This window comes from Schistocerca piceifrons, chromosome 2, assembly GCF_021461385.2.
Source record: "Schistocerca piceifrons isolate TAMUIC-IGC-003096 chromosome 2, iqSchPice1.1, whole genome shotgun sequence".
In the NCBI taxonomy this organism is placed as follows: domain Eukaryota; kingdom Metazoa; phylum Arthropoda; class Insecta; order Orthoptera; family Acrididae; genus Schistocerca; species Schistocerca piceifrons.
In genome coordinates, this window is record NC_060139.1 from 1048038014 (window position 1) to 1049191446 (window position 1153433).

General features: G+C 43.1%; 2 non-coding genes and 1 pseudogene across 2 annotated transcripts; all 3 read right to left on the bottom strand.

The window, feature by feature from the left end:
* Positions 1-774905: 774905 nt before the first annotated feature.
* Positions 774906-774980, bottom strand: Trnas-uga. The gene has a single exon. It is a non-coding gene; the product is annotated as a tRNA-Ser (tRNA).
* A 48385-nt stretch (positions 774981-823365) lies between these two features.
* Positions 823366-823483, bottom strand: LOC124778841 (annotated as a pseudogene).
* Positions 823484-1019849: 196366 nt separating this feature from the next.
* LOC124778162 lies at positions 1019850-1019952 on the bottom strand. The gene has a single exon (XR_007015873.1). It is a non-coding gene; the product is annotated as a U6 spliceosomal RNA (small nuclear RNA).
* Positions 1019953-1153433: the final 133481 nt, after the last annotated feature.

The following is a 1153433-nucleotide window of genomic DNA, read 5'->3' on the forward strand; positions in this document are numbered from 1 at the left end:
AGTAGTGCTAATAATTTACTTTGTGCTAGGGGAAGAATGGATCGTTTTACGTAAAGTGCGGTTGCGAGCGTGATTGTTTGATAAGAAAGACCATGTGATATAGCTAGGGGATGAATGTGATCCATTATGAGCTCTTAACAGAATGAACCGGGTAACCTAGAATTCAGTAGAGCCATCATCAGAACGATAGGGGGAGTGATTTTTGGAACATGAGTACACGAAATTGTAATGAATGAAAGCGTGAATGACGGTTAAACTAGTAACTTTGGTAAAGTTTACTTTAAAGAATGAATGGAATATGTGCTGGATTTACTTGATATTTTACATTGTTTAAATTGAAATAAAGCCTTGAGCACATGTATCATCGTTAAGTATGAGTGAGCATTGATGGCTCTAGAGTTGAATGAATGTGAATTAAACGAAAAAAAATGTAGCTTTGGCAAAGATCCGTTTCTCTGCTTTCCAGCCAACATTTTCATTTGGAGCAAGAAGATCTTCCATATGAAAATATTCTTGGTGATCTGAGTAAATGTGACACCACCTGGACAAATTTTTGCCCAGTGTCTGATATGATGAACTACCACAGTCAAATGGTGCATTGACAACATCTCATTTATCATTGCCATTGATTCAGTTTACTGTAATCCGTACGTACGTTTCTACCGACTGATGAATCATGTGATGCTGATAATATGAGTTACATTGGTGACTACAAAGACTGAGCCGGTAGCAGATGTCATAATTTTCTTCTCCGTCTCTAACTAGCAGCAAGTCCTGAATTTGTTGTGCTGTATGATTCTAGAAAGTGTCCTCGATGATCCTCATTGTAGGAGGATAGGAGGCGAGGAGTATAGCTGGTTTCTAAGGGCTACGACACTTGGTGCAAGGGCAGTGGACTAGACACTGACAGGTAGGCGTTTACAGGGCCCTTTATTGTCTGCTTCAGTGCTGGCTTCATCCTGAATTGTGACCGACGAGGGAAAATACAGGGTGATTACGTCGACCGTGTACAAACTCTAGGGATTGATCGATGAGAGGATACGGAACAAAGAAGGTCTAATGAAGTTACGGCCGGCAATGCATGGTTTCCATACTAGAGACCTTACATCCAATGATACTTTATTACAGAGACCGCGGCATAATATGTGCTGTACCATGCAACCCCAGTTACAGAGTGTATGGTTTCCTCCTAGAGGGTGGTACTGCTCCTCATGCGTCATGCCCTAGCATCCTCTCCTGCCGTAGTAATTGGTAATGCTGTTTCCGATTCACTTCTCTTGCTGACTCACTTTGTAGTGGACGTGATACTGTGTTGTACAAAATGTTTCCGTATTTGAGTCGAGATCTTGCCGACATGGTGTTTACTTACGGAAAGGCAAATGGCAACGGGCGGAGGGTACCAAGGTTGTATCAGGAGACCTATCCTCGCCGAGAGTAACCACAGTTCAATGTTTGCAACAGTGTTCCAAAGTTTGTCTGAGACAGGGTGGTTTCAGGAAGCAGCAAATCATGAAGGACGTACTCGAAATGTTTGGACACCAGACTTGGAAGAAAATGTGGTTACCGCTGTGGAAGGCGACCGCCGTGTCAGCACCAGGCAGTTGGCCCGTCAGTACAGGGTAAGCCAGACGACCGTGTAAAACATTCTCCATGACAACAGTTACTACCCTTATCACTTACAATGTGTACAAGGCTTACTAGCAACAGACCTTCCACATCGGGAGCAGTTTTGTCACTGGTTTCATCACCAGGCAACCATGTATCCGGGGTCTGTATCATCCATCCTATTCACAGATCAGGCCAGCTTTACGCAGAGTGTCATCTTCAGCTTTCATAACAGTCATCTATGGGATAGTGTGGGATGGTATGGTGACAGCGAGTCATCAGCATCGGTGCAGCCTGAATGTGTGGCCCGGATAATAGGCGACCACATTTTAGGAACAACCCACCTTCCACGTTGCCTAACAGGCCGGAACTGCCGGCGTTTCTTGTGGGTGGCTTTGCCTCCCCTGCCGGAAGAAGTGCCACTGATGATGCGAAGGGTTGTGTGGCTGCTACATGATGATGATCCAGCCCACTTCGCCGTTAACGTCCGGAGGCATCTCAGTCGTTTCTTCCACGGCAGGTCCAGTTGCGTGGCCTGCTCGTTCACCGGATCTCAACCCGTGCGGTTTCTGGTTATGGGACCACCTCAAAAGTATCGTGTATGCAGAGCCCACTCCAGATGTGGGGACACTGGAGCAGCGTATTCATGCTGCCTTCGACACTGTTTGGATATAGTGTGTAAGACAGAACAGGCGACGGTGTGTACATGCATACGTTGAGGCACATGGAAGCTATTTTCAACACATGCTGTAACTGTGGCCCCATGGTACAGTGCATAATAGACCTTATTCCCTTTAACAACAAATGACTGAATAAATGGTCTCTAGAAAGGAAACCACGCATTTCCGGACGTAAGTTCATTTGACCTTTTTTTCTGTATCCTCTTATCGACCAGTCCCTACAGTTTGTACACGGTAGAAAAAATCATCCTGTATAATTAACCTTTTTATGTGCTCAGCCTTGAAGAGTAAATTATTTTTACACACCAGCCTTTTTGTTCTAAGAATAGCTTATTCGAATGTTGCTATTCGCTGGTAATGCTTTCCTAGAAGAGAGAGTGTTCAGCTGATTGGGAGATATTCATATCTGTTTTCCTGTGGGAAGCTCAGTGGCTGTTATTATTTAAAGTTTTTTCTTCTATCCTTCTGTAGAAGGAAGTGCAACAGTCAGACACCATCCATTGGAGTCAGAATTTCTCTCGCTCGTAATGTGGGAAGGTAACTGCTTGGGTGAAAAAAAAAAAAAAAGGAAAATAATCTGAAATGTGGAAGTCTGGAACCCGGTTCTCTCAGAAGGCAGCTCAATGGATAACTTACAAAACATTCGCTAGTTTGGGTGTTGGAAAACTGTTTCAAAACATATCCCACTGGCCAATGAATAATGAAGCCTCCTCATTCGAGGAATGTTCTTTTGTGCATATATTGTACAAAGCAGAAAAAAAGATAGAATTTATTGGACACTCTCGATAGATACACGGAGGTAGACGCTCGGGCTTTGGAGATGTGAAAATGTCGGTGTTCTGACATCGTAGGCGTGGCAGAAGCCGGACTTGTATTAATGAGGGTTAGCCCATCACACAGCGGCAAATGACTAGCGGCTTCCAGCAGGCCCCACTGTATGCAAGACTCGAGTCTCTGGCTTACCAGATGTGGTGGAGATTATCCTGCAACATATGCTACCTGCGAAGGAAAGCAGTTAGGCGTTCCTTCTTATGTTGCTTCTAAAGCGGATTAGGTCCCGTGATTTTACACCTGGTCAGGGTTGCCAGGGGTCGTCCATCACCGAGCAGACTTCACGATTTGCATGCAGTATCCGTACGTACATTTTTCTGGCATGACTGGGCCTATCAACGCACACCGACCCACGGTTTCCAGAATGACGAGATGTCGGTCACTCCCATCACTCTTGCTCCTGGCAGGCTTTTCCAAACCAACTTAGGAAGCTTTCTGTATATACACACATCAAAAAAGGTTTTGCATCATCTCGGTTCCCAGAACACGGGAAGATAGACTTTGACTGTGGATACTGTATCACAGAAACAGTCCCTTTGACTGTTCAGACATATCACTAAACCCATGCTAAGATGTAAACAACCATGCATCACCAGCGCCTATTACTGTGGTAGCTCTGATTTCTGATCATTTCCGTGCTCATTATTCCTTTCACTTTGTAATATATTGCTTATGTTAATGTGTAATGATTTCTTTGTCTTTTTTTAATGTGCTTGCGAGGGGTACTCGCAATAATTTGGGGTTAAACTGGGAGAAGACTTTCACTCAATAGATGCAGCCCCTTCTAATTAATTGCGACATTAATGCTTTTTGTTAGCACCAATACTCAGAACCCATTTACAGGGGATACTCTACCCATGTCGTAAATCTATTGCATGAAAGAATCATTTCCGCATCTGAATTGATGGGGAGCGATCGGTATCTCCGTCAGCCCAACGGATGCAGGTCATTACAGCAAAGTCTTACAAACGTACGGAAAAACTACGATTTGGACTTTATACTGCTATAGTATGACCAGTTACTTAGCATTCCTATTGCTTAACGAACATAGGTTCGAATCCTAATTACAGTTTTATTCCCTTTTTTTTTATTTTTTTTTTTAGTGCAGCTTTACAGTCCGATTGACTTAATCCCTTAGACGTACTATGACGTTCACTGAAGCCTTGAAAATGGAAGTAATTAAAAATTTTCATTTAGCAAGACGGATGTTACAATCTGACCGGCTCGTAGTTCTCATCATTGCTACGAGATGCCACTCCAAACGCAAATTAAATATGGAACATATGAAAGTAAATTTATTACTTTCTCATCATTACTACCGTTATTAATTATATATTTATTCTTACTCATCACTACTACCGATCTTAATTACAAAATCAAAAAAATTTGCATCAACTAAGTTGCGACAATTTCGGGACCTGTAAAGAAAATTGGAATAGAGATCAACATAAACATCATTTCCGGCTTTTTTATTGCTCATGCAATTGCATGTTGTAACATCATACAGTGAGACCTTCAGGGGTGGTGGTCCAGACTGTTGTACACACCGATACCTCTAATGCCCATAGCTCGTCCTCTTGCATGTCTGTGTTCGTCGTGGAATACTATACACAAGTTCATCAAGGCACTGTTGATCGCAATTGTCCCACTCTTCAACGGCGATTCAACGTAGATCCCTTAGAGTGGTTGGTGGGTCATGTCGTCCATACATAGCCCTTTTCATTCTATCCCAGGCATGTTCGATAGGGTTCATGTGTGAAGAACTTGCTGGCCACTGTAGTACAGAGATGTCGTTATACTGAAGGATGTCATTCACAAGATGTGCATGATGGGGTGCGAATTGCCGTCCATAAAGACGAATGCCTCGCCAGTATACTGCCGATATGGTTGCACTATCGGCCGGAGGATGGCATTCACGTATCGTACAGCCGTTACAGAACCTTCCATGACCACCAGCGGCGTACGTCGGCCACACATAATGCCACCCCCAAAACAGCAGGGAACCTCCACCTTGCTGCTCTCGCTGGACAGTGTGTCTAAGGCGTTCAGCCAGACCGGGTTGCCTCCAAACACGCGTCCGACGATTGTCTGGTTGAAGGCATATGCGACACTCATCGGTTAAGAGAACGGGATGTGAATCCTGAGCGGTACATTCGGCACGTTCTTGGGCCATCTGTACCGCGCTGCGTGGTGTAGTGGTCGCAAAGATGGACCTCGTCATGGACGTCGGGATTGTCGTAGCGCATCATGCCGCCTTCTGCACACAGTCTGAGTCGTAACACGACGTCCTGGGCTGCACGAAAAGCCTTATTCATCATGGTGGCGCTGCTGTCAGGCTTCCTCCGAGCCATAATTCGTAGGTAGCTGTTATCGACTTCAGTAGTAGCTCTTGGGCGGCGCGAGCGAGGCATGCAATCGACAGTTCCTGTCTCTCTGTATCTCCTCCATGTCCGAACAACATCTCTTTGGTTCACTCCGAGACGCCTGGACACTTCCCTTGTTGAGATCCCTTCCTGGAACAAAGTAGCAATGCGGACGCGATCGAACCGCGGCATTGACCATCTAGTTATGGTTGAACTACAGACAACTCGGGCTATGTATTTCATCCCTGGTGGAGTGAGTGGAACCGATCGGCTGTCGGACCCCCTCCGTCTAACAGGCGCTGCTCATGCATGGTTGTTTACATCTTTGGGCGGGTTTAGTGACATCTCTGAACTGTTAACGGGATTGTGCCTGTGATACAATATCCACAGTCAACGTCTATCTTCAGGAGTTCTGGGAACCGGGGTGATGCAAAAATTTTTTTGATGTATGTATATACAGAGATCTTCATCATCAATCAGTCTACCAGTTAGCGAAACCCGTATGAAAAGGTCTACAGTAGTTTCTGAGATTAGCCTTCACATATAGACAGAAAAACGCGTAATGGGATTTTAACTATTTATACTCATGTGTGCATAGCAGGGGAACGGCAGTTGTTATGGGTCCGGGGGGAAGCAGGAGCCACTTGGTGTGTTTCGGGATTGCCGCTAGACAGCTGTCGCCGCCAGACATCAGTCCACCATTCATTAGTCCTAGAGTGATGAAGCTTTTGATTTCATGTCACAAATAAATTAAATTTAATTTGGAGTGTTGCAGCTGATGAATGGTGTAGTTTCCGACGTAGGTTTATTCTCTTGAAGGTTAGAGGATATCTCATCATACTTCTGTTAGTATTTAAGTACTCTAATCTACGCCGAATTGAAATAAGGACATCACGGTCACTCAACCGGTTTCCATTTTCAGCATTTTATAATGTGCAGTGTTAGACAGGTAGCCATCGGCCTAGCTGCAATGGTAACAGCTTTTCCCGTTAGATCACCGAAGTTAAGGCACTGTCGGGCTTGGCCAGCACTTGGATGGGTCACCGTCTGGATCTGCCGAGCTCTGTTAGCAAGCGGGGTGCACTCAGCCCTAGTGAGGCCAATTGAGGATCTATTTCTCTGAGAAGTTGCGACACTGATCTTGGAAACTGTCAACGGCCGGGAGAGCAGTGTGCTGACTTCATGCCCCTCCGCATCCAGTGCCGCCTATCGGGGATTACACGGCGGTCGGGCGTGTTTTCCAAGGGGTGTTAGGACGGTGAGAGAGAGAAAGAGAGGGGGGGGGTGAGTAATGTTAGACAGGTAGTAAGGGCCATAGCAAAGTCGGATGATATGCGCCACATAACTAAATCCCCTTTTTTTGTTTTTTAGAGCATCATGCCAAGGTTCAACAAGAAACCTACTTGTGAGGGTTCAGGGGAGTGATTTGAGAGTGCAGTGAAGCAAGCAGTTTCAAATGTTTTGGAAAGAGAAATGAAGAAACGGCTGCTGCCGATCATTTTATTGTAACTAGAACTACACTAGAAAGGGAGATCAAATTCAGTTGCACGGAATCAGCAGTCATCCGCGATACCTCAGATGGGAGTTTCCAAACCAACATTGTGGAGAATGTTTTGAAGAAAACTGGGTCCAGTGCGAAAGAAATGAGAGCTGGGCACACGAACTTTGTGCAGAAATCAAAGATTCATTACATTTCACTGAAAGCAGTTCCTTCCTTTTTTTTTCGACTTGAAAATCAGAGAAGTACTGTTCAGCTAAACTGCATCGTGGGAAAGAGCCAAAATATTAGATCCCTCAATAAAATGTACCTTTCTGTGATTTCTACCTTAACTTTTTTACACTTCATTTATAAACAGCTTACTTTTGATTATGAAACACGAAGACACCTTATTTATTTAAAAACCTGTATTTTGTTGTATGACCCATACTAACAGACGCTTTTATTATCGTCTCGTGTAGTGAACCAAAACAATGGTTCAAATAGGCTCAGTGTGCCGTTAGACACAGTAGCCACCAGTAGCAGGGGGTCCTGAGCAACTTGGCGCCAGAGGCGGAGCACGCCTCAGTGAACTCTCACGAACTCGTATTACATGTCCAAACTCGCACCACATCAGTTGAGGAACCATGTTGTCAGGCTGGAGTAGAAGTAGAAGCTTGCAGATATGAGGACACTTGTCGACAGCAAGTAGGAGAATAACACACGTCCACAGAACACGGAACATAGAAGACCGCAAACCTTCTTTCCTTCCCGTCTTGGCAAGCTGTGTAGTGACTAGAGTACATGTAAAGCTTACTGGGACAGGGTAAATGTTAGCTACAATGAAGTCGATAATTCGATTGTAATATTGGCATTTTAATTTGGTATCCTCCACAACTGACAAAATTTAAAAAAAAAATAAAAAATAAAAAAAATGTGAATTTCTTTGTCCACCCACACGCTCCTGACAACGGCACATTAACAATTTGCAATTACGCGCCCCTACAACCGGCAGCTGAGTCGATAAATACTCGGCACTTCGCAAGGATAACTACCAGATCAAGAATATTAGTTAAGTTGTTGGAAGTGGTTAAGCGCTGGTGGAAATCTCGCTTCTGAGCACACAAAGAGCTCTAACCGCAGAACTCTGCACGGAACAGGCGTTGGTGCAGTACTGCGATAAAGAGCGTATATCTCCCTTCGAAGACGATGGCCAAGACGCCGTCTCCAAGTCCCTACCGCTCGATGGCTAAAGGCGAAGTCCTCTCTCTCCTTAATTCTTCCGTCTCCCACGCGTACGAAAACGCGGCGGAAGAATACTCTGTTTCGGCCAATGTCGAACGCTCTATCATCGCCGAAATCCCTCCAACGGCATTTCTGAGATCTACCGAATGATCGAGTAGGTCATGACGCCCCCAGGCAAACGAAATTCCCGTCTTCGCCACGTGTTGTCGAGCACAGGTGACTCCGGATGCCGGGCTGTCCCCAAAACCGCCGTATTGTCCCGTGTTTCCGGTGACCGCTACCTGGTGCCCACGGCGGCCCGGCGAGCTACGGCCATCTGCAGACTTCACTGTTCTCAACTTCTGACGCTTTTCATCAACGCTTGAAGTTAGTGGTTCAATCATGCAGACATGCAGGGAATACTGCTCGAGAGTGCCTCATAATCCAATAGAGTCATGATCTGATGCCCTTGATAGTCCCTTTATTATTAATACTAATGTTGGTAAGCTAACGTGTAAGTGCCCATGTCCTGGCACCTTACAAAGTGGTGCAGTGGTTAGCACACTGGACTCGCATTCGAGAGGACGCCCTGATTTAGGTTTCCTGTGATTACCTTAAATCGTTTCAGGCAAACGCCTGGATGGTTCCTGTGAGAGGGCACGACCGGCTTCCTTCCCATCCTACCGTGATCCGATGTGACCGATGACGTCGATGTTCGGTGTCCTCCCCCCGAATCAACCAACCAAACATTAATATGCACTTTTTAAAATGAAGGAATGACTTTCAAGAATAAAATTTTTGGCGATTGTGTGTGGAATGTCTACCGTAGAGACTGAGGACAGCACGTAATAGATACGAAAACTGTTTAAAAATAATTTTATTGGTGGGAGAAAGAGTGTGAGCTAGCTAGGCAGATGCATAGGCAGACCCAGACAGAAAACACTAGCGAGGGAGTTGACAGCGAGACTCGAGAATAGATACTTCGCTTGGAGACATCGGAGTCGTGGATGATGGCCTTGGAGAGACTTGGCTTCCGGGCGTCAGTGACACTAACGCTGGACCTCCATCTCTGGCCGCTGCCCAAGCACACTCACCACCTTCCGCATCCACGACGCCGCCTAGAGATGCCGCCAGGTGCCTCGTACTCTATAGTGCGCATTCAGTAGCCTGACCATCGCGTGCTAAATGACATGCACTACAGCACCCACAACAAAACCAGTCTGCCAACGTTCTGCTTGTCTCTTAGTAACCACGATTAAAAGAGCCTGGCAACGAAGTTGAGAGGTTTTTTGTCGATAGTGGGCATACTACACTACTGCCCATTAAAACTGCTACACCAAGAAGAAATGCAGATGATAAACTGGTATTCATTGGACAAATATATTATACTAGATCTGATATGTGATTACATTTTCACGCAATTTGGGTGCATAGATCCTGAGAAATCAGTACCCAGAACAACCACCTCTGGCCGTAGTAACAGCCTTCATACGCCTGGGCATTGCGTCAAACAGAGCTTGGATGGCGTGTACAGGTACAGCTGCCCATGCAGCTTCAACACGATACCACAGTTAATCAAGAGTGGTGACTGGCGTATTGTGATGAGCCAGTTGCTCGGCCACCATTGACCAGACGTTTTCAGTTGGTGGGAGATGTGGAGAATGTGCTGGCCAGGGCAGCAGTCGAACATTTTCTGTATCCAGAAAAGCCCGTACAGGACCTGCAACATGTGCAACATGCGGTCGTGCACTATCCTGCTGAAATGTAGGGTTTCGCAGGGATCGAATGAAGGGTAGAGCCACGGGTCGTAACACATCTGAAATGTAACGTCCACCGTTCAAAGTGCCGTCAAGGCGGACAAGAGGTGATGACGAATACACGCTTCCAATGTGCGTTCACCGCGATGTCGCCTAACACGGATTCGACAATCATGATGCTGTAAACAGAACCTGCAATCATCCGAAAAAATGACGTTTTGCCATTCGTGCACCCAGGTTCGTCGTTGAGTACACCATCGCAGGCGCTCCTGTCTGTGATGCAGCGTCAAGGGTAACCGCAGCCATGGTCTCCGGGCTGATAGTCCATGCTGCTGTAAACATCGTCGAACTATTCGTGCAGATGGTTGTTGTCTTGCAAACGTCCCCATCTGTTGACTCAGGGATCGAGACGTGGCTGCACGATCCGTTACAGCCATGCGGATAAGATCCCTGTCATCTCGACTGCTAGTGATACGAGTTCGTTGGGATCCAGCACGGCGTTCCGTGTTACCCTCTTGCCCCCACCGATTTCATATTCTGCTAACAGTCACTGGATCTCGATCAACGCGAGCAGCAATGTCGCGATACGATAAACCGCAATCGCGGTAGGCTACAATCCGACCTTTATCAAAGTCGGAAACGTGATGGTACGCATTTCTCCTCGTTACACGAGGCATCACAACAACGTTCCACCAGGCAACGCCGGTCAGCTGCTGTTTGTGTAAGAGAAATCTGTTGAAGACTTTCCTCATGTCAGCACGTTGTAGGTGTCGCCAACATTGTGTGAATGCTCTGAAAAGCTAATCATTTGCATATCACAGCATCTTCTTCCTGTCGGTTAAATTTCGCGTCTGTATCACGTCATCTTCGTGCTGTATTAATTTTAATGGCCAATGGTGTATTTATTTCATCAGTAATTACGGAAAGAGGTCAAGTATTCTGTAATACTGATGTCTAAAGATTTTGTTGCCCCGGTCAAAAATATTTTTGTTTGTGAAAATAAATATTTGTGACAATTTGGTTGCGCCGAATTAGTTATCATGCAAATGTCATACTCAGGTTTAAATTAAACTATAGTTAGTAAAAGTCACCAAAAAAGCAATCATTAACACCCAAACACCATACCAAACAGAGTAACACATGCTGTCCATCATCAGTTTCTGCGTGACGGATTACCCGCGCTATTGGAGAACATTATCCTCGCAGAAAGACAATGTATGCAACAGGGCATTATCTCATTTTCTACTCCTCGTACAACAGCCAGCTCAGACTGTATTACTACCTTTCCTATACACACCATTAAGCAAATCGACAGAGCAGTTAGTATCACAAACCATCGACGACGACACTTGCATTAGCCAAGAGGCTCCCACCCCCATAGTGTGCTATTCCGGCACATTACACTGTCATGTCATCAGTTGTGTCGCGTCCGCACCTCCAAAGAGAGTGATGACCTTCACTTGAAAGTGTCTCTTCTTTTATCTTTGTGGTCCCATAATGCGGTCTCTTATTCCCTCGAGCAGTGAGCTCGATTAATTACTGCTATTTGATTCACCACCTTCCTCCCTGAACGACCCCGAGGGACCAGCAAAGTCATTTTTGATCCTACACTCGTCTCACATGAGCGAAAGTATGATATTACCCGTGCCCTATCACAATGACACACCCATGTTGCACACATTTCTTAGGCACAGAGTGGTTCATTTTGTACATCATACGTGTCACATTATCTTTGCTATGTAAGACCATCTCGTAGAGCCCTAACATGAAGAGCTGCAGAATCGATCCACCCGTTTAGTGTTACCTGTATAGTGAATAAGCTGTTAGAGAGACGTATAACGGTGCGAGAATGTTTGTAGAGGACGGATTGGTCGAGGAGACAGAACTAGCACGGCTTCACCATTCACATAACCTTGACCTCTAAGATTTCTGGGTATGACGTCATTAAAGGCATTAATGTGTTCCACACATACAACATTTAAATATCATCGAATGGTTTTGAAAGGTCCTTAGTGGTCCCACTCTGTATACCAGAGCACAAATTGCTGTCGCACTACACTCCAAAGGAGTCAGATCACATTAAGTGCGGTGCAGCCCCACGATGTCCTTAGAGAAGGGTTGAAGCGCGTAGGGGGTGGCAGCTGTGTCGAACGTTGTCAACGCTTCCTCCTGCTTCTCATCGTACTGCGAAAAGTCGCTTCCGCCCGGGAAATGTCTGGGAATACGCGCCCAAAGGGAATGGGTGGTTACATTAACGCCATTTATGCCACCCCTTGAGGCCTTTACGTGTCAGCTGTGAGCGGCGGTGTGTCGGATGTTAACCCCAGCCGCCCATAAGAAAACCACGTGATTTCAACGCTTGTTATCCCGATTCTAACATTCACCGCAGAGCCGGCAAATGAAGGATGAAATATAGGTAAGAGGGGATATGACGACTTTGCCAACTTGTTACAAGCCCAAGGCAGCGTTGGACAGAATTGTTGTGAAATTTGATGCCAATGCGATTAACCCGCCCTACAGCTCACATGAATTGTTAAGACGTAGCCTTTTTTTTCGCATGTGTCGACACCTTGTTCTTTGAAGCGTCGCCAATCCTGAGGGTGACGTAGCAGTGCCAAGCTTTTGCGCCATTGCAGCGGAAGGTTGCAGGCAGCTTTGAGCCGAAGTTCAAACCTATGCTTAGCAATGGGAGACAGTAACGGGGTTTCGAAAATATGATCCTGTATTTTTGTTGCGAATTGTAACCAAACGAATCATTTTAGAAGCATTCTCGTAGGTAAAATTACTTAAGGAGGTTTTATATTTATTTGGTTGAGGACAAATAGTGCGTAATGATGTACTTACTATACACTTCATAAATAGTCTGTTGGGCATTTTGCGTTTAGAAATAACAGTGATTTGTTGAAGTGTTGAGTTTCAAAGAGCCTATGTAAAGATTGGGCAGTGCACGAAGCTTTTGTCTAAGAGACGACTATCCGCAGCATATCCAGACTGCCAATGCCGCTGTAGGTAACCGTACGTTAGTGATAAACAATTTATGTCCAGTAATAAAATCTTTTGTGACGAGTAACGTAATTGTACCAGAAAGCATCTGTTCAAAAATTACCCAAATTATGCAGGTGTCCAATGTTGTATATGAACATGAAATTTGAATGTGCCTTGTGAGTGCAATTTTGTCACAGAAGTTAAATTAAACAGGTCGGTAAAAAGAAAAGCGACAGTGATGTAAGCACACTAGCAAATCCGACAATGCTTTTCAATTGCTATACAGGTACAGGAATTGGATGGACGCCCTAATCTCCTCCTCCTCTCTCGCTCTCTCTCTGTCCCTCTTCTTCTGTCCATCTCTTCCTCCTTCGCAACCTCTCTACCCATCACCTCCTCCTCTCTCCTCCTTCCCCCTTCCCCAATCTATCTATCCCCTATCTCCTTCTTCCTCCTTTTTGTGCTGATTTCCTACCCCTCTGTCAACCACCTCTTTCCTCGGACTTTGAGCCTTGTTTATTGGTCTTGCAAAGGAAACATTTATTGGGAACTTAAGTTTCTTGAAATAAACAGAGTTATCGGTGGAGAAAATTGGTATACGGGGGTATGAGAGAGACCTGTCCTAGTGCTGGATCTGTCAGAATAGTAGTTTCAAAGACAATACTCGTATCTCACATGGTTTTAATCTGCGAACGGGTAGGATTACAAATTTTCGGACTATCCACATTCCTTAGCAGTATTCTAATCATAAGCCGATAAGTCATAAATACAACTTCCATGTTTTCTGTTAAAATCGACTGCGAGGAATAGAACGGAATAGCACTTTGTTGTGTGATGCAAAAAGACATAGCCGGAGTTGAACCTAAAATGGTTGTTTACTTAGTCGGTGACCGTATTCGGTTTACGCACGTTTTGAACCCAACCAATGTTTTCCAAGTAAAATATACGTCCAAAATGGCAGTAAATAAAATTTGTATTGTCCCACCTAATGTTCACTAGTAGGGACCATTCACGTTCTGCTGCTATGGGCGGTCATTTTACTTGACAAAGGTTGGGGTTGAGAGCGGACGTAGCCAGGAACTGGTCACCGGCTAAGTAGATATCCATTTTAGTTACAGCTCCGGCTGCGTCTTTTTGCATCACAATCTCAAATGAGTTGCTATCCCAGTATTCCCAGCACGCTGGAGTTAGGTAGCATTGTTGTGTATACGATTTAAAAAAAATTATATATAAGGAGAAAGCATTTATGTAAGAGAAACAATTTGTCTCATGGTTTAAGTGCCCTGATATTGTACTTAAAGCTGACTATGAGAAAGAAAGCTAAACTACATGTTTTTACAGCACAGAATTTTTCTTCTCGCAGTTGGTTTTTTGTTAAAACCTATATATTTTCTGGGCTTACCTTTGCAGCAGCACATCCTCCCCCGGGACAATTTACTGCTTCACCAACACAGTTGGACCGCAATAGACCGGTGATGCTGTATTGTAACATATCACCTCGGACTACAAGCACCCAGCTTGGCATTCTCGCGTGTCTAACCGTAAGGGCCGGCCCCTCCTTGATCTGGAGGATACTTTAGCACTATCAGTCTATGGCCCCCACGAACCTACCCATATCCCAGTCCGTACTAACTGCCAGCCAGTCGTTCTGGATGTGGCCATTTTCAAAATCATCACTGCTCAGTTTTCGCTGGAAGTTATCCACGAACTGGCCTCTGACCATGAGCCAGTACTCTTGTACCTCACCAATGTTGCCCTTTCATTTGATGCTCGTTCCACTGCGACCCTCACCAATTGGAACAAGTTTACCAGGGTTCTTAATAACACCACTCGACACGACCTCGATTTGACAACACCGGCCAATATAGTCCGTGCTGTGGATTACCTTACCGCCAAAATACAGAAAGCAGTGAAACTCTCCACCTCCACTGCACCTCGAAATTTAACACCCCTGGACGACTTGCCCCCTCTGTTACGAGAGCTGAAGGTGCAAAAGAACCGCTACCGCCGGAGGTGGAAGCAGTTTCGTGACCCCCAGGACAAACGCCAAATGAGACGCCTCCAACGCGAATTCAGCCACTGGCTCGCCGAATGGAGGTCTGAACAGTGGGAGGACAGGATGTCCACTTTCCTACTCCACCAAAAATCTGAATTGGCTGTCATTCGCACCCTGCGGCGTTCTAAGCCAGCGACTGCCCATCCTATTCGCACAGCAGCGGGCTTGTCATATGATACCCTGCAAATTGTCGAAACGCTGGCAGATGCGTTCGAGGCCCAAAACCGCCCTCTGGTCCAGGACCTTTCTCCGAACGAACTACAGGAAGAACATGAAGTCCTGACAGCTGTTGCTGCTTTCCGCAACCACCCACCCCAGTCTACTCCCCTTCTTACGTCCATGGCAGAAATTCAGCGCATCCTTCGACGGAAACGTGGCCGGTCGGCCCCTGGATTGGACGGAATTTTAAATGAACATCTTTGCCACCTTCCCCGCACACCACTCATCTTGTTCACCAAGATTTTAAACTGTTGTCTCACATCTGGCCTTTTCCCCCCTCAGTGGAAACAAGCCAAGCTGATTGCGATCCCCAAGAGGTTCAAAGACCCTACAGTCGCCACCAACAACAGGCCCATCAGCCTCCTAAACACTATGGCGAAGGTCCTTGAATCTGTGATCCTTCACCGACTTTCCCAACCTCTTGCAGCAGCTGGGATGATCCGTCCTGAACAGTTTGGATTCACTTCGCACTTCTCTGCTGAACTTCAGGTCCTACGGATCACTGAACACATCAGCAAAGGCTTCAACTCTACCAAGTCGACAGCTGCCGTTTTTCTGGACTTACAAAACGCCTACGATAAGATCTGGCAAGACAACCTCGTACACAAGATGCTGACACAGACCCCTATACCGGATATTTATGTCAAGATCGTGGATGACTTCCTAGTGGCTCAATGGGGAATGCGTTCTGGCATTCGCCAGTTGTCGGCAGGCACTCCGCAAGGATCGGTGCTATCTCCCATCCTATTTAATATCTATGTCAGTGATATGCCGGTCATCCCCGAGTGCCACCTTACACACAGCGCTATACACCACTGGCCGCATTACTGACGCCGTCGTCGCCCGCCTCCAGCGACAGGTGGACGCCACTATCACCTGGTGCCGGACAAACAAAATAGCTCTCAATGCCGCCAAAACTAAGGCAGTTTACTTCACGAAACGGCGCCCAGTCCTCCGCCGCAATATCTCGATTTCAGGTGTGCAGGTGCCCTGGTCCCTGACAACCACCTATCTCGGGGTCCAGATGGACCACAAGTTGCTCTTCCACTGTCATGCGGAGTATGTCACCAACAAGGGGCAAAAGCTAACCAGGGCTTTGTACCCGCTCTTTCGCAGTAGGGAACTTAACCTGCATACCAAGCTCCGCATTTACCGAACAGTTATCCTGCCTGCCCTCACGTATGGATCTGCTGCATGGGCCACGATTAGTGTCACCAGGATGCGGACATTGCAGCGCCTGCAGAACAAGGTGCTCAGGTGGAGCCTGCACGCCCCGCCACTCACGAGAATTGCCACTCTCCACGAGGAAGCGGATATCGTCCCCCTAAAGACGACCATACGCAACAACGCGCGGCGGCTCTATGAGAAAGTGGATGCCTTGCGGGACACTGTCCATGGGTTACGCCACGTTGGGACCACACTTCCACGCCGCTGGCATCGACATCCAGTTCCCCTAAGCATCCTAGAGGAAACGGATTCCGACCATGGCTAACGATAGGTCTGGCACGCCCACCACGGACGCATCCTTTGGCGGGACTAGCCCCCATTCTACGTCCAATACTTTCCAATCATACCTGCCCATGTTAGGCTAAATTTTTCTGCCTGACTCATGTAGTATTGTCACCGTCAGAGGGTGGTACGGGACTACAAGTCCCACCGCCACACCTCCAAAGTGATTTGCAGTGACGCAGTCACTGCCCTGTGGAAATTTACTGCCTCACCAACACAGTTAGACCGCAATAGACCGGTGATGCTATATTGTAACATATCACAAAAAAAAAATCATTGCAATCCGAGTATTTGCCACTGTTGCTGTTGCTACAATGGCAGATTTAAGTGAGTTTGAACGTGGTGTTGCAGCCGTCGCGCTTGCGGTGGGGTATAGTTTCTCCGAGGGACCGATGAAGTGGGGATTTTTCCGTACGACCATTTCACGAGTGCACCGTGAATCCGGTAAAACATCAAATTTCTGACTTCGCTGTGGCCGGATAAAAATCCTGCAAGAACGGGGCAAATGACGACTGAAAAGAGTCGTTCAGCTTGACAGAAGGGCAACCATTCCGCAAATTGCAACAGATTTCAGTGCTGAGCCATCAACAAATGTCAGCGTGCGAACCATTCAACGAAACCTCATCTGTATTGGCTTTCGGAGCCGAAGGCCCTCTAGTGTACCCTTGGCGGGACTAGCCCCCATTCTACGTCCAATACTTTCCAATCATACCTGCCCATGTTAGGCTAAATTTTTCTGCCTGACTCATGTAGTATTGTCACCGTCAGAGGGTGGTACGGGACTTTGCCACACCTCCAAAGTGATTTGCAGTGACGCAGTCACTGCCCTGTGGAAATTTACTGCCTCACCAACACAGTTAGACCGCAATAGACCGGTGATGCTATATTGTAACATATCACAAAAAAAATCATTGCAATCCGAGTATTTGCCACTGTTGCTGTTGCTACAATGGCAGATTTAAGTGAGTTTGAACGTGGTGTTGCAGCCATCGCGCTTGCGGTGGGGTATAGTTTCTCCGAGGGACCGATGAAGTGGGGATTTTTCCGTACGACCATTTCACGAGTGCACCGTGAATCCGGTAAAACATCAAATTTCTGACTTCGCTGTGGCCGGATAAAAATCCTGCAAGAACGGGGCAAATGACGACTGAAAAGAATCGTTCAGCTTGACAGAAGGGCAACCATTCCGCAAATTGCAACAGATTTCAGTGCTGAGCCATCAACAAATGTCAGCGTGCGAACCATTCAACGAAACCTCATCTGTATTGGCTTTCGGAGCCGAAGGCCCTCTAGTGTACCCTTGGCGGGACTAGCCCCCATTCTACGTCCAATACTTTCCAATCATACCTGCCCATGTTAGGCTAAATTTTTCTGCCTGACTCATGTAGTATTGTCACCGTCAGAGGGTGGTACGGGACTTTGCCACACCTCCAAAGTGATTTGCAGTGACGCAGTCACTGCCCTGTGGAAATTTACTGCCTCACCAACACAGTTAGACCGCAATAGACCGGTGATGCTATATTGTAACATATCACAAAAAAAATCATTGCAATCCGAGTATTTGCCACTGTTGCTGTTGCTACAATGGCAGATTTAAGTGAGTTTGAACGTGGTGTTGCAGCCGTCGCGCTTGCGGTGGGGTATAGTTTCTCCGAGGGACCGATGAAGTGGGGATTTTTCCGTACGACCATTTCACGAGTGCACCGTGAATCCGGTAAAACATCAAATTTCTGACTTCGCTGTGGCCGGATAAAAATCCTGCAAGAACGGGGCAAATGACGACTGAAAAGAGTCGTTCAGCTTGACAGAAGGGCAACCATTCCGCAAATTGCAACAGATTTCAGTGCTGAGCCATCAACAAATGTCAGCGTGCGAACCATTCAACGAAACCTCATCTGTATTGGCTTTCGGAGCCGAAGGCCCTCTAGTGTACCCTTGATGGCTGCACGCCACAAAACTTTACGCCTCGCCTGGGCCCGTTAGTACTTACATTGGAGTGTTGATGACTGGAAGCATGTTATCTGGGCGGACGAGTCTCGTTTCAAATTGTATTGAGCGTATGGACGTGTATTGGTATGGAGACAACCTCATGAATCCATGGATCCTGCATGCCAGTAGGGGACTGTTCAAGCTGGTGGAGACTCTGTAATGATGTGGGTCGTGTGCAGTTGGAGTGATACGACACTGACGGGCGACACGTACGTAAACATCATCTCTGACCACCTACATCCATTCATGTCCATCGTGCATGCCGACGCACTTGGGCAATGCCAGCAGGACAATGCGACATCCCATACTTCCAGAATTGCTACAGAGTGCCTCCGGGAAAAGTCTTCTGAGTTGAAACATTTCCGCTGGCCATCAAACTCCCCAGACATGAACGTTATTGAGCATATCTCAGATGAGATAGTCTGAACGTTTTACAGGAGAATCTCTGTGACGTTTGGAATGTAGGAGGCGAGGTACTGGCAGAAATAAAGCTGTGAGGACGGGGCGTGAGTCGTGCTTGGGTAGCGCAGATGGTAGAGCCCTTTCCCGTGAAGCGAAGGTCCCGAGTTAGAGTCTCAGGCGGGCACACAGTTTTAATGTGCCAGGAAGTTTCATCTCTCAGATGCTTTCGTAAGTGCCACACATGGTCGCGAATTGAACAGTGATCCGCATATAGAATAAATTTCCTTAACTAGACGTCTAAGTTCACAAAGTTTTTGCTACCAGACTACCGGTTTCGGCCTGTAACGACTATCTTTAGACCTGTTTTTATAAAACGGATCTGAAGATGGTCATTATAGACCGAAACCGGTAGTCTGATGACAAAAAATTTGTGACCATAGACGCTTAGTAAAGGAAATTTACCTAAGATGCCTTGCAACGTGCTTTTCAGAAGAGATCTCCACCCTTTCGTACTCTTATGGATCTGTGGACAGCCCTGCAGGATTCATGGTGTCACTATCCTGCATCACTACTTTAGACGTTAGTCGACTCCATGCTACGTCGAGTTGCGGCACTTTTGTGTCCTCGCGAGGGCAGGGTCTTTGTTTAATGATTGCAAAGGCAGCATCCTGCTATATGACGTTTAACTATCAAGCCGCGAATATCGCCATGATAGTTCTCCAGTATCTATCATCCGGCTGAAGTTCCACAGGCGATCTCCCGTCAGCCTTTTCCGTTGTTCTGGTATGACCGTGTCGGGAGTGTAGCGCCAAACCAGGAATCACACCATGCTGGCATGCGACGATGGTTCTGCAGTGAGGGCTGCTAAGAACCGTGCTTCCCTAACCGAAACCAGCTACCAAAAGGTAGTCTGAAACACTATGACGTAACGATGAACGAGAATAAGCTGATCAATTTTATTAAAGAAGGTACGAGTACCATTCGATTTTACGTCGTTGACTTCGAATTATTTGACATACTTCGTAAGGCCCATTTGGATATTGGTCATGGTGGGCGGGACAGAATGTTGAAAAAACTTTCACCCAAGTATAAGAACATTACCCGTCATGATACTGAGCAGTACATACACCTTTGTGAGGCTTGCCAGAAGAATGAAAACGTGTTAAAAAAGGTACTGTGGTCATGCCAGTGATTTTTTCGGAATTCATTTCCAGTTCTCAGGACGATCCCATCGGTTTTCAGTCCCATCTTGAGAGAGAGTACAAGTTTTTAATAGTCAGCCAATACCATCTCACTAAGTTTGTAGATCTTAGGCCTCAGAAATCAAAGAGAGCGGAAGAAGTAGGCTGCAACCTCATCGACATATTTACGTTTCATGGTGCTCCAATGATTCTACAACCCGATAACAACGGGGAATTAGGAAACGATGTGGTAAGCAGCCTAAAGGAGTATTAGGCCACCTTGATGATCGGTCATGGTAGCCCGCGCCACTCATAATGTGACGGTATCGTTGAAAGAGCACATCAGGACGCTGATAACATGTCGTGTCCTTGGACGCAAGGGAAAAAAAACCTAGCTGCTGGAGCGGCCCGCCCAAATTATGAGAAACAGAGCTTGGATTGACAGGTCACCGTTGGAAGCAGAGCTGGAATAGGTCATTCGAAGTCGCCCCTGCCTGACGACGTTTTGCAAGACATTTGAGATTGATGAAGAGCTGCAAAAAATAATAGAGAGTGTACAAACAACAGAAAAGTAGAAAGAAAGACGAGATGAATCAGTGCAAGAGGCACAGCTCCCTGCAGAAGACATAGATGAGAATGCAATCCATGATGGCGGAAGCTAGTGATGGAACCATGGTTATCGAAGAGTCTTCCATTTTTGTGGTTACCGAAAATCCTCCTTTTTCTGATCAGCTTGTCTTCAGGAAAGGTAAAGGCACCAGAGAAGCAATTCTGACGTTGACGTTGATAAGGCAAATCAAGACACGTTCATAGAATTTGTCTACCGGGAAAAAGCGTTCGACAATGTAAAATGGTGCAAGATATTCGAAATCCTGAGAAAAAGTGGGCGTTATCTATACGGAGAGACGGGTAACATACATTACGTACAAGAGCCAAGAGGGAAAAAAAGAGTGGACGATCAAGAACCAAGTGCTCGGATTAGAAATGGCGTAAGACAGGAATGTAGTCTTTCGCTCCTACTGTTCAATCTGTACATCGAACAAGCAATGATGGAAATAAAAGAAAGGCTCAGGAGTGGAATTAAAATTCAAGGTGAAAGGATATAAATGATACGATCCACTGATGACATTGCTATCTTGAGTGAAAATGAAGAGGAACTACACTCCTGGAAATTGAAATAAGAACACCGTGAATTCATTGTCCCAGGAAGGGGAAACTTTATTGACACATTCCTGGGATCAGATACATCACATGATCACACTGACAGAACCACAGGCACATAGACACAGGCAACAGAGCATGCACAATGTCGGCACTAGTACAGCGTATATCCACCTTTCGCAGCAATGCAGGTTGCTATTCTCCCATGGAGACGATCGTAGAGATGCTGGATGTAGTCCTGTGGAACGGCTTGCGATGCCATTTCCACCTGGCGCCTCAGTTGGACCAGCGTTCGTGCTGGACGTGCAGACCGCGTGAGACGACGCTTCATCCAGTCCCAAACATGCTCAATGGGGGACAGATCCGGAGATCTTGCTGGCCAGGGTAGTTGACTTACACCTTCTAGAGCACGTTGGGTGGCACGGGATACATGCGGACGTGCATTGTCCTGTTGGAACAGCAAGTTCCCTTGCTGGTCTAGCCGATGGGTTCGATGACGGTTTGGATGTACCGTGCACTATTCAGTGTCCCCTCCACGATCACCAGTGGTGTACGGCCAGTGTAGGAGATCGCTCCCCACACCATGATGCCGGGTGTTGGCCCTGTGTGCCTCGGTCGTATGCAGTCCTGATTGTGGCGCTCACCTGCACGGCGCCAAACACGCATACGACCATCATTGGCACCAAGGCAGAAGCGACTCTCATCGCTGAAGACGACACGTCTCCATTCGTCCCTCCATTCACGCCTGTCGCGACACCACTGGAGGCGGGCTGCACGATGTTGGGGCGTGAGCGGAAGACGGCCTAACGGTGTGCGGGACCGTAGCCCAGCTTCATGGAGACGGTTGCGAATGGTCCTCGCTGATACCCCAGGAGCAACAGTGTCCCTAATTTGCTGGGAAGGGGCGGTGCGGTCCCCTACGGCACTGCGTAGGATCCTACGGTCTTGGCGTGCATCCGTGCGTCGCTGCGGTCCGGTCCCAGGTCGACGGGCACGTGCACCTTCCGCCGAGCACTGGCGACAACATCGATGTACTGTGGAGACCTCACGCCCCACGTGTTGAGCAATTCGGCGGTACGTCCACCCGGCCTCCCGCATGCCCACTATACGCCCTCGCTCAAAGTCCGTCAACTGCACATACGGTTCACGTCCACGCTGTCGCGGCATGCTACCAGTGTTAAAGACTGCGATGGAGCTCCGTATGCCACGGCAAACTGGCTGACACTGACGGCGGCGGTGCACAAATGCTGCGCAGCTAGCGCCATTCGACGGCCAACACCGCGGTTCCTGGTGTGTCCGCTGTGCCGTGCGTGTGATCATTGCTTGTACAGCCCTCTCGCAGTGTCCGGAGCAAGTATGGTGGGTCTGACACACCGGTGTCAATGTGTTCTTTTTTCCATTTCCAGGAGTGTATATGATCTGCTGAATGGAACGAGCAATCTAATGAGAACAGAATATGGATTGAGAGTAAATGGAAGAAAGACGAAAGTAATGAGAAATAGCAGAAATGAGAGCAACGAGAAACTTAACATCAGCATTGATGGTAGCGAAGTAGATGAAGTTAAGGAATTCTGCTGCGTGGGCAAGAAAATAACCAGCATGGAGCAATGAGGACGTCAAAAGCAGACTAGCACTGGCAAAAAGGGCATCCCTGGCCAAGAGAAGTCTACTAGTATCAGACATAGGTCTTAATTTGAGGAAGAAATTTCTGAGAATGTACATTTGGGGCACAGCATTGTATGGTAGTGGAACATTGAGTGTTGCAAAACCCAAACAAAAAGGAATCGAAGTATTTGAAATGTGGTGTTAGAGATGAATTTTCAAATTTAGGTGGTCTGATAAAGTATGGAATGAGGAGGTTCTGCGCAGAATCGGAGATGAAAGGAATATGTGCAAAACACTGACAAGGAGAAGGGACATCTATTAAGACATCAGGGAATGACATCTGTTAAGACATCAGGGAATAGCTTACGTGGTACTAGAGGGAGCTGTGGAGGGCAAAAGCTGTAGAGGAAGACAGAGACTGGAATACTGGAATACATCCAGCAAGTAATTGAGGACGTATGTTGCAAATGCTACTCTGAGATGAAGAGGTTGCACAGAGGAGAAATTCGTGGCGGGCCGCATCAAACCAGTCACAAGTCTAATGACTATATAGATAGTATCGTATGAAAATCCGAAGTAAATCGGCAAGAAAGTTTTCGCGATTTTGGATAACAGAATTTCTATCTTATATATTATTCATATATTTATACACAATATATACTTAAAAATATGTAGCCTATGTCCGTCCGAACGTTTAGTAGAGAATCGCGTAAAAATTTGAACAAAATCGGTCAATAACGTTTCGAGATTTTTGGTAACAACGTTAAACTGCGACTTGTCGTATATTAGTATACATTATCGGATGTAAATCGGAGGCATGCAGTAAGGATGCCAGTTTGTGGCCTCTGGTGTCATAAGGAGCCACTGTGTAGGAACTGCAGGGTGTTGTGCTGTGCTGCGCCATGGCTCGGCCTTGACCGCGCCATTAAGAAAGTCAATTACTTATTCGGACCGCCGCCAGTGAATCATGCTCGACCGCTGGCGAGCTCTGTTCGTTGCGGGCCTTTTACGTCCGCGCCGCACCCAGCAGTAAACACATTAACTAACCAATAAACGCGAACGGGGAAGGAACGCCGCAACGGCCATAAATTAGCATAAGCTGCTATTACTGGCGATTTATCAGGGACTCGAGCTGTATTTCTATTTAATGTGTTTCATTCTTTTCAGTTAATTGTCATTTGTCGTAGAGTTTTTACTACTAACTGTTAGACAGGTGCGTGGGATGTGACAAGCCATAAATAAAGATAACAATATATTTAACGTTTCATATTAACTTCTGTACGCTTTTACTGCAATATGTTGTTCAATATGTTTCCACTATGCAGGCGTGCTTGTAGTTTATTAGGAACTAACTGCTGGGGAAAACTACTGTAATAAACATTCCACTGTGGTAACTGCTTTACGATACTACCTCATTTATCTGCAGGGATCAAGATTTAATTAAAATCTCTACGTATGCAGTTTGCAAAATAACAGATTGCAGAGAATCTTGCAAGGTAATAGCGGAACAGTTTACCACTCACAATAATAGTTTGACCTCTGCTCATTCCTTGAACGTTGAACGTAATTTCTTTAATGTACAATTTTCCTATCCTGTACAACATACTGCTGTGAAACGGACAATGTCGTCGGTGTATAATGTTATTCAGCTACCGTTACGCAACAATAGGTTTTGATTCATATCACAAGGCTACTGCCAACCTGTCTTCATGTGCAGGAAGTAAAACAATCAATAAAGAAACAAAATGTCTATTTCTCCCAAGTTTTGCATTTTTGCTATCACATGGCGGTGACAATGAAGCAGGGACATAGCCGAGATGGGGCGACTTGCGTACCTCAGTGGTACAGATAGTCACACAAGGGGTTGCAACAACACCAGTGGCGTCAGCTGGCGTAAACTGTGCCAGCGCACCATGCAGCATAGAGGTTACGAGAAGATCGATAGAGGCCAATGACAGACTCGCAGGAAATGCGCAGCCAACACTCTCTCAGCCATCAGTATGTAGATCGCCACTATGGACCAGAGGGCCACTCTGTCACAGTCTGTCGCAAAGAGTGAGTTCCCGTCTGTGATCGAGTGAAACATCAGTCATGGTCCAGTCACTTGCAGTCACAGACAACACCAAGCGACCACGGTAGTGTAGATGGCGGTCTTGTACTTTACCAGCAGTGAAGCCATCGTGGACTATTACAGAGAGATTGTACCACAACAACTATCTTGAGATAAGTAACTTCCTAGTCTTGTGAGTAAAGAACCCAGTTAATATATGCATGCAGTTTGTGTTATAGAAAGAGCATACCGGCTACCAACCAACATCCCCTCCTTGCTTCCCATGGTACAGAGACAACGAGATGACACATAACGGGGTATCTGTGGAGAGGACAGACCAAACCAAGGCTGCATAGGAGGGGCGGCTCTGCCTGTTCAGTAGTTGCATGGACAGTAGTATGGAAGATTTCCTGGTCTGGCTTGTACCGTTAGGTAAGAAGCCCTTGATCTGCTGGTACTAAGAACTGTAGAAAGCAAGGGCAAATTACAGCCATTATTTTTTTTTTCAGGGGCATCCAGCTCTTCGTGTGGCTTAATGACAATGGCATCTTCTTGGGTCTAACACTTTCGTGGGTAAAGTAGCCCCCATTCGGATCTCTGAGTGGACTACACAGGAGTATTTCGAAAATAGATTATGCAGAAGCAGGTCTAATAATGAGTAACAAAATATGATGGCGGGTAACCTATTATAAACAACATAGAGAACGCATTATCGTAGCCAAGATAGACGCCCACTACAGTAGTACAACCTCATGTGCCAAATAGTTCCGCAGATGATGAACAGAATGAAGGAATGTATGATCAGATGAAGGAAATTTTTATGATGGTTAAGAGAATCGAAAATGTAACTGTGGTAGGAAGTAGGAAAATACAGAGAAGGAAAAAATATTAGGAGAAAATGGACTGGGGAAGAAATGAAAGACCAGGCTTAAGAATCATGATAGAAGGATGTATACGTCAAAGAGACTAAGAGACACTGGGGTTTCAGAGTGATTACATGTTTAATGGTAAGTCAGAGATCTTAAACTTTAAGACATTTCCAGGGGCAACTGTGGACTTCGATCATAATTTATTGGTTATGAACTGCAGATTAAAACTGAAGAATTTCCAAAAAAGTGGGATACTACACAGGAGGGATCAGGTTAAATTGGAATAACTAGAGGTTTTTGAGAGTTTAAGGGAAGCATTAGATAACGCTGGACTGAACTGGGTGAAAGTAATACAACAGAAGTCGACTGAGTAGTTTTGAGTCATGGAATATAGACTATGTGATCAAAAGTCATGGAATATAGACTATGTGATCAAAAGTATCCGGACACCCCCAAAAAACTTACATTTTTCATATTAAGTGCATTGTTCTGCCACCTACTGCCAGGTACTCCATGTCACCGACTTCAGCAGTCATTAGACATCGTGAGAGAACAGAATGGGGCGCTTCGCGGAATTCACGGACTTCCAATATGGTCAGATGATTGGGTGTCACTTGTGTCATATTTGTGTACGCGAGATTTGCACACTCCTAATCATCCATAGGTCCACTGTTTCCCATGTGATAGTGAAGTGGAAAAGTGAAGGGACACGTACAGCAGAAAAGCGTACAGGCCAATCTCGTCTGTTGACTGTCAGAGACCGCCGACAGTTGAAGAAAGTCGTAATATGTAATAGGCAGAGATCTATCCATACCACCACACAGGAATTACAAACTGCATCAGGATCCATTGCCAGTTCTATGACAGTTAGGCGGGAGGTGAGAAAACTTGGATTTCATTGTCGAGCAGCTGCTCATTAGCCACACATCACACCGGTAAATGCCAAACGACGCCTCACTTCGTGTAAGGAGCGTAAACATTGGACGATTGAACAGTGGAAAAACGTTGTGTGGAGTGCTGAAGCACGGTACACAACGTGCCGATCCGATGGCAGGGTGTGGGTATGGCGAATGCCCGGTGAACGTCATCTGCCAGCGCGTGGAGTGCCAACAGTAAAATTCCGAAAGAACAGATGCCACCTTCATATCGTTAAACGCTAACCGGCTGATGATCTTCTTCAGCGCGGATGCACACGAATTGCCTGAACTCTTGCGGTACTCGGTGGATTGTCTGCCGCGAGTAATGGGTACAATGGCAGGAGCACTAGGAATGTAGTGTGTGGACTATAAGTTGAGAATGTAGGTCTCACGGGGAGCGTAAGTCCCTGCAGTCGCACTACCCTCTGTGCCCTCAGTGGCTCAGATGGATAGAGCGTTTGTCATGTAAGCGTGAGATACTGGGTTTGAGTCCTGGTCAGGGCACACATTTTCAACTGTCCCCGTTGATGTATGTCAACACCTATCAGCGGCTAATGGTATTGATTTAATTGCAATTTCATAAAGAAATATGATCGGTTTATTCTGCATAGCTGAGTTGTGCTCTTACTGTGATACCTTTTCGTTGTAACGTGGATGCCTCTATACAGAAGAATATATGAGTGGTAGGAAATTCGATTAATTTACTTGATAAACGACTGATGAGAATTGCTCTCATTTATGTTGAACATTTTTCGAATCACAAAGCACTTTCAATTTCTCTGAGAAACAATTTGCTGTGTTAAGGCAGTATAAGTCTTACACCAGATTGCGTATTGTTTGCCTGATGAGTACGTTATTGTGGCAGCTAGATAGCACTTTACATTGCCGAGCCCCAGCATGTCACGCCCATACAGAAAAACGATGCTACGAGCTGCACATTTCAGTTTATTTTCGATGAGATGCTGATTGCCACTCGGTAAACCAAGCATAAAACACAAGAACCTTTCAACTTTCTCTCAAAACTATACTGAAATTTAAAAAGAATGAGAGAAACAAGTGAAAGAAAGTAAAGCGTAGAGAGCACGTGGGAATTGTTCTGCAAGAAGTCTGCTCCCTGCAGGGCACTTTACGAAAGAGCCGCACGTGGCAAAAGGGTTCGGCGAGCCAGCAGCGCGTCCCTGCAGGGCCATTGCCACAATCCGGTCTGCGGAGCTCTCGGCGCGCGAAACCCAATCTAATCTCACACTCCGGGCTGCAGGCGGCGCAGGAGGCGTCGACTGAAATGTGTTTACTCTTCCACTCAGCCTGGCGCGCGGCAAGAAGTTCGCTGTAGTGAAGGACAAGAAACTGTCGCTCAAGAGAACGTCAGATAGAAAGCTTTCCCGTTACGTTGATTCCAATATGTACCGTCTTCGTTTCCATTCTCCAACATCTAAAATTGTATCACATTCGCAGAACGACGAGAATAATCGCATGACATTGACCGATAGTATCGTTTTACCTGAGGCACTGTACGCTGTGAACCAGAATTCCACGGACAATGTTGTTCAGGAATATTTTCAAAGTATTTTGGTATAAGGGATCCGCGATCTCCAGTGGCTCGTGTGATTTATTCGGTTTATTATCCCAGCGGAAAAGGGTGCAATATGCAATCAACAAAACATACCAGGGCGTTCAATACGTAATGCAACACATTGACTTCTAAAAGGAGGTTGGTTTCATTTAGAATTCCAGTACGCCTTATTGTTCCTCACTATTTTGGGTACAAAACACTATTTTTCGACATAATATCGGTTCGATGGGAGAGCCTTAAGCCACTTTGCTGGGAGGCCGTGTATGCCCGCGTGGTACCACTCTACTGATCGACGTCGGAGCTAACGTCTTGATCCATCAATAACTACTCCATCACCTACGTACAGCTTCCCCCGAAGTGCATCCTTCATTGCACCAAACAGACTGAAGTCGGAAGGTGCGAATCTGGGCTGTAGGGTGGATGACGAAGAACCGTACAATGAACATTTGTGAACTCCTCTTGGGTGCACAGACTCATCGGAGGCCTTGCGTTGTCATGGAGAAGAAGTAGTTCGCTTACATCCGTAGATCACATCGAGTAAGAGCGTCAGGACATTCCAACATTCCAGTAATCACAGCTGTGTACTGTCGGTCGGCACGCGGGAGTTCGGACAAGTTTGCGCGACCTTGTTGTGATGGTAACAAACGCCACGCCCGACGAATCACCGTGCTTTTTTTCAATGACAGGTCTCCATAGACATTCTGCAAGGGCCCATGGATACCTGCAATGCTATAGTTTTCTGCCAAAAGAAAAACTCAGTGACGGCTCTCTGCTTGCAACGGACCTTCGCTACAGACTGCAGTGCCGCCACTAATGTGTACTTCATGAAATTCTAGGGGCTGAAGCAGGAGTATTCCACGATGTCCCACTATAAATTCTGCATTTTCTCAACCTAAATTGGCCGAGAAAAAAAATGGGTTGCGTTATTTATTGGACGCTCCTCGTACAACACTAATCACAAAGCCACCTGTGTACAAAACTACTATGATGTGTTTGCCGTCACTGTGGGAACAGCTCACGACAGCGTCTTTGTGCTTTTCTTCTACTGTATTCAGTGTACCCATGTACTGCGTGCATATCTGCTTACTCTCCAACAGTAAAGCAATCTGTACTACTCTGTATTAGTGCTAACATACCGCGAAATAACAAAGCTGAGAGGAAATGGAGCGGCACAGAATGGAACCTACACCGATCAGCCAAAACGTTACGACCACTTCCACGTGTTGGTCCACCTCTGGAACCCAATTCAGGAATTATGCTGGGTGTCATGGACTCGACAAGTACTTGATAGGCTCCTGGAGGTTTGTGGTACTAGACCTCTACACTTCCAGAAATTTACAGGCGGTTTGTTTGTGGGCCCGGAGCTGGTCCCCGATTGCGTCCCTGTTGCGTTTCATCGGATTCAGATAATCTGAATTTGGTGTCCAAGACACCAACGTTAGTTCACTATCAAGCTCCTCAAACCATTGCACGACGATTGTGGACTTGTGATACGGACAGTTATCCTGCTGGAAGATGCCGTCGCTCATGGGAGAAGACATCAAGCATAAGGAGTTACAGGTGGTCCCTAATAATGTTCACATAGTCCACAGCTGTCGTGGTGCCTTCGATTGCTACCGCAGGTCCCAAGGAAGCCCAGGTGAACGTCCCCCATGACCCTGTACTGGTCCCACCGGCCTGCGTCCATGGCGTGCTGCTTGTTCCGATCATCCGTTCGCCTGCATGACGCCATATCTGGACACATGGTTTAACAATAAACGGGATTCATCTGACCAGGCGACACTGTTCCGCTTATGCACGATCCAATCTCGATGATCCTGTGCCCATTGTAATCAAAACTGACAATGTTGTTGGGTCTACATGGGAATACGTTGGGGGAGTTGCGCAGCAAAAGGCCATGGTCAACACTGTGCGTTGAACAGTGTGCTCTAAAACGCCTGTGCCTGCGCCGGCACTGCAGTGTGTCATCAGATCTGCCACAGATCGCCGCGTATCCTGCTTTGGAGAGCGGGATAGCCTCCGCTCCCCATGTTCTGTGATGAGGTATGGACGTCCAACTTCTTGTCCCCTACTCGTAGTTTCAGTGTTTTCCAACCATTTTCCATAGATGCCCACGACAGTAGCACGCGAACAGCAGTCGAGCTTCGCCATTTCCAAGACGCTCGTTCCCAGGCACAGGGCAACAATACTCTGGCTTTTGGCAAAGTAGCGTAGGTCGTAGGAGTTCCGCATTTGGGCCACTTATCGTCGCTAAAATGACTCCCCAATCGTCTCTGCCCCGCTCACATACAAAGGGCGTTCAAAAAGCTTTGGACAGTTGTCACTAATTTTTTTTTATGTTTTCCAGGAGAAGAATGAAATATTTTGTGAACATACTTGGAACATTTAGCTATACATTGAGCCTACTCAACGTAGCCTCCATGAGGAACAATTTTCCAGTCGGCCGCTGCGGTTGAGCGGTTCTAGGCGCTTCAGTCCGGCGCCGCTCGGCTGTTACGGTCACAGGCTCGGGCACGGATGTGTGTGATGTCCTTAGGTTAGTTAGGTTTAAGTAGTTCTAAGTCTAGGGGACTGATGTCCTCAGATGTTAAGTCCCATATTGCTTGGACCCATTTGAGGAACAATTTTCCGACCCATTTTCCTGATTTTCTCCTGCGTCATAAGGGCTGTATGGGGATTGGCATTATCATAGTGTAGTCTGATGAGCTGACCCTGAAGTTGTAGTCTATGGGTCTTGATGGCACGTCGCAACTTGTCCAATGACAAACAGTAATGGTCTCGATTAATAGTGGAGCCAGGTTCCTAAAAGTCAATGAAAATAACACTACACTGACCACAGAAGAAGGAGGCCATCACCTTTCGCCCAGCTGTTCGTTAAAGTCTTGGTTTCTTCTTCCCAGGGGAACCCGGATGATGCCACTTCATGGATTGGGTTTTGCTCTTAGGTTCGGAGAAAAACAACCATGTTTCATCCTAGGTAATGGTGCCGTGAAAACACTTTTTCCACTGTTCAGTGAAGATCTTCGTGATACGCTCGCACACATTCTCCCTCATCGTTTTCATTTCTCTTGTCAATAATCTAGGCACCCAACGTGCACAGATTTTTCTGTACCCTAGTGACTGTACCAGTGATACCACACTACCCAGTGACAAACGAGTCATTTCAGGAAGCTGTCGTGTCATCACACATCTGTCATCTTGGATGATTTGATCAATGGTCTCCTTATTCACATCACTCACTGCCGTCGATGGTCTGCCACATCGTGGATCGTCCAGTAGAGAGAAATTACCTTCTTTAAACCTCTACAACCACTGCTGGATACTACCAGATACTGAATCGGTCCATAAACAGGGAGCAACTTCTGTGAGAGGAACTCCATCACCGACCATTGTAACAACATGACATCTACTTCATTGTCCACTAGGGTTCAAATGGTTCAAATGGCTCTGAGCGCTATGGGACTCAACTGCTGATGTCATTAGTCCCCTAGAACTTAGAACTAGTTAAACCTAACTAACCTAAGGACATCACAAACATCCATGCCCGAGGCAGGATTCGAACCTGCGACCGTAGCGGTCTTGCGGTTCCAGACTGCAGCGCCTTTAACCGCACGGCCACTTCGGCTGGCTGTCCACTAGGGCTCACCTGTAAATAAAAGAAAATACTTTAGTATACCAACTTATAGCGAAATGTTCCAAACATGTTCACAAAACATTTCATTCTCCTCCTATAGCCTGCAGGGGTTGCCGCGTGGTTCTAGGCGCTTCATTCTGAAACCGCGGGACCGCCACGCTCATAGGTACGAATCCTGGCTGGGGCATGGATGTGTGTGATGTCCTTAGGTTAGTTAGGTTTAAATAGTTCTAAGTTCTAGGTGACTGATGACCTCAGAAGTTAAGTCCCATAGTGCTCAGAGCCATTTGAACAATTTTTTCCTCCTGCAAAAAACAGAAAAGTTAGAGACGACTATGCAAAACTTTTTGAACGCCCTTTGTACTTCTCTTACAACGTGACGTGCCCTCGGCGCCACCAGGCAGCATACAACATCGCGGTGGGCAGAGGTCATAATGTTTTGGCTCATCAGCGTATAGCACGAACAGAAAAGTAGACATTTCGTCGTCAGCATCATGTACTATGAGTGAATGAAACAAGTTAGTTTCCAAACGAAACACACAATGTAGACAGTCACCATTTCGACGGCTGTGCAGACAATTTCAGTGCAATACAGAAACAGAGGTAAATGTAAAGAATCGAACGAAATCCGATACTCTGCAGCGATCCACCGGAGACCATGTTTCCCTTACACAAAATTGCGCAGAAAATATCCCTGGAAAACCTTCAAAATTTTGTTGGTTGAGATAAGCCACAGGCTCCCGTTCGTGTAACATACAACAAAAATCAGCTTTCAATCACAAAGAGAGAATTTTTACAGGATGACGTTACGAGACCAAGGATTCATTCTCCATCAGTTTTTTGTAAGCTTTTGTACGTATATCGTTTTGTTTCTGTTGCATAAACTAAGAGATATAGTTAGCTGTAAAATAATAGTAATTAACAAAAGCTACTTCTAGATTGCTTCTGAACTTGAAACACAATTCTTTAACTTCGGGAGTTACTCCGGTATATGTTTCACACATGGCAACATTTTTCTCCCGAAATTTTGATTGTTGTTTTAACGATGGAAACATAAAAATGGCAAAGGGTGACCTTCATTACTAATAATTGAAAACTATCGCTGCGAAGAAAAGGGTGAATAATGCCCTTGAAAAAAGTCTTTGATAATTTTCCTAATGACATAAAGTTGCTGATGGCAAAGCTAAATTTGAAAATAGCTAAATGATTTCCTTTTAGATAACTCCGTCTACCCTATGGAAAATTTTTTATTTATGTACTTGTAAGGCTTTTGGTAAAAAGGTTTCAAATACTTATGTCTTAAAAAAATGTTAGTTTGTTTTATCTGAACTAATCAGCAAATGTCCAATACGCAGTTACATTTAAATACAAATTAAGTTAATTACCTATAAACTGATTTCTTCAGCGTCGTTAAGACATATGTGTAAATGATCCATGGTACATGGAAGCAACTACCTAACGTCCTGCTTACTTAGTAATTACATGAAATGTACTCGCAGTTGCTGTATAATGGAATGGCGACAATGAAAATTTGTGCCGGATCGGGCCTCGAACCCAGATTTCCCGCTTATCGCGAGCTTTTGCCTTACCATTAGGCTATCCGAGCACGCTTCGCGGCTAGACCCGAACTTCCATTTGCTGTCAACCATGTGTCTGCAGCCATCAGTCGTACATTTAGTATGTGTATTACCGTACAGGGGAGACATTTTAATTGAAAGTCGCTTTCCCAGAGTCGGCGGATAAATACTATATTGAAGTGCCTGTGTTGTTTAGAAATACGATGCAATATTCCTTCGGAGATGTATCTATGTGCGAAGGAAACAGGGACTCTGCAACACCGCACTCAATTATTACTTTCTGTACTAAGTTGTGAGTGAAAGTTGCGAAGAATTTAACTGGTGACAATTGCGAGTTTATAGAATAGATATTCTGTTATCCTTATTTTCTTATATTCGTCTTATAACCACTTTTTAACTGATATTCCAAGTCCTATGTCGTCTCTGGCATAATCTCAATGTCAATGACGAACTTTAAAGTTCTTATTTCTTCTTCCTGAACTTTAATTCCATTTCCAAATATCTCCTTTACTGCTTGCTCAACGTCACATTGAAAAACATGGGCGATGTATACGACAATGTCTCCCTTCTCAACTACTCCTACTCTCCCATGCGCTTAGACTCCTATAGCACCAGCCCAGTTCTTGTACAACCGAAGATAGCCTTTCGCTCGCTAGGATTTATGTGTGCTACCTTCAATCGAATAATGATAATGGAAGACAGAAAAAGAGCTCGCATTTTACTTTTTCACATAGGTTAACGCATTTCGGTAGACTGTTCCTTTGTTTGGTTCGTAAGCTACAAGATCAGCAGTACGTACCCTTTTGTAACGGAGATTCACGTTAAGGTGGTTGTCCAACAGTAGATAAAAAAAAAATATTCCCCCCCCCCCCCTGCTTCTGCTGCAAGCCGAAGCGCAATGATCGGATGTGCTTTTAATTATTTTAACAAGTCTTTATTTACCTGAAATTCTCCTTTAGTGAATATTCACATTCAGAACTTGACTCATCGTCTGTTTGGTACCGATTCGTTTTGGAATTGCCTTAAAAAGCGATTACAAAGTGATAGTATGTGGGAATGCATTTAATCTGTAAAGCAGTCGGACCCCTTTTACAAAATTACGCGTGTTCTGTTTAGGAAATACTAAGGTAATGAAAATACAGTCGTGTAACCAGTTTCACTGTCAGAGAGAGCTCAACACTGATAACGTTACCGGTTTTATAAGCCGTAAACAAAGATCATTTGTCGTCGTTGTAATTACATGTACTTTGCTATTCTGTTATCGCTTTGGGCTTATTACACTGATTATTGTCTTATCCAACTTTTATTACAAAATATGTATTTTATATATGAAAACGGACGCTATACAGCTATTAACAGATCGAAACATAAGTGATGAATCAATTTGATTGACTCTCCACTTGCGTTTTTGATATGATAACGGAAATCTGTCGAAATATGTTATCTACATTACGCACTAAGGTGCGATCCAGACAGACAGTTCGGTAGATTAGTGAAAGACATGTAAGTCCGCAGCTCGTGGTCGTGCGGTAGCGTTCTCGCTTCCCGCGTCCGGGTTCCCGGGTTCGATTCCCGGCGGGGTCAGGGATTGTCTCTGCCTCGTGATGACTGGGTGTTGTGTGATGTCCTTAGGTTCGTTAGGTTTAAGTAGTTCTAAGTTATAGGGGACTGATGACCATAGATGTTAAGTCCCATAGTGCTCAGAGTCATTTGAACCATTTGAAAGACATGTAAGTATAAACATCTTTTCTGATGGTTTATGGGTGTCAGCCACTTAGTTGTTCACTGTGTAGAACCATTCATTTTCCAGAGTTCTGTCGCTGTAATCAACACTACAAAGCGCTTTCAGTTTGTTCAAGCCCAGTTTTCCCCTTGCACATGTTTCACTTATATAAAATTTTGTAATCCCGAGGTACAGTTTCAAAAATCTCTAAGTGTAATGTCTTACATCCAAAGGTTGGTTTGATCCTCTTAGTAATAGGCATATCCTTGTATTTGTGCGACCGACAAACTTAACTGGCCATAGGGGGACCTACAATTTAATATGCAGGTTGCCATTTCTGTCCGGCTGGAGTGGCCGTGCGGTTCTAGGCGCTACAATCTGGAACCGAGCGACCACTACGGCCGCAGGTTCGAATCCTGCTTCGGGCGTGGATGTGTGTCATGTCCTTAGGTTATTTAGGTTTAACTAGTTCTAAGTTCTAGGCGACTGATGACCTCAGAAGTTAAGTCGCATAGTGCTCAGAGCCATTTGAACCATTTTGCCGTTTCTGGGACAAACAAATCATGTACCGAGGCAGGTCGTCAGTGTGGTAGGTCGTGTTTACAATTTTTAGTGTAGGGCGTTGTGACGAAGCAAGTCATTTTCAGAAAGGCTTCGGTGAAACACGTGTTTTTGAAGTTGCAGATATGCCATCAGGAGCGTCGGTTGCGGAGGTGGAGTCTACTAGAGGCGGAAGACGTGCAGAGTAATGCCCTTCCCCAGAAAGAAGTTATCGTCATTTCGTAATGCATTCATGGGATACAAGAGAAAACGCATGTTTGGCGATGTCGCGGGGACATGAACCCCGCCGGCGGTGAGTCAAGGCTGCGTCGGACATCGACCCGCGTGCAGCAGCCGCCGCGTCACACAGTGCACAGTGGACGACCAACCACTCTACTCCGTCCCGCTAGCTCCAGCAGCCGAGTCGCTTTCTCTGCTCGCACCACGGGGAAACATCTTCGGCAGCACGCAGCGGATTACATAGCTGCTCGCCTCTTTTTCGATTTTTACCCTTACCTACAGCAGTGGAAAGCAGTATAAAGGCAGGGTTCGTGCGAAAGTAATATACAATGTCAGCAGCACAAGTGTATCAAATTTATCTACATCTACATCTACATCCATACTCCGCAAGCCACCTGACGGTGTGTGGTGGAGGGTACTTTTAGTACCTCTATCGGTTCTCCCTTCTATTCCAGTCTCGTATTGTTCGTGGAAAGAAAGATTGTCGGTATGCCTCTGCGTGGGCGCTAATATCTCTGATTTTATCCTTATGGTCTCTTCGCTAGATATACGTAGGAGGGAGCAATATACTGCTTCACTCCTCGGTGAAGGTATGTTCTCGAAACTTTAACAAAAGCCCGTACCGAGCTACTGAGCGTTTCTGCTGCAGAGTCTTCCACTGGAGTTTATCTATCTCCGTAACGCTTTCGCGATTACTAAATGATCCTGTAACGAAGCGCGCTGCTCTCCGTTGGATCTTCTCTATCTCTTCTATCAACCCTATCTGGTACGGATCCCACACTGTTGAGCAGTATTCAAGCAGTGGGTGAACAAGCGTACTGTAACCTACTTCCTTTGTTTTCGGATTGCATTTCCTTAGGATTCTTCCAATGAATCTCAGTGTGGCATCTGCTTTACCGACCATCGACTTTATATGATCATTCCATTTTAAATCACTCCTAATGCCTACTCCCAGATAATTTATGGAATTAACTGCTTCCAGCTGCTGACCTGCTATTTTGTAGCTAAATGATAAGGGATCTATCTTTCTGTGTATTCGCAGCACATTACACTTGTCTACATTGAGATTCAATTGCCATTCCCTGCACCATGCGTCAATTCGCTGCAGATCCTCCTGCGTTTCAGTACAATTTTCCATTGTTACAACCTCTCTATATACCACAGCATCATCCGCAAAAAGCCTCGGTGAACTTCCGATGTTACCCACAAGGTCATTTATGTATATTGTGAATAGCAACGGTCCTACGACACTCCCCTGCGGCACACCTGAAATCACTCTTACTTCGGAAGACTTCTTTCCATTGAGAACGACAAGCTGCGTTCTGTTATCTAGCAACCCTTCAGTCCAATCACACAATTCGTCTGATAGTCCATATGCTCTTACTTTCTTCATTAAACGACTGTGGGGAACTGTATCGAACGCCTTACGGAAGTCAAGAAACACGGCATCTATCTGGGAACCCGTGTCTATGGCCCTCTGAGTCTCGTGGACGAATAGCGCGAGCTGGGTTTCACACGATCATCTTTTCCGAAACCCATGCTGATTCCTACAGAGTACATTTCTAGTCTCCAGAAAAGTCATTATACTCGAACATAATACGTGTTCAAAAATTCTATTTCTTAGAGTTATAGGTCTATAGTTCTGCACATCTGTTCGACCTCCCTTCTTGAAAACGGGGATGACCTGTGCCCTTTCCCAATACTTTGGGACGCTACGCTCTTCTAGAGACCTACGGTACACAGCTACAAGAAGGGGGGAAAGTTCCTTCGCCTACTCTGTGTAAAATCGAACTGGTATCCCATCAGGTCCAGCGGCCTTTCCTGTTTGGAGTGATTTTAATTGTTTCTCTATCCCTCTGTCGTCAATTTCGATATCTACCATTTTGTCATCTGTGTGACAATCTAGAGAGGGAAAGTAGTAGACACGTACAAGATATAAACAGTCATTATGGAATTATATAGTTTATTTCATAACACAAGTAACAAAATAAGGCGTTTGCATTTACTAGTTGGAAATTGGTATATAGACACTCACTGCCCCTCTGTGTTATTGCATTGTTAGTAGTTTGTCTAATCTCATTTTGTCCTAGTTACCTCAAAAATTCACTTCGGCAGTGATTTTCTTAGTATTTGTAGTTGTTACAGTGAAATTGTCGTCCACTCTCCTTGTATCGCTCTTTTCAGTTCAAGTAAGGCCTCAAACTACCTTCCACTGCTATAAACGTGTCTTGCAAGTGTTATCCAAAGATACTATGCTTGAATAACTCAACTTCTTGGATATTTGACGATTAGCGAGTCCCGTTTATTTATTTATGTGTTTATTTATTTGGTTCACTTCGAGCCTTTAGGACCACCGGTACACTTTCTTTCTTCCAAATATCTCTTCACAATCACGTTCTACCTGACTCCCTCTGCTTCTGTGCTATTAAATTTTAATTCTAGTATCGATTCACCTATGATCTTTCACTGTGTTACTGTAGCTGGATCTATCCTGCACTGCAGCATACGGTTTCTTTTTCCTCTCTTATTCCCACTGATTGCCAAGCTCCCCTTACTTCTTTCATACAGTTATTCACGGTTAAGCATGTTGTGTTCCATACCTTCTTGGTCAATGTGTTGTCTTCCACCTTCATGATGTGCCCGCAAATATCAGACTCCTCTTCCAAATGATGCTTGAAATTGATTTGGTTCAATATGTTCACACAGTTCCTCCCCTTCAGGATACTTGCTGTTTTTCTCTGGTAGTTGTAATTACAGACTCGTGAAAGACTGCAAAAAAAAAAAAAATTAAAAATTAAAAAAAATTTCAAAAATTATGTAGGGTAAAGTTGTGGTAAACGGAAACTCCAAGCACAATTTTTAAAGCAAGTATAAAAAATCTACTTTCAAATTTTTATGTCACTAACATGCTTATATCTTAAGCCAAAGCATTGCAAGTTAACTTGTTCTTGAAATTTTATTTCCAGCCCACGACTATTGAAATAAGTGTATGGGTCACTAATGTCCGTTTACCCCTAACTGTAGAGGTAAACAGACGCTCCATATGGGGCCTAGTGTATATAAATTCCATCACTTCTCTAGTAAGGGAACTGTGCACCCAATAGCCTTCATTGGGCATTCCTGAAAACATGACTCAATAACAAAAAATGGAATTCATGGCCAGTAGGTTATTTAATCACTTCCATAACTGGAACAATTCTCGCAAACAAGGTACGGATCATTCTCATTTGCAAAAACATACAACCTGAAACCAGAGAGAACGGTCTAGACACTGCAGCCAATTTTCAGCGTGTTTTCATAGATTTTTAAACACACTGCCCCCCTTCTAACAGCACCGCAAGTCTCTAGAGGAACGGAAGGTTCCAAATGACTGGAAAAGAGCACAGGTAGTCCCAGTCTTCAAGAAGGGTCGTCGAGCAGATGCGCAAAACTATAGACCTATATCTCTGACGTCGATTTGTTGTAGAATTTTAGAACATGTTTTTTGCTCGAGTATCATGTCGTTTTTGGAAACCCAGAATCTACTATGTAGAAACAGCGATCGTGTGAGACCCAACTCGCTTTATTTGTTCATGAGACCCAGAAAATATTAGATACAGGCTTCCAGGTAGATGCTATTTTTCTTGACTTCCGGAAGGCGTTCGATACAGTTCCGCACTGTCGCCTGATAAACAAAGTAAGAGCCTACGGAATATCAGACCAGCTGTGTGGCTGGATTGAAGAGTTTTTAGCAAACACAACACAGCATGTTGTTCTCAATGGAGAGACGTCTACAGACGTTAAAGTAACCTCTGGCGTGCCACAGGGGAGTGTTATGGGACCATTGCTTTTCACAATATATATAAATGACCTAGTAGATGGTGTCGGAAGTCCCATGCGGCTTTTCGCGCATGATGCTGTAGTATACAGAGAAGTTGCAACATTAAAAAATTGTAGCGAAATGCAGGAAGATCTGCAGCGGATAGGCACTTGGTGCAGGGAGTGGCAACTGACCCTTAACATAGACAAATGTAATGTATTGTGAATACATAGAAAGAAGGATCCTTTATTGTATGATTATATGATAGCGGAACAAACACTGGTAGCAGTTACTTCTGTAAAATATCTGGGAGTATGCGTGCGGAACGATTTGAAGTGGAATCATCATATAAAATTAATTGTTGGTAAGGCGGGTACCAGGTTGAGATTCATTGGGAGAGTCCTTAGAAAATGTAGTCCATCAACAAAGGAGGTGGCTTACAAAACACTCGTTCGACCTATACTTGAGTATTGCTCATCAGTGTGGGATCCGTACCAGATCGGGTTGACGGAGGAGATAGAGAAGATCCAAAGAAGAGCGGCGCGTTTCGTCACAGGGTTATTTGGTAACCGTGATAGCGTTCCGGAGATGTTTAACAAACTCAAGTGGCAGACTCTGCAAGAGAGGCGCTCTGCATCGCGGTGTAGCTTGCTCGCCAGGTTTCGAGAGGGTGCGTTTCTGGATGAGGTGTCGAATATATTGCTTCCCCCTACTTATACCTCCCGAGGAGATCACGAATGCAAAATTAGAGAGATTAGAGCGCGCACGGAGGCTTTCAGACAGTCGTTCTTCCCGCGAACCATACGCGACTGGAACAGGAAAGGGAGGTAATGACAGTGGCACGTAAAGTGCCCTCCGCCAGACACCGTTGAGTGGCTTGCGGAGTATAAATGTAGATGCAGATTATTCCTACTGCTTTTACATGTTATATTTATCGCTACCTTCTTGTTTGTCGCCCCAGGTTTTTCTCTTCTAGATCAGCAATAAAAGTAGGATCTGTCAAAATGAGTTTCCATTTTCCGTCTGTTTTTGGCAGAACCCGAAACCGGTGGCACAGGACTGAGGTCCTTGACGCCGCTTCTCCCACTCGCAGTGTTCTTGGTGACCTCTGTTGTCGGCCTTGCCTGTGGTTCCTCCACTCGATTATTCCCTGGTACAGTCATCAGTTGCGGATCTTCTGTCTGATTGTCAGGATCTGGTACTGTGGAATTAGTGCAGTCTTCAAGCACTGTTGAGGGAGCCAAAACTTGCCCAGACAAGCGATTCGGGAAGGGATGAATCCTGCAAGGAATGAAATCATTTGCTGTGTTCCCGACTGTAGCAGTACGGTTCTGTGCTTCAGCAAAAAATAGCTTCAAATATCATTTTATTAATTTCTTTCCCTGGATTTCTTCTGACGTACACCCTGCAGCCATCACTGTAAAATGTCTAACGAAACGAAGAAAGAGACATCAAGGGGCTGTAGCCTGTGAGTACCGTGTGGGGGCAAACAGAAGAGATACACTTTGTTGGATACGGCCTTCTCCACACTTGAAGGATTTGAACGTTGTGAGCCATGGCTATCCAAAATGAGAACGACGGGTCCAGGAGGCTTCACATTAATAAAATTGTCTGAAAACTGAAAGACCTGTTGGCGTTTCATGTAGCCACTCTCTGAATGGACTATTTTTGTACCAGGAGGTGTACCTAGTTCATAACTGTCATTCTACCGTACTCCTTTAATAACAATGAAAGGAGGAACGTATTGACCTGTAGCAGAAACACGTGGCGTTACGCTCACTGTTTAATCTTTTTGACAATGTTTGACTTACAACGTCTCTCTTAACACGCCGCGATATAATTTTTTTGGTTTGTAAGGGAGTTGTCAAAATTGTAAATGTTTGAAGGTTTTTCCCACAAGCTCAGTTCATCCAACAGTACTGTAAATTGTTGTAAAGCACAGCAACCTTCTCTTTCATCATTCCTTTAGCTGGAGAACATGAAAGACCTTCAGAAACAGACTAAGTTTCTTGTGCCCACTAAGAGCGCCTCGATTCCAGTCCTTACTTATAATTTGTAAGTCAGTATTAAATGGGTGTTTTAACCCATTTGCAAATGCGTAACTATATGCCAGACTAAGCAAGTCTGTGTACGTTAACCCGTATCCAGGGGAGTCTAGATTCAAAAGATGTTCTACCAACTGCAACTCTGTACCTTGGGAAAAGCTGTATGCTGCCCAAATTTTGAAATATTTACGTTTCTAACCACCCGTCGTGTTAATGACTTGCTTGGAACCGAAAGGTCTGCAGCTGCTGTGACTGAAGGCTTACCGTCATCTTTAAAAGCCTCCATGGCTATGTGCATATCCTCTTGTGTCCAAGAGTGTGTGTCCGCGTTCCGTTTACTTTTAGGGACCATAGGTAATTGCTGTATTCAGTCACAACAACCGACATTTATTAAAATTAAAATCAGTAGTAAGTACGAGGGGCGTTCAGAAAGTAAGCTCCGATCGGTCGCGAAATGGAAACGACTATGAAAATCCGATAAAGCTTTGCACAGATGTGTTGGGTTGTGTCTCTAGTATAACCCCAGTTAGCATCACGTCACTCTTCTCATTTCTGAGCTCGCAGTGAGTGCGGAAAGATGTCTAGAAAATAGTGTCTGCCGCCAAGTACGAGGGCCTGGTGAGAAATTTCGCCTGAAGCTATGGAGCTAACATTACATAACTGTCGTGCTGTTTCTTCTTCAAGACAATTCTCAGCCGCATTCTGCAGGGGCAATGAAGATGCTCCTGCAAAATTTTCAAATGGAAATGTGAGATTACCCACAATACAGTCCGCAATTGTCTCCCCCTGAGTTTCATCTCTAGTCACATGAACCGCTGTCTTTGAAGACAACATTTTGACACAGACAACGAGGTGTAGGCCAGCGTGGAGAATTGGCGGAAAGCACTGGCGGCTGCCTTCTATGATGAGGCTATTGAAAAGTTGGTACAACGCTATGACAAAAGTCTAAGTCAGAACGGCGACTACGTAGAGAAGTAGCTGAAAGGTGTAGCTAATTGTTACAAGTAAAACATTTCTGATGTTCACTGTGGTTTCAATTTGGCAATCAATCGGAGCTTACTTTCTGAACAGGCCTCGTACAATGTATTTGCAAAAGCACCATAATTGCTTTGTTAAGAGAACGTTAATGCATCCATTTGTCCTATGAATCCAGTGTCTGCCTGTCCCCAGAGCACTATTTAGTTTTCGTAAAAATCTAACAGATGCCACCACCAACACATTTTATCAGGCTGGCACGTCGAGGGAAGCAGGAGACCGCCATCACGTCAAGCTAAAACCTCCGTGAATTCACTGAAACACAAACAATCCTGATCTCCTAGACAATATTTTGAACAATGTCATTGCCTGAACAGCATATATTCCTTACATGCGTCAGTTTACAGGCCAGAGGGAGACTTTGAATAGGGCATATTAGCCGATACTTATCACAGGCACTTACGTACACCATCCTGCAGCGATCTGACTCACACGCACAGTACTGCCAACTTCAGTGAGATGATACCACACATTTTCTTACGCTGAGTTCGTTTGCTCCCCTGTCCGTTTGCCCCAACTTTAGCCTAAGTATGAATATTAGCAGTAAATCTGGGAACTTGGGTAGAACCGAAGAGTGCAAGCTAGTTTAGTGAGTACTTTAATAAGTCCCACGCGTGGGGAAAGTCCTTATTTCATGCAAGCTGATAGCGAACTGAGGTAAAAAGACATGAAATCACAAACCGTCTGTAAGCAAACAGCCTCAAATGCCGTCTGTAGATGCCCTAAAACGCCAAGTGAGTTAGGCAGAGTTCGAGACAGAAACCGTGGATGAACGAGACAACAGCACAACAGCAGATAACTATGTAAGTGAGCAGTTTGTTAACTTTGTGCACTAAGAAGGACTTGCAAAAAAAAAAAAAAAAAAAAGCTTGCATACAGTTACTTCCAGGGTTGAATTATTGGTTTCTGTCGTGCATTTGTCTTCTTGTACCTATGCCACTTATACTGAGACAAGTAATTGAACCTTACGGTCCAATTAAGGCAATAGAATGGGGCACTTTCATGGCTCATTGTTCATGGTCTGTAATATCATAATTATGAATGGGTGACATAACAAGATAACTATATCTGATCGCCGGCCAGAGTGACCGAGCGGTTCTAGGCGCTACAGTCTGGAGCCGCGCGACCGCTACGGTCGCAGGTTCGAATCCTGCCTCGGGCATGGATGTGTGTGTTGTCCTTAGGTTAGTTAGGTTCAAGTAGTTTTAGGTTCTACGGAACGGATGACCTCAGCAGTTAAGTCCCACAGTGCTCTGAGCCAGTTGAACAATTTATATCTGATCAAGGCAAAACTATACTTACTTCTGCAGGCAAACTCGTAAACAAAAGTTGAGCTTCAAGATGAATATTTATAATTATTTGATTGATTTCAAACAGAAATTGTTTGATGTTATGAATTTTACACGAAAGACAATCACATAATTAACAAAACTTGTACATCAAGGCAATAAAATTACGCTCGTCTGTTTTATCCGCCGAGATTTTGTAATTGTATTTTTCTTTAGTGACGCTAAATTCGTAAGCAACATTCGATAGTTATTGGAAGAGAAACGTAATTGTGTGATAAGGTGGGAGCCAAACGTCCCGAGCAAGAAGTCCTGGAATATGTAGATATGAAGGCAAAGCTACCACACCACTATTTCACTTCATTTGACACGTAAACAAAAGTTCAGAACTTAACGTAGGAGACGCACAGAGTTCGGGGAATGGAATATCTTACAGTTCCTGTCAGGTGAACTGCATGTATTTGCGCTTTTAATATCCTCCGTAATGTTTTTCTGCTCACTTAAAAGTTTCTTCAATTCCAATAAATTCTGTATTTCAAAGTAAGACCTACAGAGAACAGACGTATAGTTCGTAGACTGATAACTGATACACGACATGAACAGGTGAAACGTATAGTGCTGTAATAATGAAACTGGACAGAATCCCAATATTCTGCGAAGTTTGTTAGGTTTATTTATGCCGTGCATCAGCTGTCAGTCCCCGAGCTAAGCGTCGATTCACTCCACTCCACGTACTCCTGCGTTTCGGTGCGATTTTCTGCTTTTGCGACTTTCCAACATACGGCATTATCTGCTACATCATCTACCAGACCATTTACGTATGCTGTAAATATTAAGACTCATTACTGACAACAAAATACCCTAGTGTGAGAAATGTAAGGAATAAAGCAACTTTCACCTGTGTGATCGATGAAACTTGGAACATTCATACATCAAAAAAAGTTTTGCATCACCTCGGTATCACCTCGGTTCCGATACTTCCGGAACCGGTTCAGAAAATTGGGATAGAGATCAACATAAACATCATTTCCGCCCTTCTTATTGCTCATGGAAACCACACATTGCATGTTCTACCACCATACAGTGAGACCTTCAGAGGCGGTGGTCCAGACTGCTGTACACACCAGTACTTCTAATACCCAGTAGCACGTCCTCTTGCATGGATGTATGCCTGTATTCGTCGTGCCATACTATCCACAAGTTGATCAAAGACTGTCCCACTCGTCAAGAGCGATTCGGCCTAGATCCCTCAGAGTGGTTGGTGGGTCACGTCGTCCATGAACAGACCTTTTCGATCTATCCCAGGCATGTTCGAGCGACGTCGTTATCCTGAAGGAAGTCATTCACAAGATGTGCATGATGGGGGCGCGAATTGTCGTCCATGAAGACTAATGTCTCGCCAATATGCTGCCGATATGGTTGCCCTATCGGTTGGGGGATGGCATTCACGTATCGTACAGCCGTTATGGCGCCTTCCATGGCCACCTCAAAACAGCAGAGAACCTCCACTTTGCTGCACTCGCTGGAAAGTGTGTCTAAGGCGTTCAGCCTGACCGGGTTTCCTCCAAACAGATCTCTGACGATTGCCTGGTTCAAGGCATATGCGACACTCATCGGTGAAGAGAACGTGATAGCAATTCTGAGCGGTCCCTTTGGCATGTTGTTGGGACCATGTGTACCGCGATGCATGGTGTAGTGGTTGCAAAGCTTGACCTCATCATGGACGTCGGGGGTGAAGTTGCGCATCATGCAGCCTATTGCGCACGACTTCCCGTGGCTGTACGAAAAGCATTATTAAACATGGTGGCGTTATTGTCAGGGTTCCTCCGCGCCATAATCCGTAAGTAGCGGTCATCCACTGCGGTAGTAGCCCTTGGGCGGCCTGTCATCGACAGTTCCTGTCTCTCTCTCTCTCTCTATCTTATTGTCAGGGTTCCTCCGCGACATAATCCGTAAGTAGCGGTCATCCACTGCAGTAGTAGCCCTTGGGCGGCCTGTCATCGACAGTTCCTGTCTCTCTCTATCTCTTCCATGTCCGCACAACATCGCTTTGGTTCACCCTGAGACACCTTGACACTTCCCTTTTTGAGAGCCCTTCGTGGCACGAAGTAACAATGCGGACGCGATCGAAACGCGGTATTGACCGTTTAGGTGTGGTTGAACTACAGGCAACACGAGCTGTATACCTCCTTCCTGGTGAAATGACTGGAACTGATCGGCTGTCGAACCCCCTCAGTCTAATAGGCGCTGCTCATGCATGGTTGTTTACGTCTTTGGGCGGGTTTAGTGACATCTCTGAACAGTCAAAGGGGCTGTGTGATAGAATATCCACAGTCAACGTCTATCTTCAGGAGTTCTGGGAACCGGGATGATGCAAAACTTTTTTAGATATGTGTATATACTAATAAATGGTACACTATAGCACGGAAGGTAGCTGAAACATGCACCCAACAAGTCGTGCGGAAATGACACTGTTATTCAAAGGCAATAATTACACAGAAGTCACCGCGATTCATGATAGTCTTCTGTATATTAAAAAAGGCGGGACATAGTTCTTAACAGCGTATGTGGTCACGACGGACGGCAATGCATGCTCTCCAGCGTTTCCCATGCTGGTCACAAGGTTGTTAAGAAGTTCTTGTGGAAAGGCGCTCCGATCCTTCACCAGCACGCTTGACACCTGTTGGATGGTCGTTGGTGCGTGTGGACGTGCTGCAAACGTCACTCCACCACGTCCAGCACGGTCTCGATGGGATTTAAGTCGGGAGGAACAGACAGGTCAGTCCATTTGCGAATAGCTCCAAGAGGTTTCCCACCTGCGCTGTTCTATGGAGTTGCCAATCAGAAAATGAAGTCAAGGCCAAAAGTACCCCTGGAAAGACGCATATGAGGCAGGAGTACAGTGACATCATAACGTCGGTCGGTTAGTGTACCGTGTTGGAAGATTTGGTCAGTACACCCTTGCAACATTATACCTCCTCACACCACAACTCATGGACCCTCAAAACGATTACGTTCGACAACGCTGGACGTACCCACGTATGCACCTAATGAATCAAGGAACATTGCAGAACGTGATCGGTTTCGTGGTCCAGGGTGTACGACGTCCAAATCTTTGAACTCGGTAGACTCTCCTGCGAAAATCATTGTCACACTGTACTCCTTCCCCATTTGCGTTTTTGCAGGTGTGCACTTGGTGCTGAATTCATTTTAGTGGATGAAAATGCGCGACCATATCCAGCAATGCAGGCGTAGGAACTCTTGGAACTAGAGGATACTGGGTGAATGGTCAGACCTGCCCGTTCCCCCGACTTAAATCGTATTGAGCACGTGTGGGACGCGTTTGGGAGATGTATTACAGCACTTCCACGTTAGCAACGCCCTTTCGGAAGTTTTCAATTGCGCTGATGGAGAAATGGAACGTTCTGCAACAACACTTAATTATACATCTCGTGACCAGCATGGGAACATGTTGCAGAGCAGGTACTGCTTTCCGTGCTGATCACAGACTCTATTTAGGACCAGGTCCCACCTTTCGTAATGTCAGGGCACCATCATGAATCAAGGTGACTTCAGTGTAGTTATTGAATGAAAGTGTCATTTCTGTTCGTCTCATTACGTATTCTTTTCACTTCTGAACTGTTCTGTAACAATTCATTCTACACTATGTGATCAAAAGTGTCCGGACACCTAGCTGGAAACTACTTACAAGCTCTTGCCGACCTCCATCGGTAATGCTGGAATTGGCTCTGAGCACTATGGGACTTAACTTCTGAGGTCATCAGTCCCCTAGGACTTAGAACTACTTAAACCTAACCAACCTAAGGACATCACACACTTCCATGCCCGAGGCAGGATTCGAACCTGCGACCGTAGGGGTCACGCGGTTCCAGACTGTAGCGCCTAGAACCGCACGGCCACCCCGGCCGGAAATGCTGGAATTAATTATGGTGTTGGCTCACCCTTAGCCTTGGTGACAGTTTCCACTCTCGCAGGCATACGTTCAATCTGTTATGGGTTGGCAGGAGAGCCAACACCGGGTACTAGAGGAAGTCGAAAGGCACGCGTTTTAGCTCACGCAGGCTGGCGTGAGGTCTGGAACAGGACAAGGAAATTAGACTTTAGAAAAACGGACGTAGCTGGTGGAATACTTAACTTTAATCCAATAATGATGAGCGTCGGTCTGACGGTACATGATTACCGTATCAGTAGTAACTGGTACTGGCGCCTTGCTAGGTCGTAGCAAATGGCGTAGCTGAAGGCTATGCTATCTATCGTCTCGGCAAATGAGAGCGTATTTTGTCAGTGAACCATCGCTAGCAAAGTCGGTTGTACAACTGGGGCGAGTGCTAGGAAGTCTCTCTAGACCTGCCGTGTGGCGGCGCTCGGTCTGCAATCACTGATAGTGGCGACACGCGGGTCCGACGTATACTAACGGACCGTGGCCGATTTAAAGGCTATCACCTAGCAAGTGTGGTGTCTGGCGGTGACACCACACAATCAGGTGCTGAAAGGTTTCTTGGGGAATGGCAGCCCATTCTTCACGGAGTGCTACACTGAGGAAAGATACTGATGTCTGTCGGCTAGGCCAGAAACCCCAAAGGTGTTCTATAGGATTCAGGTCAGGCCTCTTGCAGGCCAATCCATTACAGAGATGTTATTGTCGTGTAACCACGCCGCCACAGGTCGTGCATTACGAACAAGTGCTCGATTGTTTGAAAGATGCGATCGCCATCCCCGAATATCCCTTCAACAATGGGAAGCAAGAAGGTGTTTAAAACGTCTTTGTAGGCCTGTGCTGTGATAGTGTCACGCAAAACAACAAGAGGTGCAAACCTCCTCAATGAAGAACACGACCACACCATAACACTACCACACCGAATTTTACTGCTGGCATTACATACACTGGCAGACGACGTTCACCGGGAATTCGCGATACCCACATTTCTTTCATACTTGCAGTGGATCCTGATGCAGTTTGGAATTCCTGTGTCATTGTTTGGATAACTGTCTGCCTATTACACATTAGGATCCTTTTCAAGTGTCGGCAGTTTTTGTCAGTCAACAGACAATGTCGGCCTGTACGCTTTTGTGCTGCACGTGTTCCTTCACGTTTCCACTTGACTATCACATCGGAAACAGTGGACCTAGGGATCCTTAGCAGTGTGGAAATCTCATATACAGACGTATGACACAAGTGACGCCCAATCATCTGATCACGTTCGAAGGCCGTGAGTTCCGCTGTGGGCCCCATTCTGTTCTCTCACGATGTCTAATGACTACTGAGGTCGCTGATATGGAGAAGCTGGCAGTAGGTGGCAGCGCAATGCACCTAATATGAAAAACGAATGTTCTTTGGAGCGTCCGGATACTTTTGATCACATAGTGTATGTGTGGTCAAAGTTTCATGGACTTACCTTACTTGTCAGTGACACATAATGCGAAAGTTCTTTTCGTCCTGTAGTTTTCCACACCGGTGTGTGAAAATCAGGTGGTGGATAACGTCAGGTGCTCACTGAGACTGCTAGAGGATGGTGCGATCCTACAAAGTGACAAGTCTAGAAAAATATAGCGAAGTGCAGGAGGAAGTTCAGAGGATTAAAACTTTGTGCAGAGACTGGAAGTTGACCCTCGGCATGGGTATACATGAGTCAAATCACTGCGAGGACTGCTCTTTGTGAAATCGAATGCCACCTGGTGGCGTCGCTGGCATGTGACACAGTAAGGATAGCATACCCTACCCGGTGTACATACGGATAGGCAATCATTCTAGCACTCACATAAGCGACGACATTGACAGATTGTTGTGGCATGGCGCTGGGGAACAACAAGCAACTTGGAAACTACTAAGCTGTTCTACTGTCAGTATCTATGGTAAATCAGTTGAATGATGCTGAAAGCATGAGCAGGCGACAAGCTGTCACACGTCGATTAAACTTTGCAGATCTTGGAGGCCGGAGGCTACCCCGCTCTATAAAACATGACAGGCAGCAGTTGTGGCCGACCTGATGGCAGAGTACAGAAGGCACACGGTGTAAGTGTTTGCAAACACGCTGTTTAGTGCACGGTGCTCTGCAGCAAAGAGAAAATGAAATACCTACAGCCGTTTTTATGATATCATTTATTGTGTAGCTATCAGTTTCGGACCTTCAGTGCACCATCTTCAGGCCTTAGTTGATGCTGAAGGGGTTTTCACATTCGTATGTACAATGCATCGGTGGTAAACATAACTGTTTTATGCTATCTTCTGTTGTAAGGCGTCCGGATTTTATGGACGTTACATGAGCTTGATCCATAACGACAGGACGATACAGTAGGTGATCCTAAGAAAATAATAATTATATTATATCAACAGAAGGCAATTGCAGTTAATCTCATGTACTAAAAACTAACAAAACAATATATGAACTGGATGAACAAACAAGTTAAAGTGAAACGCATTTCGGAGACGAACCGAGCAGGTGGTTAATGATATCGTAAATCTCCCGTTTAGCAAGAGAATGGCGAGCTTCAGCGCAGAATGCGATAAGGCCAGAACAATACGTGATTCCTTTTAACGTAAATAAGGGTGGGACCGAATTCAGTAAAGGCCAGAGTAGGGAATTAGCGTTTTAGATCCAGCACGGAGACAACGGCATAGCAAATGCCACCTGGTAAAGTACTACGCAGTAATACAAATAAAACATCGATATAAATTATTGCAGAACACTGTACAAACAAAAACATACGAAGTCCGTATGCAACAGAATGTACCCAGCAGAACGGTAAATGTCTGTTAGAGGACTCGCAAAACGCGGAGGAAAGTTTCTGACGAAGTTCCTATAGCCTGAGAAGCATGGACAAGAAAACACGTAGCGGCAAAACAAGGAACTATAACAGGAAACTGAAAGACTCACTGACGTTCGGAAAAGACAAGAGTAAACTTCTCCAGTCACGTCAAAGGAATGGCACTGGAGAGAAATTCTAAGAGAGTTCCGAAATTCACTGAAAGCAGGAAAACTCAAATTAATTGGTTGAGAAAGTGCATCAGAATATAACAAAGGAATATCATCAAGAAATGGATTCAGAGACTGAACTCGCTTGAAGAAACCCGGAACTACCGTGTGGCTGGAAACGCAATGCAATAGATTCAGAAAAAAACGAAGAAACAACAAAGGCTGAACGACAGGAGAGACACTGGAAATGAGTGGTGCTTAACGGTGTTCATATCGTTTTGTTCAGTTCTTATTCCGGCTAACTCTTACAAGAAAAAATACATACATGAGGTCAAATGCATTCTATCAAGGTAGCAGAGGGAAGAACACGAAATGCGTTCATATATCACAAAGGACGTATCAAAGACTATACGTACACCGGGAACGGGATGGACTTACATTGACTGGCGCCAGGAATTCTTGCCGGGTTTGAAACCGATTATCGTTGAGAAGACGTGACATTCCTCTCTGGTCCCTGTCAGTTACGATCATCAAACGAACAGCGTTCTTGCGCCGTGTTAGATGGCTGCAAACGGTGTACCAAACTTTGTAGACTCGATGAATTATCCGTGTTGGTCCATCAACAAACTGGGCATTTTCATTCTGTTACGTCCCCACATCGACCAATCTTCCTTCGCTGATTCCAAACAATCAACTCGGACATACACAACACTTCACTCTCATGACTCATGTTGACGGTCACGTGAACGCCTGGTACGCCAGTTCTACACCACGTGCTGCGCTCCTAAGCGACCAGAGCGCTTTTTTAAGTGCCAGATAAATTTTTTTTTCGGTGAGCAAAGGAATACTAGAGGGCGTGCTGAGCCATCTGCAAATAAATTACTGACACGCTAACGTGGTGAAATGTTGATGTTAAACAGAACAGGAAACAAGCTTTAGTGATTTTTCTCGCTTTTGCAGTTACAAGATTTAGCAGTTAACAGTTGTCCGCAGGTGGTGCCGTAGTTTACCGTCTAGTACAGTCTTCATAAGGTGAAAACCAATTACAAAAGGATATCTATTTGGCGCGAAAAGCGGCAATTAACTCCAGACATTAAGAAGCAAGACTTGCGCTCTGAGGGTACAGTAAAACTCAATTATGTAGTCCTGTGTAGATAATAATACAGCTGACGGCCGTGCCCCAGTGGTAATTCCACTTCCCATCAGATCGCGGAAGTTACGCGCTGTCACGCTGGGCTAGCACCTGGACGAATGACCATCCGGGTATTGCGAGTGGGTTGCACTCAGCCCTTCCGAGGCCAATGGAGGAACTACTTGGTTGAGAAGTAGTGGTACTGGTCACGAAAACTGACAACGGCCGGCAGAGCGGTGAGTTCACTACACGCCCCTCCATATCCGCATCCAGTGACCCCTATTGTCGGCTGAACATGACACGGTGGTCAGTCGATACCGTTGCGCCTTCTGAGGCCCTTTCGTACGAAGTATGAGTGTGAACAGATAGTAATTTCGTGTGAGTGTAAGGCCTTGTGCAAGTCTACACTTGGGCGACTTGCGTCTTCTTAACGTATCACGGTTTCCTACCGAGAAAAAAAGGCCTACAGTTTGCATGGAATCCAAACCACATGTTCCTTCTGGCAACATCTCACATCCTTGAGAGTTGATGGTTTCGTTAAAACGCAGGCTGAAAATTCTGTGGTCCAAACGACGTTCGATCCCAAGACTCTCAATTTCTAGGCACGCTCTTTGCTGCATCAGAAGATGAACGCCCTAAGCTGGATCGAAAGGATTTAGGTTCAAAAAATGGTTCAAATGGCTCTGAGCACAATGGGACTTAACATCTGAGGTCATCAGTCCCCTAGAACGTAGAAGTACGTGAACCTAACTAACCTAAGGACATCACACACATCCATGCCCGAGGCAGGATTCGAACCTGCGAGCGTAGCGGTCGCTCGGTTCCAGACTGAAGCGCCTAGAACCGCTCGGCCACACCGGCTGGCGGAAGGCTTTACGTTGCAGTAATTATCGGACATGGAGAAGTTTGCAAAGGACAGACTGCAGTCAACAGCTGCACCAAACTAGTCATCGGATGAGGACCACAACAACAGTTTCTCTACAGGGTGAGTCACTGACCGCTGCCACCAAGAATAACTCCGATAGTAGATTGGAGATGAAAAGTTTGTGGGACAAAAGTTGCATGGGACAACGGGGGCATATTGTGGCGCTGGGTTTTTGTTGCTAGTTGGGGTAGCTTCAGAGATATGGCTTACTTAACATAGAACCAGAATCTCTATGGATTTTCCGCCACATTTCTAGAGAGAGTTTCGTTGTGGAAACTATTAAATGCATATCGCATTGAAATCCGCACTAAATTTCGAGCCTCAATAAAACTTCGCCAATCTTGGAGATTTTGCGTTCCTCTAAATTATACGTGCCTTTTTCGGTGCTCCTGCAGCAACTTTCTGTTGTGTTTTGTGTACCATGGGGGATCAGTTCCATTTGTTATTAATTTATTTGATATGAATCTCTCGAGTGCTGTTGATACTATTTCTTTGAACTTAAGCCACATATGGTCTTCACTTACATAGTTTGGAAGGATTGGAGACTGATTCTTAGAAAGACGTCAACCGAATTTTTAGTTGCTTTTATAAATAGATATATTTCGCCTATAGTTTTAGTGAATTTCTTTGTTACGGAATTGAGCCTCGCTACGACTGTGTGTTCACTAATCCCTGTATCCGTCGTGATGCTCAGGATTATTTGTGGCTAAGAGGTCAAGCGTATTTTCGTAATTTGAATGGCCTCGTGAACTAACTGTTCAAAATAATTTTTAAAAAAGCATTTAGAACAATTACGAAAGTTGTTTTCTATCTACAATATGGTCTGAAAATGCATTTTTGTCAACTTACGGAAGGTAGATTGAAGTCACTGCCAACTATAATCGTATGAGTAGGGTACCTATTTGCAATGAGTGTAGTTTTCTTTGAAATTTTCAGCAACTGCTTCATCTGAGACCGGGGGTCGGTAAAAGGAGCCAGTTATTAATTTATTCCGGTTGTCGAATATAGCCTCTGTCCAAACTAAGTCACAGGAACTACCTGTTTCAATGTCGCTTGTGAGCTGGAACACACATTACATTATTTTTCTTTACGTTGTGCTTCTTGTTTCTGTTGCAGCGCAGATCATTACAATTACGGCTTTTCCCTCCAAAATCTAGGATGCCTTCTCTGTGACCCTGTAAATATCAGAGCTAAACAATGTAGAACAACAACGTACGTTGCAAGCATAGCATTCTGCATTACTTCATTTCCTTATTTCTAACATTTTAAAATTGTACGTCGACTTTAGATGACATGTCAATCACATATATCCTTATCTCTGTTATGAAAGTACTTTCAGTCATGTTTTGAACATTGTCCCGCTACACTTTATTAACAAATGTTTCGCCGCAAGGGATATCGGATTTTAGAGAGTAAATTAATATGGAGTGTGTCGTTCTTCTTTTCAAACATTCACATACCCATTTCTTCTTTCCTTATTGTCTTTTGGGCATGCAGTTGTAGTAATTAAAGTAGGCGCAAATGCAGTGATCAAAAAGAAATGTTTAGCGTACCTTCGCATTCTCTTTACATCGTTCCTTTCTTGTTGCTCCCATGGCGGTGGACTGTTTCTATCGCAATAAGTAAGCGTGAAAGGAAGCTACGGTACAGACAGAGGGACCTATATTTATATGTGGCAGAACTAATTACATACTGACATAATCGTCGGTATTGCTTTCGTTGCCCAAAAGTTATAAATATTTTGATTTCAGAAAAGAAGCTCTGTATTTCGCCAAGATGTCGAAGAAGAAGGTCTCTTACGTACTGGTTGTATCGAGTAAGATGTGGAGACGGCGGTTTGAAAGTGGACAGAAGCAGTACGAGGAAGGGCGTCCCTTACCTCAAGCTACCTACGAATGTAGACTGAAGCAGCTGGTACCCCACTTTTCAGTCAGAGTCCTTTAATAAACAGTAGCGTATCCGCCTTTTTGAACTCCGATAGGAGTATTTTTCCGCAGTAAACTATATGACTGTATATTTTGATTGCTTTGACTTAGGAACTTAAATTATTTACACCGCCAAGGTACTGTTGCCATAAATTTGAACTTGATACCTTCCGTCCTTGCAAAAAAAAGGGTCTTTTGATTTCACTGACTTAGAAGCTCAAATTTACTACTCCGCCAAGGTACCGTAGATCTCAGCTTTTGACATCAATTTCGAACTTGACACCTCTACCCCTTCCCGAGAAAAAGGGGACCGACTGACAGACAGAACATAACTGACAAAAATTTGTGTCTTATAATTACAAACCAACAATTATTTTGATTTTTACTGTACTTGCACTGCGGAACCTTGCTTCTTGCCAAATTTTATATTCTATTTTCACATTCAACACGAAGAACCTTACAGGTTCTGAAGAATGATGTTCAAATGGTTCAAATGGCTCTGAGCACTATGGGACTTAACATCTATGGTCATCAGTCCCCTAGAACTTAGAACTACTTAAACCTAACTAACCTAAGGACAGCACACAACACCCAGCCATCACGAGGCAGAGAAAATCTCTGACCCCGCCGGGAATCGAACCCGGGAACCCGGGCGTGGGAAGCGAGAACGCTACCGCACGACCACGAGATGCGGGCTCTGAAGAATGAGTTTTCAAGTATATAAATATGGGACGTAAATGACCGTGCCTATTTATTGCATTGACTTAGAAGCTTATGTTTTTTACACCGCTAAGAGAACGTAGGCATTAGTACTGAACGTAAATTTCGCTAAAAAAAATCGTCTTAACAATCAGAAAGACAAACGGACAACAAACTGGTATTATACGGGTTCTACTTTTTGTAGTACGAAAACCTAGAAGATTGAGATCATCCAAATAAGTACCAAACGACGTCCTTTAATTTACATGATAAGTCAAAATTATACCACTTCTTCTAAATACACTCACGAATTACACGTACTTAAATTGGAACGATCACATAGAAAATTTTGTGGAGAAGGCGAACCGAAATTTGCTCATTTTGTACGATCGCGGAACGGGGGAGAGAGTGTCGCGGATACGAGATACGAGTTGGCATGTCAACCATTAAAGCAAAGACGTTTTCCATTGTGGCCAGATCTTGTCACGGAACTTCAATTACCGTCAATCTTCTCCGAATACTAAAATATTTTGTTAACGCTGTCCTAGATAAGCAGGAATGATCGTCTTAATAAAATAAGAGAAATCAGAGATCTCACGGAAATATTTAAGTGTTCGTTTTTCCCGCGTGCTATTCGTTGGTGGAAAATTCAGTAAAGTATCAATGAACTGGAAGTGGACCAAGATTGTTCGCAATTTACAGAACTTGTGAGAGGATTACCTGTTCTCGCAGTTCTATTACATTCAAGGGAAACAACTCGAAAGCCTAGATCGGACCAGGGGACAAGAAGTTGGAGACAAACATATGAGGTCCACATGCGTGTACGTGTGTGTCTGAGTGTTAGGTCGAACTATCTTTATTTTGGTTCGGAGGTAGCCTGACCGAGACAAAAATATGAGGGCTAAGTTTGTGCATACGTGTGTTTTAATTTACATCCCTGACTTGCTCGACGGGGTACCTCACAGGTCGTTCATCATAAATTCTACCGCCGGTCCATTTTCTAATTTTAACCTTCGTCTTTCTGCGTATGAATGAGCGACGAAATTCATCGATCATTATTTGCGCTATAGTATTCTCCGTTGTCAGGGTTTACGAAGAGTGTGGTTACTCTGCTGAATATAACAAAACGTAATTGTACTTTTAGAATACGCAGTGTTCTCGAGCTTGCAATTTGTGCTGTGGCACAGAGGCATCAGAAATTCAGACTATAAAAGCAGACAGAAAGTCCAGCTGCCAGGCAGTATTAACAGCGACGTGAAAAATGCTCCTGGTTCGGAGGTGGGAAGAGAACAATTTACGTCACTCCTCCGCAAGATAAATGGAAACCGAAAATAATTTCATGGGCGGAACATCCATCAAATTTCCAGACCGCTCAGTGCGATTGTGCTGCGAGGCATGGAAAGGATAAAAAATGAAAAAAAGGAACGACAAAAGCTTCTGAAGCGTAAATGGCGTGTAGGGTGGGACAAATCGACTGCCGGAAACGTCCATCTACTCCAGCAACGCTTTGCAGCAAAGGTAGACGATGAGGCCTTTATTGGCGCAAGGTAATTGACAATAAATCACCCATGCAGATCGACATTCAATACTCCATCTTGCCATGGAAAAACGCACCTGACAAGTGAACACATTTTAAGTACAACATTTTCCTCGACTGTATTTGTATTTATTTACTGAGAACCACAGACATTTCTTTCAGATGATGGTTGTAATGGTGGAATAGAATAGCGGTTTGAACTTACTTACTTTTGTGAAAATGAACCGCTACTCTCGCTACTGAGTTATATACAAACCTAATGTTACCAATCCTCAACCTAGGGACCGATCGGCTCTGCAAAGGGTGAGGGCGAAGGGCGGATCACTATCGTGTTTTTGTGTATGTCTCCAGAGCAGAGCACCCCCCCCTCCCCCCCCCCCCCCCCCCACCACCAACACAACCCCTCGTCCACACAAAACAACTTGGCGTCACACTCCGTTTTCATGTGCGTCAGGTGTGTAAAATTTTAATAACAGTAAAGATTGTAAACTGTTTTAATATAATACACTCTAAGACAAAAAAAATTAAAATAAATAAAATGACTCTCCGAGAAGCAATTACCCGAATGGTACGAATATCGCGGATATCAATAGATGTATGTGTGCATACCAACAATTTATTACAATTTCACAAAAAATTGGATGATTTATTCAAGAGAAAGAACTTCACGAACTGGGGAAACCAATAATATGTTGGTCGACTCTGGCCCTTACGCTAGAGGTTATTCCGCTTGGCATTTACTGATAGAGTTTTTGGATTTCCTTCTGCGGGATCTCGTGCCAAATTCTTTCCAATCGGTGCGTTAGATGGTCAAAATGCCGAGCTGGTTGAGGGGCTAAATTTTCTGAAATCAGTTAAGAAATGACATTTCTTTTGGGCAGCTGGTTGTTGATTATTTCCACATATGACTACAGCTGCTAAGGATGGATAAAATTATAAATTTTTCTATCTTCCAACTTTTTGCCCTTTATGTCACTGTCAAGGCCTTTATTCCCACTTCTATGGGCTACAAAACCAAAGGAGGACATCAGAATGAGACTAACAGTGGCAGAAAGTGCGTTCTTGGAAAAGTGAATTCTACTAATATCAAACATTGGCCTCAATTTGAGGAAGAAATTTCTGAGAATGTACGTTTGGTGCAAGCCATTGTATGGTAGTGAGACATGGACTGTTGGAAAACCAGAAAAGAAGAGAATCGAAGCATTTGAGATGTGGTGTTAAAGGAGAATGTTGAAAATTAGGTGGACTGGTAAGATAAGGAATGAGGAGTTTCTCCGGAGAATCGGCGAGGAACGGAGCAGATGGAAAACACTGACAAGAAGAAGGGACAGGACGATAGGACATCTGTTAAGACATCAGGGAATAACTTTCATTGTACTACAGGGAACAGCAGAGCGTAAGAACTGTAGAGGAAAACAGAGTTGGAATACATTCAGCAAAAATTGAAGACGTAGGTTGCAAGTGCTACTCGCAGACGAAGGGGTTGGCACAGAAGAGGAATTCGTGGCCGATCGCATCAAACCAGTCAGAAGATTGATGAAGAAAAAAAGAAAAGTGAGAGTGTATATATATTAAAGCCTTCTTCTCCCAAGGACTAAGCCTTGACGTGGTGGGAGTTCAGTACTAAATGATCCAGACGACCATTACGGGGCAGTCTATTTCTGATAGCTGACCGCTTGATCAGTAGAGTGAAGAAACCAATTAGCAAGCAACGGGTAAGTTGGGAGGATCACCGCTCTCTGATGCGAATGAAGATATTGATCTCAACGGCAAAGAAAGCGGACGAGTCATCTTCTCCTGACAGTGGTGCCGCAACGGTAGTAAAGGCGGAGAGGTAGGACTTCAGTATGGAGGATCTAGCGGAAGAGGCAACCCGTCAATCAGAACAAAAATCCACTTCGCGCCTCACATGCAACAAACGGCTACGTGGTCAGCGTCTCTCTACATGCTGATGGCGTCTGCAAAAATCAGTAGCGTCTGTTACCAAAGTGGTCGGCTACGAAAGGTGTCTGTTCCTACATCGGGCGGCCTGTTACTACCTGTACGGCGATTCGATCACAGATGCAACATTCCACGAAGGGGTCAACAACCCTTCCTAATTTACTTTCAACAAAGACATGATGGTAAACAGTGAACGGAAAAGTACTCCAGGAGGTAAACAATCCTTAATTTCTGAAAACAGAGATGCAACTAGGCCGTCGGATACTGGAGAGCTAGAATATCATGTAAGGAAGAGTCGGAGCTTGCTAGAACTTTTCGCATACGGCACATTGAACATCAACACTTTACTAAAGACTGAGAAAGTTACACAATTGACGGATGTGTTAAAGAGACGCAACATACTCAGGAAACTAGGTACGGTGATGACAACGCATGAGAATCAGACGGCTACAGGATCTAAAAAGGAAAATCGGTCATAGTGAAAAAACAGGAAGTCACTATGCTTGGAACAACTTTCATGGTCAAACGGAATTTAACAGAATGCATAACGAATTTTACGTCCCCTTCGTAGAGAATTACACTTCCCTCATTTCTATAGGCAGACAAGGGCTATACCACCATAAATGCACATGCATCTACCAAAAATTACAACAGAAAAAAATCCAGAAAAATCAAACAATTTTGGGAGACACTAAAAATGTGACATCGGCACCACGTAAAACTACTTGTAGGAGATTTCAACGGACAGATCGGAAAAGCAGAGACATAATGCAATAGTAGGAAATTTTCCTGTACACACACGCACCAATAAGAATGAAGAATGGCTCATCAACTTCTGCGGACAATTTGACTTAAAGCTTATGTCAACTATTTTAGGAAATTACCAAGGAGAAAGAAAACCTGGTCTTCCCCTAATACACATTTAGGCTCATATCAACAGGATCATGTGGCAATAACCAAATAAAACAGTAGGGAAATCATGGACGTAAGGGTCAGAAGAAGAATAGGCATACATTCGGACTACTTTTTAACAGAAATCAAAGCCAAATTTCAACCTAAAAGACCAAAACCCAAAATTAAAAAAGTCCATAGAATTTATATCAGAAGCAGGAATGAATTCTTTAAAAAGCAAAGAAGATGGAGACACTGGGTCAAAATCAGAGGAGCATAGATAGAAACGGTGAAAGAACTAGAACAACTACGAAGAAGAAGGAAACGTACACGGTGGAATAAGAAATGTGACGAAGCGATAGAGCATAGACTAAGCACTTGGAGCAAATGGCATTCCTGCAGAAAGGAAAGAAAGTGGAACAGATTCACTAAGATCAGAAAACAGACATCAAAAATTATTCGAACAGAGAAACGGAAATATGACAAAAGCTATTAGAGGAAATAGATACAAATTTCAGACAGAACAACACCCTGGACTTCTACGAAGTATTCAAAGGAAAAATAACAGGTTATAAGCCGATAGGCCTACACTTCAAAGTAGTCAACAGGCAAACTGATTACCAACGACAAAGGCTACTATGTATTTCTAGCAAAATGCTTAAAAAATCTCCTCAACTGCGAGGAACCAACGACTAATTTTCAGACAGCCTTAAAAGGAAAACCCACCTTCAGAACCACCATCATTGCATCAAACTGAACAATACAATGGCCAGCTGAAAAACAACAGAGCGCCAGGTGAAGACGGCACATTAGCTGAGATGTGGAAACTTAGAAGAAAGCTGACAGCTTAAAACATTTATGAGGTTATTATAGATTGCTGGAGAAAAAAAGGATACCGGACGACTGGAAACAAGCCGTACCCCTTACGCTATATAAGAAGGGTGACAGGGCAGACATCAACAATAGCGGGGCATGACTCTACTTCCAGTCACCTACAAAGTTATGTGTAACTCTCTGCTGAATAATGTAGATAATCAAGCAGAACACACAACTGGGGAGTACCAAGCAGGGTTTAGAAAAAATAGGCCGTGCTCAAAGCAAATTTTTCACCTGAAAACTGTCCTAAGGATCGGAACAATGTGAACCTTAACACAGTAGTTGCATTCATTGATTTCAAAAAAGTATACGATTCTGTAGACCGACAAACGGTATTCCTAACACTGGGAGAAGCAGGTATCGACAAAACTACGAGACAATTAGTCGAACAGACACTCACAGATACAAATTAAAAAATTTAACTGTAGGAGAAGTTTCTGCTGGCCGGTGTGGGTTCTGGGCGCTTCAGTTTGGAACCGCGAGACTGCTACGGTCGCAGTTTCGTATCCTGCCCCGGGGCATGGACGTGTGTGATGTCCTTAGGTTAGTTAGGTTTAAGTAGTTCTAAGCTCTAGGGGACTGATGACCTCAGAAGTTAAGTCCCATAGTGCTCAGAGCCATTTGAACCATTTTTGAGAAGTTTCTGAACCATTCAGAATCAACGGAGGTGTTCGGAGGGGCGATGTGCTTTCACCGATTCTCTTCATTTGGTCTTAGAGAAAGTAATGACAGAGTGGGATAAAGAACTATTAGAGAAGAAACATCGAAAAAAACCATCTAGCACAAGGAAGAGGAATATTTGAGGCGAAATGTTTCGTTTTTGCTGACGTTATTGCAATAATTTCTAAGGAGAAAACAGATGCAAAGATAATGATAGAAAAATTTCACAAAACTTCAGCTAAAACCGGATTACTAAAATCATATGAGAAAACGGAATACGTTGAACATAAACACAATAGAGACAAATATATACAAAAGCTACACGGAAACATCAAAAGAGTTGGTAAGTACTTGGGAGAATGGATACAACCAAATGGGTTAGATAACACCACGAGTAAGTAAAGATCGAAGAAAATGGAATTAGCATACAAACTCACCCGAAACCGATCCAATAAAAGATAAATATCAATCCAGGCAAAAACTAAACACTATTCAACAGTAATTAAACTGAAAGCACTTTACGGATTCCAATGGTTAGGAGTGAATAAAAGAGATTAACAAGAAGAACCGGAAAAGAAAGGAAGAAATGCCCAGAAAAATTTTAGGGCCACAAAAGAACGAAGATAACAATTGTACGGAGAGGAGAAATGAAGATCTATATAGAAACAACCACAGACACAATAAGAAAGAGGAGATTAAAATTTTACATTCATATCAAGAGAATGAATGGGAATAGGCTAACGAGAACAATTTTTAACTTCATTTCCAAATTAAAAACACCAGGTATGTGATCCCGTAGATATGGTGGATGACAGCTCGTAGAATGAAGGAAGCGGTCCGTATGTATGGGTTTATAACACACACTACGTCCCAAGGTACCATTTTCTTTTTTATATACTAAAACATCCAAAAAAGATAATTTGCCACCACATCTGCGTATGGGAGGTCTACGTACATTGGTCAAGAGAGCTTATGCCATTGCTGATTCAGAAAATTTGACACAGGAACTGGATCATCTTAAGGCTGTCTTCAAGCTCAACGGATATACCCATCATCAAATCAATCGTGCTTTTCATTGTGGACAATCACGTGAAGCAGCGCCGGAGACTACTAAATCAGTTTTTCTACCCTTTGCTGGGACTATTTATTTAAAAATTTCTAGAATTCTCAGGAAATATGATATTGCAAGTGTTTTTTTGCCTTTGGCCAAGACTAGAGACCTGTTTGGATCTGTTACATATGATTTTGAATTGAGAAAGCCTGGAGTTTATAAAATTCCCTGTCATTGTGGAAAGACCTAGACTGGACAGGGTATTCGCACTGTTCATGACCGATGTGTGGAACATCAGCGTCACATACATTTGCTCCAGCCTGAAAAATCTGCCGTCGCTGAACATTGTCTCAACGAAGGGCGTAACATGTCGTTTAAAGTGACGCAAATTGTGGCTCCGGCTTCTCGTTACTGGGATTGTGTACTCAAGGAACAAAAAAAAAAAAAAAAAAAAAAAAAAAAAAAAAAAAAAAAAAAAAAAATGTTCAAGTGTGTGTGAAATCTTATGGGACTTAACTGCTAAGGTCATCATTCCCTAAGCTTATACACTACTTAACCTAAATTATCCTAAGGACAAACACACACGCCCATGCCCGAGGGACGACTCGAACCTCCTCCGGGACACAGTCCACGACTGCAGCGCCCCAGACCGCTCGGCTAATCCCTCGCGGCTCAAGGAATCCATCGAATTACGGTTATCCGATGACATTATTAATAGAGATAGCAGTTTTCCTTTAAGCAAGAGGTGGAACCCCTATTCTATCTGGTATAAAACAACAACGGTCTGGTTTTCAGCCCGCTACATTTTAATTTGCGATTTATCACTTTCGCCAGTTTCTACCGCCAGCGGCGCTGCAATTCTCCGCTTCCCAGGAGGCAGCTCTTCCGCTTCTCGGGCAGTGGCCTCGACCCAGGGTATAGAGGAGCCGGCGTTTCTAATGTTCATTCTGTTCACGTGTGACATTCTGTATTCTCTGTTGTGTGCAGTGTTGAACTTATTTTTTTTTTTTTATCCGAGCAGTACGTCGGTGAACGACTTCGCTTATTTTTACTATGTTTGTCTAGCGTTTTTGTCCTCCATGTATGTTTGTTTTTCTACATTCCTGTTGTACTGTGTGTCTTTCATATGGCCGAAGAGCGGCGTAAATAGGCCGCTGCCGGCCTACCTTGTTTGTAAGGTATCAAAATGACAATAACGAAAAACAATGATGTTCATACATTTTCGGCGTGATTGTCTCTCAGCGATCGCACCTGAAGGTGGTAGCCAGATGGATCGTCGAAATATCGTGTATTACAGACGATCATATACGGCAGCATACCCGTGAAGAGCATAATTACCACTGTATGGCTAGAAGAGACGAGAAAGGATTAAGAAAACTTTAAATCGGAGAAAACACCATACACAACAGGGAAAGTTTCAGGCTACTGATCAATGCAGCAAAATTACCTGTTCAACAACGAAATTCACTACATAGGATCATGATGTCAAATGAACAGAAGCAGGTCATCTGCCAAAGCAGGGAGAAGTTCTGGGAAGATAAAAAGTAAAAGATAGTACCTTTGTCTTAGGTTCCAAGTGGTCAATAATTGGCCATCTTCTGTAACTGAAAAGGAAATCACAGCCTTCTAAATGTATCAACAGTTTGGGAATAAACTGAATAATTCCAGGTAATTCTGAAGCAATTATAAAACAGTTTCTCATCTTGACAGCGGCACGCCTGAGATTTTTAGTTACACGGCCAGCTAGGCGATGTCGCCGCGGCGGTGCAGCGTTCTATGGCCCGATGCCGCCTGTTCGCTGCAGACCACCATTTCCTGTTGCACAGCCTCAGAACCGCTCCCGGTAGTGCATGTACCCACGTTCTCATGACGTGTGGTGAGGAACAGGTAAGGTCGCACTGAGCGGAACTGCATTGCAAGAGAGCGGCACGGGACGACGCAACCAAATACTGTTCACCTGAAATCGTATGAAGCAGAACGCACCAGGCGGCAGCGGAAATGCACACTGCAGCCTGCGAGGCGAAGTTGACCAACTGGCTAACAATGACGCCGTGCGGCGTCGCGTAGATCCGCTGTCGCTAGTGCGGTGTACGACGTGTGGCACCTCATTCAAATCGTAGCTCTTTTGACCTGCGAAGCGAAAGTTTATTTAACAAAATGGCATTAGATGAGGAAGGGTTAACAGTACGTGGATATACCGAATTATATCACCTCCAAAATAAGCATTATCTGAATAATGCCAGAAACGCAACATTCGGAAAGAAAATGCTAAGAAAATGGGAGTAAAGATAATGTACGAATACCGACAAATTACTTTTTTTAATTTTGCGGAACAGGCTATTAGGTCTTAATTTTTATAACTAGATTACATTTTTCACTACTTATTTTCTCTTCGACGATATCCCCTGTTTACCATGTCATTTTGCCAGGCCAAATTACCTCGAGGGGAACTGAAATAATTTCTGAATGTACTCCGTATCCGGACAGCATTATTTACGAAATTGTCTCTTCTATGAGGAAGGTCTCGTAATCTGTCACTTCAGTCTCCTCGTTGTCAACCAACACTGAATCGTGTCTTAGAAAATTCTGCAAGACGCAAGTGGCAAGAATCACGTATTCTACATGATCCTGACTGAGAGAGATAGTAGATCCTAAATTTTTGGCACAATATTCCAAAAGCGTTTTCTTCAACTCGCCGGGCTCTGTTACGTCTGTAATCGAATACTTTTTCGTTGGTTGGGTTGGGTTATTTCGGGGAGGAGACCAGACAGCGAGGTTATCGGTCTCATCGGATTAGGGGAGGACGGGGAAGGAAGTCGGCAGTGCCCTTCCAAAGGAACTATCCCGACATTTTCCTGTAGAGATTTAGGGAAATCACAGAAAACCTAAATCAGGATGGCCGAACGCGGGATTGAACCGTCGTCCTCCTGAATGCAAGTCCCGTGTTCTGACCACTGCGCCACCTCGCTCGGTACTTTTTCGTGGGACATCTATTTGTGTACCAGAATAAGGTCTCGTCTAATAGGTTTTTAATGGAAAAGCTCGTTTCCAACAATTACGTGAGGCAGTCGAACCCTCCTGCCGGATATTTATTTTGGGCCTTGTTTCCAGTTTTGTTGCTAAATCGGACAGTGAAAAGATCCCAGCATTGATATTCTTTCCAAGGTCACGGTCGCTCACGTGTGTAATTTTATAGTCTCCTTCCTCACCTAACAAAGAAATTACTATCACATCCGTGTCACTTTCGTCCATTTTACTCTAAGCTTGCCGAACGACTTGCATACAAAATGTGATACTCACAGTGGTGCCGCTGCTGTTCAAATACGATGCACCATACAGAGCACGTCAACATTCAAATCTACATATATACTCTGCAAACCACCTTGAGGTGCATAGCAGAGAGTAAGTGCCATTGTACCAGTCATTAGAGTTTCATCCTGTTCCATTCACGTATGGAGCGAGAGAAGAATCATTGTTTGAATGCCTCTAAGCTTGCAGTAATTATTCTGATCTTATACTCACTATCCCTTTGTAAGCGATACGTAGGGAGTATATCCCTAGAGTAACTATTTTAAGCCAGTTCTGGATGCTCTTTTAATAGACTCTCAAGATAATTTACGTCTGTCTTCAAGAGTCTGCCAGTTCATTTCCTTCAGTATCTCTGTGACACTCTCCCACGGATTAAACAAACCTGTGATTTTTCGAGCTGCCCTTCTGTGTTCAAATTCAATATTCCTTGTTAGTCCTATCTGGTAGGGATCCCACACACTTGAGAAACATTCTAGAACTGGTCGCACGAGTGATTTGCAAGCTATCTCTTTTGTAGACTGATTGCACTTCTCCAATATTCTCCATTAAACCGACGTCTACCACCTGCTTTACCCACGACTGAACCTGTGTGATCATTCTGTTTCATTTCCTTACACTCATGTATTTGTTTGAGTTGGCCGATTCCAACAGTGAATCGCTGAGGTTATACCTATAGGGTACTCCTTTTTTCGTTTCGTGAAGTGCAAAATTTTCCATTTCTGAACATTTAGAGCAAGTTCCCAATCTGTGCACCACGTTGATCTGACTGAACATTTATGCAGCTTCTCTCAAATAGTTCTTCATTATAGATAACTATATCATCAGCGAACAGCCCGATGCTACCATTCATATTGTGTGCAAGTTCATTAATGTACAACATGAACAGCAAGGTTTCCAAAATACTTCTCTCTGGCACACCGAAAGTGACTTCTACATCTGACGACGACTCTCCATCCAAGGTAACATGATGTGTCCTCCCTACTAAAAAAATCCTCAATCCAGATCCCCATATGATCGTACTTTTGACGATAATTGTAGGTACAATACTGAGTCAAATGCTTTGGAAATCAAGAAACGCTGCATCTATCTGGTTGACTTGATGCAAAGCTTTCAGTATGACATGTGAGAAAAATGCGACTAGGATTTCACATGATCGATGTTTTCGAAATCCGTGCTGGTTCGCATTCTGTTCAAGATACCTCATTGTGTTTGAGTTCAGAATATGTTCTATGATTTTACAGCAAATCGATATCAAGGATATAGTACGGTGGTTTTTTGGATCACTTCTACTACTCTTCTTGTAGACGAGTGCGACCTGTGCGTGTTTTCAAGAACTGGACACGGGTTTTTGTTCGACGGATCATCGTTATAGTTAGAAGTTTAGCTAACTCAGCCGCAAATTCAGTATAGAATGTGACAGGGGTTCCAAGGGGACCTGGAGCTTTTTTCAGTTATGATGATTTCAGTTGTTTTCCAACACTACTGACACTAGTACTTATTCCATTTATCTTTTCAGTGGTATAAGGATTTAATTACCGCATTTCTCCTGGGTTTTCGTTTGTAAAGGAATATCTGAAACCAGAGTTAAGCATTTCAGCTTTTGGTTTGGTACCTTCTGTTCCTGTCTCATTAGCTGGGGACTGAACACTCACTTTGGTACCATTAGCAGCCTTTACATGAGACCACAATTTTTTTGAGTTCTGCGAAGGATCACTTGACAATTTTCTGCTACGGTAGTCATTGAAGGCGTCACGTAATTCTCTCTTGACAGCCAAACACCTTTCATTCAGCATTTCTCTATGCCCTGTTTTACACCTATTATAAAGGAATTTCTGTTTCTTTAGAAGTTTCTTTACAGCGATTGTATATCATGGAGGTTCCCTCCCATTATGAACTGTTCTACTGGGTACATTCATATTATCCAGAGTTGGTCAACTATTCCTCTACATGCTCCTGACCTGTGCTGAAAGTTTCAAGTTCCTCATCGAGATATGATCTACTATCTTATCTAGTTTACTAAATATGTATATTTTTCTGCTTGTTTTAATTGTCCTCAGTACTTTGGTATTCATTGTTGACGCAACCGCGTCATGGTCACTGATACGTCTCTATGTGGACATCATCAAAGACGCCTGGTCTATTTGTTGTCATTAGATCCGATCTGTTTCCTTCAACTTTCTGTTCTAGGCACTTTTCAGTGGAGGCTTTTGGTAAAGTTTCACAGGATTTCTTAAAGTGCCCACCTTTAGCAAAATTCTAATTTTCTCAATTAATTGTTGGGTGACTGAAGTCTCCACTGATGATTACAGCATGATTGGGGAAGTTACGTACAAATGAACTGAGGCTTTAACTAAAGTCTTTGGCTACATCAGGAGATGAGACTCGTGGGCGATAAAGGGATCCAATAACCGTTTTATGACCAACCCTGAAACTGAGTCTTGCTCAAACAATCTCACATGCAGCTTCAATTTCTAGCTCAGTGGACTTGAGTTTCTTGTCTAATGCGACAAATACACCACTTCCATTTCCTATTAGCCTTTTCGCCTACTGAAATTTTCCCCAATAATGTCACTGCTGTAAATTGCTGGCTTCACACAGGTTTCAGTACATAGTACAGGGTGACACAGAAAAATGGGAACATTTCCACAATCCAATAAAACTAGAAGTGATGAAGGAAAGAAATTGCGTTCATAGTAATTGAAACCCTACAACTTTATCCCTTACGAAACATTAATGGCATTTATCATTTTTTAAAAATTACGTCCTTTAGATGGCGTCCTCCTGTACGAATACATTCGTGGAGTCTGCTGTTGAGATGCCTCATTGACCGCTACAACATCTCAGCTGGGATACTGTGAGTTGCATCCCGAATTATCTGTTTTAACTCAGCCAGAGTTCTTGGTCGAGTCGTGTAGACTTTGCTGTTGAGGTAGCCCACAAGAAAAAAATCACAAACGGATAAATCAGGCGATCTGGGGCCAGGGAATGTTACCAAATCGTGAGACGACACGGTTGCCAAACAATTCTCGCACATATGCGACTGACTGTATGCAGTGTGTGATGACACTCGGCGCTGTAGTAACCAGGCTTCTTGAACGTTTGGAATGTTGTTCAATGCAGATGTAACGAAAGTTCGTAACATCTCCACCTAACGATCGGCATTGACAGTTATTGTGTTTCCCTGTTCATCTGCGAAAAAATACGGTACGACAATTTCATGTGATGAAACAGCACTCCATACTGTCACTTTACTAGCGTGTAAAGGGCTCTCATGAACGTCATCAGGATTTGTATTTGCCCAGTAACGGTAGTTCTGTTTATTCATATAATCTGTGAGATGAAAATGTGCCTCATTTGACATCCACAACTTGTTTATAAATTCATCGTCATTGCCTATTTTTGTTATCAATTGTCGACAGAATCCTAATCGTAACCGGTAATCGTTGTCCTTCAATTGTTGCACCATCTGTAGTTTGTACGGATAAAATTTTAAATCAAGATGAAGAATTCTGCGAACACTCTCCCGGGACATTCCAAACACTGCTTCTTGCTTACGAATTGAGCGCCGTGGGCTCCGTAAGACAGACTCGCGTACAACATCAATGTTCGCTGGAGAACGCACACTTCTTGGTCGTCATGTTGATTTAGTCTTGAGTGCAGATCCAATCTCTTCAAAGTTATTAATCCAACATTTTATCGCGTGTTCCGACGGAACGACATCATGACATCCGAAATTATAGAAACGTCGAAACACCGTCTGCGCCGCTAACAAACTTTCATTGATTTACAAAACTTTTTTTGGTTAGCGCACGCTGTTGTCCGTTCCACTGATCCTTGATTACTGAAATGGCGTACTGCTTACTCGCTGTCACGAACCAGAAGTGCTGCTACCTGCCCATGGCTGCCATTACTCATTTCGAACGTTCCCATTATTCTGTGTCACCCTGTATTATGTTTCACTGCTTTTCATGAGGGCTTCAAACTCTCGCGCTTTGTTGCGAACGCTTCGGCAGTTTATGATTAGCATTTTAATATTCTCACCTGTGGGGGGGCGTTTCTTTCGATCTTTCATTGATACTTCCGGGTTTCCTACAACTTCCTACAGATCACAAAAGAATGGTAGACATGCGAACATACCATGGAGTCGAAAGCATCATCGGTAAAATAATCAATTTGAAGCAACAGGCTTCAGTCCATCCACGTGCTGACCAATCTCGTGTGGCAGCAGAAGATAGCGAAACGAAAGCCCAAGTTTTAAATTTCATGTTTAAGAAATCGTTCACGAAGGAGAATCGTACAAACCACCGCCGTTTTATCATCGCATAGACTCCCGTACGGACGACATATTAGTAATCTTACCTGGGTAAAGAAGTAACTGAAAGAGTTGAAAAGAAATAAGGTGCCCAGATCGGATGAAATCCGAATTCGGTTTTAGTAAGAGTACTGTACGACATTGGACCCTTCCTTAAGCTATCGGCACACGGGACGAGGCAGTTAACGTTGACGTGGAGCTCTGGTGTTTTGTGACGTCACTTCCTGCTATTTGTCGTTGAGAAGCCATTTCGCCACGTGAAACATGAAATAATTTCTCCGATATTTCGGCAACGTGCGACGTGAAGAACAACCAATAGGAAGCAAGAACGCTCCCTACGTCACAAGCTGAAAAAAAGAGCCCATTCTGTAATTTGTCATGCTCAGCAGACGCACGTATTCGATGGGTTTTATGTTATACGTTACACCCTACGAACATAGGTTGTTTCTAAGCACAAGCACGTTGAATGTCTCGAGAACTAATCGTTAATGGTACAATTTGATGTAGTAACATGAGGGGAAACGTCATATAGTTGGTTAAACCATTTTCGTGTTTAGTTATTTCCGCGTTATAACTCACGTGTTATGAGAATAAGCTGTTTTAAGGTAACTACCAATTTAAGATTCATGAAATCGTGTCAGTCTTGTTAGGATTTGTTATAATCAAATGTCAATAATACTTAGGAGAGTAAATTATAGAAGCGGATACTAACTAAAAGCGAGTTTGAACATAGTCTAATTGATTGAGGCAACGCGATACGGAACCGCAAGGAAATCTGATGGGTCCACGACCCATTGTATCCACTTTTCTTTTTCTTTTTTTCTCACCTTCTAGTTCTCTAAAAGGTGTAAGTTTCGTATAAAGTTAATAGAAATAATTTCTATAATGTTTGCTGTTAAGTGAATGTAAGTGCGCTCTCTGCCAGTAGTGAGTATGTATAATTTGGGGAATTTGTATTAGATGATGTCTTTCCCAAGTGGGCATGTGTCTTTCATTTTTGTCACTCTACACGTTCACGGACATGAAAGTTTTTGTTTATGTATACCACTGAGAGAAAAACATGACTAGCACACGATGAGGAAAAGAAATGTCCGATTTAACAGAGCTAACTCAGGAATTGTACACACGTCCATTTTTGTGAACAAGGCAGACAGACGCAACTGCAGATCGCTGTGTCTCCTGGCGTGGGATATCCCGTCTGTGTACACATTAACGTTAGCTGCCTCGTCCCGTGTGCTGACGGCTTTGCCTTGAATTAATCGCAAATCTCTCGCCCAGCGCAAAGCTCCAAGCGACTGGAAAAAAAGCGCAGTTGACTCCTGTATATTAGAAATTAAGACAACGGATGTGCAAAACTATAAAAAAAAGGTTCAAATGGCTCTAGGCACTATGGGACTTAACATCTGAGGTCATCAGTCCCCTAGACTTAGAACTAAGTAAACCTAACTATCCTAAGGACATCAGAAATATCCATGCCCGAGACAGGATTCGAACCCGCGACAGTAGCAGCGGCATGGTTCCGGGCTGAAGCACCTAGAACCGCTCGGCCACAGCGTTCGACTTCAAAATTACAGATCAATATTCGAAACTTCAGTTGCTGAAGAATTCGATACATATTCTGAGTTGGAATATATTAAATTTCCTTGAGGCCATGAAGCTTCTTTCGTTGAATCAGCACGGTTTTAGAAATCATCGCTCGTGCGAAACTCATCTTTCCGTTTTATCAAATATACTGCGAACTGTGGAAGAAGGAAAATAGGCAGATTCCCTATTTCTAGGTTTCCAAAAATCATTTGATGCTGTGCCCCACTGCAGACTGTTAATGAAGGTACGGGTATATGAAATAGGGTCCCAAATATGTGAGTGGCTTGAAGACTTCTTAAGTAATAGAACCCAGTATGTTGTCTGCAACGGCGACAGTTCATAAGAGACAACGGCGTCGTCGGCAGTGCCCCAGAGAAGTGTGACAGAACCGCTGATATTCTCTGTATAAATAAATAATCTGACAGACTGGGTGCTCAGCAGTCTGCGTCGGTCTGCTGATACTGCTGTGGTGTACGAGAAGGTATCGAAGCTCTCTGGCTGTAGGAGGATACAAGATGGCTTACGCAAAATCTCTAGTTGGTGTGACGAATGTTAGCTAGCTCTACCCGCAGAAAAATGTGAATTAATGGGGACGAGTAACAAACACAAACCCGTATGTTCGGATACAGTATTAGTATTGATCTGCTCGGCACAGTCACGTCGTTTTAATATCTGTGCGTAACGCTGAAAAGCGATATGCATTGAGACGAGCCTGTGAGGGGTGTAGCAGGGAGACAAAATGATTGACTTCGGTTTGTTGGTAGAATTTTGGGAAAACCTAGTTCAGCTATAAATGAGAAGGCATACAGATCGCTTGTTCGACCTGTTCTTCAGTACTCCTCGAATGTTTCGGATCCGCGTCAGATCGGGTTAAAGGAAGATGTCTAAACAGTTCGGAGGACGGCTGCTAGATTTGTTACCGGTAGGTTCGAACTCGAACAACACGCAAGTATTACGGGAGACGCTTCGGGAACTGAAGTAGGTGGCCCTGGTGGGAAGACGATGTTCTTTTCGAGGAGCACTATTGAGAAAATTTAGAGAACCACCATTTAAAGCTGACCGCAGAATGATTACACGGCCGCCAACATACATTTCGCGGAACGAGCATGAAGTTACGAAGGCACATAGATAGCCGTTTTTTCCTCGGTCTGTTTGCGAGTGGAACAGGAAAGGAAATGGCTAGTAGTGGTACAAGGTGGTACTCGACAATCACCATATTGTAGCTGGTGGTGTAGGTGTGTAGGTGTAGATGTAACACTCGTTACAGCATTTCCAGTGCATGCGTGATCCTGGGAGAGCCAAAACAGCTTTAGAAAAAAGGAAAAAAAAAGAAAAGTTATGTAGCCCATTGAAGACAGAGACGCCCAGTAAGGAGCAGGAAAATGCAAATGCCTGATCTCAGATGCTTATGAAAGTGATTACACACACACACCCGAGACTGTTTCGTATTCATCGGCACAAAGAGCTACTTATGCATCGTAGATGGAGGAGGTGGCCTGACTAGAACATATGGATCGTAACAGGAGCAATTCCATAATACCGCAATCGTATAATAGATGGCGCAGTAATTTATGGTCTGTTCTTCAGGGGTGTTTATATAGGAGCGAACAAAAATGTAAATTGACATAGACAATGCACTATTGAACAATTTGAGATAGCGAACCTGGGGTCGGATAAGCCAATGTGGATGTGGAAGTAAATTTGTCTACCACTTCATCTAGCATACTTGCTTTCCAGCTAATTTACAACTAACATGCGTTCAAGTTTTCACGTACTGTGGTGTTTATTTACATGTGCATTCTTTATTTCCTGCCACGAAACGAGGAGGACGAGCCCGTTTACCAGGAAGTCGCGATGCAGGTTTCGTTTAATTTACTTGTCCGTAAGGTGGCTCTGTTGTATTTACATTATTCTACGACAGAACGTTCTATGAATTAACCACAGACCCATTCATAACTCAGTGCTATTCAGAGACGTACAGTACAATGCGATAGTGCAGTACCGGTGCAGTATTTCCTGGTCGCTAGGTTTGAAAGAGAGGTTACGTTCCATGGCCTGCCAAGTCACCTGACCTGAATCGCCTTGATTATTTCCTACGGGCATATCTAAAGTTACTTGTGTATGACATCCCAGTGAATACGGAGATGGGATTCGTTGCCAGAATTGTAGCTGTCTGTGATGTTAATCGAAACACACCAGGGATATTTGTCAGGGTACGTCAGAAACTATTTAGTCGATGTCATGCTTGCATTGAGGTTGATGGTCGTAGTTTCAGCACATTTTGTAAGAACAAATGGTACGTTCATTGTCGGTGATGGTGTTTGCAGCTAACTAATGCAAATAAAAAAAAGTAGATAGTAATGCGATCTTATTCCTTCAGGGTGGTAATTATTGAGGTATACGAAATAAAATAATTATAACTTCTGAACGGTTTGCTCTAGGATGTTCAAGCTACACGGCTGGCCACGGGGCATGGTGGCAATTGTATGATTTGCTTTAGCGACGAAGACCACTTTCATTTGGATGGGTTTGTCAAGAAGCAAAACTGGTGCATCTCGGAGACTGAGAATCCGCATTTCGTGATCGAGAAGTGTCTTCACCCTCAACGGATGATTGTGTGGTGTTCATTGTTTAGTCACGGAACAATCGGCGCGATTTTCCTCGACGGCACGGTGACTACCGAACGGTACATGAAGGAAGTTGATTTCATCCTCAGTACCCAAAGTGACCCTTATGTCTACAAGATTTGGTTCACACTAGACGAGGATGTTTGATGTCGTGGAGGGACCGCAATCTGGCACTGGGATACCCAGAGGCCACTGCCATGGCCTCGAATGGCCGCCATATTCTCCGGCTCCGAACACATGCGACTGCTTTTTGTGGGATTATACTGAAGAAAAGGTGTACAACAATAACCCCAAACCCATTGCTGAGCTGAAAACAGCCACTCACTTTCGCGGGTCACGCAGAATTGCGCTATTCGTCTGCGTTACGTCGTCGCCAATGATGACCGGCATATCAAACATATCATAACCTAAATCGAATATGTGTAATGACGTTTACACGTTGAATAAAGTATATGCATGCCGTAGTTTGTAACTAATTTACGTTTTTTTCATATAGTTCAGTAACTGTCACCCTGTGTTACGAAACTTTCTGGCAGATTAAAACTGTGTGCCGGACAGAGACTCGAACTCGGCACCTTTGCCTTTCGCGGGCAAAGGTCCCGAGTTCGACTCTCGGTCCGGCACACAGTTTTAATCTGCCCGAAAGTTTCATATCAGCGTCCACTCCGCTGCAGAGTGAAAATCTCATTCTCGAAACCCTGTATTATCTCCTTAAGTTGGCTTCTCCAGCCTCAGGTTCCCTACCACAAATTGCTCAGTGGAGGATCCTCTACGTCCTGTTAAATCTTTGCACGCTCTTACGAAAACATCCTGTATACATAGTGGACTACGTGGCTGACCAAGTACTGCTGTCAGATAATGTCCAATGTGCGCTGGCAGCGACTTTACACGGCTTCATTACTCTCCGCCATAAAGCCGCGCACCGCTAAGTGTTTCTTCCACCCCGGCACCTAAAATAAATGCGGCGAGCTTTCTGGTAAACAAGTAGAAGGTCGGACTCGCGAAGGAGCCTCGCCGGTGAGTGGTCGACCTCGGTGGTGTGCAGATGGCTGGGCGGCCGTCCAGAAGAAACCCAGCCTGCTCCGCTCACTGCTTCTGGAGACCGGTAGCGGGCGCCGCTTTTCCAGAAAAACATGCAAAGCTCGAATCAGATGTTAATGTCAACCTGTCCAGCGTCAATTGGCACGCGACAGTCCGCTTTTTGTGAACAGCGAAACGACAGCCGATTTGCGGCCTCTTCACTCGGTACGATTTCCGGCATACGGCTAACTGCTCTGTGTCCCGGCTACATCCACGTACAGTATACCGAGTGAATCAGAACTCCACCGACAGGCTCTCAGAGGTGAGTCTATGGACCAAAACAAGAACATAATGTCCGGTACAAACACCTTGAGAGATAAGAACACTCATTCAGTAGAAAACAAGTGCTCACAGCTCTTAAGGTATGCACTTTAGAGACTATGTTTACTCGTTATTTTTTTCTCGTTTCGGTCTATACTGCCACCTCTCAGAATATGAACGGCAAAGAGGCTTCAGTAGAAATGCGTCTCACAGAAGATGAACAGGTGCTCATATTTCTTAAGGTATGTATCTTAGAGCCCATGTTAAATAGATAGTTTTTTCTTGTTTTCGTCCAAACTACCATCTGTGAAAGTTTTTCGGTGGTGTTCTGGTTCATCCTTTATATCCATGGTGTAAAAATTACTGTGAAGTGCATGGTAATGGATACATCCCACTCTCAGTTATTAGGCCTTCTTTCCGTTCCAGCCCGCATCTCGTGGTCGTGCGGTAGCGTTCTCGCTTTCCACGCCCGGGTTCCCGGGTTCGATTCCCGGCGGGGTCAGGGATTTTCTCTGCCTCGTGATGGCTGGGTGTTGTGTGCTGTCATTAGGTTGGTTAGGTTTAAGTAGTTCTAAGTTCTAGGGGACTTATGACCACAGCAGTTGAGTCCCATAGTGCTCAGAGCCATTTGAACCTTTTTTTTTTCCCTTTCATTCACATATGGAGAATGATTGCGTAAACGCATCTGTGCACGCTGTATTTAGTCTAATTTTGTCCTCGGGATCCTTTGGAAGCAATACGCAAGGGGTTGCAGTGTACTCATAATTTCATCAGTTAAAGCTGATTTTTGAAACTTTGTAAGTAGGCTTTCTCGGGATAGTTGACACAAAAGTTTTCTGGCAGGCCCAGAAGGCCACTGCAACCGTGGCAGAAACGTCGGTTTCTGCAGTATAGATCCTTACATTATGATGTGGATACTAGAATACAGAGTATGGAACACGATGTGTATACTCAGTAGCAAGCCAGGCCTCTGACGTCAGAGTGAACCCAACCAGCACTCATCAGTCCGCAGTTGCCCGTAATTTGTTGTGTTGTAACAGCGTTTACGAGCGAAAAGCAGGGTTATTTACGACAGTGTGAATGTTTACCAGTAACTGGCAAATGAGTATGGAGTTATACCTTAGTTATGGGTGTAATGAGGGATTTTTACAGTATGTTTTTAACCAAGAAATAATTGTTTGTTTCGCGATCGCCAGTTGTACTAACGAGTGAGTAAATAAGTAACTTAGGTGTTAAGTTTCACATTTTTCTAAAAAGAGTGGGACGAAACGAAAATGGATAAATGCTTGTAAAAGTGAAGATTCGTTTTCCGTTAAAAATTCTTGTGTCTGCTATATACATATATGCTGATTCGGATTATCTACATCTACATCTGCATCTACATGGATACTCCGCAAATCGCTTTTAAGTGTCTGGCAGAGGGTTCATCGAACCACCTTCACAATTCTCAATTATTCCAACCTCGTATAGCGCACGAAAAGAATGAACTCCTATATCTTTCCGTACGAGCTCTGATTTCCCTTATTTTATCGCGGTGATCGTTCCTCCCTATGTAGGTCGGTGTCAACAACATATTTTCGCATTCGGAGGAGAAAGTTGGTGATTAGAATTTCGTGAGAAGTTTCCGTCGCAACGAAAAGCGCCTTTCATTTAATGATTTCCAGCCCAAATCCTGTATCATTTCTGTGACACTCTCTCCTATATTTCGCTATAATACAAAGCGTGCTGCCTTCCTTTGAACGTTTTCGATGTACTCCATCAGTCCTACCTGGTAAGGATCCCACACCGCGCAGCAGTATTTTAAAAGAGGACGGAAAAGCGTAGTGTAGGCAGTCTCCTTAGCAGGTCTGTTACATTTTCTAAATGTCCTGCCAATAAAACGCAGTATTTGGTTAGCCTTCCCCACAACATTTTCTATGTGTTCCTTCCAATTTAAACCGAGCGAGGTGGCGCAGTGGTTAGCACACTGGACTCGCATTCGGGAGGACGACGGTTCAATCACGCGTCCGGCCATCCTGATTTAGGTTTTCCGTGATTTCCCTAAATCGCACCAGGCAAATGCCGGGAGGGCTCTTTTGAAAGGGCACGGCCGACTTGCTTCCACGTCCTTCCCTAATCCAACGAGACCGATGACCATGCTGTTTGGTCTCTTCCCCCAAACAACACTAACGCTAACCTTTGCAATTTAAGTTGCTCGTAATTGTAATAGCTAGGTATTTAGTTGAATTTACGGATTTTAGAGTAGACTGATTTATCGAGTAACCAAAGCTTAACGAGATCCTTTTAGCACTCATGTGGATGACCTTACACTTTTCGTTATTTAGGGTCAACTGCCACTTTTCGCACCATTCAGATATCATTTCTAAATCATTTTACAGTTTGTTTTGATCTTCTGATCACTTTATTAGTCGATAAACGACAGCGTCATATGCAAACAACCGAAGACGGCTGCTCAGATTGTCTCCCAAATCGTTTATATAGATAAGGAACAGCAAAGGGCCTGTAACACTACCTTGGGGAACGCCAGAAATCTCTTCTGTTTTACTCGATGACTTTCCGTCAGTTACTACGAACTGTGACCTCTCTGACAGGAAATCACAAATCCAGTCACATAACTGAGAAGATATTCCATAAGCACGCAATTTCACTACGAGCCGCTTGTGTGGTACAGCGTCAAAATCCTTCCGGAAATCCAGAAATACGGAATCGATCTGAAATCCCTTGTCAACAGCACTCAACACATCATGAAAGGGACTCGAAAGCTGAACTGTTGAATATTCCTTCGAAAACTGAAGACTGAGGAAGCACTTTCATCAAAATGAAAGCTATCAAGAAGAAAAATATGCAAAGAAAGTAAGCGAACTGAGAGAGAACAAAGAAAAATAAACTGAAAAATGTGACAAAAGTTGTAGCATAACTGAACAGAATAGAGAAACAAAACCTCTTAATACAGTTAACGAGTTTAAAATGACGTTGTGGGCGGGGGGGGGGGGGGGGGGGGGGCATGGGGTGTCTCCGTATAACATGTCTATGTGGTCTAAGCCTGTGTGACACTCTTCCCCCAGAAACAAAATCAGTGCCCTCTGTAATGGTGAAAGAGGTCGACGTCCTTCAGAGGCTTTACACTAGCATTTCACCGAGCATAACGAATGGCCTAACATAAAACGTGATAATAATAACGGTACACCGAAACATGGAAAAGCTTGATTACATTAATACCTGCGTATGAATTAAGATGTGTGCGCCATGTGTCTATAAGCTGCAATGTAGTGCGGCGTGGTGAGAGGGGTCTCGCTGACGTCACACCTCACAGACCACTTGCGCGTGACCCCTTCTGTGTATTTTGTATCTGTGGTTAGAACTGTATTTCATGGAAATTTGTGGTCAAATGGATACAGGAACTCAATAAAGGACAAGACAAAGTTACAAGCACGGAGCAGCCTTGCCACCCTGCCTATCCACGTCTAGGGGTATTTCGCTATCCCCACGACACATTGATCTTGTGGACTGCAACAATATAAGGAACCAGATGAACTTCTTATATCCCGAGACGTCACTCGTAACGTGAGAACGCTGACACAAGAATTCTGTGCTGTAGCCTTTTAACAGCTTGTCGAGCGATGGGATATGTGTTTAAGTTTACAAGCGGAGTATATTGAAAAACAAAATAAAATTCAGACTGTCATACGCAGCTCTGATGTCTCTATTCACGTTTGCAGCTGATTTATTGACTCAACCTCGTATATTTCGCGATAGTTTTCATCTATCTTGAAGCGCCTGCCAGTTCTGCTTCCTCACCATATCCGTGACGCTCTTCCGTTGGCCGAACAAATGTGTGACTATTCGTGCTACCCTTTCCCGTATACGTTGAATATCCCCTGTTAATCGTGTCTGGTGAGGGTGTCACACAATGGAGCAATATTAGAAGATCGGACCCAAGACTGTTCTGTAAGCAGTCTTCCTTGTAGACTGAGTGCATTTCTATAGTACTCTACCAAACTAAAGCCTGACACTTTTGCAACGACTGAGGCTACGTGGTCTTTCCATTCTACATTCGTAAAAATTGTTACAATCAAGTGTTTGTACGAGTTTTCAATTCCAGTTGCGACTCGCTGATATTGAAGTAATAGGATACTATGTTTTTTCGTTTTAGAAAGGCAGAATTTTACATTTTTGGACCGTGTAAACCATTTTTCCAATCTTAGTACCACTTTGAAATCCTATTAAGATCCGAATAAATGTTTATGCCGCTTATTTCAGACAGTAGTTCTTTATATATAACTGCATCGTCTGCGAAAAATCTGAGGTTACAACGAGGGCACTTAGCTTCGTAACGCACACTTTGCTTTTTCATTGTTCATCTTTATCATCGTGAAATCTCACTATTTGTCAGGCACGCATATTTGATTTACAAAAGTTATGACTGCTTCCATCTTACCATTCGCAACGAATTAGATCGTATATTACAGCTGTAAGTGGGCTGCTTTCAGCGCTGTGTAGCGCTTTGCATTGGACCTCTGACTGCGCTTTCCTTGTAAGAGACTCTGCGGCTGGACGGACTCGTTGTTGGAAGTTAATCGCCAGTAGTATTGGGCAGGTTGGAAGTTAGTAGCCAGCAGTGATGGAAGTAATGTTGGGTAGTTGGAGGTGAACACCAGCAGTGATGGATGTTGGATGTGAGAAGTTAACATTGATGGAGGGTAGAGGTCTGAAGTGTTAGCGTAGGCCAACGATCTGTACAAGTTCGATTTGGAGATTGAATATTATTCATGATTATATATCTTTGTACTGGATGTCAATGACGATTCATATTCGTGTTTGAACTGGATGTCACATTATTAAGGTAAAAAAATACATTATTTGGTTTGCAACAAAATCTTGCCTTTGCTACCCATATGCCAATTAGCAGTTAGTGGCTTTAGTAGTTAGAATCTTTTATTTAGCTGGCAGGATTGACGCTCGCTGTATTGCGGTAGTTCGCGTAATGAAGATTTTTGTGAGGTAAGTGCTTAATGAAATGTATAGGGTATTGTTAAGATTTCTTTTTAGTCAGGACCATTCTTTTGAATTAGTTATTTGAAGTCAGGTTGTAATTTTTTTGAGCAGTCAGATTACGTTGCGCTAGAATATTGTGGGTCAGTGTTGACATGATAAGGAAAAGTAAAGAGAAAGTAGGCTCAGTACGTTCAGTTTTACTCAGCTGTTTCGGAATCAAATAACGTAGAAGTTTCATCTTCTCAGTCGTTCAGCAGTTTGAGTGCAGAGCCACACATTAAATAAAGAAGTTTCAAAGCGTACGCGATGTAAATGGATAGTAATTTGCGCCATGGAAGATCGGAGGTGGATGGACTCAACTGCACAATGAATTTTGGCCTCTGCTCTCCACAGCCATTTCGTAGCTGAGCGTTTAGGGAATATGCATCATAGTCATTCACTTGCTTTGTGCACTCTTTACCGACGATGTCCCAATAAAAGAACGTCAGAGAATTCATCGTTCTCATCCGGTTAGTAAAAAATGACAAACGTTCTCCGCTTTTTAGCCCCTGTTTAAAGAACTAATGAACGCTTTATCCCCATTTGGAAGTTTGTTACAAGTTTCAACGAGCTGGTTCAAATGGCTCTGAGCACTATGGGACTTAACTTCTATGGTCATCAGTCCCCTAGAACTTAGAACTACTTAAACCTAACTAACCTAAGGACAGCACACAACACCCAGCCATCACGAGGCAGAGAAAATCCCTGACCCCGCCGGGAATTGAACCCGGGAACCCGGGCGTGGGAAGCGTTAACGAGCTGCATTGCCTGTTGAAGAAACATCTACAACAGCAAAATTGCAAGATGTGGACTGATATTCTGCCTTAAAGTACAAAGCCTATAAAGTAAACCATTACCTAATACAATTGTCCCATCGAACGGTCAGCCGAACAACAAGAAATTTCGCTGCCTTCCTCCACTACTCACATAGTACTGAAGTAAATATTTCATATATAATCTATAATTAAAAGCAGAATGTATCATCTTTTAACGAACAGAGAAGAAAATATGATTTCAAAAAACGTGTAATGAGTCTGAATGATTAACATCGTCTACGACAGTCAGTTATGAACATAAAAAATACATTGATCAATTTATACAAACAGCTTTGGCCATGACAGCTGGAGAAGATATAGGCTGAATCAACATTTAGCAAGAAATAATTAAGGTAGAACACAACGCAGCATTTTCTATCAGGGAACATAAGTTGTAAAATAAATTGCCTGAGGAAATTAAAGAGGTTATTAAAATGAACGTACGTAAACAGGCAGTACCCCCAGTGAAGGACTGATCAAGTAAGTAGGTGAGAAGGAGTTAAATGAAAGATGTAACGCGAGTAAATAATAATAAATCTTTTGTCATTTCACCACACATTTTCGCACTACAATGATTTTTTTCTCCTTCTGTCAAACCTTACACCAAAGCTTGACTGACGTCGTTTTTCAGGCAAGGATGTGACAAACTGGAACCACGAAACAGAATCCAAACATGGTTGTGATAGTCTTGACGTTAGCTTATGTTCTGTGTAGAGTATTTATTGTGTGCAGTGACCGTCGTCGAGAAATAAATCATTAGCGACACACTACCTTTTAGCATTACGAAATAACTTCTTTGTAATAATGTATGACAATATAGTAATTGAAAATAAACCGAACAAGGCTGCACTGTTAAGAGACTTCACTTGTTTTCATTATGATGGATGTTCTACGCCCAATCCAGACAGACTGATTTAGATTTTTCATCGTTTTCCTATATCACTTCAGGAGAAACCGTAGATGATTCCTAATGTAAGGCGACAGATGAATATCTGTCCCATTCTTGTCAAATGCTTGTGTGTAATATTTTTTGTTCTTAAACTGTAACAAACCGACCTGTTCAGTGTTCTTGTAGAAGTGGTCTAACACAACTACTATTCCTACCTGCACTTCTCCACATGTACTATAGCCGACGTAAAAAAATGGTTCAAATGACTCTGAGCACGATGGGACTTAACGTCTGAGGTTATCAGTCCCCTAACTAACCTAAGGACATCACACACATCCATGCCCGAGGCAGGATTCGAAACTGCGACCGTAGTGGTCGCGTGGTTCCAGACCGTAGCGCCTAGAACCGCTCGGCCACACCGGCCGGTCCCCGACGTAAACTTCAATAACTATGGCATAAAATAAAATGAGAGGCTAAGCCACCTGGAGAAGCAGAATGTGCCAAAAAGTGGCCTCTTTCCTACACGATAACGTCACATTGACCTTAACTCTACTTCGAGGAATCAGGTCTTACAGGAATGGAAAGAAACCTGTAAGATTCGATACAAATTACGCGAATGAACTTGCTACACTTCAGCTAATCGAAGGTCGCTCAGGGAATGGGCCTGGGCGGTGAGGGAGGGGGAGGGGAGGGGGGAAGTGGACGGGTCGTACCGCTGACGTCAGTCTGTTACCGTAGTATGAAACACATTTTGACCTCACGCATTATGAGCTACTTAGAGAACGAAAACTCTGCGTATAAAAATGAACATGGGTTCTGCAAATAGGAATCTTCTTAAACTCGGATGTTTCCATGACATCAAGAGCGCTATAGATAACAGCGGTCGGGATGGTGCTGTGTTCATTGTCTTCTGTAAGACGTTTGATACGTTTCCGCGTCATCGCCTAGCCTAAAAAATACAAGCTTGCCAAATATGTTGCAAGATATTTGGATTCAGGACATCGTAGCAGATTTAACTAAAATTGTTGTTTGAGAGAACCTCGACAGATGCTAAAGTAATTTCGAGAGTACCCCAAAGGGTGTTGTTGTTTACAGTATATGCAAATGGTCTACTAGGTCATGTCGTCTAACAGTAGTACAGACTTCGGTATGGAGGACATAGCAACAGTCGTACTTGGCGTAGTGAAGCAATGAAAGAATTGAAAACAACTGAGTCACCACGTCGGGATGAAATCCCAGTTCCGTTTTACGAAGATTGCTCTACTACTTTCGCCCCTTACTTAGTTCGGATTTATAGCGAATCTCTTGTCCAGTGCAAAGTCCCAAGCGATTGGAAACAAGCTCAGGGGACCCCTGTATATAAGAGAGGTAAAAGAGCTGGCCCACAAAATTAAAGATTTGTGTTTTTAACATGGATTTACTGCAGAATTCTTGAACATGTTCTCAGTTCGAACATACTCGTTACTAATTTCCTTGAGACGGAAGATACTTTGTCCACAAATCAGCATGGAATTAGAAAGCATCAGTCGTGCGAAATTGCGCTTGCCATTTTCTCACATGGTATCCTAAAAACCATGGATGAAGACAACGGGCAGACTTCATATTGCTGTATTTCCGGAAAGCGTTTCCTACAATGCCCTACTGTAGCAGAAGGTACAGGCATATCTAATAGGTTCCCAGATATGTGAGTGGCTAGAAGACTTCCCAGAACCTAGTACATTGTCCTCGGCGGCGAATATTCATCAGAGACAACGGTATCGTCAGGAGCGTCCCAGGGCAGTGTAGTGGGATCGCTGTTAATCTCTATGCATGGTGGTCAGAAACATTCTGATAAACTTATTTGGGTGTTACAGGGTAGGGAGTGCTGAGGAATAATTTTTAGGAAAACATTAGATACGTTGCGTCGTTTCTGACTTAAGTAGCCTTGAAGATAGCCTATCACGCTGTTGCGCGCGCAAATTCAAGCGGTCTACCAAAGACAGTGTCGCCATATGTGTTGTTCGTTTGGTTTCCTAAAACTGAATAAGAGAGCGATACAATAATTGGACGTGGAATGGTAGTAAGGATCGAATCCAAGCAAAAAACTGACCAGTCTCGTGCGCTCTCATCTACGGTGTGAGGACAACCGACACTAATTATGCTTGATGGGCGGCTTGAATTTGCGCGCGGGATTGGCTAATTGCCAAACGTCAATACTAATTAACTCGGAAACCAGGCTACGTATCGATCTTTTTCTTAACAGTTATTTCTCAGCGCAACCTACCCTGCAATACCTTTACAAGCTTTCCGGACTGTTTCTGACCACCCTGTATACATAAATGATCTGACAGACAGGATAAACAGCAGTTTGCGGCTGATTGCTGATGATGTTGTGATGTACGGAGGGTGTCGACTCTCACTGGCTGTAGGAGGTTACAAATAACTTAGGCAAAATTTCTAGTTGGTGTTGCTCTGAATGTAAAGTGTAGCTCAAAGTAAGAGCTTACGGAATATCAGACCAGCTGTGTGGCTGGATTGAAGAGATTTTAGCAAACAGAACGCAGCATGTTGTTCTCAATGGAGAGACGTCTACAGACGTTGAAGTAACCTCTGACGTGTCCCAGGGGAGTGTTATGGGACCATTTATTTCCACAATATATATAAGTGATCTAGTAGATAGTGTCGGGAGTTCCATGCGGCTTTTCGCGGATGATGCTGTAGTATACAGAGAAGTTGCAGCATTAGAAAATTGCAGCGAAATGCAGGAAAATCTGCAGCGGATAGGCACTTGGTGCAGGGAGTGGCAACTGACGCTTAACATAGACAAATGTAATGTATTGCGAATACATAGAAAGAAGGATCCTTTATTGTATGATTATATGATAGCGGAACAAACACTGGTAGCAATTACTTCAGTAAAATATCTGGGAGTATGCGTGCGGAACGATCTGAAGTGGAATGATCATATAAAATTAATTGATGATAAGGCGGGTACCAGGTTGAGATTCATTGGTAGACTGCTTAGAAAATGTAGTCCATCAACAAAGGAGGTGGCTTACAAAACACTCGTTCGACCTATACTTGAGTGTTGCTCATCAGTGTGGGAGCCATACCAGGTCCAGTTGACAGAGCGGCGCGTTTCGTCACAGGGTTATTTGGTAGGCGTGACAGCGTTTCGGAGATGTTTAGCAAACTCAAGTGGCAGACTCTGCAAGAGAGGCGCTCTGCAACGCGGTGTAGCTTGCTGTCCAGGTTTCTAGAGGGTGCGCTTCTAGATGAGGTGTCGAATATATTGCTACCCCCTACTTTCAAATTCTAAAGGTGGCAGGTGTAAAATACAGGGAGCGAAAGGCTATTTACAATTTGTACAGAAACCAGATGGCAGTTATAAGAGTCGAGGGACATGAAAGGGAAGCAGTTGTTGGGAAGGGAGTAAGACAGGGTTGTAGCCTCTCCCCGATGTTGTTCAATCTGTATATTGAGCAAGCAGTAAAGGAAACAAAAGAAAAATTCGGAGTAGGTATTAAAATTCATGGAGAAGAAATAAAAACTTTGAGGTTCGCCGATGACATTGTAATTCTGTCAGAGACAGCAAAGGACTTGGAAGAGCAGTTGAATGGAATGGACAGTGTCTTGAAAGGAGGATATAAGATGAACATCAACAAAAGCAAAACAAGGATAATGGAATGTAGTCTAATTAAGTCGGGTGATGCTGAGGGAATTAGATTAGGAAATGAGGCACTTAAAGTAGTAAAGGAGTTTTGCTATTTGGGGAGCAAAATAACTGATGATGGTCGAAGTAGAGAGGATATAAAATGTAGACTGGCAATGGCAAGGAAAGCATTTCTGAAGAAGAGAAATTTGTTAACATCCAGTATTGATTTAAGTGTCAGGAAGTCATTTCTGAAAGTATTCGTATGGAGTGTAGCCATGTATGGAAGTGAAACATGAACGACAAATAGTTTGGACAAGAAGAGAATAGAAGCTTTCGAAATGTGGTGCTACAGAAGAATGCTGAAGATTAGATGGGTAGATCACATAACTAATGAGGAAGTATTGAATAGGATTGGGGAGAAGAGAAGTTTGTGGCACAACTTGACCAGAAGAAGGGATCGGTTGGTAGGACATGTTCTGAGGCATCAAGGGATCACCAATTTAGTATTGGAGGGCAGCGTGGAGGGTAAAAATCGTAGAGGGAGACCAAGAGATGAATACACTAAGCAGATTCAGAAGGATGTAGGTTGCAGTAGGTACTGGGAGATGAAAAAGCTTGCACAGTATAGAGTAGCATGGAGAGCTGCATCAAACCAGTCTCAGGACAGAAGACCACAACAACAACAACAACCCTATTTATACCTCCCGAGGAGATCACGAATGTAAAATTAGAGAGATTCGAGCGCGCACGGAGGCTTTACGGCAGTCGTTCTTCCCGCGAACCATACGCAACTGGAACAGGAAAGGGAGGTAATGACATTGGCACGTAAAGTGCCCTCCACCACACACCGTTAGGTGGCATGCGGAGTATAAATGTAGTAGATGTAGATGTCAATGTAGATGCATATCTCGTTATGTTCTAATACAGCATTAATAGTGTACTGTCGATCAAATATCTGGGCGTAGAGCTGTAAAGAGATATGAAATGGAACGAACATGTAAGCACAGTAGTAGGGTAGGCGATTAGTCGACTTCGGGTTATTGGGGTAATATTACGAAGGTATGGTTCATCCGTAAAGGAGACCGCATGTAGAACACAAGTGTGACACTTTCTTGAGTGCTGCTCTAGTGATTGTGGTCCCTGCGAGGTCAGATTAAAGGAGGACTTCGAAGCCTTAAGAGGTGGCTGCCTGATTTGTTACCGGTAGGTTCGATTAACACGTGTGTGCTATGGATATGCTTCGTGATCTTAATGGGGAGTCTCTGGAGGTAGGACGACGTTTTCTTCGTGGAACACCACTGAAAATATTTAGAGAACCGGCAACTGAAACTGACTGCAGAACGATTCCACTTGCCAATGTAATTCTCGCATAAGGACCACGAGGATAACAGAAATCAGGGTTCGTACTGAGACGTACAGGCATTCGTACGAATAGTTGTTCAGAGCTACCTAAATTGGACTGCTTGCACAAAACTTATATTGTGAGCTGTATTTGCAAGAAAAAGTAAATTTATATCTGCTTGTTCTGTCTGGCTGCTCAAGGGAGAAATCAAAATAACATAACTGTAAGACGTTATGAAAAGAAATGTTTGAAATGTTTCGCAAAGATGCAAGTTCGAATTAGCACCGTAATAAAAGCGACAGTATACCGTCTCAGTTACTAGCCCTTCCGGACGGGAACTTAAGGGGACGGCTGTAGTTTTTACTAATATTTTGAAATTTAATCACTCAAAAACTTTAACAGATATTGGACTGAAACTTTAAACCAAAGACTTAGTATATTGTGACCTCTGTCTGAAAAACTTTGGAAAGAGTGTAATAGATGGTGGAGTGGATACTGATTTTTATCTTGCGTACTGAATTCCGTGTAATTTCTATTTCAGTTTCACTGTACTTCCACAGTATTCAAAGTAAAACGTCAAAACAAATTTCATTATTTTAACTATTAACTAGCAGAAACAGTAAACTAGGATTATTTTCCAATTTTTTTGTTTTCTGTATTTCTTTAAAAAAAGTTTCTTAAATGTCAATTTTTTTCTCCTTAACTTAAGAACAACTGACATGCTCCAACTCAAAATATTTAATTAATTGTTGAATAATGTGGTTCTCAATATAGGCAAACACTAATTATTATTCATGCAAAATTTTGATTCTGCAGCTTTACTATTCCACGAGATAATGATACATATGTATGTAAAGACACTGATTACGGGAAATGGAAGCTAAAGATTTGCATGTCATTTTCTTCTCAATGATAACATGTCAAAACATTCAAGTTCGATAATCTTATTGATTCTGAGTGACCTTTTCAGCTTCTTATTTTTTCTTTCTTTTCTTCGTTATCTGGCCTCCTTTCAGTAGCACTTTCAGCTTCAGAGACATACTGCCTGTCCATCCCTTGCAACACACGTTACATGTCGCTCCCAGTTTCGACACTTAGTCTGCACATGGTTTTTAATCAGTTGGATACTCCACTATTAAAACATGTTACGGTGTCCATCACACCAATCTGAAAAGGTGACATGGCAGCACAAATAGCTTGCAACACGGACCCACGCAAAAAACATAAGGTAACTTCAGGTAGTCCGTGTGTATCGGTGGAAAGATCGATTGCAATAAAATCTACTCATTGTACAGTCGATACGTTGTTTTTCACAAACGAGTTGCAATGGAAACAGTGGCGTCAGAATTAAATGACGAAACATTGCAGGAACGATTTTGTATTTGATAGTAGTGTGACATCTAGGCATCCACGCACCGCATCTGCTTCAGAGAGGCCTTTAAACACGAAGATGAAGTATGTATTTTAAGAATCAGGAGAAATCACAGAATTTTTTTGTATAAAAAAATTCCATTTTTGGGCTCTCATGACGGCTGGGTCTCCTTAAATGCTTCACTGTAATCTTTAACAATAGTAATTTTTCCTCTCATCAAGTACAAAATTATTTTGCATAATAAATATTAACTTCATTGATTGAGGCCTCCCAGCAAAAAACTCTCTCATGAACATCGTTTGGCTGCAGATGACAAGCTACCTGTAGTAATTAACACAAGTGATCCATAAAATTCATGCACACCAAATGTAATGGTATTTACAAAAAGAGCCGATCTGCACATAATTTTATAATCATTTAACAAAAATTTTCACATTGCAGAATAAATAAAAACGAAAACCCACTGATGATGGCACAGTGGTGCCCGAAACATGTTTGGGTACTGAGAAAAACGGTGTTTTGCATAACTGGCGGACCTCACATCCCTGCTTCGTCTGTCACGGGTTATTTTGTTTCCAAGGTAGAAGAATTTCTTAACTTCGTCTACTTCATGATCATCAGTTTTGATGTTAAGCTTCTCGCTGTTCTCATTTCTGCTACATCTCATCGCCTTTGTCTTTCTCCGGTTTATTGTAAATCCATATTCTGTATGCATTAGACTCTTCATTTCATTCAATATATCCTATAATTCTTCTTCACACATGCTGACAATACTAATGTCATCAGCTGTCACTGACAACCATTCACCCTTGATTTTAATGCCAATTTTTAACCTTTCTTTTATTTGACTTATAGCTCCTATCATGTTTAGATAGAACGGTAGCGACGGAAGTCTCATACCTGCCTTACGCCCTTTTTAATCTGAGCACTCAGTTCTTGACCTCCACTCTTATTGCTCCCGCTTGGTTCTTGTACAAATTGTACATGATTGTACGCAGGTATACACCTCTGCATCTGAAGCAAATCGACAGCCACGAATTTCTTCAGGGCTCTAAAAATATGGAAATCGCCTGGGGAGAGATCGGGATTATGTGGAGGATGTGTAAGGACTTTCCAGTGAAACTTCTGTAAGGTAGTCGAAGCAGCCTTGGCAGGCCGGATGCTAGTTGCGGGGGATCCACTGCAGGTGCTGTAACGTAAATCCGAGTAGCGGATACACCGTTAACAGTAAACGCGTTAGTTGGGTGGACGACCTTGGTTAGCCACAGTGCAGCGTGGTGTGGGCTTTCAATGACGTTTAGTGGGAAAGGAAAGCAGATACTTGTGATATGGCGGTGTAAGTTTGGTTTCCATCGAACTCGAAATTCAATGTTAATTATAATCCGTCTCGATTGCAAAAATGTTTATTCACATGACTGGTTTCGGTTCCTCTAGAACCATCTTCAGATCTGAAACGATAATGATACTAATTTATTATTTCACAAATGCAAACCTTTTTTCATCCTATCCGATCAACATCAAATGTACCAGAACGTACCTGCAATTTCGGTTCCAGGAGAAACCAGTCCACCCGCAGCAACCTTCACATGCTGCGTCACCTAAAATTGGTTGGCAGAATGCACTTCATTTATATTAATTATAATACTATTACCGACAGGTGGCCTCCGGTACATTTATTACGTTACATATGCACATATTGTATTAAGTAGATTTTTATAATTTACTTTTATTTCTAAGGATACTTAATTAAGCCGGCTGGAGTGGCCGAGCGGTTCTAGGCGCTGCAGTCTGGAACCGCGCGACCGCTACGGTCGCAGGTTCGAATCCTGCCTCGGGCATGGATGTGTGTGATGTCGTTAGGTTAGTTAGGTTTAAGTAGTTCTAAGTTCTAGGGGACTGATGACCTCCGCATCTGATTGAAACTATGCCTGCGAGAGTGGAAGCTGTCATCAAGGCTAAGGGTGGGCCAACACAATACTGAATTCCAGCATTACTGATGGAGGGCGCTACGAACTTGTAAGTCATTTTCAACCAGGTGTCCGGATACTTTTCATCACATAGTGTATGAACAGCAGTAAATGCTTTTTAAAGGACACCCCATATTTTTTGTTCAGTATTACACTTCCTTTCACGAAGGCCTATTCAGAAATGTACCACACTGTAACACACAGTGCAGGTAACCAAGACAACTAGTGTAAGTCGTCCACTTGTTGGAGTTGATAATAATCAAATGAAAACACAAGGAAAATTCGCACCGTTGATTAAATCAATTGTCCAGTTGAAGATTTGTGTGAATACAATATGTAGGGCGCCATTTCGAAAGACGTAATGCTGTTCTGACGTTCGTAACGAAGAAACTTACAAGAATGGCAAACAGTCATGATGGTTAACGTCTTCTGGTAGCTAAGCAAATGTTTCCATTATACACTTCTTTTAATTTTTTTATTTCCTTCTGGAAAAAAGGCTTTTTTGGGTGGTCAAGATAAATGGGACTCCCTGTGTATAACGACTAGTGACACTGATACATCGAAACTAATTATTTTTTATAACTTCCTTATTTTACTACATTGTAATTTAGTTAGCCGGCCGGGGTGGCCGAGCGGTTCTAGGTGCTACAATCTGGAACCACGCGACCGCTGCGGTCGCAGGTTCGAATCCTGCCTCGGGCATGCATGTATGTGATGTCCTTAGGTTAGTTAGGTTTAATTAGTTCTAAGTTCTAGGGGACTGATGACCTTAGAAGTTAAGTCCCATAGTGCTCAGAGCCATTTGAACCATTTAGAAGCATCTGTTGACAAGCAATGGACCCTACAAACGTGCAGGAGCTGTCAGCGGTCTCTGTCAGTCAACAGACGAGGTCGGTCTGTACGCTTGTGTGCTGTACGTGTCCCTCCACGTTTTCACTTCACTATCACATCGGAAACAGTGGACCTAGGAATGTTTAGGAGTGTGGAAATCTCGGCTACAGACGTATGACACAAGTGACACCCAATCACCTTACCATGTTCGAAGTGCGTCGCCAGTCAAAGGTTCGAGTCCTCCCTCGGGCATGGGGTGTGTGTGTGTGTGTGTGTGTTGTCCTTAGCGTAAGTTCAGTTAAGTAATGGGTGAGCTTAGGGACCGGCGACCTCAGTAGTTTGGTCCCATAAGACCTTATCCCAAATTTCCAAATTCTTTTCGAAATCCGTGAGTTCCGCGGAACGCCTCATTCTACTCTCTCACGATGTCTAATGACTACTAGGGTCGGTGATGTGGAGTACCAGGTAGTAGGCGGCAGCGCAATGCACCTGATATGAGAAACGTATGGTTTTGGGGGTTTCCGGATACTTTTGATCACATAGTGTATCTTCGTAACATAGAACGTTACAAGAAAGGGGATCATGTCGCTCTGGTAGCTAAATAACATTTGCTTCATATATTTTTTATTACGTGTCTAGGCAGAAACTGGTTTGGTGGCGTGAAGATAAATAGGACACCTGGTATACGAACCAAAATAGGAAGCAAAAACCCATCTGACAACAGTGAACCATAATCGTACAAATGATACAAAAGATACGAACGACAGCTGGGCTGTATCATTCTTTGGCAGTCATTAATTGTAACCTTCGCCAGGCTGTTATTTAACACTGCGCCTATGTATTTGACGGACGAAGAAACATTGAAGTTCTACTCGACTTCCAGCTCAAACTCAGTGTAAGGGCAGGAGGTAACAGCAATGGTTTTTCTTTTTCTTTTTCTTTTTTTGAATAATGCATTGTTGGTAGACTTAAGTCATTTTGGAAAATCATGTACAATCTGCATGATACTTCTTTTCTGTTTCTTTCTTCAAATAACAACAGAATTGAAGGACCATGGCTGTTAGATGATGTAGGAATCAGTACAATTTGGTTTTGGTTTATTTTAATTAAAAAGTGTTGTAACCGGTATGAATTTACACATTTGCCTTCAGACGACTTTCACGTTTGTACTAAAACACATGGTACGTCGATCCACAGGTGATACGCTGTGAAATGACCACCTGGTGTATCTGTCTTTACCATCTTTCTTCGACGAACAACATTCCCATTGTTCTTGAATTTTTAATGACATAGCCGCCATTATTGCTTACATTTTTTGCGATCAATACAAATTATAAAGACGCTCCACGTGTTTGATGAGGCATTCAAAACCCATTACCCCCAAACATGAGTTCAGTGCCTTAACTAGTGAGTTACATCAATCGGTGTCATGTTCTCAGGAAGAAATTCTGGATTACTTTCTTTGTTCTTTGTATTTCTATGTTTATTTATCCACAGTCCTGTGACAGCAGAGGACATCGATCGCCTCTCGTGGCAACTGAAGTGTTACTTCAGTAAACATTGACTTGTTAAGCAGACAAAATAAGAGTAGTGAAGAATACGACGGTCGATGCCTCCTGTACGATGAACTGTGATTCTGTGACCTAACAGGTGTGCAACAGGAAAGAAAAGGTTGTTTGTAATTTCAAGTGCCTGCGACTTCAGCGTCTGGGTGCTTGTAAAGAAGGAGTCGGACCTTGGTCACAGAGGGCTGTTGCCCATCGGATGTAAAATTCATGGTTGCATTTACTGCGATCAAAGGACACAATACATTTTTATGAAGCGTGACTGGAGTAAATTTCATATGTATGGGGGCGTAATGAAGTTTCCGGGAAATTCCACGACCGGCTAGCCAAAGGACCCCTCACACGAAATTACACTTTTAGGGTGATAATCGAAAACTACACATTGGCCAAACGTTTATTTAGATGTGCTGTATATTTTCTCCTGTTTTGCAGTTGTAATGTGTCTGTAGCGTATTCGTCCACAATGTGCACATACCGTCGAACGGTATTACGTTGGCTTCGCTCGAATTTCCATTCCAGAGCATTTAGCTGTGTGTCACCATTTCCTGATGCTAAATGTTCTGTTGGACGTGACATGGGCTAACTGATGTCGTAAACTGTATTGCACCATAGGGAACAGCGCGTTAATGTTAGGTCGTTGCTCAGTTCAGCTGAGTTATATATCGAGAAGTGCTGTATGAAGGGTCATCTCGGATGGACAAGGAAGTTGATGTTACTTCATAATTTCTTAACTGCCTTTTGCTTTCAGGTTGTTCTACGGACTGAACATGCGCGTCGTCAATATTACACAGTATGCTGGGAGGTTACGCTGCTATGTTGCACCTGACAGCCTCCAGGACGTGATTCTAACGTCAGACGTACGTGAATTCGCTTTAAAAAAATCTCGATTCTCTTTATTTTCATACTAAAAATGTTTTCTGAACGGACTGGTGTAAGCAATACGCCAGATCTCGGAAAATCATGTAAAAATAGAAAATTTGAAAGAGCTCTCTGTTGTCAAGTTATTTTATTTACTGGGCGACTTTCTGGACCCGTACCAGAGTTTCGCCGGGTTTATTGAACCAATAGGGGTAATTACCTTTTGAAAAATTAAAATCAAGCTAAGCATGAATGTGTCAACAGATAAAAGAGTAAGTGAGATTTTTGTTATGTGATGTAATAAACTGGATGGCTTTGAACACTGAAAGACACAGCTCATTAAATTTAACAGTGTCAAAAATGAAGTGCCTTCTATGAATCTGCCTTGCCAAAGCGACAAAATGTTCTGATTAGAAAAGTCAAACTTCCTGAAAGGGACTGATGGGCAGAGGAGATGATGAGATGAGATATGAAATATGAGAGTTGAGGTGGGATGAGATGAGATGAGAGATGAGAGAGGAGAGAGGAGAGGAGAGGAGAGGAGAGGAGAGGAGAGGAGAGAGGAAAGTAGAGATGGAAAGAGAAGAAGCTTAAACTGGAAACTGACATTGAGTTAGAACATTTAATTATTTTTGATTGCAAGGAGGATGTATTAAGAGTAAATTTGTCTCATCTTGTACTTGGTGGCGAATGTGCTTCTGTTTTACTTAGTGACAACTACAACAATGACTGAGTGTTCAAGTTAACGGTGCCTCACTAGCTGTGCCCTACTTCTCCTGATGCTATAGGTTTGAATCTAGTTGGAAAAGCTCTAAAATCGGACGTTTTTCCCCCTTCTCTACCGGAAAAACAACTGTAACAAATTAAGAATGAATCCTAAGAAACCACATGAGTTCATACTGAAGTGCTGTGATGACGAAAAATGCAGCTCTTCTTACTCGTCTGATAACAGATGATTTGTTTTCATATGTTGTGAGTCAAAATGTCGCGCACATGGAAAATTCGTTTTGTGAGCAAACTAAAGTATTTAGTAATGAAAATCGACGTGTGGGATAATGACAATGTTAACAAAATTGGGACTATGATTCGGTGGAAGAAAACTGTGGAGCCGGCCGGTGTGGCCGTGCGGTTCTAGGCGCTTCAGTCTGGAACCGCGTGACAGCTACGGTCGCATGTTCGAATCCTGCTCTTCGGGCATGGATGTGTGTGATGTCCTTAGGTTAGTTAGGTTTAAGTAGTTCTAAGTTCTGGGGGACTTTTGACCACAGATGTTAAGTCCCATAGTGCTCAGAGCAAACAAATACTCCATACGGAAATTTGTGGAAGATCACCAGGTTTTGAGGAAAGCATGAAAGCCTTCTGATGCTGAATCATATAAATTCGAAACCGGTAACGGTACTCTTTGAATAAGGTAATCTAAAACCAATTTGAGGCTGGTTGCTGTACACGATTAACATTATATAACATTGTGTTCCTTTTTCTTCATGCCGATTACAACTGATTCTTCTTTCATGACAGCCGAAGCTGGAATAGAACTTCCACTATAGACATTCACTGGTTTCATTTTCTTCAGACCTTTTCAATTTCAGTTTTTATGTCATCGTATATGATTTTCTTGCACATTATACTTCCTTGATTTGTAGCGTTACGTTATTCATAGAGTGCAAAGTCTCTGTGGATGTTCATATTTTGCGATTTTCATTTGTGTTCCTCTGCTTTGAGGAGATAATGTCAATGACAGTTTTCTGAAGAAAAACCTTTGTTAAATTTATAACGATCAAGGATATTTTGTCTACTGATAATGTATACAGCGTAACCACTGGAAGTGCTGCAAAAATTTGAATCACGACTGGTGAATGAGGTTTTCGTAAGAGAGAAAAACATAAATAATGTAAAAATAATTCTCACAGTTTCTGATGTATGATGAATATTACTTTTACCTACACTTTAATTCCTAAACCTAATTACAGAAATAGGAGTGAAACTCATTGTGTTACACGTTTGGCACTCCAGCCATATGCCAGTTGTTTATCTATTCTATGACGAAACTACAAGTATTCAGATCAAAAATGGAAAAGTAAATCTTAAGGACACTTCCTATGGTCTAAGAGTAAAAAGCTAATAATACTGTACACTTAATAATGACTTTTACTGACTATGCCCACAAAATTTTTGGTTTTTGTGGAGGAACAGTTTTGCTTATGAAATTATAACAATGAATAACTTATTGACTAGATTTCTTTATGCGTCTACTCCAACTGCCACATTTCCATATGATTTGAATATGACACAGGAAAACATGCAAACACACTGTTTTGAAGTCCAAAGTGTGTGATGTCTTACTAATTCATGTCAGCTTGAGGAATGCACGTTTTGCAGGTAAATTGTTTTATTGAAACTGCTGTCGCCTGGACGTGTTTATATCGACAGTAGATCGGTGGTCGTAATGTTCTGGCTCATCAATGTATATTAGCCATCGAGACTTCCTGAATGTGGAACATAATTTATGCCAGAACGATCTTTCTTAAGAAAATCCTTTACTGGCGTGATTTATCTGTTAGCACTCGTCCCACGTATGATAGAAATGTTTCAAAATGCGTCCGTTGCCTTCATTCCTACCTTAAACGCAAAAGGAGAAATAAGTCATGGAAGGAACATTTTTCCGCTTGTGGCTCTGTTTTGTTACGCTAAACATCATTCGTAAGACTGAAGTACGGAAAATCAACTACGTATCTGTGAAACAACTTCATATAAAAAGCAGCAATTGATAAATACGCTCATAGCAACTTACACCTGTTGTGTTTACTGCTCTTTCTTCACTCCGTTATTTTGCGCGGAAAACCAAACTCCAAAATAAACAATACTTCACATTTGCCACAGATAAAACAGAGATGACCCAAACCATACTACTTCAGGATCACCAGTGTGAATGTTGTGACTTGACAAGACAGCCAAGTCACTATGAGAGGAAGCCGAAAGGCACGCGATTAAGTTCACGCAGGCTGGCGTGAGGTCTGGAACTGGACAAGGTAATTAATATAGCCAATAACGTACGTAGCTGTTGGAATACTTAACTTTAATCCACAATTGGTGAACATAGGTCTGACGGTACATGCATCACAAGATAAATAGCAAATGATAATGGCGCCTTGCTAGGTCGTAGCAAATGACGTAACTGAAGGCTATGCTAACTATCGTCTCGGCAAATGAGAGCGTAATTTGTCAGTGAACCATCGCTAGCAAAGTCGGCTGTACAACTGGCGCGAGTGCTAGGAAGTCTCTCTAGACCTGCCGTGTGGCGGCGCTCGGTCTGCAATCACTGACAGTGGTGACACGCGGGTCCGACGTATACTAACGGACCGCGGCCGATTTAAAGGCTACCACCTAGCAAGTGTGGTGTCTGGCGGCGACACCACAGTGAATGCTGGTCGGTGACTGTTGAGCCAATGGTGACTGACGGGTTGTTGGTGTGGTGTCACCGCCAGACACCACACTTGCTAGGTGGTAGCTTAAATCGGCCGCGGTCCATTTAGTACATGTCGGACCCGCGTGTCGCCACTGTGTAATCGCAGACCTAGCGCCACCACCAAGGCAGGTCTCGTGATACGAGAGAGCACTCGCCCCAGTTGTACGAGAACCTAGCTACTGCCCAGTTGTACGAGAACCTAGCTACCGCCCAGTTGTACGAAGCCTTTCTCTCTCATTAGCCGAGAGACAGAATAGCCATCAGCTAAGTTAATGGCTACGAACTAGCAAGGCGCCATTTGTATCAGTGCCTATAGCTTACGAGTATTCAAGAGAGATGTATTCCAAGGACTAAATAAAAGATAAGTAATAAGCATCTACATACTTTTCTTCTTATTCATTTATAAGTTCTCATGTTCCAGACTTCACGCCCGTCTGCTTTAGCCTTGCGTGCCCTATCGGCTACAGCGTTAGTCTAGCATTCCTTTTCAGCCATCTAAACTTCACGGTGTCGGCCCAGCTACCGACACAACATTTATTGGCGACGAGCAAAAGAGTTTGTATTAATTCGTTTGCAACATTGGCGACGATTTAAAGTGTTCTGATTGCTTACATTTAATTGTGTCATGGCTTCGCCACATTCTCCAGATGTACTGTCCGAATTTTATCGCTTGCAGAATCAGCAGACGCAGGCGTTACTGGATGCCCTTGGACAGCTCGTCCAGGGTCAACGTACCATTCAAACCGATGCGGCCGCCGCCGCTTCTTCGCTACCGCTGCCACTAAACGCTGTTGCACCTCCCTTTCGACCATACGTGGCAGCCGATGAGACGTGGCAAGAGTGGTCTCGCCAGTTCAACTTCCACCTTGCTGCCTACGGAATTCAAGGTAATGAGCGGCAGCCGTTTTTGCTTTCTTGTGTCGGTGTGTCCACATACCGTGTGATAGTGAAATTGTTTCCCCGACGCGACGTAGCAACTCTGTCCTACGAGGAAATTTTGTCTGCATTAGATGCCTATTTCAAAGAAACAGTTAATGTGGTTGCAAAACGGTATACGTTCTTTCGTACAAAACGTACGGCCGGTCAAACTAATAGGGAGTGGGTAGCAACATTGCAAGGACTTACTAGGGACTGTGCCTTTGAATGTGACTGTGGTCTTTCTTATTCCGATACAATGGTGCGTGATGCAATAGCACAGAACGTTTCTGATGTTCGCATACGGGAGCAAATTTTGAAACTAATTAATCCCTCCCTTCAACAAGTAATAGACATATTGGATAGACAGGACACACTTGACTGTGCTCAGGAATCTTTTGAAACTTCGCCAGCCGTGTGTCACATTAACCGGCCCGCTGGACGCGCTGCGCGGCCCGGTCACGGGGCCTCGCACACGTCCGCACAACTGCCATCGCACAAACAAGCACAGCGGCCGCCGCGTGCTAAGCCAGGTGTGCCGCGCCAGCACACAAATGCAGTGAAATCATGCCCGCGGTGTGCTACTAGACATTCGCGTGAACATTGCCCGTCACGCCAAGCTATTTGCTTTTTCTGCAATAAGAAAGGACATGTTCAAAGTGTTTGCCAGAAAAAGCTCAGATCAGACAATCACAATCATTCCAGGCCCTTTGCTTCGCGCCGGAATCGAACCAAGGACACTCAGGCTCGTGGACCTTCGCCTATGGACATTCATGTCGTTAATTCCGCTTCGTCCAGTGACACTTTCTCTAACAGTAACAGTGATCGTCCCACAAAAACTGTGCGTCGACGTCGCCGGAAATCACGTCAATTAGCAAGTGATTCTGTACCAGTGTTGTTCCAATTGCACAAAACAGTCGCTCTTGTCGTCAGCAGGACAATAAACTTTTTGTGGACTTAGACTTTGAAGGCAAAGTGATACCGTTCCAGCTTGATACCGGAGCTGCAGTTTCATTGCTCAATCACGACACGTACAACCAACTGGGCAAACCTCCGTTGCGTTCCGCAAATGTTAAGTTAACTACGTATTCCAGACAGAAAATTCCTGTATTAGGACAGTGCAGCCTTCTTGCAACATACAAGGGACAAACAAAACTTGTGTCATTTTACGTTCTTCGTTCTTCTACGCCAGTGAACTTGTTTGGTCTAGATTTATTTCAGTTGTTTAACATGTCTATTGTAAATCAGGTCCTATCAGTGAATCAGACTGTGCCTACAGACAGTGTTTCTCGGCTGTGTGACGAATTTGCAGACATTTTGCACCGGGCTTAGGTTGCGCTAAAAACTGTGAAGCACATTTAGAACTGAAGGTAAACGCGCAACCGAAATTTTTCAGGGCGCGCAATGTTCCCCACGCATTGCGTGATGAGGTCGCAAGAACGTTACACGATCTCGAATCACAGGGTGTAATTGAACGTGTGCAAGCTTCTCTCTGGGCCTCACCCTTAGTAATTTTGCCAAAACCTTCCGGAAAATTGAGACTTTGCGTGGACTTCAAGGCCACAGTGAATCCACAACTAGTGACTGCTACTTTTCCTTTGCCCCGCCCGGAAGATCTTTTTGCTAAATTGTGCCCGGGAAAATATTTTTCAAAGTTGGACCTAGCCGATGCGTACTTGCAAATACCGGTGGACGACGAATCCCAGCGCGTATTGGTGGTTAACACGCATCTTGGATTGTACCGCTTCAAAAGACTGCCATTCGGGTGTGCATCCGCCCCTGCCTTGTTTCAGCAATATTTACAAACTATTTGTGCGTCGGTCCCTATTGCAGCAAACTATCTGGACGATATAGTGATCTCCGGACAGACAGAAGAAGATCATCTTGCGAATTTACGAACATTATTTCAGGTCTTGCGGCAAAATGGTCTTCGCTTGAGGAAGGACAAATGTGTGTTTTTTGCTCGTGACTTACCATACCTGGGACATGTCATTAATGCCCAAGGCATACATCCGAGTCCAGAGCACCTCCGTGCCATACAAGAATTGCCTTCCCCTCAAAATGTGAAACAGCTACAGAGTGTGTTGGGTAAAATTAATTATTACAATAAATATGTGCGCAATGCCTCTTCCATTTCAGCTCCGCTTCATCGCTTACGCCGTAAAGGTGTTCCGTTCGTCTGGACGACGGAATGCGAACGCGCCTTTCGCCAGTTGAAATCGGCGTTGCTTTCTAATACTTGCCTTACGCCATTCGATCCCCAGAAACCCCTTTTGTTGATGGTAGATGCATCGGATTTCGGGATCGGTGCTGTGCTTGCGCACAAAGTTGGCTCGCATGATCGCCCTATTGCCTTTGCGTCCAAATTGCTCTCGTCTGCGCAAAGAAATTATTCACAGATAGAGAAAGAAGCTTTGGCTCTCGTGTTTGGTGTTACTAAGTTCCATGATTTCTTGTATGGTCGTCACTTTACCATCATCACAGACCACAAACCTTTGACATCGCTTTTTCATCCGTCCAAGCCTGTACCTCCACGTACAGCGCAGAAATTCATTCGCTGGTCTATTTTCCTCTCGCAGTACCGCTACGATATCTTGTATCGGTCCACTGCTAAGCACGGAAACGCCGATGCGTTGTCCCGTTTGCCTGTTGCTGAGGATAAAGCATTCGATTCTTCCGAACTTGCTTGCATGTTCATTGATTCGGAAACCGATGAAGTGGTCGAATCGTTTCCGATTGATTTTCGTCGTGTCGCTACAGCCACAGCTGCTGACCCTGTCCTTGCTACTGTTTTACGTTTTGTTGCTACGCAATGGCCTTTGTCAACGTCTCGGATCGAGGATCCGTTGGTTCGCCGATTTTTTGCTCACAAGGAGACTTTTTGTTCGACGTGGTGTTTTGTTGTTGCGTTCTGATAATGATCAGTCCAGAGTCGTGGTCCCACGTTCGTTACAGTCCTCTGTTTTACGGCTTCTTCACCAAGGACATTGGGGTATAGTGCGAACGAAACACCTTGCTCGTCCGCACTGTACTTGGTTCGGAATCGATGCTGCGATTACGAATATGTGTTCTTCGTGCCCGGCGTGTGCCGAACAACAGTCCGCACCGCCGCGGAAAGTCTTTGCGTGGCCAAAAGCCACTTCCCCTTGGCAACGCTTGCACATTGATTTTGCTGGTCCATTCTGGAATGCTCGATGGTTGGTTCTGGTCGACGCCTTCAGTAATTTTCCTTTTGTTGTCCGGATGTCTTCCACGACGTCCTCCGCCACCATCCAAGCGTTGTCTGCTATCTTTTGCATAGAAGGTCTTCCGCAGACTATTGTTTCCGACAATGGCCCACAATTCATGTCCGCAGAATTTCAGTCATTCTGCCAGGCCAATGGTATTCAACATCTGACATCCGCGCCGTTTTCGCCTCAGTCCAACGGTGCCGCTGAACGTTTGGTCCGGACTTTCAAGTCACAGATGTTGAAATTGAAAGAGTCGCATTCTCGGGAGGACGCATTGTTGCTCTTTTTGTCTTCGTATCGCTCTCAGCCCCGAGATGGTCGCTCGCCGGCTGAGTTGCTCCACGGTCGTCCTCATCGCACCTTGATGTCTTTGCTGCATCCGCCGCATCAGGTTCCTGTGCAGCGGCAGACTCCTGCTTTTGCTCCAGGCGACGTTGTATTTTATCGCCACTATCGAGGTTCACGGCGTTGGCTCGCAGGGCGCATTCTTCGCTGCCTCGGCCGCGCGATGTATTTGGTTTTGGGGGCCTCTGGTGAGGTGCGTCGGCATCTCAATCAGCTGCGCCTCTGTCGTCGCTCGGGTTCTGCCGCTCCCCGTCTGCTTTCAGCGACGGTGCCGTCCGGTCAGCGCCCTGGGGACCCATCTACTGGCTCGCCTCATCCCCAGGTGTTACCGACGATGCCTTCCATTTTGCCCCATGGCGACGCGCCGCCGCCGCCGCAGCAGCAGCAGCCGCCGCCGCCGCCGCTTGTTCTCCCGCCGGCGCCGCCCGCATTCGACGCTTCGCTGCAGCCGCCAAGCGCCTCCCAGGGTCACGCGCCGCCGATCGCTTCCCGTGACCAGCTGTCCTCCGCCATGGAACTCCCGCCCGCTCCGGACCACATGACGTCATCGCGCGTCGGCTACCCCGACGCAATGGAAATTGATCCTTCGGTCCCTCCTGTCTCTTTACGGGCGCATACACCGCATGTTGACGTGCACCCTGGACTAGTTTTTCAGGCGTTTCCTAGCTCCCCTCGGACCGGATGGCCGGGTGCGGGTGGCACAGCCTCGCCTGTTGTTAGGCTCCCCACCTCATCGCATACGTCAACATGTGGTCCTCCCCACGGCGGGCGGAAGCCTTATCACACGACCGTTCGCCGATTTGCGGGGGAGGAATGTGGTGTCACCGCCAGACACCACACTTGCTAGGTGGTAGCTTAAATCGGCCGCGGTCCATTTAGTACATGTCGGACCCGCGTGTCGCCACTGTGTAATCGCAGACCTAGCGCCACCACCAAGGCAGGTCTCGTGATACGAGAGAGCACTCGCCCCAGTTGTACGAGAACCTAGCTACTGCCCAGTTGTACGAGAACCTAGCTACCGCCCAGTTGTACGAAGCCTTTCTCTCTCATTAGCCGAGAGACAGAATAGCCATCAGCTAAGTTAATGGCTACGAACTAGCAAGGCGCCATTTGTATCAGTGCCTATAGCTTACGAGTATTCAAGAGAGATGTATTCCAAGGACTAAATAAAAGATAAGTAATAAGCATCTACATACTTTTCTTCTTATTCATTTATAAGTTCTCATGTTCCAGACTTCACGCCCGTCTGCTTTAGCCTTGCGTGCCCTATCGGCTACAGCGTTAGTCTAGCATTCCTTTTCAGCCATCTAAACTTCACGGTGTCGGCCCAGCTACCGACACAACAGTTGGTGGCAGCTGTACGGCAAGGGCCGGCCGCGGTGGCCGTGCGGTTCTAGGCGCTCCAGTCCGGAGCCGCGCTGCTGCGACGGTCGCAGGTTCGAATCCTGCCTCGGGCGTGGGTGTGTGTGATGTCCTTAGGTTAGTTAGGTTTAAGTAGTTCTAAGTTCTAGGGGACTGATGACCACAGCAGTTGAGTCCCATAGTGCTCAGAGCCATTTGAACCATTTTGTACGCAAGGGAGCTCTCGAGCATAAACTGTTCTGACCCTGACGTTGCCACGAACTGTTTCCTGGAAATGTTTGTGGCACGTTTTGCTATTACTGGTGGGTTAGAAGGTGAAGCAAGTTATCTTTGATGTTCCATCAGACTGATACTTTTAGTAGACACCCGAAAAGTATGGGGAGGAGTGGTCTAGAACTCTTGGCTTGCCGTTTATGTTGTAAGACGTTTGCCACTAAACCGTTAGCAGAAAACAACACTTCCTCCCAAACCGTCAGCATCCTACAGTGTCGCCATATCGTGAAGATAACCGGACATATAATTCTGAGGGGTGGTCAGTTTTATTGGCATCTTAAGAGTAAGTCTCTTTCGCACCTAGCCAGAAAACAACGTTTATTTCAAAGACTGCACACTCGCTGTAACTACGACTTGCACTTCCTACATTGCTGTCGCATCAACCTAGCGCATCGCTCCAAAACAGGGAGGAAGGGGTAAAAGGTAGTTACTAAGCAGTAGCGGATACACTGCGTACAACGCATTCAAGATTTTCTGTATAAATTATCTAATGTTAGATTAGATTAGAGGCAGTTGTCGTTCCATAGACCCAAAAATGAGAAGGTTCTCGTGGATGTGGGACATGTCAGGAAGTATAACATAAAAGACAGAAAACATTTGAATATAATACTTACTACCTTGATCATTTCTCAGGACATTGTCAAAATAGATGAATAAATTACAGTAAACTTGAAGTGCTAATATTAACAGAATTAATACACTATCAGGAATGAAACACTGTTATGCACAGTTAATAAATTTATCATACACAAAATATCTAACATGACTGTCGTGACCAAGTACTGTCAAAACTGAAATCGAAAAGAGATTTTTATTTAAGCTGGTCTGACAGTCCCTGATAAGATGTTCATATATAAGGTAGAAGGAGTTGCCTATGAAAAGTCTTTCAGATTCTTTTTAAACCGCGCTTTATCTGAAACCAAGTTTTGAATGATTGCTGGAAATTTATTGAAAATGTGTGTTCCTGAATACTGGATCACTTTTTGGACGAAGGTTAGTGACTTTAGCTCTTTATGTAGATTGTTCTTGTTCCTAGTATTGATACTACATATTGATTGGAAATAGAGATATATTACTTGGAACAAATTTCATTAAGGATTAAATATACTGAAGAGCAGTGGTAAGAGCAGCCAGTTCCTTGAACAGGTTTCTACATGATGTTCTTGAATTTACACCACAAAAGATTCTTATTACATGCTTTTGCGCGCTAAAAACTTTTCCTCAGTTTGATGAGTTACTCCAGAATATGACCCTGTATGACATAATAGAATGAACGTAACCAAAGTATGCAATTTTTTTTTATATTTGTAGCTCCTACATCTGACATCATTCTCACTGCAAAGACAGACTTGTTTAGACATTTCAGCAGTTCTCTGGTCTGCCCTTCCCAACTGATTTTACTATCGAGTTGTAATCCCAGAAACTTAACGCCGTGAATCTCAGCGATCTGCATGTCTTCATATGTTATACACATACTGGAAGGAAATCTTTTACAGGTTCTGAACTGCATATAGTGAGTCTTTCAAAGTTTAATGACAGTGGATTACCTTTAAAACGTTTATTAATGTCAGTGGTAATTTGATTAGCATCTATTTCTTAGTCTATACTTCACTTGCTACTTATTGCAAACTCAGCGTCTGTCAATGTAACAGACGAGAGGTCATTAGTGTACACAAGAAAAAGCAACGGACCCAAGATGGAACCTTGACGAACACCACATGTAATTAATTCCCTATCAGCTGAATACTGGTTGCTTACTGTACAGATATTTCACAACTACGCCCTTTGTTTACTGTTAGTTAGATAAGACTCAAACAATTTTGCAGCATTGCTCGTGACTTCATAATACTCTAATTTATTTAAGAGAGTGCTGTGGTTCACGCAATCAAAGGCTTTTGACAGGTCACAGAAAATGCCAGTAGTCTCTAATTTATTATCTAATGAATTAAGTACATTCTCAGTGTAAGTGTAAATAGCTTTCTCTATATCAGAACCCTTAAGAAACCCTCATATGTGACAATATACTATTTTCAATGAGATGCTTAAAGAGACACTTGAACACAAACTTTTTAAATATTTTTAAAAAAGGTAGCAAAGTGAAACTGGTCCATGGTTCTATGGTATCTCTTTATCCCCCTCCTTGTAAAGAGGCTTAACTTCAGCATATTTTAGCCAGTCTGGAAATGTTCTGCTGATAAGAAATTGGTTTCACAAATACTTAAGATAGAACTCAACTCGCAGGAGCACTGTCTGATCAACTTTGTTGATATGTTATTATGCCCACTAGATTACTTAGAATTTAAGGATTTTGTGATGGATGAGTGACGTTTCCATTTTACTGAAGTTATTTTTAAAGACTGGTCTCAGATACTCCGTTGCACTGTTCACCAATCCAGATAACCCTAAACTGTCAGTGACAGAAATAAAACAATGTACTTGTTTAAGAGTTTTGCAACACTACATGGACTTGTTAGCAATGTCTCATTTGTTTTTAGAGCTATTTGTTTTTTATGGCTTCCTTTTTGGACCCACCTATCTCTGTCTTCAAATATCTTATAGAGTTTTTATTTTATTGCCTGCAGTAATTATCTTTTTCTCACAATAAAGCTGCTTCGATTTCTGTATTACTTGCTCCAACATTTTGCGGTATTCTTGGTAATGCATCAGAATGCTAACATCCGAGCTGTTCCTAGATAGTAGATACAGTCTCCTTTTTGTCTAACATGATATATTTATTCCTTGTGTAATCCATGGTTTATTATTTAATTGTGTTTGATTTATGTTACCTTTAGGGAAAAGCAATTTTCAAAAGCAGAAGTAACTTTATTAATAAATGTTTTGTATTTTCTGTTTGAGTCAGAAGTATTGTGAACATCTAACCAGGTCATGTCTTTGAGCAATCTCCTGAAATTATCAATTTTTGACTGATTTATTACCCTCTTCTATTCAGATTTAATAGATTTTTTATCGTAACAAGTTTCAAGATTTAACATAAGATGCTGCATGTCATGATCAGATAGCTCATTTACTATTGGTTTTGTGATACGAATTTTTTTCCTAGATTTGTCTACAAAGATATAATCAATAGCAGGCGCAGAGCACCTACATATCATGGTTGCAATGTCCACAGTAGGACCTAAATTGTATGACCATTTTCCTGATTGCAATAATTGTTCACTGACAATGCTTTAATTAATTAAAGCAACCATCTTTTCCTTGTTTTGTATTGTGAGATGGGACAACAGAGCATCCAGATTTTTTATGAAGAAGTTAAAGTTTCTCGAAGGTTATATACATATATACTTTTTATAATAAAGGATTTATTATGAAATACTTCTTCTGTTGCACAAGCTTCTAAGTACTTCTGTGAGCAAAATTTATCAATACCAATATTCTTGAAACCAAAATAGTTTCTGATAAATGTGGCAACTTCTTCTTTCTCCTTATTTTCTTTTCCGAAGTAAGAAACTAACTCGAATCCTGTGACATTTAATATAGCGATACCAGTGGTCGCATAATGTTCAGAGAGGCAGGTTATATGAAATGGTTTACTCAACTCTAATTCTTCAACACTAATAAGCAACTCATAAGCCTACGCCTTAGCCCTCGGATATTCTGATGCAGTAAGGATAATTGATATTATGCACTGGCTGAAATACAACTGAATGAACCTAATTTCTCTGTCAACTTTTTAGTGTCCCGAGTTTCAACCAGAGGCTGTCTGCGTGAATTGAATACATTATTATTTGCTTTCTGGCTGCCTGTTTTAGTAATGTGAATACCATTTTTAGCCTGTCTCTGAACATTTTTTATTTCTGCCCTCCATACCCTAAAAACTGCTGTTCTGTCACTGAACTACTGGTACTTTGCCACTTGCGATAGTGCCCTCCTTTAAGTTATTTATGTTAGCCCAGACAGTTTTCTCTTGCTCTTAATGTTGAATTTAAGGCCATGCCTAGTACAGTCCCACGTACTGATGGACCCAACAAAAATGGTTCAAATGGCTCTGAGCACTATGGGACTGAGGTCATCAGTTCCCTGGAATTTAGAACTACTTAAACCTAACTAACCTAAGGACATCACACACATCCATGCCCGAGGCAGGATTCGAACCTGCGAGCGTAGCGGTCTCGAGGTTCCGGACTGAAGTGCCTAGAACCACTCGGTCACAGCGGACGGCTGATAAACTCAAAAGGAACCACACAGATAGGAGATCACGTACCTGATCCAAGCAGCCATTACACCTCTGAATTAACTCTCCTAACAGAAGAGTTTATATGAGGCCACTCATAGCGTCTCAGAACAGTTACAAGTCCAAAACCAGCATGTCTCGTTGCTGAAGCTATCTTTAGCAGGTCACTATGAATTAAATAATGAGGGTTTCTGTCTATGCTGTTGCTCGCCACACCCATTATTACCACGGGTTTTGCCTTTGTGAAGTCTTTCCGAAGTGAACCTACATCCTCTATTACCTAACTCAGACTTGCACTAGGCCCGAAAAAAAACTTGTGACTTGGTGACCTGACTCTAGTTCATCCTGAAACAGTTGGCCAACATCTCTACCATGTGAAAAACCTAACAACAAAGCTTTCATCTTTTTCACAACTTTTTATGACTTCTTACTTTTCAAATACTTTGTAAAAGTTTGTTGTGGCGTGTCTACTCCTACATCTACTTGCGATTCATCAGTTTCCAATTGTAAAATAACACTGTCTGAGGAAGTCCTGTTTCTTCTATAACCTCTTGTTACTTCCCACCTCTCTTTTCCCTTCTCCCCCCCCCCCATGACCTTTCCATATCATGTTCTTCTTTATCTAGTTTGGCCTGAAGGGCGACAGTCTTCTCCTCCTGTTCCACTACCTTCCCATCTCTACAGCAAATCCTGCACAGCCAATGAGCCTTGTTTATTTCCCCAATTCCTATGCCGCTACAGTCACGCACATGAAAGAAACTGCAAAAACCCTCACACTACACCCTGGAACTAACAATCCTGCAGAAAGTCATACACTTCTCACCCATAGCAAACGAAATTTAGCTTTAGTGCAACTTAAACAAGAATAGCTTCCTGGACTACTCAAAAAAATGGCTCTGAGCACTATGGGACTCAACTGCTGAGGTCATTAGTCCCCTAGAACTTAGAACTAGTTAAACCTAACTAACCTAAGAACATCACAAACATCCATGCCCGAGGCAGGATTCGAACCTGCGATCGTAGCGGTCTTGCGGTTCCAGACTGCAGCGCCTTTAACCGCACGGCCACTTCGGCCGGCTCCTGGACTACTCAATTAATACATTAAATTTCTTAGAAAGTTTAGACCTAAAGTTCGGATACTAATTCAAAATTTTCGGAGAAATAGAAACGATTAAACCTCTGTTTTTTACGTGACGAAACAAAAAGAAAACAATAAACTGAGCCGGAGCTGTATAAACTTTTCGTTCATTTCGGAACTTTTTAACTTCGACTACTTACTAGAGAATTAAATGGATAGCGTGTAAGAATATATTAACAATACAAACTGCACTTCAATGAATTAATCAAGTAACTTATAGTATACGATAACGTAAACAAATTCTAGTCCAAAACTATCCCCTATGAAATGTTTAGCCGGCCGGGGTGGCCGAGCGGTTCTAGGCGCTACAGTCTGGAACCGCGTGACCCCTACGGTCGCAGGTTCGAATCCTGCCTCGGGCATGGACGTTTGTGATGTCCTTAGGTTAGTTAGGTTTAAGTAGTTCTAAGTGACTGATGACCTCAGAAGTTAAGTCCCATAGTGCTCAGAGCCATTTGAAATGTTTTCTTTTTCCGGAAAACACGCAAGAAAAGATGTAATAAACCATAGCCAGGCCAGAAGTTTTTCAAGTATGGTAGGGCCGAACCATGCATCTATATGAATGTGTAGTCTGTGTGTGTCTGTGCACTCGCTTTTATGTGTGTATGTGTGTGTGTGTGTGTGTGTGGTTTGTTGTATAGTATGAACAACTAGGTGTTCAGGAATATTCTGTGCACCTCATTCATATGTTGCTCTCTCTCGCATTTCACTTATTCGTAAATTCTTTATCTCTTTCTACTGTTCTTCCCCCCCCCCCCCCCCCTTTATTAACCATTGATGTCTCCTGTAGCAGGTGTCCTACTACCCAGATCCTTCTTTAGGTATGTATTTTCTGCAGACTGCTTTTCTCACCCACTTCTTCAGTACTTCTTCATTTTGTTCTTTTCTGCCAGTTTTATAGTGAACATTCTTCAATAGTATTGCGTTTTAAATGCATATAGTTTTTTCTTCTGGAGATATCCCAAGGATCATTCTCACTTCCATATACACCTTCAGGAATTTCGTCTTCATATCGATATATGATTATTGATATCAGCTTCGTTATCCTTTTTCATCAAACTCTTCACTCCCAGGCCTCTGACTCCTGCGTTTGCACACTTAAGCTCTCACCCTATAATGCGAGAGAAGTCACTGTCCTCCCCTTATGTCCGGGTTGATCTGTCCATTTTACACCACACAGTGCTAGATGCCACTTGGAGTGGTATTACTGAGTGAATTCAACAGTTGTGTAATCTTGCTTCCTAGACGTGTGAACTGTTTTAGTTCATCTACTACTGTGTAGTTCCTAATTTTGATGATAATCACTTTCAGCTTTGCTCACTTTCATATTTACCCATATTTGCCCAGATCATGCTTTCTGTCTCGCTTACAAACCGCCAGAAGGGCTATGTCGTCCGCGGTGCTTTTCATTGGTATCCATTTCCCTTAAACTTTTATTCATCTTCCAAAATCTTCTTTCATTTCCTTTGCTACTTTTTCATCGAACATGTTGAACAAAAGACATGATACGCTGCAATCCTACATTACATTCTTCTTAACGTGAACCGTCTCCAAATGTGGGGTTTACAGTTCTATAGTCCTAGCAGAGACACGAATGAAAACTTTCTGGAACACTGCAATCACTCACACACAACTCCTAGCTGCTACCCAGAACAGATTAAAGTTTCAGGATTCAGACTGAGACGGTAAGTGGAATTACTTAAAAACTGCGTTATTTACTGACGGCCCTTAGAATAAAAATGTTGTCCTCTGGCACAAGGAAGCAACAAGGCAAAGGAGTAGGAGCAGAAGGTGCCCAACACCGTGCTCGCCGCAGATGATCTCTGTGCTACAAAAAAATGGTTCATATGGCTCTGAGCACTATGGGACTTAACATCTGAGATCATCAGTCCCCTAGAACTAAGAACTACTTAAACCTAACTAACCTAAGGACATCACACACATCCATGCCCGAGGCAGGATTCGAACCTGCGACCGTAGCGGTCGCGCGGTTCCAGACTAGAACCGCTCGGCCTGTGCTACATATAGGCTTATCGTGCACTAGGCCTGTGCTACATATAGGCTTATCGTGCACTAGGCCAAATAAAAGCTACAAAGCAACGTTGCACGAAATGCTGAGATGATCACCTTGATAGATGATGCTGATCGCAATTATGCTTTTGTCCTCAAAAATACCTTCATGAGAAGCCTCAGTGAGCTGAGGCTCGTATTCTTCTACATGAATTTTATGGAAAAGAACCAAACATTTCCTCTTGCTACCGAATACACAATGACACTTGAGTGCTACGTCTGAGTGGACGACGAGACTGATGTTCAGTGGAGCAGATGACACAGCGTCATACCATCCATACTGCATTCCTCAAGTACAGAGCGGCGTGTAGTGTACTACGCTGAGTCAAAATTACAAGATATGGTCTTACGTTCTCATGTTTAACATGTTCGCATTTGGTGTACTCGTCTGTGCCTTCTGTCTTACCAGATCTCCTTGACAGAGAAGTCAGTAAGTCTAGACTTTTTTTATTAGTGCGTGGAGGTTCTCGGCTGTTTTGTGTTGCCTTACTGAACCTCCTGTGGTTTGGAGGTGTACCTGTAAACTCAGGAAACAGGCGCCTTTGTTTTTGGCGAAAAGTGTGGTCAGGGTGTGAATTGGGGCCTTTAATGGCTGTAATGATTTCTGCAACTGATGAGATTGTACGTTCGTGTACACCTGCATCCATATACGTACTACGCAGCCCGCCACAAGATGCATGGTGTAGGTTATCGTGTATTACTACTTTCCTGTTCCACTCGCAAATGGAGCGAAAGGACAACGACTGTCTGTACGAATCCGTACGATACCCCTTTCTCTTACCTTATCTTCGCCGTCCTTTGTCGACATGATTGCTGGTATCAGTAGGGTCTCTCGCAAATGCCGGTTCGATAACTCTCTCAGTGGTATTTCGCAAAAAAGACATTGTCTCTCCTCGGGGGATGCCTTCTTGAGTTCGTCGAACATTAAGGTAATAATCGCTTGTTCATTGAATCTACGGATGACAAATTTAGCAGCGCACTTCTGAAGTGCCTCGATACCTACGTTCAATTCAATCTGATGGGTATCTCAAGCCGTGGAGATGAGCTACACTTTCCTAGAATTCTTCCAATAAATCGAAGTCGACAATTCGCCTTCTCCGCAACAAGCATAACGTACTAGCTTCTTTTCATGTCTTTAAGAAACATTACGCATAGATATTTGATCGACGCGACCGCGTCAGACATTACACCGCTACTGCTGTATTCTTTTATGTTGGTCAAAAAGTCAGTGAAGATAAAGAATGAACTGTGCTCTACCACAATATAATCCTCCACAGTGCCCTAGCTTAAATTTTATATCGAAATAATGTCTGCAGGAACATTAACTTCAGAAGTGTAATTTCCACTTAGCTAACTGCGTTTCAGATAGTATAATAAGCATTGTAGAGCAAAATGGATCTTTGATAAAAGAAAAAAAATGTTGAGTCACAGGTTCAGTTTTTCTTCAAAGCCACAAAGTGAATGTTGGCATACCGTTACTTCTTCAATACGAAGTGATAGTCAAACAAAATATTATTTTACGTGAAACGTTATTCCTTTTAAATACATTAACAATTTTCTACCAAATGTAGAAGAAGCCCAATCCCTATTACTTTATGTACAGGCCTTGTCGTTCTTGCCACAGAATGACCTCCACAAAGATACGTTATCACTGTCTCTTGCACTTTTTTTGTTGTTGTTGTAAATCGTATTATTTTCGTCGGTGCTTTACGTTGCAAATAACATACATACCACCGTCTGCCGGCCGACATCTAGACTCTGTCCTCCAAGGCTACTCTTGCAGTTGTAATCTTTGCCGACGCGAGGTGCCACCAGAATGTCTTTCTTCTCACGTCGCTGGTTCGGCGCGAATCGTGTATTTTCATGAAAGAAAAGAAAATACTCGCTTTTAAAATTCTGGTCTTTTGGGCGGGGAGGGATAACCATAGATTTTTAGCATGAAAAAAGGTAAAACAATCGAATTGTGAGTGGACAATGTTGGTCCTTCACAACTTTATCTATGCCATACTACATCGTCATCAGGAAACAGTCGCAGACTGCTTGTCACCACATCCGTCAGATCGTGTACGTACATAAAGAACAATACCGGTCCTGTCATACTGACCTGGAACACTCCTTAAAATAGTATACACTTTCTCGCAAACTAGAAATATGGAATCTGGCTGTTGCCCTTCATCCACGGTTTACAGGCTATCGTGCAAGAAAAGAGTAAGGTGAGAATCACACCAGCGATGTTAAATTCGTGTTGATTATCCAACCACTTGGATAAGCTAAGTTTCACAGCTTCTAATTTCCTACAATTTCCTGCAAATTTTGAGATTCTCAGCTTTCAGGCCACATTATTCTCCAAAGGGTAGCTGAAAATTTTTGGAATGTAAACGCTTTTAGTAAATTTTCGTCGTGAGACTAGGGGTCATGAGCAGTTGGCAGACGCAGCTCCACGCCACGGTTTACTGTGGCGGTGTGAGACAGCGAAGGACAGCTGATAGCACGGAACTGGAGTGGTAACTTGAAATGAGAGACAGTACCAGGTCGCCGGCAGCGGATGACAAGGCTTTGGTGTGGCCTCGGAAGCCATGTTTGTCGTGCCAGGCAAAATGTTCTGCATGGACAAGGCTGGCCCGAGGAGTCGAACGCAGTTGGAATGTGCAGCTGAAATCGAACAAACATCCTAGAGGCGTAGAGTCAGGACGGATAGCGCCGGGGTGGCAAGGCAGCGGGGTTAACATATCGGCAGCACTGGGTGTGGCCTGCTGTTAATGCAAGGCAGCGTTTCCCGCGCACGGGGTCCCGGGTTCGATTCCCGACGGGGTCAGGGATTTTCTCTGCCTCGAGATGACTGGGTGTTGTGTGTCTATCATCATCATTTCATCCTCATTCACTCACAAGTCGCCGTAGTGGCGTTAAAGAACTTGTGGAGCGGCGGCCGAACCGCCCCGCTAGAGGTCTCTCGGCCACCAACGCCCTATGCTCATTATTATTATTATTATTATTATTATTACTGGAGCAGCAAACGATGTTCGCCTTTTTATGCCCAGCGGATACAGCAGTGGACAGCCGGAGAGTTTTTGCTGGAAAACGATCTCCGTTACGATGAGTAGTAGTTGTTGTTGTTGTTGTGGTCTTCAGTCCTGAGACTGGTTTGATGCAGCTGTCCATGCTACTCTATCCTGTGCAAGCTTCTTCATCTCCCAGTACTTACTGCAACCTACATCCTTCTGAATCTGCTACGTGCATTCATCTCTTGGTCTCCCTCTACGATTTTTACCCTCCACGCTGCCCTCCAATGCTAAATTTGTGATCCCTTGATGCCTCAGAACATGTACTACCAACCTGTCCCTTCTTCTTGTAAAGTTGTACCACAAACTCCTCTTCTCCCCAATCCTATTCAATACCTCCTCATTAGTTATGTGATCTACCCATCTAATCTTCAGCATTCTTCTGTAGCGCCACATTTCGAAAGCTTCTATTCTCTTCTTGTCTAAACTATTTATCGTCCATGTTTCACTTTCATACATGGCTACACTCCATACAAATACTTTCAAAAACGACTTCTTGACACTTAAATCTATACTCAATGTTAACAAATTTCTCTTCTTCAGGAACGCTTTCCTTGCCATTGACAGTCTACATTTTATATCCTCTCTACTTCAACCATCATCAGTTATTTTGCTCCCCAAATAGCAAAACTCCTTTACTACCTCATTTCCTAATCTAATACCCTCAACATCACCCGATGTAATTCGACTACATTCCATTATCCTCGTTTTGCTTTGTTTGATGTTCATCTTATATCCTCCTTTCAAGACACTGTCCATTCCGTTCAACTGCTCTTCCAAGTCCTTTGCTGTCTCTGACAGAATTGCAATGTCATGGGCGAACCTCAACGTTTTTATTTCTTCTCCATGGACTTTAATACCTACTCCGAATTTTTCTTTTGTTTTCTTTACTGCTTGCTCAATATACTGATTGAATAACATCTGGGACAGGCTACAACCCTGTCTCACTCCCTTCCCAACCGCTGCTTCCCTTTCATGCCCCTCGACTTCTATAACTCATTACGTATACATTTTTTTGTGATTCCCAGATATGTTCTGTATTACAGTGCGTGTGCACTTTCGTCATTTTGTTAACATGATTTGTATTCATTGCTTATCCATTTTGTGATTTGCGGATATGTTCTGAACTACAGTGCGTGTGCACTTTTGTCATTTCTCAATATGATTTGTACTCGTTGCCTATACATTTGTGTTTTCCTGATATGTTCACTACTACAGTGCGTGTGCACTTTTGCCATTTGTTAATATGTTTTGTACTCATTGTGTATACATTTTGCCATTGCTTGATATGTCTGTACTCAGTGCGTGTGCACTATATTTCATTTCATGTTCTGCACGTATATATATGTATATATTCTGTGATTGTAAAGTTAGTTAATTAAGAAAATTTGTTGCTCATGGCAAGTCCAATTGACTTACCATCGCTGCCAAACAATTTAAAGAATATTTCCTATGCATTCCATCCAAGAATAAAAAAAAATAATAATATACGCCAGCGTTGCACGAAGCTGTGTCGATAAATAAGAGCAGATATAGTTGCAGTTTTTATTGAGGTAAGAATTTTGCTTTTGTTATTCAGAATACAGGGCCGAAGGTCAGCGTTGCTGTCCTCATATCATTTACCAGATATTATTATTTCTGCTGAGAGGTTCCATTTGGTTCATGGTTCATCATTTAATTAATATTATTGTGGGTTTTTGGTCAATTTTCATTTATCAATTTTGTGGTGAGTTTACGCATGGTTCCATTTCACATTTTTTATTAAACATTATTTTGTTGGGAGGTTACATTTGGCTCCATTCTTATTTTTCATTGAAAATTACTGTGGGGAGGTTACACAGCATTGTATGGTAGTGAAACATGGACTGTGCGAAAACAGGAACAGAAGAGAATCGAAGCATTTGAGATGTGGTGCTACAGACTATTGTTGAAAATTAGGTGGACTTTTAAGGTAAGGAATGAGGAAGTTCTACGCAGAATCGGAAAGGAATATGTGGGAAACACTGATAAGGAGAAGGGCCAGGATGATAGGACATCGCCGGCCGGAGTGGCCGAGTGGTTCTAGGCGCTACAGTCTGGAACCGCGCGACCGCTATGGTCGCAGGTTCGAATCCTGCCTCGGGCATGGATGTGTGTGATGTCCTTAGGTTAGTTAGGTTTAAGTAGTTCTAAGTTCTAGGGGACTGATGACCTCAGAAGTTAAGTTCCATAGTGCTGAGAGCCATTTGAACCATTTTGATAGGACATCTGTTAAGACATGAGGGAATGAATTTCATTGTACTAGAGGGAGCTGTAGAAGGCAAAAACTGTAGAGGAAGGTAGAGATTGGAATACATCCAGCAAATAAATGAGGACGTAGGTTGCAAGTGCTACTCTGAGGTGAAGAAGAGGTTAGCACAGGAGAGGAATTCGTGGCTGGCCGCATCAAACCAGTCAGATGACTGATGACAAAAAAAAAAAAAAAAAGAAAAAAAAATCATTAGTAAAGATAGAAAGACGTTAAATACTTTGAAATTTGGTAATGGTTGTTGTTATTGTGATCCTCAGTGCGAGAACTGCCTTGTTGCAGCTCGCTAAGCTAATATGTCTAAGGGTATATTCAAATCTCTCTGTCTTTGCGTAGAGACTCGAACTTACGTCCATTTGAACTTCCATCGTAGCCTCCCGTCCCAACCATGTAGTCATCCATTACCAAACTGTCGATTCGTTGATGCCTCGGGATGTGACTATCAACTGATCCCAAATTGTACCATATGTTTCTTTTCTCCTAACCTTGATTCAGAACCTTTTCGTAACATATCCGATCTACTCATCTGTTTTCAAACTTTTTCTGTGACATCGTATTTCAAAAGCTTCTATTCCCATCGTGTCTGAACTGCTTATCCTCCAAATTCCATTTCCGTAGAAATCTACATTCCATACTGACAACTTTTCTTGGTGACTGCATTTTATATGCTCTCTGCTTCGACCATTGCCAGAGTTTTGTGGCCTTGTTATTTACCAGTAAAAAGCGAGCTTGGAAACCGAGAGGTCCCGTGTTCGAATTAAGTCTAACCACAGAAATTTCTAATCTGCCTTTAATCTAGCCTCCACCTCTCAACGACTTGATAACTCGCCCAAACCCACCCGTGGTTCGGATTCCTCGATAAACTGTAGGTCCTCTTTCGTCGGCTGGATAACTGGGGTCCAATTTGAAGACTTGCAGGCGGCCGATTTGCCAACATGAAATTATTACCGCCAGTTACAGCAAAACTGATCTACTCTAATCTAGTTCCCTCAGCATCACCTGATTTAAATCGCGTTTATTGCATTATTCTCGTCATACTTCTGTTGACATTCATCTTATAGCCTCTTTTCAAGAGACTGTCCATTTCGTTCAGTTGCTCTTGCAGGTTTTCTCTCTGACAAAATTACAATTTCCCTACGTTGATAGCCGTGATCCAAAACACTTTTCTTTGAGAAAGTAAATTTTTGTAAAATAACCTATTTATTTTCTTGCTTACGGCGCACCTAATTGCTTAGATCATTATTTGTCTGCACAGCCTGCACCAAGTGGAACCACATTACAGTTAATAAACGTAAATTTGATTAAATTAAAAAGCCGCCACCACATAATTAGCACTCAACGTGGGATTGAGAAAATATTCGAAAATCACTACAAGTTCCGCTAAGAAAATGGAAAAATGTTGTCAAAAACTTTTAACTATTCTATTTTTCCTTGTGTAACGTTCCCGTACGACCAACCTTTTCAGTTATACAGTCACCGTTTTTTTTAACAAGATCTGACAGACTAACAGTCGCTCTTCGGCATTGGCTGTGGTCGTTTGTGTGTTCTACGGGAGGGCTTTCATGCCAGCGTGGTACCACTGTATTGGCCGATGTCGGGGCCAGCGTCCTGCTGCCTGCATCAGTAAGCTCTACATCATCCGCGTACTGCTTCCGGCGAAGTGCATCCGTCATTGGGCCGAACAGATGGAAGTAGGAAAGTGCGAGATCCGGGCTGTAGGGCGGATAAGGAAGAACTGTCGAATGAAGTTCGAGTTCCGCTCGGATGCGCAGATTTGTGTGAGGCTTTGCATTCTCATGGAGAAGAAGAGGTTCGTTTGCATTTTCGTGGCGACGAACACGCTGAAATCGTTTCTTCAGTAACACGCGTATAGCACAATATAGTTCGGAGTTAATGGTTGCACCACGAGGGAGGACATCAAGCAAAATAACCAGTTCAAAGTCCCATAACACCGTCGCCATGACTTTGTCGGCTCCATGGATTGCCGTCTTTTTTTTTCAGTTCGAAGTGATGTACCCATTTCCCATCGCCTGTGTCGATGTTGTAACCTCCCCACAAAAATTTAAAAGATATTATTTTAAGTGCAAATGAACATTGAGCTAAGTGTAAGCTCCCCAGAGAAATTTTGAAACACAATAGTTGAATGTTAACAAGAATACAACCTAACGTAAGCTCCCAGCAAATAAATTTAATGACAAAAAAATGAGAATCGCAATCTGACTCAAGGTGTAAGCTGTCACGAAAATAATGAAAAACAATTCAATGCTAATGAGACTTCAGTGACAACGTAAACTCAATTAAACCAAAATATCGGTCTTTGGCCCTGTGCAAAAAAATTATAATTAATTTCTTACCTCATTGAAACTGCATGTCAAATTTCTGCTCTTATTGTTGGCCACGGCTTGGAGGAAATGCATTGCAAGTATTATTTTTTTTTAATATTTTTTTTTGAAAATTAATTGAAACTTTTCTTTAAAGGAAATGGAAAGAAATCGTTCGTTCAATTAAATAGTTCTTTTGTTAAAAATATTGCTTTGAAAACCAAAATTATTATTGGGGCGATTGTTGCACAAATTAGTTACAGTTAATTTACATTATTAGCTGAGCGCATTTAAAAATAATATACCTCATCCTGAATCTTGACCAGAGTGCCATGTCGACGCCCGCCAACTCACACACACAACTGTACTCGACTGCTACTACCGACATACTGCTCTGCCCTACTGCTACTGACAGACTGCCCACTGACTACTGCTCGCAACTGTACTGCACGACTACTACTGACAGACTACCGCTCGCAACTCTCGCGCGGTCAAGCGCAGACTAGCCACGATAAAAGGCTCTCTGGTCAGAGACTCTGCAATGCTTCGCCATCGCCGCCACACAACATACGTGTTTCAATGTTCAACAAAATATTGTCACGATGGCCGTTCGTTGCTCTTTCTGGTCTTCTGTTAGGTGGCGATGAACCCAGCGGGTGCTTTCCGCGACATTGCTGCAATGATGAAAGACGTGGGTCTTAGAAAATAAATCGCTCCAAGCTCCCCATCCATTTGTTAACTGCCAGGTGTCGGCAGACACTCTGCAAGCGCCAATAAATATTTGGGATCCCATGGTTTTACGAAAAAGAAAAGAACTCAATGATAACTCTCTGCTTGAATCGCACCTCAGTTACAGATGCCGTTTCGAAGGCACTACCACCTGAAACCATAGGCGCTGAAGCGGGACCGTTCTGTGATGCCCCACAACAAATTTCGTGTTTTTCAACCGAAATTGGCGGAAAACATGTCTTCTTTTACTTATTGAAGACTCCTCGTATGTAGCATATTGGATTTATTCAGGTCTGAAAATGGTCGTTATTGACCGAAATTAATTGCCTGATTAATAAATTTTTGTGCTCTGTGACTAGGTTTATAACAACATAAACTGTCATAATTCGTACGACAGTGTAGGAGCATCTACCTTCTGAAGCTGTACTCTAGAAATTTCTGTTACGCAACCGTAGCCTCTGGAGCCGAGAAGAGGAATGACCTGTGCATAGCTCCCATCGAGATGCGTGGAAAAAAGGGAAAACTGCTGGATATATGCGGCTCGCTTCGCTGATAAAAGTCAACGCCGCCCGCTGGGAGGGAACACTTGGCGGCCGTCGAGGAGTGTTGAACCCGCGGTGAACGCCCGCCGGAGGAGTCACATATTCAGCAGCCACCCGCGATCCGAGAGCCATTCACGCCGCCGTCGCTTATGCCCGCTCTTAGGCATTCCGCCGGCCCTGCGGATTACGCGGCACGCGAGCGCGTATACGTCGCCCTCCTGCATCTGCCTCGCAGATGCCTGTAACGGCGGTGTGCGGCGGCGCGGGTGATGCCATCGCTACGGTACGGGGCGTAACCTGACATCACGGCCGCGGCTCGCATGCGATTGGCCGATGAAAATGAGGGCGCAGATGCTAATGGCAGCCGTGACGGGACAGGGACAGGGACAGTGACACGCCGAGCCGACGACCAGCCTTCGGTCGGTCCTCGACCCGCGGCCGCTGAAAATTACCTGTTGCCGCGTGTTACGTCACAGCCTCATGCAGCCGACACCTGCTGTTGGCCCTTGGCAATTCGTGGGGGTCCGATGTTCATACATGTGTAAAATCTCTCTGATACAAAGCATCTACAGGCTGATTCTTATTAAAGTTTAAAAAGCCGCAAAGCGACGTAGACGGCGCTGCGACAGGTAATTTAATATGAGACACATGCGGCGGAAAATGTCGGGAAATATCCCAAAAGTGTATCACAAATGTTAATATGTGACGTCACCAGAGGACGACCTCACCGCATGCGCAGCGGCTTGGCTTGTCGATCCTACACTCGCGGTAGGGGCAATCCTACAGATTGCTCTACTAGGGACTGTACATTAATTTTTCTGTTATACAGTGTCCAGTGCGATATGGTAGTGCAAGTGGCAATGGTAATACACGACAACAAAGAATTTTTTTTTTTCATCAGTCTCTTGACGGGTCGTCACAAATTCTTATGTGTCAACTTCTTCATCTCAGAGTAGCACTTGCACCCTACATCCATAATTATCTGCTGAATGTATTTCAATGTCCGTTTTCCTCTACACCTTTTTACCCTATACAGCTCCCTCCTGTGCCGCGGAAGTTATTCCCTGATGTCTTAACAGACGTCTACCATCCTGTTCTCAATTATTTGCCGGGTGTATTCCAATCTCGTTCTTCCTCTACTATTTTTTAACCTCTACAGCTCCCTCCAGTATCATGGAAGTCAATCCCTGGTCTCGTAATAGATGTGCTATTACCCTCCTTTTTGTCACTGTTCTCCATATCTTCTTTTCCTCTCCGATTCTGTGCAGAACTTCATCATTCCTTATCTTATCAGTCCAACCAATTTTCAACGTTTTTCTGTACCACAACATCTCACATGCTTCGTATCTCCTCTATTCCGGTTTTTCCTCAGTCCATGTCGTACTACCATACAATGCCGTGCTCCAAACGTATATTCTCGGAAATATCTTCCTCAAATTGAGGCCTATGTTTGACACTACTTGGTCAGGAATGCCCTTCCTGTTAATGTTAGTCTGTTTTTGATCTCTTCTTTGCTCCGTCCGTCATTGGTCATTTTGCTGCCTAGGCAGCAGAACACCTCAACTTCGTCCACTTCGTGAGCATCAATCTTGATGTCAAGTTTCGCGCTGTTCTCTTTTCTGCTACTTCTTATTACTTTTGTCTTTCTTCTATTTACTGTCATTCCTTACTCTGTATTGATTAGACTTTCCATTCCATTCAGCAGATGATCTAATTCTTCTTCACTTTCCCTCAGGATAGCAATGTCATCAGTGAATCGTATCATTGATATCATTTCATCTTGAATTTAAATCCCACTCCTAAACCTTTCCTTTATTTCCATCATTGCTCCATCGAAGTACAGATTCAACGGTAGAGGCGAAAGGCAGATTCCTGTCTTACGCCTTTTTCAATCCGATCACATTGTTCTTGGTCATACACTCTTACTGTTCCCTCTTGGCTCTTGTACATGTATATTACCCGCCTCTCTCTGTAGCTTACTCCTGTTTACCTTAGAATTCCGAAAAACCTCTTTCACGATTTAATACTTTCGAACGCTTTTTCCAGGTCGACAAGCCCTATGAACATGTATTGATTTTTCTTTAGTCTTGCTACCGTTACCAACCGCAACATCAGAACATCCTCCTTGGTGCCTTTAGGTTTCCTAAAGCCAAACTGATAGTCATCTAACATGTACTCAACTTTCATATCATTCTTCTGTATATGTTTCTTGTCAGCAACTTGGATGCTTGAGCTGTTAAGCTGATTGTGCGATAATTCTCGTACTTGTCAGCTCTCTCAGTCTTCCGAATGGTGTAGATGATGTTTTTTCGATAGATTCCTACATTCTGCCAACCAAACCCACCAATCTGGACGCCCTACCTCTTCAATACCGACTCCTGTTTCGACACCGAAGGTTGTTCTGACTTTCCTGTGTCTGTCCTTCCGACAATACCCGTGGTCTAGGGACAGTCCGGCTTTCGCAGTCGTGCAGTGCGGACGTGCTGTAGTTTTCGCCTGTGGAGCGCGCACGCTCGCTGTTGTTTACATTTCAGCGGCCATCACGTGTGGTAGAACCATAGCCAATCATTTTAGAAAATCAGCACTACGATTCAGCTTCTGCAACGAATTCACACGACCAAAGCCATTGGAAATGGAATCCTTCTCACGCGACGTTGCTAAGATCCCAGCTTCCGACATCTTGGGCATCCATTTGTCCATATTAAGCAGTACGGTGTGCGTCAAAGTCGTCAATGACGTGGTGTGCGGAAGAATACTTCGTGATACCAAACACGGACTACGCTTTTGCCACGCCGAGGGACATGTCGGTGCAGTCGCTGTCCACCACGCATGCTTGGGAATGCGCACAATACGAGTTTTCGAACTCCAGTTCGAGCTCCCGTCGGAAGACGTTATCGCGGCTTTCCGCCTCTACGGCACTGTACACGGCCACACTGCCGAACGCTGGGCGCAATTCCAAACGTACCCCGTTCTTAACGGTGTACGACAGATCACCATCGATCTCCATCGCCATTACCTGCAAATCAGCGGGTGCCGAGCGGTCGCCATGTACGACGGACAACCCAAGACCTGTTGGGGGTGAGGCAGAGAAGGCCACTTCAGGTCTGAGTGTCTTCAGAGACGAATAACCCAACTACCGTAGCGCCTCCGACTCCGACGACGGTTTTACCGATCACCTACGCATCGGCGCTCTCTTCTCCCGCCGGCCGCCGTCCGTCGGACCATGTGCCGGTGACCCTTCCTGCTGTTACGGATACCGCCGGAGTCGACACGTCGCGCTGACAACCTGACGCTACTCCGGCGCCTCTCGCAACTGCGACGACTTCCGATCCCCACCCGGCTGGTGATATGGACGCCCCTTCACTTATCGTTCTTGTGACGGCCTTCTTCCCAGAGCGCCGCGTCTCCCTTCTGTCTTCCGACACAGAGGGACGACCACACAAACGACGTTCACTAAAAAAGGCGCAAGAGGAGGCGACGTACAGTCTCGGAACGAGACGGATCACCTCCCACTGAGTTCCAGAGGCCGTCCGGCCCGATGAGGCCATGGAGAACCTGCACGAAGGCACGAAAGACGACAACACGACGCCGGCTGTGGCTATGCCGCTGCCGCCTCTGCTGTCTCGCCCAGGTGCGCCTGTACCAACTTACTCCACTGTTGCGTCTGCCACCGAGACGTCCTCCGTTCCTACGAACGAAGTGGAACATAAAAAACTCACATCGACTGCACCATTAATTGCGTGGAGCTACGAAGTCGACGGAGGCCCGAACCACGTGCTGGGCACGGAGCTACCCCAGACGAAAGCCTAGGTACGGCGCCGGTAAGGCCGTCAGGTGGCGTACGGTGCGAGTTGCCTGGTGGAGAAGATTTTATACCTCTTTAATTCAGACGAATCTTGCATGGGAACGAGACATGCACTCGACCCCCTCCTTACATACCAGCTAATTAATTATGAGCACAACGGTAACTGAAGGAAATGATGGTGGACCCTGCTAGTTGGTAAAATGAGTGCAAACTCACAATGATTTAATAAAAATCTTAATGTACTCAAGAAAGAGAACTTTATCATGATAAACAAGAGGAAATGGGATTCTGCCTATATCTGCGAAATGATATGCGGATTAAATACGAGAGATTTATTATACATCAGGACATAAATGCACATGATCGCCGACACACACAGTAAGTTAAACGATAGGGTATACTGAAATATTATGAGAACAAGAGTTCGCTTTAGAACAAGGGGCTCCTACTCTCTGCGATGCAATAGATAATGACTGGAGGTCCCAATGAATCGTATATTACTCTCCCAGCTATATAGCAAAAATGGTTCAAATGGCTCTGAGCACTATGGGACTTAACATCTGTGGTCATCAGTCCCCTAGAACTTAGAACTACCTAAACCTAACCAACCTAAGGACATCACACACATCCATGCCCGAGGCAGGATTCGAACCTGCGACCGTAGCAGTCCCGCGGTTCCGGACAGCTATATAGCAGTATCGCCATTAGTAGTGAGAGTTCAAATGGGATCACATGCAGAAACAAGCAAGGTGGACTTGTAGCAAAGCGAACGCGCGTGCTGCTGAGGGATTCAGTATAAAATTGATAAGATCCTACAATGCCGGAGCCGCAAAGGCTGTCTGAGAATTCTAAGTTCCTCCGAAAACGAGCGACCAAGTCCCAAGACTGTCCGACTCCGAGGAAGATCAGATGCCGAATCCACCTGCCCGTGCAACGCAAGAGAGAAGCCAACATTGCTCTACTCCCTACTCTCCTCGAAAAAACCGCGAATCAGTATTTAGTTCTGATTCCAAAATTTCCCCACACTGTCTCAGAACATCATTCGCGCCAATAGCGACTGTTCCCTCCAATTTCGAGCAGAGCTTTATGATGTCAACTAGCCTCAGTTTAAGTTGACCAATAATGCACCTGCTATTCAGCTGAGGGCACTGAACTTGCCGTTTGACCGGCTACGAAAACAACCTGCCTAGACCAACGGCCATCCGGCGCCAGACAGTCGCCCCCAGCAGGGCACGGTCCACAAGTATTATCAGAATCAAGAGGACAATGCAGTCAGTCGGAGCCAGTTATATTCGTTTTGGACGCGCCGGAACGGTAAACACCTAAACTGCGGCGACACTCAGGCGTCTCGCAGGTCGTTTCGCCCTGCATACAATAGGCGAAACTCGACCGACGTCAGTCGTTCCGCCAATGACATAGAACATCAATAAACTTCATGAAAATGAGAGGCGACATGAAAAAGAGGACATGGAACCTCTCAGCAGCACGAATCGCCGTTGCCTCGCCCCCCTTCACCCTCCACTGATGGAGTAACCCTCCACGCCGTGGTACGACTTCAAACTTACCGAGTAGCGACGATCAACACTAACACCATAAGCTCCTCTGTCAAAATTCAACTGCTGTGAGAGATGATATGGGCGTCGGACGTCGACATCGCACTACTACAGGAAGTAGTACACTTGGCCACACTTCCAGACGTCGCGGGATACAACACTTATCCTTCTCCTGGTGACAACCTGGGATGCGGAGTAACCATCTACGCCCGAGAAGCCATTCCAGTGGCCGATATGACATACCTTCCATCCACCAGAGGCATGGCCGTCACTGTCATGGGGACGCGTATTGCCAACATTTACGCTACGTCATGCTCCACCCCCAGACGCTAGAGGGCACTCTTCTAGTCAGAAGAAATAGTCCCTTTGTTTCTTGGACACTGTGACCGTTACTTGCTAGGGGGTGATTTTAATTGTTTCCTGCACCCTGAGGATCAAATGCCCCACTACAGCATCTGTCAAGAACTGTGCCTTGTCGTCCGCGATCTGTTGCTTCACAGCCGGTCGGTGTCGGCCGAGCGGTTCTAGGCGCTTGTCTCCGGAACCGCGCGACCGCTACGGTCACAGATTCGAATCCTGCCTCGGGCATGGATGTGTGTGGTGTCATTAGGTTAGTTACGTTTAAGTGGTTCTAAGTTCTGGGGAACTGATGACCTCAGATGTTAAGTCCCATTGTGCTCAGAGCCATTTGAACCATTTTTTTGTTGCTCCACGACACTTGGGAAGTTCGGCAGGGCGACGCATCTGGACATAGTGTAAGTAGGCTGTTTAGGTTTTTATGTTGGTAAAGCCACGTAGCGCTCTGTATGAAAATCACTGGCTGTGCTGTGTGCAGTCTGTGGCTGGATGGCATTGTTGGAATATTTGCTATTGTAGTGTTGGGCAGAAAGATGTGAACAGCGCGTAGCATTGCTCGGTTGGAGGTGAGCCGCCAGCAGTGGTGGATGTGGGGAGAGAGATGGCAGAATTTTGAGAGTGGACGATCTGGACGTGTGTTCATCAGAAACAGTAAATTTGTAATGTTGGATATCATGAACTGATATATATATATATATATATATATATATATATATATATATATATATATATATATCTTTCATTTGCTAACTATGCCTATCAGTAGTTAGTGCCTTCAGTATTCAGGTGGCAGTATTGGTGCACGCTGTACTGCAGTAGTTTGAGTAACGAAGATTTTGTGAGGTAAGTGATTCATGAAAAGTATAGTTTATTGTTAGTCAGGGCCATTCTTTTGTAGGGATTATTGAAAGTCAGACTGCGTTGTGCTAAAAAATATTGTGTCAGTTTAGTGATGATCAGAATAAGTAAAGAGCGAAATGTCTGAGTACGTTCAGTTTTGCTCAGCTGTTTGAAAATCAAATAACGTAGAGGTTTTCCACCACTGTCATTTATAAAATTTTTCTAAGTTGATGTTTGAATACTTACCAGACGAGCCACTCCGCGAGCCGCCTTCATAGGATTTATGTCTCTCGGAAACTCACATCTGCAGTCCGAGGTGCAGAACTTTGGCCGTTGGCCTTTCCGGACCACTGTGCTTACATCTGCAATATTCTACTCCCCCAACAAGTGGTCTGGCGCAGTTGTGGACCGTGGAAGCTAAAACACCTCCCATCACCATGATCCCGAATGTCTTCGACGTGCTACCGAGACATGGGCCACCTGCGAACGTCGCTTACCTAAGTGCTGCACAAGCTTTACTCGGTGGCTGGAATTCGCCAAACCTGCCATTCGACGTCCTTGATTCAGTTTGGCAAGGAAGTAGCTGCGTGGCGCCGGCAGACTGCCGTCTATTTCTACGCCGTTCTCCGCGGCGTGGACGCCCAGCCGCCCACCCCCGACACCCAGAGGGAACACAGCAGGATTAAGGCGCAAACTGTAACGTTGACATGGCGTAGACTGCAGGGGGCGATGGTATGGACCCGACGTCATGATTCTGCGGAACAAGGACATCCCACCATGCATCGCATCACCGCCGACAGGACACACCGAGGACAACGACTCAGTACCGAGATATAAACCTGTCGCGCCCAGCGAAATCGTCAATGCCTTTGTACACCACTACCACAGAATGTACCAGGAGGAGACAACCAACAACTGCGCTGAGGAGTTTGTGTTGCCACACGTAACTCGTACCCTCGCCAGCGACGAAACGGACCATCTGATGGATCCAGTTATGTGTGACGAAGTCCACGATGCAATCAACAAAGGCGCTTTCAATAAGTCACCTGGCGTCGACGGATTGCCGATACAATTTTATCGCGTTCTCCTCGCATGATATTTCGTGAACTGATGACAATTGGGAACGCCGTACCGCTGTCCCTTGTCACGAGAATTATTATACCGATCCACAAACCGACACCGGAAGTGACGACAGCACATTACCGCCCCCTGACTCTGCTTAACGCAGACTATAAAATTTTTACACGACACCTGGCGGCGCGATGCCGCATGATCCTGCCTAGCATTCTATCCCCGGAACAGACAACTCCGGGTGGCTCAGTTAATACACAAGTGGCCACAGAAGAAATGTCGTGATGTAATTGCACTGGCAGCGGCATGCAGACTCCGCGCCGTGGTGGTTGCCATTGATTTTGACAGCGCATTCGACAAGGTGCGGCATCTTTTCCTGTTCTCAGTGATGAGCCGAATGGGTTTTCCACCCGCCTTTATCGATGTCACCCGGCGCCTGTACGGCACAGGCCGGTCGGTGCTATCGATCATGACGTGCTGGTTTTTTTTCTTTTCTTTTTTTAACGTGAAACAAATCGATGCTTTCGGTCGACGTTGGACGTCGCATGAAAGTCATGATGAGCAGTATTTGTTTGAACTGACTCGAGCGACACATCGCAAAAACGAAATTGCAAAAATCTTCCGAAAGACCAGAGAAAATGCAGCAGACGACTCTTAGAAGATACAACCGGTATACTCGTATATGACTTTAAACAGCACATGGAGGAAGGTTGTTACTGCGATACGCCACAAATTTTATGAACGGCTTATATCATCCACACCTAAATCCGTTAACATTCTAGACACCTAAATAAAATTGATAGAAATTTGATTTAAACTGATTTGAGCGCTGTTTGTTTAAATGCATCAGCTACGCGATAGGAAAAAGTGAATTCATTCAAAGAATTAAGACTTGTAACTGTAGCTCTCTGTAAAACATATAAATAAACTGTACACAGGAAGTGTGCGTGATAACGCTTTCAGTTGCAGTTTTATCATATTTTATTGAACTACTCTATGCGTTAAGCCAGGTGCAAATCGGCTTAGTACATTTTTTACCTCTGATCTTGCGTGAAGGGATGCGACATATACGTTCCGCAAAAGAATTGTAGAACATTTTTAGCGTTTTTATGCCAGCAGACATTGGTGTAACCTTTCTATAATCACGAATCACAACTCAAGCCTCGTGCTTATTTATACATATACCTGATTATTCGGAAAATCATTTCATCCAAGAGCAGAAGTAATTAATGTATTAAGACGATTTGCATCTCACGATGGACTCACAGTGTCCGAAATGCATTGTGTGATTCAGTAAAACAGAAGAAAATTGTGTCTAAAGGTGTTATTAGTCATCCTTCCTGCGTACTGAATACATTTCCGTTCAGAGCTGCCAAATATGGATAGAATTAAATAATCTGTGTTCGTAGCTCTACAGAAAGAATAATGTTTCTTACATTTACCTATTTCCATAAATATTCAAAATTGTTCAAAAATTGCTCTGAACACTATGTGACTTAACTTCTGAGGTCATCAGTCCCCTAGAACTTAGAACTATTTAAACCTAACTAACCTAAGGACATCACACACCTCCATGCCCGAGGCAGGATTCCAACCTGCGACTGTAGCGGTCGAGCGGTTCCAGACTGTAGCGGCTAGAACCGCTCGGCCTTCCCGGGCGGCAATAAATATTCCTTTCACTTATTATTTAGCAGCTTGCTGAGAAACCACCTCATCTAAAACATCCTTATGTAATGTAATCTCCCCAGCTGAAATGAATGCATAAATAAATAAATACTGCCAGCAGTATTTGAGCTCACGGTAAACCTCTCCCGCGGATCAAATTTACGTGCTGCGGGTATATAAAGTCATCACCCTCCACAAACACCAGCTTCCGTAAATTCGAGGCGCAGTGCGGCCGTCGCGAGGCATTACCACTTATCATCTCCCTTCCGTGGTGCCGCTTTGGAGCGAGGAGTTCAGGAGAGCGCGCTTAAAGAAAAGCGTTTTACATGCAAATGAGAGAGCCGCCTCTTTTCATCCGCAGAAAAGCAGCCAGGCGAAATGAAAGGCGCCCTGGCCTGACCGCGGCCGGGTTTTATTGCTGGAGGCGGCACAAAGGCCGACATCGGCGGACGTGTCGTTCGGGGAGGGGCGGCGCGGCAGGTAGTTCAGGCGTGGCGAGACGGCGAGCAACCTGCCGGCCGCGTTTTATTAACCCCGGTGCTGGCGCGTGTGCTGCGCCCGCCAGGTGGAGTGGGCCGCACCCCCTCGCGTCTTCTGCTCGGTCCTTTGTCCGCCATTCTGCTTCCGCGTCGTCCCCTCCTTGCCCTCCGGACAACGGCAATTCGTCACGCAGCCTGCAGGAAGAGCGCGAGGCGGAGACCCGCCAAACTGATTTGCATCACAGTAAGCTGGCCAGGGCAGTCTTGTCTTGTTAACGAGTTGACTCTGGCGCCTAATGCCCTTTCCAGCAGCTTTTCACACCTCCGAAATACCTGACTCAAATGCGGATGCGGAGCGAGCTACGTGTCAGCCTGATCGCATCAACCGTTTGCAAGGGATCTAAAGGACATTTCTCAATACCGGAGTAAATGTTCTGTTAGCACCCAGAATAGAAAATGTGCTGAAGAAACAAGGATTAAGCGAAGAAAACAGAACAAGAAAAACACTCCAGTCACACTTACGAACACCAACAGAAAAACCAGAACAGTACCAAAGAGCTGGTATATATCAGAATGCCAAGACGGCAAACCAGTGTATCTGGGAATGACAGGCAGAAATTGAGAACTAGGTGTATAGAACACATAAGAAGCTGGAAATATGACAATACCCATTCTACCTTTGCTGACCACATTATTAAGCGTGGACATGAACCAGTTAGCCGGCCGGGGTGGCCGAGCGGTTCTAGGCGCTACAGTCTGGAACCGCGCTCACCGCTACGGTCGCAGGTTCGAGTCCTGCCTCGGGCATGGATGTGTGTGATGTCCTTAGGTTAGTTAGGTTTAAGTAGTTCTAAGTTCTAGGGGACTGTTGACCTCAGATGTTAAGTACCACAGTGCTCAGAGCCATTTGAACCATGAACCAGTTAACATACAACAGGTTATGAAAACTGTTAGGATGAACAGTCAGATCAGGAAAATCTTTCTAGTATAGTAAAAATTTCACACATAAAGAGCTCTTGCAATGAATAACAACGTAATAAGTGATAAAGTCGACATAAGTAACAACTTCTTGGTCATGTTAGCCACTAAAACAATAACAAACAGGGAAACATAACATAACTAGACAAAACAGTAATTCAATATCCCTCCCCCCCCTTCCTCCTCCCCCCCCCCCTACACACACACACACACACACACACACACACACACACACACATAACGAAGAAAACAATATTAAACTAGGTACAGACATCGCAACATAAGCAAAAGATGAGAATCACAGAGCGACCGTTGTGTAACAATACATACAACAGTGAACAGTGAAAGTGAGGTGTCATGTCGAAATGTGATCGAGAAACACTGAAAATCGGTCATCCTGGGTACACAGACCAACTGACTTCAAGACGGTACATATGCACTAACAAAACCACAGATCGTAAGTAGAAATAAATAGTAGTTTAACCTCTTGAAATTGTGCTACAATAGGTTGTTTCTGTGAACAACAGAATAACAAAAAGATGTAACGTAGCAAAAAATCTGTAATTCCTGTGTAACACAAGTAACATATGAAAGAGAAAGTAAAACATATATTACGGGCCACTGAAGATGTATCTTATACAAGTAAGTGAACCCAATATGGTACAATATAAACAGTCTGTCATGTAGTTGCATAAGACGAACCACATCACTAAGAATGTAGAAGCAACTAAGGAACGACTAAACACAAAAAAATTGAAATGTCCTAGATTTGTTTGGAGCGAAAAACATGGACGTAAACTAAATCCAAAAACTCACAAGCAGTCTTAGTATCCAACTACTAATTTAAAAGTTCAGAATTCTGTGCAAAATTGCCTCATATTTCTCTCTACAGTATTCCAAAACAATATTAGAAAGCAGCGAAGAACTTGGATGTGACCTTGGGTGAGCATGTCAGCTGGGTAGAAAATACAGTCGCCACGTGGCACAAAAGTTAGGGAACATCTTCACACAGGATGTGACAAAAGAGAGACTCGTGCAGTCACTCGTTCTACCGAACATCCACTGTTATGAGATAACTCAGCACGGCATAACCGAGCGGGTGGCGCAGTGGTTAGCACACTGGACTATCATTCGGGAGGACGAAGTTCAAACCCGCGTCTAGGTTTTTTTGTGATTTCCCAAAACGCTTCAGGCATATGCAGGGATGAAAGGGCACGGCCGACTTCCTTCCCCATCCTTCGCTAATCCGATGGGGGATAGGAGCTCGCTGTTTGGTCCCCTCCCCCAAATCACCCAACCAACCAACCAGCACGGCAGGACTTGTGAAAATAATAAACGGATAGAACTAACCATGAGCGATTGTCTGCGTTATACCTGCAACATTAGTGTGTATGGCTATGTAAGTGTTTTACACTCTCAATTAGGGCGGCTGTTGCCTGACAAGTTACATGATTTTCATGCACTACGTCTACTTCATAGGCTCCTAAACGCGAGAGCACCTCACTATCTCACACAAGAGATTAATTGCTTGTCATCTCATCACAGTGGAAACACGAGGCCCACTTATCTGTACCAATTCATAAAATATAAACATTGACACACACTATCATTGTTGCTGCTGTTTGCCTCTGGAACAAATTGCCCTGCACTCTGCACTGTGCACGGTCCAGTCACATCCAGAGACATCTGAAAAACGGCATCGCGACAGCTGCAGCTGGTTCCAATGCTGGATGGCTCAGCTGCACTGCTGTCCGCTTCAGCTGAAGTCCGTAATCGAATCCACTCGGTCCACCTCCAAACTTTTCATAATGTCTTTCCTCTCTGGCTTGCCCTCTATTTCTCTCTGAGCAGTACTTTTTGCCAATAGAAAAATTGTGAAAGCACTATAGTCGTATAGCCGGCCGAAGTGGCCGTGCGGTTAAAGGCGCTGCAGTCTGGAACCGCAAGTCCGCTACGGTCGCAGGTTCGAATCCTGCCTCGGGCATGGATGTTTGTGATGTCCTTAGGTTAGTTAGATTTAACTAGTTCTAAGTTCTAGGGGACTAATGACCTCAGCAGTTGAGCCCCATAGTGCTCAGAGCCATTTGAACCACTATAGTCGTATAATGAGGCTTCCATCCAGAACAAAGTCCCGCTGAGTCGTCTTCAGACGCCAGTCAAGGCATACAGCATTCCCCTACTACTAAAAAAAAGTGCGCTCTCACTCTGGGCTCTTGATGTCACCTTCAAACACTCCAGTCTCGTGCCTTCGCGCCAATGGCACTAGCCTCACATCTGAGAGCTTCCAAAATGATGTAAATGCTGCTTGCGAGTCTAGCCCATTATTTTGTGTCTCGTGTGTTTGAAAGCGGCCATGGATATCTCCTCTGCAAAATCATGGAGAATCAGCCCTGTCCTCTGTCTTGTGGTGACAGCCAACTCCAGTGCCCACGCACAGTACTTTTTCGAGGGATAGCCTAAAACAAATATAATTTCCATACAATAATGGACGTCAAAGCTATTAAAAGTGGATGAACTGAAATTTAGGACCTTACTTCAATTTTTATGTTAACGCCGGCAAATGAACACCAATTTAGTTACGTTAATTCTTAGACAAAAGTAAGATAAACAAAAAACCCGACACCGATAAACAACATTGACTACTTGTGTTTCCCCATAGGCTTCGTTACTACGATGTTTTGTTTCACACTGCTGTAAACATCAATGACCTTATAGTTATGAGATTGTAGCAGCGGGTATGCGTGTGTTACTGCAAATGAATGATCTGCAACATAGAATGCGATTGCATGACAGGTTGTTACCTTCGTGTGTCATTTCTACAATAGCACCTGATCGGTACACGGGGTGGAAGTTGGTAGCAATATGACTGTAAGATGGCAAGAACTATGCCCCTTACATTAAATCATTAAAGATCACCTAACTCACGTTGAGCGAACAGTAGGGCTGAACAAAAATGACTGACAAGGCACAATGCATCTTGTAGAGGGTATAGTATGGTCGTATTGGAATAATTAATGTCGAGTGATGTAAAATAATTCACACGACATGAAAACTTTGTGGAAATGCGTCGATTTACTGGAGGCTAGTTTATCCCAGGGAAGTATTCAGAGTTGAACATGGCCGGCTGGGAAGCGGCGAAGGGAAGTGACAATAGGCAGCTTAGGGCGGCTCAAGCTCTGAGAAAGCGGTAATGGGGCGCAGTCTCCAGCTGCCTTAAGATGAGTGACAGTGAGTGGGGAGTCGACCCCATGCTGGTGTACTGGGAAGCAGATGGAGAACTTGTATGCCTGTTGATAAATGTCCGTCGTCCCGTTTTCAGTGAAACATGCGAGAAAGCCGCGCAAAGCTACAGTGGAGCGGTCAACAGAGGCCAAAATATGCGTCTTCGTGACTATAGCAACTTCACGCTGAATTCACGGTCCGCAGAGTCTGAAGTCAATCAGGTGAAGAGCGACAGAATGAAATACGCCGGCCTCCGATGGGAACGTAGGACCAAGGAACTTGAAGTACTCTCCTGGGAGTCAGATTTCCGGAAAAATTGGTGTTTTGTGCAAATGCTAACGTTGATTTGTGGCCTTGGAGGAGCTAAACAGCAGAAGTTGAGGGGAAGGGAAATTTTGTGGGAATTTGTTCACTTCCCAGAGCAGCCGTTGGTCGGCGCTGGGAAGCGACGCATAATTAACGCGACTTGCACTGCAATTGGCGTAAGTGATTTTGCTGGAGGGGAAACCGAGGTGAAGAGCTGACTGGGAGAAGTCTCCGTAGTGGACTTCCGTTCCCAGCTTGCCTTGAGTGCGGACGTGGCGTTCTTTACTCAGCTTGCCTGAGAAAGAGTGAGCATCTCTGCAGTTTAGGACTTAGCAAATGGAACGATTGAGCCTGGAGATAGAAAGTTTGGTTCAGCTATGTACCGAGCAAGATAGCTAGGAGTGAATAGACGAGCGCAGCCTTGCAGCACCATGAGGCTGGCCGACGTCCTCACAACGACGACGCCCCGCCACACTGTATTCAGTGATATTGCACCCGCTCCGGCTCATTAATTTGTTGGATCACATCGGCAAAGTTTCCACGAGGGTTTCATGGGCCATGTATTGGGGAATTCTTCTCGCACTTCACATTACGCCTGGGTCAGTCGATAGGAATTAATTTTGATTTATCGCGCTTTACTCCACGTAAACGCAATTTATTACCACTGCCTGGTAGGAGAGTCTTGTAATGTCATGATTGAAGATCGGGAGTTAAAATAAATTTGTGCTAATCGACTGCATCTGTTTTCAATCTAGTAGTTGAAATCCCAAGTCACTTTCTTAATTAATTTTATGTTCAACATTTGCATCTGGTGTTCAATAGTTGAATGTAACATCAATGTGCACCCCTTTTTAATTAAAAGTGATAAATTTTGAATCAATTAATGTCAACACTGCCACCGCAGTTCAATCAGGAGTCACAGGGTCCTATTACTTTCTTTGCGTTATCAGATATTGCAGCAGTTTTGCACTCTCTCTTGATCTGTTAGTCAATTAGCTGGGGTGAACACACTCCAAAACCAGCTAAGTGAGACACAGAAGGAACTTTTCTAGGTGTGTGCGTCTATTTCCTTTTACCTCTCTTAAAGGCTACATACACACATAGTTTTCTTTGTGCACATTTGAGGCCAAATACCTTTTAAATTATATTAATTTCATTAGCCTTCTATCATAATTAATATTAGAAATTGTTAGCTCAGTTTTCGATCTTCACCTATTGGTATTAGGAAAGAGCACGCGTGGAGACATTTAAGCAATCATTCTTTCCGCACTCCACGCGGGAATGCAACAGATAGAAACCCTAAACTGGTCGCAGTTCACAGTGGTTTGTCTAATACACATGCAGATGCACATAGAAGACGATCAACTACAGAAGAGTGTTTAAAACAAAGGGTGAAATCTGCATAAGGGGTCTATGACTTTGGTATAAATTTCTACTGCAACCGAGCGCTGGCTAAAGACTGCATAATACATAGGAGGAAACTTTGGGAGGTCGCTGAAAAGTCGAAAAGTAAATACAAACACAGACGGTGGTTACAAGCTTCCTGCTTCGTTGCTTCCAGACATTCGAGAAACAGCTAGACGGCTGCGACGGCCAAAGACATAAACAACTCCCAGGAAGCCAACCCGACGGCACAGTAAACAAAAATAATTTGTTCCGGCTTCTTAGAAAACATTTCCTCTCCGTGCACCCCTACTTACCAGAACTTATTGACTAACGATGTTGTATCAATGAAAGCCTGACGCATATCACCCAGGATGTTAATTTATTTTTCTTTTATAAAAAGTGCGGTTGTCAGTGAAATGACACAGATGTTAAATTTAAAGTGGGTGTAGCTACACTGATCACTCCAAGGCCGCTCACAGTTTGAAAGACGAGTGACAGGAGATGAAGGCGTGATCGTGTAGGTAACCAATGATTTTTTTGTAGTTACCCTGTAATGTGACGAGATAGTGCACAGTTTATTTCGCCTCGTGTGGGATAATACGTTTAGGTGTGTACTAAGTAAATAATTTTGACGGAGTGTTTTGGTGAGGCTGGCTACCCAATTAAGTTGAGATTGTTCTCATGCGAGCAGTTGGTCAAAATGCCGCCTCGTTACTCTGTAGAGATACGAAGAGCGCTGATGGAGGTCATACATCGGCGACATGGAGACCCAATATCTTGGACACAAATTAAGACTGCGTCAGAATTTCGCTTTGTCCCAGTAGTTAGGAGAAATGCCAGGTAACAGATCAAAACAATGGCTCTGTAGACGTAAGTTTATAGTCTTCCATAGCGTGTCACTTAACACAATTTTTTTTTTCTGGTTGTACAGGCACGGCGTGTTGTGAAGTATGTGAGCGACATTTCAGACACGGTTTCAGTGCCCTACCTTGGGGTTAGTTTTAGCTTCAGTGACCTCGCCATCGACTGAGTTTTCAGAAGTAGTCTTCCTTCTTCCTTTACTTTGCGTATTCATCAGTAAGTTCTCACAAACTTCGGTGACAGTTATTTTTACAATTACACACTGCTATAAATCGAGAAAAAATTGTGAAGTTTCTATACATTTCACTAATTTCACTTGACAAGTACATACAAAATGCAAAATGATTATTAATAGAGACCAATATTTTGACTAAAGTATTTGAGAGAGGAGTGTGCGCTGATATGAAACTTCCTGGCAGATTAAAACTGTGTGCCGGACGGAGACTCGAACTCGGGACCTTTGCCTTTCGCGTGCAAGTTTGCAAGGTAGGAGACGAGGTACTGGCGGAAGTAAAGCTGAGAGGACGGGGCGTGAGTCGTGCTTGGGTAGCTCAGTTGGTAGAGCACTTGCCCGCGAAAAGCAAAGGTCCCGAGTTCGAGTCTCGGTCCGGCACACAGTTTTAATCTGCCAGGAAGTTTCATATCAGCGCACACTCTGCTGCAGAGAGAAAATCTCATTCTGGAAACATCCCCCAGGCTGTGGCTAAGCCATGTCTCCGCAATATCCTTTCTTTCAGGAGTGCTAGTTCTGCAAGGTTCGCAGGAGAGCTTCTGTAAAGTTTGGAAGGTAGGAAACGAGGTACTGGCGGAAGTAAAGCTGTGAGGACGGGGCGTGAGTCGTGCTTGGGTAGCTCAGTTGCTAGAGCACTTGCCCGCGAAAGGCAAAGGTCTCGAGTTTGAGTTTCGGTCCGGCACTCAGTTTTAATCTGCCAGGAAGTTTCAAAGCAAATACTGACAGGTGTGAAAATTACCGAAGTATCAGTTTAATAAGTCTCGGTTTCAAAACAATAACCCGAATTCTTTACAGAAGATTGGAAAAACTGGTAGAAGCCGATCTCGGGGACTATCAGTTTGGATTCAGGTGAAGTGTAGGAACACGCAAGGCAATACTGACTCCACGACTTGTAGCCTCCCCTCCGCCGATCTGCTGTCGACGACTTCTCTATCGTTGTTACCTACTGTATATGCCCGACTTTTCGTTATATCTACGTATCAGATGGAGCAGCCACAAACATCATCACTGTAACGGCGACTAAATTTAGGGTTTTCATCATAATAATTAATGTTGACTTTTTGCTTCATTTGTTGCTGCGTCACCGAAGACAATATAGTTAATAACGTGTTTGTATGTTAGTTATTGTTTCAACTTTCTATTTCCGACGTTACTACTTATCCGCACTATTTCTGATTTTGTATGATTTCTGTCCGATTGGAAATGAAATGCTAGTTAGCTTTTAAGTCACAATTTACGCTTAGTAATATTTCGTAATCGAGCCTTCCGTCACCCAGATACACTCCTGGAAATTGAAATAAGAACACCGTGAATTCATTGTCCCAGGAAGGGGAAACTTTATTGACACATTCCTGGGGTCAGATACATCACATGATCACACTGACAGAACCACAGGCACATAGACACAGGCAACAGAGCATGCACAATGTCGGCACTAGTACAGTGTATATCCACCTTTCGCAGCAATGCAGGCTGCTATTCTCCCATGGAGACGATCGTAGAGATGCTGGATGTAGTCCTGTGGAACGGCTTGCCATGCCATTTCCACCTGGCGCCTCAGTTGGACCAGCGTTCGTGCTGGACGTGCAGACCGCGTGAGACGACGCTTCATCCAGTCCCAAACATGCTCAATGGGGGACAGATCCGGAGATCTTGCTGGCCAGGGTAGTTGACTTACACATTCTAGAGCACGTTGGGTGGCACGGGATACATGCGGACGTGCATTGTCCTGTTGGAACAGCAAGTTCCCTTGCCGGTCTAGGAATGGTAGAACGATGGGTTCGATGACGGTTTGGATGTACCGTGCACTATTCAGTGTCCCCTCGACGATCACCAGTGGTGTACGGCCAGTGTAGGAGATCGCTCCCCACACCATGACGCCGGGTGTTGGCCCTGTGTGCCTCGGTCGTATGGAGTCCTGATTGTGGCGCTCACCTGCACGGCGCCAAACACGCATACGACCATCATTGGCACCAAGGCAGAAGCGACTCTCATCGCTGAAGACGACACGTCTCCACTCGTCCCTCCATTCACGCCTGTCGCGACACCACTGGAGGCGGGCTGCACGATGTTGGGGCGTGAGCGGAAGACGGCCTAACGGTGTGCGGGACCGTAGCCCAGCTTCATGGAGACGGTTGCGAATGGTCCTCGCCGATACCCCAGGAGCAACAGTGTCCCTAATTTGCTGGGAAGTGGCGGTGCGGTCCCCTACGGCACTGCGTAGGATCCTACGGTCTTGGCGTGCATCCGTGCGTCGCTGCGGTCCGGTCCCAGGTCGACGGGCACGTACACCTTCCGCCGACCACTGGCGACAACATCGATGTACTGTGGGGACCTCACGCCCCACGTGTTGAGCAATTCGGCGGTACGTCCACCCGGCCTCCCGCATGCCCACTATACGCCCTCGCTCAAAGTCCGTCAACTGCACATACGGTTCACGTCCACGCTGTCGCGGCATGCTACCAGTGTTAAAGACTGCGATGCAGCTCCGTATGCCACGGCAAACTGGCTGACACTGACGGCGGCGGTGCACAAATGCTGCGCAGCTAGCGCCATTCGACGGCCAACACCGCGGTTCCTGGTGTGTCCGCTGTGCCGTGCGTGTGATCATTGCTTGTACAGCCCTCTCGCAGTGTCCGGAGCAAGTATGGTGGGTCTGACACACCGGTGTCAATGTGTTCTTTTTTCCATTTCCAGGAGTGTATATAGCTTCCAGCTTTTCTATGATAATCCTTGAGTAACACACACGCTATTGCGGAAATCACTATAGTTCTTTATCAACAACGTTTAAAAATAATTAAATGATCTTCATTGATTGCGTTTTGTATATACAGAAAAGGAGGGTACATCCTACAATTACTCTCAGCAATTACGGCAACTAAAATGTCCCTGATTTTTATAGTTCGTCACTGAAAGATATTATAGCAAGGACTATGGTGCATTATTGTACTTTGATACAGTCATTCAAACTTCGTACGCTTTTACTTTCACAAAGCTAAGAGTCCAAGTTCGTTCTTATATTCAATTTAACGTCCCTTCGTACAGTCCACAGATCTTATTATCGGTTATTCGGCATGTTATAGAATTTAATAATGAGCGCTACTTTTTCTCGCGCACACAATTCCTCATTCTTAGTCCGTCAGCTTCCGGCAAAAGTCTGTCCCGTATAAATTAATTACAGTAAATTTTCTTGCTGTTTAACAAAAGTGCCCTGATCCCTTCCGAAGTATATCACACGGAAATGCGAGATATCGCACGCCGCAGCTGCGTAAACATATTCAGAGCGCAGAAACAAGACAAGAGAACTAACAATACCCACACATGGTTTAGATAATAGAATTTAGAAACAAAAGTAGCCGGGTTAAACCCTCTCCGATTTCCCTGATGCGCCTTTTTGCTGCGGGCGTTATTCTGACGAGAGATTATACATCGATAATTTTAACCAAAATTTTTTTCAGTGCTATTAATTATTTCCGATATTATCGACTACCTATCCCCTATATGAGAATAAGCCTGGTAATATTGTTTTAAATTAAAAGAGCGGTTATAGACTTCTAGTAAAAGATACATTAAGAACAGGCAACCTTACGTTTATGACATTTGTAGACTCAGAGAAAGCTTTTGACCATATTGTCTGGAATACCCTTTCAAATTCTAATGCTGACAGGGGTAAAATACAGGGAGCGAAAGTCTATTTACAATTTGTACGGATACTAGGTGGCAGTTGTAAGAGTCGAGGGGCATGAAAGGGGAGCAGTGATTGAGAAGAATGTGAGACAGAGCGGTAGCCTATCCTCAACGTTATTAATTGATCAAGTAGTAAAAGAAACCAAAGAAAAATTTGGAGTAGGAATTACAGTTCGAGGAGAAGAAATAAAAGCTGTGAGGTTTGGTTCAAATGGTTCAAATGGCTCTGAGCACTATGGGACTTAACAGCTGTGGTCATCAGTCCCCTAGAACTTAGAACTACTTAAACCTAACTAACTTAAGGACATCACACACATCCATGCCCGAGGCAGGATTCGAACCTGCGACCGTAGCAGTCGCGCGGTTCCGGACTGCGCGCCTAGAACCGTATGAGGTTTGCCGATGACGTAATTCTATTAGAGACAGCAAAGGACTTGTAAGAGTAGTTCAACGAAATGGACACTGCTTTGAACGGAGATTATGAAATGAACACCAACGAAAGCAAAACGAGCATAAAGGAATGTAGTTGAATTAAGTCAAGTGATGCTGAGGGAATAAGATTATGAAATGAGACTCTTAAAGTAGTAGATAAGTTTCTCTATTTGTGCAGCAAAACAGTTGATGATGGGCGAAGTAGAGAGGATATAACGTGTAGACTGGCAATGGAAAGAAAAGTGTTTATGAAGAACAGAAATTTGCTAACATTGAATATAGATTTAAGTACGAGGAAGAATTTTCTGAAAGCATTTGTATTGAGCGTAGCCACGTATGGAAGTGAAACATGGACGACAAGCAGTATAGACAAGAGGAGAATAGAAGCTTTTGAGATTTGGTGCTACAGATGAATGCTTAAGATTAGATGGGTAGATCAAGTAACTAATGAGGAGGTACTGAATAGACTGAGGGAGAAAAGGGATTTATGGCACAACCTGGCTAGAAGAAGGGGTGGGTTTGTAAGATACTTTCTGACACGTCAAGGCACCACCAATTTAGTACTGGAGGGACGCAGGGGGGGGGGGGGGGAATGGGGGAGGGAAGAAGTAAAAATCGTAGATGGAGGCCAAGAGAGGAATACAGTAAGTAGAGTCAGAAGGATGTAGATTGCAGTAGTTACTCGGAGATGAAGAGACTTGCACAGGACAGAGTAGCATGGAGATCTGCATCAAAAAAGTCCTCGGGCTGAAGGCCACGATAACAGCACAATAGAAGATCTTGTGCCGAAACTGAATGCTGCTGTCATCACCATAAGAATTACTCCACCGTCTCTGACACTGACATGCTTTTGTTTCGTATGATGTTACATTTAGAGGCAATTCTGTGCATTCATCAAGAATATTCATAGCCCACAGAAGGGTAGTTAGACTGACGTTTGGTGACAGTTCGCGAACGTAGTGTAGGTCGTTGTTCAGGTCTCTCAGAATTCTAACTCTCGGGTCTCTTTACGCATATTCCATCAAGAGATTTGTTGCTGACAGTACTGACGCATTCAGAAAGAACTGCAAGATTCATTCAGTGAACACTAGACGTAAAAACGGTATGCACTTCGACAACACTCCCTTAAGCATAGTACTGGAAGCGAAGCACGACTCAGTTGGGTTCATATTCAATATGCTTGGAAAAATACTTAAACAGCTGTGTAATACACCCCAAGTATTTAAATACACGTTGAAAGACTACCTTGTGGCACATTCCTTTTGTTCTGTACAGGAATTCTTTGCATTTTTTTTTTGTGTTTTCTGATTTTTCCGGGACGTTGGCGGTAATGAAAGCATTCCTTCATTTTACACGCTCGAATTTCCATAGTGTGTAGACCTCTATTCACAGACGTGGCGCTAAGAGAAGTATTGACAATTACAAATGCACGCTTCGAATTTATAGTGAAAGGTGTGAGACTTTGTAGCTACCGTAGTTCTTAAACTAATTACGTGACGTATGGGCCTCTCATACTTGTAGACGAATGGTTTTCAAATTCTGCACACTATTTTCCTTAAAGGAATTTGTTAGAAGTTACGCTAAAGCGATGAACTACGTACCGGGCTAAAAAAAAACTGTTACGATACTGGATGGAGCACCCAGCTTCGCTTGTGTTGTTGATATGAGGTTGTGTAGAAGTTGGAATAAAAATGTAAATTTTAAACTACAAGTGATAAAAAGTTCCTTATTCAAAACATATTCCAACTATTTAAAATACTTGTTAAAGTATAAGATCTAGAAAAAAAAAAAAAATTGGATGATCCCATGTTGTGACAGATTTGCCTCTGTTATTTTGATGGAAGTGACACCGAAAGAAGTCATTGTAAGCTTTTGTATTTTGAAGAATGTGTTTTGATTCGGTAGAGGTGCTTCCAGTGGTGATAATCGAATTTTTACATTCGTAGAACAGAAACCTGGTATTTCTGTTCCAAAATTTTTCGCGTTTCAGAATTGACAGATGTTATCCATTTTTCCGATTACGACGAGTTTCTGTTTGTCATATTTTTTCGTTGGCTCGTAGTGTAATGCTTCATTTGTTAGGTTGTGCTGTTTACTTGTCCTCGTCCGCGCTTCTTCTAAGGTCCATAATCGTTTGAAGAGGAAAGGACACAAAGGCTTAAAATTTAGGTGAACGACGAAAGTGTTCCACAGTCTGGTATATGTTTTCTGTGCCCAAAACATTCACGTTACAGCGATTCACGTTTCCAGACACATGAAACGTGCCTTGCTAACTGAAAACTAACTTCAGTGAAGAACTGTCTTTCTTCAGTAGCCGCTGAAGTTCATTGCAAAAGTTAGAACGAAGCTCAAGCTCCCGCTTGCAACAACTGCAGCCGGTATGCTTTTATATGCTGACGTTTACGTATACACGAAAATCTTATTTTATGTGCCAATTGAATAGGCAACAGTGATGTCACAGACGGCAGTATTGCTGTATGAGGACAGAAGCAGCACTACTTCACAATGACAGAGGAACACTCGGCCGAAAACTTGACTTAGCTGGAAGCTCGAGAAAATTTTATCAGAATACGTAGGGGGTTAGGGGTTTAAGTGCAGATATTTTTATTGGTATGTGAGAACAGTGTTCTGGACAACATTAAATCAGTATGTAGTTTATTTGCAGATATTAATTACAGTTAGTTGGAGCAGTATGTTTTTAGGTTGGATAGAACATTTAAATGGATGTGTCACAACCAAGCGACGCGCGGGGTAGCCGCGTGGTCTAGGCCGCCTTGCCACGGTTCGCGGGGCTGCCCCCCGTCGGAAGTTCGAGTCCTCCCTCGGGCATCGGTGTGTGTCTTGCCCTTAGCGTAAGTTAGCTTCCGCTAGATTAAGTAGCGTCTAAGCCTAGGGACCGATGACCTCAGGAGTTTGGTCCCATAGGAACTTACCACAAATTTCCAAAATTTCCAAGAGCAAGCCAATGATTTTTACTTTATCCTGGGCAGTAGGTTAGGTGTTGAAGGGTGGACTCGTTGACTTAAAACTGTTAGTCTATATTGACAGGCGCCGTCCATTTAGTGGTACGGTTACGACCACGTAGAATACATCAGGTAGTAAATTACATGACATATTTGAGGAAAGAGAGTCATACGTAGAAAAAAAAAACTAAAACATTGACGTGGATACACACAGAGGGTTCCAGCAAAATGTCGACATCAGTATTAATGAAACAAAATGACGTGTCGTTACAATTCTTGCACTGAGAGAAGATTTTTATAGATGTTAGAAATGATCCCCCTTTAGATGCCAAACAACGTCGAAGTCGCTGATCTGTTGACCGAACTACAGCTGTCAATGTTGTCGGCTCCTCGATGAATTCTGGTAGCTCGTTCACTGTAGCTGGCTTCTGTTGATAAATTTCATTTTTCAAGGTCCACCATTGGAAGAACTCAAGAGATGTAATGTTTGGAGACCGTGGTGAGTACTCAACAGCTCCTCTTTGACCTATCCATCGTCCAGGTAGATTTTCATCCAAGAACGCTCTGGCATATCTGTGGTAGTGAGGAGGAGTGCTGTTGTAGGTTAAATCTTTCATTTCCAAACACCTCCCGGATGGGAAGTAAAATCGGTGTCTGCAGCATATGAAGGTGCATCTCACCAGTTACAGTGCCTTCAAAGAAGAATGGGCCAATCAAACTGCGCGATTACAGACCACACCGCACATTAACACCCGTTAGATTAACATGTTTGGCCACGTGAACTTGAGAATTTTTAGGAGGCCAGTACACGCAGCTGCGGTGGTTTACAGCACCGTTCAGTTTGAATTGTGCCTTGTCACATGAGATAGCCCACCATGCAAACCGTTCATCTTGGCCAAGCATGCCTTCAAACCACTCGCAGTATTCACTCTTCGATGAGGGTCCTCCTCATTTATAGCATTCAGCTATCTTGGAATGTAGTCTTTCGACTTGGCAGTCATCAGAATTCGTCGTACGCTTGATCGGTTTACCCCGCTTTTATGTGCACCCTGCCGCACAGATTTCTGGGGCGACCTAGTAAAATCTTGAAACACAGCAGCGCTGGGAGCTGGACGTGTTGATGGATTTGGTCGGCCAGACCTTTCCTTATGCGCATCCGTAACAGCTTCAAATCGATTCCGAGTACGATAAATTGTCGCTCGTGTTGATGGCCAAGTTCCGTACACAGTACACCATTGCCGTTGTACCTCCAGTACTTCCAGTCCCACTTCAATACGGCCTTGCGTAGCTCAAACGACAATCATTCATTGCTGCACTGTCGTTTTTTGGATAATGCTCGCCAGGTTCTGCTGAGAAAACACTGGACTACCCTACCTGGCAAAGTTGCCAACTTATGTCATTTTGGTCCAGAGATATTGGCCATCAAAGACAGTCTAAATTTTTCTGGACCTCTCTGTATTAAGGTACTAACGATCACAACATCTGCACTAACGCCCTATAGAGCCATGAAAGCACGTATTCATATCTAAAATAAATCTCATTCCAACAAGCGCATTTCATCGTTATTTGCACTGCTTTGCAGACATTTTCATTGTGATGCAAATACAAAGACAAATGAGGGTAAGAAATCAAACGAAAGCAATTAATCCTCAATGTGCCGGGGCCAGCAGTGTATTTAACACTAAATTCTTCTAGAATCTTCATATGAAAATGATGCTCTAAGCCCCCCCTTTTCTAACTCCGACTTTTGCTGTTGCACATGGATTAAGAAGAAACGCGAACTGATTGTAATCGACCCTGTAAGTGGAGTAGAAAAGAGTTTGGCACCTGCAAAAATTTAATTTGATAGAAATTAATTTGATATAGGAAAGTTTCACTAACGTAGAGAGAAATGAAAGGGTTGCTCTACTGATCAACAGAGTGAGAGTTCTGTCTAAAAATCAATTTGATTTATTATGACTTAACTCAAAATAATTAACAAAACACATGAAACATTTACAATACGTCAAACTGGATGACCAAGTGGTATGTGGAGCCAATTCCTTACAACTGAAATCTTAAGAGAAACACCCAGCCAACCAAACATTAATTGCTGCTACAGTAGTGAGAACTCAGACAATGAACACCCGGAAGAAAGAACCACGTTAGAAAAAACGGGAACAGGCACGCTCTGCTGAGCTCTGATTGCCACATAGCACAATTCCCTAATCTGCCGGTGCTGCGGACATACATTACCAAGCTGTATTGTTAACTGCAAGGACACTATCTGGCATACCGGAGGCGATGGATAGTTGCTTCGACATCCCGTCGTGGTGGCCGTGGTTAGAACGTGCCAATCAGCAACTCGAAAACCGGCGGAAAATTCCACTCTATTGCCGAAGCACTACTATTCCACCAATGGTGATACTCGGCGCCAATTTCTGCGCCGATTTTGCTACGTCACGGAGCTATCCCCTGAGCAACACAATCACAGTTATGATTTTGCAGAAAACGCGGAAATTTGGCCGCCAAGACTGCCTGGGAACACAAGTCCTTCCCACGCCTCCCTGGTAGCCCGTCAGAAAGTGTTTTCACTAAGTTTCTGCTAAGTAACGGAATCTCTAACCCCAGCCGCTCCTTCAGGCCCCTGTGGGCGTGTCGCACCCGCTCTTATGACAATATCGGCGTTTGGACAGCATCCACTCAACTCCCTCACATCCATCGGCATAACCCTTTCAAGATCGGCAGAACCCGCCTGTCACTGGACTACCAGGGTGACGAGAGACGCTGCGTGGGAAGTCCGCATGTGAAGCAACAGCATCTTTTCCCCACATGCCATTAGAGAGGAAAATATTCATGTCTTCTGCGTTCTCAATACTAGCCTTGTAATGACAATACTTCCCCAAATCGATTTACTCAGAGTAAGATATAAATATGAGAGAGGACAAGTCACTGTGTGCATCGTAAAGGCATGCCACCTCTCAAACCAACAGAGATGATGTTTTTTTCGGTGGGGTTCGCGTTAATTCTGTGTACCAACGGGTTGGCATCCTATGTTACAGTTGCTTGAAGCCGGGCGTTTGGCAGCGGCAGGGACGTGATTTGAACGGCAGCATTCCCTGTCCCCCTGGTGACGCGGAGCGAGCGGGACGCGGCCTCTCTGTTGCGAGTCCTCCCCTGACGACGACCGGCGTAAACGCGGCCGGCCGTGCACACAGCAGCGCAATTGGAGGACGGGCCGTTACTCCGGCTGACTCACCGAGTAATCCCAGAGCAGCGGGCGCTACCGCGGGCGGCTCTGGAGAAGCTGCAGCCGTAAAATGTGCAGAGGGCGGTGGCCCCCGTGACAAAGCCAGTATGCGAGCACTTCCGCGAGAAACGGCCTGGAAATAAGAGCGCCTGGGGGACGGCTATAGCGAGTGTGTTGTTGTCGTGCGATAAAAGTCTTGCCTCTATAAATCATAAAATTCCAGCCAATGCGAACGTAAAACAGTGCAATCCCAAACCATGTCAGAGACGTATATAAGACTTTTCATTTAATTTCAGAGGCTTAGTGCTAATTTGTGTTCGCCTGAACTCGAATAATGTGAAGCTGTAAGCCTTTTTGAGGTATCTACAGGATTTCTTCGTGAACTGATTTTCTAGCACCACAGAGCTGACCCGCGTACCAATCGAAAGAGCTGGCAGCGCCACACCTCGAGGAAGACAGAGTTCAGTGACCCCTGTCAGTGGCCCTATTCTCATGCTATAGGACGATGCCGCAAATTAGATGGAGACTGACAGGATCAGATACCATATCATGACGTTCTCCGCCCAATCTGTAACGACAGGTACACGTGAAAAACTTTGACACGAAAACTGGTCAGGACACTAGGCCTCGGTGTTATAATATCGAGGAATAACTTCCATGGTCCTAGAGTGAGTTGTAGAGGGTAAAAGCTGTTGAGGGACACAGAGATTTTAATAAGTCAAACAAATAATGGAGGACGTTACGTGCAAGTACAACTCTGAGATGAAGAAGTTGACGCAAGATACAAATTCGTGGTGGGTCACATCAAAACACTGGGGGAAAATAAAGGAACCGCATCTCTATGCTCTCGCTAATTTGATTGACTTATAACCTGGACTCCCTTGAAAGAGCTACAAGCTATAATTTAAACGTCAAAAATAATGTTAAAATATATATCTACTCAACCACTTGTTTATAGTGTAAAACACTAGGATTGACGCGTTTCGGAAGTCAAGCTTCCACCATCAGAATAATAAAAAATAAAAGAACCTGTCAAAACTCTCTAAAATGGAACATGCACCAGGCACAATTTTGATCAGCCAGAACATTACGACCACCGACCTGCTGTAGATTTAAAACCCATCCGGGCGATAGCAGCGTCAGCTGGCTAAGAACGATTGCTAGTCAGACACGCGCACTTAAAATGGTTCAAATGGCTCTGAGCACTATGGGACTTAATTTCCGAGGTCATCAGTCCCCTAGAACTTAGAACTACTTAAACCTAACTAACCTAAAGACATCACACACATCCATGCCCGAGGTAGGATTCGAACCTGCGACAGTAGCGGTCGCGCGGTTCCAGACTGAAGCGCCTAGAACCGCTCGGCCACTCCGGCCGGCTCGCAGACTTACCATTAGACAGCGTCATTGCTGAGAATTAGGAAGACGTTACTAAGCTTGTGTTCTGCGGGAAGTAATAATTCTTTGTAGGAGGCACAAGCTGTATCTCAAGTTATTTTCTTTTTAGAAATAAAGCATTTAAGCATTGTAATCAGCTGTAGCTTAATGTACAGATAATTTTTGGATTTCTAGTGCCGCCCATCGCAACTTCTCCCCTTCCTTCTTTGCGTCGGCGCTGACTCCCACAGAAGACGACACAACACATACAAGGACATACTTTACTATGCAATACGATTTGCAAGGTATCTGTCCCTGTTTGTCATAAATTTCCAAACGGCCACTGTCGTTGCAAATATAAATTTCTTCATCAAATGGTTCGCCACGTCACCTTAGACTTCCACACTGTGTCAGTGGTATAATTTCCATTCTTAAAACGATGATTGGTACTTGCAATGGTCGATGCAAATACCGATATTAGGAGGTTAGGATCGATGGTTTAGTGTTGATGATGAAGTCTTCCAGGCATCGTAAAATCTACGTTGAAGAGAAAATATCGAATTTCGATGTTCGCAAATAAATCACTGTCAATAGATTTATAGTCAATTAAACAAATACTTTTCTGAACGTGTCCTACAGCGACACAAGTGTAACACATTTGTGACTTGTCATATATGGCCATACGTGAAGTTTTAAACGTGCCGTGTAAAGTCAGTGTAGTCATGCAACTGTTAGAAGACGTTGTCATTGTTATAACTATCATGGTATAGAGCAACAGCCAAATTGTTGTAGTGATTGTTAAGAGTGAGTGTTCGCCTTCAGCTCTGCGCTCTGTTTACTGAATAACTGTTGGTAAAATTTGTTAATTTGAGGGAACGCGTGGGGTTGTTGCATTCTTACTATAGCTTTTGTGGAATGAAATTGAACTTCATGCAAATTTCTTTGTAACGTAAGTATAAGCCCATGTTTACTCCAATTGTTTGAGTGGAGATTAACAAGTAGAAATTCAGAGTATTACGGGTGGTTAATCTTACTAAATGTTTGGTAAATAAGATAGAAGCAGGACCAGAGTATTTTTATTTATATTTTGAATTTTTGGTAGTTCCTTTGCGACTTGTACTGGATCTACAGTACTCAACACGTGTCCACATGAAATCCGTTCTGAGTCCACACGAGCTACGAGAGTGCGTTGAATTAATGTTTTCTAAAAGTGGTTCTGAGAAATTTCGCGTCCCCCTTACAAGAATTTTCCTTCGTCTTTAACCTGTTCCCTTGTAAGTGAGGTCCGACCATGTGTGTAGCAGTAGTTCCTGTGCTAGCCAAGTCAAGAGTGATTCAAATGTTGTTTCATTTCTTGCAATACGACAGAATGATTTTTTACACCCTCAGCAACGTCTTACCTATGAGTTGCGTATATGAATGTAACTGATTCCATGTGTTCCCACCATTGTGTGCTACTTAACCCATATTCGTCTAAGTAGTTTGTTTAAGTCCCTAAGTATCGAAAAATACTCCATCGAAGTCAGTTTCATTAACGTATCTCAAATTTTAAATTTTCCGTTAGATTTTATATGCTAAGCCAATCCACCACATCCAGTCCACCGCAGTTTTCTTTGCGACATTGATATCAGATACGGTGGCAATCCTGATAGTGTAAAACTTGATTTACACTGCTGGCCATTAAAATAGTTACACCAAGAAGAAGAGCAGATGATGAACGGGTATTCATTGGACAAATATATTATACTAGAACTGACATGTGATTACATTTTCACGCGATTTGGGTGAGAAATCAGTACCCAGAACAACCACCTCTGGCTGTAATAACGGCCTTGGTACGCCAAGGCATTGGGTCAAACAGTGCTTGGATGGTGTGTACAGGTACAGCTGCCCATGCAGCTTCAACACGATACCACAGTTCATCAAGAGTAGTGACTGGCGTATTGTGACGAGCCAGTTGCTCGGCAACCATTGACCAGACGTTTTCAGTTGGTGAGAGATCTGGAGAATGTGCTGGCCAGGGCAGCAGTCGAACATTTTCTGTATCCAGAAAGGCCCGTACAGGACCTGCGACATTCGATCGTGCATTATCCTGCTGAAATATAGGGTTTCGCAGGGATCGAAAGACGGGTAGAGTCACGGGTCGTAACACATCTTAAATGTAACGTCCACTGTTCAAAGTGCCGTCAGTGCGAACAAGAGGTGACCGAGACGTGTAACCAATAGCACACCATACCATCATGACGAATACACGCTTCCAATCTGCGTTCACCGCGATGTCGCCAAAGACGGATAAGACCATCATGCTGTAAACAGCACCTGGATTCATCCGAAAAAATGTCGTTTTGCTATTCGTGCACCCAGGTTCGTCGTTGAGTACACCATCGCAGGTGCTCCTGCCTCTGATGCAGCATCAAGGATAACCGCAGCCAAGCTGATAGTCCATGCTGCTGCAAACGTCGTCGAACTGTTTGTGCAGATGGTTGTTGTCTTGCAAACGTCTCTGTCTGTTGACTCAGGGATCGAGACGTGGCTACACGATCCGTTACAGCCATGTGGGTAAGATGCCTGCCATCTCGACTGCTAGTGATACGAGGCCGTTGGGATCCAGCACGGCGTTCCGTATTACCCTCCTGAACCCACCGATTCGATATTCTGCTAACAGTCATTGGATCTCGACCAACACGAGCAGCAATGTCGCGATACGATAAACCACAATCGCGATAGACTACAATCCGACCTTTATCAAAGTCGGATAATTAATGGCACACATTTCTCCTCGTTACACGAGGCATCACAACAACATTTCACCAGACAACGGCGGTCAACTGCTGTTTGTGTATGAGATACTGGTTGGAAACTTTCCTAATGTCAGCACGTTGTAGGTGCCAACCTTGTGTGAATGCTCTGGAAAGCTAATCATTTGCATATCACAGCATCTTCTTCCTGTCGGTTAAATTTCGCGTCTGTAGCACGTCATCTTCGTGGTTTAGCAATTTTAATGGCCAGTAGTGTATGTATTCGTCAACGTGCAGTTGCATGAACACCTCAGGCTTCTCCATTTTGCTCCGTTTTTCGACAGCGTGAGCCGGCACAATTAGTCGTAATATCACCCCCCCCCCCTCACCCCCCCCCCTCCGTTTCCTGTAGTTCTTACGCGTTTATGTGTGAATGTTACGTCGTATGCTGCTATACTGAATGATAGCGAAGTTCATACATGCCCCTACGCTATAGCGTGACTGAAGTTTCTCTCTAGGTAGGACACCAAATATGGGAAAAATAATAATTGTTGTCATTATTTTAAAAGTGGTTACCACACCAGGAATGAATGTTATATAGCCCCGTACTGAAAAGTGTTTTAGAACAACTGAAGTAGATAATTGTAAAGAATGACATATTGCTATCTATATAACCAAATTATCACTGTCTTTCCTCATTCAATGCAAACTACTTTCAATCCCACTGAAAAGAATAATCTGAACTATAAAGTAAAAGATTACGTGTAGATTAATTAAAGCTTTAGTGGAACAAAAGTCAACAGCAGCGTAACTATAGGCATGAAAATCCAGACGGTTACCGCCCTCTCTACTGAATGTTTGGTTCGGGATACAGTTCGCATTATCCGCTACATTGTTAAATTGACCGGATTTGAGGTTCATGTTGAAGAGCAAACACGTAGTTGAAGTCGGGCCGTTCTCATCAATTAAAATTACTGTACCTAGATTAAGACCAACTCATATCACCAAAATCTATCGAACTATGGGTATAGAGCCACCTGACATCCGCAAAACAGCCGCAGACGTCCCCTGTCCCGATATAAAGCACAAAGACCTAGGCTGGGGTCAAGAACGTGCTTCAGCAGCAAATACCTTAACACCTGGAGGTTGTCGAACAGAGGTATGGCAGGATTCATTAACTGAAAGGGATGGGAAGAACATCGCCGGTTTTCATCTGCTCTATGCGACATGGAAGGTTGGGGGCACTGGGGACGTGAGGTGAATCTGAGGACGTGGGACTGCGCCACTGAGGAGGAATTACGTGAGCGTGGCGACCCACAGGGCACACATCGCTTGGTCTGCAGAAACCTGCCCGATCCTTGCACGAAAGAAGATTTTTATGCAGAAAGTGATAAGGGCATCGCCGGCCGTTTGTGACCGAGCGGTTCTAGACGCTACAGTCTGGAACCGCGCGACTGCTACGGTCGCAGGTTCGAATCCTGCCTTGGGCATAGATGTGTGTGATGTCCTTAGGTTAGTTAGGTTTAAGTAGTTCTAAGTACTAGGGGACTGATGACCTCAGATGTTAAGTCCTATTGTGCTCAGAGCCATTTGATGAGGGCCTCACAATCGCGGGATTTTGGAGCTGGCAATCCACTTAATACAAACCTTTATGTGTCTTGCTGTATTATCTTATAACTTTCAGTGTCTGGCGTCACTGTACTGTAGTTGTATTAATCATGTTGCATTTTAATTTGATTCTATATCTAAGATGGAAAGAAAAACATAGGTGCAAAGAAGGTAGCTGCGAAGAAACCTTGGGGAACAGAAGAAATACTTCAGTTGATCGACAAAAGGAGGCAATACAAAAACGTTCAGAGAAATTCAGGAATACGGAAATACAAGCAGCTGAGGAATGACATAAACTGGAAGTGCAGGAAAGCTAAGACAAAATGGCTGCATGAAAAATGTGAAGATATCGGAAAAGAAACGATTTTCGGAAGGACTGACTCATCACACAGAAAATTAAAAGCAAGGGTGGTAACGCTAAGAGTGCAACAGAAATTCCAGTGTTAAATGCAGAGGAGAGAGCCGGTCGGTGGAAAGAGTACAGTGAAAGCCTCTATGAAGGGGAAGCTATGACTGTCGTAAAAGCAGAAGAAACTGAAGTCCATTTAGAAGAGATGGGGGATCCTCTATTAGAATAAAAATTTAAGAGATCTTTGGAGGACTTAAAATAAAATAAGGCAGAAGGTAAAAATAACATTCCATCAGAATTTCTAACATAATTGGCGGAAGTGGCAACAAAACCTTCTATTCACGTTGGTGTGTACAATGTGTGAGTCTGTCGACATACCATCTGATTCACAGAAAAATATCATCCACACAATTCCGAATATTGTAAGAACAGACAAGTGCGAGAATTGTCGCACGATCAGCTTAACAGCTCATGCATGCAAGCTACTTAGAAAACAGAAGAATGGAAAAGAAAACTGCGGACGTGTTAGATGTGATCGGTTTGGCTTTAGGAAAGGTAAAGGCACCAGAGGGTCAACTCTGACGTTGCGTTTGATGATGGGAGCAAGGCTAAAGAAAAATCAAGACACGTTCGTAGGATTTCATGACCTGGAAAAAGCGTTCGACAATGTAATAATAAGAGTGGACGGCCAAGAACGAAGTGCTCGGATTAAAAAGGGTGAAAGACGGGGATACTGTACTGTTCAACCTGTGCATTGAAGAAGCAATGATGGAAATTAAAGAAAGATTTAGGAGGGGAATTAAAATTGAAGGTGAAAGGATGTCAATGATACGATTCGCTGATGACGTTGCTGTCCTGAGTGAAAGTGGAGAAGAATTACATGATCTGCTAAATGGAATGAACAGCCCAATGAGGACAGAATATGGTTTGAGAGTAAATCTAAGAAAGGCCTAAGTAATGAGAAGTAGTAGAAATGAGAACAGCGAGAAACTTAACATCAGGATTGATGGTCACGAAGTCAAAGAAGTTAAGGAATTCTGCTACCTAGGCAGTATAATAACCAATGACGGACGGAGATAGGAGGATATCAAAAGCACACTAGCACTGCCAAAAAGGGCATTTCTGGCCAAGAGAAGTCTACTAGCATCAAACATAGGCCTCAATTTGAGTAAGAAACTTCTGAGAACGTACGTTTGGAGCACAGTTTTGTATGACAGTGAAACGTGGACTGTGGGAAAACAGGAACATAAGAGAATCGAAGCATTTGAGATGTTGTGCTACTGACGAATGTTGAAGATTAGGTGGACTGATAAGGTAAGGAATGAAGAGGGTCTATATAGAATCGCAGTGGAAATGAATATGTGGAAAAAACTGATAAGGAGAAGGGACAGGATGACAGGACTTCTGTTAACACATGAGGGAATGCTTCTGTGGTACTAGAGGCAGCTGTAGAGGACAAAAGCTGTAGAGGAAGACAGAGATTGGAATACATCCAGCAAATAATTGAGGACTTAGGTTGCAAGTGCTACTCTGAGATGAAGAGGAGTTTGTGGCGGCCGCATCAAATCAGTCAGAAGATCAGAATACTGATGACTCAAAAAAATAATAATTAAATGTACTGGCTCTGAGCACTATGGGACTTAACATCTATGGTCATCAGTCCCCTAGAATTTAGAACTACTTAAACCTAACTAACCTAAGGACATCACACAACACCCAGTCATCACGAGGCAGAGAAAATCCCTGACCCGCCGGGAATCGAACCCGGGAACCCGGGCCTGGGAAGCGAGAACGCTACCGCACGACCACGAGCTGCGGACTAATAATTAAAATAAAAAAGCTTTTGTTAAGACACGAGGGAATGCTTCCGTGGTAGCACAGGGAGCTGTAGTGGGCAGTAAGTGTAGGGAAGAGGAGGTTGGGATACATCCAGCAAATTATTGAGGATGTAGGTTGCAAGTGCTACTCTGAGATGAAGCGCTTACCAAAGGAGAGGAATTTGTGACGGGCCGCATAGAATCAGCCAGAAAACTGATGACTCAAAAATAAAATCTATATCCTGGACACGTAAAAGAAATAAATAAAATAACTGCACCTGGAACCCCAGCAGGCAGTAAGAGGTTGAGATTTGCAATACAGAGGAAAATATGACAGAACAGGAGAGAAATTGCAATTCTCGTACCACAGTTCCATTCTACCCCACCGACGGAAACCGTTGATGTCGTTCGTCAGTGGTGACTGAGACTAAAAGAATGAGCAATGGCCTAACATATCCTCCCAGTCAGGTGGAGAGAGTCACTCACCTGCTGATCTTCTGTTCGTGGACCCCTTAGGCATGCGTTTCTGCACCCACTTGCAGGGATTGGTTGTCTAGTCGACGATACAATTAATAAAAAGAGGACAGGAGAAAGCAACAGTAAGTGAAAGGCATTCAGCGAAGTTTAACATGGAAGTGTATTGTAAACCAAAGCAACATAATTACAGACGATTCGCCCATCGAGCTGCCTTCCTGCTGTATGCCAGGTTTTACACACGACAAACACATCAGGATCTACAGTACAGAAGGTGAAATCGAAAGCCAGTACCCACAGAGAGAGTGGAAGATAATGGAGACAGGTGAATCTCGTAAACGATGAATGTAAGCCAGAGGAATCGAGATACAATGGCACGTTGAGACTTGCTACATGACTGCTGACAAATTCGTGGTGTATCCGAACGAAGCATTCGGCGTGACTGCACGACTGTAGCTACCGCAATTACTGCAAGCTAGCTACCGCTTATTGTGTTACTTGACGGATATCTGCTCCGTGCGCGCTGCTGCTTTCACGATGGTAGGGAAACAGGCGCGTTCCTAGATGATAGTAAATTCTACGTTGCGTTTACTCACGATGTGACACGTCTAGCATCTTCAATTTAATGCATAGAACAGAGGCCCGGAGATCAGGTCTCATAAGCGTAGTTGCTTCGGGCATCATCTTGCAATATGTTTCCATGGAGACAAGGAGGTGCCCAGTGCCAACATAACTTGGGGAACGGGCTCTAACGATTCCTATTATCCGAGATCGGCTCTAACGATTCCTATTATCCGAGACCGGGAATGTGTCTTTTCCATTTAAAGTTTATACTATATTGCAGTGCCTGCTTGTTCAGAAGTACGATGAATTGTTCCTTTGGACACGCATGCATGTCCCATTTCTAAACAAGGCAGACACTGCGGTATTGTATTTATCCACCGACTCATGGCAAGAGAATTTCAAATAAATGCACCGTCTGTAATTTCATCGTGGAGGAAAGCGGTCTGTCTAAAAGTACCTTTTAATGGATACAAACAGTCTCGAACGCAAAAAAAAAAAATTCTTTTTGTGTTAACCAGAGAATGAAAACATGGTCCAAGTAGGCTTCGTCTTTTTATTATCTGTGCGATGTCCCAATTTCTACCTTTTTAAAGCATTTATCATAAGTTTCCACCTTTATTTTACATAGTATTACATGGCTGGTAAAAATGAAATGAAATGAGCATATGGCATCGTCGGCTGGGAGGCACCACCGGGGGAAGTTCGACGGTCAAGTGCAAGTCTTACTTCAGCCTACGCCACATTATGCTACTTGCGCGCCGGTGATGAGGATGTATAATGATGATGAGGACAACACAACACCTGGTCGCCGAGCTGAGAAAATCTCCAACCTGGCCGGGAATCGAACCCAAGCCCGCTTGCGTGGGAGGCGAGCACGTACCCACCCAGCTAAGCAGGCGGACACGTCGCTGGTATATGGACAGGAATATCCCTTACTTCTGTGTATAAGTGGCACAAAAACCATAACATACCGTACAAGGCTACGAATGTTAGTTGACTAATCGACGTAATCATGTACAATAATGTTTTGTTTATATGATACATGCGCACAGAAGTACCAGAGTTGTATTACAATGTAAAATGAAGCTGAAAGTCTAAGATATGTGCCTTAGTTGAATTAGCGCAAGTAATATACAGGGTGAGTCACCTAACGTTACCGCTGGATATATTTCGTAAACCACATCAGATACTGACGAACCGATTCCACAGACCGAACGTGAGGAGAGGGGCTAGTGTAACTGTTTAATACAAACCAGATAAAAATGCACGGAAGTATGTTTTTTAACACAAACCTATGTTTTTTTAGATGGAACCACGCTAGTTTTGTCAGCACATTTGAACATATAAACAGATACGTAATCAGTGCCGTTTGTTGCATTGTAAAATATTAATTACATCCGGAGATATTGTAACCTAAAGTTGACGCTTGACACCTCCGACGTTCAGTTGCGAGTTGTAACAAACACGGGTCACGGTCGGAGAGCAGCATCTACAGGGACATGTTTACGATGACGACCGTGTTTACGAGTGTGGCTATAGTGCACTGTTGTGGTTTGGTCTAGCTGTCGCAGTGTCCGCATGTAGTGCTTGCTGCTATTGTTATTCTGCATTCGTCTCCGCACGCAGACCAACTGTAGTACACCGTATTACCTGACATCTGTGATAGTGTAGTGTTGTAGGAACTGTGACCATGGTGTATTCGAACTCTGAAAAGGAGGAGATGATACTCATCTATGGCGAGTGTCGACGAAATGCAGCTGAAGCCTGCAGGGTGTATGCAGAGCGGTACCCGGACAGAGAGCATCCAACGTGCCGCACATTGCAAAACATCTACCGCCAACTGTATGCAACAGGTATGGTCGTAGCACGCAAACGGGTCCGTAACAGACCCGTCACAGGAGAAGCGGGTGCAGTTGGTGTGTTAGCTGCTGTTGCCATGAACCCACACATGAGTACACGGGACATTGCGAGAGCCGGTGGACTGAGCCAAAGTAGTGTCATGCGCATAGTGCATCGTCATTCTCCCGTTTCATGTGTCGCTACATCAGCAATTACATGGTGATGACTTTAATCATCGAATGCAATTCTGTCAATGGGCATTAACAGAGAATGCGTTGCAGTTCTACCTGTTTAGCGATGAAGCGGGTTTCACAAACCACGGGGCAGTGAATCTACGGAACATGCATTACTGGTCCGTGGACAATCCTCGCTGGCTCAGACAGGTAGAGCGACAGCGACCGTGGACTGTAAATGTATGGTGCGGAATCATTGGCGGCCACCTCGTTGGTCCTCACTTCATTGCAGGGGCCCAAACAGCTGCAACATACATCGCGTTTCTACAGAACGATCTGTCAACGTTGCTCGAAAATGTAACACTGGAAACGCGTTGACGTATGTGGTATCAGCATGATGGTGCACCTGCACATTCCGCAATTAACAGTAGGCTGACCCTTGACAGGATGTTCGACGGGCGTTTCATAGGACGTGGAGGACGCATAAATTAGTCAGCCCGTTCTCCTGATCTTACACCTCTGGACTTCTTTCTGTGGGGTAGGTTAAAGGAGAATGTGTACCGTGATGTGCCTACAACCCCAGAGGATACGAAACAACGTATTGTGGCAGCCTGCGGTGACATTACACCAGATGTACTGCGGCGTGTACGACATTCATTACGCCTGAGATTGCAGTTGTGTGCAGCAAATGATGGCCACCACGTGGAACATTTATTGACCTGACATGTCGGGACACACTCTATTCCACTCCGTAATTGAAAACGGAAACCACGTGTGTACTTGTACCTTACCCCTCATGGTAATGTACGTGTGCGTCAGTGAAAATGACCAATAAAAAGGTGTTAGCATGTGGACGTAATGTGCTGTTCCAGTCTCTTCTGTACCTAAGGTCCATCACCGTTCCCTTTGGATCCCTACGTAATTCGGTGCTCTCCGATACACACGATCGAACAGCGGAGGAGTGGTACTCAAGCGTCAACTTTAGGTTACAATATCTCCGGATATAATTAACATTTTACAATACAAAAAACGGCACTGATTACGTATTTGTTTATATGTTCAGATGTGCTAACAAAACTAACGGGGTTCCATTTAAAAAAAACGTCGGTTTGTGTTAAAAAACATACTTCCGTGCATTTTTTTTTGGTTTGTATTAACCAATTACACTAGCCCCTCTCCTCACGTTCGGTCTGTGGAATCGATTAGTTTTGTAACCTTATCGTTTATGATTTTCGTTTGTACACATTTACTAATTATACTCATGTAAGGGAAAGTAAATGAAGAAAAATTAAAAAATAATTATAAAAAGTTGTAGAGCCATAGCTCCTATCGCCGCAGGACCATTTTTGGGAATAATTAGGGATAACGTCTGGAGAGGAATGGTTCATTTTTCATGGTGGTGTGAACATGACGGTGCCAAATAGGGGTAGAATGTAAGGCGATCACTCACGTTAAGCGGGAAACTTGCTTCGAGTACCGATCTGGCACAAATTCGCATTGTCGTCATTCCGTTATACAGCTGATAATTGTCCACATTCACAACTGCGAATACAGATCATGCATTTGGAGTTTTGGTTGTAGGACCTGTTTGGGAGCCAGTTCTTAGAACTCGTAGGGAAATTTGGTGTCTCTAAGTGTTTCTGTGCTCTCTGCGCACGTATCAAAGTGATGGCTGCACCTTTGAGAACCCTTGCCGCACTGAGTAACTTTCATATAAATTGAATCTTGAATGAGAAAAAAAAAATATTAAGCTCCCTTGTGGGGAAGCAACGGCTGTGTCTACATACCAATAGTGGCGAGCGAGTGAGATCGGGACTTCGCCGTTACTCAGCCCAAGGCCGAACCAGTCACACATAACATGTGCACAGAAACTCTGACAAAGAATTGCGCAATAAACTGAAATCAAATTAAACGTTTAAATGATGTCGTAAAACTTCGCCAGATGGTGTGAAACTATAAGAGTGTCACACATATTGAGTTCCAGAGTGGCGCGATGATTACTTACCACAAAAATCCACTTTCCACTAATTTCCAAAAGCGTGTAATATTAATAATAGGATATTGTACTTTTGGAATTACATTGTGTTTTCCATAAAAATATATTGTGAAGTTATCTCCTTTAAATTTTGAATTATTGAGAAAAAACTGAAGTTTGTACTAGAATTGGTAAAAACATGATAGATTAACTAGACTTCAGAAATAAGTTGCAATGATGAAACTACAATTCTGTGTTTATACTAAGTAAAGCTGAAGCTCTTCCAGATTACCAGGCAATTGTGTAACTTTACAGAAATGCAAATGATGGAACAGAGCAGGTCAGACAGAGGTTACAATCTACACTTGGCTCCGTTAGGAAAATTCTGGAAGTCGTAAGTTACGAGTCATCTAAGTGAGAGTTGTGTAGAACTTACAAAGAGAACAGTTAAGCCCATAGAAAATTTGAAACAGTTAATCCTCAACTAACAGTAATATGTGAGTCAATATCGTAGTCTAAGAGAGTGCCATGGTTCAAATGGCTCTGTGCACTATGGGCCTTAACTTCTAAGGTCACCAGTCCCCTAGAACTTAGAACTACTTAAACCTAACTAACCGAAGGACATGCCCGAGGCAGGATTCGAACCTGCGACCGTAGAGGTCGCGCGGTTCCAGACTGTAGCGCCTAGAACCGCTCGGCCACCCCGGCCGGCAGGGTGAAATGTGAGCTACTGCTGTGGGCGGTTAATGCAGTTCAACTACAGCTGGTTTGTATGCTGTCCGGTCTCGAGCGGCACTTCAGGGTTTCTAGAGGTCATTCGATCGTCGCCAGTAGCTCCTGAAGTACCGCACTGCGTCTGAGAACGCGCCGTTATTCTGTGTCCATGTACGCTAAGCCTCGGCTGAAGACGACTGACGTAAGTGTTTTTGTGATAGAACTAGATATTGTGCGTATTTGAGGTTGTAAAAATTAGCGCTCATGAGTTAATAATTGACTGGATTGTCTGTGTGTCTGGGTTTTGATCATTTTATCTTGTATGCCGGCTGCAGGCGTGCACAAAACCGCGTGACGAGTGGCGTAGCTTTCTCACCATTTCTCAGTCGAGGAATTAAACTTACTTAATTAACAGCTGGGACAGTGATTAGCAATGCTGGGAGTGTTGAGCAGAAGTCATCTCTGAACTGCGTACTCTGATTACGATAGCAAAATTTTAATGAATTACAAAATATTAACCGTGCATGTGAACTTTCTTGAATATATTGATTTGTTGAACGATAGTAGACTTTCATTTATCGCCGTAGTTTCTGACCCCACTGGGTTAGAACATTTTATTTCTGTTTCGGTGAACGGAGTTGGTGAGTTACAGATTGAAGATTACGGGCAACACGTTGGCTTTCTGGCTGCTCACGCAAATAAATTTGAGGCTCTACTAAATGACAGCTGCATTTGAAAATTGCACCAACTTTCTACAAACTAAAAAGTTTCAGGAAATAAAAGAGATAAAAATGTCCTAACAGAAATTTATAATCCTCCGTTCCACATTCTCCACCAGATAGGCCACGAACAGGCATGTCATCAGAGGTGTTTTTTGGCTGGCAGAAATTAATTTTGATACTAAAATGGATTCAGATAATTAGTGAGCGTTTTAATCATGCAGTTAATAGGTCCTACCTTGGTACTAATAAACTTGTCATCTCGTCAGCATCATGATTTTGTAATCGCATTTTCTGGCTTAATGTTATTACACTCCCGCTTTATTTCCCAGTAATAGAAAGGCAGTCTGGATGATGTGTCTGTACACAAAAAATGTATGGGTTACAGAGGACGCAATATTTTTGAACGATCTGTTTTTATAGCTAAGCTTCGACTAAAACCTTTCATTGTTCTTTCAGTTCATGATGTTGTGTTGAGTCATGTGTACCCAGGACTGTTTGGAATTTTTAATTGCTAGAAATGATATTTTGTATTGTGAAAGTACTTTTTCTGTTTACAAACAAAAGATTTTAGATTTAATCCACATTAATACAAGTTCTTATAGAATGTGATTCAGCTGCCTCCACTGCTCAGTTTTATGCATCTCACATTGCCTTCAAATACCAAAAACAAGATTTTCATATTATCTTGCTCACTACGTGGAAACTGTTGGTCCTACAGAACAAATGAACAGAACTTTTCGTAGGAAATTTAATGTAGTGAAATTCTGTGCTGGGATGCATTTTCCTTAGAGACGGTAGCTTTCTAATTATTTAAGAAAAACTTAAGAAAAGTGACCGACACATATGTTTTTCATGAATAACTCGAAAACTGTGGCCTACTGCGAAAGCATACCGCAGTACAAAATTTAAATGCATTAAATTTCCTACAAAAAGTCCTGTTCATTTTTTCTGTAGGAACAAAAAGGTTTCAACTAGCGAACGAGACTATATGAAAGCTTTGAGGGCACTGCACGCTGCATAAAAGCCAGCAGTAGTGGCAGCTCAATCACCCTGTATAAAGAATATCAACGTATCCAAAGTTAAAGTGTTTCAGATGTTCTGCTCTTTCTAATACATTCACTCTTCTCGTATATTACTTTCAGACGTAACTATAACGAATGGGAAATACTTACAACGATCATTCAGTGTCGCACGTTCAGTGTCAGCTTTAAAGAAGATTACGAAATGATGCGGCTTTGCAGGAACGTCATATTCTCTCCCCACTGACAAGGTCTGTAGTGTATAGGATGGGCGTATGGGAAGGCGGTGGGCGTTAGGGAATGTATAGGATAATATTTATTAGACAAAGGCCATTTATTGGCGAAAGTATGTTAAAAAGGGGTCATATAGCCAGGCCTAGGGAGGCGAGGGTAAGCCAGATTGTAGAGTCTGGCGAAACATAGTTTGCGAAGCTAACGGAAGTTGGCGTCAGCCAATCGGGCTGGTCCGAGGGGCGCCGCAGCACCAGGAGAAGAGGGAGATGTTCACTGCTACAGGGCGCGCATCCAAGAGAGCGAGAAGACAAGAGGCGGGCTCGGCGGCGGGCGGCCGGGTATATTCGACGCAGCATGCAGCTTCCTCCGCCCTGATTGGTCGGGACCGAAAAAACCGTGCGGGCGGCATGGAAGTTTCCACAGCGCATAGCGTACCCTTGTCAGCACATGAGGGCGGCGCGTGATCAAGGTGCCCTTCCTCGGTGTTGACTTCCTGTTACTAGACCGTGAGATGAAATAATTTACAGCCAGCCAACGGTGCCGGCCGTAGCTTGGCCGTAACAACAAAAATGAAGTTACCGTTTGCAAGCTCATATAATGAAGTAAAATCCCTTACTGTCTAGCTCAACCTTTACACTAGCATTGTGGGCAGCACCCTCCAACCAGATCGGGATTTTGACGATCTAATGCGCCAACTTACAGTATCTGGCATTACATCTAAAAAAAAAAGGTTCAAATGGCTCTGAGCACTATGCGACTTAACTTCTAAGGTCATCAGTCGCCTAGAACTTAGAACTAATTAAATCTAACTAACCTAAGGACATCACACACATCCATGCCCGAGGCAGGATTCGAGCCTGCGACCGTTGCGGTCGCTCGGCTCCAGACTGTAGCCCCCAGAACCGCATGGCCACTCCGGCCGGCGCATTACATCTCCCGGGAGGTCATCCAACAACTCTGTCAACGCCAAATCGAATAGCTGCTTGGTAAGGGCCAGACGAGGACCAAAGCGTTATTGACTTACTCAGTTTATGAAGCTCTTTCACTTGAATATCCCATGCATAACATCTGAAACTGTAATAATTTGTTGGTCTGCAGATGTACACCAAATCTATCGATTCCATCGTTGCCTTTCTTTTTGTATTTTTCTCCATTTTTATTTACGCTGTATATCGGTTTATCCTGCTAAATTCGCTAAAGAAAAACGAGTGCCTATACGCCTCTCTATGACACCTGATCTCTCTTGTTCTCACGGTTCCTACTGGAGATTGTAGCGATACATCCCATTCTTTGAATGACAGGTATCACGTACTTAAAAACGTAGTTGTTCGTGACAGGGAGTAGTAGGTAAGTGGTGAGCACTCCACTGTTGGGAGGTGTTTCAAATCGTAGGTTCTGATAGCACAGCTAACGAGCCAGGAACTGTGCGGAAGTGGTTAGCAATCGGATGACCTAGATAGGAGTTCCATGGAGTGGGCGGTGCAGAAGAAAGAGTTTCGCGAAATGTGAGAACGCGAAATGTCAAAGATAATATACGGATTGAAACTGTTAATTGTCAACTTGAATATCAAATCTGTTCCGTACGTGGTACAGAGAGGCAGTTTACGGGGTGGTAGCTGTCCTCATTTATCCTGTATTGAGTTGTAATTTGGAAGATACGAGGGTTGAATGAAAAGTAATGCCTCCACCTTCGTTAATTGGGTTTGGATGCGAATATTTTAATAAATCAAACGCAAAAATAGTCCGAAGAATGTGATCTTTAATTACCAATATTCACTTTTCCACATAATCACCAGTCAGTTGAATACATTTCTGCCAACGATGAACAAGTATTCTGAGGCCGTCACAGAAGAAGTCGACACTCTGTTTCCACAACCACAGTCTCACAGTTCTCTCAACGTCTTCATCAGAAGCATAATGACGTCGCCTCAGATTGTCTTTCATCATCATGAACAGATGGAAACCAGGTGGTGCTAAATCTGGACTGTAGGGAGGATGCCTTGCGGTGGTTAGATTCAGTCTCTTAAGTTCTGCTGTGAAGCAATAATGTGAACCACACGTTCCTGTGGAATGACAATTGTGCTTGCAATTTCTCTTTGCGTGATACGACCATCGTCCTGAATCAATTTGTCAACATTTTGCTTCAGAAACTCGATGGTTGCTGTCACTGGACGTCCAACTCTTTGTCACGCAGGTCAGATATTCCCACCTCAACATCTTTAAACCTACTCGCCCCCAATGACGCATAATACTCCCACAACACAATCACCATAAACTTCTTTCATTCTCTGATGAATCTCCTTTGGCGTGACAGCTTCTGCTGTCAAGAATTCAATGCCTGCACGTTGCTTAAATCGCATTGACCGACCGTCAGAGCAAGGTTCAATTCTTTACACTGTAACAACACAATCGTTCAGTGCTAAGGCTTCCTGCCAACTGATGCTGTAGAGAAGAGGCTACGGAACAAGCCTGTACCTGCCGCATAACAATGCTGCCAACAGTTCAAGAGTTACGAAGGTGGAGGCATTACTTTTCAGTCAACACTCGTAATATGAGAAGGTGAACTTCATCTCACTTCTTATTTACGTGGTGGAGTGAATAAGAATGAGAAGTTAATTTTCAGCGGTTTTATCTGCAGCCTGTAATTAGGCGAAGTCTGAGTTAAGTTGGAGCTAGAAGGCACACGGATTCAGGGCAGAGAATAGCTAGAAGCTGCTTAATAAACGGCGACTGAATATTAAGTAAGCAACATTCATTGTGTTGGCAGAAGAGCCACCACCGTGTTGCTAGTGGAGGCCGAAATGCACGCGTTTAGCTCACGCTCGTGTAAGGAGGGAGGGACTGTACTGACGTGAGGTCTGGAACATGACAAGGAATGAGAATTCAGAAAGGGGACGTACTTAGTTTGATACTTAACTTTAATCCATTAACGATGAACGTCGCTCTTGACGGTACATAATTCACAATATTATCTGTTCAGGATACATTCGTAGTAACTCAATATGGCACCTTGCTAGGTCGTAGCAAATGACGTAGCTGAAGGCTATGCTAAACTGTCGTCTCTGCAAATGAAAGCGTATGTAGACAGTGAACCATAGCTAGCAAAGTCGGCTGTACAACTGAGGCGAGTGCTAGGGAGTCTCTCTAGACTAGACCTGCCGTGTGGCGGCGCTCGGTCTGCAATCACTGATAGTGGCGACACGCGGGTCCGACGTATACTACCGGACCGCGGCCGATTTAAAGGCTACCACCTAGCAAGTGTGGTGTCTGGCGGTGACACCACACATTGTATATAAAAGGAGTCTTCAGGTGGCAACTTACGCTTAGTTTGGTGCGTGAGGCAAAGTGTAACAAAGAAATATGATAGTATGTTCTTTCCTTCCCCAGGTTGTTTGCGGATGCCTTATCAAATGTCCCTTAAACCCGTCTGCTACTCATGGTAGGAGTCTCCCACAGACTTCTTTCCTCCCGGATTTCGCTTATAACTGTGTCGCTGGAAGATTTTTGAATAAGGCATCGGCAGGAGGACCGACCGAGCGCCGGTGCCCACGCTGCAGGTGTAGCCGCAAGTGACTGCGACGAGTGCAGCGAGCAGCGAGCAGCGAGCGAGGCCGTGGCAGCGCGCCAAAGACACAGACCCAGACGGGACCCCACCAGGCGCAGCGACGCTAAATGTGTTTTAAGGCGGGCGACGCCTTCCCGGCATCTGGGGCTGCTGGAGGCGCGACGCGAATAGCTGCACCGCCACACAGGAACAGCAGCGAGCACTGGCAGTGTCCACACGTTCCTGCGATCCAGTTCCAGTCGCTGCGGAACAGCAAATCTTAGATTGCCAACTTGCTTTAAATCTACACAGGTGTAGAGTTTTGCGCTTCACAAAATGCACAAAAGTAACAGTGAAGACCAGGGAAATAGACAATTTAGTGGTTAATCTGCGTGAGTAGTTTGACAGAGCACTGAAAGACCTGAGTCGAAACAAGGCCCCGGGAGTAGACAACATTCCATTAGAACTACTGACGGCCTTGGGAGAGCCAGTCCTGACAAAACTCTACCACCAGGTGGGCAAGATGTATGAGACAGGCGGAATACCCTCAGACTTCAAGAAGAATATAATAATTCCAATCCCAAAGAAAGCAGGTGTTGACAGATGTGAAAATCACCGAACTATCACTTTAATAAGTCACAGCTGCAAAATACTAACGCGAATTCTTTACAGATGAATGAAAAACTGGTAGAAGCCGATCTCGGCGAAGACCAGTTTGGATTCCGCAGAAATGTTGGAACACGTGAGGCAATACTGACTCTACGGCTTATCTTAGAAAACAGATTAAGGAAAGGCAAACCTTCATTTCTAGCATTTGTAGACTTAGAGAAAGCTTTTGACAATGTTGACTGGAATACTCTCTTTCAAATTCTAAAGGTGGCAGGGGTAAAATACAGGGAGCGAAAGGCTGCTTACAATTTGTACAGAAACCAGATGGCAGTTATAAGAGTCGAGGGACATGAAAGGGAATCAGTGGTTGGGAAGGGAGTGAGACAAGGTTGTAGCCTCTCCCCGAAGTTATTCAATCTGTATATTGAGCAAGCAGTAAAGGGAACAAAAGAAAAATTCGGAATAGGTATTAAAATCCATGGACAAGAAATAAATTGTAATTCTGTCAGAGACAGCAAAGGACTTGGAAGAGCAGTTGAACGAAATGGACAGTGTCTTGAAAGGAGGATATAAGATGAACATCAACAAAAGCAAAACGATGATAATGGAATATAGTCGAATTAATTCGGGTAATGCTGAGGGAATTAGATTAGGAAATGAAACACTTAAAGTAGTAAAGGAGTTTTGCTATTTGGGGAGCAAAATAACTGATGATGGTCGAAGTAGAGAAGATATAAAATGTAGACTGGCAATGGCAATGAAAGCGTTTCTGAAGAAGAGGAATTTGTTAACATCAGGTATAGATTTAAGTGTCAGGAAGTCGTTTCTGAAAGTATTTGTATGGAGTGTAGCCATGTATGGAAGTGAAACATGGACGATAAATAGTTTGGACAAGAAGAGAATAGAAGCTTTCGAAATTTGGTGCTACAGAAAAATGCTGAAGATTAGATGGGTAGATCACATAACTAGTCAGGAGGTATTGAATAGAATTGGGGAGAAGAGGAGTTTGTGGTACAGCTTGACAAGAAAAAGGGACCGGTTGGTAGGACATGTTCTGAGGCATCAAGGGATCACAAATTTAGCATTACAGGGCAGCGTGGAGGGTAAAAATCGTAGAGGGAGACCAAGAGATGAATACACTAAGCAGATTCAGAAGGATGTTGGTTGCAGTAAGTACTGGGCGATGAAGAAGCTTGCACGTGATAGAGTAGCATGGAGAGCTGCATCAAACCAGTCTCAGGACTGAAGACCACAACAACACAATTTGTTCCTCTTTGCATGTATTAGTAGTATTGTTGTATTGTACCTAACTGCACATACTGAGGTGACAAATGTCATGGGATTCCTATTACAGTCGTGACGGACCTTCTTTTGCCCTTGCGTACTGCAGCAACTCAGCGTGGGTGAACAAGTCCTTGAAAGTCCCCAGCAGGAATACTCAGTCATGCTGCCTCTACAGCCCTCCAGAAGCGCTAAAGTGTTGCGGGTGCAGGATTTTGTAAACGAACTCACCTCTCGATTATGTTCCATAAATGTTCGATGGGATTCATGTCGGGCAATCTGGGTGGCCAAACTATGCGCTCGATTCCTGCAGAATCTTCTTCTAACCAATCGCGAAAAAAGGTGGCCCGTTGATATGGCGTCTTTTCGTCTATAAAAACTCCATCATTTTCTTGGAAACCACTGCATTAAAGGAACGGAATGTTTATCCACAGGACATGTGGCCTGTAATTGAAAAGCGTAATGATGATCTCTAAATTGCCAAAAGATTCCGGAATAGTCGTCCCCCAATTTGGATCTCCGGCCGGGGACTGCCAAAGGGGTGGTTACCATGAGAAAAAGATTGAATAATCAACGAAAGGATTGCGTTCTATGAATCGGGGCGTGGAATGTCGGAAGCTTCAGCTTAGTGGGGAAACTAGAAAATCTGAAAAGAAAAATTGAAAGGCTTAATCTAGATCTAGTAGGGGTCACTGAAGTGAAATGGAAGGAAGACTAGGATTTCTGGTCAGATGAGTACAGGGTAATATCAACCGAAGCAGGAAACGCTATAACGGGAGTAGTACTCGTTATGAATGGGAAGGTAGGGCAGAGAGTATGTTACTGTGACCAACTCAGTGATAGGGTTGTTCTTATCAGGATTGACAGCAAACCATCACCGACAACGATAGTTCAGGTATATACGCCGACGTCGCAAGCAGAAGATGAAAGTGTAATACAGTACTGAAAGGAAGACAAAAATCATTGTCATTGAGACTGGAATGCAGTTGTAGGGGAAGGAGTAGAAGAAAACGTTACAGGAGGATATGGGCTCGGAAAAAGGACTGAGAGAGTAGAAAGACTAATTGAGCTATGTAACAAGTTTAAGCCAGCAACAGCGATTACTCTGTTCAAGAATCACAAGAAGAGGAGGTATACTTGGAAAAGGTCCTGTGATACGGGAAGATTTCAGTTAGATTGCTTCATGGTAAGACAGAGCTTCCGAAATCAGATACCGGATTATAAGGCGTACCCAGGAGCAGATATAGACTCAGATCACAATATAGTAATGGTAAAGAGAAGGCTGAAGCTTAGTCAAGAAGAATCAATACGCAAAGTAGTGGGACACGGAAGTACTAAGGAATGACGAGATACGCTTTAAGTTCTCTAAGGATATAGATACAGCAATAAGGAATAGCTCAGCAGGCAGTAGAGTTGAAGAGGAATGGACATCTCTAAAAAGGGCCATCACAGAAGTTGGAAAGGGAAACATAGGTACAAAGAAGGTTACTGCGAAGAAACCATGGGTAAGAGAAGACATACCTCATTTGATCGATGAAAGGAGGAAGTACAAAAATGCTCCGGGAAACTCAGGAATACAGAAATACACGTCACTGAGAAATGAAATAAATAGGAAATGCAGGGAATCTAAGGAGAAGTCGCTGCATAAAAAATGTGAAGAAATCGAAAAAGAAATGACTGTCGGAAGGACAGACTCTGCATACAGGCAAGGCAAAACAAACTGCAGTGACATTAAAAACAAACGTGGTAACATTAAGAGTGCAACGGGAATTCCACTGCTAAATGGAGAGGAGAGAGTGGATAGGTGGAAAGAATACACTGAAAGCCTCTGCGAGGGGGAGGATTTGTATGATGTAATAGAAGAGGAAACAGGAGTCGATTTAGAAGAAATAGGGGACTCACTATTAGAATTAGAATTTAAAAGAGCTTTGGAGGACTTAAGATCAAAAAATGCAGAAGGAATAGATAACATTCCGTCATAATTTCTACTATCATTGGGGGAAGTGGCAACAAAGCGACTACTCACGCTGGTGTGTAGAATGTATGAGTGTGGCGACATACCATCTGACTTCCGGAAAAATGTCATCCACACAATTCCGAAGACTGTAAGAGATGACACGTGCGAGAATGATCGCTAAATCAGCTTCACAGTTCATGAATCCAAGTTGCTTAGAATAATATATACTCGAATCGAAAAGAAAATTGAGGATGTGCTGGATGACAATCAGTTTCGGTTTAGAAAAGGTAAAGAAACGCGAGAAAATTCTGTCGTTGGGGTTGATAATGGAAGCAGGACTAAAGAAAAGTCAAGACACGTTCATAGGATTTGTCGACCTGGCAATGTAAAATGGTGCAAGAGGTTCGAAATTCAGAGAAAAATATGGATAAGTTATAGGGAGATCCAAGAGGAAATAATAAGAGTGGACGACCAAGAACGAAGTACTCGGATTAGAAAGGGTGTAAGGCAAGGATGTAGCCTTTCCCCCCCTACTGTTCAATCTGTATATCGAAGAAGCAATGACGGAAATAAAAGAAAGGTTCAGGAGTGGAATTGGCCTCCCTATTCGCCAGACATGAACCCCTGTGACTTCTTTCTGTGGGGACACTTGAAAGACCAGGTGTACCGCCAGAATCCAGAAACAATTGAACAGCTGAAGCAGTACATCTCATCTGCATGTGAAGCCATTCCGCCAGACACGTTGTCAAAGGTTTCGGGTAATTTCATTCAGAGACTACGCCATATTATTGCTACGCATGGTGGATATGTGGAAAATATCGTACTATAGAGTTTCCCAGACCGCAGCGCCATCTGTTGTTGAAAATTGTAACTACTGTAATTTCGAAAGTTTGTCCGCCTGAAAATGTACTGTTGTCCCAAGCATATTGCAACAAACGGTGTATTTCTATCGCTGCTCGTTTAGTTTTTATTGCCGTTTCAAATATACCGGTCATTTTTGAAACACCCTATATATATATATATATATATATATATATATATATATATATATATATAATGACTTTTGAACACTATTAAGGTAAATACATTGTTTGTTCTCTGTCAAATACTTCATTTGCTAACTATGCCTATCAGTAGTTAGTGCCTTCAGTAGTTAGCATCTTTTATTTAGCTGGCAGTATTGGCGCTAGCTGTGTTGCAGTAGTTCGAGTAACGAAGATTTTTGTGAGGTAAGTGATTCATGAAAGGTATAGGTTATTGTTAGTCATGGGCATTCTTTTGTAGGGATTATTGAAAGTCAGATTGCGTTGCGCTAAAAATATTGAGTGTCAGTTTAGTGAATGTCTGAGTATATTCAGTTTTGCTCAGCTCTTTGAAAATCAACTAACATAGAGGTTTTCCAGCACAGTAATTCATTAATTTTTCTGAGGTGACATTACATCAGGTTTGGTTGAATCTCACAGAATTGCTGAAAGACTAGCATTGGCAGGTGCTTGAAGGCCGATGTCAAATCCACCAATCGACTTTTATCAACTATTCCGGAGCATTTTTTTTTTATATTAGTCATGACCTAGATAGGTACATTGCGTCACAGTTTAACATAAAAATTTACTATTCAACCAGCAAGGTGTTCGGTAAACAGGCACTTCTCATCCAAAGGGATTCCAAAATAATCTCCATATACTAATATACAAAAATGTTTCGAAAATTGGATTTCAATATGCTGACGTGTCACCATAGCATTGATGTACAAATGCGTAACTAAATTTGCTTGGAAAGCGATAAGCTTTGGACAAAATCTAGGAGAGGCACCTGAATGTATTTATCTACATCTACATCTACATTTATACTCCGCAAGCCACCCAACGGTGTGTGACGGAGGGTACTTTACGTGGCACTGTGATTACCTCCCTTTCCTGTTCCAGTCGCGTATGGTTCGCGGGAAGAACGACTGCCGTAAAGCCTCCGTGCGCGCTCGAATCTCTCTAATTTTACATTCATGATCTCCTCGGGAGGTATAAGTAGGGGGAATCAATATGTTCGATACCTCATCCAGAAACGCACACTCTCGAAACCTGGACAGCAAGCTACACCGCGATGCAGAGCGCCTCTCTTGCAGAGTCTCCCACTTGAGTTTTCTAAACATCTCCGTAACGCTATCACGCTTACCAAATAACCCTGTGACGAAACGCGCCGCTCTTCTTTGGATCTTCTCTATCTCCTCTGTCAACCCGACCTGGAACGGATCCCACACTGATGAGCAATACTCAAGTATAGGTCAAACGAGTGTTTTGTAAGCCACCTCCTTTGTTAATGGACTACATTTTCTAAGGACTCTCCCAATGAATCTCAACCTGGTACCCGCCTTACCAACAATTAATTTTATATGATCATTCCACTTCAAATCGTTCCGCACGCATACTCCCAGATGTTTTACAGAAGTAACCGCTACCAGTGTTTGTTCCGCTATCATATTATCATACAATAAAGGATACTTCTTTCTATGTATTCGCAATACATTACATTTGTCAGTGTTAAGGGTCAGTTGCCACTCCCTACACCAAGTTCCTATCCGCTGCAGATCTTCCTGCATTTCGCTACAATTTTCTAATGCTGCAACTTCTCTGTGTACTACAGCATCATCCGCGAAAAGCCGCATGGAACTTCCGACACTATCTACTGGGTCATTTATATATATTGTGAAAAGCAATGGTCCCATAACACTACCCTGTGGCACACCAGAGGTGACTTTAACGTCAGTAGACGTCTCTCCATTGAGAACAACATGCTGTGTTCTGTTTGCTAAAAACTCTTCAATCCAGCCACACAGCTGGTCTGATATTCCGTAGGCTCTTACTTTGTTTATCAGGCGACAGTGCGGAACTGTATCGAACGCCTTCCGGAAGTCGAGGAAAATAGCATCTACCTGGGAGCCTGTATCTAATATTTTCCGGGTCTCATGAACAAATAAAGCGAGTTGGGTCTCACACGATCGCTGTTTCCGGAATCCATGTTGATTCCTACAGAGTAGATTCTGGGTTTCCAGAAACGACATGATACACGAGCAAAAAACATGTTCTAAAATTCTACAACAGATCGACGTCAGAGATATAGGTCTATAGTTTTGCGCATCTGCTCGACTACCCTTCTTGAAGACTGGGACTAGCTGTGCTCTTTTCCAATCATTTGGAACCTTCCTTTCCTCGAGAGACTTACGGTACACGGCTGTTAGAAGGGGGGCAAGTTTTTTCAGTGACATTAAAATTTAGGAAAAGCATCAAATAGAGCGAAATTTTCCTGCAAACAAAAATCCCGACTGAAATCCTCTGATTCATGCGCGCATACACTGATCAGCTAAAACATTATGACCACCGCGGACAGCGACGATGGATACCGCCTGGTGCGCGCAGTCCGGAGCCGTGCGATTGCTACGGTCGCAGGTTCGAATCCTGCCTCGGGCATTGATATGTGTGGTGTCCTTAGGTTAGTTAGGTTTAAGTAGTTCTAAGTTCTAGGGGACTGATAACCACAGCAGTTGAGTCCCATAGTGCTCAGAGCCATTTGAACCATTTGATACCGCCTAGTGGCGTTATGGGCACGTGACGCGGTAACAAAAGCATGTGGGTGCAGCAGACATGGACAGGGGATCACCCTAGTGACGATGTGGGCTGCAAATGGGCAAATCCATTGAGATAAGCGACTTTGACAATGGGGAAATTATTATTATGCACAGGCTGTGAACGAGTATCTCGAAAACGGCGATGCTGGTCGAATGTTCAAGTGCTGCTGTCAATTACGATTGCAGTGGGTACGGGACCATCGGGATTTCACTGTCGATCAATGGAAACGTGCCGGCTATTCGCGTGAATCAAATTTTTGCTGCACTAAGCCGCAAGCTCGTCTTCAAAAATGCCGTTACCAGCGTGAACGACAGTTCGAAACGTACATGCTGCAACGGACGCAGGCAGGTGGGAGCAGTATTATGCTACTGGAGACATCCTCCTGCGCTTGCAGGTTACGTCGTCTTTCAGCAGTATAACTGTCCGTGTCTGTGGGCCCTAACCGTGCTGTAATGGTCTGAGCAGCATTATAGTGGACCCACGTTGATGGCGACCAAATACGGCTCATGTAAATCCTATGGAACCTAAGTGGGTCACTACCGGGCACCATTACCACGTACGCAGATCAGCGGCTCGTTATTTATGCCAGTTACATGACCTGTGGGTAGACATCTGATGCTACATACCTCCACATACCTACCAGTAAATTGTCGGATCCTAGATATGCCGAATCAGCGATGTATTTCCTTCTAAAGACAAACACACTATTTAGCAGGTGGTTATAATGTTTCGGTTTATCAGTTGAAACATCCCTGAAGTGTCGGCAGAACTGCCAACACCGTGTTGTTTGAGGAAGCCGAAATGCACGCTATAAGCTCACGCAGGATGGCGTGAGGTCTGAAACAGGATACGTAATGAATGCTCTAAAGAAAAGTACGTAGCTGCTGGAATACTTAACTTTAATCCACAATTGGGGAACATTGGTCTTGTTGATACAGTATTATCATTTCAATATAACTTCGTGATGGCGCCTTGCTAGGTCGTAGCAACTGTCTTAGCTGAAGGCTATGCTAACTATCTCCTCGGCAAATGAGACAGTCTTCGTCAGTGTCTGTTGCTAGCTACGTCGGCTGCACAACTGGGGCGAGTGCTAGTCAGTCTCTCGAGACCTGCCGTGTGGTGGCGCTCGGTCTGCGATTACTGACAGTGGCGACACGCGGGTACGATTTAAAGCTACCACCTAGCAAGTGTGGTGTCTGGCGGTGACACCACAATCCCCTCAGAAAAATTATAAATGACTGTGCTTAAACTGCCACACAATATTTTTAGCGAAACGCAGTCTGACTTTGAATAATCCCTATAAAAGAATGGCCCTGACTAACAACAACCTATACCTTTCATGAATCACATACCCCACAAAAATCTTCGTTACTCGAACTACTGCAATATAGCGAGCGGCCACTACTGCCAGCTAAATAAAAGATTCCAACTACTGAAGGCACTAACTACTGATAGGCATAGTTAGCAAATGAAAGATTTTGATAGAGAACAAACAATCAATTTATTTACCTTAATAGTGTTCAAAAGTCATAATATATATATATATATCAGTTCATGATATCCAGCATTAAAAATTTACTCTTTCTTGCGCACACACGTCCAGATCGTCCGCTCTGCCATTTCTCTCCCCACATCCACCACTGCTGGCGACTCACCTCCATCTGCGCAACGCTACGCGCTGTTAACAGCCAACTGCCCAACACTACAATAGCAAATTCCAACAATTCAAACCAGCCACAGACTGCACACAGCACAAGTCAGTGATTTTCATATAGAGCGCTACATGGCGTTACCAACATAAAAACCTAACCAGCCTACTTACACAGTGTAGGATGTTCGTGCGAAAATGGGATTTAAGTACAATGAAGTGTGGTAGCATTAATGTGCAAATCGATAACCAGTTTTGCTTGCAAAGCGACAAACAGTGGAATAAATCTGGAAGATTCTTCTGACTTGTTATTTCAATGACTCCAATGTTCAGGAAAAGTAAACAATAGAACAAAATTTATCTGCGAACAAATATACCTACTGAGTTCATCAGTTACGTGCATGCTTACAATATATCTGGGCCGGCCGCTGTGGTCGAGTGGTTCTAGGCGCTTCAGTCCGGAACCACGCGGCTGCTACGGTCGCTGGTTCTAATTCTGCCTCGGGCATGGATATGTGTGATGTCCGTAGGTTTTAGTAGTTCTAAGCCTAAAAAAATGGATCTGAGCACTATGGGACTTAACATCTGTGGTCATCAGTCCCCTAGAACTTCGAACTACTTAAACCGAACTAACCTAAGGACATCACACACATCCATGCCCGAGGCAGGATTCGAACCTGCGACCATAGCGGTCGCGCGGCTCCGGACTGAGCGCCTAGAACCGCTAGACCACCGCGGCCGGCTGTTCTAAGCTTAGGGGACTGATGACCTCACATGTTAAGTCCCATAGTGCTTAGAACCTTTTGAACCATTTGAACAAAGTGTCTGGACTGAACATGAAAGCAGAAGCTTATTCCATTTTAAGATCACTAATACGTGTTCAAATCACGCTTTGTAGGCTTTGCGGTGTCTGGAAACCCTGCCCTCCAATGCATATCGGCCTCGGGTTGCCTGCAGTAATTCCGGGCGCAGATAGTAATTTGCCACTGGCCGTGAGTGCGGCGCCACGTTTTTCATCTCGACGTAGTTGAGTATCGCGCATGGCCTGCCTCAATAGCTTGTAAGAGACTACCTTTAAAGAGGCTGCCCTCGTGCGGAACAGCAACAGCGAGAACGTGACGGCCGGACGTGAGGGAACGCTGCCGGCGACCGCCAAACTGCTGTGTTGTTCTGCGCTGCGCCGAGCCGGCGCAGTGGAGCCGGCGCTAACAGCCCGCCGCTCCCGGCCCAGATCTGCGATACGCGGACCGGCGGCCGTGACCGGACTAACACACCACTCCTCTCGCTATCTGCCGAGCAGGATTACGGGCTGGCCGCAAATCAGCGGAAAGAAGAGCCATTGTCAAACAAACCAACATGACTGTCTAGAAACGTGACAATGGATGTGAAGTTCACAAAAGCTGTGAGAGCCATCCGTATTACCTCCTTACTGTCCATGACTCACTAAAATTTAGCTCCTGTATGTCTAAGGTCACAACCAGTCAAATAATTTCATTAATTCGCAAAGTTTAACTACCTGTGTGGTCATCCTTCAGTTTTTGAGTTGTAGCCTCTCAGTTGTAGCCTATGTCTGATAATTAGAATCCAGATTTTATGTAGTTACATATTCTGTTCCTTTACATGTAATTATAAGAAAAACTGAAAATTCGAAGAATTACACTGAAAAGACTCTTATTCCGCAGTGTTAAATTACATAGTTTTACACATTTTGAGGGTGATACATTCTCCACGCTCTACTACATCTTTTAAATTGTGGAATTTTATGTTCACTGCTGGCCATTAAAATTGTTACATACAGAAGAAATGCAGATGATAAACGTGTATTCATTGAAAAAATATATTATACTAAAACTGACATGTGATTACATTTTCACGCAATTTAGGTGCATAGATCCTGAGAAATCAGTATCCAGAACAACCACTTCTGGCCATAATAACCGCCTTGGCATTGAGTCAAACAGAACTTGGATGGCGCGTACAGGTACAGCTGCCCATGCAGCTTCAACACCATACCACAGTTCATCAGGAGTAGTGACTGGCGTATTGTGACGAGCCAGTTGCTCGGCCACCATTGACCAGACGTTTTCAATTGTTGAGAGATCTGGAGGATGTGCTGGCCAGGGCAGCAGTCGAACATTTTCTGTATCCAGAAAGGCCCGTACAAGACCTGCAACATGCGGTCGTGCATTATCCTGCTGAAATGTAGGGTTTCGCAGGGATCGAATGAAGGATAGAGCCACGGGTCGTAACACATTTGAAATGTAACGGCCACTGTTCAAACTGCCGCCAATGCGAACAAGAGGTGACCGAGACGTGTAAACAATGGCACCCGATACCATCACGCCGGGTGATACGCCTGTATGGCGATGACGAATACACGCTTCCAAAGTGCGTTCACCGCGATTTCGCCAAACACGGATGCGTCCATCATGATGCTGTAAACAGAACCTGGATTCAGCCGAAAAAATGACATTTTGCCATTCGTGCACCCAGGTTCGTCGTTGAGTACACCATCGCAGGCGCTCCTGTCTGTGATACAGCGTCAAGGGTAACCGCAGCCACGGTCTCCGAGCTGATACTCCATGTTGCTGCAAACGTCGTCGAACTGTTCGTGCAGATGGTTGTTGTCTTGCAAACGTCTCCATCTGCTGACACAGGGATCGAGACGTGGCTGCACGATCCGTTACAGCCGTGCGGATAAGATGCCTGCCTACCGATTCCATATTCAGCTAACAGTCATTGGATTTCGACCAACGCGAGCTGCATTGTCGGGATGCGATAAACCGCAATCGCTATAGGCTACAATCCGACCACTATCAAAGTCGGAAACGTGATGGTACGCATTCTTTTCCTTAGACGAGGCATCACAATATTGTTTCACGAGGCGACGTCGGTCAACTGCTGTTTGTGTATGGGAAATCGGTTGGAAACTGTCTTCATATCAGCATGTTGTAGATATCGCCACCGGCGCCAACCTTACGTGAATGCTCTGAAAAACTAATCATTTGTATATCACAGCATCTTCTTCCTCTCGGTTAAATTTTGCGTATGTAGCACGTCATCTTCGTGGTGTAGCAATTTTTCATGGCCAGTAGTGTATACAGACTGGAGCGGCAAGTGAAATCTTGTACCGAGGGCGGGACTTGAACCCGGATCTCCTGATTATTGGGCAGGTGTGTTAGCCGCTAAGCCACCTTAACACAGAAGATCACATAACTGTAGGGATTAAGCTTGCACACACCCCTCCTCGACCAAATTCTCACTGCCGCCACAGTCTACTTTAAGTTCCTCCTAACACACGAACAGAATTGCTGAAATTCTCCTTGTTCTGTAATCTAGTTCGAGAAGGGAGATGTGCCAGGGTAGTCCGTGTAGTTGTCTGAAGCTCTGTGGCAAGATGGTTAAGTGGTTAAGGCACCTGTCTAGCAAGCAGGAGACTCGTGTTCGGTTCCTGGCCTTGTTACAAATTTTCACTCGCCGCTTCAGTCCACATATACAGGGTGATTTTTCCCACCATGTACAAGCTCTAGGGAGTGATCAATGAGAAGATACAGAATAAAAAAAAACGATCTAACGAACTTTTGTTCAGAAATGTATTGTTTCCCCGCAAGAGATCATTTATTCAGCTATACAGAGACTCCAGTCTAATAAGCGTTGTACCATGCAGCCACTGTTACAGTACGTGTTGAAAATGGTTTCCTTGTGCCTCAACACATGCGTGTAAGCACCGTAGCATGTTCTATCTCACACGTTCAGGTTGGCCAGGCTGCATCCGATCAGTATCAAAGGCAGCATTAATAATCTGCTCCAGAGGCTCCATGTCTGGAATGGGTTCAGCATACACTATACTTTTGAGATGGCCCCATGACAAGAAATCGCACGGATTGAGATCCGGTGATCGAGCAGGCCATGCAGCTGGACCCCCTCGTCCGATCCATCGACCAGCGAAGACACGACTGAGATGCCTCCGGACGTTAACGGCAAAGTGGGCTCGATCACCATCATGCAGCAGCCACATAACCTATCGGATCATCAATGGCACTTCTTTCAGCATCGGTCAACGTCACCCGCAAGAAACGCCGATAGTTCCGGCCTGTTACGCGACGTGGAAGACTGGTTCCATAATACGGTCGCCAATTATCCCGCCCCACACATTCCTACTGCACCAGTGTTGATCATTCACTGTCACCATACCATAGAGGTTCTGCATGCTATCCCACAGGTGACTGTTAAGAAAGCTGAAGATACCACACCACGTAAAGATGGCCTCATCTGTGAATGGGGTGGATGACACAGATCCCGGAATCGTGGTTGCTTGGTGAAGAGACCAGTGGCAAAACTGCTCCCGATGTGGGAAGTCTGTCGCTAGTAAGTCCTGCACACGTTGGAAGTGATAAGGCTAGTAACAATTGTCATAGAGAATGGTCCACACAGTTGCGTGGCTTTCCCTGCACTGGGACTGCCCGGTACACGGTTGTCGCTTTCCACGTTAATCACGTTTTCCTCCAAGTCTGGAGTCCGAACTTTTCGGGTACATCGTTCATGACTGCCTGCTTCTTGAACGGCCGTGTCTTAGGCAAGCGGCAAATCATTGTTGCCAACATTGAATCCTGTTGTTGTTGTTGTTGTTGACGGCGGGGTAGGTCTCCTGATACACCTTACTGCACACCGCCAGTTACCATTTGCCTTTGCTTAAGTAAACACCATGTCGGTAAGCTCTCTGTTCAAATACGGAACCACTGTGTACTATGGTGTATCACATATACTGCGAGGTGAGACGGCAAGAGAAGTGAATCGAACACGACAGCGACATTGCCAATTGCTACGGCAGGGCAGGGCGCTGGTGCATGACGTATCAGGAACAGTACCACCCTCTAGCAAGAAACCACGCATCCTGAAACTGTGGCTGCAAGATACAGCGCACATTAGACCGCAGTCTTTGTAACAACGTGTGATTGAATAAATGGTCTCTATCATGGAGACATGAATTTCCGAACATAAGTTCATTAAGCCTTTTTTTTTCCATGTCTTCTCATCAGTCAATATCTGTAGTTTGTATAATGTGGAAGAAAATCACCCTGTATAAAAATTTGGAAATGTGTGGTAAGCTTCTATGGGGCCAAACTGCTGAGGTCATCGGTCCCTAGGCTTACACACTACTTAATCCAACTTAAACAACTTACGCTAAGGACAACACACACACACACACACACACCCATGCTCGAGGGAGGACTCGAACCTTCGACGGGGACAGCCACGCTAACCGTGGCAAGGCGCCTCAGACCGCGAGGCTACCCCGCTTGTCACCCTATATATAAAATCATATCTGTATAAGACCAGTAAAGTCTCTAAAATTGTGTTATTTTATTGCAGAATTATTACACATTTTAGTAAATTCCTGTATACGAGTACATTTTTGTTATACATTAAGAAAGGGAAAAGTTAACTTTGGTTATTGTGTTTCTCATACTTAGTTAGTCCTGTCACACACAGAGCTAAATTGCACAACTTCGATGCGGATAACAATGGCTCATTTTAAACACTTTCCCTTCTTGTGCTCAAATGCTTCACAATGTGTAACAGTCAGTTGCACTTAATTTAACCAGGGACCGATTTTCATACTGGCTTCTTCTGAATCCCAGAGCGGTACGCAAGTTGTACGCCATCCTGAAATGTCCAACACATAATACAACCTTGCCAATGCAGGGTAATTTCTTATATGGTCCCAGTTGCCATAAAAAACGCCAACGCAGACATTAGCTGTAAACAACAATCTTTATTCAGAATGTTACTGTTCCCTTGCGTTTAGAAGAGGTCATATACACTCTATTTCTAACAACAAACGTTAAATATTTCACTTCACTTTGTACTACATCATTCTTAGCCGGTTCATCTCCAGCAATTTGCAAACCAATATAAAACGGATTCACACCTTGAAATATCTTATTTTTTGCACGACATTGATTCTCCAAATCAGTCCATGATTTAACTTTAGAAATGTCTGCACTTGTCTCCGGCTTGGAATAGGTTACAAACTTCAATCGATTCTTTCTCGTGTACTTTCGCCAAGGAACGCCAGATGAACGTTCCGGTCTAAGACTAAATGGACCTATTTTATTGCTACAGGCTATACGCAATTTTTCCAACGCTCCTTGGTCTTCAAAGATTTTCTTATTTGCTCTATCATCCAATGTTAACCTTTCAACTCTTACATTAATTCTATATACATACGTTACTACTTTATTAATTATTACAGATGCATATTTGTTAGCGAAAAAGTTAAATTCATCTGTTATATCATAATGTTTTAATGTACTAAAATTCATCGCATTCTCATCGTATTTCTCGGTGGCGCCCATTTTTCCATATTCGAACCTAGACAAATCAGACTGAGTATATTCGGTGCGCCACCTGCACATGCGACCAAAGTATGGCCTACTGAGAATCGTCCGACGGCGTATCCAACGCCTCGGACGTGCAGCGCGAACCCTGCGGTTCATCTTCATCCGACGAAACGCAAATAACTTCCTGTAATAAAAAAAAATTACCTGGATTCTTGCTATGTTACATATCAGAAAAAAATTAGGGCCGACATAGGGGGAACTCATATATAGGTTTCTGCCAATGAGACAGCAGTTACTGTAGATCGTTTCATCGCTGATCTATTGTGGTGTCACCGCCAGACACCACACTTGCTAGGTGGTAGCCTTTAAATCGGCCGCGGTCCATTAGTATACGTCGGACCCGCGTGTCGCCACTATCAGTGATTGCAGACCGAGCGCCACCACACGGCAGGTCTAGAGAGACGTGCTGGCACTCGCCCCAGTTGTACAGCCGAAGTTCATAGCAATGGTTCACTGACAAATACGCTCGCATTTGCCGAGACGATAGTTAGCATAGCCTTCAGCTACATTTGCTACGACCTAGCAAGGCGCCGTATTCAATTGATATTTATTATGTGAAGCATGTATCATCAAGAGCGATGTTCTACAATTGTGGATTAAAGTTAAGTATTATATCAACTACTTACTTTATTTGCTGTTATTAATTCCTTTAACTGTTCCAGACCTCACGCCAGTCAGCGTGTAATGTACGCAGATGCAGCTCCAAACATGTTGAAAGCGTGGAAATCGCTTAATGCATTTTATCCGAACTTGGTGCGTGTTACATGTACGATTAATGCACTGTAACGAGCGGCAGAGACAGTTAGACATCAATTCCCATCGGTAACGGAGAAGGTTTCCTTGAAATGTCTTAATCGTGTACAGCGCTACATGCAGCAGCTACCTGATATACCTTTGCCTCAAGGACCAGTGATAACAAGGTGAGCAACATGGTTTTAAGCTGTGATTCTCTGCAGTAAGCACTTGAAGCTGTGAAGTCAGTGACGGAGAATTTTTCTTCTGATCCTTCAGTGAATGAATCCTTGTCGACATTCAACAGATGTAAACCGTTCAGCTCACTTTCATACATCACAAGTCACTTCAGCTGGTTTCCCGACGATATCAAGAAACTGGAGACTTCGGGTATGCCGCTCCAAGAGGCTGTGGGAATATGTAGTCGGAAGGTCAGTGCTGTCCCAGTGAAGTGGTTGGTGTACTTTCCAGCAAGCTGCTGTCTGTGCTGAATAAGAGTCATGGATACACAAAGCTTATTATTTTCTCTCGCTTCTTCAGTGGTGAAATTGTAGAGCCCCCTAGGAATATCATTTCTAACACAATCCCCTGTTTAAATGTGCACCGTTGGCTTCTTGCGAAGTTGAGCTATCTTTCTCGATTTATAAAAACCATATTGCAGGCAGAAGACTGTGCATGGCAGCACAACATTTGGAAAAGTATATTATAATTAACCATGCATCCCGTTCCAGTGTGACGTAAATGCTTTAATAGGAGACGTACTTCAGTACTTTATAATATAAGTGAACTGATTAAGAATTAGATATTTCACTAGTCTTCCTATGAACGCATATTTTCTGCCCCAAAATAAAATTTTGGATTTTACATATGATTCCTTCATTACATATTTCGCAATTTTGGTTACATATGTATGTACACATTTCTTAATTTAATTTTAAATAAAATCAGGTCTCTACTGACAGTATTCAGTTTGTACCTTGAACATACCGCCAACAGAATGAAGGATAAATTTGAGAAGGGGGTTAAAGTTCATGAAGACGAAAGAAACCGTTTTAGATCTGCCGATAATATTGTAACTCCGTCAGAGATGACAAAGTACTTGGAAAAACATTTGGATAGAATGGATGGCGTCTTGATTTAAAATGAACATCAACAAAAGTGAAAAAAGCGTAATGGAATGTAGTCGAATTAAATGTAGCGATGTTGACGGAATCAGATTAGGGCATAAGAAACTAAAACCATAAGTTGATTTTAGGTATAACGATAGTAAAATAAACAATGATGCCCGAAGTAGAGAGGATATAAAATGCAGACTGGCAATAGTAAGAAATGCGTTTCTAAGAATGAGGAATTTGTTAACATCTGATATAAAAGTGAATGTTAGGTAGTTTTTTCTGGAGGTACTATTTTTATTTTACTGTTTTTAGGCAAAGTACTTTTCACCAGACACAATTATGTCACACAGTGATACAAACAAGACTTTTGTCTGACTTCTTTACAAATTAAAACACAATTGTGCCAGATAATACGTCTACAAAATACATTACTCAATTTGCACCATTATAATAAAGGGAATAAAATTAATAGAAGAGCAAACAATTTATAACATAACAAAAACTGCTGAACTTTTAAAATTCCCCTTTACAAAGACGGATGAAACGACAAATACATTTGGCAATGGACCTATCCCTGGACCTAAACGCTACTCTAAAAAATTAATCCTACATTTTTAAAATATTGAACAATGTAACTGTTTTCCGATGATTGTATTTATCACATTATATTCTTGTGAATGCAATGACCTGATCAATGTGACAGGAATCACAGCTCGGAGAGTCTATTAATTTTAATAAATAACTTGTTTGATTGGCATTCGTGTGAGGTGCTCGTATCCTGTTAATAGGAATAAATATAATTAATTTTCTTGTTGCAAAGAACTGAGAAATCAGCGGAGGTATGGAATCTGTTGCTGAATGGCCCAGTACTATGGGCTTTTGATGTAACGGATCACATTGATCAGGTCATTGCATTTAGAAGAATATAATGTGATAAATACAATCATCGGAAAAAAGTTACATTGTTCAATATTTTAAAAATGAAGGATTAATTTTTTAGAGTGCGTATCGTATACTACGGCTGGAGCTAGTTGCTCAGAAGCGCTCGTTACTGTCACTCAGTAAGAATATTTTGTTTCTAAACTGAGAAAACTTTCTTCCTCGTTATGCAGACGGTTGACTTGTAAAAGCCATTATCGTGAAAGAACGGGCAGCTTTAGGTGTATCATACACCTAACAGCGATAAGGAACTAGCACGCGCTAACTATTACTGCAGCTCCATTAGTATGCAGATTAGATGCATACTATTGACTTAATGAAGGGCTTGCCACGTTGGAGAACCACATAAGGAAGGGACTGTGCACGTGATACCTTCGTGAACCATGTTCATAGAAGATGCATGCAAAGGAAACTTGTGACCTCTCAGGTGCATAACATACGTTCGAATATTGAAGAGTAGTAACTTTTCCTCAGCACTCAGACCAACCCGAATGACTACGGCGAAGAATAAACTTTTCGTTACTCCTGTGTTGCTGCTAAGTACGTTTAACACCAGGGGAGCCTGGGGTCAATTGTAACAAAATTCAATCCTTTTTTTCCAATTAACAGAGTCCATTTATACTATAAAAGTTAAGTAATTTATTCAACAATTTTTTTCTGCAATTTTGAATATGTATTAATTATTCTTCTTCTTTAAGCTTTGGCCATCTGAGAACCACGTTAATTCGCTTCAGCTTCATTTCTTCTGGTCTCTCTCGTCGTACAGTATTCTTTCATTCCCATACTGTGCAACCTTCTTCGCTCTTCTGTCCATGATGCCTTCGCTGCGGGTCTAGTTCTGTCCTCTTTATTTAAAAATCATGATGTTCCTGTAAGATCACCCGGTTACTATATTCAGACTTCCTCCAGATCCCGTTCTACCTCTTGGATACAGCGTACTTCGCTTCTCTTTGTCCACTAGAAACTATATGATTTGCTGTGATAATCTCCCATGGTCTGTTCTAAGGATGTGTACGAAGAAGGCAATTCTCATTTTCCTGATGATGTCAGGGATTCTATCAATCTTGTTATGTGGTTTCTGGTTAACATGTCTTGTAAGCTGACGTCTTCTGTTTTTAGAGGTCCCAATATCCTCCTCAGAATCTTTCGTTCCAACACTCTTTTAAGTACTCTTGTTCTTACAAGGTTAAGTGTTTCTGCTGTGTATAAGGCTTCAGGACGGATCACTGTCTGGTTATGTCTCAGTTTTGTACTGATAGAAATATTCTTCTTACTGTAGATGTTCATAGTTAGTTCGTGTGGTAAATTCATTTTGTTTATTCGCGTTCCCATTTCTTCCTTTTCTGTCAGCCCAGTTGGTACCCAGTCTCCCAGGTGTTTAAATTTCTCTCCCTCCTGAATTTTCTCTCCTTCTAATGTCATCCATCTACGAGCAGCGTTGATGTTCATCACATACGGCGCCTTCTCGACAGAGATCTGTAGAACTGCTTTGTGTGTATTGTGTATTGAAACGTGGACCTAGAAACGATGGAGAGGTTTCGGCCCACTGTAGCCCTCAGTGGTTCACAAACCCACTACAGGCCACAGCAGTCCACCCACCCCTCCGCCACCCCACACCGAACCCAGGGTTATTGTGCAGTTCGGCCCCCAGTGGACCCCCTCCCCCCACCCCCCTCCCGGGAACGTCTCATACCAGACGAGTGTAACCCCAAATGTTTGCGTGGCAGAATAATTATGGTGTACGCGTACGTGGTGACTGTTTGCGCGGAAATCGTCGACATAGTGTAACTGAGGCGGAATCAGGGGAACCTGTCCGCATTCGCTGAAGCAGATGGAAAACTGCCTTAAAAACCATACACGGGCTGGTCGGCACACCGCACGTCGACACTAATCTCCTGGGCGGATTCGTGCCGGGGACGGGCACGCCTTCCCGCTCGGGAAGTCATTTGTTTCTGTAATTGCGTAGTTTGTTTAACCGCCTTTTATTAATACTCCGACAATATCACGGTATCGTCTATCCGTATTCCATTTTTCTTGAACCCCACTCCTTTAACTTCTCGTCGCCATTGCCTGATAACCTCATCAAGTACACATTAAATGTGTATAAATTTTAAAGAGCAAAGAGCATAGTTCGTCTACCTCTCTTACTCCGGTTTCAATCTTGAATACCTTTGAAAGCTTTCCTCTAATCTTGACCATGGATGTTGCGTTGCTCAAAGTCTTTTTCATCATTTCACTGTATTTTCTATCGAAACTTGTCTCCTCAAAAATTTCGAACAGTGTTCGTCTATTTACTGTCATAAGCTTCACTGAAGTCTACGAATGTGAGCACGAAATTTTTTCACCTCTGTTTTTCACACACGATTACGTTTCAGATTCAAAATTTGTTCGGCACATGACCTCTCCCTTCTGAAACCTCCTTGGTATTAAACAGTCTGGGGATTTAGTTCTTTCTCTGTTTGGCAATGCTTTTGAGAATACATTATAGGGCACTGGCATTAACAATATTCTGCAGTAGTATTCACTATATCAAGTAGATCGCTTAACTCCGGCTCTGGAGCTCCAAGATTCAATCTTGGGCAGGGGCGGCAATCATTCCTCGGTCATTTCCACAAAGGATGGCCCCAGATCCACTCAGATTGCTATCAGATTAATTACCGGGCATCTTCCCGGGGGTAAACGGCGGCCGAGACAGTGAGCTCGCCAACTTCCCCCTCCTGGCACCGCAGCGAACGAAAGTAAGCACTCCACATGCAGCCAGGCCAGAAGCCGTTTCACAGGTTAGGCGCCACAAACCTTAGCTTTACCTAATGTTTCACAAACTCATTAAATCTTTACTTTAAAATGTTGCGTTTTTCACTCTAAGAGGAGAAAGTATATACGAAGCACGACGAAGGCAGTATCTGAATGGGGCGGATATCGGTAGATGTGAGGTACATGTACAGACAAAAAATGATTAAAATATCAGAAAAATTGGGTGATTTATTCAAGAGAAAGAGCACAAAATAAGCAAGTCAATGTTGGTCCACTTCTCACTCCTATGAAAGCAGTTATTGAGCTTGGCATTGATTAACAGAGTTATTGGATGACTTCCTGAGAGATATCATGCCAAATTCTGTCCAACTGGCGGGTTATAGCATCAAAATCCTGAGCTGCCCATAAAGCTTCAAACTTTCTAAATAGGGGAGTGATACGACGACCTTGCTAGTAAAGGTATGATTTGGCAAGTACGAAAACAAACAGTAGGAACTCTCTCAGTGTCTGGGCGCGCGTTATCTTGCTGAAATGTAAGCCGAAAATGGCTTGCCATGGAGGGCAACAAAACGGAACGTAGAACATCGTTCACGTAGCACTGTCCTGTAAGACAGCGGCGAATGACAACCAAAGTCCTGCTATGAAAATAAGTGTCACCCCAGACCATTACTCCAGGTTGTGAGGCTATATGGCGGATAACAGTCAGGCTGGTACCCCATCACTGTTCGGAGCATCTTTAGATGCATCTGCGCTAGTCATTCTGGCTCATTCCGAAACGGGACGCAGTACTAAAGCAATTCTGCTCCAGTCAATGAGGTTCCAGGCCAAAGACGTGTTTGGGGACGCCCTGGACAGCAGGTGAATGCCAGACTGATTGTCGCTCGCCATACGACCTAACAATGAATTAATGTCTATTTCAATTGGGAACCGCGTGCACCAAGACCGTATTATCGTCAATATATTTTGAATAAATGGCAACATCGGTCGTAAATATTCAACTCCTTAATTTTACAAGTCGATTTTGGTCACTGTGCAACCATTTTCAGTGGAAATTATTCGAAACTTGTAGACCCATATCAGCACAACATTTTCTATGAAGAGTAATATGTACTGCGATGATTACTTACAACAGATATCTTCACTTTTAATGCACACAATTATTTTTAAATTTACAGAAAAGCCTATCTTGTAAACTTAGCAGTCAACCTTAGTAGTTGCCGATCCAACGTACAGTGAAGCTCACTGTATATTGGATCGGCAGCTGCTAAGGTTAGCTGCTAAGGTTATAGATCGGACCCTAAGTATATTTAATAATTATTGTACGCAGAAAAAGTGAAGACATTTGTTGGAAGTAATCATCACAGTACATGTTACACCCCATAATAAATGTTGTGCTATCATGATAGGGGCCTAATTCGTTCGAATAATTTGGACTGAAGATCTGTAAAATATAGGATTTCAGTATTTACAAGCGATGCTGCCATTTATCCAAAGTATATCAACTAAGAGTGATAGTCTGGGGTGGCACTTCTTTTCATCGTAGGACCCCTCTGGTTGTCAGCTGCGGCACCCTTACAACACCGTGGCGTCTCCACGATGTTGTGTTTCACTTCGTGGCAACCCATCTGGTCTTACACTTCAGCAAGATAACGCAAGACCGCACACGGTCCTCGTCCTTTCCAAACCCTACCTTGGGCAGCGGGGTCGCCCGATCTCTCCCCAATTGAGAACGTTTGGAGCATTATGTGCACGGCCCTCTAACCTGCTCGGGATTTTGACGATCTAACGCCCAGTTGCACAGAACCTGGCACGATGTCCCTCAGGAACACAGCCAACAAGTCTATCAATCAACGTCCAGCCGAATAATTGCTCTCACGTGGCCCATAAGTGGGCCAACACGTTGTTGACTTGCTCAGTTTGTGAAGCTGTTTCTGTTGAATTAAGCATCAGTGTTTCAATAATTCTAATAATCTGTTTGTCTGTTCATATACATCACATTTACCGATTTCCGCCCAATTCGGATGGGAAAATTTTCTTTTATCTTAGAGTGTACATTTGTCCCCGGGTGTAGGTCAGTTGTAACATACAAAGCGGGTTCTATTTTTCCCTTCCTCTTTTTCTTCCTTACGATGTGCCGTGTCCCTAGTGGATCGACGTTTCCGAATGACCTTCTTGATGTCACACATATCCCCCCGCCACCTCCCCCCCCCCGGTCGGAATACATAACCCATACAGGTGGAATTGTAATATATTCGTTTTGTGTAGATAATAGTTATATCATTGTGATATCTTCTTCAAAATACATTACACATAGATAATTCACTTAATAACAGAAATACCTTGCAGAAAATGGGCCCCGGGAAGTTTTACGATAGAGCAGAAACATTGGAGGTACAGATCATTCACTGTCACCCAAACTATCAGAAGATTTCCACGTTCTGCAGAAGTAATTGTACCAACTTTTTTGTTCCCCTTATCCGTCAATAGTTTTACTGGAGCTTGCGCGGTGTGACCTCCAATCTAGTGTATATTACACACATTCCATCACTAAAACTGGTGGTGGTCTAATACTGTAAGATTCTTTAAGTAAATGCCACCTTTCATTTATTTAAATTCGTTGCTGCTACAGATTATTGCTTCTGGACGACGAACTGATAATGAACCATTTCAGAAAGGTAGTCAACCAATCCACTCCAACCATTTCCTTTTCACTCTGTTTCTCGAGAAATCGTAGTCTATAGTCTACAGTAAACTAAGGGGCTAACAACTTAACTTCAGTCATGGACAATTCATTATAGACATCGGAGGAATGTTTGACGCAGTCGGCAAGTTTCTTTTCCTGCTCGGCTCTGAATATTCGGTTACACAGATTGTAACCTACTTTTAGAATTTTGTTGTTCTTCGTTTTCTGAAAAAACCTATGCAGTGACATTCATAAGTCGTGAATTGTCTCACCACATTCCTCACTGACTTTGTGGGATTTGAAACTTACACAGCTGCAGCATCCATCGTTTCTAGTGACATCTTCCCCCACTGTGTTGTACGGTTACGATTACGCGGTCTACTATAAGAGAGATTAATACAGAGCATTTTAATAAATATGTATTCCAAATAGTACTCAAATAAGCTAAACTGTGTGGAAGCAGACAGAAAAACGATTTGTTTTCATTGGGGATCAATTGTAACATTTTACAAATGTCCAAAAGGATACTATTAGATCCCAGAACACCATATTAAGAGTGGAACTGAATACCTACGGATACATAAAAACACGAAAATGCGAAATTACTTAAATTAAATCGCAAAATGATGTTACAGTAACGAACATATATTTCCATATGTTAGCTAAAAGAAAATACCTTACTTGGGAATCAGTAGAAAGAAATATTCGGGTAAATTTATTTTAGTTCAACCAATGAAAAGAAGCGCAGTGTCGCTCTGTTGTTTAGTGAACATTATACTAACTCATCAAGCATTGAATCAGATCTGTGACTGGATGCAAGACTTTGTAGAAGATGGTACTCAATACCTTGTTCTTAGTGAGACGAAATAAGCGGATCAAATGATGTGTGTTAAAGTGCTATGTAGTTTACAATGGCGGACGCTCTCTGGTGCTATTTCCGCAAGATACTATCGTCTGTAGGAAGAGAGCAACGCAAGAAGGCTTCAGAAGAATCCAGGAAGAGTGCCGCAGGTTCGATAATTGGTGCAGGGACTGACAGATGATACTCTACGTAAATACATTTAAGGTAATCCTCGTTAATGGGCGAAGAGTTTCATTACTGTGCGATTAAGCACTAGTGAAAAATCACTGGAAACAGTAACAGCTAGAAGTAATCGTGTGAATCGACCTAAAGTGGAACAGCCTCGTAACAACAACTGTAGGAAAAGCAGATGACAGGCTCAGATTCACTGGAAGAATCTTAAGGAAATGTAGTTCTCCAACGAAAGTAGTGGCTTACAAAAGATGTGTTCGACCGATCGTTTTGTATTGCTTATCGGACTGGAGCCATTACGGGATGAAATAATACACGAAATAGAGGTTTCCCAACGGAAAGCCGTCCATTTTCGTCACCGAATCTTTACTAGGTGCGGGAGCGTTCCAGAGATGATCGTAAACCCTAGTGACAGACACTACAAGAGAGGCGTTGTGCGTCACAGAGAGGGCTGCTTTGGAATTCGAACGAAGATCTTAACGTTGTAAGAAGAATTGGGGACATATTTCTTCTTCCCACAGGTGACTCACGAAATTACCTTTTTCTTTCATCAGTCTTAGGACTAGGTTGAAGCAGCCTGCCATGATTTCTTCTCTTGAGCCAATCTTTTCATCTCAGAGTACACGTGCAACCAATGTCTCCGTCTTTCCCTACAGTTTTTACCCTCTCCAGTTCTCTCAAGTACCATGAAGAGATAAGATATCAAGGAATAATTGCCATGGCACTCGATAGAGCTATAGTGGGTAAAAATTGTAGTGAAAGACATCTTAACCCTTGTAGGGAAAGATGTCCTATAGCCCTGCCCCTTCTTCTTGTCAGTGTTTTGCACATGTTACTCTTATTGCCGATTCTGAGGACAACCTCTTCATTTCTCACAACATCTGTCCATCTGATTTCTGTAAGGACTACGATTAGCTTTCAAAGTTAAATGAGACTATTTGGAAGAATTGCGGCGTTTTTCTCACGATATACTTTTAGATACATTATGCAAACGTCAGAGTGTGCGGCGACTCAGCTGCCTCCTCCAGGCATGTGGCTTGGGTGTCATGGGACTCAAATACGTTATATTGGGGAGACAGAATGGTTAGAATGACATGGAGCACGGAGTGCCCGACACTCGTACTAATTGTCTACAGTATGTACCGTACAGCGAATTCAGGAGTAATGATCTGTAGATGTTGATATGTGGGCGTACATAATTTCAAAAGAAGGCAGCGTCCTCCTTGTTACCACCGAAATGCTCTGCTGAGTCCTTGGACTGCAGCTAACTGCGCACCATCCCCTCGTGTCCTTGTGAGCCACAGCGTCCTCCTTCTACGAGTACACACGCATTGTCTCCAAGCTGCCCGTCGCCCGACGGGTCACGTACGTCGATTGTCTGCAGCAGAGCAGAACTGGCCCTATTGTTACAGCGGCGACACACCAGTCCACTTGTTTACCACCCGTCTGTCCATTCCAGGAAGCAGTGCGCAGTGCTGTGTCTAAGAAGCGCCCCATGTGCATGACTCGTCAAAGGTAAATAGTTCTCAGAGCAGACCTGGTTATCCTGCAGTGTCTTCTTAAGACAATTTTGTTGTACTGATCGATAATATATATATATATATATATATATATATATATATATATATATATATATATATATATATATATAAATACAAAGATGAGGTGACTTACCGAACAAAAACGCTGGCAGGTCGATAGACACACAAACAAACACAAACATACACACAAAATTCAAGCTTTCGCAACAAATTGTTGCCTCATCAGGAAAGAGGGAAGGAGAGGGGAAGACGAAAGGAAGTGGGTTTTAAAGGAGAGGGTAAGGAGTCATTCCAATCCCGGGAGCGGAAAGACTTACCTTAGGGGGAAAAAAGGACAGGTATACACTCGCACACACGCACATATCCATCCACACATACAGACACAAGCAGACATATTTAAATATGTCTGCTTGTGTCTGTATTTTCGGAAAATCTAACGGAAAAATCTGAAATTAACACAAATTGCCTAATGAATGAAATATCATCAATTAAGAACGGCTCGAGAGATCTTGTTGAGCTCTGGCTTTGTTGTGTTCGTAATAGTCAGTACCAGGTTTGTATGAAAGAAAATTTTTGGAAAATCCACCGAAAAAGTTGCAAACTAAGATCACTTGAGAGCGGCTCGACCGATTTGGTTATTTTTATGTTTGTTGTGTTCTTAATTGCGGACGATAATGAAATGTTTCATATGAAAAAGACAAAGTTTTTGTGTTCATTTTGACAGTTGCGCTGTCACATGTTTCCCTAAGAAAAATAATCAGCTTGACAGTATATGATATGTGTAAAAACATATTTAATGTCTAAAGGGGAAACGTTGTTACCGAAAATCTCGAAACGATGTTGACTGGTTTACTATAATTTTTTGCACGACACTCTAATGAAAGTGCAGCCAGACATAGACCATACATTTTTCTAGTGTGTGTGCATATATACATCATATACAAAGGGAGAAGCGTTGTTATGAAAATACTCGAAAAGATCTTGACAGATTTTCTTCAAATTTTTACGCGTTGCTCTACTGAACTTTCAGACGGAAATTGATATATTCATAGAAAGAGGGGAGGATGACATGGACAAAGAAAGGGGGCGGAGGAGGTTATGCATAGAGATATGGGGGCCGGAGGAGAGAGGGGGGGGGATGAGAAGATGGTCAGAGGTGGTTCCAGGAATTTAGGATGTGTAGCCAATTCCCACACATATTTAGCAATTCCGAAGCACTGTTGGGTTCGCTAGTATAAAATAATTCTTGGGCAACGTACGAGAAATGGATTCGCAGTTGTGCATATGGATAACCATCAGCCGTAAAATATACATAACGGATGCACGATTACAGGTTGTAGACAGATGGTTGATGACATATGGAATTTTTGGTCTGGCCGTGAGCCGTCCTCGGATGCCTAATGGTAAGGCGACCGCTCGCCAAAAGCGAGGAATCCGGGTTCGAATCCTGATCCGGCACAAATTTTCACTGTCGTCAATCCTTGATACAGCTTCTTGCATTTCATAACGGCTGTAGTCGCCACAGTGCATGCATGTCCGAAGGAACATTGCATCTTAATTCCGAATAACACCTGCATAGCAATGTCGTATTGGATGACAATATGCGCTAAAATCCTTAGGTCGAGGACCGAGCTTGGTACCATGGCAAAGAGATGCCCTAATGACCTCGTTGTCGACTGGATATCTAAGCAGTTTATTAGTTTTTAATTTTTTAAGAAAATGTTCCGCTTTGAGGGCGACCAAAAGCTGAAACATAAATGCAAAATACTGCTTAATAATGGGTAACTTCATTTATTTTATTAGTGAATAAGTTATGAATTAAAATAAAATGAAGTTCGTTCTCCCGATCACATTTTTGCGATGCGGCTACGTGAGCCACATTTGAAATGTATCCGCAGCGAAGTGTTCCTGGAGCATTGGCTAGTATGATATTCCGTCATTAAAGATACCTCACATAGTCTCAAACTTTCTAATATGTTTTTATGCACTCATAAAATCTCCCAGCTCGTCCACTAGAATATTACCGGTAAGCTTGTGGCATTAAAGAAATGACACCAACCAGAACACTGTTGCAGGTTGCCTATCTAGCAGCTTCCAGGAAAAGCAAACATTTATTTCTCAGTATTCCTTATGATAATGGACCAAACTCTACAATTTAAAAAGTTGTCATAATCTATGCGTTAAGATAGTGTGACCAGATTTCCAAAACCAAAATATAAGACACAAATTATAAGCTGAAATGAATCGACATTTTGTGGAAACTTTCGTTAACGTTAAGTAACCCATATGTGTTAAAATACTTGGTTTATGCTATAACTACATAGATCGTCGTGTCCCTTTGTTTAAACTTACATTAAAAATATGAAAATACTTTGAATTACTTACCAAGAAAATATCAACGCATGAAATAGCCTGAAAGTGAGCCATAATTTTCCCTTTTCATTTCCCACTAAACCTATTTTCTTCATCAGCCCAGAAAGCACTGCAGATACAGTGAGATGGAAGGAAGTTGAAAATGATAGACCATTTTTCACCAGCTCACTTAACAGTCTAATCATGGTGTATCACTTTGCATACATTTTTAACATGGTTCACTTGCACAAAAAAATCATCATCCCACTTCACTCAGAATATTTTCGTCAAACTCTGCTAAGCTTTTAAGAGTTTGCTGACCCCACCACCAACGGAGAGGATATTTGAGTTGAACCGAGTTAAATGGTTTCAAAGCACTAAATGGGTAACCCCATTTTCCAGTATGGTAAATTAATCCCTCCTCAAATAAACTTGAAATGTTCAAGAAAAGGGAATTATTCAGCCAGCTATCGCCTTGCAAAGTATTTATCAAAGGTTCAATATTCATATTTAGAAAGGTTTCCTTCTTCCTCGATGTCACTTTCCTTATCAGTACTTCCAATTCCTCCAAACTTCATTTGCTGACGTATCTCTTGCCCCATTAAATTTTACTGACGATGGAAACATTTTCAGTTGGCCCTGAATAAACCAAAGCAGCGACTGATGATCCCTAAAGAATGATTTTATTATAGCAGTGCATTTTTCTTGACGCAAAAAATCAGATTTTTGTCAATCGTAAATGTAAATTTTTCTGTGAGCAGCCGGTTCCAAGGAAGGCCATCTGCCTTTAACACAATGAGGTACCTGTTTATATTTCACTTCCGCAAACCTTTCAGTTCTTCCACATGAATTGTGTAAATATGTAAATATTGAATAAAATGTTTACAACGGTTTCTGCGTCCACTTATAGAATGTGAGCACTGGTTTGTACTGCATTATACATTATGTGCGCTGCACAACCTACTTTCATCAGGAAACACGCAATTAGTTTCTGTCATTTCTGTGAAGAGGTTGCGATGTATCACATCAAGTAACGTAACCTGTGGTTCTAAACGCGCTACCTGGAAAAAATAGGCAATGCACAAAGAAAACGGACGAACTGCTCGCAGTGTGAAGCACTGCATAGTAACAACCAAATAACTTCCTAAAATCAAGCCTCGTTCAGTCTGCTTTAATCAAAGAATATATTTTCTTCATTCCTCGGGTATGAAGATAACTATTATCCATTTGCTTATGCTACACGTAACTTTAAACGGGGCCAACGGGCCACTTAAGCTTAATAAGGGACAATCCCGCAAAATACGGGACATCTGGTCACCCTAATTAAGAGTTAAAATGCTCCTTTAAAAATTTAAACACAATAGAATAAGTACTAACGTTACAAACTGTGTGTATGTGTTGGCGCAGCTTCATACACATTGTATTGTATTGTATTGTATCGTATCGAACCGGGGACCTAGAAAATAGAGAGCCTTTGTCCCACCGTAGCCCACAACTCCAGAACAGGCCACAGCAGTCCACCCACCCCACCGCCGCTCCACACTGAATCCAGGGTTACTGTGCGGTTTTCCCCTCCTCCTCCTACCCCCCCCCCCCCCTCTTGAATGTCTCATACTAGACGAGTGTAGCCCCAAATGTTTGTGTAAGATAGTAATGATGGTGTACGTGTACATGGAGACATAGTTTGCGCAGCAATCGCCGACAAAGTGTAACTGAGGCGGAATAGTGGGAACCAATCCGCATTCGCTGAGGCCGATGGAAAACCACCTTAAAAACCATCCACAGGCTGGCCGGCACACCAGACCTCGATACAAATCTGCCGGGTGGATTCGTGCCGGGGATCGACACGCCTTCCCGCTCGGGAAGTAGCGCGTTAGACCGCGCGGCTAGCCGGGAGGGCTTCATACACATACTCTACGTATGGTCCAAGTTTTGTCGAGCTACACTACTGAGCAGTGGCGCATAATGCGAAAGTTACTTTCCTTCTTAAGTTTTGCACACTGTTGAATCAAGGCAGCACGAATTGTGACAGATTCGTTTGATTCAACGAGGAGATGATGGAGATACTCAAATACTTGAATTGGAACATTCCGGCTGTCCCACGAAAATCCACTTACAAAGATTCAAGAATCAGTATTAATTGTAGAACTAGGAGTGTACTAGAGCCCCTTTGTATCGCCCCCTTATTAGGGATGGCTCAGACAAGGTTGTACAAATTACAGGGCACAGGGGGACATTCAAGCTGTCGTTCTCGCTGCACTACATATGCGAAAAGTAGGGAAGACTACATAATATACTGGAAAGCACACTAATCCCTGCAATTCACTGTTGTTGACAGTGATGCAGATGAAGGGTCATATTCAGTCAATGATAACATCTGTGGAAGAAATAACGTAAATGCATTAGCAGCATGGGTCATTACTGCTCGAGCTGGACTGGGTTGTCCTGTGAGAAGACAAGACTCGTTTTTATCACTGTCTTGGTTCAGTATGAATACATCTAACGGATACCTTCATCTACATCAGATTACACATTCCGCAAGCCACCACATGGTGCTGCTTGGTGCCAGTTGAGCTGTTTAGCATACCAATAAGATGCTGTAGTCCGATTCTGGCAATCTACAGTGGAGGGAAGCACCCCATATGATTATGTAGACTTTATTGTAATGACAATGTGTCACAAACGGTAAGGTCTTATTGAATGGTAATTAACTGAGGAGTCCCCGTCAAGCATGAAATTTTGGGTAACACACCAAATATGGATATTTTAAAGATAGCAGCGATCATCGTCCTATACGAGAAACGACTGTTCTCTATATAAATCAGATTTATCATAATCCCATGGTCCCAGCTGAAGAAATAAACCGATTCTTCACATTACCTACAACCACAATTGAACCGCAAAAAAAAAAAAAAAACAGAGAATCATTGATTACTTCATGGGGATGAACGACTGTAGCAAAGAAAAATTCTATCTACAGCACGTCACTCTCAGTACTGTCAAGAAAGCCATAATGCGGATTAGATCAGCATCTACTGGACATGATGGCATCACTATCCAGATGGTAAAACTTATTATTGACCATCTGCTGCCCTCTATAACAGACATTTTCAACGATTCATTAATCACAAGTGTTTTCCATGAGGCCGGGAGACTGGGACAAATTAAGCCACTGCCTAAAAAGGACATCGCCACAGCACCCTCTGACTACCACCCCATCTGCCTTCTTCCTGCACTATCAAAGTCCTTAGAATATATAGTTCATGACCAGCTCACCAACTACCTAACTACTAACAACCTACTAGACGAATACCAATCAGGTTTCCGTAAACATCGAAGCACAAAATCCGCACTGATAAAGGTGACAGATGACCTGAAACTTGCCATGGACAGACAAGAAGCGACTATCATTTGCTTCCTAGATTTCAGCAAAGCATTTGATACTGTCGACTTCGACATCTTATTAGCCATACTTAGCGAGCTAAATTTCTCATCAAGTGCAGTGCAATGGTTTCGCTCATACATGACGTCTCGTCAGCAACGCGTCCTGTCTGGGAATATAAAATCACAATGGCGGCACGTAGTGTCAGGCGTTCCCCAAGGCTCAGTATTAGGTCCTATACTCTTCTCTCTGTATGTCAATGATGTGTCATCGGTTCTGACCTATTGCAAATATCATATGTATGCTGATGACCTTCAGTTGTATCTAAGTGCGAAACCAAGCAATCTCAAGAGAGCTATTGAAAATTTCAATACTGACCTGTCAAAATGGGCACAGGACATGGGTCTAAAACTAAACCCATCTAAAACCCAAGCGGTACTTGTTGGTCGCTCTAAGCTCATTAGTCCAAAACATCGGGAATCCATACCATCTCTTATCCTAAATGGAACAAATATTAACTTCTCTCTCTCAGCTATGAGTTTGGGAGTAATAATAGATGAAAATCTAAATTGGACAGAGCACGTAACTGCAGTGTGCAAAAAAGCATCAGCATCCCTTCATGTCCTACAAAAATATAAAAAACTCTTCCCTTTCGATCTGAAAAAGAAATTAGTACAAACGCTTATACCCCAATCATTAACTACAGCGATATTATCCTACAAGGCCTCTCTCACGAAAATTCGCGACGTCTAGAACTGGTCGTGGATGCCTGCGTACGATATATCTGTGACGTTCGACTTTTTGATCACATTTCACCAGCATATGCAAAATTGTCCTGGCTACGCAGAGATTTCCATAGACTCTGTTTCATATACTGCCTTATAAATGTACACTGTCCCTCATATCTCTCCTCGTCCCTAACGCTCATGTCGGAACAACATGACAGAAACACACGTTCCCATTATAATAAAATCCTCTCTGTTCCACTGCATCGCTGTCACCTTCTCCAAGTCCTTTACAGTAGCAGGAACCCGACTATGGAATAACCTCCCTCGTTATGTTAGAGAACTTAAAAACATGTCCGGCTTCAATAAACAGTTAATGACGTATCTACTTAAGCAACAGTACTGCCTTCCTCTGTACATGAATGCACTTCACGTCATTACTTCCCTCTTTCCCCCTCCTTAAATCTCTCTTCCCCAAAACTCGCTATAGTAGTAAACATCTACTTTACACACCAAGATATTAATGTAAATCTGCACAAATCTTCATTACTATTGCCAATTTCTCTCATGTTTATCATTATTATTTGATTTTTACTGTTATTATTATTGCTTTTATCATAAGCTGTATGTATGGCACCTGTTGTAAAATACTGCCAGCATTTACTTAATTAGGTCTTAGTCATGTTCATCATTATTATTTGATTTTTTTTTACTGTTATTATTATTGATTTTATCATAATCTGTATGTATAGCACCTGTTGTAAAAATACTGCTGCATTTACTTTATTATGTCTTAGTCACTACTCTTTATTCACATTGTCACTAGAGCAATCTAATTTTCTCATTTAAACTATTGTCATGATGTAACTCTGATGTGTGAAATGTTGCATGTGTGGAACACTGGTCCGATGTAAGAGAGGGCCTGATAGCCCTAACCTGATCAGGTTAAATAAATAAATAAAATAAAAATAAAAGAAATAAAGCATCATCATACGAATCGCTCACTGAGATAAGCAAATGAACGTTTAATAAACGGACAAGGGATTATAATTGTAAAATCTAACCTTGGCAGAGGCGGCTGGACATGATAAAAGCATAATTATAAGTATAAATCGTGGATACGATCAGTGACTGAAGAATGGTTAGTGAACTGAAGGAAAAAAAAGACAAGTACAAACATCAGTAAGAATGCCAGAGTGAATGATAGAAGCAACTGGGCGGCTGTGAGATTTTAAAACTGTGCAATTACCCCAGGATGAGAGTTAAATGCCATCGCATGGCGGCAGCTAATTCTTACGACGCTCGTACAGCATGGAGGTGAATGGTGGTGGCAGTAACGACTTGAGATTTTGTGCTCAGCTTGCCCTCTCTACTCATTACTAAAAAGGAAACATCTTCCTGCATCTCTGCAAGCCTCGTCCGGCTGCAAGTCTTTTCTCTTCGATCATCGGGCTGCAAGTGGGTTTACTCTTCAATCGCTCAGTGGCAAGTTGTCTCTATCTTCCAGCAGATATTTCAAATTCTGTCGAGTAATCATCTTGTAAATAAGTTAAACAAACTCCTAATCCGGCGGAGTTTTTATTATTAACTAATGGTACAATGGTGCAGGGAGCCCTCTGACTTCCACTCCAAAACATGCTCCTGAAGTTGACGGATGAAAGGTTTACATATAGAACTACCGAAGGAAGCATACACTCTAAAGAAATAAACACTATAGATCGGTCAGAAAGCCTGTTACAAAGATTTAAAGTGAACATTCTTCCACGGTGTGGGTGCCAGTAAAACAGTGGTTGCAACACCTTGCTTTATCTGGAGAACTTCAATTTTTATCTCATCTAAAAGGATTCTGTCCAGCGTCTTAAACAATACCGGTTTTTGGAAATAGCTGGTCCCCTGGACCGCCCAGAGAATGAGGGCGGACAAAGAGTATTTCGCTTTAGTCTACCTGCATTGAAAGGCAGCCCTCAGTATTGAACATGTTTATGGTCTTTCCTGGCCCATTAAAGTAAATTATTTGTCTCCCTAGCTAACTTGGTAGCTTTCAACTCTGCAGATAAATAACAATGCCTCCATCGCAGTAAAAGAAGGGAAGAAGATAGTTAGTTGGGCAATCACTGGTAGTACCGAAATTATCTGCAGTTGATGGAGAGTAAGAGATGGACTACATTGACTAAGGAGGTAAGTATCTAATATCATGAAATATATAGCTTGACAGTTTTTGGGGAAAGCTGCCACATAACAGTGCACGGCGGAGGGTACCTTGTACCACTACTAGTCGCTTGCTTCCCTGCTCCATTCGCAAACTGAGCGAGGGGAAAACGACTGTTTGTATGCCTCTGTAGAAGCCCAAATTCCTCTTATCTCGTCTTAGAGGTCCTCACGTGAAATTTATGTTGGTGGCAGTAGCATGTGTATTTTATGTCCAGTGACAGCGCCACATATAGCCCAAACGCGTTTAGAAGGAATGATTTTGCAGTTAAACTACTGTGACCAGTACATTATTAATCCAACATTAACTAGTGCTTATTAAAGCCACATTCCAGGTCTGTCAAAAATCAACCAGCATTACAGAATTTTTAGATGATAACGGTAATGGACAGCAAACAAGTGAGGGCAAGTTCAGTTAAACGTCCCACCGACAATGATGTCTCTTGGACAGAGCTCAGTCTTAGACTGGACAATGATGGCAAAAAACCAACTGGTCTTTTCGGACTAAAGTATTGACATTTGCCTTAAGCTAGTTGGAGAAGACAATGAAAACTTTTATTTGATTTGGCAGTGATTTGAAGCCTATTGACCTTATAACTAACGCTTATTCGATTACTAATCATCTCACAGACAACTGCCTCATTGAGGGATTGCATGGATCGTAGCTTTTTGCTCATATAGCTCGCTGTTTATTTTATATTACTGCTGCTCACTTGGACGTATGCAGTACAACTTAACACTGTGTTACCTGAAGCAATAATGAACGAACAGGTTGTAAAACAACAATGGAATGGTATGACACTTTGTTATTTACTGATGGCGCCCGCTCCAAGGGCGTGGGAATACATTCACTCGTTTGTAAGTTTTGTGGTTGACAATGTGGACCAGCTCCCAGTACCCACTCAGCAGACACAAGATAGTTAGATGACCTTCATGTTGCAATTTCATCATCCAAAGCTCTTCAGATAGATGAGAAGCACCGTGCGACATACTCAGTCAGTCCAAAAAGTTTCGAGACTGGATTAATAAAAAGTAGAGAAAAATTAAGATTGTGGGTTTAACGCTTCAGGTGCTCTATATGCTCTCCCCATTCCTCATCCACTTGAGCACCACGCACAGACCGTTCAAACAACCACGTGAAACTGTCAAAAAAAAAAAAACCACTCTCGTGAATTGGATTGAATGTCGCTCATGACGTCGCAGTGTTAATCCTTCATTTTAATTTCTGTACTTCGTCTTTTTTTTGGTAGGCTCGTACTGATAACACCAAGTCTTGTCACCTGGGTTGTTTTTCCTTTCAGAAAAGAGTTGTCCGCATTTTTCATTTCAGCCAAGTCGCTGCAGGTGTCCACGTGTCGTTGTTAACGTTCGGGAGTGAAGGTCCGCGGAAGAAACCTTGCACACGTTTTTCTCCAGAGAAGCACGTTATAAGACTGTGCGTGATGTTAATACCGGCGAGGCTTCTGGCGTAGCTATTCTAGTCTTTGACCTCAACGCTCCACGTAGAGGAGCAATCTCCCCCTTCGTATACGCGTTTAGCTGTCTTAGCGCGGAGACGTCATCAAGCAGAGTAGCTTGTCTGATCCGTAAGTGATTGGGGAGGCGCTCCCGTGCGAACAGCAACAGCCCATTAATATGCGGAGCGAGTGCGCCTAATTTAATTAACGCCGGCGCCGCAGCGTTAATACGCCCCATCAACACCAGTCGAGGACTCATCAACTGCAGGGGTAGGGGGGGATGGTGGGGGGGGGGGAGGGCAGGCGGGGAGGCACTACTGGCGAGGCTGGGGATAACCGCCGCAAATGAATCGTGAGCTCTGGAGCCGACTTTGCGATTACGGAACAGAGCTCGAGTTCGCTAAGTTGGCACTATAGGGAGCAGAGAGCTGATATTCATTCCAGTTACGGAGTTAATTAGCAGAAACGAGCAAAATTGACCTCGATTGTTAGAACTCATCCGTATTTACGGGTTCCCTTTACTCAAAGACGCATACTTTTGCACGTTGTTCATTCAGGCAAGTGAATGTTATAGGTACTTTCTATTCATGACTCTTTTCACTTAAATAGCAAGAACTAGGGGTAACAATAACAGAACCTTCATTACGACAGTACATGATTCCTCTTCAGCAGTTCTGCTGGCCTAGTGAAGAGAATTATATATATATATATATATATATATATATATATATATATATATATATACATATAGTGTTCCGTAGTTCATGACCGGGCCAAATATCTCACGAAATAAGCGTCATACGAAAAACTACAAAGGACAAAACTTGTCCAGCTTGAAGGGAGAAACCAGATGGCGCTATGGTTGGCCCGCTAGATGGCGCTGCTATAAGTGAAACGGATATCAACTGCGTTTTTTAAAATAAGAACACCCATTTTATTACATATTCGTGTAGTAAGTAAAGAAATACGAATGTTTTAGTTGGACCACTTTTTTCGCTTTGTGATGGATGGCGCTGTGATAGTCACAAACAAATGGCTCACAATTTTAGACAAACAGTTGGTAACAGGTACGTTTTTTAAATTAAAATACAGACCGTAGGTGCGTTTGAACACTTTATTTCGGTTGTTACAATGTGATACATGTACCTTCGTGAACTTATCATTTCTGAGAACGCATGCTGTTACAGAGTGGTTACCTGTAAATACCACATTAATGCAATAAATGCTCAAAATTATGTCCGTCAACCTCAATGCATTCGGCAATACGTGTAACGACATTCCTCTCAACAGCGAGTACTTCGCCTTCCGTAATGTTCGCACATGCATTGACAATGCGCTGACGCATGTTGTCAGGCTTTGTCGGTGGATCATGATAGCAATTATCCTTCAACTTTCCCCACAGAAAGAAATCCGCGGACGTCAGATCCGGTGAACGTGCGGGCCATGGTATGGTGCATCGACGACCAATCCACCTGTCATGAAATATGCTATTCAACAATGCTTCAACCTCACGCGGGCTATGTGCCGGACATGCATAATGTTGGAAGTACATCGCCATTCTGTCATGCAATGAAACATCTTGTAGTAAGATAGGTAGAACATTACGTAGGAAATAAGCATACAATGCTCCATTTAGACTGCCATCGTTAAAATGGGGGCCAATTATCCTTCCTCCCATAACGCCGCACCGTACATTCACCCGCCAAGGTCGCTGATGTTCCACTTGTCGCAGCCATCGTGGAATTTCCGTTGCCCAATAGTGCATATTATACCGATTTACGTTACCGCTGTTGGTTAATGACGCTTCATCGCTAAATAGAACGCGTGAAAAAAATCTGTCATCGTCCCGTAATTTCTCTTGTGCCCAGTGGCAGAACTGTACATGACGTTCAAACTCGTCGCCATGCAATTCCTGGTGCATAGAAATATGGGACGGGTGCAATCGATGTTTGTGTAGCATTCTCAACACCGACGTTTCTGAGATTCCCGATTCTAGCGCTGTCTGCTACTGATGTGCGGATTAGCGACAGCAGCTAAAACACCTACTTGGGCATCATCATTTGTTGCAGGTCGTGGTTGACGTTTCAGATGTGGCTAACACTTCCTGTTTCCTTAAATATCGTAACTATCCGGCGAACGGTCCGGACTGGCGGAATGTTACGTGATACCACGTACTTACACGTTTGTGACTATTACAGTGCCATCAATCACAAAGCGAAAAAATTATATATATATATATATATATATATATATATATATATATATATAGGGGGGGGGGGGGAAGTACCACCACAGCTGTCTACAGCTATGGGGGTAGGCTCAGTGTCCATGTTTCTGACCCATAGAGTGCCACACTCCAGATAAAACACCTGCTATATCCTTTCCTCAGATACTTATCTGTTTTGCCCCTTTATGCAGTTTGCTTCTTCACCGAGTTTGTCTCTTTCTATTGATTGCCTTCTTCGCGATAGCAATACGAGTTTTTACCTCTGAAGTACTTCCAAATACATAAATGGTCACCATACTCTTTGTTTTTGCTGCGTTCATTCCCATATTCCACCCAAGCATCATTTACGTTTTTTATCCTTTTATTTACAGTTCGTTCACTTTCTGCCACAAGCCCCATGTCATTAGCAAATTGTATTTGTTCTATTCTCTTTTTACCAACACACACTCCTTTTTTTCCATCCATGCCTATCGCAACAATCTCTTTCAGATACAAGTGGAACAATAAAGGGGAGAGGCACAACCACGTCTAACCTCCCTTTCAATGATACTTCCTTCAGATGTTTCATTTCCATCTTACTTTCTGTCGTAGATATATTTTTGTACCAATCGTCTCTCCTTCCAATCTACTGCTTTCTTCTTCATAATATCCATCAGCTTGCTCCATTGTACTCCATCGAAAGCTTTCTCCAAAGCAATAAAAACAGCATAAATTTCTATAAATTTCTCAATATATTTTTACCCTGTGATACTTAACAGTCGAATATATCTCTTGCTCATTTTCCTCTTCTGAATCTGAACTGTTCCTCCCCAGTCCATCTATCCAACTTGCCAAATGGCCTTCTATTGAACACTCTCAGCAAAACTTTAGATGCATGAGTAATTAGGCTGGTAGTACTATGCTCTTCCCATTTTTGGTATTTCTCTTTTTCTCAGTTGGTATCGTTACAGTTGCAAGAAAGTCATCAGGCCATTCCCCTTTGTCATATATCTCATTACAGAGGTAGACTATTCCCTTCTTTGCCTTGTTTCTCAAACTCTTCAACACTTCTTCAATAAAATTCTTCAGGGTATCAGACCGCATCGTTAACGTAAGGCCCTGATGAAGGCTAGCTGCAACGCTGGCCGAAACGTTGGCGCATTTTAAATTATGACGATGCGGTCTGATACCCTGAAGAATTTTATTGAAGAAGACAACGGCCGCGGAAGCCTACGCTTACATCTTCAACACTTCTTCTGGCGAGTTATCGATTCCACGTGCCTTCCGATTCTTCATCTCCTTCGTCGGAGTCTACTTCTGCTTCCAAGATGCTGTACCCATTTCCATCTTCCGCCACACATTGGTCCTCTTCAAGCTTGATTTCACTTGGTATTTGATCCATTATATACAGACATTCTTTATATTCTTGCCATCTCTTGAGAATCTCCTGTGGTTCTACAGCAATTGTACTGTCCAGTCTTTCTACTTCCATGTTAGTCTCCCTTCTTCTACTTTCGAAAACTATCTCCCTAGCTAATCTGAACATCATTTCATACTTTCACTCTCTCTCCATTTTCTCTCTTTCCTCGTGTTTCCCTCTTGCCCATCTTTCTCTTGCGTCTTCATGTTCTCTTCTTAATTCATTATTCGGTTTCTTGTATTTCTTTTTGCCTTCTTCATTTGCCACATTTTTCCACTTTCTCCTTTCTCCCATCTTTTTCAGCATGTTCCCCGTTACCGGTTCTTTCTTGATACTTTGGACAGTTTAATTCCTAATACTTCTTTAGCATAGGCCATCAGTCCTTCTCTCATTTATATCCATTTGTCATTTATCCTTTTGTCATTTACACGTTCTCCCTTTCTACCTCCCTCCCATTTTCCATAAACCTGTCTTACAACTCTGAAATTTTACCTACCAACTTGCGTATCTTCAAGTTTAACCTTTCTTTCGCTTTACCTCTCCATACTTTCTCCAACTTCAATTGTATTTCTTCCACTACGAGGTAGTGGTCTGAGTCTATGCCTGCTCCTGGGTAAGCTTTGGTATTTTCCATGCAGTTTTTAAATCTTTCTTTGTATGAGAAACCTTTCTCCATGCAAATATGAAATCAATGTGCAACGCCTGCTTTTGTGATTTTCAAATAATGTGTTACCCATTAGTAGTGACTTTTCTTTGGAGAAGCTCATTAGGCATCGACTTCTCGTTTTTCTTATCACTAATCCAAATTTTCCCACTGATCTTCATCTCTTTCTTCGCCCAGCACTGCATTCCAGTGCCTCATAATAATAATGCAGGCATTTCTACTTCCTGTCTCGATAAGTTCTTGAATCATCTCATTATTTTCTTCCGTCTCCTCATCTCTGTGCTGGCTGGTCGACATATTTCGAACTTCCCTGCAGTCATGTAATTATCAATCTCTCATTAACGTATTGCACCTTTATTATATTATTTTTTGGTTTCTGTCCTAACAGTTTACCTACACTGTTTTCACTATTCTTGATTTCCCCTGAGCAGAAAAGTTTACAATCTCCACTTCCTACCACTCAGTTCTCTCTCCATCTTACTTCAAGCATGCCAAGGACATCTAATCTGTTTCCTTTTCAACTTCTGATTTGCATTTTCCAGTGGCTCTGCTTGCAGAGGTGTGTAGACATTCCACGTTCCAATACTTATCTTTCCTTCCTTCATTCTCTCCTCCTTCCTTCCTTTCTTATACGCTCGCTCTCAATGTGTTCCCCTCCCAGAGACCCGAATGAAGAGACGTTTAATTCGGACTCTTTCACATATCAGTCCGCAGCTTGTGGTCTTGCGGTAGCGTTCTCGCTTCCTGCGCACGGAGTCCCGGGTTCGGTTCCCGATGGAGTCAGTGATTTTCCCTGCCTCGAGTTGACTGGGTGTTGTTGTGTTGTCTTCATCATCATTCATCCCCATTACGGTCGGCGGATGGCAACGGCAAACCACCTCCGATACGACCTTGCCTAGTCGCCGGTGCTGATCTTCCGCATCGTTTCCTACGCTCCTCGGAGTATGGGACCTCATTTCACATGGGTGATATACCATGTACTGCTTGGGAAACTGACGTGGTAGTATTCCGTTACTTTCCACATACCTAAGTTTAGATAAGAAAGAGATGAATCAAAATAAAGGAACTGTATTGACAGGAAATATATCTATAGAGTGATGGTTTTTTTAAAAAAAACTTGCGTTCGTTTAGCGATATAAAAACAACAAGAAGGGCTGATTAGGACGCTGAATACACAGAATTGACATTTTATCAGTGCGAACTGTAATCTGTAACAAATTCCGACCAAGCTCTGACTATCACTTATTTGGTCCACTCAAATAAGCATTAAGGGGCCGTCGATTTGCCTCTGACGAAGCAGTGAAAGAAACGCTGCATTCTTCGCTCGGGGCTCGACCGAGAACCTTCTTTTATGAGGGCATCAGGAAGGTTGTACAACGATGGAACAAGTGCGTTGAAACGCTAGGAGACTATGTCGAAAAATGACGTTCTTGTAAGTTTCTTGTGGGCGGTTGTAGGCGCTGCAGTCTGGAACCGCGAGACCACTACGGTCGCAGGTTCGAATCCTGCCTCGGGCATGGATGTGTGTGATGTCCTTAGGTTAGTTGGGTTTAAGTGGTTCTAAGTTCTAGGGGACTTATGACCTCAGAAGTTGAGTCCCATAGTGCTCAGAGCCATTTTTTTTGTAAGTTTCCTTTTTGATTACGATAAAATTTTATAGCTACTTTGCGGATAATAATTAACTTACCCTCGTATTGTATTATACCTCTGATTCTCTATCATAAGATCAGAGGACTTATTAAGGCGAAAAGAAATCAGAACTATAAAATAATGAAGATACCTGGAAATCAAGAAGCCATGATGAAAAGCATCAAAATATAGAAGAAACAGCAGAAACTGGAAGTTAAATGTGTGTTTTGTTAAATGTATGTTTTGGACATTCATACAGGAAGAATGACAATAGTTAGACGAAAGTTTTCGGGTATCCCTGGCAAAATAAATTAGCTATAAGCTGGATCACGCAAGTTAAAGGATTTAGAAATATAGGACATAAAGGTATAAGAAGCAGCAGAAAAGGATGTTTTCCGGAAGAAGACATTAATTATAGATGGATGCCAGCCGCTCCTACCAGTAAGAAAACAAGTGTGAAGTTGTCTGAAGAAAGAACAAAGAGACAAGGAGAAATTATCAAAAAAATATTGGAGGAAAATCAAAAGAGCAAATAAGAAGATATTGAAATTGTCGCTTGGCCCATTATTGGTTAAACAAGTAAAAAAAGCACTTGTAAAGTAGTGAACCACGAAATACTGAAAACAAGACAAAGCAACAACAATAGTATCATTATATATGTAATATTTTATCAAATGGAGCTTAAGGTAGCGTGATTAAGAAAAAAAGCAAAATAAGGGAAGGTGGCTCAGGTAAAAATGTCTGAATCTTCTCGAAATGAATAATTTTTTCCTTGCTGTTCAATCTATTTCTTTCAGTTATAGCTGCCATAACAATCAGGTAGACTAGCTCACTTAATTTGAACAGTCTGTCTACTTTCCCTTTAATTTCAGTGAATAACATTCCTTTCTACATCTACGTCATACCCCGCAAGCCACCTCATGGAGTGTGGCGGAGAGTACCTTTTGTACCACTAACTGAGCCCTCCAGTTCTGTTCCTCTCGCGAATATCGCGTGGGAAGAAAGATTGTCGGTAAGCTTCTGTATTGGTTCTAATTTCTCGAATTTTCTCCTCATGGTCATTACCCGAGAGTCGAGACGTATGTGGGGGTGTAATACTTCGTCTGACTCTTCCGGGAAATTGCTCTCTCGAAATTTCAATTATAAGTCTCTCCTTGAAACTTCCTGGCAGATTAAAACTTTGTGCCGGACCGAGACTCGAACTCGGGACCTTTGGCTTTCGCGGGCAAGTGCTCTACCAACTGAGCTACCCAAGAACGACTCACGCCCCGTCCTCACAGCTTTACTTCTGCCAGCATCTCGTCTCCTACCTTCCAAACTTTACAGAAGCTTTCCTGCGAACCTTCCAGAACTAGCACTCCTGAAAGAAAGGATATTGCGGAGACATGGCTTAGCCAGAGCCTGGTGGATGTTTCCAGAATGAGATTTTTCACTCTGCAGCGGAGTGTGTGCTGATATGAAACTTCCTGGGAGATTAAAACTGTGTGCCGGACCGAGACTCGAACTCGGAACCTTTGCCTTCCTGTGACGACGCAGAGCAGTTGCCCGGGAAAGGCGAAGGTCCCGAGTTCGAGTCTCGGTCCGGCACACAGTTTTAACCTGCCAGGATGTTTCATATAAGCGCACACTCCACTGCAGAGTGAAAATCTCATTCTGGAAATCTCTCCTTGATGTACAACGCCCCTCTTTTGTAACGTCTGCAAATGGAGTTTGTTGAACATCGCTGTAACGCTCTCTCACCGACCAAAAGATCCCGTGACGAAACGCACCGCTCTTCGTTGGATCTTCTCTATTCTTTGCCGTGCGTGGTAGGTCTCTCACATAGATAAACAGTACTCGAGGATCGGTCGAACAAGCGTCTTAAAGACACTTCCTTCGTGGATGAGTTACATTTACGTAACATTCTTCCCATGAATCTGAGTCTGGCATTTCCTTTTTCCACTATTTGTTTTAAGTGGTCATTCCACTTAATGTCGTTCTGGATAGTCACTCCTAGATATTTTACAGTATATACAGTTTCTATCGGTTTGTCATTAGTAGTGTAGCTGTACAGTAGTGGATATAGTTTCCTATGTATGCACTGTATGTTACAGTTATTTACGTTCAGGATCAGCAACCAGAGCCTGCACTACTCATCAAATCTCTGGAGGTCATTCTCCAAATCGTTACTAGCTTCTGACGTTGCTACCTTCTTATAGATAACCGTATCATCTGCGAACAGCCGTAAAGAGCATCCGACGATTTAAACTAGATTGTTTATACACTCCTGGAAATGGAAAAAAGAACACATTGACACCGGTGTGTCAGACCCACCATACTTGCTCCGGACACTGCGAGAGGGCTGTACAAGCAATGATCACACGCACGGCACAGCGGACACACCAGGAACCGCGGTGTTGGCCGTCGAATGGCGCTAGCTGCGCAGCATTTGTGCACCGCCGCCGTCAGTGTCAGCCAGTTTGCCGTGGCTTACGGAGCTCCATCGCAGTCTTTAACACTGGTAGCATGCCGCGACAGCGTGGACGTGAACCGTATGTGCAGTTGACGGACTTTGAGCGAGGGCGTATAGTGGGCATACGGGAGGCCGGGTGGACGTACCGCCGAATTGCTCAACACGTGGGACGTGAGGTCTCCACAGTACATCGATGTTGTCGCCAGTGGTCGGCGGAAGGTGCACGTACCCGTCGACCTGGGACCGGACCGCAGCGACGCACGGATGCACGCCAAGACCGTAGGATCCTACGCAGTGCCGTAGGGGACCGCACCGCCACTTCCCAGCAAATTAGGGACACTGTTGCTCCTGGGGTATCGGCGAGGACCATTCGCAACCGTCTCCATGAAGCTGGGCTACGGTCCCGCACACCGTTAGGCCGTCTTCCGCTCACGCCCCAACATCGTGCATCCCGCCTCCAGTGGTGTCGCGACAGGCGTGAATGGAGGGACGAATGGAGACGTGTCGTCTTCAGCGATGAGAGTCGCTTCTGCCTTGGTGCCAATGATGGTCGTATGCGTGTTTGGCGCCGTGCAGGTGAGCGCCACAATCAGGACTGCATACGACCGAGGCACACAGGGCCAACACCCGGCATCATGGTGTGGGGAGCGATCTCCTACACTGGCCGTACACCACTGGTGATCGTCGAGGGGACACTGAATAGTGCACGGTACATCCAAACCGTCATCGAACCCATCGTTCTACCATTCCTAGACAGGCAAGGGAACTTGCTGTTCCAACAGGACAATGCACGTCCGCATGTATCCCGTGCCACCCAACGTGCTCTAGAAGGTGTAAGTCAACTACCCTGGCCAGCAAGATCTCCGGATCTGTCCCCCATTGAGCATGTTTGGGACTGGATGAAGCGTCGTCTCACGCGGTCTGCACGTCCAGCACGAACGCTGGTCCAACTGAGGCGCCAGGTGGAAATGGCATGGCAAGCCGTTCCACAGGACTACATCCAGCATCTCTACGATCGTCTCCATGGGAGAATAGCAGCCTGCATTGCTGCGAAAGGTGGATATACACTGTACTAGTGCCGACATTGTGCATGCTCTGTTGCCTGTGTCTATGTGCCTGTGGTTCTGTCAGTGTGATCATGTGATGTATCTGACCCCAGGAATGTGCCAATAAAGTTTCCCCTTCCTGGGACAATGAATTCACGGTGTTCTTATTTCAATTTCCAGGAGTGTATATGTTGTAAACAGTAACAGTGGTATCACACTTCCTTGGGGTATTCCTCAAATTACCTTTGCATCTGTCGATTTTGTTCCGTTTCGAGCGACGTGTTGAATTCTGTCTGCAAGGAAATCTTGAATCCAGTCGCAAAGATTTGCGACTGTATTCAACACTTCCTTGCAGACAGAATTCAACTCGTCGCTCGTAACGGAACAAAATTGACAGATGCAAACGAGATTTTTTCACTAAACAGCAGTGCGCGAAGGTGTGAAATGCCTTCCTGAAGTCAAGGAACAGGGCATACTGTTAACAGGATCTGAAGCATTCCTGATGGCAATAAATACACAGTCTGACTAAAAGCGCGAAGAATCCAGAAGGGGAGAATAAAACGAAATGAGACTTCACAGACTGAGAGGACATGTCGTGTTGGCTCGGTGATTAAATTACCGAGTAAAATTTAAAACGAACTTAGTGTAGGAGGCCACTTGTCAGTATGACGTTTCACCCCGTCTCTCCTGGATGCATGCACCGTTTCGGACGGGAATGGTGTCAAAAATCAGTTGTATCCTTTGCAGACAAGTTATCTCACAACTATTGTAACTGATCCATCACATCTGGATAGTGGCATTGGGACGAATTTGGCATCCTTGCTGGCCTCACACGTATTCTTCGGGGCTGATCTGGAAATCTTGGTGGCCTCAACCTTACCCAGGCAGTTCATGGAGACACGTGACAAGTGTGAACCAGTGTTGTCATGCTGAAATCTGGCACTAAGATACTGTTGCATGAGAGGTAACGCACTAGGACGCTGTATGTCCGTGACGTACCACTGTGGTTTCAGTGTTCTCTCAGTCACTAACAGCGGTGACTTAAAGTCATACCCGATGGCTCGTCACTATGACGCCATGAGCAATACCGTTGTGCCTATCTGAAACACTGGACGAATGAGTCGTCCTTTTCCCGGCTCACTGCCGAGTTCAGCGACAATGCTTATCTGGGATAGCGCTGAACTGCGATTCATTTCTGAACACAATACAGTGATATTCATCGGCAGTCCATGCGTACCCCACCATACGATATGCACTCCGCTCTGAAGTAAGTAAGCCTTCTGCAGAGATGGCGTATGGAGCTCTTCAGGGCGGTGTCCATGCAGACGTCCGTCATTAGTCGTTTCTTCCGGCAGCGACTAGGCTTATCTGTGGTCCATCCCGTGGCACCAACTTTGTCACAGGATCTCGTCCTTCAGACGACACCACAAATAGTGTATTAAAATGAGGCTGCAGCATGAACATCAACACAAGTGGAACAAATCAAAGGGGGTGGGTACTAGGAAAAGTCCGTTAAGTTTTGCTCATACGATAAATCACTCAGGCTGTCAATCCAACTAAATGCTTAGGGATTAATATTGCAAATAACTTGAATTTGAACGGTCTTATAGATCATATCGTGGGGAAAGGGAACCAAAGATTACATATTATTGGCAGGACACTCAGAAAATGGAACATGTCTACTAGCCGGTCGAGGTGGCCGAGCGGTTTTAGGCGCTACAATCTGGAACCGCGCGACCGCTACGGTCGCAGGTTCGAATCCTGCCACGGGCATGTCCTTAGGTTAGTTAGGTTTAAGTAGTTCTAAGTTCTAGGGGACTGATGACCTCAGAAGTTAAATACTATAGTGCTCAGAGACATTTGATTCATGTCTACTAAAAGAGACTGCCTACATTATGCTTGTCCATCTCCTTCTGGTTTACTGCTGCACGGTATGGGATCCGTTTGAGATAGAGCTGCCGGAAACATGGAATAAAGAAGAGTTCGTTTTGTATTATCTCGAAACAGAGAAGAGAATGTCACGGATATGGTACGGGAGTTGGGGTGGCAGTCATAAAAACAGAGACGTTTTTTGTTGCGGCGAGATCTTTTCACGAAATTTAAATCATCAACTTTTTCCGTCGATTGCGAATATATTTTGTTGGTGTCCACATATAGGAATAAATAATGATCGTAGTACAAGAAGAGCCGGCCGAAGTGGCCGACCGGTTCTAGGCGTTACAGTCTGGAACCGCGCGACCGTTACGGTCGCGGGTTCGAATCCTGCCTCGGGTATGGATGTGTGTGATGTCCTTAGGTTAGTTAGGTTTAAGTAGTTCTAAGTTCAAGGGGACTGATTACCTCGGCAGTTAAGTCCCATAATGCTCAGAGCCATTGGAACCATTTTTGAATAAAAGAAGAGAAATCAGGACTCGCACGCGAAGATTCGATGTACCCTCCGCCAAGCACTTACTTGAGGGTTCAATACAGTAATGGAATTGATGTAGGGTACATTATCTATACAAAGGTGATGAGGCTTGCTAAGGATAGATTAGCGTGAAGAGCTGCTTGAAACCAATCTTCGGACTGAAGACCACAACAACAGCTGAAGGTGGCACGAGTAAATAAGTGAACGTCAAATGACTGCTGCTGATGTATATGGCTATGTTATTTCTATTTCGAGCCCATTACTTTTAAGAGCACGTGGGTAACCTCGACGCAGAATTTAATCTTCAGTAGCTGCTATAAACCACATTCCGGTTTATGAGCTGCAGAGTAAAAGCAGGGGAGGAAATACTCCGCTCTCTTCCTTTGTTGTACACACTTGTGGAACCACTTACGCTCGGTGTTTTACGTTGGTTGTGAATGGCTACAGCCTATGGGCAATGTAGTCGCTCCAGCTCTCGAACGCCTTGTAGGCTGTTTCCTCGGCGAACGGTCTCTAAAACTGCCGAGAGCGGCTGTAGTGTTCGCCCAGCTTCACAGACAACAGTGTTTACTGCGGCCGTTTCCTGGGATGGCCGTCGTAAGGTTGGTTTGCCCCCACCCTCCCTGTCGAATGTAGGACTGCGGGCGACATAGGGCTCTAAAGAGGGGCCCGCCCTCCCGCCTTGGAGGCGGTTACACGTTGCAAGTATTAACGCGTAGTGCCAGAGGCGATAGAATACTGCGCGACAACTGAGTGCCCTAGAGTGATATTCCGGGCCATAGTATGGAATCAGATGAAATAACGCCTGCTATGAGCCAATAAGTGCGGCACTGATTCCGAACGTAAGAAGCGCCTAAGTGTTACTATTGGAAGCAGGACTATTTTTACTGCAGGCCTCTTGTAATAACCCCAGTTAGCAGAATAAAACCAGACGTTTCATTTTCTGTTTGGGTAATCAGTCGTCTTACTGTTTTGATGTGGACCCCAATGACTGCCGACTACTCCATTGCACAAGGCTACTTTATAGAGTCGGGCACTCTTCAATCTGTTTCATACTTAAGGCGTTTGAAGGTTAGTGGCCAAACATAATTTTTGTAACACTAAGACACATTCCTCAGAAACACATGGAAAAAACTTCGAAGGTGAGGTTTACAAGCACTGTTAATTACAAAACTTTTCTAATTTGTGGTAACATTTTTGAGAAAGAGAGATCTTGTGAGCTATATAAAATTAGTGAGAAAACAGTCTAGATCACGATGGTTATTTTATTTGAAATGACCAGTTTCAGCTAGCCTCAGGCCATGTTCAAAACTGCACTATGAAAGATAGAAAATGTGCTAGTTACAGAAAGAAGTCAGTGACTTCTGTAGTGAGTGATTTCTGTAGAATAATCATCTATGAGAATTACAAAGTAATTACAACGTGTTCGAATAATACGAAATTTGGTAGAGTAATGGTGCACTGTTCTCGCCTAAACTTGCTATAAACGGACTCTGTTGCCAAGCAGACGTCGCAGTAAGAACATAGATGATAATTATTTTACAAAAATCAGTTTGTTTATTCTATACACACATTCTATTGCTTAAATAGGTGATGCTATGGATATTTTATACAAGTTAAATAAATTATTTTCGCCGGATGGTACCACAATAAATAAGATTAAGATAAACTGTATCTCAAATAATACGTAATTTACGTAAATCGTTCCTCATTGCCTTACGTTGACATCTTACAGCAAAAAACACGACTTTACCAGACCTATACAACGCAATACTGCCTAGCCAACAGCAACAGGTTCAGCGACTGACGTTTGTTGATTGTTCTCGTCATCGTCAGCTGGAGCTGATGGGTAATGACTCTCTTCGATTTTGATAGGTATAAATTATATTGCTTTAAGTCACTGACTTCTTTATGTAACTCGCACGTTTTCTATGTTTTACAGTGCAGTTCTGAAGATGGTCTAAGACTAGGCCGAAACCGGTCATTTTAAGTTCATTAATTTTATAAAAATTCACTAATTTTGTGTAACATTTCTAGTTTCTTAACGCGTTCATCGGTAGGTGAGTCTGTAGCCTAATAGGTTAGCAACATGAAACAGCTGTTTAGAATCTCTGGAGGTCATTAGGGATGGAGCAAAAGATCGGAATGATTCAAGAATGGGGAAGTAAATCGGGTGCTCCCTTCCAATGAAGTGATCCCGGTCTTTGCCTCGAGCGATTTAGGGAAACAGCGGAAAACCTAAATCGGGATGGCCGGACGCGGTTTTGAGATGTCGTCCTCACGAACCTCTCTTGTTAGACAAAACCTCTAACGTTGTGCAGGTAGAGAGAAACGATCTCGGTGCAGCGAGACTAGCAGAAAAGATATCTTTTTTTAACAAACTCCACTTTGTGTCTGACTTCGATCAAGTGGTCGTGTGGCCTGTGTCTGTTCACCAGAGATGCGGCAGTAACTTAAAATTCTACAAATAACGTTCCAGCCATATGTACTGAGTTTTTCGTAAATTCAATCCTATAATTTCAAGTATATCAACTGAGCGTCTTAGTAATCACAATGTTAACCCAGAAGGTAACAAATCCTCTGCTATCATTGGTACAAATAGTCTATCAGATTCTGGGAAGACTAAACTGATATGCTATATCGTAAAAAGGAGGATATCGGACTCTCCTGGCCAACTCCAGCACAAAATCAAAGCTTCCTTTGTCGCAGTGACTCTCTCCTAAAGCCGTAAAATTTCAAAAAATTAGGATAAAACACATAAGGAACCAAAAAATTAAAATATTAGATGAGCAAGAAATAAGACTGCCAGATAACAGCGCTGCGGATGTATTAAAAACACATACTGTTTAAACGTAAACAGATGAATTCCTATGAATGCAGCCTATCTATGTCTTGCATTCTTATTCCATAATCTAAATGAAGCTTGTAATCTACATCTACATAAATACTCCGCAAACCACCGTACGGTGTGTAGTGCAAGTTAACCTGTACTACCTCCTGTTATTTCCCCTCCTATTCCACTCGCAAACAGAGCGAGGGAAAAACGACTATCTGTACGCCTCCGTATGGGCCCTAATTTCTCGTACCTTATCTTCGTAAGCCTTCGCTCAATGTATGTTTGCGGCAGTAGAACCGTTTGGCAGTCAGCTTCAAATATCGGCTCTCTAAATTTTCTCAATATTGTTTCTCGAAATTAACAGACAGTGCCCTTGAAAAACGCAAATAAAATGTATGCGAAAATTAATATACATATACAGACTAACCAAGAAAAGAAACCTAACAAAGAAAACGCGAATAATTCCCTGGAAGAGGTAGAAAATATAACCTCCAAAATATCAAAAAATGATGTAAAAGTACTAACGGGCAGTTCTAATACACAGTTAGGGAAAGAGAGAAGAATCAAGCAAACTATTGGTGAGGTCCCTGCTTTCAAATAGGACCACCCAAAAGGGAAAGAGACTGCCAGAATTATGCAGAAATTTCAACCTCAAAATTATGTCAACCCATAAGAAAAAACCTTCAAAACAAACAAACAAAATCGCTCATCAAGAATACAAATTCTAAATTGATTACATCGTAATCTCGTATCCACATCATAAAGAGATTTTAAGTGCTGAAGTACACAAAGGACCAAAAACTGAGAGACCATGATCAAACTCTAAATTGAATGCACGAAAAATTCATTCAGTAGCTCTTGAAACTAGTAAAATACAGCCAGCACTATTAGCAAACGGACTCGACCAAACGCAAGCGCAAAACTGGGGACAACTCAAAGATAAGTTTATCGAAACTGCCCATAAGCAAATTCCTTTACAAAGGCGAGGAAAAAGCACCCTTGGTGGTTCAAATGGCTCTGAGCATTATGGGCTTAACATCTGAACCCTTGGTGGAATGAGGACTGTGAATCAGTAGAAAGCGTGACAAAACACTTCATGCAGAATCAACGACCTTACGCGATTAGTCCCCGACAAGACAAACGTGCAAGAATGAACAGCTGCATCACATACCTTGATGGGCTTCTAGCAAGACAAATATGCGCGCGGACAGTGGAAAATCGCGGACTTTCAGCACACGGATCCCCAATTCCCGCATCACTATCTACTCTGATTTTGGCTCTTGAGGAAGAACTGGTTGCCATTTCTTCACAGACATTCAAAAACCTATTGACACAGCGTCTCTGCTGACAACCCATTATTCACTGGTTACTTCTATACTGACAGAAGCGCCCCCCAGTGTCATCTAGTGGTTAATTCTGCATTACACACGGGCGTCTGGAATCTTCTGATGAGATGATGTGGCGCACTGTAAACTGACAGAACAGACCGAACACATTACGATGACAGCGTACGTGTTTCAACCCAGAGTTATAGTATTATTCTGTTTTTTTGTGTTGTATGTTTTGGTGGTTGCATATTACAGGCTCTGTAGTCACTGTTATACAGTGATTTCCCCAGAAAAAAAGATACTCTGGGTAAAAAACCGCATAAATCACAATTAAGTTTTTACTCAGTGGCAAGCTACCGGTCATCACAGGCTCTTTATACCAGAGTACTCTTGTAGGAATCCCTGAACATTCTCCCGAAATTTGGTCGATGGAGTTCGGGTTCACCCTGTTGATTTTCACCCTCTAGGCTTCTCTCGTGGAAACCTTGTTGCTTTAGTAAGAGAGAGGAGCGCTAGAGGGAAAGCTGCTCTACTTGCTCTGCAGCTGCGCAGGGACATATCGTGTCACAATGTGAGTTCACTACCTGAAAATGTCAGGAGAGCAAGGTTCCACTCGTATAATGCTTACACTACTGGCATACGGAATACACCGAGCCTAACTGTGACCCTCACAGCCGGTAATAATCCCGTATTCACGTCCTCACATGTCTTTCACCGATCTACCTCACGGAAAGTACATTTTTACTTCCAATACTGTTGACAGACATGTCATTTCCGAAGTGCAACATCTTAGTCGAAACAGGTGGCTACCATGAACGACATATGTCGGCATTCGCGTTCGTTTGTTTACATTTGCTGTTAGTCCATTGCAGCTCTGTGTTTAGAGCGCTGCTAATTGAAAATAAAAAAGGAAAAAAAACAACAGGAAAAGGTCTGCTACTATCCTGGCATCATAAATTCACTTGCTGCTTGAACCACAACGGTTCTCCTCATTGATATGAAAAAGAGAGCTGTAAATTTTGCTCTATTGAATACCAACGCAAGGATGTTTTTTCATTAAGTCGCTGTATTAGAGTACTTAGCATCGGTTTTATACGTGTTCAGAAAACTTTTTAAGCGAATTTCTTTTCAAGGAGTTCGCAATTTCACCTGACTCCCGATCTCCATTGCAATAGTTTGTCCTGTTATAAATGTAAAGGTATCCGTTTTCTTTTCAATGCACTTAATATCTATTGCTATAGCAATAATGCAGTAGCTCCGCTTTCAAAAGGCAATGAGCATCAATTTATTTCTGGTAATGTACTGAATAAAATCTCTCTCTTTCTCTCTCTCTCTCTCTCTTACTCAGACACACACACACACACACACACACACACACACACACACACACACACACACAAATACTCACACACAGTAATAAATTACAAAGCCATTTTACCACTTTACCATGAAAGTTAAAGAGTAACACACAGCAACAAAGGATTCATTCTTATTTTGATGGCTGAGATCCATGGTCATATAAATCGCTTTTAATCAATGTCACTTTTGACTTTTAATGCAGCATACTGACAGAGTTCACTTTTGCATATTTCGCTGTAAAGCGTTTTCAAGTTCCAACTCGTTTTCCTGGAGCACCGCCTGAAAACATTAAAATTGGCTGAAACTACAGGACTGGATTTTATTAGTCGAAGACGAGGATGAAGTGTTTCAAACAGTAACAAAGACTTTCAGACTGCATTTCATTAAAATCTTTAAAAAATCGTAATAAACCGACAGCATTTTGTGTTCACGTAAAAAATAGCAAACATGAACTTCGTACAGCAGAAAAACGGATGGAAATACTACACAGAACTCGAAAAATTTTTTGTATGAATGTGCTGGAGTAACTTGAAATTTACGTCCAGTGGCTAGAAAACCAGGCAGAAATGTTGAACGATCGAAGTGATGGTAATTATTATGAAATTTAATCACATGTTTTAGCCGTTAATATGACACCTTGTTGGTACGGGACGGGTAGTTTTACGAGGCGTCTAGTGAGGCAGTCCGCCGCACGCTGGCTACGTCGAATTTGACACTACGGAGGAAGCATCGGCGTGGTTTTCGCTACTTTCGGCCTGGAACTTCGGCAGCTACATCTACAATCGTCCAATGGACGTATGTTTTTAAATCTACGAAATCCTCACTATTGTTTTAAATGTATGAGAGTTCGGAAAGTCCTATGGATATGTTGTTTCATTGTCGTATTTTTAGTCTATTAGTATGTCCAGAGGGCACTGTTTAAGTGTATAGGTGTTTTGCAGCAATGAAATTTATTTTAAAATTTTAATATAAAGCGCCTACATGTACGTATGGTTTCAGCATATGTCACAGAAATTGGCAGTTCCGTTAACAATTGTTACTCTGTAACAATGAGATATGGTATATTGAGCAACTTCTGTATTGTGATTGCAAAGAACAAATTTTAACTTCGTTATGTTGTAAACTCATGATTATAACCCAATTGCTGTTTAATTTTGTTATTTAACAAACTGCCTGAAAACGGTCATTTTGAAGTAAACAAAAGCGATCCACAGCACTAGAAAAGAAGAGAGTGGGAAAAGAGACAACAAGGAGAGTGGAGGAGATATACTGTGGAAGCCTAAGTTGTGTGAAAGTGGGAAAGGTAAGGACAGATTGGTTCAAGCAAACATATGGCTTGAGTCAGGTTAGTCCACCGTCAACTTTCCTCTTCGTTGTGGTCTTGCATGAGATAATTCCTAAAGTGGCAGAAGAAACTGGAGAAGACAAGATGAAAGCTAAGGTGTTCGCGGATGACTTGATGATCCGAGGAAACAGGGAAGAGCACAGTCAGTAACAGTTGGAGGCTTGGGAACTATGGAATGAAACTTAATGTAAGCAAATGTGAGATCCTGGTTTCAAGTAGAAAGAAAGATGGACGGATCAAGTATTGGATGTGAACAATGGACGGAGCCTGAAAGTAACACGCTTGGAAAGTGTGACAGAGGAAAATAGAAGAAGTGTGAAAGAGATCAGTGAACGTGGCAGACAGGTAGAAGCATTCCTCTGAAGTGTTAGGAGTCTGGCTTGGATTAAAGATGTCCAACAAACAAGCACAGAAGTACGATACAATTGTAACGAAAATGTACCGCACAAATTGCAGGAGACATTCCTCAAACGTAGACGAGGAAATTATGTAATATGAACATGGATTTTGAAACGCCTTGTTTCTATGTTACAACTCATTTACTCCACCTCATCAATCATGGAAACACCCACGAAAAGAATTGACCAGCACACCACATGCAACTGTTTCTCACATGAGGTGTTCGATACGCCTTTCGTGGGCATTGATGCTTGCGTCAACCCGCCGTCATAGTGAGTCTGGGATGAGTTGACGTATCCATGGAGTACTGCCTGTGATTTCTCAGCATTCCGTAATACGGGACGGAGACCCTGAACAACTTGTACTGGGATTCCATACACAAGAGCTTTCAAACGCCCCCACAAATAAAAGTACAGTGGGTTTAGGCCCCGAGAGCGTGGAGGCCAGGCAACTGGTTCATGGCCACGTTCGTTCTGGAAATCTCTCCCGGTACAAACGTTGAGCGCAATTGCCGTCAGCTAATCCATGCATCAAATGGGCATCTCTGCACTTGCGTACACTGCCAAGGCTGAGGTTAGCTCTACTTAGTAACCTGTGAACTTGCAACAGTCATACAGATCGCTGGAACAGTTGACGTTACCTGTAAACGAGTAATGACGTACGTCGCATGGCAACAGTGGTTGGTTTGGGTTGTTTGGGAGAGGAGGCCAGACAGTGAGGACAACGGTCTCATCGGATTAGGGAAGGGCAGGGAAGGAAGTCGGCCTTGCCTTGTCAAAGGAACCAACCCGGCATTTGCCTGGAGCGATTTAGGGAAATCATGGAAAACCTAAATCAGGTTGTTCGGACGCGCGATTGAACCGTGGTCCTCCCGAATGCGAGTCCAGTGTGACAACAAACATCACAAAAATTAAATCAGATCTTGTAAGACTTCAGAGTGACGCTAAGATTCTCAATTTGCTTCAAATATTCAGAAATGTAAAACAGTACACTTCATAAAACAAAAAATTGTTATATCGTATGACTATAATCTCACTGTTAGAATCTATCAGTTCATACAAGGGGGTCACACTTTGTGGAGGTATGAAATGGAACTATTACGTGGACATCTCCGTGGGTAAATCAAGTAGCACAAGCCGGTTTATTGGTAGAGTACTAGCGAAATGCAGTCTACATAGGAGATTGCTTGCAAATCACCCATACGACGTATCCTGGAATATTACTCAAGTGTGTCGGACCTATTACCAAGTAGGACTAGAAGGGGATATTGAATGAATACACAGAAGGGTAGTACGAGTGGCCATACGTTTGTTTGACACGTGGGCAATTGTCATGGAGTTGCCGAAAGACATGTACTGGCAGCCTCTTGAAGACAGACGTAAACTATCCCGATAAAACCTGCTTACAAAGTTTCAAGAATCGGTCTTAAATGATGATTCTGCGAATATGCTACAACCCCCTACATATCACTCCTGTGAGTATCGTGAGGAAAATATTATATTAATTACAGCGAGAACAGAAGTTTTTAAACAATCATTCTTCCCGCGTTCCATACTTGAAATGGAACCGGAAGAAACTCTAATAACTGGTACAATGGCACGTACCCTCTGCCATGTACTTTACAGTTGTTTGCAAAGTATAGATTTAGAAACTGTACAGAGACGGGAGCGTGTAGTGTGGTTCTACGACTCCCGTGCTAAAAGATGCAAGGTATAGTGTGCAATACAAATTAAAGAGGTGTTTAACCTGCAGAGCTTGGAGGGTATAGTCGGGGTCGGAGGTGAGTGTGTGATGTTTTCATGGTGTTCTTAACGTGGCTGATCAGTCGTGTAGTTACCGCGAACGCGAATAAGGACCATAATTTCTTCAGTTTTCCGTCGTTCCTTAGTTGCTTCAAAATTCGAAGAGGTACGTTACGTCTATGCAACTAACGGAAGGCAGTTAGTTTATTACCATACGCGATTCGCTTCTTTTCTTTGTGAAGCATCCTCAGTGCCTTTTATATATATACCGGGTGATCAAGAAGTCAGTATAAATTTGAAAACTTAATAAACCACGGAATAATGTAGATAGAGAGGCAAAAATTGACACACATGCTTGGATTGACATGGGGTTTTATTAGATCCAAAAAAAAAAAAAAAAAAAAAAAAACGAAGTTCGCAAAATGTCCGACGATGCGCGTCGTTTGGTGGTGATCGTGTGCTCAGTCACCACTTTCGTCGCGCTTGGCCTCCCAGGTCCCCAGACCTCAGTCCGTGCGATTATTGGCTTTGGGGTTACTTGAAGTCGCAAGTGTATCGTGATCGACCGACATCTCTAGTGATGCTGAAAGACAACATCCGACGTCAGTGCCTCAGCATAACTCTGGACATGCTTTACAGTGCTCTTTATAACATTATTCCTCGACTACAGCTATTGTTGAGGAATGATGGTGGACATATTGGTCATTTCCTGTAAAGAACATCATCTTTGCTTTGTCTTACTTTGTTATGCTAATTATTGCTTTTCTGATCAGATGAAGCGCCATCTGTCGGATATTTTTTGAACTTTTATATTTTTTTGGTTCTAATGAAACCCCATGTCACTCCAAGCATGTGTGTCAATTTGTACCTCTCTACCTACATTATTGTGGTGTCACCGCCAGACACCACACTTGCTAGGTGGTAGCCTTTAAATCAGCCGCGGTCCATTAGTATACGCCGGACCCGCGTGTCGCCACTGTCAGTGATGGCAGACCGAACGCCACCACACGGCAGGTCTAGAGAGACTTACTAGCACTCGCCCCAGTTGTACAGCCGACGTAGCTAGCTACAGTTCACTGACCAATACGCTCTCATTTGCCGAGACGATAGTTAGCATAGTCTTCAGCTACATTTGCTACGACCTAGCAAGGTGCCGTATTCAATTGATATTGAGAGTCTATTAATGTATCATCAAGAGCGATGTTCTACAAATGTGGATTAAAGTTAAGTATTCCAGAGGCTACGTACTTTTCTTTATAGCATTCATTACGTATCCTGTTTCAGACCTCACGCCAGCCTGCGTGAGTTTAAGCGAGTGCCTTTCGGCTTCCTCTCATTGTGTCTAGGCTGTCTTGTCTAGACACAACAATTATTCCGTGATTTATTCAGTTTTCAAATTTATACTGACTTTTTGATCACCATATATATATATATATATATATATATATATATATATGCATTAAAATATATATATATATATATATATATATATATATATATATACACACACACACACACACGGAGAGACAGAGAGAACAAATGAAAATATCAAACCACACACACACAGTACCAGACCGGCCACAGCGATAGTTGGCAACACGGAAACACACACATGTTGAACACAAAACGCAAAGTGCAAGTGATGTATGTGATGTAATGAATCAAATGTACGTGAAAGAACGCCGGAAATCGACCACTTGTGGCATGGAGACTAATGAACACATCTCCAAGACCACACACTTGGGTTAACAGCGCCGTCAGTCGTAAGGTCATAGCGAACTATAATTTCACGTCACGGAATTTGTGCTACAAAACTGTATTCTAACCTAAAAAACAAGAGAAAAACATGACCAGATGTAACATAGCAACATATTGTAGCTACCACATTATTCATTTATTGTATGTGTTAAAAGATACATGTATAAAGGTCATTGAGGATGCTTCACGAATAGAAGAGGTGAGGTGAAACGAGTATGGCAATATCAAACTACTTTCAATTAGTTGCATAGGCGGAAAATACCTCCACGAATGAATAAGGACGTCCGATTCGTCACATTTCATCTGAATCTTGAAACACGTATGTAACGCAGCAGCGATGGCGAGGCATTGTAGCATCTGTGACCAGAGAGTATGCGCTTGACCGCGCGAGTGTTGCGAGCGGTTCTCAGTCAGTCAGTCGTTGCGAGTCTGTCAGTTTAGTCGTTGCGAGTCTGTAGCTCTGTCTAGTTGAGAGCAGTACTCAGTCTGTAGTCGTCATGCAGAGCGGTCGGTCAGTAGTAGCAGCCCAGTGCGGTTGTGTGATGTAGGCGGTCGGCAACACTGGTCAAGATGGTGAATAAGGTATACTGTTAATTAATATAATCATTAGATAATAAAAAATTTTATTTATTGTAACTATTCTCCAACAAGTTCCCCAATAATAATTTTTATTTCAAAAGCATTTTCTCGAAAATTTAATTTTTTATTGAACTAAAGATTTCGTTGCACTTCCCATTTCATTCCACTTCTTTTGAAGAAAAATTTCACTAGAATCACAAAAAAAGGAAATATTATTATTTGCAATGCAGTTCCTCCAAGCGGTGCGCAACAACAAGAGCAGATATGTGACATCCATTTATTCTGAGGTAAGACTTTAATTCTGATTGTTTTACACAGGGCCAAAGACCGATATTTCGGTTTAATTGTAATTTCTTGTCACTGAACGGACTTTAAATTTTGTGAAGAATTTATATTTGAGTCAGATTGCGATTATCAGTTTTATTGTCATTTTATTTCTTTTAAAATTACGGTGGGGAGGTTACACTTGGCGACACCCAGTCCAGGATCGTATTTCGTTGAGAGTCTTTTGAGCAACAGTCAGATATCTGCTCTTGTTTGCTTAGATATAATTAGGATTTAGCGCAACGCTTTTAATAATACTGTGACTTTCTCTCTACAGGTCAACGGCAATTTGTTGCTTTGTTGTATTTGTGTGTTGCTTTTGCATTGTGTTGATTTGTTTTGTGAAAAATTTTGACTATTGTAAAAATGCCGCGAAAGACTATGAATAGTGTATCGCGAGGTATTACGAACGAAACTACCGATTTAAACAACTTTACCGATAGGACATGTGACACGCAGTGCAATCATGACAATCCTGCGTTCACTAACAGTCAGTGCATTCCAACCACTAGTGATGACTTTTACCCTGATAATGAACAAACGAACTCAATTGTCTCGTCTGTTAATTTGACGACAATTGATGACGCAGAGCGGTCTATAGTAATGAGCGCTGCCGAGCTTAACACACCCGATTTAGAAAATCTAAGTAATGTACAGACAAATTTGTCTAATGAAAATAAACAGATCACACAAAGTAGGACAGGTTTATTTTATTCCGAAACAATGACTGATAGTATACATTTGACTGACAAACCCTTTTGTAAATCTCAAAATGACCAAATGGTTACAGAAAGTGAAACAATTCCAGATCCACTATTGAACAGCACAGAGAATAGAAATGCTGACCTTGAGTCGAATCCAATTATGGCTTTGTTGCGACAAATGAGTAAACAACTTAATGAAAATAGTGTAGATAACAAACAATTTAAAGAGAATTTCAAACAACTTAGGGAACAGAACAAACAAGATAACGAAAATCTCAAACAACAACTCAATGAACAGGTCAAACAACTTAGGGAAGATAACAAACACTTAAATGAAAAACTTGACAATAATGACGAAAATTTCAAACAACTTAGTGAACAAATTACAGCCGTTGCCGCGCAGTGCCATGACACTAAGGAACAGTTGCGCGTGGAAATTGAGGCTTGTTCACGAAAAAATAGCGAAGAAATAAAGTCGGTTGCGCAAGAATTAAGGGAAATGCAAACAGCCGCGACAGATACACTCAGAGACGAAATTAGCGGAGTCGCTAAACAATGCTCTGAAAAAGCTGCACAATTACGGGACGAGTTTAGAGCAATGACGATAGAACTTTCGCGCACTATGGACGCAAAGATAGACGTGAGATTCGAACAGCAGAACACTCAGATTAACGAGCGCTTTAATCAGCACATACAGAACAGTGATACGCGTTTCCGCAGATTTATTCAGGATCAAAACAAAGTAAAACGACAAGTCATGGAAACAATCACTGCACAAAGACAAGAGGACAAACGTAAAATATTCGCGAGAGCGAAGACGTATGTAGACAATAATATTACTACAGTGTCCGACAAAATTAATACCATAGAACAATTGAACGCGGAATTACGGGATGAAATTTCTGACCTTAAAGCAAAAACAGATACACACACAGTAAATATTCAAACAGTGACAGATAGATTCGAACAACTAGATCTAACACAGGATTGCGATGTTATCAAAGGTGATGTTAAAAAACTGAGCGAAACTACGCGCAAGTTGCAAAAACAGATTAATGCGTCCGATTCTAAAACCGATGATCAGGTTAAAATACTGACTGAAAAATGTGATGAATTGGCCAGTCGTATTGATGCTATCGAAAATACTAATGACAATAAATCAGACGATACTGCACCGGTTTCATTTATCCAAACGCCTGAATTTCAAAATTTACAGCAGACAATTAATGACATCGATTCATCTAACAACACGTTACGTAGGAAGTTGTCAAATTTACAACAAGAAGTAACAGAGATGAAAAACATTTCAGTTAATAACATACCGCAACAGACGCCACTTTATGAACATGTGTCAGACTCACGCAGCGCGTATAATGTGAGTAATTTACAGAGACTACGAGACGTAAAATCCGAAAAGCCACGCGACTTAAAATCTGAAAAGCTACGTAACTTGAAGTACGAAACGACACAGACAAACAGATTCACACACAAACCCGAACGTGTTCTCAAATTCAGTGACGAGAACGTTGATAATAAGCAGTGTGCATTTGTAAGAAAATGTAAAGAATTTAATAATGACAGAACACAGGTACACGCTTTGAGCTATATACGACAATTTGTTTTTGTACTTTCACCGCTATTATCTGTAATGGAGAAACTAGCTTTGAATCTGAGGCGACAATTTGGTATTGTATTTTCATCAGCATTATCTATTAGGCAGAAATTTGAATTAACATGGTTACAACAATTTGGTTTTGGAATTTTACCGCCATTGCCTGCAACGCTAAAGCTAAAATTTATTTGCAGTGCGTAATTGACCTCAGGGGATTCATTACGCTTTAATGAATATGTGCCGTAGCGAGCATAGGGCCCCGAGCTGTAGTAGTGCTGTTTCATCTTTAGTTTTCTGCACTGCTGCCATCTCTTCTACTATCCTTTATATCTATCAAAACTGCTCTTTAACTATTGCTCTACGTAGTATTAAGAAACGTGTAATGAAAACCCGATGTGACAAATTTTTACTGAAAGTGACAACATTCTTTAGGCACTCCCGTAATGACAACTACCGCCGTAATTTTAATAACAGATAAAGTCGTAATCATCAGTATGTGTAAAATTATCAGCAATAGCAAACCACATTTTAGTAACAATAGATGTTTTTCACTACAATAGCATGAAAGTCAACCGCTTAGCATACCTAACCAACAATGCAGTCTACAAGGTCAACCAAACTTTAATGTTTCGCCGCGTGCACGTATAGTCCCAGCTCCAACAAATAGTAACGCATGGCAGCAAAGAAATAACCACGTACAGACAACACACTATTTCAACTCGCATAGCAATACGCCGTATAGAAATTACTATCTTGACAGACGTAAAAATAATGAGCACAATTCTCGGCGTACATTTAATAACAGTCGATCTTATGAGCAGCAACAACATCAGCAACAACAAATAATCATGAATGGAACAGACAATAGGTGTCATCCATAGCGTAACACGTCAGTAAGAAATAACAAAGCAGTTCATATAGTGGATATGCCACAACATTCTCCCGTAAATAATAATACGTACGATAGTTTTTAACCAGATACAGCACAGATTGCATATTACAGTAACGCAAACATTACTTTTGACACGCAGAATTTTGTTCACGAGAATGTTATTTGAAACATGCTTTGTTGAATGCTCCACTTTTATCGCACCCAGATCTTACCAGAAATTTTTCCATTGCCACCGACAGTTCTAACACCGCTTTAGGCGTACACATTTTCCAGGAAATTGAAGAAGATGGTTCTACAGTAATTAAAAACATCGCATTTGCAAGCCGCATTTTGTCACCCGCTGAACGAAATTATTCTGTTACAGAACTTGAAACCTTATGTGTTGTATGGGCTTTTACGAGATTTCGGCATTTTCTTTATGGCAGACATACCACAGTTTACACAGACCACAGAGCAATACAATTTTTACTTTCAGCTAAATTTACTCACGACAGATTAAGCAGATGGAAACTTTATTTACAAGAATTTAATTTTACAATAGTTCACATTCCCGGCACGCAAAATGTTATAGCAGACGCACTATCGCGTTCTCTCAGCAACAATCAGCAAGACGTAGCAACCAACTTCTGCAAAACAAATTTCAGTGTCATGTACATTCAGCAAGTTGCATTTGAAAATTTTATTTCATCGTCATTACAGGACATAGCAAAGGAGCAAAATAAAGACAATGTGTGGAAAGAAATTAAACAGCTTTGGCAAGATAGGAATAATGTTACGATTAGAAACCATTACACTGTACGCAATGACATTCTGTTTCGCCGCTCTCATCCTGACAGCAACAGCTGGTTATTAGGCATTCCTGACGAACTGGTTAACAAATTAATCTGGTACACTCATTTAAGTTACGCACATTACGGAGCAAGAAAATGTTTTCTTATACTGAGACAGAACTGTTATTTTACCAACATGGAGAAACGTATACGACGAGTTTTAGCGTCTTGTAAAATTTGCCAGAAAGCTAAATCAGACACCACTTCACATATTCCTCCTTTACATCCCATTATACCTGTTAAATTAAGACACATGGCCGCAGTAGGTATTTTTGGTCCGATTCCGAGAACTAACAGAGGTTTTTGCTACATCTTTGTCGCTGTTGAGCTCACTTCAAAATTTGTTACTTTCACTCCATTACGCAAAGCTACTGCTAAAACTGTTTCGAAAGCATTTGTAAAACATTTTCTATCTCATGTAGGGCATGTAATGAAAGTAATTTCTGACAATGGATCTCAATTCCGTAGTAGCGTATGGACACGCATGTTACGAGCCAGAAACATTTCTCCGATCTATATATCCAAGTACCACGCTTCTTCGAACCCTTGTGAAAGATTAATGAAAGAAATTGGTAAGCTGTGCCGAATATACTGCCACAAAAGACAAATTGATTGGGATATACACATACTCTCATTCCAAGATGTAATTAATTCCATTCCAAATGAATCCACTATGCTATCTCCGACTGTTATACTGAAAAACGTTGAACCACCGAACAAAATTAAAGAATTAATAGAATTTCCCAAAAGTCGTCGCCTACGACACCACGAAATAATTGACATTGCGCTGAACAACATTAAACGTGCCGCAGAGCGCCGGAGAAGACAGCAAAAACAGGTTTGTACACGCCGTGACTTTCACGTTGGACAGAAGATACTAGTACGTACACACTATTTATCCAGTAAATTAAAAGGTAAGTGCAGTAAATTTGAACTTCTATACGCAGGTCCATATCGGATTCGCAGCATCCCTCACCCCAATGTTGTACACGTCGAATCTTTGAGAACCAGAAAATCGAAAGGCAATCACCATATCTCAAACATTAAACCGTTTATTGAGTGAAACCACTGTATGATTCAACACACTATGATGCCATTTACTAAAGCAATTATATTTATGTGACTACTTATTGATGATTATCGTATTTTTTCTTGGCAAGTGCCCGGCAAGGTAAGGTTAGCAGGTCGCTCTTCTTGTCGTTACACATCAGACCGTGCATATTTTTCCAGATGAATTTATACATTTATGAGTATTTCTGCAATTATATTTATGTGACTACTTATTGATGATTATCGTATTTTTTCTTGGCAAGTGCCCGGCAAGGTAAGGTTAGCAGGTCGCTTTTCTTGTCGTTACACATCAGACCGTGCACATTTTCCACTTTTTTTGTGTATACGATTGTATTCCAGTTTTGTTAGTATGCACTGTGAAATAGTTAGGATATAACACACCAGTTGACTTTGACATTTTTGCCCTATGACATCTCAAGATCGTGACTGTTTTACATTTTTTGCTGCTGCGTTGTATTATTCTGTGTATATTTTTGCATTTGAACACTGTCAATGTTTTTGACATATTACGTTTTCTGTCATGTTATGCTGTAGGGTTAATTATGTTACCATAAACCAGTCATTATTTAGTGGGTATATGATTTAAATGCAGGACATTAATCTTTGTTCATCAATTTTAGAAAGAAATGATGTATGTAAGAAATAAATTCAACAGAAATGGGAATTTCACCTACGGAATAAACGAAAGGAGACGCAATAACTTTATGAGGAAGAGTAAATGGATCAGGATTAACAAGCATTAACAAGAATATACTATACTCATCGTAGAATAGCAGTCTTAACTAATTTTTTCTTTCAGAATACAAGGTGATTGATGCAGGCTGTTAGACTGAACTACACATCTTAGTTTTAGTGATGAAATATGCTAGAGATAAGGAATAGTTATGTAATGAGTAATGAAGTGATTTTTTGCAGATGATAATGAATACTGATGAATAATGATGAAGGATATGGTATTATGAATAATGAAGTTTTTCTTTACAGGTGATGATAATGGTGAAGTTATGATGATATGGATAATGAAGTTTTTTTTTCTTTACAGATGAGGATAATGTTGAAGTTATGTATTTATGCTACGTAGTTATTTAAGTATTTGTTGCAGTTTGCTTTGACAGCAGGTGTTACATTGCATAGTAGGATGACTGAAAGTTTTGGAAAGGACAGCTATGGAACACATTTTTATACACACTTCACTGCCTGTTAATTCGAAGTTCACTACTTTTCAGCATAGTGTGCGTTTCTTCTTTCAGGTCAATAATCCATTTTTGTATTTTTTCCAGGAGAAGCTTTTCATGATACTTACTAAACCTGTTAGTTATTATACCTGTTCTAGTACTTGCATTTATATTTTTTACCCATTTTTGTCTATCATTTATAAATGTGATCACATATACTGCCTTGTTACATAACCTTGGTACAGCTGACTCATGACGAATGACGTTACCTATCCTCATTTGCAGCAATAGGTCAAAAGCAAAAAGTATTATGCCTCAGCAATTAATTATCGATCCCAACGCAATGCATTGCTAACAAAAAAAAAAAAAAAAAAAAAAAAAAAAAAAAAAAAAAAAATAAAATGTATTAACAGTCCCAAATAGTGATACCAGTTACCAGTTTGAGAAAATTCTGAATAATACTGATCAACTCTGAATAGCATGTCACTTGAGTAATGACCTCTTAATGAGACTATATTCAAAATGATGCTTTGTCACTAGCTAATACCTGCCACTGTTTAGTGTAATGATACTACGTATAATGCCTGTGATTATTAATGATTTGACTGTAATTAACTGATTTTAATAATGACTTTGTAATGGTCTGAATACTACTGAAGGAGGAACACTGTTTATTGTAATGTTACCACTTATAATGCCTGTGATTATTAATGATTTGACTGTAATTAACTGATTTTAATAATGCCTTTGTAATGATCTGAATACTACTGAATGAGGAACACTGTTTATTGTAATGAGTACTTGTAATGCCCATGATTATTAATGCTATGACTGTAATTAACTGATTTTAATAATGACTTTGTAATGATCTGAATACTACTGAATGAGGAACACTGTTTATTGTAATGAGTACTTGTAATGCCCATGATTATTAATGCTATGACTGTAATTAACTGATTTTAATAATGACTTCGTAATAATCTGAATAATACTGAATGATGATTTTATTCAATACTTGCTGGCCACTGAGTGCCAATAATTAATGTCACTCCACGAATTGTTATTAATTATGCGATTGATTAGCTCTTGTTTCCAATGTTGATACTTTGTAATTTGAAATGAATGTGACTGTTTAATAATGCTTTGTAATTAGGAAAAGGCTAATAATTCTTAATATATTGGAATTTCAAATGATTAATTAACGATGCCATACTTTGTTGTTGGAAATGAATGTGACTGTTTCATAATGCTTTGTAATTAGGAAAAGACTAATGATTCTTAATAGATTGGAATGACACATAATTAATTAACTATGGTACTGTTTAATAATGCTTTGTAATTAATTGAGGCTAATAATTCTTACTATATTGAAATGACAAATGATTAATTAATTAACTGTAATTAGACAAATGATTAATTAACGACAAATGATTAATTAACTGTAATTAGACAAATGATTAATTAATGACAAATGATTAATTAACTGTAATTAGGAAAAGGCTAATGATTCTTAATTATACTCTGTAACTGGAAAAGAATGCGATTATTTAATAATGCTTTGTAACTAGGAAAAGAAGGCTACTGATTCTATGTACAACAATTAATGAACATTTTTCTGTAATACTACATACTTGGTACAGAAATGTTCAATAACTGGGCTATGAATGCCACAAACTACTAATTAAGTCTGTAATTGTCAATATTATGTGACATAATGTCCTTCTCCTCATAAGCTAACTACCCTGAATTACTGCAATGTCCATTTGTCCTGTTTATCCTAGTGATCATGGAGCACTATCTTTGGTTTTGCACTAATTCTACGTTGGTGTGCCTTGTAAGAGTGTGGTGTTGACACGACATGCTGTCCACCACCGTGAGCGATGAAGACATTATTATGGTCCCACTGTTTGGTGTACCTAATGTACTGCCAAAATGAAAACATGGAACATTACTACGACAGTTCAGTGTCTTTGCTACACTGATAAATTCTGATGGGAAAAGATCTTCAAGTTGTGTCACTTGGTGTTGTACTTCTGTGGAAAGATATGGACTTTCAGAGCAGCTGTGTGCAATCTAAAGTGCTAGAACCATGATGCAATCCTTCCCTTTCCTATCCTGATTCTTGTCACATAAAGAAAAAATTTTGGTACCATCATTTATGTTCATAGGTTATACATTTTTTTTCGATTCGCTGAACTCCAATGCGAGTACACTTATGTCACTTGTCAACATAATATTTTTTGCCAGTCTGTTTATTTGTTCTGAATATGCTAAAGAATTTTTTCAGTGCCTGTGCACTTTATCTGTCAAAAAATTTGTATATACTTTTTTCTGATTTGCTACTATGTTTAGTATTCACATTTTGTCTTTGTCTGATATATTTTTGTACTTAGTGCGTGTGCACAACATTTACTTTATGTACTACATCTAATTATTTTTGCCAGTCTGTTTATTTGTTCTGAATATGCTAAAGAATTTTTTCAGTGCCTGTGCACTTTATCTGTCAAAAAATTTGTATATACTTTTTTCTGATTTGCTACTATGTTTAGTACTCACATTTTGTCTTTGTCTGATATATTTTGTACTTAGTGCGTGTGCACAACATTTAAATATTCTGTAAGTTGTAGAATTTTGTTAATTAAAGAAAAATTTTGCCGCGCTTGGCAAGTCCAAATGACTCACCATCGCTGCCAAATTTTTGCCCCCCAGTGGAGGGTTATGAAACACGTATGTAACGCAGCAGCGATGGCGAGGCATTGTAGCATCTGTGACCAGAGAGTATGCGCTTGACCGCGCGAGTGTTGCGAGCGGTTCTCAGTCAGTCAGTCGTTGCGAGTCTGTCAGTTTAGTCGTTGCGAGTCTGTAGCTCTGTCTAGTTGAGAGCAGTACTCAGTCTGTAGTCGTCATGCAGAGCGGTCGGTCAGTAGTAGCAGCCCAGTGCGGTTGTGTGATGTAGGCGGTCGGCAACACTGGTCAAGATGGTGAATAAGGTATACTGTTAATTAATATAATCATTAGATAATAAAAAATTTTATTTATTGTAACTATTCTCCAACAAGTTCCCCAATAATAATTTTTATTTCAAAAGCATTTTCTCGAAAATTTAATTTTTTATTGAACTAAAGATTTCGTTGCACTTCCCATTTCATTCCACTTCTTTTGAAGAAAAATTTCACTAGAATCACAAAAAAAGGAAATATTATTATTTGCAATGCAGTTCCTCCAAGCGGTGCGCAACAACAAGAGCAGATATGTGACATCCATTTATTCTGAGGTAAGACTTTAATTCTGATTGTTTTACACAGGGCCAAAGACCGATATTTCGGTTTAATTGTAATTTCTTGTCACTGAACGGACTTTAAATTTTGTGAAGAATTTATATTTGAGTCAGATTGCGATTATCAGTTTTATTGTCATTTTATTTCTTTTAAAATTACGGTGGGGAGGTTACAATCTTCATGATGAGAACACTCCTTATACCCATCTTCCGTTTCATTAGATATCCACAGGACTGCACGCTTACTCAGTTACGCTACCACAACTAGACTGCCCCCCCCCCCCCTCCCCCGAATTACCGAATGTTCATCACATTGAAAGTGCATGGGACTATTTAGAACACTGCATGAAACGTAGCAAACAGTATTCCCGCCATTTGATAGCTACGCTCAGTTCAGTCATCAAAGAGTGTCTTCAACCAGATGTGAAATCTTCCTGGCGTTGCAGTTTTAATGAACAGCTACGAATTTTGAATATTCCACAATCAATGATATCTAACTACAATGAAGAATTTTTTTGTGCGAGAGCAGGGGCAAACCTATATCTTATTAATGAGGAAAAAAGTTGTAGGCAGTTAATCACAGGAAACAGTTATCTTCCAGCAGTGTTCCGCTGAGTTAACAAGCGCTACCCGTGTTGCAGCTGTGATTTATGTTCCCGGTCGGAGCATCTTGGGACAGGGGGAAGTGGCGACTGGGGGATGTTAAAGTCCACCTGTTAACAAGGAAAACAGCCGACTGTCATGTAAATTAGTATCGTGCTGGCTGGATGGGGAACTGCAGGGAATTAAACGAATGCGAGAGGGAGGAGAAAGATATGAGGGACCGGTGGTGAGGGAAGTCGGATTTCACCTGCGAGGCGCACATTACCGCCACCCCTGGCAGTTTCCTTGCCAGCTCCACAAACTACCGCCTGCCCTACGGGATAAACATCCCTCCTTATGCTCCCTCGCAGCCGACGTCTGTTGCCAGCTTTTGTCCCTCCACCACCAATAAAACCTGCTCGGCCCTTCTCTCGACCCTTTAATAATGCACGGCTGGCGGGTTGCAGATAAAAAGAGGCCCAACTCCTCATTTGCATGTAAAATATTTTTTTCTTTAAGCCTACCCTCACAGCACCGCGCTTTCTAAGGGGCTGGCAGTGATAAGCAGTAACGGCGAGGGACCAGACAGGCGCCAGTCGAATTTGCCGGAGGGACAAAGAGCTGCCCAACCTCCCAGGCGGCACTTCGCGCAGCGGGAATTTTATTGTTTGTAGAAACAGCTTTTGTGAGTACAGAGGCCAAGTCGGTTGGCCACAGAGTCAACACATGCCTTAATTACAGTTCCGATTTTAATCAAGGGCAGGGACAGGGGAAGGAACACTGCACTGTGCTTCTTAACATCGTATACATCCGCCTATAAAAGGCGGCGTCTTTCACGTAAAATGCCCTCCTCTGTACGAGAATTAATAAGGGTACCACACTCTGCCTATCTAACACTTGTTAATTTAGGCAAGTACTGGACACATTTATGAGAAAACTACACTACTGGCCACTAAAATTGCTACACCACGAAGATGACGTGCTACCGACAGGAAGAAGATGCTGTGATATGCAAATGATTAGTTTTTCAGAGCATTCACACAAGGTTGGCGCCGGTGGCGACACCTACAACGTGCTGACATGAGGAAAGTTTCCAATCGATTTCTCATACACAAATAGCAGCAGACCGGCGTTGCCTGGTGAAACGTTGTTCTGATGCCTCGTGTAAGAAGGAGAAATGCGTACCATCACGTTTCCGACTTTTATAAAGGTCGGATTGTAGCCTATCAAGATTGCGGTTTATCGTATTGCGACATTGCTGCTCGCGTTGGTCGAGATCCAATGACTGTTAGCAGAATATGGAATCGATGGGTTCAGGAGGGTAACACGAAACGCTGTGCTGGATCCAAACGGCCTCGTATCACTAGCAGTAGAGATGACAGGCGTCTTATCCGCATGGCTGTAACGGATCGTGCAGCCACGTCCCGATCCCTGACTCAACAGGTGAGGACGTTTGCAAGACAACAACCATCTGCACGAACAGTTCGACGACGTTTGCAGCAGCATGGACTATCAGCTTGGAGACCACGGCTGCGGTTACCCTTGACGCTGCATCACAGACAGGAGCGCCTGCGATGGTGTACTCAACGACGAACCTGGATGCACGAATAGCAAAACATTTTTTCGGATGAATCCAAGTTCTGTTTATAGCATCATGATGGTGGCATCCGTGTCTGGCGACATCGCGGTGAACGCACACTGGAAGCGTGTATTCGTCATCGCCATACTGGCGTATCACCCTGCTTGACGGTATGGGTTGCCATTGGATACACGTCTCGGCCACCTCTTGTTCGCATTGACGGCACTTTGAACAGTGGACGTTACATTTCAGATGTGTTACGACCCGTGGCTCTACCCTTCATTCGATCCCTGCAAAACCCTACATTTCGGCAGGATAATGCACAACCGCATGTTGCACGTTCTGTACGGGCCTTTCTGGATACAGAAAATGTTCGACTGCTGCCCTGGCCAGCACTTTCTCCAGATGTCTCACCAACTGAAAACGTCTAGTCAATGGTGGCCGAGCAACTGGCTCGTCACAATACGTCAGTCACTACTCTTGATGAACTGTGGTATCGTGTTGAAGTTGCATGGGCAGCTGTACCCGTACACGCCATCCAAGCTCTGTTTGACTCAATGCCCAGGCGTATCAAGACCGTTATTATGGCCGGAGGTGGTTGTTCTGGGTACTGATTTGTCAGGATCTATGCACCCAAATTGCGTGCAAATGTATTCACATGTCAGTTCTAGTGTAATTTATTTGTCCAATGAATACCCGTTTGTCATCTGCAATTTTTCTCGGTGTAGCAATTTTAATGGCCAGTACTGTATATTATTCAAACTCTCTGAAAATTTCATTCATTTATGTTTGATAGTTTCTGATATAATGGGGGATATGTGCTGAAAATTTTAGTTTGCGGGAAATTGACTTTAAAGAAAATACTTTTGAAATTTGTTACTTACGGTTAATTAAAACTGTCCTGCTGCATATGATGGCCCTTCTTTGGCCTTTAGCAGGTCTTCCAGCTACTTTTTCACCTTCCTGGATGTTTGTCTTGTTTTCTTGGCCGTGTTAGATGCAGACATGTCTGCATCGGCTATCCTCATTTTATCGCAATGTTGCAGCCAGTGATCATACTTTCACCAGGATTCATTCCCAGCTTTTTCAGTACCCAACACTTTCCAATAATAGCACAACTGAATGTATTAACAGAATCATGAACTCCTACTTTCATTGTATGCATGCCTATAAGTACAGTTTTAGGAAGGCGGTTCCAAATTATGCTGTTGAAACATTCATTTGGGTTCTGTGCCAGCCCATGCAGATATTTCCTTAGAAGGTCAGGATGAGCCAAGTCTCTGAAAATTGGTTTAATTGCTGTAATAACAGCAGCAGGGAGAGAATGCTGGTGAGAATAAGATTCTCCAGTTGCCTGAAACCTATTGCATTTGCACCACGAATTTACTCCTGATGGACACAATCCATGACATAGCTTATCACCAGTAGAGGACTTATGGAGGAATATGGCCTAAATATCTCTCTTCATTGCCTCCAGATTTTCTTTATTTCTCCTAATTTCCTGCCCATAGTATACCTGCAAGTTTTCTATAACAACTACTCGTAATCACACTCGAACAACACTAACCGCGTGTTTGAAAACGTGTTGTTTGCAAACATCAGAAACAAAGGAATACCGCCCGTTGCATTCCAAGGATGGCCAACACACTCGGGAGTAAAAAAAATCCGTAATGTGCTTGTGTAGGGGATATAAAGATCTAAAATATATGCAGAAAGGTGGGTGACAGAAAAGTGGGCGTGGCACATAAACACACGTGATAGGAAAATGCTCTTTAAGTGCTCAAAAAAATTTTTTTCAGAAAAATCCTTTTCCGAGTACTTTAATAAAACCTTGAGCTATCGAAATATGATGAAAACCAAAAATCGATTGTTTCGACCTGAACCACGGTGTGGTCCGCGTAAATAATTTGTACAAGTGCAGACTGTGACTCTGGAACGACAAGGTATGTAAGTTTTGGTCTGGCCGTGAGACGTGTGCTGATGAGGAAAGCCGTTAAGCTGGAGTAAAACGGGAAATCCACGATCTAACTACTGTCCGGCACAACTTTTCACTGTCGTCATTCCCATACACAGATGGGCCGGCTGGTGTGGCCGAGCGGTTCTAGGCCCTACAATCTGGAACCGCGCGACCGCTACGGTCGCACGTTCGAATCCTGCTTCGGGCATGGATGTGTGTGATGTCCTTAGGTTAGTTAGGTTTAATTAGTTCTAAGTTCTAGGCGACTGATGACCTCAGAAGTTAAGTCGCATAGTGCTCAGAGCCATTTGAACCATTTTTTGTAAACAAATTGTAGAAAGAACATCTCTGTTATAAACGTTTCAGCATTGCAACAGTAAATTTATCCATGACTGCACGAACGCTTGTAAACGACGTGTATCTACAAAAATATACTATAGGCCAGAAACGTAAGCCAATTACCGGGACAGTAACACCATTAATAAGAAGGTCGTCCAAAGGAAAAATGTGAAGTAACTTCAAGGTCAATATGTTCGTTGTCAGACGGGAATCGATGGGCACTAAGTTGTAAACTAGGAGTCATGTTTATTCACAGAACTAACTGTTAAAAATAACTTTTCTAATGAATGGTTTAGGCTATTAATTAGACATGTTGAGGTTCGAATACTTACTCGCATACTTTTAAAGTGTCATAATGTGAAAACTAGCAACGTTACAGGTTTAACGAGTTCGAAATGGGACCTGAAGATGACTAATTACCAACTGAAGCCAGTGTATAAAAAGAAGTTATTGTATATCTTCCACTTCTTGATGCTGTCTTCGGCGTAGATACAACAGGGAGTAAAAGTTCAGTGCTAGTGATCTACATACCCCCGTTCCCTATCAGAGGGAGAATCACTAATCACACTCTCTAATCTTACATACAAGTAAAACACAAACAGGAAAATGAAAAATCTTTATCGTGGCATTGCACGACCATAGAGTAAAGGCATTTCTATCATGTCGCGAGAGAACTTATAACGTGTTTTTTCTTTTCTTTATAGGGTCACTAGTCTTTTGACTGGTTTGATGTAGCCCGCCATGAATTCCTCTCCAGTGCCAGAGTCTTCGTCTCAGAGCAACACTAGGACTCCATGCCCTCAGTTATGTGCTGGATATACGAATTCCAGTCTCTGTATTCCTCTGCAGTTTTTACTCACTACAGCTCCTTTAAGTACGATGAAAGTTATTGCTTCATGTCATAACACGCGTCCTGTCATCCAGTCCAATCTTCTTAAAAACGTTTCCTTCATCTTCCTGTCCTTCCCGATTCTACAGAGAACCTCCCCACTTCATATCTTAACAGTCCATCTAATTTTCGACATTCTTCTATAGCATTTCATCTCAAACTCTTATATTCTCATCTTTTCCGCTTTTCGCAAAAAAACCATGATTTATTTACCTACACTGCTGTACTCGCAACGTACATTCTCATAAATTTCTTCCTCAAATTAAGGCTGATGCTTGATACATAATGACCTTTCTAGACTTTTAGAAGCTCATCTGCAGAAACCAGCACGGTTTTAGGAAACAGCTGTCATGTGAAACACAGATGGCCCTCTTTGTGCATGATATAGAACAGGCTCTAGATGCCGGCTCCGAGGTTGATGACATATTTCTCGACTTTCGATAGGCGTTAGACTCACTTCCGCACTGTCGCTTGCTCCAAAAAGTGATCCCTTACGGTTTATCCGATGACATATGCTGTTGGATAGAAAGTTTTCTAATAGACAGAGAATGGGGAGATTTCAACAGAAACAAACCTAACATCAGGTGTGCCCCAGGGCAGCGTAATAGGTCCGCTGCTTTTTACGATTTACATAAACGATCTGGTTGATGGTATTGACAGCGGCATTAGACTGTTTGCCGATGATGCTGTAGTCTGCAGGAAAGTAGTATCACACGAAAGTGTGCAGAAAACAAATGCTTGGTGTAATGTCTGGCAGTTATCTCTCAATATTAGTAAGTGTAACCTACTGTGTATAACAAAGCGAAAATCCCCATTAATGTACAAGTACAAAATAAATGGCTGGTCTTTGGAAGCGGTAACATCCGTCAAATATTTGGGTGTGACTATTCTAAATGATCTACATCTACATTTATACTCCGCAAGCCACCCAATGGTGTGTGGCGGAGGGCACTTTACGTGCCACTGTCATTACCTCCCTTTCCTGTTCCAGTCGCGTATAGTTCATGGGAAGAACGACTGCCGGAAAGCCTCCGTGCGCGCTCGAATTTCTCTAATTTTACATTTGTGATCTCCTCGGGAGGTGTAAGTAGGGGGAAGCAATATATTCGATACCTCATCCAGAAACGCACCCTCTCGAAACCTGGACAGCAAACTACAATGGAATGATCAGATTACACAAGTAACGGGCAAGGAGAACTGTAGATTGGGGTTTATTGGTAGCATTCTGAAGCGATGCAGTCCTTCAACAAAGGAAATTGCTTATAATACGTTAGTTTGTCCAGTCTTGTTGTTCAGCTGTATGGGACCCTTACCAGTTGGATCTGATCCAAGAGATTGAGAGGCTCCAAAGAAGAGCGGTAAGATTCGTGACTGGTACATTTAGCCATCGCGAGAGCGTTACAAATCTCTTAGAGAGTTTGAAGTGGGAGACACTTGCAGATAGACGACGCGCTAAACGGAAGGGCTGTTCACTAAATTTCGAAATCCGATCTTCGCCGAGGATGTAGAGCTTATATTACTACTACCAACTTTCATGTCGTGCAATAATCACCATTCAAAGATAATGGAAATTAGAGCTCGTACAGAGACGTTCAGACAGTCGTTTTTCCCCCGCGCGATCAGCGAGTGGAACAGAGGAGGGAAATACGACTTTGGAGCGAATTGTGCAGTCCGCCACACACCGCTGACTGGCTAGCGGAGTATATACACTCCTGGAAATTGAAATAAGAACACCGTGAATTCATTGTCCCAGGAAGGGGAAACTTTATTGACACATTCCTGGGGTCAGATACATCACATGATCACACTGACAGAACAACAGGCACATAGACACAGGTAACAGAGCATGCACAATGTCGGCACTAGTACAGTGTATATCCACCTTTCGCAGCAATGCAGGCTGCTATTCTCCCATGGAGACGATCGTAGAGATACTGGATGTAGTCCTGTGGAACGGCTTGCCATGCCATTTCCACCTGGCGCCTCAGTTGGACCAGCGTTCGTGCTGGACGTGCAGACCGCGTGAGACGACGCTTCATCCAGTCCCAAACATGCTCAATGGGGGACAGATCCGGAGACCTTGCTGGCCAGGGTAGTTGACTTACACCTTCTAGAGCACGTTGGGTGCCACGGAATACATGCGGACGTGCATTGTCCTGTTGGAACAGCAAGTTCCCTTGCCGGTCAAGGAATGGTAGAACGATGGGTTCGATGACGGTTTGGATGTACCGTGCACTATTCAGTGTCCCCTCGACGATCACCAGTGGTGTACGGCCAGTGTAGGAGATCGCTCCCCACACCATGATGCCGGGTGTTGGCCCTGTGTGCCTCGGTCGTATGCAGTCTTGATTGTGGCGCTCACCTGCACGGCGCCAAACACGCATACGACCATCATTGGCACCAAGGCAGAAGCGACTCTCATCGCTGAAGACGACACGTCTCCATTCGTCCCTCCATTCACGCCTGTCGCGACACCACTGGAGGCGGGCTGCACGATGTTGGGGCGTGAGCGGAAGACGGCCTAACGGTGTGCGGGACCGTAGCCCAGCTTCATGGAGACGGTTACGAATGGTCCTCGCCGATACCCCAGGAGCAACAGTGTCCCTAATTTGCTGGGAAGTGGCGGTGCGGTCCCCTACGGCACTGCGTAGGATCCTACGGTCTTGGCGTGCATCCGTGCGTCGCTGCGGTCCGGTCCCAGGTCAACGGGCACGTGCACCTTCCGCCGACCACTGGCGACAACATCGATGTACTGTGGAGACCTCAGGCCCCACGTGTTGAGTAATTCGGCGGTACGTCCACCCGGCCTCCCGCATGCCCACTATACGCCCTCGCTCAAAGTCCGTCAACTGCACATACGGTTCACGTCCACGCTGTCGTGGCATGCTACCAGTGTTAAAGACTGCGATGAAGCTCCGTATGCCACGGCAAACTGGCTGACACTGACGGCGGCGGTGCACAAATGCTGCGCAGCCAGCGCCATTCGACGGCCAACACCGCGGTTCCTGGTGTGTCCGCTGTGCCGTGCGTGTGATCATTGCTTGTACAGCCCTCTCGCAGTGTCCGGAGCAAGTATGGTGGGTCTGACACATCGGTGTCAATGTGTTCTTTTTTCCATTTCCAGGAGTGTATGTAGATGTAGATACTATTAGACTACTTTCTGCCTGTGCTAGTGTTCTTTTTATGCTCTTCATGCTTCGTCCGTTATGTGTTTTCTTTTGCTTCGAAAGTAGCATAATTACTTCACTTCTTGTATGTTGTCACCAATGTTGATTTTAAGTTTACCGCTAATATTACCCGTAAATATTTTCGTATCTCTTTGTTTTACAGTCAGTCCACATTTTGTTCAAATGGTTCAAATGGCTCTGAGCACTATGGGACTCAACTGCTGTGGTCATAAGTCCCCTAGAACTTAGAACTACTTAAACCTAACTAACCTAAGGACATCACACACATCCATGCCCGAGGCAGGATTCGAACCTGCGACCGTAGCGGTCGTGCGGTTCCAGACTGTAGCGCCTTTAACCGCTCGGCCACTCCGGCCGGCCCACATTTTGTGCTCATTACTCATTCCATTACTCATTACTCATTCGTTTCTAGCATTTGTAGCTTTTGACAATGTTGGCTGGAATACTCTCTTTCAAATTCTGAAGGTGGCAGGGGTAAAATACAGGGAACGTAAGATTATTTACAATTTGTACAGAAACCAGATGGCAGTTGTAAGACTCGAGGGGCATGAAAGGGAAGCAGTGGTTGGGAAGGGAGTGAGACAGGGTTGTAGCCTTTCCCCGATGTTATTCAATCTGTATATTGAGCAAGCAGTAAAGGAAAATTCGGAGAATGGAACTAAAATCCATGGAGAAGAAATAAAAACTTTGAGGTTCGCCGATGACTTTGTAATTCTGTCAGAGACAGCAAAGGACCTGGAAGAGCAGCTGAACGGAATGGACAGTGTCTTGAAAGGAGGGTATAAGATGAACACCAACAGAAGCAAAACGAGGATAATGGAATGTAGTCGAATTAAATCAAGTGATGCTGCGGGAATTAGATTAGGAAATGAGAGGCTTAAAGTAGTAAATGAGTTTTGCTATTTGGGGAGCAAAATAACTGATGATGGTCGAAGTAGAGAAGATATAAAATGTAGACTGGCAATGGCAAGGAAAGCGTTTCTGAAGAAGAGAAATTTGTTAACATCGAGTATAGATTTAAGTGTAAGAAGTCGTTTCTGAAAGTATTTGTATGGAGTGTAGCCATGTATGGAAGTGAAACGTGGACGATAAATAGTTTGTACAAGAAGAGAATAGAAGCTTTCGAAATGTCGTGCTACAGAAGAATGCTGAAGATTAAATGGGTAGATCACATAACTAATGAGGAGGTATTGAATAGAATTGGGGAGAAGAGGAGTTTGTGACACAACTTGACTAGGAGAAGGGATCGCTTGGTAGGACGTGTTCTGAGGCATCGAGGGATCACCAATTTAGTAAATGGCTCTGAGCACTATGGGACTTAACATCTATGGTCATCAGTCCCCTAGAACTTAGAACTACTTAAACCTAACTAACCTAAGGACATCACACAACACCCAGCCATCACGAGGCAGAGAAAATACCTGACCCCGCCGGGAATCGAACCCGGGAACCCGGGCGTGGGAAGCGAGAACGCTACCGCACCAATTTAGTATTGGAGGGCGGCGTGGAGGGTAAAAATCGTAGAGGGAGACCAAGAGATGAATACACTAAACAGATTCAGAAGGATGTAGGTTGTAGTAGGTACTGGGAGATGAAGAAGCTTGCACAGGATAGAGTAGCATGGAGAGCTGCATCAAACCAGTCTCTGGACTGAAGACCACAACAACAACAACTCTTTCCGTTTAAAAGGTTATGCAATTCTTGCTCAATTTCACTGAGCATAGCAATGCCAAAGATAATCGTATCATTTGTATCTTTTCGCCATAAATTTTAATCCCTCTCCTGAACATTTGTTTTACTCTCGACATTGTTTCTTGAACGCATAGATTGGACAGCAGAGGCGAAGGACTACTTACTTGCTTTATACTCATTGTAATTAAAACACTTCGTTCTTGGTCTTCCACTCTCACTTTTCCGGCTTGATTCTTGTACATTTTTTGATGTACCCATATTTCCCTGAAACTTACCACTATTTTCCTGAGAATTTCAAAACTTGCATACCATTTTACGTCGTCGACCGCTTCTCTAGGTCGCCAGACCGTATGAACCTATCTTGATTTTCCTTAAGGCTTGCTTCTATTATTAATTGCAACTCCAGAAAGCTTGTGCTTTTACCTTTTCTAATAAAAAAATGATCGTCATTTAACACGCCCTGAATTCTGACTAGATTTACATAACGATAGCACATTGACTGTAATGGGCAATGTCATTGGAATGCCTTGAAATGCTCCACACGATTTTTATGAACGGTTTAGTCGATCAGCGTCTGGAGCAAATTTCATTTCTTTCTGATTTATAAGGTGCCATATTCCTTGAACACTGCATTTTTTCGAATCGTTTCCATTAGAAAACCGATATGTTGACCATATGATTTTACTATATTCTGTCGTGAGTAAAATCAGCAAAAAAAATGGTTCAAATGGCACTGAGCACTGTGGGACTTAACTTCTGAGGTCATCAGTCGCCTAGATCTTAGAACTACTTAAACGTTACAAACCTAAGGACATCACACACATCCATGCCCGAGGCAGAATTCGAGCCTGCGACCGTAGCGGTCGCGCGGTTCCAGACTGTTGCACCCAGAACCACTCGGCCACCCCGTCCGGCTAAAATCAGCAGTGGTAGACCCAAGGCTGATCAATGATGCCATATACACTATAAAATGTTGACGGAGGGACGCGGGGAAAGCCGTCGGTTCACCAGATACCGGCTGCGTGTCTCCGTGGTTAGGCGGCCACTGCAAGCTAACAAGGAGGGGCAGCCCCACTGCAGGGTTAAGTGAACGGCGGGACGACGCCAGCAGCGGCCGCAAGGGCAGACGCCCTGAGTCCTGATGCGGCTGGAGTTGCAAGTGTGGCCACCGCTCGCGCTTGGAAACCCCCTCCACTTTCCCCGCTTTACAGCGGCAAACACTTCCTGGGTCACGTCACTTGTAGTTCATGGCGCACCGCTCAGGCCAGATTATCTACATCTACATGTACATACATAATTCTGATGCCACCGTACGGTGCGTGGCGGAAGGTACCCTGTACCTCTACTAGTCATTTCCTTTCTTATTCCACTGGCAAACAGAGCGACGAAAAAATGACTGTTATACGCCTCAGTATGATCTCTAATTCTTGTATCTTCTCTTAGTGGTCCTTACGCGAAATGTATTTCGACCGCAGTAGAATCGTTCTGCAGTCAGCTTCAAACGTCGGTTCGCTAAATTTTCTCAATAGTGTGTAAGGTGCCGTTATTTTACCACTTAGAAACCGCGCTTGCATCCAATATGACATAAGTAAGCCCCTTCAATGATAGAAAAGACAGGTTTGTGCTCGTTCATTAAAAACATGTATGTGACTGATATCGTCTAGTACACTTAATTTATTGATAATTTTAGGACACTCCTCCGAGACATTCATTGGACTGATGTTTACAGTGCTCATGGCATGAATGAAAATATAACACTTTTGCTAATAAAGTGCTCACCTTATTTGAACACTGTTTTCCTCCAAAACTTACCAAGGTTAGAGCAAAGTCTACAAAGAAGCCATGGATTACTCAAGGAAAAACAAAAAGAAAACTGTATCTGTCAATCCGAAACGGTTCCGATGTTGATGCTATAGCACATTACAAGAAATACTGCAAAATATTAAAGACTGTAATACGGACAACAAAGCAAATATATTACAAGGGAAAGATAGTCATATCAGAGAACAAAATAAGGACAATATGGGATACAGTGAAAGAGGAGACCGGTAGAACCAGACATGAAGGGGAACAAATAGCATTAAGAGTAAATGATACATTGGTGACAGATGTGTATAGTGTTGCAGAACTTTTTAACAAACATTCTATAACTGTTACTGAAAAGATGAGGTTGTCAGGTTCAGTAGATACTGCTATGGAATACCTCAGACCAGACATTTCAAGTAACTTCCATAATATGAATTTGACCCTCACTACCCCAACAGAAATAATGTCCACCATAAAATCTTTAAAATCAAAACATCTAGTGGGTATGATAAAATATCAACAAAGTTAATTAAAGAATGTGTTTCTGAGCTAAGTAACATATTAAGCTATCTGTGTAACCAGTCGTTTATCAGTGGAATATTTCCTGAATGGTTGAAATATGCTGAAGTTAAGCCACTGTTTAAGAAGGGAGATAAAGAAATAGCTTCAAATTTCCGTCCAATTTCACTGTTGCCAGCATTCTCAAAGATTTTAGAAAAAGTAATGTACAGTCGCCTTTATAACCATCTTATCTCAAATAACATACTGTCAAAGTCACAGTTTGGATTTCTAAAAGGTTCTGATATTGAGATGGCTATCTACACTTACAGTGAAAATGTGCTTAATTCATTAGACAAAAAATTGTAGGCAACTGGTATATTTTGTGATCTGCAAAGGCATTTAACTGTGTAAATCACAATATCCTTTCAAATAAATTAGAATGTTATAGTGTAACAGGAAATGCTGCAAAATGGTTCAAATCTTATATCTCTGGCAGGAAACAAAGGGTGTTATTAGGAAAGAGACATGTATCAAGCTATCAGGCATCATACAACTGGGAACAAATTACATGTGGGGTCTCACAAGGTTCCATTTTCTTACTTTTTCTTGTGTATATCAATGACCTGTCATCAGTAACATTACCAGATGCCAAGTTCGTTTTGTTTGCCGATGATACAAACATTGCAATAAATAGCAAATCAAATGTAGTCTTAGAAAGATCAGCTAATAAAATATTTGTGGACATTAATCACTGGTTCCTAGCCAATTCTTTGACACTAAACTTTGAAAAAACACACTACATACAGTTCAGAGCTTGTAAGGGGTGTCCCACGAGTATATGTCTAACATACGATGACAAGAAGATAGAAGAAGTGGACAGTGTTAAATTCTTGGGATTACAGCTTGATAATAAATTCAACTGGGAGGAGCACACCACAGAACTGCTGAAGCGTCTAAACAAATCTCTGTTTGCAATGCGAATTTTGTCAGACATAGGGGATATAAAAATGAAAAAGCTGGCATACTATACTTACTTTCATTCCATAATGTCATATGGGATTATTTTTTGGGGTAATTCATCAAGCCAAGCTAAATATTTCTGGGCACAAAACCGTGCAGTAAGATTTACATGTGATGTGAACTCAAGAACATCCTGCAGAAGCCTGTTTAGGGAACTAGGAATACTAACTACTGCTTCCCAATATATTTATTCCTTAATGAAATTTGTCATTAAAATATATCACTTTTTCAAACCAACAGTTCAATTCATGGAATCAATACTAGAAATAAGAATAATCTTCACAAGGATTTAAAGTCACTTAGTCTTGTACAAAAAGGTGTGTATTATTCAGAAACACACATTTTCAATAACTTGCCAGCAGCCATAAAAAGTTTAACAACCAATGAAATTCAGTTTAAGAGAAGCCTAAAGGATTTATTGGTGGCCAACTCCTTCTACTACATTGATGAATTTCTCAGTAAAACCAATATATATATAACTTCTGCACCATTTCAGTGCAGTAAGGTGTTCGTTGTAAATATGTATTATAGTAGTTGTATTACATGTTTATTACCTTATAAATATTAAAAAACATTTTTATTTTAAATTCAGTGCATTAGTATTTGTAAAATGACTCTTTCATATAGTGTTCATTAAAAAATGACAATCATTCCATTTGTGACCTGTGGAATTGTACATCAGCTTATTTGTTTTAGTTGTAAATATCTGTCATGTATTGTTGTTTTTCTGACATGTTCCACATCCTGGAGGACCTCCTCACTACCGATCAACTGGAATGAAAGTAAATCTAATCTAATCTCTAATATAATTGTATAAGGTCTGCGGGTTAGGTGAATGGGGAACAAGCAGAGCTGTGAAACCCGTGGTAGAAACGGAAGAACACAGGAAGCTCACACATTCCTTCGGACAATAGGAGAGCACAGCCGCTTCCGGCGATAATCCCAGGACCCGCCCTTGAGCTAGACCACCTGCAAAACGGGAACACGTGTCCGGCGGGCAGGCGTGAGAAGGCGGCCTGATCGGTCAAAAACACATGGCAGCAGGTTTTCGCGTACTTTAATACGGAAATATAAAGAACTTCCAGAAAGTTCGATCTGGATTCTAAACTGCGATTGGTCGGCCTTCAGAAACGAGCGCCTTCCGGAAAGATGATTCGGCACCACAATTTAAGGGTGAGAAAAGACTGAGCAGCGAAAAGATGAGAGAAGAAAAAAGGAGAGAGTCGTTGCGGGGTCGTGGAGCAGGAGAGTCGTCTCGGACGTCCACGGCAGTCGACGGACGTCTCCAGTTGTAATTTTGGTGAAGTACAATTTTGCTATTATCTCGCTTAGGCGAGAAGTCCTGTGGTTATGGTTTCTGATCATTACGCTGATGTCGCTTATGCACCGGCATGTAGGAAAGTGAATTTACGTTGGTGAATCACGTGTTCTACTCCATTCTGCACTGCCGGCCGCGGTGGTCTAGCGGTTCAGGCGCTGCAGTCCGGAACCGCGGGGCTGCTACGGTCGCAGGTTCGAATCCTGCCTCGGGCATGGGTGTGTGTGATGTCCTTAGGTTAGTTAGATTTAAGTAGTTCTAAGATCTAGGGGACTTATGACCTAAGATGTTGAGTCCCATAGTGCTCAGAGCCATTTGAACCATTTGAACCATTCTGCACTGAACTTTCACACTGCTCATTGAGATAGTAGTGTGTCCTTGCTATTTAGTACAACGGGGTATGTCAGTTACTCCGCGCCTATTCACAGATCGCGAGTACATTATAGGGTAGAGCCAGACAGTTTAAGGGCCAGTATTAATACAGGGAGAACCTGAGATTTGTTGTCCATACTTAGTTCCTTTAAATTGTTTTTTTGATAAATAAATGTATTTAAATCACGGTATTTATCCTTTAGTCCATAGTGTTTTCCTCTATCACTCAATCTTGCTTCTTTTGAACATTTTATAACTTATTCGTTAAAAGGGGGACTGGATTTTTTCGGCTTATCCTGCCATTCTATCGTATTCACAGGATAAGATTAGGAAACAGGTAGGTTATCATATGACAATTTACATAATTAATGAGAATAACGTACTCCTACTGGGGACGTATAAATGTCAGAACGACTTCAGTAGCGTTAAAATATCCATTGCTCAAATTATCACTTGTATGTGCTCTTGGCAAGTCTCCGCCATCAATAGCCAGTAGAAGAAGTGGAGGTACGTTAGAATTGTTCCTCGAAAGGAACCCCGCGTTCCCTCCACCCGGATTCCCATTTAAGTTCCCACTGCATCTTCGTAACACTTGTGTGTTGTTCGAACGTACAGGTAACAAATCTAGCGGCTTCGATGTCTTTTTTTAATCACACCTGGTACCTACCCCAAACACTCGAGCAGTACTCGAGAACAGGTCGCGCTACGGTCATATGTACCGTCTCCTCACAGATGAGCCACATTTTTTCAAAATTCTCTCAATAAACCAAAGTCGACGATTATTCGCCTTCTCTACCGTCACACTCACATCTACATCTACATCATACTCCGCAAGCTACCTAATGGTGTGTGGCGGAGGGTACTTTCGCTACCACTATCTGATCCCTCCAACCCGCATTTTCGTTCCATATCGCTCTGCAACGTTTGGCTTTATCCGCATTTACTTATATTTTTCTACATTTAGAGATTAGCTGCCAATCCCCACACCAACTAGCAAGTATATGTAAGTCATCTTATATCCTTCTAGAGTTACTCACCTTAGATACCCACCAGTTCACCAAAGCATCATCAGCAAACAACCGCAGATTGCTGCTCACCCTGTCCGCCAGAACATTTACATATGTGGAAAATAACATCGGTTCTGTAACATTTCCTTGGGCACTCTTAAAGATACGCCTGTCTTTTTAGGTTTTAATGTAAATTTTCCTTTATGTTGTTATAGAATCTGTAGACGGTATTGTATGGCCGAAACCGGTCACGACTGTGTCATAAGAATGTGACTGCGTCTAAACAAACAGAAATTTTTTTACAAAAAATCAGTCACTCTCTCCATTGATAATACGTCGTTTTTTCCAATACCCCTGTCTCTCACAAGCGCTCGCCGTCGAGAATAACGTTGTATGTTTGGCTACCTAAGAAGTCTTGGAGACCCACACATTTTTGGGAACCTATTCCTTATGCTTGTACACTCTGCTGTGGGGCAGGTGTAAAGCGTTTTTCGGAAATCCAGAAATATGAAATCTGTTTGTAGGCCTTTCCCCGTGGTTCGCAGGACATTATGTGAGTAAAGGGTTGCTGAGTTTCTCATCAGTGATGCTTTCTGATACCATGCTAATTCATACACACAATCTTCTTTGTCTTCAAATCCTCGTGGTTGATTGAATGCTGGGCTCCCTCTGACAGATCCATTGGCTTCTCTTCATCAAACATGATATACCTGTGTCCCATTATCTAGTCATTGGGCATTGTTTGATTTGTGTGCAGCTGCTGGACGGCCAACGCTTTTGCTTTTGTCAGCGCAGTCTCTTAACTGTTATACACAATGAAACATGGATCTGTGACTTGGTGCCCTTTCACCGTATATGGCTACAAAACACTTGTGGATGTCTGAAGCAGTCATACCTTCCTTCCAGAGAAACAAAACCGCTCACCACTGCCAGTACCTGTATGCTTCCACGTTCTTATCGACGCCCATCAGCACACTCGCAAAGCGGAACAAGTGCAGCTTTTGTGCGCCATCTATGAGAAGCAGCAAAGCTACCTGATGGCGGTAGACAATACTATAGTATTCGTATATCTCCTGCATACATTCACCAGCATTTCAAACTGCAACTTCACAGGAGCTATAGAAAAGTGTCAAACAATAATAAACGAATTTAATAGTATTGTCACCTAGAAGGAGAGGGAATTAGATGAATGACGAACACTAACTTCACTTAACGAAGGTTTATTCAGCACTTGCACATACAAGAGCGAGGAGCCAACTGGCTCCAGCCAGAACACATTCAGTATATATACAGCTACAGAACGTTCTAGTTCACTCAATGCCCCTATCGCTACACAGGATCTCATTGCTACATTCCGCAAAAAACGCAACACCGCTCCTGGTCACGATCGTGTCACCTACCGCCACCTTCGTGAAGCTCCTGTCTCTTTCCTCTCCACCCTGGCCGGGCTCTACAATGTAGTCCTGTCCACCGGCTACTACCCCGACCTGTGGAAAACCTCCCGTATCCTGATGTTCCTTAAACCCTACAAACCGCAGTCCGCCGTCTCCTCCTACCGTCCCATCAGGCTTACCTCTGTCTTCAGCTAGGTCCTGGAATCCATCCTCAGCCGACGCATCCACCAGCATCTCTGCCAGCGCCGCCTCCTTCCCGTTACCCAGTGTGGCTTTCGGCCGTCCTGCTCTTCCGATGACCTTTTCCTTCACCTCACTCATCTCCTTTCCGAACAGCTTAATTCCCGTCGCTCCGCAATCTTCCTCTCCCTGGACTTGAACGTGCCTATGACCGCGTGTGGCATTCCGGTCTCCTTCTCAAGCTCCAAACCTTCGCCCTTCCCATTAACTACGTCCGTCTGATCGGCTACTTTCTCTCCCACCGTCCTTCCTACGTCACCATCCATAACACGGATTCCTACACCTTTTTTCCCTCCGCCAGTGTGCCCCAAGGCTCCGTCCTCTCCCCCATTCTGTACCTTTTGTATACGGCGGACATGCCGCCGCCGCCACCCTCGTCCACCTTCTCCAGTTTGCCGATGACACCGCCTTCCTTGCCCTCGCCCCCACCCTGCAGCGTTCCCAACACCTTCTCCAATACCATCTTGACCAGTTCACCACTTGGTGCAACCAGTGGTTGCTCAAGGTCAATCCCTCCAAAACCCAGGCGATTATTGTAGGCAAAACAACTCCTTCCTTCCGCCTCCTCGATTTCTGTCTAACCATCTATGACCGTCCTATCGCCCTCACCCCCACCCTTAAGTACCTAGGCGTCACCCTCGACCGTCGCCCATCTCCAGACAATCCAAGCCAAGGCACACTCCCGACTCCGTCTACTCAAACTCCTTTCCGGCTGTACGTGGGGTCTGGACCCCTCCCCCATACTCCACACCTATAAATCCCTCATCCACCCTATCCTATATTACGCCCATCCGGCCTGGATCTCCGCCCCCCCCCCCCAATACCTTTTATAAATCCCTTCAGATCCTTGAACGCCATGCTCTCTGCCTCGCATTTTGCATCCATGTCCCCTCCCCCACGCGGATCCTGTACGACCTAATTCCATTCCCCACCTTCTCCTTTTCCTTAAATGGATACGGATCCTCTACACCTCCCATAAACTCGATCCTCCTCACCCGCTTGTCTCACCCATCCTCTCCCAACCCCGTCCTTGGCCACACCTGTATTCCCACATCCCACCCGGTCTCCATCTCTCCACCCTCCTTACCCTCTCCCAAGGTGGCTTCCGCCAGCTCCCCCTCCCTGATGATGCCCTCCTCCCCCCCATCTACCCCTCCTCCCAACTTTGATCCTCCCTTCCTCTTCCTGTGTTTGTCCCTTTGGGCAGGGTGCCCTCCCTTCCCTCTCTCCCCCTTCCCTCCCTCCTCCATTTCTGCCCACTCCTCCCACGGGCTTCGCCTCCCCTGTCCCTCTACTCCTCCTCTCATCTCCTCAGCCATTGGCATCTTTGTTCTCCCCTCTCCCCCCCCCCCCTCACCCTTCTTCCCTTCTTGGCAGGTCCCCGGACTCGCACACGCTAAGTGGACATTCGCGCGCCGGAGATCATCGCCATCAGTGTCTCGTGTGTGCCGTCGTGTTTAATGTTCAGTGTTTACCGTCGCACTCCATCGTTCACCTGTGCCATCGACATCTTCAGTGTTTGTGCGTCGTGTCAACAGTTTGCAGTGTGGATTATCGTCGAGTGTGAACGGCTCTGTCTTTATGTGTCTACTGTTTTATTACCCACCGTTCTGTAACTTATGTGTATTCTGTTTTTTCTCATTGTGTATTGTATGGCTGAAGAGCAGCGTAGAATACTGCTGACAGCCTGCCTGTTCTACAGGTTTTAAAATAACAATAAAGAAAAAAAATTCTAGTTCACTGATTCTTGACGTGTGTGGATACTTCTATAATGTACTCGAACCGAATATAGAAATTAAAAATGTACAGTCCAGGTGAGTTTTGGACTCACGATCCTCCATGCAGCAGTTTAGTATCATAGCCACTACACCACGGTCCTACTCAGCTACTGCTGTGACATTGCTCCCTCCTTAAGAGAACAGCGTCTCGGTGTTACGTCCTCCTAGTCCGGGAACGAGTGCATACTCCGACTCCCGATGACTGATTCTCGTACTGGCGGTGATCTTCTTAGATCTTCTTTTGCTGCTACGCTCTTCGTCACCTTTTCGCTTGTTGCCTGTCGCTGAAGCTTCGAATTTGCCCAGGCTTGCAGGATCCTTATAGGGCTTCATTCGAAGGACGTGGGCCGTATCTCTGACTTTTCATCGTCTTGTGTCGGGGTCGAAATCTTCAACTTCATAAGAAACATCAGACAACTGTCTTACAACCTTATAAGGTCCAAAGTAGTGCCTGAGGAGCTTCCAGGGAGACCAATCTTCCGAACAGGAGTGAAGATCCAGACGAGGTCACCAGACTAGTAGACAACAGGGTGGTGGCTCGTGTCATACCTTCGTCGATCGTTTCCTTGAGCCTGCAGTGTGCGGAGTAGAGCTAAATGCCGAGCAACCTCAGCTCTGGTTAACACCTGGCCGATGTAGTCGTCGTCCACGTCGTCAGGATGTAACGGAAATACAGCGTCCATCGTCGTAGTCGCCTCACGTCCATGCACTAGGAAAAATGGCGTAAATCCTGCGGTGTTGTAGGCAAACATCACGAAAGGTAGCACCTCATCCCAGTTGATCTCCACAACATTGACGAACATTGATAGCATGTCGGCCAAGTTATTATTAAGGCGTTCAGTAAGCCCGTTAGTTTGTGGGTGGTAGGCAGTCGTCATGTGATGAGTAATGTTGCACCGACGGTTTATCTCTGTCACAAGATTCAATTGAAAAACGTTCCCTCGATCCATAATTAACGACCGTGGGGCACCGTGTTTTAATACAATATCTTCCACGATGAATTTGGCTGCCTCGGATGCTTCGGCTGTTTTCACGGCTTTTGTACTGGCATAGCGTGTCCGATAATCAGTGCAAACAATAATCCATCTATTGCCACTAGTAGACGTTAGAAATCGTCCGAGGAGGTCAATCCAACACACTGGAAAGGCGTTTCGGCTGGTGGAATTGGTATGAGTCTGCCAGGTGGTTTTGAGGAACTGCCTGTTTCCTTTGACACTCTCGACAGTGCGACACATAGTGACGGACACTTCTAAATAAACGTGGCCAGTAAAATCTATTGAGGATTCTATCGTATGTCTTAATAAATTCTAAATGTCCGGCCTCAGGTATGTCATGGAATTTCTGTAGAACATCGAAGCGCATGTGTTTAGGAATCACTGGTATCCACGTCTTTCCCAACGGATCAAAGTTTTTGTTGCAAAGCAATCCATTAACTACCTTAAATTGCCCTTTCACAACCTCTGACTGATTTAACGCAAGCATAATTTGAGATATCTTGGTGGCGTTCTTTTGCTCAGCACAGAGATCCTGGAGTGCAGTGAGACAGTCACTATCTTCAAGTCTTGATGGTCTTGCACAGAGTTTCTTGAGGGACAGGCATCTTGTTGTTTTCTTCCACTTTTGTACACAATGGTAATGTCATAGTCTTGTAGACGTAGTGCCCACCCGGCGAGTCGTCCTGTTCGTTCCTTAAGACCTGCCAAAGAACAAAGTGAGTGATGGTCTGTAACAACTGTGAATGGTCTTCCATAGAGTTACTGTCGAAACCTGCACAAGGCCCAGATCACAGCAAGACATTCTCTTTGCGTAGTTGAGTAGTTTCCCTCGGCTTTTGTAAGTGTCCTAGAATCATAGGCTATAACCTTGTCTTTCCCATCAGAAATTTGCACCAGAACAGCACCGATCCCACACCCGCTGGAATCTGTGTGTAATTGGGTAGGTGCTCTTTCATCATACAGACCATGTACAGAGTTAGTCGTCACAGCTTTTCGCAGCACATCGAAAGAATCTTGTTGAGCACCACCCGAGATTAGCATCAGATTGTTACAACTCTTGGAGTGGCGTGGTTTGGATACAAAAGTCTGATAAATCAACGGTAATAAGAACGTAATCGGAGGAAGCTTCTCACGTCTGTAATACTTTTAGAAATAGGAAATTCCGTTATAGCTCTCACCTTTTCTGAGTCTGGCCGCATACCTCCGTTTGACACAAGGTGTCCACGTATTTTGATTTCGTTTGCTCCAGAGACACACTTTCTTGGATTAAGTTTCAGTCCGCCTTGTTGGAGACACTTAAGAAGGGCCCTCAGTCTTTTTATATGTTCACCAGATGTCTCTGAGAACACTATAATGTCATCTAAATAACAAAGACACATCGTACACTTCAGGTGACGTAGAAGATTATCCATCATACGTTCAAAAGTTGCTGGTGCATTACACAAACCAAATGGCATTACCTTAAACTCATACAGGTACTCAGAGGTGATGAATGCAGTTTCCTCACGATCAGCCTCATCTACTTCGATTTGCCAGTATCCCAAGTACATGTCCATGGTTGAGAGAAACTTTGCCCCCTTCAATCTAGTGTATCGTCAATTCTTGGAAGAGGGTAAATGTCATTTTTAGTTATCTTATCGAGCGTCCTGTAATCAACAAAAAAGCGCCAACTTCCATCCTTCCTGACGAGGACGACTGGTGACGACCATGGGTCCTGCAAAGGCCGAATGATGTCATTCTTCATCATTTTCTCTACCCTGTCGCGAGTTAATCGACGTTCTGTTGCTGACGCACGGTATGCTCTCTGGCTTATTGGTTGATGGTATCCAGTGCTAATCCGGTGTTTCACCGTCGATTTGTCTAATTTGCTCTTCACCTATGTGCTAATCCGGTGTTTCACCGTCGATTTGTCTAATTTGCTCTTCACCTATGGATTGAAGCATTCAGATAAATCTTCAAGAATGGCAAGTAGCTTCTTCTGTCGTTCCTTAGTGAGATTTGATGATAGTCGAGCTAGAAGCTCTTGTAGTGGTAGCGCTAATTTCGCCCACAGACTCGGCGTGGGAGGTTTCTATGACGCTCAGCTGTTCTTCAATTAACGGCTCGGTGTTTGCTAGGCACATGTGTCTCGGAAGGATCTGCGGTTTTCGGCGACAGTTAACTATCCACAGTTCACCGAATGCGTTCTTAAACGAGACAGCAGAGGCTGGATGACCAAGTTACTCTTCAGTGCTGTGGTTCTCTTACATTCCACTACAAGATCCATGGGTTGATGCGTGGCATTATAGGTGATAGTTACCTTTCTAGCGCTGACTGCAGGAATGATCACTTCATCCAGCACACAGTCTCCACAAAATCGGATGCGCGTCTTCCTGTCTACAGTATCTCATCTGGGCTAGAATAATCTCCGAGCGAACACAAACTATAATTGCCTGAGAAGCTTTCAAAGAGTCCCATCCGAGAATGACGTCAGGACAACACTCTTGTAAGACGATGAATTCTAAGGGCTGTGTATGGCCACTTATACCCACACTGTAAGTAGGCTATTTATGTTTTCTTATTGGCAACGTTACGTAGCGCCCTGTATGAAAATCACTGGCTATGCTGTGTGCAGTCTCTGGCTAGTTTGCATTGTTGTCTGCCATTGTAGTGTTGGGCAGCGGCAGCTGGATGTGAACAGCGCGTAGCGTTGCGCAGTTGGAGGTGAGCCGCCAGCAGTGGTGGATGTGGAGAGAGAAGTGGCGGAGTTTTAATATTTGTAAGAATGGATGTTATGAACTCCTATATATATTATGACTTTTGATGATATTAAGGTAAATACATTGTTTGTTCTCTATTCATATCTTTCATTTACTAACTATCCCTATCAGTAGTTAGTGCCTTCCGTAGTTTGAATCTTTTATTTAGCTGGCAGTAGTGGTGCTCGCTCTATTGCAGTAGTTCGAGTAACCAAGATTTTTGTGAGGTAAGTGTTTTGTGAAACGTATAGGTTAATGTTAGTCAGGGCCATTCTTTTGTAGGGAATTTTGAAAGTCAGATTGCGTTGAGCTGAAAATACTGTGTGTCAGTTTAAGCACAGTCTTGTATAATTGTTCAAAGGGGACGTTTCAACACGAATGATACATCTTCCTGTAGCTTTTACATATTTCCAATTAGCCACCTTCAGCAAGGATGTTTTGCTGTCGACGAATACGGATTTCTCTAACGGGCGACGGTACTTCTCCGAAATGACTGAGTATGATGCTCCAGAGTCCACAAGAGCTTGGTCTGGTTGGCCATCCATGAGGATATCGATGGTGGTGGTTAGTGTTTAACGTTTCGTCGACAACGAGGTCATTAGAGACGGAGCGCAAGCTCGGGTTAGGGAAGGATTGGGAAGGAAATCGGCCGTGCCCTTTCAAAGGAACCATACCGGCATTTGCCTGAAACGATTTTAGGGAAATCACGGAAAACCTAAATCAGGATGGCCGGAGACGGGATTGAACCTTCGTCCTCCCGAATGCGAGTCCAGTGTGCTAACCACTGCGCCACCTCGCTCGGTCGAGGACATCGACGTAGTTTCCTATCATTTTTGTAATGGTCGACGGAAGAGGATTTTTGTTTTCAGCGGCCTCACCTCCATGGAAGGTCGTTCGTACCCTTTGGTTTTCCACGTTGCGGCGGCTAGGTGATAGGCTGGAGCTAAACGGCGATGGAGACCTCTATCGGCGTGTTGGGGAGCGTCCTCTCTAGCGGCTAGATTGCGGCGATGGTGACCTACATCGTCCTGCACCCGCATCTTCTTGTTCATCTTCGTCGTCCCGGAGTTGGCGTCGGCAAAGATCGGTCTGCTGTCTTCTGGCGCGCACGTCATCAAATATACGCCGTCTTTCTCGACAATAGCGCACCACATGTCCCTGTCGTCCGCAGTGGAAACATACTGGCTGATTACCCTGGGTCTGCCAGATGTCAGTCTTCCTTGGTGCCCAAACAGGTTCCTCATGCGGTGTTGTAGGAACATAACTCCGCCTGGGTCTTGAATTTTTCACCGTTTTAAATGGAAATGAAGGACGAGAGATTGGGTCCAATGTCAGTTCCACTTCTTCCCTTATGACCTCTTTAAGCGTCACGGTTTTTTGCTCACCGTGCAAGCCAAGTGCCTTCTGAACTTCCTCTCTCACTATCTGACGAAGGACCCTTGTAAAATCAGTTGCTTCCTCCATCACAGATGTCGATACGACGTTTGGAAGCCGTTCAAACTTCTTGCGTGTAATTGTTTTTTGATGCGTAGTCTCCATATACTGGTACCATTTATGAAGTCGTCTGTTGTCGAAACCTCCTTCAGGAGTATGGTTTGATACACGTCTTCAACACCCTTCATGAGATGTGCAATCTTATCTTCCTCCTTTATTCTAGGATCCACTATTTTACACAGCTCCAAGACGTCTTAAATGTAGGATGTTGTACGAGGGCAGTTCAATAAGTAATGCAACACATTTTTTATCTGAAACAGGGGTTGTTTTATTCAGCATTGAAATACACCAGGTTATTCCCCAATCTTATAGCTACACAACACTATTTTTCAACGTAATCTCCATTCAATGCTACGGCCTTACGCCACCTTAAAATGAGGGCCTGTATGCCTGCACGGTACCATTCCACTGGTCGATGTCGGAGCCAATGTCGTACTGCATCAATAACTTCTTCATCATCCGCGTAGTGCCTCCCACGGATTGCGTCCTTCATTGGGCCAAACATATGGAAACCCGACGGTGCGAGATCGGGGCTGTAGGGTGCATGTGGAAGAACAGTCCACTGAAGTTTTGTGAGCTCCTCTCGGGTGCGAAGACTTGAGTGAGGTCTTGCGTTGTCATGAAGAAGGAGAAGTTCGTTCAGATTTTTGTGCCTACGAACACGCTGAAGTCGCTTCTTCAATTTCAGAAGAGTAGCACAATACACTTCAGAGTTGATCGTTAGACCATGGGGAAGGACATCGAACAGAATAATCCCTTCAGCGTCCCAGAAGACTGTAACCATGACTTTACCGGCTGAGGGTATGGCTTTAAACTTTTTCTTGGCAGGGGAGTGGGTGTGGCGCCACTCCATTGATTGCCGTTTTGTTTCAGGTTCGAAGTGATGAACCCATGTTTCATCGCCTGTAACAATCTTTGACAAGAAATTGTCACCCTCAGCCACATGACGTGCAAGAAATTCGGCACAGATGGTTCTCCTTTGCTCTTTATGGTGTTCGGTTAGACAACGAGGGACCCAGCGGGAACAAACCTTTGAATATCCCAACTGGTGGACAATTGTGACAGCACTACCAACAGAGATGTCAAGTTGAGCACTTAGTTGTTTGATGGTGATCCGTCGATCATCTCGAACGAGTGTGTTCGCACACTCTGCCATTGCAGGAGTCACAGCTGTGTACGGCCGGCCCGCACGCGGGAGATCAGACAGTCTTGCTTGACCTTGCGGCGATGATGACACACGCTTTGCCCAACGACTCACCGTGCTTTTGTCCACTGCCAGATCACCGTAGACATTCTGCAAGTGCCTATGAATATCTGAGATGCCGTGGTTTTCCGCCAAAAGAAACTCGATCGCTGCCCGTTGTTTGCAACGGACATCCGTTACAGACGCCATTTTAACAGCTCCGTACAGCGCTGCCACCTGTCGGAAGTCAATGAAACTATACGTGACGAAGCGGGAATGTTTGAAAATATTCCACAAGAAATTTCCGGTTTTTTCAACCAAAATTGGCCGAGAAAAAAAATGTGTTGCATTACTTATTGAACTGCCCTCGTAGTTTCTCCTGGACGCTGTCCCGTGCACTTTAATTTATCTTCAGCCTTTCACTTCTGTCGTTGTGTGTCGCCGAAATACTTGCGCAGTTCCGCCTGGAATACTTTCCAGCTTGTGAACTTCTCCCCATTGTTTCCACACCATTGCTCGGCAGTGCCCTCCAAGTAGAAAAATACGTTAGCCAAGCACACGGTGTCAACCCATTTGTAAAATTTGGCTATACGCTCATATACCTTCAGTCACTTGTTTAGATGATAGCCATCGTCACCAGAGAACCCGGCAGGAGGTCTCACGTGGTGGCACACAGTTGCTGTCATCGCAACGTCCTCTTCTTCTTCTGTCTCCGACAGATTGCGATCTGCTGAATATGGCTCGAACTCGGGTTCATCACCATGTAAACGAAGGCTCTGTCGTGGCCTGATGGGAACCACTGTGTTGTCGATAATGTGTGCTGTCACAAGTTCCAATACCCAGCGCCTCCACCAGAATAATGTCACGCAGAAGAAGGTGTAATTAGATGAATGACGAACACTAATTTCGCTTAACGAAGGTTTAGTCAGCACTTGTACATACAAGAGCGCGGAGCGAACTGCCTCCGGCCAGAACACATACAGTATATATAGAGTTACAGAACATTCCAGTACAATGATTCTTGACATCTGTGGATGCTTCTAGAATATACTCGAAACGAATATAGACCCTCCATGCAACAGTTTAGTACGAGGCGCATTCAAGTTCTAAGGCCGACTTTTTTTCTAATTAAGTACTCACCTGAAATCGATGAAACTGGCGTTACTTCTCGACGTAATCGCCCTGCAGACGTACACATTTTTCACAACGCTGACGCCATGATTCCATGGCAGCGGCGAAGGCTTCTTTAGGAGTCTGTTTTGACCACTGGAAAATCGCTGAGGCAATAGCAGCACGGCTGGTGAATGTGCGGCCACGGAGAGTGTCTTTCATTGTTGGAAAAAGCCAAAAGTCACTAGGAGCCAGGTCAGGTGAGCAGGGAGCATGAGGAATCACTTCAAAGTTGTTATCACGAAGAAACTGTTGCGTAACGTTAGCTCGATGTGCGGGTGCGTTGTCTTGGTGAAACAGCACATGGGCAGCCCTTCCCGGACGTTTTTGTTGCAGTGCAGGAAGGAATTTGTTCTTCAGAACATTTTCGTAGGATGCACCTGTTACCGTAGTGCCCTTTGGACCGCAACGGGTAAGGATTACGCCCTCGCTGTCCCAGAACATGGACACCATCATTTTTATGGTGGTGGTGAATCTGTGTGCTTCCATTGAGCTGACTGGCGCTTTGTTTCTGGATTGAAAAATGGCATCCACGTCTCATCCATTGTCACAACCGACGAAAAGAAAGTCCCATTCAAGCTGTCGTTGCGCGTCAAAGTTGCTTGGCAACATGCCACACGGGCAGCCATGTGGTCGTCCGTCAGCATTCGTGGCACCCATCTGGATGACACTTTTCGCATTTTCAGGTTGTCATGCAGGATTGTGTGCACAGAACCCACAGAAATGCCAACTCTGGAGGCGATCTGTTCAACAGTAATTCGGCAATCCCCCAAAACAAGTCTCTCCACTTTCTCGATCATGTCGTCAGACCGGCTTGTGCGAGCCCGAGGTTGTTTCGGTTTGTTGTCACACGATGTTCTGCCTTCATTAAACTGTCCTGTCGCACCCACGAACGCACTTTCGACACATCCATAACTCCATCACCACATGTCTCCTTCAACTGTCGATGAATTTCCGTTGGTTCCACACCACTCAAATTCAGAAAACGAATGACTGCACGCTGTTCAAGTAAGGAAAACGTCGCCATTTTAAGTATTTAAAACAGTTCTCATTCTCGCCGCTGGCGGTAAAATTCCATCTGCCATACGGTGCTGCCATCTCTGGGACGTATTGACAATGAATGCGGCCTCATTTTAAAACAATGCGCATGTTTCTGTCTCTTTCTAGTCTGGAGAAAAAAAATCGGAAGCCTTAGAACTTGAATGCACCTCGTATCATAACCACTACAGCACAGTGCTACTCGGCCTCTTCTGCGACAGTATTTTCGAGCCATCAGATTTGTTGATTGTTGATAATTTGTTATTCTAAAAATTACTCGTTTTCTCCTTTTGTGTCAGCGATATTATTAGTTAGTCTTCTGTGGATTCATCAGGTGTTACGTGGTGTTGACTTGCCTGTCTGTGTAGTTGTGTTTGTCCGCATTCTTTGTACGTTGTTCCGGGTACATCATCTGCCCGGACGAGTGTTCATTAGTCTACCTCGGAAGTTCTACATGGTGCTCCTGCTCTGTGAAATCAGTATATCACGGCGATGGTGGAGATCTACTACAGGAAGATCGCAGCGGTGGTACCAACGAAAACTGCTCATTATGAAGGAATACGATGCCATCAGCGCTTACGACTCCGTCTGCTGTTTATTTCCTGCCATTTCCGCTGTATGTAAAGAGAGTGGTACAAGTTTCCTGAGTCGCCACGACAACTTATCAGTTCTCCGCCTTCCTCATCAAACGAAACACAGGAAGTTAGATGTTTCCCAGGTAAAGCAGCATTCTCACAAGGTCCTCACGTACTAATTGTCACTGATGGAAACGGCGTGGTTTTTCTCCTATAGTGGAAGATATCGCGCAACATTTTTAAACCGTACGACGTCTAAACTGTCACTGAACATAATCTCCCTCATTTTCATACTTCGTTTCTCGCCATTTTTAACTCTTGTTCTCATCGTATGCACCTGCTGGTGATACTCCCAAACTTCACTACTGCGTGTCTACATCTACATACGTACTCGGTAAACCGGCACATATTCAGGCCCTGTACCTCTACTAGTCATTTCCTTTCCTGTTCGAATCGTAAGTAGGGCGAGGGAAAAACGACTTTCTTTATACATCCTTAGGAGCATAAATTTCTCTTATTTTCGTGCGCTTGCGCGAAATGTACTTTGGTGGCAGTAGAATCGTTTTGGAGTCAACTTTAATTGCTGTTCTCTACATTTTCTCAGTATTGTTCCCCGGAAAGAACTTCACCTTCCCTCCAGAAATTACTATTTGAGTTCCCGAAGTATCTCCGTAATTCTTTTGTGTCGTTTGAACCTGTCGGTAACAAACACAGCAGCCCGCCTCTGAAATGCTTCGGTGTCTTCCTCCCAAACACTTGAGCAGTGCTCAAGAATGGGTTGCACTAGTGACCTGTATACGGTGTCTTTTACAGGTGAACCACACTATCCTAAAACTTTTCCAAAAACCGAAGTCCACAATTCGCCTTCCCTACTACGGTTCTCACATGCTCGTTTCGTTTCATATCGCTTTGCAACGTTACGCCTAGGTATTTAGTCGACTTAACTGTTAAGCAGTGTACTGCTGAAGCTGTATTCCAACAATACGGATTTGGTTTTGCTACTCACCTGCATTAAATTACATTTTTCTACATTAGCTGCCATTCATAATACCTACTAGAAATTTTGTCAAAGTCACCTTGTATCCTACTGCAGTCACTCACCATAGCGTACCAGCAAACAACCACAGATTGCTGCTCACTCTGCCTGCCTGATCATATATGTGTGTAGAGAATAACAGCGTTCCTGTCACAATTGCCTGGGGCACTCCTGACGATACCCTTGTCTGTGATGAAGACTCGCTGTCGAGGATATCGTATTATGTTCTGTTACTTAAGAAGTCTTGAAGACACTCACATATCTGGGAACCTATTCCGTATGCTCGCACCGTCGTTAACTGTCGGCAGTGGGTCACCGTGTCAAATACTTTTCGGAAATCTAGGAATATGGAATCTGCCTTTAGCCCTTCATCCATGGTTCGCAGGATATCAAGAGAGAAAAGGGCAAGCAGAGTTTCGCACGAGCGATGCTTTCTATAACCTTGCTGATACGTGGACAGAAGCTTTTCCGTCTCAAGGAAATTATTTGTACTCGACCTAAGAAAATGTTCAAGAATTACAACATATACTAGTTATAAATAGTAAGTGAACAGCCTGAAACTAAGAAGGCATGTTATCTTTTTTTTAATAATAAACTGCTTGATAGCTTTTAGCTCTCGGATGAATGAGTCCGTTGTGGTTTCCTTTAATTTGCATCTCGATTCAGATGTTTTCTTCACTTTATGATCCTTTTTATTCCGGTTATGTGCCGTGTGTAACCAGTAAAATGTAAATAAACTATCTCTACTAACGAGGAGAGTGAAAGTTGCCATATCGCATTGGTAATCATCCTATTGCCCCAGCACCTGGAGTCATTATGTACACAACAACTGCATCGCGTTGCTGGTAATTTGAACAGTAGATAATAGATTTTTGACGTGTTAAGCACCATTATCTTTAAAAAATATCTAGCACAGTCGGACGTTACCCTTACTACACTGACCTGCTGTTGGACTGTTTTTCTGGGTAACACATTCTCCAGATGTCTCACCCATTGAAAACATCTGGTTACGGAATGAAATTTTCACTCGTAGCGAGTGTGCGTTGATATCAAACTTAGTGGCAGATGAAAACTATGTTCCAGATCGAGACTCGAACTCGGGACATTTTCTTTCCCGAGCAAGTTATCTATAGAGTGACCCAAGCATGACTCACAGCCCTTTCTTCATGGAGTGCTAGTCCTACAAGTTTCGCAGGAGATCTTCTGTGAAGTATGGAAGGTAGGAGATAGATACCGGCGGAATAAAGCTGTGAGGACTTCGTGTGTCGTGCTTGTGTAGCTCAGTCGGTAGAGCACTTTCCCACAAAAGTGTTGGAGTCTCGTTCCGACACGCCTTTTAAATGTGTCAGGGTGTTTCATCTGATCATGGGTTGTCAAGAGACTGCCATGCTCCACTCACCAGCCAGTACAACTTACAGTCTCTGGAACAGAGTTGAAGCAGTTGAACTGATATGGTATATAACGGCATTAGATGTTGAGTTGTCACTGTGAACATGCCGCATGCTCGTCTAAAAAAGCATTCTCAGCACCCTACAGAGTTTGAAAAGGGCCTCACAATGTGTCTCCATTTGGGAGGGTAATAGAATCTGGCAGTGTCTAGATTAGTAGGATATTCGAATGTGACGTAGGCCAGAAGTTGGAGTGTATAGGAACGCGACGGCTGTCATACTCGTTCTCAGCGTTCTAACCGAATACCACCTGCAACTCGAAAACACGTAAGGAAGTTAAAGCAACATTCTGTGCCACCCCTCACCGTTGGTCGAGGAGTGCCAGCAGCCAAACTACGAAATTACCGTTCCTTGCGTAGGTTGCCGTTAACACCACAACACAGACGGTTGCGTTTGGAGTAGTGCTGTGACAGGCATGCATGGGCTGCCGATGAATGTCGGTGCCATGTCGAAAAATGGCGGCGACCAGGAAGAGATCCCATTCATGGCGCAACAGTACGTCACAGGCGTTCTGGGTTGAGTCCTCATTACACCTCTCACGCGACTGTATCGTGGTACCATTTTGTAGCAAGACATTACTGGTCCACTCTGGGCACGTGTTTCTATGAATTGTCAGCGTGATGTTGAGATATCGTTGTTGTGACAATCTCGCGAGATCTGGTCCCCATAGAACGTGTACTACGAGGTGCATTCAAGTTCTAAGGCCTCCAATTTTTTTTCTCCGGACTGGAAAGAGATAGAAACATGCGCATTGTTTCAAAATGAGGCCGCGTTCATTATCAATACGTCCCAGAGATGGCAGCACCGTACGGTAGATGGAATTTTACCGCCAGCGGCGAGAATGAGAACTGTTTTAAATACTTTAAATGGCGACGTTTTCCTTACTTGAACAGCGTGCAATCATTCGTTTTCTGAAATTGCGTGGTGTGAAACCAATTGAAATTCATCGACAGTGACTTTTGGCTTTTTCCAACAATGAAAGACACTCTCCGTGGCCGCACATTCACCAGCCTTGCTGCTATTGCCTCAGCGATTTTCCAGTGGTCAAAACAGACTCCTAAAGAAGCCTTCGCCGCTGCCATGGAATCATGGCGTCAGCATTGTGAAAAATGTGTACGTCTGCAGGGCGATTACGTCGAGAAGTAACGCCAGTTTCATCGATTTCGGGCGGGTAGTTAATTAGAAAAAAAAATCGGAGGCCTTAGAACTTGCATGCACCTCGTACTTCGGACGACATCTGCATCTTAGCTTCATTATCCAATATATCAGGGAATAGTAACAACAATGGACCATCTCGCGTCACGAGAGGATATATTCTCAGCCGAATCAGTGCACGCATCCAGGTTGGAGAGTGTGCATGCCATCCGATCCGTCATCGCAGCAAGATTGGTGTGAAGTCGGGTTAAGCTCTATAACGTTTGTTTTAAAACAGTTACAAAAAGTGCTCGAAATTGCTCCCTTCCGTTTGAATACACTCCCTGCAATGATTTTGGAGTGCATGTCACGCTCTTTCAAACGCTCCTGGGAAAGTGGAAATTGCTTCGCAGGTTGCGATAATGGGCACTATTTAATCAACCTCAATGGGTGTTTCATAGACAACAGATTTTAGGTGTCCCAGAAACCAAAATTAATGGGCGTTAAATCGGGGGAACGTGCAGGCCATGCCACCGGCCCACCGCGGCTTATCCGGTTCGCAACAAAGATTTCATACAAATACACTACTGGCCATTAAAATTGCTGCACCACGCAGATGACATGCTACAGACGCGAAATTTAACCGACAGAAAGAAGATGCTGTGATATGCAAATGATTAGCTTTTCAGAGCATTCACACAAGGTTTGTGCCTTTGATGACACCTACAATGTGCTGACATGAGGAAAGTTTCCAACCGATTTCCCATTCACAAACAGCAGCTGACCGACGTTGCCTGGTGAAACGTTGTTGTGATGCCTCGTGTAAGAAGGAGAAATGCGTACCATCACGTTTCCGACTTCGATAAAGGTCGAATTGTAGCCAATCGCGATTGCGGTTTATCGTATCGCGACATTGCTTCTCGCGCTGGTCGAGATCCAATGAATGTTAGCAGAATATGGAATCGGTGGGTTCAGAAGGGTAATACGGAATGCCGTGCTGGATCCCAACGGCCTTGTACCACTAGCAGTCGAGATGACAGGCATCTTATCCGCATGGCTGTAACGGATCGTGTAGCCACGTTTCGATCCCTGAGTCAACAGATGGGGACGTTTGCAAGACAACAACCATCTGCACGAACAGTTCGACGACGTTTACAGCAGCATGGACTATCAGCTCGGAGACCATAGCTGCGGTTACCCTTGACGCTGCATCACAGACAGCAGCGCCTGCGGTGGTGTACTTAAAGACGAACCTAGGTGCACGAATGGGAAAACGTCATTTTTTCGGATGAATCCAGGTTCTGTTTACAGCATCATGATGGTCCCATCCGTGTTTGGCGACATCGCGGTGAACGCACATTGGAAGCGTGTATTCGTCATCGCCATACTGGCGTATCACCAGGCGTGATGGTATGGGGTACCATTGGTTACACGTCTCGGTCACCTCTTGTTCGTATTGACGGCACATTGAACAGTGGACGTTACATTTGAGATGTGTTACGAACAGTGGCTCTACCCTTGATTCGATCCCTGCGAAACCCTACATTTCAGCAGGATAATGAACGACCGCATGTTGCAGGTCCTGTACGGGCCTTTCTGGATACAGACAATTTTCGACTGCTGCCCTGTCCAGCACATTCTCCCGATCTCTCACTAATTGGATACGTCTGGTCAATGGTGGGCCAGCAACTGGCTCGTCACAATACGGGGCAGCTGTACCTGTTCACGCCATCCAAGCTGTGTTTGACTCAATGCCCAGGCGTATGAAGGCCGTTGTTACTGCCAGAGGTGATTGTTCTGGGTGCTGATTTCTCAGGATGTATGCATCCAAATTGCGTGAAAATGTAATCACATGTCAGTTCTAGTATAATATATTTGTCCAATGAATACCCGTTTATCATCTTAATTTCTTCTTGGTGTAGTAATTTTAATGGCCAGTAGTGTACATTCACACTGCATGTGCTAAGTGCGCAGGTTCATCGGGTTATTGGTACCACATTCGCTGTCGCACGTTGAGTGGAAGATGTTCCAACAGCTCTGGCAGAGTTTCTCGTAAAAAGATCTGTTTGCCATCAGTCGCTGGAGGAATATCTGTGGGCCTACCAAGCCGGCGCAAATGTTGACAGCGAAGCAATATTGGTGACCAGGAACAAAGGCAGCGTGCGGTCTTCACCGTACTCACACGTGATGTTTGTGGCTGTTGAACATATCCTCTCGTGTAAATAATGCCTCATCCATAAGAAGTTGATGGCTCAGAAATTCCGGTTGAATGGCCACCTTTGCAAAAACCGCTAACAGAATTTGAGGTGGGAAACCGTCTGGGTTAAGTGCATGAATGTTCTGAGGGCGGTAGGTGTGTAAATTATCTTCATGCCGCACATGCCAAATTGTGGACTGGCTTACATCCATTTCAAGTGCAACACGGCACGATCTTGTGTTTTCCAAGAGTGCTGGTGGACGCACTGTGCGTTGACGACCGTCTCCTTTAAGCCTTCGTTCTTGTAATACAAAATGAATACACCAGGTTTCGAAGTAGGCCTTAAATGGACAAGTGCCCTTACAAGAACGTGGTGATGGAAAACGTATCCCAGGTGAACCTGTCTCTCGTAGGGAGCTGTGGACAGCAGTAAATGTGCGTGGATCTGGTACTCGATGATTTAGAAACCGTCGAATGAGCAGCGTGAGCATTTCCATCCGACGCCCCGTAAGCACAGTGCACTTCTGCCCTTTCCTCCCAAGAAGAGAGCTCCATTTCCTGTCCGCTGCACACAGTAGCAAACACAAGTGCGTCCCCGTTTGATGAAAAACTGAGTCAAGACCAACCAGACTCCGCAAGTGTGAATATGTGTTGCCCTCCATGCAACATCTAGCAAACTGGCATCTGCATAGCCAAAAGCAAAGCATTCACGTTCCGATAAGAGACGGAAAACTCGTAGTGTTGTTCGCCTGGAATATCCGCAACTATGTCGACTACAGCATTTACTAATAAAGGTCATAAAACTTCAAACTGACGTCTCTTTTACCTTGATGTCAGAAATACTTTGATATCGTTACCCTGCAGACCTGCCACCACGACAGCTCAGATTGCATGTTGCGTGCCCTCTCTCTTGGGGATGCGCGACGCTGTTCAAGGACGCCTAGCGCCGTACTCTAAGGGATGCGGACATGGGTTGCTAGGTGAAATACGCTTCTTATTATCCGCTCTACAACCTCTCCCATTTCTTACGTTCATTTCAGATGCAGTTGGATGCCGCCTGATGGCACTGCGAGCACGTGACGCGGTAACAAACGTATGCAAGCGGTGCAGACACGGAGCGAAAATATGGGCTGCAAATGGGGAAATCCATTGAAATACGCGACTCTGACAAAGAGTAGATTGTTACTACGCAAAGCCTATGAACGAGTATCTCGAAAACGGCAAAGCTGTTCCTATGTTCACGTGCTACTGTCGTGAGCATCTAAGGAAAGAGGTAGAAGGTCAGTGAAACTCCCAGTAGGCGCAAAATGGCTGGACGTCCACGACTCTTCACTGAACGTGAGGTTCGGAGGCTTGTCTGCTATGTAAAAAAGGACACATGGGGAACTGTGGCACCTCTGTCGATTGAGTACGATGCTGGTGCTCGCACAAATGTTTCGGGGCACACCATTCATTGTACGTTGTTGAACATGGAGCTTCGCAGCATAACATCCGTACGTGTACACATGTTGACCCAACGACATCGTCAATTACGATTGCAGTGGGCACGGGATATTGGGATTCGACCGTCGATCATTGGTAACGTGTCGACTCCTCGGGTGAACCGCATTACTGCTTCACTAAGTCGACGGTCGTCTCCGCAAACGCCGTCATCGAGGTGAACGGCGTCTCGAAACGGGCAGCGCGCCATGGAATCAGGCTGGCGGGAGCAGTATCATGTTACGGGAGACATCCTCCTGCGCTTGCATGGGACCTGTGGTAGTAATCGAAGACACGCTGACAGCTGAGAACCACCTGAAACACTTCATCACGATAAAATAAGAGCAATCTGGACCCGCACAGAAAAATTTAAGTTCTCGTTTTTCCCGCGTGCCGTTCGAGAGTGGAAAGGTAGAGAGACAGCTTGAAGGAGATTCATTGAGCCCTCTGCCAGGCACTATATTGCGAATAGCACAATTATCACGTAGATGTAGATGTAATCGGCGATGTCATCTTTCAGCAGTGTAATTGTCCGGTCTCGCAGCCAGAACCGTAATACAGAAGTTTGAGGAGCATTGTAATGAACTCACGTTGCTGTATCGTCAATCAAATTCACCCGATGGAATTCCTATGGAACCCAGCTGGAGCACTATAGGGTGCCATCACCGAGTACGCAAATCATCGACTGGTCGTTTACGAGGATTACATGAACCTGTGCGTAGACATCTAACGCCACATACCTCAACAAACGCCGGTCGGAGTGGCCGAGCGGTTCTAGGCGCTACAGTCTGGAACCGCGCGACCGCTGCGGTCGCAGGTTCGAATACTGCCTCGGGCATGGATGTGTGTGATGTCCTTAGGTTAGTTAGGTTTAAGTAGTTCTAGGGGACTGATGACCTCAGCAGTTAAGTCCCATAGTGCTCAGAGCCATTTGAACCTCAACAAACCCAACAACAAATTGTCTGATTTCTGATACGCAGAATCAGTGATGTATTTCGTTTCCGAGACGTATAAACAAGCTAGTAAGCAGCTGCTTACAATGTTTTGGCCCATCAATGTACATCGCGCGATGACAGAGACATTTAGGCCAATATTCACAACCAATATCTACGTTTTATGCATACACACACAATCTCAAGTTCGTAATGGGTTCATAGCACTAAGGCCGTGTTGGAAACCCAGTTACATGCTTCTACAGGCAAATTGTGAAAGTCTTTCATTGTCCCTCTGAATGCTGTGAATGAACGTACAAATGTTACGTGATGTGCAATTTTCTGCTTTTCATCGCAGTGATGTTCAGTGCTGCAGTTCCATCCCCATTGGTGCAGCAGTGCTCCACATCTGCCCCGGTGAGTTCCCATACAATTTAGCACGCACGAATGTCGTCAGGCACTCCCAGGGAGTTTTGATTAGTTGGTGATGCTTCATTGAAGATCGTTCCTGCCGTTAATTGTTCCAGGCTTCTAGCATATTGAAGCGAACATCCTGCAGGCTGACTGCTGTGCACCACAATTGCTTTCTAGACCCCAGCCGCTGCGGTGCTGATAATGAAATTTCTGGATGAATCGGTAATTCTATGTTGTTTTTCATTCTTGTCCATACGTTCACGAATGACAGTGATCATCTTATGGATGGTGGTTGAATACTACTAACAAGAGAAAACTCACCATCGCAGCCCCCCTCAGTGGTAAGCGTGCCCAGTGGATAGCCCGTCAAAAACTGAAATCAAATCAAGGATGAAAAGAGGAAGAAGGTGTACTGAACTGTGGAAAAGAAAGAAAAAAGGGAACGTTGAATGGACCAAGCTTAACAAGCGCAACATTGAGCGCAGTAGAAAAGAGACGGCGCCGTGGTTAGATGTTGGACTAGGAAGAGACTGAGCCATGTTAAAAGCTCAGACGTGCCTTTTTTCCGCTATTCTTTGTATTCAGATTTGTGTCATGGTGTAGTATCCGTTTGCAACAGCGAGATGTGGGGAAGAGACCTATAACGAAAATTGATTCTGCACAACTACTCTTATTAGCAGTCGAAAGGGAAGTGGGTTGGGGTTTTATGGAGTAGGAGACCAAACATCGAGGTCATCGGTGTCATCGGAATAGGGAAGAAGGGGGAAGGAAGTCGGCCGTGCCCTTTCAGAAAAACCATCCCGGCATTTGCCTGGAGCGATTTAGGGAAATCACGGAAAACCAAAATCAGGATGGCCGGACGTGGGATTGAACTGTCGTCCTTCCGAATGAGAGTCCAGTGTGAAAGGAAGTGGCTTTCGAATGACAGCTACAAGGCTCTGATGACAAGGCGACAAGTCAACCGAACCCCAATCGGAAAACAAATCTGGTGTGTCATATACGGTATTAGTGACAGTACGTGTGTCATATGATAGGACCTAATTTGTACGTCTGGTGAGTGAGTGAGATATGCCTCCTTGTCCGATTTACGTGTTCGTGTGCATGTAAATGTGGTCACTCCCAAACAAATGATGAAAACATAATAGTTTACCACACAAGCTGCAACAAATGAACGCAACAGTTTCACAATCACACAGTTTTCTTTGCTCTTTGAAAACGTGTTTTTAACGTTTTTGAAGTTGTGTTCCGTTATGGAAGTTTTGATTATTAAATTCCTTTGTCGTAACATATTTCACACCCGTTTGTTTGTAGTTTTCACTTCTGTCAGGCGTCTATATGGTATCTCGCCTGCTCTCACTGTTCATCACATGTACTTTCGACGGTGATGTACTCTTACCACATGACTTATATTCTATAACTAATGTATAATATGAAAACTTCCAAGACAACAGAAAGAGAACAAACATTTCAATGACCGGACGGACAGTTCATGAAGTTGTGAAAAAAAAATGACACGGCGGGGTTTAGAACCCGGCTTGCTCGCTTTGGAGTGACCGCTTAAACAGGACGCCATAGCTCTTACACGCTACTCAATGTTGCACTTGTTGAGCCTGGACCGTTCACTGTTTCTATTTTGCTTGTTTTTCACAGTTCAGCACATCTTCTTCCTATTTTCATACTTCATCTGAGTTCAGTATTTTACGTGCTGTTCACTGGGCCACCTTAACGCTAAATCTGAGTGGGGTGCGATGGGGAGGTTCTCTTGTAAGTACCGACAGCCAGTGTGTGTTTGTCGGAGGAACAAACCCTGTGATGAGAGGTACAACTTGACTGAGTTGTGTCTCAGTTAGTTCAAATGGCTCTGAGCGCTATAGGACTTAACATCTGAGGCCGTCAGTCCCCTAGACTTAAGACTACTTAAACCTAACTAACCTAAGGACATCACACACACCCATGCCCGAGGAAGCATTCGAACCTGCGATCGTAGCAGCCGCGCGGTTCCAGTTAGTTCAGTGTGAGCGCTCTTAAGATCGGTGGAACAGCAGTACTCTGTGTCTGAATATCAGAGGGTTGTTGCAGTGATATCCCAGGTGGTTCCTATTAACTTCTCGTGTAGATTGCTCAAAGTTTTCATTTTAGCTGTCACATTTCGGATTTTTCTGTGCCAAAGATCTAGTTATACTCGAGAGTCTGATTTCTAAATACACAGTGAGTCTCAGAAATGTTGCGACAAATTTCGGAGGGTTGTAGAGGGCGTCTTGAGGAAGAAATCGAGGATAGAAACCCGTGTTAGAAAGGTCATCCAACGACGCTACAGGGCGTCGAAGTTACAGACGTGAGTGCCTGCCACTAGGCCACCCCTCCGGTAGCAAAGGCGATTTTGTTCACTGACGGATTGTAAGCGGAACATCTCACAATGTTGTTTGTTATTCAGTGAACACGACTGTTTACACAATCACCAATGCAGGGAATGGAGGTAGCTGGTGCATAGACAGGCCTAATCTCCTATGAATGCGATGCTCTGTTACCTCGGTGGGTGATAGTCTCGGACAAGGCGTTACACCAACAGTTTATTTTTCTCCTGTATACCGAAAAACATTCGATATTTTAGAGGATTTTAGGAGAAAAATAAACTGCTGATGGAAACCCGTGTTCGAACAGTAATCTAACGGAAACGGGACATCACATTCATAGGATGCTAAGGCCCGTGTATGTAGCAGCCACTCCCTTTATGATAATCAGTCACGATCACCGAATAAGAAACGACGTTCCGCCTATGGGCCATCAGTGTTCAAAGTAACATTTCCTGCTGAGTGGGTAGCTTAATGGCAGGCGCCAGCGCTATAACTTCGCTGCTCTGAAGCGTCGTTTGAGGATGTTTCCTATCCTTGATTTGTTCCTCAAAACAGTCTGTACGACTCGTCTAAGCTTCTGAGACATTTCTGGGACACCGTGCATGTACTACGTGCGACTGGACCCTGATCACGCAAAACTATTATGTTTCGATATTCAGATTTTCCAAGCATCTCTCATATTTTGACCGTGGATTCTTTTTCTTCATTCAGCCCACTTTATTCCTGGTCTGGTGGTGACTTCATTCTCTGGCAGTAAGTCTTTGTGTGCTGGAAATGCCTGGTGCACTTAAATCAGCCTTTTTCAAATTCTTTTTTACTTGCTGGATCCAGATTATGGTTTTGAATTTCTCTCTGTAAGCCGCAATTTTGTGATTAACTCTTGTTGTTTGGAGTCTGCCGGTGCGCCCATAAAATTTAATTATTTTTCTTATGTTTGCAGTGAGATTTGATAGTGTTTAGATTGTTTTCGCGATTATAGTCTTTATTCATCTTCTGTTGTTTCGGATCCGTCTAGCAGAATTTTGATTCCTTCTTTTAGGAGCCCTTCTAGAACGCGTTTCTATGGAGTTTATGCTTTCCATATTAACAGAATCTTCCGTCGGTTGTTGGTAGAACAACATTATAATAATAAATGAAAAGCACCAGTTTGCTTTTGTTCTACAATATTTTATTGCTAACCGGTTTTCGGCTTACAAGACCATCTTCAGACATTTGCTGGTCTGAAGATGGCACTGTAAGCCGAAAACCGGTTAGCAATAAAAGTAATATTGTAGAACAAAAGCAAACTGATGCTTTTCATTTATTATTACTTATGCTTTCCGCTGGCTTGCAAGACTTCAGGCTTGATAACTGTATTCGTGGCCAGAGAAAAAAGAACCAAAGCAGAGAAACGAAGGTTTTTGGATGTAGTGCTAGCGAAAAACGTTGAAAATGAGATAAACTGATAATAAGTGATAAGTTTTTTTATAGATTCGTCGAACAAAGGAATATACAGTAACCCATGTGAAGGAAAAGGGACAGGATGATAGGATGTATGTTAAGCTGTCAGAGAATAAATTCTGTGGCACCCAGTCAGTATTAGACGACCTGCAGTCTAACGTGGATTCCGAGCCACGGTGCAGTTCGACGTTTTTCAAATCAGCGAACATTGTCAGAGCTTATAGAAGTAACATTTGATGGACAGCAATTCAAGAGCTGACCGGGGATTGAACAAGAAACCTTTGGCTCTGTAATATGGAATTTTAACGTCGAGCCCAAAAAATATATAATACTCTGAGATGACGTGGTTGCCACATGAGAGGAAGAAGTTGTGGGCGGAAGAAAAATTCATTTAAAAACATAGTTGTTGAATGTGAAACAAAAATTTGGAAATTTACCGCAATTTTTGACTCCCAATAGTTTCTAGTACAAAGAAATACAGTTCCGTCACGATACACAAGTCAGCAACGAGTCACACAAGTCGTATGTTAAACCAGTAAATGTCATGCAAAGTATACGTGGAAATGACAGATAGGCCGTGCTATGAAGACGAACTTTGCCTTCACGTCATTTCTTCACCGAATGTTTCATTGCAGTTAACGTCTTTTCAAGAACTCGTTATGGCCTTCATCAAAGTAGTTGATATTATTCTTTACATAAAAGTTTTTGTTTCAAATCTTTACAAATAAAAATAGTCGCGTACTTACCTCATAATAAAATGATCTAGTCTGGTGCTATGACCTAGTGAAAACCACCGTTCGATGTGTTGAATCGTTTACTAGGAGTGTCCATATTACGTGGGCCACGTTGTACGCTTGTAGTTACAGATATGCGAACAAGAGATGAACTGTCCCCTTCTTCAGTAACAGACGCAAATCGTTTCCAAACGAAAAAGAAGCGTTGTGCAACAGGGCTGGACGCCAAGAAGCAACGTTTTACATAGATTAACTCTGCACCCTGTCCGACGTTTCATATATGTGTCTTAGGAGATAATAATTTTTGTACCACCATCCTCATCTAGAGGTACTTTTCGTTGACTTACGGTGCAATGTCAGTATTCGTTGCTTGCGGTTTGTCAATCTACAGAAAACTTTTGCTCTTAAAACATAAATAAGAGCAACTGGAATATGCATGTGCCATTTTCTTAAAATTACTGAAATTATTTTTGACTGATTTTTGGAACAGATTCCTTCATAGTCGCAATATACTTATAATTAAAGCTAAATCAAATTGACAAACTCAGTTTTTTTTGTTTTTTTTTCTTTGTTGCACAGTTTTATGTTCGTTTCAACTACTTTGAGCCTTTACGCACACTGTATCTATGAAGCCGTACTGACTGGAAGATCGAAACCTGGAATAAATGTAATCAGGTAAACGGCGCCCCTCAGTGACGGGCCCACTAGGCTGCGCGCAGCGCTCTTCTGCAGTGCTGGCTGCATAAACGAAGAATAGCTAGGGGCTGTCTGGTGGGATCTTACTGACAGCGACGTTCTGTTTGGCTTCAGTTCTATCGCGGGAAAGATATTCACTCTAATTTTTTATTCTCTTCATTTATTATTTATTTACCAGCGAAAACGTTCAGTGAAATGCTATAGACATTTTATTAGGGCGGTTAAGGCCTGGTCCTGGTATAACTGCCACTTGGTAACTCGTACCACTCCTTCAAAACTGAGGTCATGCAGTGTGTCTTTAAATGTTGCATCAACTGTTGTGTTGAACGCTGTCCAAATCATAATCAAAGTTTTGACCTCAAAAAACCTTTTAAAAACAAAGTTACAACCATTTACAACTCGAGCAGTAGTTGTTATCGCCTGAGTAACAGATGCATTTTGCAGTTAAATCTCTCCACGCACAAGGAATTTAAAAGCTGGTTTGGAGCTTTTACTAGGGTTCGTCTCAATATCCTGTAGAACACAGGCCTCCACATCTGCTGTACGCACAGCCCGCCGCCTTCATGCACATTCGTCTGTCTGAAAGGAACCCTGATCACACACATTGATTTTTGCCCTTACTTCGAGTCAAGACATACAGTACGTTTATCAAAAAATCGTTCAAATGGCTCTGAGCACTATGGGACTTAACTTCTGAGGTCATCAGTCGCCTAGAACTTAGAACTAATTACACCTAACTAATCTAAGGACTTCATACACATCCATGCCCGAGGCAGGATTCAAACCTGCGACCGTAGCGGTCGCTCGGCTCCAGACTGTAGCGCCTGTAACCGCACGGCCACTCCGGCCGGCTCAGAGCCATTTGAACCATTTTTTGCCTCTTGATCGTTTCCATCTGCTTACCCCTACACAAACACCATCTCGGATTGTTCCCGACATGAGTATCAGACCATTCGGCCGCTTACAGTATGCTGCTTCAGTTACACACCCTGCAACACACAAGCAACACACGACATTTGGTCAGAGGAACTTTTATTCGTCAGCGCCATCTACCGTGGCAGCCATGCATATTCGGGGACATGCCCATAGGACCTTTTTCCCCATTCCTAAAGGGGAACCCGTCCCTGGAGTTCGTCGATTTTATTAATGGTCGTCCTATATACCTGATTCACTGGTCCAGAATAACAGTGCTGTACTGCTGGTCATTAAAATTACAACTCCAGAAAGAACAGCAAGCAACGAAATAAAAGGTATTGCGCATCTACAGCATAATACGAAGAGCACATAGTTAATTTTCAGGTGATCTGGGAGTGTAATAAGTGCGGCATTTAGCAAACGAAGCTGACAGGTCTAGCAGCAACATAGGACCTAACCCACCTGGCTACCGAATCAGAATGAGTTGGATAAGAGACACGGACACGGACACGTCATTCTATGTTATTTCATCTCTGTGCCAGAGTTCATCAGCTGTAGTGGATGGCTAGTTGTAGCTCGCCCGTCTCTCGCCAACCAATGATGATTACGAATTCAATCCGGCAACGTTCGTTCTCGTTGGATAGTGCATACGTTTTACTGCTTACGGTAAATCGTGATAAAGACCGGTATCCTCCAGTATGCGACCACAGGCGATTAAAATAGGTATTATAATTTTTTATTACAGATGTTACGTGAATTGTTGTATTAAAAATGCTGCGTTTATTTTGTATTTCATGCTCTACCATCAAGTCCAGACAAAGATGTTCCGGTGCTGGTCTGACACGCTGCGGAGGAAGTATCGGGTCCTATTGGAGTCCAAACGATGCCACTGTTGGCGGGTGGCAGACAACCTGGAAGACATTGTCGTTAATTTAACTATAAAATGTCTTGCTAGTAACCACTATTCTCTCTAATGTCTAACGGTGAGCATTAAAAAGCTATATACTACCCGATTTGTGTCTCTTCGTGATTTAATGTACGTAACAACTCCTCGGAAAACGGATAGTGTTAACTCGGACTGGAGAGATAGGAATTACGAGGATACTTAATTTTCAGGGTTTCTAGCTGCAGGAACATCCACTAAGAAACTTAAATGGAAATACTAATCGCTCGCACGAGGTCTTGCAGAAGCTAAATGGACGTTTAATGACAATAAATGTTATTACGCATTGTGTGTTTGTGTGGGCCCAGCTGTTCTAGGCGCTTCAGTCCGGAACCGCGCGACTGCTACTGTCGCAGGTTCGAATCCTGCCTCGGGCATGGATGTGTGTGATGTCCTTAGGTTAGTTAGGTTTAAGTAGTTCTAAGTTCTAGGGGACTGATGACCTCAGATGTTAAGTCCCATAGTGCTCAGAGCCATTTGAGCCATTTGAACCATTTGTGTGTGTGTGTGTGTGTGTGTGTGTACGTGAAAGTAATTCGTCTGACGGTTAATCGTGAAAAGCCTTGATTAATTATTTAGAATGCAAAGACGTACTGAACTTTAAAAGAAGATTTATAAACTGCAGAGGCTCATCTAGCTGTCATTGATAGTAAATGACGAGGGCTATTCGGAAAGTAAGATCCAATCGATCGCGAAGAGGAAATGAGAGTGAAAATGTGATGAACCATTGAATAAATGTATTGAACAGTGCCTCTAATATGCCCGTCGATTGCGTCACGACACTGTTTTCAATTCTGAGCGCACTGTGAGCACGTGAAGAGGCCAAGAAAATATTGCCTTCTGCCAAGTACGAATGCCTGTGAGAAGTTTCATGTGATTTGATGCAGCCCATTCAAAGTAACTGCCAAGCATTTCCTTCTTCATGACAATTCTCGTCCGCACACTGCAGTGACAATGGAGGACGCTCCTGCAGTGTTTTCGATGGGAAGTACTTAATCACCCACCATACAGCTCGGACTTAGCTACCTCCGATTACTGTCTCTGCTCACATGAACCGCTGGCTATGAAGACAACATTCTGGCAGAGACAACAAGCTGCAGATCAGCTTAGAGAATTTTCCGAAATCACAGTCAGCTGACTACAGTGACGTGGCTATTGGAAAGTCGGTACAATGCTGCGACCAATGTCTCAGTCAGAGCGGCGACTATACAGAGAATTAGCTGGGAGGCGTAGCTAACTGTTGTAAATAAAACATTTTTCATTTTGCATGTGGTTTCCATTTTGAGACTGATCGGATATTATTTTCCGAATAGCCCTCATAGTATTTGACAGGGACCAAAAAACTGTTTCACGGAGTTAGGAATCCATTGCATGTGAGTTACGTCGAGTGGTCTGAACTGACTTATTAACTGCAAATAGGCTTTGGTAAAGAACCCACACGAACGAATTGTGACTGTTATATGTTTGTTGTTGTCTTTCAAGCTGACTACAATAACATATCGAGGTGATATTTCAGTACGCATTATCCCCATTCTCAGTGTGTGTTATCTCCCATTGCGATTCATATCTGAAGTGAACAGAGATATTTAACCTATACTAACAAATTGAAGAGAGTGATATCAATTTGTCGGCAGCTTTTTAGACGCTTATGAATTCCGAAGCTTAACCAAAGAAACTTTCCTTTTAAATATACATGAAAGAAGACACTTCCACTAGATGTTAACGAACTGTGAGAATATCGATTGATTAATACTTCGTTTGTTTCACAAAGTTGCAAACGTTTTTCCTGAAATCAACATTATACATCCAAAATTATTCCTGGGTCTCCTTGTTAGTGAAATGGATCTGTACTGAAGAATAGTATTTAATGGAAGAAGATTTTAATTTTCTGCTTGGACTACGATTTGCTCCTGCGGTATAACGACACACGTCCACAACAGCAACCTTTTTTTTGTCATCAGTCTTCTAATTGATTTGATGCGGCTCAATACGAATTCCTCTCATATGCCAATCTCTTTATCTCAGAGTGACACAATTATTTGCTGGATGTTTTCCAGTCTCTGCCTTCCTCTACAGTTTTTGCCCTCTTGAGCTCCCTTTAGTACCATGGAAGGTATTCTCGAGCGTCAACAGATGTCCTATCATCCTGTCCCTTCTTCTTGTCAGCGTTTTCCACATACTCCTTTCCTTTCTGATTCTGCGCAAAAACTGATTCCGTACTTTTTCAGTCCACATAATTTTTAACATTCATCTGCAGCACCAAATCACAAATGCTTCGATTCTCTTCTGTTCTGGTTCTCCCAGAGTCCGTGTTTAACTACGAGACTGATGGCAGAATCCTTTCTCTTCATTTACTTCGTAGTCACCAAATGCAATGTTAAGTAGATCGTTGATCTCACTTATGCTACTCCTTAATACTTCTGACTCTCTTCGATTTTACCCTCAATCCATAGTCTGTATTTATTACACTATTCATGCCATTAGATAGATTTCTTCGGTTTCACTGAGGATTGCGATATTATCAATGAATCTCATCGCAGATATCCTTTCACCCCAACTATAAATCCTACTCTGGAACATCTCTTTTGTTTTGATCATCGCTTCTTCGATGTGTAGTTTGAACAATAGTAGCGAAAGGCTACATCTTTTTCAACAAGAGCACTTCGTTCTTAGTTTTTCATTCTTACTGTTCCTTCTTGTTTCTTTTGGATATTATATGTCTCTTTTTCCCGTAGCTTGCATCCATTTTTCCTATTATTTCGAACATCTTGCGTCTTTCCTAAAACCAAATTGATCGTTATCTCCTCGATTATATTTCTTTTCTCCTATTACTGTAGTCAGCAACTTCGGCGCACGAGACGTTACAGTGACTTACGATAGTTTTCCCCGCGATAATATGAAGGTATGATGGGTATGTCATACAAGGTGTTTTCACATGTAATGCGATCTGTAACTGAAAAACTATCGTTATGATCTCTCCATTGGGGAAAGATTCCTCATTACCCTCCCCCCCCCCCCCCCATTTGGATCTCAGACAGGGAACTGCCAATGGCAAGGTAGCAGTGTGACAAAATTGAATAACTAATGAAAGGACGAGTCGGGGTGTCGAATATCCGAAATCTGAACGTGACAGGGAAGATAGAAAAGCTGTAAAAACCATTGGTTTAGATAAAGTAGGCGTCGGTGGACTGAAATGGAAAGAAGAGAATGATTTCTGGCCTGACGAATATAGGGTAGAATAAATAGCAACAGAAGGTAGTACAGCGCGAGTGGGATTCGTTATGAATAGGAAGGAGGGGGCAGAAAGTGAGTTACTTTGAAAAGTTCAGTACCAGGATTCTTCTCATCACATCATCGTCAGCAAATAAACACAGACATCAATAGTTCCGATATTCATGCCGACGTCGCAAGCAGAAGATGAGAAGATAGAGGAATCGCATGAGGGTGTTGAACGTAACTCACTGTGGAAAGTGAGATAAAAATCTAATAATCGGGGGGAGGGGGGGGGGGGAAGAGGTTAACTCAGTTGTAGAGGAAAGAGTGGAAGAAAGGGATACGAGAGAATAAAGACTTGATAGCAGGAATGAGGGAGGAGAGAGAATAACTGAGTTCTGCAACAAATTGCAGTTAGTAAAAGCGAATATTCTGTTCAAGAATCACAAAATGAAGTGGTGTACTTGGAATATGCCTGGAGACACGGGAAGATTCCAGCTGAATTACATCTTCGTCAAAGTTTTCAAAATCAGAGTTTGGATTGTAATTGTATACATTCAGATCACAGTTTGTTAAAGATGGGAAGTAGACTGTAGTTGAAGAGAATCGTCCAGAAAAATCAGTGTGGAAGGAAATGGGATACTGAAATACTGAAAAATAAAGAGACATTTTGAAGCTCACTTAACATGTGGACTCTGCGATAAGGACTACCACTGTAACTTGGGTAACAGAGGAAATACTTCGGTTGATCAACGTAAAAAGGAAGTTAAAAATGTTCAGTGAAAGACAGGAGCGTAGCCACATAGTTCATTTAGGAAATAAATAAATAGAACGTGCACGGAAGGCAAGGTGGAATGGCCGTGGGAAAATGTGAAGAATTTGAAAAAAAACATGAATGTTTGTATGACTTATTCAATACACAGGAAAGTCAGAACAACCTTCGGTGAAATTAAAGGCAAGGGCGATAACATTAAGAGTATATGGGAACTTCACTGTTAAATGTAGAGAACGGATAGGTGGAAAGAGTACATTGAAGGGCTGTATGAGGAGGAGGACTTGTCTGATGATGTTATAGAAGAAGAAACAACAATCTATAGGGAAGAGATGGGGTATCCAATATTACAATCGGAATTTCAAAGATCTTTGGAAGACCTAGGATCAAATGAGGTATAACGGATAGATAACATTCCATCCAAATTTCTAAAATCATTGGGGGAAATGGCAACAAAATGAGTACACCTATTCATGGTGGTGTCGTCGAAGCACCATACCATAGCCCAATCTTTCAGTGGATCTGACGTCCCCGGATTTCTTTCTGTGGGGAAAGTTGAAGGGTATTTGCTATCGTCATCCACCGACAACTCCTGACAACATGCGTCAGCGGATTGTCAATGCATGTGCGAACATTACGGATGGCGAACTACTGTTGAGAGGAATGTCGTTACACTTATTGCCAAATGCATTGAGGTTGACGGACATCATTTTGAGCATTTATTGCATTAATGTGGAATTTACAGATAATCACGCTGTAACAGCATGCGTTCTCAGAAATGATAAGTTCACAAAGGTGCATGTATCACATTGGAACAACCGAAATAAAATGTTCCAGCGTACCTGCGTTCTGTATTTTAATTTAAAGAAACCTACCCGTTACCATCTGTTCGTCTAAAATCGTGAGCCATATGTTTGTGATTATTACAGCGCCATCTATCACAAAGCGAAAAAAGTGGTCCACCTAAAAATTCATATTTCTTTACGTACTACACGAATATGTAATAAAAAAATGGGGGTTCCTATTTAAAAAATCGCAGTTGATATCCGTTTGACCTATGGCAGCACCATCTAGCGGGCCAACCATAGCGCCATCTGGTTTCCCCCTTCAAGCTAGACAAATTTCGTTCATTGTAGTTTTTCCGTTTGACGCTTATTTCTTGAGATATTTGGCCCGGTCGCGATCAGTGGACCACCCTGTGTATGACCAGTGTGGAGAGTAGGGAGAGAAGAGCGACTGGCGGCAGCTACTGTGTGCCTCGCCGCTCGGCTGTCCTTGGCCGCGGTCCAGCGGCAGAGTGGGTGCTGTGAGTCTCCGCCCGTCATCCGCGCCCAGCAGGGCCCACGGCCCGGGCCCGCCACGTCCGAACGTGCTGCACCTGCTGCTCGCTCCGGCCCCTGGCCCATTTATTTCTGCCCTCCTCCCTCCGCCTCTCGCTACTTACGCGCCTGTCAAGCCGTTACAGCGACGGCTGTTGTCAGTCTTTGTGCTAGCTGCCCGACTGACAGTCGCGCTTTGTTGTATCTCAGCGCATATGGTCGCAGACGTCTACATCTACATGGTCACTCTGAAATTCACACTTAAGTGCCTGTCAGAGGGTTCTTCGAACCATTTTCATACTACTTCTCTACCATTAGATTAGATTAGAGATTATATTAGTACTTGTTCCATAGATCATGAATACGACACTTCGTAATGATGCCGAACGTGTCAGGTTAATAAAAGGTGTCTATACAAGATATTCCATTACACAAAATGACATGACACTCAATATTTTTATTTTTTTTGTGGGTGTTTGCGAAATTACCCACTTACTATATCCAAAAATTCATCTAATGAGTAGAAAGAGTAGCCATTATGAAATTCTTTTAATTTCCTTTTAAATGCTATATGGCTAGCTGTCAGACTTTTGATGCTATTAGGTAAGTGACCAAGGACTTTCGTGCCAGCATAATTTACCCCCTTCTGAACCAAAGTTAGATTTAACGTTGAGTACTGAAGATCATCCTTTCTCTAGTGTTGTAGCCATGTACACTGCTATTAGTTTTGAATTCGTTCGGATTGTTAATAACAAATTTCATAAGTATATATATATATATATATATATACTTATGAACACCCTTTTACTCAATGATGAGTTACCCCTGAATATGATGCCACGGGAAAGCAGAGAATGAAAATAGGCATGGTAAGCTAATTTACTCAGATGTATATCGCCAAAATTTGCGATGACCCTAATAGCATAAGTAGCTGAACTCAAACGTTTCAGCAGATCCTCAGTGTGTTTTTTCCAGTTCATCACCTCATCAATGCATACACCTAGAAATTCTGAATATTCTACCTTAGCTACCGATTTCTGATCGAAGCATATATTTATCAATGGTGTCATTCCATTTACTGTGTGGAACTGTGTATACTGAGTTTTGTCAAAGTTTAATGAGAGCCCATTTGCAGAGGACCACTTAATGATTTTCTGAAAAACATCGTTTACAATTTCACCAGTTAATTCTTGTCTGTTGGGTGTGACAGCTATACTTGTATCATCGGCAAGAAGTACCAGCTTTGCATCTTCGTGAATATAGAATGGCAAGTCATTAATGTATATTAAGAACAGCAGAGGACCCAAGACTGAACCTTGTTGCACCCCATTCTTGATTGTTCCCCAGTTTGAGAAATCACCAGTTTTTTGCATATTATGTGAACTGCTTATTCCACTCTCGAATAGCGCGTGGGAAAAAGGAACACCTAAATCTTTCCGTTCGAGCTCTGATTTCTCTTATTTTATTATGATGATTATTTCTCCCTACGTGGGTGGGTGTCAACAAAATATTTTCGCATTCGGAAGAGAAAGTTGGTGACTGATATTTCGTAAATAGATCTCGCCGCAAAGAAAATCGCCTTTGTTTCGGTATTTGCGACCCCAACTCGCGTATCATTTCAGTGACACTCTCACCAATATTGCGCGGTAACAAGAAACGAGCTGCCCTTCTTTGCACTTTTTCGATGTCCTCCGTCAATCCTACCTGGTAAGGATCCCACACCGCGCAGCAATATTCCAGCACAGGACGGACAAGTGTGATGTAGGCTGTCTCTTTAGTGGGTTTGTGCCATCTTCTAAGTGTTCTAACAACAAAGCGCAGTCTTTGTTTCGCCCTCCCCACAATATTATCTATGTCGTCTTTCCAATTTAAATTGCTCATAATTGCATTTCCTAGGTATTTAGTCGAATTGACAGCCCTGAGATTTCTGCTATTTATCGTATACCCAAAATTTATCTGATTTCTTTTAGTACCCATGTAGATGACGTCGCAATTTTCTTTGTGTAATGCCAGTTGCCACTTTTCGCATTCTCTCTAGATCATTTTGTAATTGAAATTGATGGTCTGATGATTTTACTAGACGGTAAATTACAGAGTCATCTGCAAACAATCTAAGGGCGCTGCTCAGATTATCACCTAGATCATTTATGTAAGTCAGGAACAGCAGAGGACCTATGACACTACTTTGTGGAACGCCAGATATCACTTCTGTTCTGCTCGAAGATTTACCGTCCATCCCTACGAACTGTGACCTCTCTGATAGGAAATCACGAATCGAGTCACACAACTGAGACGATCATATTCACGCAATTTGATTAATAGTCGCTTGTGAGGAAAGGTATCAAAGGCCTTCTAGAAATCTAGGAATATGGAATCGATCTGAGATCCCTAGTCGACACGTATTAGCCGTGCCAAAAAGTGTAAAGTTCGTCACCCCAAAAGTTGTTCTGGCACTGGGCATCCTGTAGCAAGCCGTTTCGAGCGTCCACTGCGAAACTTGGAATGACCGTGATTGCCGATGATTATGACCGAGATCGCTGTCAGGTAGCTTTCATTTAAATGCTACGTGCTGCAGCAGATCACACGCCAGTCCGCAGCTAGGAGATGATGTGTAAGTAGCCATCTGTCGCAGTATGTTAAAGGATTAGCACTGCTAACGAGAGAGAAGTACGCACTGATGTTGGTAGACATTAGTTTTGTGGAAATCAGAGCGATGAGTTATATCAGGACGGTATGTGTGAAGCTGATGTTGCTGCAACCGCCTTAATCTGTACCCCTCATATATTTGTCGTCATTCACAGCCGTCTGACACAGGGACCTCCCGGCAGAGCAGGCGCAGCTGGAGAGGGGATGTTAAATTTCAGTTTGTTTGTGTCTCGGGATCTTACAGATTTTTCTGACGTTTTGCCAGCACGAGTGGCGCCAAAAGCAGTGGACGGTGAATTCTTGACAAATGCTTGTCACTCATGATGTCGAAACATCAGAAAAGTCGATAAACAGACGTCGGCGGAGACAGAAGACAACAGGCAATACGTCCAGACGAAAGCCTAAAACAGTTTTGTAGTGGAGACTTTTACTTTGAGGTATGTGATGTAATTATTTCCCCTCTACAACATCTCAACTAAATTTTATGACAGTGGTTAGAAACACTGACTGTAGTGGAAAGTACTCAGCCATGAAGTATCGGTTCAATATTCATTCAACTTCACAGAGAAGCCCATAACTTCTTTCCGTTTTAGTCATCAGTGTTCTGACGTTTGATGCGGCCCCCTACGAACTCCTCTTCTGTACCAGCCTCTTCATATCACCCAACGTCCTCAATTGTTTGCTGGATGTATTGCATTATACGTCTTCCCCTACGGTTTGTACCCTCTACAGCTTCGTTTAGTGTGATGGAATTGATTCCCTGATGTCTTGACAGATGTCCTAGCATACTGTCAGTGTTATTCATGTGTTACCACCTTCGTCAGTTCTATGCAGAAACTCCTGATTCATTGTTTCAGCTCTTCCGCAAAGTAGTGTTATAGGCCCTTTGCTGTTCCTTATCTATATAAACTATTTGGGGACAATCTGAGCAGCAATCTTCGGTTGTTTGCAGATGAGGCTGTCGTTTATCGACTAATAAAGTCATCAGAAGATCAAAACAAACTGTAAAACGATTTAGAAGAAATATTGGAATGGTGCGACAAGTGGCAGTTGACCTTAAATAACGAAAAGTGTGAGATCATCCACATGAGTGCTAAAAGGAACTCGTTAAACTTCGGTTACACGATAAATCAATCTAATCTAAAAGTCGTAAGTTCAACTAAATACCTTGGTATTACAATTATGATCAACTTAAATTGGAAAGAACACGTAGAAAATGTTGTGAAGAAGGCTAACCAAAGGCTGCGTTTTATTGGCAGGACACTTAGAAAATGTAACAGACCTACTAAGGAGACTGCCTAAACTACGCTTGTCCGTCCCCGTTTAGAATGCTGCTGCTCGGTGTGGGATCCTTACCAGGTAGGACTGACGGAGTACATCGAAAGAGTTCAAAGAAAGGCAGCACAGTTTGTATTATGGTGAAATATGGGAGAGAGTGTCACATAAATGATTTAGGATTTGAGCTGAAAATCATTAATAGAAAGGCGTTTTTCGTTGCGACGGAATCTTCTCACGAAATTCCAATCACCACATTTCTCCTCCGAATGCGAAAATATTTTGTTGACATCGACCTACATAGGGCGGAACGATCACCACGATAAAATAAGGGAAATCAGAGCTCGTACAGAAAGATATAGATGTTCATTCTTTCCGAGCGCTATACGAGCTTGGAATAATAGTGAATTGTGAAGGTGGTTAGATGAACCCCCAGCCAGGCACTTAAATGTGATTTGCAGAGTATCCATGTAGATGTAGATGTAGATTATTTACATTTACGTTCACATACATAACAGACGGTACCTTGTACCAAAATTGCATCACTTCCTTCCCTTATGCACTCGGAAATACAGCGAGGCAAAAGCGACTGCCTACACTCATCTGTATGAGCTCCAGTTTCTCTTATCTTACCTTCGTGGTCTTTATGCGACATTGATAACAGGAGAATCGTTCTGTAGTCAGCTCAAACGCCGATTTTTCAGTAGTGTTCCGCGGAAAGAACATCGTCTTCCTTCCAAGGATTCCCACTTCAGTTCATGGCGCAGCTCCGTAATACTCCCGTGTTGATCGAATCGAATCTGTCGGTAACAAAGCAAGCATCATGGTTGTGAACCGCTTCGATGCCTTCCTTTAATCCAACCTGATTGGGATCTCAAGCACTGGAGCAGTACTCAAGAATGGGTCGCACTATTGTTCTATAAGCGGTCTCCTTTACAGATGACCCACACTTTCCTAAAATTCTCCCAATAAGTCGAAGTCAACCATTCGCCTTCCCTATTACCGTCATTACGCGGCATTCCATTTAACATCGCTTTGCTGTACCATCTCCAGATATTTAATCGACATCACTGTATCAGCACTATTCTACTAATGTTTTATTTGAAAATTACAGGATTGCTTATCCCAATGTTTTCATGAAAAACATGCATTGTCAGCTCACAAATATTCCTGAGAGGAGGCTGGTATGAAACTATAAATCCCCCATCGCATACCAGACATCATCCGTGGGTGTCACATCAGGGGACCGGACACCCAGTCAAGGATCGCTACATTCGTCATGGAGTTTGTGACGTGAACTGCAGTGTGTGGCTCTGCACTAACCTGTTGGAATTTTGTTTTCCGTGCCCTGACAGTGTTTACCATTGCTACCCCATACCAGTGAGCATTCAGCCTGACTTGCACAATTACCAGGTCAATCTTGTTGTCATGTCCAATAGTTCCACGCACCATGATTTCTCGAGATGAACAGGTATGGGTCTCGAGAATGTCTGCTTCCTATGACCCCTCATTAGCTCGTATAAGAACAACCTGGCGTCTATCTCACTGCCAGTAAGAGAAGCGATGCACATCAGCGAGCACAACAGAGTGCCACTCAATGTCGCAATTGATTTTGCCTGTACACCAAGTCTCTGTTGTCTTTAGCGAAGTGTCAGTGGTAAATGTGACATGGAAATTGTATATCTGAACCCAGCTTTCTTTAATCTATTCTTGACGGTTCATGGTGACACTCTGCAACCTCTGTCCGCATTTTAGCTGTTTTCTTCTGAAAGTTCGGCAGATCCAGTTTAACAGTTCCACAGCTCATCATGACAATAATTCTACAATTCTGAAAGTTAGAGAGATGGTGACAAGCTGTACGCGCACGTCCCGCGGGTACGCTGTGCTCCCATCTCCAGTTTTCGGCAATGTTAGACACACAGCTTATAGCCATCATGATGTCAGACCCTTCTTCTTCTGTAGTAATGGTTTTTTCCTGTTCCGAAAAAGTATGCGATTTTAAATAACGTATTCGGTATGTTCTGAAATGCTGGAGTAGGGATGCGATATTAACTAACGTATTCGGTAGGTTCTGAAAGGCTGGAGTGTTAGTTTGGTAGCGTTCGGTAAAGGTGATGGTACTGTAAGACTTCCCATTTCCCCCAGGGTAGAACCTCTATGTAGATGAGAATACTTGCCTGTCACCTGACGTCAATCCTTTAGACCATACCACGACGTCATGCTAAAAAGAACGTGTGCATCTTGGACAGTACTCTGACGAACTTTCACGTCTGTATGTAGCTGTTTAGCGTTGATAAATCAGACTAATTCCTGGAGTGTTAAAAGCATTCCCTAACGTTTCCAATATCTTGTACAGTACGTACCATCGACTCATAGCCATCATCGAGGTAAAAGATGATGGTGCTCGTTACTAGAAAAATTCACTAATTCATACATCAGTGTGAAAACATTCTAAGACAGCCTGCATTTCATCATCTCTAGAGCTTTCAGTCTTTCAAACGGAGACAAACAAGCTCAGATGGAACGCTTCCTCAAACGTCGGCCCGTAACACTTAGTGAAAGCGAAGCATTTGTACAGACCTTTCGGAAAAGTACCTTTGCATCGTTAGATTAAGAAATTCGAAGGTGGAAACCAGATCTGATGCGGCCCGCCATGAATTCTTCTCTTCATCTCAGAATAATAGTTGTACTGAACGTCCTTTATTTGTTAGATATATTCCAGCATCTGTTTTGCTCTGTGATCTTAACCTTTTAAGGCTCTCTCATGTAGCATAGAAGTCGTTCCTTTGATGTCTCAACACATGTCATGTCAATCCGTACCTTCTTTCTGTTGATATTTTCTACATGTTCCTGCTCGCTTACTCTGCGGAGAAGTTCTTCATTTTTAACATTTCTTCAGGAACCTGTAGCTCCAATGCTTCGTGACAGAGTAATTTCATTTTGCATGACTACCTACCCCATTTATCTGGTATCTGAACTGCAGTAGAAGTATTTGATTAACAATGTAAATGTTGGCGGTATACGCTGTCTGTCTTGTCTGCAAACAAATTTGTTCCATTCCCTCACAGTATAAGCTGTCAAGAACAGCGATATCCACTTAAGTCTTCTCCCTCAAGCTTGGATTGATATTTCTCGCTTCTGTCTCAGGTTTGTTTTCTTGTTTGATGCATAGCAATATGTTCAGGTTTTAGATTGGAGACCTGGCCAACATGTACGTCGTCTATAAGTTCTCCGAACAACTGAACAAAGGCGCAATATGTATTGTTGTTCATACTGCAGCATATATAACGTATCACCAAGCAGCAACAGACTACGATTACTTATCACATTTCGAAAACGAACTCTGGAAATCACGACATATGCCAGATGTACCGAAAGCTTTGCCAGTATGCTAAAAATTACGACTGTGACATGCAGGGTCATAGTTATTGAACTACATGAAAAAAAATGTAAATTAGTTACAAACTAAGGCATGCACGCTCTTTATTCAACATGTAAACGTCACTACAGATATTCGGATGTTCGACACGCCTGCCATCATTGGCGATCATGTGGCGCAGGCGAATAGCGAAATTCTGCATGACACGGTGAAGTGTCGGAACATCGATGCTGTTGATGACCTCCTGAATAGCTGTTTTCAAATTAGCAATGGTTTTGGGGTTATTGCAGTACACCTTGTATTTAATACATCCCACAACAATGAGTAACATTTGTTCAGATCCGGAGAATATGGCGGCCAATCGAGGCCGATGCCAGTGGCCTCTGGGTACCCCAGAGCCAGAATACGATCCCCAGAGAGCTCCTCCAACCCATCAAACACTCTCATGTTTCGATGGGGTCGAGCTCTTTCTTGTATGAACCACATCTTGTCGAAATCAGGGTCACTTTTAATAATAGGGATGAAATCATCTTCCAAAACCTTCACGTATCTTTCTCAGTCCCACAAATACTCCAGTTTTGCTTATTGACGAACCCATCCAAATGAAAGTGGACTTCGTCGCTAAACCAAATCGTGTAGCGCTTACTAATTCCATCATGCCCCGCCGCCAGCCGTGCAGTTTGAACGTCCGAATGCAAACTGTTCCGAAGTTATGACGATTGTATTTCATATAGTTCCGTAACTGTCACCCTGTGAATTCAGGAAGAAGAAGTAGAAACAGAAGAGGAAAAAGAAGAAGAAAACGATGATAGTGATGATGCTATAGCTCTAGCCTGTAAAAGAAAGAAATGCTAATTACTGCGAGAAAGAGAGATGCAACCTCTCAATGTACCGAACTAGAAAGACTTCTTTTGTGTGCAACTTGGTGTGACTGCTTGGTGTGACTGCTTGGTGCGACTGTCTGTATTCCACTGATAATTTGTACATTTAGTATTAATAAATTATTTTAAAAAACGAACTGCTGATACTGATTCATTGACAAGATGGTGCAAGCATGTCCAAAAATGTGTGATTTTGTGAGGAGATCAAGCCCCGTGGCGACGTTTCGGCTACAAGGCTCTTTACGTGTCCTGTACTTTGGCACCAACCTCCTAGGATGAGACAATGTGGGTATTTTCCAGAATGAGATTTTCACCTTGCAGCGGAGTGTGCCCTGATATGAAACATCCTGGCAGATTAAAACTGTGTGCCGGACCGAGACTCGAACTCGGGACCTTTGCCTTTCGCGGGCAAGTGCTCTACCATTTTTTTTTTTTTTTTCATTTTGTTTGTTGTTGATCGTTGTGTTTGATCGCTGCGGGCGTCACATGAGTTTCTTTCAAGTTCGTTTTGCTGATCGTTCTACTCAGTTTTTTATTACAGAGGCCAACCAGCTCTCTGACCGCAGCCATCTGAGCTACCCAAGCATGACTCACGCCCCGTCCTCACTACAGGAGTGCTTCTGTAAAGTTTGGAAGGTAGGTAGAAGTATAGCTGTGTGGACGGGCTTGGGTATCTCAGATGGTAATGCACTTGCCCGCGAAAGGCTAAGGTCCCGAGTTCGAGTCTTTATCGGCACGCAGTTTTAATCAGCCAGGAAGTTTCATTGTGGGTAGTGTTTGTTGGGGTTCGTATGCACTCCGTGTAACACAGGAATTACCTGCATCGAAGAAACACGAAAGAAAAATATTTTGAAATGAAGGAGATGGAGAGAAACTTGAAGATTTTGAACGCTGTGTAGCATAAAATAAAGACGACGTTACAGGCAGAGAAAAATACAGTGCGTCATGTGAAACAGAGGAGAATCAAAGTGAGAGTGGTGAGAGAGAGGGTGGGGGGGGGGGGAGGGGGGAGGGAGGGAGAGAGAAAGCGATGGCTATTGTAAAGATAGACCGAGCAGCAGGTCATCGGCTTTTGCACACGTTGAAGCAATGTGCGCCGAGGCACCTCACGCCACATCTGTGTACGAGCGTAGCGTAGCGTTGTCACTGCCAAGAATGCAACAGCTTTGGCGGAGTAAACAACGACTAAAGCGGCAGTGTCTGCGGCAGGTCTGTGGGTGACCTTGGCAGCGGGCCAGCAGCGTGTACAAACACGCACCCACTCGTATACACACACGCTCTCACACATATCCACACCCACACACACACGTGCGTACAAGATTAATACGGTCGCCCAGTGTGGCGCCAGTTGACACTAGCCGCCAAAGCCCTACGGATGCATTAATTTCTTGCGGAGCACCAGTTCGCGCGCATTTACTGTTATTAACGAAAGCAGCTGCCATTGACATACTGCCGGGAATTCCGTACTACAGCGCATAAACAACTCAGGGCTGGTGCTCGGAGCTATGAACCTTTTTTCTCCCTCATGAATCTTCTGACCGGTTCAGTGCGACCGCCACCATACACTTTCCTGTGCCAATCTCTTCTTTGCAAAGTAGCAGCTACGTTCTCATTTATCTGATGTACCTGTTTTCCTCTTTTTCGCCTTCTGCGACTACCTCCTCTAGGATGGAAGCTATACCCACTGGTGTCTTAGCACACGTTCGGTAATCCGCTCATTTCTGCACTATTGGCCTTAAAATTGCAACACCAGAAGCACAGCAAAATGTGAAATGTTAATTATTGTGCGTATTTAGTACATTATGAAGAATACATGATAACATTTGTAGGTGATCTGCGCATATTCTGATAGGTGTGCTGAGATGCTTATGCAACTACACAGGTCTGCAAATGATGGAGAGCCATCGTTCCATAACACAAATGCAACTGAGGTAGAAAATAAACCTTATATTACTTTTAACACATTTCGAAATTTAGTAAACGGAACAACCACACCCTGTAGTAACAATGGTTGGGCATCAAGACCCACTGCACTTAGATGACGGACAGCTCTATACCAGAATTAATCTATCATAGTGAATGACTAGTGGATGAGTGCCAGTTTTTTTATCAGTCCTTGACGAGAAGTAATCAGTGGGAGAATCGTCTGCAAAACATGCTGGCCGTGGCAACAGTCAAACTGCTTCTGTGCAGAGGTAGGTCAAGAGAGCACAGACAATTTGCGCTGTTGTGTTATCTTGCTGAAAGATAATTTCATGGAGAACTTGAAGATGGGGCAGGGCCACCATCTTTAATACGTCACAGATGTAATGACTGCTATTCAGATTAGTAGCTATGTGGAACAGAAGTGATCGTGCCTTGTAATCCATGACAGGCTCTAATCTGGCTCAATTCTGGAGTGGGGTCACAGTTTATTATTTTATGCCCTACCTCTCTAATAAATATAACGTTACACACTGAGATAGTACAAGAAGGGGACAATAAAAAGTCCCTACAGTCCAGTATTGCTTCAGTGCAGGGATGCCTAAACAAAATCGAGCCGCAAAGTGTAGACATTTCGATAAGGTTCTTTGGTCATCAAGAGTGCTACATCGGTACTTGTTCTATGTGTGAGTGTGAGTGAGCACAGTCGAAAAGTGTGAGACAAACACACACCAAACTGCCTTCGTTGCCCGCACACCATTAAGTAAGATTTAGTTGATAAGATGCAACAATACCTCTGTAAGTAGGCTGTTTAGGTTTTTATGTTGGTAACGCCATGTAGCGCTCCATATGAAAATCACTGACTGTGCTGTGTGCAGTCTGTGGCTCGTTTGCATTGTTGGAATTTGCTATTGTAGTGTTGGGCAGTTGGCTGTTAACAGCGCGTAGCGTTGCGCAGTTGGAGGTGAGCCGCCAGCAGTGGTGGATGTGGGGAGAGAAATGGCGGAGTTTTGAGAGCGGATGATCTGGAAGTGTGTCCATCAGATACAGTAAATTTGTAAGACTGGAAGTCATGAACTGCTATATATATTATGACTTTTGAACACTATTAAGGTAAATACATTGTTTGTTCTCTATTAAAATCATTCATTTGCTAAGTATGCCTATCAGTAGTTAGAATCTTTTATTTAGCTGGCAGTAGTGGTGCTCGCTGTATTGCAGTTGTTCGAGTAACGAAGATTTTTGTGAGGTAAGTGATTTGTGAAAGGTTACTCTGCTAAGCCAGTTTTACTACTGACTTATTTTTCTTGTTGGCGCACATTGGCTCATACTAGTTGTAATGTTTCATTTGCTCTGCTAATTTAGATATACTGCTGCTTTATGCTGCTGCATTGCCTCGTCCCTTAGTTTAGCACCTGAGCTCAGTAGATTTAAGTTAGCTTAGGAGGGGGTAGGCTATATAAGAGAATAAGTTGACATGAATTGGAAGTAATGCATTGACAAGGTATAAAAGAGGTGAAATAAGAGGAAACATCTATGAAATGAAGTTTTGGGTTGGACTGCAGTACCAAATGTCAGACTGAAAGCAAACCTTGTCCTGTCCTTTTGTGTCATTCCACTATGTGTCTGTGTACCTTGTGTATTTGTGTTCTTCTTGTCTTTATGTGTTTATCTGAAAAGACTTACGTTGTAGAATTTTTCTAGTACTAAGTTACATTCACTATGATGAGGAATACTGTTATCCTCAAATATAATTTGCATTAATAATATGTTATTTACTTTATAAAGATGTTTAGACATTATTTATTCTGTTTTGTTTTAATGTTCATGTGTGAAATTGATGTTTCAAAAGTTATTCTGATCTTTTATGTATTTACTTATGTCATAATTCCTGTAACACTGATGTATATGTTATTTCCATTCTTTTGTAAAGCCTGTGTTACTACAAATGTTATCTGTATTATTATGTTTTTTAATGATGTTTTCTGTACCTTTGTGATTGTATTCTCATGTTATAAAATTGTAATTGACACCAGTTCATCAAATTTAGTAACTTGTAAGCATTCGTTTTACTGCACATATTTCTGTTGGTCATATGCACAATATAGGAAAAAAAAGAGGACTGTTAGTGTTTGGGCGTTTGTTGATAATTCAGCAAAGGACTGGTTAGCAGCATTGCTGGTTCTAAGGACAATTCCAAAAACATTGTGAGTGCACAAGTGGTGGTTATGGACTTGCTATATTCTCCGCAAGACTCTTCGATGGTGATTGGGTTTGCTTTGTTGTCTGCCATTGTAGTGTTGGGCAGCTGGATGTTAACAGCACGTAGCGTGGCGCAGTTGGAGGTGAGCCGCCAGCAGTGGTGGATGTGGGGAGAGAAATGGTGGAGTTTTGAAATTAAGACTGGATGTCGTGAACTGCTATGTATATTATGATTTTTCAACACTATTAAGGTAAATACATTATTTGTTCTCTATTAAAATCTTTCATTTGCTAACTATGCCTATCAGTAGTTAGTGCCTTCAGTAGTTTGAATCTTTTATTTAGCTGGCAGTAGTGGCGCTCGCTGTATTGCAGTAGCTTGAGTAACGAAGATTTTTGTGAGGTAAGTGATTTGTGAAAGGTAAAGGTTAATGTTAGTCAGGGCCATTCTTTTGTAGGGATTATTGAAAGTCAGATTGCGTTGCACTAAAAATATTGTGTGTCAGTTTAGTGGTGATCAGAATAGGTAAAGAGCGAAATGTCTGAGTACGTTCAGTTCTGCTCAGCTGTTTAAAAATCAAATAATGTAAGAGGTTTATCTGCATAGTAATTCATTAAGTTTTCTGAGGGGACGTTTCACCTCTCAAGGGTCTGACAGAGGTGTTGTAGTACGCGCGACCGCTACGGTCGCAGGTTCGAATCCTGCCTCGGGCATGGATGTGTGTGGCGTCCTTAGGTTAGTTAGGTTTAAGTAGTTCTAAGTTCTAGGAGACTGATGACCTGAGATGTTAAGCTCCATAGGGCTCAGAGCCATTTTTTTGTTATAGTACTGAAGCAAACCCGTTAAGCATGTGTAGCAGAACCAGAGACCGGTGACCATAGTAGGCAATTCTGGGATTAAGTGGTGTACTCATGCCTCATCGCCTGTGATGAGTCATTTCCCTTTCGTGCATACTTTACCAAGTGATCGAGTCTGATTTCCATTCTAACACTCTTGAGATCAGGAATCAGGTTTCTTGCCTCCCATCTTGCAGATACTTTTCAGTGGAACATCTGACGGGCGAAGCATTGTTCTGCCACCTTTCTGAACTTAAAACTATGTTCCACACTGATTCCACACTTTTTCAATAGAAATTGGCTGTGGAAGAAAAGACCCTTGCTGAACGCCCCTGATATGTAAGGAAGTTGGAAAGTGAAATACACAGAAATATAAATACCTTAATGAAGCAAACGTTCTCTGTAAGTGTGTTTGTGGTGGTGGAGAGGGGATCGGCAACTACTCAGTGGCAATGCAATCTATCTCGACAGGCGCTAGACCCGTATGTTGGTGATTTATGCACTCTACCTGTTAGGCTTTGCAGAGGTAAAGGCACTAGAGGGTCAATTCTGACGTTGCCGTTGATAATGGAAGCAAGACAAAAGAAAAATCAAGACACTTTCATAGGATTTGCCGACTTGGAAAAAGCGTTCGATAAAGTAAAATGATGCAAGATGTTCGAAATTCTGAGAAAAATAGGGATAATCTATAAAGAGAGACAGGTAATACACAATATGTACAAGAACCAAGAGGGAATAATAAGAGACCAGCAACGAAGTGCTCGCGTTAAAAAGGATGTTAGACAGGGATGTAGCCTTTCGCCCCTATTGATCAATCTGTACTTCGAAGAAGCAATGATGGAAATAAAAGAAAGATTCAGGAGTGGAATTAAAATTCAAGCTCAAAGGATATTAATGATACGATTCGCTGATGACACTGCTATCCTGAGTGAAAGTGAAGAAGAATTACATGATCTGCTGCATGGAGTGAACAATCTAATGACTACAGAATATGGACTGGGAGTAAATTGAAGAAAGACGAAATAAATGAGAAGTAGAATAAATGAGAACAGCGAGAAACTTAACATCAGGATTGAGGAAGTAGATAAAGTTAAGGAATTCTGCTACGTAGACATTAAAATAATCAATGATGGACTGAGCAAGGAGGACATCAAAAGCAGACTAGCAATGGCAAAAAGGGCATTCCTCGCCAAGAGGCGTCTACTAGTATCAAACATAGGCGACAATTCGAGGAAGAAATGTCTGAGAATGCACGTCTGGAGTACAGCATTGTATGGTAGTGAAACGTGGACTGTAGGAAAACCGGAACAGAAGACAATCGAAGCATTCGAGATGTAGAGCTACAGACAAATTTTGAAAATCAGGTGGACATATAAGGTGAGGAATGAGGAGATTCTGCACAGAGTCGGAGAGGAAAGGAATAGAATATGTGGAAAACATTGATAAGGAGAGGGGATAGAATGATAGGGCATCTGTTAAGACATGAGGGAATTACTTCCATGGTAGAGGGCAAAAACTGTAGAGGAAGACACAAATTGGAATACATCCAGCAAATAACTAAGGACGTAGGTTGTAAGTGCTACTCTGAGATAAAAAAAAAAAAAAAAAAAAAAAAAAAAAAACAGCGTTCGTCCCCCTCTGAACCTATATACATGGTCGACTACACCTGATGACGTACGCAGAAACATGGCTCGTCGAAAATGACAAAGTTCTGCCACCATTGTCCAGTGATCCCGTAAGTCGCGGCACGGTTAGCGTGTCCCTCCATGCTGTGGCCTCCAAAAAAGCCACAACGACTGTCACCGTCCGGATAGTGGTGTTCCAGACGCAGTCGCAATGACATTGTCGATACTTGTATTTCCGCAGACATGACGATATCCTGGTACATTACGTTGCTGTTTTAATCTGGATGTGTGATCTAACGTGTCAATCCTTTCGGGCGCTAGTCGCACGGTGTTGCTGAGATTGTGCATGGCGTTCAGCGTGGTTTCCCAGAAAGCATCGATTTTCCATCGCATGTCGTGGGACCCTGAAAAGCCGAGCAGCAGTATTGTAGAGCGATAAGCAACAGTCTCGAGAGTTTAGTCCTGCAGCTCTTGCATTTAGACGTTTTTTCTTCTCACGCACAAACAGTATTCTAATGCAATTCCTGAATAAGAAGCCTTCTGCGCACCATCTCTCCTTATATACAGAACGTACATGGCGTTTATGCTACCTGCTATATGAGGGTGTCGTCAAATGCCTGACATTGGCTGATTCACGGATGCTGTAGATTCACTTCCTCTCAACAAGACGTTTGTGCTACAATTTTAGTGGACATCGATGTGGTTGGCATTTTTCAAATATCCCATTTCTTGGCGAATTTGTGAAGGGATTTCTAGTTTCTCGTCAGTCCACATACTTTTCAGCATACATGTTGTACGCTTCGTCACTTCAAAATGTGTTCCTGCAGAGATTCCACTTGCACTGTACACGAAGCCAGGTGTTCTCTCGTAAAACAACACCTGTAAGGCAATGGTTTATGGGTAATAAAATTCCTGAAATAAACTAGCACGCCCAGAATCCCGACGTGAACCCAGTGGAACACTTTTGGGATAAATTAGAACAAATTTCAGTATCCAACATCACTATCTCCCATGGTTTCGGCTCTTAATGAATAAGGGGTTGCCATTCCTAACGCAGACTTTAAGACACGTTATTGAAAGTATCCCCAGCAGATTTCAAGCCTTCATAAAGGCTCAAGGTGGTCACATCCGATATTAATGTTCACTTATGGCAACCTATATATACGTGTGCCATCCCTTCGGCAGCGACGAACACTTGGCCGTTTCAATAGTATTGCTGTTATAGGTGCGGATGCTTTCGGCATATAACGTCCTGCCTGCTGGAAAGCCCATTCCGAGCAGTACTGTTTGATATCCATCAGACTACCAACTAATATTTGCGGAAGAAGGGCAGCCTATAGGTAGGTGGTTATAATTCCGACGGTCTGTAGCGTCGTTGGTGGACGTCAAATTGCGGTGTAACCTCAAATTTTGACGGAGTCATTTAGTTACATCACATATATGCGTAGGATTAAGTGTACATTTTCTCTGGCGTGTCGGTTCGTGTTTGCAACTTCGTGTCTTAGATGTGTAGATGAGTCTTTCATGCTACGCACATAGTGAACGGAAGACGGCATTTTATTTCAAGTTATAAACAATTTCTTTATTAAATTAGTGTTCTGATTTACCATTCGATAGGACAGCTGAATTAATATACGAGTAGTTCCATATTCGGTTTAAAGTATTCTTGAAGAAGAGCAGCAAAACATAAGAGTATGGAATAACGAGTGCTCCAACAGCGACTAAGTAGCGCTGCTGCATGATACTATACCGGATGATTTCGTGATAATGTTACAAACTTTCAGGAATGATGGAAAAGTTATAAGCGAAATTCCTTCTGATAGTCCTAACAGTGGATCTCTTCTACTGCAAGATCTTTGCTTCAAATATTTTGGGAGGATGTAGTATGGACCAAAACAAGAAAAAAATTGTCCAGCAAGTTCGGGCTCCAAAAATAATACCTTAAGAGTTGTGAGCACTTGTTCAGTAAAAGAAATTTTTTTCACAGTGGCAAGGATAAACAATTCCTCTTAGCTCTTTTTGTCCATACTGCCTCCTCCCATAATATGGAAAGCAAAGAGCTTACAGTAGAAAAAGTCGGTTGTCAGAGGTATCAGAACGACATTCACTTATAACTTCCCACTCGGTCCTTCACGGAGCAGAGTCTGCTACCTCAAAGTGATGTATTTGCCTTCCGTCATCCCCTGAAGTTTGTAAAATCATCACTGAATCACCTTTTATACTGCCATTCAGCAGCGCTATTCAGTCACTGCTGCTGCACTATGCCATCCCAGCTTCAACTCTGTGACAACACTGATAGATTTCGCAATGGCGCACTGTAGTATCCAGCAACTAGCCTCACCTCAGAGGTTCTACGAAATTAGAGAGCTGTTCACAAGGCTGAGCCATGATTTTCGGCAAACCATGTTTCTTTCAAGAACCATAAATAGCTCTCTGAAAAACGTGAGAAAGCACTGCTCTCCTGCTACAGAGATCGCCTCCCGCCCTCAGTTCGACACCTGGCCAGGTCCCAGTTGTAAAAGGCACAGCGATCGGCTACGCCCATTGGCTCGCCCAGGAGTCGCAAATTCTTCCAAAACAAACACCTCAGTTTCCAGACTGGGCTGATGGCAAAGATGCAGCTGTTTTCTCTACATTCACTGCGGTTCCTGTCACACATCCAGTGCACTGTACCTTCTCATGCGCATAGAAGTCATGCACGAAACATGACAGTCTAGTACCATTTTAAATGCAAGAATATGAAACTAGAAACAGATCGTTATGAACAGGGGCTCTGATCTGATAGTATGATAAATAAACATTGCTACTGGATGCCACTCAGTTATCGCCTTCAGTTATTGAATCATCCTCAAATTAAATGGAAAGGCGTGCCTGCCGTTTTTCACATTCATACAATTTGCTGACCTGGGAAAAGTATTCGACAGTGTAAAATAGTGCAAGTTTTAAGTAACTGTGACGAAATAGGAGCAACCTATAGGGAAGGAAGGATAACATACGATATGCACAATTACCAGGAGGGAACTATAACAGTGGAAGACCAACAAGGAAGTGCTGAGATTAAAAAGAGTGTAACACAGGAATGTAATCTTTCGTCCCTAGTGATCAGTCTATACATAGAAAGCCCAATGTTACAAACAAATGAAAGTTTCAAAAGTGAGATTGAAATTGAGGATTTCAGTGATGAGTTTGCAGTCGCCAGTGAAAGAGTAGAAAAACTACAGGACTTGTTGACTGGAGTCATCATTCTCTTTAGTCCAGAATATAAAATTACGAAAGTAATAAGAAGTATCAGAAATCAGATCTGCGACAAACTTAACAACGTAACTCATGAAGTAGACGAAGTTAAGGAATGATACATGGCGGACAAAGGAGGAGATGAAAGCTGCTTTGCATAGGTAAAGAGGACATTCCTCGCCAAAAAGGTCTCTTACACTCTAAACATCGGCCTTAATCTGATGAATAAATTTCTGAGTATGTTCGTTTGGAACACAGTATTATATGAGAGGGAAATATGGACTGTGGAGAAGAAGCCGAAACAGTAGAGAGCTGAAGCATTTGAGATGTGGTGCTAGAGAAGAATTTTGAGAATTATGTGGCCTGATAAAATCGGAGAAGAGAGCACCATGTGGAAAACACTGACAAGAAAACGGGACGGGTTGATAGTATAACAATATTTGTTTTTGGTCCATTTAAATTATTTATAATTTTTTGCTTTAAAATTCTCGCTTGTTGATACTAAATTTTCTGTAAATGTGAAGTGTACTATACTGGAGAGAGAAGTTCTTTGTATTGTATGTGAGTAACAAAAGTAAAATGCTATGTAAATTGTTTATTACGTTAAATAATTTTCTGATGACCTTCCGTATTTAAAAATATTTGTGTGTATATATTGTTCACGTCAATGAAAATTTGACAATTTAAGAAATGGTCACGCTTAGCAGCAATATAAGAAATAGGTCCGAATTTACAATCTTATGAAGTGCCAAGTTAATATAAGGAGGCACCATTTAAATTGATTTTTGATTTTTTCTTAACAATTGCAAAGTGTTACAGTAAAAGTTTGCTTACGTAAAATTGAATCAGAGTGTGGCCAAGTTACTAGAACCTGGTAAATGACTATACAAAGTTATTTCAAAGAATAATAGCTTTTGAAAGTAAATTCTAGTGTGAAAGAGGTTTCCTTGGAGTGAAACGATCCGTAGAAAAGTGTGTGCCTTAGTAGCTAATTATTTTAGTATTTATGTTTGTTTATTATAGAAAATGGTTTTCTATAAGTCCACTCTGCCCAAATTTTTTTTTGTTTCCCTGATCTACTGGGATTTTTCTGTTTTAAAAACGTAATGTATAAGGGTGCAGTAGTAAAAGTATTTCATTGCCTGCACCAACATTGTTTACGTGCAGTAACATTTATTTAAAGAAGCAACTTAAACTGTAGCAAGAGAGTAAGCAAAATTCATACTTCTGCTTTCCCAATACTTCATTGTTTCACTGCCTGGATAGGCTGCCGACCATTAGTACATGTTTTAAACCACTAAATGAACATGGAATTGAGCTGTCCTAGCTTCAGTATAATGTAATTCATACTGCGTTTCTACTTAACCGCTGGGTAAAAATCTTAGGAAAAGAATTGAATAGTTTGATGTACTTATCCATTAGACACAACACGCGGTGAAATCCTGTGAAAGGGGTAACTCTATTGATTAGCTTTTGCTATTAACAGGGCTATCCTTCCATAGTACTTTAGTTGTAAACTAAACTAAATTTTAGTAAGAGGGTTATACGTGGCTTTTCCCGTAACTGGACTATTTTTTCTCTTGGCGTATAGCATACGTGACAACGTAGAGACAGGGTTTTTTGTTATTTAGGTAAAAGTATACTAAATTACAATAGTAGTGGTAGGGTTATAATAGGACTTGTGTTATGAAATCAAGGGGTAACTTCCGTAGTACTAGAGGGAGCTGCAGAGAATAAAAACTGCAGAAGGAGACGGAGATTGCAATACACGGAACAAATAATTGGGAAGTAGCATGCAAGTGCTGCATTGATATGAAGAGTTGACACAAGAGAGGAACTCGTGGGGGACCACATCGAAAGAGTCAGAAGGGTGATGTTCAAGAAAATCAGTTACATTAAGTATGTACAATTGAATGATTTTGAGCGAGTAATAGCATAAAAGAATATGAAAGAGATAACACAAAATAGGCTTACAAATTAGTAATTAATAAAAGGTACGTGTTTCGATTTCACGGTGAGGAGCCTTTCAAGTTCCATATGCATGACTGGAATTTGCAGCGGGAAATCCGTTATGGCTGGGTGTTCTTGGTATGTCGTGTTTCTGCAGCTGTTGCTCAGCTTCTGACGATGTAGAGACTTAGATTCTCTTCTAAGGCTGTTGATAGTATTAAGTAAGAAAATTTTTGGTACATTACGAAGTTACACGTTATATTGGCATTGGAAATATCCTATGGCTATTGTTACTACAACTGCAACGCTAATCTGATGTTAGTGGTAATCGATAGAACAGGGATGAAGTTTCTTTTTTCTCTCTCTCTCTCTCTCTCTCCAGAGAATGCCTTACGAGTAGTTACTGCAGCTCAGTCTAGGCCATTCAACTTCTTGTGGGCTCTGAACAGCTATAAATTACTTGAATTCCAGCAACATTGTAACATTGCGTGCCCTTTCAAGCTTTCTCGGTTGCTATGTTTCTCATGATTCTCACGTCTTCGGGCGAGAGCGAAAAAAGCGCCACGATCCTTTCTCTGGCAAAGTGGTTGCATCCGCAGACGCTCACCACTGCAGCACACGCCACAGCGAACAGGTCGCAAGATGAACAGTTCCCGTCTGCAACCGGACAAGCCGATGCTGCGTGGTTCACATTCTTGTGAGAGGAGCGGTGCAGGCAGAGTGCGTAGCTGGAGCCCCACGCTTGCTGTGCAGGGCCGGTGGCAGGCGGGTAGCCGGCAGAGGCGTGGCAGGGGCCGGGTTAGCGTAGCCAGGGCACTTCCGCAGCCTGCCGGCCGTGACGTAACGCCAGCAGGTTAGACTCGGCGCTCAGCAGGGGTACTTCCGTGGGCGTCGGCTGTCCCTGGATACTGGTTAGCGCTGCTGCTGCCGTCCAACGCTCACTGCCTGCTGCACGCAGCAGAGCACTTCGCCGCGAGGCAAATATACTGACGCAAAAAAATCGCCAGACAAAAAAAAAAAAAATTAACGCTGAGTAATGAAATTTCGGGAACAGAGGTGTCTAGTTAAGTGATTATTATTATTATTATTATTATTATTTATTTTATGGCCTTCATTGGACCACTCTAGTCAAAAATACAAAGTTGTAAACAAGTTGTTACACAGGAAAACAATTTGGCTCAACAATAACTTAATATGATATTAAGGTAATATAATTATTAGAGTCTATTCTTATATGAAAGGTGTTTTGCTCTTCTGTCTGCCCAATATTTCTTCATTCTTTCAGATATTTTCTTTCTTTCTTCATCTGAGACCACTCTTCCTGAACTCCTTTTATTGATTTTCATTTGTAGTCTGGTTTGCGGGTCTTGCAGTATTCTGGTTTTCTCTGTCTTGTTTTTTAGGTTATCTACTGTAATTTGGTGTTCTTTTATATCTTCCTTAATTTCTGTGATCCATTTAATGTCGCTCCTGCTATACCAAAATTTTTGTATTATTTTTTTTACTGATTCTGTTTTCTGGAGTTCTCATCAGATGTCCAAAGAATGAGATGCATTTCTTCCTGATCGTGCTCACTACTGGTTCTATTTTCTTATATACCGTTTCATTTGATGCTATTCTCCAATGCCCATTTATTTTATACTGTTTATTTATACATGTCCTAATTATTCTTCTTTCTATGTTTAGTATTCTGTCAATTTCTGCTGTATTAGTTGTTTTGAAGATAGTTTCAGCTGCATACGTTATTTCTGGCTGTGTAACTGTTCTATAGTGTTTTATTTTGCATCTATAGATAGGCTTTTTTTGTTGTATGCAGTTTTGGTAATGTAATTCACGTAATTCAGTTTTTGTATTCTATTCTGCCATGATGGCTTCTCATTTAGATTGTATGTTATTATTTCGCCTAAATATTTACATTTATCAACAATTTTGATTTCTTGTTCTCCTATTGTAATTTTGTTTGCAAGTGGACGATCAGTTAGCATAATCTCCGTTTGTTCAAATGATATTCTAAGGCCTACTTTCTCTGCTATTTCTTGTAGTGATTTCACTTGTTGCCTGGCTTCTTGAACGGTGATGGCTAGGAGAGCAAAATCATCAGCGAATCCCAAGCAGTTTAAGCTAATATCATCTTTTGCACTTCCAATTCTTATTATCTTTGGATTGTCCTTGTACCATTCTCTCATTATGTATTCCAGTGCACAGTTGAATAGTAATGGTGATAGGCAGTCCTAAGTCTGTTTTTATGAGGAATTGTTCCGAAATTTCTCCTCTAAACGTCACTTTATTTGGTTTTCGTTAGAGTGAGTTGTATTATTTTAAGTAGTTTTGGATGGAGTCCTAGATTTCTTAAAATTATTAATGCTGAAGGTCTGTGGAGACAGTCATATGCCTTCTTCAAATCTACAAATGTTATTGCCAGAGGTTTGTTCCGTTTCTTGTAGTATGCCATAATCAATTTTAAACTAATTATCTGCTCTGCACAGCTCCTCCATGGTCTGAAACCTCCCTTATATTCCCCTAACTCCTGTTCTAATTTCTCCTTGATTTTTTCAAATAGGATCATGGATAGAATTTTGCATGTGCAATCTAGTTGTCTGGGTTGCTCTTATTTCCCTTTTTGTGTAGTGGGTGGATGATAGCTGTGGTCGAATGTTCGGCGAATCGTTCTGTTACCCAAATTTTTGTTAGAGCCATGTGTAAGGAGGTCTTGACTGTGTCACTTGCATATTTCCGCATTTCAACAAAAACCTGATCAACTCCACTTCTAGTTAAGTGATTAACATTGCAAGCCCACAGGCTAATGTAAACGCGAGAAGAGCCGTCACAAATGTGGTTCATTAAAAACGGATTTTACCGCCAGAATGTTGAATGGAAGCGTGCAAACGTATATGTTGTACAGGTGCCAGATGTCAGCTTGTGGGATGGAGTTGCATGCTTGTTGCACTGGGCCGATCAATACAGGGACGGTTAATGCACGTTGTGGATGATGTTGGCATTGTCGTTCGATGATCTCAGTGATGTCCCATATATGCTTGACTGGAAACAGATTTGGTGATCGAGCAGGCCAAGGCAATATGTTGACACTTTGCAGAGCATGTTAGGTTACAGCATCGGTATGCGCGACCATTATCCTGCTGGAAAACACCCCTGCAATGCAATTCATGAAAGGCAACACGACAGGTCGAATCACCAGATTGATATACAGTTTTGCTGTCAGGGTGCGTGAGATAGCCACGAGAGTGCTCCTGCTGTCATACGAAGTCAAACCCTAGACCATAATTCCAGGTGTGGGTCTAGTGCGTCCAGCACACAGACAGGTTGGGTACAGGTCCTGAGCTGGCCTCCTCCTAACCAGCACTCGTCCATCACTTGCACCGAGGTAGAAACAGATTTCATCAGAAAACACAACAGATATCCTCTCTGTCCTTCAATGAGCTCTTGGTTGCAAATAGCTGTGGTTTGGGGTCAGTGGGATCCACGTTACAGGGCCTCTGGCTCGGTGCTGTCCTTGGAGTAACCGTTTTGTAACAGTTCCTTGTGTCTGCTGTTGCAGATGCAATATGATGGGCCAGAGCCGTATGCCGAAAGCTGTGGTCTGTCCTCTCGGTAATACCATGTGGCCGACCGTAGCCCGGTCTTTTCGCGAACGCACGTTCTTCCGACCACCGCTCCCGGCAGTCATGTACAGTGGGTAGATTCCTTCCCTAGTCCTTCTGTAATAAAGCAGAAGGAACATCCAGCTCCTCATAGCCCTATTACACGATATAGTTCAAGCTCAGTGGGATGTTGACAACGGCATCTTTGTCGCCTTGAAGACATTTTTGACCACACTAACTCACCACGTCCAATCTCAAGGGTAACTCTCAACAGTCACAGCGTTAATTTTAAGCAAAACTGTTTTCCATCCTTATAGTGGCGCTACTGCCGACACTCTTGTATGGCTGGTGTGCTATTTGACTGGAATCATCTTTCCAATGTAGTAACACGCCTCCCAACTTTCTTTAATTTCGCACACCTCCTTCTGGTGTTGCGATTATTTTTCCGTGATTGTAATTTTCCCATCCGCACTATTATGCAGGCTGACTCTGGAGGAAAGGTACATTTCTTGAGGGGTGATAGTATTGGTGATTCTGAACACAAAAAGCTTCATGACTTCATAATGACATAAGCCCTACTCCGCATTGTTACCGAGACAGAACGCATTTAATGTTAGTTTTCTTCGTTTTCGTTTTAAACGAAATCCACAGTACAAAATTAAACTACATTTAATTTCCTACGAAAAAGACCCATTCATTTTTATTCTAGGGTTAATAGTCTGCGTGAAGAGAGCCAGAGAATACTGAAAATCTCCCGCGACGTACATGAGCTTTAGCTTAGGTAGTTTTTGTATGCCAGTATGAGGTAGTTCCCGACTTGATAGACCAAAGTGCCCTCCATCAAACTCTTAGTTTCGAATTCCTCTACTCTACTATGGTATGTTGCAAAGAATGATAGTGTACTGAATAATAAAGAAAATAAGTAATAAAGTAAATTAAACATGTTCTGTCTCGGAAATCGTTCGGAATAGAGAATATGTTCACATGAATTTTTTTTTTCGGAACTACACACACTAGCTCCCCACAAGGCATGTGCTTTTCATCCAGACTCACCCTGCGTAAAGGGGAAAATAGGGGAAAAGTTGTTTTTCTCAAAAAGTTCTTGGCCGCTTTACTTCAGCTTTGCTCAGAATTCTGGCGGCGATAGGCTATGCATTTTTCATAATATATGTAATACATAAATATAAAAAAGAAACGTTCGCTAAAATCGTGAAATGTTCTTGATTGATTTGCTTCAGATTTTAACGTAGTCGTGTGACTAACATTCAGAGTTAGATAGGTTTTATATCCGTTATTTGTAGACAACAATGTACAGGTTTTCTATCACAATCGACTGTGAGAGAGAAAATGTGCTGTGCCGTGCTTTCCTGTGCATATTTGCGGATTAGTTTGCTGTTTCGCAACCAGTTTTAAGTACTCTAGCTGAAACTGAGTGGCTAAATCGGCAACAGTATAATGTGCTATGAAAGAGACCATTCCAGCTGCTGTATCTGTGAGAATGCTAGTTCAATGACTTTCTTCCGCATAGTTCCAGCCAGCGGATGGGTAGCATTACCAAGTCTGACGACAGATTGCGTAATTGTATTCTAATCACCAGCCGATAAGCCATAAATAAAACCTTCACAATACAGGGTGAGTCACCTAACGTTACCGCTGGATATATTTCGTAAACCACATCAAATACTGACGAATCGATTCCACAGACCGAACGTGAGGAGAGGGGCTAGTGTAATTGGTTAATACAAACCATAAAAAAATGCACGGAAGTATGTTTTTTAACACAAACCTACGTTTTTTTAAATGGAACCCCGTTAGTTTTGTTAGCACATCTGAACATACAAACAAATACGTAATCAGTGCCGTTTGTTGCATTGTAAAATGTTAATTACATCCCGACATATTGTAACCCAAAGTTGACGCTTGAGTACCACTCCTCCGCTGTTCGATCGTGTGTATCGGAGAGCACCGAATTACGGAGGGATCCAAAGGGAACGGTGATGGACCTTAGGTACAGAAGAGACTGGAACAGCACTTTACGTCCACATGCTGACACCTTTTTACTGATCTTTTTCACTGACGCACATTTACATTACCATGAGGGGTGAGGTACACGTACACACGTGGTTTCCGTTTTCAATTACGGAGTGGAATAGAGTGTGTCCCGACATGTCATGCCAATAGGTGTTCAATGTAGTGGCCATCATTTACTGCACACAATTGCAATCTCTGGCGTAATGAATGTCGTACACGCCGCAGTACATCTGGTGTAATGTCGCCGCAGGCTGCCACAATACGTTGTTTCATATCCTCTGGGGTTGTAGGCACATCACGGTACGCATTTTCCTTTAACGTACCCCATAGAAAGAAGTCCAGAGGTGTAAGATCAGGAGAACGGGCTGGCCAATTCATGGGTCCTTCACGTCCTATGAAACGCCCGTCGAACGTGTACCTCACCCCTCATGGTAATGTAAATGTGCGTCAGTGAAAAAGAGCAATAAAAAGACGTTAGCATGTGGACGTAATGTGCTGTTCCAGTCTCTTCTGTACCTAAGGTCCATCACCGTTCCGTTTGGATCCCTACGTAATTCGGTGCTCTCCGATATACACGATCGAACAGCGGAGGAGTGGTACTCAAGCGTCAACTTTAGGTTACAATATCTCGGGATGTAATTAACATTTTACAATGCAACAAACAGCACTGATTACGTATTTGCTAACAAGACTAACGGGGTTCCATTTAAAAAAACGTAGGTTTGTGTTAAAAAACATACTTCCGTCCATTTTTTTATGGTTTGTATTAACCAGTTACACTAGCACCTCTCCTCACGTTCGGTCTGTGGAATCGATTCGTCAGTATTTGATGTGGTTAACGAAATATATCCAGCGGTAATGTTAGGTGACTCACTCTGTATACAAGTTTTCTTTTGCAAATGAAATGCCACATTTTCAGAGACTTTACTTATCTCATACACGTATGATATTATGTGTGTAGACTGAAGTGACGAACGAAAATTTGTACCAAGGTTGGAAATTAAACCCGGGCCTCTTGGTTACAAGGCGTTAGCCAGTAATCAACGTTGGCACAACAGTTCACCCAGCTGTACGGATTAGCCTGGTACCCCTCACTCCTCGATCTAAATTCCCCGTTACACACGAACAGAATTGCCGAGGCTGTCCGTGTTCTGAAACAGCACCTATGCAACTAACGTAAATTGGCTCAAATGGCTCTGAGCACTATGGGACTCAACTTCTGAGGTCAGTAGTCCCCTAACTAACCTAAGGACATCACACACATCCATGCCCGAGGCAGGATTCGAACCTGCGACCGTAGCGGTCGTGCGGTTCCAGACTGTAGCGCCTAGAACCGCACGGCCACTTCGGCCGGCTAACGTAAATGGGGATCCAGCCTGACACCCAGGTGTGGGTACTTATACAAATGAAATGACGCGGTTTCGGAGACTTTACTGGTCTTACGCTCATGATCACATCATAACAGTATGTGACCAGTAATGTCTCAGAAATTGAGTCATTTCGTTTGTATTTTGTCGTATGTAAGAGGGAATATAAAGTAGATTGGGGCGGCAGTGAGGATTTGGATCGAGGAGGAGGCATGCCAGGGTAATCCGTGCAGCTGTGTGAACCGTTATCCCAAAGTGGCTTAGTGGCTAACACACTTGACCAATAAGCAGAAGACGCACGATCGATTCCCAACCTTAGTACAAATTCCCATTCGTCGCTTCAGTCTATATACATTTTCTCTTGTAGTCCACTGCGAGAAAGAAAACAAGACGACACACTGTTGCCTATCCAATTTGTGCATAAAATTACACGTATGGAAAAGCGATATGGGAGAAAAGTTTTGCTTAATGGTTTGAATGAACTGCTGTCGTAGATAAAACCGTCTGCGGTGAAAAAAAAATCGAAACCGCAAGTTTTCGCAGCAGAGCATAGTGTTTTCTTTTTCACAGTTTTCAGAAAACCTGTACAGTGTTACATTGTCTATGTCTACCCCAATGCTGTGAGAGTACAGTGCAGCAAAAATGGAGGTAAATCGGTCAAGAAATTTTCGAGATCTTTTTCATTCATATTTTATTTTATGTATTACAGTTTCGAGTTCCATACCTTCAAAGCGGGCAACGTCACAACAAGGAGCCGAAATCTGCGTCCTGAAACAATTCCAAGGATATCTCGTATTAGGACGTACATCCAGTTGCCATACATATTTAACAGTTGCGAAGCATTGCCAGTTTCGCTCGTCATCTGCATAACTAAAGACCTCAGAATCAGTTGCAGGCACCCAATGTAAGGCTTCCAAGGGAAACAAAAATTTGATTTTGAGTATTTCTTCTAATTTTAACCGAATTTATAATGCTACCATAATCTACTTACAAAGATATGGACTGTTACTTTAAAGGTTTAACAGAATAAGTCAGGTATTAAGGTTATAAACTATGCATATGTCTTCAGGCAGCCTAATTGCACAGACTTCATTAAACAACTATCTGAGAATGAGAGCACTTACCGACTTCCAACAAACTTTATGCGTTATTCCAAAACTTTTAGCAACTTTTCCTTTACGGTACCCACACTAAATGATTTTAAGTAAAAACGTTTATCGTTTACTACATTTTTCGTGTTTTATGGAAAAACTTTAGCATCATGCATTACATATTAGTTCATTACTTCTTTACTAATAACCCCATTCACAACACGTTTTGCAGACCTTATAAGCATATAGAACAGAAAGTGCCTGCAGAGTTACATGCCTGTGCGACAGTTAATCCAGACGATATGACGTCATAAACATTGAGATCCGAGAAAAAGTACCTTTTTTTCAACGAAGATCAACTGTTCTGGTTTTGACTTTGTCATTATTTTACTGGTGAATAATCATAGACTATTAACACCAATATAATTAGGGATTCGCATCTTTATACATAAATATTTTACATCCTTAATGTCAGATATTTGATGCTGTTTCATACACATTACACCTTCATTACAGAGGATGGTAAACATGTTCCTGGTCATGAATTTTGTGTTTGAATCAGTTCAACTGAATTTTGCCATGATTTTTAATTTACATAGCGGTCTCAGATTGATCGCCATCACGTGTCACACATAGAAACCTACAACTAACAATAGCACGTGAAAACCATACATACATTTCACGAGTAAATACCATTTTTCGTATCGTATCCGTCAGGTCACTGATTTTAACTTTCATGCCGTGCGTACGCTCCTTGATCCATTACCCTCAACAAAAATCATGGGGTGTCGAGTCCTTTGATTGTGGAGACCATTACAATGATCCTTCACCACCGATCCATCTGCCGGGTAAGGCCTGGCCGCGATATACACGAAGAGTGTTCACGTAATACGGCGGAGAAACTCACGCTTCGGATTTGTAGTGGAGTTTCATCAGCGGTCTTGTAACGTTGTTAAGCGCACGTCTTTATTCTCTGTTAGGAGAGTAGGGCCTTACAACTAAAGTGGCCCTCGCAGAACTCCAAATATTAACATTAGCAGAGTCACATTCATGTTACCCAACTTCATGAGGATTTACACTGTCCCAAAAACATCATTTAACGAATCCACTTGTGTGGAAGGTAGCCTTATTACTGAATGGCAATACCTTCTTGGCGGGATTCTGAGTATTCGTTAGTTCAGCTAATATATGGTAGGATTCAACGATTTTGTTCCATTGTTAAAGACTGGACGATTTGAATGTGGTACGGTTGTATCCCAAGCTCATATTTCGAAGTGTGCAGCACAGTTGACTGTGGGATCCCAGTTTCAGAACTGCACCGCCTGGCTGATTTCCATGAGCCCTGCACTGCACCTTTATGTACGACAACAACGGTTATATCAGATTTACCTGATCTCGCACGTCATGATTTCCATGATAGTAGTCTGCTACTGACACCAGTTTCCCCAAATTTTTGTCAAATGTAGCAGATTATGAAATGGCCTGGCGTGTCATGAGCAAATCGATCCTGTTACATTCGACGGATTGCATTCACTGAATCATACACTTCAGTCCAATTGCTATAACTCTTCTATCCTCAATCGTAAATCTCTCAGCCATTTTGGAACCTCAGTTATATAATAAGAGAAGAAAGCGATGCTCGTAGCACTCGTAGCTGAATGGTTTATATGCTTAAATTTTTTTCTTATTGTGCCTAAGTTGAGTATCTTACGTGTTTAGTGCGTGGTTAATAGATACACATTCCTCCCACTTCAATGAGGGTAACTTTGAATTACAATGCGTACACAAAATTAGGCAATAGAAAATTCGTTTAACGACTGTGGCACAAACAACCTATTAAGGCTGAGGAAGTACGATCTTTGCTGTGCTCCGTCGAAATAGCCATCATTGCCTACGTCCCTACAGTGGCAAACACAGTTTTGTAGTCGATTTTAATCAGAAATGAATGCCTCTATCTTGATGAGCAATATGTCGCATATAGCACCTACGCGAACTGTGTGTAGATAGGAGCTATCGATTTCCAAGGCCAAGTCTCCATTCGTGGAAAGCAAACCTTCTTGCGTGGTAGCTATTGACTTACTGAGGGCGATGGACTGGGATCCTGTTTCACTAGGGCGGGAAGCGGTGTCGATTTCTTCGTGACTGTTCCCATTTGTCGTAGGGTACACGAGACTCGCCGTCATCTGGAACGATGCTATATCAATTTTGCATTTAAATCTTTGATAATAACTGAAGGTGATCGCTGCTGGAAAGTGCATCAGTTTTACGATAGAAGAAATCATACAGGTAGGATGTAATGAAACTCACGCTTCAAGAGTTGAACACGTTGAAGAAATAGTGTCACGTGAATGAAATTTTAGTTAGATATTATTCTGTGTTATATGATCATAATCATAGTAACATTAACCTGTGGGCAGGTTGTCTTAGACAGTTTCAGAATCTTGTATACTCTACTTTAACTAAAATGCAGTGCTAAAATGTGTGCAAAAAGATTATGGGATGTCATCGCCGAAGACAGTGTTCCAGACCGCTTCCATTCAGTGAAACTGAAGAAGAATTATTGGCCCTGTTGAATCGAATGAACAGTCCAGTGACCAAAGAATATGGACTGAGAGTAAACCAAACAAAGACGAAAATAATAAGAAGTAGTAAAAATGAGATTAGCGATAAATTTGGTTGCAGAAGTAGGTAAGTTTAGGAATTCTGCTCCCTTGGAAGCGTGATGGACGGAACAAGGAAGATATGAAAAGTACAGTCCAAGAAGACATTCTTGGACAAAAGAAGTGTAATACTATGAAATGTAGGCCTAATTCGTGAGAAAAAAAATGAGAATGAATTGTGTAGTAAACATGGACTGCCAGAAAACAGAAAAAGATGTCGTTCTACAGAAGAATGTTGGTAATTGCGTGGTCTCATAAGAAATGAGGTTTTTAGCAGCAATAGCGAAGAAGGGAACACGAGAAATCGACCGTATGACACATGTTTTATATCTGGGGAGACAGCAAAACAGAGACTGGAACACATTCAAGAAATAATTGAGGATGCAGAGTGCAAGTGCTAATCTGAGATGAAGAGGTTATCACAAGAGCCACAAGAGCGCCGCACAAACCAATCTCAAGACTCGTGGCTAAAATAAAAATATAAAAAGGCGCAATTATAACAAGTAGAGCGATGTAGTTTCTAATGCAGAGATGTCATAGCATCATTTCTCACAGATATTTAATGCGGCTCAAATCTGGTAGATGTTGCTGGCTAGCAAACTTAAACATCCTGGAGAGAGCGATGAATACAACGAGAAAAGTGAGCACAATCACTTCTTCCTAAAGTAGTACGAACGGGAAAAGATTTATCTCTAAGATGATAAATTCTGCGCTTTTCTCTGTGCCCCAGAGAAGCTGATAGCGTACAACCATTGTAGGCTGTGGCTGTCTACAAACTTACGTCAGTGTTGGCAGTTAGCCACACACCTCGCTGCCTGACACATTCCATCATTTGACAGCCTTGCTCGCTCGTACCTGACGTTCACAGTGTTACATTGATTAGAATTTGTGCTGCGTTCGACTGTGCTTGATTGTTCGGCTGATGTGATGACCAAAGATTAATTCTATGTTTCCCTTCCGTCCGGAAATCGGCACTTGAGCGTGTGCAGCTTCTTTGGATCACCGCTACCATCACTGACAAAACTCACACCTCAAGAGCAACGTGTTGAGCAGATAATCGGAATAGCTACTGAGAAAGGAGCTCTAAGTTCTGCGAGAAGAATTCGACTGAGCAGTAAGAGACCAAAAGTCTAAACGAGAACTTGGAGTAGACGGCCTTCCTTCAGAATTATTGTTATGACCGATAGAACAAAGAATGGTAACACTCTTCCACATAGTGTGCAAGATATATGAGACAGTCGTAACAACCTCAGTCCTCAAGAAGAGTGTAAAAATACCAATTCCAAAAAAGGAAGATGCTTGAGGGTGTGAATATTACCGAACCATCAGTTTAACAAGTCGTGCTTGCAAAATCCTGATATGAATTATTTACAGACGAATACAAAAACTTGTAGAAGACGACCTCGGGGGCAGATCAGTAGAGCACTTTCCCGCGGAAGGCAAAGGTCCTGAGTTCGAGTCTCGATCCGGCACATAGTTTTAATCTGCCAGGAAGTTTCATATCAGCGCACACTCCACTGCTGAGTGAAAATTTCATTCTGGAGATAAGAAAAAATGTAGGAACACACGAGACAATACTGATCCTATGGCTTATCTTGTAAGATAAGTTAAAGAAAGCTAAACAGGCATTTATAGTATTTTTATATTTACAGAAAGCTTTTCACAACGATGAGTGGAATACACTCTTCGAAATTATGAAGGAAGAGTGAAAGGGAAGCACTGGGAAAGATGGAGTGAGGCAGGGCTGTAGCCGATGATGTTATTCAGTCTGACACTGAGTAATCAGTAGATAAAACCAAACAGAAATTGGGAAAAGGAGGAGAAATAAACACTTTGAGGTTTGTCACTGTACTTGAAATTCTATCAGAGACTTGGAAGAACAGTTGAAAGGAATTGGTACTATCTTAAAAAGAATTTGTAAGGTGAATATCAACAATAGTAGAACAAGGGTAATGGAATTTTGGCGAATTGCGTCAGACGATGCGGAAGATATTAGGTTAGGAAATGAGACTAAACGTTGTAGATAAGTATATGGACAAAACAGCAAAACAAGCAAAATAACGATAATGGACGATGAAGGGAGGATATAAAATGCGGACTGGTAATACCAAGGGAAATTTTGTAAGCTCGTCGTCGAATACGAGGAGTCTAGGAATCCTACGTACTCGGTTCGCTAGACAAACAATTCAAACAAATAGTATTATTGAGTTTTATTACAAAATGAAAAGAGACAATGCTTTGCGATTACACAGATGTGTCGCAAGCAAAGGATGACACACGAAATAATCAAGTTTCTTCAGGACAGACAATCTTAAGTTGCTGCTATGCAAGTCAGTAGTCTTGAAGCTACTATTGAACTGGATCGCGACCAGTCGGGCGCGGTGCTTATGTCCTCTTCGCACAGGGGCCGCTCTTGTCGCGTTGTCGTCCTGGAGAGGGGTCGGTCAGCGTGCGATGGGCTGACGTCTTCTCACAGCCATCTCTTCTCTATCGTTCCTGACTGGCGTGACGGCGCTTGACTTTACGCCATAACAGGAAAGGTGTCTGAAAAAGAAGAATTTATTAACATCGATAGTAAATTTAAATGTTAGGGAGTCTTCTCCGAAAGTCTTTGGAGTCCATTCTTGTACGGAAGTGGAACGTGGACAATATACTGTTCAGGAAACGGGAGAATAGAAGTTTTTGAAATGCTCGTGTTCATGCCATTATTGTTTGTCATCTTCAATTACGGTACTGCAGCCTCGTTTTCTTATTCCATTTACTGGCATCACTAACTTCCTGCCTTACTTGTTCGTGAGCAGCAGCAGCAGCAGCGCATATCGATAAGCGCACTGTCGTACCATCTCTACAGCGACCGATAGTATTTCCGGGTCGTCGTGTGTCTTGACTACTCAGTTCAGGGCGGACCAGCAGTGTAGTTGGGGATGGAGAGCCGGTGAGGTGCCGACGATCAGTGCTCGTCGACTGGTGGCGACACACGTGAACTGTCCGACAAAGGGAGATTGGAGCAGGGCGACTGTTGGTTGTTGGTTCGGTTGGTTGTCACATCAGCCGACGTATATTTGGTCCTTTCACCGTTCCCAGGCCTGGAGTTGGTCTGTTGGCGTGGAGCAGTGAGGAAATCTCCACGGTGCGTCGTCAGGACGGGCCCGCTGGCGGCCTCTATGCAGTGTCAGAGTGTGTGGTGCTGTTCCCATTGCTACAAAGTTCGTGGCTCACCGATCCTGGACATGAAAGTTTAGTTTTGACTTAATCTACCAGCAAGTCACGACTGTTCACACTGTGTTGTTTGGACTTCGTTGTCGGCTGTGGGAATATTCCCACTAGCAGCAACGTGTGTTTTCAAGTTGGCAAATTTTAGCCACCCTCCGGTGGAGTTTAACTGTACTTGGTTATTTGAACTGAAGTGCACCAGCGAAATCTTCTCCCTTGTGGCCGTTAATGTTCCGGTTACCTGCCCTGGCCGTTGCCGTAAGTTCAGGCAGTGTCTTTTCCTCATCGTGTTGTCACTGTCCAGCACGGTGTGTAGTTTGACAGTTCGATGTATAATTGGTTGTGAGCGCCAATACCTTCTTCGTTGTTCCATTGAACTCCCTGTTGTGTGCTGGCCGGGTGAAGTGGAGGTTATCTTGTCGGTGGGTCCGTTGACTGCCTGTCAGTTAGGTTGTCGTCGGATCAACAATGGGTGGGCCAACTGCCTGTCTCACCGTATTTTTTTTCGATAGGTGATGGTGATGAACTGTACTGGATGCCTTCCTGAAGTCAAGGAATAGGGGCATCAAATTGGGCACCAATACCTACTGCCTAAGGGGCCTTGTGTGCAAATAGAGCGAAGTGGGATTCACGTGATCGTTGTTCACAGATCCTTGTTGATTCCTATGGAATTTCGAGGGAGGTTATCATACTCAAACACAAAATGTGTTCCAAAATTTCCGATTGTCAGTGATGCAGGCCTATAATTTCGTGCCTCCTTTTGGCACAGGCTTCGCTCATTTTTTAAATATTTTTTTCTACGAGGCATTGGCTATGTTTAAAACCGTGGAGAAGCTCTCTTTGATTATGGAGTACCTTTCTAAAATGGCTGTCGAATTACGATGGGCCTCTCCCGTCTTTCACTTTACTTGGCACATACCCGTCCAAGGCGTATTGTAAAATAGTCTTTAATTTTATCCACTTATTCTCAACATTTTCAGTGTCAGATATAAATATGCTATTTGATGATGAGCTTCCGAATGAAAAGTCAAATGGTCAAAGGTGTTTAGTGGCTACATGCCGAACTCCATTAAGATTGCTGATGATGCAGCCAAAGGCAGCTGCAGTTATTTGCACCAAGAGCTAGACGTCTCAAAGTCTTCCTGCATTTCGCAACAACTTTCTATGGATGCCGCATCTCTTTATACAACAGCATTCCTTGCAAGCTGTCTCAGAGAGATATCGCCGTTATCTATCTGGTCATGCATATATGTATCGTGAATACCAGCGGCTCTATCACATTTACTCGAACAATGCCAGACGCTGCTCCGGCTCTAAGGACGACTTACAAATGAATACGACACGTCGGAAAAGTTAAAGTCCAGCGTAGAAAGGGAAGTCACTGTAGTATTAGAGCACGTTATGGGTTACTCGTCCTACGTAGTCCGCAGTCCATCCGCATATTTGACTAAGTGTTTCTGAAACTAATTTTTGCTTGACGGTTGACACTATTGAACGGAAAATGAATGACTCCATCTACGGCCTTCTGGAGTTAGAGGGCGAACGGGCCAGCATATCGAGCCCATGTTCATTGCTACAAAGACGTGTTTTCTGCAGTGGCTGAATTAATGTGCTTCATAAACCTATCGTTTCGTCTCCATCTGCGTTGGTTTTCTCAAGCAAATCAACTCGAATACAGCGAAATAGCCAGCAAATTTTTTTAAATGGAAAATTTTCTAGCACTGAAAGCTTGCATTTTATGAACAGAGGGGTTGTTCTGTCGCGAGAATGTCATTATTCGATAGTGATATTCGTTCTGTAATCTTACAACAAATAGATATGAGTGGTACGTGACTGTATTATTGCTTATGCATTCTACTTCACTCTATAACTAATAACCGTGAAATATAACAAAATCTAGCTTTCTTCCACTTTTATAACATTCTACTGAAATATTTTGACAGATTAGGTATTACGGACAAGTTACTTTTAGCTGTGATAGTGAGAAAGTGTTTCAAAGAGGCGGCATCCTGTTTCTGATAATCGGTCGGAAGCGCTGAAGTAAACCCAGCTTCGTAGTTACAGACGATCTGGCCGTATTTATTTTAGCCGTGATAATAAAATGCGTTGTGTAGCCCACACCCTGCTAGAAGCCTACCAGACTGGCAGGTACGGAACGCATCAGTAGAAAGCGATGGTGGAGTGTCTTATACAGTACTGTGTAATATGCTTATGGTTATGATTGATAATAATTGCAGCTGACTAAGCAGTGGAGAAAAGAGAAAAAAAAAAGACAGGTGGAATATGGGAAGGAAGCTAAGGATAAAGAGTACGGATGACGAGACCCTAGTAGGAATGGTGAAAGAAACGGGCTACAGAAACCCCTGAATAGAAGAATGGACAGATTAGATGGACATGAGCTAAAACATTGATGGATATGTTGTTTTGCCACAGGAAACAGCATTAGTGGAGACCGGGACAGGTTGTCATAAAGTATGATTTTTAATTTTTGAAGAGGCAGTATTTACGCTTTCCCATTTGCCATTAGTATATTTCGTAATAAATATCCTTGGCTCTACCGCTCAAAATTTTAGGCTACAGCAGCACTTGGGTTCTCAGAAAAAAAGTTCTGCACGATTTAATTTTCTTGACAACTCAGCCCGACTCCGGGTTGGTTGACACAGATATTGGGGTTGGCTTTCGGGGAATATTTAAGTGTAGAAGGAAATTATTGCTTAAGAAAAAGTGCTAAAAGCAGAAAAATCAAACAATACTCTCGATGAAGAAATAATTCTTATAGCAGACTAATTTAGACACTAAAATAACAATTTAAGTATAAATTTAACTGTATTTTCCTTATTAGCTTAGTTACTTTCCGGCATATTTTCACAATTTCGACAAGAATAAAAACTATTTGGCCCAGGGCTGCGTGCTTCATGAGTCCATGAATGTATGTTAGAAATATTGACCCTGGCTGTTGAAACACTTATTCCACTGTGACACAAGGTGGTGAATGGCTGTGGCTGGCTGTGAGCACTATGGGACTTAACTACTGTGGTCATCAGTTCCCTAGAACTTAGAACTACTTAAACATAACTAACCTAAGGACATCACACACATCCATGCCCGACGCAGGATTCGAACCTGCGACCGTAGCAGTCGCGCGGTTCCCGACTGCGGGCCTAGAACCGCTAGACCACCGCGGCCGGCGGTGAATGGCTGTCTCATAATTTCCCGGCGCAGTGATGTTAACCAGTTCGGCACGTACAGCTGGAGGTCATCGTCCCAGGTGAATCGTTTGACCATCGGTGCCTTTTTAAAGGGAACCCTACTGATTCACTTCCTGCAGCAGGGGACCACCCTTCAACAAGCGATCAAATCAAAACGACCAGGCAATCCCACCCGTGGGGTCATTCTGGTCCACGACAATGCAAAGCCTCATATGGCCCACACGCGCCTGCAGAAATTCAAATGGGAGGTTCTCGGCCACCCTTCATACAGTGTGGACCTCTCTCCCTGTGATTACGCCATTTTTGGTTCCCTTAAAGAGGCCAGAGGGGCAAACGATTCACCTCGTATGACGACGTCCAGCTATATATGCGGAACTGGTTATCATCGCAGCTCTGGGAATTTTATGAGACAGCCATTCACCACTTTGTGTCACAGTGGGACAAGTGTCTCACAAGCCAGGATCAGTACTTCTAACATACAGGTACTGGTTTATGTAATTATGCCTCCACCTCGTTTCTTCTTGAACGCCCCTTATATTAACACTGTCTCTCTTTTTTGGGAGCTATTTTTATTTGTATTTTTCTTATCAGCAGCCTCTGGTAAAGGTTTTACTACAAGTAGTGACTTGCGCACACTGCCATGCCATAGGATATTTACCAACATTTGCACGCAAATATCAGATGTCAAAGTATTTATCTCTTTTTTAGTACTAAACCGCAGTAGAACTTTGCAATTTCAAGAAAACGTTGGTTTAACTAATTTTCGTCATCATTGCAAAATAACTATTGATGTGTTTTGTTCCTTTTTCATCGTGGTGAATTTTCTCACAGTATCTTGCTAAGGTTTGACATCTGATTTGATAATGAATGAGTGTCAGATTTGGAAAATAATAATCCTTTCTTTTCTACTTTCATTACTGCTGCAAGCATAATGTCTGCAGCAACATCTTTTTTTATGATTTATCACTTTATTTATATTGATATGAACGAAAAAATGCCAGAAACGTGCTGAGGTAGCTTGTCATATGTGATAACCACCCCAAAATTTTTGTGAAAACCAACCTCGCACAAACATTTTAGACATAAAATCTTACGATCTTTGCTCCTGACGTTACGGGTGTGCTACAAAGCATAGAAAGCCCTTCTCAAGATTGTCCAGTGTCACAAAAATCCTGGAATAAAATATAACTTAAGGTATATAGCATAGTGAACTTGGCTGAAACAAGCTTTATTATACAAGCAAACAAATCCATCATTTGATCCCATAAGACAATACGATGATGACTAATTTTCTTGGGATTCATTACACATACCTGAATTTAGTATATCTCTCGGATGCTTCTACAATGTGAATCTCTTTCAGGGGGTAGCTCAAACTGAAGACCAATTCCCATATAAATCAGTTATTTATTACATGAAATATCAGTTCAACATAAAAGAACGACCTTAACATTGAGGTTACTATGATCCTTTATACACACGAGAATACATTGATTAAATTAATAAAATGTATCAATGACAACACCTCTCGTTAGGACATGGATAAAATGACATTCATACCCCAGGAAGAAGTCTCCAAGTTTAGAACGCCCTTTAAAAATTTATTCATTGCGGTAACACCTCTTCGACGAAAGTATCGCCATGCGTGCGAGGTTTCATTCTACTCTGCATAACTTGTGTCACGTGGTTAGCTTGGACAAAGGAAATAAGACCAACGAGCGGTAACAAAGCTCTTTAAATCCAGTAAAATTCATTACAACAGCTTAATATATGTGATATGAGTATTTATTATGCTCTTAGAATCGAGGTGTCATTGGGAAAAGGGAAGAATAGGAATATTTGTGTTTAATGTCTCCTCGACAGTGTAGTCATTACAGACGGAGCACAAGCTCAAAATACGAAAAGATGAGGAACGCAATCGACTGTGCCTTTTTCAAAGGAGTCATTCCCGCATTTGCCTGGAGCTATTTAGGGAAATTATGAAAAACCTGAACCACTGCGTCATCTCGCTCTAAAACACAGGTTTGTCAGCAGTGGCCGGCCTTGGTGGCCGAGCGGTTCTAGGCGCTACAGTCTGGAACCGCGCGACCGCTACGGTCGCAGGTTCGAATCCTGTCTCGGGCATGGATGTGTGTGATGTCCTTAGGCTAGTTAGGTTTAAGTAGTTCTAAGTTCTAGGGGACTGATGACCTCAGATGTTAAGTCCCATAGTGCTCAGAGCCATTTGAACCATTTTGTCACCAGTGGTGTCCAGTACCACACAAACGATAGGCATGAATCTACCAAATGTTTTTCTTCCAGAAGGAAAAGAGTTCGCTTTCAAATTTTAATGGTAAAGTCGCTGAAGATGATGGGAAGACAAAATAATGAAGGAAAGTCCGAATTTCAGATAAACAAACGCGGGCGCATATTTAATGAAAAACAATAAGTCCGCTCCACATCTAGGATTGCGTTATCCCTGAGTAGTTGACTCAAGTAACAATCTACTTGAGGCAACTCAGCATGTAAAATTTAGCGTAACTGATAGATGATCTGCAGCGCAGATTGAATCCTGTAGACGGTAGCAAAAGAAGTGATTCAGATGGTGTTTGTTTATTTTTTATCGGAAAACATAGTAGCTGATAATGCGATACGATCACATGTATAGATACTTTGGAAAAAAAGGCACAAATGCAAGATCGTAAGGTTCAAGCGAATCTGTTGTCATCTACATGGGAATATTAATAAAAAATCGTAACTGAAAATGAATGTGGTAATACCTTCAAATCTATCTACACCATAACTCATACGCCGCAACCCGACTTTTACTAAGGCCATGTTACAAGGGAACAACCGTATTCACACATCGGTGTCAGCAAGAAGAGTGTCAAAACAGGAATAAATAAACAAAAACAGCGTTCGCCCGTCCTTTGAGACCAGCGCCTCTGTTTTTTAGAGTGGGAGGGGTTGGCGTCGCTTGCCTAGCCTGTCGTGTTGGTCGACTGGACAATCGGAAAGATCGAGAAGCAGTGAGCTGTTTACCTCAAACTGGGGGGAGAGAACGTCAGGAATGCTTTCAGAATAGTGCGGACAGAGAAGCAGTGAGCTCTTTGTCTCAGACTGTGGGCGACAGAGCGTCAGGAACACTTTCAAAACCAACGTTATTCTGTCAACAGGGCTGCGTGTAGTAACTACATCGAGGGACGACGCAAAAACGCCTTTCAGGCTGCAAACTTTGCATAACATTCCGAAGGTCTGAAACTAAACATCAGGTCAGCCGAGAACGCTGAGTGGCTCGGAAAATAGGAGCAAATTTTGTCATCAGTACGGGGGAATCATGTCGCCGACTGAAATAAAATTCTCGCCTCCCTTCCACTCATGCTTACAGTCTGGTCGCTCAAATGGCTCTAAGCTCTATGGGACTTACCATCTGTGGTCATCAGGCCCCTAGACTTAGAACTACTTAAACCTAGCTAACCTAAGGACATCACATACATCGATGCCCGAGGCAGGATTCGAACCTGCGACCGTAGCAGCAGCGCGGTTCCGGACTGAAGCGCCTAGAACCGCTCGGCCACAGCGGCCGGCTCTGATCACTCCTGTGCATTGCTGATGCCGATGGAAGGCCACCTCCACTAGTTGCAGTATGACCTAGTGAATACGACATAGTGATATCAGCTGCCATGAGCTTGGGATCTACTGCTGTGAGACTTCAGCTGCCCTGAGGAAACTTCAGCTGTGTGCGCTGCCTTCCTACCAGTCACATTCACGACTAGCGAGAGATGAGGGCCGGGCCAATCCTCTGTGAACGAAGAGCCGATCTGCCCATCTTCGAGCTGTTCAACTCGAGGGCAGAGTGCCTGTGCAGTCATTCCTATGCTGGACAAGAATTGCGTTACCGGATGTGTGCTGGGACTGCCTCTCGGGCTGTACTCCACGTCGCTTTTGAGTCTTGAGCTTACACGCCACGGTGACAACTGACAACAGGTGCATGCAGATTTCCAGGACCGCGCCTCAACGCAGCTGCTGAAATCCCTAGGCTAGCAGGACATAGCGGATGCGGTTACATTTGTGGAAAGGGGCCAAAATAAGTTACTGTCATTTGCACTCAACATTTAAACTTTATTTCTTAAAACACACAATCACACAACTAATTATCCAAACTCTCAACTTTTTAACGAAAGACATCCTTTGATTTAATTTAGATCGGCTGAATGGCACATCGAAAATCCAAGGCACAAGGCCTAAGCAAGGAATTGAGGTACAGGAGTGCTTCTGGAGGTTTCACTTCATTGGAAAAAAAAATATATCTTCAACATAAACAGACTGACAGCTCGGCTGATGGCCGCATATCAACAAAACAATTTAACGGCTTACGGCCTAGGGAGAAGAGCTTTCAAATTGAAAAGGCTGAAAGCCTTATCATAAAATATTTCGTGTAAAACTTGGCTGAAGGCGTCATATTAAAGGGTAAGATGAGGATTTTTAATTTTTAATTTAAGGGAGATTAAAACTCGGCTGAAGGCCACACACCATACAGAAAACAATTTTACCGCTTAAGGCCTAAATGGAAGAGCTTCTAAATTTCAACTAAAATAGGCTACAGGCTTTATCCTAAAATGATTCACATAAAAATCGGCTGAATTCCACATACGGAACACAATCAATCTCACGACTTAATGCCCGGACAAAGAAATTTTTAATTTTTAATTTAAGCTGGAAACTTCTGCTAAAAGCCATATACAAACTAGAAAATATTTCTTACGGCTTAAGGGCTAGACAAAATTTTACAACTTTTGATGTGAAAAGGCTGAAAACTCGGCTGAAGGCCACATACCAACTTGAAACAAATTTACGGCTTAAGGCCTACGCACAAGGAATTTTCAATTTTAATTTTGAAAGGCTGAAACTCGACTGAAGGCCACATACCAAGCAATAAACAATTTTTTTCCGGTTTAAGGCCTAAGAAGAAAAGCCTTGCAATTTTAATACGCTAAAAATCGGCTGAAGGCCACACAAAGTACTTAAGACTAAAAAGGAAATCACTATGTAAAACACAAGGAAGGCTCTCAGAATGTTCCAAGGGTCGGCCTGGGAAGGTAGCACTTACGCATGTTTAGGTGAGACAGGCAGCCAGCCCGACAACCTCTTAATCAGAAGGGAACACAGCCTAGGAACGGTTCACGACCAACCGGCAATCTGACCGATTTCCAACGGTCAGATCTAACTGCACAGATAATGGAAAATATCGGCCGATGAAGAGTAAACCAAGATACCAATAACTTCAAACTCGGCCTCACAGAGATCAAGGGATCAAACACCACTCAAGACTAGTTTAAAAGAATACCGAAAACACAAGTCACAACTGTTAAGTCACTACGGGAGGCTGCAGATTCTAGGCAACAAAACACACGATTTGTTATCACACGCATCAGCGGCTGAGGAAACAACAATCCACAAATAACGAACAAAAACGTAACAGTCGAGCTTTGAGAACAGGTAACTAAATACTCGAGGATCCTGCTTCGGAAGAAGGCGAAAAGTCGCTCACACTGCTAGCGCCTCCAAATGCAACAGCGCGTACCCGCCGCCAAAACCCCGGCGTGGTTTCGCGCTGTGGAGACTGTGTCCCTGCTCAGTTCCAACGAACCAACAAGGTCCAACCACATCCCGACTCGGAAAATGGTGTTCGTGCTGAGGATCCAAAACGTTGTCGACTGAGACGACCGCCCGAGGAACGACCAACGGCAGTCCACTTTCGCCGACATCGGTCCCGGCGAATACTAACACAATACGGACCCGACTGTTGCTGGCTGCCAACTCTTCCCCCACTTACAGGGTGTTTCAAAAATGACCGGTATATTTGAAACGGCAATAAAAACTAAACGAGCAGCGATAGAAATACACCGTTTGTTGCAATATGCTCGGGACAACAGTACATTTTCAGGCAGACAAACTTTCGAAAATACAGTAGTTACAATTTTCAACAACAGATGGCGCTGCGGTCTGGGAAACTCTATAGTACGATATTTTCCACATATCCACCATGCGTAGCAATAATATGGCGTAGTCTCTGAATGAAATTACCCGAAACCTTTGACAACGTGTCTGGCGGAATGGCTTCACATGCAGATGAGATGTACTGCTTCAGCTGTTCAATTGTTTTTCGATTCTGGCGGTACACCTGGTCTTTCAAGTGTCCTCACAGAAAGAAGTCACAAGAGTTCATGTCTGGCGAATAGGGAGGCCAATCCACGCCGCCTCCTGTATGTTTCGGATAGCCCAAAGCAATCACACGTTCATCGAAATATTCATTCAGGAAATTAAAGACGTCGGCCGTGCGATGTGGCCGGGCACCATCTTGTATAAACCACGAGGTGTTCGCAGTGTCGTCTAAGGCAGTTTGTACCGCCACAAATTCACGAAGAATGTCCAGATAGCGTGATGCAGTAATCGTTTCGGATCTGAAAAATGGGCTAGTGATTCCTTTGGAAGAAATGGCGGCCCAGACCAGTACTTTTTGAGGATGCAGGGACGATGGGACTGCAACATGGGGCTTTTCGGTTCCCCATATGCGCCAGTTCTGTTTATTGACGAAGCTGTCCAGGTAAAAATAAGCTTCGTCAGTGAACCAAATGCTGCCCACATGCATATCGCCGTCATCAAACCTGTGCACTATATCGTTAGCGAATGTCTCTCGAACGCTACGGTCGCAGGTTCGAATCCTGCCTCGGGCATGGATGTTTGTGATGTCCTTAGGTTAGTTAGGTTTAACTAGTTCTAAGTTCTAGGGGACTAATGACCTCAGCAGTTGAGTCCCATAGTGCTCAGAGCCATTTGAACCATTTTGTCTCTCGTGCAGCAATGGTAGCGGCGCTGAGGGGTTTCCGCGTTTGAATTTTGTATGGATAGAGGTGTAAACTCTGGCGCATGAGACGATACGTGGACGTTGGCGTCATTTGGACCGCAGATGCAACACGGCGAACGGAAACCCGAGGCCGCTGTTGGATCACCTGCTGCACTAGCTGCGCGTTGCCCTCTGTGGTTGCCGTACGCGGTCGCCCTACCTTTCCAGCACGTTCATCCGTCACGTTCCCAGTCCGCTGAAATTTTTCAAACAGATTCTTTATTGTATCGCTTTTCGGTCCTTTGGTTACATTAAACCTCCGTTGAAAACTTCGTCTTGTTGCAACAACACTGTGTTCTAGGCGGTGGAATTCCAACACCAGAAAAATCCTCTGTTCTAAGGAATAAACCACGTTGTCTACAGCACACTTGCACGTTGTGAACAGCACACGCTTACAGCAGAAAGACGACGTACAGAATGGCGCACCCACAGACTGCGTTGTCTTCTATATCTTTCACATCACTTGCAGCGCCATCTGTTGTTGAAAATTGTAACTACTGTAATTTCGAAAGTTTGTCCGCCTGAAAATGTACTGTTGTTCCAAGCATATTGCAACAAACGGTGTATTTCTATCGCTGCTCGTTTAGTTTTTATTGCCGTTTCAAATATACCGGTCATTTTTGAAACACCCTGTATCTTGTTGTCAGTGCTCAGTATACCACACGTCGCCATGCGACGACCACCGACCGACCGACCAACGGCCTTCCGTCTGCGTCGGCCACGGTCCCGGCGCGTACTTGCAGCGTGCGGACCTGTCTGCTGCTGACTACCAACTCCTCCAACCGCCGAGTAACGACGAACCAGACTCAGTCCACAACCCAAAAGCGACTAAGACTCAGAGCCGACTGACTAACATGCGACTGACTCTACCGACTCACTCCACCTACTCTGTCCACAGACTCAGTCACTCCTCTCGCAGCGGTACCCGGAAATACTCGCGGTCGCTCCACAGATCGTAACACGAACCTACTATCGATAACGCTGGTGCTGTCGCTCTTGAAGGTCAGCAAGGATAGTAGCGCCAGAAGATATTAACAGAAAATTTTAAAAAAATTTGTTTCAGAACTGCAGGAAGGAAAGGTCACAATCGTGAGCAACGCACGGCTCAGTTACATTCACCGAGAGTGCTGATAATCCAACAGGTGTCCACGCCCACACCAGGGTGCTACGACTTGCCAGCCGCCACACCCTCCTGCGACGGGCCTTCAACACTGACCCCAGACTGTGCCAGGAGCTGCGCCAGCTGATTCCTCTCTGGAAGCTGATGCGTTACCCTGTACCCCACACAACGCGGCCACAGCACGGCCGCTGGTGGGTCGAACTGGGAAGAAGAAAGTGTGATTGTAAAACTCTCTAAAACATGTGACGGTTTATTGAATGATACCTTATTAGCGGCTTAGTTGCACCACAGGACCACACATCCACATCTCTGCCTGACTATCCCACACCAGCCTAAGAGGTTGCATCTGGAAGGCTCCTACAATACACACAGATCAGTAAAATGATGCGTAATCTTCGTAGTGCTACAGAATTTGTTCTAGGCCGAAACTTTCGATACTGACTACAAGAGATTTTTGTTTCAACCCAGGCCTCGGAAATTCATAGAAAATTTCGAGTGGCGACCACGGTTGCGGATGGATGTAATACCAAGGGTTCAGAAATTACAACATTTATAACGAGATTAATCCACTTAAGACACAAAATGTTTCCATTGCATAAATTATTACATAACTCATATCATACAAATTAGATCAGAAGTTCTCATTATGGTACTTTTAAATCACTGGGAACTTAAAATAGTGGATTTAATCACTGTCACGCTACTGAGCTACAGAGCCGACCACAGATTTTTCATTAGGGTGTGTATGATCGAAAAGGAAGTGCCTGTGAAAGTATGTACTATTAAAAAGATGGGCAGCAACGAAGAGACCGAAGATGATGAAAAGAGTATGTCTTTTAATGCAGAAAATGTAAAATCTGCCGTTTTTCTGGTGTGTGGATAGCAGCTTGTAGGAAACCGCCGGTCACCTGACACAGGTCGGCTAGAACAAAGCGGCTGGTTTCTCGTTTGCATTGCGGCGAGAGTTTGAAACGCCGCCGACGTGACGTGTGATTAGCATTTCAGATGGCCGTGAACACCTGCGTCGTTCCCACAGTCATTTGTTTCGAAGGTTTACACATAAAAATGTATACGTCTGCGCAGGGCTCAAGGACTGCAAAGAGAGTGCGGCCCGCCGTCTCCTCCGCGTCTCCTGAGGACGCGGTGACGCAAGTCCGCGAGCGTTACGTCTGTCATCCCTGCTCTGCCGGCTCCAATAACTCAGGAGGAAACCCAGTGTTCCTGCGTGCTTTCCCACAGCGAAAGGTCAGGAGAGAGTAACGCTAAGCTTCCACGCAGTGTCTCCACAGTGTGCGTTTGCAAACGAGAAGCGAGAATGGATGACTGAGGAGGCATTCGTGGATTCAATTTGCTGTTATTTTACATTCCCGTTTCGGCATCGCCCTTTTCTTGTGCATTTGTATTCACCAAACCAGTGCTGCGCGATATATGTCAATGTAGCAACTTTTAACGTACAAATGTAAACAGATCCCCATTTCTAAACCGACAGTCTGTAAACAGAATTCCTTGTAACTGATAATACCATTCTGTTTCAGTATAATATTGAATCCCAAGTACCGTATGTCATATACGTAAGAACCTTCAGTCCATCTACATATATTAAACCTCTGTTAAATTCAGTTACCACACCACAGTATGTATCTTGATCGTACTGGTAATGGAAGGAAGATTACTGAAAAATTCAGACAGTTTTGTAGTATTTATCGACCTAGAATGTGTGACAATGTAAAACAGTGCAACATGTAGATGTAGGACAAAATGGATATTAAACAATATGTACAAGAACAACGAGGGAAAAATTACGAATGGAAGGCCAAGGATGAAGTGCTGTGGGATGAGAAATAGGGATGTAGCCTTTCGCCCTAGCCGTTCAAGTTACATACAAGTATCGAAGAACCGATGGAGGATGTAAAACAACTGTTGAGGATTGATATTAAACTTTATGGAGAAAGGATGTCAGTGATAAAATTCGCGGATGACATTCACATTGCATTCCTATCCTCAATAAAAGTGATGAAGAATTGCGCGGCCGTTTGAATGGAATAAATAGTCTAATGAATGCGGAATGTTTCCTATTCAACATCTTCATCTCACAGTAGCACTTACAACATGCGTCCTCAGTTATTTGCTGGATATATTCCGGTCTCTGTTTTCCTCTACAGCTCTCTCTAGTGTCATGGAAGTTATTTCATGATGTCTCAGTAGATGTCCTCCGATCCACTCCCTTCGTCTCGACAGTGTGTTCCATATATTTCTTTCCTCGTCGAATCTCCTCATTCCTAACCTTACCAGTCTATCTAATTGTCAACATCCCTCTGTAGCACCTTCTCCAATGCTTCGGTTCTCTTCTTTTCCTGTTTTCCCACAGTTCCAGATTCACTACCATATAATGCTGTTCTCCAAACGTACATTCTCAGAAACATGTCTTCCTCATGTTAATGCCTGTGATACTAGTAGACTTCTCCTGCCCACGAGTGCACTTTTCTCCAGTGCTAGTCTGCTTTCTTTGTCCTCCTTACTCTGTCCGTCATGGGTTATTCTCCTTAACTTTACCTAACTCCGGATCTCCAATCTTGATATTAAATTTCTCATTGTTGTCATTTCTGCTCCTTCTCATTGTTTAGGTCTTTCTTCGATTTACTCTCAATCCACATATCCATTTATCAAATCATTTCCGTTTTCATTAAGGATTCCAATTTCATCTCGAATATTATCATTGATATCCTTTCACACTGAATTTAAATTCCACTCATGAATCTTTTATTTCCGTCAAGGCTTCTTCGGTGTATAAATTGAACAGTAGAGGCGAAAGACTAGTCCGAGCACTTCGTTCTTGATTTCTACTCTTTTCTCTTCCCTCTTGGCTCTTGCATATATTGTATGCCATCCGACTTTCTTTATAGCTTATCTCTGTCTTTCTCAGAATTTCGAACATCTTGCACCATTTGATACTGAAGAACGCTTTTTCCAGGTCGACGTATACTATGAACGTGTTTTGAATTTTCTTCAGTCATGCTTCCATTACCAACAGCAACATTAGAATTGCTTCTCTCGTGCCTATACTTTTCCCAAAGCCAAACTGTTCGTCATGTAACACAACCTCAGTTCTCTCTTCCATTCTTCTGTATATTATTCTGGTCAGTAACTTGGATTCATGAGTTGTTAAGATGATTTTTCGACAGTTATTGCACTTGTCGGCTCTAGGTGGATTATTTTTTTTTCCAAAGTCAGATTGCATATAGCCAGACTCGTACATTCTGCACACCAAAGTTTCCACTTCCCCCAATGATTTTCGAACTTCTGAGGGAATGTTATCTGTCCCTTCTGCTTTACTCGATCTTTAAGTCTTCCAAAGCTCTTTTAATTTATGGCTCTAATACTGGGTCCGCTGCCTCCTCTATGTCGACTCCTGTCTCTTCTTCTATCACGTCATCGGACAAGTCTTCCTCTTCATAGTGGATTTCAGTGCACACTTCCCATCTCTCCGCTCTCTCCACTGCATTTAACAGTGAAATTCCTATTACACTCTTAATGTTACCACTCTTGCTTTTAATTTCACCGAATGTTGTTTTGACTTTTGTGCATGCTGAGCCAGTCTTTCCGATAGTCATTTGTTTTTCGATTTCTACAAATTTTGCATGCAGCCATTTCGCCTTAGCTCACCAACAATTCCTATTACTTCATTCCTAAGCAACTTTTATTTTTGTATTCCTGAATGTCCCTGTACTTTCTTCTTTCATCAACGAACAAAAATTTTTCATCTGTTGCCCATGGTTTCTTCGCAGTTACCTTCTTTGTACATATGTTTTTCTTTCCAAATTCTGTGGTTGCCCGTTTTAAAGACGTCCATTCCTCTTCAACTGAGATGTCTACTGAGACATTCGTTATCGCAGTATCTATAGCCTCAGAAAACTTCAAGTGTACCTCTTTATTCCTCAATACTGAAATGTCCCACTTCCTTGCGCATTGATTCTTCCTGACTAGTCTCCTAACATCAGCCTACTCCTCAGCACTACTAGATTCTAATCTGAGTATATATCTGCTCCTCGGTGCGTCTTACAAACCGTTATCTGATTTCGCAATCTCTGCCTGACATGCAGATTTTCATCTCCCTTTACGCACCAAATTATCCGTTCAGTATCTTCATATGCTTACTCCAGCTCTTCATCTTCTGCTTGCGACGTCAGTACGTATTCCTGAATTATCATTGTCAGTGTTGGATTGCTGTTGATTCTGACGAGAACAACGTTTACAATGAATAACGAATCCTTCTCCCATTATACCATTCTCTTCTACCATTGACACTATCCCATACTTATCTAACCATAAATCCTTGTCTTCTTTCCCTTTCATTTCACTGTGTTCCACTGTATCCAGATTGAGACTTAGAATTTTCTTTTTTCAGATTTTCTAGTACCTTTAAACTCCTGACAGTCTTCACCGCGACTCGTAGAACGTTATCCTTTTGTTGGTTATTCTTTATCTCTTGACCTTCTTCCCCTTGGCTGTCCCAGATATCAGAATGGAGGACTAGTCCAGACACTTCTGCCAATGGAGAGATCATGATGAAACTTTTTCAGTGACAGTCCACATTCCCTGTGTATATACATTATAGTAGAGGGACAAAGCCAACATGGGGTCAGTCAATATTGTTGACCAATTTATTCGAGTTGGCCACTCACCCTGGATGGTCCCCCCCCCCACCTAGTCTCTGTGGGGGCTGTATGTGGCAATGTCTCACTAATAAGGTCAACATCCCCATTCTGGCTCCCTCCCCCCTTTCACCTTCTCTCCCCTACTTTCCCCACCCCCATCCCACACTTCCTATCCACTTCTCCACCTGTAAATTGGTTGGAAAAGCCTCAATCTGCACTTAGCAGCTGGAGAGGAAGGATGTAATGTACTTTATTTATTTTTGATGGTGTTATCCTGCTGCTGGATTGTCATACAGCTGCCCCCTACCACCCTCACTTCTGAACAGGCGGGAAAAAACCTAAAGAGGGAGGATGTAAGGTATTTGTTTATTTCTTTATTTATTTATTTTTATGGGAAAATGTGTTCAATTGACGAGATGTTGATGTTGGATGGAGTGGAGTTTAATACGTGTATTATCTGGAAGTGTACACCTGAGAACTTCAGCCATAGTCTCCTACGTGAGTAACCAAAAGAGGTGAAAATGGATTAGTGTAGGGGAGTACTTTACAACAAATAATGGTGCCACTACGCCAGACCGAATGAGAGAGATGTGCCCGCCTTTGTGTAAGGGCCTTGATTGAGGACCCTTGATAGGGGCTTAGTTCCCCGTTCCCATCATGCGTCTGTTTGTATATGTTCACCTTGCTGTGTGCCCCACTCCACAATATCATTCAAAATTGGCAGGAAACTATCGTACAGCTGCTGTTGAAAGAACTGCCTCCTACCGATAGTACTACTACTGGGGTAAGAAGGGATAGGGCGGGAAACCATCGCTGAAGTGATGTAAGAGTTGTCTGCTACCGATCTAGAAATGCATAGTTGCTGTGGAACACGTGCACAAACAGATGATAAGAAGAGACAGAGCACCAAACTGTCACTGAAGTGTAGGTAGGTCAATACACACAACTGACGGAAAATGCTTCACTGTTCTAATTTCACATCAAAATTGTCGTGAAAAACCGCCACTCGTAAACAACAGATCGTAATGCAACACACACCTTGGGAATTGATAAAAACCACTGTAACAACACATCATCATCATCATCATCATCATCATCATCATCATGTAAGACTGATTATGCCTTTCAGCGTTCAGTCTGGAGCATAGCCCCCTTATAAATTTCGTCCATGATCCCCTATTCAGTGCTAACATTGGTGCCTCTTCTGATGTTATACCTATTACTTCAAAATCATTCTTAACCGAATCCAGGTACCTTCTCCTTGGTCTGCCCCGACTCCTCCTACCCTCTACTGCTGAACCCATGAGTCTCTTGGGTAACCTTGCTTCTCCCATTCGTGTAACATGACCCCACCATCTAAGCCTCTTCGCCCTGACTGCTACATCTATAGAGTTCATTCCCAGTTTTTCTTTGATTTCCTCATTGTGGACACCCTCCTGCCATTGTTCCCATCTACTAGTACCTGCAATCATCCTAGCTACTATCATATCCGTAACCTCAACCTTGTTGATAAGGTAACCTGAATCCACCCAGCTTTCGCTCCCATACAACAAAGTTGGTCGAAAGATTGAACGGTGCACAGATAACTTAGTCTTGGTATTGACTTCCTTCTTGCAGAAGAGAGCAGATCGTAGCTGAGCGCTCACTGCATTAGCTTTGCTACACCTCGCTTCCAGTTCTTTCACTATGTTGCCATCCTGTGAGAATATGCATCCCAAGTACTTGAAACCGTCCACCTGTTCTAACTTTGTTCCTCCTATTTGGCACTCAATCCGTTTATATTTCTTTCCCACTGACATTACTTTCGTTTTGGAGATGCTAATCTTCATACCATAGTCCTTACATTTCTGATCTAGCTCTGAAATATTACTTTGCAAACTTTCAAGCAAATCTGCCATCACAACTAAGTCATCCGCATATGCAAGACTGCTTATTTTGTGTTCACATGTCTTAATCTCACCCAACCAGTCTATTGTGTGCAACATATGATCCATAAATAATATGAACAACAGTGGAGACAGGTTGCAGCCTTGTCTTACCTGAAACTACTCTGAACCATGAACTCAATTTACCGTCAACTCTAACTGCTGCCTGACTATCCATGTAAAGACCTTTAATTGCTTGCAAACGTTTGCCTCCTATTCCATAATCTCACAGAACAGACAATAACTTCCTCCTAGGAACCCGGTCATATGCCTTTTCTAGATCTATAAAGCATAGATACAATTCCCTGTTCCACTCATAACACTTCTCCATTATTTGCCGTAAGCTAAAGATCTGGTCCTGACAACCTCTAAGAGGCCTAAACCCACACTGATTTTCATCCAATTGGTCCTCAACTAATACTCGCACTTTCCTTTCAACAATAACTGAGAAGATTTTACCCACAACACTGATTAAAGAGATAACTCTGTAGTTGTCACAATCTTTTCTGTTTCCAAGTTTAAAGATTGGTGTGATTACTGCTTTTGTCCAGTCTGATGGAACCTGTCCCGACTCCCAGGCCATTTCAATTATCCTGTGTAGCCATTTAAGGCCTGAAATTCCACTGTATTTGATGCACTGCAATCTATTGACCATTTTCTCCACTTCCTCAAATGTGATCCTATTTCCATCATCATTCCTATCCCATTCTACCTCGAAATCTGAAACATTACTGATCGTATTTTCACCTACATTGAGCAACTCTTCAAAATATTCCCTCCATCTCCCCAAGGCATCCACAGGATTCACCAGCAGTTTTCCTGACCTGTCCAAAATACTTGTCATTTCCTTCTTACCTCCCTTTCGAAGACTGCTAATTACACTCCAGCCGCTTGACACATAGTTTCCAACCTGTTTCCAAAGTCTTCCCAAGATTTCTTCTTTGGAAGCCAAACAGATAATTGCAGCATCCTTGCTTCTTTCTTCAACATAACTTTCTCTGTCTACCTGAATTCTAGGAGTTCTAGTATGTAGCCATTTTTATACGCCTTCTTTTTCCTTTTACAGGCTGCCTTGACTGTGTCATTCCACCAAGCTGTTTGCTTCATCCTACTTTTACACACTACTGTTCCAAGACATTCTTTAGCCACTTCTAGTACTGTGTCCCTGTACCTTGTCCATTCCTTTTCCAATGACTGTAATTGACTACATTCAACTAACTGGTACCTTTCTGAGATCCCTGTTATGTACTTGTGCCTGATTTCCTTATCTTGAAGTTTCTCCACTCTTATCCTCCTACCTATGGACCTGACCTCCTGCACTTTCGGCCTCACAATCCCAATTTCACTGCAGATTAAATAATGATCAGTGTCATCAAAGAATCCCCTGAATACACGTGTGTTCCTCACAGCCTTCCTGAATTCCTGATCTGTTATTATATAGTCAATGGCAGATCTGGTTCCCCTGCCTTCCCAAGTATACCGGTGAATGTTCTTATGTTTAAAAAAGGAGTTTGTGATTACTAAGCCCATACTGGCAAAGAAATCCAAGAGTTTTTTCCCGTTCCTGTTGACCTCCATATCCTCTCCGAATTTACCCATAACCTTTTCATACCCTTCTGTTCGATTTCCAATCCTGGCGTTAAAATCACCCATGAGCAGAACACTGTCCTTGACCTTTACTCTAACAACTACATCACTGAGTGCCTCATAAAAACTATCCATCTTCTTGATATTAATAGCTCCCCATCTCATTACCATTTGTTTGCCAAGTCGTATCTTAGGAGCCCCTGGTTTGTCAGTTAGAGGTGGGACTCCGTCACCTCCAAAGGTCCGAGGCATTTTGCTCTGATTGTTGCCAGCATCATATTTAAAGTACCAGGGAAGCAGGTTGCTAGCCTTACTTGCCCCGAGTCCCATTGGGTTTTACCCCTAACGGTTGAGGGACTAACCGGTGGATCTGGTAGTCTTTGCCGAATGAGCACAAAGGTGACCACGACTCAGAATATGTCCGAGATGCCCAGCCTTATTCCAAAGTAACTGGTATCCCGACTGTCGGTTGAAATGGTTCAAATGGCTCTGAGCACTATGGGACTCAACTGCTGTGGTCATAAGTCCCCTAGAACTTAGAACTACTTAAACCTAACTAACCTAAGGACATCACACACATCGATGCCCGAGGCAGGATTCGAACCTGCGACCGTAGCGGTCGTGCGGTTCCAGACTGTAGCGCCTTTAACCGCTCGGCCACTCCGGCCGGCCCGACTGTCGAGACCACTTACTTGGCCACTCATACGTTGCCCGTGGTTCATGAACTAGGACATGACAACAGGAACCCACACCATGAACCACACAACGACACAACACACAACGACACAATTACCATAAAACCGTAAAAGGAGTCTATTGGGGTACACATACGTGTGGCACCCGAATATCGTAACGATACTAATTAAACTAAAATGGAACTGTTATATTGTCAACGATGTATACCTCTGATGGCCTCTATAAAGCGGATCGCCGACCTTGCATGACCGCAGAGCCAAAGATACTGCTTCTGGTGTGAGACTGTAGCGTCGGAGTAAGAGGGGCTTGGCGCACAGTAGTGGGTGTGTATCAGTCTGTGAGGAAAGAGGATGCAGTAGGCAGTTTTTGCGGTGTGCTCTGTAAAGCCACCAAGTGTTAGATTATAATGTAGGAATTTCTAATGCGAATATTTTGTGTTACACCGCACGTAAAACAGGTAGTTAAAAATGAAGATTGATTTTATAATGGAATGTAAAATGAAATGTTGAAATGTAAATTTAATTGAGACAAGAAAGGATTACTGGATTTATATTAGAAAGAAGCCTTACGATCACATGTATTATTGGAAATATAATTGTGGAAGCAGAAGTCTTCTCGCATTTAAGGTGAATAAGTTAATTTTGTATTACTTTCCTTTTTCCAGGGCGTCAGTGTAAATGAATTGCCTGATAATTAGTAACAGTGAGTTCTGTGTTGAGTAGCCCCAGAGTGTAAATCAACAGATTCGGTTTGTAGGCTAGTTAGATACTTCCTTTTTATAATGTTTCAAAGATTTGTTAACACAGGTATACGTAATCTGATGATTTGTCTTTATGCCTTTTAGTGATGTTAGGTAATATTTGCTGTACAAATCCCATTGTATGTGACTACGTCAGCAAAGTAAGGCATTCATTTAGTAAGAGAAGGATGTAATTTTTCTGAGTAATTTAACTTCAATTGCAAGATGTTTTGAAAAGCCAAACTGAACGTTGAATGAACTTCACTATTGAAAAAGTGTCAGTAATTAACTAAGCCTCCCTGTTCAGGCCATACGTTCTTCAAAGACACTGAATTTTTCTTAAATGTTTCATTTATCTGCAAAAAAGAAAAAAAAAGAAAAAACAAAAAAAATTCATGTATATTTCGAAATATTATGGTCAGCAATGCACAGCGCTGAGCCTGTAGCTAGTATATTTTATTCTTCTTCATGAGACAGCAGAATATAACGCGATACACCGTTGCTGCTTTAGAGGTAAGGCAATTTGATGTATTTGTTATGTGTACAGGACAAAAGGTACGAGTTTTGAACAGGTCAGAGGATTCTGTACCTAAGGAGCTGAATGTATTTTGCTGTGACTCTATTTCTTTATTAATATTTTGCGCTGAATTGCCCAATCACTTGGTATGAAAGGTTTGCTTACAATAACACAGAGTAAGCACACCAGTTGCAGTTACAACTCGCTACACGACAACTCCAGTTTTGTATGCATTCCTGGTTCAGGCGATCATTTAAACCATTTCAGTAAAATATTTTAAAGAACGTTGCAACCAGCCCCAAAAGTTCTCCCCAGAGAGAGTGGAGGTAGCTACACGGGTGTTCACCTAGATGTATGGACACAGAGTAAGCAGCTTAGATCGAGTCCCCTCATACCTCCTCTCCTCCCTCCCTCTCCTCCTGCTCCACAGGTGGAGTATCGGTTTTCCGCTCTTGTTCCAACTTGTCACCGAAGGCACACACAGAGTTTCATCTGCCGGCAGCGATATACTGTTTCCAGTCTGCAGAAATCAGTCACAGATGAACAAAAGACTCAAGAACATGACGCTTCCTGGAAGTTGTTAAACATATTTCTCGGGAGGACTGCTCCCCCCCTCCCCCCGTCTCCCCTCCTCCCGGAACAACAGCAAAATATGTGACTATCCATTATGGATGAAGAAATGGTCAACAGCAGCATACGTTCAAACGTTCTGGATGTGCCAGCACTGTCTGAAAGTGCTTCTCGGCCAAGTAAAATGTATAATGTTGAAAACACGTTGAAATAATATGTCCCGCTTAAATGAGATACTCACGGATCTTCATACAAATCGTCTCACTAAGCACCGATCCGCCTGCTCTGCCGCTGACGGGTGGAGAGCAGTTTCTGCGTTCACAAGCATTTGCCGCTGCATGTGGTTATCACCCATCATCGCTCACGTTTATTCTTCTTCTTCATGTAAGCTGTCTGAAGGCTGTCAGGTAGAGGTTTGAGATAGTCCACCGTACCGAATAACAGCTCTGTCTGTGTGTGTGTGTGTGTGTGTGTGTGTGTGTGTGTGCGTGTGTGCGTGTGTGTGCGCGCGCGCTCTCGTATACCGTGACATTTCTGCTCGCCTCCTTATCTCTGTTGTTGAGGAACAGCTACCTAATTAAAATGGTTTTTTGACAATGCTCTAGGTACACCCGTGTGTTCCGGAAAGCACCTGCTCCGGAACTTGCTCCGGAAGAAGGTGGAGGAATATACGGTGGGGGAATGTTACGATTACAAAGGTCTCTTGATCCTCGTGGAGTAGCACACTGTGCGTCTCCATAAAATGTTGCCGTCTTTAACTGTTTAACTGCTGTAATGTCAGCTCATTTTTTTTAAAGCAATTAAGTAAAGAGTTTACAACGAAAGTTACATAGTGAAATGACGGACAAGATATTCGGACTTGTGCCAGGGCACGGTCCGTGTAGTACATCTCGCAGAACGCTGGTCGCTCTGAGGCAGTACTGCGCCAGCTGTTCTGATACAGTGATTCTGAATCGCTGTGCAGTTGGGTCTTAGTTTCCAGCACAGCTCTGCCATCTATTAAAGTAAGCCACAGCTCCGCTATGTTCACATCTGGTAGCTCACGCCATCTCAGAAAATTCAGAAAGGCCAGCTAGCAACCTTCAGTGAACTCAATGCGTCTAATTCATAACTGAGAGAGAGAGTTCAAGTATCTCACCAACTGAACGTTGCATCAGTGTAATTCTACACGGCAGCAGCAACAGCGCAAAATAGTGTAAACTGATCAGCGAAAACATTATGACCTCTGCTCACTGCGACTTGGATGCCAGCTGGTGGCGTTGCCACCCTAGAGAACACATGGGCTGAAATTCGGAAATCCATTGAGTTAAACGACGTTGACAAAGAGCAGTTTATGATTACGTAGATCCTGTGAATGAGTACCTCGAGAATGGGGAAGTGGGTCGAATTTTCACGAGCTACTCGCGTGAGCACCTACAGAAAGAGGTAGAAGGATAATGAAGCTACCTCTAGGCGCCAAATGGTTGGGCGTCCACAACGCTTCACAGAAAGTGGCGTTTGGAGGCTTATCTGCTCTGTAAAGTAGGATATATTTGTGGCATCTCTGCCGAAAGATCACAAAGCTGGTGCACGTAGAAGTGTTTCGGATCACAACGTTAGTTCTACAGCAGACTACTCCTACATGTTCACATTTTGGTCCAACCACAGGTCGATGATGGTCTCCACATACGAAGTCAACGAGATGAGTGGCAGCTCGAAACATGTAGCACACCACGGGCACAGTATGGTAGGAGCAGTGTTGTGCAGTGAGAGATATTCTCCTGCGCTTGCATGAAACCCGTGATAGTCATCGAAGACGCTGACAGCTACGAGCCACCTGCAGCCCTCCATGCTTGATGTATTTCCCGACAGTGATGTCATCCTTCAGCAGTATAATTAGCCATGTCTCGGAGACAGAGGGCTGAGGAGCATTATAGTGAGCTAATGTTGATGTCTAGGTGACCGAATTCGCCTCAGATAAATCCTTTGGAACCCATCTGGATTGCTATCGGGCGCCATCACCGCGAACGCAAATCTAAGCCCCGTCATTTACGCGAATTGCTTGACCTGTGTGTAGTCATCTAATGCCACTTGGCTGCCTCCACAAACCTACCAACAAACTACCGCATCCGTGACACTCCGAATCAGTGATGTATTTCGTTCCAAAGACGGTGAAACAAGCTATTAAGCAGGTGGTGATAATGTTTTGGCTCATCAGCGTATATTTTAACATGGATGAATGAGAGTGATGGCACCAGCCTCACTTAGATACTTCCCACAGTAACGGTGACGTACTCAAATCGTGAGCAAGAAAAGGCATGTTACTGAGATGTCATTCACTATTATATTTACCTTTTTCTGGTGCCAGGCATAATAGACAGGAAGAGTACGTTCTAGAAAGTGTGTTACTCATATTTGTAACTATTTTGCCTCAGTTCAGTACTTCATAGCTGTTAACCTTGTACATAAGAATATCAATAGGATGCACAAAATAAAACTGGCCCAGAAAATAATTCATGTATTTTAAGGTAGGCAACCCAACTCACATCATCCACTACTGAAATACCTCCATGTACTACTCGTCTTTTGCAACTGTATTTTCATAATTTTTTTAGCTGAACGTGTTTCACCTATTTTTACTGAATTTTTTTTTGTACCTTCTGTCCATTAGTCCATTAGTCCTTGTCTGAACACTTATGGACTGGAAGTTTTGAGGAACCTTTGTAACCAGCTGTACGTCACAGTATTGCCATTCACTGTACTTAACCTTGATGGTAGCATCTGCGAAGAGAATATCAAGAAAAAAAGCTTTCTTTGATTTTGATCATTTTACGCGCCGCAGATGAATAATGGAAAGAAAACAAGTATTTCTGGTCATACGAATATGGGATAAAACCAACAGCAGCGGAAAATGGGATGAAGCGAGTAGGATATAATAGGTCAGAGAGTGAGTTACTGTGAACAGTTCAGTGATAGGGTTGTTCTCTTTAGGACGGACACCAAACCAACATCGGTAACAGTAGTTCAGGTACACAAGCCGACGTCGCAAGCAGAAGATGAAGAAATAGAGAAAATATATGAAGATATTGAACGGGTTATTCAGTACGTAAACGGAGACGAAAATCTAATAATCCTGGGGGATCGGAATGTGGTTGTTGCGGAACGAATAGAAGAAAGCGTTACGGGAGACTATGGTGTTGATAGTAGTGGTAGTAGGAATGAGAGAGGAGGAAGACTAATTCAGTTGTACCACAAGTTTCAGTTAGTAATAGCGAACCCTCTGTTCTAGAATCACAAAAGGAGGAGGTATATCTGAAAAATCCAGGAGATACTGGAAGATTCCAGTTAGATCACATCACGGTCATAGTAGAGATGTCGAAATCCGATATTGGACTGTAAGACGCATTCAGGAGTAGATATAGACTCATACCAGAATTTAGTAATGATAAAGAGTAGGCTGAAGTTTAAGAGAATAATTACAAAGAACCAGTGCGAAAAGAAGTGAGATGCGGTGTGCTAAGGAATGGAGAGACACACTTGAAGTTCCCTAAGGTTGTAGATACTGCGATAATAAGTAGCTTAGTAAGCAGTTCAGCTGAAGTGAAATGTAAATCTCTGAAAAAGAGAAATCAGAGAACTCGAAAAAAACAATAGGTACAAAGAAGATAACTGCGAAGAAACCTGGGTAACAGACGAAAGAAGGGTGTACAAAAACGTTCAAAAAAATTCAGGGATACGGAAATACAAATAACTTAGGAATGGAAGAGAAAGGAAATAAAGGGCTGCTAAGGCAGATTAGCTGGACGAAAAATGTGAAGAAAATGAAAAAGAAATGACTGTCGAAAGGACTGAATGAGCTTACCTTCTCACCCGAAGACGCCGCAGAAGGTCCAACGGTACAAACTAACCGCCATGTCATCCTCACCAACATGCGTCACTCGATGCGGATATGGAGGGGCACGTGGCAAGCATCCAGCTATCCCTGTCGTTGTCAGTGTTCGCGACCGGAACCGCTACTTCTCAACCACGTAGCTCCTCAATTGGCCTCACGAGGGCTGAGTGCACCCCGCTTGCCAACAGCGCTGAGCAGACCTGAACGGCGACCCATGGAAGTACTAGCCAAGCCCGACAGCCCTTATCTACGTTGGATTTGCGGGAACCGCTGTTAGCACTGCGGGAAGGCCGTTGGCTGCGGCAAGGCCATTGGGGACTGAGGATATAGAAAAATCAAAACAACTTTTGGTGAAATTAAAAGCAATGACGGTAACATTAGGAGTGCATGGGCAATTGCGCTGTTAAATGCAAAGGAGACAGCGGATAGGCAGAAAGAATACACCGGAGGCCTATAGTGTGGATGATGACTTATCTTATGACGTGACAGAAGAAGAAACAGGAGTCAACAGGGAAGAGATGGGGAACCAAGTATCAGAATCAGAATTTAAAAAAAAATCTTTAGACGGCTTAAGAACAAGTAAGTCAAAAGGGACGGATAAAATTCCACCGGAATTGCTAAAAGCATCGGGAGAAGTGGCAACAAACTGACTATTCACGTTGGTGTGATGAATGTATGAGACTAGCGATATACCATCAAAGTTTCAGAGAAACGTTATCCGCACAGTTTCGAAGACTGTAAGAGCCGACAAGTGCAATTGTCCCTCAACCAGCTTAACAGCTTATGCATACGAGTTGCTGACGAATGAAAAGAAAATTCGCTCAGGACTCCTGCAAGTTTCGCAGAGAACTCTTGTGAAGTTTGGATGGCAGGGGATGAGGTACTGGTGGACGTAAAACTATCAGAACGTGTCGTGAGTCGTGCTGGGGTAGTTCAGTCGGTGGAACACTTGCCCGTGAAAAGCAAAGGTCCTGAATTCTAGTCTCGGTCCGGCACAGTTTTAACCTATCAGGAACTTTCATGCCAGCGCATATTATGTTACAGAGTGAAAATTTAATTCAGGAAACATCCCCAGGCTGTCACTAAGACATGTCTCAGCGATATCCTTTCTTCGAGAAGTGCAAATCCTGCGAAGTTTGCAAAAGAACTGTGAAATTTGGAAGGTAGGAGATGAGGTACTGGCGGAAGCAAAGGTGTGAGGACGGTTCACGAGTCGCGTTTGGGTAACTCAGTCAATAGAGCACTTGCCCGGGAAAGGCAAAGGTACGATGTCGACCTGCGGTCTTGCACACAATTTTAATTTGTCAGGATGTTCCATTTCATGATTCTAGAGCAGTGGGGAAGTACCTTACCGATTTAATGAGTGAGTTTTAGAGTATCAATATATATGACATGATGTTGATGATGTTGGTGTTATTATGGTCTTCAGTCCTGAGACTGGTATGATGCAGCTCTCCGTGCTACTCTATCCTGTGCAAGTTGCTCCATCTCCCAGTACGTACTGCAGTCTACATCCCTCTGAATCTATTTAGTGTATCATCTCTTGGTCTCCCTCAACGATTTTTACCCTTCACGATGCCTTCCAATACTAAATTGGTGATCCCTTGATGCCTCAGAACATGTCCTACCAATCGATCCCTTCTTCTAGTCAAGCTGTGCCACAAACTCCTCTTCTCCCCAATTCTATTCAATACCTCCTCATTAGTTATGTGATCTACCCATCTAATCATCAGCATTCTTCTGTAGCACCACATTTCGAAAGCTTCTATTCTCTTCTTGTCCAAACTAGTTATCCTGAATGTTTCACTTCCATACATGGCTACACTCCATACAAATACTTTCAGAAACGACTTCCTGACACTTAAATCTATACTCGATGTTAAGAAATTTCTCTTCTTCAGAAACGCTTTCCTTCCCATTGCCAGTCTACATTTTATATCATTTCTATTTCGACCATCATCAGTTATTTTGCTCCCCAAATAATAAAATTCCTTTAGTACTTTAAGTGTCTCATTACCTAATCTAATTCCCGCAGCACCACCCGACTTAATTCGACTACATGCCATTATCCCCGTTTTGCTTTTGTTGATGTTCATCTTATATCCTCCTTTCAAGACATTGTCCATTCCGTTCAACTGCTCTTCCAAGTCCTTTGCTCTCTCTGACAGAATTACAATGTGATCGACGAACCTCAAAGTTTTTATTTCTTCTCCATGAATTTTAATATCCACTCCGAATTTTTCTTTTGTTTCCTTTACTGTTTGCTCAATATATAGATTGAATAACATCGGGGAGAGGTTATATTCCTGTCTCACTCCCTTCCCAACCACTGCTTCCCTTTCATGTCCCTCGACTCTTATAACTGCCATCTGGTTTCTGTACAAATTGTAAATAGCCTTTCGCTCCTGTATTTTTCTCCTGCCACCTTCAGAATTTGAAAGAGAGTATTCCAGTCAAAATTGTCAAAAGCTATCTCTTAGTCTACATATGCTAGAAACGTAGGTTTGCCTTTCCTTAACCTACTTTCTAAGATAAGTCGTAGGGTCAGTATTGCCTCACATTTCTACGGAATCCAAACCGATCTTCCCCGAGGTCGGCTTCTACCAGTTTTTCCATTCGTCTCAAAAGAATTCGCGTTAGTATTTTGCAGCCGTGACTTATTAAACTGATAGTTCGGCAATTTTCATATCTGTCAACACCTGCTTTCTTTGGCATTGGAATTAGTATGTGACAGAAATTTCAACTTGATACGTCTACCCGTTCAGGCGAAGAAGGATTTTTAACAGTCAGGCAGACAGACAGACGGACGACATAGTGATCCTATAAAGGTTTCATTTTTAGCGGTTGAGGTTGGGAATCCAAAACTTAATTTAAAAAATTGCGGAGCTGGAAGATTAACTTGCAACATTTAAAAGGAAGCGTGATTAGGGTTAGAGATGGAGGACAAGCTCGAATTGAGGGAACACAGAGAAGGAAATTAGCACTATTCCAGCAATCACTTTAAGTGATTTTAGAAAAATCACGAAAAACTTCAACGTAACTGACCGGACACTGGTCTCAACTGCCGTCCTCCTCAGAATGTGTCCAGTCTTACCATTGCACCACCTCTTTCTTTGCAATATATCAAACATACTGAAAATTCGACATGGATGTAAGTTGGGAACTAAAATCCGGAAAGAAAGTGTGAAAAATGCAACTTAGCTTAATTAATTACGAAACACATATATCGTCACTCTGCGCATGGCTGACACACAGTGTTTGCCGTTACCATCGGCTGCATGTGGGAGACACAGCAGAACATATGCCGCCAAAGAGAGAGGTTGCGGCACGCGACTACGTGCAGTCCCACACAGCTGGGATGCCACAGGCAAGGTGGGGGAGGCTCGTGCCATTCGCGTGTGGTCTAGGCCGCCTGCGTAGCCATTCCCAGCTGCTCCGTATACAGGAATGCTGGTCTTCTTGTAGCGCTATCGATGCTAACGCTCGTTGCAACTCTACCGCTGTGACTGCAAAGTGTCCTCATTGCAACACTGTCGATGTGACGAGCCACGCGTGACGAGTGTACAAACAGGTAGTGGGCCACACTGTGTCTCTTTCCACGTTGTTGAAACATACCGTATAGCCCCAATAGCATGATTATATTTTATTTGTGGCACTCGGACATAATCCACTTAACCCAGCCTTTGATACATCACTTGCAGCAAATCAAATGACATATCCATAAAAAAACACCAATGACTTACGTAGAACGTTTACGTTGGCTGTAAACATGGATGTATTCGGCCACTATATTACGAGGGGCGTACAGTTAGTAGTGCAACACTTTTGTTTCGAAAATCAGGTTTCTTCGTGATTCCAAGCCACCATATTACTTCCCACTCTTATGACTGCGAAACCAAAATTTTCAACATAATCTCCGTTCAATGCAGAGGCCTTACGCCACCTTACTAGGAGGACATGTATGCCCACATGGTACCACTGTACTGGTCGACGTCGTAGCCAACGTCTTGCTGCATCATCCATGTACCGCTTCCCGTGGAGTGCATCCTTCACTGGGCCAAGCAGATGGAAGTCGGAAGGTGAGAGATATTGTAGGGTGGATAAGAACGGTCCAGTAAAGTTTTGTGAACTCCTTTCGGGTGCGCAGACTAGAGTGACGTCAAGTTGAGCAGTGACGTGCTCGACTGTGATCAGTCGATCACCTCGAATGAGAATGTCTGCATCTTACAACACTGTAGGAGTCACACCACTGTGCGGCCGGCCTGCGTTCGGGAGACCAGACGTGTTTGCGCCACGTTGTTGCAATGAGGACAGACGCCTCGCCCAACGGCTCACCGTGCTTTTGTTCACTGCTTGTTCTTCGTAGACATTTTGCAAGCACCTATCTGTATCTGCGATGCTCTGGTTTTCCGCTACAATAAACTCAGTGATAGCTCTGTGCTTGAAACGAATCTCCGTTACGGACGCCAGTTTGAAGATTGCGTACGCACCGCCACCTATCGGAACTTCACGAAACTGTAAGAGCTGAAGCGGGAATATTCCACGATGTCCCACAAAAAATTCAGCATTATTTTTTTTTTTCAACCGAAACTGACCGAAGAAAAAAGAGTTGCATTATTTACAGAACGCCGGTCGGAATATGATCGGGTCCACGTGCCCTGGTGAAGGACTTTCACGGCCATCGACTTTGTTTGGACGGAGAGGAGGACGCCGGGTAAAATCAGGGTTCCATACGCAACCACAAACATTTTTCCGTGAAATCATGATCGTCTTGTCTCACAGTGTAATAAATGCATTAACATTAACGGCGATTACTTTTGAAATAACAAACAGTTCAGCTAGTTTGGGGAAAGAAGACTGAGTACTATGCTGATGGCTGACATATGTGACTCCATACTTTGTATGAAGAATTTTCTTTTTGATTTTCTGATGATGGGCAGTGCCTCAAATGCGTCAATAAATAAGAAACAGCAAATGGTTAGTTATTCTAGCGATTATGCAACCGTGGCATACGTCGCCTCTTACATAAGCATTTTACACCATTATGTACTGTGTAGACGAGAGGAACAGTTGGGAGACGATCATTGCTTCTACCAACATGACAATGCACCCTGTCATATAGCAGCATCTGTGAGCCATGGAGAAATGGTTTGTGGACAATAACAGACCTGAAATGGACTGGCCTGCCAGCACTTCAGACCTGAAATCAATGAAATACTTTTGGGGATGAGTTAGAACGTTGACTTCGCTCCGAAGCCCAGGTACCAAAATCACGACCACCTCTGGTTTGAGCTAGTGAGGACGAATGGGCTGTCATTCCTCCACAGACATTCACACTCCTCTCTGAAAGTGTCCCCAACCGAGTCAATTAATCACAAAGGCGGAGGGTCCTCACGCCCCACATTAATGTCCACTAATAAGCGTCTGAACACTTCTGAGCAGTTAGTGCACATCTAACTGAATTAGACATTTTGCTGAGGCTAAATGTTCCTGACCCGTTTTTCAGTCTTTGTGAATTTAACTTGCTTTGAAAACTTCACCTTCTGTAAAACACAGTTTTTCAATTTTCTAATTTTTTATCAATACGCCTTTCGACAACTATGTGTCACCTACAGTAGGTCTCGTTTTGTTTCTGAAACTGGATTAATTTTTAAGATGGGATTGCACAGGCTTTCCTCCTTTTATGCGTTTACTGCTTAAGAGTGTGTCATATTTTTCATCATATTGAGCATCCTTGGTGTGTTATTTGGACAGTAACAATGGACTCTGTTTTTCACACAACCTTCCACGTCACATCACCTGGTACTGCAGGATTTAAAACACAAAACTAAGAAAAGCTGCTGTCGTCACATCAAGGTAGTCCAGCCGTGTTTTTTTTTTTTTTTTTTTTTTTTTTTTTTTTTTTTTTTTTTGAGTCATTGGTCTTCTGACTGGTCTAATGTGGCCCGCCATGAATTCCTCTCCTGCGCCAACCTCTTCATCTCAGAATAGCAGTCGCAACCTACGACCTCCATTATTTGCTCTGTTTCCTCTACAGTTTTTGCCCTCTACAGCTCCCTCTAGTACCGTGGAAGTCATTCTCTGACGTCTTAACAGATATCCAGTCATCCTGTCCCTTCTCCCTGTCAGTGTTTTCCACATACTCCTTTCCTCTCCGATTCTGCACAGATCCTTCTTATTCCTCACCCTACCACTCTCTTATGTTCCAGTTTTCCCATAGTCAGTGTTTCACCATACAGCACCGTACTCCAAACGTGCGTTCTCAGAAATTTCTTCCTCAAAGTAAGGCCGATGTTTGATTACTAGTAGACTTCTCAGCGAATGGCGTATTAGTATCCTTTCGCCTTGAATTCTAATTCCACTTTTGAATCTTTCTTTTATTTCCATCATTGCTTCTTCGATGTACTGATATAACAGTGGGGGCAACAGACTACTTCTCTGCCTTACTACCTTTTTAATCCGAACACTTCCTTTTTTATTGTCCACTCTTATTATTTCGTCTTGGCTCCTGTACATATTGTATATTACCTGTCTCTCTCTATAGCTCACCATTATTTTTCCCAGAATTTCGAACATGTTTCACCATTTTACATTGTCGAACGCTGACAAATCCTGTGAACATGTCTTTATTCTTCTTTAGTCTTGCTTCCAGTATCAACCGAAACGTCAGAATTGCCAAACTGATCATCATCTAACACATCCTCAATTTTCTTTTCCATTCTTCTGTATATTATTTTTGTCAGCAACTTTGATGCATGGGGTGTTATGCTGATTGTGAGATAGTTCTCGCATTTGTCAGGTGTTGCTGTCTTCGGAATTGTGTGGATAGTATTTTTCCGAATGTCAGATGGTATGTCGCCAGACTCATACATTCTTCACACCAACGTGAATAGTCGTTTTTTTTGTTTTGCTTTTTGTTTTTCTTTCCAACTTCCCCCAATGATTTTAAAAGTCCTGATGGAATTTTATCTATCCCTTCTGCCTTATTTCATCTTAAATCTTCCAAAGCTCTCTTAAATTCTGATTCTAAAACAGGATCTCCCATCTCTAAATCGACTCCTGTTTCTTCTTCTATCACATCAGACAGATCTTCTCCCTTATAGAGGCCTTTAATGAACTCTTTCTACCTATAAACTCTCTCCTCTGCGTTTAATAACGGAATTTCCGTTGCACTGTTGATGTTACCATTCCGTTGCACTGTTAATGCTACCACCCTTACTTTTAATTTCACCGAAGACTATTTTGACTTTCTTATATGCTAAGTCAGTCCTTTCGACAGTCATTTCTTTTTCGATTTCTTCACATTTTTCATGCAGCGATTTCGTCTTAGCTTCCTTCCATTTCCCATTTATTTTATTCCTCAGTGACCTGTATTTCTATATTCCTGAATTTCCCTGAACGTTTTTGTAGTTCCTTATTTTACCGACCACCTGAAGTTTTTCTTTTGTTACCCATGGTTTCGTCCCAGTTATCTTCTTTGTACTTATGTTTTTCTTTCTAACTTCAGTGACTACCCATTTTAGAGATGTCCATTGCTATTCAACTGTATTGCCTACTGAGCTATTCCTTATTGTTGTATCCACAGCGTTACAGAACTTCCAGTGTATCTCGTCATTCCTTAGTACTTCGGTATACCACTTCTTTGCTTGCTGATTCTTCATGATTAATCTCTTGAACTTCAGCCTACTCTTCATCACTACTATATTGTGATTTGAGTCTATGTATGTCCCTGGGTACACGTTACAATCCAGTATCTGATTTTCAGCCATAAAATCCGTAAAACCCTGCTGACATGTGCAGTGCAATATTAAGCACAAATACAGCTTCAGAATAAAATAGTGACTCACTGAAGATGCAGTCCGCAGCTCGTGGTCTTGTGGCGAACATTGCTGCCTCTGGATCATGGGGGCCAATGTTCGATTCCCGAACGGGTTGGCGATTTTCTCTGCCCGGGGACTGGCTGTTTGTGTTGTTCTCGTCACTTCACCACCATCATCATCACCATCATCATCATTCGTGACAGTGGCTAGACTGGATTGCGTAAAACATTGGACTGTTTAAAAATTGGGACTGTACGGACGCTGCTGACCGCGCAGTTGAGCGCTCCACAAACCAGACATCATCATCAAACAGCAGATGAAAGGTACGTGCCAAAACAATGATGTGTTAAGTGTCAGAAAATTTAGAGAAACGGCATTTGAAGCTGACTGCACATTAGCACTGCCGCCAACATAACTGCGCGTAAGGACCACGAAGATAAGACACGAGAAATTTGGGCTCATACGAAGGGTTATCGATACCTGTTTTTCTCTAATTGTATTTGCTAGTGGAACAGGAAAGCAAATGACTAATAGTGGTACAGAGTACCTTCCGCCACATACCGTACGGTGGCTTGCAGTGTATCTGTGTAGATGTAGAAGAGAAGAAAAAAAACGGAACACAATGTGTTTTGCAGATGGCAAAACGCAAAAAAATATACTTCAGAAAGTAAAGACTTAACCAAAGAATTACCACAAACGAGTATATGGAACACATAACCACCACAGCAGATAGCAACTCAGACGTCTTGCATACGTTTTGTTCTCCATTGAAACTTAAAAGAAGAAAAAAGTTGAGCGAGAGGTCAGTGTCGAGCTCTGGCACAGCAGTTCGTAAGACGCCCACACTCCGCTAATCTTCTGACAGCAGAAAATACCCACGTGATTTGTTGAGAGGCTGTTCAGCGTCGCGTTTGTTCTTCTTATCTTACGTCTTACACCTTCACGCCTTCTACCAAACAATTTTCGTTGATTTTCTTTTTTTCGGGGGATCAGAACTTTCAAACGCGGCTTTACGATTTCCTTTTCCAAGCCAGCACGTATGTATACGTTTGGGATTTGAAACTAACATCACATGCAGCCTGGTTTGCAAATGCAACAGAATATATGATTAATTATTAGTTGGGTTTATTTCCTATGTTCAACAGACTTACGAACGCACGCACCAATGTAACGTAACAGGCAGTGAGACCTGTAGTTCGTTCACTCCATATATCGAAAGGCAGAAGAGAGAGACTGATCAGACGACTCACTGTGTATTTCTGTAACCCTCTTAAATTCGTTTCAATCGGCAAAAAAGTCTAATGATTCAGCTCTACACAACCTTTGTTTCGGATCACTTCTCCTAAATACGTCAACGGAATAATTTAAGAAACAGTGCTGCAGCTTCCCTTTTCTCCAGAGCGAGAAAGAAAATAGCAGGGATGACGGCAGAAATTAGATGCTTCACTTTGAGCTGCAGTCGATTTTTTCAGTTACGCTCCGCTGAGCGGCAAAACGATTATATATGCAGTTCCAAAAAACAGTCACAATTCTTCATTCATGAAAAAAGACTATTCAATAAACATCTCTCTCCGTTTAAAATGTCCTTTATAGACTACTTCTGACTTCAGTGATTTTCAATATGATTTTCAAATGTACAATTCGATACAAAATAATCTTCGTACTGTCAATAAATCAACTCACTACTATCATATAATAATATACACTGCTCGTAAAATGTTATCTTCTACAGCCACTCAACATTTAACTTATATTGATATGTACGTGTGTTTCGCATCGAAGTTAATAAGACGAGTCTCAACAACAACTAAATTTGTGACACATTAAATAGAACAAGGAATTATAAGGATTATTTATCTTCATTCTTATCCTGGTGCTGGGTTACGATGGGAGATTGCAGGGACAGTTCTCCTCGAAGACAATATGCGAGCTGTTCTCTGAGGAGGTGTGGCCTTTGACGCATAACAGAGAGTTACCAGGCACCCGCCAACACGGTTCGTTCTTCAGCCGTTGCACGAAAATAAAAACAATTTCTGCAGACGCATACATTTACTTGAAACATAATAAAATTTGTAAAATGGTTGACTGTTGCAAGAAGCGAATGTCACAAATAAGTTTGTGATTCTGCAATATACAATCCAGCGTTTTTTTTTTTCTTTTTTTCATAAAACGAATCCATGATGCCATGTTGCCATCGATCCAACTAGACCGCAATGATTAAGATAATATGATCTGTAGTGTTCGTCCGAATGAGGACGGTTCAGGCAAGGTGCTGTAGTGCAGTTTAGAGAGACAAAAAAGCGACAACATGGAAGAGCACAGTAAGTATATGATATACTGATGAGATACTAAAAAAGATATTACGGAATGAGTTCTTTTTTATTTTCCAGCAAAACATAAAGCTGGATGATGGACCAAATCCGCATTACCCTGCAATTCCACTAGTATTTTTTTAATTTTCCACACTCTAATTTAGTGGAGTATTACCTGTAGTTCAGTACTTTTGTTGAGATTTTTCTTCAAAGGTGGGTACAAATAATGACTGAACTTGAAGCTAATATGTGGAGTGTTGACTAATACAAATTATACATGAGAAATTTGTAAACGAATGTACTGATTTAAATTAAGCATTTTCTCATGTTCGTGCATACTATTGTCCAGTGAAAACATTTCACAATATTAGAGTAACGTGAATACTTTGAACTTCGTAATAAGTTGACTGAAAAGGAGTGAAATTTCAAAACCAAGCAGGGATGAAAAAATGCAATACACTGTTTTCTTTTCATGTTGAGCTGACGGTACTAAAGTTAATGCATTGATCACTTTCAAGCGCAGAACAATGCCAAAACCCGCTGGAGTACCGCTAGGTGTTGTTCACGTACATGACAAGGCCTGGATGGTCGTGGCTGGTATGAAATTATGGATTAACAGAGTGTGGGAGAGATGAAAAGTTGCTTTATTGAAGAAGAGTTATCTTCTTGTGCTAAATCAGTTTAGCAGTCATATGCAAAACTGAGGCAGGGAAATGCAGAATTTCCTGTTATTTCTGGAGGACTCACTTCACAATTGCAGCCTCTTGATGTCTCTATAAATAAACCATTTAAGGTGTATATGAGAGAGGAGTGGAATAAATGGATGATGGATCAAATCCAACATCAGTTCACGCCAAAGCTTGAAAATGACCTACTATCCAACAAGTCTGTCAGTGAATAAAACAGTCGTGGTCTAGAGTGAGAGAAGACAATTTTGTTAAATCTTTCAAGAAGTGCGGCATAAGTAATGCTTTCGATAGCAGTGAAGACCATCTTATATATGAAGAGGACAATGATGGGGACGAAGAGGAAGAAGAAGAAGAAGTCGTTGGAAATGCTGCATAAGCTCTAAAAATAGGACAAGGAATTAGTTATGGCCATTCTAAAGACGACTTCTAGCATTCGTCTTACTTTGATTACGGAAGTTAGGTAAAATCGAAATGAGAATGAGTGAATGTAGTTTTGAAACACACTCCTTGGAAATTCAAATGGAGATGAGGCCAGAGTAAGACATTATACAATTAAAACGGGAGGAATAATAATGTGCAGTATACTGAATAAGTAGTAAGTTTGCTGAAGTTCAGAGAAGCAGCAACATCAGTTCAGAGTTCAGTCACCACAGGTGACGCGTTGCGTGCCCGTCTTTCTGTTCATTGAGGCCACAGCCGCTGTTTACGCAGCGGATGAAGCCCCCCAGTGCTGCAGAAGGAATGTCTCCTCGGGACTCTGCCATTATGGAGTCGCAGCTGCAACATGTGACGGCGCAGCTGGCATATGCAGAAGCAAGGCCGGCTCTTAATGAAGCAACAGGTGCGTCTTCTGTTGTGTGGAAGGGATGGTAAGGAACGCCCGTGGCGAGACACAAAAGCCTTAGAGGAAGGATGATTCAGGTGACTCACTTGTGTAGGAGAGCAGCTAAGTATCACTCTGCGTCGAGAAGTTGCGCGTAGCTAAGGCACTACATCTATGTGAATGAAGACGCCTGAATTGACAGTTTTTATCATTCAGCAGTCATCACGATATAGATTTCCAAAATGTTGATGTATACATAGTGTTTCAGATAACGTGTTCAAATTACAAAATAATAAGTGAACAAATTATTTATTTGTATAGCTGAACAAAAGTAACGTTAATCTTCCTGCGGAAACATTAATATTGTTTATTATCTCATTTTCCAGAAGTAACAGAAACTAGTTATAATTTTTTTTAAAATATAATATTGCTATCGGTACACACACAAGAGCATGCGCTATACAGGGTGTCCCAGCTAACTTGTCCACCCAAAATATCTCTGGAACAATAACAGCTATTGGAAAACGACTTTCACCGGTATCAATGTAGGGCTGGGGCCCATGAATGCACATATTTGGAAACATTCTAAAACGAAAGTATATGTGTTTTTTAACACAAACTTATGTTTTTTTAAATGGACCTTGTAGTGTTGGCAGAAGAGCCAACACCGTGTTGCTAGAGAAGGCCGAAATGCACGCTTTTAAGCTCACGCAGATTGGCGTGAGGTCTGGAACAGTTAAAGGATTTGAGTCTAGCAAATAAAGTACGTAGCTGTTGGAATACTTAACTTTAATCCACAATTGGTGAACATCTCTCGTTACTGTACAAGCTTCACAATATTAATTATCAAATGCTATGGCGCCTTGCTAGTTCGTAGCAAATGACGTAGCTGAAGGCTATGCAAACTATCGTCTCGGCAAATGAGAGCGTAGTTGTCAGTGATCCATCTCTGGCAAAGTCGGCTGTACAACTGGGGCGAGTGCTAGTAAGTCTCTCTAGACCTGCCGTGTGGTGGCGCTCGGTCTGAAATCACTGACAGTGGCGACACGCGGGTCCGACGTATACTAACGGACCGCGGCCGATTTAAAGGCTACCACCTAGCAAGTGTGGTGTCTGGCGGTGACACCACAGACCTCCTACTCCATCCTGCCCGTAATCGCGATGAGATTGACATGCGTAATCACACTTCCATACTTATCAAGAGGTCCGAAACGAATAATACGGTCTGCTGCGCGATTACGGGCGGCATGGGGTTCACGCCTGAGCCTCAGGACGTGCTCTAGCAGCGCATGTCGGGTGTTCCAAGCGTCAACTTCGCGTCTTAATATTTCGGGATGAAATGGGAATATTGCGATGCAACCAACGCCATTGTGTATGTGCTTTGTCATGCTATGGATTGCTGAAGAAAAAATATAGGAGGTCCATTTAAAAAAACATAAGTTTGTGTTAAAAAACAAATATGCTTTCGTTTTAGAATGTTTCCAAATATGTGCATTCATGGGCCCCAGCCCTACATTGATACCGGTGAAAGTCGTTTTCCAATAGCCGATATTGTTCCAGAGATATTTTGGGTGGACAAGATAGCTGGGACACCCTGTGTAATACGTACCAAAGCACCACGCACCACAGCGGGCTTCTTCTGGGCTCATACCTCGGGTTCTGTTGGTGGTACAATTGTTTCGGATAGCCCTTCGACTAGGGACCAATAGTATAGCCAAAAGAAGGGTTTCTTATTGTAGCTGTTCTACAGTACACGATGAAACTTTTAATACGAGGGCTACTCAGAAAGTAGGGAACGTTTCCGTCTGACGCCGTTAGGCGTGCGCCGATGGGATATATTTTGCTACGTGCGTGTTCGCCAACTCAGTCGGCATCCACCCTTGACAGCGGGAACGTCTCTGCCCGTCTGGTGTTCTCGATATTCAAATTTGAAATGTGCGCTGCAATCGAAAATCCTGCCAGTTGTGAGGTGCGGTCTGTGATACAGTTTTTTTGGCGAAAAACCTAAAATCTATAGAAGTTTATCGTGAACTGCGCAAAGTGTGCGGAAACAACGTAATGAGTGAATGCTCCGTCCGGAAATGGTACATTCGGTTTAAAAATGGCCGAACCAACGTTCATGATGAAGAGAAGAGTGGACGCCAGAGCATTGTGACTGACGATCTTGTCGCTAAAGTTGATGAAACGATTCGTGAAAACAGTCGCTTCACAATAACTGAGCTTTCGCTTTCTCTTCCACAAGTTTTACGGACTTTGTTGTTTGAAATTGTCATTCAAAAGCTAGGTTACCACAAATTTTGTGCACGATAGGCGGCGAAAATACTTACAGAGCACCATAAAGAACAGCGAATGAGGGCAACGTTGACATTTCTGGAGGCCTACCACAAACATGGTGATTCATTACTGGATCGAATCGTAGCCAGTGACGAGACTTGGGTAAAATACGTCAACTGCGAGACAAAATTACAGTCAATGGAGTGAGGGCACACAAGGTCTCCCAAAAAGCCAATAAAAGATTTGCAAACCTTGTCAGCAAGGAAGTTGATGGCGAAAGTGTTTTGGGATAGGCAAGGTGTGCTTCTTATTTATTTTCTCGAACTTGGAGCAACTATAAATTCTGCCCAGTACTGTCAAACTTTACACAGCCTTAGAAGAGCAGTTCAAAACAAACGCCGAGAAAAGCTGACGTCCAAAATTTTGTTTTTGCACGACAATGCCCGACCTCATACGGCAAACCGCACTAAGGAACTCCTTAACCCATTCAAATGGGAAATTTTCCCTCATCCGCCATGCAGCTCCGATCTTGCACCAGGCGACCTCCACTTGTTTCCCAAGATGAAGAACTGGCTTGCAACGCAACGCTCTGTTGACGACGTGGAACTCCACGAGGGCGTGACCCACTGGCTGAAGTCTCAGGTGGCAGAATTTTACGACGAAGGTCTTTCAGAGCTTGTCCGCCGCTATGATAAGTGCCTCAACGTGTTTGGTGACTATGTGGAAAAGACGTATGTCAGTCGCTCTTCCAGATGTATATAATGAAATGTATTTCTTGTACTTACTTTTTTTTAATACCAAATGGCTGACTACTTTCTGACTAGCCCTCCTATCACACACTTTCCTCCAGCATAGGCAAATGGATCAAATCGGTTTTTCTCGTTATGTGTGGTCTACGGTGAGCCTACACCATTTAGTTTATGATAGGTTCCAGAGAAAACCGGAACAAAGCATTTTTCACCATTTTTTCGCAGTCACCAGCGGATATCTAAGTAACTAACCGCACCGAATTGCTCAAATTTTAACGTTACATTCTCTAGGCTTTTATCAAGAAGTGCCTTCTTCCCTTTTTCAAGAATAATTATCCATTAGCGAGAAACACCTCAAAAAAGAGGCTTTCGGGTACCAAATCCGAGCCGCAGATTCCCAGACGGCTACGCATAGCATGTGGGTGTAATTTTTTCGATATATTCTAAGACACGATCTAGAGCAGCATTGAAAATTTTGTTGATATTTTTATCCGTTTCCGAGATACAGAGGTTCAAAAAATGACTCTGAGCACTATGGGACTTAACATCTGAGGTCATCAGTCTACCACAAGCACACAGGCAGGATTCGAACCTACGACCGTTCAGAGGTTCAAAGTTACTCTACTTGCATACGTAAAATAGGCACCTAACATCCGATGTGAGACGAAAAGTTGTTTTATAAAGCGACGTGACACGAAGAAATACGCTGTCCCCATTATCATCAGAATGATTCTGGGGACGCTACTTTGTAGTATTGAAGCACATGCAAAATCTTTGTGCTTTTAAAGCCCCGTCTGAGGTGTAAAATTAATTTTGTGTCATTTCAGTTACACACCAGTAAACTATCAAATTTTCTGAGCCATAAATTTCCTTTCATGTATGTGGCATGCCTTGCTATGGCAGGGAAAAGTAGGGAACCAGCGGAAAAATGCTCCTATCGGAGCACAAAAATGGCGAACATGTTCCTGTTTAAAAGACTGACTGAATAGTGGGTTACCAGCTGCATGCGAACATAACGACCCTTTTTTATGCTGAGCGAGAAGCGGATAGTGGCGGGGACATAGAGATGAAAAAGTAATAAATACTGGAAGATAGCAGACAGTAGTTGTGTTATAGAAAGAGCGAAGGAGAGAGAGTGAGGGACACAATGGCAGTGAAACATAGTTAACAGTGACAGGAAAAGAGTGGAGGAGACCCTGCCAATGGGACAGGGACAAGGAGAAGAAAAAATGTAAGTACGTGAGAGTTAGTGATAGTGGTAGGCAGTCTATGGCAAAGACAACGAAGAAGAGAAACATAGTGGCAGTAAAAAGTGGGAATGAATGAGAGAGTAACAGTAAGTAAGAACAAGATGGAGACAGTAGTACTAGGACAGAACGAAGGAGACTGCAGCTATAAGACAGGAAGCGGTATCACCTAGAGAGACACAAAGAGATAATGACAATGACTTTGGCTGAATGACTGAGCGAGAGTGGGTAATTAGGAGTGGATGGGTGTGAGTAACTTACAGCTTTGGAGCAGTGAATGTGAGCTAGTTACGGTTAGAGGAGCTTGTGGGTGTGAGAGGTCAGTTACTTGTTAAAAAGAACGTGAATTTGTTCGCATGACCAAATCAGTGGGAAAATTTTTAAGTTTCTCATGTAGGTAGCATGAGGCAGCTGGTACACCACTTTTCAGTCAGAGTTTTAAACAGGAGAATATTCGTCCAATTTGTACTCCAATTAGAGCATTATTCTGCTGGTTTTTGTTATGTGGCTGATTTATTTACGTGCGGATCAACTGAAATCAAGTTTCTACAGTATTTTACGGACTATAAGACGCTACGGACTTTAAGACTCACCTTAATTTAAAGCAAGTTTTTAAAGTAACATTTTTAGCATTTTTTGTTATAATATTGCATAACCAAACTAAAATAACGAATTCTTAATTTACAAAATTGAATCGACCTTTAAAATCCCTGAAAATCGTCATTTGAACTTCTTCTTCCTCTTTGTTTTCATCATTGTCCTCTTCATATATAACATGGTCTTCACTGCTATCGAAAGCGTTACTTATGCCGCACTTCTTGAAAGATTTAACAAAAAGTCTTCTCTCACCCTAGACCACGACTGCTTTATTCACTGACAGACTTCTTTGATAGTAGGTCATTTTAAAACTTCGGCGTGAATTGATGTTGGGTTTGATCCGTCATCCATTTATTCCATTCCTCTCTCATATACACCTTAAATGATTTATTTATCGAGACATCAAGAGGCTGCAGTTGTGAAGTGAGTCCTCCACGAATAACAGCGAACTCTGCATTTCCCGGTCTCAGTTTTTCATATGACTGCTAAACTGATCTAGCACAGGAAGAGAACTCTTCTTCAATAGAGCACCTTTTCGTCTCTCCCACACTCTATTAACTTATAATTTCATACCAGCCTCGACCATCCAGCCCTTGTCACGTACGTGAACAACACCTGGCGGTACTCCAGGGGTTTTTGGCCTTATTCTGTGCTTGAAAATGATCAATGCATTAAGTTTATTACCGTCAGCACAACATGAAAGGAAAACTGTGTAGTGCATTTTTTGACGTCCACTTCTTTTTATACTTACAGTTTTAGCTCCTTTAATGGCAACAGTTCTGTTACTTGGCACGTCAAATGTCAGAGAAGTTCCGCCCATATTCGCTACTTGGCTTAGTTCGACACTGGTTCTCTGTCGCTGTTGAATAATGAAGGGATAGAAAGATAACATTTTCTCTTCATACTCTTGTGACATTTCGCATGCTAAGTCCATGACACTTCATAAACCTCCTTCACCACCGGTTCCGCCCTTAAAGAGTGTTTAGTTCAACTGTAGCGGTAGCTTACGAGCGCGTATTTAACGGTGTCCTTGAATCCATTTCAATACATCACCTTCTAGTTTTGGCCATTTTGCGCTCAGTTCTCTATTTGCACATTTGGCTTTCCTCGTTTTTTCTCGGTTCTTCTTTACCAGACCGCCAGTCACGAATGGTTTTTTCTGTTGGTGGAGGGCTGCTCTGTTTCCATGTTCTTTTGCATATGCTATTACTTTCAATTTATAGCTCGTATCTTACGAATATCTTTTTTTCCACTACGAAACTTGCTACTAACAAAAATATTGTACAGTTACCGATAACAGAGATCACTTTCATTCAAGTTCACTGGCATCGTAGACTGCAATGACGCGTAGTAGGATAGACAGCGTCCTGGGTTCGTGATGGCGGGATGGGAGGAAGACAGTGTTAGCAAGCTTGTGAATCCCCGCAACTCATGTTCGTCGCACCGGTGCATTGCTACTGCCAGTTGAATCCAAGGCTGTCAGAAAGAGCTAGATTTCCCGGGCCATCGAATATATGGTCATTTTTGAGACTGGCCGGAATTTTAAATCAAACACTGGACATTTTTATATTAATTTTGAATAAAAGACGCACCTGAACTTTGGAGGCAATTTTTCGAAGAAAAAATGCGTCTTATATTCTGTAAAATATATCGCTTTTAGAGTGCTAGAAACTGTCAATTTTGGTGGTAGATGCAACGTGCTGCACGTGATTGGCAGTGTTCAGATGGATATTCTGGTGGGGTAACGTCCGTTTAAACAGGGTGTTCAAATGAATGCACAACTTATCGTGCCTTCTAACCGAGCTGTGGACGAGATGTAAAGTTGCTGGTGCCACAGAGGAACGAAGTTACTCGATGTGCTCTTCGAAGTCACCTGGTGCTGTCCATTCCGTGGTAATATCGGTGTCTTTTCCCTTTTCTCAATGGCTTCAGCGTTGATCACTTTTGGCAGTGCTGATGGAATATTACTGGCTGATTAGCAGTCCTGACGGTACAATAAGCCCTTCGACGGAATCTATGCGCCCCATCTGTCTGTGTGTAGTGTTGATCGCATGTTGAAACTGTTGTGGATTGGCATGAGAGTCAACCCACTAATGGTAGAGGAAGCCGAAAGGCACGCGTTTTAGCTCACGCAGGCTGGCGTGAGGTCTGGAACAGGTCAAGGAAATGAGACTAACAAAAAACGTACGTAGCTGCTGGAATACTTAACTTTAATCCATAATTGGTGAACATCGCTCTTGACGGTACATGTTTTACAGCATCAATAGTAACTGGTAATGGCGCCTTGCTAGGTCGTAGCAAATGACGTAGCTGAAGGCTGTCCTAACTATCGTCTCGGCAAATGAGAGCGTATTTTGTCAGTGAACCATCGCCAGCAAAGTCGGCTGTACAACTGGGGCGAGTGCTAGGAAGTCTCTCTAGACCTGCCGTGTGGCGGCGCTCGGTCTGCAATCACTGATAGTGGCGACACGCGGGTCCGACGTATACTAACGGACCGCGGCCGATTTAAAGGATACCACCTAGCAAGTGTGGTGTCTGGTGGTGACACCACAGAAACAATAACGTGTTTTAAGTGTATACCTTGTACCTGAGGCAAGACTTTGTTATCAGCCCGGTATTTATCAATGTGGATGTGGGAACTCGCCTGAAAACGATATCCAAATTGTCCCGCTCAGCACCCCTTTTCTTTAATTCGCGAGGCAGGTTCGGTCCGGGGCTTCGTCCGCGTCCCCTTCTCCCGGAAGCAAGTATTTTAGTGCGAGCTGTAAGGATACAGTCAACTGTTGTAGTAAACGTGACTTCAAACAGTGAATCAAGGAAGTTTACCGCTCCGTGACATTAGCAACTTTACTTCCCCTCAGCAGGTCTGCATCTACATGACCATTCTGCAGTTCACACTTAAGTGCCTGGCAGAGCGTTCTTCGAACCACCTTCAGACTATTTCTCTACGGTTGCAGTCCTTAAGAGTCCGTAGGAAAAATGAACACTTAAATCTTCCTGTACAGAGTCTAATTTATTTTATTTTATGATGATTATCGTTTCTCAAGATGTAGAGTGACGATAATAAAATATTTTCACGTTCAGAGAAGAGGGATGGTGATTAAAATTTCTTGGAAAAGCCTCGCTAGAACGAATAACACCTTTGTTTTATTAATTGCCATAGCAACTCGTTTATCGCATCCATGACACCCTGACCCTTATCTCGTGATAACACAAAACGAGCTACCCTCCTCTAAACTTTTTCGATAACCTTTGCCATTCCTATCTGGTAAATATTCCATACTGTATTCCATACAACACTCTAGCAGAGGGCGAACAAGTGTAATGTAGGCAGTCTCGTTAGTAGACCTGTTGCATCTTCTAACTGTTCTTCCAATAAAACTTACTGTCTGGTTTGCCTTTACCACAACATTACCTGTGTGATCGTTCCAACTTAAAGTTGTTGCCAGCCGCTGTGGCCGTGAGGTTCTAGGCGCTTCAGTCCGGAACCGCGCAGCTGCTATGGTCACAGGTTCGAATCCCGCCTCGGGCACGGATGTGTTTGATGTCCTTAGGTTAGTTTGGTTCAAGTATTTCTAAGTCCAGGGGACTGATGACGTTAGATGTTAAGTCCCATAGTGCTTAGAGACATTTGAACCATTTAAAATTGTTCGTAATTGTCATTCCTAGGTATTTAGTCGAATTAACAACTTCTAAATTTGTGTAGTTTATCATGTTAAAAAATGGTTCAAATGGCTCTGAGCACTATGGGACTCAACATCTGAGGTCGTCAGTCCCCTAGAACTTAGAACTACTTAAACCTAACTAACCTAAGGACATCACACACATCCATGCCAGAGGCGGGATTCGAACCTACGACCGTGGCGGTCGCGCGGTTCCAGACTGTAGCGCCTAGAACCGCTCGGCCACCCCTGCCGGCGTTTATCGTGTAATCGAAATTTAACGCGTTTGTTTTTGTATTCATATGGACGACGTCAGAGTTTTCCTTATTGAGAGATAAATACCACTTTTAGCACCATTCAGGTATCGTGTCTAAGACATTTTCGCAATTTGTTTTGATCTTCTAAAGACCTTACTAGACGGTAAATGACAACATCACCTGAAAAAAATCGGAGAGGCCTGTTCAGATATCTCCTAAATTGTTTATATAGATTAGGAACAGCAAAGGGCCTATAATACCTCCTTGGGGAACGCCAGATCTTACTTGTGTTTCACTCGATGATTTTCCGTTGATTACGCCGTTCTGTGACTCGTCATGAGGAAACCACGGATTCATTCGCACAGTTGAAGCGATACTTGGTAAGCAGGCTATTTGGTAGGAGGTCTCTTGACAGGAACGGTGTCGAAAGCCTTCTGGAATCAATTTGAAAGCCCTGTCCATATTCGTAGGGGGGAATGTAGGCATGAATACAGTAAAGTGCTTCAAACGGATGAAGCATGCAGTAGTTACTTATTCAGATGCCATGGACTAGGATGCTACGATGGAGAGCTGCGTGAATTCAGTTTTTTGGACTGAGGACCACAACAACAACCTGCAGATTGTCCTACGTAAATGTGATTTTGGCGGTAGAGAAACTGGTGATTCGACACGGTTACATCAGTGTCCGAGCCCAAAGTGTTACCTCTGTGTGACAACGCCCAGGACCTTGGAGCCGGAGGACGTTACGGGCAGCGACTCACGTCTGCTGGGCGGAGAACGTGCCGGGGTGCGCACAGCTGAGTTTATCGGTGTGGCTCGGCGGTATCGGAAGCCCGGCCTCCGGATACGGAAATCCTGCGTCCCCATTCCGCCGGTTATGACTTGCAGCCTCAGATTACTTAGCGGTCCCAGTCGTGGGCTCCAAGGCGCTTCCGCGCGGCCAGTCGTAAACAGCTGTGCCCAAGGAGAGCGGCCGGCGGTCTGACTCTGCACGTTGCACAGCCGTCCACACCTGCGGAAGAGCCTCGCTGGCATACGCTCTAACAAACGATCCGTATTTTACGCCTTCCGTCCTTTCTCTCACACCCTTGGGCGGCTGTAAGCAGCGCCGAGGACACAGAACTTGTCCAACACACCTATGATTCTACTTTCTACGTCTACAAGAATCTCCAAGGAAGTATCAGTAACTTTTATTTGTCTTTACCCGTTTTCTTGGAGGGGGGGGGGGGGGGGACTTTTATCGTCTTCTTAATGATTCGAAGCGATCCGCCACAAATTCATCTCTTGTTCAACCTCTTTATCCCAGAGTAGCACTTGCAGCTAATGGTCTCGACTATTTGTTGGATATATTCCAGTCTCCGTTTTCCCTAGTTTTTACACACTACGGCCCTCTCAAGCACCACTGAAGTTGCTCATTGCGCGTCGTAACACATATCCTTCGTGCTGTTCCGCCTTATTTTTATGTTTCCCATATTTTGCTTTCTTTCCCGATTCTGTGGAGAACTTTCTCATTCCTAATATTACTCACTCAACCTATTTTTCAACATTATTCTACAGAACTACATCTCTATGCCTCATTTCTCTTTAGGGTTCCCACAGTCCGTGACTCACGTCCATACAATGCTGTAATAAGAAAAATGTTTCCAGAACGTTTTCCCCAATTAAAGCCAACGTTTTGTGCTAGTAGACAGCTATTGGCTTGGAATATACTTTTTCCCTGTGCTAGCCCACTTTTTCTATCCTCTTTGCCTCGTCTGTCATGTATCTAGCCTCCCTGCTTCGTCCGTCACGCATTATTTAGCTTCCATGGTAGTAGAATCTCACCGTATACTTCGTGGTCACCACCTTTAATGTAAAGTTTATTGCTCATCTAATTTCTGCTGCTTCTCATTAGTTTCGTCGTTCTTCGACTTAATAACAATCCATGGAGTGTGCCTATTAAATTTTTTCGCCATTCCGTTGATTATACATATCTTCGACACTTTTACTGACAAAAGCAATATCATCAGCCAGTCTTACCAACGATAATCTTTCACCCAGAAATTCGATCTCACACCTGAAATTTTCGTTTATCTAAATCACTGCTTCATCGTTCTTGATCTTCCATTCTTATTTTACCTACATTGTTGTTGTTCTTATTGTATATTTTCCGTCTTTCCCCATAGCTTATATCTATTTTCTTGGGAATTTTATCTATCGCTTTTTGTAAATCGACTAGTTATCTTCTACTATCAACCACAACGTCAGAACTGCCTCTCTCGTGTCTTTACCTTTCCTAAAGCTGAACTGATGATCATCTAACAGGTCCTGAATTTTCTTTGCCAACCTCCTGTGTTTTAAAATGAACATAAACAGTCTCAAGGTTTTTAACATGGCTGTCAAATCAAATGGCTCTGAGCACTATGGGACTTAACTGCTGAGGTCATCAGTCCCCTAGAACTTAGAACTACTTAAACCTAACTAATCTAAGGACATCACACACATCCATGCCCGAGGCAGGATTAGAACCTGCGACCGTAGCGGTCGCGCGGTTCCAGACTGAAGCACCTAGAACCGCTCGGCCTCTCCAGCCGGTACATGGCTGTCAATCAGCGACTGTTGTATAATACAAAATTTTGAAAAACACAGCCCTCAGTCACCTACACAATTAATTTGTAACCTAGGTTTCGGTGTCACAAGGGAAACCTTCTTCGGACAAAATTAAAACTAAATGTTACAGCATAACGTACCAAAAAATACGAAAGCTGCGGTCATACCTGAAAGCGTCAGATAGTCAGACAAATTAATTGTGTTCGCGACTGAGGGCTGTGTTTTTCAAAAGTTTTGTATAAATGGTCTCGACTGCAACTCTTTCTGAGGGTAGCTGTTTCGGTCTGTTTTAGACCATCTTCAGACCTCACACATGATGGCAGGCTGTGGTGGCGAACGGAGCAGGCGTTACGAGTCCACGAACACTAATTTGCGGTCGAAACTGTTTATGTCCCTTTTGAAGTAATAAAATAACCGCTGTTCTCGAAGAGAAATGTTCTCAAAAATTACGTTCTCCTGTACATTATTTTTGTTAGCAACTTGGAATTATGAGCTGTTAAACTGATTGTGCTATAGTTCCTGCACTCATTTGCCCTTGCTGTCTTCGGGATTGTGTGGATGATATTTTTCCGAAAGTCTAATGATATGTTTCCAGACTAATAGATTCCACAAATCAATTTGTTTGTCCACTACCCCAATGAGTTTAGAAATTCCGTAGAAATGTAATCCATGCATTCTACATTCTTCGACTGTAAGCCTTCCAAAGCTCTTTGAAGCTCTAATACTGGATCCCCTATGTCTCCCACATCGACTCCCACTCCTTCCTCACTCGCGTCATCAGATGACGCCTCCCCCTCGTACAGGTCTTCAAGTACTCTTTATGCCTGCCCGCTCTCTCTTCTGCCCTTAACAGTGAAATTCCTTTTGCACTATTGATGTCAACGTCATTGTTTTAAAATTAACCAAATGTTGTTTTGGCGTTTCTATATGACGATTAAATTCTTCAAACGACCATATCGTTCACGATTTCTTCACATTTGAGTCCTAAGTGACTTACATTGCGGCATTCCTATCGTTTCCTTAACATTTTGTATGTGCTTGTTTTGTCGATCGATTGGAGTCTTTTTTTTCCACAGTTACCTTCCTTGTACCCGTATTTGGTTGCCCAATTTCTGTGACTGCCCTAATTAGGCAGGTATATTCCTCTTCCGCATAAGTACCTGTTCTAGTATTCACTATCACAGTATCTAAAGTGTTACAGACCTTCAAATGTAGCTAATCATTCCTCAGTTCTACAGTTCTTTACTTCTTTCCACACTTATTCTTCCGGACGTTTCTCTTAAAATTTAGTCTGCTCTTCATCATAACTAAATTGTGCTACGAGTCTGTATCTGCTCCTGGGTACGCCTTGCAGTCACCTATCTGATTTTGAAACCTGTGTCTAAATATGATGTATTCCAGACCTAAATTCTCCTCCCTTACAAGTCTTTTGCAGCTATACCACCCTATTTACTGATTTTTAACAGTGCGTTACTAGATGAAACTTATAGTAGAACTCGATTAGTCTTCCTCATTCATACTTCCGAGCCCTTTGTTCTCTCATAACACTGAAATCCATTTCGTATCCTGTTACAGCATTCGAATCACCAAAGATTAATAGCTGATCACGTCCCTTACTCAGTGAAAGCAAATCACTTAGCAATGAAATAAACAGGAAGCGCAGGGAAGCTAATGCAAAATGACTCCAAGAGTAATGAGAAGAAATCGAAAAAGAAATTGTCATAGGAAGGACTGATTCGGCATGTATCAATGATAAAATAACTTCCGATGAAATTAAAAGCAGTTGTGTCGACGTTAGGAGGACAGGGGGAATTCGGCTGTCAAACGTAGAGAAGAGAGCGGATAGGTGGAAAAAAATACACTGAAAGCCTCTTCGAGGGAACTGTCTGTTGACGTGATAGAGGGAGAAATGAAAATCGATTAGGAAGACATAGCGGATCCAATTTCACAGTCAGGTTTTGACAGTCCTATGGAAGACTTGCGATCAAAAAAGGAAGACGCACCAAAGGGAATATTAGAGTTGATTTGTCGTATTTATGAGACTAATGACATAGCGTAACACTTTCGGGTAAATATTTTCTCCACAGTTCGAAAGTTAGCAATCGCAGGTAAGTGTGGAATTATGAAACAGTGTTATTGTCGAGAATTATATGCAGAAGAATAGAAAAGGAAAGTGAGGAACTCTTAGGTGACGATAGGCATGTTAGTTATGGCGTTGAGCTTGGTGTGGGAAGGAAAACTTATAGAAACACCACCGCACATTCTTATTATCAGCTGACGTAGAAAAAGCGTTCGACAATATAAAATGGTGTAAGGTATTCTACATTATTAAAAAGAATTAAGTGTAAGCTGCCGAGAAATTCACAATATGAATAAGAAGCAAGGAGGAAAAATAAGAACGAAGGACCAAGAACGAAGTGACGGGATTCAATGTGATGTAATGTAGGGATACTGTCTCTCTCCCCTACTTTCCAGTCTGTAAATCGAAGAAAGAATGATTCTCCAAATGTCATTACAGTTCTCACTGAAAGCTGGGAAGCTGAAAAAACAATATGGATTGCGAGTAAACTGAAGATAGGGGAAAGTAATGATGAGTAACAGAAATGAGATAAATGATAAACTTAAAATCAAAAGAGCACAGATAGTTCAGGCGAGAAGGGAGTACAAGCTCTTAAAATGTGCTGTTACAGGAAAGTGTGAAATATTTTATGAGTATATCGACTTCGTAAAGAGCAGGTACAGAACTGAATGAGTGACAAAGGAACTTTGGTACGATATAAGATGAAATGGTTTTGTAGTAGACACCCTGAGGCTTCAAGTAATCATCAGTGTGCTAGCGGAGTGAAGGTTGCGGTGTAAAAATTGTTGAGGGAGCCCGAAGTTTCAATACATAAGTAGGTTTAAACTAATACAGGGTGCATTAGTTATTCAAGGATGAAGAGTTTGCGCAGGAAAGACTTTAAGCAGCGAATCGCTTTTTGGAGTGAAGACCACGACAACAGCACATGGAAACACCAAAAGCACTACACATTACCATGTGTAATACTGTGTGGGAAATCCGTTAGCGTTTTTCCATTCGTTTCAGAATGGCTAAACACGGACCCGATGAGCAAAAATGGGTCACGTAACTCTTGGCAGTAACGAGTCCTTGCAGAGTAACGAGGGACCCATGGAATACCACGATACGTCTGCTTAAATCACACAGTAGCCCAGTCGCATTTCACTATTAGAATGTAAACTCGACCAGAAGTTAGAAACAGTGTGAAACAAGGCTCATCAGCAAACGACATTCTTCCATTCCTCCACTAGAGGTGGCTTGGGTACCACGTTTCCCTGTTATGGGCATTTGTGTTACTCATGAATGGTTTTAGAATTCCCTGCTTATACAGCTCCCTTCGTGTCGTGCTGCTGAAAAGCTTCGCGAGTGTGACATTCAATTCTACAGCGACTTTTGCAGCTGTCGTTTTCTTAGTTTCGCCACAATCTTCTTCAATAAGCGTCCATCACTTAACACACACTTTCGTCCGCGTTTGTTAAAGCGGATGATGCTTTTCCTCCTTTTCGTATGCGACGCATGACGGTGCCTCCTGAAACAACAAACACTTCGACTACCTTGGTTACTGAAGTATGCACCATAAGAGTGCTAGCAATTTTTCCCAATTTCGAACGCAGTGAGCTCCGGCACAATGCACTCACAGCTAGACAGCACGTTTTTTATTTGTATTGAGGACATTGCACAGTTGCCGTTCGCGGCCAAATACAACCGCGCAACATGCAGGATTGGCTAGCATCTGCTTTTCCGTTCAAACATGCAGTTCTCGCGGTGTCTGCATACTATTGTCCACCCCTGTACGTCCAGCTTAAAATTACACTCAAGTGCCAAAGAAACTGGTACAGGCACGCGTATTCAAGTACAGAGATATGTAAACTGGCAGAATACGGCGGTATGGTCGGCAACGCCGGTATAAAACAACAGGTGTCTTGCGCAGTTGATAGATCGGTTATCGCTGCTACAATGGCAGGTTATCAAGATATAAGTGCGTTTAAAAGTGGTGTTACAGTCGGTGCACGAGCCATGGGACACAGCATCTTTGAGGTGGCGATGAAGAAGGGATTATCGGTACGATCATTTCACGAGTGAACATTAGGAATCCGCTAAAACACCAAATCTCCGACTTCGCTGCGGCCGGAAAAAGATCCTGTTAGAACTTGACAAACGGCGCATGAAGAGAAGCGTTCATTGTGGCAGAAGCGCTACCCTTCCGCAAACTGCTGCACATTTCAGTGCTGGGCCATCAACAAGTGTCACCGTGCGAACCATTCAACGGAACATCATCGATACGGGCTCTCGTGTACCCTTGATGCACGACATAAAGCCTTACGCCACGCCTGGGCCCGTCGACACAGACATTGGACTATTGAAGACTGGAAACATGTTACCTGTTCGAACGAGTCCCGTTTCAAATTGTATCGAGCGGATGGACGTGTACGAGTATGGAGACAACCTCATGAGTCCATGGACCCTGGATGTCAATAGAGGATTGTTCAAGCCGGTGGAGACTCTGTAATGGTGTGGGGCGTGTGCAGTTGAAGTGTAATGGTGAGAGGCACCCACATGCCTTGGTCATACTGTGGCATCAAGCAGTCAGGCCTGCAAGATGAGTGGTCTGCCAAGCGAGTGGATTTATTCTTATTTATCGCAAAACGTTGCCAATAAGAAAACATAAACAGCCTACTTACAAAGCTACAAATTACTCTCATGCTTGAATATTACGCAACGTAAACGGATAACGCAGACCTGACTATTAGTAATTTACGCAACTCTGATTGTTCACTAAGCACTGGCAATACCACATTTTCTTTCTTACTCAACGGCTTTGATCAACACGTGGCCATCGCACTGAATGTGAATGGCGCACACATGATAAATTCTTGATATCATGACTACACACTATTTGAAGAACAAGGCCACCAATCTTTTTCTTTCCACTATCATTTTTTTATTCCGATAAATTTTATTATTCTATTATTACATTTTTATACAACCACATGAGAAACTCCGCCCAGTGGGCATGGCTTTACTTTGGTGATTCTCTGTCTTATGGTCTCGTAATTATGTAACGCTACAGTGCACTTTCTGGATAGGATGGCGGATCTTTTGCTATATCTCACACTTCGACTCTCACACCCATCATCACGAAAACTTCCTCCAGATCGAGCGGTACAAAAAGGAACAAGCATGACCCACTGCCTCTGAACCTATATTGCTACTCTCGCATGCAAACCACACATACTTAAATAACATGAAATACATCACACTGGCAACATACATCAGAAAGAATAGTCACAACGTTAGAATCACTTCACTTCCAGCTTTCCCACTTCAATTAGTATTCATCCCAGTTTCACACGACACTACCCCACTTCGTAACTTTTCTTTCCTACTACGAACTCTGGAGGTTATATGCACGTCTTCGTGTGCAATGCAAGCCAAGTGGCGTTACTGGATAGACGGCTGACTCACCTTGCTTCTCTCTCAGAGTATTAGAGGTTGAATCCAGCGTCACACGGAAACATAACACGCAAAGTAATATTAAGAACATATTCGTCAAACACGAAAGTCCTCAACTGACACCATGGACGAGTACTTCTCTTTATCCTTTATCTCATACACAGATTGAGACTCACACAGTGCTCACCACGTGGAAGTACTCGTCTCTAATTTCAAGTCCTGCACACGCCATTTCTTAAATACTTCTAACTTATAGTACACACGCCAGTAATTCAGCTTAACTTTAGCACTCGGACGTATTTCACGTTAGTACTAGCACTCGCAAGTATTCCAGCTTAATACTAGCACTCGCAAGTGTTTCAACTTATGCTACACGTGGTTTCACAGTGACCGTTGGTCACTTCCGAAGATTTCTACGATCCCCTTAATATTACCTGCCTGTCATTTAATTCTCCCCCCAAAAGTTCCTGAAGAAGGGAAATAATTATTCCAAACTACTCTTAAGTATTTCACATGCATACCATTTTCTCCACTCTTTTGTCTTTACGCAGCACACCTATGACAGGTCTTACTAACACAAGATCCAGCGGCAGAGTGCTGAAAATATGGCCGTTCTTCAGGTCATCTCGCACCTCGGCCGAAGTGGGGGAGCACCTTGTTACCGTATTGGCCAGCCACATTTCAGGTGCTCAAGGCTCAGGTAAATTTCATCTCTTTGGTTCCACCAAAGGTGACCATAGGACCGCCTCAAAGATGGTCATATATTGCACATTCACTGTCTGCGGTTAGCAGACGACCATACATTCGTTCATTTCACAGATCTCACCAAATTGGATGTAGGGATTTGTTTTGTGGGAGTGCACATGTATCAGTTAAATAAATAAATTGTCATTCTTTCCTACACTGGTATCTGACTTCGGCGTATTAAGTGAAATTGAGTTATTACAAAAGATATGATGTTCTGACAAGACTAACGAAGAATGTTGTACCTATTTTCAGTGTCGGGCGGTACTGTACCCTTTCAATGGGACCCCTAATACGTCTAGGTACGACTGTGGCAGGTGACAGGTACGTAAGAATCGTGTATGATCATCAGCATCTATTCACGTCCATTGTGCATTCCGGCGGACTGGGGCAATTCCAGTAAGACAATGCGACACCGCACACGTGCAGCATTGCTACAGAGTGGCTCCAGGAACACTCTTCTGAGCTTAAACACTTCCGCTGGCCATCAAACTCTCCGGGAATGAATATTATTGAGCATATCTAAGATGCCTTGCAACGTGCTATTGAGAAGAGGTCTCCACTCCACCGTACTCTTACGGATTTATGGACAGCCCTGCGGGATTCATGGTATGTTCCTTCCAGCACTACTTCAGACGTTGGTCGAGTCCATTCCACGTCGTGTCGCGGCACTTCTGCGTGCTCGTGCGGCCTCTACAGGACATTACGCAGGTGTACCAGTTTCTTTGGCTTTTCAGTGTATTTCACGTGTGGTCGTGAGAGTCGATTGACATTTGACAATGATCTAGGAAGAGGAAAACCAATTTTTTACTCAACAAAAGGGGTTTGAGTACTCATGTGTTATCGTTCACGTGTACGTTTGCGTGTGTGCGTGTGTGTGTGTGTGTGTGTGTGTGTGAGGGCGTCTGCGATTCGTTCGTAAGTCTTAATTAAACAGCTGGCGATGAGGCTGGTCCGCACGCGCTACGGCTGCTCTCGTCTGCTGCGAAGACTCGGGCCGAACTTGTTTATACTGAGGGCCGGTCCGCCTGCTCGAGGGCTGTTTGTTTTGGCGCTGCGTTTAGCTTCGTTTGTGTTGGCAACTTCCGTGTGCTGTGCTGCAGGCTTTTTATGCGTTGTGTGCTTTGGCGTGCCTTCGCTCTGGCGCTAGCGGGCCGGCCGCTCCAGCTGCAATCACAGCGCCGTGCCACGTGCGCCAGGCCCTACTGGAGCGAACAGGTTCCAGCTACAGACACCATTATGTTACGAGGCCCTTAATTCCCTCCTTACCGGTGTAGGTAGTGTTGTATAACTACCGTAGATTACCGTAGCGCACCGTATCCAGCGTAGAGTACAGTCGTACAGTCGTTTTGCTAGTGGCTTTGATCAGTTATGATCGTAACGCACTACCTGCACGTTAGGTGTGTTGCATACCATTGGGTGTTACCTAATTTCGATCGTTTTGTTTGCATAAGCGCTCAGCGTCTTTTAGATTCCCCTAGAAACAGGAAGTGGTGAACCGGCTAGAAGCTGACTTTGTATACGAAAGGGTCACGTAACATACGAAGCACTTCTACATCTACATCTACATACATACTCCGCAAGCCATCGAACGGTGCGTGGCGAAGGGTACTCTTTACAACAACTAGTTGCTTCCCTTCATGTTCCACTCGCAAAAAGAACCTCTATACGCCTTCGTATGAGACCTAATTTCTCGTATCTTATCTTCGCGGTCCTTTCGCGAAATGTATGTTGACGACAGTAGGATAGTTCTGGAGTCAGCTTCATGCGACGATTCACTAAATTTTCTGAGAAGGTTCTTAGAAATGAACGTCTTCTTCCCTTCAGGGATTGCCACTTGAACTTCAGAATCATATCCGTAACACTTCTACGCTGATCGAACTGGTAAGAAATCTAGCAGCTCGCCTCTGAACTGCTTCGATCTTTTCTTTCAATCGGACCTGGTGCTGATCCCAAACACTCGAGCAATACTCAAGAATAGGTCGCGCTAGCGTTCTATATGCTAATGAACCACACTTTCCTAAAATTCTCCCAATAAACTGAAATCGACCATTCGCCTTCCCTACCACAATCCTCACATGCTTCGCAATGCTACACCATATATTTAAAGGACGTGACTGTGTCAAGCAGGACGCGACTAACGCTGTATCCTAATATTAAGGGTTTGTTTTTCCTGTTTGTTCTACATAGTTATACTTCTGTCTGTTACTTAAAAATAAACAGTATTTATAGCAAAATTGCGATTTTTCTTGTTTTATCTCGTTTCAGTCGATAACTGTTGATTTTTAACGTGAATGAAAGGGATGTAAAAACGACAAATTTATCATATAGTGCTAGAAAACAATTTGCTCAGAAAAAGTAAGATTTAAGAATTGCAAAACAAAAACTTATTGAACATCACTTCAGTACGTGACCGATCTTATATACATCATGTTTCTGTTGTTGTTTAACTCTTCAACTGTGTGTGGATTCCTAAGGGAGCAAACTGCAGAGGTCATAGGTCCCTAGACTTACACACTACTTAAACTAACTTAACGCTAAGGACAACACTCACACCCATGCCCGAGGGAGGACTCAAACCTCCTGCGGGAGGGGCCGCACAATTAGTGACATGGCGCCTCTAACTGCGCAGTGTTGCTTAACTATTTTCGCACTTATCAGTTAGAAACGGAAATTATTGTTGTGACGGAAAAAGTTCTATTGAGAATACAATAACAACAACAAATATACAGATCTTTTTGCATTTCTGCATGTAACTTTCCTCGCATCAAATGTAACTTTTTTGGTTACATAAAAGCGTAGAAGTTTCGCCAGCAGTTTATTTTTTGTTACCTATAAAATGCAATTTATATTTTGTAAGGATATAAAATACAGAATGCACTAACGCCGAACGACGTGCGGTTCAAATTATGTGCAAAACAATAAAGTGTAAAGAGAAGCGGTTGGCTCCGAGTTTCTCTCTCACATATCCGAGGGCTGTTCGGAAAGTAAGGAACGATAGGTCGCGAAATGGAAACCACAGTGAATATCACAACTGTTTTATTTGCAACGGTTAGCTACGCCTTCCAGCAACTTCTCTGCAGATTCGCCGCTCAGACATCTCTCGTAGCGTTGCACCAACTTTTCAATTCCCTCGTTATAGAAGACAATCGCCAGTGCTTTTCGACAATTTTCTACTCTGGTCTGCAGCTCGTTGTCTGTTTCAAAATATTGGCTACATATCCAGCGGTTCATTTGAACAGAGATGAACCTCAGGGATAGCCAATTACGACTGTATTGTGGGTGATCAGTTCCCATCGATAACACTGCAGGAGCATCTTCATTGACTCTGCAGAGTGCGGCCGAGAATTATTGTGGTGTAGAACAAACCGCAGGACAGTTATGATACGTGTATTGCATAGCTTCAGGCGAAATCTTTCGCCTGGCCCTCATACTTGGCGGGAGACGCTAATTTCTAGCCATCTTTACGTTTTCACTGTTAGCTCAGAACTGAAAAGAGGGACATGATGCGATCGACGGGCGTTCTAGACACAGTGCCCAAAGAGTCTTTGCAAAGCTTCATCAGATTTTCACTGTATTGTCCATTTCGCGACCGATCGTTCCTTATTTTCCGAATAACCTTGGTACATTTATGTTTCCATCCCTACCAGTGCCACCAATACTACCGGAACTCCTACCATCTACTGCGCCATTTATGTCCTGTACTAAACCTACAGAATAGTAGTTTTGGTAGAGCATAACTCTAGTTGCAAGTACTAATTGGCACAGCTGCATAGCCCAGCTACGCTGTAATTGCTGTCCTGTTATGCTGAGCATTAAAATGTAAAGGTATAAAGCGTTGTAACAACCAAACCAGTTGAAATTTGTATATGGCGCTTTGGGATATCTTAGTGAGACATCTAGGGATGCGAATGTAGTGTCCGGTGTGGTTGTGCTCATGTATCATCACCCTCTAAAATTTCAAACCTGCGTCCTCAGCAGGCAAGTTGATAATCAGCGTCTTTTTCGATGTCCGAGATTCGATACTCATCGATTTCCTCGAGTACGGAAAAACCATTAACTTTACTGTGAGACACTCTGTAGCCTACGTAAGTCCATCAAGAGCGAACAGCCGGGCTGCTCACGGAGTGAGTGGTTCTACTCCACAATAACGCGCGTCCACACGTCTCCAATGTCATCCAAAGAGTAATGACCAAGTTCAAGAGGGAGCAGCTTGAGTGTCAATCCTTCAGTCCGAAAAAAAGACGTACTGAAGGACACGGTGGAGGACTAGCTCCTGTCACAACCAGAGGAATTCTGGGAACAGGGAATCCTTCGGCTGGTGAAACAGTGGGATAGTTGTTCTCGGACCTCTAGTGATTACTTTTGAATAAAGACTTCAGTAAAACCAATGTGTTCTTTTGCACGTTTTCTTTGGAACACCCCTTATACGTTCGTTGCAAAATTCTTGATACCTTCGGAAATGCCATTTTCGACTTTTTATGATGATTTGAAAGTGGGTCTTGGCCCAAAACTAATAAATAGTAAAAATTTGCAACTTGGACTGGTTTTTCGTTCTACTGATTAACAGAAGTTGCTGACTCAAGCTACTCCACCATAGTGGAAGTTCGTATCCCTTATACTTGATGAGGCTTCTGATTTCGCGTAGGTCCGTCGCGCCGTCGTGGCTTTGACAACAGTGGTTTCTATTTCACACATATCCCCAGCTGTGTAAACTCGTAGCGTACTCGATGTAGCGCCAAGCAGAATTAACGTTCATGTGGCTGCTGTTATGTACAGCACATGGAATGTGCTTTTTGAATAATGATCAACAAATGGAGAATTTTCCAAGCATATTTCTTCTTGAATCTTGGTTTTTCTGCAGATATTGTAAAAGCTGCTGCATAACTTTGTGCATAACAGAGCCGACTGTGAACCTGGACATATAACACCTGCCGGCCGGAGTGGCCGAGCGGTTCTAGGCGCTACAGTCTGAAACCACGCGATCGCTACGGTCGCAGGTTCGAATCCTGCCTCGGGCATGGATGTGTGTGATGTCCTTAGGTTAGTTAGGTTTAAGTAGTTCTAAGTTCTAGGGGACTGATGACCTCAGATGTTAAGTCACATAGTGCTCAGAGCTATTTGAACCATTTGATGATATTAACCCATGCAACGTACAATGCTACCCGCAACCATCCTTTTGAAGTTGGTGCTGAGTTCACCGAGTGTACGCTGCTTATTGACAGTACTCCATAAATGCTCGCTTTGGTACAGATTGGATGCTTTGGGAGGGTGGAAGGGTGATGCACAGGTTATTCTAGTAAGTTCACTAAAGTTATCACCAAGCAAATCATTTCTCTCGGGGTGCTTCACGCCAAACATGGAAGCGGATACAATTAATAAAACGTTCCGCGCTATTATGCCGTGGTCAAATGGAATTCACTTTAAAACTCGACGTTTCGTCCCCATCTGCGGAGGAAATTTTCAAGGCGATCGTAGCTTTGTTGAATGTCCGATTCACACCCTGGCTCTCTGCAGACTGCAGCAAAATTCCGCTTCCGCGCATTAGCGTGACGTCACATGTTTTGATTACGTGGCCCGTTGTCGACTGCCGTCGTCTGCTGTTCCTATCATCCGATGCTGGAAGACTGGTGAGCATCTTCTTCAGCACCGGAATCCAAATTTCAGTTTCACGCCATCCTCCTTCCTGTTGATTTTCCTGGGGTGTTTTGTAACCTATATAACCGCTCCGTATAACCTTTCATGATATCCGCTTGTGGCTGCCAGTATTTGACTCCTATTAAAATGAATGTGTTGATCTCCTGGCTGCAAGGCATGTTCCGCAACAGCTGAACTGTCAGCCTCCCCTCTTCTGCGATTACCCTTGAGCTCTACATGTCGTTTTTTGACACTTCTTTTTGTAGTACCCACGTACACCTCCCCACAACTGCACGGAATACTATAAATTCCAACTTCTTCAGCGGTTGACGAGCATTCTTGGCCGAGTTTAGGTGATCTTGAATCTTCCATGTGTGTGTGTGTGTGTGTGTGTGTGTGTGTGTGTCTGTGTGTGTAAATTTCAGCGATGTCCCTCTTTATAAAGATTTTTCCTATGCGGTCAGTCACGTCGTTAATGAATGGCAGGATTTCAGCAACGTCTGAACATCACTATTATTTCTACGCGGTGGTCTTAACGCTCTTTTCACCTTAGTGAACGAATAACCACTCTTGAGCAATGCACTGGTGAGATGTTTTAAATCTGCGTCAAGCATCTGTGTTTCCCAGTTTTCCTCGCTCTATCCGCCAACGTTTCTATGATGCCTCGCTGTTGTTGTGAGTGGTGGTTCGAATCCCGGTGAAGGTAACGGTCTGTGTGTGTGGATTTTCAGTAAACCCTGTGGCCCAAGCTATCATCTTATTTCTTGAAAACTAGTACAAAGGAGAAAATTTAATCTTCGCCTGCTTCCTCCTCCTTGGTATTCGTTCACTGAGACGAAAAGAGCGTTAAGATCACCGCTTAGAAATTATAGCGATGCTTGAGCGCCGCTGAAATTGGCCGTTGTCGACTGCCATCGTCTGCTGTTAATATCATCCCATAGTGGAAGACTGGTACGCTTCATTCACTCATCACATTCCTTGCAGAAAAACAAACTGGAGTGCGTTGCAGGCGCAATCTCCACTGGACTTTGTCACAGCCACATGCATAAGCCTCCCAAAACACTTACCCCCACGACAATTCCATTGTTGTTGTTGTTGTGGTCTTCAGTCCTGAGACTGGCTTGATGCAGCTCTCCATGCTACTCTATCCTGTGCAAGCTTCTTCATCTCCCACTACCTACTGCAGCATACATCCTTCTGAATCTGCTTAGTGTATTCATCTCTTGGTCTCCCTCTACGATTTTTACCCTCCACGCTGCCCTTCAGTACTAAATTGCTGATCCCTTGATGCCTCAGAACATGTCCTACCAACCGATCCCTTCTTCTAGTCAAGTTGTGCCACAAACTCCTCTTCTCCCCAATCCTATTCAATACCTCATCATCAGTTATGTGATCTACCCATCTAAACTTCAGCATTCTTCTGTAGCACTACATTTCGAAAGTTTCTATTCTCTTCTTGTCTAAACTATTTATCGTTCATGTTTCACTTCCATACATGGCTACACTCCATACAAATACTTTCACAAACGACTTCCTGACACTTCAATCTATACTCGATGTTATAAAATTTCTCCTCTTCAGAAACGCATTCCTTGCCATTGCCAGTCTACATTTTATATCCTCTCTACTTCGACCATCATCAGTTATTTTGCTCCCCAAATAGCAAAACTCCTTTACTACTTTAAGTGTCTCATTTCCTAATCTAATTCCCTCAGCATCACCCGACTTAATTCGACTACATTCCATTATCCTCGTTTTGCTTTTGTTGGTGTTCATCTTATACCCTCCTTTCGTGACACTGTCCATTCCGTTCAACTGCTCTTCCAAGTCCTTTGGTGTCTCTGACAGAATTACAATGTCATCGGCGAACCTCAAAGTTTTTATTTCTTCTCCATGGATTTTAATACCTACTCTGAACTTTTCTTTTGTTTCCTTTACTGCTTGCTCAATATACAATTCCATATCGCCCCTAAAAATAGCACACGCAGAGGAATTTAAACATTCTTCATGCATTAATTACTTGAATGGTCTGGGAAAAAGTCTTAAGTACCGACATGAACTTTACAGTGGTTTGGAGTACATGAGTGTATTGTAGATTTAACTCACGCAGAAACATCGCTTCACAAAGCTAGACACAGTACGAAGAAATCTATTCTCTCTCTCGTCTCTCTCCCAGATGCTGTCTAGCAGTGTAGCTTCCGACCCCACTAGAGTTCTTTTCCTTCCAGACCAGGTTTCTTACGGTGTTCGCAGAAACGGCTCGGTAATCTGTGGGTCGATCAGGGGGCAGCGGGACGTGGCGAGCTGCAGGCCGCTGGTGACGTAGCCGCGCGCACCTGACTGTGGTGGATGGTGGAGTGGGGGAAGAGGGTGGGAGGGGAGGCGCAACGCCGGCGGCGCTGGGCGCGTCGTGGCGCACAGTAAAAGTGAAAGCGGCCGCCAGCTCAATGGTAGGCAGCGGTCCTTGCTCCCTGCGGCTGCAACCGCGGTCGTTGACACCGCTGCTCGCTTGTCCTTTCTGCGTGAGCGCGTCTACCGTGCGTCCGGGAGCTCACCGCGCCTGCCACCATTTAAGAAAAGCGGCAGTAATTATCTTACAAGGGAACCTCCCCATTGCACCCCTCTCAGATTTAGTTTTAAGTTGGCACAGTGGACAGACCTTGAAAAACTGATCAATCGAGAAAACAGGAAGAAGTTGTGTGGAACTATGAAAAACTAAGCAAAATATACAAACTGAGTAGCCCATGCGTAAGATAGGCAACATCATGGACAATGTGAGCTCAGGAGCGCCGTGGTCCTGTCGTTAGCGTGAGCAGCTCCGGGACGAGAGGTCCTTGGTTCAAGTCTTCCCTCGAGTGAAAAGTTTACTGTTCGTTCATTGACGTCTCTGTTCACTGTAATAAGTTGACTGTCTATGTTTTGCGACCGCAGCGCAAAACCGTGCGATTAGTAGACGAAAGGAGGTGCCTCTCCAACGGGAATCGAAAACATTTGATTGCAAAGTCATAAGTCAACCGATTCCTCCACAGGAAAACACGTCTGATGTATTCTACACGACACTGGTGACGGCATGTGCGTCACATGACAGGAATATGTTGTCGACCCAGCTAACTTGTACATGGGCAAAAAGATTCTTCTACCTTGCCCGATTTAGGTTTTCTTGTGGATGTGATAATCACTCGCAAAAAAGTGATGAAAACATAAGAGTTTGTCACATAAACTGCGACAAATGACTGCAACAGTTTCACAGTCGCACAGTTTTCTCTGTGCTCTGTCAAAACATATGATTTTAACGTTTTCAAATTTTTCCGTGTGTAGACCGTCAAATCCCGCATATGTCCAAGCAAATCTGAGCATGTTCTGGAATTTTGGAGAGCGAAGTTGATTATGTGTGAGTGCCTGAACTTTGATAATTGTCTGAAAATAAATATTAAACTTTTCACTCGAGGGAAGAATTGAACCAAGGACCTCTCTTTCCGTAGCTGCTCACGCTAACCACGGGACCACGGCGCTCCTGAGCCGACACTGTCCTTGATGTTGCGTATATTACGCATGGACTACTCAGTTTGTATATTTTGCTTATTTTTTTCATAGTTCCACACAACTTCTTCCTGTTTTCTAGATTGATATGTGTTCAGTTTTTCAAGGCCTATCCACTTTGCCAACTTATAACTAAATTTGAGGGGGGTACGATGGGGAGGTTCCCTTGTTAGTTCCAACTAGACAGCCAGGTCATTTTACAATATCATCATTATTACACTTAAGAGCCAAAGAAACTGGTACACCTGTCTAATGTGTAGGACCCCCCGAGCACGCTGAAGCACCACAATACGACGTGGCATGGGTTCAGCTAATGTCTGAAGTAGTGCTGGGGGGAATAGGCACCTTGAATCCTGCAGGGCTGTCCATAAATCCGTAAGAGTACGTCGGGGTGGAGACCTCTTCTGAACAACACGTTGCAAGGCATCACAGATATGCTCAATAATGTATATGTTTGGGGAGCTTGGTGGCCAGCAGAAGTGTAGACACTCAGAACAGGGTTCTGGAGCCACTCTGTAGCAATTCCGAACGTGTAGAGTGTCGCATTGTCCTGCTGTAATTACTCAATGGACACGAATGGATGCTTGTGATCAGACAGGATGCTAAAGTACGTGTCACCTGTCAGAGTCGTATCTAGAAGCAACAAGGGTCCCATATCACTCCAACTCCAAACGCGCCACACCATTACAGAGCCTCCAGCAGCTTGAAGACTCCCCTGCTTACATGCAGGGTCCATGAATGCATGAGGCTGTGTAATATATCATTCACTCCATACATTCCTTGCAGAAAGACAAACTAGCGTGTGTTGCACGCGCACGCTCCGCTGGTCTTTCTTACAACCACCTGCATGAGCCTACCGAAACACTTGGCCCCAGGATAGTTCCATATCGCCCCTAAAAATAGCGCACGCAGGGGAGTTTAAACAATCATTCTTCCTGCACTCGTTACTGGCCAAAAGTCTTTAGTACCCTCTGCCAAAGAGATATATATATATATATATATATATATATATATATATATATATATATATATATAATTAAGAAAAATAATAAAAAATACTGTAGTAATAATTATTATTTGAATATTAATAGTAGTAACTCTTTCTTTGCCTGAGAGACTAGATGTACGAATTATGAATTAATTATATATTGTCTTTGAGAATAGTTTTGTAATGTGATTGAGAGTTAACTCCCTAAGCACTTGGACTTGAAACTGTGAAGCTTTTAATAAAGTGACGTCAAAACAAAAGAGAAATAAGTCTAATAACACTACGCTTACAGTTCAGGACTCTGTCTCTTAATGATTAATAATGCAAAATTACTATTAGCACGACGCTGATTAGCAAATCGGCTCTGTACTCAGGATGGTTACGGGATTAAAAACAATTAATTGTCTCTCTCTTGAATTATCACAGATATTCCTCAATATATACCAATAGTATAGTTAAAAATCATGTGCTTATAGCACCAGATAATATTTTGTTGGTCAGTTCAACGTGAAGAAATAAGACCCGTAACCCCAGATCGTGGTTGCGTCTCGAATACCAATATAAGATAACAAGCATAATATATTTCAGATGAAATCTTATACTAGAACTAGAATCCTGTGACCAAGCCCATCTGCCTGAGATGTTATCTCGCAACCTTGAGAAATCGGAAACTGAAATATATTGAATTATTCGTAGCCGCCACGTAGCTCTTGGAACCTGAAAGAAAGTTTAGTGTCGTAACCGGCGGCACGTCTCGATGATGGGCAGAAAGAAAATTACTAATCATTTTGTAGGTCGGTCAATGTACCGTTAACGCCACGTCTACTCAGGACAAACATGGTTTAGGTTTACAAATAATTATGAAGTCATGAACAACTATATTTTAGAATGAGATTTTCTCTCTGCAGCGGAGTGTGCGCTGATATGAAACTTCCTGGCAGATTAAAACTGTGTGCCCGACCGAGACTCGAACTCGGGACCTTCGCCTTTCGCGGGCAAGTGCAAGGAGACGAGATACTGGCAGAAGTAAAGCTGTGAGACCGGGCGTAAAGTCGTGCTTCGGTAGCTCAGATGGTAGAGCACTTGGCCGCGAAAGGCAAAGGTCCCGAGTTCGAGTCTCGGTCGGGCACACAGTTTTAATCTGCCAGGAAGTTTCAACTATATTTTAATTTCGTTTACAACTTTCATAGACTGCTATAGCAGAGTGAACCTCAGATAATCGTTCTTTTTTCTTCGATTCCAACAGAAGAAGTCAACCAGAATAGAACGTTCAGACACAGAATCTCGAATGTCCATGGAATATTCATCAAGGTATACATTGCAACATAATGCATTTGTATACATTGCCAGCGATTCATACAATAATTATCAATACATGGCATTTACAAACTTCAAATTCATGACTATCCCAGGAGATACGGTACAGCTGTATCCGTACACGTTCATCCGCTCGATACAATTTGAAACGAGACTCGTCCGACCAGGCAACATGTTTCCAGTCATCAACACTACAATGTCGGTGTTGACGGGCCCAGGCGAGCCGTAAAGTTTTGTGTCGTGCAGTCATTAAGGGTACACGAGTGAGCGTTCTGCTCCGAAAGCCATATCGATGATGTTCCGTTCAATGGTGCGCATGTTGACACTTTTTGATGGTCCAACATTGAAATCTGCAGCATTTTGCGGAAGGGTTGCACTTCAGACACGTTGAACGATTCTCTTCAGCCGTCGTTTGCTCCGTTCTTGCAGGATCTTTTACCGCCCGCAGCGTTATCGGAGATTTGATGTTTTACCGGATTCCTGATATTCACCGTAGAATCGTGACGTGGTCGTACGGGAAAATCCCCACTTCATCGCTACCTCGGAGATGCTGGGGCCTATCGTTCGAACAGCGACTATAACATCATATTCAAACTGAGTTAAATCTTTATAATCTGACTTTGTGGCAGCAATAACCGATCTAGCAACTATGCCAGACACTTGTGTTATGTAGGTGTTGCCGACCGCATCGTCGTATTCGGCCTGTATTTGAATACGCAGTTTCTTTGTCGCTTCAGTGTATTATCGCCGTAATCAGAACCCGTTTTGAGTCCCTCCCTATCTGCTTTAGACGTAAGCCTCTTCATCTCCCTGTGTCCCTCTATCGTCACCCTGCCACCACACTGCACCAGTCGTCTCTTTCACTCCTCCTCTTGTACTTTTGCTTTGGAGCTTCAAAAATCATTCAAATGGCTCGGAGCCTAACGGGCCTTAACATCTGAGGTCATCAGTCCCCTACAACTTAGAACTACCAAAACCTAACTAACCTAAGGACATTACACACATCCATGCCCGAGGCAGGATTCTAACCTGCGACTGTAGCAGTCGCGCGATTCCGGACTGAAGCTCCTAGAACCGTTCGGTCATCAAGGCCGGCTGGAGTTTAAATTCCGCAACTTGTGAACTGCAGACAGCCCTCTCCTAATTATGTGAACTGCAGACAGGGGTAAAATGGGGACGTGTGAACTGCGGACGGGGAATTAGTTAGCCAGTTAGCACTACCCGGGAGACACCAAGAGGACGTTGGCTGATTGTCTTCCAACTTCGCTACCGAAATTACAATAAGAACATCAGTCAACAAACACATCATTCACAAAAATCAAATAGCCAATAATAACTCATCTGCTTTTTCTTCTTCAGTTCTTGGTGAAAAAATTTGAAACTAATTCTTTTAGCGAAAGCGAACAGATCGAAAACTTTTTTACTTCTTGTCCATAAAATCTATAGTTACTGCCATGACTGTGAAACGATAAAAGGGTGGAACACTTACATGAGTAGTTTGGTTATAAGTTCTTGTAAATTAGTTTCATAATACAAATTATTATAAGTTATTTAGATGTTATCAGTTAGATCTAGGTATCAATGTTAACATTAGTATTTGCATTTTCATGTACTTACTATTCGCACGATGACTGTCTTCCCGGTAAACTGTGTGTTGGAGCGGGGTCGGCGGCGTCTTACACACTTGATTTGTGGTTGTGTGGTGGCGCTTCCCGTAGAGGTTTGCTACTTCCCGTCCAGCGATTAGACGACGCTAGCCGACGTGTCTTCCTCTAAGGGCTGCTGCTGAACTCTTGATTGCCGAATGTTGTGGTTGAATCGGGAGCCTCCTTTGTGGTATCAGTAGGTGGTGATACCACTTATAGGGCATGATGAAACAGGAATGTCAAACAACGACATGAGTAGTAAGTAAATAAAAGTCCATAAAAGTGAGTAAACGAGCAGAAAAAGTGTTTTTCGAACGCAAGTAAATGACTGCCCGCAGTTCACTATTTTCGACAGCGAGAGTCACGGGGCGATTATCAGATTAGCCGATAAGGCGGCTTGGTCCCCAGTGTACGCAGTTCACATGTAACCTTCAATCCAGGCACCTTCCACGGCATCCAGTCATATGTCATTCTCTTTGTAAATGGTTTTTGGAACTGTGCCACAGAAGTGGAGGTAATATGGGTCAGAACCAGGAGAAAAGTGCCTATAATGAAACGTCCGAAACCGATACCTGTCGAGATAAGGCCCAATCAGTAATTTCATTCCCGCCTGTCTGTCACGTAGAATTAGACGCTACAGGCAGTGGTGCAGATGGTTACCACGCATCCTGACACATCTGTCAGTCCTTCTCCGCAGTGAATCACGCACTCTTTTAGACACGTCTGTCTCCATTCCGAATGCATCACATGCATTGTTCACATGCTGATATAATATTTGCACATCGTCGATGGATTGGGCGTACATCAATAGCCTTAACTGCCCCCGTAATCAGAGATGTAAAGGATTCAGTTCCGTTGAACGGGGACGTTTTTCTGTCTGACCTAACCTGCTAACTTTATTAATTTCTTGGCCTCGCCCTACGACTTTTACCATCCACATTTATATTCCAAACTAAATTGGTGTTTCCTTGATATCTCAGAATGTGTCCTACCAACAGATCCCTACTTAAAATCAAGCTATACCACAAATTTAATTTTTCCGAACTTCGTTCAGTATGTCTTCATTGGTCGCATAATCTACGCATATGATTTTCAACATTCTTCATTAGTACCACTCTTCAAAAGCTTCCTTCTAGTCTGAACTATCCTCATTTCATTTCCACACGAGCCAGACAAATATATTTAGGAAAGACTTCCTAACATATGTCTGTATTAACTGAGAACAAATTTCTCTTCGGCAAACGCTTTTCTTTGCCGTTGCCACTCTATATTTTAGATCCTCTCTACTTTGGTCATCCTCATTTATTTTATAGCAAAACTCGTCTACTGCTTTAGTGCTTCATTCCTAATTTAACTCCTTCAGCATCGCCAGATTTAATTCGACTACTTTCCGTTACCCCTGTTTTGCTTTTGTTGATGCTTATCTTATGTCATCCTTCCAAGTTACTATACGTTACGTTCAACTAGAGGTACTGTCGAACAATCCGTAGGAAATGAGGTGATGCCCTGTCGTGAATAAACCGTTGTCGCTGTCTTTCTTCAAGGGTAAGGTTCCCTTACAACGATGGTAATTCATCTGTGGTACGTAGTACCTATTCATCTGTTTGGCACTTTGAGTCTATCACCGACAATTCCTACCCATACATTGATCCTGAAGAGATCCTGCTGGCCGACCGCGGTGGCCGTGCGGTTCGAGGCTCTCCAGTCCGGAGCCGCGCTGCTGCTACGGTCGCAGGTTCGAATCCTGCCTCGGGCATGGGTGTGTGTGATGTCCTTAGGTTAGTTAGGTTTAAGTAGTTCTAAGTTCTAGGGGACTGATGACCACAGAAGTTGAGTCCCATAGTGCTCAGAGCCATTTGAACCATTTGAAGATCCTGCTGCCTCATTCCGATAACTGCTCTCACGTGTACGTTGTGGTAATTTGCTATGCCATCTCTTGTGAATTCTGCCTATGCTAAAGAATACTATTCATGTCCGAAAGAACAGACAGCATATAGTTCTGGTAATACCGGCCATGACCTACTTCTTCTGTGCGGGTGCACATATTACCCGAACCCTTACGGGACTTGGTAAGAATGTCTTCCACGAGTAATGAGTGTGTTGGTTAGGGACACTACGAATGTAGTGTGTGGACATACAAGGTGAGAATGTGGGTCTCGCGGGAGGCGTGCGCGAGATAGTCCCTGCGGTCGCACTATCCTCTGTGCCCGCGGTGTCTCAAATGGATCCCGGCAGGGAACTGGGTGTTGTGTGTCCTTGAACAATATAGAACAAAATGACATCTAAAAAAAAAAAAAAGAATCTGCGTCCGTCAGCAGCTGAAGGCATTAATATATAATTAAAATTTCGTTAACACAGTATTTATAACAGATATTGGTTTCCGGTCACATAATTATAGGAACTTTTCTTCTAGTTTGGCCATCACTACACCCTGTGGGAAAATATGACACATTTGTTTTTAAAAAAAATATACTATATATTCCTACAATGAACAGAGAGTAAGAGTGAATTTGGCTCAGGCTGAATTACATCATTAATTACGAGGCCATTCCATTCAGAGGTACCTGTTCATATTAAAGAATTACAATAAGCCACCGCACGCACAGTTCAACTGCATTGCCGATTTATTATGTGTTACCAATTTCACTGAACTCGTGTGGGCGTAAAATTGATTTTTGCCCTTACTTCGAGTCAAGACATACAGTACGTTTATCAAAAAATCGTTCAAATGGCTCTGAGCACTATGGGACTTAACATCTGAGGTCATCAGTCCCCTAGAACTTAGAACTACTTAAAACTAACTAACCTAAAGACATCACACACACCCATGCCCGAGGCAGGATTCGAACCTGCGACAGTAGCGGTCTCGCGGTTCCAGACTGAAGCGTCTAGAACAGCTCGGCCATTGCGGCCGGCGTACGTTTATCGTCTGGTAGTGTCTGCAGTTAGCTTAACATTAAGTAAACAAACGTATGGATTACAGTATGCGTGTGTAACACTCTAATGCCATCGCATGTTCCTGCATCAGAAACAAAGACAAATCCTAATGATAGAAGAGGGTAACATTTTATCCTAAAGGGCACAGAAATGTAAAAACGGCACCATTTTAGTTTCTACACCATTATGGTGGAGTCCTACTAGTGTTGTGGGGATCCCTGCAATAGTATCACATTGTAAACTGAGAGCATCCGATTTATAGCATGGTATTATATCACATAGTCCACAACCGTAGCTGGGTGGTCAGCGCAGATAGTTGCCATTAGGAGGACCACATTAGTATCTCAGTTTTACCAAGGACGGAACGGGGTACACTCAGCCCCATGATGCCAGTTGAGGAGCTGCTTGAATGAGCAGCGACGACTCCAATGTGTGGAAAGTCTGCAGAACGGCAGGGGGAACCCGAGACACATAGGGACACCGTATTAGTGGGATCTTTCACCCGTGATGGGTGAAAATTCATACTGTTCTATGCTGCGTGAGCTATCTGGTAATACTCTGCGAAAACATACACTGAAGCGCAAGAGAAACTAGTAGAGGCATGCGTATTCATATACAGAGATATGTAAACAGGCAGAATATAGCGAATCGGTCGGCAACGCCTATATAAAACAACAAGTGTCTGGCGCCGTTGTGATGGGACACAGCATCACCGAGGTAGCGATACAATGGGGATTTTCTTGTGCGAGCATTTCACAAGTGTGCCGTGAATATCAGGAATCCGGTAAAACAGCAAATCTACGACATCGCTGCGGCCGGAAAAAGTTCCTGCAAGAACGCCATCAACGACGATTGAAGAGAATCGTTCAGCGTGACAGGAGTGCACCCATTCCAGAAACTGCAGCAGATTTCAATGCTGGGCCATCAACTAGCGTCAGCGTGCGAACCATTCAACAAAACATCATCAATATGGGCTTTTGGAGCCTGAGGCCTACGAGTGTATCCTTAATGACTGCATGACACAAAGCTTTAAGTCTCGCCTGGGCCCGTCAATACCAAAATTGGACGGTTGATGGCTGGAATCATGTTGCCTGGTCGGACGAGTCTCGTTTCAAATTGTATCGAGCGGATGAACGTGTACGGATATGGAGACAGCCTCATGATTCCATGGACCCTGCATGTCAGCAGGGGTGTGATCAAGCTGGTGGAGGCTATGTGATGGCGTGGGGTGTGTACAGTTGTGTTCTACGATGTATAAGTCGCTCTCAGACGTCCGACCCCTCAGTCGGCAAGACTCACCGGAGGAGAAACACCCCTCTGAAGATGTCCAGCGCAGCTCTGGACGAAACGTTAGGAGCTGAAGAGTTTCATGGACCACGACCTTACATCCCGGAAGGTTTACCAGAAGATATGATAGGGAACCCCTGATACGATTAGATACGACTCTGACATGTGACATATACATAAGCATCCTGTCTGGTCATGTGTATCTATTGATGTCCATTGTGCATTCCGACGGACGTGGGCAATTCCAGTAGGCGAATGCGACACCCCAGACCTCCAAAATTGTTACAGAGTGGCTCCAGGAACAATCTTCTGAGTTTAAACACGTCCGCTGGCCACCAAACTTCAACATTATTGGGCATATCTGAGATGCCTTGCAGCGTGCTGTTCAGAAGAGACCTCTGCTCCATCGAACTCTTACGGATTTCTGGACAGCCCTGCATGATTCATGGTGTCAGTTCGCTCCAGCCCTACTTCTGACATTTGTGTACTCCACGCCACTTCCGCGTGCTCGCTGTGGCCCTACACGATATTAGTCAGTTGTACCAGTCTCTTTGGCATTTCAGTGTAATAGAGTGGATAACAGCTGGTAAAACCAATCAGGAACTATTATGTACAATAATAGATATATTATCCTGTTTCGACTTGCGTTTAAACCTAATTCATATAAGATAAAAACCGAATGATACTGTCACGTATGATGACGAAATACTGTGTGGAAGTATTACAGTTTGCTCAAATTCTGGCACATTGGTATGGCCACAACAGAAGGATGGTAACTGAATGACGAGTAAAATGTTGTGGGCACTTATGGGTAATCCTGCAGTTTTAGCAGGTGTGATCCCTCGGATTCTGCGTTTCGACCTCGAAGTCTTTCACGTTAACAATATAATTTAAGAACATTTAATTGCAGTCTGAGGCACATTCACTTTTCCTAAGAATTTATCATGCGAATATCTTTCTGCAGATCCATCAACAATGAAAAGTGTAGCATTTCTGATTCTGTTCAAATGGTTCAAATGGCTCTGAGCACTATGGGACTTAACATCTGAGGTCATCAGTCCCCTATATTTTAGAACTACTTAAACCTAACTAACCTAAGGACATCACACACATCCATGTCCAAGGCAGGATCCGAACCTGGGACCGTAGCAGTCACGTGGTTCCGGACTGAAGTGCCTAGAACCGCACGGCCACCGCGGCCGGCTGATTCTGTCAGGTCCTATAACGGTACTCTGTTCAATTTCTCATCTTGCTCAATCCTCCTTTCTTCACTGTCCAGCTTTCAGAATCGTAGTTCATGAAAAGGACAGAATAGGATAGATACGTACATCATTCGCTTTATCTCCAGTTGGCCATCTTTATTCCATTCTAAGCTCCCGACACTTTTCGCCAATGTTACCACCTGCCTCCTTCTCTCATCGCTTTCCTCAAAGTTTGCTCCACTTGTTTCAGCCTCGCATACTATTTGAATCTCACAACTTTTTTCAGCTATTCCTGCGAACACTTGGCTAATTCCTCCTCCCTTCCGTGTGTTTATCATGATCTCACTTTTGCTCAAATTAACACCGTATAACCCAACGACCTCTGTCCACGCTTCTGATTGCTGATAAACATCTTCATTTTTCGACTTGAAAAAGAAAACTGGCTTCGAGATAAAGACTTTGATAAATAACAGCAACCATTCAGCTTTTGTGGTGGTTAAATTTTTATTAAGACATGACCGATCTCAAGTCGCCTAGCGACTCATCATCAGATTGTATACATGTTTAATAAGTTGGTGTAGCTCTGATGGGGTAGTTATATAGAATCATTAGCACCAACGGGTTTAATCCTGGCACACATCTCACTTTGTGAAAACAATTTATTTGTCTAAGTTCTACAAAAACTTTGTTATAGACAATAACTGTCACTTCCATGTACTTTACAGACGCAAAAAGAAAATCAAAGAGTTTCTGTTTGTTTACATAATATAAAGCACCTGGGAGTTAAATACTGCAGCAACGTTTATACAGCGCTGTGAATTTAGGAAATTACCTTAATTATTCTCTCGATATGTATCAGAAAGGACTTAACTTTCCAAATGCCATTTCTGATTCAGTAAGGTCCTATAACGGTACTTCCTTTACCATGTTCCTGATCTTCAGATGAAATAGAAAATATTACGCAATGTATGACGGATATTTATGAATCTTCAAAGACATAATGGACAAATGACTAAAAGCATTCCTTTCGGAACTCATGTCCAGCATCAACATCAGTATGACATATGACTTCCACGCCCACGAGTGCAGCTTTATTCGCAGAAAACCTTGTAGACAGGACAACCACAACTATGGCTAATCATCATGGGGATTAAGGAGCTGGTTCATCTGTAATCAATCTTTTTGTCATCAAAATACAGTCGGTTTCATGGCACGGTAACCATATCCTCAGGTGACAGGTAACTAAGTCAGAAGAACTAAGTAGCCCGGAACATGGAATCCAACATTCGTTGTCAGACCAAAGTAATAAACTGCTAGATGGCGGTATGTCAATAAATCATATCAGTCGCGGGTAGGGATCCAAGTCCAGAATGGTCGGTGGAGATGCGTATTCCTCGAACATGTGACACTACAGTGCACTGTGGAACACGCAGTATTTCCCTATGTCTGGCTAATTTTGATTTATTGACATACCGCCATTTAGTGGTTTATTAGCCCGGTCTGACAACAAATGCTAAGTTCCATATTCCGAACTCTAATGAATTAATTATATGGCACTCAGGGATGTGGTTTTCAGTGTCACGAAGCAGGTAGTGGTCTAATAATAGATATATAAAATACAAGCGGAGCTGCTTCGTAATCCCCAAAACACCTTCAATCGTTCTAATATGGAAGACAACAGCCTCCAAATAAGGTTTTTAGGAATTTTTTGTCGTACTGAAATATGGGTTGCATCAGTTCCTGATGGCGGGAAGCTGGAATGAAAATACACATCATTCTATCGCCTCCAAGACATGTTCTGTGGGTGACAAACCAGAGGAATTTGGAGGCCATTCAAGGATCCGTATAGTCCTCAAGACGTTTTCGGTGTGAAATGCAGTTTGCGGTCTTTCGTTATCCTGCTGGAATATATTTGGTGCCCTGACCACAAACGGTCCGATAACTGCGTTTACCACTCTTGCCACATACTGGCGATCATTGAACCTGCCGTCAGTCTCCCGTGAACCAAATCAATTTCGTTGCCATACACGATAGTTGCGTACATCAAGATTCGAGGAGTTATAACGGTATTGGTTTCGAGAATCGCTGCTTCCTGTGAACTTTCATTATCCACTCCACTCTCGAGTTGGCTCTGAGTCTACACCATGTAAGTCTGTCTTATCTGTGATGTGTTGGCATCGGTAAACGACGAAATGCTATGATCTCAACTTTTATCATCTTAATTTATCAGAGCCACTCGAAGAGTCTTTCGATTCTCGCAGTGTACTGGTTTTGGCAGTACATGTGCCTACTTTCCCTGCTATCCTGTTGTCCTGAGTCCATCTCGTCACTACCCGCTCTGCATTATATCCCGCTATAGGCAACTGCCTTTGCGATCCTAAGGTATGAAGCTCCCGTGTCCCTCAGATCAGTGAATCGATTTTTCTATTCCGAAAGACGGCGACTAAGCTGCATGTCCTCCGGGCACGGTGTGTTGCGATGTTGACACCAACAGTTCCAGCAACGTGCCATCACGTGCTCAATACGTTCTTCGTCTATTGGGAAGGGTTTTATCTCTACGGAAAACGTAGAAAATAAGCTCGCATAAGACTGAAAATGTTATTTACATATCCCATACGACTGGAAATATTGGTGTATCGATATGCCAGCGTTCAGCTAAGATGTTCATGCAGTATTTCTTTCCGTCAGTATGTATATATTTATTTACTTTTTGTTATTTAGCGTGACCAAATTACTGCCTTAAGGCCCTCTCTTCCATCTGATCAGGAGCAACACATACCAAAGATGCTACAAAAGTCCCACTAATAACAATAATAATAATAATAATAATAATAATGAATGATTTGAGAAAAAAGCCAACCAGGTGCAAGTATAAAGGTTTATTAACAACACCACGGTTTCAACACTTCTAAAACCGTCTTCCCCAGAGGTACATGAACATATGTAATCAATTGTTAGCAACGAAAAATTTCCGAGCAAAGAAGCTCATGTCAAGTAAAAAGGTACATGTGACCAACAGTAAAGCCACATAAAATCTATTGAAAACATTTAAATTGAAGCTGGGATAAACGTAAAAGTCTTCATATTAATACATACATTATGATAATAATAATGATAATAATAATAATAATAAAGTAAAGGGCATTTAGAATGCTATAGATTAGCTTAGTAAATTTGGAGCCAAATTTCGTATTATCAGAAATGCAGTGGATAAAGGAAAAGAAGAAGATTGGAGAGTGGCAGGAAAGAACCAAATATACGAGGTCTGGCTTGCTGTAAAACATTTTACCCCAAAAACATACATATTTAGTTATTGTCACCCTTAATATTCTCCCTTCCTCCATCCCAATAATGTCCTAAACGAATTTCCCATTGGTGGAAACAGTGCTGGAAGTCTTCCTCTGTGAGCTCCTTGATGACGTGCGCCGCTTTTCCTTTCCCTTCTCCTATTAATGGGGAACAGAGAAAAGTCACATTGTGTTCGGCCAGGCGAATAAGCTGTGTGGTATGGCAGTGGGATGCTGTACTTCCTTAGGAACTTCCTAACAGTCACTGTGCTATGAGCCGGTACGTTGTTTTGGTGCAGAACCCATGACTTATTCTTCCACAATTCGGGTCGTTTATTTCTTATTTTCTCACAGAGTTTAGCAAGAATCTCAAGGTAGCAATTTTCTTTAATAGTTTGATATTAAGGAATTCAGTGAAGATACACTAGTCCATGAAGATAGCTTTGAATCTTGTTTTGCCCGTTCGAGTTTTTTTTCGCTCTCGGTGAAGTTGGGCCCTTCCATTGCGTGGTCTGGCGCATAGTTTTTCGATCATACGCGAAATACCAACATTCGTCACGTTGCCACTCTTTTCAAGAAATTAGGAGCATTTTCAATGGTATTCAATGTGTCAGTGAAAACGTTTTCACGAGCTTCTTTTTGCTCAGTCTTGCGAATTTTCGGCTTTAGTTTCGCATACACTTTTCTCATGTTAAACTGGTTATGTAAAATGTTACTTACACATTCTTTGTCAATTCCTACAGTTTCAGCAATCGATCGAATACTCAACCAATGCTGATATCGAATCAGATTACATACGTTTTAGATAGTTCTATCCGTATTTAAGAACGTTCAGCATCGCAGCGCGTCAGCAATCGTTGGTTAATATATTAAAAAACTAAAAACCCGCCTCGATTGCGAAAAAAGCACCTAGTGTTAACCTAGTTTTCGGCGTAGATAACTACACCTTCTTCAGAACAATAAAACCCACAAGTTCCTAAGAAGACCTTTGTCAATGATTAAAAGAACACCATAGTTATACATTTATAAACGAAAAAAGGAAAACACAAACGGTACATATGTACAAAGCCTAAACCACTACTTAATTTAATGGTGTGTTTTCCTTTTTTCGTTTATAAATGTATAGCTATGGTGTTCTTTTAAACATTGACAAAGGTCTTCTTAGGCACTTGTGGGTTTTATTGTTCTGAAGAAGTTGTAGTTATCTACGCCGAAACCTAGGTTAACACTAGGTGCTTTTTTAGCAATCGAGGCGGGTTTCTAGTTTTTTAATATAAGTTCCATCCGTGTTTGATACGGAAGAGTGGCCCGGGTGTGAGTCATTTTCATTGTCTCATCGGCCGTTTTGGATACGCTTGAACCACTTAAAAACTCGCGAATGTGGTTAACAGTCTTCGCCATACACTTACTTTAGTAATAGATGGGTTTCAGTAGCAGTTTTTCCAAGTTTCGTGTGAAACTCCACGCCGATTGGTTGCTCTTCCCGGCAAAACGAAGTAACACCTCTCACACAAACAAAGAGCATGGCCACATCGATTTGTCTAGACAGCAGAAATACTGCATTCGATTGAGAAGGCTTCACGCTTCACATCTATTGGTCGTCCATCTTTGGCGCATGCGTACTTCTTAATCTGTGACAGCATCAGTCCCGTTATTTTAGAGCCACATCTCGTAGATGGAGAACTCGGCCGACAAGAAGTAGGAAAAATTTAGGTGAAAGAGGCAGGGGGCGTGACGGGGGGGGGGGGGGGAGAGCGGTACTGACGAGATTGAGCAGCACAGAGTGTGGGGAAGATGGCTGTTGTGATAGAAAGTGGGCCATTGACCGCCGTTTAAAGTTTGGAAAATATTTAATTTCACTGATACTTTGAGTAAGATTATTCCAAAGTCCGGTTCCTGATACGGACAACGGTTTTGAGAACTTGGTAGTGTGTATGATGGTACAGAGAGAATTTAATTTGTTGAGAACGAGTATTTCTGCTGCGCTATTCAGGTAGTAAAGTAAGAGCTAAAGACAAATAAGAGGGAGTGCAATAACTGAGAAGACGATAGAGCAAACATAGAGTCCGCTCATCTGAACGTAGCCATAATAATTGTTCGTTGGCTGGTGCAATATGGTCAAAAAAGCATATGTCAAAAAATGTATCGTACACAAGCATTCACTGCCAGTTGAAGCCTGAGTGAAAAAATGGTTCAAATGGCTCTGGGCACTATGGGACTTAACATCTGTGGTCATCAGTCCCCTAGAACTTAGAACTACGTAAACCTAACTAACCTAAGGACATCACACACATCCATGCCCGAGGCAGGATTCGAACCTGCGACCGTAGCAGTCGCGCGGTTCCGGACTGAGCGCCTAGAACCGCTAGACCACCGCGGCCGGCTGAAGCCTGAGTGAGCCTTCGTACGAAAGACCTTGGAGAATGGAATCTCCATAGTCAATTAGGGGAGTATTAGCGTCTCTACGAGCTTCTTATTTAGCTCGAAAGGAATTTTTTTTTATATTTCAGTACTGAGTGAAGTGACGCTGAGATTCTTAGTTATTTTCATTGGCTGAATTTATTACCTTTAACACTCACTTATAAATAAAGAATTTCCTTCGACGAACACGATAAAAGTATGAACTTATGTCACACGGCCATAGCTATGAATACAGCTGAAAACAAGGCGTTGTCCTGGTATTAAACAGTTCTTACGTAAGTGCCTTAAACGTTTACTAATTCACGTGCAGGTACAGCTAACACGACAGCTGCTTGAGAACGAAATGTGTGGTACAGCTGCGTTCAGTGTCTGTCATTAACGGCCCCTCGCGTGGGCATGGTATGTAGACCGTGAAAATCACAGCCATGTCTCCTCGCACGGACAATATGTGGGGGCGGACGCCCATCCGGTTTCCACATTTTCTTAACGCTGCTTACATTAACTGCCACGGCAGCAATTCACCTACTTTTGAACAATGGTACAGTAGCATGAGTCCAGTTCACAGACTTGCCACTACGTTGAAAGTAGTAAGCGTGATGGACTATAATTGAAGAGGACGAAGTCTTTCGCTACGGCACAGTTGTATAAAACATTTTCGGCTTTCTTACCACGTTAATTCCGAGCAAGATCTCTTTAAGCTTTCGACGATTACCTTCATCGTCATCGCCAAGAGGGACATACAGTCAAAACTGCTGCTGTGGTGGTCTTACATATCCCACTGTCGGCTTCTGATTGGTCAGTAATTACGGAATACTTTCCCCGATGGTGTCAACGTCTGCGCTGGTGGCTCAACCACTCCCGTCATTGCGACGAATAACTCTGCCTCTTCTCTGGACCGAGAACTCGCTTCCATGCACTGCTAAGATTGTACCCGCTTACACGTTTGAAGTTCTTCTCGCACATTCTCATTCCTACATTGTCTTTCATTAAAGAATCCCTATATGTAGAAGCCTGAGACAAAATTGTTGTTTTGTCAAACAGTACTTTGCGAGTGTGTGTGAGGCTGTGGCCAGTAACTGCAGATTTCTCCAGTTCTCGACTTTTAATGTGCTGTGGGTGTTCTGAGCAGTGGTGGGAGACGGTGACGATGGACTGACCGATGTATTTGCTTCCGCTCTCGCAAGGGTTGTTTTACATCTCAGGCATCCTGAGACCGAGAACGCCCTAACAGGGGGTAGCATCTGCTTTATCTTCTTAGGAGGTCGGAAAATAGGTGTTATACCTCGTCTTCCCAGGAATCTGCCCGTTTTTCTCGATGTAGCGGAGCAAAAGGGAAGGAATACAATCGGTAATTCATCACATGAATGTTCTACATTTGCACGTTTCCTTTGCTTGGAGAGCGGTGACTTAATATCACGCGAACCGTAGCTGTTGTTTCGGAAGACGTACTTTAAGTGATTAATTTCTGAACAGAAGTGGTCTTAGTCAGAAACAGTTTTTGCTGTATATACCAATGCGTTTATAACTGCTCTATTCCGGACTGGATGATGAAAACCCTAGGCGCTAATATACATATAAATCAGTGTGCGTCGGCTTGTGGAACCCTGACTGGCCGAGACGTCCATCCGACCTCCGTCCTACTAAACATCCTCTTTCTTTGTCTCGACACTGAACTGAATGTTCAGGTTCATACTGCTCATGTGTTCACGGAAGCACTCCAGAGCTCCTACACCGTGTGGCCAGAACATAAACACTTAATAAACGTTACGATAAACTGAATACGGACGAAGGGTAGCCAAATTTAAGTTGTCCACTGCTGGAGAGAACGAAGAACCCATAGTCATTCCGTCAGTCATTTTACAAAATTTACCTCAATATAAGAATTAGCTGGCCGTCATAATATGATCGTTGAGGAGGAAAATTCTCTGCTAACAGTTTCAATATGTCCTCCACTGGAAGTTTTGTAAATATTGAGACCACATCCAGGCTGACTAAAATATAGTTTGTACCAACTCTACCTCAACTGACACGGCAAGAAATCTGAGAACGTTTTATATAATTGAAGAACACAGCGCATCGGGGAGAAGGGGTGATCGACACCGCTCTGACACCCCAGTGTAGATCTTTTATTTATTGCGTACCGGTACATAAATTCTGCTGATAGGCAAGAAGGCTTTTTAAACAAGCTACGTGAGCACTCTACCCCTATTGTTCTTCAGTTGTTGAGCTCGAGCTGCCTGTAAGTTGATAAGATTTAAAACTGATCTCCCTTTCTTCCTTCACAGAACCGAGAGAGGTGGGTCAGTGGTTAGCACACCGACTCACATTCGGGAGGACAAGGATTGAAATCCGAGCCCGGTCATTCTGATTTAGGTTTTTCACTTTACACAAATTCCGGGGTGGTTCCTTTGAAAGGGCACGGCCGATCTCCTCCCACTTCCTTCCCCAATCCGAAATTTGGAAATTTGTGGTAAGGTGTTATGGGACCAAACTGCTGAGATCATCAGTCCCTAAGCTTACATACTTCCTAATCTAACTTAAACTAACTTACGCTAAGGACGACACCCACACCCATGCCCGAGGGAGGACTCGAACCTCCGACGGGGAAAGTGGCGCGGTTCGTGGTAAGACGCCCCAGACCGCGCGGCTACACCGCGTGGCTCCCAGTCCGATGGGAGCGATAATCTCGCTGTTTGATCCCCTCCCCCGAATCAACCAATCAACAAACCTTCACAGAATTTTAAGGTTGTTGTGAGGAGTCCGTAGTGGTTGGATGATTACGCCTGTACTTCACAGGCACAAACTCTGGTGGCCGTATATAGACGTAACCGGGGTCCCCAATCACTCCAACTGCACACGCCCCACACCATTACAGAGCCTCCACCACCTTGAATAATCCCCTGCTGACATGCAAGGTCCATGGATTCATGAGGTTGTCTTCATACCCACAGACGTCCATCCTCTCGATACAATTTGAAACGAGACTCGTCTGTCAAGGTATCATGTTTCCAGTCAACAAAAGTCCAAAGTCAGTGTTGGCGAGCCCAGGCGAGGCGTAAAGTTTTGTGTCGTGCAGTCATGAAGGGTACACGAGTGAGCGTTCGGCTCCGAAAGCCCATATCGATGATGTTACGTTGAATGGTTCGCACGCTGACACATTTTGATGGTCCAACACTGAAATCTGCAGCAATCTGCGGAAGGGTTGCACTTCCGACACATTGAACGATTCTCTTGTCGTCGTTGGTCCCGTTCTTGCAGGATTTTTTTCCGCCCGCAGCAGTGTTGGAGATTTGATGTTTTACCGGATTCCTGATATTCACGGTACACTCGTGATATGGTCTTACGGGAAAATACTGACTTCATCGTAAGCTCGGAGATGCTGTGTCCCACCGCTCGTGCGCCGGCTGTAACAGCACGTTGAAACTCCATAAATCTTGATAACCTACCATTGTAGCAGCAGTAACAGATCTAACAACTGCGCCAGACATAGGCGTACCCGACCGTTGCGCCGTATTCTGTCCGTTTACATATCTCTTTATTTGATAACCTTTCTCTGTACCAGTTTCTTTGGCGCTTGAATGCGCAAAATCTACAAACCTAGGCTTGCCTTTCCTTAACATATTTTCTAATACAAGTCGTAGCGTTAGTATTGCCTCACGTGGACCTAAATTTTCCCGGAATCCACAATGACCTGCCCCGAGGTCGGCATCTACCAGTTTTTCCTTTCTTCTGTCAGGAAATCGTGTCAGTATTTTGCAACCGTAACTAATTAATTGATTGTTCTGTAATATTCCGAAGTGTCATCACCTTTTTTTTTTTTTTTTTTTTTTTTGGAACTGGAATGATTACATGCTTTCTGAAGTCTGAGGGTATTTCGCTGCCTTGCTCATCTTGCATACCAGGTGGAATAGTTCTGTTAAAGGAAACCCGGGACTTTTTCCTTTGGCGTGCAAGTGCTCTACCAACTTTCTTTGTCATCTTTTGGCCTATTTCTTCGTAGTTTCCCGTCAGTGGTGCTGTGTGGATGTCGCACGATGTTTTTCAGATTGTGTCGTTGAGTCTTTCACTTTTTGTTATTGTGGAGCTGACCTGCCGCGTGGGCAACAGCTGAGCTACCCAAGCCAGACTCACAACTTGTCCTCACAACTTTACTTCCGCCGTACCTCATCTCCTACCTTCCAAACTCCGCAGGTGCTGGTGGATGTAAGGCTGTGAGGATGGGTCGTGAGCCGTACTCGGCTACCTCTTCTATAATCTCGAGAAATGCATTTTAGAGTCCATGTTTACTACAACTTTTTTCCTTGTTTTGGTCTATACTAACATATCTGAATGTTACCTACATTATAATTCTAGCAACAAGAGTACTGGTCGGCATTCAGAGGTACCAGAACGATTTTTGATTCGAGTAGGTCGTTTACAGACCAGGGTTCCTTACATCAAAGTGATAGATTTACTCTTCTCCATCATCCCCTACACTTTGTAACATTATCACGGAATCACCGTGTATAATATCAGAATTAACTTTCACTGCAGCAAGATGTGCACTGAAATGGAACTTCCTGGCAGATTAAAACTGTATGCTGGATCCGTACTCGACCCTGTGGTCTTTGCCTTTTACAGGATAGAGCTCTACCGATTGAACCATTCAAGCCCTAATTACGACCCATCCTGAAGTCCCAGTTTATTTGATCGGTTCTAACATTTGAAAGTATGCAGGAGGCGAAATATTCCGGAGGTAGTTACGGAGACTGGCAGCAACACTGAATCTAACCAGAATGGGCGTCGTTTTGAACACTTTCTGTACTTTGGTGAACAAGGACAGTACGGAAAACATGCAGTCTTGTGTTATATTGTTGAAACCTCTAATATCTGACACGGTCACCTGTCTTAAAGTTTTAGAAATGTAACATATTTTATCGTAATTATCAGCTATGCGAACCACAGAAGATCATGCCGAATGCCTAACAGCACCTGATACGGTCCTTCTTATCAGGAAAATAGTCGCCAGGCATCCGAATCGAGGTAGGTCACGAAAAAACTGGCAACAAGTGGTCTTACGTTTTGTTGAAAAATGGTGACATGGAGAACTCGAAGATAAGGCACAGCCATTGGCCTTACCACGTAAAAATCTAACGGCTGCTGCGCAGATTACCGATTATGTGAACCAGAGGTGGCTGTGTTGAGTATCCAATGGCACTCCATATTATCACAGTATTTGCTGGGCCATCTGACAGCTTTCTGCTTGGAGCCTCCACACACAGTTATGCGCCGGCCGCAGTGGACAAGCCATTCTAGGCGCTTCAGTTTGTAACCACGCTACCACTACGGTCGCAGGTTCGAATTCTACCTCGGGCATGGATGTATGTCATGTCCTTAGGTTAGTTAGGTTTAAGTAGTTCTAAGATCTAGGGGAGTAACGACCTCAGATGTTCAGTCCCATCGTGCTGAGAGCCATTTGAACCATTTGAACACTCAGTTATGTCTATTGTGGTGCTATACGGAGAACTAGAATTAGAATTCCTGTGGAATACATTGTACCATTTGTTTGTGTAGTGTTGTCGATGGGTCAGCCACTGTGGGCGGGCTCTCTATGTGGCCTCGTCAAGGGAGTCGCTACAAAGGTCCCGGTGCTCACTGTGGGTGTTGCTCCACATGTCGCACTGTCCATGTGGACATTTATCTTGCTGCCATGAAGCAGAGGTATGCTCTCCTATTTCCGCCGTAATCATTAAAGTAGCTCAACCTGCACAACATAGACAAGAGTACACATATACACACACACACACACACACACACACACACACACACACACACACACACTGACGAGCCAAAGGACTATGATCATTGCCCACCGCAAGGTGGGTGCCGCTCTGTGGTGTTGTGGGCGCGTGACGCGGTAAGAAAAGTATGTAAGCGAAGCAGACACGGTTGGGGATCACCCTAGCGAAGATATTGACTGCAAATGGGGAAATCCATTGAGATAAGAGACTTTGACAAAGGGCAGATTATTATTGCGCCTGTGAACGAGTACCTAGAAAACAGCGAAGCTAGTCTAATGTTCACGTACTACTGCCGTGGTCCTTTACCGAAAGAACTAGAAGGACAATGAAGCTAAATGGTTGCACGTCCACAAGTCTTCTCAGAACGTGGGGTTCGGAGACTTGTCTACTCCGTACAGTAGGATAGATGGTGATCTGTGTAATCTCTGAAGAAAGAGAACAACGCTGGTGCACCCAGAAGTGCGAGCACACCGTCCATTTAACAAGGAGCTCCGCAGCAGACCACACCTACTTGTTCACATGTTCACCCAACGGCAGCGTCAATTAAGAATGCAGTGGACACAGCACGTTCGGGTTTCGACAGTCGATCAACGTAAACGTGTTAGCTCTTTGGGTGAATCACATTTTTGCTACACTACATCTACTACGTCTCCACAAACATCATCATCGAGGTGAGCGGCGGCTCGAAACTTGCAGCGCGCCACGGACGCAGGCAGGTGGGAGCAATATTATGCTATGGGAGACATTTTCTGCGCTTGCATGGGATCAGTGGTTGTAATAGAAGACACGCTGACAGCTGAGAACCACCCGCATTTCTTCATGCTTGATATCTTCCCCGACGGTGACGTCATCTTTCAGCAGCATAACTGTCCGCGTCTCGGAGCGAGAACGATGCTACACTGGTTTGAGGAACATTGTAGTGACGTCACGTTGATGTCTCGGCGACCAAATCCGCCTGATGTACATCCTATGGAAACCATCTCGGTCACTATCGGGCGCGACCACTGCGTACGCAAATCAGCGACCCGTTATTTACTCTAACCACGTGACCTGTGCTTAGACATCTAACGTCACATACCTTCATAAAACTACTGTGTGATCCCTGACACGCAGTATCAGTGATGTATTTCGTTCCAAAGATGGACAAACAAGCCATTAAGTAGGTGGTCGTAAAGTTTTGGCTCGTCAGTGCATGTACTGAAGTATGCCTGAAGTGTTTAAAGCAGGCCAGCCTAGGTTTCCCGAAGCCTGGCAAGCCTCACGCGAACCGTTCAGCCTGCTACACCTGACAACAGGTAGCGCTATCAATCCAACGTGCTTAGTCAGGCATATCTTCGTATAGGTAGTTTCACTGCAGCCCATTTGTCGTAACGGTGGGAGAAGCAAAATGAAAAAACCAGTCTTAAAGGAGTTTGAGGAGAAATTAAGAGCTATATAAATCGTATCAGTGACGAAACAGAGCTCAAGTTTAGCAGGAGAAAAAACTGTCCTATGTTTCCGTGGCACTTTCAAATAAATCGGTACGTAACTCGGAATGCCAACTGTGTAAAAAGTTACTAAACACTCATTCGGCAACCTCGAATATGTCACAACGTGCCTGTAAATTTGGCCATCAGTTTCCTCATTCCATTTCATATCCTTAAGGGAAACAAAGACTATGTGGCTTACAAGTGAGTGGAGACGTGTGCTAAGGACTAGAGGCCATTTAGCAGCATCTAGGCTTTCTAAATCTAGGGCAAAGATTTGACTAATGTAGCAAAAAAATGACTTTATGGACGTGAGAAACTACATTGTGCTCGTATGCAACGTAGTGCGCAGTAAGTTTTGTATAAAAGAAAAGTTTCTTCTTTCAGATATGTACGTTTTAGATTAATATAATAAGAAAAACGAACTTCGTGTTTGGCAAAATGCATTTGAGGAATTTAGAATGAACAATTTTGGCCACTTAGAATGAATTCAGTGAACCCACAATACACATCCTGGGAAAGTAATTAAAACTGATTTAACTTGGGACATATTTGCTTGGAACACAGTAAGTTAATAGAAATAGACTTCCAAAACCTTAGTTAAATGACATTGCAGTAAAACAGATATATTCAGGTTCTTAGGTGCAAAGAATCTGGACTTTCGCAGATTGTTTTGCATATTACAGAAAACATATGTAATACTTTGACCTGATGACGATTCGTATTGAGAACAGCCAGTACTAGAAGAAACAGGACGAAGCTGCAGAGAAAACCATTCATATCGAAATAAATAAATAATCTACAAATAGACTGAAAAGAAAAAAAAAGCACAAATGAAATCAACCATTTCCTGGCCCACAAAGACTCAAATTAAATATACATTTCATTGAGACTCGTCTATTTTTTTTTAAAAAAAAAAAAAAAAAAAAAAAAAAAAAAAAAAAAAAAACCTTTTCAACAAATTCCGATCCCTCCTCATAACACTACAATCTAGGCGTACAAAATACAGCCACACGTAGAGTAGCACAGCGAGAAAACGGGCAAGAGAGCAAGACTCCTTTAGCCGCTTGGGTTGGGCTCAACTTGGCTTTCATGGGCGTAAAGCTGCTTGTTCATTCTTCTGATAACATGCAACAGCTTGCCTCACTTCTCGTGAATGCAAGACACTGCACGGTCAACCGAACGATATGCCTTTCCCTTTGGTGCTGATCACGGGGGTCATTGAGATTCTGCATGACAATGAGCACAATCCACCTGAAACCATTTATTCAGTAAGTCCATGTCCAGAGGCTGTGATCAGTGCAAGGAACAATATCGTGGGATGAGAAATCGCAGTCTGTATGGGCTATGATCCTCCTTTTGTCGACCTCTGACACGGAACTCATGGTTTCACGTGCGCCCATCTTGTGTACTCAGTGCCACGCAGGATCTCATTGGCCCCATCGGAGCGCCCAAGATATTTTCTGTTCAGCTGTGCAGGATAGAACACATGTCTGTACATGTTTCTCCTTCTTACAGAAACTGTAAAATGATATTCTCACAAAGAACCATCATTCAAACGTGATTCCTGAATGAGAAACCCATTGTGCAATTTTTCTTTATACGCATTGCGAAGAATCAAACTGGCCCAGAAGGTATTCAAATTTTCAAATGTGTGTGAATTCCTAAGGAACCAAACTGCTGAGGTTATCAGTCCCTAGACTTACACACTACTTAAAGGCCGGCCGCTGTGGCCGAGTGGTTCTAGGCGCTTAAGTCTGGAACCGCGCGCTCTACGGACGCAGGTGCAAATCCTGCCTCGGGCATGGATGTGTGTAATGTCCTTAGGGTGGTTAGGTTTAAGTAGTTCTAGGGGAGTGATGACTTCAGATGTTAAGTCCCATAGTACTCAGTGCCATCTGCACTACTTAAACTAACCTACACTAAAGACAACACACACACCCACGCCCAAGGGAGGGGCCGCGCAATCCGTCACATGGTGCCTCAAACCGCCCAGCCACGCCGTGCGGGCAGAAGGTATTCCATGTACCTTAATATGGACAGCCTAACACAATGAGGGAGAAGAAGTTCTACAGATCGACCACGGCAACTTAGCCCGGAAGAGTTTACTGATAAAGACGCCGGCCGTGAAAGCCTACATGGAATGATTGGACGATATAAGTTGGGTTGCCTATTTTAAGGTACAAGAAGGCATAAAAGTAAAAAAATAAAAAAAATAAATAAAATAAAAATAAGAGAGAGAGAGAGAGAGAGAGGTGGCGGCGGGCGGGGGGGGGGGGGGGGGCGGACGCAACACGTAGAAATTACCCGAAAGAGACGGAAATCGGTAGATTTGATTTACATGTACAGACAGAGAAATAGTTACAGTTTCAGAAAAATTAGATGATTTGTTCAGGAGAAAGAGTTTCACTAACTGAGCAAGTCAATATGGCGTTCGTCCTCCTCTGGCCATTATAGAAGCAGTTACTCGGCACTGACTGATACAGTTGTTGGATGTCCTCCTGAGAGATATCGTGCCAGATCCTTCAAGTTGGGGTGTTAGCTCCTTAAACTCCTGAGACGATTTGGCGATACTTACCATAATGATAAAAACCTTCTCAATCAGGGACGTATCTGACTGCCTGGTTGTAAACCACGAAGATAAAGTGCAGAAACTCTCGTCGTGGTCGGACGGGGAATTATCCTGCTGAAGTGTAAGGCCAGGATGGGTTGTCATGAAGGCAGCAAAACCGGGCGTAGAATACCGTCGTCGTATAGCTGTGATATAAGGATGCCGCGCATGAGAACCAAAGTGGGCATACTATGAAAAGAAAGGGCACCCCAGTCCCGCTCCCAGTTGTTGGGCCGTGTGGCGGGTGACGATCAGTTTGGTATCCAGCCGATGTCCGGGCCGTCTCCAGGCACTTCTTCGGGCTGGAATCTCATTGACTGGAGTAGAACTGTCTTTAGCGATGAGTCCCGTTCCGAAATTACCGCTCATGACCAACGACTACCTGTCTGGGGACAACCCAGAGCAGTGGGATACCAACCTGATTGTCCCCCTCCATATGGTCTGATAACCAGGAGTGATGGTCTTGGGTACCATTTCTCTTCACAGCAGGACCACTTTACTGCATAGCCGTAGCTCAATGGTTTTCAGTGCTCCATTCTGTTACCCTCCATGCAAGCCATCCAGGGCTTACATTTCAGCAAGATAATGCCCGGCCGTACTCGGCGAGAGTTTGTACTCCTTCTCTTCGTGCTTTTCAAGCCACGTCTTCACCAGAAAAGCAGCTGGACCTGTCCCCGAGTGAGAACGTTTGGAGTAATATTGGCAGGACCCTCCAACCAGTTCGGGATTTTTAGAATCTACCACGTCAATTGGACAGAATCTGGTACGATATTCCCCATGAGGATATCCACCAACGCTGCCAATCAGTACCAAGCCGAATAATTGATTGCGTAAGGGCCAGAGGTGGACAACGAGCTATTGTCTTGTTCAGTTTCTGATGCTCTTTCTCTTGAATAAATGTCCCCCCGACAGCTGAGTGGTCAGCGTGACGGATTGCCGGCCTACGGGCCCGGGTTCGATTCCCGGCTGGGTTGGAGATTTTCTCCACTCAGGGTGTTATGCTGTCTTCATCATCATTTCATCCCCATCCGGCGCACAGGTCGCCCATTGTGGCGTCGAATGTGATAAGACCTGCACCAAGGCGGCCGTACCTGCCCCACAAGGGGCCTCCCGGTCAATGACGCCAAACTCTCGTTCCCATTTTTCTTGAATGAATAATCCAACTTTTCTAAAACTGTAATAATTTGTTTGTCTGTACATGTACCGTATATCAAATCTTCGGATCTGTGTTCCATTTGTAACACGCCCGTGAGTAAAAAAGGGTGGGGTGGTACCTTTTAAATTGTTGTCGTTTCGTGACAGTTTCTTGACAGTGCGCCCTGTCCACACCACGTACCTGATAATCCCCCGGTGGTCGTACTGTTCTGCTCCAGACTACTGCTGGCTTGCCTGAAATTATCTGTCAAAATATGCAAGCGGGTTTAGGGGAATCACTCAACGTCAAGCACAACACCGTCCTACGTCTGGCATGAACATCTATATTCTGAGACGATAAGGAATCCACAAGTTGCAATGTTTACACTCTAAATCGTAAATGTTTATCCCAATTAACAATATTGATGATTAACAGTCCAAAATATCATTCGGACGAGCGTACGCGTAACCGACACGTCGCGGGTGATTGTTGATGATGCGGAAACGCGATGATCGAGCGCACGTCCTCACGCTTGCTATAAGACACTGGCACTTATTTGTACACTTTTGTGGTAACTAATTTTTGCTGATTCACTTTAGTTCATTCTGAGATACCGAACACGGCGCGGACGATTGATACTGTACGGTACGACACGCAACGAGAGGATACACAAATACGTTATCAGCAACACTGCTCATTTTAAAATTACTTCTTGACGCACTTTCCTCTGAATCATTTACTTAATTTATCACTTTACTGTAATAGCACTTGTAACAACACTTCAATTTCCATACTAACAATGCGTCTCGCATGCAGAGCTACACACTACACAATATAACAGTTCCGCGTCCCGTGCTCGATTCTCTAGACGCGGCTGCCCGCAAATATACTCCACAACTAAGCCAGCGTTATGATAGTACACTTACACAATGGCATCTCTTTTTTTAATTTTTATTTTAATTTTTTTAACAGCTTCATTGTATTTGCTTTGTGTGAAATGCTAGTCATTTGCACGGGCCAAGTGCGTAGTACACTGCATGTCAGTTTGGTGTTTGCAGTCTGCCGCCATCATAGCGGTGTAATCTTAGTTGTAACCAGTGTACAAGGCAAAGTTCGGAGTGGTTTCTTTGAGAACTGTGTAGGTGATTTCCTTTCCCATTTTTATCCTCTTCGAACTGAACTTGCACTCCGCCTCTAATGATACCGTGATCTTTTTGCGTTTTTCCTTTCTTTTCCAGCGCGCACTAATAGTCAGTAATTAGGCGCACATAATTTTTCTAGAGAATACTCCGCTTCGCGTCACTCATGAAACGAGAGAAAGGCTATAGAAACCCTAGTGGTCTTCCCTGAGTGCGCCAAATACGTACATGTGGACCGTAGAATTGGTGCCTGTCCTGCAATGTAGGACACTGAACTTTGCGCTCTCCTGCATCATACTTGCAGAGCAGGCGCTCGAAACTCAAACAGAACTAAAAGATAATCTGCGGAAAAGAGAAAAATCGGTCTCGCTTGATTTAAGTTTACAGCAGTTCCTGAATGCAGGCTGGTCTCCACGTGCGCGGAGTGAAAGGTGGCCCGACCCACCTCTCCGTTAATTTAAGAAATACCGCGCCTCACCTCGCCTCGTGTCCATTAATCGCGACCAACGCCCGCAAGAAAGACCTCGTTCTCCAGGCTGGAAACCCGTTCATTGAGGCAGTAACGCGTTCCACCTAAACCTGCCCTAACGAGCTGTAATCATTAGCGTTAAACTATGTTTTCCACTAGTAAACGACAGAAGTGCAAGTCCGATGTCAGATATATACTCACACCCTTGTATTCACGCTGAAAGAGAGAATCGGGTTTCCATGAATGAGTCTTTAAATTTGGAACATCCCTTCACATTTAAACAGACGCAAAATCCCCATGATGGGCGATCTTTACAGAAGCTCGAAATTTAGAGCGGACTTCAATGCGAGATGCCTATAACAGTGTCCACAACGAAACATTGTCTCGAAAACTGGCAGGAAACCCAAAGAGATTCTGGTCGTATCTGAAGTACGTTAGCGGCAAGAAACAAAACATGGTTCAAATAGCTCTGAGCACTATGGTACTTAACAGCTATGGTCATCAGTCCCCTAGAACTTAGAACTACTTAAACCTAACTAACCTAAGGACAGCACACAACACCTAGTCATCACGAGGCAGAGAAAATCCCTGACCCCGCCGGCAAGAAGCAACCAATGCCTTCTCTGCACGATAACAATGGACAATGTTGCCAAAGCAGAGTTACTAAACAGTCTTCCGAAATGCCTTCACAAAAGAAGATGAAATAAATATTCCAGAATTCGAATCGAGAACAGCTGCCAACATGAGTAACGCAGAAGTAAATATCCTCGGAGTAGTGAAGCAACTCAATACACTTAATAAAAGCAAGTGTTCTGGTCCAGACGGTATACCAATTAGGTCCCTTTCGGAGTATGCTGATGCATTAGCTCCATACTTAACAATCATATACAACCGTTCGCTCGACGAAAGATCCGTACCCAAAGACTGGAAAGTAGCACAGGTCACACCAATATTCAAGAAAGGTAGTAGGAGTAATCCACTAAATTACAGGCCCATATCGTTAACGTCGATGCGCAACAGGATTTTAGAACATATATTGTGTTCGAACATTATGAATTACCTCGAAGGAAACGGTCTATTGACACACAGTCAACAAGTGTTTAGAAACCACCGTTCTTGTAAAAGACAACTAGCTCTTTATTCACATAAAGTGCTGAGTGCTATTGAAAAAGGATTTCAGATTGATTCCGTATTTCTGGATTTCCGGAAGGCTTTTGACACTGTACCACACAAGTGACTCGTAGTGAAATAGCGTGCTTATGGAATATCGCCTCAGTTATGTGACTGGATCTGTGATTTCCTGTCAGAGATATAACAGTTCGTAGTAATTGACGGAAAGTCATCGAGTAAAACAGAAGTGATTTCTGGCGTTCCCCAAGATAGTGTTGTACGCCCTTTGCTGTTCTTTATCTATATAAACGATTTTGGAGACAATCTGAGCAGCCGTCCTCTGTTGTTTGCAGATGACGCTGTCGTTTATCGACTAATAAAGTCATCAAAAGATCAAAACAAACTGCAAAACGATTTAGAAGAAATATCGGAATGGTGCGAAAAGTGGCAGTTGAAATTAAATAACGAAAAGTGTGATGCCATCCACATGAGTGCTAAAAGGAACTCGTTAAACTTGGGTTAGACGATAAATCAGTCTAATCTAAAAGTCGTTAATTGAACTAAATACCTAGGTATTACAATTACGAACAACATAAATTGGAAGGAACACAGAAAATGTTGTGGGGAAGACTAACCAGAGATTTCGTTTTATTGGTAGGACACTTAGAAAATGCAACAGATCTACTAAGCAGAGACTGCCTACACTACACTTGTCCGTCCTCTTTTGGAATACTGCTGCGCGGTGTGGGATCCTTACCAGATAGGACTGACGGAGGACATCGTAAAAGTTCAAAGAAAGGCAGCACGTTTTGTATTATCGCGAAATTTGGGAGAGAGTGTCACAGAAATGATACAGGATTTGGGATGGACATCGTTAAAAGAAAGGCGTTTTTCGTTGCGACGGAATCTTCTCACGAAATTCCAATCGCCACCTTTCTCCTCCGAATGCGAAAATATTTTGTTGACACCGACCTGCATAGGGAGGAATGATCACCATGATAAAATAAGGGAAATCAGAGCTCGTACGGAAAGATACAGGTGTTCATCCTTTCCGCTCGCTATACGAGATTGGAATAATAGAGAATTGTGAAGGTGGTACGATGAACCCTCTGCCAGGCACTTAAATTTGATTTGCAGAGTATCCATGTAGATGTAGATGTAGACATATATATTAGGTTGGTGCCTAAGTTCGTAGCGTTTTCCCATAATTTTAATAAAGACAACAGTTTAATATGACAGAAACTTTAGTCATCAATAATGTATTCTCCTTCACTTCTTACGACAGTTTGCCAAAGCTGGTGTAAGTTTACGGTTCCCCGGCTGTAGAAATCACGTGGTTTTGAGGTACAGAACTCGTCAAGGCATGCTCGGAGAGCATTATCAACCGGAAAGAAAGTTTCTTGAAGTTTGTTTGATAGGGAGCGGAAAAGGCGAAGCTCAGAAGGCGCAAGATCAAGTTAACCCTACTCCTGTATAGAGTTTATTGTCAGTCTAGCCGAAGGTGAGCGGGCGTTATGGTGGAATATCATAAATTCACGCAGTCCTGCTCCTCGTTTATCTTGGACTGCGTCTGCAAGAGGTCTGAGTTGTCGACAATAAATGCCGGTAGTGATGGCTACCCCTCGTTGAAGCAGCTCACTTTACACCACACAGTAGCTGTTCCACCACATGCATAAAATTTTCTTTTCTAGATACGCGTAGGTCTTTGTACGGGGAGCAGCTACTTTGTTTGGGCTCAACCATTTGTTTCCTTTCCTTATGCTAGCGTAAAGACATCATATCTCGTCACCAGTAACGATACAGGATAGGAATGGCCGGTATTGTTCACGAGCCAGTTGGTGCTGAGCAAGTAGGTTGCACGTACGGCCACCCACGCATTTCTGCGATTTAGGCTTATAGCACGCGGTATCTAATCACCCAGTTTTTGACACTTCGCCATTGCATGCAAATGTCGCAGGATGATGGAATGATCACTGTTCATAAAATTTAGCAGTTCTCGAGTACACTGACGTGGATCGTTGTGGATTAATGCGTGTAAACGATCTTCATCAAACCCCGAAAGTCCTCCTAACGCGGAGAGTCAGTAACGTCAAAAACGATCCCCCTTGAACGAATATCCTCATGTTGTTGTTGTTGTGGTCTTCAGTCTTGAGACTGGTTTGATGCAGCTCTCCATGCTACTCTATCCTGTGCAAGCTTCTTCATCTCCCAGTACCTACTGCAACCTACATCCTTCTGAATCTGCTTAGTGTATTCATCTTTTGGTCTCCCTCTACGATTTTTACCCTCCACGCTGCCCTCCAATACGAAATTGGTGATCCCTTGATGCCTCAGAACATGTCCTACCAACCGATCCCGTCTGCTGGTCAAGTTGTGCCACAAACTTCTCTTCTCCCCAATCCAATACTTCCTCATTAGTTATGTGATCTACCCATCTAATCTTCAGCATTCTTCTGTAGCACCACAGTTCGAAAGCTTCTATTCTATTCTTGTCCAAACTATTTATCGTCCATGTTTCACTTCCATACATGGCTAAACTCCATACATACACTTTCAGAAATGACTTCCTGACACTTAAATCTATACTCGATGTTAACAAATTTCTCTTCTTCAGAAAAGCTTTCCTTGCCATTGCCAGTCTACATTTTACATCCTCTCTACTTCGACCATCATCAGTTATTTTGCTCCCCAAATAGCAAAACTCCTTTACTACTTTAAGTGTCTCATTTCCTAATCTAATTCCCTCAGCATCACCCGACTTAATTCGACTACATTCCATTATCCTCGTTTTGCCTTTGTTGATGTTCATCTTATACCCTCCTTTCAAGACACTGTCCATTATATTCAACTGCTCTTCCAAGTCCTTTGCTGTCTCTGACAGAATTACAATGTCATCGGCGAACCTCAAAGTTTTTATTTCTTCTCCATGGATTTTAATACCTACTCCGAATTTTTCTTTTGTTTCCTTTACTGCTTGCTCAATATACAGATTGAACAACATCGGGGAGAGGTACAACCCTGTCTTACTCCCTTCCCAACCACTGCTTCCCTTTCATGTCCCTCGACTCTTATAACTGCCATCTGGTTTCTGTACAAATTGTAAATAGCCTTTCGCTCCCTGTATTTTACCCCCTGCCACCTTTATAATTTGAAAGAGAGTATTCCAGTCAACATATCCTCATACACAACATAAATTTTTCTGAGTGACTTAGCTGTTGTCACTCGTCTATTGAACTCAAACAGGAGAATATGTCGGAAGTGTTCCGATTTCTCCACTTGGCACTCCATTTTCCAGCGTCCGCAATAGATATTCAGTTTGTGCGCAAGTATCGATTAAGAAAGGGGAACGTTATCGTTTAACTTTCAAAAAACGTATGGAGCTGAAGTCCTTTATATTTGTTGGTATTATCTATGGACACATTCTTGTTCACTTAACTATTTTTCTTAAGCCCTACACAGAATATTAAGTTAATAAGTTCAGAATAAGGAACATAATACTCTTAACAATGAATCGAGGAAATCACCTTTCTATGTGGGCAGGAAGAACCGGATAATGGAAGGACAACTGCATACACAATTGGCTCACGTACTTACAGAGAAATTACTGATTTTATTGTGTTACGCGGATATGGGAAGCATGCAAAAGAAACAAAGGTAATCTAGAGGTATAATAGTGCCTAACAACCTCTATTCATGCAACCACGGCGCTGAATTTACATAGGCTAGGCAGTTAAATCGGGTAAAATACACCCGCGATCGGTCGGAAATGGTACGAGGGTTATTCTGAAAGTAAGAAACGATCGGTCGCGAAATGGAAACCACAGTGAAAATACGTTGAAGTTTTGCACAGGCGTGTTGGGCAATGTCTCTAGTATACCCGTCGATCGCGTTACGTCGTTCTTTTTAGTTTTGAGCACACAAGGACCACATAAAGATACCTAGAACAATAGTGTCTCCCGCCAAGTACGACGGCCTCGTGAGAAATTTCGTTTAAAGCTATGTAGCCAACATTACATAACTGTCGTGTGGTTCCTTCTTTAAGACGATTCTCAGCCGCACTCTGCAGGGGCAATGACGATGCTCCTGCATCGTTTTCAATTGGAAATGTTTGATTACCCACAAAACAGCCCGTAATTGTCTCCCTCTGAGTTTCGTCTCTGCTCACATGAACCGAAGGCTATGAAGACAACATTTTGGCACAGACAACGAGCTGTAGACCAGCATAGAGAATTCGCGGAAAGCACTGGCGGCTGCCTTCTGTAACGAGGGTATTGGAAAGTTGGTACAACTCTACGACAAACGTCTAAATAGGATCGGCGACTATAAAGATAAGTACCTGGAAATTGTCGCTAACTGCTACAAATAAACCAGTTTCGATTTTCACTGTGGTTGCCATTTCGCGACCTATCGTTCCTTACTATCCGGATAGCCCTCGTATTACAGTACTACTGGACCTAAACCGACCAACGGAAGGGCGGTCACACTAGAACCTTATTCAGCACAGTACCACCTTAAAAGACTACCTAGCACAAAGTGTGTCGGTTGAGAAAGAAACGGTGATATAAATGGAGAAACTTCACACACGAAATAGTATTAAACCGGTAATAAAGCAACTTGTGCTAATTTAATCAAGAAGGGGAGGATTCCGTCTTCTTGATCTATACAAAATAGTGTGTGGTACTGACGCAGAAGAATCAGCTTAACTCAGGAAATTATTGGAAATAAAAGAGAAAGACTATCTAAGAAAATTATACTAAGAAGAAACACAGCGAACACCTAGCTAACGTCTTGAGCTACATGAAAGGCCGCTATCACAAAGCAATATTGGTATAATTCAAAAAACAACACAGAAATATTATCTAAGCAAATGAATCGAAGAATAAACGCTGTAAGAATCTACTTATACCCACAATATATAACAAAGGTCATCTAGCCACACTAAGATACACCGATCAAGTTTAAGGAATTAAAAATCGTGAGATATCGGAAAAAATGTTAATAAACCGTTTAAGCAAGTCAGATTCAGAAATAAAGGAAAAAAAATTACTTTATCGTGATCTACGCCGATCTCTGTAAATGTTATTTGACTTCCTTGTTCTGCGTTCTTAATGTCTATTCACCGAGCCGATGATATCAATTTTATGTCTTTTGCAGACTAGAGGGTTTATGAAAGTTGGTAGCCCCGTTTACAATTAATAGCAAAGAAACCCACAGCAGTAAGTCATTTCTCACCTTATTTCTCATATTTTGTTCGTTTCAAGCAAGGGGAGGTTTAATATATACCGAACTTGTAGAACCTCTTTCTGTGTAACTTGCGTTTACTGACGGGGATAGAGAAGTTGTTGACTGCTTAGCGAGACAAAAATAATTTGAGGATGACTTTTTTGATGTAATCTTCAGTCGCAGCACATAAAAGGATTTCACATTAGGGAGGTGTGAAAAGGTTATTTCCTAGTGCCATATATCATGATTGTGTCTATGATCAGTCTTACGGTCTAGAAAAAAAGTGCGTGTCTTGCTTTAGATCGCTATGGAGGAGGCAGAGGGCTTTTCCGACGAGCTGAGCTGGAGAAACTATTATTCCTTTGGTGTTTCGACCGTGAAATCGGAAAATTAAAGACTGCAAGCTCCTGAAAAGGGTGAGAGCTATACTCGCTTAATTTTTACGCACCACGCAAGAGGCCCTTTTGACACAGCCCAAGAGAGACAGGGATCAATCCGTTTTCACTTGCTTCCTATTACATCCTCGATGAACAGCTAAACTCCTTCGCCTTCTCTACAGTAAAAGGTGCCGCGGAACAATAACAATTGTGTATACCGATTTCGTCACTTGAATGGTTATTATTAATAATGAACGGGCATAATTCCATTTGCCACGGGCTCTATTCAGCGCTAAAAAATTAAAGATACCAGAATGTGATAAAACAAGATTTATCTTAACATAACTACTGATTTTCTACAGAGATCATAATATTACTTCTGGCGGCGAACTCTTGAACCTGTGGACGAGTTGACTCAAAACTTGGCCGACGCGTTTCAAAGTAATGTCTAAGAAGAATCCTTTCATTATCCCAGGAAATACTAGGAATTAGCATCAGTGCATAAGAAACTGACTTGGAAAGAGACTGACCAAAAAACTTCAGAAATACTTCATTTTCTGTGCATCCTTATCTTCCTACTGCTCTAACATAGGTAGAGCATATAAGACGTTTTCCCTTGCCTTCTGATCGAGCAGAGAGTGTCTTCGAGGAGTCACGTACCTCCCCGCTCCCTCAAAAACATTTTAGTGGAAGCTTTTGTTATTTTTACATACATCATTTTGAGATTATCACAGCTTACTTTCGGAGAATAAAATGGTATGGAAACAAAGAGTCTCTACAATGGCAAGGAATTTTAAAAATTACAAGCTTCGTTTAATGATTTTCAGCTTTTCGGGTGCTTCTGTGAGGTAGAGCTCATGTGAATCGACTTGCGGTCTGATCGACGACATTCCAGACAGGGAAAGGCGCACGTTCACAGTCTGACAGTGCCTGTTGAAACATTGTTCGTGCGTACCACCAAACTACAAGTAAGGCTGCGTTCACAGTGCCACCGACAACGGTCGTCAGACGCCGCCGCCAGAGGTCGCCCGATAACATCGGCCGACAGTTTGGTCACATCAGTCTTTGGCGGCGCCAAGGAGGTTAGGTTTAGTTACGTTAGAATCGATTTTTTATATGAAGTAGGTCAGACTGTTATGGATACCACGGCGCCTCTGTGCTTGGTGGCGAGTGCTACATTTCGGCTTTTGTTATTATAAAGACGCCTAATTCAAGTAAGTGAGCTATATCTGAATCGAAAGCAACTTGTCGAGTACCGTACATTCTATCCTCCGTTGCTGGAATAATCCCACAGGTAGTACGAACATATAAGACGAAGAGAGAAACGTTGTATTACACTTATATATTGGAAACGTTTCGTGATAAAGTTGATAAATAAGATTACAACCTCTCTGCAAAACTTTAAATACACTCACATTCAGAAAAAAAACGGAACATTTTGAACGACTAGAGATACGACGTTTATATTTACAGGAAACGTACATTAGTGTGTTCTGCAGTCATCCTGGTTCAGTATGTGTCCTGTGGCCTAGCAGGCACAGTGTCCGCCATGGGCCCTGATAACTTCTTCCATGCGATACCATGGAAGCGTATAATGCACGAATGGCGTCCTGTGGTTTGGGCACGCATGCTGCATTCACCTGGTTCCAAAGTTTATCTCTGAGGTGATTAGCACTGGGTCACAACGCTGCACCTGTCGTTTCATCCTATCCCACACACTTTCTATCGGTGACAAGTCTGGTGATCTGGCGGGCCAGTGCAGCTCGCTCTAGCAGCGTGGCCTCCAGTCCCTAATGTCTTGACACACGTCCTATCGTCCTATGCCATCGTCTTGTCAGCGCTTGCCATGTGTTCTCTTCATCCGAACATCTGCAGTGGCACTACGCTATACTGCGACTGAGTATGCCTGTCCTGTTTGGTGTAATTCAACTATGCCAAAAAGATGGACGTAGCTCTCAATGAAACCTACAGAATTATAACAGGTTGTTTGAAATCCACTACAGTCTAATGGCTTTCCCACGTAGCAGGAATAGCACCACCACCTGTTCGAAGAGAGAGAGCTGCGAACAAGGAAAGAAAGGTAGGGAACAGGAAATTACCCATTATCTGTATGGGCATGAACCGCATCGCAACGACTGACGTTAAGAAAGAGTTTCCTTAGGACATCAAAGGAACTTAGAACCACTGCTGAAAAATCTAGGTTATAACTATGGAGGGCTACGACCTACCTTCCCCCTGGTTGGAAAAGAGTTTTTGAAGCTTTATTTCCAGGCCATGACAGGAAATGGAGATCCGGAGTTGGGAGATCAAAAGTTAACCTGTCAAAATGTGGATACACTGATCCAAATGATATTCAGTGTGACTGTGGAGAAGAACAGACAGCCTAGCACATGCTTCGGTGGCTATAGTGTCCAGTCTCCTGTACAGAAGATGACCTTCAACAAGGAACTGAAAATGCACTGGAAGTGGCCAAGTTTTGGTCAAAGGTAATTTAATCATAACTGTGTAGAATGTATGTTCATGTACCTGTATTTTCTGACACAAGAATAATAATAATAATAATAATAATAATAATAATCGCCGATCCCGCAGAGAACCTATTTATCTTATCAGTCCGCCTATTTTTTGGTATCCTTCTATAGCACCATACGTCAAATATATCGATTTTCTTATTCACTGGTACTCCCACAGTCAACGATACACTTTTTTTTTTAAGTCAGCTGTCTTCCAACTGGTATGATGCGGCCCACCACGAACTGCTCTCCAGTGTCAACCTTAGTAGCAGCTGCAGCCTAAGCCCTCAATTATTTGCTATATCCAGAATGGTTTTCCATTCTTCGTCTTCCTCTACAGTTTTTACCTTCTACACTTCCCTCTAGCACCTTGGAAGTTATTCCCTGATGTGTTAACACATGTCCTACCATTTCATTGCCATCCACGATGCACTACCGTATTATAATATGTGCCGAATGTATATTCTCTGAAATTTCGACCTCACAGTAAGGGTTATGTTTGATACTAGTCAGTTTCTTTCGTCCAAGTATGTCCTGTCTACCTGTGATAGTCTGTTTCTTATGCCTTCTTATTTCGTCCGTCATGTGGTACTTTGCTTCCTTAGCTTTGTGTACTTCATGTTCAACATTTCTGACGTTACGTTTATGCCTAATTTCATTTATGTTGCACCTCATTATTTTCGTCTTTTTTCCGTTTACTTTCAGTCCATATTCTATATTCATTAGACTGTTCATTCCATTGATGAGATCTTGTAATTTTCCCTCACTTTCACACAGGATGGGAATGTCATCAGTAAATCATATCACTGACATTTTGTAACCCACAATTTTAATATCACACTTGAAACTTTCTTATATATTCGTCATTGCTTCTTCGATGCATTGTTTGAAAAGAAGGGACGAAAGAGTGCATGCTTGTTTTTTTAGTTTTCTGTGCGTTGAAGTCTTTTAGTAAATTACGTGCTTCAGTTTTCAGCTGACGTTTCTTATTGCTTCAAGTGAAATATTTCAGTGAAAGTTTCATTCAGTGTTTTAACTTCGTTGAGTATTCCAGTGACCACTTGAATTTTTGGTTTTAGGTAATAATTTTCTGAAGTTTTGTTTGTATTGGTATTAGCAGTGGTGTAGTATGCTTTCTTGGTAGACAGAGAATTTTGAGACCTCTATTGTTAGTTCTATAAATAGTTCTACTAGTGTAACTGAACTTAGGTAACGCAGACACATCGTTTTTTTAGTAACTGTAAAATTTTACCATGAGTGAGAAGTGTGGGCTTTGTCGTAGGTTTGTGAGTAGTGGGTTACGGTGTGGGATATGTTCAAAGTATCTTCATTGGAGGGAATGCAGTGGGGAAGCCAGTGGGCATTCCAGCGAAATCCTCTCTTGGAAATCTGTAGTAGGAATAAGTTGATAGAGGAGAAGGAGTGTAAGATCTGTGACCTTCAAGTCCAGTTACAACGCACAAAGGAGAAACTAGATAGGTTGAGGAAGTTGAAGGGTGGTGGGGAATGGGAAGTGGCAGTTGGCAAGAAGGCAGCTAGGGAGAGGAGGTATTCACACAGTTATACTTTGTGTATTTGCAATATTTGCAATAGACTTGACCGACTGTCAGAGTTGAGTGGAGAGAAGCCTCTTGTAGCCTTAGATGTAGGGAACATGGAGCAGTCCTCAGCAGTTAGGAGGCTTAGTTCAGTTGCTAAGTCTAACTGAAAGAAGAAGGTTCTGCTGGTAAGTAGTAAGCATGGTAGAGGTGAGGGCCAGCAGTTGCAGGAAGTGTTGAGAAGTGAGTACCAGGTCACCAGGGTTGTGAAGCCTAGTGCGTGGTTGGTTCAGGTGACTGACAGCATAGCGGAGGTACGCAGGAATTTTACGAAAAAGGTTCAGGTGGTGATTGTGGGTGAAGCAGGGAACAGTCTTGATAGCGACGGCGAATATGATGTAGGTGGTGACCTTGTAAAGATAGCTACTCAAACTGGTGGCACTAATGCGCATTTCGTGAAACTCTTCAAGCATCATGATCGGCCTCATATTAATGTGACTGTTAGATACGTTAACATGGGGCTGGGGAGGACGCTGATGGTAGAGGGCATGAGTCACATTTCAGTAGTGTCAGTTGGGTCTGTCAGTAGATCGAGTTTCACTAGGTATGGGAAGGGAAGGCTGGTAAAGCTTGTAGGTGACAGTGTAGTGGGCGGTGGGCGAATCACTCATGGAAAAATTCCTGTTAGAGCTGCACCTTTTTTAGACTGGAGTAAGCTGATAGGTACACCTGCTTCTACATCTACATCTACATCCATACTCCGCAAGCCGCCTGACGGTGTGTGGCGGAGGGTACCTTGAGTACCTCTATCGGTTCTCCCTTCTATTCCAATCTCGTATTGTTAGTGGAAAGAAGGATTGTCGGTATGCTTCTGTGTGGGCTCTAATCTCTCTGATTTTATCCTCATGGTCTCTTCGCGAGATATACGTAGGACGGAGCAACATACTGCTTGACTCTTCGGTGAAGGTATGTTCCCGAAACTTTAACAAAAGCCCGCACCGAGCTACTGAGCGTCTCTCCTGCAGAGTCTTCCACTGGAGTTTATCTATCATCTCCGTAACGCTTTCGCGATTACTAAATGATCCTGTAACGAAGCGCGCTGCTCTCCGTTGGATCTTCTCTATCTCTTCTATCAACCCTATCTGGTACGGATCCCACTCTGCTGAGCAGTATCCAAGCAGTGGGCGAACAAGCGTACTGTAACCTACTTCCTTTGTTTTCGGATCGCATTTCCTTAGGATTATCCCAGTGAATCTCGGTCTGGCATCTGCTTTACCGACGATCAACTATATATGATCATTCCATTTTAAATCACTCCTAATGCCTACTCCCAGATAATTTATGGAATTAACTGCTTCCAGTTGCTGACCTGCTATTTTGTAGCTAAATGATAAGGGACCTATCTTTCTATGTATTCGCAGCACATTACACTTGTCTACATTGAAATTCAATTGCCATTCCCTGCACCATGCGTCAATTCGCTGCAGATCCTTCTGTATTTCAGTACAATTTTCCATTGTTACAACCTCTCGACACACCACACTATCATCTGTTCGACGTCCCTTCTTGAAAACGGGGATGACCTGTGCCCTTTTCCAATCCTTTGGAACGCTACCTCTTCTAGAGACCTACGGTACACCGCTGCAAGAAGGGGAGCAAGTTCCTTCGCGTACTCTGTGTAAAATTGAACTGGTATCCCATCAGGTCCAGAGGCCTTTCCTCTTTTGAGGAATTTTAATTGTTTCTCTATCCCTCTGTCGTCTATTTCGATATCTACCATTTTGTCATCTGTGCGACAATCTAGAGAAGGAACTACAGTGCAGTCTTCCTCCGTGAAACAGCTTTGGAAAAAGACGTTTAGTATTTCGGCCTTTAGTCTGTCATCCTCTGTTTCAGTACCATTTTGGTCACAGAGTGTCTGGACATTTTGTTTTGATCCACCTACCCCTTTGACATAAGACCAAAATTTCTTAGGATTTTCTGCCAAGTCAGTACATAGAACTTTACTTTCGAATTCATTGAACGCCTCTTGCATAGCCCTCCTCACACTACATTTCGCTTCGCGTAATTTTTGTTTGTCTGCTAGGCTTTAGCTATGTTTATGTTTGCTGTGAAGTTCCCTTTGCTTCCGCAGCAGTTTTCTAACTCGGTTGTTGTACCATTGTGGCTCTTTTCCATCTCTTACGATGTTGCTTGGCACATACTCGTTTAGCGCATATTGTACGATGGTTTTGTACTTTGTCCACTGATCCTCAACACTATCTGTACTTGAGACAAAACTTTTGTGTTGAGCCGTCAGGTACTCTGTAATCTGCTTTTTGTCATTTTTGCTAAACAGAAAAATCTTCCTACCTTTTTTAATATTTCTATTTACGGCTGAAATCATCGATGCAGTAACCGCTTTATGATCGCTGATTCCCTGTTTTGCGTTAACTGTTTCAAATAGTTCGGATCTGTTTGCCACCAGAAGGTCTAATATGTTATCGCCAAGAGTCGGTTCTCTGTTTAACTGCTCAAGGTAGTTTTCAGATAAAGCACTTAAAAAATTTTCACTGTATTCTTTGTCCCTGCCACCCGTTATGAACGTTTGAATGTCCCAGTCTATATCTGGCAAATTAAAATCTCCACTCAGAACTATATCATGGTGGGGAAATCTACTCGAAATATTTTCCAAATTGTCCTTCAGGTGCTCAGCCACTACAGTTGCTGAGCCAGGGGGCCTATAGAGACATCCAATTACCATGTCTGAGCCTGCTTTAACCGTGATCTTCACCCAAATTATTTCACATTTCGGATCTCCGTCAATTTCCTTCGATACTATTGCACTTCTTACCGCTATAAACACGCCTCCCCCTTCACTGTCCAGCCTGTCTCTGCGGTATACATTCCAATCTGAGTTTAGGATTTCATTACTGTTTACGTCTCGTTCCAGCCAACTTTCTGTCCCTAGTACTATATGGGTGTTGTGACCGTTTATCAATAAGAGCAGTTCTGGGACCTTTATATAGACGCTCCTGCAGTTTACTATTACCACATTAATATTGTTATTCCCTGTTGCATTTTGCCTACTCCTAACTTGCCGCGTCTCAGGAGGTGTCTTGTCGGGCCTAGGGAGGGAATTCTCTAACCTAAAAAACCCACATGTGCACTCCACACGTACTCCGCTACCCTGGTAGCCGCTTCCGGCGTGTAGTGCACGCCTGACCTATTCAGGGGGACCCTACATTTCTCCACCCGATAGCGGAGGTCGAGATATTTGCACCCCAGATCTCCGCAGAATCGTCTGAGCATCTGGTTTAAGCCTTCTACTCGACTCCAAACCAGAGGACTGCGATCGGTTCTGGGAACGATACTACAAATAGTTAGCTCAGATTCCACCCCGCGAGCGAGGCTTTCCTCCTTCACCAATTCCGCCAACCGCCTGTACGAACTGAGGATGACCTCTGAACCCAGACAGCAAGAGTCATTGGTGCCGACGTGAGCAACAATTTGCAGTCGGGTGCTCTCTATCGCCGCCGGCAGGGCCTCCTCCACATCTCGGATTAGACCCCCCGGCAAGCAGACAGAGTGAACACTGGCCTCCTTCCCCGACCTTTCCGCTATTTTCCTAAGGGGCTCCATCACCCGCCTAACGTTGGAGCTCCCAATAACTAATAAACCCCTCCCCCCGTGTGCCTGCTCGGACATTGCTGAAGGAGCGGCCACATGTCCACTCACAGGCAGAGCGGGCGATGCTTAAAGGATGCGATGCTTAAAGGAAGTCCCCCTAAATAAGGGCTCTCCTTCAGATGACGTCGTGCTTCCAAGTACAGAAGGAATTAGCATATTTCATCGAAATAGAAGAGGCATTAAAGATGAAGTTAGTGAAATGATTGTAGATGTTGACTCTGAAGTTATTGGTATGTCGAAGCACCACTTAAATAATTTGACAATTCAGAGGCTTCCTTTACAAGTACACAGATTATCTGGCAGTTTTTCAAGCAGTTTCTTGCAGGGTGGGGGAGTGGCAATGTACATAAACAATAGCATTTCATTTGAGTCCATAGTTGTCTCACGGCGCTGCACTGAACAGATATTTGAATGTTGTGCAGGGACAGTTCAATTTAGTGAAACCAAACTTCAGGTCCCCTAACTCTGACTTCAGAGTATTTCTGCTCAAGCTAGAGAGGGTTCTTGATTTAATTTGTAGGAATTTCCAGAAATTAGTTATATTCAGTGACTTCAATATAAATTTTGTATATGATGGTGATGGTGCAAGAAAATGGATGTTGGTACATCTCCTAAATTCATATGATCTGATGCAAACTGTGTTTTCTCCAACTAGGGTGCAGAGGAACAGTAGCACAACCATCGACAATATTTTTATTTATTCTTTATTACTATATGGGCATTCTGTTCGTAAAAGGGTGAATGGCCTTTCAGACCACGATGCACAAATTTTAACTCTAAAAGGTTTTTGTACTCGAACAAAGGTTGCATATAACAACAAACTATGTACGAAAGTTAATCCAACAGCAATAGAGAGTTCTTTAAACCTTGTCAAGGAACAAGAGTGGTATGATGTTTATAGTGCCAATAACATAGAGGATAAATATAATGCTTTCCCCAACACAGTGCTCATGCTCTTTGACGGATGCTTTCCATTAGAACATTCTAAACAGGCTACTAGCAGTAACAGGCAGCCAGGGTGGCTGACTAGTAGGGTAAGGGTATCATGTAGAGCAAAGTGGGAATTATAGCAAAATGTTAGAAGTAGTCACAATCAAGCTGCAGTAGCCCATTACAAAGAGTATTGTAAGGTGCTTAAAAATGTTATTAGGAAGTCAAAGAGTATGCAAATAGAATAGTTAATTCACAAGATAAAATTAAAACCATATGGTCAGTTGTGAAGGAAGCGTCTGGTCAGCAACACAAGGTCGACAATATAAAGTCAGTTCGTAGTAAAAATATTTCTGTTACTTATAAATCAGATATATGTACAGTATATAACAATCATTTTCGGAGCATTGCTGGTGAATTAAATAAAATTTTAGTTTCTACAGGGAATCATATAACTTTCTTGGCAAATACCTTTCTGAAACTGATGTCTGAAATACTCCTCAGTGATACAGACAAGGGGGACATTGAATCAATAATCAACACTGATGACTAAGGACTCTCATCCTTATGATGGAGTGCCTAGCAGGATATTAAAGCACTGTACTACACATGTTAACACAGTATTTACCCATTTGTAATTTCTCCTTTAGGACTGGTCAGTTTCCTGAACGATTAAAGTACTCAGTAGTACAGCCGCTTTATAAAAAGGGAGAAAGGGATAATTTCAGACCTACTTCTATGCCATCAGGTATGCTGAAGTTATTGAAAACGCTGTGTATGTAAGAATGGATATGGAAATGCCGTCTGGCTACAGCCTCCAGTCGGGTAGACCGTTCACCTGGTGCAAGTCTTTCGAGTTGACGCCATTTCGGCGACTTGCGTGTCGATGGGGATGAAATGATGATGATAAGGACAACACAACACTCAGTCCTTGAGAGGAGAAAATCTCCGACCCAGCCGGGAATCGAACCCGGGCCGTTAGGTATGACATTCTGTCACGCTGACCACTCAGCTACCAGAGGCGGACTGTGAAAGGATAATTGATCATTTTATATCACTCGATTTGGAATCAAATGTACAGCTCGGCTTTTGAAGTCGTTTAACAACTGAAAATACTATATTCTCTTTTCTCTGTGGGGTACTAGATGGGCTAAAAAAAGGTTTTGGGCGCTTTGCATGTTTTTTTTTATATATATATAACTAACGCATGTCATTCTGTTGATCACGGTGGGTAGCTCACAATTGGTTCACATCTTACTTTAGCAACAGACAGCAAAAGGTCATTATTCACAATTCTGAGAATGGCTGTGATGTTGGGTCTGAGTGGGGTACTGTCAAGTGGGGGGTGCCCCAGGGATCAGTGTAGGGTCCACTCCTGTTCCTTATTTGTATAAATGATATGCCCTCTAGTATTACGAGTAACTCTAAAATATTTCTGTTTGCTGATGACACCAGCTTTGTAGTAAAGGATGTTGTGTGCAACGTAGGCCTGGTTTTAAATACTGCAGTTCATGACATAAGTTCATGGCTTGTCCAAAATAGATTAATGCTAAATCTCAGTAAAACTCAATTTTATAGTTTCTAACATACAATTCAACAACACCTGACGTTTTAATTTCACAGAATTGTGATGATTGAAACTAAGCAGTTCAAATTTCTAGGTGTTCAGATAGACAGAAAACTATAGTGGAAAGCCCACGTTCACGATCCTGTCCAAAGACTTAATGCTGCCAAATTTACTATTCAAACGGTATCTGAAGTTAGTGATCGTTCGACACGAAAATTAGTCTACTTTGCTTATTTTCATTCGCTTATGTCGTATATTTTGGGCTGACTCTTCCAATTCGGAAAGGATATTTTTGGCTCAGAAACGGCCGGATCGCGAACCTCTTGTCGACCCCTGTTCACAAGTCCGGGTATTTTGACATTGGTCTCTCAACGTATATGATCCTTACTGTTATTTCTTGTTAACAATATTAGCTTCCAATCAGTTAATACTCAGCAGAAATCCAACCTGCATTTGGAACGAACTTCCTTAACTCTTGTGCAGAAACGGTCGCAGGTTCGAATCCTGCCTCGGGCATGGATGTGTGTGATGTCCTCAGGTTAGTTAGGTTTAAGTAGTTCTAAGTTCTAGGGGACTGATGACCACAGCTGTTAAGTCCCATAGTGCTCAGAGCCATTTATTGTGCAGAAAGGTGTGCAGTATACTTCTGCATACATTTTCAATAAGCTACCGCTCGAATTCAAAAATCTTAGCAGTAATCCACGCGCTTTCAAATCGAAACTGAAGAGTTTTCTCATGGGTCACTTCTCCTATTCCGTCGTGGAGTTCCTTGAAAAATCAAACTGATTCTTGTTGTATTGTTGATTGCTTTTACTTAAACTTATGGATTGACTTTTTACGTGTTCACAATATTTTATTTTTATCTGCTATTACTTTTACGTTGTAATGTAAAATGTAAATGCCGTGTGGCTAGGGCCTCCCGTCGGGTAGATCTTTCGCCTGGGGCAAGTCTTTCGAGTTGACGCCACTTCGGCGACTTGCGTGTCGATGGGGATGAAATAATGATGATAAGGACAACACAACACCTAGTCCCTGAGCGGAGAAAATCTCCGACCCAGCCGGAAATCGAACCCGGTCCGTTAGGTATGACATGCTGCCACGCTGACCACGCAGATACGAGAGGCAGACAATGTACTGACACATTCCATGATCTTCTAGATTTGTTCCTCAATTTGGTCCTACGGAAATTGCCGCATAATAAAAAGTAAAATATAATTCCTATTTTTAGAACCTTTTTAATTCGAGCGCTTCCTATTTGGTCTTCTATTCTTACTGTTATCTCTTGATTCTTGTATTTCTTTTATATTGCCCATCTTCCCTTGTAGCTTAATTCTTTTTTTCTCGGAATTTCTAAAATCTTGTGGCATTTTACAGTGTCTAAAGCTTTGGTCGACAAAACCTATGAATGTATCTTGGCTGTTCTTAAGTCTTGCTTTCATCATCAAACCCAATTGATTGTTATATGACAGATCCACGATTTGCTTTTGACATATGCTTCTCAAAACCAATATTTCTCAAAATGCAATTTCTGGGATTTTACGACTAAGTACTCCACTAACCACTGATGTAAACTATTATTACTATTGTATTAAAACGCATTGCCTTACAATTTCTAAGGAACAAAGACTTAGTTAGACAGAAATACTCGCAGGCAGTGATGGACGACATGAAACTCAGTAAGTAAGGAATAAAGGTGGAGTGGTATATATACAACGAAGAATTCAGTATTTTAAACATAGCTGCACAACAGCAACGGTATTTTGGCGGATGTTACCATCAACGCCCTGGAAATAATGTTCTTCAATTCAAGTTCAGAATTACGCCACAAAATCCGCTATTATGCACGTTATGTTGACGACATTATCATTGCTTTTGACGGTACTGATCATGACTCAGAGCTTCACTTCAATACTTTCAATGGTTTACATGAAAAGATTTCCTTCACAAAAGAACTTCAGAATGAAAAAGGTGAATTTAACTTCCTCGATTTAACAATTTCTATACCGAATAGTTCCTACAATTTCAATATCTTCCATAAGGAAACGTACTCAGATAATGTCATCCCTGCTGACTCAACTCATCCAAAAGCTCATAAACTGGCGTTTTTTCATTCTGCCATTCACCGTATGGTAACTACTCCTTTATCACCTGCCGATCAACAAAAAGAATTGAATGTCATCAAAGCGATTGCGGTTAGTAATGGGTACAATCAGAATACGACTGATTACTTCTTCAGTAAGAAAACTTCCCAAAACTGTTCGACTTTGAGCAACAACCTCCCCACTGATAGCAAAGAAGATAAAAATTTATTTCCATTCCTTTCTTGGGTAATATATCGTATAGGATAAAACGTCTTCTAATGAAAAAATATATTTGTAACGTCTCCTTCTCTACAGATAACAGTTTAAAAAGAAATCTTGTACATTCGGTAGAGATTGCCGGCGATTGGTTTTCCAATTCGAGGGTTTACAAGCTAACCTGTAGTAACTATCCTAACAGGCAGAGCTGTGAAAACAAGATATAAAGAACACCTATTATGTAAAAAAGGAGCGAATATACACAGCTCTACTTTTGCTGAACACCTCTTGATAGCCGGTCATACGCCTAAACATTTAGAAGACACTGTTATCCTACGCAGAGAAGTCAAAGGGCGTAGATTAGATCTGTGGGAAGAGTTACAAATTGTCAAACATCTAGAGCTCAAGGACTGTAATATACTGAACGACCAGCTGAACCTTACTTGTAGAAAATTTTTCGAAGGCTTTAAACCTGTACTGTTTATGGTATAACATTAATGCTGGTAACCTTAGTGGTCTGTTTCCTCAGGAAGCTATGATGCACCTTCAATGCTTTAAGCTTACTACCCTTTATGTAATGTGGTTTTCTCTCGATGTATGTTTTCCACTACATTGGCCCTTATGTGATTTTGTCTGGCTCTATAACTTTGGTTCCCTGCGAATGTGTATTAACTGGATTGTGTACCAGGGCTCGTAATTCTGTCTTGACAAGAGCCATTATTGTCAATTTTAAAGTTCTGACATATATACCGTTTGTGGGCTTCACTAATATAGTAATGTAATTTTTATATTTCGGCTGTATATGCCACTGGGCGTACTTCTCTCGGCGTAAGCGCCACCTACTTTTCTGATGTATAACTACATTATTTGTACCAATGCTCCCATACTGTTATAACGGGAGTGTTAAACGCCTTCCTTCTTTTTATTGTTACTTTATCTAAAGACGTTATTAATACTGATAATTTACACGTTGCCTTTGCACTTCAATTGGCACGTAGTTCTCGCCATGAGCGCCACCTGGCCTGGTCTCAGAGTAACTACGCTCGCCGATTACACCCAGTCGGTTGTGAGCTCTGCAAGATCCATGTACTAATTTATATTTACGTGACAAACCCTAATTCTAGGGCTATATTTCATTTTTGACAAATGGATCTATGCCAACATTTGTAAAAACGGCGATGGTACATTAGTCTTTACTAATCTAAAATTGTAAGTACCAGACGTCGTTCTCATATTTCTGTAATGCAAGAGCTCTCTAATTTGTGTTAAAAATTATTCTTGACTTTACCTTGGCGTCACCCTCGACCGTCGCCTCTCCTGGACTCCTCATCTCCAGACAATCCAAGCCAAGGCATGCTCCCGACTCCATCTCCTCAAGCTCCTTTCCGGCCGTGGGGTCTGGACCCCTCCACCATCCTTCACACCTATAAATCCCTCATCCGCCCTATCCTTTGTTACGCCCATCCGGCCTGGATCTCCGCCCCCCCCTACCTTTTATAAATCCCTTCAATTCCTTGAATGCCATGCTCTCTGCCTCGCCTATTGCATCCGCCTCCCCTCCCCCATGCGGATCCTGTATGATCTCATTCCGTTCCCACACCTCCTCCTTTTCCTTGAAAGGATACAGATCCTGTACACCTTCCGCAAACGCGATCCTCCTCACCCACTTGTCTCGCCCATCCTCTCCCACCCCCACCCACTGCCGCGCCTGTATTCTCACGTCCCACCCGTCTCAATCCCTCCACCCTACTTACCCTCTCCCAAGGTGGCTTCCGTCAGCTCCCCCTCCCTGATGATGTCCTCCTCCCCTCCATCTATCCCTCCTATCAACTTTGATCCTCCCCGCCCCCACTTCCTGTGTCCTTTCCCTTAGGCACCCTCCCTCCCTTCTCTTTCCTTTTCCCCCTTCCCCTCCCTCCATCCCTCTTCGCCCGGGCTTCCCCTCCCCCTTCCTCCCTTCCCCCTATCTCCCCTGCCAATGGCATCTGCTCCCCCCTCTCCCTCTCCCACCCCCACTCCTCCTCTCTTGGCAGGTCCCCGGACTCGTACATGGTTAGTGAACATTCGCGCACCAGAGATCAACGCCTCGTGTTCTGTGTGTGCCGTCATTTTGTGCTTAAGTGGTTCCGTGTTATTCGTTTTGTGCACCTACGTTCACGTGTGACAATTTTCGTCTATGTATGTGTCCAAGTGTCTGAACAAATTTTATCTTGGACTCTACGCCCGTGAATGGCTCCATGTATTTTAAAAAGTGTTTGTCTCCGTTTATATGTCCATCATATTTTTATCTCACATTGTCTTCATTTGTATCTTTTGTGTTTCTCTGAGGCCAAAGAGCGGCGTAGTATGCTGCTGCTGGCCTGCCTGTTAACAGGTTTAAAAATAACGATAAAGAAAAAAAATTCTTGACTTAAGTTTCATACTTTTCTAATGTAAGCTATGATGTTCATTTTCTTTAGGCCACCTTCTGAAGAAGACATATTTAAATTTGTCGAAAACTAGCTAAAGAACTCTTTATCCGTTGCAACTGGTCGGCTCTTTATAATTTTATTACGTGGAACCGTAGCTGTTGTGCAGCTATTTTTAAAATACTGAAGTTCCTGAACGCCGAGATATCAAAAGCTGCAACCAGGTACATGGACATCAAATTAAAAATTGTGGAAGCAGGTATGGCTATTAACTTTAATCAACAGTACCTAGATAAAGACATTACCTCTGATTATGTGAAGGTGTACTTAAACTTGAAACAGTGTAACAAAGTGCCTTCTGTTAAAAAGAAATTAGTACGTTCAGTCATTTCGGATAGCACAGTAAATTTGTACAAGAAAAAAGATGTTCTTAATAGTGAAGCTTACTGTATACACCTATTTTTAACAAATGTCTTTCAAGATCTTTTTAATTTGTAAATTGACTACCTGTGGAATAGTATTAATGAATGGCTGTTTAATCGCAAAGAAGAAATCAAGGCCAGACATGAAAGAAAGTTGTTGAAGTTTAGTAATAGGACCACAAGTAAAAATGTTAATACAGCAGACAATAGTGTCAAACATCAGTTTTATGAAAGAATACTGAATAAACCAATATTACTTTTACCCAGGCTGAGAATGACTTGTTATGTAAAGGCCTTAAATTTTCATTTCCTGCTCAACTCGATAAATATCCAGTTATCTGTAATGTTATTGTAGATCTTAAAATCGGTTTGGAATCACTGAAATTAGAGAAAACCGAGCAAGGTAAATGTGCCTACGAATGTAATAAAATAATAGAAAATGAAATTAAATTACTTCCCAATGTTCAGTCGGGCGAATATAGTATAGTAAAAAACATTAATTGTAAACTGAGAGAACACGACGCCTTAGTCACTAAGAGTGCCAGAGGGAACACTGATGTCGTGGCTTATAAAGATGAATATATAGAAAAGACTGTAAAGTTTTTTGAGGAAAATGACATCACTGAGGTTACTGTAGATCCAACCGCGGAATTGCAAAATGAAATCCGGTGTACTTTATCTAGTTCTGTCAGCTTGTTCAATAACTTCCAAAAGAAAGGGTTAATAAATATGAACCCGAAACCACCCGTACCCAGAAGTCGGTTTAAACTGCACAAACAAAATCACCCGATTCGCCCTGTAGTGAATGTAATAGGTAGCCCACATCACACACTCGCTAGGCGCCTCCATTTTAAAATTAAAGGTGCTTTCATATTTGAAAATAATTTTTCGGTCAAAAATAGCAAGGAATTAATAAACAATATTCAAACTGTAAGATGTACACCTGACACTAGACTGGTTTCCTTTGACATCGTCAGTCTTTATACAAACGTCCCGGTCAATGAAACCATAGCCCTTGTAAAAAAGAATCTACTAAAACATAAAAAACTAAGTGAAATTCAGATTGCGGATCTGATTAGTTTGCTTAAAGTCGTTTTGAAATACGATTATTTCACGTTCAATGGGAAAATGTATGTGCAACCAGATGGTTTAGCAACGGGTATCCCCCTCGCGCGTATTTTGGAACATGTTTTCATCAACGCCGTGGAAATAATGTTCTTCAATTAAAGTTCAGAATTACGCCACAAAATCCGCTATTATGCACGTTATGTTGACAACATTATCATTGCGTTTGACTCTACTGATCATGACTTAGAGCTTCTCTTCAATACTTTCAATGGTTTACATGAAAAGATTTCCTTCACAAAAGAACTTCAGAATGAAAAAGGTGAATTTAACTTCCTCGATTTAACAATTTCTATACCGAATAGTTCCTACAATTTCAATATCTTCCGTAAGGAAACGTACTCAGATAATGTCATCCCTGCTGACTCAACTCATCCAAAAGCTCATAAACTGGCGTTTTTTCATTCTGCCATTCACCGTATGGTAACTACTCCTTTATCACCTGCCGATCAACAAAAAGAATTGAATGTCATCAAAGCGATTGCGGTTAATATGGGTACAATCAGAATACGACTGATTACTTCTTCAGTAAGAAAACTTCCCAAAAATTTCTTTTATATTGCCCATCTTCCCTTGTAGCTTAATTCTTTTTTTCTCGGAATTTCTAAAATCTTGTGGCATTTTACAGTGTCTAAAGCTTTGGTCGACAAAACCTATGAATGTATCTTGGCTGTTCTTAAGTCTTGCTTTCATCATCAAACCCAATTGATTGTTATATGACAGATCCACGATTTGCTTTTGACATATGCTTCTCAAAACCAATATTTCTCAAAATGCAATTTCTGGGATTTTACGACTAAGTACTCCACTAACCACTGATGTAAACTATTATTACTATTGTATTAAAACGCATTGCCTTACAATTTCTAAGGAACAAAGACTTAGTTAGACAGAAATACTCGCAGGCAGTGATGGACGACATGAAACTCAGTAAGTAAGGAATAAAGGTGGAGTGGTATATATACAACGAAGAATTCAGTATTTTAAACATAGCTGCACAACAGCAACGGTATTTTGGCGGATGTTACCATCAACGCCCTGGAAATAATGTTCTTCAATTCAAGTTCAGAATTACGCCACAAAATCCGCTATTATGCACGTTATGTTGACGACATTATCATTGCTTTTGACGGTACTGATCATGACTCAGAGCTTCACTTCAATACTTTCAATGGTTTACATGAAAAGATTTCCTTCACAAAAGAACTTCAGAATGAAAAAGGTGAATTTAACTTCCTCGATTTAACAATTTCTATACCGAATAGTTCCTACAATTTCAATATCTTCCATAAGGAAACGTACTCAGATAATGTCATCCCTGCTGACTCAACTCATCCAAAAGCTCATAAACTGGCGTTTTTTCATTCTGCCATTCACCGTATGGTAACTACTCCTTTATCACCTGCCGATCAACAAAAAGAATTGAATGTCATCAAAGCGATTGCGGTTAGTAATGGGTACAATCAGAATACGACTGATTACTTCTTCAGTAAGAAAACTTCCCAAAACTGTTCGACTTTGAGCAACAACCTCCCCACTGATAGCAAAGAAGATAAAAATTTATTTCCATTCCTTTCTTGGGTAATATATCGTATAGGATAAAACGTCTTCTAATGAAAAAATATATTTGTAACGTCTCCTTCTCTACAGATAACAGTTTAAAAAGAAATCTTGTACATTCGGTAGAGATTGCCGGCGATTGGTTTTCCAATTCGAGGGTTTACAAGCTAACCTGTAGTAACTATCCTAACAGGCAGAGCTGTGAAAACAAGATATAAAGAACACCTATTATGTAAAAAAGGAGCGAATATTCAGAGCTCTACTTTTGCTGAACACCTCTTGGTAGCCGGTCATACGCCTAAACATTTAGAAGACACTGTTTCTCCTACACAGGGAAGTCAAAGGGCGTAGATTAGATCTGTGGGAAGAGTTACAAATTTTCAAACATCTAGAGCTCAAGGACGGTAATATGCTGAACGACCAGCTGAACCTCGCTTGTAGACAATTTTTCGAAGGCTTTAAACCTGTACTGTTTATGGTATAACATTAATGCTGGTAACCTTAGTGGTCTGTTTCCTCAGGAAGCTATGATGCACCTTCAATGCTTTAAGCTCACTACCCTTTATGTAATGTGGTTTTCTCTCGATGTATGTTTTCCACTACATCGGCCCTTATGTGATTTTGTCTGGCTCTATAACTTTGGTTCCCTGCGAATGTGTATTAACTGGATTGTGTACCAGGGTTCGTAATTCTGTCTTGACAAGAGCCATTATTGTCAATTTTAAAGTTCTGACATATATACCGTTTGTGGTGGTGGTGGTGGTGGTTTTTGGGGGAAGGAGACCAGACAGCGAGGTCATCGGTCTCATCGGATTAGGGAAGGACGGGGAAGGAAGTCGGCCGTGCCCTTTGAAAGGAACCATCCCGGCATTTGCCTGGAGCGATTTAGGGAAATCACGGAAAACCTTAATCAGGATGGCCGGACGCGGGATTGAACCGTCGTCCTCCCGAATGCGAGTCCAGTGTCTAACCACTGCGCCATCTCGCTCGGTACCGTTTGTGGGCTTCACTAATATAGTAATGTAATTTTTATATTTCTGCTGTATATGCCACTGGGCGTAATTATCTCGGCGTAAGCGCCACCTGCTTGCTTGATGTATAACTACATTATTTGTACCCATGCTCCCATACTGTTATAACGGGAGTGTTAAACGGCTTCCTTCTTTTTATTGTTACTTTATCTAAAGACGTTATTAATACTGATAGTTTACACGTTGCCTTTGCACGCCAATCGGCACATGGTTCTCGCCATGAGCGGCACCTGGCCTGGTCTCAGAGTAACTACGCTCGCCGATTACGCTCAGTCGGTTGTGAGCTCTGCAACATCCATGTCCTAATTTATATTTACGTGACAAACCCTAATTCTAGGGCTATATTTCATTTTTGACAAATGGATCTATGCCGACATTTGTAAAAACGGCGATGGTACATTAGTCTTTACTAATGTAAAATTGTAAGTACCAGACGTCGTTCTCAGATTTCTGTAATGCAAGAGCTCTCTAATTTGTGTTAAAATTTATTCTTGGCTTAAGTTTCATACTTTTCTGATGTAACCTATGATGTTCATTGTCCTTAGGCCACCTTCTGAAGAAGACATATCTATATTTGTCGGAACCTAGGTAAAGAATTCCTTATCCATTGCAACTGGTCGGCTGTTTATAATTTTATAAACTAAAATGGTACAAATTCCACCACATGGAAAAGTAGAATAACAGACATAAATAACGTACATGTTTGACACAAGTCAGACTCCCAACACAAAGGTCGATATCAGAATCTCCGGAAGGAATACGCCGTCCTCGGGCATTAATGCTCATTTTGTACCTGTTATCCACGCTGGGTACCAAGCTGTTGAGGAGTCCTTGGGGATATTGCCCCACTCCTCTTTCAAGGTAGTTAACAGTTCTTGCACGGATCGGGGAGGGGGTGCTCGTTGAGAACCACGTCTAGAAAGAGCGTCCCAGGCATGCTCTATGGGGTTTAGGCCCGGGGAGTATGCATACCATACCATATGTTCAATATCTTCACACTGTAGTTTGTACAGCAGCTCAGCGGTCGTGTGTGGGCGGGCACTGTCGTCAACAAACAGATATTCGCGACCTAACGCACCCCTAAACAAACGCACATGATCCAGAATAATATCGTTGCAATATCATTCTGCTGTAACAGTACCTTGCGTAAAGCTATGAATCTATGTTCGGGCGTTGTGCGTAATGCCTGCCCTCACCATAACGCCTAGGCCATGCTGATGACGTTCATGAACATTCGGTAATGTGTAACCTGTCCCGCCCCCACTTCTCTTTCTCCTCACTAACTGGTGGCCAGAATCACTTCCAATAGTCAAACGGTATTCGTCGTAGAATATCACTCTGGACCACTATTGCTGATCCCAACTAATATATACCCTGCACCAACGATATGAGATATATTTAACAGGCCTCCGAGCATACGAACCAGCCTGATTTAACTGCTACGAAATGGTTCTGGCAGTGACACGTGTACCGTTAGTGGTTGTAAGGTCTGCAGCAATCTACCTAGGAAAGAGATGTATGTTTCTTTTCGTCACTAGGGCTAGGTATCGAAACTGTTGCACTGTGGTGGTTTGTTTACGACCACCGGCATGACTTCGTATACCATTTCCACCCTCAGTGGGCTTTTTAAATCGCGAGATTACGCTTTTGGACACATCCATTACTGTGGGAGGTGGGGGGGGGGGGGGGAGGTGGGCGGAGGACGACGATTCAAACCCGCGTCCGACCATCCTCATTTAGGTTTTTCATGATTTCATAATTCGCTTCAGGCAAACGCCGGGTTGTTTCCTTTGCAAGGACACAGCCGATTCCTTCCCCAGCCTTCCTTCATCCAATGGGACCGGTGACCTCGTTGTCTGGTTCTCTCACGCAACCAACCAACCAACCAATCAATCCATTATTGTGGCGGTAGAAATGATACTTTGGCCAGATTGAAGCAGTCCAACTGCTCGTCCATGCTCGTCCACGATTGTAAGCACTCAAATGATGTCTTTTAGACATGAGGCCGTATCACACCGAATGTCGCATTAATCGCTTCCACAACAACATTCATCAAACGCAGTACTGCATGAATTGCCGAATGCATACAGAGCGTTCATGCAGTCTTCGCGGCAGTCGAGACGTCCCGTCCTCTGCATTTCCTTTTCGAATCATTTGTCGGGTATCCCGCAGCTGCTCTCGGTTTTCCGTAGCAGTTGGCAGTTGTTCCTTAGCAATTATTAGCTAGTGTATTTGATGTATTTTACTGTTATTATCATTAAGATCACAGGGAACTGCGAAACGTTAAGAGTACTGTGATGAATAAGACTGCGTCGGTCGTATTATCAATTTTTATTTACGATCCAACTAGTTTCGCGGCGATAGAACCGCGTCTTCAGTGATACGCATTTATTTCCTAATTGTTTTAAAACGACAGCCCCCATGAACCATAGACCTCGCCGTTGGTGGGGCGGCTTGCGTGCCTCAACGACGCAGATAGCCGTACCGTAGGTGCAACCACAACGGAGGGGTATCTGTTGAGAGGCCAGACAAATTTATGGTTCCTGAAAAGGGACAGCAGCCTTTTCAGTAGTTGCAGGGGCAACAGTCTGGATGATTGACTGATCTGACCTTGTAAAACTAACCAAAACGGCCTTGCTGTGATGGTACTGCGAACGGCTGAAAGCAAGGGGAAACTACAGCCGTAATTTTTCCCAAGGGCATACAGCCCTACTGTATCGTTAAATGATGATGGTATCCTCTTGGGTAAAATATTCCGGAGGTAAAATAGTCCCCCATTCGGATCTCCGGGCGGGGACTACTCAAGAGGACGTCGTTATCAGGAGAAAGAAAACTGGCATTATACGGATCGGAGCGTGGAACGTCAGATCCCTTAATCGGGCAGGGAGGTTAGAAAATTTAAAAAAGGAAATGGGTAGGTTAAAGTTAGATATAGTGGGAATTAGCGAAGTTCGGTGGCAGGAGGAACAAGACTTTTGGTCAGGTGAATACAGGGATATAAATACAAAATCAAATAGGGGTAATGCAGGAGTAGGTTTAATAATGAATAAAAAAAACAGGAGTGCGGGTAAGATACTACAAACAGCATAGTGAACGCATTATTGTGGCCAAGATAGACACGAAGCCCACGGCTATTACAGTAGTACAAGTTTGTATGCCAACTAGCTCTGCAGATGACGAATAAATTGAAGAAATGTATGATGAGATAAAAGAAATTATTCAGATAGCGAAGGGAAGCGAAAATTTAATATTCATAGGTGACTGGAATTCGAGTGTAGGAAAAGGGAGAGAAGGAAACGTAGTAGGTGAATATGGATTGGGGCTAAGAAATGAAAGAGGAAGCCGCCTGATAGAATTTTGCACAGAGCACAACTTAATCATAGCTAACACTTGGTTTAAGAATCATGATAGAAGGTTGTATACATAGAAGAACCCTGGAGATACTAAAAGGTATCAGATAGATTATATAATGGTAAGACAGAGATTTAGGAACCAGTTTTTAAATTGTAAGACATTTCCAGGGGCAGATGTGGACTCTGACCACAATCTATTGGTTATAAACTGTAGATTGAAACTGAAAAAACTGCAAAAAGGTGGGAATTTAAGGAGATGGGACCTGGATAAACTTACTAAACCAGAGGTTGTACAGAGTTTCAGGGACAGCATAAGGGAACAATTGACAGCAATGGGGGAAAGAAGTACAGTAGAAGAAGAATGGGTAGCTCTGAGGGCTGAAGTAGTGAAGGCAGCAGAGGATCAAGTAGGTAAAAAGGCGAGGGCTAATAGAAATCCTTGGGTAACAGAAGAAATATTGAATTTAATTGATGAAAGGAGAAAATATAAAAATGCGATAAATGAAGCAGGGAAAAGGAATACAAACGTCTCAAAAATGAGATCGACAGTAGGTGCAAAATGGCTAAGCAGGGATGGCTAGAGGACAAATGTAAGGGGTGTAGAGGCATATCTCATTAAGGGTAAGATAGATACTGCCAACAGGAAAATTAACGACACCTTTGGAGAAAAGAGAACCACTTGTATGAACATCAAGAGCTCAGGTGGAAACTCAGCTCTAAGCAAAGAAGGGAAAGCAGAAAGGTGGAAGGAGTGTATAGAGGACCTATACAAGTGCGATGTAGGGGAAGGCGGGGCAAGACGGGGAGGTGGGATAAGACGGGGAAGGTCTATATCCTACAGTTAGAATTCTGCCATCTGTGGATAGCTAGGTCATAACCATCAATACACAGGTCCCAGTGTGTTGAGATTGCTGAACCTTAGCTTCGCGGCGGTTTCTGTGAGCTTTGTAAGGTACGTACAATTGTTGTACTGATTTGCAACGTTTTACACCTTCCGAGGTCCTAAAACATGTGTTTTGTGAACATTTGTCCAGCCTGTACATATAGCACTGAATAGTACGTCTTATTAACAGTAAACTGCTGTGTCAGTAGTCAATGTTCACTAAACAGTGTTCATGTAGGCGTAACATAACCTGAAAGCATGGTAGGGGGCATTGTCTTGCCCCTACTATTTGTACAACCATTACATTCTTATCGTCTCACGTGTTTACCTCGCTGCAGGTTTTGAACACGTACATTACACGTTGAATACAATTGTAAATAGTATGGTATTCGTTATTCCACCGTTTCCTAATTAATTACAAAGTATGCCTTAGGGGCTATATGGTGAATAAAAATACACAAACCGTGCAAAGTCAGTATTCTTGCTATTGTTCAACGACTGACTATTGGAAATATGGTATTTACTATATAATATAGATTACCAGGAATGATTTGACTCAATAGTACGTTCCACGTGTTTTATTTCAGATGGTTCGCAAGTATCGGCGTCAAACGTCTATGCAAGATTGGTCATTGGAGTCAATGGGAGGCGCTGTAAATGCTGTTATACAAGGTCATATGGGTTCTTTCAGGGCTGCTCGACAGTTCAACGTGCCACAGTCAACGACTGAACGACCTGTGGCAAAGAAACGTGCTAATCCTGGCTCTACAGTTGTGAAAAAGTTAGGACCAATCACTATTGTGTTTACCCCAGAAAAAGAGACAGAACTTAAAGACTACTTAACACAGATGGAAGGATAGTATTTTGGCCTAACACTTAAAGAACTTTGTGAACTTGGTTTCAGCTAGCTGAACGAAACAACATCAAACATCCATTTAACACTACAGCCAAATCTGCTGGTAGAGACTGGGTAAATGGGTTTCTTGCACGAAATCCTACCTTCACAATACGAAAACCAGAGGCCACATCAATCGCACGAGCAATGTGGTTTAATCGAATTGCTGTAGATCGGTTTTTCGATCTGTTAGAAAGTCAATTAGACACATTTAAGTTTACGGGAGACAGAATTTTCAGTTGCGATGAGACTGGTTTAACAGTCATTCCAAAAGGTCACACTAAGGTGATTGCTTTGAACGGGCGCAGAAAAGTGGGAGCAGTTACTTCAGCAGAAAGAGGCCAGACTGTGGCTGCAGAAATCTGTGTTTCAGCGTCGGGGTGCTGCGTACCACCTATGTTAATTTCCCCTCGAAAACGAATGCAACAAGCGTTTGAGACGGGCCTGCACCCTGGTACGTGAGCAGAAGTCCAAGAAACTGGTTGGATGACGAAAGAACTATTTTTGACTTGGTTTAAGAAGTTTATTGCATTTACTGGAGCGCCAAAGGAAAGACCAATACTTTTCATATTGGACGGCCACAAAACGCACACCAAGAATTTAGAACTGATAGATACGGCCCGCGAGAATGGGGTTGTGTTGCTGTTTTTGCCACCACACTGCTCACACCGTCTTCAACCATTGGAAGTGGCATTTATGAAACCTCTCAGTAAATTTTACGAAGATGAAGTAAAATCGTGGCTTCGCACCCATCCTGAAAAACATGTTACGCTGCATCAGATCGCAAGTTTATTCGGCAAAGCCTTCATTCATTCAGCTACAATGTCCACAGCAGTAAACGGGTTTCGGAAAACAGGCATTTGGCCTGTAAACAAATGGTTGAAATGGCTCTGAGCACCACGGGACTTAACTTCTGAGGTCATCAGAGCCTAGAACTTATAACTACTTAAGCCTAACTAACCTAAAGACATCACTCACATACATGCCCGAGGCAGGATTCGAACCTGCGACCGTAGCGGTCGACGGTTCCAGACTGTATCGCCTAGAACCGCTCGGCCACACCGGCCGGCGCCTGTAAACAGAAATGTGTTTCAAGAAAGTGATTACCTTCGCTGTTCAACTACAGACATTCATCAAGCTCACACATCTGAAGTTACAGAAATGGAGGACCAAATACCAGAGATGTTGTCAAGACGTAAAACACCTGAACAATTAACAACTGACGATCAAGCCTCTGTTTCGTCTAACTTTCAGGTTACCAGCCCTGAAATGGTGTTAGCTATTCCAAAGGTGGATAAAAAAGCCAAGAGGAAACCATCTAACAGGCATGGAAAACCCGTTGTTTTAACCGAATCTCCTTATTGGAATGAACTATCTGAAGAAATTAAACGAAAAGGAGTCCCCAAACGTGCTGCATCTAAACGAAAACCCTTCTCAAAGAAGTTTAATAAACCTGGGATCCCACCAAAAGGACATAATGACAACGAAAAAGTGACGAACGTTACTGACTCCTTAACCACCCCTTCATGCTCAAGGGATAATAAACTGAGGTCGAATGACAACGAGGAAGACAGTGAAGAATTTGTATACTCCTACGACTTCTCTGAAGGAGGCAGGATACGGTGTATTAGCTGCGGACGCTGGGCCCACGACACTTGTGCAGGGACAGAAAGTGGTGATGACGAGGATGTCGACACTTATGTACTACGTGAAAGTAAGAGGCCTAAATAAAACGTAATACCTGATTCTACAATTCGCAGAACCATGTTTCGAAGCCTTATCGTCACATAATTTCGTTATTCCAGTCCTTATTTAAGCTTTAGAGATGAACTCATGCTAGTTCCCCACCTTGCCCCGCATATTGGTAGTTTATGTTTCAAATCGAGATATTTCTAACTAAATGTAACAGGTCTGCAGGTTTCTTTGCATGCTATTGTAATTCAGTGGTTAAGTAAACAAATGATAATCAAACCTACTTGAATTTGTTTATTTTTGTCCGTTCTGTAAGGGTTTAAAGTTAGCTTCCCCATCTTTCCCCGTCTTCCCCTACTTGAGGACAATATTATGGAAATGTAAGAGGATGTAGATGAAGATGAAATGGGATATATGATACTGCGTGAAGAGTTTGACAGAGAACTGAAAGACCTAATTCGAAACAAGGTCTTGGGAGTAGACAACATTCCATTAGAACTACAGACACCCTTGGTAGCGCCAGTCCTGACGAAACTCTACCATTTGGTGAGGAAAATGTATGAGACAGGCGAATACCCTCAGACTTCAAGAAGAATATAATAATTCCAATCCCAAAGGAAGCAGGTGTTGACAGATGTGAAAATTACCGAACTGTCAGTTTAATAAGTCACGGCTGCAAAATACTAACGCGAATTCTTTACAGACGAATGGAAAAACTGATAGAAGCCGACCTCGGGGAAGATCAGTTTGGATTCCGTAGAAATATTGGAACACGTGAGGCTATACCGACCCTACGACTAATCTTAGAAGCTAGATTAAGAAAAGGCAAACATACGTTTCTAGCATTTGTAGACTTAGAGAAAGCTTTTGACAATTTGACTGGAATACTCTCTTTCAAATTCTGAAGGTGGCAGGGGTAAAATACAGGGAGCGAAAGGCTATTTACAATTTGTACAGAAACCAGATGGCAGTTATAAGAGTCGAGGGGCATGAAAGGGAAGCAGCGGTTGAGAAGGGAGTGAGACAGGTTTGTAGCCTCTCCCCGATGTTATTCAATCTGTATATTGAGCAAGCAGTAAAGGAAACAAAAGAAAAGTTCGGAGTAGGTATTAAAATCCATGGAGAAGAAATAAAAACTTTGAGGTTCGCCGATGACATTGTAATTCTGTCAGAGACAGCAAAGGACTTGGAAGAGCAGTTGAACGGAATGGACAGTGTCTTGAAAGGAGGATATAAGATATAAGATGAACATCAACAAAAGCAAAACGAGGATAATGGAATGCAGTCGAATTAAACCGGGTGGTGTTGAGGAAATTTGATAAGGAAATGAGATGCTTCAATCAGTAAATGAGTTTTGCTATTTGGCGAGAAAAATAACTGATGATGGTCGAAGTAGAGAGGATATAATGTGTAGATTGCTAATGGCAAGGAAAGTGTTTCTGAAGAAGAGAAATTTGTTAACATCGAGTACAGATTAGAGTGTCAGGAAGTCGTTTCTGAAAGTATTTGTATGGAGTGCAGCCATGTGTGCAACTGAAACATGAACGATAAATAGTTTGGACTAGAAGAGAATAGAAGCTTTCGAAATGTGGTGCCACAGAAAAGTGCTGAAGATTAGATAGGTAGATCACATAACTAATGAGGAGGTATTGAATAGAATTGGGGAGAAGTGGAGTTTGTGGCACAACTTGCTTAGAAGAAATGATCGGTTGGTAGCACATGTTCTGAGGCATCAAGGAATCACCAGTTTAGTTAGTATTGGAGGGCAGAGTGGAGGGTGAAAATGGTAGAAGGAGACCAAGAGAGGGAGACACCAAGCAGATTAAGAAGGATGTAGGCTGCAGTATGTGCTGGGAGATGAAGAAGCTTTCACAGGATAGAGTAGCATGGAGAGCTGCATCAAACCAATCTCAGGACTGAAGACCACAACAACAACAGCCAAAAGATGTCCCAACATTTTTTGTTGAGCTGTGTTACAAATGTTTAACCTCCAAAAGGTAGGTAGTCCAATCTAAACTAGTGAATTGGACTAGCGACCTCTTGACTGTTAAACATTTCTCTCACAACTAGACAAAGCATGTTGGGTCATCTACTTGTTATCGTTCGATATAAATTATGTGTCGCCGAATATGTGGCTCTAACGCTGCGAAACTTGTTGGATCATAAATAAAAACTGATCATCGTACATTTGTACAACTGCAGATACCCACAGTACAAAAATTATTTCAAGTCAAAAGTGTTAGTGATGGACAATGTTAACCAGTATGCTGCAATCAAGTGAACGAGGCGATTGAAACACCGACGGTATCTGCGTTCAACCAGCCGTGGCAACGTCTCCGCCGCTGCCCATTCCACTTTTACGGCGTTACGGAAATGTCAACCACGATGCTGCAGCGTGCGGGCATCTTCGTCTTGGACCACCTCGGTGCGAAAGGTCAGCTGCGGTGGCGGCTGCTGCGGACCCTGGGGAGCGGCACGGTTCGGCGTGCACGTGGCTCGCGCCTCGACACGCGTGTCCAGCACGACTCACGACTCTGGCATTACTGGACCCAGCCGTGGCCGCAGCGGCGACACATCGCTACAGGCGGCTGGAGTACATCTCGAAGGCCGGCACATTCTAACTGCTGGGCGGACACGAACCGAGGCGGAGCAATTAGGCACACCCGGGAGGGGCTGCACTGTGCAAATGAGTGTTGCGTAAAGGGCACTAGCTTTCGTGGCAATGAACTCTAGCCACAGCGATCACATTGTCTTAATTTGTAGCGTTTTCCACTGGGCGAAGGAAGCTTTCTTTGCGGCGATCGTGCTAGAGAAATCGTTAGGGAAACGTGAATACATTGCATGAAGGTCGTCGTCTGTCGAAAATTTTCCAAGTATCTTTTTCTGTTTGATGGAGCCAATGAATGAGACTTATTTATGGAGCTACCACGATAGGTCACAAAATGGAAACACCAGTGAAAATCAAAACTGTTTTATGTGGAACAGTTAGCTACAACTTCCAGTTACTTATCTCCATAGTCGCCGATCCAAGTTACACGTTTGTCGTAGCGTTGTACCAACTTTCGATACCCTCGTTATAGAAGGAAGCCGCAGTGCTTTCCGCCAATTCTCTTCTGTGGCCTACAGCTCGTTGACTGTGCCAAAATGTTGTCTTCATAGCCAGCGGTTCATGTGAGCAAAGATGAAACTCAGAGGGAGACAATTACGGGCTGTATTGTGGGTAATCAAACATTTTCAATTGAAAACGATGCAGGAGCATCTTCTTTCCCCCTGCAGAATGCGGCTGAGAATTGTCTTCAGCCGGCCGTGGTGGCCGAGCGGTTCTAGGCGCTACAGTCTGGAACCACGCGACCGCTACGGTTGCAGGCTCGAATCCTGTCCTAGGGGACTGATGACCTCAGAAGTTAAGTCCCATAGTGCTTAGAGCCATTTGAACCATTTGAATTGTCTTCAAGAAGAAACCACATGGCAGTTAGGCAATGTTGGCTGCATAGCTTCAGGCGAAACTTCTTACCACGCCCTCGTACTTGGCGCGAGATACTATTGTTCTAGGTATCTTTGTGCTCCCTGTGTGCTCAGAACTAAGAATAACGATGTAACGCCATCGACGGCCATACTAGAGACACTGCCCAACACACCTGTGCAAAACTTCATCGGATTTTCACTGTGGTTTCGATTTCACGACCAATCATTCCTTATTTTCCAAATAACCCTCGTACATCACTGATTTTCCATATCAGGGATCCGACAGTTCGTTAGTAGGTTTGTGGAGTTTTGTGGCATTAGATGCCTACGGACAGGTCATGTAATTCGCGTAGAAAACGAGCTGTTGATTTGCGTACGGAGTGGTGACGCCGAATAGAGACCCGGATGAGTTCCACAGGATTTACATCACGCGAATTTTGTCACCGAGACATCAACCTGAGTTCACTATACTGCTCCTTAAACCATTGCAGTAGGTTTCCAGCTTCGAAACACGGCCTATTATACTACTGGAAGCTGAAATCAAGCATGGAATGGCGGAGGAAATTTGCAGCTGTCAGCGTGTCTTCGATTACTACTACAACTCAGGTCCAATTCAAACGCAGGAGAACATCTCCGACTGCATAAAACTGCTCGCATCAGCCTGCGTCTGTGGCGCGCTGCACATTTCGATCCGCCGTTCACCTCGATGACGGCGTTTGTGAAGACGACCATCGACCTAGAGTAGCAAAAATGTGATTCACACGAAGAGCCTAAGCGTTTCCATTGATGGACGGTCGAATCCCGATGGTCCCGTGCCCACTGCAATCGTAACTGACGATGTCGTTGAGTCAACATGTGGACACGTAGGGGTGGCCTGCTACGGAGCTCCATGTTCAACAATGGACGCAGAACGGTGTGCTCGGAAACACTTGTGCGTGCACCAGCATTGTGCTCTTTCGGTAGAAATGCCACAGATCACCATCTATGCTACTTTACAGAGCAGACAAGCCTCCGAACCCCAGGGTCTGTGAAGAATCATAGATGTCCAACCATTTAGTGCCCAGTGGTAGTTTCACTATCCTTCTAACTCTTTTCGTAGATGCTCACGACAGTAGCACGTGAACATTCGACCAGCTTCGCTATTTTCAAGATACTCCTTCATAAGCTCTGCCGTTTGTCAAAGTATTTCCCCATTTTCAGCCCGTATCTTCAGTAGGGTGATCCCCCGTCCGTGTGTGCTCCACTAACATACTTTTCTTATCGCGTCACGTGCCCCCAACGCCACCAGGCGGCATCCAACCTCACGGTGGGCAGTTATCACAATGATTTGTGTTTGGTTCTGTATGCGCCATCTTATACATGGACGATTGATAATTATAAATGAATGGTGTTTCAAAATATTGCTATCACAGCTGTCTATGGATTGTAGGCCGAAATTGGAACATGAAGTTCTGATAAGGGAGTCATGACGGGAAATATACCTTCGGATGTAAGATAAGACCGTCTCATTTTCAAATCTACTTCCCGCTATGTTCGTAGTGGAGACAATGAGCTCTGACTTGTGTGTTCAAAGGGTTCCATGGCAGGTGCAATGTTTCAAGTACTCATAGTCGAGTTCTCCTCTGCGTGCCGAAGGACGTCCCCTTCAGAGTCGAAGTGTGGCGTGTCCATGGAGGACCAGAGTCAACCCTACCAGTTTCTCGAAGCCGTTGTTGCAGTCGGACGAAAAGATCGTTTTTGTTGTTGTTATTGTTGTTGTTGTGGTGGTCTTCAGTCCTGAGACTGGTTTGATGCAGCTCTCCATGCTACCCTATCCTGTGTAAGCTTCTTCATCTCCCAGTACTTACTGCAACCTACATCCTTCTGAATCTGGTTAGTGTATTCATCTCTTGTTCTCCTTCTACGATTTTTACCCTCCAAGCTGCCCTCCAATGCTAAATTTGTGATCCTTTGATGCCTCAGAACATGTCCTACCAACCGGTCCCTTCTTCTTGTCAAGTAGTGCCACAGACTCCTCTTCTCCCCAATTGGTTGTCACTTGTGTCATACGTCTACACGCGAGATTTCCACACTCCTAAACAGCCCTAGGTCCACTGTGTCCGATGTGAAAGTGAAGTGGAAACGTGAAAGGACACGTACAGCACAAAAGCGTACACGCCGACCTCGTCTGTTGACTGACAGAGATCGCCGACAGTTGAAGAGGGTCGTAATGTGTGCAGTAACGAATCATGGTACACAATGTGGCGATCCGATGGCAGGGTGTGGGCATGGCGAATCCCCGGTGAACGTCATCTGTCAGCATGTGTAGCGCCAACAGTAAAATTCGGAGGTGGTGGTGTTATGATGTGGCCGTGTTTTTCATTGAGGGCTTGCACTCCTTATTCTTTTGCATGGCACTATCACAGCACAGACCTACATTGATGTTTAAGCACTTTCTTGCTTCCGTTTGTTGAAGAGCAATTCGGGGATGGCGACTACATCTTTCAAAACGATCGAGCACCTGTTCATAATGCACGGAGTGGTTACGCGACAATAAAATCCCTGTAATGGACTGGCATGCACAGAGCCTCGATCTGAATCCTATAGAGGACCTTAGGGATGTTTTGTAACGCCGATTTCTTGCCAGAGGTCATCGACCGACATCGATTCCTCAGTACAGCACTTCGTGAAGAATGGGCTGCCGTCCGCGAAGAAAACTTCCAGCACCTGATTGAACGTGTGGCTGCGAGAGTGGAAGCTGTCATCAAGGCTAAGGGTGGCCCAACACCGTATTGAATTCCAGCATTACCGATGGAGACGTGTACATTAGGGCCGGCCGGAGTGGCCGAGCGGTTCTGACGCTACAGTCTGGAACCGCGAGACCGCTGCGGTCGCAGGTTCGAATCCTGCCTCGGGCATGGATGTGTGTGATGTCCTTAGGTTGGTTAGGTTTAAGTAGTTCTAAGTTCTAGGGGACTGATGACCTCAGATGTTAAGTCCCATAGTGTTTAGAGCCATTTGAACCATTTTTTGTACGTAAGGTGACTGCTTATAATTGTACATGCATATCTTGTACATCCTACGTATACCTTCTAGATATCTGAAGATGGCTATTTGATTAGCGACCAAGTCAACTTGTATGCAGTACTAACGTCTATTTTCAACTTGGTTGGTTGCCTCCTATGCGACCATATTTCGCAGTTGTGTTATTTCAGTGAGATATCTGAATACCTGAGGGAGTGAGACAGGGTTGTAGCCTATCTCCGATGCTATTCAATCTGTATATTGAGCAAGCAATAAAGGAAACAAAAGAAAGATTCGGAGTAGGTATTAAAACCCATGGAGAAGAAATAAAAACTTTGAGATTCGCCGATGACATTGTAATTCTGTCAGAGACAGCAAAGGACTTGGAAGAGCAGTTGGACAGTGTCTTGAAACGAGGGTATAAGATGAACGTCAACAAAAGCAAAACGAGGATAATGGAATGTAGTCCAATTAAGTCGGGTGATGCTGAGGGAATTAGATTAGGAAATGAGGCACTTAAAGTAGTAAATGAGTTTTGCTATTTGGGGAGCAAAATAACTGATGATGGTCGAAGTAGAGAGGATATAAAATGTAGACTGGCAATGGCAAGAAAAGCGTTGCTGAAGAAGAAAAATTTGTTAACATCGAGTATGGATTTAAATGACAGGAAGACATTTCTGAAGGTATTTATATGGAGTGTAGTCATGTATGGAAGTGAAACGTGGATGATACATAGTTTGGACAAGAAGAGAATAGAAGCTTTCGAAATGTGGTGCTACAGAAGAATGCTGAAGATTAGATGGATAGTTCGCATAACTAATGAGGAGGTGTTGAACAGAATTGGGGAGAAGGGGAGCATGTGGCACAACTTGACTAGAAGAAGGGATCGGTTGGTAGGACATGTTCTGAGACATCGAGGGATCGCCAATTTAGTATTGGAGGGCAGCGTGGAGGCTAAAAATCGTAGAGGGAGACCAAGAGATGAATACACTAAGCAGATTCAGAAGGATGTAGGCTGCAGTAGGTACTGGGAGATGAAGAAGCTTGCACAGGATAGAGTAGCATGGAGAGCTGCATCAAAAGAGTCTCAGGACTGAAGACTGTAACAACAACAACAACAACAACATCCGAATGCCTCTGGAGGAATGGCAGCCCACTTCTCCTCTACTGTCCAGACCAAGAAAAAATGGTGATTTGTAAGCTGGGGTCTGGAGCGAAGGCGACGTTATGGCTCACTCTACAGGTGTTTCATTGGATTGAGCTCAGGACCTTGAGCACGCCAATCAATTTTCAGGGACGTTACTGTTCATAAACTATTGCCTCATATTTACTGCGTAGTAACAGGTTCCATTTGTCGTGCTGAAACGATCACCACTGAGAGAAGTGGCGCAGTGGTTGACACGCTGGACTCGCATTCGGGAGGGCAACGGTTCAAACCAGCGTCCGGCCATCCTGAATTAGGTTTTCTCTGATTTCCCTAAATCGCTTCAGGCAAATGTCGGGATGGTTCCTTTGAAATCGTACGGCCGACTGCCTTCTCCATCCTTTCCTAATCCAATGGGACAGATGACCTCGCTGTTATTCCCCTCCCTAAAATCAGCCAACCAAACGATCACTGTCCCCCAATTGTTCCTCTGCTGTACGCAGTACACAATGTTGTAAAATGTTTTCGTATTCACGTTTTAGCACGCTCGGTAAGAGAACGACATCAGGCACGAAAAACTTCTGTACATTATTGGCACTACACATGATAGCAGATTAGGTTCTCCAGGCAATCGCCAAACCGAAACCCTTCCACTGGATAGTGAGTGAGTCATTACTCCAATTCGCTGGTTTTCAGTCATCCACTGTCCAGTGGCGTCTCTTTTTACACAATATCAAGGGTCGCTTTGCACTGACGACAATAATGTGTGTCTGACGAGCGACTGTTCGACAAATGCAACCCCATCCTTCTCAACCCACTACAGAATGTCGTTGTGCTAGCTGGACTGCCAGTAGCACTTGGAAACTCGTGATTGATTCCTTCCGCTGTCTGTTGAGTTCGTGCAATTTTTTATGACGACCTTCCGCAATGGTCAACCGTCCCTGTTCGGCAGTATATGTGGTCTGGCTGGTAATGGTTTATCTGTGGTTGTTCCTTCGCGTTTCCACGTCACAACAGTCGACTTGGCCAGCTTTAGAAGGCTTGAAATGTCTCTGATAGATTTACCTAAATCTAAGGAACACTGTCTAGAGGTGGCCTTTACTATGAGTTCGGTTCGGTCATTTGTAGCACCGTGTGTGGTCTTGGCGATTCGCCGTGAAGCTCTCACGAACTTCATGCCTTGTAGCTAGCATTTTTATCGGCCATTTCGTCATGAAGTTCATTGTAGTTATAAGCTTAATAAACTGCTTGCCCGCGGAGGTGTGTTCTGACGTAAGCTTAAGATCCTTCAAAGTAGTTTCTAATGGATTGTTTGTATTTTAATCAAATACCGTGTAATTCCCAAGGGACCTTCACCAATCGCAAATCTTTCTGTGCATGGAGCCGGCCGTTGATTAAGTTATCCTGTATCTGTCGTAAATGCTATTAATAATGAAATTCTGTTCCCTTGAGATTGGGCAGTGTTGCCGTAAACTGATCTCTATAGCCGTGGTATCGTGTTCCTTAATGAAATAATTAACTTTTAAATTTAACTGCTTAAATTAGTTTGGCTTGGTAGGCATTTGTTATTGGGCCTTAAGGTGTTTGTGGAAATTATCTTGATAAATTTGTTCTGGACCCGCCAACGTGCAATGATCTTGTATCTTTTTCGTATTTAAAAATTACCATCTTCCATTCTTGCATTTCAAGAATTGTATTTTTTGATGGAGTGAGCCTTGGCTTTAATTGCCTTATCATTAGTCACCAGTCCTCCCGCCATTAAATACTGTACTTTCTGATTGTAAATAGTTCAAATATTTTGATAACAGACCTCTGTTCAAGTGTATATAATTTTGTAGCACCAGTACCTCACCACTCCCCCAACAGCTCCCTAACTCTTCGCCCTCCCTTCCCCCAAAGTTTTCACCTCCTGCATCTCCCTCAGGTACCATGGAAGATATGACACATCGTAAAACATGTCGTACCATCCTGTCCCGTATTCTTTGCAGTGTTTTCCACATGTTACTTCCGTCGTCAAACTGGTCGTACAATTCAGAATAGTGCTGCCCTCATAATAGCGTGCCAATACGATACCAGAAGAGCTAGACGTGGTGTTGCTAATAGAATTGGAAACTGCACTGAAGCTGTAGGTGGGATTTAAGAAGATCAACTCCAAACTTAATCACTTGCCTTTGCCCAATACATTCTGTAAGTATTTGTTCGGGTTATGTTATAATAGCTTCAAAGCTAAGATTGTCCTGGTACTTAAATGCTAAAGTAAAAGTATGAAGACGTTTTAACTGATGTTTAGGCAATTTTCAGTCAAGATTATGTGATAACGCAATCTGACTCAAAATACTGAATGACGACGATTAAGTTTTCGCAAGTGCAACGTAATTTTTGTTCATGTGTTTTTCAAGGAAGCGCTACTTATTTTTAGCAAAGGAAATGTGAAAAACTAATAGATATAGACAAACAATCCTGCAATTCATATGTCAATGCTGTCGGTGCAAACTGAAGCACCACTAAAACCTGAATTTCACATCCAAACATATTAACCTCTGAATTCTAGTGATTAGAAAGAGAGGTCAGACCTGAAGAAACTGAGCATCTGGCGGAACTGCATTCGTTAGTATCCTGCAGCACAAATACTTACTGTGAAACTGAAATACTACATTAAATGAGAGACTAATGTGTCGTGGTTGGAAACGAGTCTTGGCATATTTAAAGAGAGTCGTTAAACAGGACAAATAATATTGATATGGCCAGTGCCGGTCGTGAATATGCGCAGGAACGTGTTTCCAAGAATAAACAAAGGGAGTTTCAACATGGTAAGGACACGAATGCAAATACCAATGCAGAATGAATCTAATGCCAACTACCGGAGACACATAACAAGTATCTTTACAGAGATGACTACAAATAGTCTTAGGTATCACAAAAATAGGTATAATATACCAGTTTTTTGTAATATTATTATATTGTATATTGTGTTGTATACCTGGAAGAATCCTGGAGATACTAAAAGGTATCAGATAGATTATATAATGGTAAGACAGAGATTTAGGAACCTGGTTTTAAATTGTAAGACATTTCCAGAGGCAGATGTGGATTCTGACCACAATCTATTGGTTATGAACTGCAGATTGAAACTGAAGAAACTGCAAAAAGGTGGGAATCTAATGAGATGGGACCTGGATAAACTGAAAGAACCAGAGGTTGTAGAGAGTTTCAGGGAGAGCATAAGGGAACAATTGACAGGAATGGGGGAAAGAAATACAGTAGAAGAAGAATGGGTAGCTCTGAGAGATGAAGTAGTGAAGGCAGCAGACTATCAAGTAGGTAAAAAGGAGAGGGCTAATAGAAATCCTTGGGTAACAGAAGAAATATTGAATTTAATTGATGAAAGGAGAAAATATAAAAATGCAGTAAATGAAGCAGGCAAAAAGGAATACAAACGTCTCAAAAATGAGATCGACAGGAAGTGCAAAATGGCTAAGCAGGGATGGCTAGAGGACAAATGTAAGGATGTAGAGGCTTATCTCACTAGGGGTAAGATAGATACTGCCTACAGGAAAATTAAAGAGACCTTTGGAGAGAAGAGAACCACATGTATGAATATCAAGAGCTCAGTTCTAAGCAAAGAAGGGAAGGCAGAAAGGTGGAAGGAGTATATAGAGGGTTTATACAAGGGCGATGTGCTTGAGGACAATATTATGGAAATGGAAGAAGATGTAGATGAAGACGAAATGGGAGATAAGATACTGCGTGAAGAGTTTGACAGAGAACTGAAAGACCTGAGTCGAAACAAGGCCCCGGGAGTAGACAACATTCCATTAGAACTACTGATGGCCTTGGGAGAGCCAGTCATGACAGAACTCTACCATCTGGTGAGCAAGATGTATGAGACAGGCGAAATACCCTCAGACTTCAAGAAGAATATAATAATTCCAATCCCAAAGAAAGCAGGTGTTGACAGATGTGAAAATTACCGAACTATCAGTTTAATAAGTCACAGCTCCAAAATACTAACGCGAATTCTTTACAGACGAATGGAAAAACTGGTAGAAGCGGACCTCGGGGAAGATCAGTTTGGATTCCGTAGAAATGTTGGAACACGTGAGGCAATACTAACCTTACGACTTATCTTAGAAGAAAGATTAAGAAAAGGCAAACCTACGTTTAGAGCATTTGTAGACTTAGAGAAAGCTTTTGACAATGTTAACTGGAATACTCTCTTTCAAATTCTGAAGGTGGCAGGTATAAAATACAGGGAGCGAAAGGCTATTTACAATTTGTACAGAAATCAGATGGCAGTTATAAGAGTCGAGGGGCATGAAAGGGAAGCAGTGGTTGGGAAAGGAGTGAGACAGGATTGTAGCCTCTCGCCGATGTTATTCAATCTGTATATTGAGCAAGCAGTAAAGGATATAAGATATAAGATGAACATCAACAAAAGCAAAACGAGGATAATGGAATGTAGTCGAATTAAACCGGTTGGTGCTGAGGAAATTTGATAAGGAAATGAGACGCTTAAAGCAGTAAATGAGTTTTGCTATTTGGCGAGAAAAATAACTGATGGTGGTGGAAGTAGAGAGGATATTAAATGTAGATTGCCAATGGCAAGGAAAGTGTTTCTGAAGAAGAGAAATTTGTTAACATCGAGTATAGATTTAAGTGTCAGGAAGTCGTTTCTGAAAGTATTTGTATGGAGTGTAGCCATGTATGGAAGTGAAACATGGACGATAACTAGTTTGGACAAGAAGAGAATAGAAGCTTTCTAAATGCGGTGCTACAGAAGAATGCTGAAGATAAGGTGGGTAGATCACGTAACTAATGAGGAGGTATTGAATAGGATTGGGGAGAAGAGAAGTTTGTGGCACAACTTGACTAGATGAAGGGATCGGTTGGTAGGACATGTTCTGAGGCATCAAAGGGTCACCAATTTAGTATTGGAGGGCAGCGTGGAGGGTAAAAATCGTAGAGGGAGACCGAGAGATGAATACACTAAACAGATTCAGAAGGATGTAGGTTGCAGTAGGTACTGGGAGATGAAGAAGCTTGCACAGGATAGAGTAGCATGGAGAGCTGCATCAAACCAGTCTCAGGACTGAAGACCACAACAACAACAACATATTATATTGTCAGAAAGGCAGTTTGCTCACGTACAGCTGTGTGACAGGAGGATTAAGTGACACAAATGTTAATAGGTGCATGGAGTACAACTGAATGTCTCTATCCATATGGACACAGGACTGCGAATTGATCACAAAGAAAAGCCATTGTAAATTACATTTTAATTTGGAACGAGCACGCCTCGTGAGAATTTTCTCCAGCTAACGATGACTTGATAAAGAAAAGCGATCTACATTAATGTGGTTAGATATAAGCAAAAAGCGTTGCTTAATTTCAGAGCACGTTGTGACCTCACCCAACAAGTACGATGCAGCATGGTGAAAACCACAGCCAGCGTTCAGCACCTCACCGTAGGGAATGCGGCCCTAGACGGGTTCGAACGGAACAGAATTGATCATCAGAATGAATCCTCTGGCTGACCATGCCACCACACGGTCCACACAACTGAAAACCCGCTGCGACTCATCTGATTGCCTCCAGCTAGTCGGAGTCCCTGACTCACGCAAGATAAAAACTACTGTTTGTAAAAAGTACAACACGAAGAGCTAGAGATGTGATCAGAATGAAATTTATTCCACCGACGAGGAATATGACACTCCACAATTGATCAGCATTACAGACCTGTACACGCTTTGTGACTAGAAATACAGTGGAGTAGCGCTACCACGTGATGCAATCAGAGCCGCAAGACGTCGTGATATGGAATCAAAGAGCGCCTGGATATGCTGCTGTGGAATACTACGCCATAGGATTTGTAGGCGCGTCCACAAAGCGTCGACTGTGCCTGCAGGAGGGCCTCAACGAACAACCTGTGGACCGACCATGTTCCATTCATGATCGATGGGGGACATGTCAGGCGAACGGTCAGACCAGGGAAGTAGTGGCACATTCCACTCAGCAAGTGACCAGGCGTTGTCTTGCTAAAATATGGCATGTGGAACGGCCTGCAGTACGGGAAGTGCCTCGGTCTGTAAAACCACCCTAATGTAGATTGCCCTCAAGACGTGGGAGGCGAGATCCCGTGTTGTAGGCATTGCGGCCTAAAACATCACACTTGGCGTTAGTCCGATATGCCGCTCGACAATACAGTCTACCCGGTGGAAATCACCACGGCGCAGTCGAACTCGTAGGCGGACGTCACTGTAGGACTGGTTGAAGCGAGACTCGTCCTAAAACACTACATTTTGCACTCAGCGCGCCTTTGTCGACGTTCGCGTGAGCATTGCAGTCGGCGGCATTGGTGGGTACTGGTTAATGGAAGCCGACGCAATGGCATACGTGCCACCAGTCCAGCCCGCAGAATACGGCGCCGAACCGTCGATACAGACATGTCCATACTCGTTGCAGACCTCCAACGTCACGTCAACACAGTGAACTAAACTGCTCCGTCCGTTACTGCCAAGTGGGCTATATGGCTATCATCTTGCACTGTGGTCACATTATCACTCTTGATGATGGTGATGATTTTTGGTTTATGGGGCGCTCAACGACGCGGCTGCCAGCGCCCTTGCAAATTCCCAATTTGTCACTGTCCAGTCTCACCAGTACTCACTAACGACGATGACATGAGGACAACACAAATGCCTAGCGAATAGAATCCGAGACCCGTGATCCAGAGGCAGCAACGCTTGCCACTAGACCACGAGCTGCGGACGTTATCACTGTTGAAGCAGCATACCCTGTATGAGGCGCAGTGTCACGGAACGACAGTCCCGCCTCCCGAAGACCAAACATCCCATCCCGTTCGAACGCACTCACTTGCATAGTGGCACGTGGTTACACGTTTGAACTTCGTAATAGGGTTACGCACCGACTGAGCGTTGCGTAGAACTGACCTGTCTGGTCACACAGAAGAGGGCACTGATAGGCCTATGTGGACGCCACCTCTTTGCCATTTAAATAACTTAGCGTGGTTCCTCCGTTTTACACGTCCTCTTGTCGTGGAGTGTTGCAGACCATTGCTCTTCTGGGTATTTCGTTTTAGAAAAACAGTAGCGCGTGGCACGCACGCTCAGAGGGACCACAAACCGCAGCCCGTGGTTGCCCGTCTAGAAGTAACTGCCTCTTTGGTAAAGAGCGAAGTGGCATGTCGAATGTTTATAATCGGAGTCGATGCAAATAACGGAAACGTTTCAAGTTGTGTTTCCGTAACAAGTAAGAATGGAATGTTTCATTTGAATTAGTCTTACTTCCAGAAACATCCTGCGTAAGTATTATGTATTGGGCAGACTGGATGTTTCCCCACAGCCGCCACCACGTACTCCTTGTAAGTAGTGGTAGTACTAGTATGGCATTCTGCCTTATGGCAGGTCTTGTCATGGGTTAAGCCTCTTCCACTTTTGTCTGTCCATAGACAGTCTTTTCACTTCAGTATATTTGTCTCCTTTGATATTTTCCAGCATTTGATATCTTCTTTTTCCTCTTCCTCTTTCTCCCTCCACCATTCTTTCTATTCCTTCCTTCAACAAACAGTTCCAACGCAAATCCAGTTTCGTTTTCTCTTTCTAATGACTTCCAGCATGTTTCTTGATTCTCCAACTCTTCTTAATATTTCTTCACTCCTTACTCGGTCTTCTCATTTCGCTTTTTCCATTCTTCTCCATATCCTCATCTCTAGTGCCTCCAGTCTTCTTTCATCTTCCTTCCTCAATGTCCAGGTCTCCGCACCATACAGTGCAACACTCCAGATGTAACATTTGGTAAGTCTTTTACTCAGATCTTTGTTTAGTGGTCCGCAAAGTAATTTATGTTTGCCGTTGCCGTTGCAAATCTTTTCCTAATATCTGTTGAGCAATACACGTAATCCATTATTACACTTCCCAAGTAACTGAAGTTATTCACTTGCTCTATTTCCTCTCCCCTTATTTTCATACGTCATTTTTTCCCCTTTCTTCCAATTACCATGCTTTTTCGTTTTCTTCTTGTTAATCTCCATTCTATATTCTTCTAATTTTGTGTTTAGATCACCTAACATTTGATCCATCTCTTTTGCATTCTCTGCCATCACAACCATGTCGTCTGCAAATCTTATACACTCCACTCTCTGATTCCCTACTTGTAAAGTAGTTGCTAATTAAGGGTATATAGGATGACTCTTTCCACTGTTGACTTGTATACGTGACGTTCCCGTTTGGGCTTTCAGCAGTGAAAACGCTGCTTGTATTGTCAGGTTAGGACATGGCAACGTCGTGGACCCGTGGTCTTTCGCGAACCTGCTAGGGAAGCGGAGGCAGCCCGTTTGCATCGGTTTCTAGGTCTGGCGCATCAGCGGTGCGCGGCACGTCTGCGGCCTCTCCTTGTTCACCGCGGTTGCCCCCCACAGGGACGCCCGCTGCGGATCCACCGCGCCAGCCAGGCCGCGCGGTAGCTGATGGCTAGTGGCTGGCTAGCTAGCTTCCAGCCAGCTGCTGCCGCGGGCCTTACCGTAAGTCAGCCGGCATGGCGTTTCTGCGCGCCGCGATGACAAATAGCCGCCGACGTGAGCGGACTCGCGCGCTAGCGCAACGGAAAAGCGCGCCTCGAAAGCTGCAGGCGGGAATTCTGGCCTTTCGCGGAAAATCCTTTGCGGGCCGCGCCGAGGGCAGCTGCGAACGGGAGGCGGACTGAAAGCACGTGTGGCTCAGTTTTATTCCGCGCCGACTGATTTTTCTTTCTACTGTTTCCACTCCCACGTTTGCAGAAAAATTTCTGCGGAGAAAACGCTGCTCTCAACTGAGTTATGCTGATCTCGCGAAGGTTTCCATCCAACTGCTCTTGTGTGTGTGTGAGAGAGAGAGATGGAGAGAGGGACTGGGCAGGTTCTCTTCATTGATTCGGCACAGAGACTCAAGGGAATAACATATCGAAGGCCAGGGTACTTTCGTTGTTTTTCCCTGTGTAGACTGCTACAGTGAAACTTGTTTCTTGCCTGACAAGGTTACTTGAGTATCTAAGAAACTAAATTATACCATAAAACTGTACACAGGCTGCTACGATATTTCATGTGAAGCAATTGCTCACTTCATTTACATTCAAACAAAACGGATAAGAGCTTACTGTTCTAAAAACAGAACAGATAAAGGTATGTTTACTGTACTGTCTTCGAAAAACGGGTTTTTAAAGTTAACATGTTTTGCTCTTCGTCGTAAGTTTTCCCTTAGTTTATCTACAGTCTAACATTCCTTATGTAATCACTAAAAGTCTGACTCCGCAACCAGAAGGTGGTCAGAGACAGCACAGTAGAAGCATTAATTCCTCTCTCTTAGTCTACATCTTAATGAAGAGCATTCAACATTTTCTTGTCTGATTCCCTTGCTTGTCACTGATATTTGAAGTGTTGGCAGAAGAGCCAACACCGTGTTGCTAGAGGAGGCCGAAATGCACGCGTTTAATTACACGCAGACTGGCGTGAGGTCTGGAACAGTTAAATGTAATTAATATAGCCAATAAGGTACATTGTTGCTGGAATACTTAACTTTAATCCATAATTGGTGTACATCGCTCTTGACGGTACATAATTTCCATTTCAATATAAACTGGTAATGGCGCCTTGCTAGGTCGTAGCAAATGTCGTAGCTGAAGGCTATGCTAACTATCGTCTCGGCAAATGGGAGCGTATTTGTCAGTGAACCTTTCCTAGCAAAGTCGGCTGTACAACTGGGGCGAGTGCTCGGAAGTCTCTCTAGACCTGCCGTGTGGTGGCGCTCGGTCTGCAATCACTGACAGTGGCGACACGCGGGTCCGACATATACTAGCGGACCGCGGCCGATTTAAAGGCTACCACCTAGCAAGTGTGGTGTCTGGCGGTGACACCACAATATTTAGTTTCAACATACGTCTCTTGCTGGAGTTCTCGGAAGTCAGCAGGATCGCAACAGTGATTCACTAATGTGACAAAATTCGGGGAACACGTCATTTAAAAGAGCAGTGCGTTGCCGGAGCTGTCATTTGTAGTCAGGTGATTCATGCGGAAAGGTTTCCGTCGTGATTATGTCCGCGTGACGGGAATTAACAAACTTTGAACTCGGAATGGTAGTTGGTGCTAGACGCATGGGATATGTCATTCAGGAAATCGTTAGGGAATTCATTATTTCGAGATCCACAGAGTCAAGAGTGTGCCGAGAATACCAATTCAGCCATTACGTCTCACCACGGACAACACCGACGGCATGCAGTTAACAGCCGAGAACAGCGGCGTTTGCGTGAAGTAGCCGCATAAATCAGTGTCTGACCTGCGACGAACATTTCCGTGAAGACAGGGAGGCGAAATCTGGCGTTAATGTGCTAGGTCTATAGCATCAGACTGCAGGGAAGCAGCCTACTCACGCCGTAATAAATGCACATCAGTCTTTCCATTGTGTGCCAGCCAGTCCGCTGTAACTAGCTCTGACGTCATAAATGTTGCGCAATACTTTAAAAATCATGTAAATAACCTAAAATGTTTCTAGCATGTCAGGAGTAATACTAAATTAATATGTGTTGAATATCAGGTCAATAACTTTAACCATTTTCGAAATTTGGACGTTTTTCTGTAAAAATCATTGGCGCAACAGAAAAGAGCTAGAGACTTCAAAATTTATAATTGGATTCCTTTTTTATAATAATTTAATAAAAACAGTACTTTGGATTTCACAAATTAAGATTTTAGTTGAAATTCATGATTTTCTGGGTTTTGTCTTAAAAATTAAGGAAGCAAGATAGATTAAGTAGGCTAGTAAATAAGGCTAGGATGTTTATATTTAAGTAGAATGGAGATCCGCTATAACCATATAGATGTGAGAAGTTTCATTTAAATGACTATAAAACTATAGCGATAGCGTATCTCCAAAGGGCCAGTTCAGAGCTCGTCTACTGCGTGCAGTGCAATTAAATTAATTCTCTCGCCCAAAATATTTAACTTAGCCACGTCAAACTTTTATTATGATTACTTACCTGTGTGCTGAAGGCACATTTAAATTGAGAGCTTCATTGGCCATCAGCAAAAGAAGCTATGATTTATTCAATAACTTAAAGTGGTGCATTACTAGCCCAGCGGCTAGTCGGGAGAGCCGATTTGATCAGGCGTTTCCTTAGCCGCTACGCGAGGAAGGAAGGCCCCAGTTCTCTCCAGACGCTGAATAGCACGCCATCTGTGTCGGGAGTCGCGTCGCGTCGGTATCATTGCTACAAACAGCCTCAGATGCCATATTAAGTTACTCGAGATACGCGTAACCATGAAATCATTTTCGAGTGAAGTGTTAATTCTGTGTTGACTTTAATTATCGATCTTCAGTTTGTGTATTGTCGTATTTTCACGTGCCGCCGCGGGACAAACATTCTATCAATATTTAACGTGGCGTTTGATGAACCTTATCATCAAATTATGGCGAGCATTCTTTTAAATATTTAATTTGGACAGTTATAATGGCATCAGCGCATTAGACTCTGAACTGCTCTGTTAGTTAGATTGTGTGGATTCTTTTGTTTTCATCTGTGACTTTCAGAATACAGGACGTTTCTTCACGACTGTTTTTGATTATAAATCCCAGACAATCTCCTAATTCCTCAGAGCTATAAGCTGTAACTATAAGTGTATTCTCAGATGAAGTGGGGCACTAGGAATTCTAATTACAGGCTTCACGTTTTGCTAATCACTTTCTGGTTGCCAATATTGTAGTTAGAGAGCCAGTGTTGAGAACGGCGAAAGACAGCATAAATAACATTCTAAATAATAGGAACTGGTTTAACATTCTACAAACCAACAACAGTAAATTCCACCCGCCGCCCCACAAGACGACTCTTGCCTTTGCTAACATCACGACATCGCCTGCAGCGCCTCTCCTGTGACCGGAAGACCGTGCTCTGAGTCCCAATTTCTACTAGTAAGAGCTGACAGTAGGGTTGAAGCAGTGCGCAGACGACACAAAGCCATGGACCCAAGTTGTCAATAAAGTATGGTGCAAGCTGATGGGGTCTCCACAATGATGTGGGTTGCGTTTACGCGGAATGGATTGGGTCCTCTGGTCCAACTGAACCGATCATTGATTAGAAATGGTTATGTTCCGATGATTAGAGACCATTTGTTGCACTCATGGACTTCATGTTTTATGGAAGACAATGCATCATGTCAACAGTCCACAGTTGTTCGTGATTGGTGTGCAATTCTGCACAATTTGAGTGAATGATTTTGCCACCCAGATCGCCCGACATGAGTCCCATCGAATATTTATGGGACGCAATAGAGAGATCAGTTCGTGCACAAGATCCTGGACCGGCAACACTTTCGCAATTACGGGTGGCTACGGACGCAGCATGGTTCAATATTTCTGTAGAGCCAGCGACTTATAGAATCTGTATCACGTCGGGTTGCTGCACATCGCTGGGAAAAAGGAGGTCCGACAAGATATTAGGCGGTATCCCATGACTTTTATCACCTCAGTGTGTATCACAACGCTATAAAACTGTTCCCGTATTATTTGTACACTCCTGGAAATTGAAATAATAACACCGTGAATTCATTGCCCCAGGAAGGGGAAACTTTATTGACACATTCCTGGGGTCAGATACATCACATGATCACACTGACAGAACCACAGGCACATAGACACAGGCAACAGAGCATGCACAATGTCGGCACTAGTACAGTGTATATCCACCTTTCGCAGCAATGCAGGCTGCTATTCTCCCATGGAGACGATCGTAGAGATGCTGGATGTAGTCCTGTGGAACGGCTTGCCATGCCATTTCCACCTGGCGCCTCAGTTGGACCAGCGTTCATGCTGGACGTGTAGACCGCGTGAGACGACGCTTCATCCAGTCCCAAACATGCTCAATGGGGGACAGATCCGGAGATCTTGCTGGCCAGGGTAGTTGACTTACACCTTCTAGAGCACGTTGGGTGGCACGGGATACATGCGGACGCGCATTGTCCTGTTGGAACAGCAAGTTCCCTTGCCGGTCTAGGAATGGTAGAACGATGGGTTCGATGACGGTTTGGATGTACCGTGCACTATTCAGTGTCCCCTCGACGATCACCAGTGGTGTACGGCCAGTGTAGCAGATCGCTCCCCACACCATGATGCCGGGTGTTGGCCCTGTGTGCCTCGGTCGTATGCAGTCCTGATTGTGGCGCTCACCTGCACGGCGCCAAACACGCATACGACCATCATTGGCACCAAGGCAGAAGCGACTCTCATCGCTGAAGACGACACGTCTCCATTCGTCCCTCCATTCACGCCTGTCGCGACACCACTGGAGGCGGGCTGCACGATGTTGGGGCGTGAGCGGAAGACGGCCTAACGGTGTGCGGGACCGTAGCCCAGCTTCATGGTGTACGGCCAGTGTAGCAGATCGCTCCCCACACCATGATGCCGGGTGTTGGCCCTGTGTGCCTCGGTCGTATGCAGTCCTGATTGTGGCGCTCACCTGCACGGCGCCAAACACGCATACGACCATCATTGGCACCAAGGCAGAAGCGACTCTCATCGCTGAAGACGACACGTCTCCATTCGTCCCTCCATTCACGCCTGTCGCGACACCACTGGAGGCGGGCTGCACGATGTTGGGGCGTGAGCGGAAGACGGCCTAACGGTGTGCGGGACCGTAGCCCAGCTTCATGGAGACGGTTGCGAATGGTCCTCGCCGATACCCCAGGAGCAACAGTGTCCCTAATTTGCTGGGAAGTGGCGGTGCGGTCCCCTACGGCACTGCGTAAGACCCTACGGTCTTGGCGTGCATCCGTGCGTCGCTGCGGTCCGGTCCCAGGTCGACGGGCACGTGCACCTTCCGCCGACCACTGGCGACAACATCGATGTACTGTGGAGACCTCACGCCCCACGTGTTCAGCAATTCGGCGGTACGTCCACCCGGGCTCCCGCATGCCCACTATACGCCCTCGCTCAAAGTCCGTCAACTGCACATACGGTTCACATCCACGCTGTCGCGGCATGCTACCAGTGTTAAAGACTGCGATGGAGCTCCGTATGCCACGGCAAACTGGCTGACACTGACGGCGGCGGTGCACAAATGCTGCGCAGCTAGCGCCATTCGACGGCCAACACCGCGGTTCCTGGTGTGTCCGCTGTGCCGTGCGTGTGATCATTGCTTGTACAGCCCTCTCGCAGTGTCCGGAGCAAGTATGGTGGGTCTGACACACCGGTGTCAATGTGTTCTTTTTTCCATTTCCAGGAGTGTATGTTTCCCCTGCGACAAACCACACAAGGCTCATCATACGTTCATCACGGTAAAAGATAAGTACAGCCTGAATATTCAGTAAAATTTTCCAAGAAACTAATAGCGAACTTATGTGTACTTCTGCAGTACAAAATTGAAGAAAGAAGAAACAAGGTTACACTCACAACGAAGAAACACTCCGTCGTAGCAGTGAGCTAGCTGTTTATCACAGACGTGTTCTTACGCTTCGCCTGAAAGCTAAAAGAGCAGAAGCGCGGCTCGTCCCGTCGGAGGTTCGAGTCCTCCCTCCTGCATGGGTGTGTGTGTTGTCCTTAGCGTAAGTTAGTTTAAGTTAGATTAAATAGTGGGTAAGCTAACAGAACTGCTGCATAGCACCACGGTAAACGACACGTAGAAGTGTTCTACGAATGAAATCAAGGGTTACAGACGTGTGTGCACTCAAACAAAGTGCTACTTTGAAGGTAAGCTGTGCTATCTTGTAAGTACACTTGACAGCACAAAATGTGGCGGTGGCTGAAATTTGCATTGCCGATCATACATGACCCAGTAACATTACAGAGTGTGCAGTGCAGATCAAAATGGTAAGATGCACTTCTGATTCTTTGTGTAATCGAGGGAACATCCCCTTATTGGCATTCGGCACTGGACCCATAATCTCCAAAACACACTAAATCTACTCTGTGCCATTCCTGGATTTCGAACGTGGAAAGGCACTTGAAGCCGTGAGGTCAAATTAAGGGGAGGTTTACTATCTTTGGCCCGAAAAAAGCATGTTCTTTGAGACTTTTTCTCGGGATGTGTTATAGATATAAATGTCAAATTTGGTCTAAATGTTTATTGATATTTCCTCTAAAAACTGGAATTTTTTCGACCCGAAATGTCGAAGAGCAAAGGCGGAAGTGCCGTCGGAACGAAACAAAATTTCCATGTAGATCTCCACGCGCGGTATGCCACAGGTCAGATGGCTCGTCTGAAATCAAAATTGAGTTGACGTTAGCGAAGTATATAAGATTCTTTAAGAGTTGTAACTCGCTTAAGTTATTTGGACCATAGGAAACAAAATGGCGGCCATTTGAAAAAAATAGGGCTTTTTTTAATCGATTTTTCGAATTCGTAGGCCAAGAAAAAACATTTATAGTTAATGGATCGGAATAAAATTGAACAACTCCTAGACAATTTAGTTAGCTTCGTCGGAAACAAAGAATCATGCCAATCGGTTCAGTAGGTTTGAAGTTACCATACCGCGCGACAAGCAAAACGTCACTTCGAGAAAAACGCGTTTGAAGTTTTGACTACATATAAATGAAATATTATGCAACGTACGTTCAATTTGCTGTTCCAGGTCCATAAAATAGTTCTTCCTCTTGCTCATAGAGGGCGCTCTGCTCGATATGGTACATCCTGCGCTGCTCCAGAGCCGCTCGTACGGACGGTGAGAAGCGGTTTTCGGCCGCTTGAACCTGGTGGCCGTCCCAATGCTTGGCGAACTGCGTCGAATAGAGTCCCAGTGTGACGTCCATCGTTGTCGTGGTCTTCAGAATTGCTGCATACGCCTCGTTGAAGCTGCTCACTGCCAGGAAACTCGCAATCTCCACAGTCTTCCCGCCACAATGCAAATGCTTGGGGGCTAACTTCCAAACACATGGGTTCAAACTTTCATTTGAATTTTTTGTGTTTCCTCCAAAGCACCGGTACAATAACTCGTCCTCCGAAAGAAACAAACTAGTGCGTGAAAAAGTCCGATTTCAGGCAGATGGATTTTTTTGATCAACCGCGAACAAGAAACATTTCCGTTCCGTATTCGGAAAAAACTTTTCAGGGGTGTATTCTAAACACTTTTATGAATCCAAAAATGCAATATAAAAAAACCGATTTTTTTAAGCAAAAGGTAGTATATCCCCGAGTGGAAGAGTAATAAAAGTAAAAGATAATAGGAGAAATCCACTGTATTTGAGGCCTACTTCATTAACGTCGATTTGCTGCAGGATTTTGGAACATATATAGCGTTCGAACACTGCGAATTACCTCGAAGAGAACTGTCTATTGACACACAGTCAACACGGGTTTAGAAAACATCGTTCTTGTGAAACAGAACTAGCTCTTTATTCAAACGAAGTGTTGAGTGCTACTGACAAGGGATTTCAAATTTATTCCGTATTTCTTCATTTCCAGCAGACTTTTGACACTGTGCCACACAAGCGGCTTGTTGTGAAACTGCGTGCTTATGGAATATCATCTCAGCTAATGTGACTGGATTCGTGATTTCGTGTCAGAGAGGTCACATTTCGCAGTAACTGACGGAGAGTCATCGAGCAAAACAGGACTAATATCTGGAGTTCCCAAGGCAGTGTTGTAGGCCATCTGCTGTTCCTTATTTATACAAACGATTTAGGAGACAATCTAAGCAACCGTCTTAGGTTGTTTGCAGAAGATGCTGTCGTTTATCGTCTAGTAAAGCCATCAGAAGATAAAAAAAAATTTCAAGACGACTTAGAAAAGGTATCTGTATGGTGCGAAAATTGGCAATTGACCCTAAATAACGAAAAGTGTGAGGTCATCCACATGAGCGCTAGAATGAATCCGTTAAACTTCGGTTGCGAAAAATCAGTCAAATCTAAAGGCCGGAAATTCCATTAAATATGTAGGAATTACATTTGCGAACAACTTAAAATTAAAAAAAAAAAACAAAAAAAACAAACAAATAGAAAACGTCGTGGGATAGGTAAATCAAAGACTGCGTTTTATTGACAGGAGATCTAGAAAATGTAACAAATGTAATGAAGAGACTGCCTATATTACGCTTGTCTGTCCTCTCTCAGAGAACTGCTGCGCGTTGTGGGATCCTTACTAGATAGGATTTGCGGAGTACATCGAGAAAGTTCAAAAAGAGCAACACGTTTTGTATTATCGTGAAACAGAGGAGAGAGAATCACTGATACGACACAGAATTTAGGATGGACATCATTAAAACGAAGGCGTTTTTGGTTTCGGCGGAATCATCTCACGAAATTTCAATCACCAACTTTCTCCCCCGAATGCGAAAATAGTTTATTGACGCCGACGTAAAAGACGAAAGTATCATCGTATTAAACTAAGGGAAATCAGAAATTGCTCGGAAAGATATAGACGTTCTTTTTTTCCATGCTGTTCGAGATCGGAATAATAGAGACTAATTGTGAAGATGGTTCGAAGATTCCTCTACCAGGAACTTAAGTGTCATTTGCAAAGTATTCATGTACGTGAATATTACAGCATTTTGTACGACAAGTTTAGTTTGGTAATGCAGTCATAGTGTGATAAGCTCGACATCACATTTCGGACTGAATCCCGCTATCAGCAAATATATTTTGTTTTACTGCTTCAACTTGTTTAATCCCCGCAAATTAACAGAACTAACTGCTCATTGTTCTTCAGCCCTCACCCCGGGCCCAGCATGTGGTTTCTTTGCGACTAAATATCCCGCTCACAAGACATCTACGAGGACGTGCTGAAAAGTAATGCCTTCGAAATTTTTATGTGAAAGTTCTTAAGGCTTTTTAAATAAAACAGACTTTGTTAACCTTCAGCGTCTTTATTATTCATTTCTACATATTTATATCCCTACATAGTCACTCCTGCGACGAACCAACGGGAGACCAGATTGTTGATACTATCACTGTAGAATGTTTGACTCTACTGACGGATCCACAAACACATCTCGGCTTGCACTGCTCCATCACTATAGGGATGAAGTCGTCGAAGGCGTTGTTCAAGTTTGAGGAGCAGATGAAAATTTGGTGGGACCAAGTCGGGACTGTATATATGACAGTGAACCCAAGGCGTCGGACTATTGCAGATCTCACAGTGTTTGTATGTGGTCTGGTATTGTCATGCTGAAGGATAGGCTGCTCAGTGTGTGGACTAACTCTTCGAATTCCTGTTTTTTTTCAGTTTTCTCGGTCTCTCGCAGTACACCGACACTGTTGCGTCACACATCGCCATGTTATAAGCTACATTTTAGAGCCCTCTAGCGGCAGACAGTTGCATCTCGCGTCAGCGAAGTGGCAAAGTTGATCGAGTGATATGCATGACATGTAATGCCAAAAACTTATCTTGAGAAAACCCTCGTGGTTCAATGATCATCCGCATCCTGTGGGGAGGATTGTAATTAATGCATAATTTTGGTAGGTTCAAAGCCTCACATATAAGGTTTGTATCATTTGTCAGCTAAATGACTAAAGATATTTAATATAACAGCAGATTAAGTTTACTTTGTCCAATAATTACATGATAATTTAAATAAGTAAGAATAATACAATACGACAAGGTGGCCGATGAGTGACACACACATGTATTTGCCGTTTATAACTATAAGTCTATTAAGAGTTTTTAGTTGTTGATTTCGACATATTTTAGAGCCAGTACACGCTATGGTATCTATTACTGTAAGAAAAGTAAAGTTTAGACTGTTCACAAAGCTATTTTAGGAAATATCTCGTGTTGCCTTGAATTCCCAATACTCGCGATCTAGGCTTAATGATCTAGGGGATAGCCGGCCAGGGTGGCCGAGCGGTTCCAGGCGTTACAGTCTGAAACCCGTATAACATCCACGATATATATATATTTTTACTTATAATGTGACGAGTGGAATATGAACGTGTGGAAAATTACGTATCTCACTAATATTTATTCAATTATGTAATTATTTCCTAAAAAGATGATAATTATGTAAAACAGAGGCCATATTTGTCTTACATTCTTTGTTAATCTATGTCATTGTTTTCTTTTGTTCTGTACCCTTTTGTCATCTTCTTCTAATGCACGTCGCCGACGCAAGACGCGAATCGATTTGAGGTCTGTTGAATGAAAAACATTTAACGTAAAATTATTGTAGTTTTATGTTCATTTGCTGGTAAAAAACAAATAGAGCCAAATGCGTTAAAACTATTTATGATTAATTATTGAAAAATCACTTCCTCTTTTAATTACAATTTTGTATTAATTGTTTTATCATAGCTGCAAGAAGCGCAGCCATTGTTGGTTGCGATTATATAGCAACTTCGTCTGTACTTTTGGTCGAAATATCAAGTGTTTGTGTTAAACTAATTTGCAAAAAAGTATTAATAATTTTTTTGGTGGCATCAGTTTAAATGATTAATTATTTATTGAGCAAAGGAAAATCTTAATTAAAAAAGAAATCCTCTATCTTTTGTTGGCCGCCATCTTAACTTTTATCTCATCGGCAAATTTAAATTACTTGAAACTGCAAACAATGTTCCGATGTATAAGAAATAAATGTGCACCGGTGGTACTGAACTCTACGTATAAAAAAAAAAATTAATCGAATCAGACTGCATCTACTAAGAACAGTGCTGATGGTATTTATTGTTGAACAAGATTTCATTGCTTATGTATGAGGCCAAAATTAAACTACGCACGAACCACGGAGAAAAAAATTTCTGGTAGCATACGTCAGTGTTGTGTGCGGGTGGTATTCCGTGGTTCCTTTTCATGATCAATTTGCTAAGAATTATTAAATCCATCGAAGACAAAAAATTATAAAAGCTCTGATGTACGATCTGTAATTTTAGTGATATGAACACAACTTACAGTCAACATTATTACACTACGTCAGGTGGAATTCTTGTGCAATTTGACAAAACAATTATCCGGGAGAAGTTGTAGTACGAATATTGAATTATACATGTGTATAATATTGTCAGTATCATTTACAAAATCAAATCAATGCAACTGCTAAATATCAGAGTGAATTCAAACCGCAGAATGCCATAGAGTATCATATCATCCATATTCATTGTATCTTTCCATGTTGATGATACGTAAAACCACCACACCGGGCGACCACTACGGTCGCAGATTCGAATCCAGCCTCGGGCATGGATGTGTGTGATGTCCTTAGGTTGGTTAGTTTTAAGTAGTTCGAAGTTCTAGGGGACTGATGACCTCAGCAGTTAAGTCCAATAGTGCTCAGAGCTATTTGAACAATTTTTGATCTAGGGGATAAATTCAGAATAATCTTAGTAAATAAATCAGTTAAATTTAATCCATTTACACACAAGTAAAAACTAATTAAATCTATTGTCATATTGCACCTAGACCTGTACATAAAAGGTAGCAGGTGAATGTTTTACGTTATTATTACCATTTGTTTAGATACAGCCAGCATTACTGAACTCGAGAACGTTATATATTCTCGAATATCTATGTAATCTATCATACGCATGACTTCTTACTTCTCTGATTCTCCGTTTAAAAGCTATGACACTGGGTGGACGGTATGGGAGTTTTCGTTGTGTAGTGAGAAGTAGGATTTACTATGTATCTGTTGGGAAATGGTTTCATATGGGTGGGGAGGACGAGCGCACAATGGGGTTTACTTGGAATGCCAGAGAGGCCCTCTCCTGGAACTACATGATACGCAGAATGAATAATTTGATCAAGAAACAGGAAGGGAAAGTATGTGCCCTTCGGGCGCAGTTGGAGGATGCAAGGAATGAACTGGTCAGGATTATGGATAACAGAGGGGTGGAGTGTGGTTACGAACTGTCAGTGACAGAGAGGCAGGGAGGAAGAGAATAAAGTTGTGCACCAAAAAATAAATAAATAAATAAAATAAAAAAAATAATAAAAATAAACAGTTGCTAGAGTTCAGTGGAGAGGAGCCTCATGTAGAAGCGAGATAGGAAATAAGGAGCAATCGCAGTGATCAGGAAGCTTAGGAGTGTGAAGAATGTTAGTAAGAGGAAAGTATTGCTGCGAGGAAGTTGTAATGGGCCGAGTGTGAGCCGTTAATTGCAGGGATTGCTAGAGTCAGAGTACCAGGTCAATAGCATTTTCAAACCTAGTGCAGGGTTGAGTCAAGAGGACTTAAGTCCTATATGTAGGAATTTGACAAGTGAGGATGAGATGGTAGTAGTGGGTGGGACAGGAAACATTTTGAATAGGTACTAGGCGAGGTGGTTCTCATTAATGATTATTCTAAAAGTTTTTGGCAAAGTTGTTGCCCATTAGACAGGATATGTCGTAGCTCAGTATATGATACAAGTGGTAGCCTTGACAAAGTTGCGTGTGGTACATGCACATTGTTGAATTGTCAGAGCTTCTTAATTCGCCACATTTAATAAAAATTGAAAGGCAGTCTTCATCCCAAAAACACGTTAATTAAAAATGATGACTGGTTATAATCTGTTTTAGATTATCACCAGACCATAGTCTGCAATAAAATTAGGGACTTAGAGAGAGGCAAGGACTGTAACTTAATTTTAAAAGTAACAACAGTAATTAATTGAAGATATACTCAAAGGTGGCAGGTAGAGGCAGAGAGAGAGAACAGGAACGCTATGTGTGGGACATGGATGTGAACTGCTGATTACTGCAAGGAAGCTACGGCTTAAATAGAGCAGGCTCCATCCACTGTCTTCCACCTGATGTCAATAACAATCATTAAGATACAATACACAGAGAAGTGTGACAAAAGAAGTGTACCTAAGTGATTATAACATAAAATACATATTAATACAAACGGTATAATTCTTTGGATAATGAAAACAAAACTTACTGTCGAATAAAGTAGTTTAGCAACAGCGCTATAATTATTGTAACAGTGAACGAATGACAACAGGTTCCATGAACAGTAGCTGCTTTCTGTGGGGACCTGATGTCATAAGACCGATAAAGGTAACTGTCTCCTCTGACTTTGCGCACAGTGGTAAGCAGCGGCGGGCTACAGAGTGGTGCAACAACTGCCATCGCAGAAAAGCTGGACAGGAACGGAAATGATTAACGAACAAGTTAGCACAGTAAACAGAAGATGTACTTAACTTATTTGTCCAAGTGTATGAGGACTCATTACGAATAATGCAGCAAGAAACACAGTCCAGCTCTCAGTGTCAACAAGGAAGAGTGTTTCTGAACTGAGGGCAAACTATGGCGTCGGAGCTGCGACTAGCCAGTGTCCGTGCAGCGTCACATAGCAAAGAGGCTCCAGGTACGAGTGGACTGCCATGCTATATTGCGGCGGCAGAGGGCGCTCACGTTACGCAGCCGGTGGATGTATGACTCACAAGGGGAGGCCTCCAATTGTGAAATTCAGATTCGATTCATACTGCGCATAATAAAAGCTCTGGCCAGAGGTGTAATGTGGCAAAGCACCAAGATGCACTTCTCAGTTGTTGTCGAGAAAATCGACAGTTAAAAGAAACCGTTGCGGTGAAATAATCTCTACGATTAATACTTTTCTACAGCGTCGTGGTGCAGCGGTAATCGCTCGGGTTCGTAATCCGAAGGTCGCCGGATCGAATCTCGCGCCATGCAACCTTTTTTTTAGTATTTTTTTGTAATACAAATATATATATATATATATATATATATATATATATATATATATATATATATGCGTATGTATATATGTATATGTAATTCCCGGCAATCAGTTGCAACAATTATGCATATAATAAGTTGTTGAAGGTCGTTTGTCGTGGAAAAACTGGCGACTTCGAACATCATTATGTTTTCCGCGAACAAAGTTGTATTTCACAAATGTTATTAATTGTCTTCATAATGTTAACCACGTATAGTTAACGGAAGACGTAGAAACGATATTCCGAAACGAATACGTATAGCGTAAGTCAAACGTTCGAATTAGAATAGAGACCCCACGAACACAAATTTGCTGTGGCAGGTAAGAAATATAAACTCCGTTACTCGCTCGTTACACTTGAAGGACAGATGTTGAATGGGCCAAAACGAGCCGCCGCATAACAGCGTAGTTGCCTGCTAACTTCGAAAGAAGGTAGATGCGGTCCCTAGCGCAACTTATAACATCGTCGAAAATCAGCGCGGACAGGAGAGCTTTGGTACACCCTATTAAAAAAAAAAAAAAAAGACGGAAAAATTGAGGCGGTACAACTGGAGAGCGATCCGCCTTCACCAACATGCATAAGCAATTCATTAATAGATTACAAAAAAACTAATAATAAAAAAACTGCATGGCGCGAGATTCGATCCGGCGACCCTCGGATTACGAACCCGAGCGCTTACCGCTGCGCCACGACGCTGAAGAAAATTATTGATCATAGAGAGTATTTCACCACAACGGTTTCTTTTAACTGTCGATTTTCTCGACAACGGCTGAGAAGTGCATCTTGGTGCTTTGCCACATTACACTTCTGGCCATGAGCTTTAATTATGCGCAGTATGAATCGAATCTGAATTTCACAATTGGCGGCCTCCCCTTGTCAGTGGGAGTTCACCATTGGTTCCACCAGATCCCACGCGTTCGCAATCTGTATCTGATGGAAACTTGCAATATCGTTGCCAACTTCGCAATGTCAGTGGGATGGTATCAATATGTGATACCACAGTAATCGAGGAGAAGTCATGGATAACCATGGCAGTGGTGTATAGAATGTCACTTATTCAGTCTGCAGAAACCAAAGAGGCCTCAGTGACTAAGCACTGTATTAACTGACATGGAACGGAAGTTAACGAGGGCCCATTGTTTGATTAGATTAGTACTTGTTCCATAGATCATGAATACGACACTTCGTAATGATGTGGAACGTGACAGGTTAATAAAAGGTGTCTATACAAGATACTACATTACACAATATATTACATGACACTCAATATTTTTTTTTGGGGTGTGGGAGAGGGGGGGCGGCGTTGGGAAAATTACCCACTTACTATCTCCAAAAATTCATCTAATGAGTAGAAGGAGTTGCCATTAAGAAATTCTTTTAATTCCCTTTTAAATGCTATATGGCTATCTTTCAGACTTTTGATGCTATTAGGTAAGTGACCAAAGACTATTCTGGTAACATAATTTACCCCCTTCTGAGCCAAAGTTAGATTTAACCTTGAGTTTCTCCCAGTGTTGTAGCCCTGTACACTGCTATTACTTTTGAGTTCGTTCGGATTGTTAATAACAAATTTCATAAGTGAAAATACATATTGTGAGACTACAGTGAAGATCTCTACCTCTTTAAATAAGCGTCTGCAGGATGATTTTAGATGAGCTCCAGCAGTTATTCTGATTACACGCTTTTGTGCTATCAACACTCTTTTACTCAATGATGAGTTACCCCAGAATGTGATGCCACACGAAAGCAGAGAATGAAAATAGGCGTGGTAAGCTAATTTGCTCTGTTGTATATCGCCAAAATACGAGTTGGACGCCGTCGTCTGTAAAAGATGCCGCTATAGATGATGAACGCCAGTAAATGTTGTAATGGACGTACGAGTCGTGACGTGATTGCATCGAAACGAAAGACCGTCTAGTGATGATGAGCCAAAGGTCACTGGACATCTTGAAAGCACAAAACTGGAAACTCAAAACGTTGGAACAAGCCATATGGGATAGGAATTATCATAAAATGGTTGAACATAACCAAATATAATGAATACACATAAATAACAATTAATCGAAAAGTAACATAATGTGTAATAAGCACTAAAATGGATTAAAATTTTTTACACTAAAATCATTTGGCACATAATCATGTGTGGTCGTGTAGTATAAAAAGTACACAGCATAATTCATAACATCATAAAATTGGATACAGTTGAGTGCCAGAAGACAATCAGCATTAATATGTAGCATAAAACAATTAACTACAATAAAATGTAGTCGTGAAACTAAAAAGTAATCAATAAAAGAATCCAGCTATCAGAACATTTTAATGTTGATCATGTGGTAGCCATGTTATACCTTAACATAAGCGTAATAGTCAAAAGAATATGAATAGCGTCTTACCAGGCATTTCGACAGAAATTACAACAGACTGATCTAGTGAATTAAATGATCTAAACGTTAAAAAAGTAGAAAAAGAGCTCTGAAATCACCTGCTCTTTGTTTCCCTCGTGATTTATCGGCCTTGGTTCATCTGCGTTACGCCCTCCAGCCAAGCGGAGGAGGCGAGATGAACTTTTGACTTGTACTGGGCCTTGTTTGTGCCAAACTAATTTCCCAAGAAACACGTTCGGATTAAAATTTCTTTGTTTGTTTACCGCGTAATTCTGGTCGTGGAAAAGTGCCTTCAAAGACAGCCAGGCTCCTTTGATTAGCTGTTTTCAAGAGGCACCTTTGGTATATTCATACCGTTCTGGCACACACACTCTTTTTCTCCACACTGACGTTTCCTGTGTGCAAAGTGGATCAGTGACGATTCACATACAACTAACGGGTCGTTTTCAGGAAGACATGTTCTTGTAGTAGGAGTATGCCTTTCTTCTCTACGAACTGCCCTTGTGCTTACGTCAGTGTTTGGAATCATATCGCACGCAAGTAGAATCAACTGAATATCATTTCATTTATACTGTAACATTTCTGTCCCTTGCAGTCGTGATTATGTTATTGTCATCCATACCATCTTACGAGTTGTCGCAGGCAGCAGACGTCATAAAAATGTACTGATCGGTGTCAGCGACCAAGGAAGGTAGCCAGAAGTCTCTCTGTGCACGTCACTGCAGTTTGGTGAGCTGCATTTAGCTGAAATGGAACCAGTAGCGCATGCTGCAGCCTTAATGTCTCCTGCAGAATGGCTTATCCGCCAAAGCCTATACCTTATGCTCTGTCTTCTAATTAAAAAGTATGTTAAATGTGGATATTCAAAATGGTAATATGTCTCATTAATGTATTCAGTACGACATACTTACTTTAATAACTTGACCATAGTATTTGTAAAATAATAAAAAAAAAATGTTATCAGTCCGAATCACTTCATGCGTTGTCATGTGTTACGAACGATGACCCAAGAAGTGATCCTCGCCTTGCCGGCAGCAGTGTGTTTGCTTATTGACGTGCGTTTCCGGACGGTGTAAGAAGGTCATTTAACGCTTACTGTGCACGATGAGTATTCTTGTAACATATGTGGATTATACTGTATGTGGATTGTCGACCGTGGTGAGCATACACTTCATGATCGTGGTTTTGTTAATTTGACTAACGCTAACGCGGTGAATAAAATAACGCCACTCATTATGAAATTTCGTCTACGTTACTTAATACGTCCCTAAGGCTGAATACCTAGTCCCTTATTGTAGTAGCCCCCCCCCCCCCCATGAACCATGGACCTTGCCGTTGGTGGGGAGGCTTGCGTGCCTCAGCGATACAGATAGCTGTACCGTAGGTGCAACCACAACGGAGGGGTATCTGTTGAGAGGCCAGACAAACGTGTGGTTCCTGAAGAGGGGCAGCAGCCTTTTCAGTAGTTGCAAGGGCAACAGTCTGGATGATTGACTGATCTGGCCTTGTAACAATAACCAAAACGGCCTTGCTGTACTGGTACTGCGAACGGCTGAAAGCAAGGGGAAACTACAGCCGTAATTTTTCACGAGGGCATGCAGCTTTACTGTATGATTACATGATGATGGCGTCCTCTTGGGTAAAATATTCCGGAGGTAAAATAGTCCCCCATTCGGATCTCCGGGCGGGGACTACTCAAGAGGATGTAGTTATCAGCAGAAAGAAAACTGGCGTTCTACGGATCGGAGCGTGGAATGTCAGATCCCTTAATCGGGCAGGTAGGTTAGAAAATTTAAAAAGGGAAATGGATAGGTTGAAGTTAGATATAGTGGGAATTAGTGAAGTTCGGTGGCAGGAGGAACAAGACTTCTGGTCAGGTGACTACAGGGTTATAAACACAAAATCAAAAAGGGGTAATGCAGGAGTAGGTTTAATAATGAATAGGAAAATAGGAATGCGGGTAAGCTACTACAAACAGCATAGTGAACGCATTATTGTGGCCAAGATAGATACGAAGCCCACACCTACTACAGTAGTACAAGTTTATATGCCAACTAGCTCTGCAGATGACGAAGAAATTGAAGAAATGTATGATGAAATAAAAGAAATTATTCAGATTGTGAAGGGAGACGAAAATTTAATAGTCATGGGTGACTGGAATTCGAGTGTAGGAAAAGGGAGAGAAGGAAACATAGTAGGTGAATATGGATTGGGGGACAGAAATGAAAGAGGAAGCCGCCTGGTAGAATTTTGCACAGAGCACAACATAATCATAGCTAACACTTGGTTTAAGAATCATGAAAGAAGGTTGTATACATGGAAGAACCCTGGAGATACTAAAAGGTATCAGATAGTTTATATAATGGTAAGACAGAGATTTAGGAACCAGGTTTTAAATTGTAAGACATTTCCAGGGGCAGATGTGGACTCTGACCACAATCTATTGGTTATGACCTGTAGATTAAAACTGAAGAAACTGCAAAAAGGTGGGAATTTAAGGAGATGGGACCTGGATAAACTAAAAGAACCAGAGGTTGTACAGAGATTCAGGGTGAGCATAAGGGAGCAATTGACAGGAATGGGGGAAATAAATACAGTAGAAGAAGAATGGGTAGCTTTGAGGGATGAAGTAGTGAAGGCAGCAGAGAATCAAGTAGGTAAAAAGACGAGGGCTAGTAGAAATCCTTGGGTAACAGAAGAAATATTGAATTTAATAGATGAAAGGAGAAAATATAAAAATGCAGTAAGTGAAACAGGCAAAAAGGAATACAAACGTCTCAAAAATGAGATCGACAGGAAGTGCAAAATGGCTAAGCAGGGATGGCTAGAGGACAAATGTAAGGATGTAGAGGCCTATCTCACTAGGGGTAAGATAGATACCGCCTACAGGAAAATTAAAGAGACCTTTGGAGATAAGAGAACGACTTGTATGAATATCAAGAGCTCAGATGGAAACCCAGTTCTAAGCAAAGAAGGGAAAGCAGAAAGGTGGAAGGAGTATATAGAGGGTCTATACAAGGGCGATGTACTTGAGGACAATATTATGGAAATGGAAGAGGATGTAGATGAAGATGAAATGGGAGATATGATACTGCGTGAAGAGTTTGACAGAGCACTGAAAGACCTGAGTCGAAACAAGGCCCCCGGAGTAGACAATATTCCATTGGAACTACTGACGGCCGTGGGAGAGCCAGTCCTGACAAAACTCTACCATCTGGTGAGCAAGATGTATGAAACAGGCGAAATACCCTCAGACTTCAAGAAGAATATAATAATTCCAATCCCAAAGAAAGCAGGTCTTGACAGATGTGAAAATTACCGAACTATCAGCTTAATAAGTCACAGCTGCAAAATACTAACACGAATTCTTTACAGACGAATGGAAAAACTAGTAGAAGCCAACCTCGGGGAAGATCAGTTTGGATTCCGTACAAACACTGGAACACGTGAGGCAATACTGACCTTACGACTTATCTTAGAAGAAAGATTAAGGAAAGGCAAACCTACGTTTCTAGCATTTGTAGACTTAGAGAAAGCTTTTGACAATGTTTACTGGAATACTCTCTTTCAAATTCTAAAGGTGGCAGGGGTAAAATACAGGGAGCGAAAGGCTATTTACAATTTGTACAGAAACCAGATGGCAGTTATAAGAGTCGAGGGACATGAAAGGGAAGCAGTGGTTGAGAAGGGAGTAAGACAGGGTTGTAGCCTCTCCCCGATGTTGTTCAATCTGTATATTGAGCAAGCAGTAAAGGAAACAAAAGAAAAATTCGGAGTAGGTATTAAAATTCATGGAGAAGAAATAAAAACTTTGAGGTTCGCCGATGACATTGTAATTCTGTCAGAGACAGCAAAGGACTTGGAAGAGCAGTTGAATGGAATGGACAGTGTCTTCAAAGGAGGATATAAGATGAACATCAACAAAAGCAAAACAAGGATAATGGAATGTAGTCTAATTAAGTCGGGTGATGCTGAGGGAATTAGATTAGGAAATGAGGCACTTAAAGTAGTAAAGGAGTTTTGCTATTTGGGGAGCAAAATAACTGATGATGGTCGAAGTAGAGAGGATATAAAATGTAGGCTGGCAATGGCAAGGAAAGCGTTTCTCAAGAAGAGAAATTTGTTAACATCCAGTATTGATTTAAGTGTCAAGAAGTCATTTCTGAAAGTATTTGTATGGAGTGTAGCCATGTATGGAAGTGAAACATGGACGATAAATAGTTTGGACAAGAAGAGAATAGAATCTTTCGAAATGTGGTGCTACAGAAGAATGCTGAAGATTAGATGGGTAGATCACATAACTAATGAGGAAGTATTGAATAGGATTGGGGAGAAGAGAAGTTTGTGGCACAACTTGACCAGAAGAAGGGATCTGTTGGTAGGACATGTTCTGAGGCATCAAGGGATCACCAATTTAGTATTGGAGGGCAGAGTGGAGGGTAAAAATCGTAGAGGGAGACCAAGAGATGAATACACTAAGCAGATTCAGAATGATGTAGGTTGCAGTAGGTACTGGGAGATGAAGAGGCTTGCACAGGATAGAGTAGCATGGAGAGCTGCATCAAACCAGTCTCAGGACTGAAGACCACAACAACAACAACATATTGTAGCAGCACAAATCAGTCAACAGCACCTCACCGCGAACCGACACAAAGGTCGAAAACTGTTCGGTAACAAAATACATGGATTAAAGACGCCAAGCAGTTCACTACATTCCTTCGAGACCTTTAACATCGCTTTAAGATCTAACTGCGATTCCCACATGGTCCGCATGATCAGTACAAATGAGGCCAGTACCGTAGACAAAGCGGAAATATTATTAGACGGAAGGTTTATTAAAAGTTATCGTCTTACCACGTCAGGCACCGCATACACAAGATTCTGTCACAGTATTATTAAATGGTAGAAAAACAATTGCACACTGATGCACTATTAAAGATATATCCTCAGTGGTGCCAGAAGTATCAAGTCTTATTTGTCACACCTCACAGATGTTCTCCCTTCCTCTCTACTTCTATCCGCCCCCCTCCCCTCTCCCCGCTTCCCCTTTCCTCTAAAATAGGAATCATCAAACTACGGCCCACAGGCTATGGAGCCCAGAAATTTTAACAAAGTATGGAATTTTACACCGGGTTTGTAACTACTGGGTGACACCTTTTGCCCAGAGTACAAAAGTCATGTACTTTTATTCATTTTCTTTTTTCATAGGATATTATCAATCAGGGCAGAGCTATAACTATTGCTAAAAACGATATGATTGATGATTAGTAGCTCTGTCTGATAATGTCATTTAGATAACGGAACAGGTATGAGGCTATGCGCCATTGAGTGGAAAGCTGCATGCTTGTGGCTGTGTGGATCACCATATCAGTAGCTATGATCTTTGCTGATCTTCTTTTAGCACAAAACCATAGATGTAGAGTGTGAAGTTTTGTTCTGTTAACAGAAGCAGAAAGATGATCTTATCGGAAATACTGAAATCAACAAACACGTGACACAGAATATCAGCCTAGCATTAAGTGATGAGACTCAATTTCCATTTTCCCCTTTGTTAAAGTGAGTTTTTTTTACAAACACTAAATTCAGAATGTAAATTCTCGTTATTTCTCATTATTTCTTAAATGTATTTGCAGATAAACTTTGCTCACCCCCTTTTTTTGTAAATGTAATTATTTTAATGTTCTCCTATGTACAAACTTTTCATTTGTGTATCTTTTGAAGGAATAACATGTGTGTGAGTCGCACATCATTTGTATCTGTGTTTGCGACATTGAGTTGTCACCTGAAGATGGCCTGAGAAACCGAAAGACGGTTCGTAACAAAAAATAAATATAATTTTGCAGGACATTAGGGAGCGTTCCGCTTTTTAATACTAATCAACGTTTAAAAAATTTTTTTTGTTTCCTTCCCATTTCAGTTTTTCCTTATTTTTTTCCTCTTTTTTTCCCTGGCCTTGTTCTCAAAGTCATTGCCCCGGACGCCGCATACTACTTACGCCTCTTCTTTCTAACACTGAATAGTTTCCTTAATCGTACGATGACTATATTACGTATATCTTCATAGAATAAAAAACACAAACCACGAAGTGTTGCATCTGTCAAAGGGTTTCTCCAACGGCCCACGCCGTTGCTTAGCAACACTTTGAGACGAGTCGAACTGCGAACAACACGGAAGGTTCTGTTCCATTGAGCAAAATTTCGAGAAAACCGTGAAGACCAGGAAGAATATGGAGGAGCGTTTGCAGTCAGAAGGTGAGCCATTAATTGACATCACAGTTCTGTCAGTGCATAACTTCCAAAACATAGGAGTCAAATTTGTTGCGCCTTTCTGCAGATGCATAAGATAAGATCTCACAGGCACTTACGTTTAATAAATATGGAGATCTTCGTCAGAGCAGTGGCAATCAGGTTTATTTGATTTGACAATACTACAGGGTGATTCAAAAAGAATACCACAACTTTAAAAATGTGTATTTAATGAAAGAAACATAATATAACCTTCTGTTATACATCATTACAAAGAGTATTTAAAAAGGTTTTTTTTCACTCAAAAACAAGTTCAGAGATGTTCAATATGGCCCCCTCCAGACACACGAGCAATATCAACCCGATACTCCAACTCGTTCCACACTCTCTGTAGCATATCAGGCGTAACAGTTTGGATAGCTGCTGTTATTTCTCGTTTCAAATCATCAATGGCGGCTGGGAGAGGTGGCCGAAACACCATATCCTTAACATACCCCCATAAGAAAAAAATCGCAGGGGGTAAGATCAGGGCTTCTTGGAGGCCAGTGATGAAGTGCTCTGTCACGGGCAGCCTGGCGGCCGATCCATCGCCTCGGGTAGTTGACGTTCAGGTAGTTACGGACAGATAAGTGCCAATGTGGTGGCGCTCCATCCTGCTGAAATATGAATTGTTGTGCTTCTTGTTCGAGCTGAGGGAACAGCTGGAACTTGCTGGATGCGTGCTACATTTTCATCACTCGTTCCCGGCCGTCCAGAACTTTTCCCTTTGCACAAACACCCATTATCTGTAAACTGTTTATACCAACGTTTAATACACCACCTATCAGGAGGTTTAACACCATACTTCGTTCGAAATGCACGCTGAACAACTGTCGTCGATTCACTTCTGCCATACTCAGTAACACAAAAAGCTTTCTGTTGAGCTGTCGCCATCTTAGCATCAACTGACGCTGACGCCTAGTCAACAGCGCCTCAAGCGAACAAATGTACAACTAAATGAAACTTTATAGCTCCCTTACTTCGCCGATAGATAGTGCTTAGCTCTGCCTTTTGTCGTTGCAGAGTTTTAAATTCCTAAAGTTGTGGTATTCTTTTTGAATCACGCTGTATTATCCAGGCAGGTTGTTTTGGAAAAATGTGAATTCGGTAAGACTTGTGACTACAGGAAAATCGGAATACTAAAAATTGTATCTGCTTCCATGCAGTTGCCATGCCAAGTGTTTTCTATATTCACTCGTATAGATAATGTTAGATAAGTTCAGGCTATCACCATAGTATCGCGGAACACTTTGCTCGTACACATATAGTAAGAGATAATATATTTTTATAAAAGTATCTAACTGACTACAGGTGAGTGTCGCCAATCGAGCTTAATTTTTGTCTGGAAACTAGTTTAAATTTTAAACCACGGCTATCTTAAAAATTGAATTAAATGTTATTTGAAATTGTTATTTCTGTTTATGGATCATTAAATAAGGTCTGTATCATCGTTTTACGGGAGCAGGTGTATCTTCAGTACCAGTAAGTTACACCCAAATTGTCTTGGCTTACATGAAAATCTGAAACAAAAGATAATGTTGACGATCCACAACTGTATGAAATACTTCGAAGTTAATTCGCTGGCTGCAAACAGTGTCTGTTCTTTCGCACATGCGTGTAAATATTACGAGGCTGCGCGGACGTACGTCGGCAACAACAATGGTGTTCATTTCTCGTTGTCTCATCTCCCTGTTGAGGGAAACCAAGTAATGTTGCGAGCATTAGGTGATGAATTTGGTGGACTACGATATAATGATGTAGACAGTGTAACATATGAAAGGTTGGGTTGGCCCAATGAAGCGCGCACGAATACCCGAAGTAGTTGAGGCGACGTTCGTGGTAAGAGGAAAATTCCTGTTCGAGTTCCGGCCAAGCGCAAATTTTCATATGCCACTATCGGATAGCATCTCTGTATCTAAAACAGTTTATGTCGAAGAATTCGCAGCCACCGAATTAATTTCGAAGTACTTTCTCGTCGGCCCGCCTCCGTAGGACTAACAACAACAATGTCGTGTGGCTCAAATGGTCGGATGCAAGTCTTTGAATTGGACGCCAATTCTGGGACTTGCGTCTGCTAACCTACCATTTATCTGACTGGGGAAAAGGGACCTACAGTCTAATGCGGAATCTGATCCACGTATCGTCCCTGGTAATTCCTCACATCGGCGATAGGCAACCACTACTTTAAAGGCAGACTGGAAAGTTACGTGGTCCTATCGGAATTCGGTCCCGTAGTCTCTAGTTTCTCAAGAACTAGCTTTACCACTAGACCACTAGTCATGACTCTGTACCACTGACGCGGTAGACATCACTGGAAGGCGAACAGCTAATATTTTGATTCCTCTCGCTGCTAAATTTGGGGATCATGTCATACTATGCGACATAGTTGTGACACTATAGTTGACATTGCTTAATTCTGCGTTTCATTTCTCTGATACGTAATTCATAGCAGTGAGTATAATTTTTGTGCGACCCCTTACGGCACTGTCACAAGTAGTTCCACCCGCGAAGAGCTCATGAAGTGCAACACACACGCCAGTAATGTATTACTGATTTTCCAAACAATTTCAATTAATATTTCGAACGCCACTTTGCTAGGACGTTCCGGTTGTTGTTGTTGTGGCCTTCAGTCCTGAGACTGGTTTGATGCAGCTCTCCATGCTACTCTATCCTGTGCAAGCTTCTTCATCTCCCAGTACCTACTGCAGCCTACATCCTTCTGAATCTGATTAGTGTATTCATCTCTTGGTCTCCCTCTACGATTTTTACCCTTCACACTGAACTCCAATACTAAATTGGTAATCCCTTGATGCTTCAGAACATGTCCTACCAACTGATCCCTTGTTCTAGTCAAATTGTGCCACAAACTCCTCTTCTCCCCAATCCTATTCAATACCTCCTCATTAGTTATGTGATCTACCCATCTAATCTTCAGCATTCTTCTGTAGCACCACATTTCGAAAGCTTCTATTCTCTTCTTGTCCAAACTATTTATCGTCCTTGTTTCACTTCCATACATGGCTACACTCCATACAAATACTTTCAGAAACGACTTCCTGACATTTAAATCTATACTCGATGTTAACAAATTTCTCCTCTTCAGAAACGCTTTCCTTGCCATTGCCAGTCAACATTTTATATCCTCTCTACTTCGACCATCATCAGTTATTTTGCTCCCCAAATAGCAAAACTCCTTTACTACTTTAAGTGTCTCATTTCCTAATCTAATTCCCTCATCATCACCCGACTTAATTCGACTACGTTCCATTATCCTCGTTTTGCTTTTGTTCATGTTCATCTTATATCCTCCTTTAAAGACACCATTCCATTCAGAATGGTTCAAATGGCTCTGAGAACTATGGGACTTAACTTCTGAGGTCATCAGTCCCCTAGAACTTAGAACTACTTAAACCTAACTAACCTAAGGACATCACACACATCCATGCCCGAGGCAGGATGCGAACCTGCGACCGTAGCCGTCGCGAGGTTCCAGAATGAAGCGCCTTAACCGCACGGCCACTCCGGCCGGCCTACATTCCGTTCAACTGCTCTTCCAAGTCCTTTGCCGTCTCTGACAGAATTACAGTGCCATCGGCGAACCTCAAAGTTTCTATTTGTTCTCCATGGATTTTAATACCTACTCCGAATTTTTCTTTTGTTTCCTTTACTGCTTGCTCAATATACAGACTGAATAACATCGGGGACAGGCTACAACCCTGTCTCACTCCCTTCCGAACCAATGCTTCCCTTTCATGTCCCTCGACTCTTATAACTGCCTTATGATTTCTGTATAAATTGTAAATAGCCTTTCGCTCCCTGTATTTTACCCCTGCCACCTTCAGAATTTGAAAGAGAGTATTCCAGTCAACATTGTCAAAAGCTTTCTCCAAGTCTACAAATGCTAGAAACGTATGTTTGCCTTTTCTTAATCTAGCTTCTAAGATAAGTCGCAGGGTCAGTTTTGCCTCACGTGTTCCCGTATTTCTACGGAATACAAACTGATCTTCCCCGAGGTCGGCTTCTACCAGTTTTTCCATTCGTCTGAAAAGAATTCGTGTTAGTATTTTGCAGCGTGAACTGATAGTTCGGTAATTTTCACATCTGTCGTCACCTGCTTTATTTGGGATTGGAATTATTATATTCTTCTTGAAGTCTGAGGGTATTTCGCCTGTCTCATACATTTTGCTCAGCAGATGGTAGAGTTTTGTCAGGACTGGCTCTCCCAAGTCTGTCAGCAGTTCTAATGGAATGTTGACTACTCCCGGGCCTTGTTTCGACTTAGGTCTTTCAGTGCTCTATCAAATTCTTCACGCAGTATCATATCTCCCATTTCATCTACATCCACATCCTCTTCCCTTTCTATAACATTGCCCTCAAGTACATCGCCCTTGTATAGTCCCACTATATACTCCTTCCACCTTTCTGCTTTCCCTTCTTTGCTTAGAACTGGGTGTCCATCTGAGCTCTTGATATTCATACAAGTGATTTTCTTTTGCCCAAAGGTGTCTTTAATTTTCCTGTAGGCAGTATCTTTCTTAAACCTAGTAAGATAATCCTCTACATCCTTACATTTGTCCTCTAGCCATGCCTGCTTAGCCATTTTGCACTTCCTGTCGATCTCATTTTTGAGACGTTTGTATTGTTTTTTGCCTGCTTCATTTACTGCATTTTTACATTTTCTCCTTTCATCAATTAAATTCAATATTTCTTCTGTCACCCAAGGATTTCTACTAGTGGATCATAAACAAGACTGAGCGTATGCTAACGTAGGGCGCGTGAGAGAAAATGTACCAGCATTTTATGACGTACAGGGAATCATGACAAATATAAATAAAACACAACTTTTATCATGTTTTATTTTCAGTGGAAGAACAAAACGAAAAGGCAAAAGCATTGATATTGCATATGTCTTGTCACGAGACCCGTTTCTCTGACGATAAAGAAGGGGTTTGAAAAGTATAGTTGACGACTGTCTACAATGTGACACACAATTAAAGAGTCTCTTTTAAACTCCGTAACTGTCTCCCACTGCGACGCAAACGTTCGACGTTTGGCTCATAGATGCCCCCAATATTCTTCTGTAAGGGCGCCAAAGGGTGGCACCCTGCGATTTCACCCTGGGACTCGGCGACGCTTCAAATAGCAACGTGTAGACAAATGTGAGGAAAAGGACAGAGCTCGGAAGTTCCTATGACGTCTGAGGTCGGCTAGGGATGTCATGCTGGCGCCAAATTTCACCACTTTCGCAACACCAACGTCAACGTGTCACACTTTGGCTACGTCGTTAAAACCCCTCTTACTCGCATTTCAGCCCTTTACACGGCACTTCTATGATGAAGATTAGAATCGCGACGCTCAGGGTTGAAATCTTGCGGTTTTTTGATGGGTGGCGGAGTAAAACATTTCGGACTCACCACCGCTCAAAACCGACACGAAAAGGCGTCAGGGATGACACGATGGGGCCGTTGATTAGCTGACATTTCGCTGTCGAAAACGACATTTCAGCAGTGCTGGAAGGCAACAGGGTGACGTTTTGACGACTTTTTACTCTGCTGACACCCCGGGACGATTCTGACCTTTTGTAAGGAAACTGTGGACCTGCAACCCCACTGAAGGTGATGCTACCTCTTTGGAACGTAGCGCGACCGCAGTTTTTGGTTTGATGTAGAGGGTGGGAGCAGTAGGAACTGTTCAAAACCATTCGCCGGAATTTGAACATGATTTTATTTATTTATTCTTATTGTGATTTTATGCAATGTACAGTTGATATAAGGTAAATGATTTCATACAATATTTATTTATTTATTTATTTATTTAACCTGGCACGATTAGGGCCATCAGGCCCTCTCTTACATCTAACCAGGCATTCTACTTATTTTACATTCATATGTTTTAGTAGGCATGTTAAACTACATGTAGCACAAAAAGTGAAATAAACAATTACAAAGGCACACCTGTAAAAAAACGTACATATAGAGTTTATATTCGTAGATCATAAGTACTGTTATAATTAGACATTATTGAAGAGACAGATTTTAGATAGGAGTGCTAGCAGCAGGGAGTATGAGGGAGACTGATGGTGAAGGAAGGAGAAGAATAGAGAGACATGATGAAACATTATTAAGGAAATAATATAAGACAAGATTAAAACTTAAAGTCCGTGTTTTTCAACCAGTTAATTAAGCTTGGAGTGAGAGTGAACAAGTCATAGGCTATTCCAGGGTATGAGTGAAGTGGACAGCGTTGGACTAAATGTTCACTTGTCTACTCTTCTTGATTACATTCACACATTGGTGAACTGATCCAGCCCCATTTGTACCTGAAGTAGCTACAACAACCATGTCCAGTCCCTAACCTGTTGAGGTGGCGCCAAAGTTTCCTCGTTAGGTCAAAACCTTTTGGCTTCTTTGTCATAGGTTGTTGTGAATTGGCAAGAGAGCCAACCCACTATGAGAGGAAGCCGAAAGGCACCCGTTTTAGCTCACGCAGGCTGGCGTGAGGTCTGGAACAGGACAAGGAAGTTAGACTTTAGCAAAAAAGGACTTAGCTGTTGGAATACTTAACTTTAATCCGTAAATGGTGAACATCGCTCTTGACGGTACATGTTTTACAGCATCAATAGTAACTGGTAATGACGCTTTGCTCGGTCGTGGCAAATGACGTAGCTGAAGGCTGTGCTAACTATCGTCTCGGCAAATGAGAGCGTAATTTGTCAGTGAACCATCGCTAGCAAAGTCGGCTGTACAACTGGGGCGAGTGCTAGGAAGTCTCTCTAGACCTGCCGTGTGGCGGCGCTCGGTCTGCAATCACTGATAGTGGCGACACGCGGGTCCGACGTATACTAACGGACCGCGGCCGATTTAAAGGCTACCACCTAACAAGTGTGGTGTCTGGCGGTGACACCACATAGGTGAAACACAATATGCCCAGATTTGAACATGATAGCGAGCAGCAAAGGATATTTATGCTTCCTCAGGTTTCCTGCGGTGCAGTCAACGGTGGGGGTGGGGGGAGGGGGGGGGAAGTAGGGGGGATGTTGAGGGGAGGGGGGGGGGGGGGCGGGGGTGCGTCATTGCGACATTAACACACGTGTGAAGGGTCCTTCTAAGAACCCCCATGACGTCTGTCTACGGAGACAGCCACTAACTGATTACTAGATTCTGGTGTGACAGTCAACTATTCTGACCCGACTCAGCTGAACGCCACGACTTCGCGGAACTAGCACCTGATGACGGCATAGGGAATGTAAAGGTTGCCGATAGGGCTTCCTGTCATGTCAACGCTTAAGAAACAGTGAATGGCTATCTCTGCACAAGAACACGTTTAAAGTGCCCGACATAAGTGCGCCTTTGGCACCCAGGGTTGTTTGCGAACTGGTGCCTTAGGGGGACCCTTTGCTATTTGATTCACGCATGTGTCAATCTCGCACCTCTGCGTCATCAGCCACAGAAGTGCGCGGAACGAGAGGTCTGAAACTGCACAAACACCCTTTGCCGCTTCTGATCATGTTCAGTTTTCGTTCAATGGTTTTAAACGGTCCATAGTAGCTGCACCCTGCACATCAGAGCAAAACCTCCGGTTGTGCTACACGCCAAAGGGATGCGACCAGCCCCATGATGCCTTGAGAGCAGGATTGAATCGTCCGGGCGGTATCAGGAGTGTTGAAGGTCGTCAAGAACGTCCTTCCGTGGCACATCACACCGCAAACCGTTGTGTTAGAGAACGAAATATGTTGCCTCTTGGAAAAGGTGGTACCATTAGCGTACTCATGGCACCTCCTGAGACCCGTTCATGTCGATTCTGAGCTGCAGTGTCCCTGAAATATTTCTCTCAACCACCCAGAAGAAAACCGTGTAATTTCAGAGCTGGGGGTCCTCATTCTGACCTTCATCAGAGGCGGCAAGGTATGTGGGTAAGGGAAGATCTGACGACCTTCCCACTGCGTGACACTTCCACGGCGACGTTGGGCACTATTGTGGGAAATTTGGAGCTATTGTGACGTCACTAACACACCTTACACCTCTCACGAACTTTCTGAGCTCTGGTCTTTTTCTTGCATGTGTCGACACCTTGGCGTTTCAAACGTCTCCGATTCAGAGCGTGACGTTGCAGGGCGGCACGCTTTTGCGCTACTACAAGGAAAGGTTGTAGGCGCCTTTGAACTAAATTTCAAACTTCAGCATGCAATAAGAGACAATTACAGGCTTTCAAAAAGCGATCCTTTGATTGCGTCGCGTAGAGTACATCACCAAGAAACCGTCACCCATGTTTGGTTGCATCTTACTTGTATAACAGTTTCTGGAGGCAACAAACATTTGATTTTCAGTATTTCATATAGTTATCGCCTGAAATAAGATATTTAAAATTCTGTCATAATTTATTCATTAAGACGTGTAATCTTACGCTGAAAGTTCACCACAAGTCAATTACCAATGTTAGAAACTAAGTATAAGTAATGAGGCAGTGTAACTCACGGCGCGCAAATTACCAAGAGTATATTCAACCAGTACTTGAGAGTGCGAGCACTTACAGACATCCAACAAACTTTAGGCACGACTTCAAGCATTTCTCAAATTTCATCTTATTGATACGGCCTTACAGAATAATGAAAGGATAAATGTGTACTGTTTACTACATTTTCCCTGTTAATGCAATAAGACTTGAGCATCAGACATGACGTTTTAATTTATTTCTTCTTTACTACTAACTCTATTTCCAACGCACTTTGCAAGCGGTATAGCCATATACCACTGAATATACCTGCAAAATTATACACATTGCGCGATACATAGTTCAGGAGACATGGCCTCATAAACATTGAAATGCACAATTAACCAGCCTTTTTTTTTAAAAAAAATGAAGTGGATATATTCTTCCGGCGTTTAACAATCAGAGCACGTAGCGATTGGCAACAAACTTTAAAGATAATTTTATAGCTTTTCTAAACTCTGTATAACTTCAAAGGTTTCACACGCTTAACGTCAAGTATTTGACAAATTAATTCATTTGCAAAGTAATCAGACGTCTGAAGCCATTTTGTACATCGGAGTTCGATTCCTTAAAAAATTGGGGTAGAGGGTAACTGGTAAGCAAATAGTTCCAATTGAAATCATCAAATGAATCACATCAGTTTACATTATTAGTTGGTTGTATGTTCACTTGATTTCACAACAACATGTGTAACCACTGCTGCCTGTCGCAATGTAGACCCCTAATAATTAATAATTTTTATTGCTTTTTCATCTCGTTAAATGTTTATATTCAGTACCCAGTCGGTCTAGCCAGCTGCGTGTGTCACTATCTGAATGCTGAACCGATGGACCGAAGTGCAAGGGCATTACAGAGCCCGTACTAAGATGCGACATAGCCCAGCATTCTTACAACAACAAATCAGGTGGTGTCGCAGAGAGATCACGTGACTGCCTCCAGGGTCTGTCAGCAGAAAAACACTTTTGAGTCTCTCATGCATTGTTTCTACTCCAGGATAGGCAGTTTTAAGCTTCCAGATTCTGGCTCTTTTGTGATTTAGCTCTAATCCAGGGCAGACGCTCTCTTGTATTATATCATTTCATATGCCTATATCTCTCTTGTAACTCGCATCTGCCTGTGTTATTCAGCTTTGTCCTCCGAAATGTCATTGATCCTTTCTAATATCTTTTAGCTTTTAGCCACCCATCCCCGCTGCCTGTTCGACTGGCACGCGTCGTAAGGACGTACGTCCCGGCAATTCCAAATTTAAATCCTAAACTGCAATAAAAAAGGACGTTTCCTTTCAGTTTATGATTTTAGTCGCCCCTGAAAACCATCCCTTCCATCCTGCAGATAATTCACTCGCCGTCCTGAACAGAGTGTAATAGTGACACGGGTCGCGGGTTAAAACAACTGGGCACTGCATGCAAAATCTTGCCGAGATCAAATTACAATTTTTTTCCATATTAGCAAGCGTTTCCACTTACCAGTAGTTTCCTGTTCTCAGGTGCCACAAACTTCTATCCTTGCACTCTTCTTCCGGTAGACCACTCCTTTCCATGGCTTTGGCTACAGTTCCCCTCCACATTTCCCTCAGCTTCCGTTTGCTACTTCTGTTTGGCGGGGACCAGTTGAGCAAATACTGCGGCCATCGTTGTTCCTCTATCCGTCGGACTTGTCCACGCCACCCCAGCGCTCGAGCATCAATCCTGTCCGTGACTGGTCCTACAACATCGATCACCATTGCTACATCTCAGTCGATCCAAGCGGGTCGCTCTCATGCTTCGCCGTAACCCGTCCACTTCGGCAGCCTCAGTTTTCCCCCTTCCCTCGTTCAATTTCCAACACTCTGATCCATATTCAGAATGCTTTCAATCTCAGAGGGTAGTAATACTTTCTTTGTTCGCCTGGATGTGCCGATTAGGAAAGATACCATTTAATGATCTACCAGCCACCCTCACTTCACCTATCCTGTGAGGTATGTCCAAGTCACACTGTCCACTCTTACTGACTTGTGAACCAAGGTACTTGAACGCTTCCACACTGGATACCCCACCAGACTCAAACTCTAAGTCCTAACCTTGCCCGCTCCCAACAGTAAGATATTCTGTTTTATCCAAATTGACTGTTAGTTCCTATTGTTTGAAAGTAGGCCGGTCCAATAACTTTCTCATTCGATATATGACATCATCCTTAACCAGAACTATAAGTGCTTAATCGTCCGCAAACAGTAATGAATGCAAACTTCGAATCTGTACTGTCGCAGCCAAACTTCTGCACTGCCTATTCCAGTAACCAAGAACAACTTTTAAATACGAGTACCTCTTAAATAAGGTTGGTGACAGAACATCCTTATCTTAACCCTTTACATATTTTTGAACTTCCTAATATCTTACAACAAACCTTCACAATTACCTCGCATCGGTGGTACATCTTTTTCACCAACTATATTAATGCACCATAAACTCCAACCTTTTCCAGTGCAGTCGGTATTAAATTCCCAGAGACGTATTTGAGCGGTGAATGTTGTTCGCTGAAGTTTCCACAACACCAGGGTCACTGGCAACGTGGTTCTTTATTGTACTTGGATTTGAAATCATTATTACTGGGAGTTGCTGAGGAGGTTCACTGAAGAGAAGGAGGTGCTGGCAGGGGTGCTGAGGGATAACTCAGGCTTTAAGAGCAGGGACTGAAGAAAAGAAGACTGCTTACCAGCAAAGATTAGGTTCTAAAAGGTAGAACCATAGGTGTTTTCTAAATCAACAAACACTAAATGTAGATCTCGATCATTTGCCATATTTTTCTGACGCATTTGGCGTACACGAAAGATGTTATCAGTACAGCTTTCCTCAGCATTAAATCCGACTTCTCCCGCGATACAACAACCTGCGCAAGAATAAAATTTTGTGGGTTGACAAGTCACATCATTTCGAAGAACCACTCGAGCTTTCGATAGTTATCTCCGCCATCGTCATCAGGAGTTTGAAGAATGCCACTGCGAAAGACTCCGAGAAAATGTGTGCAACCTTTTGTAATCTATTCTTTATTGTACTGCTGAACAACCTACTCACTTAAGTCGTTACACTTCTTCCATTCTAATTAGTAGGCTCTTCCCTGTTCCCATTCTTATATATGGCGGTATTGTGTGATAAATTCCAAGCTTGGGGTACTTCAACTCCTTGAACTACTCTTTTAAAAATAGGTAGTAGTGCTGCTGTGCTACTACTACTTTAGGTCTTCCAAACTTCAATAACCCCATTGCTATAACTCAAGGGATGGTTGCCGTTCCATTTTTTAATTTTGAAGGGTTTGATAAATTTCAGTGTCAGCCACGTCTTCCACAGGATAAATCTCCACTTCATTCCGTTCTTCTCAAAGCTCTTCCCTACTCCCAGTAAGAAGCTCTTTAAAATCTGTCTTCCACTCGGGAATGGGAATCATTCTAGTTTCTCTTCTAATTTTACCAGCAGCTCTCATTTCACATATAAATCGCCATGTTTTTGATGCCCTGTTGTATCTAACTGAATGTTCTACATCGGCACATCTTTTCTCCCCCGACTCCTCCCTATCTCGGGTAAACATCCTTCTTACTTCTCTCTTAATTGTGTTGTAGTGATCTCCGTCTTCCTGCCTTTTAAAGCTCATTCCTGGTAATCAGTATTCTTTTCATCAGTCTCACCTCTTAAAGCCTGAGCCATCCACTGAACACCTCTCCCTCTTCATCCTCCTCTCCAAAGGGTCATCTCAGCGTCTCCCAGTAAACAAGATTTTAAATCCAGATGCAATAAAAATGATTAATTTGTAGAGGTCCACGTTGCGACTGACACTGCGACTGTCGACACGTCAGAGAGCAACATTCACCATTCAAACAGGTCTGTGGGAAATTCACGCAGCCGTCGGAACGGGGGTATTTATTTTGGGCCGAGCGTCGGAAAGTCGCTGACCGTGATCTTTTCGCTGCAACCGTGGCGCCACACCGCTAGCGCACTGATTTACGAGAGCAGTCGTATCGGTGATCCGGTTGAGTCGGCCCTGAACCTCCGTTTGCTGCGGAAGAAGCAGCCGATTTGCTGCCGCACCGACTCGCCAGCAGACCAACAAAGGGATGGGAAAACGCTTTGCTCCCACGGTCCTCCCGGAGCTAATCTGACGTACTTTAGTGCAGTGGCGCAGTCAGGTCAAGAACTGCTGCTATTGAGAGAGCTTTGCAGCTGATACTAGTTCCTTATGGACTAGTTTACCTTTCTTCCGCCAGAACCAGAACTAGATGGTGGTGAAGGACTATGATACGCTCAAGGACTTTTTAGCCTATACAATCCCGTCGAATCTTTTCGACTTACGTACTGACGAGCCAAAACAATACAATCATCTACCTAGTAGAGTGCTGGCCCAGGCTTGGAACGCAATACAGCAGTGGTTCGGCATGGCACGAATTAGACATGTCTCTGGTATGTTTCTGGATATATGTGGCACTAGATGTGTAAGCACAGGTTATGCATTCCCAGTAACTTCAGAACCAGTGTGTCCGCAGCTCGTGGTCATGCGGTAGCGTTCTCGCTTCCCGCGCCCGGGTTCCCGGGTTCCATTCCCGGCGGGGTCAGGGATTTTCTCTGCCTCGTGATGACTGGGTGTTGTGTGATGTCCTTAGGTTAAGCTAGGTTTAAGTAGTTCTAAGTTATAGGGGACTGATGCCCATAGATGTTAAGTTCCATAGTGCTCAGAGCCATTTGAACCATTTGAATCAGAACCAGTGGTTTGTAGGCACCCGATAGCGTCCCAGATGTGTACCACCGGCCTCCGACCAGACGACTTTGTCGACGAAGATAGGTGTGTCAGTTCACTGTTCTGCTCCTCAAACCACTGTTGTGCGACCAGAATGATATTTTCACTCTGGAGTGGAGTCTGCGCTGATATGAAACTTCCTGGCAGATTAAAACTGTGTGCCGAACTGAGACTCGAACTCGGGATCTTTGCCTTTTGCGGGCAAGTGCTCTACCAACTGAGCTACCCAAGCACGACTCATGCCCCGTCCGCACAGCTTTACTTCTGCCTGTACCTCGTCTCCTACCTTCCAAACTTTACAGAAGCTCTCCTGCGAACCTTGCAGAACTAGCACTCCTGAAAGAAAGGATATTGCGGAGACATGGCTTAGCCAAAGCTTGGGGGATGTTTCCAGAATGAGATTTTCACTCTGCAGCGGAGTGTGCGCTGATATGAAACTTCCTGCAAGTGTTCAACTGGACCTGCTATAGTGTACAAACAGAACGGGCAATACAACTGTAATAATACATCCCCTCATCGACACTCCTAAGCGTATCCTCGCTTTTTCCTTGTTGTTCGATCAATAGTGATGTTAATTACAGTACACCAACCCATGTTGGTGATGTATTTCCAAACATTATGTCTGCAGGTGCGGTATTCATTATCACATAGTGCAGGACGCCGGTCCTTCATAGCACTTGTTTCAGAGAATCTTCGCAGGATGCAGCACCTTCCACAAACACCGGTTCAAAGCCTTTGTCAGCTAATTTCGTAGGACTGAGGAGAGTCGAGAGATATAGCCGGTGTGAGTGTAGGTATACCGTAACTTCTTCGGGCTCTCTACAGGTATGAAAGATATCTGCACTGTTTGTGTAAAATGCCTATATATTGCAGTGTAATGTTACTGTGCCTTATGTTGTGGCATGACCATAGAAAATGAGTGTGTGTTTCCTATCGTGAGGGACATATAGGCTCAGCGCATTGGTAACCATGAGGGGATGAGAGAGATTTTTACGTGGAAAATTATGGGAATTATAGATACTGAGACTCGTTCCAGATCCACAGCTGTCAAGAGGAGACATTACCAGTACATAGATCAGTGTCAGACTGCAGCAGCAATCATAATATTTGATTGTATTTACACTGGTAAAAATGTTCCTGGCTCCCAATATTCTTGTATGTATTTGTTAATATGTAGACAACTTTTGCTGTGCTTAAGTGTCAATGCAATGTAGCGACCTGTCAAAAATAATGTTGCCGCTGAAAGTCTCATCTGCAGAAAACAATAGCAGATGGCGCTCCCACACCAGCAGCAGCAGCAGTTTGGTGGGTAAGTTCAGTGATGAACGGGCTGGATCGCTAGGAACAACGCACCCTGTGCTATTCTGGGAGGCATTGGAGCATCTCTCTCGGCGCTGGACCTGCACCTCAGCTGTGCGTCATCGCACCAGCAGTGGTGCCTAGGTGAACACGTATTTCGACAGGTATTTCTCAGGTGTAAAGTGTGAAATGAATGCCATTGCCTCATGCACCCAGATAGACATCTGTGCGACGCTTGGCAGCTGAAGGCTGCCTGGTCACTTCGCAGGGCCTACCGATGCACCTGGACTCAGGCATCAGCGTTGGGACTCGGGATGGCCAGATGTGTTTTTTACTAGCGATCTTTTGTTTAAACTATGTTCCATCGATTTCACTGACCATTAGGTTGCTGTGAATTAACAAGCTATCCCATACGTGTGAAGAATATCGATTTAATTATTTTGCTTAAATTTTTTATATCAGTGTGGTGTTAGCAGTACACTAGTTGTTCAAATGTGTGTGAAATGTTATGGGACTTAACTGCTAAGGTCATCAGTCCCTAAGCTTACACACTACTTAAGCTAAATTACCCTAAGGACAAAGACACACACCTATGCCCAAGGGAGGACTAGAACCTCCACCGGGACCAACCGCACAGTCCATGACTGCAGTTCACTAGGTAATGGGAGGGTGTGCATGAGTGGGTGACATGGAGCAAAATAAAATGGTTCAAATGGCTCTGAGCACTATACGACTTAACTTCTGAGGTCATCAGTCGCCTCGAACTTAGAACTAATTAAACCTAACTAACCTATCACACACATCCATGCCCGAGGCAGGATTCGAACCTGCGACCGTAGCGGTCGCCCGGTTCCAGACTGTAGCGCCTAGTACCGCACGGCCACTCCGGCCGGCGATTTGGAGCAGAACAGCAGGTTAAGTGCAGAACAATAGGTTAATTTCCATAATTTTTATGTAAAAAACAATACAATAGTTCAAGGGGGTGGGTGATGAAGAAGAATGCCCCAGAACTGTCGCTCAAAAGCATGTGAAATTCGAAAAGTGTACCAGAAAATGGTGGGAGGACATTACTAATTACTTAATTTGGTATCAAAGGCAGTGCAATAGTTTAAGGAAATCGGGGTGATATGGAAAACCCCTTAACAGAACAATAGTCTAAGTGCCACCAAAGGGCCAAACAAAATTGGTTATGTAACATGTTTGCTCCATGTAATTGATTCTTACAAGGCCTACATGTTTCCAAACAGCAGAAAATGATGAGCAAGAGAAATCCAAGCCACAGAAACTGAATTTTTTTATAAATAAACAATATACCCTTGAATTTCCTGTTATGAGATCCTTCCGCTCCACCACCAGACCGCCATCTTGGATTACGTCACGGAAGGGACGACAGTGTCCTCTACTGGCCCTCTAGTGTGTACTAGGTCATCTGGCTTTGGGCCTTGTGGTGGACACCCTGTATGGCAGTACTGCATCAAATTGTTTAAATAAAGACTTGTGGCCATCACATGATGGGTCCTTTTCCCACCAGTTGCTAGGAAGAGGTGGCGGTCAGATGACTTAGGTTTGTGGAGGTATCCCAAGTGCTCATTCCTTCCCCCCATTTTCTTATGTTAGAGGGGGTAGCTGTAGTGTGCTGCATTGTCCTGATGGAATTTGGACTTCCTGCCATTTTCTGGGGGGAGGGGAGTGGGTTTACCAGAGGGTGAGAGGTTAATTAACTGATCAATTTAATTAAGTAGTCAATCAAACTGATAAGAGTGAGAGGGGTTATGCCAATAACTCTGACCTGTAACAACAATGGGGGAGGGGTTTGGGGGGAGGGGCTACATAGTGGGGGTACAATAGGTTAAGTGCCTGTCAATCAAAAGGGAGGATACTTTTAGCAGAACAATAGGTTAAGTATCTGTCAATCGAAGGAGAACAATATGTTTGTCCCTGAGTGCTTACCTGCCCTAATGTAGGCAACCTGCACTAACAAAATGCGCCAACACCAACACCGCCAACGTCTAGAGCGACATTCACGTTCCCATCTCAGTCGTAGTCGCCGGTGTCATGGCGTTAACACTGGGGGTCGTCGGCTGTGGAGGCCCATTGTTAGGAGTTTTCGGTGCACTGTGTGTTCAGACATAGTTGTAGTCTGGCAAGAATTAAAATCTGATGTTAGTTCGGCTACAGATCGCTGCCTATCATGTTTTAACAGTTTGCCCAGCCTACGACGTCCGACATCTGTAAGGAGAGGTGGCAACCCAATCCCACGACGTCAGCACTCCTTGCACATCTGACAAATTGTGCAGTTCGAGAAATCCTCGTGCCGAGCCTGCAGGCCATCACAACCTGCCCTCCATCAAACTCAATGAGACCGCATGCCTTCCCTATTCTACACATAGAAATCACACTCACTGATACTACATTCACCGTGCGTATGCCTGACTAGTAGTCATTCCTCGCCAGGTGTCACTATTATAGCCTGGACGGACTTATATCCATAGTAGGTAGTGATCATAATGTTCTGGCTGATGAATGCATATTGTTCCACGTAGGATCACTTGCTTTACAATGGAACGCCGCCACAGGGAATACACAGTTCCGTTATGTAGAAGAAAACAAACGAATGTATTACTTTTGGTCGCCTGAGCTGATTAGTAGTAGGATTAAAGAAAAGTGAATTCAGACTTATTGTTTTAAATATGGAGTGCTTTTTCTTCAAATTGTGGTTAGATGAATGTTTCCTCTGAGTGAATCTGTTAACAATTACTTATATGATGCTCAAATAGGAAACAAAGTGTCTCTGGAAATTTGTGGTAAAGTCTTATGGGACCAAACTGCTTAGGTCAACGGTTTCTAAGCTTACGCACTACTCATTCTAACTTAAACTAATTTACGCTAAGGACAACACAAACACCCATGCCCGAGGGAGAACTCAAACCTCCGACGGGGGGAGCCGAGCGGACCGTGACAAGACACCCCAGACCGTGCGGCTACCCCGCGTGGCTCAAAATGTATCTGAAAAGAGTAAAATAGACGAGTAACTTAAATTCCCCAATGGAATGCACGCTGCTATGCTCGTACAATAAATGATCGCTTGAGCAAAGCTCACTTGCGACAGACTGTTCTGCTAACAAGTGGTAGATGCCTGTAATTGAACATATGACAGCTATGGAAGAACGACTGCCCTTCCAAATCATGCGTAGCTCGCAAACGCAAGCTAAAACTCGACCTAAGATCCAAGTAAGTAAAGACACTGAAACAGCAACACATATTGCAGAACTGACCTCACAAATTCTAAAAAGCGATACTTACTCGATCGATTCTGCGAAAACTATGCCAGGCTGTGACCAGGCACCTCTCTCTCTTTCTCTCTCTCTCTCTCTCTAGATTTGACCACACATCTATGTGTCTCCACACTTTTCTCTTTTCAATCTTGTGTGCCTTTCTGCTCGCAGAAAATCCGTGGGTTGGAGCGGCAGATCCACAACTTTTGCCACTGTGACGAGTAAGAATTTCCTCTTAGCACGCTGAAACGTGGGGGGGAGAGAACATGCGCAAACTTCTCCATTATTGGTTATAGTATGCCCATTAACTGACCAGAGATTGGTACGCCGAATATGACGTGTCACTATTCACTGGTTCAAACAATCACGCTACAGGACGTCTGCCGATGACCCTTGTGATTGGCTGACATACTTGTATGGTTAGTGTTGTTAGTGTTGTGTATGACTTCATAGACAACAGTACAGAGGGGTGGGCTACAGATTAGTAAGCAACTGTCATGGCAGGAAAGCTGGACAGGAGCAGAACTGATTAGCCAAGAATTTAAGACAGTAAACAGTAGATTTACTTCTGTTTTATTTCTCCAAATGTACGAAGACTCGTCATAAATAATGCAGCGAGAAATAAGAGTCCAGCTCTCACTGACAACAAGGAGAGGCTCTCTGAACTAAAACTGGTGTCAGAGCAGCGGCTAGGTGGCGTCTGTGTAGCATCACGTAGCGAAGTAGCTCTAAGTGCTAGTGGGCTGTGTGGCTGCCGCCAGCCTTCGTATAGCACGGCAGCAGATGGCGCTTGTGGTACAGAGGTGCTGGAAGTGTGGCTCAGCGGGCGTGCACCATTGGGTCCACCGGATCCCATGTAGCCGTCATTGGCGTCCGACAGAAACTCGCAATGTCGCTGCCATCGTTGAGAAATGCGATACCACGGTCAGATTCCAGAAATTTCCAACTCTGGGCGCGACAAATGTCAGTGTCACATACTTGAAACTGCCGACAGGAAATGCTGATTTGTTACACCACAAATAACCAGGGGACCAGTAGTAAGTGAGGTACAACTTCCAAAATACGTTCCTGACAGTGGAGAACGAAAACTGGCCAGTGTTTAGTCCTAATATTACTACGAACCAGCAACCCAGGGCAGGATCCTGATCCGCCATGCATTTATAGCGCTGAGAACACCATGGCCTATTACAGCACCTTCTCACGCCTGCCTTAGCCGAGGGAAATTCGCGAATCTACTTCAGAAGCCACTGTGTGGTATCAGAGATCAATATCACCCTCACCGGCATCTCACAGTTGCCAACGGAAATGCAAGAGGAAGGCGGATAGCGGTCGCGAAGGAACCCAGCGGGTCCAATCATACGCGAACTCTAATCCACATCTTCAGCGGCTCCGACTAAGAGCAACCTCCGCCCCCGTGAAGCGGGATGGCCAGCGGCAGCCAGACAGCCAGTCTGTACCGCAGTCTTGCACAGTCTTCAGTCTTAGTCAGCCATCGACAGTTCGCTCGTGCATTAGGAGCAAGAGCCTCACGCTGCACGACGCTCTTTCATCCTGTAATACCTGGACTTAACTGCTGTTTGCTCTTTCGTAAAGTTTCTTCACAACGCTTGGAGAAAGCTAAAACTTAAGTAAAACTTCTGTTTGCTGTATTTGCGTGTTCGCTAATCACTTCTGCTCACGTGCACTTCTGATGTCATCAGTCCCCTCAAACTTAGAACTACACTACAGGCCATTAAAATTGCTACACCAAGAAGAAATGCAGATGATAAACGGGCATTCATTGGACAAACATATTATACTACAACTGACATGAGATTACATGTTCACGCAATTTGGGTGCATAGATCCTGAGAAATCAGTACACAGAACAAACCACCTCTGGCCGTAATAACGGCCTTGATACGCCTGAGCATTGAGTCAAACAGAGCTTGGATGGCGCGTACAGGTACAGCTGCCTATCCAGCTTCAACACGATACCACAGTTTATCAAGAGTAGTGACTGGCGTATTGTGGCGAGCCAGTTGCTCGGCCACCATTGACCAGACGTTTTCAGTTGGTGAGAGATCTGGAGAATGTGCTGGCCAGGGCAGCAGTCGAACATTTTCTGTATCCAGAAAGGCCCGTACACGACCTGCAACATGCGGTCGTGCATTATCCTCCTGAAATGTAGGGTTTCGCAGCGATCGAATGAAGGGTAGAGCCACCGGTCGTAACACATCTGAAATGTAACGTGCAGTGTTCAAAGTGCAGTCAATGTCAACAACAGGTGACCGAGACGTGTAACCAATGGCACCCCGTATCATCACGCCAGGTCATACGCCAGTATGGCGATGACGAATACACACTTGCAATATGCGTTCACCGCGATGTCGCCAAACACGGATGCAACCATAACGACGCTGTAAACAGAACCTGGATTCACCCGAAAATAGGTGTTTTGCCATTCGTGCACCCAGGTTCGTCGTTGAGTACACCTTCGCAGGCGTTCCTGTCAAGAGTAACCGCAGGCATGGTATCAGAGCTGATAGTGCATGCTGTTGCAAACGTCGTCGAACTGTTCGTGCAGATGGTTGTTGAGCACTATGGGACTTAACATCTCTGGTCATCAGTCCCCTAGAACTTAGAACTACTTAAACCTAACTAACCTAAGGACATCACACACATCCAGGCCCGAGGCAGGATTCGAACCTGCGACCGTAGCAGTCGCGCGGTTCCGGACTGAGCGCCTGAACCGCTAGACCACCGCGGCCGGCGCAGATGGTTGTTGTCTTGCAAACGTCCCCATCTGTTGACTCAAGGATCGAGACGTGGCTGCACGATCCGTTACAGCCATGCGGACAAGATGCCTGTCATCTCGACTGCTAGTGATACGAGGCCGATGGGATCCAGCACGCCGTTCCGTATTACCCTCCTGAACCCACCGATTCCATATTCTGCTAACAGTCATTGGATCTCGACCAACGCTAGCAGCAATGTCGCGATACGATAAACCGCAATCGCGATAGGCTACAATCCGACCTTTACCAAAGTCGGAAACGCGATGGTACGCATTTCTCCTCCTTACACGAGGCATCACAACAACGTTTCACCAGGCAACGCCGGTCATCTGCTGTTTGTGTATGAGAAATCGGTTGGAAACATTCCTCATGTCAGCACGTTGTAGGTGTCGCCACCGGCGCCAACCTTGTGTGAATGAAAAGCTAATCATTTGCATATCAGAGCATCTTCTTCCTGTCGGTTAAATTTCGTGTCTGTAGCACGTCATCTTTGAGGTGTAGCAATTTTAATAGCCAGTAGTTTACTTAAACCTAGCTACCTAAGGACATCTCACACATCCACGCCCGAGGCAGGATTCGAACCTGCGACCGCAGTGGTCGCGCGGTTCCGGACTGTAGCGCCTAGAACCACTCGGCCATCCAGGACGGCTGCTCATATGCAGCTTCCCTACGACGATACCTGCTGCACCACTCTGTAAACAGCCTCCGAACCATGTATTTCCCTCCAGCAAGTTTACGAAAATTGATCTTCCAATTTTTCTTATTGTTGCAAAGCGATATGTGGCGGGATTGTCACAAAGTAATCTGGAGTGGAAAGTAGGGCGTGTTTCCTGAGACAAGGAGTGCAGGGTAACAGCTTGACTGACAAGCAACTACTCGTATTTTGTCGTGAAGCGGTAGTGGTTAGCGCGAGCTGGCAGCGCGTTGTCAAAGGGAGTAACCCCGTGCGACCGGTGTGGCGGGGCGGCGCTGGTGGCTGATAGATGGCGGAGTCAGTGCACTGCTAACGACCGGAAGCGAGCAACGAGCCCGATACATCAGCCGGCGGCGATTGTGCGCCGCCCAGCAAATGACTGCCATCGCTCTCCCTGAAAAATTACCGCCACGCCCTTCAAACTGGCCGACACTGACAAACGCCGAGCGCGCGCTGCTCTTCGGATGACGTAATGCCATGCGTTCCGCTTGTCTATTGTCCTGCGCGTCTCGTTACTGTCGGGTGTGCGGAAACGAAGTGCGTGCCGCGGACCTCTCAGTCTGATCCTTTCTGGTCCAGAGGTTTCGCCCTCTGCAGCTGTACTCCACAAATCACTCTGAAGTGCATGGGAAGGGCTGTTTCCTACGGTAAAACGTATTAGAGCCTCTTCCGAGGTCCATTCGCGTACAGAGCGTGTGCAGAATGATTGCTTAAAAGTCTCTACGAGAACTGAAACTAATTTGTTTTGGTGATCGGCGCGATACCGATACGTAGAATTTTGCATTATATTTTCAATTCCACTCTACAATATCGACTCTTGAAACTTCGGAAGCATGGTTTCGTGACTGTCTACAAAGCGTATGTCAGTTCAAGTTCTTAAGTATCTTCGTGAGGCACTCCCATGGGACATACAAACCTCTCACCATTTTATAAATCTAGTATTAGTACAATTACGCTCTACCAAACCCAAGGTTCGGTAATTTTGGTACTGTATATTAATGACTTAGCAAATGGTAAAATTACCGGTAGTACTGGTAGCACGGGTAGAGAAAGAAACATAACTGAATTTGTGACCTGTTTTCTGTTTATTCTGTACATAATTAGAACCGCACGTATTTCAGTGTTACTCCATTGTGTATTTCATAGCCTAAAAACGTTTAATTGCATTTTATAGGTAAAAAAATCAGCTGCTCACCTAACTTATGGGCTTTCATGTAAATAAAATAATTACTTTTGATGCAAGTGCAGTTTACATGTACAAACACAAAATCCTCTACATAATTATGTATCTATTTTCTACTCAGTACAACGTTCTTCATGATGATCGAAGAGAAAAGTTTCCTTTTGTAACTGGTAAGTGCGAATGTTGTTTGAAATTAATGAAACACGTTTTTTTTTTATTTTAGGAAATTACGTTTCTAGCACTATATGATAAATCTGCTTTTTTCTGCAACTATCCCTCTGTTTCACGTTACAAATCAATAATTTTCGAATAATACCTCAATTACACGATGATAGTTTCAATTTCACTGTAAATTCTGTTTATTCTTGAGTGAGAGACATGCGGATAATTTAAGTCCGTTAAGTGAGATTATGGTCTCTTTAATGGGCATATGAATGTATTTGACAACAAACTGAAACATGTGCATATAAGATTTTTGAACAAAAGAAAAGTGCAGTTAGAATTAATGACACGTCCAGTCATCCGTGGCGCCGATAATTGCTTGGCATCTCCGAGGCGTGCTTAAAAAAAAAAAAGGTTCGATTGGCTCTAAGGACAATGGGACTTAACATCTGAGGTCATCAGTCCCCTAGACTTAGAACTAATTAAACATGACTAACCTAAGGACATCACACACATCCATGCCCGAGGCAGGATTCGAACCTGCGACCGTAGTAGCAGCGCGGTTTCGTACTGAAGTGCCTAAAAACGCTCGACCACACCGGCCGGCAAGTAAGTAAAAGAAATGGTTCAAATGGCTCTGAGCACTATGGCACTTAACATCTGAGGTCATCAATCCCCTAGAACGTAGAACTACTTAAACCTAACTAACCTAAGGACATCACACACATCCATGCCCGAGGCAGGATTCGAAGCTACGACCGTAGGAGCCGCGTGGTTTCGGACTGAAGCGCCTAAGACCGCACACAGCGGCCGGCTTTAGCTTGAAACCAACTTTTCCGCGTATTCACGTGGAACAGACCTCAAAATGCGTCGAATTTTCATTGACAGTTGTTTCAAAGTGAGGATCGTTTTTCCCTGCAACTTCTTTTTGATGTAACTCCATACATTAACAATAGCATTAGCGTCAGGCTACTGTCAGCGCTAACCCAGTACCTGCACACCTTTCTGCTTTTTCCAGTCGCTGCAAAGCCTGCTGCGTGCTTCGGATCAATGTCCTCCTGTAGTATCCAGTCTTCATTTTTGTCAATAAACCAACGTTTGGCAGTTTGCATCGCACGTCTTCGATAAATGTGATGTGTGAGCTGCATGTATGTCTCTTCTTGTGTATCTCAGTCAAGAATTCAAAGCACACTAATGCTTTAAGGACATTGTTTGAAGGACAAAGGTTCCTTTTGTTGGGCTGTGAAAGAACTAAGGCGATATCTGTTACCATGTGTGTGTAATTCCGACCACGCTTTTACTTAACAGAGGTTAAGCGGTCCCAATATCCACAGTTTCTATACGGTACAATGCTTTCGTTTTTGGGTGGAATCTAGCAAGACCTTTATCGCATATGCAAGCAAAGCGATTGGAATGTAACACGTGATAGGTATGCAAAATACCTAACCTACAGGTAATGCGGTTATGATCTTAACTGACTAAAGCTACCAGAAAAACTACCATAATGTACTCTTACTTACGATAGTCTACAAAAAGCTAAGGTACTTTTACAACCCTACGTTTCAGTCGTGTTTGGTATTAGTGACACACACTTGAGTAATGTTCTGTAATGGTTTGTATGAGTAATTTGTAAGCAATGTCATTTGTAGATTGACTGGATATTCCCTTTATTCCACCAATGAACTGAAGTCTGCAACCTGATTTACCGGTCACTATATGTAACTCACCGATATTGTAGTTACGGGGTAAGACGTTTTATTTCTAGACAGGTGATTCCCATTATCAAGAAATGTCGTCGAACAGACGGACAAAACTATAGGCCTACATCACTAACGTCAGTATGTTCTAGAATTTTGGAACGTGTTCGAGTATTACATCGTTTATAGAGAACGAAAATCTCCTTTGTAGGAATCAGCTTTTGAAGCTCTGTTCGTCCACGAGACGCATAACACAGTGGATACTGGCGTCGAGGTTGATGTCATTTTCCTCGACTTCCAGAAAGCGTTCGTTACTGCACCCTGATGAACGAAATATGAGCGTACGGAATATCAGACTAGCTGTGAGATTGGACTGAAGGGCTTGTAGCAAAGAGAACACAGTTTATCATTCTCAAAGGAAGGAAGCCTTAGACATAAAAGTAACTTCGAGCATACCTCAAGGGAGTGTTGTAGAACCGTTACTTGTCACAATATGTGTACAGTTCAAATGACGTAGTGGATTACGTCGGACTCTCCAGTAGGCTTTTCGCGGATGATGCTGTTTATGCACGTAAGTAGCAGCACTCGAAAATTGTAGTCAGATGCAGGAAGAAGTGCAGAGCATTGACACTTGGCGCAGGGATTGGCAGTTGGTTTCAACGCAAACAAATGAATCGTATTAGACACACGCAGAAAACCGCATTGTTTAACGATTGCACGTTTTCAGAACAGTACTGAGTGTACCCTCGGCAATTAAATATCTGAAAGTATGCGAATTGAAGTGTAACGACCACGTAAAGCAAACTACAGGTAAGGCAGATTGCAGACAGACTGATTGGAAAAATCCTCAGGAGGTGTGTTCCTCCCACAAACGAGGTAGCTTACAAAAACTCGTTCGACCAATACTAGAATTCTCCTCATTAGTCTTGGATCCGTATCAGGTACGATTGATGGAAGGAATAGAGACGGTCTTACGAAAGCAGCGCATTTAGTTACACGTTTATTTAGCAAGCGGGAAAGCGTTACGGATGTGATCAACTTGCACCAGTGGCAGACGCTACAAGAAAGTCATTCTGAAATTACAATAAAATGAATACGTCTTGCTGCATACAGGCGTTAATATAAGCCAACGGGGACAGTCGAAAAGTTGTACCTCGACCGGGACTCGAACCGGGGATCTCCTGCTTACATGGCAGACGCTCTATCCATCTGACCCACCGAGAACACAGAGGATAGTGCGACTGCAGGGACTTATCTCTGGCACGCCCCCGTGAAACCCACATTCTCAACTTATTGTCCCGTTGTCCAGCACTATATTCATAGTACCCCTGCCCATTATACTCATTACTCGCGGCTTGTTGCCTATTCCCGTAAGAGTTCGGGCACTGTGTGTGCATCCGCACAGAAGGAGATGCTCGAATGGCCGGTGAGCCTGTATGAAGCATACTGTTAAACTTCGCACAGCACCCATTCTTACCAGATTCAACCTGTGTGCTGTTTCCTGCTGCGTATATGAAGCGGAAAGATGAAGGAAAAATTAGAGGGATTGGAGTAGGAGCACACAACTAGTCGTCCTTCTCACGCGTTGTTCTTGATTGGAACAGGAAAAAGGGAAGCGAAAACGGTACTTAAAGTATCCTCTACCACAAACCGCCAGGTGACGTTAGAAAGCATAGATGTTGATGTAGATTGAGGCAGTATGTCAGACATTATAATCAATTAGGTTCTGGAAGGTATCAACAGGGAGGGATGCGGACCCAAGTCGACTGCAGTAGCGTGGCCAGCTGCGCTAGATTCCACGGCGCGAACTGCCCTCTCGAGGTGGTCTCAGATTCTCGATTGGGTTTAAATCCGGGGAGTTTGGTGACCAGGGGAGTACGGCAAACTCATCCCGGTGCTCTTCGAACCGCACATGGGCAATGCGAGCTATGTGACTCGTTACATTGCCTTGCTGGTAAACAACATCTTGCCGAGGAAGAATACAGTGTTTGCTGGGGTGGACATGGTCACAGATGCATACCTGTGTTCATCCACTGTGCCTTCCAGAATGACAAGATCTGTCAGGCATTGCCACGAAAATATTCCCCAGACCACATCACTCCCTTCTCTTGCCTGTACCGTTCCGAGAAACGTTGCAGGGTGTTTACCATCTGTCTGAAGGAACATAAAAGGTGATCCATCTGAAAAGGTCACCTGTTGTCACTCATTGGACGTCCAGTTGGAGCACTGGCGTGCAAATTTAAGCCTTCGTAGCCGATGATCTGCGGTGAGCATGAGTGCTTGAACCAGGTGCCTACTGCGGAGGACAATACGCAACAACGTATGCTGAACGGTCGTTGAGGGGACACTGGTTGCATCGTTTTGGTGTATCTGCGCGGTCAGTAGCTCAACAGTTGCACGTCTATTTGTCCACACAAATCTCCACAGATGTCGTTCACCTCCGTCTCTATGGCCTGTGGTACACTACAGTTGCCTCGGCGCCCGTTTCGGATAGCGCCATTTTGCCATTTACGACATACTTTAACTATTGTGGCCATGAACAGTTTTCAAACCTATCCGTTTGGGAAATGATTCTGCGCTGGGCCTGAAAGCCAATGATCGTGCGGTTCTGGATGTTAGATAAACTGTTCCGTTGCCACATTACGACAATGACTGTACCGTTTTCGCGGTCCCTCTACGTACATTATTCACCCTCCACTGCTAGTGCTGCCATCCGCTGTCTGTGAGTGGTTGCTGCACGCTGACGTCGAATATAGGCGAGGATGTTATTACGAGGTGCATTCAAGCTCTAAGGCCTCCGATTTTTTTTCTCCGGACTGGAAAGAGATAGAAACATGCATATTGTTTTAAAATGAGGCCGCGTTCATTGTCAATACGTCCCAGAGATGGCAGCACCGTACGGCAGATGGAATTTTACCGCCAGCGGCGAGAATGAGAACTGTTTTAAATACTTAAAATGGCGACGTTTCCTTACTTGAACAGCGTGCAATCATTCGTTTTCTGAATTTTCGTGGTGTGAAACCAATTGAAATTCGTCGACAGTTGAAGGAGATATGTGGTGATGGAGTTATGGATGTGTCGAAAGTGCGTTTGTGGGTGCGACAGTTTAATGAAGGCAGAACATCGTGTGACAACAAACCGAAACAACCTCGGGCTCGCACAAGCCGGTCTGACGACATGATCGACAAAGTGGAGAGAATTGTTTTGGGGGATCGCCGAATGACTGTTGAACAGATCGCCTCCAGAGTTGGCATTTCTGTGGGTTCTGTGCACAAAATCCTGGATGACGACCTGAAAATGCGAAAAGTGTCATCCAGGTGGGTGCCACGAATGCTGACGGACGACCACATGGCTGCCCGAGTGGCATGCTGCCAAGCAATGTTGACGCGCAATGACAGCATGAATGGGACTTTCTTTTCGTCGGTTGTGACAATGGATGAGACGTGGATACCATTTTTCAATCCAGAAACAAAGCGCCAGTCAGCTCAATGGAAGCACACAGATTCACCGCCACCAAAAACATTTCGGGTAACCGCCAGTGCTGAAAAAATGATGGTGTCCATGTTCTGGGACAGCGAGGGCGTAATCCTTACCCAATACGTTCCAAAGGGCACTACGGTAACAGGTGCATCCTACGAAAATGTTTTGAAGAACAAATTCCTTCCTGCACTGCAACAAAAAGGTCCGGGAAGAGCTGCGCGTGTGCTGTTTCACCAAGACAACGCACTCGCACATCGAGCAAACGTTATGCAACAGTTTCTTCGTGATGACAACTTTGAAAGGATTCCTCATGCTCCCTACTCACCTGATCTGGCTCCTAGTGACTTTTGGCTTTTTCCAACAATGAAAGAGATTCTCCGTGGCCGCACATTCACCAGCCGTACTGCTATTGCCTCAGCGATTTTCCAGTGGTCAGAACAGACTCCTTAAGAAGCCTTCGCCGCTGCCATGGAATCATGGCGTCAGCGTTGTGAAAAATGTGTACATCTGCTGGGCGATTACGTCGAGAATTAACGCCAGTTTCATCGATTTCGGGTGAGTAGTTAATTAGGAAAAAAAATCGGAGTCCTTAGAACTTGAATGCACCTCGTACTGTGACTGGATCGAATATACCGTCCTCTACAATGTATGCGCGTGACGCTGTTAGGAGCGGGAACGACTGTGGGATTCTTTCTTACAACTATTTAGGCCGTAATGAGGCAATTCAGACACATAAGCGACTTTGACAAAGGGCAGATTGTTTTGGCCAGGCAACAAGCGTCTCACAAGGGACCGCGCCTACAGGTCATCAGCGATTTAGTCCAAATTGACGCTATGTGCAGGGCTTGGCCAGAGATGAAAGTGACAAACGGGAGAGCTCCAGGTTCCTCAGACAGACACAGTCTCTCTCAGAACTACATTATATTTAGCGATGAGCCAAAAATTACGATCACGACCCACCGCGAGTACTGCCTGCTGCGTGGCAGACACTTCACGCGGTAAGGAGAGTAGAGAAAAGGAGCAAAGCAGACCGAATAATCTAGCGACGATAGAGGCCACAAATGGCGAAAGCTATTGATATAAGCTACTTAGAGAATGGCCAGATCCTTTCGACCCACCACCTAGTAAAAAGCATCTCTGAAAAGGCGAAGCTGGTCGGCTGTTTGCGCGCTACTCTCGTGAGCGTTATAAATTGACTTCTTGACCAAAACATGACACACAAAATGGCTGCTGTATTACGTTCGAAATATGGACGTACACAGCTCATCATAGAAAGTGGATGTGACAGGCTTCTCTGCTTTGTTACGTAAAACAGGCGGTCATCTCTGGCAAATAGGACGAAAGAGATCAATGCTGGTGGAAGCAAAATTACTTCGGAACGCACAGTTCAACGTACTTAAGGCTCTGCAACAGATGACGCCTGTGTGTTCCCATGTTGCCCCAGCCACATAGTCAATTACTTTTTTAGTGGGTGTATGACAGTGGCTCCGAACCTTGGGGTGACTACCCCCCACCCCCAAAAGGTTAAAAGAAATTTTATGAGAGGTGAAAACGAAAGGGTTAATCTGTGTTTCTATTACGAAACTGAATTGTTTCTAAAAGACCATTACTACTGAAAGTCTTTCGTAAGCATGTAATGCAGCAGAACCTCGTTTATACGTTTTTAAAGTAGGATGGTAAAATTAATGAATAAATGAGATAAACGTTCAAATGGAACTTCTTAATACCACTGTATTAACTTCAAATACATGTTTAACTTCAAATGCGTGTTAACAGAAGATACGTGTACGATACTGATTTCGTAAGTTACGAATAAGAAGATTATTTTTCAAATACTAATATTAAAGCGTTCCGCAATGTAGTGGAGACTGTAACTTATGAAACAGAGGTATGAACATCTTCCTACCACAGTCTACTCACTACACGCATATGCTGTTGCATGTATCAGTGACAGTAAAAGGAAAGCTATATACCACGTACGTTTAAATATCTCTTGAAAATGCCTTCTCAGAGTTGTAGGTACTTCCCATAGTAAACAAAAAATTGTATCGTTATTCACTTCAAGACAATAGACGAACAAACTGACAGCACAATACAATAGTAACATCTAATGGGTACTACACAGCAGTAGGGTCCATACATTATTATTATTATTATTATTATTATTTCTTTACTTTCTCAGACGTTAAGGCTGGTTAAAAATGGAAAGTGACGCGGACCTTGATCAAGCGTGACTTCCTTTTACCTGTACGGTATGTGTTACATTGTATTTAGGAACTTTCGGGCTATTGAACACGTATCAATAATTACGGATTTCTGTAGTTGTATATATACGTTTGGATGTAGCTGTATTGCGTTGATGTACTGGTGGATATTGTGTGGTATGACTCCTGTAGTTGATAGTATAATCGGTATAATGTCAACTTTATCCTGATGCCACATGTCCTTGACTTCCTCAGCCAGTTGGATGTATTTTTCAATTTTTTCTCCTGTTTTCTTCTTGTTGCATTGGGTATGGATATTTCGATTAGTTGTGTTAATTTCTTCTTTTTATTGGTGAGTATGATGTCAGGTTTGTTATGTGGTGTTGTTTTATCTGTTATAATGGTTCTGTTCCAGTATAATTTGTATTCATCATTCTCCAGTACATTTTGTAGTACATACTTGTATGTGGGAACGTGTTGTTTTATTAGTTTATGTTTTATGGCAAGTTGTTGATGTATTATTTTTGCTACATTGTCATGTCTTCTGGGGTATTCTGTATTTGCTAGTATTGTACATCCACTTGTGATGTGATCTACTGTTTCTATTTGTTGTTTGCAAAGTCTGCATTTATCTGTTGTGGTATTGGGATCTTTAATAATATGCTTGCTGTAATATCTGGTGTTTATTGTTTGATCCTGTATTGCAGTCATGTTATTATTATTATTATTGTTATTAACCTTATTGTCAGTGGCAATGGTCACAGACAAACCATTGGCAGCCTGAAGGCCTGCAACTTCTGCCGTTTCAGTAGTAAGGAGTCCAGCAGTCGAGCTATTATCAAACCACAAGTATAGTGCATACATTTTAACTTGGTTGTTTGTAAATGGTTCTGCAGGGCGCTATTGAAGTGGTTATTCCTATGGAGAGGAGTAGCGCAGAGGAAACATGTTTCGTAACAGGTGTCTACCCTCAATGCGAACAGCTAGCGCTATTTCCTGAGAATGAGTTACAGGTAGCACTCGCAATTCCCTGAGAACTGCTTCAGCATTCTGCAGAAAGAAATGCTATTAGATAGAATCAGTTCAAAAATGGTTCAAATGGCTCTGAGCACTATGCGACTTAACAGCTGTGGTCATCAGTCCTCTAGAACTTAGAACTACTTAAACCTAACTTACCTAAGGACATCACACACATCCATGCCCGAGGCAGGATTCGAACCTGCGACCGTAGCAGTCGCGCGGTTCTGGACTGCGCGCCTAGAACCGCGAGATCACCGCTGCCGGCGATAGAATCAGTGCTAATAGCCTTATTGAGTCATTAGCTCGCGGTTTAGTAAGACAGCAACAACAGCAAAGCATCATTTATCTTTCGTCATTTAAAACCTAAAAGTGTTCAAATAAAATTATTTTCACTATAAGTTGATAATGCCCGAGAGAGACAGAGAGAGGGAAGGTGGGTGGAGGGGATGTCAAATTACACTCAGGGGTAACGGTCTCAGAAATGTTGGGAAACACTGGTGCAGGATAATCGAGATTCGACCGTGGATTAATGTAAACGAGACACCTGGTCGGATGAATCACGTTTCACGTTAAATCAGATGGTCGTGTCCTGGTACGCCGTCATTCAAGTTGCTGGAGACATCCACCGCGCCGCGCTTGCTGGCCGATAGGGGCGGTATTCTGCCATAGCGGACATTCGCCTGGGCTTCCATGGGACCTGTAATGGTAATCGAAGGCGCAATGACACCTGTGAACTACATTATCGTTACTGTGGACCACTTGCAATTCTTTATGTTTGATGCCTCATCGCAAACGGTGGTACCTCTAAGCGGGTTATCTGTCCTTGTAAAAATACCAGAATAGCGCTACAATAGTGAGAGGGGCATGGTAGTTGACATAGATGTCTTAGCCACCAATTTCGTTTGATATGAACTAAGTGGAAGACATTTGGGTTGCTATCGAGCCCCAACTATGCGTCAACAAACTACCGAATCGTTGTTTACTGGAATTACTTCACCTGTGCGTAAAGACATGTGGTACCACATACCTCCAAGAAACTAGCAGAGACTTGTAAAACTTATGCACGCAGAATCGCTGCAGTATCCAAAGGTGGACCAACAGGCTATTAATGAGATGGTCGTAACGTTTGGTCACAGTGCAAGTGACAAAACTCTGGATTCTTATTGTGGAGAGAAGTGATTCGAATCCCCGACTGTGAATTGATATTCTGATTTTCAGTGGTTTCTGTAAGTCGCTTAATGCAAACAGAGGGACACTTCTTTTGAAAAGGACACAACTGTTTTCTTTCCTCGTCTGAAGGAAGTCCACTCTTGAGCCGCGTCTTTAACGACCTTGTCGTCGACGGGACCTTAAACCATGACCTTCGTCACGTATTTGCCCGTTCTGAGATTCCTTTTACCTAGCGTTACATGTTTAGCAAAGACAAATCGCTTTTTAATTTTCAAAGTTAATCTTATATTTTCATAAATGAATGTCACTACATGCTGGTAGTTTTAGATGTTGAATTTAAGTTCTTTAGATTATCACTACCACGAAGAGATGCTTTATTTCTGACAGTTTGGTTCCATCATTGTTCATCTTCAGCTGCTACTAACCAAGTTGGGCAGCCAGTATTTTTAGCGTACTGCTATTCTTAACCCACCCATGGTTAAAATTTATTTTGCATATACGAATTTGAAAAACAAAAGGTCGAAAACTGTCGTCCTTTGTGATAAATAATACTCTTAAAATAGCAAAAAATTTTAAGCTGACAGGTTTTGAAAATCGGTGAAGTGGGACACATATGTCCCACGAAGCTAAGTAGATCCATGTTTTCATGAGAAACTAAGATTTTCGGAGTTAAATTTTTAATTTTATAATGATTTTATCACGATGAAAATTATGGTTCAAATGGCTCTGAGCACTATGGGACTTAACAGCTACGGTCATCAGTCCCCTAGAGCTTAGAACTACTTATACCTAACTAACTTAAGGACAGCACACAACACCCAGCCATCACGAGGCAGAGAAAATCCCTGACCCCCCCGGGAATCGAACCCGGGAACCCGGGCGTGAGAAGCGAGAACGCTACCGCACGACCACGAGATGCGGGCAATGAAAATTATGGAAAAAAGTAAAACAAATCAGCAGCAAAACACATTTAATCACCTGACAATGCAAAACATGAAATATCTCAAACAAGTTTTGAACATAACATTTGGGTATGGCTTTGACATACCGCGCGCCCATGTTTTCTACATTCAGTGAAGATTTCTGTGGCATATACGTCCCACTACATGCAGATTTCGTAAAAACTAGCTGAATGAGATGTGTGGTAATGTTTCTAACGAATGACTGTCATGTGTAAGAAAACACAATTAGTTACTTTAGACATTCCTGGAATGGAAAATACGGTGATTTGATCTGATTCTCGTGACATAGAGCACTGTGCCACCCATTAACACCCGCCACCTCATTCGATTGCTCACAGCCTGCCATATACTCGTCCCGTGGACGGTAGTATTTTTCTGCAAGTTCCGAAAGTACCTCGCTATATGCTAGCATGAGACTGATATGAGATACAGATGTTCAAACGCTCACGACTGCGTATTACTTTAGTGCGACATATGTTACCCCCCAAAACACGAAAGGGCTAACCTACCCTAAGGTCGTCGTACACAATATACTGTTTCTCCAGTTAATTCTATTTTTGCCGGCCGGAGTGGCCGTGAGGTTCTAGGCGCTGCAGTCTGGAACCGAGCGACCGCTACGGTCGCAGTTTCGAATCCTGCCTCGGGCATGGATGTGTGTGATGTCCTTAGGTTAGTTAGGTTTAATTAGTTCTAAGTTCTGGGTGACTGATGACCTCAGAAGTTAAGTCGCATAGTGCTCAGAGCCATTTAATTCAATTTTTCAGTACCTCAAGATAACCCCTTCTTCAATAAACATGCTTTCGATAAAGTATTTTTTATTATTATTTGAATCATTCAAACCGACTTTGTGCATTGCTAAACAGAAGACGGAAAACGTGATGCGGACAGTATGATATTGTTGAGGTCACCTCCGTTCAATTGCACGACGCACGTAAAGAAAACAGACTAGCCATTCAGCAATACAGAGAATAATTCGAAGATTGTTCACACTGGTAATAAAGCAAATGTATCCTTCCGAGAAAAACTAAGTATCAAAAAATCGCTAACAGGCGTAGAATTACGATGATTTGGTAAAGAAAAAAGTCGATAATAATTTTACTAAGTTATACGAAACATTTGCTCAAGTCCGTATGTGCAACGTTCCCTTAGAAAAATTTAAAAATGACAGTGCTGGTAAACTTCTACGTTATTTGATTTTCAAACAGCTGAGCAGAAGTGAACGTACTCAGACATTTCGCTCTTTACTTATTCTGATCAACACTAAACTGACACACAATATTTTTAGCGCAACGCAATTTGACTTTCAATAATCCCTACAAAAGAATGGCCCCGACTAACAATAACCTATACCTTTCATGAATCACGTACCTCACAAAAAGCTTCGTTACTCGAGCTACTGCAGTACAGCGAGCGCCAATACTGCCAGCTAAATAAAAGATTCTAACTACTGAAGGCACTAACTACTGATAGGCATAATTAGCAAATGAAAGATTTTGATAGGGAACAAACAATGTATTTACATTAACAATATTCAAAAGTCATCATATATACAGGGTGTCACGAAAAGGTACGGCCAAACTTTCAGGAAGCATTACTCACACACAAATAAAGAAAAGATGTTATGTGGACATTTGTCCGGAAACGCTTAATTTCCATGTTAGAGCTCATTTTAGTTTCGTTCCACCTACGCTCAATGAAGCACGTTATCATGATTTCATACGGGATACTCTACATGTGCTGCTAGAACATGTGTCTTTACAAGTACGACACAACATGTGGTTCATGCACGATGGAGCTCCTGCACATTTCAGTCGAAGTGTTCGTACGCTTCTCAACAACAGATTCGGTGACCGATGGATTGGCAGAGGCGGACCAATACCACGGCCTCCACGCTCTCCTGACCTCAACCCTCTTGACTTTCATTTATGGGGACATTTGAAAGCTCTTGTCTACGCAACCCCGGTACCAAATGTAGAGACTCTTCGTGCTCGTATTGTGGACGGCTATGATACAATACGCCATTCTCCAGGGCTGCATCAGCGCATCAGGGATTCCATGAGACGGAGGGTGGATGCATGTATCCTCGCTAACGGAGGACATTTTGAACATTTCCTGTAACAAAGTGTTTGATGTCACGCTGGTACGTTCTCTTTCTGTGTGTTTCCATTCCATGATTAATGTGATTTGAAGAGAAGTAATAAAATGAGCTCTAACACGGAAAGTAAGCGTTTCCGGACACATGTCCACATAACATATTTTCTTTCTTTGTGTGTGAGGAATGTTTCCTGAAAGTTTGGCCGTACCTTTTCGTAACACCCTGTATATATCAGTTCATGGTATCCAGTATTACAAATTTACTCTTTCTGATGGACACACGTCCAGTACGTCCGCTCTCAAAATTCTGCCATCTCTCTCCCCACATCCACCACTGCTGGCGGCTCACCTCACCTGCGCAACGCTACGCGCTGTTCGCATCCAACTGCCCAACATTACTATAGCAAATATTCCAGCAATGCAAACCAGCCACAGACTGCACACAACGCAGCCAGTGATTTTCATGCAGAGCGCTACGTGGCGTTACCAACATAAAAACGTAAACAGCCTACTTACACGTATGTACATGGAGATCAGAAGCAGACTCAGAAGGTTGAATGGTGTTGCAGGGTAATTAGCGCCGAGAAATAATTTTTAAGAAAGATATCGATACTTCAGGCCGTTTGCCAGTGAAATAGTATTTAATGTAGCCAATTAGGCCGTTGCGCTCCAAAGTCAAGTGCAAGCCAAACACCATGACGCCATTCGTGTTCGCCGTCTGATTTCCTAAGACCGAAAAAGAGAGCGATACAAGAATTGGACATGAGAAGGTAGTAAAGATCTAATCCCAGCCAAAGGCCATAATGCTCCCAACGTTAACAACTGTGGACGGATCCGGCGACATTACTGCCCAAGATAGGTTTTGGTAAGCATGAAGACAAGCAGTAGGAAATAACGCCGTGTGCGTGCGGGTATTATCTTGTTCAAATGTAACTCCAGGATGGCTTGCCATGCAGGGCAAAAAAACGGGGCGTAGGAAATCGTTAACGTACCGCTATGCTGCGGATGACGACCAAAGAGGTCCTACTATGAAATGAAATGGTACCCCGGACCATCACTCTTGACTGTCGAACTGTACGGCGGGCGGTAGTCAGAAATACCATCGCCGTCCGGGACATCTCCAGACAAGTCTTTGCTTGTCATTGGGGGTCATTTCGGAGCAGCAGTCATGACTGAAGACAGTTCTACCCCAGACAATGAGATTTCAAGTCGAAGGCGTCCATGGTGACGCCCCAGACAGCGGCGGGACACCAATCCGACTGGCCCCTGACAGCGGTGGGACACAAACCTTCATATTGTCCACCACGCAGCCCGACAGCCGGGATTTATCTTCTGGCGTACCATTCGCTTTCGTAGCAAGACCCCATTGGTTGTGTTGCGTGGCACCCTTGTAGCACAACGGTATGTCTACGTTATTCTACGCCCCATTTTGTTGCCTTTCATGGCATGCCTCCTCGACTTCCATTTTAGCAAAATAAAGTCCGTCCGGACAAGGTGAGAGTTTCTATTTTTTGTCTTCGTGCTTGCCAAACCATACTTTGGCCACCAAGGTTGCACTGCGGGCAGGGCCCTCCAATCTGCTCGCAATTCTGACGATCTAACGCACCAATTGAACAGGAGCATAAGGCCAAAAGATGGACCAACGCGTTATTGACTTGCTCAATTTGCGAAGCTCTTTCTCTTGAATAATGGATCCAATTTTTTAAAAGTATACTCATCTGTTTTTCTATACGCGTACACCATATCCAACGATTTCCGTCCCGTTCGGATAATATCTTCGTGGTGCATCTTCTTTGTTCTTTTTTCTTAGACTGTATACAGGGTGGTCCATTGATCGTGACCGAGCCAAATATCTGACGAAATAAGCGTCAAACGAAGAAGCTGCAAAGAACGAATCTTGTCTAGCTTGAAGGGCGAAACATATTGGCGCTATGGTTGGCCCGCTAGATGGCGCTGCCATAGGTCAAACGGATGTCAACTGCGTTTGCTTAAATAGGAACACCCATTTTTTGTTACACATTCGTGTAGTACGTAAAGAAATATGAATCTTTTAGTTGGACCACTATTTCGCATTGTGATAGATGGCGCTGTAATACTCACAAACATATGGCTCACAATTTTAGACGAACAGTTGGTGAAGGGTAGGATTTTTAAATTAAAATACAGAACGTAGGTAAGTTTGAACATTTTATTTAGGTTTTTCCAATGTGATTCATGTACGTTTGCGAACTTATCATTTCTGAGAATGCATGCTGTTACAGCGTGATTACCTGTAAATACCACATTAATGCAATAAATGCTCAAAATGATATCCGTCAACCTCAATGCATTTGGCAATACGTGTAACGACATTCCTCTCAACAGCGAGTAGTTCTCCTTCCGTAATGTTCGCACATGCATTGACAATGTGCTGACGCATGTTGTCAGGCGTTGTCGGTGGATGACGATAGCAAATATCCTTCAACTTTCCCCACAGAAAGAAATCCGAGGACGTCAGATCCGGTGAACGTGCGGGCCATGGTATGGTGCTTCGACGACCAGTCTACCTGTCATGAAATATGCTATTCAATACCGGTTCAACCGCACACGAGCTATGTGCCGGACGTCCATCATGTTGGAAGTACATCGCCATTCTGTCATGCAGTGAAACATCTTGTAACATCGGTAGAACATTACGTAGGAAAGCAGCATACACTGCACCATTCTGATTGCCATCGATAAAATGGGGGCCAATTATCCTCCCTCCCATAATGCCGTACCATACATTAAGCCGCCAAGGTCGCTGATGTTCTCCTTGTCGCAGCCATCGTGGTTTTCCCGTTGCCCAATAGTGCATATTATGCCGGTTTACGTTACCACCCCTGCTGAATGACGCTTCGTCGCTAAATAGAACGCGTGCAAAAGATCTGTCATCGTCCCGTAATCTTTCTTGTGCCCAATGGCAGAATTGTACACGACGTTCAAAGTCGTCGCCATGCAATTCCTGGCGCATAGAAATATGGTACGGGTGCAATCGAGGTTGATGTAGCATTCTCAACAGCGACGTTTTTGAGATTCCCGATTCTCGTGCAATTTGTCTGCTAATGATGTATGGATTAGCCACGACAGCATCTGAAACACCTACTTGGGCATCATCATTTGTTGCAGTTCGTGGTTGACGTTTCACATGTGGCTGAACACATCCTGTTGCTGCCTCTGGATCACGAGGTCCAGGTTTCGATCCCGGCCGGGTTGGGGATTTTCTCTGTCCAGGGACTGGGTGTTTGTGTTGTCCTCCTCCTCCTCCTCCTCCTCCTCCTCATCATCATCATCATCATCATCATCATGCGTGACAGTGGCCAGATTGGACTGTGTAAAAATTGGCACTTTGTACGGGCACTGATGACCGCGCGGTTGAGCGCCCCCACAAACCAAACATCATCATCATCACCATCATCAACATTCTAAAATCAAACTACGCGAAATCGTTTGTGAGCCGCAGTGAAAGGTAAATTTAAATGTGTAGCGTTTGTGCATTGCAACACGTTGGCGAAATGTGTTGTGCTAATTTCATTGTATGTTGTCGTGCTACAGGGACCTTACAGGAACCTTGACTCCTGGAGCAGAAAAAATAATGGATTTAGAACGCTTTCACTGTTTTTGCTTGCGTGATGTATTCAGAAACACAATTCATGCATTAGTTGTGTTGTGACAGTGTTTCAAGTTATCCGTCCAATTAGTTTCAAGTTTTCCGAACAGAATTTGCATATCGGGAAAACAGAATGGAGAAGCAGTCCCTGGCGGACTCTATTTGCCTTGCAAACCAGGTTTCCAGGCGGCGACTTTTTAATCCCCATTTCAAGCACGACAGCACGGTGAACGAGCTTTCATCCGGCGTGTTCTGACGAAAGCAACAGCCTTGACCTTTCTCAATGAAATAGTGCGGTATTTCAAAGGCAAAGAAACATATATCCCGTAACTCAGAGAAATGTTAGTATAAGTTCTTTTGCGTCAGGCATGCTGATTCATTAGTTCAATCATCATTTAGCCACAGACTACTCCAGTCTGACATTAGCATGAAAATTCACAAACACGATTTAGAGAGGGAGTCAGAACTATTTTCCAAGGGATTAGAAGAACATGTAGTGACTTCTGAATGGAGTCTGAGGCTTTATTAAGTATTTGCTATACAGGGCGCCTAAAACCTTTTGCGTCGAATTGAAACAAGAGATTGTGGGTCCACAACCGACTGTATTCAGATGGGAAACCAACGGTCGGAAATGCGTATTTATTATGCTACGGACATACACAAAATACACCGCATAAACAACAGCGTAGCACACAGTACTTGTTCAAAGCGATGACCGTCACTCTCAATGCATGTATGGCAACGGTGCGTGAAGTTCTGCTGTACTTGGTGTCTGTTGAACCGGGTGACAGGCAGCTTGGACCCTAGCATGCACGTCTTCATCCGCTTCTGCGGAAGTTTCATACACAACTTCTTGACGTAGCCCCAGAGGGAAAGGTCCAGACGTGTGAGATTCCGCGACCGTTCTGGCCATGGGGCAAGACGTCTCCTTCAAATCCAACAATGACGGTACGTGTTGTACAAGTACTGGGACAACGACCTTGCCACAGTGGATACACCGGTTCCCGTCATATCACCGAAGTTAAGCGCTGTCGGGCGTGGCCGGCGCTTGGATGGGTGACCACCCGGGCCGCCATGAGCTGTTGCCATTCTTCGGGGTGCACTCAGCCTCGTGATGCCAATTGAGGAGCTACTCGACCGATTAGTAGCAGCCCCGGTCAAAGAAAACCATCATTTTTTTTTTTTTTTTTTTTTTGGTCATGCGGTTTGATGCGGCCCGCCACAAATTCCTTTCCTGTACTAACCTCTTCATCTCAGAGTAGCACTTGCAACCTACGTCCTCAATTATTTGCTTGACTTATTCCAATCTCTGTCTTCCTCTACAGTTTTGGCCCTCTACAGCTCCCTCTAATACCATGGAAGTCATTCCCTCATGTCTTAGCAGATGTCCTATAATCCTGTCCCTTCTCCTTATCAGTGTTTTCCACATATTCCTTTCCTCTCCGATTCTGCGTAGAACCTCCTCATTCCTTACCTTATCAGTCCACCTAATTTTCAACATTCGTCTATAGCACCACATCTCAAATACTTCGATTCTCTTCTGTTCCGGTTTTCCCACAGTCCATGTTTCACTACCATACAGTGCTGTACTCCAGACGTACGTCCTCACAAACTTCTTCCTCAAATTAAGGCCGGTATTTGATATTAGTAGACTTCTCTTGGCCAGAAATGCCTTTTTTGCCATAGCGAGTCTGCTTTTGATGTCCTCCTTGCTCCGTCCGTCATTGGTTATTTTACTGCCTAGGTAGCAGAATTCCTTAACTTCATTGACTTCGTGACCATCAATCCTGATGTTAAGTTTCTCGCTGTTCTCATTTCTACTGCTTCTCATTACCTTCGTCTTTCTCCGATTTACTCATCATAACGACCGGGAGAGCGGTGTGCTCACCACACGCCCCTCCTATCCCCATCCTCAGCTGAGAATGATACGGCGGTCGGATGGTCCCGATGGGCCACTTGTGGCCTGAAGACTGAGTGCATGTTGTACAGGTACTCGCGGACATTAGCATCCAATTGGACTCATGCACCGTCATATCGAAATCATACACATTCTCGGACAGCAAGAGGTACAGTCTCCAAGAACTGTGGCAGCACATTTCCCAGGAACACAAGGTAAGGTCGGCCAGTGAAACGGGGAGGCAGCAGATGAGGTCCCGTTAGGTGACCTTGCACAATTCCCTTCATACGTTCCTGCTGGTGGCCACCGATGTGAGTGGCGTGGTGATTGCTCTCACTCTAGAAATTGATGTTGCGGCTGTTGAAAACACCATTACAGGCGAATGAACAACGAGAAGCTGTACAAAGTTCGGCGCTATAGGCGCTTGTGTATGATCCATTGAAAGCAGTGAATTCTGGGCTCAAAATCCGTTGGTGCCAGTGCTTGCACGCTTTCTCTATGATAGGGGTCCAATACCTGTTAATCAGTACTCTCCACACTGTATCCTTCGAAGTGTGCTTTTCACATGCAAGTAGGAAGGTGCCTATTGCTGGGTAGTCGTCCACACGATCCAACACCATCTTCTCAAGGTCTGGTGTCTGGACACGTCTTTGGTGGAATCCTTGGACGGCTTTCTGTGGCGAGAACGACCGCGTCTCCCGTAAGTTTGTATCCACGGAGATAAACTCCTCCCAACTAGGATGACGCCTGCTGGGAACGCAGTCTCTGTCCATTCGTGCTCCTTTACAAGCACTACATCCTGCTGCGCTGTACATTAATTAAATGCATGTCTGTCAACTCTCGTGACGACTAACGTTCCACCTTTGACTGTACGTCATGCACTGGACACCGTAACACACCGCACCATGGATACATTACAAGCCGTCTGATGCAATGGAAAACTGATCCCAGGGATAGTGGTGCGCAAGCAGAACAGGTTAATCCGCCGGTGCGATGCTTTCAGTCGTCATATGATACATGTACTACGAGCTAAGTTGTGTACAGTATGTGTGTTTCGCGGTTACGGGTGTAAGCTGCTTAACACCTGCTGCCTATTCCAGTGTAAAACATACACTCAGGATCTCTGCAAGAGTGTGGTAGGACTGCATGCACCGTTGCAATACATGCATTGAGACTGGCGGTCGTCGCTTTGAACTCTTACTATCAGCTACGTTGTCGTTATGCGGCGTACGCTGTGTATGTCCTTAACACAATGAACATGCTTTCCTGATGATTGGTTCATTATCTCAATATAATCTGTTGTGGACCCACTATTGCGTGATTCAGTTTGAGCCGAGAGGTTTGAGACACGCCGTATAAAAATGGAGGGTTACTAGAAAGAATAGGAGAGGAACAAAGAATAGGGAGCACTCTAATTGTAAGAACTACAAGGCTGCTTGAACATCTGTCACTGTACCCAGCAACAGTAAACTTGGCACTACATCAGAGAAGGAAAGGAAAAGTGTATGGAAAGAAAACAGGAGCCCGAAAACTAATTTGATGTAGCCATCCTCGCAGTATATCCTATGGAAGCCTCTTTGCATATCTACCGCAACCCACATCCATCTGAAGCTGCTTACTGTTGTCAAATCTTGCTTTTTACCACCCATACATCCATCCATCTTGGAGGAGGAAAACCGGAATATATGTAATTTCTATTCAACATATGAAAACTTTGATTCCAGAAACTTCGTCCACGCGCCAATGAAACTTCCGACTTAAGGAGACTCCCTCCCAGTTCCCTGCCCTTGGAATTGATATGTCGTTGGAAGTGCTGTGGGAGACCAACTCCTCGCTCTCAGCACCGTTTTCCCTTTGTAAGATGTAGGCCCTTCATCAGTAAGAAGAATTTGCCCTCCACTTCTATCTGAAGGGAGAGTATGCACAAGGACTTTAACTATATTAAATTAGCGCTCAGCTCTTTAAGTTCCGTGTGTGGTGTCACTCCGTGGTAGAACAACAGAGGGATTGAGTAAGCTACAAAAATTGGGCCTCTGATCTTACTGAAGTACCGATACTCTCATTGGTATGCAACAACAGACATATGAAGCGGGATATGAAAACGATTCCTTCGGAATACTTTAACCACTGCAAGTATGGCTTAGCAATAAACACGAAGTGTTATTTCATTGTGGCACCATCCCAGTACTGTACAACTGGTCTTTGTATTTCACTAACGTACGATTAATAACGAACAGCACTTGCGCATACGCAGCTGTTGCTCGTTAGATAATTAGTGAATATGTAAATGATACGATAAAAATAGGTGTAGGAAATTACTGGACGTTTAAACTGAATGTTGTTGTAGTACTCGGTATGGTGCCTTGAGAAATGAACAGCTATGTCACCCATCTTAACTCTTTCAAGCATGATGCTATGAACGATTTTAACAATTTTTGAGGATGCAGTATGTTGATACATCCTCACACCTGCCATTACAGCGCATATTTTTACTGTTTACATGAGTGGGCTGATGACACCAACCGTTCTTAGTGCCACAGAGAGTGAAGGAATTACACACATCAAAAAAAGTTTTACATCGCTTCGTTTCCGAGAGTTTCGGGAACTGCACAGAAAATTGGAATAGAGATCAACATAAACACCATTTTCGGTTTTTCATTGCTCATGAAAACAACATATTGCATGTCATACCACCATACAACGAGACCTTGAAAAGTGGTGGTCCAGATTGCAGTACACACCGGTACCTCTAATACCCAGTATCACGTCCTCTTGCCTTGATGCATGCCTGTATTCGTCTGGAGAATATGATGGCCACTCTAGTCGAGGGATGTCGTTATCCTGAAGGAAGTCATTCACAAGATGTGCAAGATGGGAGCGCGAAGTGTCGTCCATGAAGACGAATTTCTCGCCAGTATGCTGCCCATATGGTTACACCATCGGTCGGAGGCTGGCATTCACGTATCGTACAGCCGTTACGGAGCCTTCCATGACCACCAGCGGCGTGCGTCGGCCCCACATGTCACCCCAAAACTTCAGGGAATCGACCTCGCTGCACTCGCTGGACAGTGTGTCTAAGGCGTTCAGCCTGACCGGGTTGCCTCCAAACACGTATCCGGTGATTACCTGGTTGAAGGCATATGCGACACTCATCGGTGAAGAGAACGTGATGCTAATCCTGGGCGGTCCATTCGGTATGTTGTTGGGCCAATCTGTACCGCGCTGCATGGTGTCGTGATTTCGAAGTTGGATCTAGCCATGGACGTCGGGAGTGAAGTTGCGTATCACGCAGCCTATTGCGCACAGTTTGAGTCGTAACACGACGTCCTGTGACTGCACGAAAAGTATTATTCAACATGGAGGCATTGCTGTCAGGGTTCCTCCGAGCCATAACCAGTAGGTAGTAGTAGCCCTTGGGCGGCAAGAGCCAGGCATGTCATCGACAGTTCCTGTCTCTCTGTATCTCCTCCATGTCCGAGCAACTTTTCTTTGGTTCACTCCGAGACACCTTGACACTTCCCTTGTTGAAAACACTTCCTGGCACAAAGTAACAATGCGGACGCGGTCGAACCGCGTTATTGAGCGTGTAGGCATGGTTGAACTACGGGCAACACGTGCCGTGTATCTCCTTCCTGGTAGAATGACTGGAAATGATCGGTTGTCGGTCCCCCTCTGTCTAGTAGGTGCTGCTCATGTATGGTTGATTACATCTTTGGGCGGGTTTAGCGACATCTCTGAACAGTCAAAGGGACTGTGTCTGTGATACAGTATCCACAGTCAACGTCTATCTTCAAGAGTTCTGGGAACCGGGGTGATGCAAAACTTTTTTTGATGTGTGTATTTGTAAATGCCCCTAGGTGAAACTCGCCGGTTACGTAGTCCTGGTTTTTGGGTGTAGCCAACTATGATTCATTGTAATGAAGTTTCTCGGAAGAATAGATAAGGTAAATTTATGATCTTTGCTATTAATATGTATTTAATAACCAGATACTCATTATTCCTGATTTTATGTTTTCTTCACTATCAATCAGTTTTGCCAAAGTATCCTTCTTAACTTAAAAGACATCGCTCACATATTATTTTAAGATGATACAACGGTTTTTCTCTTATACTCACATCACTGGCGACTGGTATCCTTTCCTGAGTCGTAAGTTCAATTAGCATTTGTCGAACTCAAATGACCGTACATCTGAAAAACGGATGATCTATATTCTATCTCATTTGGAGTTTCTAACTGGCACAGATAATGGTTCTGATTGTGAAGTCAGAAAATGTCACGTGGTATCAGGCCACTTAATCGGAAGAAACTATAGGGTGATGCTGTTTTCAAGATGAATGAAGATACAAGGTTGGGGTGCATTTTAACCCATGCATAGAAGTACCAAGGAAGAATGATGCGATTGTGCAGTGGTATAGGACCTATGTTTTACATGCATCCGCATACAACCTTGGGATGCGGTTTACGACTACGTTTAGAATCAGGCGATCTTGGACGTCAGTACGCAATTGGCGATCTTTACGCCCCTAACGGCCGCTCTATAGTTGGGCAGCTTGCTGGTAAGAACTACTCTTTACATGTGGGAGCCAGGGCTGTGATGCATGGTGGTGTTGCAAAATGAAATTTACTGCACGTTCTCACAGTTGTATGAAAAAGCCATATTTCCAAAGTATTCAGGTACGTGATTCCTGTAATACTCTTTCTGACAAGAAAGAAGGGCCCTAAATCTTGCTTCGGGAAGCAGCGCTAAACATACGAAGCTTTAGTCAGAGAGTCTCTCTCGTGCTTGACTGTTGTTATGTTGCTGTGGTTCGTTACTCTAGCTAAGTGAAACGCGATCTCGTAGCTGAACACTAAACGCGAAAGGAAATTCTTCTCTTCCATTTCTACACTCAAAATGAATACACGAAACTCTTGACGTAGTTACATTAAATAGGAAAACTTTTCCTGATGTTCTGCAAGATTACATTTATTTGGCCAGGAGGCAGATATCGGTTTCTTTTGGATATCATCTGTTGACAACTGAATGTCACAAAAACGAATTAGAGACTTATCCATGCAAAAATATTGCAATTAGATTAACAGAAAAATATAAGTTTATCAACTGATGGGAAATAAGATGAATTTACAATCTGAATCTAGTATTAGTAAATTGGAAGATCATCTTATTTCTCTTCATTTGTTTAATGTACCTCCGCGAAAAAACTTCTTTTTCCCTATTTTTTAATTAATGTAATTATTTATATGTGAAAAATGTGATGTTTACCTGTGTAAACACTCCACTCATTTTTGTATCTTCACAAATACTATCTGCGTAATACGCGCACCATTTTTACCTGTGTTTGCGACATTCAGTTGTCAGCTGAAGATGTCATAAGAAACTGAAAGACGGTTCGTGATCAAATAAATATCATTTTGCAGAACTTGAGAATGTATTTACCCTTTTATAATATTATTATATTCTGCCAAACACTGACGGAATATTCAGTTAACCTTTACGTAGCTATCCATCACAATCATGAAGGACTTACAAAAATTGAATTCTATATGGTTTAAAACACAAATGTCTCTTCCAAACATTCGAGACAGACACATAAAGAATGACTAACTCAGAACTTGCACGAGAATTATATTTCTTTAGACTGCGCTGTTGAATCCTTGCTTCAACTTCGACGCGCAAGCGCCGGTGGCGACGTGTGGATTTCCCCGTACACAAACAATCACAACTGCCGGTGCCATCTTCGAACACTCTACCCTGTACTGAACACGGAATGCATACCGTACGGTAGCGAATGAGTTGCATGTCCTGTTGAAACGGAGAATGCGAGACAGGTTTTGTTGCTGTGTCATTGCAATCTCGACTCTTTGCGCACTGGGTAAAGATCGAGCGAAAGAGCCAGCTGCCCCGAGGAGGTCCCAACCGACAACCAAGTGAACCGGAAACTTGCAGCTAGGGCCAAGGTAAAGCTTTAGTTTGGATAAAATTCACCCGTAGTTTCTATCTCCGTGTAGAAGATATACTCTTTAAAAAGGGGATGAATCTTTTTCAAACACGTTGCAGTACCGACGAGCTGCGATGGTTGTAGAATAGTCTACAGTTACATAATATGCGACAAATTTGGCTGTTCGAAGCAACTGGACGACGAGGATTCTAGACTTCAGATAGAGCCTGGTGTCTGACTGCACACAACAGTGATCTATAAAATCGGCAAGGAAAGTGGTAGAGGTAAGCAAGTAGAACCCAAGGTACCGTACACAAGATACATTTCTGCTAGTTTGTATCACCTGTTGCAGTGGACGATATTTCGTCGCATATAAGGCACTAACGAACAGCAAGAGAGGACTCAGTTGAGATCCCGAGAATGCAAGGTGGCCATCTACTGTGCAATTTTAAAATATTTTCCAGTATTTCTCTCGTTAATCAAAGTTAAGTATCCAAGTAAGCTAAATACACAGAATGTAACAATATGACCGTATTTTCAGGAAACATTCCTCACACGTAGAAGAAGAATGTTATATGGACATTGATCCGAAAAAGCTATATTCTCATGTTAGCTTTCAGTTTATAAAACTTTTCAGTACATTTGTCATCTGTTTTAAAGCGAAACCTCATCCATAAGCAGCACATCTGCACTAAAGCGACGGAATGAAAAATTCGCAGAAGTGTACATTTACAGGAAAACACCTGCTGACCGTTCCTGCCCGCACTGTGCGTGATACTGATACAGCAGGTTCTCATATACCATTCCCCAGACAATCATGTGGTCAACAATACTCGTCCCAGATAATTGTCTGACGATGACACTCTGACTGCCGTCAACTTCACTAAGAAATTGTTCCTACAGTTGAGATGCCCTCGTTCTTCTTTGTCTCTCCCAGTCACGAGCAGCAGGCTTAAACGTCCCATCTCCAAGATGAGAAACAGTTGTTACACACGTCCTCCTGTTGGGGTCACTGTCGTTCTGGAAATCTCTCCGATACAAACGTTGAGCGCCGTTACTATCTGCTAATCCGTACAGCAAGTGGGCATCTGCCAATTCTCCATTTCAATACACTTCGACTATACTGTACCGGAAACCAAGTCTGTGATCAACACTAAACAGTTAATACTACATGCCTGATGCTAGTTGAGCAATTTTGTTAGTCGCATGTCAGCACAAGCATTGGAGTGAATCACTTGTCCAAATTACCTTCGTTCAATTGGAACATCAAACACTTGCGGTTATAACACCTCCAATGTGGTTTCTCTCTTCCAAACTGACTGTCGATGCCGATCTAACTGTTCATGAATCGCTCGTTACTGTTTCTTTCTTTTTTTTTTTTTCTATACTCGCGGAATTCCTAGCTATTGCTTGGCTGCTACTTTTTATTCTATTATTCATAATTTCTGTTTCTTTATCCTTTTGGACAGTTGTAAAAACATTTCTTATGCTTTATAAAATAAAATACGCCCATTGTGAAAGCCAGTCATCCAGATATTTCTAGAACTTTTTCCAATTTATGGCGTGACGATACAGCAACCAGTGATAAACGTTTTGAAAAAATAAAGTCTTGCAGACAAGACTTTATCTATTCAAAGACAGGTACTTTTAATCTTAAATTAAAGTGAAACCAGATACAAAGTAAGTATCAATATCAATACAAGATATATTTTGTAATAACACATGAAATTTTTTTCAGGTATACAAAATATGACAGTTTACATTTCAGTACCAACGCAGTATCTTTGAAGTGAACTTTGTGTGGCGATAGTATGTGGTTTCTAGCTCTTACTCCGTGGTCGTACTCTATGTCAGGTATCTGGAGCAGCCGGCCGACGTGGCCGAGCGGTTCTAGGCGCTTCAGTCTGGATCCGCGTGACCACTACGATCGCAGGTTCGAATCGTGCCTCGGGCATGGATGTGTGTGATGTCCTTAGGTTAGTTAGGTTTAAGTAGGTCTAAGTTCTAGGAGACTGATGACCTCATATATTAAGTCGCTTCAGTCTGGATCCGCGTGACCACTACGATCGCAGGTTCGAATCATGCCTCGGGCATGGATGTGTGTGATGTCCTTAGGTTAGTTAGGTTTAAGTAGGTCTAAGTTCTAGGAGACTGATGACCTCATATATTAAGTCCCATAGTGCTCAGAGCTATTTTGAACCCATATCTCTAGCAGTCACTTGAAAAGTGCTATGTTATGGCGCCTATATCTCTAACTTTTTAGTCTTGTTTTGTGTAATGCTGCTGAATAGTACACTTATGATTTTGATCTGAAGAATGTATGTGATGAAAATGAAAATGTATTGTCTGTGTAAGAAGTACATTGAGAGGTTTCTGCAGGTTTGAATAAATAGCCAAATAGAAAGAGTGGGTTTTTTTCAAGTACCTGCTAAAACCCATGTCTTTATTAATACCAGGTTAACAGAAGAAACGTACCTCGACGGTGATGCCACGAAGTTAAGCATTTGGAATCATTTACTTATTCGAAGTGCCAAATAGAAGTAGTCAACTCTAAAATGCTTTCATGTAACGAACTGTTTCTAATAATATCATTGTGAGAGCGGGGTACATTTCACAGTGAATCTAAGAACTACAGCTTGCGGTACGGTCTAGCCAAACATAACTAAGAGGGTATTTCGAAAAGTTTATGTAAAGCCTCGTTTCATATAAAGCTGCTACGTTCCTTTACGTCCTATCTTGAAGATCGTGTGTCGTTGTGTACATATAGTAACACGTAGGGGTTGTCTGGTGCGGAGCTACATATTCAGCCATGTTGTAAGTAGGCTGCTTAGGTTCTTATATTGGTAACACCACGTAGCGCTCTGTATGAAAATCACTGACTGTGCTGAGTGCAGTCTGTGGCTGGTTTGCATTGTTGGAATATTGTAGTGTTGGGCAGTTGGCTGTTAACAGCGCGTAGAGTTGCGCAGTTGGAGGTGAGCCGCCACCAGTGGTGGATGTGGGTAGAGAGATGGCGGAGTTTTGAGAGCGGATGATCTGGACGTGTGTCCATCAAAGACAGTAAATTTGTAAGACTGGATGTCATGAACATATATATATATATATATATATATATAGGGTGAGTCACCTAACATTACAGCTGCATATATTTCGTAAACCCCATCAAATACTGACGGATCGATTCCACAGACCGAACGTGAGGAGAGGGGCTAGTGTAATTGGTTAATACAAACCATAAAAAAAATGCACGGAGGTATGTTTCTTAACACCAACCTACGTTTTTTTAAATGGAACCCCGTTAGTTTTGTTAGCACATCTGAACATATAAACAAATACGTAATCAGTGCCGTTTGTTGCATTGTAAAATGTTAATTACATCCGGAGATATTGTAACCTAAAGTTGACGCTTGAGTACCACTCCTCCGCTGTTCGATCGTGTGTATCGGAGAGCACCGAATTACGTAGGGATCCAAAGGGAACGGTGATGGACCTTAGGTACAGAAGAGACTGGAACACCACATTGCGTCCACATGCTAACACCTTTTTACTGGTCTTTTTCACTGACGCACATGTACATTACCATGAGGGGTGAGGTACACGTATACACGTGGTTTCAGTTTTCAATTACGGAGTGGAATAGAGTGTGTCCCACTGGAAACGCGTCGACGTATGTGGTATCAGCATGATGGTGCACCTGCACATTCCGCAATTAACACTAGGCTGACCCTTGACAGGAACACTAATACATTGTTTGTTCCCTATCAAAATCTTTCATTTGCTAACTATGCCTATCAGTAGTTAGTGCCTTCAGTAGTTTGAATCTTTTATTTAGCTGGCAGTAGTGGCGCTCGCTGTATTGCAGTAGTTCGAGTAACGAAGATTTTTGTGATTTCAGTGATTCATGAAAGGTATAGGCTATTGTTAGTCAGGGCCATTCTTTTATAGGGATTTTTGAAAGTCAGATTGCGTTGCGCTAAGAATATTGTGTGTCAGTTTAGTGTTGATCAGAATAGGTAAAGAGCGAAATGTCAGAGTACGTTCAGTTCTGCTCAGCTGTTTGAAAATCAAAGAATGTAAGAGGTTTATCAGCACAGTCATTCATAATTTTTTCTAAGGGGACGTACCAATGTGCGCCCGACAGTGCGCTGGGGAACACTTACGCCTTCACCAGCTACGTTCTCTGTCGTCAGCGCTGACACACATTGGCATTTATTTTGCGTTGATGAGGCAGCAAGCCTTCAACCTCCACTTTCTGTGACGATGTTTTCCCGTCCAACACTTTGTCGCCTACTCGTGTTTCCAACAGCCTTCAACCACTTTTCATAGATGCTCACGATAGTTGTAAGTAGGCTGTTTAGATTTTTATATTGGTAATGCCACGTAGCGCTCTGTATGAAAATCACTGGCTGTGCTGTGTGCAGTCTGTGGCTGGTTTGCATTGTTGTCTGCCATTGTAGTGTTGGGCAGATGGATGTGAACAGCGCGTAGCGTTGCGCAGTTGGAGGTGAGCCGCCAGCAGTGGTGGATGTGGGGAGAGAGATGCGGGGTTTTAAAATTTGTAAGACTAGATGTCATGAACTGCTATATACATTATGACTTTTGAACACTATTGAGGTAAATACATTGTTTGTTCTCTATCAAAATCTTTCATTTGCTAACTACGCCTATCAGTAGTTAGTGCCTTCAGTAGTTTGAATCTTTTATTTAGCTGGCAGTAGTGGCGCTCGCTGTATTGCAGTAGTTCGAGTAACGATGATTTTTGTGAGTTAAGTGATTTGTGAAAGGTATATGTAAATGTTAGTCAGGGCCATTATTTTGTAGGGATTTCTGAAACTCAGATTGCGTTGCGCTAAAAATATTGTGTGTCAGTTTAAGCACAGTCATGTATAACTTTTCAAAGGGAACGTTTGATAGTGACATGCTAACAGCTGACCTGGTTGCTCTTACAGAGTTATTTTCTCACAGGCACAGGCCCATAACAGTCTACCCTTTGTCAAAGTCGCTTACGTCAGTGTATTTCCCGATTTTCGGCCCTTACCATCGGTAGAAAGTTCCGTATTCGTCTCTGCTCTGTTTATCTACCTTACCCTTAATGTGTCACGTGCCCGCCATATCTCTAGGAGGCATTCAACCTTGCGGTGGACACCAGTAACAATTTTTTGACTGATCAGTGTATTTAACTGATTCTGTAACGATCTTTTCAAATTACATAACATGCCCATACTAGCTAGTTACATTATAACCGACACCCTTTAGCTAACTTACACCTTGTGTGAGTAAGCGCATGTGTATTTTCGAATCCATAAAACAAAATTAAAAAGTCAGAATCAAGAGTTGATTTGCCTTTTGCTGTTCCCTCGTCGGGAGCAACACACTCTGTTACACGAACTATTTCATGCTCAAAATACAGGGTGACCAAAAAGTCCGTTGCCAATTGAAAAAGATAGATACAGTGGAGACACGATTATTCGAAACCCTCTTACACGGATCCGCGATCATACCCGTTGTTAGTCGCGAGTAGCGAGTAAATATATTTGAGGTCTTCTCCGTGCGTGCACGGACATGTCGCGCTGGTGCTATCCGCCCGCACAATGCGCGACCTCGTCCCCGCTGGTTTGTCGTTGTATCAGATAGACAGTTGCCAATCGCTACGCCGCTGCGCCGTATTGCGTCCGTGTCTGAAACCGTCATAGCGCAAGTGTGTGGTGTTGTCGCCTAAAGATAAAATAAACGATATTGACCAATTAAAAACAAAAAAAAAGAAACTGGTCGAAAGTTAACTGGTTAGTATGGTGTAGCTTCGGTAAGCGATGTTAAGAAGTATATCGAATCAGTTTTGAAGTACATTTGCAAACTTAACATTTAAGACGGTCTTAAAGACCAAAATGTGACGAAGACACCGTAAAATGACCTGGAAGAAATTTTGTATTGTTGGTTTCTACAAAGACGATCACCTAACATTATTTATCGACCGTAGAAAGATAACCATATGACGACGTATCCTAAAGGATAACGATACGTGGGCGACGTAGGTTTTATTGGCTTCAAATGGTTTAAATGGCTCTGAGCACTATGGGACTCAACTGCTGTGGTCATAAGTCCCCTAGAACTTAGAATTACTTAAACCTAACTAACCTAAGGACATCACACACATCCATGCCCGAGGCAGGATTCGAACCTGCGACCGTAGCGGTCGTGCGGTTCCAGACTGTAGCGCCTTCAACCGCTCGGCCACTCCGGCATAGGTTTTATTTCTCGAGCAGTGGTCCCCGACGTTTCTGAGACCATTACCCCTGAGTACAATTAGATAATAGGTACTATTTACCCCCTTCTTACCATCATCATCAACTCTAGCGGCTACCTAAACTGTGAAATGAAAAATAGTTCCTTTGAATATTTTGTTTCGAAAATGAAGAAAAATAATTATAATAACATTTAGTGTTGTAGGTATTTTATTAAACCACGAACTATGACCAATAAGACAATTGGTAATGCTTATTTCTAACTACCGGTACCTTTTTTTATATAGATTGATGAAATAATTCATATCTTACATCGTCATTACAAATATACCAAATTAAAATGTATGTACTATACTCAATTTTTGTAAATGACTTGATAACGGGACTCCTTACTTTTGAACTGGCAGAAATTGGAAGACTTTAGGCTGCCAATTCTTTGTGTCTGACCACTAGTAGTAATAATACAGTGCAAATCCTACAGCAAAGTAGTAGGCACTATGTAATTACTGTTGTGTCGTGCTGTTAGTTAATTCGTGTATCTGTTGCGAAGTCAATCATTAGTCAATTTCTGGTGCATTGCGGGAACTTGCAGAAGGCATTTTCATGAGATATTTAGGCAATGTGATGTATATGTCTCACTTTTACTGTCATAGGTTCATGGTAGAGAGTAAGAAGCATGTCTGTAATTTTGGACTATGTGAGAATGATGCTGTTCATATATTCGTTTTACAAGCTTTAACGATGTGCCATGCATTAATGCTGGTTTTTGAAAAATGGTAACTTTGAAATAGTGATAACAGTAACGATATTCTAATTTTTTTTTCTTTTGCGACTGAAGCATAATCCAATGCTTTTTATCCATCAGTCATAAAGTTTAACGTTACCCCTCTTGGAGTATTTACCCTCAGGTTGGATACTACCGTTCTAGAGTTAATAGCACAAAAATCACTATCCTTCTTACATTCACTTATCCGGGTTTAAGATTATGCGAATGACTTGCAACAACGATTGTTCCAGTTTATCGAGGACCCACTTTAGGTACAAACTGATACACATTTCTGAAATGAAACTGGTTTTATTGAAACCGAAAATGAGTGCAAAAACCGTCCAACAGATAGCGCTGGACAGCGAGGTGCTGTTATTCAAACTGTAAGCGTGACTGGTGCGAGGTGCGGCGATATGTTACGGAGTCGACTCATCCCTAGGCAGGCTAAAAAAGACCTCCTTCACCCCATATTATTACATGTGTGAAAAATTTCTTACACATGCCGTTTGGTGAGTATCGCGTGCTAAATTGCCATGCCCGTCATGTTTGGCTTACCGCGTCCCCATACCTCTCTCCGAGTGATTATTGATTGTGTGGTTACCTGAAGTCATAAGTCGACCAACTACAGTTCATCACCATACCTACTGGTACATTGTACAGTGCTGTGTAGAATACTGTCCCTCGACTGGAGGTACTGTTGATGAATGGTGGCCGACATACTGAGCGTTTGTATAAAGAACATTTACTTTAAAAAATCAGTTGTTATGATAGTTATTAATTTTGTACAGTATGAAGCACCATCTGTTGCTCATTTTGTGTACATTTTTTGCTTTCAATGAAGTCCCATCTCATTTCAAGCATGTGTGTTAATTGTACCTGTATACCTACGTTACTCCGTGAAGTACTGAATTCCGGACTTTTGGGTCACAATTTATGTGCTTCAGAGACTGAAGGAAATGCATCAGAAAATAGCTGTCCCCCTCTCAGAGATTTTTTTCCCATAGATCAAACTTGTTTCACTATGCGGAGAGGAATGGAATGCGGGCGTGGATAGTCGTCTTTTCCGCGTAGACTGCAGGGCTCTCTGTGTGTTGACTTACAGGTGACAGTTGTCTGTGGTTTCACTTCTTCAAGCCGAGTCAGCTGTCGTTTTTGCTTTGGCTGAGCTGGTGAAAACGTTATGTTGTGAATAACGTAAAGGAAACCTTACAACAGCTGTTAGTTAAAGTATCTCAGGAGAGGATGCAACGGTTGTACCTCAACTGAATCTGAACGCATAGAGGCCTAAGCCTGTGGACATGGACTAGCTTTGAACTCTGACCTCCAGTTATAGTTGTTCATTTAACTTCATTTCGTAATCACTGAGGTAAAGCACATAGTCTCTCAACGTGTATTCATTTCACTCCCTCCTCTCCTTGTAGGTGCTTAACTTAATATGTCAGTTGGTACATCTGATCCAGAGTTTAATTCGTGAGCACGGTGTGCTGGACTGACGCAGGAGGATTGCAATTACATTATTGGGACTGCTACAGGCTGAGACTCGTCAAAAACTCTGCCAGGTGAAACTCCGTACCTCCATTTTCCGATACATCATTGGATGACAGCTGTTACTATATCATTATGCAGTAAGGAAGATATCTTAGGCAGTATTTATAGGTTCTACTTTTATTGCAGTCGATTTCAGAATGCATCTCGGAAAGGGACTGCAGATTGTGTGATGTAACCTCGAAATCGATTGCAAACAGACTAAGACCTGGCGAAGAGTTCTCGGGCTTCAAACTGCGACGTTTCGACGAGTGACAGCTGTTACTATATCTTTATGTAGTAGAGGTGGCACTCGCTGCTGTATTTATAGGCCTTAGTCTTAAATGTGAATGTATGCTTTCCCGGCGTATACAGCTGGCGAAGAGTTCTCGGGCTTCCAGCCGGGTGGCAGTGTCTTCAAACTGCGACGTTTCGACGAGTGACATACTCATCATCTTCTCGCGACTTCGCCAGAAGATGATATACTGTCGTTCTATGCTATATCGGAAGATGGATTTGGCATACCGGTCAATGGGACAAACCCACAAATTCACAGTAAACAAGATAAACCTCAAGAAAGTGATAGCGGCAATAAACTTCAACATGCAGTGGATCTCAGAAGGGGACTGAAGATGGTGTAATGCACCACCGAAATCGACTACAAATGAAATAAGGCAGATAAATACAGCTGAAAGTGTCATACCAATTATACAAACATCTCTCATGCCGTATGAATTGTCACTAGAAGAAAGTCCTTCTTACTAAGCAGAGTGTAGTTGCGTATTGTGCATTGAACCGGGGACCTAGAAACGACGGAGAGGCTTCGTCCTGCCGTAGCCCTCAGTGGTTGATAACCCCACAACAGGCGACAGCAGTCCATCCAACCCACCGCCGTCCCGGGAACGTCTCATACCAGGCAAGTGTAACCCCAAATGTCTGTTTGGTAGAGTAATTATAGTGTACGTGTAGGTGGAGACAGTGTTTGCGCAGGAACCACCCCGCATTCGTCGAGGCAGATTGAAAACCGCCTTAAAAACCATCCACAGGCTGGCTGGCACACCGGACCTCGATACTAATCCACCGGCTGGTTTCGTGCCGGGGACCGGCACGCCTTCCCGGTCGGGAAGCAGCGCGTAAGACCGAGCGGATAGCCGGGCGGACCAGAGTGTAGCTGACTTTAAGGTTTCCAGTGATTGCGGAATACCGAACCTAAGAGTTTGATGGTTCCGCGTGATAACAGTGGAAACTTCTCAGGATGTTAGAAGGTAGCAATGTTGCGGAAAGATCCTACCGGAAGGCTACACCATGTAGTGAAAGGAGAAATGTATTTAGTGGACGAAAGCTTCGATACGAAACAACTTCCGATACTGTGGAAAAAAAGTCATTTTGCATCTGCGATTCTGACTGTCTTAATGGTCAAAGATAGAACAACTGGGTAAAGCTGGCCTCGATTGATTTAATTCTGAAGAGTGAACGTGCTTGACATCTTGAGAAGTGAGGCAATGAATGACTGGATTTTGAGAGGTCTTTTCTTCTTAGGGAAAGAATACGCTCTTCACAACCGGCATAGTTTTAGTTCAAACGAGAAGAGAAGAAGGACGTCGTTGCTTGGACTTTGACAAAGGAGCCACGGGTTAGATGACGTTGAGATCCCCCGAAGAAGTTTGTTACGGTGAGCGTTTTAGCAGAGGGATCATACTTATTGCGTTTGTCAAAGCGGCAGCAAAGAGTTTTATAACTGTGGAACATTTGATGTTCCACATTTGTGAAACAATCGACTCTATTTTCACTGCGATTCTAAGACTTCACATTTCGGATATCCTGCACCGCTCGTGTGAACTGCCAGTTGGTTGCTGTCTGTATAATCCAGTGGACGAACTTCCTGAACACCAAGAGATACCAACGGGGTTGAAACCTGTATCGGAACAGTGTAAAACATAAATAACGCTCTCTCACGGATTTACGAAATGTTTGGGATCCTTACAAAAATAAGAGTGTACGAGAGGTACGCGTAAAATAAGTTTTCCATAATGTAGGAGAACGTCAGGAATTACTTGAGAAAGATGGAAAGAAATTGCCAGTTTCTTCTGGACAGTTATTATGAGCGCTTATATAATACCGTGTTACTATGGATGATTATGGCAATTCAAAAACAATGAAGTTTGACATACCGTGTCAAAACACAAATCCTCTGCAATAGCGTATAGGAAGGCGCTTTCTATCTTAACAACGACTAACCATCGACCGTTTATACGCCTTCACAGGACAGTGCAGTTGGATTACGGATTTGGCCAATATGCGGACAAAAAATCTGGTCAACGAGGACTGTAGAATATTATCTATGCTCCCTTTCTTCCAAAAACAAGTGTGAAGGAAATTTTTTCCTACATAAAACTCGCACTAGCTTCGCATAGGTAGAGCGCCACTGCAATGGCTTTCGTGGACTAACTTTGCTATGGAAAGCGAATGTGTAACTAACCAGACGATGTTTTTAACAGCTGATTTTTCCCAACTTTGATTCAATCAGAAACCGTTAAACACAGCGACCGTAGATTATAAGGAAGGAGAGGCACACAGCATTCAGTCGCAATTCCCTTGGTTGTTATTATTCTTGCAAATCTAGGTGTCGGCTACAAATAGCTTCTTCAGTACGTTTTCGTTACAATTCCACATACTTGCTGCAGTTGGCGTAACCACATGTTCTTACACCAGGCAGAACATACAGTATGTTCTTACACCTGTAAGAACATATGGTGACACGAACTGCCACGAGTCTGTTGAATTGTAACGAAAACGCCCTAAAGATGTCTATTTGTAGCTGAAATCTAGATTTGCAAGAATAATAACAAGTAATGGGTTTGCGACTGATTCCTTTGTGTCTCTCCTTCCAGCCGATTTCCGTCCTTACCGGTACCTGGGAGGTGAGTTAGATGGACATGGTATAAATTTCTACTTTCTAAACTCTTTCTCTGCATATCTACGACCAACAGGAACCTTGGTTTCTGATGAAGCTGTGACGATGTGCAAGGATAACGTCAGTGAAACGCCTTCTGCGAGGAGTAAGAGTATATTCAGAGAGGAAATTCGACGCTGCTCTAAAGCATTTAGAAGCTTCTGGCAGGGCTGTCCATTATCACCGTAGTGAGGTCACGACAAAACTCATAACCGTTAGTGTAACTACCAGCTGCACCCACGTAATATACATGACTCTCCTTTAATTGGCAATCCCGACGACTGCCGTTAATTTTCTGGAGGAATATTATAGTATAAATCAACGTTGAGCTCTGAAAATAAAAATTAATAAAATACATATTTCTTAGTTAAAAGACGTAAGTTATTGAGAGTTAGGTCTTCTGTGTAAAACTCATTATTTTTGAATGTGTATTGACTGTTCATTGACAAAATATCTTTGCCAGAAATTAAAGAGACTTCGCACAAGAACACAGCAAGTAAAATCTAATACAGTCATTATGTTGCGATCAATTTAAAAGAGCAGTAATTATTGGAAAGAAGTAAAAGGTATATCATATCACTTAATCCAGATATACAGTATTTGAGTGAAACTAAAAGTACGGTTTTCATGGTGTTTCATGATGTTTCATGATGATGATACAGCCATGATGAGGCGAAAATCGTGAGATTAATTACAGAAATACATGAGAATGCATCAGAAGTTTCTCCAGCTAAATAATCAAAATGGAGTTTTGGAGTGGCCGTGCGGTTCTAGGCGCTACAGTCTGGAGCCGAGTGACCGCTACGGTCGCAGGTTCGAATCCTTCCTCGGGCATGGATGTGTGTGATGTCCTTAAGTTAGTTAGGTTTCATTAGTTCCAAGTTCTAGACGACTGATGACCTCAGAAGTTGTCACATAGTTCTCAGAGCCATTTGAAGCATTTGGTGTGCAGACTACTGGATAAAAGTAGTTCCAAAACCGTTTCAGATATTACTGCCAATTTCTTCGACTCTGAAGAGAATTTTTGTCAGTGTATTATTGTGAGACACAACTTATGGCTAGAGATTGCGCACATATTTGTTCTACAAAATCGGACCCGTTTATAAATGTTGCTTCGGACCGGGTCTTTACACAACTTACTGGCTTTTTTTCTCTTTATTGCGTTAGTGGTGTATTTCACCTGTTTTTCCAGCGTTCTTGCAGAGGTCAACACGCAACAGTGTGAAAAATAGCTGATGAGAAAATAACGGAAATCAAGTATCAAACATACAAAAGTCACACAATAGCTGCAGGTATACTATTTCTATCGTGACAAACTCATTTCCCCTCAGCTGCTAGTTACAAGATCAACGACAACAATGTTACGTATGTACGTACATATGAGTACTATCTGTAATCCATATGAAAATTAGTTGCGCACAGTTAAATGTAGCGGTTCTAGGCACTTCAGTCTGGAACCGCGCGACCGCTACTGTCGCAGGTTCGAATCCTGCCTCGGACATGGATGTGTGATGTCCTTAGGTTAGTTAGGTTTAAGTAGTTCTGAGTTCTAGGGGATTGATGTCCTGAGCTGTTAAGCCCCATAGTGCTCACACCCACTTAAATGTACAAAAGAGGGCAGCAATAACAGCTGAAGTCAACGTATCATATATACATATACAAGTAGAGAGATAGCGTATTTTAATCAATCCTGATAACGCAAATGTGCCAGAACTCCGAGTCCTCCATAACACAGCATGAAGCAGGCCGTGTCCTGTTCCTAGCTCACAACATGTTGTTATATGTTAAAACTGACTTCAGTAATGCTCATCAGGCTGGGATCCGTACCAGACAGCATTGGTAGAGGAGCCATAGAATACCCAAAGGAGAGAAACACGCTTCGTTAACTTAGTAAGCGCAAAAACCATCGCGGAGATTTTCAGGCAACTGCCGGCCGATGTGGCCGAACGGCTCTAGGCGCTTCAGTCTGGAACCGCGCGACCGCTACGGTCGCAGGTTCGAATCGTGCCTCGGGCATGGATGTGTGTGATGTCCTTAGGTTAGTTAGGTTTAAGTAGTTTAAAGTCCAGGGGGCTGATGACCTCAGAAGATAAGTCCCATAGTGCTCAGAGCCATTTGAACCATTTTTTTTTTCAGCCAACTTCAGTGGTATGGGCTGACAGAGAGGCGTTCTGTATCACGGTATGGTCTACTGTTAAAGTCCTGAGAGAGTATTTCCTAGAAGAGGAAACCGATAGGCTGCTTCCTACTGCATACCTCTCCCCAAAATTCCGTGAAGGTAAAACCGGAGACATTCGAGTCCACACGGAGGCTTACCAATAATTGTTCGCCGGCCGCGGTGGCCATGCGGTTCTGGTGCTGCAGTCCGGAACCGGGGGACTGCTACGGTCGCAGGTTCGAATCCTGCCTCGGGCATGGGTGTGTGTGATGTCCTTAGGTTAGTTAAGTTTAAGTAGTTCTAAGTTCTAGGGGACTTATGACCAAAGATGTTGAGTCCCATAGTGCTCAGAGCCATTTGAATATTTAGCCAATAATTGTTCTTCCCATGGAACATAGGCGACTGAATGGGGAAAAGGAGGAAATGCCATTGGTACACAGCGAACCCCCGGAAAATATCACTAGGTGGCTTGCGGAATATTGTTGTAGATATAAATGTTATGCCAGTTAAGTACTTAATTGATTATTTTTTCTTTGCTCCATCAATAAGAATTCAAATCATTCAAGTGTGGTGTAACTCACTTTAAGCATATGGCCAGCGAACGAAAAGTACATAAAGACACTCCCTGTAAGCAGGCCACATTCATTTCTTATTTCTTACTTAATTATTCAATATGGTATCTTCGTTTAATGTGATGATCACGTGTGTGTGTGTGTGTGTGTGTGTGTGTGTGTGTGTGTGTGTGTGTGATGAGCAAGTGCTATAGATTCAGAGTAAGCCAAAGAAAGACTAAAGTAATGAAGACGAATGGGCATCTCTAAAAACAATGATCAGAGAAGTTGGAAGGAAAAACCTAGGTACGAGGAAGGTAACTGCGAAGAAACTGTGGGTCACAGAAGAAACACTTTAGTTGATCGACAAAAGAAGAAAGTATTAAAATGTTGAGGGAAAGTCAAGAATACAGAAATATAAGTCACTTAAGAACGAAACAAACAGGAAGTGCGTGGAAGCAATGGCTGCCTTAAAAATATGAAGAAATCGAAAAAGAAATGATTGTCGGAAGGCTGAACTACGCCTTTTCTTTTTTTATCACTATTATGGGTGGTTTGATGCAGCCCTTCACGAAATTCTCTCCCATCCCAACCTCTTCATCTCAGAGTAGCACTTGCAACCTATGACCTTAATTTTTTGCTGGATGCATTCCAATATCTGTCTTCCTCTGCAGTTCTTATCGTCTGCAGCATCCTCTAATAAAGTGCAAGTTATTTAGTGATGTCTTAACAGTTGTCTTATCATCCTGCCCCTTGTTCTTGTCAGCGCTTGCTATGCTGTGCTCCAAACGTAATTTCTTCGTCAAATTAAGACCTCCTTTCGGTACTAGGAGACTTCTCTTGTGCAGGAATTCCCTTTATGCCAGCGCCAGTCTGCTTTTTATGTCCTCCTTGTTCCATCCGTTGTGAATTATTTTGCTATCAAGGTAACACAATTCCTTAACTTCATCTACTTCGTGATCACCAATTCTGATAAAAATCTCGTTGTTCTCATTTCTGCTACTTCTCCTTACATTCTTCTTTTCTCGATTGACCCCAAATCCATATTCTGTACGCATTAGACTGTTCATCCCATTTCACAGAGCCTACAATTTCTCTTCCATTTCCATGAGGTTAGCAATGTCACCACCGAATCTTATCAGTTGATATCCTTTCACCTTGAATTTTAATCAATATTCGTTTACTGTCGACTCTCATGAGGACAACACTATCACTGAACTGTTGATAGTAACACACTCTCTGTCCTGCCTTCCGATTCCTAACGAATCCTACACCCATTATATCATTTTCTGCAGCTGTTGATATTATCCTTTACTCATCTGACCAGAAATCCTTGTCATATTTCCATTTCACTTCGCCAACCCCCAGTACATCTGGATTGAACCTTAACATTTCCCTTTTGTGGTTTCCTAGCTTTCCCAACACGTTCAAACTTCTGACATTTCACTACCACATCCGTACTACGTTGTAATTTCGTTGGTTATTCAGTCTTTTACTCATGGTCCCCTCCCAGACATCCGAATGGGGGACTAGTCAGGAATCTTTTTCTAGTGGAGAGATCATCATGACACTTTTTGAGTTATAGACTACATGTTCTTTGGATACACATGTTGTGTGATTAATGCAGTGGTTTCCGTTGCCTTCTGCAGCCTCATGCCGTTGAACATTGCTGATTTTTCCGCCTTCAGGGGTAGTTTCCCATACCACGGCCAAGAGAGTGCCCTGTGTCTGTCAGCCCCTCCGCCCTCTTTGACAAGGCCATTGGCAGAATGAGGGTGACTTCTCATGCCGGAAGCCTTCGGCCGCTAATGGCGATGATTTTTATTCATAATTTAAGCGGGGGCGAGTTTCGAACCCCGAAACGAGGTTTTGGTTTCTAATCAAAGACGCTGCCACCCTTTCTCTCATTTTTTCGTGTTTGTTCGTTGAATTTGGTCTGGGCGAACGTCACTTGACACCCTTTCAAGTTCATTGTTGATTCTTTAACACCGTTTTTTTGACTGATTCGATAAGCATAGGTCTTTTTGTTGGTGAGAGATATAAAACGGTAGTCACACGAGTTGTTTCTCTATCTGTTCGAAGTAATTTTGGGACAGGACGTTCCTAATAATCTCACACGTATCCCTGTTTCTGGCACTATTCTGAAGCTTCCTCCTGTTACAACCCCGTGATTAGGAAACGTAAGATATTCTGTAAGTGGTCCCCGAAAGCCTCTACCACTACAGATTCTGACGCAGGTGATCTACAATAGCATCCGATTACCATGTTTGAATTACTTTTGATGCTTAACATCACCCTTGGGATCTGTAATAACCTCACTAGATATAATAGAATTCGTTACGGCGATAAATATGGCTCTACTATTGGTGTAGAACCTACTCTTGCAATATATATTGCAATCTGAGTTTATGATTTGGTTGCTATTCACTTCGGTTTTAATCAACTTTCTGTTCCTAATGCCATCTCATTATTACTTTTCATAAGCGACGCTAATTTTGGGACCTTAGCATGGGTGCTTCTGCATTTTACTAAAACCATTTTTTTTAATTTACGATGTGGATGGACGGAAATTCTGTGAGAGTAATGTGGTTGACCTATCTTCGATTTCGACAGGCAGTCCACCACTGATGCCAAGGAGGGGTTCCCCTAATCTAAAAAAAAGCAGGCGCATCTCGCATGTAGTCTGCTACCCGAGTCGCGTCTTCCTTTGACTAGTACACTGACCTATTGAGGGGGACATTAAAATTCTTTAGCCGATAGTAGACGTCGAGAAGTTCGTATCGTATCTTGTCACATAATCGTCTGATCCTCTTGATTAGACATTCCACTCGAACGAACCAAATCGACTTTAGGTAAACCATTCGTTTGATCTATAAATACGTCCTTCGAAATGGTTATCATCATTAAGCCAACAGTATTACAATAGTTTTGTTTCTGTTTCGAGAAGTTGCATAAGGAATTTGTTCGATTTTCGGATCTTTTGTAAAACATTTTCCGTTTTCACCAATAAAGCTGCAGGGTATATACTGGGTAAACCCATAATACGTCAACTAAATTTCAATGGTTATTCAGGGATCTTTCCTGAATAATTTGGTACACGGGAGCAGTGGTATTCGATGACATTTTACGGAGTGCTTCGGCAACAAAGGATTCGTCGAGGAGTTCTTATTCCATGGCCAGCTTGGTCTACAAACATGAAATCAATAGACTACTTCTTTTGGGAGCATGTAAAGAGTATAGTTTACGACACTCCAATATATACTCATATGGGCCTCATTGCTGTGATTGTTCAGCAGAATTTGCAGTACTCATGAGATTCTTGAGCGCCAAAGGGACTTTACACTTTATCGTGATCGCTGACTAGCACATGTACATTGACAGATCAAAATGAACACACATTGGTAAGACAATACGTATTCATCTGATAGCTGTTTAATTTCTCCGAATTTCATGTTGTCCGCTTTGATGATTAGAGGCTTTTCCGCTGTGGTGAAGGTGTTTTCACAGAAACATAGGCAATCAGGATAACAAACCCAATAAATAATACTTAAATTACATTGTGTGATAAAAAAAAAGTGAAACACCTAGAAGAGGAGTACGGAACAAACTGAAACTTCAAGGTTAAGATAGCATGTGATGTTATTAGATTGCAAAATAGAGTCAAATTTGTAAAGAACTTGGCAGTATGAACCCACTCATCAGTTTCACGTTACACCACCACTGCCCTGGATGCACCCACTGTTTCGTTTGGGAAGGCTGCATAAAGCCGTGCACCGAGCGAGGTGACGCAGTGGTTAGCACACTGGACTCGCATTCGGGAGGACGACGGTTCAATCCCGTCTCCGGCCATCCTGATTTAGGTTTTCCGTGATTTCACTAAATCGTTTCAGGCAAATGCTGGGATGGTTCCTTTGAAAGAGCACGGCCGATTTCCTTCCCAATCCTTCCCTAACCCGAGCTTGCGCTCCGTCTCTAATGACCTCGTTGTCGACGGGACGTTAAACACTAACCACCACCACCATAAAGCCGTTGTATGCTCACCTGAAGCAAATTGACTCACGACTGTTGTGACTGCTCTTTCACAGAGTGAATACTGGAAATGAAACGGAGTTGACGTCCGAGCTGGTCTCTCAAATTTTGTATTGGACAAAAAGCTGGACATCTTGCTGGCCACTGGAGTATCTCAGCATCACCCAGCGCGTGCCATGTGTGAAAGAGCGTTGTCCTGTTGGAAAATGACACCACGATACGTCGCAAGAGAAAAAAATGGCTCTGAGCACTATGGGACTCAACTGCTGAGGTCATTAGTCCCCTAGCACTTAGAACTACTTAAACGTAACTAACCTAAGGACATCACACACATCCATGCCCGAGGCAGGATTCAAACCTGCGACCGTAGCGGTCTCGTGGTTCCAGACTGCAGTGCCAGAACCGCGCGGCCACTTCGCCCGGCCGTCGCAAGAGAGGTAATAAGTGCGGACGGAGGACATCCGTAGCGTTATGCTGTCAAGAGTTTCGTCAGTCACTAGCGGTCTTTACCTGAAGTCATACCCGATCGCTCGCCTCACCGTGACGTTGTGTCTGTTCTGAATACGGGAAGAGCGGGACTTTTCCCCAGGTCGCCGACTACTGCCATCCTGGGTAGTGCACGGAGTACTGTGCGATGCCATTCATCTGCAGTCCGAACTACTCCCCCCCCCCCCCCCCCCCCGGCGTCGTTGCACATACAACCCTTTGTGTTGTTGCGTTAACGGCAGCCTACGGTTGGGACCGGATTTCCTTGTCTGGCTGGTACTAATCTCTGACCAATAGGGAAGGCTGGGATGATACAGATTGTTGCGATGAGTCCATTAGTTGTTCTCAGATGGCATATGCAGATGCGAAGGCGTTGCGATGTGTTCGGTGCACACCACGCCGAACCTCCGTTTGAGTCGTCAGACGTGCTCGACCAGAACCCAACGACAGGTTTGCCTGCCTTCACTTTTACGTACAGTCCAACACTGGGCCATATTATCATGCTAATGCCCCACAAATCTAAGAGGCTCGTTCAGTAAGTACTGCCCCACATTTTGCTTCTGAGAACATATTTACGAGGTGTGGCTAGAAAAAAACCGGACTAGTACTGGTGAAACAATAAAACGAATGCAATACGGCTGAAAGTCGCGTGGCCTGTCATGTGACTCTCGCTCCGCCTACTGCTCGAGTTTCATCTGCCTCCTGCTCTCAGTCTGCCCGTGGTGTCTGTTTTAAGTAGTTGACGTTTTGTCTGTGCGTCGGAAATGTTGAGTGTACAGAAAGAACAGCGTGTTAACATCAAATTTTGTTTCAAACTAGGAAAATCTGCAAGTGAAACGTTTGTAATGTTACAACAAGTGTACGGCGATGATTGTTTATCGCGAACACAAGTGTTTGAGTGGTTTAAACGATTCAAAGATGGCCGCGAAGACACCAGTGATGACACTCGCACTGGCAGACCATTGTCAGCAAAAACTCATGCAAACATTGAAAAAATCGGTAAACTTGTTCGACAAGATCGCCGTTTAACAATCAGAGCAGTGTCTGAGTTAACAGGAGTTGACAAGGAAAGTGTTAGGCAAATTCTTCATGAAAGTTTCAACATGAACAAAGTGTGTTCAAACATGGTTCCAAAGTGTCTCACAATTGAACAGAAGGAACGCCGAAGAATGATTTGTTCTGACATCCTGGAAAACATTGAAAGTGATCCCACCTTCTTACAAAATGTTATTACTTGCGATGAATCGTGGTTTTTTACTTACGATCCCGAAACTAAACGCCAATCGATGCATTGGAAAACTCCTGGTTCTCCACGACAAAAAAAAAGCACGAATGTCAAAATCGAAATTCAAGGCAATGATGATTGTTTTTTTTTTGACATCAAAGGGATTGTGCACATTGATTGGGTACCAGAGGGACAAACAGTGAATCAGCATTACTACATTAGCGTCCTGGCTACCCTACATGAGCGAGTACGGAGAAAACGGAACGATTTGTGGAGAAAAAAAGTCATGGATCCTTCAGCAAGACAATGCCCCAGCTCACAGTGCGTTGTCAGTGAAGGCGTTTTTGGTAAAACACAACATTCCCATCTTAGATCATCCACCCTTCTCACCTGATTTGGCCCCCTGTGACTTTTTTCTTTTCCCTAAAGTCAAGTCAGCTTTGAAAGGAACTAGATTTGAGACTGTTGAAGCAGTAAAAGAAAAAGCGACGGAAGTAATGTATGGACTTACCGAAAATGATCTGCAGCATTGCTATGAACAGTGGAAAATTCGTATGGAGCGGTGTAGAGGCCGAGGAGGAGAGTACATTGAAGGAGATAACATGAAATTGTAAATAATTGTAAATAAATGTTTTTTCCAGCATCAGTCCGGTTTTTTTCTAGCCGCACCTCGTATTGTTAAGAGTCAAAATTTGATGACAATATACAGGGTTATTACATATCATTGAAGCGATTTCACAGCTCTACAATAACTTTATTATTTGAGATATTTTCACAATGCTTTCCACACACATACAAAAACTCAAAAAGTTTTTTTAGGCATTCACAAATGTTCGATATGTGCCCCTGTAGTGATTCGGCAGACATCAAGCCGATAATCAAGTTCCTCCCACACACGGCGCAGTATGTCCCCATCAATGAGTTCGAAAGCATCGTTGATGCGAGCTCGCAGTTCTGGCACGTTTCTTGGTAGAGGAGGTTTAAACACTGAATCTTTCACATAACCCCACAGAAAGAAATCGCATGGGGTTAAGTCGGGAGAGCGTGGAGGCCATGACATGAATTGCTGATCATGATCTCCACCACGACCGATCCATCGGTTTTCCAATCCCCTGTTTAAGAAATGCCGAACATCATGATGGAAGTGCGGTGGAGCACCATCCTGTTGAAAGATGAAGTCGGCGCCGTCGGTCTCCAGTTGTGGCATGAGCCAATTTTCCAGCATGTCCAGATACACGTGTCCTGTAACGTTTTTTTCGCAGAAGAAAAAGGGGCTGTAAACTTTAAACCGTGAGATTGCACAAAACACGTTAACTTTTGGTGAATTGCGAATTTGCTGCACGAATGCGTGAGGATTCTCTACCGCCCAGATTCGCACATTGTGTCTGTTCACTCCACCATTAAGAAAAAAATGTTGCTTCATCGCTGAAAACAAGTTTCGCACTGAACGCATCCTCTTCCATGAGCTGTTGCAACCGCACCGAAAATTCAAAGCGTTTGACTTTGTCGTCGGGTGTCAGGGCTTGTAGCAATTGTAAACGGTAAGGCTCCTGCTTTAGCCTTTTCCGTAAGATTTTCCAAACCGTCGGCTGTGGTACGTTTAGCTCCCTGCTTGCTTTATTCGTCGACTTTCGCGGGCTACGCGTGAAACTTATCCGCACGCGTTCAACCGTTTCTTCGGTCATTGCAGGCCGACCCGTTGATTTCCCCTTCCATAGGCATCCAGAAGCTTTAAACTGCACATACCATCGCCGAACGGAGTTAGCAGTTGGTGGGTCTTTGTTGAATTTCGTCCTGAAGTGTCGTTGCACTGTTATGACTGACTGATGTGAGTGCATTTCAAGCACGACATACGCTTTCTCGGCTCCTGTCGCCATTTTGTCTCACTGCGCTCTCGAGCGCTCTGGCGGCAGAAACCTGAAGTGCGGTTTAAGCCGAACAAAACTTTATCAGTTTTTCTACGTATCTGTAGTGTGTCGTGACCATATGTGAATGAATGGAGCTACAGTGAATTTATGAAATCGCTTCAATCATTTGTAATAGCCCTGTACATCTTGTTCCGGTCCTATTCTTCTACGTTATCTGTATCATATCCCATGACCGTACGCCAACGTTGAGGAAGAGAATGTATTCCTTGCTGGTAAAAGCTCTTATCTTGTAGGCGTGGTCATGTTTTCACAGCATGCCAGACACTCTTGTCATCTTCAGAGTGTGTTCCCCGTAGAGAATCTTTAAGGAGCCCAAAGAGATGGATGTCCGAGGGAGCCATGTCTGCACTGTAGAGTGGATGAGGCAACGATGTCCAACCCAATTTGGCGATGGGTTCCCGGGTTTTCAGACTTGTGTGTGGGCGTGCATTACCGTGTTGGAACAAGATTTCTGCTTGATTCTTGTCCGATCGAACATGTCAGAAACGGTTCTTTAGTTTATTCAGAGTCTTCACCTATGCCTCTGAATTGATGGTTGACCCTTTTGGCATCGCATCCACGAGAATGACGCCATCACAAGCCTGGAAGATTGTCACCATCACTTTTCCTGCAGGGGAGGTTGTCTTGAATTTCTTCTTTTGTTGTTAATGAGGACGATGCCACTCCATGCACTGCCATTTTGTATACTGCACAAAGTGGTGCACTTAGCTTTCGCCCCCATAACGATCCGAGACAGAAGGGTCTCTCTGTCGGTCTCAAAATGCTCCAACAGTTCAGATGAAATGGCCTTTCTTTGAGTCTTGTGTTCCTCTGTGACCCTTCGTGGAATCCATGGTGAGCACCTCTTTGAATATCCGAGAGTCTTTATCATTTCAATCGCACTTCTAATGCTGACCGACAACTGTAGAGAAAATTGTCGAGTTTTGATGCGCTGCTCGGCACGAATAAAGGCATGTTTCAGCATGCCTGGAGCATTGTTTGCACACAAGAATTCAAAACAGCACGCTGTTTGTAACGTGAGTCGTAAGTAGACGCCATTTTGACGCTGTTCTACGTCTCTGGCATCTGCCAGAACGGTTCGAAATTACACCGGTGCACAGAAGAAACATCAAATGTGAAGCACCAACAAGGACGTTTGTTTATGTATAGTAATGGCTTTTAAAAAAATCTGGGGCATGCCAAACGGAGACCCACAATGAAGCCTCTTTCAAATAGGCCATTTTTCTATGTTAAAAATATGGTGTCGATTATTGTTATTCTCAATGATTATAGCATTTCCGGATAGTAATCTCACAAAATCTGTTGGTTTTGTATAATTAAAGCTTAAAAATCATTACATTTCAAGCTTTATTCGCGTGACAGAAAACATTCTTTTACTGGCCGAAGCTCTGGTGACGTCACAGGCTAGAAGTACAACGAAACAATACGCGTTTCATAGGAATGTTAGCTAAAGTTACTAGCGATTTTCAGCACTTTTTCTGCAACTAATTGAGTAACTTAGTGATGGAAAACATATTGGGAACTCTTAAGTAATAATGGAAGGGAAGTTTGTGGAGGATAATAGTAGAAACCTTTAGGAAGTTGATGCATTTATGATGTCTTCATTCTTTAAAAACAACCCAGATTTTTTTGTACCGGAAATAAGAACGTGAAAACTGCATTGCATGCGACTTGGACGGAAGTACTGTGATAGCAGTAAATTGCAGAACTGTCTTAAAACTGAGTAATTGTTGGAGGCAGGCACTTTGGGGTATTTTTATTAATGAAACAACTGGTAAAGTGCCACTAAATATCTAAATATTCTTGTGCAGACGACATGCTGTTTACTAAAACATCTGTGTTATATAGAATGTTAGCGATCTGAGGATAGGCATGGTAGCCCGAAACGGGTTATGGCAGTGAACTAAAACATTCAAAAAGTATTTGTGGATAGCCGCGTCATTCACCAACTAGAACTATTACTGTTTTTCAGGTAGCTCTTTTGCAAATTTTCATATTTTCAGACAGCGTAGTACCACTCGTCGGGCACTCACAGAATCATCTTCTTTGCCTTCGGCAACTTTAAGCACTGCAGTTTTTCGGTCCCTCCAGTTTATTAATTTTAAGCACCGGAAAATTACGTCTATAAAATTTATTGCAGCTAAACCTGAAAGTACTTCTTTTTCTACTACATATTTAACTGTTGCTGTAACACTGTGGTTTAAAAGTGCTTAAGCAGAACCAAGTTTCATTTGATCGTAATGGCCTGGTCTTATTACATTTCCTGAAGGTCCCAAGCAATGTTCAATTTTTCTCTTTGTCAAAATAATACAGCTTTACAACATACTCAACGGAGGCAGTTTCAAGCAGCAAATTATGGCCCCCAACGATTTGTTTAGGAAGAATAATGTGGTCGCAAATTGTTAAATGATTTCTTAGGTTCCTCATAAAAAGAGCTACATCAGGCATGAAATACAGTTTTTTAACACCGTCATTGTGATTCATCTAAAACTGATCAGGTATAAAATGAAGCTAATGAATGAAAATAGACATTAAAGTATAATATGATGTACATTTTAAAGTTCTTGTATAACTGTATTACAGATAAGGTAAACTTAAGAATAGGAATAAAAAGAAGATTCTCTGACTGAGAATCAAACTTGTAACCATTTCTTTAAGAAATGCCTATTACGCTACAACCAGCAACAAGTTTATATGACTTGTTTACTTACATTAAAATGATCCTTCCAAAAATAAATACATGTGACCACTATCTCATTTGGATCTCTATGAGGGAGTTGCAGCCACTTTCACATATCTTCTTAACCTTTGGAACATTCTCACTTTTTCCAACAGTTTTTATGGATTTATTACTACAAAGTGGTACTACACACCATTTGTAATCCATTTTACGAAACATAAATTCCAAAAAAAGATATCACTTTGAATGAGACAATGAAGGCTTTCACGACCGGATGGTACTGTTGCTGATAATTCTTCCGGGTTATATGGCCGTGGTCCATGAAATTCTTCTATTCCTAACGTTTCGTCTAATACTACGTTGGACATCCTCAGCAGGACCAGCCATACGTCTGAGGATGCCCAACGTAGTATTGGACGAAACGTTAGGAATAGAAGAATTCCATGGACTACGACCATATAACCCGGAAGAATTATCAGCAACACTTTCAATGAGCTTTACGATACTAAGAGCAGCGTGCTAGCCAGTGACGTCACAGGCATCACATGACTCAAATGGAGCGCTTTAGCGGGCTTTCAAATTATTTGTACTTCATTTTCGTTTGTTTTTAAAAATACTGAAGTTCATGAGGGAAAAAAAGCATCTTATCAGCATGAAATGACGTAATTAACAATTTAAGAAGATTTCCAGAAAACAGTCAGATACTTTATTATGTCAGGTACCGATAACGCTGTCTGAGACAAGTACACGATATCTCCGTCTCCTTGACGGAGATCACTCAACATCTAATGCCGCTTACGCCCCTTGTATATTCAACTATGTGTGCTAACGATTCTAAATGCAAACAACACTAATGAACTCTGACGGCCATTACATATTTTACAGAAAATTATTTACATACCAGTTCGTGGTGTGTACGAGCACGAAGTTACATTTACATCCAACCACGTCTTCCGGCAGCTTCACTTTTTTTTCAGGCAGTACACTGCTCTATAAAGTGCCACCAGCTATCATGCGTCTCTCATACCAAATTAACAAGAAAATAGCCCTAAAAAATCTCATAATTATTGAAATAGCGGGGAGCTGGCTGAGGAATGGAAAGGTACTAAGACGAGAAATTGTGTACTACAACTTCAGTTTATTCATAAAAATTAATCTTTTTGCAAGGAGAGAAAACACAGTTAAACACAAGCGCCTTTTATATAAAGCACAGGTACTAAGCAGCTCCGGCCAAATTATTAATTGCCCTACAGCGTTGCTCTTTAACATATAATTCAAGATCGTCAGAATCATCAGTTGACTATACTTACAAGGGAACCTCCCCATCGCACCCCCCTCAGATTTACTTATAAGTTGGCACAGTGGATAGGCCTTGAAGAACTGAACACAGATCAATCGAGAAAACAGGAAGAAGTTGTGTGCAACTATGAAAAAAATTAGTAAAATATACAAACGTAGAAGTCCATGCGCAACATAGGCCTCATCAAGGAAAGTGAGAGATTAGGATCGCGTGGTCCCGTGGTTTGCGTGAGTAACTGCGGAACGAGAGATCCTTGGTTCAAGTCATACCTCGACTGAAAATTTTACTTACTTTATTTTCGCAAAGTTATGATCTGTCCGTTCGTTCATTGACGTCTCTGTTCACTGTAATAAGTTTAGTGTCTGTGTTTTGCGACCGCACCGCAAAACCGTGCGATTAGTAGACGAAAGGACGTGCCTCTCCAATGGGAACCGAAAACATTTGATCGTAAGGTCATAGGTCAACCGATTCCTCCACAGGAAAACACATCTGATATATTCTATACGACACTGGTGACGGCATGTGCGTCACATGACAGGAATATGTTGTCGACCCACCTAAATTGTACACTTAGTGAATGGGTAAAAAGATTCTTCTACCTTGCCCGGTTTAGGTTTTCTTGTGGATGTGATAATCACTCCCAAAAAAGTGATGAAAACATAAGAGTTTGTCACATAAACTGAAAATAAAAAAAATAAACTTTTCACTCGAGGGAATACTTGAACCAAGGACCTCTCGTTCCACAGCTACTCACGCTAACCACGGGACCACGGCGATCCTAATCTCTCATTTTCCTTGATGAGGCCTATGTTGCGCATAGACATCTACGTTTGTATATTTTACTAATTTTTTTCATAGTTGCGCACAACTTCTTCCTGTTTTCTCGATTGATCTGTGTTCAGATTTTCAAGGCCTATCCACTGTGCCAACTTATAACTAAATCTGAGGGGGGTGCGATGGGGAGGTTCCCTTGTTAGTTCAAATGGTTCAAATGGCTCTGAGCACTATGGGACTCAACTGCGGTGGTCATAAGTCCCCTAGAACTTAGAACTACTTAAACCTAACTAACCTAAGGACAGCACACAACACCCAGCCATCACGAGGCAGAGAAAATCCCTGACCCCGCCGGGAATCGAACCCGGGAACCCGGGCGTGGGAAGCGAGAACGCTACCGCACGACCACGAGATGCGGGCCTTGTTAGTAACTGCACAAACGGCTTAAGACCTAACGATAAACGTCCTCCATGGTGAATCCAGAATAGTTTAAAATTTTAAGCAGTTGCAATAATGGTGGTTAATAGAGAATTACAGGTCAAGATCAAATAAAAAATTGTTTTTCAACTACACAGCTGCCCAGCGTCTTCAGCGGCGAAGCAAAAAGATTTTGAAGTCTTAAACGGGTGCAGTACAAGCGGCTAACAGAGAATTAAAGATCAAGGTCAAGCAAATAATTATTATTCGCAGATGCACAAACAGCTTAAGGCCCAATGAGGGATATCTACCACGAGGAAGCTATTTCAGTTTTACACACAATTTCAATTAAGGAGCACGATGCCTTGGTTATAAAGACCACTTTGCGGCAACATGAACCAATCTTCAGTGAACAGGATCTCAGCATAAAGAATCTTAATAGTTTTTCCGACTGGTATAGGGTAACTGAATTAACAACAAAGTTTACAATTGAAGGTGGTTCAGGATTTACGTAAATTACCTGAAATTAGTGGCTATTTGAAGGATCTTAAGCTTAAACACAGAGAGCTTTTCGGTGCAATGGCTGGTCAAAACGTCAAGTTAAACTTACACTAACTTCCACCTCTATAATGTGTTGCTTAGATTTACTTAAGCGGCATTTAGAAGAAATCGGTTGCTTTAATACTGAAGTACGAAAGACCAGTGCAAGGCAAACTCTTAATTTCAAACGTTACACAACAGCTGAGGACAAGTAAATAAATCACAAGATAATTGTTACATAGGTATCTAGTCCTAAAAATAGCAAATGACAAGTACTGTGGATTTACAATAATCACCTGGACAGCTGTCTTACTGAAGTGGATACCTCTCCTCAGTTATATGAGGAATTTTCAAAATGATTTGGTGAATGCCACCAGACCGACCAAAGTGTACAACGGGACCTGTTTCTGGGTTTGTCCGTCATAAATAGGTATAAGTAATGGCTAATATGTCCTTCAACACACTCCATCGAAGCAGAAGTAAGCTCTGTTCTAAAAAATATAAAACAAAAATTCATAAAACAAGCTTGATAAGTACTGAAAGGGTTAAGCAATGTTCTGATTAAACGTAGAGCACAGATGAGTTAAGCCAATTGGAACAGCTCTAAAGGTTACACACTACTCTAATAGAATACCAAAACCATCAATGAGTTAAGAAGGCCGATGAGTGCTGAATAAATAATATACCAGACTAGAAGCTTACAATTAACTTCAACAATAAACACTATTTTAATATAATACGCCTTAGTAAATTAAACAAGGCTTGTACCGCAAGAAAAAAGGAATAAAAGTGAGGCAGTGTTGATACTTTCATCCTTCTTTACCTCCTCTGCATTACTGCAGATGACGTGTCACTGAGCACATTTGTACTGTGCATGCAGTACACGTGAGGCGCCTAGTTGTTTCCACTGCCCTGTGTGGAATACATAAGTTCTTGTACACTTCACTAATCTGCTGCCTTCACGATGATGATGTCCCCAGCGCAGAAAACAGCACGGAGGTCGTGGATTCTTTTTCTTGAGGCTTAAATTAACTTCGCAAGGAACTGCTGCTACGAATAAACTATAACTCATTTGTTATGCCACTCGCGTTTTTATTGATATAGACACGAGAAATTATTCTTGATCACAACGTATTGAACATATCTTTCCACGGTCATTATATCTGGCTAAAATAGCATGAAATACATCCTGCCACAGACAACATGTCTGTCTACTGGAACCCACAGAACTGGAGAATAAAATTACATGAATCAAATACTACTATTACAGACAACATGTCTGTACCTAGCGACGGTCGGAACTGTAGTAAATAAAATTGCATGAAACAAATACTGCTACAACAGACAACATGTCTGTCTACTGGAAGGGTCAGAACTGGAGAGCCGGACTGCCCGAGACTCTCCGCGCGCCAAGCCAGCAAGGCGTGACCCGAACGCCGCCGAAGTGCATCGGCAGTAATATCGTCAGTCTTTTGTTTTAGTAATACTTTGATTTTAATAATTTTGAAATGAATGATTGATAGCTGGCTGTTGAGAGATGTTTATTTAAAAAAATGAAGTAATTTGGATGACAGGTTTAATAAATAATAGCAACTAAAGTTTAACGTTTTGGCGCCCTACCGCCGAACACAGCAACCAATCACAGAGCAGCAGCATCATGCAGGCGGTCTTCCTCACCGTAATGGTACCGAATCTAACATCTGTCACCAATATCTCATCCCACATTGCGTCATCTCTATGCTTCTTGCATCTCCACTGCCCTGGGAATAGCTTCGTGGAACCTAATATGATGGCTGAATAAGCCAGTAATATTACACTGGGGAACAGGGAATAAGTAATAGGACAGGCAGGTAACTTACAAAGTGATTTGACAGAAATTGCAGCCTTCGTACACAAACCAACTAGCCACGATGGTCAGTAACGTGCTGTGTAGACAACAAAAACACGAACTGCGAATATATGTCCATAAAAACAACCAAACACAGCAAAACACAAGCTAGCACCTTCGCCTCAACAGCAGAGCAGAGGAACGACACAAATACCAGGCAGGCCCAGGAGGAACCACGATACAGTGGCGCACACATAGACTGAGACCAAAATTGCTGCCTGTTACAAAAGGCGTGATCATAATGTCTACAACACGGACACGGAACGGTACAAGGCTCGCTTTCTTCAAAGATCGGGTAGCTGACAGTTAAACTCCAGCCAGCGTGATGGCGCCAGTAACACTCCACTGGTCAGGTCCCCACCTTCCAACTATGTTCGGCGCAATAGAGCATTCACACATTCCTGGTAAACCCGGATCCCAAGGTGCACACTTGTGCCAATAAATCACTTCCTTACAGCTAGCCAAGCACACGACCATATCCCTACCTGCCGCTGCTTAATACGGCCGCTTGCACCATGTGTCCTCTTGTCTCCCAACAACGGGGCCAAAGACAAAGACAGGACAGAAACAATCGGCAGTTGGGCACCAAGGATGTCACACGTTCACGGCACAATTTGGTCTATGGAGTTCTGGTTGACCCTGTATGTAATGGAATACGGCCCACCGCTTCGACGAAAGAGACGAGCCACCATCACTCAGGGTGACATTTTTGATCAACTTGCCTGTTGAGGCGCTCAGGCAGTAGGAGGTGGGGACGTGCTAGTAGTGACAAGAGAACGGCATCTTGTTTGAAGACATCAAATGCTAGATACATGGCAGAGAAAATAATTGGAAAATTTCACGTAAGCACTTTTTGTGGTGCAAATGAAGTTAATGAGAGAAGGAAGTTGATGGATGATGGATGTGGGTCGTCTCATATAAGCTAACCGTATACGAGGGTGAGCAGAGCTGCTGAGTGGATGTATGATGTCACAGCCAACAACATTCACCATCTAGACAGATGTAAGGAGGTAGAACACCGCAGAAATTCCACCTCGTGTTAGCCGACATAATAAATTACTATCCATTAGTAAAATAATACCTTCCTTTGCAAGCCACTACTATTGTTGTTCATGTAGTCTTAAGTCTGAAGACTGTTATGGTGCAGCTTACTATGCTCGTCTACCCAGTGCAACCCTTTACCCTTCAGCAACCTACATCCTTACTGTACTCGAGTCTCTATCATCCTTTTAAATTTTTATTCCGTTCCACATTGCCTTCCATTAGTAAACTGGCGATTCAATGATGCTTCAGTATGTAGGCTATCATATGAGTAGCTCCCCTGTTTTAGTCAAGTCATGTCATGAATTTCTTTCTCCCCAGTTCGATACACAACCTCTTCAGCAATTACACGATATAATCATCCAATCTTCAGCATTCATGTGCAACACTACGGTTCAAAAGCCTCAATTATCTTCTTGACAGACCTGCTTATGGTCCACGGTTCACATGCGTGTATGGCTATTCTCGAGACAAATACCATCAGAAAAGGCTTGTCAATATTTAAATTTATAATTGATGTTAACGTATTTCTTTTCTTGTTGTTGGCAGTGTGCGTTTAACATCCTCTGTACTTTGGCCGTTGTCAGTTACTTTCCGCCCCAAAAAGCAAATTTCATCGACTATTTTAAGTGTTTCATTTTCTAATCTAATTATCATAGCATGTCCAGGTTTAATTCGAATGAATTTCCATTACATTTGTTTTATTTTTCTTGATGTTCACCGAGCGAGGTGACGCAGTGGTAGCACACTGGACTCGCATTCGGGAGGACGACGGTTCAATCCCGTCTCCAGCCATCCTGATTTAGGTTTTCCGTGATTTCCCTAAATCGTTTCAGGCAAATGCCGGGATGGTTCCTTTGAAAGGGCACGGCCGATTTCCTTCCCAATCCTTCCCTAACCCGAGCTTGCGCTCCGTCTCTAATGACCTCGTTGTCGACGGGACGTTAAACACTAACCACCACCACCACCACTTGATGTTCATTTTGTAACCCTTTTCCAGCCACCATTCGTTCCTGTCCATCACTGTTCCAAGTTCTTTACTATCACTCAGGAAGTTACAATGTCTTCGGCAAACACAAAAGTTTTCGTTCACTCGCCGTAAACTTTAACTTCTCTCCTTCGTTTACTTCACTGAGAACTCAGTGTAAATATGGAGTGAAATCGCAGGTAGTTTAATTCTCTAGTCTACAACTGTATCTACTTCAGCCTCTTCGTCTCTTAGGAGTGCAGTTGTTATCTGCGCATATTGTGGATACTATGCGATATACTACTGTTACCAGAACCAAACTAAGAGCTGACATGTAGTTGCGATATTCCACGTTTTCTCCCTGGTGCAAAATCAGTGTTCTCAGTCAGTAACTTGTGATCCAACTATTCTCTGTCATACATGTGCTCCATGTTCTGCTAAGACGTCAGGCTTTGTGCAAATATGAGAATAAAAGTACTGGAATATTAAATTTTTACACTGGTCAGTGCCACTTAACATAGAAGTTCCATGTCTCCCCAAAGCCACTAAATCGAATATGCTGTTTTTGGTACATGGTTCTGGAAATCAATCACAAATCTCCGTTATGAGCATAACTTTGTGCATCAGGAATTTCTGCCTGTGATTAAGGGTTTTCCCTGTTCAGTAATTTGACTGACTGTTTATCACAAGTTTTACCTGTACTAAAGGTGTTTCATCGAGAATTTGTACGTTTTTAATTTTCATCATAGAAGTTAATCTGTGTAATTACATTTATTTTAACGTAAGATGAAACCTGGCGCGTAGGGAACTAAATATGATTTTTGTCAAGTGTAATTACCTCAGGAGTTTAAATTGCAATGCAATGAACACGAACAGAAGCTTACTGGACGAGGTAACGATGTAACAAGACGCTGGACTAGCATTCTAGAGAACGGCGGTTCAAGTCCGAACATTCAGATTAACAGTTTTCGTCTCTAATGACCTCACATTTGACGGGACCTAAACCAGTTATCTTCCTTACTTCCTTCTGTACAAGATTCTATAGAAATAAGACATAATTATTATTATTATTCCCATTTACTTTAGCACAAAAATTCTAAATCACTCCATTCACCACCTTCTTCTTTAGAAACCACTCCCTAAATCGTTTTCAGAAATGTTTCCCTCGTTACATGCTGTTAGTAAATGTTCGTCTGTGAGAAACAACCATCGTTCTCGCCGAGTTTTCGCTCACGGAAGGAAAGAAAATTCGCATTGTGCCAATCAGACTTATTGCGACAAAATCAGCGTTCTGACTGCGATGTCGTTGACATATTAACGATTTTGAAGTTGTGTGTAGCCGCAACTGAATAAATTCTATGTATCTTATGTCATAAGTCTTCCACTTCAACTAACTGAAGCACTTCCGTGGCCTGAAATACGCAGGGTGTACGAGGAGGAATGGTCAATATTCAGGGATACGGATGGAACGCTCATTTGAAGCAAAAAACTTCGTAGGGACATATGACATATTACGAATGATTTCAGACATAGTTCACACTTGATGTAGTCTTTTCTTAGGGCTATGGCACACATGTATGCGTCTTACCCACCTAAAATCTTTGACTTTTTGTTCTAACCCAGTCTACCTCGTTGCTTTCAACCTCTTTGCTGGCGATGTCTTTCTGCCATAGTGATTGGAGAGGACTCAACACGAAAAATACGGGGCTCCCTTTTTGAGTCACTAATATTATCTACGTTTTCAGCATTTTTTGAGTTATTCAGCTCAACTTTTTGCATTCTGTTTGTTATGATTCAAACAAATTGTACGTAAAAGTATCAGTTCCACAAATAACATTGTACATTAAATGTGTTCCGTCACGAAAACAATTCCGAATAGGGCATATGTCAATTTTGTTTCAAATGAGTGTTCCTATCATACCCATGAATACCGATAGTTCCTCCTGGGACACCTTGGAAACACATTTTCACTCACATGCACTACTTTTAACCTAAAAATTTTGTCAGGCTCCAAATAGCTCTGGTCATAACTCGTTATTTAATTAGTGTTTTATTACTTATAGTGTATGTTGATGCTGCACCACACAAGTGCTTGCTTTTCAGCCGGTGAAGCTATATTTCTGCTTCCAGCATTACAAACATTCTGACCATCACACAAACTATGTGCGAGTAAATTTTTGTAAAATACAAACTTTCACAGCCAGAAATGTTACACTTATCAAAATATCCCTGGAGCATTATGCCGTGGTTGGATAAGTTTCTTGGCGAAACCCAATGATTCGCCCCCAACAATGTAGGACGGCTTCAAAGGGGCTGTAGGTTTTTCGAAGTTCAGGTGAATATCCTGGCTCGCTACTGACAATACCTTTGCACCTTCGAAAGAGCTACAACCCCCCTAAGAATGCCTTCGACTAGTGGGGATGAAACGTTGTGTTTCAGTAAGAAACTGATTCTATCACGGCACAGTATACCGTAGTAGTTTAGTAATTGTGAATTCATTTTTACGCGATGAGCAGCGCAAAGCTTTACATGTCCATTAGTTGAGGCAAAACTGGATAGTAGCATAAATTTTATCACCCAATGCTGTATCATAGATAGGCTTATCTGTGTAAAGTCTAGCGTATTTGAGTAAGTCTGAGATTACAACTAAATGATTAACAGATTACACATCCCCGACATTACTTCATTTTTAAAAGAATACCAGTTTGTTGTAGCATTCTACGTTTTACAAGTGAAAATGTTATCAATATAGCAGTACCTAGGTTAGATATTTATTGGAAACATATTCTACTTAGGAAACACTGAGTGGAAAGCTGTCATCTTTATTATTTCTTTCCTTTCTCAGACGTTATGTCTGGTTAAAAATGAAAAGTGACGCGGACCTTGATCAAGCTTGACTTCCTTTTAACTGTACGGTTGTAAGTAGGCTGTTTAGTTTTTTTTTTATTGGTAACGCCACGTAGCGCTCTGTATGAAAATCACTGGCTGTGCTGTGTGCAGTCTGTGGCTGGTTTGCATTGTTGTTTGCTATTGTAGTGTTGGGCAGCTGGATGTTAACAGTGCGTAGCGTTGCGTAGTTGGAGGTGAGCCGCCAGCAGTGGTAAATGTGGGGAGAGAGATGGCGGAGTTTTGAGAGCGGATGATCTGGACGTGCGTTCAACAGAGACAGTAAATTTGTAATACTGGATATCATGAACTGATATATATATTATGACTTTTGAACACTATTATGGTAAATACATTGTTTGTTCTCTGTCAAAATCTTTCATTTGCTAACTATGCCTATCAGTAGTTAGTGCCTTCAATAGTTTGAATTTTCTGATTTGTTCATACTCTGTGTCAGTGAAGGCTACGGGTCTTGTGTCATTCAGATCGTCATCTACCTTTGTAGATAAGTTAGTGAACTGATCCGAAAATTCGGCTACTTTCTCCGATAGTGAACTGATTTCCTCAGTGTGTTTTTCTGAACCAAGTTTAAGAGTGTCCATTTGTGTTGAAATCGTATCTATTGTGTTCTTTAAGTTTTCCTGACTTTTTGCAAGTTGCGTAATCGAATCGGGAGATGCAACTGAGTCAATTTTAGTTTGCAAGGTGTCGTGATTTTCATGAACAATAGTTTGCAGTTCTTTTATGGCTGCTTCGTGATTCTGTAATGCATATCCATGACGCGAAAAAATAGGTTGAAAAAGCTCACAAATTTGTGTTTTTACGTCATTGCAGACTTTTTGACATTTAGATTCGATTTTAAGTTACTCAGTAGTTAAACCTTCACGTGTTTGTTCAAAGCATGGTGTCTAACTTTTGAAGCTGTTGTTGTGTTTGTCTCTGATTTTGCTCCATTGTGTCTAACGTTTGAAGCTTTTGTCCCATTTGTTGCACTAATTGTAATAACAATGCACTGGTGTCTGAAACATGTTCCACAGTGCTATTCGGCAGTGCATTTGAACCGGCAATATTCGCATTTTGAAAAGCAGAAAATGTGTCTTGACTTATTTGAGAAAATGGTGAGGACGCAAAACCTGAATCTACAATATTTGCGAGATTGTGACCTGTCATTTCGGATTCCTGAGGCGAGCTGCTGCTGACCGATCGATCGATAATGCTTCCCTGTTCACTAATTGTTTCACTGTCTACGCCATTATTTGCAGCCCGCTCCATTTCCCTAAGCACTAATTACGAAATTACTACTTTGAACATTAGTTAATTCATTACTCGGCGGCGCTAACACACTGCTTTCGTCTTCACTGTCATTTCTCAGTTTACTTTGGAGCCTAGTATTACATTTTTCACACGCCATGATTGTCGCAATATTTCACACGATAACACAGAGAAGCACAATTTGAAGAGCAAAATAAGAAAACACATTAACATAGCACTGATAATAATATCTCGTTAATTGCAAGCGCAGCTGCGAAATACTTGGTGCAGATCTACATGCATGCCACCACTGTTTTACTGTACAACAATGAAAAACTACAACTACAAAGGAATTTCTCTCTATAATTACATGCTAGCAATAAACAATAGCTACACTAATTGCAAAAACTACAAGAAAAAATCAGAAGATTCCAGTGAGGTATCCTCGGCTAAGGGTCGACATATGAAACGTCCCCTTAGAAAAATAATAAATGACTCTGCTTAAACTGACATACAATATTTTTAGCGCAACGCAATCTGACTTTCAAAAATCCCTACAAAAGAATGGCCCTGTCTAACAATAACCTATACCTTTCACAAATCACTTACCTCACAAAAATCTTCGTTACTCGAACTACTGCAATATAGCGAGCGCCACTACTGCAGATTCAAACTACAGAAGGCACTAACTACTGATAGGCATAGTTAACAAATGATAGATTTTGGCAGAGAACAAACAATGTATTTACCTTAATAGTGTTCAAAAGTCATAATATATATATATATATATCAGTTCATGATATCCAGTATTACAAATTTACTGTCTCTGATGAACACACGTCCAGATCATCCGCTCTCAAAACTCCGCCATCTCTCTCCCCACATCTACCACTGCTGACGGCTCACCTCACCTGCGCAACACTACGCACTGTTAACATCCAGCTGCCCAACACTACAATAGCAAACAACAATGCAAACCAGCCACAGACTGCACACAGCACAGCCAGTGATTTTCATACAGAGCGCTACGTGGCGTTACTAATAAAAAAACCGAAACAGCCTACCTACATTTATGGACTTTCGGGTAATTGCACATGTATCAATAATTACAGATTTCTGTAGTTGTATATATACGTTTGGATGTAGCTGTAATGCGTTGATGTACTGGTGGGTATTGTGTGGTATGACTCCTGTAGTTGATAGTATAATTGGTATAATGTCAACTTTATCCTGATGCCACATGTCCGTGACTTCCTCAGCCAGTTGGATGTATTTTACAATTTTTCTCCTGTTTTCTTCTGTATATTTGTTGTATTGGGTATGGATATTTCGATTAGTTGTGTTAATTTCTTCTTTTTATTGGTGAGTATGATGTCAGGTTTGTTATGTGGTGTTGTTTTATCTGTTATAATGGTTCTGTTCCAGTGTAATTTGCATTCATCATTCTCCAGTACATTTTGTGGTGCATACTTGTATGTGGGAAAGTGTTGTTTTATTAGTTTATGTTGTATGGCAAGTTGTTGATGTATTATTTTTGCTACATTGTCATGTCTTCTGGTGTATTCTGTATTTGCTAGTATTGTATTATTATTATGTTCTTTCTATCCATGGCTCTTGCTTCCGTTGGTGAAGAATGAGAGCTACGTTTCGCATGATTGATGTTTTCAAATTCAATCAGGTTGGTGTAGAGAAGACAACTTTTTTTCGAATTGCCCCTTACGCTTGAACTCTACTGCTTTCGAATGTAAACTCAGGCATCATAAGAATGAAATGAAAGCTTTAGGTGTAACAGTCAATGCCACCATACGTCGTGAAAGAAATGAGTCAGATTTCTCAGACCTAGTACATTTTATTGTGCTCTAATCAGATGACGCTGAAGGGAATGTAAATACTTATTACGTTACAGCATTGTTTGTGTGGAATGATCATAGTTATCGCCATTGCTAACACACGGGGAGTGGAAGTGACCTCGAAAAAGGTAAGAAAGTGTTTGTCACGGCTTAAAAAACGGAGTAAACAATCTGGCGCTTGAAAGACAGCGATCCGCTATCTTGTCGCTCAACCATCGCACACGCGTGCAGTGCTGAGAAGAAAAATAAGACTGAATAAAACGGCTGCTTAGCGATATCAATCAAGAAAAAATGTAAAACAACCACGGTGCGGTACGTTCACATCTCACGCTTTGACATTTCATTCGCTCTATGTAATACGTATTCATTCAGAACTGCACGTACATAAGAATTATTGCTGGGTCAGAATCAGCACACGAGAATCACGAAATAATCTCGCGTAATATCTAAGGCTACAGTAATTTGTCAGACTCAGCACTTTGATTGCATTGTTTGGCGATAGATACGCACGTCTTACTGCAATTTGTGACGAGTAAAGCGTTCTCATGTGGGATACAGGAGAGTACTTTCCACGAACTACTTGATCAACAGCTTCTAGAAAGGTGATTGTGCCGATTCTAGGTCGGTGTCCAGGTTCAAGCATTGCATGAACTTAAAATAATGTCTAGAGATGCCACATTCCTGACTCCACTTTTTAACACTCACTTTTATCTTTCATCTGATACACACGCAAGAATACGTTTGTAGCCTATGATTACTACTGAGGAAACGGCGATAGTAGCGGATGCATCCCTTCAGTGCTGAGGACCGGGACTTTCACCATAAATACTTTATACTTTTACGATCTGACTCCCTATTTAATTTGTGTATGTCTGAACGGGGTAGGTCTACGGTCAATTAAATTTCAATATTCAGTTCAATCCCCGACTTCGCGTAAAAGTGACAAAGGTGAACTTTTCTTTTGCGTTGCGCGAGTAGTGACTGGTAGTGAGAAATCAATGAACGGCATAGCACTAGAGTGTTACATTAACATTTTATTTGCAAAAGAACAAAGTACTCCAGAGATAAACCGAAAGATAGAGCACTATTTTAAAAAGACTGGCTCTATAGTCTGGAGAGTGGAGACTTCAGGCTTAAACTGGCCATCCTGATTTACTTTTTCCATGGCTCCCTTAAATTAGTTCGGCCAAATGCCAGGTTGATTCCTACTGTATGACAACGGTCTGCTACCTGTCCCATAAAAGAACTATAACCATGTAAACACCTGTGCACATGAAGTAGCCTATTTTATTTTTGTGGTTCTTAAATTTTAATACCAGGACACGTTCTACGATGGGATGCTAAAAAGTAATGTCTCCGAATTTTTTATTCGAAAACCTTGAAACCTTATTAAAAAAGACTTTATTAACATTATTCTTCATGTCTGCACTTTTATTTCTCAATATAGTCATCCTGGTCACGAACACATTTCTTTCAGCGGGAGACCGTTTTGTTGATACCGTCAGTAACGCATGTTTGACACTGTTTATGGAGCCACAACCTCACCTCTGCTTGAGCCACTTCATCACTGTCATGGCCCCCGAAGCTGATCTTTAGTTTTAGAAACACTCCAAGCTCCGTCCCACACGTTGAGCTTAGCACCATCGTTTCCTTCGTTACAACCCAACATCGAATATTACTGATGTCGATACAGCCATGACCGTACACGGTTTCCAATGTATGGCCTTCAAATGGAGGCTCGTTTCCTGCAGTTCGAAACTCGATTAAAGCTCCCTGTTTCTCACTCAACAATACAGTTAGATTACACACCGCCATATTACTGGCTACAACCCGGAGCCCTCTAGCGGCACAGTGTTGCAACTTGTGTACGCGAAGCGAGAAAGTCGACCGAGTAATATGCATGCACGACATGTAATGCTTCAGTCGATACTGCCAACAGAATAAAAAATTCGTAGGCGTTACATATTTTTCAGCATATCTTTGTATAACCATGTAAAAGCGATCCAGGGTTAAATGAAACTACCACATCTACTAATCTACATGAAAATGTTCGGAGTGTTCTGTGTTACCTGACAGTTTCCTGCTCACAGATAGAGTACTGGTTAAGTAAGTAAACCAGTCGCGGGTGCGGAGGTTCGGCTGAGTACTGCGATACTAGACTCGGTCCATTTGAAGTTGTTATGGCTATGCCTTCCTCCTGCCTAAAGAGTCTAAACATATGCTGGGAGCGAATACATTTTCTTTGCCGTGAATGGGAAGATACTTTCGTGGAGTACGGCAATCAGGTTTGGTACTGCAGCTCCCCGACTCACATATTTCGCTGCAGGAATTGTAAAGGTTGTATGTTTACTCCCAGTCTTCTGGGTGTAGTACTTCAGTTGGAATCTTTAATTACATTTCTTAATTTGGCCATGTACTATAGTAAATCGTCATCCATCAGAATAACGGGAAAGGAATTCATCTGCTACGAAATTAGACAAAGATCTCAGAATACTCAATTATTATAAATGTATGTAACAAAATTCATAATGAACAAATTACTAAATTCACAATGTACAATTGGAATGAACACTAAAAATGAGGAGACTAATGCCTTGCAATTCGGATAGGGGATCTGGAATGCGATTAAACTGAAAACATGTCTTGGCAACACGTTCACGTTCGCAGTACCGTACCATGTTTGCCGAAGGTTAGTGGATACAGTGATAGGAAGTACTACAGAAGGATATGCCTGTGCATCTATTGTTGGATTTGGAAGTATGTTGAATCACCAACTGCATACAAGTACTCTCATGTTAGAAAAAAAAACAGATCACCTTGAACGACTAGAGGTAGGACGTCCCTAGTCACGTGACATGTACATTTGCATGTTCTGCTGAAATGATTAGCATTTGAACCATGTCGGCACACGAGTGCAAAGTCAACATCGATACTGAGGCGCAACACCACCTACCGGTAAAATGTGGCAGCGGCTCTCGTTGTCTCTATAAACCGAAAGTAATTGATCAGTGTGACTCGAGCAGACTTGCAGGATGCCTCAAAGATGTATGAGCGAACTGTACCGTCAAATCAGTGAATCTGAAGATCGATACCTCATCCGAATGGCATTGCAGGACACACCTTCGTCCTCCTCGGCATTCGCACGGGACATACTACACCAACTCAAGACCTTATGGTATTGCGTGCTATTGGGTAGAACCGCAAATTACAAATACAAAAACCTAAATTGGAACAATCACATAGATAATATTTTGGGTAGAGCAAACCAAAGACTATGATTCATTGGCAGAACACTTAGAAGGTGCAACAGATCTACTGAAGAGACTGCTTACACCGCGCTTGTCCGCCCTACTCTGGGGTATTGCTGCACGGTGTGGGATCCGCATCAGGTGGGACTGACGGGTGACATCGAAAAAGTACAAAGAACGGCAGCTCGTTTTGTATTACCGCGAAGTAGGGGACATAGTGTCACAGACACGATACGTGAATTGGAGTGGCAATCATTAAATCAAAGGCGTTTTTCGTTGCGACGGGACCTTCTCATGAAATTTCAATCACCAGTTTTCTCCTCCGATTGCGAAAACATTCTGTTAGCACCCACCTACATTGGGAGAAATGATCATGACGACAAAATAAGAGAAATCAGGGCTTGCACAGAAAAATTTAAGTGCTCGTTTTTTCCGCGTGCTGTTCTAGAGTGGAACGGTAGAGAGACAGCTTCAAGGTGGTTCACTGAACCCTCTGGCAGGCACTTTATTGTGAATAGCAGAGTAGTCACGTAGATGTAGATGTAGAAATCAAAGTCGGTTCGTGTCCAGGGCACTGTGATCAGTGTGACCTACGTGAATGACATCCTGCGACCCCTAGCCACACCCTTTCCACACAACATCCCAGTCGCCATTTTTCAGCAAGCCAATGCACGACCACATGTTGCTGCAAGAACCCGTGCCTTCTTGGTGCCATAGGATGTCAGCCTTTTGCCCTGGTCCGCCAAACCACCAGACTTGTCGCCGGTCGAAAATGTGTGGGATGTGGTGAAACGACAGGTGCAACGCTGTGACACAATGCCAACTGTGGAGTCACCACCAGACACCACACTTGCTAGGTGGTAGCCTTTAAATCGACCGCGGTCCATTAGTATACGTCGGACCCGCGTGTCGCCACTATCAGTGATTGCAGACCGAGCGCCGCCACATGGCAGGTCTAGAGAGACTTCCTAGCACTCGCCCCAGTTATACAGCCGACTTTGCTAGCGATGGTTCACTGTCCACATACGCTCTCATTTGCCGAGACGACAGGTTAGCATAGCCTTCAGCTACGTCATTTGCTACGACCTAGCAAGGCGCTATTACCAGTTACTACTGATGCTGTAAAACATGCACCGTCAAGACCGACGTTTTTCATTAACGGATTAAAGTTAAGTATTCCACCAGCTAAGTCTGTTTTTCTGAATTCTAATTTCCTTGTCCTGTTCCAGACCTCACGCCAGCCTGCGTGAGCTAAAACGCGTGCCTTTCGGCTTCCTCTCATAGTGGGTTGGCTGTCTTGCCAATCCACAACACTAACCACCGCAGATGAACTTTGGAATGCAACATGGATGGCTATACCACAGGACGCCATTCGCGCCTTACAGGCGACACGCGTCAATGCCATCACGCGTGAAACAAGTTGTTCACGGTGTTCTGTTTTTTTTCTTTTTTTATCGTTTTCTTTTCTTTAACATGAACGTATTTGGAAGGAAGGCGGAAACTACTAAACACCATTGCAATTGATTCTTCTTTTTCTGCAGTCTCTTCACTGTCGCGGCTGGGTGTGACCATACACGCAGTCTGGCAGTGGCAACAACGGCTCTGTGTGTAATTTCACCTCGGGTGGATGAGAGACTCTCACTCCAGACAATCCGGAGAAGTCGTCTAGAAGCAAAGTCTGCCAATGGAGAAGCCCGTCCGTCAAGATGCTGAAGCACAGCACTTTCGACAACGATGGCTCTGCGTTTTTCAGCGTCGCGTAATTTTTATAGGTTGAAAAACAATTATTGTGAGTGCTTACCAGTAAGAAGTTGTATTACAGGGCGCTTGTATCCCTCTCTTACTCATATTCCAGGAGATTAACGAGTTAAAAAGCATGTTAGTCTTGGCACTCCAGATCACATCTCATTTTCCCTCTCTTTCTCGGTACCTTTGTGTGCCGGCCAATATAATCTCTGTAAGCACAGCCTCACTCCTCACTCCAACTTCTAAATTCCTTACGTGAACAAATGTTCGCCGTCTTTACAGTTCCTTAACTATTTGTCTTTGGCAGTTCCTGGGCGAGGTTTCAGTGTCCAATGATCTTCAAAGGAACTCTAAACTTTCCGTTCCCATTCCAGTTTTCAGGATGTTACCTTAAGAGCCCGTGTTTTTCGCCGAATTTTAACCGTCTACAATTTCTCTCCAAAATGGCAGTGCTTCTGGGATACTGCGTTTATTGTACAGCATCTCGTCATCACACAGCTTACGAAAAGCAAACTGTGTTCCCACACATCCCGGAGATATAATCTACATTGTTTGACTCTGCACGGTCAGCGCCATGTTGGATTCCTTTCAAAACACGGCCTGGCCCGACCCAACACCTATCTGGCGTTTCCCTTCAAACGGAGGCGAACGGCAATTCTGTTAATGGGGCTGACGGGACTGGCTCCCTCCAGTTTACGGCCCTACTGTGCATTCTTTATTCTCCGTGGAGTCCAACTTGCTTTCACAGTGGCTTCTCATTTAGCTATGCATGCAACTCAACATACGAAATAATCACATAAAAATTTAAGTGTTGGCAGTCACATGCACTGAATCACATATCAATATCGTGTGGAAATTAATTTATTTCGGTTTGATTTCACTATTTATGCAAATGTTCAAATGTGTGTGAAATCTTATGGGACTTAACTGCTACGCCCTTCAGTCCCTAAGCTTACACACTACCGAAATGATCCAAAGGACAAACACAAACACCCATGCCCGAGGGAGGACTCGAACCTCCGCCGGGATCAGCCGCACAGTCCATGACTGCAGCGCCTGAGACCGCTCTGCTAATCCCGCGCGGCCACTATTTATTACAGGTTCTACTGAAGGTAAGGGACAATTTGGTAAAAACGGTCGTTTAACAGAGTCCTCAAACGCAGTACATCAGTCTTTCACGTAAACTTGCTAGCTCAATTTCGAACACTGCACGGTACTTGATTCGCCACTGTGCTGGTATCCAAGATACGGTGAAGCACAATAAAGTTATAAAATAGTTAGTTTCACTTTTTGTTGAGATCGATCTTCAAGTTTTTTTTGTAGCTTTCTCTTACGTTTATAATTCAATGACGTCAAGTTTCATTTTTCGTTGTGGGCATTCCTAATTGAATTTGACCTTCCTTTTTCACTAAAATTCCTTTTGTTATACTTGCTCAGAATTACAAGTTTATAGCACATGACTGGTAATTCGTCACATATTGCTTCATTTATGTTTGATCTCCAGCCATGTCTGGCTACTAGTCCCTATGAACTATTTTACAGTTACATTTTAATAGATTATAACTTGAAATTTAGCTATAGTTTCCTTACATCATTTCTGCAAACTCTAAATTTCACAGATTTTGGCTTCATGGATGAAAATGCCTCTACACTATACTAATTTTATACAAAATAACGTGAAAAGAACGATCTGAAAGGATCATTCTGCAAATAATTTCCAAATGATGTACGCACAGTACAAACACAAAAAAGAAGTGATTTTCACAAAATGCACAATTTATACATCTACTCCCCATAACTATATTGCGACAAAACTGCATTATGTTTACAAAAGAACACCCATGTAGGTGCGTTCTCATAAGAATGAACGTCGTTATACAAATAACTATTTACTAGTTCAAGAGTTAAACAAAGCTAAACTAGGGAACTCTCGATGTTTTAGGAAGCCTGGTGCATTGAATTTTTGGAGTCAACAGGCGTTGTTAGCAGAAGGAGTTTTTGGTGATGACGTCTCGGCCTTTGAGAGGAAACGCTGACTGATTTGGACAACGATGAAGACGCAAAGGGTGGTTGAAACCTTTTTAAGAGACGTTCTTAAGTATATATGCATCACCGTACCGCTAGCAAAGTTTAATCGTTGGTCACATGATATTGAAGTGTCAGGCCATACGCCTACCTAAGCATTTTGGTTCCCATTACCGCAAGTCGATGCTCCACTTCTTTTGTTGAGGACCAACACCAACAAGGCAGCTCGGCGCATTAAAGAACGGTATATTTTCCAGTTGAGTCGACACGAGGTCTTATCTTTGTCCGCCATTTAAGCCAAGCATTGCTAAAGCGGTTTGTGATTTCGGGAACGAAGAAGCCGTCGACAGCGATTTTTGAGCCAAGCTACTTAGAAATACTTGTATCTGTTAGATCTATACCGTCCATATTGTTGGTGTCCGGATTGTGTGAACCCATTGACAAATAATCAATCTTCATTTATTCAGGCACAATCCGGACTACTCCAGGCGATTCTTCCAAATTGGGCTTGTCATTGGAGGTCCTTCTTGTCTTCAGCAGGCAGCAGAAATCAGCAGCACACAGCAGTGTCTACAATTCCCCCCTTCACGCGCCTCAAACACGCACACTTCTTTTCATTACCAAACTGACGATCCCTTCGTGCCTCAAGACGTGTCCTCTCGACCAACTCCGTCTTTTAGACAAGTTCTGCCACAAATTTCTTTTTTCTTCAGTTCGATCGAATAATTCCTCATTAGTTACTCGATCTTGCCACCTAGTCTTCATCGTTCGTCTCACCACATTTCGAAAGCTTCTGTTCTGTTCTTATCTGAACGGCTTATCGTCCTCGTTTCTCTTCTGTACAAGGCTGCACTGCAAACAAATATACTCTAAGAAAAAAAAGAAGAACGTCGAAGCACAAAGGAATTATCCGTATGGGATGAAAGTCGGTGAATGTGATGTACACATACGGACAAGCAATGGATTACAGTTTGAGAAAAATTGGTTGATTTATTCAAGGAAAAGAACTTCACAAATTGAGCAAGTCAATAACGCGATGGTCCACCTCTGGCCCTTATGCAAGATGACAGACCTGTTGCATGCCCTCTTGAGGAATATCGTGCAAATTCTGTCCAGTTGCCACATTTAATCAACATCCCGAGCTGATTCGAGAGCACTGCCCATAACGCAAACTTTCTCAATAGGGGAGAGATTCGACGACCTTGTTGAACAAGATAGGGTATTGCTGACATGTAACGACAGGACGGCCTGCCATGAAGGCCAAAAAAACGGGGCCTGGAATATCGTCGATATACCACAGTGCTGTAACGGGGCCGCGGATGACAACCGAAGGGATGCTACTATGAAAAGAAATTGCACCCCAGAGAATCACTGCTTGTTGTCTGGTCGTATGGTGAGCGACAGTGAGGTTCGTATTTCATCACTGTCATGGGTGTTTCCAGACACGTCTTCGTTGCTCATACGGGCTTATTTTCGAAGCGGGACTTATCACTGAAGACAATTCTTGTCCATTCAACGATATTCCAGGCTGAAGACGTGTGTGGAGACGCCCCGGCCTGTGATGGGATATCAAACTGACTGTCGCTCGTCATATGGCTCGACAACCAGGAGTGATGCTTTGGGGTTCCATTTCTTTTCATAGCACGACCTTTTAGGTTGTCATGCGCAGCACCCTTACAGCGGTACGTCGACGTGTTCTAGTCCCGTGTTGTTCCCTTCATGACAAGCCATCCTGGGCTTACGTTTCAGCAAGATAATGCCCGTCCACACACGGCGACATTTTCTGTTCCTTGTCTTCGTACTTGCCAAACCCTTCCCCAGCCATCAAGGTTGGCGGATCTCTCCCCAGTTGAGAACGTTTGTAGCGTTATGGGCAGCGTCCTCCAACCAGCTCGGGATTTTGACCATCTAAAATTGGACAGCACTTGTCTAGATACCCCCTGAGGACATCAAATAACTATCAGTTAATGCCCTGCCGAATAACTGCTTGCTCAATTTGTGAAGGTCTTTCTCTTGAATGAATCATCCAATTTTTCTGAAACAGTAATCGTTCGTTTGTCTGTAGATATACATCACATCTGTCGATTCCGGACACTTGTATAAGGCGTGTTTTTTAAGTAAGTACCGTTTTGAAATTTAAAAAAAGACGTGCTAAGATATATCAATAATGTTATTTTTACATGAAAGCCTGTACTTTAATCTACGCACTTACGCCATTTCAGTCTGATTATTCCTTGTTTACCTTGTGTACTGAGTGTTTAAGATGCCTCCGTTATTCGTGAGTCCCGCCGACTGTGAAGTACGGGCTGTTATAAGATTTATTAGTGTTAAAGGGCTAAAAGCGATCGATATCCATTGTGAGATCTGTGCAGTTTACGGAGAAAACAGTATGAGTGATGGAATGGTAAGAAAGTGGGTGAGAGCATTTAAAGATGGACGCACAAATGTGCATGATGAATAACGGAGTGGGCGTTCTTCGGTCGGTAATGAAAGTTTGGCGCAGGAAGTGGACAATAAGATGAGAGAAAACAGACGCTTTACGATTTCCTCCTTGCGGAATGACTTTCCTAATGTTTCTCGTGGTGTTTTGTATGGCATTGTGATCGAGAACTTGAATAACCGAAAATTGTGCGCACGTTGGGTACCGAAAATGTTGACGGATGTGCACAAAACAAAACGTTTAGACAGTGCATTGACTTTCCTTGAGCAGTACCACAACGACGCTGTATTTATTAAGCCAAATTGTTACGGATGATGAAACATGGGTGGCCTACGTCACACCAGAATCAACACAACAGTCCATGGAAGTTGATCAAGGGCGTCGTTTTGCTACAAGACAATGTCCGTCCGCATGTGGCAAATCAGACCAAAGATCTCGTCACATCTTTTCGATGGGAAACTCTAGATCATCCTCCGTACAGCCCAGATCTTGCGCCCAGTGACTGCCATCTCTTCCTGCACTTGAAGAAACACCTGGGCGGTCAGCGTCTTCGAGATGATGACGAAGTCAAAACAGTGATGATGCAGTGGCAATCATATACAACCGCTCGCTCACCGATAGATCTGTACCTACTGATTGGAAAATCGCGCAGGTCGGACCAGTGTTTAGGAAGAGTAGTAGGAGTAATTCATCGAACTACAGACCTATATCATTGACGTCGGTTTGCAGTAGGGTTTTGGAGCATATACTGTATTCAAACATTATGAATCACCTCGAAGGGAACGATCTATTGATACGTAACCAGGATGGATTCAGAAAACATCGCTCTTGTGCAACGCAGCTAGCTCTTTATTCACACGAAGTAATGGCCGCTATCGACAGGGGATCTCAAGTTGATTCCGTATTTCTAGATTTCCGGAAAGCTTTTGACACCGTTCCTCACAAGCGACTTCTAATCAAGCTGCGGGCCTATGGGGTATCGTCTCAGTTGTGCGACTGGATTCGTGATTTCCTGTCAGGAAGGTCGCAGTTCGTAGTAATAGACGGCAAATCATTGAGTAAAACTGAAGTGATTTCAGTTGTTCCCCAGGGAAGCGTCCTGGGACCTCTGCTGTTCCTGATCTATGTAAATGACCTGGGTGACAATCTGAGCAGTTCTCTTAAGTTGTTCGCAGATGATGCTGTAATTTACCGTCTAGTAAGGTCATCCGAAGACCAGTATCAGTTGCAAAGCGATTTAGGAAAGATTGGTGTATGGTGTGGCAGGTGGCAGTTGACGCTAAATAACGAAAAGTGTGAGGTGATCCACATGAGTTCCAAAAGAAATCCGTTGAATTCGATTACTCGAAAAGTAGTACAATTCTCAAGGCTGTCAGTTCAACTAAGTACCTGGGTGTTAAAATTACGAACAACTTCAGTTGGAAAGACCACATAGATAATATTGTGGGGAAGGCGAGCCAAAGGTTGCGTTTCACTGGCAGGACACATAGAAGATGCAACAAGTCCACTAAAGAGACAGCTTACACTACACTCGTTCGTCCTCAGAATATTGCTGCGCGGTGTGGGATCCTTACCAGGTGGGATTGACGGAGGACATCGAAAGGGTGCAAAAAATGGCAGCTCGTTTTGTATTATCACGTAATAGGGGAGAGAGTGTGGCAGATATGATACGCGAGTTGGGATGGAAGTCATTAAAGCAAAGACGTTTTTCGTCGCGGCGAGATCTATTTACGAAATTTCAGTCACCAACTTTCTCTTCCGAATGCGAAAATATTTTGTTGAGCCCAACCTACATAGGTAGGAATGATCATCAAAATAAAATAAGAGAAATCAGAGCTCGAACAGAAACGTTTAGGTGTTCGCTTTTCCCGCGCGCTGCTCGGGAGTGGAGTGGTAGAGAGATAGTATGATTGTGGTTCGATGAACCCTCTGCCAAGCACGTAAATGTGAATTGCAGAGTAATCATGTAGCTGTAGATGTAGACGTAGATTTAGATGTAGAAGTCAGGCGCCAGACTTCTATGTGGAGGGTATTCAAAAACTGGTACAACGTTATGACAAGTGTCTCAATATCGACGGAAATTATGTAGAAAAGTAGATTAAGGCACAGGCTTTCATGTAAAAATAAAATTATTGAGATATCTTATCACGTCTTTTTTTAATTTCAAAAAGGTACTTACTTAAAAAACACGCCTCGTATATTCCTTCGTGGTGCACCACTGCTTTCAATTTTTATTTTTATTTTTTTCCTTGAATGTACCTTCAGAAAAGAGACCCCAACACTTAAATTTACAACAAATGTTAAGAAATTCCCTTTTTCCATTACAACAAATGTTAAGAAATTCCCTTTTTCCAAAAGTACTTTTCGTGCTACGTCCAGTCTGCACTTACATTCTCTCTACTTCGGCCATCGTAACTTATTTTACTGCCCAAGTAGCAAAACTCGTCTTCTGCCTTTCTTCTCACGCTCCGTTCGCCTACGGAACGGGCAAAGAAGTAACGGTACCAGAAGTTTCCTCCGCCTGCACAGTATAGCTGCATACGTCACCTGTCCGGAGTGTGTGTGTGTTATCGCTGTTCCGCAGCTGGCGCGCCCGCCGCGGACTCGGTACCTGTCGCAGCGGCTCGGCTACCCGCTAGACGCGCCCACGGCCAAGGGCGGCCCGACCGCGCGCAGGAAGAGGAAGAAAGAGAGCGACGGAGAGTTGTCGAGCTGGCGAAAGCGAGCAACAAGACGGCCAAGGACTGGCTCCGCACGAACCGCTGCACGCCGCCCTTTCAACTGGCCCGCTTCCAAGAAGGCGCTTTCTTGCTGCAGCCACCGCCACAGGCCGCCAATCTTCCAGGAATACCGATTACTACGAGCCACTTAACCAGTGACTCCCCAGCGTGCGCTTATGATGTCAGTACGTTGCTCCTGTGACACAATCTGAATGGTGTGACGTTGCAAAACTCCGGTATCGACATACCTGCATCTACATCTTCATCGTAGTTCTGCAAACCAGTGTTAAGCACATGGCAGTGTACCAGCTGTTACGGCTTCTTCCCGCTCCATTCACTTATTGAGGGCGGGAAGAACGGTTGCTTGGGGACCTATGCTGTCTCTACAGGAAAATACGTTAGGGGCTTGTAGTACATTTCTGGATTTCTCACTCAGGATATTTCCGTCTCTCTTCACTTCTTTCTGTATATCATAAACCTCTGACTATTCGTCCTGCTCTTCTTTGTATACGTTCAATATAAAGCCTGTTAATCCTATCGTGGTTCCCTTACACCTGAACAGTATTCTGGGATGGGCCAGACGAGTGGTTCGAAGAAACTCGTTTCTACAAGAAATTTACTTATCTACACTCATGCTCATAAATTATGGATAATGCTGATACATGGTGAAACAACACTCTGGTGGGCGGTTTGCGGGTTTAAATCACCTCTGGGTATAATCATGCGGTGCATTTGATCCGCGGTCGTCGCACGGTGGCACTGGCAGCAGTCCACATAGCACAGGTGTGTTCGTGCATGTCAGAGTACGGTGCAGCGAGTAAGTGTGCAGACGTTTTCAGATATGCTAATGGTAACTGTGTGTTGAAAGTGGCTCAAAGAACACATACTGGTGACGTTATGACGGTAGAATATTAGGGCGACTGGTGGCTGGTCAAACAAAGCAGGTCGTGGCATGGGCCCTCCGTGGGTCACAAAGTGTGATCTCCAGATTATGGCAATCATTCCAGCAGACCAGGAAACGTGTCCAGGCGCTACAGTATGGGACATCCACAGTGAAATCACCACAAGAAGACCGATATCTCAGCATCAGTGCCCGCAGACGACCACGGAGTGCTGCAGGTAGCCTTGCTCGGGACCTTACCGCAGCAACTGGAACTGTTGTCTCCAGACTACTGAACAGACATGGTTTGGACACCTGCAAGGTGTATTCCACTGATCCCTGGTCACACGACAGCCCGTAAAGCCTGGTGTCAAGAACACAGTACATGGTCACTGGAACAGTGGTCCCAGGTTATGTTCACAGACGAGTCCAGGTATAATCTGCACAGTGATTCTCGCCACGTTTTCATCTGGTGTGAACCAGGAACCAGATACCAAACCCCCAAAATCCTTGAAAAGGACCGGTATGGAGTTCGTGGTTTGATGGTGTTGGATGGGATTATGACTGGTGCACGTACGTCCCTGCATGTCTTTGACAGAGGAACTGTAACAGGTCAGGTGTATCGGGACATCATATTGCACAAGTATGTCCGACTTTTCAGGGGTGCAGTGGGTCCCACCTTCCTCCTGATTGATGATAACGCACGGCACCACCGAGCTGCCATCGTGGAGGTGTACCTTGAAACATAAGATATTAGGCAAATGGAGTGGCCTGCCTGTTCTCCAGACCTAAATACCATTGAGCACGCTTGGGACGCTCTCAGTCGACGTATCGCTGCACGTCTTCAAACCACTACCACACTTCTGGAGATCCGACAGGCACGGGTGCAAAAACTGGAGGGTATACCCCAGCAGCTGCTCGACCACCTGATCCAGAGTATGCCAACCCGTTGTGAGGCCTGTGTACGTGAACCTGGTGATCATATCCCATATTGATATCAGGGTACATGCAGAGGAAACATTGGCGTTTTGTAGCACAAGTGTTTCGGGACGGTTTTCTCAACTATCACCAATACCGTGGACTTACAGATGTGTGTCATATGTGTTCTCTATGTGGCTATGCTATCAGTGCCAGTTTTGTGTAGTGCCACGTTGTGTGGCACCACATTCTGCAATTATCCTTAATTTATGAGCATGAGTGTAGTATCCTACCGGTAAACCAAACACTACTTTCAGCTTTACCTACAACTAAACCTCTGTGATCGTTCCATTTCATACTCTTTCAAATGGCTGTACAGAGGTATTCACTTGTGACTCATTTATATTGCCGTCATAGGACACTACATTCTTTTCGTTTTACTAGGGCTTTTCGGAAAGTAAGGAGCGACAGGTAGCGAAATGGAAACCACAGTGAAAATGAAAACTGTTTGATTTGCAACGGTTAGCTACCCCTTCCAGCTACTTCTCTACATAATCGCCGCTCAGACTCAGACATCTGTCGTAGCATTGTACCAACTTTTCAGTTCCCTCGTTATGGAACACAGCCGCCAGTGCTTTTCCACAATTTTCTACTCTGGTCTGCAGCTCGTTGTCTGTGTCAGAATACTGTCTTCATAGTCAACGCGTTCATCTGAGCAGAGATAAACCTCAGGGGTAGCAAATTACTGGCTGTATTGTGGGTGATCAAACACATCCCATCGAAAACCCTGCAGGAGCATCTTCATTGCCCCTGCAGAGTGGGGCCGAGAATTGTCGTGTAGAACGAACCGCATGACAGTTATGTTAAGTGGTTAGCATAGCTTCAGGCGAAATCTTTCGCCAGGCCCTCATACTTGGCGGGAGACGCTAATTTCTAGGCATCTTTACGTTCTCACTGTGAGCTCAGAATAGAAAAGAGCGACATGATGCGATAGACAGGCGTACTAGGGACAGTGTCCAACGCAACTGTGCAAAGCTTCATCAGATTTTCTCCGTATTTTCCATTTCGTGACCAATCGTTCCTTACTTTCCGAATAACCCTCTTATTAAGAGTACGATTTTACGTCTCTGCATTAAGAAACTGTGTAGCGTCTGACATTCGGCTTAAGTCACTGGATGAAAGATTGTATTCAGAGTGGCTGGCTGATCTATATTTTCCAGTGTTACATTATTTTAGCTCTTTTGCACTTATACACTGACCAGCCACATTAATGTGAACACAAGAATAGACCACTGCGATACATGTGGGAAGAGTGTTGATGAGGTTCTCGAAGCAACCTACAGGAATGTGGAGCCATGGCGACTCCAGTGCCTTGACCAGCTGTGTTAGGTTTCTCGGTTGATGATCCATGACACAAACGATCGAGGAGGGCGCACAGATTCTCGATTGGGTTTAAACGCAGGGAGTTGTGTGGCCAGGATAGTACAGTAAACTCGTCCTGATGTTATTAGAACCACCCACGTACAATGCGAGCTGTGTGACACCTTGCATTGTCCTGCTGGTAGAGGCCATGGTGCCTAGGATAAAGTGAACTGCATGTAGGGGTGGACATGGTCCCCAAGGATAGATGCATACTTGTGTTGATATGCTGTGCCTTCCAGAATGACAACATCATCCGGGGAGTCCCACGAAACGATTCCCTAGGATATTTGCTTTGACAGGCGTCACACTGCACAGGCCAACAGCCATCTGTCCGATGGGGCATAACACGTGATGCATTTGGAAAGGTCAACTATCGGCACTCAGTGAATGTCCAGTTGCAGTACTGACGTGCAAATTCCAGCCTTAGTCACCTTAGTCAGCTTGGGTGTATGAACCACGCACCTGCTGCGCAGCCCCATAAGCAAGAACGTTCGCTGAACGGTCGTTGAGGAGACGCTGATGCCTTTGGTTCGTCTGGGCGGTCAGATGCTCAACAGTTCCACCTCTGTTCACCTGTACACAACTTGCCATCCGCGGTAAATTGCAAACTTCCTCGTTTCGGAAACGTTTACACAATCAGCCTGAAAGTCAATGATCATGCCCTGTTGGAGATAAGATAAATCTCCCAGTTTCCGCGTTACAACGACTGTACTATTGCTCACGTCCCCCCGACACTCTTTGCATAGCCCCCACTGCTAGTGCTGCAACATGTGATTGGTTATTATACGTTGACGTCGAACATAGGCGGTGATCACATTACTATGATTAGACCGTACAGTATGGGTAATTTAACTAAGGATTTTACGAAATGGCCAAATCTCACTTATTTTGTGATTATGTGACAGTTAGCCGTGGGATTGAGAATGTAACAGTGGGGTTCTCATGTTATTTCATACGTCACCTTTCGCAACGTAAATTTAAATGGTTTGTCCACATTCGTCTCCAATGGCTTTAGTAAGAACGCTGATGACCTCGATGTTGATCGCCCTACACATATAAACAAGTAACCACTGAAAGACTGCTCGGTCTTGCATGTCAACAGAGACGAAATAGAAAGCCACAGCAATCCCACAACAGCAAGAGGTATTTTCGGAAAGTAACTTTGGATTCTGTCAGAGACAGCAAAGGACTTGGAAGAGCAGTTGAATGGAATGGACAGTGTCTTGAAAGGAGGATATAAGATGAACATCAACAAAAGAAAAACAAGGATAATGGAATGTAATCTAATTAAGTCGGGTGATGCTGAGGGAATTAGATTAGGAAATGAGACACTTAAAGTAGTAAAGGAGTTTTGCTATTTGGGGAGCAAAATAACTGATGGTCGAAGTAGAGAGGATATAAAATGTAGACTGGCTATGGCAAGGAAAGCGTTTCTGAAGAAGAGAAATTTGTTAACATCGAGTATAGATTTAAGTGTCAGGAAGTCATTTCTGAAAGTATTTGTATGGAGTGTAGCCATGTATGGAAGTGAAACATGGACGATAAATAGTTTGAACAAGAAGAGAATAGAAACTTTCGAAATGTGGTGCGACAGAAGAATGCTGAAGATTAGATGGGTAGATCACATAACTAATGAGGAAGTATTGAATAGGATTGGGGAGAAGAGAAGTTTGTGGCACAACTTGACCAGAAGAAGGGATCGGTTGGTAGGACATGTTCTGAGGCATCAAGGGATCACCAATTTGGTATTGGAGGGCAGCGTGGAGGGTAAAAATCGTAGAGGGAGACCAAGAGATGAATACACTAAGCAGATTCAGAAGGATGTAGGTTGCAGTAGGTACTGGGAGATGAAAAGCTTGCACAGGATAGAGTAGCATGGAGAGCTGCATCAAACCAGTCTCAGGACTGAAGACCACAACAACAACAACAACAACAACTTTGGATGCTGTCTTGTGAAAGGAGGAATAGGGGTAGCTAACTGATATCAGAGTAGTTTCGTTTCGCGCCTGAATACGAGTCTGGTAGAGATGTAAAGTTTTCAGCTGTAGTCGCTATCATGAAAATCATGTGAATCACTTTCTGCAATCTGATTTCTGTGCGCTAAAAATGTGAAGAATGTAGACATTCAAAATTATTTTTGTGCAGTACATGGAGAGGACATTAGGAGTGAGAGTGCAGTAAGAAAGTGGTGCCATTTACTTCCGATGAGTTCGGATGAAAGTCCATGATGAAGAAAGAAATGGTCGACCATCTCTTGTAACAATTGGAAAGGATAATGTCAGCTCCCCTCAGATATCACGGTGCGTGTTGCGCGAACTTGTGACTGTTAAGCTTGGTTATCAAAACTTTTGTACATGATGGATCCCAAAGCCTCTGACTGGTGTTCACCAGTCGAAGAGGCTGGGACTCACATTAACGTTTTTGATTCGGAACGATGCAGGAGACGAATCACTAAGTCTACTTGTGAAGGGGTGTGAATGGGTTGCATACGTCAAAGTGGACAAAAATAAATAAATAAATAATAAAAATTAAACAATCGGTGGGGTGGAGCCATACTAGTTCACCACGTAAGTATTTAAAGTGCCTAAAATCAATAACAGCCGGCCGGTGTGCCCGAGCGGTTCTATGCGCTTCAGTCTGAAACCACACGACCGTTACGGTCGCAGGTTCGAATCCTGGCTCGGCATGGATGTGTGTGATGTCCTTAGGATAGTTAGGTTTAAGTAGTTCTAAGTTCTAGGGGACTGATGCCCTCAGATGTTAAGTCCCATAGTGCTCAGAGCCATTTGAACCATTTGATTTGAATTAATAACATCTGTGTTTTGGGACGGAAAGGGAGCACACCTCGGGGACTAAACTAAACTCTGTATAGCCCGACACGAGTTCAGAAGACCCATCCACAACCAAATGTGTGAGACGTTGTGTTCTGGCAACGTTTATGTGCACGTTAACGCTAGGCGACATACTGGTGCGTACACAAAAACGTTGTTTAAATGCAAAATCATCCTCCTTAGAGATCCGATTTGTCGCCCAGTGATTTTCTGTTGTTTCCAAAGATGAAAAAGAAAAGCTAGTGTCGAAGTGGTTTGAAGATGACGAGTAAAAGGAAATGTTCAAAGCATGGCTCACAGCGGCAGAATTTTTGATTGAGGTCATTGAAAAACTCGTTGCTCGAGCAGATGAGTGCCTTAATGTAGGAGGCAATTTTGTAGCAAAATAGCTAACAGTTGTATACAAGGTTGTCGGAAACAGACAGAATAGCTTATAAGTTCGTTGCAGAGCTGTTCTGTGAAATACATGTTAAGAAAAAAAATTGTATATTACGCCATTTTCGAGTTAATTAGCACCGAAAGTAGACAATCAGGTCGTTGAACGCGCCTATTAAAGCGGCCTGCCAGATACAGTGCCAGTAGTTCTCATAGCGTAGTAGATAACGCAAGAGACTGCTCAGCATCTGGCTCGGGTTCGATCCTTACTATAGTCCAATGTGAAATTTTTGTTCTGTTTTAGGAAACTAAACGAAATACACGTTTGGCGACATCGTCTCTAGCGAGCCAATCGAGTTTGCGTGCGCTACGGTCTGACTAGCCGACTTCAACGCTAACTAACTTGGAAACGGCGCGACTATCGATTTTTTTCTCAGTAATTATTTGTTAGCACAGCTTACCCTGGAACACCCTTACAAGCTTTTCAGATTGTGTCCCTTATGTATAATAAAAAATCTCTTCGTGAATTAGCTTTCTTTTATATAAAGTTACGGATCTTACACGAGCAGCGAAAGTACCCGGTCGCAATGAATCACCCCGCATAACGCGCGCTGCACAAGACGGGTGGTGATGAGGTTTTGATCGTGCTATTAGGAAGGATTCTCTGTGGAACCTTTTATTCGTTGTCGACCTATCACTTGTTTTCATGGTCACTTCTCTCTCCCGTTCGAGGTGTTATCGCGGTTAACATTTTTATGTTGTGTTACAAAAAAATTGTTCAAATGGCTCTGAGCACTATGGGACTCAACTGCTGAGGTCATCAGTCCCCTAGAACTTAGAACTAGTTAAACCTAACTAACCTAAGGACATCACAAACATCCATGCCCGAGGCAGGATTCGAACCTGCGACCGTAGCGGTCTTGCGGTTCCAGACTGCAGCGCCTTTAACCGCACGGCCACTTCGGGCGGCAGTTGTGTTACAAAGAGAGTGAGAAAGAGCTGGTTACTTCTCTTAACGATTACGGGAAACTGCCGAGAAAGGCGAAGTCCTCGTTCCTTCTGCGAAGCCAGTGCACTGCGCTGCACGAGCAGCGAAAGTACCCGGTCGCAATGAATCACCCCGCATAACGCGCGCTGCACAAGACGGGTGGTGATGAGGTTTTGATCGTGCTATTAGGAAGGATTCTCTAGAAAAATCCGTCACAGATCATGTTTTACCGTCAGTGGGAATGGACGCCTGCAAGAATGCCCTTGCATTCTGACTGAGTTATGTCAGTACATAAAATGTAAGATTAGAAACGAAATTTTTATTGACTCTTATGTTTCTTTATGTCCTCACCTTTTATACACCAATGTAACTGCGACAATTTCAGGCGGATGAACGTTTCTAAATGTAACTCATGCAAAATGAAGACTCTTGCACATAGATGTTTCTCACAAAGAAGGCATGTTCCTTCGAAACGCAATGCTTAGTGCTTTTTCATTTTGTGTGACTGAGCCTACATTTCATTCTTGTGAATGAACATTATTATCATTACAGTCCGAAATGAGATATATGGCGAAAACTCGTGTTCCTGTTGGTGAAATCTACGCTATTACAATTTTAATACGGTCTTATGTGGAATGCATTGCTTGATTAACAGGTACGCCTTTGTAGTAGAGTTATTTTAATATTTACGTTAAATATCGTTCATCCCTACCCTCAAGACATCCTCTACATATGCTCGAAGTGTGTCGATGACTTTTACTGCTCCATGTGCGTTAATTATCGTCTCAAAAAATGTAATGGCTATTTATTCGATTAATAAACACCTAACAGTTGCCGAAAGTATATTTATTTAAGCTTGACCTACTACGAGGTGTATCTTCTTTCAGATCTACATTATGTTACTTGTTTATGTTAATTAAAACTTACTACATTGATAATGAGCTAACAGGCTCAAGTTACATGCAATAATTGAAATTAAAATCACCATAAAAACTATAAAGGTGAAGTATACAGGACATCCCAAAAACAAAACACAAAGTTTACAGACAATTTCTTTATACAGAAATAAGTAGAAAATGTCTAGTACACATGGGCTCTAAAATTCATCTCTTAAGAAATATGAGCACTCGTTCATCATCGATATTATGAAACACGTCTCTTCTACGGCAAGGTCTTTACTTTCCATATTTTGGGAAAAGGAAGTTTTGAGCAAAACGAGAAAAACTTTTCCTATAAATATGGGTTTACAGTGGATATTCTAAGAGCTATGAGCATCTTTTCATCTTCTATTGAACAAGTCGTCATGGATCAAGTGCTCATAGATCTTATATTTCTTTTTTGTGGCTGCTTACAAGTTGCCATTTGCCTTCCAAAATGTTACAAATACTCCATACCTTCAGGACTACTCCCCCACCCCCTTCCTGCAAACTATGATGGTAAGGGCGACATTGTTTAGGGTGCAAGTGCTTTTGTGAGATGCAAAGGTTACACAGATGAGGAATTTGTGGTGGGCTTCATCAAAGCAGTCAGAAGACTGACAACTCAAATTAAAAATCCAAAAAAGGCACAACACCGTTGATGGAGTGGAATATCGTGTGGTAAATCTTTTCTGTATTTTATGTGGAACAGTGCTGTACCAATCGATGTTGAGTTGGTGGAAGTCTTCGAGAACAATGCACCATCATACGACCCAGTCGTTACGTGGCTCAGATATTTCCATTGTGTTTAGACAAGTCTGAATGATCAAGAACGAAATGAGAAATCAGTTCTCTGTGAAGGAGGAGGAATCGCGAGAGATGTGGAGGTCCAGGTATACGAATACTGGAGTATCACAAGAATCTATCATCGACCACTTTCCAACGCCGTGCTCGACGCTTTGAATGTTATGAAGTCGCTACCCGCTGGACTCTATCAGCGCTCACACTTCTTCAAAAACTCAGCTGAAGCAGCAGCGGAAATGTTGCACCTGCATCGGGACAACTCAGATTCCTCCATCAGCTGCTAAGTCACACCAATTTTTTCTTCTCTGGAAACACTTAGCCCAAAGCTATGTGTGTATAATACTGACACCTTATCCTCTGAGTTCGACATCTCACTCGTTATACAGTGTGTTCGGAAATTCCCGTTAGGAACTTCTAGGACTTGTAGAGGGGAGTAAGTACACAATATTTTGAATAGGAACCCTTGTCCATAAACTACGACGGTTTCAGTTCAGATGTTAACCCATCCAATTTTTTTTGAAAAATTGAATTAGGCTTGATGCAGTACAGTTATTAGGTAACAATTAGACAGGAAATATAAGGAAACATCCATTTATGACTTAAGCACATTTTTTTGTATTAATGCTTAAAAATTACGCGTTTACATTACTCTAAAATAAGAAAGAGCCCAGCATTCTGTACGTTCAGAACAGTCTTGATGCATTATAGTTCTGGGTCGATGTTGCGACCACAAACGGTGGTACAGACGCTGTACCTACGAAGCACATTATGGTTCACACTCTCCATCCCAGCTGGTATCTCTTCAATTTCTGGCGTAGAGGCCAGAATTCGTGCCAAAAGATCTCCCTGTGTCTCTACATGAGTCTCGTAAATTAAACTCTGAGTACGGCCCCACACAAAGTAGTCCATAGGAATTAAATCCGGCGATCGCGGCGGCCACGAGCTCAGACCATCACGGCTTATCCATCTTCCACCATATCGTCTGTTGAGACGTCTCCGAATCGGACGTGAGAAGCGAGGTGGTGCGCCATCATGCTGAACACATTTCTTGGAGGACGTTCAGTGGCACAGCTTCCAAGAACGGGCCCATTAGGCTCTGTAGGAGGATCAAGTGTACAGGACTAGATAGCTTGAGTGGAAGGAGGTATGGCCTAGTCACACGATCGTCCAGATTACCTGACCACGCGTTAATACCAAACAGGTGCTGAAATCCCTGAACATGCGTGGCATGACGGTTTTCGTCTGCCGAGACGTGGCTGTTTCGCGAGTTCAGAACACAGTCCCTAGTGAACTTACATCCATTTGTGAAGAGAACTCGACGTGGAAACAGGGGTGTGACAATGCAGCGGTGCAGGAACCATGTGCAGTAAGTAAGGTGCTGTGGAAAAACGGGTAGACCCAAAGCGTGTGCCCTTTGTTAAGCGGCACGGATGTAATTGTAGCTCATACAGAACATTCCAGTCCATACTGTAACGCTCTTTGCACGCGCACTTGTTTGAGTACTCGTTGACGGGTTCCCTTCAGCGCAATGCAGAACATCCTCTTCAAATTCTTGCCATGAAGCAGCACTGTGCTGCCTCCTCACCGTGAAGCCAGCTGTTTCACGGAGCCGCTGCGGAACTTAGGCAAAATGTTTGTCCGATGGCGTGCTACGTTGCAGAAAACTTCATGATACAACCAACTACCGCTCTTCCGTTTCTCTGAGCTTCGCCATAAGCAGGGAGCGTTTCTGTGTATTCTAAAAACGTGTACCGAGCCATGTTTACTGTATCGGAGACGCACAGATATAGAAGAAGTATCACAGCAAGGCAGATGCTAAGTAACTTCAGGTGACCATCTGACGTTCAGACGTAGTACACGTCGTCTTGTCTACTCTATTGCATACCAGGACAAGGAACTTTGTCTTTTCTCTTTCCCCCAGCAGACGTGGACGCGTTACTCATCTGAATTCCTACCGTCGTAGAACGGAAACGGTACGTTTCCAGACAGGTTCCCATTCAAAATATTATGCACTCACTTCCAAGTCCTAGGTGCTTATAACGTAAATTTCTGAGCACCCTGTAGAGGGATACTGACTCGCATTTTCAGGCCAGCAAATGGGAAACTGTGACAACGACCACGCCACAGTCGATCTATCGGTTCCAGTCAGATCACCGAAGTTAAGAGTTTTCGGGCGTGGTCGGCACTTGGATGGGTGACCGTCCGAGCCGCCATGCGCTGTTGCCATTTTTCGGGGTGCACTCAGCCTCGTGATGCCAATTGAAGAACTACTCGACTGAACAATAGCGGCTCCGGTCAAATAAAACTATTATCACGACCGGGAGAGCGGTTCGCTAACCACACGCCCCTCCTATCCGCACCGGCCAGAGTGACCGTGCGGTTCTAGACGCTACAGTCTGGAACCGAGTGACCGCTCCGGTCGCAGGTTCGAATCCTGCCTCGGGCATGGATGTGTGTGATGTCCTTAGGTTAGTTAGGTTTAATTAACCTTCTGTGGTTGAAGTATAGGGGACAGATGTGATCATGACCCTTGATGTACAAAGGCTCTGAAAATTATGTTTCTGGTGCCAGATTTTAGTGATACACAGCTGACCATTAACTGCCATGAATAATTAGCCAGTGAACTTCCACATTATAAAATCACTGTCGCTACTTTTCTAGCGACATTCAGCACTCAAGATGTGAACAGATTGCAGGCGTATGATGACCTCAGAAGTTAAGTCGCATAGTGCTCAGAGCCAGCCCTCCTATCCGCATCCTCAGCTGAGGATGACACGGCAGCCGGATGGTCCCGATGGGCCGCTTGTGGCCTGAAGACGGAGTGTTTTATATGGGAAAATGCGGTACACAAAATGGTCCAGACGCCTGCTAATAGTTTGGTAATGTTACGAAAAAATGTGTATGCAATGTGAATAGTATATGCAGAAATGAATGAACAGGGTAGCAGTAGACTAATATATAATTTATTTGTCAAACATATTGTGCATGAGGGTTAAACTGAAGGAGGTAGCACTGTTTTAAACAGATTGGATTTGTATTCGACAGCGTGTAGACTGCAATCTTCATTAAATCATCTTGATTTAAGTTTGCAATGTTCTCCATAAATTACTTCAGGCAAATGCCACGACGGTTCCTATTATAACCCGATGGCCGACTGCCAGTTCTTTGTCATGCTAGACCTGAGAGTATGCATTGCCTGTACATGCAACTTATTTTTGTTGCTCTTAAGCTGTAACCCTTGTAAAAGAGGTTTACGGATGAATAAAAGTGCTACTGTTATGTTACTACCAGTGCTAGTACATATTCATTGTGGAACACTGGGTCCGCAACACAAAGGAGCAACGCAAGCATCGGTTTCACCACCGCCAAATAGGCGAAGATCCAACCATCATCGGAGTAAATGATGCCGTCTTTTTTTTTTTTTTTTTTTTTTTTTTTTTTTAATGCAGTGGTATGATGCGGACAGATTGTGCTCGTAAGAGAGAAACTGTCACAGGATCATACAACCGAAATCTCCTGACCAGTTTACAGAAGGCTGCTACGACGAACTTGTCAAAGGGGATGTTTCTGCCCAGTGACAAGCCTCCAGCTCATTTTACAAGGGGTAGTCACACATGCTGCTTTATTAGGCCATTAAATTTGACCACAATCTCCCGCACTCTCGTCACATGGTACCCAGGCATTTCTTCCTCTTTCCTCGAACGAGTAAACCCTTGCTTGGCAGGAATTTCAAGAATGACAACGAATTCATTTTTGAAATGCTCTTCTCGTGAACAGCCATAACGCAGACTTCTAAAACCAAAGTTGCTGGCAAGTTGTGTCCATCGCTGGAAGAAATGTATAGCATTGAATGGCGATTATATAGAGCAGGACTGGCAGTAACGCTTACCTTTCAGGCTAGCAACCTTTTACGTAGTAGTAATCAAACCGTAAGGCAATTTTAGTTTTGGGTCATCAGTCTCCTGACAGATTTGATGCTGCCCCCTGACTTCCTCTCTTGCGCCAATCTCTTCTTCTCAAAATAGCAGTTAAACGTTAAGTCAGGTATTATTTGTTGGATACATTCCAGTTTCTGTCCTCTTTACAGTTTCTAGCTTCTATAGCTCTATCGCCGGCCGCGGTGGTCTAGCGGTTCTGGCGCTGCAGTCCGGAACCGCGGGACTGCTACGGTCGCAGGTTCGAATCCTGCCTCGGGCATGGGTGTGTGTGATGTCCTTAGGTTAGTTAGGTTTAAGTAGTTCTAAGTTCTAGGGGACTTATGACCTAAGATGTTGAGTCCCATAGTGCTCAGAGCCATTTGAACCATTTTTTTTATAGCTCTATCAGGTAATACTGAAGTTATTCCTTGATGCCTTAACATACGTCCTATCATCCTGTCCGTTCTTCTTGACAATGTGTTCCATATGTTACTACCGATTCTGCAGAGAACCTTATTTCTTGCCATTACACCTAAATTTCTACATCTATCTATAGTACGCTTCGATCGTCTCCTGCTACGGTTTTCTCCCAGTCCACATACACTGCTAGCTCCAAACGTAGAGTGTTAGAAATTTCTTTGTGAAATGAAGGCCAACGTTTGCTAGTGATAGACTTCCGTCGGCTAGGAATGCCCTCTTTGCTTGTTCTAGTCTGCTTTTGTGTCAACCTTCCTTACACCGACGTGTTATTTTGTTTCCAAACTAGGAGAAAACCTTCACTTCGTCTGCCCATTGTGTAAGCGTAGGGACGTTTGACGATCATCAATATCTGCAAAATATCGATGTTAGGAGATTAAGTATTGATGTTTCGATATCGAAAAGTCGTAGCATCGATGTCAAAGACAAAATACCAACCGATGAAAAAAAAATACTTCTTGCTCGTTAGCACTTTTTCTAGTCATGTCACATAACGACAAAAGTTCCGCACATTTGCGACTTGTCAGACATGGCAAGGAGTGGAGAGGTGCCACCTAACAAACGCAGACAAGCGGCTATCGTTGTAGCTAAGCGTGGGCAAATGTTTTTCATTGTTCATTCGGTTGATGCTTTCGTTGTCTAACGTGGAGTGAGCAATAAGGGAAGACACAGAAACGAAACTTGATAGATAGTGTGAATATTATAAAATAGCAGAAGAAAAGATTAATTTGCGAACTGGGACAGAAACAGAGTTACCACCAGAGCTCAGCTATTGTCTGGAAGAACGCCTCCTAGATCTTAAACAAGATCCATTAGATATAAACGTAAGCTTTCGCGGCCATTGCCACAGTCAATAAAATTTTTCAAGAAAACAAGAAAACAACGTCACGACACAGTTGCCGCCTGGTTTTCTATTCGCCGATTTCCACCAATAACATGCAGAAATACAAACACCAATCAAAACGTCGGGTTTCCACCAATGATAAGAAATAACAAAACGCCAATGAAGAACTAACATCCTTCCGCTTCATCCTTAACAGCCTATCAGAATTAGACAACAGCCACCTCTCAAGTATATAAGAAACAAAGCACTCTGAAGGAGGTCACTTGCAGCAGTGACCGAAACGTCGGTAGTTTTTCATACTGACAATACGTTCACAAACACAGCAAAATTTTATTGACCAAGATCCATTAGATTTCTGGAATTACATCGTCGATATTATATTTCCAAAGCTACAAACTAATGCACACAAATATCTGAACTGTATAGCCACGTGATCAACTTCTGGAAGCGTGCTCTCCAAACAATGTTATGCTCTCTGTCACCATCGGAATACGATGAAGTGGGAAATTTCAAAGATGTTATTTACAGTCTGTATACAAAAAGGTTTCTTAACATGTAATTCTACTTATTGATATTTATTGATTATCACATTTTCTGATCAAAAGTACACACATCTATTAGTGGGCATAAGAATGTGGTGTATCCATCCTTTGCCTTTATAAAGGGTTGACCTCTGTTGAGGAAACGTCCAGTGAGGTTTCTGAGTGTCTGTGGAAGAACAGCAGCCCATTCTCCCTCAACAGCCGAAGCCAGAGAAGGCAGGGTTAATGTTCGCTGGGGTCTGGAGCGCATTCGACGTCGTGACGCATCCCATAGGTATTCCATAGTATTCAAGTCAGGACTCTGTGCATGCCAGCCCATTTCAGGAATGCCCGTAAAGCACTGCTTCGCATGTTCCTTTTTGGGAGGGTGCGTTGTCATGCTGATACACTCTATGCTTTGAAATGTGTTCATATCCCTCCACATTGAGCGTTTTCTTAAGCACAACAGGGCAAAAGCACTATGACCATGAAAAACACATCCTTACCGTAACAGCAGCTCCTCCGTACTTCGTTGTTGGCACTACACACGATGGCAGGCAACGTTTCCAGGGATCCGAAAACAGACGCTCCAAATGAAATGTTTCCAGTCATCGACTGTCCAGTCATGTCGATCTCTACATCGCCTCAGAACTCCTAAATTCATCTACTTCGTGATCACCAATTCCGATGTTAAGTTTCTCGCTCTTCTCAATTCTGATACTTCTCATTAATTTCGACTTTCATCGATTTACTTTCATTCCATATTCTGTGCTGCTTAGACTGTTCATTCCATTCAGCAAATCATGTAATTCCTCTTCACTTTCAGTCAGTATAGCAATGTCATCAGCGAATCGTATCATTGATAACCTTTCACCTTGAATTTTAATCCTACTCTTGAACCTTTCTTTTATTTCCGTCACCGCTTCTTCGATGTATAGATTGAACAGTACTGGTGAAAGATTAAAACCCTGTCTTTCACCACTTTTAATCCGAGCACTTCGCTCTTGGCCTTTCACTCTTACTCTTCTCTCCCGGCTTGCATATCGTACATCATCGCTCTTTCCCTACAGCTCCTCCCTATTTTTCTCAGAATTTCGAACATCTTGCACCATTCTACATTGTCGAACGCTCTCTACAGGTCAACATATCCTTTGAACGTGTCTTGCTTTTTCTTTAGTCTTGCTTCCATTATCAACCGCAACGCCAGAACTGCCTCATTGGTGCCTTTACCTTTCCTAAAGCCGAACTGCCCTCAATTTGCTTCTCCATTCTTCTGTATACATTTTTTGTCAGTAACTTCGGTGCATGATCTGTTAAGTTGAGTGTGCGATCATTCTCGCACTTGTCGACTGTTGCCATCTTGGGAACGGGTTGATGATGTTTCCTCGAAAGTCAGATGATATATCGCCAGACTTAGACATTCCACACAATAAAGAGAATAGTCCATTTTTGGTCACTTCCGGCAATGATTTCAGAAATTTTGGTGGAATTTTATCCATCCAAGTTGCTTTATTTGATCTCCGGTATTCCAAAACTCTTTTAAATTTTGATTCGAATTCTGGATACCCTGTCTCTTCCCTATCAACTCCATATTGTTGTTATATCACGTCATCAGACAGGTCTTGTGTATCATAGAGACCTTCAGGGTACTCTTTCCACCTATCAGCTCTTTCCTCTGCACATAACAGTGGAATCCCCACTGCCCGCCTAATGTTACTACCCCTGCACTTTCTGATTATTTCATTCCTAAGTGACTTGTATTTCTGTATTCCTGAAGTTCCCTTCTTTCATCGATCAAGTTAAGTATTTCTTCTGTTACTCATGGTATCATCGCAGTTGCCTTCTTTGTTTTTCTTTCTAGCTTCTATGATGGCCGTTTTCAGGTACGTCCATTCCGCTTCAACTGAGCTGTATAGTAAGCTATTCATTATCGCGGTATCTATAACCTCAGAGAACTTCAAGCATATCGGTGCTGTATCCCACTTCTTTGCATATTGATTCGTCTTGACTAGTCTCTTAAACTTCAGCACAGTCTATCACTACCAAATTATGATCTGAGTCTATACCTGCCCCTGGGTACGCCTTAAAATGCAGTATCTGATTTTGGAATCTCTGTCTGACCGTGATGAAGTCTAAATGAAGTCTTCCCGTACGGCCTGGCTATTTCCTTCTCCGCTTGTGATTCTTGAACAGCGTATTCGCTATTAAGAGCTGAAATTTATCGCAGAATTCCATTAGGCTTTCTTCTCTCTACCAAGCCCATATTCTCCCGTGACCCTTTCTTCTCCTCCTTCCCCTACAACCGTTTTCATCTCCCGTTACGTCCTGGATTACCCGTTCGATACCCTCACAAACTTTCTCCATCTCTTCATCTCCGGCTTGCGACGCCGGCATGTATACCTCAGCCATCGCTGCCGGTATCGGTTTGCTGTCGATTCTGATGAGAATAACCACATCACTCAACTGTTCACAGTAATGCACTCGCTGCCGTACCTTCCTATTCAAAAGGGTTCCTACTAGTTCTACCATTTTCTGCTGCTGATGATATTATCCTATGCTCATCTGACGAGAAATCCTTGTCTTTCCATTTCACTTCACTACTCCGTCCACCCCACCCCCACCATGTGTAGACCGAGCCTCTGCATTTCCCTTTTCAGATTTTCTAACTTACCTAGTACGCTGGCCGGTGTGGCCGTGCGGTTCTAGGCGCTTCTGTCTGGAACCGCGTGACCGCTACGGTCGCAGGTTCGAATCCTGCCTCGGGCATGGATGTGTGTGATGTCCTTAGGTTAGTTAGGTTTAGGAGGAGGAGGAGATTAGTGTTTAACGTCCCGTCGACAACGAGGTCATTAGAGACGGAGCGCAAGCTCGGGTGAGGGAAGGATGGGGAAGGAAATCGGCCGTGCCCTTTCAAAGCAACCATCCCGGCATTTGCCTGAAGCGATTCAGGGAAATCACAGAAAACCTAAATCAGGATGGCCGGAGACGGGATTGAACCGTCGTCCTCCCGAATGCGAGTCCAGTGTGCTAACCACTGCGCCACCTCGCTCGGTTTTTAGTTAGGTTTAAGTAGTTCTAAGTTCTAGGGGACTGATGACCACAGATGTTAAGTCCCATAGTGCTCAGAGGCATTTGAACCATTTTTGAACCTAGTACGTTCAAACTTCTGACGTTTCACGCCCGGTCTCGTAGGGCGTTATCCTTTCGTTGGTTATTCAATGGCTAAGTTTGTGAACTATTTACACCCAGCCGTGGTTAAAGCGTACAGCTAATTGGGAAATGGAGCTGTCCAAAACCAGCGCCGAGGCAACCTAGCCATAGATGGCAGCTGTAAAGGACGGCTGCGGAGATGTGTGTGGACGAACAGACGCTCAACTGTCGAGCACTCGACCGTGGAGATGAACGAAGCGGCTACCATCAGTGTGTCCTCAACGACCGTTCGCAGAAGCATGCAGCGGGTGGGCCTCCGTCTGGCTTAGTTGCTGCTCATCGGCGACGAAGAATGCAGTCAACACGCCACCACCGCAACCCACTGACAACGCAAGACCCCAGATACGTCTGTACACCAGAGAGGAGTTCACAAAACTTCAATAGACTGTTCTTCGTCATCCATACCACAGCCGGGATCTCACGTCTTCCGACTTGTATCTGTTTGGCCCAGTGAAGGATAGGGAAGCAGTACATGGATGATAGGGAGGTTGCTGATGACGCAAGGTCGACTAGTGGTTCAAATGGCTCTGATCACTATGGGACTTAGCTTCTGACGTTATCAGTCCCGTAGAACTTAGAACTAGTTAAACCTAACTAACCTAAGGGCATCACACACATCCATGCCCGAGGCACGATTCGAAGCTGCGACCGTACCGGTCGCCCGGTTCCAGACAGTAGCGCCTAGAGCCGCTCCGCCACTCCGGCCGGCTCTTCGTTTGGATAAAATCTTTGTCCCGCCAGCCATTTCTTCAAATGGGGGAACAAATAATAGTCCGAGGGAGCCAAGTGTGCAGAATAGGGGGGATGTGAAACGAGTTGGAATCCTATTTCCACTAATTTTGCGACCACAACTGCTGAGGTGTGTGCTGGTGCATTGTCATGATGGAAAACGACTTTTTTCGGTCCAATCGCCGGTATTTTTCTTGCAGCTCGGTATTCAAACGGTCCAGTAACGATGAATAATACGCCCCTGCAATAGTTTTACCCTTTTCCAGATAGTCGATAAGGATTATCTCTTGCGAATCGCAAAAGACAGTCGCCATAACCTTTTCGATCGAAGGAATGAAAGGTCTTCACCTTTTTTGGTGCAGATTCTCCCTTGGTAACCCATTGTTTAGATTGTTGTCAGGTCTAAGTAGTAAAGTATCCATGTATCATCTACAGTGACGCAACGACGCTTAAAGTCCTGCGGATTCTTCCTGAACACCGGCCGCGGTGGTCTAGCGGTTCTAGGCGCGCAGTCCGGAACCGCGCGACTGCTACGGTCGCAGGTTCGAATTCTGCCTCGGGCATGGATGTGTGTGATGTCCTTAGGTTAGTTAGGTTTAAGTAGTTGTAAGTTCTAGGGGACTGATGACCACAGTAGTTAAGTCCTATAGTGCTCAGAGCCATTTGAACCATTTGGAACCACCTGCAAACCATCCTTGCAACACTTCACACGATTCCGCTTTTGGTCAAGCGTGAGCAGTCGCGGAAGCAATCTTGCGGATAGATTTTTCATGTCCAAATATTTATGCAAAATATTACGTACCCATTCATTCGAGATTCCCACAGCACTAGCAATCTCATGCACCTTAACTCTTCTGACATCCATCACCATATCGTGGATTTTGTCAATGATTTCTGGAGTCGTAACCACCACAGGGCTTCCAGAACATTCAGCATCACTTGTTCCCATATGGTCACTCCTAAAATTTTGGAACCACTTATAAACTGTTCTAATCGAAGGTGCAGAGTCACTGTAATCCTTATCAAGCTTCTCTTTAGTCTCCTGAGGCGTTTTGCCTTTCATAAACTAATGTTTAATCACCACACGAAATTCTTTTTCGTCCAATTTTTGAGAATCACTAATCTTCCTTCATTCACACGAATGCCAAAAACAAAGAAATAGACCAATATGTCTGAAACTTGGTGTGTGTTCTTTCCAAAGATGCTACTAACTAAACATGACCTCGATAAGCGCCGGTGCTGCCATCTCTCGGACTTTGCACGGACTTTTCAAACGCCCCTCGTAGATAAACAGGGTGCGTCAAAAAATGTATACACACTTTGATCTGTCATAGACAATTTATTTCCCGTTCTGCAAGGTTAAATATCTGTGAGAAAGTATGGTATGTTTCTTCAACAGGTGGCAGCAGTGGCAAGGAAGTTTGAGAATGTAACTGCGGTTCGAAGACAGTGGAGAAGTGTGTATGGTACAGAACCACCTTCAAGGTTAACAATTACACGTCTACGAGACAAATTCGAAATTCATGGAACAGTGTATGATGTGCATAAAGGTCGATCAGGGCAACCTCGTACAGCTACAAGTGATGACTCCACAACTGCGGTCTTTGAAGTGTTCGCCTCAAAAATCTTTAAGGCAAGCGGCACGTGGGAGTAATGTAAGTGCTAGTAGTGTGCTACGCATTCTGAAGAAAGGCAAGTTTCGTGTGTACATTCCAAGGCTGGTGCAACAGCTAAGTGACGACGATCCAGATCGAAGGTTAGAATTTTGTGAATGGGTTCAGAAGATGTTGAGACGTGAACCGGGATTTATGGGTAGCATAATTTGGTCGGATGAAGCCCAATTCAAACTCAATGAAACTGTCATTAGGCACAATTGTGTGTACTGGGCTGAAGATAATCCTCACAATACAGTTGAAAAGGCTGTGAATTTGCCTGGTGTAAATGTGTGGTGTGGTTTGTCTGCAAGGGGACTCATTGGGCCTTTCCGCTTTGAAGGTACTGTTACTGGAGAAACGTACCTAACAATGCTTGCCGACTCCATATTACCTGCCATTCGTGCATTATACGGTAATGATGAGTTTTATTTCCAACAAGATGGCGCCCCGCCGCACTATCATAGGGACGTACGAGCATACCTGGATCACGGTGTGCCAAGCCAGTGGATAGGACGCAGGGGACAAATCGAGTTTCCTGCACGCTCTCCAGACCTCACGCCGCTGGATTTTTTCTTATGGGGCACAGTAAACGATGAGGTATGCAAATGTAAACCACGTAACCTGGACACACTTTGGAATGAGATTCAGGCAATGTGCGCAGAAATTTCATTGGACACTTTGATGCAATGTACGGAATCAGTGGTGACTCGTACTCAGAAATGTATTGATGCTGAAGGCCACCAGTTTGAACATTAATCACATTTGCAAAGTACATTTATTTTTCCAATTGGACTTTAAGCTTTGCATTTCCAGAAAGTTAACATTGTAGAACGGGAAATAAATTTTCTATGACGCTTCAAAGTGTGTATACATTTCTTTGACGCACCCTGCATTTTTATGTTACTTTTTGTGCCATTCTGTAAATTCATGATTTGACATTGATGGTTCAAAAATGGCTCTGAGCGCTGCGGAACTTAACATGTGAGGTCATCAGTCCCCTAGAACTAACTAACCTAAGGACATCACACACATCCATGCCCGGGGCAGGATTCGGACCTGCGACCGTAGCGGTCGCGCGGTTCCTGACTGAAGCGCCTAGAACCGTGACACTGATGTTAAAAACATCGATGTTTTGTGGGCTAATATTAACGGCCATTGATATTTCGATATCGTTTATTGAATCGAAATCAGCATTGACAACGAAGCAGGCTATCCGTGATGACTGCGCCGGTTGGCTCTCTCGGGCTCCCCACAGCAGCTGCTGCAGCGGTGTATCGGGAGCACACGCAGAGGCTGCAGCGCTGACCAGACAGGCAGACAGCTCGCGGCCCCGCCCACTGACCAACGTGCCACATAGCGTCAGCAGCAGCAGCTGAGCTGGAGCTGGAGTTGCCGTGCAGATCTCTGGACTGGGCTGCGTGCGGCCAGACACCGGCTGGGCTGTTGAACTCGCGACCCCGCCGCGCCAGCTCTCGCGCTCATAGAAAACTCGGGGCACACCGTTACTCGCCGGCACGGCGGTGCCCAATAGGACGGCCGTTAGCTATTAGCCGCTGGTAGCCATTATAGCTGTAGCTACAGCTATAGCAGTGACGCAGGCCACCGACCACATGTCAAGAGGTGCACACGGACACCTGGCTCCCTCGATATCTCCGCTAGCGGGTCGTTTTCTAGCTCGTTGGGCGTGTGTGTGTGTGTGTGTGTGTGTGTGTGTGTGTGTGTGTGTGTGTGTGTGTGTGTGTGTGTTCCATGTCGACATATACTTTCATACTCTGTACATCGTTTGCAGTGCATGACAGCAGTTACTGGCCAGTGTACCACACATTACGGTTTCTCGATCGCTTACATGGCTCAACAGGGTGACAATTATTGAACTATACGAAATAAAATCGTCATACTTTTCCGAACGGTTTGCTTTAGGACGTTCAAACTGCACGGTTAGTGGTGGGGTATGACGGGGATTAGCGTGCACATGCATAGTATGATTTAGCGACGAAGCCTACTTTCATTTTGATGGGTTCGTCAACAAGAACTGGGGGGACTGAGAATCCGCAATTCGCGATCGGAAAGTCTCTTCGCCCTCAACGGGTGACTGCGTGGTGTGCAATGTCCAGTCAATAATCGCTGCAACATACCTCACGGTGACTACCGTACGGTACGTGGAGGTTTTGGAAGACGATTTCATCCACATATCGAAAAAGTGTTGTCCATGCAAGACAGAGATCGACCCTTTAGAAGCACGAGAGTCCTGGAGCAGCACTTTGGGGACCGCTTTCTGGCGCTGGGATATCCAGAGGCCACTGGCGTGGTCCTCGATTGGCCGCCTCCGGATCTGAACACGTGCTATATAAAGGCGAGGTGTACAACAATGACCCTAAAACCATTTCTGAGCTGAAAACAGCCATTCATGTGGTCATCGACAGCACTGATGTTCCGACACTTCAGCGGGTCACGCAGAATTTAGCTATTCATCTGCGCCACATCATCGCCAATGATGGCAGGCAGCCGGCCGGAGTGGCCGAGCGGTTAAAGGCGCTACAGTCTGGAACCGCACGACCGCTAAGGTCGCAGGTTCGAATCCTGCCTCGGGCATGGATGTGTGTGATGTCTTAGGTTAGTTAGGTTTAAGTAGTTCTAAGTTCTAGGGGACTTATGACCATAGCAGTTGAGTCCCATAGTGCTCAGAGCCATTTGAACCATTTTTTTTTTGTTTTTTTTTTTTTTTTTTGATGGCAGGCATATCGAGCACGTCATAACCTAAATCCGAATATCAGTAGTGACGTTTTATGTTGAATAATGTGTGTCCACGACAGTAGATTGTGACTAATTTATGTTTTTTCATATAGTTTAATAATTGTCATCATGGTTCAAATGGTGCAAGTGGCTCTGAGCACTATGGGACTTAACATCTGAGGTCATCAGTCCCCTAAAACTTAGAACTACTCAAACCTAACTAACCTAAGGACATCACACGCATCCATGCCCGAGGCAGGATACGAACCTTCGACCGTAGCGGTCGCGCGATTCCAGACTGTAGCGCCTAGAACCGCTCGACCACTCCGGCCGGCAATTGTCATGTATCTGTGCTGTAATTATTGGGTTGATGCATTAGTTCGAAGCGTTTTTCCGTGAGTTTAATAAGCAATAAAAGATTCAAATAACAGTTGTCAGTAACATACACTCCTCCACCAACGCTGCGGTAACTTTTCGATTTCGCGATGTGGTTTTGAGGCGAACAGCTCGATGAGTTCACCCGCAAAGGAAAGTTCCTTGAAGGCTGTTCAATAGAGAGCAGGAAAGATCAATGTCTGAGGGAGGGCACAATGAATTAGGTGAATAAGGGGTAGCGAAATGACTACCGAACTCACTCCTGTATAGTGTTTCTTGTCAGCCTAGCGGAAGGCGTGAGGCTGTTGTCGTGGAATAGCACCGCTTCACCCAGTCTTCCTGGTCGTTGTACGTGGACTGGCTCTGCAAGACGCCTCAGTTGTTGGCAGTGAATGCCAGCAGTGAATGTTACGCCTCGGGAAGAAACTCGTAAAACACCACACCGAGCCGGCCGCTGTGGCCGAGTGGTTCTAGGCGCTTCAGTCCGGAACCGCGCTGCTGCTACAGTCGCAGGTTCGAATCCTGCCTCGGGCATGGCTGTGTGTGATGTCCTTAGGTTAGTTGAGTTTCAGTAGTTCTAACTCTAGGAGACCGATGAGCTGAGATGTTAAGTCCCATAGTGCTCAGTCATTTGATTTGAACACCACACAGTTGCTGTTCGACCAGACGCATAAGGTTCTCTTTTGTGGAAGCCCACGGAACTTTGTTCGGGGAGTTGTTGCTTTGTTTGGGCTCAACCATCCCTTACTTTTTCTTATGTTAACACAGAGACACCATTTCTCGTCACCAGGAACGATACAGAATACGATGACAAAGCGGAGATTTGGCCACCCACCAATATCTGTGCCTTTTTTTTTTTGAGCATGCAGTACCGGTACACCCGATTTTTGAACCTTCCTCATTGCATGCAAATGTCTCACAGTGGTGTAACGATCACAGTTCATCACATTTGCCAGTTCTCTAGCACACTGACATGGATCATAGTGGATTAGTGCGTTTAAACGATCTTCATCAGACCCTGAAGGTCTTTCTGAACGTGGAGAGCGACTAACATCAAAACGATCCTCCCTAAAACGAAAAAAAAAACGTTTTTGCTACCGTGCTCTGTTCAATGGCATTGTCCCCATACAGGGCTCAAATGTTTCTGGCTGCATCCACTGCTGTCACGCCTCTACTGAACTCATACAAAAGAATATGTCGGTAATGTACAGATTTACCCACTTGGCACACCATTGTCTAGCGTCGAAAGCTCCACTCACTGTCTCAAAATGACAAAATGGCAAAATGTGATCTCAAATAATAACAGTGAGCTACAAATAAGAAGTGACAGCTGATAAATAAACACGTAGCAACCGGAATACTAACATCTAAAACAAAATCGCTACAAACTTATTCACCAATCTCGTTGTATAATCTTCGTAGTCTCTGTGGAAGCAAAACCATGGGGAAGGGGAGACGGGGAGATGTGGGGTTGCAGTACGTAGGTAAGTCAATACATATCGAAACGGGGTAGTGGCAACAATGGAAATGGTGTGTGGCTAGGGCCTCCCGTCGGGCAGACCGTTCTCCTGGTGGAAGTCTTTCGGGTTGACGCCACTTCAGCGACTTGCTTGTCGATGGGGATGAAATGATGATGGTAAGGACAACACAACAACCCGTCCCTGAGCGGAGAAATTCTCCGATCCAGCCGGGAATCGAACCCGGGACGTTAAGTATGACATTCCGTCGCGCTGACCACTCAGCTACCTGTGGCGGACAGTGGCTATAACAATCTTGCAGTTTATCCGCTTTTTTACATATTCACCCTGTTCATTCAGAAAGCTATCCCATTGCTTTAAAGTCTTTAATAGCCGGCAGGAAAGAAATGTTGGTTCCGGTCGCAGCAGATTTGTAATCTCTTCGGGTACAGCATCACTATTTTCAGTACTACAGCCACCCAAATGAGATTTTAAGGGCCCAAACAGATAATCACCGGAGGGTAAGTCCAGACTGCAGCGCCGGTGTTGAAAGCGTTACCAGTGAGATTTTCGTAACAGCTCCTATGTTTGTGGTTCAAATGGCTCTGAGCACTATGGGACTCAACATCGGAGGTCATCAGTCCCCTAGGACATCACACACATCCATGCCCGAGGCATTCGAACCTGCGACCGTAGCAGTCACGCGGTTCCGGACTGAAGTGCCTAGAGCCGCACGGTCACCGCGGCCGGCTCCTGTGTTTGTCTTGCTGTATAATGGTGGGCATTGTCATCCAGAAGAGTCATTCCCTTTTTCAGGACCAGGAATCAGATCTCAGATCTGCTACGTCGTTTGCAGAGTATGGGCTGTCGGAGTTCCAGCAGAGTGGTGCAAAATGACGAGGTATTCACGGTCTCATCGTAAGGCTGGAATGGTACCAGTGTGACATATAGCATGTCCCGAAACACAGTGAACATAACGTCGCGGGCTAATGGAATGGTCTTTTACTTTTAGTGATGTGGAATTTTTCCGTTCCATGGACCATCTTTTGGTTTCCGGTTGCAAGCAGTGAAACCTAAGACTACTCTTGTAACAGTTTGTGCCATGAAGAGCTCTCCTTCCTCAGAGCACAGAATAAGGTGCTGTGAAGACAGATCTAGTCTGCTAATTTCGTGTTGATTTGTGAACATGTGGGGCACTTACTGTGCAAAAGGTTTATGGATATTCAAATGCTGATGGATGATGTAAATGGTTCCATGTGAACAGCCTACAGCAAACTATGTCATCGATTGTCTCAAGCCGGTTATTATGAATGATCCGTTTCATACGCTGCGCTATGGTTACAGTTGCCACTACTACAGGATGCCCAAGAGTCTCCCTATCTTTGATGTTTTGCCTTCCCATGTTAAACTCCTGCATTTAATTGAATAGAGGTTTCCGCGATAAACACCTGTCACCATACACGGAAAGCATTTCACAATGCGCTCCTAGGGACAGTCCTTTGTTCTATGAAATACGCGCCACCGCATGTTTTACTTTTGTGTACTTTGATGCAGCACACCCACTACCTTGCACTGGCTATCTCGTGATGTCCCAGGGCCGCTATGACAAGCGCGCATATGCTGATAAAACGCGTAGTTTAAACAGGGCACACACATAAATTAAAAGACTTTGAACATAGCTGCTAAGGTTAGGTGACAATGTCAGAATTATATTAGAACAAATAAGCCCTCTGCACAAATATTGTTGCAACCCTTGTTCACTAAAGTACGAGCAGCCCTTAGCGGCTCGCCATCTTACTTACAACTATTCATGACGTCGCCTTTCCGGCTTAGATCTTTTTTAATATGTGACTTGTAAGTACTGCATCTTTTTCCAATCAGTAAAAACTTTAATTTTATTAATGTATTATATACCTAATATGTTTTAGAACAGTCTATTTCTGAAGACGACGCTCATAGTAGCGTCGAAACCTGGTCAATTTTGACTTAATATTTGTGACCGAGGGCTTATTTGTTCTGATATAACAAATTAAAGTTTAGCATCATCGCTATGTTTCGAAATTCGTGGTACAGAAAACAAAAATTTGCTGTGAGATATACGTATGTATGCATTCACTATGTGTCCAGTTCAAAGTTAACAGTTGTGTAACGACGAAATCATCTTTATATCATCTGTGGTTTTCACCGGACTCTTGAGCATCGTCAATCGTGGTGCAACAGCCCCTTGCTCGGATGCTGGCTAGAATACGTCGTGGCAGAAAATCTATCAGATCAGGGATCTGAGTCCTGTTCCAGATTGGTCCACGCTTCAGTGGCGATTCTGCTTACGTCGCGCTGAGTACGTGGTCCTTGTCGGCGTCCAACAACAGCTCGTTTCAGTCGTTCTCACATATCTGCTATTGTTTCGTGTCAGGGGAACAGGCAGGTAATTCCATTTTGGTGATCCTAGCATGCCGAAGGAAAGTGTTCACGAGAGCAGCACACGAGTTATTATCTATCAGGATGAAGTTCTCACCAAAATGTTGGCAATAAGGTTCTACTATGGTTGCAGAATCTCATTCTTGTGCCGTAAAGCACTGAGATTGCCCTTAACAACCACGCGAGGTGTACACCTGGCCCCATGCAATGCCACCCAAGAACGTCACTTCCCTCTAAACACATTGTCTGCAGTTGTCAGGATCCAAAGAGATCAGAGTTTTGAACGCAGACAAGAATCGTGGGGCGTGCATTTGTAACTGAGCCAACGTATTGTGCAGTACGACGAGGTGTTTCTCAAGGTTGTCAAGAATGGATACGCCCTTCGTTCAGTCGTCTCTTGACAGTCTGACGCCATACATGTCTTACTTTAGCCTCTACGAATGGCGAACTAAGTTCTGGAGCATTCAGCCCACGGTTTCTTTGACAGAAAAGTCTTAGATATAATCCACCCTGTGCACCCGTAGAATGTGGAGGTGTAAGCCACAGGCACTGTCTGTGATTTGGAACAGATTATGTCCGCACCGCATACCTTTCATTCCTATGCACAGGTCGAGAAACTTCCTTGGCTGACAGTCCTTTTGGCAGTAGCGTGACGATGCAGACTTGACCAGAGGTTGCGACTGTTCTTCGTGCCATGATGGGTGTTCACGCCACTGTTACACAGATGTCTCTAAAGCGTCCGTACAGGTACTTTAGTTTCAACTGAAATGCTGCAATCCATTAATGTGCGGCATTCCGCTGATAAATAGCGCTCATGGTAACTGTGTGTATGTTTACAAACAACGTTTGGGGTGATCTACCGATCGGTACAGGAACATTCACAACAGCAACCCCATCACACGACATATCGGGGTGAGGCAACACTTATGCAGGTGTGTATAGGATAAATTGAAATTTCCTACTTATTCATTGATTTACCCTGGAACACTCTTAGACTCCTCAATACCGGTTCCTCAAACTTTGTAAGCAGAGTTTGGTGGCATTGTTGGCTTCTACATGCAAGCATCTGGCAGTTCAGGTTTTTCAGCAGCTCCATGAGCTCGTTCGTGAATAAGTGAAACCTGTGAGCAAATTCGTGCTATCTTTCTTTAAATACTTTCAATATCCCACGAGAGACCTATCTGGTAAGCATGCCATGATATTTCACAATGGGTCGCTAGACTTGTTTCTAAGCAGCCTTACTTGCAGACTGCGTTTTCCCAACATGAACCGAAGTCTGCCATTAGAATTACCTGTCATTGGTTACCACTTCCCCATAAATTGCTGTAGGTCTTTGTATGACCTGGGTGATTCCATTTGCGTCTCATCGGTAATTTATGCATAGCATACTACGGTCTTTCATTTTACAAACGGCACAGTTTCACATCTCTTAAAATTGTTGCTGTTGTTTGCACCACTTTAATATCTAATTGAACATCTATCAGCTTTTTTTGGAGTAGTCAATTACAGATAACTGTTACACCTGCAAGAAGTTGATATCACTATTAACATCGTCTGCCAAGTTTATTAGTGCACATCGTCGACAGCAAGGGTCCTAACAGACTTTTCTGTGGCACACATGAAGCTATCGATAGTTTTCCATCCCAGGTATGTGTGGGTAAGTGTGAGGAGGGATCTGAACGTTTAACCGTGTGTGTGTGTGTGTGTGTGTGTGTGTGTGTGTGTGTGTGTGTGTGTGTGTGTGTGTGTGTGTGTGTGTTCTACAAAAATTGTAGATCAACAGTGTAAACGTTTGTCCATTGCTGCGTGCCACAACGGATTCTCAAGTAAACACAGATTTCACAAGTTACAGGAATGTTTGTGTCGTTGGTGATGAGGTGTGTCATGCCCGAATCACTCGAGTGTAAGCACGGTTTCTGAACACTCCGTTACAATCGAGGATATTGCAGCACGTCGCGCCATAACCGAGCTTTGATGTGGGACGATAATCAGTGCAAGACTCATGGATCGTAGCATATCGCACGTTACACTAGAATTCGCGTTTTATATGTCAATAGTGTCTAGGCTGTGTCTTAAACGTAGCAGAGAAAATATATCCAAGCGCCTAAATCCCACTAGAAGACAACACGTGGCTGACGAACGAACGCCACATGGCCTTATAACCCAACCTAGTGGTAATTACTAACCCCTGATGAGTAAAATCAAATTTTCTGAGAGGTAAAAGCGAAAGCGTTTAGTTGTGTTTCGGGTATGAAAGACTGTAATAGTGATTGAATAAGCAGCAAAAATTACATATTTTTTGTTTCAAATACGAGCACTAATGCATGACGCAATGTAGTGGAGGTTTAAAATCGATCTAGAAAAATAACATTGAGATATATGCATGAAATATTCCTAAATTTCTCATGAAATAGCCTTCGCATTATAGAAATTACCACTTGACCCGCCAGGTTAGGCGAGAGCGCTAATGCGCTTCTTCCTGGACTCGGGTAGGTGCGCCGGCCCCGGAACGAATCCGCCCGGCGGATTAACGACGTGGGCCGGTGTGTCAAAGCCTGGATGTGGTCTTTATGGTGTTTTCCACATCCCACTAGGTGAATACCGGGCTGGTCCCTACATACCGCCTCAGTTCCACGACTCCCAGACATTTATAACACGTTTGCATTCTCTCGTGGTTTACACTAGACGGAGACAGCTGGGCTATACTGATTCCGTCACGGGGAGGGGGCTGCGAAACCTGCGGGACAAAGGCGTAAGAGAAAGAAGAAGATTGTGGAAATTACCACACTGGATTGGAAACTGCTTCATTAATCGCTTCGCAATACTAAACGAACTAACTGACAAAACAACAACTATGTGCAGATTACTACACCGCTGTATGGCCTACACAATATAATAATAGTTGTTAATGTGGCCTCCAGTCCTGAGATTGGTTTGATGCAGCTCTCCATGCTACCCTATCCTGTGTAAGTTTCTTCATCTCCCAGTACCTACTGCACCCTACATCCTTCTGAATCTGCTTAGTGTATTCATCTCTTCGTCTCTACGATTTTTACCCTCCACGCTGCCCTCCAATGCTAAATTTGTGATCCCCTGATGCCTCAGAACATGTCCTACCAACCGATCCCTTCTTCTCGTCAAGTTGTGCCACAAACTCCTCTTCTCCCCAATTCTATTCAATACCTCCTCATTAGTTATGTGATCTACCCATCTAATCTTCAGCGTTCTTTTGTAGCACCTCATTTCGAAAGCTTCTATTCTCTTCTTGTCTAAACTATTTATCGTCCATGTTTCACTTCCATACATGGCTACACTCCATACAAATACTTTCAAAAACGACTTCCTGACACTTAAATCTATACTCGATGTTAACAAATTTCTCTTCCTCAGAAAAGCTTTCCTTGCCATCGCCGGTCTACATTTTATATCCTCTCTACTTCGACCATCATCAGTTATTTTGCTCCCCAAATAGCAAAACTCCTTTACTACTTTAAGTGCCTCATTTCCTAATCTAATTCCCTCAGCATCACCCCACTTAATTCGACTACATTCCATGATCCTCGTTTTGCTTTTGTTGACGTTCATCTTATATTCTCCTTTCAAGACAATGTCCATTCCGTTCAACTGCTCTTCCAAGTCCTTTGCTGTCTCTGACAGAATTACAATGTCATCGGCGAACCTCAACGTTTTTATTTCTTCTCCATGAATTTTAATACCTACTCCGAATTTTTCTTTTGTTTCCTTCACTGCTTGCTCAATATACAGATTGAATAACGTCGGGGAGATGCTACAACCGTGTCTCACAATAACTATTATTAGAGGCAGTGGTCGGGCGCAAAGCATTGGTAGCCTGAAGTATTCCACTTTTGGTCACTCCAGAAGTGTGCAGTCCAGCAGTCAAGAGATTTATAAGCAATAAGCCTAAGTATAGTGCAGACATTTTAATTTGTAGGATTTTAAATTGGGGTACAGCTACAAGTGAAACAAATATCACCAGAGAGTAGAGCGATGTAGGGGATTTCTGAGTAACTATAAGTAGCACTAGCAATGCATGAAAATTCATTCACCATTGTATAAAAAAGTTGTTTGAAATAAACAGTATCATTTGTGTCAGTTTACGGTTTAATAAAGCACATACAAAAACTAACATTTATCTCTCATCATTTCAAAAATAAAAGCATTCAAAGAAAATTATCTTCCTTCTGAAGTTGAGTTAGGCAGCGATGTTGATGGTGACGAGGAGAGAGGAACAAACTACTATCGGACTTCAGTTGAACGTAATGGCCTGACAGAGGCTGGGAACCGCTGGCTACAGAGGATTAATAATACTATCAGTTCAACCTAAACATGCTGACCCTTTACCAGGAGTCTTAAATGACTGATCGTGTATTAATGGAGAAGGTAACGAGACTTCATTTCCTCTCCAGCATGACGTAAGTACTGAAAAGACGAAAAATAATTCTAGTAGGGATCGAACCGCTGACCTGTTATGTATGTGGTAATGGAAAATAAAGACAGTTGCCAGCCTAAATTATACAAAAGTAATATCAGATAAATGTACAGTGATAAACCCTAACAGTATGATCACTGTCCACCGCGACGTTGAATGCCACCTCCTGGCGTTGCGAGCACGTAATGCGGTAGCAAAAGTACGCAAATGGAGCAGACGCGGACGAGGGACCGCCCCAGAGAATATATGTGCTACAAATGGGAAAATCCATCAAGATAAGCGACTTTGAACAAGTGCAGATTGTTATTACGCAAAGCCTGTGAACAAGTGTCTCGAAAACGGCGAAGCTGGCAGAATGTTCGCTTGCTAAAGTGCGCGTCATTTATGTTAACGGCCGAGTTTAGGTTCGTTCTGCGCATATGACATCACAAAACAGTCAGCCAATGAACAGAGAACGACGTTGCCAGATCTCGACTGCAGTGCACAGCACGGACGAGTTTTCAGTTTTAGAAACGTTCTACATCTACATCCATACTCCACAAGCCACCTGATGATGTGTGGCGGAGGGTACCTTGAGTACCTCTATAGGTTCTCCCTTCTATTCCAGGCTCGTATTGTTCGTGGAAAGAAGGATTGTCGGTAAGCCTCTGTGTGGGCTCTAATCTCTCTGGTTTTATCCTCATGGTCTCTTCGCGAGATATACGTAGGAGGGAGCAGTATACTGCTTAACTCTTTGGTGAAGGTATGTTCTCGAAACTTCGACAAAAGCCCGTACCGAGCTACTGAGCGTCTCTCCTGCGAAGTCTTCCACTGGAGTTTATCATCTCCGTAACGCTTTCGCAATTACTAAATGATCCTGTAACGAAGCTCTCCGTTGGATCTTCTCTATATCTTCTATCAACCCTATCTGGTACGGATCCCACACTGCTGAGCAGTATTCAAGCAGTGGGCGAACAAGCGTACTGTAACCTACTTCCTTTGTTTTCAGATTGCATTTCCTTAGGATTCTTCCTATGTATCTCAGTCTGGCATCTGCTTTACCGGCAATCAACACTATATGATCATTCCATTTTAAATCACTCCTAATGCAAACTCCCAGATAATTTATGGTATTAACTGCTTCCAGTTGCTGACCTATTTTGTAGCTTAATGATAAGAGATATATCTTTGTGTATTCGCAGCACATTGCACTTGTCTACATTGAGATTCAATTGCCATTCCCTGCACCATACGTCAATTCGCTGCAGATCCTTCTGCATTTCAGTACAATTTTCCATTGTTACAACCTCTCGATACACCACAGCATCATCTGCAAAAAGCCTCAGTGAACTTCCGATGTCATCCACAAGGTCATTTATGTATATTGTGAATAGCAACGGTCCTATGACACTCCCCTGCGGCACACCTGTATCACTCGTACTTCGGAAAACTTCTCCATTGAGAATGATATGCTGCGTCCTGTTATCTAGGAACTCCTCAATCCAATCACACAATTGGTCTGATAGTCCATATGCTCTTTGTTCATTAAACGACTGTGGGGAACTGTATCGAACGCCTTGCGGAAGTCAAGAAACACGGCATCTACCTGTGAACCCGTGTCTATGGTCCTATGAGTCTCGTGGACGAATAGCGCGAGCTGAGTTTCACATGACCGTCTTTTTCGAAACCCATGCTGATTCCTACAGAGTAGATTTCTAGTCTCCAGAAAAGTCATTATACTGGAACACAATACGTGTTCCAAAATTATACAACTGATCAACGTTAGAGATATAGGTCTATTGTTCTGCAAATCTGCTCGACGTCCCTTCTTGAAAACGGGGATGACCTGTGCCCTTTTCCAATCCTTTGGAACGCTACCTCTTCTAGATACCTACGGTACACCGCTGCAAGAAGGGGAGCAAGTTCCTTCGCGTACTCTGTGTAAAATCGAACTGGTATCCCATCAGGTCCAACGGCCTTTCCTCTTTTCAGCGATTTTAATTGTTTCTCTATCCCTCTGTCGTCTATTTCGATATCTACCATTTTGTCATCTGTGCGACAATCTAGAGAAGGAACTACAGTGCAATCTTCCTCTGTGAAACAACTTTGGAAAAAGACATTTAGTATTTCGGCCTTTAGTCTGTCATCCTCTGTTTCAGTACCATTTTGGTCACAGTGTCTGGACATTTTGTTTTGATCCACCTACCGCTTTGACATAAGACCAAAATTTCTTAGGATTTTCTGCCAAGTCAGTACATAGAACTTTACTTTCGAATTCATTGAACGCCTCTCGCATAACCCTCCTCACACCACATTTCGCTTCGCGTAATTTGTTTGTCTGCAAAGCTTTGGCTATGTTTATGTTTGCTGTGAAGTTCCCTTTGCTTCCGCAGCAGTTTTCTAACTCGGTTGTTGTACCACGGTGGCTCTTTTCCATCTCTTACGATCTTGCTTGGCACATACTCATCTAACGCATTATGTATGACGGTTTTGAAGTTTGTCCACTGATCCTCAATACTATCTGTACTTGAGACAAAACTTGAGTTGAGCCAACAGGTACTCTGAAATCTGCTTTTTGTCACTTTTTCGAAACAAAAATCTTTCTACCCATTTTATTATTCCTATTTACGGCTGAAATGATCGATGCCGTAACCGCTTTATGATCGCTGAGTCCCTGTTCTGCGTTAACTGTTTCAAATAGTTCGGGTCTGTTTGTCACCAGTAGGTCTAATATGTTATCGCCACGAGTCGGTTCTCTGTTTAACTGCTCAAGGTAGATTTCAGATAAAGCACTTAAAAAAATTTCACTGGATTCTTTGTCCCTGCCACCCGTTATGAACGTCTGAGTCACCCAGTCTATATCCGCCAAATTAAAATCTCCACCCAGAACTATAACTTCGTGGGGAAATCTACTCGAAATATTTTCCAAATTATCCTTCAGGCGCTCAGCCACAACAGCCGCTGAGCCAGGGGGCCTATAGAGACATCCAATTACCATGTCTGAGCCTGCTTTAACCGTTACCTTCACCCAAATCATTTCACATTTCGGATCTCCGTCAATTTCCTTCGATACTATTGAACTTCTTATCGCTATAAACACGCCTCCCCCTTCACTGTCCAGCCTGTCTCTGCGGTATACATTCCAATCTGAGTTTAGGATTTCATTACTATTTACGTCTTGTTTCAGCCAACTTTTTGCCCCTAGTACTATATGAGCGTTGTGACCGTTTATTAATGAGAGGAGTTCTGGGACCTTTCTGTAGACGCTCCTGCAGTTTACTATTAGCACATTAATGTTATTCCCTGTTGCATTTTGCCTACTCCTAACTTGCCGCGTCTCAGGTGGTGTCTTGTCGGGCATAGGGAGGGAATTCTCTAACCTAAAAAACCCCATGTGCACTCCACACGTACTGCGCTACCCTTGTAGGCGCTTCCGGCGTGTAGTGCACGCCTGACCTATTCAGGGGGACCCTACATTTCTCCACCCGATAGCGGAGGTCGAGAAATTTGCACCCCAGATCTCCGCAGAAACGTCTGAGCCTCTGGTTTAAGCCTTCCACTCGGCTCCAAACCAGAGGACCGCGATCGGTTCTGGGAACGATACTACAAATAGTTAGCTCTGATTTCACCCCGCGAGCGAGGCTTTCCGCCTTCACCAATTCCGCCAACCGCCTGTACGAACTGAGGATGACCTCTGAACCCAGACGGCAGGAGTCATTGCTGCCGAGATGAGCAACAATTTGCAGTCGGGTGCACCCAGTGCTCTATCGCCCCCGGTAGGGCCTCCTCCACATCTCGGATGAGACCCCCGGCAAGCAGACAGAGTGAACACTGGCCTTCTTCCACGACCTTCCCGCTAATTCCCTAAGGGTCTCCATCACCCGCCTAACGTTGGAGCTCCCAATAACTAATAAACCCCTCCCCCCGTGTGCCTGCTCGGACGTTGCTAAAGGAGCAGCCACATGTCCACTCACATGCAGAGCGGGCGATGCCACACGGCCAGCCTCCACATTGAGCCTCCGCCTCGTGCGCCGCGAACGCCGCTGAACCCGCCACTCCCCTTGGGGAGAGAGTGGCCCAACCGCGAACAGTACACGCGAAGATGTCAAAACAGCAGGGACAGTGGGTGAAGCATGTAACACCTGGGGTATACCTTACAGCGCACCAGACTCCCCACTGCCGCTAAACTCCGAGCAGAAACCTGAAGACGGCTGACCGCAGCCATCAACACGCTCAGCTGTTCGCGAACAGTGGCCAGCTCCTCCTGCGTCCGTACACAGCAGTCACACATCCTATCCATCCTAAGAAATCAATTCACTGAAGAGAGTTAATCCACCTTTAACTAGACTGATAATTCACTGAAGGAGGCTATTTATTCACTAAACTGTGGTTGCTAGCCACATCTTGTAGAAAACAATGAAAATACCACTACCTGTCTCTGGACTATATTGAAAACAAACACTAGCACTACTGGAACTATGGTTGACTAAAGGGACTCTCTCCAAATATTCAAAACAATCACGAAACCTATGGAACTATTAATAGCACTCGACAATTAAAGCTTCCTAGAAGTAAATACACGCGAAAGAAGAAGTGACAAGTAAGAAAAATACAGTTAATACTTGAATTAAGGTAGCTCGCTGCACAGCAGACATGAAGCAGACGGCAGTTACGACGGCACTGACTACTGGCACTATGGCTGACTAAAGGGACTCTCTCTGTATTCAAAACAAACACGAAATCTATGGAACTATTAATAGCACTCGACAATTAAAGCTTCCTAGAAGTAAATACACGCGAAAGAAGAAGTGACAAGTAAGAAAAATACAGTTAATACTTAAATTAAGGTAGCTCGCTGCACAGCAGACATGAAGCAGACGGCAGTTACGACGGCACTGACTACTGGCACTATGGCTGACTAAAGGGACTCTCTCTGTATTCAAAACAATCACGAAATCTATTGAACTATTAATAGCACTCGACAATTAAAGCTTCCTAGAAGTAAATACACGCGAAAGAAGAAATGACAAGTAAAAAAACTACAGTTAATACTTAAATTAAGGTAGCTCGCTGCACAGCAGACATGAAGCAGACGGCAGTTACGACGGCACTGACTACTGGCACTATGGCTGACTAAAGGGACTCTCTCTGTATTCAAAACAATCACGAAATCTATTGAACTATTAATAGCACTCGACAATTAAAGCTTCCTAGAAGTAAGTACGCGTGAAACAAGAAGTGACAAGTAAGAAAACTACAGTTAATACTTAAATTAAGGTAGCTCGCTGCACAGCAGACATGAAGCAGACGGCAGTTACGACGGCATTGACTACTGGCACTATGGCTGACTAAAGGGACTCTCTCTGTATTCAAAATAAACACGAAATCTATTGACCTATTAATAGCACTCGACAATTAAAGCTTCCTAGAAGTAAGTACGCGCGAAACAAGAAGTGACAAGTAAGAAACATACAGTTAATACTTAAATTAAGGTAGCTCGCTGCACAGCAGACATGAAGCAGACGGCAGTTACGACGGCACTGACTACTGGCACTATGGCTGACTAAAGGGACTCTCTCTGTATTCAAAATAAACACAAAATCTATTGAACTATTAATAGCACTCGACAATTAAAGCTCCCTAGAAGTAAGTACGCGCGAAACAAGAAGTGACAAGTAAGAAAAATACAGTTAATACTTAAATTAAGGTAGCTCGCTGCACAGCAGACATGAAGCAGACGGCAGTTACGACGGCACTGACTACTGGCACTATGGCTGACTAAAGGGACTCTCTGTATTCAAAACAAACACGAAATCTATGGAACTATTAATAGCACTCGACAATTAAAGCTTCCTAGAAGTAAATACACGCGAAAGAAGAAGTGACAAGTAAGAAAAATACAGTTAATACTTAAATTAAGGTAGTTCGCTGCACAGCAGACATGAAGCAGACGGCAGTTACGACGGCACTGACTACTGGCACTATGGCTGACTGAAGGGACTCTCTCTGTATTCAAAATAAACACGAAATCTATTGAACTATTAATAGCACTTGACAATTAAAGCTTCCTAGAAGTAAATACACGCGAAACAAGAAGTGACAAGTAAGAAAAATACAGTTAATACTTAAATTAAGGAAGCTCGCTGCACAGCAGACATGAAGCAGACGGCAGTTACGACGGCACTGACTACTGGCACTATGGCTGACTAAAGGGACTCACTCTGTATTCAAAACAAACACGAAATTATGGAACTGTTAATAGCACTCGACAATTAAAGCTTCCTAGAAGTAAATACACGCGAAAGAAGAAGTGACAAGTAAGAAAAATACAGTTAATACTTAAATTAAGGTAGCTCGCTGCACAGCAGACGGCAGTTACGACGGCACTGACTACTGGCACTATGGCTGACTAAAGGGACTCTCTCTGTATTCAAAACAAACACGAAATCTATTGAACTATTAATAGCACTCGACAATTAAAGCTTCCTAGAAGTAAATACACACGAAAGAAGAAGTGACAAGTAAGAAAAATACAGTTAATACTTAAATTAAGGTAGCTCGCTGCACAGCAGACATGAAGCAGACGGCAGTTACGACGGCACTGACTACTGGCACTATGGCTGACTAAAGGGACTCTCTCTGACTGTATTCAAAACAAACACGAAATCTATTGAACTATTAGTAGCACTCCACAATTAAAGCTTCCTAGAAGTAAATACACACGAAAGAAGAAGTGACAAGTAAGAAAAATACAGTTAATACTTAAATTAAGGTAGCTCGTTGCACAGCAGACATGAAGCAGACGGCAGTTACGACGGCACTGACTACTGGCACTATGGCTGACTAAAGGGACTCACTCTGTATTCAAAACAAACACGAAATCTATGGAACTATTAATAGCACTCGACAATTAAAGCTTCCTAGAAGTAAATACACGCGAAAGAAGAAGTGACAAGTAAGAAAAATACAGTTAATACTTAAATTAAGGTAGCTCGCTGCACAGCAGACATGAAGCAGACGGCAGTTACGACGGCACTGACTACTGGCACTACGGCTGACTAAAGGGACTCACTCTGTATTCAAAACAAACACGAAATCTATGGAACTATTAATAGCACTCGACAATTAAAGCTTCCTAGAAGTAAATACACGCGAAAGAAGAAGTGACAAGTAAGAAAAATACAATTAATACTTAAATTAAGGTAGCTCGCTGCACAGCAGACATGAAGCAGACGGCAGTTACGACGGCACTGACTACTGGCACTATGGCTGACTAAAGGGACTCTCTCTGTATTCAAAATAAACACGAAATCTATTGAACTATTAATAGCACTCGACAATTAAAGCTTCCTAGAAGTAAATACACGCGAAAGAAGAAGTGACAAGTAAGAAAAATACAGTTAATACTTAAATTAAGGTAGCTCGCTGCACAGCAGACATGAAGCAGACGGCAGTTACGACGGCACTGACTACTGGCACTACGGCTGACTAAAGGGACTCTCTCTGTATTCAAAACAATCACGAAATCTATGGAACTGTTAATAGCACTCGACAATTAAAGCTTCCTAGAAGTAAATACACGCGAAAGAAGAAATGACAAGTAAAAAAACTACAGTTAATACTTAAATTAAGGTAGCTCGCTGCACAGCAGACATGAAGCAGACGGCAGTTACGACGGCACTGACTACTGGCACTATGGCTGACTAAAGGGACTCTCTCTGTATTCAAAACAAACACGAAATCTATGGAACTATTAATAGCACTCGACAATTAAAGCTTCCTAGAAGTAAATACACGCGAAAGAAGAAGTGACAAGTAAGAAAATACAATTAATACTTAAATTAAGGTAGCTCGCTGCACAGCAGACATGAAGCAGACGGCAGTTACGACGGCACTGACTACTGGCACTATGGCTGACTAAAGGGACTCTCTCTGTATTCAAAACAAACACGAAATCTATGGAAATATTAATAGCCCTCAACAATTAAAGCTTCCTAGAAGTAAATACACGCGAAAGAAGAAATGACAAGTAAAAAAACTACAGTTAATACTTAAATTAAGGTAGCTCGCTGCACAGCAGACGTGAAGCTGACGGCAGTTACGACGGCACTGACTACTGGCACTATGGCTGACTATAGGGACTCTCTCTGTATTCAAAACAAACACGAAATCTACGGAATTAATAGCACTCGACAATTAAAGCTTCCTAGAAGTAAATACACGCGAAAGAAGAAGTGACAAGTAGGAAAAATACAGTTAATACTTAAATTAAGGTAGCTCGCTGCACAGCAGACATGAAGCAGACGGCAGTTACGACGGCATTGACTACTGGCACTATGGCTGACTAAAGGGACTCTCTCTGACTGTATTCAAAACAAACACGATACCTATTGAACTATTAATAGCACACGACAATTAAAGCTTCCTAGAAGTAAATACACATGAAAGAAGAAGTGACAAGTAAGAAAAATACAGTTAATACTTAAATTAAGGTAGCTCGCTGCAGAGCAGACATGAAGCAGACGGCAGTTACGACGGCACTGACTACTGGCACTATGGCTGACTAAAGGGACTCTCTCTGTATTCAAAACAATCACGAAATCTATGGAACTGTTAATAGCACTCGACAATTAAAACTTCCTAGAAGTAAATACACGCAAAAGAAGAAATGACAAGTAAGAAAAATACAGTTAATACTTAAATTAAGGTAGCTCGCTGCAGAGCAGACATGAAGCAGACGGCAGTTACGACGGCACTGTCTACTGGCACTATGGCTGACTAAAGGGACACTCTATGAATTCAAAACAATCACGAAATCTATGGAACTATTAATAGCACTCGACAATTAAAGCTTCCTAGAAGTAATTACACGCGAAAGAAGAAGTGACAAGTAAGAAAATTACAGTTAATACTTAAATTAAGGTAGCTCGCTGCACAGCAGACATGAAGCAGACGGCAGTTACGACGGCACTGACTACTGGCACTATGGCTGACTAAAGGGACTCTCTCTGACTGTATTCAAAACAAACACGAAATCTATGGAACTGTGAATAGCACTCGACAATTAAAGCTTCCTAGAAGCAAATACACGCGAAAGAAGAAGTGACAAGTAAGAAAAATACAGTTAATACTTAAATTAAGGTAGCTCGCTGCACAGCAGACATGAAGCAGACGGCAGTTACGACGGCACTGACTACTGGCACTATGGCTGACTAAAGGGACTCTCTCTGTATTCAAAACAATCACGAAATCTATGGAACTGTTAATAGCACTCGACAATTAAAACTTCCTAGAAGTAAATACACGCGAAAGAAGAAATGACAAGTAAAAAAAATATAGTTAATACTTAAATTAAGGTAGCTCGCTGCACAGCAGACATGAAGCAGACGGCAGTTACGACGGCACTGACTACTGGCACTATGGCTGACTAAAGGGACTCTCTCTGACTGTATTCAAAACAAACACGAAATCTATGGAACTGTTAATAGCACTCGACAATTAAAGCTTCCTAGAAGCAAATACACGCGAAAGAAGAAGTGACAAGTAAGAAAAATACAGTTAATACTTAAATTAAGGTAGCTCGCTGCACAGCAGACATGAAGCAGACGGCAGTTACGACGGCACTGACTACTGGCACTATGGCTGACTAAAGGGACTCTCTCTGTATTCAAAACAATCACGAAATCTATGGAACTGTTAATAGCACTCGACAATTAAAGCTTCCTAGAAGTAAATACACGCGAAAGAAGAAGTGACAAGTAAGAAAAATACAGTTAATACTTAAATTAAGGTAGCTCGCTGCACAGCAGACATGAAGCAGACGGCAGTTACGACGGCACTGACTACTGGCACTATGGCTGACTAAAGGGACTCTCTCTGTATTCAAAACAATCACGAAATCTATGGAACTGTTAATAGCACTCGACAATTAAAGCTTCCTAGAAGTAAATACACGCGAAAGAAGAAATGACAAGTAAAAAAAATACAGTTAATACTTAAATTAAGGTAGCTCGCTGCACAGCAGACATGAAGCAGACAGCAGTTACGACGGCACTGACTACTGGCACTATGGCTGACTAAAGGGACTCTCTCTGTATTCAAAACAATCACGAAATCTATGGAACTGTTAATAGCACTCGACAATTAAAGCTTCCTAGAAGTAAATACACGCGAAAGAAGAAGTGACAAGTAAAAAAAATACAGTTAATACTTAAATTAAGGTAGCTCGCTGCACAGCAGACATGAAGCAGACGGCAGTTACGACGGGACTGACTACTGGCACTATGGCTGACTAAAGGGACTCTCTCTGACTGTATTCAAAACAAACACGAAATCTATGGAACTGTTAATAGCACTCGAATATTAAAGTTTCCTAGAAGTAAATACACGCGAAAGAAGAAGTGACAAGTAAGAAAAATACAGTTAATACTTAGATTAAGGTAGCTCGCTGCACAGCAGACATGAAGCAGACGGCAGTTACGACGGCACTGACTACTGGCACTATGGCTGACTAAAGGGACTCTCTCTGACTGTATTCAAAACAAACACGAAATCTATGGAACTGTTAATAGCACTCGACAATTAAAGCTTCCTAGAAGTAAATACACGCGTAAGAAGAAATGACAAGTAAAAAAAATACAGTTAATACTTAAATTAAGGTAGCTCGCTGCACAGCAGACATGAAGCAGACAGCAGTTACGACGGCACTGACTACTGGCACTATGGCTGACTAAAGGGACTCTCTCTGTATTCAAAACAATCACGAAATCTATGGAACTGTTAATAGCACTCGACAATTAAAGCTTCCTAGAAGTAAATACACGCGAAAGAAGAAGTGACAAGTAAAAAAAATACAGTTAATACTTAAATTAAGGTAGCTCGCTGCACAGCAGACGAAGCAGACGGCAGTTACGACGGGACTGACTACTGGCACTATGGCTGACTAAAGGGACTCTCTCTGACTGTATTCAAAACAAACACGAAATCTATGGAACTGTTAATAGCACTCGAATATTAAAGTTTCCTAGAAGTAAATACACGCGAAAGAAGAAGTGACAAGTAAGAAAAATACAGTTAATACTTAGATTAAGGTAGCTCGCTGCACAGCAGACATGAAGCAGACGGCAGTTACGACGGCACTGACTACTGGCACTATGGCTGACTAAAGGGACTCTCTCTGTATTCAAAACAAACACGAAATCTATGGAACTGTTAATAGCACTCGACAATTAAAGCTTCCTAGAAATAAATACACGCGAAAGAAGAAATGACAAGTAAGAAAAATACAGTTAATACTTAAATTAAGGTAGCTCGCTGCACAGCAGACATGAAGCAGACGGCAGTTACGACTGCACTGACTACTGGCACTATGGCTGACTAAATGGACTCTCTCTGTATTCAAAACAAACACGAAATCTATGGAACTGTTAATAGCACTCGACAATTAAAGCTTCCTAGAAATAAATACACGCGAAAGAAGAAATGACAAGTAAGAAAAATACAGTTAATACTTAAATTAAGGTAGCTCGCTGCACAGCAGACATGAAGCAGACGGCAGTTACGACGGCACTGACTACTGGCACTATGGCTGACTAAACGGACTCTCTCTGTATTCAAAACAAACACGAAATCTATGGAACTGTTAATAGCACTCGACAATTAAAGCTTCCTAGAAGTAAATACACGCGAAAGAAGAAGTGACAAGTAAGAAAAATACAGTTAAACCTTAAATTAAGGTAGCTCGCTGCACAGCAGACATGAAGCAGACGGCAGTTACGACGGCACTGACTACTGGCACTATGGCTGACTAAAGGGACTCTCTCTGTATTCAAAACAAACACGAAATCTATGGAACTGTTAATAGCACTCGACAATTAAAGCTTCCCAGAAGTAAATACACGCGAAAGAAGAAGTGACAAGTAAGAAAAATACAGTTAATACTTAAATTAAGGTAGCTCGCTGCACAGCAGACATGAAGCAGACGGCAGTTACGACGGCACTGACTACTGGCACTATGGCTGACTAAAGGGACTCTCTCTGTATTCAAAACAAACACGAAATCTATGGAACTATTAATAGTACTCGACAAATAAAGCTTCCTAGAAGTAAATACACGCGAAAGAAGAAGTGACAAGTAAGAAAAATACAGTTAATACTTAAATTAAGATAGCTCGCTGCACAGCAGACATGAAGCAGACGGCAGTTACGACGGGACTGACTACTGGCACTATGGCTGACTAAAGGGACTCTCTCTGTATTCAAAACAAACACGAAATCTATGGAACTATTAATAGCACTCGACAATTAAAGCTTCCCAGAAGTACATACACGCGAAAGAAGAAATGACAAGTAAAAAAAAATACAGTTAATACTTAAATTAATGTAGCTCGCTGCACAGCAGACATGAAGCAGACGGCAGTTACGACGGCACTGACTACTGGCACTGTGGCTGACTAAAGGGACTCTCTCTGTATTCAAAACAAACACGAAATCTATGGAACTATTAATAGCACTCGACAATTAAAGCTTCCTAGAAGTAAATACACGCGAAAGAAGAAGTGACAAGTAAGAAAAATACAGTTAATACTTAAATTAAGGTAGCTCGCTGCACAGCAGACATGAAGCAGACGGCAGTTACGACGGCACTGACTACTGGCACTATGGCTGACTAAAGGGACTCTCTCTGTATTCAAAACAAACACGAAATCTATGGAACTATTAATAGCACTCGACAATTAAAGCTTCCTAGAAGTAAATACACGCGAAAGAAGAAGTGACAAGTAAGAAAAATACAGTTAATACTTAAATTAAGGTAGCTCGCTGCACAGCAGACATGAAGCAGACGGCAGTTACGACGGCACTGACTACTGGCACTATGGCTGACTAAAGGGACTCTCTCTGACTGTATTCAAAACAATCACGAAATCTATTGAACTATTAATAGCACTCGACAATTAAAGCTTCCTGGAAGTAAATACACACGAAAGAAGAAGTGACAAGTAAGAAAAATACAGTTAATACTTAAATTAAGGTAGCTCGCTGCACAGCAGACATGAAGCAGACGGCAGTTACGACGGCACTGACTACTGGCACTATGGCTGACTAAAGGGACTCTCTCTGTATTCAAAACAAACACGAAATCTATTGAACTATTAATAGCACTCGACAATTAAAGCTTCCTAGAAGTAAATACACGCGAAAGAAGAAGTGACAAGTAAAAAAAATACAGTTAATACTTAAATTAAGGTAGCTCGCTGCACAGCAGACATGAAGCAGACGGCAGTTACGACGGCACTGACTACTGGCACTATGGCTGACTAAAGGGACTCTCTCTGACTGTATTCAAAACAATCACGAAATCTATTGAACTATTAATAGCACTCGTCAATTAAAGCTTCCTAGAAGTAAATACACACGAAAGAAGAAGTGACAAGTAAGAAAAATACAGTTAATACTTAAATTAAGGTAGCTCGCTGCACAGCAGACATGAAGCAGACGGCAGTTACGACGGCACTGACTACTGGCACTATGGCTGACTAAAGGGACTCTCTCTGTATTCAAAACAAACACGAAATCTATGGAACTATTAATAGCACTCGACAATTAAAGCTTCCTAGAAGTAAATACACGCGAAAGAAGAAGTGACAAGTAAAAAAAATACAGTTAATACTTAAATTAAGGTAGCTCGCTGCACAGCAGACATGAAGCAGACGGCAGTTACGACGGCACTGACTACTGGCACTATGGCTGACTAAAGGGACTCTCTCTGACTGTATTCAAAACAATCACGAAATCTATTGAACTATTAATAGCACTCGACAATTAAAGCTTCCTAGAAGTAAATACACACGAAAGAAGAAGTGACAAGTAAGAAAAATACAGTTAATACTTAAATTAAGGTAGCTCGCTGCACAGCAGACATGAAGCAGACGGCAGTTACGACGGCACTGACTACTGGCACTATGGCTGACTAAAGGGACTCTCTCTGTATTCAAAACAAACACGAAATCTATGGAACTATTAATAGCACTCGACAATTAAAGCTTCCTAGAAGTAAATACACACGAAAGAAGAAGTGACAAGTAAGAAAAATACAGTTAATACTTAAATTAAGGTAGCTCGCTGCACAGCAGACATGAAGCAGACGGCAGTTACGACGGCACTGACTACTGACACTATGGCTGACTAAAGGGACTCTCTCTGTATTCAAAACAAACACGAAATCTATGGAACTATTAATAGCACTCGACAATTAAAGCTTCCTAGAAGTAAATACACACGAAAGAAGAAGTGACAAGTAAGAAAAATACAGTTAATACTTAAATTAAGGTAGCTCGCTGCACAGCAGACATGAAGCAGACGGCAGTTACGACGGCACTGACTACTGGCACTATGGCTGACTAAAGGGACTCTCTCTGTATTCAAAACAAACACGAAATCTATGGAACTATTAATAGCACTCGACAATTAAAGCTTCCTAGAAGTAAATACACACGAAAGAAGAAGTGACAAGTAAGAAAAATACAGTTAATACTTAAATTAAGGTAGCTCGCTGCACAGCAGACATGAAGCAGACGGCAGTTACGACGGCACTGACTACTGGCACTATGGCTGACTAAAGGGACTCTCTCTGTATTCAAAACAAACACGAAATCTATTGAACTATTAATAGCACTCGACAATTAAAGCTTCCTAGAAGTAAATACACACGAAAGAAGAAGTGACAAGTAAGAAAAATACAGTTAATACTTAAATTAAGGTAGCTCGCTGCACAGCAGACATGAAGCAGACGGCAGTTACGACTGCACTGACTACTGGCACTATGGCTGACTAAAGGGACTCTCTCTGTATTCAAAATAAACACAAAATCTATGGAACTATTAATAGCACTCGACAATTAAAGCTTCCTAGAAGTAAATACACACGAAAGAAGAAGTGACAAGTAAGAAAAATACAGTTAATACTTGAATTAAGGTAGCTCGCTGCACAGCAGACATGAAGCAGACGGCAGTTACGACGGCACTGACTACTGGCACTATGGCTGACTAAACGGACTCTCTCTGTATTCAAAACAAACACGAAATCTATGGAACTATTAATAGCACTCGACAATTGAAGCTTCCTAGAAGTAAATACACACGAAAGAAGAAGTGACAAGTAAGAAAAATACAGTTAATACTTAAATTAAGGTAGCTCGCTGCACAGCAGACATGAAGCAGACGGCAGTTACGACGGCACTGACTACTGGCACTATGGCTGACTAAAGGGACTCTCTCTGTATTCAAAACAAACACGAAATCTATTGAACTATTAATAGCACTCGACAATTAAAGCTTCCTAGAAGTAAATACACACGAAAGAAGAAGTGACAAGTAAGAAAAATACAGTTAATACTTAAATTAAGGTAGCTCGCTGCACAGCAGACATGAAGCAGACGGCAGTTACGACGGCACTGACTACTGGCACTATGGCTGACTAAAGGGACTCTCTCTGTATTCAAAACAAACACGAAATCTATGGAACTATTAATAGCACTCGACAATTAAAGCTTCCTAGAAGTAAATACACACGAAAGAAGAAGTGACAAGTAAGAAAAATACAGTTAATACTTAAATTAAGGTAGCTCGCTGCACAGCAGACATGAAGCAGACGGCAGTTACGACGGCACTGACTACTGGCACTATGGCTGACTAAAGGGACTCTCTCTGTATTCAAAACAAACACGAAATCTATGGAACTATTAATAGCACTCGACAATTAAAGCTTCCTAGAAGTAAATACACACGAAAGAAGAAGTGACAAGTAAGAAAAATACAGTTAATACTTAAATTAAGGTAGCTCGCTGCACAGCAGACATGAAGCAGACGGCAGTTACGACGGCACTGACTACTGGCACTATGGCTGACTAAAGGGACTCTCTCTGTATTCAAAACAAACACGAAATCTATGGAACTATTAATAGCACTCGACAATTAAAGCTTCCTAGAAGTAAATACACACGAAAGAAGAAGTGACAAGTAAGAAAAATACAGTTAATACTTAAATTAAGGTAGCTCGCTGCACAGCAGACATGAAGCAGACGGCAGTTACGACGGCACTGACTACTGGCACTATGGCTGACTAAAGGGACTCTCTCTGTATTCAAAACAAACACGAAATCTATGGAACTATTAATAGCACTCGACAATTAAAGCTTCCTAGAAGTAAATACACACGAAAGAAGAAGTGACAAGTAAGAAAAACACAGTTAATACTTAAATTAAGGTAGCTCGCTGCACAGCAGACATGAAGCAGACGGCAGTTACGACGGCACTGACTACTGGCACTATGGCTGACTAAAGGGACTCTCTCTGTATTCAAAACAATCACGAAATCTATTGAACTATTAATAGCAATCGGCAATTAAAGCTTCCTAGAAGTAAATACACACGAAAGAAGAAGTGACAAGTAAGAAAAATACAGTTAATACTTAAATTAAGGTAGCTCGCTGCACAGCAGACATGAAGCAGACGGCAGTTACGACGGCACTGACTACTGGCACTATGGCTGACTAAAGGGACTCTCTCTGTATTCAAAACAAACACGAAATCTATGGAACTATTAATAGCACTCGACAATTAAAGCTTCCTAGAAGTAAATACACGCGAAAGAAGAAGTGACAAGTAAGAAAAATACAGTTAATACTTAAATTAAGGTAGCTCGCTGCACAGCAGACATGAAGCAGACGGCAGTTACGACGGCACTGACTACTGGCACTATGGCTGACTAAAGGGACTCTCTCTGACTGTATTCAAAACAATCACGAAATCTATTGAACTATTAATAGCACTCGACAATTAAAGCTTCCTGGAAGTAAATACACACGAAAGAAGAAGTGACAAGTAAGAAAAATACAGTTAATACTTAAATTAAGGTAGCTCGCTGCACAGCAGACATGAAGCAGACGGCAGTTACGACGGCACTGACTACTGGCACTATGGCTGACTAAAGGGACTCTCTCTGTATTCAAAACAAACACGAAATCTATTGAACTATTAATAGCACTCGACAATTAAAGCTTCCTAGAAGTAAATACACGCGAAAGAAGAAGTGACAAGTAAAAAAAATACAGTTAATACTTAAATTAAGGTAGCTCGCTGCACAGCAGACATGAAGCAGACGGCAGTTACGACGGCACTGACTACTGGCACTATGGCTGACTAAAGGGACTCTCTCTGACTGTATTCAAAACAATCACGAAATCTATTGAACTATTAATAGCACTCGTCAATTAAAGCTTCCTAGAAGTAAATACACACGAAAGAAGAAGTGACAAGTAAGAAAAATACAGTTAATACTTAAATTAAGGTAGCTCGCTGCACAGCAGACATGAAGCAGACGGCAGTTACGACGGCACTGACTACTGGCACTATGGCTGACTAAAGGGACTCTCTCTGTATTCAAAACAAACACGAAATCTATGGAACTATTAATAGCACTCGACAATTAAAGCTTCCTAGAAGTAAATACACGCGAAAGAAGAAGTGACAAGTAAAAAAAATACAGTTAATACTTAAATTAAGGTAGCTCGCTGCACAGCAGACATGAAGCAGACGGCAGTTACGACGGCACTGACTACTGGCACTATGGCTGACTAAAGGGACTCTCTCTGACTGTATTCAAAACAATCACGAAATCTATTGAACTATTAATAGCACTCGACAATTAAAGCTTCCTAGAAGTAAATACACACGAAAGAAGAAGTGACAAGTAAGAAAAATACAGTTAATACTTAAATTAAGGTAGCTCGCTGCACAGCAGACATGAAGCAGACGGCAGTTACGACGGCACTGACTACTGGCACTATGGCTGACTAAAGGGACTCTCTCTGTATTCAAAACAAACACGAAATCTATGGAACTATTAATAGCACTCGACAATTAAAGCTTCCTAGAAGTAAATACACACGAAAGAAGAAGTGACAAGTAAGAAAAATACAGTTAATACTTAAATTAAGGTAGCTCGCTGCACAGCAGACATGAAGCAGACGGCAGTTACGACGGCACTGACTACTGGCACTATGGCTGACTAAAGGGACTCTCTCTGTATTCAAAACAAACACGAAATCTATGGAACTATTAATAGCACTCGACAATTAAAGCTTCCTAGAAGTAAATACACACGAAAGAAGAAGTGACAAGTAAGAAAAATACAGTTAATACTTAAATTAAGGTAGCTCGCTGCACAGCAGACATGAAGCAGACGGCAGTTACGACGGCACTGACTACTGGCACTATGGCTGACTAAAGGGACTCTCTCTGTATTCAAAACAAACACGAAATCTATGGAACTATTAATAGCACTCGACAATTAAAGCTTCCTAGAAGTAAATACACACGAAAGAAGAAGTGACAAGTAAGAAAAATACAGTTAATACTTAAATTAAGGTAGCTCGCTGCACAGCAGACATGAAGCAGACGGCAGTTACGACGGCACTGACTACTGGCACTATGGCTGACTAAAGGGACTCTCTCTGTATTCAAAACAAACACGAAATCTATTGAACTATTAATAGCACTCGACAATTAAAGCTTCCTAGAAGTAAATACACACGAAAGAAGAAGTGACAAGTAAGAAAAATACAGTTAATACTTAAATTAAGGTAGCTCGCTGCACAGCAGACATGAAGCAGACGGCAGTTACGACTGCACTGACTACTGGCACTATGGCTGACTAAAGGGACTCTCTCTGTATTCAAAATAAACACAAAATCTATGGAACTATTAATAGCACTCGACAATTAAAGCTTCCTAGAAGTAAATACACACGAAAGAAGAAGTGACAAGTAAGAAAAATACAGTTAATACTTGAATTAAGGTAGCTCGCTGCACAGCAGACATGAAGCAGACGGCAGTTACGACGGCACTGACTACTGGCACTATGGCTGACTAAAGGGACTCTCTCTGTATTCAAAACAAACACGAAATCTATGGAACTATTAATAGCACTCGACAATTAAAGCTTCCTAGAAGTAAATACACGCGAAAGAAGAAGTGACAAGTAAAAAAAATACAGTTAATACTTAAATTAAGGTAGCTCGCTGCACAGCAGACATGAAGCAGGCGGCAGTTACGACGGCACTGACTACTGGCACTATGGCTGACTAAAGGGACTCTCTCTGTATTCAAAACAAACACGAAATCTATGGAACTATTAATAGCACTCGACAATTAAAGCTTCCTAGAAGTAAATACACACGAAAGAAGAAGTGACAAGTAAGAATAATACAGTTAATACTTAAATTAAGGTAGCTCGCTGCACAGCAGACATGAAGCAGACGGCAGTTACGACGGCACTTACTACTGGCACTATGGCTGACTAAAGGGACTCTCTCTGTATTCAAAACAAACACGAAATCTATGGAACTATTAATAGCACTCGACAATTAAAGCTTCCTAGAAGTAAATAAACACGAAAGAAGAAGTGACAAGTAAGAAAAACACAGTTAATACTTAAATTAAGGTAGCTCGCTGCACAGCAGACATGAAGCAGACGGCAGTTACGACGGCACTGACTACTGGCACTATGGCTGACTAAAGGGACTCTCTCTGTATTCAAAACAAACACGAAATCTATGGAACTATTAATAGCACTCGACAATTAAAGCTTCCTGGAAGTAAATACACACGAAAGAAGAAGTGACAAGTAAGAAAAATACAGTTAATACTTAAATTAAGGTAGCTCGCTGCACAGCAGACATGAAGCAGACGGCAGTTACGACGGCACTGACTACTGGCACTATGGCTGACTAAAGGGACTCTCTCTGTATTCAAAACAAACACGAAATCTATGGAACTATTAATAGCACTCGACAATTAAAGCTTCCTAGAAGTAAATACACACGAAAGAAGAAGTGACAAGTAAGAAAAATACAGTTAATACTTGAATTAAGGTAGCTCGCTGCGCAGCAGACATGAAGCAGACGGCAGTTACGACGGCACTGACTACTGGCACTATGGCTGACTAAAGGGACTCTCTCTGTATTCAAAACAAACACGAAATCTATGGAACTATTAATAGCACTCGACAATTAAAGCTTCCTAGAAGTAAATACACACGAAAGAAGAAGTGACAAGTAAGAAAAATACAGTTAATACTTAAATTAAGGTAGCTCGCTGCACAGCAGACATGAAGCAGACGGCAGTTACGACGGCACTGACTACTGGCACTATGGCTGACTAAAGGGACTCTCTCTGTATTCAAAACAAACACGAAATCTATGGAACTATTAATAGCACTCGACAATTAAAGCTTCCTAGAAGTAAATACACACGAAAGAAGAAGTGACAAGTAAGAAAAATACAGTTAATACTTAAATTAAGGTAGCTCGCTGCACAGCAGACATGAAGCAGACGGCAGTTACGACGGCACTTACTACTGGCACTATGGCTGACTAAAGGGACTCTCTCTGTATTCAAAACAAACACGAAATCTATGGAACTATTAATAGCACTCGACAATTAAAGCTTCCTAGAAGTAAATACACACGAAAGAAGAAGTGACAAGTAAGAAAAATACAGTTAATACTTAAATTAAGGTAGCTCGCTGCACAGCAGACATGAAGCAGACGGCAGTTACGACGGCACTGACTACTGGCACTATGGCTGACTAAAGGGACTCTCTCTGTATTCAAAACAAACACGAAATCTATGGAACTATTAATAGCACTCGACAATTAAAGCTTCCTAGAAGTAAATACACACGAAAGAAGAAGTGACAAGTAAGAAAAATACAATTAATACTTAAATTAAGGTAGCTCGCTGCACAGCAGACATGAAGCAGACGGCAGTTACGACGGCACTGACTACTGGCACTATGGCTGACTAAAGGGACTCTCTCTGTATTCAAAACAAACACGAAATCTATGGAACTATTAATAGCACTCGACAATTAAAGCTTCCTAGAAGTAAATACACACGAAAGAAGAAGTGACAAGTAAGAAAAATACAGTTAATACTTAAATTAAGGTAGCTCGCTGCACAGCAGACATGAAGCAGACGGCAGTTACGACGGCACTGACTACTGGCACTATGGCTGACTAAAGGGACTCTCTCTGTATTCAAAACAAACACGAAATCTATGGAACTATTAATAGCACTCGACAATTAAAGCTTCCTAGAAGTAAATACACACGAAAGAAGAAGTGACAAGTAAGAAAAATACAGTTAATACTTAAATTAAGGTAGCTCGCTGCACAGCAGACATGAAGCAGACGGCAGTTACGACGGCACTTACTACTGGCACTATGGCTGACTAAAGGGACTCTCTCTGTATTCAAAACAAACACGAAATCTATGGAACTATTAATAGCACTCGACAATTAAAGCTTCCTAGAAGTAAATACACACGAAAGAAGAAGTGACAAGTAAGAAAAACACAGTTAATACTTAAATTAAGGTAGCTCGCTGCACAGCAGACATGAAGCAGACGGCAGTTACGACGGCACTGACTACTGGCACTATGGCTGACTAAAGGGACTCTCTCTGTATTCAAAACAAACACGAAATCTATGGAACTATTAATAGCACTCGACAATTAAAGCTTCCTAGAAGTAAATACACACGAAAGAAGAAGTGACAAGTAAGAAAAATACAGTTAATACTTAAATTAAGGTAGCTCGCTGCACAGCAGACATGAAGCAGACGGCAGTTACGACGGCACTGACTACTGGCACTATGGCTGACTAAAGGGACTCTCTCTGTATTCAAAACAAACACGAAATCTATGGAACTATTAATAGCACTCGACAATTAAAGCTTCCTGGAAGTAAATACACACGAAAGAAGAAGTGACAAGTAAGAAAAATACAGTTAATACTTAAATTAAGGTAGCTCGCTGCACAGCAGACATGAAGCAGACGGCAGTTACGACGGCACTGACTACTGGCACTATGGCTGACTAAAGGGACTCTCTCTGTATTCAAAACAAACACGAAATCTATGGAACTATTAATAGCACTCGACAATTAAAGCTTCCTAGAAGTAAATACACACGAAAGAAGAAGTGACAAGTAAGAAAAATACAGTTAATACTTGAATTAAGGTAGCTCGCTGCACAGCAGACATGAAGCAGACGGCAGTTACGACGGCACTGACTACTGGCACTATGGCTGACTAAAGGGACTCTCTCTGTATTCAAAACAAACACGAAATCTATGGAACTATTAATAGCACTCGACAATTAAAGCTTCCTAGAAGTAAATACACACGAAAGAAGAAGTGACAAGTAAGAAAAATACAGTTAATACTTAAATTAAGGTAGCTCGCTGCACAGCAGACATGAAGCAGACGGCAGTTACGACGGCACTGACTACTGGCACTATGGCTGACTAAAGGGACTCTCTCTGTATTCAAAACAAACACGAAATCTATGGAACTATTAATAGCACTCGACAATTAAAGCTTCCTAGAAGTAAATACACACGAAAGAAGAAGTGACAAGTAAGAAAAATACAGTTAATACTTAAATTAAGGTAGCTCGCTGCACAGCAGACATGAAGCAGACGGCAGTTACGACGGCACTTACTACTGGCACTATGGCTGACTAAAGGGACTCTCTCTGTATTCAAAACAAACACGAAATCTATGGAACTATTAATAGCACTCGACAATTAAAGCTTCCTAGAAGTAAATACACACGAAAGAAGAAGTGACAAGTAAGAAAAATACAGTTAATACTTAAATTAAGGTAGCTCGCTGCACAGCAGACATGAAGCAGACGGCAGTTACGACGGCACTGACTACTGGCACTATGGCTGACTAAAGGGACTCTCTCTGTATTCAAAACAAACACGAAATCTATGGAACTATTAATAGCACTCGACAATTAAAGCTTCCTAGAAGTAAATACACACGAAAGAAGAAGTGACAAGTAAGAAAAATACAGTTAATACTTAAATTAAGGTAGCTCGCTGCACAGCAGACATGAAGCAGACGGCAGTTACGACGGCACTGACTACTGGCACTATGGCTGACTAAAGGGACTCTCTCTGTATTCAAAACAAACACGAAATCTATGGAACTATTAATAGCACTCGACAATTAAAGCTTCCTAGAAGTAAATACACACGAAAGAAGAAGTGACAAGTAAGAAAAATACAGTTAATACTTAAATTAAGGTAGCTCGCTGCACAGCAGACATGAAGCAGACGGCAGTTACGACGGCACTGACTACTGGCACTATGGCTGACTAAAGGGACTCTCTCTGTATTCAAAACAAACACGAAATCTATGGAACTATTAATAGCACTCGACAATTAAAGCTTCCTAGAAGTAAATACACACGAAAGAAGAAGTGACAAGTAAGAAAAACACAGTTAATACTTAAATTAAGGTAGCTCGCTGCACAGCAGACATGAAGCAGACGGCAGTTACGACGGCACTGACTACTGGCACTATGGCTGACTAAAGGGACTCTCTCTGTATTCAAAACAAACACGAAATCTATGGAACTATTAATAGCACTCGACAATTAAAGCTTCCTAGAAGTAAATACACACGAAAGAAGAAGTGACAAGTAAGAAAAATACAGTTAATACTTAAATTAAGGTAGCTCGCTGCACAGCAGACATGAAGCAGACGGCAGTTACGACGGCACTGACTACTGGCACTATGGCTGACTAAAGGGACTCTCTCTGTATTCAAAACAAACACGAAATCTATGGAACTATTAATAGCACTCGACAATTAAAGCTTCCTAGAAGTAAATACACACGAAAGAAGAAGTGACAAGTAAGAAAAATACAGTTAATACTTAAATTAAGGTAGCTCGCTGCACAGCAGACTTGAAGCAGACGGCAGTTACGACGGCACTGACTACTGGCACTATGGCTGACTAAAGGGACTCTCTCTGTATTCAAAACAAACACGAAATCTATGGAACTATTAATAGCACTCGACAATTAAAGCTTCCTAGAAGTAAATACACACGAAAGAAGAAGTGGCAAGTAAGAAAAATACAGTTAATACTTGAATTAAGGTAGCTCGCTGCACAGCAGACATGAAGCAGACGGCAGTTACGACGGCACTGACTACTGGCACTATGGCTGACTAAAGGGACTCTCTCTGTATTCAAAACACGAAATCTATGGAACTATTAATAGCACTCGACAATTAAAGCTTCCTAGAAGTAAATACACACGAAAGAAGAAGTGACAAGTAAGAAAAATACAGTTAATACTTGAATTAAGGTAGCTCGCTGCACAGCAGACATGAAGCAGACGGCAGTTACGACGGCACTGACTACTGGCACTATGGCTGACTAAAGGGACTCTCTCTGTATTCAAAACAAACACGAAATCTATGGAACTATTAATAGCACTCGACAATTAAAGCTTCCTAGAAGTAAATACACACGAAAGAAGAAGTGACAAGTAAGAAAAATACAGTTAATACTTAAATTAAGGTAGCTCGCTGCACAGCAGACATGAAGCAGACGGCAGTTACGACGGCACTGACTACTGGCACTATGGCTGACTAAAGGGACTCTCTCTGTATTCAAAACAAACACGAAATCTATGGAACTATTAATAGCACTCGACAATTAAAGCTTCCTAGAAGTAAATACACACGAAAGAAGAAGTGACAAGTAAGAAAAATACAGTTAATACTTAAATTAAGGTAGCTCGCTGCACAGCGGACATGAAGCAGACGGCAGTTACGACGGCACTGACTACTGGCACTATGGCTGACTAAAGGGACTCTCTCTGTATTCAAAACAAACACGAAATCTATGGAACTATTAATAGCACTCGACAATTAAAGCTTCCTAGAAGTAAATACACACGAAAGAAGAAGTGACAAGTAAGAAAAATACAGTTAATACTTAAATTAAGGTAGCTCGCTGCACAGCAGACATGAAGCAGACGGCAGTTACGACGGCACTGACTACTGGCACTATGGCTGACTAAAGGGACTCTCTCTGTATTCAAAACAAACACGAAATCTATTGAACTATTAATAGCACTCGACAATTAAAGCTTCCTAGAAGTAAATACACACGAAAGAAGAAGTGGCAAGTAAGAAAAATACAGTTAATACTTAAATTAAGGTAGCTCGCTGCACAGCAGACATGAAGCAGACGGCAGTTACGACGGCACTGACTACTGGCACTATGGCTGACTAAAGGGACTCTCTCTGTATTCAAAACAAACACGAAATCTATGGAACTATTAATAGCACTCGACAATTAAAGCTTCCTAGAAGTAAATACACACGAAAGAAGAAGTGACAAGTAAGAAAAATACAGTTAATACTTAAATTAAGGTAGCTCGCTGCACAGCAGACATGAAGCAGACGGCAGTTACGACGGCACAGACTACTGGCACTATGGCTGACTAAATGGACTCTCTCTGTATTCAAAACAATCACGAAATCTATTGAACTATTAATAGCACTCGACAATTAAAGCTTCCTAGACGTAAATACACACAAGAAGAAGTGACAAGTAAGAAAAATACAGTTAATACTTAAATTAAGGTAGCTCGCTGCACAGCAGACATGAAGCAGACGGCAGTTACGACGGCACTGACTACTGGCACTATGGCTGACTAAAGGGACTCTCTCTGTATTCAAAACAATCACGAAATCTATGGAACTATTAATAGCACTCGACAATTAAAGCTTCCTAGAAGTAAATACACACGAAAGAAGAAGTGACAAGTAAGAAAAATACAGTTAATACTTAAATTAAGGTAGCTCGCTGCACAGCAGACATGAAGCAGACGGCAGTTACGACGGCACTGACTACTGGCACTATGGCTGACTAAAGGGACTCTCTCTGTATTCAAAACAATCACGAAATCTATTGAACTATTAATAGCACTCGACAATTAAAGCTTCCTAGACGTAAATACACACGAAAGAAGAAGTGACAAGTAAGAAAAATACAGTTAATACTTAAATTAAGGTAGCTCGCTGCACAGCAGACATGAAGCAGACGGCAGTTACGACGGCACTGACTACTGGCACTATGGCTGACTAAAGGGACTCTCTCTGTATTCAAAACAAACACGAAATCTATGGAACTATTAATAGCACTCGACAATTAAAGCTTCCCAGAAGTACATACACGCGAAAGAAGAAATGACAAGTAAAAAAAATACAGTTAATACTTAAATTAATGTAGCTCGCTGCACAGCAGACATGAAGCAGACGGCAGTTACGACGGCACTGACTACTGGCACTATGGCTGACTAAAGGGACTCTCTCTGACTGTATTCAAAACAATCACGAAATCTATTGAACTATTAATAGCACTCGACAATTAAAGCTTCCTGGAAGTAAATACACACGAAAGAAGAAGTGACAAGTAAGAAAAATACAGTTAATACTTAAATTAAGGTAGCTCGCTGCACAGCAGACATGAAGCAGACGGCAGTTACGACGGCACTGACTACTGGCACTATGGCTGACTAAAGGGACTCTCTCTGTATTCAAAACAAACACGAAATCTATTGAACTATTAATAGCACTCGACAATTAAAGCTTCCTAGAAGTAAATACACGCGAAAGAAGAAGTGACAAGTAAAAAAAATACAGTTAATACTTAAATTAAGGTAGCTCGCTGCACAGCAGACATGAAGCAGACGGCAGTTACGACGGCACTGACTACTGGCACTATGGCTGACTAAAGGGACTCTCTCTGACTGTATTCAAAACAATCACGAAATCTATTGAACTATTAATAGCACTCGTCAATTAAAGCTTCCTAGAAGTAAATACACACGAAAGAAGAAGTGACAAGTAAGAAAAATACAGTTAATACTTAAATTAAGGTAGCTCGCTGCACAGCAGACATGAAGCAGACGGCAGTTACGACGGCACTGACTACTGGCACTATGGCTGACTAAAGGGACTCTCTCTGTATTCAAAACAAACACGAAATCTATGGAACTATTAATAGCACTCGACAATTAAAGCTTCCTAGAAGTAAATACACGCGAAAGAAGAAGTGACAAGTAAAAAAAATACAGTTAATACTTAAATTAAGGTAGCTCGCTGCACAGCAGACATGAAGCAGACGGCAGTTACGACGGCACTGACTACTGGCACTATGGCTGACTAAAGGGACTCTCTCTGACTGTATTCAAAACAATCACGAAATCTATTGAACTATTAATAGCACTCGACAATTAAAGCTTCCTAGAAGTAAATACACACGAAAGAAGAAGTGACAAGTAAGAAAAATACAGTTAATACTTAAATTAAGGTAGCTCGCTGCACAGCAGACATGAAGCAGACGGCAGTTACGACGGCACTGACTACTGGCACTATGGCTGACTAAAGGGACTCTCTCTGTATTCGAAACAAACACGAAATCTATGGAACTATTAATAGCACTCGACAATTAAAGCTTCCTAGAAGTAAATACACACGAAAGAAGAAGTGACAAGTAAGAAAAATACAGTTAATACTTAAATTAAGGTAGCTCGCTGCACAGCAGACATGAAGCAGACGGCAGTTACGACGGCACTGACTACTGGCACTATGGCTGACTAAAGGGACTCTCTCTGTATTCAAAACAAACACGAAATCTATGGAACTATTAATAGCACTCGACAATTAAAGCTTCCTAGAAGTAAATACACACGAAAGAAGAAGTGACAAGTAAGAAAAATACAGTTAATACTTAAATTAAGGTAGCTCGCTGCACAGCAGACATGAAGCAGACGGCAGTTACGACGGCACTGACTACTGGCACTATGGCTGACTAAAGGGACTCTCTCTGTATTCAAAACAAACACGAAATCTATGGAACTATTAATAGCACTCGACAATTAAAGCTTCCTAGAAGTAAATACACACGAAAGAAGAAGTGACAAGTAAGAAAAATACAGTTAATACTTAAATTAAGGTAGCTCGCTGCACAGCAGACATGAAGCAGACGGCAGTTACGACGGCACTGACTACTGGCACTATGGCTGACTAAAGGGACTCTCTCTGTATTCAAAACAAACACGAAATCTATTGAACTATTAATAGCACTCGACAATTAAAGCTTCCTAGAAGTAAATACACACGAAAGAAGAAGTGACAAGTAAGAAAAATACAGTTAATACTTAAATTAAGGTAGCTCGCTGCACAGCAGACATGAAGCAGACGGCAGTTACGACTGCACTGACTACTGGCACTATGGCTGACTAAAGGGACTCTCTCTGTATTCAAAATAAACACAAAATCTATGGAACTATTAATAGCACTCGACAATTAAAGCTTCCTAGAAGTAAATACACACGAAAGAAGAAGTGACAAGTAAGAAAAATACAGTTAATACTTGAATTAAGGTAGCTCGCTGCACAGCAGACATGAAGCAGACGGCAGTTACGACGGCACTGACTACTGGCACTATGGCTGACTAAAGGGACTCTCTCTGTATTCAAAACAAACACGAAATCTATGGAACTATTAATAGCACTCGACAATTAAAGCTTCCTAGAAGTAAATACACACGAAAGAAGAAGTGACAAGTAAGAAAAATACAGTTAATACTTAAATTAAGGTAGCTCGCTGCACAGCAGACATGAAGCAGACGGCAGTTACGACGGCACTGACTACTGGCACTATGGCTGACTAAAGGGACTCTCTCTGTATTCAAAACAAACACGAAATCTATGGAACTATTAATAGCACTCGACAATTAAAGCTTCCTAGAAGTAAATACACGCGAAAGAAGAAGTGACAAGTAAAAAAAATACAGTTAATACTTAAATTAAGGTAGCTCGCTGCACAGCAGACATGAAGCAGACGGCAGTTACGACGGCACTGACTACTGGCACTATGGCTGACTAAAGGGACTCTCTCTGACTGTATTCAAAACAATCACGAAATCTATTGAACTATTAATAGCACTCGACAATTAAAGCTTCCTAGAAGTAAATACACACGAAAGAAGAAGTGACAAGTAAGAAAAATACAGTTAATACTTAAATTAAGGTAGCTCGCTGCACAGCAGACATGAAGCAGACGGCAGTTACGACGGCACTGACTACTGGCACTATGGCTGACTAAAGGGACTCTCTCTGTATTCAAAACAAACACGAAATCTATGGAACTATTAATAGCACTCGACAATTAAAGCTTCCTAGAAGTAAATACACACGAAAGAAGAAGTGACAAGTAAGAAAAATACAGTTAATACTTAAATTAAGGTAGCTCGCTGCACAGCAGACATGAAGCAGACGGCAGTTACGACGGCACTGACTACTGGCACTATGGCTGACTAAAGGGACTCTCTCTGTATTCAAAACAATCACGAAATCTATGGAACTATTAATAGCACTCGACAATTAAAGCTTCCTAGAAGTAAATACACACGAAAGAAGAAGTGACAAGTAAGAAAAATACAGTTAATACTTAAATTAAGGTAGCTCGCTGCACAGCAGACATGAAGCAGACGGCAGTTACGACGGCACTGACTACTGGCACTATGGCTGACTAAAGGGACTCTCTCTGTATTCAAAACAAACACGAAATCTATGGAACTATTAATAGCACTCGACAATTGAAGCTTCCTAGAAGTAAATACACACGAAAGAAGAAGTGACAAGTAAGAAAAATACAGTTAATACTTAAATTAAGGTAGCTCGCTGCACAGCAGACATGAAGCAGACGGCAGTTACGACGGCACTGACTACTGGCACTACGGCTGACTAAAGGGACTCTCTCTGTATTCAAAACAAACACGAAATCTATTGAACTATTAATAGCACTCGACAATTAAAGCTTCCTAGAAGTAAATACACACGAAAGAAGAAGTGACAAGTAAGAAAAATACAGTTAATACTTAAATTAAGGTAGCTCGCTGCACAGCAGACATGAAGCAGACGGCAGTTACGACGGCACTGACTACTGGCACTATGGCTGACTAAAGGGACTCTCTCTGTATTCAAAACAAACACGAAATCTATGGAACTATTAATAGCACTCGACAATTAAAGCTTCCTGGAAGTAAATACACACGAAAGAAGAAGTGACAAGTAAGAAAAATACAGTTAATACTTAAATTAAGGTAGCTCGCTGCACAGCAGACATGAAGCAGACGGCAGTTACGACGGCACTGTCTACTGGCACTATGGCTGACTAAAGGGACTCTCTCTGTATTCAAAACAAACACGAAATCTATGGAACTATTAATAGCACTCGACAATTAAAGCTTCCTAGAAGTAAATACACACGAAAGAAGAAGTGACAAGTAAGAAAAATACAGTTAATACTTGAATTAAGGTAGCTCGCTGCACAGCAGACATGAAGCAGACGGCAGTTACGACGGCACTGACTACTGGCACTATGGCTGACTAAAGGGACTCTCTCTGTATTCAAAACAAACACGAAATCTATGGAACTATTAATAGCACTCGACAATTAAAGCTTCCTAGAAGTAAATACACACGAAAGAAGAAGTGACAAGTAAGAAAAATACAGTTAATACTTAAATTAAGGTAGCTCGCTGCACAGCAGACATGAAGCAGACGGCAGTTACGACGGCACTGACTACTGGCACTATGGCTGACTAAAGGGACTCTCTCTGTATTCAAAACAAACACGAAATCTATGGAACTATTAATAGCACTCGACAATTAAAGCTTCCTAGAAGTAAATACACACGAAAGAAGAAGTGACAAGTAAGAAAAATACAGTTAATACTTAAATTAAGGTAGCTCGCTGCACAGCAGACATGAAGCAGACGGCAGTTACGACGGCACTTACTACTGGCACTATGGCTGACTAAAGGGACTCTCTCTGTATTCAAAACAAACACGAAATCTATGGAACTATTAATAGCACTCGACAATTAAAGCTTCCTAGAAGTAAATACACACGAAAGAAGAAGTGACAAGTAAGAAAAATACAGTTAATACTTAAATTAAGGTAGCTCGCTGCACAGCAGACATGAAGCAGACGGCAGTTACGACGGCACTGACTACTGGCACTATGGCTGACTAAAGGGACTCTCTCTGTATTCAAAACAAACACGAAATCTATGGAACTATTAATAGCACTCGACAATTAAAGCTTCCTAGAAGTAAATACACACGAAAGAAGAAGTGACAAGTAAGAAAAATACAGTTAATACTTAAATTAAGGTAGCTCGCTGCACAGCAGACATGAAGCAGACGGCAGTTACGACGGCACTGACTACTGGCACTATGGCTGACTAAAGGGACTCTCTCTGTATTCAAAACAAACACGAAATCTATGGAACTATTAATAGCACTCGACAATTAAAGCTTCCTAGAAGTAAATACACACGAAAGAAGAAGTGACAAGTAAGAAAAATACAGTTAATACTTAAATTAAGGTAGCTCGCTGCACAGCAGACATGAAGCAGACGGCAGTTACGACGGCACTGACTACTGGCACTATGGCTGACTAAAGGGACTCTCTCTGTATTCAAAACAAACACGAAATCTATGGAACTATTAATAGCACTCGACAATTAAAGCTTCCTAGAAGTAAATACACACGAAAGAAGAAGTGACAAGTAAGAAAAATACAGTTAATACTTAAATTAAGGTAGCTCGCTGCACAGCAGACATGAAGCAGACGGCAGTTACGACGGCACTGACTACTGGCACTATGGCTGACTAAAGGGACTCTCTCTGTATTCAAAACAAACACGAAATCTATGGAACTATTAATAGCACTCGACAATTAAAGCTTCCTAGAAGTAAATACACACGAAAGAAGAAGTGACAAGTAAGAAAAATACAGTTAATACTTAAATTAAGGTAGCTCGCTGCACAGCAGACATGAAGCAGACGGCAGTTACGACGGCACTGACTACTGGCACTATGGCTGACTAAAGGGACTCTCTCTGTATTCAAAACAATCACGAAATCTATTGAACTATTAATAGCACTCGACAATTAAAGCTTCCTAGACGTAAATACACACGAAAGAAGAAGTGACAAGTAAGAAAAATACAGTTAATACTTAAATTAATGTAGCTCGCTGCACAGCAGACATGAAGCAGACGGCAGTTACGACGGCACTGACTACTGGCACTATGGCTGACTAAAGGGACTCTCTCTGTATTCAAAACAAACACGAAATCTATGGAACTATTAATAGCACTCGACAATTAAAGCTTCCTAGAAGTAAATACACACGAAAGAAGAAGTGGCAAGTAAGAAAAATACAGTTAATACTTAAATTAAGGTAGCTCGCTGCACAGCAGACATGAAGCAGACGGCAGTTACGACGGCACTGACTACTGGCACTATGGCTGACTAAAGGGACTCTCTCTGTATTCAAAACAAACACGAAATCTATGGAACTATTAATAGCACTCGACAATTAAAGCTTCCTAGAAGTAAATACACACGAAAGAAGAAGTGACAAGTAAGAAAAATACAGTTAATACTTAAGTTAAGGTAGCTCGCTGCATAGCAGACATGAAGCAGACGGCAGTTACGACGGCACTGACTACTGGCACTATGGCTGACTAAAGGGACTCTCTCTGTATTCAAAACAAACACGAAATCTATGGAACTATTAATAGCACTCGACAATTAAAGCTTCCTAGAAGTAAATACACGCGAAAGAAGAAGTGACAAGTAAAAAAAAATACAGTTAATACTTAAATTAAGGTAGCTCGCTGCACAGCAGACATGAAGCAGACGGCAGTTACGACGGCACTGACTACTGGCACTATGGCTGACTAAAGGGACTCTCTCTGTATTCAAAACAAACACGAAATCTATGGAACTATTAATAGCACTCGACAATTAAAGCTTCCTAGAAGTAAATACACACGAAAGAAGAAGTGACAAGTAAGAAAAATACAGTTAATACTTAAATTAAGGTAGCTCGCTGCACAGCAGACATGAAGCAGACGGCAGTTACGACGGCACTGACTACTGGCACTATGGCTGACTAAAGGGACTCTCTCTGTATTCAAAACAAACACGAAATCTATGGAACTATTAATAGCACTCGACAATTAAAGCTTCCTAGAAGTAAATACACACGAAAGAAGAAGTGACAAGTAAGAAAAATACAGTTAATACTTAAGTTAAGGTAGCTCGCTGCACAGCAGACATGAAGCAGACGGCAGTTACGACGGCACTGACTACTGGCACTATGGCTGACTAAAGGGACTCTCTCTGTATTCAAAACAAACACGAAATCTATGGAACTATTAATAGCACTCGACAATTAAAGCTTCCTAGAAGTAAATACACGCGAAAGAAGAAGTGACAAGTAAAAAAAAATACAGTTAATACTTAAATTAAGGTAGCTCGCTGCACAGCAGACATGAAGCAGATGGCAGTTACGACGGCACTGACTACTGGCACTATGGCTGACTAAAGGGACTCTCTCTGTATTAAAAACAAACGCGAAATCTATGGAACTATTAATAGCACTCGACAATTAAAGCTTCCTAGAAGTAAATACACACGAAAGAAGAAGTGACAAGTAAGAAAAATACAGTTAATACTTAAGTTAAGGTAGCTCGCTGCACAGCAGACATGAAGCAGACGGCAGTTACGACGGCACTGACTACTGGCACTATGGCTGACTAAAGGGACTCTCTCTGTATTCAAAACAAACACGAAATCTATGGAACTATTAATAGCACTCGACAATTAAAGCTTCCTAGAAGTAAATACACACGAAAGAAGAAGTGACAAGTAAGAAAAACACAGTTAATACTTAAATTAAGGTAGCTCGCTGCACAGCAGACATGAAGCAGACGGCAGTTACGACGGCACTGACTACTGGCACTATGGCTGACTAAAGGGACTCTCTCTGTATTCAAAACAAACACGAAATCTATGGAACTATTAATAGCACTCGACAATTAAAGCTTCCTAGAAGTAAATACACACGAAAGAAGAAGTGACAAGTAAGAAAAATACAGTTAATACTTAAATTAAGGTAGCTCGCTGCACAGCAGACATGAAGCAGACGGCAGTTACGACGGCACTGACTAATGGCACTATGGCTGACTAAAGGGACTCTCTCTGTATTCAAAACAAACACGAAATCTATGGAACTATTAATAGCACTCGACAATTAAAGCTTCCTAGAAGTAAATACACACGAAAGAAGAAGTGACAAGTAAGAAAAATACAGTTAATACTTAAATTAAGGTAGCTCGCTGCACAGCAGACATGAAGCAGACGGCAGTTACGACGGCACTGACTACTGGCACTATGGCTGACTAAAGGGACTCTCTCTGTATTCAAAACAAACACGAAATCTATTGAACTATTAATAGCACTCGATAATTAAAGCTTCCTAGAAGTAAATACACACGAAAGAAGAAGTGGCAAGTAAGAAAAATACAGTTAATACTTAAATTAAGGTAGCTCGCTGCACAGCAGACATGAAGCAGACGGCAGTTACGACGGCACTGACTACTGGCACTATGGCTGACTAAAGGGACTCTCTCTGTATTCAAAACAAACACGAAATCTATGGAACTATTAATAGCACTCGACAATTAAAGCTTCCTAGAAGTAAATACACACGAAAGAAGAAGTGACAAGTAAGAAAAATACAGTTAATACTTAAATTAAGGTAGCTCGCTGCACAGCAGACATGAAGCAGACGGCAGTTACGACGGCACTGACTACTGGCACTATGGCTGACTAAAGGGACTCTCTCTGTATTCAAAACAAACACGAAATCTATGGAACTATTAATAGCACTCGACAATTAAAGCTTCCTAGAAGTAAATACACACGAAAGAAGAAGTGACAAGTAAGAAAAATACAGTTAATACTTAAGTTAAGGTAGCTCGCTGCACAGCAGACATGAAGCAGACGGCAGTTACGACGGCACTGACTACTGGCACTATGGCTGACTAAAGGGACTCTCTCTGTATTCAAAACAAACACGAAATCTATGGAACTATTAATAGCACTCGACAATTAAAGCTTCCTAGAAGTAAATACACGCGAAAGAAGAAGTGACAAGTAAAAAAAAATACAGTTAATACTTAAATTAAGGTAGCTCGCTGCACAGCAGACATGAAGCAGACGGCAGTTACGACGGCACTGACTACTGGCACTATGGCTGACTAAAGGGACTCTCTCTGTATTAAAAACAAACACGAAATCTATGGAACTATTAATAGCACTCGACAATTAAAGCTTCCTAGAAGTAAATACACACGAAAGAAGAAGTGACAAGTAAGAAAAATACAGTTAATACTTAAATTAAGGTAGCTCGCTGCACAGCAGACATGAAGCAGACGGCAGTTACGACGGCACTGACTACTGGCACTATGGCTGACTAAAGGGACTCTCTCTGTATTCAAAACAAACACGAAATCTATGGAACTATTAATAGCACTCGACAATTAAAGCTTCCTAGAAGTAAATACACACGAAAGAAGAAGTGACAAGTAAGAAAAATACAGTTAATACTTAAATTAAGGTAGCTCGCTGCACAGCAGACATGAAGCAGACGGCAGTTACGACGGCACTGACTACTGGCACTATGGCTGACTAAAGGGACTCTCTCTGTATTCAAAACAAACACGAAATCTATGGAACTATTAATAGCACTCGACAATTAAAGCTTCCTAGAAGTAAATACACACGAAAGAAGAAGTGACAAGTAAGAAAAATACAGTTAATACTTAAATTAAGGTAGCTCGCTGCACAGCAGACATGAAGCAGACGGCAGTTACGACGGCACTGACTACTGGCACTATGGCTGACTAAAGGGACTCTCTCTGTATTCAAAACAATCACGAAATCTATTGAACTATTAATAGCACTCGACAATTAAAGCTTCCTAGACGTAAATACACACGAAAGAAGAAGTGACAAGTAAGAAAAATACAGTTAATACTTAAATTAATGTAGCTCGCTGCACAGCAGACATGAAGCAGACGGCAGTTACGACGGCACTGACTACTGGCACTATGGCTGACTAAAGGGACTCTCTCTGTATTCAAAACAAACACGAAATCTATGGAACTATTAATAGCACTCGACAATTAAAGCTTCCTAGAAGTAAATACACACGAAAGAAGAAGTGACAAGTAAGAAAAACACAGTTAATACTTAAATTAAGGTAGCTCGCTGCACAGCAGACATGAAGCAGACGGCAGTTACGACGGCACTGACTACTGGCACTATGGCTGACTAAAGGGACTCTCTCTGTATTCAAAACAAACACGAAATCTATGGAACTATTAATAGCACTCGACAATTAAAGCTTCCTAGAAGTAAATACACACGAAAGAAGAAGTGACAAGTAAGAAAAATACAGTTAATACTTAAATTAAGGTAGCTCGCTGCACAGCAGACATGAAGCAGACGGCAGTTACGACGGCACTGACTACTGGCACTATGGCTGACTAAAGGGACTCTCTCTGTATTCAAAACAAACACGAAATCTATGGAACTATTAATAGCACTCGACAATTAAAGCTTCCTAGAAGTAAATACACACGAAAGAAGAAGTGACAAGTAAGAAAAATACAGTTAATACTTAAGTTAAGGTAGCTCGCTGCACAGCAGACATGAAGCAGACGGCAGTTACGACGGCACTGACTACTGGCACTATGGCTGACTAAAGGGACTCTCTCTGTATTCAAAACAAACACGAAATCTATGGAACTATTAATAGCACTCGACAATTAAAGCTTCCTAGAAGTAAATACACGCGAAAGAAGAAGTGACAAGTAAAAAAAAATACAGTTAATACTTAAATTAAGGTAGCTCGCTGCACAGCAGACATGAAGCAGACGGCAGTTACGACGGCACTGACTACTGGCACTATGGCTGACTAAAGGGACTCTCTCTGTATTAAAAACAAACACGAAATCTATGGAACTATTAATAGCACTCGACAATTAAAGCTTCCTAGAAGTAAATACACACGAAAGAAGAAGTGACAAGTAAGAAAAATACAGTTAATACTTAAATTAAGGTAGCTCGCTGCACAGCAGACATGAAGCAGACGGCAGTTACGACGGCACTGACTACTGGCACTATGGCTGACTAAAGGGACTCTCTCTGTATTCAAAACAAACACGAAATCTATGGAACTATTAATAGCACTCGACAATTAAATCTTCCTAGAAGTAAATACACACGAAAGAAGAAGTGACAAGTAAGAAAAATACAGTTAATACTTAAATTAAGGTAGCTCGCTGCACAGCAGACATGAAGCAGACGGCAGTTACGACGGCACTGACTACTGGCACTATGGATGACTAAAGGGACTCTCTCTGTATTCAAAACAAACACGAAATCTATGGAACTATTAATAGCACTCGACAATTAAAGCTTCCTAGAAGTAAATACACACGAAAGAAGAAGTGACAAGTAAGAAAAATACAGTTTATACTTAAGTTAAGGTAGCTCGCTGCACAGCAGACATGAAGCAGACGGCAGTTACGACGGCACTGACTACTGGCACTATGGCTGACTAAGGGGACTCTCTCTGTATTAAAAACAAACACGAAATCTATGGAACTATTAATAGCACTCGACAATTAAAGCTTCCTAGAAGTAAATACACACGAAAGAAGAAGTGACAAGTAAGAAAAATACAGTTAATACTTAAATTAAGGTAGCTCGCTGCACAGCAGACATGAAGCAGACGGCAGTTACGACGGCACTGACTACTGGCACTATGGCTGACTAAAGGGACTCTCTCTGTATTCAAAACAAACACGAAATCTATGGAACTATTAATAGCACTCGACAATTAAAGCTTCCTAGAAGTAAATACACGCGAAAGAAGAAGTGACAAGTAAAAAAAATACAGTTAATACTTAAATTAAGGTAGCTCGCTGCACAGCAGACATGAAGCAGACGGCAGTTACGACGGCACTGACTACTGGCACTATGGCTGACTAAAGGGACTCTCTCTGTATTAAAAACAAACACGAAATCTATGGAACTATTAATAGCACTCGACAATTAAAGCTTCCTAGAAGTAAATACACACGAAAGAAGAAGTGACAAGTAAGAAAAATACAGTTAATACTTAAGTTAAGGTAGCTCGCTGCACAGCAGACATGAAGCAGACGGCAGTTACGACGGCACTGACTACTGGCACTATGGCTGACTAAAGGGACTCTCTCTGTATTCAAAACAAACACGAAATCTATGGAACTATTAATAGCACTCGACAATTAAAGCTTCCTAGAAGTAAATACACACGAAAGAAGAAGTGACAAGTAAGATAAATACAGTTAATACTTAAATTAAGGTAGCTCGCTGCACAGCAGACATGAAGCAGACGGCAGTTACGACGGCACTGACTACTGGCACTATGGCTGACTAAAGGGACTCTCTCTGTATTCAAAACAAACACGAAATCTATGGAACTATTAATAGCACTCGACAATTAAAGCTTCCCAGAAGTAAATACACGCGAAAGAAGAAATGACAAGTAAAAAAAATACAGTTAATACTTAAATTAAGGTAGCTCGCTGCACAGCAGACATGAAGCAGACGGCAGTTACGACGGCACTGACTACTGGCACTATGGCTGACTAAAGGGACTCTCTCTGTATTCAAAATAAACACGAAATCTATTGAACTATTAATAGCACTCGACAATTAAAGCTTCCTAGAAGTAAATACACACGAAAGAAGAAGTGACAAGTAAGAAAAATACAGTTAATACTTAAATTAAGGTAGCTCGCTGCACAGCAGACATGAAGCAGACGGCAGTTACGACGGCACTGACTACTGGCACTATGGCTGACTAAAGGGACTCTCTCTGTATTCAAAACAATCACGAAATCTATTGAACTATTAATAGCACTCGACAATTAAAGCTTCCTAGAAGTAAATACACGCGAAAGAAGAAGTGACAAGTAAGAAAAATACAGTTAATACTTAAATTAAGGTAGCTCGCTGCACAGCAGACATGAAGCAGACGGCAGTTACGACGGCACTGACTACTGGCACTATGGCTGACTAAAGGGACTCTCTCTGTATTCAAAACAAACACGAAATCTATGGAACTATTAATAGCACTTGACAATTAAAGCTTCCTAGAAGTAAATACACGCGAAAGAAGAAGTGACAAGTAAAAAAAATACAGTTAATACTTAAATTAAGGTAGCTCGCTGCACAGCAGACATGAAGCAGACGGCAGTTACGACGGCACTGACTACTGGCACTATGGCTGACTAAAGGGACTCTCTCTGACTGTATTCAAAACAATCACGAAATCTATTGAACTATTAATAGCACTCGACAATTAAAGCTTCCTAGAAGTAAATACACACGAAAGAAGAAGTGACAAGTAAGAAAAATACAGTTAATACTTAAATTAAGGTAGCTCGCTGCAGAGCAGACATGAAGCAGACGGCAGTTACGACGGCACTGACTACTGGCACTATGGCTGACTAAAGGGACTCTCTCTGTATTCAAAACAAACACGAAATCTATTGAACTATTAATAGCACTCGACAATTAAAGCTTCCTAGAAGTAAATACACGCGAAAGAAGAAGTGACAAGTAAGAAGATAAGAGGAATACATTTAATACTTAAATTAAGGTAGCTCGCTGTACAGCAGACATGAAGCAGACGGCAGTTACGACGGCACTGACTACTGGCACTATGGCTGACTAAAGGGACTCTCTCTGTATTCAAAACAAACACGAAATATATGGAACTATTAATAGCACTCGACAATTAATGCTTCCTAAAAGCAAATACTCACGAAAGAAGAAGTGACAAGTAAGAAAAATACAGTTAATACTTAAATTAAGGTAGCTCGCTGCACAGCAGACATGAAGCGAAGGCAGTTACGACGGCACTGACTCTACTGGCACTATGGGTGACTAAATGACGTTGAGTCATTAATAAAGTAATAGAACAAAATCTATGTCTTGATAGCAGACTTTCTTTTATAGAAAGTTTGGAAAAAGCATTCTTTATACCAATCGCTTCATATTCTATTAATTAATTAAAACAAACAAGCAATAAGGCTCCAAATTTAGGCGATAGCAAGGAAAGGTGTTTGTATCAATCCCACGAACCGCTTTTTCGCAATAAAGAACAGCGGTAATTGTTTATTTACTATTGTACTTCGACGAAGCGTGAGTAATTCATAGTCATACCAACAGTGTTTGTCAGTATTTTGCGTGACGAGTTAGAGTCCTCATGGCGTTCTGTAATCAGACAAGCTGTGTTAGCGTAACGGTTAAGGTGTTGGGCTTCTACGCAAAATGTTATGAGTTCAAACCTTGTGCGCTGCTTAATATTTTCATTATAAAACAATATCGAAGTGCCTTACTTCACGAATTATATTTGTTTGAATGCAATTTTTTTGAAATTTCTAGTGCTTTGTCTCTTCGTTAACCTTTTCACTGCTGCAGACACGTGCTCCCCGCATTCCGCGCACAGCGCAGCATTATATGTAGTAATTTTATATAAAATTTAGGTATCTTGTCCAAATTTCATTCTCAACATTTTGGCAACTAAAATCGACCATACGGAAAGTATACTCTATGGACTTTTACCTCTGCAAACTCTTCAAAATTGCGTGCAATGGTTTACTATATTTAATGCTGCATAATAACTGCGTTGAACATCGAAACAAAATTAAGTCATTTATGGGGGGAAGGTATCAGTCAAGAAGACATGTAAAAATCTAATTTTTGGGCCAAATAGTTTTTGTGGAATCGAATGATAAGAGTGTCAAAGCAGTCGGAACACGATGTGTCTGCACAGGCGAGCAGTGCAGTGACAAAATCGCGCACAGCGCGGAATGCAGGGAGCACGTCTTTGTAGCAGCGAAAGGGTTAATGCGGGCGTGGTGGCTTTACTTCATGAACTGCGCGCTCCCCCCTACACGTCAGCTTGCGAACTATGCTATACTATGGCGCTGCTTCTATTGGCGCGTGCGTCGTGTGCAACTGGCAACGCAGCAATCTCCCGCGTCTGGACGGGCATGCGCGAGCCGCCAAGATAAAAGAATTGAACTATAGTGCTATGAGCATCTACAGAAAGAGGTAGAAGGACGGTGAAACTACCACTAGGTGCTAAATGGTTGGACGTCCACGACTCTTCAGAGAAAGTGTGGTTCGGAGGATTTTCTGCTCGGTAAAATAGGACTGATGGTAATCTGCGGCATCTCTGCCCAAAGAGCACAATCCGCGTGCATGCACAAGTGTTTCTGAGCACAGCATTCATCGTACATTGTTGAACATGGAGCTTTGCAGCAAATCACTCCCATGTGTTGACATGTTGACCCAACGGAATTCTCAATTACGATTTCAGTGGGCACATGACCAACGGCATTCAATCGTCGATCAATGGAAACGTGTCTGTTCTTTGGCAGACTCACATTTTTGCTACACTAGGTCCATGGTCGTCTCCATAAACTCCGTAATCGAGGTGAACGGCGGCTCGAAACGCGCCGCGTGCAACAGACACTGACTTGTGGGAGCAATACAGGGTGTTACAAAAAGGTACGGCCAAACTTTCAGGAAACATTCCTCACACACAAAGAAAGAATTTATGTTGTATGGAAATGGGTCCGGAAACGCTTACTTTCCACGTTAGAGCTCATTTTATTACTTCTCTTCAAATCACATTAATCATGGAATGGAAACACACAGCAACAGAACGTACCAGCGTGACTTCAAACACTTTGTTACAGGAAATGTTCAAAATGTCCTCCGTTAGCGAGGATACATGCATCCACCCCCCGTCGCATGAAATCCCTGATGCGCTGATGCAGCCCTGGAGAATGGCGTTTTGTATCACAGCCGTCCACAATACGAGCACGAAGAGTCTCTACATGTGGTACCGGGATTGCGTAGACAAGAGCTTTCAAATGCCCCCATAAATGAAAGTCTGGAGCGATGAGGTCAGGAGAGCGTGGAGGCCATGGAATTGGTCCGCCTCTACCAATCCATTGGTCACCGAATATGTTGTTGGGAAGCGTACGAACACTTCGACTGAAATGTGCAGGAGCTCCATCGTGCATGAACCACCTGTTGTGTCGCACTTGTAAGGCACATTTTCTAGCAGCACAGGTAGAGTATCCCGTATGAAATCATGATAACGTGCTCCATTGAGCGTAGGTGGAAGAACATGGGGCCCAATCAAGACATCAGCAACAATGCCTGCCCAAACGTTCACAGAAAATCTGTGTTGATGACGTGATTCCACAATTGCGTGCGGAATCTCGTCAGCCCACACAGGTTGATTGTGAAAATTTACAATTTTATCACGTTGCAATGAAGCCTCATCCGTAGAGATAACATTTGCATAGAAATGAGGATTGACACATTGTTGGAGGAACCATTCGCAGAAGTGTACCCGTGGAGGCCAGTCAGCTGCCGATATTGCCTGCACACGCTGTACATGGTACGGAAACAACTGGTTCTCCCGTAGCACTCTCCATACAGTGACGTGGTCAACGTTACCTTGTACAGCAGCAACTTCTCTGATGCTGACATTAGGGTTATCGTCAACTGCGTGAGGAATCGCCTCGTCCATTGCAGGTGTCCTCGTCGTCCTAGGTCTTCCCCAGTCGCGAGTCATAGGCTGGAATGTTCCTTGCTCCCTAAGACGCCGATCAATTGCTTCGAACGTCTTCCTGTCGGGACACCTTCGTTCTGGAAATCTGTCTCGATACAAACGTACCGTGCCACGGCTATTGCCCCGTGCTACTCCATACATCAAATGGGCATCTGCCAACTCCGCATTTGTAAACATTGCACTGATTGCAAAACCAGGTTCGTGATGAACACTAACCTGTTGATGCTACGTACTGATGTGCTTGATGCTAGTAGTGTAGAGCAATGAGTCGCATGTAAACACAAGCACCGAAGTCAACATTACCTTCCTTCAATTGGGCCAAGTGGCGGTGAATCGAGGAAGTACAGTACATACTGACGAAACTAAAATGAGCTCTAACATGGAAATTAAGCGTTTCCGGACACATGTCCCCATAACACCTATTCTTTATTTGTGTGTGAAGAATATTTCCTGAAAGTTTGGCCGTACCTTTTTGTAACACCCTGTATTATGTTGTGTGAGACTGCTGCTGGGCCTGCATGGGACCTGTGGCAAGACACGCTGACTGCCCGATCCACCTGCATCCCTGCATGCTTGATGTCTTTTCTGTCGACGATCTCATCTTCCAGCAGCATAACCGTCCGCGTCTCGCAGCCACAACCATGCTACAGTGGTTTTAGGAGCATTACAATGAACTAACGTTGATGTCTCGGTGACAAAACTGGCCTGTTGTAAATCCTATGGAGCCCATCTGGGTCACTATCGGACGCCATCACCGCGTAGGCAAATATTCGGCCCGTTATTTACGTGAATTACATGCCATGTTCGTCGATATCTAATACCACATACCTCGACAAACCTACCAACGAAGTATAACATTCCTGACACACAAATTCAGTGATTCATTTCGTTCCAAAGACGGACAAACAAGCTATTAACTAGGTGTTCATAATGTTTTGGCTCATCTGCGTACAGCAGAAGGTAAAACAGCTGCTGAACTAAGCTTTATATCAATAAAAACCTCGTTGGACAGCCACAGTAGCTTATGGTCAGTCATGAATTAACCTGTTTTCTCGTTAGTACAATCGCAGGAAACGTACACTGATGTTTTTTAGTGTGTAGTTAAAAAAGATAATTGCACTATGCCAATTAGAAGGAGAAAGGGCCTAATCGGTTTGACTTGGACTGATCCTGAAACTTCACTGCTGATGAATGGTAAGTTTAAGATAGCATGAGCACAGGTTCGTTTAATTGCACTGATCATGATTTGCTTGTAGGAACCCTGAACTATTATAATTCTGGTAAAAATCAGTCAGTAGTACAAGAATAATTAACGGGCTGAGCTCAGGTATGCTGGGTGACAAGTGAAGAGCCTCAGTCACTGTTTCTCCCTGTGGGTGGAGCATAGTAGATGACCCCTACCAATGTGGGTAAACAGATCTCTCACAGGGACACGTACAGTCGTGCTCAAAAGTATCCGAACGACCTGAATTGGATTTCGCCTGATTCGCATACAACCCTCATAACGCAACTATCAGGTCCTCTAATCGCTACTCAGTACAGTCGTTTGACTATTGAAAATGGTTCCAACAAATCACCACTGGAAAACACTGCTCTATATCGCAATAACTCAAGGTGTAAAGTAGTACCACCATACTAAAAATATCAGGAAACACCTTATCACAGATAAGACTGTCGTTAAGGTTTGTAAACTTGCATTTATTACAATAAATGACATACCTGAAATGTTACCACTCTCATTATTACGTCAGATAGGTAATACACTTAGTAAGTTCGTCGTATTCATGATTTCCTCTTCAAAGCAACATACCGTACTTATTATTTAACACAAAATGACATTAAAAATTTAAGTTATTCACGACCTGCTAGTTGAGAATATGAATGAACTTCAGATGACACGACTAACCGTCATGTTCTGCATATGGATTCATACCCAGGTCATGCAGACTAAGCAACAATTTCGTGACTGACGAAAACTAACAGTCATTCCTGATTAGGCATACAGAGAACGATATACCTCGGATTTAGACAGTATCAGTTAGGAAATATCAACTTTAAATTACATAACTGAAACATATTTAACGGACGCGAATTTCTACCCAGCATCTTTTGTCCCTGTTAACGAACTACGAGAAATGTTGCATAATGCTTCTTCACAAGTAACTTACTTGAAGTGGCGTGAGGTAAAGCTTTTTGTTGGACAGGGATTCGAACCCAGAACCCTATCGGATTGTTATCGGAGAAGAATCAACTGTGACATATCGGATGTTCTCGGCAGTAGCAAGATGTTTTAACTAAAATGACGAGACGAAACTTTAATTTTTTCCTTCCCAGGACTCCAACCCGGCACCTATCACTGTTATATTCTAGATAAAACGAACGTTAAATATGGGATTGTTACACCAGCAGCGACATGTGAGCATGTTTGAACTAGAAATAATATGGGGCAAATATCGTTGTTGGCTATACACAAAGAGACGTCAGCTACCGAATTTTTCTCCATCAGCAGCTCCGAATAACATCCTTGAACTTACAGTGATCTCGCAAATAGTTCTGTGTCTCACTGGGAGTCTAAAACGTGAGATATCGTTAGTGTCGACAACGAATGAAAATACGTTAAAAATCAAAATTATTATCCAACAGCAGATAGGTGTTCTCATGCTAGAGCTTGATAATACACAATGAAAACTTGAGTGCTCGGCCAGGATTCGAACCCATTCACGCGCAATATGTGGAGATGCTCAGGAATCTGCAATTTTGAACAAACGACAAATTGTAGTCGAGCTGTATTGTCACGAAGGGATAAAATTCCGCATTAAGGGTGGTCTGAGTTGCATTCCCAGTTCAGAATCAATTTTATCGACACACAGAAGGTCAAATAAAAGATGGAAGAAGTGTCCTGTGACTCTACATAGCGTTTGTTTCGTCACTAGAAATAAATAATTAGTATAAGAAACGTTACTGGTGATAGAGATTCTACATGTCGCCACTTCTGACATTATTGTGGTTCAACCTAATTTCGACCTGGTAGAGAAGGAATACCACGTTTAATGTGAATTTCAGACCACAGTCCCATTATACCTTCTGTCTCTCCCAATTAAAAACCATCTTCAGAAGCCAGAATCGAACCCAGAACATGAGTATATGAATCTAGCAGCAATCCAACAGACCACCAAATCCTCATCCCTACGGCACACTTTTCTATTGTAACGCCGTTGCGCCACACTGGATGAGAATTCTGACACACAGGCTCCCTGTAGTGGTTTGTAGCATGTTCAGTACTTTCATTTACTTGGTTGACTGAATAGCCATGAACTAGCTGCCTCGACTACCCAGTTCATACATTCGACCCTATTTTGTAATCGCCAAAATAAAATCACGTAACTGCCACCGTCACAGAAATGCCAACAGTGTAGGATGCAGAAATTTAAATAGGAAGTGTTCCTTTCCACTTGAGCTACTCTATTGCGCTATCTGTTTGTTGAAAGCGTCATGCAGTGCAAAAGAAAAGCTGTAATTGTCTGTCTCTCAGAAGTCTACATCAAGCCACATGCATTATGTCACAACACTGTGGAATGCGGAAGTTCTGGAGGAATTGTGATTGACTTCAGGAGCTGCAGTAGCTACGGTTCAGCTAGTAGTGTAACGGTTAAGTGTAGTTCACCGTAGGCAAAACGTCGCCAGTTAAAATAAATTCACTGCAACATTTATTAAAAATGCAATTCTGCTGTCTGCTGAAGTTATCAGTCTAATGGAACATTGAACATAATTCCCTTCACTACTCATCCTAAAATAGTTGCATGTGGATGAAGGGCCAACTACTGCGACATTTTGTTCTTTTCAGGGTTAATAGATGGTCAGACCAGAGATGCATCTTCTCTACCAGGTCGAAATTAGGTTGAACCACAATAAAGTCAGGAGTGGCGACATGTAGAATCTCTATCGCCAGTAACGTTTCTTATACTAGCTATTTATTTCTAGTGACGAAACAATCGCTGTGTAGGGTCACAGGACACTTATTCCATCGTTTATTTGAGCTTCTGTATGTCGAGAAAAATGGTTCTAAACTGGAAATGCAACTCAGACCGCCCTTAATGCGGAATTATATCCCTTCGTGGCAATACAGCTCGACTACAATTTGTTGTTAGATCAAAATTGCAGATTCCTCAACATCTCCACATATTGCGCTTGAATGGGTTCGAATCCTGGCCCAGCACTAAAGTTTTCGTTATGTATTATCAACCTCTAGCATGAGAACACCTATCTGCTGGTGGATAATAATTTTGATTTTTAATGTATTTTCATTCGTTGTCGACACTAACGATATCACACGTTTTTTACTCCCAGTGAGACACAGAACTATTTGCGAGATTACTATAAGTTCAAGGATGTTATTCCGAGCTGCTGATGGAGAAAAATTCGGTAGCTGACGTCTCTTTGTGTGTGGCCAACAACGATATTTGTGGGTTTCATTACCAGTCAGCACTGAACTCTTCCCCATATTATTTCTAGTTCAAACATGCTCACATGTCGCTGCTGGTGTAACAATCCCATATTTAACGTTCGTTTTATCTAGAATATAACAGTGATAGGTGCCGGGTTGGAGTCCTGGGAAGGAAAAAATTAAAGTTTCGTCTCGTCATTTTAGTTAAAACATCTTGCTACTGCCGAGAAAATCCGATATGTCACAGTTGATTCTTCTCCGATAACAATCCGATAGGGTTCTGGGTTCGAATCCCTGTCCAACAAAAAGCTTTACCTCACGCCACTTCAAGTAAGTTACTTGTGAAGAAGCATTATGCAACATTTCTCGTAGTTCGTTAACAGGGACAAAAGATGCTGGGTAGAAATTCGCGTCCGTTAAATATGTTTCAGTTATGTAATTTAAAGTTGATATTTCCTAACTGATACTGTCTAAATCCGAGGTATATCGTTCTCTGTATGCCTAGTCAGGAATGACTATTAGTTTTCGTCACTCACGAAATCTTTGTTTAGTAGGCTTGACCTGGGTTTGAAACAATGTGCAGAGCGAGACGGTTCGTGGTGGTGGTGGTGGTGGTGGTGTGTTGGGGCTTATGGGCGCTCAACATCGAGGTCATTTGAAGTTCATACATATTCTCAACTATCAGGTCGTGAATAACTTAAATTTTTAATGTCATTTTGTGTTAAATATTAAGTACGGTATGTTGCTTTGAAAAGGAAATCATGAATACGACGAAATTACTAAGTGCATTACCTATCTGACGTAATAATGAGAGTGGTAACATTTTAGGTATGTCATTTATTGTAATAAATGTGAGCTTACAAACCTTAACGACAGTCTTATATGTGATAAGGTGTTTCCTGATATTTGTAGTATGGTGGTATCACTTTACATCTTGAGTTATTGCGATATAGAGCAGTGTTTTCTAGTGGTGATTTGTTGGAACCATTTTCAATAGTCAAACGATTGTACCGAGGAGCGATTAGAGGACCTGCTAGACAGCTCCGTTATGAGGGTTGTATTCGAATCAGGCGAGATGCGATTCAGGTCGTTCGGATACTTTTGAGCACGACTGTACATAGTGAGACACGAGCAGTCTGGTGCAGAGGCTAGCGCCAGAATTTTTACGGCTCCTTCACGAGGCTGCTCCTGAACACTGCGCTAGTAATTCGTCCCCGCAGAGGAGAGAGTGTGCTTCAGCGTTCTCACGTAGCCCTGACACTGTATTTTCCGTGAGACTTCTAGAGAACTTCTTTTCAGCCTATGAAAGAAAATTTTCTGCTCCTATCGCCATAATTGATCAGTGCGGTTAGACGTCCGCTGTTCAGGCGTCCCTAGAATTCTTGCCGTTTTTGAGGGATGTTCTGCTTCCCACGCTAGTGTTTCCAAATGAATAGAGAAGCGATGGCCAGATTGGTGAGCTGACTGTGATGTGACGGCGTGTATCAGAGGATACATGTTTGATCTCACAACAGAGAGTGACTGGTCGACAAGGATCTTCCCGTCTGTTGGAGGAAAGCAGTATCGCCAAATAAAAAATACGATATTGGCGAAAAACACCGTTCACGGCTCGCCATTGATGGACTGGAGTTTTTTTGAAGCAGTTGCACATGGTTCTGAAAGGGATTCAAGGAGGATTCAGGTTTTGCCGACCAAATTGGCCGAGCGGTTGTAGGCGCTTCAGTCTGGAACCGCGCGGCCGCTACGGTCGCAGGTTCGAATCCTGCCCCGGGCATGGATGTGTGTGATGTCCTTAGGTTAGTTGGGTTTAAGGAGTTCTAAGTTCTAAGGGACTGATGACCTAAGATGATAAGTCCCATAGTGCTCAGAGCCATTCGAACCATTTGATTCACGTTTTGATTGTTCTGAGACGAGAATATTGATCGCGATTAGACTCCCAGACAGAAGTCTTGATCACACTGCCAGCACTGCAAGTGTTGCGTGACAGACGCACGGCCCAGCACACACTCGGGGTTAGATGCAAGGCGACTGTGGTTGATTTTCAGTGTGCTGCTGCGAGGCAAATCTATGCGAAATTTTCTGGCCGAGATCCTTCGTGAAGCATTGCAATTTCCTGTCTGGTTTGCAGATGCAACTCCGGGTCCTATATCAAGCAGCTGAGGCTGTCGTTAGTCTGTCGAGTCCCCGCTGTGGTACACAGTTCATTGCGTTGCAGACTCCCGACTGCGCATGGTAAGCGGTGTGCGGGCTTAATAGGAACACTGGAGGTGAATTGGTGAACACGTATTGTGTTCGCCCCTCAAAGCAGCAGCAGTTATAGCCCGACACATTTATGACGCAACAGCGTGTAGCTTGCCGCTCACAATCTGTATCGATCCAGTAAATTACAGTCAGATTGCGTTATGCACATTCCTAGTGGGAACCCTTGTGTATAACTCCACCCAATCCCAATTTTTTCATCTGCGCTGGAACACTTTTCATCTTCTTTATAATTAATAGTAATTATTTTGGCTCAGTTTAGTCCGCTCTTATGTTTCTTTTATAATAAATCTGTGTAATAACATTCAACAAATTTGATTTCAGAACAAATTACAGCCTACAACCCTTTTTAAGGTAATTTATGTGGGAGATAGTTGAAGAAGAGCAGAATCTGTTACATTACATCATGTTCAGTTTCACCATTAGGGTCAAAATTGTTATTCAATGAAGTCCGATCTCCATTGCACATAGCCGGCCGCGGTGGTCTCGCGGTTCTAGGCGCGCAGTCCGGAACCGTGCGACTGCTACGGTCGCAGGTTCGAATCCTGCCTCGGGCATGGATGTGTGTGATGTCCTTAGGTTAGTTAGGTTTAAGTAGTTCTAAGTTCTAGGGGACTGATGAACACAGCAGTTGAGTCCCATAGTGCTCAGAGCCATTTGAACCATTTTTTTCCATTGCACGTAGTTCTATAATGGTATTGCTGAAGAGTGACTGCCACATATAGAATAGTACTTGACAGACTGAAATGATGATGATGAGCGTTTGGCGTCATTGGCCGGGAGGCCCCTCGCGGGGCAGGTCCGGCCGCCATATCGCAGGTCTTATTACATTCGGCGCCACATTGGGCGACCTGCACGCCGGATGGGGATGAAATGATGATGAACACAACACAACACCCAGTCCCTGAGCGGAGAAAATCTCCAACCCAGCCAGGAATCGAACCCGGGCCCAGAGGACGGCAATCCGTCACGCTGACCACTCAGCTACTGGGGCGGACACAGACTGAAATAATGAGTCTGTATCCCACATTACCAAAATAAACTCATACAACGGATGTTATGTAATCTCGAGTCAAAGGAGTTAAAGATTACAAATGCGATACAATCGCTATAGTACATACACTGAAGTGCGAAAAAGCTGGCATAGGTATGCGTGTTCAAATACAGAGAGATATAAACAGGCAGAGTACGCCGCTGCGGTCGGAAACGTCCATATAAGACTGCGGCCGGAAAAAGATCCTGCAAGAACGGGACCAACGACGACTGAAGTGAATCGTTCAGCGTGACGTAAGTGCAATCCCTCCGCAGATTGCTGCAGATTTCAATGCAGGGCCATCAACAAGGGTCAGCGTGCGAACCATTCCACGAAACATCATCGATATGGGCTATCGGAGCCGAAGGTCCACTCGTATATTCTTGATTGCTGCACAACACAACCTGTACGCCTCGCCTTGGCCCATCAACACAAAAATTGGGCTATTGATGACTGGAGACATGTTGCCTAGTCTGACGAGTCTCGTTTCAAACTGTATCGAGCGAATCGAACTGTATGGGTGTGGAAACAACCTAATGAATCCATGGGTCCTGCATGTAGCAGCGGACTGTTCAAGATGGTGGAGGCTCTGTAATGGTGCGGGGCGCGTGCGGTTGGAGTGATGTGGGAACCCTGTTACGTCTAGATACGACTCTGACACGTGACACGTACGTAAACATCCTGTCTGATCACCTGCATCCATCCATGTCCATTGTTGATTCCGACGGACTTGGCCAATTCCAGCAGGACAATGTCACATCCCACACGTCCAGAATTGCTACAGAGTGGCTTCAGAATACTCTTCTGAGTTTAAACACTTCCGGTGGGCACCAAACTCCTCAGACATGAACATTACTGACCACATCTATGATGCCTTGCAACGTGCCGTTCAGAAGAGATCTCCGCCCCCGCGTACTCTTACGGATTTATGGACAGCGCTGCAGGATTAATGGTGTCAGTTCCCTCCAGCACTACTTCAGACATTATTTTAGTCCATGTCATGTCGTGTTGCGACACTTCTGCATGAACGCGAGGGCCCTACATGATTTTAGGTAGGTTTACCATTTCTTTGGCTCTTCAGTGTACGTAACTCAAAATGATGCAGCTTTGAAAAAGACTCTTGCAGAATATTTCCAGATTACGCAAAATTACGGAATGGTAAAAAGTATTTTCATGCATCTCAAATCAAAAAAGTTATATATTACAGATGCGACAAAATTGATAATAGACATAGGTAGAGCCATAAGGAGCAGTCGATGGTCTGCTATGAATCAGACCGCTGCCAGTTTGATGCGTGGCGTCAGGAACCGATGTCTACCAGTACTGTACGGAGACAAACGCACTTCAGCAGCTTGAGTAGCCGACGGCCCACATCACTTATAGTGTCTTTTAATGACCTTCTCCGCTCTGTATGTAATGATGTACCTAGAGGGCAAGAAAGACTTAGGCCTGCTGGCAGAATCGACAGCATTCTTAGCGCAGGAAGTGGTTTGAGGATAAAGTAAGGAGAAAGGTGAAGAAAAGTAGTACAGAGCAGAGTAAGAGCTTAGCACCAGCATCTGGAATGACACACTTGTGGAGGAAATGAAAAAAATTCTCCTATCTATGTAGTGAGACTGTGCAGGATGCCCGGAGCTAAGAAAATTTCAGAAGCAGATTGTCTCTGGGGAAGAAAGAATTATTCGATAAAAAAGCTCTCCTTGTACAGGGTGGACAAAATAATACGCCGGGAAAATATATCATACCTCTTTAGATAGGCAATCTAGTTTCCATCATCCACACCTGTGGCAGATGATGGTAGTTAGTTTCCTTATCTCAAGACCTATGATATACTTTCCCGGATTATTATTTTGCCCACCCCGTATCAGATTTTTATACGGAAATCAGGAAGATTCTGGAAAGGGACGTCTTCAGCACAGCACTGTGTGGAAGTGTAATTAAATGGACATTTGAAGTATGAAACGAAAAAATACTCAGAAGAATACTTCAGGAATAAACAGGGTAGTAATAAGCCTGCTAAGGTACCCAGAAGTAGTTAAGTTTGGTGCTGGAAGTAGCGTAAGAAGAAAAATAGTCTGGGCAGACAAAAATTTTAATGTGGAGAAAAGCAGTTTACAGATGATCTTGGGTGTAGTAGATATGTAAATATAGTTTCAGAATTTGATATCCCACAGCTCGTACATACATTTGAAAAACGTCATATTACCATCCTGAGCTGCTGACAAAATTCTTTATTTACACAAGCAGTTTCGGTAGACTAACCATCATCGGGTTCAGGGTCTTTACAACTTCATATTAGGCAAAATACAAAATCATTATTGTCAAATGATGTAACCATGAATTTGACATTGTTATTTCCCGTAATATAAATGCCTAACAAAATCATAGACTGACGATGTAATTTACATTACGATGTGATAACAGTGGCCCATCCGTGGTTTCATCATAAGATAACGATTTTGTTTACTATCAAAAACAATCTTGATCACAAGTTATTTATTACGGTGACCGGTTTCGACCACTACTGTGGTCATCTTCAGACCTATGAGTAAGAACCTCCTTCTGGTGGTAAATCGCTCTGAAGATGACCACAGTAGTGGTCGAAGCCGGTCACCGTAATAAATAAATTGTGATCAAGACTGTTTGTGATAGTAAATATTTGTAACACATTGATCACTGTTCACTCCCACAATGTATTCAAAAGTAATTAACGATTTTGTATTTCACCTAAAATGGAGCTGTAAATACTTTTATGAACGCGATGATCATCAGTCGACCGAAACTGGTTCTGTACAAAAAGAATTTTAGCATCTGCTCAAGGGGGAATATGACATTTTTCACATCGATACGTTAAGATCGAAACATTACTACAAGACTGGAAAAATGGAGGACTGAAGCAAATCGTTCAAGAGACTACTGAATTTTTAAAAAAATTAAAAAATAGGAAAACATAAGTAGGGAGGGTCACGTAACTTAGAATAGAAAGGTCGTGTCTTGAACCAGAAAATCTGAAATAGATATATTAGTCTCTTGCATCCTTTTACTCGATTTTGCGTAGAAGATGTGCGTGCCGGAGACATTTCTCCTTTGGCGATTTATTTGTGTGTAATATGTAACCAGTTACTTTCTTTAATTTCTAATGCGATTTATTTTCCGTAACGTTAACTAGTTTCCAACACACTGCTGGCTCATCATCAGATGCAAGTGTTAAAAGGAAATTTATTTGGAGCATGTGCAACTATACACTGTGGCTGTGCTGCTGGCGGAATGAACTGAAAGTTAATTACCGGCAACGGAAAGCTTACTGTGGTGCGCGTACTGTAAGACCTTCGGTACACACACCATCAGATTATTTGACTTGTGGCTGTAACGAAGTAGGCGAGTGTCAGCAATATGTCTCGTAGTCTTATCGTGGCGTGTTTATCTTCTACCGTTAGGTCAGATGATAGAAATGCCACTTGCACGCTTAGAGTAGCAGATTGATGGTGACCAACTTTAAACAGAACTTGATTAATTTTCACACACATTTATTAAAATAATAAAAAGCATAGATCTTACGTAACTTGACCCGGGATACTGTTTACAATTGACAATCTGAAGTTCCTTTGGTCTTGGTACGTTAATCTTATTCTCACATATCTCTGATACTTGACAAAGTGTCTATACATTTCTCTTCATGACTATGTACAGGAATATGGTAATCTTATTAGGCGCAGACTGAAACTTGACTATAGACTGGTACAGACAAATGCAGACTGACTAATCGGAGGTCTGTACACTCGTTATAATACCTCGCGCATTCAGGTATCACTGCGCGAGTGTGATCCGCGAGGAGAAAAGGTTCTACGTTAGCAGCAATCTCATTGGCTGCTTTACATATTAATACGCGGATCGGCGGAAGCAGCATTTGGTCCGTCTCTAAGACAGCGCCATCTCGTAGTGCGGAGACGGACGAGCGCTGCGCCTGCGCTGTTGTGCTTAGCGGGGCGCGCTCTATTGGGAAAGTTGTGTACGCGCTGACTACGCGGTACTATGTACACAACACTTACGAAACGAAAATGGGGTAACGTTTTAGGATACTTACAGTGCATTGTCTCGTGGTGTCCACGGCGAAATTATTGTGTTGTTATACATTTTGCATGTTATTGACTCACATGCACTGTATTTAGCAGCACTTGGATTTATGGAAATCACACTTTGCATATATTGTGATCTTTGACTTGAGATGCACTGCATTACAGAATAAACATTTACAAGCATAGATAATATATGTAAGGGAATGTTGCTAGCTGTATGTGTGTTCATTCGTTGACAGTAACTTGCAATATGGATCAAAAAGTTAAATAAGAGATAAAGAAATATTACTACTACATAATGAAAGAGTGAATGAATTACTACCATATATACTGAGCTTTAAAAAATATTAATATTGATGAGCAACATAAATCTGTGTGAACAAATAGAATGGAATAGTTGTCACATGAACAGGAGAATAATAATTTATGCATGAGGACATCTAGTTAGTCTCTTCTTTAAGGTGCCCTGGCGCCAATAAGTCTTGTAAATTCTGAAAGAAAAGGTTCTGTGATGCTTCAACTTATTCGTTAAGGATTTTGTTGAGGTCATTTTAGATTGTCAATGTAAATCACTAACTGTTCAAAGTGATGTATCTTGAAAGCTTTGTCAGTAATGTGTAACACAGAAAAATTGTTATTGATATTACGAACAGTGTGTTCATGATGGGCAACTAGAACTAAAAGCTGGACTTGTTTAATTTTTTGAGTCGGAGGGCACCCACATGTTCTTTGTACAAGGTTGCAGGGTTTTCACCGTCTTCCTCTGTCTATATTGCTTGCTGCCTTGTGTGAATTTTAATACTTACACTTCGTAAGCTATGTGAGTATATCAGATAATATTTTGTAAGAAGGTCATAAACTGTATATATTGGGTTGTTTAATCATACTGCCATCTACAAGTATTAAGCTGCATTTGTGTTTTTGTAAGGAATCAGTTAACAGCTCACTCCAAAATATGTGTTAGCAGTTAAATCTCCAGCAGATGAGTTTCTCAGCAGCGGCGTTTGCGTTGATTAATGGGCAGGCTTCCTTTCAGCGGTTCTAGTCGAGAAATTGCAGGTTCGCCGAAGTCTGAGTGGAAGGCAGTGTTTAGCTTGTAAGTCATCATTACAGGAGCTGTTATCGCTCGCGCCACTTGCCAGAGTCACGAAATGGCGTTTCTGCTCATTTAGGCTGGCCTACTTCGCTTATTGAGATTTATGGAATACTCTCACTCGCTCGCGCGCATTCTCTTTTAGGATCCAATACAGAAGCAAAGCAGTGTTAACTGAAAAGGTGACCAAGAACAGTTAATCAGTGCCATAATTGATATCAGAGTGTTGTTAGCAGTGACCTGTTCTTTGGAAGACCGAAATCTTTTCCTTTATAACTTGACTTTAATTTACAAGTGTAATATGCCAGTCTCTGTGTAGTATGAATTGCGGTTTATGTTTCTGCAGTATAAATAATTGCTTCTGTTTACTTTGTGTTTTGCAAAATCAGGCCGATAAAAGTATATCACAGTTGACAGCAAGATGGATGTTATAGACGATACTTCTGTTGCCTTATGTGCGTGTAACTGGTGCGGCATTTCCTAAGGCTGCGCAGTCGAGTGATGGTTAGTTACAGAATGGACAGTAAAAGGCATTAAGGCCGAATGCTTCTCAGCTAACCAGAAGAAACATCTTCATAAACTAAAGGTGGTCAATGAAATATTGCAGTTGAGATGCCTTGCTTTCGTCGTAGGTTACTGCAGTGACGTTGAAACATCAACTTGAATGACTAGCAATAAAGTCACATGGTAAGGAAATCTCAGACACAGCCAAGGACAACGTATGAGCCGATTGAACGGCTAAGTTACCGAAGGAAAATAAACAAAATAATTACAACTCAGTGCTGAAAATTGTGTGGACACAGCGGTGGCCATAACCGAGAATTTCAGTGTTGTTAGATTTGTGTATGTATCATCCAGATAACCCTTCACATCTCCACCAGGTCCAAATAACAATTTGTAATCCTAGAAACTGGAAGAAGCGGCCGGCCGGTGTGGCCGAGCGGTTGTAGGCGCTTCAGTTTGGAACCGCGCGACCGCTACGTTCGCAGTTCGAATCCTGCCTCGGGCATGGATGTGTGTGATGTCCTTAGGGTAGCTAGGTTTAAGTAGTTCTAAGTTCTAGGGGACTGATGACCTAAGTTGTTAAGTTCAAATGGCTCTGAGCACTATGGGACTCAACTGCTGAGGTCATTAGTCCCCTAGAACTTAGAAGTAGTTAAACCTAACTAACCTAAGGACATCACAAACATCCATGCCCGACGCAGGATTCGAACCTGCGACCGTAGCGGTCTTGCGGTTCCAGACTGCAGCGCCTTTAACCGCACGGCCACTGCGGCCGGCAGTTGTTAAGTCCCATAGTGTTCAGAGCCATTTGAACCATTTGATGAAGCTTAGAGAGCCGATAACATTTCACGTGACCGAATACACCGAGAACACCTCTGTGCCATCTTCTAGCGTTGAATAATATTTGGTTTAGAAGCGATCAGTGACATAAACTGCAGTCCTATGTAGGAATGTTTCAGGTTCTTTTGTTTTCTAAGTCTTTTTACAAGAAAGTCTGGCAGACAAAAAATTCTTCATCTGTGTGATTATGGTATCCGTGGCTAGTGTAAACTAAAAGAAGTGGCAAAGGCGAATTTTAAATAACTTCTGCAATAACACTTGAAGTAATACAATGAGAGTACGTTACCAAAAATATTTATCATTGTAGTAGATACCCTGACAGGTATTCTGAATAGGTTAATGGTAGTCTATTTTTCACAAACACAGTGTAAAATTAATACTATATTTTATTCAGCAATGCAGATGCAATCACGAACGTCTTTCCAGATGTCTGAATTTCATTCAGTATATTAGTTTTCAATGTATGGTATGTTGCTGATGAAATGTACCCAGCCAGTGGTAATGATGCACTACTGGTACATACATATAAATTTCAACTTTTCGGTGTACTTTTATAGTTTATGTATAGTAAGTGTGTCTGATGAACATAGGTTCCTGTGCCATGTAGACTAAAATTGGTAGTGGATGAAGTTATCTAATAGACCAACTCAGAGTGCTAGTCACAGTATATTTCCTGCAATTATGGGTTAAACTCGTTTTTGGTTACTTCTCACTACGTGGTAAATGCGTCCATAATAGAAACTGTCATTGTAAAAAATAGTCCACCATTACAGTAATGACTTCCCTTCGGTATAATTATGTGCTTCGCTAAAAGACTTCGAATTTTGAGTTCACTTCTTGTGTGAGGCATTCACAAAAGATATGAAGGAAAATTTAAGCGCCGGCAACGGGACTTTCTATATACTCTACTCTAGGCATACATATTCATTATCTCACTTAAATGACTGCAATATATACAGGGTAATTTTTTCCAATGTGAACGAGCTTTAGGGATTGATCGATGAGAGGATACGGAACTAAAACGGTCTAATTAACTTATTCCGGAAATGCATCGTTTCTATGCTAGAGACCATGTATTTAATCATTGTTTGTGGCAGAGACCGCGGTTTAACACACGCTATACCATGCAGCAACAGTTACAGCATGCTTGGTTTCCTCCTAGAGGGTGATACTGTTCCTCATACGTCACGCGCTAGCGCACTCCCCTGCCATAGAAACTGGGAATGTTGTGTCCGATTCACTTCTCCTGCTGACTCACCTTGTAGTGGATGTGATACAGCGTTGTACACAATGTTTCCGTATTCCAATCGAGAGCTTGCCGGCATGGTGCTTACTTACGGAAAGCCAAATGGCAATCGGCGGCGGGCAGCAAAATTGCATCAGGAGACCTATCCGCGCCGAAAATAACCACAGCATTCAATGTCTGCAACAGTGCTGCCCCGTTTGTTTGACACGGGGTCGTTCCAGGAAGCGGGAAATCATGAAGGACGTACCCGAAATGTTCGGACACCAGACTTGGAGGAAAATGTGATTAACGCTGTGGAAGGCGACAGCCGTGTCAATACCAGACAGTTGACTCACAGGTACAGGATAAGCCAGACGACTGTGTGGAACTTTCTCCATGACAATTGTTACTACCCTTATCACACACAGCGTATGCAGGGTTTCCTGACTTCCTACATCGGGAGCTGTGAACGCGGCAAGGAAAGAATATAAGCAGCGCTGAGACGAAACGTGTATCGTTCTAGAGGCAATACGATCCGCAAACGGAAAATCTCGGTGACTTGCACTTCTCCATAGGGCTTGTTGTTAAAATCCTACACGTGGGAACGAGCATCACGGGAGCGTCGAAGTTGGTCGACTGTTCGTAAGCTATTATAGGAAGTGGTTGAAGACGGGTGAAACCACTTGTAGGAGACATAGTATTCAACATACACGCCTCATTATAGAAAGTAGAGGTTGGCGGCTTTCTCACTCTTTAAAGCAGGATAGGAGGCGATCTGCACCATATCTCATGACAAGGTATAATTCCTGTGCGGGTACAAGTGTTTCGGAGCACTCCGTTGAGCATACATTGTTAAAGATAGGCCTCAGCAGCAGACAACCTCTAGGTGTCCCCTTCCCCACACAATGGCTCTGAGCACTATGGGACTTAACATCTGAGGTCATCAGTCCCCTGGAACTTAAAACTACTTAAACCTAACTAACCGAAGGACATCACACACATCCATGCCCAAGGCACGATTCGAACCTGTGACCGCAGCAGTCGCGCGGTTCCGGACTGAAGCACCTACAACCGCTCGGCCACCGCGGTCGGCGCGCCAACACAATGACATCGTCGATTAAGATTTCCATGGGAACAGGATTGTCGAGATTAGGCTGTAGATCACTCGATCGGATGAATCACGTTTATTGTTGCATCTGCTCGAAGACCCTTTTCGGATTCCACGTCAACCAGACAAACGGCCAAAGACACAGCCCGATGAAGGAAATATTATTCTATAGGGAACGTTCACATGAGCATCCATGATATCTATGGTAGTGTTCTAAGGCACCATGACAGCTGAGGACTACATTACCGAGGACCATATGCTTCACTTCATGCATGATTGCATTCCCGACAGCGCCATCCTCTTCCAGCTGGATTGATTAGTCATCGTGTGGCATAGTTGGCTCGGATATTCCGAGGATTTGTTTCAGCCACTTAACTGGAATCTTTTTTTTGTTTTCTTCGGGCAAAAGGGTGGCACCTTTCCCTTCCTTAAATGTGAAAATTGTGTGTCAAGTGCCTATTCTGAGTGTAGGTGGCTGCAACTGTTGAAGGCCATGTGGCGTTTTGTTTTTGTATGGTGATCAGAGGGCGGAAACTATGAAACTCGGTGACACCTCACAATCTACTCCTCTCGAGTGAGACCAACGTCGCCGTATGGCATTGCGCCGAGATTTGGAATTCAGTCCAACAATTCTGAGAAGGCCAGTCATCATAAATTTTACGCCACCACTTCTCTTCCTCTCGCCGACCAATACTGGTGGTGAAATTTACTTCCACAACTAGGTGCTGCTGGATGACTGTCCACGTCATAAACCTGGAGACTTTCTACAGTGGTGGGAGGAGCATAACAGTGAGTGGACGTCGATTCTTCGCCACCAAACTCGCCTGATCTAAACCACACTGAAAACATCAGGGACAATAACGGATGTCAGCTCCACGACTGGTAACTTACGGGAATTGCGTTGCCTCTTCGCGCAACGTACCTCCAGAAACCATCCAAGAATTCGGCGGCGAGGCAGAATCGCTGCTGTATTGTATTCCAAATGTGGACCTAAACGTTATTTGGTCACTGGACATAATGTATTGGTTCATTGGTATATGGTACTTGTCGAATACATTCTAATCTCTGCCTCCCTCTGCAGTTTTGCCGTCTGTAGCTCCACCATGTTCAACAGGTAACGTAATTTTGTGTCACTTTCCGTGAGGACACTATCGTCATAACCGAATCTTGTCACCGACATCCTTTACCCCGAATTTTAATTACACTGCTGAACTTAACTTTTTTCCACCATCGTTTCTAAATCTACAGGTTGAACAGTAGCAGAGAAAGAGAGCGCACTTGTCTGAGACCGTTCCAAACCGAAACCGTGCAGTTTCACAAAATATACAGCGCGTTCCAAAATGATACTTACAAATTCGGTGACGTATATCTCAGAATTGGGGATAGATAGAAGGGTGCGGTTAGTGGCATAATCTTCTCACATACCCTAAGTTTTTGTTTTTGTTTTTTTCGTGTTTTGTGATGTTGATGACGAAAATACCCTCCCCACCTTCGCACCCCACCTCCACCTCCCACCTCCCGCACCCACAGACGGCACAACATATGCAATGGCTGATAGAGACCAAATCTGACAACCGGGTTCAGCGTGACTTCCGGACATTACAGAAGCACGTCACGATCACGTCCGACCATGACATTGTGGTATCCGAGCGTTAAGGAATCCGCAAGAAGACGAGTTTTGGACGTCAGAGTACAAGCGTCCGAGTACAAGCGACCAGGTGCGCAACGGGTACAGCGGGCATTTATTCGGAGCCCAGCCAAGTAAATCCGTCTAGCATCTCGACAGTTGCGGCTACCATCAACCATGGCGCACAACAGACTGAAGGTTCTTGCCTACAAGGTGGAGCTGCCGCATGCGCCTCATCCTGGTGACAGGCCGTGGCGCAAGGCATTTGGAATTGCGAGACGGGTCGACGATGACCAAGACGATCACACAGAGGCGATGTTCGCAGATGAAGCTTGATTTTATGTGTCCGGGAATTCAAACAGACACAAAGTGAGCGTCTGAGAATCTAATAATTCCCACTTTAGGATGTAAACTCTGCACGACAGCCCAAAGGCATACGTGTGGTGACATCAGCTTTGTGTTTGTGTAGTGGGAACATTTTTATTTGAAGAGGCCTCAATAAGCTCGACTCCTTCCTGGCAGATTAAAACTGCGAGCCTTGGCGGGATTCGAAACTGACACCTTTGCCTTTCGAGGTCAGCTATACTTCCTCATCTCCTTCTTTTCAAACTTCACGGAAGCTCTCTTGCGAAACGTGCAGGAATAGTACCTCTTGAAGAAACGACATTGCGGGGACATGGCTTTACCGAGGCCTGGGGAACTGTAAAGCTCAGTCGATAGTGCACTTAACCGCGAAAAGTAAAGTCTCCGGTTCGAGTCACGGTCCAGCACACAGTTTTAACCTGGCAGGAAGTTTCATATCAGTGCACATCCCGTTGCTGAGTGAAAAAAATTCGTTCCGAAAGCAGTTGCCTGGGGTGTGGCTAAACCACGTCTCGGCAGTATCCTTTCACCCAGGACTGCTAGTTTACAAGTTTCGCAGGCGATGCTCTGTAAAACTCAGATGGAAGAAATGAGGTACTGGAGAAAGTAAAGCTGCGAGGGTGGATCATGACTCGGTCTTTGATAGCGCTGTCGGCAGAGCACTTGTTCGCAAGAGCCAAAAGTCGCAGATCACGGTCCGGCATACCGTTTTAATCTGCTAGAAAATTTAGTATCAGTGCACACTCCGCTGCAGAGTCGAATAAACTAGACTGTTTATCTGGACATGTTGGAACAGTTCGAATATGCACAGGTCAAAGAACTGCAACCTGCCCTCATGCTGCAGCAGGCTGGTGCCGCATTGCTGTGCCGCGATCATTACGAAGGCTTCGGACGCCACATTTCCACGTCACTAGTTTGGCAGAGGAAGACTCATTTACTAGCCCCCAAGACCTACAGACATAGCCCCACTAGATACACTACTGGCCATTAAAATTGCTACACGACGAAGATGACGTGCTACGGACGCGAAATTTAACCGACAGGAAGAAGGTGCTGTGATATGTAAATGATTAGCTTTACAGAGAATTCACACAAGGTTGGCGCCGGTGGCGAGACCTACAACGTGCTGACATCAGGAAAGTTTCCAATCGATTTCTCATACACAAACAGCAGTTGACCATCGTTGCCTGCTGAAGCGTTGCTGTGATGCCTCGTGCAGGGAGGAGAAATGCGTACCACCACGATTCCGACTTTGATAAAGGTCGGATTGTAGCCAATCGCGATTCCGGTTTGTCGTATTGCGACATTGCTGCCCGCGTTGGTCGAGATCCAATGACTGTTAGCAGAATATGGAATCGGTGTGTTCAGGAGGGTAATACGGAACGCCGTGCTGGATCCCAACTGTCTCGTATCATTAGCAGTCGAGATGACAGGCATCTTATCCGCATGTCTGTAACGGATCGTGCAGCCACGTCTCGATCCCTGAGTCAACAGATGGGGATGTTTGCAAGACAACAACCATCTGCACGAATAGTTCGACGATGTTTACAGCAGCATGGACTATCAGCTCGGAGACCATGGCTGCGGTTACCCTTGACGCTGCATCACAGACAGGAGCGCCTGCGATGGTGTACTCAACGACGAAGCTGGGTGCACGAATGGGAAAATGCCATTTTTTCGGATGAATTCAGGTTCTGTTTACAGCATCATGACGGTCGCATCCGTGTTTGGAGACATCGCGGTGAAAGCACATTGGAAGCGTGTATTCGTCATCACCATACTGGTACATCACCCGGCGTGATGGTATGGGATGCCATTGGTTGCACGTCTTGGTGACCTCTTGTTCGCATTGACGGCACTTTGAACGGTGGACGTTACACTTCAGATATGTTACGATCCGTGGTTTTACCCTTCTTTCGGTCCCTGCGAAACCCTACACTTCAACAGGATAATGCACGAACGCATGTTGCAGGTCCTGCACGGGCCTTTCTGGATACAGAGAATGTTCGACTGCTGCCCTGGCCAGCACATTATCCAGATCTCTCAACAACTGAAAACGTCTGGTCAATGGTGGCCGAGCAGCTGACTCGTCACGATACACCAGTCACTACTCTTGATGAACTGTGGCATCATGTTGAAGATCCATGGGCAGCTGTACCTGTACACGCCATCCAAGCTCTGTTTGAGTCAATGCCCAGGCGTATCAAGGCCGGTATTACGGGCAGAGGTGGTTGTTCTTGGTATTGATTTCTCAGGATCTATGCACCCAAATTGCGTGAAAATGTAATCACATGTCAGTTCCAGTATAATATATTTGTTCAATGAATACCCGTTTATCATCTGCACTTCTTTTTGGTGTAGCAATTTTAATGGCCAATATATTTTTGGGGGGGAAGGCTATGTGAAGAATACCTTCCACTAGACCCCGGAACAGGACATGCAAGAACTGCAAGCTCACATCAACGCAGCAATTTCACATGTTCATGAAAACGTGCAAGTCTGCATATCGCTTATATATCGTTTGTGTTACAGATGACTTTCACATTAAAACGGTTACTAAAATTTTAGGTGTGAGTGAACATTATGCCACACAGCGCGACTTTCTACCAATCATCTTGTCTGAAATGCACGTGAGCAAAGTTGTCAAGACACGCATAGTAAATTCATTTTCGTGAATCTATAGCAGTCTCCTTCCGGGCATCGATAGAGAATTTTATGATTATCCATCCAGATCGAATTAGATTCAGAGGCGTCCAGATTTAGAAAGAAACGTAGACATTAAAAATCGCTTTTCAACCTATTTCTATTTCTCTCTCGCTTTCTTTACGTTTATGTCACTCTTGTTGATCATTAATTCCTTCTGCACAATTTTGTAAGAGTTCGATAAAAGCAATCTGCAATAGTTTTAGCAGCGAATATAGATTGCATTGGAAAACCTGCTTATATTTGTTTCACAATAAATAATGTCTCACAAAGAAGCTTTTGGCTTAAGCAACTGTGCTCTTGGGGGTTGGGGGTTGGTCTCACTCTCAAATTATTTATTACCCTCGTCGTCTGTTTCCCCTGTCGTCACGAGCGGAGAGAGGATGTAAAGTTCCCACGTTGGCGACGGAATGATGCAGCGGCCAGCCTCAGACTGTTCTAAGATAACTAGCTGTACCCTGACAAGCTGAAACTTGGTGCGTTTAATGTGGGTAACAAGCAGAAAGGGCGATCGCTGTGGATCCGGAGTTTACTGCACGAACTGTTCTCGTGACTGTCACTGCAATCTACTGGAGTGCGGAGCCCGTCTCGCAACAAAACTGCCTTCTACTAGGACCAAGGTTCCGCAAATTTAGTCGCTCCATAAAAGCGAGTATTCTTTCCGATCTGGAGGCAGCTGTTATCCTCTCCCTCCTTCTTCTGCCGCTTCTCCAGTCTCCTTTCTCGCTTCTTAATGTCCTCCTTTGCATTCTTACGTCTTTCTCGGTCCCTCAAATCTTGAAGATTTATATCTAAAACGTTTTCCTGTCAACATCCTGAAAATACTTCAAATTTTTTGGATCCTTGTCCTTTCTCCTTGTGTTTCCCAGTCATGCGTGCCGCCATGGGCCTGTAATCTAGATCCCCCTGCGAATTCAGCTGGACCAAATGCGACTTACACCCAGCTGGTATCATTCTGCGATTACAAGGTTTCAGTTTGTCATTTAAAATTTTTATATGCTGTGACCCTTTGAAGGGCATTTTAGTTAACGTTAAATATGAAAGCGTTCCATATTTTCGGCAAAACAAAAATGGTTCAAATGGCTCTGAGCACTATGGGACTTAACATCAGTGGTGATCAGACTGTAGCGTCCAGAACCACTCGGCCACCCCGGCTGGCTCGGCAAAACACTATTGATCTGATAATGAACCAGGTTTCGGCTTCTTGGGCCAACATCAAAGGACATCTGACAAAATTTTTATTACATAGTCTGTGGTGAAAACGTATTTAAAAAACTGTTGGAGCATTTACCAAAGTGGTTTTCATCTCTTGTACTGGTCAAATATTCTGCTTAGAAGAGGAGTTTCACCAAATGTAGCTGTATCTCACATTTTTTTGTACCCTTCAATATATGAGTAGATTCCAACTCCAGGCCAAAAACTTCTTTATTTACATTATGCGCCATCGATACGGTTTAAGGTGGTTTAACCAAAGCATCTACATGATTTCTTGTATCTAGTGTTAACAAAAACAGTGTTATCAAATTACTTCCGCGAATTCAGCCAAGTAACACTTTCAGCGACCGCCGATATTTCGGCGGGAGAACACCCCGCCATTTTCAAGGCAAACTGCAACGGACACGCGGCGTACATGCAAATTTAAATCCTCGGTTCTCGGACTGTAGCAGGAAAGATAACACACACACTGAACACTAGTGCCACCAAAGATGACCAAACTCAGAGCTATCGATAGTGAGTCTATGAATTCGCAGGTGAGGCAGCATTGACTCTGTCCCTCTGTTTCTTGACAAGGGAGAGAGCCGGATTCCAAACAGAGTTTAAATAGAAACCTCCATCCCTGTTAACGAGGTTGCTCGCTAATTTAATCTCAACTGCCTCCCTAATAACACTGTCCCAATAGCTGGACGTGCACGCCAATATCTCGGTGTTATTGTATAACATGGGGTGACCAGTATCCAAGCAATGTTCGGCAATAGCAGATCTACTTGGCTGCTGTAATCGTGTGTGCCGTTTACGCTTAGTACATCCGTCCTCCACGGTCCTGATAGGTTGACCAATATATGCCACGCCGCAGCTACAAGGAATACGATATAGACCCGACTAACGAAGTCCAAGATCATCCTTAACGGAACTCAAAAGTGCTCTAATTTTAGATGGAGGTTGAAAAAACAAATTTCACATCGTATTTCCGTAAAATACGACCGATCTTGTTGGACATGTATCCTACGTAAGGCAAAATGGCAGTAGACTTAGGTGTTCACTCAGAATTATCATCAATTACCCGATGTACAGTTGGTCCATAGCGCAACGCACGTTCAATCTGTCTATCACTATAACCATTTTGACGAAATGTAACTTCAAGATGGGACAGCTCAGCTGGCAAAGTCTCAGCGTCAGAAACGTCATGTGCCCTGTGTACCAAGGTACGAAGTACCCCTTCACCATATATTGGTCATACTATCAGGACCGTGGAGGACCGATGTACTGAGGTTAAACGGCACACACGATTACAGCAGCCAAGTAGATCTGCTATTGCCGAACATTGCTTGGATACTGGTCACCCCATGTTATATAATAACACCGAGATATTGGCGTGCACGTCCAGCTATTGGGACAGTGTTATCAGGGAGGCAGTTGAGATTAAATTAGCTAGCAACCTCGTTAAGAGGGATGGAGGTTTCTATTTAAACTCTGTTTGGAATCCGGCTCTCTCCCTTGTCAAAGAACAGAGGGACAGAGTCAATGCTACCTCACCTGCGAATTCATAGTCTCACTATCGATAGCTCTGACTTTGGTCATCTTTGGTGGCACTAGTGTTCAGTGTGTGTCATCTTTCTTGCCTCAGTCCGAGAACCGAGGTTTTAAATTTGCATGTACGCCGCGTGTCCGTCGCAGTTTGCCTTGATAATGGCGGGGTATTCTCCCGCCGAAATATCGGCGGTCGCTGAAAGTGTTACCTGGCTGAATTCCCGGAAGTTATTTGAAACCTGTATACGCCAGGAAAAACTCAGGTCTCAAAAACAGTATAATGTTTAAATCGAAATAATCGGCAACTAGTTGAAACTGGTTTCCGATTATTTCGTTACATACTGCTACAGTTGCTGAAGATGGATAAAATACAAATATTACATTTAATACACGCAAAGGACATTACACTGAATATGTGTTAGTGTTACAGGCAGAAATATTTCTTAATAGTGTAGCAACGTGAAATCGTCCCCCAAACACAAAAGGACTGTATAAAGTAATACAGTAAAGTTACGGATGCTATGTAAGCATTATATTTCAAATAATCAAAGATGGCATTGTTGCACAAAGATGATAAGATAAAACCGCTTCCACTGTTTAAAGATATTAACTTGAATGGGGTACGCGACAATTTAGTATCTTCTGAAAGCTTATACCTTTCACTTATAACAATCTGCGTAATTTTCGTTACACTATTCACTCCATTCAGCTGAAATTATTTCATCTGATAAAGTTATTTTGCTGCTGAAGGGAAAATTTATATAAAAAGCATAAAAAACTACGTACAAAAAATTTTCGGTTGTTTACAGGAGATAAAAGGAAACACATTTTTATGCGACTATAATGTAACAGCGGCACCATTTCTCCACTATGGGTCAACGAACATTACGACGTTAGTGAAGTTCAGAGATGATGTTCCATCCATCGTGTGTTGAGTATTGTTATACAGACGTTGCTGAAAAAGTCGCCAGTTTACATTAATGCGCAGCTGGCATGGGTGCGTGTAACCATTGTCTAATATGCTCAAAGCAACCAGGTGTTTCACGGATTATGGCTACAATTTCAGTTAAACAGCAACTAGTTCTTCTGGTGTGTCTGTGTTTCGTAAATCAAATGTTTCATCTTCCCTACAAAAATTCTACATGGAACTGGAGTCAGGATAACGTGCGGCCATTACATCCGTCCGCCCCTCCCGATCCAACAAATGGGGAGAACTTGATCTAAATGTTGTCTGACGCCAACAACAAAGTGCTGTGGGGCTCCGTCACGCTGGAGCCACGATAGTTGCCTGACTCCTATGGGGAATTCTCAAACATCTCTGAAACAGTTTTCATCATATGGCAGTTTTAACACAGTTTCTGAACACCACTAGAGTCAAAACGTTGATGCATTCATAGCTGTGAAACGCTGCACCTGTGACGTTTTTGTCCCAATAAAAAAGTGTTTCTTTTCACCCTCTCTAAACACTGTTATAATTTGTACATCCAGTTTTTTACATCCTGTATATATTCATAAGAGTTTCTTCAGCATAAGACACGGATTTTTATATACTATTGATATAAATAAGTATAGGCTGCACTTTTTTTAAGTCTAAACCTGGAACTCGATAAAGAAATTTGAATCTCGTTATTCGAATCTATACTTCCAGTGATTATATTTAAAATCTAGGTGGGATATTTTTTAATGGGAGGAGGATATTTCAGGAAAGCTCAGAAAGACTCAACGTTTTTAATTAAGGTTTTAAATGAAAATCATAGTGGCAGGTCGGGAGACAGGCGGTATGCGTTCGGTACTCAGAAAGACTTGCACTTTACAGGTGAGCGGATATGTAGTGTCCCTTTGAGAATATCGAACATATACCCTAGCGTGCTGAATCTTAAGGCCCAAGTTTCGTTTACGTCGCAATCTCTTGCGAATGGGCTGGGGATCTCGAAGTATACGTCGGAGAAGATTGTATCGGTTAACGATATGTAAATGTACTGTACAGAAGAGAGGAAACCTTAAGACACCAAACGAGGTCGAAACTGTGTAACCTGTTGGTTCACTTTCTGTAACGTTAATATTATGTATAAGGACATTATAACAGAAGCAAGTTGGCTAGACAATTCATTTGTGATCTTGTAACCACCAGACGTATGCGTCATTATATACTAGCTAAAAGACTTTCCTTCCCAGTAGATTCGAAAATTGACATGGAAATGGAAAAAAAACAAGAAAATGGGGTGTACTAACGAAACGTGAAGATGAATACGGAAAGATAACACATCTACTTTGTTTAGTCTTCTCTTAGAGCTCGACTACTGTCGAGGTACACGTATATCTGTACATTTTCATTTTAAAGTGCACACTAACGTACGTTTATGACAAGAAAAAGAGCATGACGAACACTCAAACAAAAATTTCCTTGAATGTTTGACATAGTATTTTGCTAAGGTAAACAAATAATGTTGTACATTTTAAAATGAAATGATATGTTTCGAAAGAGATCGTGCTTCATCAAAACAGTAAATAAAGAGGGTGTTCCAAGGAAAATAATTTTTCTTGCAGCTGCAAATGCATCATCACCAAAACACAAAAATTTGGGCATACGACCATATACGAACTTTTTTAAAATGCAACTCATGTCTCACTTCCACAAGCTTCTGTAATAGTTGCTCAGTTACACCCATTAGTCCATTGCTTTAACTCTCTCAAACCCATCCAGTCCCACTTCCCTATTCTCGTTCACTCAGTCAGCCCAATTTACTGTCATTTCTCTTTGTGTCCCTCTAATTACACTACTGGCCATTAAAATTGCTACACCAAGAAGAAATGCAGTTAATAATGGGTATTCATTGGACAAATATATTATACTAGAACTGACATGTGATTACATTTTCACGCAATTTGGGTGCATATATCCTGAGAAATCAGTATCCAGAATAATCACCTCTGGCCGTAATAACGGCACTGATACGCCTGGGCAGTGAGTCAAACAGAGCTTGGATGGCGTGTACAGGTACAGCTGCCCATGCGGCTTCAACACGATACCACAGTTCATCAAGAGTAGTGACTGGCGCATTGTGACGGGCCAGCTGCTCGGCTACCATTGACCACACGTTTTCAACTGGTGAGAGATCTGGAGAATGTGCTGGCCAGGGCAGCAGTCGAACATTTTCTGTATCCAGAAAGGCCCAAACAATACCTGCAACATGCTGTCGTGCATTATCCTGCTGAAATGTAGGGTTTCGCAGGGATCGAATGAATGTTAGAGCCACGGGTCGTAATACATCTGAAATGTAACGTCCACTGTTCAAAGTGCCGTCAGTGCGAACAAGAGGTGACAGAGACGTGTAACCAATGGCACCCCATAGCATCACGCCAGGTGATGTACCAGTATGGTGATGACGAATACATGCTCCCAATGTGCGCTCACCGCGATGTCGCGAAACATGATTGCGACCATCATGATGCTGTAAACAGAACCTGGATTCATCCGAAAAAATGATGTTTTCCCATTCGTGCACCCAGGTTCGTCGTTCAGTACACCATCGCAGGCGCTCCTGTCTGTGATGCAGCGTCAAGGGTAACCGCAGCCGTGGTATCCGAGCTGATAGTCCATGTTGCTGCAAACGTTGTCGAATTGTTCGTGCAGATGGTTGTTGTCTTGCAAACGTCTCCATCTGTTGACGCAGGGACCGAGACGTGGCTGCACGATCCGTTACAGTCATGCGGATAAGATGCCTGTCATCTCGACTGCTAGTGATACGAGGCCGTTGGGATCCAGCACGGCGTTCCGTATTGCCCCCCTGACCCACCGATTCCATATTCTGCTAATAGTCATTGGATCTCGACCAACGCGAGCAGCAATGTCGCGATACTATAAACCGCAATCGTGATAGGCTACAATCCGACCTTTATCAAAGTCGGAAACGTGATGGTACTCATTTCTCCTCCCTACACGAGGCATCACAACAACGTTTCACCAGGCAACGCCGGTAAACTGCTGTTTTTGTATGAGAAATCGGCTGGAAACTTTCTTCATGTCAGCACGTTGTAGGTGTCGCCACCGGCACCAACCTTGTGTGAATGCTCTGTAAAGCTAATCATTTACATATCACAGCATCTTCTTCCTGTCAGTTAAATTTCACGTCTGTAGCACATCATCTTCGTGGTGTAACAATTTTAATGGCCAGTAGTGTATAGCTATCTCCTGTGTCACAGCCACAGTCTCCCTCCTTCTGTTCTACTGCTGCTGTCTCCTCTCACTGTCACTATCTCCCTCTCCCTCCCACTTTTACTGCTACTATCTCAGTCATTGTTTCCCACAACTGCTGTCTCTTCACTTCCATTATCTCTCACTTACTTTAAACTCTTATTTTAGACTCTGCTTCTCGCTATAACTGGCTATCACCCCCTTCCAATTTCTTCGATTATTTTCCTCTCCCACTGGCACTGTCTCCTTCACACATTATGTGATCAAAAGTATCCGGACACGTGGCTGAAAATGACATACAAGTTCGTGTCGCTCTCTGTCGGAAATGCTGGAATTCAGTATGGTGTTGGCCCACCTTTAGGCTTGATAAGAGCTTCCACTCTCGCAGGCATACGTTTAATCAGGTTGTGGAAGGTTTCTTGGGGAATGGCAGCCCATTCTTCACGGAGTGCTGCACTGAGGAGAGGCATCAATGTCAGTCGGTGAGGCCTGGCACGAAGTCAGCGTTCCAAACCATCCCAAAGGTGTTCTATGTGATTCAGGTCAGGACTCTGTGTAGAGCAGTCCATTACAGGGATGTTATTGTCGTGTTACCACTCTGTCACAGGTCGTGCATTAGGAATAGATGCTCGATAGTGCTGAAAGATGCAGTCGCCATCCCCGAATTGCTCTTCAACAGTGGGAAGCAAGAAGGTGCTTAAAACATCAATGTAGGCCTGTGCTGCGATAGTGCCACGCAAAACGACAATGGGTGCAAGCCCCCTCCATGAGAAAAACGATCTCACTATAACACCACCGCCTCAGAATGTTACTGTTGGCACAACACACGCATTCGCCATATACACACCCTGCCATTGGATAGCCACATTGTATACCGTGGTTCGTCACTCCACACAACGTTTTTCCACTGTTCAATGGTCCAATGTTTACGCTCATTACATCAAGCGAGGCGTCGTTTGGCATTTACCAGCGTGATGTGTGGCTTATGGGCAGCCGCTCGACCTTGAAATCCAAGCTTTCTCACCTCCTGCCTAACTGTCATAGTACTTGCAGCGGATCCTGATGCAGCTTGGAATTCCTGTGTGATGGTCTGGATAGATGTCTGTCTCTTACACACTACGACCGCAGGTTCGAGTCCTCCCTCTGGCATGGGTGTTTGTGTTGTTCTCAGCATAAGTTTGTTTAAGTAGTGTGTAAGTCTAGGGACCGATGACCTAAGCAGTTTGATCCCTTTGGAATTCACTCACATTTGAACACTTTATTCAACTGTCGGCGGTCTCTGTCAGTCAATACCAGAGGTCGGCCTGTACGCTTTGGCACTGTACGTGTCTCTTCACGTTTCTACTTCACTATCACATCGGAAACAGTGGACCTATGGATGTAGGAGTGTTGATATCTCGCTTACAGACGTATGACACAAGTGAAACCTAATGACCTGACCACGTTCCAAGTCCTTGAGTTCCGCGCGGCGCCCCATTCTGCTCTCTCACTATGTCTATTAACTACTGAGGTCGCTGATATGGAGAACCTGGCAGTAGGTGACAGCACAATGCACCTAATATGAAAAGCGTATGTTTTTCGGGGTGTCCGGATACTTTTGATCACATAATGAAATTTTCCTAGCACTGTTCTATCACTGTGAAATATGTTTCGCTGCTACTGTGTCCCTCTCCTTCTTTCGTTGTGTCACTGTCTCCTTCGGTCTTTCTATATCACAAGCAATGTCTACTATCATCCAGTATTTACTATTTTTTCGTCTCTTTCCCACTGCCACTGTCTGCCCCTCTCTCAGCATAAAACTGCTCGAATGTGTTCATATGCTTTTTGGTGAATTTTTTGAAGTTGCTGATGATGGTAGAATGAGGCATCTGGCATCCCACGTTTCAGCCAGAGTCTTCTAAATCAAATTAGCCTTTTTTTGTGTTCCGATACAAACATTTTTCCGCTGGTTCCCTTCTTTTCCCTGCCACAGGAGCACGTTTAACTCATATGGAAAGAACTTGATGGGTCAGTAAAATTTCGATAGTTTACATATGTGACACTGAAATTATGCTAAACTAATTTTACACCTCAGATTGGATTTTACATGTTCAGAGATCTTCCATGTTCTTCAGTACCATAACAAGAGGCTCCCATAACATTTCTGATGATAGTGGAGACACTGACGACGTAGTTCTCCATACTGTGTCACTTTATAAACAACGTTTTCACCTTACAGCAGATTTTATGTGCGTATTTTAAATGTACAAGTAAGGTAACTTTGGACCTGTGCATCTAGGAAAAGGATAAAGATACCAAGAAAATTTTCGAGGTTGTTCTAGATCAGATGTTTAGGAATACATCGTAAAAATTTCAGCCATTTGCTGTGCGTAGCCACCTTGGTGCCTATGGTTTGGTTTTGATACAAAAATGTAATATGAAATACTTCTTTCTGGAGTTTTCTAAGGTACCAAACATGAACTAGTGATCCCTCCATTAGCCCCTTAAGGCCAGCCGTAGACCACATCAAATGGAAAAAGAACCAAACGCTCCATTTGTGTAAGCAGGAAGATATGTATAATATCTTCTACATTAGGATAGTTACAGTAATACGATCTTGTGTTCGTTATGCAAATGGTCCCTAGCCCAAGGGATATCCAAAGCTCTTTAACCTACCTTCCTATCACCAATAGAACCAGAAGCATGAGTTCCGGATGAGCACCGTCGTTTTGGAACATGTTAGGTAGCGTATGCTGTCGCATGTGTACTGATGATTCCTCTTGCTAATAACATGAGAATTCTTTACGACATGTAACTGCTCCAAGGACGTATGTACTTTATTTTCTATTAATGGGGTCTTGGACATTCACGAAATAAATTGAATTACGCCAATATTATGTGCTCTAAGACGTCCACTGGAGAAACTGCTACACGTGGCACGTTGACAGGTGGGCGATGTATACTGGCAAACAGCCACTGTGTCGCAAGTGCCACGTATTGTGCATTGTCTCTCTCCTCCGTCCGCTTACAGGGTGTAATGTGTAATAGGACAATACACGCTTCACAACGTTTCCCTATACCGAGAATCAGGGGAGGCAGCAGGGCTTGCATTGAATTTCCCCATCGCCAGACAAGAGTCTTGTGGAGGTAAGCAGTGTTTCGAAGTGCCACCGACAGGGCTCAGGGCTGCTCTTTTGTGGGGCTGAGGCTTCGAATGCATTTTCAGTAGGATTTAATTGCAGGAGCTTGCTGGACACTACATGCTTGTCGTTCTATTGCAGCTAAATTCGCCGGCCCTTGTGGCCGAGCGGTTCTAGGCGCTTCAGTCTGGAACCGCGCGACAGCTACGGTCGCAGGTTCGAATCCTACCTCGGGCATGGATGTGTGTGATGTCCATAGGTTAGTTACGTTTAAGTAGTTCTAAGTTCTAGGGGACTGATGACCTCAGATGTTAAGTACCATAGTGCTCAGAGCCATTTGAACCAATTTTTTTTTTCAGCTAAATTCACTAGACAGAAATTTAATGACGCCCTCAAAAGCGCACAGTGGTCGCATTGGAGCTGTATATGTGGTGTAGAACTGCTGTACCAGGCGGTCACGTAACTCTCCACCACCGACGTAAGTCATGGCAGTGGTGTGGTGAGCATGTGCCAGTCGGTAACATGGAATCATGACAATAAGTTGGGACGAAGTGGAGAACTGACGTAATGGCAGAGAGGTGCTATCTTTTTTGTCCATGCCACTGAATGAAGTTGCCCGATTTATAGGTGTCTCAACGCAGACTGTCCAACGGGTCTAGATGGAATGGAATACCAATCGCGGTGCCGCGCGGGGTAGCCGCGCGGTTAGGACATCTTGTCACGGTCCGCACGGTTCCCCCCGTCGGAGGTTCGAGTCCTCGTTCGGGCATGGGTGTATTTGTTGTCCATAGCCCAAGTTAGTTTAAGTTAGATTAAGTAGTTTGTAAGCATAGGATCCGCTGACCTAAGCAGTCTGGTCCCATAAAATCATACCACAGATTTACAAATTTTACCAATTGCAGTCAGAAGAGAGATCGTAAAAATACCCTGACCAGCAGGGACCAGAGACTAGTGTCACGCCCTGACAATGAGAATCGGTTTCAAACCCTACTGGAAATGCTGCTGTCAATGAATGCAGGTCCATCTCAACAAGTGTCGGAGCGAATGTGGCAAGGAATGCAACATAAAATGGAAATTTGGAGTCGATGACCTCGCCAATGGCAAGAGCACAAAACTGCTCGTCTTCAACGGGTCGTACAACACAGAAAATGGATAGTAGCTGACATGGGGCGCTTAGTGTTGCCCGTAAGGCCGTGAATCTGCATCTTTTAGCGAGATACAAGACGTCAAGTTCAGTAACAGTCCAGTGAGATTTCCACCAGCTGCATGAGGAGTAGTACTAGTTCACGCCAGAGGTAGTTCTGTGACGCTTTTGAGGTGTCTTTGGCACAATGAATTGGGTGTCATTCAAAGTACCGCCAATGTATATCAAGTGTGTAGTTTAGCAGTAGTATGTATGTAGTGCTGTTCAAAAAGCTTCTAAATTAATTGTTATGTTGAGACCAACAATGGTATTGGGGCGCGTGCAGTCTCTATTTTTGTAGACGTATTTAGTGTGTATGCCTCATATTTTCGTGACTGCGGAAACAACCAGTCGCTGGCTGGCTGATGACCAGCGAACACGTGTAATTGGTAGTCGTCGGATTTTTTATTGGGGACAAAATAACAGAAAACATTGACTAACGTTATTGCATCAAGTTTTGTTTCAAGCATGGCGTTTCTCAGGTTGAAACGATCTGCAAGTTTCGAAAAGTGTTTGGGGACGATGCAATGGTTACCACACAGATAAAGACCGCTTCAAAGACGGCGCTTATCAGTGAAGAGTGAAGCTCATACAGGTAGGCCGTCAACATTAGCAAATGAGATTCCTGATAATCACATAAGGACGTTGGATGCAGGATAAAATGAATTGCGATCACAGATGTAGCAGGCGAGTTTCAAATTGCTATTGAATCGATTCATTCTATTTTAAAGCTATGTTTGGACATGAGGACGATGACAGCAAAAGTTATGACAAAGATACTAACAGCTGACCAGAATAAACTACTTTCGGAGATCGCACAGGACATGCTAGATACTGTGAACAGTAACCCCAACTTTCTCAGGACGGTGATTGCATGATGAGTCGGTTTATGGGTACAAATCAGAAACAAATCATCTCAATGGAATTATCCATCATTCCAAAGACCCAAAATACCGAGGCGGGTCCGCAGCAATGTGAAGTTTGGGACGTTATTTCCGAACACTAACGACGTTATGGAGAGTTCGACGGAGTAGCTGCGCACCTTAACGAAAGCGGCCTTGGGTTGCCTGCCCATAGGCGGATGGGAATCGGTGAAGGGTTGTATCTGTACAGGTACATTTTAATTCGGTGGAAGGCTGTAGGCACCTTTGAGCCAAAGTTCAGGCTTTTGCGTCACATAGGGGAAAAATGGCTGGATTTCAAGGAAACTGCGCTTTAGTTCTTTTGAGCAGTGTATCTGTGTGTGCCACGGGAAACCATTGTTGATTCTTTAAAAATACCACGAGATAGCATTTATACAAAAATTTTCATACCAGAGGATCAAAATTGTCAAGTGGAACTGCATGATCTATTACATTAAACGGCTGAAACACTCACCCAGTCTGCAGCTGCAGTTTGCCAATGTAGCAGCTCCTGAGGGCAATCTAGGCGCTCAGTCCGGAACCGCACGACTGCTACGGTCGCAGGTTCGAATCCTGCCTCGGGCATGGATGTGTGTGGTGTCCTTAGGTTAGTTAGGTTTAAGTAGTTCTAAGTTCTAGGGGACTGATGACCACAGATGTTAAGTCCCATAGTGCTCAGAGCCATTTTTTTGAGGGCAACAAAAATGTGATTTTCTGTAGCTAATACAATACCTGTAGACTTCAAGAAGAATGTAGCAATTCAAATTCCAAAGAAATCAGTTGCTGACAGATGTGAAAATTACCGAACTATAAGTTTAATAAGTCACGGCTGCAAAATCCTAACACAAACTCTTTACAGACGAATGGAAAAACTGATAGAAGCAGACCTCTGGGAAGATGAGTTTGGATTCCCTAGGAATATGGGAATTCGAGAGGCAATACCGAGCCTACGACTTATAAGATAGGTTAAGGAAAGGCAAACATACGTTTCTCGCATTTGTAGACTTGCAGAAAGCTTTTGACAGTGTTGTCTTGAATACTCTATGAAATTCTGAATGTAGTAGGGGTAAAATACGGGGAGGGAAACGCTATTTACAACTTGTACAGAAATCAGACCTAGTTAGAGGAAGCCAGGGACATGGAAAAGAAGCAGTGGTTGAGGAGGGACAGAGACAAAGGTGTAGCCTATTCCCGAAGTTATTCAGTGTGTCCACTGAACAAGCAATAAAGGAAACCAAAGAAAAATTTAGAGTAGGAATTTAAGTTCAGGAGGAGGAAATAAAAACTTTGAAGTTTGTCGATAACATTGTAATTCTATAAGAAATAGCAAACGACTTGGAAGAGCAGTTGAACGAAACGGATAGTGTCTTGAAAGGAGGATATAAAATGCATATCAACAAACCAAAACGAGGATTATGGAATGTAGTCGAATTAAATCAGATGATGCTAAGGGAATTAGATTAGGAAACGAGACACTTAAACTAGTAGATGAGTTTTGCTATTTGGGCAGCAAAATAACTAATGATGGCCGGAGTAGAGAAGATGTAAAAATGTAGATTGGCAATAGCAACAAAGGCATTTATGAGGAAGAGAAATTTGCTAACATCGAATATACTATAGATTTGAGTGTTAGAGAGTATTTTCTGAAGGTATTTGTCTGGAATGCAGTCACGTATGGAAGTGAAACATGAACAAGAAACAGTTTGGATAAAAAGAGAATAGCAGCTTTCTAAATGTGATGCTACAGAATAATGCTGAAGTTTAGATGGGTAGATCACGTAACTAACGAGGAGGCACTGAATAGTGTTGGGAAGGCAAAGAATTTGTGGGAAATCTTGACCAAAAGAAGAGACTGGTTCACAGGACATGTGCTGAGACATCAAGGGCTCACCAGTTTAGTATTGGGAGGAAGTGTGAGTGGTAAAAATCATAGAGTGAGACCAAGAGATGAATACAACACGCAGATTCATAAATATGTAGGTTGCAGTAGTTATTCGGGGATGAAAAGGCTCGCACAAGATACTGTAGCATGGAGAGATGCATCAGATCAATCTTCGGACTGAAGACCACAACAACAACAATATAATACTAACTGAATTAAAAAGTTTAAAATGCTGTCATAATCTACTCATTACGAGGAATAATTTTACGTTAAAAGTTTACCATATAAGGCGAGTATTAATGTTAGAAACTGTGTATATGTTACACATAGACCATTATATTCACGAGTATTTCAGAATGAGGCTTCCAACAAGCTTTACACATAATTTAAAACCTTTTCGAAACTCTTTCTCGCTCACACTTCCCATAAAATCAGGAAACAAGTTAATCGCTTGCTACGTGTTCTCTGATCATACAGTGAAACTTCAACGTCAAGCATGACGTTTTAATTTATTACTTCTGCACTACCTGTTCTGAAATTCGCAACAGATTTTGCAGCTAGCATTAACGTATACCGGTGAATGAGTCTGTAAAATTGTATTACTGCATGTTTAATGGTTAGAGAGATATGATGCCACAAACACTGAAGTGCTAGAAAATCTACTTTTTCTTAAAATGGAGATCAAATTAACCCGCCTCTAGTCATCAAGTGTTTGACCAGTTCGGATTCTGAATTTTTGTACGCTTGCTTAGCTATGTGGTAAGGTGCTCGCCTTCGATGCAAGCGGCCCCGGGTTTGATTCCCAGCCGGTTTGGAGATTTTCTCCGCTCGGGGACTCCGCTCGGGGACTGGGTGTTGTGTTTTCCTCATCGTCATTTCATCCTCATAACCGGCGCGCAAGTCGCCCAATGTGGCGTCGACTAAAGTAAGACTTTCACTTGGCGGCCGAACTTCTCCGGATGAGGCCTCTCGGCCAACAATGCCGTACGCTCATTTCATTTCATTTCTGACTTCTTGATTAGTCTGTAAGCGCATAACACGAAGCTAATAAAAGAACATAATGAGGATTTGGGTTTTCAACCATAAAGGTTTTACATTCGTAACGACAAAAATTTAACACATTAACAGATTTCTGAAGTAATCAGACTAAGGCTATTTCACACGTGGGATTGGGGGAGAGGAGTGGATGGGGTTGCTACTGGACTCCTACTAGACGCTTTCAATCTAAAAAAGAAGACAGAGTGGAGGATACAAATAAACAAAAGTTAGAAGTTATGATCTACCTTTCAGCAAGGGTAAATACAGCAAGATATTGTGCAAGGAAATCAAGTAAGAGAATAATCACCATAAATTAGGTAACGCTTTAATGGATGAAGTGGAACAGATGACGTCCTGGAATTTGATTAACTCGCGGATCTGAGTTGTTTGTTACCTAAATGATAGGTGATGCGTTGGGAGCGTTGCCAAGAGCACCGTTAGTCTGCCACGTGAAGGATGATGACAATGAGAGTGCCTCGACAGCGGTAACGAACAATCTGTTGTTAACCTTTAAGCGACATTGCTGCGGGAATACGCCGTCAGACGTCAGAGGCGTGGCTGCCAGCCCACTAAATCACGTGGTCGGCGGTGCGTGGCAACAGGTGTATTAGTTCGACTTACAGCGGTAAACGAGCAACACACGTGAGTCTTTTGTCTCCGCCTCTCGCGCACGAAGTCGCCATTTAATGTCCCGCCCACCCAGTAATTAGTGCTCGATCTTAATTGCAGGTAGTAGAATGGCGGAATAGCAGTCGCACAGACGCTGGCGTTCCAAATAGACTTGGGGAGAAATGTCAGGAAGCTGGTAGAATGGACAGTGAAGGGTATGATTTCATTCCTCTCAGTTGCTCTGCTGCTGGTGAATGTTCGCTTGCAAGAGATATCTTTAGATTCATACAATGGATATCAAGAGGGAGAAAGTGTGTGGTTGCTCAGAAATTGGTACATTTGATAATAAATTATTTGTTTTGCAATTTCCTTGAAGATTAAAACAGTTCTCCAGTTCGGAGCTCAACCCCAAATCACTGATTTTCGTGGCCATATGAGCTATCTAGGCACGACACACGACCGGCTTCCGCCTCTTCAGCTCTAGCAGTTCTCTCTTCCAAATTTCACATAAGCTCTCTTGCGTATCTTAGTGGATTTGCGCTCCTGAAAGGAAGGACATCACAGAAAATGGGTTAGTCACTCTAAAACTTTTCTTCTAAGCTGCTGTGGAGCTCTCTCAAAAACTGAACTGTGTCCAGCGCGGGGATGCGAGCCTTCGCAACTTCAATTGTGATGTCGAATTTCTGCCATCTTTCACCAGAGACAAAGGTCGGGTTTCAAGTTCTAGTCCAGAACAAGGTTTTAATATCAAGAAATGTCGGAAGAGGGTATACTAAGCTGCAGAATAAAAGCTGTATTTTGGAATTAAGATCACAAGAAAAATTAGACATCCCCTTAACCCTGCAGTAGTGGCACGCGAATTGGCAGTCCCCACGAATGCATTTTTCCTTTTCTTTTCATCCCTTTGGACCAAGGAATCACGTGATCCTTTTTTTTTCATCTCTTTGGACCAACGAATCACGAGATCCTGTTAGAAACGGTACTACGTTGATCTTAAGCTTCATTTTGACTAGAGCAGGGGTGGTGAGATCGTCAACTATTGACTCGCATGCAAGCAGCGGCGCTCGATTTAATCTGCGTCGTGGCATTTGTGAGAAACAGTAAAAAAAAAAAAAAACATTATAACCATATTATATATTATTTTCAAGGTACTTCTTGCAATTGCAGTATTATTTTCTGTTAGTTATATTGTTTACTTAGCTACAGATCAGTTAATTGTTCTATTCACATGTTTTTGCATTGCCACTTGAATTCACGGAGCCAAGTAACCGTCCAGAAGTTTCGAATATGTCTTCCTTCAGATAATCTCGTACTCTTGTACCATTTATGCCTAAAAAGGCAAAACTATTCTCTCTGTATCCAGTCTCCTCCATAGTAACTATTTTGATAAAGAGACGGCAAGAGCAGAAATGGCAGTTACGTACAACAAGGCCAAAGAATGAACAGACATGTCTGGCAAGTTTTGTGCTGTCTACATTCGAGCAACACACAGTCACTGGTTCCCTATGGCCATACACACATCAAAAAAAGTTTTGCATCACCTCGGCTCCCAGAGTTCCGGAACCTGTACATAAAATTGGAATAGAGATCAACATAGACACCATTTACGCCCTTTTTATTACTCATGAAACCTACACATGGCATGTTGTACCACTATACAGCGAGACCTTCGGAGGTGGTGGTCCAGATTGCTGTACGCACTGGTACCTCCAATACCCAGCAGGGCGTTCTCATGCATTGATGATGCTTGTATTCGTCGTGGCATACTATCTAAAAGTCTATCAAGGCACTATTGGTCCAGATTGTCCCATTCCTCAGTGGCGATTCGGCGTAGACTGGTAGGTGGGTCACGTCGTCCTTAAACAGCGCTTTCCAATCTATCAAAGGCTTGTTCGATAGGGTTCATGTCTGGAGAACATGCTGGTCACTCTAGCCGAGCGATGTCGTTATCCTGAAGGAAGTCATTCACAAGATGTACACGATCGGGGTGCGAATTATTGTCCATGAAGACGAATAACTCGCCAATGCGCTGCCGATATGGTTGCACTGTCGGTCGGAGGATTGCATTCACGTATCGTACAGCCGTTACGGCGCCTTCCATGGCAACCAGCGGCGTATGTCGGCCCCACATAATGCCACCCCAAAACAGCACGGAACCTCCACGTTGCTGCACTCGCTGGACAGTGTGTCTAAGGCGTTCAGCCTGACTGGGTAGCCACCAAACACGTCTCCGACGATTGCCAGGTTGAAGGCATATGCGAGACTCATCGATGAAGAGAACGTGATGCCAATCCTGAGCGGTCCATTCGGCATGTTATTGGGCCCATCTGTACCGTGCTGCATGGAGTAGTGGTTGCAAAGATGGACCTCGCCATGGACGTCGGGAGAGAAGTTGCGCATCACGCAGCCTATTCCGCACAGTTTGAGTCGTAACACGACACCCTGTGGCTGCACGAAAAGCATTATTCAACATGTTGGCGTTGCTGTCAGGGTCCCTCCGACCCATACTCCGTAGGTAGTGGTCATACACTGCAGTAGTAGCCCTTGGGCGGCCTGAGCGAATCATGTCATCGATAGTTCCTGTCCCTCTGTGTCTGCTCCATGTCCGAACAACATCGCTTTGATTCACTCCGAGACGCCCGGACACTTCCCTTGTTCAGAGCTCTTCCTGGCACAAACTAACAATGCGGACGCGACCGAACCGCGGTATTGACCGTCTAGGCGTAGTTGAACTACAGACAACACGAGCTGTTTACCTCCTTCCTGGTGGAATGACTGGAACTGATCGGCTGTCGGACCGCCTCCGTCTAATAGGCGCTGCTCGTGAATGGTTGTTTACATCCTTTGGTGTGTTAAGTGGCACCTCTGAATAGTTAAAGGCACTGTGTCTGTGATACAATATCCACAGTCAACGTCTATCTTCAGGAATTCTGGGAACTGGGGTGATGCAAAATTTTTTTCATGTGTGTATTTTATTCCCTACTGAATGTACGAGGTTTCAGATCTTCAGTAATTCATGCTGCTAACAACCCAGACAGCTGCACTAGACAAAGAGATTTTCTGCGCCTGTTGTCTTGTCAGCTTGTTTCAGAAAATAAGCGAGTGCGAGCTGCCATTAAAATTTCAAAACACAAAATTATATATTCACAATTACTTTATTGATTTTTACTCATAAAACTATATTTATCTCCACCTGAACTAACAGTCAGCATCGACTACTAATGGCAGGAAACATGGCGCAACTGCTGCAGGCTTAAGAGAGCGAAGTGGTCGCTTTGTAGCGCTATACCAAGCGATTATGTGACCCTGCACCGCTGACTTAAGTCATGGAAGTGAGGTGATACGTATGTGCCAGTAGGTTGTACGGAATCAGCGGTACAAGTTGGGTCGACGTGGGCAAGTGACAGAGTGACAGAAAGGATCTATTGCGTTTGGACGTGACCAAGACCAAATCGCGAATAAAGCTTCTTTTTTTATTGTCATTTTATTCTTACAATATGGGGGCGGGCTGACAGCAGCGATGAAGTTGGTCTTCAGCCTACAGCTTTGAACATAACAATGTAATTTTTTAAAACATAGAAAGGTGAAGAAAATATGAGTATTGAACATTTCTGGATGACACTGAAGCGATAGAGTTGGCGTTCCATGGCGGGCTCCTCGGAGGCGACGAATTGCAGAAGATGATGCTATGGGGCGTCTGCTAGATGACTAGCTCCAGGCAATGAGTAGGCGGAAGAGATAATGGTAGCACAGTAGAGAGTGAAACAAAAGATGATGATAGAGAGCTGACATGCAAGTTGGTGGAGTAGGGGTGTTGACGGAAGGGCTCTAGGCTGCTGTGGAGTTGGAGGGGCTGCTCAATGGTCGGTCGGTATGCTTTAAACAAGGAAGTTTACTCGGGAGAAGAGGAAGTGAGAGTGGCCTTGGGAGTATGTGGAAGTAGTATTGAAATGAAATATGGAATGTGCTGCCTGGATGAGCTCATAGAGGATACGTGAACACTCAGATGTGTGGGTATTTTGAAGAACAGTAGTGATGAAGTGGATGATGTCTTCAGCAGTAGGATTAGGATGCAGTTATTTGGGTGGAGTGCTGCGTAAGTAAGGCGGATTGAAATGGTCAATTCAGGCTTGGTGGTAAGGAATTTGGCTGTACATTTGTGGGAGTGAGTGGGATTGAACTGGTTGCAAGTCGTGCACCTGTGTGGGGACTGGGGATTGGGACAGGTTGGTACAGGTGGTTGGCTTTCCAGTGAGGAGCAAGTAGAAGGATTTTTGCAGTTAGATGTTTATTGATCAGTGTAGATGGGACATTTGTGGCAATTGTAGGCTTGGACTTGGGATTGGGAAGCCTCAATGTTGTGTTTGCAGTGATAGATGAAGTTTCCATTCTGAGGGAGATGCTCTGTAGTTGAGTGGTCTTTAGCAGTGATGTGAATGAGGAATGTAGGACAAGAATGGTGATGACTTCTAAGAGCTTTTCGGACTAGGGAGTGAGGATTGAAATTGTAACCTCCCCACACGAATAATAATTAAATGAATTTTAGTTATTGTAACCTCTGAACAAAATTGGCTCCCATTTATGATCTCTATGCTGAAATGCATTCACATTCAATGTAACCACAAAATTCAATTCCTAAATCCGGAAATAATAAAAAAATTCAGCAACCTGGTAAATTTTATGAGGACAGCAGCGCTGCCCTTCGGCCCTGTATTCTGAATAAAAAAAGCAAAAATTCTTACCTCAACAAAAAACTGCAAATATATCTGCTCTTATGTAGAAATTTTTTTGACATAGCTACGTGCAATGCTGGCGTATATTTTTTTCTGATTCTTGGAAGGAATGATCATGCATTGGAAATATTCTTTGAATTGAAATGAATGCTTTTCTTTAACAAAATTACTTTATATTATGAAAATTATTATTGGGGGCATTTACATTTAAAACAAATTAATGACAGTTAATATACATTACTAGATATGCGCAAGGCTGCTTCTTTACCTTCTACAATAATACTCATCCTCCAGAGTCGTGACCAGAGTCCCGAGCAGACTGCACACACGCGAACGCACGCGCCGACTACTGCAGACTAGCCGGGTTGAAGACCAGCACAGACTGGCTACTACTGCCGACTGATGCCGACTACTGCAGACTACTGAAGACTAGCACAGACTGACTACTAAAGCCGACTCACGCGGACTCGCGCCGACTAGCGACAAGCAACAACTAACGACATACTACTCTCTGGTCAGAGACTCTGCCATGCCTCGCCCATCGCCGGCAACGCATACGTCTTACAGAATTTACCTCCCACTCAAGTTCCCCCACTGTGGGGGTCCACCTCCTCAATCACAGCAGTGAGAGCTGGCAGGCAGTAGGGGGCCGGGAGTTGTCTGGCTACTGGTGGGCTGAGTGGGAGCAGGAAGAGATGTGGACCAAATGTGATAGAAGCTACTCGTCGCAGCAGGTGGGCTTCAAAATCAGGATCAGAAGATTTGATGTGCTAAGTTTTGGATGGCACTTTTTATTTCGGGGGAAAGTGTTTTATGAGTAAGGAATCTGACATTGGGATGTGATAGGGATAAGGAATGTATTGGAGGAGATGCATGGGGGTGAGATGTGTACTCCATAGATTCTGGAATGTAGGGCAGCTGGGGCAGAAGTTGGGTATCAAAGATAGGTGGGGTATCTGTACCAGATGGGTTGCAGGGATCGTTTGAAGGTGGGTTGTCAGGGGATATTGACTGATGGAGCTAGTGGGTTGGAGCTTATACGGATGTTGTTGATGCGTCCACAGCTGTGGCATACGTTGTTTATGGTGTTTTGTTGTTACTGGAGTGTATGTGGCTGCTGCTTTTGCTTCTGGATTCAAATGTGATGATGATAGCAATGGCAATGGAGCAGCAGTAAGGACTGGTGCAGTTCTGACACTGTTGACAGGGGTGGCGGTACCGGCGACAGTGGCGGGGGTTATGGAACTGGAGCGTATTCTTGAGTGAAGAAATCTGCAAATGAGGAGTTCATTAAGTCTGAGGGTGTAGTGTGTGAGAATGGGAAGGCTGCTGGGTTCGTCCTAGTAGTGGGGCAGGAGGGAAAGGAGGACAGAGTAAAAATGGACAATAGTAGAGGGAGAAGGAGTAAGTGGAGGTGGGAATGAAGTACAGGTGCGAGTTGGTGATGGTGTATGTCGTAGTTGCAGGTTGATACATCGTTAAATAAGTGTAGCGACGGAGGCGACAGGCTGAAGGAGCAAAGAGTGGCAGTGAAGATGTGGGCTGGTGAACACTGGACTAATAATGTGCAGCGGCGAGTGTGAGGAATGGTGGCGAATTTGATGACTGGTAGCCACGACTGGCAGCAATGGTCATGATAGGCAGTGAGGACTGGTCGTAGTGGTGACGTCAGACACTGTAGGCGATGACGGTGACGGGCAACGAGGATTGGCAGTAATAGCGACACCTGGTAGTAGAGGTGATGACGATGATGGGCAGAAGCCCTTGCTGGCAATAGCGAAGCATTTCACTATGGAATTACAAACTTGAGAGCAGCCCAGGCAGTTGTTATTCCCGAGGGAAAGACGGGTTCCAACCTCCAAATGAATGAAGCATCCCCATTAGCTGGTATATCAACACAGACTATTCGACGTGTCTATCAGGAATCGTGTACCAATCGCTGCCGTGGTCGTAAAAGGATCCTAAAGCAGCCGTTACACGGGACGAGGCAGCTAAAGTTGAAGTGGACGCGAAAGTAGAATTCAACGTCATGATAAACAGCGCCGTCGGGAGCCTGGACGATCCGGTTAAGGCGATTTTGTGCTCTCAAAGCTCTCCAGCGGCAGTTCTCGGCTTTATTTGGCTCAAAAACCACGCAGTTTGTTTACGAAAATGGACGCACGTAAAACTTCTATCTTAGCTCTATTAAAACATGCATTTCCTCCACTGCTAGCCAAGCTGTTCTGTCTGCAGTGTACATGAATAATAACTCCAGTACCCATGAACGAGTAATAAAACAAAAAGATATTCATCCAGTTACTAAGAATATCAGCTTATAAAAGTTCGCAAGATCGAGAAGAAACTCACTCCAGACAGAGAATGCATTTGTATTTAGATACCATTAAATATTACATACATTATTTTCATTAATTTAATGAGAAAGTCCCGAAACATTTTAGAAAACGCGCAAGTGAAGAAAAAATCTGGGTATAGCAGTATGCGGGTCCGCTATCCACTGTTTTCTAATGTTGCGCAGCTACAAATTGCGCTACACTTCGCAACATCCAGAAAAACTCACTCTTGACAGGCAAGGCGCTCATATTTACATAACATCAAATATTACAGAAATTATATCCATTAATTTAATGAGAAAGTCACAGAACCTCTTAGGAAATGCGAAGGTTAAGAAAAAAATCTGGGTCTGTTTTATAATGTTGCGCTCCTATTATCTACGCTATATTTAATTTCAATAACGACAGACCTTGTATTTTATGTTACGATCTTCTTAAGGATTTAGTTGCAGACAGGTTCTTAATTAACATTTAATTATAACTATTCCTACCCAGGACGACACTTGTGTGTTGAATCTTCAACGTACTGTTACCATAAAAAGCAAGCTTTCATAAAACGCAAGTTATAGCACGAACATAACGAAATATGAAACTTCTTTCATCCCCACTGCGACGTTTCCCGTAATTTGATTTCAAAAAATCGTACCAATAGCTACGCGTTCTCGATAGACTCAATGCACTGGTGCACAGAAACAGTGTATATTTATAAATAAAATAAAGATTCCTTTAAATACCTAGGAGAGTGGATTACATACAATGCCAAAGAAAAGATAGCTATGGAAACTAGAGTGCACAATATGGAAAGAGTGTTTCATATGACCAAAAACGTTTATAATAAAAAATCCTTGTCCTGGAACACGAAATTAAGACACTACCAAACAGTGGCCAGACCTGAAGCTCTCTATGCGGCAGAAACACTTAAACTAACAAGAAATGGAGATCTTGAGAAACTAGAGAAGGTCGAAAGAAAAATTTTAAGGAAAATACTGTGAGCTAAAAGAAACGATAATGCTGAATACAGGTTAATACCAAACAGAGAGCTATATCTGAAAACGGAGAAACTAACTGATGTAATGAGGAAGAGGAGACTACAGTTTTTTTGGACATATATTCAGAATGGATAACAACAGACTAACCAAGCGGATATTCACATTACTCAGTAGCTACAAATCCAAGCCAGCATGGTTCATAGAGACTGAAAAGGACATTGAAAATGCTGGAGTTACAATAGACACAATAGAAAACAGAACACATTTCAGAAAGGCAGTTCAAAAGGCAGAATTTCAGGAGAGAAAGAAAATAACTAGACGAAAGTGGACTCAAGAAGAAAGGGAACAACACTCTAAAAGGATGAAGGAAATTTGGAAACTGAAGAAATCTAATACAATGAAGAGTAGCCAAAATTGATTCATCGTACCCTCCAAATGGGTTATTCGAAAGAAAAAAAAAAGAAAGAAAATAAAACTCAGCAAATATGGGCTTCATCTGAACATGGCTTCTCGAAAGTTTTGTTTGTCACTTAGAGAGCGTTCTTGCTTCTTATTGGTTCTATTTTAAGCGGCACGTTGCCGAAATACCGCAGAACTTAGTTTGTGTTTAACTTGGCGGAATGGCTCCTCAACATGAACTAGTAGCGGAGCCGACGAGATATAAGGGACCTTAAACGAACTTGTGACGTCACACTAGTCCGCTTGTCCACCAGACGTCGCGAACTCTCGGCTCCTTGCGAAGGCCACGGGAAATCAGTATGAAACTGAAAACGTACACACTAAAGGTCTTAAATTTCTCGTGTGCTAGTGAGTGCTTACATGCATTTAAATGAACTGCCAAGAATCATTAAAGTCGTCTGGAACAGTTACTCCCTGCCTGCCAGAGACGGCTGCTGGCCACTCGTAAGACCTGCAGTGTCACCTGCTGTGACGTGTTCGCCACGGTTTGTCTTTCTCGTGGGCCTCGACTAACAGAAAGTGGCGCCACAGAAGTCGTAAAGCGCCATGTAACTGTTAGCTAACTGATTCCATGTGCTGACGGCTTAACCGACAGGCACCGGAGACGAGTATCAGACATCTCGCTGACAATGGATTTCGAGCCCGGCAGGAAGTGCTGCCTGGAGTGAATGCAGGTCCATCTCAACCAGTTTCCCAGGGAACTTTGAGAAGAGGACTACGTGTAATAGACATCTGTTGTCGGGTACCTCGCCGACGGCCACTGCTCACAGCAGCAAATAACGATGCAAGTGTTAAATTGGTGAAACAACACGGAAGGTATACAATAGCCGACTGAAGGCTTGTAGCCCCTATTGTGCCTATGCAAAACGTCATGGGCACTTACTGCCCAGTGAGAGGTTTAACCCGCAGTGTATGAAGGATGTGGTTAAAGGATGGTGATAGTTCTGTGACCTCTGCGGGAGGATAGGGAGCTTTCATTTTTTTCCGCATCGTGTCTCGGGCCTACTCATTCATATTAATGTGAAAGTCAACCAAGATGTTTGTTGCAACAATCTTGGTGGCTCAGTTTTGTCCTTTCGCCTACTACGCTGTACGTACCTCCATCTTCCAACATGACAATAAACATGATCACAGGGCTGCGTTTCTGATACGACGAGCAGTCACACAACCACCACACTCCTACTGATCCTCTAAATCCATCGATCTACGCGGCGTAATTATGCGTGAGTCCTGCCAGAAGAAACCCGTGAACTCTAACTCGTGGAACTGAAACCGTTATCAAGGATATAGGCTTAGTTATACGGTATTAGTGCAACGAAGTTTTTGTCTGTTGTGCCTGTTTTCATCCTATATGCTCCTACAAAATTCATGCAGCACTTGGGGGGTTGCAAAAATTTAAGTTTGGAATATCTCTGAAAGTTCCCGAAATGGAGTTTGACATACATTCTAAACTCAGGTAGCATGAGTTTTCTTCTACTGAAATTAATACTTTCTTCTAACATTAAAATTATTACCGTCTAATAAGGAACTGATATTTTCTTGAATCTCTTCTGCTATCTGTGCACGTCGATAACACTATCGAGAGAGAAGTGGGCACTATTTAACAGCTGTCATTTTCAACAGGCCTCCAGCTGAACTCGAAGTCTTAAAAACTATAAGGGTTTGCTTAAGGTATACTTCCATTCTGGACAGGAATTCTTTACAGTAGTTGATACATTTTATGTGTAATATGTTATTTATTCATATACTCTTTCTCCTCCCCCCTTCTCTCTCTCTTTCTCATATATTTTGTGTTTAATATTTATTTAAGTGTTTTTAATACAAATCAAATCTTGCAATCAGCTTTGTGTCAACTACTTACTGGCTGGCATGGTCCTACGTTACCTAATAAATAAATAAATGTAGAAGGAAACGACGAATCCTGAAAATAAGACAAACATTTGGACTGAGGTTAGAAGCAAAACCTGTTTACTGAAATGAAAATCTATTCAGCCCTTCCGTCACTGCTGCTCATTCCACAAGTTTTCGTAACAAGGTTTCCATTGAGCCGATCCTTGCACTGAAATTTCTTGTCGTGGACAGATAATAAAACTTACAATTTTTGATTGTTTCTTTTGATTGTGCTCAGTATCTTCCTAGGAACATATTATCAAGTTTTGCTCATTCGAAGAAGTATTTTAGGTGTTCTGTCACAAGCTTGTTCGTTGCCGACGCTTTTGTGTTCAGGAATGTATCGTCATTGAACAATCGTAAGCAACTACAGAAACACTCGGGCAAGTTATTCATTTTGGATAATGGATTTGGATAAATGTACGATAACGCCAGTGACAAAGAGGAGAACCCGATAGCATATGATTCTAGGGTTAGTGGTGGACACATGTAGCACGTCATGTTGGATAAATATCGAGGGCGTGCAGAAAAGTAATGCCTCCGAGTTTCTTATGTGAACACTTTTAAAGTTTTTAAAATAAAACAAACATTATTAACATTCTACACCTTTATTCTTGAATTTTACGTCTCTGTTTCTTCACATAGTCACCCTGGCGACGTACACATTTCTCCCAACGAGAGACCAGAAGAACGGCGATGTAGTTCTCGCGAAATCCTATTGCGTCTATTTAGATAACCCATATAGAACAAGACTGTGCGAACATTATGCTGCCAATATTGTACACTGATTCATGGAGATATGTCCCGTCCATGCAACTATATAATATGGATAAGGATGTAAAATCAAAGAGAGACAACTATAAACACACATTTGACATCTTCAGAAAGCCAACAGTCACAGACACAATTATACACGCTTCATCCAGCCACCCACAAAAGCAAAAATTAACGGCCCTACGACACATGTTACATCGACTAAATAACAAGCCATTCAGCAAAGAAAAGTATAAAAAAGAAATACAAACAATACATCTCATAGCCACAAACAAAGGTTACAACATCCAATACTACAAAAACTCAACCAAAAAATCAAAACACGACTAAAGAAAAATGAAAACAAGGAGGAAAAACAAACAGCAAAGAACCCCACAGACACTACAGCACACACGGAAACCCAAAACAATAACACTCATAACATGGCTAAGAGAAAAAAATGGTACACTTTAACATACAAACACCTAGCAACACACAGGATAGCAAATATTTTAAAGAAACAGGGATTACACATTGCTTACAGAACAAGAAACACACTCCGGTCACATTTGCAAACAGCAGACAAATCAGATAAATACCAGTTAGAGAGCCAAGAACGTGAATCAGTATATCTGGGAACGACAGGTAGGAACTTCAAAACTAGATGTAAAGAACATATAAGAAACTGGAAGTATGAAAATAGCTATTCTACCGTCGTCAAACATTTGATAAAATATGGACATGATCCATCCAACATGGAACAACACATGACAGTTATTGGAGTGAATAATTATAACAAACAGCTCCTGTCATTACAAGGTAATTTTCACATACACAAAGCCCTTGCAATGAAGAAGAAAGTACTTAATGACAAAATCCACACATGCAATAGCTATCTGATGATGATAGCCATTAAAACAATAACAAACAGAGATCTGAAACATAACCCTTCTCTCTCTCTCTCTCTCTCTCACACACACACACACACACACACACACACACACACACACATACACATACGCACACAAAACAAATGAAAATACCAGACCACACACAAACAAACCAACAAACAAAAGACTAAAGATAAACACACAGCGACAGTTGGCAACACTACACATCGTAAACACACACATGTTGATCACAAAATGTAAGTGATATAAATGATATGTTGTAACAAAAGTTGGCGAAAGAACGCCGGAAATCGCCCAGCTGGAGCATGGAGACTAAGTAACACATCTCCAAAAGCACGCACATGGGCTAACAGAGCTGGAAATCGTTAGAAACACGGAACGACAAGTTCACCTCACGAAATTTGTGCTACAAAAGTTGATTCTAATCTGAAAAAAGAGAAATATATATATATATATATATATATATATATATATATATATATATATATATATATATATTACAGGCCACTGAAGATATATATATATATATATATATATATATATATATATATATATATATATATATGTATATAATGTGGTAGTTACAACATTTTACTGCATTACGGTTTGCCATGTATTTCTCTTTTTTCAGATTAGAATCAGCTTTTGTAGCACAAATTTCGTGAGGTGAAATATATATATATATATATATATATCACAGGCCACTGAAGATGCTTTACAAACAAAAGATGCGAAACGCGTATGGTAATAGACAAGCTGCCTTTCATTTAGTTGCACAGATGGAACATACCTCCATGAATTTTAAAGCAACCAAGGAACGACGTCAAACAGAAAAAATGACGATTGTACACTGAGTTGCCAAAAAAATGGCTCTGAGCACTATGGGACTTAATAGCTGAGGTCATCAGTCCCCTAGAACTTAGAACTACTTAAACCTAACTAACCTAAGGACATCACGTACATCCATGCCCGAGGCAGGATTCGAACCTGCGACCGCAGCGGCCGCGCTTTTCCAGACTGAAGCGCCTAGAAGCGCTCGGCCGTCACGGCCGGCTAGGTGCTAAAAGTCATGGGATATCACCTAATATCGTGTCGGACCTCCTCTTGCCCAGCTTAGTGTAACAGTTTGGTATGGCATGGCTTCGACAGGTTGCTGGAAGTCCGTGCAGAAACACTGAGCCATGCACCCTCTACAGCTTTTCATAACTGTGAAGGTGTTGCCAGTGCAGGATTTTGTGCACCAACTGACCTCTCGATAATGCTCCATAAATTTCCGATAGGACTCGTGTCGGGCAATATAGGTGGCCAAATCATTCCCTCGAATTGTCCAGAATGTTCTTGGAACCAACCGCGAAGCCTGGTGAAATGTCGCATTGTCATCCATAAAAATTCCATCCGTTTTTGGAGACTTGAAGTCCATGAATGGCCGCAGATGGTCTCCAAGTAGCCAAACATAACAATTTCCAGGCAATGAGATATGTTCAGTTGAACCAGACGACACAGTCCAGTCCATGTAAACACGTCCCACACCACTATGGGGCCATCGCCAGCTTCTACAGTGCCTTGATGACAACTTGGGTTCATGGATTCGTGTAGTCTTCACCACACTCGAACCATACCATCAGCACGTACCAACTTAAATCTGGACTGACCTGACCAGGGTACCGTCTAGGGTCAAACCGAGTGGTCATGAGCCTATGAGAGGCGATGTCGTGCTGTTAGCATAGGTAGTCGCGTCCGTTGTTTGCTGCCATAGCCCATTTAAGCCGTCGGCACACGGACCGTGCTGTCGAACGTTAACGTTGAGCGTGCCAAGTTCAACGTGCTGCGGAACGCTCAGGAACGATGCGACTTGTGCATACGGTACGTGGGCCCCAACGTGGTATACGCGATCGCAACGCACTCCAGCGGCAGTTGAGGGATGTTTCTAGTAGTTCGTAAATCACACTATTTACTCTACGGGCGTGCATAAAATTCCCACGTTAGCTCTATTAAAACGCACATTTCCTCCATCGTCCACGAAAAGGAAAGCACCATGTCCAATCAATAAGGACACAGGCCTATAACAGTTCCATTACAAACAGTGCATTACAAATTTGGAATACTTCTCTGCATACGATAAACATTATTTCATCATTCCCACATTGTAGTAAAACCCCACGGTCAGTCTTACTGGATCACTGTTCCTACCCAGTAGCAGAATCCTTGCAACATGTGAATTACGAAGCGTAAAAGAAAAAGGAGCAAAATAACCTTATACAAGGAGCGCAAGCTGTCCTGTAGATTAAGCGAATCGAACAAAGTCACCCATCAACTAAAGGTGAACTTATATTTACATAACATCAAGTATTATAGCGTATATTTATATTAAACTAATAATAAAGTATCAGAACCTAAGAAATGCGAATGTTAGGAAAAAAATTTTTTTTGAAGTGTTAAGACGCGAACCACCGCTCCAACAAGAAGTTCTTCTTTTTTTTTTTTTAAATCTCATTTTGTTCGCTTTTGATCGTTGCATCTGCTCAGGGCGGACGTCGTAAAACATCCATTGAAGTTCGTTGTTAATCGAGTAACTCAGTTTTTTTTTTTATTACAGAGAGCACGTAACCCTCTGACCGAACATGCTGAGCTACCGTGCCGGCAAGAGAGAGACGCTAACCATTACGCTAAACCCCTAACACCCTTGATTTACTTAATCATATTGTGTTACCTCTTGCTAAAACCGTTAATCGTAGACAATTATGTTACTAATACAAATTTAATTATAACAAATTGTACCAAATCAATGCGTTTTTGGTGGATCTTCAGTGTGCCGCTGCCTTCAAATAGCCTACTCTCATAATACGCAGGTTACAATAATTCTTTTGCCACGAATACGATGTTCCTCATGATTTTATTGGAACGAATCACACAGTTAACAACGGGTTTTCCAGTGACTGTCAATTTGCTGGTGCTCAGAAACGGCATATATACATATAGGTTTGAATTGAACGCCAATATGGCGCCTCACAACTCTTTACTGAACGGAGACGACGTGCGTGTGACGTAGGTGGCGCTGTGCCATCTCATTGGTCAACGCTCAGACGCACGCTCAGAATATCTGATATGGCAGATATTGCTCTGCACGTTCGGAAAGACTCCCGAACGTGCTATTCCACGCTATGACGTCAGAAATTCGGCACGGTCAACGCTCAACGTTCGGATGCACGCTCCGTGTGCCAACGGCTTAACGCCACATTTCGCCGCGCTCTCCCAACACATACGTTCGTCGTACGTCCCACATTGATTCCGGCGGTTATTTCACGCAGTTTTGTCTGTTAGCACTGACAGCTATACCCAAACGCCGCTGCTCTCGGTTGTTAATAGATGGCCGTCGGCCATTGCGTTGTCCGTGCTGAGAGACAACGCTCTGGTATTTCCAGTACACTCATGACACGATGTGTCTCGGAATACTGAATTCAATAAAGATTCCTGGAAAGGGAATGTCCCTTGCGTCTAGCTCGAACAGCATTTTGCGTTCAAAGTCTGTTAATTCCCGTTTTGCGGTCATAATCACATGAATCACCTGACTACAAATGACAGCTCCGCCGATGCACTGCCTTTTCTAGTTTGTGTGCTTGGAACTACCGCAATCATATGCATATCGCTATCCCATATCGTTTGTCACCATCTTGCGCAGGTATTGTTAGGAGGGGAGAGATTAGGTCACGCACAGCAGCAGATATCATTCTCCTTTTGCTGAGTACACCAATGCAATAGGAAAAAAGAATCGATAATGAAACTTCCTGGCAGATTAAAACTGTGTGCCGCACCGATACTCGAACTCGGGGGACCTTTGCCTTTCGCGGGCAAGTGCTCTACCATCTGAGCTACCCAAGCACTACTCACGCCCCGTCCTCACAGCTTTACTTCTGCCAGTACCTCGTCTCGTACCTTCCAAAGGTCCCGAGTTCGAGTTTCAGTCCGGCACACAGTTTTAATCTGCCAGGAAGTTTCATATAAGCGCACACTCCGCTGCCGAGTGAAAATCTCATTCTGGAACAGGGTGCGATTTGTGCTTTTACGAGTGGGGGGTGGGAGGGGGGGGGTGGGGGGGGATGTCTTAGGGGGTTAGTAGAATTAGATATGTTACTAGCTTGGACCGTGGCGTTACGCATGGTTAAACAGCTATTTATAAATAGATGTTAATGCCGAAACTCAGTATTGACGCGTATGCACTATCAGAAAAGCCATCCCTTGTTATATCTTTAAAAGTACAGGGTTATTACAAATGATTGAAGCGATTTCACAGCTCTACAATAACTTATTTTCACAATGCTTTGCACACACATACAAAAACTCAAAAAGTGTTTTTAGGCATTCACAAATGTTCTATATGTGCCCCTTTAGTGATTCGGCAGACATCAAGCCGATAATCCAGTTCCTCCCACACTCGATGCAGCATGTCCCCATCAATGAGTTCGAAACCATCGTTGATGCGAGCTCGCAGTTCTGGCACGTTTCTTGGTAGAGGAGGTTTAAACACTGAATCTTTCACATAACCCCACAGAAAGAAATCGCATGGGGTTAAGTCGGGAGAGCGTGGAGGCCATGATATGAATTGCTGATCATGATCTCCACCTCGACCGATACCTCGGTTTTCCAATCTCCTGTTTAAGAAATGCCGAACATCATGATGGAAGTGCGGTGGAGCACCATCCTGTTGAAAGATGAAGTCGGCGCTGTCGGTCTCCAGTTGTGGCATGAGCCAATTTTCCAGCATGTCCGGATACACGTGTCCTGTAACGTTTTTTTCACAGAAGAAAAAGGGGCCATAAACTTTAAACCGTGAGATTGCACAAAACACGTTAACTTTTGGTGGATTGCGAATTTGCTGCACGAATGCGTGAGGATTCTCTACCGCCCAGATTCGCACATTGTGTCTGTTCACTTCACCATTAAGAAAAAATGTTGCTTCATCACTGAAAACAAATTTCGCACTGAACGCATTCTCTTCCATGAGCTGTTGCAATCGCGCCGAAAACTCAAAGCGTTTGACTTTGTCATCGTGTGTCAGGGCTTGTAGCAATTGTAAACGGTAAGGCTTCTGCTTTAGCCTTTTCCGTAAGATTTTCCAAACCGTCGGCTGTGGTACGTTTAGCTCCCTTCTTGCTTTAATCGTCGACTTCCGCGGGCTACGCGGGAAACTTGCCCGCACGCGTTCAACCGTTTCTTCGCTCACTGCAGGCCGACCCGTTGATTTCCCCTTACAGAGGCACCCAGAAGCTTTAAACTGCGCATACCATCGCCGAATGGAGTTAGCAGTTGGTGGATCTTTGTTGAACTTCGTCCTGAAGTGTCGTTGCACTGTTATGACTGACTGATGTGAGTGCATTTCAAGCACGACATACGCTTTCTCGGCTCCTGTCGCCATTTTGTCTCACTGCGCTCTCGAGCGCTCTGGCGGCAGAAACCTGAAGTGCGGCTACAGCCGAACAAAACTTTATGAGTTTTTCTACGTATCTGTAGTGTGTCGTGGCGATATGTCAATGAATAGAGCTACAGTGAATTTATGAAATCGCTTCAATCATTTGTAATAGCTCTGTACATTATAGGTAAAGCTCATTTACAAAATCATCTACATACGGGTACAGATATACGAGGAGAATTCAAAAAGTAGAAGCACATTTGTGGAAAGTTGTACTTATTCCGATGACAGAAAACTGAAACATATTAATAGTATTGATAGTACGACTTAATAAAAACTTTCAGTGTTCGGTTCCGCAAATTTAAATTATATGTAAAGTTTTACTCCAGTGCGTGGGAAATAAACATCCCAGGTTGGGATGCATAAACTAAAACCAGAGGAGGGGATGGTCTGATGCAGAGGGGGGGAAGTCCACCCCATCCCCCCCTGCAAATCGCACACTGTTCTGGTAGAATCGATAATGTTTGTACAATGCACCTTCCATAGTGCTCTTTTACTGGATTAAGGGGAATATACGCTGTCGGAAAAGGAAATCCAACACGCTCGAGGTGAATGTAGTTTTATGGACATGAAAAGTGATGGGTAGTCCGGCATTATAGAAGTACATTATGAAAAATTTAGACCAAATGAAACACGCCTGTCACAGTGAAAAGTACCCGAACAGTTGCTTCAACACGAAGCGTATCCCTCTTTACGGGCAACACAGGCTTTTCTATTCTAGCGTCTTAGCAGGCATAAGGTGACGAACGGCATCATGCACTAGATTATACGAACAGTCTTAGCAGCCATATGTGGACGCACATTGCACTCATTGAAAAAGCAAATCACCAATCCGTCGAAGCAAAGCAACGCAGGCGGGTATTCTCACATGTTAGCGGGCACATGGGTACCGATAGGCAACCTGCTGTCGATTATACCAAGAATCGTAGAAGCCACATGTGGGAACACATTGCACTGATTGAAAAAGCAAACCATCAATCGGTCGAAACAAAGCCTTTCTCATGGCTAAGCAAAGCAACACAGACGTGTATTCTTGCATGTTAGCAAGCGCTATGGTGCCAGTTGGCATCCTGCTGTTTGTAATACAAAGAAGCCATATGTGAACCACACTGCACTGATCGTAACAGCAAACCTCCAATTGGTCGAAGCAAAGCCTTTCTCACGGCGCGGGAAAGCAGCACAGGCGTACGTTCTCGCATGTTTGTAGGCATAAGGGTGCCAATTAGCATCCCGCTGTAAAAAACAACATCCGTGGCAGCCATATGTGGACGCGCGCTGCTCTGATAGAAGAACCACATTACCAATAACACATATTGCGTAGCGGTCACTGGTTGATTTAACCTGCAGAAATACAAAATGTGACTGCGAGTTGTAACTGACGCTGATGCCCCCTTCTCCCCCCACCCCTCACACTCCACAACTCCATGAATTCTGGGATGGAACCTGTATGTAATGGGCCAATGCACTCCGGAATAGGCAACCAGCTAGATCTACGCCATAGCGTGCCATCCATCACGCGCACAGAGATGAAAGCTATTCTCATCACAAGACAACAGAGCGCCATTCCATTCTCCAGTCAACCCTTTCACGACACCAGATTGGCCATGATTGGGGATGTCATGGTATCAGCTAAATTTTCGTGTGCTCTTACTCCTGGTGCTAGCGGGCAGTTTCCTATGGTCTCTGAAGACAAAGCAATTGAAAAATGTGAACGTGTTTCATTCCTGGATGTGTCACCGCTGCTCGTACAGTGCGTCGATTTTGACAGACGTCCAGAATGTGGCAACTGTTGAGAGCAGCGAGACACTATTGGTACATAGAACCCAACATGTGCAGCAGTCCATCGGTACATCCATACTACTTCCCGCAGGCCCACAATGTGATCCTGTTCGTATAGCTGAAGCTGTTCCACAGGAGAACGTACTCGTCGATGGGACGTGGTTGTACCCTAGAATAGAAATGAGCGTTGGCCTCATTGGCCGAGAGGCCCTTTACGGGGTAGTTCCGGCCGCCTTGGTGCAGGTCTTATTACATTCGAAGCCACATTGGGCGACCTGCGCGCCGGATGGGGATGAAATGATGATGAAGACAACACAACACCCAGTCCCTGAGCGGAGAAAATCCCCGACCCAGCCGGGAACTAACCCGGGCCCTTAGGACGGCAATCTGTCACGCTGGCTATCGGGACGGACGTACCCTAGAATGAACAAAGGAAACAGTGTTGACCTCTGCAGTCAGCACAGTTATTGCCTGCAGAGCCAAAACACAAAATGCGCAGACGGGCTTGCTCACCTCTGTCTGATCGCCGATGGTCGTGACAAATCAGTGGGCAATACCTGAATCCTCAGTACCCACATACCTCTTGTGTCACTGAACACAGTCCTTGAGGAAGTTGGATTTTATTTTCAGGCAGTGAATATGTACGTAGATGTAGATCTAGACTGCTTACACGTTAATATTTTCACGTTGAAAAACGGCGCGTGAATGAGAATGTACTGAGAGAAGTGAGGCGATGAAGAGAATACCGTTAAAGTGATGTTTCACCGCGACGATATTTCTTCTTCGTTAACGATGACGATGTGGTGGAAGCTGTGCAAGGATTTATATGACCAGCTTTCACAATAAGATTCGTGGCCGAGCAAAAAGTCCTGCTAGGATTTAACGTCCTTTGAGACGAACTGTCGCAGAATTTGCCTTTAGCTATTTAAAGACGACCACTAAATTTTAAACTTGACGGTCACTGAAATTTGAACCCTGATCCTACTTAACACTAGTCCAGTGCTTATACCATTGCGCTACAGAGTAGAAAGTACTTCCATCTACTGTTAACAACTTGCCTATTGCCTGTTTGCCTGCGTGTGTTGCGGTCTGCAGTCGTGACAGGAAAAGCAGGCTTTCATTGCGGTTTATTATCATGTTGTCCACTGACTGCGCGTAAAGTACAGACGGCTTTCTGTATTCTAGCAAAGCGTAAGCCTGAACATCCCGAAGCGATCTTATCAGTCTGGATGCAGAGTACAGTGCAACCGCAGAAGATATATGCGGCTACGTGACTGGTTTTCAAAGTCGACATTAAAGTAAACGCCCCATCTATCTTTTCCGCTTCGTTCACCGTAATAGGCGGCGATGGGAACTCATCTTTTTCAACAAGGCTGCGGGCAGAGGGGGTGGTTTCGCTAGTACCTGACCCAACGCGACCTTCCACCTTTCCGACATCGGCTTACCGGCTCGTACACTCTTGCGAATCATGCCTCAAGCGTTTAGAATACCCTAGAGGGAAGTGAAGTGGAAAGGAAACGCCGCGGCCTAAGTGGAAGATTTATTACGTGTGCAGGATGGAGATAGTACTGTTTCTGCTAAGAATTCCTAAAATTTCGTGAGGAACTTGTTTTGAATCTAGCTTTAAAGATAAACGTTTAAGCATGAATCGATTTTTAAGCAGTCTTTTTGTGTAAATTGTAATTACCTGTCCAGGTTTTGGTGGTTCGAATTTTTAAGGACACTTCCCAGATGAGTTCCTGAAACGCCGCGGAAAGATGCTGCATAAACCAAAATTTGACGAAAGAAACTGAAATGCTAGTTTCTTCCTACCGTTGCTTCTACAACACCTCTCACAGAAAATAACAACTGTTAGTGTAGGCCGATGTTTACTTTTTAACGTTGTCAACGTCTATGACACAATAGAGTGTTGTGTTGGCAGAAGAGCCAACACCGTGTTACTAGTGGAGGCCGAAATGCACGCGTCTTAGCTGACGCAGGCTGGCGTGAGGAGGGAAGGACTATACTGACGTGAGGTCTGGAACATGACAAGGACTGAGAATTCAGAAAGCGGACGTAATTAGTTTGATAATTAACTTTAATCCATTAATGATGAACGTCGCTCTTGACGGTACAGGAGTCACAACATTATCTGTTCAGAAGACATAGTAACTGAGTATGGCGCCTTGCTAGGTCGTAGCAAATGACGTAACTGAAGGCTATGCTAAACCGTCGTCTCGGCAAATGAGAGCGTATGTAGACAGCGAACCATCGCTAGCAAAGCCGGCTGTACAACTGGGCAAGTGCTAGGGAGTCTCTCTAGACTAGACCTGCCGTGTGGCGGCGATCGTTCTGCAATCACTGATAGTGGCGACACGCGGGTCCGACGTATATTAACGGACGGCGGCCGATTTAAAGGCTACCACCTAGCAAGTGTGGTGTCTGGCGGCGACACCACACAGAGCATACTACTACCTGTTAAAAATATAATGAGCCTGTCATCAGGGCCAGGACATTGCAAGCTCATATAATTACATATCTTAAATCGCTAGTTGAAAAGTGATTTTTTTCCCGACATAGTCGCATTTTCATGTTTGAGTTGAGCACGATGATCACGCAGCTCATACTGTCGAAGCAGTTATGTCCTGCACTACGCAACAAATCCAGATGGCTATAAAATGATGTGAGAAAAAAGTTCGTATGAAAAGTAAATGTGCGCCTGTTCATAAATCAAAGTAAAATGTTTGGTTCAAATGGCTCTAACCACTATGGGACTCAACTGCTGTGGTTATCAGTCCCCTAGAACTTAGAACTACTTAAACCTAACTAACCTAAGGACATCACACACATCCATGCCCGAGGCAGGATTCGAACCTGCGACCGTAGCAGTCGCACGGTTCCGGACTGCGCGCCTAGAACCGCGAGACCACCGCGGCCGGCCAGTAAAATGTTTGTCCGCTATTGTCGATTCTACTATCGTACTAAGATTAGGTCAGTAGTATTCGCTGTTTGAGTTATCGCTCTACCAGGAGCAACTTGGCGCTGGGTACCGTGCAGATGAGTGGCCTGACACCGTAACTAAGTGTCAGTTTCTCTGACCACGTTCCTGGAGCTCAGGCAGTGTTTTCGGATTTTCTGCACAAGACTCGTAAACGCCATTCCAGTTTTCGTACGACACTGTCTGACAGCTTTGATTACATGTTCACCTTCTTATTAATGTAAGCAAGTATTGTAAAGAAACGTCGCCTTAATATACGATATCTGTCTTACTGTGTACACACATTGTAGTAAAGCGTTAGGGTCTGTGTAATACAGCCCTTCGATAGTACTAAGTACTTCGAGATGAGAAATGGCTGTTCAGAAATGGTTATTGCAGGGAGTACGAGGTCCTGACCCAGAAATATGTGTTAACTTCTTGTCACATGACAAACATGTGCTAGCTGCCTAGACGTTGGTGGTGCTACCTTGAAACTCAATACGCAATAGTGTGCGATGTGTCTGCGTGGGAGTTTGCTGTTATATCTGAAGTCGAAGAGGGAATATTACTCGTTAAAGGAACTTTGTGAGGTTAACTAAATTTAAAGGCTGTTTATGTACTGTCTTTCACGTTACCAGCTCCTTTATTAGCGGTCAACCCTAGCGGTACAACCACATGGTCTATGGGAAACACAGGGTAGCGTCTTTGGTTAGTAATCAGTACGTTCTGGGACCCACGGACCCGCGTTAGAACGTAGCTGCAGCCTGAATTTTGAATTAGAATCATCAGCAATGTCTGACGAAGACTTTGGGCATGAGACCATAGGAAGTCATCCTCGTTCTGCTAACGGCCTTGCTATAGAGAGCGGAGGAGCGGTCAGAGGTTCAGAGCTCGCTCTTGCCCTAGGCGTAGGAAACTGCCTACTTTTAGTAGGAAAAATGAGCAATAATCAAAGTCATGGCAGTGCAGAAGCCAATGGAAACCCCTTCATAATCGTAAGGTACATCCACAGGACATGTGGCTTGTAATTGACAAAGTGTCCTGATGATCTCTCTCTTGGCAAAAGATACCAGATCAGTCCGCCAACCAGATCTCGGGAGGCGTTAAGGATGAAGATATCGACTACGCCGTGGGCAATTGCCGGCCATGACAAAATGGCTCTGAGCACTATGGGACTTAACTTCTGAGGTCATCAGTCCCTTAGAACTTAGAACTACTTAAATCTAACTAACCTAAGGACGTCACACACATCCATGCCCGAGGCAGGATTTGAACCGGCCACCGTAGCGGTCGCGCGGTTTCAGACTGTGGCGCCTAGAACCGCTCGACCACTCCGTCCGGGTAGACCATGACAAAAACATATAAAAACGAACGAAAAGCTAACATTCTACGAATCGTGGCGTGGAACGACAGCAATTTGAGTGTGGTATGTACCGTGTCGCCCGAACAAGACAAAGCCAGGGCGGAAGCACTACAGGCGCAAAGACGCGAGCTGGTGCCAGTGCTCTAGAGACTCGCCACTTTCGTGAGTTCCACCATCACCACGGGCAGCGTTAAGGATGAAGATATCGACTTCGCCGCGGGCAATTGCCGGCCGAGTACAATCCACCAATGACCGGAAGACAACGGACAGAAGCCTTCCCTGGGGACAGAAGAGCAGCTCTCGCCCACATCGTTATAGGTCATCGTCCAGGGCCGACTTTGAAATGGAACGTCGTTTAGTGAATTCTTACAGTTGTAAATTGCATTTGCTATGTACGTTGAAGTTTACCTACAGTTATTTGCACTTAGCCATTGAGTACCTTTTTTGTGTTATATTAGATGCAATGTTTCAGATTTCAGTGTTCGGCAAGTCACAAGGACAAGAAAACCTTTTTAACTCATTTGTGTGACCTTGTTTCTGATTTGTTGGAATGTTGTAGAATCTTCGTTCTCCTATCCTGTTACCTGACCCTGGGGCATATCTGTGTAATAGTGCCAGGCAGAAATTGTCTCAGCGATGTACTGCATCAGAGGCCGTTTCACTAACTCACAGCCGGCCGGTATGGCCGTGCGGTTCCAAGCGCGTCAGTTTGGAACCGCGTGACCGCTACGGTCGCAGGTTCGAATCCTGCCTCGGGCATGGATGTGTGTGATGTCCTTAGGTTAGTTAGGTTTAAGTAGTTCTAAGTTCTAGGGGACTGATGACCTCAGTAGTTAAGTCCCATAGTGCTCAGAGCCATTTGAACCATTTTGAGCCACTAACTCACAAACTCGGCCTATCGTAACAACAGTGACAACACGGCCTGCACAGCAGTAGCGACGAGGCCTTTACAAAACTGGCAACGAAGTTTTGCAAAAGTACGGAAGCTACAAAATCTAAAATGGAAAAAAGGTAAGGCTAATGTAGATTTAGTGTGGGTCAGTGAAGTGTAAGGAAAGAAGACAAACATTACTGGTGTTATATCCTAGCCAGTAATGCCAACCGAGCCCGCTGCCAAAAGGTTGGCAGCATCAAAGTCCGGACGCCGTCTGCATAAGCAGCGCCAGCGATACAGGAAATCACCGCAAGTCTGCGCGCGCCACCGCTGGCTTCTGGCTTCTTAAGCGCTGGAGTCGCGAGCGCTAGGACAGTTCTGTATTCGCCGCTCAGTTGTATACTCGCCACCGAATTGTGTACTTGCTAGTCAGTTGTGTGTTCATCGTCGCAGAGTTGTTGTTTGTCGTCAGCCGACGCTGACCTAGCCGCTCCGACTCGAACTAGACAGATTTCTGTAGACACGGAGTTCACTACTGTTTCTGTATCTTCGTTAATAAAGATAAGTACCGACTTTTATTTAATCAGTGTTTGGGTTTTCATCTTTCTGTTCACTGTTCCAGCGGACCGGTCGGCCCGCTATTAAAAGTGTGGCGGTGACTTCGTAAGCCGTTTCTACAGCAAATTGCTTGTCGCTACGAACGTCGCCTCAAAAACTGGTTAGACGAATATATAGTAATATCAACAGCAGCAGCAGAGTAGGACTCATTGTGAATAGGAAGGTACGGCGGAGAGTGAGGTACTGTGAACAGTTCGGTGATAAGGTTGCTCACATCGTACCCGACAGCAAACCAACGCTGACAACTATAGTTCAGGTATACAAAGCGATGCCGCAGTCAGAAAACGAAAAGATAGAGAAAGCTTATGAGGATAGAGAAGGAGTAGCTCAGTTCGAACAGCGAGATGAAAATTAAATAATCATGGATGATCGGAATGCGGTTGTAGGGGAAGCTGATAAAGGAAGATTACAGGAGAATATGGGCTTGGTAGTAGGAATGCTAGTGGAGAAAAACTAATTGAGTTCTGCAATAAATTTCATCCAGTAACAGCGAATATTCTGTTCAAGGATCACAAAAGGTGGAGATATATTTGGAAAAGGCCGGAGATGCTGGAAGGTTCCACTTAGATTTCATTATGATCAGGCAAATATTCCGAAATAAGATACTGAACTGTGAGGAGCAGATATGGACTCAGATCACAATTTAGTAATATTGAAGAGTAGATTGAAGTTTAACGGAATCGCACGAAAGAACCAGTGTGAAAAGAAGTGGAATACCGAAGTACTGAGGAAAGATAAGATGCTTTTGAAGTTCGATAAAGATGTAGATACTTCGATAAGAAATAACATAGGCATTTCAGGTGAAGAGGTGTGGACACCCCAAAAAAGAGGAAACACGGATTTTGGACAGGCAATCATATTTACTAGGAAGGAATCTTGGGTAACAGAAGAAGAACTTCAATTGATAGCCGGAAGAAGGAAGTACAAAAATGTACAGAAGACGGGAATACGGCACTATAAATAACTTTCAAATCAAAGAGAGAGGAGGTGCAAAGAAACCATGATGAAGTGGTTGCAGGAAAGATGTGAAGAAAGAGAAAAGGAAATGAACGATGGAAGGACTGACTCAGCGCACAGAAAAGTAAAAACAGCCTTTCGTGAAAGTAAAAGTAAGGGCACCAACATTAGGAGTGCAATTGGTTTTCCACTGTTAAACGTAGAGCTGACTCGTGGGTCTCTTTGAGGGGGAGGGGAGAATTTTCTGATGACCAGATAGAAGAAATTGAAGTCGATAGGGAGGAACTAGGGGATCGTGTATTAAAGTCAGAATTTAAAAGTGTTTTGGAAGACTGAAGATCAAATAAGGGTGAATGGATAAGTAACATGCTATAGGAACTTCTAAGTTCATTGGGGAAAGTTTCTATGAGACTGGCACACACCATCAGGCTTTCGGGAAAATAACATCCACACAATTCTGAAGATAGCGAAAGCGGGTAAGTGCCAAAACTATGGCACAGTCAGCTTAACAGCTCATGAACCCAAGTTGATGACAATAATAATATAAAAACGAATGGAAAAAAAGTTGAGGATCTTTTAGATAACGTTCAGTTTGGCTTTGGGAAACGTATAGGCAACAGAGAGGCAGTGCTGAAGTTGCGCTTGATTATGGAAGCAAGACTGAAGGACAACCAGGGCACATTCATAGGATTTGTCGACCTAGAAACAGCGTTCGACAGTGTAAAATGATGTAAGATGTTCGAACATAGCTACGGAGCTAAAAGTGTAATATGCAATACGTACAAGAACCCAGAGGGAATTATAAGATTAGAAGAGGAAGAATGAAGTGCTCGGATTAAGAAGAGGGTAAAATAGCAATGCAGTCTTTCGTCCCAACTGCTCAATCTACAGATGAAGAAGCAATGTCGAAAATAAAAAAAAATGGTTCAAATGGTTCTAAGCACTTTGGGACTTAACATCTGAGGTCATCAGTCCCCTGGACTTAGAACTACTTAAACCTAAGGACCTTAAGGACCTTAAACCCTAAGGACATCACATACATCCATGCCCAAGGCAGGATTCGAACCTGCGACCGTAGTAGCAGCGCGATTCCTTACTGAAGCTCCTAGAACCGCTCTGCCACAGCGGCCGGCACAGTGACCGGCACGAAAATGAAAGAAGAAGAATTACAAGATATGTTGAATGTAATAAACATTCTAATGAGTACTGAGTATGGATATAAAGTACGCTGAAGAAAGGTGATTGTAATGTCATGTACCAGAAATGATTACAGCGAGAAAGTTAACTTCAATATTGGCGATCACGAAGTAAGCGAAGTTAAGGAATTCTTCTGTCTGCGAAGAAAAATAACCCAGGACGGAAGAAGCAAGGAGAACATAAAAACAAAGTATCACAGGCAAAAAGGGTATTCCTGGACAAGGGAAGTCTGCTAATATTAAACATGAGCCTTAATTCGAGGGATAAATGTCTAGGAACGCACGTTTGGATCTCAGCATAGTATTGTAGTGAGTCATGGATAGAGGGAAAACCGGTACAGAAGAGGATCGAAGCGCTGCTACAGAAGAATCCTGAAAATTACATGCACTGATAAAATAAGGAAATAGCAAGTTATCCTCCGAATCGAAGAAAGGGATATTTGCAAATCACTGACAAGAAGAAGGGACAGGAGGATGCGACATGTGTTAAGACACCAGGTAACGCAGAGGTTAAAAAGAAGTAATTGAAGAGGTTGTCACAGAAGAGGATTTGGTCGCGGCATCATCAAAACGGTCAGAAAAAAATCTTCATTCCTTCTCCACAACGTCCCATAACTTGTTAAATTATGGATTAAGTAAGACACTGTTGGAAGTGAACTGGTAGCGCTGTAACATAATATGACAACGTAAAAACAAGTATGATGCATAAGAGGGTTCCCGGTATGTTTTACTACCGAAGAAAGAAAGAAGAACGTGCTGCTGATCTTCATGTGAGAGCAGCGAATCCTCCTTCTTAGCAGAACGTACTGCCAACAGATTATAGTTCGGTACACTTACTAACAATTTATTGCAATCATTTCGTAGTGTGAGGCACAGTAAATAGTCGTCACTATTTAATTTACATCCGTTTATTACTCCACACACAACTAAGTGTGAGGCACTGCACAGTGGCTGTAGGAGACAAGCGTCCATATGACACTCAACTTCATGATTTTGAATTGAGCAAGCTAGTTTTCGCCTGATATCCCTCTTTATTACAAGATTTTTCTTTAACTTCTTATCACTTCTGCCGCTCACAGCGCCGATAAACTGTAATTTAGGCACGTTATTTGATGCCATATCTCCTTCGCACAGGTTTTTCGTTCAGAACGAGTGTCGCCCGTTCTTTAATGGCACCTTAGAAGGAGAAAAGAACCTCATCATAGTTGGTATGTGCCAGCCTAGTGGTGCGACCTTCTGTAACCTGACATCCCCCATCCCCCCCTCCCCACCCCCCCCCTCCCACCCCGTACACGCACACAGGCATTCCTACTAAATACTGGCAGTAGCAGCCACAGCTGACTTTGTGCGCTTATAAAACTGCATGAGACAGCAATTTTTTTGCAAAGTGTTGCCATCTCGTTACCTTATGACTTGCAGACATGACGTACATGTTTGCTGGTAATGTGGTTCCCTGTTACCCTAAATGGAGAAATTTATTGCCGTATGTAGAAAGTTCCGGGAAACTACGTCGTTGGAACATCATAAAGGTGGTCATGTATTTGGAGAAATAAATTTTCGCACAGTTGTATCTCGCGGACAGAGGATTTATAAAAAATTACCCATCACCTTACCTGTGGAATGCGTGTTTTGAAGAATACCATGTGGAGAGTACTGCGTCTCCAGCAGCTATACCCCCATCACGACCACCGACAGCGAATAATGGGGCCAAATGATCTTGATCTCAGAGGCATTTGCAGCAAACGAGAATGTCTGACGTAACATGATGTATGGGATAGAAGAAGTGAGCTGAAATAAAAATGGATTAAACCCACTACAAACTATGGAATGGAAACTAACCATATCTGTGAACTTCAAGCAAAACACCATGAAGAAAGCCGTTTGCAGCACTGGCCGAAACATCGTAGAATTTTAAATGTTGACGATGCAGTCACATGACCTGAAGAATTTTATTCACTGTAACTACGGCCGCAGAAGCCTACGCTTTCATTCAAATTTATATTCTACATAGTTTTAGGATTTCATGGCTGTTTCAGAAAGACCTCGTGTCTTGATGTTCCCTTTCTGAGTATCCTAACTTATGTACGGTGTATCTAAACTGCTCGTTATTCTTCGGCTGTTCCGTGTTTGAGCAATTGTCGAGTTTTCATATATCCGTGGAGATGCACGCTATTGTATTTTAACACTAAACTCTACACACCATTTCCAATAACACTTTACAAACAAGCAAGCATGTACTGATAACAGTTTAATATACATTAAAATATAGTTTAATGTGCGAACAGTTACACTGATGGAACTATCTCACGAAACACCAGTCCAATATTTATCAATCTTTGTGGACATAAAGAATATTCAATTAATATATGTTCATATCATTCACATCAACACTAGTATCAGGTACGACCCATATGGGAACGAATACGCTCATATGGAAGTAGACACTCTTCGAATCTCATCTTGATAAATTTCTTGCTGTACCTGAAACACACGCTGTGACAGTTCACGAAGACTGTTGACTGGAGACTGACACGAAAGTATTCTCCTTCCCATCGCAACCCAGATATGCACCAGTGACAACTCAATGGTTTAACAATCCAGTCAAGGATCTTTCTCAAGGAGTTTCTGGCGTGAAATGCACGCTGGGGTATGACATTCATTGAGTGGAATATGCCTTTTGATAGTCATGAAGGGCATGACATGTTTTGCCGTTCATGGCACATGGTGGTGAGCATTTAGCCTTCCTTTAACAATTAAAATATGTCGTGCTGTCATATCCAACATCTCCTCACTCCGTGATTCCATGTGTTGTAGGGGACTCGAGCATCGTCGCTACCTTTGATTATCGCAGTGTCGACTAATGGACACATCGGCAAGGTTACGGTAGCCAAAAGAGGAGCAAGATGCATCGCTCAACACTACAGAATGTCACTCAGTGCCCCAGTTGACTCTGGCTCCATATCACGCTAGTCGCTGTCGTCTTTGGTAGGCTTCAGTGGTAGACGACGCATGGCTGCTCGCCATTTCACCTCAGCTTCCAGTAACCTGTTCCAGACGCTTCGTGGTGACACTCTGCCTTTGCAGCGAGATCTATTTACGAAATATTAATCACCAACTTTCTCTTCCGAGTGCGTAAATATTTTGTTGACACCCATATACGTAGGGAGAAATGATCATCATAATAAAATAAGAGAAATCAAAGCTCGAACGGAAATATTTAGGTGTTCCTTTTTCCCATGCGCCATTCGAGAGTGGAATGGTAGAGAAGTAGTATGAAAATGGTTCTATGAACACTCTGCCAGGCACTTAAGTATGAATTGCACAATAATCATGTAGCTGTAGATGTAGATGTAGACAACTTTGTTTATATAACAGCTATTCTCGTAGTCTATTTATCAGAGCCGTTCGAACCATCGTAGGATCTTCCCGGGAAGAATCTGCGCCCATTCTTCTTGCGTCACTATTGTCTTGAGCCTCTGTCATCACCACTCGTTCTGTGGCTCATCCGTCAGTCGATGATTCAATGGGCCTCATGGCAATGTTTCGACCTTTCTCAATGTCCGAATGAGGGGTCTAAGTTGGACGTGCGCGTCTTCTGGGCATACTGTATCAGTTTGACAGTGTTCGCTCAAGGTATTCGCCGTCTGATACTTTACGTTTCCGTAAATGAAGATCAAGGGACGCCACTTAATTCCGACTTACAATCGTCCTGTAGTGCTTTTCATGTCATATGCAACCTCTGGACTCACCATAAGGTCCACGGATATACTGTGAACTTTACAACTGAAACGTGTCTGTTTCGTTCTTTTCTTCATCTGCTGATTCATACAGTTACGTTATTCCATCTCTCTGTCTCTCTCTCGCTGACTTCAGATTATCGAGTAAGGTCACAGTCGATTGCAGTCGGTCTCCTCTTTTGCAAAGTTACGTTCGAGGGCTAGCACTAAGGCAGACCTACGGCTGCAGTTGTTCTAAAGACGGTCGAATGTGCTGTGGAAATTCGTGAGGTGTTGTGCCGAGTTGATAAGTATCAATCGGATTACCAATGTAAGCTGTTCATTTACATGTTTCTGACAGTTCTTCGCTCCTGGGTACGCCCTTGTCATTCGACCCTGATGGACACATGTTGCAAAGATACCGCTATATAATAGCGGTGCTCTTTACTCAACGTTAAACTCATCATTACCAACTTTACATAAGACTCCTAGACAATTTCGAAATGAAAGATAAAGTGGTCCCTGTCTTACATATAATATAAGGGATAATTTATACTGACCACCCAGTAATATTTAATGCAGAAGCAAAACGCACAGGATGTACCACTGAGGACGAGGTGACGTTATTAAGACTGTAACACAAAATAGACTTCGATTCTCCTGCATTAGCGCACAGTGCAGGTACCCAGAGTAAGGTACTCGTATACTTGCTGCAACCGACGGTAAACAAATGGAGAGACAAGGAAAAAGCACACAATACATTCTGTCAGCCGTTTAGAATTGAAGGTCTCCGTGAGTAGAGCGGGCACCAACGAAGAGAAGATGGAAGTGCTACTCATTCATAAACATCTACATCGTACTGTGCAAGCCATTTAATGACGTGTGGCGAAGGACACCTCTGGCACCACTATCTGATTCCCGCCCCCCTACTCTGTTCCTGAGTGGCGTGTAAGAAGAATGACTGTGGGTAATCCTCTGTACTGGTTCTAGTTTCTCGATATTTCTCGTCGTGGTCATTACGCGAGTTGTATATGGGAGGAATAATTTGTTGCCCGCCTCTTCTCGGAAAGTGTGCTCTCTCGAAAATTCAATAGTAAAGCTGTCAGTGGTGCACAACGCCTCTTTTGTAACGTCTGTCATTGGAGTTTGTTGAGCATCTCAATAACTCTCTCGCTTCAACTAAACGATCGTGTGACGAAACGCACCGTTCATCGTTGGATCTTCTCTGTCTCTTCTGTCAGTCGTACCTGGTAAGCAACCAGTATTGATCAACAGTACTCAAGAACTGTTCTAATAATTGCATTATAAGCCACTTCATTCGTCGATTAGTTACACTTACTTAAGGTACTTCCTATGAATCTCAATCTGGCGTGTGCGTTTCCTACTATTTGTTTTACGTGGTCATTCCATTTCATGTCGTTCTCGAGGGTTACGCGTAAATGTTTTACGGTAGATACTGTTTCCAGCAGTCCTTCATCAATAGTGTATGCGCAACGAGTTACATTAAGGGCCAACTGTCAGAGACTGCACCACTCATAAATCCTCTGCAGGTCATTCTGCAAATGGAAACTGTGCTCTGGCGTTGCTACTTTCTTAACCGCATCATCTGCGAGCACCCGTAAAGAGATACCGACGCTTTCTACTAGATCACTTGTATACACTGTAAACAATAACGGTCCTATCACACTTCCTTGGGGTATTCTGGGAATTACCTTTACGTCTTCACAGTAAATAATGACAGCCAAAACAGTTGCAAGATAAAGATTTATTAAAATTCTTGACCACGGTTTCGGTATATATAAATATACCTTCATCAGAAGTAAAATACCTAAAATTACATCCTGCAATGGAGATTAATAAAACAATTGTGCCAAAGGCGTCGTCAGTAGTTAAAACACTTCTGACGACGCCTTTGGCACAATTGTTTTATTAATCCCCGTTGCAGGATGTAATTTTAGGTATTTTACTTCTGATGAAGGTATATTTATATATACCGAAACCGTGGTCAAGAATTTTAATAAATCTTTATCCTGCAACTGTTTTGGCTGCTTTATTTACCGTGAAGAATTTCGACAGTTGCTGTTTCTGCCATGTTTAAAATCTTGACCTTTACATCTGTCGATTTCGTTCCGTTAAGAGCGAATTGTCGAGTTCTATCTGCAAGGAAGTGTTGAATCGAGTCGCAAATCTGGTCCGATACTCGATAAACTCGATTTTCTTTACTGGTCGGCAGTGCGGGACGGTGTCAAATGCTTTCGTGAAGTCAAGGAACACGGAATGAACCGTAGTGCCGTTGTCTACATTGCTATGAATCTCATGGAGGAACAAAAGGAGCTGAGTGTCGCAAGATCTCTCTCTGTGGAATCCATATTGATTTTCATATAGGAGTCTTTCGTTCTCCAAACGTCATAATTCATGAGCGTAAAACTTGTTCCATAATTGTACAAAGATAGTGGAGAATGTAAGTTAGCTCAGTACTAACTGCAATAGCGTTTTCTTGTATATCCGATGTGGGTGCATGTAGTGCAGTGCTGTAGTACCGTAAGTTGTGTAGTGTACAGGCAGTCATTAGAAATCTGCACCATCGTTACTTTTCTTTCGTTGTGGTTGAATGTAGGCGCAGTGCTACTCGGGATGAGCAGCTCTACAGAGAAAAATGTCGTGACAAAAACCCACACCTCCCAGACTCATGTTTTTTCAACTTGTTGTGACACTTCAGGGAGCGGGAGGTTTCAACTCAAGGCAACGCAATCGTTGTAGAGTTCGCACAGACGAAGCCACCGAAATTACTGGTGTGCTTCCGTCCCAATAAATCCACACGTGAGCGCACGACAGCTTGAATAAGTTATTAATGTTCCTGAAACACAAACCTGGAAACTAAAGATGCTTGACTGAATGACCGGTGATCATGTTCCATGGGTTTTCATTTATTTATTGCCAAGTGCAGAAAGTGCACGAGTTACGTTACCTCACGTACCGGTACTATTTCCTAGTATGAGAGAGTCAAAGTTAGTTTTTTGCTCCTTTTATAATAATGTCATATTTACTTGAATGGTATATTGTGATACATTGTTGAACAGCACTTGAGTAGACGAAGTGGATTACCGAATAAAAAATACAGGGCCTATTTTGAAAAAAGACCTACTGCTGTTGATGTTTTCGTAACGAAAGAAGATAAAACAAGGACAATTTTTCTTTTTCTTTCAAAAATTCAGTCTTGATCACACCACGTATGCTTCAAGAACATAGGTGACCGGTTTCGGTCATATCACATGACCATCAACAGACCTGTAATTTAATTTAGAAAGTAATAGAAATCTTACTAGATTGACAATAAAATATGACAAAATGCTTATAAGGATAAAATACAATAAGACTTGTTATACCCATGGCATCCATCTTCGAAGGATATACAATAAGACTTGTTATACCCATGGCATCCATCTTCGAAGAATGCCATGGGTATAACAAGTCTTATTGTATTTTATCCTTATAAGCATTTAAGCTGTGATTTCAGCTGGTGCCAGCAAGTGAAGGGCATACGCTTAAATACGAAAATGCTCCGCGTACCTCTTCTCCCTCTACCTCACATCAACCAATCAGTGTAAAACGGATTCACATAATCGTCAAAACGTAAAAAAAGTACAATAATAACATAAAAATAGTTATGTATAAAATATCTCTTTAGAACCATGGAACTACATAAATATTGTATAAAATAACTGTACAGACGATGTATTCTCAGTGTGCCCTCTATGGGCTAAGGTGGTACTACCGCAATGGTTTCAAAGTCAACGATGTAGTGAAGGTTCAAAATGGTTCAAATGGCTCTGAGCACTATGGGACTTAACATCTGGGGTCATCAGTCCCCTAGAGCTTAGAACTACTTAAACCTAACTAACCTAAGGACATCACACACATCCATACCCCGAAGCAGGATTCGAACCTGCGACCATAGCGGTCGCTCGGTTCCAGACTGAAGCGCCTAGAACCGCTCAGCCACAACGGCCGGCTGTTGTGAAGGTCTTTGGCATTGTGGCATCATATCAATAGGTGAGTTGTGACTTGAGATGTGACTTGAGTTGTGACATCACAGCACCTGAAATGTTCTTGAAGCACACGTGGTGTGATCAAGACTGAATTTCGGAAAGAAAATTTTTTAAAAATTTTTGATCACTGCTCCAAAAATGTTTATTAAAATTGGAGAATTTTTCTGTTGTGCCGGTTCTCATGTATCCTTCTGGCGGTTAGTATACTCGGGGTTATCTCTTTTGTCAACCAGCTGGCCCGTAGGAAGCAAGGCGCTTCGAGTTCTAGTCATCGGCCTAGGGACGCACCACCTGTATATGGGGCAGTATAATTATTCCTGAATATTTTGCTGTCTCATGATTGCAATCCATCCCTGAATGAATAATTTATTTGACTACTAGCAAATTGCTGAAGGCGAACTTCATTGATACGAGTCTTGAGTAAAATCACAATTCCCTATGATTAGCTCACTTGCAGACAATAAACAAACTGTCATTTGCAAAAATTCAGAACCAATTCTAATCAGGAAACTTACTCGCAGTTGCGGACATGAACTACCTCCGGCTGTATATTAGAATGACGACAGTGAAATTTGTGACGGACTGGGACCCGAACCCAGATTCCCCGATTTAGTTAAGGGACCCCATTAACCGCATCGGCTATCCGTACACGAATCACGGCCGGAGCCAAACTTCCGTATGTCGTCGTCCTTCTGTTGTGATCTGCACTCGTGCGTTACGTATAATCCAGTCCAGGAAGGAAATATTCGTATTTATTGAGATTCGAGGTCCTGGTACTGGCGAATAAATACGAAATAGCATTGCCTGTGTTATTAAGAAGTACGACGAAATTTTTCTTCCGACGTGCATGGATGACCAGAGGAACATTGAATCAGGGACTGCTACTTCGTCTTCGCAACTCTAGTCAGTCCAACTGTAGAAATGAGTCACATACACTCCTGGAAATGGAAAAAAGAACACATTGACACCGGTCTGTCAGACCCACCATACTTGCTCCGGACACTGCGAGAGGGCTGTACAAGCAATGATCACACGCACGGCACAGCGGACACACCAGGAACCGCGGTGTTGGCCGTCGAATGGCGCTAGCTGCGCAGCATTTGTGCACCGCCACCGTCAGTGTCAGCCAGTTTGCCGTGGCATACGGAGCTCCATCGCAGTCATTAACACTGGTAGCATCCCGCGACAGCGTGGACGTGAACCGTATGTGCAGTTGACGGACTTTGAGCGAGGGCATATAGTGGGCATGCGGGAGGCCGGGTGGACGTACCGCCGAATTGCTCAACACGTGGGGCATGAGGTCTCCACAGTACATCGATGTTGTCGCCAGTGGTCGGCGGAAGGTGCACGTGCCCGTCGACCTGGGACCGGACCGCAGCGACGCACGGATGCACGCCAAGACCGTAGGATCCTACGCAGTGCCGTAGGGGACCGCACCGCCACTTCCCAGCAAATTAGGGACACTGTTGCTCCTGGGGTATCGGCGAGGACCATTCGCAACCGTCTCCATGAAGCTGGGCTACGGTCCCGCACTCCGTTAGGCCGTCTTCCGCTCACGCCTCAACATCGTGCAGCCCGCCTCCAGTGGTGTCGCGACAGGCGTGAATGGAGGGACGAATGGAGACGTGTCGTCTTCAGCGATGAGAGTCGCTTCTGCCTTGGTGCCAATGACGGTCGTATGCGTGTTTGGCGCCGTGCAGGTGAGCGCCACAATCAGGACTGCATACGACCGAGGCACACAGGGCCAACACCCGGCATCATGGTGTGGGGAGCGATCTCCTACACTGGCCGTACACCACTGGTGATCGTCGAGGGGACACTGAATAGTGCACGGTACATCCAAACCGTCATCGAACCCATCGTTCTACCATTCCGAGACCGGCAAGGGAACTTGCTGTTCCAACAGGACAATGCACGTCCGCATGTATCCCGTGCCACCCAACGTGCTCTAGAAGGTGTAAGTCAACTACCCTGGCCAGCAAGATCTCCGGATCTGTCCCCCATTGAGCATGTTTGGGACTGGATGAAGCGTCGTCTCACGCGGTCTGCACGTCCAGCACGAACGCTGGTCCAACTGAGGCGCCAGGTGGAAATGGCATGGCAAGCCGTTCCACAGGACTACATCCAGCGTCTCTACGATCGTCTCCATGGGAGAATAGCAGCCTGCATTGCTGCGAAAGGTGGATATACACTGTACTAGTGCCGACATTGTGCATGCTCTGTTGCCTGTGTCTATGTGCCTGTGGTTCTGTCAGTGTGATCATGTGATATGTCTAACCCCAGGAATGTATCAATAAAGTTTCCCCTTCCTGGGACAATGAATTCACGGTGTTCTTATTTCAATTTCCAGGAGTGTAGTAACACTATCGTTCAGCGGCGTAGACCTTCCAGAGCAAAGTTAAAAAAATGGTTCAAATGGCTCTGAGCACAATGGGACTTAACATCTGAGGTTATCAGTCCCATAGACTTAGAACTACTTAAACCTAACTAACCTAAGGACGTCACACAAATCCAGGCCCGAGGCAGGATTCGAACCTGCGACCGCAGCAGCAGCGTGGTTCCAGATTGAAGCGCCTACACCCGCTTGGCCACAGCGTCAAGCTGCCAAAGTTACAAAAATCGCTTCTAGCTGAAAGTAAATTTCCCGGTACTGTATTTTTCCATAATACCCACAGTTGGCCGAGACTCAAATTGATTAAGTATCCTTTACAATCAGTCATTACATTTAAAAATCTATTATGGTTGGTATGGTATAAATCATTATCAATGCACATATAAGAACAGAACAGAACTTTATAACGTATTTTTAATTTATGGATGCCCATCTTATTGCGTGGACAAGGGAGTTCAGCTAATGCTTTGTATGAAGAAAAGTACCATCGCAGCTGTATCTTGAGGATGTCTTTATTGTATCACACGACTAATTTCGGCGGGACATTACTGCCGTCCTCAGGCCCCACTACTGCCAAAAAGTATTTGATTTCCTTGGCGCATTTACTGTGGGATCCTTGTTATTAGCGCACGTGGTCTAGCCCTCATCGGGAATATACAGGGCGATTCAAAAGTAACTGTACACACTTGATGGGTTTAGTGTATGCATCAAAATAATACGTTAAATAAAGTTTTGCCTGGAATTGCTTTATTTCAGAATTACGCAGTAGAATAGGTTTCACAAGACCAACACAAACAACAAAAAATCAATTCCTCTCAGAAAGCAACGACACAAAGGGACACGAAATTCAACTCAGCTACATTCTGTACATGTACTCTAAGACATGTTCAAAATGGTGTCCACGTAGACGCAGACAGTTACGTGCTGGAGTTGTTACGACTCTCGGAATGCTTCAGGCTCTGGTCATCTCATTCTGCACAGTTGCACAGCTATTTTCAGCTCGCTGTTGTAGTTGTGCTACACCCTCAATCGCAACACCGTATACGAGCTGCTTGAGATGGCTGCAAAGGTAGAAAAGTCCATGGATTAAGATATGGAGAGCTGGCGAACCAAGCAACTGCTCCAGTACGACCTGTCTGCTTATCGGGATAAGCCACGCTGAGATTTTCTCTTGCCTGCCGATTGAAATGTCAACATCAGTCGATATGCAGGCAAAGACGGCACGCTGAAAGCTTGTATTGGCCCATGATGTAATGCATTAGGCATCATAGTTCGGGAACATTAGCATTTTAATTTTTTTTAATCCATACATTACTACCACGAAACGTGTACAGTTACTTTTGAACCACCCTGTATACTCGACACCGTGTTGTCTCCAATGCAGTCACTTCCATCTGTGACTCGTTACTGGGCACAGTGGCTGTTGACTCAGGTTTAGTTCAAATGGCTCTGAGCACTATGGGACTCAACTGCTGAGGTCATTAGTCGCTTAGACCTTAAAACCAGTTAAACCTAACTAACCTAAGGACAACACACACATCCATGCCCGAGGCAGGATTCGAACCTGCGACCGTAGCGGTCTCGCGGTTCCAGACTGCAGCGCCTAGAACCGCACGGCCACTTCGGCCGGCTCAAGTTTAGTAACTTTGCTCTTTGACTCAAACTAAAAGCAGAATTCTGAATTTAAGAAACTTTTACAAGGTTACTCTTCGCTTTTAAACCCACAACGAAAGCACGGTGAGTCGTCGGGAAAGGCGTCTGTCACGATCGCAAAAAGGTCCCACACACCTCTCCGAACTCCAGCATGCCGGCCGGCCATCCGCACATATCTGTGACTCCAGCAGTGTTGCAACGTGCGGACACTCTCATTAGAGGTGATCGACGGATGTCAATCAAACACCTCGCTGCTCAACTGGATGCGTCTGTTGATAGTGCTGATACGCTCGTCTACCAGTTGGGGTACTGAAAGGCGTCTGCAAGCTGGCTTCCTTGCCGCCTAACGGAATACCACAAACAGCAATGAGGAATCATTTGTGCGGAAGCTGATTGTGACCAATTTTTCTCTGATGTCGTCGCAGGCGATGAAACATGGATTCAGCAATTCATAGCGGAAAGAAAACTGAACTCCATAGATCGGCCCACACCACTTCTACTCCGAAGAAAAACTGGAGACTATAATATTTTATGAAAGACTGTCCACTTTTTTGTGATCGAGATTTTTACCTATCTCGGCAAGGTATAATCGGGGGATCGTATTTTCAATTGGAAATTCGGGACAATCCGCCCTAAATCGTGGTACATGGCAACCCTGCAGCCGGTGAGCGTGCAGATAGGAAGAAGTGAAGCGAGGTGCCGGCAAGACAGCATCGGCCATCACATCAGCTGGTCTCCTCAGGGGCGAAGTGGCGAAAGGCGACACCCGGCGGGGAAGCGGGCCGCGCCGACCCGGAGCCAGCTGGGACACGTAGCACTTCTCTCTGGCGGAGCCGCGCCCCGGCGTTCGCCAATCTAGGGCTTCTCTCCCAGGAAACGGTGCTGCGAGGGTGTGGGAGGAAGCGTGCGCCACACGGCAGGCGGCCGGATTGGCGCGGGGGCTGCAGAGCGCTGCGTCCAGTGGCCGCTCACGTTTCTTCCCTCCCCTGCCTTTCGACCTTTCTGTCCTTTCGCGGCGGTCGGGGAACACCTGCCCAGCCGGGCAATCACTGCGGCACATGAAAGCGCCGCCTTGGCCGATACAGAGCACGGCGAAAGACTAGGCGGCAAAGGCAAAAGACGACAGGTGCGGTTCTGGAAATCGATTCTGGAGACGGGGCGAGGTGGGTCACAGTTGTTTACTCTGTACCACTGGTCTTCATGTTTTCCATCGCGGATGGAGCAGATTTCCACCTTGGCTCCTCAGGAGACCCAGACTTATTTTCGATTTGACTAATTTTAAGAAAGATAGTACACCAGATTTTACATTCCAATCTCTGTTTTTTAACATTTTAGATATGCATCACGGTTTTAGCGTCGTTTACACTGATGGCTCCAAACAGGAGAATTTCCGTGGCTGTGTTTTAGCTAATGCTGTGACGTGTGTGTCGAGGGTTTTAAAGTTTCGTGATGTGTCTCGACTCTGGCCTAAACTTTTAGTCTGGAGGTTTTAGTGTATTGAAAAGTGGCTGGTTCCTCCCTTTTTTCCTTGCGGTCAGCCAGCCACTTCCCTCTGCTATATTGTTTTAGCTCCCTCTACCTCTTTCTTCCTGTGTTGTCCATGTCTTACTACTGGTGGCAGGCTTCGTCCCACGCTTCGGTGTGGGTAGGCACTTATTTATCCGAGATTGTTACCTGTGTTTTATGTTCTCTTTTATCTTATTGTTCTGAGTATTTTCTTGACACCCGTCTCAATCTGCTACTGAGCGGGCGCTGAAGACCTTGCCGTCGTGCGCCCATACCACCCTCTCCATCCATCCATCCACATCCTCCCCTCTCTGCCCCCACTCACCAAACGCCCACACGCATACATACATTGCCGTCATGCTCACTTCAGCGTACAACATACGCCTACAATTTATATTAAATACTTAAGTATAATAATAGTAAAACTTTTTTATTTGCTTATGAGCCTTGTTGGATCACGCAGTTCTTTTAGATTCGTTTTACTGATCTTCCATATGGCTCTCGTTCTCTGTCGGCTATTTTAAGACATTTTTTTCTCGGCCTATATCGATTGAAAAAATACAGAATACACAGTGGTATCCCATGGAATATTTCCACTTCAGTCCCTATAGTTGCGTGAAGTCTCGATAAGTGGCGGTGCTATACGTAGACTCAAAAATGGCTTCTGTGGCGGACGTGTGTTCCAGGCAGAGACATGTCACTGAGTTTTCTTTAGCGGAAAATCGGAGCATCGCTGGTATTCGTAGGCGCTTGTAGAATGTCTTTGCTGACCTGACAGTGAACAAAAGCACGGTGTGTCGTTGGGCGAGACGTCTGTCATCATCGCAAGAAGGTCCCCCGAAGCTGTCCGATCAGCCGCGTGACGGCCGTCCGCACTCAGCTGCAACGTGCGGACACTCTCATTCGAGGTGATCGACGAATCACAATCATAGAACTCACTCCTCGCTGCTCAACTGGACATCTCTGTAGGTAGTGGTAATACACTCGTCCACCAGGTGGGGTACTGAAAGGTCTGACCGCTGCATTCCTCGCCGCCTACCGGAAGACGAAGGACCATTCGTTCGAAGGCTGATCGTGACAATTGTTTGTCGCACATCGTCACAGGAGATGTAACAGGGGTTCACCATTTCGAATAGGATACAAAACGGAAATCCATGAAGTGGCGCCACATCACCTCTCATCCGAAAAAAAAGTTAAAAGCCGTACTCTTACCAGTTAAAGTCATGGCGACGATCTTCTGGGAATCTGAACGGGTTTCTCCTGTTTGATATCCTCTCTCATGTTGCAGCAGTTAACTCTGAAGTGTATTGTGCTACCCACAGAAAACTTAAGAAACAACTTTAGCGTGTTCGTCACTACAAAAAGAAACAAACGAACTTCTCCTTCTGCCACTGACATCGCAAGACGCCACACATGTCTGTGCACCAGAGAGGAGTTCACAACTTCATTGGACTGTTCTTCGTCATTCATACCACAGCCGGGATCTCGCATCTTCCGACTTCTGTCTGGTTGGCCCAATGAAGGATACACTCCGTGGGAAGCAGTACATGGATTATAGGGAGGTTATTGATGACGCGAGGTCACTTAGTGAAGTGGAACCATGCGTGCATACAGGCCCTCCCAGTAAGGTGGCGTAAGCCCGTGACATGGAAAGGAGATTATGTTGAACAATAAAGTTTTGTAGCGAACCTGTTTTCAGATATAAAGAGAATGTTCTGTATTAGTTAATGAACGCCCCTCGTGTTAGATCGCTTTCTTGTCTGTTTGGCATACATTTTGCTATTGATTTTAAACCAACTTCCCGATGAGTTAGAACCATGAAACTTTCAACATAGCTCAAAAATGGATGACAATGGGGTGATAACTCCCTTTCTTGTCTGGTGTGTGGCTGAGGGTACTTTGTGTGCCACTATCATTTCCCGATGAATTAGAGACTCGAAACTTTCCACATAGCTCAGAACACGATGACAATTCGGAATTAACCTGCTTTCATGTCTTGTGTGGCGGAGGGTACCTTTTGTACCCTTTGCTATTTTCTCATTTTGTTGCTCCACTTTCGAATGTTTCTTGGTAAGAACAGTTGCTTATAAGTTCCACTGTGAGCTCGATTCTCTCTAATTTTTACCTTCGAAGTCTTTTAGTGAGGTAACAGTAGGAGGAAGTAATGTATTCCTGAAATTTACCACATGTCACCGTTGCAACCCCATCGAAGTATTTCAAATCGACTGGAAGATATGACACACAGAAGACAAAAAAGTAGAAAATAATTATTTGAATAAAAATCTTTTTAATGTCACACATTTTTAACACGGACTAAAAAGTGTAAAGTAATTTCTCCTAGCCCCATTTAAATTCCGAACTCCATACCAACAGTTCCCCAAACTGTGCTTGTGAATTTTTATTAGCTATGACAATACTTTTACAATTTAAAACGAAGAACGCAAGCAATACATAATTGTTGCACGAATAGTTCGCCTCCTTGCTATCACCTGTTGCATGCGTCTGTTGTTTTTTTTTTTTTTTTTTAACATCTACAAGTGTTTTCATAGCTATTAAAAATCCACAGGTAAAACTTTTCAGGACTATCTGTACGGGGTTAGCAACCTTTTTGAAAAAGGGGAAATTGTCTTAAACTTTTGGTACATGTTGAAAACGAGTTGTATTAAAAAATTTTTTCATTCTTCAATCCATTTGCTTCCTGTCTGTTTTGGAACCTCAATCTCTGTGATCCTAAACAGCTTACCCTTTCTAGGAAGAGTTTCTTGTATACTATTTCCACTGTTCCATTCTAGACTCTCTCGATGTCCGTTTTATCTCGTTGGATACATGTAATATTCTGTAATTTTCCTGTACGCTATCTGATTAGAAGTAACCGGACACGTCCATGTAATGCGGAAGTGACCACTAGAAATCACAAGATTCAGACACGCAAGAATAAATGGAGGCGGCGAGTATTGTGATGACAGTTGAGACTCTGTACAGTAACAGCACAACGGTCCAGTCAGCAGATATTAGTGACTCCGAACGTGTATTTGTCATTGAATTTCATTCAAGCAAAAAAAAAAAATACCTGCGATATTTCAAACCTTTTAAGGATTCCGAAGTCGACTGATGGTGATGTGGTTGTGAAGTGAAAACGCGAACGGGCAACGTCAGTTTACACGAGACCAGGGCATACTTAGATGTACAGAAGAAGAGCAACTACCTTGCAATGTAGTTGTAAAATATCGCGTACGATCAATGGAAGGAATAGTTCCTGAGTTCCAAAGTGCTATTAACAATCAGGGTAGCGCAATGCCTGAGCGTAGGTAATTAAAAAGAACGCAGTACAGTGATCGAAGGTTCTCATAAGCCACACATTTCTGTACTTAATAATAAGCAACGCTTCAGATCGTGTAAATAATGATGCTACTGGACAGTGGATGACTGGAAACGAGGCGTTTGGCTTGATGAACCGCGCAAAATGATATGGCGATCGGATAAGAGAGTATACAGGGTGGTCCATTGATCGTGACCGGGCCAAATACCTCAGTAAATAAGCGTCAAACGAAAAAACTACAAAGAATGAAACTCGTCTAGTTTGAAGGGGGAAACCAGATGGCGCTATGCTTGGCCCGCTAGATGACGCTGCCATACGTCAAACGGATATCAACTGCGTTTTTTTTAAAAATAGGAACACCCATTTTTATTACATATTCGTGTAGTACGTAAAGAAATATGAATGTTTTAGTTGGACCACTATTTCGCTTTGTGATACATGGCGCTTTAATAGTCACAAACGTGTAAGTACGTGCTATCACGTAACATTCCGCCAGTGCGGACGGTATTTGCTTCATGATACATTACTCGTGTTAAAATGGACCGTTTTCCAATTGCGGAAAAGGTCGATATCGTCTTTATGTATGCCTATTGTGATCAAAATGCCCAACGGGCGTGTGCTATGTATGCTGCTCACTATCCTGGACGGCATCATCGAAGTGTCCTGACCGTTAGCCGGATAGACGACTGTACCAGTATGACAATGTTCCCGCCTGTTAGGTAATGGTCTGTGGACAAAAAAATTTTGGGAATCGACTTGCCTGCCCGAGTTCTGACATTAACCCAATGGAACACCTTTGGGATGAGTCAGAACGTTGTCTTGGCTCCTGACCCCAACATCCAACGACACTACCTTCTCTGGTTTTGGTTCTTGTGGAAGAATGGACTGCCATTCTGCTACTCTTTCGCAGACATTCACACACATCCAAAATGTCCCTGACAGAGTTCACGCCGTCATAAAGGCGAAGCGATGTCCACTCATAGGTGTCCAGATCTACTCGAACAGCGCCCGGAAAAATCGACCTGCATCTTTCCATGCGAGCTCTGGTTACCTTTATTTTATTATGATGATCGTTTGTCCCTATGTAGGTCGGCGTCAACACAATATTTTCGCATTAGGAGGAAAAGGTTGTGACGGAAATTTCGTGAGAAGATTCTGCCGCAGCGAAAAACGCCTTTGTTTTAGTGCTGTCCACCCCAAACCCTGTATGATGTCCGTGACTCTCTCTCCCCTACTTTGGGATGATTCAAAACGTGCAGCTCTTCTTTGAACATTCTCGATGCACTCCGCTAAGTGTTCTGCCAATAAAATGCAGTGTTTGGTTTACCTTTCCCACAACATTTTCTGCGTTTATACTTTTCATTTTTAGGAGTTCCTGAACGTGTCCATAGGTTTTTCAAACGACGGCTGCCGGGATAGATCATTTCTCTTTACGAGATTTCATTCTTTAACTATCCTTCGTTTTATTGTGGGCCCAAGAATTTTTGTCATAATTTTTGTTCTTATTACAGTATGTTTTCCAGATCGCCTTTCCTGTTGAGAATTGAAGTTTCGCTTTGTGTATAGAGCTTCAAGTTTGATCATCGTGTCGTTGTGCCTGACCTTTGTATATCTGAACGTGCACTTCCTGTTCTACACGTCATGCGTTCATCCGTACGCACTCTTGAATTTCTGTAATCGAACGCTCTGTACGTCCATTTTCTAGCCCCGCAGACTCTGTGATTTCACCGAGATACTTTATGTGTCCGATCCTGTTAATTTTCCTCTGTACTTTGTGTCTAATTTGTGAAAGTTAAGCTTAGTGCAAGTGAGCGCTTTCAAAAGGGATTTGTCGGACAAATTTTTCAGTGCACTGAGAACGTCTATATGTGTGATTGCTGTTTTTTCACTGTCTGCTAGTACCGCTAAATTCTCTGAAAAAGATAAGCAATCGATCTTAATGTCATCTTTAATCCGTCCAAGTTGAGCAGGCGTCCAGAGATTTTAATTTTTTATATCTTTTCACTCCCTAATGACGAAATTGAAGAGGAATGGTGAGACCTCATCTCTTTGACGAACACTGGCTTTAATTGCTAAGGGCTTCGACATTTCTCGTATAAATTTTGTTTTGAAGACTGTATCTGCGAATATTTGGGTTGCTGAGGCTTACTGTCGTTGGCTATAGAACTCGTGTTTATGATCGTATATAGCCCTTGGTCTTACGCTGTTAGTAAGGGAGCTTGGTCGCGATGCATGGCAGTGGATGAGTGAGGCGAGCCAAAATCCGCGAAATACGGAGCAGTAAATACTCTTAGGAATAGCTGTGCATTCTGTGAGTTACCATCCTTACCGTACATATGAAAATACGTTTATTGTTTCATTCATCCGACATAACATGATGCTTGCGTGGCTGAGTCATTCAGACTTTAATAACGAATTGTAATATCAAATAGACCAGTTTCTTATCTCTCGGCGCGTTTTTGTCAGTCACGGTGTACCGAAGATCAACATAGACACAAAGAAAGAAATGCAGGTACACTCAAAGATAAAAATACTCGTAACTAACAAATGAATAATCGAGTACGTTATAGTGATTTGGGATAAATATTTCGCTTAGTCTTCGTGATTATGGTCCTTTTCATAATTTGGCGGACTTTCGTCAGTCACTTCGCTTATTCTTCTTTTGCATATTGACGACGACCTAATATTACTAAACTATCATTGGTCCCGTGGTGTTACCTGCGGTTACATATGTCTGTATAACGTCATTTTAGTGTCAATATGGGTGGAAAAGATTGGGGATTGTATAAGCGAGTAACTTCAATAATACGGTAAAGTTCAAAAGTCATAGAAGGTACAGCTTTTGCTATGAGAACTGAGTGTTCCACATCGCACATTATATTGAGAAATCTGCCATACCACAATCACCTACTTCCACCCACCACAGTATGGATGAAACACGGTGAGGACTCTATCACCATTACATTAAGTGGTAAATGAAACAATACAAACATTTTCACATATACCTTAAAGTTTGTAACTCATATATTTTTTAGTTTTACCCAAGACTATTTATTGGCCACCATACACAGCCTCTACCAAGCACAGCGACCAAATTGCCTTACTAAAAGGATAACTGCATTCATGATATCCTTAATGACATTTGCATCTCATATCTACAATGGTACTCATGCTTTCTGCCATGCCATATGTTCCGAACCGGGCAACTCCGGTTTTCTCAGCTAGTAACAGTAACAATAATAATAATAATAATAATAATAATAATAATGATAATAATAATTCTAGTCAGTGCTTACTGCATCGCTTTCAAATAGTGTCCATTCTACTGTAGTTGCGAGAAGAACACGACATATTCTGTTGATTTAAGAACTATAATAGCAATAAACTACCACAACATTGGCATTGCTGTGATGTACACAATATGAAATGGAAGTGCACACTCATCATTTCCTGAATTTCACTTGCCGCTACGATTGTCATCATAGGTCTGCAGAACACGGGTATATGAGCGTGTAATTAAGGGGGACGCTGTTTGTTATTGTAGTTTCTGCCTGCCTTCGGGAAGCGAGTCCTTCTGTTAATACATTTTTAGAGTGTTTCCCTTCTGTCTTCCTTTGCTAAACTTTCTGTGATTTAACTGGGCTACCTACGGACGCACGAAAAGTGTCAGATTTATTGTTGACAGCAGATACGGTGCGACTATAAATTTTCGGCTTCGCATACGAGGCGTGTTGAAAAGTAATGCTATCGAATTTTTTATTTCGTTCTCAATATCGGTTGAGGTATTAAACGTCATGCATTTCAATCAGTGGACTTCCCTGTTTCACTAAGGCAAGCCTTGACCCTTTGCCCCTAGAGGGAACCGAAATGTAGCGTGTAATATGGCGGTGTGTAACGTAACTATGACTGTGCGTAAGAAACAGTGTGCAGTAATCGAATTTAAAATTCCAAGAGTTCTTCCGCACTTGGCGCATCCTCTCCTGCAACGTGTCAGTGCAAAGCTACACATGAACGCTCGTCATCTGTAACAAACTGACGCGTTGGATTCATTGTCACGATCATTCTCCATAGAATCCCGATCTGGCCACATCCGATTTTCATCTGTTTGCAAGACTTAGCGCATTAGAGGAATTCATTTTTATACTGAAGGATCCGTGCAAGCAGAAATAAGGTTGTCGCTCCGTCAACGAACATTCTACAGTGACGGTATCAAAAAATGGTCTCTCATTAGGAGAAATGTGTTCATCGCCAGGATGACTGTTTTGAAATGAGGAGAATAAAGATACGAGACGTTAATAACGTTTATTTTATTTAAAAGCCTTAAGAGTTTTCACATTCGGAGACATTACGTTTCAGCATGCCCCCTTAGTGACAATATTATTGATGATGTCGAAAGCCTACCCACATACGAGATAGTCACTCACTGAAGCGTCTGAAAAGTATCCTTCGTTAAACGTAGTATTTAATATCTAGAATTACCTACTATTTTTCATGCACTTATCTTTCATGCTACACTATGTGATCAAAAGTATCCGGACACCACCAAAAACATACGTTTTTCATATTACGTGCAGGTACTCCATATCAGCGACCTCAGTAGTCATTAGACCTTTTGAGAGAGCAGAATGGGGCGCTCCGCAGAGCTCACGGACTTCGAACGTGGTGACTGGGTATCACTTGTGTCATACGTCTGTGCGCGAGATTTCCACAGTTCTAGACATCCCTACGTCCACTATTTCTGATGTGATAGTGAAGTGAAAACACGAAGGGACACGTACAGAACAAAAGCGCACAGGCTGACAATTGAAGAGGGTAGTAGTGTGTAATAGGCAGACATCTGTCCAGACCATCACACAGGAATTCCAAACTGCATCAGGATTCACTGCAAGTAGTATGACAGTTAGGCGGGAGGTAAACTGCTCATAAGCCACACATCACGCCGGTAAATGCCAAACGACGTCTCACATGGTTTAAGGAGCGTAAAAGCGTAAACATTGGACGATTGAACAGTGGAGAAACGTTTTGTGGTGTAACGAATCACAGTACACTATGTGGCGTTCCGATGGCAGGGTGTGGGTATGGTAAAAGTCCCGGTGAACGTCATCTGCCAGCGTGTGTAGTGCCAACAGTAAAACACCGGAGGCGGTGGTGTTATGGTGTGGTCGTGTTTTTCATGGAGGAGGCTTGCACCACACGTTCTTTTACGTGGCACCAGCACAGTACAGGCCTACACTGACGTTTTAAGCACCTTCTTGCTTCCCACTGTTGAAGAGCAATTCGGGGATGGCGATTGCATCTTTCAACACGGTCGAGCACCTCTTCATAATGCACGGCTTGTGGCGGAGTGGTTACACAACAATAACATTCCTGTAATGGACTGACCTGCAGAGAGTCCTGACCCGAATCCTACGAAACAGCTTTGGGATGTTGTGGAGCGCCGACTTTGCGCCAGACCTCACCGACCGACATCGATACTTCTCCTCAGTGCAGTAGTCGGTGAAGAATGTGCTGCCATTCCATAATAAACCTTCCAGCACCTGATTGAACGGATGCCTGCGAGATTGGAAGCTGTCATCAAGTCTAAGGGTGGACCAACACCATACTGAATTCCAGCATTACCGATGGAGGGCGCCACGAAATTGTGTCAGTTTCAGCCAGGTTTCCGTGTAATTTCACTATCATATTTAAATATGGTGTGATAGTGTAATGCTGTTTCTACATACTTTGCGCCATTCTCTCTCGTGTAATAGGACAACATTGTAGTGTGTAATTTGACCCCACTGGTCCAACTTACACATCAGTCTATTAACTCATACAATTTTCCAGAAGACCACCAGGGAAGTCAGAAAAGCGATAGAAAAATGTAATAAATGGAAACATAACGACTTGGCATTTGCCTTAACAGCGGTGAACAGCAGGGAAGGTGTTGACGAGTCGACGATGAACTACAATATTCCCAAAGCGACACTCAAGAGATACATGTCCCACAAAAAGACCAGATCATCTGACGTTGGCATTGGTCGTCCAATGGATTTGTCTTCTGAAGTCGAAAACGACCTCGTTCAGCATCTGCTACACCTCGAAAGCATGTTTTGTGGGTGCGTTATTTTAACTTTCTTACTAAACATTTACAAAAATGTACAACTGATGCAATGGAATTAACCCAAAGCTTAATTAAACTTGCGGAAATCAATATTATTTTTTACCTTTTAAGTGTAGTTTTTCGTTCTTTCCATTGTGGCCAGGGAGGTGGGGTGGTGGTGGTGAGACTAGCAGAGGAAAATAAAATCAACACATTTGAACAGGGACTAAACATCGGCTGGTAGGGAATGGTATGACGGTTTTATGAGGCAGTATCCCGAATTGAGCGTACTCAACCGGAATTAATATATCAAGCTATGGCATCCAGCTCAACAAAGTAATAGTCCACACGTTTTCTGATTTCTTGGAGAAGATAAAATATCACTACAAGAATATTCAACATGGACGGAACTTCGCACACAGTTGTGCAACGTGCTGAAAGGCGCTTGCTAAGAAAGGAAAACATCAAGTAGGAACTATCGCGAGTTGTGAAAATTGATTCAAATGGCTCTGAGCACTATGGGACTTAACTTCTGAGGTCATCAGTCCCCTAGAACTTAGAACTACCTAAACCTAACTAACCTAAGGACATCACACACTCTATGCCCGAGGCAGGATTCGAACCTGCGGCCGTAGCGGTCGCGCGGTTCCGGACTGTAGCACCTAGAACCGCTCGGCCACTCCGGCCGGCCGCGACTTGTGAACGACGGCGAAATGTGACAGGGATCTACACTGTCAGTGCGTCAGGAGGCTTCGTGCCACCGATGCTCATCTATCTTAGGAAGAGAAAGAAGCAATCTCTTTCATTTGGAGCACCTCCTAGAGCAATATGTCGTTGCCAAGGGAAGGGGTGGATGAATGCGGAAACTTTCTTCAGGTGGATGGAGTACTTTTCTGTCTCCTATCAAGCCTTCTCCAGAAACAAAAGCCTTGTTGATACTTGGACACAGTAGCCACACCCAAAGTCTAGCCACCATAGAAACAGCTCGAAAAAAATAGGATAATCATGTTATCGCTGCCATCTCATTCCACAAACCGCATGCAGCCTTTGGACGTGGCTTTCTTCAAACCGCTTAACACATACTCTGTGTCAGCAACGGCAACAATCCTAAGCGAGAGTCCTGGGGGACGACTAACAACAGAGCGCAAAGCATCCTTAGTGGGTGTAACGTTCCCTATGGAAACAGCAATGGATATTTTCCGAGTAAGTGGATTATGAAATGATAATTAAATCGACACCATAGCTGCAAACAGGCGTTGGTATACATCATTGGGGACATGTTGAAAATGTGTGCCCCGACCAGCACTCGAACCCGGCATTTCCTGCATGCATGACAGACGCTCTATCCATCTAAGCCACCGAGGGCACAGAGGATAGCGCGACTGCAGAGACTACCTCGTGCACGCCTCCCGCGAGACCCACATCCCAACATGTCCACACCAACGAAACTCCATGGAAACAGCTGCCCATCACACTCATTACTCGTGGCAGATTAACCTGCCAAGTCCAGTACGAGTTGGGGCACAGCGTGTGCGTTGGCACAAGAAGGTCAGTGGCCGGGTAGCCATATTTTAACTATATATGAAGCTAGTATCTGTTCCCGAAAGAACAGTTAGCGTGAATGACCGCGCAGCTTCTCTGGAATGAAATGATAATTAAATCGACACCATAGCTGCAAACAGACGTTGGTATACATCACTGGGAACATGTTGAAAATGTGTGGCCCGACCGGGACTCGAACCCGGGATCTCCTGCTTACATGGCACGTTCTATCCATCTTTTTGGTTTTTAATTTTTTTCTTCTTCTTTTAATATTTCTATTTGTTTGTATATATATAAATGAAGAAAGAAAATTACCTCTTCCACTTCAGGCATTGGCCCTATCACCCATACTACCCCCAAAAACCTATCTAACTTAAAAACAAAAACAAAGCTAGTGCCACCGCCACTTTCATCCTTAAGCTAACTAGAACGGTCGTGCGCCACCACTTCAGGTTCCACCCACGAACAAAAATTAAAAATGCCTCTGCAAATTTTATTAAAAAAAAGAAGAGGATAAAGGAAAGAGTTCAATACTTATTATATTTTATTTGTTGCTCATTTTGTTCTTATGTATTTATTTGTAATTTTTTTTTCCTCGGTTGTGTCCACAGCAGCCGGACTGCGTGATGTACTGGTCGTCTTCTCGTTCAGTGAGGGTGAAACACCCTATAATTACCGTTGAGGTCTCTCATCAGTCCATCACATGCAATCTCTCAGTCTCTTCTCACACCTGATAAACCGCAATGGTCTGGAGGGCGCGTAAACAACGACCCCAAGTTTCCATCTTAGCCACCGAGGCGTGTTTGCAGCTATGGTGTCGATTTAATTATTTTTTTCATTCTAGAGAAGTTGAACGGTCATCAATGGTATCTGTTCTTTCGGGAACAGATACTAGCTTCATATAAGTGGATTATGATCAGTGGATAGACACGTTTTTACGAAAGAGACTTTGCTCCCTCGTCTGTCACCGACCAGCTGAATCTCAAAAATGAAGTGTCCAGACCTATTCATTAAACCACACGATCACTGCATACATCCTCAGACTCCCCAGACACCAAGACTGCATTTCATGACTATGTTCCACCAAATGAAATTAGTCCTCTACCTAGTCTACCCTTAACAGGATCAGGACGAGCCACGGCCGTTGTGCGGACTCCTTGTACAAATGGAGCATAGTGCCATCACCACAGTGCGACTGCGGCGCTGACAGGCAGACAATTCACCATATCGTGGTAGAATGCCCTCTGAGGGCCTACCCTGGGCCAACAAGGGACTTCATGGATGCGACTAACAGTGCAATCGATTATATTTCTAATCTAGATGTTTGTTTGTGATATTGTAACTGTTTTGTGTGTTATGTACTTTTAGATTTTTCATACGTGATTTGTACTTGCCATACGCTAAATAAATAAATAAATAGTCCTCTTCCGTCAACCAGTGTAGATGATTAAAGAAGGAAAACTCGTAAGAGTGGTACAGCATCTGTAATAATTCTAACTGGAGCTCCTCATAAGACAACACTGGTAATGACGTAATCGACAAAACTTAGTGCAAATAAGCGACGGCTGTTTGCAGAAACGGAAAAGATGGTTGAAGTTACAGGGTCGTCATTCTCTCTTCTACGTGGAGAATCACTGCAGCAGGACGGGATTCAGTGTGATAAATGCAAAGGATGATCGCACGAAAACTGTGCTGAATTAACAAATGACAGTTTCTGATCGTTGTTCGCAATAATCGTCTGATACTGGCTTGTTATGTTTTCTAGTTGAATTCTCTGTATTTATTCTGTATGGACAGGTTAGTATCATGTAGTCAAATTTACACGACGATGTGGTCTGGATTACAAGTGTGAGGTCCAAATTACACGATACTGAATTTCAACTGTTTGTTACTGTCATAGTTTCATAAAGTAACAAAATTTATATTCATCAGTATCTTACTAAATAATACCCAAGAAAATATATTTCACTCGATCATGATTTATCAATAACGAACTTTACGTGGTCCAAATTACACCGACTCTCCCTAGTATTTATCGTCACTTTTAAGTTGGATAACTCAGGTGTTGATGATCGTTTCACAGTGATGCATGGAGATAAATAAAACGGCTCACGTAATCAGGACAGTAAAACCAGGGATGGGGGAGAAGGGTGCTTGATTTAACTCCTCGTACTGATCTAGAGTGAAAGGGGAGAAGTGGAGGGGCGGAGAAAGAGCTGACCTTATCTTGAATCATTATCTACGCTAGAACTGGGATGTCGGATACGTGACTTTCATCTTTATGTCACGCACTTCTCCGAGTGTTGTTGGCGGTTTATCAGGTTGCATCCTGACTTTGAATGTACCACAGACAAGCGTTACACATGATAGGTGTCAGATTTCATCTTGACCTTGATTATACTTAGTGAGGTGCCTGACAGGGTATCAGGTTACAGTGTCACCTTGAATCTGGAACGTGAACTGGCACTGATATGACTACTTTCAGAGTAGTGCTTGCTCACTACGTTTTAAATTATTTGTTGAATGTGCTCCAATCTCTGTCTTCCCATGCAGTTTTTATCACTTACAACTCCTTCCTGTACCATGTCTTACTGCATGTTTCATCATCCTGTCTCTTCTTTTCAGTGTTTACCATTTCTTCCTTTCTTCGCCAAATCTGTGGAGAACTTCATTCTTCACGTTATGAGTCAATCCAATTTTTAACGTTCTTATACAACACCACATCTAAAATGCTTCGACCTCTTTGTTTTTCAGTTTTCCTACAGTTCATAATTGATATCATACAATGCTGTGCTGCAGACGCACATTCTCAGAAATTTATTCCTGAAATTATGAACGTTGTTTGATACTACCAGACGTCTTTTAGCCAGGAGTGTCCTCTTTGCCAGTGCTAGTGTATCCTTGCTTATTCCCGTACTTCAGTCTTTCTTCGATGTTCAGACTGAACAGTAGGGCAGAGAGATTGCATCCCTCTCTAACATAGTTTTTAATCCGGACACTTGATTCTTCGTCTCCCGTTCTTGTTGCTCCTAAATTCAAATTCAAATGGCTCCTAGCACTATGGGACTTAACATCTGAGGTCATCAGTCCCCTATATTTAAAACTATGTAAAGCTAACTAACCTAGGGACATCACACACATCCACGCCCGAGGCGGGATTCGAACCAGCGACTGTAGCGACCGCGTGGATCCGGACTGAAGTGCCTAGAACCGCTCGACTGCAGCGGCCGACCTTATTGCTCCTTCTTCGGTTTTGTAGATATTGTATGTTACCAGTCTTTCGCGATGCCTTACACCTGTTTCTCTGAATGTCGAGCGTTGTGCATCATTTTACATTTGCAAAATCTTTTTCTAGGGCGACAAATCCAGTGAACGTTCCTTAGTTTTTGTTCATTCTTACTTCCTTAGTTAAGCGCAACATCAGAACTGTCTCTCTGGTGCTTTTACGTTTCCTAAAGTCAAACTAATCTTTAACTAACAGATCCTAAACTTGCTTTAAGTTGATTGTGCGATACTTCTCGCACTTAAACAGTTCTCGGTACCTACCTTCGTAATTGCGTTTAGGATGTTTTTCCAAAAGTCAGATTGTATATCTCCAGTGTGACAGATCCTATACGTGAGCTTGTAAGTAGTTTGATTGCCACTCCCTCAACCGATTTTAGAAATCGCGAGGAATATTATGTAATCCTTCTGCCTTGTTCGACCGCAAGTCTCGGATAGATCTGTTAAACTTTGTGTAGGCATTCACTTCCCCGCTTTCGTCACGTGCTGTCTGTGCCGCTTGTAAGTGTAGCTAATGTAATATTTCAGAATAAGTACCCCGAGGAGCAGCTTGCACAGTTTTTCGGTCGTGAGGGCCCAATCGATATGGTCACGAGCCCACAAGAGGCGATGCAGGTGATGTCGTGGCTGTTAACAAAGGCACTCCAGTCGGTCGTCTGCTACCACAGCCCAATAACGCCAAACTTCGTCGCAGTTCCCAAAATATATACCTTCGTCGCACGGTACACATTGATTTCTGCAGTTACTTCACGCAGAGTTTGTTGTCTGTCAGCACTGACGCAACTCTACGCAAACGCCGCTGCTCCCGATCGTTAAGTGAAGACCGTCGGCCACTGCGTAATCCACACTGAGATGTAATGCCTGAAATCTGGTATTCTCGACACACTTTTGACATTGTGGATCTCAGAATACTGAATTTCCTAACGATTTCGAAAACAGAATGTCCCATGCGTCTGTCATCAACTACCATTCCGTGCTCAAAGTATCTTAACACTCTGCTGTTCGACGACACTACAGTGGTGTCGTGCGCGAAATAGCGGTCAACAGCCTGCGACACCACAGTGGTGTCGTGTGCATAGTATTGCTCAGTGGTCGGCGACACCAAGGTGGTGTCGTGAGCATAGTGTCGCGCATGAACGGCGACAGCACTTACGTATCTTTTGCTTTCTGTTGGAGTTTTGTTTAGGTAACAGTAAGTTACACACATAACCAAGATTTTTGTATTTGTAAGTACTTGTGCCCTTTCATCATGGGACACGAAAGAGACGATCCGATTATTTACGATAAATGCGCGGACCAAGACTTGGTGGTTGCCACTACATCGCGTACGTCTGATCATGATCCGGTTGGCAGACTCTCCGGTCACATAAGGCAACACCAACTGATAGGTCTACGTATACCCGAAACAGAAACGAAGAAACTTCCACATATGTTCCAAAAACAAAATAAAGCAACAACAAACTTGAAACTTCCTGGCAGATTAAAACTGTGTGCCGGACCGAGACCCGTACTCGGGACCTTTGCCTTTCACGGGCAAGTGCTCTACCAACTGAGCTACCCAAGCATGACTCACGCCCCGTCCTCACAGCTTTACTTCCGCCAGTATTTCGTCTCCCACCTTCCAAATTTCACAGAAGCTCTCCAGCGATCCTTGCATCACGAGCACTCCTGAAAGAAAGGATATTGTGGAGACATGGCTTAGCCAGAGCCTAGGGGATGTTTCCAGAATGAGACTTTCACTCTGCAGCGGAGTGTGGGCTGATATGAAACTTCCTGGCAGATTAAAACTGTACTGGCGGAAGTAAAGCTGTGAGGACGGGGCGTGAGTCGTGCATGGGTAGCTCAGTTGGTGGAGCACTTGCCCGCGAAAGGCAAAAGTCCCGAGTTCGGGTCTCGGTCCGGCACACAGTTTTAATATGCCACTAAGTTTCATATCAGCGCACACTCCGCTGCAGAGTGAAGGTCTCATTCTGAACAACAAACTTAATGTGCAAGTCTTGTGGAGTTGCGTTACATCTTGGAGACTGTTTAGCTGCATATCATATGAAAGAGAAATACCAAGTACCAAAGACAATGCAAATAAACAAATATATGACACAAACAAATATTACATTATTTACGTAAGTATATCTTCGAAATTTCATGAAAGCAGGGGAACAGGGTTGAGAACTTATGAGAACTAACGCTGAGATTAGTAAAACGCAACAATTTATAATCTCCCGATAATGTAAAGAGCGGTCGGCGCCAAACCAACTAGTCTTTTTTTCGGTATTGTTCGTTGCGTTTGGTGTGGGCAGACGTCACAAGACATCCGATCAAGTTGATCGTTGATTTCCTTAGTTATTTTTTTATTTTTATTTTTGTAACAGAGGGCGAGCAGTCCGCTGACCGAACACGCTGAGCTACCGTGCCGTCTGTAATCCGAATTAGCGCTGCCGGCGCCAAGCGAATAAATGTGTACGAGACGTGAGGACGGCGAAGTGTTAGTTCCCATCGTGCGGCCGTAGTCACGCCGGAAACATTTCCACATGAATCACCTGAGTACAGAGGGCAGCTCCGCCAGTGTACTGCCCTTTTGTACCTTGTGTACGCGATACTACCGCCACCTTTATATGTGCATATCGCTGTCCCATGAGTTCTGTCGCCTCAGTACAGTGAAGTCTGGAGTGTTCAAGTTTATCGGTGATTTTCTGAAACACCATGTGATAAAACTGCTGTCTTGGCTGTTAGTGGGTGCTACGTTGAATTTTCTGATAAGCTTTTGACTTCCTGCCACAGCGGAAACTGCCGGCCGCCTATTTGTTACGCTGTTTGGAAGATCATATTGATTGCAGCTTCGTGTCTCAAGTTGCGCTGGCGACATGGGTTGTCGTGAGCCTCAGCTGTGCGGAAGGGCCTCGCGGGAAGCTAATGACTGCCGCGTGCGTTTTTCCCCCCACCACCCGGCGCTCGGGTTACGCGTCATCGCAGAGTGGGCCGTGCGTGACTCGAGGCACGTCCACACACCGGGCGACCTCTTGGTCTGCTCTCTACGATCCCGTCAGCTCCTCACACGGTTCCCGTTGTTCTACTTGACAAAGCCAACCGTCGACCTGGCCGCGGCGACAACTGATTTTACAATGTGGCCACTGTTTGTCGGCTCTAAAAAGACATTCGGCGCGGTGTATGATGGGAATAACAAAATCAACAATACTCGCAAGTCGATGAACGACTTTCTTAGACCATAGACCTATAACTTTTTCGGTATCAAGTACAGTTTCCGAACAATATCAGGATAATAAGCATATTCTTCTATAAAATACTGATAACAGATAAAAATCTCATACAGCATAACGTGTTAACATTCTGCCGTCTTAAAACCTTCTATGACCGAGCGAGGTGGCGCAGTGGTTAGACACTGGACTCGCATTCGGGAGGACGACGTTTCAATCCCGCCTCCGGCTATCCTGATTTAGGTTTTCCGTGATTTCCCTAAATCACTCCAGGCAAGTGCCGGGATGGTTCCTCCGAAAGGGCACGGCCGACTTCCTTCCCCATCCTTCCATAATCCGATGAGACCGATGACCTTGCTGTCTGGTCTCCTTCCCCAAACAACCCCCTCTTAAAACCTTCGTTATTTATCGCTTTCTGTGTCTGAGGACTAACATATATTTACGGGGTGGATATGTAATTACCCTCATCATTTTAGAGAAAAATAAATTCAAATAGACCATTCGCATCCTCTTGGTAACGATATCACTCCCTAGCGTAATAGTGTAAATTTGCTTGCTTAAATCTCAAAAAAATTGTCAGCATACTCGTGCGTTTTTACAACAGCTGTACCTATGGAATGAAATATTGCTTCCATTGCAACCGAATGCTGCAAAACACTTCATCTACATCTACATACATACTCGGCAATCCACTATACGGTGCTTGGCGGAGGGTACCTCGTACCACAACTAGCATCGTCTCTTCCTGTTCCACTCCCAAACAGAACGAGGGAAAAATGTCTGCCTATATGCCTCTGTACGAGCCCTAATCTCTCTAATCTTATCTTTGTGGTTTTTCCGCGAAATGTCAATTGGCGGCACTCAAATTGTACTGCAGTCAGCCTCAAATGCTGGTTCTCTAAATTTCCTCAGTAGCAATTCACGAAAAGAACGTCTTCTTTCCTCCAGAGTCTCCCATCCGAGTTCCTGAAGCATTTCTGTAACACTCGCGTGATGATAAAACCTACCAGAAACAAATCTAGCAGCCCGCCTCTGAATTGCTTCTATGTCCTCCCTCAATACGACCTAATAAGGATCCCAAACGCTCGAGCAGTACTGAAGAGTAGGTCGCATTAGTGTTTTATGAGAGGTCTCCTTTACAGATGAACCACATCTTCCCAAAATTCTACCAATGAAGCGAAGACGCCTCTCCGCCTTCCCCACAACTGCCATTACATGCTTGTCCCACTTCATATCGCTCCGCAATGTTACGCCCAAATATTTAATCGACGTGACTGTGTCAAAAGCTACACTACTAATGGAGTATTCAGACATTACAGGATTCTTTTTCCTATTCATCTGTATTAATTTAAATTTATCTATACGAGGTGCATTCAAGTTCTAAGGCCTCCGATTTTTTTTCTCCGGACTGGAAAGAGAGAGAAACATGCGCATTGTTTTAAATTGAGGCCGCGTTCATTGTCAATACGTCACAGAGATGGCTGCACCGTACTGCAGATGGAATTTAACCGCCAGCGGCGAGAATGAGAACTGTTATAAATAAAATGGCGACGCTTTCCTTACTTGAACAGCGTGCAATCATTCGTTTTCTGAATTTGCGTGGTGTGAAACCAATTGAAATTCATCGACAACTGAAGGAGACATGTGGTGATGGAGTTATGGATGTGTCGAAATTGCGTTCGTGAGTGCGACAGTTTAATGAAAGCAGAACATCGTGTGACAACAAACCGAAACAACCTCGAGGTCGCACAAGCCGGTCTGACGACATGATCAAGAAAGTGGAGAGAACTGTTTTGGGGGATCGCCGAATGACTGTTGAACGGATCGCCTCCAGAGTTGGCATTTCTGTGGGTTCTGTGCACACAATCCTGCATGACAACCTGAAAATGCGAAAAGGGTCATCCAGGTGGGTGCCACGAATGCTGACGGACGACCACACGGCTGCCCGTGTGGCATGTTGCCAAGCAATGTTGACGCGCAACGACAGCATGAATGGGTCTTTCTTTTCGTCGGTTGTGACAATGGATGAGACGCGGATGCCATTTTTCAATCCAGAAACAAAGCGCCAGTCAGCTCAATGGAAGCACGCAGATTCACCGCCACCAAAAAAATTTCGGGTAACCGCCAGTGCTGAAAAAATGATGGTGTCCATGTTCTGGGACAGCGAGGGCGTAATCCTTACCCATTGCGTTCCAAAGGGCACTACGGTAACAGATGCATCCTACGAAAATGTTTTGAAGAACAAATTTCTTCCTGCACTGCAACAAAAACGTCCGGGAAGGGCTGCGTGTGTGCTGTTTCACCAAGACAACGCACCCGCACATCGAGCTAACGCTACACAACAGTTTCTTCGTGATAACAACTTTGAAGTGATTCTTCATGCCCCCTACTCACCTGACCTTGCTCCTAGTGACTTTTGGCTTTTTCCAACAATGAAAGACACTCTCCGTGGCCGCACATTCACCAGCCGTGCTGCTATTGCCTCAACGATTTTCCAGTAGTCAAATTAGACTCCTAAAGAAGCCTTCGCCGCTGCCATGGAATAATGGCGTGAGCGATGTGAAAAATGTGTACGTCTGCAGGGCGATTACGTCGAGAAGTGAGTAGTTAATTAGAAAAAAAATCGGAGGCCTTAGAACCTGAATGCACGTCGTATTTAGAGTTAGCTGCCATTCTTTACACCAATCATAAATCCTGTCCAAGTCATCTTGTATCCTCCTACAGTCACTCAGCGTCGACACCTTCCCGTACACCACAGCATCACCAGCAACCAGCGGCACATTGCTATCCACCCTATCCAAAAGATCATTTATGTAGATAGAAAACAACAGCGGACCTATCCCACACTTCCCTGGAACACTCCAGATGATACCCTCACCTCCGATGAACACTCACCATCGAGGACAACGTACTGGGTTCTATTACTTAAGAGGTCTTCGAGCCACTCACATACTTGGGAACCAATCCCATATTCTCGTACCTTAGTTAGGAGTCTGCAGTAATAATAATAATAATAATAAACTTTAAAAATACTACAGTTAGGATAAAACGAACAATTTACTAGAAGTCCTCCGCAAATGGCTGCTGCCACTAGTCAGCTGACCAAGATGTTGCTTTCGATACGCGTGGTTTACATCATCGATGGTCTAAGGTGGCTGTGCCCTGAAATTTACTTGCTTCCTGTTGATACCAAACCTAGCCCACCATATAATGTTCTGTGCACACCGAGAGTCGACACTAATTCATGTTTTCTTAACTGTAGACTACTCAGTTTCGTTTCGCGTGTTTTTAACTCCGCGTGTCACGTCTGGTTTTGTATACAAATTCAGCGGAGTTCTAAATTCTGTGCTGCCTTCTAACGCAGTCAGGCTACGTTAGCAGCGATTTGTATCGACTGATATAGCCCTGGGAGTGTGCGGATAGTACAACAGAACCACGTTTCACTTGTAACGAGCGGACCTTACGGAGTGGCCATCTTCGAACTTCTTGAAACTTATAAGAAAAAAAATTGAGCCCTGTTAAGTCCAAAGAATTGCGAGTTTTATGTCAGCCACTCGCTGCTATGAACGTAGCTTCGTTGTCTTGTTCTCGCAAGCTTGCTGGTTACATTCTTGCTAGATGAAATTTTGTTTACTTTTATTTAGATTCTATATTTATTATCAAATTGAAATATTTATTAACAAATACTGAATGCTATTTTTTTAAATAAAATAACTGCTACTTTGTCTTTTAATCACCAACCGAAATAAAATGAGTGTATTGGAGCTATATATTTTGATAAAATAACTGCTTATTTATCTTTTACGTACTAATCGAAAGAAAATGAGTGTATTCGTGATAAATTCAAATCTGTTACAAAAATGTGAAATGTCGTTTCGTTAACTGAAAAGCATTGTGAACACCTATAATACTGCTTTAATACCATGTTTACAATTTTTCATGTCCTCTAAATATAAAAAGCGGTTTTAAATTTCTATTCTGTTTTTCTGTAACAAATTTTAATTCATACGAATAACTACTTTTTCGTGCAGTTAGTAATTGAATAGTTATTGTCAGTAGACAAAAATATGATCCAATAATTGGGCAGGGATATATTTTATTGATAACAATCCGTCTGTAATCACAATTATTTTCTAATTACTGTCAAACGCGTTTCGGAGCTAGAACCTCATTTGTAAGGACGGTATGAATATGATTTAATTAAAAGATCTTCGGAAGATTAGAGATCAGATAAGACAGAAGAGATAGATAACATTCGACCGGAAGTTCTAGAATCTTTGGGGCAAGTGGCAACCAAACGACTATTCTAGTTGATGTGTAGGCTCTATGAGGCTGTCGACATACCAAAACAGAGTTTTGGAAAAATTCGTAAAAATGCCATCTACCCTTTTCAGTAGAGAGCAGGGGCAGCTAAGTGCGAGAACGATCGCACAGTTAACTTAACAGCTCACGCATCGGAGTTGCTGACAACAGCAATATACAGATGAATGGAAAAGAAGATTTAAGGTATGTTAGATGACGTTCAGTCTGGCTTTGAAATGAAATATCGTGTGACTAGTGCCTCCCGTCGGGTAGACCGTTCGCAGGGTGCAAGTCTTTCGATTTGACGCCACTTTGGTGACTTGCGCGTCGATCGGGATGATATGATGATGATTAGGACCAGCCACCTGGGAGTGTGCGGATAGTGCAACAGAAGCACGTTTCAGTTCTAACGAGCGGACCTTACGAAGTGGCCATCTTCGAACTTCTTGAAACTTATAAGAAAAAAAAATTGTTTTTTCGACCCAGCCGGGAATCGAACCCGGGCTCTTAGTATTGACATTCTGTCGAGCTGACCACTTGATTTCATCTTCATTTTGTCCGACATAGTTCGTTGGGTTTTGGTCTGGGCGGACGTCGCAAAACATCCGTTCAAGTTGATCGTTGATTCCTTGACTCAGTTGTTTTTTGCAGAGAGCACGCAGCCCTCTGACCGAACACGCTAAGCTACCGTGCCACTCAGCTACCGAGGGCGGACAGTCTGGCTTTAGGAAAGATAAAGGCACCAGAGAGGGAGCCCTGACGCTGGACTTTATAATGGAAGCAAGACTGAAGAAAAATCAAGATATGTTGGTGGGATTTGTCGACCTGGAAAAAGCGTTCGATTGGGTAAAACAGATGTTCCAAATTCTGAGAAAAATATAATAAGTTATAGAGCTACTGGGAAAGACGGATAATGAACACTCTCAGACAAATAAAGAAGGAGAAAAAACGATGCACCACAATGGAATTTCAGAATGACAAGCGGAGATCGGTAGATAGGCTGCACGTGTAACACAAACAAATGACTACAATTTCAGGAAACTTGGATGATTTAGTGAAGAAAAAGAGTTTCACAAATTGAGCAAAACAATAACACGTTGATCCATCTTTGGCCCTTATACAAGCAGTTAGATTTGGCATTGATTTTCAGAGTTGATGGATGTCATCCTGAGGGATATCGTCCAAAATTCTGTCCAACTATCTCGTTCGATCGCCACAATCCCGACCTGGTTGGGGGACTGTGTCCATAATGCTCCAAACATTCTCAATTGGAAACAGATCCGGCGCCCTTGCTGGCCTGTGTAAGGGTTGGCAAGCACGACGGCAAGAAGTAGAAATTCTTTCTGTGTGGGGGTAGACGTGATATTGCTGAAATACATATAAGGCCAGGACGGACTGCCATGAAGAGCAACAAAACGGGGCACAGAATATCGTCTACGTACCGCTGTGCTGTGAGGGCGCCGCGGATGACTAACAGAGGTGTCCTACTGTGAAAGGAAATGGCATCCTACTCCATCATTCCTGGCTGCCGGACCGTACGGCAGGTGAAACTCAGGTTGGTGTCCTACCACTGGCCGGGGCGCCTCCAGACACGTCACCGCTGATCATCAATAAAACTGTCTCAGAAGTGATTAATGGGGTAAATAAAGAATTGTAATACATTTTCTGCATTCGACCACTTAAAATTTGTGTTCTGCATTAGTGATGAACTTCTGCATTTGCAATTACACTTTGAACGATTTGTCGTGTTTATCACAACAGTGTGCGACTTAAATGACTTATATTTAACCTACATTACAGTGATGTAGAGGAGGATTAAACTCCGTATTATTTCAGTCTACGTAGGTTGACGAAATAAAATAAAAAATTACTTGGAGATCTACATTTTTGATGCACTCTACTTCGACCATCAGCAGTTATTACATCACAGAAATAACAAAACTCATTCATAGCTTTTGGCTCCTCACTCGTTAACATCGTTCCCCCAGCATCTCCTAATTAAATTCGGCTACATTTCATTACCCTTGTTTTAGTTTTGTTGGCCGGCCGTTGTGGCTTTGCGGTTCTAGGCGCTTCAGTCCGGAACCGCGCTGCTGCGACGGTCGCAGGTTCGAATCCTGCCTCGGGCACACATCCGTGTGTGATGTCCTTAGGATAGTTAGGTTTAAGTAGTTCCAAGTCTAGGGGACTGATGACCTCAGATGTTAAGTCCCATAGTGCTTACAGCCATTTGAACCATTTAATTTTGTTCATATCCGTATTACCAAATTTATGAATGTTTGAAACAGTTTACTGCACCCAGAAATTTGAGTAAAATTCTACTATTACGGTTTTCTGCAGTTGTCTGTATCGGCACAGACGATCCATTGTCTGATTTTATAATGTCTGAAATAAACTGGACGATCTCTCAGAGTATAAAAGCACTAAGTGGTCACGAAAGTGGAGTATAAAACATTGTCACCCTAAATTTCGTGGATCTTTGATCACAACCAATGCAAGAATAACACCACAGACACGAATAAAAATGTCTAGAATTTTTTCCCTGGCTTGTATCAAGGGGCAACTAAGCGCCGATTCAGATCTCATGTACTCTGAGAGGAAATCCTACTCACATTTTTATAATAAAAGAGTGGACTCCTTGCAAGTAGTAGAGACGTATGCGTTTGCCAGCGATCGTAAGTATTAGAACAGTTTCGTATAATTTAAACGAAAAAATCAGATATTTTAAACCTCAAAATTATCAGAAATATCAGTAACCGACAAATAAATAAATCTATACAAAAACATACATCACTCGAGTAAGAGAATTTAAATATTTAGGTGAATGGATTGCAGAAAATTGTAATGAAAAGAAATCTGTCAGAACAAGAGTCCAGAAAATGGAAAAGGCGTTTCAGTTAACAAAAAGCTTTTACAACAAAAAGAATCTCTCGTGGAACTGCAAAATACGACACTACACAACAATAATTAAACCCGAAGTTCTCTACGCATCTGAGACACTAAACCTTCAACACAGAACACTAAAAGGGGAATTAGGAGTGAAAGAACGTAAAATAATGAGGAAAATCCTAGGACCAAGAACTAAAGATGGTGTGCATTATCCAAAACCCAATACAGAAATATATAAAAGTATCTCCAAAATAACAGACACAATGCGCATGAGAAGAATCCAATTCATGGGGCATTTAGAAAGAATGGACTCAAACAGGTTAACGCACAAAATCCATACATTTTTAGAGAACAAAACTACAAGACCGAACTGGTACAAACAGGCGGAAAAAGACCGAAGAGAATTAGGGTCTCCAAATCTACATGGCAGAAATGAAATCAGAAAAATCACAAACACACGGGGTTTTGAGGAAGAAGAGAGAAGAACTAATCGACATACGTGGTCTACGCAACGAAAGCTAGCCCATTCGTTGTTTATGAATGAATACAGGGCGAAAAGAAAGGCCAACAAATGTTGATTACACGTGGGCCTAAGTGATCCATCCGCGGATAAGAAGAAGAAGAATACAGCGTACTCTGACTTCTGATGATGGTTTTGGAAGTAAAAAGGGAACTACACAAATATTTGCACAAAAATCTGTTGCATAACGGACAATAACAATAAATCCTGACCAAGTTATTTCAAACGTCTTACATTTCACACTGCACATCTTCCCAGAAATTAAACTCAACGCTGTTACGCTGCGATGGCGCGACTTCTTGTGGATGTACATGTACATGTTATCATGATGTTCCCAAAGGCCCGTTCCGTAAGTGTTTCCGCTGGCCCAGACACAGAACGCTAATTGCGACGACTGCAAGCGTATAACGTGCAGGACACTTCAAGGTTCGCTATGTTTAAAACCTCAGGGGTCTCGTGTCTTTTTGTTTTCAATTATCACGGAAGTTATTTTTCTGTGTCTTAACAGATGTCCTATCATCCTGTCCCATCTTCTCGTCAGCGATTTCCACATGTTCCTCTCCACGCCAGTTTTATGGAGAACCTCTTCACTTCTTATCAATCTAGCTAATTTTCAACATCCGTCTGTAGTACGTTTTATCAAATGCTTCGATAACCTTCTATTTCGGTTTTCCCTTAGTCTAGAATTCATTTCCATACAATGGTGTGCTACAGGTGCACATTCTCAAGAATTTGTTCCTCAAGGCTGATGTTCGAGATCAGTAGACTTCATTTGGCGCTGAGTACCATCTTTTCCTGTGCTAGTCTGCTCCTTATGACCTCCTTGTTTCGTCTGTTATGTATTATTTTGCTTCCAAGGTAGAAGAAATCCTTCACTTCATCTTCTTCTTGGTCCCAATGCCATTATTAATTTTCTGTTAACCTCGTTTCTCCTGGAACTCATTAGCTTCGTCTTTCTTCCACAGCATGTACTCAGTGCACTGATGACTCCGTTCAGCATATCTTGCAATCTTCTTAACTTCGAGTGAGGGTAGCAATGCCATCAGCGAACCTTTCACTGATATCTTTTCACTCTGAGGTTTACTCTCTTTCTCGAATCTTTTTTTTGTTATCGTCCGTGCTTCTACGATGTAGAGACTGGGCAGTAAGTGCGAAAGATTGCATCAATGTGCCTCACCCATTATGGATGGAGCATTTCGTTCTTCGTCCTCCTTTTCCCTCGTGAGTCTTGCACGTATTCTAAATTTACGTCCACATACATACTCCGCAAGCCTTCGTACGGTGCGTGGCGGAGGGTACCCTGTACCACAACTTGTCGTTTCCTTTGCTGTTCCACTCGCAGACAGAGCGAGGGAGAAACGACTATCTATATGCCTCCGAATGAACCCTAATTTCTCGTATCTCGTCTTCGTGGTTCTTACGCGAAATGTATGTTGGTCGCAGTAGGAGCTTCCTGCAGTCAGCTTCAAATACCGGTTCCCTAAAATTTCTCAGTAATATTCTTCCAAATGAATGGCTTGTTGCCTCCAGGGCAACTACAGAGACACCTATGTGCAGTAACGGCAGTGATCTTAATCTCCTGATTAAAATGTTGTCTTAAAATGTAAAATTGGCCCAATTTCTCGCTCCAGTGCAAATGTGAATCATATAGAAACTGGTGTCAGTGGCGTTGACGAACAGCTGGAACCGGTAAAACTGAACAAAGCTTCAAGACCCGATGGAATATCTACCAAATTTGATTATTAGTACATAATATACCTCAGATTCATATAGCAGCAAACAGTGCCCAGCAACTGTTAGTATAAAATTGCTTCTTTCTTCCTTTTCTTTACGTATTATTGTACGGTTATTTTAATTACGTAACATTTTTATTATTTTATGATCATGTAACCTTTCTCCCTGTAATTTTGGTAGGGCAATATCATTAAAGAATTACATCACAAGTGTCTAGGAACATCAGTTTCAAATGGATTAATAGCATACAGTACACAATGAATAGATTTTAATAGTTGCAGTTCGGTCGTTATTTGTCTTTGGGTATATACTACTGTATGTTAATAATATCTTGTATATATTAATATTTCCACATGCTGCCATATCTGTAAGCTCGCACGTAATCCCATCATTAAACTAATGATAATAGCAGACAAATAGCTGAATTTTGCTTATCAGTTTGGACGTAGTAATAGTAACTGTCTTTGTTCATTATTACTGTCTTTGTTCATTATCTCCGTCTTCAGAGAGATGAAGACAAAATGAAAAGGAATCCACTGATGAACTATTGTTACTTCACAAGCTGCGACATGCTCGCGAATAGACCAGTGATTCAGAGAGCGTAGAATAAATTCCTTTCATTTCCATCTATGACCGCAAAATTGTTGGGTCCTTAAACGACCGGTTTCGGTCAGCGATGACCATCTTCAGATCTGTTTGAAAATATGCCCTATTATAATAAAGCCGTAGTGGCATCATCAAAAGCCAAACACAAAAACAGCTTAGCATCGTCGCACGTATTTAAAATATGGTGCATAGTAGCCCACAGTGTTGACAGACTAATCTTGCTAACAGCGCTACAGTTCGAAATAAAAAGTTTATTTATACCGAAAATAAATAATAAAGAGAAATGTGTGAACATCTAACATGAAGTTAAGTCTATGAAGTCTTTTCTAGAAGTATTCCATTACCTTCTGCTTTATATGGAACAGCTTCATGGTGCAAATTGGCTGAAAGAAGGCATAATTTGATATATTTAGGCGACATGTGGTGAACGGGGGGGGGGGGGGGGGAGGGAGGGTGAGACAACTGGTGATGGAGTGCGGGGAAAAAAAGTGTAGAGCAAGATGAAAGCCTGAATACACAAACCAGGATCGGCTGACTGCATGTCGCAGTGGCTCGGCAGATATGAAAAGACTTGCACAAGGTGGGTAGCTTTGAGACCTACATCCATCCTTCCTCCAAGCTGATGACTTTAACAACAAAATGGCTACGACAATTTTCTTCACCAGCGAAACGCTAAGAAATGGGGATAATTTATTCTGGTACAGTTTGTATCGTCCGCAAGACAATTTAGAGTGACATATAAAATTCAGAAATGTGAAGTGATACTGGAGGAACTGATATCCAATGGACATTAATGTGGCTAAATGGCAACATATACTGGACAGAAAATGGGGAAAATTTCTGTCAAGTCACGAACTAGATTGGTGTACCATTGTCTAGTGTTTAATCAAACGGTCAGTGTTGTCTAAAAGATATACATCTCTTATTCGAGCCTAGGACAATCATACCTTCTGTTTATGTCTTCATTACAAATGTTGATCTCATGTGATTTCATTCTTCACGTCTATCTGGCACCCAACATTTCTCAGGCTGAAAGACAGGTTGACAGCAAGTCTTGCGTGTCACTCGACCCTATTTCTGGTTAATGATAATTTCATTTTAAAAAAAAGTTATTGTCTACTTCATACCCAGAAATAATTATGAGGTATGGCATCTATTGAGAGGCGTTATCCAATGAGATTGTTTTATGAGATTGGAACCGTCTTAATTTTCGTTTCACTACGATCTGCGATTACAATGTGCAGTTAATGAAGAAGGGCTTGTGTAAATCTAACTGCAGAACTAGTAAACACAACGAAATACTATCTTCAGTTACCTGAATATAATGTTTCTTGCTCACACAACCGAGTAGACGGTATTCTGTGCTAGGTGCATAAATAAATTTGTAATAATGTAAATGAAACAGATATTTCATTGTGTTTAAGCGCTTTGCATGGCAACAGGTTATTCAACCTGTATGGGTTTAGGCAGCAGCCAAACGTAGTATTCAGTCATTGCACGCCTTAATAGTTAAGTAAGCTCTTGCTGTCATATATATTATCTCTCAATGTTATTTTTTGGGCGGTACAGCTTATGTCCCACATTACTTAACAAAAATTAATGACTGAGACGTGATTTTCTAGCTTTCCTTCGCCACTAATGACGAAAAATACATAAATAGTTAAAAATCAATACTTTCGTCAAAAATCTTTATTTTGAAAACACTTTTATAAAAATAATGTAGAATGTGCCATCTGTTGATAGTATGTTTAACCAACGTGCACGACAACTGTTGCAGTTGTTCATATTCTTTACGCAAGCAGAAACTGTGACGGGGCTTCTATCAAACACATCGATGTAAGGGATTTAGAAGGCGCCATCTGCTGACGATCTAACTTTACTAATATGTACAACAGTTGTTGGAGTTTTTCAGTTTCTGTAAGGAAGTATTGTGTACTCGGCGGATAAACTGAATTTCAGGTATCATGTCTTGCCACAAGGGAAAGGTTAACTTAGATTCCATTAAGTTTGTGGAAGAGCTCCAAAACCTCACAGAGCAGAATGATGACTATACTAAGAACTACCGAGAAATTATCAGATAATTTAATAATGGTTGCTGAATGTCGCAACCAGCCACAAGTAATTTTTAAAATGTTTTATTTCAGTGCAATAACCAATTTTGGGCTACCATGCTCACCTTCAGATGGCATATATTTTTAGTTACATAGAAGTTTTGACCAATGGGATGTCGTCTGCTCCCACATTACACAAGAATATTTGAGTATTTAGTTCCACTTTATAAGTCAGTTCTTTAATAGAAATACGCTAAAGTGCTGGTATTTGTTTATATTTGTTGCAAAGTAGTTGTGTTCACTTGCCCAGTAGACGACTTCCTTTGTTGTGTTCCATGTTATTTTCCAGGTTTCGTATATGTCGCTGAATTCCACATAGCACACGTATTGTAAATAACTTACTCTGGCACACATCACAGTAATCTTAATATCGGTGTTCAGCATCACATATGTTCTGTACATTTGACGTTGTTGTTTACAATGCGAAAGATTACCATTAAGCAAAGATACAAAGATACCATTCAGTTCATATTCGTCAAGGATGTAAACAGAATAAAGATTATGTGAGGGATGTGCAAACGGAACATGATAATAACGACAAAGCACTTTCTATATTCACTGCGAGTGGAAATTTTTGACGAAATACTTCAAAACCAACTGTTTGCATACTATAGATTAGACATAAGTTGTACACATTTATGAATACAGATATTTGGAGGGTATAATAAGCACTTGTTCATCATGATAATTTACATTTTGGGCAATTACATACTGATGTCTTAAACTGCAGTAATGTGACTGTTAGGGATCCAATTTACGTTCGATTCCTGTGAACAGCCTAAGGAAATTATTTAGAAAAGTTTTATTGGCTAGCTGTAACTGTTCATTTACAATGTATTGAGCTGATCTGAGGTGTGAATGTATATTTCGACTTTCTCTAAGAGGACGATTTTCTTGCCTTTGCTTGTGGTATGTTACATCAATAAGCTGTTACTGTTGTTACAAACAGAGTGTTCATATTGGTTTATGTGTTGTAGATTTATTTAAAGTTTTTAATCTAAAGGCATTCATGATTTTATGATATCTATCCAAGACAGAAACTGCAGCATTTGTCCCAAATAATCTTGCGAATTCCTGATTTTATAGGCCTTCGCTTGTAGTTTTGGTTCTGTGAATAATGTTATGTTGCGCAGTGTTATTGGCGCAGAAATTTATTTGAGCTCCTGTCCTTTGGAAAAATTGGCAGATTGGTAAGAGACTGTGACTAGAAATGGAATGTATGCAAATAGTTTCTTTTTTGCTGCTGGCTGTGAGTTTACTGCCGGTGGTTTAGTATCTTTAATTTTATTGCTCCTATCCCACCCCCTATCTTTTTAATTTTGTATTTTCGGTAACTATCGTCTGAACCGTAACGACAATAAAATACCTGTATACATAAATGTGTATATGTTATGTCTAATTTATAGCATGCTGTCAGTTGGCTTTGAAGTCTTTCGTCAAACTTCCCGCTGACAGTAAATAAAAAGAAAAGCATTTTGTATTTCTGTCTTTTTTTAAAAAAAATCATTCTTAGAGAACAAACATTTTTGTGTTAGTGATAAGTTCCGTTCGCACATTCCTCGCATCACCTTTGCTCTGTTTACATCCTTAGTCGATAGGAAATGAATGATATATTAGCTTAATGGTAATCTAGTGTGTGATGCTCAACACCGATATTATGAATATTATGAAGTGTGCCACAGTACTTTATTTACAATATATGTGGTATGTGGAATTCAACAACATATGCAATAACTGGAAAACCACATGAATGACAACAAAAGGAAGTGCTATCTACTGACCAAGCAAACTCAAATATTTTGCTACACATATAAGCAACTCCAAACACTTTAGTATATTCATATTAATGTAATAACTTATAAAGTGGCACTGAATACTAAAATAATCTTGTGTAATGTGTAAGCAGTCGACATGCTGTTGTCAAAACATCTGTGTAACTAAAAATGGTTCAAATGGCTCTGAGCACTATGGGACTTAACATCTGTGGCCATCAGTCCCCTAGAACCTAGAACTACTTAAACCTAACTAACCTAAGGACATCACACACATCCATGCCCGAGGCAGGATTCGAACCTGCGACCGTAGCAGTCGCTCGGTTCCGGACTGAGCGCCTAGAACTGTGTAACTAAAAGTATAAGACATCTGAAGACGGGCGTGGTAACCAAGAACCGGTTATGGTACTGAAAACAAAAAGTATTTGTTGCTGGTTTATGTCATTAACCAGCTATCATTAACGACCACAGCGTTCAGAAGATCTAGCATGGATAAAATAAAATATAACAATGCTTCGGAATATGCTTCAGTTCAGTTTAACCGGCTGATATTCCAGGTAGCAGCCAATACTGTTTTCGAATACATGGCCAGGTGTATCATATGGTAGGATGTTCGCACCTCCTGCGGGAGTAGCTCCATCTTGCGCTGTCCCCTTCAGTATAAATTTTCATACAGCGTTACAGCATCTTATAAAGCCAATAGAACCTGTTTCAGGAAAGTAGTGGTTATAGCACAAGCCATGCCCGCATGATACACAAAATCTTTATGCACACTTGTTGAAATACATAAACGATGTAGCTTGGAATATGTTTGACATCTGTTTTTTAAGAATGAGACTTAAATTTGTTAGTACTGTTCAAAATACAGTACCTTTTACTAATAAATAGATGCATTTACTTAGCTCTCCATTACTACAACTATATTATCTGTCGGCCACTCATCAGGACAGAGTGTTTTGTTTGCACAAGTCAACTAGTAAGCGGCTAGAAAGCTTGAGATGCGGTAGTAAAATTCCAGCGACGTAGAATTCGGTTAGAAAGTACCTGCGCGTTGATTGATGACCAGCGTAACAGTTATTACACAGGCGTGTCAAATTATAGATGCATCTCAAAATATCGTGTGTCTTTACTCATTATCGCTGCCCACGTGGTCAACAAAGCAAATCGAAGGTGTGTCGTACTGCCGTCCGTCACTGTTGCTGTATCCAGCCGATAATCGGTACGGAGGCTGCGTGATTTAGGAGCCAATCAGCGAAGGCCGGCTGCGGCCCCGCCCCCCTGGTATCTAGTAGTTACGATAACGAGACGTTAACAGGACTGATCCTATATAACGATAGCGACAAAAACTGCCCTTGAATATATTGTTGAAACAGTTCTGGCACTTATCTTAAATCATTTAGGGAGGAAGTTGAGCCAAATTAAATAAATAATTAATCGAACATATAGTATTTCAAATACATTTGTACTAATTAGGACAATATCTGATACTGAAGACAGTGGCAGTTCGTAATCACACACTAGCAGTTTATCTTGCATACAGTTCCTTTGTGGGGTCATGTTTATTAGAACGGTTTTTTTTTATACGGTCGTATATTTTAATCCGTGTCGGTTTACGTTATAATAATGATGCGCACACTATATTTGTAGCATTCTTAATACCTTAATGGAAACTACTCGTAGGTTTTTTTTATCTGACGACGCGTATCATCGGTTGTACAAATTGTACAAAACTTTGAGAAAGCCGACTCGAAGACAGTCCAAATATTTGCATACGCCTTGCACATCACACTTTACAATTTCTTGTACAGGGGATAAATCGCCTAAATATTGTACCGCAAATACTGCGGAATCGGGAAGTGCTATTGATAGGCGGCTTTCATGTGATGGAACGGTAATCAGGGGCTTGTATTGTTAGCCAATAAACAGACTGTAATAAGACGTAAAACGATCCATTTTTACACACATTTTTTTTAAATGGAGCGATGTCTATGGACATTACCAGAATAAAAGTAGGGTAAATTAGAATGTCCAAGGCGTTCGTTACAGGATCGTAGTGCGAGTCGTTTACGAGATATCGCATTTTGTAAAGCACTCACACCGACACTTGTAATATACCTGTGGTAGCACACACTAAAGTACAACACAAGTGCATACACTAGTTAGGTGGATTCTGACCACTAACGAGGCAATTGACGATCACAGATTGTGTTGGAAATGATCACCAGTGGTGAGACTACACGCTTCCATCTGGTATGGTACCACCGCCGCACACACATTTCAGTGGGGATGTCCGAGCAGGCTGCAGTAATACGTCACTGCACATCATCATCTGTAGTTGATATGTCCCTGTAGAGAGTGTCTTTCAGCTTTCCCAAAAGGAAACAGTACATAGGTGTCAAATCCAGGGATCGGCTCGGCAACGGAGAGGTCCTCTGCGTCCATTCAAACGTTTTGGAAACACTTCATGAAGGCTATGGGCTGGACAGCCATCATGTTGGTACCACAGGTTCTTCCTGGACACAACGTCTTCTGGAATCTCTGGAAGCTGGTCTTTAGCATGCTGCTACGACACTTCTGCGCGTTCAGTGTTCAGTCTGTGAAAAACGGGGCTGTGAACTGAATGTTCACGATCCCACACCGTACGTTTACACTCCGTGGATGCTGACGTTCCACATGACGAGGTCAATGGTGATTGTCAGCAGAGCAATAATGCATGTTTCGTGGCTTTACGAGGTGCATTCACGTTCTAAGGCCTCCGATTTTTTTTCTAATTAACTACTCACCCGAAATCGATGAAACTGGCGTTACTTCTCGACGTAATCGCCCTGCAGACGTACACATTTTTCACAACGCTGACGCCATGATTCCATGGCAGCGGCGAAGGCTTTTTTAGGAGTCTGTTTTGACCACTGGAAAATCGCTGAGGCAATAGCAGCACGGCTGGTGAATGCGCCAAAAGTCACTAGGAGCCAGGTCAGGTGAGTAGGGAGCATGAGGAATCACTTCAAAGTTGTTATCACGAAGAAACTGTTGCGTAACGTTAGCTCGATGTGCGGGTGCGTTGTCTTGGTGAAACAGCACACGCGCAGCCCTTCCCGGACGTTTTTGTTGCAGTGCAGGAAGGAATTTGTTCTTCAAAACATTTTCGTAGGATGCACCTGTTACCGTAGTGCCCTTTGGAACGCAATGGGTAAGGATTACGCCCTCGCTGTCCCAGAACATGGACACCATCATTTTTTCAGCACTGGCGGTTACCCGAAATTTTTTTGGTGGTAGTGAATCTGTGTGCTTCCATTGAGCCGACTGGCGCTTTGTTTCTGGATTGAAAAATGGCATCCACATCTCATCCATTGTCACAACCGACGAAAAGAAAGTCCCATTCATGCTGTCGTTGCGTGTCAACATTGCTTGGCAACATGCCACACGGGCAGCCATGTGGTCGTCCATCAGCATTCGTGGCACCCACCAGGATGACCCTTTTCGCATTTTCAGGTCGTCATGCAGGATTGTGTGCACAGAACCCACAGAAATGCCAACTCTGGAGGCGATCTGTTCAACAGTCATTCGGCGATCCCCCAAAACAGTTCTCTCCACTTTCTCGATCATGTCGTCAGACCGGCTTGTGCAAGCCCGAGGTTGTTTCGGTTTGTTGTCACACAATGTTCTGCCTTCATTAAACTGTCGCACCCACGAACGCACTTTCGACACATCCATAACTCCATCACCACATGTCTCCGTCAACTGTCGATGAATTTCAATTGGTTTCACAGCACGGAAATTCAGAAAACGAATGATTGCACACTGTTCAAGTAAGGAAAACGTCTTCGTTTTAAGGTTTTAAAACAGTTCTCATTCTCGCCGCTGGCGGTAAAATTCCATCTGCCGTACAGTGCTGCCATCTCTGGGACGAATTGACAATGAACGCGGCCTCATTTTAAAACAATGCGCATGTTTCTCTCTCTTTCCAGTCCGGAGAAAAAAAAATCGGAGGCCTTAGAACTTGAATGCACCTCGTACTTGGCCGTGATTGGCAAATGTGGCTTCATCACTAAGCAAGATACATGAGACATCTGGAGTATACTGCCTTAGTGTCAATTCACAGAATTTAATACGACTCTCACAATTGGTTCTGTGCAGTTCTAGATGGAGAGAGGTGTGACAGTGATGGAACTTCTATCGACAGACAATGCGCAGGGCACATTACTGTGTGATGCCACTTCCTGACGAGATTGCGCGGAAGTTAACGTGCGGATCAATTGCAACAGCAGCAAGAACATTAATTTCCCCCTCTTCTGTTGTCACTTATTTCCTTCTGTTACGTTGTCCAGGAGGCACACAAAAACACTTTCACGTAAGTGGTTGAAGAAATCGACAAACAATTGCCGAGACGTTGACGTCTTTTGGGATATCTTGCCGCGTACACCGTACAAAAACGAACTGCCCATAAACCACGAGCATGTCGGCTTTGTTTGCGTGGCTAAGTTCCACCGTCCACTCACGACCTACTGCTAGGACTGTCACACACTAACTGACCAGGGAGTCGCAGTACTCTTGAGGAACGCTCAAGCACACTGCAAGTAACCATAACAACATACTACCCAGAAACACTGGAGGTTAAATGGCGGTGTGGAAACTTTTCAAAATACGATATTCCGTAAATGACTCGCACCATATTTCTGCAACCAGCACCACTAACATCCTGATTTACTCTAGTTATGGTTTGTTAATGTCAATAGACACTGTTCCATCGAAAAAATTATATGTTTTCACAAAAAGTACACGGTATAAATACAATTAGAATCTGCTCCTTGGCTAAAAATGCGAGCCCATGACTGCCAATCAATTCTATGAAAACCGCACATCAATAGCACTTACCATTTCCATAATATCTGCTGTACAAGTTGTAGGCGATTCACCCTGTACAGTCTTTAAAGCAAACAGTATTCACAGTTTCTGCTGGTACAGCGACTTGAGACAGCGAGCGTGCGACTTCGTTTCTAAAGCACCTGTCGAAGAGATAAAAATGGAAATTCGGCTCTGCGCCCAGTTAATATTAATGCATGCCCGTAATTGACACATTTGCTCAGCCATTAATGCTCCCGCACGCTGACGTAATGTTGCTTGTTGTGTATGTCCTTGGCCATAACGACCAATCACAGGAGAGGCCCCTCTCGGCCGAAACGTGAGCGTATTCTAATGGTTGTTTGTCGTGTTCACGTGGGCGTGACAAGTGTCCCCTAACAAGATACTTCGTACCCCGCCCTCACCCCTTCCCTGACAATATCTGCCGTTGAATTCTTCGACGCAGCTGGATGCAAAGCTGACTGAGATGCCAACTCGAACGTGTCTCGCAAACAGCTAAGAAAAACTTGCCATAATGAGGATCTCTGCAGCGCTGCACGTGTTCACAATGCCATCACAACAGGTGTCAATGCTGTGCACAGCATGTCACTGAGTGTTTAGAGAGGTCTTTCGAAGTCAGTGGTCCCTCTTTCCTTCAGTCCTCTTTATGTCCTATAACGTTTCTAGTATTCATATTCGGACGTGTACAAACAAACATATTCATCATGCAGGTCTTGATACCAAGAGTCAGACAAAAGAAAAATTAACCAGGCGCATACCTAGCGAACATGATGCAATAGAGCCAAGCCACGCACTATGGTATGATACAATACAACGTACAAAAACGCTGCACTGTAACACAATAAAATTTCTTGTGAAGCTACTTCCGTGGTTGAAGAGACTACTACCTCTCAGTTCGATGGCACTTCACTGTATTAAAATGGAAACAGCAGGTTTTGGAAGTCGTAAAACACCTTAGTACAGACAAATTTGCACTTAGAATCATTGCAGATCTTGGAGATAGACAAATCAGTAAGTCGGCAAATTTTGCATGTTTTCATTCAATAATGTCATACGCAATAATTTTCTGGGGTAGGTCATCTTTAACAAAAATTGTAAATCTTCATTATTCAAAAACGATCTGTAAAAATGATACGTGGGGCTCACCCACGACATCTGTTTAAGAGGTTTGGCTTTCTGACAACTGCTTCGCAGTATTTTTATTCCCTCATGAACTTTGTTGTAAATAATTCACTACAGATCAAAAGGAATAATGCTGTACATAATTTCAATAGTATAAGGAAAAATGAAATTCATTACTCCACCTTAGGGTTATGTTTAGTACAAAAAGGCGTGCACAGTGCTGCAACTAAAACTTTTGATCACTTACTCAGTGACATAAAATGTCCGACAGACAGTAAAGGTAAATTTGAAAACAAACTGGAAATATTTCTCCGTGGCATCTCCTGTTTCTTAGAATTCCTATTGATGTAACGTAAAAAAGGTGTGGGTGGGAATCACTCGCTCACTCACTATCACACACACACACACACACACACACACACACACACACACACACACACACACACACATGTAGTCATACTTACCAATTCGTTTGCAATGTGAATTCAAAATGATTCATTCCACATCGTCACCATTTACCGTGCTTTTTGATCCATGAAATATGAAACAAATTAAATGTTGACTCTATTTCTAGTCGAGGAAACCATTTCATAGTCATTATTCGGCTGGCAAGTCGTGTAGTCACTACTGATCTTTGCGACAACATACTGGAGTGAATTACTAAACCCTTTGCATTGCCTCGGCATTGTGGGAGCACGTGACGTTGAGGCTGGTCCAGCCTCTGTATGGAGACTTTAAGCCTGGCGATAAATGTGGTGCTGTTTCTTAGGAGTAGACTATGTGGCGGCAGTGGGTTGCGTCCTCTGCCTTCATATCATTCCATAATCATTAACAAAATGAACACAACGTTCCACGGTGCAATCATCAAAGCATACCAGACAAAAATAACTCACATGAGGAGACATCATGCCAATTCACTGTCAAGCAGCCTCTAGCTTTTATAATATTCTCAATCTGACGATGAATAACATCCCCAGTTTCCTTCAGGGAAACAGCTGAAATATCTGATTCATGATTAGATACCATAAAGCTCTACTTAATGTTACGTTTCATCTATTACTCCAAATAATCCCAGTCATTTTCGCGTTAGGGAGTCAGTCAAGGTGCGATAGGCTGCTTAAGTATTAGTCAGACCAGTAACGTATACCTGCAACTCTATGAATATGGCTCTTGTCATCTAGGAAGAGCGGAGTGGCCCCAGCATAGCATAAAGATGTGGAAGGAAAGGCAACACTTCGTCAACAGGAACGTGGAAATGAACAAATTTGTTCTTGTTAGTGAGAACCCGAATGAGTGGGCCAATTCATGGTACTAAAAACACAATCGAAACATTACACAGCCACCCTTCACGCACCAAGGGTCGAACATGTCATTGGGACGTCGGTCCAATTGAACCATTTGACCCATCCTAAAAGGCCGTGTGGGCTACTAAAGACTTGCAGATTCGCCGACCAGAGTGGCCGAGCGTTTCTAGGCGCTACAGTCTGGAACCGCGCGACCGCTACGGTCGCAGGTTCGAATCCTGCCTCGGGCATGGATGTGTGTGATGTCCTTAGGTTAGTTAGGTTTAAGTACTTCTAAGTTCTAGGGGACTGATAACGTCAGAAGTTAAGTCCCATAGTCCTCAGAGCCATTTGAACCATTTTGAACTTGCAGTTTGAAGCGCTACTGTGAGTAATAGCGTAATGCTAGATTCCCGACACCAAGTGACGGTTGTATGTGGTTCCCATCTGGATGACCCCTGGGAAACTAGTTGAGACGGACATGTATTTAGCTGATCGGAGCTTTTGGGTCTGAAACTGTCATTGATAAAGACTCACACACATCTCTAGTGTGTGTTGCGTAGAAGCTTTTTACGACCACTGTTTTTACGCAGTGTTACATGGTAGCGGATGGTACGCCATTCCTTGCAACCGTGAAAGCCGATTCCCATTGGTACATCAATAAATTAGGAAACTTTATACATGGTACAGTCTTGGGCAAGTCCAGACACAGTTGCTCCTTTCAGATAGTCTGCCACGTCTCCACATAGACTCATCTTGCTACACTGATTCCATACAGCTGACTGGCACATGTACATCACTTCACTGCCATGACATCTCAGTGGTGGAGGGTTCCATGACCGCCTGGTACCAGTTCTGCACTATATGCAACGCTCCAAAGCCGCTGGTCTGCTCTTTTAAGTGGGTGACCAATATTCTGACTGGTGGACTTAATCATCCACACGACACAACCTCATATCTCGTAATAGAATGGAGGGAGGCAGAACCAACGGTAAGGACTTGGCCGGGACAGCAAAGCGGGATTCCAGTGCTCGTTTCTCGGAAAGGGTTTCTTGACATTTGAGGTTGTTAAGCATTTTCTCAACACATGGCCTTCTAACACAGTTTCACATCTAAATAAAATTAAAATGAAATTCATAACTGCGTAACTGTTACATGTGGATGACTTCCCTGAATGGTTGTTCAGTGCGGCATTGCGCCTAGTTGTTAAGAAATGGGATGGCCATAAAGAGGAGGGACAATGGAACATGGAGGCAGTACCCTCGTCGACGGTTATGAAATATTATACGTCATTTATACATATGGGGAACGGATCACCATATCATTATATGTTCCATAATAATAATAAACTGAGGCGAGACTTGGAGTTAACCGTGAGACATCGTTAACTGAACGCTTCTGTCACGATTCAAATCCCAGTCGAGCCCATCTGTCAGCTCACGGTTCGGTTCCTGCAGTCGCATATGTTCGTGTGGTCCTACGTGTCACGCTCCACTAATAGCAAGCCAGGCGGTTACTACACAGGGTGAATCACCGAAGACAGTACGAGTAAATACACTGCAAAGGACGAAAGTAACTTCCACATGATGTTTCACTACAAGTAAAATGACTCGATGAAACATGGGCCATACGTAGAAGAACTACAGTGTAGTGCAGAAAAGACTGACAGAAATATGAGATGAGACGAACAGAAAGGACATTTTTATTTACAGACAATAATTACACCGAAGTGACCGCGATTTATGATTATAAAAGGCGGGCGTGGTTTTTAATAGTGCATGTGATCGCCATGCACAACAATGCATCCACTGCAATGTGCTTCCCTGATGGCCACAAGGTTGGTAATGTGTAGGGCAATTGTGGTAGGGCGTTCCATTCCTCTACCACTGCTGGATGGTTGTTGATGCAATACCTCTCTTTACATCTCCATGGATACTCTGCAAATCACCCCTAAGTGCCTGGCAGAGGGTTCATCGAACCACTTTCACAATAATTTCCTATTATTCCCGTCTCTAATAGCACGCGGAAAAAACGAACACCTATATCATTCTACGCGACCTCTCACTTCCTTTATTTTATTATGATGATCGTTTCACTCAATGTAGGTCGGCGTCAACCAAGTATTTTCCCATTCTGAGTAGAAAGCTGGTGATTGAAATATCTTGAGAAGATTCCGCCGCAACGAAAAACGCGTTTTCATTAGGTCCACCCCAAAACCTGTATCTAGTCAGCGATACTCTGTCCCGTATTTCGAGATAGTACAAGAAGTACTGCTCTTCTTTAAGCTATGTCCATTTAATCCGTTAATCCTATCTGCTAAGGATCCCAGACCACGATGCAGTACTCCAAAAGGGAACGGACAAGCAGAGTCTAGGCACTCTCTTTAGTAGATCTAAAAATGGTTCAAATGGCTCTGAGCACTATGCGACTTAACTTCTGAGGTCATCAGTCGCCTAGAACTTAGAACTAATTAAACCTAACTAACCTAAGGACATCACACACATCCATGCCCGAGGCAGGATTCGAACCTGCGACCGTAGCGGTCACGCGGTTCCAGAGTGAAGCGCCTAGAACCGCACGGCCACACCGGCCGGATAGTAGATCTGTTACACCTTCTAAATGTTCCGCCAATAAGACGCAGTTTTTTGGTTTGCCTCCCCCACAACATTTTCTGTGTGCTCTTTCCAATTTAACTTGTTTGTAATAGTAATTCCTAGGTATTTCGTTTCATTTACGGCCTTTAGATCTGACTGATTTATCATGAAACTAAACTTTAAAGGATTCCATTTCGCACTGATGTGGGTGACCTCACACTTTTCATTATTTATGGTCAACTGCCAGTTTTCGCACAATTCATCTTTTCTAAGTCTTTTGCAATTTGTTTTGATCTTATGAATGAGTTTATTAGAAGATCGGCATCATCTCCAAACAACTTAAGATGGCTGCTCATATTGTCTCCTAAATCGTCTGTATTGATAAGGAACGGCAGAGGGCCCATAACACTGCCTTGGGGAACGCAAGAAATCACTTCTGTTTTATTCGATGACTTTCCGTCAGTTACTACGAACTGTGGCCTCTTTGACAGGCAATCACGAATTCAGACACTCCGTAAGCAGGAAATTTCACTATTAGTCACTTGTGTGTTACAGTGTCAAAAGCCTTCCGGAAATCTGGAATTGTGGAATCAATTTGAAATCTCTTTTCAATAACACGCAACACTTCGTGTGTGTAAGGAGTTAGCTGTGTTTCACAAGAACAATATTTTCTAAATCCGTCTTGACTGTGTGTCAATAGACCGTTTTCTTCGAGGTAATTCATAACGTTGGAACTCAATATATCTTCCAAAATCCTCCTGCATATCGACGTTAATCATATGTGCCAGTAGTTTAGTTGATTACTCCTGCTACCTCTGTTGAATATTGGCCTGTCCTGGGCAACGTTCTAGTCTTTGTATACGAATGTTTCGTCGAGCGATCGGTTTAATACGATCGGTAAATATGGAGCTATTGCATCAGCGTACTCTGAAAGGAACCTAATTGGAATAGAGTCTGGACCAGAAGATTTGCTTTTATTAAGTGATGTAAATTGCTTCACTACTCCGAGAATATCTACTTCTAAGTTACTCATATTCACAGTTGTTCTTGACCCGAATTCTGTGATATTTACTTCGTCTTCTTTGGTGAAGGACTTTCGAAATGCTGTGATTAATAACTCTGCTTTCGCAGCACTCTCGTCGACAGTATTTCCATTGCTATCGTCAGAAAAGGCACTTATGGTGTCTTGCCGCTAGCATATTTTACTTACGATCAGAATCTTTCTGCCAGGTTTCGAGACAAAGTTTCGTTGTGGAAATTACAATAAGCATCTCGCATTGAAATCCACAGTACATTCCGACCTTTTGTAAAAGACTGGGGATTTTGCGTTCGTTTCAATTTGATATTCGTTTTGCGGTGTTTCTGAAATGGTGTTCTGACCTGTTCTGATGAGAATGATAATGTTTGCTTATCAGTATCTCACACTGCGTTCATTTAAGCACGCATTACGTCCGGCGATAGTGTGTGTATTCGTTGTAATGAACTGAGGACATAGAAACGACGGAGAGGATTCGTCCCGCCGTAGCCCTGAGTGGTACACAACTCCACAACAGGCTACAGCAGTCCACCCACCCCACCGACGTGCCACACCGAACCCAGGGTTATTGTAGGGTATGGTGTACGCGTATGGGAAGACAGTGTTTGCGCTGCAATCGCCGACATAGTGTAACAGAGACGGAATAAGGAGAACCAGCACGCATTCGCCGATGCAGATGGAAAACCGCCTTAAAAACCATCCGGAGGCTGGCCGGCACACCGGACCTCGACACGAATCCGCCGGGCGGATTCCTGCTGGGGACCAGGACGGCTTCCCGTTCGGGAAGCAGCGCGTTAGACCGCGCGGCTAGCCGGGCTGCCCGATGGTAGTGTAGTCAATCATCAATGAATCTGTTTACCCAGATTGGCAATTAGTTTGTTCTCAGACTGCTGCGCCTATGAGTAGAATTGTCGAACAGTCTGTTTAAAGTGATAACTGAGCCGTGGAATGCATCATAGCTCGTGGAACTTGAAACTTCCCCTTACAAAAATTATGAATGACTGTGCTGGTAAACTTCTACGTTATTTGATTTTCAAACAGCTGAGCAAAACTCAACGTAACTTCCTGGCAGATTAAAACAGTGTGCCGGACCGAGACTCGAACTCGGGACCTTTGCCTTTCACGGGCAAGTGCTCTACCAACTGAGCTACCCAAGCACGACTCACGCCCCGTCCTCACAGCTTTACTTCTGCCAGTACCTCGTCTCCTACCTTCCAAACTTACAAGAAGCTCTTCTGCGAACACTCCGCTGCAAAGTGAAAATCTCATTCTGGAAACATCCCCCAGGCTGTGGCTAAGCCATGTCTCCGCAATATCCTTTCTTTCAGGAGTGCTAGTTCTGCTAGGTTCGCAGGAAAGCTTCTGTTAAGTTTGGAAGGTAGGAGACGTGGTACTGGCAGAAGTAAAGCTGTGCGAACGGGGCGTGAGTCGTGCTTGGGTAGCTCAGTTGGTAGAGCACTTGCCCGCGAAAGGCAAAGGTCCCGACTTCGAGTCTCGGTCCGGCACGCAGTTTTAATCTGCCAGGAAGTTTCATGTCAGCGCACACTCCGCTGTAGAGTGAAAATCTCATTCTGGAAACATCCACCAGGCTGTGGCTTAACCATGTTTCCGCAAAAAAATGGTTCAAATGGCTCTGAGCACTATGGGACTTAACAGCTGTGGTCATCAGTCCCCTAGAACTTAGAAGTACTTAAACCTAACTAACCTAAGGACATCACACACATCCATGCCCGAGGCAGGATTCGAACCTGCGACCGTAGCAGTCGCGCGGTTCCGGACTGCGCGCCTAGAACCGCGAGACCACCGCGGCCGGCCATGTCTCCGCAATGTTCTTTCTTTCAGGAGTGCTAGTTCTGCAGGTTCGCAGAAGAGCTTCTGTTAAGTTTGGAAGGTAGGAGACGAGGTACTGGCAGAAGTAAAGCTGTGAGGACGGGGCGTGAGTTGTGCTTGGGTAGGTTGGTACAGCACTTGTCCGCGAAAGGCAAAGGTCTCGAGTTCGAGTCTCCGTCCGGCACACAGTTAATCTGCCAGGAAGATTCATATCAGCGCACACTCCGCTGCAGAGTGAAAATCTCATTCTGAAAACTCAACGTACTCAAACAGTTCCCTCTTTACTTATTCTGATCATCACTAAACTGACACACAGTATTTTTAGTGAAACGTCGTCTGACTTTCAATTATCCCTACAAAAGAATGGCCCTGGCTATCAATAACCTATACCTTTCATGAATCACTTACCTCACAAAAATCTTCGTTACCCCAACCACTGCAATGCAGCGAGCGCCAATACTGCCAGCTAAATAAAAGATTCGAACTACTGAAGGCACTAACTACAGATAGGCATAGTTAGCAAATGAAAGATTTTAATAGAGAACAAACAATGTATTTACCTTAATAGCGTTCAAGAGGCATAATATATATATAAATTTGCGACAACCAATTAAACAAATTTCCTTTTTCTGAAAGACACACGTCCAGATAGTACGCCCAAAACTCTGGCATCCCTCTTCCCACATCCACCACTGCAGGCGGCTCACCTCCAATTGCACAACCTACGCGCTGTTTACATCCAGCTGCCCAACACTACAGTAGCGAATATTCCAACAATACCAACCAGCCACAGACTGCACACAGCACAGTCAGTGATTTTCATACAGAGCACTACGTGGCATTACGAACATAAAAACCTAAACAGCCTACTTACAAACTACCGTGTAGGATAGCGCTTCGAAAGTACATTGCTCCGCTCTTTCTGTAGTTTTTCGCTGTGGCTTGTGGTAGCGTTGTCCCATACCATAGTAGCATATACTGTTACTGGCCATGCTCCACGCTTCCTTTTACATTGGAGGGTCTGTCTATCATGACTCTAGTGATCGCTGCCGCATTACGAAGGTCAAGCCTGGATACTCTTGATCAAATAGTGTATGAATGAATTATACGGCAGTGTCTACATCTACCGCGCCATTCATTAATGTAGCGCAATGTATCCTCTGATCTGTGTTGCATACGTTTGTATCGCCAGAGAGGCGTGTAAGAATTATTTCATTTTGGCGTATCCCGAGATTTTCCAAAGGCCTTGCCATAGTGGTAACACTGGTTCCCATCAGATCACCGAAGTTAAGCGCTGTTGGGGTTGGATAGTACGTGGATAGTACTGTCCAGCTCTGCCCCGAATGCTGTTGGTAAGCGGTGTGCACTCAGCCCTTGTGAGCCCGACTGAGAAACTACTTGACTGAGGAATAGCGGCACCGATCACGAAAACTGATAACGGCTGAGAGAGCGGTGTGCTGATCACATGCACCTTCGTGTCCGCATTCAGTGGTGCCTGTGGGCTGAGGATGACACGGCGACCAGTCGGTCCCGTTGGGCCTTCAAGGCTAGTTGGGACGGTGCTTCTTTGTTTATATACCGGGATTAGTCGTTATTAGTTCGAGAGACGGAGTAACTGTCTCTTGACTATCATGGAACACATATTCAATTTAACAGTAAATTGCAGCCCTATGATACCATCCTAGCACCTTCCTTTCCGAGCTGATCACTCTTGTGTATTAGACATTTTCGGAAATTTATGTTTCGCTGCCTTCTTTGGCCGGCCGGGATTGCCGAGCTGTTCTAGGCGCTACAGTCTGGAACCGCGTGATTGCTATGGTCGCAGGTTCGAATCCTGCCTCGGGCATGGATGTGTGTGATGTCCTTAGGTTAGTTAGGTTTAAGTAGTTCTAAGTTCTAGGGGACTGATGACCTTAGAAGTTGAGTCCCATAGTGCTCAGAGCCATTTGAACCATTTATGTGCCTTTTTTGTTTTACAGAATAGTTTCGGCAAAACTAATAGTGAGTGTTACATCAGGACTAAAGGCAGTCCGTATGGTACCAACGTGACAGGTGTCCCAGCCATTCTGCACAGGTAGTTACAAACCTTCTGTACATAATGTTTGTATATTATCTTTGGGAAACAAAAAATTTTCCTGAGGACATAAAACTTCGAATGAAACGGGCATGTGCTGCGTTGTATCCAGATCAATTCTTATCTTATCAGTTTACCTTCCGGAATAACACATCTTACACACATTTGTTATCAAACTATTTTAACTCCTCCATATTCCGACTGAAGCCACATTACAACACAAGCACCAATATTTTCTTACAAAACTACCGTATCAAACCGCTCCAGTACAGAAGTTGAGACGGGGGCCGATCTCCACAAAGTGACCTGTGACAGTTGGATTTTAAATTCTGCCTGTCCTTCTCCCAGAAGAGAAATGCCAGTTATTTATTGCATCAGGCTTGCTACGTGACGTTAGAAAGTCATTGACAAGTATTTGAAAGGAGAAGATTACATTCCTTTGAAAGAAAGAATGAATTGATCGTGTGGCGTTGTTGGCCGGGAGGTCCGTCCGGGGAAGTTCGGCCGCCTGGTGCAAGTCTGATTTCAGGTGACGCCACATTGGGCGACTTGCTCCTGTGTGGTCATGAGGACAACACAACACAGTCCACGGGCAGAGAAAATCTCCAACCCGGCCGCGATTCTAATGCGGGCCCGCGCGGTGGTATAAAAACACGTTATCACTCATCTAAGCAGGCGAACTGTTTGAAAGATCCCAGCAGTGATGCACTGAACTACTCTCTGTGACATCCATCTGCTGCAGAATCTTAGAACATATCCTGAGCTCAACTGTAATGTGGTAACTCGAATAGAATGACAACCTCCATGGAAAGCAGCATGGATGTCGCAAATGTCGGCCATGCGAAATCCAACTCCTGCGTTTCTCACATTACATCCTGAAAGCCATTGACCATGGCAATCAGGTAGGTGGAGTATTTCCTTATTCCGAAAAGCGTTGGACTCAATGCCGTACCAATGCTTGTTATCGAAAATACGATTTGTTGGTAGAGAGGATGCAGAATGTTTTCTAGGAAGGACTGTCAGTGACAGATATCGAAATAACTTCAGACTCGTCCCGTGGAATTGTGTTGGGGCCCTTTCTTTTAATATTCTTTTAATATTCTGTATTAATGACGTGGCAGTCAATATTAATTTTAGCTTTTTGCAGATGGTGTGGTTATTTATAACGAAATGCTGCCTGAGAGAAGCTACACAAATAGATTCCAAAATCTTCGAAAGATCGGCAACTTGCTTTAAATATTTGAAAATGTAAAATTTTGCACAAAATACCAAATCGTAGCACTCCATGAGCAGTTAGTACCGACATGAAATGAAATGAACACATGTTCGCAGTCGTACGTAAATAAGATATTAGATTTCGTTTCGGTAGTAGGAAAGTGGGAAAACATAGCGAGTTCACAAAGCAAATTGGTTACACAAAGATCTTGCTACTGATTGTAGACTATTTCTCAAGTATATAGGACCAAAATAGGACTAACAGTATTAAGCGTGTATACAAAGGAAGGCAGCACGTAAGTCAAAGGCTTGTTCGACCCCACTTGAAATGGTCAGATGCTTGAGGGTTGACGCTTACAGTATATCGCGAAAGATTGCTTACAATGTTTCAGAAACCAGTATTGCTCAAGAAATGTACTAAAACTTCTTACTATTTGCGCTTCCGTACTGAAAGCGAACACAAGATTAATTACAACGCCAAAGTGGCATTTTAGCAATCATTCTCCTCGCACTCAGTAAGCGAATGGAACGGAAAAATATCTTGGTCGTTTGTAGAGCATAGTTGTAAAAATAGACGTAGATGTACCACCACAGCCTTACAGCCTTATGAAGTACGTAGGGAAAGCAAGTCTGCAAAGTCAACAATGATGTCAGGGTGCATCCACTGACTAACTGGCAAAATTTCTTAAAAATTGTGGCCGGCCTTGTGACCGAGCGGCTCTAGGCACTTAAGTCCAGAACCGCGCTGCTGCTACGGTCGCAGGTTCGAATCCTGCCTCGTTAATGGATGTGTGTGATGTCCTTAGGTTAGTTAGGTTTAAGTAGTTCTAAGTCTAGGGGACTGATGACCTCAGATGTTAAGTCCCATAGCGCTTAGAGCCATTTGAGCCATTTTCTTAAAAATTTGCTTAGAGAATACGATGAAGTGTGCGAAGAATACCGTTGCGACTATGTACCTGTGTGCAGCACCTTCCTGGAGATCCACGCTAGTTAAAAGACCTTCCTCCGGTCTTCGTTCGCTGGGAAGCGCCTTCGGTAGTGAGCGAAGTAGAGCGAGGCACAAGAAATCGGTTGTTTCCCTACTTTTATCCACTGACAGCACTGTTTCTCCTGAGCTCTGAAGGGACACGGAACTGGAGAGCTGACAGTCGCAGAGTTTCCTAAGAGATGCTGTATGTGGAGTGTACACAACAGTAACACCATTATGGATGAGTGCTACGTCACGCTTGGAAACGAACGCAGGCTGCTGTCGAGTGCTGGACAGAGTCCAGCGCGTAGTATGACAAACGTGCCCAGCGGTAATGAGCGTGCACAGTTATAAGTATCATAGTGCCTGGGGAGTGCGAGTTATGCAGAGAAAACTGACTGACGGATCAGCCAAATCAGGGACTCGACAGCCCGCCAGGTCAGCACAGGTTCGGAAAATCCCTTCACGTTTAAGTACTTTCACATGGTGCTTATTCAGCTACAACTCATTTACATTATAAATAACTTCCTAACTATCAGACAGATCCGTGCCCAAAAACCGGAAAGTTGCATAGGTCACACCAATATTCTAAAAAGGCGGTAGGAGTAATCCACTAAATTACAAGTCCATATCATTAACGTCGATACGCAGTAGGGTTTTGGAACGTATATTGTGTTCAAAAATTATCACAGACACACACAATAAGGATTTAGAGAACATCGAACTCGTGAAATACAATAAGCTCTTTACTCACACGAAATGTTGAGTGCTATTGGCAAGGGATTTCAAATTGAGTCCGTATATTTAGACTTCTAGAAGGCTTTTGACGTTGTACCTCACACGCGGCTTGTAATCATATTGCTTTCTTATTAAATGTCTCAGTCATGCGGCTGGATTCGTGCTTTCCTGTCAGAGAGGTCACAGTCGTAGTAAGACGGAAAGACATCGTAAAACAGAAGTGATTTCTGGCGTTCCCCAAGGTTCCCTGCCGTTCCTTATCTATATAAATTGTATGGGAGAGAATCTAAGAAGACATCTTACGTTGTTTGCATATGATGCTGTCTTTTATCGGCGAGTAAAGTCATCAAAGAGCAAAGCTAATCGCAAAACGATTTAAAAAAGATGTCTGTATGGTGCGAAAATTGGCAGTTGACCCCAGGTAATGAAAAGTGTGCGGTCACCCACATGAATGCTAAAAGGAATCCATTAACCTTCCGTTTAGTCGTAAATCAGTCAAATGCAAACGCCGTAAATACAGCAAAATACCTAGGAATTATAGTTACGAAAAACTTAAATTGAAAAGAAAACACAGAAAATGTTGTGCGGAAGGTGAACCAAAGACTGCGTTTCATTGGTAGAACACTTACAAGAGGCAACAGATCTACTAAACAGACTACCTACACTACGCCCGTCCAACCTATTCTGGAATACTGTTGCGCGGTCTGGGATCCGTACCTGATAGGATTTACGGAATACATCGACAAAGTTGAAAGAACAGCAGTATGTTTTTTACTATCGAGAAATATGAGAGAGTGTCACTGACATGATACAAGATTTGGAGAGGACATAATTAAAACATAGGCGTTTCTCGTTGGGGCGGGATCTTCTGGCAAAATTTTGATCACCAACTTTCTCCTCCGAATGCGAAAATATTTTGTCGACGACGACCTACATAGGGAAAAACAATCGTCATAATAAAATAACAGAAATCAAAGCTCGCACGGGAAGATATACTACAGGTACTCGTTCGTTTTTTCCGCACGCTCTTCAAGAGTGGAATAATAGAGAATTATTTGAACGTGGTTCGATGTACCCTCTGCCCGGCACTTAAGTGTGATTTGCAGTGTATGCATGTAGGTTGTTTATTTCAAAAGTCTCGTAGTCAAAGTGTTTCCCTTTCTTCACTCTCTTAATCAGTATGCTGTGGTCTCTCCAGTCTACATCCCTTAGGATATGTGCGTAAGCATTTGGAACAACGGGTGGAACATAGCAGTCAACATCTCCGCAATTCTGTAGTTCTACTAATCAAAAAGTGGCGTCAGCTGGATGTATCACGCCTGAAGAAAGTTTTGAGCTCCCATCCTCATCGAACTTCGGCCAGTATCGTAGAAGGAAGATTAGCGTTTAAAGTCACGTCGACGACACAAGCTCGAATTAAGAAAGAACATGGAAGGAAATCGGACGGGCTCTTTCGAACAACCTTCCCGGTATTTGTGTTCAGCGATTTTCGAAAACCGCGACAAACATAAATCAGGATTGTCGGATGGGAATTTAAACCGTCGTCCTCTCAAATAAGAGTCCAGTGTGGACCATGGTTAGAGGCGGTGAGAGACGGTAGTACCACAACGGCGTCGGGTCATAACTTTTTTTTTTTTTTTTTTTTTTTTTTTTTTTTTTTTTTGCAAAGTATGCTTGTTTTGTGAGTGTACTATCCAACTAGAGTATCGATTTTGTTGACAAGAGATTCAAGAACTCGTACTAAAGCTGGTGATATTGTCAGAAAAGAATCACCTCAAAATTGATCGATAGCAACCGAGATGGCACAGTGCATAATTTAAATGGAATTATTTTGTGGCTGAAGGCAACATTTACACAGGCGTTCGTTTGAACTACCACAAGTTATTTGAATCCTAGTGGATAAGTTTAGGTCGTTCTTACAGATTATCTTTGACGTTCAGTGAGGCTGAGACATGGAGCAGCCTTATCGATAATGCATAAAATCAATCTTTAGCCCCTTTACAGTTCGTCACCTGTAGGTGTTGATGATGGCATATCTATAGAATATGTAACAGGTGAAAGAATGTACTGAAATTTATGTGTCGTTAGTATCTTTTTGTGCGCAGAGTGGTAGCTATCCGTCTTTGCTTATCTATCCTAGTGTCCCATATATATATATATATATATATATATATATATATATATATATATATATATATATATATATATATATATACGGGCGACTGCAATGGCTGTTACGCACCAATTAAACATATTGTCACAATATCTGCATATAAAGTCAATTATCAGAAGGCTTCGCAGGTATACTACTTATATTTATATGTAGGGGGTCGCCTAACTAGGTTAGGTTGCAGCACAATATTTTTGTTTCTGAGAATCCAATGCAGCGTGATTTTAATAAACCATTTATGTACTCGAAAATCTAGACACATATAACATTAAAATGACAAAGAAAAAGTTTTCAACGAAATGCACAAAAAGTCTCGTCGAACTGGCTCAGAAATTACTCCAACACAACGAGCTCAAAGTGACCTAAAAATATTGAAACACAAAGCTCTCTAAAAACTCAAGTTAATCTACAATCTACAGCTAACACTGTGAGAAGGCATTTCATGGAAGAGTGCTTGGGATACGCTTTCCTAATCTGTGCAACCCGCAAACTCAAAGTAAAGGAGTCTAAGACGCACGAAACAGTACAATTATTCAGACGACACAAGTTGCGTAGCAAATCCCGCAAATAGTGAGCTGCTCAGAAAGTGAACAGGGCCAATGTGAAATGCGAAACTTACTCCAAACTCTGCAAATGTGCGCCAGAGCGCGAGGATCGCCACTGGATGAAGATGACTGGAATAAAAGTCAATAACCGTGCTCCCCACTTGGACTAGAAGTCTCTCTCCCACCGAGGCACCGTCGCAAGTGTCCGAAATTAACCTCCTCTAAACCTCGCTCACCACTTTATAGAAAACCACGTGGAAGGGGTAAGCCAACGCTACTGCCAACATGATGTTTCTTTATTTACGACAACTTACAGAGCTTACAGATCGAATCTCAACATGCAAGAGGTTGGTATCGGCTACTAGCCATGTTCTAGTCATTGGTCAACCTCTTTGTGCCAATGCGCAGTGCGGATACGCGATATTTGACTGGGTAACAAAACCTGGAGTGTAAGGCTACGAATTATTTCACGCTCGTCGAGCTGAGCCATGGCGGTCCGTTCTTAGCTGTGTGCACAGGGAGGTGAATTCGCCACGCTCAGTGATACACTAGCAGTGTTACACTACTAGTGGATTAGTGGTAGACCGCTTTCAAAGGAGAGAACCAAACGTGATAAATCGCGGAGTAGCGGCTAACCGTACCTGACTTTCGCAAACTGCTGTACCCTAGGGAACCAAGTCCCTTCTCTAAAGCTTCTGCGACTAACCTCCTGCGACCACGCCAGACCACGGAACAAACACTTGGGCCCATTCGTTTCTAACCGTTCACAAAGCGAAGAGTCTATAACCAATTTACAAATGTTTCCCTTTCCTTCATAGTACACAATTATATCAGTTTCAAGTATGATAGCATCACAACATGTAGCTCCTGTTTATCATAGTGTACTGTCCACGCAGTATACATAATAACTCTAAAATGTCTTTTGGCGTTGAGATTTTGATAACTACTATTTACAAACAAATATCAACTAATGTTTGAGTAACACAGGCAGTTCAATCGTGGCTCATGAAACAGATAAACAAATGTAGGACAGTTTGGTTCAATTAATGTCCTCATTATTATTGTTTCTCACAGGTAACAACATACAAACAACATATAATACATAGGACAGGTGCAGTGAAATTGTTGCAGTGAAATGGCTATTAAAGTTTCTGTTTCATTGCAGTAAGTGTCAGAAATCAGGAGATGGTGGTGATAGTTCAGTACTTTTTTGTAGGCGACGACTAGGCACAGTGGACCCAAGGACAAGTTGTAGGAGACGTTGTCGGTCATCTTAGGGACCCATCTCTATATCAGTAACAGTGACGTGAAGTCAACCATCTTGTACAATCCAAATTCGCTACTGTTAATATAAGTTACTACAAAAAGTTTTAAATTACTAAATACCATAGGAAACAGGGCACTGAATGATCAAACATGTTTAGCGGAATCAACAAATTTTAAAATGTGTGTGAAAGCTTATGGGACTTAACTGCTAAGGTCATCAGTCCCTAAGCTTACACACTATTTAACATAAATTATCCTAAGGACACACACACACACACACACACACACACACACACATGCCCGAGGGAGGACTCGAACCTCCGCCGGGACCATAGCGGAATCAACCATACGTACAGGCAGAGAAGAACAAATAGTGTTACCTTTACCTTTCGTGTTACATCCTAATGTACATCTCTGACCACAATTTATTCAACATTTGTCAGTGATTGTGTGTCTGGTACTTCTCATAACAATAAACTTTCTCTTATTACAATGTTTCGATTCCTCAATTTTTCTCAGTTGCAATCGTGGCTCATGAAACAGGTAAACAAAACTTGTAACAATGCAATGACAGAACATTTTCATACACTAATGTACATTAAATACAGTCCTGAAACTAGGTCAACAATGTAACGCTACAGACTTAAATAAATAAAAAAAGAGGGAACGTATCGTTAATTAATCTACAAGAAAACAACAACAAGTCTACTATTATGGGGCAAGTTTATCTGTGACGCCATCAAACCTTTCCTTCGCCGGAATATGGAGTTTCTTTTATAGCCGGCGGTCGTAGTTAAAATAGTAAGCTTGGTGACGCCTGACCGTGTAATTGTTACCGTCAATGCAAAAAGTTACCTTTGCGTAAAGATAGCATTGAGAATCGGAGTTCGTTAAAAATTATAGCGTGCAGGCTCGAATGATATACCTAATAATGTGAATACGATGGTATGATAATGGCGCGCCATGGTTACGTCACTAAACCGACTAGTTCCAACCAGTTTAACAGGATGAAAAATACATACACAGGTTTCATCGTTAAGTGGTTCATAGGAGAGATATTTCGTAACGACAATCAGATTAGGTAAATGGCACACAGAACCGTTAGTAACATCACTGAGTTACTGTGCAAAGTGCACGCCAAGCAGCTGAGCTCCTTAGTGTCTGTGAAAGTGTGCATAAAATCGCCCCACATTATACAAAGAAAACTTCCATCACCTTGCACTACCCCAACAGTCGATAGCAGATCGCTGAACTTATATCAGGTAAGTGCGGGATTCTTCATAGAGCATCCGTCGACGCTTTAGGGTTTGTTGTCCATATCAGCTCTCCCACCACGGAGATCGTTTGTCTGAGCCTTAACTTTTAACCATAAATCTTCATTTGTGTTCCATATATTCTTCGCATACTCATTAACCAATGACCTGATAGAACCTGAGTCCACTATCTTACAGTTTAACTATAAATATTATTTACATTACGTGGTTTGGTGTCACCCCCAAGAAGCTCAATATTTTTAGTAAAGCAAAGCACAGGTAAAATGTTTATGGAACTAGTTGCACAGATCATTCTGTAAGAATTATATCCATACCTCATCACAGAAATAAGTTTACAGTCAATGAAATAGTTTTTCCTTAACTACCCTGCCCTGATTTACTAAAACCTTGACATTCTCAATGTCCCAGCTTCACGTAAGCCAGGATGACATTATTTATTCATAGGACAAAATTGTCTTTTGTGCATGTAGATCACGCGACAAATCAGCAAAACATGGAGAAATAACAAAAAACGCGCTTAAATCCGTGTAGAGCATTCACTTCAAACTTGCAAGCTGTCAAAACAAATGCAATCATTCAAAGCCCGTTTGTACTGCTAATATTACGATTTACATAGTTTCGGAAAGTATTAGTGGCAAATTAACTTTCCATCCTTAACTCACAGTAACATGTAAGATGACAACTTAGTTAAGATTCAAATGGAACGTAACTAGGTCAAAAATAATTATTTTTGCAAACAGTTAAATGACCTTATCGTCCAACGTTTGCGGGTAGAATGGTAACGACGACGGCAATCAAAAATTTAAAAGAATAAAATGTTAGTTACACAGATACACACTCTGTTACACGGACAAAATTTTATAGCTGATTTTAGCGAAATCCTCCGGTTTGTCATAATACTGAAACGTATGGCATTGTCATGTCTTCTACTTCTTGAGGTCATTATTCATTTCACTTTCACGCTGTTCAGTGTATGCACGCGTCATTTGACTACACAAAACTCTTTGCCCCACTCACAACCTTTGTATTTTAGGTCAGGTAACGAAGTACACTTTGTGGCCTGAGGTACGTATGGGATCTCGTAATACCTTGTTCTTAGCTGTGCAGATTCTGGTGCTAGTACTTTTAATATCACTCTTTTGTAGTTATCATTATTGTTGTCTCTGTTCGATCTAGATTTGAAGTGGATCTGAAGCGCAGACTGAAACCGTTAGACGGTAAGAGAAGAAGTGATCTAAACTGTTTGTGTATTATAACTGCAGTACTTCCTTAACATTTAAAGACTGCTTTGTATATTTAATTGTTAAGTATAAGGCAGACGATACTTGCATGGTGCCATGTGCTAAGATCTGTTCTGGTTACAGTCACATGTGAGTGAAGGAACAATAACTGATGAAAACTTCTCTGTGCCTACTGTAACTAGTCTTATCTTAGGTCTTCACCATGTCTGCGTAGCGCCATACGTAGGGAGCTGAAGTACACTGATAAGCCGAAACATTACGACCACTACCCACCGGAATGTTGCATAACGACCGGTGGAGGGAACGTGTCTCGGTAACAAAAGTATGTAAGCGGAGCAGTCACGGATGGGGAATCATCCTAGCGAAGATATGGGCTGCAAATGGGAGATTCTATTGAGATAAACGACTTTGATAAAATGCAGTTTACTACTACCCAGAACTTGTGAAACGGCGAATCTGATCGAATGTTCACGTGCTACTGTTGTGAACATCTACGGAAAGAGGTAGAAGGACAGTAAAATTATCACTAGGCGTTAAATGGTTGGACGTCCACGCGTCTTCACTGGAAATGGGGTCCCGAAGCTTGTCTGCTCATTAAATTAGTATACATGGTGATCTGTGGCATCTCTGCCGAAAGAGCATAATTCTGTCGCACGTACAAGTGTTTCGGAGCACACCATTCATCGTACATTGCTGAACAGGGAGCTCCGCAGCAGACCACCCTTACGTGTTGACATCTTGACCCAACAACGTTGTCAATTACTATTGCAATAGGAAGTGCACCATCGGCTCTTCCAGTAAATTACATTTTTGTTACACTAGGTCGATGGTCGTCACCAAAAATGCTGTAATTGAGCTGAACGGCAATGCGTCATGGACGCAAGCTGGTGGGAGTAGTATTATGCTATGAAAGACATTCTCCTGCGCTTGCGTGCCACCTGTGGTAGTAATCGAAGTCACGCTGACAGCTGCAAACCCTCTACATCCGTTCGTGCTTGATGTCTTCCCAAACGGCGATGTCATCTTTCAGCCTCTCCAAGCCGGAACCGTGCTACAGTTGTTTAAGGAGCATTATACTGGAGTCATGTTGATGTCTTGGGGACCAAACCCGCCTGACGTAAATCCTATGGTACCCCCATGAACCATGGACCTTGCCGTTGGTGGGGAGGCTTGCGTGCCTCAACGATACATATGGCCGTACCGTAGATGCAACCACAACGGAGGGGTATCTGTTGAGAGGCCAGACAAACCTGTGGTTCCTGAAGAGGGGCAGCAGCCTTTTCAGTAGTTGCAGGGGCAACAGTCTGGATGATTGACTGATCTGGCCTTGCAACACTAACCAAAACGGCCTTGCTGTACTGGTACTGCGAACGGCAGAAGCCAAGTGGAAACTACAGCCGTAGTTTTTCCCGAGGGCATGCAGCTTTACTGTATGGTGAAATGATGATGGCGTCTTCTTGGTTAAAATATTCCGGAGGTAAAATAGTCCCCCATTCGGATCCCCGGGCGGGGACTACTCAAGAGGACGTCGTCATCAGGAGAAAGAAAACTGGCGTTCTACGGATCGGAGCGTGGAATGTCAGATCCCTTAATCGGGCAGGTAGGTTACAAAATTTAAAAAGGGAAATAGATAGGTTGAAGTTAGATATAGTGGAAATTAGTGAAGTTCGGTGTTAGGAGAAACAAGACTTTTGGTCAGGTGAATACAGGGTTATAAATACAAAATCAATGCAGGAGTAGGTTTAATAATAAATAAAAAAAATAGGAGTGCGGGTTAGCTACTACAAACAGCATAGTGAACGCATTATTGTGGTCAAGATAGACACGAAGCCCATGCCTACTACAGTAGTACAAGTTTATATGCCAACTAGCTCTGCAGATGATGAAGAAATTAATGAAATGTATGATGAGATAAAAGAAATTGTTCAGGTAGTGAAGGGAGACAAAAATTTAATAGTCATGGGTGACTGGAATTCGAGAGTAGGAAAAGGGAGAGAAAGACACGTAGTAGGTGAATATGGATTGGGGCTAAGAAATAAAAGCGTAAGCCGCCTGGTAGAATTTTGCACAGAGCACAACTTAATCATAGCTAACACTTGGTTCAAGATTCATAAAAGAAGGCTGTAAACATGGAAGAAGCCTGGAGATACTGACAGGTTTCAGATAGATTATATAATGGTAAGACAGAGATTTAGGAACCAGGTTTTAAATTGTAAGACATTTCCAGGGGCAGATGTGGACTCTGACCACAATCTATTGGTTATGAACTGTAGATTAAAACTGAATAAAAATTGCAAAAAGGTGGGAATTTAAGGAGATGGGACCTGGATAAACTGAAAGAACCAGAGGTTGTACAGAGGTTCAGGGAGAGCATAAGGGAACAATTGACAGGAATGGGGGAAAGAAATACAGTAGAAGAAGAATGGGTAGCTCTGAGGAATGAAGTAGTGAAGGCAGCAGAGTATCAAGTAGGCAAAAAGACGAGGGCTAGTAGAAGTCCTTGGGTAACAGTAGAAATATTGAATTTAATTGATGAAAGGAGAAAATATAAAAACGCAGCAAATGAAGCAGGCAAAAGGGAATACAAACGTCTCAAAAATGAGATCGAAAGGAAGTGCAAAAAGGCTAAGCAGGGATGGCTAGAGGACAAATGTAAGGATGTAGAGGCTTATCTCACTAGGGGTAAGATAGATACTGCCTACAGGAAAATTAATGAGACCTTTGGAGAAAAGAGAACCACTTGTATGAATATCAAGAGCTCAGATTGAAACCCAGTTCTAAGCAAAGAGGGAAAGGTAGAAAGGTGGAAGGAGTATATAGAGGGTCTATACAAGGGCGATGTACTTGAGGACAATATTATGGAAATGGAAGAGGATGTAGATGAAGATGAAATGGGAGATACTGCGTGAAGAGTTTGACAGAGCACTGAAAGACCTGAGTCGAAACAAAGCTCCAGGAGTAGACAACATTCCATTGGAACTACTGATGGCCTTGGGAGAGCCTGTCCTGACAAAACTCTACCATCTGGTGAGCAAGATGTATGAGACAGGCGAAATACCCTCAGACTTCAAGAAGAATATAATAATTCCAATCCCAAAGAAAGCAGGTGTTGACAGATGTGAAAATTACCGAACTATCAGTTTAATAAGTCACAGCTGCAAAATACTAACGCGAATTCTTTACAGACGAATGGAAAAACTGGTAGAAGCCGACCTCGGCGAAGATCAGTTTGAATTCCGCAGAAATGTTGGAACACGTGAGGCAATATTGACCCTACGACTTATCTTAGAAAATAGATTAAGGAAAGGCAAACCTACATTACTAGCATTTGTGGACATAGAGAAAGCTTTTGACAATGTTGACTGGAATACTCTCTTTCAAATTCTAAAGGTGGCAGGGGTAAAATACAGGGAGCGAAAGGCTATTTACAATTTGTACAGAAACCAGATGGCAGTTATAAGAGTCGAGGGGCATGAAAGGGAAGCAGCGGTTGGGAAGGGAGTGAGACAGGGTTGTAGCCTCTCCCCGATGTCATTCAATCTGTATATTGAGCAAGCAGGAAAGGAAACAAAAGAAAAATTCGGAGTAGGTATTAAAGTCCATGGAGAAGAAATAAAAATGTTGAGGTTCGCCGATGAGATTGTAATTGTGTCAGAGACAGCAAAGGACTTGGAAGAGCAGTTGACGGAATGGACAGTGTCTTGAAAGGAGGATATAAGATGAGCATCAACAAAAGCAAAACGAGGATAATGGAATGTAGTCTAATTAAGTCGGGTGATGCTGAGGGAATTAGATTAGGAAATGAGACACTTAAAGTAGTAAAGGAGTTTTGCTATTTGGGGAGCAAAATAACTGATGATGGTCGAAGTAGAGAGGATATAAAATGTAGACTGGCAATGGCAAGGAAAGCGTTTCTGCAGAAGAGAAATTTGCTAACCTCGAGTATAGATTTAAGTGTCAGGAAGTCGTTTCTGAAAGTATTTGTATGGAGTGTGGCCATGTATGGAAGTGAAACATGGACGATAAATAGTTTGGACAAGAAGACAATAGAAGCTTTCTAAATGTGGTGCTACAGAAGAATGCTGAAGATTTGATGGGTAGATCACATAACTAATGAGGAGGTATTGAATAGAATTGCGGAGAAGAGGAGTTTGTGACACAACTTGACAAGAAAAAGGGACCGGTTGGTAGGACATGTTCTGAGGCATCAAGGGATCACACATTTAGCATTGGAGGGCAGCGTGGAGGGTAAAAATCATAGAGGGAGACCAAGAGATGAATACACTAAGCAGATTCATAAGGATGTAGGCTGCAGTAAGTACTGGGAGATGAAGAAGCTTGCCTAAGATAGAGTAGCATGGAGAGCTGCATCAAACCAGTCTCAGAACTGAAGACAACAACAACAACAACAAACCCATACGCGTCGCTATCGAGCACCATCACAGCATATGCAAATCAGCAGGCCGCTATTTACGCGAATCAGGTGACTTGTGTCGGCTGCGGTGGCCGAGCTGTTCTAGGCGCTTCAGTCCGGAACCGCGCGACTGTTACGGTCGCAGGTTCGATTCCTGCCTCGGGCATGGATATTTGTAATGTCCTTAGGTTAGTTGGGTTTAAGTAGTTCTAAGGGACTGATGACCTCAGATGTTAAGTCGCATAGTGATCAGAGCCATTTGAACCATTTAGATGACCTGTGCGTAGACATCTAATGCCACATACCTCCACAAACCTACCAAATAACTGTCGGATCCCTGATACGCAGAATCAGCGATGTATTTCGTTCCAAAGACGGGCAAGCAAGCTGCTAAGCAGGTGTTCATAATGTTTTGGCTCATCAGCGTATGTCTACAGACTCTTCAGTTAATACTGGCTCTTGAAACTTTCTAAAAAGGTTTTCGTGGCACAGGTGGCGCCTAACTTCAAGAGTCTGTCAAACAAAGTCTTTCAACGTATCGAAGGCCTTCTCGTGGGAATCGAAAAACTTCTGCTGATTCAGGCTGCTGTTTTTAATACATATCCCCTGTTAGCCAAATTCTGAGAGGGGACGCACAAGTGATTTATACGTACAGGGGTTGCACAATAATATGAAAACACACTCATAAATGCATGCTTGTCATCGTATGCCGGGTGCTTCCGTAACCAAGATAGCCGAAATGTTTGGTGTTTCAAGAGGCACCGTATTGAAGATTTATACCACAAACGGGGGGAGTGGGAAAGCATCATTTGCTACTCAACGGAGACGAAAGTGTGTGCTGAGCGCTCGTGACAGACGGTCATTGAAAAAGATTGTGAGGAAAAGCATAAAGGCGGCAGCTGCGAATTGTCACTGCAGAACTGAATGTTGCGCTCTCGTACCCAAAGGGTACACCATAAGCAGGGAACTGCAGAGGGATGTGGAATTCCAAAACCATTCATCAGTGTTATAACTGCTCGCAACAGGAAGACGTAATGTCAGAGCCAGAAATCTACACCGTGGAGCAATGGAAGAAAGTCATTTGGTCGGATGCGTCGTCTTGTTTCGAACAGTTGCCAATTTCAGGCCGATTTTACATCCTAAGAATGGAACAAGGCGGGGATTCGGTGATGATTTGGGCAGTCATTTATTGATATTCCTTGGGCCCCATGGATATTTTGCAAAGATTATCTTACCATTTTGGATTATCAGGTCCATCCAGTGGTACAATGTTTGTTCCCAAGTTTGTGATGTTGTGTTTCAAAACGACAAGGGCCTCGCTCCCACAGTTCCCATTGTCCAGAATTGCTTTTACGAGCGGAAGGATGAATTGTCACATCTCGCCTGGCCACCACAGTTGCCAGATCCCAATATTATTGAGAGGTTGTGGTCTACTTTCGAGAGAACGATGTTTAGTTTTTCAAGAGTCACCGTATCGAAGATTTATACCACATACGGAGGAAGCGGAAAAGCATCATTTGCTACGTCCATGTACATCGAGCGAGATGGTGCAAATGATAAGGGCACTGGACCCGCACGGTTCAAATCCGTACCTGGTGATGCAGATTTAGGTTTTCCACGATTTCCCTAAAAGGTTCCAAGCAAGTGCCGGTATGGTTCCCCTCAAAACACATGGCCGCATTCATTCTCCATCCTGAAAAATAATCCCAGCTTGTGCTCAGGATGTAATGACCTCGATGTCGACGGGACGTTAAATCTTAATCTTCCTTCCTTTGCCACCATTTAGAATGACGAATGATATAAGTTTATATAAAAAAACATACAGGACCTGCGTTCGATCCATTCTGTGACGACAGGAAGCTGTTTTGAGTGCCAACTGGTCTGGTACACCTTATTAGACATGGTAGCGTGCTTTGTTCGTAGTGTTCCCATATTTTTGTTCACCCACTGTAGTTTCTTTGTGAACTGATTGCATTTCCAGAATGAATTTCGGCTCTGCAGGGAGGCGTACTCAAATTTGAATCATCCTGGCAGTTTAAAACTGCTTACTGCACCGGGACTCGAAGTAGGCACTTTTGCCTATTGCGGGCAAGTGCTCAACCGATTGAGATGTTCAGATGCGACTCACCACTGGACCTCAAGGCTGCACTGCCGTCATCACCTCTTCTCGTGCATTATAGACTTCACAATCATTCCACTGCATACCTTGCGAGACTAGCACTCCAGGAAGAAAGGCTCCTGCAGAGAAATGGCTTTGCCACAGCCTAGAGAAATTGTTTCCAGAATTACACTTAGTTGAGGAGAGTCATTGGATTCCTCCTATTATCGTCACGGACCGCCTTTTTCCCAGCGTAGTGCGGCAGCTGTACGTGGCATGGATTCAACAATTCGTTGAAAGTCCCCTGCAGAAATTCTGAGCCATGCTGTCTCTACAGTCCTCCATAACTGCGAAAGTGTTGCCGGTGCAGGATTTTGTGCACAAACTGACTTCTTATGTCCCATGAATGTTCGATGAGATTCAAGACGGGCGATCTCGGTGGCCCAAACGTTCGCTCGAATTGTCTGGAATTTTCTTCAGACCAATGGCGAGCAACCATGGCTCGGTGACATGACGCATTGTCATCCTAAATAATCCATTTTAGTTTATACACATGCAGTACATGAATGGCTGCAGGTGATCTCTAACTAGCCGAAAAGAACCATTTCCAGTCAATTATCGGTTCCATTGGACCAGAAAACTCAGTTCATTTCATGAAACACGCCCCGTATGAGTACGGAGCCACCACCAACTTGCACAGTGCGTTATTGACAACTTGCGTCCACGGCGTCGTGAGGTTAGCGCCACACTCGAACCCTGCCATGAGGTCCTCTTTATCTGAAATCGGGACCATCTGACCAGTCCACAGTTTTCCTGTCGTCTATGGTCCAACCAACACGATCTCGAGCCCAGGAGAGACGATGCAGGCGACGTCGTCCTGTTAGCAAAGGCACTCCATACGTCGTCTGCTGCCGTATCCCATTAACGCCATATTTCGCCGCGCTGCTATAACAGATATGTTCTTTGTCGTCCCATATTGATATCTGCGGTATTTCACGCAGTGCTGCTTGTCTGTTAGCAGTGACAATTCTATGCAAACGCAGCTGCTTTGGGACACTCCTGCCAGAGTCGATCTCGGAATATAGAATTCCCAAACAATCTGCGAAACGGAATGTCTCATGCGTCTAGCTCCAACTTCCATTCCGCATTCAAAGTCCGTTAATTCCGGTTTTGCAGGCATAATAACGTCGGAAACCTTTTCACATGAATCGCCTGAGTACAAATGACAGCTCCGCCAGCGCACTGCTCCTTTATACCGTGTGTACGCGATACTACCACCATCTGCATATGTGCATATTGCTATCCCATGATTTTTGTCACCTCGGTGTAATTTTCACTCTGCAGCTGAGCGTGTCCTGACATAAAATTTCGTGACAGATTGAAATTCTGAGTCGGACCGGCTGTATTTTCCTGGTATCCTGCCAATGAATCAAAGTTTTACAGCTTCTTACCTACGACTGAGCTTATTTCATCGTTCCATTTCATGTTCTTACAGAACGGTTTTCTGTACATTTAAAGAAACTTCTCAACGTTTGCACTACATCGAAATCTTATGAAGATCTGACTCATCGTTTATGCAGCTGCTGTCAGACAGTACTTCATTTTCGTATACTTATTTATTTACACTTCAAGTTCCGTAGGACCAAATCGAGGAGCAAATCCCCAACTTCATGGAACGTGTCAATACATGAAATTACAACATAAAGGTAATAACAGATAAAATGTGTATGAACCCAAAAAAAGTCAATCCATAAGTTTAAGTAAACGCAAGAAACAACACAACAAGAATCAGCTTAATTTTTCAAGGAACTCCTCGACAGAATAGAAGGAGTGATCCATGAGAAAACTTAGATGCAGCAATATACCGCACACCCTTCTGTATAGGCGTTATGGAAGTTCGATACAAATACGGATTTGATTTCTGCCGAGTATTAACTGAATGAAAGCTCCTTATTCTTGGCAATAAGCTAATATTGTCAACAAAATACCCAGACAAACATGAGTCGACAAGAGGTTCGTGAACTTACACAACTTATTGCCCGAATCCCCCGTTTCTGAGCCAAAAATATCCTTTTAGAATGGGAAGAGTTACGCCAAAATATAATACCATACGACATAAGCGAATAAAATAAGCAAATTAGACTAATTTTCGTGTCGAACGATCACTCACTTCTGATACCGTTCGAATAGTAAAATTGACAATTAAGTCTTTGAACAACATCCTGAAGGAGGGCTTTCCACGACAGTTTACTATCTATCTGATCACCTACAAATTTGAACTGTTCAGTTTCACTAATCATATGCGCGTTCTGTGAAATTAAAACGTCAGGTTTTGTTAAATTGTGTGTTACAAACTGTAAAAACTGAGTCTGTGATTTAGCTTTAGTTTATTTTCTACAGGACATGAACTTAGGTCATGTACTGCACTATTTGAAACCGAGCCAATGTTGCTCACAACATCCGTTACTACGAAGCTAGTGTCATCACCAAACAGAAATACTTTAGGGTTACCCGTAATAATAGAGGACATATCATTTATTTAAATAAGGAACAGGAGTGGCCCCATAACTGGTCCCTGGGGCACCCCTCATTTGACTGTACCCCACTCAGACCCCACATCGCAGCCTTTCTCAACATTGTGAATAATGATATTTTGCTGTCTGTTACTAAAGTAAGAGGTGAACCAATTGTGACCTACTCCCCCTATTCCGTTATGGCCCAACTTCTGGAGTAATTTTTTTGTGATCAACACAATCAAACGACATAGTTAAACAAAAAAATATTCCTAGCGTTCGAAACCTTTTGTTTAAGCCATCCAGTACCTCACAGAGAATATATATAGCATTTTCACTTGTTGAACGACTTCTAAAGCTGAACTGTGCATTTGATAGTAAATCGTGCGATATAAAATCATCAATATTCCTTACATACACAGCCTTTTCACTGATGTCATAGAAATAGGTCTAAAATTGTCTACAATATCTCTTTCTCTCCTTCTACAAAGCGGCTTTACTACTGAGTACTTTAATTGTTCAGGAAAATGACCATTCCTAATGGAAAAATTACAAATATGGCTAAACACAGGACTAATATGTGCACCACAGTACTTTAATATTCTGCTAGGCAATCCAGCATATCCATGAGAGTCCTTCGTCTTCAGTGATTTAATTACTGACTCAATCTCCCTCTCTTCTGTATCTGCGAATCGTCTGAGGTTAGTAGTAACACTATCTGGCAGATCATTAATATACAGCACGGACGACAAGAGTGTCAAGAAACTTCCCTGTGGTACAGCTGAAGTTAATTTCACTCTTGTTGATGACTTAGCATTCAAGGTAACATGCTACGTCCTTCCTATCAAGGAATCCACAATCCAGGCACAAATTTTGTTTCATACCCCATATAGACGTACTTTTGGCAAAACGCAGGTGTGGTGCAGAACCATATGTTTTTCGGAGCTCACGAAATAGGGCATTTGCCTTAGTCCATGACTTTCAGACTGGAACCGATGCTGTGTCGCCTCTGCTGCGTCTCACACTCGTTCCGCTTTTTGGTGACGTGAATGCTTATTGTGAGGAGTAGCATGTGTAAGCGTTAGCAGGTGACTCCGGTTCAGGTGTTTACTTCCAGAATGGGACAATCACCAAACGACACTGCTTCTGCGTAGCAATACATATTGACGAGATGGGCCGAGGTGGGTGCTTAGTTGTGGGCGTCACAGCACTGGCTGCCAATGGAAATTCGTGACGTTATGTAAACCGCCAGAGCCAAAGTGGGTACATCGACGTCAGTGCCTCCCCGCTGTACCTACTCCTCCAAAGCACTCATTTACATGTTTACATCTATCTGTCTTCGGTTCAGCGATATACTAGGGAGAATTTTCTTACAACTGAGAAAGCATGTGCCGTAAATACCGGTTTTCTTATTATTAATATTTGTAATCTTTGTTACTTCAGTTATAATCATCACCTTGATTAGAAAAAAACTTCAATTGGAGAACAACCTTCAGCCAAGATCACATTTTTAAAACCTTTAATTACAATGACTGCTTCCGGTAAACAGAGTTACCATCATATGACCTCTGTGCAGGTTAATGCACGTGGCCAATTTGCGCTATAAATGTAATTCATACTTTAATTGCCTGGACTGTTGACGTAAGATGCATAGGCATGTCAGAGTTAAAACCAATATAAACAATAAACTGAAAGTTAAAACCAACCGAGGATAATTGAATTGTAGTCGAATTAAGTCGGGTGATGCAGAGGGAATTAGATTAGGAAATGAGACACTTAAAGTAGCAAAGGAGTTTTGTTATTTGGGGAGCAAAATAACTGATGATGGTCGAAGTAGAGAGGATATAAAATGTAGACTGGCAATGGCAAGGAAAGCGTTTCTGAAGAAGAAAAATTTGTTAACATCGAGTATAGATTTAAATGTCAGGAAGGCGTTTCTGAAAGTATTTGTACGGAGTGTAGCCATGTATGGAAGTGAAACGTGGAGGATAAATAGCTTCGACAAGAGGAGAGTAGAAGCTGTAGAAATGTGGCGCTACAGAATAATGCTGGAGATTAGATAGGTAGATCACATAACTAATGAGGAGGTATTGAATAGAATTGGGGAAAAGAGGTGCTTGTGGCACAACTTCACTAGAAGAAGGGATCGGTTGGTAGGACATGTTCTGAGACATCGAGGGATCACCAATTTAATGTTGGAGGGCAGCGTGGAGGGTGAAAATCGTAGAGGGATACCAAGAGATGAATACACTAAGCAGATTCAGAAGGATGTAGGCTGCAGTAGGTACTGGGAGATGAAGAAGCTTGCACAGGATAGAGTAGCATGGAGAGCTGCATCAAACCAGTCTCAGGACTGAAGACCACAACAACAACAAATCCAATATTTAAAAAATGTTTTGCCAGGTGCAGCCGTCATGTTTACCGATCTTGGAGTACATCACAAGAGCGCTCATGAACTCATCATGCATCAGCGTGATCTGTAATATGGAACGGATACACTGGACGAAACGTTTGGTAAATGCTGGTTTCCGCTTTCAGCATACTGTACATATTGGTTTTATCTTTCGCATTTCAATTAATCTTACGTCAACTGTACAGCTAATTAGGATATGGAGTATATGTTGGCCACATATATTAACCTGTATAGATATCAGATAAAAGAGAAATGCCGTATGGCTAGGCCCTCCCGTCGGGTAGACCGTTCGCCTGGTGCAAGTCTTTCAAGTTGACGCCACTTTGGCGACTTGCGTGTCGAATATAGGTATCAGATAATAGTCATACTGTTTACCGAAACCGGTCATCGTAAATAAGGTTTTTACAAATGCGATCTTCGCTGAGAGGCAGCCTTTCTTCAAGACGAATATTTGGAGGTCACCCCTCAGTATTCAGCACGAGCAAGTTAAAGATTAAATGTATCCTTCTTTCTAAACTAGATCTGTATTACTGCTTATACCACGCATGTTTTACCAAATCGCAACAGACAACATGTGTCGTGTACAAAGATATAAAAGAAATGCCGTTTAACTATAAATGTTTTGTTGTGAGATATGTAGTGTTTCGAGACAGGACATTTAGGTTACCTCAATGTTTACACTATTTACAATTACAGGATTTAGCAGTTATTATTATGCCTCTAGTTCTCAGACCACTGCATGACACAGTATCGAATTAGGTTAGGTGAATGACGAACCTCTGTATGCCCTTTTTCCTGTTGTTATGGTATTAGAAACGCAAGGCCATTTTTGTTGCAGTGTGGTGGCGATTTCCTTGTATTAGATACGTTATTTGAAATATGGAAATTCCTTACAGAGGTTTCAACATACTATGAGTATCACCTGTTACATTATAATTCATAGTTAAACAATTTTTCTTTCTTTTCCATTGATGTTTTCAGTTCCCTCAAGCTTTTGCTATTTGTTTTGAAGGCTGTTTTATCCGTATGTTACTATCTGACCACTGTAATACAGTTGTTAATTTTCACAGATCAGAATACAGTTGTGCATGGCCACAAAAAAATCGTCAAACTCTTTTATGCTAAGGTGACGTCACTGGATAGCGATATGCACATTTATAGACGCCGGTAGTATCGCGTACAGAAGGTACACAAGTGCAGCGCCTTGGCGGAGCCATCATTTGTACTCAAGTGATTCAAGTGATTATGACAGCATGAAGGGATTCAACAGACTTTGAATGCAGAATAGTAGTTGTAGCTAGACGCCACATTGGATGTTTTGGAGGAATAGGATGTATATATACCATATATCGACCAGAACCACAAGTGTGCCATCAGCGATACTGTGTTACAAAGTAAAGAGAGACATCCACAAGGCAGTGACTGACAAATTACGGAGGCACTATCGTTGAAATTTAAAAATTTTTTTAATGCAAGGGTCCATCATTTGGGACTCCTATTACCCACCGTCACATACCAACAGGGGGTCATGTTCCAACTTATAAGAAGCCGTATAGTATACAGAAGCATTAAAAACCATGAGCAGAAAAAATTTATCGACCAGCAACTGACAAAAGGTGTTAGTTAAGGGGAACACCTGTGGTCCTGGTCCTGAAAACATCAGTGGCTGTCACCGAGAAATATCACTTCTGCTGTGACTACAGATATTTGATCGTGTGAAGTACCACTGATGCCTACCCAATTTCGAATATTACAGAAATCCTAGACGATTTAGGCAGATACAGGTACTTCTCTACAATGTTTTTGCACAGTGGGTACAACAAGCTGGGTGTAGCAACAGAAGTTATATCTAAAACAGATTTATCGGTCCTATGGAGGCATTTTTAATATCGCCAGATGCCATTCAGGTATCAAATACGCATTCCACATTTCAGGGACTGTTGTGAAATCCAAGAAGTGCATGGTGTATCTCGATAATAATAAGTTCTTTCAGGAGACGTGGACGAACATATAAAATCGTGCAGGAAGTATTCAGTGGACCAAGAGCAGTGTGTCTTACGCTAAGCGCTGACTAATGTCATTTTGCACAGACTGAAGTCAAGTACTTCAGCCATGTCATTAGTGATAAGGGTGCACGAACTGATGCCCATATAGTATCAGCAGTTTCTGAATTTTCAACTCCGCAACCAACAAAACATTTACAATCTTCCCTACGTCTTCATAATTATTACTGAATATGTATTAAAAGCTTTGCACAAGTTGCTCAACTCTTAAATCATTTGTTACGTAATGCGATTCAATTTGAGTGGTCAGCTGTGTGAGTGTGCGCCTCAGATGTTAATGAAAGCATTAATCAAAGACCCAGAACTTGTGTTTCCAGATTCAGGCAAGGAATTCATCCTTCCTTGCGACTCTGGCGACAATGATATCAATTGTGTTCTGAGTCAGGATAACGATGGGAAAAAGCATCCAGTGGCATATGCATTTTGACAGTTACGCAGAGTGCAATGCAATTACTCCACTAGAGAGAAGGGAATGTTAGTGGTGTTCTATGGATCACATACCATAATTGTTAATTACATACGTGAGTGTACACAGAAATATTTCCAAGTGAGGCAAGATTCAAAAATTTCTAATTTTGATGTAACTATTTCGATTAGCTTGAGCATAAATTTGACAAGAAGTACACAAAACGTATTGTATTTCAAAAGAGTGATAGTTATCTACTTAGTATTATTTAAAGTAGATTACTTTGGTGCTTAAAGGGCAAGCATATTATTGTTTTATGTTATTACCATGAATATGGATGCCACTTTTTTGATTCAAATATCTGAAATTAGATTCTCACATGGTTAAGTTCAACATATCCAACGAGTGATGAAATAAAGCTGGAAAATTTTCACAGAAGTATTTCACTCACATTCCCATAATGTTTGACTCAAACTGAAAATTAAGTACCTGAAAAAGAAAAATAGAATGATTGAGAATATACTACCGCTTATCAAAAAGAAACCTTATTATAACTCCTATAAGTGGAGAAACAGGGAATAATGTTTTAAAAATGTTAACTCAACTTTTATGCCTTCAAAATACTGTGTTTGCTTACAAAACTTCACATATACCTATTCACATTAATAGATTTGTTGCATTAATTTAATGATTTCTACCTCTTATTAATTACTGACTGACATAATTGAAGTTGAAAATAAATTTGTTTTGAAAGCCACAGTTTTTTGGGATGTTTGGTGAAGTTTAGCTCAGGGCTAATATACGTCTAGATGAATATGTGAGACCCTTTTAAACCTCCAAAAATCGACAATTCCTTATAAGATGGTGCAATGCATGTGTTGTATTCGTCTCAAATCCACAAATGACAGAAAAGGAAATGTGTTGTTGCCATGTAAGGCAGTGTCATGCATCTCATAGGTTGGCTGTGAGTACAAGCCATTGGGCACAATATTGTGTCTTAAAGAAGCTAGCTGTGTAACAGACTGACTGCATTAGTTAATGAATAAGATAATTATCCAGCAATATTATAAGGGTGCTCCAGTATTAATGACAAAAATAACTTTCTATATATTTGTTTCAATACCTTATGCCACTGGTAGTGACACCCAATATTCCATAGTTTCATATACTAAGAAATATCGAATGCTGTCCTGGAAAATAATAATCTTTGACCAATATTTTATCAAGAATTAATATGTATATAGTATCTAAGCAGAAAATGGAAAAGCAAGAAGTAAAAGCTACATGTCATGTACACACAACATGCAATGAACAACGAACACATCAGATTTCAGTAACATATACCAATAAAATTAATTATCAATAGTCAAGGAATAGTAGTTCAACAATTTATTGGCAAAATAAAACAAGAGTCCATAGAAATTACGCAATGGATTTTTGGCCAAATTTTCATAGCCAAATGAAGAGTCGAAAATCGATAAGTGGGTTAGCAAATGTACCAACATGAGGTCTAGTTTTGCAATACATATAAATTGTAAAGCAATCACCATAATTAAGAAAAATTTAGTCATTTGGAGGTAATTGTTTCAGTCATCATAAAACAAAGAGTGGGAAATGAACGAAGGGGTATAAAACTGACCAGCATGAAGTCTACTTTTGGAAGGAAAGATATAATTAGTCGAAAGTAATAAGGGCAATTAAGGAATATTTAATTTGTGATATGAGGGTAAAACTGATATATTTTACGATCAGCTGCTGCTAGTTGTATAAATGTAGTGTCAAAAGACGCACCTGTTTTGCGCTTAGAAGTTACATTTACGTAGAAACTATGGAATTCTTTTTTCATATTGATAAATAAAAATAAATACTACATTGCAGTGTAGCCTGGAATTTCCCTGTTTTGTCTTGAACTGTTTACTCATAGCAATAATAAGCCCAGTCTTTTTCAATTCATTCTATTTCACACTTTCTGAACAAAATTTTAAAAGGGAACAATTTTCCCAAATAATGCCAAATGTCAAATTTTTGTAAAATAATTTGTCTAAAGGAAGAAATAAAACAGATTCGAGAAATATTTGATGTGCTTCTTTTGGTGTAGCTGATTTTGAACATGATTCAGAGGCGCAACAAATCTTTGCCTAATCTATTTCATTTCTTACTTTAGACAAATCAAAACGTTTGACCTTTTTAAAAAATTGCTTTTACTTTATGATGAAGCTGGTTCATACAAACACAGCATTAATCATACGGTCTGCTTTGTGTTCTAAGCTGGTACTTCTGGCTTCGAAGAACTGTAATAAATGAGTGCATTCGAGTTAAGGAAAGCTCGTTTTATTATACTGTAATAACGACAATATGTGTAGCACAAAATTTATGTCAATGGGTATATGTATTCGTGATTGGAATACTACACTTAAGTTCTGAAATCACTGAATTATCGATGCAATTTTATGTATTGATATCTATAGTAAATAGCGTATCACATATGTTACAAGAACGTTCTTTCGGCGTGTGAAATTTTTGTCACATTACCTTCATTGCCACCAGAGGTGATCTGATTTCCTAATACATTAACTCGAAGCAAGATGAAAGTGGCCTGTTTATATGTTTGTATGTTTGCAGCGCTACACACTGTAATCAATATCGCTGACAGCGCTCTGCACCTTCGGTAAGAGACTCTGTGGTTGGACAGCAGTTACCAGTTCGCATGTGTCCCTCGTGGAGACTCAGTATTGGTAGGACATGCACTGTATAATGATGATGGATGTAGTTGGAAATGTTTGGGTAGTGGAATTATTGACGACTGTATAAATTTTGGAACTGGTTGTCACATGAACAAGGTAAAATCTAATAAATACATTGTTTGCTCTTCAACAAAATCTTTCTTTTGGTAACCATATTCCTCCTACTAGTTAGAGCCTATAGTAGTTTGAATCTTTTTATTTAGCTGGCTGTAGTTGCTGCTTGCTGTAATTGCTGTAGTTCGTGTTATGAAGGTTTTCTGTGAGGTAAGAAACTTATGAAAAGGTATAGGTTATTGTTAGGATGTCTTCCGATTCAGGGCCACTCTTTTGAGTTAATTATTTGAAGTCATGTTGTCATTGTATAGCAGTCAGATTGCTTCGGGCTTGTATATTGTGGGTAATAAATGAATAGGTTAAGTTTTAGTTGTCATTGTTAGGGAATATTCCGTAGGTCAGTGTTGAAACGATAAAAATAAGTAACGAGACAGTAGGTTCAGTTACACTCAGCAGTTTCAGTAAACACAAAGAAGTTCCAGTAGACACAAAGAAGTTTCACTTACTCAGTTATTTTAGTAGACTCGTACAAAGAAGTTTCAAAGACATAAAAAAAATTATGGCGTGGTCTACTAAGTTGGACGGACAGTACCCGAAAGTATCGATCATTCATTACGGCATAGAGCAGAGTAACACATTGAGCAAATTTATTCGGATAGGACTTGAATGAAATTAATTTCAACAACTTATTTGCGCTAGGTTTAACAGTTGCTGTCAGCTTAAATGTGAAATCTGTGCCTATGTCGGGGTTATAAGCATAAGTTGGGAAATACAAATTCATTGATAGACCACGACTGATCCGACGCGTTCTTCCAGGACATTATCAAGTGATACCAAGAAATGGTCAGCATTTAAGATTATTGCCGAAGGTACAACACATGTCACGAACTAGTCGATGTGAGTCTTACGCACGTTAACCATTAACCGGGTTAAAAAGTACATAAAGGCTAACAAAATGGGAATTTGTCTCCGATCTATCGCTCTTGATGTTTCGTCGTGTTATGTGAAACAACAATCCAGGGTGCCCCATTTATTTTGACCGTTGCAAATAACTTTTTATTCAGAGACAAGACAATTAAGGAAATGTTGCTTAGCTGCCAAGGGACATTAACTTCCACATCTCTCTTCGCTGCAGATTTGTTCATTACGAGTGATACGAACAGAAATACATCTTTTTATAAAAAATAACACCCAACATTTATTTTCCGGTCATATATTTACTGTCCTCAATAACTGTTCAGAAACAGTCTACCATGCACGCAAACATGGTGTTCTTAAAACCGTAATACAAAACACATCTGTACTGTGTTGCTCTGCCGCACAGTAGCTCGTCCACTTGCTGCAGTTGACAATAAGGAAATTGAAATACGGCGAAAATGCTCAGCAGTCATTCAGTCAACCCTCTTTAGATGAAGCGCAGTGTGAGAAGGCAGAAATGGTTCTCGTCTACGCAGACTGAAAGTTAGCAATAGTAACGAGGGAAGTTCAATAAGAGGGAAGTTCAATAACTAATACAACACTCTTTTCTCTCGGACCTTTTCTATTGAAAAAATGTTTAATTTGTTGAGGTACATCTTGCAATGTTCCCGCTTCGGCCATAATAGTTTCGTGAAGTTCCGATAGGTGGCAGCGATTTACCTAGCCTTCAAACTGGCGTCTGTGATGGATGTGTGTTCCAAGCAGAAAGCTGTCATTCAGTTTCTTTGGCGGAAAACGAGATCATCGCAGATATTCAAAGGGGCGTGCAGGGTATCTACGGAGACGTGACTGTGAACAAAAGCTTGATGAGTTGTTCGGCGAGGAGTCTGACATCCTCGCAATAAGATCGCGCAAACCCGTGCGATCTCATACATGTCGGCCTACCGTGTACAGCTGTCACTACTGCAATGTTGGAACTTGCGGACACTCTCATTCGTGGTGATCGACGGGTCACAATCAAACACCTCGGTGCACAATTGGACGTCTCTGTTGGTAGTGCCAACACTAACCCACCATTCGGGGTACTCAAAGGTGTGTGACCGCTGGTTTCCTCACCGCCTAACAGAATACTGCTCACGTAGCAAAAATGTCGGAAGAGTAGGCAAATAAGGACCACCTGTGACTAACTGCTCGCGCGTTTTGTCAAAGTCAGTGTTTTGTCGAACATCGTCACAGGCGACGAAACCTGTGCTTATCACTTTGAACCGGAAACAAAACGGCAATCCTCGTACTACCTCCACACCATGTCTCCTCCGAATAAAAACTTAAAAGCCGCAGACTCAGATGATAAAATCATGGTGACGGTCTTGTGGGACTCTGAAGGGGTTTGATGTCCTCCCTCATGATGCACCGCTGTCTCATTGGAGTGTTCTTCCTCATCCACCCTACAACCCCGACCTCGCACCTTCCGAATTCTATCCGTTTGACCCCAATGAAGGCTACACTCCGCGGGAGGCAGTTGTGGATAATGGGCAGGTTATTGATGCAGGAAGGCATTGGCTCTAATATACACTCCTGGAAATTGAAATAAGAACACCGTGAATTCATTGTCCCAGGAAGGGGAAACTTTACTGACACATTCCTGGGGTCAGATACATCACATGATCACACTGACAGAACCACAGGCACATAGACACAGGCAACAGAGCATGCACAATGTCGGCACTAGTACAGTGTATATCCACCTTTCGCAGCAATGCAGGCTGCTATTCTCCCATGGAGACGATCGTAGAGATGCTGGATGTAGTCCTGTGGAACGGCTTGCCATGCCATTTCCACCTGGCGCCTCAGCTGGACCAGCGTTCGTGCTGGACGTGCAGAGCGCGTGAGACGACGCTTCATGCAGTCCCAAACATGCTCAATGGGGGACAGATCCGGAGATCTTGCTGGCCAGGGTAGTTGACTTACACCTTCTAGAGCACGTTGGGTGGCACGGGATACATGCGGACGTGCATTGTCCTGTTGGAACAGCAAGTTCCCGGGCCGGTCTAGGAATGGTAGAACGATGGGTTCGATGACGGTTTGGATGTACCGTGCACTATTCAGTGTCCCCTCGACGATCACCAGTGGTGTACGGCCAGTGTAGGAGATCGCTCCCCACACCATGATGCCGGGTGTTGTCCCTGTGTGCCTCGGTCGTATGCAGTCCTGATTGTGGCGCTCACCTGCACGGCGCCAAACACGCATACGACCATCATTGGCACCAAGGCAGAAGCGACTCTCATCGCTGAAGACGACACGTCTCCATTCGTCCCTCCATTCACGCCTGTCGCGACACCACTGGAGGCGGGCTGCACAATGTTGGGGCGTGAGCGGAAGACGGCCTAACGGTGTGCGGGACCGTAGCCCAGCTTCATGGAGACGGTTGCGAATGGTCCTCGCCGATACCCCAGGAGCAACAGTGTCCCTAATTTGCTGGGAAGTGGCGGTGCGGTCCCCTACGGTACTGCGTAGGATCCTACGGTCTTGGCGTGCATCCGTGCGTCGCTGCGGTCCGGTCCCAGGTCGACGGGCACGTGCACCTTCCGCCGACCACTGGCGACAACATCGATGTACTGTGGAGACCTCACGCCCCACGTGTTGAGCAATTCGGCGGTACGTCCACCCGGCCTCCCGCATGCCCACTATACGCCCTCGCTCAAAGTCCGTCAACTGCACATACGGTTCACGTCCACGCTGTCGCGGCATGCTACCAGTGTTAAAGACTGCAATGGAGCTCCGTATGCCACGGCAAACTGGCTGACACTGACGGCGGCGGTGCACAAATGCTGTGCAGCTAGCGCCATTCGACGGCCAACACCGCTGTTCCTGGTGTGTCCGCTGTGTCGTGCGTGTGATCATTGCTTGTACAGCCCTCTCGCAGTGTCCGGAGCAAGTATGGTGGGTCTGACACACCGGTGTCAATGTGTTCTTTTTTCCATTTCCAGGAGTGTAGATAAGCAGAGTGATACTATGCTGGAATACAGGCCCTCCAGGTGAGCTGGCGTAAGGACGTCACATTGAATGGAGATCACGTTGAAAAGTATGGTTTTGTAGCCATAAGAGTGGGGAATTAATGCGGGGTACTGGAATCCTGGATAAATCCAACCTGCTTTCAGAAAAAATGTGTCGCATTACCCCGTATTTTCTTGTTTACAATACTGCCACATCTGGTACAGCGTTGTAGCACTTTTAGACGATACGAAACATTTCTACCTTCTCTTCCTTGGTGTACACAAAAGTCCCGCAGACCTTCAGCTGTAAATGAAGACCGTTGACTGAATATGCGTTGTGTATTTTCCTCCAGCAAGCAGGCGAGTTACAATACCCAGGGGTACATGCAGTGTGCTTTAGTGCAGGAAGTCAAGGTCAGTATTACGTTTCTAATAACGTCTTATTTACGTAAATGGTGCGCTTTGATACGATAGTGAATAGTCGTTGAAGACAGGATGCGGATTACCGAATAAAAATATTTAGGTTGCAATTTAGAAAAGACATGCCGGTACTGCTGTTCATATTTTCATAAGGAACAAAGTTAGAAGGAAAGCTAACATGTTCCCTGGTAGCGAAACAACATTTGCTTGATACATTTTTTTTTCATTCTGCTGCTAGATAAAAAGCTATTTGGGATGGCCTAGGTAAGTCAGTAAATGTTGAAAACGAAAGAATTAAAAATATTAGGGTCTGTAGTTGTAGGCAATATCATGGAATGAAGAATAGGGTAAAATAATCTGCGGGGGTTGTACGAACATAGTGATATCGTGCTACAGAGGACTTGACTGGAATGGGCTGGTTGCATAGCAAAAATGTCGAAAGAGCAGACTAACTGCAACAGCACTTTCTAGGAAAATAGTAGGAGCAAGAAGAAAACGAAGAACGAGTATTCAGTGTCGAGACTACACACGGAATCATACAGCTAGGATAAACGAGAGCTCTGAATGGACAAACAACGCACAAGACAGAAGGAAATGTTAAAGGCTCGTGCAGCAAGCGTATAGTCGATAAGGCGTTAACCAAATGTAAATTATGTCTATTAATGGGCCGTTTTCATGTAACGCTTTTTTTGTTCATAAAAGACGGATGGCAAAAGTCCTTAATAAATGAACAGAGGACGTACTACAGTTAGAATTTAATGCTAGGTTTTATTTTACTCCCGGATAAAAAGTCATTTGGGGTCGTCAAAATAAATGGCACATCGTGTATATAATGTCCTTCTATGAAGGTTAATACTCGATGAATGCACTCGATTTAACGCATGTAATTCCCACACCCGCTGTCAGACGAAGAGCCACAATTCTTAAGTAAAATGTTCCATTCAATGGATTAGCTGATGGAAAACTGTTTTATATTCATGTTTACCGACGCCTTCAAATCTGAAAGTGTGTGCTTCACTGCCAACGGATACCTGGAAAAAAAAAGTTCCACAAAACCTAAAAAAACTGGGACTCAGCAAATAACGTGGACTTTTACTACCACGCAAGAGCCAGAAACAAAGGACGTGGGTGCTATCAAATAGCAGTTCCTCGTCGGTATATGGGTTGGGCAGTCGTAAGCGACAAAAAAGGACCGTAATGACAAGCGGCCGGCTGCTACGAATGGCTCATAAACGGGCAGGGTTTTACTGCAGCAAATTACCGACGCTGCCCTCGCTAGAGTTTGTTTCCTCTCTGGTGAACGTAATGATGCCATAGGCAAATTACAGGGCCACAGCGTGGGGGCATTAATGTGTTTCAAATCTGGTTCATTACACGGAAGGCAGCATTACGAATCATAACATTACTCAATCGTGGCCAAAGAAAAATTTAGAGATAAGAGCTCAGTTTGACTTGTCTTCATTCATGTACCGACGTTTCTTTTACGAGAAGCGCCCTAAAGTCGGATACTAAAATTGGATACAGACCGAGCCCTATGTGAGTAACTCTGTTATATTAAGTGCGTGACAGTCACCTTTATAATATCTTTGGCCGGGTATGTGAAAAGGTGGCACGCTCATATGTCCCAAAAAGTGCATTGCCGGTATAAATTGTGATTTACTGTGAATTTTACATTCCACGGTTTAAAATCGTCGAGTGAATATTGCAGTTATAGTTCGAATTTATCACTCGTTCTTTTGTTGTATCATGATTAGATGTGCCATGTACAGTGCATTCTCGTATTAACAAACGTAATCAAAACTGACCCATCAGTGCCGGATAAATTTATATTTAATCTGAACGAAGTCTCATTTGGTAGTAGATCTCTATAATTCTTAATGTGCAGTTTGCTGCTGAATGAATATCTTTGCTTCCATGATATTACGTTGTAAAGTAGTTGCATATCAGAATGACACGAGAAAGATGGAACGGCATATATTTTTATTATGTTAATTTTGCATTGTTTGGCGTGGCATACAGTCAGAAAGAAAAACATCCCCTTAAAATTCAGTCGTATCGCTAGCCATGCCTAACCTGCGGAAACTACTAAAAAGGGGGTGGGGAAACCTGTTATTCTCTGTAGCCTTAAGAGTTCCTTTTGCTGGCTCATGACACGAAGGACCAGAGGGCCATAAATTTGTTCGTTACTGAATGCAGCCCACTACGTAGGTATAGAACTGAGAATTACCTGCTTCCCATTTCCGGACAGCAGGCGTTGGAGAGGAATGAGTTCCACAATACTGCATTATGGACATGCTCCGAGGAACCCTTTTTGAAGAGATAAAACGTCGAAGCAATATGTAGCACTCAGAAGAGGAGAGCGTGAGATCAGCCACTCACCGTAGATCCATCACAGTCGAATTATCTTAATAGCGTAGAACATATTTATGTTTAATCTGCATGAAATCTTATTTTGTCGTAGATTTCCATAATTCATAATGTTGAGTTCGCTGCTAAAAGAATATCTTTGTTTCTGTGATATTGCGTTGGAAGGTAGTTGTATATCAAAATAACTTCAGTTAAGATAATATTCATGTAAATCCGAGTAACAAGAACTGTGATTCGCTCATGATAGCTATTTCTGTAGAACGCACATTTTCCTGAGTGTGTCTATATGCAAGACTTTTGGTTGGCCACTATATATGGAAATTCTTATCAATTCCTCAAAATCCCTAAAATGAGAAAGGGATACTGAGAGAAGTAATGTAATGTAGGATATAAAGGGCCACAGATGACGGGAAATACCCCAAAAGTGGATGACAATATTGACCATATGACGTCACCAGATGATGTACCTCGCTGCACACGCATCGACTGAGCTTGTCGATCCTACCTCGCTTTGAGAGGGTACTCTGTTTTTGTTCTTGCATCATCTGATGTAATACGGTAGTGCTTGCTTACAAACAAGACTATGAAGAATCAATCCATATTTACTAAAACAGAGTACCCCAGGGGAGCGATGTGTAGGACTGTACTCCACGACCGAGCATACGATCGAAAAGCCCAGTCACTGCATGTGCGGCAAGGTATGTCACCTGGTGACATCACATGTTCAGCATTTGTCATCCAGTTTTGAAGTATTCCCCGACATTTGTGGCACCAAGTGTCTTGTATTGTGTTACTTGTCTCAGCAGGATCTACAGTGCTTCACGGATCTTTAAACGTTAATAATATTCGCACCGGGAAACCAAGAAGTGTGTTTCAGAAAATGAGGGCTGCCTTCAAAAGCCACAATAACTAAGAACAAAAATGAGGCTTTTGCACTGCTATGCATATTCTGCCCTCCTATATGGAGTAGAGACATTGACCTTAAATAAAAACACGGAGAAGAAGCTGGAGGCCTTTTGAATAGTGGCTTGATAGGCGGATCCTAAGAATGCCTTGGACCAAGAGAGTGACAAACGGAGAAGTTTGGAGAAGAATGAACACAACACCTAAATTAATCAAGATGGTGAAATGTCAAAAGTTGGACTATCTAAGACATATCAGGCGTGATACAAACAGACATGATTTGCTACAAAGTATATCTCAAGCGAAAATCAGCGGCAAAAGAGGTCCTGGAAGAAGACGAATATCTTAGTTTCACAACCTTAGATGATGGTTCAGTATGTCTTCAATAGAGTTATTTCGTGTTGCTACCAGCAAGAAAAGCATAGCCATCATGGTCGCCAACATCCGAACCGGATAGGCATCGAAAGAAGAGAAGAAGAGTAAGAATCACCCCATAGGTCACCAATGACAAAATTCGCAAGAGTAGGGATTTGTTAAACTTATTTATGCATTTAATATTGGTCAGAACTCACAAGATCGCTCTCAGCTGGCCGAAGAGATTTCTACGCTGGCAGAACTAGGTTTAGGAGAATGGGGTACATCTGTTTCCAGGGTGCTGAAGAGAGAGCACTTCTTTCAGATCATTGCAGAGACCTGCAGATGGGATTGTCTGCATCTTACAGTGAAGTACAGGGTAGAGATGGACTCTGGATTCCCAACTCTTACTGTTGTCGTTTTACACGCCCACAATATTTAAGACTGCTAAAGGTCCATTCTTTAAGCCACTAACCATTTTTGCATTCTTTGTCTGTGTCTGTCATACGGTTTCATGATATGGTTTCATGCCTCCACGCACCTAAGCAAAGGCTATATTCCACAATTATAAGCTTTTTTCACTTACTAAATGCATACATGCTTAATTCGGTGTGTAATTCGTTTGTTTAATGCCTTACAGTAACAAACAAAATTCTTATAGTGACCAGTAGTTTTATTTTCGTGTTTAATTCGGGCTTCCCAAGTAGCTTTCTTTCAGTAAGGCTTTCTGTTGTGTGACATTGCTTCTCTTAAGTCTGCGTGATCTTATAGAGAGTTTCGATTCCATGTAGGAAGAATTTAAAATAATCATAAGCTGGTGCACTGATAACTTGTGTTTTTCTTACAGAAAAGGTTGGTGAATAGAGTTTTTAGGTTGGGTTTGTGGTTTTAGTGGGATTTCATTGTATTTTGTTCATGTGTAGGTCAGTAATTTGGTTATTAAGAAAAAGCGTTTATTTTGCATCGAAGCTGGGATATGCCAAGTGTAACTGATGTTGTGCACGTAGTTTAGAAAAGATGAGTACAATTAACAGGGAAGAAGCGAGTACATCTGTCACTATAAACCTTGAAACTTACGTGGAAGTTCAGCAATACGCAGAGTATTGTGGTTAGAGAAAGTGATGACAGTAATTTAGAAGAGTTATTAGTGATGGATAGTGAATTAAATAACTTGCAAATCAGCAGAGATCAATCTCAAGTTCGGTTACTATATGAAGAGAATAATGTGATAGCGTCACAGGGAATGGTAGACTGTTGCCGCTGGATACAAGGATGCACCAGTTCCCTCTTATCCATCACCTTTTGATCTACAGTTCTTATTGAGTTAGACGACATTTTAAAAGAAGAAATAGCACTATAGGATGTTCAAAAAGACAGAAGAATCTCAGAAAATGGAGGATGGGTTATAAGGAACTGAAGACCGACATAAAAGTGCGGAAGAGCATTACAAAAGGACAGATTAAAATTTCAGGCAGCAAGACGAGTAGAATGGTGTTCGTTTCAAAAAGATTGAAGAACAGTTCGAGGAACATAGTCATCATATCAACAGTTTAAAACAGTAGTTCAGTGTTCACATACAAGCGTGTAACAAGAGGATGGCCAAGACAAAAAGATCATGGAAGAAATTAAGAAATCTGAAGAGAAGACAAAACAATTAATAGAGGAACAAATCAGTATTTGAAATAATAAATTACTTGCGGTAACTCAAGAAATGAGAGACGCATCTGAGGAATTGTGCAAAGATGTTGATGGTTTTAAAGACCGAAAGACAAAGCCATGCCCAACCTAACACAAGTCAAGAAACAAGCAGAAGAGTTTTTATGTTGTGATGTCGGTTTGGATAGGACTGTTCCTATAAACTTGAAAGATCAGGTAGTTGTTGGAGTTTAAAGAATTGAGGAGGTCATCCACCGTTGTATTAATGAAGAGCGGGTAGAACTGTTTAAGAAACGACAACATAACAGTGGTTCAGCAAACTGTATGAGGTACAGAGACACCTTAACGAGTGAAGAAGATAGATGGACCGCCACCTGTGAATGTACAGTCAGCTGTGGTGGCAAGAATAGGTTCTCAGGACAGATATCATAAAACTTTTTTTTTTGAGACAGAAGTACATGCTGTTCCCAGAAATATTGTACAGTTGGCATACAAAAATTTTGATTCAGCGGTTACAGGACGGACTTCCAAGGTCATGGTCTGCCAGTTATAAAATCAATTTCAACTGCACGTATCAGTGGGAAAAGACATCCATCATGATTCTAGAGATCGCGGCAAAGGGCAGGACTTAAGAGGAATTTAAACGGGCGTTTTTTCACAAATTTTGGCGCAAGAGAAGCAGGAGAATGTGAAACTAGGAATTTTTATGATAAGCCTTAAACAGGGTAGCAATTTCTTAGTGCAACACAGTATCTTAAAGAGATGGTTAAACGAAACCAGTGCCTGGATGCGCTGTTTGAACGAGAAGAGCTAATATGGATCTGCAAAGCACAATCACCTAACAGTATTCAACAATATATTACGTTGGGCAGTAATGCGGTGAATGGTGCTGGGATATTTTTGCATTTTATTGATCTTAAAGAGATGGTTAAACGAAATCAGTGCCTGGATGCGCTGTTTGAACGAGAAGAGCTAATATGGATCTGCAAAGCACAATCACCTAACAGTATTCAACAATATATTACGTTGGGCAGTAATGCGGTGAATGGTGCTGGGATATTTTTGCATTTTATTGATGATTTTGATTACGATTATGAAGTTTATGTCTGAGTACCAGTTCACTTTGTGGAAACACCGTACGGGTTGCCGCAATGTGGACCTCCAAATGCGAACTGATATGCGACACATCCACCCCACAAAAATGACAACAGATCGAACAGGAATGAACTTCTTGGTTCATGGACACGTCCATATCAGGTAGATGAGAGGTTACATTGTGGGATGAGATGGTCAGTGATGAGGTGATGAAGAAACCATAGAAGTACATGTTCCAGATCCGTTAAGGAATACATGAGGAGATAAAGAAGAGAGCAAGCTGAGGAGAGATTGACTGATGTCTAAGGCTTCAGCTTCAGCACTAGACGTAATTCTCCTTCCAGGAGTCTTACTTGTCCATTATGAAGACTCAAAGAAGAAACATAACAGACATTGCATATTCAGTGATTAATGTGACTTTGGGAGATGTAACAGTACAATGTATTTAGGATTCAGGCAGCCAACTCTTGGTACTTCATGAAGGTTTGTACAAGATTTGTGTTATGAGTAAGAAGTGGCCAATGATTAGGATGCGAGAGATGAGTGTACACAGTGCAATACACGTAAAGTGCCTAGAAGTAAAGGAGCAGGTCAGAGTCAACTTCAGGTGTCACGCACACATGCTTAGCGCCAATTTTCTGATTATATGGAACCAGACGGAGAAGACGATTCTCGGTCTTGACTCCTCAAGTTCTACAGTGTGGTGCTGTACTTGAAATAGAAGCATGTGCTAGTGCGCTTAGGCAGGAAAATATTTAAGCTAACCTTCAAGGACAATCAGGGCAAGTCATGCAATGAGAATTTGAGATGTTAGGTATCACATTGGCTAGTGGAGGAAGTGTCTTAACACGAAGAAGTAATGATGCAAGATAATGAGTCAGAGTCCAAAGAAACTTTTGAAGATTTTGATGGTTGGGAAGAAGTTTGATATAGTGAATTTAAGGATGAAGAAATTAACTATAAATATTTAGAGTGTAACACGTCACCTAAGGCTCGGAAAAATTTCGATATGTTTTGCACACAAAAGAGTAGATAAATGTGACATCATAACTATCAGAAGAAGATGACAACTCTAGTGGATGTGACTTTGATTGTGTAATAGGCGAATTAAGAATGAAATCAAGAGAGGAAAGTTATGTTGCATATACAGCAAGTGTGGCGTTTCTGTTGGTAGAAACAGGGCACAAGGCAGTGGCGACATTGAACACTGAGGATGGGACATAGGACATGTTATTCGACATCAGAGATGAAAATTGTCAATAGTTACTGCACGTATGAGAGACTATATTAGAAATAGACAGTAAATAGAGCACACACGATCAAGTTTACAAGTAAAAAATTCTTTTACATCTACTATGGACCATACAGCGAGAGGGAAACTATCCATAATAACGTTGCAGAGATTGAAGCCCTCAGGAGTTGCAAACTGAAAGGTATGGAGTATACGGAGGAATTTTGAGTCACTGGATAAGTACAGTATAAGGATGATTTATGTGTTATAGTTTTGTTCCCTGATGCCAGCAGAGAGGAGCACGGATCGTCAGAAGCCATGGAGCCTGTTATGTTTTTCCTGATGTGATGCACACCTATCAAAATGGCTCTGAGCACTATGGGACTTAACATCTAGGGTCATCAGTCCCCTAGAACCTAGAACTACTTAAACCTAACTAACGTAAGGACATCGCACAACACCCAGTCATCACGAGGCAGAGAAAATCCCTGACCCCGCCGGGAATCGAACCCGGGAACCCGGGCGCGGGAAGCGAAAACGCTACCGCACGACCACGAGCTGCGGACGCACACCTATCGTAAGAGTATTTTTAATGCATTTAAGTAACCAGTAGGTTGAGGCACTGAGTGGTTATCTAGAGAAGAATATATTACTGTCATATCATGTCACGTACAAATATGTGAGTCCAGTCAACCAAAGATGCAGTGGTCTAACTTAAAAAAGGTTAGGTGAGGTTACAAGTACAGGTACGGAAACCAGACAAATATTTTACATTTCTAATGAATGCCATGGTAGAGTTTTCTGTTTTTTCTACGTTGCCAACCATATGTTATAGTTCTGTGTCTTACAAGTGTTTCAGAATAGTCACTGAAGATGTAAAATGAAGATCTGTTTTCAGGATTCTAGGATTGCAAAGAGGACAAAGTATCGATCAGAGAGAGTAAAACACATCATGATTGTAAGGGAATATGTCAGCACTCTCTGCCAGTGCAGTAGTTAGCTGTGGGGAGTGCCAATAATTAAAGCAATGTGTATCCTCAACTGTGTAGAGAGGATTCCTTTTAGCATGTGTGTATAACCAATGGCATGCAATCTACATGAGCTGGACACAAGTAATGGGAACACTATCATAACATGAAGGATATGCGTCACATAGTATGCCCACTGTCTGCCGCTAATAGCAGAAGGTCAGCTGACCTAGTGCTGTGAGTGGCGATGGCTACGTATGAGTCAGTTGCTGCATGCACTGACAGAAAGTGCGGGAGGCCACTTCAAGTCGCCTAACAGTATAGGTGGGAAACGTGAACGACAACCATTGATCCAGACTGAACTGGCAAGTGGTCAAAGGGAAGAACAATGCTTCTTTTTGGCAGTGCACCCCACTATCCTTCATGACAAAGCACGATTTCACACAGCGAATCCAGTGAGGAAGCTCTTGCTTACATGGAGTGAGACGTACTGTAACATCCACAATATTAACCTCATACGAGTGGGTGTGATAATTACCTGTTCTCCAAAATGAAGGAACCTCTTAATGGCACGCGCAACAGCACAAGAGGGGACATAATCTGTGTCATAGGGTGATCCTTGCGAAACATCGATAGAAATGAATGTGTTGACAGAGTACGACGCTTTCCATCTCTGTGGAGAGAGGTCGTCGAGATGTGGGGCGATTACTCTGAGGGCACGCAATATAATGAATATCTGTTGATAATGTCTGGTATTAATTAGAACTGTGTTACTTTTAATTTCCATCCAAGCCATGTTTATTAACTGCATGTCCAATAACTACTAATGAGTTGTTATGCAGTAATTTGTCATTTGTCTTCCATTGACCATTAAAAATAAGGGCTTGTGGAAGTTTAACTGATACACCATTGTTCATACGAAAATCTCATAGCCGGCCGGTGTGGCCGTGCGGTGTAGGCGCTTCAGTCTGGAACCACGTGACCGCTACGGTCGCAGGTTCGAATCCTGCCTCGGGCATGGATGTGTGTAATGTCCTTAGGTTACTTTAAGTAGTTCTAAGTTCTAGGGGACTGATGACCACAGATGTTAAGTCCCATAGTGCTCAGAGCCATTTGAACCATTTTTTTTTTGAAAATCTCATATTTACATATCAATTATTAAATTTGTTGTTCATTTGCTATGATGCCGAAGAGCCTGAGCTTAGATTTTATTACGTTTTGCGGGCCACAGAGCCCAAATAGTTTCTTAATTTACTCAGATTGACTCACTGACTTATAATGTAACTTTCTAAGGCCAAGGCACCATGATATTTTATTACTTGTTAATTATTTGAGCCCAAAGAGCCGTAATACTTGGATGTCATGTGCGTCATTAGTAGTTTTATTCAGCAAGGAAATTGAATGTCATGATCACCATGTAAATTTGTTCTGTGTCTAATATTCCCATGTAACACTGTTCGAGGGCAGTGCAATTGACATGAACAATACGACTCTCACGAGATGGCAAGGTGGACACCTGACCACAGAAGCAACTCTTCTGGGAAAGCGGTGCAACGTTGACACTGGTAAGATGAGGAGGCAGTTCCCTTGAATGACTCCTGTCGTGCCACATTCACCACCCCGCCTACCTCTCGGTGGGTGCGTACTGCATCTCCATTCCATCACAATACACCTTCTCGTCCAGTTATTAGCCCTGGAAAACACACATCACTGACTGAAGGATGCCATTGCAAGAAATCATGGACTGCTGATTGCCTGAAGACAACTGTTACGTCAGACAACGATCTGATCACGTAGTGACACTTCAGAGGCCATCAGATCGGTGCCTGCACCACCGATTATCAGGGATACTGTAAGTCGATCTGAGACATTAGGGAACCAATGAGGGAGGACTGCACAACTATGAACTCATTACAGAGTTCCCCGAAGTCGTGCTGAGCATACAGACAATACTCAGCTGACAATTGTTATCCACTGAAACTCAGAGTCATGTGATTCGGGTGTTTTCATATTGAAGTTAGCATGTGATGTCACACTCCTCCGTTGCTTGTGTGTGAGAATTAACATTATTATGACACCGTCCACACATCAAGTTATTTGTGAGTCAAAGACATAAACTTTTACTGTTGTTATATAACTATTTGAGCACAAGTTAGACATTAAAGTAGCAAACTCGTGAACTTCTTTATGACAGACATTGTAAGTAATGTGAGAAGAAAACAATTGTTTCCAGAAGCAGGCTATAGATATGGACTTTATTACCAGTCAACCCATTAGTTACGATGGAGGTATACCATCGGTTACTTGGACGAGGACTAACTCGAAGTTATGAGCAGTGTCATGCTTCCGCGAGAAGAGCAACAAAACTATAAACATTAACTCTTTTTTTCCGTGTTATTTGCTTGATCGAACTTTTCGTAAGAGCAATTCGTGTCATGAACAGGGAGTTTGGCGGAGATTAGTGTAATGTATTTATCTACCTGTGCTTGTTTTGTGCTTTAATTTTTGGTTTTCCAGCGACGCTGTCAAACACTAGCCTGTAGGCCCGACCAACAATCATGCACTAACACAATAATTTTGACGCACACCATCAGTGATGCTGCAGTTTGTTTGCATTTGTAACCTGTTATTATCTTACTGATCAAGGATGATACTCACATAGTAACTCTGACGTAAACCAACAGTGGTGTCACAAGGACTCTCTATTTATAGCACAAACCATTTTCACAGTCATTTGCTGTATATGCTATATACAGGGTGTTTCAAAAAGAATACCACAACTTTAGGAATTTAAAACTCTGCAACGACAAAAGGCAGAGCTAAGCACTATCTGTCGGCGAATTAAGGGAGCTATAAAGTTTCATTTAGTTGTACATTTGTTCGCTTGAGGCGCTGTTGACTAGGCGTCAGCGTCAGTTGATGCTAAGATGGCGACCGCTCAACAGAAAGCTTTTTGTGTTATTGAGTATGGCAGAAGTGAATCGACGACAATTGTTCAGCGTGCATTTCGAACGAAGTATGGTGTTAAACCTCCTGATAGGTGGTGTATTAAACGTTGGTATAAACAGTTTACAGAGAATGGGTGTTTGTGCAAAGGGAAAAGTTCTGGACGGCCGAGAACGAGTGATGAAAATGTAGCACGCATCCAGCAAGCATTTGTTCGCAGCCCAGGAAATCGACTCGCAGAGCTAGCAGAGAGCTGCAAATTCCACAATCAACTGTATGGAGAGTCCTACGAAAAAGGTTAGTTATGAAACCTGAATGTCAACTACCTGAGGTGATGGATCGGCCGCCAGGCAGCCCGTGACAGAGCACTTCATCACTGGCCTCCAAGAAGCCCTGATCTTACCCCCTGCGATTTTTTCTTATGGGGGTATGTTAAGGATATGGTGTTTCGGCCACCTCTCCCAGCCACCATTGATGATTTGAAACGAGAAATAACAGCAGCTATCCAAACTGTTACGCCTGATATGCTACAGAGAGTGTGGAACGAGTTAGAGTATCGGGTTGATATTGCTCGTGTGTCTGGAGGGGGCCATATTGAACATCTCTGAAGTTGTTTTTCAGTGAAAAAAGACCTTTTTAAATACTCTTTGTAATGATGTATAACAGAAGGTTATATTATGTTTCTTTCATTAAATACACATTTTTAAAGTTGTGGTATTCTTTTAGAATCACCCTGTATTTTCATGTTATGCTTTTATGTATCACCCACTGTGACAAGGGTGTCTACATAATTACGGTGTTTTGTCCACTTACTAAATGGTTGCATGCTTAATTCAATGGGCAATTCACTTGTTTAATGTCTTATGATAATAAACCAAATTTTTATAGTGACTACTAGTTTTCTTCATGCTTAGATTGACCCCTTCCATAATATATCAGTGTGACGTCGGGTACTCGAATTTTCATGTGTAACTGGACCACTCCTTGTAGCTTTTTCAGTAAGATATTATTCGGTGTACAACATTGCTTCTTTTAAATTTGCATGCTCCTATAGGGAGCTTCTCTACCCTATAGGTCACTGAGAACTGCAGTTAAAGCATCTTAGGGATGTGCTAAACAGCTCAATCGATACCTCACAGTACTCCGATTTTGGCAAAATATAATCATAAATTTCGATTTCAGTGGACACAAGAATGTGTTGATACAACCATGGATCAGTGGAAACGTGTCACCTGGCTGCGTTTCTTGTTACACTACGTCGATAGTTGTGTCCACATGCAATGTCATCCATGTGAAAGGTTGCCTGCAAAGTGGACCACACATCGGATGCATACCAGTAGAGGCAGTACTGTATAGTTTATGAAATATTATTAAATTATTATATACATTGCCAAAGTACGTACTGTGTCATTAATGTGAGTAGCTATGGTAGATTTATCTGGAATGTCGTACCTAAATGAATTTACATATTACATAAATTTAATTAAGAAGCTTCATCTGTATGACCCACATACTATATTGCGTATTTATTTCACTCTATCAAATACTTGAGTTGAAAGATTTCTCTTCTCTTGACTTTATGTTATGTGGCAGTCTACTAGAAAATTTATTGCTTATGGAGAAATCACCTCTTACATTATATGGCCCCAATATATGAGTAGCTTTTTGTGAAATCGCGCCAAAGTAGAAAATACCATACTGCCCTAGCAACAATCTGTTGTTCTTATTTTTGTTTCTATCTGTTCCATTCCTAAATCTCTTGGACATTGTACCTACGAGTTCACGCTGAAATGCATTTGCTTCTGATATTTGCCTAATTATTCCATTTCAGTTTGGAGCTTTTCGTTGCTCAATGGTATTTTTTGTGCTCTGTGTAATATCGATTTATAAGTTGCTAATTGGTGAGTGTTAGGGTGATACGCAAAAATATGGATGTTTGTATCTGTAGTAATAGGTTTTATATATATGATAAGAATACGCTAATATTTTCCTGGTCATGGTGAGGGGAAGAAATTTTATTAAATTGTGTCGTTCATACATGGGATCTATATGGTTGAAGTATTGCAGCCACTACTTGAATGTTTTAACCTTCTATTTTTTAATAATGCATCATGTACATATTTTTTGTAGAACTTAGTGTCTTGTAAACATGGTATGCTACTATTAAATAACTTTTCCTCAAGATGCATTACAAGACTGTTAACTATGGTTTTGGAGATGCTGCCATTTGGCTGTTTGTACACTTTATGACTGGAAATGAAATAATTCTAATTTAGTACCATTTTGAGCAGTTCAGTGAATTCATTAGTTTCAGCCACTGGAAGCTCTTTACGTTCTATGAAATTTTGTACAATAACTTCCACTCCATCATACATGTGGATGTTTGTGTATAGATAGTTGATATCTAGTGATAATATCTGGCACTTGTTAGGATTGAGAATCTTTTGTAGCTTAGAACTAAAGTGTAGCTGTTTTCTGCAGAGTAGTTATCGTCAAATGTGTAATTGTTTCTCAGAATCTCATTTAGTTTACTTGTCAGCTTATAGGCTGGGCTGTTTCTAAAGTTTGTGACAGGTCTAGCAGAACTGTTCTCCTTGTGAATCTTTAGTTGTGATGACAGTTGTGGTGCTTTGCGGCTCATGGTTATTCAACTGTATTTCTGTTTCTCAATAAGTAAGAGATCATTTTTATTTAACAGTACTTTGAGCTGATCCTGAAATTTGTCTGTTGGTTCTTTCTTTATCTGTACTATGATATTTTTCTGAAATAATTCTCAAGATTTTTCCAATTTTTTCATGTAGAATTGCTAATATACTACCCTTGTTTGCCTTAGCTACTATTGTCTTATGTTCTGCTAGTTTACAATTTATTATTTTCAGTGCTTTGCTGTTAAAAAATTTCAGTTCAAATACAAATATGAATGACAGAACTATTTTAACAGCTGGTAAGTGCATCTTATTTGATGCAAACTGAAACTCAAAATCGAAAACTCGTTGCATCCAGCCAATAAATGTAACATAACCCACAAAGCCGCCCAAAGATGTAAGCTCTTGAGAACCATCATGAGAGAAAATGAAAATTAATGATGCTGATAATTATTGTAAATTATCTTTTATGTCATAACAATCACAAATTTCCAGTCCACAATTACTTTATCTTTTATGTCATAAATAGTCACAGTTTCCAAACCACATGTTAATCCAAATGATAAATGTTTGTTTCAGCTGCACACAGTGATTTAAAAATCGTATCCTGCATAAAAACACTGAAAACAGAAAACCACCTCTACATTAGTTAATTTGAAAAGTAAACTCTCGAACACTGAATAACGGCAGTGTATTCTACAGTAACACTACGGCACAAATATTTGTATATTATTAATAACAGGAGTTCATTCTTACGTTTCTCCTTTTCCACCACTCAGCAACTATTTAAAACCCATTATAAAAACTTAACTAAACTCCTCCCGATAAGGCCATGAAGGCCAACGGCACCGACCGGCCGCCATGACATCCTCAGTCCATAGGTGTTACCGGGTGTGAATATGGAGGGGCATGTGGTCAGCACACCGCTCTCCCGGCGGTATGTCAGTTTCTGAGACCGGATCCGCTACTTCTCGATGAAGTAGCTCCTGACTTTGCCTCACAAGGGCTGAGTGCACCCAGCTTACCAACAGCGCTCGACAGACCAGATGGTCACCCATCCAAGTGCTAGCCCAGCCTGACAGCGCTTAACTTCGGTGATCTTACGGGAACCGGTGTTACCACTGCGGCAAGGCCGTTGGCAAACCCATTATATTTTCTTTTAAATTTTAAATTACCATATTAATGGGGATAAAGAAACGTATATAACTGACCATTACAATTTTACAGATTAAAACAACATGCGTGGCTAGAGATCTAGATCAGATCGCTACTTCTACTGATAGGATGGTAGCAGTTCTGCCATCATAGTTCCAGTAACACAGTGACTAAAACATAAAACATTTCACGAGTCTCTCCCCTTTCCTTCTAAGCTCTGGAGAGACTTTCCCACGATGCTGAGAGTTTAGAACTTTGGGAGGAAAGTATATAGTGGGGAGCCAGCCTGTCTACAGCGTCAAAGGTCCTGCTGAGAAGCATTCTTTTACTCTAAGCTGTGGAGATGAGGTGCTCTCGGTGGTGGGAACACAATGCCAGCGAAAGTCTGAGATCTGCGTTCGAATCATGGCCCAACAAATTGTTTTCACTTTTCTCTATTAACTTCAGAGAGCACGAGTCACTCACTGCCCGGCGCGACCACTTTTTATTTTTGGGGGCCGTGAACTTGGCTATGAACTTGTCGAACTAAGGAAAACGCTCGTTATTTCCCTCCCACAATGACATTACGTGAACACTGCTGCACGCTGCAAGAGTCGCGATATTGAGGAAGCTCGTAGTTAGGATCAGGTGAGCGGAAGCAGCTGTCCGCATACCACGTCAATTCCTGTGCACAAAGCTCACATGCAGTTAATGACGCAGTGCTCACATCGTTGCAGCAGTGTTTACCAAGGTGTCATCTGTAGCGTCCGTTGCGTCGATTCAGTCACTACTTCCCATTAAAACTCTTTATTCCCAGAGGCGTGCCAACTCTAGTGTAAAGCTGCGGGAACACGGAGCACGTCTAACAGAAATTCTTTCGACTTGCAACTGCTGGCGACTGTCGCATGTGTTGGGTGTCCACTGTCAATCTGAGGAACGTGGCTTTATAAATTTGGACAGCCTTGTCCAGAGGAGTAACAGCGATCTGGAGATTGAAGTGGATTAAAACAACATTCTATATCGCAACAATATTTTATCTATGATCTGTTTCGACTTCATGCAGAAACCATCTTCAGAAAGTGATCATCAACTGGTTGCTACTGGAGGCTCCTCGGATGCTCGTTTCTTGAAGGTGATTTCTACATAAAATAAAAAACGCTCATTAATAAAATATTATTGCGATCTAGACTGTTCTCTTAACCAAGAACGTTGCTTCGTCTCACGTTTTGCGACTAGGACCTGGAAGACAATGGTGATTGGGTGACGTGGCGTGGGTGGGGGGGGGGGGGGGCGTAATTACCGTCTGAGTATGATGGAGAAGGTAGAGGATTTAACACGGATGCAGTGACAATAAAACCAAGAGGTTAGAGTGATGAACGTGAACTCGAAATTCTGACAGCACTCTAGGAGGTACTAGATTGGTTTCTAGAGGTTGTAAGCGATAACTATTTACAACATACCTCAGTCGGTAGGCTACGTCGAGAGGAGCGAATTGATGTAGGACGCTTGTGATCCATGAAACCTGGAAAAATACTCATGCTGGCCTACAAAAGCTACCAGTGCAACGGCACATGCACACTGCACAACACTATGTTTAAAATCGTCATTGAAATATGAAAATCCCTTGTTCTTGTTTTTATAAAGTGTAACATTGATGTTCGTGTAAATATTACCAGAAAGTACTGTGAATTATCTCTGTATATATAAAAGGCAATGTCTTACCTGACGCACTTACTCACTGACACATCATCGCTCAGCCTAAACCACTAAGAATAGAAACTTGAAATTTGGAGAGGGTGTTGACCTTTTACTGTAGGAGTCGTTTAAGAAGGGATTTTTCGATATTCGATCCCTAGGGGGGTGAGACATAAAATGCAAAGTTCTGCGCAAATATGTCGCTGTTAAGGTAATTATGAAGCTAGAACTACGAAAATTGTTATTTGGTTTCTTCGTCAGAAATGAAAAATACCTAGTTCGGCATGTTGGAAATTCAAACCCTAAGGTGTGAAATAGAGTAATTTTGAAGCTAGAAATACGAAAGGTTATATTTGCTTTTCGGTCAGATCATCATCATCATCATCATCATTTAAGACTGATTATGCCTTTCAGCGTTCAGTCTGGAGCATAGCCCCCCTTATACAGTTCCTCCATGATCCCGTATTCAGTGCTAACATTGGTGCCTCTTCTGATGTTAAACCTATTACTTCAAAATCATTCTTAACCGAATCCAGGTACCTTCTCCTCGGTCTGCCCCGACTCCTTCTACCCTCTACTGCTGAATCCATGAGTCTCTTGGGTAACCTTGCTTCTCCCATGCGTGTATCATGACCCCACCATCTAAGCCTGTTCGCCCTGACTGCTACATCTATAGAGCTCATTCCCAGTTTTTCTTTGATTTACTCATTGTGGACACCCTCCTGCCATTGTTCCCATCTACTAGTACCTGCAATCATCCTAGCTACTTTCATATCCGTAACCTCAACCTTGTTGATAAGGTAACCTGAATCCACCCAGATTTCACTCCCATACAACAAAGTTGGTCGAAAGATTGAACGGTGCACAGATAACTTAGTCTTGGTACTGACTTCCTTCTTGCAGAAGAGAGTAGATCGTAGCTGAGCGCTCACTGCATTAGCTTTGCTACACCTCGCTTCCAGTTCTTTCGGTCAGAAATAAAGAAAAAAGAAAAAACGTGCTTCGGCGTTTTTGTAAATTCGGCCACTAAGGGCATCAATAGCAGACGACAAATTTTATGAAAATCTTTCATTATGAAACCATTTTTAAAGCTAAATCTATGGAAATTTGTATTTGGCATCATGGCTAGAAATACTAAAGTTGGTGTTTCAGTATTTTTGGAAATTCAATCCATAACGGGGTGAAATAGGGTATGAAAGTCTAAACCACTAAACACAGAAACTTTAAATTTAGAGAAGGTGTTGATGTTATACGGTTGACGTTGTTTAAGAAAGTTTGTTTTTAGACAGTCCACACCTGAGGGAATGAAACAGGAAATGAAAAGCTGTTTTAAAAATTTCGTTATTAACGCAGTTTTGAGTAAAGAACTACAGAAATTAAAAAAAAATTACGTGCTTCAGTGGTTTTAGAAAAGCAACAGCTAACGGGGTAAATTAAGGTATGAAACGTTTTATAAAATCCATGAAATTTTCTATTTGGCTTTTCGCTTGTAAACTAAAATATGTTCGTGTTGAAATATTTTTCGAAATTCTGAATCTAAGGGGGTGGATTTGGGGATGAAAATTTTTATGGAATTATTTCATTATGAAAGCGTTTTATATCACCCATTGAGCGGTTGAAATTCCAAAGACACTGAAATACATTTTTTTTTTTTTCTAACCGAGGAGCCAAATACAAATTTCCGTAAATTTAGCGTATAAAATGCTTTCATAATGAATCATTTCCAGAAAAACTTTCATCCCCTATTTCATCCCCCAGAACACTGAAACAGTTTGTGTAGGTTTACACATTAGCAATGTGCGTAACAACATGCAACTTCTATTGAAGACCATACAGTCTACGCAAGCAATGCAGCGGTCGTTAAGGTGGTAACAACATCAACAATTAAATCGTTGTGTTTGTTTGGCCTTTTTACTGTGCTTGTGAGAGTTAAGTTTCGATCGAATTGTAAATGTAATTAATTTTTAGCATAGCGTTGACGAAAGTTTTTTTTTTTTACTTTACCGTCAAGGGAAGGCTAAATTGGTAAAGTTAACGAAATAGCCGATTAAGCCAGTGGCGTAAGAGAAGGAAAGGATGCTGAAAATATGGCGCGACACGCATGCACCGTACCTAACACAGCTTTTATGGGCCAATTTGAGGTTTTGTTTTCCGGCTTGGTAGACAGTAGACGTCTTATATCAAAATGGTTCAAATGTCTCGGAGCACTATGGGACTTAACGTCTGAGGTCATCAGTCCCCTAGAACTTAGAACTACTTAAACCTAACTAACCTAAGGACATCACACACATCCACGCCCGAGGCAGGATTCGAACCTGCGACCGTAGCGAGTCAAATTGTTCGTCTCGACTTGCCCTGCACCAATGCGGTGCGTTGTAAACAGTTATATTTTGCGCCCTGCATACGCCATTTGACTTCTATTCACAAAGAATTTTCAAAGAGCGTCACGGAAATATTGAAAAACCCCAACTGCCAGATTCTTGAAGACAGACGCATATTACCTCATGTATGTCTACTTGTAGAGTTTCAAGACCTGTTGTCACTTGAAAAAATTAGGAAATAATCTTCAGTCTCTTACTTATGGCTCACGTAGGGACCGCGCACACATGATTAGGCCAATTATAGCGTTCAGAGAGTCTCTTAAGAAGTCTCTCTACCCGCACTAAAAATGGCTCTGAGCACTATGGGACTCAACTGCTGAGGTCATTAGTCCCCTAGAACTTAGAACTAGTTAAACCTAACTAACCTAAGGACATCACAAACATCCATGCCCGAGGCAGGATTCGAACCTGCGACCGTAGCGGTCTTGTGGTTCCAGACGGCAGCGCCTTTAACCGCACGGCCACTTCGGCCGGCTCTACCCGCACTCCTTGAGCTATTGGAACGAGAAGGAACCCTAACGTGTGGTACCATACTACTCACCCTCTTCTGTGAACTTCCCAGTGGTTCGCAGACTGCTTATGTAGATGCAGAGCTGGGGAGCGGAGCAGTATCTATTTACTATCAGAGGCAAACAAGCCGATTCATATTTTACTGAAGCGACGAAATATTGACTCAGTTAGCTTACCTCCAAGTTCCGCCGCTGATGTCACTGCTCGTCTGCGGACATCTCCGAGTAAATGTCATTGGAAAGTGACCTCGGCGGATCATAACAGAATAGATCAACATCTGAGCATCATCTCTACATGTCTAACTGCGTAGGTTCAAATACATCAATACGTTGGTACTCTCATGCTGCCTTAATTAACTACTTCAATTACACGACTCTTTCAGTTAGAGGAGGGTCCGACTTAGAATCTCCACATTATGATCCTAGCCCTACATTCTTAAACGTAACGGTTATGTCTACAACCAGCCAAGTTTCTAGTATGTTCAAAAGAGTTTTCGAGGATTCTAGCAACTTGTGGACGTTTGGAAAATTCCTTCTCTTTCTTTTTTCACTTCTAATTAGAAATTTTGACTAATGCTATGTGACTGTATGCATCGCATCGATTCACAAAATTGTTTATGCAAATTCAACATGGTGCTGCCTAGTCAGCTCCCTACGAAAATGTGAGGCAAATACTGTGTTTGTTCCCTTTGGTTCCCGATACTGACTAGTCTTTGAGGCCTTGTGAATGGAACAGTGCATTATCTAAAATTTATACACCTTAACATTCTGTGATTCTGTGACAGCCTTTCATTTAAGCTACAAACACTTTTTGTGGTATCATATTACGCTACATATTTTCGACATATATACGACACTGTTAATGATTGAAGAATCACTTTCAATGACCTTGTGGAAAACACTGTATGCGTGGGATGGATTCTTTCGAGAGAGTTTTAGCTTAATATCCTACTGCGATATAATCCTAAATTCCAAAATACTGTTATTGTCACCCTCTGAGTTTCATCTCGGCTCAAATGAACCGCTGGCTATGAGGATATTTTGGCACAGACAACGAACTGTAGACCAGAGTACAGGATTTGCGGAAAGCACTGGCTGCTTCCTTCTACGGTAAGGGCATTGGAAAGTTGGTACAACGCAACGAGGAATGTGTAAGTGGAACCGGTGACCATATAGAGAAGTTGTAGCTGTTGTTGTTGTTGTTGTTGTGGTCTTCAGTCCTGAGACCGGTTTGATGCAGCTCTCCATGCTACTCTATCCTGTGCAAGCTTCTTCATCTCCCAGTACATACTGCAACTTACATCCTTCTGAATCTGCTTAGTGTATTCATCTCCTGCTCTCTCTCTACGATTTTACCCTCCACGCTGCCCTCCAATGGTAAATTTGTGATCCCTTGATGCCTCAGAACATGTCCTACCAACCTGTCCATTCTTCTTGTCAAGTTGTGCCACAAACTCCTCTTCTCCCCAGCTCTATTCAACACATCCTCATTAGTTATGTGATCTACCCATCTAATCTTCAGCATTCTTCTGTAGCACCACATTTCGAAAACTTCTATTCTCTTCTTGTCCAAACTGTTTATCGTCCATGTTTCACTTCCATACATGGCTACACTCCGTACAAATACTTTCAGAAACGACTTCCTGACACTTAAATCTATACTCGATGCTAACAAATTTCTCTTCTTCAGAAACACTTTCCTTGCCATTGCCAGTCTACATTTTATATCTTCTCTACTTCGACCATCGTCAGTTATTTTGCAAAGCTCCTTTACTACTTTAAGTGTCTCATTTCCTATCTAATTCCCTCAGCATCACCCTAATTAATTCGACTAAATTCCATTATTCTCGTTTTGCTTTTGATGATGTTCATCTTATCTTTCTTTCAAGACACTTTCCATTCAATTCAAGTGCTCTTCCAAGTCCTGTGCTGTCTCTGACAGAATTACAATGTCATCGGTGAACCTCAAAGTTTTTATTTCTTCTCCATGGATTTTAGTACCTACTACGCCGGCCAGTGTGGCCGAGCGGTTCGAAGCGCTACGGTCGCAGGTTCGAATCCTACCTCGGGCATGGATGTGTGTGGTGTCCTTAGGTTAGTTAGGATTAACTAGTTGTAAGTTCTAGGGGACTGATGACCTCAGATGTTGAGTCCCATAGTGCTCAGTGCCATTTGAACCATTTGAAGTACCTTCTCCGAATTTTTCTTTTGTTTCTTTCACTGCATGTTCACTATACAGATTGAATAACATCGGGGATAGGCTACAACCCTGTCGCACTCCCTTCCCAACCACTGCTTCCCTTTCATGTCCCTCGACTCTTATAACTACCATCTGGTTTCTGTACAAATTGTAAATAGCCTTTCGCTCCCTGTATTTTACCCCTGCCACCTTCAGAATTTGAAAGAAAGTAGTCCAGTCAACATTGTCAAAAGCTTTCTCTAAGTCTAGAAACGATAGAATCGTAGGTTTGCCTTTACTTAATCTAGCTTCTAAGATAAGTCGTAGGGTCAGTATTGCCTCACGTGTTCCAATATTTCTACGGAATCCAAACTGATCTTCCCCGAGGTCGGCTTCTACCAGTTTTTCCAGTTGTGGCTAACTATTGCAAATAAAGCATTTTTTATTTTCGCAGCGATTTCCATTTCGCGGCTGATCGGGATTTACTCTACGTATAACTCTTTTAAAACTGGTCTGGAAAGGAATTTATGCACCGTAAGGTAGGCAACCTAGCTCACATCATCCGCAACTGGACCAGATGGCGTAAGTTGGGTTGCCTATCTTAAAGCCCACGAAATATTTTTCATGGTCACAGCTTGGCCTTTTTGAAATGGTAACCTAATCTTTATTAATCTTTCCTCGTATCCTGATCAGTGCAGACCAGCATTCAGTGGCGGAAGGCTCTCACGCTGTCATACAGACGCGTCGAGAGACACGAGTAGTATACGTCCCACCTTCCCCCAAGCAGAGAGCGGCAGCCGCCTATTCGACCGTGGACGCAGTCAATAACGGGGCGAGCGCTCGCAATCGATCGTGCCGAGTGAGTGGTCGCGTGTCGACTGCCCCTGGAGTGGCGGGGCTGCCGACGGCCCGCGGACAAAGGCGGCTGGCTGCGCCTCATTAATTACTGCAGCCGGGGATCTGCGAGCCGTCCGCACTCCACACGCCAAACACTGGAGGCAGGGCACCACGGGCGGTCCGCTGTACGCCACGCTACCCCATCGTCACGTGTCCTTGTGGCAACACAGAGGAGTGCGGCAAAGCGTTCGCTAATAAGGTTACGCAAGAGGTCGGCAGCGGGCCGAGACGTGTGCTCCAGAGCTGTTGCCGAGTGCTGCGAGGGCTGATGGGGACGAAGCAGTGAGAGGAAGGACGAAGAAAGGCATCGATACGTTCGTGGGGCCTTCTGCACTTGAGGAGGGATCGCAGGCTTGAAACCTGTTGTGTCTACAGTCGTAGGAGGAGGATAAGAGCTAGGCCTTTAAATCAGGAACGCAGAGACATACAGTTTGTAAGTAGGTTATTTAGGTTTTTTTATTGGTAACGCCACGTAGCGCTCTCTATGAAAATCACTGGCTGTGCTGTGTGCAATCTGAGGCTGGTTTACATTGTTGTTTGCTATTGTAGTGTTGGGCAGCTGGATGTTAACAGCGCGCAGCGTTGCGCAGTTGGAGGTGAGCCGCCAGCGGTGGTGGATGGGGAGAGAGATAGCAGAGTTTTGAGAGCGGATGATCTGGACCGAGACAGTAAATTTGTAAGACTGTGTACTGTCACTTCGGAAACCTGAGGCGAGCTGTTGCCGACCGATCGATCGATAATGCTTTCCTGTTCACTAATAGTTTTACTGTCTACACCATTATTTGCACCCCGCTCCATTTCCCTATGCACAATTACCAAATTACTACCTTGAACATTAGTTAATTCAGTACTCGGTGGCGCTAACACACAGCTTTCGTCTTCACTGTCATTTCTCAGTTTACTTTGCAGCCTAGTGTTACTTTTTTCACACGCCATTATTGTCACAGTATTTCACACGATAACACAGAAAAGCACAATTTGAAGAGCAAAATAAGAAAACACATTAACATAGCATTGAAAATAATATCTCCCTAATTGCAAGCGCAGCTGCGAAATACTTGGTGCAAATCTACATGTATGCCACAACTGTTTTACTGTACAACAATGAAAAACTACAACTAAAAAGGAAATTCTCTCTACAATTACGCGCTAGCAATAAACAATAGCTACACTAATTACACAAACTACAAGAAAAAAAATCAGAAAATTCCAGTGAGGTACCCTCGGCTAAGGGGGGACATATGTAACGTCCCCTTAAAAAAAAACTAATGAATTACTGTGCTGATAAACCTCTTACATTATTTTCTTTTCAAACAGCTGAGCAGAACTGAACGTACTCAGACATTTCGCTCTTTACCTATTTTGATCAACACTAAACTGACACACAATATTTTTAGCGCAACGCAATCTTACTTTGAAAAATCCCTACAAAAGAATGGCCCTGACTAACAATAACCTATACTTTTCATAAATCACTTTCCTCACAAAAACCTTCGTTACTTGAACTACTGCAATACAGCGAGCGCCAGCTAAATAAAAGATTCTAACTACTGAAGTCACTAACTACTGATAGGCGCAGTTAGCAAATGAAAGATTTTGATAGAGAACAAACAATGGTTCATGACATCCAGTCTTACAAAGTTACTGTCTCTGTCCAGATCATCCGCTCTCAAAACTCTGCTATCTCACTCTCCACATCCACCACCGCTGGCGGTTCACCTCCAACTGCGCAACGCTACGCGCTGTTAACCTCTAGCTGCCCAACAGTACAATAGCAAACAACAATGCAAACCAGCCACAGACTGCACACAGCACAGCCAGTGATTTTCATACAGAGCGCTACGTGGCGTTACCAATAAGAAAACCTAAACAACCTACAAGTTGCCTGGGTGAAATTGACGCTCTTTCGTTTACAATGCTACAAGTAGTCAAGCTGGCAAACGCAATAACAGAAAGTACTCATATTTCTCTGTGTAACTCACAGTTACTCACCTAACTGAGTAATGTCCTCAGTTCACTGTTTCATAGCTTCTTGTGTACTGAAGGCTTTGGCGCAGGTATGGACTCGCTATCAGGATAATGATTCGATGGCAGTCTTAGGCTGTTCATTATGTGTCTTCTTTTAAGGATTTTCTGATGAATACTAATAACTGCGCTGAGGGCGTGGCCACCTATGAAGTTATCTTGGCGACTGAAAGAGCGAAGCTTGCGCTTGCGGCCAGTCTGGAACCTCGGATGACCTCAGAACCCAACGGAAGGCGTCATTCTTGCCGACATGAACCAGTATCTGCAGCCGGTTGCACTTAATACGTCTGGCAGCTGCCGGTAGAGCCTCCTCTACATCTCGGACCAGACCTCCCGGCAAGTGTAACGAGTACCGACCTACCGTCTGTTTCCCTGAGGGCCTCCAATACCCAACTAGCGTTGGGGCTCCCAATGACGAGGGTACCTATCATCAGCATTCCTCCAGAGGGGGCCGGAAAATTGGCCACTGGCCTAAAAGGAGCGGCAGGCCGTGCTGGCTCAACTGTGCTATGGAGTAGCACTGACCTCAAAGTTATGGACCAATAGCCTTGCTTTCTGTCACGTACAAGCTTTTGGATAGGCTGATATTAAATAGAATAACACCAGCAATCGAAGAGTTAATTCCAGTTGAACAAGCGGAATTCCGCCCCGGTTGTGATTGCAGTGATCAAGCCCTTTCACTGACCACTTTTGTGGAAGCTGGTTTTGAGAAGAAGTTGAAGAGCGTCTCTGTCTTCCTTGATCCCAAGGCAGCTTACGACACTATTTGGAAGGAAGGTCTTTTAATAAAACTGATCAACGTGGTCCCCTGTGCGAAGATATCAACTTCAATGGGAAATATGCTAAGTAACAGACTAATTCAAGTTTACTCAGAAAGCTGCAGAAGCCGATTCCGCAAATTGAGTAATGGTCTACCACATGGTTCGGTCCTCTCTCCAGCACTTTTCAATTTATACACTCATGATCTGCCTAACACATTCTCCCTCAAATCCATATATGCGGATGATATCAACCTCACTGTTCAATGCACTAATTTTTCAGAAGCAGAGAATGTCCTCAACCAAGACCTTGTACTCCTCGATGAATACTTTAAGAAATGGCGTTTGATACCGAACCCTCACAAAAGTCAGGTACATAATTTTCACCTGGACAATAGGCTCTCAGATTACCAACCAGGAGTCAGTTTTAGAGGGGAAGTATTACGGTTCAATGGCACGCCTACATATCTGGGTATGACTTTGGAAAGGACCCTAATATATAGAGCCCAATTACGTAAATCTGCTGCAAAACTGAAGAGGCGTAATAACCTTCTTCAGCGTCTAGCTGGTACGTCATGGGGAGCTGACGCCAACACATTGAGAACATCTGCTCTAGCACTCGTCTATTCCTCTGCAGAGTACTGCTCTGCAGTATTGCTTAATAGCTGTCATACTCACCTTGTGGACACTCAACTTCGTCACACTATGCGTGTCATACCTGGAACATTACTTGCTACTCCAGTCCAATGGCTGCCGGTGTTGTGTAACATACCAACTCCTCACATCAGAAGACAAAAACATCTTGGTCATCTGTGGTCAAGAATACTGAATAACTCGTCACTCCCAATTCACAGCTAGAATCATCCAGGTTGAAGTCCCGTAAACCGGCTTGTAAAATGGCCCTGGAATTGTTAACCAACCATTTCGACCACAAAGGCAGCTGACGGAAAGAATGCACATCTTCTACTCCAGAGGCCATCTTGAAAGTTGAAGATCCAACAGTAAGGCTCAATGGTTTCAGCTTGCCAAGATACACTTCTAAGAGGCTTAACCATTTCACATGCGTTCTGGGAAGAAATGCTTCGATTCTTCATAAATGGGGTTGGGTGGACACCGCATAATGCGAATGTGCTGACGTTCCAAAAACAATGAAGCATATGGCAGTGGACTGCCCCCTCCGTGCCTTCCCTGGAAATCTAGTGGATTCGAACCTGGTTACTTTTGAAGTGGTGGATTGGAGCAATGGCGTAGATATAAAGATGTAAACTGTATTTTAGTGTGTCTCTGGTTCTGTATTTTAAGTGTTATTGTGATTGTTACGTATCATACGCTAAATAGTAAAACTTCGCACGCGTTGTTAAGACTTAAGGGGACAGTCGAGTGACCAGTTCTCACTTCAGCGGTCAACTCAGAAACATACGAGTCCAGCACTGTCTGCCATCGGCCCTTCAAGTGAAGACAGATCGGTCAGCTGTATATGGAAAGATACAGTGACGATGGTGTTTCCAGGGGATTGCAATGGTTGCAAAGCAGTCGCAGCTTTCCCCCCTGGTGCCTCAATGTCGTCTGAAACTGTCGACGGTGACCAACATACCTTCCAACTTTTCCCAGCTAGCAGCTAATGGTCCTTTTGACCGAGCAGAACAAGCAGAGTACCTATTCATTTCGTGCTGTATAAAATATCAAAAAATACAAACAGAAAATGAAAAGCAAGCAGACGGAAGTAAAAAAAAAATGTTGAAATGTGTGTTAAATCTTATGGGACCCAACTGCTATGTTCATCAGTCCCTAAGCTTACACACTACATGACCTAAATTATCCTAAGGACAAACACACGCACCCATGCCCGAGGGAGGACTCGAACCTCCTCCGGGACCAGCCGCACAATCCATGATTGTAGCGCCCTAGACCGCTCGGCTAATCCCGCGCGGCAGACGGAAGTAACTGAGGAAGAACAAACAGGCCTCAGCAAGACAAGTTGGGCTGCTCAAAAAATACTATAAACAAGGACAATCAAAAAGCTAGTCCTAAAATCTCCCTAAAAGTTTCTGACTCTACACTAACTTCGCAAAATCCGCAAGCTCTTAGAACAAAACTAAATTCACTACTCGTACTGCAGCTATCTGGCGACAGTTACCTTTTTACTGGAAATTTAGCTCACGCAAAAGGTAACACAGGAAAAATTTACAAACACTTAAAAATACGCACACAGATAATATTCGCTTCTTGACAGAAGCTCGAAGAGAAGGCTAAACTAAACATTATTTACTGATACAAGCAGCAGGTGTTGTCTCCTGGGCGGCTGGGGTTTTATTGGGAAGATCTCGAAGCAGATCAGCTGGGTTCCGAGAAAAGATAGGAATACGTGAGGCAATACGTAACTTCCGAGGTATCTTGGAAGATAACTTAAAGAAAGGCAAAAATTCATTTATAGCATCTGTAGACTCAGAGAAATGTTTTAATAGTGTTGAATGGAATGGACTCTTCGAAATTCTGGAGGTAGCAGGAACAATGTACTGACACCTAAATTAGTTTTTTAAACATTCACAAAAACCACACTGTCGTTCGTTATAATTGTGGGAGAACGCCAAAGAACAACACAGTTTGAAATAGGAGTGAGAGAACGTTGCAGCCTGTCCCCAATGCCATCTGGTCTGTACAGAGACCAAGCAGTGAAAGAAAACAAGGAAAAATTTGGGAATGGAAATGAAGTTCAGAGAGAAGAACTAAAATTTGAGATTTCCCGATGACATAGTAATTCTCTCATACAAGGCAAAGGACTTGGAAGAGCTGGTGAACAGTGTGTCTTCAAGAGAGATTATAAGATATACTCCAAAAAAAGTAAAACAAGGATGGTGGAACGTAATCGAATCAAATCAGGTGATGCTCTAAAAACTTGATTAAGAAATGAGTAGTAAATGAATTTTACTATTTGTAAAGCAAAATAAGTGGTGATGGCCGAAGTCGAGAGGATATAAAATGGTTACTGGGAACAGCAAAGAAAACTCTTCTGAAAAAAAAAAATGAAACGTAAACTATAAATATTTCAGATAAGAAAAGATTAGAGGCTTATGTTGCTGGAGAATGTTGAAAATTAGATTGTTTAATCGAATAACTAATGAGTAGATACTGAATAGTACTAGGAAAAAAACAAATTTGTGGCACACCTTGACTAAAATAAAAGATCGGTTGATATGACACGTACTGAGGCATTAAAGAATGGTCCATTTGTTAATGGAAGAATGTACATGGGATAACATTGTAAAGGATGGCCCAGGCTTGAATATAGTAAGCAGATTCAAATGGATGCAGAATGTGATAGTTACACAGAAATGAAAATGTTTGCAGAGGATAGATTAATGCGGATAGCCGCATCAAACAAGTCTTCGCGATGAAGATCACGACAGCAACGAGAACAACAACATCAACAGCCACAGCGAATGTCGGTTATTACGTTTGGGGAACCAGCGACGTAAATATCATTGTGTAAACCGTACTAGTCGTGAGCTTCGTGCAGATGTTATGGATGCAGCTGCTGTTCGCGGATAACACTCCACACATTAGCATGACATGTGCCCCATGCTTGCGTGTCTGAGCGGACGTTGGAGGACAATTCCTCAAAACCTCATCCTCAAAGGAAACTCCACAACACACTGCACCATGGCTAGCGGAGTCTGTATGTGGATTTTGTGGTGTCACCGCCAGACACCACACTTGCTAGGTGGTAGCCTTTAAATCGGCCGCGGTCCGTTAGTATACGTCGGACCCGCGTGTCGCCATTATCAGTGATTGCAGACCGAGCGCCGCCACACGGCAGGTCTAGAGAGACTTCCTAGCGCTCGGCCCAGTTGTACAGCCGACTTTGCTAGCGATGGTTCACTGACAAAATACGCTCTGATTTGCCGAGACGATAGTTAGCATAGCCTTCAGCTACGTCATTTGCTACGACCTAGCAAGGCGCCATTACCAGTTACTATTGATGCTGTAAAACGTGTACCGTCAAGAGCGATGGATTAAAGTTAAGTATTCCACAGCTACGTCCTTTTTTGCTAGTCTCATTTCCTTGACCTGTTCCAGACCTCACGGCAGCCTGCGTGAGCTAAAACGCGTGCCTTTCGGCTTCCTCTCATAATGGGTTGGCTGTCTTGCCAATCCACAACAGATTTAAATGTAGAGATGTTCGAACCAACGTGGACGCGTGTTGACTATTTTTAACACCCACCAAAGAAAAGCAAAGAGCAGCAAGACGATTAATAAAGATTTCGGAAGACGTACCATACACACTCTAAATTTCTCTGTACTACACAGCACTATTGTACTCATAGTAAAAGGCAACAACAACGGAAAAGACACTTTGCTGTTCATACATATTTCAGTTATGTATACATTCCAAGTGAAAAACGCGATACCTGCTTCGAGCAAACTTGTCTCTTCTCTCGTCTGACTCAATGTTGAATGTTGGGGAGTATTTCCGTAGCGAATCCTTTACGTATAAAATGGTGCGACTTCCATCTACTTTGCTGTATGCAAGCAACATACTGATCCTTTCGAAAGTTAATTCTCTGACTGCCAGTTCCTTCACTTCAGCCACTTCAGCTGTATTAGGTGTAGATCTGCTACCCAACAGCACATATGAAAACTTCTGTAGGACCGGGACTCGAACAGGATTTGTCGCTATTCGCAAGCAGTCGCCGTAACCACTTCCGCTATCCATATACTCTCCCTGGACCGACCGAAACCTCCATATTCCACATCGTTATATCTTAGTCTACTGAATTCTTCACGTAATGCTGGCAAATGTTAGTTACATTCCCGCAACAACGAGAAAGAGACAACGAGGAATCGAGACCAATGTTTCAATCGTGCGCCCGTCTGAGCTTATAATACTTACATGTACAAGGTGATTATACTTAAAGTTAAACTTTCAAACTGCTGTAGATATAACACCACTGGTCAGAATGTCGTCAAATTGCAACGGAATATTATCGGAGAAGAGGGAAAACGTATGGTAGAAGAAAAATAAGTAGTTACAAAATGTAGCAATAGATGGCCGTGTACGCATCATAATTTAATAGTAGTCGACTACAAATGACAAATGAATCATACGACAATGCCTAAGGTGTACGTTTGACGTTAAAAAGACTGTACTTCTCAGTGTGCGTGGGTGTACAGGTGTGATACTGTTAGTTACGTAAGCCCGTTCACCACGGCAAGGTCATACCACATCGGTTGGGATAAATAGGTTTTTAATTGCCATGAAGACAAAAAACCGCATAAAAAGCATCAATAACATCGGTTTTTGATTGTCCTGAGGCCAAAAACCGCATAGAAAGCGTCAATCACAACTATCTTTAATTGGCCTAAGGCCAGAAACCACAGAAATAGCATAAATCTAAATCAAATCGTATTAATAATTTCCGTGTGACTGACGCAAAACATGTTCAGTATGCTGTCCACCGTTTTCTGCAACAAGTTGAAATCGAGAAACAGCATGTTCCACAACTGATCAAAGTGTTTACGGGGTGACGTTCAGAATGCGTTGCGCAGAGCGCTGCTTCAATGCAGCTGAGTTTGCAGTAGGAACACTGAACACAACATCTTTTAGGCAGCCAAACTGCCAGAAGTCACACGGATTAAGATCAGATGTTCGGGACGGCGAGGCAGTAGGTTGGTTGGTTGATTTGGGGGAAGAGACCGAACAGCAAGGTCATCGGTTTCTGCGGATTAGGGAAGAATGGGAAAGGAAGTCGTCCGTGTCCTGTCACGCCTGAAGCGATTTAGGGAAATCACGGAAAACCTAAATCAGGATGGCCGGACGCGGAACCGTCGTCCTCCCGAATGCGAGTCCAGTGCGCTGACCACTGCGCAACCTCGCTCGGTCCAGGCTGTAGGGAAATGGTGGCTGATATTTCTAGAATTTCCGAAATGGCGCTTCCGCAGCTGCTTAGCTGGATTGGCAATGTGCGGAGGTGCGCCATTTTGCATAAAAATGATCCCATCCATACATCCACGCTGTTGGAGAGCTAGAATGATGTGGTTGCGCAAAAGACACATAGCGCTTACCAATGACGGTACAGGTAACAGGACTGGAAGCAACTGTCTCTTCGAAAAAATATGGCAACTCGTGCAAATGGGTAATTTTGAATGGATAGCAAAGAAGGCTGTTTCGTAGGATTTTACGCACCGTGCTCAAGGAAATGTCCAATGTTCGGGCAATTCTCCGTGCACTACACGTTTGCACACCAACACTCGTCTCCTCTTGCATTGTTGTGGCCACTGCTTCCACTGACGTCGCATCAATTTCTTTCCTTCCTCTACCAGGTTGCACGCCAAAAGTCCCCGTCTTTTCGAATTTCCGAATCACTTTCTCCAGGCCCACAGCAGTCATCGGACCAACGCCTTTCTTCGAACCCTTCAGTGTCCAGAACTTCTGCAGGGCGATGTGTGCATAGTCATCATTCTTGTAATACAGCTTTACAAGCAAAGCGCGATCCTTCATTCAGACAGTCATGGCGAACGTAGCAGAGGAGAAAGGAGAAAAAGCCATGTTTATACCAGCTTCAGAGGGTCGTGTGCATGACAGGTGTTTTCATTTTCGTGTTCTGACACATACAGCATCATCTATTGATCAATTTTCGCACTAGTTTTTTTCTTCTGCCATACGTTTTCCACCTTCCCCGATAATATTCGGTTGCAATTTGACGTCATTCTGACCAGTGGTGTTATTTCTACAGCGTTTTGAAAGTTTAACTTTAATTATAATCTCACTGTATATCTAAAAGAACATGATATTTCGAAAATATTTCGTACAGCTATGGATGAATTCCATACTTGTGTTCTCGTACGTGTCGTAACGCAGTCTCCAACGTTACTGCATTGGTTTGCGATACAACTACCCACTTACGACGACCGGAAAGGTATACGGAAAGTTGCAGTATACGTGGAAGAAGACTTCTAGCCTCAATCTCTGTACCCACTTTCTGCTGATGGATACTGGAATGTATAAGTAATTAGGATATTAATCCGAAGAAACTTCGACATTGCCAGTCTCAAACTATGACGCCCATAAACATTCCCGATCTAAGCTCTAAGTGTGGAAAAATGTAAGTTAACGCCGATAAGTCGGAAGAACAAACATGTGATGTTTGGTTATAGTATCAGAAGTGTCCTGCTTGATACAGTCGAGTCGTGTAAATATATGGGCTTAACATTGCAAATCATATGAAATGGAACGAGCGTGTGAGAACTTTGGCAGGGAAGGTGAATGGTTGACTTCGTTTTATTGGGAGAATTTGAGGAAAGAGTGGAGGAGAGGAGTGGATACTGCATATAGGACGCTGGTGCGATCTATTCTTGAATACTCTAGAGTGTTTGGGATCCTTACTAGATCAGATTGAAGGAAGACATCGAAGCAGTTCAGAGGCGGGCTGCTAGAGCTGCAGCCGGTAGATTCGAACAACTCGTGTTACGGAGCATGGGAATCCCTGGAGGGAAGGCGACATTCTTTCCAAGAAGCTCTATTGAGAAAATTTAGAGAATTGGCATTCGAAGCTGACTGTCCACCGATTCTACTGCCACCAACAAACACTGCGCGCAATGGCTACGATGATAAAATTAGGGCTCACATGGAGGCATATAAATAGCCGTTTCTCCCTCTCTCTATTTGCGAGTGGAACTGGAGAGGGAATGACAAGTACCTGTACAGGGCACCCTTCGCCAAGTGCTGTACGGTGGTTTGAGGAGCATTTATGTAGATGTAAGGTTCCTCTTAAAAAATTGGGCAATTTGCCAACCCACACAACATACCAAGAGTCCTCGCTCTTTTCGTAATTGTGTATATAAATTAAGCATTATAAGTAAAGATGGAAGAGCTGAACAGATGACGATGACACTTGCAAAGAAGGAAGTAATCGCAATTAACACTGGTCCAGAAACTAATGGTTTCCCCAGTAGGATGTATGCACGAGAGCAGCATCGCTAAAATTACAACACTGTCAATGTCTATAGTTACAGCTTGAATAAAGTTTCTTAACGTGAAGATATGCGTATATGGTACATGCGTGATGGTGAAGTGGCAGACATTTGTGTGGCTGTTCGGGAATGCGTAGTACGGATCTTGGACACCAATATATCGGTTGTGCTTTGCCAAAACCATGTTTCTTTGGGGTACTGAAAAGCTTTAGTGTGTTTCAGTACTGTTGATGCAGTCGATGAACGCCGAGAACGCATTGTGAATGGTTGTCAGTGCATTCGGAACCCGCCTGGAATTTTTGAAAGTATGTGGTCATCGACGAGGAGACGTACTGAAACTTGCTTTCATGAACGGTGCCCATATGGAACACATGTGATGCGTTTGTTTTCAAGTACACATATGATGTCATCACACGTCATTTCGGGGAAACCTTTAGTCTCTCGACCTATGTTTATTACGATTATTTACTTATTTCATTGTAGCTATAATAATCAAACGCCATGTATATACAGGATATTTCAAAATATTTTCATCAAACGACTACAGGTGAAACATAGCGTCATGTGGAACAACTTTTTTTGTTAGAGAGAGAATGTTCGCTGACGCTACTTGCGAACGCTAGGCGTTTTTTGACTGAATTCACTGTCGCTGTGACGAAGAGATTTCAACAGATTAGCAGGGTAGCAGGATATATTAATCAGATGTAAATTACAGCATGGTTTTCAACAAGAAAACTTTAAGATGGTGTGTCTGTAAGTACATAATGATATTTTAACTGCTTCACCTACACCCTTTCGTGCAGACTACATTATAGGCAACACACAACGCATGTGAACACCACACAGTGTCTATGCCCTTCTCCCTCCCAGGCGCATAACCAATTACAAAAAGCACCTAGCGTCGTCTACAGTGGAATGGACCTGTAGAAAGGATGAACAATAGCCGATGGTTACAGAAAGCCTGAAAGATCTATGAGAAGTTGGTCGGGGACGCGATGGATGTCAGAGGACTACAAGAACGAGAGTAGCATGAAAGAAGGAAGTGGGATATCATAATGCATAAAATTTTCTACCAAGAACGAACGCAACAATCAACCAATGAACTTGAGTCCTCTTTTTTTTCGTGAACCGTTAAACATATGGAACCGCGCGACTGCTACGGTCGCAGGTTCGAATCCTGCCTCGGGCATGGATGTGTGTGATGTCCTTCGGTTAGTTAGGTTTAAGTAGTTCTAAGTTCTAGGGGACTGATGACCTTAGAAGTTAAGTCCCATAGTGCTCAGAGCCATTTTTTTTTGTTAAACATAGTGGAGTGAGATTTTCCGCTACTGGTTGGACGCAGATGTGCACGTAATTTAGTTGTACATCTAATTGATGTAACTCATGTATCAATTGAAATATTTATTAATGGGACGACACACGTTCCTTAATGAAATTCAAACATCTTTGAAGGACGCGTAAACTGTTATAATTTTTAAAAAAAAGGTCACATATTTTTATATAAACATGGCCAAGTGGGGCTCTCATTCCCGTTTCGGTCGTTACATGCTGTAGGAAGACTTATTTCCTCTGAACCTTACTTAATAACACGCTGATACAGGGTCAGCTACAATGGCTCAAAATAGAACTAAATGCTAACTTACAGCGTATCAGAAGGCGCTTTGGCAAGCTACTTCAGGTGTGTGTACTTATACATATTTAAGTGGACAGGTTTTCTAGAAACAGGTAACCAGTCGACAGGCATAATACAAAGAAGGGATCTGATATTGCCGATTCGGATCACCTCTCTTTACAGTTTTCGTTCATGTCCTGAATGCTTTTGCTCCTCTCCTCACGAACTTTCAGATACTTTTAAAAATACCCTGTTTCATTTTAAGCGCCACACTCATTTCAGTACTTCAGTTAATACAACAGCTGAGCGTATCCAGCACAGAACAAAATTAAGTGCCCCTCTGCGTACTATCAAACACCGGAAACCAGCCTGACGAAAGAAAAGGGTGTTCACTCTTATACGAGCCACTCGCGGCGGTGAGCTTTTAAACTACGTGATTGTCGCCCTGGGAACTTTTTTACAGCCGCGCCGTTTGCCTACTCATACAGGCGATACGAAGCACTTGCTGCCTAATGTTGACCGACGTGGACCAGCGTGAAGTCGCTCCCGCATTAATGCTTCCAACTTAGGACGTCGAGTTGCGATGATGCCAGACCCATCATCCATATCAATGAAAATCGGCGTCCCCAGTGTTCCAGTTTCCTCCATGATTACAATGTCATACAAGGAATAAAGACTACCTGCACTGACTAAGTATAGTTTGAAACTCTTAACGGCACTGATACGAAATATTAAATGAAAGAAATTTTAGTTTCAAGCAAGCAAAATGACCCATATTCGCTATGCTGTCAGGTCGCAAAAAAGAAAAAAAAAAAAAAAAAACATAGTAAACTAAAATAAAATGAAAACAAAAAATGAAAGGTGTGTATGTGTTTGAAAAAGCTACATCTAAGTTTTTTCATTCTGCTTTTAACGCTTATATATAGCTGCAGATCATCACTACGAGAATATTGTTAGATATTATTAACCCTCTCTGTTCGTAAGGTTGACATGTTATAGCCGGCCGCGGTGGTCTAGCAGTTCTAGGCGCTCAGTCCGGAACTGCGCGACTGCTACGGTCGCAGGTTCGAATCCTGTCTCGGTCATGGATGTGCGTTATGTCCTTAAGTTAGTTAGGTTTAAGTAGTTCTATGTTCTAGGAGACTGATGACCACAGCAGTTAAGTCCCATAGTGCTCAGAGCCATTTGAACCATTTTTTTGACATGTTATATACCATACTCAAACTACTTACCTATTTTTCGTACACAATAACATGTTACTTTTGAATACATTATGGGAGTGAACAGTGATCAATGTGTTACAAATATTTACTATCAGAAACAGTCTTGATCACAATTTATTTATTACGGTGACCGGTTTCGACCACCACTGTGATCATCTTCACGCCAATTAGTAAGAACCTCCTTCTGCTGCAGAATCACTCCAGTACGCTGCGATCGGAGCTCACATACCGTGCAGACTTGTAACAGACAGCGGGTGCAAATATTACAATACTTTCGCAGTGTTTATCGCCTGCACACCTACCTACCATTCGGAGAACAGATGTGCAACTGGACGGTGGATGTTGCAGCCACAGAAGAAAAAACTGAAATGATTTTGATCTGCGGATAATGTAGCAGAAATGTCGAGGATGCTGTTCCCTTGTATGCCGAGCGATTTCCAGATAACGCTCGCTCTCGTTCGTTCTTTTGCAAGGTTGTGAACGCCTTTATATCTGATGGTAGCGTACAGACCGGCAAAAGGAAACAAAACAAAAGCGTTACAGATGGAGAGTGTCACTAACATAATACAGGGTTTGGAGTGGACATCTTTAGAACAAGGGTGTTTTTTGTTGCGGCGGAATCTTCTCACGAAATTTCAAACACCAACTTTCTCCTCCGAACACGATAGCATTTCGTTGGCGCCGACCTACATGGGGAGAAACGACAAACATAATACAATAAGAAAACCAGAGTCCGCACGGAAACATATAGGTGTTCGTTTTTTCCGCGCTGTTCGAGAGTGGAATGATAGAGAACTACTGTGAGGGTGGTTCTATGAACCTTCTGTCGGGCACTTAAGTGTGATTTTCAGAGTATGCATGCAGATTTAGATGTAGCACTTAATGAAATAGCTGTACTTGGGGCAGTGCACACAACCGACGGATAAGCTCCTGGGAATTGCACTACGATTCCGGTATGTCCGTCAGTAGTATTGCAACAGCACTGCATCTTGATAAGTATCATCCATACCACGTGTCACTGCATCAAGAACCATGGCGCGGATTTCAATAACCAGGTAGTATTTTGTGAATGGGCACGTCAACAAACGCAAACGACTGCTACGTTCTTTGCCGAGGTACTATTTCCCGGTGAGTCAACATTCACAAACTATGGTAACATTAACCGGCATAAGATGCATTACTGGAATGTAGACAGTCTCCACTGCTCGCGGCAAACTGACCATCAACGTCCCCGGTATGGTGTGGCAACATGGGAACAAACTCATTAGTAGCTACTTTATCAACGGCATGTTGAATGGACGCTAACATCGAACGTTCTCGGAACTACCGGTACTAAGATAGAATTTTGCCGTGGATGTTCGACAAAGTATGTGGTTTTAGCCTGACGGTTGCCCAGCACATTACGCAAGTGAAGCACTGGTTGTATTTGATCGTGTTTACACTGGTCGCTGGATCGGCAGTGGTGGCCGTATTAAGTGGCCCGCTAGGTTGCATGGTTTGAGGTCATCGGATTTCTTTCTGCGGGGTATTTAAAAGATAAGGTGTACCATCAAGTGCCAACGGGCCTTGAAGACTTTGTCGACCGCATCAGAAACGCCTGTGCTGACATTACCGCAAATATGCTTCTGTCCTGCGTACGGTCATTTGAAAAGCGGATCACTAAGTGACGATTGAACACTTACTTTAAGTGGTAAAGTAAAGTAGCGTTCGCCTTGAGCCACGGCCACAGTGGTGCGTCGTGTAGTCCGCTGTTCGATATGTCGGAGGAATACAACGTTGCGAATGCGGTTTCCAATTAGAAGTTATGAAACGTTGGCCTGTCCCACCCTGGCAGCATGGAGGTGGGGTCCCACGAAGCATTGGATATTCAAGGGTCACTGAGTAGCATGTCGTAAATTACGATTGTTTGTACCCATTATCGTTTCTCCGATTAGAGTGCCATCTGTAGCGAAACGAAGGAAATCCTTCAGACAAAACGTATGTAGATTTCGCCTTAGAATCGTAATCCGCAATAAGAAAAGGGAGGTTCCCGTTTAATATTTCAAAGTTGTCCCATCCCACTTTGGGTGAGGTAGGAGGTGAGGTACGAGGGCCGAGTGTGGTGGTATCATTGGATGTCCCCCTCCGTGATCAATAAATTGGAATTATAACTTTTCGTGATCGGATGTGTAGTTTCCGAGCTATTTAAAAAATGGTTCAAATGGCTCTGAGCACTATGGGACTTAACTTCTGAGGTCATCAGTGCCCTAGATCTTAGAACTACTTAAACCTAACTGACCTAAGGACATTACACACATCCATGCCCGAGGCAGGATTCGAACCTGCGACCGTAGCGGTCGCGCGGTTCCAGACTGTAGCGCCTACAACCGCTCACCCACTCCGGCCGGCAGTTATTTCAATGTCTTCAGTTAAAATCAACGAACAAAATAAATACAGCACGAGATCAATCACGAACAAAAGAAAGGACAAAATTACATTTAACTTAAACTAAATAGCTGTGACCAAATCACGGTATTAATTACAGAGGCTGTTACAGTCGGTCACAGCACACCTCCACGCTTCAGATTGGGGCAACAGTGATCGCCTGCCGTATCATGACTCTGATTACAGTTTCTAATTCAAGAAACGACCACACGTGTAACAGCAAACATAATGATTTCAGAAGCCTATAAGCAATAAGCGTACTTAATAAAACCCAACTATAAATAAAATATACACGGCGTCAGATAAGGAATAACCGTTCGATAGCAAACAACTAGCGAATGGTTGCTGTGTGAAGCTACTGGGCCGACGATTGCAAATTTAAGGTTATTAAACAGGAGTGTTTTTTCGGTAAACTCTGTCCGCTTAAGACAACTCAATAAAATGAAAATCCAACAAAAGCTTTAAACGGAACATCACACACATAACAGAATAAAATATATGTTTTTCTGAAACGCTACCACCACATTGACATTCCGAATTAGCATAAACCTAATGAAGCTCAGTGCCGTAGGAGCAGAAGAAAACACATTAAAGAATTAAAGCATGGCCACTAAACGAAGTTTTACAGACTTGCAGATGCTCAACAATATCATGCCGAAGAAAAGCTGAATTCTATCCAGCCACAAAGAATAACTTTCCATCAGTGCACTACGCCTTCTCAGTGTGTCACCTACTAAAGACACTTAACACTGGTCGTATTCCACTTTCGGCGACCCACCAAACGCTGCCGGCTAGTATGGTTACAACGGCCAACTCGTCCCGCTAAAACGAGGAACTTCTTTCACACCGAGCGCTGTCTCTCCATGTGAGCCCGTACACCACAGCCTAATAACACGCCTCGACATTGCTCGGCTTCCGCCTAGAGATGGGCAAACTCGTTTATCCTTGGGAACTAGTTCACTGCTGATAGTTCTTTTTTGGGAACCGTTCATTTTTACCCGTTCACCGTTCATTTGTGCTTGGAATATGGTTCTTCTGAAAAACTGAAAACTTGTAGTGTAGGTGACTGAAGGTTGGAGGGCCCCAAGAGGGGGAACTTGCCTCTCCCCTGGAGTATAGAGTTTTTATTCATTACAGAATTCTTACACACTTTTAGAAGTAATTTCTGTGATTCTGCAGAACCTCTCGTTTAGCCAACTGTAGCGTTGTGTGTCTAATCGCAGGGAAATAATATAGGGTGGCGCACGGAACACCGGTCCCGAGTAGAGACTGCTCGCCAATTACGGACGAGTACGAGCAGATATAACAAACAGACAAACATGTAATAATTAGGCAGTGAAGAAATAACAAGCTAATGCAAGCAACAATGGCGAAACAATAGATGACGATGTGTAGAGAGCAGGAGAAGAGAACATGAAAATCTCACGCGACGCGCATGGGCTATAGCACATGTAGTCTTGTAAACCTGTTGGTGGCTGTTTCCCAACTTAATAGACCACAAGTGTCTTCTATAAAATTCTTCGTTTCGACTTCGACTCCATAGCTATGCTACGTTGTAAACAATAATCGTTTACACCCTATATATACTTCACGTTGTCTCTGAGTTCGTAGGCGAAGTAGACTTTATAGAAGCATAAAATAAAATTTGGTTTTCTCATCATACGTGCGTCACACGCTTAGTAAAAATTAGGTTTTTATGTTGCATTATTAAAGTTAATGCAGCAATAATATAATAATAAGTAAGTTCGCAGTAATAAAGTTTTTGGTTTCAAAGATCCTTCTGAACAAATGTTTTTGAGATAATAAGTAAATACGATTTTATGGCAATCTACGTCTTTTCAAATGGAGAAGCACCGCTTTTGCTACTGAGCCAAAATGACCCACAACTCACTTTTTTTTCAATTTTTCAAAGAAAGCAAACTAGCAGGTAATGCAAATTAGAAACAACCAAACTTAAAAATAATTAGAGCCTTCCTAAAGGCAATGTTTTGTATATGAAAGACGAAAAACGGTTCATATGAATTTTCTTGCACTAGAAATTAAGCAAATTATTGAAAGTTAGTTGCTAAATCAAGTCTATGAAACCAAAAAATATATGAATAACAAAAAAAAACTTGCCTTGTTATATGTCTTCTGCTGTTCATCGATATAATGAAGTGAGCTGATATGCCTTTTGTTACCTGAAAAGACGTACCTATTATATACAACGTGATTTTTATGCAATTTACGTAACTGTAAAATACTCCTTGATTACCGGTCGTGGACGCTGAATAGCGAGACCCAAGTGGAAGAACAGTTTGGAACACATGTAAAATGGGAGAGCGCAGTGAACGAAACGAACTGGATACTGAACTAACGAGGAGCAGTCGGCAGTGGAACTGAGACAGGTGGTCATGCGAAGAGCGACGAGTGCGACCGAGGGAGACCGAGACTCAGACGAGCACGCGACCGAGGCTGGAACTAGAACTGCCGAAGTGACCGGCGTGACAGAAGTGAACTAGTGAACTATGAACCGATCGTTCTTCGTTCCCGGGAACTATAAGTAGATCGCCGCGACCTAAGTGAACTATGAACCGATCGTTCCTCGTTCCCGGGACCTATAAGTAGGCCGCCGCGACTGAAGTGAACTAAGAACCGATCGTTCCTTGAAATTCGTTCCTCGGTCCTATCGTTCATCTTGGTGAACCATTCCTTTGCACCCGTTCGTTCGCGAACTAGCCATCTCTGCTTCCGCTGCTGGGTACTACGTGTTTTAAAGTATACTTCAGCACCAAACCACTTCATGTCCGCCGTAAACTCAGCTTCGGTAAGAAACCAACACATTCACTTGCCCGTAGGAAGGAAGGAGCATTGGGTCTAACGTCACGTCCACATCGAGGTCATCGAAGACAGAGCACAAGCTCTTATGGTGTCAGGGATGGGGGAGGAAATCGGCCGAGCCCTTTCACGGGAACTATCCTAGAATCTGCCTGAAACTATTTAGGGAAATCACGGAAAACCTAAATTAGGATGGCCGGACGCGAGTTTGAAACGTCGACCTCTGGGATGCTACTCCAGTGTGCTAACCACTGCACCATCTCACTCGGTCACTTGCCCGTCCAAAACCGCCTCCAGTGGTCCGCGCTTTGCTTCTTTAAGCTTATGGGGGCAAGATTCTATGTGATCGACTGCGGATCGTCTCAGTGTTTTCTTGTTAGTAACAAGTGGTGCGTGACACAAATCGCGTGACGTATTGCTGCGTAGACTTCCTCCGAAACAATTGTTGGCGGTACTCGATTATTTCTGAGCACTGTTACACAAGCAGTATCTTGCTATAAAAAGTCACCAGCCTCGCCTTGACCCACGAGACAGAGGTGAAGCAGTCACTTCTCGAATGCCACTAGTCAGTGCCCTGTAGCAATCCAAATACACTCCTGGAAATTGAAATAAGAACACCGTGAATTCATTGTCCCAGGAAGGGGAAACTTTATTGACACATTCCTGGGGTCAGATACATCACATGATCACACTGACAGAACCACAGGCACATAGACACAGGCAACAGAGCATGCACAATGTCGGCACTAGTACAGTGTATATCCACCTTTCGCAGCAATGCAGGCTGCTATTCTCCCATGGAGACGATCGTAGAGATGCTGGATGTAGTCCTGTGGAACGGCTTGCCATGCCATTTCCACCTGGCGCCTCAGTTGGACCAGCGTTCGTGCTGGACGTGCAGACCGCGTGAGACGACGCTTCATCCAGTCCCAAACATGCTCAATGGGGGACAGATCCGGAGATCTTGCTGGCCAGGGTAGTTGACTTACACCTTCTAGAGCACGTTGGGTGGCACGGGATACATGCAAACGTGCATTGTCCTGTTGGAACAGCAAGTTCCCTTGCCGGTCTAGGAATGGTAGAACGATGGGTTCGATGACGGTTTGGATGTACCGTGCACTATTCAGTGTCCCCTCGACGATCACCAGTGGTGTACGGCCAGTGTAGGAGATCGCTCCCCACACCATGATGCCGGGTGTTGGCCCTGTGTGCCTCGGTCGTATGCAGTCCTGATTGTGGCGCTCACCTGCACGGCACCAAACACGCATACGACCATCATTGGCACCAAGGCAGAAGCGACTCTCATCGCTGAAGACGACACGTCTCCATTCGTCCCTCCATTCACGCCTGTCGCGACACCACTGGAGGCGGGCTGCACGATGTTGGGGCGTGAGCGGAAGACGGCCTAACGGTGTGCGGGACCGTAGCCCAGCTTCATGGAGACGGTTGCAAATGGTCCTCGCCGATACCCCAGGAGCAACAGTGTCCCTAATTTGCTGGGAAGTGGCGGTGCGTTCCCCTACGGCACTGCGTAGGATCCTACGGTCTTGGCGTGCATCCGTGCGTCGCTGCGGTCCGGTCCCAGGTCGACGGGCACGTGCATCTTCCGCCGACCACTGGCGACAACATCGATGTACTGTGGAGACCTCACGCCCCACGTGTTGAGCAATTCGGCGGTACGTCCACCCGGCCTCCCGCATGCCCACTATACGCCCTCGCTCAAAGTCCGTCAACTGCAGATACGGTTCACTTCAACGCTGTCGCGGCATGCTACCAGTGTTAAAGACTGCGATGGAGCTCCGTATGCCACGGCAAACTCCTGACACTGACGGCGGCGGTGCACAAATGCTGCGCAGCTAGCGCCATTCGACGGCCAACACCGCGGTTCCTGGTGTGTCCGCTGTGCAGTGCGTGTGATCATTGCTTGTACAGCCCTCTCGCAGTGTCCGGAGCAAGTATGGTGGGTCTGACACACCGGTGTCAATGTGTTCTTTTTTCCATTTCCAGGAGTGTACTTTCTGGACTGTGATTTCTAACTAATGGGTTGGAAAACGATCACCATAGTCACTTAGCTATTTTGAATCATCTCCTTCATAGCCAGCCGGAGTTGCCGAGCGGTTCTAGGCGCTACAGCCTGGAACAGCGCGACCTACGTTTGTTAGGTTTAAGTAGTTCTAAGTTCTTGGGGACTGATGACATGAGAAGTTAAGTCCCATAGTGATCAGAGCGATTTGAACCATCTCCTTCATAAACAAAACAGGATAACATTCTGAAGTTAAAAGAGAGAAGGACACGCTCTAAAATAGCTCAGGATTCCACTGGAACAAATGGAATTGGTCGTCTTCCATAAGACCTCACCATGTTTGACTGGTTGTTCTGAAACCTCCAGTTGGTTGATGTTTTCACATACCGATAAAGTACATCTTTCTACATTACAAATGTTCGCTCATTAGGTCTCACCCTTTCTCACAAAAACCGAAAAAAACAGCTGAGGCCTTCAAACTCTTGCAAAGGAAACGCACTTGCCAATTCTTATTACGTTCTGTCGCCCAAGGTCAACTTTACTCATCACTGACGATTACTCACTCTCAACTTCTACATCTACATCTACATGGTTACTATGCAATTCACACTTAAGTGCCTGGCGCAGGGTTCATCCACTCTCGAATGGCGCGTGGGAAAAATGAACACCGAAATCTTTCCGTTCGAGCTCTGATTTCTCTTATTTTATTATGGTGATCATTTTTCCCTACGTAGGTGAGTGTCAACAAAATATTTTCGCATTCGGAAGAGAAAGTTGTTGATTAAAATTTCGTAAATAGATCTCGCCGCAAAGAAAACCACCTTTGTTTCAGTGACTGTCACCCCTAATCGCGTATCATATCTGTGACACTCTCACCCTTACTGCGTGATAACACGAGACGCGCTGCCCTTCTTTGCACTTGTTTGATGTCCTCCGTCAATCCTACCTGGTAGGGATCCCACACCGTGCAGCAGTATTCCAGCAGAGGACGGACAAGTGTAATGTAGGTTGTCTCTTTAGTGGGTTTGTTGCATCTTCTAAGTGTTCTGCGAACAAATTGCAGTCTTTGTTTCGCCTTCCCCACAATAGTATCTATGTGGTCTTTCCAATTTAATTTCCTCGTAATTGTAATTACTAGGTATTTAGTCGAATTGACAACCCTTAGATTTGTGTGATTTATCTTATACCCAAAATTTATCGGATTTCTTTTAGTACCTATGTGGATGACCTCGCAACATATACAAACTCTCTCTAGATAATTTTATAATTGGAATTGATCGTCTGATGATTTTACGAGACGGTAAATTACAGCGTCATCTGTAAACAATCTAAGGGGGCTGCTCAGATTATCATCTAGATCATTTATATAAATCAGGAACAGCAGAGGGCCTATGGCTCTACCTTGCGGAACACCAGATATCACTTTTCTACTCGATGATTTACCGTCTATAACTTGAACTGTCACCTCTCTGAAAGGAAACTACAAATCCAGCCACACAACTGAGACGATACTTCCTATGCACGCAAATTGATTAGTAGTCGCTTGTGAGGAACGGTATCAAAAGCCTTCTGGAAATCTAAGAATATGAAATCGATATGAGATCCCTTGTCAACAGCACTCATTACTTCAGAGCTAGCTGTGTTGCACAAGAACGATATTTTCTGAATCCGTGTTGGTTATGTATCAATAAGTCATTTTCCTCAAGGTGATTCATAATGTTCGAATACAGTGTATGCTCCAAAATCCTACTGCAAATTGAGGTCAGTGATATGGGTCTGTAATTCAATGGGTTAATCCTATTTCCCTTCTTGAATATTCACAAACGCCATATGTTTAAAACCAAAGCTCCATCCCTCAGGGCCTGAGACATTTGATCTGCCGGTCGACTTCTCGATTTTGCGAGCTCCAAACCACTCCACACAGTATTTAAGATTTAGAATCAGCATCGAGAGTAGAATGTGGGCATTTTCTATTCAAACTTTCCATCGCGTTGGAAAGTGGATACGCAGTTGTGTGACGTGAATACTGTAGTATATATGTGTCTGACATAATTTTCAGTTTATTTTTACTGTGTCATGATTAATTTCAGGGCTACCAGTCACATCCTCAAAACCACACAGTATACAGAGAGTGTTTCAAGAAGGACAAATGTATTTTACATATAAATATTTATTACACTGTAATAAATACGGCTATGAAACTTGGGACAAGCCGGCCGGGGTGGTCGAGTGGTTCTAGGCGTTTCAGTCCATAACTGCGCTGTTGCTACGGTCGCAGGTTCGAATCCTGCCTCGGGCATGGATGTATGTGATATCCTTAGGCTAGTTAGATTTAAGTAGTTCTAAGTCCCATAGTTCTTAGAGCCATTTGAACAATTTGAACCAAACTTGGGACACATGTTTACAAAACTCTCAAGTTTGGATTGCAGATGTTCACTACGCCGTCCACCCCGACACGCATTCGTCAGCACGACCGTTCAAACCCGCGTTCGGCCATCCAGATTTAGGTTTCCCTTGATCGCTCCAGGTAAATGCCTGGATGGTTCCTTTTAAAGGACGTGGGTTTCCTTCCTCATCCTTGACACTGTCCGAGTTTGTGGTCCCTCTCTAATGACCTCGATGTCAACGGGACGTTAATCTCAATTTTCCCTCTTTTCGAACAATGTCACTTCGATACTCAAACTCTTCCCATACTCGGATAAGCATGTCCACCGCCACTTCGGTTGTGGCGGTACAGAACCGTTTCTTCATCTCTTCTACGTTCTGTGGTAGTGTTGCTGCATAAAAGTTGTCCTTAATGAAAACCAACACAAAGAAGTCACAGGGCGTCACATCCGGTTACCGTAGAGGCCAGAGAGAAGTACTAAGTCGCCGTGTGTTTGACGACTAATCCAGCTATTCGGTACAGTGTCATTCAGATATTCACGCACTTTGCGACTCCTTTGAGGGAGTGCCCCATCTTGTTGAAAACTTGAGATGTCCTCGTTCAGCCTAGGAAAAAATCAGTTTTGTAACGTGGCAGGATACTGCTGACCGTTAACCGTGTTTCCATCAAAGAAGAATGAGCCGTAAACACATGACTATGTGTGAATTTCGTGTCCGTCGCTTACATCTGAGTTCTGTAGACTCCAAATTCGAACACTGTGTTTTTTACTTTTCCACTATGGTGGAAAGTCGTTTATTACTGTGAAAGGATACAGTACCGCCCGACATTGAAAATAGGTACAACATACTTCGTTATTTTTGTCAGAACAACACATTTTTTTGTAAAATAACTCAATTTCAATTAATACAGCGAAGCCGGATACCAGTGTGGGAAAGAAAGACAATTTATTTATTTAATTGATCACATGTGCACTCCCACAAAATAGATCCCTACATCCAGTTTGGTGAGATCTGTGAAATGAATGAATGTATGGTCGTCTGATAACCGCAGATAGTGAATGTGAATATATGATCATCTTTGAGACGATCCTTTGGCCACCTTTGGTGGGACCAAAGAGATGAAATTTACCTGAGCTTTGAGCGCCTGAAATGTGGCTGACCAATACGGTAGCATGGTCTTCCCCCACCTCGACAGAGGTGCGAGATGACCTGAAGAACGGCCATGTTTCAGCACTCTGCCGCTGGACCTTGTGCTGTTAAGACCTGTCTTAGGTGTGCTCCGTAAAGACAAAAGAGTGGAGACATGGTATGCATGTGGAATACTTAAGAGTAGTTTGAAATAATAATTTCTCTATTTCAGGAACTTTTGTGGGGAGAATTAAATGTCAGGCAGGTAATATTAATGGGATCGTAGTAATCTCCAGAAGTGACCAACGGTCACAATGAAACCATGTGTAGCAATAAGTTGAAATACTTCCGTGTGCTTAAGTTAAGCTGAATTACTAGCGTGTGTACTATAAGTTGAAATATTTAAGAAATAGCGTGTGCAGGACTTGAAATTAGAGGGGAGTACTTCCACGTGGTGAGTACTGTGTGAGTCTCAATCTGTGTATGAGACAAAGGATAAAGAGAAGTACTCGTCCATGGTATCAGTTGAGGACTCGTGTGTGTGATGAATATGTTCTTAATATTACTTTGCGTGATATATTTCCGTGTGACGCTGGATTCAAACTATAATAGAGAAGCAAGGTGAGTCAGCCGTGTATGCAGCTACGCCATTTGGCTTGCATTGCACAGGAAGACGTGCATACATCTCCAGAGTTCATAGTAGGAAAGTAGAATTACGAAGTGGGGCAGTGTCGTGTGAAACTGGGATAAATATTAATTGAAATGGGAAAGCTGAAAGTGATAATGTTGTGACTATTCCCTGTGTTGTATTTCATGTTGTAGTGTGGTGTATGTCATGTAATTTAAGTATGTGTGGTTTGCATGGGAGAGTAGCAAGGTAGTTTCAGAGGTAGTGGGTTATGCGTGTTCCTTTTGTACCGCTCGGTCTGGAGGAAAGTTTCGTGATGATGGTTGTGAGAGTCGAAGTGTGAGATATAATAAAAGATCCACCATCCTATCCAGAAAGTGCACTGTAGGGTTAAATAATTACGAGACCATAAGATAGAGAATCACCAATGTAAAGCCATGCCCACTGGGCGGAATTTCTCATGTGTTATTGTTGTAGGGTATATAATTTGTGTGTTTAGGTTATAGAATTTATCGGAATAAATAAGATAGTGAAAAGAAAAAGATTGGTGGCCTTTTCCTTCGAATTGTATGTTGTCATGATATCCAGAATTTATCATGTGTGCGCCACTCATATTCAGTGCGATGGCCACGTGTTGATAAAAGCCGTTAAATAAAAAAAGAAAATGTGGTATTGCCAGTGCAGAGTTCTGTAAATTACTGATGGTCAAATGTGCGTTTCCGTTGCGTATTATTCATATAGGAGGATAATTTGTAACTTAATTGTGAGTACGAGAGTTCATGTTACTCGATAAATAAGAATGAATCCACTCGCTTGGCAGACCACTCATCTTGCAGGCCTGACTGCTTGATGCCACAGTATGAGCAAGGCATGTGAGTGCCTCTCAACTGAATACTATGCGTTATAGGAAAGTTTTATCACTGTCAACAGCGTTCTGAAGCTCGTCAGTAAATGGCACATGTTCACGTTTGGCATCAAAGACTTAGAACTTGTAACAGTTGTAAACTGTACTACGTCATAATCAACCGACGTCTCAAAAGATGCCAAACTGATTTTGGAGGCAGTTGTAACTCTTGACTGGCAGGACTAGTTGACTTTGCAGGAGCCGGCCGCGGTGGCCGAACGGCTCTAGGCGCTTCAGTCCGGAACCGAGCGACTGCTACAGTCGCAGGTTCGAATCCTGCCTCGGGCATGGATGAGTGTGATGTCCTTAGGTTAGTTAGGTTTAAGTAGTTCTAAGTTCTGGGGGACTGATGACCTCAGATGTTAAGTCCCATAGTGCTCAGAGCCATTTGAACTATTTGACTTTGCAGGATTACTCTGGAAATTGGATTGAATTCGTGCAACATTCTCATCGGTAAAGTGCAGGCGGCCAGAACTATTTCCTTTACGTTCACAGTGGTGTCTACAAACTTTCGATACCATCTACGAATGTTGCGTCCATTCGGATGATCAATTTGGCACCTCAACCTGAACGTCTTTGCACTGTAATCTCGGAATTACACTTGGCAAACTCGACAACACAAAATGATATCTACTGCGGAGTAGCGATTTTCCAACATGTAACGGTAACCAAACAAACAGAAGACAACCGACATCTAGTGGCAATGAATATGAACTAGACAATGTATTCGTTCCTACAATAGCAGAGCCGTGGCGTAGCTATTTATAGTCTAGACAACACATTACTTTGTAGCACGTGTACTCTTTTTGAAATATCCTGTATACATCCAATAGATTTGAAGTATATTTCGCATAAGATCAGAACTTGCTATCACTTTCTTATAGCAGAAGCGTACATTAAAAAACCAATGTTCCTGGAAAAGTGACCCCTTAGCTGTCGGCAGTTGATAGATCACTTTCCCAATGGTGTTTTGGCACAGGTTTTATAGCGCACGCTACTGATGTAATGGGATCAGAAGAAGCTGTGGTTCTACAAAAAAAGCATACCGCAATCGCGAAATGTACACCAGGTGCGTCTAAGGATGGGGCTGGAATTTTCAAAATCGACCAAGACACTACAAAAAGAAATTGAAGATCACATTTGCACCAAGAGATAAATTTATTCCTAACATGAGTGTAGGATTTTTCAATGGGAATTTGCTGCTCACGCTCATAAACCTGTTGCTGTTTTCTGCCAGGATTGTTAAAGTTTTTCTACAGTGGGCATTGAGAAACACTGGCAGTCGTGGGAAATCATAGATGTTTAAGCCAGCCATTTAGGCTCCGGTCACAACACATGTAGGAGGGTTAGGAAAAGACCGGCCTCCTTCCTCTTGATACTCCGATATTGGCTCTGACGTGCGCAACAGCCACCTGGCGAGTACACAGGTGTGGTCAGGAAGTGATATGTTTCACATGTTTTGCAAGGCACGTCTACTAGATTGGTGCATAAGTTCGTAGAGTTTCTCAGTAAGTTTAATAAATACAACAGATACACATAACAGGGGCTTTGGTCATAAATAATATATTCTCCTTCACTATTTACAACAATCCGACAACGCTGAGGTATCTTTTCGATTCCCCAACAGTAGAAATCACGTGGTATTGAAGCACAGAACTTGTAGAGCCATGTTTGGAGAGTATTATCATACGGAAATGAAGTTCCTTGAAGGCTGTTCGATAGACACCGCAGAAGGTGAAAATCTGAGGGTGCAAAATCAGGTGAACAATGCGGGTGCAGAATGACATCACAACCCAAACCATTTACAGTGCATTGTGCCAGCCTAGGAGAATGTGGGCAGGCGTTGTCGTGGAGTAGCATCTCTCCTCGCAGTTCTGCCGGCCGTTGTTCTTGGACTGCGCCTGCAAGACACTTCAGTTGTTGACAGTAGATGTCAGCAGTGGCGGCTACACCTCCTGTACTCAATTCGATGTACGCCACACGATACACTACAGAAATGGTTCGTGTTGTTCGCGAGCCAATTGATGACAAGCAAGCAGAGGTGCTCATATTGCCAACCACAAATTTTTGTGATTTTGACATAGATCGTGCGGTATGCAACACCCGATTTTTGAACCTTCCACATTGAACGCAAATGTCACACGATGATGGATCACAGTCCACCACGTTCGCCAGTTCTCGAGTAAAGCGAAGTGGATTGTTGTGGATTAATGCGTTTAAACCATTTTCAACGAACCCCGAAATCTTCCTGAACGTAGAGAGTCATTAATGTCAAAACGATCCTACTTCAAACGAGAAAACCGTTTCGTTGTCGTGCTCTGTCCAGTGGCATTACCGCTATACACGGCGCAAATGTTTCTGGCTGCCTCCTCTGCTGTCAGCCCTTTACTGAAATCAACCAGAAGAAGATGCCGGAAATGTTACGGTTTTTCCACCTGGCACTTGATTTTCTAGCGTCCATAGCTCCACTCATTATCTCTAGATGACAGAATGTAAACGCACACAGCAACAGTGAACTACGAATAAAAAATGGCAATCGATAAATAAACCCATACGAGCCGGACTGCCAGAATGCGACACAAAAACGCTACGTACTTACGCAACAGCCTAATGTAGCTAAATACTGATACTGTCTCATTGGATCCACATCTACATCTACATCCATACTCCGCAAGCCACATGACGGTGTGTGGTGGAGGGTACCTTGAGTACCTCTATCGGTTCTCCCTTCTATTCCAGTCTCGTATTGTTCGTGGAAAGAAGGATTGTCGGTATGCCTCTGTGTGGGCTCTAATCTCTCTGATTTTATCCTCGTGGTCTCTTCGCGAGATATACGTAGGAGGGAGCAATATACTGCTTGACTCTTCGGTGAAGGTATGTTCTCGAAACTTCAACAAAAGCCGGTACTAAGCTACTGAGCGTCTCTCCTGCAGAGTCTTGCACTGGAGTTTATCTATCGTCTCCGTCACGCTTTCGAGATTACTAAATGATCCTGTAACGAAGCGCGCTGCTCTCCGTTGGATCTTCTCTATCTCTTCTATCAATCCTGTCTGGTACGGATCCCACACTGCTCAGCAGTATTCAAGCACTGGGCGAACAAGCGTACTGTAACCTACTTCCTTTGTTTTCGGATTGCATTTCCTTAGGATTCTTCCAATGAACCTCAGTCTGGCATCTGCTTTACCGACGATCAACTTTATATGATCATTCCATTTTACATCACTCCTATTGTAGCTAAATGATATCTTTCTTTCTATGTATTCGCAGCACGTTAGACTTGTCTACATTGAGATTCAATTGCCTTTCCCTGCAGCATGCGTCAATTCGCTGCAGATCCTTCTGCATTTCAGTACAATTTTCCATTGTTACAACCTGTCGATACACCACAGCATCATCCACAAAAAGCCTCAGTGAACTTCCGATGTCATCCACAAGGTCATTTATGTATATTGTGAATAGAAACGGTCCTACGACACTCCCCTGCTTCACACCCGAAATCACTGTTACTTCGGAAGACTTCTGTCCATTGAGAACGACATGATGCGTTCTGTTATCTAGGAACTCTTCAATCCAATCACACAATTGGTCTGATAGTCCATATGCTCTTACTTTGTTGATTAAACGACTGTGACGAACTGTATCGAACGCCTTGCGGAAGTCAAGAAACACGGCATCTACCTGGGATCCCGTGTCTATGGCCATTTATGTCTCGTGGACGAATAGCGCGAGCTGGGTTTCACACGATCGTCTTTTTCGAAACCCATGCTGATTCCTACAGAGTAGACTTCTAGTTTCCAGAAAAGTCATTATACTCGAGCGTAATACGTGTACCAAAATTCTACAACTGATCGACGTTAGAGATATAGGTCTATAGTTCTGCACATCTGTTCGACGTCCCTTCTTGAAAACGGGGACCACCTGTGCCCTTTTCCAATCCTTTGGAACGCTACGTTCTTCTAGAGACCTACGGTACACCGCTGCAAGAAGGGGGACAAGTTCCTTCGCGTACTCTGTGTAAAATCGAACTGGTATCCCATCAGGTCCAACGATTAATCAAAACTATTTTTGTCATTCCACTTTCAAGAATTTTGCGAACACGTTGCATAAACATTTGCTTTGACGGCAAACACATAGGACACTGTGTCAGAGGAAGTTCAGATGAAACAATCGCCTCCTTAATGAGCTCCATACTGATGCAGAATGAATTCACAAAATTAGTCGGCGGCCACACGAGCAAAATGGTAGGCAGCTCGGTGGGACAGATTACAATTTGATCCCCTGTCGAGCAGGGACGTACAATCACGGCGCTGGGTGGCGCGGGCGAGGTGAGACGGGCGCTGTGAGAGGAAGCTCCGCACGGGCCAATCAGGCCGGCTTCCCGTGGGAGAGGCTGGCTGGCGGTGGCGACCCCGCCAGGACAGGAAGCCAGCCCCTCCCGTGACAAACGGCCCGACGCCGGGCCGCGACCAGAGCGCGTCGCCCCCACAGATTTACGACGGATCCGAAAACCAGATCTCGCCATAGCCGGCGTGCATGCTGCTCAGCAGCTGCTTTACGGGAGGCTGCAGACGGCGGCTTTGCTACAAGACTTGTTCCGAAACAGACGTGCTGTCCCGATTAGAGTTCATTGAAAACACGACAGAGATCACGTGATGTAATGTGCACAGAGAAGATGTGATGTTGACGTCACAGGAGACCCTGCCACTGTCCAGTTGCCCACCGCTGCCATAACCTGTTGTGTTGTCACTGCATTTTTTAGTCAATACGGGGTTGTTTTTGTGAGTATGAATTCATATCCATAACTGAAAATTAAGTGCTGGCTTACGCTACAGTTATTAGTCTACTGAGGGACTCTAAAAGGTTTCTTTTTTAATTGTTTTCAGTGAAAAATAGTGATTCACTGTGAGATCTAGAGTGTTACTAACAACTGTAGGTGATAAAAAAGTAAATTTCGAGTGGTGCATACATTTATATGAAATACAGAACGGGGAAAGAAAGGGAAGGGATGGGTGGGAATTCTTGAGCATTGTGGTAATTTTCAGCTTTCGCCGTTGCATTGCCACATTGCCCTTTGTAGCTGGAAAGTGGTTAGTACAACTCGCGATGCCACAGTGAATCACTATTTTTCGCTGAAAACAATTCAAAAAATTCTGACAGAATCCCTTAATAGACTAATAACTGTATCGTAACTCAGTTGTCATGTAGAAAAAGCAAGCTCAAAAAAAATGTTTCAAATGGCTCTGAGCACTATGGGACATAACATCTGAGGTCATCAGTCCCCTAAAACTTAGAACTACTTAATCCTAACTAACTTAAGGGCATCACACACATCCATGCCCGAGGCAGGATTCGAACCTGCGACCGCAGCAGTCGCGCGGTTCCGGACTGAAGCGCCTAGAACCGCTCGGCCACCGTGGCCGGCCAAAAACCAGCTCATTACAAAATGTTTGTCATAAGTATTTAAAAACATGAAGTACCTTGTGCTAAAGGCCGTCATAACTAAAGAATTTAAAAACGCAAACTACGTTCTGCAAAGGCCTTGTCCTTAATTGTATCAAACCGTTTATAATGTGCTGATTTTTATCTATATGTTTTTATACGTATGATATATATATACATACAGATATATTATCTTTTTTAAATACTTTAGTTATAGCAAACGTTTTATAATGTGCTGATTTTTATCTACATGACAACCTGGAATGAGGTCCAACGTAAAATGAACACGTTTCACAACAAAAGGTTTTTAAGTCCTGAAAAATGACAGCAAAGTCTGTCTGAACCAATTGTCTTAAATAAAGAAATATTTTATGCTCTTTAGGCTGTTGAATGTTTTTAGCAAGTAAAACAGATCACTCCTTCAATTCTCTCGAAATGAGAAAGGCAAATGAAAGTTCAAAGACGGGAAACTCGCTTTGTAGTATCGCAAAATAGGGGAGAGATTGTCGTGGGTATGATACTAGAATTGGGACGGCTATTATTGAAACAAGGGCGTGTTTCGTTGCAGCAGGATCTTCTCATGAAATTTCACTCGGCAAGTTTCTCCTAAGAGTGTGAAAATATTTTGTCGGCGCCCACCTACGTAGGGAGAATTGGCCATCATAATAAAATAAAAGAAGTCATAGTTCGCAAGGGAGCATTTGACTGTTCGTTTTTCCTAAGCGCTGTTCAAGGGTGGAATGGTAGACAGTTAGCTTGAAGGTGGTCCTATGAACCCTCAGCCAGGCATTTAATTGTGACCTGTGTGTGTGTGTGTGTGTGTGTGTGTGTGTTGTAGTGTAACGACGTATTAGTTTTGGTTTGATATATGTATGACCATGTGCAGACTTCGTCACCTACGTCAGTTACAACCCACTTTAAAAATGATTCATATTCTTTTAAATTGTCATAGGATGGTTCTTGAACGAAACTGTAAAACATCCGTTGAGTCGTATGCAAAGAATTACATCACTTGGGCCAATTGGTTTTTGTAACTTTTCCGAATTTAAATTTCGTTTGTTTCTCCTCAGAAATTATATTGACACACGTTATCTTGATCTAATCGATATCAGAATCACACATTAAATAAACTTTTTAGATTCAAAGTTTCGGCCAACGCTGTCTGAATCAATAATCTTGTCAAATATATTATTAATCCGTTCACATAACTCTTCATAAATAAATCTTCAAGACACGTGTTTCAACTTTAGTAGCATACACTATTTTATTAGCTTTCTACACATACAGATGTGAACTTGAGCGTTGACAGACAGTGACTGACATTTCAATAAGATTATGCTCTATATGACGTCATTGTTGTACAAAAAGAGTATAAAAATTCATTTTTAATTTTTAGAAACACGACGCAACAACTCGGTTCCAGGATCTTCTGTTGCTCCTTGGCTGTCGACCCGCGACGTATAGCGGCCAGCAATTTCCTCTCTGGTCGCGGCAACGAAGATGCTGTCCCCGTTCGTTGCGCCGATCTCTCCGTACATGAAACACATAAAAAAAATACAAAACTTTTAGATAATTCACATCTATTACAAATAATAAGAAAACACATAAACAAAACTAAATTAAACTTATAGTCACCTGCAAACTGGGCTGACTTTGGTGGATGGGTGACGCTTAATTTCGTCCCACTACAGTGTGTGTGTGTGTGTGTGAATTCCTAAGGGACAAAACTGCTGAGGTCATCGGTCCCTAGACCTACATACTACTTAAACTAACTTACGCTAAAAACAACACACAGACACACACACACACACACACACACACACATGCCAGAGGGAGGACTCGAACCTCCGGCGGGAGGTTCCTTGCAATCCGTGACATTGCGCCTCCAACCGTGCGGCCACTCGGCGCGGTAATTGTGAATTGCAGAGTAATCAAGTACATGTAAAGGTAAACTGACGTACTTCGAGAGAAAGAGCCAGACTGTGATAGTCTCAGCAATGTGACGTATTACCTTCATTCTGCCATACGATCAAAACAAGGAATAATGCTGCTTCATGACAACACACTGCCTAAAATGACAGTTCGTACGAGTGAGTTCAAATTTCAGTTCTTGAAATATTTACGCTACAAGAATGAAATGCTTCTTGAAAGAACAGTGGCAGAGTATGGAGCTTCAGATGCCAATGTCGTGGAAATAGTGTGATGTTGCAGGCAACTGCCGGAATTGAACAGCCCTTCGACTGCAAGGGTTGAAATTATGCACAAGGTTCATTACAAGTCACAAAGTGCTCTCTTTCTCAAATACTGCGTGAATAAAATCTGGGTATTCGCTCATCGTGGCCACACACCTTTTTAGCCTCCACCCCTTTGATAGGCAGGTGGTTCTTACCCCAACAGTGATTATTTTCAGACAGTAAGTGATACGTGTACCAAGCCTAGTTTAGTGGCAATCGGTCAATCGTTTCTGGAGATGTGGAACATTCATACATACATTTTACTAATATGTGTGAATATCTTTTTTTTTTCTTTATCCGATTTTCATAAAATAAAGACTACGATGTCCAAAGCATTACTCAAGTTCCCTAAGGTTAACACCATGAAAATTCGTCGAATAGTTTTGGATATTACCGTAGACGAATTCCGTGATGTTATTAATTGACCATTTTGTGCATTTAGTTGTTGCTGGTGTGGGGGGAGATGACCTTTTGATGTTTCAGGAGTACATGCTTACTACAGCCTACTGGGACGTCTCGCAATTGCCCCGATATCAGGACAATTTTGTTAATATGCTAAATCTCACGTTTACCAGACAGGATATTGGTTAAGGTAGTCATCAGGTGTGACACTTACTCATATTTTACAGAAATGTAAAGGCGCCCTGCCGGGGTAGATGACTCTTATCATTTCTCGTTTCAGTCTTCGGTAAGCCGTTTTGCCAAGTGTTCTCTGTAATGTAGGGGAAAAACCCACCTTCAGCAGTGCCTACTGCAGTTTCAGTTACAAAAACAAAACCCGCAGTAAACAAAAAAACAGATAGTAGAGCGCTTAGCTAGTGACCAAAAGGTTACAGTATCGGATCTCGGCCAGGTGATTTTTCTTTTCCTCAAAAAAAAAAAAAAAAAAAAAAAAAAAGTGGTCTGGAGGACCTGATGCTATATTGGTATACTCTGGAGCTGGGTTCCATTCCCACTTCAGGCGACCGTTTTTAAAACAAGCAAACAAAAAAGTGTTAAAGCGTGTGGCTGGAAACTGAGAAATCACGGACTCGAATCTTCGTCGGACCGCAGATTTTTCCGTCTTCGCAGCCTACCCTTTGCTACTCAACGATGTCAGGAGCTACAGCATTTAACTATAGATCCCCTTTTCCCGGTTGGGTAAATGCGATACGTTACGGACATGAGAGTCGCCGAAGTGACGTCAAAAAAAAAATGGTTCAAATGGCTCTGAGCACTATGGAACTTAACATCTGAGGTCATCAGTCCCATAGAACTTAGAACTACTTAAACCTAACTAACCTAAGGACATCACACACATCCATGCCAAACGCGGGATTCGAACCTGCCACTGTAGTGGTCGCGAGGTTCCAGACTGAAGCGCCTAGAACCGCTCGGCCACTCCAGCCGGCCTAAGTGACGTCCAAAAGAATGATTTACACCGGGTCATTTGACCACACGAAGGTAGTTTCGCACTGCACACACCTGCTTACGCTGAGAGACTGACTCACTGCACTCGCCAGCCGCTACATCTCATACACACTGGCACAGAATTGAAACAGCATTGCCACACAGGGTTTTAGATACTTCTGTTGGTGGCTGAAGACAGTGTAACGAACAACATTACTTCAGTGTTTAGGTCATTTTCAGACTAATAATTATACGAGGAGCGTCCAATAAATAATGCAACACGTTTCTTTTCCTCTGCGAATTTCGGTTGAAAATATGCAGAGTTTGTTCGGGGACATCGTGAAATATTCCCGTTTCAGCCTGTATAGTTTCATGGAGTTTCGACAGGTGGCGGCGCTGTATGTAACACGTCTGTAGTGGAGGTGCGTCCCAAGCAGAGAACTGTCACTGAGTTTCTTTTGGTGAAACACCAGAGTACCGCAGACATTCATAGACGCTTGCAGAATGTCTACAGAGACACGGCAGTGAACAAAAGCACGTTGAGTCGTTGGACAATAAGTCTGCCATCTTTGCAACACTGTCGTGCAAAACTGTACAATCTCCCGCATGGCAGCGCGCCACACACAGAGCTGTGAAACCTGAGATGTTGGAACGTTCGGGAATTCTCATTTAATGTGATCGACGGATCACAATCAAACATATCTGTGGATAATGGGAAGGTTATTCATGCAGCAAGACACTGAATACAGCGTCGACCACTAGAATGGCACCATGTGGGCATGCAGGCCCTCTAAGCAACGGAAGATAATGCCGTCTCACTGAACGGATATTATGTTGTAAAATATGGTTTTGTAGACAGAAGAGTGGTGAATAATATGTGGTATTGGAATCCTGAATAATACCAATCTGCTTTCAGAGAAAAAATGGTTCAAATGGCTCTGAGCACTATGGGACTTAATATCTGAGGTCATCAGTCCCCTAGAACTACTTAAACCTAACTAACCTAAGGACATCACACACATCCATGCCCGAGGCAGGATTCGAACCTGCGACCGTAGCAGTCGCGCGGTTCCGGACTGAAGCGCCTAGAACCGCTCGGTCACCGCGGCCGGCAGAGAAAAATATGCTTGAATTACTCATTGAAAATTCCTCCTAGGTAGTAAGAGTAGCGTGTTTGTAGGTTGTGTAATACTTCCAAGTACATGTGGCAAGGGCAAGCCTGAGCAGCAGGTCAAGTGGACGCGTGCATGGAAAGCCGTTAGTCTAATAACGACAGGAGAAGTTCATTTAACAGTGCCGTTACGACTATACAGTAAACATTAGGTAGTAAATTATGTGGGGTGTTTGCGGGAAGACTGTTAGACACAGTGAAAGAAACATCTAACACATTGAAATGTGTACATTTTAAGGCACCAATTATCACAATATCTGCACTTATACCCTTAATGCGCTGTATGTACGCGCTTCTGTCATTGAAACTCATCTGGATTCGATGCCCAGTTGAGTTAGAGGCACTGTACACTCGAATACTGAATTCCAAACTCTCAATCCAAAAATCATCTAAGAATTTAAACATGTATTCCTCTTGATATGTCGTGTACATCCAATAACCAAAATTTTATTTGCTTTACTTTCTGGTGCTGAGGTGTCAAAAGTCATGGGATACCTCCTAAGATCGTGTTGGACATCCTTTTGCCCGGCGTAGTATAGCAACTCTCTATGGACTCAACAAGTCATTAAAGTCCCTTGCAGAAACATTGAGCAGCTCTGTCTCTATAACAGTCCATATTTGCGAAGGTGTTGTCCGGGTAGGATTTTGTGCACGAAGTGACCCCTCGGTTATACCCCATAAATTTTCGATGAGATTCATGTTGGGCGGTCAGAGTGACCAAATCATTCGCTAGACTTGCCCAAAATGTTCTTCAAACCAATCCAATAGCGAACAATTGTGGCCGGGTGACATGGCGCACTGTCATCCATAAAACGTCCATCATTGTTTCGAAACATGAAGTCCATGAATGGCTGCAAATAGTCTCCAAGTAGCCGAACATAACATTCATATCTCCAGAATGAGATTTTCACTCTGCAGCGGAGTGTGCGCTGATATGAAACTTCCTGGCACATTAAAACAGTGTGTCGGACCCAGACTCGAACTCGTGGCGAGAAAGTGCTCGTCGGAGCTACCCAAGAACGAATCACGCGCCGTCCTCACAGCTTTACTTCTGTTAGTACCTCGTCTCCTACTTTCCAAACTTTACAGAAGCTCTCCTGCGCACCTTGCAGATCTAGCATCCTGAAAGAAAGTATTATGAAACGTCCCCTTTTTACAAATTTATATACGACTGTGCTTAAACTGACACAATATTTTTAGCGCAATGCAATCTGACTTTCAAAAATCCCTACAAAAAAATGGCCCTGACTAACATTAACCTATGCGTTTCACAAATCGCTTATCTCACAAAAATCTTCATTACTCGCACTACTGCAATACAGCGAGCGCCACTACTGCCAGCTAAATAAAAGATTCAAACTACGGAAGGCACTAACTACTGATAGGCATAGTTAGCAAATGAAAGATTTTGATAGAGAACAAACAATGTATTTACCTTAATAGTCATCAAAAGTCATAATATACATAGGAGTTCATAACATCCATTCTTACAAATATCAAAACTCTGCCATTTCTCTCCCCACATCCACCACTGCTGGCGGCTCACCTCCAACTGCGCAACGCTACGCGCTGTTCACATCCAGCTGCCGCTGCCCAACACTACAATGGCAGACAACAATGCAAACTAGCCACAGACTGCACGCAGCACACCCAGTGATTTTCATACAGAGCGCTATGTAACGTTGCCAATAAGAAAACATAAACAGCCTACTTACAGTATATTGCAGAGACATGGCTTAGCCACAGCCTGGGGGATGTTTCCAGGAAGAGATTTTCACTGTACAGCGGAGTGTGCGCTGATATGAAACTTCCTGGCAGATTAAAACTGTGTGCCGGACCGAGACTCGAACTCGGGACATTTGCTTCCGCGGGCAAGTGCTCTACCATCGGAGCACTACCCCGCGAAAGGCAAAGGTCCCGAGTTGGAGCCTCGGTCCGGCACACAGTTTTAATCCGCAAGGAGTTTCATAATATGTATAGTCAATTAAGGGTTTATTTAGACCAGAGCTCTCAGACCATTCCTTGAAAACACGGTCCGCACCAACAGTTTGCACAGTGCCTTTTTGACGGGTCCATGGCTTCGTGGGACCTGCGTCACTCTCGAACCCTGCCGTCAGCACATACCAAGTGAAATCGGGACTCACTTGACAAGGCCACGGTCTTCCGGTCGTCAAGAGCCCAACTTATACGTTCACGAGTGCAGGAGAGGTGCTGCAGGCGATGTCGTGCTGTTAGCAAAGGCACTCGTGACTGTCGTCTCGTGCCCTAGTCCATTAGCATCAAATTTCGTCACACTGTCCTAACGGATACGTTCGTCATTAAGGCCGACATTCATTTCTGCAGTTATCTCACTCAGTGTTGTCTGTTAGCATGACAACTGTCCGCAAACGCCGCTGCTCTCGGTTGTTAATAGATGGCGCTGTCCGTGCTGTGAGGTGATGACTGAATTTTGGTATTCTCGGCACACTCGTGACACTGGACCTCGGAGTGCTCAATTCCCTCACATTTTCCGAAATTGAATGTCCCACTCGTCTAGCTCCAACTAGCATTCCGCGTTAAAACTCTGTTAATTGTCGTCGTACGGCTATAATCACGTCGGAATCCTTCTTACATGAATCACCTGACTGCAAATGACAGCTCCGCGCCGCGCGGGGTTAGCCGAGCGGTCACGGGCGCTGCAGTCATAGACTGTGCGGTTGGTCCCGGCGGAGGTTCGATTCCTCCCTCGGGCTTGGGTGTGTGTGTTTGTCCTTAGGATACTTTAGGTTGTAGTGTGTAAGCTTAGGGACTGATGACCTTACCAGTTAAGTCTCATAATATTTCACTCAGATTTGAACATTCTTTTTGTGGTGTCACCGCCAGACACCACACTTGCTAGGTGGTAACCTTTAAATCGGCCGCGGTCCATTAGTATACGCCGGACCCGCGTGTCGCCACTGTCAGTAATTGCAGACCGAGCGCCACCACACGGCAGGTCTAGAGAGACGTCCTGGCACTCGGCCCCAGTTGTACAGCCGACTTTGCTAGGAACGCTTCACTGAGAATTACGCCCTCATTTGCCGAGACGATAGTTAGCATAGCCTTCAGCTAAGTCAATTGCTACGACTTAGCAAGGCGCCAATTATCCTTTGCTATGTATCTAATGACGCATATACTGTATCAACAAGACCAATGTTCACCAATTGTGGATTAAAGTTAAGTATTCCAGCAGCTACGTACTTTTCTTTATAGCATTCATTACGTATCCTGTTTCAGACCTCACGCCAGCCTGCGTGAGCTTATAGCGTGCATTTCGGCTTCCTCAAACAACACGGTGTTGGCACTTCTGCCGACACTTCACATTTTTTTTTTTTTTTTTTTTTGACAGCTCCGCCATTGCACTTTTATACCTTGTTTACGCAATACTACCGCCATCTGCATATGTGCATATCGCTGTGCCATGACTTCTGTCGCTTCAGTGCAGTTCATAATTTTTCGTTTAAACTGGCAAATGGTAGAATTATTTTCGATGAACGTGTACACCAGGATGTGAAGGTTCGCTAGAGTGTGATGTTAGAACCTTGGCGTAGGCAATAACGTTTATATCTGAGTGAGGCTTTTATCGACCGCGCTGTGTGATGTTGCTGCACGCCAGACTCCGCTCCTTAATGCTGTGAATAACGGCCGGCCACACATCACAGCTAATGGTCGGCCGGCGAAGGCACCTTATCACGTAAATATTCCATTAGCCGTTCACGGCGAGCGCACGACTTGTATTAAAGTGCCCCACACTTCGGGCTTCGTTTCCGACGTAGAGCGAACGTTATAAAGTGCTCTGGCAGTTCTCATTACCGGCTCAGAAAGTAATTATGTGCTTTGTAAGCTTCCGCCGTTTTTATCGCTTCTTCAAGGAAAATTTCGCCAGCTTGTGTGTTTTTTTAGCACTGACCAGAGAGTATGAGATGGGTGAAGAGGACACGGGGTGGCGGAGCGAGGAGGAGCGGAAGGATTCAAGTAGGAAAGCAGACACACAAGAAGTTCGTTACTGTGTCACACAATCCTGAACATTAAATGAAATTACCCATTATAAAAATTACTTACAAAGTTTCGCAGTATGCGAGGCACTGTCACTCTTTTAGTTTCCGTAAATCTTCTAACAGCTTTCCATTGTTTCAGTATGAATATTTATTATCTCTCACGAGCAGCACTGCTAAGAGTTCATTGTTGCATCTTGGGGTGGTTCTGGTCATTTTATTTCTGTTATTGCTTTCGTTCTGTGTACCATACAGGAAATTTAAGTCGCTGTCGGTGAAGTGTTAACATTATAAAAATTGGAAATCGGCTCTTTTATTATTTTTTTAACAGTTAAACTTTTGCAGTTTTTGATGATTTTGAGAGAAACTCTGTCCCCATATCTTTTGATATCACAGTCACTTCTTTCCTTTTAAGTGATCATGTACAGAATCAAGTGAAACTGCTGAACACAAGCTGGTCTGTGAATTTAAAGACGTGGAAGTAATTAAAACATTTTGAGGAAAATGTATGTCTTATAAAGTCGTTAGTGCGAGAATAACACCTATAACGTACGATACTTTCCATTACGTTGGTCACGGAATAAAACTGAGACCAACCACACTTATTGATCAACAGTAAGTGGAAAATGAGTGTTTATGTGAATTAACGAGGTATGTAATTGTAGTTTTAGTTTTCTCGATGTAAAAATTTGTGTCAAATATGTTGCAGATAAAAGGCAGGGGAAATATGCAGCAAGCTTTGGATGCTATGCTGTGACTCCGTGGCGACGAAGAGTGTACACAGGGTGTCCCAAAAATAACACCGACAAGGTTTAGGAACAGTTTCCTTACGCCAAAAATAGAAAAAAAAATCTTGTAAACATGGACTCCAAAGTGCATACGTTAAGAGCTACGAGCGAGCCCTTGTTCGTCTTCCATACTATGAAACGGATCCCATCTACTGCAAAGACTTTGTTTCGCATGTTTTGGGAGTAGACAACATGGAACAAATGAGGAAAAACGTGTCCAGTAAAGAGGGGGTCTAAAATGCATACTATAGAAGACATGACCACTTGTTCATTTTCATTAATATGAAAAAGATTTCTTCTACTGAACAAGTGCTCATAGCTCTTAAGGTATGCATTTTAGAGCCCAAGCTTATTAGACATTTTATCTTCTTTTGGTCCATACTACCTCCTCCCGAACTACGGTAGGCAAAGATCTTGAAGTAGAAGATATTACGGAAGATGAAAATCTGCTCATAGCTCATTAGATATGAATTTTAGAGCCCATATTCTCTTTGTTTCTTGTTCCGGTGTAAGGAACCAGCTTACCGATGTTTTCTTCGGACACGTTGTATACTCTAAGCACGAAGCCAACCGCTGCACTCTTCGACGATGGCCAACGATTATTAATAGTGTAAGTAGGCTGTTTAGGTTTTTAAATTGGTAACGCCATGTAGCCCTCTGTATGAAAATCACTGGCTGTGCTTTGTGCAGTCTGTGGCTGGGTGGCATTGTTGGAATAGTCGCTATTGAAGTGTTGGGCAGCTGGATGTTAACAGCGCATGGCGTTGCGCAGTTGGAGGTGAGCCGCCAGCAGTGGTGGATGTGGGGAGAGAGATGGCGGAGTTTTGAGAGCGGATGATCTGGACGTGTGTCCATCAGAGACAGTAAATTTGTTATACTAGATATCATGAACTGACATATATATGATAACTTTGGAACATTATTAAGGTAAATAGATTGTTTGTTCTCTATCAAAATCTTTCATTTGCTAACTATGCCTATCAGTAGTTAGTGCCTTCAGTAGTTAGAATCTTTTATTTAGCTGGCAGTAGTGGCGCTCGCTGTATTGCAGTAGTTCGAGTAACGAAGATTTTTGTGAGGTAAGTGATTCATGAAAGACATAGGTTATTGTTAGTCAGGGCCATTCTTTTGTACGGATTTTTGATAGTCAGATTGCGTTGCGCTAAAAATATTGTGTGTCAGTTTAGTGTTGATCAGAATAGGTAAAGAGAGAAACGTCTGAATACGTTCAGTTTCGCTCAGCTGTTTGAGAATCAAGTAATGTAAAAGTTTTACCAGCACAGTAATTCATAAATTTTTCTAAGGGGACGGGACGTTTCAATAGCACTATTCGTTTGTCGAATTTTAATGCTGCCCAATCTATAGTATGGGTACTATGGCAGCACAGTATTGATCTGGACACAGTTATGCTGCCAGACCGAGGCTGTTTAAGTTCAAAAATGCTTCAAATGGCTCTGAGCACTATGGGACTTAACTTCTGAGGTCATCAGTCCTCTAGAACTTAGAACTACTTAAACCTAACTAACCTAAGGACATCACACACATCCATGCCCGAGGCAGGATACGAACCTGCGACCGTAGCGGTCACGCGGTTCCAAACTGAAGCGCTTAGAACCGCACGGCCACACCGGCCGGCTGCTGTTTAAGTCAGCTTAACAGTTTGGCTTTAAGACGCTACTGATAGGCTACGAGATCAAGATCAATCCACCTGTCTATAACGCGTTCACGCCGTTTCAAAGAGAAGTGGGTGTATGTTATTCCTTTAGTAGTAGGTAAATGAACAGAATTCGATTCATTTGGTAGCTTAAGGGCACCGCACTGTAAAGGATATTAGGTTGGTAAAACCTCAAAGAGTTGTAAACAGACCATATACCGATAACAAGTCGGATGCAATTATATTTCATGTGTGTATTGTAGCAAAGCGTTCGGCACAAAGCCCGCAGCTCGTGGTCATGTGGTAGCGTTCTCGCTTCCCGCGCCCTGGTTCCCGGGTTCGATTCCCGGCGGGGTCAGGGATTTTCTCTGCCTCGTGATGGCTAGGTGTTGTGTGATGTCCTTAGGTTAGTTAGGTTTAAGTAGTTCTAAGTTCTAGGGGACTGATGACCATAGAAGTTAAGTCCCATAGTGCTCAGAGCCATTTGAAGCATTTTTTTGTTCGGCACAAATTCCGATTGCTTGCAGTGCGAAGTAGGTGTCCTGTACAGAACCGTGGTTGTGATGGATTCGTGGGTTTGAGCGCCTGTAGTACGCTCAACAGCAAATTTCGTTGATACAGAGGGGACTACTTTCGCAGGTCGTGTTGTTGGTGAGTTACTTTCCCCTTACAATGTTTAGTAAATGGAATTCGGTGGAGAACTGTTAAACGGAACTGTGTACAGCGTTAGTAGGCACTTACACGTCAGCTGAATCGAGCTCCAGCAAATTCTGTAACAGATACTGGAAACTAGCGTTAGTTAACTGCCACAGCTAAGAGTCGTAGAGATTTATTTGATTGCTAAGTTGGTAGACAGCAAGTGGTGATGTCACTTATTCATTTCTTTGTAGACAAGCCTAAATTAGGACATTTCTACAATGGAGTCCGATTTCAGCACATGCAACGCACCCTAAGTGACAATAAAGTGAAGTTGACAGAGAGCATTAAAAGATCAAATCTTGATCTAATTATTAAGTAACCATTCGGGATTAGTAAACCAGCTGAAAATTCTTTACAGAAAGACAAAGTTTTAATTTCAGACAGTTTTGAAGATGGCTGTTACTCAACAACCGTATACTAGTGTCATCATAGGACTAAACACTCAACCAGTTGCACGTAAACGGTAACTACGTTAGCCTAGGTTTCGACACCTACTATGGACGTCTACATTACAATGAAATCGCACAAAATTCTATAACTTCCTATAAAATCCTATAAATCCTATAAAATAATACATAGAGAATAAGGTGTGACAAAAAACACGTTAACTAAGATCACCTTTGTGGGTAACGAAAATTGTCATCTTGGTTAATGTGTTTTTTGTCACACCTGATTTTCTGTGTATTATATTATAGGATTTAGCAATTTTTCATTTTGATGAAGACACCCCTAGTAGGTGTCGAAACCTACGCCAATGTACCTACCGTTTATGTGCAACCGTTTAGCTGTTTAACCCTATGTTGAAGCTTTAACTTCAAAAAGAAATAATAACATTTATTAGTTTGCCAAGATCGAAGCTCAAAGAATAAGAGCAAAGAAAAAGTTAAAACATTTAACGTTCTTAGATGCGAAAGACTCAAAGTTCGAGTTCTTTTGTTACATAATTTCTAATATACTGTCACATTCTAAGTAAACGTTATCCCACAAACATAGAAATACTTTATAGAAAGGAGAAACAGAATCACAAAAAATAAATAAGAAAAGAAATCAAAAAATAGAAAAAAGACAATTTTGTGTCAACGACATATCTCTGAGGTTGACCGTTCTGTTAATGGCAGTATCTGACAAGCGATTAAGTATATCTTCGTTATCTAAACTCGTAACAAAAGATAGGATAAGTGACAAAATTTTCAGAGCTTTAATGTCTGAGGAAAAGTTAATACCGCAGTATCATCTGGTATAGCATTCATGGTAAAAGGGCAAGGTTAGATTAGAATCGGAACAAAAAAAATGGTTCAAATGGCTCTGAGCACTATGCGACTTAACTTCTGAGGTCATCAGTCGCCTAGAACGTAGAACTAATTAAACCTAACTAACCTAAGGACATAACACACATCCATGCCCGAGGCAGGATTCGAACCTGCGACCGTAGCTGTCCCGCGGTTCCGGACTGAGCGCCTAGAACCGCTAGACCACCGCGGCCGGCTTAGAATCGGAACATCCGGATTTTTTTATAGCTAGAGCAGGGATACTGTTGGTGAAGCTGCATTTAAAGTATGATATGCGATCCTTACGCGGTGCGAGTAAGTTAATATTGAGAATGATTTTTTCACTTTGCTGTTGAGTGTACTCTAATATTAAAATTCCAGGCAGATTAAAAGTGTGGAAGGTAGAGGATATGAAACTTCCTGCAAGATTAAATGTATGGGAGGCAGGAGACGAGATACTTTTGCCTTAGGTAGTGAATTAAGGACATAATTATGACTCAAAGAGATAGGTCGGTTTCGTTTGTTAAGGATTCTGACATAGCAGCACCTATCGTTCACCATACAAGATAGACCAGTTGTTGCTAAGTCTAGATTTCTTAATACTACATCAGGGGATTGCGTACTGTTAAGAGGCGAAGAGATTAACAGAATGCGCCAGTACTTACTACTGCACCGCACAATTCCAGTCAGGCCATTCTGATCGACAAATGGTTGGTGGTGTCATACAATGACAGCGTTGGAGGAATACATCGGTCCTGCCCATGAACTGTTTATAGAGATTATGTGACTTACCATCTCATTCTTTGCAACGAGTATGAGAAAAGTGTTTCAAAATGCAGCAGCCAGTTTCGACCAACGGTAATCGTAAGAATGCCTGTAAGTACATTCTGTCACTGGTGACGTAACTTTTCCATTGCGTTCTCCACACATGCTTCTGTTGGCAACGTGTCAGGAACCACTTGGAGGGTCAGATGTTAAGGAGGCTAATGATAACTACAGGCTGGTCGAAATCGACTGTTGGATTTTGAAATATTCTGTCATTGTTGTCTCGTAAAATAAGAGAACTTAAATTTCGCTTTCTAAAACCATGGCAACTATGTCCTCTGGAGTAAGTACTCGGGTGTCCATATGAAATCAATGGACCCTCATTAATTATCCATATTCTAGAGTGTGCTTCAGCTGCCCCTACGGCTGTCGTTTTATGCAACCCGCAATGTAATTTCTGACCACGCGCGATATTTTGAATTCTCTCGCTCTCTACACGAAAACTATTAGTGCTACAGAGAAAATGAACAATTTTTTTGTTGTAAATTTAATGTAAATTTTGTACACTGATAGGTTTCCGTTGGAGGCCGTAGTTTTCGAGTTATTCGAGAGAAACGTAAAACATTGAGCTTCACACACAATTCCACCCCCACACTAATCCCTCTACAGTCAGGATTTCTACTCTGTTTTTCGCGGCACTCCCTCCTACCACTGTACAAAAATTTCCGACTGCACGAACTAGCCATGATATTCCAAAATTTTTGATTTTCATTGGTTGGCCGTATTATGTCACCAGCTTAGCGAGCACTTGTAAAATTGACCTTTTTGTGTAAACTTTACCCAACAGTTTTGTGAAACTTAACTGCATAAAATAAACAATGACATCGCTGTATACATCAGGCAATCTGTCTACGAAATACTGAGCTAGTAAGGCTTAAGTTTGGATCAAATTGCCAAACTAATTAGTTTTAGCGTAACATTTACAAGAGCAATTACTCGTTCGTTACCCTCACGGGCACGTTTAAATTAATAACGTTAACAAAATACCCCAACATGCTGGTGACGTAATAGCCGAATTAACAGATACCGAAAAAGGTTGAAAGTAGGTAATAGCTCGTAGAGTCGGAAAATTTTCTACAGTGGTCGGAGGGGGCCCCACGAACAACAGAATAGAAATCCCGAGAGGTGAGAGCGAGTGTGGGAGTGGAGCAGCGTTTGACGATAGCTTTTGTACGTTTTTCTTGGAACCCGAAACCCGTGGCCTCCAACGAAAACGTATCCCAGTACAAAATTTAACTACATTAAATTTCCTACAAAAATATCTTGTTCATTTTTTTCTCTGGCACTAATATTTTATGCTTGGCAAGCGAGAAAATATGAAAATATCGCGCGTGGTGATATATAACATTGCGTGATGTATAAAATGACAGCTGTAGGGCAGCTGAATCACCCTATTCGTAAGTACACATCATTGATTACAAAACTGCTCTTGGTTTTTATATTACAGTCTATGCAACAGCATTATTCAGAAGCTCACACAAAAAATATCACGGCTAAATACCTTAAGAGACGAAAATTCGCATACGAGAATGAAAATAATCTCCCGAAACGTGTCGTGTACGAAAGAAATGAAAGAAAATTGTGACTGGCGGGAGCAAAAGTTATTTTCCAAGCAAATAAACCCACCGAATGTCGTTTCTTTTTTTTTTTGTTCTTAAGCGTGACGCTGTTTTATACATTGTGGTTTTCAGTTCATTTTTCCAAGACGTCATGAAGCGAGGGAAAGGGACAGAGAGTAAGAGCGAGAGAAAGAGAACAAAAGAAAGACAGCTACGCGTTCTACTTCCGAATGGAAACCTTCCACGTTGCCGTGGCTGAGAGGGACGTAACTTTATCTCATTTAGAGCGATTCACGGGTGGTGGAGCTTCCGCCGCTAGGCCACCAGTCCAATTTACATCTCATTCCGGCCTCCAGCCCCGGGGAAGTCGATTTACATACTCGGCGCGACAGTATCCATTTCATTTCTCACAACCTAATTGTGAGCTTCCTGTTGTCGTAGCGCGGGCCCTGGCGTTGTTATTACAGAAGTAAAGGAGCCAGGCTGCGGTGTCGTAACTATTTGCGTTCAGCCGCTGCCGCGCCGGGAACGTTTCCTGCGGTCACAGTGGCGGTGACGATAAAACAACAGCAGAGCAAACCAAGTAGCGCGTTTCACCTGACGCATCTTATATCAGGTGTTTTGCTCATGATGTGTTTGTTGCCTCCCGTACTTCTCGTACGTGTTCTCACTCATGTGTGGCAACTAGCATGTGGTTGTGTGGTTGCTGAAACGGATCTGCATCGGTAACAGATACTTCTTATATCCTTGGACACAATTAACATTGTAACAGCGGTTGTCACGCTTTTTCACACTTCCACGTATTGTGACGACGTATAGTAGTTGCGGTGTCACCGCTAGACACCACACTTGCTAGGTGGAAGCCTTTAAATCGGCCGCGGTCCGCTAGTATACGTCGGACCCGCGTGTCGCCACTGTCAGTGATTGCAGACCGAGCTCCACCACACGGCAGGTCTAGAGAGACGTCCTGGCACTCGCCCCAGTTGTACATCCGACTTTGCTGGCGATGCTACACTGACAAATGCGCTCTCATTTGCCGAGACGATAGTTAGCATAGCCTTCAGCTACGTCATTTGCTGCGACCTAGCAAGGCGCCATTACCAATTTATATTGAAATGGAAATTATGTACCGTCAAGAGCGATGTACACCGATTATGGATTAAAGTTAAGTATTCCACCAGTTACCTCCTGTTTTGCTAGTCTTATTTCTCTGACCTGTTCCAGACCTCACGCCAGTCTGCGTGTAATTAAACGCGTGCATTTCGGCCTCCTCTAGCAACACGGTGTTGGCTCTTCTGCCAACACTTCAGTAGTAATTCAACATTTAACGGCCATTAAATCTTACACTGGTGCATAAGGTCGTAGCGCTTTTGCATTGATGTAACAGCGGCGCCTTGATCTGTGAAATATTCAACCTGCACATACACTCGTACTCGCTCTGTTTCTGATCTCTGCAGCACATCCCGACCAGTGTTTTCGTGACCTGGAGCCGCCACCAGTTGATCAACTGGCTCATCAGTCAGCCGCACGAGGCTGAGTGCACCATGTTCTAATCCACCCACGGAGAATCGAAACCGGGCCCTCCACACAGCACTCACAAGAGACACCTCTCGGCTCTAACAGGAACTTGTATTTAAACATTTGTACACAGACTTATCTCACATGTCTAACCACGCCTGCGACGTCGTACGGTCGCGTTGTTCTTCATCCGTATCCAACAGGGCTTTCAGTCTTGGAGGAAGAAGGGACGAGGGGCCTGGGTTAACACGCCAGCCAATCAGTTACCTCAGCAGGTGGTTGACGTGTTTAGTATACGTGTGTCACTACTGTCATACACAGGCAACAAAAATGAACATTTTAAGTGTTGTGGCACCCAAGTTAAGAACGTGTTACACAAGGAACACGGTGTACAACAGGATGACGCTACATCTGCAATGCTTTTGGTGGATGTTATGTACATAGTTCCGCGTAGTCAGCGCGTACACAACTTTCCCAATAGAGCGCGCCCTGCTAAGCACAACAGCGCAGGCGCAGCGCTCGTCCGTCTCCGCACTACGAGATGGCGCTGCCTCAGAGACGGACCAAATTCTGCTTCCGCCGATCGGCGTATTAATACGCAACGCAGCCAATGAGATTGCTGCTAACGTAGAACCTCTCTCCTCGCGGATCACACTCGCGCAGTTATACCTGAACGCTCGAGGTATTATAACGAGTGTACAGACATCCGATTAGTCAGTCTGCATTAGTCTGTACAAGTCTACATTTGTCTGTACCAGTCTATAGTCAAGTTTCAGTCTGCGCCTAATAAGATTATCATATTCCTGTACATAGCCATGAAGATAAATGTATAGACACTTTGTCAAATATCAGAGATACATGAGAATAAGATTAACGTACCAAGACCAAAGGAACTTCAGATTGTCAATTGTAAACAGCATCCAGAATCAAGTTACGTAATGTCTATCCTTTTTTATTATTTTAATAAATGTGTGTGAAAATTAATCAAGTTCTGTTTAAAGTTGGTCACCGTCAATCTGCTACTCTAAGCATGCAAGTGGCATTTCTATCGTCTGACCTAACGACAGAAGATAAGCACGCCACGATAAGACCACGAGACATATTGCTGACGCTCGCCTACTTCGTTAAAGCGACAAGTTCAATAATCTGATGGTGTGTGTACCGAAGGTCTTACAGTACGCACACCACAGTGGATCTGATTATTCAGGCACCTAAATATTCATTTGACTGCTCAACTGAAGTTACATTGCACAGGATAGACGAGAACACGATTAACAGTGTTCTAGATTGACGTGCTAGTGGCGGAAATAGTTCACCAGGAAAGAAATCCAAAACTGTTAGTACTTTAACGAAATTGTTCAGGAGTACGATTTGTATGTATTTACGATGATTATCACACATCTCAATGGGAAGTTGCGATCTATAGCTCCTTACTGAACAGTTTTCCATCTATAAGAAGCACATCGAACGTGAAAATAATATTTGATTATGTGGAGAGAAAAAGACACAATGAACATCCATTTCGAGGAAACAAAAATGGTTCAAATGGCTCTCAGCACTATGGGACTTAACTTCTGAGGTCATCAGTCCCCTAGAACTTAGAACTACTTAAACCTAACTAACCTAAGGACATCACACACATCTATGCCCGAGGCAGGATTCGAACCTGCGACCGCAGTGGTCGCGCGGCTCCAGACTGTAGCACCTAGAACCGCTCGGCCACTTTGGCCGGCCGAGGAAACAAGGGAATCAAAGAACTGCGGATAAAACAACATATTTTATAAGAATTTGACACTGCAGCTCTCATAGCATGTCTCAGGAATGAATACAGAATGTGCCGTAGATATACTTCTTCGTTCGTGATAGCCAGAGGTGTACAGAATGTTGCGTCGAAGAAGTAAACCAGAAAACTGCAAGTTTCAAGATATAGCCATACTGCATTTGAAACACTTATCAGAGTGTACTTATGAACTAACTTCTGGCGCGGCAGTATCGAAAAAATGGGAGAAATCAACAGTTGCCTTGGTCCAGTCCTCACGCAATGCAACTAAAGTCTATACAATAGATGTTGGACTTTCAGGGACTGGACACATAACAAAAAAAAAAAAAAAAAAAAGCTGTACTTTTGCCTTCCGGGAAAACCATTTGGACCCAAAGTTCAAGAGGCTATTGAGCACAAATTTCCACCAAACATATATTTGGAAGCTAGAACAAGGAACAAGTACACCCATGTCCAGAAAAGACAGATCACATTCAACAACTAGAGAAAGGACGTTCAAATTCACAGGACATGTACATTAGTATGTTCCACAGAAATGATTAACATTCCAGTCACCTCGGTTCAGCATGTATCTTGTTGCCTAGTAGGCAGTGTCTGCCATGGACGCTGATAACTTGTTCCATACTTGATGGCATCGACGCGTATGAGGCACGGATGGAGTCCTGTGGTATTACTATCCATGCTGCATTCACGTGGTTCCAAAGTTCATCTGTGGTGGTCGGCATTGGGTCACTGTAGTTGCACCCACCGTTTCATCATATCTCATACATTTTCGATTGGCGGCAAGTCTGGTGATCTAGCGGGCCACGTCGCAAGGCTGACATCCCGTGACACCAAGAAGGCACGTGTTCGTGCAGCAACACGCGGTCCTGCATTGTCCTGCTGGAAAATGACGTCTGCGGTGTTGGGCAGAAAAGGTATGGCTACAAGTCGTAGGATGTCATTCACGTAGGTCATACAGGTCAGAGTGCACTGAACGGGCACCTAGTGTGATTTGTGGATGTCACTCACTAGCACCCCACACCATAAGGCATTCAGCTTGAGCTGTATGTCTTAGCCAAATGCAGTCACTGTGATGGCGCTACCGCTGTCGGCAACGAACTTAAATTCGGCCATCATTTTCAAACAAACAGCACCTGTATTCGTCCGAAAACACTATCTGATGTCATTCTTGTGGCAAGTGACGTCGTTCCACACACCATTGTCGTCTGGAATGTTTCTGCCCATTTGTCGAAGTCAAGCGGAGAAGTGGACGACGCGCACGTAACCCATGCCGTAATAAACGGCGACGGACTGTCACCTCTGACAGTGTAAGATGTGTTCCACTGCACCACTGTTGCACCAGAACCGAGGAGGACGCAGATCTGTCTTGCAATGCCATTCGGATGACGTGTCGACTTTGTCAGACGGTGGCCTGTGTAGTGCGACTTGACCCATCTCGTAGTGTTCTACGGCCTTCCGTGAACCATTCTAAATACATCCGCTGCACTCCCGAAACACTTCGTCCCACACGAGCAGTAATTTCCCGGATTGGTGCATTACGCTCTCTCATGCCAATAATGCGCCCTCTTTCAAGCGCACTGATTTCACGGTGCGGTTCGCACATACGTCTGAAAGGCATCCTGCACATCTGCTCAAGTTACACTGATCCATTGCCTTCGGTTTACAGCGACAACGAAAGCCGCAGGCACATTTTCCGGTAGGTGGTGTTGCTCAGCGATATTGATGTTGATCTAGAAGCCGCGGGCCGACAGGGTTCAAATGCTAATCATTCCAACAGAACCTACTAATGTACAGGGCGTTTCAAAAATGACCGGTATATTTGAAACGGCAATAAAAACTAAACGAGCAGCGATAGAAATACACCGTTTGTTGCAATATGCTTGGGACAACAGTACATTTTCAGGCGGACAAACTTTCGAAATTACAGTAGTTACAATTTTCAACAACAGATGGCGCTGCAAGTGATGTGAAAGACATAGAAGACAACGCAGTCTGTGGGTGCGCCATTCTGTACGTCGTCTTTCTGCTGTAAGCGTGTGCTGTTCACAACGTGCAAGTGTGCTGTAGACAACATGGTTTATTCCTTAGAACAGAGGATTTTTCTGGTGTTGGAATTCCACCGCCTAGAACACAGTGTTGTTGCAACAAGATGAAGTTTTCAACGGAGGTTTAATGTAACCAAAGGACCGAAAAGCGATACAATAAAGGATCTGTTTGAAAAATTTCAATGGACTGGGAACGTGACGGATGAACGTGCTGGAAAGGTAGGGCGACTGCATACGGCAACCACAGAGGGCAACGCGCAGCTAGTGCAGCGGGTGATCCAACAGCGGCCTCGGGTTTCCGTTCGCCGTGTTGCAGCTGCGGTCCAAATGACGCCAACGTCCACGTATCGTCTCATGCGCCAGAGTTTACACCTCTCTCCATACAAAATTCAAACGCGGCAACCCCTCAGCGCCACTAACATTGCTGCACGAGAGACATTCGCTAACGATATAGTGCACAGGATTGATGACGGCGATATGCATGTGGGCAGCATTTGGTTTACTGACGAAGCTTATTTTTACCTGGGCGGCTTCGTCAATAAACAGAACTGGCGCATATGGGGAACCGAAAAGCCCCATGTTGCAGTCCCATCGTCCCTGCATCCTCAAAAAGTACTGGTCTGGGCCGCCATTTCTTCCAAAGGAATCATTGGCCCATTTTTCAGATTCGAAACGATTACTGCATCACGCTATCTGGACATTTTTCGTGAATTTGTGGCGGTACAAACTGCCTTAGACGACACTGCGAACACCTCGTGGTTTATGCAAGATGGTGCCCGGCCACATTGCACGGCCGACGTCTTTAATTTCCTGAATGAATACCTCGATGATCGTGTGATTGCTTTGGGCTATCCGAAACATACAGGAGGCGGCGTGGATTGGCCTCCCTATTCGCCAAACATGAACCCCTGTGACTTCTTTCTGTGGGGACACTTGAAAGACCAGGTGTACCGCCAGAATCCAGAAACAATTGAACAGCTGACGCAGTACATCTCATCTGCATGTGAAGCCATTCCGCCAGACACGTTGTCAAAGGTTTCGGGTAATTTCATTCAGAGACTACGCCATATTATTGCTACGCATGGTGGATATGTGGAAAATATCGTACTATAGAGTTTCCCAGACCGCAGCGCCATCTGTTGTTGAAAATTGTAACTACTGTAATTTCGAAAGTTTGTCTGCCTGAAAATGTACTGTTGTCCCAAGCATATTGCAACAAACGGTGTATTTCTATCGCTGCTCGTTTAGTTTTTATTGCCGTTTCAAATATACCGGTCATTTTTGAAACACCCTGTATATGTTCTGTGAATGTGAACGGCCTGTCTCTAGTTATTCACAGTGTTCTCTTTTTTCTGAACATAAGTGTAGGAAAATGTCAAAAGACCATTTAAAATCCCGTTTGGTAGATGTTAGTGTAGTGAATAACCGGAAGGGTACACTACTTCCATATTCTTGGGTGCTCGCATGGACACAACAATAGAAACAATATTCATTTACGGCGAGGGATACTGACCGCATGATCATTCCGCCAAAAGCAACAAAATACATACAGCCTTTCCATGTATATTTCTCTCAGCAATGTAAACTACATCCAAGAAGGATATCAAACTCTATAAGGACTCTCTGCAGTGATTTCGACACTATTTCAGGAAACAGAATTTTCATAATGAAAATGCACTCTAGTATTCGTAACGAGGTGCCCTGCTTCAGTATATCAGCCCGTATCTCAGTATTTCTGGCAAGAGCTGGGTACAATACTTCCGTATATGTTGCTGAATTCAAGAAAGTGATTTAAATGGCATTTGATTTCGCATCTCAGTAATGTGACTATGAGGTTTTTCCAGATACTGCTTTCCACAAATGCGCCGATTGCGATTCTGCATATTGCTTCACGTACTTTGTTGAGGAACCTGATATACATTTTCAAAGCCGAAAGTGGGCAAACTAAGAGTAACGCAATCGAGTCCTGTCACCATCATAATCACAGTGGTGTGTAAAGCTGCTAAGCACAATTGTAACACCGAATTCCTGTTTGAGCCGAGAGTCTTCCCTTGACAGTGCCGCTGACCAATCAGCTACGGAGTTGGACCAAAGGTACTACATCAGTCAACCCTCATTTTAGATGCTGTGAGAGTTCAGACAATGATGATGTACGCATGTCTATCGTTCTGCTTCTGTTTCCCAGCAGTCGTCTTTTTGTACTCACAACGCATTACGCCTGCAACACAGAAATTCACATACGCGAGGTGCACCTATCACAGTATTTCCCTGTGCTATAATTATTTTCAGTCATTCATCCCATACGCACTCAACTATTATTACCAGTTTCGTCTGTAGGCTTCACAAGTAAAGCATCCGCTCCCTTCCCCCACTATTGCTTCTTTATGGAATCGAATTCCCATATTACCAAGCGTAAAACAACTTCATTATAAGAAAAGCAAGTTTTCCACGCATTCAGTGTTTATGTCGCCATCTCTCCTGAAATAGTGACATAGTTTTGTAGATTTATTGAGTCGTATATGGGGACAGTGTCTTCAAAATGTGTTGCGAATAGATTTAGTAGGAAATAAATAGTAATTTAAAACGTCATTCCAGATGCTGAAGGTTTAACGCATAATCCACGAAAACAGCTTTTCAAACGATATGCATAAAAGCAAGAAATAAACAGATTAGAGAAGCGTCTGATGCGCATCATTTGCTTTGCATGACTTCGAGCATCATTCAAAGGCCCGTCATAGTAATAAGCATCCCTGGTGTAGAAAAACAACTCAAAGAATGGAAAGAAAATAAGTCACCTGGTCCGGATGAAATCCCAGTTCGGATTTACAAAGAGTACTCTACGGCATTGACTTCTTCCCTAGCTTGAATTTATCGTTAATCTCTTGCCCAGCACAAAGTTCCAACCGACTGGAAGAAAGCACAGGTGACTCCAGTAAATAAGAGGGTAAAGCATGATATACTGTGAACTGTGGATGAAGGGCATCAGCTAGATGTCATATTTCTAGACTTCCGGAAAGCATTTGGCACGGTGCCCACATTGCATGCTGTTAACGAAGGTACGAGCATCTGGAATACGTTCACAGATACGTGAGTGACTCGAAGATTTCTTAAGTAATAGGACCCAGTATGTTCTCCTCGACGGCGAATGTTCATCAGATGCAAGAACACGTCAGTAGTGCCTTAGGGAGGTGGGATAGGACCGCTGCTGTTCTCTGTAGACATAAATCAAGATAGGCAGCAGCCTGCGGTTGTTTGCTGATGATGCTGGGGTGTTCGGTGAAGTTTTCTAAGTTGAGTGACTGTAGGGAGATACAAGACGACTTAGACGAAATTTATAGTTGGTGTGGTGAATAGCAGCAAGATCTAAATGCGGAAAAACGTAAGTTAATGCGTATGAATAGGAAGAACAAACCTGTAACGTTTGGTGACAGTGTTACTAATGTCCTGCTTCACACAGTGACGTCTTTTAAATATCTGAGTGTAATGTTGCAAAGCGATATGAAATGGAACGAGCAGGCGAGAATTGTGGGAGGAAAGGCAAATGGACGACTTCAGTTGATTGGAAGACTTTTAGGATAGAGTGGTTCACCTGTAAAGGAGACCGCACATAGGATACCACCGGTGCGACCTATTCTTCAGTACTGTTCGAGTGTTTGGCATCCGTACCAGGTCGGACTGAAGGAGGATATCGAAGCAATTCAGAGACAGACTGCTAGATTTGTTACCAGTAGGTTCCAACAACATGTAAGTGTCACGGAGATGAATTCGGGAACTCAACTGAGAATCTCTGGAGGGAAGGCTACGTTCTTTTCGAGAAACACTGTTGAGAAAATTTAGACAACCGGCATTTGAAGCTGTCTGCCGAACGATTCTACTGCTGTCAACATACATTACGTGTAAAGACAACAAAGAAAAGACATGAGAAACTAAGGCTTATACTGAGACATATAGAGAATCGTTCTCCCCTCACTCTATGTGCTAATGGAACAGGAAAGGAAATGACTAGTAGTTATATATGGTAACCTCCGTCACACACCATACACTGGTTTGCGGAGCATCTACGTACGTGTAGACGTAGACTGTTTCACTAATCTGTTTTTTCTTGCTTTTAGACAAATCATTCGGCAAAACATTTGATCATTTTTTTTTTAATATTTAAGTACTTTATGAATGACACCTCAGTCTACTGGTGACACCACAGTCTACTGGCGAAGCATGATTTAAATTCTTTTATCCATTGTATGTGATGACACTGTTGTTTTTATGACATCTCGTATCCTGTGGTTTGGTTGGTTTCGCAGAAGAAAACTGACCAGAGTTAGACGAGCTATAGCGCTAGGTTGAGGTTACGTAAGAAAATATATGACAGTGATCAATGTCCAGAATTGCATTTTGAAAACGGTAATGGTTCTAGTACCAAAGAAATAGGGAACCAAGAGGTGCACTTAGAATGTGAAACTTAATCTCATTTCACATTCTGCCTAGGCTATGTTATTTTTGTAGTTTTGTAAGGTGGCAGCTTGAATGAATGTCAATATCACACCTTACATGAGATTATATATGTTATAACAACTAGACGGATATGTCACCTGACATACTTCAGTAATAACGAGCAGATTTTCATAACAAAATATACAGTATGTAATGCAAAGGCATGGCACTGGATTCGACAGTGTTAAGACACTGTACCCAAATCCTGCATGTCAATGAGCAAAAGGTGAAAAAAAATGCTGGAAGAAACGTTTTAGTTGGGGGCAGACACAAGCCGTGTCGTCACGCCCTGCATACAATGAAAGGCTAGTAACAGGGTGTTGGTGACCCACAGCGAGAGGGACAACGAACTCGCCGGGCGATACGTCGAGGGGAGCAGGTAGCGGCCCAGCACTGCTTGTGACAGAGGAGTTCTTTAGAAAACTGCGTTGGGGAATTTCCAGATGGATAGAAACAGAATAGCGATGCAGTTGACCACGTGAAAGGCCCGTGGTACACTCCTGATGTACGCATGTAACTTTTTGGCGTCAGGAGCGGGTATAAAATGTCCGATTGGCTAAAATAAACTAGGAAGGAGTAAAAGTGGCGGTATTTTGACGCAGTTTAAAGGTAGGCCCTTTGCGATTGGCAGGGGTAGTTTCCACAAGATGAAAGGAACGGTCCCAGTGGTCTGAAAAAGCCATGGCATGAAGCACGAAAAGATACAGGTGGGGGACAGATTGTTACAAAAAGGAGTGGTGTGTCAGAGCTACTCTGACGTGAAGGGTATTTCTCGAATTTTGGGGATTCCAGTCACTTTACATCGACTTCTTGCCACGATATTTCGGCTCAGAAGTGCACAACACTCACCTGAATATGACTGAATGATTGTCAGGCAAGACGACGGCGAATCCGGCTGCAGTCCCGATACTTAATGGAATAGCCTAATTTATCTTAATAATCATTAATAAAAGAACGCAAAATCTAAAGGAGGAAAATCTGACTGAGGAGCAGGTTAGTATTAGACGCAATACAGCCACAATAGATGCAATAGGACTCTTACGATTATTTGGAGAGAGTGTATTGCATGCACAAGAGACCCATATGCATGGTCTACAGACCTGGAAAATGCATTTATTAATGTGGATATTGAAAACCTCCCTCTATTACAAACATTGAAAATTAAAGAATAGATTCATTTGCGATTGAATGAGCAATTTTAATTATTCGGCGCTTTTTTAACAATGTTATAAGTTCTACATACTAAAAGAACACTGGCCAGCCTTTATTCACAAATATATTATGTCGCAAATTGTTGTGCAAGTATTTTTGTTAAAGTGTTCGTTATTCTAGTGTAAGTGTTGGTTCAGTGGATGCTGTAGAATTGAAATGTGACGGTATCAAATTGTTGACAGATAAAACCTTTATTGCATACCTCAAGAATCGAAATATTAACAAGTTGACGTGTTCATGTTTGCTCTGTTTTCATCTTTGGTATCATTAATTATCCTAAAATGGGCTTATAACCCGAAAGCTAGGTCGTACAATATAATGAAATTTGTGACACAAACAAAAAATTGTTTCCTTGACTTGGTACAATTCTTTTAGTTATAAATTTTCTAATCAACTATCTGTAAACCAAAAGGTCAGTCCAAAAAGTTCCGATACTGATTTTATTCCCGGCGTATAAGCGACGTCAGTGAAGTAACTGCAGCTTGAGGTAACAACTGTGCACAACAGATGTGCACTGGACCAGTCAGTGTGGAACAGGACGTGCGACCACAGTGTGTAGTGTTTCACTCTTCGAAAACAACCGTTCGGTAGCTTCGGTCCGCTTCGTAAATGACGGGTAAGTGGTAGGGTTACCTGTAGTATTTGTAGAACTTGTAGGGTATGAAACATAGATGTATTTGTAAGAGAGAAATGGCAGCCAACGACCTATTTTTTTTCACGTAATTAGAATCGAAAATCGCTTAGTGTTAATTCATTGAGTATTTTATGCCATAACAGAATATAAACTGTATTTATAAGTAACAATAATTAGTTGATATCGTAACTTCTGCGCTTTATGTAACCAAAGCAGTTACTTTTGATGCAAGTACAGTCTCCATGGACAAACATAAAATCTATGTATGTAATTATTGTTGTTCTTTTGTACTCAATAGAAGATTCCTCATCACGATCAAAGGCAAGAGTTTCCTGGTATTACTGATAAGTGCCGTTGTTATGAATAACAGAAACATGTCATACATAAATTTGACCGCGCGGAGTGGCCGCGATGTTTCAGGCGCCATGTCACGGATTGTGCGCCCCCTCCCGCCGGAAGTTCGAGTCCTCCCTCGGGTATGGGTGCGAGCGTTGTTCTTAGCATAAGTTAGTTCAAGCAGTGTGTAAGTCAAGGGACGTATGACCTCATCTACATCTACATCCATACTTGAGTACCTCTATCGGTTCTCCCTTCTATTCCAGTCTCGTATTGTTCGTGGAAGGAAGGATTGTCAATATGCTTCTGTGTGGGCTCTAATCTTTCTGATTTTATCCTCGTGGTCTCTTCGCGAGATATACGTAGGAGGGAGCAATATACTGCTTAACTCTTCGGTGAAGATATGTTCTCGAAACTCCAACAAAAGCCCGTACCGAGCTACTGCGCGTCTCTCCTGCAGAGTCTTCCACTGGAGTTTATCTATCATCTCCGTAACGCTTTCGCGATTACTAAATGATCCTGTAACGAAGCGCGCTGCTCTCCGTTGGATCTTCTCTATCTCTTCTATCAACCCTGTCTGGTACGGATCCCACACTGCTGAGCAGTATTCAAGCAGTGGGCGAACAAGTGTACTGTAACCTACTTCCTTTTTTTCGGATTGCATTTCCTTAAGATTCTTCCAATGAATCTCAGTCTGGCATCTGCTTTACCAACGATCAACTTCACATGATCATTCCATTTTAAATCACTCTTAATGCGTACTCCCAGATAATTTATGAAATTAACTGCTTCCAGTTGCTGACCTGCTATTTTGTAGCTAAATGATAAGGGATCTTTCTTTCTATGTATTCGCAGCACATTACACATCATTTTGGTAACTTAGGAATTCACACACATTTGAAAATTTTAAGTTCGACGAAGCACTGAAGCAACGAGCGATGTATTACATATTTTTATATTGCATCTTTTTTTATCACTTTATTGAGCAAATTGATTTTTCTAGCGCTACATGATAAATCCGTATTATTTTCTTTATTTTTACTACATCATTTCTCTGGTTCACATTACAGATCAATAATTTTCGAATAACACCTTGATTGAACACTGATAATTCCAGTTTTTCTTTAAATAAATTTTATTTTGACGTAACAGACAAGAAGGTAACACGTACAACAAAAATATTCTGTAAGTTCCCAGGCCCTCAATATATCCCCACTGAGTTTTTAGACGGTTCACCGCTCCCGGTTTTTAAGGAATCTAATAACACACTGATCGTATACGTAGAGAGAGCGATCGTTATACGGTAACGTCTGATTCATACGCAGCACATTCACCGTACAGGTAGCCTGGATACGAACCTAACAGACCAAAGCTACTAGGAAAGTTATCGTAGCCTACGCTTGCATATGGTAGTCTGCGATAACCTGCTATAGTTTTATAACTTTAATAGTTCGTCAGCGTTGTTGTGACACAAATCGCAATGAGGCAACATCTATAACCCAAATGATCCAGACATTCTCCAGAATGTTTCGATGAAGACAAGAGTGTGCGTGTCGTTCGTCCAGCACAAGTTGACTCCTGAACAAAAGCAACAACACGTGGATGCCTGCGGATAGTTCTTTTCTAGACAATAACTGTGGTGTCACCGCCAGACACCACACTTGCTAGGTGGTAGCCTTTAAATCGGCCTTGGTCCGTTAGTATACGTCGGACCTGCGTGTCGCCACTATCAGTGATTGCAGACCGAGCGCCGCCACACGGCAGGTCTAGAGAGACTTCCTAGCACTCGCCCCAGTGGTACAACCGACTTTGCTAGCGATGGTTCACTGACAAAATACGCTCTCATTTGCCGAGACGATAGTTAGCATAGCCTTCAGCTACGTCATTTGCTACGACCTAGCAAGGCGCCATTACCAGTTACTATGGATACTGTGAATCATGTACCGTCAAGAACGACGTTCACCATTTATGGATTAAAGTCAAGTATTCCACCAGCTACGTCCGTTTTTTCTAAAGTCTAATTGCCTTGTCCTGTTCCAGACCTCACGCCAGCCTGCGTGAGCTAAAACGCGTGCCTTTCGGCTTGCTCTAGCAACCCGGTGTTGGCTCTCCTGCCAACCCACAACAACAACATCATGTGTGAAGAAATGAAAATGGAAATCAGCGTATGGCATTTTTGGCCGCCGTATTGCAAGTCCTCTTTAGTTGACGCCAATTCGGCGACTTGCCGGTCAATGATAATGGACACACAACACCCAGTCCCCTACCGGGAATCGAACCCGGGCCCTCTACGTGATAGACGGAAACACTACCGCTACGCTACGAAGGCAGACATTAAGTGTGAAGAGACTTGGTGTTATCAGTACGCACCTACCACAAAATGACAAAGTTCAGAAACTTACATGAAAGGTCAACTTTTTGACGAAGGACTTCCCTTGCAGTTTCATATGTTTGCATCAGCGTTCTGTGCGTTGTACTCGAGTGGGAGGAGACGATGTAGAAGACCGGAGTATTAAAACCACAGTTTTAAGTTTCTCTACTTTTTGTTAATCCAGTCTCAAAACTCTTTGGACTGACGGGGTGGAGGGTATGTACTGACACATTCCATGACACAGAGCGTGTTAGCGCAATGGTTAGCACACTTGGGCTCGGATTCGGAAGGATGATGATTCAAACCTCATTGTGGCCATCCTGTTTTAGGTTTTCCGTAATATTCTTACATCGCTTAAGGCAAATGCCGGGATGGTTCTCTCAAGAGCGCACGGCCGTTTTCCTTCTCCAACCTTCCCTAACCTGAGCTTGTGCTCCGTCTCCAATGACCTCGTTGTCGACGGGTCGTTAAACACGAATCTTCTCCCCTCCTCCTCCTCCACATTCCATGATTAGTTGATTTGAGGGAGGGTACCAAACAGCGAGGTCTTCAGTAACATTGGATGAGTGAAGGATGGGGAAGGAAGTCGGCCGTGCCCTTTCAAAGGAACCATCCCAGAATTTGCCTGAAGTGGTTTAGGGAAATCACGGAAAACCTAAATAAGGATAGCCAGACGGTTTGAACCGAAGTCTTCTACGCTAACCACTGCGCCACCTCGCTCGGTACTGAATATTGTCGTTTGGGGAGTACTAAAGGAGCGATCTGTTTTTCTTGTTAAAAAAAAAAAAAAAAAAAAAAAAAAAAAAGTGACAGCCTAGCCCGCATGAAATCCTTTATTTAAGACAACTTTGCTGTTTTCCTCAGGTCTTAAAAATATTTTTGTTGTGGAACGTATTCACTTTACCTTGAACCTCACGCCAAGCTGTCAAGTGGATAAAAATCAGCATATCATAAAAGGTTTGTCATAACCAAAACATTTAAAAACAGACGCAGTTTGTGCAAAAGATCATGTCCATATACACACACCACTTGCAGATGCTTGTTACATCACAAAGACACAGTATACGCTGTCTGTGTAATGTGTTTTTGTGATGTAACAAGCATCGGAGACCGAGCGAGGTGGCGCAGTGGTTAGACACTGGACTCGCATTCGGGAGGACGACGGTTCAATCCCGCGTCCGGGCATCCTGATTTAGGTTTTCCGTGATTTCCCTAAATCACTCCAGGCAAATGCCGGGATGGTTCCTCTGAAACGGCACGGCCGACTTCCTTCCCCATCCTTCCCTAATCCGACGAGACCGATGACCTCGCTGTCTGGTCTCCTTCCCCAAACAACCCCCCTCTCCCCTCCCAAGCATCGGAGAGCGATTATATATGGACACGTTCTTTTGCACAAATTGGTTTATCTTTTCAAGAGTACATTTATGATAAAACTTTCATTATGTGCTGAGTTTTTCCCACTTAAGGACTTGGCGTGAGGTACAACCTAAAATGAGCACGTTTCACAGCAAAAAGAGTTTTAAGACCTGAGGATGACAGCAAAGTCTGTTGAAGCCGGTTGTCTTAAATACACTGGTGTCTAAAATTAAAGCAACAAACGGACATTTTAGAATGTTGTGTTTATTTTGCCGCAAAACAATGTAAACAGGTGAGAGTAAAGTTTGAAACAATGTAAAGAACACAAAACGTAAACAATTGCAACATGCATAACGGTGGACAAAAATGTTCTTGGTTTTTTTCCAGCTTAACGCGTTTGCACACATATTCCGAAAGGTTGATGTGCCCAATATAGGGTGCGGCCACCTCTGGCAGCAATACAGGCCTGACAACAACTGTGCATGCTGTGAATGATGTCACCAGTCTCATGTTGAGGCATAACACCCATTCTTCCCACAGAGCTGCTCGCAAGTCTTGGAGAGTGGTTGGTAGATTATGCAACCTGACTCCCTAGCGCACCCCGACGATCTCTATGAAATTCAGATCGGGAGAGTCAGCAGTCCACACTACGCATCCAACATCTTCCGTTTCCAAGAAAACATCAACCACCTGTGCTCTATAAGGTCGAGCATTATCGTCCATCAATACGAAGTCGGGGACCACACCACCTCGCAACAACCGCACACGAGGTCTCAAAGATCTCGTCGCGATACCTGACAGCAATTAAAGGTTGATAATTCGTCGTAAAGTTTCATGAAGAGGTGTCCGACTAGTCAACATAAGCCCTGCCCACATGATTAAGAATCCTAATCAATATCAGTCTGTTTCCACATTGTTTGGATCCGTAATCGTGTTCCACGTTCCTACCAGATGGGAAAGGATCGAGAGTCCCTTTCCAGACCAAATTGGGACTCATTTTCGAAAAGAAAATTCGCCCACTTTTCAACTGATGTAGATGACTCCGCTTTAGACGCCCCATTCTACTAAGATGCATTAGCGGTACTTGCACAGGTCTCCGATAATAAAGGCTACTCTGCAGAAGCCTTCTGCACACCGTTTGTCTCGATACGACACCTACTGCTAGGACAGATGCCAGTTTGTAAGGTGTCAGGCAAATCCAACACCTTCCATGAAAACCCTGACATGATAAGCAAATCCGGCAGTAAGTCAAATAGCTCCGAATAAATCCAGACATTAAATTAACCAAAGTAATACGATCAACGAGTGAGCAAATGGAATACCACAGACTAACACAAGAACGCCTAAATGCATGTCATACCTTCCCACCGTGAAACAGACGCAATTCCGAGGGAAGAAACGAGAACAGAAGCCGAGAGCAGAACCGTGTTAAGCTGGAAGGCCCTACGATAAGGGACGGACACCCACATCGCCTTCCGACCGCGAGGACCACCCCCCCCCCCCCAGCCCATGTTAAAAGATAGAGCCCTCCAGAACAACAGTATAGATCTTACGATAACACTAAAAGGGCCACACCAGCTGCAAGTTTTAGCGTGAGACTTTTTCGCGTCTCTGTTACGTTGCAAACGTTAAAAACATTGTCCCACCACGAAATGTATAACGTTTCTCATTGGATAGACAGAATTTTTGTAGGTGGAGCTTAAGGTTAACATTGAGACCCTGATTGGTCAGATGAAAACACAGCCAGATATTTTTTTTAAATCAACTTCGGTAAATTGTAGTAAGGACAAGTTAGAAGAGAGTTGCTTCCGAGACGGCGAGCTGTATGGAGCTGCGCCGCCCACTGCCCCCTGACGCTGCCTAACCAACGACAAGGTAATGAACGCACGTGATGCCGCATAACAGTGCATAAAGCTTAACTCAGAACTGCAGAAGTCTCATCTGTTACACCCCCTTTTTACGTAATACTAGTGTCGATCGTCAATAAAATCTCATGGTGTTCATATTTGCTACTTGAAGTAAAAATCTGAAACGCGATGATTTTTCTGTTATATAATTATTGAGAAGCCACATCAGCCACTGTAATTTACGACAAGTTAGATAAGTAATTAAAGACAATTGAGGGTCACTGTAGACCATTTTGATAGTTTTCTCTTTTGTGAAACTTAATTTAAACCTAGGTTATAGATATGATATGGCATAGGTCATCCTTCGATCCATTGTAAAACTTGGAAACCCATTCAGGGAATATTCGTTCACATTTTTGTTGAACACAGTTGGTTTTTATCATCCTGTATTAAAACATTTCCTTTTATCAATAGTGCAATTTATAAACAATGTTTTGTGAGTAGAATAAAATTTCCAATGGTAAACTTAAGCGCTTTTTCGATGTTATTTTACCAGCTATCTAAAAATAGGAAAACTTTGAACCCCTTTCACTAAATTTAGTTAGTATTAAGAATATTTTACAGGGAGTGCAGTGGAGCTGACGCTGAAATCATTAAGTATTTCGTTATATCATCGCTAGTCTAACTGAACTCTTCTGAACTCTACATTTCATGTGTGGTCTGGCGTCTCCTTACCAGCAACAGGTCCCAGATACAAACTAGTCAATTCCCTAAAAAACACGCTCAGAGCGTCGTTGTGCGAAAGTGGTAGGGAGACACGACTTAGAACAAACAGACACCCACTCAGAATATTAGAGAATGGCGGCCCTGCCGGGATGGTAAAATACCATGATTGAAGGTCGACCACATGCCCAACTAGGTCAGAAAAATATCCTGTTAAAAAATTTTCGTAATAATTTTTTTTTGAAAGGCGTAAATAGTAGCTGCAGCGATAGATAGTAAGAAAGTATTCAATAGAAAGTGAGATATTCTAGCGGAGACAATAGCATAATTAAGTTATGAATTTTAATATTGTTAGAATTAAGTTTTCTCTCCAATGCAAGCGCACAGGTGGCGGATACATCGTTGACAAGTTGGTTCTGACCCAACACGTAAGTGAATGGATTGTCAGTCTTGGGTATAATAAGTGTCAAGTCGTGTGTGCAAAAAGTTTACGAAACGCGTGAGATCGTATGAGTGCATGTTAACGCGAAGTAGGGCCCGCGAATTGCTTTTAAAACAGAAAGTAAGGGATTCGGAAAGATTAGCAATGGCAGATCGAGACATTGACCTAACTGAGGTAGAGACCCAGCATGAAGATGGACAGAGAATAGAGGACAGTAGAACAGACGACGCAGTATCGCGAGAAATAGGACAGATAACGCACCATAACGAGGATAATGTACGTCAAGGCATAGAAAACGTAAGTCAGCATACGACAGAGGAGCAGGAAAGTAGAGGGACAGTCGATGAGGATTCTAACTTGCGTCTTGAATACGTAGAACCCATAGTACAAGTAATCAGAGCTCCCTCACCACAGAGTACAAGGAATGCGAGTAGAAACGTATCACCGCACAGTTCAATGCAATCGGTTGCGAACCAACACTTGGGCGAAAACAAATTACGGAAACCATGTCAAGGCAAAATAAACAAATAGCGAACCAAATTCAAATTCAGAATGTAGAAACCACGAGACAAATGCATGAGATTAAAGAACAAAACAAAAAAATTCAGTTACACCTAAGTCATATTGAAGACGAGGCAAAAGAATCTCGAGAAGTGATAGGAAACTTAATAACAGGTCACACTCAATTGAGAACAGACATTGACAAGGTACAAGTGGACGTACAGACGTTGCGTAATGACATTCAGGACGAAATCAAAACATTATGTAACAACACCCAGGGAGAAGTCAAGAAACTAGAGAAACAGATAAACGTAATTACTAGACAAGCAACAGGTACAGCGCGTGAAATTGTTGAAAACAGTGTGTTACACAAACGTATCACAAAAGCAGCGCTGAAAAGATATGATAAACGCATAGTCAAAATAGAAGCGCAAACGAAGCAACAATTTCAAAATTGCGAACAGAGTTGTTGCAAACTATTGAAGAGCGTAGTGAACAGGATCGAAGAAGCACTGAGTCTGCAACCACATCCGTATCTGTAACAGCACCGGAAAAACAAGCAATTAATGAAGATGTTACGCATTTGCGATTCCAATCACAGGCGGAAAGTAACACACGTGAAATCAGACAGCCTGCACAGCAACAAACACGTTTCGAAACTCTTGATGAACAAACGGCACCACAAACACATGCGGAACCACAAATGTATGTTTGAAGACAGTCTGGATCGTGCAATGAAGCGTCAAGGTTAGCCAGACAAGATACCGAACCAATACGTGACAATGGAAAGCCAGCATTCAGCTACACGTTCACAACCGATGGAAGAAAATTATTGCGTACCACTCCAACGATACTATGCAAGGGTAGGCGAAAGTTATAGTGGACAATATCCAATGGATCTACCACAACCGGAAAGAACGACGGGAGAAACGATCAGAAACAAAAGTGGCGAAGAATCGCGAATTTCATATGGAACTATGACGAAGTACGACAACGATATTTTTCTCACAGTCAGAAAATTTCAACACTTTCGAGAAGGAAACTCATTACATCCACGAACTTTTATTGATCAATTCCGAGTAGGACTACCAGAACACTGGACGCTAGCACACAAATAGGACTTTATATGTGCACACATGTCAGGAACAGTCATAGAAACCATGCAGAATGTTGCAGCGACATTCCGACCGTACGAAGATTTCAGAGAGAGGTTTCTCTCACGATATTGGTCCAGCGAAGCACAGAACAGACTGAATCACGAATTATTACAGAACCCATATTTTGAAAATTCAGGAGAGAAGAGTCCCGTGAAATTTTTCTAAGTAATGGCAAAGAAAAATCAATGCTTAGATGTACCATACAGTGACGGAGAGTTGATTAAATTATGCGTGATGAAGTTACCATTGAAATACCAGCAATCATTAGTAGGTCGCGGAGGCAATGATGTCGAAGTATTTAAAGGAATTCTAAGGGAACTAGAGTTTACATTTTCGGAAGATGACGCAAGAAAAAGACGAAGCGCACGTGAAAACGAAAGCAAAAAGCAGTGGAATCCACAAGACACAGTACGAAGAAACAATAATTACGAACCACGTAATAACTTCGCACTAAGAAACGACAACAGATTTCAACAAAAAAACGGTTATGGATTTAGAAGAGAATATGGCAATAACTATAATTCACCCAGGAACGGCAACAACTATTACAGAGGGAATAACGACAACCGGAACGGGTATTTGAGAACCAATAGACCGACAAATTATCAACAAAGAAACCAATATCAACAAGTGGAGCAAGAAAAGAGAATACAAATAGAAGAGGTGGAGGTAAGACCACCAAACCCCGATAAACGTTCGAATTGACAGCTAAGCGCCAATGCCAAAGACAATGACGCACCGACCCAGGACAATTGCAGCACCTTGAACAGAGAAGTAAATACCTTATCACGAGAAGAGAAGAAGGAAGAAACAAATCCACATGGACCAGATGAAAACGAAGACAGGAAAATAACAATCTCGTGTTGGGACGAAATTAATTGGGAGAATACTGACGAGGAAGGTGAATTACCAGAGGCATGCCCAACGAATGTAGGAGGAAAGGACGAAGTAATGAGTATTGCAGAGCTATTTGAGATGGAAATCAGGGAAATCGAATTCAATGAGGAAAATGCGCAGTCGACAGAAGTTGAAAATAAGTTACTAGTGGGCACACAACCCATCGTATATAATGAAGGAAGTTATGAAGCGATAATTAGAGCATTTAAATGCGACTATGTGGAAGTAGCGACGAAGAAGGAGAAGATAGACGAAGATGAGGAAAAAGTAGAGGATGTTGAAGAAAGCGTAAATGAAGGAAGAAATAGAGAAGAGGAAATAAAGGAGAGAGAAGTAGAAGTCGAACCTTATTCTACAGACAGTTCGAATTCACAAGGGAAATTCCTGAAAAGACTCATGTATGATTCAGTGGAGGATTCGTTGATGCAAGAAGAAGAAGAACAGAACCAACCCTTTCAAATTCAACCAATTGTGAAGGCCATGGTAAAGGATATCCCAGTCAATATTTTAATTGGTAGTGGAAGTGAACTGACCGCGATCTCAGAAAATTTATTCATGCAGTGTAATGCCAATGAGGAATTGCCAGTTCTGAAAACACGTAATATTAAAGTAAGAGGTCCTATTAGAAACAATTCTGCGGAAGTTACGAGACAAACAAGGTTAACTCTTTCGTGCTAAGGTCAAACGATCGAAGCCAACTTCGTGATTATACCTAAATTAAGTGTAGATTTGATTATAGGTGCAGATTTTTTAAATGAGAGACGAGCGATAATAGATATGAGGAAAGGTAGCGTAACATTCTGGAATATCACACTTCTCTTTGAGCAAAAGCTAAAATTAGCAGAAATACCAGTTATGAACAAACAATTAAGAATGATGCGAGATAAAGAGAATGAAGAATTAGAATGGTATGCACAAAAGCGGGAATCGCCTCAACTCATGTTATAAGTCCATAAAGAAATCGACGAAAAATTGCAAGAAGTTCAAGGTATTTCAAAACACAGTAAAAGAGAATTAGAGGGTATTTTACGAGATGAAGAAGAGGTATTTTTGCCTAAGACTGGCAGTATTAAACACTTTCAGTACAAGTTTGAAGTAAAACAGCACAAACCATTTAGAGTGCCAACCTATACAATCCCATTAAGCTACAGGAATAAAGTATTCCAGGAGATATCTAAAATGTTAGATGATGATATTATTGAACCAGCTACCTCCACATATAACAGCCCGCTCCATATTGTACAAAAACGAGATGGGAGCATCAGGTTAGTGCTTGATTCCAGACAGATCAACACAATCATAATCACTGAGACAGATCGCCCAGAAAAATTAGAGGAATTGATACAAAACTTCCACGGTGCTAAGATATTTTCATCAATTGATTTATGGAGCAGTTTCTGGCAAACAGAATTGGCCCCAGAATGTAGAAAATTTACAGCATTTATCGTATTCGGTAGATGTTACCAATTTAAACGATTGCCATTTGGTTTAAACATATCATCAGCAGCGTTTATTCGGGGATTTAATACTAAACTCAGCCCTGAAGTTTTACAAAAAATTACTTGTTATGTTGATGATGTAATTATAGCAGAACCCTCTTGGGAACATCAGAACGACACATTAAATCAGTTTTTACAGATCATGAAAGAGCATGGGGTCACAGTAAATATAACAAATTCCAAATATGGAAGGCGAGATGTCAAATTTCTAGGACACATAATTTCAGAGAAAGGTGTAATGCCCGACCCAGAAAAACTAACGGCAATCAAAGAATTCTGTACTCCATATAATAACAAAACTCTCAGAGGATTTCTAGGTCTCACCGGATTCTATAAAAAATTTATTTGGATCGACTCTCTCGAAACACCACGCATATGTGCATTGACTGGAAAAAACACGCCATGGGTATGGGATCAACAAGCCAATGAAGAATTTTTAAAAGTGAAAAACGCACTAACAACAGCACCGATTTTAGCACATCCTGATCTAACAAAAAATTTTTGTATGGCCACTGATAGCCGAAAACAGGTTTAGGAGTTGTTTTATTCCAAGAATACGAACAGGCAGGGCTAAGATCATATAGAAAAATTCCATTTGCCAGCCATGTACTCACAAAAAGCGAGGAAAACTATTCAGTCACGGAGCTGGAAGCATTGGCCATTGTATGGGGCTTCCAACGTTTTCGATACTTCCTATTCGGAAGAAAAACAAAAGTATACACTGACCACAAAGCATTAGAATTTCTGTTATCCGCCAAACTAACTCATGGGAGGTTAGCCAGATGGATGTTAATACTACAAGAATTTGACTTCACTGTTACACACATACCAGGACCAGCGAATGTATTAGCAGATGCTTTATCACCATGTCCACAGGGTGCATCCAATAACATAGGTTTGGAAGCAGCAGAAGACCAGTTTACAATGTACTATATGAAACAAGTACCTTTCGAAAACTACATTACGACAGCATTGAAAAACATAGGCAAAGAACAGGACAAGGATCCGGAAATACTAGGAATCAAACACAAGTGGAGAAGTAAGGATTTTCCAGACATTCGACAGCACTATCTCGTAAAAAACAATGTTTTATTTTGTAGACGAAATGTTGCAACGAATGAATGGTTAATTTATATCCCAGATGAACAAATTAACAAGTACATATGGCATACACATTTAAGTAATGGCCACTTTGGACCAAAGAAATGCTTTTTAAATATAAAACAAACAAGCCATTTTCCTAATATGGAAAGATGAATTAGAACAGTATTAGTCAAATGCAAAAAATGTGCGAGGGCTAAACACGTCACTTTCCAAACAAAACCACCTATGTTTCCAATAATCCCTAAAAAATTAAAACAAATAGCTGCGACAGATTTGATGGGGCCCCTCCCACGCACAAAAAATGGATATATTGTCATATTTGTCGTCTTGGAACTTACTTCTAAATATGTTACCTTGACACCATTAAAACGGGCAACAGGTCTTACTATAAGTAAAGCGTTTAGACAAGATTTTCTCAAACAAGTAGGTCGAGTGGAACGAATAATTTCGGATAATGGCCCACAATAGAAATCAGTGCAACAGCAGAACATGTTAAAACAACACAAAATAAAGCCCATCTACATAACTAAGTACAAACCTAGCGTAAATCCAGCAGAACGACCTATGAAGGACATAGGCACTTTATGCCTATTATATGCAGGCAAAAGACACAACACTTGGGATATATACACTCCTGGAAATTGAAATAAGAACACCGTGAATTCATTGTCCCAGGAAGGGGAAACTTTATTGACACATTCCTGGGGTCAGATACATCACATGATCACACTGACAGAACCACAGGCACATAGACACAGGCAACAGAGCATGCAAAATGTCGGCACTAGTACAGTGTATATCCACCTTTCGCAGCAATGCAGGCTGCTATTCTCCCATAGAGACGATCGTAGAGATGCTGGATGTAGTCCTGTGGAACGGCTTGCCATGCCATTTCCACCTGGCGCCTCAGTTGGACCAGCGATCATGCTGGACGTGCAGACCGCGTGAGACGACGCTTCATCCAGTCCCAAACATGCTCAATGGGGGACAGATCCGGAGATCTTGCTGGCCAGGGTAGTTGACTTACACCTTCTAGAGCACGTTGGGTGGCACGGGATACATGCGGACGTGCATTGTCCTGTTGGAACAGCAAGTTCCCTTGCCGGTCTAGGAATGGTAGAACGATGGGTTCGATGACGGTTTGGATGTACCGTGCACTATTCAGTGTCCCCTCGACGATCACCAGTGGTGTACGGCCAGTGTAGGAGATCGCTCCCCACACCATGATGCCGGGTGTTGGCCCTGTGTGCCTCGGTCGTATGCAGTCCTGATTGTGGCGCTCACCTGCACGGCGCCAAACACGCATACGACCATCATTGGCACCAAGGCAGAAGCGACTCTCATCGCTGAAGACGACACGTCTCCATTCGTCCCTCCATTCACGCCTGTCGCGACACCACTGGAGGCGGGCTGCACGATGTTGGGGCGTGAGCGGAAGACGGCCTAACGGTGTGCGGGACTGTAGCCCAGCTTCATGGAGACGGTTGCGAATGGTCCTCGCCGATACCCCAGGAGCAACAGTGTCCCTAATTTGCTGGGAAGTGGCGGTGCGGTCCCCTACGGCACTGCGTAGGATCCTACGGTCTTGGCGTGCATCCGTGCGTCGCTGCGGTCCGGTCCCAGGTCGACGGGCACGTGCAGCTTCCGCCGACCACTGGCGACAACATCGATGTACTGTGGAGACCTCACGCCCCACGTGTTGAGCAATTCGGCGGTACGTCCACCCGGCCTCCCGCATGCCCACTATACGCCCTCGCTCAAAGTCCGTCAACTGCACATACGGTTCACGTCCACGCTGTCGCGGCATGCTACCAGTGTTAAAGACTGCGATGGAGCTCCGTATGCCACGGCAAACTGGCTGACACTGACGGCGGCGGTGCACAAATGCTGCGCAGCTAGCGCCATTCGACGGCCAACACCGCGGTTCCTGGTGTGTCCGCTGTGCCGTGCGTGTGGTCATTGCTTGTACAGCCCTCTCGCAGTGTCCGGAGCAAGTATGGTGGGTCTGACACACCGGTGTCAATGTGTTCTTTTTTCCATTTCCAGGAGTGTACCTTAAAGATTTTCAAGAAGTAATAAATGAAATGTCACATAGCACTACACTACTACCTCCAATTACTGTACTTAAAAATATTGAACCCCTAAACATAACCAGAGAAAATGTTAGATTTCCTATTGTACCACATAGACAGCACAAACAAGTCACAGCAACAGCACTCTCCAACATCAGAAAGGCAGCCATTAAAAGAAAAGAAAGAGGAGATAGAACAGCAATTAAAATAACATTCTCAGTAGGCCAGAAAGTATTTGTAAAAACACACCATCTCTCCAGCAAACAGGAACACAAAATACATAAGTTTTACGCTGCAAACAAAGGACCTGTCATAATTAGCTGAATTGCTCATGATAATGCTATGGAACTAATGAACACAAAAACAGGCAAAACTTTAGGACTTCACTATGTGAGCCATATCAAAAAGTTTGAAGATTAATTTTATTACTGGTAAATAATCAGCACAATATTTCAAGTTTATGTTGCAGATAAGATCGTCAAGAGAAAGAAGGATGAAGAGAGAGGAAGGTGGGAAAAAGAAAGTGGTTTCAATGAAAACAAAAACAAAAACGACACCAATAGTACCATAGATTAAGGTGAAGGGATAAAGCATATATAGTCTAACAGCATGAAATACTAAAATGCTATACACAACACTACACAAAATAAAAAACGAATTTGAGGATTCTTGTAGAAGTTAAGAATAAAAATATCTTAGAATTGTAACATGGAAAGGGCACCCAAATTTGTAAAGCTTTTTAAAAAGGCGTAAAACAATGTAGGTACTAGACATATGTTAGATGATTATAAGTAAAACTTTTTGTAAGAACCATTGTAAAAACTCCAGCAAGGACCAGATGAACGACCCACAAGCTACAATGCGAGAAGTATCAACAAAGAAAAGGACGTAATTAGCAAGACACGAGTCCCACAAAGCAGAAGCATCGAGAGAAGGGAAAGAACAGCAAGACCAACAGAGGGCCCTTGTAGCCGAAGTGGGCAGTAAATCTGCTGCTAAGCGGAACCACAGAGTGGCGGAACCCTGTTGGGACAGAACACAGAAGGCCAAGAGCTCCCCGGAATGCCCCGACTCAGCGAAGCAAGCAAAAAACGGCCCGAAGAGAAGACTGCTTGGGCAAGCCACCATTGGCAAAAAATATGTGTAAAAGTCACACTACTGCGATTAAACAGCATGCTGATGCACGAAACTGAGGAAAACGTCCACAAACTAGAAATGACATGTCCAAACAATTTATCAAACTATTACTAAGAGGAGAACTTCAAAGCGACTAGTTATCAATGAATATTCCCATATCCTGCCCAGAGAAGAACCAAGAATCAAGCAAGAAGCAGAGAAAAAGCAGGAAGAACAGAAGTTGAAGATTCGCAAGATTGAGACCAAGAAAGAAGATGGGTGAAGAATAGATGACATATCTTCCGAAATCCCTATCCTATCGTCTGCAAATGACATATCTTCCCAGATCCCTATCCTATCGTATTACAACGAAAAACGACCGCTTTCATCGACACATAACGATGACTTCCACGCATAAAAAGCCAGTTAACCACGAAATTCTGCACTCACAGCTCCATTCCATTATGGGACCTCCAAAGCGGCAACACACACTTGCAAAGCCAACAAGGAACGACGAACGAAGCTGTACATCAAATACTGGCCCACATCCATCTCGCTCAAGTCCATCACCTTCATTCAAAAACATTGGCCAACCTCATGCTTAAACATTCATAGGATTGTGTGAATGTGTGAAATCAAATTATGTGATGTAGTAATTGTGCAAAAGAAACGTGTGAAAAACTAAATATGTTAAGCACACCAGACAGCTAATAAACTACAAAATAACAGTCACTGACTATGGACTTAAGTAAAAAATAGACTATCGATAAAAATAAGTCATTAATTCTGAAATAGACAGTATATAAAGAACTAAAGTAAGGCATAATAAACACTAAAACTATATGCCAATTATTTTCTCCTCATAAAAAATAAATGAATAACTATATTTTACTTATTTTCTCCTTATAAAAAAAAGAATAAAAAATTATATTGTTGGATGTTTTCCCTTTTTTTAACATTTGTTCCATTTGTTAGGATAATATCTCAATACATATGTATGTATATTTCTTTGTCAAAGCAATTCTTGGAAATAATTCTTATCTGTTAGTGTAACAATGTTGAAATGAGTGTCTAGAAACAAAAACGTTTTACTTGTACATGATATTTAGAAAATGTGTTAGGAATAGATTTTACTTAATTACTACATTTAAAAAAAAAATATTTCTAAGAAAATCGATGTGAAAGACTCCTCACTTTTGATAACAAACTTCTTAAAAAACAAACTTCACACTTAAATAAAGAAAGAAAATAATTAAAAATTAATAACAATAATAGCATAAAAATATTCTTCTCTTGTCAATATAAACATATTTTTGAGAATAATGTGGAAGAATACAAAAATATAAATTAGTAATACAAACTAGCATAGAACCAGAATAACGTGGCTGAACAGTAGGCAACAAAATTTAGAAACAGGAATAATTTTTGACTGACTTAGATAACGATTCAATCACTGCCTAACTTCAGTGCAAAAATTAAGTTCAAACGGTGGTGATATGTAAGATGTCAGGCAAATCCAACACCTTCCATGAAAACCCTGACATGATAAGCAAATCTGGCAGTATGTCAAATAGCTCCGAATAAATCCTGACATTAAATTAACCATAGTAATACGATCAACGAGTGAGCAAATGGAATACCACAGACTAACACAAAAACGCCTAAATGCATGTCATACTTTCCCACTGTGAAACAGACGCAGTTCCGAGGGAAGAAACGAGAACAGAAGCCGAGAGCAGAACCGTGTTAAGCTAGAAGGCCCTACGATAACGGATGGACACCCACATCGCCTGCCGACCGCGAGGACCACCCCCCCCCCCCCCCCCAGCCCATGTTAAAAGATAGAGCCCTCCAGAACAACAGTATAGATCTTACGATAACACTAAAAGGGCCACACCACATGCAAGTTTTAGCGTGAGACTTTTTCGCGTCTCTGTTACGTTGCAAACGTTAAAAACATTGTCCCACCACGAAATGTATAACGTTTCTCATTGGATAGACAGAATTTTTGTAGGTGGAGCTTAAGGTTAACATTGAGACCCTGATTGGTCAGATGAAAACACAGCCAGATATTTTTTTTAAATCAACTTCGGTAAATTGTAGTAAGGACAAGTTAGAAGAGAGTTGCTTCCGAGACGGCGAGCTGTATGGAGCTGCGCCGCCCACTGCCCCCTGACGCTGCCTAACCAACGACAAGGTAATGAACGCATGTGATGCCGCATAACAGTGCATAAAGCTTAACTCAGAACTGCAGAAGTCTCATCTGTTACACCCCCTTTTTACGTAATACTAGTGTCGATCGTCAATAAAATCTCATGGTGTTTATATTTGCTACTTGAAGTAAAAATCTGAAACGCGATGATTTTTCTGTTATATAATTATTGAGAAGCCACATCAGCCACTGTAATTTACGACAAGTTAGATAAGTAATTAAAGACAATTGAGGGTCACTGTAGACCATTTTGATAGTTTTCTCTTTTGTGAAACTTAATTTAAATCTAGATTATGATGTGATATGACATAGGTCATCCTTCGATGCATTGTAGAACTTGGAAACCCATTCAGGGAATATTCGTTCACATTTTTGTTGAACGCAGTTGGTTTTTATCATCATGTATTAAAACATTTCGTTTTATCAATAGTGCAATTTATAAACAATGTTTTGTGAGTAGAATAAAATTTCCAATGGTAAACTTAACTGCTTTTTCGACGTTATTTTACCAGCTATCTAAAAATAGGAAAGCCTTGAACCCCTTCCACTAAATTTAGTTAATATTAAGATTCTTTTACAGGGAGTGCAGTGGATCTGAAGCTGAAATCATTAAGTATTTGGTTATATCATCGCTAGTCTTACTGAACTCTTCTGAACTCTACATGTCATGTGTGGTCTGGCGTCTCCTTACCAGCAACAGGTCCCAGGTACAAACTAGTCAATTCCTTAAAAAACACGCTCAGAGCGTCGTTGCGCGAAGGTGGTAGGGAGACACGACTTAGAACAAACAGACACCACGCAGAATGTTAGAAGTTGCCGTGCAATACTAAGGAGGTACAGTCGTTCCCTTACGGCCAAAGGCAGTCCTCTGTTTTTGATGTCACATGTGGTAGGCCCTTACCTGGTCTTTGGGATACGGTTTCGGTCTCTATATACACTATGTGATCCAAAGTATCCATCCACCTGGCTGAAAATGACATACAAGAACGTTGCACACTCAATCGATAGTTCTGGAATTCTACTTGGTATTGGCCCACTCTTAGCCTTGATGACAGCTTCCACTGTCGCAGGCATACGTTCAATCAGGTAATGGAAGGTTTCTTGGTGAACGGAATCCCATCGATGTTGGTGGGTGAGGCTTGACACGAAGTCGGCGTTCCAAAACGTACCAAATGTGTTCTATAGGTCCAGGGAAGGACTCTTTGCAGGCCAGACCATTACCGGGATGTTACTGTCGTGTAACCACTCTGCCACAGGCTGTGCCTTACGAACAGGTGCTCGATGGCGCTGAAAGATACAACCGCCATCTCCGAATTGCTCTTCAACAATGGGAAGCAAGTAGGTGCTTAAAACATCAATGTAGACCTGTGCTGTGATAGTGCCACGCAAAACAACAAGGGGTGCAAGCCCCCTCCAGGAAAAACATGAACACACCGTAACACCACAGCCTTCGATTTTTACTGTTGGCCCTACACACGTTCACCGGGCATTGGCCATACCCACAACGTGCCATCACATAGGAACATTGTGGACCTTGATTCGTCACTCCAGACAACGTTTTTCCACTGTTCAACGCTCCTTACACCAAGCGAGGAGCCGTTTGGCATTTACCGGCGTGATGTGTGGCTTATGAGCAGCCGCTCGACCATGAAATCCGTTTTCTCACCTCGCGCCTAACTGTCATAGTACTTGCAGTGGATCGTGATGCAGTTTGGAAATCCTGTGTGATAGTCTGGATTTTGTTCTTGTGGTCTTCAGTCCTGAGACTGGTTTGATGCAGCTCTCCATGCTACTCTATCCTGTGCAAGCTTCTTCATCTCCCAGTACTTACTGCAACCTACATCCTTCTGAATCTGCTTAGTGTATTCATCTCTTGGTCTCCCTCTACGATTTTTACCCTCCACGCTGCCCTCCAATACTAAATTGGTGATCAAATGATTCAAATGGCTCTGAGCACTTTGGGACTTAACAGCTGTGGTCATCAGTCCCCTAGAGCTTAGAACTACTTAAACCTAACTAACCTAAGGACATCACACACATCCACGCCCGAGGCAGGATTCGAACCTGCGACCGTAGCAGTCGCGCGGTTCCGGACTGCGCGCCTAGAACCGTGAGACCACCGCGGCCGGCAAATTGGTGATCCCTCGATGCCTCAGAACCTGTCCTACCAACCCATCCCTTCTTCTAGTTAAGTTGTGCCACAAGCTCTTCTTCTCCCCAATTCTATTCAATAACTCCTCATCAGTTATGTGATCTACCCGTCTAATTTTCAGCATTCTTCTCTAGCACCACATTTCGAAAGCTTCTATTCTCTTCTTGTCTAAATATTTATCGTCCACGTTTCACTTCCATACATGGCTAAACTCGATACAAATACTTTAAGAAACGACTTCCTGACACTTAAATCTATACTCGATGTTAACAAATTTTTCTTCTTCAGAAACGCTTTGCTTGCCATTGACAGTCTACATTTTATATCCTCTCTACTTTGACCATCATCAGTTATTTTGCTCCTGAAATAGCAAGACTTCTTTACTACTTTAATTGTCTCATTTCGTAATCTAATTTCCTCAGCATCACCCGACTTAATTCTACTACATTCTATTACCCTCGTTTTGCTTTTGTTGATGTTCATCTTATATCCTCCTTTCAAGACACTGTCCATTCCGTTCAACTGCTTTTCCAAGTCCCTTGCTGTCTCTGACAGAATTACAATGTCATCGGCGAACCTCAAAGTTTTTATTTCTTCTCCATGGATTTTAATACCTACTCCGAACTTTTCTTTTGTTTCCTTTTTTGCTTGCTCAATATACAGATTGAATAACATGGGGGATAGGCTACAACCCTGTCTCACTCCCTTCCCAACCACTGCTTCCCTTTCATACCCCTCGACTCTTATAGCTGTCATCTGCTTTCTGTACAAATTGTAACTAGCCATTCGCTCCCTGTATTGTACTCCTGCCAGCTTCAGAATTTGAAAGAGAGTATTCCAATCAACATTGTCAAAAGCTTTCTCTACAAATGCTAGAAACCTAGGTTTTCCTTTCCTTAATCTTTCTTCTAAGATAAGTCGTAGGGTCAGTATTGCTTCACGTTTTCCAACATTTCTACGGAATCCAAACTGATCTTCGCCGAGGTCGGCTTCTACCAGTTTTTCCATTCGTCTGTAAAGAATTCGCGTTAGTATTTTGCAGCTGTGACTTATTAAACTGATAGTTCCGTAATTTTCACATCTGTCAACACCTGCTTTCTTTGGGATTGGAATTATTATATTCTTCTTGAAGTCTGAGGCTATTTCGCCTGTCCCATACATCTTGCTCCCCAGACGGTAGAGTTTTGTCAGGACTGGCTCTCCCAAGGCTGTCAGTAGTTCTAATCGAATGTTGTCTACTCCCGGGACCTTGCTTCGAATTAGTTCTTTCAGTGCTCTATCAAACTCTTCACGCAGTATCATATCTTCCATTTCATCTTCATCTACATCCTCTTCCTTTTCTATAACATTGCCCTCAAGTACATCGCCCTTGTATAGTCCCTCTATGTACTCCTTCCACCTTTCTGCTTTCCCTTCTTTGCTTAGAACTGGGTTTCCATCTGAGCTCTTGATATTCATACAAGTGGTTCTCTTTTCTCCAAAGGTCTCTTTAGTTTTCCAGTAGGCAGTATCTATCTTACCCCTAGTGAGATAAGCCTCTACATCCTTACATTTGTCCTCTAGCCATTTCTGCTTAGCCATTTTGCACTTCCTGTCGATCTCATTTTTGAGACGTTTGTGTTCTTTTTTGCCTGCTTCATTTACTGCATTTTTATATTTTCTCCTTTCATCAATTAAATTTAATATTTCTTCTGTTACCCAAGGGTTTCTACTAGCCTTCGTCTTTTTACCTATTTGATCCTCCGCTGCCTTCACTATTTCATCCCTCAAAGCTACCCATTTCTCTTCTACTGTATTTCTTTCCCCCATTCCTGTGAATTGTTCCCTTATGGTGTCCCTGAAACTCTGTACAACCTCTGGTTCTTTCAGTTTATCCAGGTCCAATCTCCTTAAATTCTCACCTTTTTGCAGTTTCTTCAGTTTTAATCTACAGTTCATAACCAATAGATTGTGGTCAGAGTCCACATCTGCCCCTGGAAATGTCTTACAATTTAAAACCTGGTTCCTAAATCTCTGTCTTACCATTATATAATCTATCTGATAGGATAGATGTCTGCTTATTATACATTACGTACCTCTTCAACTAGCGACAATCTCTGTCAGTCAACAGACGAGATCAGCCTGTACGGTTTTGTGCTGTACGTGCCCTTTCACTTTTCACTTCACTATCACATCGGAAGCAGGGATGTTTAGGAGTGTGGAAATTAAGCGCACAGCCGTATGACGCAAGTGACACCCCATCACCTGACCACGTTTGAAGTCCGTGAGTTCCGCCGAGCGGCCCGTTCTGCTCCCTGACGATGTCTAATGACTACTGAGGTCATACGTGGCAGTATGTGGAGCACAATGCACCTAATATGAAAAACGTATGTTTTGGGGGTGTCCGGATACTTTTGATCACTAGTGTATTGTCGACACATCCGAGAAACAGGAGAACGATTCGAATTAAGCCCTCGGGGCACATCAGTTTTCGTCTGTTCTGCTTCTATTCTTCTTATGATCCTCCACCTCAGAGTGTCTGGTAGGAGTAATCTTTGTGCCTTAGTGCTCCCTCTGTGACTGTATACACAGCGACTGTCGGTGGGGCACTGCCCGGCAAACACTACTCTGTTTAATAGGTGCCGTGTCGTCATCGTTGAGATGGTTGTCCGTTGACCGGAATGCCATCTTCCGTGCAGAACACGATTGTACAGACGTCTGTTTACATTTTATATGATTGTGCCATGAATTAGATGCAACACTGGGAAATAGCGATTTGTTGCTTTAATTTTGGACTTCCGTGTAAATAAATAAATCGTGCAATCTCGACTGCTGATTTTTCTCTTTTTAGCAACATTCCACGACCTAGCATCTTTGGCTCGCATTTTCCAGCGAATAAAATACGAGTAAGTGAATAAGAACTTGGAGCTTGTGCTCTCTTGTTCTAGACCAGTGAAAAAGCCATGAATCTTGACCTGAGAACCTGAGAAAAGCAGGCGCGGATGTAGCATCAGATAAAGAAACGTGCAGAGGCCATTATCGTGGCGTGGCGGCGAGAGACTCATACAGCAATTACGCGCTCGCCGCTATGACGGGTGTTCATTAGAGGCGCTCAGAGTGAGCCAGGCAGCGGCTGGCTCGCCTCTCTCCCGGCTGTCAGGCGCCTGTCTCCCTGCGCCCAGCCGTGCGCCCACAATCAGTAGCGCGCGTGACTCACCGCCGGCTCTCCAAGGAGCAACAGCTCCTTCCGAAAGCCGCGACAGGTGAATCAGCCAGCGGGCGTTCCCTCCGCAGCTGTGCAAACCTGCCTCGCCGCGGTTGGCTGCTGCGCCGGCGCCACGTCTTGTTGTGAGCACAAAAACTGCGATGACTCACTTCACTCTGCACCACCTGCAGCGCGCGCAGTCAGCCTGTGACCCACTGAGAGAGCTGGCTGGGGCTGCTGTAGGAAAACTGCGCCAGCACTCCTTTGGGCGACTAGTAATCCGCGGTTACTGTGCATGTTACACTGTCTGGTAAAACGAGTGAAACATCCGGAAGACATGGTCGGATGTCAATGTAACTTCTACATCTGCATCTACATCTACATGGATACTCTGCAAATGACATTTAAGTGCCTGACAAGAGGGTTCATCGAACCACCTTCACAATCCTCTATTATTCCAATCTCGTGTGTTTGTTGTTTTGGTCTTCAGTCCTGAGACTGGTTTGATGCAGCTCTGTTTGCAACTCTATCCTGTGCAAGCTTCTTCATCTCCCAGTACCTACTACAACCTACCTCCTTCAGTATCTGTTTAGTGTATTCATCTCTTGGTCTCCCTCTACGATTTTTACCCTCCACGCTGTCCTCCAATACCAAATTAGTGATCCCTTGATGCCTCAGAACACGTCCTACCAACCGATCCCTTCTTCTGGTCAAGTTGTGCCACAAACTTCTCTTCTCCCCAATCCTATTCAATACTTCCTCATTAGTTACGTGATCTACCCGTCCAATCTTCAGCATTCTTCTGTAGCACCACATTTCGAAAGCTTCTATTCTCTTCTTGTCCAAATTAGTTAACGTCCATGTTTCACTTCCATACATGGCTACACTCCATACAAATACTTTCAGAAACGACTTCCTGATTCTTAAACCTATACTCGATGTTAACAAATTTCTCTTCTTCAGAAACGCTTTCCTTGCCATTGCCAGTCAACATTTTATATCCTCTCTACTTCGACCATCATCAGCTATTTTGCTACTTTAAGTGTGACCGATATATAACATTTATGTACGTCCAAGGTCAACTGCCAGAGCCTATACCAGTCACCAGTCCTGTCTCACTCCCTTCCCAACCACTGCTTCTCTTTCATGTCCCTCGACTCTTATAACTGCCATCTGGTTTCTGTACAAATTGTAAATAGCCTTTCACTCCCTGTATTTCACCCCTGCCAGCTTCAGAATTTGAGAGTATTCCAGTCATCATTGTCAAAAGCTTTCTCTAAGTCTACAAATGCTAGAAATGTAGGTTTGCCTTTCCTTAATCTAGCTTCTAAGTCGTAGGATCAGTATTGCCTCACGTGTTCCAATATTTCTGTGAAATCCCAACTGCTCTTCCCCGAGGTCGGCTTCTCGTATAGTGAGCGGAAAGAACGAACTATATCTTTCCGTACGAGCTCTGATTTCCCTTATTTTATCGTGGTGATCGTTCCTCCTTATGTAGGCCGGTGTCAACAAAATATTTTCGCATTCGGAGGAGAAAGGTGGTGATTGCAATTTCGTGAGAAGATTCCGTCGCAACGAAAAACGCCTTTCTTTTAACGATTTCCAGCCCAAATCCTGTATCAGTTCTGTGACACTCTCTCCCGTATTTCGCGATAATACAAAATGTGCTGCCTTTCTTTGAACTTTTTCGATGTACTCCCTCAGTCCTATCTGGCAAGGATCCCACACCGCGCACCAGTATTCTAAAAGAGGACGGACAAGCCTAGTGTAGGCAGTCTCCTTAGTAGATCTGTTACATTTTCTAAATGTCCTGCCAATGAAACGCAGTATTTGGTCAGCCTTCCCCACAACATTTTCTGTGTGTTTCTTCCAATTTTCGTAATTGTAATACCTAGGTATTTAGTTGAATTTACGGCTTTTAGATGAGACTGATTCGTCGTGTAACCGAAGTTTAAGGAGTTCCTTTTAGCACTCATGTGGATGCCTCACACTTCTCGTTATTTAAGGTCAACTGCCACTTTTCGCACTATTCCAATATTTCTTCTAAATCGTTTTGCAGTTTGTTTTGATCTTCTGATGACTTTATAGTAAATAAACGACAGCGCCATCTGCAAACAACCGAAGACGGCTGCTCAGATTGTCTCCCATATCGTTTATATAGATAAGGAACAGCAAAGGGCCTATAACACTACCTTGGGAACGCCAGAAGTCAGTTCTATTTTACTCGAAGACTGTCTGTCAATTACTACGAATTGTGACCTCTCTGACAGGAAATCACAAATACTGTCATATAACTGAGATGATATTCCACAAGCATGCAATTCCACTACGAGCCGCTTCTGTGGTACAGTGTCAAAAGCCTTCCGGAAATCCATAAATACGGAATCGATCTGAGATCCCTTGTCAATAGCACTCAACACTTTATGCGAATAAAGAGCTAGTTGTGTTTCACAGAAACTATGTTTTCTAAACCCATGTTGACTGTGTGTCAATAGACAGTTTTCTTCGAGGTAATTCATAATGTTTGAACACAATATATGTTCCAAAATCCTGCTGCATATCGACGTTAACGATATGGGCCTGTAATTTAGTGGATTAATCCTACTACCTTTCTTGAATATTGGTGTGACCTGTGCTACTTCCCAGTCTTTGGGTACGGATCTTTTGTCGAGCGAACGGTTGTATATCATTGTTAAGCATGGAGCTAACGCATCAGCATATTCCGAAAGGAACCTAATTGGTATAAGTCTGGATCAGAAGACTTGCTTTTATTAAGTGATTTAAGTCGCTTGACTACTCCGAGGATATTTGCTTCTACGTTACTCATGTTGGCAGCTGTTCTCGATTCGAATTCTGGAATATTTACTTCGTCTTCTATTTTACAGGCATTTCAGAAGGCTGCGTTTAGTAACTCTGCTTTGGTAGCATTGTCTTTGATACTATCTCCATCGCTATCGCTAACTTCATACACCGGTGGGCATGTAAATGACTATAGAGTTGCATTTCCGTGTGACAGAACGACCAACAGAGTGCATCAGCGTTGTTATCAGTAGACCACGGATTTCTAGGTCGTGAAAAAGTGTGTTTTAGGCACCTAAAATAGGCTCCTTCAGTAGTTCATTTAGGCTATATAAAACCTAAAATGGGCTCTAATAAAAATGATGCAGAGAAAATAAAAATAAATTAAAATACACAGTGTTGACAGTATGAACATCTTATTAGTCATTAAAACAAGGAGAATGAATATTTACAGAGTTAAAGAGCACAACAATCTACAACAGTAATGTTGAACATAACTCCAAATATTTTTGAGTTAAGATGTGTCAATGGATTAATTAATACACTCGTAGTTTCACATAATCTGACCATAGTTGGCTTCACAATAAATAACCAAAATCTTTTCTAGGTTTTCTAGTGAAAAACTGTGGCGCTTGTCAGTCAGAATCAATTTATACGCTGATAAAGAACGTTCTACATCAACAGATGTGACAGGGGCGTACTTCATTTTCGGCACATGTTGGACAGGAATGCTGCAGTCAGGAGTGCTGGATTTTTCACTAAGTATGTCGGCAGCTGCACACAACTCCTTCAGGCCAGTGTTCTTCTGCAAAACCGTTTGCGTTTTTGCCCGTGCTTTTCCCCCTACTTAACCTGGCGCTTCATTAATTTTCATTTTGACTTCTTCAAGCAAAGAAATATTGTCGTAGATAGGTCTCCCTGAGCTTTCTAATTGTGAAATTATTCTTGCCATAAATGTGTAGTGGGCCCTAATGTAAGATAAGTCCCGTTTTAAAGAAGAATTTTTGAGTAACTCCATTGCTGCAGTTACGGATGCAGCATCCTCCGGTATATTTTCAACCACCTTCCGGACAGCTGAGAGATGCGCACTATACTATTCTGCTGCTATCAGCCACATGCCCCAGCGGGTGACAACAGGCTCCGGCGGCTATGGGACATCTGGAAGCTGTTCTTTGAATGCCTGTATTCTTGGTGGCGCATTAACAAAAATTTTCTTCACCATTGATATTACTTTATTTACTTTAGGAAATTTTACCCTTACTTGCTCTGCTATGCGGTTGACCCCATGCACTATACAAGTTAAGTGCAGCATCAATGGGTAGAATACTTTTAATAGTTGAAACGGTGCTATCATACATGCAGCAGCATCAGTGACGGCCAGAAGCACCTTATTCTCATTCACTCCGTTTGGGTATTGCACCTTAAGCCCATTGTTCACAAACTGTGCTATTGTTTGTTAGTTAGTTTTTGCAAGCTGTTTTGAGTAAATCAAATGAGTCCTGGCTCGAGCATCTGGATCTAGCTTGCCAATAATCAGGTTTGCAATGTAACGGCCAAGACTGTCAGTAGTTTCATCCACAGAACTCGATATGCAAGATTCTCCAACATCTCCTCGGATTGTGTGCAATGCAGCATTGTAAGCTGAATCCACATAATTCTTACGTAAAGTTGACTCTGCAGGAATAGACTGATGGCAGTACTTCTGAAGAAAACCTCTGAAAATAGTGTTTTCTAGTTTCCGAAAGGGGATGTTTGCTGCCACAAGTGCATGACGCAAATCACTACAGAACTTGTTTTTTTTCGGAGGATTCACCAGGTTTATTGGTTAAAAGAGTTTGCTTCAATTTTGACTTTCGTTCAACATTAGCTTTATGTGCGATTCCATCTGCATGCTGAGTTAAGTGAGATTTCTTAACACTCGAAACCTAATACGAGAGAAAAGGGAAATGCAGTTAGAATCGCATATAAAGAGTATTTCGTATTACTAAAGGATAGCGATAAAAAATAATCCTAAGTGACAGGAAAATAAGAAGTCTAAGAAAAACATAAAAAACTTTGTTGCATGCTCGGTAGAAAATAATTTTCCCACCTGTTGTATAGGATAATGCTGAAAATCTTGCAGCCACTGCCCTATATGAGTATACTTTGAACTAGCTGTTTTCGGCATGGCGTAGTAAACTCACACAGAAACTAGATTTTTTTTATACTGCGGTGCATGGGAGCGGTAGGGGAAGTTGCTGGACATATGGCACCTGACAGATGGCCACCCCTTCTGAACAAGCGAATGGAATCTACCGGTGCTTCAGATGAAAACATCTCACTACTGTAAATTATTTTTCGAACCGGAAAATTCACGTATAATACCTTTCACGAAACAGAGTAGTTTGATAGGACTGCCTGTACGCAGCAGCGAGAAAATGCGCGAAGGGCACTAATTTAGCTATAGAGGGCGTCTACAATTAACATTGTAATTTTTTAATCCGTGATCAGCTTAAGGCCAATGAAACGGTTTCTTTGCGAAAATACACAGCTGGCCAGGATCCTACGAACGAAATATTTTCAAATATAACATTTAGTACTCCCACGTTCGATTCTAATGTGTAACTCAAATCTTTGACCGGTTCCCATTCGCTCACCGAAGTTAAGCACTGTCGCGCTCGGCGCGCACTTGGATGGATGACCATTCAACCGTGCCGAATGCTGTTGGTAGTAAGGCAAGCAAAGGAATTGTAAACAGTCTCTAACGAACTTCGCCTTCGACGAGACGTAAAGCCCTAAGTTTACTTCCTTTTTCTAATCTTTTGAAAACACAAGAACTCTATGTCAGATTAACGAAATAGGTACTTTTTAGGATTTTGATGCCGAAAATTAGGCGTCAACGTCGAAATACGCAATTTTAGGTCCTATAGAACTAACGGTATTCAGTTAAGGGGCTCCGGAAAGGCTCAAAATCATGAAAAGTTCAATTTTTACTTTTTTGCGTTTTCTGAATCTGCATACTATTACCTTTTAATAGATATATAATTTATTCAATTCCGAAGACTACAACTATTTTTAAATTTTTTTTGAAATGTGTTCTACATGGGCGTGACCCACTGTGGCGCTGTTAAACTGCTGTCAAATGGTGTTATTATTAACGTCCGTGTTCATCAGGTACATTTTAGTGATGTGAGATAAAGTATGTGTTGTGGCTAACCTGTGATGGTTCAATATATATCGCTGGTGTGATTGTCGATTGTTTCATGTTTATTTACTCTGTCGTTATCTCGAAAATATTCGTAATTAATTCTGTTTCTTGAGTCTCTGTTTTGTTGAAGTATAATAATGAGTAAAAGTAAAGTTATTAGAAATCCTCTGAAGGCTTTTAAGAAAAGGAGAAATGTTGGAAAGCCAAAGGTATGTGTTATTAGTGTAAACAATAAAGACGATAACCAAGTGAGTGAACCTAACCTCTCAAGTACACATGCCCATAGCAGTCAAAGTGGGAAAGAAAATACTTCGCAGAAGAAGCTTGGTTCAATGAGTGAAAGCTATGAATGTTTTATGGGCGGATCGGATGTGAATGAAATATTTGATATGTCGGTTCTCAAAGGAATTTTTTCAAACTGTGTAAGATGTATTCATTGTAGTGAAGTTGGTCTGGAACTCTCCATAATAAAGCACGTAGGACTTGGTAGTGAAATACAACTGAAATGTGATAAGTGTTCATACATGACCACCTTTTGGAACAGTGTTGCAGTAACTGCAACTGAAGAAAATGGTAGCAAAATCTACGAACACAACAACGAGCGATGCTTGCTTTGGACAAGGAACGCCTTCGGGCTGCAGACAGGGCTGTAAAGAGTCTAGAAATACAAGCAAGAGTAAACAGGAGGAGGAACAAGAGGAAGCTGGAGGAGGAGTTTGCAGAGGATGAAGATAATCCATCCTATGGACCTGGAATGCACTAAAAAGTTAATCCAATCTTTGTCGCTCGATTCCCAAAACATTTATTTTCTCATACTAATTACATGTTTTCTAAGGATCTTCCAAACATATTTGTTTCAAACTTTCAGCAAATGTTACACAGTACCTTCTGCATAATTTAACACAGCCTTTTTCCAAAAAACTGTATATTTTTTAATATATAAATAAAAAATTGCAAAAAAATGTTGTGAATTTTCGTTACAATTGAAAAAAAATCGTCTTTAATAACTGAACTAATATTTTGTAAAATTCCTGTGTTAAGTTGTAGCCCATATTCCAATAAATAATCTGTAAAAAGTTCAACTTCCTACCTCAAATACTTTGTGAGGAAAGATGTAATTTATAAGCGTTATTTTAACATTGCAAGCATAGGGCGTTCCGGAGCCCCTTGAGTTAGTCATGAAACGCGTAAGTACCAACTTATATGCAAATTGGAGCTTAGGAAAAAAAATAGGTTTTAACCTAAAGATCCGTGATCTATAGTCCTGGAAATGGAAAAAAGAACACATTGACACCGGTGTGTCAGACCCACCATACTTGCTCCGGACACTGCGAGAGGGCTGTACAAGCAATGATCACACGCACGGCACAGCGGACACACCAGGAACCGCGGTGTTGGCCGTCTAATGGCGCTAGCTGCGCAGCATTTGTGCACCGCCGCCGTCAGTGTCAGCCAGTTTGCCGTGGCATACGGAGCTCCATCGCAGTCTTTAACACTGGTAGCATGCCGCGACAGCGTGGACGTGAACCGTATGTGCAGTTGACGGACTTTGAGCGAGGGCGTATAGTGGGCATGCGGGAGGCCGGGTGGACGTATCGCCGAATTGCTCAACACGTGGGGCGTGAGGTATCCACAGTACATCGATGTTGTCGCCAGTGGTCGGCGGAAGGTGCACGTGCCCGTCGACCTGGGACCGGACCGCAGCGACGCACGGATGCACGCCAAGACCGTAGGATCCTACGCAGTGCCGTAGGGGACCGCACCGCCACTTCCCAGCAAATTAGGGACACTGTTGCTCCTGGGGTATCGGCGAGGACCATTCGCAACCGTCTCCATGAAGCTGGGCTACGGTCCCGCACACCGTTAGGCCGTCTTCCGCTCACGCCCCAACATCGTGCAGCCCGCCTCCAGTGGTGTCGCGACAGGTGTGAATGGAGGGACGAATGGAGACGTGTCGTCTTCAGCGATGAGAGTCGCTTCTGCCTTGGTGCCAATGATGGTCGTATGCGTGTTTGGCGCCGTGCAGGTGAGCGCCACAATCAGGACTGCATACGACCGAGGCACACAGGGCCAACACCCGGCATCATGGTGTGGGGAGCGATCTCCTACACTGGCCGTACACCACTGGTGATCGTCGAGGGGACACTGAATAGTGCACGGTACATCCAAACCGTCATCGAACCCATCGTTCTACCATTCCTAGACCGGCAAGGGAACTTGCTGTTCCAACAGGACAATGCACGTCCGCATGTATCCCGTGCCACCCAACGTGCTCTAGAAGGTGTAAGTCAACTACCCTGGCCAGCAAGATCTCCGGATCTGTCCCTCATTGAGCATGTTTGGGACTGGATGAAGCGTCGTCTCACGCGGTCTGCACGTCCAGCACGAACGCTGGTCCAACTGAGGAGCCAGGTGGAAATGGCATGGCAAGCCGTTCCACAGGACTACATCCAGCATCTCTACGATCGTCTCCATGGGAGAATAGCAGCCTGCATTGCTGCGAAAGGTGGATATACACTGTACTAGTGCCGACATTGTGCATGCTCTGTTGCCTGTGTCTATGTGCCTGTGGTTCTGTCAGTGTGATCATGTGATGTATCTGACCCCAGGAATGTGTCAATAAAGTTTCCCCTTCCTGGGACAATGAATTCACGGTGTTCTTATTTCAATTTCCAGGAGTGTATTTTTTACATATGAATAATAAAACACCTATAAAGAGTATTTGGTATTAACAGGGACAGCGATATAAAAAATAAAAAAAGACCGAAGTGTTAGGCAAATACGAAGTATGAGCGCATATCAACTAGCCACCTTGCTGCACACTGGGCAGAAAATATTTTTTTACATCTGTCGTATAGTGTGGAAAAACTTGGAGCCACTGTCTTATATGATGAAATAGGCACTTTTTTAGGATATTAAAGTCGAAACAGGCAAAAATAGGCACTAACGTCGAAATAGGCTTTCTTAGGTCCTATAGAATTAACGCTATTAAGTGTAAACAGTCATGAAACGCATAAGTACAAATTTTTATGCAAATAGGAACTCAGGAACAAAATAGGTTTTTACCTAAAATCCGCAGTCTACTTATAACTGTGCTGTCGCCAGCATACCACTCGGAAAAGACGATGCGAAGATCGATAGTAGGCCCTGAATCAAGCGCGCCTATCACGAGAGAGGCCAGAGACATACCGACAAGCAACATGCCGCCAACGCCCTCTCGATAGCATCTACTTACGCCGCCGCTGAACGGAGGGCGTCACTGACTCAGTCATCGAGTTGGTTTCTGTCAGGATATTCGCACAGGTGTGTCAGTTCTCATCGCAGGTTACGACAGCACATAGCGACACGATTAATGACTATAACGAGACTACAGTTTGTAATAGATTACCGATATCGCCTACAAGAGGACTATTGCTGATGAGCTTGTACCAGAACACATGGACTCTATTCAAGTAAGTATCCAGTTCATGTAAATAAAGAACCATATTAATCCACATGTGCATTTGTGTTGTAGAAATAGGATACTGGCTACCCATAACAGCGAAATGTCCCTTGCTTCCTACGGGACAAGACTCTACAGTGGTGACAAGGACGCTACAGTGGCGGCGAGGATATTACAGAAACCCCACTGAAAATCTGATGAATCTTTGTCCAGATGTGTTGCGCAGTGCCTCTAGTATGCCAGTCGATCGCGTCACGTCGCACTCCTCAGTTCTGAGCACACAATCAGGATCTAAAGATGCTTCGAGCAATAGAATCTCCGGCCAAGTGTGAAGTGCATGTTGACGGATTCAGTCTGATTTTATGCAGCCCACATAACGTAGCTCTCATGCGTGTCTCTGTCTATGGTCCATGACAATGTTCGGCCACACATTGCAGGGGCAATAGCGACGCTTTTGTAGCGTCTTCAGGAGCAAGTGTTTCATCGCCCACCATACAGCCCGGAGCTGTATCCCTCTGTTTTTCATCTCTTTGTTCACATGAGCCACAGGCAAATGAGTACAGCATTATGGCACAGAAAACTCGTTGCTTATCAACGTAGGGAATTAGCGGATATTACAGTCGGCTTTTTTTTTTCTATGACGAGAGTACTGGAAAGTGCTATCACGGTACGACAAACGTCTAAGACGGATCGGCGACTATGTAGAGAAGTAGCTGAGAGGTGTGGCCATGTTTCAGATAAAACATTTTTATACTTCTCTGTGGTGTCCACTTCGCTACCGATAGGTCAAAAAAAAAAAAAAATAAGAAAAAGAAAAAGATCGTCGTAGCAGTGCCCCTTAACTGCAGCGAGTGGGTCTTATTTCGAGCCAGCCACGACGGAGATCCATTGCTCGCTGAAACAGAGCGGTGACCTATCGGACATGGTCCGTGCCTCGCACGGGATGCTCTCCGCGAATAATCGCCTGTCAGAGAGATCAGATTCGTCCTTCATTTCCCGCAGTCACGATCGGCTCGTTATCTTACCCTGAAATCGCGGCGGTAGGCGCGTTGCGCACGACTTTTGCAGAGCACGCTTTTCCATGCGCAGCACTGTTCTTTCGCCGGCGCCTGCAGCGGAAAACCTTGTACAGTACCGGTCAGGCGGTGGTCTTCCGCGAAACAATACGATTCGTGTGGCGCCCGAGCCCGACCTCGCCTCGGACGTGTCGTCAATAAGCTACCAACTTATCGCACTCCTTTCCCCTTTCGCGTCGAGGCAGAGGAAGTTCGACGCTGGAACAATGAAGCATTAATATAAAACATTATTTTGCATCACTGGAATAAAATGTCAAGGATCTTCGCTCATATGATCCGCCCGAGCGATGTAATTAACCGTACTACAATGGCGATATTTAATCCCTGCTTCAGTCTTTTCTTTTTAATAAGTCTTCAATCTTTCGTCTGTTCTGATGCTGTCCTCCACCTTTACCTATTTTGTACCAATCTTTTCGTCTCTACAACATAAATCTTCTCCAACCTCCGAGCTAGGTGGGGCAGCGGTTAGCACACTAGACGTGCATTCGGGAGGACGACGGTTCAGACCCGAGTCCGGCCATCCTTATACAGGTTTTCCGTGATTTTCCTAAATCGCTTCACGCAAATTCCAGGATGGTTTCTTTGAAAGAGCACAGTCAATTTCCCACCTCCCCTAATCCATTGGTTCTGTCCCAAAACCAACCAACCTCTTTAACCTGTTTTCAATATTGTAGGTATTGCCCGCCGTTACTAATTTTTCCCTGTGTTGTTCCTTCAAGCGCATATTTAACTATTCTTGGACGCCAGAACAGATGTCCCTTTTTCTGGTAAGATGCTTTCCTGTAACTATTTATCTGGTCTTCTTAACTTCGTAGTGGTCTTCAGTCCGAAAATTGATGTGAGGCATTTCTCCTGGTGGCTGTATTCTGTGCAAATCTCTTCATCTGTGCGTAGCTACAACTACCTACACCCATTTGAACGTACTTATTGTATACAAGCCTTGGGCAGCCCGGGTACTTATGGGTGTCAAAATTCCACTTCGGGGATGGAGAGATGCGAGGCCACGCACCGAGTCCTTTCATCAAATATCCTCCCTGGATGTGGCTTTTGGGCGGCATTCACAACCGACTAGAATAAAGCTTTGTTTCCTTGTGTTAGTCTACTTCTGACATCGTCCTCGCTTCGACCATCATCTGCGTGCGTCCTGTATACAAAAATTCATTCACTTCTTCCGGTACTGTGTGTAGAGCCCATTTTTGATATTAAGAAATCATTTGTCTTCTTTTGCCTTCCTTAAAGGCCTCCACCTTTGCCTTACGTAGCCCTAAGTCATATTCCGTGATAAGTATGTTGTTTGTCCCTCCAAACGAGCCTGTTTCCTCGATTTTATAATATATCATACGCTACCAGTTTCTTCTACTTGAAATTTCCGAAATCCCCTCTTTCATTCTTTAGAACGATTTTCGTGGTCTCACTTTTCCACCTCCATACCAACAGATGACAGTAGTAGAGCAATTTTATTGGAGAAAGCTTCCTTTCTTCAAGTCAATCTATTTCTGATATCTTCCTCGCTTCGGCCACCGTGTGTATGCCTTGTACAGCAGAATTCTCTACACTACCGCGTACTACCCAGTTCCGACATTAAGAAATCGCTATTCCCCTGTGTCCCAACCTTAATCACGTCCGTCTTTGCTTTTCTTAGCCTTACGTTGTATTCTGTGTTAAGGACGCTGTTCATTTGTTACAACAGGTCCTTATGTCTGGCCTAGAAGTGTTATATAATCTGCAAACCTACGTGTTGTTAAATGTTTCCCTTACAATTTTATTCACTTTCCTAAATTTTCACTTATTTGCTTCATTACTTCTTCGAAGTATAAATTAGAGAATCGTGCTGATAGGTAGAAACCCTGTCTTACATCATTCTAAAACCTACTTTTTCTTTCTTGTTTTTTAATGAATACCTGAAAGAAATTGCAGGACAGGGACTATAATTTCCTTTGTTTGCAACATTAGTACCGCGCCTCACTTAATGCGTCACCTCGTTCAGTGATAACATTTCAAATCCTTCTCACTTCTGCCTCTCGGAATTCTACATTTGTGGCCATTAGACAGCTCTCCAGTTGGTAGAGAATGACTGATATTAGAAGATGCTTTCCGCAGAGAAAGCACTCTTTCGAAAGGGTGAGTCTGATCTGTAATAACTCCAAGTTACGCCCATTTTGCGTAATTTCTTTTAAATCAGATAGAATTTTCCACTTCTTGCATTGGATTAATAACCTCAATAAAGGATATTATTCCACCACGCTGGATTTTAAATTATTTTATTTGCACTACTAGTTTCTTGCACTGTCCATTATCAAGTACACCTATAGTGACAGATCTGTATACTTCGTTCCCCGATGAGCGGGGCGAGAAAGAAATTGAACCATGTATTTCTCTGCAAACTTAACCAGCAACGTTTATGATCGGACTTACATAAGCCTCTGCACTGCTACACTACTAAACCAATCTCAATAAAGCTAAATCTGAATAACGGAGTTTCAGTTCTCTGTCACAGGTAGAACGCTCACAAGAGTGCATTTGTGTTGTTCGCATTTAGTGTTGTTAGCAGGCCTGGTAGACTATATAAGGGGCGTGAACGGCGTCAGATGTATGTTATTACTGTGAAGGAAACGGAGATATCACGTACCAGTGTGAAACCCTTTCATTAATACCTAACACAGTTTGAAATGGACCTCATTATGAGTTCTCGTTTGGCTGGCTGGTCGAATTGTGCTCGATCCAGATTTTTGGAGCATTCATATGTGGCACTAGCCCTATGTTGGGACGTGAAAGCAGGGACACTCTCTGTCAAGATTGCGATAGAACACGTTTGATTGCCATATTGTGCTTAAAGCACATCGTAATCCTTTCAAATCTACACCTGTAATCGAGAACAAGTATTTGGCTCCCTGCAACGTTTTGTTCATCCTGCACCATTGCTCAGCGGTTAACAGTAACCAGATCATAAAGTACCGTTCCAGACACAGGCTGCCGCACACCACAACACAGGCTACTGCAGTGCTGCCAAGACCAGGAAGCATGGACCTCTGAAGACTGACGTCAAGCTGTGTTCAGTGCTGAATCTTGGTTCTGCTCTATGACCATGGCCAGCAAGCATGACCGCTACCTGCTCAGAGGTCCCATTCTTTCAATGTTTTGTGCAGGCATAGCAGTGTTATTATTGGCCTCGTGGTGTGGGGAGCCATCGGATATGACTTCCCGTCACGTCTTGCACTCATTGACGTAACCCTGACGGCACAGCAGTACGTCACGGGCGTACTGCGTGATGTTGAGGAATTACTGTGGCCAGCAAGGTGCCCAGATCTGTCTCCAATATAACAGGATTGGACCATCTGCGACGTATCGGTTCCTGAACGCACAATATCAAGGACCAATTCTGGTAGTTTTAGGGCATCTGGCCTAAGGAGAAGCTACAACTTGTTTATGGCGCCCTTCACAATCAAATCTGTGCATCCAAGGGCCAGATGCGGTGCAAACACATGTTCGTTAGTGTACTGACACTGCTAAGTTCCAAAAGTTCAAATGGTTCAAATGGCTCTGAGCACTATGGGACTTAACTGCTGAGGTCATAAGTCCCCTAGAAGACAGAACTACTTAAACCTAACTAACCTAAGGACATCATACACATCCATGCCCGAGGCAGGATTCGAACCTGCGACCGTAACGGCCACGCGGTTCCAAACTGTAGCGCCTAGAACCGCTCGGCCATCCCGGCCGGCGTTCCAGAAGTAATTTGAAACTTTTTCCTCTGCGAATTTCGGTTGAAAAAATGTCGAATTTGTTGTGGGACATGGTGAAACGTTCCCCCTTCAGCTCCTGTAGTTTCATGAAGTTCCTTTTGGTGGAAGTGCTATACATACACTACTGGCCATTAAAATTGCTACACCAAGAAGAAATGGAGATGATAAACGGGTATTCATTGGAAAAATATATTATACTAGAACTGACATGTGATTACATTTTCTTGCAATTTGGGTTCATAGATCCTGAGAAATCAGTACCAAGAACAACCACCTCTGGCCGTAATAACGGACTTGATACGCCTGGCCATTGAGTCAAACAGAGCTTGGATGGCGTGTACAGGTACAGCTGCCCATGCAGCTTCAACACGATAACACAGTTCATCAAGAGTAGTGACTGGCGTATTGTGGCGAGCCACCATTGACAAGACGGGTGCAATTGGTGAGAGATCTGGAGAATGTGCTGGCCAGGGCAGCAGTCGAACATTTTCTGTATCCAGAAAGGCCCGTACAGGACCCGCAAAATGCGGTCGTGTATTATCCTGCTAAAATGTAGGGTTTCGCAGGGATCGAATGAAAGGTAGAGCCACGAGTCGTAACACATCTGAAATGTAACGTCCACTGTTCAAAGTGCCGTCAATGCGAACAAGGGGTGACCGAGACGTGTAACCAATGGCACCCCATACCATCACGCCGGGTGATACGCCAGTATGGCGATGACGAATACACGCTTCCAATGTGCGTTCACCGCGATGTCGCCAAACACGGATGCGACCATCATGATGCTGTAAACAGAACCTGGATTAATCCGAAAAAATGACGTTTTGCCATTCGTGCACCCAGGTTCGTCGTTAAGTACACCGTCGCAAGCGCTCCTGTCTGTGATGCAGCGTCAAGGGTAACCGCAGCCATGGTCTCCGAGCTGATAGTCCACGCTGCTGCAAACGTCGTCGAACTGTTCGTGCAGATGGTTGTTGTCTTACAAACGTCCCCATCTGTTGACTCAGGGATCGAGACGTGGCTGCAAGATCCGTTACAGCCATGCGGATAAGATGCCTGTCATCTCGATTGCTAGTGAAACGAAGCCGTTGGGATCCAGTACAGCGTTCCGTATTACCCTCCTGAACCCACCGATTCCATATTCTGCTAACAGACATTGAATCTCGAACAACGAGAGCAGCAATTTCGCGATCCGATAAACCGCAATCGCGTTAGGCTACAATCCGACCTTTATCAAAGTCGGAAACGTGATGGTACGCATTTTTCCTCTTTACACGAGGCATCACAATAACGTTTCACCAGGCAACGCCGATCAACTGCTGTTTGTGTATGATAAATCGGTTGGAAACTTTCCTCATGTCAGCACGTTGCAGGTGTCGCCCCCGGCGCCAACCTTGTGTGAACGCTCTGAAAAGCTAATCATTTGCGTATCACAGCATCTTCTTCCTGTCGGTTAAATTTCGCGTCTGTAGCACGTCGTCTTCGTGGTGTAGCAATTTTAATGGCCAGCAGTGTAGCTTTCAAAACGGCGACTGTTACAAAGGTGCATTCCAAGCAGAGAGCTGTCATACAGTCTCTCTTGGCGGGAATGCAGAGCGTCGCAGTTATCCATAAGCGCTTGCAGAAGGTCTACGGAGACCTGGCAGTGAACAAGAGCACTGTTGAGTCCTTAGGTGAGCCGTCTCTCATCGCAGCAAGGTCGGGCAAACTTGTACGATCTCCCGCGTGCCGTCAAGGCGCACGCAGTTGTGATACATGCATTGTTGGGACGTGCGGACACTCTCATTCGAGGTGATCGACGGACCACAAACAAACGGTTACTGCTCAACTGGACGTCTCTGTTGATAGTGCTGACACATTCGTCCACCAGCTGGTGTACTCAAGGGTGTGTGCTCATTAGTTTCCTTGTTGCCTAACACAAGACCATGAAGAGCAACGAAAGACTGCCTGTGCGGAATTGCTTGTGCGTTACGAGGCTGATCGCGACAAATTCGTATCGTATGTCATCACAGGTGATGAAACATGGGTCCATTACTTAGAATCGAAAACAAAACTCCAATTTATGGAGTGACACCACACCACCTCTCCTCCGAAGAGAAAGTTCAAAGCTGCAACCTCAACCGCCAAAGTTATAGCGACGGTCTTCTGGGACTCTGATTTCCTCCCTCGTGGTGCAACGATCAGCTCTGAAGTGTGTTGTGCTACCTTCAGGAAATTGAAGAAACGACTTCAGCGTTTTCGTCGCCACGAAAATGCCAACAAACTTCTCCGTGATAACGCAAGGCCTCGCACGAGTCTGCCCACCCGAGAGGAGCCCACAAAACGTCATTGGACAGTTCTTCTTCATTGACGCTACAGCCCAAATACCCCACCTTCGGAGTTTCATCTGTTTCACCCAGTGAAGTTTGCACACTGCGGGAAATAGTACGTGGATGATGGTGAGTTTATTAGTGCAGCAAGGCATTGTCTGCGAGGTCGATCAGTAGAGTGGCACCATATGAGCGTAGAGGTCCTTCCGTCGCATTGAACGGAAACTAAGTTGTAAAATAGGGTTTTGTAGCCAAAACAATACTATCGTGTATTGGAATCCTGTATGAAACCAACCCCCTTTCAGAGAAAAAATGTGCTGCATTAGTTATTGAAAACCCCTTGTAAATTTGACTCAATTTGTAATCGCTAAAATTACATCTCCTATCATCTCAATCCTTGCAGTTTCATTTTCTTTCTTTGTCAAACAGTGTAGTTGCAACAGTCTCTCATATTCGACCGCTAATTTGGCAAACGATCATCACAACGTCTGCAACCTGATTCTGGAAACTCCCACTGATAATACGCTTCATAAACAAAACATGATTTTCAGTTAAAGAAATGGCGAAAGGAGGGAATATATAAAGAGGCAACATTTCGGCTTTATTTTATAATAAAAGTTTATATGAGGGTTATCCGGAAAGTAAGAAAAGATCGGTCGCGAAATGGAAACCACAGTGAAAATCCAATGAGGTTTTGCACAGGTGTGTTGGGCAGTGTCTCCAGTATGCTCGTCGATCGCGTTACGTCGTGCTTTTTAGTTCTCAGCACACAGGGAGCACATAAAGATACCTAGAACAATAGTGTCTCCCGCCAAGTACGAGGTGCTGGTGAGAAATTTCACCTGAAGCTATGCAGCCAGCATTACATAACTGTCGTGCGTTTTCTTCTTCAAGACAATTCTCAGCCACATTCTGCAGGGACTATGAAGATGCTCCTGCATCGTTTTCAATTGGAAATGTTTGATTACCCACAATACATCCAGTAACTGTCTCCCTCTGAGTTTCATCTCTGTTCACATGAACCGCGAGCCTAGAGAATTGGCGAAAGTACTGGCGGCTGCCTTCTGTAACGAGTGTACTGGAATGTTGGTACGACACTACGTCAAACGTCTGAGTCGGATCGGCGACTATGGAGATAAGTAGCTGGAAGTTGTAGTTGACTGTTGCAAATAAAACAGTTTTAATTTCCACTGTGGTTTCCGAATAGACCTCGTATTCTTGGGCTAGAGGTCCGATTCCTTTCTGTCAAATACCACCTCCAGCCAGCCAATGGCTCTACGTGCTGATTTGAGACCTCTGCTAAACGCAGTCGTGTTCGGTCGCCAAGTCGTAACAGTCGTCCAAAAGACCAGAAAGCTCCTGAGCCAAATTCCGGCCCGCGTACCGAAAATCATTTTCGAATTTCTGTGGGCTTCCGTACCAACTGAATAACTTGTCGACCACTTAGGGATCCCTCATGCCCTACTTCATACACGCAATACTTAAAATATTACGCTCCATCCCAAAGGGTCTACGACTCGATTCCTACATTCCCAAGCGCTGTCATCAGACTCCCGATTTCGCCAGCTCCAGCCAGCTTCAAGAAAACAGTTTCTCCAAACAGGCCTTTCCACCAATTATATTTAGATTCTTGTAATGTCACAACTGACTTTTCAGCACGCTAGGACAGCACCAACGATGTTTTATACTACTTTCTCTCAGTTTTGATGCTTTTTATTTTTGCATTTTTTTTATGATGAGAATCAGCATCATCCGATAAATCGCTTAATCGAAACACTCATTCTTGAACGTTTAACCGAGAGATCTACGAAATCACATTTCCCGTACTTCCATCACCGTCTTGGCAACACACACGTGTATCAGAGCTATTCTCGTCGGTACAGACATGCGGTATACTTGATTCCGTTGCTGTTATTGTTTCTGAAACACGATTTACTTCCGTAAACTAAGGAAGGCGTCTCTCATAAAGTAGTATGTAGCGCTGTAAACAGATTGTAAATTAGAACACTGGATGCTTTTGGTTATGCGTTGAGTCGCTGACCTCGAAGGGAAGAATGCGCCATAACAGCGGTATTTACAACGTCGTTACTGTTTATTGGAGTCAGACAAGTATTTACACAGACCTTCAATAGGAAAGTGTTTGCCTGGAGCAAATGCATGTTTGCGTTCAGCAGTTTCTGTTACGCGGCAAAAAGTAGGTCACCACACTCTGGAAGAAATAATCGTAGTTAATGGCATTATGTATGAGCAGTTTTCCAATCTGATTACTGAGTTTTAATTTTCTTCCATCGAGAGGTGGACATTACAGACCATTGCTGATTCACCTCATTATCTGTTTGTTTCATCTTCGGCCGCTAACATTTGTTCTTTTTCTGGTGTTAATGGAGCTCTGAATTAGATAACGTTTCATCGGATGTTCGCTACATGTAGTTCCACTACTCGTTTCGGTGAACTACGAACTTTTTGGCTAAGTTGCAAATGTTCAGTTACCACCGGTTCTTGACGTTTCTCCTTCTCTTTCTCCTTACGATTCATATATCTGAATTCACAATCATATTCCCGGAGCCTGGACCCTTCGTTTCCTCTTTTATGATTCAGTGGTAACTGATGCTATAGGCAACCCTTTACAGCCATTGTTTCGTAAAAGATTTCATACTCATGATTTTTATTGTTCTTCTCTTGTTTCCCCACATCTGACAGAAATTTTCCACCTTATATTCATTATATACACATGCTTATTGGATGAATGATAACCATCAGCAATTGTTCTTTTTTTTTGTCATCAGTCTACTGACTGGTTTGATGCGGCCCACCACGAATTCCTTTCCTGTGCTAACCTCTTCATCTCAGAGTAGCACTTGCAACCTACGTCCTCAATTATTTGCTTGACGTATTCCAATCTCTGTCTTCCTCTGCAGTTTTTGCCCTCTACAGCTCCCTCTAGTACCATGGAAGTCATTCCCTCATGTCTTAGCAGGTGTCCTATCATCCTGTCCCTTCTCCTTATCAGTGTTTTCCACATATTCCTTTCCGATTCTGCGTAGAACCTCCTCATTCCTTACCTTATCAGTCCACCTAACTTTCAACATTCGTCTATAGCACCACATCTCAAATGCTTCGATTCTCTTCTGTTCCGGTTATCCCACAGTCCATGTTTCACTACCATACAATTCAACTGTACTGCCTACTTCGCTATTCCTTATTGCTGTATCTATAGCGTTAGAGAACTTCAAACGTATCCCGTCATTCCTTAGTACTTCCGTATCCCACTTCTTTGCGTATTGATTCTTCCTGACTAATGTCTTGAACTTCAGCCTACTCTTCATCACTACTATATTGTGATCTGAGTCTATATCTGCTCCTGGGTACGCCTTACAATCCAGTATCTGATTTCGGAATCTCTGTCTGACCATGATGTAATTTAATTGCAATCTTCCCGTATCTCCCGGCCTTTTCCAAGTATACCTCCTTCTCTTGTGATTCTTGAACAGGGTATTTGCTATTACTAGCTGAAACTTGTTACAGAACTCAAGTAGTCTTTCTCCTCTTTCATTCCTAGTCCCAAGCCCATATTCTCTTGTAACCTTTTCTTCTACTGCTTCCCCTATAACAGCATTACATTCGCCCATGACTATTAGATTTTCGTCCCCCTTTACATACTGCATTAGCCTTTCAATATCCTCATACACTTTCTCTATCTGTTCATCTTCAGCTTGCGACGTCGGCATGTATACCTGAACTATCGTTGTCGGTGTTGGTCTGCTGTCGCTTCTGATTAGAACAACCCGGTCACTGAACTGTTCACAGTAACACACCCTCTGCCCTATCTTCCTATTCATAACGAATCCTACACCTGTTATACCATTTTCTGCTGCTGTTGATATTACCCGATACTCATCTGACCAGAAATCTTTGTCTTCCTTCCACTTCACTTCACTGACCCCTACTATATCTAGATTGAGCCTTTGCATTTCCCTTTTCAGATTTTCTAGTTTCCCTACCACGTTCAAGCTTCTGACATTCCACGCCCCGACTCGTAGAACTTTATCCTTTCGTTGATTATTCAATCTTTTTCTCATGGTAACCTCCCCCTTGGCAGCCCCCTCCCGGAGATCCGAATGGGGGACTATTCCGGAATCTATTGCCAATGGAGAGATCATCATGACACTTCTTCAATTACAGGCCACATGTCCTGCGGATACACGTTACGTGTCTTTAATGCAGTGGTTTCCATTGCCTTCTGCATCCTCATGTCGTTGATCATTGCTGATTCTTCCGCCTTTAGGGGCACTTTCCCACCCCTAGGACAAGAGAGTGCCCTGAACCTCTAACCGCTCCTCCGCCCTCTTTGACAAGGCCGTTGGCAGAATGAGGCTGACTTCTTATGCCGGAAGTCTTCGGCAGTGGTGGGCATCGAACCCGGGACCGAAGACGTTTCGATTATGAATCAAAGACGCTACCCCTAGAAACTTGAATCACTTACCTTGTTCAGTGGAACAGGGTCAACATATGGGCACCCCAGCAGCAACTTCGGTTTTACCACATTCTCATTAATTCAGAGCCAATGTAGCTGTCATATTATTTTCACCCTAATAAATACTTTAAATCCAACCAAACTAATGTCACAGGTGTGAAAGTAACTGTCTGCTATTGTTTCACCGCCCGCTGTGACCGAACGGTTCTAGGCGCTTCAGTCCGGAACCGCGCTGCTGCTACGGTCGCAGGTTCGAATCCTGCCTCGGGCGTGGATGTGTGTGATGTCCTTAAGTTAGTTAGGTTTCAATAGCTCGAAGTCTAGGGGACTGATAAGCTCAGATGTTAAATCCCATAGTGCGTAGAGCCATTTGAACTATTTTGAGTTATTGTTTCACGAGTAAACCGCAGAACTGATTTTGATGAAGTCTGATACAGAGATAGATTGAGTCATAACGAAGAATATTGGCTTCTTTCGACAGGAAAAAAAAGGTTCTATCCCTCTACGACAGTGAAATAGAGGTTGCAACATCTTCTTTTGGTATCAGCGAACATAAACAGTATTAAATAATCAGTTAATTTTATTGCTATCTCAACAGCGCGACGCTTAGATGCTCGCTCTTGCCCACTCCTCTCTGAATGCTTCGCGTCATCGTGCGTTGGTATCCATTATGCTCCTATAACGGGCGCTATATACATTTATACCACTACTGATTGCAAGAGCAGCGGCGGGTAGCAGCTAGTTTCAAATATATACACTGAAGCGCCAATGAAACTGGTATACACATGCGTATTCAAGTAAGGAGGTACGTAAACAGGCAGAATATGGCACTGCGGTCTGGAACGCCCAAATAAGGCAAGTGACTGATACAGTTGTTATATCGGTTACTGCTGCTACAATGGCACGTTTTCAAGATTTAAGTGAGTTTGAACGTGGTGTTATAGTCAGCGCACGAGCGATGGACACAGCATCAGGTAGTGATGAAGTGGGGATCTTCGCTACGACCATCTAACGAGTATACCATGAATAGCAGGAATCCGGTAATACATCACATCTCTGACATCGCTACAGTCGGGAAAAGATCCTGCAAGAAGGGGTCCAGCGACGAAAAAAGAGAATCTTTCAGCGTGGCAGAAGTTCAACCCTTCCGCAATTTGCTGCACATTTCAGTGCTGGGCCATCAACAAGTGTCAGCGTGCGAACCATTCAACGAAACATCATAGATACGGGCTTTCGGAGCCGAAGGCCCACTCGTGTACCCTAGATAACTGCACGACACAAAGCCTTACGCATTGCCTGGGTTCAAGTGGTTCAAATGGCTCTGAGCACTATGGGACTTAACATCTGAGGTCATCAGTTCCCTAGAACTTAGAACTACTTAAACCTAACCAACCTATGGACATCACACACGTCCATGCCCGAGGCAGGATTCAGACATGCGACCGTAGCGGTCCCGCGTTTCCAGATTGAAGCGCCTAGAACCGCTCGGCCACACAGGCCGGCCGTTGCCTGGGGCCGTCAACACCGACATTGGACTGATGATAAGTGGAAACACGTTACCTGGTCGGACGAGTCCCGTTTCAAGTTGTATCGAGCTGACAGACGTGGGTGGGTGCGGGGACAACCTCATGAATCCATGGACCTTGCATGTCAGCAGATGACTGTTCAAACTGGTGGAGGCTCTGAAATGGTGTGAGGCGTGTGCAGTTGGAGTACCATTGGACCTATAAAATGTCTAGAAACGACTGTGAGAGGTGACACGTACGTAAGCAATCTGTCTGATCACCTGCTTCCAGTAATGTCCACTGTGCATTCCGACGGATTTTGGCAACTGCAGCAGGACACTGCGACAGCCCACAAAGTTGCTACAGAGTGGCTCCAGGAAAACTATTCTGATTTTAAACACTTCCACTGGCCACCAAACTCCCCAGATACGAACGTTACTGAGCGTATCTGGGATTCCTTGTAACGTGCAGTTACGAAGAGATATTTATGGACAGCCCTGCAGGAGTCATAGTGTCTGTTACCTCCAGCACTACTCCAGACATTAGTAGAGTCCATGACACGTCGTGTTGCGGCACTTCTGCGTGCTTGCGGGAACCCTGCACATATTAGGCAGGTGCACCAGTTTCTTTGGCTCTTCAGTGAAGATGTTATACAGGTTCATGATTCTCTTTTCCTGCACGGTATTTCGTCTTCCGTCAGGTGGCGGAAGTGCTATTCTTCGATGTACTCGTCGTCTGGTTGGAGGCCAATCCGTCAAACACCATTCGACAGGGCAGTTAAATGTCGGGCGTAACGCTGCAAAGTGGTATGAAATGGAACGAGCCCGAACGGTGGCGGCAGAGAAGGCGAATGGTGGACTTCGGTTTATCGGGATAACTGCGGGAATGTGTGGTTCATTCGTAATGGAGACCGCGTACACAATATCACTGTGACCAGTGCTTAAGTGCTGCTCGAGTGCTCAGGATCCCCATCAGATCAAACTGAAGGAAGACATCGAAGCAATTCAGACCGGGCTGCCAGATTTGATACCGGCACGTTCCAATAAAGTGCAAGTATTACGGAGATTCTTCGTGAACTTAAATGGGAATCCCTGGAGGAAACAGACGTTCTTTTCGCGAAACATTACTGAGAAAATTTAGTGAAACGTCATTTGATGTTGACTGCAGAACGATTCTCCTGCCGCCAAGGTACATTTTGCGTAAGAACCACGAAGGGAAGAGAAATTAGGGCTCATCCGGAGGCATATGCAGTGTGTCACGAACCTTTTGGGTCAAACTGAAACAGATGATAGTGAATCCCCACGGATTACACTGAAACAGGGAATCCGTGATCCGGAAAGTATATTTATTGTGTAGGGGACATACACCGCATAACAGCAACGTAGCTTAAAATAATTTCTCAAAGCGACGACCGCAGTATCAATACAACGGCGCATGAAGCTCTTTCGCACTCTCTCAAAGATCCCTAGTGTCTGTCATAATAGGAGACAGGCGGCCTGGCTCATAGCCAACAGGTCTTCATCCGTTTCTACTTCTACGGGCGTGTCATACACCAACGTCTTGACGTGACTCGGCAGGAAAATGTCTCGAGGTGTGAGATCTGGCGTCCGCCCTGCCCATGGGACAACCCGTCCCTTCGTGTCCAGCGATAATGGTACATGTTGTTCAGGTGCTCGCGGAAATTAACATCGAAGTGGTCTTGTGCACCGTCGTGTTTAAACCACACACTTCCGCGGAGAACAAGGGGTACAGCCTCCAAGAATTATGGCAGCACATCTCGTAGGAACACCAAGTAACGTGGACCACTCAAATGGGGACGCAGCAAGTAAGGTCACATTGGGTGACAATAGTGAATGCGGGGCTGAGAATCTGGATCTTAAACCCAGATGATGTATTGTTTGTACGTGTGTGTGTGTGTGTGTGTGTGTGTGTGTGTGTGTGTGTGCGTGTGAGTCTGAGGATAAGGTTATGAAATGAAGCATCGACACTTTTTTCCCTTCATAATGAACGCCGACTGGCATCTCGTGAAAAATGTTGCTCAGTGATACAACACAAATCAATGCTTACGTTGAAACTACATTTACGGAAGAAAATCGGAACAAAAGGAAGGAAATGTGCAACATAAACGATGGTTGATAGGCGTGTTGCTACATCTGAATGATGACGTCTGTTCAAATTCGGCTCCAGACCCATAAGAGGGGCGCTCAGAGCGCCACTGTCAGGATACAAATCAGCTGTAACCGTCGTAAGCGTCAGATTATACGTGAAGAGTCCATGTTAATAGTCCTTTTAAGGGGCAAAGACACAATTATCAACAGTTCACTGAGTTTAAACGAAGTCGTGTAATAGGGCTACGAAAATCTAGGTGTTCCTTCTGCGATACTGCAGAAAGATTGGCAGAAATGTAGCCACTGTACATGATTGTTGACAGCGGCAGTCACAACAATACAGACTCGCGGGAAGGCAGGGCTCCGGACGATCACGTGACACTACCCAAAGACAAGGCCATTGCGTTCGACGCAAGACTCTGGCGCACAGCACGGCATCTGCAGCATCAATTTGAACAGTAGTTGGCACCTCAGTGACACGACGAACTGTTGTTACAATTTGGTTACTTTAAGAACAGCTCAGAGTCAGACGCCCTGTAGTGTGCACTCCACTGACCCCAAACCACCACTACTTGCGACGTCAGTGGTGTCAAGCGAGAACTCAGTGGAAGGTAGGGTGAAGGTCTTGGTGGAAATTTGTGGTAATGTCTTATGGGACCAAATTGCTGAGGTCATCGGTCGCTGAGCTTACATACTACTCAATCTAACTTACGCTAAGGATAACACATACACCCATGCCCGAGGGAGGACTCGAACCTCCGACGGGGGGAGCCCCGTGACAAGGCGCTTTAGATCTCTCGGCTACCCCGCAGTGAAGGTCTGTTGCGTTTTCTGATGAAAGCTGGTTCTGCCTCAGTGCCAGTGATGGCCTTGTGTTGATTGGAAGGAGGACAACTGAGGGTCTGCAACCAACCTGTTCAAATGGTTCAAATGGCTCTGAGCACTATGGGACTCAACTGCTGAGGTCATTAGTCCCCTAGAACTTAGAACTAGTTAAACCTAACTAACCTAAGGACATCACAAACATCCATGCCTGAGGCAGGATTCGAACCTGCGACCGTAGCGGTCTTGCGGTTCCACACTGCAGCGCCTTTAACCGCACGGCCACTTCGGCCGGCTGACCAACCTGTCTTCGTGGTAGACACACTGGAGCTACACCTAGAGTTATGGTCTGGGGTGCGATTTCGTATGATAGCATGAGCTCTGAGCACTATGGGACTTAACTTCTTTGGTCATCAGTCCCCTAGAACTTAGAACTACTTAAACCTGACTAACCTAAGGACATCACACACATCCATGCCAGAGGCAGGATTCGAACCTGCGACCGTAGCGGTCGCGCGGTTCCACAATGTAGCGCCTAGAACCGCTCGGCCATTCCGGCCGGCTGCAGGAGCCTTCTCTTCCTTATCCCATGCATCCTGACTTCAAAATTGTACATCTGTCTGATGATTCGACCTGTCGAGCTGCCATCCGTGTTTTCCAGCAAGATAACGCTCGCTCACATACTGCTGTTGTGACCGAACATGCTCTACAGACTGTCGACATGTTGCCTTGGCCTGCTCTATTACTAGATCTGTCCAACAGAGCACATGTGGGTCACCGTCGGACGATATCTCCAGCGTCACTCCCAGACAGTATCACCCTTTACTGTACGACAGACATGGAACTCCACCTCACAAACTGACATCCAGCACCTGCAGAACACAATGCACACACGTTTTTATGCTTGTATTCAACATTCTGACCGTTCACCTGCTATTAATGTGATAGCATTTCACGCTTACTTTAGCCTGTGGTCTTGCAACGTTAATCACTTAAATACGTTACCTAGACAAATGTGTTCCCAAAATTTCAGTACTCCACATATTACTTTTCCGTCAGTGTATTTACAAAAGCAAATGACCGACTTGCATTACTTCAGGACCCACGGCGTTGTTTCAAAGCCGTTATTCAAAAGTGACGGGAGTAGAGGTAATCCTGAAAACAAGTAGACGTGTAGAATAATGGTATCGAGAGACAGGAAGAGTCAGGAAGTGATGTCGTAGTTTCTCGAATTTGGGATCAACATAGTAATGAGCTGGCTTAATTAGCAAGATTTTCTTTCAAACTATTACGGCCTAACGTCATTGTTTTGTCTATTGGTGTTTTAGATTCCAATAATTCATGTATTAGTGTATTGTCAGGTGAGAATCTGTCCCGTAAGAAATGCTCTTCAGAATTCATTGACGTGCATATGACAAGAGAATGTTTAATGCCAAGCGGACTACGTTTTGCTGCGGAAGCAGATGAAAGTACTTTCGCCGAGAGAAAACGCGCTGCTCTAGTGCAAGATTCCGTACTGGGTGGCGACCTGCCCGTTCAAGCTCCTGACAGATCGTGAGAAACCGATTTCACTCGGTCGGCGGGCGGGGACAGTTTGCTCCGATTAGCGCAGCGCTGCACTCGCAGGGCGGGACCCGCGAGGGCTTCCGTCGTCGCTCTCGCGCTCACCTTGATCTTTGGCTGTCCGCAGGTAAAGGACGCGGAGAGTTACCGCAGGCGGCTAAAAGGTTGGGTCGCGGCGACGGGCGACTGGCGCCATCCAGTGTCCTAGACGCCTGGCCCTGATTGGCTCCCGGCCTCTTAACACACTCCTCGGCGGAGCGGCCCGACTCCTTGCTGCCTGTGCGCGCCGTCCGGTCTGCTGTGCGCGCTACTGCTTTCTACGCTTGCTCCCCAGCGGGTCCAGTGTTGGCTTCCGGATGGAGGGTTCCAGTTTCTTACTTTTTCCACTCCCTTCTCAAAATACGTACTAGCAACATCTACACGAATACTGATATTCGGGAGGACGACGTTTCAGACCCGCGTCCGGCCATCCTGATTTAGGTTTTCCGCGATTTCCCTAGATTGCTTCAGGTAAATACAAGGATGGTTCCCCTGAAAGGGCATGGCCGACTTCCTTCCCCGTCCTTCCCTAAGCCGATGGGACGAATGCCGGACATTTGCCACGCCGGACATTTGCCACACTTGCCCCTTCGGCAGGAAGCTTGAGTAGCGATCCCTTAGGTAAGAGACGCCCTTCCCCGTACTTCTTCTGTCCGCTTTCAAGCCGCCGTCTCCACATCTTACTCGATACAAACAGTACGTGAGAGACCTTCTTCTTCAACATCTTGGCAAAATACAGAGTTTCTTTTCCGAAATTGAAATATTTATAACTTTTGGGAAACGAAAGCAATACCGATGATAATGTCAGTATGTAATTAGTTCTGCGAAGTATAAATATAGATCCCTCTGTCTGTAGGGTAGCTTCCTTTCGCGCTTACTGATTGCGACAGAAACAGTCAAAATGGTTCAAATGGCTCTGAGCACTATGGGACTCAACTGCTGAGGTCATTAGTCCCCTAGAACTTAGAACTACTTAAACCTAACTAACCTAAGGACATTACAAACATCCATGCCCGAGGCAGGATTCGAACCTGCGACCGCAGAAACAGTCCATCGCCAAGAAAGGAACAATGCAGAGAGAATGCGAATGTAGGCTAATCATTTCTTTTTGATCACTGCATTTGTGCCTACTTTAATTGCTACAACTACATGCCCTAAAGACAATAAGGAAAGGAGAAATGGTAATGTGAATGTTTGAAAAGAAGAACGACATACTCCATATTAATTTACTCTCTAAAATCCGATATCCTTTGGGGCGAAACATTAGTTAATAAAGTGTAGCGGGACAATGTTCAAAACATGACTGAAAATACGTTTACTAAATAGGGATAAGAACATGTATGACTGACATGTCATCTAAAGTCGACTTACAATTTTAAAATGTTAGAAATAAGGAAATGAAGTAATACAGAATCCTATGCTTGTAACGTACGTTGTTGTCCTACATTGTTTAGCTCTGGTATTTACAAGGTCACAGAGAAAGCATCCTAGGTTTTGGAGGTAAGAGCCGTAATTGTAATGATCTGCACTGCAACAGAAGCAAGGACAACTTAAGGAAAAATAATGTAATGTGTGTTTCAGCTCACAAGCGACATTGAAACAGGTAGTTACTGTGACTTAGTATGGGCAGAGGTTATATTCTACAACCGGAAGAAATTAATAGCTAGCTCCTTTTACCGACCCCTGGTCTCAGATGAAACAGTTGCTAAACAGTTCAAAGAAAACTTGAATCTCATCACAAATAGGTACCCTACTCATATGAAACTTGTTGACAGATTAAAACTGTGTGCCAGACCGAGACTCGAACACGATACTCATATAATTATAGTTGAAAAATGGCTCTGAGCACTATGGGACTGAACTGCTGTGGTCATAAGTCCCCTAGAACTTAGAACTACTTAAACCTAACTAACCTAAGGACATCACACACATCCATGCCCGAGGCAGGATTCGAACCTGCGACCGTAGTGGTCGTGCGGTTCCAGACTGTAGCGCCTTTAACCGCTCGGCCACTCCGGCCGGCCAATTATAGTTTACATTGACTCCAATCTACCTTCCGTATGTTGACAAAAACACATTTTCAGACCATATTGTAGCTATAAAACAACTTCCGTAATTGTTCTAAATGATTGTTTTGATATTATTTTGACCAATTAGTTCACGAGGCCATTCAAATTGTCAATGGTTACGAAAACACACTTGACCTCTTAGCCACAAATAATCCTGAGCGTCACGACGGATACAGGGATTAGTGAAAACACATTCGAGCGAGGCTCAATTCCGTAACATAGAAATTCACCAAAACTAAACGCGAAATATATCTACTTATAAAAGCTGCTAAAAATTCGGTTGACGTCTTTCTAAGAGACAGTCTCCAATCCTTCCAAACTATGTAAGTGAAGACCATATGTGGCTTAAGTTCAAAGAAATAGTATCAACAGCACTCGAGAGATTCATACGAAATAAATTAATAAGAGACGGAACTGATCTCCCATGGTACACTTGACACGACAGAAAGCTGCTGCAGGAGCACCGAAAAAGACGAACGCAAAATCTACGAGATTGGCGAAATTTTACTGGGGCACGAAATTTGGTGCGGATTTCAATGTGAGATGCATTTAATAGTTTCCACAACGAAAGTCTCTGTAGAAATGTGGCGGAAAATCCAAAGAGATTCTGGCCCCATGTTAAGTGAACCAGCGGAAAGGCTCAGTAAGTACCTTTATTGCGCGACAGCGATGAGGAGGAGGAGGGGTAGACAAGGGACCCAACCCTTCGGAGCGGGTAAAATCGTGGCAATTGTCCGGCGTGGCAAATGTCCGCACACCGATGGGGCCGACCACCCCGCTGTTTGGTCCCCTCCACCGAATCAGCCAACCAATCATGAATTACTCTGCAAGCCACCTGACGGTGCGTGGTGGAGGGTACTTTGGTATCACTAACTGATCTCTCCTCCCCTACCCCCTTTTCCCTGTTCCACTAGCGACAGGCGAGTGGGAAGAATGACTGTCAGTAAGCCTATGTGTCAGTTCTAATTTCTCGAGTTTTTTCATCTAGGTCTTTTCGCGAGATGTGTATAGCAAAAAGTAATATGTTATCCGACTCTTCCCGGAAAGTATTCTTTCGCAAACCTCACCGTAGTGCAAAACGCTTTCTTGTTGCTCTCTCACTGGAGTTCGTTGAGCATTCGTGTGACGGAACGCGCCGCTCTTCGATGGGTCTTTTTTTATCTCTTCTATCAGTTAGAACTACTGATGGCCTTGGGAGAGACAGTCATGACAAAACTCTACCATCTGGTGAGCAAGATGTATGAGACAGGCGAAATACCCTCAGACTTCAAGAAGAATATAATAATTCCAATCCCAAAGAAAGCAGGTGTTGACAGATGTGAAAATTACCGAACTATCAGTTTAATAAGTCACAGCTGCAAAATACTAACGCGAATTCTTTACAGACGAATGGAAAAACCGGTAGAAGCGGACCTCGGGGAAGATCAGTTTTGATTCCGTAGAAATGTTGGAACACGTGAGGCAATACTAACCTTACGACTTATCTTAGAAGAAAGATTAAGGAAAGGAAAACCTACGTTTCTAGCATTTGTAGACTTAGAGAAAGCTTTTGACAATGTTGAATGGAATACTCTCTTTCAAATGCTGAAGGTGGCAGGGGTAAAATATAGGGAACGAAACGCTATTTACAATTTGTACAGAAACCAGATGGCAGTTATAAGAGTCGAGGGGCATGAAAGGGAAGCAGTGGTTGGGAAAGGAGTGAGACAGGGTTGTAGCCTGTCCCGATGTTATTCAATCTGTATATTGAGCAAGCAGTAAAGGAAACAAAAGAAAAATTCAGAGTAGGTATTAAAATTCATGGAGAAGAAGTAAAAACTTTGAGGTTCGCCGATGACATTGTAATTCTGTCAGAGACAGCAAAGGACTAGGAAGAGCAGTTGAACGGAATGAACAGTGTCTTGAAAGGAGGATATAAGATGAACATCAACAAAAGCAAAACAAGGATAATGGAATGTAGTCAAATAAAATCGGGTGATGCTGAGGGAATTAGATTAGGAAATGAGACACTTAAAGTAGTAAAGGAGTTTTGCTATTTAGGGAGTAAAATAACTGATGACGGTCGAAGTAGAGAGGATATAAAATGTAGACTGGCAATGGCAAGGAAATCGTTTCTGAAGAAGAGAAATTTGTTAACATCGAGTATAGATTTAAGTGTCAGGAAGTCGTTTCTGAAAGTATTTGTATGGAGTGTAGCCATGTATGGAAGTGAAACATGGACGATAACTAGTTTGGACAAGAAGAGAATAGAAGCTTTCGAAATGTGGTGCTACAGAAGAATGCTGAAGATAAGGTGGGTAGATCACGTAACTAATGAGGAGGTATTGAATAGGATTGGGGAGAAGAGAAGTTTGTGGCACAACTTGACTAGAAGAAGGGATCGATTGGTAGGAATTGTTTTGAGGCATCAAGGGATCACAAATTTAGCATTGGAGGGCAGCGTGGAGGGTAAAAATCGTAGAGGGAGACCAAGAGATGAATACACTAAGCAGATTCAGAAGGATGTAGGTTGCAGTAGGTACTGGGAGATGAAGAAGCTTGCACAGGATAGAGTAGCATGGAGAGCTGCATCAAACCAGTCTCAGGACTGAAGACCACAACAACAACAACAACATCAGTCCTACCTAGTAAGTGTCCTAGACTGAAGAACAGTACTCAAGAATCGGTCTAACAAGTACCTTGTAGGCAACTTCTTTCTTGGACGAGTTACAGTTCCATAACAGTTTGCCTATGAATCTCAGTCTGGCGTCTGCTTTTTCTACTATTTGTTATATATGGTCGTTCTACATAAGGTCGCTCTGGATAGTTACTCCTAGATATTTTTCGGTACATACTGTTTCCAGCAATTTTCCATCAATAGTGTAGTTTTACAGTACTGGATTTCGTTTCCTATGTATGCGCGATGTATTACATTTACGTTCAAGGTCAATTGCCAGAGCCTATACCAGTTAACAGTCCTCTGCAGGTCACTTTGCAAGTCGATACTGTCTTCTGACGTTGCCACTTTTTTTTACAGACAAACACAGCATCTGCTAACAGTGTTAAAGTGCTTCCGACGCTTTCTGCTGGGTCATTTGTATTCACTGTTAACAGTAACGGTCCTAGATCATTCCTTGGAGTATTACGGAAATTAATTTTACATCTGTCGATTTTGTTTCATGAACAGCGGCATGTTGAGTTCTCTTTGTTAGGAAGTCTTGAATCTAGTCGCTAATCTGATCCGATACTTGGTAAGATTTTTTTTAAAAAAATAAATGACAATGCGGGGCAGAGTCAAATGCCTTCCTGAAGTCAAGAAACACAACATCACGTATCAGCTTGAACGCCGTTGTCTGTAGTGTTACGGATTTCATGGAGGAACAGGGTCTGCTGAGTTTCGCACTATACATGTTTGTGGAAACGATGTTGATTTTTGTAGAGGATATTTTCGTTCTCCAAAAACGCTATAATTCTACAACAGACTGACTTCAACGATATAGGTCTGTAATTGGCTGTATCTGTCCTGCGATCCTTCTTGAAAACGACTGTCCTGATCTTTTGTTTCAGTTCCTAGGTACCCTCGTTGCTCCAGCCATCTACGATAAGATGCTGCTAGCAGAGGAGCAAGTTCTTTCGCATAATCTTTGTGGAATCGTACAGGCATCTCATTTGGTCCTGATGGCCTTCCTCAATAGCGGCTGTCGTTTGCTTTTCTATTCTGCGATTGTTTATCTCAATATCTGCCATTTCGGCGTTCGTAAGTCGGTTGTAAGGAGGGATCTCGTTACGATCTTCCGCGATGAAACTATTTCGGAAGACCACATTCAGTATTTCGGCATTTTCTTGGTTTCGTTACTTATATGGTCACTGAGATTCGCTATTACCCCTCTTTTCAACTTACCAAACAAGCGTATAATTTTAATTTTTTTTTTTTTTTTTTGTGGGTCATCAGTCTTGTGACTGATTTAATGGGGTCAATTACGACTTCCCGTCCTTTGCTAGCCTGTTCATCTCACTATAGCACATGCGCTAACGTAATCAATTATTAACTGGATGTATTGCAGTCTCTGTCTTCCCCTACAGTCTTACACTCTACAGCTCCTTCTAGTGCCGTGGAAGTCATTCGCTGATGTCTTACCACATGTCCTATCATTCTGTCCCTTCTTCTTGTCAATGTTTTCCACATACTTCCATCCTATCCGATTCTGCCGAGAACCACCTCATTCCTTAACTTATTAGTCCAGATAATTTTGAGCGTCCTTCTACATTACGACATCTCAAACGCTTCAATTCTCTTCATTTTCCGTTCCCCCCACAGTCACTTTCACGGGCATACAACGCTATCTATGCTCCAGACAAACATTCTCACAAATTACTGAAACTTAGCTGTTACTTATTTTAGTATACTCTTGCTGACGGGGAGACAAATGGACTTGTCTGTCTGATAATTGCATAGGAAATAGAGCCTGTGGCATGGAATCACTACGTTTTCTAACAGATTTTATGGGGTCGTCACTTGAATGAATCCTATCACTATACGGTACATTAACTTCAACGAAATCGAAGGTAAGAGTTATTAAATACTTCTCATGTCAGGAAAATAATTATATCTTTACAGAAACCAGACATTTCTTAATTAATCCTGGAAGAGAAACAGTTTTGGAAACGCTTTTAAAAATAAACTGATAGACACACACGTATCTGAGTTGGTCTTGAAGCGGCTTGATAGGAATTGATTAATTTGCGGATGAGTTATTAACCTCAAGAATACCTTTTTCTGCACATTTATTTTGGGATTAAGATTTTCCCAAAAAACACTCCAACAAACATATTATTAAGAACCTGAATCTACCGTGGAGTGCTGGAACTAAACACTACATAAATCACTAGAATGACGCAGTGAATAAAGTATGTCTGGGGCGGTCATTTTGAGATTTGGAAGTACAGAGAGTGACATGGATTACACACGCACACACCTTCAGGCTAACCATTCATCACAAAGAAAGACGTTATGGAAAAATTCCAGAGAGAACCAAAATCTCAAGTGGATTAGAGAGAAGCTAGGCTCGATGGGTGAATATTTGGACAATAAAAATTACATTGAAATTTATAATAACAATACAGGAATTACAGTTAAGAAACAATGAATAGAACTACGTTCTGTATATCAATAATAGCCAACATCACGACAAAGAATGAAAGCTAGTGCAAACTGTAGGGCACGACAATTTATTAAAACGAGAAAACTGGTTCATTGGTGAATATGGCGAACACAATCTCACGAACATATACGTGGTAACGGCTATGCAGGCCATGCACAATGAAACTCACTATAATCTCCACAAAACACATTGGGATAGTAACATGATGACCAATGTTAGGTACACGTGTAGTGCTCACAACCACGTGCACGGTTGATTCAGAAAACTAATCACACGTGGCCTCATCACCCGCTCTCTGAAAGTTACCGGCTACAGAATAACTCTCGAATAAATTCCTACATTCGCGAATTACTATCAATTCCTACATAAGCGAAGTGTCCCGAGCTAGTTTGTAATATATGAAACATAATAAGAGATGAATTAGAGGTACAGTTAAGCTAAACTTAAACATTCACAAAATTACTAACAGTGAGGCCTAAAGTAGGCGTTATCTCTACTACAATTCACAGGGCAGTGAAGCTGCTCGGTCACTAACCAGTGTCGTGTGACATACCGGAAACCGACATGGACAGTATGCACGTTCTAGCCGTACCAACCTTAACAAGGCGACGGACCACCGGTCATCCGTGTCTCTCTGACACACAACAGCTTCCCTTAGCTTTACACGAAGGGCGACTAAGCTCTCCCAACATTCAGAGAAACTTACCCCAAAGCCAAAGACACATATAGAAACTTAATCAGATGACAACCACACCAACAAGAGAATGACACTCGGGAAAACTTACGGAGACATCTGAAATACATGGTTATTGCTTCACGGTATCAGTGAAACCTTTAACAAGTATATAGTAAACACGTAAATCAATTTAGATATGAAATGCGATTCAGATGTGGTAACACAGTGTTAAAATACCTCTGTGGTTGCCAGATATAGCACCCATCTTTCACTATAGTTTGAAATTATACGAGCACCGACACATAAAGCGATACTGTTAAGTAATTTGAAAGAGGGAATAGAACCTGAAAGTCAATGAAGCGACTTACACAGAGATGCTTCATTACTTCCTCAAATTAAAGCCAATTTTAGATACTACCAGACTTCTTTTGGCCAGAAGTACTTCCTTGCCCGTGCTAGTCCGCGTTTTATTTCCTCCCTACTTCGTTTGCCGAATGTTATTTTTCTTCCGAGGTTGCAAAATTTCTTCGTCTCCTTGATGGACCTCAGCTCTGATCTAAAGTTTATCGCTAATCTCGTATCTGCTACAGCTAATTACACCCTTCTTCGGTTTACATCCAGTCCACAGTCCGTACTCCGCAGACTGTTCAATCCATTCATTATGTTCTGTGATTATTCCTAGGCTTCACCGAAGATAGGAATATCGTCAGCGCGTCTTATCGTTAACCTTCTTTCAACCTCAGTTTAAATGCGGCTCCTGAACTTATTTTTAATCCAAGGACTTTGTTCCTTGTCGCCGACTGTTACTCCCCGTTCTTGGTTCCTATGCATATTATATTCCACGAAACTTTTGCTGTAGGATATACCTGTGTTTCTGACAATCTGGAACATCTTGCACCATTTCACACTGTCTAACGCTTTTTCTTGGTCTACAAATCCTATGAAGGTTATCGAACGGAACGTCAGAACAGCCTGTCTGGAACCTTTACCTCTTCTGTAGCGAAATTAATCGTCAATTAATAGATTATCAAACTTCTTTTCCATCTCCTGTGTACTATTCTTGTTAGCAACTTATTTCCATGAGCTGATAAGCTGATTAAGAATGATATTTTTCGAAAGTCAGATGATATGTCTACAGTCTCTTAATTTCTCTCCATAAATCTGAATAATCGTTAGGTTGCCACTCATCCAATAATTTTAGAAATTTTACAGGAATATTATCTATGCCTTCTGCCTTATTTCTTCGCAAGTCTTCGAAAGATCTGTCACATTCTGTAGTACTGGGTTCTACCCACGTCTTCTAAACCGAATTCCATTTCTTCTTCTATTCCATCCGTAAACGGTTCCTCCCCCCCCCCCCCCCCTCAACCCCACTTTCCCCGCCATAGAGGATTTCATTGTGCTCTTTCCACCTCCCTTGCGCCCTTTGTGTTTCCATCTTTGTTTCAATTTCACAGAAGAAACTTCCTACTTCTCCATAGGCCGAATGAGTCCTTCCGAAGATCAATTCCATTTCGATTCCTTCTCACTTTTCGTTCAGCAGTTTCTCCTTAGCTTCCCTGTCTTCCTTTTACTTAATTCTTTAATGACTACAGTACGCTTCAACGCTAATAAAAGGAAAAGTCACAAAAACCCTTGACTCTCATATTTCCAAGGAAACTATTTTTTTTTTTACTGTCTTGTATTAAATATCGTCAAGTAGGTCCCTTTCACTAAAATTCTGGTTCCGCAGTCTGATGTCAGTGCTCTGACTAGCGGGTACGTGAACGCTCAAAGGCAACAATCTTATAGAAAGCCAGGAACTTCCTCAGAAGATTTCCCCATTGGCCTACGGAAATACGCTTCCGATTCTTGTAGAGTTACTGTGCTGCTAAAATAGCGGGGTTGATAATTCAGGATAACCAACTATAGTCTCCAAAACTACACTTTAGGTTCAAATGGCTCTGAGCACTATGGGACTTAACTTCTGAGGTCATCAGTAACCTAAGGACATCACACACATCCATACCCGAGGCAGGATTCGAACCTGCGACCGTAGCGGTCGCGCGGCTCCAGACTGTAGCGCCTAGAACCGCTCGGCCACCTCGGCCGGCCACTTTAGGTAATTACACTATGTGATCAAAAGTATCCGGACACCTTGCTGAAAATGACTCACTGGTTCGTGGCGCCCTACATCGGTAATGCTGGAATTCAGTATCGTGTTGGCCACTTCTTAGCCTTGATGACAGCTTCTACTCCCGCAGGCAAACGTTCAGTCAACTGCTGGAATGTTTCTTGGGGAATGGCAGCCTATTCTTCACCTAGTACTGCCCTGAGGAGAGGTATCGACGTCGGTCGGTGAGGCCTGGCATGAAGTTGACGTTCCAAAACATCCCAAAGGTTTTCTGTAGCATTTGGGTCAGGACTCTGTGCAGGCCAGTCCATTATACAAATGTTATTTTCGTGTAACCACTCCACCATAGGCCGTGCATTATGAACAACAGGTGCTCGATCGTGTTGAAAGATGCAATCGCCATCGCCGAACTGCTCTTCAACAGTGGGAAACAAGTAGGTGCTCAAAACATCAATGTAGGCCAGTGTTGTGATAGTGCTACGCAAAACAACATGGGATGCAAGCCCCCTCAATGAAAAACACGACCACGCCATAACACCACCGCCTCCGAATTTTACTCTTACCACTAGGCAACACCATAACACCACCGCCTCCGAATTTTACTCTGACCACTACACACGCTGGGAGATGACGTTCACCGGGCATTCGCCTTACCCACACCCTGCCATTGGAACGTCACACTGTGTACCGTGATTCGTCACTCCACACAACGTTTTTCCACTGTTCAATCGTCCAATGTTTACGCTCCTTACACCGAGCGAGGCACCGTTTGAAATTTACCGGCGTGATGTGTGGCTTATGAGCAGCCGCTCGACCACGAAATCCAAGTTTTCTGACCACGCACCTAATTGTCATAGAACTTGCAGTGGATCCTGATGCATGTTGGAATTCCTGTTTGATGGTCTGGATAGATGTCTGCCTATTACACATTACGACCCTCTTCAACTGTCAGCGGTCTCTGTCAGTCAATAGAGGAGGTCGGCATGTACGCTTTTGTGCTGTACGTGTCCCTTCACGTTTCCATTTCATTATCACATCTGAAACTGAGGACCTAGGGATGTTTAGGAGTGCGGAAATCTCGCGTACAGACGTATAACACAAGTGACACCCAACCACCTGAGAACGTTCTGTGAGTTCCGTGAAGCGCCTCTCTCTCTCTCTCTCTCTCTCTCTCCCTCTCTTTCTCTCTCTCTCTCTTTCTCTCTGTCTCCCTTCCCTGTATGAACAGTGGGGCATGGATATTAGCGTGCATCTGCGCATTGTGCTATCGAAGGTACTGTGGAAGACCGAGTTAAACACATTGTATAAGCTTTGTATTTATTACTGTTAATCGTATCACGTAAAACATATCACAGCATTTTTACAAATACGACAAATACGAAGAAGTGCAAAAGTGAAAGAGAGAATATTTTTTCCAAAATTCGAGTAATAATCATGAAACCCTAAGTATTTTGTAATACACACTTTCTCAAGTAGCCTATATTCTTTCTCAGGGTTCAAACTATCTCCTTACCATTTAATCGAAGATGACTCAGCACGTTACTATGCCAAATTTAAACGTCATACATGATGCGGCAGTTTTTCACGCATCTCACAAGGGGAGGCCGCCAATTGTGAAATTCAGATCCGATTCATACTGCGCATAATAAAAGCTCATGGCCAGAGGTGTAATGTGACAAAGCACCAAGATGCACTTCTCAGCCGTTGTCGAGAAAATCGACAGTTAAAAGAAACCGTTGCTGTGAAATACTCTCTACGAATAATAATTTTCTACAGCGGCGTGGCGCAGCGGTAAGCACTCGGGTTCGTAATCCGGAGGTCGGCGGATCGAATCTCGCGCCATGCAATTTTTTTTGTTATTAGTTTTTTGTGATTCAAATATATATATATATATATATATATATATATATATATATATATATATATAAACTATTAATGAATTGCTTATGCATGTTGGTAAAGACGGATCGCTCTCCAATTGTACCGCCTCCATTTTTCCGTTTTTTTGACAGGGTGTACCAAAGCTCTCCCGTCCGCACTGATTTTCGACGATATTATAAGTTGCGCTAGGGACCGCATCTACGTTCTTTCGAAGTTAGCAGGCAACTACGCTGTTATGCGGCGGCTCGTTTCGGCCCATTCAACATCTGTCCTTCAAGTGTAACGAGCGAGTAACGGAGTTTATATTTCATACCTGCCGCAGCAAATTTGTGTTCGTGGGGTCTCTATTCTAATTCGAACGTTTGACTTACGCTATATGTATTCGTTTCGCAATACCGTTTCTACGTCTTCCGTTAACTATACGTAGTTAACATGATGAACACAATTAATAAAATTTGTGAAATACAACTTTGTTTGCGGAAAACATAATGATGTTCGAAGTCGCCAGTTATTCCACGACAAACGACTTTCAACAACTTATTATATGCATATTTGTTGCAACTGATTTCCGGGAATTATATATATATATATATATATATATATATATATATATATATATATATATACTCCTGGAAATGGAAAAAAGAACACATTGACACCGGTGTGTCAGACCCACCATACTTGCTCCGGACACTGCGAGAGGGCTGTACAAGCAAAGATCACACGCACGGCACAGCGGACACACCAGGAACCGCGGTGTTGGCCGTCGAATGGCGCTAGCTGCGCAGCATTTGTGCACCGCCGCCGTCAGTGTCAGCCAGTTTGCCGTGGCATACGGAGCTCCATTGCAGTCTTTAACACTGGTAGCATGCCGCGACAGCGTGGACGTGAACCGTATGTGCAGTTGACGGACTTTGAGCGAGGGCGTATAGTGGGCATGCGGGAGGCCGGGTGGACGTACCGCCGAATTGCTCAACACGTGGGGCGTGAGGTCTCCACAGTACATCGATGTTGTCGCCTGTGGTCGGCGGAAGGTGCACGTGCCCGTCGACCTGGGACTGGACCGCAGCGACGCATGGATGCACGCCAAGACCGTAGGATCCTACGCAGTGCCGTAGGGGACCGCACCGCCACTTCCCAGCAAATTAGGGACACTGTTGCTCATGGGGTATCGGCGAGGACCATTCGCAACCGTCTCCATGAAGCTGGGCTACGGTCCCGCACACCGTTAGGCCGTCTTCCGCTCACGCCCCAACATCGTGCAGCCCGCCTCCAGTGGTGTCGCGACAGGCGTGAATGGAGGGACGAATGGAGACGTGTCGTCTTCAGCGATGAGAGTCGCTTCTGCCTTGGTGCCAATGACGGTCGTATGCGTGTTTGGCGCCGTGCAGGTGAGCACCACAATCAGGACTGCATACGACCGAGGCACACAGGGCCAACACCTGGCATCATGGTGTGGGGAGCGATCTCCTACACTGGCCGTACACCACTGGTGATCGTCGAGGGGACACTGAATAGTGCACGGTACATCCAAACCGTCATCGAACCCATCGTTCTACCATTCCTAGACCGGCAAGGGAACTTGCTGTTCCAACAGGACAATGCACGTCCGCATGTATCCCGTGCCACCCAACGTGATCTAGAAGGTGTAAGTCAACTACCCCGGCCAGCAAGATCTCCGGATCTGTCCCCCATTGAGCATGTTTGGGACTGGATGAAGCGTCGTCTCACGCGGTCTGCACGTCCAGCACGAACGCTGGTCCAACTGAGGCGCCAGGTGGAAATGGCATGGCAAGCCGTTCCACAGGACTACATCCAGCATCTCTACAATCGTCTCCATGGGAGAATAGCAGCCTGCATTGCTGCGAAAGGTGGATATACACTGTACTAGTGCCGACATTGTGCATGCTCTGTTGCCTGTGTCTATGTGCCTGTGGTTCTGTCAGTGTGATCATGTGATGTATCTGACCCCAGGAATGTGTCAATAAAGTTTCCCCTTCCTGGGACAATGAATTCACGGTGTTCTTATTTCAATTTCCAGGAGTGTATATATATATATATATATATATATATATATATATATATATATATATATATATACAAATGCTAAAAAAAAGGGCTGCACGGCTCGAGATTCGATCCGGTGACCTCCGGATTACGAACCCGAACGCTTACCGCTGCGCCACGACGCTGTAGAAAACTATTAATCGTAGAGAGTATTTCACCGCAACGGTTTCTTTGAACTGTCGATTTTCTCGTCAACGGCTGAGAAGTGCATCTTGGTGCTTTGCCACATTACACCTCTGGCCATGAGCTTTTATTATGCGCAGTATGAATCGAATCTGAATTTCACAATTGGCGGCCTCCCCTTGTCAGTGTTTATGACGTCATATATTATCAACTTTGTGTAGTGCAATGATATAATGTGTCACTAATACAGTTAGAAGTACAGAAGTAATAAATTAATACTCTATGCCTGATACGAAAGTGAACACCAAAAATGTGGTAAGCGATCAACTTTTTTCCTCTCATTATTTTGCGGGGGTGTTAGCGAGAAAGAGTTTCGTGAAGGTTTGAAGTTAAGTGTAAAGTTCGTTGCAAGTGCACTCGTTCTCAAAAACTGGATGAATAAAATCTGACTATTCGCGCTTTATGATCTACGCTTCTTTTTCGTCCCCACCTGAACCCCTTTGACAGATAAGTGGTTCTTGCCCCATAGCGATTCTTTCCAGACAGTAAGTGATGTGTGTACCAAGTTCGGTTGAAACTGGTCGAGAGGTTTCGGAGGGAATGTGGATCATACAAACATGCGTACATTTTTGTAATATCGAATCTTTTTCTTCCACCATCCGATTTTGCTGAACTGAAGTCCATATGGTTCGTCTAATTACGCTCAAGTTAGCCGCAAAAACCCACGGAAAGTTGACCCAGTCGTTTGGGAGATAAAAGTGTTTATAAGATAAATGGACAGATACGATCGTTTTACAGTTTGATTATTACTGTGCATTTTGGCCTTCCCGGTCATCAGAATCAGGAGCAGCATATAGGCACTTTCATTGGCCATTTTCTACCCCAGATAATGGAGCTGCATGTATGTTTTCCTTCCTGGCACGACTCTTAGAAGCTCCCTTGCATGGGCGTCGTGTAAAGCGGCCTTATGGCGAAATCAAGCGACCCTGAGCCGGCCTCTAATGCTCAGACCACTGCCTATTTTTATTTTATTTATTTATTGTTCCGTGGGACCAAATAAAGGAGAGGTCTCTATGGTCATGTAACGAGTCAATACATGAAATTATAACACGATAGTAGAAACAGATAAAATGAAATATAAGTAACATATTCAGGCGACAATTCGTAAATTTAAATTAAGAAAATCAACAATGTAATACTGGAATTAGCTTAGCTTAATTTTTCAGCTCTTCCAGGAGCTCCTTGACAGAATAGAAGGAGTGAGCCATGAGGAAACTTCAGTTTAGACTTAAAAGTGTTTGGGCTACTGCTAAGATTTTTGAGTTCTTGTGGTAACTTATTGAAAATGGATGTAGCACAATACTGCACTCCTTTCTGCACAAGAGTCAAGCTAACTCTTGGGAATAAGCTAATATTCCTAACAACAAACGACATTAAAGAAAATACGTATATACTGTGAGGGCAATGTCAGAATTCCCAGATTATTGAATAGGGGTCGACAAAAGGTTCTCGAGCTTACACCACACATAGTTCGAACAGCCCGTTTTTTAGCCAAAAATACCCTTTTTGAATCAGAAGAATCACCCCAAAAAATAATACCATATGACATAAGCGTATGAAAATATGCGAAGTAGACTACTTTCCGTGTTGATCTGTCAGTTATTTCAGATACTGTTCTGATGGTAAATAAAGCAGCACTATGGGACTTAACTTCTGAGGTTATCAGTCCCCTAGAACTTAGAACTACTTAAACCTACCTAATCTAAGGACATCACACACATCCATGCCCGAGGCAGGATTCGAACCTGCGACCGTAGCGGTCGCGCGGTTCCAGAATGTAGCGCCTAGAACCGCTCGGCCACCCCGGCCGGCGAACATCACTACCACTCTCAATATTGCGGAGAATCACCTTCCGCTTTCTGTTCCTAAAGTAAAAGGCGAACCAATTGTAAGGTACTCCCCTTACTCCACAGTGGTCCAATTTCTGCAGTAATACACTCCTGGAAATTGAAATAAGAACACCGTGAATTCATTGTCCCAGGAAGGGGAAACTTTATTGACACATTCCTGGGGTCAGATACATCACATGATCACACTGACAGAACCACAGGCACATAGACACAGGCAACAGAGCATGCACAATGTCGGCACTAGTACAGTGTATATCCACCTTTCGCAGCAATGCAGGCTGCTATTCTCCCATGGAGACGATCGTAGAGATGCTGGATGTAGTCCTGTGGAACGGCTTGCCATGCCATTTCCACCTGGCGCCTCAGTTGGACCAGCGTTCGTGCTGGACGTGCAGACCGCGTGAGACGACGCTTCATCCAGTCCCAAACATGCTCAATGGGGGACAGATCCGGAGATCTTGCTGGCCAGGGTAGTTGACTTACACCTTCTAGAGCACGTTGGGTGGCACGGGATACATGCGGACGTGCATTGTCCTGTTGGAACAGCAAGTTCCCTTGCCGGTCTAGGAATGGTAGAACGATGGGTTCGATGACGGTTTGGATGTACCGTGCACTATTCAGTGTCCCCTCGACGATCACCAGTGGTGTACGGCCAGTGTAGGAGATCGCTCCCCACACCATGATGCCGGGTGTTGGCCCTGTGTGCCTCGGTCGTATGCAGTCCTGATTGTGGCGCTCACCTGCACGGCGCCAAACACGCATACGACCATCATTGGCACCAAGGTAGAAGCGACTCTCATCGCTGAAGACGACACGTCTCCATTCGTCCCTCCATTCACGCCTGTCGCGACACCACTGGAGGCGGGCTGCACGATTTTGGGGCGTGAGCGGAAGACGGCCTAACGGTGTGTGGGACCGTAGCCCAGCTTCATGGAGACGGTTGCGAATGGTCCTCGCCGATACCCCAGGTGCAACAGTGTCCCTAATTTGCTGGGAAGTGGCGGTGCGGTCCCCTACGGCACTGCGTAGGATCCTACGGTCTTGGCGTGCATCCGTGCGTCGCTGCGGTCCGGTCCCAGGTCGACGGGCACGTGCACCTTCCGCCGACCACTGGCGACAATATCGATGTACTGTGGAGACCTCACGCCCCACGTGTTGAGCAATTCGGCGGTACGTCCACCCGGTCTCCCGCATGCCCACTATACGCCCTCGCTCAAAGTCCGTCAACTGCACATACGGTTCACGTCCACGCTGTCGCGGCATGCTACCAGTGTTAAAGACTGCGATGGAGCTCCGTATGCCACGGCAAACTGGCTGACACTGACGGCGGCGGTGCTAGCGCCATTCGACGGCCAACACCGCGGTTCCTGGTGTGTCCGCTGTGCCGTGCGTGTGATCATTGCTTGTACAGCCCTCTCGCAGTGTCCGGAGCAAGTATGGTGGGTCTGACACACCGGTGTGAATGTGTTCTTTTTTCCATTTCCAGGAGTGTATTTTGTGGTCAACACAGTCAAAAGCCTTCGTTAAATCAAAGAAAACACCTAGCGTTCGCAACCTTTTATTTAATCCGTCCAAAACCTCACAGCGAAAAGAGAATATAGCATTTTCAGTTGTTAAACCATTTCTAAAACCAAACTTTTCATCTGACAGCAAATTATATGGATTTAAATGCTCCAGTAACCTTGTATATACAATTTTCGCGATAACTTTAGCAAACATCGATGGCATAGAAATAGGTCTATAATTGTCAACATTATCCCTGTCTCCCTATTTAATAGGATTTGGCAAGCAGCGGCTTATCGACTCGTGACTGAAGAATGCCTCACACCCCCCTCCCCCCCACCCTCTCGCCGCCCACAGAAACGGACGTTGTCCTTGCAATAGCCACAGGAACAGCACACAGGAGCAGTCGTGGAATGATTTACGCTATATAGTGCACCAAGATGAAATCTGATATTTAACAAGAACGTGGGGTGTGTGGGTATCAGATACACAGTGTGAAAAAGCCCAGTTAAATGGGTTCTGTTGAGATTCAGGTCTATTAAGCAACTACTGACTATTTCCGTCCGCTAGGTCACTGCGGAATCTATTGTGCTCGCTGTCCATGATCTCGATTATATGTAAATCCGATGGAGCAGTGGTATTATAGAAGGTGCCACCATAGCCTGCTCGCTGCAACTGCCAATCTTTATAATTGCGGAAGATTACGTGCTCCACGCCCTTACTTATAGGAGTTGCATAACAAGCTGGCGAGCTGCCTCTGCACCTCACACGTAATCCGCAGTACTGACCTACGTTAACAGTTACACGCTTGTGGCGGGATCGTATGATGACGACCTTCACTATCCTTCCACATTTCCTATGAACTCTGCTTCTCATTATTAAACAGCTCAACAACTGCTTACATACTTCGCAACCCACCATCCGAGCATGGCGGAGTGTAATTTGTACCTCTCATAATCATACGAGAGGAAAGCGATTGCCTATGTGATTCCATACGATACCTGGTTCCTCTTGTCTTCACGGTTCTTACGCGCGATGTATGTTGGTGATAAAAGCATCGTTCGGCAACAAGTATCAGTTTGCCAGTTTTCTAATGTTTTTATTAGTGTTTCGCGAAAAGAACATCTTCCCTCCAGGGGTTCCCATTTGACTTTAGGAAGCATTTCCGTAATTTTCGCATGTTGATCGTACCTACGGCTAACAAATATAGCAGCACGCCTCTGAATTGCTTCGACGACTTCCTTAAATTAGACCAAGTGAGTATCCCGAACTCACGAACAGTACCGAAGAATGTGTCGCGAAGTTTTCTTTACGTGATCTCCTTTATAAATGAACTACACTTTTTCAGAATTCTCCCAACAAACCAAAGATGATCATTCGCATTTCCTACAACCAACCTTACTTGCTCGTGCCATTTTATTTCACTTCGTAACGTTATGCTTGGACAGTTAATCTGCGTGCCTGTGTCAAGCAGCATAGCTTAACAGTATATAAGAACACTTCGGAAATGCTTCACTACTCACCTGTATTAACTTACATTTTTTTCACTTCTAGAGCGAGCTGCCATTCATCATAGCATTAGAAATTTTTCCTAAGTCATCCCGTGGCCTCCTATAGCCACCCAAAGACGACGCTTCTCTACATCGCAGCATCATCAGCAAACAGTTGCAGATTGCTGCTCACCCCATTCGTCAGATAATTTAAGTGCAGAGAGAAGAAAGGCGATTCTATCAAACTCCTCGTGATCGTGCGGTAGCGTTCTCGCTTCCCATGCCCGGGTTCCCTGGTTCGATTCCCGGCGGGGTCAGGGATTTTCTCTGCCTCGTGATGACTGGGTGTTGTGTGCTGTCATTAGGTTAGTTAGGTTTAAGTAGTTCTAAGTTCTAGGGGACTGATGACCATAGATGTTAAGTCCCATAGTGCTCAGAGCCATTCTATCAAACTCCGCTGAACGTCGTCTAGGACAACGTACTCTGTTCCATTACTTAAAAACAGCGGAGCCACTAGCGTATCTGAGAACTTATTCCGTATGCGCAGACCATTGTTCAAAGTCCTAAGTGTGACGCTGTGCCAAACGCTTTCCGGAAATCAAGGAATACGGAATCTGCCTGTTGCCTTTCATCTGCGGTACGCTTTATATCGTGTGTGTAAACGGCAGATTGAGTTTCGCACGAGCGATGCTTTCTAAATCCGTTTTGTATTGGTTAGAAGCTTCCCACTGTCAAGAGAGGGCGTCCTGGTACTAGACTTTGAAAGTGTCTCTAGGCATGTGTTAGATACTTTGAGTACCCCGGTACCCAAGTGGCGTAACTAGCGTAAGCCAGCCAGGCCGCATGACATGTCCGCTTTTCCGTAGGCTGCACCGTGTGACAAGCGATAGAAAAGAGGGGAAGTAAAAGAAGAGAGCAGATGAAGGACGAAGGACGAGGTGGACGAAGAGGGAGAAGCAGAAAAAGGAGATTGTGATGAAATTCTGCAATGAGCGGAAGGTACTGCTCAGTAAATGAAACACACTAAAACTTTACTTGTCAATGCAACAAGGCTGTGCTATGTTACTGAGAGACCAAGTGAAGTCTGCTAAAGTTTATAGCCCTGGAATGCTCTACATACTGATATTTTAGACTGTAGGATGCTGCTATTGAACCAGAGATCCATAACACTGTCAAGATCCGGTGAGTTCTTTCAGTTCATAGTTAAATATAGTGACGAAAGAGTCTTCCAAGAATATTAAGTGAAGCAGCGAAAATAGTGCTCAGAGTCGCTGTCCCCATCTCCAGCTGTGAGAGATACTCATACTTCAGCAAACTTAGCTTCATACTTTCGTACTGTGTCAGTGAACTTGCTCTGCTCAGTGTTGTAAATGAGGAGTCATAAACTGTAATTCTGACGGAATTCCTGTGCAACTTGCACTAGTGAAAAGTCGAAAATAATTTTCTTATAAAATCAGTAATCTGTGAGTGAAAAAACTGTTAAATTTTACATAATTTTTATTTAATTCTTGTTAAAACAAGTGCAATTAAACCATTCGTTATGCCAAAAGTTCAATAAGTATTTCTCGTGTAATTTTACTGATTTGTTTGTGATGGTAGTGATACAACATTCTGACATTGCCCTCACAGTATATATTTTCTTTAATGTCGTTTGTTGTTAGGAATATTAGCTTATTCCCAAGAGTTAGCTTGACTCTTGTTCAGAAAGGAGTGCAGTATTGTGCTACATCCATTTTCAATAAGTTACCACAAGAACTCAAAAATCTTAGCAGTAGCCCAAACACTTTTAAGTCTAAACTGAAGTTTCCTCATGGCTCACTCCTTCTATTCTGTCGAGGAGCTCCTGGAAGAGCTGAAAAATTAAGCTAATTCCAGTGTTACATTGTTGATTTTCTTAATTTAAATTTACGAATTGTCGCCTGAATATGTTACTTATATTTAATTTTATCTGTTTCTACTATCGTGTTATAATTTCATGTATTGACTCGTTCCATGAACATAGAGACTTCTCCTTTATTTGGTCCCACGGAACCATAAATAAATAAAATAAAAATAGGCAGTGGTCTGAGCATTAGAGGCCTGCTCAGGGTCGCTTGATTTCGCCAAAAGGCCGCTTTACACGACGCCCATGCAAGGGAGCTTCTAAGAGTCGTGCCAGGAAGGAAAACATACATGCAGCCCCATTATCTGGGGTAGAAAATGGCCAATGAAAGTGCCTATATGCTCCTCCTGATTCTGATGACCTGGAAGGCCTAAATGCACAGTAATAATCAAACTGTAAAACGATCGTATCTGTCCATTTATCTTATAAACACACTTATCTTCCAAACGACTGGGTCAATTTTCGTGGGTTTTTGCGGCTAACTTGAGCGTAATTAGACGAACCATATGGACTTCAGTTCAGCAAAATCGGATGGTGGAAGAGAAAGATTCGATATTACAAAAATGTACGTATGTATGTATGATCCACATTCCCTCCGAAACCTCTCGACCAATTTCAACCGAACTTGGTACATACATCACTTACTGTCTGGAAAGAATCGCTATGGGGAAAGAACCACCTATCTGTCAAAGGGGTTCAGGTGGGAATGAAAAAGAAGCGTAGATCATAAAGCGCGAATAGTCAGATTTTATTCATCCAGTTTTTGAGAACGAGTGCACTTGCAACGAACTTTACACTTAACTTCAAACCTTCACGAAACTCTTTCTCGCTAACAACCCCGTAAAATAATGAGAGGAAAAAAGTTTATAGCTTACCACATTTTTGCTGTTTACTTGCGAGGTGTCGGGGCTAGCAGTGTATTTAACACTAAATTCTTCTAGAATCTACATATGTAAATGATGCTCTAAGCATCTGAAATAGAGAAGACTAATTTTATGGGAATGCAGGTGTTCTCAGCGAATCTCGATGATGACGTTTTCTCGGGATATCAGCCAAGTCAAGGCGTCATTCTGCAGCAACGTTTCGATAACTTTGGTACTCTTCATTTTCAGGAGACTTCGCTGGAAGATGATGAGCAGGAAACTTGACAAAACTTTGTGGCAAAACGACGCCTGACTCGTCTGATAACCCGAGAAAACTTCATCATCGAGACATTATTGTTATCTATCTGTATTTTCATAAAAACAAGATGAGGTTCCATATATTACAATATTACTTTTTGTTTCAGACTTATAATATATTACTCTTGCCTAAAATTCTCTTTCGTTTTACTGACGAATTTAAATAAAGCAGACTAACACTGTCAGATGAGAAGATGGGTGGCGTGAGGGTTAGGCGAAAAAATTAGAAGAAACTTGCAATGAGATGGAGGAGTGGAAGGGTGACCTGGGCACCACCTACACTAGTTACTGTACCGTTCTGCAGCTTCTCGCCGTGACCTCTAGCTGTGTGCTTCGGTATTCACTCTTCTTGCGTAGACGTATTCCTACCCCAAATTGATCAGTGGTATACTGACAGATTGTGCCTGTAAGCACCTCACCTGACTAAAAAGGTGTTATGGGATTGCGGGTACTCCTTTTCTTGGCCATCAGTGGCCTGATACGGTCAGTTGGCCTACTTCCTCTGTTTCGCCAGCCTCTTCATCTCCCACCAGAACTTACACACAATGTCCTCAGATACTTGTCATATGTTGTATACATTCTGATCTCTCAGTCTCCTTAAAGTTTCTGCCCTCTACGGCCCCATCTAGTACAGTGGAACTTATTCCCAGATGTCCTGTCATCCTTCACTGTTTTCTAAAGAAGTTTTCCACTAATAAAAAAGGTTCAAATGGCTCTGAGCGCTATGGGACTTAACTTATGAGGTCATCAGTCCCCTGGAACTTAGAACTACATAAACCTAACCTAAAGCGGTCTCGCGGTTCCAGACTGTAGCGCCTAGAACCTTTCGGCCACCCCGGCCGGCTTTTCACTAATCCTTCTTTCGCTAATTGTGCAGAGACCTCCCTGTTTTTTATCTCATCAGTGCGCTCAATTTTCGATGCCCTTCCATAATCCCACATCTCAAATGGATTCTATTCTATTCGGGTAAGCCTTTCCAGCGGAGATCGTTTACTGCATCGGAATCAGTTTCATTTCCACGGTGTCCCCAAATCTGGTTCACGTAAACAGATTTCCCAATATCACACCTAACAGGTCACCGTTCGTAGTAAATGACGGAAAGTCATCGAGTAAAACAGAAGTGATATGTGACATTCGGCAAGGAAGTGTTATAGCCCCTCTGCTGTTACTAATATATATAAATGATTTAGGATACAACCGGAGCAGCCCTCTTACGTTGTTCGCAGATGATTCTGTATTTTACCGTGTAGGAAAATCATCAGCAGTTCAAAACTAATTGCAAAATGATTTTGTCAATATATCTGTATGATGCGAAAAGTGCAATTGACCGTAAATAATGAAAAATCTGAGGTCATCCACATGAGTAGAAAAAGAAATCTGTTAAATTTCGGTTACACGATAAAGCACACAAATCTAAAGGCTGTTGATTCAACTACATACCTACGGTTTACAATCGCGAACAACTTGAATTGAAGCGATAGTGCAGAAAAGGATGTGTGTGCGTTTTATTGGCGGAACGCTTAAAAGATGCAACACGACTCGTAAAGAGATTGCATACACTACGCTTATACGTCCTCTTGTGGAGTACTGAAGCGCGGTATGGAATCCTTAACAGATAGGTTTGACGGAGGACATCGAAAAAGTACAAAGAAGGGAATGTCGTTCTGCATTATCGCAAAATAGGGGAGAGAGTGTCACGGATATGATAAACAAATTGGGGTGGTAATCATTAAAATCAAAGGCGTTTTTTCAATGCGACGATATCTTTTAATGAAATTTCAGTCATCAGTTTTCTCTCCCCTATGCGGAAATATTTTGCTGTCGACCACATACAGAGGGCGAAATCAGAGGAATCAGAGCATGAACGTGAAGATTTTAGTGTTCACTTTTGTAGCGTGCTGTTCAAGAGTGGAACGGTTGGGAAACAGTCTGTACGTCCTTTGGTGAACTCTCTGCCAGATGCTTAAGTGTGAATTGCAGAATAGACGTGTACATGTAGATATCAACAATCCAATGCCGAACCTGGAAATGTTCATCGAGTTGCTGCATTTCCTCTTCCACAGTCGGTATTGCCTCCCATGTGTACACTAAACCGTTTTTGGAACGTGCTTGTATAGTTATGTTCCCGCTTCATTTCGAATATATGTGCTAATCACTGACTTTTTGTAGAGTGGAGGACAACAAGAAACCACAAGAAATGGTAGACTGTGTCAGAAGTTGTAAACCTCAAATATTTAACAGAAGTAGCCATCCTGCACCTCTAAATCGGAAACAGAACAGCTGATGAGCCAAGGCCATCCGTCTAAAACAACGGGCGCCCAAGTAAACAAAATATCACACCGGGCTAACAATATACACCGATCAGCCAGTATAGTGCGACCACGTACCTAATAGCCGGTATGTCCACCTTTGGTACGGATAACAGCGGAGAAGCGTCGTGACATGAAAGTAATGAGGCCTTGACAGGTCACTGGAAAGAGTTGGCACCACATCTGCACACACAAGCCACCTAATTCATGTAAACTCACTGGAGGGTAGCGATGACATCTGACACCACGTTCAATCGCATCCCAGATGTGTTCGATCGGATTCAGATCTGGCAATTGGGATGGCCAGCATGTCAGTTGGAACTCGCTACTGTGTCCCTCGAACCTGTTCATCACACTCCTCGCCTTGTGATATGCGAGTTATGCTGTTCAAAAATGCCACTACTTCGGGAAACACGGACGTCACGAAGTAGTGTATATGGTCCATAATCGGTGTACGATACTCCTTGCCCGTCACAGTGCCTGACAAGAGCTCCAGTGGAGCCATGGACCGGCCAGGTGAATGTTCCACAGAGAACAATGGAGTCGCCGCCAGCTTGTCTCCGTCCTACAGTACAGGTGTCAAGCCGTTGTCCTCATGGAAGACGATGGATTCGCATCTTTCTGTAGGCATGATAAATGAGCTATCAAGATTCGGCAGACCACCCAACGCTCTGCCACTGAGCTAAAGCCCTGTGCCCATGGTCACGTGCCCATTTCAGTCGTGGTGTTAACATTGGCAAATTCATGGGTAGTCACCTGCAGAGGCCCATCGATAGGAGTGTTTGGTGCACTGTGTGTTAAACACATTTGCTCTCTGTCCAGAATTAAAGGCTGACGTTACTTCGGCCACAGTTCGTCGCATGTTCCGTTTTGCCAGTCTGCCCAGAAAGCGACATACGTAATGAGGGGTGGCCGCTCTACCCCAAGACGCCCGGACGTGGCTTCACCTTGGTTTCGCCACGTGTTGAAGACCACAGCACTCCTCGAACACCCGACATTACGTGCAGTTTCCGAAATGCTCGGGCTGAGCCTCAGGACCATCGCAATCTTCCCTCGGTCAGCAGACCATGCACTTTCCCCATCCTGCACACGGATAGCACGCTCACAGATACTACATGCACCGTGCGTGTGTCTGACTAGCACTCGTTCTTTGCCAGGTGACGCTGCTATCGCCTGGACGGTGCTTAAATCAATAGCAGGTCGGAGGTCGTAATGCTCTGGCTGATCAAAGTGGTTCAAATTGCTCTGAGCACTATGGGACTTAACTTCTTTGGTCATCAGTCCCCTAGAACTTAGAACTACTTAAACCTAACTAACCTAAGGACATCACTCACATCCATGCCGAGGCAGGATTCGAACCTGCGACCGTAGCGGTCGCGCGGTTCCAGACTGTAGCGCCTAGAACCGCTCGGCCACTCCGGCCGGCTCTGGCTGATCAGTGTACGCTGATCTAAACAATTAAACTTTCTAGCGAAAATCTATTCGCGACATTCTGTTTTCATTTTTCTGAAGCTGTGTTGCATACGAACACAGCAAATGTGCCATTTCATCCCTACAAGTAGACAGTGACTCAGATGAGGTTACTGGTGTGATGAATCCTCCTGTATTCTCCACACATAGCCAACATGCCATCGAATGATGGCCTTCTTTTACGTCAACATCAACTTTCTAGGACATCTGAACAGTCTCCAATTCAACATTAAACTTAGAAAAGGATTGAGAGTTTCCTTTTCTAGATATTCTGATCACGGGAAATCGTGAGAAATTGGGCCTCAACTGTACTCCAGATATGGTTTTTACAACTTTGTTTTCGACTATTTTAAGTATGTACCATCGTTTTATCGTTATTTATACAGATGGATCCCAGCAGGGGAATGCTCTCGGTTGTTCTGTGGTTTTCCCTGATAGGGTTTTTAAAGTGCGTCTCCCAGAACAATTTACAAGTTATGACGCCGAGTTATATGGCATTCTAATGGCACTGAAGAGGATTCACAGACATCACCGTACGAGTTTTCCTGTCTGTTCCGACTCTCTTAGTGCACTGGAAGCGCTTCACCAAATGTATCCCGTAGACCTGCTGATTCAGCTCATCCATGACTGCTTACAGCGGCTCCAACACCGTGGCAAGGGGGTGATCTTTTGCTGGGTACCTGACCGTGTTGGGATACTGGGTAACGACATGGCTGATAAAGCTGCCATGGAAGCATGTTGGGATGGTCCTGTCCATCAATGCCCCATCCCGTTGCATGCCATTATCTTATTTTATGACAGATGCATCATGCGTCAGTGGGAGACTGAATGGTTGCAGGTGTCTGACAACAAACTGCGGTCACTCAAACCAGCCACAAAAACTTGGCGGACATCGTGACAGCCTCGCCGCTGGAAGGAGGTTTTGCTTACCAGACAGGGCATCAGGCACAGCCCTTTCACACATGGCTTCCCCCTCCGGGGGGAGGATCCACCTTTCTGTGAAGTTAGTAACGTGCCGCTTTCAGTTCAGCATATTGTGGCTACGTGTGTCCCGTATACTGATAATAGGGCAGCTTTTGGTCTCGCTGGAGATCTGCCCACCGTCCTCACCGATACCAGTGTTAACAGAGTGGTGAAACTTTGAGAACTGTCAGGCCTCATCCCTAAGCTGGTGGGGAAGGGCGTTATAGACTGCTCTGCATGTGGGGACATCATGCGTCCCCCCCCCCCCTCCCCCCCTCCCCCCTGCCGGCCGCCACTACCCATGAGATTTCCTGTTGATTTTTCGTCAGGGCGCTGATGACCGAGATGTCGAGCGCCCCCTCAACCCAACTCATCATCATCAATTTTGAACTGCGTGAAAGTCAGACACAGCCGATGATTGTGAGACAGGAGAGATAGAGCAGTTCTTCAGTCAAAATATCAAGTGGTTCAAATGGCTCTGAGCACTATGGGACTTAACATCTTAGGTCATCAATCCCCTAGAACTTAGAAATACTTAAACCTAACTAACCTAAGGACATCACACACATCCATGCCCGAGGCAGGATTCGAACCTGCGACCGTAGCAGTCACGCGGTTCCGGACTGAAGCGCCTATAACCGCACGGCCACCGCGGCCGGCAGTCAAAATATCCAATATTTCACCTGTCAGTAGGAGGTGTGCGTCACTTTGTACCTGTGAATAGCAGCCTTTCAGCTACCCACCGAACGGTGGCCTCGAAAATGGCAACTGTGTCCGCCGTAAGAGTGGGCTAGGCGACGGGAGAGGCGCTAGGTAACCCGAGTCCCGACACGTAACGGGGACGCGTGCTACGGACCGCCTCCTCGGCTTTCACGAATATGAGGGCCGGCGTGATAGATGGTCTAGGCCACGGCGAGCGGGCCTGCCCGGAGCTCGCCACAAACAGCCGTGTGTATGCTCAGCGTCGCCGTCGCCCCTGACAGGCGCTGCACGCCAGCGGGTCACTGACCCCGCGCAGCCATCTGTCACCGATACGAGCCGAGGCCTGCAGCGCCGAGACCCCAGCACGCGAAGCCGCTTCCCGGCCTCCGAACTCAGGTCGTCATCAACACGACGCGAACGTTCGTCACAGAGCGGAGTCTCGATCTTAGATGGAACGTAACTAACAGACCTTGTAACACGGTTCTTGGAGGCATTGAGATTTTGCCAAGATGTGAAATCGTATTTCAGACAGGCGGCGAGCAAGGTTTGAGCTCATTCCATCTCAAGTTATTGTGCAACAAGCGATAGACGAGTAATTTATACTACTGCACTGAAGCGCCAAAGAAACTAGTATTGGCATGGGTATTCAAATACAGAGATGTGTTAACAGGCAGAATACGGCGCTGCGGTCGGCGAGGCTTATTTAAGAAAATTATAAAAGACATTTCCGCAAGTGACTGTAACGTTTTCATTATTTCACGATTGCCATTTCGGCCTTAGGCCACTATCAAGTGCAGATTTTTGTGGCTTTAAGCCATGTCAACTTAAGGGGCTCCGGAACTCCCTATACTTGCAATGTTAAAATAACGCTTATAAATTACATCTTTCCTCACAAAATATTTGAGGTAGGAAGTTGAACTTTTTACAGATTATTTATTGGAATATGGGCTACAACTTAACACAGGGATTTTACAAAATTTTAGTTCAGTTATTAAAGATGATTTTTTTTCAATTGTAATGAAAATTCACAACATTTTTTTGCAATTTTTTATTTATATATTAAAAAATATACAGTTTTTTGGAAAAAGGCTGTGTTAAATTATGCAGAAGGTACTGTGTAACATTTACTGAAAGTTTGAAACAAATATGTTTGGAAGATCCTTAGAAAACATGTAATTAGTATTAGAAAATAAAAGTTTTGAGAATCGAGCGACAAAGATTGGACTAACTTTTTAGTGCATTCCAGGTCCATAGGATGGATTATCTTCATCCTCTGCAAACTCCTCCTCCAGCTTCCTCTTGTTCCTCCTCCTGTTTACTCTTGCTTGTATTTCTAGACTCTTTACAGCCCTGTCTGCAGCCCGAAGGCGTTCCTTGTCTAAGGCAAGCATCGCTCGTTGTTGTGTTCGTAGATTTTGCTACCATTTTCTTCAGTTGCAGTTACTGCAACACTGTTCCAAAAGGTGGTCATGTATGAACACTTATCACATTTCAGTTGTATTTCACTAGCAAGTCCTACGTGCTTTATTATGGAGAGTTCCAGACCAACTTCACTACAATGAATACATCTTACACAGTTTGAAAAAAATCCTTTCAGAACCGACATATCAAATATTTCATTCACATCCGATTCGCCCATAAAACATTCATAGTTTTCACTCATTGAACCAAGCTTCTTCTGTGAAGTACTTTCTTTCCCATTTTGACTGCTATGGGCAGGTGTACTTGAGAGGTTAGGTTCACTCACTTGGTTATCATCTTTATTGTTTACAGTAATAACACATACCTTTGGCTTTCCAACATTTCTCCTTTTCTTAAAAGCCTTCAGAGGATTTCTAATAACTTTAAGTTTACCCATTATTATACTTCAACAAAACAGAGACTCAAGAAACAGAATTAATTACGAATATTTTCGAGATAACGACAGAGTAAAGAAACATGAAACAATCGACAATCACACCAGCGATATATATTGAACCATCACAGGTTAGCCACAACACATACTTTATCTCACATCACTAAAATGTACCTGATGAACACGGACGTTAATAATAACACCATTTGACAGCAGTTTAACAGCGCCACAGTGGGTCACGCCCATGTAGAACAAATTTCAAAAAAAATTTAAAAATAGTTGTAGTCTTCGGAATTGAATAAATTATATATCTATTAAAAGGTAATAGTCTGCAGATTCAGAAAACGCAAAAAAGTAAAAATTGAACTTTTCATGATTTTGAGCCTTTCCGGAGCCCCTTAAAATCAGCTGACACATTTATATGTCGTTGTCATTAATATTAAATACATTCGTGACGCTGTTACATATTGCGATCACACATATCCATATGTCATAAAACAACATAGTCTGTAGACGCTCATGTTCGTTTGCCCATCACTAGTCACTTTTCCACTAAACTCAAGACAACAAGTGTCTGGCGTAGTTGTTATATCGGTTAGTGCTGCTACAATGGCAGCTTATCAAGATTTAAGCGACTTTGAACGTGATGTTACACTCGCTGCACGAGTGATGGGACACATCATCTCCGAGGTAGCGATGAAGTGGAGATTTTCTCGTACGACAATTTCACGCGTATCGTGAATATCACGAATCCGGTAAAACATCAGATGTCCGACATCGCAACGCCGGGAAAAGATTCTGCAAGAACGGGACCAACGACGACTGAAGATAATCTTTAAACGTGACAAAAGTGCAACCATTCCGCAAATTGCAGCAGGTTTCAAGGTCGGGCCTTCAACGAGTGTCAGTGTGCGAGCTATTCAACGAAACATCGTTGATATTGGCTTTCGGAGACGAAGGCCTAACCGTGTGTACCCTTGATGACAGCACGACGCAAACTTTTCGCCTCCACTGGGCCTGTCAACACCTACATTGGACTATTGATGTGGAAATACGTTGCCTGGTATTGGACGAGACTCGTTTCAAATTGTATCGAGCGGATGGACGTGTTCCGGTATCGAGACGACCTCATGAATCCATGGACCATACATATCAGCAGAGGACTGTTCGAGCTGGTGGAGCGTTTGTAATTATGTGGAGCGTGTGCACTTGGAGTGATGTTGGACGCCCCGATACGTCTAGATACGACTTTGACAGGTAACACGAATGTAAGCATCCTGTTTGATGACCTGAATCTATTCATCTTCATTGTGCATTTCGACGATTCCAGCAGGACAGTGCGACACCCTACATGTCCATAATTGCTACACACTGCTTCCACGAACACTTATCTAAGTTTAAGCACTTCCGCTATCCACCAAACTCTCCAGACACGAACGTTATTGAACATATCTGGGATGCCTTGCATCGTGCTGTTCAGAAGAGATCTCCACCCCCTCGTACTCTTACGGATTTATGGACAGCCCTGCAGGATTCATGGCGCGAGTTCCCTCCATCTCTACTCCAGACATAAGTCGAGTCCATGCCTCGTCGTGTAGCGGCACTTCTGCGTGCTCCCGGGGGCCCTACAAGATATTAGGCAGTGTAACAGTTTCTTTGGCTCTGTAGTGTATATAAAGATAAGTCGTTGTTTAACGTTGTTGTCAAAAATCTTGAGAAGTACATAACCGATTTAGTTCAGATTTTTACATGCTGCTGTGATAAATAATGGGACGGGCACAGGTTAAATACAGGGTGTCCCAACTAACTGCCACCTCATATATTTTCGAAACCAAACGACACGTGAAAAATGCAGCTAGCCTGGAACGCACGTATGTTAGGAGCTCACGCAACGGGCAGAAACGCACAATCAATAAACGGAAAAATATCACTTTCAACACAAATTTACATATTTTTAAGTGGCACATGTATTTGATTTCCTACGGGAATCAAAACTAGTGATACAATTAGTGACGGCAAAAAGAAAGGGTAAAGCTTTCATAACCCTGTATGTTTGTTTTAATACTATAGTGCTTTGCTATCCAGACCAGTGAAACCAAGTCTAACTGTACATCTAATTTTGATTTCAGTAGAACAATCATTCATGTGCTATAAAAAAGGTAGCTTTTCGTTGAAAATGTTGTTTATATACTAGTAGGCACTGTGCAGTGCTGACTCTGGCGTATCCCCGGCCAGTTGCGGTTTTCAGATTTTTTTCCTCTCCGCAATTAAACGAAGCGGCAAACTTAGGTGAGACACCCTGTATATTTATTGACTATATCTAATGTGTAAGCACATATGTAATATATAAGGCGGTAAAGTTGTTAGTAAAAATGTGGATTAGTGCGTGACGAATTTACTTCAGATTCTTACACGATTTTCTAGTAAACCTGAAGAAAATATACACCAGCAGCCGTAATTTTATGTAATATTTTTATTTGGCTACCAGTTTCAGTGCCTCATTTTCACCAACTGCAGCCCCCTGTGCACGTAACTAAGATGGGTTGTCTAGTCGTTTGTGTTGTCGTAGGCAGCACTGTATCCAACAAGTTTCCGTAGACTTCTAAAACTCCTCGGTACATGAGAACCGTCCACACGTCTAACGATGGTGACGATGAGGTAGCGAAACTGGTAGCTAAATAAAATTATAAAATAAAGTTACGACTGTTCGTATATATTTTCTTCATGTCTTCGACCCCCCGCGATAACATTCCATCAATAACGTACCTTAACAGAATCTCTGACAAACCTTCGGACAAACATAATTGGTATAAATAGATTAAGAGTTGTTCACAAATGATTTTATTGATTACTCAGACATAACCAGGAGTTACGATTTTAAAAACGACTGCGAGAATGAGAATGCTGTGCTATGAAAGTGTGCGATTTCGTTTTACTTCCCGTTGTCGGTTTTAACTATATCACTGCATTACACAAATAATTATTCCTACATAAAGGGTGTTTCGCAATTCATGCTACACACTTCTAGAGGTTGTAGAGGAGACTTCGGTAGATCTAGTTTTGCATAGGAATCCCTATCCAGAAACGTGATCCAGCGACACTACAGAGTCAAACTCACAGGCGCAGAAGCCTGTAAATGTTTGTATATACATGTAGAAACGCATCTCATTCTTTGGACATCTGATGAGAACTCCAGGAAACATAATTAGTAAAAAAATAATACAAAAATTGTGGAATAGCAAGAGCGACATTAAATGGATCACAGAAATTAAGGAAGATATAAAAGAACTTCAAATTACAGTAGATGACCTAAAAAACAAGAGAGAGAAAACCAGAATACTGCAAGACCCGCAAACCAGACAACAAATGAAAACCAATAAAAGGAGTACAGGAAGAGTGGTCTCAGATGAAGAAAGAAAGAAAATATCTGAAAGAATGAAGAAATATTGGGCAGACAGAAGAGAAAAACACCTTTCATTTAAGAATAGCCTCTAATAATTATATTACCTAAATATATTAAGTTACTGTCAAACCAAATTGTATCCATGTGTAACAACTTGTTTAGAACTTTGTATTTTTGACTACAGTGGTCCAATGAAGGCCATAAAGTAAATAATAATAACAATAATAATAATAATAATAATAATATACATGTAGATTCTGTGATGATGTTACAAACTTTCTAGGATGATGGAGAAGGGTAAATCACTTGACGTAAGCATCCCTGTACCGAATACGAGGGAGCGGAAAGAACGGAAAGTGTTCTGATATAATTGACAGTGGAAAACTTGTGCTAGTACTCTTGCTGCTATGAATTTAGGGAAGGCAACTTTCAGTGGTGGTAGTATGGACCAAAACAAGGAAAAAAGTCCGATAAACATTAGCTCTAAACTGCATAACTGAGGAGCTAGGAACACTTGTTCATCTTCGCTACTGTGAAAACATTTCCTCTGCTGAATAAGTGCTCATAGCTCTTGAGATATACATTTTAGAGCCCATGTTTAGCAGACAGTTTTTCTTGGTTTGGTCCACAGTACCTCCTCCGGAAGCTGCATACCCTACAGTCTTAGCAACAACAGCACCGCTGCATGTACTCCACTGTCAGAAGTACAGGATTAGTTTTCGCTTGTAACTTTCGACTCGTTCCTTTCCGATACAGGGCCCCTTGACTCAAACTGACACATTTATTCTTCATTTTCGTATAAAGTTTGTAACATTAGCAAGGTATCACCCTGTATGCACATAGATGTACAGTCGCCGGCGCTTGCAGTTTTGACGCTCTATATCGCTGTTGGATGACGTCTCGACACATCGGTTCCTGTGTAAAACTTGTTCTACTGAGTTCCTTCTACAACCTCCAGAAGTGTGTAACATATACACTGGTGTCCAAAATTAAAGCAACAAACGGAAATTTTTCAAAGTTGCGTTTATTTTACCACAAAACAGTATAAACAGGTGATAGTAAAGCAGAAAGAATGTAACGAATTCAGAACGTAAGCAACCGCAACATGCATAACGGTAGACAAAAATGTTCTTCGTTTTTTTTTCATCTTAACGGATTTGCACACACCTTCCGACAACTGGTGAATGTGCTCAGTATGGGGTGTGACCACCTCTGGCGCCAATACAGGCCTGACAACGAGGGGCATTCTGTGAATGATACCATCAGTCTTATGTTGAGATAATAACGCCTATTCTTCCTGTAGAACCGCTTGCAGTCGCGGAGAGTGGTTGGCGGATGCTGACACGATGCAAGCCGCGTCCCTAGTGCAACACGGACACGCTCTAAGAGATTCAAATCAGGAGAACGAGCACGCCACGCCAGGCGTGCTATATCTTCCGTTGCCAAGAAATGATCAACGATCTGTGCTCTATGAGATCAAGCATTATCATCCATCAGTACAAAGTCTGAGCCCACATCACCTCGCTACAACCCCGAATGAGATCCCAAGATTTCGTCACAGTTAAATCTTGTCGATTCACCTGTACAATTTCATGAAGAGGGGTAACATAATCGCTGCCCACGTCATTACGTATCCTCCTCGGCATCGGTCTCTTTCCACGCCCGAATCCACATACGAATCCATCGAGAATCACTCTACAGACGAAATCGGGACTCACCTGTGAAGACAACATTGGTCCACTGTTCGACAGCCTAGGTGGCATGTTGATGACTCCACTCTAGACGTTCCCGTCTGCGAAGACGCGTCAGAGATAGACATACAGGAAGTCTCTGACAATAAAGGCCTCTCCGCCGAAGCCTTCTGCACAACGTTTGCCTCAACACAACACGCCCAGTGGATGCTGCGAGGTCAGACGCCAGTTGCCGTACAGTACAAAGGCGATACTGTCGTTCCCTTAAGCCAAATAACAGTCCTCTCTTTCCGGTGTCACACGTGATTGGCCGTGGCCTGGTGCTCGGGATACAGCTGCGTCCTCCATAAACTGTCGGACATCTGAGAAACAACAGAACGATTCACATTAAGGCATCGGGCCGCATCAGTTTGCGACTGTTCTGCTTCCGCTCTTCCTATTACCCTCCACCACACAAAGTCTGGTAGGCGTCTTCTCTGTGCCTTACAGCACCATCTATGTGCACAGCGATTGTGGATGTGGGGCTACCTGGCGAACACTACCTCGTTTCATAGGTGACCTGACGTCATCGTTGGCATGGTGGTCCATTGATGGAAATGCCATCTGCCGTGCAGAACCCGATCGTACCGACATCTGGTTGACAGTACGTATGATCATATCGTGAAGTATACACAGGGCGGGGAAATAGCGGTTTTTTGCTTTAATTTTGAACACACTATATATACAGTGTACTGTATTGGTTTCTACCTCATCGTCGATTTTGTACAAAACAGGCAAGATGTATTTATGGCTTATCGGCTTTTGTTTAGAACACTGTTGTGGAATATGAATTGTCCGAAATTTTGTATTCCTACTGTGGTGTCACCGCCAGACACCACACTTGCTAGGTGGTAGCCTTTAAATCGGCCGCGGTCCATTAGTATACGCCGGACCCGCGTGTCGCCACTGTCAGTGATTGCAGACCGAGCGCCGCCACACGGCAGGTCTAGAGAGACGTACTAGCACTCGCCCCAGTTGTACAGCCGACTTTGCAAGGAACGGTTCACTGACAAATACGCTCTCATTTGCCGAGACGATAGTTAGCATAGCCTTCAGCTACATTTGCTACGACCTAACAAGGCGCCGTATTCAATTGATATTGAGATTCTATTAATGTATCATCAAGAGCGATGTTCTACAAATGTGGATTAAAGTTAAGTATTCCAGAAGCTACGTACTTTTCTTTATAGCACTCATTACGTATCCTGTTTCAGACCTCACGCCAGCCTGCGAGAGCTTAAGCGCGTGCCTTTCGGCTTCCTCTCGTTGTGACTTGGCTGTCGTGCTAAGTCACAACACCTACTCATTCGCAGATTATAACTATGCGAAATACCGTCATTGAAGCTACCATCTTCGCAGATCCAGGCGCTGGCGATATCTGTCTTGTACCCCGTATACCAATGAACTCGACTATTTCACTCACTCATTTTGGGCTACTTCAGTTCCCACTCAGGGTTTCGTTTGCAATAACAATAAATAAGGCTTAAGGTCATAAAAACGTACAGATGAACAGAGAGGGGGACACAGAGAGAGATAAGGAGGAGCTGGACAGAGAGAGAGGAAGGAGGGAGGGAGAGATGAACAGAGAGAGGGCGGAGAAAATGGTGGACAGGGACGGGTGAGGGGCGGGGGGGGGGGGGGGAGTTTAAGATATATATTCAGTTCTCACACATATTTAGCAGTTGTGAAGCATTGCCGGGTTAGCTAGTAAACAATATGTACAAGAACCAAGAGGGGAAATGAGAACGGCAGACTAAGAATAAGGAGCTCAGATTAAAAATGGAAATATGACAAAAGATGATGTCTGTCACCCCTACTGTTCCACCTATACAACGAAGAAGCAGCGACAGAGACAGATGATTTAGGACTGGGATTGACATTCATGGTGAAAGGATACAAATGATAAAATTTGCTTAGATATTACTAAGGATTGAGTGAATAAATATTACAATACATAGACTGAGAGTAAACCGAAGAGAGACGAATGTAATGAGGAGTAGCACAACTGAGATTAGCAACAGACTTAATAACAAAATTAAAGACCACGAAATAGACGAAGTTAGAGAACTGTGCTACTTTGGAAGCAAAATGAAGACACGAGGATGAAGAAAGGAAGACAAAAGAAGCAGACTAGCACTGGCAAAGAGGGCATTCCTTGTAAAGATGGGTCTACTAGAAACATTGGCCTTAATTAGTACAAGAAATTTGTAAGAATGTACAGTTGGAGCACAACACTGAATGGAAGTGAATCATTGACCAAGGATTGCGGAAAAACCGTAAAATAAGACATCCCAAGCGTTTCAGGTGTAGCGCTGCAGGATGCCGTGAACTGATAAGTAATGAGTAGGTGCTCTGCAGAATCAGCAAGGAGAGGAACATGCGGAAAACATTGACAAGAAGAAAGGACAGTATGACAGAACATGATTTAAGACAGCAAGGAATGATTTCTTTGGTACTACTGTATTTTACGAACTATAAAAACGTAAAATTTTGAGCAATTGTTTAAAAAAATAACGTTTTTGCCATTTTATTATTAGATTGCTACTCCAGACAAAAAATTGTTTCTAAATCGGAACTGACCAAAAAATCAGTGAAAATCGTCATCTGAACTTTGTTCTTCTTCTTCTTCTTCTTCTTTTGCCTCCCTATCATCGTTGTCCTCTTCATGTATAAGATGGCCTCCACTGCAATCGAGAGCGTTACTTGTGCCGCACTTCGTAAATTGTTTATTTAATCCAGACATCAAGAGGTTGCAGTTGTAAAGTAAGTCCTCCCGGAATAACAGGAAAGTCTGTATTTCCCTGCCTCAGTTTCTCTATCACAGAATTTTTCAAATGCCTACAAAACTGATCTAGCACAAGATGAGAACTCTTCTTCAATAAAGCACCTTTCAAACTTTCCCACACTCTCTTAATCCATAATTTCATACCAGCCTCGTTCATCCAACCCTTGTCAGATACGTGAACAACAACACCAAGCGGTATTTTAGGAGGTTTTGGCATTGTTTTGCGTCTGAAAATGATCAATGGATTAAGTTTAGTACCGTCAGCACTACATGAAAGGACAACAGTGTAGTGTATTTTTTTTTCATGTCCACTTATTTTTGTAGTTACAGTTTTAGCATCTTTCATGGCGACAGGTCTGATAGTTGGCACATCAAATGTCAGAGCAGTTTCGTCCATATTCTCTATTTGGATTATTGCCGTAATGGTTTTCTTTCGATATTGAACAATAAAGGGATGGAAAGGTAATATTTTCTCTTCATACTCTTGTTGCATTATCTGAGTTTTTTCGATTTTGGTTTGTATACTAAGTCCATGACGCTTCATAAACTTGTAGCATCAACCAACCCCTCACAGCAGGTTTATTTTTGTTTTTACTTTTATTTTATTTTATTTTATTTTATTTTATTTTTTTTTAGGGGGCGGAAATGCTGCTCAGCTGTTCTGTTTGCATTTCCTCTATATGCTAACTGAATATCATATGAATGCCTTTTATTTTTTTCCATTACGAAACTAGCTACTATCAAAAATATTACACTGTTACCTATAACACAAATGCCGGCCGGTGTGGCCGTGCGGTTCTAAGCGCGTCAGTTTGGAACCGCGTGACCACTACGGTCGCAGGTTCGAATCCTGCCTCGGGCATGGATGTGTGTGATGTCCTTAGGTTAGTTAGGTTTTAGTAGTTCTAAGTTCTAGGGGGCTGATGACCTCAGTAGTTAAGTCCCACAGTGCTCAGAGCCATTTGAACCATTTGAACCTATAACACAAATCACTTTCAGTTCGAGTTCGCTGGCGCCGTAGATTGCAATGACGCATCATAGGCCTGACAGTGTTTTGGGTTTATGATGGTGGGGCAGGAGAGAAACAGTGTTAGCAAGCTTGTGAATCCCCGCAACTCATGCTCGTCGCATCGATGCACTGCTGTTGTCAGTTCACTCCAGGGTTGCCAGACAGGTATGAGTTTTCCGCGGCATCGAATATATGGCCATTTTTAAGTCTGGCGGTGATTTTAAACCCAACACTGGACGTTATTTTATTAGTTTCGAGTATAAGACGCACCTGAATTTCGGAGGCACTTTTTCAAAGAGAAATATGGTAAATCGAATTGTAGGGGGTATGAAGTCTAGGGGAAGACAGGGACGATAATATATGCAACTAGTAATTAAGGATATGTTCCCCATGTGCTGCCCAGAGATAAAGAGGGTGGCAAGGCAGAAGCGAAGTCGTGGCGGGACACATCAACCAGTCTGAAGACTGGTAAGCCAGAAAAAAACGTAAGAGATGTCTGAGCACGAAAGTTGATTGTAATATCATAGTGCTTCACTATGTATCGTCCTTCTGGAAATGGTATGCAGTTGCAATCCTCCTACCTCTGTAATGGTTTACGAGCCAGTTAAAGGGGGAACTGCAGTGAAGTAAGAACCACGGTGCAGCTCTCAATATTTTACGCTAACAAACATTTTCGCAGGCGAAGTAAGTGATACGTAATAGATAAAAAACCTGTGACTGACCGAGGGTCGAACCCTAGACATTAGCCAGGCGCTTACTCACTGAGCTGCGGAACACACATAGGAATAATAGTAACTATTCTACGGGACAGAAGTACTGAACTAAGTACACGATGCCGGTTCAGAGAAGTGTTTCGAAATCAACAATCTTCCATCAGCTGATGATACGGTAATTTCATGTACAAACATAGAAACGCCAGTGAAACTGTTACAGGATGAAAAAAAAACATCAGAATTTAAAATTTTATTTCTTCTGTATCCCGCCCGGAAGGCGACGCGTGGGTCTACTCCTGTTACCTGTTACATATGCCGAATTAAGGAAGCGAGTAGAAGCAGGTGAGGTAAGGCAATTCGGTACTGTAAATACAGTTAAAGCACCTTTACTAGTGTATAAACACATGCAAACATATTGCATATGTTTAGGTGAAGAGCACGTAGGTGCGACGTCGTAGACCCGTTGTAACTGGTACACTGTCTCAACAGCAAACTAAGCTAAACCGAAGTTTCTCGGTCGCCTGCCCTTGATGAACTGGCCTGAAAGTAGAGCGGCGCCCGTTGAGCTCCACAGGGTCGGCTAGAGGGCGCTGTGGTCAGCGTGGATCGTCCGCTCTCGTAGTGCCAACCTACTAGCTTGCACCTAAGCTGTGGCTAAAGAAATCGCGGAAACATCTACACAGCGGCAGAATATATGCGAACACGGATTGTTGGCAAAATAGTCGACATTCTAAATTTCTTAATTTCTCTCTGCAGCTAAACTGTAGCCGTGGAAAGGACGAGACAGGTAGCAAACACTAGAGAAATCCTCGAGAAGAGGAAGTTAATTCACACACTGTAATATACATTGAAGGAAAAAAATTCGCGACACCAAAAAGTAATTAAAGTTGAGTAATGAAAGTTCGGAAATAAATTTATCTAGGTAATATATTTGAATGATTAATGTTGCAAGACCACAGGTTAATGTAAGAGCGAGACATGCCACAGCAAATATGAAATGGTGGTACATTAACAGCCGGTTAACCACCAGAATATTGAATGGTTAAAATGGCTCTGAGCACTATGGGACTTGACTTCTGAGGTCATCAGTCCCCTAGAACTTAGAACTACTTAAACCTAACAAACCTAAGGACATCACACACATCCATGCCCGAGGCAGGATTCGAACCTGCGACCGTAGCGGTCGCGCGGTCCCAGACTGTAGTGCCTAGAACCGCTCGGCCACTCTGGCCAGCCCAGAATATGGAATCCCAGCATGCAGACGTGCATGCATTGTATTGTCCAGGTGCCGGATGTCAGTCTGATGGTTGGAGATCCACGCGTGTTGCACTTATCGGCCAACACATGGTCGGTTAATGCTGTTTGTATATGATGGTGCAGTTGTCAGCAGATAAGGTCCAATATGTGCTGGAGTGGAGACAGATCCGGTTATCGAGCAGACGAAGGCAACACGTATACACACTGTAGAATATGTTCGGTCACAACAGCGGTATGTGGGCGAGCGTTATCCTGTTGGAAAGCACCTCCTGGAATCCTGTTCATGAATGGCAGTGCAACAGGTCGAATTACAGACTGGCGTACAAATTTGCTGTCAGGGTGCATCGCACTCCAAGTGTAGAAGTAGTTTGTTTACGGTGCAGACAGGTTGGTTGCAGGGCCTCAAGTGGTCTCCGTGTAACTTACACAGTGCCATCTGGCACCGAGGCGGGACCAGCTTTGATCAAAAAACGCAACAGGCCTCCACCTTGCCCTCCAAAGAGCTCTCGCTTGACACCATTCACATCGGAAGAGGCGATGGTTCGGGGTCAGTGGCAATCACACTGCAGTGTTTTTTTTTTTAAGGGCCCTACTACCCTAAGGAACTGCTGCCACGATAAGTGAACACCACATTTATGATATTCCGGTCAAAGGAAACCATCAAACGACCGGGAGAGCGGTGTGCTAACCACACGCCCCTTTTATCCGCATCCTCATCTGAGAATGACACGGCTGTCGGATGGTCCCGGTGTGCCACTTGTGGCCTGTAGACGGAGTTCTTGCTTGCTTGCTTGCATGTACGTTATAAAGCAATTTTGAATGTGGAAAATATGAACAGCCGTCTGAAGGTGAATCTGTTGGTTCCAAACCAGTAACGGCGCTAGTTTTTGTTAATAAATATCATTATCAACAGTAAGTGAATGCTGTTTTTAAATTTTGTAAGAACTATCCTGTATGAACACTAAAACTCATTTCTTTGGCATTTTTTCTGTCTATTATTATTATTCCTCCCCTTTTTTTCCTCTCGAATGGTTCCCCTTTTCTGACAATGTGTCAAGAATACTGATTTTGATGAGTATGAGAGAAGCTCCACCATGCTGCGCGACCTGTATGTACGTGGTGAGTTTGTAACGTGTCTTTGTCAGCTGACGTAGCAACGGAAAACTACGGAGAGTTCAAGGCGAGCGGTCAACGTTCTGAGCGCTGTGAACTCAAGAATAGCCGCTCTGCACGGCGATGTAGGCCGGCCGATTGAGGTTAAACAGGGGTCAATCCGCGCGAAGCGCCATCCAGGCAATTGACGGCCGCGGAATTACTTTCCTTGTTTGCGCGAAAACATCCAGAAGTAGCAGGCGACGAGAGCTGTTCTGCCACTGCGCTCCATCAGACCACTGCAGTCAGCAAGATGCGCTGCCGCTGTGTAAACGAAAAAGTGTTGGCGACAAACAAACGTGGCGCAAACACACGCTCTACGAACATTTTGTTCAGAGCGAAAAATTTGTGGCTATGGGAAAGTAAAATAATATTTTACCTACTTTGGCTTAGGGTTGCCAACTTACACAACACCCCAATACGAAACACCAATGAATGATAACTGCAAATTTTTACGCCGCTCAGCTGTTAGTTTATTAATGGAAGGACACGCACAAGATAGTAACCAGAAAAATCATGTTAATCAGTTCGGTATAAGATTCAGTATTAATTAATACAGAACTTTGTTTACATGGTCATCATCCGCAGCTAAGCACAGATATATTTGTTTTGTAAATAAAAACGTCATTTCTTGCTGGAATGTAACTTCATTTGATCCAGACGCGTTTCGTCTTTCACTTTAAGGCTTCTTTGGTGGAATCTACAATGATGCAGTTTTGTTTTGATATGCGATATTTGTAAATTATGAAACAGTTCACATCTTATTTTTTTACGTAAATAAGTGATTACTTACACTTACTCAAGTTTTTGCCTGGCATCTGCGTCCCCTCTCATCTGGTCACATGCTGGAGGTCGCACTATACGTAACTTCATTTGCGAAACAAAAGACCATTTCCGCTTTACGAATTTTTTCTTCAGTGTTTTGATTCGCTGATTGCTGAGGAACACTACTACATTTTCTTTAGCATTGTTTCTGTCACTAGCTGTAGATATTTTACATAAAACTCTGATTTAAAGGAGTAACTACTATGTATGTGTCCCTATGTGTCCACTTTATGTGTCTTCCATTTGGTTTGTTTGTGTACATGGTGCCAATCTAACGAAATATATGCAGAAAACTTGGTTCAAATGGTTCAAATAGCTCTGAGCACTATGCGACTTAACGTCTGAGGTCATCAGTCGCCTAGAACTTAGAATTAATTAAACCTAACTAACCTAAGGACATCACACACATCCATGCCCGAAGCAGGATTCGAACCTGCGACCGTAGCGGTCGCTCGGTTCCAGACTGTAGCGCCCAGAACCGCACGGCCACTCCGGCCGGCTGCAGAAAACTAACATTTCGTCATTTCTGTTCTCTCCCTCACACACACACACACACACACACACACACACACACACACACCAACAATTTCAACCACTCTCTGGCAGCTGTTACATTCATATTCCACTTTCTACAACTCTCCCTGACTAAGCAGGCACGCACACACACACACACACACACACACACACACACACACATACACACAAAAGCAAACTTATTCTCGCTCTCTCTCTCTCTTTATATATATATATATATATATATATATATATATATATATATATATATACGAGGGCGGTTCAGAAAGTAACCTCCGATTGGTCACAGTGCGGGTTGTGGGTAGAGTAGCGACGCCATCTGTGCGTTCACGCACTCAACAGGTCAGTCGGCATCAAGCCGTGGTCGAGTGAACGTCGTACCTGCGCTAGTTTAGTTTTTGTGGCAGTTTGAAATGTGTGCTGCAATAGAAAACCCCGCCAAATGTGAAGTGCGTGCTGTCATAAGGTTTTTTACAGCCAAAGGATATTCTGCAGCAGCTATTCATCGTGAGCTTTGTGCCGTGTACGGACCAAGAGTTATGAGTGAAGGAGTTGTCCGTGAATGGGTACGTTTATTTAAAAGTGGACGAGAAAACGTTCATGATGAAGAGAGGAGTGGTAGACCATCATTGGTGACTGACGAACTCGTTCAGACAGTTGATGCAAAAGTTCGTGAAAATCGACGTTTCTCAATGTCGGAGTTGTCTACTGGTTTTCCACAGATTTCTAAGACTCTCTTGTACGAGATAGTGACAGCAAGATTGGGTTACCGTAAGTTCTGTGCACGATGGGTGCCCAAAATTCTTACCGACCACCACAAAACTCAAAGAATGGCCTCTGCATTAGACTTTCTGTCACGTTATGAGGACGAAGGAGAACCATTGTTAAACAGAATCGTGACCGGTGACGAAACCTGGATTAAGTACGTGAACCCTGAGACAAAAGAACAATCAAAGATGTGGGCACATTCAAATTCGCCTACCAAACCAAGAAAAGCCTCACACGATTTTTCTGCCAGAAAACTGATGGCAACGGTGTTTTGGGATGCCAAAGGGGTGTTGTTGGTTGAATTCATGGAACGTGGTACGACCATTAATCAAGACGTGTACTGTGAAACAATAAAAAAGTTACGACGGGCTATACAGAACAAACGCCGTGGTATGCTGACTTCCGGTATCGTTTTCTTGCACGATAACGCCCATCCTCACTCTGCTCGCAGAACAACGGCCCTTCTTGAGTCCTTCAAGTGGGACGTTATCAAGCATCCACCTTACAGCCCAGACCTGGCGCCAAGTGATTATCACCTCTTCATGCATTTGAAGAAATGGCTCGGATCACAGCGGTTTGATGACGACGAAGAGCTCAAAGATGCGGTCACAGGCTGGCTCCAGGCACAATCGGGTGATTTTTATGCAGAAGGAATTTCAAAGCTTGTGAAGAGATACGATAAGTGCCTCAATCGCTATGGAGACTATGTAGAAAAATAGTGCAAAGATGTAGTTGTAAGATGTAAATATTTTTATTTAACTTGGTGTATTTTTTTAAATCAACTGGAGGTTACTTTCTGAACGGCCCTCGTATATATATATATATATATATATATATATATATATATATATATATATATATATAGAGAGAGAGAGAGAGAGAGAGAATAATTTGGTTCTGTGCGTGTGTGTGTGTGTGTGTGTGTGTGTGTGTGTGTGTGTGTGCGCGCATGCTTAGTCAGGGAGAGTTGTAGAAAGTTGAATATGAATGTAACAGCTCCCAAAGAGTGGTTGGAATTGTTGGTGTTGAGCTGATTTGAGTTTTGATTTAAATGTTCCGTGGAGGGGTTCATGGAAGAGTGAGGGGAAAGTGATTGCGTGATGCATTATGGCAATAATCATCGGTTGGAGGGTTATTCTACAATTTTGACTATTAATGTAAACAGTGAGCTATTTTTAATTTATGTATACTTGCCCATTCAGCTGGCTTTTGTTTTCTGCTTTGGTTCTTTCAAAATCAAATGTATGTGAAATCTTATGGGACTTAACTGCTAAGGTCATCAGTCCCTAAGCTTACACACTACTTAACCTAAATTATCCTAATGACAAACACACACATCCATGCCCGAGGGAGGACTCGAACCTCTGCCAGGATCAGCCACACAGTCCATGACTGCAGCGCCTGTGACCGCTCGGCTAATCCCGCGCGGCTTTGGTTCTTTTGTATGTGATAATCTGCTTGCAGATTTAGAAGCTCTGGAATAAATAAAGTAAATTGCAGGAAAAAAGGAATTTTTTATTTACAAAACAAATATTTCAGCATAGCTTGTTCAAACACTTACAAAACATTCAAAATGTTGAACACTGAACATTAACATTCATAATTCCATGATGACACTAAACTCAGAAATGATCGTATTTGTCTATTTCTTTTGCCTTAGTCAACAATTTCTTGCCATTGATAACAATGAAAAAAAAATCAGACAGCTCTGACTAAAAACTGTAGATCTACTTACCTCTCCTCGAAAGAATTTTTACTGGCGTGTGATAGTCATGGATGTTTCTGTCCTAACCTTTCTAGATAAACACATACCCGTTTAACTCGCTTAGGAGGTAAATTAGACATCATTACTTCGATGATAACGGTATTCGTACAACAAACAAATTTCGAGTGTCGACTGTTAACGATTTTTTCTACTGTTTACTTGTAATTGCTGTTGGTTCGGAACTACAATCAGCATCGTTCATTTTTGTCGCAACTTCCCGAACTTAAAATGTTGTTTAGTATCATCCAGCCTACATTAATTAAGTTATTTTGAGAACCGAGTTAGGCTGAAGTTCAAATGAGGCCAATTCAAACATAAATATACGACGGGCGCTCAACAACGTTTATATTCTCGGCGAATTTCGGCTTGAAGACATTCGGAGTTCGTTGTGAGACATTGTGGAATATTCCCGCTTGAGCCTCTATGGTTTCATGAAGTTCCTAAATGTGACGGCTCTTCAAAATGGCGCCTCTATAAGATGTGCGTTCCAAGCAGAGAGCTCTCATTGAGTTTCTTTTGGTGGAAAATCGGAATATCGCAGATATACGTAGGCACTTCAAGACTGTCTACGGAGACCTACCAGTAAACAAAAGCAGGGTGAGTCGTTAGACGAGGATACTTCCATCATCGCAAATAAGGTGGTGCAAAGCTGTCCGCTCCTCGCGTTTCGGCCGGTCGCACACATCTTTTAACTCCCGCAATGTTGGAACGTACGGACACTGATTCAACGTGATCGAGATATCAAACACCTTGTTGCACTTCTCTGTCGGTAGTGCTGACACACTTGTCCACCATTTGTGGTACTCAAAGGTGTGTGCCTGTGTGTTCCTCGGCGCTTAACAGAAAACCATAAAGAGCAATGAAGGACCACTCGAAAGAAAACTACATTGGACTGTTCTTCTTCGTGGATGTCGCGCCTCCCAAGTTCCACCTGGTTAGCCCAGTGGAGAACGCACTCCGCAGGAAGCAGTAGACTGATGATTGATAGGTTATTTATGCAGCAAGATGGTGGCTCCGAAACTGACCAGACCACGCGAACATACAGGCCCTATGTGTGAGCTGGCCTAAGGCAATCGCAGTGAACGGAGATTATATTAAAAAATAAGGTTTTGTAGCCAGAAGAGTAGGGAATAATATGCTGCATGGGAGTCCTGAATGAAACCAACGGTTTACTTACTGAAAGCCGTCTTGTGTGGGTAATAATAAATAAATAGTTTAATGTACCTTACTCTGATTCCGACAAATGTAAGTCAGATTCTTACTTCTGTGTATAGATAAGCGACATATAGGCTTAACATTGATGTAATCTCGACAAAAGAGTTATACGAATAAGACAAATTAGAGGAAATATTTTAGATGTAGGATTTTAGCGTCACATACAAGTTCCACACGAAATAACTTCTTTAACCGATCAAATCTGGGCAACCCCTTGCATACTGTAGAAATAATAACTAATGTAACGTGTCGTCAGTTTCGAAAATTAGAGCAGAAAAAAATATGAAAATATACGAGAGTGTCATATCGACAAAAACTTACTTTTTACTTAACGAAAGCTCCTGCAAGCTAATTATGCAAACCATTATGAATGAAACTTCCTGGCAGGTCAAGACTGTGTGCCTAACCAGGCCTCTAATCCGACTCCCTTGCCTTTTTCAGGAAAGTGCCCAACCAAATGAGCTACCTGCGCACGACTCACACCACGTCCTCACATTATCTCGTCTTCTACCTTCCAAACTTCACAGAAATTCTCCTGCGAAACTTGAAGATTAGTACCCTTGGAAGAAAGGATATTACTGCGAAATAGCTAAGCCACAGCCAGGGGACTTCCTTCCAGAATGAATCTTCCCTCTGCAGCGGAGTGTGCGCTGATATCAACGTTTTCGTAAGCCTGGAAAAGTCACTGACATAATGTACGAATATTAGGATCTGATACATCATACACTTTCTTTGAAATCGAAGATGACAGCGCAGCAGAAAACCTGTTTAGTGTATGCCCGAAACAATTACTTCAGTTTTCTTCCAACAGAGAATCCGAGAAGTTAGGAACAAGTGGTTAAGGCCACAAGAAATGGCAGGAACACTTCTACGGGACGGGGTCTAAGGACGCGGGCAGGCTTGACGGAAGCACTTGGCTTCGCAGTTAGCTCATTCTGGGTCTGATCACGCATCGAACCGCTCCCATCGTCTTCTGCACATGGCCCCCAACACTGAAGAATTTCTCTGCGTGTGATCTCAACCTGTAGGGCTTTATAAATGAGGCAGTTAAGTCACCTTAACTTTAAGAGAAGTTCACAGAATCGAAAAGACGTTTTACTGCTGACATGCTTGGCGTTAACTGGATTACCAACTGGGCGTACGCCGCACGCACTGGTCTCATACTGAGAGAATCTTAGACTGCTTCAATCCTTCGTCCAGAGATCTATATTAGTCTTTCCATAGTTTACATACATTCAGACCTACGTCCAGGCATTTTCCATAGTTCACATAAAGTATCCTTGTGTTCCAATTTGAAATGTACTTGCTCAAAACACAAAAAGTAATGGACTTACGTTTTCCTAAAAAAAAGAGTCTCTAATTTTGGACGAAGATAGACGCTGAAGGAATAAATTAAAATTTATGCCAAGCCAGATGCTTGAACCCGAGAATAGGACTAAGACAGTCGATGCAATTGCGGTAGCCACAATGGTTAGCACGTTAGCCTATAAACACGTCGCCTGTGTTCAAATCCTGAGGGAGGCGGAGTATACATTTTAATTCATTACTTCAGCTTCTATCGTTCTAGAACATGAAATTAAATTGCGACAGCAAGTAAATAGAAAACATACCGAACAACGAAATATTAAGAATACGACATAATAATAAATGCTACTAGGGGTTTAAGGTACCGCTAAGCAGATTTACCTGGATACTATTTTTAATGTTCCAGAGACGAGAGGTACACATTGCTCCTTCCTTTACCACTGACACAGGACTTACGTCATTTAAATGACACGATGGAATTGCTACTATCTTTCTTTATTATAACAGTGTTGAAGTGGTGCCCTACACGCGTTAAGTATGACCATCACCTTTTTAGTGGAATTAGGACCTGAAGGTATGACTGTAAATATGTATTATATAATTCAGCTTTGTGTGTGTGTGTGTGTGTGTGTGTGTGTGTGTGTGTGTGTGTGTGTGTGTCTGTGTGTTTTTTTTTCTGGCTTATATTTCATGAGCCCTCAACGGAGCGGTTATCGCCTTTGGGAAAATGAATGTGGTCAAAATATTATAAAAAGTTCGAGTAAGTCTTACATAGTTACATTCACGCTCTCTTGGTCACTTGCTCAATCATACTTATAGTAAGAGCCAATTAAATCTTATTCTACGCAGACGCTCGCATTTTAACAATGTGTAAAAACAACTTGTTCAAAGGAAAATATATAAAAAATTTAAAAAGAAGCGTCTTTTGTAATAATGTTCAATGTTGGACGTTCATGTTTTTTCTTTTTTTTGGAAAGTTGGCCACTGATTCTGCTGTTGCGTGTATACACAATCCTTGAGTGTGAGATATTATTATTGTTGAGAATAGTCGGACCCAGTCTGACGTGGAGAGAAGCTGCGCGTCAGGAGAGGTCGCAGCCTGCTCTGGCAGTGCCAGTAGCACCGGAGGAGATTTTCGTATTGACCGAGGACCTTTGGTAATTGCGTTATTGCTACAAGTAGTTGTTGCTTGCTTGCGCACTGGACGGATTTTGTCGGATTTACATATGTGTTAGTACACTGAAATACTCATATCCTTGTTGTAACCAGATACGTGGTTATTGATCATAGACATTGTTGAATAATTAAAGTTTTCAAAACTGTTCAAGGAAAAAAAAGTTTGAGAAAAGGACCTTGCGTGTGGAGGTAGGAATCATTCCTGTTAGGCGGCTGAACCAACGCCTCGGGGTCTCCACCTCAACAATGTCACATGACTCGTTTTTTTTTCTAATTTGTGGGTGGAGGGGTGCCATCGGAAATTCTAGGGCACAATACTGTATTGGCATGGACTTAAGAATGCGTGATGTGGTCTGCGCAGAGACAGAGAATACTCTGCGTCTCTCTCTCTCTCTCTCTCTCTCTCTCTCTCTGTGTGTGTGTGTGTGTGTGTGTGTGTGTGTGTGTGTGTGTGTGAGAGAGAGAGTGAGTGTGTGAGTGAGTGTGTTCCACACCTCTCACTCCAGCCATTGCGTAACCTGGTAACTAGTAACGCCAGTGTAAATGCCCATCCATCCACTGTTTGTGCGTCTGATACTGCCTAGAAAAGATTGTTTGTTCCGAAAACTTTCGCTGTCACTTGTTACCTATATATGTGTGTGTGTGCGAAACAGTCCAGAACTGTGATACACAGAAAATCTAAGACCATTAAAAGTAGGAGCTCCATTCAACATTTACAGATCATCTAACGACACACAATCACCATCCAACAAACATAGAAACTGATCTGATTTAAAGGTTTTTAAAACTAGCAATAGCCGGTCGGTGTGGCCGAGCGGTTCTAGGCGCTACAGTCTGGAACCGCGCGACCGCTACGGTCGCAGGTTCGAATCCTGCCTCGGGCGTGGATGTGTGTGATGTCCTTAGCTTAGTTAGGTTTAAGTAGTTCTAAGTTCTAGGAGACTGATGACCTTAGAAGTTAAGTCCCATAGTGCTCAGAGCCATTTGAACCATTTGAATCAAAACTAGCACTAACTTGCTCCAGAAATTAATAACAAAGGAAGACTATCATACACAAGTATAAAAAGCACAAGGAAAATACGTACTACACAAATACACATACACGCTATTTGTCACAATAGAAGAATCGTATAAATAACTACCACTTCCTCCACACATCACAAACAAAAAAACAGAAACACACTCACACCGATATATACACCACATAATTGTGCTCTCCTTCTTTGTCTGTGACTGTGTGTGACTGACACCACACACACACACACACACACACACAGACAGACACACAGACAGAAAAGCACAACAAGGCGCTATTAAATTCATTTGTGTGGCCATGTTGTCTGTAGTTGCTTTACAATTCTCGAGGGTATTTTTGTTCTGTCACTGCAACTACAAAAATGCGTGTTTTTTTCACAACACGCGTTTCGCTTTATTGAGATAAAGCATCATTAGTGGGGGTGATTTTCTCTTTATTTCTCGCTTACATTGGGAAATGCCGTCTGCTGGCACATCGTTGATGTTTAACTTATTTATACACTGGTAGTGGTGGTTGAATTTTTAGTTTAGAAGAAAACCAACAGCGATGTCCTGGCAGACAGTATTTACCGATGTAAGCGAGAAGTCAAACGAAAATCACCACCACTGAATGAATGAAACGAAATGATCGTATGGCATCTATTGGCCGGAATATCCCCTTCGGGCTTCGGCCGCCGTCTTTTTAGTTGACGCCACTTCGACGACTTGCGTGTCAAATGATGATGGAGGATACACAACACCCAGTCCCCTGCCGGGAATCGAACCTGGGCCTGTTACGTGGTAGGCGTCAACGCTACCGCTACGCTGCGAAGGCAGACCACACAAATGATGCTTTACTGAAATAAAGCGAAATGAGTCTGATAAAAAAGAACCGCGAAATTTTTAAGTTGCAACGACAGAGCAAAAATACTTCCAGAAAAACAGAAAAGACCCTGAATGTCAATAAACATCTTGAAATTCGGTGTCATCTTTGAAATCCGCAAACAAACACTAAAGAGCCGCAATAACATGCCATATGATTGCTGAAACCTTGTGTCGTGTGATAAAATAAACAGAAAATGCGGGTGAAACGATGGGAATTTCCGTTGTAAAGAAAATAAGTGACAGACATCGAAAATAACAGGGAACATAGAGAAAGGAAAATCGTAAATAACAAACTAAATAAGGCGAATTACGATCTAAAATGGGCGATAAATAAACGAATAAAAACAGTTTTACTTATTTTTCAGATGAAAAGCTGTAAGGAGGTATGTGACAGCTGTAAAGGTACGAACGTAGAAACAGTTTATTAGCATCACAGACAGGAGCGTCTGCGATGGTGTACTCAACGACGAACCTGGGTGCACGAATGGCAAAACGTCATTTTTTCGGATGAATCCATGTTCTGTTTACAGCTTCATGATGGTCGCATCCGTGTTTGGGGACATCGCGGTGAACGCACATTTGAAGCGTGTATTCGTCATCGCAATACTGTCGTATCACTCGGCATGGTGGCATAGGGGGTATAGGGTGCCATTGGTTACACGTCTCGGTCACCTCTTGTTCGCATTGACGGCACTTTGAACAGTGGACGTAACATTTCAAATGTGTTACGACCCGTGGCTCTACCCTTCATTCGATCAGTGCGAAACCCTACATTTCAGCACAATAATGAACGACGCATGTTGCAGGTCCTGTACGTGCCTCTCTGGACCCAGAAAATTTTCGACTGCTGCCCTGGCTAACACATTCTCCAGATCTCTCACCAACTGAAAACGTCTGGTCAATGGTGGCCAAGCAACTGGCTCGTCAAAATACGCCAGTCACTACTCTTGATAAGCTGTGTTATCGTGTTGATGCTGCATGGGCAGCTGTACCTGTACACGCCATCCAAGCTCTGTTTCACTCAATGCCCAGGAGTATCAAGGCCGTTATTACGGCCAGAGGTGGTTGTTCTGGGTACTGATTTCTCAGGATCTATGCACACAAATTGCGTGAAAATGTAATCACATGTCAGCTATAGTATAATATTTTTGTCCAATGAATACCCGTTTATCATCTGCATTTCTTCTTGGTGTAGCAATTTTAATGGCCAGTAGTGTAATAAAAGCATCAATAAGGCACATAGATATCTCCCGTAATACTTTGTCTAGGCAATATTCCATTTCAATTTCGTAATTCTCCAACCTCATGGGATCATTTGACGTACATCACAATAACAATTATTCGATTTCTATTTTGGCATTTCTCTAGTGTTTTTCTTTTTTCGTGTGTTTGGCAGTCCTTTCAGTCCTTTTCAACCTGGTTCAGTAAATATAAAATTATGAACGTAATTTTATGTGAAAAAAACTGGAAATTACTGAGGGACTTCAAACATTATTTAGGGGCGCTGGATTTTCCTTATAAGTGGCCATTAACGTAATCTACAATTATGATCAACTTAAGTTTTATGAAAAGATATGTCATGGTGTAGGGCTTGTCTGATGTCATGAAATGACGTCACCAACCATCAGAAATAAAGAAGCAACTTCAGCTGAATTAGTGGCAGTTGTGTCGACGGGTTTGGAGAATGCTGAGACACGTAGCGTAGTGATTCCGATTTTTTTTCCTTTTTCTACAATAAGTTGGAAACCGTGACTGAGAAAGGTGGGAGATGTCTTTGTTTTTTTTTTTAACTGAATAATAATAAACAAACATTGCTTAAATTTTCATTGTTATTTATAACCTCAAATTTTCTACAGTGATGAAAATGATCCGTGGGCCTGCAGACATTTTTCAACCAGCGACCAGAAAATACGCATATCCAAGGGAGCAGTGGATTTGACATTCTACTGACGACGGTGGCTTCTTGTAGACTAAACGATGGAACATAGGAAGAGCTCTGGGCACCCCGCAGTAATAACTTATTAGTAAAGAGATGGGAAAATTCATTAAACCATAAACACTCTGCCCTCAGCTCAATAAACGACTTGGAGAATTGCACCATTCTCTTTACTTCGTTTAAAGGCAAAAGATAGCAATCGTTCATAGCGTAGGACAAGTCATATTAATCATGTCGGCCGGTGTAATTTGTAATCGCCGGTAACACGCTGAAGTGTGTGGTTCTGACGTGGTTAGTTGTAGCGCAGTAGAATATCATGACAAGTACTCGCCAAGTAGTGGCTGTTTCGTGTCAGGTCATTTTACTACACTTTAATTTTACGACTGTGACGGAACACGAGCCTACAGTCTTCGGATACCAAGTCTGAAGCCTTATCCATCAACGCAACGCAGTCAACGCGAAATTACTTTTTTTACAAGAGCAACCGTTTTTGCAGCATTATAGCTCCGTCGTCAGGTGTAATCTGTACAAAGTACTAGATAAAAATTCATTTAAGACAAAGAAACGTTACTCAATATGAAAGATGTACGGGATGAACATACTCACAAAATCAAGTCGTGTTCTGATCAGAAAAGAGAACGGGCTGATCCAGCGATCATAGTTAGCAGTTTTTCGCTGTATAGCGGACGTTAGTTATAAAAGAGCATAAAACAACATAGAACACTCTAGTAATATCTAGAAAGGACACCAACTAAAATAAAAATCTGCTAATAACAAACTATGTGGTAGGCAAAATACTCTAAATTCTGCCCGCCGGGAATACCAGTGCATGGTGAGTTAGCTGATTTCCGTATACGGAATAAGTAATCAGAAACCGGTCGTAAATGATCATTTTTGTGATTATATGAAATTAAGCAGCACAAAACCTAGAAAGGACTGAAAACGACACTGGTTTGACATACTGCCTGTTACTGCCCATTGCGGCTTACAATGCGATTGAGTTGTTTAGATACTAGACCATATTCAGACTTTTTTCGTTTCATGTCAGTTTCGTGCTAAGACTTAAAATAGTATTACACTGGATTTTTTGAGGACTGAACCACAGTTGAATAACATAGGTTTTTGCTAGTATGATTTTCAATCCTTTTTAGGTAAATGTGGCATCGTGACACCTTAGTTTTACATAATGTCAGAGATAATCATTTACTGCCGGTTTTTGATCACGTATTCGATGCATGGGGACCCATTAGCTCTTCAGGTACTGGTACGTCTTGTGAGTAGAATTCAGAATAATTTTACCTACCAGACAGCTTGATAGTAGGAGCTTCTTACTTTAGCTATATTGCTTTCTAGGTGTCAGGAGAGCGTTCCAAGTTGCTTTATACTGTTTCATGATCGACGTACGCTAAATAGCGAAAAGTCTCTGACTATGAACGCTGACTTCTGGTCAGAACACGACTTGATTTTGTAAATGTGATCATACTGTACATCTTTTAATTTTCGTTACGTTTCCTTGCCTTACACGAGTTTTTGTCTGTTATTTGGTACAGACCCCACCTGATGATGCAGATATAGTGCTGCGAAACAGGCCTTGCTTATAAATAAACTACTTACAACTGAAGCATTTTTATCTTCAGGATTATACAGGGTGTTTCCGCAAGAGCGTGCAGAAATGTAATAGGACGTAGAGAATGCTCTACTGAACAATTTGAGATACGGGACATGAGATCGGAGATCTTAATGAGATATGGAAGTTAACTAGTCTATCGCTTTGTCTAACATTACTGGTTCCAGCTTATTTACAACTAACATGCGTACAGGTTTACATGTACTGTGCTGTTTATTTGCATATACATTCTTTATTTCGTGCGGGAAACAGGTAAAACGAGCCTAATTATTAGGATGTCATGGTGCAGTAAGGCCTCTGAATGGTCATCTGTAGCTGAGTTTCGTACAAAGAGTTCTTCCTGAGTTGTTGGAGAATGTACCCTCGGCTGTTCGTGAGAGGACGTGGACACAATACAACGGTGCACCGCTTCACTTCAGTATGAATGTCTGCAACCACCTCAATGGTGTATTTCCTGGCCGCTCGTTATTAAAGGGAGGTGTATTTCACAGCTTGCGATTTCACCTGATCTGAATCCCCTTGAATATATCCTATGGGGGTATCTAAAGTCACTTGTGGTGAAACCCATGATACGGAGGTGTAATTAGTTGCCTCAATTGTAGCTGCCTGTGATGCTATTCGAAACAAATCAGGGATATTTGTTAGAGGGAATCGGAATCTTGCTCTCTGATGTCATGCTTGCACTGGCGTCGACGGCCGTCAGTTTCAGCAAATTTTGTAAGATACGTTACAAATGGTACCTTCTTTGTGTCAGTCAGCATATTTACGGATACTGTAAGTAATGTAAATGAAAAAGTACACATTAATGTGTTTTTATTCCTATTATCTCTTGGGTTCTTCGACCGCAGGTTCCTTGCCTCAAATAGTCCAGTGGAGAATAATCTATATCTTGTTAAATTTTTGCACGCTGTTACGGAAACACGCTGTATATCCAGGCTACACCTACATCTACATACACATATATACTCCGCTAGCCACCAAGCGGTGTGTGGCGGAGGGCACAATTCGCGACAAAGTCATATTACCCCTCCTCTGTTCCGCTCGCGGAGGGAAAAACGACTGTCTCAACGCCTCAGTACGAGCTCCAGTTTCCCTTATCTTTGAATGGTGATCATTACGCGATATGAAAGATGGTGGTAGCAATATATGCTCTACATCCTCGGCGGAGATCGGATTTCGGAATTTAGTGAGCAGCCCCTTCCGTTTAGCCCTTCGTCTATCTGCAAGAGTGTCCCACTTAAAACTTTCATTGAGATTTGTAACGCTCTCGCCATGTACTAGTCACGAATCTTGCCGCTCTTCTTTGGACCTTCTCAATCTCTTGAATCAGATCCAACTGGTAAGGGTCCCATACAGACGAACAATACTCTAAGACTGGACGAACTAACGCATTGTAAGCAATTTCCTTTGTTGTAGGACTGCATCGCTTCAGGATTCTATTAATAAACCGCAAACTAGAGTTCCCCTTGCCCGTTACTTGTATAATCTGATCATTCCATCTGAGATCATTTCGAATAGTCACACCCAGGTACTTGACGGAGGTTACCGCTTCCAAAGACTGGGCATTTATTTTATACTCGTACATTAACGGGGATTTTCGCCTTGTTATACGCAGTAGGTTACACTTACTAATATTGAGAGATAAGTGCCAGTCACCACACCTCGCATTTATTTTCTGCAAATTTTCCTTGATTTATTGACAACTTTCGTGTGATACTACTTTCCTGTAGACTACAGCATCATCGACAAACAGTCCAAGGCCGCTGTCAATACCATCAACCAGATCGTTTATGTAAATCGTAAAAAGCAGACGACCTATTACGCTGCCTTGGGGCACACCTGAAGTTACGCTTGCTTCTATTGAAGTCACCCCATTCAGGGGTAGACCGACCGTAAGCGCGCACTTTTTGGAGCAAGTGACAGTGTGGAATTGAGTCGAACGCCTTTCGAAAGTCGAGATATATGGCATCAACCTGGGAGTCGGTATCTAGAGCCTGTTGAATATCATGCACAAAGAGGGCCAGCTATGTCTCGCATGACCGCTGTTTCCTAAAGCCGTGCTGGTTTCTGCAGATGAGCTTCTCAGAGTCTAGAAAGGTCATTATGTCTGAACACAAATATGTTCCATGATTCTACAACAAATCTACGTCAGTGAAATTGGCCGGTAATTATGTGTATCCGATTTCCTACCCTTCTTATAGATTGCTATGACCTGCGTCTTCTTCCAGTCCCGTGGAACTTTCCGCTGTTCCAGTGACTTCTGATGGATAAGAATGGTGCTATATTTGTAGCATAGCCGACATACAATCTTATGGGGATACCGTCTGGGCTACATGCCTTCCTGGCGTCTAAGTTAGATTAGATTAGATTAATTATTCATTCCATAGACCCATAAAAGAGGGAATCCTCCTGGGTCTGGAACATGTCATATAAACACATTACAAAAATGTAATTAGAAAAACTTGCGTTTCATTAATTTTAATGATCCTCAGTCAATAAATAGTAAAATTCTGTACATGAATTAAATTTAAGCTTCTAATATTTACATGTTTAATACTTACATCTGCTTTCCATACATCCATCATTCACACAGTAGGTAGTTACTTGGCTGTTACAAGCAAGTATTGTCAAAAATTGAAGTATAATAAATTTTCATTAAAATGGTTTATGCACTTGTTGAGAAACTCATGGATGGAATAGAAGGAGTTGACCACCAAAATTTCTTTTAAATTATGTTTAAATTCTGCCTTGTCTGAAACTAAACTCTTAATGGTTGCTGGTAACTTATTGAAAATATGCGTTGCTGAATACTGGACTCCTTTCTGGGCAAGAGTAAGTGATTTTATATCTTTATGTATATTGTTCTTATTCCTAGTATTGATACTGTGTACTAAGCAGTCAGTTGGAGAAAGAGATGTATCTTAACTGTTTTACAATCCCAGATACACTTAACACTATGTCAGCCATCCTTGCGTTTGTTCGATAATTAAAAGGGGGAATGGTGCTGCAGTCTTCTACCGTAAACAAGTTTTTGAAGGCTAGATTTTCGATCTTCTGTTTATCATCCGTTACATTACCTGTGCTGTTACAGCTATGGCTGTTCTGAGTACAAAGGCTTCCGCACAACGCGTAAGGTTTCACACTTTGTACCCGAATATTGCCGTTTCGTGTCCTGTCACGGTCGCCATGTTGTGTCGTGATGTCTGGCACTGAGCGAGCTCAGGGGTACGAGTAGTAGTGGGATGGGCGTTTCAGGGGCGCGCCCGGGTCGTTGTCTGGCAATGAGGCCGACGGTAGCCGAGAAATCAGCCGCACTCAGTCGTGCAGAGCGATATCGGAAGCGGCCAGCGGCCGGAACGATCTGGGCTGCGCTGTGTTCGGTGGTCCCGGGCCGCGCTGCCCTACGTGCTGGCCCTTCATTACGCCCGACACCCCAGATAAGGAATTACGGCGCGCAGCGCGGCGTGGAGCAGATAAACATCATTTAATTATGCTCCCGGTTTTTGTCCGCGCGCTCCTGCCCGTGAAGGTCACGGCCTGCTTCGGCAGCAGGAGGAACTGCTCCTCCACCTCGTGACCCGAGCGTGAAGCGTCCTCTGCCCACGCGCGGGTCCAGGGAGGAGGGACACGGACCACTGGTGGTCATGACCAGCCGGAAATAAATTTAAAATAAAAATCTATATTACGAAACGCCTAAAACGGTCACAGTTAGTGGCTTCCACGGCCGACAAAATTTTAGTTTCCAGCATTTCATATACTTATTTCCCGACTTAAAAAATTTAAAATGTTGGCCGTAATCTACTCATTAAGAGGTATAATCTTGCATTACAGGCTTAACATAATAAATCAAGTACTGAAGTTAGAAACTTTGTCTACGCCCTGAGGCATTGTTGGGGGTTGGGTTGTTTGGGGAAAGAGACCAAACAGCGAAGTCATCAGTCTCATCGGATTAGGGAGGGACGGGGAAGGAAGTCGGCCGTGCCCTTTCAAAGGTACCATCCCGGCATTTACCTGGAGCGATTTAGGGAATCAGAATGGTCTGACGCGGGATTGAACCGTCGTCCTCCCGAATGCGAGTCCAGTGTGCTAACCACTGCGCCATCTCGCTAGGTGAGGCATTGTAACTCATGATGTGGACATTACCCAACCTGTCAAGGATGAGTCAGGAGGAAAGATACATGCTTTTAGAGGTGATGTAATTCGTGATTCTGGACAAAAAGCATTTTAAGTTTAATAAACAGAACAGATACACGCATAAAAGACTTTTAGTTACGAGTAATATATTCCTCTTTACCATTTACACCAGTCATCCACGGTGTTGTAACTTGTCGATTCCACGACTGTAGAAATCACTTGATTTTGAGATGAAGAACTCGTCTAGTCGTGTATGGAGCGCATTTTCATCCGGAAAGGAAGTTCCTTGAAGACTGCTCGAGAGAGAGCGAAAAAGGTGAAAATCTGAGGGCGAAAGATCCGGTGAACACTGTGGGTGTGGAATGACGTCCCAACCCAATTCCTGTATAGAGTTATTTGTCAGGCTAGCAGTACCCGGACGGGCCTTATCGTGGAGTAGCATCACTTCACTCAGTCTTCCTGGTCGTTGTTCTTGGACTGCGCCTGAAAGACGTCTCAGTTGTTGACAGTATATGTCGACAGTGATGGTTACATATCGGAGAACAATTCCAAGTACACCACACCGTCACTGTTCCACAAGATGCATAAGATTATTTTTTTATGGATGCGAGCAGATTTTTGTATTGGTAGTTGCTGCTTTCTTTCGGCGGAACCATTCCTTTATTTTCCTGAAGTTAGCGTAAAGATGCCATTTCTCGTCACCAGTAACGATGCAGAATACGAATGGACGTCGTTGTTCAAGAGCCAACTGCTGACGAGCAAGCATAGATGCACGTACGTCACCTGCTGATTTTTGTACCATGGCTTATAGCATGCGGTACACATACACCTGAGTCTTGAATCTTCCCAACTGCACCCTAAAGTCGGACTATGGTGGAATGATCACAGTTCCATCACTTTTTCCACTTCTCGAGTACGCTGATGTCGATCATATTGGGTTATTTTAAAACGAGAAAACCATTTGCATGGACTGTGGGAAAACCGGAACAGAAGAGAATCGAAGCATTTGAGATGTGGTGCTCTAGACGAATGTTGAAAATTAGGTGGGCTGATAAGGTAAGGAATGAGGAGGTTTTGCGCAGTATCGGAGAGGAAAGGAATATGTGGAAAACAATGAGAAGAACAAGGGACAGAATGATAGTACATCTTTTAAGACATCAGGGAACGACTTCAATGTTACTAGAGGGAACTGTATGGGGTAAAAACCGTAGAGAAAGACAGAGATTCGAATACATCCTGCAAATAATTGAGGACGTAGGTTACAAGTGCTACTCTGAGATGAAGAGGTTGGCACAGGACGGGAGTTCGTGGCAAGCATCTTCAAACCAGTCAGAAAACCGATTAGTCAAAGAAAAAATAAAAGTATTCGCATGCGAGTGCTTGTGAAGGAGGGCATGCGACTGATGCCCATGATTTTCAAATAGCTGTGTGTCGGATACGGTTAAAAATAAAGGACACATGATCACTTGAAGTTTCTTGTTCAATATTACCAATACTATTACCCCTCAAATAATGTTCCATTCCTCCTGGCTGACCATATATTTACAGCATATCTGAGAATGACAACACTTAATGAATTCGAACGATCATTAAACATCGTTTCAAGCCTTTTTAGAAACATTTTCTCTTTGATACCCTCCACAGAATAACGAGAGAAAATTTTATCACATTTTTGCTGTACGTGCAGTAGAACTTTACCATCAGGTATAACATTTCAATTTATAACTTCTTTCCCTTAACACTACTAGTAACACATTTTGTTGACCGTATCCACATATACCACTGAATGTACCTGAACTATGCATCAGTCTCTGATATGTAGCTCGGGAGACATGGCGTCATGAATGTTTAGATGTGTGAAAAACTAGCTTTTCTTAAAATGACGCTGTTTTACACATGGGAGCTCGATTGTTCAAGGTATCGTGATGGTGGGTTACTGATTTTAGTGGAAACATTTATGTTTTTACGTAAAAGGTCTTCAAATACGATATCTCTGTGATTCACAATTGATAAGTGAAAGATTATTCATTTAAGTAGAGAAACATATGCACCCAACGGCAAATAGCCTCATAGACTACAGACTTTATCCGCTAGGTCGTTTTCACAGATCTTTATGCTACCCAGATGATACGGTAACTGCCGACGATGCCTCTCCATTAGGGAGACGAATTCTTTTCCATCAAAAAATTGCCTCCAAATCTCAGGTGCGTATTATATTCGAAATTAACATGAAAATGGCCAGTGTTTTTTAAAAAATCCCATCGTTATTAGAAATGGCCAAATATTCGATGGTGCGGGAAACCCATCTCTATCTGGCAACATTTGATTCAACTGGCAGCAGCAATGCACCGATGCGACGAACATGAGTTACGCGGATTCACAAGCTTGCTAACACTGTCTCCCTTCCGACCCGCCGCAGATGTTATTATTCTCGTACATGACAATGGTTGGATGGACAAGACTGGCATGAAATTAGGTATAACAGAGTATGGAAGAAAAGGAAAGGTACTTTACTAAATAAGAGTTCCCTTCTTTTCTTGATCAGTTTAGTAGTCATCTGAAAAACTCTGTGGAAGAGAAATTGGGACAGGCAAAAACAGAGCTTGCTGTTATTGCGGTAGGACTCATTTCACAATTGTAACCTCCTGATGTCTCGATAAATAAACTATTCAAAGTATGAGAGAGAAATGGATGGTGGATGAAACACAACAAGAATTCTCGCCGAAGGGAGCTTTCAAAAATGGTTCAAATAGCTCTGAGCACTATGGGACTCAACTGCTGAGGTCATTAGTCCCCTAGAACTTAGAACTAGTTAAACCTAACTAACCTAAGGACATCACAAACATCCATGCCCGAGGCAGGATTCGAACCTGCGACCGTAGCGGTCTTGCGGTTCCAGACTGCAGCGCCTTTAACCGCACGGCCACTTCGGCCGGCCGAAGGGAGCTTTCAAACGACCTAAAATCAAACAAGTGTGTTTAATCTTTCAAGAAGTGCAGCGTAAGTAACGCTCTCGATGTGCTGCGAATACATAGAAAGATAGATCCTTTATCATTTAGCTACAAAATACCAGGTTAGCAACTGGAAGCAGTTAATTCCATAAATTATCTGGGAGTACGCATTAGGAGTGATTTAAAATGGAATGATCATATAAAGTTTATCGTCGGTAAAGCAGATGCCAGACTGAGATTCATTGGAAGAATCCTAAGGAAATGCAATCCGAAAACAAAGGAAGTAGGTTACAGTACGCTTGTTCGCCCACTGTTTGAATACTGCTCAGCAGTGTGGGATCCGTACCAGATAGGATTGATAGAAGAGATAGAGAAGATCCAACGGAGAGCAGCGCGCTTCGTTACAGGATCATTTAGTAATCACGAAAGCGTTACGGAGATGATAGATAAACTCCAGTGGAAGACTCTGCAGGAGAGACGCTCAGTAGCTCGGTACGGGCTTTTGTTAAAGTTTCGAGAACATACCTTCACCGAAGAGTCAAGCAGTATATTGCTCCCTCCTACGTATATCTCGCGAAGAGACCATGAGGATAAAATCAGAGAGATTAGAGCCCACACAGAAGCATACCGACAATCCTTCTTTCCACGGACAATACGAGACTGGAATAGAAGGGAGAACCGATAGAGGTACTCAGGGTACCCTCCGCCACACACCGTCAGGTGGCTTGCGGAGTATGGATGTAGATGTAGATGTAGATGTAGATTGGCAGTTAAGGCTACCTTATATATGAAGAAGACAACGATGAAGATGAAGAAGAAAAAGAACAAGAAAAAGAAAAAAGTTCACATGACGATTTTCAGGGATTTTAAAGGTCAGTTCTATGTTATAAACTAAGATTTTCTTTTAGTCTGGCTTTGCAGTCAAATAACAAAATGGTAAAAATGTTATTTTTTTAAAAAATAGCGTAAAAATTAATATTAGTCTCATAGTCCGTAAAATACGGTATTAGTTACAAGGGTAATAGGAATGTATTGCAGCTTATGTCAGAAAATACTGTCGATATTATGCTAAACCCCTTGAAACATGGGACTTAGGAAAAGGCAGAATTCGGTGTGGGCGGGGCCTTACTCGGTCACCATTGGCTGCTCAGCATTTTTTTTTTTAAATCACGTACATTTTATTTGGAACCAGTTGCAAATAAGGTTGACAATAAGGAACAAGTATCAAATTTGACTGTTAATGTCTAATAAAAAATTCTTATGCAAGTTGCACTCACGGCTGAAGCCCTTATTGACCATAAATTCAAATTATTTGTCGGCTGAGGGCCCCAATTGTAATAACTCAAAAACAATTTGACAGCCGAAGCCCTGGATAGCAAATTCTTAAGAAAAGCTAAACTTTCCCAGAGATACTAAAATATTAAAAAAAAAAAACAATCATCACACTCTGATCAAACCAAGACAGAAGTGGGCCTCAGACAACGCTCCTAGGATCGGCCTGGGAACGTCGCTCAACTTTGTAACCGATGAGACACGCAGCTAAGAGTTGTATTCACTTAACCGGATGGCAACTCAAACTAGTGACAGTTTAAACGCAGACCAACACTCTTGCAAAATCTACCTAACGTCTGATAACCAATACAACGATGGAATAACATGGCAAGGCGGAACCGGCGGACAGAATCCGGTGTTTATAACATCCAGAAGCAGAGGGAACCACCACCATCAAAGTAGTCCAAAAGAAACAATGTATCTGGACTACAATCAAGGAGGCTGTCGAGCTACACGCCTTACTGGACAGCAGCGTCAAGACAAGGAAAGGTACACTGCCGCGAAAATACGCCAACCTCCAGGGCAGTTAACTGGAGCATTAGCGGCCAATAGGCAGGGAAATATCTCTGGTTGAACTTCACCACTAAACACAAGGAATTCAATGATTAATAACAAGAAGTGGAGGATGGCTAATTAATTTTCCTAACTCCAAACACTCCACTTGTTGATCTCAGCGATCCTGCAGCAACTCGTGAACAAATGGCATGATCTCAAAATAGTGGAGGTTTCACTACTGGGTTAATGTTTACTCAACTCAGACGTCCTGGGTCCAGAGGACAACGAGGTTGTGGTCCTCGCAACTACAGCCCCTCGATCTGGCAGTGCCTGCGTGCCGCCAGCGGTCCCAGCATGTCCTCACACTGCCGGGCTACACTGATGCTCTGTCCCAACTGAAATCCCCCGACACCCTCCAAACTGGAAAACACTTGACGTCCTTCCAAAGATAGTACCACGGTACTAGATATCGATAACCGCTGGTGCTGCCATTCATGGACAGACAAAGCTAACAACTGTAGTGGCTCCAGTAAACACAAGAAGAAAACGAGACGCCACTATTACTATTACACGATGCCAACCAAGCAATGGCACCAACGCGAGCCACAACATGGCTCACGCTTATTTCATTTTATATTTGTTACTACCGATAACATACCGATATTCCTGTTATAAACTAATCTCTGATGCCTGATGTAAACAACATATCTCTTTGCTTTGTAGGGCATTTTCTTGCACTCAGTGCATGCAAAACAAATGATGAAAGCCCAGTTGTCCAAAACATAATGGCCAGTCATGACCCCTTTTAACTCTGTGCATTCGGGACTGTAAGTAAAAGGCACGCAACATACTGGTACTTGCACGTTTATTGAATACAATATCTTGTGCTACACCTAAAAAATGCTACCCTTCGAAGCAACTAGAACACGTACACTGTAGGTGCAAATGCCATAGGTACCCTATGTCTTCAAAAGTACTCGGACACCCACAACAAAAGTACGTTTTTCATTTTAGGTGCACTGTGCTGCCACTTACGGCCAGGTGCTCCATATCAGCGACCTCAGTAGTCCTTAGACATCATGACAGAGCAGAATGGGACGTTCCACGGAACTCACGGACTTCAAACGTGGTCAGATGATTTAGTGTCAATTGTGTCATACGTCTGTACGTGAGATTTCTATACTCCTAAACATCCCCACTTCCACTGTTTCCGATGTGATAGTGAGGTGGAAACGTGAAGGGACACGTACAGCACAAAAGCGAGGCGAGAAAACTTGGATTTCATGGTCGAGCGGCAATCTCATAAGTCGTACATCACGCCGGTAAATGCCAAACGACGCCTCGCTTGGTGTAAGAAGCGTAAACATTGGACAATTGAACACTGGAAAAACGTTAAGTGGGATGACGAATCACGGTACACAATGTGGCGATCCGATGGCAGGGTGTGGGTATGGCGAATGCGCGGTGACGTCTGCCAGCGGGTGTAGTGCCAACAGTAAAATTCGGAGGCGGTGGTGTTATGATGTGGTCACGTTTTTCATGACGGTGCTTGCACCCCTTGTTGTTTTGCGTGTCACTATCACGGTACAGGTCTACAATGATGTTTTAAGCACCTTCTTGCTTCCCACTGCCACACGGGGTGCAACGTCATACTGTTAAGTTGGCTAATACTGCCAAGTTCTTTGTACGTTTGATTCGATTTTCTTCCTCTAAGCACTATGGGACTTAACATCTGAGGTCATCAGTCCCCTAGACATAGTACTTAAACCTGACTAACCTAAGGACATCACACACATACATGCCCGAGGCAGTATTCGAACCTGCGAGCGTAGCAGCAGCGCGGTTCCAGACTGAAGTGCCTAGAACCGCTCGGCCACAGCAGCCGGCTGTGATTTTGTAATAACTGAATTAACATCACATAATCTCTCAACCTGTGAAGTTTCATTTCGTTTCCTCCTTTCTGGGTGCTTAACAATTTTGTCAGACAGTGTAGTTATTCATTTTGTATTACACTAACTTACACTGAACGAATACCAACTTTAGTGGCAGAGTTTCGTAGGTGTTTGTGGAATGCTTTGACACAAGAAACCCACGGCTATAGGAAGTAATTAATTGTTGGAATACATTCCATCACTTCCTCCACGTGGGTTTACTTGATGTGATGTTTAAAGCTTTCCCTGGCGTACTGATTGTTCCATAACATCACAACAATAAAATGTTGGTTGGGAAACCTTAAAATGCTTTTCAGTCTCCAAACTGGAAAGGGTATTTTCTTACATGTGTTGTCACTGCTTTTTAGCACAACTTGCTGTAATGATGCATACGTATAATACAGTGTTGCGTTAGTGTTCTTGATGCGGTATCGAAGTACGAAAAAATGATGAGTATTATGTGTTTATGGTTTCGAAAAACAAGCAGTGAGCATTTGCCGACATTGGAAGACGTTGGCTAGACACATTCACGTGATGAATTTTAAAGGACTCCACATGACGACAAAAGTATGGTAGAATGGCAAAAGGAAGTTAATGGTTTCATATACTTATGTACTTCGAGAGATTTTAGTTCTAACCAACAAAATTATCATCCAGATATTAAAATAACATGTGTCCTGAACAAAACAGTCTGCGCCAGAAGCTTTACTTAAGGCTGTGTCCATAAATTCTGTAACCAACATTACATTGTCATTCCACTCTTTATTACACACACATACACGCACACACATACACACACACACACACACACACACACACACACACACACACGAGAGACAGCGAGAGAGGCTGTCGTATGTCTACGAGGGCAGTTCAATAAGTAATGCAACACATTTTTTTTCTGAAACAGGGGTTGTTTTATTCAGCATTGAAATACACCAGGTTATTCCCCAATCTTTTAGCTACACAACACTATTTTTCAACGTAATCTCCATTCAATTCTACGGCCTTACGCCACCTTGAAATGAGGGCCTGTATGCCTGCACGGTACCATTCCACTGGTCGATGTCGGAGCCAACGTCGTACTGCATCAATAACTTCTTCATCATCCGCGTAGTGCCTCCCACGGATTGCGTCCTTCACTGGGCCAAACATACGGAAATCCGACGGCGCGAGATCGGGGCTGTAGGGTGCATGAGGAAGAACAGTCCACTGAAGTTTTGTGAGCTCCTCTCGGGTGCGAAGACTTGTGTGAGGTCTTGCATTGTCATGAAGAAGGAGAACTTCGTTCAGATTTTTGTGCCTACGAACACGCTGAAGTCGTTTTTTCCATTTCTGAAGAGTAGCACAATACACTTCAGAGTTGATCGTTTGACCATGGGGAAGGACATCGAACAGAATAACCCCTTCAGCGTCCCAGAAGACTGTAACCATGACTTTACCGGCTGAGGGCCAGGCTTTAAACTTTTTCTTGGTAGGGGAGTGGGTGTGCCGCCACTCCATTGATTGCAGTTTTGTTTCAGGTTCGAAGTGATGAACCCATGTTTCATCGCCTGTAACAATCTTTGACAAGAAATTGTCACCCTCAGCCACATGACGAGCAAGCAATTCCGCACAGATGGTTCTCCTTTGCTCTTTATGGTGTTCGGTTAGACAACGAGGGACCCAGCGGGAACAAACCTTTGAATATCCCAACTGGTGAACAATTGTGACAGCACTACCAACAGAGATGTCAAGTTGAGCACTGAGTTGTTTGATGGTGATCCGTCGATCATCTCGAACGAGTGTGTTCACACGCTCCGCCATTGCAGGAGTCACAGCTGTGCACGGCCGGCCCGCACGCGGGAGATCAGACAGTCTTGCTTGACCTTGCGGCGATGATGACACACGCTTTGCCCAACGACTCACCGTGCTTTTGTCCACTGCCAGATCACCGCAGACATTCTGCAAGCGCCTATGAATATCTGAGATGCCCTGGTTTTCCGCCAAAAGAAACTCATCACTGCCCGTTGTTTGCAACGCACATCCGTTACAGACGCCATTTTAACAGCTCCGTACAGCGCTGCCACCTGTCGGAAGCCAATGAAACTATACGAGACGAAGCGGGAATATTTGAAAATATTCCACAAGAAATTTTCGGTTTTTTCAACCAAAATTGGCTGAGAAAAAAAATGTGTTGCATTACTTATTGAACTGCCCTCGTAGTATGGGTGGCAATACACAGGAGTGAAAGGACGGAAGTTCTGTTGAGATGCTACGAAATTTCCCACGTTTCATGAGAAAGAAAAAAAAATGGTTCAAATGGCTCTGAGCACTATGGGACTCAACTGCTGAGGTCATTAGTCCCCTAGAACTTAGAACTAGTTAAACCTAACTAACCTAAGGACATCACAAACATCCATGCCCGAGGCAGGATTCGAACCTGCGACCGTAGCGGTCTTGCGGTTCCAGTCTGCAGCGCCTTTAACCGCACGGCCACTTCGGCCGGCTGAGAAAGAAAAGATGGGATTCTTGTTGACGCAAAATAGAGACTTCCATCTCAAGTTACGATTTGAGGGCTAAGGCACTCTTGCTGCCGCACATAAGGGATTAACTTCCAGAAAGTCCTACTTCACAGTATACGGCGAGAAGGCCCTGGAAACCTTCCCAGACTGCCACCCAAGACTTGAGTACAGTTTTTGTGCCGTAACTCGAAAGTATACATGGGATGTCCGGGAAGTCTGCTTCCTTACATGAGAACCTTTCAACCATCTCTCAACAGTTTGTGAAATACATGTAACTTTACTGATGCAGGATCGTGAAGCGATCTGTACATCATGTAACAAATGGTTGAGACACTGGACTTGTATAGGGAACGAGCAGACTTCGAATGCCAGTGCGGCTGCACAGCTTAAGTCGAATGTCACGATCGTTCCTGCAGAGAATGACATGGCTGATTTCCTACCGTACAGTTTGAGCTTGAACTGCATCTACAGGGCTATTACAAATGATAGAAGCGATTTAATAAATTCACTGTAGCTCCATTCATTGACATATGGTCACGACACACTACAGATACGTAGAAAAACTCATAAAGTTTTGTTCAGCTGAAGCCGCACTTCGGGTTTCTGCCTTGAGAGCGCTCGAGAGCGCAGTGAGACAAAATGGCGACAGGAGCCGAGAAAGCGTATGTCGTGCTTGAAATGCACTCACATCGGTCAGTCATAACAGTGCAACGACACTTCAGGACGAAGTTCAACAAAGATGCACCAACTGCTAACTCCATTCGGCGATGGTATGCGCAGTTTAAAGCTTCTGGATGCCTCTGTAAGGGGAAATCAACGGGTCGGCCTGCAGTGAGCAAAGAAACGGTTGAACGCGTGCGGGCAAGTTTCACGCGTAGCCCGCGGAAGCCGACGAATAAAGCTAGCAGGCAGCTAAACGTACCACAGCCGACGGTTTGGAAAATCTTACGGAAAAGGCTAAAGCAGAAGCCTTACCGTTTAGAATTGCTACAAGCCCTGACACCCGATGACAAAATCAAACGCTTTGAATTTTCCCCGCGGTTGCAACAGCTCATGGAAGAGGATGCGTTCAGTGCGAAACTTGTTTTCAGTGATGAAGCAACATTTTTCCTTAATGGTGAAGTGAACAGACACAATGTGCGAATCTGGGCGGTAGAGAATCCTCACGCATTCGTGCAGCAAATTCGCAATTCACCAAAAGTTAACGTGTTTTGTGCAATCTCACGGTTTAGAGTTTACGGCCCCTTTTTCTTCTGCGAAAAACACGTTACAGGACACGTGTATCTGGACATGCTGGAAAATTGGCTCATGCCACAACTGGAGACCGACAGAGCCGACTTCATCTTTCAACAGGATTGTGCTCCACCGTACTTCCATCATGATGTTCGGCATTTCTTAAACAGGAGATTGGAAAACCGATGGATCGGTCGTGGTGGAGATCATGATCAGCAATTCATGTCATGGCCTCCACGCTCTCCCGACTTGACCCCATGCGATTTCTTTCTGTGGGGTTATGTGAAAGATTCAGTGTTTAAACCTCCTCTACCAAGAAACGTTCCAGAACTGCGAGCTCGCATCAACGATGCTTTCGAACTCATTGATGGGGACGCGCTGCGCCGAGTGTGGGAGGAACTTGATTATCGGCTTGATGTCTGCCGAATCACTAAAGGGGCAGATATCGAACATTTGTGAATGCCTAAAAAAACTTTTTGAGTTTTTGTATGTGTGTGCAAAGCATTGTGAAAATATCTCAAATAATAAAGTTATTGTAGAGCTAAGAAATCGCTTCAATAATTTGTAATAACGCTGTATAATGTCCTCAGGGGACCACGTCACAATAGGATGAAGGCTATCTAGTAATGAGAGCTGGGCTGGTTTCCAGTAGTTCGTGGAGACTGGATCATAACAGGCAACCGTTCAAGAACAATGGTGAGAAGCATTTTCTTACTGATCGCAGGTCTGGGACGGCTGATGTTCTCAAACAAAGGCACGTACGTATTGTTCTCGCGGTTCTACGCTGAGGTGACCAAGGCATGCGACACCGCGTAGTGTCGTGTCGGATTTCATTTTGCCAGGTGCAGTGCAGCAACTCGAAGTGGCCTGGACTCAACAGGGCCGGCCGCTGTGGACGAGCGATTCTAGGGGTTTCAGTCTGGATCCGCGCGACCGCTAAGGTCGCAGGTTCGAATCCTGCCTCCGGCATGGATGTGTGTGATGTCCTTAGGGTAGTTCAGTTTAAGTAGTTCTAAGTTCTTGGGGACTGATGTCCTCAGATGGTAAGTCCCATACTGCTCAGAGCCATTTGAACCACTTATTTGACTCAACAGGTCGTTGGAAGGCCCCTGCAGAAATACTGAGCCACGCTGGCTCTATAATCGTCCATAGTTGCGGGAATGTTACTAGTGCAGGAGCTTGTGCACGAACTGTCCTCTCAGTAATGTCCCACAAATGTTCGATCGGGTTGACGTCCGATGATTTGGGTGGCCAAATAATTAGTTCGAATTGTACAGAATACTCATCAAATCAATCTCGAACATTTGTGGCCCAGTGATATGGCGCATTGTCATCCACAAAAACTGCATCGTTGTTTGGGAACATGAAGTCAATGAATTGAATTGCTGAGAACTGTCTCCAAGTAGTAGTAGTAGTAGTAGTAGTAGCTATATTCATCTGTAGATCTCTTTTTATAGGGATATAGGACATGTCAAAGTATTTACATGTTTAGACCAATTTAAAATAAGCTAATTCGTCTACGCATATATTTACAGACTTCTAGTTGAGACAATCATTAAATTTACTCCTGGTATACAATACTTTTCTTTACATTTAACTTATTAAATAATGTAATGCCACACTGTTCACTCATATCTCACTATCAGTCATTGCACACACTATACACATTGTTCTGTAACACTTCACTCACTACACTCAGAAACACACACACACACCCACACACTGGTGATCTCTAGTCCATTTTGTGTACCGCAACTTCCCATTTTCTATCCTGCAAAACTGAGTCAGTATCTTTCAATAATGAGTGAGGTGTTGAGCTCAGAAAGAGGTGTTAGTATTGTGCTGCGCATAGCTTGGGGTAAGTACTTATGGAAAGGAAAAAAGAAGAAAAAAACTTAAAGTGAAGATGTTATGTGGAATTTTGGATGTTGTATAATCATTATTATTTATTTGTATAAACTTTTCTATCAAACCCCTACTCTGTTTTATCTAACTAATACTTCGATGTATAAAATGTATTTCATAAGAGGTACTTTTTAGTGTATTTTTGCAATTTCTTTAATCTCTTTTGTTAATTTATTGCACGCTTTTATTCCTTAGTAGAAATTGCTGTTCTGAGTTTTATGTTAATTTTTTCTTGGTAAATGTAACCTGAGTCTATCTCTTGTTGCATGGTAATGGACAGAGCTGTTTGTGCAGTAATTACCAATGTTGTTTTTGATGTGTGCATCTGACTGGTAAATGTATTCACATGGAGCAGTTAAAATCCCCAGTGTTTTGAACAGATCTTTACAGTGAGCTCAGTTAGTATTTTTCGTTATTATTCTTATGAATCTTTTCTGGAGTTTGAAAATTGTGTTCATATGTTGTGCGTTTGTCCCCCCCCCCCCCCCTCCCAAAAAAAATTCCATAGCTAAGAACTGAGTGTACATATGAATAATGTGTTACTAAAAGACACTGCATGTTACACACTGATGATAGGATTCTAAGGGCATAACATGCTGATGACATTTTGTTTGCAAGTACCTTCGTGTGATTACACCACTTCAACTGAGAATCAATATTCATTCCTAGAAATTTTGCATTTGTTACACAGTCTATAGAGATGCCATCTACATTGAATTTAACATTGACATTTTTCCTCTTCAAACTGAAATTCATGGCATCACTTTCCTTTATGTTCAGTGTCACTTTATTGCTTATTGACCAATTATAAACTTCCTTGAGAGTTTGATTTGCTTTCTCAGCAAGGAGCTCTCTTGTTTTCTCAGTGACTATAGATTTGCTGTCATCAGCGAAGAGAGTTTTTTCACCATGAGTAACACTACTGGGAAAGTAATTGATGTATATCAGGAATACTATTGGTCCTAATATGCTACCTTGTGGAACCTCTATATTAATGTATTTTGGTTCTGATAAGTGTTTTACTAAATGTTTAGATCTATTTGAAGTATGTGTTACCTCCACGCTTTTTTTCCTCTCTGCTAGGTATGATCGAAACCAGTCATTAGCTACCCCTCTTATTCCTAATGCTTCTAATTTATTTAATATAATCTTATGGTCGACTGTATCAAACGCCTTAGAAAGATCCGAAACTATGCCTGTGACACACTCATCTTTATCAAGAGCATCAAGTACAACTTTTGTGAATTCTACGATGGGTGACTCCATATTTTTTGCACTTCGAAAACCAAACTGTGATGTGCTTAAAATATTGTATTTATTTAAGTAATTCATTAATCTGTCTTTCATAATTGCTTCTATTATTTTTGAGAATGGTGACAACAGGGAAATGGGCTGGTAATTTTCTATGTCTTCTGCATTACCTTTCTTAAGCAAAGGTACAACTCTTGCCTGTTTTAATTGCTCTGGAAATGACCCTGATGTGAAGGGTTCATTTATTATATTTGTTAAGGGGCCTTTATAATCCCTATACATTGTTTCAGTACACACATTGGTACTTCATCGAAGCCTACTGACTTTTTATTTTTTTGGTTTTTGAATAGTTTTATTGACTTCATTCTCTGTAGTTAGAAGTAACATCATTGTATTTAGTGCAACATTATTTACAGGTGTTATATATGTATCAGGGAATTTTTGCTGCAACTTCTCTGCAATACTTGAAAAATGCTCATTTACATAGTTTGCTAAGTGTTCTAGATCATTTACTACCCTATCCCCCGCCATTAGCAGTATGTTATCCTGCATTTGTTTGCCTCTCCCTGTTTCCTTTTTTGTAACAACCCAGACCGCTTTGCTTTTTTTATCTGCATTATATATATTATTTTGTCATTAAATGACTTTTTTGCAGCAATCACCACCTTCCTAAAGATCTTTTTGTATCTATGATAAAAATTTAAGCATTCTGGATCATTACAAATATTTTTCATGGAACTGAGGTGTTTAAGTGTTTGGGAGGAGTTCTTAATTACCTACTGTTATTCATCTGTTTTTGTGAGACATTGATAAAGACATTCATACTTTTTGAAATGCTTTTTCAAAGTTCAATTTAAACAATGTGGAGAATTCAGAGAATTTAATATTCACATTGGTTTTCTTATACACTTCATTCCAGCTTTGTTTTTCTATTTCTTCTGAAAAATCTTTTATTTTGATTTCTGATAGATGTCGTTTGTAGGCTTGTAGTTTAGGGAGTGATTCGATGCCTGATTTTACCGCTGTTATTTGACAGAGATGGTTGGATGGTCTGAGATCTTTTACAGCTACATCACATTTTTCCCTGTCCATATTTGTGGCCACATGATCAATTACTGATGCAGTCATTGTAGTAACCCCTGTTGCACTATTCACCAATAGGGACATGCCAAAACTTTTTAAGGATTTTTATGAAGGTGCTGGTGTCCCCACGCAGAATTATGTTGACCTCTGTACTTGAGACTTTATCTAGAACTTCTGATAAACTATTGAAAAAGTATCCACATTACCACTGGGAGATCTATGCACACACAAAATGATTAATTTCTTGGTGTTAGTTCAATAGCTGATATTTCAATGTGTTTGTCTTCACTTACTGTACTGAGGACATGCCTGGATTTGAACTGTGTTCCTCTTCTAATATAAATGCATGATCTTCCACCCCTTGAAGTAGTTCTGCAGTAAGAGTTTGCCCTTTCATACAATGATAATACTACATGTTGGATTTCTGTGTCTCTACACCAGTGCTCAGTAACACAAACTACTGTGCAGGTCAAAGACTGGAGCTCAACTGCTAATAGTTGTATTTTATTTTTTATTGATTTCATGTTTTGATGAAGGATTGTTAAGTCTGTGAAATGCCCCATGTTACTCTTTCCAATGGTTTGTTTTTCTTTGTGACATTTGGTATGTGTGATATTTGAAGTGTTAAATTCTGTCTTGTGAGTGATTGTTTCAGTATTTTTTAAGCTGCTGGAGATACTCTTTAGGCAGGGGGACCTGTTGTCTGGATTTATCCTAAAAAAGACCTACTTTTCCTAACTATGACAGCAGGTATTTGACCATGTGTGACCCAAGATACTTCACCTGTACTTTCGTGAATCAGCTGTACCAGCCTTCCCTTCCCAGTCCTGTTTAGGTGTAGGCCATGCCCAGTGAAACCCCATCTGTTGACAGCCTCGACGGTCACCAGAGAAACACGAGCAAAGTTAGCTGTCCTACCAGCTCCATCAAGGTGTGGTCGTTCATGACGCCGGAACACCTCAACAAAGTGTACGTTGGTGCCACGAGTCAGGGAAGCTATTGTGTCCCGATCACCACCTATGTCATGTGCCCCATCCCCGTCCAAACTGTTTCGCACCCCACCCTCTATCACTACATGGTCCTGTTTTCTAAAATCCTTACATAAAGACCCAAGGTCCTCTATCACATGACTTAGCCCTGCATTTGGCTTGAAGATACTGGTGGCCTGGTACGCTGCCCCTAACCTTTCCTGTAACTGAGGGCCTACACCTCGCCAAACTTAACCACTTCCAAATGTTTTTTATTCCAGTTTTTGATCACAATATGAATTCTTTAGACGATGACCGATTTCAGTCCGTATTGACCATCCACAGAGCTTTTTTACACCATGTCCTAAAGTGATAAGGCCATAATGGCATCGTCAAAACATATCGTTTTGGCGATGCCATTATGGCCTTCAGACTTTAGGACATGGTGTAAAAAAGATCTGAGGATGGTCATTACGGACTAAAACCAGTCATCGTCTAAAGAATTCATATTGTGATCAAAGACTGGAATAAAAAACCAATTGACAGTATTGGATCACTGCTTGCATACGCGACCATGTCGCAGTTGCTGTTAACCATTTCCAGTCAATGATCGGTATAGCTGTACCAGAGGTACCATTCCATTCCACGTAAACATAGTCCTTACCATTGTGGAAGCACCATCAGCTTGCACAGGGTCTTGTTCACAACTTGGGTCCACAGCTTTGTGCGGTTTGCACCACATTGGAATCCTACCATCAGCACTTACCAACTGAAATCGGCCCTCATCTGACCAGGACATCGTTTTCCAATCATCTAGAGAGCAACCGATATGGTCACAAGGCCAGGGGATGTTGCTGCTCTCGGTCGTTAGGTGAAGGCCATTGGCCAGTGCGTTGTCTGCGGTGAGACGTAGTGCCTGACATAAGGTACTCTCGCCACGTTCTTGATACTGTAGATCTCGGAATATTGAATTCCCTAATGGTTTCCGAAATGGAATGTCCCACGCCTCTAGTTGCAACTACCATTCCACGTTCGAAGTTTCTGATTCCTGTTGAAAGGAGTCTACTGGGGCACACTTTTATGTGGCACCGGAAGACGATAATAATATTAATGTAAACTAAAGTGAAACTAGTATATTATAAATGATGTATGTCGCTGATAGGTTTTATAAAGTGGATTGCTGACTGTGCACGACTGCAGAGCCAAAGATACTGTTTCTGGTCTGAGACAGTAGTGTTGGAGTAAGAGCTGGTAGCTGCTTGTGAGTGAAAGAGGATGGTGTAATCAGTTTTTGTGGTGTGCCCTGTGAAGCCACCAAGTGTTACATTAATGTAGGAATAACGAGAACATTGAAGCAAAAGTCTTCATGCAAACAAGGTAAAGACGAATAATAATAATAGTGATTTTCTTTTTGCCAGAACTTTAGTATAGATGAGTTGGCTGATTTGAAATTGTTGGGTAACCCCATAATGTACGTAAACTGATTGAAAAAAGGGCTACTTAGATATTTCGCTTTTGTTTGTGTGTCAGTTGGTAAATATGACATATTCTTTTTTTTTTTTTGACCAATGTTACTTCAGTTGTGAAATGTTTTTGAAAAGCCAAACTTAACTTGCAATATAATTTCACAAAAAATATCAGTGTTAGTAATTCACCACAATCAGTACCGCCTCCCTGTCCAGATCATATTCTTTTCAAAGAAGTAGGATTTTCTTAAATGTTCTCGTTTATCAGCCAAAAGAATTTCGTATTTATTTATTTATGAGAGTTCAGAGTATATCACGTTCCACCGTGGGTGCTTTAGAGCCAAGACAATTTAATTTATTGTTATGTGCACAGGTACCAAGGTTGTCAGTTTTGATTAGGGCCAGAGGATTTAGTGTCTAAGGGTCTGAATGTGTTTTGTAATGACTTCTTTCTTTATTAATATTGGGAGTTGCATTGCCCAAACAGTTCGCATAAAGTTTTTGCTAATAATAACCCAGAGTAAGCACACCGCTTGCAGTTACAACACGCTACACGATAACTAGAGTTATGTATCCATTCTACAGTTCAGACATTCATTCAACGTAACCAGCAGAAGTATTTTTATAAGGAACGTTACACCATAGTGCGGCCATAATCACGTCTGACCATTTTCACACCAGTCACCTGAGTATATTGACAGCTCCTTCAATGCAATGCTCTTATATAGCTTGAGTACGTGATGCTATCGCCATCAGTATAACAATACCATGACTTTTGGTACATCAGTGTATATATTTCTTTCAGTTCCGTATATCGCTAGCCTGCGAGTACGAGGGCCGATGTAAAAAGAGCATCATTTCATTTCGCATAAATATTTACTTTAGTCTAGCGTCGCGCCTTGACTTAAGGCATTGTGCAAAGTTCCTACATGAAGTGAGCACCCAGAGAAACAAGTAGCGGGAGAGAGTTTCTCATGAGTCAGAAGTGCTGACTCAGACACTGACAAACAGGCAGCTTTTGTTTTCTTTGCCCGGCTCTCTAAGAATACTTTCTCCGCGCAAGATTATAAAAATAGCTTAATGTATTTCGACTGTTGTCAGAACAGACAGTTATGATGCTTTCTGCAGTTCGCTTCCTCTTTGTGAATAATAACTTCATCAGATATTGGAGTTTGTCAACTGGAAAGAGTATTACTTAAAAATTAACGGTATCGAAATGATGTTGCTACTCAGCTTCGATTAAACTTGGACATGTACTAGGCGAAAGTTATTTGAGAAGGGTACCTGCAATCGCTTTAAACTGTCATTTCTTTTTCCTTGTGAATGCAGCCGTCTTTTTCAACTGGTAGTTATCGTTTTTTTATTTTTTACCCAACTTCCTTCGCTATATTATATCAAACATTTTCAGTGAACTTTACAGCGAACCCGTCGAGAAAAGTGTAAGGGAAAGTATGTGTACATTTCATTAAAGATAGCCACATAATGAAAATTATTTACATTGCACCTGAAGGTACATGAACAGATGCTAGAAGGCTACTATTTTCTTAAGCGTGGTCTTTATGCAATTAAGTAACAATTGTTTCCTTGATACTCTATCTTCAGACAACATCAAAGAAAAGGTGTAGAAACGCGCTTTTACCAACAGTGTCTGAGACGTTTTGCATCACGTCAGAACTCAGTGAGAAGATTTTTAATATGTGTAATACTTGCACATAATGGATATTAAAGAAGACGGTGGCTACTGCATACTGATTCAGTATCAATGTAAATAACTTTCATTTATGAAATATTTATTTATTTACATTAACTAGCTTTCGAGTGTTTTCAGCGTGCTCTGCGGAAGGTACACATTCATTTTTGTAAATTGATGTCGGTCGCAAAGTGACTTGTGACAATCGTTTTCTGCATCCGCCAATCAAATGTGTGTGCTACGCATTTTTTGAAGGCGTATTATAATTTAAAGTAGACATATGTATTTTTCGCAACTGAAAACTCTTGCGTTTCGCATCTTCATAATGTAACTGCCGGTTTCCGGGAGAATACTTGACGGCTGCGAAGAACGAGTTGAGACGAGAGATGTGCCCGTCTTTCGCTTTTACAACGGCTGGAACTCTGCTGTGGACATTTCCAGTGAGGCGTCTGAATATCTGTGGAGGAGCTCACTCAAGATCCGAAACCAGAGAAGGTAGTGTTGTTGAATGCTGAGGAGTTGACATTCGAACTCAACCCAGAGGCTTCGCCTGAGGCTCTGGCTCATGTGTCGGCTACTGTAGGGCTCCGCATTAACACAAACAACAAAAAAGAGAAGTTGCGATGGCTGGTAGCAGGAATCCAAAATGACCTGTACATTAAACTTGAAGAAGAATTGAACACATTATTTCTAAACTATTGTAAATTCCGTCCGAACGGGCCTTGGAAGGCTCAACGGCACCGACCGGCCGTCGAGTCATCCTCAGCCCACATGCGTTGCTGGACGCGGATATGGAGGGGCATGTGGTCAGCACAGCGCTCTTCCGGCATACGTCAGTTTACTAGACTGGAGGCGCTATTTCTCAATCATGCAGCTCCTCAGTTTGCCTCACAAGGGCTGAGTGCACCCCGCTCGCCAACAGCGCTCAGTAGACCGGATGGTCACCCATGCAAGTGCTAGCCCGCTCAACTCTGGTGATCTGACGGGAACCAGTGTTACCACTGTGGCAAGGCCGTTGCCACCTTATTTCTAAAACGGCAAGAAACATAACTTATACTAAGGTGTGGTGCCTATTCTTTCAGACATGTCCGACCGAACAGACACCGCAGCGAATCCGCAGCTAAGACACAGTAAACACAGATAAAAAAAAATTACCTATCTCAAAATAGGCGTTGACTGTGGATATTGAATCACAGACATAGCCCCTTTCACTGTTCAGAGATGCCACTAAAACCGCCCAAAGATGTAAAGAACCATGCATGAGCAGCGCCTATAAGACGGAATGGGGTCCGACAGCCGATCAGTTCTAGTCATTCCACCAGGAAGGAGGACCACGGCTCGTGTTGTCTGCAGTTCAACCACGCCCATACGGTCAATACCGCGATTAGATCACGTCCGCATTGTTACTTTGTGTCAGGAAGGGCTCTCAACAATGGAAGTGTCCAGGCGTCTCAGAGTAAACCAAAGCGATGTTGTTCGGAGATGGAGAAAATACAGAGAGACAGGAACTGTCGATGACATGCCTCGCTCAGGCCGCCCAAGGGCTACTACTGCAGTGGATGACCGGTACGTACGGATAATGGCTCGGAGGAACCCTGACAGCAACTCCACCATGTTGAATAATGCTTTTCGTGCAGCCACAGAACGTCGCGTTACGACTAAAACTGTGCGCCGAAGTCAATGGCGACGTCCATCTTTGCAACCACTACACCATGCGGCGCGGTACAGATAGGCCCAACAACATTCCGAATGGACCACTCAGGATTGGCGTCACGTTCTCTTGACCGATGAGTGTTGGATATGCTTTCTACCAGACAATAGTCGGAGACGTGTTTGGAGGCAACCCGGTCAGGCTGAACGCCTTAGACCAACTGTCAAGCGAGTGCAGCGAGGTGGAGGTTCCCTGATGTTTTGGGGTGTTAATATGAGGGGGCGACGTACGCCGCTGGTGGTCACGGAAGAGGCCATAACGGCTGTACGATACGTGAATGCCATCCTCCGACGTCGCTTGACAAGAGTGGCCAGCATGTTCTCCAGACATGAATCCTATAGAACACGCCTGGGATAGATTGAAAAGGGCTGTTTATGGACAAAGTGATCCACCAGCCACCCTGAGGAATCTACGCCGAATGCCGTTGAGAAGTGGGACAATCTGGACCAACAGTGCCTTGAGGAACATGTGGGTAGTATGCCACGACGATTACAGGCAAGCATCAGTGCAAGAGGACGTGCTACTGGATATTAGAGGTACCGGTGTGTACAGAAATCTGGACGATCACCTCTGAAGGTCTCGCTGTAGGGTGATACAACATGCAATGTGTGGTTTCCATGAGCAATAAAAAGGGCGGAAGTGATGTTTATGGGAAAAATATTGTACAGGTACCGGAACTCTCGGAACCGAGCTGATGCAAAACTTTTCTTGCTGTGTTTGTATGTAAATTGAAGGGAGCACTGCTGTCAGTTGCAACCGGGATTCGAACCTGGGATCTCCTGATTACCTTTTTTTTTTTTTTTTTTTTTTTTTGATCGCATTTTGTTCGTGATTTTTCATTCTCTTTGTTCGGGGCGAACGCACCATGACGTTTGTTCTAGTCCATCGTCGTTCCACAAACTCAATTTTTTTTTATTAGATAGGGGAGCTAACCGTCTGACTGAACACGCTGAGCTACTGTGCCGGCTGAAATGTGGAATGCTTGACGATTTTGCGTGTCACCTTTGCGCAGGGGCCACGCTAATCTTCTCTGATAGTTCCAATTTTAGTATATTTACCGCCAAAAATGGTTCAAATGGCTCTGAGCACTATGGGACTCAACTGCTGAGGTCATTAGTCCCCTAGGACTTAGAACTAGTTAAACCTAACTAACCTAAGGACACCACAAACATACATGCCCGAGGCAGGATTCGAACCTGCGACCGTAGCGGACTTGCGGTTCCAGACTGCAGCGCCTTTAACCGCACGGCCACTTCGGCCGGCTTTACCGCCGAAGCGAGTACGCTTAGTACGCAGGTGTGTTAACCAGTGCGCCATCCGGGAACGCCTTTACCGCTCCTGTGCAGACTATGTCGGCACACCTCATGGCCGATCCACAGTTCCACCGAGCGCAGTCTATCCGCATCGCTGTCCAGCCCGTCTATTTACTCACTGTTCGCTGCTGTGAAAGTCCCATAGGAGGCCGGACGTATTTGTGCATCCACACTGGAGAAAGTGTATCAATTGTTCAGCTGGGAATATCTGTTATGTGAATGCGTGGTATCTGTTCTTTCGGAGACTGTCACCTCTCGCAGAGCACAGGCCAAGTATCGTCTTCCTATTACTCAGTACTGATGCTATCGAAGTCTGCGACCTGCCGGCCGCGGTGGTCTAGCGGTTCTAGGCGCTCAGTCCGGAGCCGCGCGACTGCTACGGTCGCAGGTTCGAATCCTGCCTCGGGCATGGATGTGTGTGATGTCCTTAAGTTAGTTAGGTTTAAGTAGTTCTAAGTTCTAGGGGACTGATGACCATAGATGTTAAGGCCCATAGTGCTCAGAGCCATTTGAACCAGCCAAGTCTGCGACCGATCTGGGGTCGACCAGCGATGAGCAGCTGCTTAAGTCAGCGTCGACAGGAGGCGCTGAACTCTGCCTTCCTGGAGGTGTGGTGCTGTTCGCTCTTTCCATTGCCAGCCGGTCGTAGTGGCCGTGCGGTTCTAGGCGCTACAGTCTGGAGCCGAGCGACCGCTACGGTCACATATTCGAATCCTGCCTCGGGCATGGATGTGTGTGATGTCCTTAGGTTAGTTAGGTTTCATTAGCTCTAAATTCTAGGCGACTGATGACCTCAGAAGTCGCATAGTGCTCAGAGCCATTTGAACCATTTTTTCCATTGCCATGCTGGTCACTGCCTTCTTGATGCCGTTTCGCGACCGTGCCATAGTCGGTGTGGATCCATGCTTTATTACTGCACACAGCACAAGCCTGTCTGCTTCAGGAACGTCGCTGTGGACAGGCCATCGCTTTCTGACAAGGTGCATTGTCATGCTGATACAGACTATAAACCTCCGAAATGCTCCTCTGCTGTACACTCAACACGTTTCTTATCTTTCTAATTTAGCGTTTTCTTACGTGCGATGACATGACCACAACCCAATCATTAAGAACAACCGCCATGTCGTAACACAGCCTACTCTGTACTTCCCACTGCTGGCGCTAGACTAGGTGCCAGGTAGCATTCTCCCGGCATTCGTCAAACCCAGAGCCTTTCACCGGATTGCTGCAGCGTATAGCGTGATTCTTTATTACAGATCTAAGCAGGCTGTTCAGGTTTTTATGATGGTGACGCCACGTATCGCTCTGTATGAAAATCGCTGACTGCGCTGTGTGCAGTCTGTGGCTGGTTGGACGCATTGTTGGAATATTCACTAGTTTAGTGTTGGGCAGTTGGGTGGGAACAGCGCTTAACGCTGGGCAGTTGCAGGTGAGCCGCCAGCAGTGGTGGATGTGGGGAGAGAGATGCCAGAGTTTCGAGTATATATGGGGCTTTTGAGCACTGTTAAGGTAAATACATTGTTTGTTCTCTATCAAAATCTTTCATTTGCTAACTATGCCTATCAGTAGTTAATGCCTTCAGTAGTTAGAGTCTTTTATTCAGCTGGCAGTATTGGCGCTTGCTGTATTGCAGTAGTTCGAGTAACGAAGATTTTTGTGATGTAAGTGATTCTTGAAAGGTATAGGTTATTGTTAGCCAGGGACATTCTTTTGCAGGGATTATTGAAAGTCAGATTGCGTTGCGCTAACAATATTGTGTGTCAGTTTAGTGTTTATCAGAATAGGTAAAGAGAGATCTGTCTGAGTATGCTCAGTTTTGCTCAGCTGTTTCAAAATCAAATAACGTAAGAGGATTTCCAGCACTGTCATTCTTAATTTTCTAAGAGGACGTTTTACAAATAACTCGTTTCCTTTCCTTCATTGTCCAGTGATGGCACCCTTACACCCCTGAAGCGTCGTGTATCATTGACTACACAAAATGGTTCAAATGGCTTTGAGCACTATGGGACTTCACAGCTGTGGTCATTAGTCCCCTAGAACTTAGAACTACTTAAACCTAACTAACCTAAGGACATCACACACATCCATGCCCGAGGCAGGATTCGAACCAGCGACCGTAGCAGTCGCGCGGTTCCAGACTGTAGCGCCTAGCACAGCTCGGCCACTCCGGCCGGCATTGACTACACAGATATGTGGCTTAGGAGGAGCTGCTCGGTCATTATACCCCATTTTTTCAACTCCCTACGCACAGTCATTGTGACAGCTGAACTGTTTGCAGCACTTTGGACCTCACGAGTGATTGCTTCCGCTGATTTCAACCGACAGACGTGTCCGTCATTACACGAAGTCAGTCTAGCCTTCCATTAAATGTATTTGCCGTTGGGAATATGCTCAACCATCAGCTGTAGAATGGAATGACGAGAATGAAAATCTGTGCCTAATCGGGATTTCCCGTGTATCGCGAGCGCTCGGCTTATCATTTGCTATCATGCATGAATGACATCCCGATCCAAAATACTGTATGTCTTCGACCGCGCATCTACAACCTGTACTCGTACATTCATTACTCGTGCATGTCCAAAGGAGCTTTGCATCGTATTCAGAATAATACAGGCACTGGCATATCGTATTTATCCGCCGACTTTGGGTAAGCTACTTTCCAGGAAGGTGTCTCACCCGTACGGGAATATACATAGCGGATGTACAAGTTGTAAGCCGCATGGCTGACGAGATATGGAAGTTTGGGTGCGGCTGCGAGTCGTGCGTGAATTGTCACATGGTAAGGCGACAGCTCTCTTCAAGCTGCACATCTGGGTTCGAGTCCCGGTCCGGCATAAATTTTCATTGTCGTCATTCCATTGTACTGTTGATTGTTATGCATATTCGCAACTGCGAATATATTTGATTTATTTCATACCGGCTGCAGTGGCCGCGCAGTGCCTATTTTGTATCAGATTCAGAATAATTCAGGCACCACAATATCGTTTTTATCTGCCCTGTTTCGATTTAACTGTAGTTGTTCCTTCCCGTTTCCACTTCACAGTCACACACCAATAGTCGAATTGGGCAGCTTTAGAAAGGTTAAAATGTCCGTGATGGATTTCCCATTCAGGTGACATCGAATGGCTAGTCCACGTTCGAAAATACTGAGCCCGCCTTACAGACCAATTCACAGTTATTGCTTCTTTACCGACAACGTAATACTCTCTTTTTTCCTCTTGTACAATGCGATCCACCTCTCGTGGTCAGTTCCGCATATTTCTGGGTACATGTAACCGGGTAGTATATTGTTTCCTGGGCTGTGTGGGGCAGTACAGACAGGTCACGTACTTTGTGTCAAGACATGAATTTGTTTGCAGCAAGACAGTTACCCACACAGGATTGCGTCGACGTTTGAAGCATCGCGTCCTGTCAGCAAGGTGTCCATGACGCAGCACCAGGAAGAGGTGGTTCAAATGACTCTAAGCACTTCAGGACTTAACATCTGAGGTCATCAGTCCCCTTGAACTTAAAACTACTGAAACCTAACTAACCTAAGGATATCACACCCATCCATGCCCGAGGCAGGATTCGAACCTGCGACCGTAGCAGCAGCGCGGTTGATGAGGTGGTGCTCCTAAGAACAACAACGGATATATGAGTGACACAACGTCGTCATAGTCGAAGTGTTCCAGTTTTTTAAGAGGATGAAAGAATTTATTTACCGTAATTTTTTTTTACATTTGTACCGCCTTTGTCGATCAGAGACAAAAATTTAATTAAATTGACGGCAGAGTAAGTTCGAGAAGTTAATTACTGTCATCAGCCCTCCTGTTTCTCGAACCAGAATTTATCTCTCTTGTTGATAAAAGAACCTGCATGCAACATTTTTAAAATTAAGTTAGGAGAGAGCTTGGACGACGGCAAAGAGAGCGTATTTTATGAAATTATTGAGTTTCCTTGATGACAGTGATGGTTTTTATGTGGGCTATAAATCATGGTCGATTAGGTTGGTGCATAAGTTCGTAGCATTTTTGCTTTACGCGTTGGTATTCCGGTTGCTCTGGGTTTATTTATCGACTTCCATTTTTTTTTTATTTGTAGCGTGCTGTAGCTATGTGAGTTTACGTATCGTCATTTTGTGATCTGGATTGAGCGACTGGAGCTGCGGACGCTAGGAAATAATGGACCAACAGTAAAAATCGGAACATTTCCGACACTATCTCCTATTTCACTTCATTAGAGAGATGACAACAGCGGCGGCAGCCTTTGGACAGAGCATGGCAGAAAAATGGTTTTCTCGTTTTAAGATGATCGTTTCGACATTAGTGACTCTCCACGTTCAGGAAAACTTCCCGGTTTGATTAAGATCGTTTAAATGCATTAATCCACAATTATGCACTTCAGTGTACACGAGAACTGGTAAATGTAATGAACTATTATCATTCCACCACCGTGCGAATTTTGCAATTCAATAGTGAAGGTTCAAGAATCGGGTGTATGTGTACCGCATGCTCTAAGCCAAAATTACAAAAATCAGCGTGTGGCGATATGTGCATCTCTATTTGATCGTCATCAATTGGCTGGTGAACAATATCCACCATTCCTGTCCTGTATCCTCACTGGTGACGAGAAATCGTGTCTTTTTGCTAACATAAGGGAAACAAAGGGATGATTCAGCCGAAACAAAGCAGCGCCTCTCCACAGTAAGACTTACCAGCATCCAATAAACATAATTTTATGCATCTGGTAGAATAGTGACGGTATGGTGTACAGCGAATTGCTTTCACGAGGTGCTACCATCATGGCTGACATTTATGTGAACGACTGAGACAGCTAGCAGATGCAATCCAAGAACAACGACCAAAATGAGTACGTGGAGTGATGGTACTCCACGACAACACCCGCCCGTATTCGGCTGCTAGACTGCACAGGAGTTGGGCTGGGAAGTCATTCCGCACCCGCCTTAGCCGGCCGGTGTGGCCGAGCGGTTCTAGGCGGTTCAGTCTGGAACCGCGTGACCGCTACGGTCGCAGGTTCGAATCCTGCCTCGGGCATGGATGTGTGTGATGTCCTTAGGTTAGTTAGGTTTAAGTAGTTCTAAGTTAAGTCCCATAGTGCTCAGAGCCATTTGAGCGGGTTGGGGGTTGGGGGGTTGTTTTGGGAAAGGAGACCAGACAGCGAGGTCATCGGTCTCATCGGATTAGGGAAGGACGGGGAAGGAAGTCGGCCGTGCCCTTTGAAAGGAACCATCCCGTCATTTGCCTGGAGCGATTTAGGGAAATCACGGAAAACCTAAATCAGGTTGGCCGGACGCGGGATTGAACCGTCGTCCTCCCGAATGCGAGTCCAGTGTTTAACCACTGCGCCACCTCGCTCGGTCCATTTGAGCGCACCCGCCTTATCTGCCTGATCTTGCGCCCTCATATATTTTCAGCTTTTCCGTTCTCCGTCAAACAACATTCAGGAGCTTTGCAGTGAACGAATAGTGTGTGGTGGGGCTATCACTCTGTTGTAGAAATAATTCAAAAGCCAAGATCGCTTAAATACTGTTTACTGGATAACCGGTTTCAACACACTAAAGGTGTCATGATCGCATCTGAATGTAGCTTAACATTATAAACCATTTGGATATAACGATACATGAGACAGACCAGCTGATATAAAATCATTGTCCATTGTATATCAGCTGGTCTGCCTCATGTATCGTTATATCCAAATGGTTTATAAATGTTAAGCTACATTCAGATGCGATGATGGCACCTTTAGTGTGTTGACACCGGTTATCCAGAAAACAGCATTTAAGCGATCTTGGCTTTTGAATTATTTCTAAATGTTAAGCTACATTCAGATGCGATGATGGCACCTTTAGTGTATTGCACCTGTTATCCAGTAAACTGTATTTAAGCGATCTTGGCTTTTGAATTATTTCTACTTCAGGAATTTCTTTTCCGGATGTAAATGTGCTTCGTAAATGTCTCGACAATTTTTTCGTCTCAAAATCACGTGATTTCTACAGTCGCTGTCTGAGAAAGTTGGTGGCCGTGCGGTTAAAGGCGCTGCAGTCTGGAACCTCAAGACCGCTACAGTCGCAGGTTCGAATCCTGCCTCGGGCATGGATGTTTGTGATGTCCTTAGGTTAGTTAGGTTTAACTAGTTCTAAGTTCTAGGGGACTAATGACCTCAGCAGTTGAGTCCCATAGTACTCAGAGCCATTTTTTTTTTTTTTTGAGAAAGTTGGCAGACAGTTGTAAATACTGAAGGAGAGTATGTTATTGATGACTAAAGTCCCTGTTATGTATGTCTGTTGTGTTTACTAAACCTACGGAAAAACGGTACGAACTTGCGCATCAGACCACTAATATGCTTTTGGAAGAATCTATTTTTAATGCATATCGACCACAGATTTCTAGTGCCCTTCAGTGTTTATAGTGAACACTACTAAATTCAATAATGGTTCAAATGGCTCTGAGCACTATGGGACTCAACTGCTGACGTCATAAGTCACCTAGAACTTAGAACTACTTAAACCTAACTAACCTAAGGACAACACACAGATCCATGCCCGAGGCAGGATTCGAACCTGCGACCGTAGCGGTCGCGCGGTTCCAAACTGTAGCGCCAGAACCGCTCGGTCACCAGCGGCCGGCAACTACTTAATTCTGTGGTCGATAGGCAGTAGTAATAGTGGAGTCGAATCGGATGGTAACAGCAGTACCATGTGTGCTGTGAGTAGCCAGAGATAATATGGAAAATTGGATATGTAATTTATGTGTGCCCCATTCGAAGAGAGCACCAAAACTAATTCATGGATGTGAAGAAGTTATTTAATAAATGCCAGGTTGCAGGTATCCGTATTTATACTCAAGACTGACAAGTGCTCTCTGTCACAAAGCTACGCAGGTTTCAGGTATTTATTAAAAGACGTCTTTTATACACCACTAGTTGCACTAGAAATTTTCATTCTCCAAAACCGGTTTTCGGGTTCATAACACATCATCAGTGGCATATTACGCACTTCTATCGCAATGACATGCGTGTCAGTTAATACGACAGAATGAAGTATGACATAGTAAACAGTTTGTCATGTATCTTGCTGCTGTCAAATTTTAGGCAGTGAGAATTCTTGATAATGTTTGACATTAGTCTCATAGACTCCGTCCCCGGTAGCTGAGTGGTCAGCGCGACAGAAAGTCGATCCTAAAGGCCCGGGTTCGATTCCCGGCTGGGTCGGAGATTTTCTCCGCTCAGGGACTGGGTGTTGTGTTGTCCTAATCATCATCAATTCATCCCCATCGACGCGCAAGTTGCCGAACTGGCGTCAAATCGAAAGACTTTCAGCCGGTGAAGGGTATAGCCGACGCGAGGCTCCAGTCACATTTACATTTACTGTCACAGAACATTTCTTGTGCACATCATGGTATATAGAAGATAGATTTTAATAAAAAAAAGTACTTTCTAGATTTGTCATAAGGTTGCTTTGACCGCCTTTTAGTCGGTTGTGTAATAGGAACTTAATTCTAAATGGACTTTAAACGACGCAAAAACCTAACTCTTTTATTGCTATTGCGAGGGCTTGGCAGGCAACTTTAGAAGTCATGACAGTCAAATACAGAGGCGCTGCCGGAAACAGCTGTGTCGACAGAAATAGCTCTAGCGAGGCGAAACGTCACGAATTCGTCGATGCTAACAATGCCTTTAGCGCTGCGGGAGAAAAAGGAAATAAAGAGTGGTGGCGCTGGCATGCGCCTCCTTGCCGTTTGTTTGTTTGTTTGTCGCCGGGGCCACCACAATGGGAGCCTCCTCCCTCCTTTTCCCTTTCCTTTGACAGCGAGTGCGGCGGGCTGCTGGCAGTCGGCCAGGTGCGGCGGGCGTGACGGAAGGACGCCGGACACAAGGAGCCCCCGCCGCGCCGCGCCGCCTGGAAGTGACTCTGCAACAGCACTGCCGGCTTGTGTGTGGCAAGGCCGCGGGGCCCGGGAGTCGCGACTCGCGGCTCCCTCCAGTACACCTCGCAAAGCGTAGAGGCGTAATCGCTTGTAACTGAGTGCGTAACATGAAAGTTCTGTAATCGTAAAGTCGGCGGTTCGACTCTCGCTAGTGAAGACTTTTATAAAAATGTATTTCAGTTCCATATTGATAAAGAAATGGGAATGTCAACAAACAAATACTACAATTCCGTCATATGATGACATGATGGAGACCGTGGCTGTTGTTTGACGACAAATGTTGATGGTGTTAGGACAGCAACCAGCCACAAATTTACTTTCAGTTCCTTTATTCAAAGGCTACCGTTACCGGTTCCGAATCGTTGTGATTCATCCTCGGACGGTTTACACGCTTTCTTTATGACATGTGCTGTGTTTTTTACAGATTAATTGCCGGCCGCGGTGGTCTCGCGGTTCTAGGCGCGCATTCCGGAACCGCGCTGCTGCTACGGTTGCAGGTTCGAATCCTGCCTCGGGCATGGATGTGTGTGATGTCCTTAGGTTAGTTAGGTTTAAGTAGTTCTAAGTTCTAGGGGACTGATGACCATAGCTGTTAAGTCCCATAGTGCTTAGAGCCATTTGCACAGATTAATTGTCCTAAAATATAAATAATACATAATTATAAACACGCCACACACAGACGGTTGCGTTACAAATGGTTCAAATAGCTCTGAGCACTATGGGTCTTAACTTCTGAGGTCATCAGTCCCCTAGAACTTACAACTACTTAAACCTAACTAACCTAAGGACATCACACACACCCATGCCATAGGCAGGATTCGAACCCGCGACCGTACCGGTCGCGCGGTTCCAGACTGTAGCGCCTAGAACCGCTCGGCCACCCCGGCCGGCGGTTGCGTTACAGATTTTCGTTGCATGTGACTTACGTGAAACGTCGGTTTGGAGTGTTTGTATTCATAACATCTGTTGGACGAATATTATGAAAACAAACATTCCAAACTGACATGTCACGTAAGTCACATGTATCGAAAATCTGTAACGCAATCGTCTGTGTGTGGCGTGTTTATAATTATGTATTATTTATATTTTAGGACAATTAAACTGTAAAAAAACACAGCACATGTCATAAAGAAAGCGTGTAAACCGTCTGAGGATGAATCACAACGATTCGAAACCGGTAACGGTACCCTTTGAATAAAAGAACTGAAAGTAAATTTGTCGCTGCTTGCTGTCCTAACACCATCCACATTTGTCTTCAAACAAATACTGAATCATAAGTTAAACACAAATGTGTTTTTATTTTTGACTAGAGTATTACTTACATGGAAATGTGAGTTTCTGCAATAATGAATTGTACGAACACGGCACTCGGTCGCTATCCCATTGTCATAAATTTTGTATCGTGGGCATCCATAGGTGTAGAATTGAACCGTGATGAATAAGATCTCTTCAGTTGCATGATAGTTGTATCGGAAATGAAGATTTGTCGTACGACTGAAGCGGTCTTATTCATCACTGTACAGTGTATTTGGCTTTTTATTATTCTGTTATATCTAGATTTCGGGTATAAAATGCAAGGAAACTACAGAATGAGAATTAATTTACGTTAAATAATAGGTAGAAAACCACGTTATCCATTAGAAATGATCCATTTTAGTCAATATACGAGCTGATGATGATGAGGTCCCATACTCCGAGGAGCGTAAGCGACGATGCGGGAGACCCGCACCGCTGTACTAGGCAAGGTTCAAATCAAATGGCTCTGAGCACTATGGGACTTATCTTCTGGGGTCATCAGTCCCCTAGAACTTAGAACTACTTAAACCTAACTAACCTAAGGACATCACACACATCCATGCCCGAGGCACTAGGCAAGGTCCTAGTGGAGGTGGTTTGCCATTGCCTTCCACCGACCGTAATGGGAATGAATGGTGATCATGAAGACGACACAACAATACCCACTCATCTCGAGGCAGGAAAAACCCCTAACCCTGCCGAGAATCGAAACCGGGACCCCGCCCGCGGGAAGCGAGAACGCTACCGCAAGACCACGGGCTGCGAACACATACCAGCTGCGTGAGGTGTAATCGAACAAACTTCTAGCAGTACATGGCACCGCATGACTTTACAGGACGAAACTCAGGTTACTGATTACAACAAGGACAGCAGCCTCGGTTTGCTTCAAGTAGCTTAAGTAACGCCCTCTATATTCCAAAAACTAACCCAGTTTCTTTTCGATATAGCAGTTTAAAACCAATTTTTTATTAAATAAGATCAGACAGTATATTTGCATATCAGCTTTAAAATACCTCAATAAACGCCGATTTACTATATATTTTTGATATGTTAGTGGTCAAGCTAGCCGTCAAATTTTGTGCAAAAGATTATTAACTGGTTTATGTTACCGTTCCCTACAGAACTGTTACATCAGATTCGAAACAAAAACTAAAAATTTTTTAACATCGTCATTATAAAACATAGACGCAGTCCATCTGGAATTCGCGAAAAGCTAAAATCTAACGTAGTAGTTACTATTATTATGGTTAAGTGATCGACTAAATAATTAATTTAAAAGAAATATAAAAGTTCATGCAGATTTTTTTAGATAAGTTGACATCATAGTGAAATACTGAATTTTTCCAATAAATTATTGGGTTTATAACTTTGCTTCCGCCATTTCGGAATAGACTGCAGTAGAGGCAGGTGGTGGTGCAGGTCGTGTGATACGTTACATTTAGGCATGTGTAAACTTAAGCCGGCCGCGGTGGTCTAGCGGTTCTGGCGCTGCAGTCCGGAACCGCGGGACTGCTACGGTCGCAGGTTCGAATCCTGCCTCGGGCATGGGTGTGTGTGATGTCCTTAGGTTAGTTAGGTTTAGGTAGTTCTAAGTTCTAGGGGACTTATGACCTAAGATGTTGAGTCCCATACTGCTCAGAGCCATTTGAACCATTTTTTGTAAACTTAACTCCATCAGAATATTAATCGTTAAGCGGTTGCATCATGAAGTTATTCTCGACAGAATGTGTCAACTTACGAGCCCAATTCTCGTCATTTGCTGGAGGTTTTAATTTTCTGCTTTAACATGAAAAAATCTGCGGCTGAGGCTCATAAAATGCTGGGTAAGACCTATGGTTTCCGTAACGATCTCCTGTGATTGTTTGCGAAGAAGAGAAATTTGTTGACATCGAGAATAGATTTAAGTGTCAGGAAGTCGTTTCTGAAAGTATACGTATGGAGTGTAGCCATGTGTGGAAGTGTAACATGGACGATAAGTAGTCTGGACAAGAAGAGAATAGAAGCTTTCGAAATGTGGTGCTACAGAAGAATGCTGAAGATTAGATGGGTAGATCACATATCTAATGAGGAGGTATTGAGTAGAATTGGGGAGAAGAGAAGTTTGTGGCACAACTTGACAAGAAGAAGGGACCGGTTGGTAGGACATGTTCTGAGGCATCAGGGGATCACAAATTTAGCATTGGAGGGCAGCGTGGAGGGTAAAAATCATAGAGGGAGACCAAGAGATGAATACACTAAGCAGACTCAGAAGGATTTAGATTGCAGTAGGTACTGGGAGATGAAGAAGCTAGCACAGGATAGAGTAGCATGGAGAGCTGCATCAACCCAGTCTCAAGACTGAAGACCACAACAACAACAACAACAACAACAAGACCTATGGTGAGGCACCTATTAGTGGAAGAAAGTGCAGAGAATGGTTTCAAGGCTTGAAGGAAGCCGATTTTGGCGTCTAATAATGGCTCGGCGGTGGAACAGAGAAGGTTCTCGAAGCTTTTCAAACCTTCGCAAACAATCACAGGAGATCGTTACGGAAAGCAACTGACGCGTTTGAGCCGTTCACTGAAAGACAAACGGCCACAACACATCGATAGACACGAAAAGGTGCTATTGCAGAATGACAATGCTCGACCTATCTCGCAAAACTTGTCAAAAAATGCTTGGAGATGCACCCGCCCTATTCTCCAGAAATTGGACTGCCAACTTTTCCGATCAATGGCACACGGCCTGGCCCACCAGCACTTCTGGTCACATGAACATGCACAAAATTGGAGCGATTTATGCAAATCCTTAAAATAAGCCCAGATCTTCCGTCGCTGGATTCGTATGCCGCCCTAAATATGGGAGAAAATGATGGCCAGCGATAGCTAATGCTAAGAATCGCAATTTTGTTTTAAGTTTTTCACGACAGGACCTCGGACTATTGAGAAAAAACAAAGTTGTATATCTGATAAAATATGTTAGAAGATTTGGAAACATCAAGTAGAAAGTAAAATTCTTGTCGTTTATAGAAACTGAACAGTATTATGAATCCATTTCATTTTTTCATTTAACAACGAGGAATTTATTTTTGTTTATTTATTTATTGTTCCGTAGGACCAAATTAAGGATAAGTCTCCATGGTCATGGAACGAGTCAGTACATGAAATTATAACACGATATTAGAAACAGATAAAATGAAATATAAAGAAACATATTCAGGTGACAAGTCGTAAGTTTAAATAAAGAAAATCAACAATGTAACACTGGAATTTGCTTAATTTTTTATAGCTCTTCCAGGAGCTCCTCGACAGAATAGAAGGAGTGAGCCATGAGGAAACTCTTCAGTTTAGACTTAAAAGAGTTTGGGCTACTGCTAAGATTTTTGAGTTCTTGTGGTAGCTTACTGAAAATGGATGCAGCAGAATACTGCACTCCTTTCTGCACAAGAGTCAAGGAAGTGCATTCGACATGCAAATTGGATTTCTGCCTAGTATTAACTGAGTGAACGCTGCTAACTCTTGAGAATAGGCTAATATTGCTAACAACAAATGACATTGAAGAAAATATATACTGTGAGGGCAATGTCAGAATTCCCAGACTGTTGAATAGGGGTCGACAAGAGGTTCTCGAACTTACACCACATATAGCTCGAACAGCCCGTTTTTGAGCCAAAAATACCCTTTTTGAATCAGAAGAATTACCCAAAAAATAATACCACACGACATAAGCGTATGAAAATATGCGAAGTAGACTACTCTTCGTGTTGAAGTGTCACTTATTTCAGATACTGTTCTAATGGTAAATAAAGCAGTATTTAGTTTCTGAACAAGATCCTGGACATGGGTTTTCCACAACAGCTTACTATCTATCCGAACGCCTAGGAACTTGAACTGATCCGTCTCGCTTATCATATGCCCATTCTGTCTGATCAAACTATCGGTTCTTGTTGTATTGTGAAACTATAAAAACTGAGTCTTACTGTGATTTAGCATCAAATAAGCTTTTCACAGGCCACGAACTTATTTCATGAACTGCATTATTTGATACTGTTTCAATATTACACACAAGATCCTTCACTATCAAGCTGGTGTCATCAGCAAACAGATATATTTTTGAATCACCTGTAATACTAGAAGGCATATCATTTATATAAATAAGAAACAGCAGTGACCCCAGCACCGACCCTTGGGGAACGCCCCACTTAACAGTGCCCCATTGGGACTGAACATCACTACCACTCTCAATATTGCGGAGAATTAACTTCTACTTTCTGTTCTTAAAGTAAGAGGCGAACCAATTGTAAGCTGCTCCCCTTACTCCATAATGGTCCAACTTCTGCAGTAATATTTTGTGGTCAACACAGTCAAAAGCCTTCGTTAAGTCAAAGAAAACACCTAGCGTTCTCAACCTTTTATTTAATCCGTCCAAAACCTCACAGAGAATAGAGAATATAGCATTTTCAGTTGTTAAACCATTTCTAAAACCAAACTGAACATTTGACAGCAAATTATGTGAATTTAAATGCTCCAGTAACCTTGTATATACAACCTTCTCGATAACTTTAGCAAACACCGATGGCATAGAAATAGGTCTAAAGTTGTAAACATTATCCATGTCTCCCTTTTTATAAAGTGACTTCACTACCGAGTGCTTTAATCGGTCAGGAAACCGACCACTCCTAAAGGAAAAGTTACAGATATGGCTAAGTACTGGGCTAACATACATAGAACAATACTTCAGTATTCTGCTAGTACCCCGTCATATCCATGAGAGTTCTTCGTCTTTAATGATTTAATTATTAACTCAATCTCCCTCTTGTCAGTATCATGGAGGAGCATTTCAGGTAACAGTCTCGGAACAATTTTTTCTAAGAGCGTTATATGATTCCCTGTTGGGACTAGGTTTCTATTTAGTTCACCTGCTATATTCAGAAAGTGATTATTAAATACTGTACATATATGCGACTTATCAGTAACACGGACATTCCCACTACGCAATGATTCTATATCCTCGACCTGTCTCTGCAGACCAGCCACTTCCTTTACGACTGACCCATATGGTTTTAATTTTATCCTGAGACAGCTATTCTATCTGCATACCACATACTTTTTGCCTTCCTAATAACATTTTTAAGCACCTTACAATACTGTTTGTAATGAGCTGCTGCATTTAGATTTTGACTGTTTCTAACGTTTTGATATAATTGCCACTTTGTTCTACAAGATATTCTTATCCCTCTAGTCAGCCACCCAGGCTGCCTGTTTGTGTAGTACCCTGTTTTGAACGTTCTAATGGAAAGCAACTTTCAAAGAGCACGAGAAAATTCTTGACAAAAGCATTATATTTATCGTCCACTGTATCAGCGCTATAAACATCTTGCCACTCTTGATAAGGTTTACAAAGGTCTCTACAGCAACTGGATCACCTTTCCTAAACAGCTGATGACTATATTTAACACGTGTTGCAGCACAAAAATCTTTTAGAGTTAAAATTTGTGCATCATGATCTGAAAGGCCATTCACCTTTTTGATAACAGAATGCCCTTCTAGTAGTGAGGAATGAACAAAAATGTTGTCTGTGGTTGTTCTACTGTTCCCTTGCACTCTCGTTGGAAAGAATACGGTTTGCATAAGATTATATGAATTAAGGAGGTCTACCAGCATCCTCTTCCTTGCACAATCACTTATACAATTAATATTAAAGTCACCACATATAACTAACTTTTTGTATTTCCTACAAAGTGAACCAAGAACCTCCTCTAGCTTTAGCAAAAATGTTGTGAAATCGGAGTCTGGGGATCTATAAATAACAACAGTTAGAAGTTTAGCTCGGTTAAATTTAACCACACCTGCACAACATTCAAACACCTTTTCAGTGCAGTACTTTGAAACATCAATTGATTCAAATGGGATGCCGTTTTTCACATACATGGATACTCTCCCACACAGCAAAGAGCTCCTAGAAAAGCTGCCAGCCAACCTGTATCCTGGTAAAGGAAGCCTCTGAATTATTTCCTTATTTAAGAAGTGTTCAGATATACCACTAATTTCAGAGTCAACATCTATAAGCAGTTCACTAACTTTATCTCTAATACCTTGTATATTTTGATGAAATATACCAATTCCCACTTTACTCTGATACCTAAGCTTTGTCAAAAGTGGTTCCTTTGTTAGAGAGACTTCCCTTAAGCAGGAATACATATCAGCTGACTTCAATCTAAAAAAGGTGGAGCTCTAACACCCACTACTGCAGGAATTTTCCCATGAGTGATCCCACCAACCCCGACTATGCTGTCACCTATAAGCTTTGCCAACCTCCCCTTACCATACCTGTTGAGGTGCAGGCCATTTCTAGTGAAACCCGTCCTGCCGATAGACTCCACAGACACCACTGAAATGTGACCCATGGTTTCTGTCATCAGCGCACCCCCAAGTCTCATGTTATTACGCCTGACGGCTGTATTAAGATGAGGCCGATCGTGACGCTGAAACGGTTCCACGAAATGCACATTCGTGTTGCCAGTCTGAGTGACTATCTTTTCCAGGTCACCATCTATGTCATACTCACCATCCCTATCAATACTATTACACATGCCAAAACCAAATTTTAAATTACAGGGTGATTATAATTAAAGTTTCAATTTCAAAACGCTGTAGAAATAACACCACTGGTCAGAATGACGTCAAACTACTACTGAATATTATCGGAGAAGGGGGAAACGTATGGCAGAAGAAAAAAATAGTGTGAAAATTGATCAATACATGGCGCTGTATGTGTCAGAATATGTAAATGAAAAACCTCTCATGAGCACGACCCATTGAAGTTGGTATAAACACGCCGGGTACACGGCTTTTCCTCCTTTCGCGTCTGCGTCGTTCGCCATGGCTGACAGAATGCAGGATCGCGCTCTGCTTGTAAAGCTGTATCACAAGAATGATGACTATGTACACATCGCTCTGCAGAAGTTCCGGACACTGAAGGGTTTGAAAAGGGCGTTGGTCCGAAGACTGCCGTGCATTCGAGGGTTGGATTCCCTCACTTCCCCATTGAGGACTCGCACTGCCTGGGCTACTCTCAGGGTGTATCTTCGACGTGGAACAGCCCCACCTTTCCTTGCCGTGTTGTCTGTTCGCCGTCGCTACTGCTCGCCGTCCGGTCCTCCAAGCCGCCGCCGCCGTCGCCACCTGCCGCCGCGCCGCCGCCGCCTGGTCGTCGCCGCCTGCCGCCGCCGCCGCCGCCACCGCCGCCGCCGCCGCCGCTCGGTCGCCGCCTGCCGGTGCTCGCCGTCGCCGCCGGCGTCTTCGCCCCCCTCTCGCGCGCCGCCACCATGCCCAACCCACCACCACTATCATTTTCACCTCTCCCCCCGCTGCTCCACCCACCATCACATGGAGCTCATCCTCCACCCCCCTTCCCGTCCACCCTTCTCTCCCTGTCCACCCCACCCCTGCGCCATTTTCGGCTGTAACTACTCCCAACTCCCCCTCCCCTATCATTGTCACCCCATCGACAGCTACTGTCTTTCCACCACTCCCTGCACCGCCTCCGACAGGCTCCAAGCCAGCACAGATTTCGGCTCGACGTTCCTCAGTCTCTGTGACACCCACGCCTCCTCCCTCTGCATCATCCGCTGCTCAGGGTGGTACTGCCCCCCGCCATCTCCCCCTGCAACCAATACCCCAGCCCCCTCTCCACCCTGTCGTGACCACAAAACCTTCAAAGCGCCCGAATGTTGACCCTTCCCCCAAAATCTCCTCCGAGAAAACCCCCGATCCCCGTGACCCACCCACCCCCATGGACGCGACCCCGACCCCAGCCCCTGCCACGCCTACCACCCACACCTTTTTCCTCTCCAATCCTGCCCCTCAATTCCTTGATGCCTGCTCCCTCACCCTCGCCATCCAGAAATACTATCCCAATGCCCCCATCTCCCTTCTGATTCCTCGCAAGGACTCAGTCCTCATTAAATCCCCCAATGCTTCCTTCCACACCGATCTCCTCTCCCGCATCCCCCGCCACACCCTGTCCTCTCCCCGTCAGCCTCAACCCCCCCCCCCCCCCCGCGACATCCACCGACCTTCACCACTGTGATCACGAAACTTAGCCCTGTGATCACGGAGGCTGAGGTGTTGGCGGAACTCAAATCCCGACCCGACATAGAAATCCACTCGGCCCGTCGCATCTTCAATGATGCCGGGCCGATTTTTCTCATGCGGTTATTTACTGAATCCTCCTCCTCCATTGACCGCCTCCTCACCAAGGGAACCTTCATCTACACTCGCTGTCATAAGGTGGACCCCTCCCGTTCCCCAGTCCAATCCTACTGCTGCCAATGCTGCCTCACATACAATGACCACGTTACCTCTGCCTGCAAGAACCCCCCTACTTGTCCCCACTGCAAACCTTCACACTTCCTCAAGAATTGCCCCAACCTCACCTCTTCCCCCTCCTGCAACACCTGTAACAAACCACATCCTACCTACTCCTCGAAGTGTTAAGCGAAACCTCCTCCAGGCACCCCTGAGCTCACTGACCCTGTCTGTCCTGTTGATGACTCCATCCACCCCAACAACTCGCTCCGCCCTCCACCTACTGCAGAGGAGATCATCCGTATCATCACCATTGTGCTCCAAAACATCCACCCCTTCCAGCACTCCCACAACCTTTCCTGATGTTCTCCAAACCCAACAAGCCTCCATCTGATGCCTCTTCCTATCATCCTATCTGTCTCACATCGGTGTTCAGAAGCTCTTGGAATCCATCCTTTCTTGGCGCATCCATCACCACCTCTGCCAAAACCACGTCCTCCCCAACACCCAATGTGGCTTTCGACCTTCCTTCTCTGCTGATGACCAACTCCTCCGCCTCACTCATCTCCTCTGCCTCCAGCTTAACTCCCGTTGCTCTGTCATTTTTGTCTCCCTCGACCTCAAAAAGGCCTACGACTGTTTCTGGCATCCCGGTCTCCTATTTAAACTCCAAACCTACACCCTCTCTATCAACTACATCCATCTGATGGCCTCCTTCCTCTCCTGTTGCCCCTCCTATGTTACCATCCATAATGCCAATTCCCACACCTTCAACCCCTCTGCAGGTGTGCCCCAGGGCTCTGTCCTCTCCCCTCTCCTCTACCTCCTGTACACGGCAGATATGCCCCAACCCCCCCCCCCCTCCAGTACACCTCTTGCAATATGCCTATGACACCGCATTCCTCGCCCTCGCTGCTACCCTCCAACGGTCCCAACGCCTTCTCCAGAATCACCTTGACCTTTTTGCTGCATGGTGTAACCAGTGGCTCCTGAAAATCAATTCCTCAAGACCCAGGCAATCATCGTAGGTCGTACCACTCACTCCTTTCGGGCACACCTATAAATCCTTAATCGGTCCCATCCTCTGTTATCTCAGTCCCGCCTGGATATCTGCCCCCCCCCCCAAATTCTATAAGTCCCTCCAGATACTTGAGCGTCATGCACTCTGCCTCTCCTTCTGTATACGCCTCCCGTCCCCCACGCGGATCCTCTATGACCTCATTCCTTTCCCCCATCTGCTCCTATTCCTCAAACATATCCACATCCTCTACACCTCCCACTCCCTTGATCCCCCTCACCCCCTGGTTGCTCCTCTCCTCTCTCATCCCTGCCCCCTGCCACGTCTTCACTGTTGTGTCCCCCCTACCCTCCATCTCTACACCCTTCATCTCCTTTCCTAAGGTGGCGTCCATCAACTCCCCCTCACGGATAATGCCCTCTCTCCCTCCAATTATTCCTCCTATCAACTCTGATCCTCACTCCCCCTCCTTTCCTCTGTCCTTTTCCCGGGCTCCCTCACCCCCCTCTTCCATCTTTTTGTTTGCAAGGGATAAAAAGAAAAATCACACCCAGCGACAGTATGATGGCCATACACAACACTTCCCAAAACACACAACACGGAACACTCACTGTAAAACACTGCACGAAAATGGCAGCACAAAGACAGATGGGGGGGGGGGGGGGAACTGGAGGAAGGGGAAAAACAAGGAGGGAAGAGAGGGGAAAAAACAAAAGGGGGGGGCACCAAGGAGGAAGAGGACTCAGAGGGGCAGGGCAGACGCGAGAGGGAATGAGAAGAGGCAGAGGAGGGAAATGCAAAAGGACTCAGGGGAGAGAAGGGGGCAGAGAGAGGGGAAGTGGGGAAAAAAGATCCGTTCAGTAATTACGCCACCGCTTGATTATTAAACAGCACTCTTTACATTAAAATCTCATCCACTGTACTATTCGAACTTGGTCTCTTAATTCTGAGGGTTGCGTTTTTGAAATGGTCGTGAATAAACTGGAGCCAAATGCCACTCAAAATGTATCGATTCCGTTCTAAAGACAGCCACATTTAACATTAACTGATTTTTTTCTCTCATTAATTTTTACGAAAGGTTATTATGATTAAGTTTTCCGACAAATTGCTCTTGACATGTACTATTATTCGTTTAAGAAAGCATTACATATAACTCACGTTTAATCTTGGCCGCATCCAACGAAACAAACAGACATTAAACCTTTTGTCCACCAAAAAGACATGATTTTACTTTCTTTATTACGAGTTTAAAAAAATCATGGTACTTAGACCTCTCTGAATTTCAGCTGTCTGATTATTTTTCGTCTCAGCAAGACGACAGAAAGAAACTACACAGTGTTTCCATATTTCAGCTTTTCAATAAAAAGGGCAAACTGGATCATGTGAAATTTTGACGCCACATATTTGTTGCGTGGCATGCCTAAACTTTCAGTTCGAGCTGTATGACATGTAGCCTGAGGTAATGGCATGCGAACGTGTAGCTTACGGTACCTCGGGTAGCAGGTAGCGTCAGTTCGTCAGTTGTTAGGAAGGTAACATGCTCCTAGAACCCCAACTGTGGTTAGCCATCTCAACAGTAAATCACAGTTTCGATTTAAAAAATGCTGTTCCACTGAAACAGAAATATACAGTTTCACTGCCAACATCATAGAGTCTTGAAATAGTAAAATGTCACCAATAAGAACTTTCTGAGACTCATCCAAAACGTTTAATTGTGTGAACCATGACATTATGTTACAGAAATTACAATTCTATGGTAGAAATGGAACAGGATATGGTTCAAATGGTTCTGAGCACTATGGGACCTAACATCTTAGTTCATCAGTCCACTAGAGCTTAGAACTACTTAAACCTAACTAACCTAAGGACATCACACACATCCATGCCCGGGGCAGGATTCGAACCTGCGACCGTAGCAGTCCCGCGGTTCCGGGCTGAAGCGCCTAGAACCGCACGGCCACCGCGGCCGGCGAATAGCATATGAGTGGTTTAAGTCGCATCTACAGAGCAGGAAGCAAAATGTTTTCTTATATGGTTTAAGTGATTTAAGGAAGTTTTCCATTTCATCTAACTGTGGTTCGATCATGGGTCCCCTTCTGTTCTTGATATATTTGAAGACCTCCCTTTTTATCTGAAACAAGAATATTACTGACACTGTTTGCTGGTGATACTAGCATCATTATTAATCCAGTAAAAGAAACTACAACAGAAAATGATACAAATAATGTCTGTGGAAAACTTATTGGCTGGTTTTCTGCCAATGGGCTTCCTCAGAACTTTCTACTGAAAGGAGTACAGATCCTTCAATAAATATAACACGTCAACAGAAGTCAGTAGTCAGGGTGGAGCGTACTAGGTTTTTGATTTTATATCTCCTAAAGTGACTAGGTTTAGCAACTTTTGCAATCACAATAATTGCTAATTTTGAGGATATAGAAATTGGTAATCTAACGTATTCTGCGTACTTTCACTCTCTGATGTCATACGGAATAATATTTTGGGTTAACTCAACACTTAGGCAAAAAGCATTCACTTCTCAAAAGAAAATGGTTAGAATGATGTGTGGGGGTCATAGGCACTTATCTTGTAGGCATCAGTTTGATAGGTTAGGAATACTTACACCAGCATCACAGTAGATTTACTCAGTAATGAAATTTATTCTCAACAATATGGACCAGTTTAAAAAGAACATCGACGCTCATGATTTTAATACCATACGAAAGAAAGACTTGCACTATCCTCTAATTAATCTGTCTTTGACACAGAAAGTGGTAAAATATGTTGCTGTAAAACTTGTCGATAAATTACAAGATGAACAAAATGTCTGACAGACAGCAATAATAGTTTTAAAAATAAATTGAAATCATATCACCTTGACAACTCCTTCTTTGCCATAGACGAATTCTTGAATAGGAATGAATAAATCTATAGGTATAAGGTATTGATTTTGGGCCGTTTAAGGGAATGGGGTAGGTAATAACAATTTTAAGCCTAAAAACAAAAACACCTGGACTCGTGTGCATTTCTTACGCACTTGACACGTTCTACAGTATAACGGTTACCGTGACATTGATGAATGGAACACGATACTAACTAACTAACTAGCTAGCTAACTAACTTCTATGAGAAGTCAGAGAACCTGCCAATATGATATCGTGCAGTGATGCCAGCAATTCCAAAAAAGAAAAGTCTGCATGTACACGGCTTGTGACCAGTGTTTGATTAATTAATACAAGTCCATGAGTCAGGCGTTACTTGTCCAGCTGTGAGAGGTCCTTGAGCCGTTTCCAGAAGACCCGACTGAGTCGGCGGCGCAGACCTTGGCACGTAGCGCTTGATTACCGCGGACAGGTAGGTTGCGTGCAGCAGGCAATGACGGATTAGGGTAGACCCTTACTCGGCCTGATTGCCAACGAAAAAGTGCGAGACTTGTTATAAAATGAGTCACAAACTGCTCCATTAAAAATTTTCTAGGCTTCTCTGTAAAGACACACGAACTCCGGCGTAACGAAATCCAAGGCCGAAATTGCAATTGTGAAATAAAGAAAGTGTTACAGTCACTGGCGTTTTTTATAAAGATCTAAATTACTGTGAATCCCAGGTATAAAAAGAAATCCAAGGAGATGCAACAAACCAAAATCTCATTCCCTAAGTTGGTCGCCTGTGCAATTCATTATTTTGTGTCGACTGCAACTGAAAATAGGTTTTTATTCGGAATTCTAGCTAAATCTGTATACGCTGGGAACTACTCACACATTTGTGATTGAATTTGTGAGGTAATACCTACGAGAAATTTTAAGCTCTAGCTTCCTCGGAACGAGCGAGATGGCGTAGACAGTTCAAATTTGTTCAGGCTTTCGTCATTTCCTTAAACCAATGCTGGCGGATGTCGCTATGATTCCTTAAAGAGACCATATCTAATCGCTTCTCCTGCGATATACTCCAACTAAGCCAATTTGTCGGCTTTAAAGACCTCGACTTCAGCGTGGTATTATAATCTAACCTCCTGCTCCGTTCTCAGAGACACTATTGTCCTTAAACTCTGCAAAATGTTTAGTTTTACTACGGAAGTTCCAGAAATACCTGTAATACTACTTTTTAGTGGTTTAGTTAAGAAAGCTAATAAACTGCCGTACCCTTCTTACTGTTATCAGAGTTGGTTCAAATGGCTCTGAGCACTATACGACTTAACTTCGGAGGTCATCAGTCCCCTAGAACTTAGAACTACTTAAACCTAACTAACCTAAGGACATCACACACATTCATGCCCGAGGCACGATTCGAACCTACGACCGTAGCGGTCGCTCGGTTCCAGACTGCAGCGCCTAGAACCGCACGGCCACTCCGGCCGGCCGTTATCAGAGTGATGTGATCGTTGTCTAACAGATTAAGGACCTCATTTTCGCCTTTGACGGTTAACTTCATAATCATTCTGCACGACTGCAGTTTTGACCATAGCATCAATTTCAAGTGCAAAATTTCTGACTTCAGGAAATGCCAACAAATTTAAGTAATTTCTCATATACGTAAATATTTCATACCGTAGTCAACACAGTTCGTCTCGAATGGTATTTCCGCAAAATCTACACAAATTTCAACAAATCAACGAACCGCTGTGTACACATTCTTATCACACTATCCAAGGAAATTTTACTTTTTCTCTGTAGCTGCCACACAAACAGCTAATATTTGTGTTTTCGGCTGCGTTTATCACGAAAATGCTAATGAAAATGTAAGATTAGCTCTCGTTTTGAAGTTACGATAACTTTACGTTACTGCCTATATATGTTTGTGCGTGTATTAACCTTGGTTTTGCCGTTCGGAGGAAGATCATTGAAGGCGCTTTGTCTAACGTTTGTAACTTTCTGCTGGTGATACCCTGATTATTTTCCAGCAGTAGTCGACTACCATTGTTGCACTCAACTTTCCCGGGTATCTCACTTTACGTCAGAAATCTGCTGGGGGTGGCTGTTCTCCGTGCTCGTCGGTTACAACACTACAGTTGTCCTGAAAGAAGTCCATGTGGTAATCTAGGAAATGTAATATTCAGGACATGTTGCACCACAGTCTACTGTAGCAGTGCAGAAGATTTGCCACCAGATCCTTAGAGTTTCCTCCCCTCTTATTTCGTAGAAAGTTTGTGCACACATGAACAAAGGCATCCCTAGCTCTTTTCATCACCTGTCAGGATAGTGGTGTAATGGCCATGTTTGAACAGTTTACGTGTCTGGAATCCCAAGAAAATCCCATCTTTTATTTTCGCGTCACTAAGAAGTGGAAGTTTCTTGAGCAAATAGAGAAATACTTACCTAGTTTTGTTCAGGGCCTTAGCGAAGTTTCTCATTAAGCCCAATTTTATATGATGAGGAGGGAGACTTACATTCTTAGATTCGGCAACTGCTTCGTACATAACATTGTGAGATTCTGGTTCAAGTGATTGACGCTTAGGCTAACCTTACTTTTTATAATGAAGTGCTTTAGCGCGGCTATCCCAGAAGCACAGGAGGTAACAGAATTTGATATAGCCGTGGTATAGCCCAAGTAATATGCCTATGAGTTTCAGATCCCCCGAAATTTGCCATTTAAACTTGTCATAGTTGAGTCGCAGTAACAATTTTTTCGTGTTGTCATATGTTTCTTCCGTGTAAGGTGCATACCCAATCGGAATAGATGGTAGCACGTTGCCATTATGCGCAGTACACACTCGAAACTTACTTCAGAGGAGTCGATTATCAACCTCCACTAATTACTTTTATAATCTATGCCCATGTCCCTGTACATCAGTACAAAATACCAAGTTCTTTTCACTTCAGAAAAAGGGCAGGAATGACATATGGATGTTACGGGAGGCAGTCAGGTTTACAGTCTTGTCAAGGCAATTCCACTGTTCTAGTCCTGACACCAGCAATGCAGATTTACCTTTCGCCAATTCCAGATTTCTCTCTGGGTCGTGACGTTCATAATGTGCCATTTTGTGGCACTGTACACTCATCTTTACACGCCAAATCAGGATGTTTTGATGAACTGGGTTTTGAAGGCGCGGCACTAGTTTCCCTACGTCCTCGTCACTATCCCAATCACGTGGGACAGGAACAGGCAGTCTGTTTCCGTGATTCACTGGTGGAAAGGCTGAGAAGATTTCTTCTCCTTGGAAATACCGTGTGGTAAAGAAGTTGTCATACAAAAGTAAGAGTCATGCACATGGTTTGACGGTTCTCGCCCGGTGATGGGTGCAGCAAAGCCCGTGGGAGATCTTTTACGACCAACCACGAATAAAGATTCGAGACACAAGACGTGCAACATACGTTGAGTTCAGGGCCTGACCTGGTCCACGACTAGAAAAATGGTTCAAATGGCTCTGAGCACTATGCGACTTAACTTCTGAGGTCGTCAGTCGCCTAGAACTTAGAACTACTTAAACCTAACTAACCTAAGGGCATCACACACATCCATGCCCGAGGCAGGATTCGAACCTACGACCGTAGCAGTCACGTGGTTCCAGACTGAAGCGCCTAGAACCGCACGGCCACACCGGCCGGCCCCACGACTTCACAGTCAGAGTGCAGTCTGTACACCTTCCTAATATAAGCATTATTCGCCTCCTTTGGCATTTCAGCTCAGCCTGTCCGCTAAAATTGCAAAAATCGCTAGCACTGTTAACGCATTTGCGAGGCATATTGACCCATAGAAAATACAATGATCATACACACTAACTACGCTTTAGTAACACGTTCTTCCAGCACTCAAATAGAACACAGCTTATAACAGACTGAAACTGCGCTTAAATGAAACATGTTCCGCTTCTCCCTTCCTCCTCACCTTCTCCTTGTTGCTACAAGCTTGGGCTAAAAACAGCGACAAAATACACACAGCAAACTGTTGCCTGAAATTTCATCACTCTACCTCAGCGGGTTCAAAAATGGTTCAAATGGCTCTGAGCACTATGGGACTTAACTTCTAAGGTCATCAGTCCCCTAGAACTTAGAACTACCTAAACCTAACTAGTCTAAGGACATCAGACACATCCATGCCCGAGGCAGGATTCGAACTTGCGACCGTAGCGGTCGCGCGGTTCCAGACTGTATCGCCTAGAACCGCTCGGCCACTCCGGCTGGCACCTCAGAGGGATTTCGAAGCCTATATGGGAAGGGATGACAATGAATGCTAATAAAATATAATTGTAATTAAGTGCACCCGCCCTTTAACTTGGAAGCGAGAGCTAATACTTGTTTTTCATTTTTGTTTTCGTTACCAGGGTGGCCGATACGGTTAACAAACATTTATTTCACCCTAGTTACATTTTCACTGTTGGCTAGTGTTACTAGCGTTAATAATCGGTGGTGAATATCACTTTGTAGGTGGTCTGATCAAAATTCAAATGGTTCAAATGGCCCTGAACATTATGGGACTTTACATCTGAGGTCATCAGTCCCCTAGAACTTAGACCTACTTAAGCCTAACTAACATAAGGACATCACACACATCCATGCCCGCAGCAGGATTCGAACCTGCGACCGTAGCAGTCGCGCCGTTCCGGACTGAAGAGCCTAGAACCGCTCTGCCACCGCGGCCGGCGGTGGTCTGATCACATTAACATTCAAAAGAAGGTTGTCGTGTTTCTGAACTGTGTTGCATGACATCCACTGGTGGAATATATCTCTTAAAACCACTATTACGTCATCTTCTCGTTTTTTCCTAAGTCCTGTCGACTTTCGATGTGGGTATCTTTGAATTCTTTTTTCCTGTACAGGAAAAGGTCAGCGTTGCGAAGAGCAGGAAGACAAATGTGCAAGCACAGTATTGTTCTTGTTAGTTACGATTATTGTTAATAACCTAGTAAGGCAAAAAAGATTAAGATTTGAATAAAGAATACCCACTGACGATAGCAAAAATGGTTCAAATGGCTTTGAGCACTATGGGACTTAACATCTGAGGCCATCAGTCCCCTAGAGCTTAGAACTACTTAAACCTAACTAACCTCATGCCATCACACGCATCCATGCCCGCGGCAGGATTCGAACCTGCGACCCTAGCGGTCGCGCGGTTCCAGACTGAAGCGCCTAGAACCGCTAGGCCACAGCGACCGGCTGACGATAGCATAAAGGTTCTGAAACAAGTTTAAACTTATATGCCCTAGTCACATAACAGACAGATTTTGTATCCAATAATTGTACCAATAAGAGTGTCCACCAGTTTGTGGTGTATTGCGATACGTTTTTAATTTTATCTTTGTTTATGATGCATGGCTACTGTTGCATACTACCGCATACACAACGGCAGGGTGAATTGGCCTACAGTGTGGATGCAGCAACTGTTGTCTTAGGGAAGGTGGACAGGAACAGAAACGATTAGCGAACACATTAATACAGTAAACAGAAGTTTTGCTTATCTTTCAGCTCTCTCCAAGTTCGGCGAAAACAATTTTGCAAACGAACAAATAGCAATGAAGTCCAGCTATTACAAGAAGCAATTGAAGAGCGTCATGTTGTATGAGGCTGTTGCTACTAACACAACAGCAAGCTATCGGAGGCTGACAAAGACTGAAGACTTTCGAATACTGCGACTGAGACTGGGCTGTGTAGCAGCCGCGCCGGCCATCCTATCACCTGCAGAGGGCGCCGCTGAAGACGAGGCGGGAGTGCATCATTGGATCCACCACGTCTCCACGCGACCACTATAGGCATCTGTCGGAAACGTATGTTGCCGTTACCAACTGTGAGTTGACTATGGAGTGGTATCGTCCTATTATACCACACCTACAATGCTAAATTCTGTATAAATTATAGCACATATAACTATTTTATAACAAAACGAAACTTCAAGCAGACAAGGACACATCCATCAGAAACAGAAAGAGCAAATTATTCATCTGAAGACGTAGCTGTAAACTCTCCAAACCTTGTACCATGAAAAAAACATTGCTTATGATGTAACAGTCCAACATGGGGGTCATAAGGCCAAAGCTGACGAATAAGTCTCACGATCAAGAAGACTCAGAGTCATCTTACTTGGGGCCCATACCTACCCATCATCGGCGACTTCACCCTAATTTAGATCTTGGACGGAAATGAAAGTGACAGCTCTAAATGGCTAAGTATTTGCCGTGTACTGGACCACGTATGAGCCATTTTCGCTGGCATAGGTTCAAGGTAGAGGCTGCTACAGTAGAAATAATACAGAACAGTAAACCTACGGTCGTGAGTCTGAGTCCCTGTGCAAAAACATTTCTTTCTGTTTCCAGTTTTCACGTAACTTAGACTGCATGTAATACGAAATCATGTTTGATATATTGCATTTATTAGTGTATCAATAAAAGACGTAAGAAAGGAAAGGCAAAGGAAAATTTGGGATCGCAAATAAATTTCTAGAAAGGAAACACTGCTTCGTTACATGTGGTTTGCTTCCAAACTGCTCGATGAGGGAAAAGATTTTTTGAATGTAAATCACAATCGTTCTTCTGTAGGAACTTAAAAAAACGGCTTAACTGTAAAAATTAGGCGTTTATCACGTGCGCAATACGCGAAGAAATTTACTGCTCCCCTGTTTTTACGATAAATTCATCCCAGCAAGTGTACATCAAGTGAAAAACAATAAATGCAGATAATTTTATATATGAAGTTCCTGTGTATGCCTTACAGTCTCTTTCACGAAATTTGTTAGAAAGCCCAACTTTTCCATTTCATGCCTTTTGGAAATTATTGATACGTACAGTAAGATGAGCATTATTTCGGTTTGTTTGTAGTGTAAGTAATGCACAAAATCTCGGTAAGTGCGACTAGGACAAACGCACCGACAATTTCGTAGAAACTTAATTAGCCTATGTATACAGAATGTTCGTCCAGCCCGAGAACTGAGAATTTCTCCGATTTTTGCCTATTATCCATATCGATGCCGGCAGGGTATCAAAATATGTGCCATAAATGGCCGTGTCGTTTAATTCCATTGACGTAAAAGCTCAACTGTTTTACACCGTAAAGGGACAAGGGACTGTGGACCTTAGCACGTGACGTAAATTTAAACCTCATACGTGAACCGTTCCTGAGAAAAACAACTCTCAACAGGCGAAAGGACAGACAGTCGGATAACAAATGCAAAAGAAATTTCGCGTGAGACAATTACAAATTTTCGTATTTCTTCCTTTACTTTTACTGCGAAAGCTTTCTGCTTGCCAGATTTAATAGTTCTAGGTGCACTGGAAACACTCTGTAAGAATGATTTCACGAGTTTCAAATTAATGTCCGTAAATAGTCGTATTTTTTGATTGCATTTTCACAGCCAAGGGATTGTTGACCGTAGTATGTGGCATGCATTCCAACTTGGTACGTTTGCTCGTTCCTGCGGAAAAGGGGTTTTAACAGTTGGACAAACAGACAGGCAGACAGACGCACGGGCGACAAAGTAATCCTATTAAGACTCCGTTTCTATCGAGTGAGAAAAACAGAAAATAAAAAATTTTGCACAAAAATTTGGCCCAACGACAGTCGCATCACCGTTCTGCACTCTTTGTGCTGCGCACTCCTCTGCCTGTAAACAACCCTAATAGAAATGGCTAACATCTTGCCTGACCCGCGCCAAAAATTTCATTTTTTCTAAACTTTCTGCCATCTGGAGGTCCCACTTCTGTCACTTTCATTTCCGGCCAAGCCCAGCATACACCAAAAATTTGGACGAAACTGATGGTGAAGAGCAGGTGCGGTCGCGTGTTAATTCTCTGTAACTGTCACACCAACATTACTGCATACAACAAAGGAAGCACAATTACCACTGAATCAAGTTTTCGATGTGGTTCTATCTCTTTTATTTGGTGGCACAGACACTGTAAGCGTTAGTAAAGAAAACCAGCTTCAATTTACATTGAGGTAACAGAAGTCGTGGGATAGCGATATAGACTTATACAGATGACGGTAGTACTGCGTACGCAATGTAGAAAAGGGCAGTGCATCGGCAGGGCTGACATTTGTACCCAGGCGATTCAAGACAAAGGGGTTCCGAGTTTTATGGCCGTACGACAGGAATTAGCAGACTTTGGACGAGGAATAGTAATTGCAGCTACAGCCATGGGACATTCCGTTTCGGAAATCGTTAGGGAACTCAATGTTCCGAGATCCAAAGTGTCAGGAATGTGTCGAGGAATCCAAATTTCAGGCATTATCTCTCACCTCGGACAAAAAAAAAAAAAAAAAAAAAATGGGTCAAATAGCTCTGAGCACAATGGGACTTAACATCTGAGGTCATCAGTCCCCTAGAACTTAGAACTGCTTAAACCTAACTAACCTAAGGACGTCACACACATCCATGTCCAAGGCAGGAATCGAATCTGCGACCGTAGCAGGCGTGCGCTTCCGGACTGCGCGTCCTTGAACCGCTCGGCCACCGCGGCCGTCTCACCTCGGACAACGCAGTGGGTGACTGTCTTCACTTGATATCGGTGGCGTCTGCGTAGATTCCGTGTTAAAAGACAAGCAACACTGCTTGAACTTGAAAGGGTACAATACCGCCCGACATTGAATATAGGTACAACATATTTCATTATTCTAGTCAGAACAACACATTTTTTTTGTAAAATAACTCAATTTCAAGTAATACAGCAAAGCCGGGTACCAGTGTGGGAAAGAACGACAATTTATTTATTTAATTGATCACATGTGCACTCCCACAAAATAAATCGTACATCCAGTTTGGTGAGATCTGTGAAATGAATGAATGTATGGTCGTCTGCTAACCGCAGATAGTGAATGTGAATATATGATCATCTTTGAGACGATCCTTTGGCCACCTTTGGTGGGACCAAAGAGATGAAATTTACCTGAGCTTTGAGCACCTGAAATGTGGCTAACCAATACGGTAGCAAGGTGCTCCCCCACTTCGGCACAGGTGCGAGAGGACCTGAAGAACGGCCATGTTTCAGCACTCTGCCGCTGGATCTTGTGCTGTTAATACCTGTCTTGGGTGTGCTCCGTAAAGACAAAAGAGCGGAGACATGGTATGCATGTGGAATATTTGAGAGTAGTTTGAAATAATAATTTCTCTATTTCAGAAACTTTTGTGGGGAGAATTAAATGTCAGGCAGGTAATATTAATGGGATGTAGTAATCTTCGGAAGTGACCAACAGTCACAATGAAACCACGTGTAGCAATAAGTTGAAATACTTCCGTGTGCTTAAGTTAAGCTGAATTACTAGCGTGTGTACTATAAGTTGAAATATTTAAGAAATAGCGTGTGCAGGACTTGAAATTAGAGGCGAGTACTTCCACGTGGTGAGTACTGTGTGAGTCTCAATCTGTGTATGAGACAAAGGATAAAGAGAAGTACTCGTCCATTGTATCAGTTGAGGACTCGTGTGTGATGAATATGTTCTTAATATTACTTTGCGTGATATGTTTCCGTGTGACACTTGATTCAAACTATAATACTCTGAGAAAGAAGCAAGGTGAGTCAGCCGTCTATCCAGCAACGCCACTTGGCTTGCATTGCACAGGAAGACGTGCATATATCTCCAGAGTTCATAGTAGGAAAGTAGAATTACGAAGTGGGGCAGTGTCGTGTGAAACTGGGATAAATATTAACTGAAGTGGGAAAGCTGAAAGTGATAATGTTGTGACTATTCCCTGTGTTGTATTTCATGTTGTAGTGTGGTGTATGTCATGTAATTTAAGTATGTGTGGTTTGCATGGGAGAGTAGCAAGGTAGTTTCAGAGGTAGTGGGTTATGCTTGTTCCTTTTGTACCGCTCGGTCTGGAGGAAAGTTTCGAGATGATGATTGTGAGAGTCGAAGTGTGAGATATAATAAAAGATCCACCATCCTATCCAGAAAGTGCACTGTAGCGTTAAATAATTACGAGACCATAAGATAGAGAATCACCAATGTAAAGCCATGCCCACTGGGCGGAGTTTCTCATGTGTTATTGTTGTAGGCTATAGAATTTGTGTGTGTAGGTTATAGAATTTATCGGAATAGATAAGATAGTGAAAAGAAAAAGATTGGTGGCCTTTTCCTTCGAATTGTATGTTGTCATGATATCCAGATTTTATAATGTGTGTGCCATTCATATTCAGTGCGATGGCCACGTGTTGACAAAAGCCGTTAAATAAAAAAAAAAAAAAGAAAATGTGGTATTGCCAGTGCGTAGTGAACAGTCAGAGTTCTGTAAATTACTGATAGTCAGATGTGCGTTTCCGTTGCGTATTATTCATATAGGAGGATAATTTGTAACTTAGTTGTGAGTACGAGAGTTCATGTTACTCGATAAATAAGAATGAATCCACTCGCTTGGCAGACCGCTCATCTTGCAGGCCTGACTGCTTGATGCCACAGTATGAGCAAGGCATGTGGCTGCCTCTCAAACTAACAGCAGAAATCAGTATGAGGCGAAAGATTACCATATCCTTTAGGACTGTGCGGCGACATTTGGCGTTAATGAGGTATGGCAACCGAAGGCCGACGCGAGGGCCTTAGCTAACGTCACGACATCGCCTGCAGCGCCTCTCCTGGGCTCGTGACCATATCGGTTGGACCCTAGACGACTGGAAAACCGTGACCTGCTCAGATGAGTCCCGATTTCAGTTGGAAAGAGCTGATGGTACGCTTCGAGTGTGGCGCAGGCCCCACGAAGCCATGGTCGCAAGTTATCAACAAGGCATTGTGCAAGCAGATGGTATTGGCTCCATAATGGTTTGGGTTGTGTTTACATGGAATGGACTGGGTCCTCTAGCCCAGCTAACCAATAGTTGACTGGAAATGGCTATGTACCACTAGCTGGAGACCATTTGCAACCATTCATGAACTTCATATTCCCAAACAAATAGCATTCTGGACAATTCGAGCGAGTGATACGGACACTCATATCTCCCTACATGAATCCCATCAACATTCATGGGACATCATCATCATTTAAGACTGATTATGCCTTTCAGCGCTCAGTCTGGAGCATAATCCCTCTTATAAAATTCCTCCATGATCCCCTAACATTGGTGCCTCTTCTGATGTTAAGCCTTTTACTTCAAAATCATTCTTAACCGAATCCAGGTACCTTCTCCTTGGTCTACCCCGACTCCTACTACCCTCCACTGCTGAACCCATGAGTCTCTTGGTAACCTTGCTTCTCCCATGCGTGTAACATGACCCCACCATCTAAGCCTCTTCGCCCTGACTGCTACATCTATAGAGTTCATTCCCAGTTTTTCTTTGATTTCCTCATTGTGGACACTCTCCTGCCATTGTTCCCATCTACTAGTACCTGCAATCATCCTAGCTACTTTCATATCCGTAACCTCAACCTTATTGAGAAGGTAACCTGAATCCACCCAGCTTTCACTCCCATACAACAAAGTTGGTCGAAAGATTGAACGGTGCAGAGATAACTTAGTCTTGGTACTGACTTCCTTCTTGCAGAAGAGAGTAGATCGTAGCTGAGCGCTCACTGCATTAGCTTTGCTACACCTCTCTTCCAGTTCTTTCACTATGTTGCCATCCCGTGAGAATATGCATCTTAAGTACTTGAAACCATCCACTTGTTCTAACTTTGTTCCTCCTATTTGGCACTCAATCCGTTTATATCTCTTTCCCACTGACATTACCTTCGTTTTGGAGATTCTAATCTTCATACCATGGTCCTTACATTTCTGATCTAGCTCTGAAATATTACTTTGCAAACTTTCAATCAAATCTGCCAGCATATGCGAGACTGCTTATTCTGTGTTCACATATCTTAATGGTTCAAATGGCTCTGAGCACTATGGGACTTAACATCTAAGGTCATCAGTCCCCTAGAACTTAGAACTACTTAAACCTAACTAACCTAAGGACATCACACACATCCATGCCCGAGGCAGGATTCGAACCTGCGACCGTAGCAGTCGCGCGGCTCCAGACTGAGCGCCTAGAACCGCTAGACCACCGCGGCCAGCCACATATCTTAATCTCACCAAGCCATGGGACGTAATACAGAAATCAGTTCGTGCATAACATCCTGCACCGGTAACACTTTAGCCATTATGGGCTGCTGTAGAGTCGGCATTATTCATTATTTCTGCACGGGACATCCCAAGACTTGTTGACTGCATGCCTCGTCGAGTTGCTGCACTATCGTGGGCAAAAGGGAAGTCCAACACGATGTTAGGAGGTACGGTACCCCATGACTTTTGTCACCTCAGTGTAAATAACTGAGGCACCTACCTTTACACTCAAAGAAAGAAAAGCCCATAGCGTAGGGCCCACTTTTTATCCGAGTAATTTTGAGACATGATGCATAAACGGAAAATGCCGTCGCATTCCAGCAGCCGCCAGCCACTTTGCGTAGCACACGACCTTGGCAGCGGCTCTCCTGTCGCTAGTTGCGTTGGAAAACAACTTAACATACCTTTCCGCTCAGGTGACGGAACTTCCGCTAGAGAAGTTCGACCTGCTATGCAAATGCCGGGGGAACGCCTTTTCCGTGTTTCCGCCTCCATGTGCACGCTTGGAGTGATCGAGAGTAGTGGCAGGGGTAAGAGCCTTTTGCTCAGGAAGATGTAAACAGGCCAAGGTCAGCGCATGCGCCGTGTGGTTCCGGCGACACTCCGCCACTGGGCACACGCGCCGCTCTACCTGTTGGGCGCCCTGGCCGAGCTGCGTGGCAGGTTGCGTGACTATGCGTGCACGCGTGGCTGCGTGCAGGAAGCCGGAAGGGCTCTCCGCATTAGTCCCACGAAAGGACTGTGTTCGTACATCAGGTGCCAGATCAGATCTGACACGTACTGGCAGCCAGAAATCTTATCTATCCGTAACGGATCTCATGGTAACGCTACATGGCGTACATGACGTCACATCGAAGACTGCTGCAAGATGCGTATAACCGCTATAGAAAGTAAATGACACTATGAGTCACGGACGCTAAGGATATTATGCCTATTGAACAAGTGTAAATGACGATTTTCATGGCATACTGATGTATTCTTTCAGATAATTCGTCAATTGCTGTTATACTGGTGAGCACAGATCCTTCTGGTCAACCAGTTTACACCATAAAAACAAAGTTACACTGCATGTTGGTCATTCGCGGTTATAGAGGATATTTTACGGGGAATCAATCCGTATTATCAAAATACATGTATACAGGGTGATGCAAAAAGATACGGCCAAACTTTCAGGAAACATTCCTCACACACGAAGAAAGAAAATATGTTATGTCGACATGTGTCCGGAAACGCTTACTTTCCATGTTAGAGCTCATTTTATTACTTCTCTTCAAATCACATTAATCATGGAATGGAAACACACAGCAACAGAACGTACCAGCGTGACTTCAAACACTTTGTTACAGGAAATGTTCAAAATGTCCTCCGTTAGCGAGGATAAATGCATCCACCCTCCGTCGCATGGAATCCCTGATGCGCTGATGCAGCCCTGGAGAATGGCATATTGTAACACAGCCGTCCACAATACGAGCACGAAGAGTCTCTACATTTGGTACCGGGGTTGCGTAGACAAGGGCTTTCAAATGCCCCCATAAATGAAAGTCAAGAGGGTTGAGGCCAGGAGAGCGTGGAAGCCATGGAATTGGTCCGCCTCTACCAATCCATCGGTCACCGAATCTGTTGTTGAGAAGCGTACGAACACTTCGACTGAAATGTGCAGGAGCTCCATCGTGCATGAACCACGTGTTGTATCGTACTTGTAAAGGCACATGTTCTAGCAGCACAGGTAGAGTATCCCGTATGAAATGATGATAACGTGCTCCATTGAGCGTAGGTGGACGAAACTAAAATGAGCTCTAACATAGAAATTAAGCGTTTCCGGACACATGCCCACATAACATCTTTTCTTTATTTGCGTGTGAGGAATGTTTCCTGAAAGTTTGGCCGTACCTTTTTGTAACACCCTGTATATGTGCGTACACTGGGGTGTCAAAAGTTATGGGATAGCAATATGCATTTGCGTATGTATACATATTTGGCGTTTTGCCCTTAAAGAGCGCAGTTGGACTAAAATACATGGCCAATTCCTTTTCCTGCCTTCCTTCCTGCCCAAACTTCCCTCATTCGCTCCCTGTGTTTCTGTTTCCGGTCCTCTCTCCATGCTTCTTGTCGACTTCGTGTCTTCAGCTTCATCTTGATTGCCTTTTTGGTTGTCCATATTTCTTTCGTCTTCCGGCTGTGATCTTGCTTCGGTTCTTCGTTCCATTTTACGCCTGTTCGATTCTCACAGTGTATCTCATGTAGTTTACTTTTCTTAATGATGTTTCTGAATTTCGTTCTGTCGTTTATTGTGTCTGCTGTTATTTTGAGTTGGTTCAGGTCGTTTTTTACCTCTGCCACCCATTTGTTCTTTCTAGTGGTTACCCAGTCAAAGATCTGTTTGGTCAGTCTGTGTGATGGCATTCTGTAAAGGTGTCCATAGAATTTTAGTATGCGTATTCTAATCTTTTCTGTGATTGTCTACGTATATTTGCATAGTTCCTCTGTAGGTTTCTTGATCCATATTCCATTGTTGTTAGTTGAGCCAAATATTTTTCTATGTGTTTTCCGTTCTACTTTTTCTAGTTGTCTGATGCGTTTATGCCCTAGAATTAGTGTGGTCCTCTGCTGCATATAGTGCCTCGGGGAGCACCACCGTGTCGTAGTGGCGTAATTTGGCTTTTTGTGAGATAGACTTCTTGTTGTAATGATTCCTCACTACTTTGTATGCCTTGTCCAGTTTAGTTTTTCATTCTTCGTTTGAGTCTCTGTTATGTCCGCTCATTTGTAGTGTTTCACCGAGGTATTTGAAGTTTGCTGTTTTGTAGATCGTGCCGTACTTTGTGTTCAGAGATGAGAGTTCCTTTGTGCTCATAAACTGTATCTTTTCGTAAGAGATCTGTAGTCCGTTTTGGAAGCGATTTCGTGTGGTTTTTCAATAGCGTCTTTTGTTTCGTTTATACCTTTTGTGACAATCGCCAAATCGTCTGCAAAAGCCAGGCATTTAATCTGTAGGTTTCTTAAGGTTATCCCCTGTTGTGATGTTTCCCATTCTTTTATTACCTTACCTAACACTAGATTGAAAGTGGAGGTGAGAGGCCATCCCCTTGTCGGACACCTGTGCGAATTTCAAAGGGCTCTGATAGTTCTCCACAGATCTTTATTTTGGAGGTCGTGTTGTTCAAGGTTTGCTCTATGAGAGTCCGACAGTCCATGTTTTGTTGTCTACTTTGTATTCTGCTAGAATTTTGAAGGGAGTTTTCCGGTCGATAGAGTCGTACGCCTTTTTGAAGTCGACAGAGGTAATGATCGGGTTCTGTTTGTGTTGTAAAATCATTTTCAGGTTTCAAATTTGTTCCGCACAAGACTGCTCTTTACGGAAGCCTGCTTGGTATCAAGTAATCGGTCTGGCATTCTAGTCTGTTTAGTAAAGCTTTAGAGAGGATCTTGTATGTGACCCGTAGTAAGGATATTCCTCTGTAGTTGTTCGGGTCAGTCTTGTCACCTTTTTTGTGTAGTGGCAGTTTTCCAGTCGTCAGGAATTTTCATGGTCTTCCAGATATCTTCCAAGATCCTATGGATGTCGTTGGTGAGTTCTGGGTCTTGTAACTTCCAGATTTCCACGATGATGCCGTCTTTTCCTGGTGCTCTACGATTCTTTAGTGACTTGATTATTTCTTTAACTTCTTCTAGAGTTGGAGGTTCACTATCTGGATTGTATGTGCTCTTTTCTGTCATCATTTCTTCCATAGGGGGGTCCGTGTTGAGGAGTTTTTCAAAGGACTTTGACACAATTTCACAATTGTTTTTGGTATTTGATTCCAGGGTTCCATCTGATCTTCTGAAGCACAAGTTGGCTGGTTTATATCCAGTCATATTTTCTCTAAACGTTCTGTAGAAGTTTCTTGTATTGTTCTTCGTGAAGTCCGATTCGATCTCCGTCAGTCGCCTTTTATCATACTGAAGTTTCTCACTGCGAATGATTTTGCTTGATTGTTTCTGTGTTTTCAGGAAGTTCATCCAATTCTCTTGGGATTTATGGCTACTAAATTTTTTCCATGCACTGATTCGTTGGTCAATAGCTTGGTCACATGTGTGGTTCCACCAACGGTGTTTCCGTGTTCGTGGTGCTTGTGCTAGTTTCATGGCGTCTCGGATTCTTCCTGAAAGTTGTGACCAGTCTATCGTTTTCTCCATTTTAATTTTGTCTAATATTTGGGTCTGGTTTAAAGTAAGGTATTCTGGATCTGGTCTAACAATTTTATTCTTCTGGAGCTTTTTCTTGGGCAAAAGACGAATCCTGATCTGTAGTAGGTGGTGGTCTGAGTCGAAGTAGCCTTTACGTGTGTCTATGTTCAAAATTTCTTTTTGTGTGTCTTTCTGGACTATTATGTGGTCGATCTGTAGTTCTCGCTTTCCGCTGAGGAATTTCCATGTGGTAAGTTTCCGTGTTGGTTTCTTGAATTTTGTTGACATAATGGCGAGGTCGTGGCTTTTGCAAGAGTGTATCAGGTGTTTTCCATTTTTGTTTGTGTCCTTGTGTGGAGTATATTTTCCTGTGGTATGTCTGTATATCTTTTCTTTTCCGAGTTTAGCGTTGAAGTCTCCCAGTATTATTTTGACTCTCTGTGCAGGAATTTTCCTCATAGTTTCTTCCATTGTCGTCCAGATGTCATCAATTTCGTCCGGGTTTTTCCTGTTGTAGTCATTAGTCGGTGCATGTGCGTTGATTATTGTGTAGGATTTGTTGGCTGATTTCACTGTGATGGTACTGATTCTTTCGTTTGGTGACAAAAAGTCGATTATGCTGTCCGTGATGGACCTGTGTACTGCAAATCCTATGCCAAAAAGCCTTAGGTTTTTCAGTTGTCTCGATGGTTTTCCTTTGTATATTCTAAAGTTCTCCGTGTTGCAGTGGTCTTCGTCTGTGAATCGTGTTCCTTGCGGTGCACATGTTTTCATTTGAAATTTTTCGAGAGTGTCTGTGAGTTGCTTCATCTTTCCTGTCTTCATCAGTGTGTTCACGTTGAGTGTGCCGATACAGTGTTTGCGTTTGGTCTTGGGGGAGTCTGAGAAGCTCTATCATGTCCGTGAGCCCCCGGAATCCGATGCTCACGACGATCCCAATCTGTTGACTGGGGCCCGGGGTAATGAGATTTTTCTCGTTGTACCATCATGATGTTTAGTAGTTGGATATATGGCATGCTGCCGAGTACAGCCTGACTTTCCAGATCAGGAGGTTGGCTGAGGCCGCCACTGACATGTGGAGGAGACGCCTTTTGTATCCGCCCACTGTAGGAACAGACGCTACTAGTAGTTTCGGTCGGCCCCGAGTATTTCATTTCCTCGATACCACCTATATCTAGGAGGCATTCCCCTATCAGCCACCTGGAGAGGCGCTCTGTTGCGGGTCTACTATATATATATATATATATATATATATATATATATATATATATATATATATATATATATGAAGGTTGACTGAAAAGTAATGCCATCACCTTCGTAACTCTTCAACAGTTGGCAGTATTGGTATGCGGGAGTTACTGACTTGTTCCGTACCCTCTTCTCTACAGCTCCAGTTGGCCTTAGCGTTGAATGGGTTGTGTAGCTACAGTGTAAAGTATGGAATCCTGTGCAGACGGTCGGTCAATGCGTTTTAAGCAACGTGCAGTCAGTCAGAGAGAAATTGAAACACAATCGGCCTTTCACAAGAACGTGTGGTTCACATTATTGCTTTGTTTGGCTATTGGAATGTCTGTTCACGATGGGTTCCAAGAATGCTGACTCCTTAAAAGAAAGTGCACAGACATGAAATTCGCCAGGAACTCCTCTCGCGTTACGAGAATAAAGGTGACGCCTTTCTCCATTCTGCTAGAGAAATGGGACATTCCATTTAGGAAATTGTTAGACAATTCAGTATTCCAGGATCCACAGTGACGAGAGTGTGCCGACAACACCAAATTTCAGGCAGTACCTCTCACAACGGACAACGCAGTGGCCGATAGCCTTCACATAACGACCGAGAGCAGCGGCGTTTGAGTAGAATTTTCAGTGCTAAGAGACAAGCAACAGTGCATGAAATAACCGCAGAAATCAGTGTGGGACGTACGACGAACGTATCCGTCTGGACAGTGCTGCGCAATCTGGCATTAATGGGCCATGGCAGCATACGACCAATGCGAGTACCTTCGCTAACAGGACGACATCGCCTGCAGCGACTCTCTTGGGCTTGTGACGATATCGGCTGGACCCTAGAGGACTGGAAAAGTGTGGCCTGGTCAGTTGGTAAGAGCTGATGGTATGGTTCGAGGATGGCACATAACCCACGAAACCATGGACCCAAGTGGTCAACAATGCACTGTGGAAGTTGGTGGTGAGCGAATAATGGTATGGGCTGTGGTTGCAGGTAATAGACCGGGTCCACTGGTCCAACAGAACCAATCGTTGGCTAGAAATGGTTATGTTCAGTTACCTGGAGATCATTTCCAACCATTCGCCGACTTCTTGTTTCCAAAGATTGATGGAACTTTTATGGATGTCAATGCACCATGTCACTGGGCCACATTTGTTCAAGACTGGTTTGAAGAACGCTCTGGGCAATTCGTGCGTATGATTTGGTCACCCACATCGCCCGACGTGAAACCCCTTAGAAAATTCGTGGGACATAATCTAGAGGTCCGTTCATGCATAAAATCCTGCACCGGCAACACTTTTGCAACTGTGGACGGCTACCGTAGTAGAATGACTCAATATTTCTGCACGGGATTTCGAATGACTTGTTGAGTCCATGACACTACGCTGAGCGAAAGGACGAAAGGATACCAGGAGCTAGCCCATGACTTTTGTCACCTCAGTATAAGGTTTCATTTGTAACAGAAAACTGGCAAAATGAATACCCGGTAATGCTGAGTTTGTCAGCTAGTGGTAAACACCCATACTTGAAGAGATGGTAGTACTGACTAATTTGAATGAAACATTTCTTATGAGATGTGCCCAGTGGTTATTGGTTACGGGGATATAATTGATTAGAAAGAGGTTTTCATTCGACGTGTTGGTACTCCAGTTACTATGATTTTGGCACTTCTGCCTTGAAAATGACATATCATTTTTGTTTAGAAGTTCAAGTTGAGAAGTTGTGCTTGAGTTTACATAGCTCATGTTTCCAACTGTGATAGTCATTGTCATTGTCAGAAATTTTACTATATAGCTTACACAAGCCGCACGCATTTACTGCTTCTGAGTAGGCTGATATCTGTGTACGGATTTTGTAATGGCTGCTGCTACGCGTAGAAAATACGGTAGACAAATTCATAATCAAAGAATGCCAACTTCAACAGGATTCACTTGCGTTTTCACTCATCTTCGTGGGACGGATTCAGTACCCAACGGTCATGTCTCATTTGAACGTGCCAAAGAACGTAATACTTTAACGAACTCACCGAGAGTTTCTACATATACCGATGTTCCACACACAAGAATATGACAAACACATGCACGGCCTCTATAGTGTCATTTACACCGAATACATCTTTGAGAAAGAGATGAAGAAAGGTGATTGAAAATTTGTCTTTGAGTAACAGCAAACCGTCGAGTAATACCATTTATAGTCTTTGCTGAGGAAGCCACTTTCACCTTCGTTACTCATTTAACTTGCCCGATGTTTTTATGGAGAAACATTTTCAGAAATGCTTCTCTGGAAACATGTGTTGGTGTGTATTAGACAATCAGGCTATTGGGCCTCTTACGTTACAGCATAGCCTTACACCATCCACTTAGTCTTCTTGAAAACGAAGATGGTGCAATGCGGAGGACCTGGGCTCGATTAACGGTATGACCAGGGATTTTTCACTGGTGGAATGACTGGTATGGGAAGTTCTCAGCCTCGTGATACCAACTAAACAGCAACTTGACGAAGTGGTAGCGGTTTCCCAGTCAGGGAATTCGGCAGTACCGCCGGGAGAGCAGTGTTTTGACTACATGCCATTCAATACAGTATCCTCGGGACATCTCAAGGTATAGGATGACACGGCGTTCGGTCAACATCTCTTGGGTCTTCAAGTCCTGGTCGAGAAGCTCGTTTTTTCCTTTGGTTACAGACAGTAGTATTATGTGTCCAAAGAGAAAGTAAACACAATAGACGAATCGCTTGTTCGAATTGTGAGAAGTGCTAATCCCATAAATGACCGCCAAGACGAACATAGAAGTAGTGCACACAGAGTTGTCGGAAGAACTCGAAAGTACATTGGAGGTGGAGGAGTAACTTCTGAAAATCAGTTTTAAATTTAATCTCACTTTTGCATACTACCTTTTATGAGTATTTGTTTAGGTTACATTCTAACAGGTGTATCTCTATAACCATCAAAAATTTCTACAAGTATTATACCGAATGTTTTATTCGAATGGGATTACAGTGTGATTCAAAATTCATGTTCTACACGGCAAAGTCTACGTTGGTGATTTAATAGTGTTGCCCCCTAGGAAAAAGTCGTATTCAGCGATATGACAGGAACGATTATTTGGAGCCAAAAGGTCTATTACACTTAGGCTAAAGAGCATACCTTCAGAACTATGAGCGCTTGTTCATCTTCACTACTCAGAAACATCTCTTCCACTGAACAAGTGCTCATAACTTTTAAGGTACGCATTTTAGAGCCCACGATTACTATTTTTTTTTTGTCCGAATGTTCGTTTCTGTCCTATCCCTGAATAAGACCTTGTGCGATGGGCCAATATTATCGAATGACCAATATAAACTTTGGCCTGTGGAACTTTTGAATCATCTTGTATAACACTATCTGCTAAAACATTCACTATACTTCCTGGAAAAACTGTATGTCAAGCGGAATTCGCGCTGGAAAAAAACACACTTCAAACGAAAATCCGTGAATCAGGTATATTTCCAGCGTACTCTTCTTTCTGGCGCCAAGTATTTTGAGGTAAACTTTCGTTTTATAAACTTTGATATCTATTCTTGACACAAAAAAATACGCATTTATTGTCCACTCGCGTTTCGCCTTTTATGGTAAACACACCTTCAATGTTTTTTACTGAAACAATGTAGTTTAATTTTTACATGCGATATTTGCAGAACCGAAAACAGTTCACATCATAATTTAACATTAATAAGGTTTTATTCGAATTTATTGATCTGTACAACCAAAATCTGTATTTCCTGTCGTCTCGTGATAGGTCAGATGGGGTACTTACGCTTCACTTACGAGTCTACAGCTCGTGGTCTGGTGGCTAACGCCGCTGCCCCTGGATCTCGGGGTCCCGGGTTCGATTTCCGGCCGGGTTGGGGATTTTCTATGCCGGCGGACTGGGTGTTTGTGTTGTCCTCATATTGTCATCATCATTCGCGATAGTGGCTAGATTGCACTGCGTAAAAAATTGGAGTGTGAAAAAATTGGGACTTTGTACGGGCGTTGATGACCCCGCAGTTGAGGGCCGTACAAACCGAACATCGTCATCACTTCACTTACGACAGTTCGGTACAGCTTCGCAATGACAACTTTCGATATTCTGATTTCCACATTCCGTTTTTCTATAACTAAGTTGTGGGATACTCTTCACTGCTACCTTAGCAAGACCTCTAGATTTGGAGTGCGGGAACTATGACGGTTTTTGACGTTACATTCTTTGTTCACTTTGCTGCAAAGGGCGAATTTTTTGTGTATGTGGCAAATGTCAAGTTGTACTGAGGTTCATAGTTCAGTGGTAAAGTGCAAGATAATGAATCCAAACGTCTCCAGTTTTATCGCCAGACGGTCGTACAATTTGTATATCGCACTCAGACATTCATTTCCGTTCGCAATAAGCCCTTCCAGAAAGCAGCATCTCCAGTAGCCTTGCTATTTGCCTCGATCAAGCCCTGTGTTGTGAAAGGTTGTTTCAGTAGAGGAAATACGATCAAATGTCCGGGTTCTTTTTCGTAGGACACATCTCCATGAGCTAGAAAGACACCCCATTTTTTTCACGTCGGCCATGTAACGGGGGATGCACGCCCTAAGACGATTGACTGGTCTCCAAACATCGCAGGGCAGATCGATTGTTTTGCAGGGATTCTCGTTGGCAGTTTACTCTTACATTTGATGATGTTGTTAGACCCTGGTGCTCTCTCCAATAGTTGAGTCCTAGCGATGAAGGCATTTCTGCGTTTCATCTACATCTACATTTATACTCCGCAAGCCACCCAACGGTGTATGGTGGAGGGCACTGTCATTACCTCCCTTTCCTGTTCCAGTCGCGTATGGTTCGCGGGAAGAACGACTGCCGGAAAGCCTCCATGCGCGCTCGAATCTCTCTAATTTTACATTCCTGATCTCCTCGGGAGGTATAAGTAGGGGGAAGCAATATATTCGATACCTCATCCAGAAACGCACCCTCTCGAAACCTGGACAGCAAGCTACACAGTGATTCAGAGCGCCTCTCTTGCAGAGTCTGCCACTTGAGTTTGCTAAACATATCCGTAACGCTATCACGCTTACCAAATAACCATGTGACGAAACGCGCCGCTCTTCTTTGGATCTCCTCAGTCGGCAGTCTATAGCTTGATGATCGTGTAGTGGATGACTGGGATCGTTGATGTCCTTCAGCCTCTGCGCACCATCAGTAACGGCCCTTCCAATAGTGGGGAGAGCTGTTCCAACAATCGGGTATACTTGAGTGGAGTTGGCTTCACCCATCCCGACGGGATTCAGGGAGCCTTACTGTCTGCTGAGTCAACCTGCTTCGCGTTAGCAGATTCATTGCACACAGTTGAGCCGTATTCTGCAGCTGGCACACACACAAAAGAGGAGCAGCTGTTCTCAGAATATGATGACTGTGAGGGTCCTCAAAACATTGTTCCTTGCCTTGTTCCTGACATTCAGTCTCATATTATCGCAATGTTTCTTGCAGGATAGTGTATGGTCAGAAGTGACAGGTGTTGGACAATGCTGAAGTCGTCTGTCTCCATGCTTCCCTGTTCTCTAAGCCAAATTCGCGCACCTGGTTCAGTTCAGTTCTTTCCCCTTCGGCAATGTGTTTTAAACTGAAAAATGCGCAGCAGCACCATGGCCCGGAACCCACGTTTAACTTTTGGTACCACTGTAGCTGGAGCATCAGTTTGGTGTTCATCTACCATCAGATTGTGACATCTGTGAGTTAACTTAAAACGGGTAGTGACCATGTATCTGACCGGAGGAGGTTGAGCAGGAGGACAGCGGTTTGAATCCCTGTCCAGACATCCTCATTAAGCTATATAATCTAAGGCGAATGTTGGGATGATTTCTTGGAAAGAGTAGGGCCGATTTCCTCCCCATCCTTCCTCTATACGATATTGTGTCCAGTCTCGAATGAACTTATCGTAGGCGAGACATTGAAACCTAATCTTTCTTCTGGCCACTTGATAAGAGAGCTATCGAAAACATATCTGAGTAGCAGGTAGACAGTTTCTGTAAAAATGTGCTTTCTTTTCGACGTATCGTTATGCATGTCCAAGCACTTTATCTAACCTTCGTCCACAGAACAGATTCCGTTACTGAAGAGCGATTCTGGATAGCTTGTAATAGCCCACATCTATCCAAGGCTGCTACAAATCCTCTTTTTAGTGGGAATTTTCTCACGAAACAAATGTATTTAGACGGAAGAAGAAGCCAGAGGGAGACAAGTTTGATAAGCGGGGTTGATATTACCATAATTTATACTTTTCCGATTCCAAAATCTCCATTCATTGCCCATGATTAAATATATTTTATATTGTAATTCTTGCTTCTTTTTTGCGTATTTACTCATCGTGTCTGCCCGGAATACGTATGGAATATTCAGTGGTCATTGTTTTATTCCATGCAAGAATGATCCCTCTTGTATTTCAGAAAACACTAGCGATAAGTTGTATTCACGTCTCATCCTCAGTAACAGGTGAATGCACAAAATGATGGAGTTAAATATTTTTGAAACATTCCAACTTCGTTTAAAGATTCTTTTTCCCATTTCCTTTTGGTTAGGATTCTGCAACACCTCTATTGCAGTACGCTTTTTCATAGTTTAATAAACAAACCCATATTTTCCAAAGAGTTTGGCAACCTTTGTTTGATAGAGGTTTCCTTCCAGTTACGTTTGTACGTCAGTTGTAAGTTGGCCGGTTTCGATTGTACATAAAGGGACCCCCTAGTGTAGACCTATGTGACCAACTTCAGACCTATAGACACCACGAAATGATCCTTATGTAGTCATCACTAAGTCACTAAGTCACCAGTTGTTGTAGAGCTCCTGCAGGAAAACATTCTGTCATGACAACAAATCTGAAGACGTTCTTATAGACAGAAACCGATCAATTAACGTGCAATCCTGACGCAAAAGTGCTTATTTACCACAGTCAGTTTTTGGTCAGGATTGCACGTTTAGTAAAACGTACTTCCTTCATCGTTTTCCGGTACAGCGTCCCCTGTTTGATACACACATCTGTCGAGCGTGTTTTCATCTATGAAAGCTGTTGCAGGGTTCTTCTGCGAACATCAACCTTAAGAGAAGCACAGCCTATTCGGATACAGTAGTCCATTTTTTTTCTGTAACTTCGTGTCTTAAGGGGACGTTGGCATGAACGGCCTGTGTTTTTATGCTTCGTTTTCGGTGAGCATTACCCGTGACTTGCAATGCGGAGGAAGTTTAGGTTGTGTACCAACGCTGAATGACATTAACTGAAGCTGTGCAAGGAAATCTATTAAATTGTCAGTTACAGTTTAAGAATTACAACATTTTGCCTAATAAATGGTTTTAAAACATTTCTGGTACTATTTTCTGGTGCATCATCAGTCTAACAGCAATCATACTGTGGCAGGCTTCTGTCAAAACTCATAGGAACACATTATGCCTCTCGTTTTGTAGTTTTTAGTGCGCCTGAGGAAACAGAAGAACCTTTATTGTATCACATAATTATTTTGCTCAGAAATTACCGCTAAAATTATATGCAGAATGACAAACATAGAAATTTTCTGCAATTTATTAGGCATAGTACAATGAGACTATACCATTTGGTGAACATAGCTCAAACCATAGTGAAGATATATGTACCTAAATTTCGGAAAATTTAGTTTCGAGAAAATGAGAAAAGACTGTTCACAGTGCTTTTGCCTCACCGAATGTCTCTTTCAGAACATTCCAGCAGCATTTTTTTGCTGACCAGCTGTTTCCTTGTCCTCTACACTTTTTCAGGAGTCCTTACCTTACTCTGAACTCTTCAGTGGTGGCCTCCGCAGCCTTTCAGCTTCAACTTCTCGCTGACGATCTCCGACAGTCGGAGGAACTATCATATTATTTCCTGGTTAGATGAACAATTTGTCCGTTATTTTTGTCCTGCTCATTGCACCAGCAATGAAACAGATGACAGCATCCATTACACCTATTTTGAGTACCGTCCTTCCAAAAAACACTGGTTTTGGTACTTATTGCCACACACAACTGTTGAAACTTTTATTATGTTTCTGTGTGTGGCCACGTAGACATCTGCTAAATAATTTTGTACCTGCAAAGACCCTGTATATTGACACTATTGTCTGCATGACAGTGGCAGTGACAATGAACTGAAAGGAGACGTGGCAGGTGTACAGACATTTGTTCAAAGAATGTTTAAGAACAAATAAACTATTTGCAAGCTGATAATGCACACATTTTAGGAAACACGAGAAATTTGTCTTTCAGATGGAGATAAAAAAAATTTTCTATTTTTTCGTAGAGGTTCCCTTAACGAGGACGCAGTTTATTTACAAACCGTGATTAAATTCGAGTGGATTTCCTTTGACGTTAAACTACCCAAAACAAAATACGTTTTGAGTACACAGTACTTTGTTATTGTTTCTTTAATCTATTTTCGATCTGAATATTGAATTATACAGCAATGGCCGTACTTACACCTGAACACATACAATGTAAGGACGTAAGTCGACAGCTGCCAACCCACTTGTATTACTTTTTGCGTATACACCCGTATACACGTAGTCGCAGATGCCTCACCCTTTCACCATACGCACACACACACACACACACACACACACACACACACACACAACATATCCATGCAGCACTGCGCTACAGTTTTATGAAATCCGTTATGTGTTATGAAGAGAGGGCAGCCCCTAATTTGGAGAGGACTGCACCTCGATAAATTATGTCAACTGCTTGTTTGAATTTGGTTGTAATTCCATCACCATTCACGAAATATTCTTAATTAGAATGTAGTATCTTCAACTTTAACCAGCAAAGATCATTATGTTTAATCTTTCTTTACTGTAGAAGTGTTTTAAAATTTCAACACTGCCGTTTCTGTTCATCTACAATACAGTAATAATAGAGAAAGTTTCACGTACAACACGAGCCCCGAGTCCAGTGCTGAAGGGGAACCAATGCTAGATGTCAGGTTGGGACCACAACGTACAGTTCGGCCCGTTCTTCGTATTCCGGGAGGAGGTATCGGTCTTATCTGAACTTGTCACAGTATGAACGCCTTTGGACGGGAGAGCCATTTAGTTTTGCGTGCAGGTGTTGCTGACATACGAGGTGGCCCATACAGAAGTTTGTAGACAGGGCCTAGACGTGGAGGTATGGCGTATTTGTAACATTTTGGAAGACGACAGACGGCTTGAAAGTAGTCATGAATAATTTTTAAATCCGGCAATCGTAAAAACCTAGGTAATACTGACTTTTAAAATCGTTCTCTTGAAAGAAAAATACCTTATCCCTGAGAGCTGGGTGATGGAGAGGGACCGCTGCCCCCTCTTCTCTTGCCCATAGGTATGGGCGCCCTTGCTGACGTACCATTTGTCGTTGTCATTGTTGTTGTTATTGATATTGTTGTTGTTGCTGATACAGTGTTTGATGTAACAGTCATTCAGTTCTGCTGACCGATGTTGGTGACATACAACTTTTTGTCGCCGTCATCGTTGTCATCATCGTTGTTGTTATGGCCTGTGATGGAAGAGACATCTAGTTCTGTGTGCAGATGATACTGACATATCCATTGTTGTCATTTTTATTGTTGTCGTTGTGGCCTCGGATGGAAGAGACTAAGTCTGTCTGCAAATGCTTCTAACTTACTAGTCGTTTTCGTAATGGTCGTTATCGTTACTGTTGCTGTTGTTATTGTTGTTGCCGTTGTTGTTACGGTCTTGGACAGAAGAGACATCTAGTTCTGAGTGCAGATGTTACTGACGTATCGGAAGTTGTTGTCATTGTTTTTGAGGCTGTTGTTGTGGCCTTGGATCGAAGAGACACTTAGTTCTGTCTTCAGATGCTACTGATATATCAGTTGTTTTTGTTGCTGTCTCCATCGTCGTTGTTGTTACTGTTGTTGTTATGGTGTCAGTGCTGCTGGTGGTCTTGAGTGTGAAGACTGGTTCAAATGGTTCAAATGGCTCTGAGCACTATGGGACTTAACATCTATGGTCATCAGTCCCCTAGAACTTAGAACTACGTAAACCTAACTAACCTAAGGACATCACACAACACCGAGTCATCACGAGGCAGAGAAAATCCCTGACCCCGCCGGGAACCTAACCCGGGAACCCGGGCGCGGGAAGCGAGAACGCTACCGCACGACCACGAGCTGCGGACTGAAGACTGGTTTGATGCATTTCTCTAATGTAGACGATCCTGCACAAAACTTTTCGTGTCTGAATAATTACTGTGATCCAGCTCTTAACTGTACTCATGTCTAAGTCTTCTTCAACAATATTTCTCGCCTACTCTTCCATCCGCTCACCAAGTAACTATTCCTTGATTCCTTCTTTCATCCAGGTTGTGGCACTGCTTGCTTTTTACAGCAGTACCTCCTCTCAGTTATACACTCTACTCATCTAATCTTGAGCATTGCCGAACGAGATGGTGGAGTGGTTAGCACACTGGACTCGCGTTCGGGAGGACGACGATACAAACCAGCGTCCGGCCATCCTGATCTACGTTTTCCGTGATTCCATAAATTGCTTCAGGAAAATGCCAGGATAGTTCTTTTGAAAGGGCCCAGTCGAATTCCTTCCCCATCCTTCCCCACTCCGACGGGACCGATCACCCCGCTGTTTGGTCCCTCCCTCCCCTAAATCAACGAACCAGTCTTGAGCATTCTTGTATAGCACTACATTTCAATAACCTCTATTCTCTTCACGTCTAAGCTACTTATTATCAGTATTACACTTCCGTTCAGGGTCACACTCCAAACCTTAATAAAAGACTTCCTAACAATTAAAGTTTTACTGGTTGTTAAGATAATCCACTTTCCCTGAAACGCTTTTCATGCTATTGCCAGTCTACATTTTACATTAGCTCTGCTTCGGCCATTATCAGTTATTTAACAAAACTCGTATGTACTTTCTCATTTTCTAATATAACACCTCAGCATCGCATAATTTAATCTGACTACATGCCATTATCCTTGCTTTACTTCTATTGATGTTCATGTTACAGCTTTTCAAGACACTATCCATTCCACTGAACCGCTCTTCCACGTCTTTTGACGTCTCTGGCAAAACTGTAATGTCACCAGCAAACCTCATAATTTTTATTTCTCCTACATAAACGTCATTTGACTTGAAGCGCTCACTGATGTACTGCTGTTATGATCTCAATGGCAAACACCAGTAACTTTCAACTGACACTTCCCTTTTGAGAAACGCATTGATTTTTTTCTGCGTCTGTGTGTGTTATATTCTTTTCTTCAGGATACGGTTGTGTTCGAAACTAATTTAAAAAGTTTGACATTTAGACGATGTGTATCCCTCTCGGTGAGTGAAGCATTTTGATAGAGAGGTCAAGCATTTTGCATAGGGTACGCCTGCCATTCCAGTGCGTCGTTAAGTGTTGACCCTCGACGTAGTACGGCGGGGCTGGGCTCATTATGACCCCGCAAATGAGACGGTGAAGACACGGCCGCGACAGCGCCGGAGTGCCTCTTCTTCAGCTGCATTATTACCTGCAGCTGGCCACTCGCACGCGCTTGCACTTCTCCCATAATCATGACTCCCGGAAATATACAGGATGTTCGCGTGACGATGTTACGAACTTTCAGGGCTGGTGTAGAAGGGTAAATGTGTAAATTTGAGGTTAGGGATCCTGACTCGAAAGTTACAAGGGAAAACCGCTCTGATACCTCTGACGCTGGACCTTTTCTACTGCTAACTCTTTGCTTTCCATATTTGGGAGCAGGTAGTATGAGACTAGAGAAGAAAAAATAGTCTAGTAAACATGAGCTCCACAACGTCAATGAGCAACTCTTCAATAGAAGAAATATTTCATAGTAGCAAAGACGAACTAGTGCTTGTAACTCTGAAGGTTTGCGCTTTAGGGTCCACGTGTACTAGATATTTTTTCCTGTTTTGGTTCACAGTCTCCCTTATCAAAATATGTAAACCAAGGGGCTGTACTATAAGAGGTCCACTAGACGAGGTATTAGAACGATTTTCGCATATAACTTTCAACACGGTCGTTAGCGGATCAGGTTCGCTTACCTCAAATTGTTGCATTTATCTTTCTCCATCATACCTGAAAGTTTGTAACATCATCACGGATACGCTTTGTAAGTCCCTTGTGGTTACACGAGGTCTGTTCAAAAAATTCCGGAACATTCGTAGTTTCGCCCCAATGGAGCGAAATACGGATGGCACCCTTGCAACACTTCTGTGTTCAGTGTCCAATTGCCCTAAGTTTCATTGTCGTATGTCTGTTAGTGATTGTTCAGTGCTTTATTGAGTAGAGCGTTGTGTTGCGAATTTCGAGATGGCTGAGTTAGATGAACAACGCATCTGCATTAAATTTTGTGTGAACCTCAAGAAAACCTTTACAGAGACACAATAAATGACGCAGAAAGCCTACGGTGATGAGTGATTAAACCGCACTCGGTGTTACGAATGGCTCACACGGTTTAAAAATTTCTGGACGGAAGTTAAATGTGACCCTCTTTCAGGACGCCTTTCGATGTCTACCGGCGACGCTCATGTAAGGAACGTCAACGAAATTGTGGGTGCCAATGAAAGACTTATTGTTCTAGAGATAACAGAAGAATGTAACATTTCAGTTAGATCATGTCATGAAATGACACAGCATCTTGGGATGCTTCGCGTTGCCGCCACGTTCGTCCACGGCTTATGAATGAAGACCAGAAAGACCTTGGTCTCGCAACCTGTGAAGCGCTTTTGGATCGCGCAAATAAGAAGGAGATATTCTTTAAGAGAATCATAACTGGCATTGAGACTTTTATTTATTTTAAAGTTGAAAATCCCGTTGAAGGGACGAAGATTTGCGGTCCAGCATGAGGCGTACCAAGACAGCTTCCGCAAATGGAAACGGCGTTGGGAGTGATGTATCAATTGCGGAGGAGAATATTTCGAAGGAGACCATGCACAACAACTAAAAGGCAAGAGCAGAAAAATTTTGTGGACGAAGTGTCGGAATTTTTTGGACAGATCTCGTAATTAAAGGGCAGCTGTCACAGAGATCCAGTGTGGGCTGTAATATCGTATGGTAGCAAAACTTTGTAGACATGCTAACACGTTAATACGGAACCGATTTAGGTGGAAAAAAATTAGTTCCAGTTTTGGTCACCTGGTGCAGATATGTCGCTTCGAATTCAAGAAAGACGTATAGAAATGTTTCCATATGGAAAGGATTAGGGGGACGTGGGCAGAAAAGGTGAAACAAGTGAGAAAGGCATAACGTTGATTCTATTATTAAGTGACACTTGCAAAATTTGTTCAATAAGAGCACCGCAGTCGTCAATGAGATTCTGCGTCCGTAAAACGACGTAATCAGTACTTGTTTGCTCACAAAAGCTCACTGATAACAGATGTCGTGTTGTCACTTCAATGTGAACTGTTATTTTGATTGAAAGGCATGTGGGTGGTCTTCCTCACCCTTAGTTCACACTACAATTTAGCGACAGACGCTGTCACGAGCGTCAGGCTTTAGATTCACTTTTCGTCAGATGCAATTCGCTGTCCGATATTACCTGAAACTTTTTATACTGTGATGGGACCTCGGGCAGCAGAGAACTGCATCTATTGTGATTTATGTATGTTCATTCACAGATGCGTGATCGGGATAAAGAAGAAGTTCCTGCATAATGTCAAGAATCGTGAGAGACCTGCTTAAGGCTACGTTATGACGACGTTCATCTCAGTGACAGTACTACGGTATAAAGCAGCCTCGAGCTGCCGTGATACCACAGGGCTATAATTAAAGTACAGCTACTCACAGACGTCTAGTGTCCAGTGTGGGCTGTAATTATCGTATGGCAGCGAAACTTGTTAGACATTCTAATACGTTTATGCGGAACCCATATGCGCTGGGAAACGATTAATTACAAGTAGCCACTAGATGTAAATCTGGCCCTGTACACTGTTTGTATGACAGTATGACATTCACGCTGTCATTCGACAAGCTGCAACGTGAGTGAACAGTACGGGTATCGACAAGAGAGAACTTGCGCTGTTAGTGAAACTGTTTTATGTGAATGGCAGCAGTTGCAGTGCCCCGTTGGTAGAGTTTATCGCTGACTGGAAGGTCCGATGAGAGGCCCGATGTCATTTAATGATTTAAAGAAAATGATGATGACATTCGAATGCAAGAGTGAGCTCGGTGTGGCACCTGAAAGAGGAAGGTGATCTATCCCGGGGGAAGTTATTGACAAAGTTGCTGTTGCTGTAATTGACAACGCAGTGTCACGAGAACCGTCCCTCCGACGATCAAACATTACGGAAAGTTTTGCAGTCTATTTTACAGTGGTGTCCGTACAATATCCACAGGCAGTATTCTGTGGAGCGACGAGGCACATTTTACACTACAGGATGCAGAAAATGTACAGAACTGCCGAATTTGGGATACGGATAAATCGCGTTTTGTGCACCAAGCGCCATAGCATTCGCCGTATGTGACTGTGTGGTGTGGATTCGCAAGCACATTTGTTCTCGGTCCGTTCTTCTTTCAAGAGAATACATCCAGAAGGTATGTCAGGTGAATGGTAACGTCTACACATTAGCGAAGCCTCATTATGCTGCATATGACTCCTGCTTTAGAAGAGCAAAACTGTGTGGAAACCATGTTTTCATGCAAGATGGGGCAAAACTTCATGTCACTCGCAAAGTGGAAGTTCTGCTTGATGCACCCTCCCACGAACGTGTTATCTACAGAGGTTTTTCTGATGCATAACCTGCAAGATTACCTAATCTCTGAAACCACGTGACTTTGGACTCTGGGAATATCTATCTTTCTGTCCCTGTTAATATAGATCGATAAAACAAGTGTCGAACTGTATTAACGTAACACCGGTCAGTCGAATGGTTACGTTTAGCTTTTCAAATGTTTGTATCTCGTAGTTAACAAACCGATGCTTTCCTTGAGTATGGGGCGTCGCTTGAAAAACATGATGAGCAGTATTAGTTTGGACTGACTCCAAAAAACTAAATTCCAAATGTCTGTTGAGACAACAAATAAAATGGGCCTGATGACTCTTAAGAGGAACACTTGGTGTATACACGGTAGTCAGAAACAGTCTGAAAAATACTGTAAGAGAGTTTCAGGGTAGGTAGAGCTGAGGAATAACTGTTAAGAAAAAAGTAGGATACGTTGCGCCGTTCCCGAGTTAATTAGCGTTGAAGTTAATCAATCAGGCGGTTTTGTGCACTAAGTCAAGGGGACCGCCAGATACAATTAGTGGCACTTGTTCTTCTAGCGCACGAGACTGCCCAGCTTTCAGCTCGGGCTCCATTTCTACTGCATTCCTATGTCCTGTTTTTGCTTTTAGGTAAACACGTTTGGTTACACTGTCTCTCGCGGCTCACTTGAATCTGCGCGCACAACGGCCTGATTCGCTAATTTCAATGCTAATTTACTCGGAAGCGATGCTACATATCGATTTTTTTTATCAGCAACTATTTCTTAGCACAACCTACTCTGCAACACCCTTAGAAACAGTTCGCACTTTTTCTAACCATCTTGTACATTGTCTCTGAAAGTTTAAGTGTGCTGTAAGATTCTTGTGTCTGACGATACAACATATCGAGACTTTGAACGGCCATTTCATTACTGTTCATCTAATTATATTTAATAACTTTCGTCTTCGACAGACGTTTTCGTAAATTAGTTTAATTAGAGCTTACAATGTAATAATGTATATTTCATTTTTATCAATCGCTGTGTAGTCCAGAATTAATAAGGTGAAACAATGTGTCATCTCAGTACTACGACCGCAGATGACAATAAATGATTGATGGAAGAGGAAAGAATGGTTGCATTGGTGAAATAGCCATTTATAACTGAGAAAATCATTTTACGCAGAAAAAACCTGAATCCTTTGCAAAATAAATTGTATGGAGCATACTGCGTCCGTTTGACTCTGGGTAAATTGGAAAGCAAGCTCTTGAAATGTGAATACGGCAGAAAATTACAGGAACGCGCTGGAAAGCAAGAAAAACCCTCCTAAAGGTCAAGGAAGGAAGAATATTATTAAAGGACATAGAAAAGAGATAAATAAAAGTTATTGGAAATGTTATCCCACAGAACCGTTTCATCATTAAGGTTGTTGAAGGGAAAAAACGAAAGAAAACGGCTTAGGAAGAAGTACTTAGAAACCATAGACAAGAGGGTTGGCAGTGACCGTTGAATGGAACTGAAACGAATATACAATGACAGAAGAGAGTGGTTGTATCAACAAACCGTTAACCTTTAGAATACGTACGAAAGTAGTAGCTGACAGCCTGGCATTGCCCAGGTATATATTTATTTTCATCTTCTATTATTAGTTCATGTTCTCCTTCCATCTCACTCTGTCCATCTCCTCCTTCACCCTAGCTCTGTACATTTCTTCCATCTCCTCTCCTTGTCCACCTCTTCCCCCCAGACTCCTTCTGCATTCAACGACATAAGCGGATAATGTCTGCATAACATGTTGCAAGTAGAGAGTAACAAAGAAGTAATAAATTTAAACATCATGCACGAAGCCGCATATTTCCACGCATCTCGCTGTTTATGATGTCGAATTTCCTCAGCTGTGTGTCGTACCATGATACAATTTGGCTGGTACATTCAGTGGTATACTTGAATACTGTCCGCAAAATGTGTCGCGAATACAGTTAGTAGTAAGTAAGTAATACATTAAAACGTCATGTTTCATGCATCTGTTTTGCTACATAAACAGCAAAAACGCCGTAAACATTTTTCGTTTCAACGTCGCGTGTTGGTTGTCAGCGGGAAAAAAATTTCATAAAAGTTTGAAATTATGTTTGTTTCTTGCAAGTGACTTAGAGCTCACATTTTCAAATACTGGATGACAATAGTATGAGTGTTAGAGCATCGTGGACTACTCTGCTTTTTTACCCCCCACGCCTTTGATGGTGGTTCTTACACCACAACCATTCTTTCCAGGCAGTAAGTGATACGTGTACCAAGTTTAGTTTAGTTGCAGGGGTTTAGAAAGAGATGTATAACAAACGTACGTACATACACAAGCTGATGGAAGGAAAACGAGGACACTAAGAAGAAACTGCGGAACGTAAGTGAAAGTTGGTAGGCGTGTTTCTTCATCTAAAAGACGATGGTTTTTCGGATTTCGCACCAGTCACATAAGAGTGACGCAAATCGAGTATCCTTTAAATATGTAAAGGTCGTCAGTGTTGGTTACATTTGAGATTAGACATGGTGAGCTGATGTCAGGCAGGAATGCCTTTACTGCGAAAAAGACGCCATTATCAACACCTCACTGAGTTTGAACGAGGTCGCGTAGAAGGACTACGAGAAGTTGAATGTTCCTTCCTCGATATTCCACAAAGAATTGGTAGGAATGTAGCCACATCGTTGTTGTAAATGATGTTCACGATAATCTATAGTCGTAAGAAGACCGGGCTCCGGGGGGGGGGGGGGGGGGGAGGGGAAGACCAACATGTTCAGTGTATGGCTCTGGAGCATCATACTGGATCTGCAGCAGCAAGTTGAGCAGGAGCTGGTATCACCGTGTCACAACGGAGTTCCAAAGCGGTTACCTCAAGGACAGCTCCTAGCTAGATGCTTGTAGCGTGCGTTCCATTGACCACCAACCACCGCCATCTGCGGCTTCAGTGATGTCAAGCAAGATCTCATTGGAGGGAAGGGTGGAGATTTGTCAGATGAAAGCTGGTTGTGCCTTGGTGGAAGTGGTGGCCTGGTGTTGGTTAGAAGGAGGCCAGCTGGGGGGGCTGCAACCAACCTGTCTGCGTGCTAGACACACTGGACCTGGCGTTATGGTTTGGAGTGTCTTTCGTAGTACAGCAGGAACGCTCTCGTGGTTACCACGCACGCACACCGACTGCAAATGTGTACTTGAATCTGATGATTCGACCTGTTGTAGTGCCATTCATGATCAGCATTCAAGGGGGTGGTTTATAACAAGTTATATGTGGCCCCCATACCACTGTTGTAATTCAACATGCTCTACAGAGTGTCCACATGTTGCGTTGGCCTGCTCGATCACCAGATCTTTCTCCAGTGGAGCACATATGGAACATCATCAGACAACAACTCCATTGTCAACCACCATTTGCATTGACCGTCCCTCTATAGACCAACCAAGTGAAACAGACATGGAACTCCATCACAGAAACTGATGTCTGTCACCTATACAACACAATGCATGCAGGTTTGCATGGCTGCATTGAAGAGTCTAGCGGTTATTGTTGTACACCTTAAAGTGGTGTCACACCAAGGCACCACACTTGCTAGGTTGTAGGCGTCAAATCGGGCGAGGTCCGGCAGTACACAACGGACCCGCGAGTCGCCACTGTCGACGCTAGCAGACCGAGCGCCGCCACTCGGCTGGCCTTACGAGACAAGCTAGCGCACGGGCCAGTTCTACACCCGACTTTAATAGGAATGGTTCACCTGTTATAGCTTCAGAGATCTCATCCGCAGAGACGCTAGTTAGCATAGCCTTCAGCTAAGTTAGTAGCTACGACCTACCCAGGCGCCAGATACAGTTTATGCATTGACAGTTGAACTATATGTGTGAAGCAATCAGAATTGTAAAGAAGTATTCGCAGTTCGGTCCATAACAGCACTTGTAAATATTATTGTACAGAGTCAAGATCGACGTTCACCGCTGATGCTGAATTAAAGCAAAGTGTTTAATTGTATTCCTGTCTACTAATTTTCTAATCACCTAAGATGTTCCGGATGCATCCTGTTAAGTATAGTTCACCGATTCTCACGTCAGCCTACGTGATCAACGCGTGCAATTAACGGCCACTCCTCATGATCAGACTAAGAGTCAAATTGGGTGACTCAGTCGGGTCAACCTTTTTCCATGAGGCCCATAGTACCGCCTCATACATAACACTTATCTTTAATATAGCTACACAAAAAGGAGTCGCATGTGTTCAGATCTAGAGAATATGGCGGCCAATCGAGGCGTATGCCAATGGTTTCTGGGTACCCCAGAGCCAGAGTGAAGTCCCCAAAGTGCTCCTCCACAACATTAAAAACTCTCCTGCTTCGATGGGGTCGATTTCTATCTTGCATGAGCAACATCCTGTCGAAACATGGTCACTTTGGATAATGGGTGAGCCGTGGAAAAAATTGCTGTTTTGAAGAGCGCGCCGTAGTGCGTTGTGTGAAGCAGTCGCCCTCCGTTTCTGGCGGTGGCGCCGCTGTGGCAATCACAGCTCTGGTGTCTCCCTCTGGTGGGAAAGGGGAAAGGTAGCCTGTTCACGTGCATTTAAGGGGCGCTATGAGCTCGCCAGTCAGTCAGTTGGTCAGTCGGAGTGAGCCTGGGCCAGTCTGTCTCTCGTTCGAATTTGTGCGGCAGTTAGTGTCTGTCTGTCTGTCGTTTGCATCAAACTTCAAAGCCGGCAAATGAGAGTCGTGCCACTGCGCCAGTAACAGAACCCAGCTAGCGGTCGCCCGGTCGAGGCTGAGTTCCTGCGTCTGAGTCTGCGCGTTAGGCCGCCAGTCTGCTCGAGTTGCTCGGGCAACGGTCATCGGCGGTTGGATCGGTCGGTTGGTCGGTCGCGCACTGATACACAAGATGACTTGTCCGCCTTGAGCGTCGGCGCATGTGAGGTCGCCACGTGATTCCAGTAGGCCGAGCCGTAAAGCGAGGGTTAGTGGCTTCGCGGTCGACACGAGAGCAACAGGAGTCAACCCACGACATCAGTCTGGCCGGTGCGAGCTGCGACGCCGTGAGCCGGGAGATCGGCGCGCCTTCCTGCGTCCGTTGAAGCGGCTGGCAGCTGACGGTTCGGGAGAGCGTTGGGGATGCTGCACCAGGTCTTCGCCAGAAATCGCAGTTTATTAGAAGTTATGTGACTGGAGATATTTTGTTTCATTTACTTGTTAAATTCTACTTGTTTTCTTGGTGAGGTCATCAGCCGCTTTGTTTTGGGGTCGTCCCACCATTCTTCTCCGTTTGGCCACCCACGGGAAAGTGGTTATTTGTGAATGAGGTGGTCCGTTTTTCCCTTGTGGAGTAGGGGCGGGTTAGAGCAACCTGCGGTTCGGGTTGTTCGGTAATCTCCCTATCAATCTGCCGTACGTTAATAGCTGCCTCCGTCATGTTTGTCGGATTGGGTGTAAACGAATTTATTGCTTAAGGTGAAAAAGCCGAATTCCTGAAATATGTTTTTATCTTGCCTATCACCCTTCGAGGTGGTATATGTGTAATGTAGAGCATGTTTGTACATTTTATGTAAGACTGCATTTCATAGATTTTATTTAAATGGTCATTTTAGTATATAAAGTTGCCACTCTTCCACCGTAAGAGATTTTTTTAAAGAATCAAGTTGCACCTTCGGTGGCAAGGTAATTTTTTTAATGTTAATGTTTTGTACCATTTTAATCCCTCCTACGGGGTGCATAGTTTATGTGCTTGTGTGAGTTGTTACAATTTTTAGTTTAGGGTAATCTGGTGTATAGTCTTTCAGAGGTTGTTGTGAGCGGTCGTGACTACGGCGTTGTCAAAAGGCAGAGGAAAGGTTCTCTGCCCGAAAGCTCATACTGCCAATATTTGTTCTTCCTGCCTCTGAATAAATTGTAACTTGAAATTTAGAGGGTGATTTCTGATTATAATTTTAAATCTGTTTCGAAAAAAGGGCTTTTAGGAATAAAATTTCCATTTGTTGAAAGAAATTTAATTTGTTTTCATCAGTTACCCACAGGCAACTACTTCCACGCTCACATAGTGTGATTAAATGTGTTAATGTTCTTGATGAATCGCCGGCCAGGGTGGCCGAGCGGTTCTAAGCGCTACAGTCTGGAACCGCGCGACCGCTACGGTCGCAGGTTCGAATCCTGCCTCGGGCATGGATGTGTGTGATGTCCTTAGGTTAGTTAGGTTTAAGTAGTTCTAAGTTCTAGGGGACTGATGACCTTAGAAGTTAAGTCCCATAGTGCTCAGAGCCATTTGAACCGTCTTGATGAATCGCTAGTAAATAAAGTAAATTCTTAAGAAAAGGTTTTGAAAGTAAATTAATGGCTCAATCGGGATGAAACCATCTTCGAAAACCTTCACGTACCGTTCGATAGTGACCGTGCCATCACGTAATATCGCACCGATTATTCCGTGACTGGACACTGCACACCACACAGTCACCAACCGAAGGTGAAGAGACTTCTCGACTGCGAATTGTGGATACTCAGTCCCCCAAAATGGACCCAGTTCGCTTGTTGACGAACCCATTCAAATGAAAGTGGGCTTCGTCGCTGTGGTGTCAGCGCCAGACACCACACTTGCTAGGTGGTAGCCTTTAAATCGGCCGCGGTCCGTTAGTGATTGCAGAACGAGCGCCGCCACACGGCAGGTCTAGTCTAGAGAGACTCCCTAGCACTCGCCCCACTTGTGCAGCCAACTTTGCTAGCGATGGTTCACTGTCTACATACGCTCTCATTTGCAGAGACGACAGTTTAGCATAGTCTTCAGCTACGTCATTTGCTACGACCTAGCAAGGCGCCATATTCAGTTACTCTTCAAGAATGTATTCTGAACAGATAATATTGTGAATCATGTACCGTCAAGAGCGACGTTCATCATTAATGAATTAAAGTTAAGTATCAAACTAATTACGTCCGCTTTCTGAATTCTCATTCCTTGTAATGTTCCAGACATCACGTCAATATAGTTCTTCCCTCCTCACGCCAGCCTGTGTGAGCTAAAACGCGTGCATTTCGGCCTCCATTCGTAACACGATGTTGGCTCTTTTGCTAACACAAAAGTCGCTATCCAAACAACAAGGCACATACTAATTCCCATCATGCCCCGCGGCCGGCCGCCCAGTTTGAACGTCCTAACGCAAACCGTTCAGGGGTTATGACGATTTCATTTCATACAGTTCAATAATTGTCATCCTGTATGTACGTATGGACGTACTCGAATGTACTTAGCTTAAGGTTGAGGCATGACTGCATTCCTCTTGCCACTTTGGTCTGGTCTGAAGTGGTAGGTTGATCGGCAGGTCGGCTCCACAGGCAACGGCTGCTGCCGGAGCGACGTGACGGAGAAGCACGCCTGCGTCACGTGCGTCTGGGCGACTTCGGCGCGCCGCACGCGGGCCGCGGTCAGCGGTTGGACGGACAGCCGCGCCGCGGGCTTCGCCCCCGCGCCTGCAGCACAGTGGAGCACAGTGGAGTGACCTCTGCCTCACGTGCGGGCGCACGCCGCCGCTGCTCCCGCCGGTCACTCGCGGTCCAGCTGCCGCCACTCTGAGCCCGCTGGACATTCGGAATTGCCAAGGCGGGCCTTCGGGGCCGCGCCTCGGCCACACGCGGCTACGCCAGTAGTGGGCGGAATCACGCGCGCCGCCACAGGACACTGGCCGTCAACATCACGCGGACGTCCATCCCGATATCGTCTCCCGCAGTCTCTTCCGACTGCTGCACTTGACAGGTGACGGTCGCGGTGTGAGAAGGAGGGGGTGCGCGCACCTTAAGGACGGGCGCCAGTCACATGTTCTGCGGACGCGACCCCTCGCAGGTAACTGCCCTCCTGCGTGACCAGCACCGCGGCCGAAAAACAAATTAGCGCCTTCCTTGTTATTGATACTATCAGTATGGAAATTACACACTCTCCTGATTGCCATACTGGTGTCACTTGCCGCAGGCTTCCGTGGAGCGAACGCACGACGAGAGTAAATCGTTCTCTGCTGAACAGATTCTCACGAAGTAGAGGAGTTTGGGGCAGGTTGTCACAATTTATGACTTTTAATTTTTGACAAGGCAGCGTTCCTTTCTACTATTAGTGCATCTAATAATACGTAGCCTTAACTGCATTTCCCACAGATTTCTGGTCATAGCAGCACTAGGCTGTTCTAAAAAAAATAAATAAATAAATAAATAAATAAAAAATTAAAGGGCAGCTGTCACAGAGATCCAGTGTGGGCTGTAATTATCGTATGGTATCAAAACTTTGTAGACATGCTAATGCGTTAATACGGAACCGATTTAGGTGGAAAAAAATTAGTTCCAGTTTTGGTCACCTGGTGCAGATATGTCGCTTCGAATTCAAAAAAGACGTATAGAAATGTTTCCATATGGAAAGGATTAGGGGGACGTGGACAGAAAAGGTGAAACAAGTGAGAAATTCATAACGTTGATTCTATTATTAAGTGACACTTGCAAAATTTGTTCAATAAGAGCACCGCAGTCGTCAATGAGATTCTGCGTCCGTAAAACGACGTAATCAATACTTGTTTACTCACAAAAGCTCACTGACAACACATATCGTGTTGTCACTTCAATGTGAACTGTTATTTTGATTCAAAGGCATGTGGGTGGTCTTCCTCATCCTTAGTTCACACTATAATGTTGCGACAGACGCTGTCACGAGCGTCAGGCTTTAGATTCACTTTCCGTCAGATACAATTCGCTGTCCGATACTACCTGAAACTTGTTATCTGTGATGGGGCCTCGTGCAGCAGAGAACTGCATCTATTGTGATTTATGTATGTTCATTCACAGATGCGTGATCGGGATAAAGAAGACGTTCCTGCATAATGTCAAGAATCGTGAGAGACCTGCTTAAGGCTACGTTATGACGACGTTCATCTCAGTGACAGTACTACGGTATAAAGCAGCCTCGAGCTGCCGTGGTACCACAGGGCTATAATTAAAGTACAGCTACTCACAGACGTCTAGTGTCCAGTGTGGGCTGTAATTATCGTACGGCAGCGAAACTTGTTAGACATTCTAATACGTTTATGCGGAACCGATATGGGCTGGGAGACGATTATGTCTTTGTAACGATCTGCTCCCTACTCCGGGTTAATTGTCGCAGAACTGGGGGTCGCTTGCCACGGGCTAATAAATGGGAAAAAGAAATTACTTATTAAAAATGTTTTAAAATGGTTCAAATGGCTCTGAGCACTATGGGACTTAACTTCTGAGGTCATCAGTCCCCCAGAACTTACAACTACTTAAACCTAACTAACCTAAGGACATCACACACAATCATGCCCGAGGTAGGATTCGAACCTGCGACCGTAGCAGTCGCGCGGTTCCAGACTGAAGCGCCTAGAACTGCTCGGCCACCGCGGAAAGTGTTTTATTAGAAAAGAAAATCAGACGATGATACTGATAAATCGCTAGCTCCCGGTGGTTATAATTAAACTGTAGCTACAAACAGAAGTACAGTGTAGACAGTAATTATCGTATGGTAGTGAAACTTGGTGGAAATTAAGGTGCAAACGATCTGCTTTCAAAAAAAAAATGTTCCTATTACGGCCACCATGTCGCTGTGAATACAAGAGAGAAGTAAAGAAATATTTCCATATGTAATGGATAAGGAATGGGATGTGGGCAGAAAGGTTCAAACAAGTGAGAAAGGCGTAATGTTGATTTTATTACTAACCGCCATTTACACAGCTCATTCAGTTTGAGAACTGGACACGTTGACGAGATGCTGTACAGCGCCAGCTTTGCAGTTAGTGCCCAGCATTGGAACTATTTTTTTTTCCAACGTCAGTCGTTTCCGCGTTAACGCCTTAGCATATCTACCAGGTTTCTCTGTCATACGATAATTACAGTCCATACTGCACCTCCGTGAGTAGCTGCACTTTAATTGTAACCACTCGGTATACAGGATGAGACGCCAGCTATTGCCACCAAGACAAACTCCGAAAACATGATAGCAACTGAAAGGTTTGTGGGACAAAGGCTGAATGGGACGAGAGGCCATAATATGACGGTTTTTTTTTTTTTTTGTTGTTGCTAGGTGCGGTCGCTTCAGGAATATGAAGGTCAACTTTGCTTCTTTTAAATGGGATGCTATAGTTTGGTACTTATTTTCTGATAGCGGCTATCGAGACGAATCCAATTATGTGTAACAATAATGTCTTTGAAGGTGAACGAAGGTCAAAAAAGTGGCATGAACGTACATTTACAGAAGATGTTCGAAGTAATGACCATTGGTATCAATGCAGTGCTGCAATCTTCTTATCGTTGATTCACTGGTATTCCTTATCACTTCAGCAGGACATCGTCCCTTCAGTGGTGTTGTAAGTGCTACTTCTCTGGAGAATGGCAAAGTTGTTGATGTTGAGTGCTTACCTAAGTACTGCCACACCTGCCATGGTAACACTGAAGGACGTAATGAACGCCCGCATCTCGTGGTCGTGCGGTAGCGTTCTCGCTTCCCACGCCCGGGTTCCCGGGTTCGATTCCCGGCGGGGTCAGGGATTTTCTCTGCCTCGTGATGGCTGGGTGTTGTGTGCTGTCCTTAGGTTAGTTAGGTTTCAGTAGTTCTAAGTTCTAGGGGACTGATGACCATAGATGTTAAGTCCCATAGTGCTCAGAGCCATTTGAACCATTTTTGAACGTAATGAACATCAGTGTTCTAAGAATTGTGATGGTTACAGTGGACCTCTAAAAATTTTTCAGAGATCGGTGCCCGTTTATAACGTTAGATATACGAAGTACCTAGGCCATGGGAACTCTAAAGCTTTCAATAAAATTAATGAGTTCAATGTTTATGGTGATACCTTGGTAACAAAACTGGAGTGTTGTGGACATGTGCAAAAGACGATGGGTGCTAGATTGAGGAAGCTACGAAGAAAAATTAGAGGTAAGTTGCTATCTCATGAAAAATCTCTGCCTGGCCGACACAGATTGATAGAAACTGAAATCAACCTTCTGCAGAGTTATTGTGGACTGGCCATTAGACGAACTGCACCTCTGAATGATGTTAGAGCAATGAGAAAAGCTGTATGGGCCAACTACTTTCATAAGTTGTCCACAGATAACCACCCTGTTCACGTACTTTGCCCTAAAGGAGCAGATTCTTGGCCTGGTTACCAAAAATCAAAAGAAAGTGGTCAAATATGTACTATCATAAGCGTTCTCTTCCTGAGCCTGTTATGAATGGAATAAAACCAATTTTTAGAGACCTAAGTGACCCGTTCTGCAAAGTTAACGTCTTCATGGGGGCACTCAGAATACAAATGAAAGTTTCAACCATTGCATATGAGAAAGATTACCCAAGAATGTTTTTGTAGGACTAAATACATTAAAAGTTGGTGTACTAGATTCAGTGCTATGTTTCAATGGTGGAGTGATAGGAAGGTTGGAAGTCCTGAGAAATTTAGGCATAAAATGTAGCTCTAATATGGAAGATCAATTGCTTGTGTGTGACAGACAACGAGTGCATGAAGCTGAAACATTTGCTCTTCAAGCTACCAAAGAAGCAAGAACTGCTAAAAGAAATGCCAACAGGAAGCTTGAAGATGAAGACATGCTGCAGGATGAAGACTATGCTTCAGGAATGTTCTGAGGCACAGTTTAATTTGACTCATATCTTCATTCGCAATTTCCCGCAAGTTGTATTTTTCAGAATTCAGGTACAAATATTTCCTATAGTTTATAAAGCATTGCTCTAATTTTTTTTCTGTAACTTGCAATAGTCCATAATTATGTAGCAGACCTAAGCTTTATTGCAGAATCAACTAAATTTTTTTTATTCCGATTTTGGCCGTCTAGGGACCGCGTTAAACAACTATTTTTCCATGTACATTTCTCCTATTGCGCTCCTCCTCTTTTCTCTTCTGCCAATATGTCTTCATCCTCTCTCTTTGCTGCTCCCTTCGGTCTTCTGTCCACACTGTTCCCCCAGTTCTTCTCTTCTTCACTTCAAATCCTTCAAAATGTTGAATTTTGTCTCTCATTAAGTCTCTGTTGGTTATATCATCTTCTCCTATACCCATCTCCTCTAAGTCTGCTTTGACTTCTTTGAACCAGGTAATTTGGGTTCTGGGGTTCTTGTCAAAAAACATGAATATTTTCTTTTTCAGCCCTTCATCATTCATTCTTTTCAAATGGGCGTAAAAGCTTACTCTTCTCTTCCTCATAGTATCTCCCACTTTCTCAATTTTGTCATACACTTCTCTATTACTTCTAAGCTTCCAAGTCCCATTCTCAAACCTCGGCCCAAGTACTCTTCTAATGATTTTTCGCTCCTTTTTTGCTATAGCTTCCATTTCCTTGTTAGTGTTCATTGCTAAACATTCAGATGCATACAGACACTCTGGCTTAATCACAGTGTTGTAGTGCCTTATTTTTGCGTTAATTGATACTGACTTCTTGTTGTACACATTCTTTGTTAGCTGGAATGCCATTTCCATTTTTCTTGTTCTTGTTTTATTTCCTTCTTTATCTGAAGCATTGGGCTGGATGATTTACCCTAAATATTTGAAATTAGAAACCTTCTTTATCTGGCCATACTTTGTAATCATATTGTTCGGTGTCTCTTTTACATTGGTTGAAACGTCCCCTTTGAACAATTTATATAGGACTGTGCTTATCCTGACACACAATATTTTTAGCGCAACGCAATCTGACTTTCAATAATTCGTACAAAAGAATGGCCCTGACTAACATTAAACTATACCTTTCACAAATCACTTACCTCACAAAAATCTTCGCTGCTCAAGCTACTGCGATACAGCGAGCGCCACTACTGCCAGCTAAATAAAAGATTCAAACTATGGAAGGCACTAACTACTGATAGGGATACTTAGCAAATGAAAGATATTAATAGAGAACGAACAATGTATTTACCTTGATATCATCACAAGTCATAATATATATATCAGTTCATGACAAATTACAAATCTCCGCCATCTCTCTCCCCACATCCACCACTGCTGGCGGCTCACCTCCAACTGCGCAACGCTACGCGCTGTTCACATCCAGCTGCCGCTGCCCAACACTACAATGGCAGACAACAATGCAAACTAGCCACAGACTGCACACAGCACAGCCAGTGATTTCACTTTGAGCGCTACGTAACGTTTCCAATAAGAAAACAAACAGCCTACTTACATAGAGAAAACATAAACAGCCTACTTACATAGAGAAAACATAAACAGCCTACTTACATAGCCCCCATGCTCCCCACAAAAATTTTTACAAATATTTTTGGGCAGTGGCCAATAATGATTTCTTAAAATTTTTCATAATTACAATAACAAAGAAATCAAATGCACACACTTATTGATACAATGTTGGTCAAAAGCTAAAATTTTCTCACAGTCCATAAATACAGTCCTAATCGTACATAACAGGAGAATAGCAGTGTTTTTCTCAAAGTCTGAGCAGTAAAAGAAAATGCACACAGAAGTAGTGGATTTCCATGCAGTCTTGAAGAAGTAGTGTTGTACTTCCAATGGAAAGACAGTGCTGACTCTCGACATGCAGACAGGTAATGGGCCACAACAGAGCAAACCCACAGCAGAGTCAGTCGACGTTTTGAAGAATATTGGTAGTTAGGTCATCACAGAGCAGACCCACTGTAGTCCTGGTAGAAATTACGGTATTGGTGGGCCACCAGAGGTGCAGACCCACTGCAGTCCTTGTAGAAATAATGGTATTGATGGATCATCAAAGATGTAGACCCACTGTAGTCCTTGTAGAGATAATGGTATTGGTGGGCCACCAGAGGTGCAGACCCACTGTAGTCCTTGTAGAAATAATGGTATTGGTGGGCCACCAGAGGTGCAGACCCACTGTAGTCCTTGTAGAGATGGCCAGCAGCCATCTGTTGCGATTGTGCAGGTGCACATTCACCATCGAAGAGTCTTGCGGAGAATATAGCAAGTCCATAACCACCACTTGTGCACTCACAAAGTTTTTGGAATTGTCCTTAGAACCAGCAATGCTGTTATCCAGTCCCTTGCTGAATTATTAACACACGTGCAAACACTAACAGTCCCTACTTCTCACATATTGTCCATATACTATGACCAACAGAAACGTGTGCAGTGAAATGTAACTAACATGTTAATAATATCATGAACTGGTGACAATTACAATTTTATAACATAAGAATACAATTACAAAGGTACAAAATACATCATTAAAAACATAATAATACAGATAACATTTGTAGTACAGGCTTTACAAAAGAATAGAAATAAACATATACATGAGTGTTACAAAAATAGTGACATAAGTACATACATAAAATAATGAGAATAGTTTTCGAAACATTAATTTCACACATGAACATTGAAACAGAACAGAATTGTAAACAACTTTACAAAGAAAATAACATATTATTAATGCAACTTATATTTGAGGATAACAGTATTCCTCCTCATAGTGAATATAGCTTAGTATTAGAAGAGAAAAAAATTCTATGAAACAGTACACAGAGACAGGAAGAAAACAAATACTCAAGGGTACACAAACACATAGTGGGATAACACCAATAGGAAAGGACAGGGTTCGTTTTCAGTGTAACATTTGGTACTGCAGTCCAACCTAAAACTTCATATATCTTTCCTCTTATTTCATCCTTTGTTTCCACCAAAAAAAATTCTAACTAAGCATGCTTTCTGTGTTTATATGTTCACACATTTCTTACCTCATTTTTATTTTCCATTATCTTACCTCATCATTTATTTCCAAGAAAATCCTACCTAAACCTGTTTTCTCAATGCATTTCTTCCAAGTCATCGCAACTCATTCTCTTAGAGGCTACCCCCTCTTAAGCTAACTTAAATCTACTGAGCTCAGATGCTAAACTAAGGAACGAGGCAATGCAGCAGCACATAACAATTAGTATAAACAGCAATTACCAAAAAATTGGAAAATTGCAAAGCAAGCTACCGTAAATCTAAATTAACAGATAAAATGCAAAATTACAACTAATATGAGCCAATGTGCAGCAACATGAAAAATCAATGAGTAGTAAAATTGGCTTAGCAGAGTAACACAAATTAAAGTTCAGTAGCACTATGCCTGGCAAACAGCAGCTTATATCTAAACATGACATAGCTCAAGAAGAAAAAATATTACAGTAAAAACAACAATGCAGATAAGGGAAATGTATATTCACATCTTAATGTCTATGTAATTAAAGTGGTGCACCACAACAACTTATTGTAAAAAAAATATTACCATCTAATTGAAAAGAAAATTATGTTTTACTGTTACTAGTTCCTTCTTATTGTTCTTTCCTTTCCAAGTGCTCCTTTTTTAAAGAATGTGGATCATAAAATAATTATTTAATAGATCTGTTGACAGAAAGTGTTCACATTAGCAAATGCATTTCATTTTATAAAAGCAATGCTGCAACACAGCTGGAAACCAGATATCAAATGAAATAAGCAATTACGCAAACCAAAGCATAAAAACATCATTCAATAGTCATGTGGCATTTCGTAAGTCAGTAGCTCTCAACTCTCATAGAAAGACACTTGTCATAATCAGGTGTGCAGATGTACGAATATTTCCCATCAATTCATAAGCATTTCAGCAATTAGCACAAAGTGCGAGTAATCATATGTTTTCAAGTAACGAGGGTGTCGCATTAGCGATGAAAGGCACACCCTAATGGCTTGTTCTCCAGGTGTTTTCCTGTGCTCTGAAAGGCATGCGCTAATGGCTTTTTCTCCAGGCGTCTGACACAGCTGGGTGCCCACGACGCATTATGTGTAGGTGGTCCGTTAACTTTCTTACGGAAATATTTACGACAGCAGTTTCCGCTACAGAGACAGTCGCACATAAAAATATTTCACAGGTCAAGAATTAGCGTTGCAAATCTGTAGAAACAAAATCCTATAAATATAAGTGTCCAAAAAAAATATTGGTCAGCATTGTGATACAGTCACACATTTCATAACTCTTATTAAAGTACGTTTCTTGGTTTCCAACATCCTTTTCATAAATCAGAGTCCCTAAACACTACTCATTATTCCTTACCTCATTATACATATACATATTCGTCGACACTTCTTCAATATTTCATCATGAGAAATACGTAGCATAATAAACATTCCTCAACAACATAATACACATCGTCGTCGTAATAATAACATCATAACACTTCAGTCAAATCTCAAAATCGTCGTAACTTCCTCCAATAATTTCTAAGCCTAAAATAATTCTCTGCTCATGTCAAAAGTGTCAGCTGCCTCAAACGTACTTTAAAAATCATGATCTCATACCAAATACATCATTCAAAGCTCTCATAGTATCACAATGAGTCCGAAAAAATATGAACAGTTTACAAAGTACAGACAAAATACAGTTTCATAAGTGTGAAGTTATCCAACTGTGTATTGCGTAAACATGTGTCACTGATGTAGAAAAAAAAATGTTTATCTCTCAGTTAAATGATCAGATAGCTGTGTAATTTGTGTGTTAGAGAAATATGGTACCGATGTGTAAAGTTGTATAAGCAAATACCATATTAGCTAGGGTTCCTTGTGGTTGCCACACACATGGTACACAAAGTAAGTATGTACCCCCCTGAGGATAAATGTAATTATACCCTCAGGTGTTACAAATTACAGCAATGGAATGAAATGTATCACGGAAAACTTTCTTTGTAATTAAAAAATCTTTGAAAATAAGTGTTTTAAGTATAAGATTAATCACTCAAATGCGTGTCCTGTAGCGCTAAATGCGCGTCTTGCTGTCAGATAATTCTGTGGAACTGTCGTAGTTATCGTCCTCTGTAAGCAAAGTTCTGCTAAAGTCAATGTACTTACCTCATGATACACAAAAGTGAAATGCTTTGCGTATAGATATCTTAGTTATTACGCTTATTGCCGTGATGAAGAAAGTACTGTACAGTAACGTATTGTTATGCCACGAAAAAGGCTGTCTCATTGTTGCTATACCACAAAAGTTACTACTAAAACATGTTTTTCTTCCTAGAAGAATTCAGAAAACTGTGCAGATATAAAACAGATACACTGCAAAAGCAACATTGTAAATTGTCACCCATTAGTAGCGTCGTGATAAAAATCGTGTAGCTGTCACATAAACTAACCTCTGTGTCATCTGGTATCTCTCAGAAAGCACTTTAAATACAGAATGTATTTTCAGGTAACCAAAATGTTGCATTAAAATCTCATTAGCAGTACTGGTAAATGTTCTAAGTATGTGAGCCTTATAGTCGTTACGTAATCGTACAACTAACAAGCAAGAATGTACACACACAATAACACTGTGACGTCTGTTCACTATAACAATGCATTCGTCATTTCTGTTTAAATAAGTTCTCTTGGTTCTTTATTGGATATTTAACTTCAAACGTTGTTGTATGTTAACAGATTCTAAGTCTGACAAAGCATATTAGTAATGTGAAGCGAAAAATTTTATGACAAAGACTAAGTTAAAAAGCAGATTATCTTTCAATAAACGGTTTTACATGTGAAATGTGGTGTAAACCTTTACTCTTCCTAGTACGCAGAGTTTCAACTTCAACGCAATTATCATGTGGTATACGTCGGATTCTGTAAGGTCCATTGTAAACTAGAAAGAATTTGTGACTCAAGTGTTTCTTCTTATGTGACAATGAATGAGCTTTAATGAGAACTTTCTGACCAATATACAACTTCTTTGCATTTGCTTTACCGTGTAGTTTTCTCCTTTTGTCTGCTGCAGATTTTATGTTTTTAAGAGCCAAATCAATTATGTCTTTGTGTCGAAGTTTACGTGCATTCGGGAAAGGTACAAGCTCTCTGATTCTGTTCGGTGGTTCTTCATTCTTCAGTACAAGAGTAGGTGGTAAAGCAGTGGAGTCGTGAGGCATTTCATTCAGCACGTTTTGAAATAAGTGTAAATATCTGTCCCAATGCTGATGCTTTCTGTGACAATAAAGTCTACAAAGCTTATTGATTTCTTTCATAATCCGTTCGGAGGGGTTACAATGTGGTGAGTACAATGAAATAAAAACAGGTTTGATTTTATGGTTGCGAAGCATACGTGACCAAACAGCAGATCTGAATTGCGGTCCGTTATCTGAAATGACTTTGCTAACGTGTCCAACTTCACGTAAGAAATTTTTAACAAAGGCGTTGGATACAGACCGTCCAGTGGCTTTACGTAACGGTGTGAAAGAAACAAATTTTGAAGTAAGTTCAACAGCGACTAGAACGTACGAAAATCCATTGGATGTTCTGACAAGCGGTCCCAAAAGATCAACAGCCGCAAATTCTTTTAATTTAGAAGGAATAATAGGAAACAACGGAGCACGATGTGAGACAGTAGATGGTTTCGCCTTTTGACAAAGTTTACAAATAGACAAGACTCTTCGAATTCTTTTTTCCATATTGTTAAAATAACAAGTCGTTCGAAGAATATGATAACATTTTCGTGGACCAAAATGTGCGTAGCTGAAATGAATGTACCAAATGAGCTTATTAACAAAATCGTCTGGAATGCAAAGTACCCATAGCTTGTCATCAACAGTGCAGCGTTTGAAGAGTATGTTGTTTCTAACCAGATAATAATGCCGAATCTGTGTGTGTGTCTTTTCATGCCATTTGCTCTTGATGTCCTTCCAAATCGGATCTTTATCTTGTTCATGAGCAATGTCCTTTAATGATGTGGTGATGAAGTTTTCAAAGGCGACTTTCTGAATGTAAAGAATACTGAAATTTTTCTCGAGGTTGCCTTCTGTGTTACTTTTCTCAAGCCCAGCCGGTGCGCGTGACAGTGCGTCCGCAACTATGTTCTCCTTGCCGGGAATGTAGACTATTGTGAAGCGGAATTCTTGCAGAAACAATGCCCAACTTTTTAACCTGTCATGATTTAATTTTGAGGACATAAGAAATTGTAATGCACGATGATCACTGTATACTTTTACGTGCTTACCAGAAAGAAAGAAACGGAATTTGTTAAATGCCCAAACGATAGCTAAAGCTTCTAATTCAGTAACGGAATAATTTTTTTCAGATTTGGTTAGCACTCGGCTAGCAAAAGCAATGGTTTTCTGAACAGTAATGCCATTTTCTATGGCTTCTTGAAATAAATGGGCACCAAGACCGACTTTAGAAGAATCCGTGCTAAGGCAGAAATCTTGTGATAGATCTGGATGAGCTAATATTGGCGCATGAAGTAACGCTTCTTTTAAAGAATCGAATTCCAACTGTGCTTGTTCGTCCCAGTTCCAAATAGTATTTTTTCCAGTGAGAGAACAAAGTTTTGGTGTAACAAGAATTTGCATATTCTGAAAACGACGGTAAAAATTTACGAGACCTAGAAAACTGCGAACTTGTCTTTTTGTGGATGGAACTGGAATGGCTCTGATTGCTTCTCACTTTTCAGGATCCGGCTGAATGCCTTCTGAAGAAATAATATGTCCCAAAAACCTCACCTTTGACCTACCGAATTCAGACTTTTCCAAGTTAACTGTAATTCCAGATTCTGCAAAAATATGTAACACGCTGTTGAGGATGCGATTGTGTTGTTCCCATGAGGCTTCTGCTATCAGAATATCGTCTACATATAAGGTGATGTGACGTTTTAAGAATTCAGGTAATATGGAATTTAGCCCACGAATGAATGCTGCCGAAGAAATGTTCAAACCAAAGGGAAGTTTCCGAAACTGATAACAAACGCCGAAACAAAGGAAAGCTGTGTATTTTCTACATTCTGGATGAAGTTCGATCTGATAAAAGCTGGATCTGAGATCAATGGAAGACAACACTTTTACACCATTAAAATTTTGAAGAAGTTCTTCTAACGTTTGCGGCCTGTCTGTTTCAGGAATAATGATCGTATTGATTTGTCTCGAATCTAAGACAAGCCTGATCGATCCATTTTTCTTCTCAACAACATGTAATGGATTGTTGTATGAGCTTACTGCAGGCTCAATAATGCCCTCATTAAGCATAGATTGTATTTCTGTTCTAACACGGTCCCTATAATGCGCCGGAATTACGTATGGTCTAACACAAAATTTAGTATGCTCACGAGCACGAAATTGGTATTGAAATCCCTTGATTGTTCCTGTTTTGTGAGTAAAAACTGTGGAATGTGCTTGTAAAATCTCAAAAAGGTCCTGCCTATCAATGTCATTACAATTCTCAATTGTTTGAATTTTATTCTGAATTAACTTATTAGTGTCAAATGCGCCGTCGATATCATCCCTGTCAGTACTTGCAGAGTGATTGTTAGTGTCTAGTTCCGTAGAAAAGTCCGAACTGTTGTCTAACAGAAGGTAAAGCCGATTAATTTCCTCGTCATGGTTTGAGAGCCAATCTTCAAATTTCAAAGCTATTGACTTACCTTCTTTCTCTAAACTTATTTCAGCATCGTGAAAGTTTAAGATTGCTTTGCATTCATTCAAAAAGTCTACTCCCAATATAATTTCCGTCGACAATAGTGGAACAATGAGAAAGTTCATAGAGAAGCTGTGGCTTTGACAAAAGAATTCTAAATTGGTTTGTTGGCGTACATCTACACTTTTTCCAAAGATTGCACCTTGTAATTTAATCTTACGTAACGGAAGTGTGGGGCAATCGTTCGATTTGTTGCATTTGCTAAAGGCTGTTTCACTAATTACTGAGATGGGACTGCCAGAGTCAAGTACTGCCGTAAATTTTACGTCATTTACAGTAATGTGAATCACAGGATATGCAATGTTGTTAAGTTTTACGTCGTGTTCCTGGAGTAAGATGTCCCTAATGTCTTCCATTTTTACGTAATTACTAGCTACGGCAGCTCCGTCATCAATTTCATAAGTACGTTTTGTTGCTGCCAGCGGTGTGAGTCATTGCCTATTGTCTCTTTGTTGGCGCGCGTCGTTATTGGGATTTGGAGACCTAACTTCTACAAATTCACCGTGACGAGAGGGCCCTGCTCTGTTTGAATCCCGCCAGTTCTGATGCAATTCAGGTCTGTCGTTACGATCATATCGTCTGTTGTCATGTCGGTAGATTCCATAGTTTCTTTCTTGTCGGTCACATGGTGGAGAATTTCTCCCTGAATCGTAACTGCGCGCTGGTCCGTTGCGTCTAAAGTTATTCTGTCTCCCTTGATAGTATTTATTTTGGTTCCCATATTGTCTGTTTCTCTTATTGTCTCTGTGATAGTCATTACCACGGAGAGGTGATCTTTCCCTGTAGTTATTACTACTCTGCCAACGGTTGTCATACGGGTGGTGTCTATTTTGGTCACGATTTGTGTTGTGAGAATAGCCTTGTCGCGTCCAGTTATTATTTCTTTCATCGCGGAATTGCGACTGATGTGATCTGTAATTGTTGTGCTCCTGCGTTCCGCGATTGTCAGTGTCACTTTCCAGTTCTTGTAGCAGTCCCTGAAAAGCTTCAATGTCGTCTTTGCAACGTCCTGCCAAAATAATGTGTCGTAAATGTTCAGGTAATTTGATTAAGCAAATGCGGATGAGTTCTGAGGGGCTGTATGGATTTGACAGATACTGATTCTTATGCAACATGTCTTCAAAATATTTCACAAGACTGGAGAATTCAGATTGTTCGAAATGTTTCATCATTATGATACCATGTTTTACGCGGTCTTGTGTGGCTTGAGACCAATACGCTGAGAGGAAGGCATGGTAAAATTCTCCTTCACTGTGGCAATCGTAAATGACCGATCGCATTCTTACAGCTGGTTCATTCTCTAAGTAGCCACACATAAATTCTAACCTGTGCTCCAATGACCAGTTGGGAGGAAAACAATGAGAGAATTGATGGAGCCATGCTTGTGGATGAATGTCGTTGCCAGAATTCTTAAATGTTTTGAATTTACGTGTAGTAATGAACAGCTTATAGTCAAAATCGTCATGTCGGCGAGTCGCATATCGGTCATTGTTAGGTCGTGTCGGCCGTTCCATCTCAAAATTCGGTGCACATTGCCAATTTCTTTCATAATTTCCGAAAAGCCCTGTGTTATTATTTTGCGGCTTTTCCGTGTTTCTAAGTCCCTCTTCCCGTGTTGGAGCGCGAGTGTCCTCTGAAATACGTAATTCTTGTATTACCTGTGTCAGCTGATCTTGTACTTCCCGGATTTCTCTTTGGTGTTGTGTATTAATTTGATTCTGATTTTGTTTGAATTTTCTTATTTGTTCATACTCTTCTGTGTCAGTGAAGGCTACGGGTCTTGTGTCATTCAGATCATCATCTACCTTTGTAGATAAGTTAGTGACCTGATCCGAAAGTTCGGCTACTTTCTCCGATAGTGTACTTATTTCTTCAGTGTGTTTTTCTGAACCAAGTTTCAGAGTATCTACTGTGTCCTTAAAGTTTTCCTGAGTTTTTGCAAGTTGCGTAACCGAATCGGTAGATGCAACTGAGTCAAATTTAGCTTGCAAGGTCTCATGATTTTCATGAACAATAATTTGCAGTTCTTTTATGGCTGCTTCGTGATTCTGTAATGCATTTTCATGCCGCGAAAAAATAGGTTGAAAATGCTCACAAATTTGTGTTTTTACGTCATTACAGACTTTTTGACATTTCGATTCAATGTTATGTAACTCAGTAGTTAAATCTTCACGTGTTTGTTCAAGTGTTTGTTCCAATGAGTCTAACTTGTTAAGATTTTGTTCCACTGTGTCTAACTTTTGAAGCTTTTGCTGTGTTTGTCTCTGATTTTGTTCCATTGTGTCTAACTTTTTGAGATTTTGTTCCACTGTGTCTAACTGTTGCTGTGTTTGTCTCTGATTTTGTTCCATTTGTTGCATTAATTGCAATAATAATGTATTAGTGTCTGGAATCTGTTTCTCTACGCTGTTCGGCAGTGCATTTGCACCGGCAACATTCACATTTTGACAAGCAGAAAATGTGTCTTGACTTATTTGAGAAAACGGTGAGGATCCAAAACCTGAATCTACAGTATTTGCGAGATTGTTTCCTGTCATTTCGGATTCCTGAGGCGAGCTGTTGCCGACCGATCGATCGATAATGCTTCCCTGTTCTCTACATGTTTCAATGTCTACACCATTATTTGACGCCCGCTCCATTTCCCTATGCACAGTTACCAAATTACTACTTTGAATATTTGTTAATTCATTACATGGTGGCGTTAACACACTGCTTTCGTCCTCACTGTCATTTCTCAGTTTACTTTGGAGCCTAGTATTACGTTTTTCACACGCCATTATTGTCAGAGTATTTCACACGATAACAAAGAAAAGCACAATTTGAAGATCAAAAATAAGAGAACACATTAACATAGCACTGAAAATAATATCTAGTTAATTACCAGCGCAGCTGCGAAATACTTGGTGCAAATCTACATGCATGCCACAACTGTTTTACAGTACAACAATGAAAAACTACAACTACAAAGGAGATTCTCTCTACAATTACGCGCTAGCAATAAACAAAAGCTACACTAAATACACAAACTACAAGAAAAAATCAGAAGATTCCAGTGAGGTATCCTAGGCTAAGGGTCGACATATGAAACGTCCCCTTTGAACAATTCTTACACGACTGTCCTTAAACTGACACAAAATATTTTTAGCGCAACGCAATCTGACTTTCAATAATTCGTACAAAAGAATGGCCCTGACTAACATTAAACTATACCTTTCACAAATCACTTACCACACAAAAATCTTCGCTGCTCAAGCTACTGCGATACAGCGAGCGCCACTACTGCCAGCTAAATAAAAGATTCAAACTATGGAAGGCACTAACTACTGATAGGGATACTTAGCAAATGAAAGATATTAATAGAGAACGAACAATGTATTTACCTTGATATCATCACAAGTCATAATATATATATCAGTTCATGACAAATTACAAATCTCCGCCATCTCTCTCCCCACATCCACCACTGCTGGCGGCTCACCTCCAACTGCGCAACGCTACGCGCTGTTCACATCCAGCTGCCGCTGCCCAACACTACAATGGCAGACAACAATGCAAACTAGCCACAGACTGCACACAGCACAGCCAGTGATTTCACTTTGAGCGCTACGTAACGTTGCCAATAAGAAAACAAACAGCCTACTTACATAGAGAAAACATAAACAGCCTACTTACATAGAGAAAACATAAACAGCCTACTTACATGGTTAGGTACTCTGTCTTTTCAAAGGAGATTTTCAGTCCTGCTTTTTCTGCTGTTTCATTCAGAATATTGATCTGTTTGACTGCTTCTTCCAAACTTCCTGCCAGAATCGCTAAGTCATCAGCAAAAGCGAGGCAATCTACTTCTAATCCATCCTTTATTCTTCCTAATCTGATTTTTTGTATTCCTTCTTCAGTCGTTTTCTTCCTCCACTCTCTAATAACTTTTTCTAACACACAGTTGAATAGAGTAGGTGACAACCCATCTCCTTGTCTTAATCCTGTTCTGATTTTGAATGGTCTGGATACCTCACCACGGAACTTTACTTTTGCATAGGTATCCGTAAGTGTTTCTTTGACGATTGCGACTGTTTTCTTGTCTGTTCCAAACTCCCTAAGGATGTTAACCAAGGTTGTTCTGTCAACGGAGTCGTACGCCTTCTTGAAGTCAACAAACGTGATAAAGATGTTTTTTCCTCTTAATCGTCTATATTTAATAATTAACTTCAAGTTTAAAATTTGCTCCACACAAGATCTTCCCTTTCTAAAGCCTGCTTGGTATTCACCAATTTCTTGATCAAGTTGTTTCTCCAATCTGTTTTGTAGGGCCTTAGATAGAATTTTATACGTTACCGGAAGTAAAGATATCCCTCTGTAGTTATTTGCATCGGTTTTATCCCCTTTCTTGAAGATGGGGTGGATTAATGCAGTTTTCCATTCTTCCGGTATACGTTCCGTTCTCCAAATCTCATTGATTATTCCCAGTAGTTTTTCTTGAGTTGTATTATCCACACTTTTCCACATTTCTGCAATTATCATGTCTTCCCCTGGTGCTTTATTGTTCTTAAGGTTTTTAAGGATTTCTCTGATTTCTATGAGGCGTGGGGGTTCAGAATTATTGTTTACTGTGGTTGGGGTGTTGGCTGGTAATTTTTCAATAGGTTCCTGACAGTTGAGGAGTTGTTCAAAATATTTTGCTAATATTTCACAATTTTCTTCATTATTCATTGCCAGTTTTCCACTGGTATCTTTAAAACACAGATTTGGTGCTACATATTTTTGTAGTTTCTGTCTGAATGTGCTGTAAAAGGATCTGTTATTATTTCTCTTAAAATCTTTATCCATTTGTATAAGTTGGTTCTTTTCAAATAGTCTTTTTACTGATCTAATGAGTTTTGCTGTAGAAGATCTTTGCTGTTTGAACTCCATCTAGTCCTTATCACTTTTGGTTGAGTGCCATTTCTTCCATGCCTTCATCCTTTGTTCCATTGCTTCCTCACATATCTCATCCCACCATTCGTGTTTCTTTCTATTTTTCATTTTTGCGACTTCTTGAGCAGATCTTATCATTCCTTCTTTTATATCTTCCCATTTATCCGAACATATAACTGTGTTTTGACAGAATTCTTCTCTTTTCTCTTTCAAGATGCTTGCGTCTATCTTTTGAGTTTTCCTGTTTTGTATCTGTTTCTTTCTTTGAGGTATGAAATTTCTACATCTACATCTACATCTACATCGATACTCCGCAAGCCACCCAACGGTGTGTGGCGGAGGGCACTTTACGTGCCACTGTCATTACCTCCCTTTCCTGTTCCAGTCGCGTATGGTTCGCGGGAAGAACGACTGTCTGAAAGCCTCCGTGCGCGCTCTAATCTCTCTAATTTTACATTCGTGATCTCCTCGGGAAGTATAAGTAGGGGGAAGCAATATATTCGATACCTCATCCAGAAACGCACCCTCTCGAAACCTGGCGAGCAAGCTACACCGCGATGCAGAGCGCCTCTCTTGCAGAGTCTGCCACTTGAGTTTATTAAACATCTCCGTAACGCTATCACGGTTACCAAATAACCCAGTGACGAAACGCGCCGCTCTTCTTTGGATCTTCTCTATCTCCTCCGTCAACCCGACCTGGTACGGATCCCACACTGATGAGCAATACTCATGTATAGGTCGAACGAGTGTTTTGTAAGCCACCTCCTTTGTTGATGGACTACATTTTCTAAGCACTCTCCCAATGAATCTCAACCTGGTACCCGCCTTACCAACAATTTAATTTGATTGTCGATAAGTAGTGGTCAGTTACAATGTTTGCCCCTTTCCGAACTCTCACATTCATTATTTCTTTTTGATTATAGTGTATGATGGCTATGTGATCTATCTGGAACTCTCCAATACTTGTGTTTGGTGATTTCCATGTTTTCTGTTTCTTAGGAGGATTTTTGAAATTTGTAGACATTAATTTTAAGTTATGACCCTTGCATAGTTCTATTAATCTTTCTCCATTTCTGTTTGTCCTTTTGTGAGCCGGGTAGTTTCCTACCGTTTTCTTGTATTTTTTTCCTTGGCCTATTTGTGCACTGAAGTCCCCAAACAGTATTTTCACATGTTTCAGATGTTGGGATTTTAGAAAGTTCGTGGTCTAGAGATTCCCAATATGTATCTACTTTCTGAGGGTTTTTCTTATTGTCATTGTTGATGGGTGCGTGGCAATTAATAAGTGTATAGGCTTTATTTAGGGCGCGGAATGTGAGAAAAGACAAGCGTTCATTAGGTGACTGGAAGTCGGTTATTGAGTTTACCCAGTTAGATTTCACGATGAAGCCTGTTACAAGGTGAGGAAGGCCTCTTCCACATGGGTTCCAGCCTTTCTTTCCTTTAAGTATCTTGTATCCTTCATAATCCATTAAATCTTCATCTGTAAATCTGGTTTCCTGCAGCGCACATATTTGGATTTTATATACCTTCAAGACTTTGGTGAGCTGCTTCAGTTTTCCCGGCTTCAAGAGCGAGTTAATATTTAGGGTTCCAAAGAAATGTACGTTGTTTTTCTTCAGTTTAGAGGATTTTGAATTTCTTGAACGACATGGTGCTTCAGGCTCTCCAGAATCCTTAGGCCTGATTGCGCTGCTGTTAGCGGCGGAGGTTTGGTTACCTCCTGGAGTAGTTCTATCTAGAGAAATTGACATCATGCATAGTTGTTTGAAATTCAGGGGGGAGATGGCTTTTTGGGCCATTCCGAGGTTAAAACTGGGATTGTAAGTTCCAGAGTGTGTGTTCAGCCGCTCCTAACATGGAGAACAGACGCTGTTTGTAGCCGCTCCTCTAGGAGTTCAGACGCTACATTTCGATAGTTTTTGGTCCGCCCTGGGTATTTGATTTCCCCAGTACCACCTATATCTAGGAGGCATTCCCCTATCCGCCACCTGGGAGGCGCCCGATGGGGGTACTAACAACCCCACAACTAAATTATAGAAAAAAATAACATTTTTATTAGAAAAAAAATTATAAAAATTAAAATGTAAGATGTGATATTTTTATCCCTGTGTTATACATAATAGGTGGAATTTAATAGGTCCAGTACCTCAGCCATCATGCAATGCATATCTGGTAAAAATTGGATTAAATGGTACACCACTTTGAGGAAGCATTTTGGAAAAAAACATTGCATCAATTTCTTTGTAATTTTTTAAATAACCTAAGAGGTTCAAAAATAATCAAAATACGTCTGATTTGTTTAGAAAGTGTGCTGCATTACCTGATGAATAAAAAGTCTGTAAAACGGATACATTATAAACAGTGCCTGAAAGAAATGGGTGTTGATTTTTGGATATACGAAGTTGCCATGTTCCATCAAGTTTTGGTGTTTCAAAAGTCTAATCAGGAAACATCGCGTTTCTTTACCGCCTGAGCGACGCCAGGTAAGAAATGTTAATATATATGTTTATTTTGAACATAGCTGCTAAGGTTCAGAGACCGTGTCAGAATTATATTGTAACTAATAAGCCCTCGGTCACAAAGTTTTAAGTTTCTTACCTTCCCAGATGTCTAAGGCTGCTTCTAAATACAAAGAATTAAAAAAGAAAATTTTAAATACAAGTATGGCTATCTTTTTAACAAGCAGTGTGAAAAAAGGGGACTTGTCCCAACTTATACAAAAGTCTACATTAATTTTTCTTTATGTAAGAAAAATCCAAACTCCTTTAGACCTATCGTTAAGAATATTATTTGTAATAGGATAAAAGAGCTGTACGCTAAAAAAAGACCGTCTTAACGAAGAAGCATACCATTTGTACTTAAATAGCACAAACACTTATCATGTTAACTATAATTTTAATACTGACGACATGTGGACGCAAATTAACGAACATCTAGAGATTTGTAAAATAGGTATAATGCAGAAACACGAGAAGAAGCTCAGCAATCTTTTTTGTCTGCTTTCTAATGAAAAATGCCCTCAGAATACACTTCAAAAAAGCAGTCACGTCTTTCATGAAAGAATTTTAAATAAAACCAACATCGTCTTTACTGAGAATGTAAAGTCCTGTTAGGAAAAGGACTAAAATACAATGTCAGGCGTAACCTGTCAGACAGAAATGTGAAAGAAAATATGGTTGTTGATTTAAAAATCGGTCTCGATTATAATAAGATTGACAATGCTTCTCAAGCCAGAATTGCGTATGATGTAACCCGCATGCTAGAGAAAAATGCAGCTACTTTGTCTAATGCTGCGCATAACAACAGAATCTTAGTAACTTCCATTAATAATAAACTTAAAACATCGAATGCTTTAATAACTAAATCCGATAAAGGTTGTTCTCTAGTCATTGCTTATATTTCTGAATATATTTCTAAAACTGAAAATTTCTTCAGTGAAAACAACATATCGGAGCTGCATGATGATTCGACTCCTAAATTACAAAAAGAAGTAAGGTCAGCCATTAACAGTGCAAAATTTCTTATACAGTAAAACCTTTCCAAAAGAAACTACTCATCAATATGAACCCTCGGCCCCCTAAACTTCGGTCCCAGTTCAAAATTCATAAACCTAATTATCCAATACGTCCAATCTCCAATAGCATGAATAGCGCATATCACGATTTGGCCCGATTTCTACACGAAAATTATTCAGTTCCTAACAGCCACGTTTTGGTCCAAAATATTAAAAACTTAGTATGCAGTTCAGACACCAAGCTTTTCTCCTTAGACATTAAAAATCTTTATACCAATGACCCGGTACATGAGACGCTCATCATTGTGAAAGAAAACTTCCGTCAATTTAAAAAAGATCTATCAGATGAACAGATTACTGATTTTATGAATCTCATTAACGTCGTTGTCAAGTACAGCTACTTTGAATTCAACGGACAACTGTACCAGCAGTCTGATGGGCTCGCTATGGGCATCCCTTTAGTCGGCATCCTCGCCGACATCTTTATCAATTCCTTGGAAAAAAAGCTGTTTAACCGTGTCTCAGCCGCTTCACTAGGTATCCTTTCTCACACAAGATACGTTGATGATATTCTAGTCATCTATAACGGACCCGCCGATAGAATTGATCATATATTTAAACTTTTTAACGACCTCCATGAAAAAATTTCTTTCACTATTCAACTCAAAAACGATAACCGCCAATTAAATTATTTAGACTTGACGCGTACAATAGAAGACAATTACATCACTTTCAATATTTTTCGAAAACAAACGTATACTGGCCAAATCGTGCCCGCTTCCTCTTTTCATCCACAGTCTCAAAAAATGGGCTTTTTTCACTCTGCCGTCCACCGAGCCACCTCCATTCCACTTTCAACAGAAAAGTTTAATGAGGAGATTAATTTACTTAAAACCATAGCAGTCAATAATGAATATGCGCCTAACATAGTGGACGATATCCTAAAAAAGAAAACTGCAAGAACTACCACGCTCAACACCTCATGCACTGAAATTAACCCAAAAAAACTTTTTTCTACTCCGTTCATAGGACCCATTCCCTATCAGATTCAGCGCAAGCTTCGCAACATATACAACTGCAATGTTGCCTTCTCTACTAATAATAATCTAAAGAGAAACTTCATTCATAATTTGAAATCCATTCACTCCCCTACAGAAAGTTCTGGCGTTTATAAGATCATCTGCGATACCTGCTCCTCCTATTATATAGGGCAAACCGGACGTGCTTTCACCGTCAGATATAAAGAACATCTTTTGAGAAAGAACGGCACCAGTCCCCTAAATTCATCCTTTGCCGATCATCTCTTAATTACTGGACACGTGCCTAAAGCCATAGGCGATAACAATATTATGCATACCGAAAAGAAGGGGCGTAGGTTAGATGTCTTAGAGGAATTGGAGATTTTCAAACATCTAACTCGTCATGATGGCCTCATTCTCAACGAACAGCTGCAGCTGCGAAATAAAAACTTTTTAAACTGTATAAAGCCGTTGCTTGATCTTTGATTCAGATTTCCTCATGCAGTTTACCGAAATGTTGTTTTTCTGTCACATCTTTGCTGTTTTCTTGTATGTCATAACTAACGTTTTTACGTTACAAAATGTATCTCTATTTAAAGTAGATAAATATGTAACTTTATCCTATTATTATTAATGCTTACGTTTGCCTGAATCAGCTGCATCACAATTTCAAGTGTCTAATGTTGAATGTACAGTAGCCTAGTTGTTCCTGCGGCTACTAGAAGGCGCTTGTAGCAACACCATGTTTACTTGCCCACACTTTCTAAAGTGGGCACCTCAGTCTTGTTGCAACCCTTGTTCACAGTGCGAGCAGCCCTTAGCGGCTGGCCATCTCACAAGTGTTCATGACGTCGCCTTTCCGGCTTAGATCTTTTTTAATATGTGACTTGTAAGTACTGCATCTTTTCGAGTCAGTACAAACTTTAATTTTATTAATATACTATATACCTAATGTTTTAGTGCAGTTAGTCTTATTCTGAAGACGACGCTCATAGTAGCGTCGAAACCAGGTCAATTTTGACTTCATATTTGTGACCGAGGGCTTATTTGTTACAATATATATTTATTTATTTGTAGTATGTTAAGTGGAGACTTGTTATTTAAAAAGATTTTGTTTCTTTTCTTTCATGTCGAGTGTGGCAGCAAGATGATCCAGTGGGGACTCCAGACGCGGCGGACGACGAGAGCTAGCCACTATGGCATCGTGGTCGACGGCCGGCGGCTGGAAGAACCGTTGAAACATCATGCTGACCATTATTAAAATATGTTTTACGTTTTTTTTTATAAAAAAATAAAAAGGGAGTTCAATGTTGAATGTAGAATGATAAAGTTTGTAATAGGATGTCAATTGATTATCAACTGTTAAATAAACTTCGAGTTGGAAGTTAAAACAGTTGACTCCGTTTTTACGACATACATCGTAAATATTACTTCTGTGTGAAATTTGCAAGTTTTATTAAAATTCAGACTTCTTGAAGAGTTTCTGGCAGAATTTTATCAGGAGTGTGGACGATCTTCAATAATTAACTAGTTTAAAGTTTTATTAATGAAAAGTCGACACGTATTGACATTTTGAAAATAATCGATACTGTGAAGTGTATTAAAATTCTGTTTTAAAACTTTATCGGAGATTGTGGTCAAGAAGATCGGTCTTAAGGTGGAATATTTCGTTAAATGAGAACAAGATTGATTCTTTAGTGACATTAATTAATTATTTAAGGAAAAATTAGGAGAATTTCAATTTATTCTGGCAAAGATATCAAGGAGTCTCAGACTGCACAACGAACATAGAGAAACTCTGTGACTTTGTTGAACTGTCAAAAATTTTTTTACGATAAAACTTTTCTACAACAAGGACTGGTGAATTTTGCTGCGTCTATCCTTATCTTCTAGGTTGAATCTGCTACAGCTTAATGTTTTTCTTTATGGATTTTTCAAGTAACTGGGAAAAGAACTTATAATTTCATCTGCTGCGGACCGTCGATATTGGGTACACAGTTAGGCTGTTGTGAAGCCGTTGGTTTGCAGATTGCCTTTCTTTCCCCTGCTGCAGACATCGTTGCTGAGTTGCTGCGACAGGATCGGCGGTTCAGCGCAAAATGCAGTGTTCCATTTTACTCTGTCTTTCCAGCAGTGCCCGAACACTGCATACAAACGAAAATTCTCGTGTACTTTTTGTAAACAAATGTATGAAGTCTCCTCGATGTGGCAGATGGTCAGTGACATTCAGTAGGTAGCAGAGGAAATGAGTTGTGTTTATTAACCTCATCTGAAGAGTCCAGAGATGAGTGAAATTCACTTTGGCGACCACTGGCAGCGCGCTGCTCCGTGGTCATCCGTCAGCCACTGGAGTTCCAGAAGCTCGACGCGGCCAACTGCTTGAAATGCTCCACCTCTGGGATCACTATTGCGGGGGCGCTTGCCGGTTTGTAGGCCGACCGTGTGCCTACCATATTTCAATGTCATCGCAAGCTAGGAAAGCGACAGCCCCGATGAGCAAAATCGTCAAGGTAAACAGGCACAACCCTTTCGGATATGTTCGACGGCAGCTTCCAGACTACTACTGCAGCTACGGCTTGTGGTATACTTCTGTTCATCTCCTCGTGCATGTCATAGATCCGGGATCGACTGCGACCAGTCATTCTATTCGAAATCGACTGCTTCAGATGAAACCTGTTTTGTTTTTCATAACCTAAATTCTACGCGAGAGACGTTGGATTTAATGTAACAAAGCAGACACTTTCGGCCGCTACAGAAAATAGCTTGAAATTAACCGTCTCTTTTCATATTGATCATTTTACATATTTTTTTCCCAGTAGTGCGTGCAGCATGAACTTCGTTGAAATACATTTTACGAGATGGTACCGCCATCTGTACGTGTTCATACCGCTATCTCACGACTTTTGTCTCCTCAGTGCATAATTTATCCATTCCACAAGCATTTCCGGCTTCTTTGCCTACTTGCTGGAAATTTTTCTGTCCTGTAATTTTGGTGTCAGTTTCTTTCTTATTTAGCGTGATTTGTAAGGAATAAACTGTCATCGTTCCGATACTATTACTCAACAGAATAAAGGACATATTTATTTTCCCATGAATCGAAATGGCTACTTCTGAGCCGGTGCCACCTCACAGGGATGCATTAGCTCTTGAGGTCAAACACGATAGAATGTGCACTGGATGACCCGTTAGGTTCCGTAACATACAGAAAAACGCTACTTCTGGACAGACTATTGGATGGGGACAGAATCTTCTGAAATAGGTACACGGTTAGCAAAGTTTTATATTTACTGTGGAAATGTGAATGTTACTTGCTAACTGCACGAGTAGCAACGTGTTCTCGGCCTTCCAAATATGATTTGTGCAAGCGAAAAACTTCTGTTTTTGACAAGGAATGTCCACCATAGGCCTGTTTCGTCTTTTCAAAGGAAACGTTTGCGAATTCTCCAAGTTTAACACAAAACTTGAGGGCATAACGTTCTCCTAAATTCCGCTGTTCCATTTTCGTAACACACAACAAAAACGCAACTTCACTGATGGAGCTGTCAAAAGTCACGTGATGGCTGTACGGAGCTGAAACTCGGGCTGAACTTGTGGAAGGGATGAACACCGGGGGCTGCACAAGCAGAACAAAACAGCGTTGCCAAAAAGCCTGCGGTGTTGTCAGTCTCATTACTTTTCTCACACACCCCGTAGCTATAGATGTATCTCATATCCACTGTTTCAGTCCTTTTTCTTGTTTGTCAGCGTTATCTTAGCCCAGTGTCTCATATAACCAGACATAAATCACTTTCCACATCTTTTTCTGCTTAATTTTCCCATATTATGTTCGAGTATAATGACTTTTCTGTAAACTAGAAATCTACTCTGTAGGAATCAGCATGGGTTTCGAAAAAGACGATCGTGTGAATCCCAGCTCGCGCTCTTCGTCCACGAGACTCAGAGGGCGATAGACACGGGTTCCCAGGTAGATACCGTGTTTCTTGACTTCCGCAAGGCGTTCGATACAGTTCCCCACAGTCGTTTAATGAACAAAGTAAGAGCAAATGGCCTATCAGACCAAGTGTGTGATTGGATTGAAGAGTTCCTAGATAACAGAACGCACCATGTCATTCTCAATGGAGAGAAGTCTTCCGAAGTAAGAGTGATTTCAGGTGTGCCGCAGGGGAGTGCGTGGGACCATTGCTATTCAATATATACATAAATGACCTTGTGGATGACATCGGAAGTTCACTGAGGCTTTTGCGGATGATGCTGTGGTATATCGAGAGATTGTAACAATGGAAAATTGTACTGAAATGCAGGAGCATCTGCAGCAAATTGACGCATGGTGGAGGGAATGGCAATTGAATCTCAATGTAGACAAGTGTAATGTGCTGCGAGTACACAGAAAGAAAGATCCCATATCATTTAGCTACAATATAGCAGGTCAGCAACTGGAAGCAGTTAATTCCATAAATTATCTGGGAGTAGACATTAGGAGTGATTTAAAATGGAATGATCATATAAAGTTTATCGTCGGTAAAGCAGATTCCAGACTGAGATTCATTGGAAGAATCCTAAGGGAATGCAATCCGAAAACAAAGGAATTAGGTTACAGTACGCTTGTTCGCCCACTGCTTGAATACTGCTCAGCAGTGTGGGATCCGTACCAGATAGGGTTGATAGAAGTGATAGAGAAGATGCAACGGAGAGCAGCGCGCTTCGTTACAGGATCATTTAGTATTCGCGAAAGCGTTACGGAGATGATAGATAAACTCCAGTGGAAGACTCTGCAGGAGAGACGCTCAGTAGCTCGGTACGGGCGTTTGTTGTAGTTTCTAGAACATACCTTCACCGAGGAGTCAAGCAGTATATTGCTCCCTCCTACGTATATCTCGCGAAGAGATCACGAGGATAAAATCAGAGAGATTAGAGCCCACACAGAGGCATACTGACAATCCTTCTTTCCACGAACAATACGAGACTGGAATAGAAGCGAGAACCGATAGAGGTACTCAAGGTACCCTCCGCCACACACCGTCAGGTGGCTTGCGGAGTATGAATGTAGATGTAGATTGATCGACTTCTCCAAATACTTTATGTGATGTCTTACGACTGATGAAATGTGCCCGATTGGTTTATCACATCCGGTATCTTAATGTTACCATGTTGTTCATGGTCCAGCTATGACGCAGTGGCTCCAGCAATGACGCGGCGGCTCCTCCAAGCACCGCACGGACAGTTCCAGCCGAAGCAGCGGCCATCCACCCCGACGCCACGGCTTTGCAATTCCGACAGGCGGCCGGGGGAGCGAAGACCCACGCCAAGGTTCTTCCAGAGGGGACGAAGAGAAATGGCCGAGCCGACAACGCGTGAGGCGGGACGTGTCTGCGGTACGGGTCTGCACGTGATACTCCTCCGCCCCAATCTTAGCGCGCCGCCTGCGAGATAAGCTGCTCCCATAGCGGTCCAACGGCTTCTCCGATTATTCCAGAATACAGATCTGCTGCATCGTGATGAGCCCGGCCATCTGCATCTCACATTCCAGTGAACCCTTGTTTACTTGACGGGGTTCACGTGTGCTCCCTTGACGCACCGTCTGAAGGATCGGATCTGGTGGATTCAGTTTATTAATATCTCCTCTCCCTATCCTCCCCAGAATCAAATATAACTTGGTATCACTCCACCTATACGGGGTAATCGTAAAGTTTTAACTACTATCTCGAAAGAAGTCAGTCTGCCACTACGAAAGTTAATAATAGTCCCTCTCTGTAAATCCACCCTTCAGTGGGACACACTTCTTGGAACCATGGATTCCAAGACGGAAATCTTGGTTGTAAAAATTTGAAATGTGGGCTCCTCGGGAAAAATATCACCTTTAAAATTTACTCGGCGTCATTGTCATCCTGGAAATAACTGCTGCACAGTCGTGTGATTTCATCGTACGGAGAATTACTTCAGGCGTTGTCGTGGAGCAAACACACACCCCTTCTATAGCTTCGCGCTACGCTCTTTTGTGTAAGAAGGGTAAAAGAATGGTCCCGGAAATCCTAAAATCGGGTTGCTGCAGAATTTTGAAGACATTCTCAGTTCGAATATAATAATTTCCTTGAAACAAAAAAAGTTTGCGTTCACTGATATCCACGGTTTTAGGAAGTGTTACTTGAGCGAAACCCATTTTAGCTTTGTCTCAAATGATATCCTGCGAATCATGGATGAAGGGCATGCCCCTAGATTACCAAAGCGCAGACTTTGAACGAAGGTACGAGTATACGAAAGAGGTTCCCATAAAAGATCACTGGACTCACGGAGGGAGACTGGGTGGCCAAACTATTCACTCGAATTTTCCAAAATGTTCACCAAATCAATCGCGAAGAATTTCTGCGTGGCAAATTGGCGCATTGTCATCCACAAAAATACCATCGTCGTTTGCGAATATGACGTCCATGGCCGGCCGCGGTGGTCTAGCGGTTCTAGGCGCTCACTCCGGAGCCGCGCGACTGCTACGGTCGCAGGTTCGAATCCTGCCTCGGGCATGGATGTGTGTGATGTCCTTAGGTTAGTTAGGTTTAAGTAGTTCTAAGTTCTAGGGGACTGATGACCACAGATGTTAAGTCCCATGGTGCTCAGAGCCATTTGAACCATTTTTTGAACGTCCATGAATGAGTGCAGATTGTCTCCAAGTAGCCGATCATCCAGAGGCTTCAATCCATTCCATGTAAACACAGCCCACATTATTATGGAGCCACCAACGGCTTGCACAGCGCCATGTTGACAACTTGGGTCCCTGACTTCAAGGGTTATGCGCCGTGCTCTAGCTCTACCATCCGCTCTTACCGACTGAAATCGGGATTTTTTTGACCAAACCGCGGCTTCCCAATAGTCTACGGTCCAACCGATATGGTGACGAGCCCAGGAGAGACGCTGCAGGTCATGTCGTGCTCTCAGCAGAGCTACTCTCGTCGGTCGTCTACTGGCATAGCCCATTAAAGCCAAATTTCGCCGCCCTGTCCTAACGAATACCTTCTCCGTACGCCCCATATTTACTTGTGCGGTTGTTGCACACAGTGTTGCTTGTCTGTTAACACTGACATCTTAACGCAAACGCCGCTGCTCTCAGTCGTTAAGTGAAGGCTGGAGGCCACCGCGTTGTCCGTGGGGAGAGGTAATGGCTGAAATTTTATATTCTCGACACACTTGTAACACAGGGATCTCTTAATATTGAAATCCCTAACGATTTGCGAAATGGAATGTCCCATGTGTCTAGCTGCAACTACCAATCCGCTTTCAGAGTCTGTTCATTACCGTTGTGCAGCCACAATCACATGGGAAACTTTTCACATGAGTCACCTCAGTGAAAATGACAGTTCCACCAGTGCACTGCCCTTTTATACCTTGTGTACACGATACTACCGCCATCTGTGTGTGTGCAAATCGCATCGTTATCTCGTGACTTTTGTCTCCTCAGTCTCTACGGAACTTGTTAATATCTTCAAAGCTGATCTTAATAATCAGTATATGATTAAAATGGGAGATTTATCATTTCAACAAAGTGTGAGTCATGGGCTTTTAAACGTTATCAACGAGGGCTTTTAAAAGTTATCTTCAAGCAAGTCCAGTTGCAACAGCGTTCCTCTTGTTTCGTGGTACAGTTACTACGATAATCAACACACGTGGCTTTAATCAATACACATAGATTAACACACATTTAACAAACAATCTTTTTACACTGAGGAGCCAAAGAAACTGGTACACCTGCCTAAGATCGTGTAGGGCACAAGCGAGTCGCAGAAGTGCCGTAACACGACGTGGCATGGACTCGGCCAATGTCTGAGGTAGTGCTGGAGGGAAGTGACATCCTGAATCCTGCAGACCTGTCCATGAATCCGTAAGAGTACGACGGGCTGGAGACCTCTTCTGAACAGCACATTGCAAGGAATCTCGCATATGCTCAATAATGTTCACGTTTGGAGGGGTGTGGTAGCCAGCGGAAGTGTTTAAACTCAGAAGAGTGTCCATGGAGTCACTCTGTAGCAATTCTGGACGTGTGGGGTGTCGCATTGTCCTGCTGGAAGTGCCCAAGTTCGTCGGAATACACAGCGAACATGAATGGACGCAGGTCATCAGACAGGTTGCTTACGTACGTGTGTCACGTGTCAGACTCGTACCTAGACGTATCAGGGGTCCCGTATCACTCCAAGGGCACACGCCCCGCACCGTTACAGAGCCTCCGCCAGTTTGAACAGTCCCCTGCTGTCGTGTAGGGTCCATGGATTCGTGAGGTTGTCTCCATGCCCGTACACGTGCACCCGTTCAATACAATTTGGAACAAGACTCATCCGACCAGGCAACATTTCCAGTCGTCAACAGTCCGATGTCGGTGTTGACGGGCCTACGCGAGGCGTGAAGCTTTGTGTCATACAGTCGTCAAGGGTACACGAGTGGACCTTCGCCTCCGAAATCCCACATCGATGATGTTTCGTTAAATGGTTCGCACGCTGACACTTGTTTATGGCCCAGTATTGAAATCTACCACAACTTGCGGAAGGATTGCACTTCTCTCACGTTAAACGAGTCTCTTCAGTAGTCATCGGTCCCGTTCGTGCAAGATCTTTTTCTAGCCGCAGCGTTGTCGGACATCTGATGTTTTACCCGATTCCTGATACTCACGGTACACTCGTGAAATGGTCATACGGGGAAATTCCCACTTTAACGCTACCTCGCAAATGGTGTGTCCCATCGCTCATGCGCCGACTATGATGCCAAGTTCAAACTGACTTAAATCTTGATAAGCTGCCATGGCAGCAGCAGTAACCGATTTAACAACGACTCCAGAAACTTGTTGTCTTATACAGGGTGTTACAAAAAGGTACGGCCAAACTTTCAGGAATCATTCCTCACACACAAAGAAAGAAAATATGTTATGTCGACATGTGTCCAGAAACGCTTACTTTCCATGTTGGAGCTCATTTTATTACTTCTCTTCAAATCACATTAATCATGGAATGGAAACACACAGCAACAGAACGTACCAGCGTGACTTCAAACACTTTGTTACGGGAAATGTTCAAAATGGCCTCCGTTAGCGAGGATACATGCATCCACCCTCCGTCGCATGGAATCCCTGATGCGCTGATGCAGCCCTGGAGAATGGCGTATTGTATCACAGCCGTCCACAATACGAGCACGAAGAGTCTCTACATTTGGTACCGGGGTTTCGTAGACAAGAGCTTTCAAATGCCCTCATAAATGAAAGTCAAGAGGGTTGAGGTCAGGAGAGCGTGGAGGCCATGGAATTGGTCCGCCTCTACCAATCCATCGGTCACCGAATCTGTTGTTGAGAAGCGTACGAACACTTCGACTGAAATGTGCAGGAGCTCCATCGCGCATGAACCACATGTTGTGTCGTACTTGTAAAGGCACATGTTCTAGCAGCACAGGTAGAGTATCCCGTATGAAATCATGATAACGTGCTCTATTGAGCGTAGGTGGAAGAACATGGGGCCCAATCAAGACATCACCAACAATGCCTGCCCAAACGTTCACAGAAAATCTGTGTTGATGACGTGATTGCATAACTGCGTGCGGATTCTCGTCAGCCCACACATGTTGATTGTGAAAATTTACAATTTGATCACGTTGCAATGAAGCCTCATCCGTAAAGAGAACATTTGCACTGAAATGAGGATTGACACATTGTTGGATGAACCATTCGCAGAAGTGTACCCGTGGAGGCCAATCAGCTGCTGATAGTGCCTGCACACGCTGTACACGGTACGGAAACAACTGGTTCTCCCGTAGCACTCTCCATACAGTGACGAGGTCAACGTTACCTTGTACAGCAGCAACTTCTCTGACGCTGACATTAGGGTTATCGTCAACTAAACGAAGAATTGCCTCGTCCAATGCAGGTGTCCTCGTCGTTCTAGGTCTTCCCCAGTCGCGAGTCATAGGCCGGAATGTTCCGTGCTCCCTAAGACGCCGATCAATTGCTTAGAAGGTCTTCCTGTCGGGACACCTTCCTTCTGGAAATCTGTCTCGATGCAAACATACCGCGCCACGGCTATTGCCCTGTGCTAATCCATACATCAAATGGGCATCTGCCAACTCCGCATTTGTAAACATTGCACTGACTGCAAAACCACGTTCGTCATGAACACTAACCTGTTGATGCTACGTACTGATGTGCTTGATACTAGTACTGTAGAGCAATGAGTCGTATATCAACACAAGCACCGAAGTCAACATTACCTTCCTTCAATTGGGCCAACTGGCGTTGAATCGAGGAAGTACAGTACATACTGACGAAACTAAAATGAGCTCTAACATTGAAATTAAGCGTTTCCGCACACATGTCCACATAACATCTTTTCTTTATTTGTGTGTGAGTAATGTTTCCTGAAAGTTTGGCCGTGCCTTTTTGTAACACCCTGTGCAAGTGTTCCCGAACGCAGTGCCTTATTCTGCCTGTTTACATATGTCTATAGTTGAATGGCCAACCCTATATCAACTTCTTTGGCGCCTCAGGGTATTTACAAAACAATGACAACATACGGTGCTCACACAAGCTGGAGACCTTCTTGTGAACTAATACTTTTCCATGTATTCATTTGAAACATAATTTTTCTACACATATAGAGGTGATGCTGACACTGATGACCCGATGTTTCGCCGGCGCGGACCGTCGGCGCTTTTGTGATTTGTGACCCGCACTGGCGATTTGCTGCGTCAGTGGAACGATGATGAATGACCTGTGAAAACCTGATGTCGCTCAAGCGGAAAATAAAGATGGTGCTGTTCACTAAACTCTTTGGAGGCCTGTACATACACACCTTTACCGATAACCATTACAGCTGCAGTAGCACGAAGACCGAAGGCAACAAACGTCAAAGCATGTAGGAGTAGCGTTACCTACCTGTACATTCTTCGTATAGAGGCATTACGCAGAGGGTCTTCATTCAGAAATCGCATTTGAATGTTGAACGTTTTCGAGATCGTGCGATACATCGTGCATTTGGCTATGGCAAGATCGGGGACTATCCAGATTGCCGTTTATCGTTTCGCGATATTTCTGCTCTGATTGGTCCGTATTCCACGACTGTGATGTGAATGTGGTGAGAGGCACCCACATGCCTTGCTCATACTGTGGCATTAAGCAGTCAGGCCTGCAAGATGAGTGGTCTGCCAAGCGAGTGGATTCATTCTTATTTATCGAGTAACATGAACTCTAGTACTCACACTTAAGTTACAAATTATCCACCTGTATGAATAATACGCAACGGAAACACGCATCTGACTATCAATAATCTACAGAAGTCTGACTGTACACTACGCACTGGCAATACCACATTTTCTTTTTGTCTTTTACTTAACGGCTTTTGTCAGCACGTGGCCACCGCACTGAATATGAATGGCGCACACATTATAAATTCGGGACATTATGACAACATACAATTCGAAGGAAAAATCCACCAATCTTTTTCTTTTCACTATCTTATTTGTTCCGATAAATTCTCTAACCTAAACACACAAATTCTACAACCTACAACAATAACACATGAGAAATTCCGCCCAGTGGGCATGGCTTTACAATGGTGAATCTCTATATTATGGTCTCGTAACTATTTTAACGCTACTGTGCACTTTCTGGATAGGATGGTGGATCTTTTATTATACCTCACACTTCGACTCTCACAATCATCACCACGAAACTTTCCTCCAGACCGAGCGGTACCGAAGGAACAAGCATAACCCACTAATCTTTTGAAACTACCTCGCTACTCTCCCATGCAAACCACACATACCCAAATTACATGACATACACCACACTACAATATGAAATACTACACAAAGAATGGTTACAACATTTTCACTTTCAGCTTTCCCACTTCAATTAATATTTATCCCAGTTTCACACGACACTGCCCCACTTTGTAATTCTACTTTCCTACTGTGAACTCTGGAGATATATGCACGTCTTCCTGTGCAATGCAAGCCAAGTGGCGTTGCTGGATAGACGGCCGACTCACCTTGATTCTCTCTCAGAATTTAAATCTAGCGTCACACGGAATCATATCACACAATTTAACATTAAGAACATCACACACGCGAGTCCTCAACTGATACCATGGACGAGTACTTCTCTTTATCCTTTGTCTCATACACCGATTGAGACACAGTACTCACCACGTGGAAGTACTCGTCTCTAATTTCAAGTCCTGCGCACGCCATTTCTTAAATATTTCAACTTATGGTACACACGCTATTTCTTAAATATTTCAACTTATTGTACACACGCTAGTAATTCAGCTTAACTTAAGCACACGGAAGTATTTCAACTTATTGCTACACGTGGTTTCATTGTGACCGTTGGTCACTTCTGAAGATTCCTACAATCCCATTAATATTACCTGCCTGACATTTAATTCTCCCCACAAAAGTTCCTGAAATAGAGAAATTAATATTTCAAACTACTCTTAAATATTCCACATGCATACCATGTCTCCACTCTTTCGTCATTACGGAGCACAACTAAAACAGGTCTTAACAGCACAAGATCCAGCGGCAGAGTGCTGAAGCATGGCCGTTCTTTAGGTTCTCTCCCATCTCTGTCGAGGTGGGGGAAGCACCTTGCTATCGTATTGGTCAGCCACATTTCAGGCGCTCAAAGCTCTGGTAAATTTCATCTCTTTGGTCCCACCAAAGGTGGCCAAAGGATCGACTCAAAGATGATCATATATTCACATTCACTATCTGCGGTTAGCAGACGACCATACATTCATTCATTTCACAGATCTCACCAAACTGGATGTAGGGATTTACTTTGTGGGAGTGCACATGTGATCAATTAAATAAATAAATTGTCATTCTTTCCCACACTGGTATCCGGCTTCGCTGTATTAATTGAAATTGAGTTATTTTACAAAAAAAATGTGTTGTTCTGACAAAAATAATGAAGTATGTTGTACCTATTTTCAATGTCGGGCGGTACTGTACCCTTTCAGTGGAAGCAGTGGGCTTAGGATGGACGTACTCAACACCATGCAGCGTGTCAGTGATCCCGTGTGGCTAGCCCGCGAAAGGACGAATGTATGATGCGGGTAGTACACGCACGCCGGCCTGTGTAGCCGAGCAGCTCTAGGCGCTTCAGTCCGGAACCGCGCTGCTGCTGCTGTCGCAGGTTCGAATCCTGCCTCGGGGATGGATTTGTGTCATGTCCTTAGGTTAGTTAGGTTTAGGTAGTTCTAAGTCTAGGGGACTGATGACCTCAGATGTTAAGTCCTATAGTACTTGGAGCCATTTGAATTTGAGTACAGGCACGTCACGCAATAGTGTCAAGACATGAACTTCTATGTTGCAAGACAAAAATATCCACACGGGCAGTGCTTCGACGTCTGCAACACCACAGACTATAAGTAACGCAACCATTGTTGTGGCTTCCCACGACGTGTCAGCAAGGAAAAGTCGCATTCGTCTTCATAATATTTTTTTTTTTTTTTTTATTCCAGTTTCAGTTTGTTGCCACGATATTTTGACCTGTTATCTGGAAACTCTAAACAGGTCGTATATATTCAATAATTATGGTGACAAGCAATGATTTATATTTTGCATATATTATAAATTGCGGTAACAGCAACCACGTGTAATGTTAATGTAGAAATAAAAAAGAAAATTGGAAAAAGAAGATAAAATAAAAGGAATTAACTCAAGTTCGAAGTGTATAATTTCCAACCTTTCTTTATTCCTTTTTTTTTAAAAGAGGTTAAATTCATGTGCCTGTCACTATTCTATCATTATAAATAATGGAAGAAACGCTTCTTGTGATCTGTTGACATTATTTTGATATTCAGAGCGTCCACTTGATTTGATAGGCAGAAAACCAAGCAGTTGCCTTTTAGATATTCCATGTGCACTCACATTAACTATAGTCCGCAAGTTTTAGTCACTTACAGCTGTTTGAAGATTGCAGACAAATTGCTTCTAGTCTCTCTCTACAGGGAAAAGGGGCCAGCTGAAAACGAAATGATAAGCGGAACATTTCTTTCCACATTCACAGAGTGGTGTTATACTACTTCCCATTCGGTAAAAATGTTTGGGATTGTAGCGTGACCTGCTCAAACGTGCACTATGCCTCGAGTAGGGGCAATGCCGTGCAGTTTGAGCCTGTTCCTGATGCTTGGGAATATGTTGTAAACTATCCTTCCAGTGCTTCTAGTGTCCCACTCAGACAATCGTTCATTAAACTTCGAAGTTCGCAAATGCCTTTGTCGTTAATATGGGTTCCTGTGATCTCGTACACACGATTATATTATACACGTCCCAAACAATACAGCTCTGCCCTGTAATGTATCACGATATCCATCGATAATCACCAGTAATCTCTCCCCCAGGTGTAGTGTGAAGGGCATCGGTGATCCTTAGAAGCGGGCTCCGTTGGATTTGTCGCAGTATTGTTTTGTAGCTGGCTAGACGAAGGCGATGCGTCCAGATACTGGCAGAAAAGACCACAATAGCTCCTTGATATGACCGCACCACATGGACGGTGATTTACAGTGAACAGTGCCAACATGGACAATCTCATGAATAATTTTATCTGTTTTCTCAGTAATACATTTTACATGTTTTAGAGAGTTTCTTTTCTCGTCTGTAAGAATATCTGCTGTGTTTTACAGAGACTCCGTCAAGCCTCGGAAAGTGATTTCTGGCAAGACGAAGTCTTACCTTCAGAAGTATGTACGTTGTTTTATGCACAGTTATAGTCAGTTTATTGCCCTTCGAGCAACGCTGCACCTGAGCAAACTCGTCATTAATCTTTTCCTCAAGTCTGGCTCTGGAACTTGCAGACACAACTACTACGATGTCATCTGTACATGCAGCAACACCTTCGATATGATCTGACCTGTCTAACGGATCTACTAGAGATTCAATACTAAGATACTAGAACACTGGACCACATATGGAGCCTTGAGAACAGTTCTTGGTAACATTTTTAATTACCTTGCTCTGCCCTGCAAGCCACTGGATGCTACGTCTTCTACAGTAATCTACAAAACTTTTAAATAGACATTTGCGGAGACTGTGAGGCGTGCAAACATCCCAGGCTACCAAAGATTATCGAATGCTCCTGCGATATCCATCATAAGGGGGATTGAACGCTTGGCTGTCGAATTTTCTGTTAGTCCAGCACATGGCGCTATGCTCTTGGGTGCCGCTGGGTACTATGATTTTAAGGTCGCATATCAGGGAGCCTGAACAGCAGCCGTTACATCTGCGACGCGTTAAAGCCGGTGGCTGCGCCACATATTAGAGTTTCTGTGACGGTAAGTTCCAATAAGAACACGCGTTGCCCATGTTGTCTGACCTACTTCAGTATGGAGAGTGTTAGACTGTTTCTTGGGCCATGCATTCTCTACACCTTTCAATTGTTGAAAACATCTTATCATGGGTTGCTGCGAAACTAGCATGTTATCACTCACCAGCCCCACCACTGATGGAACCTGGCATAGAGTTGAAGCGGCATGGAACGGCGTACCCATGTCTGTCACCCGAGTTCACATTGTCAGTCCTCGATCAACAGCCTAAAAGCTACTGTTGCTTCCAGAGGTGGCACCTCTGCGTACTGAATTTCACATTCTGTTCATTGTGTGGTTTGTTCGAAGAACGAGGTACCAGGACGAGGTTGGTACCTCGCTTCTGAACCAGAGGTAGGTACAGTCGCTGTCAGATGCAACGACGAAAGAGCAAAGTTGGTGTAGACACGGTCTCACGTTGCTGCATACGGCACGACTGCAGCATGCTTATTTTTTCAGACGAGAATGTCGCTCAGCCCACTCTACAATCATCGGCGAAGATGGCGGCATCTTCTCACTATCGAGCCAGCAAAGCGAGAGTTGTATTAGAGAGACTATGTATCACAGTTACAGTCAGCTGTACTACGAGAGAAGAGATTGTTACCTTGTGCTGTATCAAGTGATGTGTTAGTGTTCAGTGGCAGTAACCAGTATAAACCTAGGGACATTCCAAGTATTTCATCTAGTTCGATCTACACTGCCTCTAAAAAATTGGTACACCTGGAAAGACGACGTCGATTGTGATTCGATGACGGCATATGCCACCTGGGGGATAGTAGACTGACAATGGTTTCAACGTCGTCCGCCAACAGATATCGCAGCGGCATGGCTACCATTCCGCCAACTGTGTCTACCCTGTAATAGAGAACGCGGACAGGCAGAAGGCTCAAGCGCGTGAAGCAAGCAGGCAAACATGCCACGGAGATGCATTCGTGCTTCTTACGGCCGAGTGAGAGAGTTTGAAAGAGGTTGTAATGGTACTCGAATTACGTAACCATTACGGCACCTCAACACAACCTCTCGATACCAGCAATATTCTATTGTGTTTCTGTAAAGTAGTTGACATATTTCTGAGACAACATTCAGATTTGATTTCATTAATGTAGAGGTATTTTGATACATCGATTTGTTTATATTGCAATGATATTATTCTTATGTGTATTCTTTTTGTGGTCACTATGACCTTTGACATACTTGTAACTCTTGATTTTTGGGCGCATAAGCGGTTGTTAGAGAGTCGGACCTTGAGAAGGTCAAGTCTTGGATGCCATGTTGGAAAGACGCATATTGTAGTCAGCTTATAAAATGTGAACTTTAACAGTGAGGAAGATGTTTTCAAGTATGTTTTGTATTGTGGAGTGATGTTTTGTGTGTTACGTGATAACTGCAACAAAAGTAATAAAAAAGGAAGTGTAACTTAAATTCGGAGTGCTGATTATTTTTTTACATCACCATTGTGCTAACTTTCAAAGGTTTAATCTTCAAGAATGGTTTGTGAAACACATCTATAAAACTTTTGAATATAGCAGAATAAAACCTAGACCTTTTTGCATCCGAGCTTGGAATCATCACCACCTAGATTTTTTACGATTGAGCCATGATTTTACGAGACCAGCGTGGGAAACACGAAAAGATGAGTGCCTAGTTTATTCATTATTACATGAAATGACTTTATTAACTGTGCTCTAATGACACCTGCCACATAATAACTTTGTTGTTGCCCGAAAATGCAGTATTTAGCAGCGTGAGCAACACCACAATCATTATTAAATTTTGACCTTTGTTGTGGTAGGGTTGTTAGAAGGTCAAATCGTGGCCTTCCGGGTGGCGGGATATCCTTCCGGAAAACTGCCACACAGCTTGGACGTGGTATGTCAGTTGCGCAACGATGCTGGAATCAGTAGTCGGGTGCACATTCTGACACCCATAGTCGAGGTTTTGAACGTCCACACAGGCCGGATGCCCGCCAGGTTCGTCGTATTGTAAAGGCAACAGTGGTAGATCGTACAGATACCACAACACATATGGGCTTGTGAGTCCACAAGCGTCAACATTAATTGTTGCGAACCGGTTATTAGTAGTGGGAGTGTGGGCACGCACACTCCGTCTTCCACTGAAGCCATAGCATCGGCGTGCACGGTTCGACTGGGGCCCTCAGAGGATCACTAGGCGCAACGTGGCCTTCAGCGATGAATGCATCCTCTGCCCGCACGCAAGCGATGGTGGCCTGCGTGTATGACGTAGACCTGGTGATCGAATGGATGTCAGAGCCAGTGTCTGCGTTGACTCCCTTTGAAGCTATGGGTATTCCAGCACCTGGTACCTCAGAATCGCTTGTGCTATTGATCTTTAAATGTAATCATTTCATTTACCCCATATGCACTGCTACAACAACAAATTCTGAGTGAACTGGAAGCCCCTAAAGGCACAACGTCTTCAGGCCACAAGTGACCCTTCGGGACCATCCGACCGGCGTATCATCCTCCGCTGGGGATGCGGATAGGAGGGGTGTGTGGTCGGTCCGCACACCGCTCACCCAGTCGTTACGATGGCTTTCTTTGGCCAGGGCCGCTACTATTCGGTCGAGTAGCTCCTCAATTGGCATCACGAGGCTGAGTAGACCCCGAAAAATGGCAACAGCGCATGGCGGCCCGGATGGCATTGTATAACAAAATGGTCTAATATTTTGTGTACTGTAGTACGTAGTCTGCCTACTCCAGAACTAAATCAAAGAAACCACCACTATGCCGACGAGTGTTATTTCAGCCTACATAACACCTTTACACTCGAAATCACCTATGGATTTAATCTTCCATTCCTTCTACAATATTGCATCCGCACATTAAGTAAAATTTCGGCATTTGCTATTTTTAGTGGTATGTATCAGTTCACTGCTGATTTCTGATATTAAAGCCGCGTGTAAGTGGGAACTTTATTATTGCTAACCTCTTCAGAATATAGTGTTCTGCTGGCAGCTGGCACCTGAGAGGCAGACTCTATAGAAAGCTGCAGCATTGTTCCCTGTCATCCTTGAGAGGTGAGTGGCTTGAAAGCAAGATCAGATAACGTGCGACATGCGGCTTTACCGTGGCTTAGCGTTTCCCTATCTCGACGCTAAAGTGATTGACATTACGGGCTAGCTTAATCACGCACTATCAGAGCGCAGCAACGCCCTGATGACTCAGCCCGTAGATCAGGTGATCGATCGGACGTCCAGATAATTGGCCTAATTAATCTACGAGATAATCCGCCCACTGCACAGGCGTAGCCATTACGCCCCCCTATTAGAACACGCCTTGATATGGCGCTACAGAACTGAGGGATCCAACCGTAATTTACACCTGTCACAAACGGTACAGTATTAGGAAGGTTGTGCTGTTCAACGCTCCATACGAACATGCTCTACTGGACCTGAAACTGACACACTCGAGCTGCTTATCTGACAATACCAGTCGTAGAAAGAAGAGAGGCGATTAATTTAGTGGAATGATTTTTATGTAAGGTCAAAGCGTCAAAAGAAAGATCTCTAAGTGCTACTGCAGCAAGCAAAATAATTCTTCGCTATATTTGATGGGACTGTACGGACATGATGTCACTTTGCAGCGACTTATTTCTACCGAGCGAGATGGCACATTGCTTTAATCACTATATTTGAAATCTGTAAAAGGAATAATGTAATTTTCGTCCGATAATTTAGATTTTCGTGGTGTTTCACATTATTTCACTCGAATTTTGGGAGCTAGATCTGCACGTATTTCTAACAGCGCACTCAGCATTTCTCAACCGGTGGATCGCAATCTCGTAGGGGGGAGGGAGATCGGCCGCCCGCGGAGTGTGTATTTGGGGGAAGGAAATCACGGTAGTTATTTAAATGTTACATTTATTTCCCGAAAAGTAAATAAATCTGATAATTTAATAAGCCACAGATAGACAGTACACATAAAATAGATAAGGACCATTTTATTATGTTTTGTAACAACCAAAGAAACTTGACACTGCTTTGTTTGAACAATAGTTTTGTAATGTACGGTTCACATCTGTTAGTAAACACATGATACAGGCACATGAAATTTGTAAGAAACATTTTAATTTGTTTTGTAATCGCCACTTAGTGTGACACTTGACACTGTTTTGTTATTGCACTAGGTTCGTAATGTCCAGTTCAATTCAAGTAACACACAAAATCGGATCGTTTTCTCGAGACAGTCTACTTCTTGATTTTGTTTTTATGTTTATCACAGAAGAAAACCCGAGCTCGCAGAAGTACGAAGTAGCTAAGGAAATAAGAGCTCTTGAAGCTGCTGATACTAATCCAGTATATTCATTTCTTCTCTCTAGACCGAACTTGTACAATTCTTCGCTGCTGTTTGTAGACGTAAACATCTGTCAGCAGATAACTCCATCAGCTGGTCGTGAAGCTGTGAATTTAAGTATGTCTCTTCCACAGCTCGCTCGTAGGAAGGATTTTGAACCCATTTCAAACCTTTATTTTCTTCGTAAGCAACATAGTCAATAATCTGGCTACGAAGTGATTGCAAGTGAGAAGATACCTGCTGTGACGCGGATCTTGTCAAGAAAGTCGTTTTGAGTACTAGAAGGGAAGTCATAAAATCCATATTGTAAGTCAGTGGCGAGTTTTGAAAGTTTCCATTTTCAACTCCGGATGCCCAAACGTTTAGTTCTCTTACAAAAACATTTGTTTCATCGTGAATAGAAAGTATCTTTTCGTCACGTCCTTGTAACTCACCTAATTTATTGATAGAGAAGTGTAAAGATGTCAGCCAACTAAACCAGCTGAAGCAATCATTCCTGTGAGATGAACAATTCAGCAACCAGTCTGCAAAAGTAACAGCATCTCTGGCCTAAGTTCAAACAATGCGTTTAAAACCTTCGTGCGAGAAAGCCACCTCACTTCATCGTGCAATTAGATACATATGTGAAAAGCACAGCCTGCCAAATAATCGACATTGTAAGAATCGAATTCTAATAAAATTTACAACTTTAATTGCCTCATTCAGAACGCGGTGAAGTTCATTGGGCATTTTTTTAGACTCGAATCCTTGGGGGTTAGAAACAGTGAATCCATTTTGCATTTCGCATTATTAATTTTAGTTCTTCAACTTTTCTGTTTTTAATGTTTTTGCTGCATCACAGGAAATTATAATGATTTTTTTCCAGTCTATCTCAAATTGGTTTGTAGCTTCAAGAAACAACTTAAATAAACATTCCCCAGTTGTTCGATCTGGCAATTGCATACAGAACAAATGTCTTCCTCTATAGAATCATCTGATTCGAATCGGATGAAACATAAAAATGGAGCGCAATGTGACACATCAGTAAACTCATCAAGCTGAACAGAAACAATTTCACCACTTTTTATTTTTTGCCTTATTTACCTTTTTGCCTTGATTGTTCATGTTATGAGCTATTTCAGAAATACGTTTACCTACTGTGTGTTAGGCAAGGGGAGAGTTTTCGATTTCCTTGCAGCTTCATCACTGACAACAACAGATACCATATCAGTCGCACTGGATAGGATAAGCTCTTCAGCAATAGTCTATGCCTTCTTCGCTAATTTTAAAGCAACACGATACGTTGCATGAAGAGCCTTCTCACTCATATTTGTACTCAGCTCTTAAGTTTGAAAAACTGAAAATTTCCGTTGAAGAAACCCAATCGGTTTATTTTTACACTTTGAATCTGGTTTCCACAAGTGTAAATCCGAACTTTAAATAGAAATTATTAATTACCTTTGATACTTCCTCATTTTAAAACGAGATCAATTATAGCTCACAGGAGCTGCAATAGCGTTTCTGTTCCTGCAATACAAGAAAGTCACATACACGTCATTTGTATGTTGTTTTCAGTAACTTACAAATTTAAAAAGGTTATAACTGAGGGCATCTACAGTTGCACCAGCTTCCGATTTAGGTGTTGGAAATAGACTCATTTTTAAGTACTAACCTCAAGCTTTCAGTTCAGCAGTGTTTTCCTTCTTCATGTAATACACTGATCACATACACTGGCTTAACTGGGCTTCTGTTCATCTCAAATAAATACTAATAATCTAAGAACAACTACTAATTCTAGTCCAGTTTTCCTCGATATTTAAACAAACTTGCCAACATATGTACAACTATTTACAGCATCATATTCAGTACAATCAGTACAGCCAACATAAATTTATATAGAAGATCTTTATAGCTCCTTTCTTTTCCTTCTTTAGGGGATGAGAAGCTAAATCGGGAACGGAAGCACTATGCTGAAGCTCAACTTCTCTCGATGTGCGAGGGAAAACATTCTTATAGTTACTAACAAACGTTATGAACCTCGCAAAATATCGCTGTTACTGCGTCATCTGCAATGAAGGACGACGTAGCTCACACTGCTGCCAATACGGGGTGGGGCGTGGACTTCCTTCGCGAGTTCAAGAAAAAGGGAGCAGCTGCGTTAACACGTTTGGGAAACGCTAAGGTTGAACTGAGACATAGCTGTTGAGATGGAGAGGCGAGCTGGACTCGGTTCGAATGCGTTAGTTGGCCTAAAAAATCAGTGACCAGGTTGATTTAAAGTGTTTGTTCGCCATTACCTACGCAAATGCTAGATTCATAACACATCCGCCTCAGAAACTGTTAAAAATTGAATAAACACACAGCAAAGATTAAACAACTCAGTTTTTATTTTCCTTGATCGTATTACCGAGCCATTCGTAATAACTAATACATATTACACATATGTTTCAGTCCGAAATCGATCATTGTCAGTGTACGTACATCAAATTGTAAAATAAATACTCAGACGCGTACTTAGATAATAAGAAGCATTATTACAAACTGAAATACACAGCACTGACGCTCTAAAATAATACGAGAGCGCAATAAAAAGTAACGCCGTAACGCCTCCGAACTTTTTATATGAAAATTCTTAAGGCTTTCTGAATAAAAGAAACATTGTAAATCTTCTGCAGCTTTATCCTTCATGTCTACATATTTGCAAAACTCTGCCGTTAGAGTACTCCAAATTACAGCATGTAATATGGGATTATGAAGCATAATGATGTAGGTACGTGAGAAGAGCTCGCCCACGCATGGGGCACCCTATCCTTCAGTATGAAAATGCCAAACCAACACGAGCGTTGCGACGCCCACAACGACCCGACTCTTTGGTTTCACTGTAAGCGATCATTCTCAATACTGTTCCGACTTAGCATTTTCCGATTTTGTCTGTTTCCCAAAATTAAAGAACACCTGCGAGGATTTCACTTTTATAGTAATGAAGCGGTGCAGTCATAGGTGAGGTTGTGGCTCCATCAGTATCGTCAAAGTTTCTCAAGTACAGGTATCAACAAAAGATATCTCGTTGGGAGACATACGTTCGTTGCCACGATGACTAAATGGCAAATGGTTCAAATGGCTCTGAGCACTATGCGACTTAACTTCTGAGGTCATCTGTCGCCTAGAACTTAGAACTAATTAAACCTAACTAACCTAAGGACATCACACACATCCATGCCCGAGGCAGGATTCGAACCTGCGACCGGAGCGGTCGCTCGGCTCCAGACTGTAGCGCCTAGAACCGCACGGCCACTCCGGCCAGCTGCCACGGTGACTATGTTGAGAAATAAATATACAGGGTGTTACAAAAAGGTACGGCCAAACTTTCAGGAAACATTCCTCACACACAAGGAAAGAAAATATGTTATGTCGACATGTGTCCGGAAACGCTTACTTTCCATGTTAGAGCTCGTTTTATTACTTCTCTTCAAACCACATTAATCATGGAATGGAAACACACAGCAACAGAACGTACCAGCGTGACTTCAAACACTTTGTTACAGGAAATGTTCAAAATGGCCTCCGTTAGCGAGGATACATGCATCCACCCTCCGTCGCATGGAATCCCTGATGCGCTGATGAAGCCCTGGAGAATGGCGTATTGTATCACAGCCGTCCACAATACGAGCACGAAGAGTCTCTACATGTGGTACCGGGGTTGCGTAGACAAGAGCTTTCAAATGCCCCCATAAATGAAAGTCAAGAGGGTTGAGATCAGGAGAGCGTGGAGGCCATGGAATTGGTCCGCCTCTACCAATCCATCGGTCACCGAATCTGTTGTTGAGAAGCGTACGAACACTTCGACTGAAATGTGCAGGAGCTTCATCGTCCATGAACCACATGTTGTGTCGTACTTGCAAAGGCACATGTTCTAGCAGCACAGGTAGAGTATCCCGTATGACATCATGGCGGTGAATCGAGGAAGTACAGTACATACTGACGAAACTAAAATGAGCTCTAACATGGAAATTAAGCGTTTCCGGACACATGTCCACATAACATCTTTTCTTTATTTGTGTGCAAGGAATGTTTCCTGAAAATTTGTCCGTACCTTTTTGTAACACCCTGTATAGACGTGAAGAACAAAGATGTAGAATGTTAATAAAGTTTTTTATTTAAAAAGGTTTATTAGTAGTCAAATAAAAAATCGGAGGCATAACTTTCCAGCATGCCCTCGTACTTACATTCTAAGACAAAAAAAAGCGACGTATCGCGAAGGAATTATTCCAGTGGGACGAAAATCGGTAGAACAAATTACAGTTTCAGAAAAATCGAGCGATTTATTCAAGAGAAAGAGCTTCAAAAATTTAGCAAGACAGTAATGCGTTGGTCCACTTCTGTTCTTTATGCAAGCTGTTACTCGGTTTGCCACGAGTTTTGGGAAGTCACACTGATTCATATCGTGCTAGATTCTGTCCAACTGGAGCGTTAGATCAGGTGGGAGGACCCTGCACATAATGGTTCAAATGGCTCTGAGCACTATGGGACTCAACTGCTGAGGTCATTAGTCCCCTAGAACGTAGAACTAGTTAAACCTAACTAACCTAAGGACATCACAAACATCCATGCCCGAGGCAGGATTCGAACCTGCGACCGTAGCGGTCTTACGGTTCCAGACTGCAGCGCCTTTAACCGCACGGCCACTTCGGCCGGCTGCACGTAATGCTCTAAACTTTCTCAATTGGGGAGAGGTCGGGCGATCTTGTTGGAGAAGGTAGGGTTTCAGAACACGAAGACAAGCGGTAGAAACTCTCGCAGTGTGCGAGCTGCCATTGTCTTGCTAAAACGTAAGCCCTGGATGCCTTGCCATGAAGAGCGACAACACGGGACTTATAATATCGTCAAAGTACCGCTGTGCTGTAAGGGTGCCGCGAATGACAGCTAAAGGAGTCCCGCTATGAAAACAAATGGTATCCCAGACTACCAGTCCTGGTCGTCGGACCGTATGGCGGACGACAGCCTGGTGAATACCATAGCATTGTCCAGGGCGTCTCCAGACACAGTTTCCGCCTTCAGTGATGACTCTCATTTCGAAGTGAACACCTATGATGAGTGAAGACGTGGCTGGAGACGCCCAATAGCAGCTATCCTCCTGTAGGGGCGGGAATCGGGAATGAGGGTGGAGGTGGAATGAAGGAGGCTGCACATTATAGTCGGTTGCAGTTGTTCCTTCTCGCTCTTCTTTTTATGTGCTGCACGTCCTCACTTGGAGCCAGGAACGTGACAATAGAGATAAGCAAGCGAGAATAACGCGAATGACTTATAAGCGGCACACAAGACTTTCCCTCAGTGAGTGGCTGACGACTGTGGCGGCAATTCGCTCCCCGATGACACATTTAAATCAAAGATAAATGGCTTTCGCAAAGCTGAACCTGTCTACAACAACGTCCGTCGGTAACAAGTTTATAACAGCAATGGAGCTCTTATGTGGGAGCAGTATTACCCCCAATGGAGCTCTTATGTGGGAGCAGTTTTACCCCCAATGGAGCTCTTATGTGGGAGCAGTTTTACTCCCAACGGAACTCTTATGTGGGAGCAGTTTTACCCCCAATGGAGCTCTTATGTGGGAGCAGTTTTACCCCCAATGGAGCTCTTATGTGGGAGCAGTTTTACGCCCAACGGAGCTCTTATGTGGGAGCAGTTTTACCCCCAATGGAGCTCTTATGTGGGAGCAGTTTTACCCCCAACGGAGCTCTAATGTGGGAGAAGTTTTACCGCCAATGGAGCTCTTATGTGGAAGCAGTTTTACCCCCAAGGGAGCTCTTATGTGGGAGCAGTTTTACCCCCAACGGAGCTCTTATGTGGGAGCAGTTTTACCCCCAATGGAGCTCTTATGTGGGAGCAGTTTTACCCCCAATGGAGCTCTTATGTGGGAGCAGTTTCACCCCCAATGGAGCTCTTATGTGGGAGCAGTTTCACCCCCAATGGAGCTCTTATGTGGGAGCAGTTTTACCCCCAACGGAGCTCTTATGTGGGAGAAGTTTTACCCCCAATGGAGCTCTTATGTGGGAGCAGTTTTACCCCCAACGGAGCTCTTATGTGGGAGCAGTTTTACCCCCAATGGAGCTCTTATGTGGGAGCTGTTTTACCCCCAATGGAGCTCTTATGTGGGAGCAGTTTTACCCCCAATGGAGCTCTTATGTGGGAGCAGTTTTACCCCCAATGGAGCTCTTATGTGGGAGCTGTTTTACCCCCAATGGAGCTCTTATGTGGGAGCAGTTTTACCCCCAATGGAGCTCTTATGTGGGAGCCGTTTTACCCCCAACGGAGCTCTTATGTGGGAGCAGTTTTACCCGCCATGGAGCTCTAATGTGGGAGCAGTTTTACCCCCAACGGAGCTCTTATGTGGGAGCAGTTTTACCCCCAATGGAGCTCTTATGTGGGAGCAGTTTTACCCCCAACGGAGCTCTTATGTGGGAGCAGTTTTACCCCCAATGGAGCTCTTATGTGGGAGCAGTTTTACCCCCAACGGAGCTCTTATGTGGGAGCAGTATTACCCCCAATGGAGCTCTTATGTGGGAGCAGTTTTACCCCCAACGGAGCTCTTATGTGGGAGCAGTTTTACCCCCAACAGAGCTCTTATGTGGGAGCAGTTTTACCCCCAATGGAGCTCTTATGTGGGAGCAGTTTTACCCCCAACGGAGCTCTAATGTGGGAGCAGTTTTACCGCCAATGGAGCTCTTATGTGGAAGCAGTTTTACCCCCAAGGGAGCTCTTATGTGGGAGCAGTTTTACCCCCAACGGAGCTCTTATGTGGGAGCAGTTTTACCCCCAATGGAGCTCTTATGTGGGAGCTGTTTTACCCCCAATGGAGCTCTTATGTGGGAGCAGTTTTACCCCCAATGGAGCTCTTATGTGGGAGCAGTTTTACCCCCAACGGAGCTCTTATGTGGGAGTAGTTTTACCCCCAATGGAGCTCTTATGTGGGAGCAGTTTTACCCCCAATGGAGCTCTTATGTGGGAGCAGTTTCACCCCCAATGGAGCTCTTATGTGGGAGCAGTTCCACCCCCAATGGAGCTCTTATGTGGGAGCAGTTTTACCCCCAACGGAGCTCTTATGTGGGAGCAGTTTTACCCCCCAATGGAGGTCTTATGTGGGAGCAGTTTTACCCCCAATGGAGCTCTTATGTGGGAGCAGTTTTACCCCCACGGAGCTCTTATGTGGGTGCAGTTTTACCCCCAATGGAGCTCTTAGGTGGGAGCAGTTTTACCCCTTAGTCCTTGGATTAAACACTGTTGGACAGCAATGAAAGTTAATTAACTACATCATCATAGCTATTCTGTAGAACATTCGAAAATTCATTGTGAAGTGTTGGCAGAAGATTCAACACCGTGTTGCTAGAGGAGGCCGAAATGCATGCTTTTAAGCTCACGCAGATTGGCGTGAGGTCTGGAACAAGGTAAAGTAATTATCCTATAAAGAAAAGAACGTAGTTCTTGGAATACTTTACTTTAATCCACAATTGGAGAACATCGCTCTTGTTTAGACAGTATTACAATCTCAATATAAACTGGTAATGGCGCCTTGCTAGGTCGTAGCAAATGACGTAGCTGAAGGCTATGCTAACTATCGTCTCGGCAAATGAGAGCGTATTTGTCAGTGTAGCATCGCTAGCAAAGTCGGCTGTACAACTGGGCCGAGTGCTAGGAAGTCTCTCTTGACCTGCCGTGTGGCGGCGCTCGGTCTGCAATCACTGACAGTGGCGACACGCGGGTCCGACGTATACTAATGGACCGCGGCCGATTTAAAGGCTACCACCTAGCAAGTGTGGTGTCTGGCGGTGACACCACACATTGTATATCCGCTTTTGCAATTCAGAAATCTTAAACTGTATATCTTAGAATCAGACAACGAGTTTACCGTTACCAGTCGTTGTTTATTTCTAAAACGCGTTTCAGATGCTTAAACTTCCATCATCAAGGTAATTTATGTGGGTTGAAATGGCATCTATGTAGTGTGTCACGATTCTGGAGTAACTTGTGACACTGTTTCCAGTAAGTACAGGCTCTTGCTCATCGTGGTACGTCACATACAACATCACATTTTATAAACCACTGAGGGAAAACACAGTGCTGCAGGTTACTCCGAAGTCGTAATATAATACATACATGCCATATTAATCCACATAAACCCATCTGAAGACGGAGACTCAAACTTCTAAACGCACTGTGGAAACAAACAGTGACTGGTAACAGCAAACTTGCAAATAATATTCGCAATGAAGCATAACAAAAAATTTTCGCTTTCTCTATCTTCTCTACGCAGCACGTCAGAAACCACAGAAAACACGAACTCCTTAAATGAACTCGGAAAAGATGTACTGAAGGCAGCATTTACTTTCCAAAGGTCTTAAAAAAATAATATGGATCTCTCTTTGTACTGGAAGTATTTGCAGTGTTTGGAGTAAATAATTTGTGGAACTTCAGCTCCTTAAAAACACTTCAGTACGAGTCTAACACCCCCTTGTGAGAGCCCGATGACTTTTCCCCTACGTAATTAATGTTCTCGTGTCAAGTCTTTACTGTTTATTACATTCTGTATGAAACAAATAACCAACCACGTATAAGAATAAATGTTTTCGTGCCAAGTGTTTACTATGTACAGAGACTAGGAGTACTGTCTAAGGGAACCGTGAACGTTGTGCAACGAGATGGTGATTTTCGTATGACAAAGTACTGTTCGAAGTATTTTCTAATCTTTTATAGTGTCTCTTCTCTCAATTTTTTCCTTTTCTTATGTTGGGGTTCCTTTTTCTGATGGCTCGCTTTCATCTAATAGTACTTTCAGTTAACGGTTGTTTCATTGTGACTACTTTACGTCTGGCTTATGAACACCCATAGTTACGTAAATTGTTAGTAAATTTCATATTCATAAGGTATTAATCTTTAAAAGCTACATTTTTGTATTCGACTAGCCCTTTTACGAGTCTTTCTATTATTGCTGAAAATACTCTTGCTCCTTCTTCGCCCACATCAATTTTATCTGTTCTGATCTCTGTTTCTGGATCTGTTCGATGTTATGAGGCTGTTTTGTTCCCCTTTCTTGTTCATTCTTGAAGATCACGTTCGGAATTTTGTTGCTGAATTAATTCCTTCTGTGTGTGTCCATTACGTTGGCGTTTGCTTCTTTGTGATCATTTAGTGTCTGAGTAGACCATGCTGGTTGTTCGTTTAGCTTCGTTAGTCTATCATCCATTCTAGCCAAAGGTTCTGAGAACGACATTCTCCTTTTGCACACGTTGTGTGTATTACTTTTTCTACGTATTCATAGAATGCTTTGTTAGGCCGCGACCTGTTGTTTTCTGGTTCTGTTGTCCATGGGCCAAGTGTACTTGTGATCAGTGTTCTTTCTATTTTCATGGTTTTGTTTATGCAACCTTTTGGCACTAGTTTCAGAGTTTCGGCGCCATATGCAGCCTCAGTTCTCACTGCTGAACTATAACGTTTAATTTTGGTGTCTGAAGATAAAATCGTCTTCTTGCATATGTTTCTGGTGTCTGTCTTTATGTTTAAGCTCTCCTTCTAATCATCGTTTATGCTTAGCCACGCATCTAAATAACTGAATGAGCTGACGTCATTGATTTTGTTTTGATTAAAGAGTAATTTCTGTGAACAGTGTTCAACGTTTCTTATAAATTCTGTCTTTGGCTAAGAAACTTGTGAACCGATTTTTCGTGCCTGCCTTCTGTTTGTATTTTAGAGTTTTCTGGTGGGGGGGAGGTGGGGTACAGTGGACACACTTAGTGAAATTGAATTTTCATGAAACCATGGCTATTAACTGAAGCTTGTGTGGCATATACCGTAACGTATCGTACAAAATATTTGCAGCTCAGCTAAGATTATATTCTAAGGGTGTATAAGCGTTTTTCTGAATGCTTACATAATGGCCATTTTTATCTACCTAATGGGACAAAGTGACCAAACCTTTGTCACCATTCCCTAATGGTAGGCTTATAGTTTTTGTTTCACTATTGACTATTACTAGGAGAACAATAATACACATAAGAAAGAAACGTGTTGTAATACATTCTTTACACAAAATGTCGACAATTTCTAATGATATAAACCGAGAAATAAACGATTAATGATGGGAACTATTTCCGTCGAATTCATTCACAGTATATCTGCTCAGTAACACTATTAAGTCATATACAAAATCCACTTGTGTAGTTGTCATTGTATTCATCACATCTAGGGCACAGTTCATGAGCCTAGCGTTTACAGCTGCCTTATCAGATTATGTCCGCCCTCGTGGTCTCGCGGTAGCGTTCTCGCTTCCCGAGCGCGGGGTCCCGGGTTCGATTCCCGGCGGGGTCAGGGATTTTTCCCGCCTCGAGATGACTGGGTGTTGTTGTGTCGTCTTCATCATCATCATTCATCCCCATTACGGTCGGAGGAAGGCAACGGCAAACCACCTCCATTAGGACCTTGCCTAGTAAGGCGGTGCGGGTCTCCCGCATCGTTCCCCTACGCTCTGTAAAGAAGTATGGGACTTCATTTCATATTTCCATTTCAGATTATTCGTTGAAATGATGTGGTATTTTGTTGTGCTCTGCCATGCTAGTCGCCGCAGGTCGTTCATCTGCTTCCCAATTTCAAAAATGTTATTAAGGATTTCTTGGTCTTGTTCTTCACTGAACACTGCCCTTAAGCTGCCAATAATCTTTCTACTGCCAACTGAACCTCTATTTTTCCCTAAAAGTCTTCGTGCTAGAGTATTCCTTGAAATATTGAATTGTTTTGCTGCTGCTGAAAAAGACATTGTAACATTCTCTACTGCTTCAATTACCTTTTGCATTGCAACAGTGTTCTACGTCTGTTACCCTGTTTTCTGGACGTACTTTCTTGGCATCCTGAAGCTCTTGCAAACGCTTGCAGAAGAGTAGTATAATGGATATTAGTTTTGCATATAAAACGATTTCCAATGTTTTAATTTCGATTATTATGCGACGCGTAAAATTTGGAATTAGGTAATTCTCATTGGAACAAACACTGAAAATGGAATGCCGGGAATAACGACTACCTTCCCGAAAAAGTGGTCACCTTGGCCACTTTTCTTGACGTGTAGCGTGGCCATTTTCCCCATCAAACGCCATGTCTGTATCAGTGGCTCACACGCGAAACAATACAACCGAAGTAAACGACAGTGACCTATATTTGTGAGCCAAAGGGCATTGCGTGAACCGTGATGTCCCAGAACCATATTGCTCCACATAAAAATGAAGCCACTAACGTAATATGAATGACTTACCCTACATCAAATGATCGAAAAGGTTTGCACAGGAAGATAACGAGAAAGCTTCCTTTGTCAAACTCACTGACGACACCAATAGAGTCGATTACAAGTAGTGTGGACACTTCTCGGTGGAAAGCACCACTGCTGAAGGCACCAACCTGGTCACTTTACCCTTCTTCTCTCTACGCTTGTTATCAACGCAATGTCATCGGCAAATGCCAAGTCGTCCACATAGTTATGTATTATTACGTAGTTAACTGTACTGTTGAGGTCTAAAAACCAGAGCGAACACACACATTGTGAGCTCCCTGTTCTCCTGCTCAGTAATATGTACGGGATTCAAGTGCTTATAGTTGTGTATAAGATGTTCGTTTAATTTGTAATTTAGTTGCCTAGTATTTTACCACCCCCTTTTTTCTTTCTTTTTAAGCGGACTCACTGAGGAGTCGAACCGGCGATGGCTCTATTTGTGTGATCCGAGGCTGATAAATACACTAACAGAATTTATTAATTCAGTGTCACAAACGATATATAGTAGATGCGCTAGTCTCACAACATCAGAAAGACGCAGTTGAAAAAAATACAAACCAGTGGATTATATCTGATGAACTAAGTTTACTTTAGATTTTACTCATTAATTTTAGAACGTAAACTATGCTACATTCGTTAGTAAATGGCGGCGATTGCGAAGCACGCCACCGTAGTTCCGCCAGATTAGTACTTGTGTTTCACCTATTGGCACTAATGAAATGAATTGAAGCTGTGTGCCCGATGGAACACTATCCTGATATTTTATCTTTTACGGACGATGTTCACATTAGGAGGTAAGTACTTACAGAAATGGGTATGTGAATCGTGGCTGGATATAACAGTTGGTACGAGCTTGCTAACGAAAGGCCTGGTTCCAGTTTCGAGTCCCGGTGGACGGCATAGTTTCACTGTGTCACAAATTTTCAAAACGGCGAACATTCCTCTGAAGATTGTAAGATTTATTCACACTATTAAAGTAGTCGTACTACTATGGCATTGCAGTTGCGTTTGTAAAGTAGTGGGTTTCTGTAGTTGCTGTTCTCTTCACTGAATTCTTCACGAAAATAGTATATTACAATACAGGTATAATGTATAATTGTAGCTAACTTAAGTAATAGTTGCATCTTATTTCTTCATGTACCAGGACTCACATTTGAACTCAGTGTTGTCTGATCTTCCCAGTAGTTACAAGATTTCAATGTGTTTTCAGGGTGATTGCTTCATATTTTTGGTAAATTTACTAACGCTAATAACGTCGTACGATAAAATACGAGAACTTAAAGAATCTTCAAAAAGAACTATTTAAGGGATTATAACCTGCGTTTGAGAACCATTCATAGCTCCCTGTTACGTTAGTTTAGATGTTGTGCAGTTATAGTTTGTGTATTTTAATCACAAACTGCCTTGAGGTGGAGGTCTTTCGGTGTGATCGTGAGAGAGAGGCCAGCAGGGTTGCTGAAGCTTCCACTTTGTATTTTACCTTTCATTGCATGACTATCAGAAAACAAAACCCCATTTGTATCCAATTAGTTGTGTATGGGCGCTGATGACGTCACTGTTGAGCGCCCTATAATATCTTCAACACCAGCATCACCTGAATAAAAAAACGTAAACGACGACTGCAACGTTACTGAAACTGCACTTGTTGAGTACGTACACCTTCAAGGACGTATTTCAGTCGCTTTTGTTCCAACAATGTCTTTGTGTTAACATTATAAGATGTGAATCAACATCTAGCTGTAAAGCATCCTTGCAAAGTAGGATAATGAAGCCGATGGAGCAACAGAAGATGTAAATATTTGAGGACCATCGTAACTACATTCTCAGACATCAAGCAACACTTCCAACAGATCGCTGCTAGATGACTGTTGCTCTTTCTCGTAGCATTTCTATCCAACCAGGGCTTTTCCACCGCTGATGGAAGTAAAGTTAGTAAAGCGTTACGCATGTGCCACTCTGGTGTACAGAATCAGCTCAGTAAGATGGGTAGACGTGGAGACGCGTGTAACTGTGGAAGGAAACTACCATATTTGTACGTGCATATGAGCACCATTGGTTTTATTTACATTCATTTTTATCTTACACGTCTAGTTCCGCAAGAGCAAATTTCAAGTTCCTGGAACGTTTCAATACATGAAAAGTAGTAACAGATAAAATAAAATGTTTTTGAACCAAAAAAAAAATACAATCCGTAAGTCTACATAAGCGCAATCAACAATATAATACAGGAATCAGCTTAATTTTTCAAGGAGCTTCTCCACAGAATAGAAGAAATCACCCATGAAGAAACTCTTCAGTTTCTATTTGAAAGCGCGTGGATTACTGCTAGGATTTTTGAATTCTTGTGGTAGCTTAATGAAAATGCATGCAGCAGTATACTGCACGCCTTTCTGCACAAGAGTCAAGGAAGTGCGATCCAAACGCAGATTGGATTCCTGCATAGTATTCACTGAGGGAAAGCTGCTAATCCTTGGGAACAAGCGGATATTGTTAACGAGGAACAACAGAAACGAATATATACATAAACCGAGAGGCCAGTGTCAGAAAACCCAAACTAATGAACGGGGGTCGACAAGAGGTTCGCCAACTTACACCATTTATTGCCCAAACCGCCCGCTTCCGTGCCAAAAATATCATTTGAGAATGGGAATACACCAAAATAAAATACCATACGTCATAAGCAAAGTAGACTACTTTTCATGTCGAACTACTACTTACTTCAGATATCATTCGAATAGTAAAAATGCCAACATTAAGCCTTTGATCGAAATTCTGAATGTGGGCTTTCCGTGACAGTTTACTATCTATCTGAACACCTAGAAATCTGAGCTTTTCAGTTTCACTAATCATATGCCCATTCTGTGGAATTAAAACGTGGAGTTTTGTTGAATTACATATTAGAGACCGTAAAAACTGAGTTTTACTGAATTTAGCGTTAAATATATTGTCAACAACCTATGGACTTATGTCATGAACTGCACTATTTCAAACAGTGCCATGTTGCACACAACATCCTTTATAACCAAGCTAGTGTTATCAACAACCAGAAACATTTTAGAATCACATTGATACTGGAGGGCATATCATTTACATAAATAAGGAACAGGAGTGGCCCCAGCACTGATCCTTGGGGAGACCCCACATCATAGCCATTCTCAACACTGTGGATAATAATGTTCTGATGTCTGTTATTAAAGTGAGAGGTGAACCAGTTGTGAGCTACTCCCCGTATTCCATAATAGTCCAACATCTGCAACAATATTTTGTGATCAAAACAATCAAACGCCTCAGTTAAATCAGAAAATAAGTCTAGCGTTCGAAAACTTTTATTTAATCCATCCCGTACCTCATAGAGAATAGAGAATATACAAATTTCCGTTGATAAACCACTTCTAAAACCGAAATACACATTTGACAGCAAATTATGTGAAATAAAATGATTAATTACCCTTACATACCCAGCGTTTTCAATAACTTTAGCAAACACTGATGGCATAGAAACAATTCTAAAATTGTCTACGTTGTCTCTTCCTCCCATTTTATAAAGCGGCTTTACTACTGAGTAGTTTCATCGTTCAGAGAACTGATCATTCTTAAAGGAAAAATTACAGATATGGCTAAGTATAGGGCTAACATGTGCAGCACAGTACTTAAATATTCTGCTTGGCACACCATCATATCCATGAGAGTCCTTAGTCTTCAGTGATTTAACGATTGATTCAATCTCCCCCTTGTCAGTACCACAAAGGACTATTTCAGACATTAATCTCGGAAAGGCAATTTCCAAGGGAGCCATATGATTCCCTGTACAAACTAAGTTTCCATATAATTCACTGTACCTATATCTCACTTATCAATAACAGAAATATCTTTACTACGAAACGAATTTATGTCGTCGACCTTGTACTGCTGACCAGATACTTCCTTCACCACCCGATCTTACCCGATAAGGGCCAAAGACGACAGTTGCGCCTTACTGATGGCTGGCGGTTCCAAAATCGAATGTTATTGCATTTGTCACTGAATGGAGTCAAAAATGGATCAAATGGCTCTGAGCACTATGGGACCTAACATCTATGGTCATCAGTCCCCTAGAACTTAGAACTACTTAAACCTAACTAACCTAAGGACATCACACAACACCCAGTCATCACGAGGCAGAGAAAATCCCTGACCCCGCCGGGAATCGAACCCGGGAACCCGGGCGCGGGAAGCGAGAACGCTACCGCACGAGCACGAGCTGCCGACTAATGGAGTCAATCTCAACCAGTTTTCGAGTGGGCATGAGGCAAGAAACTGCACGCAAGGGACATATACTGTCTGGAACCCCGCAAAATTCATTATACACAGCGTTACGTACATCCTCACATTTACAGTGGGCTAATTAGCACAGAGATTCGGCAGCAGCTCACTAGATGCAGGCATTGCAGTCCGAAGAGCCGTGCTTTTGCCTTGTCTCAAGGTGTTGCGCTGCCCAGTGAGGCGTTTAACCACATTGGGTGGAGGGTGTAATTCGGGCCAGAGATGGTTCTGTGACGTCTTTTTGGTGTTTCCAGTGCTATGACTTGGAGCGACTCATTTGGATTACTGTATACACCAGAGTGTTTATTCGGTCATTCATAGTGACGAAGCATTGAGTTTTCCCCTGAGAGGCACCCACGTGCCTTGCTCATACTGTGGCATCAAGCAGTCAGGCCTGCAAGATGAGTGGTCTGCCAAGCGAGTGGATTCATTCTTATTTATCGAGTAACATGAACTCTCGTACTCACAATTAAGTCACTAATCAACCTCCTGTATGAATAATACGCAACGGAAACGCACTTCTGACTATCAGTAATTTACAGAACGCTGACTGTTCACTACGCACTGGCAATACCACATTTTCTTTTTTTCTTTTATTTAACGGCTTTTATCAACACGTGGCCACCGCACTGAATATGAATGGCGCACACGTTATAAGTTCGCGACATCATGACAACATACAATTCGAAGGAAAAGGCCACCAATCTTTTTCTTTTCACTATCTTATTTATTCTGATAAATTCTATAACCTAAACACACAAATTCTATAACCTACAACAATAACACATGAGAAATTCCGCCCAGTGGGCATGGTTTTACATTGGTGATTCTCTACCTTATGGTCTGGTAATTATTTAACGCTACACTGCACTTTCTGGATAGGATGGTGGATCTTTTATTATACCTCACACTTCGACTCTCACAATCATCATCACGAAACTTTCTTTCAGACCGAGCGGTACCGAAGGAACAAGCATAACCCACTAATCTTTTGAAACTACCTTGCTACTCTCCCATGCAAGCCACACATACCCAAATTACATGACAAACACCACATTACGACATGGAATACAATACAATAAATAGTCACAACACTATCACTTTCAGCTTTCCCACTTCAATTAGTACTTATCCCAGTTTCACACGACACTGCCCCACTTCGTAATTCTTCTTTCCTACTATGAACTCTAGAGATATATGCACGTCTTCCTGTGCAATGCAAGCCAAGTGGCGTTCCTGGATAGAAGGCTGACTCACCTTGCTTCTCTCTCAGAGTATTATAGTTTGAATCAAGCGTCACACAGAAACATAACATGCAAAGTAATATTAAGAGCATATTCATCACACACGCGAGTCCTCAACTGATACCATGGACGAGTACTTCTCTTTATCCTTTGTCTCATATACAGATTGAGACTCACACAGTACTCACCACGTGGAAGTACTCGCATCTAATTTCAAATTCTGCACACGCTATTTCTTAAATATTTCAACTTATAGTACACACGCTAGTAATTCAGCTTAACTTAAGCTTACGGAACTATTTCAACTTATTGCTACACGTGGTTTCATTGTGACTGTTGGTCACTTCCGAAGATTACTACGATCCCATTAATATTACCTGCCTGACATTTAATTCTCCCCACAAAAGTTCCTGAAATAGAGAAATTATTATTTCAAACTACTCTTAAATATTCCACATGCATACCATGTCTCCACTCTTTTGTCTTTACGGAGCAGAACTAAGACAGGTCTTAACAGCACAAGATCCAGCGACAGAGTGCTGAAACATGGCCGTTCTTCAGGTCCTCTCGCACCTCTGTCGAAGTGGGGGAGCACCTTGCTACTGTATTGGTCAGCCACATTTCAGGCACTCAAAGCTCAGGTAAATTTCATCTCTTTGGTCCCACCAAAGGTGGCCAAAGGATCGTCTCAAAGATGATCATATATTCACATTCACTATCTGCTTTTAGCAGACGGCCGTACATTCATTCATTTCACAGATCTCACCAAACTGGATGTAGGGATTTACTTTGTGGGAGTGCACATGTGATCAATTAAATAAATAAATTGTCATTCTTTCCCACACTGGTATCCGGGTTCGCTGTATTAATTGAAATTGAGTTATTATTAGAAAAAATATGTTGTTCAGACAAGAATAATGAAGTATGTTGTACCTATTTTCAATGTCGGGCGGTACTGTACCCTTTCACCCCTACATCATAAAGAGCATACTGCCGACACTTCCCTCTTCCAATACGACAACAGGGTTGCACGCCTACGTTGCTGGTTTGACGAACATAGAAGTACACTATCACATATTGACTGGCCGCTACAGTCACCCGATATTAATGCCATAGAAGATATCTGTTTGAAGTTAATCATTTTAAGAACTTTTTCGATATTCTTACTCGCCAGACTGAAGCCACTATCAAGACTACAGGCAAAACTACATGATATTAATGTGATATCTCCTGGGGGTCACTAATTTTTCGCCTTGTCTGCTCATCTATCTACGTATGTTATGTGGCTGGAATATTATAGTCTCATACGTTTATTGTCTACATGGATCTCTTTCTGTTCGCGATAAATGGTGAATATACACTGAAGAGTGAAGAAAACTGGTACTCCTGCCTAATATCGTTAGGGTCCCGCGAACTCGCAACACCAAGTGGCACGTACTCGACTAACGCCTGAAGTAGAGCTGGAGGGAATTGACACCATGAATCCTGCAAGGCCGTTCATAGAGGGGGTGGAAATCTCTTCTGAACAGCACGTTGCAAGGCATCTCAGACGTGCTCGATAAGGTTGATGTCTGGAGAGTATGATGGCCAGCGGAAGTTTTTAAACTCAATGTTCTTGGAGCCACTCTGAAGCAATTCTGGACGTGTGGGGTGTCGCATTGTCCCGCTGGAATTTCCCAAGTCCGTCGGAATGCACAATGGACATGAATGGATGCAAGTGATCAGACAGCATGCTTATGTACGTGTCACCTGTCAGAGTCGCATCTAGACGCATTAGGGGTCCCATATCATTCCAATTGCACACACCCCACACCATGACAATGCCTCCACCAACTTTAACAGCCCACTGCTTACATGCAGGGTCCGTGAACTCATGAGATTGTTTCCATACCCGTACGCATCCAGCCACTCAATACAATTTTAAACGAGACTCGTCCGAGCAGGTAGCATGTTTCCAGACATCAACAGTTCAATGTCTGTGATGACGGACGTAGGCGAGGTGTAAAGTTTTGTGTCGTGCAGTCATCAAGAGTACACGAGTGAGCCTTCGGCCCCGAAAGCCCATATCGATTATGCTTCGTTGAATGATTCGCACGCTGACACTTGTTAATGGCACAGCATTCAAACCTGTAGCAATTTGCGGAAGGATTGCACTAGTGTCACGTAGAACGGTCCTTTTCAATCGACGTTGGTCCCCTTCTTGGTGGATAATTTTCCGGCCGCTGCGATGTCGAAGATATGATGTTTTACCGGAATCCTGATATTCGTGGTACACTCGTGAAATGGTCGTATGGGAAAACCCCTATGTCGTCGCTACCTCGTCGATGCTGTGCCCCATCGCTCGTGGGTCGACTATAACACCACGTTCACACTCACTTCAGTCTTGATAACCTGCCATTGTAGCAGAAATAACCTACCTAACAACTGCGCCAAACACTTGTCTTATTGTAGGCGTTGCGACCGCAGTGCCGTATTCTGTCTGTTTACATATCTCTGTATTTGAATACCTGTTGGCTATACCAGTTTCTTTGACGCTTCAGTGTATAATGGCATATTTGGTGCACAAGATGAAGAAAAAAGATATGTGTGTGTGTGTATTTGTGTGTGTGTGTGTGTGTGTGTATGTGTGTGTGTGTGTGTGTGTGCGTGTGTGAGTGTGTGTGTATGCGAAATGCGGCAAGCTAAACTGTTACACATGCCTCTTTTATTCCATATGAAGCTCATTAAGGGAGGAGACCTGTTTGATGAAAGAAGAATAAGTGAATTGCAGCCATAGCTGCGTTGATAAATGGTAATACAACGTGGAACGTTAAGAATGGGTTGAAGGATGCAGTATCAACAGATGAAGGTGTGGGTTATATGTTTATTAAAGAGCATCTTATCCCATGGACTACACATACTGGACTCTTTCGAGCCTTATTTCTCTTCGTTTTACCTTGATGCTGGAACGGCCTGTTTTTTGGATGACTTTCGTGAGTGTGCGAAGTCACGGCGCCTTGCATTTGGGACAGGACAAACGGATTGTTACAAAAAAGAGCAGTTCTTTGCCATGAGCGCACACTGCGGCCTTAGGTGCCTATGTTCGCTGAAATCGTGTCGCCAGCACACAACCAGGGTGCCCAGCGGGTATTACGTATTTTACAGCATGGACCTGCCTAGTGGCAGAACTATGGCCAAATCGCCGTGAAACAGGTGGAGAGCGCCGCTTTCCTACGTTTCTAAAAAAGCATTTTTAGGTAACTATTGCTTGCTTTCCCACAGAAACATGTTGTTGTTGTTGTGGTCCTCAGTCCAGAGACTGGTTTGATGCAGCTCTCCATGCTACTCTATCCTGTGCAAGCTTCTTCATCTCCCAGTACCTACTGCAGCCTACATCCTTCTGAATATGCTTAGTGTATTCATCTCTTGCTCTCCCTCTACGATTTTTACCCTCCACGCTGCCCTCCAATTCTAAATTGGTGATCCCTTGATGCCTCAGAACATGTCCTACCAACCGATCCCTTCTTCTGGTCAAGTTGTGCCACAAACTTCTCTTCTCCCCAATCCTATTCAATACTTCCTCATTAGTTACGTGATCTACCCATCTAATCTTCAGCATTCTTCTGTAGCACCACATTTCGAAAGCTTCTAATCTCTTCTTGTCTAAACTATTTATCGTCCATGTTTCACTTCCATACATGGCTACACTCCATACAAATACTTTCAGAAACGACTTCCTGACACTTAAATCTATACTCGATGTTAACAAATTTCTCTTCTTCAGAAACGCTTTCCTTGCCATTGCCAGTCTACATTTTATATCCTCTCTACTTCGACCATCATCCGTTATTTTGCTCCCCAAATAGCAAAACTCCTTTACTACTTTAAGTGTCTCATTTCCTAATCTAATTCCCTCAGCATCACCCGACTTAATTCGGCTACATTCCATTATCCTCGTTTTGCTTTTGTTGATGTTCATCTTATACACTCCTCTCAAGACATTGTCCATTCCATTCAATTGCTCTTCCAAGTCCTTTGCTGTCTCCGACAGAATTACAATGTCATCGGCGAACTTCAAAATTTTTATTTCTTCTCCATGGATTTTAATACCTACTCCGAATTTTTCTTTTGTTTGCTTTACTGCTTGCTCAATATACAGATTGAATAACATCGGGGAGAGGCTACAACCCTGTCTTACTCCCTTCCCAACCACTGCTTCCCTTTCATACCCCTCATACGTAGGTTTGCCTTTCCTTAATCTTTCTTCTAAGATAAGTCGTAAGGTCAGTATTGCCTCACGTGTTCCAGTATTTCTACGGAATCCAAACTGATCTTCCCCGAGGTCGGCTTCTACTAGTTTTTCCATTCGTCTATAAAGAATTCGCATTAGTATTTTGCAGCTGTGGCTTATTAAAGTGAGTGTTCGGTAATTTTCACATCTGTCAACACCTGCTTTCTTTGGGATTGGAATTATTATATTCTTCTTGAAGTCTGAGGGTATTTCGCCTGTTTCATACATCTTGCTCACCAGATGGTAGAGTTTTGTCAGGACTGGCTCTCCCACGGCCATCAGTAGTTCCAATGGAATGTTGTCTACTCCGGGGGCCTTGTTTCGACTCAGGTCTTTCAGTGCTCTGTCAAACTCTTCACGCAGTATCATATCTCGCATTTCATCTTCATCTACATCCTCTTCCATTTCCATAATATTGTCCTCAAGTACATCGCCCTTGTATAGACCCTCTATATACTCCTTCCATCTTTCTGCTTTCCCTTCTTTGCTTAGAACTGGTTTTCCATCTGAGCTCTTGATGTTCATACAAGTGGTTCTCCTATCTCCAAAGGTCTCTTTAATTTTCCTGTAGGCAGTATCTATCGGACCCCTAGTGAGATAAGCCTCTACATCCTTACATTTGTCCTCTAGCCATCCCTGCTTAGCCATTTTGCACTTCCTGTCGATCTCATTTTTGAGACGTTTGTATTCCTTTTTGCCTGCTTCATTTATTGCATTTTTATATTTTCTCCTTTCATAAATTAAATTCAATATTTCTTCTGTTACCCAAGGATTTCTACTAGCCCTCGTCTTTTTACCTACTTGATCCTCTGCTGCCTTCACAGAAACATGGCGTGCTGAAATAATGGCCCTAGCCTCACGCGTAGCTTTCTAGTCTCAGAGGTTCTCTGATGCGAGGCTACTGCTGGGTACAAAAGCGTTCCAGTGGTAAATTAGTCAGTGAAGTCACGGAGCTGAATCGACGGTTTTTTTAGAAGTATGAAGACGATTTGCAGTATGGTTGGAATTGTATTATGACACGTTGCCTTGGTGGGATTCTGTGCGCTGAGGAGAGTCCACGCTGCTGGACCGTTGTTTATGTATATTTCGCTATTGGCGGAAGTGTACGACTGGACAGGGTGCAGGAAGACGCTAGAAAATAAGAGGGCCGGTGAAGAGGGTGCGCAGTGGACGAAATTCGGACCGCGCGGTCGGGACACTGAAATGGTGGTCCAGAGAGGACAAGAAACTTCCTGGCAGATTAAAACTGTGTTCCGGACCGAGACTCGAACTCGGGACAACTTAATTAGTGACTGGGGTTCAGAGTTGCAGCCGCAGCAATGTATCCCCCAAGGTCTCTACAGCAGAGCCTTCCCCACGGTACCAGTGTTCAGCGCAGCTGTCAGATAATAATTCCGGTGAGTTTAAGTTGCACGCATCGGCGTGATAGGGCACCGCACTGGAGAATTTCTGTATGATAACCTGTCTCAGATTCAAAGTTGCACCACCGAGTGCATGAGCCTCGCGATTAACCAGCGGGTGTCCAGTCATCTCTGTTCGTCTCGAATTAAGGAATTTTCAGACCAAATTACCTTTTTATATTCTTCATTAGAGGGGCTTAGTTATCTCGTTGGTGAAAGTAACCCTGCAAACCATTCAGAATTCAATAGTCCAAATTATGTACACTGCTGGCCACCGTAAATGCAACACCCTGAAGGAAGCACCCGAATCAAGTGAAATTTACACCATGGGTTTGCAGCGATGAGATATGCAACTGATTAGAATTTCAGCGCAGACGCACATCACGCGCGCCTGTGGCGCCACCTCATAGCGCCATTTAAGGCTTGGCGATTTCGACGAGTGTACGTTCGGCACGTGTGTTTACCTTATGGTTGTTTCACAAGACGATCAGTTATGCCTCGTAGACAACAGCGAACATCGTTTGATCAAGTATCCGAGTTCGACAGAGGAAGGATAGTGGCTTACCGAGATTGTGGATTATCATACAGAGAAATCGCTAGTCGTGTTGGACGAAACCAAACAACTGTAATGCGGATATGTGACCGTTGGATGCAGGAGGGTACGACGGACCGACGTGGTCGATCGCATTCACCTCGGTGCGCCACTGCACGTGCTGATAGGCAAATTGTGCGCATGGCAGTGACGGATCGCTCAGTGACATCCCGAACCGTAGCACAGCACATTGCGTCTGTAACGCATCATCCAGTGTCTGCGCGTACCATTCGAGGCCGTTTACAGCAGAGTGGTCTGTCCGCAACACGTCCATTGCTTCGTCTACCATTGACGCAGAACCACAGACGTCTCCGTCGCCAATGGTGTGATGACAGATGGATTTGGACGTCAGAATGGAATGACGTTGTCTTTACTGACGAGGCACGCTTCTGTCTGCAGCACCACGATGGTCGGATTCGAGTGTGGAGACACCGTGGAGAGAGGATGCTGGACAGCTGCATTATGCACCGCCACACTGGTCTTGCACCGGGTATTATGGTATGGGGCGGTATTGGATATTACTCTCGCACGCCTCTAGTATGCATTGCCGGTACTTTAAATAGCCGGCGCTACATATCCGAGGTGCTGGAGCCAGTTGTCCTTCCTTACCTTCAGGGCTCGGCCACAGGCATATTTCAACAGGATAATGCGCGACCACGTGTGGCACGCATTGTCCAAAAGTTATTCGACAATAACCAGATTGAAGTGCTTCCCTGGCCGGCTCGCTCTCCGGATCTTTCGCCGATAGAAAACATGTGGTCCATGGTTGCTCAACGAGTGACCCAGATTACATCCCCAGCTGCCACACCAGATGATCTTTGGCAACGTGTGGAAGCTGCTTGGGCTGCTGTACCCCAGGAACACATCCAACGTCTCTTTGACTCAATGCCGAGACGTGTGGCAGTGGTGATCTCCAACAATGGCGGCTACTCTGGCTACTGATTCTGGCAGGAACCACATGTCACAGACGTCTGTAAACGTAATCATTTGATACTTGGTCAACATGTTATCTACAAAATAAGTTTTGTTGTGCTACCTCTTGTCTTTCTTGGTGTTGCATTTATGGTGGCCAGTAGTGTACATTGAGTATCTAAATCATTCAGCAATCTTAAATAATCTGTTCATTTTTACTATGCTTTACTGATTATGCACCTACTTCTTTCGCTTCTTCCGTTTCTTTCTTCCTCTGTTAAGACAATTTTGATTTTGATGTCCGGCCACCTGTGACCATCCACCAACCCTTTATACTTCTCCCTGTCCTGTACTATTGCCTGCAGATTCCTTTCTTTTATTCCTACAGCCTTCGAGTCATCTCTGACTTCCTTCACTCAGTTGTTTCCCGTATGACATGTTGCATTCCATATCTTCTTAGTCAACCTTTCCTCGTCCATCCTCATGATGTGCCCAACAAATCGTAACCTCTTCTTCCGTATCTCGCTCGATATGGGTTTAAAATTTTCATACAGTTCCAGTCGTGTTCTGTGTATCCAGACATCCCCATGTTTTCTTGTGCCCCAGTGTGTCTCTCAGAATTTTCCGCTCCTCCTTCTCCAGCTATATACAATTTCTCTTGCCTAGTGTGATCGTTTCTGATGCATACAGAGCAGCATTTCTTGCAGTTGCTGTGTAATGTCGCAATTTGGCATTCCGTGACAGATTTTTCTTGCCATGTGTTTTCACTGCATACTGAAGCTTCTGTAGAAGCTGTGCCCTGTCTACTGCGCTACTGTGGCTCTGTATGCCACCAATTATCTTCTCCCCCAGATAGCCAAAACTGTTGACTTTCTCAACCACTTGGCCATCTGTCTTCCAGTCACACTCAGTATTCGATGTATTGGTCTTCTTATATGCAGTCTTCAGTCCGACATTTTCTACTGTTTCAGCTAGATTTTTTAGTATTGTCTTTGCCTCTTCTTCTGCCTCATTTAAGAGTACCATGTCATCTGCGAACGCCAGGCAGTCCACTGTTGCATCATGTTTGACCTTGAGCCCTATTTGCAAACCTTTGATCTTCATGTTACTATTTAGTTGTCTCAACTGTCTCACTACTTCATCCAAAACCAGGTTAAATAAAATTGGTGACATTCCGTCCCCTTGCCGGACTCCTCTTTTTATTTCGAAGCTGTCTGACAGCGTACTGGCAGAAGTGTCGCTTAACGTTTCCTTTATTATTGCGTGTGTTGTACCATCCAGCCCTTTAACACAGAGTAGAGTACTTCTATCAACTGAATCGTAGGCCTTTTGAAAGTCCTCAGATGTCACTATTAGCTGTTTTCCTTTTTATTCCAAATATCTGTTCTGCACAGTTCCTCCGTTTTTAAAAGCCACACTGATACTCTTCTGTTGTTGGCCCCAGTTGCTCTTCAGCTCTGTTCAGCAAGATTCTCGACAAAATCTTGTACCCTATGTTTAAGAGAGAGATGCCCTTGTAGTTATCTAGCACTTTCTTGTCCCCTTTCTTGTGTAGTGGTATTACAATGCTTTCTTTCCAGTCTATTGGTATCTTCTTACTTCTCCAGATATCCATTATTATATTGTACATATTTCTTTCTATTTCAGGCCCACCCACTTGATGTCTTCAGCACAGGTACCATCAATGCCTGATGCCTCGTTGTTTTCGAAGTTTTTAATTGCCTCTGCTACTTCTGCCCTGGTGGGTGCATTGTATAGGTTATCCTGACTTTCGTCCATAGAGCGTAAGTGTGTCCATTTTACTGTCGGTGCTTCTGCACTCAGCAAATCCCTAAAATACCTAGCCATTTTCTCACACACCTCTCTCCCGTAAATATTTATTGTGCTATCTTGTCCTATTACGAAAGGTTCTTTTGCCTCGAAGCCTTTAATTCTGCTCTTCATTTCTCTCAAAAGATACGTGATTTGTGTTTCTTGAAGGCTGTCTTTGCTTCTTCAAGTTTCTCATTCCATCTACTTCTCTTGGAATTTTAGATCGTTTTGCTAGCAATTATTCTCGCATTCCGGAGTTTCGACCAGTCTTCTTGCTTGTTACAGGATTGCTGTTTCGTCCACGCTTTCCTCCTGGTCTCGACTGCATTTTCTCATTCATCCGTCCACCACTCATGCTTCCTCTTCTTGTTGTTAGTGGCCAGTCGCACTGTCTCTTCTTCTATCATATCTCTCACTCTCTTCCAATCACTCTGAACTACCATTCTCTTTGCATACTCTGCTCTGGGTTTTTTCAGAAGATCTACGTCTATTTTGTGGGTGTTTATGGTCCTACGTTTCCTTGCTTTGTTGGGTATCCATTTGTATTTTATTTCGACAAAGTAGTGATCTGATTCCATCCTGCTACTTTTCCTGTGATTCTTGTCACGGATTGCTACATGGTGTAGCTGTTTTTCCCCCTATCCTGTTTCCAGAGCTGGCCCACAAAGTTTTCTTGCTTGCCTTAGCTTTGTAATGGGTGGTCATTATTCTCATCTTGTGTTCCCTATCCAGGACCACTAATCTCTCATCATTCTTGTTTGTTCTCTTGTGGGCTAGATAATCTCCCACAGGACCTCTAAATGTCCTTTCCGTGCCTATTTGCACGTTACAATCTCGTAGCAAAATAGTGACACTTCTTTTGTCCACATCTATCTCTACCTTAACCAAAGTGTACCAAAAATGTTCAGTTCCTGCTTTGCCTTTTGTGTTCTTATCATTTGTTTGTGCATGTGCATTTACTATTCAGTAGGTTTTGTTTCCTATTTTCATTGTCAGATATGACATCCTCTCGCTTATGCCCTTCCACTCAGAGATACTATCTAGGTATCTATGATCTACTACAAAGGTTCTGCCAAACATAACAGGTTGCTTTGGCCCCCCAAATCCGGGTTTCCCTTTCAGAATTACATATCCCTCTGATTCCATCGTGCTTTCGTCCCTGAATCTTGTTTCGTGTAGTGCCAGTGTGGCAATCCCAAGTTCTCTCATACTATCAAGAACTACTTTAGCTTGCCCACCTTCATCATAGTCTGCATGTTAATGGTTCCCATTTTAAAAGCCTGTTTCGGAGTGATTTTTTGTCCGTGATTTAGATTGGATTTTTAGGTACTGATAGGTTCGCAGTTTTGTTCCGCACATGATGCAGGCTCCCCATATATATATATATATATATATATATATATATATATATAAGGCCATACATAACCGAAAATATTAACTTAGATCTTAAAGGTGCGTCTGGCTCACAATTAGTTTTCTGGGAATGGATAGCATTTTGCACATAGCGGGTTTCACATATGTATACCAACGAAGAGGAGGTAGAGCCTGATAGTTAAATAACGTGTCATACAATAGACTACCTAGAATAGCTGGCGTATGGTTGGTAAGGTGCTTAGCACATGTTGTTAATCGTGTTTTTTTACAGGCCTCAATTATTGAACTATATGAAATAAAATCGTCAAACTTTTTAACGGTTTGCGTTAGGACGTTCAACTACACGGTTGGCCGCGGGGCATGATGTGAATTAGTATGCACGTTGTTGTTTGGTTTAACGACGAAGCACATTTTCATTTGGATGAGTTAGTCAATGTGCAAAATTGGCGCATTTGAGGGAGTGAGAATCCGCATTTTGCGATTGATAAGTCTCTTCACCCTCAACGAGCGACTGTGTGGTGTGCAATGTCCACAGTCAAGGAATAATCGGTGCGATATTCCTTGGTAGCACGGTGACTACCGAACGGGTACGTGAATTTTTGGAAGAAGATTTCATCCGCATTATCCAAAGCAACCCTGAGTTCCACAAGGTGTGGTTCATGCAAAACGGAGCTCGACGCCATCGAAGCAGGAGAGTGTTTAATGTCCTGGAGGAGCACTTTGGGGACCGCATTCTGGCTGTGGGGTACCCAAAGGCCACTCGCATGGACTCGATTGGCAGCCATATACACCGGATACGAACACATGTGTCCCCTTTTTGAGGGGCTATATTAAAGACAAGGTGTAGAACAACAACCCCAAAACAACTGCTGAACTGAAAACAGCCTTTCAGGAGGTCATCGGCAACGTCTATGTTCCGACACTTCAGCCGGTCAAGCAGAATTTCACTATTCGTCTGCGGCACATCATCGGCAATGATGGCAGGCGTATCGAACATCACGTAATCTAAATCCATACATCTGTATTGACTTTTACATTTTGAATAAAGTGTGTGCACCCCGTAGTTTGTAACTAATTTACGTTTCATTTCATATAGTTCAATAATTGGCCCCATGTATGTAACGTCTTACCATTGCCAAATCCTAGTTTACATGGCGACACTACATTGCGAAATTAAGCTTCGAAATTACTGCTAGCCACTGCACTTGCCCAGCCCGCGGTGGCGAAAGTCGTTGAAGAAACAGTTCAGTTTCGAGGCGTTCGAACTTTCACGACACTCAACTACGGTCTTTGGGCAACTGCTCTATACAGAGGTCGTTGTGAATCGTAATGGTAATCATTACAAGAAAAAATAACCACGTAATGGTCCGCTTGAGACAAGTCTTCGCGATATGAGCATCGAAGGATTGACAATGTTGGAGTTATTGACCAAAATACATCCTGTAAAAAATGAGACATCTAAAACTAAAAGAAATACCTTTTTGCATATGAAAACTTTTGTAGATGTTCGCAGGTGAACATCTTGAAGAGATTGACTTCACTAAAGGCGGAGATGCGCAACTGCGAAAGCTATCCAATGGACAGAACGTGGAGCTAACTGTGAATATAGAAAATTTACTGTAAGTAGGTACGAAGTGAAAAGATTAATTTCCGAAAGTCAGAGATTAGATGCTTTCGAAAAAAACTGGCATCACGGGCATCCGGAAGGAATTTGGCAACTGTGGACTTTGGGACGCGGTTTGGGTACTGCAGGAACGCGGAATTCAAATCCTTACGTACTTACGAGCTAGTGTGACTTCTTTCCTTATAGCATATTTAACTCTGTTAAGGTCGTTGAATCATGCTTCATCGATGGCTGAAATAACTTCTGGAGTAATCGCTGTGCACAAGAGCTGACATCTTTTCTTTATAAAAAAAATGGTTCAAATGGCTCCGAGCACTATGGGACTTAACTTCTAAGGTCTTTAGTCCCCTAGAACTTAGAACTACTTAAACCTAACTAACCTGAGGACATCACACACATCCATGCCCGAGGCAGGATTCGAACCTGCGACCGTAGCAGTCGCGCTTTTCTTTATCCAGTCACAAATTCAGACACGTTTGTTCCTTTTGTTTTCTACAGGTTTCAATACTTGAAACGACTTAACTCCGCCACTACCAATGCATCTGCTAATCCTTTCATTCCAGAGACGAAAATATTATTTCGATACTCATAAAATCTCGTAACTGAAGTGAAGAGGAATATCGCTGTGTAGACAGCCATTAAAACTGGTTTCAAGAAACGAGTTTCGTAGCCCGGTGTCGACCGGTAAGTTATCCTTAAGATGCGGTTGGTAATGATCCGCAACAAACGAACAGAAGACACAGCAGTTACTAGTATTGCAGCTTCTTGGTAGGTTCTTTGATGTGGCAGTCACTAAAACTGGAAAACACTGTCATCTCCTCCCATGCTGCAGTGGCTACTCGCGTGTGTATTTGTTTACACGTGTCGCTGACTCTGCCCTCACTTTCCCGGCGTCATTACATCCGTCACACGCCAATTCGTGCGCTCACGGTTCTGTAATAGCCTACCTCGCGGCCACTCACCTCGCCGCTTCTGGGCCGAGATGAAGACAAACACCCCTGGGAGCCGCGCGCCACTTTCCTGTGTTCACGCTCTCTCTTGCGGTCCCCGGTCCATTGTGCTCCGACCGAAACAAAAACAGGCCGTGGCCGCCCATCGGTTTACGTCGCCTCAAACCAGTGCGGCAGCTGGGATGTTCGTCTCCAGGTCTCCGGCTGTCGTCCACCCGAAATACGACGTCTTCGCCGAAGAGAAAGACTTTCAGCAGAAAAACAGCGTCTAGCGTATGGAACAGCACCCAGCTGAAGAGTTATCGAGGCATATTTATTTGGAGTGACTGTCCGGAGATAAGGGACTATTGTCACTCCCAGCAATACT